The sequence below is a fragment of the Tinamus guttatus genome, unplaced genomic scaffold, assembly GCF_059628265.1.
Source record: "Tinamus guttatus ecotype Peru unplaced genomic scaffold, ASM5962826v1 Tinamus_guttatus_pri_ptg000044l, whole genome shotgun sequence".
Classification (NCBI taxonomy): domain Eukaryota; kingdom Metazoa; phylum Chordata; class Aves; order Tinamiformes; family Tinamidae; genus Tinamus; species Tinamus guttatus.
In genome coordinates, this window is record NW_028288578.1 from 1,442,674 (window position 1) to 2,596,106 (window position 1,153,433).

General features: G+C 40.1%; 5 protein-coding genes across 12 annotated transcripts in view; 1 reads left to right on the forward strand and 4 right to left on the reverse strand.

Annotated features, from left to right (window-relative positions):
* Positions 1-10,102: 10,102 nt before the first annotated feature.
* LOC148595956 (cytosolic carboxypeptidase 6-like) lies at positions 10,103-219,047 on the reverse strand. Its single transcript, XM_088536768.1, has 7 exons — positions 218,926-219,047; positions 195,256-195,370; positions 159,166-159,277; positions 106,373-106,525; positions 91,448-91,610; positions 20,468-20,564; positions 10,103-10,539 (listed from the first exon to the last, which is right to left on the reverse strand). Exons 2-7 carry the CDS (start codon positions 195,291-195,293, stop codon positions 10,413-10,415), a joined length of 690 nt encoding a protein of 229 aa, XP_088392894.1. The 5' UTR covers positions 195,294-195,370; positions 218,926-219,047; the 3' UTR covers positions 10,103-10,412.
* A 109,135-nt stretch (positions 219,048-328,182) lies between these two features.
* Positions 328,183-868,319, reverse strand: BEND5 (BEN domain containing 5). Of its 3 annotated transcripts, XM_088536729.1 has the most exons (11): positions 868,287-868,319; positions 852,413-852,532; positions 826,030-826,154; positions 655,029-655,123; positions 527,808-528,024; positions 414,782-414,821; positions 344,726-344,859; positions 342,658-343,033; positions 336,695-336,843; positions 332,168-332,381; positions 328,183-328,362 (listed from the first exon to the last, which is right to left on the reverse strand). In XM_088536729.1, exons 1-11 carry the CDS (start codon positions 868,315-868,317, stop codon positions 328,202-328,204), a joined length of 1,662 nt encoding a protein of 553 aa, XP_088392855.1. In that variant the 5' UTR covers positions 868,318-868,319; the 3' UTR covers positions 328,183-328,201. The 3 variants fall into 3 exon arrangements, with proteins under 3 accessions (XP_088392855.1, XP_088392846.1, XP_088392851.1); XM_088536720.1 differs by lacking the exons at positions 414,782-414,821; positions 527,808-528,024; positions 655,029-655,123; ... (1 more) ...; positions 852,413-852,532; positions 868,287-868,319 and adding an exon at positions 358,291-358,590; XM_088536725.1 differs by lacking the exons at positions 344,726-344,859; positions 414,782-414,821; positions 527,808-528,024; ... (2 more) ...; positions 852,413-852,532; positions 868,287-868,319 and adding an exon at positions 358,291-358,424.
* Positions 868,320-905,885: 37,566 nt separating this feature from the next.
* On the forward strand, positions 905,886-967,885 carry ELAVL4 (ELAV like RNA binding protein 4). 5 transcript variants are annotated; one of them, XM_088536731.1, is made up of 7 exons: positions 905,886-906,084; positions 927,718-927,958; positions 949,053-949,156; positions 958,622-958,775; positions 959,157-959,382; positions 960,735-960,773; positions 964,371-967,885. In XM_088536731.1, exons 1-7 carry the CDS (start codon positions 906,037-906,039, stop codon positions 964,696-964,698), a joined length of 1,140 nt encoding a protein of 379 aa, XP_088392857.1. In that variant the 5' UTR covers positions 905,886-906,036; the 3' UTR covers positions 964,699-967,885. The 5 variants fall into 5 exon arrangements, with proteins under 5 accessions (XP_088392857.1, XP_010217660.1, XP_010217662.1 ...); XM_010219358.2 differs by lacking the exon at positions 905,886-906,084 and adding an exon at positions 906,137-906,549; XM_010219360.2 differs by lacking the exon at positions 905,886-906,084 and adding an exon at positions 909,000-909,205.
* Positions 967,886-1,122,416: 154,531 nt separating this feature from the next.
* On the reverse strand, positions 1,122,417-1,124,155 carry DMRTA2 (DMRT like family A2). Its single transcript, XM_088536358.1, has 2 exons — positions 1,123,663-1,124,155; positions 1,122,417-1,123,297 (listed from the first exon to the last, which is right to left on the reverse strand). Exons 1-2 carry the CDS (start codon positions 1,124,153-1,124,155, stop codon positions 1,122,417-1,122,419), a joined length of 1,374 nt encoding a protein of 457 aa, XP_088392484.1.
* Positions 1,124,156-1,139,700: 15,545 nt separating this feature from the next.
* Positions 1,139,701-1,153,433, reverse strand: part of FAF1 (Fas associated factor 1) — a 142,603-nt gene continuing 128,870 nt past the window's right edge. For both annotated transcript variants that reach the window (XM_088536681.1, XM_088536685.1), the window contains exon 19: positions 1,139,701-1,141,962. In XM_088536681.1, the coding sequence (XP_088392807.1) occupies positions 1,141,879-1,141,962 (84 nt within the window). In that variant the 3' untranslated portion in view covers positions 1,139,701-1,141,878. The remainder of the gene's footprint in view (positions 1,141,963-1,153,433) is intronic.

The window sequence follows — 1,153,433 nt, forward strand, 5'->3', positions numbered from 1 at the left end:
TAAACTCTGTCTTAAGTGAACCCTGCTAAGCTTTATGGAAGCAGGGTCAGACCTGAAGCCTCACAACCCTCCCAAAGTCTTTGCAGTTACAGCTGCGCCAACCTCCTGCCAAAGCCCCAGGTCCAGCCTAGACCAGAGGGGCTATCTCCCCTCTCCAGGCAAGGATTGCTCCCATTTTTGGCTATTGACAACTGCACCAGGTAACAAGTCCAGAAAATGTGGCATTAAATCTCCATGTTCATCTGCAAAGGTTCCTGCTCTCACAGGAGCCATCGAGTGGGACGCAAGGCTGGAGCCTTCGTCTGCCATTTGCCTATGACTGTCCCATTTGACTGGCCAAAGGGGCTGTAAAGCATCCCCAGATACAAATTTTCCTTGCATGCTAGCAGTAGCATTTTGCTTCGCTGTTTAATCCAACCCAACTCAACCCATTTTGCTCTAGTTTAATCCAACCCAACTCAACCCATTTTGCTCTAGTTTGATCCAACCCAAACTCCAGTAGTTTACCCTGAATTATTTTGCATCGACTTGAATGACTGTATTAGGTAGAGAGTGGAAAGGCGTGTTCAGAAATTGGTTTTAGTTTCACTGTGTTACAGACTGTTCTATATGCAAAGTATTATCATTAACTGCATATACTTCCAAGTTACCTGCACAGAAGCCCACACCAAACTGTTCCTTCTCTCAAGGCAGCAAGCACAGTCTTTGTGCAAACCCAAGAGTCATCCCAATCCATATTCGTTCCACTCATTTCCTTTTTTTGTTATCTCTAAGTGTTAACTGCTGAAAACAGGAGTATGAAAACCCAGCAAAGCTAGTGAGAGCTGATTAAAATTCAGCCCACCGCATCACCCATAAATAGGAAATAAAGAATACTTGGCTGTGATTAATTGACCATCAATGGCCATTGCTGCTTCCTGTGCTCCATACAAACACAGTTCGTGTGTTTACTCAGTGCACCAGAAGAGCAACAAGCAGATCATTCCTATTTATCAGGACCTGGGATTTAAGCAAATGCTAACAGTGAGGGGCTGTGTGATTGTCTGCAAGTACATGCATGTACAGCTCTTTTTTCTGTCTGATTTTCAATATTCATGAGAGAATCAGACCTTTCATTTTTCTTCATAACTGTACTTATTGTCAATAGAAGAAGATAAACCACTGAGGGCAAATCTCAGCGTAGCAGGCTTTAGTTAAGGATTTTTTGAATCATGAGAATTAATAATAACCATACTGTTAATAAAAAATATGTACCTGATGCAAAGTGTTGCAACTCAGCCAAATGAGACCTATGGTAGTATCATCATCAAAAAATAAAAATTAAAACAAAAAAACCCACAGACCTGTAGTTTGAAGCATTGACAGATACTAGATTCAGTTGCCCAGGTGCGAATACACCTTTTTGTTTTTAAATACCAGCTTGTTTGTGGTTCTGCAGAGCAGAGCTGCTCCATTGAGTCCCTGGCAAAGCATTTCTCATTTGCTGTGATTTATAGTTCAGGGCTGGATCCACTGACAAAGGATCCAGCCCTTTCATCCAGCCCTTTCAGCCTCCGGTATCTCTGTGTGCTGGATGCGCCAGGCACCTCGCTGATAGATCAGTCGTGTAGGAGTTGCTGCTGCGGTGCTGGTCCAGGAATGGGAGGCGAGATCCAGAAGCTTGATCCCTCTGCCTCCAGCTTCCTGAATGTCCTTAAACAAAACCCTTGTCTTCTGCCTGTCCCAGTTCCTTAGCTGATAGTAAGTGATGGTGAACTACAAACCTCTGCAAAGACACTGCAGACCAGTGCTGAATAAGAGCTAGATAACAATATTATAACAGTGTTTGCTGCAGACTCCCCAGGACGAGAATCACAGCTGGCTATGAAAAACAGGGAACATCTAATGTGTGCACCTCTATACCCCTCAGCTTCCAGCCAGCCCCCAGCAGGGACTGCATGTGCCTGCACTTTGAGAGCCCGGGCACCAATTCCCTTTTCTCCCATGGGTCTCTTCCCCAGGTAGGTCTGCTCATACCTGCTGGAGAGCTGAACCAGGGGGTTACCAGCCTCCTGTCTCTTGGAGATGCTCTGGTACCATCGTAGGGCCCTGAGCTTCCAGGTTGTTGGCAGAGATTGCGGAGCCATAGGGAGCCTTCCCCGGGCCTGCCTGCATAATTGTAAAACAGTCATTACCTCCACCACCACCACCAGACAGCTCCTTCAGAAAAAATAAAGCTCATGCCTAAAGATGTTATCATGCATAATTCAGGGGAGGAAATCCATACTGCATTTAAAAGATTACATCTTATCATCCAGGGTACTTATTAGCTTGATGATTTAAAAGTACATGGGGATAGATTCTTTTCTGCTATTCTGCACCAACATCAATGGAGTTGTGCTGATGAATGATTAGCCCCGGGGGCTGGTTTTGGACAAAATTGCTTTTCTAACTCCGGAACCAGCCCCGTCCGGATTGGGATGGAGCCGACACACCGTCAGCAGCCCTGGGCCTCCTTGGGTGCTCGGTCTGTGTCATTTACGCCAGGCTGCCATTTGTGATCGTGTCAGAGACTGTTTTGTTTGGTGTTTATATTTGGTTTGTTTAGGTCTGTGGTGGGCAATAACAAGGGTTAATGGTGCCAAGCACCCCTGGTTGATGTCTTCTTGGGAAAGCAATCGCATCCCATGTGCCCAGCAGGGAGAAACACAGAGAACTCTAAGAAAGTGGGGTCCTCTCCTGACGTTCACCGCAGTCAATTCCTGCCGTCCCACAGATTCACCCATTGTATTGAGGACATGGGACTATCTAATAGCATTGGGGCTGTGCTGTTTACAGCCATTTCAGTCACCAGTCCTCAGATGAGTGTTCTGGTAAGTCTCATACTGCCTGAGCAGCAGCTTGATTCAGGAAGAGGGTTTACAGAACATGCAGTGTGAGACCGACTGGAAAGGAAGCATTTTGTAAAAACTCTTCTCATATTTTCAAAGCTGAAATCCAGAGGAATGAAAGGCCTCCATTTCACAGCCATTAGTAATTACCACTTACTGTCTGCCAACAGTTGCCTGGGAGCGTTTCATGAAAACGTGAATATTTAGCCAAGAGCCCATCACGTCACTCAGCTCTCTGCTGTGCCCTGCCCCATGGAGTCGCCTTCACTTCATGTCCCTTGTCTGCTCTGCCACCCACTTCTGTCCTTCAGTTCACTTCAGCTACCTCAGTCTTGGGCCACCATATAAGAAAAAGCGATTTCCTCGTGAGGAGCAATGTACATTGCTGTATGAATCAACACTATTTTGAGATAGAATTACCAAGGATTTTTGAGTGGTGCATACGAAACACGAAGAAATATTCCCTACCTTATGCTGAGGATGGCAGCATCAGATCCTCAGAATTCTGGAAATTTCCAAACTTTCAAAAACTCTGTTTAGATTGACAGCCAAACTGAAGAGACCAAAAGTTTCACCCTCCTGTAGTGATGAACTGCAGGCTAAGAGCCACCCATTGCTATTGATTACCTCTATATTCTAAATAGCATCCAGAGTTAAGTTAAATTGTGATTCTCCGTTTTTTATTCTATCCTTCTCTTCCTCCTACTTCCACTTTCTACTTCATAGAACTAGACTTGGGACCAGTCTACCAGCTGCTCAGACTCCTCAGGAACGTGACCAATTGCGAGGGAAAGGAAATCCCCTTGGGAAAGAAAGAAAGGTGCTAAGAATCAGATGCATTTGCCAAAAAATAACTTTCCGATAAAGAACTTCAGATCTCCCTACAGAACTGCAGTCTGCATTCAGCAGTGCAAATGGGAGCAGTGCAAATGGCTTACACATTTATTGCAGTGTGGTTCAATAAAAGGGCTTGGCTTGTAACAGCTACATCACCCAACGTGGGCAACATTGTGGGCATAAAAAAAAAGAAAAAAAAAACACAATAGGAATTTCTTCATCCCTCCTTAAAATAGAGCATAAATGCTCTGGAACAATCTCCAGTTATCTCAGTGGTACACATAGGGAGCAAAAACAAAAAAAAATCCACCACCTTCACCTAGCACCGAAGGGAAATGCATACAAATACTTAGCATTTGTTTAGGCTGCTTTGGCTGAAAATATCAGGTGTAACAGCCCTAAATGTGCAAAATGAACAGGGGACTCTTTATACTTAGTATAACTTTACATATGTAACAGAGGATCACAGTAGGACATTGGCTCCCTTCCGACTTCGGGAGAGATTTCTTCTCCAGCAGTAGAGCTGGCTCCAGCACTTTATTTTTCTTCCCAACGCTAGCTGGTAAGAAAATCTTCCGTAGTTTATCCAGGCTACTCGTACTGCTGTTTAGATTAATTTGGTTGGTTTCTGTTCACATTGCTTCCAAATTGTAAATTTCGTGCATTGCTGGCAAAGCAGCTTTTTTATTATTATTATTTTGCAAATTTTGATTTTTAAAAAGTTTTTCAATGACAAAGAACCGCCTCTAACCAACAGCTTTGTGGAAAGCAGGGGCTGCGCCTCGGACGTTTTGTCACCTGTCCCCGTGATCCGGTTGTACCTGCGGTTCCTCTGGCGGGAGGGCTCGGCCCCGTGTCCTTGCTCTGTCCAACGCGCGTCCTCCGCACGAGGCCATAGATAAATCAGCGCCGCCTGCGTTAACTTGCCGTGACAGCCCCCGAGTGCTGCCCCGGTCACTTCCACTGCCCTTGGGTTGCGCCTCAGATGGGGACGAACACGAGTAACGAGACAGAGGGAGCCCCGTGGAGCTGCTGGTCCTTGCTCCCCTCCTTTGGGCTCCCAGGTGCTCGTCCTACGTGGGGACATGCTGGGTAGCCCGACCCTGGAAATTTGCTCTTTGCTGTGAAACCACCAAGTACAGCCCATCGGATACTGGTACGAGAGCACAGGTAAAGCCCTCCTCTTGCTTGCGATGTGCTTTAGTCTCTCTGTGCTTGCACAGGAATATTTCAAAGGGAACACACAAAAAAACCCAGCCACATCCAGTGTTTGTAGCATATGAAAGGAAACACGACACTTAATGGATCATTACCACCCAATGCCATGTTTGGGCTGCTGAGAAAACTAGTTTAACTTTGTATGAAAAGAGACAGACAGACAGACAGACACACATATATATATGTAAAGCACACGCATATAGTACAGGAGGCAAAGAGGGAAACTCTATCTACATTTGCGGTATCTTCCAGCACCAGGTAAGAAAAATCTTTTTTCCTTTTAACCTGGTGCTGTATATACATTGTTTCCTTGCAGTCTGTCTCTAGGTTATAGCAGTTCACAAGGATTTTTGAGCAGATGTGTTATTCAATTACTTCAGGGCTTTTCCATTTGTAATATTATGAAGCAATGATAGCCAGCAGACTTCACCTGTCTTTTAGAGATAGCCAGCCTGGTAATTTTAACTCTGCCCATTTTATCCACACCAGTAAATCTCATAACATGGTTATAGAGAGATTCCAATTTTTGTAGAACCCTCTCCCGGGAATTCCTGTATACAATATTGCCATAGTCTGTAATGGACATAACCTGTGATTGGATTAATGTTTCCCTAGTGAAGAAGTCAAAGCATTTCATGTTCCTATAACTGGTTTGCAGCTCTGCAGTAAAGGTCTTTGGTGTGGCAGAGAAAATAATTGCAAACGCAGCCCAAATCAGAATATATAATCCCCTCACAGCGAGGGTCCGATTCTACGCAGTTAGTCTGCCTGCACGGGGGTTTGTAGCAGGATTTTCTTGTCAGGAGAGCAGAATGAACAGAAAACAAGTTAATTTCAGCATTTTAATATTCATGACTCAGCTCTGGTTTGAAGCAAGGTAAATTCGCTGTCACTTCTCCCAGGGAGGGCCCTCCAGCTCCCCAAGCATGGAGTGGAAACAGGGCGATACAGAACGGTTCCGGCCTCTCCCGAGGAAGAGCCCTCCACCTGTGCTCAATAAAAACCTGCATTTCTGCAAATTCAAGTGCCTGGTTTTGGGCCCCATATCGGCTTTGGAACCATTTGAAATTCATGGCATCCCCTTACCTGAGGGTAAACATGGGGAGCAGGCCCAAGGGTAGACAAGGGGAGTAGGCCTGAGGGTAAAGAGAGGACGTAGGCCTGAGGGTAAACAGGGGCAGTAGGATGGAGGCTATAGGGAGGTTAAAAAGGGCTGTTAGGAGTGATGAAATTATCAGAAACTGATTATTTAAAGTCTTAGTGTTTACTAAGAACTGCCCTTAATTTGCTTTACATTTCTCCAAACCTGTTTCAATATTTTTATAAAATATTCATGGAAGGAGGTATAATTGTTGTGAATTATACAATCAGAAGGAAAACATGGTCCTTTTTTTGGACATCTCCTGAACTATTTGAGAGTTGTTGCTGTCACTGCTTTGTAGCAAGGTCATTTCTTTCAATACCATGCAGATGGCTGTCCTCAGAGTCTGTCTATACATGGTTTTCCCTGTGATCACCCTGGTGCCTTCACTTCCCTGTTTATTCCCTCTTGCTCCCCTCTCAGTGCTTTTTGGTGTATTTTTCTCAATTCAGCTTTCTCATTCCATCAATTTATGCAATTCCATCAGTTTATCTCAGAAAGGAACAAAGCATATAGCCCCACTCCTAAGTACTGCTGTTTTCTTTTTCTTTTTTTTTGCATTATGTTTGAATTGTTTTGTAACATTTGTCTTAAGCAGCATTTTGATATGTAGAAGGCGCACAAAGTCAAACCGTAAGTGGTCTTGCCATGTATTCCCCTGAATATCTACTGAGCAGGAGTAAGGTGAGGGTAAAGAGTGATTTGGAGTTATTCAAAACCCTCCTGGATGCCGCCCTGTGCCACGTGCTCTAGGTGGCCCTGCTTGAGCAGGGGGTTGGACTAGATGACCTCTAGAGGTCCCTTCCAACCTCAACCATTCTGTGATTCTGTGACCTGACATGCTGGCAAGTGAGGAGCTAGGTAAGAATTGAGTACACAGTTTGCATTGCTTACATCTGAAACACAGCTCGCCTTCTCTGTGAAGAAGGGACTCAAACCATAGCAGCCCAGAAGTAGCCTGTGAAGCAGAAACTGTCTCCTCAGATGGAAGAAGATGAAGCAGAGACTTCCAGCAAGAAGCTTCGCATTTTCAGGTCTCACAAGTCTCCCCAAGCATTTGTAAGGTGAGGGAGGCAATGGGGAGCCCCTGTCATGCGAGCTGGCTGTGAGGCGGCAATGGAAGGCTCCCATCCCAGCCACCTGGAAGAACCTTCAAGACACCCACCTTATTGCTGAACCACCAAAAGCAGAGGCCCGTCTCCAAAGGAAACACTACAGATTCACTCTATGGGGTTCACATGAAACATGACAGGGATTTTAGGTTGGAAAGATGAGTAGGAGCAGCTGTGGCTTAGTGCACTAGAAGGTGCAGGAGACAAGTGTAGTCAGGAAGGAAATGGAAAACAAGAGCAAAGAGTTTGAACGCCACAGGCTGGAATGAGGATGGGGAGCGCAGTACAGGTGGGCTGCCCAGCTGATGAAAAGGCAGGTGCTCCTGGCATGTAACCTTATGTTTGGAAGTTACGGGATTGCTAGGCAGGTGGAAAGGATGGGAAGAGGGTTGCCAGCATGGGAGCTGACAAATGGGATGTCATCGTTTCCCATATGGGTAACTGCCTGCAAGCTGTGCTCTCCATCCTGAGAGCTCAGCAGAACGGAAGCAGCTCTTGCAGAGATAAGGAATCTTGTTTTAGTCACATCAGGCCTTTACTTAGACTTGGAAAACACAGGCAGAGGGGCAGGGTGTGGGTGGTAGGAGACAGTGAGAAACAGAGACAGTGATTTCCAGGAAGATCCAGTTGTTACCTCTAAACTAAAAGGATGACTCGATGAGTTGGATGACAGAGGAAGCCTCTGAGAACTGACAGCAAGACTCCCCAGAACCCACGTGTCCGCTTTCCAGTTTACAAAATGACTTTGGGAGCCTTTTGGAGGAAAGGAGAGAAAATGAGACAACACACAGCTGCCTTTATCATTTTATTCATACATATTTCTAGAGTTTACTGGCTAAACTCATAGGAACTAAGCAAATACCTAAAATTCTTTTTTCATATATGCATACAGATATACTTAAAGCCATTCAGAAATAAATAATTCTGAAAGTTTATCTTTTTCTCCCCTGCAAGGAATATATATTAAAAAGAAAATTCTCCCAGAAAACCAACTTTGCAAGTCTGCCACTAAAGTCCTATAAAATGATGGTCATAAATTAACATTAGATTAATTCAAAGGAGAAGTTATCCCCCTTCCGCATACCTTCTAATCCATATCTCCAAGAGGTCATTTTAATTATCACACTGTCACTGCTATTCATTACTGTGCATTTGGAGACAGCAAACCAGCACTGTGTCTTTTAGATGCTTTGGAATTCATCATATTAAGGCATTTCATTCTCCATAAAAACACACACAGTTTAACCCCCTCACCTTGAAGCTCTGGCAACATCAAGTTTGTTATGTGTTTTAAATAACTTTCCTTTAAGTGCGACATCTCTTCCTTTTTCAACCAAATTTTCCTTATTGGAGAGAAAATACCCAACTAATGAAAGCACAGCTAATGACTAGGTAACACATGGGTGCAATCAGCTCAAATTCTGTCCGATCCCCAGCAGCTGGTCCTTTTTCAGAGGCATGCAAGCACGGATTTCGGCCCTGTCTTGTGCCTGCCCATTCCTTCTGATTGCAGTAATGCTGAGTGGAGGGAAACCACCTGACAGTGGCTCACAGAAGACCTGCCTGGGTGTTGTGGTAGAGCTACTGAAGCCTGTGTGAGGCCCTGAAACACAGGACACATCTTACCCTTGACCCTGCTTGCTTTGCGCTTCTCCTGTATTGAAAAGAGTCCAAAAGAATAAGCACAGAGCTCTCGTCCATCCCTTATGGCACAGATACAGAGAAAATGAGCCAAAGGTATTCAAAGACACAAGAGAACATATGGGGGCCTGTTAGATTCCAGCAGCATAAATATAACCTGAGCTTCTTTCAGTTCGTCTTAGGATCAAACCTTGCTTCAGTGTTGGTCATACCCAGATTTAGCAGTTCTACAGTGCTGGAAAATTTGTGAGTATTTCCACAAGGGACAATAAATTTAAGTTTCCTGGAAGGTCCGTTTTAGCTTATAATTCTCATTTTTTCTCATAGCTCCTCATTTCTCCCCAGGATACATTCATCTCACACACAGCCCAGCTTGAGAAGCCAGCTGAGTGAAACCAACTCTGCACTCTCACTAGCACAAGAGTTTCAGGAGCTGCTGCTTCTTCAGGGCCACCTCCCTAGGAGAGGCCAAGTCACTCATTTCACAAATCTCTCTTCACCTTCAGTCTGCCTTCATCCCTTCCTTCTCTATCCAGTGGGGCTCAACTCTTCTCTCCTTCAAGCCACTGCTGCAGCTCAACTCATGCAGGAAAGAAATCAAGCCAAACTGCTTGCAGAGGCTCCTGATGGGTTCACTTGAGGCACTTCTAAGTGCACTTTCCCTTCTGACACTCCCTCAGGGTCACCTTCTGCTTTCCAGATGGAGAACCACTGACCTACAGCATCAAATCCACATCACAGGTAGATCTCCTGTGATCTCCTATTAGTCACACAAGAAACCAGACTGCCTAGTGACAGTGACTGAGCAAAGGTTTCCTGTGCTGACAAGGCTACACTGGGACTTTCATGTGGAAGTGGCACAATTCCTTTGCTTTGAGCTTCTCAGTATCTCAATGTGATGGTCCATCCCTGTCAGTGTTTATCTCTAGCTTGCACTGCCTCAGTGGTACATCTGGACCCCAGCCAGCTATGGCCAGAGGACCAAGGTTTCCGCCTGTTAGGCTGGTCTTGCAGCGAGTTTCGTGCCTGCAGCATGACAGGTGACATCAGCAACGTTCCTCCTACGACCCCTTTCCACCTGAGAGAAAAGCTGGCCATGCAGTGGAGGATGCAGCACACTAAGGAGCACACACGCGATTCTCAGGCGCTCTTCATGCACACGGCCTGCACTAGCACATGCAATCAGCACAGGAGCTTCGGAGGCCAGCGCTGCAAGGAGAGACAAGCATGGGGCAGCAGGGAGTCCCTCGTCTGCTCATCGCACGGATTACCCCTTGAAAGAGAGACAGGGGCTGGCAGAGAAAGCGGAGGCTCGCTTGTTTGAACAAATAGCTTTTCAGACGCAGCAATGATTTCTCTAAATCCATCGGGTCGCTCTTTTTTTCCCAGAGATGAGCCACAAGAAAGGCCTGAAATTGATTTACCATCTATAAATAAAAAAGAATCAATAGTAAAATTTCTAGCTAATTTTCCTCTCCCTCTTTCCCCTTGGCCTATTTGTTATCTGAGAAATACTTGTCTGGGAGAAAAAGAGACGCGTTATCAGTTGCAGACCCTGGACGTGCTCCTTTGCCGTGGCCCCGTGCGCCCCTCCTAGCATCCCATGGAGAGCGTCGGCTCCTTGAGCTTCATCTGGCTCCTCTTCTCCGTCTTGCTGCCAGCGCGGCTGCTCCCTTGGTCCTGCTGGGAAGGGCACTTAAAAAGCGGCAGTTTCTCCTTCCTGCCAAAGGAAGAAAGAGAGAGGACAGGTACACTGAGCCCTGGTGCTGCACCCATGCCGGAGCACTCAAAGCACCATGTGATGGGACGGCTTCGAGCAGACCCGCTCTCCCTGTCCTGTCTAACAGCAATGTGAAACTCCAGTTGTCCCTGTCGTTCGCAGCCTGGTGCTTCCAGTGCGCCTTTTGGGCCGTGCTCCTAGCAAAGCAGTAGGGGTTTGGCTACTGACCTTGGAAGGAGCCAAGTTAAGCTAAATGCAAAGGTTTTTTGCAGTGACACTCTGGAGACAACTCGCAAAGATGACACAACCTCAGAAACGGCTCCTCAGCTTGTCTGGGGCAACAGACCTGCTTTGCAAGGCTTTGGTTCCTGACAAGCCTTGCTACTTGTTTCCCAGAAAAAGTGCTGCCAGGCGTGTGTTTGCACTGTGCATGCGGGATCTCAAAGAAAAGTAAATCTCTTTTCCCTATTATCAGTTAACTCTGCAGCACTTTTACCCCACATACTTGTATCACCTCTTTGCTTAAAGACCTTAATTAATCTCCTCAGAGCCTGGTGCCGTTGCCACCTCTGCGCCCACGGGGTTGTGTTTTATAGAGTGACGGCTGCAGAGGATGGGGCGGCCTCTGCCCCTGCGTGTCTGGCTATGGAGAGAAGGCAAAACCCCTGCATCAGGGATCTCGCTTTGGGCTACGGCCACGGAAAGGCACGAGGAGAGCAACTGGGCTCTCCCTTCCCAGCCCGAAGATGGAGAACAGTCCTCTCCTCTCTACCTTGCTCTGTCGGCCGTGGGCAGCCCAAGCTCTGCCTGTTTTCTTCCCTCACCCGTTTTAGCTCTGCCTGGGGCACGGGCAACGAGGAACCTGCCTTCCCCACTGCTCCAGTGCTCACGTCCTGGCTCCACCAGCGCAGCCTGAACCGCGTCTCCGCTTCCGTCACCAACCCACAGCACGGCAGTGTTTTGGAAGGATAAACACCGAGACAAAAATAAATAAATCAGGGCCCTGGGAGGGAGACCTGAACAGAGAACAAGCAGTTTCTTCCCTTGTGCCTGTAATTGCACTGAGACCTTCCTGGACATCGCTGGAGACCCAAGCGCAACAGCAGCTGTGGGCCTGATGGAGAATCCCACAAGGCAGACAGGGATGCAGGTCACTGGATCCAGCGCTGCCCCTGTCGCTGCTGCAGCTCTGGGGCAGAGAGGAGCCAGGCGGGAGGCACAGCCCTTGCCTGGCTGCCAGTATGGGATGGACGCTGCTCCACGCAGCCTTTCCGCCGTTCCTGCCCCATCTCTGCAAGGGAAGGGAATGCAGAAATACAAGCCATGCAAAGAGGATAAAAATGGGTCTTAAACCTCCCTTGTTTTTCATGAGCTGGGTAACACAGAAAAAGGAAACCCTTGTTAACCAGCAGCACTTACAGGTGGGATCTTAGATGGTGGCATTTTCAGCTATCCAAGCGTCCACTCAGCTGAAGCATTGTGAGTACCAAGCCCTCTGTTCACATGAGCTTCCTGTGACCAAGTGGGTTTTGGATGTACAGCCAGCTGACAGGCATCACGACCGGAGCGCAGCTCTGCTGCCTGCTCACTGCACACACAGCGGCTAATCCTGCCGCCATGCAGACTGTTCTGCAAATTGAAATCTCGGAGGCACAGCAATTACAATTCCAAATTTATACCACATCTCTCAGTCAGCTAATTGTACATCCAAAAAAATCACCACTTGAATAATCTGAATACATTCACCTTTACTGCTAACCCTCCCCCCACAAAAAAAAATCTGTGTTGTGATCTCAATGCAGTTTTGAGTTACAGAACCCCATGAGAAAAATGCCAACCTTTGATTTCAGCAGCAAAAATGCTCCTACCTAAATACAGCAGAAGCATAATGCACATTGAGGTCTAACATCTTGGCACTCTTGTGCTGCTTTTTTTTTCCTATTCTTCAAACTGGGGACACTCCTGTTGCTTGGTTTAGCCCTCAGACACCATGCAGAAACACAGGCTCTATATACACTTACACCAAATGTGCTGCACGTGGTTAACATATAAAAAAAAATGTGGGTATTTTTCTAGGAAACCTTAGATTTTAAATGTCTTAAAACGAAGCGGCCAACTTACAAACCAGGCTAATATTTTAGATGAGCTGAGTTTTAGACCACCACTTCCCAGAGGACAAGGACCCTCATAGCCCTTGGGGTTCTGAGCTCTTTTATTGAATTTTGTTTCCATACAGGGAAGCAAGTTGAGATGAGGAGCAATAGATTTTAATTAGCAACTTTGCCGCCTGCAAATTAAGGAATGCAAAAACAGAAGAGGGTTCTGTGTTTAAATTACAAAGGGAGGAGAAAAAAATGCCATGTGACTGGGACCAAAATGAATCACTAAGGCTTGCAAATGGCTAATCTCCAAACGAAGAAATCTGGCTGCTGTCACGTAGCTGCTGATCTAATTTCTACACTTTCCCCCTGCCCGCGTTTCTCTCGCACGCGTGCAGGCCAAGGACCGACGCGCGGCCGCACCGAGCGCTCCCCGCTCCGGGCTGCCCATTAGCCGGGCCCAGCTCTGACACTGCAAGGGGAGCGCAGTATTTTTCTGGGAATGCCTGACAAGTTTCAAATATAAAAAGCACAAATCAAATGACCCGGCGGTAACGACAGCCAGTGCCCTGGCAGTTAGATAATGTGCGTGCTCCAAAGCAAGGCCAATTAGACGCAATAAAAACAAATTTACAATGGCAGAGCAAAGGTCAGAAATCCTCAGCCATTACAGTGGGATTGATTTTTTTTTTCAGTCGGTCACCAGTGTGGTCACCAAAGCCTGTTTCCAGACAGCGAGCAGAAATTCACACTTTTGCTAGGTGACCACTCGCCTGCTACAGCAGCTGGCGACTTCTGGGCCTCACACAACCTGCTCGTGCGCCGCGTGGAAGGTGCCAGCGCTACGTGACTGCCTCAGCGGGTCTGCACGCTGTGGCAGCGCCTTTCTGAATGCAGGAGCTGGTCTGGCCTCCTGCTGCCCAGGAGAGTTTGCAAAGGTCTCTACTGCAAAAGGGATTTGGGATTTCTGCTTGCAGTGCTAGCAGAAAATGACTGTTGCTGGAGTTTGCTCCAGTTGGTTAGCAATACGAAATCAGGATTGCCTGCTGTCTGCATTAGACATTCCCCACATAGACACACTCTGTACATAGCAGCTCCCTGTGCCTCCAACCTGGGTATTCTGCCCTGCTGCTTGGAAGGGTTTGGTTATGGAATAACACGCAGAGCCGCTGTGAATCCACTTGGGCAGCCCTGGCTTCCTTGGAGCAACAAGCCCAAGGAAGGAAAAGACGACCAGCTGGGTATCTCCAGGCTTGTCTACATGAGGATGCCCAGGAGAGCTAATCCAAATACATTTAGGGTATAAATGTAAAGCTGATTAGTGAAACCACAGTAAGCTCCTATGTGGATATGCTCCTTCAGAGTTAAAGTAGCCATAATTCAATTTAGTCATTTAGCTCATTTCCAAAAGTAAATTAAGGTAAAGCAAATTAAATTAAACCAGCTGACAGCACCTTCATTTTGAAAGGGATTGCTAACATGGCCACAATCTACTTCGTACAGTAATTCAGATTAGTCTCCCCTGCAGGGCTGCCCACAGGGCTGTTGCTGCAGCCGTGTCTGTGACCACCTTCTGTGCAGGGACAATCTGAAAGTGGGACCGAGCATTTGCTGTGTGTGCTTAAATCCCGGATGGAATCATTACAACCGGCATTTGGATTTCTAAGCGCTCGACAAGGTAATTGTTGTAATGTGGTATTTTGGTGAGCCCTCAGCTGGAAGCTGGCCAACAGCGCAAATCTCCCCAAACGCCGTAAATGGATCTTTTTTCACCGAAACCCACGCAAATGTGTCACGGCTTAAAATCTGAAAGGTTTTCTTCAGTGACAGCTACAAGTATCAAGAGTTGCATAAAATGTGCAGACGCGTGTGGGAGTGAACTGACAGATTATAATTACCAATAGAGAAGGGGGAAAAAAACAAAAATTAATTTCTGAGGCAAAACATATAATTTGCCTTTAAACCATAGTAATGCTCCCACTACTAATGCAATTCACAGCCCTGGAATCAGATTGAAGTTGTTTGACAACTTAGCGGTCTTTTTTTGTCTTGTTTGTTTATTTATTTATTTATTTTCCTTCTAAAGCTGCACTGGCCAACGTGGGAGGATAAAGCTGAGAGCTTTTTTTAGATGCTTGTATTAGCTTTGCACTGTTTGTACATGAAAGAAACCAGGTAAGAGGGAGTCTGCAGGCCCTGGCTCCAAGGCATCCTTTTTATGCTGGCTGCGAGGTACTCTACCAGTGTAACACCACCTCATTTCATTTCTTCCTTTTTCTCCAGATAATAAGTGGTTACAGTGGTCTTGAAGGTCTTTTCCAACTGTAAGGATTCTATAGTTTTGCTGGGCTTCTCCAGGGGCAGCACTGGAGGAAAGGGAACACACCGTTTACTGCACCACGTCTGCACCACTCAAGAGGCACTGCCAGCAGTGTTTATGGAACTGGCTGTGTTTTGGTGCCTTGGGATGCCCTGGGAGTCCCTTCAGCATCTTGGGAGCGTAGCAGAGTGACCTGCTGATGTTGCGAGTAGCCAGGGGAGGACAACAGGCTGATTTTATCCACCATGGCAAACAAACTGCCCAGACCTACACGTGTCTTCAGGATCGCTTTGAGGAACTTCTTGAATTCCCAAGTCAGTCTTATTTTCCAGTAACAAAAAATGGAGACACAACTTGTTCCTGGTGGCAGTGGCAGCTTCCTAGAGTGGCTTGTTGCATAAGCCACCTACTGCCTGGTTTACTGGGCTCTGCCCTCCTCTCTTAGCCACTGCTAGTGGGAGGGGAAAAGATGACAAAATGGTGAGTTAAGTTGACGGGAAGAGAGCTGGGGATGGCAGCAAATAGATACTCTACAGAATGACAAGAAATGGCCAGCTACATAAAGCAGACTTCACTCTCTGCTCTCACCTCAGTCATCAGCAAGTCAAAGAAAGCACAAAGACACACAGCTAAAACCCCCAAATTACTGTAGAGAGAGATTCCAGGCTATGTCCCTGTGCAAGAAGCCATCCCTGTAACAATGCAATGCAGGAGCAACAACTCCAACACTAACTGGTGGGTAACCCACAGGCCTTTGGATCCGATGGGTGCTTCTGGTGTCCACACAACTAGTGCCCTCCACCTCCGTGGGTGATGGGACAGCCCCGTGGGCCTATCCAGCCTGCTGGACACACAGCTGTGAACTCATACATCATCATTAAGGCTGCAAAGTCGAGCAGCAAAAGGAAAGAATTGGCAGACTAAAGGCTGTCAGAGCAATTTTAATTCAACCTCCTGGCGGATATGCCTTCTGATGCGGTCTTTAATTACCTCATCACAGCCTACTTATTCTTCACTGAGACTGCTGCCTCATTTAGAGCACGATAGATAGACGACAATTAATGAATGGCCAGTCAATATTTTGCTCTGTCTTTTCTCTTTTGTTCAGTGGGTGGCCGCAGGCAGTATTTGCTGCATGCCTTCAAAATCTGGCTCTTAGAATTACCCATATTGGATTTTTCCCTCGGGTATCAATATGGCAGCTGAGTGCTTGCCACACAGGAAGGAATTTATTTTCCAAAGTACCTGAGAGAAGGTCTGTATTTTACCTATAGGAAAATGTGCTGCAGAAATGAGTTCCAGCACGCTCCAGTACTGAGGCCCAGATGGGATTTTTCATGGTTCTTACCTTACGTGTCCACTGGTTCTGTGCATAGTTCTCCTAACCTCAGCCACAGCTGTAAGCACTGGATTCCAGTGAGTCCACAAAGCTATAAACATGGGATTAACGAGTCTCAGGAAAATCAAAAAGCAGTGATTAGAGAGGCAGTGGCATAGGGCATGGCTCTGCTGTGCAATGAATGAGCCAGCGGTACCACTGGTATGGGCAAGGAGAGGGAGATAAGGCAACAAAGGTGACCTGCATTTGCAAATTTTTTCAGTAAAATTTCTATTTTTTTCTATTGTAACCATTCTTTGTAGCCACTGTACTGCTTCCTCTTCATCTCATACATTTTTTTTGCCTTTTACCAAAGATTTCAGCAGAGAAGGACTTTTCTCACTATCAACCCAAGCAATTTTAACCTTTACTTTGGCTAAAGTAGAAAGAGGTGAGTAAAGGACAGACTCAGTAAGACGAAGTGCTCCCTGTCCCTGACAATATCAAAGGGAGCCTGGCTCAAATGCTTTCCAGTGAGCACAGCAGGAGGAGAATTCACTGGTCACCGAACAGCGCTAGGGAGAAAAGCACAATAACGAGCGGCGAGGAAGAGCGTGAACCTTCACTGCCCCCTGACAGCCCCTTTCCATCTCCTGCTCTGTGCCCACTTAACCCAGCCATGGAGTGAAGCGTTTGTGCACAGGGAGGACCTTCCTGAGCCTCTCTGAAACACATCTAAGTGGCAGTCCCCTCTTCTCCAGCAGCTTTTTTGTCTCTGTTACTCCATTAGAAATTCGTAGGCCTCCTGGACTGTCACTCCGGAAAACATCCAGCTTTTTCAGCAAGGCTTTTAATTTATTAGCTCATGTATGAAAACATCTTAACCTTCCTGCTCTCCCAAGCTGAGTCATCACTGCTTTCTTATCTTGCTGCAGACACATCACTCTCAGGAAAATAATTGCTTAGCAAGCTGAGAACAGTGGACATTGCCTTTCTGAGCGGGGTATTCGTTTAGGAACAGGGGGGCTTCACGGTATAAGGACTGTGCAGGGCACAGTGGGGTTATTGTTTGAAACAAGCCCTGATCTTTCCCGGATGGCCATGTGAAATCCCGCAAGGCCACCAGGGAAAATAAAGTGGAAGGATGGAGAAGGCTCAACAAGAGAGAAGGGGTTGAAGGGTCCTGGGAGAGACAGAGCCACTGAGATGTGGAGGATAACAGTGTTGGACAGGGAGGGGATGAAGAGAGAACGGTCTAAGAAACAGTGCTGGAAAGGAGCCACTTCAGGCACTTCATTCGCATGCCCGGCCTCTCTGCGGGGTCAGGATATGGTCCAGAAATGTGTTCAGGGCTTGGAGCTATTTGGGAATTTGAGGTTTGCCCAGAGGTTCTTCTGGTTAGAAAGGGAGCAAAAGCCCCTAAGCTTGATGCTCATGGCCAGCTGGGACCCCCACTTCGTGCTCATGAAGACGTGTAAGAGCCATGGTTGGAAACCAGAGATGCCCAGAGCAAAGCTGGGTGCACACAAACTCACCTCAGCACTTCAGAGGCAACACCAGAACAACAGGTTCATGATTTATGTCTATCAACCAATTATCCTAGGACAAAATGCTGTATTCCCCCTGACCCTCTCACAAGGTCAACCCCTTGGGAAATTGGTGGAGCCCCATTCCTGTAAGCATTGTGGGCAGAGCTCAACAACTCGGAACCACAGGCCTCATCTACTTGTGTGACTTTTGTCCTAAGGGCTTCTCTAGAAACAGTGGGTGGGATTTTAACAACAACCACAGATCCAGCTAGTTGGATGCACTTCTATTGGCACATAAGCACCTTATCAAAGTATAGCTATTCCCCTTCCCTCACAGGAATAAGCTGCACAATACAACCTGCTTTATCCAAGGATAACGGATGTATTAGGGCCTCAGCTACAATCTTGGTGCTGTAACCAGAGTTGTGGCATCATTCCTCGTCTTTGGCTGGAGCTCATCCTAACTCCCCTCCCACCAAACCACCCATGCAGCCTGTGCTATAGGACGGCTGTTGCTGGACAGACTGAGTGGACTAAATTCTGTGAAAAGGTGCCTGAATTTGGGTGTGAAGAGGATTTTTGACCTTCATGATGGCTTCTTACTGCACCTCAATTCCATTCTCTGCAACATGGTGAAAATGGCATAAACATTTTCTTCTCAAAGATCTTTCTTTCAAAGATCAGATGGACCTGGTAAGCATTTATGGTTGTTATTTCCAGGGCTATTGTAACACCTTTTGCCCACACCAATTCCTCCCTTAGAAATTGTTCTGTGTGCAGTAGCCTGGGACAAAGGAGCCAATTAGTTTTCCCTTTCTACATGTACTTACTTTTATAAACTCTTCAGCTTTCTTACAATAAATATGTCGAATTGGGCAATGTTTTAATATATTTTCATAAACTGTGGGCACAACATGTCCTGTGTCAAGCTAACAACCATGCCACATAATTAGTTCTGATTACACAGATATTTAGTATCATTTTACATATTCTAATCCCTTCTTATCGCTATTACCTAACCAAGGCATAATTGAAGCCACAACCCTATCCCTTCCCTCTCCCAGCAGTTCACAAAATTTCATTTTGGACAGGTTTGCAGTTAACACGGCAGCTTCAAAGAAAGGTGTCATTTCATTGATGTACATTTTATATATATATATATATGTATATACACACACACACACACACTTATACAGGCTCTGATCAAATGTCAGGTGAAAAAGCCCAGGATACAAATGAAAATCGTTTGTCTGCTTACAGGGAAAAGCTGGTACTTGGAAGCTATCAGGAAATTAAGAGCATGAATCCTTAAAAATCTATTCCTTAAACATCTGTTGGCTTTGGGCAGAACATTTACTGAACATGGGATTTTAGTGTGAGGCAACACTCCCCAAACAAAAGCCTCCTCACCCCATTAGCTCCTAGTGGGGCAACAAGAAAAACATGCTCCGTGCATCCTCATTACAGATGTGTATCTTTGCCTGCCGGCACGGCTGTCTCTATAGAGATGGACATGGATATTTGATGAGATTAAAATGCTTCAGTTACTGCTGTCAATGGTTCTTTAATTTAAAAGGAAGCAAGCAAACAAGCATTCCTTTTGATGAGGTAACTGAATGATGCCACGGAAAAGCACTTTGCTGTCAGGTGGTAATTAGGTTCAGTGATAGTCATGGGTTTTTAGCCTTGGAGGCTGTGGCCCCTGGGAGTCTGAAAGAAATGATACATTCAATTTCCGGAGGAGAGGAAGATGCTGGATGCTTTTCTCTGCTAACCCTGCAGGTCTCTGCAGATAAGAGCACTCAGAATTGCAGAGCTGACAGTCCTTGAGGCAGCCTGAACTGGCATGTCGAGACCATGAGCGGGAGATGGATCCAAAACGGGGCACTTAAAACATCTAATGCAACCAAGCTGACCATGCATATAAAGAACTACCCAAATGGCTGCACAGAAAAGATGGTTAAAGGCTGCAAAATTCCTCCAGCAATGCAGGGTCCAGCAGCAGGGCAGGGATCCAAGTTTGGGAATACTCTGCTGCTACTCCTGTGCATTCAGCATTAGTGGCCTTACTTCATGCCCAAAAGGGCTTCCTTCAGGACGAGCAGCCCCCAGACTGGTTGTTAGACCCTGCTCATGCGCTGCGCTCACAGCTGCAAAACCAGAGCAAGAGCTCAGGGTGAGAGGGGACCCCCGGCACCGCATCCCGGCTGGACCGGCCACAGGAAACCTGCCACACGGAAACTGTCAGGTCCAACAGGAGATGGAGGCACAGCCTCGTCTATAATCCCCTGAAGCACCGACAAAAGTTTTCCCTTCCAAAACTAAAACTTTGCAGAATAAAGTGGGTCTGATTCTCCTCTCACTCTCAGGAGATAAATGAAGGGTAAGTCCGTTAAAGATACTGGTGTGAGATTGGTGACAGCAGACAGAATTCAAGCAAGATATCGATATCTCCAAAATCCCCTGAATATTTTTTCAGGCATAAACCAGGTATCTTTCCTGATCATAAATGCTTTATTTCCAAATGGAATTTCAATAAAATAAGCACAGTTAGACTAGCACGCTTATTATAAAGCCATAATGCAGCAGCACTCAAGTTTAGTCATGAAAGATATTAAAAAAGCAGCCCTGCTAAAGCAAAAGAAATTGCTTTCTGACCTACCGTGTTTTAGGAATAGGTGCTAGCGGTCCCTCCACCAAGGCGTTCAGTCTGTAGTAATCCAAGAATGTCCTGGCCACATTTCTTCCAAGCTTCATATCTGTGAGTTTTTAATTAAGGAGTACTTTTGAAAATAATTAATAATAATAATAATTTTTAAAAAGCACAGTATAAAGGTAAATTACTGTTATTTGATGCATGAGCAAGTTTTACATTAACCATCTCACAGTGCTCAAGCTTCAGGCAAAATGTCTTATGTAAGCAGGTGAAGTGAGGGTCACCTGCTTTGCTTCTTGTTTCCACGGTAAGGGCTGCACAAAACCACAGATGGGAGGAAACCATCTTCCCTTTCCCCGCATGCTTGGTTGCATAGTGTTCAAGGAATAATATATTAGACCAAAGAAGCCTTCCAATTTCCATATTCAGGGAAAATAAATATCTGAAAATGCCTGGATACAGGAAGTATTTCTGTTCTTGTATCCAGGAAATGAGGTCAAGATTGCCATGGTATGAGCCAGCCATGGATGAGGATGCAAACTCAAAAGGGGATCAAAGCTATAGCTCTCTAAACCTTCTGCACTTACCCACCTCCTATCCTAGGATGACCTACTGTCCTTTACTTGTGTTGTATTCAGGACCTAAAACTATCATTTTAGCAATGAAATAGAAGGTACCATCAAAAGCTCTAGATTAGCTTAAGAGCCAACAGTAACTCTGGGGCCCATTCTCTGTTTACAAGATCCACTTTCTCCTTTGGCTAACCCCAAACCCAACCCTGGACAGATGCTGCACACCAGAGATGCCACAAAGACCTGGCAAACACTAGAACCAGATGCTGTTGAAAACTCAGTTACCTAAAAAAGAATTTGCATAACCAATGACCGGACGGAAAAACAACATCTTGGACAACATTCACCATTGGATGGCTCTCCTCATGTCGAATACAAACACAAGGCTGGCCTGTCATCAGGCAGCGACTGGAGGAAATACTATACACACACTATACCACTATCCACAACTGTATTGTGGGGACTGAGGACTCCTTTATTTCCCTATTTCTAACTCATGCCTCACACACTACAATCTCCATGTTCCACCCCATGGTACTTCCCCCAAAGTGTCACTGTAATGACAGCATTTTGAGGGGTGCAGATGTGGTCACCCCATCTGGGTATATAACCTGGGGAAGCTAAATAGACCTCTGCAGCTGACACCCAGCAGTCTAGGAAAATAGACTGTTGCTGAGAGCTTTTTTGTGCATGTGTGCGTGCTCTGTTTTATCAATAATTAGCCACTGATGTTTCCACACGAGGAAAATTCAGAACTGCAACATCCCAGGGGCTTCCAAGCAGCGTCTATGAAGACGCTAGCCTCTAAATGAAGCTTTTATTACCCGCCCACTTACATTAGACACATCAAAACAAGTGAGCTTGAGACAGCGGGTTCAGGCATCACTGTGAGATCTCTGTTTGCCATTTATTTATTTATTTACAGGGCAGATTGAACTGACATGGCTCAGTCAGTCCAGCTCTCTCCCAGTAAATAAAAACGCTATCGCAAACCGGCCGTCAGTCCTACTCGCACTGCCGTCAAGCCCTGGTCTAACAGCTAGGGATGACTTGTGACACTGCTGTCCTCTCCCCAGCGATCCGGTCCCACTTCTGCAGTTTCCTTGGCTGTATCCTGGACTGTTATGTGAACTTGTCCCTTCTGTATCAGGGACTACCCTGATGCCCTAACTGGCATCTTACTACCATATGTGCTGCGGGCATCTCTGTGCTGCCCAAGAGCCAGAACGGCTGATGTTCGCGACTGTTGTCCGCATGGATGTTGACAGTCGGTTGTGTGAAACAGTGCTGGTTTAATCAGCAGCTGCTGCAGGACCCAGCAAGATTCTGACTGTGCTGAAGGATGGGTTTAGCTGTACACACACACAAGTTAGAAAGACAGCTTAAAGTTTGCCCATTCCAGGGAGGGCACCGTTGCTTTGAAAGAATTTTGTGACTGTTCCTGGAATTTGGGGGTGGCTCGGGGTAGTTCGGATTCTGCTGAACTCAAAACAGCAGCAAAGGTTAAGAGTTCAAAGTTGTCTGAGAAAGCAAGAAAGAAGGCGAGAGGATTGTCAAACATTTAAGGAACTGAGAAAACTAACATGGCTTGATCTTGTAGTTTCTTTCATTTACGCAGCACTTTAAAGACACAAAGTGGTAACTGGACTCAGGAAATGCTCCAGGACATTTTGTCAGTGCCAGTCTCAGAAGCTGCCTCTGCCAGAACTGGCCCTGCTGCCCTTGGTTTTGTCTCTCTCCACTGTGTGTGTTCTCGTGGTGGGAAATGCATGACCTGTCATTCTGGGGGAGAAAGCCCTAAGATGAGATCGGGTGCAGCCAAGGAAATGAGTGCACAAGGTCCTACGCGGTGCCCTACAACTCTTAGGCCTTACAACTCTTAAATCTCACCTGAAGGAATCCAATTCCATGCTAATCCTAGATCTTGGGAGAAGCTTTCTAACAATAAGAATGGCTAACCACTGGAATAACATCTGGGAATCTCCAGAATGGAGGTCTTTAAGAACAGATTAAACTCATAACAGACAGGATTGGCTTAGATCCAACAGATCCTGCATGGAATTAGGCAGATAAACTACATCAGGGTCCCAAAAGCACACTTCATGTCAATATGTGAACAACTCGTAATTTGTACTGATGTAGGGTGAGTCAAACCAGCATGGGATAAAAAACATGCAGGTTCAACGACCAATCTCTCAAGTCATCCTATCCCCAATGCTTTGCCTGCCTGCTGCCTCTCCAAAGGATGAGAAATGTCTGTCACGGAAATCGGCACCTTTCCATAAAAACAGAAAAAGCAACAAGCTCCCCTGTGGCTGCCCAGCCTATGTGAGGAATGGTCCGACTCGTTCAGTAAGTGCAGGAGGCTCCGCGTGCACAACTACCTGAAAAAAAACAAACCAAAGCAATGGTATTTTCTCATTTTTCAGGAAAGACAGAAGTCCTGGACTCCGCTTTGTTCCACTATGTATCAATAGCCCATAAATAATTGCATCTACAACCAGAACCCACCTTTGCTGCTCTTTATTTTGTATGCAGGTCTTTGTTTTTATCCACTTTCCTTCTGTAATCACACATGCTGTGCTTCTACCCACAGCAGCTCCTTGGCTAATTTCAGCCACACTTGCCAAAAGGCCGTTTCCCAGATATTCAAATCACATGAGCTTGGCTCATCTCAGACACTAGAAAATCCACTTGCAGGAATTGCAATGGAAACATCAGGGTTAATCTCCACCTTTCACCAGTTGCCATGATTCTCTCTGCTCTCCCTTCCTCTCCCATCAATTCATTGCTCCTCCACGCTCCATATTTCCCATGGAAGGGGAAACCAAGACTCCTCGTGGAAATGCAGTTCTCACAGCATTCCCTCCTTGAATGGCACCAACCATCTTGGGGAAATTTCAGAGCAATCTGTTCTTACAGAACTCAGCCAAATTTCACAGATGCTAGGAAGTATATAGATAAGACAACAATCTTGAAAGGCTCTTCCCCAAATCCCCCATATTTATTATCTCCACCATCCCTCCTATCCTGAGACTTTTAGCACCGGATGGGAAGAAAACAGAGGACTGGGGGTCTCATAAGTCATTATCAGCTTTCGATTGAGAAGATTCACTGATCTTGTTGTGAATAGGCTGCTTAAACTGGGGCCTCAAGAAGCACAGAGCCCTGTTCTGTCTGTGCATGGAGGCAATAAAAATCTCAATTTGGAAACCAGCTAGCAGTACAAGTCATTAGGGGAGGTACTAAATGTTGCTGCTTTAATAGCTCACTGATCATTTAATAATGTCACTGCTGCAGAGCATGGTGGCACCATTTGCTCGCTTTTGTTTTGCTTTCTGAAATTCAGGGTCATTTCACTTTCAAGCGAGTGGATTATCTCTCTTTCCCCCTCTTGCTAGACACTGCAAACTGCTTTAAATAATGAGAAAAAAAGGATGGCTCCTTCAAGTTCACCATCTCATTTTCATAAGGTCTGGTGTCATTGCACTGGAGCAGGAAGCGAAGCTGTGGCAGTGGTGAGGACTTGACAAGGGCAAACCCGTTAGCAGCCCCCACTCATCTTTGATAAGTCCTGTGGGGTCCCTGCCAAGCAGATTGGATCTCTGCTTTTATGTCTCATCTAGAGGACAGCACCTCCATCAATTTGAAACACTGCACTGGGTTATTAGTTTATGGAATTCATCCAAGTTTAGTCCTAAGCAGGATTTAAAATCACGACCTTCCCGTCCAGAGGCAGCACTTAGCAGACCCACGCAAGTCCCTTCCCTCAGACCAACAGCTTTAAGTTACCCTAAAGCCTGCAGGGGAGGAGGGAGGGAAGGGGGATGGAAGAAAGCAGGGAAGGAGAATGAGGCACAAAGAGAAAGAAAGATTAATCTTTTTAATAGCTCAAATTAAAAACCAGAAAAAGCTCTTTGTTAGACATGACTGAATTCTGCAGCAAATCTCAATCCACCATCACGGCAATCCTGTTATTTATGAAAAGACGGGTATTTTGTGCGTGAGGGACTCCCAGATGACCATGGTCAGTGAGCATGCTGTCAGCTTCGTGCAACCTCAGGAGAAATATGGATGAGGTTTTTCTCATGTTTATAACAGCTTCCATCAATGGATCAAAACCATTCCTGACTCAAACAAGAGCTCTGATGGAAAATGGCATTATTTGGCTTTAAACCTCGGTGTTATATCATGCCAGGCCTAATCAGAGGTACCCCTCTATTTTAGCAGAGATTATTTTTCACCACTGTTACCTGTGTTGTTTCCACAGGGGTGACGCTACCCTCCGATGAATAAGGGATGCTGCCCATGCCACATCTAATCAGGAGGGTCACTCCAAATTAGGGGCAATTGGGGCAGTGTAGCTGCTCCGGTGGAGGTGCCAGTCTATAGCTTTGTAACAGCAATTAACCTGTGCAAATCTGGGGGCAGACAGCACATCCTTTCCAGGAAAGTTGCTTCAGAAAAACAAGATAAGCTTCCCATGGAGGGATGTGTGTCCACAGATACTTCAGCCTATCTGGCTATGTATTTCTAAACCAAGGAAGAAGCTTCTCAAACGGGTGTAGGAAGGAGACAGGACTTACCCTATTCCTCCAACAGACGTTCAGGAGACCAGGGCCTCAGCACTTTGGGCTGCCCAAATTCAGCAGGAGGTCAGAGCAGAGAATTGCAGCTTTGTCCTCTGGCTTTCACGTCCATGAACGCCCTGCATGCGGCTAGACTGGAAACAGCAGGTAAACAGAGCAGCATTTGCATCCCCAACAGCTGCTTTCTGATCCAAGGCAGGACCTGGCAGCATAGATGCTTTTTGAAACAAAACCTAAGAGCAGTTGTGAGTCTTCATTTTTATTCTTCCTGTATATGTTATCAGAGAAGGAACCAGGCTGGAAGATTCCTGACTATTGCAGGCTTTCAGGCCCTTATCCTGGAGCACTTGATTGTAGTGGAAGAAATTGCAAAGATGGAAGCTGTGCGCTCCCCTCTCCGAGTAATCAGAGGCCTGTAATTTTCCCTTCTCCCCTAAAAGAAGAGACAGGAGCAAAGGCAGCTCAGAGAGCTGTTTTCTCTCTGCCAGGGAAGCATGCACGAGGGAGTGCACCGTCCTCCCCTGAACAAATTTCAGTATCAGCTCCTGCATCTGTCCTTCTGGTCCCCCACCATGCAGCAGCCCCAGCAGAGACGTCACCGGCACCTTCCTGCGGAGGAGAAGCCTTGGGCCACATTGCACTGCAGAGCTGCCACCACGTGCAGCAGGAACGGGGAGCGCTTCGTTCAACAGGGGATCCAAGACATGGCGAAAGGCAAATAAAATCATGGAAAGGTGAGAGACGTCTCAAATGCCGCCAAAGCAAATCTGGAAGCACAACACACTGCCCACTTTTATCTCTGGCTCCACATGCCATTTATCCAGCACTAGGAGAATGGTTTTGCAAGGACATCTCTGTCCGCGGCTTCATTATCCTAACGCCATCTTCACGTTGCTCTGCGCTAGTTGTATTTTATTCATCTTACGGTACCGCTGCACCACTGGGGGATGGAAATGGGCCCTCCTGCACAGGATGCTCTCGCCCAAATTATCAAATAACAAAAGAAAATGGTTTATTTAATATACCAACTGTGCTGACTCCTGATAAGGTTATCTGAGGGATGCCAGTCAGAATCAAGCTCATAGCTGAAAAAGAAAAGCCCCAAAAGGGTGAATTTCAGCATTGGTGTATTTTAATTCATGAAAACACTGCACCAGCACCTCTCTGGATATTGGTACACATAAAAAATGATTTACACAAAACCTGATTATAGAAGCTTCTGTCAAGTCATCCCAGAATTAATTTGGGCCAGTATTCACTGGTCCCACATTAATATTTGAGCACTGTTCAGTGAGAGCATCAGGAAAAACACCAGGATAAGTCTCTTCTTGTGATTTTAACATTTCCGATCTTTTGTAATATTTAATTCTGGTCACTTGCCAAATCTGGGAAGGAGCCCTTGTGGATTAGCTGACCTCAGCTCTTTACACAGTCAATGAAAATTACAGAGCTGATTTTCTCTGATACACCAAAAAGGGATGAGGGGAGAGGAAGCAATTTTCAAGTGAAAAATCAGCATTCACCATCTTCTGCTATCACTGATCAATGTCCTGAAATGCACAGGGGAAAAACAAGAAACTGAAGTCTTAACAGCTTTTTGTTTCCAGTTTGGCTGGAAATGCAAGGACAGTTCAATCATTTCCAACTGTAATTAGAACCCCCAAAATACTGTGGGAAATCAGGAGCTGAATTTTTTTGCAGAGCTTTTTGGTCCATCACAAATTACCCCGTACACATGACAGCGCACATCATTCAATTTCTGGCAGTTCACATTAGACATTCCACTCAGAGGTTTCTACGTAACATTCGCCACCACCCAAACGAAATCGGTTTCAAGATGAATGGCAGAAAAGAGTGTTTCAACACATTAAAGTGTGGATAAACCATTTTTCATCTCTAAATTGTTGGAAGCTCATGAATTGTATAAATTGTAACGAGGCACCAGGAGCCCATTGCATGCTGCATTTTCCCCCTTCGGCTGCAGCTCGCAGACAGGGTACAGTCACTAGATTTGTCAAGAGCAATCCTAAAAAGAATTAAGAAATATAAGAATTGAGCGTCTTTGTAATACAAACCATATACCTGGCTTTAAAGTTTCAGGCAGAGGAAAGATAGAGAGAACTGCACTGTGCACACAGTGACTGCAGGACTCCCGCTGATCCTGGGGGACCTTCCTCCCTCGGCTGGGATTCCCCAGGCTCTTCTCTGCTCACGTGTAAATATTTGCCATGGGAACACAGGCTCTCTGGTGTCTGAGCAGATGCAGAGACTCCCTGGATCCTACCTGCTACCACACGTCTGAACAGGGACTTGGCACAGCGGCTATCAGACCCATGCCATCAAAACGCCTCTCTTTAGGCACCTCAGTCAGCCTATGATCTCTCCCTTGAGGCCAAGGCAACTTTGATATTTGTAGTGAGCAAAGCGCAAGGAAAAGTTGATTTATCTTTGGGAATTGGCTCAGGTTCCCCCTCAGACCATCCTGTAAAAGGGACCCTGGTCTCAGAGGCTGTACCTTTAAAAGCACTTGCAGTCTCCAAGTAATAGTCATGCTTCAGCGTGTTCAACATTTCGGCTGAGCTCAGTACAAAACGTCGTGATTTAAAGCTGTGAGATCAAGCAGGATTCAGCAAATTCAGAATTATTTATTTCTTTAGAGCAGAAAGTCTGGCTACAGATTATTTACTGCAAATGGGCCTGTTGGGGAGGGGAGAAAGGAGAGGAGGGAGAGAAGGGGTAAATTGAGTGATTGAAATTTTTCAATTAAAACAAGCAGTATTTAAAAAAGATTTAAGGTTTTATTGACAAGTGGGAAATAATTCAGGTAGCTGCAGCCCTGCTAAGTGCAGATCATGAAGATGGGGAAAGGAGGGGGGAAAAAAAAAAGAAAATTTTATTCTGTGGAAGAAAAGAAGGAAGGAAAAGAAAACAAAGAAATATCATTATCTTTGTTTCTTCTGCTACATTAATGTCTTTCTCCTCCTGAGTTATCTCCAGTATCTGCAAGTATTGATTCAAAATAAGGCACCGTGGTGTAGGCTGCAGGCAGCAAAAAAGCTTTGCTGGGAGTGGTGCATTTTCAGGGCTGTAAAAGCAAAATAAATGATCTGGAGATTGGCTTTACATTGGGAATTCTGTCTGTCCAGACAGGAGAGTGGGCACCTACCCTCTCTGCAAAGACAAGGATGGGCTGGATAGGGCCTACCTCAAAGGACGAGTTGAGGATGGGGGCGGTCTCTGGATGCTTTGCTGAAGTACGTTCACCAGAAGACAGGTGGACAAGCAGGCTTAAATGAAACAAAAAACACCTGGATGGGAAAGAGGGGGCAACAGCTCACATTTTTGCCTCAATTCTGCCCATACTGACAACCTGGACTCAAGAATTAATACTGCTCTTGAGCTCGAGGTTATCTGCTGGAAGGGGCTCTCCTTCCAATGGCAGGGACGTGTGACTTGGGCCGAAAGCTCTCTCTGTATCAGCAGGATACACCTCATCTGCAGGTGGTCACTCCAAAGGGCTGGTGGTGAAGGGCAGAAGAGAATTAGGGCTGTTACTAGTAGAGAAACAAATTCTATTCTGCCTACATAAGGAAAGAGTAAAATATTACTATAATCTCCAACCCGCCAATTAGTTGTCTTTTACTATTGTAATTCCCATTTCCAGATAAATTTAGCTTTTTCTAAAACCTTTGATTTTCCCTTTGTGTTTTACATTCAAGCTGGAATGCAGCGATAAGGGCCTACGTATATATATATTTAATCTCCACACACACATATAGTTAGTTATATATAGCCTCTGCCACAAATAACATCACTCTGACTGCAGTCACAAAGCCCTTGTTAGAGAAAACACTCACTCGAGCCGGCCGGCTCTCATACATCGGGCTCCTCAAGGTGGGACGGCTGGTGGCAGCGGCTCCGTGTCTTCACAAAGACCCATATCCCATCTCACTGGCTCTTCCTTCCCCTCCTTTCTCCGTTGGGGTGCAAATAAGCCCCTGCAAATCTTCAGGTTCAGCATCTCTGCTCATTTACACAACTGCCCTCACCAAAGGGGCTGGAACTGCAACACTGTCAAGTCCCTGTATGAGAGGCTCTTGATTTTAAGAGGGGTATTTCAAAGCAGGTGCTCGCTAGGGGATTCTGCATTAAGTGGAGGCAGCTTTGGAGGCACTGAGCAGGTCATTCATAACAACATACCCGTGACCACACCACAGCCAGCATCCTCTGGAGTTTATCAGAGGCCTAAGCAGTAACTTCACATCTCTCCATTTTCCAGTGTCACTTACGGCTATAAAAATCACCTTCCTTTCTGGTTTTCTTTCTAAAGGTAAGGTCTGGGTAGTGATCCTTGCCCTGGCACAGCTCCCGCGCAACAAAAGGAGAGTTTGGACTGAATAACAGTCTGGCAAAAGGCCTGTCAGAGGAAAAAGGTAATAGGACTAGGAAGCTCTTTGCTTGTTTCTTATTTTTGTAAAACAAACCCCAACACTTGAATATGATTTTTCTTTCAGCAACTTCGTATTTTGAGACTGCTTCCTATTTTGCCTGCCAGCATGGTCTCACTATCTGCTTGTGTTCATCATCTGTACCTTCATTTTACTATTACTATTACTAACTAGAAATAAGTCCAGCAGCCCAAATTGCCTCCCTTCACAAGTTCCAGTGTCATGCTGGAGAATCCACACTGACCCATAGCTTACGTGACACCCTTGCATCACCTACAATGCTTGGAGATCTCCCCCTTCCCAGACCTCCTTCCAACACCTGCATTTGCACCAAATCTCCAGGGGAACATTCCCTTGCGGGTGCCAAAGGGTGTTTGTTGCAGCTGCAGTCCCACCGATCCGCAGGGTTGACACTGATCCACTCCACCACGCAGCCCTCCCTGGTCACAGCAAAGTGAACTTGGATGGCCAAGCTCCCAGCTGGGTCCCAGGCTCTTGCAACAAGCCCTGTTTGGCTGTGAAGTCACCAAGTGAGTTAGACTCTACTGCTCCTGAAGTTGGTTTAATTTCAGGTTAATCCCCTGGATCCTTTAGGTGCTTTTGAAAGAATGGTTAGAAGCCCAGAATGGCTGAGGAGGAAAAACAGAAAGGATTTCTGGCCTTTAGATCACAGAAGAAGAGTGAAAATAGTCTTCAAATACGTAATGCTGCTGTAGAACAGGATAACCTTTTCTACACCTACTCATGATGGCACAAGAAGTAAAGGCCTTAATTTACAAGAAAACAGATTGAGATTATATTCTGGGGGAAGCTTTTGAGACAAGAGACTAATGAAGCACTGAAAAAGTATCTCATAGAGAGGCTAGACTGTGGGAACCCCATCTTCAGACAGAATTAGAAGAACAGGTATGAGGAAAGGGGTAAGTTGTTCTGATCCTTTTCCAGGATAGAGGGCTGAGCAAGGCGCCCCTTCTACCTCTAGTCCCCAAATTTCAGACCTTGTTGTGTAGGACCCCTCTCCCCTTGGATTCTCTAAGTTCTTGGCAAGGAAGATATAACAGTTCTCTGATTCTTCTGTACTGCTGGGAAGAAAAGTAAGGTGCAATCTACCCCCTTTGCACTGCACAAACCCAGCAAGACTACTATAAACATCTCACCACCTACCAACACAGCCTGCAAAACAAAATCCCCTAAAGGTGCCTCCACCTTCAGCTGGACTGAACTCCAAAGCACCTTCCCCATATTCATCTGCTCCTTACTTCTGAATTCAATCACTGTTCTTTTTTAAAAGCCTCTCTGCCTTTTGCTGCTAATTAAAATATTGGTTGCACTCTGACTTGCTTTTTCCAAGAGGTCTGGACAGCATTGCCAGCAGTTCAGACAAACAAACAAACAACCAAACAGAATCCATTAGGAACTGCCACTGCTGACTGTCGCCCTTTCGCATACATCACATTGAAAAGGTTAATGCTTCCCAAAAGGGGTGGAAGAGATGGGCAGGGGGAAGGGCGGGCAGGAACCAATCCTGTGAGGACCAGATGTCAAAGATGCTCGATCCAGCAGAGAACAGCCCTCCCCGCACCACTCTTCAAGTAAGGCTCTTGCCCATCCCTTGGCAAAGCTTCCCTTGGAGGGATCTATAATTTATTAGGGAAGGTGGAGTGCTGAATAAATTGTGCATAGAGATGAAGCAGTGATGATCGCTAACTCAAATCCCTAGGAGCTTGGCATTTTCAATCTTTAGCTCCCATTTGTGTCCCCCCGGTCCCTACTAAGTGAGCAAGCCAAAGAGCTGAATATCGACAAAACATAATGAGCTCATTGAGATCTAGGCATTGCAATTAGCAGGGTGGAATGGAGCAGAGGGGCTGGGAGGCAGACTGTAATTATTTATAATGTTGATAATCACTTACATGTAGTTCAAAATATAAATACATCCCAATGCTTGATGGCATTAACTACCCCTCAATTAGCTGCAAGCCCAATAAGTAAGTGATACCCAAACACTTTCAGAAGGAGGGCTAATGGCCTCTGTCTCAAGGTTATGGTCACCAGGAACCACAAACCTGCAATCTGTCAGCATAGGTGAGAGGAAGAAGAGTTTTTAAAGGAGGTATCATCATGTTACCTACCATCACCGTCTGTGCTGCTAAGGGAGCTGTGGACAACTGGTTACTGGCTCATGTTCATGTATTGGTAGTTCTTATTCCTTCTCTGCCATCCTATTTCTGAAATGCCATGAATCCCATTCTTTGAATGTCTCTATGGATTCTCACCTGGGTGATCAGAATTTGACTACATCAAGGGATACTAGTACAGAGCCTAACCTGAGGAGAGGGGAAGGCTGGTAGCCCTCTACTGCAGTCACAAATGTTACTGTGGTGTATTGCAGTGGCACTGGAACTACCATTAGAAACATCCAAAGTCTGTTATCATGTGTCTCGTGCTATTCCTCTCATTCCTGAGCCAGCTTGTTTAAAACAGTTCAGGTGCTCCTGTGCTACAGGTATTTCCCAAATCTGAAGTTTTTAGCCAAAGCAGCTCTCCCAGAAAGTCACAGATTATGGAAGATTTCAGACATGAACAATCCAGTACTTCCCTTCCTTGCGATATCCTATCTCTTTGTTCATATTGAATCAAAATGTCTCTATTACAAAACGTAAGAGACAGTTATGAGAGTTGGTCCAAATAGAGTCATGTTTTACTAGCCAGAGGCAAGGGAGAACAAGCAGCGGAAATCAGCAGCTCTGAGCACAGGCAAGCTCTCAGAGAAGATTATGTGCTTGAGAACTCAGCTGAAGATCAAAAACACACCCTCACCTGAAAAGTGAGCAGAAGTGACCCTTATAATCTCCACAGTGCACTCCATTGGTGTAAAGGTAAAGCATAAGTCAAGTTTTAATGGAAAAAAAAAGATAAGAGTGAAATCATAAAGAAAGAAGAGATTTTGGCTGGGGGGAGCAGATAAAACCCCAATCTGCTTGTACCATTGATTTCCTTCCAGGTGAAGGAAGCGTTTGACACACTGGGGGTTAAACTTGGGCCCTTTTCAGAGCAGATGTAGAGAAAGGGCAGCAGGGCAGAAAGGGAGGCCAGAATTTAGTGAGGGAGCTTAATGAAAACACAGCAATTGTGGAAAGGAAAAAGAAAAAGAGAAAAAGGGAAGGGAGGAAAACAGCAGCAGACCGTATATCAGTTGAACACGCTCTGAGAAAATACAGGCGGTGTTCAGTGAAACTGAAAGGGAGAGAAGCAAAACCAGGGTAAATAGAAATTGTTCAAAGATAATTGAATGTATGTCCAAGCGCTTGCACTTGCCAGCCAGCAATAAATACACTGCCTGAGAAAGCAAGCCAGTGTGGGCAAATAGAGGAAGTGCAAAAAGCAATCAAGGGGAAGCAAGAAGCATATGCAAGCGGGGCTGCAGTGCTGTAGGGTATAAGAACAGGAGACGAGGGACGACAGGTTAGAGAATGAAACTGTGAGGCTGGAAATGAGGCAGAACTATGTATCTTGAACTGCATTCAAATGGGGCCCTTAGGCCTACCTAGAGCATGCTGGAAACCTGGAGGAAAGGCAGCTGGACCACACTGTAAGGTCCTGGCAGCGGTCGGGAGTTGATGTGTATGGGACTGTGTTCTACTAGAATAACCATTCAATATAGCAAGAAGGTACCTGAAATTGGTCCTTGCTCTGTGTGTGACTTCTCAGGGACTGAAGCAAGTGATCTGCAGCTAATAGAGAAATATACCTGAGCTATTCTAGCAGATGGAGAGCAGAGACAGCAGAAAGGGACAGAGAATTTCTGCCTCAACAGAAAAAAAAAATGCAGACAGCCAGAGTAAAGGATTCTTTCTCAAGAAATACCAAACCAGGTCAGACCAAACCCAATGTAGTCTAGCACCCTTGTCGTTGTCAACAGCCAGTGCTTGAAGAAAGAATACAAGATACACAGGTTATGAAAAGATCCTTTTCCTGGTAATTTCTCCCGACTTCTGGCACTCATAAGGATTTTCTCAGACAGCATATGCACCGAGACCTGGAAGCCTGACAGCCCATGACGGTCTTATCTGGACTGTCCTAGCTCCTTTTTGAACCCATGATCACTGCTAGCCTCCATGTGTGCTGGGGGGAACAGCTCTCACTTTGATGTTTGTAACCCTGCTATTTTCCCATTCCCCTGTGCAAGACCTGGTTCAAGGATTAAGGAACAGAGTGCTGAGGAAGAGAGTTGCTCCCTTCTCACCTTCAGAGACACCTGAGGCTGTCCTGGCTAGAAGTGATTCTATGATCTCAGGGAGGTGTCATGCCAGAGCTGCATGGTTCTGCTGACAGCCCCAACTAGCTTGGACATGCTGTTGGACACGCTGTTGGACTCTCATACCCTGCCATTTGCAGGACCAACTTCCCTCTCAGTTACAGAAAGCCAACGGAGAACCAGTGAGAACACTGGGAATGGAGTGCTGCTCTTTTAGACCTTCAAGTACCAAAACAAGAAGGAACATTTGCTCTAACACATTCTTGAAGTGATGGTCCCAAATGAAAAAAATAGTGCAGGTTATATGAGGCATAAAGAGCCTCATATTTATTTACAATAATGAATAAACTGGTAGCACTTCCATTTGCCAAGATTAAAAACCTTTCAAAGGCCAGCAGGCTTCCCCCTTTCTCCATTAAACAACCAAGGTGCAAAAGGTGATGTGCCCAAGCCCACAAACGACATCCAGCATCAGAAACAGGGAAAGGAGCAAATTTCTGATTTAGCCCATAACAATACGGTTGTCCTGGATCAAGCTGATCCTATGTATGTTTGTCCGGTGACAAGGCTGAGGACCGAATAGCATAAGAAATGCTTCCACAAGATCCCTTTACTCCAGCTACCTTTTGGCTTCCCCTCTCACAACTTGCAAGAGTGAAGTCTGCTGTTGGCTCATCTTATGACCAGAAAATGAAGGCTCAGCCAACGCAGGAGCACAGAAGCAGCCTCATGTGAACAGGGTGCCCATTCGGAGTTCACAAACTCCCCAAATTTAACTCCCATGAGAAACTGATTACAATTGAGCAACCACCCAAGAATTGCTTGGCTAACAACTTTGAGCTAATATAACTCAGAGGCCTGCAGGTCATTTGGCAGGCAGAGTCAGAGAAGGGGAAAGTTTTCAGAGGGGCCAAAGCATACTTAGTAGCTGAAAGAGCATAAGAAATGAGATCTGGCCTTTATTTAAGTTCTTTTGAGCACCTCAAACTCTACTATTTTGTTTTTTCAGGAGCAGCTTGAGTGCCGCTTTCTTGGGTTTTTTTTGATTATTTTTAGTTTTTCATATCAAAACAATTATAGATGCCTTTTGTTTTCCAAGTCTGGTCTTTTCAGAAAACAACATGTGTTAATAACAACAACTATCAAAAACTTGAAGAAAAAAATAAAAATAGGTCCTTTTCCAATTCTGTAACAAGGAAACAACCTCAGTGCTTCCATTGCAGCAACTTTTTCTCTCTTATGCAACCAGATCAGGTCTAATTAGTTCTGACTAAGGCATCTGCTTTAGTAACACCTGATCTACCAGCTAGGGAAATCAGCAGAGAGACTCCTACTTATTTTAGCGAGCTCTGGGGAAGATTCATCTTGGATTAACCACTAACTCCAGTCAAAAACCTAGAGAACAAGGGTGAAAGCAATCGAAGGTTCCAAGCAAGGAGTTAAAAGATTCTGGCAAACAAGATGTAAAAACAGCAAAGTGTAGCTCCAACACCTTTACACTCACCTGTGACTCCTGTAGTAACCTGCCGTATATTGGATCAATTTATGATGGAAAATGCCAACTCAGCCTAGCCCACAGTGGTTCCTCAACCGTGCTATTCCTGCCCCGAGAGCCTGATCCATTTACTGCACTGTTTTTCATGCATGCCAAAACCCCTTTTATTCCTCTCTACGCTGCTATTGCCTTTGATTGTGCAGAAGGGATTTCTAAATGCTTATTTACAAGCATCCTCTTGTAATTCCTGCATCTTGGAGGAAAGACAGACCGGTTCATTTGGAAGCAGAATGTTCATCTTTTCGATGGCTAGCACAGTCCAGGGCATCAATAAATTAAGGCTTCTAGGGATTAATTGATTGGAACAAGGTTGGTTAACTTTATGACTAAACGGGAACTAAGCTGCTAGCAGACAGAGCAGAGCTGGGCTACATTCGTGCTCAGTGTGCCCAGGCTAAGAAAACGAGAGAAATTATGGTAATAATGACAATAATACCACAAACAGGGACACCAACCCAGAAAGGAAATAGGAGGTTTTTCTCCAAAAGGAAAATGTACACAGGCTCTGCTAGATCTGAAACGATATCTCCCTCAGCCTCTTTGCTTTGTGAAAATCACTACTTCTGAAACAGAAATTCTACTGAAGGAAAGATCCTATTATCAGCAGCAGTCACATTTCACAGCAATGTGATTAACTGCCGGTCACGTGGCGCCCTTGCTCACCACTTGTAGACAGCTCAATAATTTTAACAAGGAAAGAAGAGTGTCTTTCTCTTCCTTCCTTCCTTTCCTCCTTCCTTCTTCTCCTCTTCATCACCCCTTTTTTTCCCGTGTCTCCCCTCCCCTCTTCCCCTTCCCATTTCCCTTGTGGCTGGAGCTGACCCTTAAGGAAAGCCCCAATGAGACCTGGATATCACTTATCCGCCTAAACACGCTGTCCTGCTCCAGTTTGACGTGAGGCGCCACGGCCATGGCTCAAAAATCACCCCCTTTCAGAGCAAAACCTGGTCACCTTGGCCAGGAGATGCAGCAGCTCCATCACAGCCGCGCTTCAATCCGCAGCCTCTCCCGCGTCCCCGCTCCCGTCCTTGCTCTGGAGTATTTACAGCCCATCTGTCTGTCTCCGACACACTTCTCACTCAAGAGGGAAATTAATCTCTCCTTCGCTCCCCTCGCTGCTCTCTCCAGCCGGCTCCTGCCCCCCTCCTCCCCGGCTGGCAACGTGCTGGGAGCAGCTTCCCTTTTCTCATCTCAAATTCGCGATGACTTTGAGAATTGACTGCACCCACACACCTGGGCACGGTGCGAGATAATTGATTGCATTTTTATTTCATCTCTTCCCTAAACTGTTTTCCTTGCTAATGGCCAGTGCTCTGCCTTTTTTTTTTTTTTTTTTTTCTCACTGACACCCAGAGTGAGGGACCGGGAGAGAGGGAGGGATGAGCAGCTGCTGAGGATCGTCTCCCCTGCCTCTCCGAGGCACTGGAGGGCTTCAACAAGGGACATTTCCTACAGCACTGCTGAACACAGAGGCCACTTGCCAAGATCACCTAGGAGCTACGGGAACCTTTCCCAGTGCCACCACCTCCGGGTGGTGCAACTACAGCCCTCACTTCTGCAGCACTAAGCAGGCTCCCCGTTTTACAAGCAGGGAAACTGAGGCATGACAGAAGCGAAGCGTGATGGCCGTGCAATCCCACAGCCAACTCTAGCCTAATGTGATTGCTTGAGCCACCAAAGGGACTCGTGGAAGACGACCATGTCTCCCAGCTGCACCCGATGGCTGCAGGGTGCCAACGGCAGCCTGGGCAAGCCAAGCGCATCCAATGTGCTCTTGAGCTAGCATAGTCTAGAAAGCACAGGATTGGGAATCAGGACACCTTGGTTTTAAGCCTCGATCACCCAGGCTGGCATCAAAGGAAGACAGAGAAGCCAAGAAGTTTAAATATGGACATGACCATCGGCTCTTAAATCCAGATGAAGGCACTTAAATGAAAATCAGCCAGATTTCTCAGGTGATATACCGGCCTTAAAGTCTTCGACCCAGTTTCACCATCATCATAACAACAATATGCCAGCTTGACAGGGTATCTGTCTCACTCTCAGCAACTGGTGGCAGCCACCTTATGCCATTCAGGTTGAAAGGACATTACTTATTAGGTCCCAGAAAAACTCTGCCTCTGTAAAGCCTGTAAATCCAAAATGCCATGGGCATATTTTACCTGAATACACCCCTGGGCAAATCACATTTGTGTAGTACTTAAACAAAAAAACAAAAACCAAAAACCAGTAATAATTGAAAAACAGCCACAGTCCACAGTTTGGGGAAGATCATGGGCACCTTATAAAGCATTTTTCATCGAGAGGCTAAGTCTACCCATGCAATGAATAGAAATGTGGCTGTAGAAGAGAAGGGTGGGAAGGAACTAGATTCAAATCTCCAGTCAGAACTGGCCTCCTTGATTTTCATACTGTCCAGCAAACAAGATACTAGCCCTGATCTTAGCACGTTAAGGGTAAAGCTGGGAGCTCCACATTTACAGTAATACAAGATTTTTGCAGTGCAAGATGGCAGAAATCCCATGAAATAACCTGATTTTGCCCGGTTACAACCCAAAACCTAATCTCGTACCATTCAATTTAAAATCTACCCTGTGTTTTATTTTATTTCAAAAATCTAAACAGCAAAGCTTGATCCCAAGGAGACTCCACCTTCTCAGTCCATGGCTGTAACCATTCAATCCCTCTAGCAAACAGTGAGTTTGCACGTACATGGCCTAAGCCATTTGACTTCAAGTCTCATAAGGCTAAAGCTACTTTTATTAATCTGTAATGGACAGGAACATCCTTCATTTCTAACCTTTCCAGCATGGATCAGCTGATTAGATACATCAGATAATGATGTCAGAGAGAAGCAAGAACAGGAACAATGGGAAATAAGATTTGGCTCACACTTTCATTTAATTTTTATGATTAAAGTGTTTCCAAAACCAGTTATGTCCAAGGATTTTCTCAAGTTTGATGAAAATGTCAGGCAGAAACTAGGCCCTTCTCTTCTGTTAGCCCATTCCAGAAAACAGAAATGAGCAGCTGGTGGTTCCAGAAAGCCAGACTGGATGCCCAAAGAATACTTCCCAGGGATGCAATCGCTGAAGGATGCCAAGGCATGGCATCTCCAGCAATAACACATAGAGCAGGGTAGATGGTATTTTTATGGACAATATAGTTTGTTTGAACTATTTATCCTGTCTACACAAAATTGTTTCCTCTCCCATTTTAGTAAGTACAAAGTTCCTCTACAGTTTCATACTCCTAGATGTTTATATAACCTTCGCTCAAGGCTCACAGATTTGAGCATAAACATGTGTGATCCTTTTCCTTCACCTCATGCCTGGACTTCTGTAACTATAGGAATGAAGAAGCCCTCCCCAAGGCAAGCTCCCCTCTCATCAGCTTGCAGTGGCCTCAGGTCACAACCTCTGGCTTTGCCAAATGCATGCAAACACAAAATATGCACAGGGCAGCAGTTCAATCCAGTTTTAACATTTCCTCTAAAAGTCAAACCTTCTTGATATTTATTGTCAGTCTTCAGACAAAAGCCATTTCTGGCGCACCAACCTGCTACCATCTGCACAGCTTCCTTTGCTATCTCCACCACCACCAAATACCATGTCTGGAGTTGGTGGCTGTCAGGAAGGATTAACCACAGGCCTCTCAGTTCCAAAGAGCTCTTCCAAATAGAGTCAAGGCAGCAGGCCTCTAAAGGACATCACTGGAAAAGTCCAAGAAATATTATTAGACATAGACAGCCCTATTGTTGGAGGTGCCTGAATGCCAGCAACCATCAATTTCTTTATTTGCTATCGGGAAATCAACCCTCCTTTTCCAGAATCTGCCATTAATATGCACTATTGAGTAAAAGGACCAAGAGATCCGATTCCCAACACAGTGGGAAACTTTTCTCTGTGTCCAGTGGGACATGGATGAGGCTCATAACTGGGTCGTTTTTATTTTTTATTTTTTTTTTTTAAAAAAAGCCATTATAATTTCTGGGGCTAGCATAGAGCAAAGCACCATGCTGGAGCACTAACGCTTGTGCAGGTCTGCCAGCAGTTCACTTACCATCCCTTTGCCTCAGGTATCAGGTATGACCTTCTACACTACACCAAGGGAAAGAAAAATGCTAAATTTGATGTAAAGGATTCAGTCTCAAATGGGCCACATGTGTCTGAATCCCTTAGCCATGAATTCAGGCTTTGCAATTGAACTTCTTTACTTTACAAATACATTTCATACAAGAGGAGAAATGTAACAAGCTGTTTAATTAACAGGTACTGCAGAATGCAAGAAAAGAGCAATTCTGTGGAGAAAATGAATGTATTTTCTCTGCATTTGTTAGACAGCAGTCTCATCGAGAGGAAAATCAAGTAATAATAATTCCTGAAAGATTTTTTTTTTCTTTAAACTTAACAGTATTTGTTTAAAGGCAGTCTTGCAAAATGAGCAAAGCACTACATGAACCAGATGGTATTTGATCTGTGCTGGAACTGTCCTCTTCGGGAGGTCATATAAAAGCAGCAGATCCTTCTACTGAAGTACAAAAGATTTACAGTGATCATGCCCAGTTTCACTAATGAATGTCCTCACATGACAGTGGGAAAATAAACTTCTGGAGAATCAGTATATGCATGTATACACATGTCTATATATGTATAAATATATTTTCTCTCTCTCCTTGAATGCAAATGTGCAAACATCTTAACTCTTACAGATCTTCAAAAGCTTCAGTTCTCCATGAGAACTGATGTTTGTTAGGGCCACGGTGGAGTCACTGCCATGACTCTACTGCTGTACAGACCCACTGATCTCAATATTGTCAGCAAGAAATGTATGACCCACTCAATGCTGCTCTGCAGAGTCCTAAATAGGTAGAAATTGTATCTTGCCAAAGCAGCATGTGACTTGAAAATGGCTGGAGGCCAGGAGAGATATGGAGGAAATTCCCCCCAAAATTCACTGGTTCCGTTTGCCATTCTTACAGTAGTCATGTATACATTAATAAAGAGGCTCATAGTCTAGAGAAAGATTCCACAGCATCCCACTGCTTCAGCAAGCTGTACAAGATACAAAGCTGCCTGAGAAGAGCATTGAGCATGTGATTCGTGCTTTTTCTGTATGCTTTTCTGTTGTGGAGCAGGTAAAACCCAAGCGAGCTACTCTGTGCTAACCACTCCCATCAACATTACCTTTCATTAGGCTCTGAACCTTCTAGAACTAATAGAAAGAGAGATGTAATTACTGTGTTTGCAGGTGTAGGGCTGTTCGACTTGTATGTAAATGAGAGGTATCTTTAGTCACAAAGAAGGAAGAGCTACAACTATGACATGACAGAAATGCCAATAACTCTCTAAATCAGAAGAATCACACCCCAAATATGCAAAGAGGAGCCCATTTGAATGCATGTAAAAGACAAAACATAGCATAGTTCCTGTAACACACAGATCCTGTCTGTTATCTGAACCTGAAGGAGGTTTTAGATGTAAAGGAAGCAGAGAACTCCCAAAGGCTACCTTAGAGACTTGCACGGTATTCCCCTCCAGATGACCAAAGCTAACCAAGTAGACAGCCCGAGAGAAAAAAAGGTGTCAGAGCTGCAGTATGCTCACCTGCATCCAGAGAAACAAATTCCAATCTGGCTTTCCGTTAAATACAGCAGGCTGGCGGGTCCAGATGGTCTAGTTGCAAGAGGAGATGCACAAAGACTTTGACTCTGCACCTGCCATGCACTTGAACTGATAAATGTGGCTTGCCATTCATATAATGGGCTTTGATATGGACTGGGTCTGGCCTTTGGAGAGGACAACAAAGCCAGGTGGGCACCTACAAAATGCTGCAGCAGGTCAGGAACAAGCAGATAACCTTCTGGTGAAGCATATTCACTCTGTGTCATGCACCCACTGTGAGGGGGAAGTGGGTCTTCTTGTCCAATTGCCAGTGGAAATGTGTCCATAAGATGAAGCCTACTGCCAGGGTTGCCACCCTCACCACTCATTTCTACAGGGAAGCAAGGCACTCAATGTGTTATCGAGAGGTCTTTACTTTTCACCTCTACAGCTGGTCCGTCCAGATGAGTACTAGGACGCATTGGCATGGATAAGCTCTTACGTTGATACATTTTTCAGGGTTATTAATCCAGCACTAAATTCACAGACGTGCACAACCTTCTCATCGGAAGATGTAAAAGCAATTCCTTGTATTTCACACTACTCACAGCATCTTATAGACACTCTGCAGAGAATCTAAATTCAGCACCATAAAACCTACAGAGAGTTGGAGACATTAGCTCATCTTTGAATGAGCCCTTCCCAACACCCTGGTGGCCTGGACGGTAATGGACGTTCCACAACAGGGCCCAGAAACACAGCAACTGTCTCACACCAATTGCATTTTGCTTTGAAAAAAGACACCCTGGACTCAACAGCTCTTCAGAAAAAAACAAGCTGGAGGCAGCTGAAGGCACCTGCTTCTTCAGGGAAGCCTAGATCTGCCCGCTGGTATCCGCGAGAGATCCTTTTGAAACAGCCCAGCTGCACCACAATAAAAGATAGTCTGTCTTGCTATAGAAAAGGCACTTTGCCTACTACGTTCCTATTAGACTTGTGACAAAGCATGCAACAAACACTTGTGCCATGGCTCCAAAACCACGTTAATGATGCAGATTTCCTGGCCAAGAATTTCTGCCTTGCTCTACTCCTAGGCCTTAACCTCAGGCAAAATCCACTCATCTATTGCACTAGAATCAGTCAATGCTTTGTTGTTACTTTTTGTCACCTTAGGGCATTTATATTCCTCTCAACAATTGTGTTCTGCCCATCAGTGTTTGCACTTGTTGCACGCTGCAGCTAACGGGCAGTTAAGGGGGGCAGACAAGAACCACCAACTGAGATCTTTTGAACTCAAGTCATCGTCTGCAGCAAGGGGGAGGCACAACAGAGGGCATTTGGAGGGTGCACATTCACATGCGTGCGTTCCAGTGAGCAGCAAGCTTGCAATGCACGTCCACAAGGCACATAACACATAACAACACACCCTGCTCATGAGGCTGTGCCCCCATCGGCCTAGTTGAGTATAGCACAACCATCAGCTAATGCTGGCAAAATGGAATTGACTCACCTGGGCTTGGGTTTGCTTATCTGACTTCGTGCCCTGCCTGGGAACAAAGTGCCTGTCAGTTTAGAGACAATCAGTCCTTACCCTTTTCGAAGTCTCAATAGTAACAGAAAAGGTGAGAAAGAAAAAGAAAAAGAAAAGAAAGAAAAACAATTTACCTTAATGATACGGTTTGGTTAAGAATTAAGTGTTGATGAAAATTTGAAAGTTAAAGCCCACTTTTTAATTCTCAGAGTAGCTGCAGCGCAGCATGCCGAAAGTGGGGTGTCTCCTTCATTTGCTAAAATACCTCTCTCCTAGCACGATGATGACTATACTCTTCTGTAATTCAGTTTAATTGAAATTCTATGCCTGTTAAATCCTGAGTCCTATATTGATCAACATATGTCAACTGTGGAAAATTGTACTAAATTGTGCTGTGCTACTGTGCTGCAGTCAACTGTCCATCGGTGTCTGAAGTTAGTTTATTTCACCTCCTAGAAATTGGACCTGGACTGATACTACATCTACAGTTGGATTTTCTGTTCTTGATCTTTAATAACGAGGATTTGTATCACACCCAGAGAGATAAAAAGAGCCAGCAATTTGGGCTGTGAATCCATCAAATCTCACACGCTAAGGAGAGCCTGCTTGGGTAGAGGATTCATGGGAGATCTCCTGGGACTCTGCTGTTGTACCAGGCAGCTCTGGAGTTTCGATAGCAGCTCTTTCCCTTCTGGCAGTGCTGAGCTCATACTATTGCTTAAAGCACCTGGCATCTGGAGAAGCTATAAGATTACATATCCTTCTGACCATATTTTTCTCAAAAATATTTCCCAGGCCTTCTTTCCCTGTTCTGAATGATCCCCTGGGACTTTTTGCAAGAATCATGATGCCAAAATAGGGCATTATGGGGACTGGAACATGTGATCTTTTAATCCAGGCAAAATTCTTCCAAACATGAAACAGGAAGCGAAGGTTGGAATTATATTAATGTATATACAGAATGCAGCTGAAACTAAAAAGGGACACAAATATGCTTGGTGGTTACTGCACCAACGTGGAATTTAGGGAAATCACGCTACAGGGGATGAGCAGATGGGGCTTTTGGCACCCCAGCCACACCAGTCTTCAGGAACCGTAACTCACTACCTAACAAACCAGAAAATGGAGAGAGGCTACAGATCACATTTTAGAGGTTACAGACATTGAATCTTTCTATTGGTATTTTTTTTTTAATCCTGAGCAGTCCGCTTTTTGTGGAAATAACAGGTGACTTGTAAAAAAGACAAATATAAATAGGATTTTTTTTTTTGCCCCCGCAGTTTAATGCTAAGGATGCTCTGAACGGAAAGTGAAATGGAGGCACTGAATAACTACAAACAGACTCTGGGATCTGCAGACTGTTGCTGTAGGAATATTTTCTCCTCTGATTTTATTTCAACCGCAATTCCCTGGCAAGACTACCCTCTTTTTTTTCTTCTTCTTTTTTTCAGTCCCTGGATAACAAAAGCTTTTTGCACAACAACAGAAGAAAGTAGTCCTACATCCTTTACACCACCTTTTGCATCTGCTGCTCCTAGATCTCCCAGTTTAACTATCTATTGCCCACCCTCAAAAAGCCAGTAATGGTAAAAGAGAAAAATTAAAAGAAGAATTAGCTAGATAGAGTGAATGGAAAAAAGGACAGGGAGCTGGTTTCAACCACCTGCCAGAAAAAATCTTTTTTTTTTTTTTTTTTTTTTTTTTTTTTTACCAGTTGTTTACCCATGTTAAACCAGTTAAATATCCCACATTGGTTCTTAGTGGGCAGTCAGATATTGCTTTAGGCTGACATCTTTCAGCATGGAAGATCTTCTGTAATTCTACCAGCCTGCTTTTGAGGAAGGGTTATGGAAGCAGACGGCTCCGTGTTACCCGTGACGAGATTGGAACGGACACGCGGCGACACACAGCTCCTTTATCAGATAGCAAAGCCTCCGGCGGGGGGCGGCGGGGAGATCCAAGGAAATAAATTGCCTGTCACGGAGCTTCTCGGAGCCACACGAGCCATCGTATGGCCGCTGGGTCTGCATCTGCAGCCTAGCGCAGGGCTGGAGATCAAATGGGCCTGTTAAAAATGAGATTTCTAGGAAAGGACCGTTTGGGGTTATCGAGCGTCTCCCTCTGCCCCAGGGACAAGGAGAGCTCCCGGGAGCCAGGTGCCCTCTCGCTCTGAGGGCAGCGATGGCAATACCTGGGCTTCCCTGCCCGCTGCTGGCTACAGATGGGGCTCTCATGTCCTTATGCTTATTCTTCGTGTCTCAGACAAATCCACCCCATGCTGCAGCTTAAACCTTCCTACCTTGGTCCTTCCTACCTATTCCTTCACTACCTTGGTCATGGAGAAGGCAGCGTTCCCTTCTTTGTAGGCATGCAGCTATTCGAAGTCTATTAACATGCTCACCCTTTTTCCCCGTTTGTCCTTTTGCTAAACAACGCGGAGTTCTTTTGACCTTCACGCCCAAGGCCTGTTGTCCAGATTTCCAGTTGTCTCTGTTGCTCTTCTCCTCCAAATCTACATTTTCTTGAAAACAAAACAAAGCAAAACAAAACAATGTACTCAGAACTAGCCAGTGCTCTAGCACCTTACTAAAGCTGAGCAAAGGAGAGGGGTTGTTCAAGTTCCTGTATCCAAGGACGAAAACAGGACCTGCCATTTTCCCCCCAACAGCATAATTTATGATGGACTGGTGATCCACAATTCCCAGATCTTTTTCCTTACTAGTTTGCCTACCTTGACCTGTGCAGCTGATTCTTCCTGCCTTTGTGCAGGATCCTGCCTTTGTTTTCACTGAATTGTGTCCTCCCTCTTTTTTTTTTTTTTTTTCCTTAGAACATCTCTCTGATTTGTTTGATCTTTTCAAGTGGAAGCTCTTGCACAGAGCAGCCTCTACAAATGCACGGCACAGTTTAAATTCCCAAGCGTTAAAAATATATGTTTGACTGTAAAACACTCTACTTTTTATATGGAAATAGCAGCTCATCAGGATAAAAGTGCCATTGCATTGAATGGCATGCTGAAGTAATCTGGAAATAAAAAACAACAACAACAAAAAAAACCAACAAAAAACCCTAGAATACACATGAGAAACAAAAATACAAAGTAAGTAAATGAATAAAGCCAATGGGATTTAATTTACAAGCAACATATCAAAAACTTCCTACACTTAACCATTTACTTTCCATGCAAATTGCAGCTCCTCATCTGCTTTTATCTTCACTCTGTATGCATACTGCATGTCTCAGGAGACCGACAGGTTGATATGTTATTGATTTTGGGGGCGAGGGGGTTAAAGATGGAATTGACAAATTGTTCTTTAGTGAGCAGCACGATTGTTCACTCACTATCCACTGGCCTCAAAAAAAAAAACCCAAAAAAACAAAAAAAATACACAGTTCTGTCCTCTTTTCCCCGTTTTCTCATTTTGTTTTACACCAGCACTGACAGATACCTTCAGCTTTGTTCTCTTTCATGCTGCAGAGTGGAAGCAGCAGTAATTAATTCTAATCACAGGGAAGAAAAGCACAACTGTAGAGCATGTCCAATGGAAAAATATGGTCAGAAACTCTGCACTCACGCCTCTGCCTGTCTGCATCCGTAATGCAGAAAGGACTGTGAAGTCAAAGGAGAGAGGCAGAGCACCTCTCGATCAATGTGCTGTGCTCGTAGCAAGAGGCAATGAAACAGAGAAAAATTAGAGGCATTTTAAGCTTCTACACAATGAAAAAGCAAAATTTTCACTGTCCATGGTAAACGATTAGCAGGGGCCTGAGACCCTCCAAGGACAGATCTCCCTGATCTATATTGCCTGGTATGTCTGTGCCTTGGCATTGCGTGTGGACAGAAAGCCAGCGATGCTATGATTTAGAGTGGATTAAGGATAACCACTTCATGGCCATGTTTTTAATATAAAAATTAACAAGCTTCAACTTCAGCTTCCTTTTCTAAACCTCCTTTCAAAAGGAGTATAACTCTTGCGACTTTAAAAATCTCCAGTCACCTATTGAATCCCCTCAACTTCCTTTGGTAAAGACATACCAGGACAGTTTTAGGGACTCCTACCAAAGCAGCTGTCTCTGCCCCTTCCACCAAACACCCCTCAACAAACAACCTCCTCTTTCTTGCATGCACCTTTCCAGAAAACCCACCAGTCCAAGCCTTCTTGACCTTCAAGTCACATGCAACTGCAAGGTTTATGTGCTAAAAATTTTCCTCAACATCATCTTCTCAAAATAATGATACACCTAGTCCTTTCTTGTATTATTAAGCAATCCATTGAAATAATTACCTGAATTCCCACTTCACTGAGAGTGTGCAAAGTTTCATTGATACTAAGTCTTCTTTATTTCACTAATTTTCATCTCTTTTAAACTTTGTATGGGAAAGTAAGGAGAAATGCATCTGCCAGCTCCACCACTTCCAGCTATTAAATTAAATCTCTGTTTTTGTGAGCCAAGTATGCTGAGGGAAAGAGGAACAGTTACTATCTCTTTCAAAATGACTTGGACAAAAATGCACGCAGCTCAACCCTCCCAATGTGCCTCTGATTCTTGCAAACTTCAATTTTGACTTTTTCAGAGAAACAATCTCTGTTATAGAAATGGCAACACACCCTCATCTCCTGGCAGTCCAGGTGGCAAAATAAACCCAATTCCTTCCTTATCCTAAACATTCACAGTGCTCTGCAAACTGCATTGCAAACTAGCAGGGTTTCCTGGCCAGCACACTGTTGTGGGCAGGGAGCAGCACCAAACTCCCCATAAAAAGGACAATAACAAGGAAACAGAATTTGCTTTCTCTCCAGGGTGATACCAGCACAGACCTAGGAGGAACCTTTGTGTCTAGTGACAGACAGAGTGAGAAATTCAGGTATAACAGCAATGTTCAATGTTAGTTCCCAAGAAAAAGGGTTCTTAGCAGAGGAATGGGACTAAGAAGTAGGAGAGCTCCGCAGAAGAACCAGGCTGCTCATTTTGGCATCCAGGTGCTGGTCAATATTGGCATTTAATGTCTTGGCTAGTGTTAGTGGAAAATATTATTTCAGTTCTGAAACTGAAAAAGCATGATTTACTCTTGCAGAGAGAGATTTTTATATAGATAACACAATACCCAAAGGTAGAAAAATATCCAGTTGGTGGTATCAGAGAAACAGCTATATGAAAATAAAAATAAGCAAAAAAAATCCAAAATAATCTGATGCAATTAAATTGATATAAATCCTGTGTTCAGCGAAAGCTAAGTTTCTTCATTTAGGCACCACTATCTTTGGGCCTAAAGCAAATCTCTCAATAGCTTTACAACAGAGTTTTATGGGATTTGGTATGGGGATTTAGACATGTTTTCCTTTTAATTAGTAATGCCTCTCAATTTCACAGCATGCTCTAAATTCCATACCTACCTACATTTTACCCCTTTTTCCTCCACTGAAGACCTATGAACTGGAATAAACTGACAAAACAGTACTTATATCTCCTTCCTCAAAGGATCCAAAATGTTCTAGACCTTTACTGACCCAAACAAGAAGCCACCACTGGATTTAAATTCGAGTAACTGCTTAACAACTGCTACAATTACACTGAGAACAGACTAAGACAGTCAGCAAAGACAAACGGGTCTGTGCAAGAAGTCCAAGGAGATGAGAGATTGTTACTTCACTCAACCTTTTGGATCCACAGAATCTCCCAGGAAGGCATCCCTTGCAATGTCCCATTTCCAGCCAGGTGGGTTCAGGTGGACTTTTCTCAGCCAGATTTGGTCACTCTTACTTCTGGTTTCTATGAGAATGCAGAATAAGAGAGCAGTGAAAGGAGGTTTCACAGATATTTTGGACCCCACAGAACTTTTTAACTGGTTTATCTTCCTGCGTACACAGTCAGTGGTACCATTCTCAGGGTATTTCTCCTGTTTATTGTAGGCACGTGAGGCAAGACTTCTCGTGTCATTTCAGTAGCTTTAGCATCATAGTTCATAGAAGCTAAAAGCCTCTATCTTCATCTCTTTAACATATCACTAGAATGACAGAGACAGGAAAGGAACCCAGCAAATACAGTGCGTCGACTTGCTAGCGGCATGCATAAAAGGAAGCAAAGAAGATGTAATTTCAGGTATTTTATTTTATTCCAATTTTCACTCAATCTGATTGTAACCAGGCAATTTCAAAGCCAATACTTCCTTCTTTCCTTCCAGATAACCCCCAGAAACAGGGACTTTTTTAACATTATGAGAGTAACTTGTTGCAATGCTGATTTATACCAAAGACCCAATAAAATAACTTAGGGCCAACTGGAAGTTTGACCATTTAGCAAGTCACGGACAAACGCAACTCATCACTGCACGGTGTGCTCTAAAAATATCACACACTTTTCTATCTCTGCAAAAGAGCTGCTGCTTCTGCAAAGAATGTGGCGTGTTCTGACAGATGAGAGAACCTCAGATGATAGAAAAAAACAATCAATCAGATAAGCATCCCAAAAGGATGTCTATTTAATCTGAACTTCCAAAGAATTAAACAATACTCTCTGATGGACCCAGAATATCTGTTGCAATGTCAGGCTCTTCACCTCCTCCTAGAAATCCAGCAAAAGAATAAGCGACAACAGGGTTCAAATTAAATAATTTTTTAAAATCACACAGGGAGTCAGGTTCTCTGTGAGTTACAGGCAGTATTTGGTATAAAAGGACCACAAAAGCAGTTTTTATTTTTCAATTCTTCCATCACTAACTGAATAACCGGGTAGTGCTGGCTGAAGCACATACTAACAAATTAGAATGGCCACTGGTGGAACTGAGTGATTCTTAATTGCAAGTTTCATTTTTTTTTTGTCTTTTTCTTTTCCCTGTAATGCATGGAGTCAGTGCTTTCATGCATGCTGCAGCGGAGATTTCAGATTCCAGGCCATGATTGGGAAGAAGTGGCACAGACTTGACAAGCAAAAAACATAAGTCCCATTCTTGGCTCTGCAATTTATTTGCTATCCCACTTTGCACATGCCTTTTTCTTCCTCCATAATATATTTGTCCATCCAAATTGTACAGCAAGGATGGTCTCTCTTTTAGTATTTGTATCTGACATCACTCAATAGGGCTCCAATTTCCTCTGGAGTCTTGAGCCCTATTTTAACTCAAGCAATTAAGCAAAAAAAGTCTGATTATTTTGCACCAAAGAGAAAAAAAATTCTGTAACAGAACTAAAACTATGCAGATGGGAGAACAGATATCTTGTCGTCTGACTATCTTGCTCCATTACCCAAGAAAAAGTCAACCGTGAGCAGCTAACAAGCTGGATGTTGGTATTTTTTTGTCCAGACCATTCAGCAAATACTGATAAACAGCAAGTGAATATGCACTTACGAGTGATTTATTAACCAAAATTAGGAGCTACCATTGTAGCACACACTATACTAAAAACAAACAGGCACACTTAGTTTGCTGTCACCAGTAGAGGCATCTTTGCTAGTGATAACGAGAACTTGGACTGCAAACCCTGCAGGGCACAGACTTTGCTCTGTGTTCATACAACTGTTAGCACATTGGGATCCTGGTCTGTTATAAGATTTTGTGAATGCTAAATTAACACAAATACATATTTAGTAAGGAGCAAATGATAGATGGCTTATGGACAGGCAGGCTGCCATATTATCTGGATTACAAAGTTTTATTGTAGCCCAGGCAGTTCTAAGAAAATACTCTATTAATGCCTCTGGGATACTTTCTGGCACTCTCTCATGCAACATTCAATCACCTGAAGTGATTCAAAACACCGCTGGTATTAGAGAGCACATTTTGCTCTATTCATTTGTGAGATGTTGCATATAGAGATCTGAGTTCATTCATGAGAGATCCAGAATCACAGGTAATATCTGACAGAGGCAGATATCTTAGAAAGAGGCTTCTATCTTAGAAATTCAGCCATCAACATCTGCTGAGCAGGGCCCTGTTCTGGCTGAGATTTATGGAAAAAGCTATTGATTAAATGACAGCTTTAGCTCCCTTTACCACTTATATATGCATGCAAACAATTAAATACATTACAGTGCTGAAGAGCATTTTAAATTATAGGGGTTTCCATTTCCAAAAGCACTTAGAAACGTTATCCATGCACATACACATATATGTTTGCACTGCTTAATTGACATTGTTTTCCCAACTCCTTCAAGTCACCTGTAATATCAAGTCAATTAAGTATTATTTTCCCAACCTATTTACTGAGCTACCTAGCAATCAATCCACCTACACACAGAGCGAACAAATGCTCATGGGGGATGGTAGAGCTTAAAAAAACACTGAAAAACTGTCAGCCTCCTCCAATGGCAGCCAAGCTCGTAGCTTTGCAGGATTACACAGCCTGACATCTTGCAGAAAATAAGTCTATGGGATAAAAACTCCGTATTCTGACAGTGCTACTCCTTCTCTGCGAATCAATACACTCCCGCACAGCATAGCGTTACTATTTCAAGTTACAAGCATGCTAAATATGCTTTGGATTACACGGGTATAAATAAATAGATGAGAACACATTTCTCTTCTATCTCCTGCAGCAAGGTCATCCTTTAAAAGAGAAACGAGTCTGGGGACACCACAGGAACCTAGGGCACCCAGGTGAGCGGGTTTGGCTCCTCACACTGTCACAGGCTTCCCAGGTGACCCTGGGCATGTTGCAAGGGGCTACATGTCCCAAGGGGCTGCACACGTGGTGAGGATGCATTAAAGCCCTGCACTCGGTGTCAGGGGGTCAGCCCATCTCAGCTCATCCGTGGACACGTGCAGCTAATTGAGTGCTCAGCCCCGCACGGTATTAAATTTTGCGTGTGCACCAGTGAAACAGAGCTAAAGATATCGTTTAATCAGCTGCTTTTCTGTAAAACTAGCCTATATCAGGGTCTGTGAGGCTTACGGCTGGTGGATTTGCACAGTCTCAACATGGTCTCTCCTGAAATCCCACCAGTTGTCCTGGCTGTGGTAGGATGTGCAGCAGGAGCTGGTCCTGCCCTCTGCAGCGTCAGGCTTGGCCGCTGCTCTGAAAGGAGCCCATCCTGCAGGACAACGACCAATCCCACTGACAAATACCCTTTCTTTAGTCTTCTACTCCCTAACCTTGTAAATCAAAGTACTGGGCCCTTCCCGACCTCCTTTTGTCTGTGCTGCATCTCAAGCTGCATTCTTGAGCACCAGCAACCTCCCTAGCATGAGGGGGCTCCAATTTACAGAGGAAAATCTGGATCTTTCAACGTGAACCCAACAATAATAAATCCCCGCAGCACACTGCACAGAGCCAGCGTGAGGCAGAAATCAGAGATGGCTATAAAGCTCTTTCCAAGTGAAAACTATGATTATTTGTATTGGTTCATTTAGTAGAATGGCAAGTCATACCCCTGTACAAATGCGTACATTTTGGGGCATCAAGCCAGGCACTAGAACAACAGCAACTGTGACTTGTCAGGTGAGACAGGATCAATCAGGCCAGGATTTGGAGTTCAAATCACTATTGGAAATAGAGCTTCCCGGGAGCTAAAGTAAACGAAATTAAAGCACAGGTATTCACGCTGCCAGAGCATCTCAAAATGAAATTTAAAGGGCTTCTTCACAGGGATCGGAGGGTAATGCAAACAAATGCCCATGAATATTTGTTCACATTTTACAAGCCTTTGCTTTGGACATTTTCACCCTCCTTCAGTATTTTAGTGTGTGTTCAAGTTATCCACATTTCATGGTTCAAAAGTCACAACATTTCAGCGTTCACTGCAAATGGGTTGTCTAACATTTTCAGTTGGGGAATAATACCAGATGATTCCTCCTGCTCAGCTGTATCTGTTAAGACAGCCTCATTTTTGAATTTAATATCAAATGAAAATTGGAAATTTCCTTTCTCCCCAGACCACAGGCAGTTTCAGCAAAAGCAGCTGCCTCGTGTTTTCAGAGGGTTGTGACGAGGTTTTTACCCCCTGTGTTCACCTCAGCCACAGCGAGGGAAGGTGTCCAGTTTGCCGTCCTGATGCCTCCTCTGCTGCTTTATCCCTAATATCTATTCCTCCTTTCCCACTCCCCGTGCTAATCTTCGCTCACTAACCAGTTGATGTGCCTACGCATCCTGCGCAACGAGACACACTGGCAGCTGTCACAGCATCACTGAACCTATTGTTTGATGTGGTGCATGCGTACTCTTTTCACAGCACTTTTAGCCTGCCTTTTCATCACATTCAATGCGAATCCACCGCAAGGAAAGAACAGAATTCCGGTTTAAATCAGCCACTGTTATATACCAACGACAGTTCTAGAACAGGCATTTTATCCTTTATTGTTCTTTTTCATAAGAAAAACACATTGCCTTCCATAAATCTTTACTGTGAGTCCACAGGGTCATCTATTTGCCAAAAGAGCAATTATTGATTATTCCCAGGCTAGAGCTTCTGTCGCTGTTCCTGAAAGTGTGTGTCCATTTCTAATCAGAGCTAAGGTTATGACACAGCTTTTGTCATCTGCTTTCCCAGAAAACAGCAATATCCCAACAAGCTAAGAAAATCCACAACCAATGCAGTGCTGTAAAGCACCAGAAAGAATGGGTTCATAGTGAAGGATCTTCCTCTATTAGAATGCCATATTTTAACAAGGCTGTTGCCCCACATATCAATCAAATCAGCTGCAAGCACAGTTCATCCTTTGAGTCTGTCTGAACACAAACCTCTGCCAACTCCTTCTAGCACAGTAAGACTTAAAGGCAGAATGCAGCTGTGTTTCAAAACACCAATTAGGCATAATACATAGCTAGGCATTTAGAATAATCATCAACCACTTCAGTGTTCAAATCTAGGTATTTTCTGGCCCTTCTTTTTCACCAAATATTAACATTCTGCCATCAAAGGGCAATAAGACATGGATCTGCTAAACGATGTTCACAGGTTTTGTATGAAAACCTCAGCCACTGCTGGGACCAGCTGAATCAATGACTATGGTTTGAAGGGGCCTCTGTAAAATGGGTCGCTAGTAATCATCATGAATACAGACAGCATTTCAGAAGGAGCTGGGATGCCCCATGACAGCCTTTACTCTATGTTCATGCTTTTAATCCCCATATCAGATAATTCACACCCATTTAAGAGTACCAGCCTGGGAAAATAAATCCTCAGATAACCCGCACAGTCAAATAATCCACCAAATCAGATGTGAAGGGATGACCGGGAATAGGAAAACTATTAGGAAAAAAAGAAGTTGCTGGTAGGAGTCAGAAGTAGTTGAGCTTTCAGAGAAAAGGGATGCTGAGGTAAAGGCCCCTCATCTTATCCATAAGTGTGGGCAGAACCTACGCTGCTACCAGAGCAGCCTGGCCTGTTTGTTCGCAGGGAACAAGCAGCCTGTTCATGAAAGAATGTAACACTACGGAATAAATGAGATTTGAGAATTATGTATTTTCCACCCACACTACAATGGGCATTATTGCTCTCAGCCAGCAGTGGGACTAGCTGGGTAGACACCAGCCTTAATGAGGCAGAAGGCATATTCTCTCTTCTCAGGAGAAAGCCAGGTTTTGTGAATGTTTGTGTTAAGCATGGTCTATGGATTTTGGATGTAGCACAATTTGCAAAGCAAGGCCTGATTAAAAAACGAATGCACTGTAGGGCACCATTTTCAAAATCCTGAATACTCCAGGCAGACAGGCTTTTAAATGCTGTCTCTTACCCTATAAATTGTCGCCAGTGCAAAGTCTTTGTGACAAAAACGAAGGCAATAAAGTCTAGAATGGCTGAGCTCTCAGAAACACCACAGACCCCTGACCCAGCATTTAAACAACTCACCTAGAACTGGAAAGCTGTCCTGAGCTCTGCTACTGACTTCCTGTGTGACCTAGGCAGGGGTGACCACTCTTGGTCTGCGTGACCTTGGGAATGAGCAACCCAGAGGGTGTGCATTAGTAGGAGTAGGAGGCAATTACTCTTTGCTGAGCCACAGCGGTGGTGTTAGAAGAACTTTCTTCAAGATCACAAGGGGCAAAGGTAGGTGAGACATATAGTGAGTTCTCCAAGCAAGTATGGCCCTTCACTCGCGGCCTTCCTGACTCTTGACACATCTCAAGATGACCTTCAAAGCCATTAGCCTCTCATCAAGTCCACAGCTGCCTTGGTCACTTGCATTTAACTGACACTAAACAAGATGGAAGAAAGTTATTGCTGAGAAGCAGTTTGCAAAAGGATTTCTCATGTTAGCTCAGCATTTGTGGAGTAGTTCTCATGCTCTTCCTGCTTTGGTGGTGTTGATAGAAAGTTGTTTGAAAACAGAAAGCTAATTATTGTTCATGATGAAAAGATGAAATGTTGTGTTGTTTATTCTGCTTTGGAAGCATTTAGGCTGCAGACATCTGAAATTGGCTCCATCTCACTTCTGTATGGTTTCCAACCTCCCCTAGAGACATACTCGCACACACACAGAGCTCTGTCCTCTGCCCTTCCACTAGCAGGTTGCCACCAAGCCAGGAGGTGCTGCTTCCTCTGAAGTAGTTGTCAATGTCAGCACACAAATCTGCTGACAGATGGAGACTGAAAAGTCAGGAAAAAAAAGTCCTGGAGATCAAATCCATCAGCTTTGCATCGTGTCTCACCTCTCTTGTGACCCTAGGAAGTGGCTCCCCAAGTGCCGATGGGAGAAGGATCTCGCCAGCGCCAAGGCCCAGAGCTGCCAAGACGAAGGCTTACCCGGGGCTTTGGTTTTTTTCACACTGTAACTACACATCCAAACTTGGAATGTTTTTCTACTTTTTTTCTTTTTTTCTAGAGGCGGCTGAGTCTCTCTGGCCTGTCCCATCCAGATGGTGCCCCAACTGCATGCCAGTCTTCAGACAACACTTTTCAAACTTGAACTAAAACACCCAACAAGAACAAAAAGCAGAGCTGCGTGAACTCTGTGCTTGTGAAGGACACACAGCTGCGAAAGGGAGGAAAAGAGCCAGATCCACAAACCCCAATGCATGCGCGAGACAGACACCAACCTTATGCTTGTCAGCCAAAGCCCCAGGCTGAAATCCAAGGGTCAGGATATGGCTCCTCCGTCCCTCCACTGAAGCAGTGGAGATGGAGCCGGGGGAAACAGGCATGAGTGGCATGATCTGGTGGATGACGACAGGCCAAAAACACATTTCTCATGTTCGGAAAGACATTCATTGGGATATCCTGCCATTAGGGTTAGTCTTTATCTTAAAAGGTAATTCCACAAAAGGAAGGTGTTGTGAAACTCCTTTTTTTAAACAAAGCAGTTACACCTCGTTTTAGGGACAGTCTCATGTTGTCATGGGGTGTGAGGTCTGCTCAGGGCAGGTGGGTCACAGTTGGCCCTCCAAGCACCACCGAGGTTTTCAGTGATCAGGAATCTCCACAGCACAATGAGCAGAGCCCAGGTATTAGTCTGAGCACTGAGACAAGACTTGCGTCAAAAAGGGAGGTGTTAACAACTGTTTTAAGAGCAGAACTCTAAAAAGTGGCATTTAAAAGGGAGGTCATTCTGGGACAGACTTTTAGATGGATATGCCTGAAGTCCTTACAGACTTTGTCTCAGGCACCTGTGTACTTTCCTAGATCCTCACTTCAGATCCTGTATTTTACAGAGCAGAAGAGGGCATCAACAGTACAAATCTCCTGTACTGCCTTTCCACCACGGACTGCACTGCTCGTGGTGCCACTGTCATCTCAGTCGCCCTACAGTCTGACAGCTGGAAGATCAGCAAGCATTAAATGGGAGCACTGCGATGTGCCACCCAGTCCCCAAGCTCTGAGACCTTGTCAGATGAGAACATGAGGCACAGGGATGGAGTCATCAATCGTATCTGAACTGTTAGGCATGGCCCAGATACGTGTCTGCTTCCAAAATCCCATTCCAGCGTGGCTCAGACTCAAAGTAAAATGTGATGTGGGTTTTGCAGAAGCTGACAGTCATCTTTTTTTTCTTTCTCTTTTCTTCTTTTTTCCTTTTTTAACTCAGAACTAAAGAAAGATCATCACAGAGGTCAGCCTAGAAGAACTGAGTTGAGACTATAAAATCATATGGTAAGAAGAACAGCTAGAAAAAAAGACTGAGTTTTGATCCTACAAGGAAAAGCATTTCTGTCCTTCCCACAACATCCAGGGAACTACTTCCTTCAACTCATTTCTAGGGGTGCAGAGCCTGGGGAACAAGCACGCTGCATGATGTAAGAAGAGCAAGCTAGTACACGACAACAGAGAAGAAACTAAATTTGAGCTCATTTCAAATCGCCCACTGTGCAATTCTAAAGGAAGCCCCTCCACCTAAATGGCTTCACGTTAATTTTCTTCATTTGTTTCACACATATCTCCCTCTTCCTCACCACTTCTCCAACAATACAAACAATGTTGGCTTGGACATATTTTCTCTCCAGCAGTTCAATAATTTGGAGACAGCGATGCATCAGAGCTCTCTGTTGGAAAGCACATTCAAACATTTACCATTCACTCCTACGCTGATTACTCACTCAGAATGCTTAAAAAAATAATAGAAACGTTAAAAAACAACAACCAAAAAAAAACTAAAACAAAAATGGGAATACAGAAGTGTACAGCATTAAAATAAACTCTGGCTCCCTTGCCAAAATCATTAATAATTTTGGCTTTCCAAAAAAAAAAAAATGAAATGATTTGGATTGCTCCACTCTTCAAGTATCAAAACATCCAATTAACACAGCTAATTAGCGTCACAAACAGCAGTCAAAAGAATGGTAATTTAGATTCAGGATTTCAAAGGTTTCTTAATCCCAGGCCAATGCAACTAATCTCTCAGAGGCTGAAAGTGTTTTGTTATTGCAATGCAATTGTATAGCATCCCATCAATTAGTGGCATTGCAGGGAACACTCGCTTGCGTGATTCATTTGTCTAATCAGAACAAAAAAAGGAGGGGGGGCACAAACGGATAAAGAGAGAAATCAAGCTCCTTAAAATGTGCAGTATCAATTTTTCCAAATAATTTATACTATAGCTGGAAATGGTTGTGAATAACACAATGTCCTTCCCAACCTGAGCCAACAGGCTGAAGGGTTTTAGCTAGCTTTTCAGAGATTAATAGGACAGTAAAGGCAGCCACAGAAGTGATAAGGGCTGGCCTGCGATTAGATATGTTGGCTGATATGAACATTTTCTTAGGGAGGGAGGGAAGGAGAGAGAAAACAGGTTTGAATGGATAGATCTCTTTCTTACCAGCCTTCACCATATGCAGAAGACATAGAAATGGTCAGATCCTCATCACATTGTGGAAGGATTTGATCCCAGTGCTCCTGGCAATCCCAAAATATCTGCATATTCTACAGCATCACTTGAATTTCCAGAAGCTCAGTTTTTCCAGGGGAACAAGACAGGAGAATATTAGCCAAGGAAAGCCACAGTGCACTTTCCACCCTCCCATCTGCAGAAGAAAGCTTAAAAAGATCAGGAAAGCCAACACAAAAAAAAAAAAAAAGTGACGATTATTATTATCCATAAATCTCATGACTTTTAAGCCGATCTTCCTTTCTCTCTTACGATTTCTGTTCATTAAAGGCTAACAACACTTCCCCTTGAGGTACACAGAGAATTGATCATAGAAAGGCACAGAAGCAAATACAAGAACTATGGGCTGGCAGAAAATGAGTCCTCCGCCGTCTCCAAGCCAAGGAGAAGGAAACATATGGAACCTGTATCCAGGATCATCAGGCTGCAGCTACACATTGCTTAGGGCGACATTTGGGTATCATGAACAGCAAAAAAACAAAACAAAACAAAATATAACAAAAAAAAAATGAAAAGCATGCCATCCTTCACAGAGAGCAGCACCTAGCAGAGATGAGTCTCTTTGGGATGCCCTGCTTCAGCAGCTCCGGGTGTACAAGCAGGAGCAGAAGATGGCCAAAGGTCTGTTTTTCAGGTAGAAAATTTGCAGTTTAAAGTAATCTTATACCAGTGTCACTGTCAAAAGAAGCAGTAGGTTGAGAAGAGGAGGTTGTCACATCGATGTGGTTGCCAAAGACTGTCTCACTGGGAGTGCCAGTGCTGCCACCGGGAGTGAAGCTTGGTCCTTGACAAACAGACCCTTGCTCCATGCTCCTTTTCTATAACCTCAAAAAACGTGCACACACATTTCCAAATTCTGCCAAGATCTTGCCTAGTGGGAAATGACAAAGTCATTCAAGGGAGTTTTATCAACCAGCCTTAACTGAGCATCTCACCAGGAGATGCCGTACAGAAGCAAGGCAGCCTGAAGCAGCCTTTACCTTAGAAGCATTTGGCATGGCAGAGTTAAACATAAGGAATGAAAAAAAACCTCCACAATAAACAAGAAAATAACCTACCTGCGAGAAGAAAGATCAGTGAAAATAAGCATGGAGGTCATATGAAGGAGGCTGAAAATTATTCAGGGAAAAAAACCCTCCATTCTACTTAGTGAGGAAAATGGAATAATCATCCTAAGCAGGTGCTGGTATTTCAGCTTTACAAAATGCCTAATTGCTCAGGGACAGGGTATTTTATCCACATCTAAGACTCTAGATGAACAGAGAAACCCTCAATTCCATCATTAAGATCCTGCTCTTGTTTTGACTGCAGAACTCGAGGTCACCAAATTCAGATTTGAAGGCACATCTGTATCACCCAAACCTGAGTCCCAAATTAAAAAAAAAAAAAAAAGTACTGAGCTATTGAATCAAAACATTATACTCTGTTAGCATGACAAGTTGAATGAATGATGAAAAATAGGAAACTCTCAGACAAATAATGATGGCAAATAATAGATTTAACACCGTCTACGCAGAACAGAGCTGTTCAGTATGGTCCACACCTGGAACAGTCATAATGATCCAGCTGTGCTACTATCAACACTTTCTCCATTCCCATGTCCACACACTCAGTCCTACCTGTTCACAGCAGGACACTGCTGCCTTTCTGCTCTATTCCTGGCAGGGTACATGCTGTCATTGGGGCCACCAGCATTTCTATTGCAGAGGCCTCACCCAAGGACCAAGGACCTCACAGTGCTGGATGGTTTGAGCACAGCCCCAAACTGAGTCTCTGCCTACAACAGTCTGGGGATGAACTGCTCACTACAAAACAATATCTGCTCCTACCTGTATTATCCTTTGCTCGTGGCCAGAAAAAGAATAAGAAACCCTGAAAGCAAACTAACATAAAACAAAAGCAAATCAAAACAAAATGAAGCTGCTGAAAAACAGATTCTTTATGACAGGAGGGAACCTTTGCCCTCCCCAGTCCTAATTCCTAACTCCTGTATTGAACTTAGCATACAACTGCACTTAATAAGATTGTATTGAACAAGACAACCCATGAGCAGAACAGGCTCCATAATGAGGTAAGCACATGGGCAAATCTCGCTGAAGTCAAGAACAGGGAACATGCAACGGCTCGGCCTGCTCTTTACATAAGCCCAGTAAATGATCCCTGTATCAGCTCTGGTCCAGGCAACGTAGGTATATAACAAGTATTCAGAGGTGAGAAAGCTAATGTACAAATACAGTATTCACTCCTGAAGCCATTACCACATTTTAAAGCATAAAGCACTAATGAAGATCTATAGACTCAATCTCATGGACTTATGGACTGAATCTTTGTCTCACTTTTATTAAGCCCTGGCTGCTCTTGCCCACTCAATCATCCTTAACACGCTCAATGGCATTAACCACTTCTTTTGTCCTATACAGAGAGTAAGCCTTATCTGTTGCAGATTTCGATACAAAAGTCTGAAGAATTAATAATTATTAAAGGCCAAAGTGCAGTGATTGGACTGCGTAACAGTTGGGTTGAACTGTTGCCATTTATTCAAGAAAAATTGGAAGAAAGATGATCTTTGGAAGCCCAAACAAATCAAAACAAAATCTCAACAGTATGATTAATGTGTGAACGTTACTAGAAATGGCCCAAACTGGGAAACATATATATGAAATCATTCACATTTTCAAGGCTAAAGACTTCTCAAATCAAAGTCTGCTTGCATTATTTAGCAGCAGACTAGTATAAAAACAACAAAAACAACCACCCAGAATAGAACCTATATTCATTTCTGGTTAACTCAAGTCCAAAAGCTTGCCCATCACGCAGGATTAAAACCTCAGATGCAACTACATGGGCAATATACTGAAAACATTGGTATTATTTATATTAACAGTACTGAGTCTCACAGCCATCAATTCACCTCTCAAAACATATTCTACATCTCAATATCAGTACCTAAGTCAACCCTAACACAGGACATCACTCTGTACATATGCACACAATACCCAACTTAATAACACGCTCATGGACAAAGAGCACAAAAAGGTAGAAGTTATCTCAAAATAACACTGCAAAAATCAGCAGGCAGCTGGTCAAGCCCTTCCCTAGCACAAGGCATACTGATGATCAGGCAGTAGGACACACTCTTTGGGGTGGCCATCCCTGTTGCGTCAAAGCACAAAGCACGTGCTTGTACAGAAGTATCTGCACTCCAAAGACATTACAGACCACTGGGTCAGAAACTAGTTTAGGGAATCAACGCCCAAAATTGTAGCCATGCTCTTTCTGTGAAATCTGCCCATATTAGTTTCCACACATTACATTCACAGTTTACAAATTGGAGAGAATATTGGCCTTCTTTGCTAAAGCGGTCTGTAAATTCATGAACTCAAAGGCTATTATATAGGAATAGAGAATTGCTCTTTATGCACAGCAAACTTCGTATCATTTTTTTCACCTGCTCCTTCCTAGATGTGTTTGAAAATGTGTAATGGATTCATAGCAAGAGAGATTCTTTGTTTGACTGAAAAAAAAAATATCTTGAGGTCTGGTGTTAGTGAGTCTCAGGCAGGTGCTGAAATATCATCTTAGCATCATTTCTATGCATATTAGCTGAGAGTTAATAGATAGGTACATAGATCTACATTACAATTAATAAGCCTAGCCAGGGAAAAGCAAGTCCCATAGCACACCTTTCAGAAGCAAGCCGTTATTAATCAGCATTTTAACGAAGCATAATTACAACAGCTTATGGCTCCCACCAGGTAAAGCAATAATTATAGGTGCAACCAAATAAACAGGGAAAATAATTACCTATTTCTCAGAGCTAATATTAATTTAACCAGGCTCAGAGTGATGTCTAGACAGACAGCTCAGCACTTTTGCACTGCTAGCCAGCTAAAAAGAACAGTTCTGATTAAAAACAAAGCTCATGGTTGCCACTGTCAGAGACGGGGAATGCTACACACTAGCTATTTAATCTCTGGGACACAGTGCCAGATTGCAAACAGTGGTTTCTCATCAGGCAATGAAATTCTTCCTGCATTCCCTGTGTCTGAGAAGCACATCTTCTCCTGGGAAGACAAGTGGAAATTCTATCCAGAAGGATGGGAATACACTGTTCGGAGCAGAGGGAGGCGACACAGGCTTCTACCTACCTGGTTTGCCCATATGCAAGAGCAGGGAACTGGGTTCGAGGATGATGTGTCTTATGGCAATGCTTGGGAGCTGAGCAAGGCCATGGGCAAGACCAGGCCACCTGCTGTCTGAGCAGCAACCTGGACAGCTCTGTGCACTGACAGACGTCTCCAGACAGACTGTGCAAGGGCCACAGTGCAAAGGGCAAGCAGGAAGGGGACATTCTCAGCGCAACTGTACTGGTCAGCTGGATGATCACAAACCCCGTAATAACCACCTTCCAGGGCCATTTCTGCTCTTCCATGGTTTCCAGCCATGGAGAGCAGCAGATGCGGATACGTAAAGCGTTGCTGTAATCTCTGGAGCACTCCAGGCTTTCTCTGGATTAAAGTGGCTTGTGAGCATCCCCCCTCCGGATGCAGTGTGTCTGTCTGCTTGCACTGGGGAGCCCTCACTGCACCCCAAAAGGGGCTCTGCCTTCCACAAGCAAGGTCCTACCACATGAAATAAAAACAAAACGAACCTTTCTTTTCTCTTTTGGTAACTGCACTGAATTTTTTTCATGGTCCTCCTGCCTCACTATGGAAACACAAACAAAATAAAGAGGTTGATGATGATTTATTACACACAGAGGGTAAAGAAAAAAAGAACGCTGATGCTGTTTATGCTTCCAGAACTAATATTGTTAAATATTAATACCTCAGTGAATCCAATACATGCTGTTTTTAACAGGTGATCCAAAGCAAAGAGGTAGGGGTCAGGTAAGAGGTGCCGCCTAGCACTGGCATTTCCTCTAAAGTGCTGGAGACGGCAAAGTGGGGACATAAGCAGTGAGGAAGAGCAGGGAGGCAGCAGGAATAACACCCTCCAAATTGCAAGCAACCAGTCATGACTGAGAGCAAGTGCTATTGCCAGCCATGGTACTGCAGCATCAGCCCAGTACGGCTCCAACAAGCCAGGTTTGTCCTCAGGCAATTTTTCAACCCCCTGGGTGCTTCAGCAATACCCTTCCATGGGGCTTCCCTGCCACTCCAGAACGAGCTACACTGATGAACAGGTCTGGGGTGACACTTTAGGCTAAGAGGCCTCCTAAGCCTTTGAGAAGTGCTTTCTCAGGCAGATACAGGTCAGCATAGGCTAGTCCGGCTCTAGCAAAACCCCAGCTCATGGGTGGAACGTGACCCACTATTCCTGGGATGAGGCAACCAGCTATTGGAGCGGTTCACACAAACAGTCCAGCTCCACAAACCATCCTTCCTTCTCCTCGAGGGCTGCAGCTTTGAACTGGCCTAACAGAGGGGAGCCGGGCTGGGCTCTTCCACATGGAGAACGTCGCCTTCACTCTTGTTCCTCCGCCATTTTGTGTGTTGTTTTTCTTTTCTTTTCTTTTTTTTTTTTCTTTCTTCAGTTGTGATTCACATTTAGCAAAGTGACTTTGCACATCCCTACCGATGTGAGAAAACAAGGGAAGAAAAGTAAGGCGTTTGCCAAGGACAAAACTAAGGAAAAAAAAAAAAAAAAAAAAAAGGAAAGAATGAGGGGCAAGGGAAATTAAGACATTTTGGAAATGAAGTCAATCACACAAACATTTCTTAACAAAGCGTGTTCTGCTGAGGATCTCCAGAACTAATTGGTTGGGAGAGGTCTTGAAAGAAGCCTTCATACATTTCAGCTAAGCTAAACCAAATCCAAAAGCCTTTTTAGCTACACCATCCCTAAATGGAGGCTTATGCCACTGTAATTTGGGCCTGAATTGAAGACATGAATGTCAATAGAGTCAAGAGGTTTGGATACAGTGGGGTGGAAAATTTACCCCGAGGAATAGATTTTACCCCTTACAAAATCTGTAAAGAAGGGATTAGACAAAAAAATGAAGCCACATTGCCAAAAGGGAGATATTTATAACCCCCTTAGGTGACTCCTCTGTAATTTTGTTCTTCTTCTAATTTATTTTTTTAAAGCTTGTTCTCTCCCCTCTCCAAACAGCAGCCATGAAATAAGGCATCAGAGGAAGGCAGAGTGGGGCCCAATTCTCAGCATGTGGAACAGTCCAAACTCAGTGTGACCTGACAAGATGCATGCACAAGGCTCTGGATCAAGTCCGGGCTCTGCGTGAAGCAATTCTTCCTTGCTACACAAAGCATTCAGGTTTCCTAAGTTTTTTGTTAGTTTTCTCCTCCAAACAAGAGATGTGGAGCATCAGCTAAACTCCTCGCCCCCTTTGCATGGAGTGGCACGAGTAAGGAAAAGGAAGTCGTTTCTGAACAACACTCAAAAGCAGCAGGGCCATTATGGGGACTCCTGGGTTGCCCTGTGGTCTTTCTGAATTCTGCACTTTGCGCCACCAATCACTTTGGCCCAAATGCACAAACTGAATTAAAACCTTTGCAGACAGGTAAGAAGCAATCAGAATTTCCAGGCACACGGCTGGGATTAAACAGGGTTCAAACCCTGCACATGTTAAAAAAGTCTTGGGAGATACTTTTCTGCATTTTAAATGCCTCTGAAAACCCTCATAATCTCTTCCTCAGTTCACCTATTTTAAGTACAGCAATAAGCATCATCCTTTGCCTCAGAAGAGCTCTGTGACATTTCCTCAAATATATTACTTAACTCATATGAGAGGGCCAAGTGGCAGAAAATTCTTTACATAACTTCCAAAGGGGAGGAGAATTCAGCCTAGGCTAACCATGGTGCTATTTCACAAGAACAAGGCTCAGAGTAACTATATGAAATGTCTTAGGCAACAGTCTCTATGCATCTGCTGTTCCAAAATGAGAAGCCTCCACTGAATTTCCCCCAAATCTTTCTCCTGGGAAGCTTATGCAATGCTCCAAGGAGAAGTCTTTCCACATAATTCATATTCAAAGCTCCTGCTGTTGGCTGGCTGAGTCACTTTTACAAATGTTTTCCATGCTGCTTTATTTTGATGGATGTTACCTGAGCTTCAAATTCCAAGGAGAATAACACCAGGAGGGCTTTGCTGAGCCTGGATGCAGGTTTGATGCCTGACTGATCAAAGCAGGTTCTCTCTATCCTATTCAGCATGTGACTCAGCAGAGCTACAGAGCTACACTGGCAAATCAGTCCAATGCTTTCCATGAAGAAGGAAGATGCACCGGAACAAAGTGAAACATCCATCACCAAACCAAGACCTGCAAGGGTGGAACAAACCCAGGGAAGAGTTAGGTAAATTCCTCTGCAGAAACCACCTGAAGTCCTAGAGAGTTTCTCCCTGCCCAGCCGGCTGCACCTCTTCCTGCACTCACAAATAAGCAAGGGTCTGGAAGCACCAAACTCATGTCCTTCAGTTATGTGGTCAATACAGAATATGAAAAAAGTGCCTAAAATCAGCAGTGTCCCTTCCCATCTGTTTGCCATTGCAGTGTGGTGAAGGGACCATGTGTGTCCCCGCACTAGTCCCTGGCAGCCAGAGATGTGACCTGGCCCAGCCAAGGGGCCACTGTGGCTGGGACCTCATCTATTCAGCTCTGAAATGCGGCCACTCTCAAGCAAAGCATATGATCCAAGACAGAAAAAATGAGCTCCCTCTTTCTCCCAAGCTCCTGGAACACAGACAGCCAGGCTAAAAATGGAGGTCTAGATTATTTTCTGTAAAAGTCTAGGCTCGGAAGGCATAGGATTACTTGAGATTTCCCCACGATTCATTTAAAAATATGATTTTATGCTTCGAAGTTGGAATGAAAGGCTTAATAGTGCAACTATCTGCAGACTCAAGAAGAAATAAAAACAATTATTTAAAAGACTCACAAATACACTTACTCCTCTTGCATTGCAGCTTCAGTGGCAGGTTCCTTTGCATTTCCAGCTTCTTTGGGTAACACCTTCCATGGGGAAACAGGAGAGAGAATTAAAAAAACAAAAATACAGAGGAAAATGTAATTGCAAAAGTGCAAAATACTGAGGTGTGGACTAGGAGAAAAGGCATTGACAGAAATTAACTCATTTACAAAACTTGCTGGGGCTGCAGGGTCCCTTTAACTGCACACGCAGCAATGAGTCCACGTTGTCTGCAATGGAAATGCCGATAAATGTCATCACCATGTAATGGCTTTAAATTGATTTGGGGGTAGGTAGGGAGATTTTGTTTCACCTTCCTTAGTCCAAGAGCCAGACAGAGCTTTAAGCTTTATTGACCCTAGTATCATAATCACAGTTTCTGGTCTTTCAACCTGTTCCAGAATTGGAAGGAGGTTTTCTTCTCTATATGAGTGGACACTGTAGCATGGTCAATTCTGAGCTGAACTGAAATTCATCAGAGCCTGTTTTGTCTCAATGGAGTAATAAAAGCCTAAAATGTTATTATGCATGAAAAGGTTATGGAACTGGAGAAGGGTTTTTTTTTTTTCCCCCTTGTTCCAAAAAGGGGAGGAAAGGGGAAATATCTGACCTGAGAATAAGACAGCCTTTTATAAAATTGTCTTTATCTGTAGATTCTGTGAAATGAGTAGGGGAAAAATAAGCACCAAATGGGTCTCAGAGAAAGAGCCCAAAGGATTGAGAACTTCACCAAGGATGGGGCTGCTCAGTGCAGGGGATTCACTTGCAATGCATCTCTGCTCATAAAGAAGTTAAATATTTAAAGTCAGATACAGCCTGCACATTTGCCTCTCTTCCTGTCCTTCTTCAAATAGGAAAAAAATAGGAGCAAGTCCTCCAGGGCACAACTCAGCAAACTACACTCTTCCTGGCTCTGCCCTGGGCAGCTTTTCTTTTGCGTGTCTGTTATATAACCCATTTGCAGATGCAATTGGGTTTTGCACACAGGGTGCCAAAGATGCACCCACACATCAAGACACTGGTATCAAGCGTTAGCACAGTGCCTCCCACAACTGTGGGGTGATCTGTGGGGCAATCACAGTCTTACTTGGTCCACACCTCACCTGAGGGGATAAAGTCAGCTCTAACAGCAAGCTAAAACATCCCAAAACATCCTCAAGCCAATAAACACCTCCAAGGGGTTTCCAGGAGGTAAGAATGGGGCTTAAAACACATTGAAATAAAACCAGTGTTTGCACACTTGTGTGAACAGCCCAATACAAAGTGCACATATTTTATCTGCCTCAGCAAGGGGCTCAAAAAACTGCCTACGCTCAGACCCCTTGAATCCTTGTAAAGGGGGGTGCTTCTGAAGCCAGGGCTGTTAAAATGTTACTGCCATTTGTCTAATGCAATTCCATGCTCCACATCCATCTTTGGAGAGCTGACTTTCATTAACACTTCAAAAATAATTTAAGGTTTTCGCGGTGAAGGTTAGAAACTTTTCACAGCTCAGAGCTAATAGCTCTGCTGTTTACATGCTATAATGTCTTGATAACCTTTTCAAACACACTGTGGTCGGCAGCTGGGACCTGTCCCTGCTATTTTTGTTCCCAGAATGTAACAGCAGAAATGCGATGACTTTGTGCCCCTGAAATGGTCACATTTCTTCTCTTTAGGCTTCTCTTCCATTACAGCACTAACAGAAAGGGCCTCACCTTTTCAAGAGGCTCCTGATGTATTGAAATACAGCCCCGGCTGTCCTTTCCCTCGAGGAATGAAACAAGCAGATTGTCTCACTAGAAACTCGGTTTCAGGGGGCATGGGAGGAAGGGCAGTCAGTCTGCCTTTCCTATCCAGGAGCACTTTGGAGAAGACAGGGACCTATGTGAACAATTTTGCCTTGCAGAAGAGGTGTAGGATCCTTGCTTTCAGGTGCTGCATGGGCAAAGTCTGTCCCATAACATTTATTCCAACACTGTAGCAAAACAACTTTGTTTTACTTGAGTTTTGTGCAAATTACAGATTCTTGCTGGAAACACGGCAGCTGGATGAACAGTAGCTGAATGCTCTTACATGCAGAGGCTAGAAAATGGAGTCGCTCTCAAAAAGCAGAAATCTCATCTGCTCCAGTCCCTTGTCCATGCAACAACCGGAATGAGGAGGCAGAAAAGAAGGATCTTACAATATGTGTGTGTGCCGCTCAAAATGTCACACAGGTCTAATTTCTGTCCCTAAAAATTACAAGGCCAAACAGTGCCCTCAGAAATCATATGGAAACACTCAATCCAAGGGAGAGCTCCAGGAGGGAAAAGACCCAAGGGAGATCTGTCCTAAACCAAGAAGCGATTAAATGCAGCTGCTCTGAACTGTTAGAGAGTAAAAGTCCTGAAGCTGAGAGCATGGGACTCGTCCATACTTATTAAGTTAAAGAATTAAGAGTTCCGGACAAGCTGTAAAGAAAAGAAGACATGAGCAACTCGCTCAAATCTACAACAAACCTGAGGGCATATCCATGATGTTCTCTCTCCTGGGATCTCTGTTAGATACAGCCTTGGAGCAGTTGTAAGCACCACAGCACACATTGCGAAGAACAGGGTAGATGAGCCCTAAAAGAAATTGTTCTAATGAATATCTTTCTCCTTTGGGAATGAAGAGGGAAGGGGACAGGTCTGCTTTGGACAAACCGTTTGTAGTCTACTGAGCCCGCTCAGGGACCTGCCAGGGTGACAGGGGGGATTCTGCCTTCTCACTAGTTTAAAGAAGTTTGGTGATGCTGGGTTTGGGAGAGGCCAGCAAGCAGGTTGGGTACAGGTGACATGGGCTGCCACCCTCATGGTGACGGTCTGTCCTCGAGATGTGGATCTGCACACAGCAAGTAGGCTGTAAAGTTTCCCTGCTACTACCCAGATCATAAGTGTCTTAGAGACAAGTCCAGGCTTCTGAGCTCCATTCAGGTGCTTGAATTGATGACAAAAACTATTAAAATATTCCTCATCTTGGAAAGAGAGAGGGGAGTAAATCAAAGAGCAAGTTATACACAATACAATTTACTGTGGCTTACTTAGGCAGCTTAGCCAAATACTCCGTGAAAAGCTGAATATTCAACAGAAGTTCTGCAAGGAGTTGGTGCAGTGAATGAGGACAGATAGTGATCAGGCTACAGAACAGCAAAATAGAGTCATCGTTAATTAAGAGACCTAAACGATGGGACCCCCTGAATTAGGTCAGTGAATACGCCCCTTCCTGCTCTACTTTTAAGCTGTGTAAATGACTCCAAGTAATGTCATTTTCGGAGCTCCTGCAGTTGCCAATGGGGCCATATAATGGACGTGAGAAAAACAGCCAAGAAATATCCAGCAATTTAGACCTACTCTAGAATTGGGTCAACATACGGCAAAAGAAAATTAAAGGCAACAAATGCAAAGTAATGTTCATCACCACATGATGCTTGGAACCCCTGCTAAGCCTAATTTATATAAATGGCTTAGAGAAGCTGACTGTAAACTGGTTAAGTCTGCTGACAACACAAAATTGGAGAAGTGGACATGGAAGGGAAAGCGAAAAGCAAACAAAGAAATTCTACAGAGTCCTAAGCTTTGGTAGGTAATTTGGACTAGATACAACAAATAAACCTTAATGTTGACAAATGCAAAAGCAATACAATTTATCTGCACAATCTCAGGACAGAATGGGAATTGCCTTGGACTTCAGTAAAGGAAGCCTAAAATGGATACAACAGGAAGGCAGTAGCCTTTTCTGGTGAAGGCCAGGTGGCAAAGGAATGTAATTCATTTTTAAGCTACAGAAGGGAATAAAGGAGAACAATAAAACGGAACAACAATCAGGTTCCTTAAAGATAATCTATTAATTATATCTTCACAGCAAGGTTGTCACCTGGGAAAAAAATGCATAGTTAATACTCTGCAAAGTCTCAGCAAAAGCAAGACCTTGATATAGGTGAATGCAGTAACCTTTGGATGAGCTAGATGGAAACAGTTACTTCTGGACTTCTGGACTTTTAGTAAGAACTACTTTTTAAGCAGTTAGAAATTGAATTTAGCCTTAGAAGTTTCAGTCCTGTGTTGGAGTGACAGTCTGAGAGTACAAAATATGACAGCCTCTAAAAACAAAGCCAAGCCTTTGAGAAGAGAGATTTTTGGGAAGCTTGACCATTGTGCCAATATTAATTCCTCCCACCCAAATGCGTGCAAGCAGGGTTTCTTCCACACAATCAGATCTGGAAAGACATTTGCAGACAAGGAAGTATGGGGACAATTTTGCAGAATCACAACCTAATATTTTTCCACTTAAGGTGCAGGTTCTGACACCATTCACCCCAACATACCCAACAGATCTCCCTGAAGCCAAAGGCAGACTTGAGACACCAAGCCTAAAATAATAAACAAAAGTAGAATGAATTTATTAAAAAACAATAACAACAAATAATAATTTTAAAACAAGACTTCCAGGATTGCTGTCCATTGCTATAAGAAGTAATAGTGGGCAACCCTTGGGGAGACTATTATTCAGTCCAGGCACTAAATCCAGACTGCACAGTGCTTTGACAAATAGCCTATATAAGGTGTGAGAAGCAACTGACCTAGATACAACAAAGTGATACACATTGTAAGAGTGAAATGGGCAGCAGGAAGACCTATAGAACTGATGCTGACTTTAAAAGAAGAGCAGATGAGGACAAGTTCAAAAAGAAACCTAAAAGGGATGGAATGAAAAAAATACAACACAAATGACATCATAAGTGCTGTAGTCAAGGAGACAAAAAACTTTTTTTCCCCCCCTTGGTTCAGCACAAGCAATCATAAAATGGATCAAAAAAAAAAAAGAAAAAAAAAAAAGAAAAAGAGAGAGAGGAATTCAAAACTACTCCCATCTTCTTTCCTGAGCTTACACACCTTTAGAACAGTAAAAGAAGATTTAATCCATACGGATTGGGTATCTAATCTTCACAAAGTTTGACCTTTCAATGTTCCAATCATAGCAATTTTGTTCCTTCAATGGATATTACATTATGCCAAAAACACAGAGAAAACAATCTACACAGAAAGAACTTACCCGTCCTTTTCGGGTTTGTCTTTCAATCATAGACCAGATGTTAGGATAATCCATCAGCAACTTACAGTTAAAAGCTTCCAGTTCTGGCAAGGTGTTGTTACTGTGTAGCTGAACTCTGTCCTGAGCCTTTTTTATGAACCACATCTCCTTGTCATAAGGATCAAGGTGTTTTGTTCTTTACCCTAGGATAAATAATTCCAGACCAAAGAACCTATAGAATGATACAGATCTCCCCCTTCCATCTCTTTCCATCACTTGGAAGGACCCCACAGAGAGCCACGGTCAGAGACTGCATGTGGTCACCTCGTGCCGGGATGTGATGTGTTTGACCAACCCCATCCACGTCCCACCGTTCTGCACCAGGAGAAGGGGGGCAGAGCTGCTTGGCCACTGCAGGACAGGAGGAAAAGCAGCAGCTCTGCTCTCCAGAACACTGGGGATTTAGCTTTACTGAGAAAGCCTACCATACAAGGTCAAGATTTGGCTGGTCAATACAAATGTTTTTTTCTTCTGTTGATTTTAAATTAATTTCTAGCCCCTCTCTTATAAATATCAACTCTGAAAAATTTGTTGTTTCATTATTTCCTTTTAAGCTATTGCATTCTCTCATACTTCTGTGTTCTGACCTAATCTTTAAGTCATTGCTATAACCAGTATTTAAAAAATTAAATTGGGAATGACAAATAGAGTAGTGGCTATTAAAAAACCATGGCCTGATGCAGCCGCTGGAACAGGAAGTGCTTGATGTCCTGATTGCAAAAACTGAGTGAATACTTCAGAATTTCCTCGGCCATATGTCTCCCAGTTTGCTTCAGCTTTAGTACTATTCGGTAAAACTTTATTGCCACTAAAAGCTTTATCAAAGTGCAAAGCATTGCCTGAGGTCAAACCAGTCAAGTCCTGAGCCTCATATGAACTATTTTGATGCAAAGAAAATCTGTCTCTAACAATTCCAGCTTCTCCTAATAAACTAGTCTGTCTCCACAGAACACTGATTTTAAAATATAATTAACCTCAATGTATTTTGATCTGCTGCAAATAGCACCAGGAAGAAAGACTTTTACCTGATTCTTTTTTAACTGTTAAATCATGATTCTTTTTATTATATTGTTGTGCATTTCATCCTAGTGGGATATTAAAGCAAATCTGGGAAGTTTGGTTGCCTGAATTTTCTATGGCTCACCAGTTGTGGCTGCATTCTCTGCAATAGAAAAGAATGTTTATTTCCCATTCCTATACTTTCCCCTCATCTTTTCCTAGGAGAAAAGATTATTTTCCCTAATACAAATCAATATACAATACAAATACAATTCAAAAGCAAGCAGATGGCAAATGTGGACCTCAGGAACATAATTCAGCCTGAGGACAGGGGGAAGAACAAGGAGAGATGAAGAAAAGGGAGACCCAGCAGGTTTAGGAGAAGACTGGGGAGACGCAATAAAGAGATATAATGCATTTATCGCCACCTCAATTTAGATGGAGAGGCAAGACAACAGCAGCCCCACATGAGTCAGAAAGGAATCAAGCCATGAGGAGAAAGGAGATGAGAGGAAAGCTGTCCCAGCAACCATCAGAAACACTCAATGTTCCTCTTGGCCACCTTGCTGAAAGTATCCTGTTTGTTTGCCAACTGCAGGCATCACCAGCTCTTATGCCCCAAACAATTAAATGCATGCCATTTAAAGGAAGGACTTTGGCAGGTGGGAAACAGCAGAAGAAAAGCACAACAAAACGCTATTCCCTGCAGGCCTCCCAGGCAGGAGGCAGGAAAAATCCTACCAGGAAAAGTGGGATGGGACAGAGGAGACACTGGTTGTAGAAAAGGCCAAAAAGGCTCAAGGTGCCTGGCTTGCTCATCTAACCTGCCTGTCTCTCAAGCAGAAGAGCAAAGTGTTTTCTGTGTTGGCTTCCTGGTGGGCAGCAATGAAGGAAAGCAGACAAAGTGATATTTCTCTCTCTCTCTGTCTTGAGCAGGTGCCAGCAGAAAGCCTTGGCAGCTGCCGAGTGTTGTGCTCTGGGAATTTCTGCAGCACAGAGTGTTGGTCTCACTGCCGCACTTGGATGACACCAGACCCGGTGGTGACAATGAGACTTACAAGGAGAAGTGAAGGTGTAAAAACAAGATGAAATCCAAGCTGTGTTCTTTTGAAGGGAGGAAAGCATTCTACTGACGTCAGGAACTGCAGCCAGCTCTGTTTCAGGTGAATGTTGTGCCCAAAATGGATTTGAGAGACTGCAAATTCACCTGGAAGATTGATTTCATGCCCAGAGAGTCAGAATATTAACTCTGTACAGCTCAGCTCTAAAACTGCTCCTCTTTCTTCCCTCTGTTCTATTCTTCAGAGCCAGTGTCTGCCTGCCTCTGTGTCCTGAGGCACAGAGCAAGCACATGGTGCATCGGTCCCAGTGTGCAAGAAGCTCTAGAAAAGCAATTAGCAGCAAGTGCAGTAGGAGATGGAGGAGTATTAGTGATGCAGTGAGGGCAGGGATGTGTCTGACAGCCGGGTGACAAAGGACAGGTCTGCAGTCACCAGGACCTGCAGCCGATGGACCAACGTGAGAGTTGCATTCCTAAAGGTACAAGAGCAAGGTACAAGTGGAAAGAGGGTTTTCTTTCTACAGAAAGAAAGTGACACTAATTAAACATTGTGCCAAACACTTTTTTTCCTCCACATTTTTGTTCCAAAGGTTACAGAGGTATCTGTGGGATAAATTCATTACATCACTTGGAAGATTCTGGTAGAAACTCAGGAGAGCCCCTGCCATAGGGAATCAGGCACGTTACTTGAAGAAACTTGCACGTAGGGCACCAAACTTCCCCAATGGATGGCCAGTGAATAGACCAGGCCTCCATTTGGGGTGACACCAAGCACTCCTGCTCTGCCCACGGTGTCTGCACTCGGCTCTTACTCTGAATGGCATCTGGCACGTCCATCAGAGGGAACCTGCAGAATACACGGCCCTGGTTCTGCTACCTGCACTTATCCAGTTCTTCCACTTATGCTTCCTCCCTTCACCTCAGCTCAGCCTTTTCACCATCAGGGTTTGTGAAGGAAGAGGAACCTGCTTGCCACGTGCTGCTGGGGAGGCGAACGCAGACAGGGACGAGTCCCGCACGGGGAGCGTTAACTCCTGGAGATGGGAAGCCTTTGCTGCTTCCCTCTTCAGATGCCCTGAACACGCTGCAAAGTCGATGCAGCTGAGTTAACGCAGCAGCCAAGGGGTGAGGAGGAGCGGCGGCACCTGCACGAGCGCCGCGCCGCAGCCACACAGCTCCGAGGCAGACGAGCTCTCCCCACGAGCTGCTCTGCGGTGGCTCTGCGTGCCCCGCGGCAGTTTCCGAAGCGCGGAGGTGTTTGCAAACCCCCTCCTGCCGTCCCTGTGTCACAGCTCCGCTCTTCCGCAGAGACGGGGTGCTGATTAGATCTTTGCTCCGCCGTCCTCCAATGTTTTCCCTCCTCAGTTCATTTTCTGTTGATGCGCCCAGTGTGGTTTTCTGGCTCCTGACAGGGTTAATTGGCAGACCCAGTAGGGGAAATAAAATGTTTCAGCTCTGTGGTTGCCTTTTTTTTTTTTTTTTTTTTTTGTGTCCTTGTTTGCTCACCAGGCTGTGGGGAAGTGTTAGCTCCTGAAGGGTTAAAGAGCTAGCACAGCAGGTCACCAACTGCTCTAGATCTCTGCAATTTATTCCTGGCCCCTACGGAAGCCCTACAAGCTTCTCGGGTGCACATTAAGGCCGCTGCAGGACCAACATCGTCCCCTGCTCCGAGCCTCCCCAGGGCCAAGGGCCTGGAGGCCATAGCCCAAGGCCGGGGACATGGCCGGAGGGCAGGTGGGAGCTGTCACACACAGTCACTGCCGCAGCCACTAAGGGACATTTTGGATGCAGCAGCAGCAAAGCCGATTCCCCAGCGTCTCTTTTGCTCTCCATCCAGTGCTGGGTCTCCACGGAGGCAGGAGACCCTTGCCAGCTTCTGGTCTGAAATCGTTCCCTTTCCTCCTCCATTTCAATCTAAGTTTCCAATGAAGATTTATTACTCTGAGTGATTACGCTGCCAGCCGAATGAGCAGGGAATAGGAATATCTTTTCTTCTTGCATTCTGGCCACAGGCCTGTGAGGCTGTCAGTGAAAGGAGCTGAGATGATTTTAGTCCCTTTTCCTGCACATATTAATTATTTGTACTCTGACAGCATGTGGAAAACCCATCAAGAACCAGAACCCCAGGGCACGAAGTTGGGTTCATTATTCAACAATTTTAAACCTGGAAAGAACTGGGTGGTCATTTATGTTTATTTAAGATGCTGAGGCAAAAGACTTCCCACAGCACTCAGGCCATCTCCTCCCTAGGGATCTTGCAGTCAGACCAGGTATAAGAGGTGAGCAAAAGCAAGCAAACAGAAAAGCTGAAGCAGAAGAGAGTAGTAGCTTTCATCCCACACTCAGAAAATGGGAATTTTACACAAAATGACAATCACCAAGGAGATGAAGCATGCGGAGATGCACAAAGAGATTTTCCTAAGACCTATGAAACCAAGATTTATTTTTTGCAGGTTGATTTATGCTGGGTATTTTTGGTTCTGTTTTTAATTTTCACTTCCCTGTAATAAGACTATTCTCCTGCCACGTGAGAATGCAGCTGCAGCAGTAGCAAGATGCTATGCCTAGATGACAGGAACACAAACCCGCACTGAAATAAAAAGAGAACTCCGCTAGTCCAATTCTGGTTCCGACCTGATAAAAACAGAAGTGACAAACAGAGTGCACCAAAAACAAACAAACAAAAACCCTCACGCTGGATTTCTGACACTACTGGTTAGATCGTTAAAATAGTAATCGGCAAAAAGGACAATTTCAATCAATCAACTTCATCTCCTAAAGAGAACTCACAGGAGGGACAGTGAAGGAGTCAGGAGATCTAGTTGTGCAGATTTTGGCAAATCACTTTGCTCTGCGTACCTGTTTCCTTCTCCTTTTATGTCAGGAGGCTGTGTCCTGGCCCTGTGTCACTGTCTAGACGATGCTGTTGCTCCTGTCCTGTGTTTTCATCCAAGAAAAGTCTGGGAGAGGAAAGGACAGGCAGATCAAGGCACAGAGTCTGTGATCTCCTCATAGAGCCACAAACAGAATTCATATCACCAAGTCTTTGCATCCCTTGTTGTCAATACTTAGCCATGAAACCCTCTGGCAAAACGTACCTTTTTTTTTTCTCCTCCTTATGTTGGTCCAACAGAAAACGACAACCTGCTATCCTGTTAGCCCAAGCAGCCGCAGTCTGCGCAGCGAGGCCGAAGGTTCGGCCCCGCTGATGCACTGTGCATGTCAGCACAACAACACTTCTATCAGTTTGCTTCCACAAAATCAAAGAAATTGAACGTAAATGCAATGTTAAAGCAAATATTATGATCGCAAGCCTGAAAGCCTGCTAATGGGGAAGGTGGGAAGGCAGATTGTGCAACTTGCCTGAGGCCAGGCGAGGAGACAGCGAGCGAGCTCAGAGCCCAGCACAAGTATCCAGACACCCGGAGCCATCCATAACTGGGAGAACAAGCAAAGGGTCCCACACTGCCCTTATCAAACAGGACCGAAGCTGCTAACAGGACTGAAGCATCCTACCAGAGCTGCTGCAAACACAGTTCACCAGGAAAAACACAACATTTCTCAGAGACTGTTTGTGTTAGCCAGGTTTAAGGTTTGCCAAGCTCACCTAAGACACCCCATTGGGTTGTAGTCTGAACCAGTGCGACAGAGTTTCCAAAGTTTCCCATGCTGCAGAGCACAATTTGGAAATAAAATATATAAATTTAAAAAAATAATTAAAATATTTTATTTAATTAATTTTAATCTTTTTATTTTTTAATTTGAAACATATTATGATTATAAATAAATAAATTGCACAGAAATCCTGTCCCTTTAGGTTCTTCTGTTTCCATATTACCTTGTTGCTGTGCATGTCACCCTCGAATACTGGATTATTTATCATCACTGAGTGCCTAGATTGGCCCTGTTAGAGAAAAATCAAAGAAAGCAGCAGGGGCTGAGGTTTGATGAGAGGGAAACAAATTCCTCTCTCCAAGAATACATACTTCTCTTCAGCTACCCCATACACACCCACACATGCACACAGACATTTCCAAGCTGCTCCTTTTCCCCCTGCCAGCAGGCTGCTTTCAGCCTGGTGAGTCCCATCTCTTCCCCTTTTTCTCTGTTCCTTTTCAGTGCATCGTTTCTATGGATTTTTGTGTCAGCTACCTCAAGGATATTCGCAGGAATGGACACATTTATGGGATGACTAACGTTCTAAAAGCAGGTGGTGCTATTATAGTCATACAAAAGCCACCTATTTTTGCTGCCTTACAATGTCATCCTGTTAGTCTATACTTTGCTTTGCCTTGTTATCATACCAACTTCTCAGCACCGTTACTCTGGGATGCTCCAGTTCTCAGGCTGACTGACATCTGTGTTTCTTGCAGTGGGGGCGTGGAGCTCCCCTACATGCAAAGGGTCAGGCTACTTTTTTTTTTTTTTTTATCTGTCATAATTCATTTCATTTGTGAATTTTGAGAACATAGTTAAGAACAATCTGGTATATATGAATATCTAATGCACACACATTTCTACTGGAAGCAGCAGCGTTAAAATGAAATATTAGAGAAAAGCCATGTTTACTGCTATCCTTCTACCACATTCATGTTAATCACTTCCAAAGTCAGAAGGTAAATTTTGAGTATTATCTATTATTTTCAGTGATGTCTGCTCACATTAATTACTTGAATATCCAACCTGTACTGGCTGGGTAACTCTTTGTTTTTCTCATCTCAATTCTTGTCACACACTCTCTCCCAATACTGCGATTTTCCGTGCGGTAACACTAAGAGGTTCTCACCACAAGCAGGATTTCTGTGTGTTAGGTACTGTACTTAGCCTCTGCCGTGGACTGGCTTTGTGTAGATATCATCAAAACATGCAGGATTGGTAAGGAACGCAAGATCAAGCACAAGCATGAGATTTAAACAAAACCGTATGATTAGAAGCCACATTTCCTGAACTTCAGCCTAGACATGAAGAGGCGATGTAAGCATATAGCAGTTTTAAAGTGCACGTAACAGAGCAGGGACCGACGCAGGAAGATCCCTGGGCAGAGCAGAGCCACCAGAATGTCCTTTTCACCTTGAAAGGAGAAGCTGGATTTTCACTCCCAGCCTGGTGCTTTGCAAAATCTGGCAAACCCAGCTTCAGGTTTTTTTTTTTCCTCTCCTAAACCCGGTGCAGGGCAGTACAAGGTGTATGTGTGCTTCCTAAACTGGCTTATGCCAATCCAGCTGGTATGTGAAGGATTTGCATGCAGAGAGCCTGCAATAAGTACAGAATTATTAATACAGTGTTGTACTCAATAGCTCAGACACTGCTTGTTACCAGGGGAAAAAACACAACCCTTCTGCTATAAATGATCTAAATGAGAATCAGGCTCAGCCTCGTCTCATAGCATAAATGCTCTAACCTGCTGTTCCCTACTTTGTAACACAAATTCAGCTATAATCAATTACAGCTCCAAATGCTCCTTAAATATAGAGAAAAATCCAAAGCACATGCAAAGGCCTCCGATGGTAACTGATGCGATAAAGCAGCGCAGGAAACTCCTTTTTCTTATTAAAGGCTGATTTGAAATCCCTCTGCAGACAGATGCAGTTGCTGTACTGTGTACTGCTAACCTTGAAATCACATTAACAAGCGTATCGAAACTTTCCCTTCCCAAGTAAGCACTTAGAGTGGGAACTTCTCTGTCAGTGGCTGCACGTCCTCCTCTGCCCACATTTCATCACCAAACATCCTGTTCTAATCAATACAGGTCACATCGAGATCCCATTGGCATCCACAGTGAAAACTATTGACACCAACAGGTCAGGGTTAGCCAAGAGATGATTACAAAGAGAGCAGAAAACATTAGCAGGCAAAGAATATCAAATTCTCAGCTAGTGTAAATCAAGACAGCACCAGATTTACACCAGATAGAGGATGTATGGAATAAAAAAAAAGTGTTTTTTTCTCTTATTTCCTTTTTTGACTTCAGACGCAAACAAGATCATATCATAGCCCTGTCCTAGAAGAAAGTGTTGACCTCTGCATCCTGGTACAGGAGGGAGGCTCCCTTCTTCACGGACCAGGACTGCCTGCCCAGGCAACGCAGGACACAGAGGGGAAGGCAGAAAAGGCAGAAAGGGAAGGAAGGAAAAATCTGCTTTGTTCTTCATTTCAGCAAGCTTAAGAAAAACACTCACTCCTCTTCATCGATTGCCATTGAGGAATGAAACCTTTTGTGCCAGAAGAGGGCACTTGAACTACAGGCAAGTGTGAGCTGTGCTCCCTGGTGCTGACCCAGGCAGGCAGGTGGGGAGGGGAAAATCGGTTCCATCTACCCAGCCTTACACTGGAAAATAACTACAGGGAGGTGGGAAGAAGCACCAAGGTGCCGGGCGTCCAGGTTTCCTCCTGGGAACTGGCACAGCGCGCTCATCCTTGCTGGTTTTGCTACCACAGCCTCACTCCAGGTCCCCCCCGGTCAGCAAAGCCTCAGAGCTTGTGCTCCTGGATCACACGTGTTGCATCGGGATGGACCTATCTTGAAAGAGAAATTAATTGCCCCACATGTAGTGAAACTCCTGGGCCCTGGTTCCTATCCTTGGCTTCTCCAGTGTGCAACACAGATTGTGCGCCACCTTAAATTCCTCCTGGGTTGCAGCACTTAAGAGTAGCCCCCTCCCATATTTTAGGAATGTGCAATACCATTGAAACTCACACTCCATCCCCTCCCAGGAGAGGTATTTACAAAATCATGTTCCTTGGTCAGCTGTCTATTTTCATAAAACCTGCCCAGATGTAATACCTCTGAGAACTCTGTCCATCTCCCTCAAATTTGGCTGGAACTGAAAAAATGGTCTCTTGAGTTTTAGGGCAAATGTGTATAAAAAAACCCATATGCCTCCTGCCTAGCAAAAGGGGCCTAAAGACAGTTGTCTTCTTCTGCAATTATATCAGCTGGTGCAAGAAAAGATTGCTTTCCTTACAAACCTGATTTGTCCAAGCACATACACTGGTTGCATCCCTCCAGGCACAGCATGATCAGCCACGTCTCACCTCCTTAGAAAAATCTTGCTAACAAAACAAATTTCACAGGTTATGCAAAAACCTGAATTCTCTCAAGACAGACCAAAAAAATGGAAAAGGACAAACCAAATGATACAGCAGATATCAGAAGTTAGGTCTGGCTTTAAGAGTTTTGTTTTTTTTTATATGATGTTCCTTGTCCTGAGACTCCATAGGAGCAAGCTGTTTTCTCATTTGAGATAGGTTAACACAGAGTAATAGCTGAAGAATCCCAGCCAGTCCATAAACTCCCACTACATCTACCCGCACCATCTAATTCTCAGTAGCTCTCCCAGAGCAGTTAGCCCTCTGTTAGCATCTCCAGAGTTTCCAGACACATAAATAAACCAGGCACGGATAAATCGGGTCTGAAGGTCTGTTCCTGAGATGGATCTGGCAGCTGCCTTAGTTTATTGGCAGTTCATTTATCATCTCAAGAAAAATATTGATGGTTCTGGATACACAGGCCTTTTCTGTGTCCTGGTTGAAGGAAAGCTGTCCTTCCAGGCTGGCTTTGGAAAGAAAGTCAATGCAACAATTTCTACTTGGCAGGCACAAGGGATGAGATGCAAAGAGGAATCATTAAGTGAAGAAGAGACAACAGGATGATAACCCTAGTGTCCAGGAAGGGCCCAACCTCAAATCCTCTCTGAAGCTAAGACTTAAGCAAGGTCCAAATGAGGATGTGAGCCTGCTGACAGGCGCAGTTTACTGCTACACAGCTAACCCATGGGGACACAGGGGGCATGGGCTGCACTGCCTGCAGAATCATCTACTTCTGGATTTTGAAGGAATCCACAGAAACTCCAAGATAAAACAGACAAAACAGCACCCGAATACTGTAGACTCTTTCCCCCTGTGCTTCTGAAGTGTTGGCACACTACAGTGTACCATGGAGTGTTAGCAATCCAGACATGTTTTTTGGAAAGTCACAATTTGTACCTCACACTCTGGTTATATAGCTACATTTCCTAGGAGAACAACTGATTCCACCTGCCCACTTCCAATCCCCTAACTTGATTAAACCAGTTATGTTCCACTTGAACAGTCTGCCTAGGGATTTACAGAAAGGAAGCCCGAGATTTGCCATGTACTGAGATAGAGGGAAGAGATCCCACTATGCACATGTCCTCTGACCATGTTTCAGCCAAATGTCTGCATAAACCAGACTGCTATAAGCATTTGCTACATGACACTTGGTTACCCTGCAGATCCCTTTCTCACTAGAAAGAAGGTTTTGAGTAGCAGTAGAGGATACCGCTTTAATAAAACTTCAGTTCAGTTGTAAAGCAATTTTCAAAACCTCTGTATTCCTCCAGCAGGAGCTGGTTTCTAGACTCTCTTAGGTGGACCACCAAAACTTAGGCCTATGACCAAATTCAGTTACTCTACCTAGTAAATTCTGTGTACTGGAAAAGCTGAACACATTCAGCTTATTAAGCATACGATGAATTGAATGAATGCTGACAACAGTGCATATTCACAAACTGAAAACCTTCCCTCATCAGCCCAATTTCCATATTTTGGTGCACAGAGAATAAGCTAAACAACTTTAAACTTGGGAAAAAAAAAAGACAGTGATAGTGGTGGCATGGGGAGAGGAGATGGAGCCCACTGCTTCGACAAGTTAGGAAGCATATTAGACCAATTAGGAAGCATATAATGAAGCTTGTGGATGGTAGGCTTTAAACAAACAAGGTAAGACTAAGCTGTGCAACTTCCTGGCACAGGATGCCGTGGATGCTAAACATATATACAGGGTCACAGGAGAGAGAGTGACTATCTCTGACTCTGGGATTCCCACACCACTAACTGCCAGAAGCTGGGAGTATTCGAGGGAAGTATCATCATATGCCTGTTTTATTCCCATACTCTCCTCAGGCATCTGCTTTGGCCTCTGTCAGAGACATGACCCTGCAGTGGACTGATTTTTGTCTGAGCTGGTTTGACTCTTCTTCTGTTCAGAGATAAGACATAGGACATAGGATAGGACATCCTGCTTTTACTGAAACACAATCCTGACCTTTCTAAACACTAGCTCAAAAATATAGATTATTTTCTGCCTTAGACATCTTTAGATTTTATTGATCTGGACAAAGCGTCGGCTCTGGGTGACAGGAAACTCTTCGGTTTGGGGTGGGCACGTGGTGGCCCTGCCTGAATGCGTGTTCTCACTTCACCTATGAGCCGTACCTGTCACGTCTCCTGCCCCTTTCAGCAGTGCTTGGTGGAGAAGACACAATCTGCTTCTCAGGATGCCATGAGATACCCTTTGTTACGATTTGCAGAGACATTGAGGATAAAAGTTTCTAGAAGAAAAGAAAGCAAAATGAGGTCTCCACTCAGTACTGACAGGCCCGGGGGGCTAGGAGATACAGGCTGTTTCACATCACTTTCATGCATACTGTCCTCCTCTGGTTTCTAACAATAGAGTTGCAGCTGTCCCTACTAGAGAGATTAATTTTGGTCTCTCTCCTCATTCAGCCAGCTATTTTTCATGAAACTTGTAGGAATGTAATATCTCTGAGACCTTCATCACTGTCAAATTCAGTTGCAATTGGTCAAGAAGCTGAGAAAACAGACACATGTACAGCAAGACACTCACTTCTTGACTGAGTTTCCTAAAAATGGCTCAGATTCCTTCCAGGATTTGGGTATTTATGACTTAAAAATAAGAAAAAGAAAAAGAAAAAAAAGAAAGAAAGAAAATAGCTTAAGCTCCCACCTTGGACTTCCCTTTGAACACCAAAGATTCCTGCAGAGCCTCTAGGCTATAAAATACAGAGGAAAGAAGGAGCAGTTTAGGTGAGAGATAGAGCACAGAGAGGTCAAAAAGCAGAAAATGGGTGTACATAGGCAATGAAACAGCACCTATGAACAGACAGGTGAGCCCAAGAGAAGACATGGACAACATTAATGTGAGAGGTAGGGGGTAGAGTTTGAAACTGCAAACAAGATGCTGCAAATACAGATGCAAGAGGAGCATCCAGGAGAAGACTCAGACAGAAATACAAAGATACAGAAAAGAAGGAAAGCAAGCATTGAGACACACAGGCAAGCATGACAGGCTGGCTGAAAAGCAGGCAGACCCCTACAGAAGAGACATTGCAATTTTTCTGTTTACTGCTTTTTGAAAAACACTTCACTCTGAACGGCTCTTTCCTCCTCATTCCCATTGACATTTGGGAAATCTCCAAAGCAGCACAGTACTGCCTAAGCCCTCGTCCAACCTAAATTTTCAACCTACAGATGTTATTCTTGAGTCATATTAACCACTCCCCTCAGACATTTCCAACAAATTGTTAATATATTTTAAGCCCTGCTCTCCATTGCCTTTCAGATTAGCCTTGCCCTTTCCTTTGCACTTAAGTTTAGCAAGTGTTACTAATAGGAATTTAACATTTACCAAAGAATTATTTTAACTACGAGTCTAATAGCATTTCTATGGTGCTCTGAGCACCCAAGAACCTTGCTATCAGTTCCATATGCTTAGTTTTGTCTAAGGTTGCTTATAAGACAAAGGAAAAATACAAGTTTATAAAAAAGTCAGTTCGTAAGAGAATTGTTCAAGATCTCGAAAGCCAGTTCAGGCAGGAGAGCAGTGCCTGGAGGGAGCTTTTACACTTGTTTATATTAGCCACAGCTCTGCAATCACTCATGTATTCAGTGTCTTCTTATAGTCATTCAGCAAAAGCATCACTTGTACTTGGTCTAAGTGTTTTCTCCTGGGTATGAAGTACTAAGTAAGGAATACTTATGAAAAAAAAATGTAACTGTTTGTTTTTAAGTAGTAAATTTTACAGGTTTTATACCAACAACAAACACATTTTGAATTATAGTTTTGTGCTTGCAGGCCACAGATACAACCAGCCTGGCCGCAACCACAAGTCAATCATATCTTGACTGGAACCCACTGATGAGGACTTTGATCAGTCCCTTGGAGACAACACCACCTCAGTGACAATCTGGCACCAATTAGCATGCAGTGTCTCAGCAGAAATCCCAAAGGTTGTATGGGTTGTAAAGTCAGCTTTGGAGGTGGCCTTCCTCATCTTGGCTCGCTTAAAAGGATTGGTCTTCTCATGTCACCAGAAACAGCCCCATCTAGGCCAAAGAGCATATTCTTAACCAGCACAGAATTGAAGACATCTGGCAGGAATCAGGGATGATATTTGCACGTGTGCCTCTGTTTTATGCTTCTAGTGTCAAAAAAGTTCCTGATCCCAAACAAGTTTGCAAATATTGACAGCTCTCATGTCAACCTGTGCAAACTCCCTAGCTAGGCACACAGCTACTGAAGTCTTTCTGCTCTTACTCTTCAAAGGTGGCAAGTTCCTGCACTTACATCTAAAAACCAACTTGAAATCCTTTCTCAGCTTTTGGGTCTAGATATGCACCTTGGTTTTGGTCCCACAACAAAAGAAGATGGAGTAGATTGGTTTCTTCCCTGTATTTTGGTATGCTGGGGAAAGTAAGTAAACAAGGGAGAGGAAATTAAGCCATTTCATCCATGTTAGGTCCTCCTTCACATTACAAAGGACACCATGACTCTGCAGCAAACCATGATGCACCTGACAATCCGATACAGCACGTGGGCTCACAGCACTTCTCCTAAGACACTTCATCCCACTCAGACTAGATCCTCAGCTTGAAAACTTCTGCTTACTTTGATTTAAAACAAGCCTCAGTGTGACCACATCTCCCTCCCTCTCCACAGAAAGCCATGCAAATGCTCACCAAATGGGAGGCATACAGAGTACTTGCGCAGGCAAATAAACCAAGCACTCAACACCATTCTGAGTGCATCAGTTAAGTGCAAGACCATTTCGGTACTCACATGTATGATGTTTGATACCTGGCTCCCAATCAAAAGGTAATGGGAATGATATGGTTAAATCCCCAGCAAATACTTTGAAGATCGCTTCCAAGACCAATATTCTATTTCAGCAAAAAAGTAGAATTCTTCCTTAAAAAAGCCTTTATACTAACACTTTGCACTTTTATAGCATCTTTCATCTGAGGCTATCAAAGCACTTTGGCTTGCAGATGCTAAGAAATCCATTACAAAAATTATAGATATTCCTAACTTGACTGTAGTTGCTTGCCTTAATTTCCATTTCTTTACTGATACTCCCAGACGGTGCCTGCATAGATTGATGCAGTCAATGCTACAGGCAACTAGATAAACAAATTTAAATACAAATACACACTCCCTCACTACAAACACCCTCTTACAGCAAAATAAGTCTTTTTCTACAGCACTGTCCACTGCACAGAGCTCTATCTGGGAAAAAGGCGTGTACACTGCAATAGCACAGACTGCTTTGCACTTTCATTCCACTGCACTTCATTAAACAGACTTTCATTGTTTCTTAATTTTCTTTGAGCAGGTCCCCCTGTATATTTCCGATATGAACAAACACACAGATTCCTTCTGGGTATGAGCCAACAGCTGCAACCCTGAAAAATATCAGCTTCTTATATCATTAACTGAGTTTCCATGGTGCCCTGGGGCAGAGATATTGATGCTTGACAGCATTATCACTATAAAGTAACTTTACAACTCTATAATTTAACTCTATGCTTCCAGTAATATTAAGAGCATTAGAAATTGTGGCTGTAAACCTTGACACTCTTTCACAGGCTGTGGGATTGAAAGAGAGTTTTGTTTTCTGTCTTTAAGCAGAGCCCAAAACATGGTATTGAGAAAGAACCAAATAAGGGAGAGATGATGTGCAAGCGTGCACAGGATTTTTCCAATGCAGAGAAACATGCCTGTTTCTAGGAGCTTTGGAGGAGGACTAAACCTCTGGAGTTCTTTTCCTGAGCGTATCCTGAGTGCCTGATTTGTGCTGAAGTCTTCTTGGGAACAAACTCCAAGTCAAGTCCAAACACAAACCATGCTGTACAGCTTCTGCAGAGCTCCCTCGGGTTTCGTCTGTTGGGTGGGCATGAACCTGCAAGGGCCACAATCTGGCTGGCAAGCTTCTTATTTTAAAGATATCACTAGCATAGGTAGGAGGACCAGGTCAGGCAGTTGTCAAAAAAGAATGTAAGAAAGCCTCAAATAACCACATACACTGTGGGAGACTGAGGTCCATAAGCACTCTATAACAGAAATATGGATACCAACAAGTGACTCTCCTCTAGAGATTTAGCTTCTCAAGTTTCCAGTGGTCAAGCAGCATGTTCATAGTCTGCTGGAAGTTAAGGATAAGAGTGAATGTGGTGGTCACAGCTGTGCTAACAGCCCAAGGTGCAAGTTTGCCACCTGAAGAGACTCGAGGCAATCCAAGCTTTCCTTCCGCATGTCCTGGCAATTATGCACGCAAGCTGCAGCCACATAAATACATCTTTTATGTCCATAAACATGGGAGAGAGTTCAGCAGCGCAACCATGCCCTGCTTTTCTAAGGAGTGCAAAGCTTCCAATTCAACACATTCAGTGAAATGGAAAACTCCAAGTCATTTCTTTGCAAGTCAGTTCAGCTATATTGTTAAAGCATCAAGCTCATTTCTTGGCTGTTTGTTATGTTTAAAAGACTTACCTTGGGATAATATTAATAATATGCCTTTCTTCTCCAGCGTGCTTCACCCCCAGCTATTGAAGTGCTTTAGAAAAGAAGCACCATTAAATTCATACTGCATATTGCAGACACTGAGGTGAAGCACTGTGCTTAAAACAGCCACGCAGAGCAGAACCGTTTCACCAGACCCCAGGCCAGGGTCCCAGTCCCACTTAGAAGCAATTTCAACAAGGATGACTGTACACATCAGGTGGCTACAGGCCTTTCTTGGGATAGGAGCCTTCTCCACCTGAGGGAATCCAACCATTAAGACACACGGCAGAGTAAGAACACACTGATAACTAACTGCAGGGTCCACCCATCTCAACGATTGCTCTCCCTCGGGCGAGCAGACTGCTTCCAGGCTGCAATCAAACCCGTTCTGGCCTAGCCTCCTCCACTCAGCCTCCTTCCCCACCTCATGGCAGCGCTTGGGAGGAATGAAACCTTTGATGCTCTCTTACGGGCTGTGCAGCAGGGAACCAGTTCAAAACACTCTGGAAAACAAACCCAGTAGATTTGAGCACTATTGATGTAAGTCTCCTTTACCAGCCCCTCTCCGGGCAGGCTGTGCCGGCTGCTGACAAGCGGCTGCCATGGGAAGCAGTGCCGGGTGCGCTACCCGGTCGGTGGGAGATCGCTCATTCCTGCCCGTTTAATCCCGGTGCCGGGTGCGCTACCCGGTCGGTGGGAGATCGCTCATTCCTGCCCGTTTAATCCCGGTGCCGGGTGCGCTGCCCGGTCGGTGGGAGATCGCTCATTCCTGCCCGTTTAATCCCGTGCTCCCGCTCAGCCAGGCGGCTGCTGCGTATCCAGCCGGCTCTGCAGCGGAGCCCCTCATGAGCGCTGCAGAGCCGTTCACATGCCGTGTGTCATAAGCCCTGTAAATGCCTAGTAAAACATGGTATTTGTTTAATGGGAGCATATCAGCTCATTTTAAAGCTTCTTTACCTGCTGCTGAGCAAACTGTTGCTGTGCTGCCTTTTTAATCAGTTACCACCAAATGTGCGCGTGTGTGAGAAGGGTTTTAAACAAGGTCTCTCTGTCCACTTCCAGGCAACAAACCCACACGCCTGCAATCCTCTTATTACGCCCTCAAAGCAGTGTCCATTCTCTGTTATCTGCAGTACATGTTATCGCTGAGCGTGCTGCCGAGCCAGCCTCACCAAACACGTCCCTATCGTTTCTCATGGACCAGGAATGTATCAGCTAGACACAGACCCAGCAGCCGCACGCTCTTTCCAAGGGTTGTGCGATGCCCGTTCCGGAGGTTACGCCTGGTGCAAGGCTTTCTTTGCAGGATAAAAGTGCAGGGGACGCCCCAGCAGTAACTGCTACGACATGGTGCTAAGCACACGCATCCCAACGCACACGCCACGCGCAGACGGGTGGGAGACTTTGCTACCGGATTTCATTTAAACACTGAGGCCTCCGAGTCACCTTCTGCTCTTGATCTACACAGAATGAACTAGGTGTGATCCGCTAAATGCTATTTAAGGAGTTCGACTTAGGGGAACGCATTCAGCCCTATTAGCTGCAGCAACTGCTTCCACTTTCATGATACACTCACTTCTTTTTTTATTCCTTCAATTTTCTTACTTTTCCTCATTGACAAAGTTAATGTCCATGCTAACAATGCCGGAATTCACATAACGCTTACTAGACTGAAAGTTAGTCTCTCATTTTCATGTATGTAAGGTACCCATTTATCTCTACAATTACAAAACATGTTTAATCACACAAGTCCGAGCAAAATGCACAGTCCTACCCAATGGAGAAGTATATCTATTACAGGCTGATAATAGAGGTTTGTATAGATCGCAGTTATATTATCTAAGCCCTAAGAATCATGAAGACATTACAAAAAAAAAATCTATTAATCTGGTTATTCAAGAGCATGATAAGGGCACTGTGATCCAGTTTGCTGTAAATACTGTAAAGAAAAAAATCTGACAGGTAGGATTATATGATACCTGTGCAAAGAGGGAACACTATTCACAGTTTGTCCAGTTTTGTAATCTGGATGTGGAGATTTGCTTGCAGATGTGTTTATTTCTACAAGGCAACTTTGGAGCTATATTAGGCTAAAGTATTTCTTTTTTTTTTTTGGTAGAATCTGGAGATTCTCCACTGTTTAGGTCCCTACATCAAATCAATATTGCTAGTTTCTGATTGTAGGATATGGCCTCTTTGCTAGGCTCTGTTCAAGACTGTGGGTTTCCTGAATTTTAGATATTTTAGGCTCAGCGTCGGCCAGTAATTCTTAAGCCAGCACAAGAAGCTTTGAACAGCTCTAACCACCCTGAATTGGGTTTCTGTTAAAACCCGGAGAGATCAGAATCGGATGAACAAAGCCCTAAGAGATAGGTCTGTTAAGGCAGATTTCCTGAATACTTTCCCTATCAGTTCGCGGTGTCTGGGCTCACTATATTTGCTTCATCTATTTGCTTGACTTGCTGCCTGCATATTGAGAGTTGAGAGCAGCACATCTGTCCTTGGAGCCCAATATGAACTGACTGCCTGTGTCTTTGGTTCAGGTCCATTAAAACCTCTGAGCATTAATTAATCAGTGACTTGCAAATAGCTTGGAAGAGATGCTTAGCTTAAATTGGAATGTTTTGCAATTGTTTTACTTCTGGTCACAAGCACTTTTGTGAGAGAAAAAACTTCCCTGCCAGAACAGGGTTTGATTTAAACCCAGCTGCTCTGGCTGGTCAGAGCAGGCCAGCCGAGAGTTCTCCTCAGGCAGCTCCTTTCCTCCTGTAAGCAGGTTGCTGCATGCATGAGGAAGAGCCATCATATGCAGCCTTCTTAATAGAATCCCTCTTTTGACAAGGAAATAAAACTCACAAAGAAAAATGCCAGGAAACCGTAACACACAAGCAGGGAGCACTGCTCCAAAGAACCAAGTCTCTCCTCCTCCTTCTCCCAGTCAGGTCAACCTGTGATGGTTCACCACTACCAGCTCCCAAAACAAAACAAAACAAAACAAAAAAAAAAAAAAAGAAAAATCTATGTGGGAAAGGGAACTGAGCCAGCATGACATACAAGTCATCAAGGAAAACATATTTAAGGGAAGCATGATCTCATTTGTAGAGAAGCTCTTTCCACCCTTCATTGCAAAAACTGTTCTTGATAAATGAGACCTTTAAAAGCAGGATAAATAAGCAGTTGTCAGTGCAATGAGAACGGAGTGAGGAGGAAAATTTAAGATGAAACTAAGATGCATGTTCTTAAAAGGCCAAGGTACCAATGTAATAAAACCAATATATAAAACTAAGCTAATGACATGACACAACAATTTTATCTACAGTGAATGGATCCTGCATGTACACGTATGCTGGAAGGAGCTATTACTTGAAAATCATTAACGTTACAGGGCAAAATGAAGTCAAATGCTGGAGTTTGCTACATCACCTTCACATATTCAGTCCTTTCTCATTCCCCGCTTCCCATGCCCCTTTCAGTAGAGAAGCTGAACCCCAATAGTCAAGAATTGTTTTCCTTGCTTCCCATTTCTCATTCTTTTTCCACCCACAGCATGCATGGAGGCATGGACAATGAAGAATTATGTATTGCATAGAAATTTCCCATTGGCTACCCTAAACCTGTAAACCTTCTCTAACTTCAGAAATGCAGCAGAAATGCAAATAGGCAACCATAGCTCATATTTTTTTTCCCTCTGCAGTGTTTCCAAACCTTTAGATATTTCAAAAAGCTACCAAGATAGAATGACAAAATGAAACAACACACCCAAGACTGAAGTCTCGGCATTGGATATTTGACTGAGCATAATAACAAAAATATAAAAACAGATCATAAGACCAGTCAGAAGAATTTCTACAAACTGTTGATATGTTGAGAGAGCTAACTAGAAAGATATATATATTTTTCCTCCCCCTCCCCTGTTTTTTTAAGGAACGTGAGATTGCTTCTATCTGAGCCCTGAAAAATGCAGACAACTTTGTCAGCTTTGTTTGCAGCGTTGGCTTGCTATTTCTTTGACAATCAGCAGTAAAGACCTAGCCCTGAGGCAGCAGCAAAATCTACTGGACACTTTGGAGCCTTTTGACTGTGGCTCAAAGGCACAGAAGATGTTTTAGCTCAGCACCAAAGATGCACTTTAGACTTGCTATTAAAGCAATAATAAAATACAGGGATAATGAAAGGATAAGGAGGGAAATTAAGAAAGAAATGGGGGAATGTGGAAGGGCATGGATCAGAAGCTCTCCAGGTCCAGTTTCTGTAACAAGTATGTGAGACAATCTCCCACAAGAGGGAGATGGCTTATTTGATCTAATATGCCTTCCTCTTCTTGAATTTTCACACTATGGAGAATCAATACAAGGGAAATTAAAGCATCAAGAACAGACTCACATATCCACTTGTGTGCTCCTATGCCACAAACTCTCATTGAGATAGAACAATATACCTTAAGTGTGCGGATCATGTGCATGGCAGCAGTTGGATTGCAAAAGGATACATGCTTCTTCCGTGTAGGGAACAGCAGAAGTCGTTCCTCCCACGACGTAGCTATAGAAGGAGACTTCCAGCGTGTAGCAGTAGGACGTATCATTTAAGAGCCCACCAAGAAAACGCCGTCCCGTCCCTGCCTTCACAGCATCGCGGTTGAAGGAGGTACTGGACTGCAAGAGGAAGAACACAAACATGAAGGATTCATGGGTGGGATGGGGGTAGGGTTGGGAATAGTCTAATAAAAACAGAAAATATCAAAAATTCATACTGATAAACTACATTTAGATTATGTGAGACTGAACTATTTTTTCAGCTGTGGCCTGGAAATTTACTTCCTCCTCACTCTTGCATAATACTTAAAGAAAGCCTGTCCTATGCAAAAAGTAAAAGGGGACTCTCCAGACCCTCTATTTTCAGAAGCTTAGCTGTGTAAGTGGGTTCTTCCCCAGCACTGATTTTCCATAACCATTTCCCCATCACCCTCCCTTTCCCTGGCATCTTTTAAGCAAAACAGAAATCCAATGGCATTTTAGTTTTAGTCAAACTTTCTCACCTAAGACATTTGACTCGTTCTTAAATTAGGTCACACAAATTTCCACTTCACTAACTTAAATGTTAACTGGGTGTTGCTCTCTGGGCAGAAAAGTATATTACAGCATTAGCAGCATAGTGTAAAATGCAGCATTTTGTGCTGTCACTGAAGATGTGGCTTTAAGGACCCAACTGCTTTAAGACTATTCATTTCGGAGGTGGATGGGAGGACTCTCGATATTTCCCTCGATAGGTTTTAGCTCTGCTTGGAAGGCACGACACCTGGAGACTAAAGGAGAGCTCATCTTCAGGGTCACTGAAGTCTTTGAGCCTGCTACTACTAACTAGGCAGAAAAACAGAATCTGATTTCATTTTGGTTATCAGACCCTATCAGAAACCTCATAACCATCAGACTGAGTCAGTCTGGGCTTTGCATAAGCTAATGACCACTGGAAAATGCTTAGTAGGACTAACTTGGATTTGTTGCATAAAATGCTTTAATATCTCCTCCTTTTCAAGATTTTTACATTTCCAGAGAAATATAAAGGACCCTTAACATAGCTTACAGCTCGGTCATTGTGCCCACTGTGAATTCTGTGAGATATCTGTCTTCCCATTGAATCTTTAGCTCCTGTATGTTTATTTTTTTGTTAATTCAATATTAGTATGTATCAAGTTCGCCTTTTTTTTAAAAAAAGGCAAATAAGAATTTTATTTGAAAAAAGCTTAAAATGTTAAATTCCAAGTCTGAGAAAAAAATCACACCAACACTGAAATGAACAATTCTTGATGAACAGTATATACCAGAAGATATAAAGAACAAAAATATCTGTGTTTTATTAGCATTCTGAATGTTTTGAATTCTCTCATATAATAAAAAGGAAGGCTTTATAGGTTAATTAGAATAAGATGGAATTGGGTTTCTTATTAACATACGTAGGAGTTTCTAAATGGGATTTGTAGTCTTTGTAGTAGCACAATATTCAGCTTTGTGGTAAAGGGGGCGTAGGATGTATTCTGCTACATACATATCATCTATTTTTTTTCCATAATAGATGGCCGAAACCTTGAGGATATTCTGTATACTTACCTAACAGAGAGGTACAGCATTCAAAAGGTTTGAAAGTGAAATGAATTGTTAATTCAAAATATGAAATAAAATAATTGCAAAGGTCTGAGGGAGGAAAAGTCCTCCTGCCTCCTGCTAAAGTGAACATCTGAGGTAGAACATTAAATGGGTGAAAGCATCAGCTGCTGAACACAAGTGCAAAGGGAGACAACGTAAGTGTCAAAGCAGAGAGCTGTGGTCTGAACAGCAGTAGCACCCATGGGACACACAGACTAAGAACAGGGGAGATGAGGGAAGCGTCAGAGAAGCAATTCAGGGCAGGCAGGAGGGACCAAACTGCTCCAGCAATGATAGTCAGGGACAGATCAGCCCAGTCTGCTGTAGTTTATCCCATCTTTGGGTCACCACTCAGACCTGAGATCCTTTTCCAGCTCTATTTCCCATGATTTCGATCAGTCTAGAGGAATGTTACTAGTTGAATGCCCCAAAAATGATTCTTGAGACAAATTTTACATAATATTTTCATTATAGTGCTTGGAACGATAAAGGAGGAATGTGTCAACAAAATTTGCTGATGACACAGTACGAGATGAATCATCATTATGGAGGAGGCTCTGAATATCCTACCAAAAAAAAAAAAAAAACCCCAAAACAGCAATAACAACAACAAAAAATCCATGATGTGATGATGTTGAGGGTCTGAGTGATAGTGGTCAAATGAGACTCAGCTGCAAAACTGTCAGATCATGTACTTGGGACCTAATAAAAAACAACTTCTCCTATAAGCTGAAACCTTATTAGCTAGAAATATAGGAAGAGAAAGAGTCTAATATATTACTTTACTGAAGTAATTTTTGCTTTCTGGAAGAAAAGAGCTCAGAAATTTGATTTGGTTATTGGCAAAATTATACTTGCCATATTTCAAAAATAAAGAATAAGTAGTTTAAATAATTAAGAAGTTTTTCAAATGGATGAAAAAGAAAAAAAAAAATGGACCTTTCCAGTGCTTTTTTATATATAATGTTTTGTGATTTTTTTAGGGGTTCCAGTTTCGCCTGTCCAAAATTAGTTGAAGTGGCCATAGTCTTAAAGGGATCATCCATAATCTTTTTTGCCATGTAGTGTTGCATTTTCAGAAAAAGGATGCCAGCACCTGCATTAAAGTACATAAATGTAGTTTTTGGAGATTAACTTTGTCTGCATTTTCAAAATTTTTCTAAATTTTCTGATTGCAAGGATCAACTTCACATCTTAAGCAAAAGATAGGATCTTTGATTTGACATGGGGAGACTGAAGTAGAGAAAAGACACCACAAAACTTAGAAATATGAATACATGCAGGTTTTGTAAGAGTGGCACATGCTTGGCTTTAGAGCAAATGTTACAAGCCAGAATGTGATCTGACATATTATATGAAAAGAAGAAAATTCAGGATTCATGAAAATTGAAGAAAATTCAAACAATGACGAAGAAGGGTGGCTGGCACATGCACGAATCCAACCTTTACCTCCCTGCTTCAAATCAAGATAAATGGGATGGGGAAATAAACAGGCAAAACACTGATTTTTCACCAGAGCTGATCTTGGCAAATGATACGCTGAAAGAAAGACTAGGAAAAGCAGCGTATGACTATGGCAAACAAGAGCCTTTTGTGTGCACATTTATGTAATCAAATTCTAATCTGGGGAGAAAATGAGGTGGGAGGTGCCAGGGAAAGAATGCAGGTAAAGTTGTCTATAAACAGCTCCCTTATTTCTCTGGTAAATATCTATTGCCCTAAAACACTCACTAAGCTGAACTGAAGTCATCATTAAGCAAATGCACTGAGAAGGCACAGCAGGAGAACAGCTAAACAAATATTTATTTCTTCAAGGCTGAATTGAATGGGAGTGTCAACAACAGCAGCAGCAAAAAGTGCAAAATCTGTGGGGAAAAAAGAAAGAAAACCCCAAAGACTTTGAAGTTCTTGAATAGGGATATTTGTATAAAATAAACAATAAATCATTATTAAAACACACAGATACATTAAAGCTCACGGAATCACCCTGCCTCCCTCCTACAAGAAAATTCAGTATGGAAACAGGTATCTCTAAGGTTTGGAGGTACCAAGCTGCAAGAACCCCATGTTAAAACAGCATAGAAGGAAGAGTGAAGAATCCCCCTGCCCAGAAACTCCACAGGAAGTTACACTTGGAAAACTGCACACGCTTGGGGGCCCCGAGGGGCGCTGAGCCTCACTCTACATCTTGGGCATCAGCGGCAGCTTTCCCAGGCCTCGCTGGCAGATCTTGCCCCATTTCCCCACGCTCTGTTGAAGACCTTCTAAATGACTGGTTTCCTCACTGGGAAAAGCAAGAGCAGGCATTGTGGAGAAGAAATCTGCAATCCATCTGGACCTTACTCTCAGGCACTGCAGCTGACAACGAGGTACATGAGCAGGCAATACAGAAAAAATCTGCAGGCAAATTTCTCCCTGGAGTAGTCTCAAGGCAGGAAAAGTATTCTTGCCCATCAGTCAGACCTTTCAATGTGCCAGATCCTCTTCTTCTGGGCAACATTGTCCCTCTGCTGCCTCCACCATACAGTGGCTCTCCTCAGTAAATTCCACTCTCCAGCCCCCAAGCTCAGAAGCTCATAAGTTTACTCAGCTCCCCATGGCTGAGGGATCCTCTTGCTTTCTCAGCACCCTTCATCATCCTGTTAGTAGCTACTAGAATAAATGCTTGGAGCAGTCCACATGCAGAAATGATGAGCAGACAGTTCACTCCTATCTGCACATTTCTGTATCAATCTGTCACAAGGGGGGCTCCAAAAGAATCATGAGTTTTTATTTTTTTATTTTTTTTAACCTGACAGTGAATTTGCATAGTCCAGCTTGTTGGTGGCCTGGGACTTGGGGCAGTTCTGTGCTGCTGGAGGTCCAGGGGCAGGACCTCCTTGACAAGGCATGTGTGGTTTGACATGGGACTTGTCAACAGGCTCCAGCAACAGAAAACTTGGGGGAAAGGAAGCAAGGGAGGGGAAGAGAGGGGCATAAGGGGAGAAAAAAATGGGTTCAAAATCCAGTGAGTCTGAAAAAATAGGACCCTCTGGTTTCTGTGGAGATGCCAAAGGAGATGCCAAAACAGGTTATAGTATAAGCTAGGCACAACACCCAGTCAGTGTTAAGGCGAGAGCTTCAGCTCTACCTTTCACTGAAGAGGGGCCAAAAGGACCAAGTGCAAAAGCTGTTGGCCCATCACACAGGAACTGCTGGGGAAATGGTTATTTGCCTTCCCCTGAACCTGCTCAACATACGGAGAGGAAAAGCGGATCAAGGTGTGACTGCAGTGCAAGTCAGACCTTACAGGTTTCGTAGGAGTGGAGCCAGATATAGACCGCACATCAGTCATGATCAATCCCAAGCCATTTCTCCAACCCAGACAGAAAGCAAACTACAAGATACGGGTGACTCAGAGAAGAAGCAGGAAAGGAGTCATCAGCCAGCCTGAAATCTGGTCATAGGCTCTGACAGATTGAGAAAGATGAGTTTCTGACACAGAAAAGTCTAGGATTCTTCTAAAATCCAACAGATATATTTTAGAAACAGCAGCTAAACTTTACATTTTACCAACTATTCACATTGATTGCAAAACAGCTCATTGCTTTTGTGCCCACAAACTGCATATAGCTTCAAAATCTTGAGCGGTGTGCATGATTCACCCATAATCATTTGTCCTTAAATATATAACACCTGCAAAAAAATCAGAATAATGAAAATCTCCCATTGGTCTATACAGACAGATGATGTAGGCCCAGGAAGAGTTTTATAAAAGGATTTCATGTTCAGCTGTATGCTCACGAAAATCAGAGAATCTTGTCAGACACCCTCCCTAGAGAAGAGGGACAACTAATAGAGAGGGATTCATAATTAAAGAATGGTTTTGTATTACAACACATAATTAAAAATATGCTGCGTGACCTTATGCCATTTCCATTTGGAAATTAAGATGTATTTTGTAACAGAGAAGTTAACTACTCTTATAGAAGAAAGCTCCCCACATTTTGCTCATTCCGTAATTGAGCAATAAGCACTTTACCTACTGGGGTACACTGGGATTATGCATGAAAATTGCTTCATGTTCTTCAACCATCAGCACCAGCAATGGCCAAGGGCAATCAGGATGCAGATACAACCACACCATAGTTATCTACTGATGCTATCCTCACAGCTCGAAGGGAAGCTTTATTTCTAAAGCAGATCCGACCTCTACAAGCCCTCCACTCGCTGCCCCAATGTAGCAAAAAAAAAAAAAAAAAAAAAAAAAAAAAGTAATAATAAAAAAAAGTTAGTAGTTAGCACACTAGAAGATTGACAGAGTTGCCATCAAGGAAGCTTAGAAGTGCCATTGGGAAATGGACTGGAGCCCAGATGATGTCAAATCCATCCCAGTGAAGAGTTTTATACTATCGGCTGTAACTCCCATTTTCTAGAAGCTTTTATTGAAGTCAGAAAGAGAGCACAGAAATGCACTGGCTTTGAATTCTTTGCCCTGGAAGGCTGTAAACAGTGATATTATATAGAGTAACTCCCCTGCTCTGCAGCGCTTCATAAGAGGGTGCAACCAGCAGCTCGTTTTCCTTGTGTGGGTAACCTACCCACGGCTGTAGCACGGCCAGCGGTGGCTGCTTTAACCCTGCCACTCTCACAGCTGGTGGCCCATCCAGCTATCTCACCAGCAACATCTCCCTGCCTTTCTGGAGGCACCAAGGAAACTTCCCACTTCTAAAGCCATCTTAACTCTTCCCTCACGCCCACCTCTCACCAGCTTCATTAACTGTTTTAATAGCGTGGAAAGAGTGTGCGTTAGTGCTCCTTGTGATAGTCTACCAGCTCCATGACAACTGGGTCTGGAAACATGGAAATCATGGCATTTGGGAGCATTCTATCAGGCAGCCTGCTTCTGATTTATTCTATATACCAGATACAGCCAGCATCTGAACTGTGGATGGGATTGTTAGAAAAATAAAATAAAAATATCCCAAAGGCAGATGGTAGCAGAAAACTGATCTGAAGGAGGCAGCAGGTAGAGAGGAAGGATTCTAGGAGCAGAGACGTGATGAGCTGGGAACAGAGCTCAAAATTGCTTGCTGACTCATCTCACCTTGCAATTTTGCTGCGTTTCTGATGCACAGAAGGAAATGTACTTCATTTGTGACTACTGAAACTTGGGAAGAGGAGGATTTGAAATCTTCAGAGTCATTTCAAAGAGGGATACTGCTATTTGGAGATTTTTTAACTCCCCGAGGACAGCCAGATCAGGCTGATATTGCTGTGAAAAGGGCTCTCCCACTCCCTGGTTGATTGCATTTTGTTTCATAACTTTTGAGCTTAGTAGGAAGCACTGAGATGGACAACAAAACCTGGCTTTACCAAGGAAACATTGTCCGAACTAGAGAAAAGAATTCAATTTGCAGAAGTCTGAGAAGGTGGTCTGAGGAGGCTCTTATCTCATCTGAACCTGTTTGCCCAGTCCTAAGAATAGAGAAGTGAAAAGCCCAAAAGTGAAAACCCAAGAGTCAAATGCCCTCAAATTCGACAACATTTTCATAGATTCTACTACCTGGATAATTTTTCTTTCATCCCACTGCTCAATGGAAAGTAGCCAGCAATCGCCCCCTTCTTAAATACAGCCTCACATTGCAGGAGTACCATGCACACAACGTGCCCAGCACCAAACCGTCAGGCTTTAAGGTGCAATTCTCCTCAGAGAAATAACATTTAAAAGGTACTTTGTCACCACACATATATCTGCTCCCTGAGGGGCTCCATTATCCCTTTAATTTGCAGTGAAGGAGTATCAGGTTGTCCCCTCTCCCCATCTCTGCCATGTGTCTTGCAGTCATGCCTGCTTAAGCTTGCTGACAAAAAAAAAAAAAAAACCCACATATTTGCATGGTCATTAGCAGAGGGGCTGGAAGCAGAGAGCTTTATAAGCTCTCATCTAGTGCCTCAAAAACAAAACTACCCAATAACTCTGCTTTCTGAAACCATGGTTAGAAAATAAACCGGGTTTCACACTGTAGGGTTTTAGCTGTTCACCTGCAAGAACTACGGTAGTTGCACTTTTCTGCTCAACACATTAATATCCATGCTCTGCTCCACACAGTGCTCTGCCATATAGCTCCTGAGCTGATGGGGTCTCTGCAGCCCTCTGCCTGTGCCCTGCACCCTGGGCTAGTTACATGGGCTGCACCAGCTTGGGGACTGGCCTGCATTTCACCATTCCCTAGGATCCATCCTCCCCTGCACTGATATGGGTTGTGCTCACAGCAGCTGCCTCCTCACGTACCACAGCATGGACAATGCTTCATGAGTTCATTGCCTTCACCACAGGAGCTAAGGAAGCAGGAAGCCAAATCATAAATACAGAGCCCCGTGCTTACAGCTGAGGACAGCAATGGGCCTAAATCTCTCAGGCCCTGCATCCGCAGGGCAGTTGCTGGTTTGCAGGATCCAGGATGGTGTCTAGAGTCCACGTTCAGCCCTCCGCAGAATACCCGAGGCAAGGACTTCCAATTTCTAAGGTGTCGCAAGAGGACCATAGCACATCTTGTGTCAAACCTCCCAGGTTTCCAGCTCTCCACCTTTGCAGAAAACACCCGTCAGAGAACTGAGCCACTCAGATGAGCAGCTCTCTGAGAAAACCTCTTAAACAACATCATGCAACCAAGCAAAGCAGGGTGGCAGTGACCTTATACGAGATCTTGACACTATCAAAGGATCCCAGACAGAACTCCGCTACCCACCAAAACCTGCTCAGAAATGACCAGAAAAGGAGGCAGATTTCAGGCACGCTTTGAGCAAACGCAGCCCAGAACTCCTTTAACCAGCAGCCTCTGCCACTCCGAACAATGCTGTTTTCCCAGAGCACTCTTCCTTAGGACCTCTTGGCTCCTCTTTTACAGACCCTGCTTTTCCCTCTTCCCAGAAGTGCACTTAGATAAGTGTGACAAAGCCACCTACTTGACCATTAACCTTCGCCCAGATCCACTACCAAGAAAATAGAGCACCATTCTGGAGCCTCTTCTCCTTTAAAGAACCAGCTCAAGCCCTGACCAGTGATATATAAATATAAGTGAACTGTAAATGCTTCAGGGTAACAATGAAAAGATCATTTTTTTCTCTGTTTTTCTTAACCAGAAGCAACCTCTGCTTCTCAGAGAACATTCTTCCCCAAAGATGCCAAAGCTGGCATTTCCTAGCCTAAGCTCAACAGAATAATCACACCATTTAGAAAATAACTCGCGTCTCTGGAGTTCTCAGTTTCCCTATTTGTCAGTAGAAAACGAGACATTTCCTCAAAATATACAATAAAATAGCCTCTAGCAATAGCCTGCAATGCTTCGCTTTACAATAGCTTTATGAGCGTCTGTGTGGTCTCCTGGGAGTGTTTTCATAATCATTTATACAAATGACACAAACTTAGGACAATGAGAAGCAGAAAGGGAAACACAACCATCGCACACACGGCTGCTTTGAATAGTCTGCTGGAAAAGGGGTTTGTTCTGTGGCAAGGAGATGCTCAGCTCCTTTCTAGGACTAGATGGGGAAAATGCAGGTCCTGAGGAGGAGCAGCGTGCAGGGCCACTGCTCCCAGAGCAGCCCAGCAGAGCCCATTACTCACTACTCCTCCTGGGATCTCACACTGCTCCAGGAACAGAGCTCTTTGACCCAGATTTGAATGCAATCTATATTAATATTATCATCCAGTCAAAGTGATAATACCCAGGAGGAGGTCCTGGGAGGGAGGCAGGGGTTCCATTTTCAGCTCCTTTTCTCCCCATCCTCCACTGCACAGCTTGTTCCAGCCAAGTGAATTTTGCAGGTCTCTGTAAGGGAGGTAGCCTGCATTTGAATGTAAAGGAGCTCCTTTCATTTGTGCCGCTCTGGGATGCTGTCACCTGCTCCCAGCTAGTTGACATTAGGTAAGACTGATGATGGTCTTCAAGAATATGCCATAAAAATTGCTACAAAAGTTGTTTCTTCTACGGATAGTCAGAATTTCTCCCTGCATGGGGAGGGAGGAGAGACTGTCAACTCATACATGCACAAACAACACAGCAAGAAGGTAGTGAAAGAAAATCCATTTACTCGAATGCTTTTTTTTTTTTTTCCCCTCTCCCTTTTTCCTTTTCTTTGCAATACAAATTAATTCAACCCTCTGTGTACAAAGAAGGGTGGACTGCTTCAGCATCGTGTAATGGAGCAGTTTCATTTAGCCATGACTCTCCAGAGGGCAAAACTCTTGTGAGGCCAATGCCAATGCTCAGAAGCACAGACTTAGCAGGCTGTTCCCTGTGTCGCCAAAAACACATTTCCTCTCTCCCCTCACCGTCCAAACCCCAGGAGAAGGAAAAAACAGACAAACAAACAAAAAAAATCACCAAAAGACAACAGCATGTATGGAGCGACGTGTCCAAAAAGCAGCAAACAGAAACCTATCCCAGAGGGGCAATAAAACAAATAATAGCTGTATTTGTCTTCCTGGAAATGCCCTGGTACAAGACAACAAAAAGGAAGGTAGGATCGTCAGCTGTGCTCCATTTTTAAGATATTTCTGAGGAGATCTGTTAATCTGGCATGATGTTAACAAATCCGCCTGATCTTAACCTTTCTGGGACAGGGGTCTTCCCCCCACCCCAACACAACACAACAAGGTGTTTGTGTTTGGAGGGTGTGTGTGTGTGTGTGTGTGTGTGTGTGTGTGTGTGTGTGTTGCAAATGAGAGGAGAGCAGATGTAGAGTACATGGAGAAAAGGAAAGCAATAGGAAAGGAAAACTGAGAGCAACATTTGACTCCTTTACTTGGACTCCTTTACTCAGGTTTTAAACCTCCAGGCTAAAAAAAAGCCCCAAGCCCAGTCATTCCGTGTTTGAGTTTTGTCACCGTGCTCAGACAATGATGCCCTCAAATAAGTGATGTGTTAGGAAACTGTGTTATGATACTGGTCTTAACTGCAGGCTTATCCAGAGGAAACCATCTAAGTCACCCAGCACTGCTGAGCAAGCAGCATGCTGCCAATCATGGGGAATGATGTGGTGACAAAGACACTGGAACAGCACTTGGGCAACCTGTGGTTTAGTCTTCATTCCCCCAAGCAAGTCCCTTTTCACCCACACTCTGCCTCTTTCCCAGTGTGAGTGGAAGTTTTTGGAGCTGTGGACTGTCTTTCTCCATAGTTATCCAATGCCCCAAACAACAGTCTTAATCAGGGTTTCTGTCTAACCAAGGGCACACAAAGGTTGATGAATTGTTTTTAAGGATACGACTCTACTAGGAGCAGAGAAAATGAAATGAGAACTCAAAGGTATCTCAAATATCACCAGTTCTGAGTCCAAAAAATCTGAAAGATTAAGCCAAGTACTCTGGTCCATCTTTTTCATTTAATCATAAAGAAAAGAAACCTTTAAGAAATAATAAATCCATGTGAGAGTGGCTGTAGTTGTTTCTTCTAAATGAACCACAGACAGCAGATGGTCTCCTTGCTTCCAGTCACCAAGTTCTAAATTAGCCACCCCTACGACTAGCAGTTTCTTGAAACATTCAAGTGCTTGTGCCTGGTCATTATGACTAATCCACTCTCCAGAATGAAGAAGGTCAAATGAAGAACATCACTCCAAACAACTCCCAGCCATGACTTGTGTGTAAAGCACTCAGACACGGTGTCAACGGCTGCTCCTAAAACACAGTGAGTCAGCCCTTCGAAAGAGCTTGTCAGCTCTCGCTGTTAGAGCTTTCATATAGATTATATGTACTCCCAAATGTTTAAAAACATCCCGTTAAAACCTTGAAAACATACACTATGTATTCCGCACAGAATTCGTACTTTCCCCTCGCTACAGAGGGCTATCCAAGAATCTCTCTCCCTCTTGTGTGCTTAGTAGGGAGAAAAAAAATCCTAACCCTTCTCCTCTTCTTCACATGCTGATCGCCAAGACAAAGACAGAGCCTCATTTCCAGAGTGGAATACAAGTAAGGAATTTCTGGCCTCTCACACGACTTTCACCTGCAAACAGCAGTCAACACGGCACAGTAGTGTGTGCTTTGCTCAACAGATAGGGGACAAAGGCATTGGGTGACTTGCCTTTGGTCCCGCAACAGGCATGCAAGCACAAATCCCCTATCCATCCCCTACTCTAATCACCAATCTCCCTTGGATGCTGTCATTTAAATAAAAAAGGCCTATTGGAAATGACAGGTGAAGAAAGCAGCCCAGGCATGAAATGCACTCTAAAGTATATTAATAGAAGGTTGCCAGACAGAACGGCACAAGGCATTTGATCGCATCATCTTAGGCTTGTTGTTCATGCTCCTTTGCATCTGGCTGCGTGATTTCTGCCAGATTCTCGGCTGGAAGAGCAGGCTAGGATTTGCCTGCTTTCCCTAACTCGTGCCGGGCTCAGCTGCAATCATGCAGAGCACTGAAAGAAATCCCTTTGAGTCGGGATTCATTCCGAACATGTAAAACCCAGACAAATGACTGCTTCTCCAAAGTGAATCCCATTTCACAGCAAGTAGGTTATTAGTGTGGAACTCCATACAAGTAGCCTGCATTCAAAAGCCCTCTGCATTATTAATAGAAGATGAGCTTTTGACATCAAAGGAGAACCATTATGTATGCTAAACGGTGGCAAAAATTGCACCCGCACTTCAAACCTTTTCAGTTCTTTGTCCCTTGTAAATCAATCAAGGTTGACAGATGCTTTAAGGAGAGTAATCTTTTCAATGATACTGTCAATGGATAACATAATGGAACATTGTCTCTGTGCTGTGTGAAGACATGGAGCTAGTCAATTATGGACAACACTTCATGCAGCCGCCAGTTTTCACTTGAAGTGCTGCTGTTGAAGTATTATAATCCCAACAAATGGCCGCAGCAGCATACAATGTAAATGAGACCTCCTGAAGCTTTGGAAAATTAATTAGTAACAACAGTGGTCCATTCCCACACTTTCAAACACCAGCCTGGTAATGTTAACGATGCACTTCCCCCTTTCCCTTGGACCAGTCAATAGGGCATATTTACATACACTATCTTTAATCTTCAACATTTTTTCCTCTCTTTTTGAAAATGCAGGAAGGTCTGGATTCCCTGCCTCTTTTGAGCAGCAAGCTTCTCCCCTGATACCACTAACTAGCCACATAACCCACACAGCTGGAGCTGAAAACAAGACATGAGACCTTCCTACTTAGGCACAGCAGTAACATTCACTCCTCTTGCTTCTAGGATACTTTATGCCTCTCTCCCTTTCCAACATCTCTGCCCCTTGGCTGCCCTGAGAGGAGTGCATTGAGGGAACAGTATAGGAAAGCTCCGGGTCTCAAGAAATCAATGGGATGCAGTTTGAAAGCCCCTCTGATGTGCTGAGCAGTTTGGGATGTTCTTTCCTGCCTGGTTCATTAGCTCAGTACAGGTGCCAGCAGCACCTATATCCAATCCAACATAGCTGGTGGCCAAGAAGTCCAACCACCTCCTGGTTTGTACCAGGAACAGTGTAGCCAGCAGGGCCAGGGAAGTGATCACCCCCCTGTACTTGGTGCTGGTGGGGCTGCACCTCAAATACTGTGTTCAGTTTTGGGGCCCTCACTACACAAAGGACATGGAGGTGCTGGAGTCGTATCCAAAGGAGGGCAACGAAGCTGGTGAAGGGGCTGGAGCACAGACCTCATGAGGAGTGGCTGAGGGAGCCGGGGTTATTTAGTCTGCAGGAGGCGCAGGGGAGACGTTATTGCTCTCTACAACTATCTGAAAGGAGACAATAGTGAGGCAGAGGTCAATCTCTTCTTCAGAAGAACTAGCGATAGGACAAGAGGAAATGGCTGCAAGCTGTACCAGGGGAGGTTCAGGTTAGACATTAGGAAGAATTTCTACAGGGAAGGAGTGGTGAAGCCTTGGAACAGGCTGCCCGGGGAAGTGGTGGAGTCATCATCCCTGGCAGCGTTCAAGAAGCGCACAGATGAGGCACTTAGGGACATGGTTTAGCAGGCGGGGTGGTGATGGGTTTACTGTTGGACTCGATGATCTTAAAGGTCTTTTCCAACCATAATGATTCTATGATTCTGTGACCTGAATCTGATTGCCAGACACCACAGAAGGGAGAGTGAGAGTTAAAGAGGAGAGACTATCCTGATTATTTAGCGATTGGCTTTTGGTTGCTATGTTCCTTTCCTAAAGATTTTTCCCTTTTCCAAAGGAGGCTTCCACTAAAAACTTAATGTCCTGCAGGAACAGTACTTAAAAGACTGTTTACTTAAGCAAACCTGGAGCATGTAGACCAAAACAGAGCAAGGAATGGTGAACCTGAGCTGGCAGCTCCACGGGTGCATAAAGAGGGCCTGGGTGGTGGTGATGGTGAACAAGCAGTTGGAGGCAGGTTTGTGGCTTAGATGTTCAGCTTGCATAGCCTTCAAAGGAAGAGGTGCACAAAAGAGAAGAGGCTACACAGAGGACCGAGGAGTCATTCCTGGATGGAGTCGCAACACACTGGACCAGTTTTGCCAAGCTGCTGGAGTCAGCTAAGAGCAGAACCAATCTACAGCCAATTTGGAATGTGCTCCAAAAACATTTCCCCCTTTCAACTCATTTATAGGTGTTTAGTGCTTATTTCCAGGGCACAGAATTAACTACGCACATACTTTCTTCCATGTTACAAGACACGTATCAAGCAATTGCAGACTTTCAATTGCAGAACAGTTTTCCATGGTAACAACATCAAAGAATTTCAAAAGCCTATATTGTCTTTGTCACAACTTCCAATAAAAAATTTTCTAACCTTTTCAAGTTTATCTTTTTTGCTTCTATTTGATATTATACCATTATTTAAATATACAACTCAAAAGGTTTGCCAATGTGTAATATAAACACTGAAACAATAAAGGTGACCCACTTAATCAAAACACAATCTTTTCTTCTGACCAAAATTAAATGATTCAATAAATCAGGACCAAAGGTTCCCTTTGGACTTCTTGTTCTAATTCATGACAAACTCAAATGCCTGCATTTCTCATGGAATTGAAAGCCCTAATATTCAACCAAACGTAAGATCTAACAACATGGAAGATGAAGCTCCTGCTTGTGTGCGTGTGTGTGCAATACCAAAACATAAAATCACATTTTTACTTTGGGAGAAAATAAAGGTAAAAGTAAAGATGGTGGCTAATCACGGCAAAATATTTACGTAGTCTTCTAGACATATTAAAATAAAATTCACACAATACAGATAAGCAAGAAATTTATCGCTAAAAATAAATTAAACAGGAAAAAATAATTAAGAAAAGCTTTGCTTACATAGGAGAAGTCTTCAGCATTCTGACAGAGTAGCTTGGGGAAAACAGCCTGTCGCTGAAATCTTTCCTCATCTTCAAAGATGTTCCCATACATGAAGCCATTCATCATGGTGGAGTGGGCATGGATGTCAATATAGAATTCCAAGTTAATCTTCTGTTGAGGGAAAATAAGCAACAACAACAAAATCAAAACTAAGCATGTGATAAATCACAAGTGCATCATGTGTGTGAAGCCTCCCGTGAGGCTTTCTTCAGTATTTACACTGGAGTTTCAGGTCACAAGGAGTAATACTTCCATTTTTTAGACTTACTTTATATCTGGAAATTAACCTCACTCACTCTCTGCTTTGTAACACACCAGCACAGAGCAAAACACAAAAAAAACAAGTGCCTTCAATATCACTCTGCTTGCAGCTTCCCATTTGATTCTACACATACTCTTGCTTCAGAGCAAGAGCAAGAAAACACCCCAACTCCTAACACTGAACTTCCTAATCTCCATATATCCTTTTGTGATCAGCTTCTCCACATCTGCTTAATTACAAAGCAAGTACTCATAAAACTCTAAATTTAATCCTTTGTCTCCAGACATGGGTCTCCCAGCATTACAGGAAAAAAAAAAAAAAATCTCTCTCTGGCACCTTTGGCACCTCTTATTTCATTTTTCCCCATCTGAAAGCCAGAGATTATCAGGCAACAAGCTAGTGTAGCAAGCAAGGGTCAGCATGTGAATACCCTCCAGTTTTCACACCTAAGTCCTCAGGGTCAGAACAGAGGTACAATAAAAGCCATTAAGACTAAGACGGAACATGACCAGGAGACAAACTTCTCAAGTCTCCTTTCCAGGGATACATGTTTTTCCTTCACGTGGCAAAGATGAGGTGCTCACCAGATGCTGCTGCACTACCCGGTTTCCCAAACACTTATGGTTTCTGGTGCTGAGCAAAGAGTGGTCTCTAACCAGACACGGACAAATCCATCCCCATCACCTGGCCACCATGGGGCCAGTAAGAAGAGTCCGTTCGCGACTGGACATTCAAACTCACATCTCTGTCCCAAGAGCTCAGACACCAAAGGTGGAACAGAGAAAGAGGACTCCATTTGCATCAAAAGGTGGTGATGCCGAGGCAGGGAGCTTTCGGTGGCAGACGAAGACCCTGGCCACTGAAACGCACCGTGTAACGCTCAGGCCCTGCGTCTTGTCTGCATACGAGTCAAGCTGGAGAACCCTGAGCTACGAGAAAGTCCCACGCAGCACCATAGCAGTTCATGTGACAGCAGTGTCAGCTCTTCTAGACAGTCTCTAACCAGGGGGGGGACATCATTTTAGTATGCAATACTAACGTGATACAGATTTACTTTCCCTTGGCAGAAAACCAATGTACAATACACAGCGACTGTTTAGTTTAATTAAACAGCCTAGAGAGAGTAATATTGCATCTTATTAAGCCTCTTCTATGTTAAGACGTTAGCTAAATGCAATATCAATATCTGACCATGCTGCATAGGAAAAGGAACATTTGATTGCCTTTCATTCTAATAAATTGTTTGCTGCTGCCAAAACATTATCCCGTGCTGTAGAGGACCAACACTGCAATAAACCAAACAGCTGCTCTTTGGAGATACAACCCTGAGCAGAAAGATTAGCATCGACAGGATAAAATATCACAGATTTTTCTCCCTCTCCAAGCATATAGAAACTAAAAGCAAGATTAAAGAATAATAATTTTCGTAAGATTTTTCCTATCAGAAACAGAATTTGATGAGATCAGGTGCACACCAATACATCCTCATAAAACAGAACGCATTGTAGATTCTCATAACAGCTATCCAGTACTGAAGAAAGATGATGATTTGGTTACACTGGATACTTTTAAAGCACAAATGTCCTTAGAAGTCAGTGACCCAAGATGTTTATTTTAGTACAATTAGACACAATTCTTTAAAGGGACATAATAACTAATAAAAAATTATTAAGATGCACAGCAGGATATATAGCAATGGACTAATATCATTCTTTATAGACATCACCTTCACCTACAAGTTAAACTTTCAGATTGCTTATTTGTAAACCACAGCATTCAACAGATACCTCATCATTGGGACAGATGACTAAAAACATTCATCCAATAATTCATTACAACTTCAAACATCACAACAACATTGCAACTTCAAAAGCCATTTCTTAAGTCAGCCAACGATAACTCTTCAACTAGTTCTTCTGGTCTTTACTCTCCTACTGAACATATGAAATACCTATTGCATATATTTCAGCCCACCAAATACAGTCAAAATATGCAATTGTCCATCCTATTCAGTTATTAAACATAGCTATAATAATTGCCAGTTAGACATTCTACTCGCAGACACTGCTGTATGTGAGCAGAACAGTATTTCAGTGTTTCACATTTCTTTGATAAAATAATGAATATGATCAGAAGTGAAACATTACAGAACAGAATAACTCAGTGCATTGTTATATAATACTTGAGCTTCTAATAGAAAAATTACTTTTATTCACAAAGGACAAAGATATTCTGGACTTAAAATGGACAATAGCAGCCTAGTCATTGGGGCATTAAACAAAGTTTGTCTCCTTGTACCCCAAATAGAAAAAGTCCTGTTTGCAGAATAATTAAGAATAAGGATATTTCTTTCTAACTCTTTTTCTGTGTGTAGGAGAGAGTCCAGGACATACCTATTCAGAAGTTCTTTGCATGTAGGAAATATTTCAACCCCTGCTACACCACAAACTTGGGCAAGGGAATAAAGAATACAGTAATAGTTTTACATTTCAACTAAGGTTTGCTGGAAGCTTTTGACACAATTATTGGCCTCTTGCAATTTAGGCAGGATCACAGCATTAACATTTTATTAAATATATAATGTCACCAACTGGCAGGAATTTCAGAAAAACAGCAGAGAATTGACCTTCTGAAATTTATTCTCCTAGAGGTAAGGAACAGGAAAATTAGGTTAATAAATGTACGTGTCCTTGTTATACGTGTGCATAAAAACACACTTAAATGTAAACCAATCCTGTGTTAAGTCAGGTACTGGGGTACCCAAATGTATTTGTGCAACAGAACCCACTCGGACTGTGGCTTATAATGCAGTAGTATCTACAAGCAAGAATGGGAATCAATTTAGATGTGGCTCCAAGTCTCAGTCACAATTGCTTCAGCCTTTACGGAGTAAATAACAAACAACCAAGGCTCAAACATCTCTGGCTGCCATAGCTGCCTTCTGAGAGACTTACAAGTTACATCCCACTATATGATATTAAACTCATCATTTTTGGCTTTAGAGCTGGAATGCAAAATGATTAAGATGCCTTATAAAAATCATCAGGCAATTTAATTCCCCCAAGTATCCTGTTCTTTGTGCTTACAAGCAGCAGCATAGATTTGCTCTCTTACGCTCTCTTTTTTTAAGTAAAGCTGTAATTACCTGAATTATCCAACTTACAGAGATGCAAAACAAAACAAAACACAAAAGGAAACTTGGCCTATGTTTTCTACCTGCATCAAAACATAAATCAGTCATTGGACTGGCAGAAACAACCTCTGATTGCCATTTTCTAGAAAACAACACTTCTCTGCCTTTAAGAGACCGGTCTTTGCCTATTCTTGACATTTGCAGCATGAAAGCAGAATAAATAAATAAGCAAATAATTATTTTCTATTTGAATCCTAGCTTTTGTGATGCACCATTTTCACTGTTAATCCTGGGTCATTCTAAATTCTGATAGATTGAGAAATGTAAATATAAATTACTAAGGGTTAAAAAAAAAAAGAAACCATGAGTGAAGAGCAAAAGCTCATATTCATTGTCAAGATATGAAATAGTCAAAGTACCAATAAACAGGAAAGTGGTGCATGTTGATATGTATAAGGTTTTGAGCAAATATCTTCTCACTTGCCTGCATTTTTATTTCATTAGTGAACGCCTTTGGAAGGTCAGTAATTAAAGAGGAAAAGGGAAGAATGATGTTAATAGCTAGTGTTGATATAACCAAAGTTAGATTTTGAACAGTGCAATTACAATTCTTAAGGAAATGGAGATTTAAAAAAAAAAAAAAATCAATAAAAGCTGTAATAAAAGGATAAATGTGCATTGAGCCCAGAACATGGGCCACTAGAGAGGAAAGTGATGCAGGAAAAAGCCAGCTCTGTCCACCAGCTGTCACTTCAATATGGATTTTATTAATTCTTGGGCATAGCAATTGGTTTAGCGAGAGAATCCAAAAACCTTCTTCACTCTGATATTTCATATGGAGGATGGGATAAAACATGGAAAGGAGTTTACACAAGACATTAAAACCATGACTTGTCATTAGCAGCAGAGAACGTAACAGCCTCCAGGCAGACTTTCCTGTCTTATTGCTCAGCCACTGTTGGAAGCAAATGGACCTGCAACAGTTTGCACCAGATACAGAGCGTGTCCCTTTGGGTTCAGAATAGATTCACGGCTACCCATAACCCTGGTTCCTAGAAACTTCCTCAAAGCCAGGATCTCTCAAAAGAAAAATCTGCAAAAATGTCAATTATCCTTCCTCAAATACACACAGTAGCCCACTGTGTTATTTTAGTAGCTCCTAAAGTGGTGGCACCGGAAACTGCAAGCAAATGATATTATGCAAAAAGAAGAAAAACTGGCCACACTAAATCACATGTTCAGCAGCCAACACTGAGCTAGACAGAACCAGGCAGGGGCCCCGCTGCCTCCCCGGCAGCTCTGTTCAGTGCCATGAACCACTCTGCAGGGGCACACACAGTTGTCTCCCCCAGATTGTGCTGGGGATCCTAAGGTGGAATTTGCACTGCCTGGACAAGGTCTGCATTTTCAAGCTTTTTTCAAAATATCTGGAAATATCTGTGTCTAGATCTCTGGTTATGTGAAGGCTCAGATTGGTTTTAGCAGTTTTGTTTGTTTGTTTGCGTTTTGTTAATCTTCCCATTTTTTTTTTCCTCCATGAAGAAGCTGATGGGATCAGCACAACCTCTATCACTCATGCACACACACCCCCACACACACATGAAAAGGACAGCAGCCAAGTCAGTCCTACGGTGTCCTCGTCGCTTTATCAGATGATGGAAACCACACCTTATTTTAGGTGTTATTCCAGAAACACACCACTACTCATTTGTAAGCCTTGCCTCCTCCATTCAGCATCTCGTGGACCCCCTGCTCCATTCAAATTTGTGCAATGCCAGGGCAACCACAGCAATTATTTTCATGGACATTCTACTATTTTTAAAAGCCTTTTTCTTTTCCTCTTCTTGCATCCAGAGAAGATCCGTGCTTATTAACACTGATACCAAATCAAATTTGTCTCTTCCTTCTTTTGTATAAAAAGTTTTTTTTTTTTTTCCCACACAAGCAGCTTGCAAACCCTGATGTACAACCAACTTCTTCATGACACTTTCTTCATGGATTCTTTTCGGATTGTTTCAGTGATGTTCAGAAAACTGTTGTCTTTTGGGGTGGACCACCCCCAGTTCAGCTGCCAGTTAAAAGTCATATTTACCCATCAGATTGCACAGTAAATTCTTGCTCAGAATGATACTCATAAAGATAGTGATAATCTGACCTGACTCAACATAACCATTAGCACCTCAAAGAGGATTGAGAAGGGACTGTAATAATATAGTATTTACTCCACAGCTTCAAATGGCAGAATACCATGTCCAACAGTGCTGCTGTCTCACCTGCCTAAAATACTGAAGAATGCTTTTATCCACAGAAGAAAAACATGGAGCCACCTTCAGTAGGCTCACACCCTGCTCCAGTGTGCCCAGCAGTAGGTCTGAAAGGATTAACAATGTAAACTCATAGTTTTGGCACAGGAATGGGTCAGCAATGTGCATATTCTGATCCTGGTTCCTACTCTATCTGGTTGCTTCTCTCACCTGCCAGTGCAGATAACACCACCTCCTGAGGATTAGCTGACGTTTGTAAAGCACTTTGAAGATATAAAGCATCACAGTGCATACAAGTGGAGTATTAATTCATCTGCCAGGGCGATTCACTCTTTGACCCCTCTGCAGAGACTTGCAGTTAGTGTCAGCTCTGGCAGTTTTTGCAATTCAGGCACCTGTCCACCAGCTCCTGGCCTGAAGCCAACAATTCACACAGGACACGGAGGAGCCGTCAGATGGTAGTAACATTTGGTCACGACAGGCCTGAATTGGATTTGAAAGGGTGACCTGGAGGTGAAAGGCCCTATCAAAAACCCACTTCTGTTCAAATGCATATCAAATTAGAAAGGGGAGAAAGAGACAATTTCAAGACCCAGATCAAGCTTAGACAAGACTTTGGGGTCAGCTGCATAGAGAATTCTTGTATAACTTTTGCTTCAGATGAACAGGAAGCAGGAAATACACCTCTTCTGGATTCTGGGCCTGACCCCAAGCCCAAATTTTAAGGGTCTGTCTGAACATAGAGAATCATTCTTCTGTCTCATCCTTTCTCCTCTGGATAGAAACAAACATGTAGATACACTCAGAGACGTGGTTCCTGACTTCAGCAATTTGTAAAGATCCCAGGTGCTCCATAATTGGAATAGAGCATTGGGACTGACCTGGGCCTCCCAGTGTAACCTCCCTGAACTCGGCTCTGCCCCTGTCAGACCTGCGGCAAGGTCCCTAAATCCTATCTCACCCCCTGTCAGGGACAGGGAGGAAAACTGGGGGAAAAGAACTCATAGCTTCGGGTGTGGGCAGGAAGGAAACCCTCAAACAAACAAACAAATCCACCTTGTTCTGATAACTGAAGAAAACTGGATCTAGCAAGATGAAATTAATCTAAATGACAAGTTTTCTACAGGCATTCAAATTGACAGGCCCTGGTTCGGGAAGCTTGCTCAGCCAAAACGCTCCCAGTAGATGTATTGGGGGATTAGATACCGCTTGGTGCTGCTCCTTAGGCAGCCCCTTACTGGCTGTGTAACCATAGGCAAATCATTTAATTTCTTCAGACTTCATTAATTGCTCCCTTTATATCTGAAACTATATTATGTCCTAGAGTTGCTGTTCAACTATTCACTTCATAGCTTTGTTAATGGTTTTGCATTTTACTGATAACTTTTAATTACACCTCTGGAGAACCTCCTGACCAAGGTACAGAGTCTTTAATTTGCAAGAACATAAATAAAGTTCAAAGATAATATATGTTTCTCCTCTAGTTACAAAGACTGGTAGATCCAAAACAACTGGCTAGGAATTATGAATCCCTGTTCCCTAATTTCCTATAGACCATTCCATTTGGGCCAACTGCATGTAGTCAAGTCAAACTCTAAAGCAACCAGGTTCTAATCTCTCAAATAAAATATGAGACAGTATTCAATATTTCTCACTAAACAAGTAACAGCTGGCAGAATATAAAGTCATCAGGCAGAACATCTAAGGCAAATGAAGCGACTTTTAAGCTAGCTTATATTTACTCTGTGGAACTCACTGCCACTGTATTTTGGCCAAGACCCAAGCAAGCTCAAAGATCAATTAGACAAATGCACACACAAAAAATCCATCATGCTATCACACAAAGAAGTGGACATAAATTCTCAATCAGAATTCCCCCAAATCATTGCCAGAAGCAGGAAAGGAAATGATCCAGCACATCTTGCCTATCCTCAGGGATCTACAAAAGGCCTTTGGATACCAAGCCGAACAGCTCTTGGGGGTGATGTTCTTATTTTTGGTTAGACCTTAATATTTTATTACAGAATATGATGCTAGCAGGTGTTGGAAAAATAAGAGGTTATTTCATTGTGAAAAACATGCATTTCTACTGCCTAAGTTGCCTACTTTAAAAAGGGATTAGACAGACTACAGGGAAAGTAGGTCCTGTCTCACATAAAGCTTTCAAGAAGTCCCTAAACCAACAATTACTAGAAGTTGGACATCAAAAGTAAAGATCATTTTACACATGTGAAATTTCTTATATAGATCCCTGAGTGTCTCCCTCTAGTTACAAGGAACACACCTGGAAAATCAGACTTGGACTTAGGAGATGATCTGCAGCTGTTGTTCTTATTCCACATAGATCCATGTGAGGAAAGAAGAAATAAACATGCCTGAATGAGAACTGCCAACCTGTCCAGTCCTGTCCTGCTTTCTTGTTCTTCCCTTGTACTTAGTGAAGGCAACAAGCACACCTGAGCAAGATTATAAAGCTAATAAACAGCAACACAAGGATGCTGGAAGAGACTAGGGGCTGTACACCACACAGCTACGTGGGAGTGGACAAGCATACTAAAAAATAGAATTGTCCCTAATATTCTCATTTTTGACCTAAGGCTCAACCTCATCTGGAAAAAATAGGCTTTCTCAGATTTTACTGACTCAGAGACAGCCCAGCCTTACAGATCAGCAGAGCATTTTGCGTCAAACTGCAGAATGTTTTCTCTGTGCTTTACATCTAGCAGTATTTATTATCTACACAGTGCTAGAAAAGCTAAAATGTAATGGTCATTTTAGAAAGATCTTCTTTTACGGCTGAAAGCACAAGACATCGTGCCTTTTGCAAGGCACTTAGCAGCATCAGATGTATCTGAAACTTTTTTCCCCTCGAATATTCCCAACCCTCAGTGGTCAACAGGCAACAGTGCTGCTGAAGGCAATGTCACCTTGTATTCTGCTTGTCAATCCAGACAGCAGGGTAGCTAACTGTGGCTCTAAATAGAGGCACAAGGTCTCAAAGACACTGTATCTCTTGCAAGCACATACTGGGGACCATGATTTCCTACAGAAAAAAAGGAGGCTCATCACACATAACATCAGGGACTCGAGATTCAGCAAAATGGTATAAGAAATAATCCGAAGAATGACAATCTGAAGAGAATTCAGAAGGGCATAACTCAACAAATAAACAAATCTACTGCAGGACTCTGAGGAAGGACATCTCCTGTCCCAAATAATGCCAGCTGGCCCACATTGGCAATGGTTGACAGAGAGATTCAGGAAGGAGTTTGTTTGTTTGTTCTTCTCTACTTTTCATACACGTGTGCATACACACTTCTAAGCATGTGTACGCAAAAAATAAATCTTTGAACAGCAAGAAAGATTTTAAACTTGTTTTCATCCCTCTCTCCTCTGTAAATGTTACAGCTGTCTACAACAGATAGAAAAGCAATTTGCTCTGAATTGTAGGTATATCAGGTCAATGTTTGATCGTTGCTCTCCTAAATGCTGCATCAGCACTGATGGTCCACATACTGTTTTCAAGGTGTGAGTTACATTAAACACTAGAATGACTAGCCAATTCAGTAGTATACTTTACTGACGGCTTCAACAGATGGGCCCTACAATCTGATGCCATTGTGAAGCAATATAATTCTGGTTTGTCAAGATCTTTTGAAAGACACAGGCAATTCGAGTAATAGATAAAGTCTAAATATGTCGTACATCAACTTGGCTGTCACCAGTAACTAAGACATACTAGGATCAAGAGTGGGCTTTTCTTCAGCCTGGACTAAGGAGCTAACTTACTGTTCTCATTATTTTTGCAGATCTGGCATTGGACAAATTGCTCGATTTCTTGGAGTCTACTTACTTCAGTCTTAAAATCCTTCTTTTGCAGGTCCAGCTTGCTGTAGAAGTGTTAAGCCTCCATTAACAAATGGCTGTCACCCTCTGATAATACCAAAAAATCTGTCTTTGACCCTGTGCTATGGGTTTTTCAGACTTAGATAAAGGTTTTTCAACAAGTGAATGAAACCACTGAGATCTGGATCACTCTGTAGGTTTCTTCCTCTCAGTTCATTGGCTAGAGAGGAAGCCAACTGCCCTCCTAGCATGGGCTCCTTGATTTAGTCCTAAAATTGGAGCAGATGAACCCCTTGCCACCAATTTTGCTTAAATCAAAAAAAAAAAAAAAAACAGATTTTACATATTTTTTATCATTTTCAAAGTTTCAAATCAATAGCCCGATGCCAAAATAAGGGACAATAAGCAGTTTAGTGCAAGGGTATCACTGTTTTAAAGAAAAAAAAAAAGATATTTAACTACAGTAATAGCTGTTAAAAACACTGTACACTTTTTTGTTTGTTTTGTTTCACCATCCCTCAATGGATTAACCTGAACCTTAGCTGGTTTACACAGAATAACTCAGATAAAAAAAGAAATACCAACATATTTCCATTTGAAAATGTCAAAATGTCAGAATATGACATTTCTTCATAATTGGATGAATTATAGAATGCAACATATTAGCTCATGGTGTGCCCAAACTCAAAAAAATGTGAAGAGGAGTCACATTTGCCCCATCTTCATGGCAGGAACAATTTTGATATAATTGTCCTAAGATGCTGACCTGGCCTTTCCAAATATGCATCTCTGACTCTGCCAATCAAGGCAACTAAAGGAACACCACATAAATTTACCCCATCATTCAGTAGACAGCACAAGAAGACACAAACCACGTGTGTGCAATGGCAGCTTAGGGAAAGTTCCCTGGCAGCAGAACGTGTTCACACAAAACTTTGACAGACACCTCACAGGCAAACCAAACTTTTACTGAAGTTGTTCTGTTGCTCCATATTTTTCCCAGCAGCTTTTTCCCCTCAGCACACCCACGCACAACAGTATTTTCTGAGCTGGAGAAAGTCCAGAAGCATACCCTAATAAAGCCCCCCCGTTTTCTCAACCACATTGCTTTAACTTAAAATTTCTCTGAAGGTTGGAGGTTTCAGCTGATCTCCGATGTTTGGAACCTGATCCCATCATCATTACATTTCTTAGAGACTCTTCGTTTGTTGGATGCTGGTCTGTAATAAGAGGCAGGAAGGATAGTCATTTTTATAGCAACTACCTGCCAACACATTTCTATTCTTTATCCCTTCAAAATCCCACATCTGTCCATGTCTCCAGGCACTAGTGGAAAAAGCTCTGCATTAGTTATTTTTATTATCAACATAAAAATCTTTCAATTTATTTATTTATTAAGAAAAAAAAAGCAGCTATCTACAAAACTCGGTTCGTTTTGTCCTTAGGCAGACATTTAAAGCTGTCTGCCAACTTCTTTTCTTAATAAAAAAAAAATAAGCTAAAGTCTTTATTACACACAGTGTAACAAAATGCGACCAGCTACGTTTACCCAGCTGAGACACACACCACCCATTTATCAGGAAAGTGTCTGTGGCTGAAAGAAGAAGCATCCGATAAACAAGAAGGGCCCATTTCTGAAGCACTGCCACCAACAAGTTCTCACTACAGCACTGAGCCCAGACACGTGTCCTGACCCCAAGTCCCCACGATGCTTCTTGCCCAAGGCTTTACAAGTGAGCTGAGCTTGTGCCATCTGAGCTACCACAAGAACGGCGGTCAGTAGAGACCTGCCGCTCCAGGAGTTCTCAATAACATGGTTAAGCTGCTTTTGGGACTCAAGTTCAGGTCTCTGCATGACCCTACACCATATGGCTTCTCCATCTTCTCCATAAAAGAGTAGAGAAAGGTAAAGCTTGCCCTGTTTGGTGCCACCAAGGAGACACTAGCACATCATCAACCACCAACCCTTCAGACACACCATGTGGAGCTGAGACACTCCATGACCCACGGCTGGGTCTTTCTCAACAGCGTAGAATGATAAAGACCGAAAATATTTCCCAAACCATTTAACTATCCTGCACAAATGCCTCTCAGTTTCTAATGTGAGCACATGGCAGGTGATCAGAACAGCATTTTCTGCCCCAAAACCTCATGGCTTATTTCAGAGCGAGCAGAGACTCTGAAAGGCAGGGAGGATTCCGAGTCCTAGCCAGGATATGTGTCAGAGCTGCTGCCTGCACTCTCTCTAGGCTAGTGACTGGCATGTTAAACCTAAACAACACATCTTAGGCTGACACAAGATGAAACACATTAGGCAGATGGCATGTTTTCTCTGCGAAAGCCAGCGACAGAGTATTTCCTCCTAATGATCGCCTGTTCTTGTTCTCACAGCAAAATTAGTTTTAAAGTAAAAAGGAATAGAAAAATACATAACACGATGAGAGCTAAGATTACTATGTGCAAAATATATCAATAGCAACAAGAGAGGGATTTTATTCTTTCAATTCTGTGGCTTTTATTTATATATATTGTTTATAAAAACAAACATCCTACTTAGTCAGACGTGAAAAGTCAAAATTTACATTTAAATGGAGGCATTTAGGTGCTTTTTTCCCCTCTCATCTCTTGAATGCAGAGTACAAAAGACTAAAAACTCTCAATTTTCCTAAGTGGAAGGACAACAGGTGAATTTGCATTCTGGGAACTATTCATTAAGTGAACAATGTTCAACTCAGCAGTGCCAGAGGCCCAGCTAATCAAGGGGAAAGGACCACTGGCTATTAGACCTGGCAGGGATTTGTTCAACAGCCGAGTCCAGAGGCTGTGATCTCCTTGTGCCCTGTCCCCAGGAAGCAGATTATGCCAAATGCAGCGCCCTGAAAACACCACCTACATTCCCAGATGTACAGTGGGTCACTATCCGTCTGAAAATCAAAACAAATAAAAGTATTTTTGAGATATCAGTGCTACAACAACCCTGACTTCCTTGCTAGTATGACTCTGGATGTTTAAGACATGAGGTATGCTGCTTACAGAGATAATAAAAAGATTTAGAATAGGTCCATAATTATGTAGTATTAGAACCATTGTATATAAATGAGAAAGGAGACAAACATGGTCTTTTTAAAGTTTCAAACAAATGGCATTTCTGATCTTTTGGTTTGCTATCTCAAGCATTGCCTCACTATCACAAAGTATATTCTAATGTTCATCCATCATCACTCTGGTTTCTCTGTTTTAGGCAAGTTCCCCTCTGCCACTCTCAAAACTTGCAAAATATCTACTGCTTTTGCAACAAGCAACTCTAGCACTTCCGACCCTTCTCAAATTAAAGGCATTACGTATGTCAATTAATCCCCATGGACTCACACCCACTTCCATCGCTTTCATTCAGAAAGTATTTAAGCCCTATTTCAGGCTAACCTTGTATTCTCACACACATTTTTCACAACCAAGCCAGCCTCAAAAACTCCCTCGTTTCCACTCCCCTGACCCACTCGGTACCAAGAGCTGCACTGGCCACAGGCTGCTGGGTGTCTCTGTCATGATCAGTTGGACAAAGAAGTCTAATTATTTGGAGAAGAGTAACTCTTTTTCAGCTCAATCAGCTCTTTGATCTGTTCGTATATCATTCCCCTCCCCCCAAATGAATAAACCAGATGATTCATGTAGAATTACTGTATAAATCAACTGTGTGGAGGGGTGGGGGGGAAAGAGCAGGAAAAAAAAAAAAAAAAACAGGAGCAGGAACATCAGAAGTACCTGTCTGAGAACTCGCAGTTTACGAAAGGAATGCGTTCATACTGAGCCATCTGTAGAAATGGATGAAGGATCAGTCTCAGATTTCTCCTTGAACAACCAGGAGCATCACCTCTGAGTGATGAGTTGATAACTGGGTTGAAGGAACCTCCCTGAGAAATGGATGGTCTCTACAAGTGTGTCCACCCTCGTGGGCCAGCTGTGCTCTGTGGTACTTGCCATGCCCCTGTGCTCTGCTGGCCACATATCCAGCATGTGAGAGAGATGCCCATGTGGGTCATCTCTTTTGAAAGGAGATCCAGGTGTGTGATCCAGGTGACACCAGCAGGTGCTACCACCAGGCCAATGAGGACACCTGGCCTCTGGTGCACGTTACAGGTGTGCCCAAATGCCCTGCAGCAAGACTCATCCCACAGGAGGGTTTGGGTTCTTAATGCCCCAGCTGCCTTGGTTTTATTTGGTTTTGGTCCAACCCATCCAGTTGCCTGCAACCTTCTAAAGCAAGGTAAGTGAGCTCAAGGTCACCACATATGTTGTCTTTCAAAATACACATTTCATAGAAGCCTTCCTGATTCTTTACTCCAAATGTGAAGACTAACCTTGGGATCATCATGCCATTTATACAGCTGCATCAAGAGGCAACCAGTGTTCTAACATACCTGCAGAAATCAGAGCTTATTCTGATACACATAGCAAAAAAAGCAGTTAGGACTTCAGGAAAACCACGAAGATAAAGCTTTGACCTCCAAAGCAATGTCGATTTCATTCACCCCTCAGCTCTCCCCACACTCTCCTGAGTAAGAGAAACCCCATTAGCCACCTCTCAGACAGCCACCTCTAACATACTAGAAAAAGCAGTTTATTTATGTGCATTTCCTTGGCAGCCACGTCCACAGCATACCATCCTGACATCTGTTAATTCCACGTAAGTGAACTCAGCTGGACAAGAGGATATAAAGTAATATAAAATGTCAGCTTTGACGCTGTATGGATTAAGCCAGCCATGTAATCAGGCACTCTTTATGATGGACATATCATAGGTAAGCAGTGATGACAGTTTATCAGTTACCAAAACCCGCTAATGCCTCTGTCTGGCTCGACAGGAACTGTTCAAAGCAGCAGACTCAAACTTTGGGTCTCTCCAGACACACACCTATCTCAGTTGGTGGAAACATTAACCCTTCTGAGTTACCTTCAAGCTCCTGCAAGGTTCAACTTGCTCTTGAGTTAACCTTGAAACTCACTCAAAGGAATAACTAGGTAGCTCAAAACAGGCAGTGCTAATGGTCTGCAAACATGTAAGGTTTGGGTTTGCTGGGACCCACTGAGACCTTGGGACAAGGTTAAGGCACAGGCCTCCCCCTCCTGCTCATCCGATACAGGACAACTCAGCTCGGCTCGCTGCCGTGTTTCTCCAGCTGATGACAGCTGATCCACAAAAGGTCAAGCACCTGCTAAAACCTTCATTTCACACAGAATATGTTAAATTCCCTGGAATGGCTCCTCTGACACTGCACCTCCCTGGTGTGGACAAGCACTTGACAGGGGTGACCAGATAGTCACTAGGCTGGAGACAGAGATTCCCCCAGATATAGATGTATCAGCCACTCTGTTTCCACATGCCAGGAGCAAACCAACAGGACACTCTTCTGACTCACCTTAGATATTCTTGCTGCCTCCAACCCTGATATTTCCCTGCATTTTTTGGCAAAATGGAGCAACCCCAAGAAATCATATCTGCCTTCTTCTTGGCACCAGCCAAGTTGTATTTTTTTTTTAATATTTGTCCAAGAAGAATAAACTCTGCATTCAGCTACAGTCAGGTGCCTGCCCGTAAGCTGACCAGCTCTTCCTCTTGCCACCCAGTGAATTTTTTTCCTTCATTTCACTGGACTACCATCTTAAACTGCAGCTAGGAAGCAGAGAGACAAAGCTCAAGGAGAAGGAAGAGTCAGAATATAAGCACCAACTAAACTTGACTCCTCTGCTATCATGCAGAAATCATTCTCAAGACCAACACACCTAACATGACACTGGGCTGCTTGAAAAACAAACAAAAAAAAGCCCAATCTATAGCACAGTTTGTTTTTTTTTCATTTTTTTCTGTTTGGGTGGGAGGGGTCATTTGTTTTGTTTTTCTAAAAGGTTCCCAGGTTCCCGTAAATGTCACCGAGTTGTGTATAAGGCTGTGGCATTTGGCTCTCTCTAATACCAGGAAATTCATATACACATTTTTTCAGTTGTTTATCTTGTGAATACAAAGACTGAATCAAAGCGTCACAGGGAAAGAAAGTGGGTTGTTTTCTTTCCTAACTTTTCTGGGACTCGATAATGTTGTCTGCTTCTCTCCCACTTCTATTTTGTCTTAAGGCTCTGCATCTTGGAAGACTGTGAAGCTGCTGTGCGATTTTTATCTCCATGATTAAAGTGTTACACTTTATTGAGCTCTTTGCATCAGCACCAAAATCTGCAATGCAGGATTTTACATAACACTTCATTTTCTCCTTGCACCATTACTGTTATTAACCTGGTGGCAATAAACAGAAAATATAGCTTGGCTCATGAGGTGCTCCTGAGGATTTTTTTTTTGTGTGTGTGTATGTGCATAACAGAAAAAGGGGGGAAAAAAAAGAAAAGAGAGAGAAAGAATGAAAATGAAAGAGAATGAAAATGAAAGCCTACACGCTATGAAAGATTAGGAACAGCTATATAAACTTGCCTTTTCCTCAAAGAACAATGGCAGCCTTTTAGAGTCAAAAAAAAAAAAAAGGAGAAATATTCTGTCAGCTCCTCCTTTTAAAGGGTTTCTTCTAAAACATGAGATTATAAAAGGAAGAACATCTCACATGTTCCAAGTCCTTATTAGTCTACATCAGACTTCTCATGTAAAAGATTCAGCTGATACCCCATTTCGGATTATTACACTCTTGCTTTTTTTCAGGTTTTGTGTAAATGACTGAATTTGGCAAACATAAGATCTGTTAATAGGATATCAGCTCAAGAGCTATATGTATAGGCCATCACAAAAGACCTTCAGACTCCACCTATGAATGGAAACAACTGGTTTCACAGGCACCAGATTCTGGGGTTATGGAAGAGACCCTGTCCCATTTGAGTACCCAGGAAACAGTGGGAATTAAATATCTGAATGAGTGTGGGAAGCTGAAATTCTTTTTCTTGAAGTGCAGGAGATCTGCTGTTTCTGAAGCTTGGGAATCTAGTTCCAAAGGCAGAACTACAAGATCGGTGTAGAAAGATGAGTTACCCATGACCAGATGGTTACCAATATTTGTTTGAAATCTAACAGTAGCAATAGAGAAAGAGAAGACAGAGTGGAAATTAATATAATATGGAGATTTAGCTAACTCGGCACGTTAGAGAAAAAGTGACTCAAAGGACTCAGAAAGGTCAGTTTGGGTATAAACTGACTGCAGTGCTTAAGATGTCTAGGTATCACCTTTAGAAATAATTTAGAAGAGCAAGCTTCATGAACTTGCCCTGCTTATCCGCCCTTTAGATTACATAAAGGCTCCTTTTCTAGTCCTGAAGTACAGGGAAAGGGGAAATCTCAAGAGCCAGCTTGCAATGAGCTCTCCATGAAACGACCAAGCTGCGATGTCCACCCCGGCATCGTGGCACGCAGGTGGTCAGGCTGGGCAGTATTGCTATACAGCTGCTGTCCAAAGATTGCTTGCCCAGAGAACTTCTGGTTATTCTGAAGGATTGTTTTGTTTTTTAACCCAGGAGAAAGCTTTCAGAAAGCTCTCCAAGCTTCTGCCCCCTACTTATGTGGGTTCCTGCTCTTTACTCTTGCTATTTATTTTGCACTTGCTCTTTACTCATAAATGCTGCAGTTCGAAATATAGCAGAACATTTTTCAGTCCGTCAGCGTGTTGTTTGCTGTCAAGGAGACGAAATGTTACTACTTTCCTCTGGAGAAGCTTAGGACATGATGGATGAAATGTCACAAATAATTAGACTTTTCCTATGAATTACATTTTTTTAAACTTCTGTTTTCATGTCAACAGGTATGTTACAGATAGGCTGTATGGAAGGACCTGGGGAAATTTTAGTTCTCTGGGAGCAGAGGTAGTGTAATATTTGATAAGCCAAGGCACAGTTCCAGCCAAGACAACCTTTGCAGAATATCCACTACGAAAATTCAGGGGTATGAAAGTCTGTGATTCGGTTCCTGAACACTGTGGATGCTGTTAGGAATCTAAAGTTTGTTTGATGTAGCCTGACTTGAAGTCCATCTACTCTGGTATCTTGTAGCATTGTTAAGGACAGGACAATAAATATCCATATAATGATAATCTGTATAATTATGAAGCTTAAAGGAAATAAAAAATGCAGGTCCCTTTCATGCTCTGAGCAGAGATGTGCTGCAGATAGACAAATATGCAGATTGCATAAAATTGTCTTGAAAACAGACCCTTCAACTCTGAACTCTCTGGCTAGGTGGAGTTCGATAGCCAATCTGCACTTCATGGCTTGGGCACATATCTGTGAAGAGACCCAAGGTTTGCCAAACATTTGAATGTGCTGCAGAAAAATGCAAAAAAGGCCATCGGCATTCAGACACTTCTTCATTACTATTATACGAGTTTCAAAAGCTCTCATCATTTTAATCTCAAAGTTTATAAACTGCCAGTTGTTATATTAGGTAGGCAGTAAATGCTGGATCAAACATAACACTGCAGCTGAGTTACTGCTTTGAAATCTAGTATCACATGCAATGACTTTAAATTGCTTGCTTTGCCAGAAAGGCTGAAAGAATGTGAAGCCATGACACTCTAAATCACACTAATCAATGATGTAAATCTTAACTGACAGAATATATCAATAACCAGGAATGCTCTGGAAAAACAAATCATGGGAATTACACACCTTTTTAGGTCTCCCTTCTATGACAAACTTATTTTCTTGATGATTCTACAATAAATGCCAATATAAAGATCAGTAATGAAGTGGCAAAATTTACTTACGCTTTGGCATGGAAATAAATTATTATCTCTTATCTACAGGAAAAAAGAAAAAGTTTCCCATATGTACTTGCTAAGCAATCTCAGATGTTTAGAAATTATTCAACTAAAATCGAAACGGTGCAGCGGGCGTCCTGAAAGGATCACAGAAATCCTCTCAGGAGGTTTTAGATGTTATTTTCACACTACAGATTAAGCATATACACATATACCCATGCGTATGTTGAAGGGGAAGGAAAGAATTGAGTATCCTATGTTCATAAACAGAACAATTCTTCTATGGGACTTCCTGCCATTTCATATATGCACTATACATGTGCATATATGCCATGGGTATCGGATATTATCAAAACAGGGTCAGAGAACCCCTGATAACTGCCACCACCACCAAAACAAACCCAAACTCCTGGAAACCTCTTGTCCTTACCCAGAGAACAGAGGTCAGATTATGAGCTCATTTCTAAGGATCACACCACAACAGAAGAAAATTGCTTCCTAATGGCTACCATGATGAGGGAGAAAAGAGAAAGAAGAGAGAGAAAAGTAAGTGGTGGAGTCCTCTGTGTCATCCCCTTCCAGCAATACCTAAAGAGATGCCATTCCAAGGTTGAGCCTGCCACACATCCTGTATGTCTGGAGGATATTTTATTGCTTTAGACTATCATGCTGCCTGGTATGGTAGATAGCCACTTCTGAGAGTCAAAGTCCCCATGACTCTCAAAAAAAATCACTTATTGCTCTGTGAGGAGCTTGGAAGTTGATAAAAACCATCATCAAGCACTTTTTTCATTGCTTCACAACTGTTTATGTTCTAACGGCCATGTGCAGATTTATCAAAGGGAAGAGTTAAGTGGTTGTATTCTTTCTCCCCCTCAGCAGAGCCCATCATAACTTACCTCGTATAATAGCTGTGCATTCTTCCCCTTCATCTGCACCGCCGCCAGACACAGCTCAGGAACACTGTCAAATTTCCTGTAGTGAAATCGTACACGTGGCTCCAAGACACATTCCCCATCTATTCATCTACCTTCACGTGCTATAGCCACCTCCACAGCCCTCCTAATAGAAGAACTCTCCATAAGCATCACAGATAACCGCAACTACTTTGCAATATGCCTACGCTCCCCATAGCACTTCTGATCTTCAGCAGGTCTTCAAAGAGCTCACCCATTACCTTGACCAGTGTCACACTGCAGCTTGGCGCCCTGAAGCACTGAGAGGTAACACAACTTGCCCAAGGTCACACAGGAGGTTGGACGTAGCCAACCAACCCTTTGCATTTCAACCCGTTACTGCTGCTCCTGTTTGTGCTGACTGAACAGGTAAAGGCTCCATCTACTACATGCAGGTCTTTTTTTGTGAGGTTCCATTTTCAAGTGCGGCCAAGACAGAAGTTTTGACTGCAGAAGTTACATATAGGGAAAAAGAAATTAAGCTCTCCCCCTCCCCACTATATTTCTTGAACATAAGGACATAATTATTGGAAGCAGATTTTCATTGTTGATTACAACTCCCACCGCCAATGGATACAGGAAAATAAGTTAGAAATTGTTTTTTTTCAGGCAAACTATTCCACATGCTTTGCTGTTTTCTACATTTCTGCACTGTGTACCCCACCTGCCCCATTTTGGTGTGGAAATATAAAGCATTCCAGCACAAACTCATAATGTTGCCACTGTTCCACCTCACTGGAGGTAAAGGTGCAGCATCAGCTACCTGAGTGCATATTCCCACAGGGCTCTTATTTTGTGGATTTCTGTGCTGGTGCCCGATCCACTGGGCTCATTTATCACACACTGAAGGTCTCACAGCACTTCTGCCACGATGCTGGCTCCAGGAGGCTCTGGCCCAGCTGTTCCCAAGCCACCAGAGGTAGAAGGAGCAGGAAGCCTCCGTATCATGGAACAATACATGCACTGATTCCCCGGTTCTGCAACAGGCTTTGCATTTGACCTTCAACGAGTCATTCAGCTCTCACTTTTATAACAGGGATTGCAGAGTGCCTGTCTGCCTAATCTTCATAAATCACAACCTCCTGATGGAGGACACACGTTTTCCTAGTGTATGGTAAACGGGATGTTGATCAGGAGCTCCCGTGAACTGCTGCATTACAAATAACTCGTGATTACACACACACAGACACAGCTCCCTTTCCCCGTGCTGCAGGAGGGAAGCACAAGAGTTATTGCAATATGAACATCCAGGTAGCCTGTTTTTTGAAAATGCGCTGTTTACTTAGGAAATCACCCTTCCCTGTATTTAATGCTTTTTATCTCGGGTTAAATCAATGCAGGGAATACTCCTCCTATTCCCATATCTCAACAATAATCATGCAAAAGGTCATACAATAGATCATCAATAAAAAAAATGTCTCGTGAAAATCAGTTTTGCTCCACAGTTTTCATGTAGTCAAATTATTTTGGAAATAGAAGTGCCATTCTTTAACCCTGTCATATCCTTACAGGCACAACATTCAGGTTCTATTTAAAAACCACAGCAAAAAAGGATAGGAAAACAACACTCTATGCCCCCCCCCCCCCAAAAAAAAAAAAGTCAGTCAGGCCTTATAAAAAAAAGAAGATGGAGATTAAATGCTATCCTTTATGGCTTGCAACCCAAACAGAAGATCATTGAGCTTGAGTATGACAATAAAATCAACCACACATGCAGACAAACTGGCTATCCGAGTCTCCAGCTCTCTCCACACTAGAAAATTGTCCGAAGGGGAAAAAAGCCATTAGGATAACAGGAAGAATAAATAAAACTTTTTAAATCTTTCAGTTTCAACCACCTATGTAATAAGCTGCTCTTGATAACAGGGGAAAAGTCAAGGGTATTTTTTCCTTCCTGTTAACATGAGATTTTTACTCTGACAATTTCTCTTTAATGTTACTTGAACATAGGTTACTCCAGCTGTACATCAAGAATATACTAGCTTGGAGTTTAATTTTGAGACACTTAATATTACATTTTGCCAAGAAATGGCTGTTCTTTTCCTGAATTTCATGGCTCATTGAGCTTGCAGGTAAGAGATGGTTTTACAGGAATATGTCTCTACACATTCTTTACAGTCCTTACAAAACTGCTTGGCCGGCCAGAGCATGCTGATTGCCTGGGGAGCGTTCAGTAGGGATAGGTTAATCTGTGTGACCTGCATAGTTCAGCTGAAACTGCTGCACAACTTTCTAAACAGCCATCTTTATTTCCTCCCCATCCTCTCTTCAGCTGCCGAGTGATATCGAGGCACACACTTTGGCAAGGATAGCACGAAACGCACGCAGAGGTGAAAACAAACTCACCTCCTTTCCTATAAAAATGTGCACCCTGGCACAAAAACACAGGCTGACCCACATACCCCCAGGCTGACCCTTACGGACCTACCTAAATACAAGCTAGCATACATGCACAAATATAATACTTGCAGTCCAGCATGAGCATTTCTACACCAGCAAGAAATACAACTCAGATGCTGGATGGGGAGCTGTCCTTCCCAGTAATGAAAATAATTTGTCTGGTCTTTAAAAGGAAAGGACAAGCAGGCACGATCCCCCCAGGTTGCAGCCTGTTCCCTGTGTGCTGGCAGAGTTGATGTTTAAACAGATGATGAGTTATCTGTTGCAATTACTCCGACCTGGAGCAGGGGGGTAACTCTGCCCTGATCACCAGCCTGTGCTGCCCCCCATGCTCCCAAGCAGCGTTTTTCAGATGTGCTGCCCAAACCACAGAGCACTTGGTAGCTCTACCCAGCCTTCCTCCCACCCCTCAACACCTCCTCTCGCCTTTCCCCCCACCCCATCAGCGCTGTCCTCCCAGCAGAAATTGCCACACATCTGCACGGAGGACAAGCAGAAGAATAAGGTGACAGTTCTTTAAGGAATGAATAAAAATGCAAATTAACAAACACCAAATTTGCTGTAAACATTAAATACTTCAGACATGAAACCTTCTGTGCTACAAGAGTGCTTTCAGCATTATCTATTCACAGCAGTTCCTCTGCTCCTGAGGGTCATAAACACGAGATGGAGCCAGCAAAAAAGCTCTAGTTGAAATTCAGCTCACAGCAAAAGCAATTTCCGAGTGTGCAAAGTGCTGTCAGCAGGCCTGATGTTTGTGTATGAAATATAGACAATATGACTGGCCCATCGGCAGTCACTGTCAGCCTGATGGATGGTGCCTGAAAAGAAGTAAAGCGGCTGCCGTTAGGGCCCAGTCTATCAGACGCTTGATGGAGATTCGGGGGCTTAATAGAGGTAAAAGTTTCTTCTAATCGGACAAAATTTCCAGCGGTGATCACAAAGAAAATAAAAGGGATAGCAACGTGATACGAGGGCACAAGCAAGGCTCTCCCTGCTCAGCCACGATGCAGAAGGGAGCAGGAGAGCAGACCAAGCACAACTGCTACCCCTGGTCCTCGGACCCGGCCCGTCCCAGAGCAGATGGGGCAGTTGTCCAGCTCACCAAGGGCGTCATGAGGCTTCTTCAGGGTCTCGCCATGGCGCACTCCCCCTCACAAAATGAAAACATCACATTTTCAGTTGCTTTGGTGCTCTTTGCAGCGTGCATGTTGCTATGACAGGGGAGTGACATTGTGTGGCAGGTCGACACTCTCACAGTGCAGAGAGACTCATGAAATAACAATTCAATCGTCCTTTCCCCTGCTACCATTTGCAAAATACAGTCATCTTGCTCTTTCTTTTCCTTTTTTTTTCCTTTTTTCTTTTTTTTTTTGGGGGGGGGGGGGGGGAGGATGTGCACAAGGTTATTAACAACTTCATGTGCAGTATGTGGGGTCCTTCTGCAACACATGGAAGATAGATGCCCAAACTCCACCCCATGCTTCACGCCATGGGTCTCCTCGCTCACAATGTCAATCAGACCCACAGGCAGGAAAAGCAGAGGCTGTGTAAAAGCAAGGATCAGAGAGCAAATTGCAGTAGCTCAGTGACTAAGACATGTGCCAAGGAACCATGAAGATCAAAAGGCTCTGATGAAATAACACTGACCACTTCAATAAAGCCTGAGTGGTTTCCAATTAGAAGTGAGCTTGAGCTTCAAAGTTAAGGCACAAGCCTGTATCCAAACTGTGCATATTGTAAAGCTAAATGATCCCACAGCTTCGATTCACTCTTATTTGCAAAGGCAAAGAAGGGTTGAAAGCAAGCCCTGTTCTCCTCCCTTCAGATGTGTAAAAAGGGAACTTCACAGCAAGGGATAAGGGCGAAGTATTGCAAATTCTCCCTTCAAAATAGGACTGTCAAGCAAGGAAAAGAATATTTTTTAAAATGGTCAAAATTCTTAAGAAAATCATAATGTGAATGAAGCAACATGTAGAACAGGAAATTAAAAGTGTGCAGAAATAGAAAACACTGTTAGTCTAAGACCTCCTCAGGTCTAGCACTTTGTCTAATGTTTCGGAGGAAATAACATATTTAAACAAGAAACTGTAGCCTGAAAATCCTGCCTTTGCACGACGAGTTTATACTTCTCACCCCATCACTACGGCTCCTCCCTGATAAGAAACAGAGCCAAGAGCGGCTGCTGAGAGCATTTGGGAAATTAAAGAGTAGCCATTTCTTCCCGTAAACATCTAAAGAGATCTCACGCCATCAAGAACAGTGAATATTTCAGCAGCTTGGGTGGCCGTGGCACTGGACACGACGATACTCAACTCGAGCTCAGGGGGATACACACACACCTGGTTTGTGCCCACTGCAACTTCCAGAACAGGCTCCAGACAGGCAGCCTACGGCTTCACTCACATTTCTCTCCCTGCTCTCTAAAAACATCAACTTTCTTCCCAGAAAAATCTCTACCAAAGAGCACAGTCAGGAACCCATCTCGTCCTATGCTCAGGATGGACCCGGATGGACGTAGCCCTTTGGAGGCCTCGCAACACAGGGCAGGGCTTTTCTCCCGGGATGCAGCTTCTCCGCCCCAGGCTCCGCTGGGGATGCTGCATCCCGAAGCTGCACTCCAGGGTTTGTCACAGGGGCTGGCAATTTCCTACTCACCAAATGCACACGAGCGCACGCAGGACTCGGCTTGAGCCTCTGGTAGCAAAACAACTCCTGACATTAATATCTTTTAGCACAGACTCCAGAAGAGCTGCTAACAGTGAGCTTCTAAAAAGGATTGCTGCATCTTTAACAGGTTTTAAACCGAGCTCCTTACCCTATTACCAGCACCTGATGAAAACGACTACCCTATTGAACTCACCAGCGGGCCATTAGAAGTGTGTCAGATTATATTAACTAGGCAATTAAAAAAAACACCCAACCAGCAACAACAAGGAGCAGGCAACTCAGCACACAAGGAGATCCTGTCTGCCGTTTTGCAAATCCCCAAATTAGTTTTGAAAGGCCACTTTCAGCCTGGAGTTAAGGCCAGATTTACCCTCCGCATGTCTGCAATTGGCTGAATCTCTGCGGTAACCTGATGAGGCTGATTATTTATGATAAGTGACTGACATTGGACTCCTGCCCGAAAGGCGAAGGAACGAAAGCTGCTGTGACCCCAAATGAGAGGGTCTTCTAGGATCAGCTCAGACAAACTTTTTCTTTAAATAATAATAATAATAATATTTTTAAAAAAATCAGATACTGGGTTTCATGTAGAAGATCAAATAATTAACCAAACAGATGTGCACATATTTATAACAAAAGGAGTCTGTAGGGGGGGAGTATCCAACTGCAAACAAGCCATTTATTTTAAGACTTAAGTGTTGCTGAAACTCCCAATCAGAAAAAGAAAGAATGATTTTTAAGCGTGGTGTGGGAGGCATTTTGGAGAACTGGGGGTAATTTAAAGCAGAATATGCTTTTTTGATGAGACTGCCAAAACCAAAATGCCTCTGGATAAAAAAGAAAAAAAAGTTAATTTACATACAGACAGAGCTGTCAGGCAAGTCGTCAGCAGAGAGAGGGATAACAAGTCTTTGGGTAACAACTCCCTTGTTAGGAAGATGGCATGGAAAAGCAGGATCAAGGGAAAAAGTAAAGTCACTGTGCAGATGTTTTAAAGGCACAGTTAGCATTTTCTGTGGTTTGGGTAGGAACATTGCAGCTGCCTCACCAGTGCAAGTAAGGGAACCACCTGCATGAAGAATATGCACACAGCTGGGCAAGTAATTTAATGGTATCTCCTACTTCTGTAGAGCAAGGGGAAGGTCTACAAAGGAGGTTGTCTGTAGAACCAACCTTGTTTACCACCACCATTGTATGTTAGAGGTGGCGGCAGGAAGGACATCTGAGCTCCAGTCATGCTCTTCTGAGAGATAATTCCACTTCAGCAATGCCAAAAGTGGCATTGATCCACTTTTTTTTTTTTTTTTTTTTTGGCAATCTGAATTGATTTTGAAAGGCAGGGGGACATATTGGTCAGTTAAGCCTGACAGTTTCCCCACAAGAGCTGCTCAGACCAGATTTTGGAGCCTCACAAACCTTGTGAACACAACAAGTGCTCCCTGTTCTCCATCACGCTGCCTGCAGCACCCCATCTTCCACCTCTGTGGATACAGAGGCCCAAGAGGTGGGACCTGGCTGCTGGAGTATTGCGTATTTCCAAAAGGAAGAGACCAGAGAAACGGGAATGATCCTGCTGGTGAAATCCAGGCACAGGCAACCAGCTGGACTGGACTTGGCCACTTTGCTTGATATGCAGATCTCTCCTACCATCTTTGGCTTTCACACTTGGCACTTCTACCATCTTAAACTTCCACTTTAACTAACACACTAATTCCTTGAGAGCTGTCATCCTTTTCCACCCATTTAATAATTAAAAAAAAAAAAAACCCTTCCAAAAGTTGAGAGTGGCCCTTGAAAATCTGATGAGAAAAAGATTAATTTCAGTTCATTCCCCCACTTCTCTATCATTATGGTTTGTTGCATGAGGGAGGGGGCAGCTTGTTTTACTGGGCTTCTCCTGTTAAACCAGTTAATGGATTATCCCTTAATATTTCAGTGATGATGGGAGAAAACCAAGATTCCAGGAGGCAGTACGGAGTAATCCATAAAACTGAGTGTAATGGTCACATAGGTTTGACGGAGCTCGGCAGCACACAGATCACATTGCAAAGATCCATCATCTTTCTCAATCAAGGCATCGTTCTGACTCGCTGGACGGGCTGTCGTGCCCAGCTGATATCCTAGCGCTGCGTTCAAGAGTGTGTAAGTGCCCCTGCCTACCCGCACGGAAAGCCTAGCAGAAAACAGGACACTCATCACATCGCCACCGGATCCAGCTGGGAAGCTGCCTCTGACAAACACAGGAGGTGCAGCCGCCCGTATCCTCCAGGAGGAGACAGTGGAGCTGGCCGAAATGATCCTGCCTGAACCTTTCCATCTAAAAAAGCACTGTGATAAAGCAGAAAAAAAAAATCAACTTTTTGTCTCCATTTTTCACACTCCTAGACCCCAACACAGTATATCCTGCAAAAAAATGCTTAAGCTGAATATCAAAGAGAGGTTTCATTTTAATGAAAACTAAAGGATATATTTCACAAGCTTTACAAAGGAGAAAAAATATCTAGGGCCAGAAATCTCTTGATATTGCTTGAACATTGCTGTCTTCACATATGTATCATAAAGTAATATGTATGCTACACAGAATTGTATTTCTTTGCTACCAGTATATTGGAGAAGAAAAGGAACAATTGTCATTTGAAATGTCCTCTAATACAAAATATATACTGGAGATTGGAGACTGCTAGCACTGCTCTCAGTGGTGCCTTTATGGGAGGAACTGTATAGAAAGTGCTGGTTTGTGGACTGACAATTAGTAAGGGAAATGATTTCCAAAACCCAGCTCCTGGAGGTTTGTCAAATGGGTGACCCACTGTGAACTAAGTGCAACTTCCATGCAATAGTGGGTTTCTTCATAATGATAATGTTAAAATAGAGGTGTTTTTTAAAAAAAACCCTTCAAACACCACCGTATGGTGAGAAACGACTTGGCTGCCTGTGGGGGTGGATGGGCTAATCTAACAGATTGTTCCCATCTCTGTCTTTCAAGATGCTACAAGAAAGATAAATCTACCACATAACCAGTACAGGTGATTCACAATTATCTGCATTTCACAAACGTGTCCCCTTGATTCTGATGACATGATGGAGCATCAGATGGGCTCTGGTTTCAGCAGCGTGTTGCTCCCGCTGACACTGTCCTCTGCAAAGCACCAGCCACTCAGTCTACTCGGTCTTAGAGCCATATTCCAAACCACTAGCAAATATTTCAACAATATTCCCATTCACTGCTTCTACTGAAATACCAGTCAGAGAGCAGGTATTCACTCAAAATTTCTGAGAGCTAAGGGACGCAGAATATCACCAAGATCTATGTATTTCTAAGTTATTTCACTTAGCCAATTTAATAAACATATTCAGAATAATAATAAAAAAGAAGCCACTCTAGTATTATGTACATGAGGTTATATTTTCAGCTGGGATGGTGCTTTCAGCTTATTAAGCCCTTACCATTTGTAAAATCCCTCTGCAATATATTTGGATTGCATTTTTCTCATGCTTGTGCACATGCCAGAAAGGATATTTAAAGGCAAAATAATAAAACAACACGTCAAAGAAAAACAGTTCCAACTCCTCTGAGTTAGTACAACGCAAAGAATATAAAAGGGAGAGGGAGGAAAACAGGGAGGGAAAGAATTGAGGTTGTCAGTCACTATTACATTGATTCAGTATTTCCTCTCCCCCTCTCATATTTTTTTATACTACAAAAAAGTTTTAATTCCAAAAACCAAACTTGGCAGGTAATCTAGTCCTCAAAAAAAAGAAACTTTTCATCAACCTATAGCAGAAATATGCTGGGTATTTATATGACAGACATCCTGGCTACAAGCTTCTGTGCATAGCCTACTTTTAACTGATGCAATCAATGCTCATGGAAAGGTAACTGGTCAGCTGTTTATGGCTCAAGCTCTTTCCTTCCTTGCTAATAGTCCCCATATCTTTTCCCTGCACAAGACTTACTTTCAAAAGGAGACTTTCAACTTGCTTTCAAAGTTCTCTCTCATTTACAGAAAGTAAACCTTGCTCCTTACACATCAGTCAAGAAAAATGCTTGTTTCTTGCTCACTATCTGAAAAAAAATGAGCAGAAAGGGTGGAACAGTATTTATTTTTTTTTCCCCCTCCTTTTACCTTCACATAACTGCTTTTATTTTATTCATTTTCAAATAACCAGCAAACAGGAAAATTATTATCATCAAAACATCATTGATGATATGCATCTCCACACTCCTTTCTGGGGACACTGGGTTTGGAATTCAGGGTTATCTTCATGGCCGCAGACCCCACGATTCCAGCCCCAGGGAGAGCTTTGAGGAAGGGTGGAAGGGAGACCCGGCTGGGGACAGAGCACTGAAGCCGCAGGTAACACCCTGCTAGTCCTGCCTGTGCCACTGCACAGAGGCTCCAGGTGACACGAGGAGGGACAGGGCCATCCCTGTGCAGCTCCCATCCCTTTATCCAGGTTGTATATCCAGCCTGGCTGAAATCACGCTCGATATTATCTTTCCCCTGGTTTCTCAGTACAAGAAAGCAGCAACAGCAGCAGTAACAAGAAGAGTCTCCTACTTTTAGAGGTCACCTTGGGCTTAGCTGTGAATATGGAGCACGGCAGCTGCTGGTAGCACTTTGTTGAACTCATCCTTGCAAAATAATAGGTGTTGCTACTCTCATGTGATGCTCCACGACCAATTTATCCACATGGAATTTAAAACCAACTCATGTGACCCTTCTGCTGCAGTCTCCCATGAACCACAGATTGGAAATCCATGTGCTAAGTGGACTTCTCGGAAAGGTGGAGCCCCCAAAGCGAAAGAGACTGCTAAGGCTCAGGGACACGGTACCTGGTGAACATAACTCTGTAACACCAGGGCCCACCACGTGCTGAACATGCTGGATAAGAAGAAATCCCTTCAACATCTCCACAAGGTTCTCCATTCGTTCCTACATCACAACCCTCTCTGAAGCTTTTCAGAGCTGTAAAGCTCAGTTCTACCAACACGCTGATACAAAGAGTAAATAAAATTTCTGAACAAACATCCAAATGTTTCAGTGCTGATTCAGATTCCACCTGAGCTTCCAACCCTTCCTGGCCTACACCGCAGTAACAACCTTGACTCTGGTTCAACATTACCCGCGACCGCACCGAGCGCCGCTGACGGCTCCGCAATTTGGGGAAGGGGAATTACGAGTAAACAGTGGTAAATATTAAAACAGAGGAAAACAAATGTCACTACAAACACGACAACAAGAAAATGCAGCTTCAGACTTCCAAATCTCACTGGATCAAAAATCGTTTTCATTACGCAAAATGGAAAGAAAAGCTGAAAATTCTGAGCATGAGTGCTACTGAATGGAAGTGTTTATTGATTACTGCTTTGCCAGTTGCAAAATAAAATATTATCAAGGGGAAAACTTCAGTATTTGCTTTTCTTTATGCTTGAATAACTTAAAGCCACATGTGTAGAGAAACCTTTTTGCTGAGGAAAACAAACTTCCTCTCCATGTTTGTCATATCTATACTTTTTACTATTCAGCCCTTTCTAGCAATAACTCACAGCACTTTGAATTTATGTGCAGTATTTAATAAGAGCTGGTGTGAATGTCGAAGGTATCTTGGTAAGATGTTATGTGTCAAAAAGTGATCATGTTACATTGTGATGGATTAATATGAAGAAACAGCTTGAAGGCAAGGTATTCATCTTTTTTTTTTTTTTTAATGACAACACTAATACATTTGTTTCAGTTCTGAAATTAATTTCCTAATAGTAAGAAAGGTCAAAATGAATGAGAGGCATGTGTGCCTTTTTGTCACCTTTAACAAATTATCCAAAACAGGCCTGTCAGATCAAAAGGGATAACATTTTGAGTAATAAATGTTAGTACTGATTAACTGGTCAAAGTTAATTCTTTTCAGGAACTGCTATATGCAGAAGATGCAAATGCCTTCATTTGATTATTTCTTCTATCATGTTTTCAATGCGAGTTTTCTGGAAGTAGACTACTAAGTGTTTTCTGTGAATGACATCTGTTGGATGGAATAAACCGAAGATATCATCTTCACCGAAGCTCACGGGGGATTCTATTTCAATGGTTAGACAAGTCAAATGAACAGTAAAAAAGGATGTCCTCCAGTTTATGTAACATTCTTGAACTTAGGCTCCAATTCAAGAAGCACAAAAGCTTTTATACCGCAAGTACCTTCCTGAATTTCAGCTTTGAAATGAAGGCTTTTTTTTTTTTCCCTCTCACTGAAGTATTATGAAATGTAAGCAGGAAATTGATTGGAAGTGAAAGAGATGTTTTGTAGCTCTCCTGGGTTTTTCGATACCTGCTTTTCAGTGGGGTTACAGAAGGAGGGATTCTCCCAAAAGATCAGCCCTTCTGAGCTTAGCAATGCTGTAAGTTAACATCCAGCTACACAAACCTGAACTGGAAATCACAAAAGAAATATCTTCAGCCTGACTGGTTTAAAGCAGGTAACAGAAGATTTATCACTAGGATTGGGTTGCTCTTTTAGGTATGTTTAGTATGTTAAAGCATTTGAATGATTATAACTTCCTTGGGGCGAGACTACAGTTGAGAAACCACATTTCTCTCCAGTGAATCAAGTCTATTCTGAGCATAATAGCCCACAATGTCTAGCATTTAGTGGACTACTTCAGGAAATAAAAACACTCCCCCACCATCCTTATTTCACAGACATCAGACTGAGACTGAAGGACACAAGTTTTACTCAGTAGGCCCCAAAATTGTTGAACAAAATGTTACCACAACCTGGTTATAAAGTTAGCATACATATAACTTAAACAGAGCTTTTAAGAGCTCTGTTCCACAGACAAAGCTTCAGCCCTGTTCTCTGGGGACTGAATACGATTCATAAGATGCAACACGTAGCAGAGTATTTGTGCCACAAAGCACTGATCAACTTTTCCTGCTTGTCCAACAATACCAGCTGGGCTAAGAAAAATTACTACCTCTCCTCCTGAAAACCTTGCTTTCTATTTGGACACCGTGACAGCCACAATAACATTATATCTTATCCCACAAGAATATCCTCCCATCTCCTGGAAGTCTTGATTGTGTTGTCCAAAGAAACTGTGAAATCACCTTATAACACCAAATATATGAAATCCCTTAGGCATATTGGAAAGAGAGGGAAAATTTGGATCATCCTTCTACTCAAGCGTTTGTAGTTCAGGGAATGTTTCATACTGTCATTTTGTACCTCCACCGATTGCTTTTAAAAACAGACAAATGTGTGTTCTGCTGCAATATTGATTATTCCAGCATTGAGGCTCTTTCAGCCTGAAGAAGGGTTGCTCTGAATTTATCCTATACAATTACAGGCATTTGCCTTGGCAAGCAACATTTCCCCCTCAGGGATACCTTCCTGCTCCCTCCCAGGGACCCTCAATGCTGCCAGGTTCCCCCTTCCAAAGGGATCCACTGTGGTCTGCAGGTAAATCTTCAGCTCAGCTCCCCACTGGAAATGCTGATTTAAACCCTCCTCATCCAGCTTGAGTGGCTCCAGCACCATCTGCTCCAGCACGGCGCAGCTTCATGTTGAGGATCATCTACTACTAGCACCTTATAAGTGATTTCTGCAGAACTGCTGAATTGTGGATCATGGCACTGACATAGCAAAGAGCCAAAGAGTTTCTCTATGTCAGTTTTCAATCACTTAGAAAAGGAGTCTCTTCTGTTTTAATCAGGACACCACTCTTGCAGTCTAATCCCACAGTTAGTGGAGTTTTCTCCTTAACTTATTCCTATTAACTTGCACTATCGAAACTCTGTCAACGCTAAATAAATCCCTTTCTCTTTGGGGCTTATACAAGTCAAAAAGCCAGATGAGAGCACAAAGTTAGGTGACAGAGAGGAGGAGAAATATGCTGGATTCTGATAATTGCTGTTCTCAGAATAAAAGGGTTCCAATTTATTACAGTTGGAAGGATTTCTGCAGTATTGAGAAGACCATATCAGTCCATACATATTAACGCAAGATTGGGCTATTATGATATCAACATTTTTTCCCAACAGACAGCAGCATGACTAATCTCAAAGCTCCAAAAACGAAAGCGTCTCCTTTGTTTGGTCTCTGAAATCTTCCAAATATTTTTAAAAAATACTCCCTCTTCACTCCTTCCCACTAGTAAAAAAAAAAACAAACAAAAACAAAACAAAACACCACACCGAAAAATAGAAGTCCCTGTAAAGAATTTAAAGTGAAAGAATTCATTCAAAAATAAAACACAAAGAAAACCTCCAGTGGTAGATTCCTTCTAACTGGTGAATTTATTCTAAACTCAGTATGGAGAAGCGAGTAGAATAAAGGTCAGCCCCTGTGCTGGGAATTCCCGACCTTTCAGGCTGCATCCATCATCGATATTACACAGAACATGCCATTTATCACACCAAACAGAGAGCAACTCTTTAACTCCTTTTCTCTTCCCAGCAGCACAAGGCCCAGCAATTATTCAGATTTAAAAGCACAGCTGATGTTTATCCAGCTTCTTTTCACAGCACTCCCTCTTTGGGTCCCTCCCTTCCCAGCCACTGGATGTACAGTAAACGATGGATACAGCAGGGAGCACATGAGGACTGCTGCCTTTTGGGTAGCAGGTTGTGACAGGGGAGATGCAAACTGCATTTGAAAAGGCTGTTGAAGTCTTTTAAAAAGGGCCTGCTTCCCTGCTGACGCCTGGCCCATCTTTAACAACATCTGCGACGATTCTCTCCTGAATTCAGTAGCAGATCGAGGGAAGTTTTTCATTATTGAGCAAGAGGGTATTCTCAAAGAAGGTTTCAAACCTTTAGGAAGCATCAGCTATTTACTCTGCTGTGCTTTCTACAGAGGCAGCCGAGAGGAAAGGGCTCTAACACAATCTCCCTGTGAGAAGTGGAAGGGAAGCCTGGACAATCCCACATCCGTGGGAATGTGCTCCCAGGTCGTCCTACCCAAAAAAGGCAAGCATGTCCCAGAAGACCCATCCATGCAGGATGCTCCAGAGCTTGGCTTTCCAGGCTCAGGCAACACATTCAGATTCAGAGCCAGCACAAGTCCCAGCAAGGGATTCGACCCAACCACTAAACCTAGCAGAGCATCTCAGCCCCCCTTGCTGTCCTCGTATCAACCAGTGCCTTCTACTTGCATCTGATTCACACATTACCAGCACTAAGGACCAATTTGGGGTCTTCCAATCTTCCCCTTGGCTGAGAATGAAGGAAGACAGGGCAATTGCCAGGATATTATGGAAGGGTGAGTGGGGCAGCTATATTTGCAGAAGGTTAAACGGCCTAATGCATAGTATGAGCATCTGTGTCATGAATCAATGATTAAAGTAAAGTCTCTTTCATCAAAATGCAGCCATCTCAAACTAGTAAATAATAGGCTAATTAGGCATCTGCTCATTTAATGTCCAAAGGGAAAGGCCAGTTCTTGGCACCAGTGAAAATTCATTTTCAAAGCTGTGAACCACCTATGGCAAAAGGGATCAGCTGCTTCCTCTACCAAATGAGGCTCTTCATAGAGAGGAAGACAAGAATATCTCTGCCTTTCTACTTGTGCTGCCAGGGCTTACAAACTGACCTTGGGTGGGTGAATCAGATAGCAATGGCCTAATTCAGTGAAAGATTGGCATGAAATGCAGGACCTGACCTTCAAAAGGACAATCGCTTAGAAAGGAAAGAGTGGGAGATTGCAATGGTTACAAAACGGGCCCCTTTGCTAAGAATGATAATTAGTTTTCCTTCCTTCCATGAACTTGGTCAATAGAAAAGGCCCATGACACACTTGCAAGTCCAATAACTTTGAGCAGAGATACATGCTCCATTTGATTCCTGACCACTTCCCTCCCCTAGTCTCTCAAGTTAGGCTCCCCTTCCTTTCCTGTTCTCCGTGGGTGCTGGTCAGCACAGGAATCAGCTCCTCATCCTGTTGTGGTGGGGCTATCAGCACGCTGCACACCTGGCTGTGCTGTGGTACCTCTGCAGGGGGCAAATCTGTCTTGAATGATAGCCAGAGTTAAGATAGGGTCTTCTAAGGTTGATTGAAATAACCCCAGAACTGCAAGGATTATATTCCAGCAGGGAAGCTGCAGATGCATCTTTACTCAGAATAAATGCCATTTCTTCCTAAGCACTCTTATCTATCCCTCACACATAGCTCTGAGATCCCTTCAAGCAGTGAAGTGTCACTGCCAGGCAACTGGATACCTGAAGTCCCCTTGGCACTAGGCAGCCCCTCAGGCAAAGTCTGTAGCTAATTTTCCTTTCTGGTACACATTTGAAGGTAGCCAGATAGAGTTTTTAGTTTCAAGGTTCCTCATTTCCCTGGGCATTGGACATGAGAACAAGTCCTCAGACTACTCAAGTTGCTTACCCTCTATTAGAATACCATGTAAAAATAATCAGCAATTTCCTGGGAAAGCCTAATGAACCATTTCTCAGAAAGTTGCCTCTTCTTAACACATCACCTTAGTGCATCATTATGGCATTCTACACTCCATATGGAACTGGCCCCATGCCAGATGTGGTGCACCCTGGACTCCTGCATTGCTCCCCTGGGACAGACTGGATTTTCCAAGGTAGCTTGTAACTGATTTAAGAAAGGAGGGTTTTACTGAATGCAATATGGCCATGAATAACACGGGCAGCAAAATAACCTTCGTGTTATTTATTTTGCTATTAAATTCAATCCATCCACTTTATTACATCTATTGTTCCAAGAGTTTCACTTTGCAAAATATGTCAAGCCTGCTCAGGTATTGTCCAATGCACGGTAAAGCTGTTTTACTCATATAACAGGAGGTTATTCAAAATCACTTTAAAATGTCTATAACTACAAGAGATCCAGGGAAAAGCTTAAATCCACTCTCTGCCCTTCTGTCTCCATTTGGCTGGCTATTTGTCCTTTTGCACCTTCAGCAAAATTTCACCAAGGCTTTTCATACAAATCCTGCCTGAGAATTGTCTCTGAAAGCTACAATCCTCAAGGCCATTATCAAATGCATTTTAAAAGATACTATGAGAAGAAAAAAGAGCATAAAAATATCTTCCTTTTACAAATAACATTTCTGATGTCAAATTGCTATAGCCAAATTGGTCCTTTCTATATTCTTAGTTTTAAAACGTGAGTTATTTTATCCTCAAAATGTTGGTGTTCTACTCTCCCCCTCTTTAATTCCAAAGCCCAAGGACTGAATAGCATCATGATTAAAGTAGCATATTAGACACATGAATTGGTTCAGATGAATAGGAGAAACTTAAAACAAATGGAATTTACACATACTGAAATAATTGAGCTCTGAGAAAACTGAAACAGGATCCAAATGCTGGCATATCAGAACCAGCTCTTTTGTTTATGAAAGGGACAGCCAAAGCTGCTAATTTTCAGATATGCAGAAAGCAAGTGTACCTTCCCATGCCCAAAATTGATCAAAATCACACTGCTTGTCTTACAAGCTTCAACATGGGTGTAGAGACAGCCAGATTAGAACATTTTGAACCTACACCTATGTATGTTATGCAAGCCCACATTTAAGAGTTGGCTTTCAAAGTCATTTTCCCCTGACTCCAAATCACAAATTGCTATTACCTATTCACATCTTGTCAGTGAGGTCACGTCAAAAGCCACACACACAATATCCCATCCCTCAAGCAGAGTTCTCCTAGGAACTCACCTCTTCTTTTCTCACAAACTGCTTCCATCTTGTAGGCATCATGACCAGGGAACTGGGGGCAAAAGGCACAAGAGAGCCACTTCCAGGAATGGGGAAACCCTTGCATGTTGGGACATCCTATGCTTACCTTCCTGGGGACACCAAAGGGCTGAAGCCGCCTGAAGCACAACTAGAAACTGTTAGGACGGCCAAACTCCCTGGGCTTAAAAACTGAGGGAAACTCCAGGGGACGTGAACAAATACCCCAGGCTATGAGGACAGTCGGAGGGGGACTTAGCTGGACTTAAGACCTGATACTGAGTGCAGTCTTCGCACTCATCCTTGAGAGAGGCCAAGCAGAAGGGTTTTCAGCATGAAGAGCAAGTACTGATCTTGAGGCAAGTCTAAACACCCATGCAGACATACTCTAAGGTAACTCGGTATCGCTTCTTTGTAGAATGTAAAAAGAAAAACAAAAATTCTCATGCAGACTTTTTTACCTTCATCAATGCAATACTATAACAACCCCTACCATGATGAAGGAAACAATGGCCAAGTAGAAACTACACTTAGGAGGGCTAACTCAATCTGTTCTGCCCTCAGCCTGTTCTATAAATTCCAATCCAAAGGCAAAAAAAGCTAAAATACCCCACCGAGTCCTAGTGGGGTTATAGTGGGCGTCCACTTCGTTATTAGCAGAGGTACCCAGAGCACTGTCAGCTAAAGTTCAGCTTTATTCTCTGCACAGTGTCCTGCAAGGGGGTGGCAGCTGGCAGTGCGCTCCGGCCAACTCTTCCTCGCACAAGTTAGAGGAGGAAAATTCCTACCAGGTCACCCGGCCAGCCCGGGCTCCGGCAGGATGACTCCCCACAGCTCACCGAGGGGCTCTGCTCCGATTAGCACGGGCCCCTTTGATGCTGGCCATTCTGCAGAGCCAGATGGCATCTTCTCCTTGGCATTTTGGGCCTGGGTACCCGCTGCAGACCACTGTTTTCGTAATGGCCTTGTAAATGGCTCCCGAGCTTCATTCCAAATGCTCCGGTCTCTCCCCAAACTGCAGCGTTAACTCGATCTGATCGTACTGCTGAACTCCACAGGGAAGACACAGATAAGCACCTTTTCAAAATACATAACCAACAGGAAAAGCAATGCATAAAGCAAACTATAGGTGTAACATATGTATAGGCACACGCACATACACTCGTCTTACAGCTCACAGTGCACAGATATTAATGGGCTCCTGTGATAAATCAATCCAAAAGGCTAAAAGCAGCCACAGTCATCATCTACAGCTTCTGCTGACTTCAATAGAAGACACTGGCACTCTCGGAACTAAACTGAGAGCTAAGCTAATATATCACTTGGATAAATTTCCGTGTTTCAGACATAGGAAACTGCACTTGAAGTTATTTTCACTAATAACATAAAATCACAATGCCTATTATGATATAAATTTTCATTGGCCTTTGCTATTACAATATTGCAGAAATCAACAAAGTTATTTGCAAACACCCGGCACAGAATACTACCTTATTATACAACAACAGCATATATCAATTTGACTAACACAGCCAATAATTGCTAAATATTTGCCTTTGCAAATAATAATCCACTATGGAGACAGATGTAAAACCCTTGCAGTAATAATACACGGGGGTCAGACAGGCCTCTCTGCTCTCCGTGCTGGCCAGCCCACTCGATCACTCTTGCCCAGGTACCGGGGTGCAGCTCCATGGTCCGCTGCTGCTCTCCTGCTCCCTCCAAGCTTGTTCAAAGTAACCGTGCCGCTTGGAGAAGGGTCTTTGGAATTAACAGGCTAGAACCGGGATGTGATGGGATCAAGCAGTCAGCATTTTCCATCTCTCAAGGAGAACAGCAGCATCAACATAAAAAAAAGTTTGTCCTTTACATCAGGTAATGTCTTCTCCATCTTGGACTGGGGAGGAAACAGCCTGATCACCTAATAGCCAGTCCTGCTCTCTAGCACCCACAGGCCTCTTGTTTCTACAAACACTGTCCATTTTGTCATGGTGGGACATATTCATCACTGCAGAGCTGAATAATTCAAATTTCAAAGGAAAACTGGGAATTTGTGCTGTGAAAATCAGGTGAACAGATTTACACTGTTTTCTGAACGAGCATGTCAAGCAATATCCAGCATTTCCCTGCTCTGCAGCTCCACATCTGCACACAGGAGTTTAGCCCCAAACCTTCCATGTTAGCGGCTGCCTCATGTTGAAAACTCCTTGTTCAGCTGAGCAGGAAAGGAGTGATTTGCTCAGTGCTGCCAGGCTGGACAACATCCCAGCTTCCTCCCAGGTCCTATTCCCGCCTGGAGCAGCTTCCGCAACTTTTTAACGTGTATTTTGAGGAAAGGCACACTTTTCACTGAAAACCAAACCCCCCGGTTCCCTCGCTGCAGCACTGCTGCTGCGGCATCCGTTTGCGAATAACTGAAAACGAGTCTAACCTTTAAACGTTCCTGCATTTCTTAGCAGACCAAACAAACACGGCAGAAAACACTCTCTTCCTAATTTTAGCAGCCTCCGAGGCTGGCACACGCCGGGTGCCGCCACGCTGTGAGTCACCCCCATGCGCCAACCTGCTGCTCGCGCCGCCGTGGGCCGGGGCTCGGGATGATGGAGAGCGTCTGCCCGGCATGGAAAGAGCCCGGGACCATCGGCAGCGTGCGGCAAACCAGGAGCCTCTGCTGCCAGCGGGGCAGGTCGATACAGCCATTACCAGGGGACATAAACAGAATAAAAAGCTGTCTCCGTTGCATGAGTTAACTCCGCGAGGAGGAGAACATCCGACTCCTGAAGGGCAGACTCCCCAAGCAAGCACAGGCAATAATGTTTCTATAGGCTACAAGTCATCAGAGAGGATTAAATCTATTCCTGCTGAGATTTAATTCTACAGCAAGCACTCTGCTTGGGGAAGTCATAAAACACCACAAATTCCTAGCAGAAGACCAATACTAAGATGAAAGTAGTTTGTTTTCAAAAAAGACAAAACAATAGATTGGCTCAACTGAGAACAGAAAAAGATTTTTCTTGACGTATATCTAAGTAAACTAGCTCCAAATAATGCTTTGCTGATGGGCTCCTTTCCAGAGCCAGCTGTATTTCAGCAGGGAATAATCTGATACCTAACTTGCATCTGAACTTCTCCATGCTTGGATTTAAGATACAATAAGAGAGGACAGATCCTATTTCAGAAAATACTCTTGAAAACCTAAATCTAAGTGAAAGATATTTGCACAATTAGAAAATGATGGCATAGCGGAGAGTCCATAAATAAAAACACTTAAAGCAACAGTCTATCAAAAACAACAGGCTGGAGCATTAGAAGTATTACACTATCTGCAGTATTATTATTGAGCAAAAGCACCAAAAACACCAGAAAAACAGCAAATCAAAACGCGAAAAGTGTAAACTAGACTAGATATCATGATGAGGGAGGCAGCAAAGCTTTACAAGATTTTCACGCAAACTTTTTTGCAGAGCTCCTTTTTCAGCAAAATTAAGTCCATCGTCCCCCTTCTCCTCCCCCTGACAAACGCTCCATTTCATGTGTTCATCTTCATTTAGACTCCTGCTCTTCATGGCCGGGTAAACCCTCTGTTTCTTCCTCACACAGAAAACAGGAATCGAGGGCGATCAGTCCTCATAACGTGAACCCTCCTCCTCCTCCTCTTGCTGTGTCCTGATAAATAGTGAAATAATTAACAGCACCACCTCTCAGGAAGTCACCTTGGCCACACAAGCAAGCCCAACAGAAAAGCGTATGCATATGACAAGGTATCACTGCCTTTTTGCACGCTCAGGAGGACTTACCTGCATGAAACCTCTTCAGAACCAGAAAGAGCAGCCTGCAAAGCAGGTCACCAAAGTGACCTAGCTAGGGAACCCCAGCCTACACCACAGTTTGCTATAACTCAGTTCCTATAAGAGAATAGGCTGGATATTTGGTAAATATACTGAGGTACTGAGGAGGAAAAAAGCTTTTTTTTTTTTTTTTTTTTTTTTTTCCTTTAAGAGCTTAATGACCTGACAATTACCAGAAAGCAGGTTTTGAACCTATCTAGGGGAAGATTTACTATTGCAGACCTGAAATAAACCTTCTGAGCTCTTTAAGATCAGTCATTCTCTCTAACAGCTAAGTCACCAGAACCTGGTGAAGCTCAGAGTTGGATGCCCGTTTAGGAAAAATGTGATTGATGATGCTTAGTGCTTTGTAAGTCAGACTAGATTATCACAGTGATTCCTGTCTAGTTTTAAAACCTATTGATCCACAGGTGTCAACACTAGGGAGGACAAGTTGAAGCCTTCAAAATACTTAGAAGATAGAACTAACCCTAGCTTTGATGTTGCAAAATTCCAACATCAGGATGAACCTCCTAACAAGAAGAAAATTAAATTTCTGCTAATTGATACTAGTTTTAATGAGATTCTTTTACAGACATAAAGTAATCAGATTAGTAACTTTTCAGATTACTGTATCTGACTAGTAGTGTGAACTACATCTGATTACTAATCATATATAGTAACCTGAAAAGATGACTGAACGCATCCATATGGAAAATAATCTATCATATTCACTCAAGTTTCAAAGAATCAAGCAACTGATAAGAGTTTCCTCACGTGAGGAACCTTTGCAGTAATGTTCTGCATACAGGGGTCCTCTGAATTTGATATTGTATCTAAGCATACACTAGTGAAGGCAGTCAGTAGAAAATCTGTAACAAGAAGAGAAATTAAGTCTTGTGCCACTACAGCTTGAGAAACACTATGAATAGGTCACATATATCACAAAAACCAGCCATGAAATATAAGAACTTGCAGCCATCCAGGGACTGATTAATGATTCAAATAAGCAATCTCTTTGCATAATAGCACTTAGGGAACATTACAGACACAGACCCCATTCAACAGCTTAAACTGGGCTCTAGATCAAGAAAACATATGCAAAACTGCAGGGTGGCTGCCCACAAAATCCTGTTAATAATGCTACAGGCATTAAGCTATTTTTGGTGCCTGCTAGCCTTAAAGTGTAGGTTTTCAGGTTTCAGAAAAATAACTCGGAAGCAGCTCTGCTTCATTAAAATGCTCACAGGATGAGTTTTAAAAAGGCAAAGATCCTGGCAATTTTAAATTATAAAGAATATCTATTATACTTTTCAAAAGAGCAACAGTATTACTTGTTCAGCACTCAGGTCACCCTCTCTGTAACTAAAACCCATCAGACTAAGATATCCCTGCTGGATTCATTAGTTGCTATACCTTTCCTAAAGCTGTTAAGCAGCTGCTGTGTTCTTCTCCCAGGATTCCTGTTCTCATACCCAGACTCTGGATGACACAGTTGAACAACCACAAGCTATAAGGAGGAAGGGGAGAATCTGATCTACAGGATTTGGGAAGATTTCTACTGTAGAATGAGATAAGCCAAGGAAATCAAGACCCAAGACCCTGGTGTACACCTTTATGTATTGTCACGCAGGTAAAATAGCTGCATCCATTGTCTGAGGATAATTCTCTTTTTAAAACTGGGGAAATCGCACATTTGGAGACTCCGCTGCTCCCATTGAGGACATGGTTTCACACGAGCTTTGGGAGCTTAGTGATTTGGTTGACTCCTCACAGGTAGCCTTAGACACCACAATTACAGGACTGCAGATATACAGCATAACTAGAAGGGAAGAACAGAGCTTTCTCAAGTGGAACAGTTCCTATAATTTGCCCATAAAAGCAATCGTCCCAATGCGGCCTTCATACTACCATCCCTGTCTCCTTTTTTTTCCTGGGAATTGTACAAGAGACTGCCAGAGAGCAGTAGCAGAATTGCTTGGAATACTGGGTCTTATAAAAGAGTGTGTGTATATATATATATACACACACACGCACACACACATATATTTAAAAAAGGACTTCCCCAAGTAAAAAACTCCGTATTTTAGCAGCTTTTAAAGTAGGAACCTTCCAACTCTGGACCCAGCATTAATAGCCTTTGACAGACTGTTCATGTTTTTGTTTTCGTGATTTTCATGTATTTGTATTTTTCATATTTTGAAATAATTTATTCTTCTTCAAAACAACTCTTTCAAGCTGAACAGCCCATGCTATTTAATTTTTTATTCATACAGAAATCATTTTAAACTTCTCTTTTTTTTTCTCACCCTTGTCTAGAACTTCCTTGGTCAGTCCTTCTCAAACTAAGATTGTCAGGGCTGTAAACTTCATTCAAGATACGTGTAAACACGTTAAGGACTTTACTGACAATTCTCAAATGGTCTTGGCCTTCACTGTCGATCACTGATGGGCTATTTTGAAAGGCCCATCTTTTTCCCCAAGTGGTACTACTAAGTGACATTAAGCTTTTTACTGACTAGTTCTTTGACTTGACTTCCTTTCCTCCCTCTTCATCTCAAAGACAGACAAGTGTCTTTGCATTTATTGACACTGGACTCTCTCCATCACCCTGTCACTCGCATGATAAGATCTTTCTACAGTACAACTTTAATTGCATCAGAAAACTTTATTCATTCTTTTAATGAATAAATTATAAATATTTTGAACAAGCCCATGCAAACAACACATGCAAAACTGAATTTTCCCACTATGAAAACTCACCTTTTTTCTTGTCATTGGTTCAAAGGAAGGCTGGTCTATCTCAAGCAGTAGCAGTTTGGGTTTTAATGTCTTTGAAATCATTTAGTTATCAACTTTTCCAAGGCTTTCCAAAATTTCAAATGTACTACATGCACTGGATTGGCTTTATCCATGCTTGTCAGTCCCTTCAAAAAATTCTAATAGATTTGTGAAGTGCAAAGGCTCCTTCCAAAATTATATGTAGCAATATACCACTGTTGTCCATGTATCTGACTTCTCCCTTATAAAGAGCAGCACTAATTTGGGAATTCCCTCTAGGCTCCACACAACAAACACCAAAGCAAATAATTCATTCAACTTTTCTGCAATGACCTTATTTTCCTTGAGCACTTCTTTTACATCTTGATCATCCAGCAACCTTATAGACCTTCGGGCACGCTTCTCTCCTCTGATATATTTGAAAAAGTTTTTTTGTTATTAGTTTTTATGCCTTTAGCAAGTTATTCTTCAAAATTGTTTTTTGTCCTACATTATTATGATTTTACATTTAACTTGTCAGGGTATATTGTTTTGTTTTTTTCCTTATTTTCCTCATTTGGACGAGACTTCAGAGGGTGTCCTTTTATTGCTAATGGCCTTATTCAGTCTAATACTCAACTGTGCTAATTTTTTAATGATCTTTTTTAAAGTTGTGGAGATTTTTTTAAATAGGTGTCGTATGTCGCTGATGATAACGATACAAAAATGCTCTCCCAAGATAGTGTTTGTATATAGCTTCCACATCACCTGAAAGTGTTGTTTTATGGTTCGCTTTTGCACTTTTAGCTATGCCTTTTAGTTTTCTTTTCCATTTTGATGCTGTTCTCCTTTTCAAAATGTGTATCACTCTACAGGACTTTTTGGTTTTATACTTCATCAAGAATGATGAATTTAATCATGTTTATATTTATTACCACGGAATGATTCTTTGACATCTTTGACATGATGAAGTTACATATTCAATCAAGATTTATTCCCTGTTTAGGAATAAACAAAAAAAGTGCCTTTTCCTTTGGACTCTCCAATTTCTTGCCCCAGAAAAACATAATTAAAAAAAAAAAAAAAAACACCCCATAAATGCTATTTCTACAACACATTTGATCATGATTTTACCCAACCCCCCTCATTGTACTCTCTGGGTCCCCACGGCTTCTCTGATCTCTCTTAACATGCCACGATAAGGAAGCTTACTGCTGGCCATCTTGACAATATAGCTCTAATACTTTGTTTTTCCCCACTTTGGCAAGAAATTTTAACGTCTAGAGATTTCATGGCACTTATTGATACAAGTTCTTTCCCTTCTCCCCCCTTTTCCTTCATTTTTTTTTTGCTTCTGAGATTTCTTTTTGCTATAACGTCACTCTTCCATTGGCTTGGTTTCCTCCACTATCCATGAGTAATTTTTCCACTGCTATTCCAGGGCTCCCTGTTTGAGACGCTATTATGTCAATATCCTCATTTAAAATCAGCATTCCACTTTACCCATCTTCATTGCATGCACTGGGCTAATTGTCCACTGGCTGTGTTAGCCTCTATCACAGCTATCTTGCATCAGTAGAATAGCACGAACAGACATAGTTAGGTCAAACACTTGGCCAGCTGTCTGTAAATCATCTTTGAATACTAAGAGCTCTTTTGTACTAAATAGAAAAGCCCTGGCAGTGACTTTGCTGGATGTGTTGCCCCTGTGTCTTAAAAGGCAAATGCAATCCCAGGCGGAAAATTGAGTTACATGAACAAAGGGCATATTCCCAATGCTGTCTGAAGCAGGAAAAAATAAAATGGATCAGCTCGTCCCAGGCATTTCCACTCCTGCCCTGCGAGAAGCCCCATCTCTGAATGCAAGAGCCAGCTGGAAGTGAGTGCCACGTAGTGCAGGAGCTCATTCCATCCTGCCCTTCGGTTCGGACACAGACCCTGAGTGAAGCAGCTTGTCACCGACCTTGACTCTGACCCAGTTCATAGAAGCACTTGGGGGAAAGCAGAGGCAAAGGGGAACTTTTCATAACTGCAAGAACAAGCAAACAAAAAACATTAAAAAAACCTCAAACTGTGTGTCTCACTGAGAATCAGAGAAGCGGAGGAGAAGAATGAAACCAAAATTACTGAGGAGGAGCTTGGTTACGTCTTCCAGTCGCAGGGAAGCCCTCCTATGGCACCCAGCATTTAAGCCACTCCCTGATTAATGCTACTGAAAAACCAAGCAAAACACACAGCCTCTCTCCCTAACACTGATACCAAAAGAGGTGTATCACCACTGTAAGAATCACCCAAAAAATAAAAGCAGAAAGAAGATGCAAGAGAAATGCAGAAAAGAATCCATACTGAACTTCCATTAACACACAGATGAAGAAAAAAATGTGTACATTTTATATAAAGAGAATATTTTCCTCCACTGACAAGGGGCAAATTCTTTGAAGAGATGGCTCCAATTCATCAGCAGGGTGCTGGCAGATGCCCCTAGAAAAGTAGAGAACATGGCTGTACATCTTCAAAAACTATTTTAGGAGACACTATTTCCTCAGAGGGATGTTTGAGTTGTGTTCAGGCCCCTAGGCATGTCCCAGGAAAATACAACCATGTTTTGATGGTAGAGAGGGTACTAAAGCTTTGATGGATAATATTTTGATCCAAAGTAAAAGAGAAGAAGAGTTTGACTAAAGGCCCTCAAAAGCTGTGGAAAGAGACAGAGTTGCAGACATAAAGCTAAGAAAGCAGCAATGCAAGTTCCATGTAATAGCGATAAAACACCTAGAAGAAAAGCTAATAAGGCACATAGTACATCACTGAAAAGTGGAGGTCATAACTAACACACCTGCCCCAAACAGAAGCGTAAAGATTTCTCAGAGTGGTGAACTACAGAGTGGTGAACTGGAGGTCATAACTAACACACCTGCCCCAAACAGAAGCGTAAAGATTTCTCAGAGTGGTGAACTACAGGGAAAGAAAAAAAAAATACACAAAACCAACAACGAACCAAACAAAAAGAGTCCAATTTGGATGTTCCAAGCAGCATCCTGCAAGCACTCCTGCACACAGGTATGTCAAGTCACAGGATGAAAACCTTGCTAAAGCATCTGAGGACCTGCAGGAGTTAAAGAGGTACAAACCTAGAGATATGACAGGGAGCCACACACTGATTTGTCTACGGATGCTTTTTTAATGGGAGATGAAGGTTAGCTGAAACTGCTCCTATGCCACATACAAACATTACCAAAAAGGGATAGCAAAAAACCCACGCGCCTGTTCTCTATGCCTGACATTACCCCCACACGGACACGATTAGCACATTGAGTACAAACACAGAGAAATTTGATAGCTTCAGACACATTCCCGGGAGAGTCTAGAGCATTTGACAAAAGTACAGTGGAGCAGTGTCCAGAGCTAGATTACAAACATGTCAGTGTGATAAAAACAAACAAACGAAAAAACAACCAAAAAGCCTGTCTAGTTTAGATGAAATGCGACTTGTAATTCCCAGAGCTAGTGCAAAAAATAAGGTTATTAGCAGAGGGTGGCCTGAACAGCACGTACCTTCTACTAATACCGGTTTAAGGAATTCACAGTTCCAAATGGGACTTCATTTAACAATGTCAGTGATTCTTAAGATGCTACTAGAGGAATTACACATTCACTTTTATGTTTTTATGTATATGTTTTTATATGGGGCAAGGTATTGAAAATAAATCTAAAATCATAAGTTAACTGAAGATGAGAAGGGAATCTGTGGAGATTAAGTCAATTCTACAGCCTCAAAAAATTAACTTTAACTAAACCTTTCCCAGAATATAATTGTCAAAACCCTTGTGTGATAGAGATTCAGCATCTCCTGTAGATAACCCTAATTATTTCTGCTGTAGCAAGTGTCTCCTAGTATTGCGTGCATTTTCTGTTGTCTTAAAGGACCACGCAGGAAGGTGCTAAGATCAGAAGCTGCTTTTCCTAGCAGAAATATAGGGTACATTAGTGGCACAAGAAAAAATATTTAGGCCAGAGCAAAGTAGGAATAGACCTACTGAAGTTGAGTGGAATAGACTTCCTTCTCAGCTTCTCCCATTCTCATGAACTCCCTTTTCAGGAACCACCACGGATAATAAACTGGTCATGCACATCACATGCATGTTGGTCAGCAGATATCCAGAGGACTTCACAACAGGCAAAGTTTACTGTCTATAGTGTGAGTTCTATAGCAGTCTATAGTGAAGTATAGTGTGGGTTAGGGCATTAGTAGCTCCTTCTATGCAGGTCGAACAGGATGGTGGAAAATAGAGTCAAAATCCAAAGCACCTACTAGCGAATGCCACAGAATCAGACACTGATCTGTACATCACGATGTTAAATTACAGCCTAGCACCAGTGAAGCAAAGGTTGCCCTACTGGCATTTTGTTCAACAGAGAGTTGAAAAAAGAATTTTATTTGCAATACTAAAAAGTTACACTTCAGTCAGTAGGGACTTGCAAGGTGGAAGTGGGAAAGGGCATTTCTACAATGGCAATAAACTGGCACAAATACCAGCATTATCACAGAAAGCAGCCACAGAGTTGTTATAGCTGAACACACGCTGCATAGCGGAATATCTCTTCCAGTTTCAGGATGACAGAAATAAGGGACAACCTACTGGTCATTTTCCTTGGGAAGAACTCAGAGAAGCCTGTACTATCCCGGGGTGAGAATTGCTGGTGAGAACTGGTGCTGCCCGGTGAGAGCTGTTGTCTGGGTGAGAAGCACAAGGTGCAAATCACAACCCAACTTCTGCCAGGGACTATGACCCTTCTTAAGGGACTGTTAAAATTCAATATTGTGCTCTCAGTGATTTCTCATTACGATTGTGTTGTTTAGCTGGGGAAGGAAGTCTAAGAGCTCTGATAACTGCAAAGCAGAGCCAGGTATTGCATTACGCTAAAGATCTGATTATCCTACGTTAATCTGTTATGACTCCATATACCAGATGATGCAGACTGATTCGTTTGGCTCTGAATGATTTCTGAGCGATATCAAACCCCAACCCACAGCCGTTCCAAGGGTTTATTAACATTCAAACTGGTTTCAGCTGGAATAAGAATCAGTTTATAGTTTTGCAACAAAATACATTCCAAGTTTGTTGCTCCAATTCTTACCAGGAATAAGGGAGATGATGAGAGAAAACATTCTGAGCAGAAAACAATTGCTTCCAGTCATTCAAATGCTAGATTAGATAATATTACTTGAGGGCTTAGAGTGTAAGAAACAAAACCCTTGTAAAATCTACTACTATACTTTATTTGTCAACTACCCAGTACCACACGGATGATAATATTAACAACCTCATTTCACAAGATGAGTGAAAATAGAGACTCTAAGATTGACATAATTTGCAGAATAGAAAAAAAAAATCATGTCATGCTCTAGCAAAGCCCATGCCTTGCAGAGGCTGCCTTTTCCTTAATGTGGAGTTGCCTGGTAGCACTGCCAAACCCAAAGAAAACGGGAGGTTGATAGAGCAATGCTGCAATAGGGATGGTTGCTAGACATAAAATATCAGTTACATGTTTCTAGGTCTTCCTCTTGTCACATGGTTTGCCACTGAACTAGAATATTTCCCTCAAAATTTGGCATTGCCTCTACCACCGGGGTCACCATCACCACAAAATGTTCAGGATAACGAAGAAGGTTGGGGTTGGATCTGCAGCATAAGTAGCATTTCCACAACCACACTTTGAACAACAGATCCTGTATGCTCAAAATTATCACCCCGGACAGTGTGCTCCAGCTGTGGCAACTGGAATGCCAGAAAAAAGCATGGTGAATGACAGTGGACACTCAAGTCTTAATCTGTAGCAATAGTTGTGGCTATAGTATATATAGTATATGCATATGTATAGTATACGGGTTTGGGTTTTTTTTTTTTTTTTTTTTTTTTTTTGGACAGGTCTCCAGCTCAGTCAGAGCACAAGGTAAATAGCATCTACCAAATGAGTCACTTGCACATAGGACTTCAGCTTCAATGACTGCAGAAGAAAAAAAAACAGGCTGAACAGAAGAAAGGAGGATGCAGTAAGACAAAACACAGTGTTACATGGAGACTGACCCGGAGCTTTGTATTTCATCTCTGCCTCAGCATTTTCACATGATGGGGGCAAATGACTTATAACAGACTCTTCCCAAGCAGTCAGTAGTGGCTTATTGCTCGTTTTCTATGTGCTGAGAAGTACAAACGACAAGAGTAGAAAGGCACCTTCCCCAGAGAAGGAAGGTAGTAGGAACCAGATACCAAATGTATTAAGAAGCGGTGAATGACACAGAACAAATCTGGTTCTAGGCATCTTAAATTATCTGTTTCAAAAGAATAGGTACGTCTGACCATAGCTATCTCAGCCTCTCTTCCCCATCTATACATAGATAATGTGTTTGCTTCCTACAAGGGTGCTAAGAAAAGTAATAATTAATGATTCTGAAATGCTCCCAGGCGATAGCAATGAGCAGAAATGAAAGGCCCACAAGATTAATAATTCTGTGCTCAACACAGGGTCTGAATAGTGCACAGTAAATACAAGGCCCCACAATGAACACTGAAGCTAAAACAAAACCCTGAATAGCTGCTTATTATGTGGAAGTTTTCCATTCGGAGAACTCAGGGAGGCAGGGGTCCGGCAGACCGAATTAACACGAGCCCCTGTGATTAAAGACCGTATCACAATGCACATGCTCAAGGGGACCGAGCTGACACCGAACAAGCTACCTAAGTTCACTCATTAAACCCATTTTGAAGAGTTCATTTGCTTCTCAGGAAAAGCGCTGCGTGGCCACAGAAAGCCCATCCAGCCAGTGAGCAGCTCCACTGCTCTCAGCCCCTGCGGCTTCAGCATTTCTCATCTCAGACTGTTCATCTCCACACACCATCCGTATCTCGAGTTGCCAGTGCTGAGCACTTGATCCACATTCCAAAACCTTTAAGCAGCTGCTTAACTGTAAGCACACAAGGTACCCTGCTGGAGTCAACTAGCTGGTCTGTGCTTGCTTGTTTTGCTGGATTCCTTACGAAGGATAGAGACGTTCATCCTGCAAACAGCTCTCTACATGCAGCATATTACTGCCCCCAGTGCAGTTCGGCTGTTAGAGTGGCTCATATGAACATCCCCTGATGTTTTTCAAACAAAAATCAGCTGAGTTGGCTCAACCATCAGGTTCATGTCCCCAGCTCACTCAGCCACCTGGCCCGACACGGGCAAGGGAAGCATCTACACCAATCACCCCAGTACTGCTACAGGGAGCTGGGGATGTCTGCAGACAGGGAAAGGTCCCCAGGAGCAGAAATGTCTTCTGGCAAGAGCATAACATCCAGAAAGGGAAATCTGTCACTTGGGTCTCATCTGCAGGACTGACACCACTAGAAACAGAGCTGAGAATATCACCTTGCTCCCTACAGGCCAAAGCAGTGATGGTGACACCATCCTGAGCAATTGCTTCCAGATGAGCAGCATGGACCTCCCTCTCTACCTCTCATTTCTTTTCCTCTCTACAGTTGATGCACTTACTTTAGAATTTAAAAATAAAATAAGCACACTTTGTAAAACCCAGAAGAGTAACAGGGAAACACAGATGCCTTTGTTTTTATACAGTAAGTCCCGTAAACACTTAGCCTTGGACTTAGAGCTGGAACTGCTGCAGCTACGGCACTGTGTGTCCGTCATGCCCACTTCACTCATTCCTGCATCTGCTACCCTCCCCCTCCCTATAAAGGGAACTTTTTTCAAAGGAAACAGCTTATCTTCCCTACTGCAGCAGCAGAAGAAAAATCCTCCCATATAGCAATATTTAAAATGTGGTTTTATGCTCTTATGGCAGCTAATTTTCCTTAAATGATTTAAGGCAATGAACACATCTAAAGAGTCTGCACCGAGCCTTTCCAAAATAGCAACACGAAGCTGAACTTCCTCTTCTTTAAACAGCCCAATCTCTTGCAGGCAGCTCCTCATGACAGATCTTGTCTGGAGTGGGAAAGATGGAGGTTACTTTTTATTACCGTATTTTGCAGGGATCTTTACATTGCACTTGATTTCGTGCCTTACTCCCCAGCGCAGGGGGATGTCGGGTGAGGAGAGGGTGTCAGGAGAGGTGCGCTCTGGTGCCCGTGTTCCCTGCAACATCATCAGGGCAGCCCACGGGCACCCGCGACCCTGTGGCCACCCACCACCACGTCCTGCTTATCCAAAAGCTACAGTCTGCACCTGGCCGGGGGGATTTTATCCAGAATACTCAATAAAACGCAACTCTGATAAGACAGGCTGGAACACGCACAGTCCCATGCCCTTCCTCTCTCCGAGGTGCCTGGTGTATATTCCTATTTTGTCCCAGGACTTTGGATATAGTCTGTTCATTCCAACGTTATCGGGATCAGAGTGACTAAAAACCCAGCATTGCCTGAAGAAAAACAATAATTTTAGACTATCTCATATTGCTTAAGGTCTCTAAAACTGTCAGAAAGGCTCATATTGACTAGGGGATGATAAAGCCAGACGTGACTTTTTTTTTTTGGTGGGTAGTTAATTCGCTGGGAAATGAAACTGAAGAAATGTCAGAACTTGCCTAGTAGTTTAATCCAAAAAAAAAAAAAAAAGAAAAAGAAAAAAAAGAAAAAAAAAGAAACTTAAGATATCTTTTTTTAAAAAATTAAATAACCTCAAAAATGAACTGTTATATTTGTGTTTGAAAGGGTCCCTTTTTTTCTTCCCCTCCTGAAGGAAATGAACTGGAACTAGTTCATTTCAGGTTGATCACCAAGGAGGGAGTGAGAGACAGAGATGGAGGAAAAATAAAAGAGATTCCCATTTCAGACCAACTCTGACCAAATATTTCTTTTGATTTTTCATTTCAGCCACCACAGCAAATAAATCCATTCTTCACACACAGGGCAGCTGGAAACTCCCACAGTTTTCAAAGCTTCCCAGGAAAAGGACCAAACTGAAAAGAAATCTTTCCCCAGTAGCTTCATTTTATTGACACTGACTTTCAATAATGTCAGGATTTGTTGCTTTACTAGCTAAGGGCCTGGGCCTCTCCCTAAACCCAGATTCAAGGACCTCTTTGTCTATGGAAAGAACTTTATCCTCAGACAGAACATACTACAAGATTTCTCCATCAAGTAGAAAGAAAAATTGCCTTTTTCTTTGGGATAGAAGAGAAAAAAAGCCAAGCTGGCCAGGTCTGTATTCCCCACCATCAGTCTAATGCAGCAGGGTGTAGGTGCACTATTGTGGGTGCTCTACAAACAAAAGAGAAAGATAAATTCTGCACCAATTAACAATCTAGGAAAGTATCTCAATGAAATGGGATTCCATCCCAAATTCAGGCTAGTATGTATTCCTTTATCTTCCTCATGTCTAAACTTAGCTCTTTACAGATAATACTATCATTTGGGTGATAAAAGATCCAACTAGGATATACCAGCAGCCAGGGATAATAATCCCCTCTCTCTATTTGGAAGCAAACTAGATCCTTTTTTATATTACCAAAACAAAACAAACAAACACCTCCAGGGCATTAAAGATCCAGTAGTCCTTATGAAAATGTGAAGCACAAAGAGAGGACAAATAATTAGAATTCCATACAGAAAACAATAATCACTTGCAAAATCTCCTCTTATATTTTTGGGAGTGATTTTCTTCTACCCATCTCCATCTTTGTTCAGCATTTTTTTCTTGAGTGCCACGTTCAATAACCCTTCTGTACTTTGATGTCAAACATTTAATAACTGTCTGCCTCCCTCCCACTCCTCCATATTCCCTGCAATCCATCTCCTCCGATTAGCCAAGATTTCACCATCCACAACCCCTCTGCTTCTCTGAGCGAGCTGGGTGTGTGCGTATGTGCTTATATAATATTGGCAAATATTCCCCCCTCCTGCTCTGCACGCTACATGGCAACCCCTGCAGGAGCGCTGGATTGGACATCACTGCCAGTCCGTAATTCAATCTGGGGGGCCTGCTGTTTCGAATCCAGCTCAGGACATCACGAGAGCAGCTCCACTGAATTTAAGCCCTGCTTTCAGCATTATTCCGTATTTAATCTGAGCGTTGTTTCACTTGCTCTCGCCACTCTGATGCTTACAGGGACAAAAGACTGTTCAAATGATCCCTTCTCTCAAGCAACAGGGGTGTTGTTTGCTTGCTCCTCCTAGCATCCACCTTCCTACTCACCGGATCGTTGTACATCTGGATGATGAGCTGCTTCACTCCGTGCAGGGTGGGATGAGCCCAGGCAGACGGGTTCGTCCAGTGCCGGTTTAAATCAAAGCCCATCAGGGAGCACCTGCAAAAAGGAAACACACACGGGATCTAAGGGATTGATACAGGCTGCAGCCTCTCCTGGCCTCAGCTGTGTCACCAGGACTGTATCCCCCCCTATGGGGTCCAAGAAAGTTATTCTCACAGAAAAGCTAATGCAAATTCTCCCTCGAGGATGAGAAAAGCCTGCAGCCATGGCCACAGTGAGAAATAATGCCAGCAACAGAGCATCCACAGCAGCATCTTTGGTCGTTCAGCCTCCTTGCCCTCCACCACATGGATATTCCCTCCATCCCTTCCCTTTTGCTGCACTGTCCCTGGCCAGGCCCAGCAGATCCCTGGTAACCATCTCCTGAATGCTACATCTGTGAGTCCATAGCTATGGGCATGAGTCAAACTGCTTCTCCAAACTTGACCTTCAGTCAGGCCTTGACTCAGCAAAACAGTTAAGAGCATTCAAATCAATGGTCATTAAGCTGCTTCTCAAGGAATTTAAAGCCTGAATGTAATTGCTGCACTCACCCTGGGGCTCCATCCCTTCTCCTGCATTTGCCTGGGCAGAAGCTCAAGCCACTCACTCTTAAAATGCTCCCTGGGCACCAAATCCTGTGTGTTAGGCTACCCATGGCACATAGGCCACCTCGGCCTCTCCTTCGTGCCCAGACTCGTGTCCTTCTCAGGATATTGTCTGAGCTCAATTATGCCACTCTAGGCCTGCTGCATAATATCCTACTCTGAGAGAAATCTCATTGAAATCAAAAGGGGTGTCAGCAGCTAGAACACACAAGAAATTAAAAGGCTGGGGGTGGCATGGAAATGAGATATGTATTTAAGGTACGTATCTATCTAAAGTGACCATAGCCACTGATACGAACAGAGAGAGAAGTCCTCTCTGCTGTCTATACTGAGCTTGGGATCAGTGGATCCTTGGATCTTGGGCAGATCTTGCTCAGCAGTTCTGTGAAAGGCTCCATAGAGCCCACCATTTCTCCGCAGGCAGAGATGCTACTTTCTGTCTATATACAAAATAAACAATTAAAAAAGTCAACTGCATTGCTAAGCCTTAAAGCTTCCTGAGAAAAGAAGAGCTTTCATTGATCCCTGGTCTATTATGAGAATGTCCGTTCTGCCTTAATCTTTTAAACACACGTATGTAAACAATAAAGACTTACTTTAGTAGCACTATCCTTCGAAAGCAATTCTAAGAATCCAGTGACTGAGGAACACAAATTAAATTGTTAAAAAGGAAGGAAAGCACCTCACTCCTCTAATAGCTGAAACCAACAACTGCAGCCACCAAATCCAAACAAAACTGCAAACGGTAAAAGGGGGTGAAATCAGAGAAGTAAGCTCACTTCTAAAAATTACAAATAAATATTTTCCTAGGAATTGTCTCTTCTTATCTCTTCTCAGTTCTTTTAATCATTTTTTTCCTTCTTTTGAATTCATAGAAGTTGATATAAAAGTATTTCCAGAGCCATAGGTGGAATTACACTGGGATAAGACTCATCTAAGAGCAGTATCGTAAGAATGAGCTTTTCATTTAACGACCACAGGAACTGTGATGATCATCATGAGTTTTACTGTATTTTGGCACAGTTCCCAAGAAAACAGCATGCACACTCTACGGGACATCATTCTTAAGAGAGCAGAACATGAAATCATATCCCCTTATATGGCTAAAGTATCCTATTTACATTTGTTTTTAAGCATATTTAAAAGTAATAACACTACAGAAAACAAGCACATTTTGATTCCATTATATTCATCTCCAAAGCACATTGCAGTGGCCAAGCTAGAGAGGACCAAAAGTAAACTTAAATCTCAAATATGGATTGTCAAAATTATATTTGGGCCTTGGAGATTTTTGGATAGCTTTATAAAATAAGTCATCCACATAGGGAACACAAGTAAGCAAAATCTAATTTCCAGAAGATATCAAGGCACTAGAATTTGCAATATTTGAATTTGCTATGAATCTCTGCTTAGTGATGAATTTCATAGTTTATTTCAAGCAACAAGATCATTTGAAAATAGTTGTCTCTACTTGAGAAGACTTCATAAACAGAGAAAGAAGCAATGTTTGACAAACAAGTTATTCGTTTGAGAAGCTCCTCTGAGCTCTATTTAATAGGATCCCAAATTAATTTGCAAATATCATTTAGCTAGTCTTTGATGTAGTGTATCACATCTCTATCAATGTAACAATTAATTCAATTTCTGATGAAGGCATTACTGTTTCTTTTCAGTCCAGAAACTATTTTTTTAAAACCTTTTTTAAAGTCTTTTTTCTTTCCTTTTTGCCTAAAGACAAATTTGTATCTACCACACTCTCTCTTTATTTATCTGTTGCAAACTTGTGGTCTCTCTAAGGGAACATCAAGTTGTGTTCCTTGGTACTACAGATTTGATTATTGACTCTATTACATGTAGAACTGTCTCCCAAAGCTCAAATATTTCAGGACATGACCAAAACATACACAAAGAATCTCCCATGTGCCTATTACAGACCCTGCATTCATTATATTCTCTTACTCCCAGATGATGTGATCTCTCTTGTGGCTAATACCTCCAATGCAAGAACTTGAACAGGATAACTTCAACACTGCATCTTGCAGTGATTTTTAATTCCCCCTACCCAACTTAAGCCAGTTCACTTCTGGTACACATTGCTCGCTGCTTTCTCCGTTTAACTGTTTATCTCCCACTGCAGACAATGGGTAGACAAACTAGAAACACAGGTGGAAACAGCAGGTCTATAGCAGGAAACACCTATGTTCCCTTATAATATCAAATATTTAAGGCCGGTTATGTCCCTCACACTCAGAATACAAGTGTTAGTGCAGTTCTTTGTGCAACTATAATTGCTTCCCACTTTGAGAAAGACATCCAAACCCATTCTGTTCAGATCAGGATTGGTTATATGGGGCAGTAAAACTAGCACGTTTAGCAGAAAATTTACAAAGAGGAAGAAAAGAAAAAAAAGAAACAAATTATATTAAAAGACTGTTTTAGGATGACCTTTGAATAGGCATGTGGAGGGCAGCTACACAGAGAGACATGACAGACCTCAAGAGTGGTAAGGGGTGACAGAAGCACCTTCAAAGGTAGGAAGAGGTGGAATTGGTGAACACATCCAGAGAGGAGGAACTGGAGCTGCAATGGAGCATAGCCATGAGTGCTCTTATAAATGTAACAGGTAATGTTGATATCGAGCCAGGGAAGAAAGACAGGCTCGTGCAGTCTCTCACGTACGATAGCAAGGTGTAATCAGGGACAGGTGAGCTTTGAACAATAAGAAAAGTAACCTAATGCAGCTATTACCTGATTGCAGTCATCCACTCACACTATGAAATTCTGGGTTTTGTGTCACATCACCACAGCTTCCACAGGAACTGACTAGTATGTCATGCAAAATATTTAAGCCATTAGCAACTATGTGAATTTTGGGTCATGTTGGTTAGGTTCTGCTAGATACACAGATCAGCAACATATTTCTGATCAACCACTGAATGTACATTTAAAGCAGGTTCTGTGATTTTACTGGTGAATTAAAATCTGCGTTCCACAAATGTTCTCCAGCCTTTATCTGAAATTTCTGTTTTCTACCAGTAAATACATTTATTACAGTGTTTGCAAATTTTCATACATAAACACAGTGCAAATTCAGTCAAAGCAAATGAGTTTCAAAATTGAAATGGAAACTGAAACATTTTGCAGCATTCATCCCTCTCACTTGGGAGAGGGCCAGATCTCAAGAGGTTACCAGCTCAACGCCATAAAACCAAAGACGTTCAGACCATCGCTGAGCTTGCTGGGCGATTATCCGTGCAGAACTTCCTCACCCCGGAGGTTTAACTCATCACTGGTTTTAAGTATTACTTACACAGCTGCTTTAATGAAAATATCATTGTCGCTTGCTAGAACTGAGGAAGGTTTAGTACCTAGGCCTGTAATGGCTTCATTTTTAAGACTGTTTCCTCTTCTTTCAAATTGTGGCTTTTCTTCTTGGAGCCTCCGAGTTACAGAAATCTCCAGGACCTCTGCCTTCCTCCTTTCATTTCAGTTCTCCTTGCTATTCCTTCTCCCTACTATGTGTGTCCAAGCCTCTCACTAACAGACCCATTTCCACAAGGTGAGATATGGAGAAGAATGGAGGAAAGGAGTTAAAGAAACCCTTTTTCATAGCAGATGATTTATCACAAAGAGAGCTCCACACGCTTCCCTCAGCTTTGTAAGGCTGCGTTGGTTCATTGGATCAGTACCAGGTGAATCTCCAGATAATGCTGCACACAAAGCTGGGGAGTTCAAATCCATGAACGGTACTACTGACAGGGTTAGGGCTTGAAATGGGAAAGGTGTTGGGGGGAAAGGGACTGCACTCACTTTTTTTTTTTTCTTCTTTTTTTCTTTTTTTTCCAGGCATATTGCAATAAGAGCAGAGACAGAGGGTAATTGGTCTCTCCTGTTGCACTTCTTCGAGGCAAGAGTTACAGCGAGGAGCTGCAGCCCACAGTGCCATGCAGAAAAGAGAACTGCGCAGCAAGGCAGCGTGAGCACAAGGCAAGCACATGGGAGGCTTGCTGCTTTTAATAAATATATCATCTTAAACCAGTTATAATCACGACATGTTACAAATCAACTCTACACCTGCTGTCATCAGGGAAGCTGGAGTCTTCATTAACGCACGTTTCCCCGTTCGGGTGCTTGGGGTGAGCAATTTATGCATTTGCCTATTATTCATTAAAGAGGATTCATTCAAGCCCACATGTTCTAAGGCAATTAGCGACCAAGAGAGCGCTCCAGCTCCAGCCACAGAGCCTTCCCCCTCCCAACACTCTCCCCCCTTCCCATTTTTCTGCATTTCCTCCTCGGCAGCTCTGGAAAGCCTCACCAGGGCTGTTTCACAGAGCACTGCAGTGTGCTCCAGGCCGCACGGAGCAGAGCAGCATTAGCTCGTGGAGGCCACACGGTGGAGCAGACGTTTGCAGAATGAGCGCCGCGTGCTATACTGACATAATTTTAAATAGTACATGACGGTTAAAGATGTGTTTCTCCATTTTCTGTGTAAACAGTGTTAAATAAGAATAAACACAAAGGGATATTTTCTCCTTCTGACGAATACATGCATTTCTCAGAGCTGGTGTTACAGACACATGCACCAAAGAGAGAACCCGGTCCCACCTGGCATGGGCAAAACTCCCTTCTCCCATCTGCAAGATACGTCTCAATTCCACTGTTTAACTCTCCCTACATAGCGCCTGATTTCTCGGGAATGCCATAAGGATTCCTGGGCAAGAAGCATAACACTGGAAACAAACCCCAGCCCTGGAAACAAATCCCAGCACCAACCCAACAGAGACAGCTTAGATGCAAGACCGATCTGACTGTGAGCATAGCTCATCTTTGGAGGCTAGGGCTATTCCCCCTCTACATATTTTCCAGTACCTTGTTCAGTCCAGTTTTCACCTGAACTCATGTGACCCATGGGTCACAAGCTGCAAACTACTAATAAATAAAACTATAGTTCCCTATGTGCTCCATTTACTGGACTCCTTCCTTTCTGAATCCCCTCAGCAGGTCTAGGTCCTCTAGGCTCTCTTGCCCAATAATTCAGCTTTTCCCCACAATTCACCGATCCAATCTCCTTACAAAGCTTGCTTTTCAGGCAGGCAGACCTTTCCTAAACTCCTGGTATTTTCCCGTTGTTCTGCACTCCTGGCATTAGTCCCCTGGGGCAGGCTGGGTGGAGATAAGGCCAAGTCATGTAAAGTCATCTCAGTGGTTCACGAAGGCAGCTAGGACACACGTAAGCGTTCCTGAGACACGGCTCATCTTGAGCAGTGCTTTTGCTCCCGCTTCTTTCCCCTCCTCCAACCGTTCAATTAATCTGATACAGAAAACACTCCCCAACTATTGCAGAATACCCCAGTTGCACCACTCTGACATCACATAGTCCTTGGCAGATGAACTAGCCAGTCTTGCTTAACCGAATCACCTTTAAGCAAACAGAAAGGAGTTGCATGTTTCCTTTAGACAACTATCAAATGAATCCTCCCCAAAAGATGGTTCAGCTCATAATGTCAGACCTATTGCACACAGAAAGCTGCAGTTACACAGCCAACCTGAATATCACAAAGTCAAGATCTCAGAAGTTCAGATGTGCCACAGCTGCAGAGAGCCACAACCTTCATTCAGCCTTCCGCACGTCATTATCATGACACAGGATTTCACAACAGGAGCACAGGGTACTTTTTTCCACAGGGCGCTTTCTTTATTCCATGCAGAGGATCAACACTGATCATTACTGACCGGATTATTCAATATTTTGGCTTTTTTTGTGTTGTTCAATACGCAGCCCCAGGCTCCTGCTTACTGCATGCTACTCAAAGCCTGCTCTGAAGATAGAGTTATTCAGTTCTTCATGGGCTTTCCTAAAGTGCTTATCACTGCAGGAGGTGACTGTTACATAAACATTGATGAACTTGTTTTCCCAGCAGAACTGCTGTGGGAAGGGATCACACTGTCCCCAGTTTATGGAGGAGCAATTGGGGCACAAAGTAGCTCATGTAAGAGACACCACTAATTTGGGCCACTGAAGCAGAGAAGCCTAGGATAGAATTTTTATTTAAGAGCACTTAATTTGCTGCTTACATACTACTTGAACATGTATTCTACAAAATAGTAATGTACTATAAGATCAAACATCCTAAAAATGTATTTATTTCAGTTTTAGCCTAATTTAGGCATTTCGCTTGCTTTGGAAGTCAATCCTGCTTCAGTCAGCCCTGTGCCTGAGACTCATATGTGGTGCTTAGGGTTAGCACCATCCCTGATGCTTCCCTTACTCTCCTGAACAGAATTAACCGATTACTCTGCTATATCATCAGCTGCCAGACGTTGCATCCAGAACCATCACTCATGCTAAGGCAGTCAGGCTACACACGCACGCTCTCAATATGCCAAAACCCAGCTGGAGGAAATCCATCTTCAGCATCATAAAGTCCTTTTCCTCCCTCATATCCTTAAGCAGGAGCTTGCCTTAATACGAGAGCTGTCAGGAAGGTGAGTCTTACCCAGGTGAGGAGCACCCTACGCGCCAGGTACCAGCAGCCACCAGCCCTGGCTGCCTTTTGCACCTGCTAACAGGCTCCAACACACTCGTGCATTTCTCAGCTCCACAGACAGTCTTGATTGCATTCCTGCACAATCACAATCTTGCTAGGTCTGTAAATAGCTTGGCTTGCAAATGACTTTTTGAATTGGATACATAAATACCCATCCATTTGCGGTCAGTGGGATAAAAATCCCCTTTATTGTCACTGCACAGCACTGCTCAACCCATATATATTCCCTGCAATGAAACTACCCTTGCTTCACTTGTTAGCATGTGTAATTTTCATCAACAGTTAGAGTCAGGGATCCATCCATTAGCCAGGCACTCAAATATAAAGTCCCTTTACCACTATTAAGTGAAAAATTTACAATTGTATGGAAGGTCCTGAACAAAACCCCAGGTCTCATAATATTAGTGGGTGGGGGCGGAAGAAATGACCCAGCAGCTCACTTAGGGTGATAACATGAGACTACAGAGACTTCTTATGCAAGCGAGGGAAAAATTATGATGCCTCAGTTCATCTCTTGTAAAAATAATTATACTACCAACCTTCCATGGTGTTTTGAGAGGAAATAAGTGAAAGATTAAGAAGTACTTTGGTGCTACACTGATGGGGATATATTAGGCTCCGTGGATAGAGATTAAGTGGTTTATGAAATGGCAGGAAAGTTCTCCTGTAGAAGCTGAATTTCCGCAAGGTTCACTTCCAGCAAGATCCTACTATTTCACACTTAACATACGTTGTGAAATGTCTCTAAAAGCAATAAAATAACCCAGTCCATTTCATCAGAAAAATACTCGGATTTTTTTTATATTAGTGAACATTTCTGTTTATTCCTTTTTACCCCAACTGCCTGTAACTAAAGATTCTTTCCTCTCAGATGCGTCTCTGTTCTCACTTTAGTTTTCAAGGTCACCTGGCCCACTGGGTGCATCACATATTGCTGTCTAATTAAAGGAAGCAGATTAACCTTATTCTACTAGATTGTTTCAGTACCTGCCAGCTGACTACTGTGCATTAGCAAAGGGACAGTGTGGCCAAGTCAGTTAAAAAAACAACCAGAAGCTTTGGGAAGTCCACCGAAACCTCTGAACATGATGCAAATGTTCTCCCCATTATCTCTGCTATGATAAATTAACAAACATTCCAAAACAGAAATATTACCACGTTTTGTTTGTCACACAGCATTTCAGAAGATGGCAGGCAAGCTACGAAGCCCCCATCGTCTCTGATTGCAATCAACAAGAAAAGCCCAGGTGCTTTCAAAGGGAGTTAAATCAGGCTCTCATCCTTTCCAACTTCTTAATTTAAGGGGCAGAGTTTCACCATTGGAGCTTTGATGCATGGTAGTGCCTAAGCCCAAACAGGGATGTTTGACAACACAGTGGTCTCTGTTTCATTACCAATTTCTGCCTCACAAATCACACAGACTTTGTATTTTCCACCAATCCCATCAGTTAAGCACGTTATACGGCCTAGAAGGCAAGCTACCTGACAAAGTTACATTTCTCATAATACTCCATGACATCTCCTCTTACTAGCTCGAAACAATGTATTGGGGGATTTGGTGGCATCACATGAGATATGGGTCAGTTGTCCGATACGGAGGCTTGCTTGATGCAGAAGAATGGCAATGTAAAGCACTCAAACTGTATCTTCTATCAATCACTGCAAGGCATCAGCAGAATGTGATTTGATACCAAGCCAAGCTGAAACTGCACATTTTGATTTTAGAGCCCTGAAACATCTCAGTGCATCGAATAATGGTAAAATGAAAGATTAGTTTGAGAATCCTGATGAGAATGTTAAGTCTGAAAACTTAAGCCTTCAAGGATTGAGAACATTTGCTTTTTCTGTTATTATCCATCAAAGAATGGGCATTTGGGGGAAAAATGGCTAGATAAGCAACTTTTGTCTACTAGTTGATAGAAAGTGTTATCAGTATACCCTTTTCTGAGTTATACAGAGAAATGCAACAATTAATGAAGACATGTAACAGTTGAAGGAAGAAGGTGAGGATAAAAAGTCATGCCAAAGTAAATTTACATGTAACCTTTACATAGGCAGAACAGGAAAGACTACAGGTAGAAAGCTGATGTTGCCATACTTGTTAACCCACCCATGCATTAGACCTGCTTAATCAAGAAAGCATCTGTCTTACCTAAATATTCATGAATGACGGATTTCTTGTCAGTCCAGTTCCTTGAATTAAACCTGCCATGCAGAATTGATCTTATTTTCTTATACAATCCGTTAAGAGTTCATCACATGTGAAATTATGTCACATCACTAGTGTTGGCTTCATACATCTCTTGTCATCCCTAGGTACTTCATTTTCAGACATGACGGTGGAAGCTGGAAGCTTCAATAATTATCCAAGACAAGGGTTCACCCTTCTGTCTAACCACACATCTCTGGCATTGTGATCTGTATTAGTTTGCATGTGAGCTCTGCTTTCAATCAGTGAATTGAAGAATGTTAAAGCACAAAAATACACAGATACATTAAAACTATGCTAGCAAAGTGAAACAAAGAGCTCAGGTTCATTGTCATCCCTGTCTACCATCGCTCAACAGTAAAATGAATAGATATAGCATATGCCCAGTATTACTTTAGCCAAGTTTGAGAGGGAAACTTGCATTAAATCCAGTAGGATCTCTGAGAAATTCCTATGCTTGTGGCTGTCAGCACCATGAGTGCAAGGGACAGTTTATGCCACCCTCTATTGAGATGGTGAATGTTATACCAGTTCTCTTAAGCATATTACATGTGAAATGAAAGATGCCACAGCAGCGAGAGGAAATTTGATGCAAGATTGTCTCATGGCTATAAAGTACAAATGCTCACGTGCTCCCACATGCTGCAGCACCTGATAACTATCATCCTTTCATGCAGATCATTGTCAAAGCTCTCTTTCCCATCACAGCTATACCAGAACAACAAAAAACACTACTTTTCAGTCTATCTTCCCGAGAAAACAGGAGTTACACAACCATATTGCGCATGTACAAACATGTGTTTGCCTATCTCCCCTCCTCCTTCCTTCCCCATCTAACTTCCAAACTCACTGGCCACCTTTACCTCAATTTCACCGAAAGAACATAACTGTAAGGAAGTTTACACATACATAAAGTGTGTATGCACACGTGTGTGTATGTGTGTAAAGGGAAAAGATAATCTTAGAGAAATGGATGTGTGAAAAGCTCTTGTGCAAGTCCAGCCAGGCTAGAACTCCGCTTTTCATTTTAATCTGTGTGCACCTATAAAGGGACTAGAGACGAACCACAGGGATACAGCAGTACCAAAAGAAACAGTCCCCACAGACAATGAGCCACGTACAGATGCCAGAGAAATTGGAGGTTGGGGAGATTTGACTTTTTGCCTGAAATAATATCCAGTAGCTATTTCCGGGACTGGGCACATACAGAAATCACTTAATCCTGACCTGACATGCAGTCTCCAGGCAGGAGAAGGCTGTGCCCACTTAAATCAACTCTAAAGTCACAGATTTTCAATTCTAAGTTTTATAAAAACAGGCAGCTGAAAGAAAAGGGAGATCCTATAAACATCTACTAAAGAAAATAATATATCATGAAGTCAACCCTTTTTAGGCAACAGAGAATCCACATGGGAAGATGCCATTACGAACTTCCACGCATGAGCATTTTCAAAACTTGACTGGAAAAAATACTTAGTCCTACTTGGAGCAGGGGGTTAGCCACAAAGAGCTCCAGAAGTCCATGTTAATCTTTTTTTTCCAGTGATTCTATGAAAGTCCCAAATATAAGGAAAGTTTCAATTGCTCCTCATATCTTGGTAGACACCAGCAAACCCACCTGTGACACAGCAGACTTCACAAATGCATGGAATGACTTGTTTTTCTTTATGCATATTTGCAGAGTCTGATGCAGTTCAGCACCCTTAAAATACAAACCTGCAGCAAAAGTGTACAGTGAATGAGGACATATGAGTGGGAAGTGGAGGAGCAAACAGATTTCAATTTCAAGCTTTCATGGCTTAGCATAAACAAACATGGAACAACTCATCCTCGGAATACAGAGGTGGGAGGAGAACACTGACAGTGTCCTCCAGACACATCAGGAGACTGAGAAGCAGGAAGCCCAGAGCAAAAAGAACATTTCAAAAAGAGTGTTTAAAGCCTTAGGAAAGACGGAAGCAAAGATGTAGCTTCCCAGATTCATTCATGGGGAAGGTAACAAACTGTCCTTGTACACTGCTATCCCCACCCCAGCCTGCTAAAAATAAGCCAGCCCTGTGAAATGCTGCTTTCTCCTTAACAAACACAACATTTTAAGTCTGAATTAAAATTTGGAACAAGTGAATGGATTTTGATAAATAAGGACAAGCTAATAACATTCTAGAGATAGAAACAAAAATACCTTCTAGAGAATTTATGTTGCACTAAATCTCTTTATGAGTTTGCAAAGACTATTTGAATTTCAGATTCCTCCCCTCCTCTGCCCATATCTAAGCTGACATGGGGCTAAAACTCAGATGATGTCTCATTTTTGCTCTCCCACACTTTTTACTCAACAGACAACACAATAAACTTCTAGTGATTATAAAGTGATTAGGAAGATGGTTTTCCTCTGGTTCGGATTCCTATAGACACTCATTAAGCTGCAAATGGCCAGTCTAAGAAAGGCTGACTCCCCAGCTGATTTGCCCATTAGCTTGCCTTTCCCATAGCACCAAAAGCAATGATGCACTGAGCAGATAACTCGCTCAAAGCTTCAACAGCAGCCGTGCCTCCCATGCAAATTTAGTTTTAAAGCATCTTTGACAAAAATGAAGGAATAGTGCTGGTTCAGACTGTGCCCTGATCCTATTGCTTCTGTTTTGAAGAGGCAAAGTCTAGGTCCTTGTGTCCCTGATCCTTCCCACAATGTCACCTTCCTGATGGTCCTGATGGGGAGCCAGCTCCACCTCACTGAGAGGTACATAAATATTTGGCAAGTAAAACTGAGAATATTTCAATAGCGCTGATGTCTTGCTTGTCCAGGCTGAAGACTGGGACCCAAGTGTCTGGGCTTCCACTGCCGACTGAGATAGTTCTTTAGTTATAGCATTTAGTGCTCCCTTCAGATATCCTGGAAGCTGATTCTTGTTCTTGCCCCTTGCCAATTTTATTCAAGACAATGAAACTGAGACAATGAAGGCTCTAGAAATGGGATTACTGTGGATACGTAGAGAAGAGAAATTTGCTGCCTCAAAAATCAAACCATTCTTCTACAGCGGATTGAGCAGACTGTCTGCCAAGAGCACTGTGGTAACCCTACCTGAAACTCACGTTCCTGACCACAGGGCAGAATTAATCAAATAAACCAAACTTTGACAGAAGGGAAATAGGTCACCATGACCATACACGTGCTTGAAAGAGAGTAGAGGTAAATAAACTTAAGGCTTATAAAATTACGTATCTCACTATAACGGAAATGCAAGGAAAGAAGTTTCCTGAACAGGAAAAGAGGATAGGAAAAATGACTTTCTCCACTTTGAAAGAAAATATATTGAAGCCCGGAAGACAAGAAAAGAGGCCAAGAAGAAACAAAACAAAACAACCCAGAAGGGCTCTGAAAATCCAATCTTTCCCATCAGCCCTGGAAAATGGATAACCTATGCGTGGTATGATTGAATTTCTCTGTTTCATCACCCTAGTGGTAGCATCTTGTATGAAACTCTGGTTTATGAATTGAGTTTTGAGGGAGACCTGAGAGAGCAGGAGTTATACCAATCTAATCAGGATGTGACAAACACATGCATCAAAATGTTGCATTGTCAAGATCCAGAAACCACTTAATTCCAGAATGATTTTGAAGTCGGAAAAGCGTTTTTGGCAACAGGATTAGAAATGATGAGAAGGAAGATGAAAATCCAGGTGGAGGAAGGTAACACAATTTTTTTCAAAGTGTACTTTTAAAATTAGGCCAAGTTTCTGCACAATCTCTGACTAAGTTGCTATACAAAGCTACATTTTGTTCAAATGAAAGACTCGGGTGTCTTCTTCCATTTACACCATCTGTTTTCAAATGCTCATTGGATATACTCTAATAATAGAATAAAAGATACACGAAGCAAGATAAATCACACCACAGTAAAATCCATAGGATATCCCATTCTGAGCAAAACACCAAACAAAGCAGGTAAAATACAAAAAAGTAACATGCTAATGTCATTACCACACAACAAAGAATGCAAGATTCATGGGCTTCTTCTCTATTGGCTCCTAAACAGCAGCAGGCACAGAAATAGTCTGTCATTATCGATAACATAGGACCAAATTGGGAAGCATGTGCATTTGAGAGAGATGACATTCTTCCTTCTAAAGAAAAAGAATATCACAATCACTTTGTATTTCCCTGGTCTCAGCATGAATTTCCTATCTAAATACTGAAGATAACTTCAGAGGATAAGTACAGATTAGCAAAATATTCAAGGTGATTGAATGGATTAGTATTATTGTTTAGCACAATGCACGGTGATAGAAAAATCCACAAAAAAAAAGAGAGATCTGATATCTGGACAGCCACTTGAAATTATGTAGCTCCCATGCTGAATTTTTACATTTACTTTTTTTGAAACATCATCACAGTAGAGGTCTGAAAACAATTCCAGCTAAAGAGCGCAATTTAAAGCTGGGGATCTTTGAGCAACAGGTGGAACAAAAATCCCAAAGTAAACTTCTATATTGTTCACCACACAGATAGAAAATCCATATGGTAGCAACAGAGCAAGAAAATAGCCCTTTCTAACAAAGTACACATAACAGCAACATCTTTCTGTAGGAGGGAAAGAAAAAAAGAATTTAAGGGCATCAAGGAAAGCGCATCTTAGGAGGAATTCATACTGGATCAAATGCCAGTCAGGCAGAGCATAAATGCACGGCAGCCTCACCATGCTGGCCACTGCAAACACACTCAGCAGCTTGCTTTCTCAATTTTCCCTGCCTTCACAGAGATCCACACTTTATTTACAGGTCTACTGATGTGTTGTGTTCCCCCTAGGTCACAAGAATGCAATAACCTTATCTAAGCAGAGAGGGTGTTTCACTGTGTGACATGGCCATTTGCTTCAGATCCTGGCACTCAGCATTAATAGAGTGAAGCTCAGCTCCGACTACCAACACTTCCAAATAACCTGTAACTAGGGATGCAGATTTTGCATTCAGGTGCCACAATTCTACAGTTTTCTCAGGTTCCAGAACCAAAGACTTTGTATTTCAAGAGCTTAATCAAAGACCCTTAAAACCTTAGACATCTATACTTGGCTTGTCATTGAAGTCCTTGGAGCGTACCACAAGCTAATGAAGTGTCCTACCACGCTCCAGTGAGGCAGGCACAGAGTATTAGTCTCATTTTATAACTGAAAAGACTAAAGAACAGAGAGATCAAGTGAATTGTCCAAGATCACATTGGACTTATTTGCCAGACTCAGAAATAAGCACCCTGCAAAAACAGATAAATCACTTCCCTCCCTCACCAGTGGAATAAGCGGCAAAATATTGGTTAACTCTGCGCATCCTTCCATACGTCCGGGTTACCACCAAGAAGGGACATGCCACTGTTCTGAGCAAGGTCATTCTCACAGAAAATCCAGGCAGGCCTTAAACCATAAGTAACGAACCTGCCATAACCGTGTATCCTCACAGAATGCCATTTCAATGTTTAAGATCCAAGACAATAGCATAAGGTTTTGAGATATCTCCATTTGGAGGGAACCCCAGCTTCAAATTTATGTTTGCTCATGTTAAGGAAACAGTAGGTAACATTCTCTAAGTGGACAACTGGATAGCCAAACATGCCAGGTGAGCAAAGTTATCTTCAGACACAAAAAAGCAACTTGCCAAAGACTTTAGTCAAGCTACAAACAAATTAGTGTTGATATTTCTCTGTCAGTGTAGCAGAACAGTTTAACCACGGGGAGAGGAAACACACAAGCTGCAAACTGCTACAGATGCATCCCTAATCCCAGGAATGCACTATTCAAGTCTGACTGAAAAATACATAGTATATTATTTGGGCTAAAAAGGCTGTTTGCTTTTTACTTCTCTTGACACTTTTGACAAGATGACTATCAGATAGAGGTTCAGAGATAGATGTAAAGCAGAAAAAGGCCAATTACCAACTTTTTTTCTCCTTCAGAAATATTTGAAACTGCTTCCCAGTAACAAATAATACACAACATATCACTGAAAACTGAAAGGTGGCTTACCTGAGGCAATCAGCACAATAATTGGGACAATTCTCAAAGAAAACAAAAACATCTCTCTCCAAATTTCCTGTTCATCGTTCTTCTGATCTCCCCCCACCTTTGGGATTATAAGTCAGGCCTTCAATTCGATAACAGCGACGCTCTCAACGTAGCCACCAAGTATGCTCTGGTAGTCACAAAACAAAGAATTGGTAAAACAACACCAGTCATCACTGCAGAGTTTGCCTGCTGCAGTCTCCTGGCTATAGTGCTAGCAAACTAGCATGCTAACTCACTGGTTAACCAGTGGTTAACCATGGTTAAGTCTGTGTAGGCTTCCAAATGTCTGGAAAAAAAACTCAACATGTGCATACTGCAGCCTGACACTCACAGTGAATGTTTCTCTTCAACCTTCCTACATCTTTACACAAAACTTCCTGGCTTTGCAATTTATAGAGACAGAGATACACACAACATGGACTTCATTTTTTTTGTTTGCAGTTTTCCAAATCATTGGTCACCAGGTCACCTATCTGAATGCAACTTGGTTACTAAGCGCTGGCCAAAAATGCATTTACCCTGCAACTGCCCAGTGCTACCACAGCCTTGGTGCACCTGAACAAGCAACATTTTTCCTCTAGGCATTAATTTTCTGAATGGTCCTGTTTTTTTGTGTGTTTGTTTTGTTTTTAAAACTTATTTTTTCCAAATGAGCTCATTGACAACCTTTTTCCATGAAGGAAGTTATATTTCTATGTTCAACGTAACTCCAGAGAAGTTTCCAGTTGCTCTAGAGAGCTTATGAAAACAGAAAATCAAGTCTGGAAACATCTCAAAATTAAAGTCAAACAAGAGCAGGAATCTACAGAAGGGGAGGAAAAAAAAGAAAAAAAAAAAGAAAGTAGAAACAAAATACTTATTGCTGAGACCAATAGATCGATGTCAGCATATGGCAATACACACATATGGCATCACAAACAAGATACTTAAGCAAATCGACCACTGGTTTATTCTTCTGTAGCAATTCTCATGTTCTTAGAAACACTTCAGTGCTAATAAGGAATCAGACTGACCATCCATGTATGGTAACCGAGCCAGAACTGGGAGCTGGTGCTAGCAACATCTGGTACAATTAAACATTAAAAGAAAAAAAAAATCCAGCTCTGTGCTCAGTTTAAGTTAGCACAACTCTGTTGGTAACTCTGTATGGATTTCATACAGACTGGTGCTAGTTAAGCTTATGTCAGTTGGAAGGAAGACCCCTGGACTCCCACTAAACAGTTTAAGAAAGGCAAGACAAATCTCCCTACTCTTCCCCTCCCACCCTGCAATGGTGAACAAAAAAGAGATAACGCTAAAGGTAGTAGATTAGCCCATTTATTACAGGATAAGACAATAGATTTCTGGAAGTGCCCCATGGACAGCACATGAAGCCACCAAATAGATGCCTAACTTAGATGGCTAAATGATAAACAACATTAATCCAACTCTTCGGTCTCAATTTAAGCCTAAATTTGTGAACTAGTTGCTAACAGAAAGCATAAACCCTTGTACCATTCTTGCACAAAACTTTTATTCAAAAGGATATTTAAAATGAAGGCGTTACTATGTGAAATCCAGAATCTGTAGAGCAAAGCAGTTATCTGGCAACCTGAGGTTAGTAATCCATTAATTGGCTACACAAAGTCTTTCAGGTTTATAAAAGCACTAAAGACCCCCAGGGAAAACTTTGTCCTCGAGCAGTTTCAAGACAAGCTTCACAACCCAAAGAAATGCACGTGTTTTTCACCAAGTTTTCCGAATGGAACAGCCAAACCTTTTGAAATTCTCTCATGGCTCATTTGTAGGCATCTCACTGCATCCCAAGGAGAGGGGATGAGAGGGATATTTGAAAATGGGACACATGGGCATCAAAACAAGCAAAATGACCCCCTCTTTTTTTTTTTTTTCTTCTCCTTTTAGCTCACACTTCTAAATGCAATCCCAGGCTGTCTTCCAAGCACTACTCAGAGCTGTCACAGAGAAGGAACACGTAGAGAGCACTTCAGTGACTGACCTATTTCCATCCTTGGCTGTGCTGCTGCATCTAAACCCTTTGCTCAGCATTCCATGCACATACATACATGCACACACATGCATAGCAATTTTCCTGCATATTCTCACACAGAACTGCCCCAAAGTCTAATCTCAGATCCTAAGGAGGTCCCTGGAGCCTCCAGAACAGCTGTTAACCCCATAGCCTGAGTGGCCTCTTAATTAGATTAGCTCTTGGGCACCTACCCTTTGGGAGAGACAGGGAGTGCTTTGGGCCCACTCTCATCTTGCTTCAGTTCTGTTTTCCACTGGATGCTGTTCTACAGCAAGGAATTTGTGTATAAGGACACGTTCATTCCTCTTAAAAACACAAATGCACACAGCAGAACAGCAGCGAACAAGTCAAGAGAACACTAACAGTTGCAAACTTCTGGCAATTCAATTCACGTGCACAGGAAAAGACTACAAAAAAAACACCCAAATTGCTAGTCCCTTACCACCAGTGTTCTTATCAATGAACCTCAAGAATGGCAAAGCTCTCCAGGGTTCTCAGATCCTCTCTGCCTTTTCTGCAGCAGCAAAGTGAGCCCTGTTAACCCGTGTGACTTCTGCACTACCCTCTGTGGGATCCCAGGAACAAGCAGTTGCTGTCTCACTGATCTTGGTTGAACTTCAAAGATACAGAAAAGTTAATTGGATGAAATGGGACTTCCAAGAAGGAGAGGAGAAAAAAAAAAAAAAAAAAAAAAAAGGAAAAAGTGAAAAACCTTCTGCAAAAGACTTTAATGAAATCTCTAATCTGAAGAGCTACAAATACAGAGCAGCAGCATTCTTCATAGCATAGTGGAACCAATAATAGTTAGGAGGAAACTTATCTTTCTCAGTTGTCGTTCCGCCAAAACATCCTCTCCCCACCTCAATTAAATGGATTATAAAATAAGAAATGAGAATAATGTTAAAGGCGGCAATATAGATCATTTAAAGAAGTTTCTTTTTGAATATGGTCACATTATCCTTTATTGGCCCCTAAAAATGGATAAAGTCAATGTTGTTTCATTACTATTTCTGTTATAAAAGAGCTTCGATATGAGTGGTTACAATCATTGCATCTGGAATTCTGTGTGATTCTCTCCATGAATTTTCTGCTTCGATTGAATGCGTTGGTGACACAAGGAAGTCCCAGCCAGCACAGCACTGAGCATTGCAAACTGCAGTTGGGATGCCTAGAAAGTCACACAGACCCAGACCAGAAAAGCAAACTTTGAGGAGCCCTGAAAACTGTGAGGAGTTTTAGAAATTGTCCTTCTGAGCGAGTGCATGACAGGTGCATCAGCTATTCCCCTCTATTCCTATAGAAAACAGGATTTAATCTTTCATTTTCCAAACCTCACATAAATCCTGCCTTCCACAAAATGGGCCTGCGAAAGAGGCGCTTTGGCTAGAGAAGAGCCATAGCATTAGCCCAGCAACTCAGCAATGTTCTCTCAGAATATCATGAAGAGATGCACAAGATGTTCAACAGGAGTATCTCGGCGTGGCCCGTTGTCATACATCCCTCCCTGCACTCTTGGGAGTTTTCACACAAGCCAGGTTCATGAGAGGCATCTAACAGTTGCTGCACTCAGTATTTCCACTTCTAATGGTGGTGGACACATTTCTGGGCACTGGAAGCCAGCAAGGAAAGCACACAAGGAGAGCAGGGAGAGAGGAGGCCTCTGCCCTGCCTAGGGAACACCAGCAATGCTCGGAGCAGCTTTTAGCTCCCTCGCTGTGATTCTGCTTATTGCTCAGGCATAAAACAGAGCATGCAGAAGCTACCACTGTTTCACTCCCCAGGGCCATTCCCAAGTTTTGTCTCAAGTCACAGGCTGACAGAAAAATTCTCACTAATGGCAAATTTCTGCCATCGCCTACTGGTGCTGACACTTGGTCCATCTTCTGGGCAGAAGATATCGGGTCCTGTTGTTGTCTGCAACAAGCTTAGATCGTTACAGGCAGATAAATCTTAATTTCTCCTTACCAGATTCTGTTGCATGACCTGTTACTGGAATTGATGGGAATCAGACACAGATTGCCTTTAAAAATATACCCCAGAGTAGTTACCGTCCAGACACTCAAAACAAAGAAAGTATCATTGGCTGAAAGTTAATTTAAGTGACAAAATCAGTTTGAGGGTTTGCACAAAGCCATCTCTCAGGACTGCACTTAAGCTTCTAATTCATTTAGGAACAACAGTGAAGCGAGGCCTCATCTCCCCCAAACTGCAAATTTGGTGCTTAAAAAGAAAAAAGCAGATGAATTCACTTTCCCTTCTGTTGAGGGCTACTGACTAAAAAGCCTGTTTCTCCAAGCTTTTCAAGGGATTAAACAACTGAAATTGCAACATGCCATAGTCACAGAGGCGACTCCTCCCACAAAGGAATTCTGGCACTTTAAAATTTGGAGTAAAAAAACTTCAGAAAAAAACTCAAAGGTCTGCCCCCCCACACACACAATTGCAAAATGTATTTAGCTGAGCCATGAAACATGAAGGCAAAAAGAAATTCATTATTTGCAGATCTAATAATTTCTTGTAGATGCAATCAAGATTTTACTACAGGAAAGATAAAAATAAATCTTTATGTAAAAATATATCCATTTATGTACATCACTGTTGCCAAAACTACAGAATTAGTTACAGAAATCTGCCCTTTATCAGTTCTCTTTTCATTTTGTTAAAGAATTTCTTCACGTTTTAGAGAGGCCAATATCCCAAGCCAATAGCTCAGAATGCCAGGCTGTCCTCAGGAGGAGTTGAACAGGCTCAAGGGGAGGGCAGGAAATAACAGATTAAAGAGAGCACAGCTCGGGATACTTCTGTGCTGCAGCTCAGAACTGTCCTACAAACTCCCCTCGTCACACGCCGTGTGTCCCAAGATACCCCTTCCTGCCCCCAAAACACATCCTGCACCCCCAGGACAGGGGCAACTGCTCCAGCCCGCGCTGAGGTGCTCCTGCCCATGGGCAGCCCCTCAGGAGGTGATACCTGCAGCTGCCTTGGGCTTGCCTGGGCTTTTGGACCGTCTCGCAGAAGAGAGCTGCAGCCGGGAGCAGATGCTGCACGCAGGAGCCCCACGGTTACATCCACTTGTGGGCCAGACCTGGGTGTCTGGCTTGGGGCAGATGACAAATGACACACAAACCAACAACATATGTGCACCTAAATGGGAACAAGCAGTAAAAAAGGAACCAGAAATCTCCATAATCTGAAAATCAAACTCCCTCTCCATTCTGTTTCAACACATACACACACAAAAAAGCACACTGCTCCCACAAGATGTAGTGGGGAAAGCACAGGGACACGTGAAAAGTGCAGGACTGATGTTCAGGCTTCAAATGCCTTGAAGTTTTCTTCAAGTGTTAAGGAACATGGAGAGTCACAAGACAAGGTGCTTGCTTAATATCAGAAGTTTTATCAAAGTATTTCCAAATTATAGAATTAATACAATTATAGAACACAATTTCTATTGTACAAATAGAATTTCTATGGTACCAATTCTATACAATTTCTATTCCAGAGTTACAGAAATACATTTTTTTTTTCTAGACTAGGTAAGAGAGATTTGGAATATCTAAGAGATCCATTTATAAAGAATATGGCCACAATATTTCCCTTGTTCATGCCAGCACTTAGTTGTAGCCTGCTTCCAGCTTAATTAGTTGTTCTCAGTTCCACATTTTGGCCTTTTATGTTTATAGGTTAGAGATTGTATCTTTTCAACAAAAAGAAGACTTTTTCCCCTCCGCGCCATTTGACTATTAAAACAAAGCTCCATGTCTGTAATGAACTGAAATTCAGCTATTTATAATCAGGCCAACAGCAATCAGATTGTCATAGTCAGATTTCCTCCTGCTTCTGCACACCTAAAAACTACAGAAGAAAATGTGCAAACAGCCTCAACCTGACAACTTATGTTTAAGACAAGTGCTCAGGGAGACATCAGCAAAAGTTAGCAGATTTTTTTTTGTAAGATTATAAAGTTTTCCTTTGTAGTGTGTTATTTTTTTTTCCTTTTTTCCCCTTTTTTTTTTCTTCTTCTGTACACTATTAAGCTCACAGGATAGGAAACTTTAAAGCCCTCTGCATTGGACAGTTGAAAGAAAATGCCTCTAGCTCTCATTGACTCTAATGGAAGCTGTCATTTGAAAGCTAGGAATCATCTCCAGAACTTGTAGAATACTTCAATTAGATTAAATGATTTAAGTATACACTCAGTGTGTCCAATTTTTCCAGTCAGAAACACCTATAAATAGCAAAAAAGACCAAGAGATCATCAGTCATATAGGCTTCTTGAAGAAAAAAGTCTAAAGCAAAACTGAACAAAAGCTTGTCTGCAGTGAAAAATACTTTGAAAAAAAAAATTATACATTTGAAAGCTAGAAAGTTGCTACTGTGATCACCTCTCCTGATCTCCCATCTACTACGCACACATAAAGAGATCTCCCTTGAAGCAATTCCATTTGTACCTTTAAGACAACCATGAAAATACACTGCAGTCCTTAACCACCTCCTCAAGGACTTGAGCCTTCATTTCTTAAGCATTGGCCTCCATCTTCCTGGTTCTGTTTTTGTAGGCCCTTTCCCATTATACTGAAAAGTAACTTTCAGGTTAGCACATTCCCTACCTTCTATGCTCAGATCATGGATGGATGAGCCCCCGCATTCAGTTGCATATCATGCCATTGTCATCTGCTATCTGTTAATTCACAGAATCATTATGGCTGGAAAAGACCTTTAAGATCATCGAGTCCAACAGTAAACCCATCACCCCCCTGCCTGCTAAACCATGTCCCTAAGTGCCTCATCTATGCGGTTCTTGAGCACTGCCAGGAACGGTGACTCCACCACTTCCCCGGGCAGCCTGTTCCAAGGTTTCACCACTCCTTCCCTGTAGAAATTCTTCCTAACATCTAACCTGAACCTCCCCTGGTGCAACTCAAGGCAATTTCCTCTTGTCCTATCGCTAGTTATTCTGGAGATTGATCCCCACCTCACTACAGCCTCCTTTGAGGTAGTTGTAGAGAGCAATAACGTCTCCCCTGCGCCTCCTGCAGACTAAATAACCCCGGCTCCCTCAGCCGCTCTTCATGAGGTCTGTGCTCCAGCCCCTTCACCAGCTTCATTGCCCTCCTTTGGACACAGCTCCAGCCCCTCCAGGTCCTTCTCAGTGAGAGGCCAAAAACTGAACACAGTATTTGAGGTACGGCCTCATCAGCACTGAGTACAGGGGAAGTTGATCAAACTAAACTTCAGGACTTTTGCCAAAAAGCAAAAGTTTTCAAATTCTGTTCTATCTTGTGGTTCCTCAGAATAGGTCAAAAGTATTTACACACTCATGGACCGCACTTACTTGACTGTTTTTAGAAAAATTGGATTTCTAAATATTCACTGCACCAGGTAATAAGTTGAGATGGAGCCAAGATACAAAGAGCACACCTAGGTGATGACACGGACCAAAAATTCCAGAGTTCTCAGAAAACAGAATACTGGTATCATTATAGTCTTTTTCAGAGACAGGAACTGCATGAAGAAGTCAGAGACATTCGTTGCTCAAAATATTATGGTTGTCGGGATCAAGAGAGTTGCGTGTTTGTTTCCTTCTCCAAATCCAAAATGAAAAGTCTTGCCTGAGTTCTCCTAAGGTAGCAGTCATTTGACTTCCATGGGAATTTATGATTTCTCAGCTGCGTTGTTACTGTTAACAAGAGCTGACAGTTAAATGCATTTCATTAACAGAAACCAGAATGAGAATGACAAGACTTTAGCAGATCAGATCTGTAATTGAAAGGGTGACCAGTGTAAGGAACAAGAACAGTTTGCCAGGACTGTGCTTAACTCTCACCTACACGAATAACAGCATAGCTCCTAGATACAGCCCGTCTAGCTTCTACACTGCTTAATATAGCATCGACAAGATGGAGATGTCAAGAGCAACTGATTCTCATATCCATTCCCCTTTGCATGTCAACAGCAGGAGCAGAAGTAAACCCTACTGAAAAAATGAACAACGGAAAATGAAACATCTCAGCAGCTGAAGACATAGAGAAGATTAACAAAGGCATAGAAAAAGGTAAAGGAGATAAATTGGCAGTTTGTCAATTGATTCTTTTCAGTCTTGGAAAAGCACACAGAAGGTGCATCCAAGGGCAACTGCTGGGGTACAAAACTTGCTGAGATTGCTTGCACTGAAGGGATATGCTCACCGCGTTGCTTTTTCACTAGTGGACTTTGCCAAATGATTGACTGAGCCTTGAACAACTGTGGATATTCGAAAGTTACTGAACAAACCTACCTCCAGCTGCACAAATGACAATTCAATCCAGATGCAAAACAATGCGCAGAACAACAATACTGCTCAAATACAACAGAATAGCCCAAATTCTGTAGCTGAAACTGAAATTATACTTTCATCAAGAACTGAATAGAGCTCCACTGTTGTGCCTGAGCAGTAAGGAACAGAAGAACAGGAGAAAACCAGAAAGTAAATCTTCTCTGAAAACACACACCTATTGGTCAACCTTTTTTGGCAGATCTGGTCACTCAAAGCTCTTTCCTCAGGTTCACTAAATCTTGAGAAGTCCTAGTATCAGTTGATATATAAGGGTTATTCAGGCTGACTGCACAGTTAGTTATTATGTCTCCTGCAATCAAGTGCCAAAAAAGAACTCACCCTCAAAAGAATCCAAACCTCACTGTTCCTCTCACCATACTTAGCACCCTATCTTTCCCTGCTATAAGAGCTTGCTCGATCGCTTTGTCCACCTGCTGCACCAGCTTCTTTCGGCTCTGAACGTGCCTTGAGAGAGGGAGGATCATTTACGACGTACTTGCACAGCACCCACCAGAACAGAGCTGTGGCTCCTGGTCAGTGCCGCAGTGTTAGTGCCCATCCATCACTTGAGCATCCAGGCTCTCTTGCTAGGCTACTGCAGTTCAAATTAATACACAATATCGATTACTGGTAATACAAAATACAGCCAGTCTAGAAGCCTGGACACACTTCTATAACATCCTTCTTGCAGTTTCTGACTTTCTAGAAGATTCACACAACATTATTATAAGCCCTTCCATGATGCATCTTATTGCTTCCTTGCACAGCATCAGATCACAGGTCAGCCCACACCATGTTCAGGGGTTGTTCATGTTTACAAGGAAAACCCATTCCCTCATCCAGCTGTTATTTGGAGAGCCAGGTGCAGTGGCTCCAGCCTCCCTTATTCCCAAGGGCATCATGAAGGGGCACCACGGAGGGGTCAGTCTTTTCCTGGTTCAGGCAGTGCTTTCTGGCAGGCTGCCAGGTAACTGCTGCCCTGGACTCGGGAGGCTGGAAAGGTCCTGTCCCCTCGGAAGCATCTGGACATCTGAGTGGCAGCGCTGAAAGGGAGGGGGCAGCTAAACCCACCCAGCCCCAACTGCGTTCCCGTGCTATTAGAAACCCAGCTGTTCTCTGCAAACAGGCAGGATTTACTGCTCATATTTTGGATAAAGAGACAGATGAAATTCCCCTTCCCCATCCATTATCGCTGTATAATCTATACAATTCATCAGCCCAACGGCTGTGTCAGTAAAGCTAAGGGAAAGGGAGCATTGGTATTCAGAGCACACGCGCCGCACAAGACAGCAGGTTTATGATCTGCGCAACCTGAAATAAGCACTTCTCTCCCCTGGGGACCTGGGTTAACACCGAGTAGCTGCACGTTAAGTCACATACACTTCTATTAATATACATCCTTTCCAGCCTGCAAGGGGAAGAGGCGGCAGCGCAGCTGTCCTGCTTGTACTGGCAGAGAAGGCTAATGCCTTTGTGGCTCTGTGTGTCCTAAAATGCCACGTCCTTCTGATCCATACCCCCCACACCCCATTCTGTGAAGCATCCCTCCTCCCAGTCCTAGGCACCAAACAAGCAAAGGGGACGGATGTCAACCAGCTGTCAGGTCCACCCTGACACCCCTCAGCCCCATGGCCACGGGTAGCAGAGAGGAACCTGCGGCTCCGTTAATCGCTCCCGCTGCCGAGCTGCTTTGGCTGCTGGATTTGAAGAGGGTGGAGAGAGAAAGGGGCCCGATGGACAGTCTCTCCTTTGCTTTTCTCACCTGGATGCCAAGGGACACAGCCACCTGTGTGGGAGCAGCTCTCCTCCAGCCTCTGATGCTATAAAGCTTCCCTTTCTCTGAATGTACACATTGGCCCACTCACCTCGCTACTACTAAAATAACCATTTGCTGCTGTTAAAAAACAGCAGTCCTAGGAAAATAACTGTATAGACGAGGTTGCATTTAAAAGCAACCACCGCCCAGGGAATCAGCGGTCACCACTGTCCTCCTTTTCCACTACCCCTGGAATAACTGCAAAGCAGCTGCCTAGATCCCAGGCTGTGGCTTCAGAATTGCCTTCAGTCCATCTCACAGAACCTACCAGTACCAGAGCATCCCTTCCTGCTCATTTCTCTCTCCCGTATTCTTTGCTGCGCAGGGAGCCGTGCAAGTTTTCTGCTTTGTTTGTCAGGCTAATTTTGTGCAGGACCAGTCTCAGGCTCTGACCTGGTTGCTGCACAGCCACACAAGCTCTCACACTGGCTCATGTGCTGGCAGCTGAACAAAAGCTTCCCTTGGAACTTTTTGCAGCTTTCCTGATAAGCAGCAGTATTTGCTTTCAGGAGCTCAACACCTTGCAAACTCCTCCTGAGACCTGGCACTTAGGCTTGCTTCTTTTAGGAGACTTTATCTGTGGGAATTAGCCAGGCAAAAAGGTACCTTCTGACACAACAGAGGAGACATCAGAACAACTCTGAAACGCTTGGAGATCTTTCTGCTCAGGGTGCAAATAAGGATCTGCTGGTGGTGCCAGAGAGCCCATGTCCTGACCACAACATCCAAGTGGAAACCTTGTGCAAGCGACAGCCTTACTGCTCCCCAGAAGTGATAAACCTCCTCCAATTATTTAATGTTAGTTTATTAATACAATATTGTTTTAGATAATGGAGGCCTATTATTTAGATTTGTCTCAGGATAGTTTTCATGTTACATGACACTGCCCTTAGGACTAATATTCTAAATTATACAGCAAGCTGCCATCATTTTAAATGCTGCAGTTTAAAAAAAAAATAATAATAAAAAAGAACAGCTGTCACCCAGGAAAAGAAAGCAACAAAAAAACAACCTAAACAAACATCCCTTAGGCTGCTATTGTTTTCCTGATAACTTGGATGGGATTTCCCTGTCCCCACACACACAGCAGTGGTTGAGAAGAAAGGCTGGACTTTTCCACTGGGAGGAGATAAATCCTTCCCCCATGGACTGCAGATGACTGTCGAGCCCTCCACCTACTCAGCATGATAAAATCTGGCTGCAGGCAACACTGCTCTTACAGAGACCATGGGAGAGATCACTGGTTGCTCAGGATCTTGTACAAATGGGTGCAACCTCAAAAAATCCCAGGATCTCTGTCCACAAAGCTTTTCATAACAAGCGAGTCTGAGCTGCCTTCCTGGACAGATGGTGAATCTGTAGGTCGAGGTGAGCAGATGTTGCTTAAATGTGTGAGAAAGTAAAGAATGGCAATTATGGTTTAAAAAAAAAAAAAAAAAAAAAAAAACACCACTGGGAGATGCTATTTGGGGCAGAATAAACCAAAACAGAGACTGAGACTAAGCACACACCAGATCTTCCTGAGCTCCTGGACAGCAGGAAAAGCACCCTCCTTGCTCCTTGTCTCTTTAGGTTCTTCACCCAGAAGAAACCAGCATCATTCCCATTAATGCAGAATTTGAGCTCACACTGGTCAGACACAGCAAGACAGGGAGCAGTCCAATGCTGTGAGTGCGAGAGCTCAAGGACAGCTTGAACCCTCGTGTGCAGCCCCTGTGCTCTGCGCACCCGCAGCACTCGGCTCTCCTGGCCTGGTGGGACCAAGCAGGCAGGGTTGGAGCCAAGGTAAGCTTCCCTGGGCTTTGCTTTCCCATGTGTGCACACAACAGCTCAGGTCCTCTAATACAGACCGGGCAGCACAGGCCTCACAGGGCTTTGCCTCTGGCTCCTTATTTCTTCTGGCAAGCACCGCTTCACTTGCTCTAGCACTTGTGACAAGGAGGAGAACCTTCCAGAGCAGTGGAAGGAGCCCATGGAGAGACACGGACACTCCCAAGTCACAGCTCTCGTTGCAGAAGACACTCCCAAGCTTTTGCCTGAAGCAGATCTCTAGTAGAGCAGCAGCAGCAGGATGAATTTCACTGGGGCAAAGGAGGCGACAGAGCCTGGGCACAAAGCAGCCAGGTCACCTGGCCATTACCAATCGCTCCACAGAGTTTCCACAGCCCAAGTCCTGCCAGGAAGGAGCTTCATGGCTGCCTCTTGGCCCACCTCTCATCCCACCCGCTCTACTTGGGGGCAGTTTTGTGCAGTGTCCTCATGGCAAAAGCCGGGGCGGGAGTACCCCTTTGGTGTACGTCAGAAGGTGACAATACACGTCACACAAGCAGGCCTCGAGGACACAAAAAACCCCCTTACAGGCTCGCCCGGCACCTGCCTCCGCAGGTAGCTCAGGAAGCCGTGCCAGCAGAGAGCCCATACAAATACACAGCGTGTTCCTTGCGTTGCACCACAGCAATAACCACCCAGCCTGGCAAACAGCCTTTCCGAGCAGCCCTCGAGGGTTTGGATCGGCTCTCAAAAGCCACCGGCCAAGGTCTGGAGGCCACAGTGGGGCCAGTGGCACTCAGCCCACCCCGCCAGAAGACAGAGACCAACGCAGCATGTTTCCCCCTTCATCACTGGCGTGACTAACAATAAAACACTGCTCTGATTTCATGGATATATTTAAAGATATCGTTTTACTCAACCCTATTGCGGCTTGGTACCTACGTAATGCCTCGAAGCCAAGGAACGCAACACACTTCACGCGGGCGAACAAATGCAGCGCCACAGCTGATTTTAGCTCTGTGAGACCTAATTACTCCCAAATTACAGATGGGGAAATCAAAACATAAAAGTCTACAGCAAATTTGGCTCAAGTGAACTGCAAGTTACTTGTAGAATTAAAGTAAATAAATAAATAAAGGCAAAAAAAAGGAAAAATAAATACAATGCTGGAGGAGACTTTGCTCCTTTGTTTGCTGCTGTGAACAAGGGCTCAAATCAAATCACCATTCACAGATACAAGCCGGACTTAAAAACAGAGGAAGAGAAATTGGTTTCTTTACTGAAAGTAAAGCTAAGAAATCCAAATAGGATTATTCTGACCTAGGAACAGCCATTCAAGAGGGGAGGAAAGTAAGCAAACACTTCAATCAGGCCATCATTAATACCCTGTTATTTAGAAACACACTCTAGAAGACATAAAACCCATGAAAAAACTAAGCCAGTGAAGGTCAAGAATAGGTTCCTACAGCAACACATAGACCCAAATAGCCCTTAAATACAAATCTTCAATTTGCTTAGCTAGGTTCATGAGCTGGGGGCTTATTGGCTGCCTAACATCTCAAAGGTAATCATCAGGAATGGTGCTATTTAAATGGAAAATAAATAGCCCTGTCTCTTTAAGAACATCATGTCTCGTTCTTGGTGGAGTAATACCAAATATAAAAATAAAAAGCTATGATTTCAATATTTCTCATTATGACTTCTCTCCCTGCTCGCCTAAAAATAAAAAGCCACTCTGTAGTTCCAGATCAATCTAACTGAAAGAGCTCACTTACAACAACAAAATAGCAGCTCTGACACTAGTTACGTATTCATCACATGTGAAAATGGCCCCATAATGCTGCCTTCAAACCCTTCCAACAAGCTGTATTAAATTATGTTGTGCTTGGATTTTTTTTTCCCTTGCACCAAAAGCAAAATAAATATAGCTTTATTTAATGCTACTAAAAGGTTCAGATTCAACTGGAACCCCAAGGCATGTGGCTTTGTTGTTAAAGCACATATACTGACTCTATTGATTGGTGCAGTCCTCTGTGCAAGAGAATTTGTCACATCAATAGCAACTGAAAAATACTCAGGAGCTGTAATATGGTTTAAATGAGCAGTTACCACATCAATATAAAGAGCATTTTCAATGGCAGTAGATAGGAACCCTTTTGCAACCCTAGTATTTGTTTTAAGATAAAGGATGACAACTTTTTTTTTTTCTTTTTTAAACAAGGAAGCTTTTTTTTTTTTTAAGTAATGGTGAGCAAAACAGCAACCACTGCAAATGTCTTAAGATCACAGAATTCAATGGGCAATAAAAGCATCAATGGAAAGAAGAGATCCAAGCAGGAAAGGAACATCTGTGCCATAAGTGAGAGGACAAGCCAGGGCCAGAGGAAATCACTGCTGCTCTCTTGCCTTCTGTCCCAGAGTGTTGCAAATATAAACGCAACCTGCACTTGGCTTTCAAGGGCCCCAACCCGTCCACTGCATGAGCTGGAAAATTGGTAACTCACACAAGATGCACAGAAAAACTCCCAAACTGTCCTCAGTGCCAGAGCCCCAGCCCTGTCCCATCCTCTCCCCTCACTGCAGTGCAAGTAAGGGGGGTACAAGGAAACCCCCAACCCTCCAGTCTTGCCCCCTGGTTGCCCTCTCCCTTGCTGTCCGTGTTCTCTTGGCCACGGTCGTGTTTTTGACCAAACAGGGCATCCAAAGAGCCTTGGCAACTGGGAAAAAGGGAAAGGGACAGGGAGGAAAAGGGACTGAACTCCAGGAGCATCCCTGCTCCAGTGGGTGCCTGTCACATAGTCACTACCTGCCACCTCCCTCTCAGCAGTCTCGGACATGAGGTCAAACATCATCTGCCTCCAAAGGAGCTGCTGTGCCCACCTGATAACAACAGTCAGCTAGACAGGTAGCGAGAGACTCACTGCCCCCCAAAACCTGCTGTCCAGAGCAGGAAGATAAACAAGGTGCAAGAGGGGCGGCTGAGGAGCAGGACACAATACCAGCAGAGAGCTTTGCTCTTATTTTCTAAACATTGAAAAGTAAGGGGGAAAAAAGATAGAAAAGCCATGGCAAGAAACAAATCTCCATTCCGCAGGATTGAAAAATCCTTATTTTTCAATAATAAGATGCAGTTTCTATATTTTCAGGGGAAGGAATATTCTTTCCGTGACTTGGTGTAGTTTTAGAATATAATTCTCTCTCAATCACATCCCTTCTTCCCTTGGGTTAATGTACCACCGACATTTGCATCACTCAGGCAAAAATCCCACTGAAGGAAGACGAGAAGCGGCATGTGCTGCAAGTTTTGAAGGAGATGAGAAATTTCACACTATCCTGATATCTTCTGGGTAACTGCTTATTTTATGATGACTAATAGGCAATTACTATGGTAATACTGCAATACAACATGTGTGAGGTTTGGGAATGAGAAATTATAGGTAACTACTTTGGACTCATTTCTATGGTAACAAAAAGTAATTGTCATTAAATACCAGTTATATTGGGACTGTACCTGGTAATTATAGATTTTTTATGCCCAGTAACATAAATAAAACCAATAAATTTATTCAAAAGGTCTATGATTGTTTACTTATACATTGTTATATAGAATACACAATGACAAACGCCTAATTAGGAAAAATAAACTCCATCGAGAGCTTCATCTTGTCATCTGAGATGGATACTCTGTTTTCCAATTCAGCGCAGTGCAGGAATTTCACATGCATGGAATGAAGCTAAGAAAAAAACTTCACACCAGAAAACTAGGTGAAAAATAATCAAGAGGGATATTATGCAAACGACATTATGCCTGTGAGTAGCCCCATCTCACAGCCCCGCAGCTGGCAGCGAGATCCATGCGGCACATCCAGGCACTGCGCACATTTGAACACTCATACATATATGTATCCAGTACAGGTATCTCCCCCCAAAAGCAGCCCTAACAAAGACCCCCAATCAGCTCTCCCAAATGTTACACTGTACAGTTTGGATTTCTAGCCCAAATTTTGGTGAAAATCACATATGCTTTTCCTGTCAGCAGATCCCTTGTATGTTACGTGCAAACATAGATGCTCCACTCCTATTGTCACAAAAAATAAAGCCCATAAAAACCTACTCCGGATCAATTTGAAATATCTCATTCAATATGAAGGCAAGTTTTCTATCTGTATTTCAGACCCTTCCCTGAAAAGCGTCTTAGGAAAATAAGATTTAAAGTAACACCATTAACAAACAAAAAAAAAAATGAAGATTTTCTGTTAAAAAATGCTAAAATTAATGGTTGAATTAATATTTTTTCCATGTTTTTCAAGTCTTCCCAGTTCCCATTTTTCACCAGACACTGCCAGAGCCATCAACACAGAGACGCCAAGAAACAAGGAGCCTTGGTGGCTCATGCAGCAAAGCCTTTTGCAGAGCAGTCTGGATATTTGACTGCCTTGTGGGGGCACTTCTGAGATACCACCCTGAAGAGGTGCCCGGACTGAGAAACATGTTCTCTTCGGCGCCAGTATGGGGTTTCATCTCGGGAAGGTGAGGCTGACAAATTGGAACTAATCTAAACCGGTTTGGTACAGTCATCTTGCCTGCAGGGACACATTTCAGCATTCAGCGCGCAGAATGCCAGCTTAAGAACAGGCTCTCGATAAAGAAAAGTTCAGGCCAAGCCTGGGGATGCACGACTTTTAAATCAAGATCACTTTTTCTTTTTTCCCTTTGGTCTAACTCCCCTCCCTCAGGATGGCAATAGGTTCAGAAGATGCTGTACCGCAAACGGAGGGAGAGAAAGAAGGAGAAAAGGCAAGAAATCTGCCTTCCCAGCACTACTTTTCCTTTATTTTCTAAAACTGTTTCCCAGTTTAATCCATCAAAGAAGGTGGGATTAGTGTTATGGAAGGACTCAGAAATATGCTCAATTCTGCCATGCTCTGTTATGAAAGCAAAATAATAAAAAAAAAAAGTTAAAAAAAAAAAAATCAAATCAGAAAAGAGCCTTTCCCATCAGCTGAGAGGTCAGGAGGGGTTCCCAGCCAGAGCAGAAGACAGATCAGGCTAAAGAGCCACCATTTCAGCAAAGGCAACTGATGGCACCGTTTGGTACGATTTAATTCATTGGCCCATGTAAGGCAATGCTTTCTACACACTAACTGTAGAGTTATACATACAAAGATATCAGGCATTAAAGAAGTGGAGAAATCAGCCAAGCCTGTATGTCTGTCTTGGGAGATGTCCTATATCCCTGAGCACAGCAAACGGCAAGTCTCTGTCATTATCCTGGATGCTGGAAAGAGCTGGACACAGTTACGTGGCAAGAACAGAAGCGCAGGCTCTAAATGCAAGAAGAAAGAGTGTAATGCAGGAATTGCCCTCACAGAAGGGCCCAACGCTCACAACTGGCAACAACCAGTGCTTCCAGTAGGAGCCACCCCAATTAGCTGGTCGGAAATTATAAGTAGGGCGCAGAGTTTCACCTGAGGGCTCCACTTCTCTGCACCTAACCTCTCAGACATTGCATTAGCCAACTCTGATCTACTGTAGTGTATTAGGCTCCTGAATTTTCATTTCTCATCTCTTTTCAGGAAAAGGATAAAGCAAAAATTAAACGTTCTGGTTTCTGAATAGCCGGTAAGAAACCTCACTGCAAATCAAGTCTGGTAAAGGTGGTTTCACCAACTCTATCAGATTATGTGCATAAGCCATACCTAATAAGAGATTGAAGCATGTTAGCTCACTTCCTATTAAAAGATTTATGCACTGAAATTACAAGAAAATCATTACGTTGATAAATTTAGTTGAAAAATAAACTTTGAAAATTGTAGATTGACCCCTCAAGCATTCTACCCTAGAGCAAATGCTTAAACACTGCTTTAGTGACATAAGGCATACTGTTTTTTTAATCCCAACTGTATGGTCCACAAACACTGCTCTGAAACTCTTCCATGTACTTGAAGGTATCAAGTTCAGCACCCTGATTCACTGGGCAGTAATGCTGATTCCCATGACCTTTTTTTCTGAGCTGCCTGAACGTACATAACAAACAACCCTCCCCATGGATGGTTCTGTGCCACGAGCACCCCTGCTTTACGGCTGCGATATTAAACTCACTTGTTGCCGGTTATGAACATTTCACCACATGAACATCCCTGTAGAGTCACAACCCATTCACTCTGTTCTCCTGAGAATGAGCAATGGTTTATAGATAACAGACAATTTTTGGCATTATCGTTGCAGTTTTGGCTTGAATTCCTAAAACCTCAGTACATAAGCACTAAGAACAAAGGGATAAAGGTTTTGGAAAAGACCACAGGACTTGCACCCTCCCCAAGCCCTGAATCCCCCAAAATAATGATGAAGAAAATCCCATCAGCCAACTGTTATCAAGTGAGCTGTTAGGTCCCATTTTGAGCACAAAAGAACTAGTATATCCCATCCTTTCTATGGCAACTGCTGTCATACAGGGACTTTTAATAGTGACCACTGTGCCTGGGACTTCAGAGGACAGCAAAGAGCATCCCACAGCAGGCTTGGCCAATACAGAGCTGGGTACTGCAAGGATATAAGGAGAAGTAAAAAAAAAAATAAAAAATAATAATAATAAAAAAAAAAGCTTCTCACCCTGTCACCGAATCAATTAAACTGATGCATGAGGTTTAATTATCCATTTCATTATCTTGCCTTGCGTAGCTCTGAATGTGAACCTTTGAGTGAACCAAAGAGAGAGTTGAAGCTGCTACCTTGAGAAAGGAGGAGGTAAAAGGAAGTAGAAGTTCAAATGACTAAAACTGCTTTTGTGGTATGACACAACAAGCCTTTTTTTTTTTTTTTTTTTTTTTTTTTTTTTGGTCGATTTAACTGGAGAATTGTTCCGATTGTATCACAATGCATGGAAACTTCTCCCAAAAATCCTCGTTATGTGCTAATCTGAACAAAGAACAAAGAGACGAGATAGACTTACCTAGCCAATCACAGCAATGTATCAGAGCTAAAATTTCAAATACTAGCAATTGATCCTTGGGGATTTTTCTTTAAATTCATCCAGTAAATTCAAGCAAATAAATTGTGATGTGCTTGTGGATTTTCTATGAGCAGAAAATAAAGTGTTTGCTGTAAATTATTCACTCAGCACTAGTTAACTACAATGCTAGCACATTACTAGGCTTTTTAATATTCTTCTCTAGATAATAGGTAGCATTTTGCTTATTACCCTCATTTTTAAGTTATTAGTTACATTAGGCCTTTTGTAAATAAAGTGAAAAATGGCAAGCAAATAAAATGCTTTTCCCACTACCTCATTAAAAGACCTTTTAGTTGAGGAGAGTTGAAAATTCTGCATATCATGAGAGGCTAAAACAATAACATAGCATCAAGCTCAGCAAATCCAAACAGAATTCTCATGCCCTTTCATAATACCTGGGTTCCCAAAAGACTTTTCAAATTATGACCCATAGGCATGCCTGTAAAGCAGTATCCATCGCAAAGGATATAAATAACAGTCCAGGGAGAAAACCCACAGGGCAGCTGAATTCATGGAGGGAAGAGAAAACTACTTCATTACAACTCTCTAAATGCAGACTCTTTGGAAAAGAATAAAGCAATACAGTGTCAGATACTAGAACCAATTTTAGGGCCCTATTCCTGGAAGGTGACATAACCATTATGGTAAATTCCTAGTGACATCAAATTCTGCTACTGCAACACTGCTCTACATCTTCAGACCAGCCAAGAGTTGAGGGAGCATCAGTGTAGCTGGAGAGAGACCACGTGTCCTTAGAAGCATCACATAGAAGACACACATATAAGCACTGAATTCACCCACACAGCTCCCTAATAATTGAGTTTAGGAAGCAGCATAGCACAGGAGGACCAAGAAAAACACATCCAAATATATAACGGAGCCAGGAGCACCATTTTTTGCAACTTCTGGCTTCTTCCTCAGCTGTCTCCCTAACCACACAATAGCCTGGTCTCGTTCTGCTTAGCAATGCAATATTTAATTAGATCAAAGCTCAAGGTAGCCTGGCTACAGAGTGTATTGTGTTATTTAGTCCTGCGCTGTAAGCAAAATCACACACAGTATATTACATTTCTCAGGGGCTTCTCCATACAACTACGTGATAGATGTAATTGCCCCCGCAAACAAATCATCAACTAATCAACTGCTTTTCATTATCACCTCCAGCAGTGCATCTATTTTGTAAATAAATGCATTAAGAGCAAACAATTTTAGGGAAAACAAAAGATTGTCTGAATGCATTCACAACAGAGGAGGAGGTAAAGTAGTAATTCAAGTACTAAAAGGAAGCAAAATTAGCATAGGGTAGCACAATTATTCCATTCCATGTATCACTATCGACTACAGTATAATAATAGATGGAAATCTGTGACTTTAATGGATGAACTGTGATTGACTGACACATTTACATAGTGTCTGATGAACAGCATAATGAATGTATTTATAAAACACAGCTAAAGTCTAACTTAAGCTCCAACATCTAAGGAGGCCTGCACAGCAGATATCCTGGTATATCAGAAGAATTACTCTCTAGCTCTAGGAGCAAGAAAATTTTTCCTTGAGCCCCCTTGCACCACGGAAACTTGAGGTAGTTTATAGCCAAAGAACCTCTAATTTAAGAAGTTAAAACAAATGATATGAGGCTTGCTGCAGATCCAGCATCCCACACCATACCTGTAGTTTCCTAGGTATACACCATCAGGATTGAGCATGGGTGCAATCTTGAAGACCAAGTGATCTCTCAGTACTTTTGCAATAGGATGCTGGCTCACAAGGAAATCAATTATGCCTGAAAGAAACAAAATAAAAAAATTTGAAAGGGTGGTTTACAGTGCCAACAATCCCCAGGTATTTTTGAAGTTTCATATATGAAAGATTAAATGATCATTCTTCTTGGCTCATGCTCCTGCTTCCAACAATTTCCAGTCACACAGCATTAGTCACCTTCTGAAAACTCCACAAATAACGACATTAAGGATAAATGACTTTAGTCCACCCAGTAATGCAAGAGAAGTATTGCCACATTATCAAACTCAGTCAAGTCACTGCAAAAGAACAAGTTACTGCTCGTTAGCTGAACCTCAACAAACCATGTTACTTTGAACTGGCTCAAAGGTAAAGTAAAACATATTAACCTCAACCTTACACATCAAGCCCATGGGCACATGAGGAGTGATTTGGCAAGCTGAGGCACCTCAAATGCACTTGAGCATGTAGCTGAGTATCCCCTCAATACAGGAGTAGAAAAATCAGATTACTACATGTGTGAACAGGTATTAGCAGCCCCTGTAACTGGGAGAATGCCACCAACTCTGCACGAGGCACCGGATAAGGAGCTTATTCAGAACAGATCAGATGAGCCTCCTCCCTTGCTGCACTCCCATAAAACCCAAGAGTTGCTCCACTTCCCGCAGTGGGGCTCCCTTAATGGGAAACAAGGCAAAGGACAGAGAAGGCAGATCCAAAGTGCCTCTCCTCAGGTCACACCTGCATCAGAGCCCCAAGAGCTGCCTCTGGCCCTGGTGCTCAGGGAGCTCCTGAGCATCTCCTTGCCCCAAGGCTGCTGCCGGGGCAGGAGGCAGGCAGGCACCTACAGCCACCGCGGATTCCTCCACCGAGCTGACACTGACAGAAACAGCTTCCAGGGAATGAACGTCGAGATAAATTGAGCTCCTGCGTAATCTCAGGACACCCACAGATAGGTCACGACAATTTGCTATTTATTGTAAGGTCCATCCTGTGAAGCAGGAACCATTTACTGAATTTCCCCAGAATAAATCAATCACTACGCTCCAGTAACAGGATAAAATTAAGCAGAGAAAAAAAATAAGGCTGATCATCAGTAAAATTCACTAATGGCAAGCTCTATTAGACTGCGGAATCATCTCTCCAGGGGAAGAGTGGAATCCCATCATCAGAAACATTTAACACTGGACAGGGCAAAGCCCTAGGGAATATACATACATATATATATATATATATATATACACACACACACACGTATATGTATATAAAACAAGGAATAACTCACCACATAAAAGAAAGAATAGCCTAAAAGAATCTAAAACTCAAAAGAGCTGACTTGAAAACCAATTAAAAAAAAAAAAAAAACACAATGTAATCAAAATATTTTAAAATAAACAAACTAAAAACCAGGTACATGCCAGGTTAAACACACTTGGGTTTTTTAGCTTGATACATTGAAGATGGGCCCAGAATCTCACATTCTGTACAGCTCCTGAATTTGCCCTATTTCTTAAGGCCCGATTTTGTATTTCAAATACTAATAAATTTGAACCTATGCTACTGGTGGACTGAATTCTAATTTACTGAGGCACACAGGGAAAAAAATAAGTCTTCTAAAATGTCTAAAATGATCAAGGTATAATTGACTCTAAACATCAGAAATTTTTTTTCATCTATTAGTGACTAATCTCGAAGAGGAGTAAGTCCCTTTCTGTAATCAGGTCTTCCACTTGAAGAGACTGAACCTGAATCTCAGAGGCAAATTAGCATATACATAATTATATTTCTCAGGAAATGTTTCTGAATTCTGCAATTCTGTTTCCTCACAGCGAAGGAGGCTGAACATCGATCTGCTTTTTGGCTGGTGGTTTCTTTTGCTCATTACATGACAGCAAGAACAAGCAGAAACGGCAGGGACGCAGTTGGATCCCGAATAACCAGTTTTCCTAACTGTATGCAAACATGAAAGGCTTAGCTAAGCTAAGCTAAGCTGCTGCTCTCACGGTTTGCTGGCACGGTCTACAACGTAATCCCCACCAGGCCCACCTGGAGGGCACACAAGCGCCCCGAGCAGCGCGGCCCTGAGGCTGCAGCTCCCTGAGGCAGCGCGCTGCTCCTGCTAGTAAGGACCTTTTCGGGTTAAACCCAAAACACCACAGCACTTCAAGCTTCCTAGAGGATGTGAGAGCTAACGTTGTCCAGCACATGCTTTATCCCAGAGCACACAGACCCATCCAGCATCCACGTTATATTGCATTGAATGTCCTGATGATTTGAAAGGACACGAACATAGCTTCAGTAAGACCTCAATGGAAGAGGCCTGCCAGGAGACCCGGCACTTCCCACAAGCAGGTACCTGTAGCAGGGAAGGCCACCAGCATCTTGAGGTAACTTGTCAGCTTTTCATCCAGGAGGTAATACAAGAGTCTGATAGGCCAGAGTTTTGTTCCTCCAGTGCTGGGGAAAAGGCTTGTAAAGATCCTGCTCATTTTGCTCCTTTGTCAACAAAGTCTTGTTCATAGAGCTGGGCAAATGCATCTTACCAGCTAGAAACTGCAGTTTCCAGTTTCTCACTGGGAATTATTGTTCCTCGACCAAGAACATGCCGTAATACGCAAGACAAAACACGCACTGGAGGAGTCTCTGCCCTGCACCAGCCACCCCTGCACCAGGCTGAAACGTGGGGACTGACCGTGGACACCCGTTAGGTTAACGGCAAAAAAGGGACAGCATCTTTTGACTTACCGTGATCTTCTAGAAGGTACTGCAGTCCAGTCTATTGAGCCATAAGCAATCTACCTTATCTCATTATTTAGGAGAAGTAAGCTGCTTAAATCAGAACAGGTCTTACCCCAAAATGAATATATGAAGCAAGGGTTAAAATAACTAAATCTGATCTGGAAGTAAAAGCAGATTTGAAGAGCACAACAGAAACATCAAAAAATAATGCATATCTATGTAAACATGCCTCACCACAAAATTATTGTAAGCATCAAAATAATCAATAGAATTAGTATACAATTTTGTCTTTCAGAGGAGCTCAATGGTCCCTGGATCAATAACATTTAAAATAAAAAGATGGATATCAGACCATTAAAAATACCATCCCAGGGAACTTGGTCCTCCTGTTAATAAATCAATACAAACTAAATTTTACAGCTTCTATAATCAGCAAGAGACATATCAGTGTATCTCATTAGGCCGGGGTTAAGAATTTGGCAGCAACCAAAGCCCATTTAATATCATTTACTTCAAGGCAGACATGGCAATACAACAGATGCCCTAATTTATTTGTTGATCTTTGCATTAAAATAACAGTTTGCTGGTAAACAGGAAGGGTAATGATGCCAGTCACCCTTGTTAGTGGCTAATAATTGCTTAATTTGTCCACTAATTGACCTGTGCTACTGTTGAAGCACTGGATCGTGTTGCAGGGCATGAAGTAAACAAGGCCACTGTAATGTTACTTTAGAGAATGACTTCTGGAAATAGAACTACTTATTGCTATAAATTTTCTTTTCACAGATGAGCAGATTAATTGGTCTGCCAATTAGTCTGCTATTAAAGAAAAAAGGGCTGCCCACAGATTGGTTGGATCTTCGAACCTCAGCCCCAGTTTGGGTCAAATGAAATAATCCAATATGAATCAGGCACATCAGTTATGAAAAATACATCAAATGTTATTTTGAAAAAATAATCAGAAAAAAAGAAAATCCCTGTGGATAAAGGACAAGGAAAATATTGGACCAAGTGTTGGCTCTCGAAGTGACTAAAACAAAATAGGGAACACAATGAAATGGGCCTACTCAGACACATTAGTGTGGAAAGTTTTCCCCCATTAAAAGAAGCAAAACAATATATATTATTTTGGGTAATGCCCTTTCTAAAAAGTAATTAAAATCATTATTTTTCAAATAATAACATGCAATTACAGATGCTGCCTGAAACCAGAACAGCTCAGAAATCAGCATTCAGCCATGACATAAGGAGAGGCTTATCCCTAGTCTGCTAAAAATCAACTGGAGTCTTTATGCTAGTTTCAAGGGGCTTCTCGTAACTGCTGTCAGGGAAGAGGAAAAAAAAGAACAGAAGAAAAAAGGGAAAACGATGCTGACAACAGCAGGCAGTTGGGTACACAGTATAACCGATCCAAAAATCTAGCTGTTGCTCTTTTAGCAGTCCTTCTTGGTAAACAGAGCTTCACTAGAACTGTGCTAAATCAGGACCAAACCCCCACTGTTGAGAGCCACTTCTCTGCTGTTACTCTCCTGGGGCCAAAAACTCTTTCTCTGCTGTCTCTTGGCTTCTGCAGCTCAGTAACTCAGAACCTCATGGCTTCACCTGCACTATCTCCTGTCCTTACCCATCTCAAAGCATCTGCTAGGGCTCCATGAGCAAGTTGATCATTCCTTCTACATCACATCCAAGCTTCTCCACTCACGTGATTTCCTCTGCTCTGGCTTTTTCCCAAATCAACACTTTCAAACCCAGTTTAAATTTCCCATCATCTCTAAGGTGACATTTGCCCACATTTACTTCCGAAGTAAGGCCTGTCTCCCTCACCACATCCTTTCACTCTGAGTCTGTCACTATGTTTAATTATATACCTATATAACTATATAACTATACATTTTCCTTGTCCCTATTACTGAAAATCTAATCACCACAGATCCTAATGCAATATGGCAACTACTAATGCAAACATATCCTGGACTGTGTCTAGTCTATACCAAGAAAGGGGTGATTTATATTTTCAGAGCCATTTCCTAACACTGAATAGCTGTTCATCGCCTGTAGGTTAAAGAATGTAACAATAAAACATTAACTAGGAAGAAGTGGTATTTTTTGGAAAAAAATACAGATGGCTTCCCAAATACTTATGCCTCTACAAAAACTTCTGAAAAGTCCTATCAAAAGACATCAGAAAATCACCCAGGCAGTATACTTAGGTTTGCTGAAAGGGGGAAAAGCAAAAATTTTTTACAGTTGGGTTGCTTTGAGATTTCTTTTCTTTTGTTGTTTTTAATATCATGGTGAAAACATACAAATAATGGAAAACTGTAGTTTCTCAGGTCTATCTCCACAGCACAAATACAGCAGAAACAGCAGCAAGGCGCTGCTGTGCCACCGTACATTTATACAGGAAAGCATCTCCCTTTGGGCAGAGAGACCCTTTTCAGCCCTTGGCCCCATTCTTGGGCTGGCAGGACCAAACCTGACAGATGAAGGACACATTTTTCCCCCAGTACAGTGGGGAGGGTGTCACGCTCAGACTGACCCCAGCTCACCACAGGTCACAGCAATTCCACAAGAGCGGGCTCCCTGCAGACCACGTATCTGTGGTCTCAGCACAGCCTCCGGCGCAGACCCATAGACAGAAACTATCCAATCCTGTCTCATTCTGAAGTGTTTCCAATATCCCACAGCAGCCAGGAGAGGGGAAGAAAAAAAATAAAAAGGAGCGAATGGTGATAAATGAGCAGAGCTGACTCACAGCAGGGCTATCGACATGATCTAGCATCCTGCTGTCCCTGAAATTATCCCTGCAAAGGATCATCACATGGAGTTATCCATAGGCACAGGATCACTGCAGTGGCTCCACTCCTCCCAAGAGCACTACTCTTAATGCCTAAAATCCAACTGCCAAACTCAATTTATGCTCTTCAGAAATGTGGGTTTCTGTGGGGGCAGGAGGATGTGTTTGTTTGGTTTTGGGGCAGCAAGGGCACAGCGTGGAGCAGTCATTTTAACATCTGTATAGAAGGACCCTATAGCTGTGGAAGGGAAGGCGGAATGCTGTGTTTGTTACTTTGCTGGTCTTTTCGGAAGTGCTTCTCCCTTGGATCCATGGGAAAGTAAAATTATTCCATCAGAATTCTGAAACTAACGCAGATTAACAGGAATGATACAAAATTATTCTTCCCAAACAAAAGAAAACAAGCTCCATGGTGTCGCAAATATGAACTGAATGAAAGCCTCAATTCTTTATGTCATTACTAAAAGGGTAAAGACTTTTCCAATTCTCAAATGAGAAGAGGCCCAATTTATTCTAAGATAACGTTTGCCAATGCACTTGCAAGAAGAACAAGCAGATAACTCTTCTTACAGTGTTATGGGAAGGGAAATTCCTTGCCTCAAACACCTCAGTTAACTGTTTTAAGTTTCTGGTTGCCAATCCTGGCGTATAGGGGCACGCACATATCTGAGCAGTTACTGCACTTAAACAAGGGTGGGAAGATCTAGCACACAAGGTATTTCTCATTACCTCCCTCTAGAGCCATTCTCAACACATACACGAGTGCGAGAGAGACTCTTCTGCAGCGAGGGGGTGCAATATGATGCACAAAGATATTAGTAAGTAATCATCAGAATCTACCTTTTAGTGTGGTCTCGAGGCTCACTTTTCCTGTAGGCTGATGCTCATAGTCTCCCCCAAGACCAGTTTAGAGGGGCCTGCACACACCTGAGGGTGTCACATGATGACAAACAGTAAGTTCTTAAAAAATACAGAAGTTATCAATGTCTCCCTATGGGCATAGCTCTCTTGAGAAAGATGAGCTACAGAAAAAAATATGTAATTATCCATCACTGGACAGGAGCCAACATGGGCAGGTGAAACGAGTGTTAGAAAGCAGTTGGCAGACTAGATAAATCACATCTACTCTTGATTAAGGTTCATCTAACCCAGAGAATAGTTGATGAATCCCCCTGGAATGACTGGGCTTTTTTCCATTGTGGAATACTTTGTTCCCTACTAGACAAGTAAACACCTCAGACTTAAGTAACATCAGACGTCAGTAAGTGCAGCTGGTTAAAAGCACACCAAGAAGTGGGGGGACGACTGGCATCATCTGAGAAGTTTTTTTTTTTTTTTTTTTTTTTTAAATCAGCAACCATCATTGCTATGGTAGAACCCATAACAGCACCCAAGTCCCTGCTAGACTTGTACATTTGGCCTCATGTCACATTTTTTAAAGAAATTTTAATCAACAAGAAACAAAAGAGCTGCTTCATGGATTCAGCTGTGACAAGCAGATTGATTAGGAAAACATCAAGCTGTATTATGGCTTTTTTTCCCCTTGTATTTACCATTTCTCTCTCATGTATTCTCTGTTGTAACTCTATGTCTCTTCAAAACACCAGATTAAAAAAGCAAAGGAAATCTCAAATAATGGGATAAAATGAATGTGCAGGAAATGAACGAACGAATTAGATTACAGCATATGAAACACTGAGCTCTCAAATGCAAAATGCAGGGAGTTTATTTAATTTGTTACTCTTTTAAAATGAAAATATGCTCACTAGCTTGAATTAGTAATTTCCCTGTTTTAAGATACGTCAGGCCATTACAGCTAGACCTGCTTCCAGAGCAGTGAAATAAATGGGAAACAGTCAGTGTCCCTGGGCATGCACCAGCCCGCTGCATCCTGCCAGCCGGGTGACACCGCGCTCCTGTCAGCGTGAGGCTGCTGCATGCACCAGAATTGGAAAGGACCAGCAACAAATGCCTAAAACAGCAGAGCAAGGTCTGTGGACACCTCACTTCGCGCAGTGTCCCACAGACAGCAACATTCAGCTTCCCACAGGGGCAAGAGCAACACTGCTGTGCCAGACACCGACCTGAAGCAGGGCAGCCAGCCCCTCACCCTGCAGCCCTGCTCCAGGCCTGCACCCCTCCACAGCCCCGTGCACGCAGCGCTCCGCATGCAGGGATGGAAATCTCCACGGGAAGGTCCCAGCCAAGCGGCAGGCACGGCACAACATCAGCCCATCACAGTGAAGATCAGGAGGAGTCATTGCATTAATATTTCACAGCTCTACAAAAAAATAGTAATAGAATACTCACCCCATTAAACAGATACCGAAGACATTTTCACCGTTACTGCACCCTATAAGATTGCAAGTTCAAGGTAGATTTGGGGACCTCCTGCCATAGCAAAACATCCTGGGACCATCAGGGAACATCATGAGCCGCACAATACCTCTAGCCAGACTGTCTTGCCCTCTTCAGTAGGGTCCCTTGATAGCGATTGCCCTATGATTTTTCCCCACCCCTTGCTTTTTATTTTTTTTATTATTATTATTATTTTTAATACTTACTTGAAAGGGATGCAAGTGTGCACACTGATGGTGGCTTGTTTTCAGAAACAGGCAGCACCTCATACCACCTAACTTCAGTGTGCATAGACTATCTCACTCTCTTTTCTGGGTACCTACATCTAGGCCATGCAGACACCACATCAAAACCCCTGCGATGCAGCCACATCCCAAACCTTGATGTTCTGGATGTGTTTCAAGGAGCAAGACCAGGCGGAGAAATAGATATGGGTGGAACTGAGCCAGTCACAAATTGGCAATAGCAAAGCAGAATCAATTCAGTGCAAAAAGTTGATAAGTGATGAATGTTTGGGATTTCCGATATATTTTTATGAGCTGCAGCTTCTCCTCATAAGCAAATTCACATCTGCTTTGGAGGATATGCGACTGACTGCTGGTCCTGTGCCCACGTCCAATATCCTGATTTAGTATTGAAAAGATACATACATGTCTGTATTGCTAGTAAGACATAATTAAACTTGGCATTTCCAGTGTCCAGTATATGGGATCATGAGCCAGAATACCTGATCTTGGTCTCCAGCTCTGCTGGTTTCTGGCAGGTTGCTGCAAGAATCTGCTGTTTTAATGCGTTCAACTTGAGACAGCAGCAGCCAGGTTTGCCAGGCAGCAAAACTAGCATCATTAGGGCCAAAACCAGCAGATGGATTTTTCAAACAAACTCTTCAAGCCCACTGGTGCTGGCTGCACTTGGAAGGGTGGCAGGAAAAGCAAAAAGGCTTGCTAGGTACTGAGCAAACTCCAAAACTTTTCTAATCTTACCCAATTCCTACTAGAGGAGATCTATAGCATTGACAGCCCTTTCCCTGCCTCCCTATCCCAAAGATTAGAAGGATTTCATAAAAAAAAAAAAAAAAAAAAAAAAAAAAAAAAAAACCAGCTTCTGCAAACCTAAGATGGAAAAATCTTTGAGTCAACCGGAATTGCTGGCCAGGCCAATTGAGAATGGCAGTCTTGAGGACTCTAAGCTCTAATATCTCAATGTCAAAAAGAAAAGAAAAAAAAAAAAAACACAATTCAAGCAGCACAAACTGCAGGAGGTGCTCAGCACCTCAAAGGGTCACCCTGTGAGGATAAAAGGCAGCCTTTATTTTTTTCCAATGAAATTTTCAACCAGAAAAGAACCAATTAAGCACTTGGGTAGAGCAAACTTAGTTCCCACTTCGAAAGCTCTCTAGACACTACATTTTACCAGCACCTGGTCCCACCAGGAACACTTAAAAAAATATATACATATATATATATATTTTTATATATATATATATATATATATACACACACACAGAGTAAACAGCTTAGGAAATGATGAGACAAGACCACAAGAACTGTCCCATTATAAAACACTGCCATGCTCTAGGTCGTATTTATGCAATGCTGTTCTGATTAAACAGTCTTCAATCATGCCCCAAGATTTGCCTTCTGATGCTTTGGCAGTTTTTTAAATAAAGATTCAAACTATTAAGTTCCAGGATCCCTAACTCATTTGTTTGAATCAACAAATTATGACCTCAGGGACCATTTTAATGCAATTTATTCTGGGTTTTGGGCCTTTTCAGACTCTAGAAATGGAACCAAGATTAAAAAAAAAAAAAAAATCTCATTCTCAACAACTACAGACCTGGGGGTTCTTGGCAGCAGCAAGCTGCAGGCACACTTGGTTACAGAAGTGGTGGGATGTCCTCGGTACCATTCAGGTCATCCCACTGCAGCCTTGGGCACACAGGAGCTCTCTGCTTTCTCCAGCAGCAGTGAGTGCAGGTGGCATCTTGGGTTAACCTCTCCCATCATTTCATGGTATGTAACACTCTCTTTCCTTACAGCAATGGGATCCCCACTAACTCAAAAATAAATAAAGAGGAGCAGGGGGGTAGAGCAAGGCCAGGACTGCCCTGTCTGGTACAAAGCACAGGCCTGAACACAGGGATCGCAGTGCGACCTCTGCGCTGAGGAGCCCACACGTCACCACGTAACGACCCTGATGCTGATGGGCCTTGCTCAACTACCAACTCATCTCGCCCAGGCCCTGGGGGCAGCCATAAAAATCCCCCTGCAGACCTGGCACAACAGCAAAGGGCTGTGGAATTGACTGGAACAGACGCGTGCGGCTGTCAAGGAAAGGCGCTGTCGGCAGGAGCGAGCGGCTGCTGCAGGATCGCTCCAAGGGTTCATAAATTCAGCGCACAGCACACACCGAGTGGGCGGCTTTGTTGGTTGGCTTTGTTTTCTTTAATTTTCCTAATATGCTGTAAGGAGCTTGGAGTTCTCTCTGCATCCAAATGACTCCACCACAGCCCCTGGATGATGTCTGTCTCTCCCTCCTGGGAAAAAAACAAAAGGGCTCCCAGGGAAACACTGCAGGGATCAGATCATCTCCCTTTATTAATGAATTACTCGGGATTTATCAGAATCATTCTAAGGATGTTGCTTCAGAAGATGACGTGTTTAGTCATTATTATTCAAACTCTGTCTTTCCCATGAGCCTGAGTCCTTCAGACAGAAAGGAAAAAAAAGAAAAAAAGGAAAAAGAAAAGCTGGGTTATGGCCCTCAATTTTTTGAAAATTAACTAGGGTTAAATACAGCTAAAATTTAAGCCTTAGAATTGAACACAAATATGCAGCAGATCACCCTGCCTCCCTCAATGTGTAAGACAAGAGGGTCACAACCCAGAAATGTGACTTGATAGCAAGGTGGGGGAGGAGGGAAAACCCATGCACATGAGTAGAAGGATCCTGAGCACATGAATTGGAATTACGTAGGCATGTTCTTTGGCAGAATTAACTCGGACATCCTTGCGTTGTTTCCTACTGTATTTATCAACTAACAAAACATCAGTCTTTCTACACCATGGCCCTCAACGCCTCAATGGGAGTTTCCACTCTGCACCAACCACTCGCACAGCACTACCAAAGAGGAAGAAAATGACAAGTCACTCCCCAGTTTTCTATTGAAAGCTGAGAGTCTTGCGGGAAGAAAGAATCCAGGCTACCATCGTACTGCTGCTCCACATGGGATCAGACCGAGCTCACCATGGGCTGCAAGGCGACCCCTTCTCTTCCCCTCCACGCAGCTGGGCATGTGGAGGCTGGAGATGCTTCCATGAGCAAAAAGGTGCAAGGGAAATGCCTGCACCAGACAAAAGACTCCCAAATAGAACTTTAAAATGTTACAAAGCATGGGGAGAAACCCTCTCTTACAGAGAAGGATTGGGCAGAGTCTGCACTGGGCAAACTTTTCTGTTTGGGAAACCACTACAATTTGTTGGACTGCAAGAAAGAGCTAAAGACAGTGATGTTCCTTGAGACCTTTTGCTGAATCATCTCACCAGAAGCTCTGAGCTCTCTCAATGTTCCAAGCTGCCTTTTCCATGTTTGGCAGCAGCACCTTTCTCCCAGGACCAGGAATCTTTTGGGATCCCAAGGTGATTTATTTCTTTAAGCAAAGATGGGCAGCAGAAATGGAAGGACAGACTAGTTTCACCTAAAACCTCCCTCTGGGGCTTGTTCTACAGTGCAATTTTGCATATTCAGTAAGCACAAACAAGCAGCCACACTGCACTCTTTGAATCTTGCAGCATTAATTGTAGGAACAGTAAGCTACTGAAAGTCTAAAAATGGTGGATCAGTCAAAGCAAAATATGTTCCAACCAAGAAAGCAAAAGGTAGATTTCTCTGGAGGAGACGGAGAATACATTTACATATGAAAATCTAATATACAATGAAAAAGAAAAAGGCATCGCATAAATAATGCCAGGAAAGAATTGAAAAATATGTATTTTTAAACACATTCTCAAAAAGGTTTCCAGCATGTGCAAATGCATTGCTCAGTCAAGCAGAGACCCAGGAGCAATATATGAGCCAGGCAGACACACAAAGCTGTGATGCAGAGACTGCGCTGCAGAAGGTCAGTCAATCAGATCTGAGCCTTTTCAGCCTTCTTCAGCCATAACATGCCATGCTGCAAGAGTGCTTTGGGGAGCATCTCCACTTCCTTGCCTTGACGACAGCCACTTGTTATCAGCCACTGTCAAAAGCATCTACAAGGCAAGACCAACTGGTCCAAAACTCCATGCCTAGGCATGTACATGCTGCTTGACTTCATCCATGGGGGATCCAGACAGGTAAGCAGAAGATGAGCACCCAGTGGAAATGGCAAATAGCACCCAGGGAAGGTGGTGCTCTCATTTGCCCTTCGACACCAAAACACTCTGGACCCCTAAGAGAAGCTGGCACCTACCCCTGAACATCCCTCAGACAGGCGCTCATCGGTGCCATCCTCTGCAGGACACCAGGAGCTGGTATTTGTCACTCATGCACATTGCTGCTGCACACTTATCTACCCCAGCTCCCCACCCTGGCTCCTGACAGCCTGCTCGCCAAGAAACCCATGCAGTTACTCGCCCTCATTCCCCCTGTGGGGACAAGCAAAGCAGTCGCTTTCTGTTACTGTTGATATGCGAAAACTTACACTGAGCCAGCTATAACGGCACCTTTTGACTGCTTCATTGATTTCCACTTTACTAGGTTTGCAGTTTATATTGCTTCACTTTTATAGGATTTTTCTAGCCTTCCATTCAAATCAACTAAATAGGTGTGAGGCAGCCCAGCTCACCTGTTCCCACTCAAAGTCACTTGTAAACCTCCTGGAGCAGAGCGGGGCACAGCAGAGCCCGCATGCAATATGCAATGCTGGTGTCACCTGCTAAAGTGACACTTCTCAAATAGGCAGCCATCACATGCCAAAACCTGAGAAAACCGGTCTTGTTAATTCAACAAGAGCTGCTTTACTCTTCTCTGCAACTGCCTCCTGGTTATTAAAGGTGACCTCAGCTGTCAGGTGCCTTGTTCCACCCCAAATGTGACCACCTTCTCTCTGAAGATGGGGTGAGCTCTCTGCTCTGGGTTTGCACCTCCCCAAGACATCCAAAAGCACCACATGAGCAAAACCAGCAGCATTTGAGAGAAAAGTCCCTCTGCATCTGTTTTCCCTAGATAGAAGTTGCTGGTGGAAGCAGAGTAGCTCTGATCATCCTCAAAGAACAGTCAAAACCAAAATAAAACACGGAAGTCAATTTGCACAGCAAAGTCAGAGATTCGGTCTTGGAAGACAATGAAAGCAGGGACTAGATGCAACAGCTGGACTACTTCTGGGTGACTCATGAGCTGACCAGGCTGGATAAGAAAGAGGAGGAATGATTCATTAAAAAAAACTAATCCTCTGGGAAGATGCAATAGCCAAAATAATGCTGGCTGCATCTGAATTTTCTCCCCTTGAATTTGAGATTAAAGTTGTGTATCTGGAAGTTGCTTCCAGCGCTGCTAGAGGAGACTTGTCAGGTAGCTGCTTCTACAGGGTTCCAACAGAGTGAAGAAATAAAACAAAAAAAGTACCAAGAAAAGACCATGTTTCTACATGAGCAAGAAAAGGAAAACACTGCAACTGCTCAACTCTGCCCCTCACAAGTAAATAAAAAAACAGGACTATATTCACAACACATGCATCCCAGCAAGAGTATGCTCTACAGAAATAAATTAGGGCCACTAAAGACATGTTCCAGGCTGCTAAGCAGCAGAATATCTCATAAGCCCCCATCTCCTCTCCAGAGAAAACCTTACTGTGAAAATGGAGCTGCACTAGAGATCCTAAAGGTGATGGTAATTAGCACTGAAGAAGGAATATCGAGTGAGCAAACAGTTCTCACAAGAGCAGGGCAGCCACAAGCAACTAACATCTCTGCTTGTAAAGAGATAAAATTCTCCAGGAAGGTATAAAGTACATGTCTCCTTCTAAAGGGCACAGGAGAGGAAGTTAGCAGGATACAACTTCCAGGGATCCTCTACGCACAGAGGTGGGTTGTTGCTGTTTCAGAAGAGAAGAAATAAAGAAATTTTGTTTGGAGACGGCCTTATGGCAGAATCTATTCTGAAGCCTATTAAGCTAAGTAGGAATAAGGTGCTCTTGCTCCAGACTGAGAATTGCTCAGGGACCAACCTGCTGCACTCCACATTCGCAGCCTGCCTCAAATGCAAATGCAGCCTCAAGTGCGGGCAAGCCCGCGGGAGCAGCTCTCCCGCAGCACTTTGCAGAAACAGGTTTTCAGCTCCGGCAGCACTGCGACCCAAGCAGCTAGTGTCAAGGTGCTATTTCCCTCATACCCTTGGCCATTAGGAACATTGCCATGGGGAGGGGAAAAAAAGAAAAAGAATCAGAGTTCACAGACAGTCTTGGCTTGTGGTTATATAACTTCCACCTTGAACACTCAAAGTGAATTCTAACATCTTTACCACAAGATATCTAACTTCAGTAAACGGCCCTTTTTGCTGCATGAAAGACACAGTGCCCAGTTTTCCCGGGCACGGCGGGTCCCGAGATCCCAGGCTGACATGCAGAATGCACGAGTTCAACCCCAGGGCAGGGCTCTCGGCTGAGGATGGTGACGGTCACTTCCCTGATGCTGTCCCCAAGGGAGGGCAGGTGAACTGACTGCAGCGAGCTAGCTCCAACCCAGAAAAACACAGAAAAAAGGTAGAGCTCACTTAGAAAAGATCACACCCAGGAGAAAGCTACCCCATGGCGCTCCCCAGCTCCGCTGCCGATCCTGCCATGGACTCCCTCATTTTATGGACAACGTTAGAGCCCGGCTGATGCCGAACGGCTCGTCCCAGGCCAGGGAATCTGCATCCTCCCAGTCTCGCACTGCTGTCACGGCACCAGGCACAGGTTTAATAATCACAAGGACTCACATTTTTCATTGCTGATGATGCCTCCTTTTGAGTGGGTGGAAGCCACAGAAAACCAGAACCTGGCCGTTGTTGCTTGGATTACACCTGTAATCAGCCAAAGACCTATTTTATGTTGGACAAAGTCAGGATCCAGCTTTGTGGTGATTTACTTACAGGCTGTACTATGGCCATGACATTTTTGAAGTGGGAGCTTTTTATCATAAGAAGTCCCACAGATATTTTCTCCCCTCTGTTTTCAAATCTGAGCACTGAAATAGATATTGATCTTGAGAGTTTCCTCCTTCTTTCCCCCCCTCACCTTTGACTCCTCAGTGGTACAGTGACAAAAAAGTGAGGAAGAGAAAAAAAAGAAAAAAAGAGGAAGGGAGAATGAACAAATAGAAGTGAGTTTGTAAAATATTTCTAGTAAATAACACATTCTCTTTGAATAACTGTGGCATTTAAAAATAGGAAATAATAATTAGAGAGGGTTAAAGAATTATCTTCTATGCTTAGCAGAAGCACAGACTAAAACTGTAACCATCACCAGAGCATGGGCACCCATGACACACCATCATTTGCTACGTAAGTAGTAAGTTACCTGACCTTAACTGGGCTCTTCAAGGGCATGTCTTGAGAGTGTCACTTAAGGGCCACATTTGTCACTCTACAGACTACACCTTCCTGCGCTGGGTGGCTTTCTAAGGCAGCCATGCCATTGTATAACGGTGTCCCAGATCCATGCTCTACTTCCCGTCCATAAGGTGTTTAATAAAAGTCTGCTCAAGCATTAAGGTCAAAGCAAAGCAGTTTGTGCCTACATGTCTTGCAAGCTAAAATTAAGCAGGACTGGGAAACACATGTCTCTTTGGCAGTGGCACGTGCCCCATTACCCTCCTGTCCATCCTTTGAGTCCAAAGAGGCAGGAGAGCATCCAAAGAGCAGAGAGTCTCTGAAGGGCCCTTCTTCATGGCTCAGATTCCCCTCCAGCACAGGTCTCTTCCTCTTGCCCTTCCCTCTGCCAGACGCAGAGGGCACGAAGCCTTCCATAAACTCGTGCACAACACCTGGACCAGGCAGACACAGAGCACAAGAGCGATCTGTGCAGGGGAGGAACTGCCCCCGGGTGCCCTTGTGTCAAAGAAAAGTTTCCAGCAGTCAAGTCCTAGTCACACAGGAGCGTTGGCTGCCGACAGCAGCCCGGATAGCGGTGCAGAAGGAGCAGGAAGGCAAGTGCAGGGCACCTCGGAGACAAAAGAGCTGAAAACAAAATGAAAACAAAAAAATCAATTCAGCTGAACTGAGGCAGGGCGGGCAAGGAACAAAGGGTCAGAAGACAAAGCCGTAAACAATAGACCAGCAAGATTAATATCAGTTGTGAAGAGGAGCTGGGACACTATTGAAGGAGAATGGAAAAGGCTTAAAAGAAAAGTATAAAAACTAGAAGAGGTTCCTAATTGTGAAGCCCAACACATCACTGCAACACCTGCAGCTGGATCAGGGTGGCTCTCACACCTGCAGAAAGCACTTCAGCTCAGCCCTTGGAGTGCCCAGAGTTAATGGTGATCACTTACTTCCTTTTTCATTAAAAACAGAGTGATACAGTGAGATCTAAAGTCACCCCCTAACTTCCTGTGACCTTTATGGCCCTGGTCTTATTTTTGCCCTAGTCCAACTCCAGTAGGGCAGGACCTCAAGATTTCTGCCTGTATGTTTTGTAGAATAACTAGGCAATCCCACCCCGCCAGGGACAGAACAAACTTGCCTGACATTGAACAGAGGGGCCTTTTTCAATTCTCTTGAATACCAAGGGCTCCTTTAGTTCTCCAGTTATTGCAAAGGGGATTAGTTCAGAGACAGTCAAATGCCTGCCCTGGGCAAAGGGAAAACTGAACCAAAGCCACTTGACATTTCTTAGCTGTGTAGGCAAAGCTGATCTTTTCATGCCATGGATGAGGAGCTGAAACTGATCCTTCCCTCTACAGAGGACACAAAGCTGCCATGTAGGGCTAGGCTCAGCACGAGAGGCCTGGCAAGTTTGATCTCCCATCTCCTCTTTTACCAAGGGGTGGAAAAAGTGCAGCAGCAACTTCTGCTGGTGGGAGGAGAGAGTGTCAGATCTCATCCCCAAAGCCACACAACATCCTTCTGCCCACACGCCTCAGCTCCTTCTTCTGGGGCAGCCTGGCATTTTGGGGACTCTGCCACACATTAAGTAGTCACTAAAACTGGCATTACTGCTCGTGCTTTCCTGTGCAGAACTTCCTTAGCACATCCAGGAAGCATACCTGATGGGAGAGTGAAACACATTACTACATGTCCAGAGAGATTTAACCTCATTAAAAATTACCTCCAGTTCAGGAAACCAGTTCTGTAGATTCTCTTACCTGCTTGACACCACAGTGATGTGACTGAAAACGTGTGATGTCTCGCAACAGCTCATGTCACTTCGGGCAGCAGAAATTCTTCTAACGGTCTATTTACATCAACACAATTTTAAGATGAGGTTTTATTTCCATTACTCCATTAGAGATGGCTTTATATTCTCAGAACAACCTCTCTCTCTCATGGGATAGTTCACACTGAAGTCCCATCCAGGAGATTTACAAGGGACAGACAAAAGTGTTTTTCACTCTCCTGTAGGAATTGAGGAGAGTGTGTTTCCCTTTGTATTAAGGTTGAAAAGCTGTGCACTTAAAAAAAAAAAAAAAAAAAAAAAAAAAAAAAAAAAAAGTGTTAGGTTGCATTCATCCATCTGGCTAACAACTTTAGCTAGAAGGTTTCTAGCTAACAACTTTAGAAAGCCCTGCAGCTCATTTTATAGTTGGGCTGTTGAATTCTGTTGTCTTTGTCTTCTTTTCATCATTTGGTTTCCTGAACCCCTATAAAAGGGGCCATAAACTGGAGCTTTCGTTCACCGTGTTCCCGCTCTGCAAAGTTGTGGCTAAATGAACCAAACGAGTGTTCCCAACGTCTCCTGCCCCAGGGGAATTTGTCTTGTGCATGCAGAACACCATTCCTTTCCCATAAAGATTTAGCAACTTGTTTTGAGCAGGAGCAGTGGAAGACAAATGGCACAAGCATCTCCCCCTACAAGATGCAGCTTCGCGGAGAGGCTCGCAAAGGGTACAGGGAATACTCAAAGGGATCGAAAATTGAACATTTTTGTGACTTTAGGGTACCAAGGGAGTATAAAGTTCCCTGAAAGTTGAGCTTTGATTTAGCTCAGTTCTCCTCAGTATTAGAGGAATTAATGCCTCCAACAAACCCTGGCAATGCCCCCACCAAGGGCTTTTCTACACCAGAGAGCACATGCAGACCTGCTGCATGGCCAAGCCAGAGCACCCTCCTGCATCCAAAGCCAAATGAGAAGCCTACACCTTGGTATACATGGAAGTGTATACTGAGAGAGTAGAGGCCAGCCTCAAAGTAGCCAGAAGAGAATAAGAGTTTCCTTCATATCTCTTCCATTTGGTTGGAAAGACAGAACTAGGATCTTACACACACAAGTTTGTTTTATATTTATTACTGTAACCCCACACACACTATGAGAATTCCCACTTTGTTTCCTCCTGTGAGAGGAAATACAACTATGCAGTGAAGATTTAGCTTACCAGAAAGAAGAACACAACAGATGAAGTACCTAGGACAAGGAGACAAGAGATGCAACCCAGACACTTACTCAAGTGTAAATTCAGTCCTATGAAAAGTCCAGCAGAGAACATGGGGGAGGTCCTGAGGGTCCCCCATCGTGACAACTGGCTATTTCAAGGCTTAGCATTTTCCCCAGCACAGCATTTGTTACAGAAGTATCTACAGCAGGGCCTGCCTTGTATTTCTACAGCAGAAATTCATCCCTTGGAAAGAACTAAGTAAGGTCATCACCTCTGCTGCTTCAGAAAGGTCTTTTTAACCACATGTAAAGGTCTTATTAGCTGCATTTGCTCTTGCCCTAATGCTCAAAGATTTATGTTTAGTGAAAGCAGCTTTTAACACAGAAAGTATTTACTCCTTTTTCTTCCTAATAAAATAAAGGCACAACTCCAAGGAGGAGCAACAAGTTTGAAAATGACTTCCCTCACACATGCACTTTGTTGTCGTTTTGTTTGTTTTCTATGGAAGAAGAAAAAATATCATCTCCTTATAGCAAATTTAGTCTCCTACTAATTTCCTTCAGGGATGTTACAGAGCCAATTTGAAGGCACCATCTCTAGGAGTGAACCAGAAAACTGCCACCATTTTCAAGAATCCACCACAGAATCTCTCCAGCAGGAAAATCCTTCACAGCACTTGGAGGGAAAAAGAGCACCTTAGGTCACAAGAAGAGCAAGTTCAACCATCCACCTGCCCAGCGAGGAGCTGTATAACCACAATGTTCATGAGACAGCTGGCAGGAGACTCCCGCCTCATTATTTATCATGAAAATTTGTACCAAAACTTTTATTCCCTTCAGTAGCAAGGGTGGTGTGGGTTAAGACAGGCCGTTAATGGAAAACAAAAAGACATTATCCTGTGTAGCTTGGTTTTTCATTCCATATAACTTGATTTACGGCAAAGCAAGAGGGGGCATTCATTTAAACAGATGTAATGAAAAGAGATTGATTGAAAAAATCATTTTTGCTCCAATTCTTATGGATAAGAGTCCCAGGTGCCTGTTTTCCTTATATTTTCATCTTAATGGCTGTTCCCTATTCAGCCCATAAGCTCCAAGGTCAGCTTCAGGTCAAACTGCACTTAGCACAAGATGCTCTTCATCTGCAGACACAGCTGGGGGAGCCTTCACCCTCCCTCCTGCACCGGGTTTCCCTTCTGGGCTCCCAGCCTGGCAGAGCACACCAAAGCAAAATGCTTAGGGTACAACTTGGTATTTTTGGATTTAGATGCTGTGGTAGATGTCATGCTGGCAAATGTGCTGCAAAATGTCAAGCAACTGCCTACTTACAGAACATGCAAAGTCTATGAGAAAAGTATGTGTATAAGTACATCTAGACATGCTATAGACTGCAATTGCTCACTGCTGGGAAAGTCAAAAGCATACAGGAGAGCTCAACATGCTGCTCACCAGATGTCTTCTACAACACTTCACGCACAGGAAAATAGCGCAAGAGCATTTGCCATCTCCCACGAAGCAAAACAACTCAAAACAACCAAAAAACCATCCCCCTTCCAAAAAACACCACCAACAGAACAAAGCTACCATTAGTAGCCAAAGGCAGGCAAATAAGACTAAGAATACTGGAAAATACATACTCCTTTGAAGGCTTTTTTTCTTATTGACAGAACTGTGCAATGAGATGAAATCCAAGCCTCAAAAAAGGCAGATTCTAAAAACCAATGTTTAGCCTGTAAGTTCTTACCCTCTATTTTATTCACACATTCATATATATGCATGCATACATACATATAAGTATACTTATACACACCCATTATCTGATATCCAGCCTTATTTGTAAGTGTTAATAAGTTATTTGCCTTAATATAGCATGGGAGAAAAGACAAAAAATACCATACATTTTCTTAAATAAAAATACTGTTTCTAAGCAAGGAAAATATGTCTAAAAGGGAAATACAAAATAAAAAAAAGCACAAGTTCAGAAATACCACTTAGAAATGTGTAATTTTGTTTAAGCAGCACATGAGAAATGAATCCGAGTTGCAAGGTGAATTCTCACTGTTTTGTGCTGTATTAAAAGGCCCTCAAGGAGCAGCAGTGGCTCCAGTCACTGCTAGAAGATGGTCTGTAAGAGCAAACCAGAAACAAGTCACCCGCATCCTAGACTCTCCTGTGACTCATTCCTGGACACGACACAAGCAGCAATGCTGATGACGACCCTCATAGCCCAAGGAGTAGAGCCCCATGCTATCTTTGGATATCAAGGGTACTCATACAAATATACTCCCTTATGACTAACTTCTCTATCTCTGACCCTGAACTTCACAACAAGCAGCTCAGAACTAGCAAAAAACAACTTCCTAAAAAGCCTAACCCAAAGTGTTGTAATAATACTTAGAAGTCCAAAACAAAACCAAAAGTTTCTTCATCTTTCCACAAAGATGCCCTTTGGGCCTTCGTCTGCCTTTTAGGGAAGGCAGCTACAGCTCAGCAGCTGCACCAAGTGTGAAATATTGCAGCAGCAGTTCTGAACTGCTGGATGAGGTGCCTAATGAGTCTAGTGAGGTCTGGCTACTGTTGCTGGCACTTCACAGCACTAAAGAGACAGAGGTGTGCATCCAGGCCTACAATACTAGCACATCTGCAAGAATAAGTACTTATATCCCAAACTCAGTGCTGAGCGAGCTCTTTATAGTGTAATATGATTGAGGACAAGACAAACCATGCAACTCCAAGGGGGAAGGCTCTTGAGCATGGCTGGGAAAAGACAGTAGAAATCCTCGATTAAATCTTACCTATGGTAAGATACAGAATGAATAGTCAGAACCAAATATGTACTCATGGATCAAGGCTACCTTTCCCCTCCACCCCCACAAGAGGATCTTTCCTAATCAAAATGGAAGACAACAGAGGGCCTTAGCACAAAGCAGGACAAAGAGGGCAGAGAGAAATTTGGCTAACCCCAAAACAGAAAAAGAAGAGTAAGGAGTTAGGTACAAGTTTTGGGCATTAAAACAGAAGACAGACCCTAAACTGAATGAAATCCAAAATCCACTGAGAAATCAAAAGAAAACAAAAACAAGCAAAAAAAAAATGCTCATAGCTCATGACTGATTCCTCAATTGGCCAGTTCTCCCAGCCTAGGCAGTCACAGTTCTACTCTTCCCTATGAGATTCTTCTTGCACCTGGGGAATCTTTGGGATTAGCTTCCCTATCTTAAGGCTTCAGGTGGTGAGCGTAATCACTTCAAACAATCCAAAAGAAATTGCTTCACCACACACTCATACCAAAGAATCCTGACATTTCATACTCGTTCAACCTGGCTTTGGATAATAAATCTGCGACACCTAACTCTGCCAAAACGCTTCCCAAGACTCCCAAAGTAAAATTCCTTCTTGTGCCCTCACTTTCCTGCCAAAGCAATCCTTTTCATCCCTCCTTCTAACCCTCTCCCCAAAAGTTTCCCAAGACAGAGCAAGCTCCCAATTTCACATTTGGCAGTGCTAGAAGCAGCACAGCAGCAGCCTTGAAGCACGTGCCATTCCTGCACGTCTTGACACTAACTGTTCACACAAGGCAGCTTCATCTGCACGCAGCAGAATGGCCCAGTGCACAGCAGAGAGGTCTCTGCCGACCGAGCGGTGCATTCCCAAGCGGGCACTGCAGCTGTAACCACAGCAGGTTTCTGACAGCATTTTTCAAGACTGACCCTTCCTTTATATTTTTCTGATTTTTCCCCTTCTTTTTGTTTTAAATTGTTTTTACAAAGCACAAAGTTTCTCAGAGACAACAAGATTTCCACCCAGGACAAATGTGCTACCTTTTTTTTACTTTCCCCTTGCCCCCCCCCCTTCCTCTTTGAATAAACTCTCCAATATAAATACATATATATATATATATATGTAAAGGGAAAAACCCACAGCCTTTTACAAAGCACCAGCTCAGCTCACTTCATGGGGCTATGCCAGCAGCACGAACAGGATCAAAGCATCCAATTAAAAATCCATATTTGCTAACAAACACCACATGTACTATAATGCCCTGCATTGACTAAGCCACTGTAGGAGATGGGAAACTCGCTGAGTTTTCCTGCACAGTCTGAGAGGTTGTTTTATTAGAGGGTGGGTTTCTACCTTCCCTCCTCCATGGGCCTCACGAAGGTGCTCATGGCCCCAAAGCCCCTGGAGCTTCGATGGCCGGAGCGGCAGCTGCTGAACTTTGGCTTTGGAGAGATGCTGGGCACAAGACCCCGCCAGGACGAGGCCTTTAGGTGCCACCAGGGCCAGGCACAAATCAATCTGCGGCACCACAAGCCGCCAGCGTAACAAGCCCTGCGTAAGCCGTGATTGATGCAGCTCATTGGCTTTGCAGGGCCAGATCCGAGCTGATGCAGTAAATTAGCACATTCCCTTGGCTTCGGGGAAGTTATGTTGATTTACACCATCAACAATTTACCACCACAGAAAGCCACATACCGTAAGTACAATATTTCAGTCCTATACAATGAAGTTATATGAACACATGGCAGGATTATTTATTTATTTGTACCCACAAGCTGGAGATTTACAGCTCTCTATAAATGTGAGCTGGGCAATTTGCTTTCTATTTTTAGTAGGAATGCTTTGTGCAGAGAACAGCTGTCAGACACTGGATGTGTGTCCCTCAGAACAGCGGCTTCCGAGAAATAGAGAATTAAACTGGACAACTAGGGCCACTGCTTTGCAGGGAAAAGGATGCTAAAGGGAAGTGCTTATTTTACTTGCTTTACTTACTTCCAGAACTTTTCCAGCTCTTGTTCTCCTAAGGAAAAGAGCCTTATGTGATCACATTGCACATGTGCATGTTAGACTGTCAGTTCTTCCTCAGTAACTTCAGAGCACATTGTTCAATTTTTGACCAAATTTAAGAAATATTCAGAAGACTCAAAGATAATACATTCCTACTGCCTTCATGAAGACACGCAGCTGGGCAGAGCGGTTAAATTCTGCTAATGTCCTCACTTTGGAAAACGCTGGCAGGTGAACACAGCCTCTGAAGTTCTGCAGTCCCAACTAGCATTATGTAATGCTTGGAAAACAAATGGGAAAACAAATCTCAGCGTATCTGCCACTTCGATTTTGTTGCAAAGCCATTGGGTTGAGGCACTCACCTTGGCACACAAAGGAGGACGGGGTTTCCCCAGGATGGACGCGTGCAGTGATGAAAACCACTTTCTGTTCAGCACCCGGACGCAGGTTCGCTGCAGGACAGGGTGGTGAGGGACAGATGAGAAAAAAAGAAAGAAAAGAAATCCTTAAACTGGGTCCCATATGTAGGGCACAAAGGGCCATTAATATTAAAGCATATCCTTTTATTAAAATTGGTCATACATTATAAATAAGCATAATCCATAATTAAAGGCAGCAGCGTCACTGGGTCTCCATACCAAGCCACACGACGACTGCGCAAGGGCGGCAAAACTAACACCACATGGCCCAAACCACGACAACAAAGTCAGCTCTCTACAAACCCAGATTTACTGCAGCGACTTTAACTGCACTGTAATTGCTCTCTTGCTTGTGATAAACATCCCCCTGGGGCAAAAGCAAGAGCAGTGGGGGGCTGCTCGCCTCGTAAAGCCAATTGCACCCTGCATTACGCTTGATACAGGCCCTAGCAGGGCCACGTAAAGGTAAAGCTCTAACAAATGACATTTATTAGTGCGGGCTTAGCTCTGGGGCCTATGGGGGGTTCTTTTTGTTCTCTACTTATTATTTGGGACTGCCATCTACAACGGCCAGGTAGATTCATTTTGGTTCAAAACCAAAATGAAAAGTAGGGAAAAGTGATCAGGATTCAGTGTGAGGTAACAAATGCATGGATCATGCTATGGAAATGACTTTCCTGGTACATTAAGAAGCAAAGAGCTCAGTGGTGCAGCATGGAAGAGGCTAAGAGAGCACTAGGCAACCTCTTCCTTGGAGCAGCTAAAAAAGTATTGAATTCACCCCAAACTACAGATAGGTCCAAGGGAGACTTAGCTCCTAACACTACGGCTGCAGTTAACATGGACTAATCCCCCATATTCAAATCAGACTACTTCACCCTCTTGCCTTTTCTCTAAACCACTCTAAGCTGCATGGGCCAAGCAGGATATTTTCTCTATTTGTGCAATGACAGTATTTAACAAACAGGAAATAAAAAAATTACGCCCTTTCAGCATGAGTCCTGGGAATTACAAAGACCGCACAAGGTCAGGCCCTCCGTTAGACATCTTATCTAGATCTGAACACACACAGCAGGGGTAATACTAAACACAGCAGGACCCAACAGCCAGGAAGGGCTTAAGTGTTTGCTGGGAAAATAGAAAGCTTTATACTGAAAGATGGCTGGAAATGCAATCTAAGCTTTTTTTTTTTTTTTTTTTTTTTTTTTTTTTTTTTTTGTTAGATATATGCATTATATACATACCCTAACAAAGATTTTTATTTTCAAAAATATTTGGGGTCCCCGGATCTAGGCCTAGGTTTTTTTTTATTATTATTATTATTTAATATCTTGATTCTTAAAAACGCTCGGTATCCCCAATGGCAAATCACACCTAGCAACAGCACAGCAATAATCTGTACACTTGGTTCTTCTCAGGAAGCAACTGGATCTCAGCAGGTCTCCCTTTTTTCTTTTATTATTAATTTCCTTAACCTCTCTAACTGTCCTACAGCTGCTCACTCTAACTCAGCCATTCATTTGCTTTTTCATAGGCTCCCTGAAGTCCTCTCTGGTGTTTCTGAGCCCCAGAGGCAAAGAAATGCAAGAAAGAATGTCCCTGACAAACCCAGCAGCTGCTGGGGTCAATTCTGTCTGCAGAAGAAAAGCAAGAAGCAGCAGAAAGGAGCACACCACAGTGAGCTAGACATCGATGGCCTCCCACATCATCTGCATTAATATTGAGCAATGTGGAAAGAAGAAGATAAATCAGCAAACCAGGTTTAATGAACAAAAGAAGCCTGGGATCACTGCTGCAACAGGAGAAGATTTTTTTTCTCTTTTTTCAAAAGAGAGAGTACTACCATTAAAGGGACAGGGGTTCAGCACAAAAACAGTGCTCAGCAACTCCATGGCCACCATTTAGAGCTGGAACTGGCTTGGAAATCTTCTAGAGGAAGCATAAGTTTTTTTATTATGACATTTTTGTTACTTATGCTTTATACTTCATCAGGATTATTAAAATCATTAAGCAGCTCATCCTCCTCTGAAGCTGGAAAACTCAGCCTATCCAAGACCCAGTGCTCAGCTCCTCCAAATCACTGGAGGATGCAACAGTGAGTGAAAACTGGGACCTACTCTGAATGCCTCCTAGGGGAACGAGGAGCACCACGTCACCGCCCTAGGCACAGCACCAAGAATGTCACCTTCCTTAGCCTACAGGTGCCCAGGCTTCACCTTCCACCCCAGGGCTCTCGCTACAGAGCATCAGCTGCAACCGTGTCCCTGAGTGGAGCTCCCTGGTACACGGGCTCCTACACGGACATTGACCAGAATGAATACCCGGACAGATGGTTGTCCATCTTCATGTAGCAGACGTGTTTGCTCCCAGTTTGTCAAGTCAAAGAGTACATCTATAAGTATTTTTCTTTGCTTTAAGTAGTATCTTGCACTATTCATCCAGAAATGTAGAACAACACACTGCATGCAAGCTGCTTTCTGGAATTTGGGCTGGATGAAATAGTGAGTCTTGTCAATTTCTTTCTTTCTTTTCTTTTCTTTTTTTTTTTTTTTAAAATATATATATATTTTCAGTGTTCAAATATCAGAATACGCACAGCAACAATGAAAAACACTCTTGTAAATGCTCCTGTTAACATTTCGAGAAAACACATATCATTAAATACAACATGCAAAGTCTAGAAGGCTCAACAGTGTCTTTCAAACATGAATATGGTAAACATGGCTTCGGGAAGTAAAAATCCCTGCCTAAATACTTCCTAGATCCATCAAGGTTGAGCTTCACACACAAGGCTTGGCAAGCGCATGGGAGCTAAACTGGCACCTCGTCCATTTCCATCATAACCCAGGTATTCCAACAACGCTGCTAAATAGGGGACGTGTGATGTATGGATCCCCATCAGCCAACACACAGCACTAAGTTCAGCAATTGCCTTCCACAATCCAAGCTGCCAAGAAGCAAAGAACAGCGACTGCACTACAGTTTAATTCATATTTATTATCATAACAGCTAAGAAGTTAAGATGAAAAGTTTATTTCCGGCTTGTATAGGACATGCATTATTAGGAGATTATGTTCCTAGCCCAAACCCGTACCCAACATTGTCACATTATCACCAATCCATCCAGACACGCCACTGGTGTTTTTGAAAATCATATATTCGGCCTTACATATGTATTACTCTCTCTAGTATCCTGTAATAAAAATAATATACACATACACACTAGTCCAAACAGGATCAGTATTGTCCTCTCTCTCAGTAGTTCTGTACAGCCTAAAAAAACAGACAGAAAAGGGTAACTACCATCAGGCTTAATGAGTCAGCATAAAACAAATGCCTGTTCCCCTCCCAAACTTGCCCTTTTCCCACTCAAATTTCACCCCCTCCAGAGAAGACCAGAAGACCCTGGTTTTGAGTTATCACTGAGTTATCATTTGAATTAAACACCCACATATCATTTTCAAGAAATACATATACTCATTGGCAAAAGCGGCAAGCTCCACTGAGCCTTTCTTCCTGAGGTACTTTGAGATATGAGGTGGGCTGTTGCCAGCATTTTGTATTCAAGAGCCTGAGAGTTAAAGACTCCACAGAGGAAATAACAAGATCTCTATTACATTACACTTTTCTGTGCAGTCTTAGCCTGCCTGGATCCAGCAGAAATGTAACATTTGTGTCAAAAGCTAAAACTGATGTTGTTGCTGTCCTGACTACTAGGTCTCTATCCCATTAAACTGCTTTAGCAAATCAAATCCTAACAGCATTTACCCCACTCTGTATTTTTCCCGAGAGACCAGATTAACACTTAATTACATTTCTTTTTGTTACTCCTGGTCACAAATATAATTCCAGGTAAGACTGCACATCTCAGCAACACGCACTGCACCACTTTGGTCACTACCAGAGCACAGGGGACTTGGCGGGGCACAGAAACACGAGTTTGCAGCTGCTTTGCAGGTCACTTCCCATCACCCTCCTTCCCCAGCCTCATGTGAGCAGCGCAAAGAAAAGTGGCACAGAAGGTAAAAATGATGCTATTTGTACCACAGAGAGCTGAGCAGAGCCTGGACTTTTCTGAAAGTCAGGCACATATCCTTAAATTCTTTTTCTGCTCTGGAAAAATAGGTTCTTATTTTGACCCACTGCGTTGACGTGAGACACCTGCTCCAGTGGAGAGCACGCAAAGCCATCATTGCTGACTGCCTCCACACCAAGAAGGGGAATACATAAATAAAAGTCTATCTTCTTCCAAGAAATGGAAGAGCAGCCCTTTTTCCCTCCATCTGCCACTTCGTAGACCTTTATAATGGCCCTTCCATTTCCTCATGACAGCTTCCACGTCTCCTGTTCCCAGATGGGCCCCAACATCCCAGAGCCAGGAGGGAAAGGGAATCATCCTGGCTCCCTGCAGGATACACGGGAAACCAGACCCGTGTAGGAGAGCACGGCCTAGATTTTCATTCAGACCACAGCCCTGTCTGTACCAAGGGCTTAAATACACAATTTAAATGGATTTCGATCGTATTTAAAAATAAGCGTTGGCACAAGACCCCTGCTGAATTGGGACTTCTTAGCAGGAAGCCAGCCCTGAGATGATTGTCACAATGTTTTAAAGTTGTGCAACTATTATCCTTTATTGGCCATTTTATGCCAAAATCTCTTTCTCTCTCTTTTTACATTCCTCTTAAAAGCAAAGCTATTTCGGAGCATTTAATATTATTTAATCTCTTTACCCTGGCAGCATAGAAATTACAGGGACCATTACAACGGTCCTGTGTGTGCGTATGCTTTATTGATGTATATGCTGACCTAATATCAAATTGATTTTGCTCAGCTTTTCTGCTGACCACAGCACAAATGCAAATTGGGTATTATATTTGCACACTAATTTTATTGGGCCTCTGTGTCTTCATAAAAAGATAAAGTTTGGGCTAATAAAAATAAAACATTTCTGGTGCTAATATAGGCAAATGTTTATGTAGGCAGGTAACAAATTGGTTTGTCATTTAGGGGAACATAAAGAGCACTAAAATCATTTTTTGGCAAAAGAGATTGGTGGCTTTTGCTTAGCTTTTAGCTTTCATTTGCAAAATCAAATTAATGTAGCACAGTGTCTCAAAGACAGGGTGACACAGGATTAACACATTCATTGTGTTCCCCCTCCGCGTCTCCCCCTTACTCAGAAGCCCCGGGATTTGGGTTTGCTCTCAGTCAAAGCAAATTAAATACGTTCTAGCCAAAAAAAAAAAAAAAAGAACATTGAGACTTATATTCAAGCATCCTGCAGGGGCAAAGACGGGACAGGGAAGAAAATTTGTTCTGAAGAGAGATGCTAAAATAGCCTGAGACACGTTTCAGTGCCATCAGGAATGCGAGAGTGTAGCACTTCAATCACTCCTTGCCTTGCTGCTTCTTTGTTCCTCCTCCCCGAGTATTTTGCAACACCTTTCTCAGCCCTATTGACAGCAAACCATCTCCAAAGGAAAGCAGCTAAGTGGACCTAGGTGAGAGTTTACCTAGATGAGTCCTAATCAACATCCCAGCTTCCATCTACTAAAATGGCTTGACCTATTTAAATTCCAGAGCTGGCTCCAGCTCTTCCTTCTCATCCCCGCCTTCCCTTTTGCTTCCTCAAGGGTGGGGTGTCTGCAGGGCTACCAGGTACCGCGAGGTTACGTAAACGGGTTCAATGTTAATACTTGACTGCATTTTCAACTTAACAGCCCCACAAAGGGCCCTGGCTGTAATGCAGATCAGAAACATCTCCTGGTAAAATTATGCTGAAGCACAGACCAAACAGCCTGCAGAGCTATTTGCACAATTGGAAATGGCAATGGACTGCAGAGCAGGATCTCCCTCACCTCTCAGGCCCCCTTCCCTGCTTCCCCTCCCTTTTATTTTTTAAACATTCAAGAAGTTTTGGAACCAGTTACTTTTCTACAAGGCCTTTCTGAAACTCAGCTTGCTGCATTATCGAGGAAGGAAAATTAAACTAATTCCAAACCACTCTGCATCTTCTTTCCTCCCTCCTTCTCTAATAAAACTCCTCCCAAACTCAAGGTTTTGTTTTTAAATTATACATACTCATTTGAAATTTAGAATATACAATTCTATGAATAAGAAAAGAATCAGAAAAGAAATCTGGAATATGAACAGCATATTATCGTCCTCAAACGGCCAAGGTGATGACAACTCACAATTATGGATGCAGACAGTAGCATTTAATGTCACCTACCTGCATCGCCGTCACATCATAGCAGTTTAGCAGACAGGTCCCCAGTCTGCATTATTTTTCCCTCTCCTGCTTTGCTATTTATAAAGTCAAGTTGGAGCGCAGATAAACCCCTTGCCCTCCAGAGACCAGAGGCAGGCAGTAAATTATGGGAAGGCTAAGTGGTACATCAAATGTGTCTCCTCAAAGCCATATATCATCTTGTTAAATTTGATGTCTAATCCCAGAACCCCAGAACCCATTCCCAAAATCCCAGAAAACGCATGTGTCCTTCAGCTGCTATAGAACAAGAAAGTAAAGTTTACCTGCAGAAAAAACATTCTAGGCATGATCTGCAAAAAGTCATCTTTTTACCTGAATGCTTCCTAAACACTGGGTGCTGTTTCTTAACCTCTTTATATTTAAAAGCCCTGTTCTGTATTTCATACATGAACTCGATCTAACATACTTATCTCCCTCCTTTTTTGCAAAGGCAGCATTAAATTTCAAACTGAAGCAATACATACCCTACTTATTTCCCTTTTGTAAAATTTCTTATACTGGATAGAAACATAGTAGCTTAGCAGGCTGCACTTCTTCAGTTACCACCAGTGGTAGTAGGAAGATCTCCAGCCATTCTGGAGACTTCTTTAGACTGAGATCCATGGCCCCACGTCACAGCACATAAGGTAAAAACATTAAGGACCTGCCTGCAGCTGCAAAGGACATGGGCCTTAGCACTGGGGTAGGACCTCACAATAACTATTGCTTATCTTGTTCCCTCTTTTCAGGGCTACCATCCCTCTAGAATAACCTGCCATCCCAACAGCCTTCCCATTACACAGCGACAGGAATATAATAAATAGATACCTCACATGCCGACCTACGATACTACAGTTACATGTGTGTACTTTCAGTGTGTCTTAAAAAAAAAATCAAGAAAAATTCAAAAAAATAGTAGAAGTGTCTGTTATAAAGCAATTCTCTACCAGGTCTCTCCACTGAAGAGAGTTTAAGTCTATGTTTGTTTGCTACATACATTCATGTGCTGAAGATAAGGGAATAATTCATGTCAGGAACATTTCAGCCAAAATAAAGAGGGAATTACCAGCAACTTACAGAGTAGTTTGGTGGTTACAGGAGAAGCCAGGACACTATTATTTCTGTTCTGCTATACCTCAGCTTATAAGAACCAGCCAAAAAGAGAAAAGGAACAGAAGCAGAAGAGAAATGGAGAGGAAAAATACATTTTTTTTTTCTCCTTGGACTGCTCTAACGAGGGTTGTGTATCATTCCAGAAAGCAAAGAACTGAAAACCAGTTGAGGTTTCCTGCCTCAGCCAGCTGCTCCAGAGGCTCAAACCCAGAACAGCAGCGAAGCACAAAACATCCACCAGTGCAACTGATGCTACGACCCCCTTAGCTCCTCCACTCCGACCTCGACCCCCTTAGCTCCTCCACTCCTCCCTCTTGACAGTGACACAAATACTTTGAAACCCTTTCTTATTCTTCCCAAAACACCGATTATGAAGGAGTAGTGACATCCCACACACAATTACACAAGACACAACTTATTTTTGCACATGTACCGTGTACCCTTCCTTGTGAGGACGTACTGGCGGGGCTAGGCCGAATGAAGCCTTGCATGAACAAAGCTGGTTCGAAGGCAGTGCAAGGTGTTCTGCAAAAGGCTCTGGCCTTTACTCAACTATGACTGTGTGTTTTCTGATAGCTGGTCAATAAAAAAGCAACCTGCTCACGTCAGATTGCTGAACAAAAGTGCTCCTCAACGCGAGGCTGACCTCTCCAGGAAGCTCATATGCTACTTTGGAGAGAGGTTTCAACCTGCAAGAAGACAACATGAGTGAATAGCTTCTCTCTTCACTTTTACAGCTTGCGCAAAATCAAAATTCAGAGCCAAACATGTAGCACTAAAAATTAAGAAGCTTAATGGAGGGTCCTGCGTACCAAATTCAAACCTTAAAATATCTCAGTGAGATGAGGGAGGCAGGCTGCCCTCAGCTCGCCACAGGAATGAAACACTCACATGTCCCTAATCCAGCCCAGAAGCAGATCTTTCACTACTGCACAGTTAGACATTGGGTTCTTTGGTTTATTTTTAAATTAGAAGAAACAGCTTCTTTCTACTGCAATTATGGCAAAGTAGTGTTGGAAAGAATCTCCCTTTTTCACAAGTTTTCTTTTACGATGCACTGCCAGGCTCCAGATTTACTTATTGATTTTTCCCAGTTCTTTGTCACAAGCAAGTGCTGTCAGCAGGTCCGCAGCTCTCTATCACAGTTAGAGAGTTTCAACAATCCTAAACCAGTTTTGTTTAGGTGTGTACATCCCCCTCGCTTTTGACCAACTCCAGAGCAGCAAGTGTCACGGAGACAACCTGGACAGCAGCATCCTAAGAAAAATTTGACCAAGTACACTGCAGTCTGGCAGGAGAAAGCCGTCACACCCTTGCCCTTTCCTTCAAAGGGAAAAGGTGAAATGACTGCCCAAAGGTAGGGCGCTTTCATTCTTCATTAGAGACCAAGAATCAAGCAAGTTGATTTGCTGATTCAGGTGCTGCCCAAGACATTTTTGTTGTGAGGGCACAGAAGACCCATCACATGGAGGTTTAAGTTCCACCTGGACACACAAAACCTTCCCCAGCTCTAGGCAAGCTGCCACACATGTCCTGTGCCTTACAAGAAGCAGTTCTTCACAGACGTGATTCTTCTCTAGGACCACTGTAAGCAGCACATTAGCTTCACACGCAGGCAAGTCTACAAGTTCTAATTAACTGTCCTTTTGGTCCCATCATTCACTACCAATATATTTCAGAGGGTCAGTAATGAGCACAGCATAGTATGTATGTGAAAACCCATTTTGTTTTCTGCATACACACTCTGAAAGGCTGTGAACGCTTTGGAAAACCTATCTAGTCAGTAAACTGTTAAAACCAGTTTACTTGCACACGCTCGCTCTCTTCTCTCAAGGCAATAAGCCTATGGAGAATTTTAATTAAAGTCAAAGGAGCCTTTAAAAGTGGAGGGGGAGAAGTCTAGCGCAGCGAGAAATAAATTAATAAAAACACGCTCCAAGTTGAAGCTCAAGGGGATCACTCTCAGTCATCATTTATTTAAAGGATGGGACACGTCAAAGAGAGGAATGTCAAGTGGGAGATGCTGCGAAGCAGCAGAGGACAGAAAAGGGGCTGACAAACTGGATGCCACAGCTTCTGTAACAGACATTTTTTGTCACATAGGTTATATTTGTGCCTGGCACCTGCTGCTTGATATTCACTGCCTCTCAAAGATAGGCACCAAAATATCTGTATTCCCTTTCACATTTGATCTGGCAAAGACCTTTCAAGCTCATCTAGACCGTGCTTATTTGGCCAGCACTCAATTTCTGAGGAAAACTATTCCATTGTCTCACCCTGAGGATATTTTTCTTGGTATTCAGCCAGCATTTTCTTTTGCTGAATTTCAATCTATTTTTCACTTGCCTCTTCCCTTGGTGTTTATATTTTTTAAAATGCCTCACTTTTGCATGTGTTGTTTTTGCTTTTGCTCAAGCTGCAAAACGGTCCAGAGGAGCTAAGTGACCCCTTTAGATGAACCCTTCCACACACACACACCACAAATCTGCTCAATTCTTATATTCTTATGGTCATTTTACAGATAAAGTTTCAATGCTCCAATGAGAGCTGGCATTCTTCTCTTCACCTGTCACACTTTGAGCCGCTGTGTCTTATTTTCTAGCTTTTTCCACAGCAAGGGGAAGAGGTTTCCTCACTTGAGGCCAGCTGCAAACGAGCACTGCCAAGTTGCTTTGCTTTAACAGCTCCCAATTTCAGCCACAGAGGGTTCTCATCACCTCCACTTGCCTGTCTTGTAACAGCTCATGGTGGGGTGTAAGAAGTGGTGTGGAGCAGTGTCCCCAGCAGCTTCCCAGGGCTCCAACCTGTATTCCACGGGATAATACTTCTAGCTGGTGCTCTGTCACAACCTTCCCAGCATAAGATGCAAATGAAAGTAATCATCCATAATAAATCATGTGATTATGCTGGAAACCCATGCGTGTCTGATCCCCCAACTACAAGAATCATGGAGATCCAATATTAACTGCATATCTTGAAACTCATCATCTTGTTTAGTGTGTTGTGCTGTCTATTTTTCACCAGCCAGATTCCTTGGCATAGACAAAACCTCATGGATTGATACAATCCCACATCAATTCCCATGCAAGAACATGGAAATGTAACTTATTTCCAGCATAAGCAATATTGAAATGGTTTGAAGGCTTAACACATATTTATTAGTGAATGTAAATTGAATTATGCTTTGCCCTTTCTGATAAAAATAAATAAAAAATAAATAAAAAATAAAATAAAAATGAAATTGCCCTCTTCAGGGAGAGAGGGTTAGAGAGGTTAAAAAAAAATGAAGAAAGTCAAAGTCATTACATTCCAATCAAACTTGATAAATATGTAAATTACAGCAACTAAACAGTTGGCTTTGACAAATGACTTCCAAGTAATGGATTTTTCATAGTAATGAGGCTACAGTGCAATTGTTTTTTTAAAGCCTTACATTTCTCATTAATACAAAGTGCAAGTCAGTAGGCACAATGGGGATATTTACCAAAAAAATTAAAAAGAGGAAGAAATTCAGACAGCAGTTGACATCACAGAGGGATGCCACAGCCTGAGATGGTGTCGTCGCTTCCATCAGCGCTGACATATTGTTCACTGGTCTTTAATTAAGTGGCTTGAAGTCATGGAGCTACTGCATGCCAAAAGAAGCAGTAGCCTAGACACTGCTACTTACACCTCATTTATGGTATGTTTATTCATTCAACACTATCAAAAGTGACAACTGCATATGCTACGCAAACTCTACAAGATCCATAGAAATAGAGAGATTCAAGAAAAGCACTTCAATGCTTAAGCCAGCTCCTTGCCCACCTGTATTTTTCTGCCTCATTCAGGTCTTTGACATTTCAGACCATGCCAACCACCACGGCATCTGTGCAGCTCCTTCCTTCTCTGCAACCTTCCTACACACCTTCCAGTTCTTCAGCTCACAAGCTCCACCACCAAAAGCCTTGTCTTTATCTTGCATAGATATTTTTCCAGTGCTGGTTGGACACTAAAGAACATGAAGTCCACAAATTGCTGCTCTCAGTTGTCTTAGTACTCAATGGCACGCATTTTCTAATCCTAGCGCCCTCTAACTTTATTATATGGCTTCACTGGAGGCAACCTAATTCAGAACCTCTGAAATGCCATGAAAGGTATTGGAGTCAGTGAGCCACAGCTCTTTAGAATAAATCACCCAGCCATGGGTTAACAAGACTGCACATGGGCAACCACATTCAGTGGCCTACAATTGAAAATGGCCTTCTCCCTTCTCAAGCAGTCTGCTTTTTCTCTGCAAACATCTCATCACATCTGTAAAAGCAATTCGTTTTTTTCCCCTGATTTAAACAGAAACACCATAATTAAAAGAGGGCAGGAGAGGGCTAGAGAAGATCAGCTCCTTCCACCCTCTTCCCTTAGCACTACTGCAGATGAAGCCTTTGCCCTACATTTCCACAGAGAAGTTATACTGGTGCTGCCAAGGCCTCAGTTCATATATGCTGCATAGGACAGGATTTCCTGGGTAAAATACGAGCGATTTTTAAGTCTGCACTCCTAGATTATTTGATGTAATTTTGGCTGCTCAGCTCCTGTTTGGATATGGGCTGTACCCACATTCCCTGCACCTAAGCAGCTTCATCACCTGACACTTGCATTCCTAAACTGAAACTTTAGGACTGAGCCTATAGCCCTCCCACACACTGTCAGTGCACCCACGGGTCAACCAATACAGGGTGATGACGGATCAAAGAATATGCTGCTGATTTGAGGTTATTTAAAGTAAAAACAGCCTTTCTCACCCCAATCTGTTGAAAGGACATAAGGGTGAGGAAAGAAAAACACGGCCGGGGGAATGTCAGCAGGAAATAAGGACAGGGGAGGCGGAAAAGGGAACTGTTTATTCATCTTCTAATAAGTTGCATGAACCCTTGCCATAGCTCTGCATGCATGCATTCCTCTCGCTGGTATAGGATGTATACTCCATATAATGCTATTCTTGTGAGGCAAGAAAATCTGCATGTAATACAGCAGGAGAATGCTAATGACTCCGAGACGAGCAGGAATGCAAGACAACTTCACTTGATCTAGGGTAGACTTCTGAGAGAGCAGCCAACCCTGGATTCCTCACAGAGTTAATAAATAAATAAATATCAGCAAACACAGCACGACCAGACACACATCCCTGTTTGTGCTAAGTGTCCCCAAATTGCACAGGACTTGACAACTCATCCCAAATATCCCTCATGCTATAGCATGGGTATTTTTCAAGCAGCATTTTGTCGCTAAGAGAAAAGTGATTCCAAGCCCATTTTGGTGATGGATACCTGAGGTACAGAGGGGTTAAGCAGCTCACGCAATGCAGGCTGCTGAGTCCTTGGTATAACTGCAGGCAGATGCTCCAGACCCCAGCTCTGTATGGGTCTCACATCCCCACCAGGCTAAAAAATAGAGATTGAGATGAAAACATTTAAATAAATATATATATATAAAGATACTTCACGTAAGTGAAAAACAAAATAAAATAAAACAACAGCAACTGACAAACTTAACCCTGCTAGCTTTTTTCAATAGAAACTACCTGGAAGCTTGATTTGAATGGATAGCTGGGTCAGCACTTGTGACCACTGTCTTCTGAGGTTAGGATCCAATTTAGGGGAAACACAAACCAGAAACACAGATCAACTCCTAATTTGCTTTATCCTTTACATTCATGATCGATTACTGTAATAACTGTGGCTAATAGGAAGATAGAAGCTATAAGCGATGCTGTACAGACGGCATGAAAAAAAACAGAGTGAATTTAGCCAGTTTTGCTTCCAGAGTGCTGCTATAGTGCAATCCTGCACATTTCCAAGGCAGAGAGGGAAATAAAGCTTCTGTGCCACTGAGTTCAAGCCGACTTTACTCACCATTGCAGAACTTAAGCTCTCAAACCAGGCATGGTACAGATGACATTTAGAACTGAACTCTGGAGAGATTTTTCAGAAGTTTTCAAGGTTCAGCCCGAACCACTGTCCTAATTTTGGAAAAGCTTCTAAAATGGTGGGAAACTTTTTTGAAGGTCATCAGCTACTGTGCCAGCTACTGTCCTCTATCAAACATGTGATTCAGCATTGTCTGAATATGGGGATTGAAGTCAGAAATCCTGTGTTCCTTTTGCTGCTCTTCCACTGAACTGATGAGTAACCTTTCAAAAGATGCTCAAAAATAAATCCACAAACAGATTTAGCAGCTAAAGTGGCCTAAATCCCATTTACGCCCAAAGTTCAGATCTTCAAAACTGCACTCAGCTGTCACCTAGCTCAGGAGATGTCTGTATCCACGGGCAACCAGAGTTCACCCCTGCAAGCACCCCAGAAACAAGGATGCCTCTGCCTCCCTGGCAAGTTTTTGCAGCCCTTTCCAGATCATACCTAAAGGAAGGGCACCACAAAAAAGCAGCTGTAAAAAATAAGTAGTAACAACTCTTGTGTTATTCAGTATTTCCAGACACAGTATCCCTAGAATAGGGGAATTGAAATTCTTCCTCTGTCTGAAGGATACCCTACTTCAATGTCTACCCTAGACACATCAAGCTACAGGATTTTAAAAATTGTTTCTTGAATGAAAAAAAGACCAATTAGTCAGTTTGGAAGGGATCTACATGGCACCGAATTCACTGGGCCACTGCAGAAGTGGTGAAGAACATTTTTCTCCAAGAAACAGAATTTAAGAGCACATAAGACAACACCCTGCTACCCCTCCTCCTCCTTGATGCAATAAACACCAGATTAACAAGTTTGTGATTGCTCTTCCTCTACCCCTCACCCAGTTTTGGGTGACCAAAAAAAAAGTAGCTGCAGTAGGAAATGAGTCTCTTCCCATCCACAAAGACAGAAAATGCATCTTCTCTAGAGCCTCAGATTGCAACACACTCAGTCTGGAAAATTTAAGTTACAAGGGTTATATCAAAGCTTGTTCCTCTTTCCCAAGTATCCATCGTATCGGGGGGTGGGGGAAGGAGGTGCATGGGGAATGGTTTGTCGTGTCTAACTGAGGAGAACCCTGACCTCTCATTTTTGAGAAAGAGCAAGTCCTAACCACAGGCAGGAGTTCAGCCTGTTTCGGCGTGCATTATGCGTGCGCCTCCAGTTGGCTGCTGTCCTGCATCTTGCCCCTGGCCTGGCTTGGGAGTCGCTGCAGAAGACTCCAGCAGGGCAGATGACCACGCGGTTCCGGCAAGCGGCCGCTCAGATGCCGTCACAACCCACACAAGGGCTGTAAGTACCATTCTCCTTGCCTGGAGCTCTGCTTTCACAACTCTTGCCTTGCTCCTCCCACCACCATTTCAAAAACAGGAATAACGACCTCGGTTGTACATTGCTTTGAGATTCTCAATTAAAAAGAAGCTTCAGAGCTGCATGCGTATATTAGTAGAAACCACCCCCGTGTGTTTCTTTTCACTAGGAAAGACTTTGGAAGACACGTTCCAAAAATCTGTACCTTGATCACTCAGTATTTTATCTACAAAAATGCAGACGTCAAGGTTTTTTCTTGCTTGAATGGATAGGAAGCATCAGAGGAAGGAAAAAAAAGTGAATAAGGCTTTCTTGAAGATTTTGTTCTTTAAATCTCTTCCTCTCCTACTCATCTGGCTGTGGGTCACACATATTAGCGACCTTTCATGCCAGTGTATGCCTACATGATGCCAGTATAAGCCAATGGTGGATTTATTTTGCTTTTATTTCTAATATGCCACTTACTTTTTTTTGGGATAGAAATACAGAGCCTGCACTGCATACAAATGGGTCACAACACCTCATGTTTACTGTTAAACATGAATTAAATCTGAGTAGCTTGGCATATCTCTATAATAAAAAAGGCAGCGTTAATAAGATTTCATTAAATGGAGAGCTAATGTGTAACAGCCTCATATCAGATATGTGAAAACAGAATTTCATAACAGGCTGAGAGAAGTATTATCAAGGACCTAAGTAGAAAATCTGTCTTCCTCGATACTGGAGGAATTTATATTTGAAGAGTGTTCTTTCCTATTGAGATCTTCATTGACTTGTACAAAAATACCGCTTTTAATCTCAAATCCCCACTGGCATTTTCATATAAGCACTGAAAATGCTATTGGGCTTTAGAGACTTAATTTAATGAAGGAAAAGTATTTCTATTAGAGTGTGTAATTTTATTTTATTTTATTTTTTTTTTAAAAACACAACATCTACTCAGGAATCAGGGAAACGGGATTATTTTAAGCTCCGAAAAACTGACTAACCTGTGCCCTTGTAGAACTCCTGCTTCACAAAGAAAGCTGAACAGCTGTGGCACAGCCTGCAGGTGCACTTGGAAAGGGACCCGACTGTCCCAAGCCACTGACACCGAGAACACCAAGTCTGGAAAGAAGGTGGCAGAAAGGAAGAGACACGTCCCCATGCAGGCAGGTTGTTTATGCTAAACTGCTGCATCATTAAGCTCCCTTCTGAAATGTCAAAGGTGGCAAAAACTCAGCAAATAGCTACTAAATCTTCTGCGTTAATGGACTGATCCTCCCATCCATTCACGTCAAAAAGTATTAGGTCTGGCTGGGTAGGAAACAAATTCACTGCTGGGGTAAATGAAAGCCACTCCATCACTTTGGGTGGAATTGCACCCATTGGCTCCTCTGCTGAAATGCGCCATACAGGAGCCTCTTCACATCAGTTCTCCCACTACGGCTCTTGGGGGGGATAAAACTTTTAGTGGCTCGCCCATGCCTAATGTATGAATATTCATTGCAAATACAAATTGCTGCTCTTATTGAGAAAGAGTACATTTGACACCAGGAGGCCTCTCAGTAGGCACTGCCAGGGTTGACAAGCTCCGTATTAGACATACGTTATGGCAGTTGCTCTATTTGTGTTCAGAGCTTGCTCAAAGTTAAATTTCCCTGATGTATTAAAAAAGAAGCATTATTTAAAAACCAACCAAACAAATCACTGAGCGATAGCAATTCAAACCATATAAGTTACCTACCACTCTCAACAGGGACACAGAGTGTCAAAGAAACCAATGGTTCATTTTAGAAGGTTAAAAAGCTTAGCAGAAGTTAAATATTATGAATCTGGGAAATATGGGCAATCATTTGAAGTATTTGGAAAAGCAAGTGTCCCAACAGCAGTTCCTCTGCATAATATTTTAAACTTAATTAAAACATGGCTGAAAACATCACCTATGAATTTTATTATTAAAACATTACATCATGTTTGATATTTTAAAAATGTATATTTGAGGCTGACAACTATTTTTTCCTAATTGCCTGAATTTATTTTCTGCAGACATGATAGATCATGACTTATATTCATTTATTGCCCCTAAAATATGGTCCTAAACATAGGCATATCAGGAACCAAGAGAGATAGTTTCGATGTTTGGATTAACAAGCATTCAGAAGTCCTTACTTTATTCGGTTCATCCCAAATTAACACACAGTCATAAGGGAACATTTTTGTGCAGTAATCAATATTAGCACTGTGTATTTGTATATTTGTCCTGGTCCTAGCTTTTTACTAAAGAAATAAGACACATCCTGGGTTATGTGCTGCACAACGCCACAATCTTCTGCATGATATCGTACAACTGACAGAATATTTCTGTTTTTCATAATCTAAGCAAAAATGGGAATATAAAAAAGATTCAGTGACTTAACTGCATAAGACAAAGGTCTACCCAGCCTCCTACCTTGTCTCCAGCATTGGCCACTAGTGAATACCCAAGGAAATTGCATCAACACATGGTACAAACCCAGGGATCCCTCTCAGATTCTGACAGCTGGAATTTTGTTTGTTTTAAAACATTCATAGATTTTTAGTCATAGACCAGAGTTGTTGTCTATTGAAACCGGTTGACCCAACTTTTGATTCAGCACCATTCTAATAAAGAAAAAAAAGAAAAAAAAAACGACTTAAATTAGCACCCCAGTCATAGACAGCCTCAAACTTTGGATAAGGTGAAAACTTTACAACTGATCCCTGTCACTACAGTGAACCAAACAGAAATCCCAGTACTGTAGAAAAAACACAGGGTCAGGCGCAAACCAAGAGGGACCATCTCTGAGGCAGCATCACTTGTTATCGCTCCATTGAAGCCAAGGGAACTATGACTATTTGCCTCAGCTGAAAACTGCCCTGAGTCACTGGCTCATCTCTAATGGCACTGCCAGGGGACGAGGTGGGTGGAAGGAAGAAAACAGGCAGGGAGGAAGGTTATGCAGAGGAGTAGACAGTATTTAAAAAAAAAAAAAAAAAATGCTGGCAAGGTTAATAGAAACCCCTTCTCTTCCACTGCATTCTTATGCAAAGCTCAGATCTGAAGGTTACCTGCTTCCCCAGTAACTTGAAATGGATTTTTTTTTTTTTTTTGTAATTTCTTCAAACTGTCTCTTCCCCTATTTACAGGGCATAAAAGTAACCATAAAATGCCACCGTTTTTGAGCAAGTCTAATCTGCCCTTCCAGTAATACCAGGCCACATGATTATCTCATTTTGTCTTTGACAAATGTGAAATTATTGGCTGGTGATTGTCAAAAAAAAGTCTCTACATCGGATAAATAAGAGTAAAGACAAATAAAGAGTATGAAACACTGAGCACAGGCAGTAAGAGGCTAACATCTCTGCCTGGTGACCTGTTCTGCAGAGTTAGTGACACAGAGCAGTCTCATTTTCTTTGCAGGGCTTATAGCTTTTCCATTCCTCTCTTCCAGTTTGGAGTTTCAGACATGAGAGAGGAAAAAGAACCCCCAAAAAAGTCCATTTCTACATTGGGAAAAACAAACACAAATACAATAACTCATTAAAAAAAACTGAAAAGCAATAAAATAAACCAGATGGTCAGAAGATAAGTTAAGGTAAGGCAGCAGCTCTTCACATAAACAAAGCCAAAGGTTTCTGGAGGAGTGGGTTTACTCAGAATTTAAGTGTAGCTAAACAAATGCAAAGCAGCAAAACAAAATAAATATCTGATCCAGACTCCTAATTATCAAAGACTGGGAGAGAAAAAGTGTGCCCTTGCAAATCCAAAGCATCCCCCAAGCTCACCGAGAAATAACCAGCCGTCGGAGTGGAGCAGCGGCCTGCCCGGCCGCAGGCTGCTCCCTCCTGCAGCAGGTCCATGCTGTGGGAGGGCCGGCGTGGCCACAGGGAAGCACCACACAACCCTTACTCCCCGGAGGAGGGAAGCACAGACCTTTCACGGCATGTCCAAGCAACCCAAGCCATACCCAGGACAGCCTCAGTCCCTCACATCCTAAACTCACCGAAGAGCCAGCCCTTCCCATGCAGCCTGACTTTCAGAGAGAGAAAACTTGGGTATCTTTATCATGCTGACAAGGGCAACATTTGTACATCAATTCCATCAGTCAACAGAGAGCCAAGCTCCCATCAGAGCCCCTCTGCCAGCACTAGCAGCAAAGGTTACCCAGGAAAAGGCCTCTGATGGGCCCAGGCAGAGCAGTGGGGAGTCGCTCTGGAAGACGCAGCAGGGGAGTCTGACAGAGGAAGCCCATGGGCTACCTGGGAGAGACTGGAGAGTCACAGATCCAAGAAGAGACTAAAAAAAAAACCTCTGTCCTTTTTGCTGTTTAAGGAGTTGGACACCTCACTACCTTCTTATATACTGACATTCACGTAGGATTCAACCCACCTGGCTTTAAGCAATGAGCCAAGTATCTTAAGTGGCATCAGGCAGGTAGCAGTCTCCTTTCAATGACTGCAGAATGACACTGAAGTCTCTGACCTGCACAACTCAGAAAACTACTGGTATTTAGCCAAGATGAAACTTGGATTTAGTCTCCCCACCTTCTCCACCCACAAAATAAAGGTCAACCCCTTCCACACGCTAGCATATCCACACTCACAGCAAACAACTCGTGATATGAAAGCATCACCCCGCTTCTGCTTTGCATAGAAGTTCTATAGCTGAGGGTTATATTACCAAAATAAAATAAAACCTCGGATCAACACACAGATAAGGTTCTACTAGATGTTAGAGTCTATGTTTTATTCTCCAACAGCCCAATCCAAAGCAGACTTTCGGACAACAGGCAGCACAAGTTGGTATGTAAACCACAAGTTTGTGGTGTGAGGAACAAAAAGCTTCAGGGAAGCAACAGAAGTTCTGCCTACATCCCCCAACTACATCCCTTTACACTTACCACACTTTGTTCCTGACTCTTTCATTTCCAAATGTCATGAGACAGTCCAAAGATGTATTTGCATTACCAACATGTCGCCAAAGTGGAGTGAAACATTTTAAAGTTTCTTTTATAGACAATACTTCTATTCATGGTAGATAAAAGGATTAAATATCCTTCTAAAATCCACTAGAATCAGGACTAATACTGCCACATATAGTTTTATTTTGCACTTTTATTGTACCTTCCCTCCCAGGATCTTACAGCACTTGTCAAATAAAAAATTAGGCTCTGCTACTTTACCAGCATAAAATAAAAACTCTGCGTCCAGATAGAGAGGACAGCTGTAGTGACAGCTGAAGGTCACACAGGAATAGAGCTTGGGCACCCTGGCTCATGGGTTTCTGCTCGAAAACCCATTCCCTCTTCCAATTAGGGGGATGACAGCGCCACATACACATGGTACTTAGAGTAAACATTTGTCCGAGTTCTTCATCTCCTCCTACCATTATCTGCACCATTTTTATTTGAATGCCTCATTTTTTTCTTCTCAGAGTTTTCTGCAAAATTCAAATGAACCGTGAACAAGAGAATGAGAGGTTTATTGAGCCATAGCAGGCTAACGCTACCCATGTTGCTGCATGATTTGAATACTTAAGTGGCCCAGATGCTCTAACATTCAATTAATGAATTCTGGAGATTTGGGAAGAGGGTAGAGGGAGGAAAAAAATTACACAAGATGTTGGCTTTGCCAGTGCATTATCCTAGGTGTCTCACTCTGATGAAGGTTAATGAGGAGAGTTCAAATGCTAAGACATAATTAAATAGCAATAATTAAAGGAGCCGACACTGCTAGGAGCAAGCAAAACTGAAATAAAGATTGCTCTCCTTTAAAAGAAAGCAGCCATTTATTGTTTAAATACAACTGTAGCAGGTTTATGAAACAGTTTTCTATATTCCACAACATGAGGCAAGTACTCATTAATCCATATCATTATGCATTTAACACTGTTTGCCTTTCCTTCCTCTGATCCCATTTGCCTATTTTTGGATGGTAGCCTCCACACAAATGGAGTCCATTTGGCAAGACAGTGCCCTGATCAGAGACAGGCACGTGGTTGCCCTGGCTAACGCACAAGTGAAAGGTGTTCGTATACACCCCAGGTAAGCGCAACACAAAAACCAACACTGAGAAGTGTCATAAGGCAGGCAACACTCCAACCTGTAACATCGTGGGAGCATAGGCAGCTCATGATATAGAAACCAAGTCAATTCTTGGAAAATTGGAGTACTCGGTGCCTGAATTCTATGGACAATTTGGAGCATTAGCCATTGCTCCAACAACGAAGAATGCAGCAAAAAATAAGGAGATTTCCCCCTATTTTTTCTAATATCTGCAGCTGTTACTTAACATGTATCTTTTGTTCATGACATCAAACCTTCCTACTGTTCAGAAAATTTCACTGATTCACTGAACACTTAAGAATCACTCAGCACTGTCAACAGAACAAGCACTACCAGAGCAAACACACCCATCTTGCCTATTTGCAATCTAACTCCAGATTCACAGAAATGAGATGACAAGGCACTAGCAAGAGCAGCATTCACGTGTCCTGGGTGGTCTAACAGACACAGCTACCCCATCATTTCTGCACGTCCATCCTGCAGACAGGTTATTCTGAGAAATAATCCCAGATGGATTATTCTAGCTTCAAAGAAACACAGTGCAAACACCACTGTAAAAAGATAGAAAGGTAGGGAAAACACCATCTAGATCTCTCCTACTCTTCTATTATTTTTCTTTTCAGAGTATTTTGGGCATTGGTGATCAGGGGGTTCTGTTATTCTCTCTGTAGAATTTTTTGATAATGATTCAGGGTAAACCAGCCCTCTCCAGAAAAGTTTTTTTTTTATTAAACACAAAACAACAACAACAGCCACCACCACCACACAAGATCACTTGGACTTCTCCCTTCATCCCTGACCAACAGGTTCCCCAGTAATGGTGGTACAGCATCTATGATTGCAAGCACCCAAATAGCAGTATATCACCTTCTGTAAGCCGGCCAACAGTCACTGAAGGCAAGATTTGCAGCATTTCTTATGGAAGGTGCAAAATCAGTATCAGAGCAGGCAAGTAGCAAGCTCATTTTCATCTGAAAGTCAGACTAGTATTTGAAGGTAGGTCTCCACGGATGAAAATACAGTGCATCAGTCCACTGAACCCCTTGAACACTTTCTTTGGTCATTTTATCTTACTCAAAGGCTAAAATTATGAGAAAAATACCACTGAGAATAAGGCAGACTAACTGAAAAATACCTCCATGCTTATCCCCCATTACTAAGGCGCGATGACCTTGGTGAGTGGTGACCAAGGGGAATCTGCTTACAGATGACTAGTGGCCGAGCTTTTGACAGTAGAAATATTTCTCCTATAATAAGTTTTCCCCTCTCTAAGTTAAAATGCTCTGCTGTCTCTTTCTACCTCCAGATACCTTAAATTGGAGGCAAGAACTTGGCAGGAGTTTGAAACCAGGCAAAATGCACTGTATATACATCCATGGAAGTTGTACAGTTTGAAGCTCAGACAGAAGCCTAATTATAACTCAGTAAACTCTTCCTGAGGTTGATTCTCCAGTGGCAGAACCTGGATAACAACTTCCGACAGCTGGTCACAAAATAATCCTTATTCCCAGGGGAGCTTCTGAAGGGAAGGATTGTTCTACCCACGCAGGATTTTCAGGACAAGAAAAGCATCTTCAAGAGCTCAACTCACACACAGTAACCATAATACCAGCTAAAAAACAGAGAGAAAAAAATAAGCACACACAACCAACAATCCACAAAACTATTCGTGGTTCCTAATGATTTGTACCACCATCCAAATGCTTCTCGTATCGCCATGTACCACAGTAAAACTAATTTTGACTACTCTTGGTTTGGATACAGATAAAAAGAAACAAAAAGGAAATTGTCTTTCTATCGTCTACAAGAATCAATGTTCTCATTACAATTATTAGAGGCATTTAGCTATGTGTCAGCTCACAACAACGCTTTCACTCCGCAGCATTGCAATAGCCACCTAGTAAAGAGACCCCAGCTGACCTCATTATCTCCTTGCACAACAGCAGTCAAAATTTCAGTACAGTGACCTTCACTCTCCAGAAAACCTAGAGCTAATCCAGAATAGATATAATGAATAAAACAATTAGTATTAATAGTCAAAATAGTCCTTACATCCCATACTCAGCTAAAGGTTTTCCTAGACTAATATTGACCCTTAGTAATTTAACCCTACAGATCTATTCAGTTCGAACCCTGGGGATAACTGATAGACACAAAAACTTTCAGAATCAAAGACTTCTAGAAATAACTTTCAAACACGTATATGTCTCCATGTTTTAGTGCTCAAAGCTTCCTTCCTGTCTGATCTCCTCTTGCAGACCTTTCCTATTTGCAGGATTATTTCTGGAATAAAGACAAATAAGCCTCAAGATCTTCTGCTCTGACATTAGATCAACATGCTCTCAGTAGAGGAGAATTAAAAGGAAGGAATGAAAAAAATAAGGAATTTATAGTGGTAAATTGCTATAGATCAGCAAGTGGAAAGCTGTAACAGGTTGAGTAACAGACTGTTGGAGAAACAGCTGTGAATAATTTATATTTTCAATTATGTGATACCTCTGCTTTTAGGTGCAACCTTTGGGTTACAACTACACTTACACTATGCATTGAGGGACAAAGACTTCTCCGAGTGTATTGCTGCAATCTAATCAAGCACATTAACACCATCTCTTCTAAGGTTATTGTCAACTGTCAATTATCCACAGCATTGCAAAGAGGAAATAAAGTTGGCACAGAAAAGTTCAAGGTGAAGGATATGTAAATTGGACAAAGCATTCACTGTATCAAGAACATATATGTTTAGAAAGGTGAAGTTTTAGAAGGAGGTCATAAACATGAAGAGCTTTTCAAAAAGATTAAGATCAGATATCTGCATAATGCGGATAATTGGCAAGTGAATAATCAAAAGAGTTGACTACACTGTGGTTTCTTTCTTTCACTGAGTGCATTCAAATGTATTGTTTCATCTTCTACTGTGATTTAGAGTACTTTTATATTGACTCTATTATAAGATAGTTGCGGCCTTCAAATCAGATAGGTCCTTTAGGAACTCCATTATTCACCCAGCAAATTCTACACCAAGGCCCTCTATCTCATGATTTTTCTGGCAGAGTATCACAATGAAACAAGTCACAGCCGAAAAAGGTGCTGTGCAAATGAGTATTTGCAGGAAGCACATTCAAAAGTATATGGTAGTAATTTAATATTGTCTCTAAGTCATCTATTCTACTGTGTCAAGGTCTCACATTAATAAGTTATTCTCAGCATTCAATAGCTATTTGTACAAGACCACATGCTGCAGTTTCAGGGAAAATTGGAGCATTTTGTCCATTAAGTTCATTGAGTTTTAGTATCTGAACACTATAGCTTCAAGGTACACACAGCATACACAAACTTGGTATAATTAAGAAATTCCAACACTGTTTTTAAAAACATAAATAGAAAATTTGCATTGTAACTTCTATTCTTTCTTGTCAAATAACCAGGATCTCCTCTCTGCTAACACTCAGGGTAAGCAATATCCAGCATCACTTTCATTATTCAGAAAAGAGAAAGCAACAATAGGAAAAACTGCTAACAGAAGCCTTAATGTACATGTCACAGGGAACTCAGTATTGCTCTAGAGGCCAGGTACACATAAGAATAAATAAAATCAAATTCGCCTTTTCTGTTTCAGAGGCTTTCCAATTTAAAAGGAGAAAGATGACCTTAAAGAAAATAATTTGAGGTGCAACAAATGGAGTCAAACAATGGGGGCAGGACCTCTCAATACAGAACACTGTCTTTAACCCTCTGTTTACCATAAACATACACTTCATTTACTTTTCAAAGCTAGATCATTTAGCCTGACATGCCTGCTTGAGCATACAGAGACAGTGCAGGTGCCCAAAAGACAACACTTCCTGGAGAATGCATCACACTGTTTTGGAATGCAGAGAAGGCATGTCCATCTACAGAGCTTTATGCATTTACATAAAGCTAGCTAGCTATTCTCTCTTTCTTCAACTTTCACACTTAATGGCTAACAGCTTCATACTTGAAAGCAAGGTGGTATGAAGGAAACTTCCCATAAAAGCAGCAGACCATGCTAAACCGATTTGTGTTTTACCAGGGATACCCCCATCTCTCATTCCTCCTTCAACATATTTAACGTCCTTAGGAAACAGCACAATGTTAATGCAGTATTTGAGTGATCCACTTACCTCCCCCAATAGTCCCCTCTCCTCCCTCACTCCCCTGAGCATAAAGACAAATTATATATGGTTTTTAAATTCATTCTTTTCGTAATAAAGGAGCTTATCTTATCAGTTATTGCATGCATTAAAATGCTGTCCCCCGGAGATGTAATTTTCCACTATACCCTGCCCTTATTTTAGCATCTGTTAGATCCAGCCATATCGACGATCTCTCTGGGCACTCATATCTGACCCTTGGCCTTGAGGCAGGAATGCTGAGCCCCAGCTTTATCTGAGGAGCCTTGTCCTGCAGTTGCTTCCAGAAGCAAATTAGGATTAGTTTGCCCTCAGGGTTTATTGATTGAGCCTTGTAAAGGAAGGTCCTTGCAAACTAAGACAGGTCATAGCCACTTCAGTAGGCTTGCAGAGCAAGAGCAGCAAAATAGCTAAAACCACACAACCACATGTGCAAGATAAACATGCACATGCTTTTGCATGTTATAAATAAATGACAACACAGGGAGGCTGTTTTTCCCTCCTTTCCCCCTACCTTAAAACTTTCCTACTACTTTCCCTTTAAGCAGGGGGGGGCAGAGGCTCAGGGAAAACGATCCTGACCTTGCAGATGCTGCCTTGCGCAGTAGCTTTCATTAAGGGTCTCAAGTGACCCTTTGAGCACTGATCAATTCCCACCTGTGAGATAAGCAGCATTAAAGCACACTGGAAGCTCTGTGCCTTATGGAGCCAGCGGCAGCCGCAGCCATCCTGGCTGGGGATGACATCAAGTGGCTTCCATGGACCTGGTCCAGCCCATGTAGCCCCTCACTGGGACCCCTCCCCGGGGAAGTCAGCTGATGGCCCAATATCCACTTACAGATGCCAGATTAGGTGAAAACCAAAGGTTTCCCCCATGCCCCAAGGAGCAGTCAGATCTGCAGCTCAATAAGGAAGCAACAAGCTCCACATGGACTCCTCACCTGGGTCCCAGCACATGGCTCTCCTCTCTGTTGCCCAGCACCAAAAATGGGAGTGTTACCTTTTAGTAATAACCAATTCTTTTGCTCAAGGAAGCACAGAGCCCTCAAACAGGGCACCACAGAGCCCTGAGCAGCCAGGGTCAATACTGGGGCTCCAGTGGCACCACAGCAGCTGCCAACAGGGAGACGGGAGGCCACATTGAGGCAGCAGCAGCTAGACCTCAGTTCAAGGCCCTCACACCACCATGTCCCAGCAGGGCCTGTGCTTGGCCACAAAACCATTATGGGTCTTAAAATAAAACCTGTGTCCTGCAGGATCAGTGTCAGGCAGGAAGCGGCTCCACCTGAAGAGACGCTGTGTCAGAAGCAAGCGGGGCCCATGGTGGCTCCTCTTGAGGACAGCAGCAGATCTGTGACCTCAAACAGAGACCAACGCAACATGGGCCCTGAGGGACCAGCTTCAATAACCTAGATTTCCATCGACTGAAAACACCTCGCAGGGCACTGGGGGGACTGCAATGGAAACACAGATGAGAGAGTTCGGGGTACCTGATCCAAGGAAATTCAGCACTGTTTAGGCTGGGCAGTTACACTTAAGACCAAGGAAAAAAATAATGAATAAAAAGGACACAGAACTGTCATTTAACTTAGACACAGTCCCTGCTTTTCTTAAATCGGTGCTTATTATTTAAATTACTTTCCATGAACTAAGTCTGTTTGGAAAATACCAGGCAGATATTGGCAGAAGTCCTACATAAATATGTAAAAATATTTAATATTCTCATGGAAGGCGATGAAGACAACTCAATTACATTTAATAAAGTGCTGCTAAACTCCAAAATTATACGGGAGTATAACACATTAAAATCTGAGATAAACCAGATTTTAAAGAAGCTCTGTAAAAAAGTACCAATTTGAGAACATGCAAAAATACAAGCTGAGGAATATGCAAATGGTTAAAGCAATGGTAAAAATCAGTGCAGCCTATTTGAACACTCTTTTGTTCAATGGGCAAGTTTCCCCAAGTCTTTCTTTTCTGCATTATGATTTTCCTGAGCATCCACCATGCTCTACCAAACAGCTCTCTGATCCTGTATTCAAAAAACACCTACATGACCAGAAACCCAAACATGCATCAGTTTCTCTTCCTGCCCTCACCCTCACGCCATCAAAGCATGGGTTTTACCCTCTTATTTGCCTGCCCTAGCTTTGTAGCCTGAGCATAAAAGCATTCAATAACACATATGGTTGTAGGACCTTGTCCTTCAGCATAAGGAGCCAGTTTTGGATGTTTCTCTCCAATTCCACATAGAGTCCTGCAGCACAAAGTCAATCACCATGATCAAAAGACAGCAACTCTAAGTTAACATATTATATGCCTATGTTCCTTACCATTCGCTACGCAATTTGGCTTTATGCACACCCAACTCCTTTAATTACATAATACAGACAAAAATCAGAATTCCCAGCATTTAGTTATTTCTAGTTACTCTATGAAACAAACATCATGGGACTTATCACAGATATCAGAAAGATAATTAAATTTTGGCCTCCACACAAGATGCTAAACCTAGCTGTGCTTGATGTCATATCCAATAAGTTTAGTTCAACTGCGCAACATCCTGCAAATGTTGTGCCATTTCCACACAGGAAAACAGAATTCTGGTTATGCACAGTATTGACATTCTTCAGACTATATAGCAATTTGTGTATCATAGTCATTATTATCTTAATATCAAAAAATCTTTAGTGTTATGGTGTAACGAACCTTGAGAATAAAACACAATCAATAAGTATTTGGAAAACAATATGGGGTAACAGCACAAGAAAGATATTTGAGCTAGCATTTGTTGTGCAGAAATAGGTGTCAACACTGATTTACCCTTTACAGAACAACAATAGGGAAAAAAAAAATCTGTATGTGTTATAATGAGATTTTCCTTTTGGCTTGGAGGTGGAAGAGCTTATTTTTGTCTGAAATATAGTACTTACTGAATTCTCTGAAGGTGAAATACCCTGTTTCAAACAAAAACTCCTGGCACTATTAGAAAGTTTTAAATCAGATATAGTTTCTCAGTATTTTCTATTCGTCTAATGGTTGACAATTGATTTTTCTGGTCTCAGAAGCTGATCCCTGCTCAGATCTAGGGCAGTTGCCAAGACAAACCCATTCTCTTCACTACATCCTTTGTCTTGCAAGGAAAAGAATATCTGTTTTATATATTATACATACACAATATGGGTAGCACTTGAAACTCATCAAAAGAAGGCCTGAACGAATAAAGTCTATGTTGCAAGACTCCTAAAGTAAGAGGCAGAAGAACTATATATTCTTGGGAGAAAGGACTGTGTGGTCAGCGGTTCCATATCCTTAATGGAGAATTTATATTTGGAAAGAACACTAATAAAAAAAATAGCACACCTAAATAAAGTTCTCTGACATGTTTTAACTAGACATCTGGAGAAACACAGATGTTAGAAAAATCTCCTTCATAGTTCTCCACTTCCTGCATTTCTAATTCAGAATCTGATCGGAAATGATCCTATTTGTTTTATGAACAGTCCAGCCATATTCTCCGTCAAGGGATGAGATTATTTGGATACTCATTCCCCTTGCAAAGGGAGCAGCTCTGGTTTGTTAATAATTTTATCCCGTTGGTTTTGCTGTAGACAACGCAGCAGCCAGGAAAACCTTATACTTTGCCTCAGGATCCACTCTTCTTCCAGTTCTTCTCAAAACACCACCATTTCTGGCTTTCTACCACATGATCCAATTTGTTTTTTAGTAGCATGTGTACATGAACAACTTTTCTAGAGTCATCAGAAATACATGAAACATCCAAAAATAAAAGCTGGGACACATGAGCAGGTCATTGAAGCCTGAGAATTTACCATGCATCAGCTGAGAAACTGGTACTGTGATTCAACATGCTAACATTGAACCACTTAAAGTAATTTATATTCACTCAAATCTTAGTGAAAGGAGTTTCAGCAGAACCATGTTACTGCCCTGGTGAAAATGGTTTAAGATCTTCCATAAATATAACTACTGTAGCTCAAGTGATGCATGGTATCCAGATGCAACTTGGTCACGTGTATTAAACACAGAAATGGAAAAGTATGCACATGAATGTGCATGGTATGCCTGTATGTATTATGTATTAAACTGGAAGGGCAATCCTTAAAAATCCTCACCAATCCTTTAGCTGAATAACTGAGGTTAGAGAGGAACTAAAGACTCCTTAACATTTGGATGTTAAGGATCCCCAGAACAGTTTTGGTTGAAGATCTTAATGCTCACTTCTGAGAGACAGGCTCTTTTGTTGACAGAAAAGAAGCTAATAAAAACAAAAGCTTTTCACCGAAGCAAAACACTAACCTTTCCTCTCCAACACTAAGTAGGAAGAAAAGGTTAAGAAGCTAAAGTTTTCTTGATCCCAGTTACTCTCCTCATGCTGCATCAGAGCTAGCTAAATCAGTCATGCTGCATTACGTTACATGGCTGATTTAGCCTCCTATGATGAGTCACTGCAGTCAAGCATCAGCAAAGAGATGTGCTACTTGAGAAGAAATTCCAGACAGGTGTTGTACAGTTAATAATGCCTTTTTATAAGTAAATTCCTAGTATACTTCAAAAATATTTATTTTTATCAGCTATGACTGTTCAAAAATATAACCATCACCTTCATTCCTTATTGATTTGTGTCTGGAGGACTGCTATGAGGTTGGAACTCGGTTGCAATGAGCACCACACATCTGTAAATGGAAGGGAAATGACAACATTCTTGCCATCCCACTACGCCAAAAGAATCCAGGGAAAGACAGTAGGATTCTGGCCTCAGGATTCACAGTCCCCGAGTTATAACAGTTCTCTAAAACACCATAACATAGAATAGTTTCAGCTGTTTTTAAAGGAAGCAGGAGGAAAGAGGAGAGGTAAGTGAAGATGTGGGTCCTGTCAATGAATAAGCTCAGCAGAGAACTTGTATTTCAGTGACCAGATGCCTCATTCTTCCCACACTGTGCAGTGTTTTCTCCACAGCCACAAGGACTTTGCCATGTGTTCCCATGGTCTTCTTGCCCTACTAAAATTGTCAGTGGCCAGGTTTCCTATGTAACACTTCATACATGTGCCATGGAAAAGCAGATGAAGAGCAAGCACATCCCAAGCATGCCTTAGTATACCTTACACAGACCTCACCATCTGCCTGAAATAGCTTAAGAGGAAAATCTTTGTTTTGCATTTCTATACCATCCAACATAACAGGGCCAGTATGTCAGAGCTCACAAGTCACAAGATAATCCTAGAAAGCTACATAAATCATTCTCCCAATCTAGATTTCATTTTTTTCCTGCCTTCATTTCCCACTTCCTCTCATTTACTTTTAGATGGCTGGATAAATTTAGATTAATTGATTAACTGCAGGGCTGAAATGTTAGGTTGAAAGGAAGGGTTGTATTAATGGCCAAATTGACTACTTCCTCCTACTATAATTCAGGTACACTGGAAATAATAATCCTATGGGAAAACACAGTGGGAAATGGATTTATTTGCTGTGTCGGTCAGCACATTTTCATTCTAAAGAAAAACTTTAATAAATAAATAACTTTAAAAAAAGTTCCTAAAAAGATATTGCAGTAGAAACCCTTAATGGGAATATCTCTAGGTGGCTGATCATCCCAGCTCACTAAAGGAGCAATTTGTTTTCAGCCTAAACTAAAGAGATTAAATAATGTGCAAAAAATAATGTATTATTCACTACATTCCACATATTTGTTTCTTTATTTCACTATTACTTGGCAGCTTCTAGTTTAAGCAGCCAGCGATCAGCCTTTTCCACATATTGCAGAACCTGTGTAAGTACCACTTAATCACTTGTCAACAGCTAAATGAGTGCTCCAAAAGACCCAGTCCTGCGCTCTTCACATGAGTATAATGTATCAGAACCCAGGTGCACAGCTCTTTTTTTTTTTTTAAAAAAAAAAAAAAAGCAGAGTTAGCACCAATTTTCCCTACTGCTAAGTCTCATTTAAGCAACCTTCTAAAATAAGCATATTCTAATTGAGCTGCTTACAATATTTGACAGCATATTTTCCCAGAGAAAACTTAAAGACTATTTCCCATTTCTAAAGTGACAGCTAAGAAAAATGAGACAGAGTTCATCCAAGGCCCTAAAAAAAACCTCACATTTTTGACAGAATTAATATGCATCATATAGATCAAGGACGTAGGTGATGGTGCTTAACAGTGTTTACTTACAAGGTGTATTAGTGAAAGAGGAAAATTTTTTCCCTTTGATTCACTACACACAGACATGAACAAGTAATCATTCAAACACTTTTAAGAGATGCAGTCTTGCTGTACAACTCTTCGAAGTCACAGCAAAATAAATGTAGATTACAGCAGCAATAGAAAAGCTATAAATACACATACTCTGTCAGTCACATCTGGTGTTTTTTTAATGTAAGACCATGGTATTGATGTATTTCTTCTTGCAGATGATTTAAACAGTTATTTAGGATGTCAGGATTAAAAATAGTCTTTTAAAGAGCAGGTAAAGGTATGATTCCTTGATTCTCTTTACTACTGCACTTTCTAAACATTTTTTTTTTTTTCCTCAGGTAAGATATGCTTTCTTATGGAATATATTAGGCATTTATCAGAAATAAGGCCTTTCAAAAATAGTAAACTTAAAGCAAATGTTACTACCCAGGAAAACAAAAATCAAATATACCACCAATTAATTCAAACAGGAATGTTTTGCTAGAAAAAAAAATCCATTTTAACATGATCAGAATTTCAAAATTAGGACAGTCTTAAGTTTCCCAAACTTAAGACTTTGGCAAATTTACTGAAGAAAATGCTGTGTCTCCTGCAAAGATTGGTGGAGGAACTTCAGAAGAATTCAGACAGGAAAGGATCTCTGGGGATCTCTTGTTCAATCCACTGCTCCAAAGCAGGACTAATTTTAAACTTAAATCTAGTTAAGTCAAGATGTCTTATTGCCAATGTTCTCCATGGATTTCCATGGAATTACAAAGTCCAAAACATGATCCAAACAGCATCCTCCCATGCACGTGTAGCTTGATATAAAGCTCAGAACTTTTCTTGGTACAACTAATAGTCCCCAGGAAGTGAATATTGGGCTCTGTTTTGAAGCACCTTTTCAAGATTAGAAACTTTACTCCAGTTTGTTCAGTGAATTCAATTAGAGAAGAACCTTCTACTCTGGAGCATTCTACAGACCTGAACATTCATCTTGGCCTTTCCCACAAAAAAAGAATCTCACAGAAAAGAAAGAAACCTTTCATGTCTTCACAGAAGAGTACAGAAATGCTTGCAGAGAACTCTAGTAGAAAGTTAGAAACATCAGTCCTCCTAGGATGAGCTCTACTTCCTTGCCTTTTCTCTTGGAAGCATATTTGTGTTTTGGATGCAAAGTCTAAGGAAGGCTACAACAATGCTGATAAATAGCATTTGGTATCCTATGCAGGATGAATTAGCAAGTTGTGTTCTGTCTTCAAAGGAGAGCTGCCCATCTAACTCAGAAGAAAATGAATTTGGTGGTATCTGGGATGTGTTCTGGCAAGCTCTGCAGGCAGGTTGGACTGGTGATGGAAATCAAATGATCCAAACCCAGAAATGAAACCTCTTGATAGAGTTTGGAGGGTTTTGTTGTCATTTTTGTATTTTTAAAGAGAAAAGCTCCCCCATCTCCCTGCAAATCTCCAGTGGAAAAGAATATTTGGCAAAATTTTCGTCTATAAGTGAATGGTATTACATGTGCTGAGTTACACAGTCCAAGAATCTGGCCCAATATATATTCCTTAAAATGAGCAATCTGTGTAGCACTATTAAAAAAGTATCAGACTGAGACAAACAAAGTAAGAGATATATCCTGTCTAGCTCTAAACCTTAAAGCAGCACTAGCAAATGCAACTTTTTAAAAGCAACACTTTCCAGAACAGTATATGAAACAACTCATCTTTGTTAGGAGATAAGAATCATTTTTCTTCCAAGAAACTAACTCCATCTAAACAGAAGAGGAAAGGAGATAGATCATTTAATATTTTAGACACAAGCAGATCTATGTGAAAGCTATCATAGAGGGAGGCATGAAGATGAGGGTTGGGGATTGAAACAAAGGAAGATGTTACAAGCAGGTGTTACTGTAAAAAGATTCTGACATTCAAAACTACACCCGACTATCCTAAAAACAGGCAAGCCTCTAAATTGCAGCTGCCAAAACAAAAGAAAATGCTTAAACATATTTCAGCTCAGTATGCACCAAATCTTCTATTTAGCATGATGAACTTCAAAAGGCAAAAATCATTCTTGGAATAACATTATAATATGCACAAAGCAATTTATCAGAGCCATAGTCAAGTGCCAAAATCAGTTCTGAAGGAATGTGCAACTCCATACCCTAGACAACACTTGCTGTCCAAACACACAGAGATTTTGCAGCTAGAGAGCAATTTTTTTAATTTTCAGTTTTAATCATCGGCACAGTCATTGCATTAGTATGAGCCAAAAGGAACTTGACCTAACAAAACATAGTATGTCAGAAGTGAACAAAAGAGCATTTCTTTCTAATTAGCAAACATTTTCAATTAAAATGTCCGCATTTGGATTTCAGCTTATTGCAAGAGACTTACACTGGCCAATAACTTGGCTCTCCTAAGCTAGCCAAGCATATGTGAATAAAGAAAACTGTAATTATTTCTTTGGACAATTTCATACTATGTATGTGCTTCAGAAAAGCATTTAAGAGAATTCAGTGCTAAATCCTACATCCTTGCATCCCATAAACATTGTGTCAGAATGACACAATTCTATCTTTAGACTCCTTAAAGTTTATTTTACTGATGATCTTCTGCTTTGGTTATTCTCTGTGCATTCTAAGCAAACCTGTATATGCTGGGCTCACTTACAGGCAGAACTTCACAGGCACAAAATAAGGATAACATTTTCTTGCACATGCAGCATCAGAAGAATATTTAATTAGCTTCCAGGACTTGTGAAATTTCATATACAGAGGCTTGAGACAAACAAGTCCGTTAAGAAAAGGATAGCAGACTGCTAAATGGACTGCCACGAGTACACGTTTTCCCTGTGCAATTCCAAGAAGCTAATGCAATAAGTAGCAGTATCTAGAAGTTTGGCGGAGAAAGAGAGGTCATCACATGTTTGGCAACACATCATTAACTTGCTAATTATGCACTAATGGACATCTGATATTTCAAAACCACTACTTGATGCAATTATGTTCCACTTGCCTACATTAAAGGGAAGATGAAACAGCACTACATCATCCACCTGCTGCATTTTTGTACATTTTCTAAAGCCCACTTAGATAAGAATAAATGAATCTGTTCTACCCACTGCTGACATCAGGCAACATAAGTGCAGTAGGTTTCTTATAAAAATGAAAAAGATAAAATCTTTCATCAGAAACCAGTCTTAAGTATCTGAAATAGCTCCTTACTGAAAGCCTCAAGAGCCCTGCGGTAAGAAGTTATAAGGTTACAGACAAACTCTCTGTAGTTATGCCAAATTCTGCTGAATGCCTATGTTAGTCTGAGCTCCGCAATACCTAAGCCAATGCTAACAGAACAACAGTGTTTTCACCTTTCAGCCTATGAGTAATTAAACACAAAACTGTTCTCCAAGGTGGGCACTCATACTGCAACAAGTTGGCCATGGTAGTCCAGTCACGGGAGAAATTGCCGTCTTCACCTACCGGTGTAGGTGAGTAAACAGCAACACTTTCCTGCAAACCCAAATCTACCTGGAGAGCAGCTGTGTCCTATCTCATTTCCAGGTGCTGTTAACACCACCTTGCTTCTTGTGTCCAAGAAAATTTCTCCTGCAGAGCGTGCTGCTCAGATAAGCAGTTACGTGGAAGCGGGTGTTTCTTATGTACTGCCTAGGATTTGTTGTCTGGACATCCAGCAGACAACTGAAATTAAAGGTCATCAAGGAAACCCGGTCTTCTGGCTCACTGATGGTAGGGTCTTTACACTGGCAATTACATCCAGCAGATCCAAGGGAAGAAGGTAGCTCTCGTGGAACATAAATGAAATCCCATCAGAAAAGGCCTGTTTGCATCCCAGCCCCAGAGTGATTTTTACAGTTACTGACATCCCCAGATAATTTTGCCATCAAGATTAATCTATAGCAGGGGGATAGACAAGAGATAGAAAAAGGAGGAGGACAACATGCTTGTCTGCTGAAGAAATAGCCAGTTCAGCAGCCTGGGGCACTGCCCAGCGCTGCTAGCATCCATCACCTATGAACAGGGGACATCTGAAGAGCAGAACAGGCAGGGAGTTGGGACACAGCTCTTAGGAAAGGGAGCTCAAAAACCTGACAGCAATTGCTCCATTCAGTAGAAATGCAACACGCATTATCTGGGGTTAAGGAGAGTTGCACTGTGAACTACTGGGCCTGCTCATGAGAGGGAGAGAGCCCTCATCCATGGCTGGAGACAGCCCTCCTTCCTTGTTGGCCTGCATTGCTCAGGTTCAGACCTGCACGTTGTCACAGTCCCTCTTCTTATGGATGCAAGCCCAGCAGATTTACCAGTCCTATCAAGAACCCAAGCCTGAGGCAGACAGGACTAGAGACAGAGTATTTTGCTAACAAATAATTTTATAGCGCAACTGTTCTCCCTGACACACAATCCATAATCACTCACTCCTCTTTTTTGCTGTCCTCCCTTTGCAGAGAAAAAAAAATGATACCTGATTTTTAATCAACAGATTTAGCATACTGCAGTCACCTCATGAGTGCAGGAACTAGAAGAAACATCATCTGCCAGCAGCTCCTCTCTGGACTGTAAAAGGCCCCTAGTGCAGAAACTCCCTTTCTTAGCACCAGACTCTAAGTTACACCTCAAAAAAAAAAAAAAAAAAAGTATTATAGCCTACTGATATTACTGATATTTTAGGTAAATTGCACAGATTTATTTTGTTTTCTAGCTCCAAGATAGCCAAACGCATGATTCCATATGTTTGTAACCTTTCCCCAGTCTGTGGTGGATTGCTTTATAACCACTCACAGGCAGCTGATGCACAGAGGGATTGCTCACCCCTCACAGCAGGAGCAGCCTCATAACTCTCAGAACCTGCTCCCCATATGCAAGCCTGGGTCCTCTCCAGTCTGCTCAGGAAGCCTGATTCCTCTTGAAATATTCCAGAAGTTCTCGTTTAATCTCAACAGCTATAAAGTTCATCCTTATTATTTAGCATATGATTCACAAAAAAATAGAGGAATGGTTAGTGTTGGGAAATGAGGGAAATAGAAGGAAAAAAGCAAAATAAAAGTCACACTGGAAGGGGAGAAGTAAACCTTAGAGGAGGATTAAAGGAACACAACATGCATTCAGCTAGATACATCTGAGATGGCTTAGTTACTGAGTTCATCAAAGTGTGCAATGATGAACTTTCCAACGGTTTTTTGCCTGTTCATTCATAGCTCACCTGCAGCTATTAGCTATGAAAACACAGGTCCTGCACTATGGTATATGTGGCAGGTGACACCACTTCCACATTTTGCAGCTCCACTTGAATATGCTGCTCATTGTCATTGGTTCCAGAGGTACTGAGACACAAAACCACCACTTAGACATGCTCTTTGGAAGGGCTAGAGGGACCAGGTTTGAACTGGACAAAAAGATATGGGAATTTAGTACTGTCTTTAGTACAGTCTTCCAGGCGTGCAGGAACCCATGGAACTGTCTCTGAAAGAGGGATCCATGGGAGCACTATGCAATTGTGCATTTGGAGAGGGCATCCCTAGGTATAGCACAAAGCATTGTTTGTGCAGTGCCTGCAAAACAGCTCTCTCTAATTCTGAATAAATAAAAAGGAAGTAGAGCTAAGGGCAGGTGATGGGGGAACTCAGGAAAGGGGCACTAAGGGGACTGCAGGTCACCCCCACTCAGCGCCAAGCAGCACAGTGAATACTGCCCTGCATATGAAGCTGTGCTGACCATCCTACACAACTCCCCCCACTCCAAAATGAGGCCAGAGTTGGTCTGTTAATAGTTATTTAATGCTTGCTCGAGAGTACTGGAGTTGCTAGTGACCAAACTCTCCCCTTTGGCTTTTTAGAGACTCAAACCCACCCTCTGCCTTCACTTGCTTCTTATTTGCTCACTCTAGCCTGTGCTCAGCTTTCAGAGATCTAGGTCCAACCTAATTTGTATTCCCTGCCTGTCTTAGGGCTGACCTTGGTGCTCTCTGCCTCTCGCTTTCTATCTGCCCAAGACACTTCCTCCAACATCCTGTTCTTTTCCTGCATCAGGCTGCACTAATCCCATCTTTGAATCCCTCCACTGGCTTCGTTTCACCTGCTACACTAAATCCAAGCTTCTTCCCCACCACTCACAGAAGCCTAATCCCCCCAGCATCTTGGCTCTCATCATCTCTTCCTCCCTTTCTCCCTCTGCTCTTTTTAAGCCTCTCAACCATCTTCTGTCTTTTACTCACTCTTGTCAAAGTCTCACCTTCCATGCAACCCCTTAGGAAACGGCGGTCCTGGGTGCATATGTGCCTAAACACACTTATTCCGCTCACAGCACTCCAAAGATGGCCTGACTGAAATGAGACTGGGATTTTCTTTTTTGCTTGTGTTTTTTTTTTTCCAAAATAATTTGCCAACAAATTGTAACCAAAAAAAAATTGTGTGCCACTCTGAGAGCAGACCTTGGTGATGCGACTGATCCCAGACAAGGCTTGCTTGGATGCAATATCCACTGCTCTCTATTCAGTTCACAAGAGCGCTGAAGCAAGGACTGTGATTTCCTCTTTTGTGAGGCATAGACCACACTGTCAGGGCCTAATAAACACTGAGCAATGTTTCACTTTCCTATAATTAGTTGCATGATTTGACCCATATTGCAGAAAAGGAGTCACAAAAGACATGTGTGGGCTTCTTGCTATCCAAAAAACCTGATAAAATTCAAAGCAGCATACAAGGAATGCTTAAAGAACAATAAATCTTCAAAGACATCATCGTAACCTTAAGTAATCCTACTTTAAGGATTATATATCCTACTCAGTAAGAGGTTTCTGGCCAAAATTTTCTTTACACTATACAAATGCTGGCTGAGTATCATGAAGAAGAGGGGAACAGAGCGAGAAAAGAAAAAGGCAAAGCAGAATCAAAAACTTAGCTTTTGCCTTGTCACACATTGCACTTGTTTTTGTAATGCAAGATCTCTGAGTCTTTTCCCAGTGGATGACTGTTAGTTTCACTTATTGTGGATAGAGTGAGGAACTCCGGAGGCAGAATTAAATGCAGGGAAAGTAACCTAAGCAACAACACACAAAATGGAAATGTTTTCACACTATCAGCATGGACCAGGAACATTTTTTCACAACATATCAAATAGCCAGAAACTTCTGTTTGCCTGGCATAATATAAAATAGACCTAGTCCTAAGTCCAGTTCCCAAAGCACACAGCTAGGCAGTCATGCCAATATGTGCATATTGGATCACATAACACCCCACCCATCAGCTTTAGTGGGGCTGCTGCAATCCTCATCCCCTTTAGTCAAGGGACAGCTGATCTTTCCAACCTTCCTTGCTAATCTGGAGTGGAAAAGAACCCTTTCCACAAGATCCCAACATTCACATCGAGCCTTTGTTAAATGCTCCATTAGCTTCTCTTTTTGCAGCAAAGAGGCAGAAGGTAAGCACCATTTTATAACTAAGTATGCAAAGGCAAGGAAAAACAGATGTTGGGAGGATCTGACAGAGGAAATGGCAGCAGTCATCACTGGGATGCTTCGGCACAATTAACTGCTCTGACATGAGCTAGATACATATTACCTGAAGGAAGACTGTGCAGTTGCAGCCCTCGTAATGTTGTCTGCAGGAGACTTGTTTTGAGAAAAAGGAGCAAGAAGAAAAAGAGCAGAGTCTCAGCAGACAAGAGATGAACATCTGGTCTGAGGCAGACGACACTTGTGGAAGTGATGGTCATGCAAATCACCCGTCTGTACAAGCTCACAACAAAGAGTACATGCAGCAGATGATGCCTAGACTCATGCTGCCATTTAAATGGGATCCACTAAGAAATAAGCATGCCATTTTCATCGGTAGCACATTTGTTTTATGACACACTGGGCTTGACTGGGCTCTTCTGCTAGAGAAACGAATAGTTCCTGAAGCCAAGGACATTAGAAGGTGGGACACGTTACCTGCCAAGTCCCTCTCCCCCTCAGGACGTGGAGGCTCACAGCTCATCCTAGATCAGTCACAGCAGTTCGGGCAATCTGCCACCTTGGTCCCACTCGGACACCAGCCAAACATCATTAGGAAAACTACAAACTCATCCACTCAAAGAAGGGAAAATATACATAGTGCAATCAAATTTCTGCATCTGTTTGGGCTTTGGTTTGCATCCATGTTTGAGTCACTTTATGAAGTGAAACCAGATTTAATCTCAGAGCATCTAGTAAAGCATGGGAGGATGCCAGGATAGGAAATCTGAACTATGATATTAGCCACAAGCAGGTAAGCCATCGCGTGAGGTCTATTTTACTGTATCTAAACAGTGCAGTGGCTAGAGATTTCATAGCACCTGCAAAATCAGCAGGTACTGATACACTTCTGGCATTGTGCAGAATTCAGCAGAGATAGAAGTGGAGACTGCAATGATAGGGAAGAAGGAAATAAAGCTTATGTTGAGAGGAAGATATTAACAGTTTTCATGATTAGGAGGGATGATATAGGACAGCAATTCCCAAACTTCTTGAGAAGATATGACAATCATCATTCAACCCTGGGATCAAATTATAGCTTTATCTAGATTTCCTATTACCATCATTAACACATTACAGCTGAGGATTATCACACACTTCAATTGCATTTCCAAAGGCACCGTTTCTTAAAAAAAAAAAAAAAAGCTTTCAAATAATCCTAATAGGGACATGTGTATTCCATCAGATCTGATGTCTCTGATATCAATAGAGTCAATGCTTCATTTCAATGTCCACATGTAAAATAGAAAGAAGGGCAAACTGAACAAGAGAAAAAAAAAAAAAAAGATTTGATGCTGAACAAAAACTCTAGGGATGAGGAAAGGTCTCCTGCCCTTCCTCTCCCCTAAACTCACACACTGCTGAATGCTCCAAGCCACATGCCCTGACAACACAGACATCTGGATGAGAGGAACAACAAGCTGGGAAACCTCCTGCCCTAGCGAGCCTGTCAGCCCCATAGCTCAGAGCTGCATTTGGCAGATGTTAATGCTTAGCATAGTTTGAATTAAGACTCCCGCTTCTGAGTGGCAGCTGAATCAGCTCTCCAAATCCATCAGCCTTTGTCTGCTGCTGCTAACAAGGCCTGTGCAGGAAATTTTGACTGAACTACTTGATGAGGAGAGAAGTTAAACACCCATGAAAGGTTGCATAAGAACAAAAATTCTATCCACCACCAAAGTGTTTAGGCTTACATTTGTGCAGACTAAAGGCTATTTACTGCTCACCCATGTAGTGTAACACTTGGCATCACAGGTTCGAGAGGTACTTCTATGAACACAGGATGACACCTTCTTCTAGCACATGTGTCTGATCACTGACCACTGTGGGCAGCCAAAAAGGTGTAGTCAAAGCTTCTCCTCAGGAAAGCTTCATCCCATGGGATATTTTTGTGGTTTAAGAACAGCTGAATTCATGTTACTATTTTCAGTTTCAGTAGAAGAGAATGTCATAAAAGTGCCCCATAGACTATTTCCACAAAGATTTTAGTAACTCATCTCCAAAACTACTACTTTTCTGTCAGATTTGCTTACCTGATAACAACCAGTGCCTCCAGAAGTTATGACAACGCACCCACAGAAGGGAGGAATAAAAACGAGTCATGGGAACAAAGTCTTAAGTACTTCAACTCGGAGTCCTTAAGTTGAGAACTTGACAGGTGCTGCCCACACAAGTACAATTCGTACAACCGCTATCCAGCGGAGCAAGCAGGGAATGTCTCAGTTGGCAGCCAAGTGTAAGTTGTTTCTGAGCCAGCCATCACATCGAGGTAACTTGTTGCAGAGTTTTTTTGCATGCATTGTTAAAGTTGAACTGTTGCTTGGAGGTACTGAGTGGAAAACCAACAAAAAAAATCAAGGCAGACTTTTAGATGGGAAAGGAAATATGCCAACAAATACACTACATGGGGCTTCACCTTGTCAAGGCTCTGGCATTCATAGCCTTGAGGAAGCAAATAAATAAATAAAATAAAATAAAAACTTCACCTTTTGCTCTAAGAAATTTCACAAGCCTCTGAAAAGGTACAGTGGAATAGCTTGTAACATGAAAGCTGACAAGCAGCTCCCGGATGGAGGACGACGCAGCTCACCATTTTGTACTGTGATATTTTGTTTTGAAGCAAATTAACAACATTAGTGGCAACTAAGCTCATTCATTAAGGAAGGGCCTTTCTGCTCACGTTCTTTGCCCTGGGAGCTGGCCTCCCTGGGACTGCATACTTGAGTCTAGCCCCAGAGGAAGGGATTGAGGAATTGAGAGAGATGATTCTTCCTCTAGTATAAACAGGCACCACTTGATTTAGCCTCAGAAACCATACAGGTTATCCAACTAACCAGATGAGAACACATGGATGGGAACACTGATGCTTGGACTAATTTTTTTCTTCACTCCACCTCTACCAGATGTTCTCAAACTGGACCGAAAATATTGTCACTTAAGGGGTGCCAGAGGTGGAGGAAGATGCTGTAATGAAGGGAAGGCCTAAACCATTCCTGGGCATCCAAAGCAAAATTTATTCTCCTTTATATTCCTAGCAACCTCTCATGCACACAGCAGGACATTCAAGTCAAAACTAGCTCAGCAAGACAAAGGAGAAATTTCTTTCTTTCTAGAATATTAAGTTGTTTCTCTGTAGAGGCTAAGAGGGAGGGACAGAGAAAGCCAGGCTAAGCAGCTGTAGAAATGCTTATTGTCCTAACTTCAACAAAAGTTTTAATGCACTTTTTACTTATTAATTCCCTGGTTAGATTTTAGTAAGGGCTCTTCTGGACAGGGATCAGTGGAATTCCTAATCAAAACCATGACAAGAAAAAGCATACAGTTTCTGCTTCTCTACATGAAATATTTAGTGTAAAATCCCATGAGCTGCAGTATAATGACATCACATTAATGGAAAGGGGAGGAAAAAAACCCTCTAACAATTAAGAGGAGCCTTGCTGTGAAAATGCACAGGAAATTGTCAAGCTGTCACTTATACCTCAACCACAGCACGTTGGGCAGTACTGCAGGCTACTGTAAACCCATTTGTCTCTCTTTAATGGGCTGGATCAGGAAACAATAAAGCGTATAAAATGAAGGAGGAATTTTTTGTTTGCTTTTCAGCAGAAGGGTAACATCAGTTAAAGAGACACTGTGGTACTACCTATAGCTGACTTCAGAGCCCATTCCAAGTCTACAGGCCAGCTCTCCCCTCTCCGACATCCCCTCAAGCTTGAAGCAGCTCCAAAAAAGTCAGCAAAGCTACTCCAACACAAGCAGGAAAGGAGCTGAGCTTTATGCATGTTTAGTTCTCTGACAAAAATAAATAAAAAAATATAATTTGCATAGACCAGCAAGCAAAATTCTTTCCACCTTCTGCATCACCTACAAAATTGCCAGCTAAGATCTGGCTCTGGAGCCACAGTTGTTGATACAATAACACGTGAGGCAGAAAGAACACAGCTTGAATTTTAGATGCCAGGTTGAGCGTGCAGCACTGGCAGGTACAGAAAACTTGTTTTGACTTTAAAACTGAGCAAATCTGATCTGAAAGTTCACTGATGGAGAATAAATATGGAAGAAACTGATTTCAAATTGTGTCTTTTGAAAGGATGAGCTGACAGGATAAAAATAGCAAATGCAATAGGTACCCGACTGCCATTGTTCTGTTTGTTTAAGCAGAGATTGCTGCAATGTTCAGGAGCTGCATAAAAGACTTGGCAATATGCAACCAAGGCACAGGTCTGAAAACACACCCAGAAACATCTAGTAACTTTCACGAGTGATAAGAGCTGGACAGATAAAAGAAGTAATTACAGCTTCTTTGAAACCCTAGTTATTTTTAATGCTTTAATCCAGGACCCAATTCTACTTTTCTACACACCAAATTATCATTTGCCCCATAATTATTTTTGCTATAAGGGCTGTAGTCAAATTAAGTTATATCCAGGCAGAGTTAAGGGAATCAGAATGTGGCCCAAGAGAGAAGAGATGGGAAAGAGCATCTCTGACCAAGTGTGGCATCATCAGTGCCTAAAAACACATCCATTTAGCATCTCTGCTTGATGCACCCAGCCCAGAGCTGGAGGCTAAGGTTTTCTCGCTGTGATATTTAACCAGTGGCCTGTCTCCAGGGCAGCACTAATCAGGCCAACTGAGTTAGATTATAGTCTGACGCAGAGAAATACAGATGGCTATTAAGGGTTGGACTGCAACCAACTCATTCACAAATGCTATCAGGCTAACAGACACCAGCCATTTCTGGGCAAATCCCAGAAAAGAGGGGAAAAGTGAAAATATTTCTTAAACAGCAGGTTTCTAGTTTGATTCTCCACATCAAAGCCTTCTGTAATTACAAAGCCTGGGAACAGCTCCGTGTACCATTCGCAAGTTTTTCTTTGCTATTTCAGTGGTCTATAAGAGGGCAGAAAGATGAAAAGCTGATGCAAGGACCTTTCCAAATCCTGAATATTGTGTTGCACCCACTCCAGGGTTGTAGAGAGGTGCATGAGCAATACCCAGATGCCTGAGCATAAGGAAGCACACAAGTCAGAGGTACTGAAGTTTTGTTTGCTCTGACAGGCTGCGAGGGAACTGACAGTCAGAAGAGAGTCCACATGTGGTCATCACTGCTCCCAATAAGTATCAGCATATGTCAGGTTTGGTATCTCACCAGAATGTGTCATATTTAGGTTGCGTTTCCTCTTCAGTGTTTCATTGCAGTTCCCAGCTCCTGACGCGCAGATGCTCGCGCTCAGCGTAGTGCTCTCAACCTTGTTCAGTCAAGTAGGAAACATTGATTGCTCCTTTCTAGCTGCTTCCTCCCCAGCCCCCACAGGCCTTGCTTGTGCCACCAGTTTAAAAAAAATATGCAATGCAGAAAGCCACCAAAAGGAGGGTTATTATACCAAGCTGCCTTTTTTTTTTTTTTTTTTTTTTTTTTTTTAAATCTCTCTATATATGTGTTTCTTTGAAAGAAAACAAGTTTTATTCTGTTTTTTGTTGAGCCTTCTTCTGTTCTGCCAACAGCTACAGGTGTTCACGAGGTGCCGCTGGAAGACCATAGGGAGGAAAGCAAGGGGTGGCGGTGGAAAACACCTGGTGCAGTGTCAGACTTGCAGGTTTGAACATCATAATCTAAACTTTCTAGAGACTGGAACACCCCCCCCCCCCCCAAGACATCCTGCCCTCACTTTCCTAATTCCTTTTAACAATAAATTGTCTGAAGCCTATTGCTTGCTGCAATCTCATCCAGCATCAGAACAGGAAAGCAGCATCATAGTAGGGTGATGCTGGGGCAATGCAGGGGATCCTGGCACAAGAGACATTGATCCAGATATGATGCAGTATAGTAGGGGACTGTAGCTGGAAGGCTCCCATAAATGAAGTAATTAGGGGTGATTATGCACAAGCCTTATATCATAACAGCACCAGCAAAGCTACACTGTGCAAGAAAAGATTTCCTGCTGCAGCCTGGGCCATCAGCAACAACACAGTGGATGAACTATAGTAACAGCCCTGGCATATCCTGACCTGGGTCAATTGAATAAATGGGATATTATTCCAGGTGTCATTTCCAGAAAAAGCCATCTGACAGCTGTTACCTTGCAAACTGATCTGTAGAAACAGGTGCAGAGTGAGCAGAAAGAAGGTTTTTTTTGTTTGTTTCTCTCCTTCCCCATACCGAATGGAAGCAAAAAAAATATGCTACATGAAGAACCACGTCTTTGAAGCTAGCTGAAAGTCTAAGATCCTCCAGTCTCATTAGAGCAGGATGCTTCTAGCAACCCTCTCCTATGGTTAGTAGGAAAAACCCTGTACAGAAACCTAATCTCAATTGCTGCATAGCATAACTATGATTTGTGAGACCCTCAAGAGCCTTAGCTGGAAAAAGCACATTATTAAAAAATTATATATAGATGTATATATGTAGTAGTGTGGAGGCGGGACATTCTTGACCTCAAGAAAGCACTGTAGAGGGAGAGGAGAAAAAAAAAAAAAAAAAAAAAAAAAAAAAAGCACCCCCCACACACATTTAAAAGAATGAAGCAAACCCTTCGCAGGGCTGGTTCAGACTTGATGCAGAATAGAATCACCAAGCAAGACACCATTTCCAAATCAGCCTTGTGAAGTTACACACAGGGCAGTTATACTTAAATTCCCATAGGAGCAGCTCACCCACTCTTTGTTTTGGAATTCTACGAGGATCAAAAGAGCCATTTAAGTTTTCATGGGGGATCTGGAGCATTATCTCAAACATATTTCAAGCAGGCTAGGTGGAAGGAAGGAAAACTGTGATCAGATGCATCATGAATTAGAGAGATCTGAGTGCAGAAACTTGCAGGCATCTCCCCTGAATGCAAAGCAGTAATTAAAGGCTTCCTATAGAAGAGGAGGACTGTCCCCCGGACACTGCTGTCAATCTGCATTTAACAGACCCAGCAGCCACCTCAGTTCAAGCACACGAGCTCTGCGCTGCGGTGACCTTCCCTGTCAGCCCAGCCTGTCCTGCTCGACACCCGCAGCTCCAGGGGCAGCATCACGCGAACACGTGTGGGAACGGGGAGATGGAAAATGGAAAAGCGCGATCAACAGGCAAACCATTGGCCCCAATTAAAAAATTAAACAGGTGTCCCGAGACTGTCAGCCTGAAGATGGAGCATCTACATTTAATTAAAGGGATAACTTTAGCAGAAAATGCCACTCCAGCTACTGTCAGAATGCATGATTAATTTGTGATAAAACACCCAGCACTGCCTAACAGAAGCAGACGGCTGGGGGACACATATTTACACAGTTGCTTGTTACTTCTTCGAGATATTAGCAATGACCCTGGGCTTGGTGTCAGCACATGAAAGTGAAATTCTCACATCTGGGCTGCTGAAGCCTCAGACTTGCTGGAGGCTTTTTGAAGCAGCCCAGCACCATGGCATGCTGGAGAAGAGCACGGCAGGCTGCGTGTCTTGTCCTTCCCCAGCAGGGTCACTTGCCTCCTGCCTTTGCATCCGTTCATCAGTCCATCTCCAGCGACACGAGGGCACAGCCTTCCTGAAGCTTGGCTACACCAGCTCTTTCCTATGGGCCCCCTAACATCTCCTTTCCCCACCACTGCAGTGGGTGCTGCACCTGGTCAACCACTCTCTCAATTAGCAACTTGGGTTTTTTTTTTTTTCCTGCCCCATGACTGATTTCTGATTTAAATAAAGCTGTGGCAGAGCTACTCTCCACTGCCCCCAAAGCACTGAAACAGATTAAAGACCCAGAACTTAGCTGGCATAACTTTGTTAGTGGAGACTGCAGTCTCCATAATCCAGCTGCAGCAAGATAGGTTCACATCTCAGATCTTCATTCCTAAAAGAACTAAGGAATGCCACAGAAGGCCACACTCATGCCACAAAGAACCTGTATTGTTAGTATTTCACATCCCCACTTGGATGCATGATTGAGTTCATGGTTAAAGCGTTAATACAATTTGTATTAAAGCTTCCTATGGAAAAATCCTTTGCTTCCAAAGAGGTTTCCCACCCCATACAACATGACTTCCATCATTTCTTAAGGCAGACATGTATAATGGCAGCATGAAGTTGTCATGGCCAGAAAATTAAGTCCTTCATGCACATCATGTGGATCCCCGTGGCCAGACCGTACCTGGATCCTTCCGTAAGGAATGGATGGAACGTACTAATGCCTCCACAGACATATAGCTTCAGAATTGAGCATCATCAAGGTGACAGAGAAAAGCATAAAAAGGAAACAAGGATGCAGTCAAAATACATATTCAACAGGGCATCCCATAACCCCTTGGGGACAGGTAGTATAGTTTACATGTTCATATCATACAAGGGTGAGTTGGGCTAGTTTTAAGACTCTTTGACCCCCTTTTCTAGCCACAAGACTACCATAATGCTTTTTCTTTCTGAAGAAAAAGGACTTTTGCAGGCTTTCTGCAGTTCTAGCATTTTCAGTAATTAAACTTATCTCTGAGGCAATCTCATTTGGGATTACCAGGTTTCCTATCTCCAGGCTAATGGGGTCAAAATGCTTAGCTGCCCTCCTGCCTGCCAGTTTATAGAATTTTGCTAATGGATCATTTCCTTCCATGGGGATAACACATTGGCTATTAGGTGCTCTCTTGTTGCACTGTGATTTTAGGTGGTCAGGCAGTAATAATAAGTGCTCTAGTTATATGGGATATTTTATTGCCAGATTAAATAGAGTAACAAAGCAGCAAGAATAACTTCTTGCTCATGACCTTGCTGGCAAGGCTCTCTGTGAGAGACAAGGGGACTCCTGTAGCCAGCTCAGTGGCTCTTCACTTTCCACTTTTCTTATGCTCTGCCACCCATTTTAACACATTTGGGCTTCCAAATTGCAATACTGCCCTGAGCACTATACTTAAATTTATGTCCAAGAAGAAACCCAGCAAAATTGGTTTCTCTCTACTTTAACTTCTTCCCCAAAAGACTTCTGCATCTGAAATACCTTGTTTTGTCTCATCATTACTCGTGCCTTTATTTTACATCGTCTCACTCTTCCTTCAGTGCAGTATCCCACTGCAGTAGTCAGAGGTCTGACCAAATTGGCAGCTCTGTGTATTGAAATGAGAGAAGGAAGAAAAGAGAAAGAAAGAGAAAAAAAATGCAGTATGTGACCTATCCCTTTTAGGCAACGTGGACTTTCTCCATGCAAACCAGCATTACTTGTACTACAGACACACAGAAATTGGCTTCTTGCCACTCTCCGCACTCCAAAGCAAGTTTTATTCAGAAATAGGATTGTTATATATTTAATAGGTTCTGGGTCTTCCTGTAAAATGGAATGATGGTGACTTGTCCCCACAATGTTGATTTTCTGGTAGGAGCATTTAATATGACTCATTAGACCCTAACAAGTGAATAAGCTAAAGTGATTCCCACCCCCCTTCCTGTAGTACTTCAAGGCCATTACACTGCACAGAAAGTAATAATCACTTGTCAGGCTCTCCACTTTGCACACAGAGCCTTATTTCCATAGAGGTGAAAATTTAATAGTTCACTCAAACACTCTTGTTTTAAAGAATTTGGTGCAATCAGTATGAGCCTCACTTTTTCCTTTTTTTTTTTTTTTTAAATAAAGAAAAAAAAAAAAGAAAACAGACTACAGACAACCAGTTTGACAGTGTTCCCATTCATAAGAGCTCAAGACAAGATGAATTAAGTTAATTGGGGGTAAAATGAAGCACTTTAAAGTGTGTCTCTGGAGCTCACAGAACTGAGAGAAGCACAGAGAAGATCTATTCAATTATCTGTGTCTGTGAGATTTGTTTTGTGAAAATCACAGCATTCAATCCACCCGTTCATCTTGCTCTTTCTGCCCATGATCCCTTCAGACCTCATAGGCTAACCCATCCAGCTGGATCAGCCCAAAACCAGAGGCTGTCAAAGCTTAAACTTTGACTCCATTAAAAAAACAAAAACAAAAGAAATGCCATGTAGATGTTCGCTAAGCTATTTTTAATGCCACATAATGGCACTGAAAGATAAGTGAAATGTGCCTCACATCAGTCCAGGCATTCCTCCTATTGCAGACTGGATTTATCATACTGTGTACAATCCGTGAGTTGCTCTGGGATCTTCCTGAGCAAAATACAAGTCATTAATGTCCTCTAAATATCCTCACACAAGAATGTGGTAAGTTAAAGAATAATCATGCACAGAGCTTTGAATGGGATCTTGATTTAGGCATCCTGCATCTCATCTTCTAGGCTGTAGCTGTCAGCAAGTGAACTGCTTGGCTTCCTCAGCGACCTGCACTCCTGGCCAGCCACATTTGGGTGGGTTTCTAGCAAAGCCAGGACGGAGCGGGGCACAGAGCAGGTCGGGATGCTCTGCCTCCGGACAAGGCTGTTCCGCAGGTCACTGCTGACCTCCAGCTCACACCAGAGGTCCCAGGTGTGGGCAGCTTGGGAACACACAGCCAGAGCTGCCGGCAGAGGAACGCTGTCCTCCCTTCCCAACACCTCTGATGTGCCTGCTGGCATAGCCTGCTTCCTGCAGCTGCCTCTGCAGAGGCCAGGCCCTGCCCCAGACGTCACATCCAAAAACCTCAGAGTTACAAAGAGGCTGGATGTCAAGTGGTCCCCTGGGCCACACGTGCATCCGAGGCAGGCAAGTCCAGCCACAAGCATGTTGCAGTTATAGGCAACGCTGGAGAGCCCACAGGGTCAGGCGGTAAGGGCCCTTTCCCTCTGAAGCACTTGTTTTATACACACATGCTACTCAGTACCAGGATGCTTTACCAGATTATACTATAGGTAAAAGGGGTAGAAAAGAGTGTAGCCTGTCAGCTTGAGTTTGGTAACAGGGTCACCATCTACACAGATACAAAGTCAGGGTGCTCTAGCATATGCACAGCAATGATTTCTCAGGGCAAATTCTTTGCTACAAGGAATCCTGCAGCTCTGCACTGCAAGCCTGCATGCAATGGCAAATTACACTCTAGTTAAAAGAAATCAAGCTTGCAAGAAACATATATAGTGACCCTAGACTCATGAAGTACACATGGAAGGTCTTCATTTAGGTCTCTTTAGCTTGGAAAATAATAAATTCCCATACTTCATGTTTCTTCCCTTTGATGAGTAATAAAAGAAAAGGCAGCTGAAAACAGAATGCAAGTGCAAAGCCCCAGATTTAAAAGGCACCAAAAAGTCCATCTGTCAGATAAATCCAGAAATCCAAAGCACCAGCACAGAGCCCACCTGCCAAGAAGGTTTTATTTTTATGTTAAGTGTGGCTTTAAGGAACAGAAATGTTCTTGCAGATAAAGGCAGATGCAAGAATGACTAACCGAGATGCACAGACAATAATTCCCTCCTTTGATTTCCTCTGCTGTCACTACTACTATCAGTTAGACATCTGAACGAAAAATCAGCTTAGAAACCTTGATCCTTTAAAAACAGAAAAACAAACCCCGTAATCCAGAAATCCTTAGAGGAATACAGAACTTGGTTTCCTCCTACACGCCACCTTTCGTGCAACGCTCAGACTGTGGGCAGAAACAAGTCAGCCCCTATGCCCTTCCTTGGCAGGGCTGTAGCTCCCCCCGGGCACCCCATGGACCTGTCACGCAGGGTGTCAAGACACAGAAGCATCTTGTGCTGATGGACATCTCCATTCCAGATCATTCTGCTCTTCAGACCAGCTCAGGGAGCATGATGTTTTTCACAGCTAATTCTGCTTTCCCGACTTAAAGTGAGAAGAATTCAGTTTTGACCATCCAGAACAGAGAGGATTGAATCTCCAGCTTTGTCACATAAGAGGCAAACTGCATAGAGGAACCTGACCTTTTGCCTCACTGTTCCTAATACATTCAGATTCTGAAATAATCCATCTTCCTTCCTCAGAGCTCAGTCCTTCCTAGAGCACAGGAGACATTACTATGCTTTTACACTGAATTAGAATATTCTTATTCTTTTTGTTTTGCCTGAGGCCAGAACTCAAGTGCTGGAAAATGAAAACACAACAGGCATTGCCTAAGAACAGAAAACTCATAGGAGGAGAAATGAAATAGGATGAGAAGGAGGCAGCTCTGTGGCAATATAATTACTTTAGAAAGTAATTACCTGTCCTAAGATAGCACTTGAGGGCTACGTGGAAGATCTCTGTGGTCCCAATCCTTCTTGCATGCTCATATCACAGAGCTAATACCAAGCTCTGGATATAAGAAGCTCCGAATTGCAGAAATACCACCTACTTCAGCATGAGCGATCGAATTGTAGTATAAATCCAGCGCTACCTGCTCACTTGATGTCACAGGCACACAGATACAATTGAATTAGAGACTTTCCAAGTTATCCTCTTGTCACTTGGTTACATGCTGGGTCCTACACTTCCCCGGCTCGGAGCTGGAATAGTTTAGCTTCCATCCTCACGTGGCTCCTGCTGGGACCAAGGCAGGAAAGCAGCTATGGGACAACGAGCCCAACTGCAGGCCAAATTACGGGGTCAGAACAACAACGTACAGGGTCCACTTCCCAGCTATCTCTTCTGCACTAATGCAAAGTCATTTATTTTAACAGCTAGCCCTGACTTATCCCATCCAGCTCCCCTGCAAGGGGCACAATCAGCATCAGGGGCAGCTTGGCACATTTCCCCTTTCCAGCAGCCTACTCAGCAGCTCCATTAACCTGCTCCCATGGGGCTGAGCCACTCGTGACACACGTGAACTCTCCAAGCACAACCTGTCACCTCCATGTCCCCCAGAGACAACCTTGCTCCTCCTAGAGCCTCCCTGTGCCAGTAGGGAGGGATGTCAAAGCAGCCACACACTAGACTCTGCTTTAAAACCAACCTTATTTCTATCTCCTTTCTGACGTGAAACATTCTGTATTTTTTTTTCCCCCTCTGCCACCAAAATCTAAGGGATGCTATTGCATTTTTACGAGACTCATTGAAGACTCAGCCACAGTGAATCAACCCCTCTCTGCTGTGTTTTAGGCTCCTCACCACTCTCGGCTAGACTGGCTGCAGATATAACATGCACCCCAGGTTGTGATCCTCAGCAGCATCACTTGGAGAGTCCTGTCCTCCGGTTGCCAGGCCCTGCAAAGAAGGCCTGGCCACTGCCTGTCAGCAATTTAAGGGCAATTCTTAAAAATCACACACACATACACACAGCAGGCTTAACACCCTTGCACCCTGACCATTAACTATAATTGTATTCTACATCAATCACACGAGTTTTCCTCCTTAAAGGTTATTAAGTATAATTTCTACTATGCAAATAATTCCAGCTTCATTAATGGATTTTTGGCTTCCAGTAGAAGTTACCCTTTGATGAATGTCTCCAGATGTCAGTGCCTGAAAGATGTATTGGGGGGAAAGAAAATTCTCTGATGCAATGTAAAAAGGTCCATTGGAGGGTGGGGGTTGGGAAAGATAGAAATATAATTAAAACAATTAAAATTCCTATCTCATGACCATTTACAGATGTTCCAAAATGGCTCTAAATTAAAGAAAAATGTCACAGAACATGCATGCTTCTGCCAAAAAGCAGCATTAAAAATGACAAATTCCAAACAGCCTGAAGACTCCAGTTAAATCCAAGGTCCAAGATTTTAATAGCTCAACCAAAGCAAATAAAGTGGGGGTAGGTGGGAGCAGGTGGCAGGGAAATCAGGTGTAACAGGCTGCTACAGAAATCAGAGGGATGACCAGGAAAAACTGTCCGGCAGAACACCCCACCACCAAGAGACCTATGGATTTTTAGGTGTTCCCCCCCACACACAGTGCAACTGTTACCTTTTCTACCATCTTGTTTTTAATGGATTCAGACTCCATTACTATAGCCTCAGTCACTGCCCTTTCCTAACCACAGATTTTTCTTTAAGTGTTTAAAACCTCCGATGATGAGAGATATCATATAATATCAAGATTTGCTGGATGAAGGCTCTTCCTACTCTCAGATCCAAAATCAATGGGGAGAGATGGTTGTGTGGGCTGCATTTCCTCCACTTTTTTTCCCATTGTTGTTCTTTCCTTATCTGCAAGGCAGGGAGAAATATCTTTTGGAATATTTTCTCATTTATACAGTGAGAAACCTCTGCTTGGATGGGAGAATCTTGTTTTATTATTAACCTTTTTTTTTTTTTTTTTTTTTTTAAAAGAGAGAGAGAGAAAGGAAAGAAAAACCACATGTGCCTAAACTTCTTACACTCTCTTTTGCTTAGGTTTACACAGGAGAAACCTCAATTATAAGAAATACAATAAATATTTATTGAACTGGTGAAAGCAATAGCATATGCTGAACACGCTCTGTTTTCCTGGATATTTTTTCTCCCCTCTGCATCAAGCCCTTGTTCTGTCAGAATTGTTTTCATGTTAGTATTAGTCAGTCACTCCCCATGTGTCAGTAAATGCAAAACACGCCTGCTGTGAGACAGCGAGCGCGGGTGCCACTTTGCAGTTCCCCGGGACACGAGCTGGCACGCAGACAGCGCGCACGGAGGATGACAGGCACCGCCGCCTGCTTTTCCCAAACACCACACCGGGAAAGCGATAATACCTTGGGAAGGGGCCTCCGGGAAGGAGCATGCAGGCATACGGAGCCGAGACAAGCTCCTCCTGGCCCATGATGGGCCCATGCCTCCTTGGTGCCAGGTGGCCCCATGGGGAAGCAGCCCCTGTCCCCAAGCTTGTGCTAGGGGGCTGTAAGATGTCTCACTGGCAGGCATTGCCATGATCCCAGCCATCATTATGGGCTCAGCCATAGCAAGCTGCAGCAGAAACATTTTCATTCCCTTTCTATCCTACACAAACATCAGCTTTGGACACCCCAACTTACAGAGCCTCAGGCCTCCCTGCCTGCAAGCCTGGTGCTCTGAGGGCTAGCCTAGAAGATGGAAACATGTGTCAAGCCATCTCCTGTCTGATGATAATGACAGGCTCTGCTCTCCAAGGCTGAGCTGCTGGGTGGTGAGCAGAGAAGTGAATCTCACCCTGAGCACCTGCAGACCCACACCTAGCACAGCCAAGGTCACTGCAAGTATTTGGAATCAAACTCAGCATCCAAAACTGAGGAGCATGGGCTTATGTGACCGATTCCACATCACAGGGGCAGACCATGGTACAGTCCAGGATCTAGCTCAGCCTTCCACCTTGGAGCAGAGCACCACAGCCAGAGGACAGGAACTTACTGTTCACTGAATCCATTGTTATTGTTTTACTATCTATTACCCTCAGTGTTTTTGATAGCTCACGGATTATCAGAAAAACATAGAAGTAGTTTGCATTGCACTTCATTTCCACTGACATGAGAAAGGAGAGAGAGGGGGGGGGAAAAAAAAAAAAAAAAAAAAAAAAACACACACACACACACACACCACAAACCCAGATCAAGAGTTCACCTTCAATTCCCAGGGAAGATTTCTTTCATGAAAATGGTTACAGAATCGTTAATGAGCAGTTGCACTCAAGACCTCTATTTAATCTCCCATCCATCAGCTGGCACCTTCGGCATTTCAGTGACCCAGGCTTCCCACTACACCTGGCACTTACATAACACTTAACCTTCTCTAAGCACTTAATTGGCATAATAGATTAATGCCTATAGTTTAGTTCAGTGCTGACACAGAAGGAGACCACCCCATCACAGGTTTCTGGTATCCCCTTCCTTCAGCCCATAACCTTTGAGGAGCTGATTGCTCTTCATCAAGTAAAACCTATGGTCAGAATCTAACCAGGTAGACTTATAAAGGAGCTATGAAAAGCCACATGGAATAGGTAGATCAACATCTTTTAACCCTCCTTCACTTTGTCCTGAGATATGGATTCACATTAACAGCTTCAGGCAAAGAGCACACATCTGGGTTGAGGTTCAGCTGATGTGCAGTAACCTGACCACATCCACCACCACATACCTACACCAGGCTGAACTCAGCACAACTGCAATTGCCAGTAGCATTACCACAGTGATTTGATGTTGTTCCAGAATAACTTCATTCTCAGACTGAGCTTACACCTGTCAAAATGCCCAGCAAACCTCCTACTGCACAGGGCAAACATTCAGATGGATCCTGCTATTTACCAAACAAAAGCCAATTAGAAAGTTCACTTGGCATGCAAGATTGGATCTCGCCATAGCTGAAGCAGTTCCCATTAAACATATGCACAGAACATGTGTATGCACACACAGGCCTTCCTAGGAAAGGAAGAAAAGCTGCTTTAAATGTCTACACGCCCTTCTTCTCATCAAGGCATACCAATGCCTTCACTTCAGGCAGAAAACTCTTCCTTAAAGGATAACCACTCACCCAGGAGAAGGCTTAGTAAGCACAAACGCTGCCCATAGCAAAACACTTCAGAAGAGAAGGCATTCTTGGACACCTTGTTTGGCTGGGATTTAATAAGTGTGAAATAAGTGTTATAATCAAATGTAATACTCATTTCCCAAAATAATCCTCTGACACAGCACATGTTATTTCGGCTGATTAGAAACACAGCTTAAGTAACAGGAATTCCTGATGAGTAACCCAGGAGTCCAAGTCAAGTTTTTTATTTTAACCTAAGGCAGTTACTTCTCTTTACCCTGAGTGTTTACAAGTGCAGAAACACTTGCAGGAATTCTTCCGTTACCATCAACTTAAACATCATGTTCTCCCAGCAGTAGAATAAATAGTGGATGATTAAGCTTTGATGCCTAAACAATGATGTGTTTGGGATTAACAGCCATACCTGTTTGCTTAAGGTCTGTTTTTTTATTTTTCATATTTCAATAAGCAAGAGCAGAGGGAATTTAAGCCCGTAAGGATCCATGAGCGAGTGCAGGAAAGACCTCAGGCAACAGCAGTGGGATGTTGCCAGTCCTAGGTGAGTATTACAGGTTGGAAATGCCTGTCTTCAAAAAGCTGACTGTCAGACAAGATATTTTCCAATAAAGAGATGAAACTGATGGGAGGTTTTCTTTCTGCATTTCTGTCTGCTTTTGGCACAGCAGACCTGTGTGTGCAAGAAGCAGCTCTGACTTTGCCCGCAAGTTGTACTGCTTTCCCTCCTTATCAAGGCAGGGCAGATGAGACAGCCTCTCCTATAAATGGCTTTTTAATTGAAAGATTAGAAGTTCTCTTACGCAGCTTGCATAAAACACAGCAGTTCAGAAGAGTCACCTAGAGCACAGGTGTTTTTGAGATCTGGCAGCCCCAGGGTTGGAAGTGGTGGGGATCATCCCTGTGGGATGGGGACAAGTCTGGGTCTCTCACCATGAGGTCAATCCATGCTTCAGGGGTGCGTGGAAGGAGCTTGATGAAGCTCCCGGATTACAGGTTGGTGCCTCTATTTCAAGCACAGCCTCTTTGTGGCCTCTACACGAGCACATTGGCAAGTTCCTAAGAGAGGCCCTCCTGTGCTGCCTGGCTCAACACAGCAACCACATTTTTTGCTCCTCAACAACTAGGAAGCTCCCACTCTTGCCACCTTCCCCACAGGGGGTTGAGATCTCTTGCAATCATGCAGAGGGAAATACCAGAGCCCTGGGCTGCAGCTGAGTCTAAAGGCCAGGGCTGAGTCTTTGGAGAACACTTTTTAGAAGGCGGTCAGCTATTCTGCTGGAAACCAAACTTCCTGATTGGGGAAGGGGACTGACTTAGTTTAGTAGCAAGTGGAGAAAGGAAGTTGGTGGCAACATTAGCAGCTCAAACTTCATGGTCAAAGTCTCTAGGCCATCCAATTTCATCAATTTAACCTGTTCTTGACTCGTGCAACTCTGCAGCACAGTAGTGAGCATTCAAGCACCTCTGTCCAGTGGAAGAAAAGGCCAGGACAGTTTTAGCATATCCCAAAGTAACCCAAACAGACAGTACCTTTGGCAGGATCCACTCTCCAGGGCTCTGCTCCCCCTGCACATCACTGCTCCCCCTTGCACTGGGGCAGGGCAGCCAAAACATCCTGATTTCTATAGGAAACTGCAGGACACACACCCAGACCAGCACAGGAACAGTATGGGGAAGTCTTGTGATTTTAGTGTTCCAGGAAAGATCCAGCCCTTCCCAGGAATCATCTCTAATCACTTTATGGGCTGGATTCCTTGAGCAAACCTAAAATCCTGACATCTCTGCTACATAACCAATAGAGCTGCCAACATACTGGAAAATTGGAACCAATGATAAACACCCACAGATGAAGCAGCCCCTGTCAAAATAACAGAGATGAACATTTCCACTTATTACTGCACAGCCATACACAGCCCAAGACATACTTCCAAGCTCAAATGGTTCATTATGAAAGAGAACAGACAAAGAAAACGAGAACAGTGTCACTAGGGGAGCACCCCTCGTGTGAGCACCCGCTGCTCCATGTTGCACCGCCTGTGGGATAAGACAAACCAGGCCCACTCGTGCAGGACAGCAAAGCCTCGAGTTGCAATTACTGTAAATAACCCAACTGTTTTCTTCAAGCTGGTTGAGAAGAGACTATTTGAATAAAAGGATGTGGATTTTCTCCAGCTGAGAATCTTTTTGTTTGAATCCAACTTAAGGACAGGGGAGGGGGGGGGGAGGAAAAAAAAAAAAGGAAAAAAAAACAGGAAGTTCTTCTCTTTAAGCCTTGCAGAAATCATCTATCACCCATCTGTCCACCTTGCACCTCATTATTATTATTCAAGACTGAAACGAGCATGCCAGTTCACATTTTCCCTGAAGAAGGCTGGCATCTAGACAGATAGCAACTGCTATCAAAATGTTTCTTTTCTGTGCTCTGCCCTCCCTCACTCCATGCCTTGTGGTGGGAATAAATACTAAACCCTTAAAGTAAATAAACTAGATTTAATGAAGCAGTAAGAGGGAGGGAAGAACGCTGAAGCCTGTTTTCTTCTGTAAGACTTTCAGGCCTCCATTAAATCACTCTCCTCATGGTCCCTTTCATCCTCTGGAGTTCTCAGCACAAAGTAAAATTTGATCGCAGATACATGCAGGCTTCTGGATGCAAGGCACATCTGTCGTTCAAACCACAGGTCCAAACATAGCTACAAGCACACTGCAACTCTTCTAGTCATTGCTCTAATGAAAGCATTTTAGTTTAGTGCACACTGTAATGGCAGCTACCGTAACCCACAAGAGGGGTCTCATCTATATCTGCTGTAATAACCACAGGGAAATCTGGGCTCAGTATAACCTCCAGGATTCAGAACCACTTTAAGAACTGGATGCATCCCACAGGCTGAGGGAAAACTGAGAAGTCAGTGTAAAAGCACCCTCCATTCCCTGGAGGCCTGTCTGCAAGTCCTCTTCATGCTGAGGCAATAACCCCAAATCAGACTTTGCTCTGTCTTTGGCTAGAGTACAAGAGGTACCCTCCAGTCAAATTGTCTACCCCAAATTTAAATTCTCACTGCCCAACATATTAAAAAATTAGGTGAATGACAACAGTTTCCACATCCTCCTCTATTTTGGATACAGGATTTGCAGAATAATTTAACAAGAAGCCAATCCTGATGTGAAGGTTACAAGCCCCACAAATAGACAGAGTTGAAGCTACATACTGCCCTACATTAATACATAAGCTTTAATAAATAAACTAGAGCCCCAGATACATTTGAAGGCAGAAGGCTTTGTGCTCACTCTCCTACACAGGAAATAGCCTTGTGACAAAGAAGGAACAGGGCAAATGAAGTGCCCTCTCCTCTCCATGATAACACTCCCATTTTGGTATCTCACATCAGAAAACATTCTCCTTTAACAGGCACAGCAAGAATATTTATCAGGAAAAATATAAGCCAGAGAAGGTGCGATTCTCTGTCTCTCCCTCCCCACCAACATTACCTCAGAATTTCCTGCCTGTCAAAGTTTCACACACTGGCTGATGTGGTTTTTCATGTAACAAATAGAATAACCTAACATAGGCACTTGCAGATATGACCCTACAGGAATTATATCTTGTGCATACACATGGGCACTCCTGGGGCATACAGCTCATGTGGCAGGTATGTGAATAGCTAGATTTGATCAATATCGGGGAAAGCTCTGTTTGTTCTTCTTTCCTCAAGTGTTGCTTCTCTGGGACTTCAGGGTTCAGGCAGAGAGCATGAACCTGGGGATGGGGCTGCACAACCCTGCAGTTTGAGTTGAGCTTCAGCATGTGGGTTCACACAAGGCACCTAGTAGATATCATCCTGGTGCCTCCAGCTCCACACCAGAAGGGATGATGACCCATGGCAACAGGTTGTCTTCTCCATCCTCCCCCCAGAGAAAGTCTCCATTTCATATGCCAGTACCTCAAATTATGCTAGAAACCTATCACTTTCATTCCCCAAATTCGTTACGATTATTAAGGCATTCAGCCCGCTCACTAGTAAGCCAAGATACTTAGCAAATGACTTCTTGATGCTGCAGAAGCATGTTGAGAAGGTTTTATGCAAACACAGAAGCTGGGATTGGCACAGGGGAAGACAAGGAAGCCCCGCAGGAATACAGCCCTTCAGCAAGCAATCCAAGAACAAGCACATCCCAGACATTACAAAACCAAAGCCATTCCCACGCTGCAAGCAGCCAGCATGGATACAGACCACATCCGAAGTACTGTGCTAGCAGCAGGAACCGAGAAATTAGGTTCTCTTATAGACAGTGCTGAACTCGGGTTACTGCCTCTAACTCAGGCAATGCAGCTGGAACCCCTTAGGGTTTAAAATTGTATTTCCTATAAGGCCTGTTATGGAACTTGGTGCTTGTGAGACCCCAAAGCCTGGTCCAGCTGGGCTACAAGGCAGGAAGCACCAGCGAGGAGCAGCAGCTGCACCAGGCAGGCTGGTGGGTGCACGAGACATCTCAGCGCCTCCCTTCAGCCTCCCCGAGTATCATGTCACCTCTTGTACCACATTACTGGAAGTGCTGCTTGTTCGACATCTTTTTATAGTTCCTGGTTTCACATGCACAAACCAGAGCGCCATGATCTGCTAAGCAGAGAGGCTTTTTCAAATATCTGGTCTCTAGAACGAATAGCAGAATTTAAGTGCCAGTTATTTCATAAATATAAAATAGCCAGATTTGGACTTCTTTTTTTTAAATAAATGAATCTGCTTTACTCCTTTAGCTGCTTACTCATTTGCACTTACCTTTTAGTGTGATCATGTAAAAGGTTTTGGAACAAGTACAGAGGAAGAATAAAAACATAATGGTTCTCACTGCTTGAGGGCATAACTCTAATTAAAAAGAACATTCTTGCTTTTAGCACCCAGACTTCTTTCTCCCCAAAATCTGAACTTTGACATTTTCAAACTGAGATTTAAAACAAGAAAGTAATTCTCCATACCACAGTGGAGAACTAGTTGTGTTATACAGTGAAAAGAAGTGTGTGGGGGAGAAGTTCAAGTATAATAGACTTATCAGGGTTTTGAGGTAGGAAAATGGTGATTTGTTCAAATGCCCTCCCACCCACCAAAAAAAAAAAAAAAAAAAAAAAAAAAAAAAAAGTACACTCCTGATCAAATGATCAAATATCACCACTGGTGTATCAGTTCGTTACAGTGTTGGGACTCTGGCATTGAACAGGTACATGCACTCTTAGACCACTCTCCCGCAAATGGCATGAACACATATATATTGGTTTTATTCGGGCTCCTACTTAGCAAAAAAATCTGTCTTTCTCTGACCTAGGCTGTTGCTGCATGGGAGCAACCGACCTTAAGACCAGACCTGCTGTCTGTCTTTGTAACTTTTCTCTAGGAGCATCATCTGAGATGGCTTTTTCCCCCTCAATTCAGCTAGCAGGTCTGGCAAAAAATAACTTCAGTCATGTCCCATGTATTAGGACACCCTTAAGAAGGGAATTTAGCTATTTCACCTACTCCAGCAGGAAAATCCACCTCTCTGCCATGTGCCAGGTTGCTTAGGCTGATTTTACTCTCAGCAGCTCATCAAGTTATACATGTAAACCCCACTACGGACTGGGCAGATGCCCCCAGCCCATGTGGTCACACACAACTATGAACAGGCAGAGGGTGCTCAGTGCTACACACAGACACCCCGTTGATCAGCACGTCCATAACAACTCACTGCTTCCTTCCACAGGCCCTCCCCAGCACCCTGCTCTCGAGGCAAGCGCTGCCAAAAGTGTTTTTACCTGCCAGCTCACCCCGAGGCACTAACACCAGCTGCTGTCCATGGGCAGTCCCAGACCCGGCGTCAGGGCACAGACATTTCTCCTGGCTCACTTAAAAACAACATCAAAAAACCCCACACCACTTTCTTTGAATAAGAGCAGGTGGAGACCCAACAGATAAACACCCTGGGGATGCATCCAGGAGCAGGCCAAGCTCTGCAGAGTCCCTTATCCTTGCTACATATCCAGAAGCAGCTGCTCATCCCAGGATAGAGCTGCCAGCCATGGACCGTGTTGTCTTCAGGGCATACGCTTGTGTAAACAGACCAGGCATATGCATATATATGCATACATATAAATTATATACACACACACAGGGGAATCTTCAGGGAGATCAGTGCAGGGCTGCTCTATACTGCCCTAAGCACCAAGTACATCATAGCACCTCTACCCCATAGCACTCCTAATACAATAAAACTTTCCCCCAAATTGTTCTCTTTAGGCTTAACTGCTCCTCCTAACTTCACCAGGGGCAACTTCAAGCCAGTAGCACCCTACTGGGGTGTCCTTAGACACATGAAGGACCAGAACTTACATAGAGAGAAACAGGGTACATATAGCCAAGGCATCCTTTCTCCACATATGCTAGAAGATAACCCTTGCTACACTAAGCAATTTGTGGGGAAGGAAAAGGCTACTTTAGCAGTCCTACATAAACATTATTTAAACAAGAGTCTTAAGGTACTCTTCCACTTACCAGCTTTTACAGACCACACTCCCACATACCTGCAGGATCCACATACTGCTGAAACACCCATCCCACAAACAGAAGGTCTTGCAGGAACCACAGAGCCCACACAGAACTACTCCTAAAGCCCAGAAAATCCTTTACAGGGAAGGGATTATGGAAACACATCAGATTACAGAACAAGATCCATGATAGAAGTCTTAACCAACAAGAATTCAAATTTCCCTCTAAAAAGCATGTTAAAAAAATTAATAAACTAACAACATACCACTTAGCTGTATTTCTCAATCACTCTTTTCTCTTGCTTCCACTCTGCTCTAGCCCTATAATCTCCATTTAAGTTATTCAGTAAATTACTAGAGCAAACCCAAATCAACAACACATGTTACCAATGAGTCACAGGTGTAGCCACTAACAATTTATTCACAGTTTATGTTTTGCTCAGGGTTTCCTTTACCTTTGTGAGGTGTTAACTAGAAATAAAAATAAAAAGTAAATGTGTGTTTTAGAATCTGCTTTTATGAGCAGCTGAAAAGTACTCAATCTTGGATTTAGGGGAGAAAAATACAGAAAAGGTATAGAACCAGGTCCTCAGGAAGTAGAAATCAATGACACTAGGTGAAGACATAAACAAATGAACATTTTCAGGTGTGAAACCAAGAGTCTGAAGACAGCAATCAGGAAAGATGTAATACAATTAAAAAAAAACAGTAATTTAAAATTAGCAAATGCTAGTCTATTTTACCTTTAATAAATTGCAAGTTCATTCCTTCTTGCAGCAGGAGTAATTCAATCATATTACCTTCAGTCAATAGTACTGTTCATTTTATTTTGTTTTTCAATATATGGGAAACATTTACTAAGAGCAAATCAAAAAATACGTATGTATTGATTTCCATACTGAAAATCGGCTCGGGAGCTAATGTGAACAGGGGATTGAATTCTTGTAATAGTTCATATACAGCACTTATTCCTATATAATGCACTCATAGCTGAGGCTAACATGGCACAGCAGAAGGGGTTTACAAGGGAAAAACCTGCATTCCATTGGGACAGCTGACTCCATGCATCACTCCTGTAGAAAAACTCAGCATTAACCAACCTGACCAAAGCCCTGAGCTTGCAATGCAGAGCACTAACAAGGAGCTACCAGAGCAGGATGGACTGTCCATAGGGACCTTGATAAGGAGCATCCCTGTGACAGGGCCTGCCCAGAAACTGAGCTCAGCAGCAGCTGCAGGTAATTTATTGCTGACTTTGCACCCTCTTCCCATAGAAAAGCTTTAGCTACTTTGTGGATGACTGATCAGCTTTATCTATCAGATGCTTCAAAGACTAAGATAAAATGTAGGTGTTACTACAGAGTGAATCTTTTTTCCCCCTTGCTCTATTGCAGACAGGAGAACAAGTACTTCAGTCTTTGTAACAGCAAAAATGGACACAAACATGTGTTTGCTAAGGGAAGGTGAGAGACAGAAAAAAAAAATCTGGCCAAATTAGAAGCCTTCAAAAGGGCCAAACTCTCTTACAGGAATTTCCCATCTAGACAAAGCTCAACTTGACCAGGTTTATCTACTGATGCTCATGAATGTGAGTTCAATTTTCCAAGCCAATTTCAAACTTTAAATGTCAAATCATTCAAGAATGATTTAGGCATTTGGAAAAAAGCCCCAAACCTCTACTAATTGTTTGTAACTAAGAGTCCAATTTCAATTATTCAACTGATTGATCTTTAAGTGATAGATTTCCAAAAGAACTTAATAAAGCAAAGTGTCCATTTCCCATTAAAATCTAATGGGATTGATACCTAATCTGTTTAAGTTCCCCTGAAAAAATCACACTTATGAGAGTAAGTCTTAGCAGAAGTCACTACTAACATGCATAAAGCTGATGAATGCTAAATAAGCCGCTCCTAAAGGCATCCCTCCATATGTCTCAGTCCTGTAAATCACCATCCATTCCAAACCAGTCCTGGACTTCTGCAATAGAAACTCTGTGTTTTCCACTAACTATATGGTAGTTCTGCCATATGGAGAAAAAAATACAGAGTAATGAGAATGGTGATGGGAGTTAGTTTCTTTTCCATTTGTAGTCTAAAGTAAGACACAATTTAAAGCCAGGTCTCCACAGGAAATAGGCAGGTAGATTTCACTTACATGACTGTGGAAAGAGCTTGAGGTACCTAACAAACACATAGTAAAGCTCTCACACATCTGCTTCCATGGGATGAATTATCTGCATAATTATTTTACAGTATTGCACCCAGATACAAAAGCCTGGTTGTCTGCCATCAGTGCTAAGACTTCAGATTGCAAGTGAAAAACTGAATTACTTGGTATTACTTAGAATGCCATTCTTACAGAAATTCAGCACTGTCTTGATGTGATTTTCATCAGTGTTTCAGCAAAAGGGATGTATCATTTATGCAAGAAAAAAAATCACAGTTATGACTTTATGTCCTGTCAATGTTAAGATGCTGCTAATAAGCATGAGGCAATCTGTAGGAAGTGATGCAGATGACACAGCCAGGGGAGTAATGAGGCTTTGTCCATCTTCCCTGACAGAGTGGAAGGTTAAATCATAGGCAGGAATCTTATGATCTCATATACTACCTTATGTAGCTCCGTTTGTGGAGAACGAAGGCTCTGCTATCAACAGGAAAAGCCAGGAAGGCAGGAAAAGGGCTTAGCCATGCCCGCTCCCACCCTTTTTATCTGCTGCTCAATGGAAATTATTACTCCTGACCTAAAACCAGCCGAGATGACACCTCCCTTGAGCTGAAGGCAGCTACCCACATGCACAGCAATGGAAATCCATGCCAGGGAGTCCTGCATATAATGGAAAACGCAATGAGGAGTCCATGGCTGTGGAGACCTAACCAGCTCTGGATACCTGACCACCTCCTGGCACAAGCAACGAACCCAAGCGGGACAGAGCAGAGGATATGGCCACCCAGCAGGAGCTTGGAGGTGCATAGCCTAGTGTGACTTGTACCTGCTTGTGCCTTGACTCTAACCTTGAGGTGGCTTAGCTCAACCAGCACTTCACCTTCAGGGAGCCTTTGAGAGAGAGGACTCAAGCCAAGGACACCCCCAGGAGGGCGCAGAGAGGCACAAATCGTCTCCTCTTTCTGCTGGGCTCGGCCTCTGCAAGGAAAGCCACCTCCCAGGCAGAAGAAAGCTCCCTCCTGCCTGCCATGGGTGGATCCTTGCAGACGGTCATATGCTCTTTCTTCTAAGTGCTGATACAGCCCGGGAAGGTTATCTAATTACAAAAACAATACTTATTGGATGCACTAATGCTTCTGCAATTTTAATAGCAATATGATAGCTAGGATTTATATTATTTTCCCTTTCTGATTAATTATTTACACAGAGACAAGCCTAGATTATTAAGTACGTGTGTGCCGTGCCAGGCTGCAAAGAGATTTTTAAAAAGGAAAGGAAAGAAACAGACTCTGAACCCTTTGAAAACAAGTGTCCAAGTGCTTCCAATCCCATAAGCCAGCACTTTGCATCAGGGCTACTGGGGCATTTTTGCAGAGCACAGACTGGATCCAAGACGTTATGGATAATGTTCGAACTTCCTAGTTTGACAGCAAGCTCTAGTACCGAAGGAAACTCTAATGTCAGCACGTCAATCAAAGAAAGCTCTGTTTATCTGCGAGTCTAACAAAATGCCACACAGGAGTGCACAACAGCTGGGAATCATCATAAAACGCAGGCAGCTCTGCAATGACTGCTCACCTATTCTCCATGAAACATGTCCCCTGTGGCCTTAGCTGGAAGCAGTATAAAACACAGGAATGGGGAAGTTTTCGGAGAGATGTTGTCAAATACCCAACCCATTTCCAAATATAGTCATGAGTTCTTCATGTAGACTGCAGGAAGCACACATTTCTCTCCCTTTTTATTGAAAAAAACCCACCCTTTTATTTAAAATTTACCATTTTTCCTAAGATCAAGTAGTTCTTGGAGATTTGCCCACTATTCTTCACTAGACATGCAACAGCAAGCCCAGCAAGTCCCATACTGATTGCTAATACGGCAGCGTCAAGCCTGGCTTGCTATTCAGGTGAGATGATCTCATTTTGAATACTTGATTAAAAAAAAATCAAACAAGTTTAAGTTACTTTTAGGGCTGTGGGTAAAATTTCGACCAGTGTGTAGAAATCAGCAAACTCTCGTCAGTGTGCAGCTATTCAGCCATCAAAACATAAATCTCTGTTTTAAATCTGCACAAGTTTCTCTGCATTTATTTGTCATTATGCATACCAAAAATCAGTTTGTTCGCTTCCTAGAAATCCAGTTGTTTATAGAAAATTCTTCTGATATCCATTTTCACTGCAGTGGTGAAAATAACAGGAAATTCCTAACAACAAAAAAAAAGATAAACTTTTATGCTTTATGTCATTAAATTCATTCAGCCTGGAAAGAAAGTAATCCTATAAAGTGTTAATCAGGTGGCAACTTTGTTTTGTGCATAACAGTTTTAATAAAAGATATTTTAGAGAAGAGAAGAATCTCTAGTGCAAAATGCTTTGAAGTCTCCTTCTATGACTGGGAGTTTTAGGTCATTAGAAAACAAAAAGAATTAGATCCACTGATACCACCCACCTCATCTGGAGCTATGCAAAATGAGGCAGAGGTCAGAGAAAAGAAGAAAAAAGCAAATCCCCATGAAGGCCATGGTTTAGCCTTGCACTTGAGCAGCCAGCGGAGAGATATTGCAGCTGCAAAGAGCCTTGCCATGCACCAAGGTCTACAGAGACAGCGAGCTGTGAATGGATCTCTGCTTCTCCAAAGCTCGGAAAGAACTGAACTGCTCTGAAAAAAGGAGTGAGTCACAGTGTGGAGCATTTGGGAAGAGGACAGTGTTTCTATACACCGAGATAGGAAGGAAAGTAGAAACACTCTTGGATGGGTGTAAGTGCCTCTGCAGTCATGCTCCGGTGACGTGAGCATTCCAACCTCCTCTTCCTCATGCAATATCCAGAGCAGATTCCAGGTCGCCCTTCCTCACTTCAGAACATGCTCCCCGAGCAGGAAGGGGCACAAGAACACATTCCTTCGCCTGTGAGGAGAGAAGGCAGATCTAGCAAGTATTCCCCTTTCCCCCTCTTTTCTAGTGAGAACTTCACAATAGAGTAAATCTCAGGTAGCAATGAGGCCTGCTGTGTAGGAAAGTCAGGTATGAATAAGAAACCCTTCCATCACGCTGTCACAGAAAGCCAGTTCCCTGGGGCTTGAAGGAAGGCTGTGCCTTTACCGATTTGCTCCTTAATGGATTTTTTCTCTGCAATCAGCATGTGAACTTTGAAAAACCACTGGTTTGGTTTCTGGCGTATGTTGCTCTGGGCCCAGCGAACCCACGCAGCTCCCGGTGCATAACGCCTGATTGGTAACTCTACCATCGAGAGCCTCCATGCAATTTCTACATTATGTTGTATTAAAAATAACATACTTCTGATTTTAAAGAGGTTTAAAAAAGATGTCATTGGCACATCACTTTCCTAAAAGATAAAAAGATGCATTTTTAGAGACACAAATGTAAGTAACGAAAGTCTGAAATGGGACAGTAAGGCCTCGAGCTCATCTGCATGCAGGCAGCTGCAGGGTCAGATAGGCCCATCTGCCATCAATGGGGCTCAGAGTGGGGTGGAGAGGCCATAAACACTGGTGCAACTGGAACATTGGGGTCCAACCTCTTTCAGCGTGTGTGAGTTGTGGTTTTGCAGGTCATTTGGGTGCTGGTCCCTCTCCGAAGGCCCAATTGCCAAGAATACGTCTCATCCTCTAGGAAGGTTACAGAGGACTGATGCTTCTAACCCCTTCTCATGAAAGTAGCTTAGTCTTTGTTGCGCTGTATTTACTTCTGTTTTCCAATACTAAGGAAAAGCAAACAATGTAGAAAACCTTTAATTTCACATTTTTCCCCAGCTGGCAAAAACGATAGCTAGATATGCACACATCAGTATAATCATCTCCTAAACAAATGGCACAATGACAAACCGAGGGGGCGGGGAGAGGGGGAGCAGAGCACAAGCTGGTGTTTTCAATTTAGAAAGTATGCATTATTTACACTGCCATTATTCCACTCAATTTGAGTTCACGCTTTAGTCCTAATTTCAGTATAATCAAAGTCAATGAATATTTAATCAGCATTGCTTCCAGAAATCGAGTAATGCCATTAACATAATGTCCCCGGGACTTCATTTTCCTCAAAAGCATGGGACTTCCACTCTTCCTGCCCTTCCCCCCTGTTACTTTAACCAATTGATGCTCTGATCTTCACCCCTGCTGGGTTTAACAAGGTGGAAACTCTCCAAAATGAAGGGAATGGGAAAACCAGTCCCCAAATGTAGAGATGTTTCAGGGACTGTATTGATCCAACCACAGGATGGTTAACCGAAATAGAGCATTTTGCTTGGATATGACTCAGTATGGGGAAATATAGTAATAACAATAATCCATTTGCACTTCTGGAGCACCCTTCAACAGAGGGGCTTGAGTCATTCTGCAAACATTAATTAATCCCTTCCACTGCTCTGCAAGGAAGACACCTAATAATGCGACAGCTAATCTTCAGATAAGAAAATCGGAGCACAACGAGGTTAAATGCCTGGTTTACAGCTGCCCAGGAACCCAGCAGCATTTGGGTGGAAGTTTGGAACTCTGACTGACTCCACGTTCCCATTTCTAACCAACAGACTGTGCTGCTTCACTAAAATAAGATCAAGAAAAGCAGCGGTACCTATGAATATTTATGAACAATACAAAATTACAGCATAAAAAATTGTACAGACATTTCAGAGCTGCTAAGTGATGGCTCCAAAGCTGTATTTCTGTGTGCAGAGAGCATTCAGCAGTCTGTGCACATATGCCCCCTCCAGTGGGGCTGCATCTAATCTATCATCTTTTCTAACATGACTATCACGGTAATATCTCAGCAATGCCTTCAGCTGAAGACCTAGCACAGACTTCCAAATATCTGGGCTAGCTTATAAAGCTTTTCTCCACCGTGCCGGAAAATCTGTGGGGCATATATTTTTAAATACTGGACAAGTTCTCCACTTTCCTTTCCGTAAGTCTTAATGCCACCTGTATCAGTACTGAAGAATCTCTTGTTCTTCCATTAGATTAGCATTAATCCTTTTGTATATTAACAGGAAAGAAACAAAGTCCAATTTTGACCATGCTCACAATAAACGCAATTAGGAAGTCCTGGGCTGCATATACAGTGTACTTTGAACCTTATTTTTAGAAGGTTTTGGTAGTTTACACCATCATGCTTTCAAGGGGATTCTTTCTGAGCTCTTTGCCCATTTTTTGTCAGTTCATCATGACTCTCCTGGGGGTCACTTCCTTTCACAACCAGCAATTGTTCTGATGAGGCACCCAAATGCCATAAGCAGACTGTAACATGGGTGCTTTCTCTGTAAAAAAAAAAAAAAAAAGAAAAAGAAAAAAAAAAGGATCATTTTAGAACTGGTAAAAATTTCTAGATTGCATTTGTACACGTGGTGTATGGGAAACATCATTTTCCATCTTTGAGAGTGTCTTTCACAAATATTTTCCACAAAGTTCTTGAAGGTTGAAACCACTCTCATAAAGAGTTGATTATTTTGCTGATTTACACATGGACAGCTCAAATGTGAGCCTACTCAGAAGGCCATACCTGTGAACCTAAGGGTGTGACTGCGTGAATCAATGAGAATGACGTAAACAGCATCCTCCAAATTTATACGGTAGCTTAATGCAATTTTCTTGATATAGACCACCATTAAGATCTAGTGTGCACTCATTTATGAAGCCCTATTCTAAATTCACCTGGAGGGATGAATTGTAGATGGAAAGGAAGAAAAGATGGTGCAATTGGAGGGAAGGAGGAGGAGAACACACCTCTGCAGAGAGAAGGAGGAACAGAAAAGTATTTTCCTCGAACAGGAGAGAGGCATTTGTGATAGTCTGAAAGACAGAAAGACCTGGTCAACTCAGAAGCTCCAGTCAGCAGCAAGCAATAGCTTGTATATGCCACTCTGGCATTAACCATCACACAAGAGAAGGCCCCCTCTAACACCAGGCAAAGCTGCTCAGCAAAGCCTAGTAGCATCATTCTAACCCATTATCTTGCTGTTAAGTCAGAAACTTAATGATTCTGTGTGACATGTGGAGTATGGTTATCTCAGTCTTATTCCACCAACCTGACACCACCCTGATTAGTATAACAGTTTTAAATATTAGCCTTAGCAAATACCACTGCCATCCTGGCTGAGAGTGAAGAATTACAGTACCAGCTCTCTGCCAGTAGTGTCCGGAATGAAAAATGGTGGTTCTGGGCTGGAAAAGCCAACATACCACCTCAAATCAAAAGCAGCTACTCTGACAATATCTAGAGATATTTTCCTTTAAAGAAGAAAAGAAGTAGTCTTCATACACATCCAGGTTGCAACATCAACTAGAAGGGCAATCAACTGGTGCAGCAATGTCAGTGAAGGTATTTTATAGTGCAAATGTTCACAGGGAGAATAAGAGTTAAACCAGGGAAGGGGAATGGCAGAGAGGAGAGCTAGATGGTTGCCGTAACATATCATCAGTGGGACTATTAATAGGGTACAGGTTATAACTTATTCATGAACTTCTGCACTTTTCGCTCCTGTGGTGTGGCAGGGTAGCAATGGAACACTTGCAAATGACACTACTAATGCTCTAAAGAGAAGTGAAACACACTTCTAGTGTTGTTGCACATTAAACCTATATATTGCTCTTCAAGACTGTAGCAAATCAGCCAAGCAGACATGGATACTACTGATAAAAGATTGGCCATTGGTGCATCATTACCCTCACTGGGTCTCAGATGCCTTTGACAGATACAGAGCACATTAACTTTTTTTTTATCTTGGCAATACTTGCATAACTTGCTGTATGATTCCTGTACCCATTGGCACTATCAGACTCCACATGCAGTGTTTGTCCCTCTGGGGTCCACAGCCTTGGTGGCTCCCTCGTTGTTTGCAAGATCACGGAAGTGCTGAGCAAGAAGGATCCTTAAGCATGCTGCAATGCAACCCACATTAACACTGATTTGCTGGACCAAAACAGAAAATCCAGAAGCCTTCGCGCTCTGGAAAATCACTTCTTTTTTGTGTTTTTTGAAGTTCACTTCCAAGAAGGGGTTTCGGCTACCCTTGAAGATGGGCTAGAATAACCACTGCTTACCACTAGGCACCCACAAAATCTAAGTGGGACCTGCAACAACCATGAAGGCCCAAATTCAGGGCTGGAATCAATATGGCTGAGGGAAGAATCTGGTTTTCCCCAGAACCCAAGGATTTTCTTCTCAGCTACTCTTTGACGAAAGATTTAGCACTTGTCACTGGTCACTGCTTTATCTCCACTGTCTTAATCGTCTGCCTGTAGTTAGGACTCATTGTATGTTATATTGATTGTTTTTCCCCACTAATTAAATGTGTGGTTGTTGGCTTCTTTAATTGCCATCCTGAAAGGCACTGTAAATTGTCCTGCATTAACATTAGTGACAGTAAAAAAACATAGAATGCCAAGGAATGCCAGTGCTGATGCAGCTGGAGGAGATCTCAAAGCAAGTGGTTGCTGTACCCAGCCCAGGTACAAAGTTGAGGTGCAAAAGCTTACCTATTTTCCAGCAAGCTTTTCGTACATATATAGGTGAAGAAATGGCAGAATGTGGTATAAAATCCCAACAGAAAGATCCCTGTTTACCTCTTTTAAGCTCAAGAGTGAAAACCTTTTGCAAAGGAAATGCACCCGCTTCCACATACTGATGTCTGCCATCTAACCTTCAAGGGTACAAAGGCTTCTCAAACCAGTTCACCCCAAAATTTCACATGGAAAAGGAAGATTTCAGATGGAAAATGAAGATTTCTATTAAAAAAAAAAAGAGAGATAAATTAGAAACCTAGGCAAGAAAAAAAAATGAGTGCTTTGCTTTAACTTTTAAGGCCTAGAATATATTTACTTCTCATAGAACTCATTAAATATTAAATTAACCATATGCACTTTTATCTTCCATGGTTTACCCCCTTAAATGGCTAAGGCTAAATGTTGGTTTGTGACTAAATGGTAGCATGCTAAAATCCATCAACTGTTCACTTTCCTTCAGTCACCTTGACTGGATGAATAATTTAATTTCCTTTTCTGATTGGAATGAAAATCTATTTGCTTCACAACTTCCTCAACTTCCTAAAGTAATCCTCGAAAAAAAGCCAATACTGCAATTACACTGAGGCATTAAAAAAAAAAAAAAAAGAAAAAAAAGAAAAAGGAAGAACAACTTTCTTTAGTGAGACAGATTCAACATCCTGCAGCAGCCGAAGTGGCCACCTTGTATGCAGCCTATTTCACTAATTCATTGAAAATGCAAGATCCTTCCACCTTTGCAAGCAAGAATGCTCTGGGCAGCTAAAGGCATTGGTCAGTATTTGAGTCCAAAGATGCTTATCGAATATGTGCTGGTTCTCTCTTTTCTGGAGTAGTATCAATACTGCAGTTGATTCCAAATCTTTTCCCAGACAAATCTCCATTCTAATTTTATCTTATTGAGTAGAAGTCAGGAGGCCACCAAGGGAGGAATTTCGTTCCTTTTAGCAAAACAACCAGAGAAGTGGGTTTGACAAAGCAAGAGACAGGAGCCTGCCTGTTTGAGAAGGACTGTGTCCAAGGATGCACCTTCCAGAACCTCACCTGGTCCCCTAACAAGGCAACGAAAATCCTGTTTAGTTTTGTGCAACAGTGAACCAGAAAAAATGCTCACAAATTGCTCCATTGCTGTCTGATGCACCCTTGAACTACCCTCCACTCTTCCTTTTTCGCTCCTAGGTAAGCAAAGACCATCTCACAAAGCTCCCTTCCTATTCATGCCAGAGCGCGCAAGCGGATTTGTAAGAACTGTAGCAAGTGCGAAGGATCTCATACTAACAGTGTCATCTGGCTGCCCCACACTTCCCAAAATAGCACCATACACAAATGGCATTGACATATAATGTCTTTTTTCACCAGTCGAGTACAACCACTCTGAAAACTCAGCCTCTGCATAGTTCATTTTTCAGCATCTTCACATGGCTTTTCAACCAGGTAGTGCCGTAGCTGTTAACTCAGCTGACTCAAACAAGCTCTGCAAACTCATTGCTGCTGTTCTTACATACCCTGCCCTCTCTGCTCTTCCACCTCAGCCCCTGCAGAAGTAACAAAAGCAGCAGGAGAGGGATCCCACACACACAGCACTTGTAATCTACTCCACAGCCTTCTCCAACCACTTGAGCAGTTTTTATTGCACATGAGGAGCCAAAGGAAAGTATGTTTTATCCTGCCATATCAGCAGACCCTTCCTTCATTTCAAGAGACGGTTCTTGTACCTTAATGGAACAATTAGTAACGTGCAGCGGGAGCAAAAAGAGGAGGACTGCAACTGAAGCAAGGAAAACCCACGGTTGCAATCCCATCTATCTTCAGGTTCCACATCCTCAACAATATCTGCTGTGACCACCGATTCATTAGACTGATGTAATCTATTAAGTAATAGCCACCGGCCTGTCCCCGCACTGCCTCTACAAGGCAGCCTGTTAAATACTTACAAGGAAGCAAGTCAATACAGAACCATTTTTCTCAGGCTTCATTGTTTCCCAGCATTAACCTTATTAACCTTTAAGCACAGCCAAAGAGTTGTTTATTTGCTTAAACATCTGTTTGGGATTGAAGTGATCGGTGTGCGGCAGGAGACATGGAAAAGGGATAAACGTCCCAGCACACCTGGTCCCAGGCTATTGGCAAAGCCCGATCGCCTTTCCAATGAGCTCGAAGTGAAGCCCGTCTCCTGATGCAAGGAACTGCCAGGGTCACTTTGGCTGTGTTCAGAGGAGAGGCATGGAGGAGTCTTGGCTTTCTCTGAGTCCTGCTGCACTGTGCAGATGTTCTGTTTGGATTCACTTCCCTCTTTCACCCAGTAAGACACCAAACATTGCCCCCTCCTTGCAAAGTATTGTGTCTGCAGGCACACACATTTCCTCCTTTATCCAAAGACTGGCTACTGGTTTAATTTCTCCCCCATGTCAGAAAAATGCAGAATTTCTTTGGTCATTCTTCTGCCACCTCTTTTATGAACCTTTTCCATTTTCTGCACACTGTCTCGGATCAACTTCTCTCTAAAAGTTAGATTCCTGCTCTGCAGCTTGAAAAAGAATAATGCACATGCATGCATATGCACATGTAAACCATCCCTACATCTTATTCTAGGGCAATGATGGCTACTGGTAGAATTGTTCACTCTGTAAATTGGAATAGCTGAGCAATCCAAAGTTAATCCTGCTGCACGGAGACAGGGCTATTTGATATTTTTGCAGCCCAGTCCAATACCTGGGTATTCTGGAATATTTGCATTTTTACCAGCCTAAGCAAGAAAACCTTCTCTGTCTGATGCTTTCAACTTTTTAAACTTTCACCTTCCTACCCCAAACAGACACCTTTTGTTCCCATGTCTTTTATTTCAGTTCTCATCACCTGTTGTAATATCCATGAGGAACAACATGAAATGAATGTTTCGCTTCACTCATGTGTTGTTCTCATGTCATATCCCAGATGTGACATTTGCCGCATCATTTGACTGCATACTTCTTGCTGGAACTTGATCCGATGCTCCAAATCATTTCCTAGCCGTATTCCTTATAGGAGCAGTACTAGCAGAGAGGATGGCAGAGGTACTTCAAATGAGAGAGGGAACAGAAACAAGCTCCAGGAGTTTTATATCTACGTTTTAGGGGCCTGGCAAAAGTTTGCAAGCACATATTTTGCCCATAAACAGCAGACTACCCACCAGTATTTGCTATGTCTGGACGTGCCAAAAAAATAAAAAAATAACACTAGGAAAGACTGAGCTGAAAAAAAGCCAGCTTAGTATCTATCTGCTCACAACACCCAGCAAGTGCATAAATGAGTCTCGCTCTCTTCGTTCCTCATCTCGACTCCATGGCCACTCTCCAAAGGGAAGGCGGTGTGAGGAGCCAGAGGAAAGCGACGCACGCGGCCCTGTTTCAAGATCTCATTAGTGGGGAAGTTAATAAGTGCACTGAAGCTTTCATTCCTCAAGCTGAAACCGGAAAAGTTAAGAGGAGAAAAAAATACTTTTACAGTGTCAAAATTTTTACTTCTCATCTTTGACAGTGCCTCTGTACATTTTTAATAGCTGTTTCTCCGCACAAAATCCAAAGGAACAAGGTTTAGGGAGCTAGAAGTTATTGTATTGCTTGCATTCACATTTCAAAAACTTTTTTTTCTCTCTATAGAAAATAAAGACTGATTGAAAAAGGACGAGAATTTCACCTCCATACACTCTAGGAAGCTTTTTAGCTACTTTTTGACTCTTGAGCCACTAAGGTTCATTTGTTTCGCACTTTCAAACTTGTCACTTAACTTCTTCCTCAGGGAAACAAGTATTCCTTAGTCTGCCTCCAGCCACTTGCTGCCTAGATAGCAGCTTATAGCTTTAGAAATGAACAGCAAAATGTAACAAAACTGAGTAGACTGAAGTTAGCAGAGATTAACACACCTGGGCAAATGTACTATAATTATTCTAAAGCTTTTCTAGGCCACCGTGAATCATCAGGACTCCTGTTCTGCCACTGGGACAGTGATGAATAGCTGGAGAGGCCAGGACGTGACTCATGGTTGCATGGGGGAAGCTGTGAGACGCAGCTGCCACCAGGTCCAGAGCTCTGCAGAGCTTCATCCTCCTCCACAGCTGCGGCAAGGAGGGGAGGAGGGAAGGAGCTTTTCTGTCCAGCAGCTAGAGGGGGTCAGAGGTTCAAATTCACCCATAAAACACAAGATGCTAAATTGTAATCACCAAGGCTCAAAGCAGCACCACCATTGTCAGCACCACCACTGTCGGCACCACCATGTCAGGAGCAAGGGCCAAGTCCAGCATCTGCCACCCAACCATAGGATCCTTCCACCTCCAGAAAAAAAACGCATCTGAACACAACAGAGGATCGATCCCTTTCTTTGTAATCAAGAAAAAGAAATCCAAAGGAAGCTGGAAGTCCGCTGAGTTTTTACATCAAGAGATGTTCAGCAAATCTCCCTCAGCATTTTAAAACATCTCTTAATTTCCATTGGAGTGGTAAGGATTTTCTCTTTAAACTGAAATTTTTCTTTTGGAAGAATCAGTCAACAATCAAAGGCCAGAAGTCTGCACATAGTCATTTTCTTGCAACTTTTTAAGATTAGTGTACCTTTTCCTAAAAAAAAAAAATCCAAAATATTACTAAAATTACAAAAATATAAGCAGTGTTCAATAAGCAATCCTTCAACAGTTGTGGTAAAGAATTAAATATTGGTCATACTATTTGGGGACTTCAGAGCGCTGCACAGCAGTGACCCGAATCACGGGCACGGCCCCTTCCTAGGCAGCTGGGATGCTGTTTCCATCCTATTGGTGATGCACATGGCGCCGGTTTCAGGAAGTCTCCTCATTCCAGACAGTGCTTTAGTGCTCTCAAAGCCAGTGCCAAAAGTCAAAGTTGAGACCCTAATTATATCATTTCCTCAAAGCAAGAGTTTGTGCAGATTTTTTTTTTTTTGGTAAAAGTGCCTTTTTAATTACAAATCAATTATTTCTCTTGGACATCAATTTAACTTTGAATAGTTTCAAAGGGACAAATGGGCTGGGACACCCTCCAAACCAAAATGGCCTAGACACACTGGCCTATTTTTTTTTCCATTACTATTTAAATATTTTTACAAGGACATCTTGAGAAATTATTAAGATGCTTGAATTCCTTTAATTTCCCAGAGGAAAAACAAAAGGCACCTAAATATGCCCAAGGATTTGGGCCAAGTTACCTACCCTTAATCACCCAAATTCATATAAAAATCTAGCTAATAATAACTAAAAGAGTCACATACCAAGGCACTGTCAAAAGAGAAAAGCAAATTTAGGGATGACCAGATCCTGAGCTCTTAAAAACTGCTGCAAAACAGTTAGGAAAAGTAGATGTGGATTCATGCACAATGTCCCAAGAGCATGCTTGCAACTGCTGTTATTGCTGTCTGTGGAATCATCCAGGAAAAACACAGGCTCATTGCCATAATGGAAACCTACTGTTTTTGTTACAGAGGAGTTAAACTAGATGCTCAGGAAGGAAGAGCAAGTGGCTGAGATGGGGTTCCTGATGCAGCATGTGCACCCTTGGCTTGGCATCATGCCTGCAAAAGCCTCCTTGGCTCTCTCCTACATCCACAAAAATCCCTGCCATAGTGAGAATTTCAGTGCTTTCCTATTCTGTTGGACTGGCTTCCAAAAAGTTTGTCTTCCTCTTGTGCCCTTTATAATTTTTGCTTTGGGTTATCTCCCTTTCAGCAGCAGAAGAGAGGAAAGGATTCACCCTGGCCATTGGAGTCAGTTGCCAACAATACATTACACTTAAAATTCTTTTTAATATTCTACTTAGGCACACTGTAAAGGAAGAATGGATATCCAGAATAATTAAAATATGCTTAATTTGCATGGAGCTCAGGGCATTGTTCTGACATCAAACATCACTGTCAACCATATGTGGAATTTCAACTGCCAAGTGCTTCATTTATGTGAAAATTAGCTTAAGTGTACAAAGAATGAAAAATTTATGATTATTTCACATTTTAATAAATGCAGTGCTATGCATTAATTTAGACTTCTAAAACAATTTTGACAGTGACAAGGGAATCCTTCACCAACTGAGTGCTGTAGTATGCTATGTTTCACATGTCCTGTGGAACTATTTGGTAGAGTGTTAAGGCAGTTACATTTTTATGTTTTTAAACAAAGATATTATATAATGATATCATTTAAAATACTGCTTCAGTTCATTCTTTCTTTTCCCTTTTTCCTTGAGAGGAAGCATATAACCTATCAATAGCTGTGAGACAGATTTGCATCTTGCATTATACAAAAATGTTTGCAGTAAGGAAAAAAAAAAAAAAGAGTGCATATATTATGCCATTCAATATAACAGGCATTGGCAACTTTCCCCAGACTTTTGTTGCACAGGAAAATCACTTGGATGGTGACAAGATCTTCCCTAAGGTGCTAAGATCTGACACCAGTGCATTATTTTTCATGAGTATCTTCTGTTCTGCATAATAAAATATGATGGTTCACCATCTCTCACTCCTTATGGGCCATCTGGGCTTTCTCCAGACCTAGATGGCATCCAGCAATGTGTCTGTGTGTGGGACACCCCAAGCGAAGCGAGACCATGTTAATAATTACTTCAGAAATGCTTCTTTTCTAGGTCTAACCAGAGAGGTCACCTTCAAATGGCAGATTTTATATAAGAACTAACTTTGAGTTTTGCCTTGATGACAAAATTAATAAAGCACTTCTGCAAACACTTGAAGAAACATAATACAAACATAGAGAAACCCTGACAGAAAAAAGAAATGTCACGAAGAAAGAAGAGCACTTCAGCTGTTCTTAAGTCCACACAAGTCTGACTTTTTGTACCCTATAAGCTCTGTGTTTTATAGATAGGCTTTAATACACATCCCCCTCTGCATATATTGCACACCAAAATCTACATTAAAAGAAAGTTGTTAACACAACTCTGCAAGAGTTCAGAAAACAGACCAAAACCAACTTCCTTCTGCCATTTCTTAAGGCGGGGCTCTTTGAACATAGCTCTTTGGTGTATTTCCATGACTTTTTTTTCTTTTTTAAAAAAGCAAACTTATAAAAATGGAAATTCCATCACATAGCTTCACCTAGAGCACAGATGAATTATAAACAGGGTTTGATCCTTCAGATCCACCCAGAGCTCTCAGCATGTGAGCTTATCTAGTAACCAAAAGCAATAAGAAGCCTTCCTCCTATCTGAGAATCAGCTCTGAAAGGAGATGAGATCAGATGCACGCTTTGCTGGTGGCTTCCTGGCTGCTTCCTGACAGCACACTAATACTAAGAATAAAAAGCCTTTAAGACCCATTGCAGCTGCTTTGTAAGGGAAAGTTCTACCAGTCGCAGCTCCTGCTGTGAACCCTGAATCATGAATCAAAACCCTCACTCCACAGGTTGGTTAGTTATACTGGCCATTGCCACGAAGTGGACCTTACTTCTTGTTGCAACTAACTGCAAGAGCAAGACTAAAGCCAAAGTTCAGCAGGATAGGAGCAAGCCTTGGCTACCTGCCTCCCCATCATTTGGCACAAGGAAGCCTAATCTGGTAAGGGAAGCCTGTTACTCTTAACACCAGCCACTGGATGTGTCTACATTGCATTTTGAGGTCCCACCACCAGCACCTGTCCTTTGGGGTGTGACCCCATAGTGACATTAACATGTGAATGACACTATTCCCATCAGCAGAAATAAATTCCAGAAGGAAGGCAGCTGGGAAGCAGGTCGCTGCAATCCCTGGCCTTGTAGAAAGAATGGAAGAGCTCAGCAGGAGGTAAGCAAGACTTACAGGGACAAATTCCTGGGACCTTAAGGGTCACAAGTTAACAAGAGGAAAAGTAGCTTTGACGTTTGCACCTAACAAGCTTCCAGATACATCCTGGAAGAGGGAAGCTTTCTGAAGAAGACTTTTGATGGGAGATTAAAGAGAGTCCCTCAGCACTGGTGCAGATTTTGGCTATGCGTGGGGACGCAGCTTCAGCTTGGCTTGTTCCCCCTGCATCATCTGCCCTTGATGTCTCTACAACACTAAGAGCTTGCCCTTGTCTGATTAGTGTCTGGCAAGAGAAGATGCAAATATAAACATGGAAGTTAATGTTCGCTTGCTTTTTTAACATGCTATTGTTTTTTTCCTTTTTTTTTTTTTTTTGCATTTATGCTGCAAGAGCAACCTGATGATTGACACCACTGCTGCACCTGGGTAGGGGAAAATGCTGACTCCAAAGGAAAGCCCCAAATATTCATTAGATCATTGCTGGCCCTGCACTGGCTGGTAGATATCTCATAATTTATACAATCTCTCTAAAACAGGGTCTCACATTGCTCTTGAGAAGGGTCAGGGTTTTCATATGCAGAAAAAAAAAAGCCAGATCCGAAGCCCACACATAATTAAGAGGAGAAAAATTAATAGGTGGAAAGTCCTCCAAAAGGAAGTTAGAAAGCAACCGGCGCTCAAGCTAAAGCCCGTGGTCACTGCTGCTTTAGAGAGCATGGGTATATTGCCAAGCACCCTTGTCTAATGACACATCTACAGCTGTAAGTGCACCACAGGCATAACGTACATCCGGGGTGATTTTAGAAGCCTGTAAAACAGCTAAATCCAATGAAACCTGATGTGAGTTGGGATCCGCCCCGGTAAGTTTTTCCAATATACAAATGTCGAGCCGGAGGCAGAGGATAAGCTCAGCCGCCGGCAAAGGGATGCTGGGCACATCCCTCCTTGCAGCAGGGCTGGCGCCAGGTTTGCAGCCAGCTGCTACCCTTAGCACGAGGTGCTGTGCCAAGGGAGCAGGTAGATGAAACGGCAAGAATCTGTCAAGACATTAAGAGAAACAAAGAGAGAGGGGGGAAAAATCAAGAAAGAATTAACTGGAATGGGTTTGGGGGATAATTACAAAACAGGTATTTTTAATGGTTGCTGGCGGAAACCCCAACCCTTGTATCTGAATGGCTTTTTTAATTAAAAAACAGCAGGCTATGAATGCTAATCTTTCTGAGCAGAAAGCGCCTGATGGTTTGCCTGTTTCCAAAAGACTAAATCAATCAGCAAGAAGGCTAACCCCATCTTCAGAACATGCACTGCAGAAAGTTCCAAACTTCCAGCATGTAAGTGTGCTGCATTCCTGCATGCACAGAGCAAGATATGTCCTAGTACCAAAGGTAAAAACTCAACCAAATGCCCACAATGCTTTAACAACTTTATTTTCTTTCTCTCTCTTTCTCTCTCTCTTTCTTTCCCTCTTTCTTTCGATCTAAGATCTGATCTGTCTTTTCCTGTTACTTCAAAATGTTGTGTTTTTTTTCTTTTTTTTTCCCTAGCTAAAAATATCAGCAGAGGCCTGCCAGGCTAAAATGTGCAGTGTGAGTCCCTAAGTGTTTGGGTAGGGAATATTCCAATTGCTCCACATTTTTGCCTATGTAAACTATTTAACTTGCAAATCAGAAAGCAATGTTGTATGACACACTTGGGTTTTTCTTGGAATCTCAGCAGACATGCAGTGAAAAAAAACAGTATATAACCAGCAGAGAGAGAGAGAGAGAGCGATGTCAACCATGTAGTGCAAAAATAAATTGTTAGCAATTTTTTATGAACTGAGGTTTCCCAAATGTAAAGCAATTTAACAATTTTGTGCCAATGCAATTCACTGTATCTGTGGGTAGAGGGATTTTAAATGAAAATTCAGCCTTATTCTCTTTTGTGTCAAGAATTAGATGTCACTTTGTTTCTTCCCCTCATTTTGTATTTATACAAAGCGCTGGAGAGGACTGTGCTGCAAGTGCCCTGGCCGATGCTTTCTCCTCTTGCATGGTGTCATTTCTTCCCCCTCCATCCTGGGTCAGCGCATGCTGGAGCTGACCTGGCTGCACCTGCATTCCCTGGATCCTGCTCGCCAGCACGCACATCCCTCTCCAGCACACCTTACCATTAAAGAAAGTGCATCCACAGCTAGAAGGTGATTGCACCATTTGCACGGAGGCCGTGGAACTGGTAAACCCAACTGGCGACCTGGGCTTCCCATGCCTTCCTGACCTGAGCACGCCTTGTTCGGGCTTACCATATCCCAGGAAAATCTACGCCGGACCATTCCAGAAGCTTGGAAGATAGTCAGAAAATCTGCAAGCCCCCCTGGAGTGTGTGCATGCTGCATGCAGCTCATGTCACTGCTCCGGGGCAGCCCTGTAAGACTCAGGGCTGAGAGCAGGATTGCAGAGGGCTCTTCACTGCCTGGGAGTTCTCACCTTGATTCAGGCTAAGCTTTCACCAGGGTCAGGGCAGGGAACAGCTCCAAGGAATTCCTCCGCAAATTCATTTTGCAGGATGCTGATTTCTCATTATGAGAGAACACAAATCCATTTGACAAGAAATGTTCTCTTTCCATTCTCATTTTGTTTCACAACCTATGGCCTAAACCTCAGGTGAGTTTTCAAATAAGCAAGAGCTCAGGAACCTCTGTAGGGAACCGAAGCGCAGGGCTCATTGGCATCCCGTATTCAATTCCTTAGTGCAGCAAGGAAGCACCAGGACACACTGGCAGAAGCAGTGCCTCTCCCTCAAGCTGATAGCACGCAAGGAACTCAGACCTCTGCAGACTCCCATGCACTGTGCCCCACAACACTGGGAAGTTCCTCTTTTCCCCCCTTTTCTTCAGCTAGGGGACCTCAGGGAGAGATGCGATAGGAGGCCCACATCAAGCTCCAAAGGGATTTGGGGGTAAGGTGAAACATAGATCAAATGAAACCTCATGTATTTTAAGCCACCAGACCACTCATCTGCAGAGCCAATAAATCGCTGCTTGGGGCCTGACATTTCATATTCCGCATTGAAGTGTGACACTGATACCTGCCACTCCTGGTACCACGGAGCTAAATCTACTCCTCTGTTGTTTAATATGCCACAAGATTAGAGCTCTCCTCTCGTCTGAATTCCAGGCAGCTTCCCATGGCTAATGACACCACGAGCAGGCCAGCATCGCAGCTGCATCAGAGAGGGGCTCTGGTTTGATTTGCTCTCTCCATCGAGCAACCGTGTGGATCAAACACAACCAAGCAGCTTGCCGGCCACTTGCTTCTCAAACGCAACGAAGCAGAAGGAAACTACTCTGACAATTTAAAAGGGAACTACTACCAATTTAGAAGGAAATGATTGCGCCCAGTCCAACCCGATGCCTCTAACCACATCACAGAGTGATCCCCCATCACTTAGCATCCTGGGCCTGTCAGTCTTCTGATTTAAAATGAGTTTAGGTAAACTAGTTGCACAACCTTGATTCACTTTAAAACACTTCCACTTGACAGAGTGCTGCTCTGCCTCACTGGCACCTTTACACTTTCAAAGATTATATGCAGGTTGCTTTTTCCAAAAAAAAAAAAAAAATTATACATAAAAAATATGGCAGATACATCCCCTTTGATGACTATATATATCTATATGTGTGTGTGTGTGTGTATATATATACATATATACATATATTATTTTTTCCCCTTGGGAAACAGGAAGAACCCTCTGTATGGATGTAAACATAGGTTTATTTACATGTCTATTGCTGGACCTGTAAAAGAAATCTGCAATGCTCTGGTCTGAGCGCCAGATAGGTATTAAGTAAACCTCATTGGCAGAGTATTTAGCTCAGGCTGGTCCTTAACCCTGCAGATTGCTGTGTGAGACCATGCCCTCCTGGTCTGGTTGAACACTGCTGACCTTGTCATCATTTGCTGTCAGGGAATTGCCTCTACCATTCATTGACTTCAGACCCAAATTACAGTTCAGCATTTTCTTAGCTACTTCAGAAAGAAGTTTGGCTCTGGCAGCTCTCTCCTTCTGAAGTCCCCGATGGCTTTAATAGTGAAATTTCTTGCCAAGAATCAATGCAGTCCATACCCCTTTGCACTCCAGGAGACTGGAGGCACCGTGAGTGTAAACCTCATGGGACACAGCTAGAGATGTTCCCTGCCAGAGAAGTCCATGGAAAGCCAGATGGGACCCTTCCATCTGGGATGGGAAAATGATTGCAGCAGCTGAAGGAGCCCCACAAGAACAACCTTCATGAGCAGATGCTTCCAGGGAAGCACCGGAGAGTGGGAAGAAGCCTGTTCTGCATGGGTGCAGCAAGAAGAGTGGCCACATCTTAGTGCTCAATATGAAGAGTGAGACCACGGGAAAAGTGGCTCTGAGTGCAGAGACCTTTCCCACAAATAGCATCTGCTCCCTTCAGAGACCTGGAGCTGGAGTATCTGCTCCAGCCCCTCTGCAGGGGCTTCCCTGTGCACAGCATCCATGGGCAAAGCACCATGTGCCTGTGCTTCCCGTACACAGAGACTCGGAGCCACCTCAATTCCTCACCCACAGCATTGCTTCCTTAAGCACCCAGCAAAATAGGATGCTGTCCCGATCATCTGCTGCACATCAAGCAGCAGTACAGGGGTGCTTGGACTTAAAGAAATTAGGTACATTTCCTGCTCCTCTTTTTATGCCTAGCCCTGCATTTGACTTATTTAGCCTGGCATCATGGCCTCCTCCAAAGCAAAGAAGTTTCTCGCTTTCCAGACATAACTGAATTGGACTCTGACCCAATTGCATGGCTCTTCCTTTCTCTAACAGACAGAGATACAAGCTGTATAGCTACAAGTTGCATAGTCAGAAACTTCAAAGGCTTCTTCAAGAAAACAGCACAGATAAATCACCATGATGCACTTTTACGGAAGCTCCTCTGCTTTCTACATACCATAAAGTACGTTTTATTTGAAAATAAACGGATAAGCTGCCTTCTTCCAGGTGTTTCCCCAGTGTTTTGCTCTTCCTCCTCCCCATCACAGTCCCATACTGATTGAATCAATCCCTCCCACCCAAGGGCTTCACTGCCCCGGGACTCACCTTGCACGTTGCTGTCCAAAACCCCAAGTCCTTCATGGTCTCCCAGCCATTCCCCTGCCAATGAGTGCAAGTCCCTGTAGGTGCCGTCTGGGAGCAACTCCTGCAGCTGGAGACCCATCTCTGTACTGTGTTTTACTTGAAACCAGGCTCTGAATGACATAATTACAGGCTTATCTTAAAACATTATATTCCAACAATCTTATTCTTCATCAGCAAAGGATATTCCTAACCACAACAAATTCTTCCCTATCATTTATTGTATTTAAGATAATTTAATGGGTTTCTATTCATGCTGGAAGGCAGCAAATGAATAAATTCCATAGCACTTTATTTAAATATTTTAGAACAAATCTTGAAAGATGTTTTCATTTAGCTGAAAGCAGTTTAATAGCAGTTCTTTCTCTGCCACAGTAAAAAAGTATATGTTTCTTTTTATTGCGCTTGTTAAAATAAATGGCATTTTTAATAAAGACTGTCCCCATAACAACATATATGATTTGATCACATTATGAAATAAATGTCATGTGAGATTATACATTTCAAAGCAGACAGTTTATGTTCTTTTAGTTATTAAATTCAATCAGTTTTACTTTTTTTTTTTTTTCCTGAAGGCAGGTATGGTTTTGATTAAAATGTGACCCCAAAAGCAGAATAATTTAAGTGAGACCATATTTTCATTTTTTAAGGTTTGTCTGCTTTCCCGTAGGAACTTAAAAGAAAAAAAGGAAAAAAAAATAAAAAGCAGCTGTGGCTTCCAATGACAGAATTAAAATTTGTTTGCCATTGACTGACATTTTTATTCCCAAGCAGAACACGCTACAACATGGTGCCGTGAGGAAAACCTACACTTAGAGCTAACTAATTAGGCATTATATTGGCAATCCATAAAATGGGTTTGACACGGATGTGCTTGGAGGGCTGCAGAGTCTCCAATCGTCTCCCCATACAGAAGAACCTTCCCAGGGAGCCGCTGCTCCGGCAGCCCGGGAGCCGTGGGGAGAAGACGGGTGCAGGGTGCAGCCCCTGGATACCCATGGGAGATGGTATCTCCAGGAGATTTCCGCAAGGAAGCAGCCAGGAAGCGGCTGCTTCCAAAGGCAGGGCTGAAGGGAGCCGATTCGGTGACAGAGCTGACTTCAGGCTCTTCAACCCCTCTAAAGTCCTGCCATAACAAACCAAGCTCCTATTAAAATCACTGACAACGCGGGCATTGGCTGAATAAAGAAATTAATTCTAACCTAAACCTCACCATCTACCAGATCCTGGAAAAAAAAATAAATAAAAATAAAGGGAAAGTGTGCAGCGATGCACAGCCACTGAGCAGCCTTTGAAAGCATGTCCCAGCTCTCGCACAACACGAATGCCGAATATTAAACAAGCATCTGAAGCTACGTGTGCCACCACCTAATGCTACTGCTTCATTTCCCACTGAGAGTTTTAAGGAAAACATTCCAGGCACTGTCATCTGTGTCCCCTTTAGGTATCAATAGGCAGAGGACTCGCAGCATTTCCCGACTCATTCAGAAAACAGAAAGTTGCCACTCGCGTCTGGGGACCTTCTAGGGCCATGGTGATGAGGTGACATAAAATCTGCACGACATGAAATCTCGTGACATGGAAGTCATCTTGCGATATGAAATGTGCAGCTGGCCTAGGGCTCCCGTAACTAGTAAAGACAGTAGCTGCTCATGCAGCCCGTGAAGTGCCAGCCTATTCTCAGAAAACAGAGCTACCAACATATAGGATGGAAAGGAGAAAAAGGAGGAATAAAGTAAGAGGAGGAGAGATCTCAGGATACATCTCACTTAGTAGAGAAGGCAGAGGATGGAGAAGTGCTTTGGCTTTCACTGGGAGTCAAGTCTCTGCTCATTGACTCCACTTACTGTAGTTGGGTGAATCCAGATGGTGGGAAGCAGGGTGGATAGGAGGAAAAGTCAGGGACAGACTTTCCTGTTATCCCTCACATCTCTGAGCACAAGGTACAGCTGCCAGTGAATGACTTGGCGACCAGCCTGGTGTCCCACAGGTGTCTCCTTTCTGTTTGTGCCCTCCACACCCCAGTACCCCAGACCTCCCCTCTCTGGGCCCTGTGATCCCCCTCCACAAAACACCCTGCGGGTTTCTCCATGTCCTGCAGCCCTCTGCATCCCTCTCACCTCCTGCTCGTGTTGGATACTGAGGGGCAGAGTGAGTGGCCGTGCAGGCTGCTGCTTCCCAGACCAAAACCGATTGGGGTGGATGGAAGGGAACTGGCAAAGTGACAGAAATAGCCCCGTTTCCTTAGGCAACCAAGTACTACTGTGAATAAATCCAAAGTGAATAGCACTAGGTCACATGTTTTACAGGTACTTATCTGATCTCCTAATATCTTGTTAAATCTCTCAGGAAATACTCGGTAAAACACACTGCATATTCACTGGAAATGACAGTTCTCTTCAATTAAAAAAAAAAAAAAGGCTAGAAATGGCGCTCTACTCCTCCAAGTGAATAATCCGGAGTGCAATCAAAGGAAAATGGACCCCTTTAAAGCAACTGTTGGGCATGTGAGAAAAGATGCTCAGAAACCCAGAGATGAGTGCCTCAGCCTCACTCATCCCAGGGCTTCCTGCTGACTGTCCCCCATTTTCAAGGGCCAGCTCTCACCTCGTCCCCCTTCAGCCCTGTTGGAGGATTTGCAGCTGAACTGCTCTGAACAGGTAACACAAGGCAAAGGAAGGTACTGGTACCCACCTCTCCCTCTGCTTGCAAGGGTTGTCCACTGCATCAGCTGTGGGAGGAATCCGCCAATTCAAATCAAACTCCAGAAGAAGGCAATCAATGTTTTCACCCTCCATCCCTCTGTTGGAAGTGAATGTTGCACGTTCTCCTCAAGTTACCTCCCCAAGCAACGATCCCATTTACTTTTTGACCTCTGTAAATTAAAACAAGTTTGGAGCTCTCTTGGTTCAGAGCTGCAACTCCATTTACTGGTGAAATTGTTTATTCAAGCAATTCCCACTCTGTACCATCAAAGTTTGTTGTTAATAGTTACAGACTGTTAATCTACACGAGCAATATAACAAAGCTTGCGGAAGAATCCCAAATGGACAGGCATGATAAGAGAAGAGAAAAAGAGGCTGGCAAAGCTCCAGGTACACGATATTTTTGTGCTTGACCTCTTTAATTACTTGAGCACCAAACTGACTGGTAGATGAGCCTCCGAGCTTCTCAAGTGGCTACCAAGGACTTCTTTTATTTCTGTGAAAAACATGGTTTAATTTTCCTTCCACGGTGTGGAGGCACATTTCATCCAGCCCATTTCACCATAATGCAAAGAAGAAACTAGTTTCCAGGAGTAAAGAGGATCTCTGTGCATGGGAAGTGCAGCTATACCTACCCCAAGGTTGAAAAATCACATTGCTCGCAATACATAAGAGGTTGTACGGTGCCCTCCTGCGCTCAGACACAGGCAACTGTGGGAGAATAGTCTGCAATAATGTCCATGGCTTTAACTTGAGGGACTATCCCCAGAGCTGATCCCCCTAGCCCTGGGGAAACTGGTGGCTATGATGTCTGCTGAAACATTCCTTGGCAAATGATAATTTAACATTTTGAGAATTACCCTTTATTTCAAATTGTTACCAATTCTGCAATAATTGCAAACAGAAGTGGGAAACTAAATAACTGTAACATCATCATTTCCTTTGCTGGCCACCTGAAATAAAATATATATGTGTTATTGAAATCAGAATAAAGTTGAAAAGATCCTAAACTCTGGGGAAATTTCTCTGAGGAGCTAAGATTCACCTCTCCTATGCCAACCATCAAGACCCTCTTGTGGTGAATGTAGATTCATCACATCTTTGTATATTCACTCTCTGAGAAGTTTTGAGATTTCTCAAAGATTCCACCAAACAGCTGTAACTTTGTCCCTTGAGGTTTTCAACTGGAGGTAGAAACAAGACATAGTTTTTCAGCTGCCAAGTGTCTCAAATCATGAAACCAAGACAGAATTATTCACCAGTTTTTATGCTATATCCTCTCTAGCATAACCAGCAATATCTCTCTCTACAAAAATACACATTTGGGAAGCAAAGGATTAACAAATCACACCGTGAAAGCTTAAATTTAAGAGTTTAAAAGTCTTTACAAGTGTGAATTAAATCTTATAAAATCTCACAATTAAACCTCACGAGGGTGAATTAAAAGTTGCTATTACCATACATATTTACTGAAGAAAATGTTCAAATATTCCAAATGACTTTTGGCCTGTAAAAGGGCCAGATTATCACAAGAGTTTACAAGCAGAGCTCTCTCCTGAAATTAGTGAGAACAACTTGCAATGTAGTTTTGATCGATGCTTCTATTTTCTTGACTAAACAGTAGAGCCTTATTACCAATTTTCCATGTTGATCTGAAAATAAAAAAAATCTTTACTGAAGTTTCCTCAGTCCAAGAAGTAACAAAACCTGAGCCTGAAATAGCATTCTTCAACCTGAGATAGGCAAGAAATCTCTACGGATGATGACAGATCTGCAAGAAGGATTAGGGAGAATTTTGCCTTTGGTTTGATGTTCAAATTAGATTACTAATTCACAGAGTCTTTTTGCTGTTTTAGAAATTCAGATAAGAAGAACAGATACAAATTCTCATAGTTCTTTTGCTGTTTAATACATCCAGATGAAAAGGAAAGATAGAGCATAATCAACACATGCAGTAATTTATGCAGATCTTTCCCTAACTTCATGTTTTAAAATGTCTTTTTAGATAAAAGGCCAATAATACTCAGCATTTTTCATCTTCAAAGTGCTTTGAAAATATTAACTACTGAATTGGCATAGCACACCAATCAGGTCCATAAAGATTAGTACCCTGTTTTAAAGAGCAATTTCTAGCGGAAAGGTTATGAGAATTCCTCACTAGCAAGAAGTCAATGCAATAGCAAACTCAAAACTAGATTACATCCTATGCTCTCATTAAGACATTCAGTATATTTGATGTGTATATTCAATGTTCACTACTGAGAAGCCTAAAAGACGTAAAATAAATTGGTCATCTTGTTGGAAAAAGTGCGTACAACAGTGGGGTCATTGAAGAGGTGCATCCCCTTCAGTGCACAGAGCTGGCACCTCCACCTGGGACCAAGTGCAACCCGCCACACTCTGCTACGTGCCGGGAAAGCCTGACGGGTGTTTGTCCCGGGAAGGGAGATTCCCAGAGCAGCAAGGCCAGGGAAGAGCTCCCAAGCTCTCCCGGTCACCTCTGCGAAGGAGACCCCACTAGTTTCTGGGCAGCCTTGGATCTATCATCAGGCCCTGAAGGATTTGATCAGTGTTCTCTATTTAATCCTAACTATGGAATGATCGGATTTTGACAAGCTACCACCTATCTAAAAAGTCATTTCTTAAAAAAAAAAAAAAAAGAATTGGTAATAAAAAATAAACAACAGCATTATTCCTCAAAGATTAGTAAATAATTCAATACCAGTGTAAAAGATTTTAAAAAATAAAGATCCAAATTTATAACTAATTAGCTTCCAGTAGTTCTCTATTTCACTCATTTTTTTAGATATCATCTTAAACATTTCTCAAGGCACTTCCACAGACGGCATCCAATTTTAACAAGACTTTCCTCAAGTGTATTGCTTAACAAGACTCTGCCTCTGGAGACAGACATATTCACACCTCCCTATTTTTCTCCCCAGGGTTTTATTTGAGTATTAGCTCCCCAAATTTCTTGCAATTCAAACACTCAGTGCTAATTCAAGACATATCCTATACAATTATTGACTGCCCCACTTGAGTTGAGCTGATGTGACTAGGCAGAGTCATCTTCCAGCCAAGCAGTAAATAAAAGCCCATTAGCAACTTGATATTTAAGAAATCATTAACTCATCCCAATGAAAAGGCCTTCTTCCAACACATGGAGGAAAGGCTCAAATGTAACTTAAACCAGTGCATGCAAAAACTATGGAATATAAACCAATACCCAAGTTTATACAAAAGTATAAAGGAAAACAGATGTACGCTGAGGAGCACTTGGGGCTTGGAGACCAGTGCTAACCTTCTCCAGCCCATCACCGTAAGAGGAGCAGGCAGGGTGCATCAGGCAAGGGTGGAAAAACTTTTAGCAGAAAACCCTTAGGTACAGGAACAAGGCTGAGAAAAATAACGCTGCTGCACAGAGCACATTTGACTCCACTCAATGGCATCTGCTGGAAGTAGACTGCATGACTGCAGGGGCAAAGGGCTTTAGACTCCTCACCTTCCCAGAGCCCTAAGTTCATGCTTTGTCCTGCTCAATCCCCCTTAGGGGGCTGAAACAAACACTAAATCCAAGCAATGCAATCTGCAAAGAGCCCAGCTTTGAATCAAGGGCCAACTGTTCCATCCCAGAACTATCTAAAACTGCTTATCACTGTCTCCAAGAAGGAGCTGCCAGGCTGCAGAAAACACCCCCAAACATTAAATGTTCTCCAAATACTGCACCTAGTGTACAGCACACACTACCAAAGGTTTAGGCTATCAAAAGAAGCCGGTGTGCTTCATGAGAAAAGTAATATCCGCTTTAGCTTTCAAACATTTTGGCTTTTTTATTAAAAATATGTACAACAAAAGCCTTACACTGTTGTCATATACAAAGGAGATAACAAATGGCATATACAAAGGAGATAACAAATGCTAAGAAGTGGAAATTTGTCAGCTACTAATATCAAAAGGCTACACAGAGAAGGAAAGGCAAAAGTTTTTTACTGTTTATATTTTGAGCAAACCAGGACAAATCCATCGTAGTACTGTCCTTCCATCTATAGAATATTTATCACATGAACATCCATCTGAGTTATCGCAGAATTCAAAAGGCCTTGTTTAAAGGGACAATGCTGAGATAAAGTCATATTGAAAAATCCCCTTGCTTATAAGAGAAATAACACCTTAGGCTATTGAGAGGGAGCATTAAAAATAAGAGAGTTTGGTATTTTTACTGAGCCTCATGTTTCCCAGCTGATATACAGGTAGACATTCTCACAATAACATGCAAGATAGATAACATATCTGAAACACACACCTAGGAAAAACAAAATGAGGGGTAGGTAGCGTGGTGCCAGTAAAAGTCAATCCCAGCTGCACAGCTGGTCCCACGGGAGCCCCTCAGCCCCACATCACACTAACGTGCAGCAACTTAAAGCTCCATCCTGCTCCCTTGCCCCAAAGACCCTGCTGCCGTGGCTCCCACATCTCTTCAGGAGGCTTTTCCTGACTTTCATGTGACAGAAACACACAAGCAACTCGGAATGTTGCACCGATTCCTTTTCTAAAGAAGCACGTGCACCCATTGCTGGGTGACACCAGACTGATAAGTTTCTTACTCCAGCCCTACACTTCGCTATGTGAAAAAAATGTAAATGCTGGGGGGGAGTTTGCATTTCTATTGCTGCAGGAAAACAGAATCCTCTGCAAATTGCCATAATCAAAGATTCCAGGTGGGGTTATTAATGTTACAACATAACAGCAGAAAGCATCAGGCAGAATGCATACTTGCTGGAAAACATAACTCTGGGGCTGGTGTTTTAATTTCTAATGAACACACACACACATGCAAAAACAAAACAAAAATTCAGGAATTTGCTTTAATTTAGTGGTTTAGATGAGATCAGTATGAAGTGCATAATTACCTCCACAGCAGAGGTTTAAAACAACATCTGGTTTAAATCTCTAGCTTTTTAAGTGTGGAGGTCTTCTCCTAGTACCTATGTAGATGCAAAGTATGGCAAAGCATAAGAATATATACCTTACATATAAAGGAGAAGAACAGTTTGGGCAGAGCTCACGGTAACTAGCCTGTGCCTAAAAGGGGATGCCACAGCTCAGAGCTCTGGAATGTGGAAATCAGAGAGGGGATGCTATGAAGAAAGACATAATGACTCCCTCCATCCTTAAAGCCCAATGAACATTCCTAACAATTGGAATTAAATTAGCATTGTCTCCCTTGTACTCTTCTCTTTCACCTACTGCAATAACAGAGTGGAGCCAGGCTCTCCTTTATTCCATATACCTTTGGAAGCATTTTAAGCTTTCGAACCTCTCTGCCCAAGACATCACTACTTGGAAGTAGTGATGTCTTGCTCCCAGTTCAGTGTGCAGTGTGCATTAGCACCCTCTTGAATGCAGTTATAGAGTCTGTTCAAAAAGAGACAAGCCATTGGCAAAAACACGTCTCACTGGGTGAGAACAGCTGGGTACCTGAGGACAACTGCTTACCTCTGCTCCCACAAACACAGAATTTTCTTTGCTGATATGAGAAAAGGCTCCACTTGGATCTTCTGATTCTGAAAGTGCTCTACTTCTGCTCCCAAATACCCACTCAGCTCCACTTGGATATTTTGACAGGCTTTCCTGCCATTCCCTTGGCTGGAGCAGATTTGGGCCCTTTCTGAATAAACCCTCTTTGTTACATCTCTCTGCCTCCCACTTCCCAGAGCAGTGCCCAGGTTTCCAAACTCTTCCACCAAGCTCCCTGCCTTTCTTTCCTCATCAGCCCTGAGCTGTCTTCGTAAGACTACGACCATGTCTCACAACCACAGTTTCAATGAGCCAGGCCTTGCACCTCCTACATGCCCTGCAACATAATTATTTTCACAAGCTTTCATTCTTGCCTTTCTACATGCAATCCAAGTTCCTGCTTTAGGCACTCAGCATGTTGTCTGTGCTCCCCAGAGGTCCACCTCACCCAGCATCTCGAGCTTCCTCTTGCACTCCACCATCCCAGGCCAATATCCCATATCCTTACCCTGTATCCCTTATGTTCTCCCCGCAGTATATCTATGTCCAAATCACATCCACTAATCTTGCCCTGTAGAATCATCTGTTCCCTCCTTCATCCCTTAGGTTTAGTCAACCTTGAGCTTGACAGACGGCAATCCATGAAGTTAGGATGGAAAACCTGTGATGTATTTTGGACAGAAAGTGACGAGTCTGTCACAGACAAGCAGGAGCTTGAGGTTGTAAAGATGGCAATCTAATTTACCTGAAGACAAAGAATTGGGAGAAAAAAACAAAAGGAAGAGATTTCTGTTTCCTCTATAAAGTTATTTTAGGGGAAGATGACAGATCCCTCAGGAAACAAATCAAAGAAATGAAGGAAGAGATAGAAGGAAAACCAGGAGAAACCAAAAACCAAAGAACTTCAGGGACACAAAAAGGACAGGAGCCAGACCAAAGAAGACTTGGGATGCAATCAGAGAGAAGGACCTCCAAACGAAGGTAACTCTTCTGGTAAGCTTTGAGTTAAAAGGCTTAAGGGGGATGGTGAAATACTAGATGTTGCAAGCAAGGGCAAGCATTTTTTAAGGTGAATTGACTAAGTCAATGAGTTTGAGAAACCTCTGCCCTGCAGCTTCTCTGTTTCCAAGGACCTGCTGTGGGGAAGACAAGGGCTTCTTCTCTTCTGAACTAGAAGCACAGAAGTACAAAAAAACCCCCAAAACTTACTTTACTTTACAGAAAGGTTATAGTAAGAAACTCTTCTATTCCCTCTTGGAGAAAAAGACATGCAACCCCTGTTTGCCTAAATCCACAGCTGAGCTGGATGTGGAGTTTGATGTTAGCTTGCTTTTCTCAATGAAAACATGTGATAAGCCTGCAAAGAATCAGAGTTCATCAAGGCACCCACAAAATAATATTTTCTACCTTTTCTTCTGTTCTACTCCTATTTAAAGAACTTGTGGTTTTACAATTTAAGATGTTTTAACAGCTGAATTAGTTTTGACAACCTATGCTTCTTTTTTGATAGGAAGAAGATTGATACCTGCTGTTTAAAATAACTATTACTGATGATTTGTAGGCCTATAAAGATAGTAAATGCATTATCAGTTCAGGAAAAGAAAAATAAACATCATTTCACTTTTCTCCCTTAGACCTTTGGACCAGCTTGCATCTATGGCAGTATTTCATTTGTATTCCAGCCAAATAATATGTTATCTGGGGTCATAAAAGACCAAACAAAGTCAGAAAACACACAGAAAAAAAATAGGTGTTTGGGATTTTTCAGCCATCATACAACAGGTCTCCTAGAAATGACATAAGGGTAAAAATATACCACTTCATTAAAACATCTCTGAGGTTTCCATATGCTACTGCTGTTGTGAAACCAACTACAAATGTAAGTGCCCAGCAGAAAGATCTCAACGGAGTATCCTATTGAAGGGGTGGTTGGATTGATCCAAACAGGATCCAAACTGTATTCCACTTTTTAGCTGGACATGTTCAAAGTGTTTTGATTGATTTCTATGTAAATGAGAAGAGCAGAATAATTTTTCTCAACTTGTAAAAATGCTGGAATAGGAAATACATGATGAACCGTGCTCCTGCAGACACTCATGATTTATGTCACAGAAAACAGAAAGGAGGTTAAAGACTGAGAAAATTGGAAGTAGAAGCATTCAGACTCAAAATACTTGGCACTTGCAGATCAGTATTAAATCTGTGAATAGGACACTACTTAGAAATTTAAAAATGGACATCTGTATAAAATGGCTGTTGCAGATTAGTGAAAAAATAATCACAGTCTGTGAAATGAAATACAAAAGCTTATGACTTTGGGGATGTTAATAGATGGATTTTTTTTTTTAATCTTATATGTCTTTTAATCTTATATATCCCTGAACAGAGGTAAATTCTCTATCGGTTACCTTCCTTATTCAGCAATGGTACCTGCATTTAACAACACTGCAGTCACAGCTGCTCTAACAGTGGAAACTCATGGTGCTCTTCATTCCCCTGAGCTGTAGGAGCACCAAAGTGAGCCTTTTACTGCCTTTTAATGAGAAAAAGCATTTGAATGAGTCAGTCCTCAACCTGTGTTTGCTCAAAGAGGAGAATTAGCTACCTCAAAGAGGAGATTTTTTTTATCTATTGCTTATCTGTATAAGAGAGTTTCATCAGGATCAAGGTCATGGTCGGTCCTTTACACACTGATAAGGCTACCAGCAGTCCTACTTTTTCTTTAGTATCTCTTCCTTCTATTACCATGTGCAGTCAAAATGAATTGCTGCCAGTCAAGCACATATACACAGCCGAGCAGATCCTGTGTTTTAGGCAGCACCAAACCACGCAGCCCTGGCAAGACTGGGAGTTAAAAACCTACAGCTACATTGCAAGAAAGCTTTTCTCATGGCTCAAGCCATCCAGGTGCAACTTGAACACATGGTCTATGGGGCACCCTCTTCCACGTCATCTGCTGCAGATGAAGCTATTTGACTTGGGGCTCGTTGGCAGCGCTCTCCCTCCCTCGAACGTGACCTTTTAACCGTGCGTATCCTCTTTCAACCGCCAGCCTTAGCAAAGCAGCTGTAACTCTGGCTGTAATCCAGGCTTAACATAAGTAGTTTTTGACTGCCCAATACAATGACATTTTACACGGTTCTGTTGGATGACCTCTTTGCTAAGAGCCTGCTATTAAAATAAGCCACCATATGCAAAACACAGTCAGCCTAAGAGAGTCGTCCAGTGACACTTGGCCAGTCCTGCGTGGTATCCACAGCCCAACCAATTCTTCCCACTACTTCTGAATCAAACATGTCATATAGTGATGGAAACAGCAATGTTGCTGAGGGCCCCTTCAGTGCATTTTAACAGTGCCCAAGCTTCAGTTCTTCATGCTTTAGCGTCCAAATCCTCTCGCAGCTTAAAGATGCTTGCATCTCTCCTATCTAAAGGCTTTAAAGCTCCCGGGGGAACTGCAGGTATTATGTGACTCCTAGCCTGGCTAGGACTGCAGCTACGCAGGAAACCAGCTCTCCCTACAGTGCAAACCCAAAGACCTCTGCATCCAGCTGCATCTGCACCAAGGCAATGGAAACGAGCGTCCTGAAGCTCATGGGATGCGTCAGAGGGTTTGAAGCAGAGGCACTTGTGTCCAAATCTGAGCACTTGGAGACCAGGAGGGACTGACAAGTATCAGCTGCCAATGTTAAGTCTCTCCTCTCTGCTCCACTGCAGCTAAGAGCCCCTATTCCCAAGCGCCATTGTGACTAATTCCAAGCTTTTAGCTTGGATTTTGTGGATGAAAGGTCTTTTAAACCAAAAGTTTGTCTAATTTTTCCAAAACTTCATTTGTCAAATGATGGTATCATCACTTTCTACAAACTCTATTTCCCCTGAGAAACCAGGACATTTTACTTAAGAGGTTAAACGAGGATTTGGATACCAACTAGAAAGTGTTGACTTACATAACCCCTCAAGTAAATGTACGTAGCACGTACCAGTTGTCTGAAGGATGCACGTTCTGTGCCGCTTACGCGGAGGTTGTTAGTGAGTACTTGGCAATGCAGGGCAGGCTGGTGGTGCTTAATTGCAAGGTCACGCAACGCGCGAGCAGCTATTTGCCTGCATGAGCAACTGTGCCAGTGAACGGCAATGCAGAGAGGCAGCAACCTGGGCTGCGCTCCACTCCGAGGCCATTCCCCACCCAGGCACCAGGAAATGAGATCTGAAAAGCTACCTACATTTGAGAGGCACCCGGATATTTGCATCGATTCAGTTATTGCAAGAGATGCACTGATAATTATCATGTAACTACATATCAGCCTTCCTTCATTTTTTTTTTCCTCATTCAGAGAGGGCACAATGAGAAACCATTAGTTTACTTTTGGCTTCGGTACAAAATAAGGCACTCGCTGAGGCAGGGACCATCCTTTCCATCATGTTAGCAGAGCACTTACAGCAGTGAGGTCCTGGTCCAGGACTGAGGTTGCTAAGCAATATGGAAATACAAATAATAAATGAATAACAACCACCTGCAAAAGATTACATGCTGAATTGTACCTTACCATGAAAGCTTATGTTTCAAATGTCATCTAGATTCAAATTCGCTGAAATTAAACTAAAGAAGATGGAATGATTATTGTATAGAATATTTTCAGAAATGTACAAAAATTTGTTTCCCATTACTTGTGATTCAGTTCAGGGTTTGTTTCTTCTTTAAGGCATTTAAAGCACATAGCTCAATGGAATAAAATGGCTGGTTTACTTGTTACAGCACAGACTTGAAAGCGCTTAAGTACATTTTTCTGTCACTGTGTATTTGCCGTTCCCAAGGTTATTTAAGAGGTGACTGTTATTCTGTGTACAAATGTGTTGTTAGCATGACTGATGTCAAAACAGTGTTTACACTCTACATTGCAGATTAACAGCTGTTCATAAGAAATCCTCCTTATAATGCACAGCAATGTAAACACACCATCCTAGGAACCCTCACAAAGGAAACTGCCCCTCCAGGCTCTATCTGCCCTGAAGCTTTAGCAGGACATTAGTGCATCCCTTAGGAAGGCAGATTCCTTCCCCGAACACTTGGTCTGTTACCCATTGGAAAGATTCCCGTTGACTTTAATAGGCATACGGTTAGCTCAGCACTAAATCCCATGCTTAAGGCCGACTTTGGGGCTGTGGTTGAACTGCACAGAATATGAAGAAGGTCAAGGGAACGCAACAGGATCTGCAGCTTTAGGCATATGTTATGTTTGGAATTTGATTCAGACAGTTAACTAAGTGATAAATAAGTAAACAAATAAACAAATCCTTCTAGGCGCTTATCCATAGCTCCTAGGACAACACAAAAAAGGCAGAGAGGTTTAATTTCTTTGTTTTTAAGGACTGTGTTACCCTAGAACCTAGAAGAAAAGGCTCACTGGAATGGGGCAGATCTTCTCACAGCACCACCAGACACAGCCGTGGGTAAACCTCAAGGAAAAAGGCATCTCATGGCATGGAGAGGGAGCAGTTCTTTGCTCATGGATAGAAACAGCTGGAGACAAAATCTGTGGTGACATGGCTCCCTAAACAAGCAAACAGAAACATCTAGATGAAAGTGAGAACAGCCATTGCACTTGCAAATTGTTACATCCTTGAGAAACATCATGCTGACAAGGTAAAACAGGAACTTCCCACAAACAAAACTAATCTGGAGTCATCCTGGCCTCAGGTGAAACAGTGGGAACTGGAGCCCTTCCCAAGGCCTTCCTTCTCTCCCGAACCCCAGCCGCACATCCCGCTCCTACCTCCGGTGTCCCCTTCCCTTAAGGGCTGCGCTCCGGGGCCAGTGCCCACACATCTGCTCTCCAAGGAAAGCTGTGGAGGGACGTGACTTATCTGGGCTTGCAGGGAACAGGTTTCAGCTTGTGCCTGCTGCAAATCACAAGCTCTCACACACGAGCAGTACACAAGGCAGTAATTTGTTAAGCTATAGCAACTTAATTGGAAATCTGAGCCTTCGTCAAAGCTTATCCTGGCTGGGGATAAACATTACACTCAGCCTTTCCACCCCACGGGGGATACCCGGCATTGAAAACTACACAAAAAGAGTGAATTAGCACAAACTAGTGTTGTTATTAAAAAAGAAAAAAAAAAGTTAGAAATTCCCATCCGGGCTGCTTTCTCCTGCACAGGAGTTTGGCTTTGGAGGACAGGCAGGTAATGCCGCGAGCATATATTGAAGTGGCAGCTTCCTAGGGAATAATTTATATTTGGGATTCTAGAGGAAGGATGGACGGACAGAAGGAAGGACAGAAGGAAGCCAGAGCAGTGCAGGGGCCTGTTAACACAGTTAAACATACTAATCCAAACCACAAGACAAGGAGAGTGTTACACAGCCCAGTGCTAAGCCTGGTGCTCACTTCATGAATGCTCTCTCTGTAACTTAGTTATTAGTTACTTTGAAGAGTCCATTTCGTGTTATTACTTAAGCTCATGATCTCCCCACGCTTGAAGATTAATCTGCACAATAAACAACAGAACAGAAATGGGGGCACCGGGGAAAAAGCAGACATTTGTGTTTTTGGAGATATTACACATGCAGTTGGAGAGCTGGAAAGTTTCAGATGAATCTTACCAGAAGTCCTCAAGATAAGTGCTACTCGAATAGGAAATACAGACGAATATGGCAATACAGACTAGCAGTTCATGTGAGCTGCTAAGCTAATGAAGCTCAGCCTGGCATTCTCAGCCTGGTATTATAATAGTGCCCAGGAAAAGCACACATATGGTTTCCCAAGAAAGTAGATCCATCAAAACATCAGTGGCTAAATACCTAGGTGTCAGTTTTCAAAATGCCCAAGAGCTATGAAAACTCAGTTCATACTAAATTAATCTGCCAGATGTCTTTCCAGATCTTGGCCTTAAGTTTGCATAACACATACCACATTTTCTAAAAAAAAAAAAAAAAAAAAAAAAAAAACCTTTGGATGGTCTGCTGAAGAAAAAAATTACGAAGTTGTTATTTGATTTTTAGAGTGCAGGACCCAGAATTATGTCTTCAGTGTCCACTGCTGTCTTAGCACAGGAGGCTGAACAAGCTCCCAGCTCCTTGATTCTGGGCATTATCTGTATTTACAGTCAGGAAAACAACCCACTCTGCTGGGACGATCTGAGGCTTCATTAAACATCTACAAACAGTTTTAAAATAGTGAAATACCAAGCTACATAAAAGCAAAGGTAGTTTTACATAGGCCCTGGTTAAGCACACACTCCTGGCACAAGGAAGAGGACTGTTCTACAGGTGTCTACTGGCAGTACCGTCAATTACTGTGAAGCAGCAGAGGAACATCAGACGGGAAGAGACGATGCCTCAAAATGACTCCTAAGGAAGGCATAATGAGAACGGGACAACGTATGACAGTTTAAAATACAAGTGCAGGAGCACCAAGGAAGAGGGCACTCTCTGTGGGCTCCCTGATCACTGATAAGTCACAAGTCCTCAGCATGACAAAGGCAAAAAAAGAGCAGGAGATACACCTGGTACTTGTAGAGAAGTAAGGTCACTGAGTAAGGTGATGTTACCAGCCCAGACACACCACAAATTGTACAAACGTACAAGGCATTGCTGATCAAAAAAGATATGGCAAATATTTTAAGCTGTTGTCTAGGATAAGCAAATAGTTGAACCTATGTTACAAGTAAAATTTGAAAAGTAGTTCAGCCCATCAGAGGTTGGCCGGGTATGATCTCTCCTAATCTCTTAAAAGATAGAAATCAGCTTCTAAAACTAGGCAGCACCCTCCGCTCAAGAACAAATAGGCATATACCCATCATGACTAAATTCAGACTGGAAAAAAGAGGAGAAAAAAATCAAGCCGAAGCTGAAGGACACTGTTCTAGAATTACCTTCCAATGGGTGCTGGAAGAGCAACATGGGAACTGATGTTCCCAGCTAACACGGCACCTTTGACATGGGGTCTGGTGGTTCTAGTCCTGCGTGACCAAGCCCAGCAGCAGGTCCACACACCTGCAGCGCTGCAGAACTGTTCGCTCCAAATTTAACTACAAAAGTTGGGCATTTAACAGCTTTGCAGGTCTTGAGATAGCCTATTTTAGTGCAGTCAAACAACTGCACTGTAGGAAGTCATGACGGAACAGATGCTCCTGGCAAAGAGCGTTACACTTCCCAGTGCTGGAATGAACAAGCTCATCTTCTCCTTTACAAATACAGTTCCCTTTCCATAGTAGACTGAAATGTTTTCATTAACGCACCCTACATGCCACAATCTTACTCCTCATGTAACCCAAGCCTTCCACATTAAACTGCATTATCTGCTTCAGTAATACACCTGTGTTTGCTTTGACTTGCAGCAATGCAATCCAGGCAGGGCAATCCTCTGCTAGAAGCTTTCTGTAAGTTTATTCCTTTTACCAAGGGAAAAAAAAATACCACGATCTACAGATTTCTGACTTGATAAGCTACTCGCGCTTTATAAACAAATGCATCAGCCCTGGATTTCAGTTTAATGACACATCCAGCATCCATAACACTGTCCATAATTGACATGATGCTCACATTTTCATCATCATTTTTAATACAGAAAGTTAATTTGGAACCTCCTACAGGCAAAATGACTCCAGACAAATTTAAGCGCAGAAGAAGAGACTGACACATAGCTCAGAGCACAAGAGGCAGCCGGGGATTAGCAAGAGCAGGACTTTCTGTCCTCAGCTCAGACTTCGCTAACCAGTGCCAAGGGATTCATGGTTGTGCAAGGATGTGGGTCAAGGCAGAGGTGACACGGAAAGTCCTGCAGGAACCTGGAGGCAATTAAATCGGGGATGCAGCTGAGCGTCACCACGGGCAGGGAGAAGGGACTTGAACAGTGACAAGAAGCTACAGTTTCCCACAGGAAGGGATGACTTTGCTTATAAAGCTTGTAAAATGCAATCAGTCACCAGAAAACCTCTTAAAAGAGGTCACTGGTTACTGAAATGGTGCTGAAGTATTTTATATATATATATATATATATATATGTATATATATATATATATAATGGAATAGCAAATAGAAGTATTTAATACAGAGAAAAAGAATGGAATAACAAATATGAATTCCTTTTATCATACTTTTCACTAAACCAGATTCTCACAGAAATCCCTTTGGGGTCCCTAACAGTACAAACAGGTAATCCGTATACACAGATGAGCAGCAGCACTGGCCAACAAGATAATCCTCTGCTAACAACTATCCCAGCTATTGCAGAATTGCTTAGCTGACAGCCAAAGGTCCTCACACTTTTGCAGAACTGCCTGAATAAGTATCTACTAAGATGGCAGAATATTCACTGCAACAGGAAGAAAATACATCAGCCAACAAAAACCTGATCCTTGATTTCATAAACAGATGGGATCTATTCAGCATTCCTCCGTGAAGGATTAGGAAACAGCAGGTAAACAGCTCACACCTGCTCAGCACACAGGGCAGGTACATCCCTTTTTGAAAGAGAAATTGCCCCCAAGAAGTAATGGACCCGAATACCAGGTGGGGCACATCTGCAAACGCAACTACCAGGCTCTGCAGTCTGGTCTGCAGACCACTGACAAATGCCCCAAGTGAAGCCTAAATGTCCCAGGGTGATGGTAACTTGAAAACCATAGTTTCAACACTAACCAGACAAGAAGAGTCTTTAAGGCTGCAAGCTGAGAGTGCAGTGGTAGATGATACACTAACATCCCGGAAAAATCCAAGTTCCACATTAAGCGAAATTAGGAGTCAAAATTATTGTCCCTGCTGGGACAACCCGCGGAAGAGTGAGCGATGTGGCAGGGCACAAGGCCCCATCTGGAGGCGCACAGCAACCCCTCTCCATGATAGGATTTCTATTTCCATATATAAACCTGCTCTGACCTTCAGAACTCTGGCAAGCAACAACTTTCAGTAAGCCACCTCAAAGGAAAAAGCAGTTCCTCATCTCCTCTCTGCAGCTAAACTAGAGTGGAAGCGATTTACCAGGAAAAAAAAAATAAACAAAATACATGTAGTCCCAGCTAAAGCAACCTCTAATTTCCCAGAGCAGACACAGGAAGGGCAGAAGGAGAGAGCAAGCTCTTCTCCTGGCACATTCCTTTATTAAGGGGTTTTGTTGGATGTTCCAGAACTAAATGGTAACAAATGTCCACGTCTCTCCAAGTATATCCTCTCTTTCTGAGACATGAAACAGCAGGATGATAGCGGCTTTTCACCTTTCTTTGGCAATTCACAGGTATCCTCCACTCAGAAAACTCCCTAACTTCCTCTTGAAGATGTTACAAAACTCAGCAGCAGGAGGATGACCGCAGCATCCCTTCCTTTTCACCTCTTATCTCGGGGTTGTCCTTTCTGTGACACACTGTTCACCTGTCCCTCTTTTAGCCACCTGGTTGCCTTACTAGAACGTGCTCTTATGAACATAGGAATAAACATAAAAGCAAAAAGGAAGAACACGCTCTGTCTCATTGCTGGCACATGTAGAGCACTCAGTCAAAGAGAAAAGCACATTAGATATAAATACCCATTCCAAGACCAATATTTCCATAACAGAGTTAGACTTAATTATACAGTAAAATGGGAATTATGCTGTAACATCCATTGGGCAAGAAACAATTAAATATCAGTTTGTTCTACAGAGACAAATTAAGTTTGCACCACAAAATGAAATTACAACTATCATATATGACATCCTAATACAAAATGACATGCATCCTAAAACATGAGATTGTATCATGTTAATTAAACCAAATACAGTATTTAAGAGAATATCAAGAACTCATTTATGGAAAGTATTTCCATAAAACTCAAGTGAATTTGCATAGACATAAATGGAAAGTGTTACAGAAATGAACTGATAACCAGGAAATATGTAGCAGTGGGAGACTAAGGAAACCCAGTCTATTGCAAAGAAGTTTTTGAGATGACTCAGTTACAGCACTGAAGTAACACTGAGTCAAGAGAATGTTTTAAGGCAGACCAGTGAGGAACTAGCAAGTTGAAATGAATTCAGGAAAAAAAAAATCACATTAGAAAACAGTATAACCTGATTAGTTAGGGTAATTGGCCACCAAGAACAAACTACTGAAGGAAATGATGGCTTTAACACTGGTGATGCCATCTCAAACAACGCTATTTGACCTTCTAAAAAGCGTGTTGTAGTCCAGAAAATAGAAATTCTCATCAAAGGAGCAACTGAGGTTCTCCAGTGCGTTCTGTAGGGACATCACCACTGCATCTGATGACCTGCAAGCAGAAACACCACAGCCTGCAGCCTCTCCATCTGTCTTTAGACATGTACCTCAGATGGCTAAGAATGTATTTCCCCAAAACTATATGCAGACAACAAAATATTGAGATAGTTCACTCTTTCAACAGATTTTTCTACAGTAAATGCAAGTCCTAGAAGACAATTTAAGTCATATGTTAGGTTTAATCAGTGAAAATCTGTCCATTGCTCATTCTGAAATCTTAGGGAAATGACAGTCCAAACTCAGGCACTGCAATTAGATGGGATATTCCTAGGTCATGAAGTCTATGAAATAGTACAGCATCCTCTGTTTTGAGGAATGAAAGCTTTTAAGAGGTATTACTGAATGATCTACTTAGATGAAATTCAGTTTTAATACTCGGAGATCTCCATGCAACAGGAGATCTTCTTTACTCCCATCTATGCATTGGTGTCTGTCTTAAGGGACTGCAATGCAACCAGATCTTCTAAGAAATGCTCGAGCACTATGGCACTTGTCTCCAAGAATAACAAGCAGGAATTTACTTTGGAACCCTGCTGCCAAATTGCCAGGCACGACTTGTGAAATGTTTCTGTCTCCTCACCTTCATGGCAAGCACAGAAGACCATCTCCTACTTGCATAAGGTAGAAATGAAAAAGGAAGACCAGGAAAATAGAAGCTGGCTAACATAGGGAAAATCATCAGTTTGTGGATTTACATGGAACAGACAGATTTACACGGACTGTTAGAATAATGGTAAATTATATCAAATAACATGGACTTTTATATATATATATATATATATATATATATATATATATATGCTGTCATGTGGCATATAGCTACATAACTGCAATAGAGTTCCTAGAGTTCCTAGAAAATGCTGACTATTCTAATTGCTAAAGGTTAAATTCTTGGCACGTAAGAGTGATTGGACTTTTTTAATTAATAAAATTTCTCACTGATTGAAACCTTAAATGTCAGTCAATCTGCTTGAGATTTTTGCTATTTGGCTACTGACTTGATCTAAATTGCACAAATTAGTTCTCTGTGGGAAGGTAAAAAGGCCTACGTGACTCCTGCACAACCTGTTCCTAGACATCCTGGACCATCAGCCATCCAACCCTGCTCCTCATTTGGCTGCTCCTCACTGATCCCAGTATCCTTCTAGGATCAGTGAGAAGCTCAGCTGCTTCTTCCTCTCCCCCTAGACCTGCTTTCACCTGCTCAGCCATAACAAACTTCATCTGATGTCACCTGTGCAGTATTTTTACCTTTACAATAACCAACTGACGTTGCAGTGACTTCACTGCAGACTCAACAAGTGTAAATCTAATGCGTAGAATGAAAATTCTTGTTCAAATACAAACAGCAGAAATAATTGCAAATAATTGCAAAAGTAAAACAAATTAACAGCCAAGCAAATTAATTCCTTTCTGAATCATTGTCTCTATTTTCCAAGTCCAAATGATTCTCTCTTCCTATTGAGGAAGCCTGGGGGGATGAAAAAGTGTCCAAGCTGGTGAAATTAAAAACTAGCTACTGAGCATGAAACATGCAATAATTGCATTTCATAACATTTTCATTGCCTCAATGTAGTATGAATTGCTTCACAATTCCACGGTGTTATGATGAAAAAAATGACACCAATAAAGCCTAAACGATTGATGTTATGACTTCATCAATCCCAGACTAAAGGCATGCACAGAATGACAAATATTTTCAAGAATACGTCTTGGAAACTACTATCTCACTCTGAAGAAGCACAAGTTTCATTTTTACAGATTTCTGGAAGATGGCTATTTTCACATCAGAAGATGGAATATTGAAATAATCCATAATATAAGTTCATATGAAAGACCCTTGCTTTCCCTTTCAGAAACTGTCCAAGTTTTGTTTTCTCAGGAGTTACAAATGCAGCTAATACACACTAAGGCTGCAGCTAACAGGGCTGTATTAGTTCAGAACATGCTCAATCCTTTGAGGTTTTGTGTCAAGACAGTATTATTTCAACAATGAACTACACATACCTTGACTTTTTAAAAGCCTACAAATTCGGGCATGAAGCTACAATAGCTTTACAATTTCATTAAATATGAAAAAAAAAAAAGTTCAATTTATTGCTACTTAAAACTTTCAATAGGACAGGAATCTACACTTAAGACAACAAAGCAGCCGTGTAGTAATCCATCAGATACAGCATCAAAGGTAGAGTGCAAAGAAGCCACCTCCCGCAGGGCGACTGTACCTGCTTTTGACAGCCACGCTCAATAGCTACCCAAATGCAACCTCATAAATCCCTTCCACGGATAGTTCCACTTTGACGTGACTAAATAAATAAGAATTTAGTCTGTCTGTATTAAAAAAGAAAATCTCTTTAAAGCATCAATAAATCCAAACTTGTTCTGTAACAGTTCAATCTGACAGGTTTTTTTTCCTCTCAAGAAAAAGGAAATAGAAGCTTTCTTTTTAAATGAGTTGTTAGGCATCTTGACTGAGGTATTAAAACCTCTGTTCTGATTCTTTCTTTAATATAATAGCTCATTTCCCTTATAAAATCATTAATGGAAAATAAAGACCTCTTTGTTAACTCTAATCTCGCTTCCTTGCAAGTGTGCCAGAGGCACTTTAATGTGGATCAGGTCATGAATATTACAAATTACAGCGGCGATGTGCAGCAACAAAGGACTTGGAGTATTCCTGTAACACTAACACCTCCTTCCTTCTCCAAGGAAGGAGGGTAACAGCACACACTGATCTTTCTGGACAAAACAAAATCTGCTACTCTCCTCTTTTTTTTTTCTGATCCTTCTAAATCCCAGTTTACAGAATGAAATAATAGCAATGCATAAATTATGAACCTGATACAGGATTAATAAAACCTATTTCATTTCAGGTCAAAATTCTGTACTGTCTCATGTGAGGTATAGATATGATAAAGTTAAACTACAATAGGAGAAAGTCACTATTTTTGCATAAAATTTCCTCAGGCAGATTCATGGCAGATGCAATATGAGCAAACTAGAACTATGCACAGAAAGGGACAATTACAGAAAAATTAATGTACCAGCAAGAACAGCATTGACCATAAATGCAATATAAAATAATGAAATGAAATTCACAGTAAATTTGGCAATCAGTATTTCAATTCAAAAAAGCATACTCTATTAAAGTTTGTATTTTTCTTTGGATAATGCTGGAAAACACAACAACTGTGGCCTATTTGAAGCAAAAAGGCTGGGAAAGATTCGCAGTCTTTACACAAGGTTCCCAAAGAAGGAAAAGACAAGGAAGAGTAATGGATGATTTTAAATACAAAAATGTTATTCCTACACAACTACTACCCATTAGAGAGCCTAGTCTTCTTGCCTGATACCCCCAGTGTGTGCGAAACTGTAAAGAAGTGAACCCTTGTGCTACCCAAACACTCCAGTGAAACTCTGCCTGAAGAACTGCCTCCTGGTGCTGCCGTGACAGAAACTCCAAGAAAACATGAATAAAGATTTCAGAGATTCTTTCTCCCAAAGAAAAAAATAAAATCCTTTTGCAATGTGCAGCATTTGCATTTGATGGTCCAAGCCTGTCAAAAAGAAACCGTAAAAAAATCCTGTTGGTTTTGCAAAAATATCAACAATCTCCCATTTTGTGGGATACAAGTCCTAACTAATTAAATTCTAATCTGCCCTTTTCAGGTATCATAAAGTGCTATCTCAAATAGGCTTATGCTATACTCATTTCATTAGAAGTGCAGTGTTATTTTCTCTTTAGAGAATATGCTACAGTGAAAACACATTAGTACTAACGCCATAAAAATTAGAAAATATGGACATTTTTCCTAATTTTGCTTTTAAAAACATTGCACATTCACAGGTCTTTGCCTGAAATATGAGATTTGCTCTTTTAAGTGTTTCTTCAATGTCATCCTTATTTCTTTAATTAATAAAGGGATATACACACTGAAATTAAAACCACTAATTTACTCTTTGCCATCCCAAATTAGGGAGCATAACATTTATGTGCTTCACTAACCAGCACCTAAGAACACTTTGAAATAAAAAGGGGCCAGCCAGACTGCAAAAGTGGTTTCAGAATAAGAGTAAGCCACTGCAAAGACTCTTCCTGTTCCCAGATATTGAATTTCCACCATCTCCCTTCTACTGACACCAACCTTTATGAAATGGACCTTAGGAATCAGTGGCAGGTGACACATCTGCATAATCCAAACAGGCTGTTTAAGGGAAGGGAACAGGGAGCCATGGGCAGAGAAAGTGGGACACACTCTCGTGGCAGTACCATGTACTTACATTGGCTTAAGTCCATCAGGAAGTCGCACCTTGGAAAGGATTAATAAATACTAATGTTCTGGATTAGGACATCATTTAAGCACATATGGCATTATAGGAAGATAAAACATGCTGTTTTGTTTACCCCATCCATTCCAAAACATGTATGAAATTTAGCACTTCCCTGCCTCCCACTGCAGCCCTTCAAAGACTCCTTGCATTGCTCCTTTCAAATTATCACACAGGACATTGTAATAACCTCAACATTTGGCTACACCAATGCTAAAGGAAGGTAACAAGAAATTTTATATCTCACAAACTACAGGAAGCAGGATTTCAGTGGTAGAAATGGAATACTCATACTCCAAAAGGGATGATCCAAAACGCAGATAACCACATCCGTGCGTGTAAAATAAATGGCAGTTAAACTGAGATCACCAATATAACAAATCTTCGAGATTGATCAGATATTATTCCTCCTTTTTTTTTTTTTTTTTTTTTAATTTATAGGTCCTAAGTTCTCTCTTCAAACCTTATTCTCAAAACCCTTCACAAAACAAGGCATAAGGTTATTTTCATTCCACTGGAGAAAGGAAGGTGTAAATCAGATGCACAACTAATTATTCCATATGTCTCTGCATGCCACAGACCAAAAGTCTAAAATCAATAGAAAATATGATGTTTTTCTAGGTTAAATTGGTGCTAAAAATACCCATTCTTCAGAAGAATTGGTATTAAGTTGTATATTACACGTAATTTGCATACAATGGCAATCTTTACATCTTTTGAAAATACAAATACACTAAGAATGCAGTGCATCAAGAACTACAACACAGCCAAACCAAACAGCTTTGCGGCAGAAACAAAAATCTGAAAGGTGCCTTTGTGCCCAAAAATAAATCTTTCAGTTTTTTTTTTTCTTTTCTTTTTCTTTTATATATATAAATTATCATGATCTTACAAGTTACAGCTTTAGGTTTGTGGAGTTTTTTTTGGTTTCAAGTATGACAGTAATGGCGACCAAGTTATCCGAGATAAGAAGTGAAAAAGCAGCACCGTTTGTGAGTTTTTGACCAAATATATTGTAAGAGGTTGAAACAAAGTTTTATAAAAACAAATGATTAAAATTTCAGTTCAGAAAAACACTTTGTAAAATACAATAAAACCCTTTTAAATATCAAAGTGGATTTTGTACAGATCTTTCTAAGCAGATTTTTACTACAGCCTAGTTCCACCAATGCCAGTAAAACAAGACGTGGGTAAAAAGGGTTGGTGTTTGCAGAAATACAACCTATATACAAAACTGCAGGTAACATACTGCAACTCATTGGAAAAAACTTGGAAAATCCACTCTGTTTCACTGCGAGTGGACTTACAATTGATCTTATATCATTTAAAATCAGGTTACACTATAGAAAGGCTTTTCACAAAACAAAAAAACAGAACGAGAGTCACCCTTAAAGTTAGCTTCTCCCATCAGCAAAAATGCCACGCAAATCAAAAAACAACGCTTAAGTAAAACACTAAGACTTTATGAAAAATCCAAAATTTATTGCAAATTGTACTTTGCACTTTCCCTCCTTTCTTCATTTTTACATGATTTATTGATATCCATGATTTTTTCACAGATGTACTTGTTGACTTTGGAGAGTCTCTGTGCAATTTCAGTTTCATCCACAGTTTCTTGTGCTATTCTATCATACAAACATTCTGGGGAGAAAAAAAAAGAAAGAGCTATTAGGATATTTTTAGAAAAAGAATGTAGCCCTCTGTTGGCCTCACAACCCAACAGACAGCAATAAGCACTGTGTGTATTTGTTGCAGCACAACGGAAGCTTTCACTGACTCACGAGCTATCTTTGTTAGAAGCAAGATTTTTCACCAGGTTTGAATTTTTGACATGACAAACTCTCAGTTTTGCTGAGACTACATCAACAGGCTTTCTATACAGAAACAAGGCTAAATCCAACCTTTTAACAGTGTCAGTCTTGTCTGCCTAAATCTTCTATTTGTCCTTATCTCCACAGATTTAAGAATCTTCCTCCAGATGTAGGGTCTCACTAGAACTGTTGTTATCTAACATTCCCTATGAGTCACTCCTTTCATCATACCTTCAAGACAATAAACAAATAAGTGGTAAGGGTTAGGAAGAAGCAGGAACCAGTAGGAGAAGACATTAATTTAATAAAAAGATACAAAACTGTATAATGTGCATCATAATCTCTGCATCTTTATCGCATGCCCCATCCCTGGCCTTTGTACTTTGCTTGCGTTATTAGAGTATTTGGGGCAAGACCCATTTTCCTGGGTGTTTTCACAACGTGCTCTGTGGAATTAACTGGAACACAAAAAGCAAGGAACCACTAGTATCTGCAAAGCAATGAGCACAAGGAGGGAAAACACTCTGCTCTCCACGCTTGGTAGATCTGCACCTTGGATCCAGCACACGTTCTCAAAAGCAGAGGTGGTGCAACACATCCAGCTCCTTCGACATAGGCAAGTTTTATTTCTATTTTTCTTTATTTTTCTTTTTTTTTTTTCATAACCAGGAGAATGCATTTTGTTGTATAGGCTACTAGTAATAAACAGCTCCCAAGATTGATTAAACAAATTCTCTTCTGCTTTGCCTAGTATTCCAGTAGCCATTTATTGCTTCATATAGAGAAAGCCATAGAGATTATCACTTAATTAACATGGTTTATAACATTTCTAATGCATCGTATTAAAAAGTTATGAAAGTTAAGTACTATGCATGCTTTGTAGTTCATTTTGAAGCCTCTCCAAAGTTTTATAAAAGGTTATTTTGCATTAAGAAGGTTTATAACAGTGCTCACGCATCACACTTTTTATAACTTCTTTATAATATAGTATACAATAGGGACTTTTTAAGAAGCTAGAGAAATTAGACACATTAAGAGCTAATACTGACATTCAAAAAATTTAAATAGGTTAGTCTGTGTCCACAGAAAAATGAGAACATCTTGAAAAAAGTGAATTTCATATTGCAAAATATACCAAATATAAAATCAATAAAATCAATAAACGTGCAGCCCGATAGCTGGAATGCAAATCATCAGTAAGGTATGATTTGAAATATGATCCCTAGGAAGACACATGTCACTGAGAACTGAAGAGACACAGAGTGGTTTTGAGGCATAATTTTTTACTACAGCAATCTCAGGAAGACTCCATAAAGTTTGTGTCAGATATGTGCTGAACTCCTGTAAGATGCAGGCTGTGTTACTACCTTATCCCAAAGAACAAATCACCTGGCAGAACTTATACATCATCTGTGTCTCTAAAAGCCCTCGTGATCCAGACGATACATGATTGCTACGCTTCTTCCTCCCCGTTTTCTTCCATTTCTGTACAGGGGGCTACAGATGCAACTCAATAGGTCACACAAGGGTGCTGGCCCAGGGGCTTCAAAGAGTGATTCGAAGGTTCCACCTCATCTTTTGGGGGCCATACAGACACCCCTTCTTATTTCTGATGGCAGCAAAGCTTCAAGTAGACTGTAAAAGCTAAAATAGACTTTTATTTCTTTCTGTGATGCCTGATCCAAGTTCTTGGCCAAGTAACCAACTTCCTAGCATTTCACCGTTTGCTCCTTTGCTTTGGTTTGTGTCTCCACTTCTTTATAATTGGGTCATTCTCCTGTGATCACTTCCAAAGTTTCCCAAAACACTGCTGGTTAGCGGGGCAAGACCTGCTAACGGAGATGCAAGTGCCACAGTGCAAAATGACACGGGGTTGGTTATGCGCTACCCACTGCTGCTGGTCTGGGAAGTCTGCCTGCCCTCTTGTTGCTACCTAACACCTACCTACCTCATACCTTGGGTAAAAGAAACACTTGAGAGAGAAACATGGAATAGCAGGAGCGGAACAGGAATTAAAAAAAAAAAGGGTAGCGGCAGAAAGCAAATGCAGGGCAGAAAAGAAAATACAAGACATGGTGAAGAACTGAAATGCTGAGGAATGCAACTCAAGGAGGAGGAAAAAGGGGAGGGCTTCTTACCATGTACCTCATGGAGAGCACTCCCAAGCTTGCTCTAGTCTAAACAAGATAAGTTAGAAGAAAACTATCATTTAAAAGATTTAAGCAGGCTGGATCTGACTGAAGTCGAAGAGGAAACTGTCCTAGAAGCAGCTCCAACAGCAGCACTGAGGAAGAGAAGCCTCCAAGGGGCCAGCTGGCCGCAGCGGGCCAGCGAGGGTGGTTTTAGTGCCTGCCTGCAAGTGCACAAGCTGCACTGCGGCCACCAACCACCTCCCCTGCTCTCGGGAGCCGACGGGACAGCCACGGCCCCAGGTACAACCCCCGCGGGGCAGCGAGGGGGGCCTTGCTCTACTGCTGCTGTCAGCACCCTGCCAAAAGGGCCCGGGCAGGACTAGACAACCGGTACGGAAGAGCATGTGCTTCCACCTTCATTTTTGAAGCAGATTAGTTAAGAAGAAAGAAAAAAAGAAAAAAAAAAGAAAAAAAAATCTACTTTTCTTACTCTGTAAGAAGTAGCAGTAAGAAGATGACTCTCTTTCTCCTCACCCAACACACACACACATAAGAAGGAATCTCATTTCCTGCTTTCAAGGCAGACTACAAGAGATCATAGTTTAGGGCACAGTGCAACTAAGAACAGGAAATACAGAATAATGAAGCTCACTCAAACTGCAGAAGAAACTTTAAGAAGGAGACTTCTTTCAGCCCGACTGGAATTTAGGCTGAACACAAAACCTAAAAATCCAATTCTGATATGTATTCCATGAGGAACTGACTCAGTTTTGACTTAAAAAGAAGCCTGAAATACCAAGAGAGACAGAACTGAATGTAAAACACAAGCACGATGATACAAAGGGATTGATATCATCATTCATTTTAAATAAAGGATTGGGCCTGCTCGCTCTCTCCAAGTACGACATAGTTCAAGCCTAAGTCCATGTAACTGAAAGTGTTGCATATTTTCTGCCAGATAGGTCAGCAATCTGCACTTCCTGTTCAAACTACAATTGCTACTAATCACATTTTCTTCACTCTAGCTACTAACCTTTCTCTCTTTTGCAAATACATATATATTTTTAAAGTTGGTGCTGTAATGGTCTCTGTGCCTCACAGGAGAGCTGGTTACATTCTGGGTAAAAGAATGTGGTAAGATTACTCTCAGGCTTGTTAAAGGTAGTAAATGCAGTTAAATCATTATCTTATAAAAATAATTCCAGAATGTGCTGCTTTCCAGACTCAAAGTCCTGTCCTGCAGGTAGTTTAAAATGATGATCTTCTTGAATCTTACTGCAATCAAGGTACAACTCTCCACCTGTGAAGGCTTGCACTGTGTCCAGCTATTGCAATATGTCTTTTAATTTTTCCTGGATATGTATGCACTTCAAAAATGCAATAGCAACTTTAATTACAGTTTTTAATTAGTTATTTTTATATGAGCTGAAAAGAAGCATTTTTCAACTCCATAATTAATGGTTAAACTCCAAAGCAGGAAGCAAAAGTTTTCAAATAACCTACCTCTGACAATGCTTAATTTGTGAGGTGAGAGAGGTGGCTTGGGAACGGCATCTTTCTTTTTTTTGGTTGCAACTCCTGTGACACTTCTGTTCTTGAGAACATCTGTTCCCCAAATCATAACCGCTAGATTTTTTGTATACTTTGAATCTCCTTGTGTTACTTGCAGCTGGTGCCATTTCTCCTCATCTACCCAAATTCCACTGCCAAGATGGACCTAGAAGGTAGTAATAATAACAACTTATCTATGGTATGCAGCACACAACAGTATCCAAGTGCTATAGGAACATTATTATTAGGTACTATAATAACAGTAATTAGGGTTGAACAAATTCATTTTGCCTAATTCTGAATCTCCTCCAACTCCGTGGTTCAGGGAGTTCAAGTAAACCTCATATATTACACAGCTCCTCTTTATTTTGTTCTCAATTCTTCTTACTCTCTACTTTTTTTTTTTTTTCCCTCTCCATTCTCCAATACAGTATCTCCTGAGAGGCTATGGTCAGGAAGAGAAATAGAAGAAAGAAACAGTAAACACACAAAGTATTATATAGCTATGCACAGCATACAAACCAAGCAGTTGTGCCAACCTAATTTAGGAGTAAGAGAGAAAATAGTCTCTTTACTACAAAGGCCTCCTTTTGGCTGAAGCAGATTCTACCCAAAGCATGTTCAGAGGGTGACAGAGAGGGAAACGTTTCCTAAGTCACATCCTTGTTGGCAAAATTCTGCCTGATGCTTTAAAATAACGAGAAGGACAGAAGGCATTTCGAGAGCTCCAATATCAGCACAAACCAAAAGAGTCTGCAAGTTCTCTAAAATTCAAACTATATTGGGAAGTTTGCACATTGTGAAGTCTACCCACTGCTTTGTGGGAAGGCAACAACACTGCTGCAACACTACAGACTTTCCACTATTCAGACAACGGTGGACAAAGATACTCCGTTAAGGCAGTATCCACAACAGACAGTGGGAAATGCAGCAAAGCCAGAGTCTAGTTTTGCTTACCCTTGCTCTCTGCTCTTGGCTCTACTGGGTTGACTCACACAGAACTGCCCAGTATCTTTAAACCAAGCTTCCCAGCACACCAGGCTTACGAAGATGGGTGCAGGATGAGAATCTTTTGGCTGGCAGGGTGTCATTAGTGAGCTGATAAGCCTCCTGGCCAGGACACAGCCAAGCAGCATCAGGGAAAATGATGCCACTAATCATCAGCATGGGTCTGACAAGACAGTAACCAACTGGACCCAAACACTGGCCCTGCGAGGAATCCCAGCGCCCGCTTTGTACCACGTATGTCACTGCTCTCCACTCCTGGAGCACAGTGGGGACATGGGGACCTCCTCAGTACAGAGGAAGTTTGCAAACACGCTGGTGAACGTCACTCTGCTCAGGGGCTGCGGCAGGGTAACGCACCATGGAGCTATTCTAACCACAGGTACGACTGCGGTGCCCTGGAAAGGGGCAACAGGGAATTCATCTCCAGATAATTCTTTAAAAGGAGACCAAACCAACCAAACAAATGTATAAACTGGATTCCTATATCCAAAACTCAGGTTTCACAAAATCTGATCAGAGCTATTTTTCTTTTTTCATTAACACGTTTAGTAAAATGTTACTGCTTCCTGAACATTTCAAAAAAACCATTAACAAAATTCTATGACAAAGGTATACTGGAGAAATTGCTTGGCTTAACTGTTTGGCTCTTAGTGTTTTGGGTTTTTACTCATTTCATGTAAAATAATGTCGAACTGAATCTGCTACCCATAAGGATCTGAGTGGTACCACATAATTCCCATTAAATTCACTGAAAATTGCAGAAAGCTACTGTAAAAATTTTATAAACTTATAATTTTTCTGCCTTTATCTAACCAAACTTTCATTTTCCTTTAAATGGAAAGCTTAATTATTATTCAGAGCTATAGTCTGAAGATTGTTTTTTTAATTATTATTATGACAGCATCCTTCAAAAACGTCAAAAAGTAGTTATTTAGAAACTGAAATACAAAAATATGAATGGTCTGGCTATCAGCTACCTCATAAAAATGAATGAAAACCAACTTCCTCAAAGCATAAAAACAAAGTGATTGCCTCTCCTGCAGAAATTTCTACACTAAGAGGATTCTAAGAGGCTTCTCACAAGTCTGCATGGTATCTCGATTTCATAAGAGACAGACATGGAACTAGCAATAAGCACAACAGAAGCAGCCTTTTTCTCCTGTCTCTATTGTTGAGCCTCTTTATAACTGCTTTAAAACTTTGCACACTTTTGGTGCTCTGTACATATTTTGAAAGACAATTTCTTGTGTGAGTGGTCTGTGCTCAGAAAAGTTACCTTGCAGGTTTGTCTCAGTTATTTCTGTTCTGATCTTGGAAAAGTCACCTCTACAAACAAGCGTAACAGCTCCGTAGAAAGTAACCAAGATTAGAAGCTTTTTGACATGCTACATTTTGGATTTCTGTATTCAATTAATACAAGAGATTGTTCCATTTAATCAAAGATCTGATTCCCTTTGCCAAGATTAGGGTTTGTCTTTGCTGAAGATCACTTAGACTCTTAAGCTACTGAGCTTCGTTTGAAGTTCTTTTAAAAAAACAAGTTACAGCAAAAAAAATTAATGTTCATGCTTCAAACAGACCATCTCGTCTTTGACCATGCTTCGTTTACTAAAATCAAGTCATCACTGATATCAAACACCTAAGGTGACAGCAGCTCCATGACAGACAGCCGCAGCAACAGCAATCTTGTGTCTCTTTTCTATTTGTAGCACTCCTAGGACAAGGAACTTTATCTTCCCATGTCTCAGGTTACTTTTCTGTTGGGACTGTTCCCTAGCACTCCCAAGGCTATGGGAAGTCTACTGTACTCCAGATTTGGAAGTACTTTCTTTCTTGCTGGATGGGACAGGTCTTTGGCTTGTGGAAAACACCAGAAACTTTATTTCAGCAGCTGCAGGATTAACCTTTAAGCACAATGCAACAAAAACAGGAACAAATTCAAAGCAGTGCTCACCGCTGTAACTGTACTAACACATGCAATACATTTAAACATGTTAGAAGTTTGTGTTCTTTTTTTTTTTTAATGAATGCCATCCTCTTTTTCAGTAATTCCATTCCGTCTCTAGAGGAGAGAGATTTATCTTATTGGAGAGAATCCTATTAAGATCAAATATAAAGTATAAGGTTTCTAAACTACTATGTAGCAATCCACATCAGTATAGGATTAATGAAAATTAAGGTAGATGAGCTATACCTTGAGATGACTGAAGCCCCCCACAAAATAGTCAAATGTAAAAACAAACCCACATTACAAAAAGAAAGTGATTTTGATACCTGTCAAGACAGAGAAAACTTCTGCAATACAAACACAAAGGAGCTGACAGCAATGGCAGAAGAAATAAAGGTGTGAAAAAAGCTACATAGAAATACTAAAGGAGATGCCCTATCCCACCTACTGCAAGCATAGTAATACACAGTAAGTTTTCATTGACAATAAAATACACAAAAAGTAAAGTAAATGAAGTATGTTAAATGTACTAAGCAAGAAAAGCTACCTGAACCAAATATCTGCCAGATTGCCAAAATTATACTATTTGTCACACACATTTTGTCTGCATAACAATTTTGTCAAATTCATCTTCAATAAACAGATATTTGTATACGCAGCATTTTAAGACAGAAATGAAAATGTAGTATTTCGTGCTACTCCATCACTAATTCTGCATTATGTCAGGGCTGAAATGGAAATTTTCTCCTAAAAGGTTCTCTGATTGTGGTACTGAATGCATATATACATCCCAACACTGAAGATCTGCACAGGCAATTCTGAGGGACACTGGGTTTTTGTAAAAGAAATACAATGTTTAATTTGATGACAATGGCAATAGCCATAAAAGCAGGCCTGAGTGGATGAGTAGATGGTATGTTAAACATGTTGGAGCCTCAAAAACTATTAGACAGGTGTTGATAAACTGCAGCTGGATGGTATTTCAACAAGCCCACAAAAGCATCCAGAAAGTAACACTATTTCAATTCAACTCAATGGCAACATTCCCACCAAATCCAGGGGAGCCCGTTTTCACTCCAGAGTTCAGAATTACCTACTGGACTCAAAATCAACCAAAGTGTGAAGGTTCCTCTGCAACAGGAGTAGGGCACGCTGAAAATATTAAAGCTATTTTATTAAAATATATTTCTGTCAGCCTAATGTAGCTTTACTGACTTTGGTATATACTCAGTGGATTTAAGTAAGTCACCAATTCAAGACACTACAAATGTGTTAGTGCATGCATATTTACTGGCTGTATTTGTTGCCTGGCACAGCACTGTCATCACTAAGGATAATTTACAACGCTGTTCATATTTGTGCACTTCCATCATTCTCCTCAATTTAAGGATGTAACTTCATGAAAGCTGAGGAGCTTGCTGTAGGCTACTAACCTTGCAATAACCCCAAGTTAATGAAAATTCTGTAAAAAAACACCTGAAGGACATTTACAAACTATTCATGCTATATTTAATTTAAAATACCTTTCCATTCTCGAGAATATACTTGTCCATTACTGGAACAGGGGCAGGATAATACGTTGATGTATTTGCTTCCTCACTGAAGGTCTTCTGTACCTCAGGTTCAGGCTCAACTGATTCTGGTTTTACTTTTTCAAGCTCAATGGCAGGTCCTAGACAGTTAAGAAAAAAGAGCTGTCTGCTATCCCAGAGAACATCAAATAAATCACTTTATCACCCGTGGTTAGAGTAAAATATCACATTGGTCACATTCATTTTAAAGTCAGAAAGGGTTCAACCCAAAATCCTACCTCTGAATAAAAGCTGGATCGTAACTTGGGTTTTATAAACATTTTAACATGCTTCATTTTAATTTAAATATTTAATTATATTCTTAATTCATGCGGACAATTACAGATATGGATAAGACTGCTTCAGTGCACACTAAGAAAATTATGCTATAGCTACATTGCCTTTATAAACCAAAAGCAACAATAGCAATTCTTTAAGTAAGAATTACTACACAGCTACTTATAAAACTACATAATTTACTGAGGTAATGATAAAATTACCTATTTAATTAGACAAAAAGCACTTTAAAATGTCTTTAAGTATAACAGACATACTGAAAATATTGAGGATGTGCAGAAATGCTATAAAGAAAACAGACATAAGCTACTTATGCTAAAGTATCATGCACAGAAAGCATATCCAAACTGAAGAAAAAAACATAAATTAGAATTTTGATTGTCCAGTCCAGCCACCATACTGATTTTTATTTTAATGCATTCAAAGAAAAAGAAAGCATAGCTTAAACAGAATACTATTAAGCATATGTTTGAGGCTCCAAAGGAACATGATTATTTTGTCAGCCATCAGCTTTTCTTTTCCAGATGAAATTTATAGTGTTCCTAAAAATGCAGAAGAGTCAATTTGTGAACTGCATGTCATTATTAATTATAATAGTTAGACCAGGAGCCTAGGAGGAGTCTAAGGCCCCAAGCCTATGGTTATCTCTCTCTGAACAGGTCTCTAAGCTCCCCGTAAGCTCCATGCAGGGATGGCAGTTCGTTAACCGAGCAGAAGCTGCAAGCTGAGACCCTGGACCCAGCAGTAATCACCCAGTTGCAGGAGCTGTAGAGGTAACTCACCTACTTGTAAGAACTACAGTGTGCCAGGTTGGTGCTGAGAGCGCCGCAGCACTCCAGAGTCCAACCTGGACATGTCCCATAAATGGCAGGGTAATTCAATAATCGTGTCACCACCACGGATGGGCCCACCTCAGTGGTCAGACACACTAACCAAACCCTAAATTTATCTAACTCTGCAAGTCAACCTGTGGCATCAGAACTCATGTGTCGAGTTACATACCTTAAATATTTCCTGTACATGGAACAACCAAAGAATCCCTTCCTCCTGCGCTGTGCAGCTTCATTTACAGATAAAATAATATCAATGTTTCTTTCATTACCAGTGTTTGACATTCAGGTTATAGCTCATTCTGCAGCTCCCTAGCTAGCTAGGTGTTCTTAGCTGACTATTACTTGAGACACTCGACAAGAACTGGAAGCTCTTCAGGCAACACAGACAACCCTAGACTGCAGTGCCATAGACAATTTATTAAGAGCTAACATGGCACAAATAGAGAAATCACAGAAAAACAACATTGACATTATAGTATCAGAGTAATCTTAACAAGTATTATCCATGTATAGAAACAGGAAGATTAAAACAGACTAAACTTTCTTTACTTGAGACTGCAGCAATGTGATGCAGATGGAGGCAAAAAGCTTTACCAATTAAACCATTCAAACTCCTTGGGTTGGCACACCTGAACAAGAAGACATGTTCGGTGATTGCCAGCGTGAACTTAGGATGGAAAAATGAACTCTTAGCCGTTACTCTAAGAACACGCTCTTAAGCACAGTGCTATTCTGAGTTTTCTTCAAAGGAAATAATCCTGCAGTCTGAGACACAATTTGAGGAAGATCTCTAAGTACAATTACTTCTTCCTAAAAGGAAAAGTGTATTTCAGTTTAAACATTTTTACTACTCTACTTAGAAGTCTTTTATAGTCTGTTTATAGCAATATATTGACACAGCTGGGATTTGGATTCCAGAGTCCCCAAAAGAAAAACAGCTGATTAACGTCCACAATAACCATAGCTCTAACAGGCCAGAAAGATCTCTATTTTAATTCATGTTCTACTGCTGAGAAGCCACCAACAGAAAGCCTTTAAATGTCTCATTTTATACTTTAGAAGCGTACTGATTTTTTTTCTTCCTGAGCAGAAAGCTACTTCTACCTGGCTAGTCTTCACCTCTGCTTTCACTACGTCGTAATGACTGCGTTTCCAGCACAACACGTGAATCAGACACGCAACCTGCATTGCTGCTTTGCTGACGATAGGAATTGTGTGTCTAATTTACCACGCGCCACGCTTTCCAAGGCCTCTCTTCTGCAGCTCTTGTGCTCTCCTTATTTTAAAGGTGATGAATGGCTAGGGGCATAGAGATGTAAGCCACCATCTAACAGCTTAACTGTATTTATTACAGAAGGATCATACGAAAATTAAAGACAATTCTTAAGAATGCAAAAGGAAAGAAATATTTCATTTACAATTATTTTTCCTTCTGTTTAGCAACATTTTCCTAATTTTGAGAGGGCAGCCACTTCGATTGCAGCATAAAGAAATAGAAGGCTTCCCTTTATCACCTCCTTCTCTCCAAAATGCAGCATAGACTACTCTCTACCTAAAAAGCAGCAACTAAAAAGAAAAAAAAGTAAATAAAGGGGTCATTACAATTCTGTTTTTCCACATTATCTACTAGAATTTACATGAAAACAATAGGAATCTGGGAAACATTATTATTTGATATATGGTATTTCCCATGCTCCCTTAGATTACTAAACTGTATGTTTTTTTTTTTTTTTTTTTTTTTTTTTTTTTTTCTGGAACCACCTAGTTAAAAGAAATCCAATTTTTATATTTAGTAATCCAAGGCATATTTAAAAATTGGCTTGGAAGAGTGATTTAATCCTCCAGCTCATTTACCATAAATAAAACCAGAGCGAACTAGTGCCTTGTCTGGTGTATCAAGGCAGAGAAGGGCGGCCGAGGTCTAAGATCCTGGGGTTTCCTGAGGGCCCAGGAGGGAAAGGGAAAGAAGCCTCGGGGCTGTGCACGTTTTTTGGGGAGCTCAGGTGACACGTGAGCTCCAGGGCAGGGATTTTTCTCCCCTCTCTTCCACTCCGTAGAGCTCTGGGCAACAACTTCTCTCCTTCAAACAGTGATCTGTTGGGCAACTGCATACCAAAATCACAGAAAACCCCTCCATATCTCACAATGAATCCGTACTAACTTCCCTACTTTTTCTTCACTACTTCCACTTCCAAGGCTTTTTAAAAAACAATCTGCAATTCACTGTCACTGTGTTAAAAATCGAGACTGAAAACCTCACTATTCCCACAGGAGAGGCTTAAGTTTTAGTAACAGGGGTGAAGACCCAGGTCTAAAGTAAAGATACACTGACTCTAACTTGTCACAGAAATCACCATATTGATGGGAAATTAGGAGGCTGAATACTTGGCTGAATGCTGGCTCAAGAGGCTGCTGTGTATTTGATCTGCCAGTTTAGGACAGCAACAGGCACGCACTCCCCACAGCTGCAATTCATCAGCTGCCATCTCAGGCAAAGCCCAAAGTCTCCAAGGTGAACCCCAAGCACAACTAGTTTGCATTAAGTCCAGCCTGCTGCGAGCACAGCCTACCGTAAGTTACATGACATTTGAAACTCTGGGTTTAAGAAATCACCACAACAACTGTGGATACATTAGGCATATAAACTATTTTTTGAGTAATTTGCACACACTGTTCACATACCCAAGTACATCTCGTTTCTAAAGCTAGAAAGGAAATGGAGACCAAAGAAGTCTTTACATATCTGTTTCTTGATTGTAAGGACCACTTTTTGTGCACTCATGAAAATCTCTAACTTACTACTTGCTGAAGCTGTCTCCCCTATCTAGTCATTCATAAATTTTATATCGATCTTTCCAGAAGCTGGCTGGTTCTCTACTAATAAGAATGAGCCTATAAGGAAAGACCCTAGAATCATCAGTGGTTGATGCTTCAAGTCTTGACAAACACACACAGACAACAGGGCCAAAATCAGCTTTTCATACACGAAGAGTTGAATCACATTTTAAAGGTACCCAGGAGAGAACCTACCTCTTTATCGTTCTAATGTTAAGGGCAATAATAACAAGGGATATTTTGGGGAGTTCCTTATACTTGGTATTTGTCCAGATATGTGCTTAAATTTAAAGAAAAAATATCTTGTCTCAATGTAATCCAGATTTATTGCCAGTTGAAAAACAGGTGCCAGATTGATACAATGGAAACTCAAATCCAATGTTCAGAGAGAAGATTCAGCATTTTTCAAAGGGAGTGTTTTTTTCCCTTCTAAATACTCCTAAGTCTCAGTTCCAACAAAAATGTATCACTCTTTCCTTAAAGGGAAAGAAAGGAGAGAATTCAGAGGCCATCTTCATTTCATTTCATTGCTGGTCTCACCACTGAGACAGCTGTCAAGTCTACCAACTAAACTGGTATTTTACGTTCAATCCCACTGCCTACAAACATCTGTCTGGTGCTCCATTCACATAAATTCCAGCTAACTACTTGCAGATGAAGAAACATCTTTCCATCCAAGGAAAATTTTAGAAAGCTCCGTGGAATCTACTGCCAACCACATCATGCTTTTTAGATTGTGGAAACCTTGCCTATTTAATTTTATTAAAAAGCTGGCTATAATGCTTATAACAAGTAATGACATTTTAATTATGCACAGGGTAACAATGATGAGCATTCACAGTCAAACACCCAGTTTAAACCTTTCAGAGGGTACTTGGAAAGCCTGGCTCTGGCCTTGCAGGGCCACCCTAGGGCATGCGGCAGCGCAGGCACATGCTCGGGCTCGGCTCTGCGTGCGAAGGGAACCCCACAGACAGGCAAACTGCATGCACTCGTTCAAGGCAAGTGGAAGAGCCAGTGCCCAATTTACATGCAAAAATCAAATTCCCAGATACACAGAGGCAGACGTAAGAACCAGCATGCTGAAGTCTGGATGCACAAATTTCAAACAAGTTTCAATCACCAAGCAAATCACCTTCAACACACATTCTAATAGCAGATGAATATAAATTAGTAAAATATTTGAAGGTATTCCAAAGAGTATCATCTTCAATGACAAGGATGAGCTTTTTATTGTCTTTTTTTTCCCATTTATTCCAACATAATGGTTAAATAAATGTTATAAACCAAAACAAAAGAGCAGTTGACTCAAGATATTTAAAATTTAAAACCAAATAACATAAAGCTGTATTTTGTAACAAGTGTTTATGTAAAGGGAAACTAATCAAAAAATGCTTCTTCATTATGCTTAACAATCCACTCTTTTTCAAATGGCGTGGCTGTTGAAAGTCAAGGCCAAAAAGTTCTGAAGTTTATCATGTTCTAATGAGCTACTGAAAAGGAGAGGGGGCAGAAAATGTAAGGTAACACATTGTCAGTTATATAACAACAAAGAAAAAACCCTGACTGAAAGGAATAAAACGGTTTTACCCCAAATATTCAGTGCACTACCTTTTTTTTGTTGTTGTTAACTGGAACATATTGGAGTATTATGCAGATGAAACTTTATTATCTTTTTCTAGATGCTCAGAGGCCCTTTAAAATACAGCTGTTTAAAATGGAACTCTGATTCAACCGTACCAGCACCAAGACCTCTTACTATCATTAAAGAAAAACCCAGAAGTACACATTATACAAATTCAACACATACTGTACAGCCACAGCAGAAAAGCCTTTTAACATTCTATGTCCAGTTGTACAACCACTGCTATTCTTCAAAAACTTTTCCATTCCAACTGACCACACTTCCAAGATTCAATAAAATTCGTCCCATTTAAGTCCAGCACTTACCACTACCTAGTCTTAGAAGCAGTACATCCTGCAGCCTCCTGTTCAAGTCTCTGAGCTCTTTCATTTCTGACACGAGTGCCCCGTACTCCTTCAGCTTCTTGGCCTGTTGCACGAGCTGTCTCCGCGTTCTCTCGAGCTCCTGTTGAAGGTGCCTCATTTCTTCTTGCTGCTGTTGGTAACTCCTCAGCAGTTCTTCGTACAGGACGCGAGGAACTACAGCATCGTCCATGTTGTTCATGCCTTCTGAGGTCTCCATAAAAGCTTCCTCGGGGCTGGAAGTGTTACTGAGACTCATCCCATTTTGTTTTTCAAGGCGAGCAACAACTGCTTCAATACTTTTGTGTGTACCTTCGTTTTGTTTCCTCCCATCTTGTCTCTGCATGTTACAATAAACAAAAAGAAAAGAAAATCAGAAGAATGGCACATAATGCAAATTAAAATTCTACAGATTTGTGAATGGTTAAGATCTATTCTTAAAAAAGCAAGACAAAGTCTGCCTGCAAAAATGTTTTGCCTAACAGATTCTTATGGTGACATACACCATAACTAGTATGTACGCATAATTTAGCTAAGTGCACATACAAACTTCTGAAGCAGTTAGTGGCCTTTCTTTCCATATTGTGAAAGATTTGCAAGAACTGTGTTGTAGTCACTTGATCCTACGTGCAAAGATAATTTATGTCTTTAAAAATCGAAGAAAAAAAAATGTGGCTCTGGATCTGCTTCTTTGAAGCTTAGCCCTAACGTTCTGATTTCCTACTTTTATATTATGTGAAAGAAAGATCAATTATATGTTATGTTTGTCACCTGTAATTACACCAGAGATGAAAGAAGGATACAATACTAAAGCTGTTTTAAGAACAGAGGCCTTGTGCTTCCCACATTTGGGGAGATAACATCTTCTCTGACTATACTTCTAGTACAGTCACCCAAATGCCTGATGCAGGTGGCTGAGCTAACACTATCTGCAAAAGAGGAAATTGGAAACATAAAAGTGGGAGACAGAATTTATCATCTATTCTCATTTCCCTGATCAACCGATTCCTTAGGTATTAGTACTGCATTGCAGAGGCTTTATCTGCTGTTAACTTTCAGCAGGAATTTACCTTTCGTCTTCTGCACAAAATCCAAATCCTACATAAATAAAAGCATACCTCTTTTATGAGGCCTAGATGGCGATATTAAAATGTAGCAGTATGGGTAAAGGGCTCTAGGTTTTATTAGCCAAATATGGAAAAAGCATTTGAACTTCCAAGCAACTGCAAGAAAGCGAATGTAGCTCGTAGGTTAGAGACAAGAAGCTGACACTATCTATTCCCATACCACAATATACATGAATAATGTGGCAGAAAATGAGATTATTTGATGTTACGCCTGCTCCACGCATGCTCTGAAAAATGCTGGCCCACCATAAAGAGATGTACTGGTATTACTCCTGCAGCTGCAAAACACATGAAGCCACAGAGCAGTATTTTATTCTGAAGGTTGGCAGACTTTTAAAGAAATCGTCTGACACCAAAAAATAAATATATTTACATAGTAGGTTTTTGGCATCTGAACCTAAAAAGGCAACTGGCAGTTATACTGGAGGGCTGCATCTTGTCAGACTGCCTTCTCACCCCTGTTTTATTAGGGAAATCTCCTAGCACCCCTTTCAGCAAGCAGAGCGCAACAGGTCACGAGTGCCCTTGAGAACGGCTGCTCAACATTCATGTGACTGGTGACTTTTAAAGCATTCTGTGCCAAAGGGAAACTGCATCGATCCCAAAATCTCCAATGGCAATTACCGTGTGCAAACGGGATAACAAGAAAAACGTTCACTCCCACGTGAATCAGGTTTTTGAAAAGCTCATCTGTAAACTCTGGCCCTCACCCCATCCCGCTCTATCCCCCCAGTTTGACCCAATTACATCAAACAATGTTTTCAGAAGATCAAAAGCAGGCCTGGAATTCTTAGGCTATGCCAGCTGTATATGCCCCAAGCACTTCAAAATAAAAAATAAAATAAAAAATAAAGAATGAAAAAGGAAAAAAGAAAAAAAAAAAAGAAAAAAAAAGACTTCAGTACCTTACTGTGTCTAAGCTCCACATCTTCTTCCCCATAATCTGTAACCTCCCCAGCTTCTTCTACGTGATTGAGAGAGAGTTTGGGGATTTTAATTTTCTTCTGCATCACACTGTTCTCAAGGTCAGTTTTGTCTTCTAAAACGTATATTAAAAATAAAATTGTTACATTAATCAGAGTTCTTACTTCCAAATGCTACATGATTTAGGCAAGACCAGCTTAACAAAAACAAAACAAAAACAAACAAACAAAAAAAACCTCCCATGCTTCAATCCACTCATAATACTATGGATCAAATTAATCCATGGTGTAACTCAGCTGATACCCACTGACAACTCTAGAGTTTCAACAGGGGATCAATCTGGCCATAAACAGGAGTAAATACTCTAAAATGCCAAGGCAAATTTATGTGAGAATGATCAAATGCATCAATGAGTAGCTACTACTACCACTAAAATAAGAGTTAGAGATGCTGTAAATCAGACAACATCCTAAAACAAATCTGCATTACTTTAAAATATGCTTACTAATAATATTTTCATATTCACAGTCTGTTGTTGCAGTTCAGATCCTACTTTGGTTTAAAGTGGAAGTGAATTTTGTAATTCGTGCTTTGCTCTAACCATCATCTGTCAGCAGCACCGATCTATTTGCACACATGGCAGATCCGGGTGTTCTGCAAAGAGCAGGGCTGGAAAACGGGATGCTGCAGGACACACTGAAGAGCCATTACAGAAAAACTACACAGGGAATGGGTCTGTACCAGCATTCTTATGCTATTCCTATTTCATTCATTAATGATCCGAATCCTTGGCCTTCAGACGCACAAAAACAATCAATGGTCGTACTGATCTCTAAAACAAAGTGTGAAATGTGCGTGTGTGTGTGGTGGGGGTGGAGGGAAATCAAGCAAAATGTTTATCCAGGCTGAGAGATATAAAATATGTCAAAAGTATGCCAAAAATAAGAAATTCAAAAGCATTATGTCTGAATGTTTGAAAGATTCTAAATATTCCTGAAAAGGTTCAGAGAAAGGAGAACTAAGGGTCTAGTCTCCCCAAATGTGCATTTCCTCTTGAAAACTCTAGCAGAGCAGACAGTGTCTTAACTGATTCACAAGCCTGGCTAAAGGCTCAAGACACTCACAAGGAGAGACGCATTTAAATTCTGAAATGTTGCATTTGTACCCTGAAAGCTTATGAATAAGAAAACATTTTGAGTCTTCTTATCCACCTGAAAACTGTAATCCAGGAAATGTCCCATGAATATTTTTGAAAGCGCCAATGAGGATGCCATTTGTGAGTGTTTAGTTGCATTGACTTTTACTTTCTCAAATTAGCATCTCTCCACAGGACCTCAAAATGGTTAGTGTTGACAGGGTAGAAAAAGGAAACAAAGGTAAATCACTGTTTAATGAGGAGCAAGGCATTCATTAGAAATGAATTACACAGATGAATGCAATTCATTTTGTTACAGATAGAAATGGATCTCGTGTAGGCAAATGGTGATATTACAGCCCAAGGCTGTGTAAAGACAATAGGCACAAAACATGCAGAATAAGACATTAGACAACCTGAAATGAAATGCAGATGGTAGCAGTAAATACTAAGACAGACGCAAAAAGAAATAGATAAACAACAAAAAACAACTGGGCTTATTTTAGATCATTCTCCATTCCCCAGAGCACCATGGATGCTTATTCTGGTTAAACAAAAAGGCAATCCAACTGTTTAAATCTGAAAAACTACCTTTTCATTTATCTGAAAAATGTAGATGTGTCAGAAAAGTGAGATAGCCCATTTCTACTGTCAAAAAGCAGAAAGGAAAATTAGAGAGCCCTGAATTAGAGAGGAAAAAAAAAAGAAAGAAAGATTTAAAAAAACAGGCTAAGAAACACTATGAAGGAGAGACTGACGGAATAAACAAATACATACTGAATGAAAACCAAAACCTTTCTCTGTGACTGTATTTGGGGGTACCCAATAGGTTGACGGCCCCTTTGCTAAAACGTGTGCTCATTTTCTTAAAGACAAGCATATGCACACCAGAGACAGCTTCTCTATTTGCTTTGCCAAATCACCTTCCACAAAACCTGCAGAAGAGGCATTTCTGCAGTTAAAGAATGCAGAACAGTTTCTACGGTCCAAAATAGCCCTTGGCCTCTTATCAAAATGGATACAGGTCATCTGGTTCACCTAGTCATCAAAATGGTCTGCTGGCCACGACCTCACGGTCAGAACGAGCCAGAAGCCCAAGCAAAGCGGGCAAGGACCCTAGCGAGCCTGAGAATGTACAAGTATGCGCAGATTGCAGCAGAAGCCAGCAGATACTTCCTGACAATAATAATAATTTGGAACAACAGAAATATTTATCTCTTCATTTGGGTTTGTAAATTTTAAGTCGATTTCTAAAGGTTACAAACAGGATCAACAGCCTGAACAGCAACAAAAAGAAAATATCTAGTTTGGAGTCTAATGAAACAACACAAATGTATCCGAATTCCTCACTGCTGCCTCTCCCTCTCAGTCTGACCACAAAATCTATGTTTGCAAAACTTTACTTAAGGTAAAGAGGTATAAAGACTTAAGGTAGAAGTTTATACATTTCCTAACCAATGCTTAACTTGTAAATTATTAGCATCTAACTGTCTGCATGGTTCTCTGTCATGTTTTGCAAATCTTTCAATTTTTTTATATTTTACAGCTTCTCCTGTAAATGAAGGTCTACGTCGAAGACAGGTTTTTTCCACATAAAATTTGAAGAAATAATGTTTAAAATGAGCTTATACAATTTAAAGCTCAGGAAATTTTAGTTCATTCAACCAGCCAACAATTTTATATTTGCCTGCCTTCCAGCAACAGTACATAAAATATTTTCTTATATATGTTCTACTTTTTCTAGGCCTATTTACATTTAATACAATTGATGCAGTGTGTTGAAACTGAAAAGGCTTTCCCCTTCCTCCCCACCTTTTTTAAAGTACGTTTCTAAACTGTGCTGTTTTCCTCCTTAACTGCAAACATAGCTAGAAAAATCTCATTCTCAATTTGAGGATATGCTGGAATACTGGCTCTTGTTCAGTAAATACTAATTGAATTGGCGGGGGGGAGGTAATGGCAGAGAGAAGATCAGGAGAGGAGAAATAGGAACATGCATTTAGAGCAGTTCCTATTAGGACTTTGCTGCTGTTATGCTAGGCTACAAGGTACATGTGCAAAGCAGGAATCCAGCAAAAAGCAAGACATGCACAATTTTCAGCTAGAAGAAAATTAGGCTATGAACCAAATGGCTGGGCAAGCAGAAATTCAGCGCCCTGAAGCTACACAAAATACTAGGAGTTGAAGCAACAAATTGCTGTAGCTTACAACCTTATTTTGTAATGACAGTGCAAGTCATTTGCCTAGACTTTGTCCCCTGCTACAAGCTACACCCTCTTCAACCCTGCTACAAGTTAAAAATTATACCTCCTCTTATGTGGTCATGATGAAACTGTCATGAAATTGCGTCTGTTCTTTTCTCTATGTTTGGAATCAGTGATTCAGCGATACAGCTGCTGAGAACTAGTACGTAACACACCTAATTAGGTACCTGCAGCAAAATAAACAGGGGAAAAATGTGGTACAAGCATCAACCACAGCGGGCACTGAGTATGAGGCTCAAGAGAGAGCTCAGAGGATGGGTATCATTTCTCCCCATGCGGCCACCTAGCAAAGTTATTCAGATAAGGAGAAAAAAGAGCTGCAGAGACTGCTCAGTGCAACTCAGAGTGGCTGGAAAAAGACATCTGGATTCCACAGCACTAGAAAAGAACAGCACTGGAGAATCTTTATCGACTAGCAAAGGATAAACTGTTCCTGGAATGTTTCCTTCAGCCTGCTCTTCCTTTAGTGTCAGGATGGGTGGATCTGGGCCAAAAGGTAATAAATAAAGGTAAAGTCTACAGAGGCAAGGAACTGAAGGACACAAAGAGAATTTGATGGGGTGGGAAGTCAGCTGGTTACATTCAGTAAAAATATGCTAAAACTGAAAACCATATCCTGGCATGGGCAGTGTCTCCATTCCTTACTTCATAATTTCAGAGTAAGGCCTGAATAAACTGATCCTTTCAAAAAAATAGTTCAAAGCTGTTTTTTCCACCTTTGGAGTGCAAGCTGGAAAACTAGAGAAGCTCCGCACTCCAAGTGAATGAGAGATGGCAGATCTGGGATCTGTCCAAATAAAGGGGTTGGCAGCGCTATAAATCTTACAATAATAAAATAAGAGAACCTTGAGCAAAATTTGTCCTTCCCTTAAGCCATGAAAAATTCCATCCCTTGTGAAAATGATATCCTGGCAATTTGGAAAAAGAAAATAGCATCAACCCTTCCTATTTTAGGTATATAACCAACACATAGGGGCAAGAGCAGTTACCCCCATGCTGCTGTGCTAAGCTGCCTCACTATTCTAATTTAGACAAGTGGCTTCTGCAGAGCAGAGAATATTTACCTCTGTACTACATAGAACTTCATCACCTAAGATGAAAGATGCTGATAAAACTCTCTCTCACACACACACACAACCAAAGGTACACTGGGCCCTTCAAAACAAATACTCGAAGGAAGCACAACAGGGCATGGATGTCTAATTGCCACTTAAACACAAATAATAAACAATTAAATAATCAATATCATCGTGACTGAGAAAGCAGGCAGCATGATGAAATAAAAAGGTTAGCCAGTATACTTAAAAATTGAAAAAAAAAATCATAAATTGCTTTTCTTAGCTAATTTCTTGCAGACATCGAAGAGGATGGACTTTGACAAGGAGAACAGAAGAGATTTAATAAAGAGGTAATGATCATGCAGGCTCAGAAGGTGGTCAGGACACGAAAGAGAAAAACACTTATTGCAAAAAGCTTCTTCAAGCTAATAGCACACTGAGATTAAGATTCCTAAAGCAAAAGAAAAACAGAATGTCAGTAACACGGGATAATGAATGACAGTATAAATGTAAGAGTTATTTGAAGAGGACAGGTGACAAACTAGATACAGCTGAAAAGAGGAAGACCAAAGAGGGATTCAACAGGATGCTGACACAGTCCATTTACCACTGGGAAAAAAAATGGTAGTTTACTATGTAGTTTTGTGCTGTTTTGCAGACTTGAGGAGACCTTTGTTGGAAGGACAGTGGAAAGGAGATTACAGAAAAAAAAAAAGACAGAACGCAGGAAGACACGTACATGATTATGTGTTATAGCTGGGCAGAAGGGTAAGGCTGAGAGTAGGTTGGGAGCAAAGAAGACAGGGAGTATGCAGATTTTGGGTGGGGATAGACCAAAAAAAAGATTATAGTAGATATTTTTCTCCTTTCTAAAAATGAGAAAAGGACAGAAATTGTTGGAAAATATTTTGGTTCATGCTAAATTAAAGGTGAAAAAGACTGCTGTACAAGGATGTCAGACAGGGAAGCTGAAAAACAATTCTAAGTGAGAAAAGTTAGGAATAGAAAGGCAAAACTGCGAGTTGCCATCCTCTCAGTAGGCGATCCCTAAAAATTTAAGAACCTGACAGACCTGCCTCACTTCCCCCAAAAGAGGAGAAAAGGTTGACACCCAACTGGTGACTAAAGACTGTCTTCAAGAACAAAAAGAAGAGTGTTCTGAAAGCCAAGCAGGAACAGCACACAAAACAGTAACAGTGTGGCAAACAGGGCCAACAAGCAGCCAAAAGCTGGTAAAGCTGAAGACACGGGGCTTTGAGGAAAGGATCAAAAGCAAGTTGCATCTGAGGTAAATTTCAATTAGGTAGAAGCCAGATTTAAAATAATTTTTAATTAAATTAAGGAAATGCAAGACAAAGATCATCTTGAGTAACTGCATGGCAAGTCTGGAGATGACGTGCTGGAAGTCTGACAGAGAACATGGCACCCCTGCTCTGCACGGAGTTCCTAAAGGCCAAAGAGACTAAGGAGCAAAACTCCTACCAAGGAACTTAGCACATAAACTATTTCTATGACTAAGTTCTGTCTGAAATCCTACCTCGAGACTGCTATCTTTAATTAATATTTAATGCAGTAATGAAAGTACAGTCACAGAGCATAGACCTGCTTCTGCTCTTAGTCTGGCCAGATTCACCATGCTAAAAATCTGATGTCAGCTACTGAAGGAACAAATTTTCATAGATACACCTTTTCCTCCAGAAGAAGAGCAAAGATACTCAGCTTACTACTGCTAAGACTATCAATTTATCAATGTGCACCCTCACTCGAAGTCAATTTTCTGGAAAACCTGACAACATTCAAGTATTGCGTGACTTTCTCCTTTTAGATGTCCTTATTTATCAGCACAGGTCAGATGCATAATCCAAGTACTAGGCCAGGTGTAATTCATACTTCTACTGCAATAAAAACTGAAATATATCATCTTTCTTCCTTTCCTTTATAACACAAGATGAACTTCTTGTTTAAAGGTTAATAAAAAAATCTCTTCAGAAATAATTAAACAAAAGCAACATGGCTCAAAACTAAACATCTGCTAGAAAAAATTATTACAGAGGTATGAATCATCTTTTATTCTTTATCAGCAAAACTCTTCTTTCCATTTAATTTTATAGCTGTATTAGAATGGTGTGCTTGTCTGCAGCAGAAATTGATGAAGCTGTAAGATCAAGGAAAGAAAAGACATCAGGGTAAGAAACAGGAAATCATGTTCTTTACTAAACTAAGGACAGCCTTAATCCTGGATCCAGTATTTACTAAAATACTGACCTTGAATAACACAACCTCTCTGTCTCAGTGTCCCCCACCTACCTCACAGAAGTGCAGATTAGTTAATATTTGTACAATACTCAGAACATGTTGAACACAAAGGATTATAACCATTATGGAGCAACTCTCTTAATCCTTACTGAAATGAAATACTACATTACCATTAAATTTAAAAAAAAAATCCAAAATTTTGAAAACAACCAGGATGTTGAAGCCTTATCTTTTAAATCTCTCTTCTGTATCTACCTATGAAATCCAATGATGGGAATTATTTTTCAAATAATGTTTAAACATGTGAAACATAACATAAAAACTGTTTACTACCAAAGCTATTTCTTTTTTTAAAAACTACCTTTTGATCATTTTCTCAAGGCAAAACAAGTACAATTTGATACTTGGCCTACTCTGGTCAGTTTCAACCACAGTAAAAAAAAAAAAAATCAGGTGTGGATCAAACCCTGATGAGGATTTCCTGATCACCGAGCACCACAAAGCAATGTGGATCCTCCATAACAGTTATTTAGGCAAAGCAGAGCACAGATCAAAATACCACAAGGAACTCTCTGGGAAGCCTCCAAAACAGTTTCAGCCAAGTGAATGAATTTGTGAGGGAAAGAGCAGGTAAATTAATGTATTATTGGAGCTTATATAAAAAAAACTACAATATCCTGTATTCATCCTGTATCCAGGATCATCCTGTATTATTTTTAAATTTTCTTTGAAAATAATTTTTGATTGACTGGCACTTAGACAAGCCACTGGAAAATGTTTTACAGTTACATTAAGGAAAAAAAAAAAAAACATTAACTTATATTTGTTCCTCTTTTCACTCCCCCGCAAATGTCAGAGTATTTTAATTATATAACTATATTACCTTTCAAATCAGTGTTAATAAAATCCTGAAATGTATTTTTGTGTCATAGTTAAGATTAACAAAAGTTATGCTTGTAAATACTCTACATGCGGTGTAACATATATATACACAAAGAGCAGAAGAAATAGTCTTGGCAGTGCAGATGACCTGTATGTCTGGTATGCAAGAATAAGTAAGTGACTTCTGTCCATTAGTATGAGCCAAAAGACAGAGGAACAAGCAGGTCACTTGAGATATATTCTATTTAAGACTCAAAAAAAAAAAATCATTCCAGACTAAGTGCACTGACACAGTAAAAGTGAACACTAAATGCAAGAACAGAATCTTCTCACACTTCTTAAAAATTCTTTTTATTAACACTTTATCTCACTGATGTAATATAGCAATGGGTACCACCGTAAGGGTTACTTGGAGTAATCCTTACCAGCCACACTTGTTAAAGATGCAAAACCTGCTGCTGCTGCCATTTAAGCTTTGTGGTAAAGTGCCAAATTCAGGGTGAAATGCTGAACAAACAGAAATGAAGAAGAACAGTGCCTTTGTATATGTCCTTCATATCTCAAATATTTTTGTTGATACATTATAATTTATAAGAGAGGAAAAAACCTTCATCTTTAAATAGTTTTTAATAAACCTCAAAGAGGTCAACACTGAATGAGGTATGAAACACGACTTTAAATATTTTGTTCTGAATACTACTACACTTACTTTCAGGATTATATCTGAGAGTGTGATGAGGTTACTCTGTGACACACACGCAAAATGATTTGGTGAACCGTGCATACAGCCAGAAGATCTTTCACCTGGTGAAAAAGTAACAGTAGCATGCTGGTTGAGAATCTCAGAGGATATCACACACCTCAAATATCACAGCAGAAAAAGTAAAGAAGCTATGGAAAAAATACTGGAAAACACAGGAAAAAATACTGGACAAAATACACAGCACAGAAAGAACACAGCACAGTGCCACACATGGGCTATCCCTATCAAAGACGGCTGCCTCAGTTTCTTAGTGTGTATTCGTTTGGGAGGTAGGTGGGTTATTAACTCTGGGTTTATTGCAAACCAATTTTTTGAAGATCACAGAATCACAGAATGACTGAGGTTGGAAGGGACTTTAGGAGATCATCTAGTCCAGCACCCTTGCACAAACAGGGTCACCTAGAGAATGTGGCACAGGATCATGTCCAGACAGAGTATCTCCAGAGAAGGAGTCTTCACAGCCCCTCTGGGCTACCTATTCTAGTGCTGTTACCCTCATAGTGAAGATTTTCCTCAAATTCAGGGAGATCTTCTAGTGTTTCAGCTTATGATCGCTGCCTCTTGTCGTTGACCACCACTGAAAACAGTCTGGCCCCATCTTCTTGACACTCTCCCTTAAGGTATTTTGCACAAATTGATTAGATCTCCTCTCAGTTTTCTCTTCTCTAGGCTAGACAGGCCCAGCTCCCTCAGCCTTTCCTTATAGGGCAGATGTTCCAGACCTCTGATCATCCTTATAGCCCTGCGCTGGACTCTCTCCAGTAGCTCCCATCCCTCTTGTACTAGGGAGCGCAGAAGCACACACAATACCTGAATGGATCCTCTTCTGCATCTCCTGTCCCATTCTTTATTAGGATGGGGGTGAGGGGAGAGGGAACGAACATTATATGGATCAAACTACATGTCCCCACCCAAGTTTCTGGCTCAGTTAGCACCCAGTGGATTTTGACAGGGTCAAAAGTTTTAGACTGCTTTGCCAGCACTTTGCCAGCACCACTTCTCTTACACAGTCTTCCTTCTATCTTGCTTAACTTACTTCAATTGTTCTTTGGTGCAATCATTTCCTATCTGTAGTAGCAGACACTGCTGTTTTGGGGCCCGCAGTTTATTTTGAATGGGAGCTAGTTCTTCACCTCCCTGTTCCCTGTAGACATAAGCTGCTTCCAAACAAGCCCCCATCTTTTGGGGGATTTCGCCTTTATTTTGGCTGTCCTTACTCCTACACCCCTAGCTAAGCCTACTTGCCTTTCCAAGTCCCCCTAGTCATAGAAATAAAGCACCTGGATAAGAACTTGGGGCATTCCTCCGCTCCACGTCTCCATACATAGGTTGCTACAAGCTCACTAGCCAACATACTGACAACTAGGTCAGATTATAGGGAGGAAGGGTATGAATTTGGGATTTATTGCAAACAAATTTATTGAAGATGGCATGAATTTAGCATGCCCTGCTGGAAAAGGTCTCATGCCCGTTTCCTGCCACATCAATTGCAACCACTATTGCCCAGTTCCTCCTGGTCAGCACTGGGCACTGTCAGGTATTTGTGGTCAGCTAGGCCCAAGATAAGAGGGGTGGTGGGGGGCAGTTGAGCTCTGTCATAGTATCCACCCTCTACCTTCCACAAAACTCAGCACCGAGACCTCCTAGAGTTATTTAGTTTAAAATAATCCCGAGAACAGAGACTTTATGACCTTCCAGAGTACACTGCAAATTACTTCGTCATGAGCTGCGCAAGCATTTCAAGATTTAAAAAAGAAAAAAAATCTAACCTACTTTAGCAAGAAATGGGGCATACCACCTTCTAACAGGGCAATGAGGAACATGGGTACACAGAGGTATTAAATTAACATGCCTGGTGCTGCAGCTATGGAATTGCAGTCAGAATCTGATGGAGATGTGTATGTTATGATTGTTTAGGTGCAAAATAATGAGGGCAATAGCTAAAGAGAAGAATTATTTACTGTCATCAGGAAAGAATACCTCCAGTTAAAAGACGCTCACTATTAACTTGATACCAACTGCATCCTGAAGAATTGAACTTTAACAGTCTCTAAATCTCAGTGCATTCCACCAAATATTCATCAATTTGTAAAACAAGTAAGACCTCCATCAGGGTCCTCTAAGGATCACAAATGCTATTTCCTGCAAGGAGCACATATTTACAGAAAAATTCTGCTACTGAACATGATGGACAAGTGTGAAAAAGTTCCCAGTGGTACATACATTTCAACGAGACAGATGAAAGAAACAGATTTTCACTGTTTTGATTGAAGGACACAAAGAAGAAAGGAAGGATATAGATGATCAGAAAGACAGGCTCAAACTCCTCCTGAGAAGCTGTCTACTATTTTTGTATGCTCCATGAGATTGATCATCAACATGGCAGCTCACAAAACAGCTATACAGTGCAGTCCAAGTCTACTGAGCTACATTGAAGAGGTAAATGATTCCTTTATTACTATCAGTTGTCTATTAGCCAAACTATGAACTGTTACAGCTCAAAATATTCATTTTAATATGTCTTCTATGGGTCACTTGTCTCCAACTGTCTTAGAGTTAATCTTTGTGGTTTCAGCCTCACTCTTTGGCTTCAAAAAGTCCATGGTTACTAAGCTAACAGTTACATGCCACCAATATCAGCATTTTTCAACCATGGACACACAAGCAAAAGGAAAGCTGTACAGATGCTCTATGACTGTGCTATGCTACTACTATATATTCCATATTACTGAAGTACTACAGAGAAGATGGTATTCAATTTCTCAACATAAAAAGTCCATGCCAATTAGATGATTTTCTGAGCATGGCAAAACGCTTCCTCTCCTTTTCTTCAACCTTTGGAATGTTTATGCTTTTTAGCAACACTAATGATTCTTACAGGTATACAGGTTTCCAAATATCCAACCAAACCACAGAAGATCAAAGAACAGCTTCCAGGTTATTTTAAATGAGGACAACTGTTTCATGAACTGTTTATACAAGCCATGATCCAATAAAAGCGTGTATTACTGGCAAACATATAAACAGAAAACAAAAACATGTTTCAAATGAAAAATCATTATGCCACTTAATGGTAATATGGGCCTGGAATCTCTATTTTTCCCCTAGTCCTTCATTTCTTAGGTTGCTAGAAAGGAAGAAGCAAGCATATCTATTTTTCAGACTACCCCTGATTCCCGCTGCACAGATGACCATAAAAGCACATATAAATAAGTATGTCTTTGCTTACTTGAATAGCATTGTTAAATCAAGTGTATTCAGATATATTGAGATGTGACAGAATTAATAAAGATGGCTATATGTTTTGTTGTGCTCCTGTGCTCTCCAGGAGAATTTCCTGTAGAAATTAAAAACTCTGGGGAACAATCAATGCAAATCACTAATACGGGTAACAAGTCTTGCTCTCTGGAGAAAATAGCATGTATTGGTTTGTTCCAATACAAGAGCGAGAGAAACATTGTGTAAAAGAAAACCCTCCTACATTCAGACTCCTTTTGAAGCAAGAAAAGAGACAGAGTTAGATGCACTTCATGCTAGGTCCTAAGGCAACTCGACAGGCCCAACACGTAAGCAAAACTGCTCACATCAAGAACTCCACCGAAAGCCTGGCCATGCTGACGTGAACATGATGAATGGGAAGGGCAGCGCTGCCGCACACTCCTGTGAGGAAGAGGAAGGTCAAGGCCAACCAGGACCTGCCTCTGCCCAGGGCAAGCCCTGCACCACCATCTTCCACAGGTAACCTGCAATAAATACTTCATATCCCGATATTCCTCTCATATGGGTGGGACAAATAAAAGACACGCTGACAAAGGACAACAAAAACTTAGGGGGAAGGATATACTCCTCTGTTAGGCTATCATACTAGTTGTTATCTTTTTCTTGAGGTGCGAGGAGCCCAAAATTGGAGAAGCCTTGCATGGAAATGGCTTGCCTGTTTCTCATTCTTTCAAGGCATCTGCTCATGGCAACTTTTGAAGAGAGGAAACCACCACAGGCCCCTCTGAGTCCAGAACAGAATGGACCATCTGGATGATCTGGTTAGTTAGTCAATAATCCTTACTTAAAAAAAGCTAAGAAAGAAACACCCCTGCTCCTAGATTTATTTATCGCCAATGGGTTCCCTTTTAGAGAAGAGAACTAGGCCTTGCTTTCTCAAACACAATATAGCATTAGGAGATCAAATATTGTGCCTGTCCTGTACCTGGGGAAACTGACATCATCGCATTTCTCCCCAAGTAGAAAGGCTGGGATCAAAACCTCAAGTCCTCTTTGCAGCTCAGACTGACACTTCAAATGGCTGTTGCCATTTGCTACGAACAACATCAAACTTCCTTTCTAAGCAAACTCTGACTAGAGCACTATTTGCTCGCTAACTTTCAAGAGTCCTCCTCTGCCTCTTGCTTGCTTTCAAGACTTTCCAAAAAAGTCTTCAAGGCACCTCACGACTCGGGGACATGTACAACACAAACACCACCTCACAAAGACCAAATTCTTCCAAAGGGCCAAAACTGGCGCTTATTTCTTGGCGTGCGGCCGAGCTTCCCCCCGGGGCTGGGGAAACCCCCACGAATGACCCACGCAGCAGCAGAACCCGCGGTGACAGGGGCAGCGCGCGCAGCTCCCGTCCCGGCAGCGCCGTCCAGGTGCACCCAGCCCCGTGACCCGACGCGGCGCAGAGAAACCTGCACCCGCTCCGACTTGGCGGGGCGCTGCCCCCCGCGCGGAGGCACGAGTGACTGCACACATCATAAATACGGTGGGATGAAGAAAAAAAAAAAAATAACTTTTGATGATGGATTGGGGGAGAGGGGAGTAAGTTTCTCCTTCCTCCCTTGCCATGAAACTGAGGCTTAGCGCTAAGGTTTGGGGTTATGCAGGGGGCCCTCCCCGAGCAGGAAGGGTTCGGGGGAGGCCCGGGAGGAGGGGGCAGGTGCCCCCCCCCCAAGGAGGAGAACCGAGGGTGGGGGAGGGGAGAAGGGGGGTGTCCTCCCACCTCGGTAACGGCCCCCGCCCCCCCGCCGCCATGTGCCGCCCGGGCCCCGAGCATGTGTAGGCGCGAGGCCCCCACCCCCCCGCGACACCCTCCCCCCGGGGGACAGCGAGGGGCAGGAAGTCCCTTTGGGGGTAGGAAGGGACAAGGGGGGGGGGTGTTAACGGTCGCGGCCCCCCCCAAGCGCCCGCTCACCTGCGAGCGCCAGGATCTGGGCCTTGTGCAGCAGCAGGCGGTCGCGCCACCCGCCGGCGCTCTCGTCCTCGTCCTCCTCGTCGTCCTCCGCGTCGGCCGCCGCCTCCTCGGGGTTGCGGTACACGGCGTAGACCTTCTGGTTGTCGAAGTCGAGGCGGGACGTGGGGCTGAAGTCGCGCACGCAGGACACGGGCAGCGCGTAGCACACGTTGTCCTCCAGGAAGCGCACAAAGGCGTACATGGCGGGGCGGGGGCGCCGCGGCCCGCGCGCCCCTTATTGTTCCTGCCGCCGCCGCGCCTCGGCGCTCGGCTCAGCTCGCCTGGCCGCCCCGCGCCCGCCGCCGCCGCCGCGCCGCCCGGCAGACCCGAGCAATCCAGCGCGGAGCGACGCGAGCCGCGGCGGAGGGGCGGGATGGGGACGAGCCGAGGCGGCGGCGGCGGAGGAGGAGACGGCGGAGGAGGCGGCGGCCGCCGCGCCCGCCTCGCCCCGGCCACGGGGCCTCGCCCCGGCCCGCGCCCGGCCCCGCGCCTCGGCCGACAAGATGGCGGCTCCGCCGCGCGGCCGGGGCGACGAGGCCCGGGAGCGGCGGCGCCCCCGTCCCGGCCGTGTTTGACCTGCGGTCTGTGGTGGCGCCGTGTTTGGGTCACTCCAGTTTTTGGTCCTTGTTTTGGTGGCACCAGCCTTTGGTTACTCCTTTTGTTGTTGTTCGCTGAGGAGAACACCGCCTTTTCCCTCACCTTGCGCCCATCCCCAGTGCCACCAGCGTCTCCCGGTCATTGCTGGAAGCTCTTGGGCACACACAGGGGACCGGGTGAGGCGGGAGGGACCAGCGGCCTCCAGCACATGGAGCCGACACTGGAAAGCCCCAGAGCACCGGGAACTTGCCCCTAATGCCAGCCAAGAGGTCTGGCCCGTGAGGAAACGAGATGGGAAATGAAACATGTACGTGCAGTTGTGCCGTAGCTCTGCAAGCTGATGCGAGGGCCCCAGTAACAAGCCGTAAACTTCCCCTGCAATAACAGGAACTTTATTATTTTCACTATTATGGGGTTTTGCGAACACCTCGGTTTAAGCTTTGGTGTTTAAATGCCTATACTTTATGTTAACAATAAAGTATTGCCAGGCCGGTGTGTAATTACAGGCAGATACAGCTCTGCTGCAAAGTAAGGGTGACAAATGCGTCCCAGGCTGCGAGGGAAATGAAATTCCAGCAAAGATGGTGTTGCTGATCAAACAGCTACAGCTGCTGTAGTGATAATGTCTCCCCCACCTCGTGGTCCTGCAGAGGCAGAGGAGCTGCAGGACGGATAAATAGAGTTACTCCACGGGCTCTGTCAGAATTACACAAAGAATTACATGGTTTTGCCCCACGGAGGTCAGTGGCTGCTGGATGGTTAGGGGCGTTGAACCTTACCCCGGTTGTATTTCCTTGGCAGCTAAAATCTATTAGAATCATCTAGGACTGCTATCAGGGGAAAGGAGCAGTGAGAAAAATGAAGAGACTGGAAGTAACAGAAGAAATTAAGAAAAACCAAGAAGGCACCAATAGGGTAGACCTGGAAAGTCCTTTCAAGTACCAAGGTCACTATTGTGGCTAGTTTGCCACAATGAAAGAAAAACAAAAATACTTGTGTAAGGGCAACCAGCATCCTTTGGTTTTGTTTTTACTTTAGAAGAGTAACACTTAAAACTTATTTGCAACATTTTACATTTCAAGCGGCAGCGACAGCAGAGGCTGCTCCAAAGAGATCTTTTTTTTTTTTTTATCAGCAGTGAAAATGGATCTCAAATCCTTCAGAAAGGCTGTTCCACAATTCCCCATTGTCAGGCATTTCTGGGAACAGATTAATGGTCAGGATGACAGACGGCCTGTTTACACTTGGTCCCTAGCACACACATGAACAGGGAGACATTACAAGGCTAAGGAAGAAATATCAACTTCTGACCTGCCTAAAGGAACAGTGTCAACTTCTGATTTTAAAATCCATATGTAACCCACACTGGTTAGGATGAAGCGGAGGAAAAGATCTGTTAAGCACAGTATAGGCATTTCCTTCATTTGGACCTTCAGCATTTCTACTCGCCCTGTTTTAATCCAGGGAACACAATGTTAGCTCGAGGCTGAGAGATGTAAAGTTCCTTTAAAGTTGTATGCTTCAAACTCGTTGGTAAAGGAATTACTGAATCCTCACCAGATATAAATCCTGTATCAAGTGCAGCCATTTAGAAACAATAATCACAACCCTGTTGAAAACCAACCTGTCCTGCTTTCAAAACACAAGTAAAGCCGCAGCTTAAAAAGTAAAAGCGTCACTCCAGGAACCAGGAAACCACAAGTAAGATTGCAGCCCATCCTGCACTTCTGCTTGGCTGTTTCCTGGAACACTTGAAAATCTTGAAAAAAAAAAAAAGGTGTTGAAGCAAAAGATGATGCCCGTTGTTTCAATTTGCATTCTGTGTTTTCACTTGAAGATTCAAAATGAAAAGCCAATATTACCAATAACTGTTTACAAAGGTGCAAACTTTCATAGCAAAACAATAAAATTAGTCGCATCGGCTACATTGCTTCAATATTTAACTTGAAATTGTCAAGGAACACAATCATGATTTTTAACCTACTATTGGAGAAACTCCCATTTCCTTTCATCACCCAAGGGAAGAGGCTTCACTGCTACCTGACGACTCAATGACAGCCACACACTAGACTACTATTAGGAATCCAAACACTTAAACATACTTCCTAGAAAACCTGGTTGCTTTCTTGTGAATTTATCTGCCAAGCAATACATTCTGTAAACAATTGCTTCAAAGCTCAAATAAACCTCAAAGAAAGATATATCCACAGCTTTCTCAACAGCAAAGTGACCAAAGACACATTAGGTATTTCACTACATTTTATCACGAGCATCTAAAGCCATAAAGCTCTGAGAATAACTCAAATAACAATGCGCAAGAACTGGGTACTGTTTAAAGGCTTATGTATGTATATGATACTCTAATCATCTAGTTAATTTTTACCGATAATACAATCAGAAGATTATCTTTGCTCAGGAAATGCATCAAATTGAACCATTCCACAGTACTTCATTTTTATCTTCTATTAAGTACAAGAGAAAGTCATTTCCAGGTATAAATGAATCTTCCTCTGAAAAAGTCCAAAAGTCACACATAGCTTCCAGGCGTTTTGAAATGGAGAGGATTTTTGGCAGAAGGCAATCTTCAGGTCAACAAACAGAGCGGGGCAGGGATTCCTGAGAACCGCTCCAACTTTAGTTTTATAAATAATTTTTAACTCCCAAAGAAACCGCTGGCACACTTTGCCCTCAGCATCGCAATGATTACACATAAAATTCCAGCCCCCCAAAAGCAAGGTCCATTCTTACACGATTCTAGAAGATGAGAGAGAAAATATTTGTGTCCACATTTAATTTCTGAAATGCTCCAATACCAAGAGGATAGTATTAGGACCTAGATTACACAGATAAATTCTTAAGATTACTCTTTTGAAATCGACAGCCTGAAACCATCCCCAGAAGAGGAAAGGCAGCACTGCAAGGCTATTTTGTCCCAATTCCTGAGAGCGATCTAGCCTGTAGCGGGGCTGAGGTTAATACTCAATCATCTTTTACATTAAACTCTCACATCCTAGCAGAATATTCTTTCAAATAAATGAAACCTAAAAAAAACACGTTATGGATCCATTCGCATAGGAGACACTTATTTCCCAGTGGTAACTGGTATATTCTGTAACATGAAAAGGTAATGATTAAACAAAAGTGACCGCTGGAAAAGGCGCTTTCCTCACTGTTAATGACTGGCTAGAGAAGCCAAGGACCAAAGAAGAGGCCAGGCAGTCATTAACTGTTCAAAATTCCTGACCTAAAGGTCATCCTTACTGTTACAAAACTGGAAATAAATAAGTAATTATTTTCTTTGTGCCTTTATATGTATTCAAAAGATAAAATTCTGCTGTCTGTTGCTGTGGATATTGGTCTGTAAGATACTTATCTTTTCCCATTCTGGCAGGCTAGATCTGGGCTTGGCAGCCTTTCAAGACTGCGTGCCAGGCACTATTTTCGTTTTCCAAATTGCAGGTTAAATGTGCCCGCAGAAAGCCCACAGGACGAGGAGGCGCTGCCAGCGGGGGCTGTCTTGCCTTTGCACGAGGTAGCCGTTCCCGGCTCTCCCGGCATTCCTGGCCCAGCGGGAGCCAGGAGCTGCCTTGTCTGGGAGCTGCAAATGACTCTCAGATTGCCACGGCTCCCAGCTCCCACCCTGCTGCGCTCCGCTCAGGATCCTGCTCACTGCCGTGCTCGGCAGGATGCTGCTCTCCATCCCACCAACTTCTTGCCTCAGAGCAAACCAGGAAAGGCGGCGTTTTCTCTGAGCTCACTTGTGCACGGACGCACCTTGGGAACGTGGCCGTGCACGGACGCACCTTGGGAACGTGGCCTTTTGGTACCACCGCAGCCACCACCATCTCCAAGCACCTTCTCCAAGAACCGCTCTGAGGACATCACAGCTGCTGGAGACCAGATGATCTCTGCTGGTCTCACAGCCACTGTCACCTCACTGGAAGCATCAGCTTATATGTTTTTCATTCTATCTGGAAATCTGGACATTTGATTTGAGATTTTTCTTTTTTTTAACACACTTCTCTCTCGCTATTGCTATTTCTTTTTACTACTAGTAAATCATTGTAGCTTTTGCAGACACAGATTTTTCACCACTGTAGGAATTTAATCTCCTCTGCACTTCTAACTTTTATTTGGCACGGTCGAAAGTCCTTTTGTAACATCCAGGCTTCAGTGAAAAGTATCATAGTACACACTGCCCACGGTTATTTACCAATAGTCCTACTAGGCTTTAGACAGAACTTAAGTGGCTCCTAATGGCCTATATTCATAACATTTCTGCTTTAGTTTTCTGTTCTCATATCTGCACAGCACTGTTCTGCCTTGCACTGGCAGTTACATCTCACATGGTTGGGAGGGCATTCCTGAAACCCTTTTCTGTGCAGGACTGGAGAGGCTGTTCTGCTTGCCAGATTCACACAGTGGTTTGGGATACGCACAGAAGAAAAAAAGAGGTCAACTGCTGCTGACTGCATCAGTCCAGGTTTCTTCAGACAGTTTATTTTGGCTGGAGACTGGAAAGACTCTAGAGATGAGTCTCACTTTTTCAAAAGGTTCTTGATAATCAGCAGCACCAGGAAGGGCATTTCCTAAGTCAGGCCGGAGTCAAACTCAAAACTGCTTAAAGAAGCCTGTTCTCACGCATCAGTGCTATTTAATTCATACTCTGATCCTACTCTTAACTCCTTTCAAGGCTTGTTATATTTCAGTATCAAGTGAGTTTTTAGCAAATATTCCCAGTAATTAGTGTTCACATCTCACTACTTCAGAAGAGGAGTTTTCTCCTCCTAATTAAAGTCATAAACAGAAATGGACCAACAACTCCTTAGGAGAATTTCAGCTAATGCAAGCATGTAAAATCCCCTTTCTGGAAGGTGAGTGGGAGATAACGCAGAACAGGAATAATCATCAGAATATTTCAGAAATGTGTCTTCCTCAGCTCGGTCTTGTTAATAATCACGTTTAAATTAAAAGCACATAACTATTTAATATCCTAAGTGCTGAACTAACCTAGAAACTGAATGTACAAGTGCTCCCTGGAATGACAACCCTTACTGCGCTTTGCAGACCTCTCCACTGTTACGGAGACCTGACATCTGAATCATTTAAAGATCACCCAAACAAATTTGTGTCTGGTCTGCACTGCTGGATGACTTCAAACAAACAAACAAACAAAAAACCCTGAGCTGTGCAGAGTAGCTGTCTCCTAACTCCCACAAATTCATAACATGGGTTAACTGTAACAGATCCCAACAGAAGCCAACAGGAATTCTGCTTCTTCGGGAAGCGGGTACTACACAGCAATCCCACACAGCAAAGAAATGCTGGTGTGGTGGTTATTGACCCACTTACACCAATATTGCTCTCAAAATACAAATTGGCATAGGAAGCTGATGGCCCAAGAGATGCTTGAATCCTGCAGAGGCTTTATGCTTTGCTATTATTTTCCACAAAATCCTAAGCAACATATATTGTGCAATAATATTTAACATTCAGGGGATTTTTTTTTTTAAGTGTGATCAGAAATGAGGGCCTTTCAGAGACTGTCACTGTATTTTCTCATAACAAAGAAAGCTTTGTTTCATAAAAAAAATCTTTTTCCTTTTTATTTTTTTAAACCAAAAGGGGAGTTTTCAAGTTTGAGGTTCCCTTTAAGTACTCTTCTAACATGAATATATTTAAGGACGTTCTATCAAGTTCATGCATGAAATGTCATCCAGCCGTTAGTACATTTCTATGCAAATACAGCTGTGAAAACTAATAACTGAAATCTGATTTTTTTTTCACATTTTCAGCATATCACACACATTTTCATCCCTTCCTATTTTGTAACTCATATTAACCGCTCTTATCAAAAAACAAAACTCAAGTTATATTGCCTCCTGCTTAAATTCTCTACAAACATGAAATCTGGACATTTGAATAAGCAATTTAATGTATACATTTTTATTCAGTTCAATCTACCGATCTTCTACTGGTAGGAATAAGTACTCTACAAGATGATTTCAAAGAAACACTCCATTTGGAATATGAATTGGAATATTCTTGCAACACTTTTTGGTGAGGATGGCACAATATTAAAATTAGATCTTTCATGTAATCAAATTTTGATGCTTGTACATATAGTCTGGTAATATTTTTCCTTTTTGTATGTAAAAACACAGCTATCCAGTATTTTTAACATATATTGCCTGCAGATAGTCTACAGTCCCAACTGATGAAAAGAGGTCTATGAAAATAAGAATAAGAAAATAAGAAACTGCTTGCCATATAAAGACTTTGTTAAATTCCTTGTAACTCGTATTTTCTGAAAACAGAAAATATTGCAAAAGCAGTCTTTCCAGAACAGCTAGAGTAAACAAGGATTGAGCCCGTCCCTAAATTCAGTCTAGGGGTATAGATTGAGGAGCTGTAAATATTTCCATAATCCTCCAAAAGCTCTGATAAGATACACAGATTTCCCTCCCAATGGTTTATATTCTCCACATTCCCTCTGTTTTTATTTACCAGTATATATAAGAGGTAATAAAATAGAAAAGATAAGCTAGGTGGAGAGGCAGCATGGATTATATCAGGAATAAAAGATGTTACTGCTGGGAATATATTACAGTATTTAGTGACCATAAATATATAGCATACCTACAGCTTTTCTCCAAACCATGAGAGATCCAAGAAAAGACAATAGAGTGAAAGAAGCCTGAATTTTCTTCAGAGGACAAAGCAGCAGCAGTGCAGTGTAAAAGATGTAACTGGTTGGAAAGACAGCTAATAATATTTTAGGCAAATTTTTGCTCATGAAAAGTGATGAACTGACACATTTCTTAACAACTCAGCACAGACACATTATCTGCCTTGGCTTCAACCTGCAGGGACTATCTCCACAGTCAAAGGCATAGTTGGGCTCCAAGGGCGAATCAGTCTTTAATCCCACGTTGTGACTACTAACAAGGACACCAATTATAATTTAATGAAGATGGGAGAGAACGGTGTGATTACATGGAGGCTTCTGTGTTTACTTCAGTGGTGAGCTACCATCCGCAGATGCATTTCACTGATTTTATCGACCAGGCATGACGCAGATATTTTGATTCTATGTGGTCTCCCATGGACTCGCTGAAACCACTCCTGATCACTATCATCACATTAAAAAATTGAAATAAAATCCCCAAGAGCAAACCCGGTAAACATTCTCACTGATATCCACCTTGTGCAATGGACTTAAAGAGTGGTTGGACCGCAGGAAGAACTATGGCACAACGGAAACACCTTCATGCAAAAACGCAGCCCAGGAAATCCCACACAGTGATTCCTCACCTTGCAGATGTATCTCCGCAGGCTTCACACCACGTGTGTGCTGGGCATGGAGATGCCCCCAGCCCGGAGAGCAAACACCACGGAGCACGGTGCATCTCCACTCCCACCCGCCTCCGGAGCGCGCACGGCAAGAGGATGCTCCTGCTATCATGGCCTGGAAGTCTCACCTCAAAGCAGATATCTGCAAACCTCAATTTGACAGACTGATTAGTGGAGATTGCTTTAAATATCGGCTGTCAATACCAGGAAAGGATCACATTTTTCTCCCATTTTTTTATTGCCAATCTCCTAGCCAGGGTCTGTACCCAATAGGCAAGATGTCCAGTGTTGCCCCATACTGCAAGTCCATTCCAAAAAATCCTGTTCTGGAGCTAGACTTAAAGAATTCTTCCATGCTCAATCTCTAGGAAAAGAATGTAAGTGTCCCCAAAGCTCAGGTGTCATGACTTATGCTCCAATTGACTTCCTATAGATTGCTTGTAAAGGTAAGAGCATAGCAGGCGACCAAGCCACTGCAAGGTAACATATGTCTTCTGCTGACAGCTAAATTACTTTGAATTAACTCATGTTTACTCTTACTATTGTAAGAGCACATACATAGGCAGTTACTCTAAATCAGCTGATTTGCAGGAATCTGATTACCCCACAATAATTTATTTTGGGGTTTATATTCTAAGAGGAAATTGTTGCTGAAATGGGAAGAAATATAAGTAACAATTACCTACTCTTAATATTCTTAAATGCCTCAACTACCTCCAAGGTTCTGCTCCTCTGACAAAAGACTCTCAGTGAGCACACATACTGTTCTCCTAATGTGCATCATTTATTTTGGGTTGTTTGGGGGGTTGTTTTTTTACATTCTTAGTTTTGAAGTCAATTGGGAGTGAAAAAAATCATTTGCATACAAATGTCCCACTTCAAATACTTTATGTTTTGTTTGTAAATTACATTCCTCTCTGAAATAGCAAGATCAATATAAAATCCATGCTTAGTAAGCCTTAGAAGAATATTATGAGAATTTCTTCTGTCTTAAAAATGCCTCTATAATGGCAGCTATGTCTTGGGGACACTTGTTTAATGAAAGACAGTGGAAAGTGGCCAGTAATCAGCATTTGGGGTGGGGGAATGTGTGTGGAGGTCACTTACTCAGAAGGTAATGTGGATTTCAGTATCCAACTTTCATCCTTTAATAAGTTCAGAAGTTTTGATTCTAGTTCTTTAAGTTACCAAATTATCTTTAGGCAATTAAAATATACTCTATAGTTTAATATTCGGGTGATATATAAATACATTTATAGTCACTCCTACAGGTCAATTTGTCTACCAATCTGGAATATGCTAATATTACAGTCAATAAATCAACAGTCTGCAATCTTAAATTATGAAATCAGAAAGAAAAACAGTTCACGTTCGACCTGGATTTAAAAGATCATAAGAATTTCCAATGTTCTTTGTGGGATAGTAAATTTCAAAGATGCCTGTATTCTTCCCCAATAATCACGATCTGCACAGCATGTTCAGATATTGCTGGAGAGATTAAAAACACAAAAACAGAGCAGAACAGCCCAGCATCAGATAATCACAAGCAATTCTATGTCAGCAACAGACAGCTGGAGACATATGCCAGCAATATTGAAAAAGTGGTAAAATGGAGATTTCATGACAGCAGGGACGTGGGATTCATACATTAAGCTAGAACTCAACCAAAAACATTGAAATTGATGTTCACAAGTAACAGCTAACTATCACAGCATTCAGAAAGTCTACCATTTTGGCATAAAAATAATTAAAATCTAATCAGAAAAAAGTAATCTTTTTGCTTTTGTTTTTATTGTTCTAATAGTTGAACATTTGTAAGAATTTAATATTATTATCTTTGACAAAGAGCTCAGGGTATTTTTTTCAGAAGAATGGGTCAAGTTTCTTGTAATTATGTAGTCCAAGAATTATGCTCTACAAATGCTTTGTGTCAAATAGTAGTTTGAATTTTACCCAGAAATCTTTGTATAAGGATCTGTACATCTATTTACTGTTGAAATGAAAATGAGCAATGTTAACTGGTTTCAGTTCATTTTGAGTCATTCTCATTCCTGTTTCCTTGAGTTTCCTTGAGTTTCAAGTGTCCATTAATTATCCTTCTCTGATGCTCAGTTCCCTCTATCTCTACTTTTTTTCTTATTTATAATTTAAACATCTACTGCTATGAAGCAAGGTAAGGAAGTTATAAGTCTGAAAAAGAGGCTAAGATTTCATATATACATATATATACACACACACACACACACACACACACACACACACATTATTTTCAATTCAAAGAATGACAACAGGGAAAGATACTTTGACTAGTGAGGCAGAAAATAATGTCCATTTCCACTGTTTCTCTCAGAACTTCCCCCATAGTCACCCCAAAACTGTTTTTTCCTTTCTTTTCTGTATTTTGTATTTTCACAATCAAAAAAAACCCATCTTGCAGAAAGCCTTCCACATGTTAGATTTCCTATAAAAATGGAAAATTGATTTAAAATATTCATGAAGAGGTAAAAAGGCTTTTGAAGAGTTCACACCAGTTGTGTAGGAACAACAGTTTCAAAGCAGTATTTTACAATGAGGAATAGAGAGGGTTAGACCTGAGGCCTTCTGATTTTATTGCCAAGGTTCTGTCTTTGGTTTCCATTTTGTCCTGGGATCCATGATAAAATTCCTGAAGCCTACAATTCTCAGGAAGGATAACGGAGATGAGTAACTTTTGAATTAACTACAGCCCAGGCCACCAAGGTCTTTTTATTTTAGGACTAGGAGCTTGATGCAGATTGAAGAACAATGTAATGCTGGAGGCACTGGTGAAAGATTTTGGAGAAAAAAAATTACAGAGAAAGAAGATGCTTCATCAGGGAATGGCAGATAGATTGCAAGAACAAATATCAGCAAATTCAAAAGGGATAAAAATGCAATAGTGAGTAATAGAAATGAAAAGAAAAGAATAAAGTGGTACAAAGAGCTTTCAGGCCTCGGGTAACTTGCTTGCATGATGGATGTCTATCTCGGGCATTTAATCAAGCAATTTTCATACCTGTTTTTTACACTGATGTTTGTACTTTTATTAAGCAATTCAGTCTAGCTGGGCCTTAACCTCAGCTTACTAAAGCTTAAGCAGTTAGCATAAGCTCCTCTTTTAGGCAATGGAGGGCCACCATCTCCAGAGGGAGAGACCACCCATCAGTTTGGGGGTAGGAAGAACTGTGCTCTCCTTTTGCATTGATAATCGGTTCCTCAATGTCTATTTCAATCTAGTTTTCATTGCCTGAAGCTAGATATGCTGAATTTTACCCCAAATATTCTCCTTCTCCCTACGGCCGATACATAAATGAATATTGGAGCATTTTCAACGGTTGAGCACACAAACTCTACTTTTGGGATGCAGTGTACCGCTCTGACTCAGCCATCCCCAAACGAAGGCACAAAGCCAGCACCTCTGGCCCCGAGAGGACCGGCGTGGTATAAAGGGGACATTCCAGTGGCACTGAGCCCATGAGGACATGAGCCCATGTCCTAGAGGGATGTAGCTGAGCCCACCCTACATCCGTTGAAGAAAATCTGTTTTAACTCGTGTTTAGGGCCACTACCATGCAAAATACATTACAGCAGCCTACACATTTCTCATCTCCATCTGGAAGCCAGCCCATCAGATCAGCACTACTGGAGAAGTACTAAAACCACCTTGCAGCCTCACCTTACCCAGACCAGAACGCTGATTGCTGCAAAAAACGTGAATCAAACAGAGCATTGAATACATTAATCAAAATGATCACTGCTGCAAAATCTGCTAAGAACAAAGAAAACAAATCCAGGAAAAGTTAACACTAGAAACCATTTGCAAGGCTCCATGAGTCAGCTAATGAAATAACTGTCAATTGTAGACACGAACCTTTTGTGATTGCACACCAATTTAAATATAAAGTAATTTGCATTCAGGAATCCAAGTCTCCCTGAAAAAAAAAGAAGATTAACAATAGGATTCACTTTCTTTCCTCAACCTTTTTTCTCTCTCCCTTCCCCCAGGGATGGCTCTGATAAGGTCACCTTATTAATGCAGATCTCTGTTTTTCAGAAAGCAGCCAAGAGTTTAACTGTTTCACTGTGAAATGATCTATGAGATGAGAACAGTCCATTTTTTATCCTTGATTGATCATTTCAGCTTGTATAACAGCAAATCCTAGGGGACACCACTCAAATCCCTGCTTCAGAATCACCTAAAGACGTAGTGCTAAAAATGTTGTGCTCCGCTACACAATCCTTCAGAGTTTTTTCTTAACTTAGCATTTTCCAAAGACCATAATAAAGTTGCCTTGCATGATTACAGTTCTCTGCATAAAAAAAAAAAAAAGGTCTTACAAGTAAGCAATCATTTTAGCAGTCAAGAGCTGGGTACCGCTAGAGCCAGAAGATTAACTGAGGCATCAAATAGTTAATACTTTTTCTCGAGACACAAACTTAGGGACGCGGGTGTGATCTCAATTCAGGTGTCACGACTTCTCATTTCCTTCCCTGGCCGCTAGACACCTGTTTCCCTGCTCTTAATAGCCTTTGATGGGAACTGCCTGGTGCCAAAATCAGACTCCCTAGCTTCTATACGATGAGTTGAAAGAGAAAGCAATTCTCTCTTTTTAGTTATTTATTGTGTATAAATTTTATCCCAGCTCCATTGTGGGGGCTTTGTTCTCTATTTTATGCACTTTCAGCCAACTAATCTTCATTTTGCTTTTCTTTTTTTTTTGGTGACTTTTCACTGACGTGTGCTGAGCCCTTAAATAAATCACTAGGAATATAAATAGCAATGGCTGGATTACAAAGGATTCTGGAACACTTGTGATAGTAAATTAACTGGCAGGCAAACCTACAGCTGCCAACAGCTGATGTAATACTTTATAGTATTGTTTTCTAGATTGTATAAAGGAGAATTATTGGCCTCTGAGCTCCATTCTGATTTTTTTTCAGCCTGTCAAACAGTTCAACAATTTGTTGCTCATACAAAATTCACAGAGAAAACACTTGGTAGAATTTAAAGGCAAAGGTACTTCATGCTTATAAAGTCCATTATGCACACAAATTGGGGGAGAGTGTCAAAGGCACAAGTAGCAGAATTTGGGAAAGAAGCTATGGAAACATTTTTGTTCTCAAAAATATTTCTAAGAAGCTGAGTACTTATGCAGGTAGAGAGCTACCACATCAAGCACCATTTAACACAGCTCCCCCTGCCTCTTTTCATCCTAGTTGTTCCTACACAGAATAGTGTATCTTGATAGTGGAATAGAAAATTCCTGTAATCATCTGATGGAGAAACATCAATATTAAGATCCTGGATAGGCCACATACATCTTTGCATCCCTTTATAAAATTCTGAGATCACCATACTAGGGCATGATCCTGCAAGTACCTGCTATTGGACACAGTGTTTGCTCTAATGATTAAGCCCACTGAAGCTCTCAGCAACCCATGTGCTGGGACAGCAAGCTCTCATTCACATCTGTGACCAAAACTAATGAAGACACTGCTGCTACTAATGAAAACCTCACGATGTTTTTTGCAGGCTCAGATTTATGCTCAGGAACGGACAGCAGGTTGTCCGTGACACAGAGCCAGTAAAAATTGCAAGAATAAGTACCGGTTCTCTTCAGAAATAAGTTTAAAGTAGAAAAACAAAATTTGGAAAAAAAATAGCAGGAAGACATGGGGTAGTTGCATAATGAACCTGAGGATGTAGTCGAGAAGGAAAAAAAACATACGAAGCAGTAGCAAAACAAGAGATTATTACAGAGATGCACCAAAAACAAGAGTGGGTTTACACAGGACTTGGACAGCAGGGACAAAAGGCTCAGTTCTAACACAGCAACGAAAGGGAAGCAATAAAAAAAATCCAAGAGCAAGAGGTTTAGCTGGGAGCTGCAAGAGGTTTAGCTAGGAACAGCGGGAGTGATTCTTAGCCACTCTGTTGCACTTTGGTAATAGCTTTTGGTCCCAAGCATGGATACAGAAGAAAATGTCTATGAAAAAGTCTCATAAACCTCCCTGATTAGAGAACAGACAGTCTGCAGACTCTCATCCCCGTGCTTATTTTGGCAAGTGAGCACACAGTGTCAGTAACGCTATGAAGCAACCGCACAAGAATCTGATTTAAGTAACTTGTATAGCAAGCACCCTGAGACATAATCCCCTTGCACAGAAAGGAGCGTGCTATTCCTCAGCACAGCGTGTAACTGCCTTGCATCTGTCTCATTTTAGAGACTGATTTTAGTCTTTTGGAGGGATGAGTGGCACATGCTGGAGATATTTTGCCCTAGATGTGTTGTTTCGTTAATTTAATGTTGTTTAATAAAATCTCACAGTTTCAGAAGACACACTAACATTTACAGGGTATCACTGATGGACACATAAACTTCACTGAAATATTCAACTGTCGTTCTGCAATAGTATGGCTGAATATTTATTGGCTTTTATTTACATTATGGCTATTCTCATGGATAGGTGTGAATTCTAAGATACACAAAAAAGTCATTTCCATCAATAAAACATCCAGAACGTTAAAATAAATCTCTCTTCCTCCCCAGCAAAACCAAAGTAATCCATTCTCTGCCTGTGACCCTGTCTGTATTATTAAAGGCCTCAAGTCTAGCGAAAATTCTTGCCATAGTATCTGAGCATTATTAGAATCAGCTCCTTCCCCGTGCGATAAATATTTGTCCTAAAAAGTCACCAATACCATGGATAGATCCTGGTGCAGAATTAAGTGAGATTGTAATAAAAATAATTAATTTTAGCACAGAGGAGCCTAGGGCCAGCTATCCAGTTACTTGTCTGGGTGATTATTTTTACAGCACAGTGTAACTGAGACAGGCACTAACTATTCTAAGGCTTGTGTTAAGGCTCTTGGCATCCCCAGTGTGAAGCAGGGGCTTCCCGGCAGTGCAGAATGACTCAGATTGGGTTGGGCTGCATTTGACTTGGTCTTCCTGCATATTTACTCCCTGCTGTACATTAAAGATATGTTTTGAATAATACATTTGGTAAATAGTGTGTAGATTGTTCTAAAAAAGCGCTTAGTTTCCCAAAGTGAATGATTCCACTTTTGAAAAGTTATTATTACGTTACTGCAAGATATGGATCTTTGAGGTAACAAGTCTGTGCAGAACAACTTTTAGATTGAACACCAGGGAGATACATGGTTAGCAAGAATATAAGAACAAAGAAGAAAGATATATTTAGAATAACCCCAACAAAATGCTGCTTGAAGTCACAGAGATACCCAAAGTAAGAGAAGAAATGTGCACTTGCATTTATCATTTTTTTAAGGAATAAACTAAATGAGGAAGGATTAAATGTGGTCTTAACTGAGTTAAAGATAGTTACAACAGTGAAGGCGAAAGGATTTTCCCTGTCCCTTTCTTTGCAGCAGCATGAATTTGCACATAAATGGGGAAGATGGGTGCAAAACTGGGAATGACAGTAAAACAAAATGCAACTAGGCAGCAAGTGTGGAGTGCCAGCAGCAAGTGTGTATCATGATATATAAAGCACTACTGTCAAGACAAGGGAAATGGAATGGCTGCACTTCTCGTTACAAAATACATTAATTCTGCTTCACATTCATAGCGCTGTTTTCTGTGCAATATCCTGAGCTGAGCCTGGGTTTCGCTGGAATCAATAGACTAATTTCTCTAATGACCTTTACCTGGTGCTTATATACTACCCCCTTACATCCATAAGGGATTTAGGGATAAAAGAAAAAACAAAACAAACAAAAAAGCCTAAACTAAACTAAATCAAAAAAACCCACAAGCCTTTTTTAAAGGCTTTTAGTTAAGCCTATGCACGCTACCTTCAATTACTGACACTTTTTAAAATTATTACAGCTAAGACTGACATGCCTCTATACACCACACTGAATCAGTTTAAAGGTAGTACAGTAATTAAAGGGCTATGTTTTTGGATCTCCTCCCTACCGTAAAACTACTGCATTTCTATTCACTCAGTCAAACCCTGACAATTAGCAATCATATATTTGAGTCGCTGGCAGGTCTAAGTAGCAACAATCGCAAACAGCACCATACACACACTGCAAGATCTATTAGCCAAAGTGTTTGCTTTTTAAATCTCAGTAAGAATGGATTCTGTAAACTGATTCAGATTAATTAAAGGTATAACTCAGGGAGGAAAAAAGATGAATCACTGTGCATTTATTTTCAGATCATTTTTCACTGGCATTTTGCAGTAGTCTAATAAGCAGAAGCTACTACCTAGTTTGCAAAGACTTCTGCATTCCCGTGAGGGAGAAAGGGGTTTTTTTCTTTCGTTTTTCCTTACTTTAGCTGTCTGAAAGATAGTTGTACAGCCTATGCAATGTCTTCCATGGCAGCAGGAAAACATGTACATTTCTAGGGAGCAACTGATTTTACCTACTTTAGGAAAGAAGTTGCTCTCTGGAAAGTGTGAGGACATATTCTCTGTAGGAAAATTTCTGAGAAGTCAGAATGCAAATATAGAAGTTCTTAAAATGCTTTTTTTTAAAAAAAAAAGAAAACATGTTTTCTCACATATTTCTGAGTTACTGGCCACGTGTCCATACCTAAGGACAAAATATTTTTTATCAAAACGCTGGGTAAGACGTTTTAACCATAGCATTAGAATGGGCAGCCAGGAACAAGGTCCTTCAGCTATTCTTGCTCGAAGAGCTTGTTAGCCCCAACCAATACAAGCCTCAAAGGCAGCATGTTCGGCCAGTAGAAACAAATGGAAAGAGAAAAGAAAGTTCACGTGAGATCAGCTGCCCATACGTGGCTGTTTGGGCCCTTCAGGAACACACTGCTCCTCACCAGCATCTGCAGAGGCATCTTCTTCTGCCTTTGAGCCAGGTGAAAAAGGGTAATGTATCTCAGTGCCCACAAAAATCACATAATCCTTTTCCATCAGGATTAATATCCGATGCCAAGCTAGTGTGATACATACAGGATGAAGCCTGACACTTCTTGTTATAAGGGTCATGCAAGGAAGTAATCACTGTGGTCCCAAAACCAGAACTGACCGATTTCCTTTCCCCTCACTATAAGTGTTAAAGATGTCATCAGCATTTTTATCTTTTTTATTTATCCCAGTGAACAGTTTTCACCTGGCAAGCTCAAAGTCTGCATCTGGGCAGGTTTGTTTCAACTGCAGTGATGGGTTAATGGGAGGAAAACTAACTGCAGCATTTCCCCTTCCCTATGCTGTCCAAGTGCTGGCTGTATCCCTGCGGAGATACCTATTGTGATTCTTGCAGGAGAAAAATGACCCATTTTCAGGTACACACAAAGAAGCATTACATAAACCGAGCAGCTGCCTGCAGTTCATCGCAAGTTACTGAAACCTCATCACCAGCAGAAAATGTGTTATTACCTATATGGGACAGAATCGTAACTGAAAGTTGGAGGCTCGGTAGTCATGAATTCAGTCACAACCAGTGAGGAAATCTATTTTTCCTCATTTATTTTCAGCCAGGGGTATGTGAGCAGAAGTTGGAAAAACAGATGAAGCACCGAGGCGGTTGTCTACAGCCAACTTGGAACAACCACAGCACGTTCAAACGATGTAGAGATGGGATCAGGACTTATGTATTCATCTTATTCTACCTTGTTAAAATCTAATCCATACATGCACCATCTCCAAGACCTGGAGCAGGCCCGGAAGAGCAAATCAAGCTTTCCTTGACGGTGCAGAGCAGGCAGGTCTTGCCATTTGGGATTGTTAAAAGATCCCATTACACATCCTAACCCCGCAGGCAGAAACAAGTCTGCGACTCACCTTACAAGGAGAAGGGGAGGAAGGTGGCGATGTCATCATTAAAAGCTAAGCTAGTATTTCTAAGTGTAGGCACACACATGGACTAATTGAATCACTATCTTCATTTCTTGAGATCCCGAGCCGCTGTTATTCCAGATTAAATTGCAAACGCTCATCATCTTTGAAATAGTTATCTGAATTTGAAGGTGCAGACTAGCCTTTAACTACTTTTCTTACCAGTCTCACAAACACTTACTCTGCTCAGATTTCTGAATCTCAAATATCTATTCGTACTGGTATTTTGTCATTGCTCCTCACCTTCAGCTTCAATATATCATATTTTTTTAATAATATCTCAATATTTCATAAACAATGTTCCTAAAGAAATAATAGCTACACATACATCTTGCTGATACTGTGAACATCAGCTTGCTACCAGCATCTCATAGAGACCAAACAATTCATAATAAATGACAGAATTAGGAAATAAGTTATCTGGGCTGAGTACCCTGCTCCTCCCCCTTTATCATTTTCAAGGACTCCGTCATTAGCATCAAGCTGAAAAGACTACAAAAATATTGGAGGGCAGAATTAAAATTCAGAATGAGCAAGACAAATTTGAGAAAGAACCTGACGAAAAAAAATGGTGGCAGATCAATAGGAACAAGGTTATACATAAGGAATAACCAACTGAACAAACACAGGCTAGAAAACAACTTATGAGATAGCTATTTTGACAGAAAAACTGCAGCATATTCTAAATCAGAAATTCGACACAAGTCAACAACATCAAACTTTACAAATAAGACAAATATCAAACTCAGAATGTCATCAGTCTGCTCCATTCAACATTTAAGGCTTTAGCAGGGAAGAAATCATTCTGCAGAGAGCAAAGAAGTTTGAAAAGGTGACATACAGCAAATGGTGACATACTGCGAAGGACTGAGGTTGTTTAGCCTCAAGAAACACAAGTTTCAGTTCTATAAAACTATATTCTCTGTATTTTATTCTCCATATTGGAGAGGGTGGAAGAAAAGGACTTTGTATTTCAGCGTTCAGACACTGGCAGACCATTCTGAGGACAGAAACTGTGGGGCCACTTGCTACAAAGAATGGGATTCTGTGTCCCTCTGAGTTACACAAATGTCCTTCAGGACAGACATGGCTTTCCCTGGCTTGAGATGAGGACTGGACTAAGGATGTGATGTCAGAAACCTCCCAGGACAATTTTCCATGATTTTATGGCATGATCCCTGGCTGGGTACTAACATGCACAGAGGAAGCCAGTAACAGTAAATGCTCACAGTGTTCTGGTCCAGTAAAGCCCAGGAATCTCATGATATATTCTTAAGTGTGTTTGAACCTAGGCACATGGTATTTCAGGTGAAATTGGAAGCACAATAGTTGGACATTTCACCCTGTGCAATGCCTGAAGCAAGTCCAAATGCATCCCTGGGTGCCATGTGGGTGATGTGGGCATGGTCAGGCACATCTAGCAGCCTGGTACTGTCACATAACTGACCTACAGAGAACTCAAACTGGCCTTTCTGGAGACTGTGAGGGCTACAAGTGGGGTAGCTACAAGCACTGTGGTCACACAGACACAGCTTGGGAACACATCAAGCCGCCTTCCTGGGCTTCCTCCCCATCTAGAGTGTGGATGCAGTGTAGATGAAGGATGCTGCCCCGCCAGGAGTAAACAGGAGGAAGAGACATCTGGACTGAGACAAAAAAACTCATGACAGGTATCTCAGTTGCTCCTGTTATTTACTCAACATCAATCCAACTCTGAATACATTTGCTCTGGAGAAAAGGTGAAAATAACAAAATGGACCAGAGAGGGAAAAAAGGGGCCACTTCTAATGCTTTTTGTGACCCATATTTTTAGGCATTTATTCACATTGACTTTTTAAAGGAGAGAAATACACTTAATTTGCACTTTGGGATAAGTTGAAGGTGTCCATGCAATTTCATGGATGGCAGAATACCAATTTTGCTTAAATGATAGAGTCCCACCACATGTCTCTTATTTAAATGACCTGAAAATAAGAGATATGAAGGCATAAGTAAGGGCAGAAAATGAACCTGAATATTTAAAACTAGCACATTCAAGGATATTTTCCAGGGTAGATTTCACAGTGAGCAGCCAGCCTACTCTGCGAGACTGGTCCTGCTTCCATTAGCCCTCTTCACAACGCCATCCTCATCAGAGCAGCCTTCTTCTGGTTGTATACAGCAAAGCCAACCAGTATGGTAAAAATCCTGACTCACTGGCAAAACCAAAAGGGGGAGATTTTGCTCAGGAATGAAAAAAAAAGGGTGTAATTTGTTGGAAGAGCAATATAGTCCTTCTGTGGGACCTACAATGCAATAACAGCAGCAAAAGCTGGATGCCATCCAGGATTCCCATAGCATTTGAAATGTTGGCATCACCAGTATCTTATTTCTAAGTCAGAACAAACAAACAAAAAAATGGAATTATGGAGGTGTCTCAGGGATAATATTACAAGATTTTGCTTTCAAAAACTGAAACAGCATTTTTACCCCATCAAAAATAATTTGAAAACTAACATAATTTCATGTTTTATTTCAACTTCGTCAACTACAATTCCTCTTCCCCTATCCACTTGTGATCATTTTTAAAGAATTTTGCCCAGAGACTGTTACTTTTCTCTCTCACCTCTGCTTCTCCTCTCTCTGTCTTCCTTAGAGGCACTGCTATTGTTAATAAGTTAGCTGGAGGGTTATAAGATCTTCATTTCCATGGAGAAGTGACAAAATGTTCATTTAGCATCAGCTAAACTGGCACAACTTCATTTAATATCTGTAACATTTTCAGTAGGCAACTTGATTCACCTAAATGGAGGTGAAACAAATTCCATGCTTTGTGAGTGGCATCATATTTTTAAGATTTGACTATTTTATATAACCCATTTTGGGGTAATAGCAGAGATCAAGCCTTTAAGATGCCTGAGCAGGAAACACAAGGCAAAGAAGAACATTTGGCACTCACGGACCCCAAGGTGCAATAAGCAACATTAAAATAAAAGAGCTGCAACTTCTGCAAAAGACCAGCAGTTCATTTTTGCCTGCACATTCTTCATCCACTGTATAAGCATTTAATATAAGCTTTGCAGTTGTTTTCATTTCACCCAATTCTTTTTAATTTGCCTTCACTTCCTCTGGCTGCATTTAATTCACACAAAATAAAGTATTAGATTTGTGCTTTCCTTTGGGCCAAGTCATAGCACTTCCAGGGATCATTAACATGCACATGGGTTCAGCACTGTAAACTTACTTGTAATATCAAAAAGACTATTTAACAAGAGCAGTAACTGCTGATTTCCTTTTCAGATTTGTCACAGTTCAAATGTTGAAAGCTAGTAAATACTGTATTTCATCACAGACGTATTACTCTGACATTTGTTCAAATAATGTGCTTTGTCTTGTATGACTAAGAGAAACAATTGCCTGACTTAAGAGCAAAACACGTCCCTTTGACTTTTAAAGAACAGAAGATTTTAACGTCTCAGTACTAAGACATCCTTGCACACTTCTGCTAGAATTAGTTCTGCTGGTTTGGGGTTCCTTTCGAGACCTCTCATTTATTATAACCGTGTCATCTCTGTAGGCTGAAAAACAGTTGTTCTCTTTGGATGGTAAGGAGAAAACTGAAGAGTACCATTTCCAAGTGATTATCTCACATATCAGAACAAATGAACACCTTCATGACAGCCTCCACAGCAGTGCTACAAAGCATTTTTTCAGCACTGTAATATCCCTTCTTGGGGTGGGTAAATATGTATATCTTGAAACACCTGTAAAAATGTAAGTGGATAATTATGGGCAAACTAGGAGAAGAGAAACACTGTTCGAGAATGTGCAAGTGCAAAAGACATTTCACTGAACTGACATCTTCACCTTCTTTCATTGCTCCGAGGGGAAAAAATCTCTACCATTGGATATACCCACAAAGCACTGAGAAATCAAGTTGCATGTATATCAATACAGTATTTCTCCACACTTATTTTCACATTTTTAAAGCTAGTAAGCCTTCACCGCTAAATACTTCAATTTTAGTTCTTGACCAAACCCTTGATTCTGCAGTAATACTTCCCATGCCCAAACCAGCAAGGCTGCTTTAAAAGAAACCAAACAGAGCAGTCTACCACCCCGGTGAAATGCTTAGTGTTCGAGAAGCGCCGCAACCCGCCCAACAGCAACATCCATCATGTTATAAATATCCCACTCCTGGTCTCTAGCAGATGGAACCCAGCGCTTGGTTCACTAATCAGCACAATATAATTCAGCAAAAGTCTCAAACAAAACGCATCCTTGCAAGAGGAAATTACTCACATTCACCTAATGTTTTCCAGGAGAGATACAAACCACAGAGGGAAACGCCTGCTTTTGCTGTCAAAAGAGCGAAGGCAAATATGGAAAATTAGCAAAAGACAATAAATAGAAAGTCCCATGTGTTACAAGGAAAAGAATAACCTGTGGTTCCTACCTGCTTATTAAAATGTAAACACAAATTATTTCTTCCAAAATGAAGCTATTTTCTGTATTTTAATTTACATAGCACAGAGAAAACGTATTTAGACAGATTTTATGAACTACTTAAGCATAAAACTTTACTTACCCCTTATAATACTCCCCCAAAATGATAAATTTAGGAGGCATTAGAAAGAGAGCTACAGTTCACACTTAAATGTGCTGTTCACCTATTGTTTGAATGTACAGCAGGCAAAGATGGGGAGCAAGAAAGGAAGTTGGGGAAAGATTGTAAAAAAAAATCAGCAATGTTGATTTGGAAACCAAAAAAAAAAAAAAAAAGGGCTAAAGTTACAAGTCCCAGACTCTGAAAACAGATTGGCAACAAGGAAAAAGATCTTAAGTGCAATTCTTTCTAATTGCATCCCAATTCTTAATTTTTCAGTGCTAGACTTTGGGGAAGAATTGTAACATTTCTGCTCTTTCTTTCTCTCCTACATTTCAGCACCTGGCCATGTCACTATGTGCTCTCAGATGTCCAAGAGGGTGGACAAGCATCTTAGCTCCTCTCGGACCCATCAGCATCTGGTATTTGGAAATCTCATGACTCAGGTTGCATACCCTAGAACATAGGGAAGTCATCTGAAAATGATGAAAAACCAGAAGTTTCTACAGCGGTTTACACTAAATGAGACAGCTCACGAACAGCGCTCCCTGCGGGTAAGATTCAATCTCATCCAGTCACCCAGCAGCTGGTGAGGCAAACTAATATCTAGTAAAAAACCATGAACTCCAATAACATCACATATTTCTGCAACTGGAACATTCCTTCAAGAAGTCACAGAGGTTGCCTGCAACCTTGAAAGGGAACTAACAAGAACAAAATTATATAAAATTCAGAAATGAGGAAAGCACCTGATTTGATTAAGTTATGCATCCATAGAACTGGGAACTTTACAAAATGAGTGCTGTAACATGTACACATGCACAGCCAGCTCCGTGCAGGCTTGCAGCATGTGATCCTTGGATGGCAAAAGTAATTCCACCTAGAAGCGTGCTCCAGGCCAATTTACAGCGCTAGGTAAAGGTTGTGTTTTATTTGACTGAAAACACGGCAGGCAAAGAGTTACGTTGCGTTATCCAAGGGACTTCTGCTCAATGATTTATTCTGCTGCTTCTCCAGTATTCAAATGAAAACCCCATTCAATTTCTTGGCCATTATTAGCCACATCCTAGTGGCACAGAGACATGAGACGGTGCTACAAGCCCAGCACATGTGCATGTGCATTTACACTCTTACCCAAATTTAAAGAATTTAATGCTTTCCTGTAAAACAAACACGGAACATTTGCTTATTTGACCAAAAATGTCCGCAACAACAAAGGGTTTTTTTACCCTATTTGTTTGTTCTTGCTGCAAATAAAAAGAATATCTCTCTGGCTGCTTAAAAAGCCAGTTATTCACTGAGGCAGCGAGGCAAGTCTGAACCCTAGGAAACCTTTAAACTTTTGAGTTGAGAGCGAGCTGAACCTGGCCTCGGGCAGCCGGTGACTTGCTGCCACCGACGCAAGGCTGGTGGGAGAAACACCAGCGGGCTAGAACGGCTCTGCGGGAGCTGCAGGGACAGACACACACACACAGCAAGAAGGGACTTCACAAGGCTTGGGAGGGAAGGAAAGGTCAACACGATACTGAGCAAAGAAAGTAGGAGAAAATTTCTAGGCGGTTTCTTTGTGTTCACGAGCCGTAATGACTCGGGTATAAAGCTAAAGGTCCAAATTATGTATTTGGAAAGAGTTCTGAATGGAAGAACATATGCGTTAACATATTTCAAGTGATATGTTTTAAAAACATTATCAAGCTTTTTTGCACATGTTGCATCCTTCAGCTCCTAAATTTTGTGGCGAGATCTGTGGGAAGAGACAACCTGCTTCCCTCCATTCCCATCCTCAGCTGCCTGAACACAGTCCCAGGCACAATTTGAGAACAAAATCAACCCCTGATGGGCAGCCACAAAGCATACTCACAAGGTAACCTGTAGTTCAGTTAAACTCATCTGAGGCCTCTTATTTACCACTAAGCACTAATGCAAGATCCAAACTGGGCTCCAAGACTCTCACCTGGATGCCTGACATCATTTTGCCTAACATCTACATGTTCATAGCAAGAAATGACACATAGGTGGACAGTAATGTTTTCAGGTGCTTTGTATTTATTTTTCAAGCTCCCTATAGGCTCAGGAGAAACAGCACAGAGATCCTGAAAGCGCAATGGCCAGGCAGCCCATTTAGCCAGTCTCTATCCATAGTTTGTTTTCTGTAGAGTATTTCCAACCAAACAGCATGGAGGCATCTCCCTACAAAATGTTCTCTCAAGCCAGTCCTCAAGAACACTATCACATAAAACTGCTCTTCATATCAGCATCAGTTATGAGGATCAAGGGTTTTTTGGATGAAGCAAGTTGAGGAGTTTGACAGGTATTTACCGTATAAGCCAGAGAAAAGGTAGTGGAGAGCTGCAAGCACAAGGATGGACTGCAGGGATGGGCAGCAAAACACTCAAGAAAAGAGAAATGATTATTAGAGATTTTAGCATAAAAATAACCATGCAACAAATGCGAGTCCCAAGTCTGAACACCATCCTTGCTATGCCTTTAAAGAGACATGTAAAATGGCAAATCTAATTTACAAGAAGCTTGAAGCTGATATGCAGCGAAGAGATTCAAAGGGAGAAGCTGTGGTCGCAGCAACAGACAGTGGGTGTTTTATGTTAGCAGTTGTCACAAGTTTAAGAGATTATGAGCACTAGGGAAGAAGGCTCTGACATTTTCAGATGGCAGAAGAGGTGGCCACAAGGTTAAGACATGGTCAATGATATGGAGAAAGGAACTCTGACTCCCATCCTGACAATTTCATCACTAGCATTAGTGGAAGTAGAATAGGGACCTTCTTTAACTTTGTCATCTTTATTTTCTTTTGCATTTTTTTCTATCTGAATCCACTGCTCACCGCACAGCTCCCTCGCTGGCAAGGAGTGTCCTCCCACCTCAAAACACACGATAAACCTGGCTCTTGGGCACAAAACTTGAAAGGTTTTGTCAGTCACATGTCTGAATAGTTCAACACAGCTAAAATTGCTTCTGTGACAGCGTTGCCTGTTAATCATCTAAGCGTTGATGGAATCTCTTCTTATACTTGTATACTTGCATATGCACTCTCCTCAGGAAACAGCCAGTTTCACTAAAACATCATTAATATAATTAATATATTTCATTACCTTTGTTCTGCATCAGTTATTTTTCAATGAAAAAGCAGGAGAATTTCAATAGCTACGGGAAGAAGTAACGTCAGCTTGAATACAAAATTTCTTCATTATGATTCCTGAATTTGATTTCCAGCACAAAAGTAGAATGTATTTGTCAGGATAATGGCAAAAAGGGAAACAATAGGAAGTCTTTGTTATTTTAAATAGTTAAGTTGTTACACAATATGATGGACTTCTTCTGTTGTACCTTAATGGATAGTAACACAATCAATAAATGGCTGTAACAATTTCGTTCTGCTTCACCTGCTGTAATTGAAAAATAACTCAAGCAGAACTTTGGAGTAGTTTGTGATGTATATTTTTTCTTCTGAGATTTTTTTTTTTTTGATTAAGATAAAGATTACGCGTTAGTGATTGGAGTAGGTGTAATTGTTATTATAAACACCTTTCAACAAGCTGTTCTACCCGGAGAACCATCCTGCAAGGCTACAATACAATGAATGAAATCAAGAGGAAAAAAACATGGATCTGAGTGGCAAGAACAAGAATGTCGGGGTAGAGAGAGGAAATAGGAAGGAATGAGGTCCTGACATTCACCGTCTATAAAGTTCTTCAAGCTACAACAGGCACCACTTCCTCTATTAGATGCTGACTAACAGCACAGAACCTATTGGACTCAAGTCTGGCAGTTTTCCTTGTGAAAATCTGAAGTACCCCTAGTAATTTCAGATGAATTATTTTTGTTTCACACTTGTAGCATGCAAGAGAAACAATTTCAGCTGGGGTTTTGCCCAGTGGCAGTATTAAGACACAAGTATTACAATCATGTCTAATTAACTGTGTAAAAGAACAGTTTTGGCATGAGAAATCAAAGTGATGACACAACAGCCACAGAAATAGGTACTACAACCTAAGCAGGCTTGGAACAGAAATTCAAATTTGAGAGAGACATGGAAACAATTAAAGGATGTTCAACTTGCCCACTACATACACTTGAAACTGTACAGGAAAGATTTTTAAAATATTTAACTTAAAAATGTGTGTAAGGTAGCTTGCCTAAGAGTCTCCTTGCAGTGAGTTATTCAGTGTTGCTAACACTGAGCATAAGAGGCAAGAAAGTCCATTTACTGTTTTCACTAGTTGGTTCTGGTTTGTTTGGGTTTTTTATTATTACTATTTATTATTTTTTTAAATAAAAACACCCTGTTGCTCTATATTTGTTGTTGAAGAAGATGAGGTCAATGAAACATGGCTGGAGCTTGGAGGAGAAGGATATGCAATTATTCTGCACTCCTATAGTTATTTTCCTTCAGCAGTTTTGGACTGCTTTGAGAAAGGTCTTTCCTTCCAAACACATTTTCCTTTTATTTGAAGAGTTTTGCTATGCTGAGAGTGTATTACTGTGGACTTCTTTTCCTTTGAAGTGTGGTCTGATAGGGAAAAGTCTGAATTTAACAGCTTCCAGGTATGACCCTGCACTTCGATGGCAGGAAGCTTTCCTTAGAAGAAATAAAAATGATATTTGCTGCATTCAAGTATTTCACACAGCATCTGGGTAATGTGTTCAAAAATAGAAGAGAGATTGCTGTATTGTGAACTGAATACAACTAACATGCAAGTCTGAGCTGAAGTAGCTGAGTTTTCATTAGGAATGAAAATTCCTAATAATAACTTTTTTTTTTAATGTTGAGGTTTATCAGGTGTGAAGAGTTATATTTAAATTCCACGGAAAATATAAATGTTTTCTGTCCAATTTGTCAAGCATCAATTCTCTTTATTTATACAGCTAGCATTTCTTTCAAATGAGCATTTCAAAACACCATTTTTCTATTTAAAAATTACTTGGGGAAAAATAATCAACTTTTTTTTTAAAAAAAGCTTCCAACTTAAGACTCTTCTCTTTGGGCACTTCAGTCCACAGTAGTCTCATTTTCCCTTACTGCTCACTTCCCTCTAATTAGAGCCAAGAGAATAGATCACAGCAAGTAACTTACTCAACAAATTTAGCTTCCTTTCGGCTCTCCAAATGTCTGCAAGCAGATTGCAATTTCCTCAAAATTGTTCATTATTCAAATTTACTGTATATATTTTTTTCCCTCTGAGTATTTCTCTATGGATTGATCAAGAACAGTTTGCTTTAAGTATTCTGTATTCAAAACCCCAGCTGCTTTCAGTAGTTGTGATTAAATATAGAAGTCATGTGATATCATTCCTGCTTCTCAAATGCAAAAGCATAACTCTTTTTTAGACCCCAATTTGGCAAAGAAGTTAAGCATGTGCCTAAAATTAGGCCTAACCATTCCATACAACAGAGATGAAATTATTCAACTCATTAAAGTTTAGCACACTTTTAAGCACTTTCTTGGATTCAGGCCAAACAGTATCTCCCCACCCCACTCCTCCCCTCAAAACACAAGGAATTTTACTCATTTACTTGGATTATTTGTTCCTCTAGTTCTCTTACAAAATGTTTAATATATAGGACACTGCTAAATTCATGATTTTCCTTACTGAATCTCTTTCCCAGCTGCATATGTTCTCAATTGCAAAGATCTTCCCAGTTCATGAACTATTTAACTAATTAACATTGATTATTATACAAGGAACTACAGACAATACAAGAATTGAGGTTTCAAAGCAAATGCAGATGCATCAGAGGGCTTAAAGCCTACCAGCAATAGCCACCTTCTTGAAGGTTAACAGATCCCTAGGAAGCCTGGTAGGCAATGCATTTTAAACTGCTATTTAATATGCCTTGCACTGCAGTCTACCTTCAGTCCTTACAGAAAAATGGTTGTAACATCAAGTTCTTACCCAAGAGCTTCTCCAAACCTCCTGGAAGTCAGAGCTCTCCTCAGAGAGGCCACAGACTTTATTATGGCATTTCCATTGCTCCCCATTTCTAGGCATGTCAAACTTACCAGGTCCACAGACCTTCTGAGAGCTGTTAATTCAAAATGGCATTTCTGTTCCTGTCCAGAGCTAGGGAGATCAAGTTGTACAAATCTGAGTACTTAAATAAGAAATCAGTCCAACTCCTTTTGGAAAATTTTCTTAAAGTTCAGTTTGTGCTCAGGATACCCTTTCAGGTCATTCAAAAAAGCTTTCCTATCCCTGCTGAAATGTCCCCAAAACTACCTAATTTCCTAACAGTTTCTTCCCTGTTCATCAAGTTCAGTTTTTGTGGATTCATTCTTCAACATAGTCAAACATGGACCCAAGAAGAGGTGACCTGCAAGCAGCAGGCAACATTAACAATCTCTTTGGTACTCTTAAAAATCAGATGGAAATTATTTCTGTTTTAATGGATATCAGCAGGTCTCTAAAAGGTTGCAGGAGAGTCCACTTGATAAAGTTTAACACCTTTGCATTGTGAGAGTTCACACATTTCCCCCCATACATCTGCACCAAGAGATCAGTATGTTCTTGGCTGCCTGAGGTGTGAAGCTTTCTCCTGTCCCATGACAAAAACATTTCCAATTGCTTAATAGCATTTCCAATTGCTTAATAGCAAGACTTCTGCAGCAAGAAAAAAACAACAACAAACCCAAACCAAAAACAAATATTTTAAAAAAATATTTGTCGCTGAATTCCCTGCTAATTAAAAGTTCTAGCACTGATTTACCAGAATTGTTCATCAATGTGCTCAGGGCTCTGCTCTGACAAATCTCCTTAAGGTTTTGTCAAGAAGGTTTTGTCCTTAAGGTTAGGTCAAGAATACTTAAAGCAGAAAGTCAGAAGCAGTCCACCGAACCCCAGAAGCTGCAGGTCTCCTTATATCCAGGCCAAGGAATATATCTGTTCATGGGTCTGATATCAGCTAAAAAACAAGGCAATCTGCAGAGGGCTGGGTGAAAGACCACCACCATAACTTGAGTCTTAAGAACAAACTGAGGTTCTGTTGATGGAAAGTCCATGTGCAAAGAGCTCTTCTGTGTCATAGCTCCAAGCACTGTTAATACAAACCTTCCCTCTATTACAACTACTGACTAGCAGAACTAACAGATGAAAAAAGCTATTCTTCAAGAAGTCTTCTTCAAGCTACAAGCTTCAAGCACCAGAACACATGGTATTACTGGACCTCCAGACTAGAAAGTGGCCATGATGCCCAGCTTCTCATGGTGCCAGAGAGTCTGTGCTAAAACATTCCCAATATGAAGAAGCACTATGAGAACTGGAAAACTGCCCATCCTGTGGTTGACTGTCTGCTGTCAGTCTGGTATTGACAGATCAGCTGTGGGGTTGTTATTAAAAATGTAGGCACAAATATCAGGCCATACACTGTGTCTGAGTCTCAAAGCTCACAAATACAGTTGGTTACCACTGGATTGCCATCATCAGAGGAACACTACAAAGTAGGGTTGATCACCAAATAAGTTCACAAGAAATTTTATAGACTCTCAATTATCACACACACACAAAATAGCACTTTTTGTACTAAGTCCTGCTGTTTTAGTATTTCATATTTCAGCCTATTCAGCTTGCAAGAACCTTTAACTGGAAATTTGTATTTAAAAATCATGTTTGTTAATCTAAGAGGCACTCTAGAATGGTATATGTACTTGGAAGTATAGGAGAAAACTGAAAGGAAGAGCTTGAAGTGGAGGCTGGATGACGATAAGGAATATTTTCCTGTCATATAAATCTTGTCCATAATTGTTGCAAAAGCAAAGGATTTAACACCAGGCAAAGGGTTTTTAGTAAGAAGGAAGACTAGCTGAAGGCTTTGAAGTGCTAAGATCTAAGTAAAGCCTAAGTGGTCCACAACATAGTTTTCAATGTCTTATGCACCAAACACTATGAATATATACATGTTGGAAAAATGTATATACTCTTAGGGAACTTTTGTCATGGCTAATGTACATTATACACAGTTTTATTGTGCTTTCCTCTTGCTTTTATTTATTTCTAAATAGGACTGTGGCATAATCAGTGCATATCTTGCCACAATAGTAGGTGATTCCGCCTGAATAAGAGCAAGATACACACACCCAAGAAAGAGAATCCTGAGGGTTAGTTCTATATTTTGTACTGGAAAGAGGGAACTGTATATTTTGAGAATTCTGCAGAGCGGGCGATATCCCTCAAAAGCACACGGTTGCACAGAGCAGAAAACATTAGTGAAGCAAAGTCAAAAAATGCTTCTGCTCTTTCATGTGCTGCTACAACCCAGACATGCCCGTCACTCGGTGAATGTTGCAGTTGACCTTTTAAGTGCTGTCATCACCAACAGGAAGAGCAGTGGCCATATGATGCACTTGCGGGGGAGACTGCAGAGCGTCTTAAAACAAAATTCACTGACTTAAGGCACCTTGCTCTGACTTCCAAAACAAACAAAATGAAATAAAGCTATTAAGGACAGAGAACTCTTGGAGTTGTTCAACTCTTGGGGTTGATGGCAATGTTTTAACCCAGTTGCATAAGGCACTTTTCACTCCATAGATTGATGTACCCAAATTTATCATATCCCACACAACCTATCTGAACCCGGCATTTGATGCACACAGTGATGTTAGTTGAAAAGAGATCTTTAGCTTCACTATATCAGACTTCAAGATCAAAGATTTCTGACCATATGCTTAAACAAAAAATAAAGCAATTCCATCCTCACACATAAAAAAGGAATCGCATTTAAAAATGAATAAGTTCATTCAGTAAATGACCAGGAGAGGGTGTCTTCATTGCCTTTAAGCAGTACTATGAGCTAAAAGGTATCCAGACATTTAGCAAATATTACACTGCTGAAGCAGGGTTCCTCAGCTGATGGTGGTTTTGATTCTATCACAAAATAAATATGATTCTTCGAGATAATCGTTTAAAAAGGGAGGGAAAAATATGGAGCTATTTTTAAGCAAGTAAATATGAAAGACAAAGAGCACACAGACTCTAACAACACTCACATCTCATAATTCTTCTGAAGATCTGGAACTGTACAGTGATGCTGTGTGGTACTTAACAGACTGCACTGCACAAGGTGCCATCCCTCTAGTGTGAAATGTAGCTTCTGATTACACTGTCAACTCTAATTCCAGCATTTGCTATAGCCTATATTGCTAGAAACTGAAAAATATTTACATAACAGTCATTTATGTTGCACCTTCCATTGCACAGGATCGTGGAGTGTTAGCCAAACTGATACATCAACCGTACGATGGGATCGCTTTACCCGCCCCTGCCGAACCCGGTGGCAACGCTACAGACCTTCTTATGGCTGGAAGCAGCATCAGATTTGATTCAATGGAAAACGACTGAGATCAGCCAAAATGTTCTTGCTCGGACTGCAATCCAGTACGAGCACGTGGAGAACCGAGCCCAGCACCATGATCACGCTACAGCTCTCCAGTCCCATTTAATATTCTGCAGGTAACTTGCAGATTTTGAGAATAGTTCCCTCATTTATCTTGCAGAGCCTTTTCATCTTCCTATATATTTGAAACAGTTTTAATAAAGCGCACATGTCGCTTTAAAGCAAGAACTAATGATACAGCAGATTTTTTCCTCTGGAAGTCACAGTTTCGAAAATGTACTTTGGTGAAACCTTTGGCAGCTAGAGGTCAGACTGCTTTAATTGTACATCAGCAAAGAAAGAAAGGGCTAATAAATATATTCGAACCTGAAAAGGCCACAAAAAAGGCAGAAAATGCAAGTCTGGAGCAGTAAATTTTTTAATGCTTATCAGCTACAAAAAGGTATCCACATAATAGACTTCATAGGACAAATTTATGATTCTGCAAATGTTCCCTTCATTTAAATCAGCATCTCAGTGACTTGATATCTGCAAATCACCCTAAAATCCTGATGGGCTGAAATACTAAATGCCACAATGGACCATCTAATGCTCATTCGTCCTGGTAAACAGGGAGGAGGATCTATCATAATGACACTGAGGCCTTTTGAGGAGCTCAAGGTCTAGCAATTATGCATATGAAGCTGAGTTTTTAAGTCCAATAACGGGGCTCTAGTGATAGATGGATCGCCCCTTCCTGTACTTCTAGAGATGCTTGTGATAGCCGAATTGTCCCCAAGTGGCGCCCATAAATTCTGGCCTTTCAGAAAAGCCCACATATTGTGTAGGTATCACCCAAAGCCCTCATTAGTTAGACTGTGACCTTTGCTGCGTGATTATCAGGCAAAAGCCTAGCAAAGGCCTGTGTTCGATTAGCACTGCAATTTGTTCATTATCTCCTGACAGGAATTTGCAAGTGTCAAAGACAATTCTGATATGAAAAGGTCAAGATCTGAAGTGCGGGGAGGGGGCCAGGGAGAGGGCATCACTCTCAGAAATTCTGCCCCCGTAGTCACCACCACCACCTGAACCACCATCCACACGCCGCCTGCATCCCAGGAACGGGAGCAGGTAAATCCAAATCCGCATAATTCATCTTCACAGGAGTTAAATCACTTCAGACTAAAAACTGGTTTTCTGCTTTTTTACTTAAAATTATGGAAATTGTTTCTGACAGCAAATTGCTCCTAATTAATTTATGGTCTCTGCTGGGAAAACTCACTGTACTGTTGATTTCTACCTTCTACAGACTTAATTATAAAAAAGGCAAAATTTTCCTAAACTATTAACTTCTGTGCTGCCAGAATTAAGACTTGCAAGAACTTCAAGGGAGCCTGGGTCTGTCCTGAGAGCAGCCTGAGGACACAGTATCCTCCCAAATCAACGATCACGTCCAGTACCCCGTGAGGAGGATTCCTGCCATTAAGATAACTTGGGTTTGTTTCACTTTGGACAAAAGTCAAGCTAGGACAACCACAACATTGATCATCAGGCCATGAATCCATCTCGTATCTCTAGCATGGCTTCATCATTGCCTTGGATGCACGGAGGTGCTGTGGTTGATGGACATCTGCCACCAGCTCGTCCTTAGCTCTGTTACGCCCTACGTGTGGCCTTGGAGCAGTTAGATCTTTGGGCTGAGGACTGAAAACACCTCATAAAACAGAAAGGAAGCCAAGGAAAGCTATTAAAATTAGGAGAGTCAGAGGAAAAGGGGTCAATCCAGATTGGGTATAAACCACTAGTACTTATGGGGAGAAAAAAGGAAAAAATGTGAGCCAATGCCATCCTTCCTGTGCAGCCCACCTGTTCTCTCCGGACACAGAAAAACAGCCTTGAAACTGGTGGTTTGGGAGGAGGGATTGAAGTATCTTGCAATTTGCAGAGATAAAAATGACTCCATTCAGATGCTGTCATCTCTGCCATCTCGACTCCAGCTGAATCCCAGTGCCAGATTTCCACATGGCAACGCGGAGACCTAACGCCAGTCGTTATCCATTCCCCCCTATTATTTTCTTGAGACACAATCCATTCAATTACACTCTTTATTGGAATTCAAAAGTCGTCGTTATCTCTTTGGCAGCTGATGATAAAACCTTTGATAGTGCACACTGGTGTTGGGCAAAATGTCAAAAGACCTACTGTACAAGCACAAAAAATTGACCCACTTTTGTAATAGTGCGAGGGTCAGAGTCTTACATTAAATCCAGTGGGAAAGTTTGGCACCTGCCCATTTGATCCATGATATTTAATTCTATGAGTCAGATTTACTCAGCTGCTATCATTTCCTAAGCTGTCCCCGCTGAATGATTCCCATCGCTTGCTGCATGAGAGAATGTAGCAACAGATCACAGAAAAATCTAGAAAATGTTGTTCTAATATTTTCTACATCACTCCTTTGCTGACAGCTATGACATTTAAGAGAAGAGGAAGACCGGTGAATGAGGATTCACAGCACTCCAGGTTGCCATCAGTGAAACAGCAGCATAGGCACATAGGGGATGTGCATATTATTAAAGTGTGAGCAAATACACACAAGCTTGCTACACTTTAAACCTGAGACTACAGAAAAGGAGCTACTGTTGCCATCAGAGCAAATATTAATTTATATTCTCATGAAGAGGAAAAAAAAAAAAAAAAGACTGTAAAGTTTAAGAGTACAGATCAGCTAATTAAGGGCAAACAAATAAACCCTGCAAGAATTTGCATACAATTAAAAAAACAGCCAACAGGCTGTAAAAGCCCAGGAAAGGCAAAGTTAAGCATGTGGTTTAAAGAGAAGTATATAAGCACACAATAAAGCAGTCCAGCAAACCTTGACTCTGCCATTTCAGTAAAACAGGCAAGGAACATCCTTAGAAAACTGGATACATAAGACTGCTGTGACCCAAAAAGAAAAAAATAAAGCAAAGAACATAACATACAAATATAAAATGCTCAGCCAACAAGCTCCGGTCTTTCCTTTGTTTCTCATAAACAAAAGCTATTCCAGCTTGCTCGGCTTAAGGAGAATGAATGATTTCATTTTGCAGTAGTAGTTTTTGCTAAAAATGCCAGCCAGCTATCAAACCCTGCTTGCTACCCACAAAACCTTTAAGCATGTATCTCAATTAGAATTGTAAATAAAGATTTGTGACAGTCTTGAAGACATGCTTGATGTTCTTCGCTGTCTCGTGAAGCAGGCCAACACCATGAGCAGAAGTCTCAGAAAATTTTAGCTTAATGTTTGCAGGCAGCTGCGGCTGAAACATGACTTTGGCTGAAGAAAAATCCTGCTGTGAATGAAAAATCCTGACCCAAATGACATCAGTACCAGGCACAAGAGGTGCTGCCAACTCCACTTGAACCACTGGACTGTCTTTGGAGAAATAAAACCATATTTCTGAGCATTTCTCACTTTCCAGGACACTCTTTCCTGGAGAAGCCTGGGGACACATGACATATCCTCTGCCACAGTTCCCACACTCTACAAGTAAATGTTTTAAGTCCTAAATCCTAGTTGCCGCATACGATTTAACTATTCTGCCATATACAGTGACTGCAACAAGTTTGTTTCCTACTTATTTAGCTAAAATTCCCCAAAATAAAGTGTTTGGCCACCAAACTCACTAACTCGGTCAACATCCATTGAAGGTGGATTTCTGTTATTTGTTAGTAAAAGGAACAACGGCAACAAATCACCTTTGGAGAGAAGCTGCTGAAGGTTATTGCTTGTTGCCTGCACGACCGCTCCAGGACAGCGTCATTCGGCCTGGCAGAGGGCGGTAATAACATTCCTGTTTGAATTTGCCCTGCACTGGTTCCATGGTTAAAGAAAATGTTCTCCTGTAAGGAATGTGTAAGGAATATCTTCTGAATAGGGGTCCTCTTGAACCTGTTGAACAATTTCCACCTACTAGACAAAGGCTCGCAGCTTGCAAAATATGAAGTTCCTTCACTTTTTTATGAAAACAGGCAGAGCATTCAAGGAGAGAGAGACTATTAAAATGTCTTCATCAGGGGAAAATTTGTAGTATGAGCTCACTACTTATTAAACATCAGAAAATGCGTACTTGCAAGCGGGCATTATTAATCTTGCTGCTAACAGAACTGCTTATTCTAAAGGGGTGCGCGGAATTGCTGTGCTTACAAGATATAAGATGACGAATTCATCAAATGTCAAAGTAAGTGTTTATACAACAGAAATGCGGCAGAGACGGGCACTAATAGGGCTTTTTGTGCACATTAGGTGAGCCACTCTCTCTGCAAACACCCGCCTCGTGCGGATGAATTCCTCGCGCTTGTTTGTGGGTGAGGAGCAAGTACCTCTATGGGACGAGGAGCAAATCTTGGAGCAGAAAAGCAGAGCCAGGCAATAAGCACAGCCGCTGCCAGAAAGCTTTTTACACAGACCTCACATGCCTCTGCTGGAAAACAGGAGAGAGCTCTGCATCTGGCCAGTGCAGCTGCCAAAGCCACCCCAAGAGCGATGGAGAAAAACATAGAGGAGAAATGCCAAGGGCAGCGCAGACACCTCCGCCAGCTCGGCCGCGCGCTGCCAAGAGAGGAGCACGATCGCACGCGCCACCTCGGAAACGGCAGGCCTGTTTAATAACGTAAATCTGGATGAAGGAACAACTTGCCTGGGCATGATTTTTAATATGTTTTTAGACTATGGAAAAAAAGACTAAGTGACCCAAACACTTGTGTTTGCACCTATAGCAAGCCCAGAGGTAGCGTGAAAGCTGCCAGCAGAGCTAAATGAAATGTGCACGGAAGCCAACCACAATCCTCAACTGAAGAAAATATTGCAGGGCTTGGCAGCTGGGGTCTCTGATTGCCATTCAAACAGGTGGAGAGGAGTATAAATGAGACCATAGTATCTGGTGATCCCAGAGCCAAAGAATCAATGAATTGAAATGCCAGAGATTGCAGAAAACAGAAAAAAAAAAAAAAAGAAAAAAGAAAAAACAATGGAAAAGAGCAAAGCTACAGCAGGATATGAACATCCAAGATAGGCCAAAAAGCCTTATAACTCTCAAAAACTAAATATGAAAAGCATATTATAATTTCTGTTTGAATTTAGGTCAGGTACTTTTTAAGGAATAAAGCACATTAGTATTAGAGAAGCCCCTGGGGAAGGCAGAACACATTAACTCTGCAGGTTGCTGAAGAAGCAGCGTCAATATTGTCATGTATCTGTTTGCAAAATCCGGATTATTCCTTCCTTCCGTCCCTGATAAAACAGAAGCATCAGACTTCTTTGAGAAAATACCCTCATCGATATGGAAGCGCTTTCAGAGCAGTCTGCGACAGGTAGGGAAACAAATAACATTTGAAAAGAAAAAGTGCCAATGGAACACTTCCAGGATCTAACTGAAAACAAAAGAGCAAGGGAGGAGTGCACGTTCCAGTGGGAATATCAACAATTTGGGGAACTTCTACCTGCCATTAAATCACAGCTCAGGTTTGTGGCAAATGAGGGTCACGTCCATCCGTGAGCATGGCAGTTTCCCAAATGCATTCATGGCATCAGCCCCATTCCAAGCTGTCCCAGCTGTCATTAATTAACACCCTTGCTGACAGCCCTGGGGGAAAAGGCCAAGGGCTGAATGGGCATAAAGACACTATTGCCCTCTTCCTCCTCCCCCTTGTTGCCTTGCGGGGAAGGGTTGAGAGATCCCATGTTGGAGCTGGACCTGCCAGGGCCTCTGTTGTGTCTGCTCTGAGCACACACAAACCTCCACCGAGGAGATTCCCAGCCTGCCTGGACCTCTGAAAATTCCTTTGCATGTCAGTAAAGAAATAAAAGCACTAGTTACAAATAGAGTCTAAAAAAGACACTGCAAAGCTAGAAATAATTGCTTGACAGCATGCAGCATGCTCTCCACTAAAAATTCAAAACAGAATTTTGAATACTCCCAACCCTTGTGTGTAAGGAGGATGATCTATATAATATTACTTCTTATGCATAGGAGCATCTTTCTTCCAACACTGCTCAGGAAGTGTTAGGTTACCCTGTCAAATTTTTCGAGTCTGGCACTGGGAAGAAAAGACCAATGCTGTGATGAAACTGAATATTCTCAGCCATTTTAAGTTTACCAGCTATTCCCAGAAGGTAGTGCCTTTGGTGTGTCACCAGATGAGGTCTTCACACTCTTAAAGCTGGTATCTGGTGTGTAAAAGAGGAGAAGCCTTATACAAATTAAGAGGAACCCTGGACGGTAGACCATGTTTATACTAGCTAGCAAATGACTGTTACCAACTGAGAAGTTGTACAAACAGGTCTGCTAAGCAGAGTGGTATTTTTGGAGAAAATCAGGCTCTCGTTTGGCTTCACTTCAGACTGCAGTCAAGTTGTTTCTCTCTTTACAGACCATTTAAGGAATGAAAACTAAACACATGAAGCAACAACAAAGCAGAAGAGAGCTTGTCATTGCATCCAATCCACTCCCTGGTGGAAGTTTGCTAGTGTCTCTCCCATTGGGGAGGCATTAAAATTATTCCTATACACTTGAGTAAGAAGTCTTGGAAGTTAAAGAGGAGAAGAAAAAAAAAGTTTTAGAAATCGAAACCTCTAAAAATAACTAATGTAAAAAAAATCCCTAAAAGATAGTATCTATGATACTTACCAAATGCTTGTTAAAGTGAGATCAACACTGATGACTACAACTTGCTCCAGAATAAAGCATTTTTGTTAGTGGAACAGACCAGTGTCCCGCTAACCTACTGTCTGGTTTCTAGCCACCGTCAATATCAATCTTTTCCTGAGAAAAAAATACATTTGGCTGCAGAGTACTACAGTGTGCTGGGATACCCTGTATATGAAGCCCTGAAAGCATGAAAATGGGACAGTATACCAGATTTTTTTCTCCTAGCCTGTAGAAAATACTGAATGCAAGTGCAATATAAATTCAAATCAGGACACCTTAGAACACCTAAAAGGATTTAAAGGACACCTAAAAAGGATTTAAAACTTAAAAATCATATTTGAACAGCTGTTAGAGTTGAGGCTGCCTCTAGATAGGCAAGGATGCAGCTGCTGTTAGGGGCTATGTGCATGGGCTGCAATACAAGCAGATACTGAGGAATACTGACTTGTGCACATCACACAGCAGCAGCTGAAGGCTGAAATAAGAAGATATTTAAGTAACAAATGCAGGTTTCGGAGTAACCTGCATTTAAGTAACAAATAAGGTTTCAGAATACTTGGACATTTGAAGACTGTTTTTTTTGTCAAGTGCAGAAGTCTAACTTCCCAGCGTTACAGATAATAGCTATTAAATATTGTTCAAAACATTCAAAATAGCCAGCACTGAATTACTTGCCTTTCTGCATGATGCATTAGATAACAGCTGTTATTTTGTTTTGTTAACAGTGATTTTTCTCTTATTAAATTAAACAATATAAGAAACGATTTAATTTGAGCATATTGGTGAGATCCTGAGTTAAAAAGCTGTTTGAGAGAAACATGCTTGATGACTGATAAGTTAACAAGACATTTTCTTACTCCACTTAAAATCCTGAGCACTTAAGCTTTGAAGATAGTCTCCTGATTATCTGCACTTACTAGGCTCTGTTTCACAGCACAGAGCAATCCTAGAGCACACAAAATGGATTCCCTTCAAATGAATTGAAATCAGGTGTCCTACAACCTCCAACAAGCATTCAAGGCACAGCTGGTCCAAAATAAAAAACTCAAAATCATGTATCAGAACCATGAGGTCTTCTGTACCAATTATCCTGCTCTAAAATTCCACTCCCATCAGTCCAAAGATTAACAGAAAAAAAAGATTTTATTAAGACTGTTATTACACTGCTCACACATGAGCAACCTTTTTTATTATTTTTATTTTTTAAATAACATGACTACTGCTTCACATTGCTCTTGTCAAATGGTCCAGATTACACCTATCCCCCCCATCACATCACATGGTCCCCCAAAAGCCCTCCAGATCAAATACAAAGCAGGAGGTGGAAACCTCCTGCTTTTCTTTGCACACTGTTTTTGATTGGGCAGAGGGAAATATCAAAGTGATCTTTGGACTTTCTGGGCTGAGACAAGACATGGGTCCATTCAATTAATGCTGTCTTTCTTTGGGGGTTTCTCAAATCTTAAAATTTTGGTTGCTCTTCAAAATTACTCAAAGGATGAGCAGAAGCAGTAGAATCTTCTTTGACATTGACATCCACGTATCCAACAGTATCATGAGCACAAATCCTGTACATACCTGAACAGACTACTAAGAAGAGCTGGAAAGTCTTAAGGTAGATTTAAATCCATCTAAGAGACTCTGATGCTTATACCAGAAACATTTTGTCTCAAGAAACGATACTTCTTTCACTAAATAAGAGAAAGTGTCAGGTGCCTTTTCTTAATTGCTTTCCTATTCTAATCCACAGAGGTTTTTAATGGCTCTGAATACTACAGCACTGAAGAAGTGAATGCTGTAAATACCTGTATGTTTTTTCCTTCTTTCTTTTCCCTTAAAAAACCTCAATATTGATTCAGACCTTACCTAAACACTCATTCCACGTTTTTTCTGTCTGTTCTTTTAAAGCTAAGTAAAATTAAGTCACAGACAGCAAGCACAGATCCACTTATGCTGACTTACTTTAAATTTAGAGCATCATTTCGGCCAAATGAACTGAAAGGTGGTGTGCAGACAAGATCACTGTGCCCTATGAGCATCGCTGCCTTGTGTGCACCAGCAGCGATCCCTGACTTGCTGAGGAGATAACGGGAGCCTGGGAATCACATTCCTTTCTCCAAGGCTGATGTGCTGACAGAGAGGTGTGCTGGAGCTTGCACCGCTGCATGTTGAAACCCTGCAATCCCTTTTTAATACCGTCTCCAGCGCAGTCCTGCTTGTAAGCTGTAACGAGCACTGACACTTGCTTTAAGAAGCATTTATACCACTTCCATGTAGGGAGTTACCATGCGCAGAGCAGACAAATGTCACACGCAACCCTACCCAAACTCTTACTGCAGGATCCCTATGAGGAAAATGAGGAATAAGGAGGCTCTACAGCAGGTCTGTTTACCTGCTTTGCTGGACTTAGCAAGCAGCGAACATATTCCCAGCTACACTTTGCCCTGAGGTCTAACCAGATTTGGGGAATTGACCTTGCCTCTAAGGTGTCTCAGAAATAACAAGCCAGAAGAAGAGGGATGCACGTGTAATTTTTAAAATGAATCTCTCCAGCGCAATCCAGTGACATTCAGCACTTCACTTTAATTGTTTGGAATTTGAAAGTTATACTGTATTGCTACCGCTTAACTTGAATATGAACTCCTAAGAAAGACTGTTATTTGTCGAGTTTGCGGAGCGAGAAGAGCACTATCCTTACAGGGATGCCAGATCAATCATACTGCAGGAGGTAACTGCCACTACTAATAAGGGGATTGTTTGTAATTTGTTGTAGGTTTCCTCAGGATGTCACTTTTCTCATCAAGCGAGCCTACAGGCAGTCACTCAGCTCCAAACGACATCAAGCCATTAAATTCTTTTGCCTTGTTAAGGGGAAACACAAACTTCAAATAGCCCAAATAAAAAGATCCTGAAAAACAGCCAAGGAACATTCAACTTCCTGTAAGCTATTTTCTCTTCCACGTTATTAGTTTAGACTTGTGAGCTCCCTTTTCTCTAAATTGAGCTTTAACTTTGGTTGAAGAGGCTGCTGCTCCTCCAGACTAACTTCTTGTGGGGAGCAGGCAACCACAGTGACACTTATTTACCCTGTGGGTAACATGGTAATTTGGATTTGCTTAAAGCATATCTTAAAAATGATGCCTCTCTTGAGAGGGAGCAATCAAGAGGATGTGAATAATCCACCCCCTTCCTTTCAAGGCTCATTCCAATACTTATTTCTCATTTCTCTCTACTCTTAATCCTTATTTTACCTTCTGTTGGATCTAAAAGCCTGCATGACCTAAAGGACCCATGAGAAGGCACCAATACATGTCAACATATCATCTCCCATCTCAGTTTTGATAAGATAAACAGAGTTTAAAATCTCATATTTCTAAATATTTTCCTATCTCATATTATTCCTCTGACTTGGTCTCTCTCCAATACTTTAGTATCTTTTCTTCCAGAGTGGACACCACGGTAACAAATACTAAACATAAAGACAGAAAATATTTTGAAGCAGCATGTCAATATTCTGATCCATTCTACTTCCATGTTTAGGTTATATATATATGCACATATATTTTAAGCATTAGTTTTATTGGTTTCACCATGTAACTGTCCAGGGAACAGCTAGTTAAATTACTTGACAACCATAATCCCAAATTCTCGTCAGTCATTTCTACTCCATTAACAGCATTTAGCCTCCATTCCTTGTTTTGGGAAGCAGAACCTGCACTTGCCTGGTCTGAGATCTGTATTATGTAAGTGGATCCAAGAGAGCAAAGTTGTATCATATGATCGACCCCTCTACATCTTCCCTTACCTCTCAGCAGTGGTGTTTTAATCATCAACAAATCATCATTAGAAATAAGACTGGGCCCACTACTGGGAAAGCAAACCCATTAAAAAGAGCCCCGTTCAAGTGAGATTCCCCCATGATGAGTGATTTTTGAGATGAAACAGTTGACTGATCTTTAACCTACCTAACGTGTCCTGTATTTTTTCAAACTTGTAAGGAAAAAAATCAAACACCTTAAAAAGATTATGCAGCTATCTTTACCAACTAAATTTATAACATTCTCAAAAAGGCTGGGATGGATTGTGTGACAAATCCTTTTCCTTATAAAACAATGCTGACAGTCTTTCATTAGTGTGTAACTCTTCCCAGCTAAAACTCCATCAGTCTTAACTAATTTTCGAGGATTGTTGTCAAAATGCCAGTCTATGCTAACCTGAGTCACTCTTGTTGCCATTTTTGAGTATTTGCACAACAAAATAACATCTGCCTATGTTCCAACATTTATTCATTATCAACAGCAATGGTCTGAGGCAATTCCAGCTCCTTTAAGTCTCCTGCACACAAAATATCTCAGCCTGCTGATTTGAGAGTGTTTATCCCTACTGGTGATTAAAACAACATCCTTCTTAGTTTTAACTGGATTTGAAAGCATTTCATCCTGAGGTGACAGAAACAGCATCCCACTTTCTAAGCACAGAAAAAAAAGTTGTGCTAAACACATCATCCTTTTCCACATCATCATTATCTGCTAACACCTGTAAAGTTTTAATATATTTGGAACAAAATAGATCCTAGCAAATATACTAGAACTATTGCTTTTAGCTTTACGGATACTTTTGTTTGTTCTTCTGTTTACTCTTGAGAGTTATGTCCCTTATTTTATTCATTTTTAATTTTTAATTATTTTTTACTTTCTAGAGTTCCTAGCCAAAGCTGTTTTCTTTCATATCCAGGCATGAGTGACTATACAATTAATACATTTTCTAAAAAGAAAAAAGAACCTGTATGTTTTCTATTCAAATACTTGATAAGAATTCTACATAGCCATTAGAATTTAGTCCTTTTCACTCAAACCATATTACCGGTTGCAGTCGGCTTCTTTTCCACAATGTATATAAATCTGTTATGATCTCTGTTCATGAGGCAAAATGCAGTTTCTAGGCCAGGACTAACTTGCAATTATTTCAATACCTACACATAATCATGAGGCCTAAAATACAGTTAGACCACACTAGTTGATGCACTCTATTTAAAAACACATGAACCTTAGAAACTCAGTTTAAGATCCATTTGCAACAGGTGGCGGCAGGGGAGGTATGTGACAGACACACACTTTTTTTTTTTTTTTTTTTTTTTTTTTTTTTTTGTCAGGTGGAGGCCATTTTATTGATTATCCTTCATGGTACTTTCATTAGCTCTACTACCTATTTTGAAAGCAGTATAATGCATCCTGATCTGCTTTTAGTTTTTCTAATATTTCTAAATATTCTATTTGCCTTTTTGACTGTTACGGTGCTGCAAACAGATGTGCAAATTGACTCTAAGATACCACTCCTGAGTGGCAAAAGCTAGGTTAAAACTATTGTATAGAGATGGTTTATCCTGTATATATTACTTTGCATTTATTGATATTGAATTTCATCAGCGATGGCACTGTTGAGTCGCTTAGTACTACGAACTCCTTCTGCAGCACTTGGGAGGTGCTTTTACTTTCCCACAGTCTAGATAGTTTTCTATAATCAGCAGATTGTCATCTTGATGTTCATACTTTTTCCAGATCATTCACAGCTATGAAGTGCAGAGGTCCCAGTGTAGTTCCTAGGTAACTCTCCTCCATTGGAAAACTATTTTCCCCTTTATCTCCCTTGTTTTAATCAGTTAATAATCCATGAGGTCTCTGTTCTTATTCCACAATGGCATAGCTACACTGCAAATTTCCAAAACCATTCTACAGTTTGCTGAGTAAGATCTGAGGCTAAACTGATGAGCTTTGCAATCTAAAATGCAACTTCTAAACTGCTCGTATAGATAAGTCCATATATATACACTGTTCATATAAAGAAGGGCCAGTTTTTGCATTTAGATTGGCAAATAAGAAAAGAATTAAATACACACTGAGCAAAATTTTAATCCAAAGTGTCTCCTTTGCTATTGAAAATGATCATAAAGTTTCCAATGAATAAGAGAGAAAATATGCAAATATTTGAACAGAAATATAATTAAAGTAAATGAGAGAAACTCCTGTTTTCACAGCTGGTCATTGGTACTAATTGTAAGCTTAGCATTTCATCTCTGGGACTCTGCTCACAGAGTAGCCATAACAGATCTGGTGTCAAGAAACCCTTCATTTGTACAAGGATACATAAAAAGAAAACAGCAAATTTAGCCAACAGATTTGTAAGGCATATTTGTGCTGCAGCTTCACAGATCTTGTTATAAATGATTTGCTTCACTTGGGACATGTGCAATAACTTTTATTACTTGTTAGATTTGTTTTTTTGATATTGCCTGCTATTGTTTTTTTTTTTTCTAACTAGCCTTCAAACTTCTTACATTCGACTGCAATATATAAAAAATGCCCACCTTGCTATACATCCAGCCTTTCTCTCGCTAAACCTTCTCTCACTAGTAGCAGTAACCAATAGCACCAAAGTTACAAGAATGATCCTCCTTTTCCACTACTATCAATAATTTAATTATAGAAGCCATTTGAGTAGAATCACATTATGTATCAAACATGAAGTGGACAGATAGCAGACTCCTCTCACATTGCAGCCACTCAAAAGCCTCAACCTTAGTCTCAAGAAACAATCTTCTTCCGGGGTAACAGGCTAATTTATCATCTACATAATGATGCGTCTTCCAGTTTCAACCAGCTGCCTTCTTAGGAAGAAATGGAGAGTTGAAGAAGCTTAAATAGATTATATCCTAATTAATAATTAACATTTGTACTTGATATATAAAATGGCTCATATCCAAATAGGAAATAAAATTTCTAGAGATGAAATGACAAGTAGTACAAGAAAATATTTAGAGACATTTATCTGCACATTCAAATATAAGTATCTTGACCTGATTATAGAAAGGTTCCCAGCATCTGTTCCTCCTAGATAATAGATATCCTGCCATGGTACTCAGGTGAAACAACACACAGCAAATACGCAACAAAGCTCTCTCACCTACCCTTAAAAGTTTGGTTTTTTTAACTCCATGTCTGAAAAGTAAAGAAAATGGACGCAAAGAAGCCAGCTTAGTACCTATAGCAGCATTCAGCAAGGAAACTCTTATATCTTTATGCATATTCAGCAAAGCACAAAACAAGCAAGGCTCAACACAGAGGAGCTCTACTGGCCCCATTACACCAGGTATTGCAGGGGCACATTGCCACCATTTTTAGACTTGTTCCCCAGCCCTGCTAGGCTATGAAAATATGGATATTCTTTGATATTTGACCATTCTGCCTCTTGACTTATTTGAGAAATAGATAAATTAATAAACACACAGAGAATTCTGTCAAGGCCTCCTGCTAGAAGGAGGAAGAGCAAAAATGATCAACATATGAGTCTTCTTGCAGCCTGAGGACCCACGGCACTCCTGACAAGAACTGGCCATCTCTGTGTGGACTGGGTCGTTGCTCTAAGACTCTTCCTCCCTCGTTGTCCCCTCGTCTTGGTTTTATTCTACAATTCCCACCCCTGTTCACTAGACTACATGACCAGGTTCTTCTCCTACCTTGCCCACCTCTCTATTCAGGCTGGAAGTTCTTGCAGACAGCAATGACCTGTGTTCTCCAGACAAAGATTGCATCTAGCAGACTGGAGGATTTACTTGCTGTCCCTTCTTTTGGTACTACTGTAATAAACAGGAAAATTATCAATTTCTATATTGTGCCAAAGCATGCAAGCCAACCTGGCCAAGATGTTGCAAATGGAAGCTGATGCCATCTTTGAACAAGTTCACACTTTAAAGAAAGTAAACAGACCTTTTTTTAAAAAAAAAAGCTGTGCTAGCAAAACATGTCTTGCAGAACGTGAATAATAAATACACTGTTTGCCATAGTAATGTCCATGGGGGGAGGTAAGGGGTTGCTATAAAACATAGTATTCTAACTACTACAGATGTTGCTGCTAGAATTTACAGCTTTCTCTGCACGCTTATCTCTCCTCACCAGTGAATCACATTCAAACATGGCCATTTTAAGGCATCTTTTTATTATTTGAACCTTTTTTTAAGCTACAATTAATTTCTTCTGTGCTACTCCATAACATTAAATAGATTCAAGACCTGTATTTACAAACCACATGCAATCCCATTTTGGCACACGTAAATTACATGCAAATGCATTCCAAATTAGTTTGTTTATCACTCTGGAATTCTAATCCAAAGGTTTTGTTTCTTTAAATTCAGTTTTTATTCTGACATGTATACAAATGAGCTCGACTCTGGAAAATAACTTAATAAACTCAGGGTTAGCTATGCAATTAGAGGAGGCATCTGGGAATCATAAAACCTGGAAAACAACATTTACATCTTTTGTACATCCAGATTCCACTTTTTTTTCCTCCCATAAATTCATCTTTTCAAAATATTGCAGTTATTTTTATATGAGCACAAACAACAAGAATTCATTTTTATAACCGATGACCGCTCTCTCCAACGAGCAATTCATGGGGTAGCACTGGATAAAATGTACAAAGTAGAAGATTTCATTATATAAAAAAAAGAAAATGAAAAATAACTGAATTAACATTGATCATGACTTTTCAACAGCATTTCTTATTATTACAGCCAGGCAAAGTCTCCTGTGGGCAGTAAAGCTTTCCTATGTATTATTAGCCCTCTACAGAAAGCTATGAAAAGACACAAATCTGTTTTGTCAAAGGACAGAAGAGCATTTAGTTATAAGAGAAAGTATGGTCATAATCCATTGTCAGGTTAAAGGTGAAGAAAACAGAACTATAACACAAAGCCTTAAGAGAGTCATACTCCTGCAGTTAATTCCTGAACACCGCCGTATAGCCACTCGGTTTGCAGGGAGAATACATTCGCAGGGCGACCTGACATCTATACGGTCTGTATTTATTAGCAGCAGGGCTATTGCTTAGCATCTGTGTCTGTGTGGGAGCCGCCACGGCTCCTGCTCCGCGACGGTGATGCTGCTGTCGTGGAGGTGGAGGAGCCACGGGGCACCAGCACTGGGGTCCAATGCTGGGACCAGCCAGGGGTCAGCCAAGGCGGGAGATGGAGCCAAATCCCAACGCCACAATGTTCCTGGCATGCGGCACCAGTGGGGAGGTGGAGGAAGGTCTTGCTTCTTCCTCACCCCACAGAAGAGCTGAAGGCAGATGCATCCATCTGCTGCTCAGACTCAGGTCACTTCGGAACTCTTTTGTGCTGGAATACGACATAATTCAGGATGCTGGAGAGAAGGGGTTGAGGCCAGGACCACATGCTCGCGTGATGCATGCCCATATCCATGGTTTGTTATGTCTTTGACAACGATTAGGGCTTTGGTGCAATCAAGAGCTGTGGCTCCAAAGCTCAGGGCTGCTCTAGGACCCCAGCTGAGGGTGCGTTTTGCCCCAGTCCATCGGCTGGGCTCCCTCACAGCCCTGGGCAGGGATCATGAGCCAGCGAGTTTACCACAGGACGTGATGGCAGACGAGGATTGCTGAGCACACCCTGAGCTGCCCCAAGGAGGAACAGAAGATCAGACCAGCACAGGCAAGTCTTCCTCCTGGCAGTCCCAGGGGACAAGGGACCATGGACACAGTTGAGTAACAGGGCACACAAACGTCACACGGGCTAGCAAATGTGGCATTCTGCTTCATGTGCCCTCACCCAGGCATCCCAGCATGCAGTCCTTATGCCCCCTGCCTGTGTCCTTTCCTCTCCCAGGACTTGTCCTCAGTTCTGGCACCCTGAGCGCCTACACAGTCCGGCTCAGCATCCTCAGACACCCCAGCTGGCTGCGATGTCAGGTGCACACCACAGTGTAAAACAGTGTCTCACCTTCCTTTAACCCGCTCTTTAAGGACACTGCGGCGACACGACCGTCTGGCAGTGCCCACACCATCTCATTTAGCAGCGTCTCGGATAACTTCTGTACTGCCTGGTGACAAGAAGCCACTCTTCCACTGTGGGTTATTCTGCACTTTCAGTCTGTATTCACAAGCCCATCACACCTTCTCTATTCATATCTCCCCTAAAAAAAAAAAAAAAAAAATCCTTTGTGCCTTCAAGTTACAAGCTCAAAATAATCATAAAGGCTCTAGGTTATCCTTTCTTCTGGGTTTCCCAGTGACCTTGGCAGCCTGCTTTAACAGAAAATGTGCATACTAAAAATGAGGCCACTAGCAAACCTTCTAAACAAATGAGCTGAAGTAATAGTTCCTTGTGCAGTGCCAGCACCTCTTACCTGTAAAACTGTCACTGTTCTGCCACTTTATGTTAGAGCAGGGATGGGAGGAAGGGGTAGCCAAGAGGCCTAGGAGTCTAGTAGAAGATAAAGACATCAATGGGTGGCTTCTCCAAAATAAAACACACCTCTTAAAACTGTCTTTTACTTTTGTTATTTTCATTCCTTTTTTCCCCTCTTATCATCTTTGTCTGCGTAAGCTTCAGGAACATCTCCATGTCCCCTATTCACGCAGCACCGACCAGGACTATGTCCTTGGGGACTGGGATGCACGGGTGCTATTAATGCAGAAATCTGGCGTCACCAACTGTCAGTGCCCCGACACAATAAAAATAATAATAATAGTCTCAAGCAAAAGCTCTGGTCCAGGTGCAATTTAGCAGCACGGGAAAGACAGGACACTAATGCCAGTAAATCCAGCAAGAGTCAGGGCTTATTTATCCCCCTGGGTGCATGCAGGCATCCAGGCTGGTCTGCAGCAGGACCCGAGCCGGCGTGTCTGCTCTGAGCTGTGCAGCCCACCTACTCAGGTCGCTGCTGGCTCGTGCATTTCCTCAATGCTCTCCATTTGCAGCATCACTCTATATTCCCTGCTGTCTCCAAGGTATTTAGAATATGTGTATTTTCACTAAGTCTTGCTCATGTCACACAGTAGGTAAATAAACAAACAAACTATAATTCTTAAGTGAAGAGACTGTGACCATACAAATGCCTTTACTAATTAAAATGTTTTTTTTTTAAAAAAAAAGAAAGCTTTCCATGCTCTTTATAAACCTCTAATAGCCAGAAAAGATTAATATTTTTTTCAGAGGGGAAGATGTAGTTTACATTTTCCTCAAGACTACCCAAAAAGAGAAGGCACACCATATACCTGCGCACAAAATTGCTCATTTTCACTCACTTGAAATCAACCAGAAACTCGTCCTGCACACTGTGACGTGGAAAAGAAAGCATCGTGTGCAAACACTTCCAGCACAAAAAGCCTCGTCACCTGGGATACTTGCTGCTCTGAATACTGTGATCAAAGATAAAAACCAAGACAACTCCTTGCAATCAATTATGCACAGTCTACAGTGTATGCACAATTCATAAAAATAATGCTAAAAACACAACATGGATTTACATGCAGAAATGAAATATGGACATGGACAGAACACTAATCTTCTGATTGGTATCTTAAATTAGACAAGTAATTTGAGGGAATCTCCAGCTAAATGTTGCTCCCTTTATATGCTCAGCGGCAAGAAGCAAACTGTGAGACCACTACCCAACAGCAATCGCTACATTGGGAAGCGGAATTAGAGAGGAGTCCAGGTTTCTGGCATGTATGAACACGCCATCATCATCATCCTCACTAACATCAAATTCACACTTCCAGCTCTTTTCTGCATCTTGTTCATGCACCCTTATGACAGCCAAGTCAAGGAATTCACAGCACAGTGTCAAGCCTTTCATCGAGTGCACATGCCCAAGCCATGTAAAATATTTATATTTCCACATGAGAATTTATTCCCATATTGTTCTAGCTGACATCCTTTTGTCGTGGGTCTTGCACATTTTTGCCTAGGTGAGCCCCAAAGAGGATGCAGTGACTTAATGAGCAGATCAATTATTGTTCATAAGAAAAGATACTGTCTCTTTAAAGGTTATTTGAAGGTTGATTGCTATCTTATTGCTTATATCCTGCAAATCTATTCAGCCTTATGAATGAATTTGACCTTTTTATACTTACTGGGGGAGGAAAAAAAAAAAAAAAAAAAAAAAAACACAGAACAGAAGTTAATTTAGAGCTCTATAATACAACACTTTTTCCTAGAGAAATGAAAGGGCATTCAAATCGATAGCTGCACAATAACACCCTGATGAATGTTTGCACCCAATTTTCTCATTTTGCTAACTTGAGATTGGGCATTTTGAATAGTTCTCAAAGAACATATTCTTTATGTGCTGTGAAGTATGTGGTATTGTGTCCAAACAATGCTAGAGGATAATCATTATAGGAGTAGCAATGGGCCTGAAAAGGTCAGTTAGTTAGAAATGTCAGCTTTCAATGCAACTATGCTGGACCTTCCTATGTACAGATCCAATTAAAGGGACATGCCAAGGTGCATGGAAACATCATGGTGACCCGGAATAATAATAAGGAATTGTAGGAAAACTTGATATTTTTCTTCAAAAGTAATGGGCTAGCCTTTAGAATTTTCTCCCTGAGGTCTTATTTGACTTAGCAAATATCACTTATTCCACATATATCCACAGAAAAGAAAAAAGTCACTTCTTAAAAATGCAAAGGTGGGAGAAGAAACCTTCTTCCGACAGTTCTAGACTTCGGCTAAGACTGACAACATCGTAACTTTGAGCTGAGACTTCAGCATTTATGTTTTATTTGTAAGACAGAGAAATTCTGGTCCTGGGGGTTTGAACACAATATTTGGGACCCATTGCTCAGCAATGAGTTTCTGCTCCTGAAATTATTTTGCACTTTTGCTGGCAGATGGGTGAATTAATAACTAGCATCTTTGGGACATGAGAAGTAGTTTCGCTCCTAACTGTCACTGAGCATTAAAAGACTCAAATTGTTACTGGAAAGATAAGTAATTCCTTTTCTTGACCTTCTTTCCAAAAAAAGAACACAGTGTGTGAAGCTTCACTAACAAACACAAACAGTAATTACATTAGGTTGTTTAAAAACTAAGAGAGTATCCCCTGACACATACTTAGGCCAAAATCAATACAGTATTAATTAATAAGGACTATCAAAAATAGTAATCAAGTTTTAACAGCAAACAACTTTCTGTCACATTTTATTACCCTGTATCATTTTTACTAATACGTGTCTTAGAGCTTCATGACTTTGAGTTCATATTATTTTCATGCTTCAATTAGAAAGAAGGAGACAGCCAGACTATCCAGGAAGGTAATGGAAAAGTCTTGTAGGGGGCTTAGTGTTGAAAATAATACTTAAATGAAACTTTCAGTATACTGTGAAACTTTTTCCTCCTTTTACCTACTTTTACTTGAGGTCTTCTAAGAAGTAATATGTAGAAATGCAAAACTTAATCAGATAAAAAATACAGCAAATCCCACATATCATTTTATGCAATGCCAGGAGAGTAGAAATATATTTTCCTAACCAGAGGAAATTAACTAGGCAACAGTCCTATATCTATAATTTAAAGCTGTAAAATATGCATGGCAGAAACTAAAGCCACCTTTAAAGAATTCAGTGTTGCAGTGTATCACAAATTAATGAAATGGAGACATTTTTAGAGCATGTAGCACTGAAGATATTAAAAGAAGGGAAATATTTCACTGCATAGATCAGCCTGGTAAATACTTTTAAAATCAAGCTTTCTTCTCTGTTTGAAAGTGTAAGAATTTGAATAGTAGGGGAAAAACATACCCATAGACATTAACATTTCTGATCAAATCTCAAAGCCTTTCCATAAAAATTTGGAATATCTTACTCCATCATTGCATGCAAGTCTTTAATGTGGCCAGGGCAAAATCTGAATAAATCAAGAGGAAGGAATTATGGAGTCAGTTCTTACTTGGTTTCTCCTAAAATGGAGTGAAAAGCAACTTCAAATACTTGATATTCCACATGGTAGCCAAGCTGGGCACCACAGCATATTCAACTACCCCAGGTTTTTTAAATGCAATCAATTTACTGCTGCCAAATGCAGTAGGTTTATATACATCTGGGAAACATGCACCTACGGTGCTGATGAATTTCTCCTGACATTGCACTGATTTCAAGAGAATGTTATTTTAAATTGGCAGTAGAGAGACTGGCAGGGAAGGATAAAGCCCTGAGGACGGCTGAATCAAAGAGAATTTCAAAAGAATTTTCCTGATGGTTCTTGGATAATATCACATGTTAGCTATTTTCAAAGCCAATAGTTTCCAACACACTTCCATTTATGGTATCAATAATTAAAAAATACTTCAGTGGGAGAAGAACTCACCTTACAGAGAAGAGAAACTAGAAAGCTGTGTTATTATGCTGAATATTGGAGACACAAAAGGCTTTGTCTCTGTGGAAAAAGCTCTGGAAATGGGGATACCTTATCTGCAACTCTTGAGTGGTTACCACAAAATGAGAGGCAACCACATGAGTATGCCCAAAGTTTTACTGGAACAAGGCAGGTGGAATTAAGGACAGCAAAGCCTAACAAACCCACCTGAAGATTTGGTCCTGCAACTCAAGACTTTGAAGCAAAGCGTGGTGAAAAGAGTTCAGGATCAAATCCAGAAGTTCTCTTCTTTAAAAGAAAATTGAATTACCAAAACTTAAACCTCGCTGGGTTGCACTCCCTGCCAGCATGGCCCTGCCAGCTACTAATGAATTTTTAACATCTTTCGCCCACCCCACTGCACACTTTGGCACCCTGAACCGTGCGGCATGCCGCGTCTCGTTGTAACTCACAAGTAGAGGGGCACGAAGAAAGGCGGATGGCGAGAGCATAACTTAACATTCCCCCAGCTCCTCGGCAGCACGGCGGAGCAGCGAGCACCTTCCCCGTTTTCCATGGGTGTCAGCTACTTCAAAGGAATACCTTGGAGCAGGAGGGAGCCTGGCACGCTCCCAGCTTATGCATCATTCGTGCCTGATGGTTTCTGGAGACCCGCTGCAAAGGAGAGGCTTCCTCCAGGTGCCGGGGAGTTTTCCACAGTGCCTTTCTCAGGGCGCTGAAGAGGGTCAGCTGGGCTCATTGCGCCTCAGCCTTGTCTCTGCTTCCCGCCACCTCCACAGAATGTGCTCAGTTCAGCCTAAGCTGGGCGTTAATGACCTATACCTGCTCAGCTTAACGTACAAACGTGCTTTTAAGGCAAATCACTGAAAACTGACACGTGCAGCTTTTCCCCACGCCCAGGACAAGAGCTCCTTGCCACCACCAGTCTGTGCAGCCAACACATTTTGACACACCTGGTGGTCCCACACCTGAGGGCAGTGCACTTGTTGCTCCTCACTCCGAAGTCCTCCAGGGCAAGGCAGGAGGCTGTGGTGGGTCACCATGGTGGTGGGGGCTCAGTGAAGTGCACAGAGGGGATTCAAGCCAGGAAGAACAAGCCCTGCTTCATACCCACTAGCAAGGCCCTGGGGGAATGTCGCAAGCACGAGCCCTGAAAATGGTGTGTCTGCCACTAGCATTACGATTTCTGGAGTCTCATAAACCACTATTTATATGTTTAGTCACTTGTGGCTCAATGCCTCTTTTATTGGCACTAATGGCATTATTTTACCTTGCAATAAATCTCATTAATTGGCTGATCAGTTTTTGGAAAATTACCCATTAGCAGCATCTGGAGAAGAGCTGCTGTAATACCTGCAAGAGATCACCAAACAATATGAGGCTAAATGTACGGGAACTGGTTTGGGAATTTCACAAACGAAAAATGATGCTCTCTCATGACAGATGTGCATTCCACAAGGGTCACCTTCGTTTTTGAAGCCATTCCGTTTATTCTCACAATTAGGAAATAAGGTTTTGGGCTCTGAGACCGCTTGTCAGACACGGAGGACTCTCCTGTTCTGAGGCTGTCTGACCTTCCTCAAAGCCCAGGTTACCCGACAGCACAGCGAGGCACACGAGTGTGTCCCACAGCATCCACAGCTGCAAACATGGAATCCGGTTCCGAATTCAAATCACAAAATTAAGAGAATACTGTGATTATGATTAACCTCAGCAGTTATAAATGATATGGCAGCTTTGTAAAAGCAGCCTGTTGATGTTAGATCTTAGAGACAGAACTCAAACAATGAAATATTAAAAGGTTGCAATCTCTGAAGACAGATAAAAGCCTCAAGGCTATGATTCTTTTTTTTTCATTTGTATGTCCTAAACTAGACTTTCTAATCCACCAGTGGAGATTTTTCCAATCCTACTAGGAATTATATGCCTAACTCAGTTAACCTCTTTCAAAAAATCTCAGCTCTAGGCTATTAAGTTGCTCTCATTCAGCAACAGGCTCCTTTAGAAAATGTCTTCACCAAGAAAGAAACTGTAGGTGCTTTATTACATAACCTGTGCATTTTTTTTTTCCTACATAACCAATTATTGTAGATTTCTGAGTAAATATCAGAATATGAAAAATATATTTTGGAAAAAATGGCAAGATATAGCAAGCTTTACCCCTTTTTAATGCTGAATGTGTACCAACATAGCTATTGGAAGCTGTTTCATTAGTTGGCTATTTTGATTATTCTAGCTAATGGCTGTGTTGATTAAACTGAAGTTCTGAAGTGATTGCTGCATTCTGTGATCACATCTACACAAAAACTCAACTTAGTCAATCCTTTCATTGCTCCGATGAATACTGACCTCATCAGAAATTATAACGAGGGAGGCATCGTAAATTTATTTTACAAAAATGTCTCATATTTAGTTATTCTGTTTCCCAGCTCTCCTTCTATTCAAAAAAAAAAAAAGTCTGTGGATTTTGGTACCCTTATCCAAGATCTGAGTTTTTATTATGATTAAGAACATCATAGATATTTCTTTTTTTTTTTCCTCTACAATAGGGAAACTTTAAGATACAAAAAATGAAAAATGTACCACGTTTGCCCTTGAAGTTATAGTCAGAATAGTGACAATGGTTGTATCACACTGTATTGTTGCTTTTATCAGCAAGTGCCCTGAGCATACATTAACATAATTGCAAACTGCATGAAAAGTGAACATGCAAAAATGTGATGCTATTGCCAATAGCCTCAAACATCTGTCCCAACAAAGTGTTCCTCCTCCTTATTTTAATTCTTATTATTCTAACAAGGTTAGTGAAGGAGAAACCATGTCACAGATGATATCTACATTTAGAGTGTCAGAACAATTATTGATGCAAAAATGTTATCCAAGCAAATATGTGTCACATTTTGTTCACTTCCCATAACACCTGTTCATTTTGCTAACACATTATTCCCACTTAAAGCCAGAACTCATTAGTCCCAGTTAAAGCCAAACTGAAAGCTTAATATGTACATACAGCTGAAAAACTGAAAAGTCAACCAAAAGGTAGCACCATTCAGTGCAGTGAAAGTCTGAAGCTTGTGAGCAACCAGCTGCTGCAAGAGTGAGAAGTAAAAATAATTTATGAAATGAATGAAGGGAATGAATGGAGAGAAAAAGAAAAAGAAAATAAACTGAGCCAGAAACCAAACAGCAACAAATTAAATGTCATCCGGCCTTCAGAACGGAGATCAAAGAGAAACCCTGTTCAAACCATCTGCGCGTCAGTCGCAGTACTGAGACCTTTGCAACTCCCTATGCCAGAAAGTCCAATGCTTTCAATAACCACTCACCAAAAACGCCGTTCAAGATGTTATGGTTTATATCTTCAACAGGCACATAACAAAAACCATTACGGAGAAGATTGCTTAAAGCGATTTACTTTTGCCTACTTTTCTGTCTCTGTGTGAGGTTGTCCCAAATTCAGCCCATCCATCCCCGTTCCCAGCGCGCATGCCGAGTGCCACCCTTCCCTTGCTCCCTTCACTGTGTGGGTTTGCCACTGAAGAGAGTCAAACTTGCATTTCTGTGATAGTTGAACACACATTGTGAATTCTAGGGCATCTGCCCTGCAGACATACCGCTAACTGTAGCCCCAGGAGGCTTAAAGAAATATCAGCACTCAAATTCATAGAGTAAAGGTCTGAAGAGGCAGCTCTGTGAACGGATAACTGCCCGGGGCTTTGCCAAGCACAATATAGCTGTCACTTGTTATTATGTGAAAGATTTTGTGGGGAACAGTGTTTTTCATTTTGCATGTCAGAGACAGGGGAAAAAAATACACATTTAGACAACCATCTCTTTAAGAAAAGGGAAGAGAGCCATGCGGCGGAGCTCACTTACCAGGGCTGGTTATCGTCAGGAGGTCAAGCTGCCGTTTTTGCTGAAAAACAAATTATAAAAGGAATTGTTAAAAGGGGACTAATTCTAGTGGGTCAGCTTAGACCTGCAAAGTAAGTATTCTGGCATTTATAGCAGAATTAATTACCAGTTACACGTGTCTCTTAACTCTTTTGGATGTGATCCATGTGTACTTTATGAGGGGAAAATTTTTTTAGCCCAGTCCTTTTAATGTGTTTTTATTTGCACTGATAAAGTGTTCCTATTTTTTCTCTTGGAACATATACTTGAAATGGATAGCTAGAAGCATGAATGGTTGGGGATATTTATAAAAGTAATTTCTCATTCCACAGGGAAGGAGACAAGGAACCCAGACAAGAAACTCCAAGTTCTTTATTCATATCAGTCACTGACTTATAGCCTGTATGTGATCAAATACAATTATATTGCCTTGGGGTGAACCTTTCAAAGCCATGTAAGGGGATCTAGACAAAGTCAAGGCTGATGAAAGGAAACTTCTTTTCACGCGAGCACAGTCAGCCCGTGGTGCTCTGCCACTGGATACCCTTCACGCTAAAAACTCACCAGACCTCATCAGTGTTGGGTATTGGTATAGACAGCAAAATATAGGGAGTTATAATGGCAAATATCAAGCTTAACCATAAGAGTGGCTTCTGTAAGGGATATAAGCCTTCACAAGTCAAAGCAAACAACAGTTAGAGATGGTTAGGACAATTTTTTGCCTGGGAAGATATCCCAGCAGCACTTTGGTAGTAAGGTTCAGTTCCTCTCTAACACATGTTCCTAGCCTATGAAGACCTGTCCCTCCTTTATCCCTTGAGGGCTTATCACTGAAATCCATGTGTTTCTTGACCATTATCATCCTTTACAACCTTTCTGTAGGCCACAAAAGCTTTCCACCACCAATAGGGTGGAAATAGGGTATTCTCCAGTTCTCAGACACAAATAAGTGTCTACACTTCTAAGCACTTTCTAACTACTGTCTTCTCCCTAAAAATCTCTTTGCCCAACACTAGCCTGTCTAGCTGGCATTGCAGATTATACTGTCCACTTTAATTTCTCTCTCCTAATCTGCTCAATAACGTCTGTGTTACTTTCATTTATTGTCAACCCTATTGATCTTTTTCTAATCTAATTCTCATCATTGCATTCACTGTATTCCCTGGGTGACAGCTAAAAGTCCTTGAGGAGGAAACATTGACTTGGTGTTCCCTACAGTGAATGTTCTTCCTTTGAAATTATGACTGATGAAACTCCTTTCCAAACTCATTATTCCTCTCAAAGTAGAGCAACACCAGCTGAAAAGTGAGGACACAGTTCATCATCAGCCAAATTTACCTGAGCTATATGCCCAGCAGTGAATGCATCCTAGCGGAATGACAGAGTGGGGTGTCAGGACAAAAAAAATTCCACCTTTTCTGAAACTTTCTGGTCTTTAGTACCTTAATTCAGGTACAATGCAAATTTTTTTTTTTTTTGTGAGAAACCTCATTCCTGTCTGGTTTCATGGTTATTATTTGTTCTTGAATCTCTGACAAGTCATTTTGACACTACTACCTGGACACTACTACCAGGACTTAGTAGTGTCCTGGATCATATTTACTTTATTATAAAGCACTAAAGGCCAGCCTAGTCAGTTTAACAGTTCAAGGGAGCAGAAGACCTTGTGTTCTCTATGTCACCTCCACAAGGGACAGGCATAAATGCTCTCCCTACACTTGGAGGTCAGCCCACCTCACTCTCCTTTCCCAGGGAGAGAGAAAGCAAAGAAAGCAAAATAGCAAAAGCAAAGCACCCTCCTCCCCACCAGAAGCCAAGTGAAGAAACAAAGCTACAAAATGCCAGGGCTTAGCACAGACTGGACTAAAAGCTGTGCTTACATTTCTCAGCACAGCTGGAACTGCAAAGGCTCCACATCAAACAAACAGCTAGAGCAAAAATAATAATCTATGCTGAAATAATAATCTATGCTGAAATCTGGTCTGTTAGGGAACAAAAAAAGTGCAATCAAAGAAGACAGCAAACTGTAGAGTGTTTGAATAAATGGAAAGGCATATAGCCTAACCAGGCCCCAAAGCTGACTTAAATGTATTAACTGGTGTTAGAATAAACATTAAATAAAAAACATAAACAACTTATTTTGACACCAGAAGAAAAACACCTACTGTAAAAAAAAAAAAGGAAATGAAAATGAAAAAATATTGTAGGCCAGTTGTACAGCTTATGATTTTTTCCTCATTTTTCCCCATTTCTCCAACTTCAAGTGGATCAGCACTAATCTTCAGCATCTAGCACCTGACTGCTGCAAGAGATTTGAAATGCCACCACATCCTTGGCATGAACTCTACCCAAATTCACCTGTCTGGAAGAGTACGGTTGCTGCCTGACTGGTGCAGTGACAGAGCAAAGCTCCCTCTGCTCTGACCTTCAACAGACCTTGAGGATGTTCCTGTAATTTAGCACTGCAAGAGGAGTGCAGGAATACTCCCCCGAACCCAGGGAGGAGGACAACATTTGCAGCAAAGTGCAATTGAGAATCATGCACCGAAGCATGCAGAAATGCTCTAATTATATATGCTGAATTTCCAGAAATCCAGCCCAGCTCTCCAATCTCAGAGGCCAGCTCTCTGCAGTTTCCAGGGCTCAGCTAGATGCAAGCAGACTAGCAAAGGCAGGGATTTATTTTTTTAAAATACAGGCACAGTTATGATTAGCTAAAAAGCAGCAGAATTTGAATTTGAAAAGAGAGACATTACAAGTGTCACAAAGATTAATAAAATAATTGCATCAGAAGTATCATGGCTGTGGGGCTTGATGTATTCTCCTTTCCTTTCTGTGTTGAAAGATGCAAATTGCAGCTGTTGCCCCCCTCCAGCATGCTCACCCTCTCCCTATTTTGACAGATTTCTTAAAAGACTCATCTCCACAAGATGTCTGGCTTTTTTGTTCCGCCTTTAGTAATTTTCTGCTCCTCAAACACCTGCCCCTGTAGAAAGGCTTGGGACTGTCTCAGTCTTGAGGCAACTGAGAATTCCCAACTGATCAGTGAAATGTGATGGCAATAAATCCAGGTGTGGGAAGAAGTGGCAGTTTCCTCTATCAGTAATACTGGATTTCAGCTACATTGGCAAAAAAGCACGCCGTGCTAAACATTAAAATTATTTCCACAGTGTCAACCATAATTTACATGCGGCAAAGCAAGATTCTCTGTATCATCACAGCATCTCCATCGCTCTAATCTCATCCTACCCTTAAGGGTGAGCAGTCTCATTTTCACTTTACTGTCTTCTTTGCAGGCCATGTGAAGGCCCAAAGGCAAGCAGAGGCCTTTGGTCATCCGTAGCAGCTTCCCACCACCTGTGTTTTTCTGTCACTGGTTCTACCCAGAGGCATGGTCCCTGCTGCGCATTAGGGCTCCGCAGCGAACCTGCAGTGGATCGTGTTCACTTCCACAAAATTAACATGATCTTTAATTAATGCAGTAAGCACTGATGAGTAATAAATCATATTAAAATACAAGGAGGGCAAATTTTTAATAAATTAAGCATTGATTCATTTAATAAATATTAATCTATTAAGCATCAAGAATTCATTACATTTTAGAAAACCAGTTGAAAAGCCTAGCTAAAGTCTAAATGTGCAGAATGGTCCCTGTTCACCCATAATATGCACTTATTTTTAACTAGTTCATTAATTTATCAAGTTAAACAACTTGCCTAAAACCAAGTCCGGAAGATCATTCAGTTGCTGTATGCAGTTTCTTTGACCAAATTCTAGCTCATGTCTCAGGTTGTTTCCCAAATTTCTCCTTGTAACTCCCTTTCTGAGCAATCCCCTTCTTGGTGTCATTTAATTTTCATCATCTCAAGTAACTCAGAGTGTGTTGCAAAACTAGAAAAAAATATTGGGAGAAGTGGGGGTGTAAATTAACTCATTCATTTAAGTTTAGCTTATCTACAAGATGTTCTTGCACACTTTGCTCTCTACAGAGTTACTTCAACCTTTTATATAGATGTGGGATGTGCTGCACTTGCTTTGACTCTTATCTACAGATTAGCAAAAGAGAAGGAAAGAAAGCCAGATGCTAAGATGCCCCATGAGACTGATATGGAGCTGTTTCTGTAGCAACCGATGATTTTCTTCTCATGTAAGAATGAGCCTAGTCATATCTAATTCTGAATGTATCTGGGCCTCACTTGCCAGCCAAAGCTGTGTCAAGTATAAAGTCAATATAGCCAAAAAGAGTGATAAAAAAGGCAATTATAAAGTCATCTCCCTCCTCCTACACACCTCCTCCAGCCAGGATACAAAGGGTGTCCTTCTGCCCCAGCACCGTGTCCGCAAACCCCTGGCATTGCGCAGGGACACAGGACAGTGCTGGTGGTGGCAGCCGGTCACCTGTGTGCCCAGGTGCCCACGTGGGCTGCAAAGGGCTCTGAGTCCATCTTGCTGCCAACCACACATAAAAACCTTCACGGCCGGAGCTGGGAGAAGCACCAAGTCAAAAGGCTTGTGTCGGGTTTGTACCGTGGCATTGCCTCACCAGGACATCGATCTCTCTCTCTCTACATGTATTTTATCCTACCCAGTTCTCCTACTCTCTCATCCAATTTTTATGTGATTGGAACAGGTGTCCCTCCCGATCACTTTCAATCTACCATACAGTTCAGATGGTTTAAAACTTATATCAAATGCATGATTTTTTCCCCGTCACAGAAAGTTTGCAACGACTTGCTGTGAATTTTACCCCTTCCCTTTTACTTTGTCTAAATGAGCACTCCTATTCTATAAACGTACTGTTTGAGTTGACACAAGAGTAATGGAAACCAGTGCATCTACTTGCAAAACTATGTCCTGAAGGGTCTGCTGGGCTGAGTTCTGCCCCACTCACTTTTGTGTGTGATGGGTGAGAAGCTGGGCGCCCCTCACATGAGGCTCTGCTCATGTGCAAAGACCTTTCTATGGGAGAGCAGTGTAAATCTTTTTAATTTATATCTAAAGAAAATCTTCCTCAGCTGAATATTGCCTCATACGCATAATTATCTCGTGCAGAAGAGAAATGCAGTTTTCAAATGTAGCAAATCATAATGATATTGCTTCATGTGTTAATGGAATGTCTTCAAAATTCAGCTGACAGGTGGTAAAGGACCCTTTGAAGAGGAGAATGGACTAAGCAACACTTAATAAAAGCCAAGAAACATTACTATTTGGATTTCCACTACAACATCTTGCAATACGGGGGTGTAGACACCACAGAGCTTCAGCACAATGACATGTCATGAAGAGGAAGATGTAAATATCCAACACATTTCACTTGATGTGGTTCTGAACAAAGATGAATGCTGAGAGTCCTTGGATCTTTTCCAGCACTACTTTTGTTTCACAAGATGCTGGAACACAAAATATTTGAGCATCAGAGGTGGGCTGAGGCAGTGATGCTCTGCAACCTGGTGGCATCTAATGTAGAATTTAGTCCTGTTTTCTCTACCATAGACAAGTTAATCAAAGAAGTAGCCATCATCCTACACGGGGAGAAAAGGCCAACAGATCACGTAAGAAATGCAGAGGGAAGGGAAGTCAATTCAGCACGTGAGTTTTGTTTTGCAGAATTTAAAATGGACCTGAAATTGTGATTTATAAATTGTTTTGTGACTCTTTTTGGTGATTTGTAGTGGTAAGAGTTGTTGAAAGTTTAATCTAAGAAATATTTAGGATTAATCAACAAGCTAATACATTTTCTCAAGAAAGTCTAGATAAAGAAAATGTTGGAAAAGAATAAATAAAATTAGGTGCACTTTTCACCTCTGTCGATTTCCTCAAAAGCAGGTTTCTCTCCTTATACGCTCCCTTCATTCAGAGTGCATCACCCATCTCTAAAGTGAGTATCTTGATTTTAGTGATGACCTCAATAAGCTCTAATTCAAATCCAGTTAAAATGGATAATCTGATGATTTAAGGCTTTTTTTTTAAAAAAAAACATGTTATGATGGCAAGCAATACTCTTCCCTTTCCTTCCTGAAATCACAGGCTTTTGTTCATATAATGAAGCAAGATCTCACATTTTCCACTTCCTCTGTTATTAGCTGCTACTGTTTCATGGTATCATGATAAAACGAAGCTGTCAGCTTGTCGACACTTGACTGGGATGTCAGTAAATTGCATCTGCTGTAGCTTACACCATGGAATCAATTATTGATAATATAGGTGTGGGGGAACGTTTATAAAGTGGTTTGGGATATGTTATCACTCACACTAAGAGCCATAATGAACATTTAAAACCATTTAAACAGTGACCTCTGCAGACATTTGATCTTTGCAATATTTGGTAAATCGATTCTGGTTTAGAATCAAAACCAAGTCCAAATGGTAAAAGACAGCATGGATCCATTAAGCTTCTTTACTCATCCTTCCAGTTCACATATTCTGCTACTTCATATCTGACATCTGCTTGTTTCCTGCACAAAAGTTATAACAAAAAACAATTGATACTTTCTTTTTCTTTTTTTTTTCATAAACACTACCAAATGAGGAGCTAAAATATTCTTCTCCCCCTTTAAATATTTATCTCAAGAACACAACACTTGTGCCAAATGTATTATTTATTACAAAGTTCCTCCCTAGTTCTTAAAGTCTCATTGTGCTAAATATCTATCTAAAAAGACCACTAATACAATGAAAGCTATGGAGCAACTGAAAAACCATGCAAAGTATCCCTGGGCGTCTGTAAGAACATATTCCCTACTACTAATGGCAGATGCCTTCTGTAGTAGATGGCAGCCACAGGGCAATTGATAAGTAGAAGACTGCAAAAAACAATAGATCTCTGCCCAAAGCAACACCCATGCTGAAGTCCCTGACCAGCCATGCAACCAAGGCCATTTGCAACGTGTATAGTCTGTTTTACTGGTCGTACAAGTTCACAATCTGTTCCACATATTCTTGAGTGACATCTACTGGTGCTTTATCTATAGGTTGCCTTGTTTACATACAGAGCACTCATAAAGAACTACTTGGAGCCAAAAAGGAAAAAAATCCATCAGTTCAAGTTCTGCCTTATCCACTTCAGGGAAGACGTAAAGATAGCTTCAGAATAACATTATGGTTCAATAAGATACTCAATTGTGGTAAAATATGCACGTTTCGTGCATACAGCCATGGTGTGCATAAGAGGGCATGCGTGATTAGCTAAGATTAGCTAATACTGCACTCTGGTTTTCACCCAAGTCAATGTACAGCAAGGAAACCCCATCACTGCACTGAACCAAAACTGTCCAGCTTGACTCAGAGCTCTCAATTTCATAAGCTCGTAACTTCCCAGTTAATTCAAACCCGAAATGCTGAGGCAAACTCTTACTCTAAAGTCACCCTGTGCTCACAGGTTTTCAATGAAGCACACTTATAAATATCGCAAGGGTTTGTAATACAGTCATTCCACATTTGCTCTCAGCATTTTCAAGGGTTTGTTTTGGTAACAAAACACCATGCGGGTTTTTCATAGTTGGGCGTATTATTATGTAAATTGCACAGCCCTGGTTATAATCCTGTGCTTGTGACATCAATTACTTAATACCTATAGAGATTACTGTATTGCCACAAACAGAGGATTACGTTTTAAAGTACACAGTAAGCAGCAGGAGCTAATAAACTCGTCTCTTTAAATTCTATTTATTTTGAAAAAAAAAGAGTAAACAAGGGCAGGAAAACTATACAAGACCCCACACAGTGCCATTAGCAACGAAAATCTATACCAGATGCAGATTGCTTCTGAGGTATTGCGCAGCTATTCTTTAGTTGTGAATTTAAGTCTTGCATTAAGTATTACTAAGGAAAGGAGAGGCATTTGGTCAGAAAAAAAGGACAGATTAGTGAAAGTAATTATGAACTTTGAGTGTCCACCATTTGTTGGGGAGGTAAGAAAGACCGTTCAATGAACGTTTAATTAGAAACAAAGCATATCTACCTATACCAGTAATAGGATATCGACTAACTAGCCACTGTTTTTATGTTGTTTTAGATAACAGCCAAGACAGATTAACCTCAACATATACAATTTTAAAACTAAACCTGCAGTTGCAGACAGACTGTGATCATGTCCTAAAGGAGGCAGAAATCAGGAAGTTCAAGTACCCATCTGCATCAGGAGCTTCAACTTCAGCTGCTTTCATCCCAGCTAAGTACTCTGATCAGATCATTTCTGCTGATCCTTCTTTTGCTATGTATGAATAACTAAATGTTTATTGAAGCTGGGACTTAAGCCCCAAATCCAACATCCTATGTGAGTAGCCCAACTATCAAGTGGTAGCATTTGTCCTGCTCTCTCCATGAAATTAATACTTAATTCTAAAAGAAGGTCATGGTTCTCAAGCAGCTGGCATAGGTGGAAAGACCATTGAAAAAAGAAAAAAAAAATCTATGAAAATAGAAAAAAATAAAACCAGAACTTTGAGGGAGTCACTGGAAAGGACAGGATGAGTTTTGCAGCATAAGACATTTTCACTGGAGGTTTCCCTCTCTGTAGAAGTTTGATCCTTGGTTGTGGAGCAGCTCTCGCCAGCACTCGTTCTGCATTAACATGCTGATCAGGACCGTGGCTAACGGGAAAACAAAGCTCTGAATTACAGCACTGACAGGATCCACTTCCTAATACACCTGGGTCCAGTCAAAGGAAACGCGTCTTTGATAAACTTTTAAGGAACAGGACTCCTGTGGTTTCACACCATAAGGAGAGCAATACAAATGCAAGGAAGAAAAAGGCATATAAAAGATGCAGCACAAGAGTAGAATTGCTCCTGAATATAAAATTTCCCCAAAATGATTGCATTTTCATGCATAAAACCTACGGAATATGTGTTAAAAAGGCCCTATGATCCAGCAGCAGCATGGAAATAAACATGAGAGAACGCAACTTCTCTCAGTTGCCATTTCTCTGATTCCCTAGAGCCTCTCTCCCTCCCTCCTTCCCCCTCCAAGAGCTCCTGCCTGGGCTTCTGATTTTGTGTGAATTATCTGATTGTGTTTGTTATCGTAGGACTTGTTTTCCGCTAACGTATTGGAGTTTGCCAGAGACGCAGGCGAGATGTGGGAGAACACAGCGCAGGAGATTGCAGCTTTAGTAGTTGATGGTATTCTGCAATACCAGCAAGCATTCAAAATATATTCTCTTTTAACTCAAAGATGACAATGTTAAAAGACAACTGAGTGCCTTGTATTCAGTGGTAGTGTATAACATTTTATTTAGAAGAAAGCCATTGCATTTCTGGTATCTCCTGTTCAAATACCTCAGATATTCAGTATCTCAGAAACTTAACAAATATTCAGCAGAGCTTCCTTCAGCTCTAAAACTAATCCAAACTTTTCCCAAAAGCCCTGAATAGCTGGACTTTCTGTATAGTACTGAGCAGAATAAATACCCGGAGAAGTTCATACACGGAAAATGCTGTACATGAGATCTACAGTCTATGTCATCTCCAAGAACTGATCCTTCTTCAGTGATTTCTTCCAAGTGAGCCATCAACTTTATGCCCCAAAGCTAATAGTCATCTTACACCTACAGCTCCAAGCATTCAAAAGGAAAAGAATTTATTCTTTTTTGGAAATTATTCTTGCACTTATACCAACTATATTTTTAAATGAATGCACACACACACTCACAGACCGACACATGCAAACACTCAAATACACAGGCATGTATGTCCCTAGGTGTGTCTATACACTCCTGTGTTGTTTAGAACATAGAAAATGCTTAGAAAACTTCATATACGTTACACAGTAAGCTATGTGATGCAGATGCTGAAGGAAACCTGGCAAATGCTGAGTTATCACCCATCTCAGCCCTTGGAACTTCTGTCCCTCTGGACTATGCCAGCACTGCGTCACTAACAGAAACATGGCAGAATGCATGTTTCCTAGTTAAGGAAACATCACTTTGAGGAACCAAAGGAAATCAGCACAAGGGGAATCAATGAAACCGATTTCCGATACACTAGACTGGAGGGTTTCAGTTTTCATTCTTCGGCTCTAAATGCACAGGCCCTCCACTCCAGGCACATTCCCTTTCCTTATAGCCTTCCTTCTTCCCTCATTTCATCCATTCAGTTGAAGTGCTATTTCATCCACATTTTCAAGCAATTAATATTACTGTAATGCAAATCAATAGATCAGAAACATCCAATTCCAAAGACGAGCACAAGTGATGGAAAATAAATCAGTATATTTCTTTTGCAGCAAGAGGGCAGCTAACTCCATCCCTCCAAGTCCTGCTGCTGCTGTTGAGGAAGTGTTACAGCCAGAGACTCACAGGGACCAAGAGGATGGAGGACAGAGGCTATGTGTTACCACATTTTAGTTTAGGAAGATTACTTTGTCTGACAACCTTTCCCCCAACACTGTGCAGAGTTCCTAGTTTACTGTATATAATTCAAGACAATATGCTCAAAATAATAGTGAAAAGTTAAACTCAAATCTACGCTTGAACAAATACATACAGTTCTACGTCCCACTACCGTGGTCTCATCTAATTTCAAGCTTTTCATCTAATTTCAGTTTGGGTCTTTTTCCTTTCACAATCCACAGCAGTGAGTTAGTTTGCCTTGTGCTAAATGTTTTTTTTTTTTTTTTTTCAAACCAGGCTGCTGCTTGTCAAATTCATTTAATGAACAGTTTAGAAGATTCCAGTTGCCATTCTTACAAAAACTGTATATTTAATTGCTGACAGTGAAAGCGTTGTCTGGAGAAGTCAAATGGAGGCAATGAGGGTGAGCTATCTCAGGGATAAAAGAAGAACAATCTCACTTTCCAAATAGACTCAACAGTTTCTCATTTGCAATTTCAAAAGCAATTTATTAGCAGTTTTATACTGAATATGCTCCAATCATTGCTAAAGTCCTATAACTGAACATATTGAAACACAGCAAGTTGGTATTTGGAGCAAGGTCCATGCAGGTTGGATCTCTGTGAGAATTCCCAGAGGCATTTTTATTTATGGTTGTTGAAGATAGCTGTTGTAATGTTAATATTATTTTCAAGGGGAAAATAAAAGTTTGGTTCAGCAGAATTACCAAGAGCAAAATTATCCAGAGCAACCTTGAATGGCGAGCTGCTCAAGGGGATGAGGCCACCCATATATATTACTGTTTTGTTCCACTCTTTAATCAGGTGTCAGGTTATTCTGGCTAATAAAATAGGCAATGACGTTTGTCTTGTACAGTAAAGATAGATAAGAGGTCTAAAATCCTCTTTTCATTGCCCTAGTTGCTAGCTGTTTCCAATTATCACTTTTTACAGTCGCTCTATAGGCAATTCATTAGGGACCTCCTATCTGATACATATCTAAAGGTTAAACAACATAGAACAAACGGTTATGAAAAATCTGCATCACGACTAACAAATCTAAGCCTGTTTCGGAAAGCACACAAAGCATCCCATTCATTTTTTCAGGTTACATCATTTCACTCAGCAATACCCTCTTCAAAGTGAGCAGAAGAGCTGCTCACTGCCTTCTCTGCAAAGGAGAAGGGACCCAAATGCCACACTGATCAGTTTTTATACTGAAACTCTGTGATTTTGCCTCGTAGTGTGCCATTGCTTCAGGGTTCAGCCCCAGCTCAGCACTTCTTGCCCAAGCAGGTATTAAAGGCAGACAATATCTCACAGAATCCCAATTTTGAAAGACAAAAGTGGAGATTTATTCATGTGCATGTAACAAACATTTAACTAGGAAAGCAGTAAATATACATGCCATATATCTACCACCAAGGAGTTTTTCACTGTATTAAACAGAATATATGTTTATCAGGATAACTTCAATGCTTACTTATGATTTGTGAGGCACTCTGAAACCTCAACTTTTCAGAAAAATGCAATTCTGCATTTAAACTGTTTCCAATGTTGTTATTTACAATCTTTAGCTATTAGAAGAAATCCAAGACACCCAATCCAGTGCAGTCCAAACATCCACTGAATATTAGCCTTAAAAAATTAATCTCTAGACATTAACAGGAAAGTTTACAGTTCAATGTTTTGAAAAGCATTTTGTGTCTCCAAAGAGTGCATATTTTGTAGTGGGCAAAACAGCTCTGGTGTATCAGGAGTAACTCTGGAGGAAGTACCAGTCCATCATTTCAAAGCAATTTCACCGTTGTAGGAAAAGTCAACAAAGTTTCCACAGGTGAACGTATGAGGAAAATTTATCCTCGTTCTTTCCCTGAACTCTATTATGTCAGACAGCTATATATCAGGATTTTTTTTTAAGACCAACACAGATGTAAATGTTCCAATTTATAGTGGTAAAATTAGGTGTCAGATTTAGTCCTGCTCCCAGTGAGTTTAAATTTTTCTTTTGTCTGCACTGAAGGCAGACAAGAGGATTTTTTCCTTTCGCAATGTAGCTCGGTAGCAGGCCCAGAGGTTGTGAATTGGGAACTGAGCCACTAGCCAGGGCAGTAGCCACCACGCTCATGAGTCCCAGTGTCTGCAGGAGCCATCGGGCAGCACGAGATGACCAGTTTATGCATCATGAGCTAGAAGATAACTCTCTCTATGGAAGTCATGGCTTTAGATACCTACCCATGCTCAGGCATAAATATATAAAGAATGAGAGCTCCAGCCATTTTATATCCCTGAAATAAATAGATGATACAGTTCAAGCACTGTAATACATTTAGAGTTTGCAAAAGGAGCTTGCTGAAGAAGTTCTCCAGCCCAGATGATCACAAAACTGAGTAAAATCATTGGGGATTACTCTAAAAAACTTTCTTTGAAAGAAAAAAAAAAAAAAAAAGGTGGTTTAAAGAAGATCTTGGGTAGAAGAGGTGCTCTGTACCCCAGGAGCTGGGAAAGCACTTTCTGCATAAGGGGCATCAGAGAAGAAAGTGCTAAGCAGAGAACTGAAGATAAAAAGGTGACATTAAGAAGCTGAATTTGGAGGAGATTGCACGGAAATACAATAAAACTTTTCCTCAAAACAAATAAACAAACAAACCATCTTGCCTGCCCCTCTGATCAGCAAAGAAATCAGATCTGTCGGCTTTCATTCACCTTCCACAGCAAACCTAGACTCCAAAAAACGGGTAAGTTTTGATTCGAGCCACACAAAGTTCATTTTTAATGGCCACGACCTTCTCTAATTAGAGCGTTTTCGAGCTCTGAGGAACACTACATTTTCTAGGTTGGGGAGTGTTTTAGTATTGCTACTGTGTCTACTCTGAATTATGCACAGATTTTTAAATATGGAACTGTTCCTCTACTTATGATGACAGGCACATTCACATCATATAAAATTGGGAATGAGGAGAACTAAACAAAGCCAGTGAGCTCTGAATTGATCACCTAAAACATCTGCTGTATTGCTTAGGAATTGCAGCACATATGGTATATAGGAGCATCCAATATTTGGAGGCACGCTACCTATGCAGAACATCCTTAAAATGTCAGAAACACCCATTTTGGCCATTTCAGTCTTAACTCTGAATTTTCTTCTTTTAAATAAAATGCATAGAATTATTTTGGGGTTGATTTCTCTTTTTTATCTCATTCTTTGATTGCAACCGACTTAGCTCTTGCCCTAAGTCTCCTTATGTTTCTGCAAAGCATCGAGAATACTAATAGCGCTCAAAAAGACAACAAGAACATAATGGAAAAGAGGAAGAAAAGCTATCATCTAAATGGGATCTTTCCTATCTCAGCCAATTTACTCCTTGCATATATTCTGAATCTTTCTGCTATTATGATACAATAATCACATAGCAATCTTCAGACAACACCTATTAACAGTGAATCATCAATATGTGCTTCTAAACTGATTTTTACTCTGATGCATCAATTCTGCTATATAAAGCTCCAGTCGTGCCAAGAGCTATGAATATAAAGTGACATTTTCAAGAACAGCTGACCTAGGAGTGAATTAGGCACCCAGCTGCCTTTTAAGTGCTAACGTATTTTTGAGGATCTGGTCCAAGGCATCGAAGTCCTTCTAAAAGAAGTCATGCCAGAGCTTCAGAATTTACATTTAAAATATTAAGGCAAAAGAATTGAAATGATCAAACAGAAGAAGTTTTTTTAAATCCCACTGCCCAATTACTGGCTTTGAACTCCCATGAAGTTAAGCTATTTTGTAAGTTTGGCTTTGATTTTGGGGAGATAAGAAATGCCAGGCTGTCATAGCCACTCACACTCCTTCCCAATGGACAAGAGAGCTATAGTGAAAAACAAAGAAAATTCCAAATGGAATATTTTGAGACACAGAGTGAGAGAGACCACTAGGCTGAAAACAAATTCTTCAAAAGGTAACTACTAGTTTAGGGAATGGTACAGGTTCGGAAAAGATGGAAGAGATCAGCTAAAACACCTGCAATTTCTCTTGGTCAGAATTTCCTTCAGCCAGTTCTAGCTCAGAAAGTGGCAAGGGTGAACTCTGAATCAACCCTTACTGAGTCTCTCCGGTAAACTTATTATATGTGGCAGTCTCTTCTGGAAAAGCACCGTGACAAAGGCTTTCCCCCAAAGATTAGCAGCAACAGAAGTCCCTCCATTTTCTCACTGCTTTGAACCTAATCCAGCAATACTAAACTCAGTGAAAAGCTGCATAATTTTCAAAGCCCCTCCAACATTCACTGGCAGACTCTCTACAAGTGATCACAAATCAGATCAGCAGTCATTTACCTCTACAGCACCAGACAAACCGGCGACACTACTCACCCTTCTCAAACACTGTCTTTTTGGAAAACAAAACAAAACAAACAAAAAAATCTGAGATTGTCAAGTACTGAACTGAATACCACAAATACACAAGGTTTTGCTGCTGACTGCTTCCATAAACAGAAGGCAACACGGTACCCAAATTAGATAATAAACATAACAGACAAAATCGTGTATTTTTAAAAATGCGTTCAGTACCCAGCCCATGTCCAGTTTGGCAGGATTGCTATTTCTAGCCCTGAAAGGAAATAATATTTATTTTAATGAAGACTACCTCATGGGCTCAATAAGATCAGTGAAGTTTATGACTCTAAAAATGAAATCTTACTTCATTTCCCTGTTGTCTGAGATCATCGTTACCCCAAGAAGGGCAGTGTGTCAGAAAACTGTTCACATTATTTGGGCCACAAACTTCCTTTTTACTAAACCAGAGGCCCTAGCTTTCATATGAAAAGCACGCTCTCCTAAATTCAGATTTCTTCTTTTTTTTTAAGAGCAGATGACAGAAGCAATAATGCGGCTAAGAGCATCTATAATTCTGTGAGGGCTCCCTCTTTTGGCAAAAAAATAAGCTTCACAGATCATCACCATAAAGCTTGTCACAAGGTTCTTTGCTTTCAGAACTGCAAACCTCAACATCAGTAACTCGGACTGGCCTTATTTTATTTTATTTTAAAGAACAACTCACCTGCACAAATGACTTAATTTATTGATATAGAACAGGCTGCTCCTCTTGCGGTGCTGCTTAGATGATTTTCTTCAGAGACCTTGGAGCAAGAGGACAACTCAAACCTCCAAATTTCCCCAAGAGCTTGCTGGGCACTAAGCGTTACAGGACTGAAGAAGAGTGGCCAGCAAGAGAGGTAACTTGAAATGGGCTTGAATAAAAATCAAAGGATTAGTCAAGGAACTAGGTCACAGAGGATTGGTCAGAGCACAAGTGTGGAGCGTGTGTTTTTGCTGTCAGTCCCTTAGGAAGTGTGCCAGAAAGTACAGAGGATCTCCAAGAATTTTCCCTTTAATACAAAGACTAGTTTGGATTTTGCAGCTCTTCCAAGGACGCTCAGCATTAGAGTTAAGCCATCAGATGCAGAAGCACTGAGAAAACTGTTTCACGATTGGATTTTCTGGTATAAAATCTCATAGCTGGACTCAGGGTTCCTGAGAGATGCTGATCACCTGGCATGCAGTGCTGCCCCAAACACTGATTGCATTAGCAAACTCAGTACACAGGGTTTCAGCTGGCACCAGGGCTGGGATTTGTATGGGAAACCTCATTACCTGGGTTGTTGTCTCACAGTATCTCAGAAAAACGGAGTCTGGGAACAACAAGTTGACCTGACAAGTTATTTAAGTACTTACCAGTATAAAAACCTATTAACATTAATTTGCCTAGAAAGAGTGAAAAGCTTTGGTTTACTTGTTTCCTTTACTTTCTTGTAACATACACCAGCTCATATTCGGAAGCTCTGACTATATCATGGGAGGTTTTTAGCAGTTTTTGCTAAAGGTTATTGAAATTTAGAAGTTCATTATGTTACAATTCTCTCATCTCTGCCTCAAAGGCTTTTGCATTGCTGCTGTCCTGCAGGGAAGATAAGCAAGGGGGTACCAGTTACGTGAACTCAGGGAAAGCTCTTTATAAACATTACAGGTATTATGGGGTGTTTCAACTTAACCGCCCTATCTGAAAAAGGCAGATTATTCTGGATTTATATACATAAAGAGAATATCATGCTAACTTTTTATTAAAAATTAAAATCTTTTGAGTCACAACAGAAATCAATATACCACAATTTGACTGAAGTAGAATGATGATCCTGTGGTTAAGTAATTGAAATGGGAATTGAGTAATCTGTCATTCTCCCTGCTCTGGGCAAGTTCACTCAAGATGTCTTAAGCACTGCATTGTAAGCTCCTAAAAGAGTTAGACATCATGTTTTCAAAGGCAATTCATGCAAGTAGTGATGTTTTGAGTGTACACCTAAAAACGAGTCTTATTTTTACACTTCGTAGATTCTGAAAGTCTAACCTTTTTCAGCATCTCAGACTGAGAAATGAGATGCTTAAAAGAGCAGATCACTTTTAAAGATATTCAGATTAGCAGTCACATGAGGAAGAATTATGGGCATGTTAGATACAGTCCAGATGAGCGAGTGCTGCCCACCTCTGAGCTGGCTGGTGAGACCCAACTGTGGTTGCAAAATCACTGAGAAAAGTTAGCATGGGATGTAATTACTAGCATATCTACAAAATACGAAGAAAACAAGCTGAATTGAGTCTTTCTAGCTTAGAGCAAGAGCAGACCTCTCTGCACCTGACTGTATATAAAAAAAAAAACTTCACAAAAGAAACCTCCTTAGAGGTATGACAACTTAAATCCCTGCTGAACATTGAACATCTTACATTGCCTATCTATCGCTCTGCACAGAGTTGTAGAGATCAAGCTGTAGATTTAAGAGACCTTCTGAAAACTTCCCCCTGAGCTCAGCCAAACTCCTTCCTTTTTTTTTGTTCTTTCCCTGTATCGGGGCTATAAGTTTGTTCTGAGTGGGGTAGAATATTGCAGACTTGAGAACTTAAACTGCAACTTCACTGTGTTGAGATTGTCCTACACTGGGTAACATACGCCTTTTACATGATTACATATATCTTGTAGCCTGATATGGGGTGATACAGTGAGATATAGGTAATCACTATGTCCTAATGAGTAAGACAAATCAACTGGGACAAGGAGGATGATGAAAACAGGAGAATCATGAAGCAATTCTGTATTTCAATATATACAAGTAAAATCTATTGAGCTTCTGCATAGAACCAAGTAAACTCAGTAGTCTCCAGGCTGAAACTTCTTTCCATACTGTGCCATTGGCATCTTTCTTACATCCAACTGCAGGAGCTTAGGAAGAGAAGGATTTGCCTTCCTTTTGAATGTGCCTGCTTTTTGTCACAACCTTAATTTCACTGAATTGCTGAGTTTTGTATCTTTATAAAATGCACTATTCAAGCTTCCAGCAGACATGAAGATTAGCCTTATCCTAAAGCACCTCATCTCTATTTATCCCGGGATAATTAGTCACGTAAATTAGAAGTCATTACTAAAGGCTACAAAACCCTTTAGCAAAAGCTTGTTGACAGGCTAAACATGTTTAAAGTACTTTTAAGTTCTGGGAGTGGGAGGAGAGGAATATGTAGGGGTTGTGGGAAGAAATATCAACATGGTGAGAAGTAAATTCTGACATAGAAATGAGGCTGCATTAATCTGTATTCATTCCCAAAGACAGACTTACACTATTGTATGCTGCCACAGTGATATATAACAGAGGACATTTAAAATGCCAAGCCATAAGAGTGTATTTTCTTCATTACATTTTCTTTGACTGCTTTGATCTTCCCATTTTACACTATAAGTTTGATTCATCATTACTTTCCAGTAAGAAACTGCCACACTTGATTGTAGAAAGAAGAATTCTTATCTAATTGCAATTTGTAAGCACAGGATTTAGTGTATTGTTGCCTGAAAAATGGAACAATCTAAATTATTTTCCCTGAAACTAACATCCTCAACAAATAAAAGCAACATATGATAGCTGGGCATAATTAAAGAAAAATGACACCTACTGTTACACGAGTAAAGAAAACATGCTGATGACATGAAAGGGGGAAAAAATGCGATTTCCCTGCAGTTTTGATGCAACACAAAACCATCACATTTTAGTTCTTTAACACATTTGTTTGGTGAATTGAAAAAACAAATGCCCTCCTCTGAAGCAGCCTGCAAGGAGCAGTTATTTCTGTGCAGCAGGAGCAGTGTGTGTCAGACATTTTGGATGCACGGTGCACGCACAGCAGCCACGGACACTCAGCAGCCTGCACGGAGCACCGGCACAGAAGGAAGGAAAACCCCACCAACACCCCCACACAAGGTGGTTTTCAGTAACCACTGTGGTCTTTTAAAGTGTGTCTGTACGTTATATAATCTCAACTTTCTGCTTCCTCAGACCTGCGCTTTTCCTTTCCTACTTCTTTATTTCTCATCTCTGCCACATGTGCTTATCTATTCCATTCACCAATATTAAGCAAGTGGTATAAAAGCAGCGTTAACAAAACTTGCAATGTTCCGTTATCATTTGGCATTTTACCATTCAGAGCTCAGACTATTTGTCGCCTTTCCCTTTGTTTCCAGCCCCGGCCCTTTCCCCGCTCTCCCCAGCATTCACATAGTCATTACGGATGCAATGATAAACTAGTTTTCAGCTCCATGGGGTGTGAATGGGGTTATGTAAATCACCTATCTATAGCAATGCTCGATAGCAAACACGCAGGGATAGCAAGCAGAGAGGTATTCTTCCGTTTTTGCAACAGCATGAGGACAATGTAATTCGTTACATGCTGGAGGAAACATACTGGTACAAGCAGGTTTTCCAGCTCACTCCGAGATCCGTTCTGCTGCAGCTAATCTCCTAGTGACAGGCACTCCAAAAAGTTTAAAACTAGATTGGATATTTCTACCCAAGGTGGCAATGCCTCTTTGATTGCAAAGAAGATATATTCAGAGAAAAATGGGTAATATATTTACAGAGAAATATATCCAGAATATGACTAGGTGTTACAGAAGGACTATCTGCTACGATCTGTTATAATTGTCTATTACCTATAAGCACACACACATCACACTGAAGAGAAACATTATACACCCCTAAAAAGAATAAATTCTCTAATAATTTTTTTAATGCTTACAAATGTTGGATCTCAAAATAGAGATCACTCCAACTAGGAGCATGGTAGTTCTGAATGGGTTTGCAGGACTAACAGAAATTTAAATGGCCATGCTAATATTCAAGGCAACAACAACAACAACAACAACAGGGTCTAGCAACCCTATGTTCACACACCATCAAAGACAGTTTTGGAGCCGCCAGGCTTCGCTGGAGGTACAAGCCACATTCTCCATGAATCACCTTCTTAGCCACCTGCAAACTCTGCATATCAATAAATCCTCAAAATAGCAAGAGCATGGTGGGGGGGCAGGCGCATCGCGCTCTTGTGGAGCAGGATCTCCAGCTGACGGGGATAAATAAATAATGAAAATCATTCCTTGCAAGAGCAGAATATGTTTATCAAACATCCACAAACTGAACTGAGTGTTTGTAACCTGTGAACACTGGCTGCATATGAATCCAGAGATGAAGAAAGGTCTTGCTAAATTAAAGTGATATGAGCCACCCTGAAGCTAGTGCCCATTTTACCAGCATCACAGAGAAAACCTCTCATTTTACATTGATTCATTGGGCAAGCAATTGTTCTCTGCATCACTAACCACCATGAGGACAAACCCCAGAATTAAGGCAGGAGAATTTCCCATGTACCATACAGGAATTTCAGGTAACATCCCGCAATTGGAGCTATCAAACCAGTTTGGTCACTGTGTGGTGTGCCAACCAGCCAGCCAGCAGCCTCTAGCTGCTCCGGGGAGCATCCCAGTCAGCCGGCACTAAAAGCATCTCTCACGGATTTCTCTGTAGCTGGCATCATTGCCTGGAGGCAGAGGTACCTTTTGACCATCTCTGTATATGAAAAAGGGCCAATCGGATTAGAAAACACTTACTGACATTAAGCTGACTGTAGATGATTTCCCAAGGTCTGTTCCAACTTCAGTGATTCTATGAAATATTCTTTTATGTCAATAAACACAAAGAGATCTGATCAAATATTGATTTCCAGCACTCCTCTTCCTGCAGCAGCCTTCCTTCTCTGTGCAACACTGTGATTTAGTCAAACTATAGCAAGTGAAGGGGAGGATGTGGGATGTTTTCCACTGCTGTGCCAGTGCCCTCTCTCTTTTGAAGCCTCAGGGGGATCTCTCTGGATTCAAGAGGAACAAAACATATGGCTTCAGAGAAAGCTCTTTCTTAGGACTGCTAATACAGCTTTGGGTTTGTGCAGTTTCTCTTGGCCTATTTAGGGGAGGAGTTTTGTACCATTTGAGTGGCATTAACAGCCTAGATGTCCCTTTTAGCACCTCTACAGCTGGTTTCATGGGTAAATCCTGCCTAACCCTCTCATAAATTGCTTTTCCCATCCTTCCACCCTCTTATCCTCTCCCTCCTGCACATCAGAGAAGATTGCAAGGCTTGCAAGGCGACAGCAGGGCGAATATCCCCTCATCTCCAGGAATTCCTCAAAGGGCAGGAGAGGCTGATACGTCTTGTTCGCTTTGCTGACAGCACAGCTTATATACCTCATCTGAATTGGTAAGAAAGGAGAGTATCTCTGGGGCTGCAAAAGACAAACACAAATCCCCATTCCAAAGATCTGCAGCTTAAAAGAAAGGCTGAGAAAAAATCTGATAAAAACTCAGAAGAACAAAGTGTCAGCCACCTATATAGATACAATTAGGGACACTAGGGAAGAAATGGTCACTCTACATAAGCAGCGAAGGACACTACAACCAGAGAGGATCTCCTCTGCTCATGCAAGAATTTCTTTTTCAATGGGGAAACCTGTATTCCGACATTTCCCTAGCTGTAGGATAATGCCCTGAACATTAAAGCTTCTTTATGAAGAGCATTATCCACCTAGACCGTTCCCCAAGTCCACGCGTCCCCACTGTCTCCTTCCTGGGAGCTTCCCAGTCTGCTGGAAAGGCTCCTCGACTACGCTGGCTTGGCAATGTTTGCATGGAGAGCTGAGGATAGCCCTTCAAACTAACAAGTATAAGCAAGTCTGGAAGTAAAGCCAGTTATTTGACAGTTTCTTTTCTATTTTGGTGGCTGGTCTTGTGGTTATTTAATGACTGGATGCTGTGCCAGTGGTGCCTAAAAAAATCAGAACGGGATAGGTTATGTAATGCCAGCAGATGTGCAGGGCATATCACAGTCATCTTGGGCAGTAGGGAAGAAAAAGGAAAACTCTCTCACTCCTCTCCCCTCTTCAGAAGCATATTTGTAAAATCACCAGTGAGGTTTTTTTTTTATACGTTTTTTTCAATATTTGACCAGATATTTTTCCTTGACTGCAGAACATATTTTCAATTCTACTACTTTATAAAAATGTCCTAAAGTAAAAGGAATTGTAAACACTGTGCTTTTATGATGTTGAATTCCATTCCAGACTTTAATGGAGCTACTGCTGTGAAATCGTAAATCAGTATGATCCAAAAAAATGAACCATAATATCCCACACTGATGAGGGAGGAACACTTTCTAGCCTATCATATAACTTTAATGTATGTTAGGCAAGAAGTATTAAGAGTGACTTAGAGACATTGGCAGGGTTCAAAAACAGGTGGAGTAGGGAAAAGCAATTTGTTATTACCTAGCAAGCAATGAAAACTCAGGGTCTCTTTTCTGAATTTCTGCACATCCACAAATGCAAACTGAAGTCAGTTGAGTATTGCAGCTGTTCTACACTTCTGAAAGTCAGCTGCCCAGTTTTTAATGGAGAATGGCAATATACCTTGTGGGCATACAGTGCAATTTACAGTATTATGAAGACAAAATACTAAGTACCACTTCTTGCAGAACACACCATTTCATCAGGGCATTTTTAATCAGCATGTCTCCGAGAGAACCGAGCTCAGCTCTACAATATTTAACGTCAATGGCTGCTGGTTAGCAGGGGTGGCAATTCTGCTTAGTGGGGACATCTTCTAGTGATTTAGCAGTGATTAGTGCTTCTCAGTCTCCTGCTGTCACTGCTTCTTTCTCTAACAATAGTTGCTTGCTTTCCTCTGCTCTTTTGCATGGTGAAAACTGCTGCTTGTGTTTCTGCAGCATCCGCCTCCTCCAGCACGCATTCTCCTTCCCTAATGAGCACTTTGGTCCCCTGGGCTTTCTGCAGGCTCCTACTGCACAATCAGACAAGCAGCACCTGGCCCAGCAGGCAGGAGGGCGACTTCAAACCCTTCCTCCCATTTGTTATTTTTTATTTTGGTCCTTTACTTTGGGCCAGTATTATTCTTCTGCATACTCAGATTTGGCACACTCACACATGAAATACCAGCAAAAAGAATCCCACCTTTGAGGCACAAAACTTACATCTATTTGCTGCTAAATTATACTTTAGACCCGACTATTATGTCAGAAGTAGATAATATACCATGTCAGAGCTCTGTTACCCGTTTTGCCATAAACTTCCTGCATAATCTTCAGCAAAGTGCAGTCTTCATTTCCAATCTACAGAAATCAACTTCACAGTAAAGCTGCTGGTGTGCTGTGTGTGTAAGTGTCTCTATCCATAAAGTCTAGCTGTTTCTAGACATTATATGTTTTCCTTTATAAATATAACAACAATAATTGATAGTGGTATATCTTTAGATATTTTAAAGTAGAGATGATTCCACAGCAATTACTGGTTTCTTTCCTAACAGCCCCAAAACTTTAAAATAAGTCTTTGATCTGTAATTGTATAACTGGCATCCATTGTCTCATAGGAATTTGAAACATGTTGGTATTCAAATGGCATCTACAAAATGATCACATATGAACACTTTTGAAAATGCAGAGAGGAAAAGAGTATACCAAGCCGCAGTGTAATTTAATATTGAAGAGACCCCAGCCTATGAACCCAAGACAATAAGGACTCTATAACAATGGAAGCCTACAATGTACATAGAGTTTTGATATCAGACTTTATTTTTTAATCAGAGAATGAATTTTATCAATGTTGGTCTAAAGTAACCTTGGGCATTGTTAAGATGGCTAAAGGGCCTGGATAAAATAATTGCTTCTAAATCTCCAAGAAGAAATTGCATTTGATCCCAGTACACATGGAATATATTACCACCAGGCTATTTTTAAAATACTCACAGCTCTCAAAGAGTAAGAAGTTTTTTAGGCATAAAAATGGGGGGAGAGGGAGGGAAAGAGTATTTAAAATATTTTTTTCATAAATAGTCTTCATGCATCTTTAAAGACTGCAGGCAAAATTCTCTCTTGACGTATACGGCTCTAGATCAGCATCTTCAGGCAAGTGGGGATCAGAAGGAAGGCCCCCATAATCACAATGTTTGTATCCCCAGATCGTAAATCAGGAGCAATTTCAGAACGGAAACACAAATTGATGAATCCATTCACTGACAAAACTTAAGTTGAGCTGTGCTGCTGTACTGACAGTATCTAAATTTAGGCACTCAATTTAGGGTTTTTTTTTTAGCTGGTTAATCTCCATTTTTAGTCTTGTAGAGTGAGACTGATCCAGAGGGCAATTCAGACATGCACGTGCGGCTCCTGCTCTAGACAAGCTTCTCTCTCTCTCCCTGCATGACACAGTGATCCTCAGGAGATCAGATCTTCCTTTACATGCATCACTTTGACAAGGAAAAGAGCTCATGTTTTCGAGTTTGGTTCAGGAGTGAAAACTTTCTTTTTCTGAATCTTTATGGCGAGCATATTATAATATTTCTGGAAGTGATAGATGTTCTTTGGGGGCTAAAACTGCTAAGATGAGGTATCACTTGGACTTTGCACTCAAACAGCTGCTGCCATACCAGAGCTGCTGACAATTTAAAGTCTCATTGCAGTCCAGATCAAGTTCAGCAATATATCTTGCTCAGAAATCATTTGGTGCAGCAATTTGGATAAGGGTGTATGTAAGTTTGTAAGGTGTAAGTATGCATTCCATGTAATATAATACTGCAGCTGATTTCACAACCTTAGATATTCAAAAGCTAGTTATCTGTTATTAAGCTAGACATCTTTATTATCAACGGAGGGAGAAAAGCACTTAATTCCATAGAGTAAGTCACATAACTTCCCTCAAAAAAAATATCTTGGAAGGGAGAAAATTGTCCTCCAGGCATCTGCCTTGCATACAGCAGGCATTAAAAAGAGAACCCAAATGGCTACCTTCAACTGGGCCTTGACTTTGGCTTACTGTCAAATGAAAAGATTCACACTAAAATCTGTGAGCAGAGAAAGGAGTTACTTGTCACGGCTGAAGTCTCCGGTGACTGATGCTTCTTTCTGGATCAGGTATTTTAAGATTAAGCTTGGTAGGAAAACTATCAGTGAGAGAATGGAGAATAAAGAGAGGGCGTCAGAAATTTCATTTCAAGTTTATGTCTTTCTGAGATGTTACCGAATAAGAAAAATCTAAAAATAGGGAAAGGAATTTTGAAATACCTAAATCACATTACACAAGCACAAATAACAAGTAAAACAAGCCAGATGAATTGCAAATGACACTGAATACAACCTGGTAGGTAATTCCATTTCTAAGGGGACGTTTCTCTGAAAGCCAGTTAACAATAATGGGCATAACCTATATGAGAGGTAAGAAAGGGAAAGAAGGTTAAGGGTTGAGCACATTTCATTCTGTTTATTCTCTGAAATCCAATTAACTTCAGCTATTTGAGAAGACAAAACCCAGAGAACACATCTGAAGAAACATAAGTGATCTAGACACAAGAGGGACCAGGAAGAACTTTTTTTTTTTTTTTTTTTTAAACCACACATCCAATTGGGCAAATTCTTTGAAGTAGGCATGAAAGAGATATATACCTTCTCAACAACCTTTTGTAATTTCTGATCTTCCCTCTGTGCCCAAGTGTGAGTCTCTAAAGTCATCACCTCCAGCAACTTGAAACTCATCACTGCTGCCTCTGCCAGATACTTGTATTCATTAGCAGTGCCATCCAAAAACTGCTGAGTTTCTGTCCTGTAGGAATGTGCCCACCAATAAGGACTGGAATGGACTTGTCGTGTAGTCAAGCAAAAAGAATGAACTGCATGAAGAAGTCTTTTGCAGCCAAGACAAAAAAAAAAAATCCAAAACAAGATGAAACAAATAAAAAAACAGCTGTCTTTGAACGTAGCTGTTTCAAGAACATCCTTTCCAAAAGTCTGTCTGGTCAAGAACTGGAAAAACATCTGAAAAAGATGTATGCAGATAAACTAGTCATGATGCTTTTGCAGGTTTGGAGGAAAGACACACAACCAAGGTGGAGGACAAGGAAAGAAGAAATAAGCTCAGAGAGAACGAGCTATAACCTTCTAGTCACAAAGTGCATGAATGTTCAAATTGTTATGGTACCCATCCCTGACAGATTTTCTTCTGATTTCACAAGAACATGTACACAGACAGTAAAAGTAAATAACTACATCATACTGAACCAGTTATAATTGACCCTTGAGAGACAACTACATCATATATATATACATATATATATATATCTTCAGCTACTAGAGACAGGTAAAAGCAAAGAGGTTGCTAGATTGTAATCGAATTAACTGTGCCTCAAATTACACTTGCATATGTGCATGAGAAGCCCATCTACATGGAAGCATCTAATATGACAAATAACAGTGACAATATTAATTACACCTATTAATTGTTGGGATGGGAAAAGCCTCTTTGATAATGAAGCCCCTGAAAGAAATGGAAGGGATGAAGGGACTATGTTATTCTGAGCGTTATTCCAATCTTTCAAATAACTGCTTGAAAAAGCAGTCCTTCATTTTCAGCCAAAAGTTGTGTAGTGCATCATGCAGTTTTACATTAAGAACTGATATTAATGTCTACAAAATTATTATCTGAAGGAGAAATACTAACAACGTAAATTAAGTAATACTAGATATAAGTAAAATAGAAATGGTAGAACAAAACTAACTGTAATTTATGTAGATAGCAGCATAGATAGATAAATATCCTATGGATAACCATATAAATTGACAGTCTGTACTGTGATGAAGTCTCTAGCCTTACTACAGCATCTCCAATAGTAAGTTTTAAGGAGAAATTTTTCTTTTTAGGCTTTTTAAAATGTTTTTCAAGTCACAGTAGATGGGATTCATTGTACTTTAAAGGGCAGGCATCAAAACTAAGATGGTCAACTAGGCTTCTTTTAGAATAAGAGAAACAGGCACCTCCAGAGGACAATTAATCTTATCTATCCTAGACACCTACGCCAGGATGGAATAAATTGTCCTGTAGATGTGCTCCTCTTTGTTCATCCATTACTCAGGGGATCAAGGCAATGAGCCTGGATTAGATGCCTAACTTCTAAATAATAAAGTTAGGTGAGAAGAACTTCCAGTAAGACAACAGAAAAACTCATTTTTCTTGAGTGACTTTTGAAAAATGTAAAGCTGGCAAAAGATAGGGAGAATTGGAACCCTGCAGCACTAGACAGAGGGTCAATAACTTTGGCTATGGCTGAAAGGTATTAAATCAGCTCTACATATCATTGCTGTCTACACAACACTGTTCCCTGTAGTGCTCCTTCTCCTTTTTCTTCCTAATGTGGTTCATTTGGGATTAAGATATGAAAGCAAGAAGGGGAGAGAAGTTCTATTAAACAGCTGTTGGAGCGTATGGCTTTGAGCTACCTCCTGTTACTCTAAAAGATATGGTGCCAATAAATCTAGTACTGGGTAATGGTGTACTGAGTATGCTCAGAGTTAGTACTGGTCTTGGCATGTTTGCTTATCCTGTGAGAAAGCTGAATGCCAGTCCTGCCCCACTTGTGAAACCTGAATTTTCTGGTATCAGAAAATGAACTCAGTGTGTGAGTGTGTCAGTGAGTCCTGGCTGCCTCGTGCAAACTGCTCGACTTCCGTTCTTCACCCTGTCCTTTCACTGAAAAGGTCTTTGGAGTTTACATCTACTGATGTAGGAGCACAGGTAGAGAAGCAGAGAGTGCTTGGATTTAGGAGAGGGATACCGTGTTTCTAACAATTATTTTCTGAGCCTGCTGTTGAAGAAATAAAGATCAGTGACAAAAATTCACTGTTTTGCAGTGATTTCATACAAGTAGTAAATAGAACTGGAAAGCTGTATGGCATAAAGACAAGGGAAAGAAACAGGACCACATATTAATGCAGCCACATATTAATGCAGTATTGCATTAACTTTACTGGTGGTGGTTCACCCCTTCAGTTATCTAGACACAACTGTGTTTATAGAGATTAATTTTGGAAGCAAAATTTCAATTTTGACAAAATTAAGTAAATATTCACTGTCAGCTGCAGTAGAGGACACATTAGCTCTAGACACGTTATTAATGTGTCATTAGACACATTAACACTAAAGAGGCCCCCTTGCATCCAGAGAACTAAAAGAGGCAATGGCAGCCAGTCAGACTGGTTCCAGTTATTGTACATAAATGCCCAAACAGTTATATTTGAATCTGTCAATTTTTGCTTTACGTCTGCAAGAAATACATTTTAATACATCATATTAATAAAAAAGCTAACAAAGTTTTTTTTTTTTTTAATGCTGAACTGGCATAGAAGCTTAAGTCTTTATTAAGTGACTTGGACCTTTATTAAATGAGATTTCAGTTCTTTAGCTCAGTTGGGCATTTTAAAAACATTAGTTATGATTCCTACAAACATCTGCATTCCAGAGAGGAAATAAAATGCACACAAAAATTACAAACATCTGGTGCTGAAGTATCTAAATGTATGGAGAGCCAACATACATAGTTCTTATTCAGAGACTTAAAATCCAAGAAAAGTGGGGAACTGCATTTCTGAAAAAGAGTAAGTCTGGATATGTAATCAAGAATGAACAGACTGTTACTGCAGATTGCCTTCCCCACTCCAGCATGCTCAATATGTCTTGTTTTTGACCACCTGAGCATCTAATCTGAAAAGATACTTATACTGGAATTATGGAGTAGGGGTATTGAGGGGTGATTTCCTGAGGTTTACGCTAAAGGAACAGAAAGAAAACTTGGATTTGAAACTCCAAACTCAATATTTTAAGAATCCAAGTCAAATGAAAAGTCAATAGAAGTTGCATTTCTACTCCATACCCCAGAGCATCTCCATTTCTGATTTGACTACAAAAAGCAGAACCTCTACTCAGACACTAGTCTAACTACCCTGATATAAACTGCATTGAAAATTTCTGGGCTTTTTGGAATCCGTGGACAGATTATCCAACCTGACAGCAGTTGGAGGCACATTTTCTGCTGGCTTAACACCATTAGTGTTGATGGAGTAGTGCCAGCAGAGAATTTGGCCCTTGAACTTGAAGTCAGTTTTCTAAAAACCTGTCCATTTCCCAGCAACCACAGAATGTACTGCTGAGGGCACACAGAGAGTAAACCAAATAAGAAACTTTTTTTTTTAAATCACTATGAATTCTTTTGGTCTGCCACCAAAAAATAAATAGCGCCTCCAGCTTTCCACCATGTGCAGCACCTGTAATTGCACAGTCCAGACTCCAATGGGGCCCGCAGGCTGAAATGGGTTTTGCTTTAGGTTTTTAGATCTTATAAATGCACCATCTCAAGTGATGAAATGGAGCTTTTATAAGATCTTTTCAAGATTTAGATGTCTCACATTACATGTACAATTCCTTCCACTCACTTGAATCCAAATATTGTCTTTAATACGCTCTGCCTATCTTTTTCATACCATTTGTTACTGATCAGGAAAGATTTTTCTACTGTATTCTTTTCCCCTACTGCTCCCTCCCCTCCCTTTTTTTTGGCCTGCTGGCAATAATTATAAGTTATGCGGGACACAAAAAAACGGATATTAAATAGACTGTATGTTATTAAAGATACTGTCATAGGCTTCAGTCTTGAACCAGCAGTCTGAGTAATACATATTTGCCTTCTTTTGGCACATAAACATAGTCATTATTCCTGACAAAACAGAAAAAAAAAAGGGAGAAAGAATCATAGCTATTTAGCAATAATTTAAGGTCTTAATTTCTTTGCAATGCAATAATGTACATGCATCTGTAAAATTGTTTTTTCTATGCATTCTAGTTGGAATGCATCCTGCTTCCTAGATCAATGACAATGAAAAGTGTACACCCTATATTCTGGAATTAATTTATATTGGTTGTTTCATATTATATTATTAATATTAACATGCTATTCCACCCATTTAATTGTCCTTTTCTCTGCATAATAACCACTGTGAAAGAACCCAATTTGCTGGAAATCCTGCAAAAAATATTCCAATTCAAGGATATTGGGCCAAATCTTCAGATGTTATAAAATGAGCTGATTTACACCAGGTGTTATAAAATGAGCTGATTTACATCATCTGAAGGTCTCATATCTTGTTCCTAACTGTATTTAACTTCACTTAGCAGGCTCTTGGGATAATTTGCTAACTTCATCAGTTTCTGTTGGGAGAATGTAATTTTGTTTCCCCAGTTTGCTGAAGATACATAGTTTATCTGGAAAGTTTAGTTATATAAATATTTCGGAACTGATGTGCAGTAAAAGTATCTTCTTTCTTTACATCATGGTATATATGCTGCTTACTGCTTTGTTTTAAAAATGATTATCAATCGTTGTCAAGTCTGTTTGGAATCAAATTAATTTGGATTGGGACTGAATCACTGAGTTTTGTTTCATGTCTTCTTTCAACTCTGACTTCTATAGAACATGAAGAAAAGAAGAACCTCTGTTGAAATTCCACTTGTGCAACAAAATTAAAGTAAATCAAATTCAGCAAAAGCTAGAAGGCCCAGCTTTGGAGTCCAAAGACATGCTTAGATAAGATAGCTCAAATCAACTAATAACACATCTGTTGAAGATAGTTCATTTGCCATGTTCTGAGGGTGAGAGATCAGAGTATTTGGGATTTGTATATAGATAATAAACAAACTCAGATATTGGTTTCATTTCTCTCTTATCCAGGAAATGGAATTCGCTTCTTTGGCACACAGAGCACAGGATAATACTGTCACAGTACTTGGCTTCTAGGTAATATTTATCCTCAAATGATCTGAAAATGTATTACATATAGTGAACTTCACAGCAATTCTGTAAAGCTTAAGGGTATGAATTGATTATCAGATAGGAATAATACTCAAGAGATTATAAATATTGGGAAGACTGTATTCAGTTCTGGCCACTGTATCTCCAAGTGTTCACTATTTGAAACAGATGAAACATAAAAGAAGTATTGTGGGCATAAAAAAAGCTCTATATCTACAGAATATATATCAAAGATTGGGGCCTCTTGATTTAGAGGGAGAAAAAAGATATAGAAAACAAGTAATGGTGAAAAGAAATGATGATGATTGTCATTTCCCTCTATTCAATTGTGAGAGAAAGGCATTTCACTGTAACAAAAGGGCTCAACATACATTTAAAAGATACCTAAATAATTCTTTAAATATGCATAGCTAATCTGTGGAACTCATTGGCATAAGTCAGTAGTTAGTATGTTTTAAGCTTAGTATGTTTTAAGGATGACTTTATTTTTATACACCCAATGAGAAAATTCACATTAACTTTTGAACTGAAAGAAGTAGAGGAACTGGCTTCTGTGCTTCGAGGAAGACTTTAACCAGTCTATGATGATTTTAGGAAGAAAATTGGCTGTAGATATGTTATTTCATAACTGTTCTTTATGGGAGCTATCACTGAAGTATCTGTTGCAGCTCATTACTAGTTGGAGGACATTGCACTACCTGAACCACTGATCTGATTTCGTGTGGTTACTGTTTTACAAATGGGTAGAATAAGGTAGGAGTGATTTACCTAAGATGACAGTATACCACAGTATATGTTGAAACGAGTTAGCGTGCTAACTGCTCTGCAGACAACGCTGTGCTGGAAGTGCTTCAGACTGGCTCAGTGAAACAAGCTGTTAAAAATCACACCTGGTTCTCGCAGTGGCTGTTAAAAGCTGTCTCCTGCAACCTCTGCACCTCCTCTTGCTACTTTCCGTCCCAGAAAACAATTTCCCTTGTTTATCTTGTGTCTCCACCTACTCTGTTCTTATTAGTCCAAGGCATAAAACATCTTCCCCTAACCCTGTCATGACGGGAGAGAAGGAGGAAAGTCACGTTATCTTCTTGTCTCCAGGCCCGCTCCTGGCCTTGCCAAGACCTGTAAAGTAATTCCCTGACACTACTCAGTTTATTAATTTATAATTGAAGAAGCAAATAGTATTGATTTCTTCTTAAAAGTGGAGACTCCAGAGACTCCAGAAGCATAGTTATCAAGACATGTGTGTTCTTGCTATATGCTTTTACTGAGCTGTTCCTCACCACTCTGCAATTTCTAGAATATGAGCTAGTGCCTCTCCTGGTTTCCATTTCCTGTTCACACGCTTGTAACTAGCCACGAAATGATCTGCAACCTGATGCTCTGCCTAGGATGAGCACAGATTTGGATCTGTGATTTCTAGTTACCACCGATTTCCTGTTCCCCAATAAAGCATTTACATATGCCTGCTAAACAGTAAGACTTCTTACAAAAAGACAAGCAGCTGCTACATCCATGGTGGAGCAATCTTTTAGAGAGATATATTTGTACACTGACAGAATCTCCTATATCCAAAGCAAATGCTTCTATCATTTTGAATGGAAAATACCTATATAAAATTACTGGGCTTCTCATCTCTCCATGTACAGAAGTTTCCACAGACAAGTAATCAGAGAATAAATACATACAGGTACACAACAAACAGACTGTTTGAAACACTTAGCTGAAGCTGAATCAGGACACATTCGCCACATCTCAAACCTTTCGGAGTATTATAAGAGTCAGTAGAAGATTTTACCACCTTCACATCACCTCTAGTACTGCCAGCAATACCTCCAACTCTGAAGAGAATGACTTCTGATCAGCATCAGAAACCCTGTAAATAGCTGAGTTGTTTAACTCAAGCTTAAACTTCATTATCAGCCTCATATTCTACCCTATCATTCACTTGGTAAGTTATTCCACCTTAGCACTACCAAGGTCACTGTAAGGGGGTCAGGCAAGACTGGATGAAAGTCTAAGACATCGATGCAGACCAGAAAAGATATTAAATGAAATGTCAAATAAATTTGATAGTTAACAGACTGATGAACAGAATGAATTATTAAACATCAAAAAAATATATTATTCACTATTATATGGGTTTCATTGTACAAAGGCTACTAATACCTAGCATATAGGTTCTGAGAAAGCCAGCATAGTTCCCCTTCTAAGAATTGTCCAGGATATGCATCAATATTTAATTTGTTTTGACAGCATTTATGGAAAACCCAGATTTTTTTTTCAATTATAATCTCTGAAGTTTGTGTTTAAATAAGCACACCAAGCTGTATGTGGCAATCCACTGGACATCCATTTGATCTGAAGACACACTGATGCATTCATCCAATCTGCTCAGTGCTGTGATGTTAATATTTGCTATCCATTTAAACAAAGCTTCACAAAATACCGGCAGTAGGCTGGCAAGAAACGTTACAACGGTACTTCTGAGTTTCAGAATATGTCTGGTGCATATTATTTTCTCAGATTTATAAATATATACATGTTATCTGTTCCTTCCATATGGATAGTCTATGAAAGGACTTTGGACTATAACATCCAAAGAATACACTACTGTTACCGAGGAGAGGCTGAAATATCTCAACTATATATATCCTTCATGCAAGCCAAGATTAAGGTGAACATTGGCTATCTTATACTTTCCCTACTAATTCTGTACCTGACTTTGTTTGAAGTATTTAAGCTCTAGAAGACAGGCAGGTGTTTTTTTTTAGTTCAGTGTTTATGCATGCACATACATGTACAGCTCTTCACTCCGTCCTTTGTACATAGAGAAGACAGGCAGAAAGAAGGAAAAAAATATGCTCAAATAACTTAATTTAGTTTGCTTCTAAAATGGTTGCAGTGAACAGGGAATAGGCTGCTGTTTACACTAGATGTCTGTCCCTTGGGTAAAGAGATACCTAAAGGAATAGAGCTTTTGGGAGAACTGCTCTTCCTCGGCGAATGCGGTCTTTACTTATGAAATCCCAACTCCCAAAGTGCACACAACAAAAGGTGCTGAGCAGAAAAACTCACTCAGAAAACCAAGGGTGCATGATGCACGGTGCACGGATGTGAGAGCCAAACAAGAAAGCACAGGCATCTTTTGTGCTCTAGTTTCCTCACCGCCTTGGGGCTCTCTGTGCCCAAGTACATTTTGCAGCTGGTCATCTTGGGCTTTCACAGTGCAATGAGAGCCACTTGTCAGCACCCATAGGCACAGCCCAGTGAAATACTGGCAGAAACTTCAGCACCGCCGCTTCTTCCAGTTTCACCATAACTTTATTGCTTTTTGTGTGTTTACTTTCTTTTTTTTTCTTGTATGTTCTGGCTTTTTACAGCTACTCCAGTAGCTGTGGAGGCCCTAGGGACTGGAACAACTTTCCCGGGTGACTTACCCACAAGGTGGATGCCCAGCTAGAACTTGGCACTTCCTCGATCCAGGGCAGCCTTTCTTCTCGACTCCCATCTCCTTCTCTGCGCCGCTCCCTGCGCTGGTAGGATGATATATTTGCCCACAGATGGTAAGCGACCATGGTAAGAAGCGACCAAGATGGTAAGAAGAACCTAATTGCAGCCAGGGAGCCCTCAAGTGATCATCCACTCACAGGTGCCACCAGCAGGGCCCATGATGGGGTGCACCTGATGGCCCTGCACCAAGGAAGGATAACAACCTTTCCCCTGAGTATTTGCTCCTGGGCTCTGCTGCCACGAGATCCCAGGGACCTTTCCACATAATTTAATATGACTGCTGATATTTGCCGAGAGTCACAGAAGTAGGAATACCAGACCAATGGCTTCTTACAGAATCAGCATTCATGCATGGCACTCTATAAATAATTTTAATAGCATTATATTTAATATACATGGTAAGGAAAGGGTATTTGCAGATATCTAAAAATTGAGGTAAACTAAGTACTCATCCAAGCTCTAAGTAATGGCATGCACCTGTCTGTTAATCAAGTAAGTATTATATAGACTGCAACATCAGTGTTAGAGACCCCTGGGAGAATCACCAATGCCCACAAAAGTAATTTTTTTAAAGAATTCAAGCCTTTAAACAGCAATATTGAACTCTTATTTAGTCACATCTCTAAAGGTTTTCACACTCATGCATTGCTTAGTATTAACATGCTGTGTTTATCTCCAAGTACCAAACTCCTTTCTGTCCAAAAAAATGATATTGAAAATGCATAAAAGCAACATGCTGTGAATAAACAGCTTATCTTGGGGGAGAAAGATAAAATTCACAATACTAAAAATGGGGAAAACCTTCTTCACTGCTGAATTTACCATTTATAGATTAATCTGTCCATTGTGCTTCCATGAAAAGCTTTTCTGGCATTCTACTCAGAAAAACAAAATCTACATTTAAATGAATGTAAGAGTGTACTACAGCAGGAGCCCGTCAGACTGTTTTATACCTCATTGCTATAATGTAATGTTATTGATGCAACCTAGATTATGTTTGAGAAATGAGATTGTGCAAATTTTTTCTCATATATCAACCAATGTGGCACAAAATATTAGGCTACAACATTATGTAGTTCTGAAACTATTATATGACCTTAAAGTTCCCTAAAAGGCTTCAAATTGGCATAGACTAAGAATTTGCTAAGGGTATGTTTTCAAAGGGAATAGCTGTAGCTTGTTTATGGCTTAAACATTATACTATGCCAGTAATAAAATACCAGTGATGCATGCAAATGGAAAATCGTGCTGCTTTTTTGTGGTAAAAAGGTTAATTCCTTTGGAAGAAACCAAGTCCCTGGATAAAAAGCACATCTCAGCCACCTGACTAACACACAGACATTTCAGTACAGTTTTATTGTATACAAGTGCTAGGAAAATCTAATAATATCCTGCCTTTTTTTTTTTCCCTAAGATTCAGCAGGTAAAAGCTCTGATTGAATTTCATCTTGATTTCATTAAATATTCATAAAGGCCAATTAGAAGGGCAGCTAAGTAGGCCACAAGGCCCCCTTCCATCATCCTGTCAAAGGCAGTCCATCAGACGGGCCTGTTTGCATTAGGGCCTGGCAGTCAATATCTTCATTCAATCTTTATGTAGTATCCCTCTAAATCACTGCTCCATCCCACTTTACGGCTTTTATGGACAGACAAGAAGGCGGGGGGGGGGGAAATCTAATAATTCTGAAGGCAAGATGCTTACTCGGTAGAATGCAAAATGCAAATGAGAAAAAACATCCTCAATCAAATGTTGGAATGAAAATCTTTTCTTTAATGAGCAATGACATTGGTAGAGCACTGATTACATTGAAGAAAAACTGTTTAAAATTCATAATCAATCAAGCAAGTTTATTTTAACCTTTCATGACTAAACCGCTGGGTTACAGTTTAATTTATTGATGGTGCTTATCTCTCCCTCCAACCACTAATTTTAAAATTACAACCCATATAGAATATGCTGAGTTGAGTCGCAAAAATATATACTGATGTTTATTTTCAAAGAAACCTATTAGCTCTGCCTGTTTCCCTTTAAAGATTCAGTGGCCTTTCTATGCAGGCCATGTTTATGTATATGTATATACACATATGCAGTTTATGCAGCTGAAACACATTAACTCCACTGATGCCTTGCTGAACTGAGATACCATGTACTTGTCATTTCTGCGCCTGCTTGTCAGATACAGCAGTGCAAATATTCTTTTTCTGTGGACAAGCATAATAAAATGCTCCAGCATGCCATTACACACTCACACACAGCAAAGAGCTGGTACTATCCCTCCTTCAAATTTTACTGCCATGGCATTCATGACAGGCTTTATTTGGTGAGATTTCTGCTCTTTTCTGTATCAGATGCTACAAATAAAAACAAAAATAAAATTTTTCCTCAATACTGGTGGTTCCCTTCCCAAAAGAACCTAAGGTATATCTGGCTTGCTGCAAGCAGAGCATGGGTTTTTATCCTATCCAAAGCAGTTGCCTTTACTTAAATTGCTAATATATAAATATCATCTTGTTCTATTTTTAAAAGACATTCAAGCCATCTCTTCCATTTCCCATATGTAATTATATAACACAGTATATGGAAATATGGCGCCATCAATATGTGTTTAGAAAGATGCAAACCCCAGAGACTTAACAGAGACAAAAATCACTGAAATCCGAGGGAGGTTCCCTACTGATTTCTATAGGCTCTCAGTCATGTTCGTGTTAGATATAGCATATTCGTTAACTTCTTCACCCTCTCTTGTTTTAAGTTGGGTCTTTGCAAAGCAGACACTTTAACTACTTTCCTGCACAGCAAGAACGGGAAATGTGACCTGCTTCCTTCCCATAGTATTACTCAAGTGTTCACTTAAACAAGCTTCATCTAATCCTTAATTAGTATTTGCCTAGTTTTTCTTTCCTTTTTTAAAAGAAGTATTTAATTACTAACTACCTACTTCTTTTAATGACAAAGAAATTGAAGGATGAATATCACTGAGAATCATTAACAAGTACAGGAGAAAATTGTACGCCTTTATTATACAGCTTCACCCAAAGACACTTGATGATCTAAAAAGGGATGCCATGAAAATAAATCTATTTTTGAATATTCCTCTCTTGTTTTCTTAGCAACATATCAGATTATTAAAACCTACTTTTTGTATTCTTTATGTTCATAAAATTTAACTCGCTCAATTTTGAACAGAGATGAGAACAGTCATTTCTACCTAGCTATCCATCCATTTCCATAGATATTCAGCTCCATTAATGTGGTATCTAAATCCCTGAGCAATAATTCTGGATTCACAGTCGTTTGAGAGGTTGAAAAATACTGTCATCCCATTTAACACACACTGTAAACACTGAGAAGCAGAGATTGCCTTTCAGTCTGCATCTGCAGGTCTGTGCCATCCTCATCCCAAAGAGCTGTGCAACAGGCTTCCGTATTCCCGAGCCTGACATTCCCTTCACAAGCAGCTAGACCAAGAGTATTTAGCACACATGGGTCACATTTTAATGGAACATGTATTTTCTGTTGGCTCTCTGTTCCCTTTCCTAAATCCTGATCCAGTTTCAGAAGCAATTAACTGGAAAAGCAAACAACAACAACAAAAAGCAACCCAGATAAAAGTTGCTTTAAGCAGAGTTCTTCAGGATACTCTGTTGTTGATTCCTAACCATAAACAACTGGCATAAACCATAAACCATCCTAATCACTCCTGGCACTACACTTCTGTTGCTTGCTTAAACTGTGAACAGAGAAAATCCCTGACCTGTAAAAAATAAGAAAAATGTCAGCTCAGTTTGCAGCTTGTGTTCAAATGATTATTTAATGACTCCATCCTGAAAAATTTACAGCTTAAGTCAACTACTTCTCCCCATTCCACCCCATCCGTGTTAAGAAGAACTGTCAAAACATTCGCTCCTCTCCTGTATTGGCAATGGTGGCAGCCAAAAAAGCCCCAGCAGGATGTAGGGAACCACCAGAAAAGCCATTGCAAACAAGACAATCTGATTTTGCTGCTACGCACAGGCGTGTGGACATGCATTTTGAGTACCGAGTTTGGTCCCTGCATACCAAGCAGGACATGACAGAGTTAGAGAAGGTACCAAGAAGGGTTTGCAACAATTAAGATGATGGAGAAACTCTCTAATGAGCAAATCTTAAAAATGCTGCGACTTTTCTGTTTGGACAGGAGACAGATGTGGGAGGATGTGATTGATGCTTACCAAACCCTGGAAGTGGGTAAGATGAATTCTTAGTCCCAATTCAGAATAACAGAAGCATTACTCACCAACTCTCACGCTATTAACCTAGGTGCCACTATTCTTACTGAAACTGGTAGAATACAAGCTTAAACCAGATAAAAGTATCTTTCTAAGCAGTAGGTCTTGAACTTCTGCCATTGGTTGCCACAGGAGGTTGTGGAAGCAGGAAATTTTGGCAGGTTCAAAAAGAGATTAGATAAATTCATGGACAAGAAGTCCATAAACAAATACAACCAGAAACGGGCAAAGAGACCTTTTCTAACGTCCCTAAAGCAGCATGTGTGGATGCCAAGGGGTTATGAGGGGAACAGAACTGCAGGTGGGGGTGAAGTTCAAAAAGTTGAGGAGGAAATGTCTCTTGACACGTTCTCAGGGGGTACAAAGCAATATACAGAAGTCAGTTTGGTAGAAAAGACTTTGCAATGTCAGAAAATAGCAGTGAGAGAAATGGAAATTGAAATACAGTGGGAAAATGGTTTTCAAAGGTCTAAAAGGGTGGTAGATATCCAACTGCAGATGGACGTGAATGAGTCATTTGTTGCCTCCGTTCTGCTTGTCTGTTAAATGAGGTTTATGCTATTTACTCTGACAGAAAACACAGAAGCTTAATTTGTTATGTTTCAAGGAATCTTTGAGAAGCTGAAATGCAAATTGCTGTGAGATGGATCCAAAATGTGCGTAAGTCAGTATGCTAATTTTCAATAATTTCCATCAGTTTTGTTCATGCCTTCTAAAAGCTAGCTCTTATCACTGCATACTGACTTTAGTAGTAACACATTTAATAATAGCATTTTTTTTTGTAAACCATGCTCTCATCATCATTTGATGGTACAGAGTGATGGATGTGATGGATGAACTTCTAAGTTCCTATAGCTCTGGCCTAACTGGAATTGGAAGTTATTTCCCCTCCAGAGAACTACGTGCCAAACAGCAATCTTAGTTCATCAGAAAAAGTGTTTTTTTTGCCTTTTCTTGTTTTTTATTTTATTTCTATATATATAAGGAGAGCTAGTCATATGGAATATCGATGGCTGGTTCTGCATACAGAAAATCTATTCAGGGGAAGACCTTAATGATTTTTGGTAGATTAGATTTGGTTACTGATATACATGTCAGAAAGAATCAGAGAAACCTGAAGGGGTCGGGTGGGGCCTTATTTTAAGAACACGTTTTTTTTCTGTTCCTATTTCTGCATTCTTTGAGATTTTTGTCCATATACATACATTTGTTTTCCCCCATTAAGCAGCCTAGATATACCAAGAGAGAAATAGGAATGTTTTACTTTATCCCCCAACAGCAAATGCAATCATGCTCCCTCGCTGATTTGTGTTTGGAAATTACCATTCTAATCCAATAGTTTAATTTTATTATACCCTTCAGTCTAACAGACCAGGCAAAGAATGTGTAATCACAAACAAAGGGCCAAATCCTGCTTGCCATACTAATGGGAGTAGTCCCACTGATTATAATGGGGCTACACGCAAGCCTTCTCCTTAACTAATATGAAATAAGATAAATATATTCAGAATCTACTATTTTCTTTGGGCTTTTAATGAGGCATATTATTTATTTTTTTCAAACCCAGTTTAATGTAGTGGTTAAAGTACAACTGAAGTGAAGAAAAAAAACTGAAAAATCTTTCTTCATTGAAAAGCGCAGGCAACACGATGTTTATTTTATGCTGGGATAAAAGGGCCAACTGCTTGTAGCTATTTGGAAACTAGTATTTATATATGAGTACTTGAAATGTTTAAGCATAATATATTTTAGGATAGTTTGGCTAAAGGATCCCTGTGGACTTTTAGGTCTAAACCCACCACTTTTGCCACTTAATGCTTTTTAACAGGGTTATTTGTAAATCAGAATGATGATCATGACAGGGGTGTGTGTGAATCACTCTAATTAGTCTTTAGTCCCTCCTTTTGTACAGCGCCAGGCGGGGCTCAGCCCAGACCGAGACTCCTCTGACCTGTACCCAGCTCACACCAGAGACTGCAAAACAAAGTATGTGGGCAAAAACAATCATACTATTTTTTTCCTAACTTCCCAACCTAATATTCTTGAAACTTCTTAATTAAGGCTTCAAGAAATGAAAAAGTCTACCCTGTAGGGTGTATTTGAGGACTTGTGAAAGATATCAGAAAGCCTAAAAAGCAGACTTTCAGACAGATATACTAAATACTTGCAATAGAAGACAAAGAATGAACAATACAATTAAAAATAAACCCTGGAAAACTACTGTGCAGCTGTTCTATCAATGCAGTCTACATCTAACCAGTTCCAGGCTAATAACTTACTTTTAAATAATCTAAGTGAATATTTATTCTTTTCTAACTTTTTGTATAAACAAAATGGAAATGTTTGTAAAAAAAAGTCACAATAGAAAAGATGCAGAAAAAGGGTGGAGCATTTTTTTAAATATATTTGCCTGAAACAGTTAATTCTCAGAAGTGTTTCAAGACATAGGTAACTCTAGATAAGAACAAAACTTTTCAGTCTTTGATTCTTAAGGTATATTTCTGTCAGCTGAGCAAAGTCTTTATTCAGCTCTCTGATTTAGTATACTACAAACCAAATACTGCTTTAAAACCATCACACTTACACATTATCAGGTTATATGTGCACATTTTGCTTTTTATTCTTGACTAGATGTTATTCACACAGAACATCTTTCTTTGGACTCATAAAAACGTCTAACTGGCTGTGCTACTGATATACAAGAGTCAGTCAATATAAAAGATGCAGAATAAACTGATGACCAAAACTTGACTTTTCCCAGCCATCATCAGCAGGGTAGTAAAAATGATTCAAACATGCTAACATTAGCCATACTGGCAGTTTGATGGCATCATTGTTTCCCAAAAAGGACATCCATACGGAAGCCTCTGCACTATTCACTACGACAGGCTGTTTTTATAAGAGTAAAGATATACAAACTTGCTAAGTGCAGTGGCTTTCCAGATATCAAGACTAACCCAAGCAATATCGCTCTTCAAACATATATAATATCCCTTATTCTCCCAGTCTTCCTCCGAAAGCCTGGGGACAAATACAGCCATATGGCACATCCCTACTCCTTTAGAGGACAGAAGTCTTTTCCAAAGTCAGGGTTCTTTTCCAGATGAGGGATAGCTCCCTCTCTTAAACTGCTTTAGACCCAAGATAAGGTTAAGGAGGACACAGCCTTTTGTTGCTAGCACAGGCTTTTTGAGCCCATATTCCAGTCACTTAATTTAGGATACTAATACATCTTATTTAAGAGGTTAGAGTTCAGATAATGAGAAGACACAGACACCTCTAGAAAGCATCTGAGCCAATACAGGACCAGATTCACTCCAGAATCCCTGAATAATGAGAAAACCTTGATGAAGCTCCTAACTTGGAACAAATGTTGGCAAAATGCTTAACCAGGATCAGTAAGGGCAGGAGCCATTTACAGAGCAGAGTGATATCATAATCCAAACCAGAAAGCTGCCAAGTATTATTACTCCCCTGTACTCCTTTTTTTCAAACCAATGCCAGTTCTATAAAGAACGCCAAACTGCACAAAGTACTTCAGACTCACCGTGACAAAGCAAGACAAAAAAAAGACCTAAACTCATCTTCCTTCCTTCCATTCCCACATGACAATAACATAGGAATGCTTTCAATTTAGCCACTTCCATACACATCTGTTCAACTCTGAATAACAAACTGGTATTTTGGGAGGTCTGATATGCAAGTTAGTGACTCCACTATTCTGCTGGTGATGTGAGCTACATGAACCTGCAATGGGTTTCCTCATCAACCAACAATTTAATCTGGAGGAATGATGACCTTCTGAGTCTGTGCCTATACAGTATATCTGCTGCCAAACACCTAACAAAAATGCACTGTGTCAATTCTGTTCAAAATGCAATACGTAAAATTGGTCATCTTCTCTAATTCTCAAACTAAGGCACATGTGAGCATTAATGGCTATGGATGTTGTGGACACTAACTAGCCCCAAATGAACTTATTTTTCCCCAAAAAAATGACCTGTTGCATCTCAGAATGTAAATGAACAAACAAAAACTAAACAACAACTATGTCCTCAAAATTAGTTGGTCTCTGATCTTTCTGGTGTTTCCTGTCTTTCCGGTAACACAATGAAACAAGCTTTTTCTTTTCTGTTTTGCCTAGGAAAGAAAGAAAGACAAGGATTCCAAATGCCATAGATAAGTAGTCTTTTCCCAATATGTATATAATTCTCCCAAGACCTCACGTGGAGAGGTTTTTTTGACACAGAAGCTTTGAAGCTGAGATGCAGATTAAATGAGACCAGGAGCTGCAGTCTCCAAAGCTTCTCCCTAAACCAGAATCTGGGCAGCTGCTGGGAAGCTGTGTTATGAAATCAATGAAAAAAAAAGCCAAAACAGCTTTAAGTGAGCACATGTCAAAGGAGTTCGGGAGATCAAGATGCAGACAAAAATCACAGAGGACAGAAGTGTCACAGAACTAGAAAAATGTTAAACAGCATTAACGAGAAACTCAGATAATATCTTGATTAGGTTCTGCTAGAGGTGAAAGTTGAGTGACCAGCAAAACATCTTTCCCCTGTAAATGAATGCTGTTTAGTGTTGGGATTGTAGCTATTCTAGCTATTCCTCTACTATGATTTGAAAGCCAAAAATCTGCTAAAGGATTTCCTCCCTTCTTCATGCATGGCACATGAAATTCCGGAGTAAGAACTCAACACTGAATTAGCACAAACCATTACTATGTGTTGGTGAGAGATGCATACATTTTCCTCCAAGTGGAGCTACACACACTTTCAGTTGCTAATATCTAATTCAGAAAGTCGGAATTTCAGCCATTATATAAGCAAGGGTAAGGATTCACAGTTACTACAATGTGGTATACCAAGGCAAGCATGCCAGATTTCTATTATCATGGCAGGATTTCATGACTATATTAAGCCAAGTTGCTTGACAGCTATGAAAAAGACAGCTTCATCCACTTTTATCTGAACACTGACCTTTTCAAGAAATAATAGGATATATCCTGCCATCATTCCTCACATGAAACTCCTGTTGAGGTCAATAGGAGTTTGGCGTAAAAATGTGAAATCAGTACTTGGCCCATAATGTTTAGTGCTGCATAACAGGCTATTGGGAAAGGATCCAATGTTAAGCATCAGTTCTCATTAATTACACTGCAGATACCATTTCTAAAGGCTTTCTATCATTTATTGTGCAAATTAAATACTGAGAGCCAGATCCTGAGCTGATGTAAATCAGAATATGCTGATGAAGTCAAAGAAATAAGGTCAATACAGACCTGCCAATGAACTCAATACAGATAAGTCAAATTACACCACAGAGAATCTGGCCCAATGAATAAATCTCCTGTCTAATCAACATTGCAGATTTTTTATCTGCAGTGGCCAATCTTTGCTGCATATCCCGTGCTTCTTCACGTGTGGAAGGTCAAAAGATGAAATTAGTGGAAACCCTGTTCAAAGAATATACAATAGAAAGCTGAAGCATGAATAAATCCACTTCTGGACTGTAATACAGCATTTTGCCCCAGCATAATAAATAACTTTCTCTTCTAAATTCAGTAGTTTTGATTTTTGTCATTAAGAAGCTTTTACACTGTCTTAAATATTGTAATTTACTATATAACAAGCTTCTACTTGTCAGAATCAGAATAGAGGGCATGATCGGTTTTGTAGCTCGTCTGCTGTGCTGAATTTTACAGTCCTCTGAGTTATGTGCAAAAGGAAATAGCTTGAACATTTATTCTGAGATGAAGTCACTGTTAAGTATGTATCTTTCTTTCCTCTATCTGAATCTGAATTAGCCATTCCAGAGTCCTGGCTAATACATCTGGACCCACATCCCCAAGAAAATATATTTGAACTACCTTACTACTTATAAGCTTTTAACGTAAGTATTTCTGGATGTCAAAAGCCACAAATTCTCTACACAAGCCCCCAGCGAAAGAGATAAAAATGTTTGGAGAGTAGTTTTAATTAAGCTGCAGAAATCATTTTTCCAAGTCACAAATATTACTATTTTTAATAATAATAATTCATAGGACTGCTATGCGCTAACGAGAAGACGGGACTCTGCAGCACTAGGCACTGTGCAAAGGCGACTATCCTGCCCCAAAAAAATAATGATCCAAGTAATAATTCCTGCCACAAGCCCTGCTACACTCGCGAGAACTGAGCCTAGCCCGCCACTGAAGTGCACTGCAGAAGCTGAATTCATATTTTATGTTAAGTCATCCCTTCTCTGTATAATCTGGGCAATAATGCTTGCAGGAAATCATTCTTACCTCGGTATTTATTTTGTAAGACTGAAAGACTGGAGCATGTTCAGAGCCTCTAGCATCATGACACATCTAGAAAAGCACTAGATGGAGCAATTTCTGCTGCTTCTGGGAGGGCCCCATGCAAAAACCAGGGTGGTGGCCTTCTCCATATTTGTAATACACTTTCAACCTGTTTGAAAGCCATCAAAGTACAAAATGATCTTAAATACAGAACCTGCATGACAACATTTCAATTAAAAAGCTTTTAGGAAAGAGCTTGGAGAGCATCTAGAATACATTTCAAAAGGTCTTGGAAAGAAGGATGGGTCACATCAGCAGCATGGTAAACTGGGTAAAAGAGTGTTTCCCAAGACAGCTCCAAGCAAAATGAAAGTGATTGGGAACGTCACAATTAATTAATAATTAGTGCCAATCATAAGGTCTTTTATAGCATCCTTTATCTCAGAGGATCCTAAAGCACTTTGTAATTCCTACGTTCTTTTATCTCTAATGTGTTGCCATATTTCTGGGAAAGCATTGCACTAATGCACTGTATACAGTAGCAGAGCATGAAATTTTGTCAAAATCCCAGAAAATAAAGAATACCACCAACCTTTTTCTGGCTGAAATTTGGGCAAGAAAACTATGTGCTTGTGGCTAAGCTAGCAGAGAACATTTTCAATAGCTGTTATTCGGTAGCTCTCTTGCCGCAGCCCCAAATCAAGAACTTTTACCACTACTGTGTATTTTTGTAACAGCTCATATCATAACAGCTCAGAAGTGGAGCATTAATTACCAAATCAGTAGGATTTGACAATCCAAAATCCACGTGCTATCCTGAGGTTTCCCATGCAAGTACTATCTTAGATCAAGATTATTCGGTTTATGAGCCCTGAAAATATCCCAACCCTGCTGGCATAGCAAACCACATACACCTCTTACCAAAGAGTCAGTTATCTACCAGAGTCTTTTGAAATCTTCCTAATACCTAAAAGTCTGAGAAAGATGACAGGTAGTAAAATGGATAATAAGCTTTAAAAAATAAGACAATAACAGACAAGGAAATAGATGGATTGCCAAAGAGAAATCCTTATGGACGTAGCTCTGAGAAATAATTTTGCTTAACAAATATTATGCAAAAATGTATCCTAAAAATATGGAAGAGGATCTAAACAAAACCCTGTCACCATGCATAAAACATTTTCACTTGCTTCATATGTCAGTATCTTTCTACATACGTGCCTTGACTCCTGTGCCACTCTTAAAAAAGGAAAAAAAAACAATGAAAGAGCAATGCAAAGTTAATCCTTTCATTTGCCCTCGAGGAAGCCTGTGAGGAAGCACATCTGGCGTCAGTGGGATGCAAAGCAAAAGGGAAAGTGCTCCCTTCCCCTAAACCCATGATTTTGTCCGGGGAGGAGTTCGGACTCTGTGACTCTGCATTTCATCCCCTCGCTTTCCATGCCTGCAGGCTAAAAGGATGTTTATGTTGCAAGAGTTTAGACTAAGAAAATGATGCACCTGCAAAGAAGAGTATATATAACTTCATTTTAAATCCTTAACAATCTCCCCCTTTTCCAGTCATAAAACTGAAAATTCACAGTTTTTACAGGGAATTTCCTAATTTTGATGATGGTAGGACAAATAGCAGCTTAGTTTTTCAAAGTCTAATTAACCAGCTTACTATAATTTAAAAATCAGTTGTTCTATTGAATTCAGCAAGTCTCAGAGCGGGACTGTTTTCCAGAGCATGAAACCCTTCTGTATCAACATTAGCTTGTCTAGGTCATACCTCTGCTTCGCCTTTGAATCTCTCCAACCTAGGCACCAGACTTCCAGACCCTCTTGACGTGAACATTGCAGTGCTACACAACCTACGTTAACTTTTCCATCATTTCCCAGAACCCATCCAAGCTGGGCACGTGGGGATTTCCTCCATCCCCAGGCACGGCGCGGCGCACACCCAGCCACACGCGCGCGCGCAAAGGCTGATTTTATACTGACGTTCAGCTGCCAGCTCATTTTCCGCTGCTCTTTATAAAATAACATCCTAAGTAGCCTATTAGCTTTAAGGTCAAAATCTTTGTCTGTTTTCTAAAGCTCCTCTCCCGCGTCCCCCGCCTTGCACTTCCTTCCCTTTCGCTGCCCTTTCCCATCAATTATCCCACGGCCGCTGCTGCCGTCTGCGCGCGCCGGCGGGACCCCGGTGCCGCCCGATCGGCTCGTTCAGCGCTCGGGCCGCTGCTCCCGCCGTCTTCACTCATTACCAAAACACTTGCTCGGGCCCTGGCAACCGGGCTCCGAGCCCTGCCAGCCAGGAGGTAATTACCAAACGGAGCCGGGAGGCTGCTGCGAGGTGTTGGAAGCAGCGAGAGAGACCTGGGCTATTTGCACGTAAGCGTAGCCGCCTACTTGTTTGGCAGTTGGTATGTGCTAATGATTGGCCTTATTCACTCCTTTTTCTTTTCTTTTTTTTTTTTTTTAACGAGCTATACCAGACAAAATATATGCCTAAAGAAAGTCAGGGATGCATCAAGGAGAGCAGTGATGTTTAGCAGCTCCCAGGTAGGAAGCGCGGTGTAAGGAGGGCTCTCCCCAACTTGTGTCTCCCGGTTCCGAGGGGTCTGGAGCCATCCGCGCTCTTTGGCCGTGGGAGGTTTCCAAGAGCCTCCTCTGCTGCCCAGGAAGCTGCCAGGAAGCCCAGAGCTCCTATTCTTGACCTGCTTGCTGATCCCAAACAGTTGCTAGACCCTAAGTAGTCCAGCATCTCCCAGGCCCTGACTTGCCTTTCTGCCTGTTCTCTGCATTACTTTCGAATCATCTTTGACAGAGATTTCTCCTTCTTTTTTGGCAAATTCCAAGAGTTCTCTGCTCTTTTATATTTATTTCCCTTCTTCATAAATACTTGCTTTAGAATTTTATTCTTTCACCAGGGAACTAAAGCTGACTGGTGTTGCTGTTAAAAAAAAATATTTATATTTACTAGGAAAGTTCTTTCCTTTATCAGCTGAAAAGTTCTGTGTGGTTTTTACACCTGCTCTCCAAAGCCTTAATCTTTAAAAGTGCTCATGAACAAGGCAAATGTCTCAATGCTAACTAATTCTCTGGCAGATTTGGGAGTTAAATTCAAGCAGCACTTATCTCCCCATCAATGGGAAGGATTTATCTTATTACCTATCGTTCCCATTGACAAGAATTGGCCCTGTAAATTTCCAGCATATAAAGGAAAACAGACCCAGCTAAAACTTTTCATATAAAAATAGAGCTTTCATCAAAGCAATCCAGACTTGTATTGAGAACTGTTATAGTGAGAATACTGTATATCGCAAGCAAAATAATTGATACAATGAAAGAAAGCCAAACAGATCACTTTAAAAAAAAATAAAAAAAAAAAAAAGAGAGAGAAAAAATCTTTCCTACCACAGAGTTAAAAAGACCTTGCCCCTGGATTTGTTTGCAGTGCTTTGCTTAAGGTTTAATTCTATTGATTACACATTCCATTTTCCAAAGTGCCATTTGCCTGAAGGAGCAGGTGGTGTTTGCTGTTTCCATTTAACTGATATATTAGCCATGTGGTGCACTGCATCAGTGGGCAGTATTAATCAATTTACGGCAAGATGACAGAGAGAATCACTCACAGCAAAATTGCAAGGGGGAAAAAAAGGACAAAAGCAGGAAAATAATGACCACTAATGGGGAACTTGAAAACAGAGAGAGAAAAAAAAATCTGTGCTTTTAATACTTGTCTTTCATAGCAAACGGAATTGGAAGAATTTAAGAATGGCCAGTAAGACAACAAACATTACTATGTCCAGTGCAATACTTTGTGTAAGCACTCAGCTGGTTGGCATTATGGGATGAATACACAGTCAAAGATCTCAGACACTTGCTAAGCCTTCCCTCTCTTAAATGAAAGCAAAATGCACCATGCAAGATCAAATTTGGTAAAGGGCTTCCCTTGGAAGATGCATTAAGTTTCTACACGTGAAAAACCATTTCTGTGTGACACTAGTATATATATTAATAAACTTTTTGAATTTCTGACTCTAACAGTTCTAGGACACTGAGGTGATTAGGGCTTCAAATCAACAGGCTTTTCATACTCATCAGATTTTATTTTCTTTCTAAAACTTGAACAAGTTGCATGATGTTTCTGTAATTACACTTCTTCAAAAATACATCTCAGTGGGAAAATAGAAAAAGGTAAGTGCAGAGGTGAACAAATGACTTCTTAAGGGTTTGAAATCTGGAAATTCATATCTCTTCAAAACTGCAAAGGCACCATAGTAACATTTATCTGTGCAGTTTTGCACTCCCAAGTGCGTTCTTTGGAAAATACTAATTGTACTGATAATATAACCACACGGCAGGTGGATTTTGGTCTCTATTTATACATTAAGCACTGGGCAGAGCTTTGAGCATCTGCTTAGCCCCAAGGCTCTCCCCCACCTCTCAACCATGTATAAATGTCAAAAAAAACAAAACAAACAAAAAATCCCCCTCCCCTCCTGGGGAAGGAAAAGTAAATAAATATTGTATAAAATACTGCAATTCTAGCAAGTGAGATAACCTGAGAGCTGAATGGCAATCGCTGCATTGCTAGGGAGGTGCTACGTGAGGAGCAGGGGGGAAGCTGCAGAGCAGTGAAACACGAGCAGGCAGGGGAAGCACACAAGGATACAGCAACAAGGTGGAGCTGATATGGAGGATGTTCCTGCAGTCTGTGAAAAGAACACTGTACACAAGCCCTAAACGCCAGACGGGATAAACGTGGAAAAGTGTGCGCAGGTCTATAGCCAGCCAAGGCTCCCACCTGGAAGGCTGGAGATGAACTTTCGCTGTAAATACACTGTATACAGCCACATTCATGTGGCATGTCTTGTGTGTTCCAAAAATGGCTTATAATAGCAGGTAATTAAACATTAAATATTTTAAATCCAAAAATAATGAAAAAATATGAAAATTTCACAATTTGAACAAGAGCCTCGAAAACCTCAGAGCTCAGAAAAAAACATCGTGGCAACGTAAGTTGAGCCAAAATTTCTGTTTCACATAGCTTTGTTAAAGAAAGGAGCTAAAATTCAACAGTAGCCATTGAAATTCAAGCTAAAACTGTAAAGCTTGTGAACTCCTGTAAGAGGGAAGACACCATTTAGGAAAAACTGTCAAATGTTCCTGAGAGGCATGTAATTTATCTTCCTTGTCTCCTATACACAGTGAACCCTTATACCTGAGTGTCTGTGTGCTTTTGCCTAATATTGTATCTTTCCTTAATATTTCAAAGTTCCATGATACACTGCAACTATGCTTCATAAATTAACAAATAATAATAAAACACTGCTTGAGGAACCTGTCTAAATGATATAATATTAGCATGAATCATCCCATTAATAAGAACCAAGGAAACGTTCTACAATGGAGTATGATATTGCATAATTCAATACAATAAAGTTATAAGAGCCCTCAGTAGCACCACATCATTAAATAAATTTGGCAAACTTTTCAATTGGACTCTACTTTCTGGATTTAATAAACTTGCTAATAGTTGCTCATATCTTTTATGGTTCTTCTTCACATCTCTGGACAAAGGAGCTGTTCGAACATCTGTACAATTCTGCAGGGTGTAAGTGGAGATGATAAGAATGTGAAAAGCAGCCCAGGGAACATCACTTTAAAACATTAAGTGAAATTATATATGGGCTAATTTACAGACTAGGGACTTGTAAAGGAATTTTCTTTTATCTTCACATGGTACTTCATAACAAAACGTTATCAGGAAACCATTTCAAAAAATAGTGTTAGCATAGGAATTACCACAGTAAATGAATCTCACGGACCAAACCCTTCCATTGTTCTTTCCTTAACTACGTCTAAGAGCATATTTTGGAAGAAAATGCAAAAAGCCCCAGAGCCTTATTTTAGACAGCTGTTCAGGTAAGGTTCCTCCCTCTGATGTCTTCCTAATTCCCCAAATAAAATATTTTAATGCTCAACCATATGGTTTAATGTTATCTGAGACTTGTTAGACTACCGGAACTCCGGATATTCGCGCTAGACACACAATTGTACGGGGAATCTTTCTGCAGTTTTGGTCTCAGTCACACCTAGTGGCCAGCAGTTTCATGTTGGAGTCTCTACATGTGCACTACCCCTCTATATATTAAAGTAGCAGGAAGTATTCTTGCCATGTTATTTTTCCTAGAGACTTATGTCTGTTTGCTGTGCTGTTTGCTGTACTGAACTATGTAAAACAGAAGATGCTTCCCTGTCCCTTCCAGAGCAGGCCCATGTTTCACGGGATGCAGGGGAACTGGGGGCTGCCCACGTGGAGCTGGGGAAGGATGAGTCCTAATTAAGAGATAATGTCAGCAGAAGAACTTTGTCACAGGATAATGATCCCCTGCTGTTACATAAATACGGAAGCAAAACTTAGACAGTTTTTGAAAATAAACAGTGAGGTGATGCCAAGTTGTTTATATTCAGAAAGGGAAACATTTATCCCACTGAAGTATTTCTATTTCTTTCCCCCCCCCCCTTTTTTTTCTCTCTAGTTAAACAAAAACAATCCTTGCCCAAACATACAAAAAAATCCTCATTCATGCCATTGGTCTTGCAAACCACCATGAACATACAATCCTCACTGCAATCAAAAACCAGCGTTTTAAAAGAGTACAACAAAATCCACACAATGGGAATAATAGTTTTAAGAATGTGGTCAAAAAGCTTAACAATGATTACTAATATTTTCCCACATATTAATAACCAAATTACAAGCTATAATGAATCAAACTACCTCTGTGGCAAAACAGCTTTCTGCTCATGGATATAAGCCAGCAGGCAATTTCATTTTGTATTTTACATTCACTGTATATGTACTCATTGGGCAAATTCTGCCCCTGATACCTGCTTATATTTGGAATAGGTAGACAGAAATCAGCAGAATTACAAGGTGAAAACTATAAGCAGAATCTGCTTATTAATGTTTTCACTGTTTATTTCTTCAATTTAAAATTGCTTGGTAAATGGCAACAAAGCACAGCACAGAAAATATACTGAGTTTCAAAAATCTGAAGAATAAAGCCTCCAAAGTCAAGCTCTGTGAGTGACTTTGCCTGTGTCTGCCACCAGCAATTCTCTCCTTCCAGTGCACCTGGGAATCAGCGACTTACAGATGCATGGGGAGAAAACGCAGCATGGCAGCTCCTGCAAGCCATGAAGCAGGTGAGATGAGAAGGCACCAAACCTTGTGCCTCTGGTTGACTTGAGGTGCAGTCCCAGCCTTTAGCTGCCTTTCTGACCCTCGCTTAAGGCATAACATCCTTGCTCTTGTTCTATTGCATAGCACGTGAGCTCAAGAAGCTTCCATAGAGGTCTATGTGTAGGTGTCCAGAAAGAGCGTCTCCAGCAGGTCGAGGGAGGTGATCCTGCCCCTCTGCTCAGCCCCGGTGAGGCCGCATCTGGAGTACTGTGTCAAGTTCTGGGCCTCACAGCACAAGAGGGATGTGGAGCTGCTGGAGAGAGTCCAGCGCAGGGCCACAAGGATGATCAGAGGCCTGGAACATCTGCCCTATGAGGAGAGGCTCAGGGAGCTGGGCCTGTTCAGCCTGGCTGAGAGGAGACCTGATCAGTGTCTATAAGTACCTCAAGGAAGGCAGTGAGGAGAATGGTGCTGGTCTCTTTTCACTGGTGGCCACTGACAGAACTAGAGGTAATGGCCACAAACTGAAGCACCAAAAGTTCCACAGGAACTTAAGGAAAAATTTCTTAACAGTGAGGGTGACAGAGCACTGGAACAGGCTGCCCAGAGAGGTTGTGGAGTCTCCTTCTCTGGAGATCTTCAAAACCCACTTGGATGCAGTCCTGTGCCACGTGCTCTAGGTGACCCTGCGTGTGCAGGGGGGTTGGACTAGATGACCTCTAGAGGTCCCTTCCAACCTTAAACATTCTATGATTCCAGGTCCCAAGTTTGCCGGTATCCCTGGGCCAGCTGTGGGTGCACATGGCACCGGCAGGCTGGCAAACAGGCTTGCGTCGGTACTAGCCCACCTCGGTGGTGCCAGCGCTCAAGCTGCTTCCCTAAGATTACCAACAATGTGGTAGGAGGGAATATTTAAAGAATGCCATGGAGCAGCGACATGCCAACACGCGAGGAGCAGAGCAGGCAGTCGAGGCTCGTCTCACATTTCAGACCTAGTGCACAAAGCCTCAGCTGCTCCCCTTTACAATTCAGGTTCCTTTCTGTCCTGGATTACGAATCCTGTCATTTGACAGTAGTCACTGATTTTTTTTTTTCCCTGAGAATAAGTGTAGTTTTAGTTAAATGATTAAATGAATCCAGTACACACTGCTAGAAATAACATTTAGGAAAATTAAGATGTGTTTTCTTTGGGGGTATATGTATCACAGAAATGTATGTATGTAAACAAAATATATGCATATATATAAAATAAAAAAAAATAGAAAGGGAAAATGCAATTTCTAGTGGCAGTCTGTAATGCCCAGTGAACACAGTTTTAACATTTTCCTGTGCACATTTGCTTTGCTCGACATTCCTCTCTTGGAAACCGCTGTTTAGTCAAAACTAAACCAACATGTCAATGTTTTGCTCATTCTTAAGCAGCGCTATTGATGATGATGGTTGCAGTGTCCCTTCGCTGTCGGCTGCCCCATGTGGTGGTCAGGGCGCTCGGCCTGTGCACGAGCGGGTGCCTCGGGAAGCCGGAGCGCCCGCAGCCTCCATACCCAGCAAGGCACCCGTGACATCTCGGCGCCTGCTTGATTAGCTCTTGGTTACCTCCGTGATAATGTCTGGAGGCACTGATTAATGTACAATAATGGTACATCTCACTGGAAAGATAAGCTTATAGGAGATCAATTAAAGAGTGGCAATTTCACAGGCTACAAGCGAGAAGAATGGTGCTCGCAGCCTTTTCTTGGAGCTATTTTTTAATCAGTTTCTTCTGCCTGCTCCAGGATTTTCATGTAAAACAGTAACTATCATATGGGGGAAAAAAAAAGAAATACCCTGAAAATGAAAGGTGACGGTACCTATTAAAATTACAAGGGAAAATGAATATGAATGAGGGCCCCTGAACATTCCTTCAGCTGTCAGGAGGTTACAAATTCTGCTTTGATGATAAGACAAGAAGTTTTTTCAAATGCAAACTTGCCATAAATGGTACATAGGAGAATGGCATTGTTTCATGCAATTACATTGTTGCCTGGGCAACCATGTACAAAAGTTAATGTAAGTACAGGTTTAAAGACGAAGTGTCTCCTAAATTGGAATAAAAACCCACTTAATAGTATAGATGATCCACAGGAAAAAAAATGACCTGCATGTAACTATAAAAAGACCTCTTCTTGAGCAGGAGATTATAAATTAAAGGTTACCTTCCTCCTCCAGCTTTTAGTCAGTCATTTTAATAATAATAAAAGCAAAAGTCCTCAGGTACTATATCTTTAATAGATGTAACAATTAAAATTTTAAGAAAATGAATATTAATTTTCTATGAGAATATTTTAGAGAGATAAATCACGTAAATAATGAGGATTTCAGAGGACAGCTGTTGTTATATGGGCTTTCCAAACAGACAACAAATTATTTTGCCCCAGAGCTGGTACTATAGGCAAATATTTTATTGAAATGTACCCAGAGATCGTTCTTCCAAAAAATATATTTAATACAGATGGGGGAGGGAGAAAGCCTATATTGTACTGGGCCATCAGTTTTATTACTGGAATGACTATGCTTCTTCCTATCATCAGCCTGGATTTAATGGCAGAATTACGGCCCATTATGTCTATTGCAATGACTTCTCCAGAACAGGGTGGCCAAGGCTATATTTGGATGTGGAACTAAAACGCATGGTTGGATGGATTCTTTAGGGCATTTTGCATCCCTGGTCACATGCCAAACTGGAGAAGTGTCCAGAAATCACGAGAAAGAGAGGTCATGAAACAGCAAAAAAAAACAAAAAAAAAAAATGGAAATAAAGAAAAGATCTCCCTATCGTGCATTTCTATTTTTTAGACCAAAATATAATCTGCAAAGAACTGTGCATTTACACCCCTACTGACAGGGGGTTTTGCTGACAGCTGCTGCCTCTAGGACCTATGATGATGCTATAAAAGGCAAAAAAAAAAGTCTGTAGAATAAAAAAAACTATATTTTTTCAGTTTGGAGGGAACATTAAAAATATTCTTACTACTGTCTTTTCTTTCCAAATACGTGCATTCTTCTTGAAAGAAGAATAAACTATCATGCAGCCTTTGTCACTACATCCTCAAAAAAAGAACATCCTCAGTATCCAGGAGGGACAAAACACAATATATTGAAAGGAAAAATGCAGTGCTACTTGAGACATGGACGACCTGACCTAGCAGGTATTTTCCTTCTCTCATTTCATTGACTATATGAAAAGTGGTAGAAGTGCATAATAAAGCCCAACACATAGTCACCAAGACACCAAGGAACTGAACTACATAACAGAAGAATACAATTTTGCCTGTGTTAGGAAACAGTAACTATATTTTCCTGAAAAAAAATGTCAGGTAGGAAGAAAAGAGATTTCTGGCTGATGCTAAAAGAAAAACCTCTTTGTGCTAATCCAGTTGGGCATGATTTTCACAAGTGCTGAACACTTAAAACCCCACTCGAAGTCAATAGAAGCTGAAAGTGCTCAGCACTTCTGAAAATCGAGCCCTTAGGGAGCTGCTGAAGAACAAAGAGCAAGGAACTTGTGCCTAGGATAAACTGACTGTCAAAATTTGTAGAGCTGCCACCATCTTCTCATTTAAACATGTTCTTAACACCTTCCTCTGCCTCTGAGTGATAGCTACAAGTCACTCCAATCTGGCACTGGTTAGGCAAGTGGCAAGCTAAGATTTCTGCTTTTATGCTAATGCATTTGTTTTAGAATTATCATCTTGCTTGTACAACCCCACATCCATCCCTGTTTATCTATTTAATACACCTGTTGCATCTTTTTCTCTACCCAGATTGAGGTTACCAGAATGGATACCCCCATAAAACTGCCATTACAGGTAATCAGCTCTCCTTTTTAAAAATGTATTATTAAAGATCTCTTCAAATTATTCAATTATCTCTTCAAATTTGGAACCCCACAAAAAAAATCTATAAATTATTCAGCTTTCAGCACAGTGGTTATTAACCTGTGCTTGTAGGAATGCAAAATCACCAAGTTAACATTACAAACCACAGCTAATTGGAAGGTATCAATCTTTTGTGCCATCTGTCATATTAGAGAGTTATAGATCAACAAAGAACAAAACAGAATCGGGCATCAAACAAGCCTGAAAAATGAACTGGCCACTCCAACGACTCTAATGTGCTCCCGAGGAAATATGAAAAACTTAAAACATCTCTGTGCAATAAAGAAATGAGATCTTATTGGAATTCTTATGAAGAGGAAGGAAAGTCTTGGCATGACTCATAAAATAATAATAGTATGAATAATATTTTGCATTGTTTCAGTGCCTTCTATCTTGGAAGCTCAAAGTAACTTTATAAAAATTAATGGATTAAGCCTGACAACACACCTTGGAGGTGTACTATTATCTTTGTTTTACAGATAGTAAACCTAAGGCAAACATTTCTTGCTAGACTAGCACTAGAAGAAAGCTTCATATACCGTCCTTGCAGAAAATGCCCTTCTCAGAAAGCAAGGCATGGACTATCCCTTCCTCTTGTCAGTATAAGCTAGAGCTGGCTAAATAGCTTTTAATGGTCACTCGAAACAAAAATGTCTCAAGAACTGCTGCTTTCATCCTGAAAACTGAAAGCTACAGAAGGCAAAGATCCAGCTCACTATTCTTCCAACATCATTTTCTACATCTTCCATATTTTCTGTTTGTCAACAGTGCTGGCTAACTATCCTGAACATAGAGCTCAAGTGAAGACACAGTTTGATTTCTTCTGCCTAGTGGATCTCATGGAGCTTGTCTAGGGGAGAGGGAAAAGAACCCAGGTTATCCTGATGGCTTTAGCGGATGTAGGACACAGGCAAGATATCAGCCATAAAAAGACCAAGTCACAGAATAATTATATGTGCTTAGTCAATATCCAAAAATTATTTCAGGACCAATTCCCTAGAAAAAGAAAAAAAAATCTGAGTGTCAAAATACACCTTTCAGTATCTGTCTTTCATTTCTGCCTAATGACATGTGCTTGGATAGTCACCAATCCAGGATACTTTGGAAAGATCTTAATCTGTCTGAACCAGAAAAGCTGTTGCACTGAGATAAGCTAAAAGACGACAATTTTACTAAAAAATATTATCTGGAAATTCTTTCTGTACCAAGGTAAACATTGCCAGATAACCTACTTTCTACAGAGCAAATGGAAATATTTTCAAAGGAAACCAGAGGTTGATACATCTAAATGCATATGAATTTCTCTACACCTACCTATATATTTGTCTTTATAATGACTAGGCTCCTATGTGCCTGCTTAACCAAAGCAAAATTTCAAAATCTAAGTATACATGTCTGGATCACTACAGTAACAGCTCACTCACACTCAGTGACTATAGGTATAAATAATAGGTGAGCTTCATACTGATGAAAATCTAGCTGGAATTGGGTCCTGGGGACAAGCCAGAATTATGTGGTTCATTAAGACATTGTATTCAGCCAGGGCAGGTCTTATTGGACATAGCAAATTCCTGAAGTGTATTGTTATAGGTATATGATTCATGTAATGACACACAAAATTAACACAACAATGAAGAAAGACAACCTTACTACAGTGATACAAGAGGTATATTTGGGTTCCCAAATATAACACTTAAAGTTTTCAACCTTCTATAGATTTTTAAAGACTAGTGTGAGAGTCATGTGGATTCCCTTAAAAGATAAGAGTTTTATATAAGGTGTACAGAACACTATGTTATTCATTTCACCTCAGTTGTAAAGCTCTAGGGATACTATATATACATATCATCATGCCACAAGGCCTAGATGTTGTTGAAGGATCTTTGTGCTACAGTTCTACATCAAGTTCTACATGAAATTTGATTCTACTGATCTATTCAAACCTGAAGAGACTGCAATATTTTAGAGAGCAATATGGAAGCCTAGCTGATGAGTTCCCCATTTAAGAATAACAAGAGCTAAAAAGATGAAATTTCCAGGATTTCAGAACTGTTCGAGAGTCAGCTGGCTTCGCTCACGCTGATCCTCCACATTTGGGAGCACTAAAGCAGAAGAGTGATTTACAGACACATCTTTGGAAGATGTCTTCAGTGCACATCTATACAGGAGCACAAGGTGCAACAAGTTTTGCTCCTTCTGTGATCTGAGAGCAGTGGTAAGAAAGGAGAATACCCCACCTGCCCTTTTACCCCTCAGTGTAAAGGCTCCTAACTTCCCACTAGCGATCACGCCACCTAAGCAGACCAGAGGGAGAGCAGCACAGTGGCAACACACTGACAAGGCGATTCGATTTCAATTAACTTTTCAGCATCAGCAAGGCAGAGTGGGGAACACACAGATGCCAGGCAGTGATAACTCAGGTACTCAATGGACAGGGAAATAATGCAGGGAAATAAGGCTGTTTGATTTGCAGGTTGACTAATGCAACAAAAAATATTTCCTCATTATCATTTTATTGGACAGAAAGTTAAGGGAGGGGCATATAACTAAAGTTATTTATTATGAAAACATCAGGAAAATATGAGTAGTTCAGCACTTTTTAAAAAGTGGTGTGGATGTAACAGCCAGAGGGAGCTCCTCTACTGGTCAGAGGTGCGAAAAAAGAAAGTTCCAGAAGGTTCAGGAACTGCTATAATCACCGAATAGGGGCAAAAGTTGCCACCTGCTAATTAAAGCCTCAGAATTTTAAGGCTATGGGATTTCCCAACCATTACAAGCTGAGTGGATGCAAAAGTGGGGATCTATTACAACTAGCATTTTTGGTGAAAATGAGCTACACTTCAGATCTATTTTCCCTCAGGGTTTTGAAGAAGGGGGACAGATGGTTGGATAATTTATACCATTTGGCATGTGGTTGCATTTTGGAGCGGGGGGGAAAGAAAAGAAATAGAGACAGACAGACATGAGCTATACATATCTGAGCAGAGCTGCAATGATTTTAGACACAGATTTGCTCAGGCAACGCCACCAGTATGTGTCACTAGACATTATAATGGTAATTTTAGATGAAAGATAGGGATTGGTGACTCCTCTGCAGAGAAATTAAAGCTGACAATGTGATCATGAATTTTATAAACACCACCATTTGAGGATCTCAGAAAGCACTTGCAGAAGTTTGTTTACATTAATACACAATCATGCTTTTCATTTCATACTCTCTTTCATCACTGGATTTTAGTTTTCAGGGGACTTTAGCCCCTCTGGCACTAATTTTCTACTATTTGACTTATATGGTGAAGAAACAGGTGAAATTCTAGCTAATAGTCATCTTTTAGGAGTTTCACAATATCTAACAATATGGAATATTGAGGCAATAGATACAGCAGAGACACTCGGCCTAGTCTCTGTCTCTCAACCAGAGCTTGTCAGTGTTAGTGGACGCAGCATCCACACGAAGCAAGGCCGCAGTGTACGTCCTACACAACTATTGAACACAAATCTTAACCGGCCACCTTGCTTGTGTCCTTGTTGGTTGACGTGGGAAGGCAGCTCCAGAAGCCTCGACTCTGCTCAGTAACTAACGTTTACTCTCCTAAATGTGTTCCTCCAGCAGCCACCTCAGGAAGGTCTCGGAAAAAGCCAAAGCAATCAGAATCTGTAAGGAGAGCTGTGTCAAATCTAAAGCTGTAAATATTAAAAACCCATCGCATGAATATTGCAAAGCTAAATGCTGCAGGTTGGCAAAAAGCCCACGGTTGCCAGTGACCTTCCCTGGGAAGCGAGGGCCGACCTCCAAACAGCAGCGCAGGGGTCGCGCGTGTTTGTGTTTATCGTGCATATAAATACACGCCGCTCTGTTGACCGAGTTTGCGGGACATTTACAGTAGTTATTAAACCCGATCTGTATTGTTTCAACCTTTCCAGGGCTCTGCCAATGTTTGTACAGTAAATGTTCTCATCTACAAAGGAAAAGGAGGAGGAAAATAAACGCCTCTGCACAACAGAGCTGGAGCAGCAGGCCCTGCATGGTGGGAACATAGCCACAGGCAAGGAGGTGCATGGATAGCAGGCCTCAGGCACATGGACGCACACGGGCGATCCCTATACTGCTGGGAGCACCATGCACATGGAATACGGGCACCCGGAGGCTGTATCCCACCAAGCCTTTACTGTCCAAGGGCAGCTGCTCCATGAAGGCTGCCCACCTCTCACCAAGAAGTCCAGAGGTGGCCATGGCGGGACAGACTCTGGTGTTTACACCAAAACCCTGCTGTGACTTGCAGGGACAGACTGGGAGAGAGGCAGAGAAATATGAAGAACAACCAAGAACCCTTGGAAGGCTTAAAAACAGATGTTGGATGTTTGCAGCGAGTGCACCGCAAGAGGAGTGCCTGGCTTTACTCACAAGAGTTGGGTTTCAGGTGTGAAACCATCTGCTTCACCACTGCAAACCCAGGCAGACCCTACCACAACTAATATGGGATTCCTGTTGTGGAGCAAAAATCAGAGCTGTTTTGAAGGGTGGGGAGAGCCCACGGAATTACACAGGAAGATTTCTTAATAGTGGAAGAGCTGGTGAACACCTTAGACATATCTCTGGCACTAGAGGATTTTATTCACTGGGCTTTTAATTTGTTTTCACAGCGGTTTGAACAAATTGAATTTGTTAATTAAAGCGGTAAAATGAAATGCTGAACATTATTGACTAGATGCTAATTACATTAGAAGAGATATTGGGGGAGGGAGGAGTCCTTGTTTTCAATAGCCAGGACAAATCATATTAACAGAGACAAGTGATCAGTCTGAGCCTAAATTCTGCAGGGAAAAAACTGTTTACATGTTGCGGTTTAATGTTTATCATTCATGATCTTCAATTGGCAATACCAATAGAAACATGATTACTGCAGCTTGCTATTGTACTTCTTTTCAAATTTCACTCCAGTTTATAACATTCACTAAGCAGAGGTCATTACCCAATTAAATGCAATGATGCTCACTGTGCTAATCAGGAAGGACATTATTTTAAAGTTGGCCTCATGAAAATGCGAGCAGCTCACATTCCAGCTCTGAAAGGCCCTTTGAGTCTTCAAGCTGTAACTTTTAGTATTAAAAAAATTAATATCAAGTTGATTGTTTTGTTTCTTCATACTCCCTTTCCTTTTATGACCTTAATTTCCATATTAGCATATTGTTTGCAGTAAAATTTTAATTTTCTCCACCATGTATTTGTATGAGAATGGCTTTATTCAATGAATAAAGAAACAACATGAATCCACATCATAGTTCTGCTAATGCCTGCTACACAAGCTCAGTGAGGTCCCAAGTCCTGGCCCCACCACTGCAGGTGTTCATTTTAAGCAGCACACATTCACCATTCAGCTATATGACCACTGTCTTCAAAGGAAAAAATCTGTATGGTCCTATTGATTTGAAAATGCCAAGAATTTTTTTTTTCCTAAGGTGCCTGAAAGTAGAACATAGGCCCTAAATCATTTAGTTGATACTTAAAACTCTCCCCTTCATGTGTAAGTTTCTTTCCAGATTTAAACTCTAGATATCAAAATGCCTGAGTCAAAGTACAATCCAGCTTATGCTGTCAGGGTTACATTGACTCTACAGTGCTAACAGGTATAGTACAGATTACCAAAAGCTTTTTGTGTCAGTACCATGATTCAAGATACAGAGAAGATGATATGCTGAGTAAGAGGAACCGTTCTTAGATGGATGGCTTTCTCCATTGTGCTCTCCTCATCATGTTCCTTTTCCAAATGCCACCAGGATACTGAGTGTTTCATAGATACATAAGGAGACTTTCAGAAGGAGTGAAGGCATTTCAGTCTGAAAGGCATCAAGTCTCTGCTGCTCATAAACATACCCTAAACAGTAGATGATATTGCATTATAAAGAAAAAAGAACAGTTGTGATAATGAGAATCAGCTTTAAAGCTTGCTGGGAAAAGGGGATAAATGTCTTCCTTCCTTTAAAACCACAGTAGAGAAGCGCCAATAAAATGATACAGGACTGATAAATGCAAATGAAATTAATGAAAGCAACAACTTACATGTCTAAGAAATAGGGGCAGAGCTGAAAAACCTAAGCTACAGCCATCAGAAAGAGCAAAACCAGCTGCAAATCAAGGCACCTGCATTTGCTTAACCAATGAGTGCAAAAAAGCCCCAAGCACAGGAAGGTGATAAATTAAAGGTTCTCAGCTCTGGCATGTTGAGAGTGTCTTAATAGGGACAGTTGAGAAAACAAACAAATGCTCTTCCTCACTGTAAAGAGCATGTGCTCTGTCCTCCTTTCCACTATTTGTAAATGACACACAGAATCGTCCATGTGGCACTTTTTTTTTTTCTATTTCTAATTTCGTTTGATAGCAACACAACCTGGCTGGGCTCAGTATGGTCCTACCATAGCAGATACTCACTCCATGTGTAATGCCTGAATTTGTGCGTGTGTGAGTATTTGCACATTGACTGCTTCAAGCACAGGCAGCCTCAGGGATTTGGGAGCCCTGGGAATGGCACTGCATGGAGGGGGGTCCCCAGCTGTGAACAAAACCAGTCCAGTCGACACGTGTATACTGTAAACTGCTGTTTGCATGCACATTTAGTCTGTCACTGTCACTATAGACCTAGTATATATGCATATGGTGCACATATATATACAGATCATATATGTGTATGATGTATATGCTGTATATATGCAAAAGATTTTTACAGTCCTACGTATTTAGAAAAGTAGTAGATTGCTCCAAAAATAGTTCCGAAAGTATTTCTCGTATGCCTTTTATAAAGGACATAGAATTTGACCTTATAATGTGGTCCAATTGTCACAGACAGGTGACAGTTACAGCAGGGACTGGTGGGGTCTTTGGAGACTTTCCCAAATTGTGGTAGTAAGACCTGGACCTTGGGGAACACATCTCTTTAGATTACCCAAGCTTCAAAAAGAATCAGAAACTAATTCTCAGGGTTTTACAAGTTCTTTCTTAGGGACAGCAGAATAATAAAGAGTCCAACTCTACCTGCCTATGCTCATCTACTGAGCACAACTGAGCTGTCTGAGAACCAAAGCAGAAAACAGGTGGGGCTGGCTAGTACAAGAATCTGATACAATTCTTGACTAAAATTTGTCCCAGAACTTAGTATATTTAAGCTTCTATAACTTTCCCATATCTAACGGTAAATTGAAAAATTGAAAGACTCCTCTCTGAGGAAATCCAGTCCTCCCATACACTACCTCTCCCTTTTGCTAGTTCTGACTCTCTGTTCATAGTCTAAACTATGGATGTTTTTCTAGTCTGAGAAGCCTCCATGACAATTTTCTTCAGATCTTTCTGCATGAGATGCATATAACAAAGTTAAGTTTATGCTTCATCCAGATTCTGGGTCAAAAAAATGCAAGAGATCAAGGATTAGAAGTCTGAAGTAAAATGCTTGGAAATGTACACAGGAAATTATTACAAGTGATGCTTCTTCTGAAGTCCTGCTATGCTGATATGGTCTTACAGATACTCAACGTAGGTCTGTGGCTCAGCAATCCAGCTCTATGTTTGCTTGAAAGAAGTAATAAATTTGTTACAATCAGTAAGCAAAATTCAAAACAATTGGGCATCTACCTTGGAATCTGCTTGCTATACAGAAAACAGTTTAATACTGGCAAAAAAAATATCTAAGAAGTGTACAGGACCTAACTAAAGGAGATGTGCTTTGAAAAGAGATATTAAAATTACAATCCATTTGTTTGAGATTAGAAATGAAAAACAGTGAAGGCAGAGTCTAGGTTTTAGGGTGTTGATTGGTTCATGTTGCCAGACAGCCCATTTTGTTAAAACTCAGTGCCAGCCCAGTAAAACACTAGCAGTAGTTATGGAGCCATGAAGACCACACTGCTGTTCTATAAAGCTGGGTGCTTTTGGAATTCCAGTGTCCTTACTTGATGAGCCCCAAGCATATGTCAAAAAAATAAACTTTACAAACACTGCATGAAGGTATGACCTCACACATTTCCACCAGCAATACCTGCTAAAAAGAGGAGAATCCTTAATTTATCAGCTTCAACAAGCCTGAGGGGGGAAAAAAAAAAACACAGAACAGATTCACTGTTCTCTTGAATTTTACTCTTTAGAATTTTACTCTTTAGATCTGTTTTTACTCTCTAGAATTTTACTCTTTGGACCTGTTCTTGATACCTCCTAGGAATATATAAAAATGAAAACCGAAAATGGAAAGCTTGTGCTTGCACATTTATTATCCTTTATTTTCAATAAACATCCAGCCCAAAACGCATGTTTTGTATGGGTTATGGCTCCTTGGCCACGTTGCTGGACCACTTCACTCACGTGTCAATCCATGGCACAAGATGCACATCTTCTGCAAAAATATGCAGGTGGGAAGTTGCCTTACAACAGGAAAAAACAAATCTACAAGGCTGTTTGCTGAAGCCAGTGTAATTTGTATGAGCAGTAATCTTTATCTTTGGGAAATTTACTGTTTTACGTACCCAGCTTGAGGACCAAAGAGCTCTGGATAGAGCTCATGTGCAACTTTTGAGAGGGAATAACTGAAAGGAAACAATGATAACGTGTTTCAGCTGCCAATTCCTTGTGTATTTGAGGTTCTTTTTCACTAGTGTTATTAATTTATACATCAAGTCCTCTTACATATACACGTTTACTTATCATTAGCAATAACATATCATAAAGATAAGTCTTACGCTGTCCAGGGTCTAGCTCAGCTTGGGCACTGTGTGCTGCAGAAGGGCAGCCCATCTAGAGAGGGTGACCAGAGCAGGAAGGAAACACAGGCAGCCTTCAAAAGAAGTAGCACTGTTCCTCACACTAGCTCAGAAGTAGAAAATATTTCCTCTTTTTAGTGTCTTCCTCCATTCAGTGCCTCGTTATTTAAAGCCAGGAATCAGGAATGTAAATCACAACAGTTCAGTCTAACTTCCAATGCTTTCTCATTCTAATATGAAGTTTATTTATTTTGTATATTCCTTTATTTGTCTTAAATTGTTTAATTCATGTTGTGATTTTACTAGAGAATTTTACCCTTTCTGTCTGAGAGAAAATTCTCTCTACCTAAAACTCCAAATGTTATTTCTCCCAATATTTCAGTGAGCCACTATCTGAAGACTGTCTTCTGGAGGATATACAGCTCCAGATGGTAAGAAAACTCTGGGAAGCATTACTCCTCTGGAGCTGACTACCTTTTTGAGAAGTGTGTCTGAACTCCAAAGATGATAACCTTGCTTTCTAGAAGGAAAAGCAAGCACTACAAGGGCTGCTTGCTAGGGAGCAGGCCTTGAAGCCAGCAGTGCTTCAGGAGCTGTAGCTGGCTCTGAGGAAACCAAAGGAGAATGTCCTTGGTGACCTTGCTTGGGCAGCTTTGAGGAATGTAACAGTAATACAGGTTGTGTTTGGGATCATCACCAAGAATAAGTACCCTAAAAATGAAAACAAAAAGCCAGCATCCAGTTTGGACAGCTGTTTCATTTTCAATTTTCACTAATTCCTAAGTGTGGTTAATGAACATGGAGAATTTCAGTACATCTCTTCCAGAACAGATTAAGGCTACAACCAAAGGCAATTAAGTAAAACACAGAATATAACTGAAAAAGTAGGAACCGTAAGTCCTCGGTCAGCCTAATGGATGTAGCAAGTGAAGCAATTTCTGAGCACTTGTTGAGTTCCTTCTGAACAGTCCACTACCGGGCTGATGAGTAAGCATCAGACCATAACGTTTGTCACAAGAGCGTGACAAGTCAAGTGACGAGTCAAGTTAGCAAGGAGACAAAATGTATCTTACTTCTGAAGAAATTATGTCTGGGTGCATATTAGTAGAGAGCGGAAATTTACACTGCCGTAGGTTGGATTAAAAATGAAAGTCATCTTTGCCTTTATTCAGAACTACATCTCTGTTGAGGGTGTTGTAACATTAAGGTATAGGCATGCACACATAAATAGCATTTTCTCATAACACCATTCTGGCACAAATGCACCTACCTATACAAAACCTCTTGTCTACATACAGTAAATCAAATATGTAAAGTTATAATTTTGTCTGTAACAATTTTTTTTTTCAGTTTTTCTGCATGGGAATCGCATGCTCATACACAAGATAGCCCAAATGCTAGGGCCAGTCCAGCCCTAGCTGGTCACACTGCAAACTGAACACGGTCCTTGGCAGTGGGAGGCAATCACTGCCTGCTCCATTACAAGCAATGCTGCAGAACTGTTGCCAGTAATGATGCCCAGCACACAACACTGTAGCCAGGTGATTTAATGGAGAAGAGTCTGAACTTGGAATTTCTTTGTTTTGCCATTCGCATGCTGTGGAGCCTGAGCTTCGTTCAGAGCTGACGTTATGTCAATGCACTCATTACAATTTAGCTGAGGTCTGTGTATTGTTCTTCATATATATTCACAGCATACAGTAAACTCTAATAGCTCCTTTGGAGCTGTTACACTGTATGCTGTAAATGGTTATTAACAATAGTATTCATTCATTTACATGTAATGGATTCATAATAGCAAAAGTAGAGTGAAAATCTTACACTGTAATATGAAAAGTAGATACTGCATAAAGGCAGCATTTTAATACTCAATATTCTGACTGTTTTAATTATTTTTAAATATCAATAGGTCCTGGTTCAGTAGCTTGTAAAATTATACAAACCACAGCAGGCTTTAAGTCAAAGGAGCACAATGAATAGTGTGCACAAAGCTGTAGATTTCCACAGGCCTAATGGTTCCCAGAGACAGGCCCATGACAGTGATGGGAATCCTTCCTTGGAGGTGCTGTGCCAGGGAATGGGCATGAGGGCGCTGAGGTTTCCCACCACATCGCTGCCCATGTGGGACACCCACCCTGCGGTTTGCACCCCACATGCTGCAGGAGGGTGGGATGAGGAGTGAGAGGAAAACCACCAGGTGGGAATTCACTCCCGCGCTTTCCAAAGTCTGCAGGCAGGTGATATAAGCTCAGCCTGTTTGCCTATAATGTGTGATACGTGCATATGTCACTTATAATGGCCATACTGGCACAAACCCTGCTTCCTCGCAATAGGAGAAATTCAAAAAGACTTCCTGGGGGAAAGCATTCATTTTGAGCCACTGCTAGAGCCTCATTTTTCCATTCCTTCAATGAAAAATACCAACAAATAACTCAAATGGATCCAATTTAGGAAGGACAAAGACTCTTCACTGAAAATGTCCAAGTCCCCCACTCCCTACAGACACAGTAGGAAAGACCTAATTGAGCCTAGCAGATGCTAGCTAATCAGCAGCTCTGAGAACGATGTGGAAAGAAAGGAGCAACTCTGAGACCCTTTCTAATAAATTAAAGAAAAACATGGTCTTCTTTTTGGGTTCTCATAGGGTTTAAGGTTATAACCGACTAAAACTAACTGAAGAAACCAATTTAATAATGGAGTTACTAGCAAAGCACGAACACCCTATGAACAGACAGACACCACTGTGAGAAAGTAGCTGAGCTTCAAATACAGGTTTTGTTCAAGTCGCATTTTGTTTATCTAAGAGGTTATACAACTGGGGGTGTATTTTCTGTAGGTTTGAGATTCTTCTCCTTTTGTTGTTTGTTTGATTTTAATAATCTGGGATGACTTCTATAGTGCTTCTCTCAGCACAGTCTTGGCTAGTAGAATGTCATGAGAATATCAGGCCTCATTATTTCAACATAATAATTGGTTTCTTTAGTCATCCAGAAATCTAATGGAAACTATAAACATCAATACAAATTTAGCTTTAGTTGGTATCCTCTGAATACCACTAATTTGGCTATTAGTTAGATTGCCTCATAACCTAAATGCAATGCCTTTGTTCTCAAGCAACAAGATGAAGTAGAAGAGGAGAAAAGAAAATACACATATTCCTGATAGTCGGGACTAGATTTGTAGCTAAAAGGAGGTTATACCAAAAGTGCGGGCACATTCACATGCAGCATAAAACTATCCAGCATTTGGGAATGGCAAAGTAACAGGAATCCCATTTTTAAGGATTTCCTGGATAAGCTGATTCTGTAACCTAGTCAAACATCCAGGAAAACGCACCAACAGTTATTTATCACAGGCAAATAACTTGCTTTAATACTTGAGTACTGTATGGTGACTAGTAAGGAACAAATGTTCTGTGTTTTATTGTTTCTTATTTCTATTGGGTTCTACAAAGATACTGTAATTATACTGACATAAGCCATGTTCCAATTTACCTGTATTTTACGACTGCTGGTTTTGAGCTTACACTAACGGTCAACAATACTATTTCACTGGCAATGGCATTCAAAAGAATCTCAAAAATTGGTAACATTTTCAAAAATAGAATAAAAAAATATAGCTATGCCATTTATTTTTGCCTGCCTATTAAACAACTATTTCCATGTATTTTATATGTGCAACTATGTAATATAATTAGCTGCATGGCAATGACATTTTTACGGCACTGTAGATAAAGAGCTAATATGTTAACCCCCAGGACCCAACCTTCCAAGGTGAGAATTTGCTCATTATATCCAAATTAGTAGAGATATAACATGCATCTTATCTTTCTTGCAAATTTTGTACTTATACTACGGTACAGTGATCTGCCTTAATTTTCCTGACTATAAATAACTGGAAGCATACACTTCTGGTTCATGCTAAAACTGAGTCTTAAACTGTGAATGTCATAGAGAAAACCAATTGTTCTTTTATATCTGAATGACAATGTTTACTTCTATAGCATAACTACCTCTTTGTTCATAGGAATGAAAAATAAAGCTTAATGTATTCAGAGCTTCATTGCTATTAGCAACAGACAAGCCTGCTTTGCCTCAGATAGCAACTGATTAAAAATAATATTCAGTTGTAATTATCAAGATTGTACCCAATCACCAGAGCTACTGTATTGCAGACATACATTAAAACCTCATGGACAGAGGGCAGGGATAGGAGGTTAAAAAATCTTAACGTGCCAGCAATTTGTGTGATCTGCAAGGTGCATTAATCTACACTGAAAACAAAGTCATTCCTTCTGTGTTTCTAGTTACATTTTTATGTTTAACTGTGTTCTGAGTGGTGCCAATTACCAATGTGAGAGCTGCAGACTTGATTATCTCCCTGATTTTAGAGAGTCCTGTTCCATTGATAAGGATCTCTGGTATACAGTCTGTATCACACAATGCCGCTCCATCGCCCGATATTGAGTTAAAAGGACCATAAATCCTGCTTGGCAACCTGGTCTGCTGGAATAATGGAGAGTGCTTGGCAGCAGTGGCTGAGCTGTAATTCAAGCTCATCTCCTCAGACAACTGGAGAGGGACACACATGGCCGCAGAACTCATTTCAGAGTCTGAAAGCCATTAAACATCTTTCGCTGGCTCCTACACGGAGGAGTGTGATGCCAGAACCTCCGTGCCAAGGGATACCCAATGGGAAGGCATATGGTCTGCTTTCACTTGTGCTGAAGAGTTCATTCTTGTTATTTAAGGAAATAATGGAATGTGTGTGTCTGTCTTTATCAACAGCCTGCCTGTTTTAATGGAGGAATATTGATGTATGATTAAAACGAATGGTGTATTATAAGCAATTTCACACTGTGTGCTGGCTGTGTCTGCAAAAGGGTGAGATGGGCAAAGGAGGAGGAGAGAGACATTGCAGTCCCAGGAAGGAGGCCAGCTAATCCCGGGTTTAGCTCCAAGGAGCACCGTGCAAGAGGCATCACCTGTTTCTGTTCCACCAGCCACGTGGTAACGTGACACTGGGGCCATAACCCACCCACAGGACAGGTCCTGCTGCCCCTGAGGTATAGCAAGTGCACGGGACTCCTTACAGCTTGTGAGAGCAAGCACTGCCCCCCTCGTCCCTAATCAGCCCTTTCCAGCTTCACATGAAGACTCCCATTTTAGCATTCATTCCTAAATCTATAAAATATTAATGCTAATATTATTGAAGTTGTCAGTCTAGCATGTTAGAAAACCTAGGGCTGGTTCAGAGTAACTGGTTCAGTGAGAGCTCATTGTGAGCCCTATTTTCATCCCATCCAGGGAAGGAAGAGAGGTTTAGCTGCTGTGCAATTCACACACTGGCTTTGGCATCAACACTAGACATGATCAACTACCAGAAATAAAGATCAGAAAGAGCAGGTGCAAACAAATGGAAAAAGGTGAGAAGATGATGGAAGGGAATTACAACTCTTTGCATCTCCTTACGGAGCTTATCTTCAGAGCAAAAGGAGTGGGGATGGTGCTGGATAAGCAGACTAATGCACAGCTCCTTTAGCTCTCCTGCTCTTTACAGCCCACTGAAGCCCTGGTTGTGTTGAATCAATACTCCAGCAGCTGTTTTGACAATTTTACTCTGCTGGCATTTCTCCTGGCAGGACTGACGAAGGGGAAAAAAACAACCATGTCAACAAAGTCCAAATTCCTCAAAGACTTCTAAGAAAGAAGCTCCCTGAAACATCAGACACCAGTTTGCCTAGAGCAATGCCAGGGCACCCCCAGCAGTGGGTGGTCTTTTCCCTTGATCAAAATACAGTGACTTTGGAATCAGGGAGGGAATTAATGTGGTAAGATAAAGAATAACCAAAGTAATATTTGTAACAAAAATGTAAACCAAGTCACATATATTGATTTCTTGTGCTAAAATACAAGCTAATCCTTAAATACCTGAATCTGCAGCTTTACAAAAATCTCACTACTCAATAGACCTGATGCAGACGGGATACAAACCTAATTTAAAATACCATGACACACTGTTCCCTCTCCCCTCACCTTTTTCTCCATTTAGGAATGAATTTTGCAATCAAATGATTGCATTCAGTTTCATAAAATTGTTAAAAAACAAGTCAGATAAATGAAAGCAGGTACTACTCAACCTCCCAGAGTAAACACACTAATGGAGGGCTAATTAATCCATTAAGACACAGGCTACAACAAGACAATGAACTGAACATAGAAACATCAATTTTATAACTCACTGTGCTATAATTATTCCCTGGCTCAGTGAATACATACACACTTTCAGAAACCTACAGTGCTTTTCATCTTACATAAAGAATTAAATCTTTAACTAACCCCCACACAGGAAATGCAGCCTTCTGTATTGTTTCCACATTACTCCCTTCACACTGCTAGATATTGTTCATTTATAGTAAAATCTGACTAGGGGCAACATCTGAGGAATGTTGTCTAAATGGTGTTTTTCAGACATGTGTTTGCATCTCTGCTCTGATTGCATCTTCCACAACTATAAGTCCAGTAGCATAACACATTTCTAAGCACCAAACTAAGCTATTTATGGCAAAAGCTGGGAAGAATTCAAAGATCTGGACAGTGAATGTTGATCATTATATGTAACTGGAGGATAAAACATCTCATAAAACCCATATTAAAAAAAAAAAAAAGGAACAACCCCCTGCAAGTAATAGAGCATTGCATGTAAGATAAGTCATCCTAGCAAATTTCCAGGCAATATTCATCCAGTCAAAAAAAAAAAAAAAAAGAAAAAAAAGAAAAAGACCCATACTACATAAAGTGACCTGTTTTACTCATTTCTGCTATACTTTCGGAATATAAAACACTGTGCCATTTATATGGTAGATGCTGTTAGTAATATTCTGCTCTCTCTCCATGCACAGGACAACTAGAGGTATGACGAGGAATTTGCACTCACAGGGAGGCAGAAACCAAATAAATCATGCAGAATTTGGAACAAAACTCCGCCTGTAAATCATCTGTGGGTTAACTCAGTAAACCATTAAGCATTTGCATCCTAGTCTTTGTCCTTTCAAACGCAGTCACTAATTTGTCCAGCATATATTAACTGCATGGTATTTTTACACAAAAGTATTGATTTGCAGCACTTTTGCCTGCCCTCACGCCATTGCAGGCATGCACATGCCTTTGGTAAGCTTCTTGATAAGGCTCACGCAGAGAGATGGGTAAGTTCCTCCTTCATTACAGTATCTCCGCGGAGCCGAACAACAACAATAAGCAGAAGATCATTCAAAGGTTTTCCTGTAAAACTCAAGGTTAGTAGCCAGTGGTCAACTTCACGAGTTTCTTTTATCCTTATGAAAAGTAAATCACGGGCATGCTATCTGTGTGCCTCGGAGCCGCAGAAGCCAGGCGCGGGCTCCCTCTGCTCTGCCGTTCCTGATCCTACTCTTCCAGCTGGTACAAGTGCCAGCTCCACGCTATCGAATGCAAAGAATCAATATGCTGGCAGACACAGAGCAGCACGTTGAGCCATCAGACCGTAACAGCCTGAGATCAGTTTTATTTTTTTCCCTTTTGCATTTGAGCTGCCTTTTCCCTACTGCCTTATCTGGAGTCACTGGATAGAAGCCATCTATCAATCAAGCGAAGTCTCAACAAGGTTTATTACTCAGCTGTTCAAAACAGGGAAGAAAGATCAGGCCTCATTATTATCATGGAATATGCTAGAATCTGCTATATTTTGCAGGGATCCTTTATCTTTGCCACATTAACTTAATGACATGATTTTAATTGACCCACAGGGCTACAGACTTACCGAGAAATATAATCGGGAACTTCTGCATATGAAAGGTCCCTGCACTACTTGGGAGAAAATTTGCAAGGTCAGTAATACAGCTAGTCACCATTTTATTTACCCTAATTAATTCTATTTGTACAGTTTCCTGTAAGAACTAATGGCCACAGAGCATTTCTGTGAATTCTTGGAGACGTCAGCACCGCACAGCAGTTCCCTCCACCCCAGAGCAGACCAGATCCCCCTCCAAAACTCTCTTCTGCGGCATCTGGTTCTTGCAGCAGGGAAAGCTGAAGACTTCCGTGTCCCTCCGCTTTAATGAAGCTCATCCTAAAATAAGAGTTAGCCGTCTATTTGTGTACCTCAAAGGATCTGGGCCATGGAGAGAGGAAGATTTAGAGAGGTGTGGGGATTTTACGTGGGCCAAACGCCACCCCCGCTCTGCGTTCATCCGTCCTCGTCTGCGACGAGGATGATCATCTGAAGGATGAGTCAGGCGGCCGCGCTGCTGCCCTACAGCAAGAGCTTTCCTTAGTGCAGCGTGAAGGAAGGACTGAGCTGGCTCTACTTTGTTACCTCCTTGAAATTTGCAGTGTAAAAATTAGGCAATCCTGTTGCCGTTTGGTGGTAATTAAAGACTGAGGCACACACTGGTAGCAGTGTGCTCTGAATTCACAGAGGTTTGTTCTGGGATTTCTTAGTATCCTGTAATTAAAACAACGAAGAACCTTAAAATTCACTTCGTAATTAGCAGTGATGAACAAAAATGAGTTGCCTTTAAGGCACTTAGGCCATATTCACACATCCTATTTTAAGACTGGAGCTTCTTAATTTACACACCTGCAGCCTAGGCTCCTGGATCGAGATCGATGAATCAGACAGCTTAAATTAGGCCTGAAACTTTGTTTTGTTTTATTTTGTTTTGCCTTATCCAGAAGAAGTGACATAATTTGGCTCCTAGTGCACATGCTTCCTCTCAGTTACCTCTGATTGCTCCCTGCTGCCAGTCCCTCTGAGCTCTACCCTGCTCTCTTACTCTAAATCCAACACATGCCACATGTAAAGGCTTCGAATCCCAAATCAAATAGCAAGGGAAACCAGCTAAAGGCCAGCTTTGCATTTTGTGGCAGACAGAGTCCAGAAGGAATTTCAGGACACGTCAATATTACATGTGTCAGAGAAGCCAGTGAAAACACCCTGTGCTACAGGAGTCTCTGCAACAGCTCAAAAACCTGGGATAGTTGGAGATGAAGGTAGCAGTAAAAAGAATGCTTTGTATAATCAACTCTTTCATACACTTGGCAACTGCAGTTTTGTGGTGCTGTATAAATCCCAAAATTGTTTTTTTAATGAAAAGATTAAAAAGCAATATATGCTGTATTATCCCTCCCCTACAGCACGAAGACAGTTGCCAGCCAACATGCCCAATGGAAAGAAACTCCTGCACCTCACATTCTGCAGCTTACCCATGCTCATGAGAGCAGGCAGCTCTAAGACGAAGGATACAACCCTACTTCCCTACTGTGATGTATCAATGACCCAATAACTGAACAACTTTTATAAATTTTTTTTATTCTGAATCTATGTTTGAATACATAAAATTTGGCAAAACAAACGTTTTTAGTCTGCTCTGGTTGGAATATAGTGGCATGGCATGCTGTCTCAACATAGGTAGATCCAAGTTAGTAACAGACTATGCCAACCTCCATTTTTATTAAGCAGTACTTGAGAGTTATTTATAATATTGAAGCATTACAGTACTTCTATATCGATCATATAGATAATAAAGTAACTGCATTTCTTTCTTAAACAAAGGTGAAAAAGTTTTCTTTTCGTTACTTCCAGTTTATGAGAATGGTTATTAAAGACACTCTTTTTTTAAGATCAGATTTCTCATAAGAAAAAGCTTTACCAGTTTTCTTTTAATTTACTAGAGTCCTGAAGAAACTAAAAAAGCTCTGATATCCCCCCCAAAAGAGAATTTCATGGGAAAAATATTTTTGCTTCTTTCTAGGAATAGTAAGCGACAGTGGGTGAAGACTGATAGGAGATCTCCATGTCAGCCCATGAAGAGCATCGAAGGAATCCCATCTTTAGCCTTCAACAGCAACCTAATACTTGAAACATATCTTGCTCAATAATAAACACTTTATCACACCTTACACTGGAAAGTTTTACAGAGACTGCGACTGACATGAGTCATTTATTTCCTCTTGAGCCAATTAAAGCACAATGATTGGAAAAGCACTCTCATTAAATGATTTGCATTTGGACTACAAAGCTGCGCAAATCTGCAGTTCTGCGATAACCTTATTTCAGTATTTTTAAGAGACAGATAGAGAGAAGTGAAACAATACTGAACAGATTAGAGCATTATCCATCAAATTCACAAGAAAAAGAAAAGAACATTCAACACTTGAATAATTTGACTAGTAATATATTTGTGTGTACGTGTTTTTTCTTTATTATTACTAAGCATTGATTTGAACCTGCATGTGTAACATTTTACCTGTGAAAATATTAAAGGGCACAGTGATGACTCACTCTCATTTCAGTAAACCAGCTGCTATTCGCCCCCTTAAAGGTAGGCACTTCCTCTAGCCCTGACCTGTCTAGTCTTGCTGCCTGGTCTTATCTGCACCAGGGAACTTTGTCAGCGCCTTCAGCAGGATAAGGACGGGCCCTACAACGCCCCCTCCTAGGAGGATGCCATCCCAGAAGATGTAGTAAAGAATAAATTTCCAAGTGGAAATTTAAGAGTCAATATTAAGTGAAAGATGGTTCTCAAAAGTTTAGGTCCTGCCAGCAGATTTCAAGTGAACTGGTCCAAATACATAGAACAAAAGCAGAACAGAAAATTGCCTGTTGCATCTGTATACACCAGAGTAGCATACAACCTATTTCATTTTTTTTTCCCCCAAGAAATTCAAGACAATTTTGTGGATGAAAGATGCTTTTGAGAAACAACCTAATCTTTATACTATCTTCCTTTGTGACCATGGGAAAGGCATTCATCTTATTTACTCCATCTTTAAAATCAAGCTAAATATATTACTCATCTTTGAGTAGAGCTCAGAGTTATTGATGACAATGGCTATGTAACTGTTCACCATTATTTATTATTATCAGAAGTGAAAGCTTTGCAATGGATCTGATAATAAAACAAAATCTAATAATTTCTGTTTATCACCTAGCCAAGCTAAACTGAACTTGATTTTCTTGTAACAGAACTAGCATATCTGTGCCTTTCCTCCCTTTCTCTCTTTGGTAATCCAATAATTGTACCCACCTACATTTTAAAAAAAGCTATTGAGAAAAGGATGCACAGAATGTTTGCCATGGAAATCTACTGGACTGTAAACCTGAAGTTCCAGCATATCATAAGCTTAAATCTCTCACAAGACTGCAGAAGAGTTTTTGAAAGCTGAAATAAATAGCTAATCAGCCTGGTACATTTTACACGTCATCCTCATTTCAAGAACAGAGACTTTATGCTGTTAAAACCCACATAACCCATCTGAAACCCATTCACAGTGAACCAGAGCTAAATCACACTGACAACAGAAAACCTTTCATTCAATCCCTTGCAATTTGCAGGAGCAACTGATGCAAGTCCTGGAAGAAAAATGCAGAATTAGCAGTTAGACAGAAACACAGAAGACTTGTGCCCAGTTGCCAACTAATCAGAGGGACAAGTACCTCAAGACTAGAGGTCTTTCAGCCAGCGCTCTAGAAAGCTGAGATCAAAGAACTGAAACTGCATATTTTACAGGGCCTTTAAATAGAATGTCTTTCACTTTCCAAGGCAGAAATCTCATTTAAAAGGTTGCCGAATTCATGAGATTTCTTCCAGTCATAGGCTTTTCTGCAGCATGGCCCTTCCACTGAGATCAGTGCAACTCGCTCTTCCTTTCCATAAGACTATTCCACTGCTGCGAGCTCGCATCTGCATGAGTTCTACCCAGCGAGCAGCAGGGCCTGCAGCAAGGCTGTAGGAGATCTCTTCACTGTGTTCACTACAGTTTCATATATACACTAAATGATAGTTATGTGAGGCACTTATGTTCACATAAAATTAATGTTTAGTGCTTCTAAAAAGTTATTGTTTGCCAACACAATCTACATTTCTTTTTGCTTGCTCTAATGATATTCAGACTAGTCAATGGATCTTCAGTGATAGATAAGACACACAAAGTGAAGGCTACTCAAAGAAATACTATAATCTGACATATTACATTATTTGTGCAAGCTAAGAAAAAAATAAATAATTTTCGCACTTGTTGGATGAATGTCACTAATGGAAGTGTAACTCGCAATGTCTTGAGGTAGCTGCATGAATAATTAATTAAACAAAAAATAGTTAATCAAGATAAACTTCTGCACCTAGCTAACAGAGGACTGAAAGTTTATCATGTCTAAATATGTTTCTCATACATTTACTGCAAATTAGTTTTTGAAAGTGAATTTCAAGGTCTACTGACTCTGAGGTTCACTAACTCAGTTTTCATTAAGTTTTCACAAATGATCTACTGTAGCATTATTCTTTTATAGTGGTGCAGATTTAAGGCCCACTACGAAAAGCAATTATGCTGTCAGAAAAGTGTATTTTGACTTATTAAAAAATTGAAAGGTTTCATAAAACTATTTATTTTGGTGTTCATTGGGAGTGCATGTTGACAGCATTATGGAAGAAAGCATTTTTCTGGAGCGTATCTCTCAGCCTCGTCTAATCGCACCTTCTTGTTGAAAACTTGAGACAACTTTATGTAGCAGATATGCTAAGAAACTGTAGAGGCAACAAATACAAGTCACTTTGTGATTCCACCCTGCAGCCAGTCATCGGAGTATATTTTGCAAGATTCATATCATAGTAATGATACACATGTACTGGTTAAAGGTATAATAATTTTGTTTTAGTAAATACTAGAGATACTTAAGAGGAACCCTAGATACTTAGCAGTTTGATGAGTTACACGACTCATGTCAAGAAGCAATTTTGTCCAAATTTTGTGGATCACTTGTTTCAACTACATTGCATTAACTTTTTCCTATTACCTCATTATCGACTAGAGTGTTATTTTTATATCCTATTTGAGCACTATTCATCTAAAATAACTATGACTCAGAGAATAACCATAATGCTGCCTTGTGGTAAGCGACTGAGAAAGCTTAAAATATGAGCAAAGGATTTACCCTTCAACCATTACATGGCATCTAGGTATAAATTCAGCTATTTGCCTCTCTACTTTCTTTTCAGGACAAATGACTGAGAGGTATTTAGGGAAGGAAAAAAAATGATTTATAACTGATTCAACTTGACCCCATTTGTTGTTACACACATACAGCTATAGGAGAATGAAGGGACCAAATTGTTACCTAGAACAGAATCACCCCAGAAATACAACGCTTTTGCTGGGGATAGCGACTAAGTTTTTCCTGTCACTAAAAAAAAAAAACAGGTAATCTCTTTTCTATCTATTTCACTAAGTTTATTTCAGTTACTATGCACAATCATTATGAAAAACAAAGCTTCTCAAATCTACCTTTTCTCCTAGCCTATGGAAATAGTGTAATGGTGCCAAGTGTCTTGGAGTCAGCAGAAAGGCATTGGGAAATCTGTGTTCTGCTGCGGAAGATGCAGGAAATAAGGCAGAGGAGCCAGAAGACCTAGCCTGCTAAGTTAAAAAACAAAAATGGAGAATGGCAGAGAACGGTAAAATAAACACAAAGACCCAATCTGCAGGCCAATAAATCCAGCAAACATCAAGACTGGATACCACAGGAAACAAGTGTAAAGAGGAAAGACATTCAAGGGAATTGAAAAAACATTAAGTACAATTTTTCTCAGCGTGAAAGAAATATATTCATTTTAATAAGAGACAAACTTGGCTAAATCACAAGCTCTTCAATGACTTGAAGCACAGTAAGAAACGATATGAAACACAGAAAGTGCATCAGATTACAAAAGGCAATTATTAAAGCATGGCATGAGGGAGGAAAACAAACAAGCAAAAATGCAAAGGCACCAAGTGCTATACAGCAAGACAAGTCCAGAAAACTGTAAAAAAGCCCCAAACTCTAACTTCACTAACAATAAAAAACAGATTAGGAAAATCCTGCTGCACTACTGCATGTGGAACAACCAAGAGCAGCAAACACCAGCAAAGTGCAGTTATTGAACAGCATCTTGTTGCAGCCTTCCTTAGAAAGAAATTGTAGCAACAGTCGGGATCAAAAAGACCTTTGGCTTCTCTCCCTTATTATTGCCTTTCTTATGCTTTTGCACATAGTTTTAATAAGCTAAGTTCTGCACACAACCTCCTTGAGCAAGATAGTATCTAAAGTTATAATATTATTCTTGACTGAAAAAAAAAAATGACAATGCCATAGAATGGTTTTCATTTTATCCTGGAAGTAGTTTTCCTATAAGCAGTTGTCACTAAATGGTGCACAGACCATAAGCATGACACTGGCCCTACCAGCTAGCATTTGAATGCTGACATATTGGCATTTTGCTGTTGTTATTGATTTTCCCTAATTACATTGATCTCAGAGGTTATGGACTATTATTGTCTAAGCTATAAATACTGATTACATCCATTAAGATCTTTGCTTTGAATGAGTTTGTAGAAGCCAGAGAAGGAGCTAATATAAATGCACACACACAAAAAGTTTTTGTTATAAGTTATGATACTAAAAACAAGCTGCCATTAGAATCCAGTTCTTCAGAGATAGTAGTTTTTTTCATCGCTTTTTTTAACTACTAATTAAACCTTGAATTCAGTGAGTCTATACATATACTCTATATAACTGCACAAATACCTCAGCACACAGAAATAAGGAAGGACTTATTGTCCTTACCCTTAAAGATTAAGGATTTATTCACTTTTTGCTGGATGTACAAATTTCTTACTATATTTAGTAGCACTATGAATAATATCTTGCCCTGCAAACAACCTAAACAGGGCTAAAGAAAAAGATAGAGAAATAAGTAAGCAAGTGTGAATTCCTTATAATTAATTTCTTTCAGAAATCTGTTTGGGTTTTCACAGCACAAGAAGTGCCTTTCTGTTGCTCTCTTCCTTTCTACTTTGGCTGCTTCTCCAAAAGCTGAAGATCATCTCCTGTCATGCAAGAGCTCTGCTACGAAGGCTGCCGCTATCATCATCTAAACTATTACAATTTTTTATCCAAACTATTATTAAATAAATTGATTTCCCCCAGTTTGTAGGATTAAAAAAAAAATCATTCATTTTGTTCATTCTTGGCAGTGTATGTTGTTTCTTTAGATCACATCATCACAAGAATAAGGAAAAAAGATCATTTATCTGATGTCAGTTAGTTAGGCGAAGCTATCACATTTGTCATGCCATCTTTGTGTAGGAAGCTGTGATTACATTAGGCCAGTTTTTGTAACTAATACTTTTTGATTCATTCACTACACACACAAAAAAATAAATAACTGTCTTTGAACTTTTCTAATCATCCCACTGAAAAGAAAAATGAGCGGTGAGAAAAAAAAACTTTGTATTTTATCTAATGTGACTTTATTAATGTTGGGACAGCTTGCTACAATATGGGAAATTTGGGGGTTAAAATGACCTGTTATTTCTGTTCCTCCCAGCTAAAGTTTGCCTGGACAATTTTTTTATTACATTGTGGTAGTGTTTTTAGGACTGGAAATGTTAGCAAGGTTTTCAAAACATTTTTGCTTCTTTGTTCAATTTATAATTTAAAGCACTTGACCTGTGGTCTAGAAGTAAATGAGTGACCAATGCAATCATAGCCTTTATTGGAAAATGAAACAAAATAGGTATCTATCCACAGAGAGTAGCTTTATGATATCAAATATTTATGCCATAGAGGCTGAATGATTTCTAGATCACATGTTGCAAAGTCCCACAGCCCTTTTCATTTCCTTATAGCATGTTTTGCCTGTCCAGCAGGACTTAACTGAAAAGCAAAAAAAAGTCTTTTGTGGAAGGGCACAGAAAACAAAGCAAGGACATCTGTGATGAATCAGAGTGGTCATGTGAGACGCACCCAGCTCCGCACACATTCTGTTAAGAAACAGCTGAGATCTGTTCCCGTTTAATAGAATTACTTCTCTTGTTAGCAGAATAAACAAAGTTTGTATTTATTCTGAGGTTAGTTATATAAAATCATTTAATCAGAGGGTCTGCTAGCAGAGGCAGGAGAATGCAAGCCGAAAGCTCCTGCTCATTTCCATGACAGATGGTACAAGGCGGTGTTTAAGGCACTGGTGGGAAAATCCAGAGGAAGCTTTTACTCCTGCTTCCCCATAGCTGCGGTTCAGCCTGCTAAGCCAGGTTACCACTTTGGGCCTCTCTTTACCTTTCCTGCATTTTGGAGGAAAATTGCAAAGGCTGCGATGCCTGGGGAGCACTAAGCAGTGTCCTGGCCCCAGAAGTGCTCCTGCATCCACACGAACCTCTTACTAAATATGCAAAAGCACTATATTGCACAAACAGTATTTAATAAGAAGGGCATCTGGTAGAGAGATATTCTCTCCGGAGTGCTGTTATATCAGGATAGAACCTAACACCCTTGAGTCCACAGAATAGGCTACCTGGACTCCACGGCTAGGAACTGAGTGATTTTTTGGCACTAAGTTCCTGAAAAGCCAGGGCTGCTGAACTTCAGCAGCTGACACGAGCGCCGGCAGGTGCGAAATCACAGATGGCTCCGTGTCACTGCTGCCACAGAAGCGCTGCTGAATTCGGTGCCATTTGCCAGGCTGCGTTGCACACACAATATGCCGCGCGATCCAGGCGCTCCTGGACACCACGGATCAGGATGCGCCACCGCCTCCGACGAGATCCGCGCGCACAGGTCCCACCTGAACGTCTCTGATCAACAAACATCACCCTGCTTTTTAAAAAGGGCTAAAATCCCCACTCAGGAGGAGTCTGTCCCGTGCAGAACAGGTGGCAAGGTCAAAACACAGAGATATAAATCTGTCCTTTTCCCTGTTGTCCTCCTGACACTGCAGCGTTAGGGATGGGAGCTGGGCCGCTACCAGAATAGAGGAGAAAAACAAGCATTTTGCCCTTCCTTTCCCTCCTCTGGCCTCAACAGACTGCAGAAAGTTCATATGCTGGAACAGAGCAGTTTCTGCAATTTGGAGAAAAATTATTTTGCAAGAGAATGGGCTATGATCCTTCTTACCCTCCACGGAAAATATCACAGAAACAGATGAGACCTCATGTTTGTACAGTCAGCACACACCTTCTCATTGATTTAAGTTCTCATCTTTCTGTCTCACTTTAAAAGGAATTTTTTACATTGAAATTGCTCTCAGGGTAATAACCAATTTACAATTTTTTTCATATTCCTACTGCAGCGAAATAGATTACGATCAGAAGTGTTTTAAAACTACAATTCTACTAATGTTATCTACTTGATAAATTGCCCATAATACGTGAGAAAACCAAACAAAGTTATATTAATGCAGACTTCAGAGAACAAAAGTATCGTCAGTGGCTCATTTTGTACTTCATTTTGCTTCTGCTCAGATATTTATACTCCTTAAAATGGAACAGAGATGAAGGACAAAGAAACACTAAGAAGTCACTGTTACTTGACTGAAGCTTTACAGATTGACCACTAAGTTGCAGGTGTCCAGAGGGCAAAATCTGGTCTTTATGTATTTTCTGAGATAGAGAACACTTACAGTAATGGGAGATTATACAAAGTGTTGAGAGGCATTATTTTTCCAAAAGATAGCAGAGAATAAGTAACTACAGGCTAAGAAATCTTTTTTTTCTTTGCTAACCTGTCTAAAATACAATAATTACAGTACAGACCAAAAGCAATACTGTGCCAACAGAAATCCATGGCAGCTAATCACACGGCTGTATGGTTGACCACATATTTAGTGATATAAACAAATTAATTCCCCAAAGATAGCTAATCCAGCTTTCTGAGCCCCCTAGTAACACTGCGGAGCCTATGCACTAATACCTAACAGCATGTGCTTTATAGCATTTGGTGGCAACTCTTCCATTAACTGGCAACAAAACTCTTTTTTATTTGGATTTAGAAATTCCCAAAGTAAATTTCTGAAGGGCAAACTTATATAGCCCCATTTAATTTGCAATGATTCCTGATCCCACCAGTATGGTGAGCTTCTACAGAAGCCTATTCTGTCTTCCTTAGCCAGAAATGCAGTGGATATGAAAACAGGTCTAATTAGGGATGTGCCTGCAATATCAACAAATCTTCAGCCACTCAGATGAAAGACAAATGGATAAACACACAGTCCAAAGCAACTTCTGTCATGCATTTTGGTTTGACTGGCCTTGGAGTGGAAGCAATGACATGCAGTTGTCTAGTAAGCCCTCAAAGCAGCTCTAATAAAAAATTAACACCAAAAATCCCATTGCTTCAATGGAGGAAGGATCTGGATCCACACAAATTTCACTATGTACTTCAGAGAGGCACAGAAAATAACTGTTTTAACTGTTTCACTTCATATTATGACTCAAATCATTAAAATAAAACCATCTCCTAAGACCCTCTTTTGTCCATCTCGCCATCCCAAATAGATGTGCCAAATTTATCTCAGAAGCTACTTTCCCTGTGAGTGTTCTGTTTCCCTTCAACATCACATGGCAGTATTAAAATAATATTATGCAATGGCAATAGATATTTAAGAACACTTCCATAATGTTTAAGTATTTTTTTTTTCTTTTTATAACTGATTTATTGTACATACAAGAACACCCTGAAGCAAAACATTTGGTTTGGTTTGGGAAAAGAACAGTGGAAAATGTATTTGCTATATTTATCCCACTGTCAAATCCAAATTTGGACGTAGGCTTCCAAGGTGCAAAAACAAAACTAAGTGAAACAAAAATATATACATCCTTCTCTCCTTTCCTCTGCCTTCATTTCTCATATTGCAGAAGTACTTGTGTCACTAGCAGTACAGCCCATTATTCTTGGAGTCAAATCTTTTTTTGCAAGTGGCCATACTGATAAAAATTTAATATCATGTTCTGAAGTCCTTTACAATTTCTGTTGTGGGACCATATCAGACCTGCACATTCTTCTACCACAAGAATACGTGAAATAAGAAATATACACGCATTTGGTGATGAGTGATAAAACCCAGGGCAGACACCTGGATAAATAATACTAATTGCAAAGGGAGGTCTGGCAACGCACCCATAACTCACCCTGCCCCTGGCAAAGCTAAGGGGGTTTCCATAGAGACTGAAATTAGATAAAACTGGTCCTGGAATCTGTTAGAACAGTAAATCTTTTAAAAGTGCTTATTAACCATTGTTAAAAGATCCTTCTCACGTCAGGAACTGTTTCTTAAAGGTTGTTGCCTTTATCAACACTGTGTCTCTAGAGAGCTGACACATGCTGGTCGAAAGTAGTAGTAAATTCCTCGGATTCACTGATAAATAGATTGAGTAAAAGTAGAGGAAACTTTCTCATTTTCTGTGCGACAGAAGTTCATGTTTCTATTTATTTATTTATTTATTTTGATATGAAGGAACAACCAATGTCAAAGCTGCAGAATTATCTCTGTGTTTCTTACCAAACTTAAAAGATAAGAGAGAAACAGAGGAAATGATCATCCTTTCAGGCCAAGATGAATTTGAATGCCCAAACAACAGAAATTGGTACCTCCTGCTGCTGGTTGGGAAGGGTTTTGGGTCACGTCTGGTGGCCCAATGTGAGTGCCCCAGAGACTCAGGCATATCTAAAATAGCAATAGGGAACACTAGGACTTGGGGGCAATTGAATCTCACCTTAACAAATTCAGCCTGTGTTACGTGAGTGGAAGAAGATCCAACAGAAGGGCTTGAGCTCAGATATGTTGTATCTTGTCTTCATACTTGGAAATTAAAACCACATTAGGAAAGTTATCTCAGCTTACGAAGACTCTAATTCTATATCCAATAAGCAAATATTTTTCTCAAACTTCTAATTCCATTTTTTCCTTGTGATTACTTTTGTACTTTTCCTAACAGTACTGTAAGCACAAGTAGTTTAATGCAAACAGTCTCCAGGGGAAAAAATAAGTCATTTGGAAGAGGAGTTGTTCTCTCTGGACATGCAAACTTTAACTGAGGTAAACTAGCTGTCAGTATCTTCCATTTATCACCAGGTCAGAGCAAGCACACAAGTAGTTACTATGGAGCAGCTCATGCATTGCAAATTAACACCTCTGTTTAAATATCAGTAATTTATTCACAGACTCATTCCCTTAATCTCAGCCAAAATATCACATCAGACTGCAACAGCCGAAGTGAGACAAAAATTAGTAACAAGTTAGCCACATTCATATATTTGATTTGCAATATTTTCAAGCAATCCCTTGACACCCAAACCCTCAATATTTACAAAACACAAATGATAAATTGCTATAGGAGGAGATTAATCCAGCAGCATTCGACCCATTCCACCGCCTTTTAGCTCTCTGTGCATAGGCTATGTATTGGGGAACTGTGATAACTTCACAAGCTTGATATTCAAGCACTGAGTACTGAGCGTAACTGGGGAAAAAAAAAAAAAAAAAAAGGCAAGACGAAACACTTTTATTTTGGGAAGAATTAAGCACCCACACTAAATACGCCAAGTACCCACGTTACAGGAAACTTAGCTGCATGGGCCAAGAAGGGAAAAACAGTGCCGATATATGGGTCACTGAGAAAAAAGGTGTAGATTCTCCTGCAGGAGCTGTGGAACAGTGAGACATTAACGCAAGGATTTGATTTGTTTTCAAAGGCGACTGGAGCGCACGGCTTCGACTCAAGAAAGAGGATGACACAGAGTGTCAAGCGGGAAAGACTGACTTAGGAATATGCTGCACGTACTGCAAGGTTATATTCTGCCCTTCACAAACCCAGAGAAGCTGATAGCTCACAATGCCAAAATACTTCTAGATACTAACACAGCAATGCAGACCACATTAACATACAGTTTTGTAAGGAATGGTATATAAATTAGAACTATTTGCAAAAGGTTGGAAATAATAAGCTCATATAGAATGATAAATGTGTGTTATTAATGTTCTGTTGTCTTAATTGCAAAGCATTTCTTCTCTATTACAGAATGAGAATATTCCCTGCAAAACAATTATTCTCCTGATTGTTGGTTAGATTAGCATTTGCCACAGGGCTTCATGCTTCACAAAATATTTTTACTTGCATAAAGAAACCATGAATGGCAGGCAGATAGCAAATGCTACAGTCAAAGGAAACAGATCGTGTTTGCTCTGCCTTTTTGCCTTTTTTATATAGTTGGTCATATGCATATGGAGATGCTTCCTATATAAGAAACAAAGAAGCGTACAGAGCTCACATACTCGTGCAGAGTATCAAGTAGGGGTAGTTTGTGCACCATTCTACCAAAATAAAAAGACATTTGAAGTAAAACAAACATGGAGACCTATTATTTGAGCCACTCCCTTGGTTTCTAACATCTTTTGACCAAGCCTGAAATCCTCTCATTCATTTGCATGCTGCCTACTGATATAAACATTGTGGAATTGAAAACACAAGTAAATAAATGTTTCTTTAAAGACACTTATGACTCAGCAGGTTACAGTTTTCCAATCACCATTATGAGTCAGAACTGAGATTCTGAAATGGAGTTAGGAAATACAAGACATCTTTAATCTGCAATGGAAGAATCACAGTCCTGACCATTCCTGTAATTAAAGATACTATGTCCGCTTTTGGACCAGAAAAACGTCCTGGCCACATTCCCACTCTGGTAGTTTCTGCCTTCTCTCCACCTCCTCCTCTGCATTTGGGCACTGAACGTACTGCACATTTTGTCCCCAGCAGAGCAGTGCGGCTGTGCACACCGAAATGGCTGCTCCCATAATTAACATTTACAAATTGCTCCGGGAGACTTCGCGAAAGGAGCAACGGGAACGCAAAGGGCAGGCGCCGAATCCATGCGCCGGAGCAGAGCGGGCCAAGCCCGGCGCTCCAGGAGACGCGGAGACCGCGGTGAGCCCCACGCGGGGATGTTTGCGCCAAGGCAAAACAGGGGTGAAATCCCCCAGCGTGACTGAAGGTAGCGCTGAGGTGATGGGATGTGTGCGCATCATGTCTTACTGCTCCCTGAGATGATCCTTCGTGTTTATTCAATCAATATCAGCATGTCTGAGGGGACTGAAAAGGCACTAATAAGGACACACACTGCTTAGGGTCAACATAGAGCTGGTTGCTGTGACACCCACTTGATTTGGCAACTCAGGCTTGAATGGGCTGTTTTCAAGATGCTGGTGGTGCCATAAACAATTCACCCAGGAAGGAAACTAGAATAGAAGATACTTCCTTCTGCTGGCTTCTCCTTAGGCCTTATAACTGCAATCCTGGGACACACCGTGGGTCTGCCTCAACTTCAGGCATATATTATAGCAGGCTCCCAAGTCACTGAAAATACGGGAAATATTCAGTGTATAAGTGAGGCTTTCATCAGACTCCCTTTTCCTTAACTCCATGCAACAGTAGGAAGCACCTTTCTTGAATCTAAAAGAGCACTTAAATGTATCAAATTGAAATCAGGTGGAATTTTGGTACATAAGCCCAGAGCTGTGATCCTGATTTGTGAACATCAGCTGCACTCGTATCCTGCTCACTCTACGTTTTGTGGCTGCAAAGCTGACTGCAGACTCGCAAGTGCTGCTTTGGCACCACTTGGAGTTGCCTTGGTTTTGACAGAGCTGAGCTGCTTGGCTTTTAACCTGATCAGGCAAAATGAGACTTGAAAGAAATCAGTTTTTGGAGCACAAAATGCAGTTTTTGATTTGCTGAAAGAGATAAATTCTCATAATTAGCAGAGGTACAGAATGGTTTGACAATTGAACTAAAGACTTTGGATTTTCTATGGCACATACCAGATACAGACTGCTATGCTAAAGTAGCCCAGGATGACACAACTGTCCAGTTTCTGAAACACTCTGGTGCAATGCACAAAATCTAAGCAAGTGTTTGTGCATATTTTTTTTTCAGATATAACAAGTAAGGATATGCATTAAAAGCAAACCCTACACTGTAAATCTCAAAGAATTCAAAATTTGCCTTTTTTTTTTTTTTTTTTTTTGCCTTTTCAGGAGCGAATCAGAGACCTGCTCTGATGTTATTAAATATCTGAAGTTCTTGCGACAAACGAATAGAGTTGAGACAAACAAAAATAAATAATATCATCCACATCCATGCACAAGTCTTGAGACTCATACCTACCATCTTATCTTTCTCCTTTGGAAGTCAATGACAAGATTTTATTCCTTTCAATGGTGCAAGAGAGATGAGAAAAGCAGGCTTGTTTATCTGATGTGCTCCTTGCTGAGGTGTAGCATTCACATACACAACGTACTGCAAGTGTGCAAGTGCTCAGGCACTGCAAAGCAGCAAAGTCTTTGACCTCAGCAATAGCCACGGGGCATACAAGAGCCTTGACGTCAACTATTCGTGTTACCAAACGAAAAAATGCACATTTTATGCTTCCTTCACAGCAACTCTCACCCAAAGAAGTTCTGCTCCACTTGTCACATCAGTGCCAGGCCCAGCGTAAGGTTTGATGATGAACAGTGAAAAATCTGCCATCTTGTCTAATAAAACAAAAACGGTCTGAACTTACATTTAACTTGCTGAATTAAGATTTGTCTGTGCACCTAGATATATATGTATGTACATGTATGTTTTTACACAGGCACTCATAAATGTATTTTGCTCTCCCTAGACTTTTCCTCTCTGCCATTCCCACACACATATCCTTGGAATGGAGAAAAACCTTCTGTGTATTTTTATTGGCCTGTCAATCTGATACATCTTTTTTTTCCCGTAACTGGAACGTCATGTGGCATGTCAATCTTTCTGCCTTTGCTTTCACTGGAATTAAGCAACCTGCATGGCAGGAGAGGCAGTCATCAGGAAAAAAAAAAAAAAAAAGGAAAAAAATTACTTCAGAGTTAAAGCTCATACTTCTGTGAAAAAAAAAAAACTATCATCTAAAATGCATTTTCTTTCCAACATTTAGATTTAATGCAAGATGTGCCGTTCACTGTGCATATTAACAAATATTAGAAGCTCTTTTGCCATTCAAACCTCTGCTGTGACTTGCAGGGTAATGCAGCAGGAAATGGATGAAGGGCTATCGGATGTCAATCTCAATAGATCTGTCCATTCTGAGAAATCAGAAATTGTTTCTAATGGCCAATTAGTCTACTAATTGTGTTTCCTGGTCACTCCTGGTATCAAGCCTCATCAGCAGGAGGAAGTCTCTTCCTGTTGCCTCTTCTTGCACAGCAGAGAGGTCAGTCCCTTCGCAGCGCTGCCTTCCAAAATGCAGACACAGGCTGTCACACCATCAAAGGACCACAAAAGCTGTAGCACATCAGGATCACAAACATAGCTTTTAAAGACAGACAGAAAATGTAGTGGACAACTAGCATAGAGAGAGTTCTCATTAAATTCTCCCCCAAGAAAGGAATTGGGCATTGCTAGTAAACCTGGAGGCAATATCAGTCAGGAGCCCTTGGGAAAGCAGAGGCCATGCTACAAGAGCAGTTATGGGACATTAAGGAGTCAAAACCTGACAGATCACAGTAACTGAGGATAACCTGGTCTCCTTCCCTCCTCTCAGTATCTTTTGCAGTGGAACAGTTCCAGCATTTCAGGCCTAGTGGCTCCAGTTTATTTCTTCCGCTGTTTATCTCCTCTTCCCACATTATCACACTCGGAAAAAGACCAGTATCAAATCCAACAAAATTCAAACCTAACATAGTTAAAGTGTGTATATAAAGGGAGAAAACAATTGCACAGCCTCAGTGAGCTCGCTCTGCGTACGGCACAGACACTGCCACAATGCTACTGTCACTAGCTTTTATCTGGTTTTGACTTTATGCATTCCTGAATTCTTTGAAGGGTCTTCCAGTGAGTCCCAGAATGTGCAGTCTGCAACCCTCTGCAGAACACATTTCCATCACAGCTAGCTGATTCTTACTTGGGATACCATTAGCAACAGGATTTGGAGTAAAAACAAGTACCTTTATCAGCATGGGACACAGCAACCAGAGCTTTCATGAACACATTCACAACTAGATCCACAAGAGCTCTCTTTAAAACTGTCCTTTGAGGTCCTGGTGTCTGCCAACATGTTGCCGCATGCAATTTAAGAGGGGAGGTTTGTCAGTACTTCTTCAAACAAAACAGAAGGCAGTGCATAGAGAGACCTGGTGCAATGCTCCTCTGTTAGAATTTTCCTGTGCCCACCAATCTTCCTTCCACCTCCAAAAGCACATTATGGTTAAAATGGATGAAAAAATACAGTAACTAAAAAAGTTCCTATAAACTGGGAGCTGACACAACTATCTATCTTTAAGCACGGGCATTCATAACTCTGCTTCAAAACCTATTCAAACCTGGAGAGCCTTTTGTGGGGACAAATGAGGCTGCTGCCAGTTTTCACCAAGTTATAAAATTTTCAGCATCACAATAAATAGTGAGACATGGAGGAGAGAAATTCAATTTAACAAGGAACTCGTAACTTTTCATTGAAGGAGTGCTCAATTGTGGGACAAGGGAGTAAGAGTAAGAGGAACAGTGAGCATCAATATCTTATCCCTTTCTTTCTGGGTTGTCCTTGGAGGCTTGTCCATAATTTACTTTCCCAGGGGAAATTTAGCACAAGTGTAGCAATTTTTCCTTTCATCCTACTGATGCACTAAGTTAGACTCAGAAAAAAAAAGGGGGGGGGGGGATGGAGGCGGGGAGTAAAAAAGAAAGAAAAAAAGAAAGATTCATAGATACTTAAGCAGCAGATAATGCATTGTTTTAACCTTCAGATGCTGACATTTTGATAGTAGTACTAAGTGCACACATGCACTCATGCACACGCATGCACACACACACAGGGGCAGCATGATCCATGGTAGGGGGTCAATAATCCCATTTCAGAAGCAGTCCTACTGCAGAGTGAAGTGAAACAGAGCAAAGTCTAGAGTAATGAAATATGACAGAGCCACGTTCACTGTCATCCTCCAAATATGGAAGGAAATACATTTCTACATGGCAAATCGTATCTAGTCATGTAATAAACACAACTACACATAAGTAATGGTTGACTCTCATACTAAGAATTTGGCTTCTTCAATTAACTGTAATATGATCTTACCAAGTCTGATGTTAAAGTATAAATGATTAACCTTGAGGTTTCCTTGTAAACAAATGGCCTATCTCATTAGTTCACAATATTAATCAAGTGTTTTATTCCCTCTTTATATTTACTGCATAGCCAGTGATATTATAGCCATTTCAATTGGTTAAATCAAGAAATGATCTATATATAATCACTATGCACTTAGTATCATAATTGTCAAAGCATATCATTATATGGACAGGGCCAGTGACTGCTAGCAAATCTGTCTTTGATCTATGGGCAATCCCAAACTTCACAGAAGCTGCCCTTCATTCATACAAATGTCAAAAGCAATAGCATTGCTTAATAAGTATGATCACTGAAATAATGGAAATCACCATCCAAAGCACTGAGCAGAAGGCCAGGAAGAAGAGGAGCTCAGTGGGCTTTCCTGGGACAAGCTGTAAATGTTAGAGTGGGGACATTCATTTAATGGAGCTTTCTACGCATCCGAGTATGTACCAGATAAGCTGAAAAGAATAAGAAATCCATAAGAACAGGCCTTAAGGAAACAGAAACATGAGTGGAAGCTGACTGTGTCTGTGTGTGCAGGGGTGTCCTCTCTTTCCCCCTCTCCCTCCATGTTATAAGTACTGTCCTATATCATTTTCTGCATAAAAGAATGTGCATCGCCATAGCTTTCATCATTTACTCATCCAAATGCAGCCTCTCTGCCCTACCTTGTTCTTTTTATTCTGGAGATGCAATTTGCTTCTGTATGAAATTAAGAACTCCATATGGTCACCAAATGCAATGCATTTCTGCCGATTTTGACTTCTGAAGCTTCTGACTTATTCAAAATTGTTACTAGGATTTCCTTAAACTCATATGCTTCATTAAGCATATGTCAAATGGATGAACTAACTAAGGGAAATTGCTCAGTACTGGTAATTAAAGAGTTATCATGTAATACAGTTGTTTTCAATGGAGATTCACAAAAACACGCATTACTTTAACACTGTCCAACCTTGTGTTATATGGTGATGAGGGCAGGTTAATTGTACAAACTGGGACATTGTGATAATTGGACCAGTTCACACTCTGTACAATAGAGATACAATCAAATAGGAAATGATTCGTTTAGAAATAAAAAGAGTCTAGGCCTATAGTACAACAACTGACACAGATGGAGAAAAAACAGCCCCTTCTAGCTTGGAAAAAAAAAAAAAAAGAAAAAATCAGATGAATACGTATAAGATTAGATGCAGCAGTGAGAGAGATGAGGGGTTATAAAATCACTGTATAGATACCTCAGTAAGAGGAAGATCAAGAAAAAGTTTGGAACACTCTTTAAGAAAGGACTGGAACAAGAGAGATGATGTCAAAAAAGGCTAGTATGATGAATATCTTTTTTTCACCTCAGTCTTTCACCTCAACTGCAGTCACAGAGTTGTCACAATTAATGTGGCTGACAAAGGGCCAGGCTTGATCTCCCGATGGTGAAGGTACAATTTCGGGTGTACTTAGGTGAGGCAGTTGTTTTTAAAGCGGGTAATGAACTTCATTGTACAGTACTTAAAGGGCTAACTAAGAATCTCAAAGTTATTAGAACTTATCTTTTGAGAATCTACAAAGAACAACAGAAGTACTTAAAGACTGGAAAGAGGCAAATGTAATGTCTATCTCTAAAAAGGTGGAATAAAAAACAATGCCTTAAAATTGTAGACCAAGCAGTTAACGTAAATTCATGGAAAAATACTGAAACAAATAGCCAAACTGTTTGTAAGAACCTGGAAGATAATGAGGACATGTATAACATCCCACATGCATTTGTCAAGTACAATCATGTCAAAGCAATCTAATTTTCTTCCCTGATCGGGTAACAGGCCTTGTGGACAGAGAAAAAGCAACAGATGTCATATGTATTTAGGAACATTTGTGCATGTTTGACCCTCTTCCACCTAATATTCCCCTAAGAAAACAAGTGAAGTATGGAACAGATGAAAATAGTACAAAGTGAGTGCCACACTGATTCAGAAAACCATACTCGGGGAGTAGTTATCAACGGATCCCTATCAACATGAAAATAAATCTCAAAGTGAGAATCTGTATGTATCTCTCCCAGCTCTAGTATCATTTAGTATTTTGATTAAAGACCTAGAAAACAGCATTAAAATGTATACTTTTAAAGACAGCATCCTCCTTCAAGGTGTTATATATACATTGGGCAACAGATAAGAATCCCGAGTAATCTTGGTGAATTTAAAGATATTATTTGGAACCACAAGGTTGTTGAGTAGAGATAAATGCAAAGTACCGTATTTAGCCAAGAATAATTAAGTGTTCGGGATGGAGGACAACTGGCTTGGTAGCCATGCCACAGAAAACAAGAAGTTGTTGTGGATCGCAAGCTGGATAATCAATCAACAATATCATTCTGTTCCAAAAAAGACAAATGTCCTACTGCAGTGCATAAATTAAATACAGCTTGCAAGTCACAAAATAATCCTTCTGCTCAGCTCAGCACTGGTAAAGCTACAGCTGCGTTATTTCATCCAGGCTGAGAGACTGCACCTCCAAACATGAGGACCAGCTGGAAAGGGTCCAGAAAAAAATCAGTGAGAAGACTGTAAGTCTAAAAAACATTACTGTAAGTAAAAAGTGAATGAATTAGGCTTATTAAAGAAGAAAAAGATACATGGATATACTAAAAAAAAATCCTCTAAATAAATAAAATGTTGCTGCAAAGAAAAATAATTTGGTCTTTGTGCTGATGCTAGATAGGACAAGACACAAGGGACTTAAAGAATATCTAGGGATATTCAGGTTAGATTTTAGGAAAAAGTTTCTCAAATAGTAAGAAACAGTAAAGCATAGAGAAGATGGGGAAGTTTTGGAATACTCCTGAAAAAGTGCAGGAAGAGATTAGACTGTAGTCTGTCAGAAGTAAGAGAGAAACCTGTCAGGAGTAACTGCAGATCCTGACACAATGAAAGGGGGAGCAGAGCTACTCAAAAGTCCTTCCCTATCCTGTGAATATGTAAGACTCACTGAAACTGCACAACAAGGAGATCCTTGAATATCCTGCCCAGGGCACAATGAAAAAGATTAAAAAGCTGGTTTTCTTTTCCAAATACAGCAATTTGTGAATCTGGAGGAAAAAAAAAAGAAAAAAGAAAAAAAAAAAGCCCTGAACATATATTTCTAAAAAAATATTGAGAAATTGAAGTGGATGCATCAAAAAGTCAGAGCAATTATGAGAGGGCTGGAGAAAATGCCTTGAAATGAGAACCAGCTACTGCAATGTGGTGCATTATCACTGGATACTTCCCTACTCTGCTCCCCAAAACTCCTCCAGACACTGGAAATAACTTGGTAACCTAGTAGTAAAAGAGATATATATATATCTGTGTGTGTATATATATATATATATATGTATATATATATATCTTAAAGGAAAATAAGTAAATAAACAAGTCACAATTAATTCAAACCAAAAATTAAATTTACATTTCTGACAGTGAGATTAATCAGCCACTGGAACAAATTACCAAAGGAAGCAGTAGATACTCTGTTTCCTGATGCCTTGAAATCAAGACTGAATGCATTCCCAAAAGACAGGCTTCAGTCTTACATAGGTTAAAAGTTCAGCACAAGGCAACACAGGTTGAATTTAACAATTTTTAATGTCATAGAGAGCTGTCTCAACAGCTCCAAGTCTGGAAATTAATTTAGAATGAGCCTGAACTTATTTCCCTGTGAACAGGAGGACCTCAGCATCCATAGACCAATTCAATTATTGCAGACTGAAAGGAATAGAAATATCTGCCTTGGAGATAGTATTTTCATACATTGGGGATGCATCTTCCAGAGCTCCATGAACTCAGAAACATCCTATCTCATCAAAACTATAGAAAAAAAATAAATAAAAAGAATCTTATGTTACTTAAATCAGCAGAAGCTTAAAAGTTCTAAGAAATGTGAATTGAGAATTTGAGGGTATATTTTTCCTCTTCAGAATTTTCAGAGTCTATTTTTTAAGGTGTTATTTAGTCTGTAAAAGTTCTGGCTGCTTTAAGAGCAAAAGGATTAATGGTTTCAAATTCCAATGTGTTGACCTTTATTCAACATTAGAATTCTTATTTGAGCATTCTGATGTGGTACAAGTAAGCTTCTCTCTAATGAAAACTATAAGGGAAATAAAGTTTAGCTCCCTCATAACTGCAAATAAAATCATTTTGCAGTAAGTGTTTTAGGGAATTTTCACAGACACGCACACAAAGTTAACATTGATGCAGAGAACATTAAAACCACAGAGTTTCCATGCTACTATTCCAGCTACAGATTGATTATTAGAGCAATATTAACAAATATGGTGATGAATCAGAATGGTTAAGGGTTTCTGTTCCCAAGACATTGTTATGAATGGCACAGTCACAACACCAAACAATTCCAAGCAAAATACAACAGTAACTAATCATCCTACTTCTGCAATAAGATTTCAGAAGTCTGTCTAAAATATCAAACACTTGGAGAAAACAAAACACAAGGTTGCATACCTGCATACATAGCAATATTTAAGAGTAATAGTAATATTTGATCAATTAGATAGCACACACATCCAAGTGTGGAAAGTATTGTTGTTTTATCAGAAACTATCAGAAATTTTGTAGTGCAGTTAGGATGTTTCAGGAACAAAATGACTCAAAACAGCACTATCATCCAGGCACAGCCAAAATACCAGAAATTAAGTTTCACACACACATACAAAAATAAAATAAAAGAATAAATGTGTCTAAAAGAATAATTGAGTTAGTAAGCAGCAATAGCATAAATTTAAAAGGGAAGTAACAGATAAAAACACAGATGAAGGATGATGTTCCTGCCCTCCATTTGGATGAATATTGTGCTGCACAAATCAAATGAAAACCAGTTTCCTGCAATCACTGAAATGTGAGTTGGAAGGGACTTCTGGAGGTCATCCAAGCCACCCTCTCACTCACAGTGGGGCTATCTTATCTATTGGTTGGGACTGTTTTATATGTCTGAATTGCACTATGTTTTGATAAGCTGTTTCTGCATAAAGATTACTGGCTCATCTTTAAAGTTTTGAAAAGTTTATTGGACAAAGATAACTGTTATAATAGTTTGCTGGAAGAAAAAATAGCTTAGAAGTGAAAAAGCTAAAAAAAAGTAATCAGTAGTTTACCTCAGAAGGCAATTTCGAGCTATAACATATTAAAAATGTAGCAATCATTTAGCTAGGAATTAAAAAATGCATCATACTTAAAGTTGCTTAGGACAAAAAAAGAAAAAAAAAAGCAGAGAACAAGAAAGAGCAAGTTCAGCTCTACGGGTACATGAATCTTAGAAGATGAGAATAGCACATAGGAAATTTAATTTACTACATGACAGTCAAATGCAAAACCAAAAAAAAAAAAAGTGAGCAAAACAACTTTCAAAGCTTTAAAGGAGACAGCACCATTATGCATCAGAGTATTTCTTAATCCTACGGTGCCCAGAACTTAAATTTCTCCTGCAAGTATTAACAGAAGATCAAAATAATGTAAATATATAAAATATGGTACAGTTTTGCTGAAAAACATAAAGCAAGTCCAAAACTGCAAATACAATTCAAAATTCCTGACTCTTAGACGTCTAAAAACTACATGTGGAACAACTTCAGGCACAGTGCAAACCAGACTGGTGAAGTTAAAGCTGGATTTCTTTCTGTCTCAAGAATAGTGGAAAAAGAACTAAAAGTAACTAAATTTTAGTTACAGAAAGATACCTGCAAACTTTTAATACAAGCAATTTACACTAGTAATTAGAAAAGACTTTGAAAGTGTTTGAAAGAGTTCATGTAACAAATAAATCTGTCACTGAGTGGGTTTCACACAGGAGATGTAATACAGCAGATTATGCAGTCTGAAGACAAGAAAAGACATGTTCATAGTGAATGAAAGGAGCAAGCTAGTAAAAGAAAAAGAAAAGAAAAAGAGAAAATAATAGAAAAAAGTTATCTGGAATGTTTTTTTCTTTTTTTTTTTTAAAAATCTATCTTTTACAGGATACTGAAAATCTGAAGAGATCATTTTGTGGCTGTCACAAAATGTCACAAAAATGTCATAATGTCACAAAAGCTGTATTAAAAATCAACAGGAAGGAAGAAAGTGGCAGTTTGGTTTAGCTTAGCAGTACAAAAAAAAAAAAGAAAAAAGAAAAAGAAAAAAGAAAAAAGGAGGTGCTCAAGAGAGCTTTTGCATCCTTTGAATAAAACAAAACAACCAAAGTCATTTCAACGCAGGACCAACATCCTAATCTTTCATCAGCTCTGAAGCACAGGCACACAGGTCGTACGTCAATGAAATACCACGAGCGTCAGTTGAGTTCTCTAAATTTATGCAGGTAAAAATGATGGCATTGCATACACGATTGCCCATCGCATGGAGCTAGTGGCCAGAACGATTTTTGGTGGATGCCTCCAGTGTCCTGCCTTACTGCACAAGAGATATACAGTGCGTAGTCAGTCTCTGTACTAATTTACTCCAATTTCGGCCGTAAATGTAGCATCTCAAGTACAAACATTATTGCATACTGAATCAAAGTATCATTTGACATAACTCATCTTCCATTCCAGTCCAAATTTTATGCCACATAATTTAGAAAACGACTCAAAATTTGCCTCTAGAGTTGATGTGTTGTATGTTGATCTTGTGAAATAGGCAAAGTAGTAAAACATGTTTTGGATTTTGTTTGTTTCTTGGTATTAATGTTATCTCCTCTCTTATCAGTTGCCTATACACTGGCATGCTACAAGGCACCTTCTGCTAGTTAAAATTCTTGCTTGCTTCCTTGCCTTTCTTCTCTAAATATGGCACTCTCACGAGGCTATTGATCTGTGACTAGAAAAACATCCTGAATGAAACCCCCTTTTCTTTCTTTTCTCTTTTGCTATTGATATTTTTTAAAAGGTCCTTTCATCTTCTCCACTACCAGGAAAGTGTATTACTTGATAGCAATATAAGAATAATGAATCTAAATGAATTGAACTCCAAACTATCTAGAAATGGAAAATATCCCTTCCAAAGGCAGCCTGCTGTGTTTTAGGGAGGTTGTGCACACACGTTCCGCTTGCTTTCTCAGTTAGAACACTGGGAACTCAAAGAAATTCATTGGGAATAAGGACAGAATTAGGACCACTTCTCTGGGTTATGAACTATATAGATGATAGGCAGATCAAAATATTAGATGTATTTTATAGTTTAAGATTTAGAGGCATGCATTATTCCTGGTCTCTACTTTCAAACAGCTTATGCTATTAATGGGAAGGGTTAATCTCAGCTGAATTTTTGAAAATAATTCCCCTCACTGGCTGGTCATCCCTCCAAACACAGAGTAACAATGGTAACTAAAAACAGAGCAATGTATATTTAGCCTGCAGTGTTATATAACCTGTCTGTTAACAAATGCAAGACACAAAGTAAAGTCATGTAACCCAATTGAAACAGTTCGTACTGGAGGTTGATTTCCCTTGGGAACTGAAACATCAAGTAAGAAACTGAACCAGTTAAATATAACCTTTTTAAAGGGCAAAAGAATTCAAAGGTAATCAAGGGGTTTTTTTTCCTCAGAAGGGCATTTATAATTATATTCCGCTTTTATTTATAACAACCCTTTTAATGTTGGTACTACAAAAGAACTCTACAGAAAACCAGCCTCGCTTTATATAACAGGATTGAATCTACACACGGTTTTTATATGCAAAACATCTTTGACAAAAGCTATACACTGACAAAGGTGCATTTCCCTTAAGAAAGAAGGGATATATTTTCAAAGCGATTCATGAGGGTTTAGCCATTTGCCTTTCACTAGTACTGCAGGAGACTTGAGAAGAAATCCTAACCTTTGCCTTGAGAAAGTAACCGCATATCACCAGATACGATTCTACAGTTAGCGTAGAATTTAGTGCTTAGTTTCCTTTATTATCCTAGAACACCTTCAATATTTTGCTTTATCTACTAATTCTTAAGGAAAGAGCAAGAGCCCAGAATTTTCTAAACAGATCTTTTTAGCTTCTTTCCCACAGATTAAGCTGGTACGAGCTAAGAAGTAGAAGAGACAGGCACGAGATGAAAAGTTCAGAACTATATTTCAAAAGCCAGGACCAGGAGGAAAATCCAGTCAGGAGAAGAGTGAGATCTGCAGGTGCACAAAGCCATGCTAATAAGAAACAAATCTGCACCAAGGAGAAAGAATAGATTGGGGTGGGCCAAGTTCTTTCATGACAGGTTTGCTAGAAGGTGTGGAATAGCTCTAGAGATTAAAGAAAAGCAAGTTTGCAAGAAAAGCAGGATGATCTTTCTTAATGATCTATCCCATTATCCATGTTGTTCAAATACCTGCAAATATTACTAGACAAAATACCTGTAAAAAATGATTCTACTAGCATACCTCTATGCTGAGGAAAAGGAAAACAAAAGATAACTTAATCTCAAAATTAAAGACATTTTATTTGAACAGTGCCATGCAGGCAGAATTGGATGGTGGGTTCTAACATGTGTGCTTGCTCAAACTCATAGGAGAGAAACTCTGCGTATGAGCAAGTGCCAAACAAAGGTGATGGGGCCAGCTATTTCCTCCCCACAATGGGGATATGTTGATACATTAAGAAACTAGTATTAGGAGGTGCTTTAGTCAAAATGCTGTAGGTTATTAATCACAGCTTTGGGGTTTCTGACAGGATGTTTTGATGAAATAAATCTATTTTAAGTGACTGTAATGAAATACTAACCCGTTTTTGAAGGGCTTTTAAGATGTTTTTAAGAAGTTTCAGATCAAAGACTCAGTTAATGTAACCTCCGTGCATTAAATATTTAGTACTTATTCAGTCACTTGAGCACTCAGGCATCCTGACATTGTAAAAGGGGGAGAGGGAAATTGAGTTTAAGTCACTTTTGCACTGTGGGATTTTTCAAGTTTTATGTTAAAGTCTCAGACATGTAATTTAAATACAAAGAGGTCTATTCTTTTACTGAGTATATGCATCACCCATTAAGAGAGTTCTTTATGCACCTGCATACATGGAAGAATAAAACCTCTACAGGATCATTTCAGCAGAAACTGTTGTGCTTTGATTAACATCATGACTGAACATTAGTCTGTCTCTGAGCTCTCTGGTGGACAAGACCAAATGCACACGTCTCCTTCCAGTGGACTAGAACAGTCCAGCAGACTTGCAAGGAGCACAGAAATTTAACAGCAGCAGCCACATTTAAGCAAGGTTTTCTTAGACATAAATATGCTATAAGACATCTCCCCTTTCTAGCATATCTGCCTTCCAACAGGTGCTCATTATTATCTTCATCTCTTCCAAGGGACAAGCTCATTCAGAGGTTTGGATGCAGATCAGGATGATCCTCTTTGGGGGCTTATTAAAATAGCTGTCCCAGGAAGTCATAAACTAGAAACTGTTAGGGCCTGGAAATGTATTTTGAGAATACAAGATATAAAAATTCTGCAAGTTTCCAAGCATCCCATTTCATGTGACAGGTCATTAGGTGCAATAGGAACGTATGAGCCGAAGCTTGTGCAAATGACTCCGAGAAGAATGAAGGCACATGGGCACTGTCCTGGGAAGATCACAGCCAATCTAACAATTTGGTCAATTCTGAAGCAAGTTTGAGAAAACTTTTTTGGATGCAATCCAGAAGAATCTTTGTTCTAATGAAAGAGCACAGGAGAGGTCAGATATCAGATCTCCCTGCACCACTGCCTCTATAACAAACATTACACTCAAAAGGAAGGCAACTTTGACAGAGGGAGAGTAATGAGAATGTGACCAGTGCTTCAGTGTAGGTGTCATGGGAAATAAAAGAAAGAATAGATGTGGTTTTGACAATAATGCAAAACCCTTCTAAGGCCTTTGACAAGTTTTAGGAAACTGAATGTGACAATATCAAGAAATACTTCAATTAGTTGTGAGATACCCTTTCAAATGCTGTTTGTTTCTAACAAAATGTAAAGAGAGAGAGAGAGCAGTTTTCCAAAATTACTGACAATAAATAGTCCCAATATTATTTACTGGCAGAGAGAAGATGTGAACATTTTTTTCATTATAGAAATTAACATCTTTCCATTAGGTTCCTCTCAATTGTTAGATAGTGTGTTTAGCTTGAAAGGAGTTTGACCTTCTAAATTCACATCCTCTTGTAATGCTCTAAGATACAAAAGAATAAGACTGGTATGAAACAATTTTCTTCTGTGTTAGAATTAGAGCAATAATACAATTGGCATCTGAGAAAAAAGAAAAAAAAAGCATTGGCTATATGTTATCTTCTAATGTGAGAATTGTTTTATTCTTTTGGCGCTCACAATCACTGGCAATAAACAATACACAATCAACTTACTCAAATGTGACATGGCAAAGGTGGTTTCTAGAGAGATTTGACTCAGACTGCCCTGGAACAAAAGCTGTAAAATTTCATATTCATGTTGGCTGCAAATAGGGGTACAGATGGATAGCCCCAGCATACAGAATGTAGTATGAATTTGCTCTATCTTCTCTATCTATGAGAACTGTAGAAATATGTCTGCTAAGGCCATCTGAAAGATCATTCTGGTAATATTAGTAAGTTACGTGTGGTCAGGGAAATGTAATGACATATGATCAATTCTAGAGTTTAATATCATAATGAATAATGGGGAAGATATAGTCTGTTTATGTAGTAGACATTGTTATCTTATCACCATTATGGAGCTTTTTTGAATCAAAGAAATCATTTGAATTTCAAACATCTTTGTTATTTTTAGTAAATTGTTATCTCCTAGCAATTCTTGGAGAATCCAGCTGTATTGAATTGTCTGCTCCTGCTGTGGGCTCCCTATTCCATTAAAAACATGTCTGTCACTGATGATTTCCAATAGTTTATACGGTGAGCACCTATGTTAGAATACAGACTACTAAATCTATGTGGTCACTATGACCAGGTCTCTAATTATATTCAGCAACCTTTGAAATTAATCAAATAAGGAATCTTTACAGAATAGTTTACAGAAAGGACTCTTCTCATGTATGTTAGCTACTGCCACTCGGTGATCTTTGTAAACATCTTGCTGTGGATCAGGGTATCCACAGGTTCTTCTAATCATTTATGCCAGCCTGAAGGAAAAGAGCTCATCTGCATTTGTTGAATATATAAATATACAAAATAGACATTTCCTAAGTCAAAAGCTAAGAAACAGTTTTGTCGTTTAGGAAAAGTGTTTACGGAGAAACTACGCTATGATCACTAGTTGTAGGAGAGGATTCCCCTTCTTTCAAATAAGCTTTCAAGTAAGCTTTCAGCTGGATAATCACTGAAACAGGTTAGGAACCTGTTTCCATTATTTGCCATTATTATTTGCCATTATTTGGAAGCATGTAAAAAATAGGCGCCAGATATTTTCCAGAAACCAATTTGTTCTGCAGATGTTCAAAAATCTGCATAGGTACGCTTATTTTGGGGTAAAGGAAAGAAAGAGATGCATGAGATTAGGAAAGGACATTAACGTGCCTTCCTCATTCAGGTCTGTAGAAGAGTGTGTGGCTGGACACTGGAGGATTTCAGAGATGCTAGGTATACAGGAAACATCAGGTTAGCTTCCTTGGTACTTACATGGTGATTTGTATTGATGTTGGCAGTAAATAACAGAGGAGGTGGTTTTTCATCCAGGAGTTTTCCTATTCGTTTTCTCATAAAATTTGCCAATGACACAGAGTAACTTATTTTGCAACATACATACAGGTTTGCTGGAGCTTTAAATAAATGAAATCCATCTCGCTAATAAAAGAATTTTTTTGTGTTTAACTCTCTGGAAACTTGAGACATCTGAGATTTCAGAATCTGTGGTTATTCTATTTCATTACTGTCATAGCAACAAATGATCTTCAAGCACTCTGTACACCATTTGTAGCATAGCTTAGCCTCTAACTTGCTTTTGTTAATGACCAGTATAAACTAGTCTGTATACTCTTTGGAATTTAATTGATGAACTGCAAAACAAATGGTTATAGTTAATAAAAATTATATTTTGCCATCTGTGTCCAGTAATGAGAAAATCTGAATTATAGCAATGAAAAAGAATAAAGTTTTCTGCCAGAAAAATCAATGCATCCCACCTCTTTGTCAGCATCAAATTGCTTATCTGTTACTGTGTATTTCTCTCACAAGTTACCATGACTAATGGAATTTGGGCCAAGATGGACATATAGGAATTCTGTTCATCATGAGGATTATAATAGCTTCTTCTTTGCCTTTCTACAATCCTGTGTAATATGAGTCTGCTATTTTGTTTGTTCTGATTGCACTCAAAACTCATTTATGAGAGGACAATTTCGTTCAGCACTGCAGTGTCATTTGTTGCTATAAAATCTTATTATATTAAAAGGATAATAACAACAATAATAATAATAATTCCAGAAGATTTGTGCAGATTTTTCCTTAAACTCTGAAGGGTTTCTGAATCAGCTGGAGCTGAAGGCATATCCAGCATTGCTACATCATCTTGTAAGGATGATGACAACAGCAGAAAAGCACACTTGTGAAATACAGTTCTCCTCTCTGAAGTTCACATGCAAAGCAGTTTATATTCTTGAGAATAAAAACATAGAGTATCTGAATTCTTCCTAATGAGACCATCACAACCTTTTACAGGTTGTCTGGGACCCTACAATGTTATTATTTCCCAAAAGAAAGAAAAGAGTCTTCAAGCAGAAGACAACAAAAAACTCTATGTTGGCAGTTCCTGGTTGTCCAGAGCGATGTTAAATATCTCAGCTGTTTCTGTGAGCTTTAGAGAGAGCAGGCTACATGGCAATATGGAGATGAAGCATTTCCGTTCACTGTAGATGCAATGACTTTGAGCACCCTGATGGGAGTAGAACCGCCATTCTCATTTTGTTCCCTACCTTCAGGATTTTGAAATATTAATAGTTTGGATTAAGATTAACATCAATGTCTAGGTCTAGCAAAAATTTTGACGTGTCAGTGCCAAAATGTCTTCTATTTTACCAACACTGTACCATCAACCTCTGTTTTAGTCCCCATCTGTTAATCTGTAAAGTGCCTTTAATCAGTCATCGCTGACATTCCTATAAATTTTCCATCAGACATATGGCCCTACTGGTCATTTTTCATTCTCAGCAAGACAAATCAGAAAAACAGATCTACACTCTTAAATCACATGAATTCGGCATTTAGCAGAATTCATTCCCAATTATTTTCTCAGACACTATGGATCACACTTTGAAGAGTTCAGTGGTCACAAACAGGGTCTGATTCCAAAACATTAACTTCTGTTATACTTTGTTCTAAAATATCAAATGATGGGCTTCAATTTTGCGGACAAGACCAAGAAAGAGCAAAATTGGGTTTCAAGCTCATGAAAGCTGTACGGACAAGGCCGTGGTGGCCTCCCAGGAAGGTAGTGGCTGCACTGTCCATGGTCCTGGCAGCACCGGGACTCCACAAGAAAACTTGGAACAAACCAGCTTCATCTATTACGGTTACACTCACAGAATGAATCCCAAAGTCTTTATCACAGACTGCTGCTACCTGATCAGGTCCATGCTCATGTAACAAACCTGCTCTATAAAGTACATGCAATGACAACATCCTCTGAAGAATGTTACAAACCTTAAATCAGTGACATTTACATAGTATTTTAGAGGTTTTCAGGCTGAAAGTTCTCAGGATTTCTTTAAAGGTAGGTTTAAGACTTTCCCTCCTGTGATGCTGCAGAACTGTGCAGCTTTCATAAATACGGAAAAGACTAGTTAATACTTTAATTCTGAGCAACTAAATAAAAAAATCTTTAACAATGCACATATGTTACTAATGAACTAAGCTGATTAAAAAGTATCATGATGGATATTAATGCAGAACTATAATACACCTTAATGCAGAGAGACTAAAGAGAAAAAACATGTTTAATAAACAAATTAAAAAACACTTTATATCTACTTTTTAGAAACTGACAGTACGCTTACGATTTAGCTAATTAGGCCTATGAGCAAATTAGAGGCGAGTAATATGGAATTCAAAATAAGTATTTTTTAGGAAATGGGAGAAATCTCATTTCTGAAACCATTTTTGCTTTTGTGCATACTTATGAGAATTCCCGAAATGGTTTACTTCCTTCTTCTGTCTTCCTTGAGGTTACACATTTCTTAGAATAGCAAATAAAATTGTACAGAACAATAAATACTTTCTGTAGAAAGCTATGGCTACAATTCTAAGGTGTTCTGAGTGAAAACTTCTGACTGTTGGCTGAGAGCTGACTTTTTTCCATTGAAAATATCATGTAACTGAGACCTTTTCAATCTGTGTTCATTTTTCTCTGATTGTTCTCTGCTGCCACAGTATGGTGCTCAGCTGCTGTTTGAAAACATGAAAAAGAGGATCTTTATCTAAGAATGCAGTTCTTTTCATGTACTAATATGATTGGCTGCCAGTTAAGACCTCTTTTAAGGATTATTACAAGATTTTAAACTGAATATTGTATTTTTTAGGAAGTTAAAAAGTTCTCAATTAAGTACCTACTGCTTGACATTAAAAAGTTCCTGTATCCTTATGCTATTTTCATGCTATTTTGTCTTCAAAACAGAGATAACTATTGCTTTAGGTATTTGTGGATGAAAGTGACACTTCAACAGCAGACAGCATTTTATGAAAACCCTTTTTTTTTCCTGAAATATTATGATTATTCTAAAACAAAATACATTTGAATATAAACTGGTATCTTATAATGAAAAGAGCACTAGCCTCCATCATGTGCAAGGTTGATGTCTTTCTTCGTTGTTTTATTCTTTGATGCAAAAATACCTTCATAACAACTCAGAAAAGTCCAGAAGTCAGGATTAGCACTGATAGACCTCTTACATGCAAGACCTCCAATGCACAACTTCTAAGTACATTGCAAAAAGGACTGGTGAGCAAAGGTGGGACTTAACACATGGGCATTTAGCATATTTATAGAGAATTGAAGAAAGGTTGCAGAATACATGACCTAAACAGCTTCCCCAAATAGAGAGACTTATGCACAAGTAATCATGTATATCAATCAATATCCCCAAATTAGGTGGTTAGACAAATAAATTTTGCTTAAATCAGATTTGAGAACTAGTTAATTCCACAGTTACTTAGGTATTATCCTTTACACCTTTGTACCATTACAATATCTGTGCTTAAATTATGACAAGAGGAAAGATGAATCTGAAGGGCAGGTGGAAGAAGGTTTGTCAAAACCTCAAATCCTGACTGGATTTAACAAAGATTTCTTTTTCTTTAGCTATTTTCCATTGTTTTTAAAGGAGCAGTAAAAGGCTCATAGTGTTATGCACAAGACTTAGAAAACTTGTCCAGTGGGAATTTTGTAATATTGGAAAGTTACTTGAAAACACATCTACCTCATGGTGAATTTGCTTTATTCTTACACTGCGAGTGAAGGAAGTGATTGGCTAATCCTTTGTTATCATTTGTCAAACAAATTCTCACCATATCCTACCAACAAAGCTCTCACTCAGCTCTTAGCCTCAGTTGTGTCAGCATGCGATAAGTGAAATGCTTGATTAGCAAGAGTTTATTGGAAAAACAAACAACAACAAAAAAACCCCCAAAGAGTCAAAACATAAACCAAATGACAGCCAAATCCATTTACATGAGGATGCCACCAAAAGCATCATCATCCCTCCTTATTTTGTAAGAAATACATTTGCCCAGACATACTGACAGTCTGGACTTAAAAGTGTAGGATTTATATATATATATATATATATATATATATATGTATGTGTATTTTTCCTTCTACATGTTGTCTTAGTGCCAGTGCTGTCACAGGATAATGGCAAAATATTAGAGCACATGGCCTTGGTCCTGTTGATTGCTCTGACCTTCAATCTAGAGGCACTTTTACACCTTGGATCTAGAGGCATTTTTACATGCACACTTTTAATTTCTATTCAATGAACCTTGCCAGTGACTTCAATAGTACTATCGATCATGCTTACGTTTAAACCTATGCATAAATGTTTTTCTGGATCAGAGTCACAATGCGCAGTTTGCATAAATTATGTGAACAAAATTTTGCCTAAGGTACTCAAAGATTTTAATAACCATTACATTATATAGTGAGTATAAAGCTAAATCAATAAATAGTCCTTTCTTTGGTTGAATTAAAAAGCACAAATCCAAATCCTTTGGCTTGAGTAGACTTTAAATTTTTTAGATAAGCCTTCAATCCCAGGAGTTCAGTCCCACAGGTAATGTTGGCCAGGCTAACCATCTTCTGGGTCTACAATCAAAGATTAAAGATTAAAACACAACTCCAGCCTTGGAGATGTATCACACAGTCACCACTCAGGAGAGCTAAATAGAAACCAACTCAAACACTGTCAAAATCCCAACAGAGTCAATGCACTAAAGTGCTACTGGGCAAATGTAGCTAATAGCTCCGCATAGCACGATTTCCCCTACATTCAAGTGCATTCAGCATCACTATCAACATGGTAATTATTGCTTAATGCTGTGCTACCAAAGAGGGAAAACAAATTTCTGTAAATGAAAGCGAAAGAACAAATGTAATCTACGGTTTGCACTGGTTTATAGAGCTGCACCTAGGTTCAAAATATGTGTATGGCCTGAGGGCAATTAAGTAAATATTAAAACCATAAAAGGCTTTACACTGGTCTATAAATGGGACCTCTAACTTCATTTTTTGATGAAATGATATTAAATGGATTTATCCTTCTCCTTCCCAAGAACCAACTAAAATAGAAGCAAAGTAAAATAAATGCTCACTGGCTTAAAAAAGCTTATGGAGTGTCATAATTCAAGGTGGCTGCTCAGATCCGCAGGTGGAACTGACTGTGTCCTAACAGGATCACAACAGTCACCGAGGAATGCGGCCTCCAGCCAAGCAGTACAAAGTGCTGAGAACAGGACTGTGTATGATGATATTCTGCCACTCATCTGAAATTGGGCATCACCAGGAAACGTCTTCCTGCGCTTGGGTGATAGTTCAAGTATGTCAGGATGACTAACTAGATCATCACTTCTCTTGAGCACTCTTCTGGGGAAATTCTGCACTGAACTCAATGTTGTCAACACGTCCTACATATGCTCAGGACACACAAATGAACTGGGTTGTTCAGGGAAGTTTCATAACACAAATAACCACAGGCAGAAGCAAAGTGCCTGAGATTACTTTTGTGTCCATAGGTTAAAAATAGCTACAGAGGCAATTTTATTTTTTCTCTGGAAAAGTTCACAACAGAGCAGTATAACGTGAATATCCTAAATAATCTGCTGTCCCACAGGAAGAAAGGCAGTGAGAAGGAAGGTGCACTAGCACATTGACGAGTATTGAGGCTGCCAATATGTTTCCTCTGAGGCTGAAGTCCTATAACTTTTCCAGCCACATACCAAAATATTCTTCATATTACACCAGTTTCTCAAGAAAAATGGAGCTAGGTATTGGAGGATAGACCAAACAGGGAGCAAAAGAGACATAAGAATAAAGGAAACAGGTCATAGCCCAGGAAATGAAGTTACACAGTGCAGCATTGAGATGAGAACTGAATGTGCAGAAAAGATCGAGCATGCAGAAAAGAGCATGACTACCTTGTTCAACGCTGGTATGAACATAAGAGCAGTGAACATTTAAATAAGTGCCACTACTCTCTCTTCAAAAGTTGCTCTGGAAGGTATGAACTAAATGCAAAGAAAAGGTGAAGGAGGAATGGGGACAGAGAAAGGGTAAGGCAGAAGGACAAATGAGGATGTGGGGTGAAGAGCCTGAGGCGGAAGCAGAAGGGCCATGAAGCAAAAGGCCAACCAGCACAGCTAAGAAAGTCCAGGGAAATCTGTAGAAAGGTCACCGACTTTCCAAAGGTTTCTCCTTATTGCTATAGGATGAAGAGATGCCACTTGGGACCTATAGATGAAAACTGCTTGTACAGACTAACAACAGCACATATAATTCATTTACTGTCATTCCTCTCAGGAGGTTTTCATCTTATAAAGTAGATCATAACAGTTTTTCTGCAGTTTATTTCTTACCCCAAAAGAGCCATTATGCTCAAAGATTCTTTCTTGTGAAGTTCTAAGTTCGGGTTTTTTTTTTTCTAAAACTTTAAAGGATAGCTAAAAAAAATTACAGTTCTGTGTGCTAGAAAGTTGACTGAAGTCATCTAAGTTATATAATATTTGTTACTCTGACAGCTAGATAAAGAATTTTTGCAAATCCTCCTGGTAATGATATTTCTGTATGGAATAGTGTTATTTCTGGTCTTTAAAGAAATATCCAGCTTACACATGTTCTAACATTGCACAGTATTTACTATAAAGAATGATTTTACTGAGACTTTTTTTTCCCTAAAAATAGATATTGCTGCCAACTTAAACCAAAGCATTCTTGTTTTTATTATGAACAGTTGCATATATCCTAAAGACAGATGGCAACTTGCAACAGCAACATAGCTTTACATGTATTAGGTTCTCTCTGATTCCTACGTGTCAGTTTATCTCCCAGAACTTGTAAATCTGTAGAAGCGTTTAAAATCTGGCAGATAGTTTGGGAATGTCGTCTATTGGGAATGCTACAGAGAAAGCAGTCCTATATAAGTAAATAGGTGCATCACAGACTAAAGAGCACATGCTTCAAACATGTATGTAGGTGCACCTTCACATCCTGGAGAAATGAGGTTTAACTTTTTTTTTCTCTTAGCATTATTTCTGTGGCCTTTTTCAGACCAAGTACAATGCCACAAATTACATTTAGATGACATTTCAAACTAGCTGCAGTTAAATCCATTGGAAAGTACAAAATCTAATACCAATATGATTTCAAAAGCATGATACATCTCACTGAAGCCTGTAACTTCTATTTTTTTCAAGAAGAGTATGCTTTTCTTTTACAGAACTGTTATTACATAACCTAACAGTGAACACAGAAATGGGAAATTTAACCTTAGAAAAATTGTCTATTTTCTTTGCTTCATGCTTTAAAACAGTTTTAACTGAGCCGTTCAAAATGGACTGGTCAATATCAGTAGAACTGATTAGCTATTTTTACCGGCGTATGCAGTCATTTAGACAGCAAATAAGGGATATTTGATCAATGAACCAGCAATGTGATATCTGGTGTGCAGTTTCACAGTCATAGGGCCTGATTTGGATCTCTCTGAGACTAACATAAATGAGAAATAACTTAGAAAATCAAAAAGCATATCCCAAACTTGTGTGGGACCAGAATGAAACACCTTGTGTTCCAATCTGTTTCACTCACTATCTCATGTCTAACTTAAGAGATTGGCTCACTTACAGAGTTCTGCATTAGACATATTGCCTCTTGTTTTAAAATATGTATGTTTAATATTTAATTTAACAGAATTCCATATTCCTATCTCTGTGTACTGTGTGAGTCCCTTGGAGGCTTGTGGTTTGTATGTGCAGTTTCAATACTCCTCAACTGTAATTTGGAAGCACCATTGCCTAATGGGGTGAAAGAAAATGTCTGTCTCCAATTAATCTTGGTTCTCTTTTGAGCGAATACTGAAAATATTGCCAAGGCAGAGACAATTTGTAAAGCAGACTGCAAAAGCTGGGCCTGCCTTACCAAAAATCATTTAATTTAGTATGTGTCATAGTGCTACACTGGTAGAAGTATAGGTCTCATCAATAGTCCACACGCTTCAAGTAAATTTGGCTACTAATTCAAGTAAATATAGTTAATTTAGACTATCAATTTCAAATGGTTACCACACAAAAATTTTGCCAACTCTGAAATATTTTTATAGCACTACACATGACTTATTATATGTAAGACTGTGTAAGAATCACAAAATGGGTACGGTAAACATAAATTCAGTCTGTGCTTCTACTTTCGCAGAAAGATAGAAATATTTTTCATTATGTAACAGGGTTCAATATTGCACAGTACATGCCAAGGTGAGAGACACGTACATAATTTGCAAAAGAACTAATGGCACAATTTTAAAAAATGCCCACAGATTTTGAACTTAAGATCTGTTGGGACAGACGGCATAAGCTCTGAAGTTACCCCAGGCCAACAACGGCAGAATGAAAATGGTGGTAGAAATTACACCTACGTGGCCATGATAGCTAGCTTGCAGGAGAGACTATTTTCAAGATCATTTGGCACATCTAGAATGTAGTATAGCTCTCTGAAGTAAAGAATATAAACATTAAAAGGTCAGAAATAGACAGCTAAGTTATCCATTCACACTGGCAATGGGAATCTTTGCCGTTTGGCTCTGCACCACTTTGCCAGTTTGCATCCTAATGACAATTACATGTCCCATACTGATATTTCACTTTCAATTTTCGTAGAATTAGAGAAAGCATTTAAGGAGTTAATGGAGGCATAGTACTTTCTTTAGAGAAAATATGAAATTAGATTAGAAATTAGATTGCCTTGAAAACATTACATGCAGCAAAATGTGCACTCAGAAAGCCTTCAGGAACAATCATCTAAGCATGGTTTCTTGTGACTTGCATTTTACAGTTCTGCTACAGAAGGAAAAAAAAAATAAAAAGAACACAAAGATCTGTGTCGAGATTCTGTTGTTTCCAAGGGGCGCAAAACTTTATAACTCAGGAAAACTGAAATTGCGTCAAACCATTCTCCATGCCCACAATCTTAAATCCCTGTGGGGAGCTGTGAAATCCCCCTGGGACAGAGCAGAAGGTAAGGGCAACTATACAGCAGCATGTCCCTAAGATGCTGCTCCACTCCAGCCCCACTCCTGCATGAGGGGATGTCCTCAGAAGGCACCACTACATCTCCCTTCAGCGCTTCCTACCAGGGGCAACATCTCTTGGCCAGAAATAGAGCTTTTAGGGGGGCAGAACAGAGATGCAGCTCTATATCTACCTTACACTGCACGCAATCCTCCAAAGTGCAGCTGGCTCCTGCTTTGATGAAGCACTGTGCCGCAAGAGCTGAAGGATCCTGTTTTTCACCATTTAAAGATGTATGATAGCAACAAAGCTCTATGTTAAAATATTTAACTCACAGAGAACTTATGGAAATTGTCTATTCAAGCTCAGCAAAGACATTAAATTACCAAGCTGTTCTAGGACAGTTGTGCATGGAGAGAAGCCAGAAATGCTCCCGGATTGTAATGTTACTTACGGAGATTAGACTGGGAGCCTGATTCAGAAGCTTTTTTATACGGATCAGCATGGGGAGCTGCAAAATGTTACCATATCAATTTCTGCAAAACATACTCTGTGTGTACATACAGATATAAAATCAGGACTTATACACAGCACATTTCCTGCCATATTTTGAATGGCATATGTTTGTTTAGTTTGCTGAAACACGAAAAATAATATTCAGCAACGGGTAGCACAATGTTAACAAGATTTAAGAGCACAGCTCTGTGTCAAAATGCAGATAAAAGAAAATCCATCTATCTCAGTATTTTAATCAGCTAGATCATGATTTTGATGAATATGCAAATGTGACTGTTTATACACTATTTTCAGAGTGAAAGGAAACAAATTCAGTTCCATTATAGAATTAATGACAGTTCTGTCCTCTTAGATTAATAATTTAAACCCTACAAATGTTAAAATGGCAGTGCTCCTTACACCCACCTTCTGAAGATTTTACTCTTTTCCCCTTATAACTGTTCCCTTTATAATTGTCTGGCCCCCTAATTGAGGTGATTAATAATTAATGTCAGTCAGGAATATGCAATGGTCAATCAGGAACTGTACTTAACTGACAATGGGGTTAACATAATTCTTTCTTTTGTTAAATCTTCCTTACTCTTCCACCAGAGTTGCTATTTTCTCCTAATTTTCTGTCAGCATAGGGAACTAATAGTGGAGTGCTCCAATAGTGCAAATCCTTTATTAGTTTATTCCAGTGCTGACTATTCATACGATTTTATTCTGATTTTCATGATATATTACAGGATTTTTTTTAAAAGCTTCAGGTGCTGAAGCCATTTTGTCCTGTATTCACCCCCTCACACACACATTACAAGCACAGACGAATATAATCTCAGAGAAAAGATTAAAAATGGAAAGCAAGTGTATTATAAAGTCTGAGAAAGCAAAAAGAAAAGAGTTCAGCAATTATTTTAATGTGGTGATTAAAATGATGATATGGGAGTGGCTGAGTCACAATTCCAGAACCCTCAGGACAGGCAACACTTCAGAGAAAGGTTGTAGCAAAGTGAAGAGAGGATCAACCTCACCCATTAAGGCAGCTTCCAGCATCAGGAAGAACTATCATATTTCATTTTCCTGTGGCCACTAGCATCTAAATTGAGATCACTAAACCCCCATTATTCAAACCAGCAAAACAGACACTTTGAAGAATAAAAAAGGCAGATTTTTAAATGTTTTGCATTATTTTACCTGCAAAAGTTACATTTTGATTCCAAAGGTGCTTATTTCCTCTTGAATAGTAAAGCCCTTCCAGAAAGACAGAAGGACAGAGTACTCTAAAAAGCATATTTCTTCAAGAAAGCTGCTTCAGCTACTTCCTTTAGAGGTGAATTGATCCTGCATGGGAATTTTAGCATTGCTTTTCAAATCACAAGGGAAATATTTTATGTGAAATTAAATTAGCATTTCTCTATAGTTCACCATGCAAGTAAGCTGCCTCATGTGCAACTGATAGCAGTAAAACCAATATGCACGTGTGTGTTTCAGTAGAGATGACCAGTCATACTCTATAAGCATTTAAGGGTAGGCATTCCTAATGAAGCCAGGTAGTTGACAAAAATGCTTATTACTTACCACACTAAGTCCAAGCAGTTCTCTGCAAAAGTAGTCCATATTCCGTCTTTGTAGGTTGTCAAGATAGTGCTGAAGGCGAGTATAGGTGTAGGGGTAACAGTAGGCAAATTGGTAGACGTCATCCTCCCGATCAAAGCAAAAAGCAAATGACATGACATAGTTCTTCCTGTGGTCCGGGCAGCGGTAATAATACACATTTTTAGAGGGTATTCTTTGCCTAAAACACAGAAACAAGATGTATACATTGAAACATATGTAAATAGCAATAAAAATATTGAACTAAAATGCTCTCTGAGATTCATATTTCATCTCCAACAAATGAAGCCAATCAACTTGAGCTGGTGGGGATCATCCACGCAGCAGGCCTGGGCACATCGGTGTGAAGCAGCACCGAGTGACTCACCCTGAGCTTCGGGATACCTTCATAATAATATTGCCCTCCATAGTCTGGGGGGAAATAACATCATATCAACACCTAGCCAGGAATGAAGGAAGAAGATAAGTTATCACAAGAGGGAAAATACTCAACGCAATGCCTTCGGTTATGGTAAATAACCTAGTGCTGAATTAGAAAGCAAGACGGAAATGGGCTTTTGGTCCTCTTCCAAACAGGATTGCTGCCCTTCTCAAGACTTCTGTCTTATACTGCTGATATTATAAAAATGAAGTTATGTGATAGTAAATAATTACAGTAAAGACATTAGTATCATTAAGATGGTATCTATTTAAGGAATAACAAACGTCTGCTGCACATCTTTCACTCAACTGCAATTATTCCTTTATTTCTCAATAGAAGCAAGAGCAATCAAACCCTTTTTCTGTAGACATTCAATATTTCTGTTTGTGCCCCTCTGCATTTTGTACATGGGTTGTTCACTTTTCCATAGACATGAGATTCTCTAGGCATGCCATGTACCTGTAATTTGATGTAACTAAGTTACCAGTCATGTTTGGCAACACAACACTATGGTCCTGCAGACTATAACTAATTCAATTATACAACACTATAAACAGGTCTCATCTAATGACTGGAGCAGATCTCAGCTAAACTAGGGCCATAGTGAGGGAAAACATAATAAGATTTACAGCCATAGCAGTAGCAATGTGCCTCTCTGCAATGGTTCTGAGAAGCTGGCCGACTGTGAAGCAGTTTTGGCCTTTCGGTGCTAATATGAAATAGAGGACAAAACCCTCCAACAATGCAGAAGGACGTGTTTGCCAATTAGCAGCAGTTAGGGAGTCTGATCAACAAGGCTCAGGAGCTACAAAGAGGAACAGAAAGGAATTGAGATGTTCTTGAAAAAAATACAATAAAAAGCTAGTGATGCAGTTAATTAGATTTGAAATAAGAATAATTTCCCCCCTTTCTTGTCCCAGTTCTTGAGCAATCAGGGCTTCAAGAATTGATTCCAGCATTTTGGGGGTAAACACAACACTTGCTTATCGCTAAGATCAAATTTTTTTTTTTTTTTAAGCCAGAAATGTGAAGGATAGAAAAAAAAACACATCTGAAATTTTCAAAAGCAGCAGTAAGGGGAAAAAAGGCCGCCAGCCGTCTGTATGCAGTATCCTAACCTAATAGGTTTCTCCACTTTCTTAATATATTTCTATCATTCACCCTTACTCTGGAGTGCTATAGGACATCCCTCATTTGATCTCAAATCAAGCAGATGATATGGCAGTGGGTAAATGTATTCTAGCTCCCAGTCCTCAAACCGTAATGCAAGTTTAAACAGTATGTTGCTGAGTTGTTGAACTTTATTTGTTTCCAAATTAGCATGGGAGAAATAACAAAGGACAAGCCTTACTTTCTGCAATAAAAATTTCATGTAAAATGAGACCGATAGGAAGAAATTCAGGATTCTAGAAAGGGTAATGGTAATTGAAATTCATCTGCTGATAGTTAATGTTTAAACGACACATAGTTCTCCTTGGTTCAATAACTTTCCACTTTTAAGCAAGTTGAAGACAACTTTTGCTAATGTATTAAAGGCACTTTTGATATTTTGTTCCCTTTCCCCTTCATTATAGAAGCTAAGCATCTGTTTTATTATCCACTTTGACACATCACTTTATGGCTGCATTTGGCTATTATGGCTAATCTTGATGTCTAGGACATCTGGTATTGACATTTCACTATCTGGTGTCTGACACAACAGCAGAAACCATCCTCAGTTCCTAAGCTTAAATTCACCCTCTCAGGGCAGAAAGTGCCCAAACTCTTAATTCAAACCATATCTTCCAAAAATAATTATAATAGTACTCCTGTCACTGCTAATTTATTTTTATCTCTCCTAGCACTTTGTCACTGTTAATCTATTTGTGAGTCATACAGAGAAAGAGAGTCAGTGTTTAGATACTAACAACACATCTTTACACACAGGAGCCTAATCAGATTCAGATCTTATCAGAGAATTAAAGAAAAAAGGAAAAAAAAAAAAGAAAACGAAAGGAGAGAGACACAGTGCTGGCTATCACCAACTGAGTTTTTGATAACGAAAAGACATTGCTCAGTTCTTGAATTAACCTTTGTGTCCTAGACGCACTATTGTTTACTCTTTCCCTTTTTTGTTCCATGCCTTCTGGAAAAGGACACCCACACACTGTGGCAGCAGCTGCTCCTATTAATTTAAAGCTATTACAAAAATTAAAATTAAACCCAATTACTTTGGCTGGTTTATAGCCGGGGAACGGCTTAGTCTGATTGTTCCCTCTGGTTATGGACAAAAACAATATTCCTACCTACAGGCAGCTGCCAGTGGAATACTAATGCATTGAGGCCCAGGCAGGGACAGATTCAGACACCGACTTTAACTGCATTTCTGAGTAGAGACAAATATCTTATCATGGATCTGCAGAAACGCACCAACTTCTTACACTGTAAGTCACAAGGAAGCTGATTTGTATTTAGAGGTGGGGAAGCAAAAATTACAGGAGAACCCTTCAGATTCTGATTTGCCATTTTGCATTTCCAGGCAGCTAACACTAAGCAATGTGCCTGCTAATTGATCCACCGCTGCCTGCATTTCAGCACTTCTGCATGGCTCTTTAAAGGAAAACCACACCAATTTTAAGCACAGTCACAGTGCATAAGAGGCAAGCAACTAATTTCCAGTTTCTATCTAGAAATATATTAAGGAAATGAAGCTTAATAGTTTACATGATTTTGAAACAAATTTAAACTGCATTTTCATAAATAACCTCTTTTTTTTTCTTTCTTTCAAAAGGAGAAAGGAAGCACCGAAAGGAAGATTTCCCCTCTGTGTTTGATTTGTCTCATGGTGCAGTGCCAGTCAAAGGTATCCAAGCCAAGGGCTTGAGCATCTTCTCCTTCCACTTCACAACAGAGGGTCCCTAACCCTGCAGACCTGTTATGCTGAGTGTGAAGGTACCTTTGCTTTTAGGGGTCTACATATTTGCTACATTACATATACTCTGCTTTGGTAGTGTTGTCAGTTTAGCTAAAACATTGCTTCCTCAGTCAATGTCACATCTCTGACCAACTTCAGTGACCCTCTCACAGGCAATGAGAGGTATTCCTTACAACTCAGCTTTGAAAATCTTGTTCTAACTATATTTCTTTTTTCAATACAACTACACAATTTTAATTTCACTGTTATCTTAACCATAAGTTTGAGCATAAAGACGAAATTGCTGTGTTTTACTATTTTCCTGCCTTTGATAACAGAGTTATTCAGGCTTGGGAGACCTAGTACTCAAGGAATGTCACAGGGATGGTGGGATCTGTTCTTCCTTAGGTTTTAAACACTTCGCACTTATCAAAACTAGTGCCCTCACAAGGTACCAGGATATAAATAATAGAAAATCATAATTTTTAAAGGGCTTTCTCTCCCCTAATGCCTGACCAAAGCAGGGAGCTTTTACCCAGCCAAATTAACAATGACTTTAATGAGCAGCTTAACAGTCTTTGGACAGTGTTTCATATGGCACTCATAAAGTAATTATTCAGTTGCTTGCCTCCACAGGGTTGGGTTAGACATATCACAGTCAGGAGACTTCAAAGTAAAACGACGATCTCTGGAGGAGAAACAAAAAGCTGCAGGTGCTGTAGAAGATCAGTGGCCAAAAGGAAAAATAAGTGATCGGACTTGTAGCAAAATGCTCAAGTGGATCTGAGTGCCATGCAGTGTTAGCCATGGGGACACACTCTAGGGACCATTTTCAATTGATGTAGGGACACCCTTTCTGAAAAATTTCCAAGCTTCCTTACGTAATTGGTAGTGGTGGGTCTGAATGACAATCTTGGAGGAAATTACATCCCAATTTTGGATACTTTTGCAGCACAAACCCTGATTCTGATTCCGCTTTTGAAAATAACCTGAAGGTGTTTATTGACTGTACCCAAAATACAAGATCTAGCTGTTCCTTCCAAGTGTTCAGAATTTATTCTTAAAGCTAGATGTCCTTATTTATTAACTGAAAGAAAAAAAAATCCAACAAACTATGGAGAAAATATAAGCAAGTTAATCATGCACTGCAAACTTTCTCTACTGGGAGGCAGCCCTTTCAAATTGAAGGCCTTACTGACTCTTTTCTCTGTTAGTCTAAGCCATTATTTTTTTTCTTGCTTATTCTTGTTGACAAGTGGAGCTGACAATCTTCAAAATCCCAAGCTTACAAGTGACAAAATAAGTTTGTAGGCCTTTTTCTTGAGCAGAATTTTATATTTGATTCACAGAGCATGGAGTGACAGTGAATATGTCAGGTAGTGTTAAATATTTTTTGCAGACAACAGAATGGGTTCTGGCACAGCCAACTCAATTTTAGACACTGCAGACTAAGGCCTCCTTTTCTTCTTGTTTATATTTATTAGAATATTCTCTGAAAATATTTCCCATTTTTAATAGCCTACTATGCAGCTCAAGGTTCAGCCTCTACAGATGGCTAATTTCCTCTTACTTAGTACAAAATCAAAGTTGTCTGTAAATTGATAGCTTTCTTAACATCAGAAAATCTACATTTTGAGTATATATAGCTTTCAACAGTTAATCTTAATTGAAATAATTAAGTGAATTCTATAAAGATTGCTTGGCAATTTAAATAATTAAATGATCTGTACCAAAAGCACTTGTAAATTCTGTGTATCCTTTACAACTTCAAGAGAAAAACATTGAATTTCTTACTGTTTGTTTTTATTCTTAAAATGTATTTAAATCTAAGTGAGCAATAAGAAGGCGGATTTCTTTTTTTTTTGAGGAATTACACTTCTCAAAAGTTTGTAATAAATATAGGAAAGCTCCTTCAGTGCTAGGAGATATTCAAAGCTGGCATACTTTTTATGGGACCCAGCAGTGCTCCATACACGTCAGAAGAATCAGTCCCGTAAACTGATATTGAGGTTAGGAAAATACCCTAAAAGCACACACTTTTTTCTTTTTTTTTTTTTTTAAACAGCCTGAAAACCAGAACCTAGAAACAGATTCCTCTAGCACCATCATATAATTGCATGAACAAATGTTGTGAGAATAACTCCCCACACTTCATACGTGCTGGGATACATTCTGCAGAAACTTGTTAAGAAAGAATTTTAACAAAACCCTATCTTCAACATAGTGCAATGTTATGACAAGGAAAATTCAGCAGTAAGGAGAAACAATAAACAAAAAATGAAAATTATCCTTTGTTCTGCGATTACAAAACAACTCACAGACACATGGACCTTGCCCAACAATAGACCAGATCTCTATGTCCTGTGTCCAAAACTATAACGAATCTACTCTGTGTAAAACTAGGGGAAACAATAGTAGACATTATTCCCCAAAAGGCCAGGAAATGACAAAGAAAGAGCATCCTCCAGCAGAAGAATAAGGAAGCAGCACGCAAGGGGCAGGGAGCGAGCCCTGCCAGCAGAGTGTGACTATGAGACACAAAGCAACATTAAAAAATTTTTACTGTGTTCTGCTGACAGAATTGAAAAAATCCATTGATTCACCAAAATAAACACATATTTATGAAGGGAAGGGCTGCTGTGTTCTGTGTTGGCAAAGAAAACTATAAAATTACTGAAAAACTTTTTAAAAAAGCTTCATCTCCGACAGGGCAAGTCTCCATTCCCCTGATGAAGAGAAGCGTTTTAGGGTTTGGTTCTGGTTCTCCAAACCTCATATCTTTTTTGTGGAAGGAGTTTTTTTTTTTCCAGTGACATCCGACTCCCATTAGTGCATCCCTCCATGATGCTCCATGAGGTCCAATACCAACCACTCCAACATATATCTTAGGGGAATTATCAGCTGGTAGAGAAATCCAAAATATTTTGCCTCTCCAACAGACGAGCAGCAGTTTTATCCTCTTTGCTCCCTCCTGCCTATGATGTTGTCAAACCTGTGCTCTTTCCTCCATCTTCTGTTTATTCTGTCCAGTCGCGTAAGCCTCGACTGCAGTGACTTCCCTCTGAAGCAGCTGCTGCAACACTGCAATTATTCTATGAAAACTCTGTTTAAACTGCAGGGATAATGAATGGTGCTGATTTTTTCTGCTGTCGAAATATGATTTGCCTACTGACCACAAATGTTCCAGCCATGTATTGCTTCTATAAGCAATATTTCGATGCAGCACTTATAAAGAAAAGAAGAAAGAAAGGGTGAAAAGCACTGTCATCATTTTAGGAGGTCACAATTGGAAGATATGGAAGCAGGAACCATTCCTGTCCTGCAATGCAGCTACTGGAAAAATAAAAAATAAAAAGAAGGAAAAAAATGAAAGGAAAAATGATTTCAGGGAAGAAAAATGTTGAGAATTTGTGATAAGAAACATCGAAAAGGGGGAAAACAATGTCTTAGAATGCTGCATAACAACAGCCCTAAGCTTGGTGGAAGAGATAAGGAAAGTTTTTCTGGAAGCAATTCAGAAAGAGTAGTCACAAAAATTGTTAAAGAAGTGAAGAAATCTCAAAGAATTAATTCAGCACGAATAATGATGCATCAGTAAAGGTGAGGACAAGAAATACTCCACCTCAGCATATAAATCTGAAAACCACATGGCAATGACTGTCCTAGCTTTGACCTACACCAGACTCTCTGGCCATAAAAGAAGTTTACAGCAACTTCAGAAGACAGTTTTTATATGCCAGCATCAGGAAGACAGTAAGCCTCTAAAAACGGAAGCAATCGTACCACTAACTAGACTAGAAAGGAAGTCAGGCCAGGAGATTGAAGGAAGGAAAGAAGACTGGAACATCAAGCATACTACCTTTGAGCTGGCCAGAATGGAATGGTAATGGAATGATTATGAATAAATGACCTTTTAGGCCTTATTTTTATCTGCTATCCATGAAAGAGAGGTGCTTGAGAGCATCATATGTACTGGACAATTTTAGAGAAGGTTGATCGGTAAGAGATAGTTTATTCCCATTCAGAAGCTCTTTAAAAAAAATGTTTCAATTAGATTTTACTTAGACAGTCAAGTCAAAGACTTTCACCAAATGTTTTACGCATTGGTGTAGTAGATTTTTCCTTCATGTTCAAACTCAGCATTTTACCTCCTGGCTCCACTGTATTCTGGTATTCAATCCTTCCAGATTATGTTGACTGGAAAACACACAGCACCATACAGACTATAAGACTGAGTTTTTGCAATTTTTGGAGTACATGTTGGCCTGGGAATGAGGGACCACCTCAATCCTAAATTCAAGTCCCTGAACCGTGCTACCAGTAGACCACTGGGTCATCCCTAATAGCCTCTTAGCCTCAATTACCTAATTAGCCTTTTCTTCACTTTCCTCTTCTCCCTTTCCCATCTGTTCATCTATTCCCACCACTCCCTGTTCTTCTGCAAGAATAATTTTTAAAATCTATGTTAACTTCATTTAGGTTATTCTCAGGTGATTTCCCTTGCATGCAAGAATAATTTATAAGTCTCATAAGAGTCCCAACTTGAGGAAGTATTTCAGTAATGTCTGAATCCTAAAATCCATGTTAAAAATGTTGCTGATTTCACACACTATACATGCAAAGCTGAAACTGTTAACTTATCATGTCATTTGCATGTGAAGTTTAACTAAATACCAAAGAAAGAAGAGGAGATATGAGAATTTACCAGTTGAGGTCTGGTTAATCCTGAGCTGTTCTTAGGAAGTTCAGAAACCCTCTGCCAGCCATGAACCTATTCAATTTTATTCCTCAGAAGTTTCAGAGCATCTCTGATAACCGAAAATTGACGAACAGGATAAAGAGAAAAGTAAACAGAAACTGTCATCATGGGTCAGACTTGATTAGATGGGCATATATCCCTATAATATTGTACCTTATCCTAACTGCTTTGTCCATACAATGAAATCTGAATTTGGTCATTTATTTTTAAAATCCCACTTCTTATGCATTCTAGCATCTTGTTCAATTTTTCCACCACATCATCATCTCAAATGGCTTCTGTTCTGTCAATAGCAATGCTCATTTTTTTTTTCCTCTTCAGTTAAAGGAGAAGATTTTTGTGTGATTTCCTTCACATATTAACTTTTCATTTATCAGGACTGAAGTGTGTTTATCCATCTGAGCAGCCTGTTTAGATTACTCAGAAGTTTCTCACAGTCTGCGCTGCAGGCTTGAATTACTTAAGTAATTACATCATTTGTAAGTGCTACCACCTAATTCTTCACCTCTCCTCCCCAGATCATCAATAAATATATTAAGCACATGACCTGATAGGTAACTTTAAAGAACGCAGCTGCTAGCCTTTTACTGTGATGAAAACTGACCATTTTTGCCCTCTGTCTTTTTGTTTCCTTGTTGTTTTTTGATCTATGATGGTACTTGCCCTGTCGCCATATGTGACTACTTAGTCTCTTTAGCAGTGTCTTGTGACAGACTTGGTCACAAGCTTTTAGAAAAGTCTAAATACGTTATCTCAGCCAGTTCTCTCTCTTCATACGCCCGGGCTGATACCTAAAGGTGATGCAAACCCTCACAAGAATTCCCAAGGACAAAGGAGCATTGGTATCTCATGGTGTGAAAGGAAGATAAATAAAAAAGATTAATGAGCAAGCCAGAAACATATTTCTTTTGCAAGTATTGAAATTATGATTTTTAAATTTTCTTTTTGAAAGGGAGTTGTCTCATTATATGGAGAAAGTTCATGTTTCTAATAGCACACCAGTTTAGGCCTACTAACTGTCCAAGTAAACCAATTCAGGAAAAAGCGAGTAGCACCAGTGCATAAAGGTTACAACACCTAAAAAATAAGCCCCAGATTTGAGTTAAAAGGAAGAGCAGTGTAAGAGAAACTGCTTGGATCTCTCCTATGATCTGAACCTGCACCTGGTCCTCATCACTAGACATGCTCTTAGGCTCTTCCAAGGAGTCGTGTCCCACAGGAGAGTTAGTGTGGCTAGCAGGGAAAGGGGTGGCTACAGGAGCGAAGAGCAGCCCACAACAACATGTGACAGGGTAGCACATCCTCTGTTGAGCCAATCTCAAATGCTGAACAAAGGCAGATGAACACAACCAGCCAGGCTTGCCATTGCCTTGTTAGGTGAAAAGTCAATTATCGCAATTATACTTTGGGAATTCACTATTGCTACTCAGCATCTACATTGTCAGACCTCTCTTTTCTCATTTTTATAAGGATATTGTTAGGTAAAACATCTAATTCTTGTCCATGAGCAGGAAAAGTTCTTTCTTTGACCACCAGTACCTTCAGTACTGTTTTCTCAGGTTTCTGGGTACAGGATGATATCAGCGTGTTTGAAGTGACACCTCCACCACCACCTTAGACTTAAACCTGGCCCTTTCTACTGTCCACTGAGCCAAAGGAAAAAAAAAAAAAAAAAAAATGGTTATCTTAGCCTTTTTATCCTCCTCTCTTTTCCACACAGATAGGAGTGGTTATTGTCAGAGGAAGGATAGTGGGCTGGATGGATTTTGGTCTCATCCAGCATGGGCACTCAAATTTCTTTTTATGGGCACATTCAGAGAGCTCAGGCGATGTAGTGAGATGTGATCTCTCTCTGTTGAAGCAGTGCTCATTAAAGTCCCTCACATCACGATCTTCCAGGTGTTTTATTATTCTCTTTTAAATTTCTGTTTCGACCATTTGCAATGTGCAGATATAATGCTTACTGGTCTAAATATAGGGTACACCCCGAATACTTGCCAGTCCTCTGGAACAGAACTTGGTTTTAATGAGGCTGCATATCTTTGTTAGGAGTTCAGCTAATTCCTTCCTAAGATTCTTCAAAATTCTTTTATACATAAATCATGTGTGGTTGATGATTTACTGCTTTTTAATTAATCACTTTGCCCCATCTCCTCAATCTCTGATAGCATCTCATCTTTATTCCCAGGAAAGAACAGGTCTATGTTAGGTGCCTCTGAAACCTTGTTCACCATAGAGACTGATTTATCATGTAGAAACACCTGATTTCTTCGCATGAAAGCAATCATTTTAAAACATGTACAAAATGTGACAATATGAGGGCAAAAAAAGTAAATTTAGCATTGCAAACTCTTTTTTTCTCCAGGCTACACATCTTGCGCATACACAAATTTTATTCTCTATTCTCCTCCATAAGCTCCTTTATATCTCCTCCTTCTATCTTTCTCTGTTAAAGAACTATCTTACAACATCCCCATCCTTGAGGCTGTTGCACATGCTACACTAGCCCTGCACTGTGCAGACCTGCCTTTTTTGCCCTTTATTTATCCCATTTGAAGACAACATTCTGAGATATCACATTAGACATAGAAGTGGGAAAAAAGATAAAGCTTGAATGAAGCATCTCATTTTTTTCTTAGCTAAAAAGATGTAGAAAACAGCAAATATGTCAAGTCCATCTCTTTAAAGACCGAAGTAAACACACACGTTTGCAACGGCACTGATTCTCAGATCAAGAGCCACTGCTTTGCAGTCATCCAGCCCCCCACCAGCTCCAATATATCCCAAACTCAATTCCTCTCTCCCACAGAGCCCAGCTGAAAGAAGAAACCACAAAGTTGGCCAGCCAGACATTTTGATCACCAAATTCCCATTTCAATTAAAAAAAAAAAAAAAGAAATCTCTTTACTTAAATTCTTTGCAAGCTTATCCGCAGTGCTCTTTTCATCAGACATAAGCTTAGCAGGCTTTCTTCCCTAGATGACAAAGATGAACCCTCTGCAAAGGTGTTGGCTTCGGTCTACAGGGGAAATAAAACTCAGTTCCCTCCTCCTCCCTTTTCAAGAATTCCTAGTTGCTGGCCGCGGAGTAGTATTGATCTAAGAAGAGACTAAGTATCCTGCACTCTCGGTCACTTCTTATTTACAGTACACAAGGAAACATACAAGCAGAGGGAAACTTAGAAGCATGGGGACGAGGCATCCAGAAGCAATTGTACACTCCTGGGAGTTCTCATCCTCAACACAAGGCTAAAAAATTAGATGCTGCAATGGCTGATGCTATTGAACGCAGGAGAAAATGAAAAATGGTATGTATAGCACTAATCTTGTTTTACCAAATCGTATGCGTGATACCTACCAGGCCACTCCAATCTTTCACAATAATAGTTCCAGCATCATTTTTCTTGATATCCTTTTAAACATATATTCATTTCAGGAAAACAGGAAAAATCTGGGGTTTTTTTTCTTCTTCTCTTTTTTTTTTTCTTCCTACCTGAACAGCCTCACAAAATGGAGCAACTGCAAACCTTATGCATATTTCAAAGCACCATCCCATTTCACAGGACTGAGCTTGTTCAGAATAGAAAAGCATGTGTCCCTCACCCTTTTCTGAAGTATCACCAAACACAACAGCGAGGACATGGGAAATGTAGGCTACACGCTGTTAAATAACAGCAAGTTTTATTTAGCCTTGAAATACTCTTGATAGGCAACAAATGGCAAAGCTCCAGACCCTTTTCCTCCTCTTTACATTGTTATAAATAGAGAGAGAGGAGATACTCGCTGCTTGCAGGTGGGTAGGAGGCTGCGGGGTGGAAGTACCGCAAGAGGATGGTGTGAGGTGACATGATACACCCGCAAAGGGATTCATGATGTACAAGTTGGCGATCAACAGCACAGTGTGGAACTTCAATAAAGTTGCTTATTAAATAAAGTTTTGTCAACAAAAGTATTTTTTTTTCTGTGTTCTCAGTTCCTGAAGGAAGCAACAATCAACTGAAGCCTTTTGGAGGCAAATCCTCAGCAAAACGCTGGGAGTCAACAGTGCTATGGTGACTTTGAGCAGCTAGTTTGAGCTCTAAGTGCTATATATGTACCTAAGTGCTATATATGCCCTCAAGGATTTCTAGAACAACACTGGAAAACTCCAGAGAGGTTACTTTTAAAGTCACTGTTCAAATGTTGGCATTTCCAAAGGCTAATCAATGGGATTATCTAAGCTGATGCTTCAAAAGTTGCTAGCCCTGGCCCACAATCACATCCTCCTCACACTGCGCCTGCTTGCTGGAACATGTGTGATGCCATGAAGAAATAAAATTTCAAATGAGTAAAAAAGTGGGCAGATAACATCTAAGAAGAAATTTTTATGTCACAGTCTCCATTGATAAAATTAAGGAAACGGAGGAGAAAAGATCTGAGAGTCTGGGAGAGTCTTCTATGTTCATCAACATTTTCCATAAGGATAAGCACTAGGAACTCCAAAATATAGTTCTAATATCAAGTCATACATTGAGTGAAAACTGTCTTTAATACTCACAAAATACCATCAATTCCACCAGCTTTATGTTTCTGTTTTGCAGAAAAGTAACAGGAATGCTGCTCAATTTAACTTAGGTTTTTACACTACTACCACCACCATATTAAAGCCCTTTGCATAGAAGATAACAACCTCCAGAAAAGCCAAAAGGACATTTATGGCATTTATTTTGGATAAGGTTTCCAAACTCCATTTTACATTTGTCTCAGGAGTTGCATTTCTAAAGGTTTGCTCCAAATATTAATGCCAGTTTAGACAAGTGAAGTTTTGTAACACTGGCACTTATGTTAAAAATAACAAATTATTCTGCAATAAAGCTCAGTCTTTGAAGCAAAGTATCTCTAAGTAATCTTCCTAATAGTATCAAAAAGCATCACATAAAAGATTCTTATGTAATATTTATGTTTAGATAAAGAAAAAGGCAGATGCAAAAAAGGGAAAGCAACATATGGGATACAAAAAGTTTTATAAGCAAATAGTCTACAAAATGCTGTCTGTACTGCATATTTCCAGGAGAATGACAGGGCATTTGACAGTACACTTACAGCAAATGTTTATAAGAGTACTTGACATATAATTTATACAGCTATCAAGTTAAACACACAAATGGTGAAAATGTAGGTTGTAGTAACTTTAAATAATTAAAGGCTTTCAGCGGGAGTCACAATTTCCTATCTGTTGCTTTTTCAGGCTACAGCATGTATCAAAGACTGTCCCTCTGGTCTTTAAATGTGACAGGAAATACGGAGATTTTATATATGTACATATATATGTACGTACACACACACATATATTCACATGTTTGTTAGCTATTATGTTTGGCACTTCAGAAATCCAGCTATGAAATAAGATTAAAAATAGGGTATTTCAGAGTGATAACAGGGAAAAATGGATATCCATAAACTAAATTCACACAAAGAAAAATGCATCCAACTAACATTTAGTGTACTGTAAAACAATAACTTGAAATGTTTGTAGAAGACTGACTGTTTTCATCCAATCTCTTTTTGCATATAGTTGTACATCAGCTTAGCTTTAAGCAGGGGTACAGTCCTACTGAACGTGAGCCTCAGTTTTAAATAGCAATCATTAATTAGGGTCAAGTATTAACAAGGAGAAAGGTGGATGTCATCTGCTATTCCATCACTACCTGTAAAAATTCAAGGCACCTCTATAACCCAGGCAAACCCCACCTGAATGCAGCTTTCAATGGTAGTTTGCACCGTTGCTGCTCTCAGCCTGATTTATGAGCGTACAGTAGGGCTGGTAGGTGCCAGGACAGCGATCTCGCAAATAGCCAATACAGAACTGCCTGTCACCATCATTATATTACAATTACTAGGATTAAACTCAAAACAGGCAATATGAAGGGATGTGGAAGAATCAAAGTATTGTTTTAAATCGAAACCACAAGCGTTAGAAGGGAAATTAAACCATCTCAGAAGCACATGGAAATCTGTGCGCCAACAATAAGCCAGTGTTTTCATTTCACAACTGTCTAATGACTGGCCAAAGGCTCTGGTTTGTCAGATGGATGCGCTGTAAGTCAGCATTTACCCTAAAGTAAACACTGATCAGCTGAGAGTTGTTATAGCTAGACAGTATGCTAGGATTTGTATAAGCAGGGCAAGCTCTCAAAGGTACATAAAAGAAATGCTACAGACCCCCAAGCAAAAAAAGAAAACACCCAAAGAAAGGCTTATGAATGCAAAATGTCATTCCTACAGAATAATGACTCAACAAGATCTCTTCTCTCTGACAACAGCCTGAGGTAGATCTAATGGAGTTGGGAAATTTGAGAGAAGAAAGGTGGAGTAATCTCACATATTAGAAGAATAGATTGAGCCGGAGAAAGCAAACAAGTCAAGCCTGGAAAGCTCAAGTGCCTTAAAGCTTTTCTGCTTTTCCCACATCTATCGGTTGATCATATAAAATATATTACCTTCAACTCATATCCACTTTCTTGTATGATTTCATCATAGTTGCAACAACACTGCTGTGGGAACTCCATGCCTAAGCACACTTCTTAGCTTTGATTCCTCTTCAGTCTCTCCCAAGAAAGCATCACCAAACTTAGAGCTCCTCTTTTCCCACAGTTCTGTCTCATGATCTTCTCTCACTGCCACTAGGTTCCAAAAACGCAGTGTTTCTCTTTGCTAATGCATTTCTAAATACACGAAGCCCTTCTGAAGACCTTGACCAAAAATATTTTGCAAATTAGGACAGCATCTCAAAACCTGAAGTGTTTTCCATGTACAAAAAACTAACATTCAGAGAAGAGACCTTATACCTGACTGTTATCTCCTAAACTGGCCATATTCTTTCAAATATCACTCCCTTCAGGTTTATTGCTCTTTTTTGATCTTCTGCAGATTTTCTCTCTCTCTTGCCTCTTCTTAGCTGTAAAAGAAGTGCTTGAAACATCTTAGAAAATCTTCAGTGCAGTTGTCAGCCTTTGAAGACAGAACATTACTGGCCAGGGGGTCAAGAACGTAACTACATGACAACAACCGGCATACCTGACTTCAGTTCTTACCGGTATTACTAAACACTACATTAAGCCAAAGCAAACACACAAATATTCATAATAGCAACCATAAAATTATAGACCTCTTTTATATTTTTCACTATGTCTGACAGACTTGTACACAGAAAATACTTGTATATCAGCATTTAAATATTTTTGTTCCATCTCCAAGAATGATCCTGTCTTATCAATACCTTGCTGGATCTTATAATGTTTTTTAGATCAATTCTAGGCATGTAAAGAATAATGAAAAGTTCAGAAATTTATTTTGATTTCCTGCAATATGCTACCCAACAGTTTTCGGTTGTGTTATATGACCTTTCTGCGTAGCTAGTGTTTTGCTATTGATTTTAATTACTCAGTTTAATTTACTGCATGCCAACACAAAGCTGTTTACTCCTACTTGCCAAAATGTTGTCGTAGTCTCCCGGAGGAGGGCAAAATGAGAAAACTGTATATGTTTTACAGTTACATGCTATTCATTATAAAGAATTTAACAGATTCACTTCACAGAAATGTCACTGCTCTCACATGTAGCCACTAAACACACCAAAACGACATATAGAAAGAAAAATGCTGTGCCAGTCAGAAGAGAAGCAGAATATAAAAACCTTAATTTATGAAAGGCTTTGACTAGAAGCAGTTTAGATTTTCTGCCTTACCATTCCTCTCCAAACAAGTGAGGGAGTTAGGACCATATGTTCCCCTTCAGCATAAAAAATTCATGGACAGAAACAAATGAGTCCTAGAACTACAAGCTATTACAGCTGCAGCTAAAGTAAATGCTACCTTGCCCCTATAATCCAATTGCATGATGAGGAAGAAGGAGCATTAATTTATATGTGAAAACAGATTTTTTTCTGCCTTCTCTTCTGTGCCCTCCTTCTCTTTGGCCCATAGTAAAGAAGTCAAGAGACAGCATTATGCATAGAAAAGCCCTTGTATAGGGTATCCTACAAATATTAGAAAGGATGTTGTTTCAGGGAACATTGTGTTTGCCAACACCAGGAGGTGAAGAACCTCACTTCTAGGGTAGTAACCTGGTCTTGCTACCCAAGCAGCCCGCACTCCAGTTCCATTACTGTTTTAAATACAGACAACTGGATAAGCACAGGGGAACACAAGAAAATCCTGTCAGGTCTCTCAGTGTAAGAGATGCCTCTTCTAGGATTAGGGAACCATGTTCATAAATACATGAAACCTTCTTTTCTTGGGACAATAAACACTAAAAAGAGGAGATAACTTCAGTATCCACATATCAGCTCATGACAGTTCTGGCAAGATGTCCAATTTTACAAGAGGGTTAACGCAGTCACCATACGCTTATTATGAACAAGTTCCTTCCTTCTTCTGTTCTCCAGGTTCTTGGTCATGTTCAGGATATGTCCACATTGGATATGGTCTTGGAAAAATGTGGCTTATTCACTGTGGCAAGAATACGGTCCTCAGTTCTTCATGAGTTTGCCTTTCTCTAGCTGTGTGTACTACACAGCACTTTCTCTACTTCCATTTCTCTGCAAATACTGGGGTTGCACTGTTTCAAGAAGTATAATCTCACTTTTGGTACAGTTAATAAGCTAAAGTTCAGAGCCCAGTGCAACACGGGTCTATTTACTCAGGATCACAGAAAGAAAGAGAGGAAGGAATATTCTTACCACAGCAAATAAGCCAGATTATGCTTATTCTTATGACCAAGAACCTGGAGAACAAAGAAACCACCCCAGTGTGCTTCATTGAGAGAAGGAGAATGGTTTTGGGTGCATTTATGTCACCATCAGTGGAAATGGTGCACTATTTACTCTGAATTTATTACATTTTTTGCACAGTATCCGAACACTGAGTTATCTATTAGCTCTTCGAAACAGGAAGGACCTGTCTGGTGATAGTGCTGTATTTTAAAGAGTTGATCAATTTTACTCAAATACAGTGCTCTTGAAGAATGACAAGAGCTTTGGACCAAGTTGAATATTAAAATCATAACTTATAAAAACAAGAGCATTCTCTGAGTATATCTTGTTTGTTGCATGAGAGATAATCTTCCTCAGAACCTTTCAAAACTGTCTTTTGAATTAGCAAAAGAAAGTAGATGGAAAAATATCAAAAGCATTAATTTTTCATGATGCTTTGTATTTGTTTATTGTGGTTTTGATGTTTACCATAATATCCTTCCAAAATTAGAGGTTTTAACCTTTGAATCTCTCTTCTACAAAGCATCTGTAGAAGTACAGAGAAAGTCAAACTCTCAAAACAACATTTTTTCAAACCTAGAACTATTCATGTAGAAAGAACGCACAGCTCAAACATTTCTCTTGGTCTTGATGCCTGCTATAAAATGAAGAGGTCTTCCAAAATCTAGCCCTGTGTTTGCTCAATCAGAAAAGAGACACATTTACTTGAAGGTTTTCATAAAGCTACTGAGTTTTAATGAAGTAGGAAAGTTAATTATTCTAAATTTCTTCCATAAATGCTTTGTGCAGCTATAAGATCAAAGGAGCTTTATATGAAAGAATCTCTAGCTCAGAGCAGTGGGTGTTTGTTTAGGGCCGAGTCTACACAAAAAGCTTGGGTTCTTGATCACTATAAAGAAAATCATAAATCTAAAAAAAAAAAAAAAATGGAAATTGTTTGGGGAGGAAGGGAATCAGATAACCTGCACAGGGAGATCCAGCACCCAAGTCATCATAGGGATCCAGTTTCTATATCCGACAAACAAAAAAATGATGCCTAAAACATCAAATGGTCTTCCCACTACTAAAACCCAGTGGAACTGGAGTAGGCTCATTGTGTCCTAAAAGCTTAAATAAATATAAGAAAAAAAAAAGAAGCAAAAATAATCCAATATTCCAAACCTTATGCCCAAATTCTCCAGGTGGCACTGTGTACAAAATTATACATCTAAACTTAATGTCTAGTCTGCCAATACCCTGAAAATGTTTACCAGCAGGGGTAATACTTGCCATCATTAGCAGCACTCATCTAGGAGAACTGCTCACCATAGTAAATCAGAGGCCTCTCATGGCAGTAAGCATTATGTCTGGAAGTAAGAGCTTATAGATGTCAGCACACAGGAGGAGAAAAAAAAAAAAAAAAAAAAAAAAAAAAAAGAGTTTTCTAACCAAATCAGTAATAAAATGCCAAACTATACTGGGAAAATTTATGTAGATTCTAAAAAAGTATTTTGGCATTTCACTTTCTTACATGTGTGCTCTGCATAGATCCAATGAAGAAATGGATGCCTGCTCCCTGCAGCCCTGTGAGGAGTATGTTAGACGGACCGATGTGGTGAACAGCATATCGATGCATCCTGCAGAATTTGTTTTTTTTGGCTTTTTTTGGTAAGTGATTATTAATTGCTATGCAGTTATGAAACCTTGGTTTGCCATTCCTCTCTAGGTCAGCCTTTCCAGTTGCAAATAAGATCATCAGCCATTGATTTTGCTCAGCAATAATAGATCACAATTAAGAACCCCCAAGCAATATCTTATTATCAAGAAAACTTGGGAAATAAATAATAAAATAATGAAAAAAAAATAACATACTCAAATGTGCATATTATTTCATTCTCTTTTCAGTCCAAGAATCTATACTTTGGGCTAAACAGAGAAATGACACCTGTCTCTTTTTCTAAAATGAAGAGTCCTTGCTTTTTTGGCAGCTGAAGGGTCTAACCAAGAAAGGAGTTTCCTGCAATTAAAACAGCTAATTAACCTATCTCCTACTCCATCCAGATGGAACTCACATAGGAAAGAAAAGAAAAATCCCCACCTAGACTCAATGCCTAAGGTGACAAGCAGAGGACGGGTCACTTCTTTGCAGTGCTCAGGTAGCGGCAGGTGACCCTGCTGAATCCTGCCTGCATCCCCTGGGCAGGCCCTCAACCCAGGCAACCTTGCCAGGAAGAGGACACAGTCCTGGGGCCACAGGGGAGGTCTGGGATTTAGGAAACCCGTTTTCTGCCTTGATTTCTTCTAATGTGTTGCTTTACCAACTTTTGAAAGTGATTTCATCTCCCCATGCCTTCATTCCCTCCTTTCCAGTAAAGACAACACCACCCATCTTTTAAGATATCTTAAAACAGATATATTATCTCATCTGTTGTATCAAAAATAGCAAGTTTGTGACAGACACTATTTCTGTAAGGAAAACCTCCTGATTTCAAGAGGCAAGTGATTTCTTTGGTTCATTTTGAAAAAGATAACTGCTTTTTTTCCTTTTCTTCCTTTTTTTCCAGCACCCATAACTTACTGAAGACTCTTTAGTGGATCTTTAGGATACAGAGATGTTAATCTCAGGAGATCAGCAAAAGCTGTATTAGATCTATCTGACAATTTTTCAGGGAGAACAACTACAAAATTCTTAGTATGACAAGCACTAAGAACAAAATTCTAATATAGCATGCCAATGAATGGCAAATAAATATTATTTTCCCCCATTATCTGCTTTGATAAATCAACATTTACCAAACCATCTTGGTGACCCTTACAATTTCTGAGCCCAGAATTTCCATATGAATGGGCCATGTTTTTTCTCACAATAATCCCAATCCTCTCTCCATGTTAATACGGTTTCCCCTGCTGCTGCAATAGCTAATCCTTTTGAGAAGCCAGCGAGCAGGGCTGGGGACTGGAGGTTCAAAGGTCATCCCCAAATAGACATCTCCCCAGTGATAACATGGGGTGAAAAAAAAAAACATAGGATGAAAAAAAAGGTAAATTTTAGAGATTTAGTCTTCTCTGCTGTTAATGAAATTACTCTTTATGACCTTGTGGCAAGTAAATGCTTATTTCCTACAGCATATAGTAGACACCCTGCTAGAAAACTTTTTTTTTTCTTTTTTCTTTTTTTTTTTTTTTAAAGACTTATACTGATGGTTGTACTGCATTTAAAACATATATTGGACAACTCTCTTCCTCTCCCCTTCTGTTCTCATAATAATACCCTAGATAAGTAGGAATGGTATCACTCTTCATGCATGAAGGTAGGCTTTCTTGAATTTAGATCACTAACTTGAACTTCTGGTCTTTATGATTTAGAAGCTATGCATCTGTTATTTTAACTGGAATACATTTCACTATATACTGGTTTCTCAAATGTCTATGACAGAAGTGCAGTTACATATAATATATCGCTTAACTTAAAGAGTTAAGCCCTGCTCAATATAGACGTGCTGTTGCAAACACGCAAAATCGAAACAAGCCAAAGGTATAAAAATTACTATGTCCATTAACGATTGTCAGACTTTCTTCCAGAAGATCAAAAACTTTTAAAAATACCCAATGTCTTATGTAAAATGCTCTATCCCTCAAACACTTACAGAAGTACAGAGCAATATAGTTCATGGACACAAAAATAAAAAAGATTACGTTCAGAGGTTCTCATTACAACTTATCTCTCTGGAGACTGTATAAGACAATGTCGTTTCCGACTGCAAAACCTTTTATATGTTCTGTTCAATCTGGTTCTAAAAAGAAAAAAGGCCATTTTATTTTTAATTTTGCAACTCAGAATAACGCCTTTAAACATGCAAAGTGACCATATCTACATGTATGTGCATTAATTTACACTATACTGCTGCATCACCCAACAAATCTAAAAAGTAATCACCGTGTTTGCTGTTGTTGCTGAATTATCACTAAAATAAAGCTCATTTTCTTACTATTATACAAACATATAGACAGACACATATAAAAACATTTCTGTCAGAAGTTGTTTTAATAGATGGTCTCCTGAGATTATTTGACATTTGGGCTACAAAGTCCAGTTTAAAAAAAATACAAAGCAGCTTATCTTTAAAAAGATGTACCTATATAAGAATATTTTAATCCAAATTTTTACAGGGTTGTTTTTTCATTGTCATTCAGCAATTGGCTCCTTGGTATGCTACAGCAAGCACTGTGCTACAAAATAACCTTGTATTATTTCTCTACGGAGGGAGGGGGAAAAAGAGGAAAAGGTTTTTTATAATAAATTGCAAAGGTGAAGGAACACTTATGTTACTATTTCCATTGCAATATCATAGCTTTGTTAATGGCAGCCTGCTGTGCAGATGAAAAAAAAAAAAAAAAAAAGAGGGGAAAAAAAAAAGGAAGGGAAAGGAGCCTGGTTAATTAGAGTACAGTTGCTGCTTTATTGCAGCATTACTGCTAAGTGCACTGAGATGCCTTCCCATAGGCAGGTGCCGGTGGCTGTGTAGCTCATTTAGCCTGGGTGAGTAATGTCAGTTCGGGAGGAGAGAAAGGCTCGTGTCTTCAAACTTTCAATCTGCCTCCATTATCTGTGATCAAGGTGGAACCACAGGGGAGTGGAATTACTGGCAGGTCTAGGACAAGTGAAGAGGCAGTGAATCTATAAGACATATTAATCATCTTTCCCTTCTCCTCGCTGGCGCCAGCCTGTGCCTCCGACTCCCCGGCGCCAGGCAAATGGATTCTGTGTCCCCACAGGTACAAGCGAATGCCTTTCAGGGGCAAGTCATCAGAATAATAATTACTGACATTGCTGAGATCAGCCCCAACCAGTCCAAAAGGGAAGGGAAAGTAATATGGGAGGAATGCATTTCCTGAACTTTCACGACAGTATTTATAGCATTAAGATAGGCTTCAATTGCATTAAGGACTTTCAAATCACATAATTTTAACGCTATGTTTCGCAATATCGTAATAGCATCACTAATGTCATATGAATATTTAAAATCTTTACAGTTCCTCTTTAAAGTATCGTTTGGATCTGCTGCTGAGGTGTGAATACTGGAAAGTGCACACTGCATCATCTACCTTACAACAAGTGTTAAAGAATGTGGTTGTTTGTTAGTAAAAACACACTCCTCATGTACCTGGGCTTAATTCTGAAATGACCATGTCTTGATTTTGCTGGAGCTAATTCTAATCACAAAGGTCCAATAAGCACAAGTAGAAAGGTTATTATATACACTATGGAGTAATAGCCACGTGTGTATGTGTATCAATACTTAAAAGCAGACATATTTCAAAGGCATAGCCATAATTTGAAGTCAAATAATTAAACACAGTACATCACAAGTCCCTATCTCATTGTAATGTTTACAATTCTTAGTTCTTTTCCTCTCCAAAGCACTATATGCACACACACACACAGGGCATAAAATACAGGACATAATCAAACCTAAATACACCAGGAGAACAAAATACAGTGAAAAGCTACTTCTATTGCAACTCAGTTTTTCTACTGATATCTGAAGATATCAGAATAAGTAAAAAGGTAAATTGATATATTTTGCCCTACAGAACACACCTTACATTACAGTATGTTATATGCTATAACATCAAATATGAAATATTTTCTCTTGGCACTGCTTACACTCAGTTTACTATCTGTCAATGGTGCTGAGTTCAACGTAGGAGTAATACAGCAAAATGTCAAATTACTTGCTGGAATTACATGAAAAATCTGCCTCGTTAATATATGCTGATTGATGAAACCTCTACGTGAACACAAACCTAGACTTCAAGAGTTCAGATCATAAAGTATCTGACCTTGAGTTCGGTGCGGAATTCGCCACACACCTGCAGCTATCTAAGCAAAAATAATGCTACTATTTGTATGTGCCCTTTTGTGCTAATTACCAAAAGAAGTAAAAGAAATGAATTCAAACAAGACCATGTGCTCATTTATTTTCTATTCGGCACTTTCAAAGTGTATGGACACAGAGTACAGAGAAAGGGGATGCCTTGAAAATGCAAAATCAAATCCAATCCTCGCTTTCTGGGTGATCAGCTGCAGCAGCAGCAGCCGCCCCACCAGCCAATTGCCGTTCCCTATCGATTTTTCCACTGGTCTTAAGTGACTTTGGACACTGATCAATGTTTTAAAAGAGAAATATTAAATCCCATAAAGAAAAATGCACATCTGATTAAAGAGCAGCAGTGAAAAACAAAGTTTGCCAAAAGATAAAAGGGCCTACATATTTAATGATTTTCAAGCTCTTGGAACACATACAGCCAGCCTAAGAGCAAAATTAAGCCTATATCTTCCTGTTCTGTGAGAAATGCAGACTGAAAATATTTCACATGCTTTCAAACCCCTTTAAAATTTTATTTGCCAGAACAAATAAATATTGCCCCCACAATGATAACCACTGTTATAAATACATAGACCTTAGGCAGCTGTAAAATAGTAGTGGAAGTCTCTGGCTTAAAATTTTGAAAATAAAAGATATTTCCACAAAAAGACAGTTAATAACAATTTATTTATTACATAGTTTGGTGCAATTTGTCCTATTCCTCCATCCTTGTTTTTAATGAAAGCTATGTATTTTTCACAACTTATGGCATTAATTTACTGAACTGTAAACATTATGGATGCAATTTCTTTTAACTCAGATCTGTATAAAGGGGAACCCTAATGTAAGGGTAACCCAGCTAAGACCCTGTGGATAGATAGAGCGTATTCAGATATCAGCTGGCGTGACAGTGCCTAATCCTGAGTAACGTGCCCAAGAGCCAAGGGAATGCTATTTCTCTCCGTTGTTCCAAACAACAGATGCTGTCAATTAACTTTAAGCAGCGTCCAAGAAAACCCTTTTGTTATTTTTTGCAGTATTATGCAGAAAGTGTCACCTCTGGAAATGAGGGAACAAGCTGTTTTTCATTATCATTCAATTGTCCCAATCAATCTGACAATTACAAAGAGAAAAAGTCTTAATCACTAGACACATGCTCATTGCTGCTAGTTTTACCAGCTGCAAAGGAAAAAGAAAGAATAAAGAAAACCCCCCAAAAGCAGAAACAACAACAAAAAGAAAAAAAAAAGAAAAACAGAAAAATTCAAAGCCACTATTCCTGCTTAGGGATATAACCCCAAAACATACCTGCATTAGGGTAAAAGATAATTAAATATACAGTATTATGATAGGTATGGGAATAGTCATTGCAACAAATTAGTAATTAAATCGGCTTATGCTCTTGATTTACTGTGCCTTTTATATAAGTACCATTTGCTGTGTACAAAGGAACAGCCATCAGCATCTTTTTCATTTGAATACCAGAAAAGTTGTTCATTAAAGTTGTGACTGGTGAATTTCCATATAATTAAGTACTGTGTATAAGCTCTTACATTGTATAAGCAATGTAAGAGCTTTCTGGGAACTGGGAGAGAGAACGGGTGTAAATACAGATGGCTGGACGCATTTATTCTTCCTGACAGACGGAGGCTGCAGAGATGGTGTCACCAGGCAGGAGGGCAGGGCCCAACCTGCTCCTTTGGTGACTCTCCTCAACACCTTCAAAGAAGAAAGCCAATAACCCCCACCCTGGGATTTAAAAGTTGCTTTTATCTTGTAACCTGGTCTTGCTTGTGCAGCATACTTTAAGCACTACAGAGAGTATATGGAATATTTTATTATATGCCCATGAAGAAGCCCGTGCTCTCAGTTTCTGGTCCATGAATATGAGTTGATTGCTGGACTGAGCTAGCATTGTACCCTCGTGTGGCCTGCTCATCCTTAAATGTAGCTGAGAAAATGAAGCACATCTTGGTGCTATATCCCTCAGGAGTCAAGTCCATATGTAGCTTATATATGGACAGTAAGTACACCATGGTTTCAGACTGCCATAAAAACTCCAAGGATTTAATACACAGGGAGTTTCTATAGAAGAAAATACCATGCAATAGCAACAAAAAGTCATTGCAGATCCCTTTTCAGTAGCATTAAAATGTTCCAACCACAACCACATTGCTCTGGTTACAAGCACCAGCAAACAACAGGCCACCAGAGCAGTTACACCGATGGAAATTATTTCCAGCACTATTGGCAACCTTATAGAATAACTCTGATGCCATTCTGGAAGGAAACATGGATAACAAAATACATTCATCTGCTGGCATTCCCTCTAAAGACGCTGCATCTTACCAAGCTGTGTATTTACTGAAGAAAGGGCCTGCCTTTTCTCGCCCTGCAACCTGTTTTACTTCAGATGTGTCTCTAGATATATTCTGGAGGCCAGGACTACTATACTGGTGCCTCAGTCTGGATCTCACCTTTTTCTCCTCAAGAAATATGCTAGTCATATAGTTCAAAACTATACCTATAAAAATTAATTCACAAAAGAAATAGTCATAACATGTATTAAGAAAAACATAAGTGTTTTTATAGAATTATGGAGATCGAGATGAGAAGGAAATGTTTCACCTGAGTTGTGAAGGAGGAGGAATGGGTTAGTCTTCGATTGGTTCCCTTTGAGAGGGAACTGGAATGGGAAATACACACACACCACACACACCATCTTACACACATTCGCCACAAAATCACTGGCAGCGGCCACGGAGGTGGGGACATCTCAGGGAAAAACAAGCAATCTGTTTACCAAGCTGTCTAGAGAAGAAACATGAGGGCAGCGCATGCCCCCCACAGACCACCTGCCCAAAGAAGCTGCTCCTTGCCCAACTGCAAGGAGCAGTTGGGTCTGGAGAGCTTTGCCAAGAGGTGGCAACTTTGCAACCTACAACAAAATTATTCAGCTCTTCCTGGGAGACTCTTCAGACTTCTAATCTGAACTCTTGAGGCTAATTCGGGTTTCACTGGAGATATATCAGGAAATACCAGTCAGAGTCTTGTCTCCTCTACCCCTTTACAAGGATTGTTTTATTCCCTATCTCACAACTGATTAATATTTAAAATTGATACGAATTACAGTTGAGAGGAAATATTTTACAGTAATTTCTACCTCTGGGTTTGCTAATCCGTTAAAAACATTCTACTGTTGTAAAAGGCATATATTTTGCAATACAGGTTTCCTTCTCTATGGCAGACAATGTGTGGTAAATACAAACAAACAGGTACTACTCACTACTTAACATTCTAGCACTTTCTACAAATTAAGTATAGAAAATGGTGTTTTATGGTTATTTTTTAAGAGACAAGCACACACATTTTATCATTTTTGGAATAGATAATGCATTTTTGTTGTGTGTATCTATTCTGAGAAAGTGCAGGAAAATTAAGCTAATTCATCTTCTGATCTGATTTCTTGTTTATCAAAAAATGAGAAATGGGAAGGTTTCTTGATCCATTTCCATTTACAGAGGTAAAGTGCCTGTGTCATGATTAGAATAAAATCCTCCTGTAGGATAAAACAGGAAGATGAAGAATCAACATTGGAATAGGACTAGCATATCTCCCCTTACATTTTATCTAAGCAACTAAAAAGAAAATATAAATGTATATACAAAGTAAGTACTGCAAAAAATAATTACTGTGCATGCTCTTCTTGTAAACATGGTGCTGGGCAACTCTACAAGGCAATAAAGAGGAGCTGGCCCTCCAAGAAGGACGTATATACTTGCCTCTGTCAGAAGAGGATATGGCATATATTGCATATTGCAAGAGAAACTGGAGCAGTTTCAGTTCCAAGAGGAATAGTGACACTTGAAGACTATAAAGTGTGCAGGAATAAAGAAAAAGGTGCAAAGAAAGGATCATTATCAAAATATATTACTGCCAAAGGAGGGGAGAGGGTCCTTTCAGGAAGCCAGTGATGGCAGCTGATTCCCACTCCATGGATTCAGCACAGATTTGGGCTATTTTCCAGCCCTAAAGGACAAAATACACAATGGTTAACTAAGGAGGCAACTTTCCTCTGCTGTTTTGGGCTACATAACTAGAGGAAGAATCACAAACAAAGAGCGAGAGGAGAAGGAAGTAACTCCTCATCTCACATTGCTTCTTCTTGGCTTTTGCCATAATTTCCCTGCTGTCACTAGAGAAGAGATGATGCTATAGTATCTCAGAAAGACACACATATATATATATATATATTCATAAATATATAAACCCTCCAGAAACCAATTAAAATGTAGGCCAAATGCTTAGGGAAATTTTCTGTAAACACAGAAGGAGAGTGCCATTTTTTTTGAAAGATACTGTTTTTAATAAACGTGATGGAAAAGAACTGCATAACAGAAATCTTTGGTGGCTTTCAGAAAGGAAGGTAAGATGAAGACAGAGTATGGCAGGAGTCACTGAGCTAGGTCTGAGTTTTGTTATCAAGATAGAGACTAGAGAAAATAAGAAACATAATTTTAGAATGATCAGAGAATTTGGCTACCAGAAAGCAGTTTTTTGAAAAACATTTTTAATATTAAGAAGAAAAATGGCCCTGCAGTTGGGATACGAGTGTGCACTTTGGGTTCCTTGGGATCATTCTGTTAATCCCTTGGAGGTAACAAGCAGACTGATCTACACTTAAAAAAAAAAAAAAAAAAAAAAAAAAAAAAAAAAAAAGCTAAACTAGAAAACTAGATAATATAGATAATACACTTAACCAGGGATGAATTCAGGGGAAGCTTTAGAACAACTGACTTTTATTCATAGTTCTAGGCAACATACCCACACCATATCAGGTTTGGACAGGAAAGGCCACTCCTTTTCATAAAAACTAGATTGCTGAAAATAATCTCCTTATCTTGGGACGCTCTGATGGAACTCTGATGTTAATCACCTACCAACAAGAGGCCTCAACGCTGGCAGTAATAAAAAATGTATTAGTAAGGCATGTTGATTTATTATCAATGATATTCATATGCCCATGAAGAACTGTTAGTAAAGAAACGTCTATTTCACAGGTGCATGACTGCATTTAATAGTGGCATGACACACAGGTGCAAGTCCTGTCCATCCATAGTAGGCTATATGTGCTATTATGATCATGGACAACCTCACTAGAAAACTCGTAGAGTACAAAATGCATCTACATATGAGGAAAACTAATTTAAGAAAGAAAAACAAAAAAGCTACCAAATAAAATACCTGAGAAAATCCTTAACTAGTTCTGATCTCCAAATGATAACAAAGCAAGACAAATTACAAAGATCTGACACAAGTTCTTATTGGCTTTTTAACTTCAATTATATAAATATAATATAATATTATACAAATATAAAGTGTTTTCTTTGCAAAATTAGATGAGCATTTTTATTCTTAATAACTGAAAGTGTAATGTACTGTATTTTATGATATTATAGAATTGTGTAAAGGTTATTTTGCTGCTAGTTCACTGCATAATTTCATATGCAAATTACACAAATTAAATTATCTCAAATAGTAGAAGAAATTCCAGCAGAACAGTATTTTTAATATAAATCATCATCCCCTCAAGTCATATTATAGATAGAGAATTACTTCTGTATTTATATTTTTTCATTAAAAATAAAATGATTAATTTCACAAGTTAATTTACTCTCCCCATCACAACACCAAAATTGAAATTAAATATTCTAATGCTTAAAGATATTAAAGACTCATTTATTGAAAGAAGCTTATTGTTTTAGGTACATTTTTTTGATAAGTGCATGTTAATGCTATTCTGCTACAATAATTTTAATGATTTTATTGAACAAATTATGCTTGTTGCTTGGATATTTTAAGCTTTATAGAACTTGTATTTGTCTGGTTAGGAATATACATGAGAACTTTTGCTCATCTTTACTCATTTTGTCAATTTTGAGCATTTGAATGAGGCAACTTAGTCATGGATTTTACTGAAAGATCCAATTGTAGTACAGCGACTGCCCTTTCAGTATCAAGGAAAGGTAAAAAAACAGGGAAATTCCATATTACATTGAAGATGTCTGCATTGTAAAATAGACCCTCAAAGCAAATCCGTAATGAGAAGCAGTTGTACCAAAAACCCAAGAAAGATGGGGGAGGTTTCTTTGAACAAGGCCTAGTCTGACTGCACTTTCTAACCTTCCTTAGCAGTTCTTGTACACTCGAATGCAAAGGTAGGCTCAACTTTTGGTAACCTGCATGAAAAAGAGCTTGTGTGAGAAAGACCAAGTTATAGAATCTGCCTCTGTGGGTATCTAGGAGTAGGTGGAAATAACGGGGCCGTAGGAAGGTCTCCTGCCAATTAAGACTCATGATAAAATAACACACAAACACAGCCCCAGCATACGGATGAGTAACTGTCAATACAAACTCAGATTAGCAGGAAATATATTAGAAGAGTACAGATTGTATTATATGCACCAATCGGAGTTATATGCCCTCATTCTCTACTACACTGACTGTGCTTAGACTCAAATTAAGAGCTACACAGAAAATGATCCTTTTATATCTGAGTTGCGTAAAAGAAGCCTACAATGGACATAAATTCTAGGAAACTATGTTTACAGGTCTCAGTATGCTTAAGGTAGGTGATCTGCTTTTCCCATCTGTCCACATGGAAATTCATTTTTATCTCCCTCTGGATTTCTTGAAATTATAACATGACCATAACTTTCATAGATGAAAGTTAGTAGATTTATAGTAGATTTTAGTAGTAGATTTATAAGAATATGACATGAAAAAAAACTTTCAGCATTTTAAGTCTTATCTTTTCTCCCAGAATCACATAACTCTTTCTTTTCTTTAATAAGGCTTCTATTCTTTTTTCTACCTCAAAAATACATATATATATTTTTTTACTATTTTATATTTTTATACTGTGCAAAACTAAGGTCAGACCAGAGTCAGATAGGAATTGGGCAACCTATTGGAATAATTCTAGATTTGAGAATCAAGAAAAACATACAGTAGAGAAATTATCCCATCAGTGAGAGAAGAATCTGTGTTTAGTGATTGAGTCACTTAAAGGTTAATCAGATCTTCAACCAATACCATCAACACAGATGTGATGAATGCTTGATTCAGGGTAATTAGTAGGCAAATGCAGACATTTCGAAGGTATTTGGAATGGCTTAGACAGTGACCTGGAAAAAGAATACAGATAGCAATACAGCACATTAACATACTCCAAAAATTATTACAGTCCCGCCTAGGTCACCTTCACAACCCCAGAAGAATTGCAGGTGTGAATAACAATAACCAAGAATAATGGCAGATATTGTTGCTCAGTCTTGTTACCATGGCCTTCTTGGAGACAGAAGTGGTCTTATGGCTTTATTAACCTTAGAGGATAACGTAGTTCTATAGGGTTAGGATATGCTTATGTTCAGGAGGTAAACTCTTATTTTTGCACACTTATGGAGGTCTGAAAGATGAACATCAAGAGCACAGAAAGCAACTCTCTACCATAATGAAACATTATCTAGCACTATAAGGCAAAAAGCAAGTTCTCCTGTTGCTTATACAGCTTCCCCTCCAAGGATTACTTTCATGGTACAGTCTCGTAAAGCATGCAGACAAATAGTACCACAGTGTTTCGTAGCAATGTAAGCGGTTGTTGCAAGATAAGCAAAAGAATTTGGAAACCTGTGACATTGCTATAAATGTAAAAGCAGTTTTCATCAATCTTGCCAAACATTTACATTTTGTTCCTTAGCATAGTACTGTGAACTTTAAAGTTTCAAGGTTAATAAGCCAAACATAGCCTCCAAGCAACAACAACATTTAAAATTTATAAATGCAGAAATAAACTGTAAAAAGAGAAGGAATGCCTAGAATACCCACTCTTCAAGAGACAGATGGTTGGCCAAGGAGATAAAGGCATTTCCATCTGCAAATCTTTCTCTTACACTTGTCTTATCCCACAGCTGAACTGGAAATTACTGTTAGGAATCTGCACCACAAGTTACTGCCCACTTCTGCCTAGGGCAATTACTGCAAAAACAGAAAGGGTAGAATACTTATGTCACCAAATTGTTGGTAAAATTCAGATGAACTATTATGTTAGCTCTGACTTTCATCCAAGTCCACAAGACCTCACTGATGCTTTCTACATAGCAGATGGGAAACAATAGCATTTAAACCAATATCTTCTCCACCCTAGAACTCAATCTTATGAACTACTGTGGCAAGGGGGGCATTTTCTTCACTAATCTAATCATGCTGTCCTGTTATACAAGGGGAATCTTCTCTTGGTCAGATAAAGTTTCATGTTAGATTTTGACAACACTCTAGCTTTAGAGTCAGTCATTAATAACTCCACAGAAAATGTTTATGAACCAACACAGTCAATATCTTGACCTGTTTGTAGGCTAGGCTCAAAACTACTCAATGAAGTAGTGAGGAATTCAAACAATTTTTGAAAACAACAACAACAACAACAAAAACTTAAAAAAAAAAAAAAACCCTGATCTCAAAATTTGGAACCCGATCTCAAAATCAGTTGCAGAAGTAGAGACAGGAGAAAATAAAACTCAGGGAGGAGGACAATTACTAGAAAAACCTCTCAAACAGATGTTTCCTACAAGGAAACCTCACACAGAGCCTTCTGGGTCTATACAGCAATAGACAACAGAAGTTACATTTCCAGTCAAGGTATGCCATTTTCTAAACTAACTGCAGCAACTTCTTCCCTGTTACACAATCCTGTAAACTTTATGCTAAAAGGGTAGTGGAAACATGTTTCCATTTCTAATATATCTGGCACTAGAAAATTGGAATTAAAAATTCTATAAAGCCCAACATTCATTTTAAATGAGGCATAAAATAAAAATTAAATATAGAGCATTGTAGAAAAATTATGAAAAACACTTTATGACAGTTTTACTCCAAAAATAATTTGCTGATGGAAATTTCTCTGTGAAAGAATTAGATTCCTTTCATAGTGAAAGGAAATGTAAGAGATACTTAGAAACTACACAGACAAATTTTCTCTCTCATGTTTTCATTACACATCTTGAGAATACAACAAAAAGACACATTTTTAAACAAAAAATTGTCTCTGAAATAAGGCAATATTTCCAACCGATAATACATGACAAAATATATCAAAATAATTATAAAAGTGATTCAGAGAAAAATGACTCTACATATTTTAAGTTAAACAGCAAGCTGTTAGTTTAACCAAGAAAACATTTCACTTATAACTCATTCACTTCCAAGATTTTACAGAATCACATAGTAGTTGGGGTTAGACGGCCCTTCTGGAGATTTTCTACTCCAATCCCCTGCTTCCAAGCAGGAACAGCTAGAGTAGGAACATGTCCAGTCAGATTTAAATATCTCCAAAGATGGAGACATCATAACCTCTCTGGGCAACCTGTTCCAGCATTTGATTCCCTTCCGTGTAAGAAGGGTTTTTCTTATCTTTAAAAGGAATTCCTTGTTTTGTAATTTGTGCCCATTGCCTCTTTTCCTGCTGTCCTATCCATAGAGCACCACTGAAAAGAGTCTGTTCTGCCTTCTTTGCACCTTCTCATCAGGTACTTACACACATTGATAAGATCCACCCAAGCCTTCTCCTCTCCAGGTCTCCCAGTGCTCTCAGTGACTCCTATGACAGATGCTCTAAGCATCTTCATGGACTTTTACTGGATTCATTCTAGTATATTCTTGTACAGCAGTGGGCACAGCATTCGAGACCTGCCTCACCTGTGCTGAGCAGAAGGAAAGGATCATCTCCCTCAACCTACTGGCAATATTAGGATGCTGTTGGCCTTCCTTCCTTCCTTGCATGAGCTTTTGTATCTCTAGTAGGTTAAATGCTCCCTAGTTTGATCCTCCTCCATCCACAGTTAATCTTCCTTGCTTTGTTCTTCTCCTCATGGAAGTCTCAGGAACCTAGGATTGTTGAAGATTGGCTTTGCCGGTAAAGACTGAGGCAAGGGTGGCATTAAGGAGCTCAGGGTTTGTGTTGTCCCTTATGTACAGGTTCCCTGCCTCATTCAGCCACAGGCTCACATTTTCCCTAGTCTTCCTTTTGCTGCTGATGTACCCATAAAAGCCTTTCTTGTTGCCCTTTACATCCCTGTCAGATTCAGCTCCAGATGGGCTTTGGCTCTTGTAAACAAATTCCTGCTGCATGGACATTGTGGACAGTCTATATTCCTCCTGGTTCACCCGTCCTTGCTTTCACTTCTTATATCTAATGATTTTTTTTTTTTTTCAGATGAATGAAGAAACAAGGATATTGTCAGAAACTCTGTACAAAGAATCCAAAACCAGAGGAGATAGCTGGAAAATAGGAGATGAATGCTCAATAAGAAACCCATAGTTTCCCATAGTTCTCAGATTCAGGATAACAACAGCTTCCACAAAGTTTTTTCTAAGGACAGTGTCATACTGCATCCATGGCGTTATTAGTCAGACTCCTGTTATTGCTTTGTCATAAGGAAAAAAAAAAAAAAAAGAAGTTTTGACTTTGATATCAGATGGGCCAGGATTTTACTTTCAAATTTTATTCAGAAAGCAAAAAAAATACTATGATCAGAGAAAGGAGAATGAAGGTATGTTAACAAGCAACAGGGAGTTGATTAATACACAGAGGAAAGCCTAAAAGTGCTGTGAATTTGCTGGCAAAGTATGTTAATAAACAATGGGGAACTGATACAGCTGAGGACAAAAATTCTACACATTTTTGGCAAACTTATAGAAACTGCACATGTTACTGCTGGACATTAAATGCACAGTCCTGTGAGATGCTGAGTCTCACCCCATCAGTTCAATTCTTCACAAACCTAAGTCATAGTCTGAGTTCAAGACTCATCAGTTTAAGGACCCTATTTTTATCTTTAGCACATTGTTTACACTTCTCTGAATGAGCCTATTTCCTTTTAATTACACTTTGGCAAATCATTGCTCCCAACTGTTTGCTCAGAAGATGCTATGAAAAATAAACCCTTAAGTTTCAGAAGAAAATTACTCCAACAACTGCACACAGTACAGTCAAAATCCAAATAAGAGCAAGGATTTCTGAACAACTCATCATTCCTTTCTAGCATCTGGATGAATCTTACAGGCATAATGATTTAGTCTGTTAGCTGGACCAAATACCCAACAGCATCAACTACAGAAAATAAGACGCTGTGCAAGTAAAACAGCTTTTGCACTGGGTTGATTAAAAGTTGGTCTGACAGCATCCATTTGCTAAGGCTGAGCAGGAATAGGGTCTATGTAACAATATCAATTACTGTATTATGATCACTGTCAAAGTGCAAAAAGATTCAAGCCATTGACCTTTACCTTTCATGTCCAATCCCCCCAAAAATATACAGGACAAAAGCAGGAAGAAAATCATGTCATAATTAGTGATCAATTATATGATTGGCAGAGGATGGGTGAATAAGGTCAACTCTTAGTTTACAGGTTACCCAACGAAGAACACACACACACACAGCCAAAAAAAAAACACTACTACACCTAACAACATTTGCAGATGGCATCAATCCTCATAAATAATTATGTGGGAAAATCAGTGCTACATATTTTTGAATATAAAATATACCACATCGTGTCAGACTAGTGGATAATTTAGCTCAGTTTTCTATCTCTGGATTCTGCAAATGCCAGTTCTGCAGAACAAAATGGAGCTTTTCAATATGAAAAGATCCTAGACCTAAGAAGAAACCATCAATCAAATACAAAATAACTTATTCTGGAATGAGAAGAGGCAAAGAAACAAGTTGAAAGAACTACAGAACACAAGTAGCCCTAGCTTTGCATACTGGTAAACAGGGTGGCTGTGTCGGGCAGCAGTAAGTGTCCAAGAAGACCCTACTTGGAGGCTGGTCCCAGCAGCTCTCTGCCCTGGCTGTCATGCTGCTGGTGGCACCCAAGCTGGCTGGTCTTGGTGCACACGGACATCTATGTGGCCCGCAGTAGCTGCCATGTAGTTAAGAGTTATATCACCACGTATTTATATCACCACTTTATAAGATGGCAGCATTTCTGACCATAAAACTTCATCCGAAAAAGGCTAGCAGAGGCCAACAACAAGCTCTAACCAGTAGCAAAATGTTTACATACGGTTTCTGCTTACTGGCTCTATATTTGAGCACGGACCAAGGGAAAAGAGCCTCTTATCTTCTATTTACGATATATCTTCTTTAAAAATTATAAATTATTTTAGTTGGAACTGTCAGTACTATGCTGACAATGCTTAGTTTTATTGATTTTATGATGGAATATTATCTACTTTGCTGAAGGTTTTGCAGAGCTGTTTCTAATCCAGTGATAGATGTTGGCAAACTATCCTTTGGAATTTTAACATTTCTGACAGCCCTTGCAGTCTGAATATACTTAATAAAAAGGCACTGTAGCAAACTGCTTGGTGGAACAAGACTATGGTTTCTTTGAGTCATTTAATCATAATCTTTGACTATCAAACCAGAATCAATTGTATAAGGATAGAAGAAGAGATTGTTTGGGCATTTAAAGTACATTTGGGAGGAAGAAAGCATATACAATACCTCTTTTGTTCCAACATGTGAGCCCATGGTCTCCAAGAGACCCATTTTATTATGTCTGGGATTTTTGGTTGCTGTTCCCCTTTCTTTTTTGCCTTTGCTGTCACTGCCCTTCATGTCTGTTATTTCCTTTCTTCCATCTCTTTTGCGATTTACTATGAATCCGAGCAATAACTTGGAAAATAATGCGATATGAGGAGCTACAAAAAAACTTTGGGCAGGAGTAAGGAAACAGGATTTTATGCCTAAAAGCAAGCTAGCCCGACACGGTCTCTAACACGGTTTTCCAAGTTTGGGCACTGAAAGGACTTTATTTGGGCTAATGCAAAGCGGGACAGACAGAGCCCGGTGCATGGAGCAAGGCTGGGGTCCTGAACGACGAAAGCAGCAAGATGGTGGTTGTCAAACCATCTGCTCCTCAGAGCAAAGGAGCTTAAAAAGTGACCTTTTATGTGCCTGGACCATACAAAATACAACAGCTAAGCACATGCTTCTTAATTAACATCAGTGATAAAAGAGCAAAACATCTGCTGAAGAAAAGGGCTGTTCTACTCTTTCCCCCTTTGTAGTATGTTTTCAGTTAGAAGAATTTCTGTCTTAATAATCTGACCTGTTATGCTGCAATTATTTTCCAAATTAAAAAAGCGAAAGCTGAGGTATGCTTTGTATGCTGAAAAGGACTCTTTATCTTCAAACAAACATAATACCATAAAAACAAAATACCACTGTTGCTTCTGATTTGATTTTTACTGTGATCTAACTGAGGTTCTGTGAAGCCAGAACTGCTGATGGTTCCAGCATTTGCAGTTTTATTCGAAGGACACGGAGAGAACGGTGAGAGCCCAGGCAAACTCATGCCTAATGTAAGCACATTAAAGAAAGATAACTTAGAACTATTTGCATACAATGAGCAGCAAGAAAAAGTGTATATATATACTCAATGCCAAGTTTACCCTAGTGTAATAGAGACTAAATTTTTTGAACTGTGCAGATGGACTGAAGATGACTACAGAAACGTTAGGGTTTTAAAATTTATAGCTAAGAAATTTCTATGGCACCTTAGTGATTTTATCTTTATTTAATAATAGGTAACTTATCTAGATAGGAATTTCTCCCTTTGTAATAGATTAAAAGTACTCTTTTTTTTAAGAAAAGAGCAACCAAACAGCACATAATTTTTGAAACACTTTGAAAATTCTACAGATGAAAATGATTCTAACTCATCCTGCTTAAGCTTCATTTCCAAGTGAGGGAACAAAGCTGGCTGCCAGTAAAAATAAATTATCTGGGAAGCAATCAGAAAACTCTACAAACATTAAATAAAAAGCCATAAGGTACTGTACCAGGAGTACTATACCATAAGGTACCATAAACACTGAAATATACTGTATGTCAAGTTGCGTTTGCAAATATGCGTCACTACTACTCATTGAAAGAAAAAAAAATCAGCTTCTATCCATCCAATTTTTAGAGAAGGAATGTACTATAAATAGATCTACAAAAACCCCTAATATAGCAGTGTTATTCCAAAATATTTTACTACTGCTGCTCACTTATGGTATCTGACTTGCTTCCTAAATACACATAATGAAGTTAATATTTAGAGCTATGTAAACCTACTTAAATGGGAGAATATTTATCTTGAAATGAAGTCAGAGGGAACTAGTTAAAGTTTTCTTAAATACTGCCTGTGTCTCCAAATCCTTTATTGGACCAGCTGTAAAAACTACCTATCAAAGTCCTACTGATAACATATGCTGAGTTTTAGCTTTATTTGCTGCAAAAGATACCTGAGATAGATATAGTAGTTTCAATGATGCAGGCTTAAACTAAGTTAGCAATGATATCAGGAGGGAAAAAAATAAATGAGGTGAGAAGCTCTCAGCCCTCGCCAGTGCCCTGTGCTTGTGCACATGATCCTCACCGCACAGCAACGCTTTTAAAAGCCTGTAATTTGGCTACCAGATGGCAAATCCCATGATGGGGAGAAGCTGGACATGCAATCAGCACACAGGGTGTCTGACTACCAAAAAGTGACTAAGAACACAGGGATACACAGGTTGGGGCAGATCATCCTGATTTCCTGCCTGAAAGTTCTTTCCAGGGTCCTCTTGATGCAGCTGGAGTGTCACATTTGTGCCTGGAGTCTTTCTTTCATCAGGGTATATCCCTGAAGAAGAGTCCAGGCATTTGAATTACAAAGTTTACATCGCTTCGTCCTCAGTTCCTACTGCCCTGTAAGTTGCCAAATACTTTTTGCTTTAAAATGCCTTTTTTGTTGTTTTTTGGCTGCTGCTGCTGTAAATACAGCCTTCTCGAGGACAGCGATAATGAAGTGACGTGCTGCTTAAAAAAAAAAAAAAAACTTGTTAACATCTTCATCAGACAATTGTGTTTGAATACTTAGAGCAATTGTAAAGTTTCTGTTGGATTTTTAGGATTCTGTTCAAAGCAGGCGTATTTCACTTCTTTAACGTTGGTGGTTCTTTGGCAGCCTACATAAATACAAAGGACTTAAAAGTAACTTTCAGGCATTGATTTAAATGGAACAGCACTGGAAAAAAAACATGAAGCTTGTGTGTGAAAGGTTTGAATCTTCTGACATACATTTCCTTGCATTTGCAAGGAATAGGTTGAATACTGCAACTGAATTGGTGCATAGATGATAATAACAATGAAAGATGTGAGCACTTCCATTAATCTTGTTGGCGAAAGTACTTTCTTCCAGAGGTGATAATCCAACAACTACTTGTTCAAATGGCATCTCATTACGGAATGAAAATAGTCTTTTATATTTTCTCAGAATGAGATTTGGGAAACGGCAAGGTCAGCATCAGAATTCAGTAATGCCAAAATCTAACATACTTCCTGTGCCATTGCTACCAGCGGGACAGAAGTAGACTTAATTTTGTGATTTCAGCATGGCTGATTTACCAAAATGACAATATTGACCTGTTTGAGGACACCATTCTTAGTATATGCCCTTTTTACCCATAAGATTTTGTGTTTACTACTACAGTAGAGGGAGGAAAGTAGAAAAAAAAAGAAAAGCACTGGGACTTTTCAAATCAAGGAGGTAGTTTCTAAAATATACTTCCCTAAACAAAATATTATTTGCTTCTCACAAGTTTTATCCTTGATTGGACCCCAAAGAAGAAAGTTATTGTGGAGCATCAGCATATTTCTTTGCTAAACCAAAGGGACATCCAAATATATCCTCCTGTTTTATTTCTCCTTGGTTAGACTCCAGAATCAGCTGAATACACAAATTGCATAACCTTGACCACTGCCTTGCACATTCAACAGAGAGTTTTTACATAGGATTTTCCTTGAAGTTATCTATGTCAGTTTTTCCATATTTATGTGTCTTTAGAATGTTAACTAGACAAATAATTTATGAGTATACCTACCACTCCTGGTTTGCCAATGAAACCAATGAAATTAGGAAATAATTCCTAATTTTCTACTGGAAAATGAAAATCAAAATAAGTCTTTCCTAAATGTTAGCTCAAATAATTGGCAGGGATAAGAAAGAATAGGAAGGAAAAGGTAGTAAGCCTGAGCACCTGATGCCAGACTGCTTATGCTCAGGTATAGCATAGATGGGGGATACAAAATGTAGGTTACATTCCTGTCAGCTCCTGAATGAGGAAAGTATTGGTTATAAAGGAAGATGTATTCCTTCCCTCCATACACACTCAATGGAATATAACAACAGGCAGTAGGAAAATTGAAATTTGCACTTATGAAAAACCTTCAAAAGAGGTTTAAGTTTTGCATACAAAACTCTAAGAGGAATGAGACATCCTGAAGATAGACCAAGAAAAGTGAGATGTCTTCCCCTCATTTTGGAGTTTTTTTTACTTTTTTTCTCTTTTATAGGCACACATCTTTTTGATGTCCTTTAAAATATAATCAACACAACTTTCTCACAGAGGAAATTTGGATTCCAGCAAAGTTAGTTTGTAAAACAACCCTTCAAAAATAAAATCCTTCCTGTATGACTTCCACCAACAGTAATGGAACATGTAGGGCTAACAGCACAACAAGCTGAAAATAAGCTCTCGCAGATATTAAAATAGATGCCAAGGAGGAGATTTGGCCACTTGCTCAAATTCAGCTTCTCACTTGGCAATGTTCAGAAGACAAACCTAATTAAAGGTTACAGTTGGCAATGTTGCATTATCCAGATATTACAGCCTATAATTGTTTTAAGTGCAGGCAAATGTTTCCTTTCTGCAAAATATATCCCACAGCTAAATTAAACATTTTCCTATTTAAGATAGAGGGCTCAACACCCACTCAAACAGGAGATGAATTGCAACATAACACCTTGAAAACTTTTGCTCGTTCAATTCCCATCATGATACATAGCTATAAGCTGACACAGTACTACCAAACCTAGAAGTATGTTGCACATACTATATAGAGAAAACTTTTTAAACTGGGAATACAGGACCTTTTCCTATCTTCTTTTTGTGTTCTGAATAGTGTTAATGTAACATTGAAATAGTTCATTAAAAAAATAATTAAAGCTTAGCGACACTGGTATCTCTTATTTTTCATTTAAGAGAAATACAGAGATATACAATTACACAGAAACATCTACCTGGAAGTTTCATCATAATGCTCACAAGACATCCTAATGCAGACATGTGCTCGTCACTGTGATTCCTACTTTGCAGTTTCTGCCTCATACAGGAAAGAACTCTGCATTTGGCACCTATAAGCTATTTGGTACCATATAAGTAAAGATCCTCATTGGTTAAAAACAAATATTGTGCATCAGCTGATGCTGAGGTGAGGGTAGCACCAGAGTTCAGGTAGGCACTTTCTCAGAAGTTCAAAGACCTATGAGGGGAGGAAAAAAAAATATTTAAATTCCCTCTGTCACAAGTAACTGCTTTAATTTCTGAGCTATTAGGGAATAAGGAGGAGCAAAGTATGCTTTATTAACAGGTTAAAAGTGCTTTGAAAGCATCTGCCAAATTAACTCCTGATAGGAATTTGTTGTGCAAATTGGCACTGACAGACTTGGCGTGCTCAAGCACTGCAACAGAAACAGGTTTTAGGGGTCTTGAAGACCAGTGCCTTGAAAACGGGGAGTTTCAAGGACCCTAGTTGAAGAACCTTCCACCTCGCTGTAGTTTACCCAGGTCAGACTTTGGATTCACCCAGATTAGCTACCTCCAGATGAAAAAAAAAAAAAAAAAAAAAAAAAAAGCTGGCAATGCCTAGTTTCAAATAATAATTTATGCTGAGATAGCTACTTGACTCTGATGTCTTAGAGTAAAACTTTCAGAGTTGTTCTGTTTGAAGACAAAAGGCTCATTTATACACAGATTTTCTGTCTCTAACAGATACTTGCGTTTGCAAGGGATGGCTATGTTTAGAAATTCAACTATGTAAATACAGTGCCTTAAACAGCTCTGGCTGAGTCCCTGAATAACATATGTTTACAGATAAATCAATGCTTTTGTAATGCTCCAGCTGGATATCTTTCACCTGAAGTTGTGCAAAGTAGATCCTATTTTGCTTTGCACATCATCAGCAAAATTCTCAGATGAATTTTGACTGCATAATTTCTGCTATTAGTGATAAAGGAAGGGGACAAAGTGAAAGAGAGGGAGTTGCTTGATTTTTCAGCAGCAGGTGGAATCTGCAGAATGTGTCTGCAACAACTGTCAATTTCCAAGTGTCTCCATCAAACATATAGCATCTCAGGTTATGTTTTGCACTAGTAATAATGATAAATTTGCAAAGGAAAGCCAAAAAAAAAAAAAAAAAAAACCTTTTGGCCCATTATCAAAAGTCTATGTTGTGCAACCATAAAGTCCCAAATCATTTCAGATTAATAGAGGAGATGCTCAAATCATACGAATTTGTCAGGCTGATAACTTCAAAGGAACTGCATGCTGAAATTAAAACTACCAAATCATCACTGTAGTAACTGAAGCGTATCCTAACCCATGGATATTACATAATCTTGAAAACAAAGAACGGGGTTATGACTGAAAACAATATGAACTTCGAAATTCATGGTTAGTCATGATGCACCATATGTCCTCCACCACCTAGTCACAACAGGGTGCCCTTTAATTACTCTGTTAATGTGCTCTTTGTGTCTCATTGCTGCAGGACATATGGTACATTTCACTTGTAGCCATGAACTGCAGGTCTTTAATGGTTTCTGTCAAAATTCGAATATCTTTTTAAGCACATACATGGTTATATCTTTGCTTTTATATGCTGGTTTTGCACTTAGGTGAACCCCATAACATACTGTACCTCATGGTGCAACATATTTATACCCTGTTTCAGTGGGAAGTTGATAAAGAATGAAACCTATTACAGTCTGATTACCCAAACATTTTAAAAACAAACAAATAAACCCATATCACCTACTGGATGAATTGAAAGGAGGTGAGGGGAACATGGAGCTGGATCACTAGTAATAGAAGAACAAATTTCACTTTCAAACTTTATGGCTGAGCTTATCCAGAGAGAATTGCTAAGCAATTCAACTACAGATTTGCTTTATTCTTTAATCTTATATCCGAGAGCAGCTTTGTAATGCATTGCCATATGCTGGTGTCTACTAATGGACAGTATTTTTAATATATATTTCATTTCAGGTTAAAAGGGAAGAAGGCTGTGTCAGCCCCCTCAATTTCCCTGCAAGTGACAGCTGAGAGAGGAGCCGGTGAATGAAGATGCCATCCCGACGTGGTTCGCGTACCGCAGGCAGCCGTCGGACCCCCGGTACCAACACGGTGCCACACGGGCCTTCCTGCCCAGTGTGGGATTCCTCATCGGAAGGTGTCAGTGTCTAGACAGAGAGGACGACATCCCTTAAAGTGCCTTTGGAAATCAGGCAGTGACTCAACATGCCCTGGCCTCAGATGGCGGTGATGTGCCTGATGTATGTACAGTCAAGACAATTAAGTTACATTAATCACATTCCCAGTCAATTACAGTTCCGGGGAGATTTGGGATTTGCCTTATGTAGGAAGAAAGCTCAATTTGTGTTCCGGTTGCAATAAAGAATTTCTGCAGCATCTCCTGTGCTGCTCAGGGGTTTAAATCTGAAGCCGCGAGCACTGCAACCACTGAGCCCCATGAGGTCTCCTCCAGTCCCCCCTACATTCAAACACCAGCTACAGCCTGTAAAGGCTGCAAATCTGCTGCGCAAGCCCAGCAGATCAGAAACAAGTTTTGTGCTGGAAATCACCGGCTTACAAACCAGCCTGGGTCAGCTAAAAGGTTGTGCAAACTTAATGGTAAGAATCATGGAAGAGGCTACGCGGCTAAATGCAGCTCTGTGGTGGGTCACGGTCCCCCCTCCCAGAACAACATTGTGTACCTCTACCTTTAAGCAAATCTACTTGCTTGTCTTTGATCAGCAAGGAAATATGCAATGCAGTTCCTCCTTCTGAGGAATATTATCAACAAACCAGTATTCATTTGGCTCTTTTTCCTAGGCAAAAAGCCCTCATCTGTGCACCATTTTAGAAAGCAGCTAAGTAAGAAATGCTCAGAACTGGTCCTTCAAAAAGATCGGTCAAGTGCAAGTATGGCAGGACTTCTCCTCTACAGCTGGCTAACACAGGCATTTTTATATCAACAGGAGTAGCCACGAGGAAGATTATCCTTCCCTATGCTGCAAAGAGGAACCTTAATGCCATTTGAAAGGAAGGAGGCGAAACAACTATGGCAGGAGGCTGCTTAGTTAGTAGGGATGAAGCATGAAAATCCACTCATTTTCACCTGAGAGAGTGACATTTATGATTCAACTGGCTTGAAACTATGGCAGCCGATAGCTGCTGGGTACCAACTTGCCAAAATTCACAGGATAAAGTAAAATGTTTACGAGACAATACAGTCCACTCCGCAAGATGACTAGCAGTACCTATAGTATAGTAAAGATTCCCAGGTATTCAGGAAAAAAAAAGTAAACAATTTTTGAAACAGCTTCTAAAATGCTGCTTGAGAAAGATAAAACTGCTGGAGATTATACAAAATTGTCGGAAGCTGGGAGTTCGTAGTTTCAGTGCCCTTCCCATCTGCTGGTCCATATTCTTTTCTAGTTGCATTTTAGAAATTACTCCATTTCTGTGGATGAGGAGCTCATTTTGAGAAGTTTTCATATTTGTGACTTTGAAGGACTGTGTGTTTGAACACAGGACAAGGTCAGTCGGGGAGGTCAAATTAATTACAACTGCATCTTATTACAGTGTCTACACTGGAAAACTGTCTACCCCAAGCTCATACACAGCACAACAAAACGTGATTTGAAGTGGAAAACCAGAATAAACTATTTTGTGGTGGATTAGTTAATCCCAAGTAAAGTGAAGCAGATGACTTTGAATCCAAGGCTCCTTTTGGGAGACAAAGGATTATGTTTTTCATAGCGCTGGGAAATTGAGTCAGATTTCTTCAGACAAATACAAAGAGCAAAATCAAACTCAAAAGGAAACTTTCAGCCATATCCATCTTACAGCTAGTTGTACCTAGTGCTAATCAAAAAGTTTTGGCTTAAAAATGTGACATCAACTTTTTTTAAAAAAAAACATTTATATTATAAGGGCTGCATAGCACAGAACTATACCACTGACAATATCTAAAACAATTATTATTTTTCTTTTTTTAAGTTTCACAATTTTCCTGGCATTTTTCATTAGAAATTCAGAACACTCAAAGGGAAGTGACCATATACATTAAAGCATGTTCAAACAGTTAAATTTAATTATCAGTCACAGGACCTGTGTTTATTAAAAGAAGATATACCGCATCGGGCATTTTAATGTGGCTTTTTCAAGTCAATTTGGGAAAGACAAAAATCCAAATTTCAAACATCAGTCAGCATCAATGTTGACAGATTTCTGCATATCTATACACTAAATGGACCTGGACAGCATCTTACACCACCAGCAAAGAAATCCAGTCAAACAGGACACTTTAGGAAGCACTTGCATCTTGCACTTTTCTATTTTAAATGGCATTTCTCAAGCTGTCGTTTCTCATTGCTCATAATCTGTAAACTCACATTACATTTAAATGAAGAATCAAGCCAGTAGCATTTGCAAAGACAGCAGAGAGGCAGATTACATTTGAGCCTGGTAAACTGACTATTGATGAGATTTAATTTACGGATGTGCTGATAAAGCAGACATGCAAAAATGTCTTTACAAGCTTTCTACGTTCTGATCTTTGGCAAAATGTAGACTTCTTTAAGTAGGACAGAAAAGTCCTTTTTTAAAAAAACATTCTTACACTGTTTTGGCTGGTCTTTATAATTATGACCCTAACCACACCAGGTACTGAAAAACAGAAGAAATTAACTGAGCAAAGACATGAGTGACTATATCTGTGCAGACAGAAGTAAAATGATATTTAGATAGCAGGATACCCACAACTATCAGACTACTTATAGTGCCAGAAGAAAGCATTAAAGAGCTTTTATTTTTTTTTGATTTTTTTTTGATTTTTTTTTGATTTTTATTAACAGCTAAACATGAGAAGGATTTTTCTCTCTCTTTTTTTTCCAGGAGGAGAGAAAAAAAAAAAAAAAAAAGGTTCCCCTGTGTTTGATTTTCATGCAATTTCTTCATGAAAGTGCTATCAAAGAAAGTTACAGTGTATATTACATTTCATTTTGGAAGGATTTCAGCAATCCCTAAACCTCCACTGGTATCTTTTTGACAACCTAATCTCTTTGTAGTGGTAGCTAAATTAAACCAAACTGTCATCAATGAAAGCTCTCAAGAGTAACGCAAGGATATTCAGCACATGTAATCTATAGCCGTACGGTAGCCAATCCATAAAACACACCATTTAAGGAAAAATGCTTCATTAAAAATCCCTGTCTTAACAAGATATTTTTATCCCATATTTAATTTTGTCTATTTGGGTCTCTAAAATGTCCTTAAAACCGTTTCTGTGAAATCTAACAAGAACAATCAGAGCACTGCTTCATAGGCAAGGAAATAAAAAACTGCAAAACGAAAATTTTAGAAGAAAATAAACTATTGCTGAGAGGATCATAAAATTAAAAAGAAGGTACTACATATCATATTTCCATACCATCAGATTAATCCAAAACACTTACTCCTATGCAAATATAAACAGAAGATTATTTTTCCTAATGTATGTGCTTCTGTTCCCACAAGCCCATCCAAATGATGCATATGTGAGAATTTTCAAGAGTGGGGATGTACGTCCTTCTGGACTCCTTATAGACCTATCAGGCTAAAATGACAGCAACATATTTTATAGTCCACTTCTGGCTATGAGATGCTTCTTACCCAGAAACTACTTGACTTGAGTCATGCACACAAAATCATTACTTGAAGATTGGGCTATTGGAAAGCAGAATAAACTCTTCTTTGAAAGCACCATAAAAAGCATAATGATGCATCCGGCGTCTGTTCCATCTCCCCAGAATCACAGTTCGAAATAAACACATCTTATCTTCATGGTGCTTGTTCCACAAGCTGCTTATAAAATATTAAATAGGGCCTTTTATTCCCACGGCCCTTGCTGGACTCTGCCAAGGAACCAGTACCCCTCCCTGCTCTCTCTGCCTCCCAGAGCTGCTTTTCTAAGGAGCAGGGAAGTTTATGGAATGAGCTCTGCATGTTCAGGTACCGCCGCTTCCCATCACTGCGGCAGCACGGCTCAACTTACTGCCATGCACGTACGGAGGAAAACAGGATTAAGTATCTTTTCTGTGCAAAAACAAAGTTATTCGACTTAATGTAACACCACCTTTGTGAAATTTTTAGATTTTTATTCCCTCAAACTGAAACAGAGTAAGGAAATAGGCATGATAGAAATGTCACTTTGACTATATACCTCACTTAACAAGCTTTTATACATGGGAAAAAAACTCAAATGCTTGATAACAGGAGCATTATACAAACCTGGACAGGATGGAATATCCAACCACAAAATGCACATACCCAGCCAGCCCATAATTCAGCAACTGTCATTTTTATTGACTGGAAAGTAAATAAGAAAGGTGCTGCTGAACTAGAAAACAAATGCTCTGGATTCCACTTTGAATTGTTCTCCATCTCTATGCATTTTCCACTGAATGGAAAAAATACAGCTATATTAAAATATCTGTATTATTTGCCTTTACAAAAATATCCAGGATATTTTCAGTGCTCTGAACAGAGAATGGGATACACACAGTGATAAAGTTTACTACTGAATGTGATAAATGTTGACTTCCATATTGAGACTCCCTAAAACAACAGATGCCAGGAACATAAATACAGTTTGAAAAATGTCAAAGCTCCAACACTGTTATCATGATTTTCACACCTAGTTGTCTAAGGTCAGAAACATAAATCCATTATAAAGCACCCAAAGATTTTGAATACTAAATCTACGACAAGCACTGAGGCTTTCTGACCAAAAAATCACACTACTTGCTACCAGCTACAGATGCAGCTATAAAGTAACAGTTTAGAAATGTAAGTTTGGAAACAATACACTGTTTTCTCAAATATACAGTAATTATAATAAAATGACAAACTATGGGTCCCCACCAGGAACATAACACTATTGCCGTCACCACATTGGATATAACACTATGAGCAACAAAATGGGCAAGAACACACAGCAAAAACGTTCAATATCACTGATGTCAACTTTTTTTTCTTCCCTTAATCAAATGATAAATAAAAGACAAATCAACCTCTCAGACACTTTGGACACCAAAACTAATCTGTATTCCTTCTTGCACGGAGATTACAGCAACTATTTCAATTTGCAGAGATAGAAACATACCTATCACTACTATGAATAAAACTGAATTCTGATGATCTCTGTAACACAGCAGAATATGTTTGTTAAGGCAACGAAACAAGGCGAGGCAAGACAAGACAAAACAAGGCACTTGGTTTTCTGTTTTCTAGGACAGCAATCCAAAAGATGGAGAAAGAAACAGGTCCAGCCCATCCATAGCTGGTAATTCTGCAACACGTGCACAGCCTGTGGAGGCAGAACGAGGTGGATGCAGCACCCTCAACTTTGCTGCTGAACTTTTGGCTTTTCCCAGCTATACAAGAGCCAGCTCCCCAGTGAAACAGCATTTTAAGAGGATGAAGTACAAAGTCCATATTGGGCGTCATTAATTTCCATACAACTGATGGACAGCAATAGCTGCTAAATTCTATCAGTCAAACATAACAACTTGTTACTGGTGCTATCACCTGCATTTAGGCGTTAGTTGTCCTCCCTCTGCTCTGCTCTTCACAGCTGGGAAGTGCACAGCCAGAGTCTGTCATTCAGGAGTTATCTCAGAACTGTTGCCACCCAAAGTCATATTTAGACAATGTGATACATAAAACACCTTCTTCTTGCTCATCAGCACTTTGTAGTGCAGATTTGGGTCTGGTCTGGATATTGTACAAAGGATCCTGGCTACCCAAATTGCTGGGGAAATGTCAAAGTCATTTTGTGGAAATCAAATGAACGTGTTTATCAGAAGATGAAATAAATGAACATACATTTATTACAGTTTTGATTCAGTCCTCATTTTTTTTTTTTTTGGGAACAAACAAAAAGCTTTTATCTTAGGCACTAAAAGCAATAGCGAAAGAACATAACAGTAAAAAGAACCTGCCTATAAACTCAGTCTGGACTTGTATAACAAATAAGAGAAAGGCAAAAGGAATACTCATATTCCCCTCCATGTCAGAAGTAGCTCCATAGTATAACTTCTACTTTAAATAAAAAGAAATACTGTATAAGTTAAATAATTAAGAAAAAAATTCAAGCTTTAGTAATTGGAAGGTCTCAAAATCCCTTTGTATTTCATGCTGAGATGCACAGAGAGTTGTTCATATTTAATTGAAAATGTATTAACATTATAATTTCAAAGGATCAAAAATAAAGGGAGTTTCCTGAAAATTTAAACCAGGCTTTCAGTGTTTCCTGTTGTGCAGGAGAAAGATCTATTTTTAATGGAATAAATTGTAGAAAAGGGCCTAAAGAGGGCAATTTCTTCATTCTTCAATGAAGCTGGTGGGAAGCAAAATGGTCTATAATTAGTTTGGGTGGGATTTCTTTTCAAATTTAAAACTTTGTGAAGGTTAATGCTCCCACACTGCTGCATTTAATCAAACTTTATCTAAACAGCGTTTTCACTAATTTTAGATCTCACTAATTTGAATTTATGAATATTAGGCTTTGAAATCCCTGAAAAGGTGTATACTTTCTTTTTCATGTTTTATAATTCATTTTGTTGCTCATTTTAAGCATGCATATTCTTTTAATGTTAATTATTTTCCCTTCTGGATGGATTAAAAATATTCATATACCCTGAGAGAAACTATTCATTATATATAAATATATATATATATATATGCAAACTGAAATGAACATAAGCAAACCCAAGATCCTAATTCTGAAAACGAAACTTCCCAGTTGGACATTTGCACCTGAACAGAATTCAAGCACACCTAATTTAAAAGAAGTCTTGGGCAGAACTGAGATCAAACAGCCCAACGTTATCATTAATATTTTGTTTGAAAAGCTAATTTATTGCACAATGTGATGTCTACTTCGTTGGTCTTTTTTTTTTTTTTACATGTAACTAATGAAACAATTATGTTTGGGCAGCATCACACTTAGCAAACTATACTTTTAATTTGGCCTCTAGTTATCTGAAACGTTAACACAGCTCTGGTGCATCAGCCAATGAGGCTGCCTTCGATCGATACCACTAGAGTGAGCAATTGACACTTCGTACCTCCATAAATTAAATGATTGCATCTATCATTTCTCCTTTACGATGTAAACAAAGTTATGGCAACACAATATTGCCACAGGATCAATGTCTCCTGCTTAGAAAATAAATTCTTCAACACTTATGCAGCAGCAGGAGATTATTATTATACAATAACTTTCTATCCCGTTTTCTTAATTACAGCAATGCCCGTTAGTGTGCTACTATGAGGAAGAATTGCTGAATTCCTTTCACAAGACACTTCCTTCTGTACCACACTCGTATTGCTCCCCAAAGGTCAGGTGTTGCTGTACATGAGAACATAAGATGAACAGAGACATGGGCAAGAGGAAAAAGATGGGAAGAGCAGGCAGGACAGATCCCAGCTGCTTTAGATCCCATGTTAGATCTGGTCAGCAAACAGCAAGGCTGCGGTTAAAACAGTTTGCTGCCCAACCTGTCATATGTATTGCCTCAAACCTTGAAAAGTTCAGCCTCTGCAGGCTGCTCCCTGCAATGAAATAAGTTTCTGTATATAAAGATATATATAGATATATATACACATGTATATAGCTCTCATATCTAGACAAGGGGACTTCATGGAGCCTGCGAGACAGGTGGACAATGCAGCCATCAGCTCCAGCGAGCTCCCTTACGATGCAGCAAGCTGCTGTTGGCATTGCGATCTCGCTGGTATAAAGACACCAAACCAAGTGACACTTCATACCTCAAATCAGCACATTGCAAGCACAAGTAGTAACAGGATTTTTTTTAGATGCATTTCATATCTGCCAATTACATACTGCATGCCTAAAATCCCCTCCAGAAAGCATCATCAGCCTGGAAAATTAAACACTGAAAAGTAAAGAAATCGGCTTAGCTCCCATATATCCACCCATCATGCTACAGCCTTTACTGACATGATTACACATGTAAAGACACAATTTGTTTGCTTATACTGCAGCCACAGTGAGATCTGCTAGAGAAACAGCCTGGGCTTTTGTCTCTCCTTCTCCAGGCAAACTAATAACTAGTTCTTGAACTAGCTAAGGCAAAGGGACACAAAGCCATAGTAACTCCTATTAATTTAATGTAGATCTGCCCAGAAACCAGCTCCACAGCAGTGAGCTGCACATCGTAAAAGACCATTTTGTCCCTGTTGAAGTCATGGCTTTGACCTTGACAGCGTGCCCAAATGAAAGAGAACTAGAGAAAACCCAGCAATACTTCTGCAGGGTTCCATGCTCCTTTCAAAGGACGGCATGGGTGGCACTGCTGGGATGAACAAATGAGCACAAGTGCTTGCCAAGTGTGCAGACAGATGCCAACAAGTTTGATGCAAGAAAAATAAAGAAAACAAATAACTTTTAAGAACTAGTCATCTGTACAAGAAAGGTCCCAACAGGTTATACATTATACATGACCTTTGCCATATATGATTGAATAGACATTGTGCACAACTATTGCCACTGCACTTGCTTTAAATCTATTAAAATTATTCATCCTTTCTCTCATATTTCTACATTTAGATGTATTCTCCATGTAATCTAAAACAGAAAATTAAAAAATCCTAGAGGTTGTCATTTATCATGTCTTTCATTAAGAAAGCACCAGACAAACCATACAAATTTGTAATTTAAGAATCTCTGACCTTTTTTAACATATGAAAATTCAGAGGAACACTTAAAAAAAAAAAAACACATAGACTAAATACCTCCACAATTTTCTCCAGGCTAATGAATGGTTAAAAACAGTATCAGCAAAGCTCTAGTTAGCTAAGCATATAATTTAAACAAAGAAAACTTCCATGGACATATTAAAGGAGATATTTCTCTCCTTAGTCAATGAAATTGGAGTCATAAGTACTTTCTTCTTTATGCAAAATAACTGATAGCTCCTGTTTAGGCAAACCATGTCAATTTGGATGTTGCACTCTAGAAAAAAAGGGTCATGTTACATTTGAACAATTAGATTACTTCAGTGCGAGAAACAAAATATTTTGACCATAACACATCCAATAAGTGTATCAGGTCTCATCCGGAAAAAGTGACAAGTCAAAGCTTCGGTAGAATTATATTATACTGCAGGGACATATTAGAGAGGCAGCAACCAATATAAATTTCTGCCATCATTTAATAAGGCACTAAGCCTTGGGATATAACTGCTTCTCTCAGAATACCTGCTTTAGTCTCTGGCACTTTACAATGGGGCTACGTAACCGGAGATCAGGCCCTTGGGAATAAGCAAGCAATTTCCAAAATTCAGCCGGGACTGTCTGCTATCTTGGTATTGGAGCAGACAGACTGAGTAGGGATGAGTCTGGGAGAAGCTGTGACACAGTGGGGATAGATGCACCTCTCAACATTTCCCCAGGTTGAGCAAGATGCCTCTGTTCCTCATAATGATGAATGATGATGACTATGACATGCACAATCAGGAACACCTGATGCTGTGAGGCTGGGCTGCCCTACCCTCAACTGCAGTACAGTCAGAATATCTTTTTACTATGAGCCTTTTTTTTTAACACTCCATAATAAAATAAAAACAAAAAATCCATGCTGAACATTCAAGAGCTCCGCTTTAATCTTGAAGTAGTCACATCACCCAAAGCAGCTGACAGATAGGATCACTGGCCTACATGCACGTATGCTTATACCCCCAAAAAAGACTTAGCCACAGTTATAAGTCATATCCTAAAGCAAAATTTTCAGTTTATAATGACTCACCTAGTAGCTGCATTCTCAGAAATTAAGTATAGTGTAAGTGATAAGGCTATTTTGCCAATGTACGGTATAAGCTAAGATGAAACATCCAAGGGAATGATCCTATTATGGCCTGGCAGCTGGGTAATTGCAAGAAAGCAAACAAGTGGTTTATACATCTGAGTCATCATCTACTAAACTAAATCATTCTAATGCGAGGGTTGTGAGAGCTTTCATTAACGAACATGTGCGATAGGCATTCCCAATGTTAACTCGTAAAGACAGGTAAGGCAAAAATTACCTATAGAGGCAGCAAGTCGTGTGCAATAGCATTAAATAATCAGAAATAAACACCAATATTAAACAGATTGAATGACAAGAAAACTTCAACAATTTTAGTAAGAACATTGGTTCAGGCAGTTCTCCTTTAGGAAACAGGACACAAAGATTTAAGGATTGCAACTAAAGAATATCATGACTGAGATAGTTTAATGGACATTTTCCTTCCTTGTTAGACAAAAGTAGAAAACATTTGTCTGACTCAAGTGAAAGAACTCTGATTGTTCCATTAAAGCCAGCAATTACAGTGCAGGCAATCTTGTAGTCAACGCAATCTAGTATCACTGACATCTGAAGTTTGGATCAACTGCCTGAAATTTGGAATGCCAAAAACCATTCTTTTGGGGCAGGCTGCTGTTAACAAAAAAAATAATGTATATATAAGCATTTCCTTTGGCCTATTTCAGTGCTTTGCTAAATTGAGACTGTACCACAAAAGGTATGGTGACTTTCCTGCACATGTTTAAATCCAACTCTTCATAATAGAATCGAAATATTTTTAAATCATACTGGAATTTAAATTCATGCTTATAAAGTTAACTGTGTTCTTACATTTTTTTTTTCTGAGCAGTTTGGTGGACTTTAAAGAAAGATTCTGAAATGTTTTATTTATTCATAGATTAAAATTAGGTGTTGGCAATTATCTTCTACCCTCTCCCTCTTGCTGCAGTAGCTCATCAGCTTTAAACTCAGTAAAGCCATTGGTGTAGGAGTAAAGTTTGGACCAGCAATAATAACAGTCAATTAGAAAGAACTTTATCAACAAATTTGGCTGTAGGCATCAGAAAGGTTCATCACTACCACACTTAATGAAGTTTTTTTTTTCTTTTTTGAACAATCAGTCATTAATTTTGAAGCAGATGAAAAAAATAAATATCTGAGCAGTAAAGTATACTTTTTTTTTTTTTTCTTTGTAATCTCCTTAGGTGTCTGCCCTCTGGACACTACATATCCTCCAATTCAAGTGCTAGAGGCAAATCCTTTTGGAGGACCACTATCTTGAACAACCTGGTAGGCCTTACAGGTACGTCCTACTATAGGGACTAGACATGCTGCAGCGTTTCCTGGATGTGACATGGTGAAAACTAATTTGAACTTGCCAGTCATGCTTGCCACAAGGAACAAAGTGATGCATGAACAGTGGGTTTAAAACATCAGAAAATGAGCTCCCTGGCATAAGCAAAAGGAGGACAGAAACAGGAGTTGGGAAAAGGTGCCTCCCCAGAGCTGACAGACTTGCTCATGATCAGCATTTCTCTCAGCTGACCTTCTTCATCTTGCAGTAGTCAATTTTTTTTTTCTCTGTATCATTCACTTCTCGCTCAGAGACACAATATTTTTCAATAAAAATAAGCAAGACAGGCTCTATACATTTGTGTCTCAGCTTCATTATTTAAATTCCAACTCCTCTTCCCTTTGTGACAAATAACAGATTGCTGTGCATTTGCAGATTCAAAACTGGTAGTTCTGAATTTTAGTACCTTTCCTTGCTGTCTTTTAAAGCCTTTGGTCTATTAAAGGGAAAAAAATAATGGCAGGTGAAGATGGGGTGCTGGAATTGACTGCAAACTTATTGCTTGGGTCAACAGCTTAGCACGATGAGTTCAGTATTATTTCATCCCTGTGATACAGCTAGATCACAGAATGGCTAAGGTTGGAAGAGTCTAGAGATCTAGTGCAACCACCCTGCACAAGCAGGGACACCTAGAGCACGTGGCACAGGGTGGCGTCCAGTTGGGTCTCCAGAGAAGGAGACTCTACAACCTCTCTAACAGAGATATAAGATGATAACATCCCAGCTAATTTTTCATTTTATTTCAAACAACTTCACTTCTCTAGTCCTTTTATAATCAGCCTATTCCATACTGTAGCTGAAGCCATTAAACAAACATATTTCAGTCTTGAGAGAGAGGATGTAGTGATCATCCCATGCTTGAGCATGTTTGGAGACAAGTGACACTGGGCCAGCAGTTTTAATTGCCTTGAGCTGGTGAGAATCAGATACAGCCAAACACTGTCACAGTGTAAATGCAAGTGTAACGGCTATCTGAGATAAACAAAAGCACAAACAACTCAACTGCAAATGAGCAAAATATGTTCTTGAGGAAGTCTTATGAAATAATTGAGTATTGCTGTGCATTATGCTTTAGCATCGACTATTAGAAATCAGATGCATCGATCATTATCAGGAATTACAAAACTAATTCCTCATGTATTGGGTGGAAAATGTACCCTGAAAGAAAAGGACCATAGAAATGACAGCTTCCCTCTCCTCCCCAGGTTACTCCAGCTTCTCCCACAGTTCCCTTTCTGCATTTCACCCTGCCAGCAACTCTTCATTTTCACAGTTTAAAAAACATTAATAACACTATTTTCCCATAACGCTCAGCATGGTGTTGCAACTCGGCCATGATGCTGCCATGGTCCATATGAGGTCTACCTATATCCCTCTCAAACCACCTCCCTGTATGGTCCTAGCTCTTGGCAATCACTCCTGACAAGTAACTTTCAGCACTCCCAGGTTCTTATTTCCCCTTCTTAGCAGCAATTGGAAAATACACATTTCTGCCTCTTAATGAATGAGCAAGCATTTCAAACATGGGTCACCAACTATTATTAAGACAATTATTTTTTTAAATAATATTTTCTAATACAACTAGTTATTTCTATGGCCTCTGCCACTGTTACGTCTGTTAGACTGTTAAGTCACTGAAGACTACATTCACCTCTCTGGCACAGCATGCTATGGAACTGCAATTTAGAAAAACACTGAACGTCAACCAAGAAGTCAGCGCCAGACCTAAAAATCACCCCTGCCTTCCCAGTTCAAGTTCAGAACTTGTTATTCAAAAGCCCTAAAAAGCTCTTAAGCGGGCTCTACACCTGACACAGCATGTCCGTATGAACTGGTGAAGCCAAAGGGCTTTCAAATTTCCCATCTGGATGGGCCGTATAACACTTTACTATGGTATGTGAAGGCAATACAGTACCACATCCCTGGACGTGTATATGCTATGCTACCTGATTAAAACAGAGGCATTCCTGCCACTTTTGATGTGTGTCCACCCCAGAAGGTGCCCTGTGACACATCATGACACACAGGACATTCACATTTTATATGGTGTAGGGGATTTTCAGTCTTGTGGGAGTTTCACACTTGTGGAAGCACAGGTTGCATTTAGCTCCAAGAGACCTCTAGAAAAGCTGGTTCTGTTTATAAAAGAGTACCTAGGCAACCCTGATTTAATAAAAATATATGCCTGTAAGGCCCTGCTAAGTTCAGAAAATGACAGAACTTAGCTTCAATTCATTACTTATTTATCATTTTTATCAGTTCTCACATTTTAAACGTAGAAGTTATTACACAGTTTGAACAAAACAGACAATAAAACAGTGTATCAAGCGCAATGCCTATAATAACCACAGCTCCTTAAAATTCAGCCATCAATACATTAAGTAATTACTCCCCCACATAGAGATATATCTACCTTATTCAGTATTGATAATTTGGGTTAAATGACTTGCAACCATTCCTTGTAAATGCAGAATACAATCAAAAGGTGGCAGCATAATTGTCAAGTATTCCTCCCTATACATATGTTTTATTTGCTTCATTTTAAAAGCAGATACCATTTTCTTGACATCCCTAATGAAGGAACAAATCTCAAGTCACACTGTAGACTAAGGTGTTTAATCATTTTTTGTTAAAAGCTGTGAACACATGCTTATATACATGCTGTGTCGGTATAGCTGAGTATGCAATGTAAGAAAGGTTCTCTAATTTAACTGTGCATACACTTTCAATTTTTCTGGGATCAGTTCACTACCCAATTGCTAATTTAAACATCTTAAACTGACAGAATATCTTAGAGCAATTTTATGTTGTACTATGGCATGTGTACAAGCATTAGCATCGCAGCCGCTGTTACAGCAGAAACATAAAAAGGAGCTCAGGAATAAATCAGAAATACACATTTTTAAGGATCATTATATTTTGGATTACTGATACATAATTCTAGGAGCGTGCTTGTCGCAGTCAACAAAAAGTCAGCATTTAAAGAGAAGCATTTAACGCATATTTAACATATGAATCGATGAAAGAGGTTGTTAGGTGCTTTGTCTGCTACTCCGCACGTGGTGGCAAACGTCTGCCCACCATGCGGTAAGAAAGAGGTGCAAGATAGGAGCAGTCTGTTTGGGACACCCAGAGAATGTAAAAACTACAAATTTACAATGGATAAATAGATGGAACCTAGGCCATTTTTTCATGAAGATGACAAAAGGCAAATCTTTATGTCCCTCCAGTGACTCTTAAGGCCTTAGGCCAAAATAATAACATATTAGGACCACTCATAGATCACTTGCATTTGCTAACACAAACAAAAAGCCTATTTTCAAGGAAAAGATAACATTTTGGTTGGTGTTCTGCATAGCTAAAAGCAGCAACATCACTGGAGATGATATAAAATAGGATACATTGCATGAGTCCACTTTCGGTTAACTACATAGTAATTGGATTTGTTTTTGTTTTTTCTTTCCTTCCCTCGCTTTTGCTGTATTAGGTGAAATCAACAGTGGAAGCTGCATCACCCTTTGTGACAAGATTGCCTGCGATGAAGTGATGCAGTCCATGAGGAATCTGCAGCCCATTTCCCCCACCAAGGGGGGAATGACGTTGCAGGAGCAAGGACACATCTGTCCCTTTCAGTTACAAACAGCAGTTTCATACCTCATTCATGGCTCTGTACGTCTCACTGGGAAAATAAAAGAGCAATAATGGCAAAGAAAATATTGACACTAATATGATGCGTTAAACCTCCAGTACAAAAGTCCTTAAAATGACAATGCGGCTTAGATATTACCTTTTTTTTTTTTTTTTTTTTTTGCTACTAATTTTTGGGTCATAACCATTCACAGCAAAGCTTCTGAGCTCTGCTGATGTGTCACCATTGAAAGAGAAAACACTCAGAGGCTGCACAAATCCCCCTCACTTGGAGCTCTTACTGCAGGCAACTCTCCACATTCATCCTTATCCCATTGCCACTGTGATCCTTCGCGCATAGTTATCTCCAGAGGCACCTACTGCAGCTGAGACAAGAGACCATGAAATTGCATTAGGAAAGGAAAAGGCCACTTGGATCAAAGCACTCGCTTCAGAGACATTCACTTTCCAAATACTCATCGCATGAGCAATGCCAGCTCCTTCCCCAGTGGAAGCTCGTCTTGCTGTGGGACGCAATTCACGTGAGATAGAATAACTTAGCACAGGGCAGTCCCATCACAGTGGACTTGCCAGTAGAAGTAACCATCCCTCAAGAAATAAAAATAAAAAAATAAATCAATGGGCCAACTTCAGCCCTCCTTATCCAGAGAGTACTGCAACTCCACTGAAATTAAGGGAATTATTTTGCATTCCAAGAGTGGCAATAAGATTTACCTTGATGCATCACTTATCATGTTTTTAAACCACCACATTGTAGAAATAATTTCCTGCAGATTATTTGTTCAATAGTGAGTCCTGTATACTACTGTATATTTTGTGTCACTGTCTATAGTCAACACACACTGGTTTGTGGAAAAAGGAAAACTAGGAATGTTTTGTACAGAGCCTCTTGTGGTTTAGGAGAAAATAAGATATTCAGCTGAGAACACACCCTCCCCACCCTATTTTAAGAGACAGAATTAGAATGCGTAGATCAAGGTAAAGAGGTCCAGCCACATATGGATTGAATGAAAGCAAGAACTGATGTAAAAATCATAAACCCGTGTGATTTCAACGATCTGCAGAAAAAGGCTGATGGGAGAGCCAAATGTGATCTAGCAAGGACCAGGATCGAGCTGAATAGCAGCATGTAAGAGTGAAGATGAGGGATAGCAAGTTTTGTGGAGCTGTGGAGACTAAGAACAATTATGCACTGGAGACTGTACAGATAATACACAGTTGATGATACGAACCAGAACACACTGCTATTATTTCTTCTGATATACTCAAATATTATTCACCCTGCACGTCTACATTACACTCTGAAAATGATTTATTAGTATTTGTTAACTGAATATATAAAATCCAATATATTTAAAATTATTATATATTTAAAATAATAAGCTACTGTTCTCTCATTCTTTGTTTATGCAGTAACACAGCAGCTGTGATAACATATTTTCTGTTATTTGAAGCATCCACAAATCATAGTGTCTAGGAACACAACAAATTAAAAGTGAAAATAAAAAAAATATTAAATTAACTAATTATGTTGGGCACGCTCAGTAGAGGGAAGACACTTGAAACAAGGAGCCACAGGAGAAGTGTCTAATGGAAATGATGCGCTCTGCACTGTGCAGACTTCCCTAGGTCGCCCAAAGGCGAGTTTCCAGGCTTGGCCAAACATGTATGGCCATCTCGGACATCTTCATGTATCTGCAGGTAGCCCAAGCCCCATGTCTGTCACAGGACCCAGGGCTTCCCATTCACCAGACCGAGGCTTCCAGGGCCACTAAGTCAACAGCAAGCACAACATCTGGAGACTTCAGTGAAATTTACCCCATCTGAATAGAGCAACTATCAAGATAAGCACCTTCATTCACTTCCACCATGTAATGACACAGGAAGCAAGACTTGGCTCCTTCCTAAACCCATGATGCCACTTTCATCCTCCTGCCCAAAAGTGTCTGGAAGGCACAAATCCTCTCCTCCAGTTCCTCCATCCAGCTGCACTGATTTTGGGAGAGGCTATGTGTGATTGGCAGCTCCAAAATCAGAGTAATTCCTAAGCTGTGTGACAGTAATGCCAGGGACTAATCTCACATGGCCAGTTTGGGAAGGAATGGACAAGCCAGGTCTCGAACGGGACACATTGAGAGGGAAGCACGTGTTGAGTCCAACCTTCGGTGCCATGAGGAGCTCACTGAACTCCGCACAAGCCACAGCCTCCACGTCATTCTCCAAACACAACCCCAAATAGACTCCGTCACAACAAACCCTAGCAAGGGGTGAAAATCTGTAATTAATGATCACCGTCAATTTAGTGCCTTCCACAAGCGATTCCGGAGAGCTGCAGCCCTGACATTTTGAGTGTTATCAGAATCGATTTAATTACCTGAATAAATGGTTATTCTCTGCATAATGACCACTCTAACGGATCCTAAAGTACCAAGGTAACCGGGATTTAAGAGCGTTCAGAAGTGCTCACCTGCTTAGAGACCGATATGCTCCATGGAGTGGAGAATACCACATAGATACGGTGCGCGCTAAAAGGCTATCAGCAGCATTACAAAAAGGACATACAGTCCTAATGTTTCATAATAATTAAGTACCCAGAAACAGTTATCACAGCAATTACTGAACATGCATGATTGATGCAGACTTTTCCAGGTTTTTAAATTATACTCTAAATGATAGTGTCATGGCAATTCCAGAAAATGACTGGTCTTTTTTTCCATCAAATTAAGGCCCAAAAATAATGGACTAGAGACAAAAAAAAACCTCACAATGTAATCAGTTCTTAAACAGATAATACAGGATGCAGGAATTACTCAGGGTTTTAACAAGACTTAGAGCAGAAAAAGACAACAACAAACCTACAGCAAAAGCTCACCAATTAGGAGACTTTTTATCCTATGTGCTGTTTAACTTGGAAACCTTTGCATCCCTGTAGTTTGCAAGTATAAAGAATTCTTTGCATAGCAGGTTTCAGAGATGGCCTAAAGATCAGTATTTGAGAAGAGCCATACGAGGAACTTCCCTTGTGATTTAGCAACAACTCCAATTCCCTCTAGTCTGCATTGCTGACATCATGCAAAAGCGGTGCAAGTGCACCCAAAGTGATCTGGAGCTGACAAGTGAAAGCCATATATGTCAAACGTGTGCCTGCTTCTGACAGACCTTCATCTTCACCCTTAACACATCCCTTAAGGTGCTATAAGTCACTTTATAACCTGTTTATGGACACAGAGATGGGCAGCTGCCAACCTGACCCTCCATAGCAATCTCATGTCTTTGGGTAGAGGTGTCCTGGCCCTCATTCAGACCTGGTACCAACCACTCAGATCGTTAGCAGGTATCAGCTGTCACCTTGCATTAGCCCCTCATCGCGCTCTCTTGCATCACGCCAGCACTTAATGTGATTTAATGGAAGGTGACGTGACATATGTGACATGGCGTGATGTGATGTGACAGCTACCATTTAAAGGGGAACACACCTATTTTCAAATCATATGTCCGTTATCAATTAAGCTGCTCTGGTGATGGTCAGACGTCGCTATGTCAAGCCCAAGTAAAACTAACCAGCATGTGTTGTCTGTGCTACTGAACTGATGAGCTGGGAATCTGCCAGCTACCCAAATTATCCTGGGTAATTTGACAGATCTGTAATACAGGCTCTGTGTATCAGCTCCATGTCATATTTGCTTGGTACTACTGGAAGCATGTTTTTGCCATTTTTCTTCTTCATCCATCATAATTAAAATCACCTAAAATGCTGATTACCAAGCTGTAACTTCAGTTCTGTTATTATCAGCTGCTGCACTTGGTATATGAAAGCAGGAGAGGACAAAGAGTATTTTTCTCCGGCTGCAGTGAACATAAAGTGCTGAGAGCATCACAAATACGGCCATTTAACTGACCAGATGCAATGTGGAACTAATATGAAAAGTTAGTAAGAGCAGCATATAACTGTGAGTAATAAAACCTTTCTGTATCCACTTCTGCACAATGATTTTTCTCCCTCAATAGAGAAAAGACATTAAATGCTTGATTCTTAAAACCTCCAAAGATTTGCATAGGTGCAATGAGATTGTCATAAATCTGTTGCAGGCAACAGGCTGTGTAATATATGCATAATTCAAAAGGAGAGAGCTTGCAGATGAGTTTAGCGTGCAAGGCAAATTCAGACACACTGTAGTGCAGCAGTTTTACAATGCACAAGGAATGCATATCATCCATATGCAGATTGAAGTATTGATTCTTCATCATTCCATACTTTAGACATTAATATTCATGCAAATGCTCTGGGCTGGTCACCTTGCAAAAAGGCAGAGTTTAGCAGGGCCTCGGCTCTGCTTTACATAGGCACTCGAGCAGGGCAGAGCTTTCTGTGCCCACCCTGCCCTGGTCCCCGGGAGCGATGCGCCTGCAGTTGCTGCTCCGTTGACTGTTTCTGATGATCTTGCTGCTGCTACTGCTAAAAAATAAATAAAAAAAAATAAAAAAAATAAAAAGGGTAAAGCTGCTGCCTCGAGATTTCCCGATGCAAAAATTGCACTTCAAGGCCGGATGGCAGCTTGAAGGTCACACATGCTGATGCCTTGCATGTCAGAGACAGGAAGCCTAATTTTAGCCCACAAGAAACCAGAGTGCTGATTAGAAAAAAAACGAGCTTCTATAAAGCTTCGAAAGCTTAACAGGAAAATCACTCTTAGCACAAGATGTGCCATCATACCTATGGGATGCAATGCTTCAGGGACATCAGGAGAGAAGGTTTCCATAATTATTTAAGTGGTAGAAATGGATGAGAACTAATTACACAGTCATCTAAAAGAGAGAATATTGAAAGCAACTGTATATATAATAGGATAATATTGTGGTTACTTATCTCATGATCACCTAACCGCATGGGATGATAGGAAAATTAGGAGCAAGCTAATGCTTAAAGACATGCAGAATATTTGCAGTGTTTCCTGCGCCAGCTGCTGGAGAGAGTCCAGCGCAGGGCCACAAGGATGATCAGGGGCCTGGAACATCTGCCCTATGAGGAGAGGCTGAGGGAGCTGGGCCTGTTCAGCTGGAGAAGAGAAGGCTGAGAGGGGACCTGAGCAGTGTCTACAAGTACCTCAAGGGAGGCAGTGAGGAGGATGGTGCTGGTCTCTTTTCACTGGTGGCCACCCACAGAACTAGAGGAAACGGCCACAAACTGAAACGCCAAAAGTTCCACAGGAACTTAAGGAAAAAATTCTTGACAGTGAGTGAGAACTGCCAAATGGAAAACACTGCTGGATTGTTTCAGGGGTTTTATTTCTCTTTTTTGATCCACCAGGCACAGTATATATTCAATAACAATATGTGCACAACTGGGGAGTTTCTGTTTCCATTCACATAATAAAAAGTTCACATCAATGTCAGAAACTACATTTTTGACTTAAGCTTAGAATTCCATGTCTGAAGAGATTAAATACTATTTTTGAGGATATAGAGCATACAATTCCTAAAATTCAGGTAAATATAGAAAGCAATTAAGAACATAAAAACAACCCTACTGAGTGAGACCAAAGATACTTCTGGTGCAGTATTATTATGTCTCCAACAACGCCTATAAGCACCTGAGCAGAGAAAAGGGTAAGAACAGGACAAGTATAAATATTATTTTCTTCTCATATTCACCTACACTCCACTTGGTTTCAACTTAGGGACTTCTCGAGCTATATATGGTATCACTGTGTTTAAGATAACCTTTAGGGAATTTCTTCTCCATGTCTCCCCTCAGACCAATAAAAAAATTTAGAATCCATCACCCTTTTGGCAGGACCAGCTACCCACTACAGAGTTTTATTTGTTTTGAATCTGGCTCCTACTACCTTCATTTGATTTCCCTTGGCTCTTGGACAAGGCAGTGTGAAGAGAACATGAGCAACTGAGTCTTATTTTTACTCTCTATGATTTTATAAACTATCACATCTTACATCGGTCTTCTCTTTTCCAGACTGAAAAGTCCTAGTTTATTTGATCTTTCCTAATACAGAAACTGTTCCACATCTTTGCTTTTTGTACCTTGCATGGATTGTTTTTCATTCTACTATATTCTCCTGGTGGGGGCAAAGAACTACTCAACAGAATCAAGATGGAGGCAGATCATGGATTTATATAATAGTGTAATGATAGCCTCAATTTTGTTACTTGTTCCTGTTCCAATAATTTCTAACATTTCACTTGCCTTCTGACCATTTTTGAGCATGACACCCTCCTGGATTTACCTACTGTAATTGCAACAGCTTGCTCCTAAATTGTTCAGGGTGAGATCAGAAAACATCATTATTTGTATACTGAGTTAGTTTTTTTTTTTTTTCTCCCTCATGTGCATTATTTATCTGTATTGAATTTCATCTGCTATTTTAGTTCACAGTTACTGTATCTGTTTTTCATTTAGTTAGCAAAATAAGGCAGATGATCAGGGCATCAGCATCCTCTGACACATAATTCAAAATGGATTCAGTTTGTCCTATCAACACTGGATGACATAAGTTACTCTTGTATGTGCCAGGCTTAAGGTATTTGCACCATCCGTCCACAGGGATTCCATAAGGGATCTATTACAGCTCACTTCGTAAAGGTAACACTATTAATGGAGGCTGTACTGCAATATACTTAGCAATACATAAACAAAAGCCACCCAGAAAACCTGGTACTTTTTTTTTTTTTCCCCCCACTTTTTAAATTTTTCTTCACTGAATATTCAAATAAACATGCTGCAGAAATAGCCTGATTTCAAGGCTTTCTACAACATACAGGCAGAATTCCTATGGACTCTGGACCCTGTCTACCAGCTATAAAAAAAGCCTTCCTTTTCTACCTGTTCAGCAACAGAGCTGCTCCCTGCAGGCAGCAGGACCCCAGTGTTCCCTAGGAATTCCCGGCCGGCACGCACAGTCTCCAGGCTCCTGGCAGACCCCTCAGCTGCCGTGCAGCCAAGGGGCTCGGATGCTCTGGGAACCGCACACCAAACCTGACTCCACTCTTTTCACTTTCTTATTTTCAAGAATGGGTTTACCAGGCTGGCCAGTTCTTCTGATGCAAGATATGGGCTCCTTCAGCTCCCAGTTACAGGAACTCCCAAGGCCAAAGTCTTATCCGCAGAGTATGTTTTTCAATTCTGAAACAGGCCTGATTGTTTTCCTTTTCGAAACCAATGCAGGATCTTTACTGAACGTTAACTTTTTGACTTTTGGTTTAAATTTTGGTCCCAATTTGAACTGAGAAGTAGTTAAGAAAGACTTAGAACTCTTTTGTAGAAATAAAATTAACATTCTACATTAACTCTACCCACAGCCTAGGCTGTACAGTAAGAGCAAAGAAAGACACTTTTGTTTTACTTCCTGTTACCTGTACATATTTGATTTTTTTTTATTTGATTTAATAGTTAATTACATCATTTAATAAATCACATAATTAGGAAGATCTCTAAAACCAAATCCATTAAGTTGTCAATGGACAGAATAAAGACTTCAAATTATTTCCAGCAGGGCAATAACTTATTTATATGTTCCCATTGATAACTATTTCCTCATAAGAAAAATGACTATCTATATACACCTTTAAATTCATTAATGAATTCTTACATCACTATTGAAGAATTTTACATATGAATAATCAACTGCTTGATGGCCTCCCATAAAAGCATTAAATCAACAATGCAAACATGGTTTAGACTCCCATAAAAATAGAATATCATAAGTTCAAATTTTCTAGAGCATATTTAAATTTATATCTGACTTGCATATATTCATTGCCTGAACAACTTCAGCAACCCTCAAATTCTAAGATGGAATTCAGAGCAGCCTACTAATATTTTGTTAGTATTATAAAAATATTCTATAGTATATAATTTTATGGGCACGAATGCCAACTTAAAAAAAGAACAGACTGTTTAACTTTTCTACAATTCCCATATAGATATTTGCTCATAGGTCTTCCTTATCTTTCTACTCTAATTCATACAGATGATCTTTACTCCCACTGATTTAAAAGGGCAACATGAAAGAAGGGTTGCAATATATTCCTACTGCATTTCAAATCTCTAATCCCCCCAAATTGCCAAAAAAAAATGGGCAACATCATTAAAGTATCTGTTCTCCCTAAAATAGAAAAGGAATATGCTTCAGTACTCTGACTATACAAATCAGTAATTGCAAAGACCACATGATTGTTCTTTTAGTAAAGGAAAACCTCTCAATAGCTTTTATAATAGAACAATTCCTGTGTAATTTTTAGAAGACAAAATATAATCTTTGAAACCCACAGAATAAAGCATCTTTCTCCTTCCATTATATAAATCCTACACCAGATTAGAAGACAGAATCATATCTCTGTCTCCATTATGACCTGAAACGAAACAGTTTTTATACTATATTGACAGAAATCTTCATCTCCAGGGGCCTGCATTTGCTCTCATTGAACTTAATGCAAAAAATCTAATTGGTTTCAATGACAGCAGGATATAGTCTGAGGCCCCATTCATGGGTCTTTCTGGAGGAGACACAAGCAAAACATGTGAACGTTATTTTCTCTCTATGAACATTACCTTTTATTTTTGTTTTGTCTCATATTTCAAATTTTAAAAATAGTCATCATTGCTGGTTCTAGAAAGAAACCACCATGTGGAAAATATATTCCATAGATGCCTATGAATAATTTTAAACTGCTAGCTCTCAGAGATTAAACTTCTGCTCTGTTCCACAATGTCAATTTCTGTGTTGGATATTGTTCATTTTTGGAAGAATGTACTGAATTATCTTTAGCCTCAGGATTAAAAATAGAGTTAATTTTTATACAGGAGTCTGAAGAGGCAACATGTTAGATTAACTGGGCTAGATTTTCATGGAAGGAAGCACTGGAAGGCAGATTCATATGTTCAAGTCAAGTCTGTTGCAGCATTCTAGGTTATTCCATCACAAAAACAGTCTTGCACATCTTCAGCCTTACAAACAAGTATATTTTAAAGTGGTATGGCCATCCAGGCTTCCCCTAAAATTAGAATTTAGAATCTACAAATTGCCTTGCTCAAATATAAAGGTTTACAAAATCAGGGCCAAATCGTAGGTGACTGGTGTCAGCTCCCTTTGGAGAGGCTGTTCACATTTCCTAATTCCCGCATTCTCAGAAAGTCGATTGCAAATGGCCTCCAAAATTCTGCAGGAATTTGCAAGGCATGTGCAGGACCAATTTGATACATAACATTCAGACATGTTGAGTTAAGCTAACAGAATAACAAAACCTTTAGTCTCGACATCCTGATAGCAAAAGTTGTTCCACGTGCGCACCTCCCTGCTGGAAAAGTTCTTTTTATTCGGAAAACGTGTAGCACAGGCCAGGACAAAGCTGGAGCAATGATTCAAAGGAAAATGAGAATCCATGTAGCTCACGTTATTATTGCACCTCCACATCACATAGATGGAAAATAATTGAAATTAATTCATTATCTACTGTTTTTCGTATTCTCAAATATTCCCTGCCACGAAATCCAAAACTAGTTACAAGGTGCCTACCTCAAGTATCTTTACAAAAGAAGCTGAGGAAAGGATTTTGTGATTATTTTGCTAGCTCTATGTATTTGCCTACTGCTAGAAGAAAACATTTTCCAAAGTAGAGCCCAGTTGCAATCTAGTCACATAATACTAATACACAGCTCTTTTACTGAGGCATATTATTTACATTATGGATTTATTATTGTCTTCTGTTATGTTGACACAAAATAATCTTTCATCTCCTTCTATGTTAAAGGAGTGCAAGCGTCCTTTCCTCAGTAAATAATTCAGAGACATATAAATATTTTAAGAACAATAAGCAGCATATTTCAGAGCAGTGGAAGAGGAGTGAAATTAGTTATTTGTAGCTGAGATCCTGATTGCAGCAGCATAATTGTTTTTCAGTTTTCATTATCCCACAGTGAACCGAATCTCTCCCTTTACTTTCAAACATGGAATATTTAGTTTCATCTGCAATAGTAATTTTTACAAAAAAGCAGAAGTATTCAAGCATGAACTTTCAATGCTCTCGAAATTCATATGCTAAACAAAAGGAGAATTTACTCATCCTATAACAATTTGTTTGTCCTGCATACATTTCTTTTGCAGTATGGTATAATAATCTTTCTCATAAATATTGTGTTTATGAGTTAGCAGATACAACTTCACAGAACACTTGAATGTAATAAGAACCAGTAAGAAATGTTAAGTCAAAAAGAGTTTTTTCATTATAGGATGAAATAACGCAGAAGAAAAATTCATACTCTTTTTCATATTCATATAGAAACTACAGTAGAAACGATAAATAAAAACTGACCTACAGATAGAAGTAACAGAAGGTCAGGAAACTAAAGAATGTGCAGACACAGCAAAAATTCATTTGGGAATCACTTATTACTAGTTATTCTTTTCTGTGATCTAGGGCTGGCCCTCAGATCTGCAATGCAGATCTCCAAAATCAGGAGTAAGACCATTCAGGTACACCACGCAGGTATAAGGCCATGCAGGAACTCTACATTAACATTGTCATTTCCATGTCTTCTATTTTTCCCCATAAGACTAGCACAAAATCTGTTCATCTCCTTTTCTTCTCAGTGCTGGAGAGGCATGCTTTAAAAAAGCTGAAACAAGCAAGTCTTAAATCCCTATGCAGTAGTGAATTTAAGTCACATTTGATCTGTTATTAAAGTTTCAAAAAAGAAAGAAATAAAGCTATGTTTTGCCTTGGTTTGTCACAGAGCAAACAAGAAATAACCTACTCTCACTTTCTGTCCCTCTGTATAGGGATATTTTATAACGGAGCCTTTGGCTGCAGTTCTTCACAACATGGCTTTGACAGTTCCAAAACTAACGGCTACACATGAGTGATAAAACCTCCAGAAACTTATAAATTTGATTTAAATGATGCTTTCAGAACACACACACAGTGACACATGACTGTTTTCTCTTGCAAAATCCAGAGGAAAAAAAAAATCTCAATTTATTCAAGAGTTTTCTATAAAGAGGCATGTATCTTTTTTCATATTAAAGATGCTTTCAGCTATTCATATGCATACAAAAGCATAGGGCACTGAAGCATGCTCCATGCTTCAGTAAATTATGAGAGGGGACACCATCCAACCCACCTCGTCACACTATGATGCATGACAAATATGGGATTTTGAATTCAGAATAACTTTGGCAGATGAAAAAGAAATGTTTTGAGGAGGTGAGATGACCTGGAGTGAGGAAGCTCGGGATTTATTTCACTTGACTTCTCTTCTATGAAGTTGCACATATTCCGGAAGTCTTTGACTATATAAAATCAGACAATTTTATCAAGAGTTGCTTTGGTCTAAACCCCTTTCTCTAGTTCTATCATTGTGTTTGTCCTTACGTTTCTCCTGTATACAGCTTGTTGTCCTTTTTTCCCTTGTTCTGTTTGTTTTAGAAGGTGAAAGTTGTCTAAAAAAAGGCTCTGAAGTCCAGCAGAACTTAAGTAGCTACACTTAAGTAGCAGATACAGTACACTTAAGTAGCAGATACACTTGTCTACTCCCAAACATAAAAAGTAAGAATATCTGTACTGCAAGTATCTTTTAAAAAGTATTTCTAATTTTACAAGAAAGTAGCTAGCAAATTAAGTAGACCTATCAGCTTGTGAGAATAATCTAAAACATCTAATGGACATTTTCTCATAGGTATTTTAATATAACTTTTTTTTTTCTTTTTTTAAAGAAAAAAAACAGACTAAAGTAATGGAAAATGCCCAATCAAGATTCTCCCAGTTCCAGACATTCTCCCCTCCTAAATGAAGGGCTTCCGTCTCCTTCCTCTTTGCTTTGACAGCTTCATGAAGATCTCTATGGACTTGAACCTGGAAACCTGCAGGACAAGGTGGCTTTGGAAGGTTCACTAGCTTTCCAGCTCACCCCATTCCTCTTGTTACTCAGCTATGTCTTCCTTCTCTTCTGGGGACAAATAAAATGTTTCAAATGATCTTTCTCACTACCACAGCAGCCAATGAGTGTCATTATATTTATAACAGTAAAATATTTGAAAATAGTTACTCCAAAAACTACACAAGAAATTATCAGTATAACCATGGATTTTGTTTAGATTACCGTATGAGGAAAAAAACATGATAACAAGATATCCTAATTGACTGTATCCCATGGACTTTAAAAGTGTCAGAGCAATTTAGCCTTTAAAGAACTACATAAAATATTTTATCACATCTCTGCCTCAGTAACTTTAATAAACTACACAGCCTTCAGGGACCAGGCTCCTTATAAATTAACTGCCTTCAACTTGCTGCACAAGGGTCTTTATCTCTTGTCAGCTTAATTATGTGTTTAATTTTATTTTTAACATTTTTTAAAATGACCCACACCAAGAGAAGCCTAGATTGTTTAATTAAACAAATGAATATGGTTATATCTACATGATCAAAGCACTAATTTGTCATACTAATTTTTTATACAGAGCCGATAGTTCCATTGTAGTGCTAATACACTAGTTTAGTCTAAAGTTTATCAGCTCACCTTTCCAGCAATAATTTAAACTTTAACTTTGTTCCAACACCCTCTTACAACTAATTGGCTGTAGCTTTTCCCTAGTGTCCCTACTCCCTAGCTAGACTCTAATAAGTTATTAAGCAATTACTAATGCATTTATTGCTTATGCATGTGTTCCAAATTTACCCTCTACTACAGAAAGGCTCAAAATAGTGCCTGGTTAACAACCCAACTGCTGGAGATATTTCCTTTGGCAGCAAAATCTCTGTTATAAGGATGGGTTTGGGACCAAAAAGCGGTAGGTGTCACAGCTAATGCTCATGGGAGCACCTACATCAACACCTAGTGGGAGCCTCCACCATATCCCAGGCTTGAGGTGGTCAACAAGAGCATCACCAGTTGCCACTGCACTTCTAAAGCAGGGAGAGAGCCAAGCGATGACCAAAATCTCATGCTTTGGAAAATCCAAGGCTTTTTCAAAATACAGATTTGAAACTCACACCACTGGAAGTCAAAAGTGCATATTTTGAAACCTTTAGTGACAGGATAATACTGGGCAGTAGACGGGAAGAATACTTAGTGACATGTGTTTGACTGATGGTGGCTGCTCTGTGCATGTGATAAGCACCACAACTTCAGAAAGCGATAGAAAACACCTGGAAAAAAGTCCACTTTGAAAATCAAAACTGTCAGAACCTTTATATACATGGTAAGTTGCCAGTGAAAGAGCAATAACTTTCAAGAAAGCTACAAGAAGTAAAAAAAAAAAAAAAAAAAAAAAAAAAAACTGAAAAGTACAATTGCAAGATCTTGTGGAATTTATGGTTTGCTTGGTTAATATGTCTGTCTGGTTGACTGATAGTTCCATTGTGGTAATAATACAATAGTTTAAAGTGAAGTTCAATTGCCCATCCTTCTAGAAATAATGTCGAATTTTCCCTTTGTTTTACAGTGCCCCTCAGACCAACAATAAATGACTGCCAGTTTTCCCAAATGCATTGCAGATTCTAATAAGTTATTAGGCAATTACTAATGTGCCATATGCATCCAGGCATATCAGATAGCACACTGAATTTAAAGACTCACTTACCCTTAATGGGAAAGTTTGAGAAACATTTCAGTTAGAATGTCTGAGTTTATACAACTTTGATGTTGGAATTTGCTTGCATGTGTTTTTCCCAAACATCCTTGAACTTCATACACCAAAGTAATCATACTTTTGTTGTATAGATTGATCTGTAGTTATAATTTTACATATACACACAGACAATTCAGTAGATATCTACCCCATATGTATCAGATAGGAATGAAGCAATTCTCATCACCATAGCTCGTAGAAAATGCTATAATATACTATGGATTAACTTTTACAAATCATAAGTAGCAGATTCTCACTCTACCTGCTAAGTACATCATTATTTCAGGTCATGTGGCACAGTACATTTACCTATCATGAAGGAATAGACTTCTCATGCAATAGGTAGAAGCTTTCAGAAGTTACATGTGTCATGCACAGTCACCAAGGATTTCACTTCAACTGAGAATGCCATTGTAGGTCAGTACCAGTCAAATGCCCATTTTATGTCTTCTATGCCTTTCTCATTTGCTGAAAGCTTGAGCAACAGCACACCTAAGGTTAATCCTAACATTTTAATTACTTCAGAGCTGACAGCTATTTGTACTTTCAGTAATAAATTTTAGAGTCACTGGAAAGTAGATTGGTCTCTAATTTAAGAAAGCTTGCTCATGTTTTTCTCTGTGAAAGACAGACATACTCATCAGATTAAAGCTCTAGCCTGGAAGGAAACCTGTTTTTACTAATGCATATCCACTTCTGATGTTGTAAATCACATTAAAATTCCAATTTACCTGACCTCCCTGTGGCAAGTGGCTAGCATAAGAGCTAGCATAAGACAGACTCACTTGCCAGCAGAATACATGGAGATACAGTCCTGTACTCACAGATATCAGTTGCTCTACAAACTGATTTGTCTTTCCACTTTTTTTTTTTTTTTCCTTCTGTCTGTTCTGCTCTGATACAATTTCATATGAAGGTCACTGTGTTTGCAAGCAAATTAACTTTGTTTTCCCATTTTTCACCCCTCTCACTAGTCTACCTAGTCATGCATATTTCTAAAATGTTCTATGACACTAGGCTCATCTCAGGCTATAGTATCTATCACTAAAGACATAAAGAAAACAAGTATGCCCACACACTAGGTCTTCCTAGAAGTTATTAGTACTATGAGAGAGCTAGTGCTTTATATAGAGAAAATGACCCTAGCAGTCAGGACTGGTCAGATTTAGCCTGTGACACAAAACTATGCCCCAGTCATCATTCTTTAATACAGACTCCAAGAAATGAAAGGGAACTAAAAATGTGTATAAAAGTCATCTTAGGCTGCGACTCCAGCTAGTGACCAACACACCTGAAATCCTCATAGATCCCTTCCATGCTGAGTTGCCACTCAAGCTGGTAAAGGAAAATAACTTTAAAATTCATTCACTGCAGTACCACCAGATTTGAACCTCAGTGCGTTTCCACAGATAAAATAGAAACACTCTTGCTGTTACAGATGATGGAAATGATGAGATAATGCATTTAACAACCATGCCAATGGTTATTTTCTTTTGTGCATCGTATTTTGTTCACTCCCAGTTACTTCAGTTGGCAGATATGGTTCCACAATCCTCTATAACTGTATCTGCTAGCATTGCATAGATGAAAGGTCTTCCCAGAGCATCTTTAGATATTTCTTATGTCCACTGCAGATCTGCTTCCCATTAGTTATTTCCTTACAGAATAATTTCTTCACTAAATGCCTCTTATCCAACTGTGGGACGCAATCTCCTTATCTGAATGTGATAGGAAATGGTATCACTCATTCCCTTTTCAGCTTCTGGCTACCCTGGCACCAAAACAAAGTGACTACAATCCTCAACAGGAGCTCAGCTAACCCTGCTGCAGTTGTTGCTATAATTTCTCTTTCTATAAGAAACACATTCTTGCACATTCCTCCTATTTAACCAGAGAGGAACCTATCAAAAGGATATTCCAATGAAAGGGGGAACACGAATAAACTAAGGCAGACTGTCCTGAATCAGATCAGCTCAGTGGCCAGTAAACTTGGATCTAGCTATAAATAATTTTAGAATATTTTAAGAAATTCTTCAGCTGCTTTGACAATGGGTATAAACCTGTGAAATGTTATAGATGTTATTGCAGATCCAATTATTCACTCCAAATAATTTTGCACAAGATTTAGGCATTTTTATTTAAATAAAATTATTTATGCCTTTTTTTTTTATTTTATCCTAGCTCTACAAATGATCAAATACTATTTATTTAGCACTTAGCAATTTTACTACCACTTAGCAAGTGTATTCATAATACACTTCAGGCAATCAGTTGTGTTAATAATAAAAAGTCCAATTTTTGTTGCTAAAAATATCCTGAAGCACCATGCATATACACAAACAGCAAGTAAGAGAAAGCAATTGCTGTGGATGCAGTGACAAACTGTTAAAATTTAGGCTTTACTAAAAAGTCTAATTTGATTTCTCAGTTATATTAAATCACCACAAACACACTAATTTACAGCTGGTGGTCTCATCTGTTTCTTCAGTGGCATGTTATTAAAGACATGAATAAAAGTCCAAAATAAAAATATGGAGATTCTATTGAAAGTTGAAATTTCAAATAGATATTTGTAAAACTTTATTTCTCCAACAAATAATTAGCATGATTGGGAATGCTGAAAGTATCTTTAATTATATTTGAGACAGAACCAGTTTCTTAAATAAATGGTTTACTATTAATCTGTTAATTCTACAGTTTTTTACTGTTAGCATATACAGAACTTACTTCTGCAAGAGGACAAATGCTCATCCACCTCCACCAACTCTTTATACTCATGCCATGCTATTGTCCACATCACTTTTCATAGCTGCATTTCTATTTACAAGATTAAGAACCAAAACCAAATGATCCCTCCTCTCCCTAGTGCAGGGGGAAGGCAGAAGAATATTAATATAAGGTCATTATATTTGCTCATCCATTCTGCTTCTTGTATCATATCTTTAACAAATGAATTCTTTAATCACAGTTTTCAGGTTGGTTCCCCTCTCCATTCACTATACCCAGTGGGCAGAGTAAATATTCTGTCCAATACTTAGATATTAGATTCTTTAATCACTGGGACTCCTTTTCTAATCTCAAGAGTAACATTCTAAAACTAAACCTATAGAAGCACTGGACTTGTCATTAGAATAATTTGTAACTTTTATTAAGATTTTTTTTTTAACTTAGAGATGAGGAAAACAGTTTATATTCAGAAACAAAACTGTATAGAATCTACTCATTTGAAGTAACTATAACTAGACCTGATGAAAAATATTGTAAAGTATTTCTTAAGCAATTTTAAATGTACTTATCATCATCTACAAAGTGAACTGAAATGTGAAAGTATACGCTTATTTTTACAAACATTTTTAAAAGAGTCTCTATTCAACACAGCATAGGGTAAGACATAGGGATCACTTCTGTCAAACGGAAATAGCTGGGGTGCAATCTAACAGGCATCCAGGTTGGAAAATATAAATCCATGTCAACACTTGCAAATCCTACCCATCAGTTCCACTACAACAGAGACCAGCAGCGTAACCGGCTCCTCAACCCTCCCGGCAATTGGTGCTGCCAAGTGGCACCTTGTACTGTGCTGATGTGAAACTATCAAGAATGTCCAACAGTTGGGTGCTGTCAAGTATTTTGCTGAAATCTAAAGTCTTTAAGCAAGAAAGCCTAATAGGATATGTATGAAAATCATGCAAAGTGTTACTAAGGATGTGACAAATCATACAATAGCAATAGCTTCAAAGCCCAGCAGCATGTGCCAATCTGTGCCCTGATTACTGATTAACGTTCAGAAACATTTCAGAGAGAAGCCTGGCTCTAGACACGATTGGAAGTGATATATGTTAAGGGAGAGGTACATTCATTTTCATAAGTGACTCTTCAGAGAGTTTTGATAATTCCCAGAGGGACCTCCCTCTAATGATTTAACAAAGTGATCAAGGATCAAGGCACCTAGAATTCATGAGCAGCATGACACTGCCTCCCTTTCATGTCTGACATCCTAAGGACAAAGAAACTATGAAAGGTTCACAGTGTAACAAAACTGAGAGTTGTTAAAATACAGCACTGTAGTGGAAATGACGGCTCCCACAAAGGAGCTAGCGGGAACACCAGCAAAAACTTTCCATAAAACAAACTCTTCTAGAAGAATTGAGCTAACACCCTTGAGCATAAATTTCAGTGATCCCTTTCACACACACATGCCCTATATTCTTCTGGCTCCACTACTGCGGTGGCACATTAGTTGCACTATTGCTCTTTCATACTCGAGCAAGTAGGGTAACTTTTGCATCTACTTCTATACATTGCCTATAAGACTGTATGGCTATTTTCAGCTGCTACTGCTGTCTGCCTTCTTTAGGCCACCTTTCCACTTAGATAATATGTAGCATGAATTGATACAGGGTCACGAGAAAGAAAAGAAAGAGCCCTGTTATACCCATTTATATGCAATACCCCAAAAGCAGGACATGCCACGTTAGGTGTGGTTTAGTATGAAGATCCTGAAATTTTGCAAGAAGAAATCATGTCTAAGATTTCCCACTACTAAAGAATTCTTCACATTTAAAAAAATAAAAATAAAAAGTAATATACAAAAAGCATAGGCTGGTGCTCATAGAAAGAAGCCATCAGGGCAAGAAGTCACTGCAAAAATAAAGTTGATGCTGTATCAGAATACGGTGAACAAGTACAAACACAAGAGGGAGGAAAGAAACCAGACAGGAATGCTAAAGCCCATATGTTACCGTAAGAAAAATTCTTCCCAGAGGCTGGCATCTGGGATCTGCAGATGCCAGGTTTGCCTAATGAGCAGCCACAGCAGTTAGCAGCGCTGTGACAGGATGAAGGGCAATGGAAATGGACGGATACCTCAGTACAAACCACAGGAGCAAACTGCACACCTCCTTGGCTATTGCTAGAACAGATAAAAAATACTCTGATCATATTGATTTTTAAAGAATGAAAAGACATTTAAATAGCTTCACTACCAGACAGATGTTTATTAGTCCCATATAATGCAAACCAGGTTTATTAGCAATGAACTGTTGTGCATGATAATTAAACATACATTTTTCTATCACTTATAGAACTAAATCCTAAGATCCTTACCCAGATTCCTATTACTTAGCACTTATTCAAATAATTTTTTATGATTCCAATACTAACTTTGCCCAAGTTCTTTTTCGGCTTCTCAGATAGAAAAAAAAGTATCTCCTTATTCTTGAAGGTAATTATGTTAATGTGACTACTTAAATTGTTTTGGTTGGTAAGAAAGTGAGAATATGTTCAGCAAGTGAGGATACACATCCCTGAGGAACAGGAATTCCAGGAGCTCCTCCTCTATTCATCCATCCATGCAAGCACAATGCATATGAAATGTATATGCACTGAGCATTACATAACTTGCTTGCAAACCAGGTAAACGCAGCCTAACCCAGCTCCAGCTGGTCCATGGAAAACACCCACATTGCCCTCCATCAGGAGCTCCTAGAGTGCGGTTTACACTGTCCAAAGCTCTAGGATCCAAGAGGCATTTAATAAGGAAGCAAACCTAGAGATTATGCAGACTATGTGCAGCCTGTCTGCTGTTAGGAATGCTTTTCAAAACAGTATTTGAAATGTAATCTTAAGGGAACCCTCATCAGTTTGCTATATTTCACAGAACCTCAAAAAGCAAGTTTCATGCAAAATGCTGAATACTTTTTCAAGTAAAAATAACTGTTTAACATCATTAAACACTGAGTGCAGAAATGATGTTCACGTAAGCATCACAGAATTAGACCTGATATTGCATATAACAAAATATGTATTTAAATATAATTTAAATCTCTTTTTTTCCCAGGATGAGACCCTTGAACAGATCAAAAGAGTCTAGCTTCTGATATTTTATTATGTTAATAATGCTGCTATTTTTATTCCATCCCCTTGAAGAGAAACTTATATCTTGAACTGCCATCTATACAGGTGAGAACTCTTCAGAGTGTTTACATCCAGAGTTGAACTTGCTCAAACACCTGTGGTATTTTAACATATTATTTTGTTAAAGGTGCTTCTTGTGCCCTTAGACTTGCCTCCTCTTATCCTTTGTAGGACTTTGCACCATTTCTGAACAGAAGAATTCTAGCTTGTCTTAAGGGGACAAAATCCAAATCTCTATGAAAACAATGGAAGTTTTCTTGGTGTCCTTGACGGAGCCTCTAGAGAAAACCTATATACCTTTTTGAATGCAGATACACTTTCAAGTCCTTGCTCTCTTTCCATTTCACTCCAGCACTGTCTTTTCTCCAAAATTAATGGGAATAACTTGCCAAATTCACTGATCTAATAAAAATGTTATTTTTGGAAGGCATTGTGAAAGTAGGCATATTTCTAATGTTTTGCTATTTGATAAGATAAGCACAAACCCAGAGCATCAAACACAAACCAATTTTCAGTGAAAAGTATTTTGGTAACCCATATCTAAAATTTGATTACTGTATTTGGTACATTGACTTAACAATGAAAATAATGTCTATATTATTTTTAAACTTCCACGCAGGAATACTGTATAGATACATACAGGTTCATGACTGCCTAGCTTTCTATGTCTGTTTTAAATTATGAAACATATTATTTAAGGAGAGTTACCACTGCTCTAATTGCAAATCAAAACAGGGCGTATCTTTGAAAAGCGCCCCTGTGAGACATTATAACTAAGCCAAGTGCTATAGTAAAAGCACATAAAATCTGATAGATTAAAAGAAAAGCCCAGTGACAGATTTCATGGTCTATTCGCTCAATATTGCATTTCTGAAGAAAGCACTCTTAGATAAATTTTCTCAACTAGGAATAGCAATACTTGCTGTTATTTACATGCACTTAGAAATGCCTAATACAGACTACGGCCTCGCTATGGTAGGTGCTGTACATATGCAGAAAGAGACTTTTCCCATTACAAAGGACAAATAATCTGAACATTGTAGACAAGCTGTGCTCACATTTCTTATCTTTATTTAACATTTTTCAGTTCAGACACTCCTTGTCTGATACCAGCTACTCCCAATGTCTCAAGGAAGTCACCAGGGCTACCAGAACGGCCAACATTGACCTGCTGCGTGAGACCCCACTAAAGCTCCTCTTTCCTCTGGGAAATGAGTATTTTTCATCTCCAGTTTAGGTCAGGCAATGACCCACAAGCATTGCAAACACCACGAATATTGTCTTCCCAGTATTTCAGATGTGAATGCTAGAGCACATTTTTATGCCTAAGAATGGAAGTTACAACAGCTGCAACGTGCTGCATTAGATTTAGGGTTAAATTGCTACTTTGCACAAGATATTATTAGTATTAAACACAAATAAATAAATAAATAAAGGATGACCAGTGGTAACAAATTGGGACTAGACTTGATTTCTTATGCAGGCACTGCAGCATGATAGAAAATCTACTTTAGACTCCACACATTTGCTTTATCTAAAACATATACAAACGGTAAAGACAATGTTTTAGCCTGGTAAACACATTTCTTGTCTTTTTATGAGCTTTAAAGCTCATAAATTTCCCAAATGCATGATGGAGAATGAAATGTCCTCAATGCATCTCCCATCTAGTGTGACTAACTGGTGACTTTTTGTCATCTTTCCTAGCTGTCTCTTACTTATAAAGCATAAAAATATAATTAGTATATCACTCAGGACTCAACGGTATGTTCTTTATGTTCATGTGATTTATCTCTAATTTGTCAAAGCTCCTGTCAAACTGCCTATCGCTACATGGTGCCTTATTCTAGGTCTGTCCATTGATATGAAAGTCTTGAAACGAGGCAGATGGTTTTGTAAAGTAAAGACTGTTTTGCCTCAAGCAAGAAGCTTGTAGATTAAAAGAAAGGTTAATGCAAAAATAATTCAAGGTAAAGATAAAAATTTGACAGATGTATGCAGTTCTTTCACCAAATCCTTTTTCCATCATGTCACAATAGCATTTATATATTCTAGATCATACCTATGTGAAACTAAGTCCTCACGGGACTTAGGATCTGAAATTAATTTCTAATCAGCAAAAAATACCCGGGAACACTGCTAGCCTGAATCCCCTCAGCCCATAGGCCAGGAATAACCACAGCAGCTCTACTCTGAAAGTCATTCGTGCAGATATTGTGGAGATTCACGATATGGATTATCTAGTTTCACAATATCACATTGCATTTATGTGGAATGTCAGTGTAGGCTTGTGAAATGATCTTTAAAAAGCAAATTAATTTTTAGAAAAATGTTATCTTCTGAAGGAATGGAATCAAGATGGTGCAGGAAAAATTACAATGTCTCCTGTTGTAAAAAAGGTGCAGTGAGTACAGAAACAATTTTTTTTTGTATCAGAGTTCCTTCCTTTTTCATATTAAAAGGTGGCATATAAATATTTTTTTTAAAAAAAAGAAAGAAAAAAGCAGGCAAAATTCCTATACAGTATCAAAAATCAAAATATTATTCCAGATTTGCCTTACCAGCTGTGTCATGCATGTGCCCAAGTGGTCACTATAACACGGATTTAAAAATGATTTAAAAGTATATCTGAAACTTTTTTTTTTTTCTTCTGAAAGAAGCATTAAATGAATGGATATTATGTATAGCAATGAATGAGCTGTACAGTGTGCTCGGGTCTGGTTTAAATAAACGTCCACATTTACTCAACTATAGGACCATCATACAAGACAAGACTTCATCTTGATACAAGACAAACACTTTTTAGGATAGCTAGATGGTAGTTACTCAAAAAAGAAAGAATTCCTCTCCTTCTTAAACACAGCCTGTGTCTTAAACACAGCCTTCTCCATAGTGTTTTGGCATTAGTTTAGAAATGTTTTATATCTATAGTTCTATTTCAGAATTTTCTCAAATAAACCAAACAACAGTTCAAAACAAGATAATTTGTGACATATGTTCCTTGCGATTACGCCTGAGTTTTAACTAAAACAACCTTAACACTTTAAAAAACAAGTTTTTGATATTGCTTTCCTTAGTTCCATCCCAAGTTTTGCACTGCATTGCCCCTGGATATGGAGATGACTTTGGAGAAGGAGCTCACAGCATTACCACATCCCATCTTCTACAGGACCACAGCAAGTCGTGTCAAAACTCCCCGTGTCTCCTCACTGCTCATGGGTTGCCACTGCTGACTGGAGACCAGCACAACCCAACTCACTTCCCAATGCAGGGTACCGATCCGAGGGCACCCAAAAAAACTCACTTCCAGTTTATTTCAAGTGACTTAAATCTTAAGCTTAAAAACAAGCACAGCTCCACAAAGAGATCCACCCAAAGGAGCTTAAGCCCTAGATTCACAAGTGATAGATTTTTCCTGGAGGGAATTTTGGGATTTTTTTTTTGTATTGCCCTTTGTAATGCTGAAAAAGGCAGGGACTAACCCCCTTCCACATCATGGCCTTGCAAAGATCTGTAAGCATCCTCCTCTACTCCTGCCCTTCCTTTCTGAGTGGGACAATTATTTGCCTGCAATGAACGTCCCCCTGCTCGACCCAGCTTCAGCCGTACAACGTCATACCATTGCTAGGTGACATCTTTGGCTCAGATTTTGGGAAGAGGTGCTTCCATCCTAGGCTAGAAGGAAGACTTCGAACTCCAGTGTTTTCAGGGATTGTTTCGGCAGTCAGGCATATCTAATGGTAGCTATTCTGAACCAGCCAACATCTGCTTTGATACTTTTATCTCATTTATATCAGCCATTTATGTTGTCCGCCATTCTGGTTTTTGCCTGTTGTCATTTTATACAACATAATTCAATGTTGCTTTTAGAGATATTACTCTGATAGAGATGCATGCAATCAGCAGTCTCACCGGGCTGCAGGATTAATACTGAAGGCTCAATGCAACAGAGCCGCGACTTTAAGAAAGCTGCCCGTACTAACCTTAGTTTTCCCTTTCAGCACGACTTCTAATTTGATCAAACCCTGCAAGTTTCTAGTGCGAAACAGATGGTGTGTGTTTGGGAAAGTTTAAAAAGGGAGCATAATATACTCCCTTTGGCGGGCGCCTCTGAAATGCATCTGTTCTCTCTGCAGCGAGGCCTCCGCGCACGGCGCGCGCAGTGTGCGGCCTGCAGCAGGCCGCGCCGCCGAGCTCAGCCATGACAAACGTGGTGTTTTTAGTAAAGGACAAACAGTGACAAAATTAGGATCAGACACACAGGGATCAGACTTTCAGAAAATGAACATTTCTGCGGTGACCTTGGGATAAGGAAATTCTTAAGATATTTTGTCTGATACAAACTGTACCAGGGTTTAACTCAGGGGTAAGCAACCAGTGGCTTGAGCATCAATGCCAGTGGCCAGCAGGAACGTGTAGGCTGAGCAGCTCCCACCAAGTGACTCCCACAGAGGGAGGACATGGGACATCAGACTGATGCATAACGCCAAGCTGAGTACCCCCCAAAACACATAACCACATAGCTTCTGGTTTGGAGAAGGAAAACGCAGTTGGGCATCCCACCTCCAGAAAGATGTTGCCTCCAGTTAAAAAGACAAGAGTATTGTTTTATTATTTCTTAGCTCAAAACATTCTGAGGAACAGGATCAGGTGATTCAACGGGTTAAGTCAACCTGACACCGTTTTCATTTCTTTTGCATCATTAATCATACAAAAACTGTTTTAAAATTAACCCCCTCATGCACTAACAGCACAATGGAAGATCAGAATTTGCTCCAACAGAAACAAAATATTATGTGGGCATGGTCAGGATGATAGATCTGCACATAAAGACTATGGTTTAGTGAAATGGCTAGCCAGGAGTGCTAAGAATATTTCATCAATAACCACCATTGCATTAGAATCCTCACGAGGCACAAGTAGTTCTCTGATTATCCAGTCCCAGTGCTCACTGCACAGACATCGACTTTATGGGGAAATCATAACTGTGACTGGCAGTTCTCTCCTTGAGAAATGATATATAGATCAGGAAACAGATTTCAAAGTCCAAGGCGGAACAAGAGACTAGCAAAAACAGTAAGTTAATCTCTGCATCCAGACTCCTGGTTCCTCCTCCTACACAACCTCTCTCCCCAGAAAAATGAAATACCAGAGCTTTACTAATTGTGCAAGGAATTTGTTTAGAATAAAGATTCATCTATTTTTTCCTCAGGGCTTATAGAGGGTTTTGGTTTTTTGTTTGTTTGCTTTGCTGTTTTTTTAAATCAACAACTGACCGTCGATCAAACAACACAAGATTTACACACCTACGAGCAAATTCTTGTACCACTAATGAAAAATACTGAAAACTAATTCAAGCGATACCATATAAATAATACTTACTGTATAAATACTATTTAAAAAAATGACTCATTACAGTGATATTGCAAATATGAGATTGTATTTTTGAACTCTGCTACTCCCAGTAACTTATTTTGGTTTCTGACATTTCAAATCAGTTTTCATTCCCCCACATTTCTACCAAAGGTAGACAAACTTAAAGCCAAATCTCAGAAGCCCTTCAGAGTGGTAATAATCTTGTGAAATGACCTCTTGGTTACAATATTCCCCAAATACCATTTTTCAAAAGTCACTTTTTAAGGTAATATAAAAATTTAATTAAAGTTAATAAAGTGCTTGGAGACTGTCAGATTAAGACAGAAAATACAGTCAACTAAAAAATGTATCTTAGACTAAAGAGTTCAAAAAAATTGAACGAGGAGAAAAGCTCTATTGTGAAAATGTAGAGAAAGAGGGAGAATATATTTCCTTATTTAGTAACTCCAATTCTTATCTTCCTCCTCAATTTGCAGGATAAAGGGAGAGCCATGAAATGCACAGCTTTAAGTTGGGTATTTAACATATTTAATCAATCTTTGAGGAAAGCAGTTGAATGTTCTACAAATATTATTTCATTAATTTGAATGATTAAGCATTCTATATTATCATTCTCTAAAAGCATAAAGTAATTAAAAAGTAATAGGGTCTACTAGAAAATGGAATTCTGCACTACATCCTGTAAACCCCAGGCTCACTTGTTATAAATACTTAAAGAGAAAAAAATAAACTTTATTATTTAAAGGCAAATAAAACCATGCTTCTCTCTCAAACTGGGAAGTCCCAAAGGCTTCATATTCTAAATTCTTTCCTCTAAAAGACCTTTCCAATTTATTTTCAAAATAGAAATCAGCAGGACAAAGGACTAAAGGTTCCCCATGGATTGGAAGCACTGTACTTGGATTTCTCTGACTACAAATTTGTGTAGTATGTGGCTGTGACTGGGAGGAATCACCTTAGCTAACATCTCACTGCCCGTGACCCTGTGGTCAGAAAGAAAAAAAAAAAAAAAAAGGACAAAATGAATCTAATACTTTTAGCTATGTTCAACTGCAAAAATGGCAGGATTTTATCAAAGGAGAATATAGAGTTAAGAATACATGGATCATGGAAAGCTAACGGGACTCTGCATGGCCATCTCCTGCCCTGTAGTCAAACCAATCCCCCACCTCTGGCAGCAGACGATGACACACGCTGGCACCCAGGTCCCCCCCAGGGATGTTCCCTCCACCAAGGTCCCCAAGGGACAGCTGTCCCCAGAGCCTCACCTGCAAACTGGGACTCCTACCCCGCTCCGCGTGATGCAAAGAGACCACGGGTCCTGGGAGAAAAACGCTGGAACGTTTCCACACTGTCCACAGTACTTGTTGGGCCTACACTGACAAATAAGCAAGGGCCCAATCTCTAAATATTTACTCAACAAAAACAAAATTTAAAATCTGTTTGGAGTCTTGCTCTAAAGTTTTTCTATTTCAAAAACTTTCAAAACTAGCTCCTGCATAAACACGATTACATGGAGTGGGAAACCTTACTGCAGTAACCAACCACCAAAACTCAGTATGCCTCACATCGAGGCACATTTGTAAGGATGCATGTTCCTGCACCCACCTGATGGTCATGGATTGATCTCATTAGGATTGTACAAGCAAAAGCTGCAGAGTGTGATTTCCACATGGGGACTGGCTTATACCTTCGTCTGAAGTGAAGAGCAAACAAGAATTGTACTTTCTGATTAAGCATCCTATGCAACCCTGAAAATAAAGATCTAATATAGCATACTGATTAGACTGCATCATTAGTAAAAACTTCAGCATAAAACGAGAGGCTTATAAACATGAGTTTTCTGAGGAATACCAGGATGAAATTGATACAGCTTTGCTGTTTCACCAGAGCCACTTTCAAACATTTATGGTTTGCTTGCCACAAAGGAGTACCAGTGAGCTTGTAAGTGACTGAATCATCTGATCTGGTAGGGTAAAATCAAGTACATAATCTATCGGGAAATGCTGTGCCTCCCATCACACCCAGCAGAGTAGAACAGCAGTCGTGCTCTATTCACAGCTCAAGATATTTATCAATAACTTCAGTGATGTGACAGATACTCAATGAATGACACAAACAAAACTTTAGTTCACTGTTCTCAGACTCTCAAGAAATGTATTTGTAGCTCTGGTTTTACCAGCAAACTGCTTAATCTGTAAAAAAAAATGCGTTTCCTTCAGACAGTAATATATAAGTGCAGTCTGAGTATATTTTCCTTTTACTTTACAAATGTAATAGCAAGCCGCGTATAAAATTTCTTTCTACCATACTTCTATCTGTTAAAAGAAGGGTAGATTTGACTTCCGCTAACATCTGGCACAAAAACAAATACAAGATGTAAAATGCTCAACTCTGTGCATAACAGCAATATCCAAAAACTCAAGGAAGCAGAGATATTTCACATGAAAACACATTCACATTTAAAATGTGAAATCATCTACAGCACATGCTAAACCCTTGAACATTATGGATAATTACATGCTGATTATTAATTGATTATTACTTTGGATCCTTTCCTACACACATGCCTAATAATGACTCTGGCATTAAAACCAGAGCTAAAACCAACTAAACAGTTGTTCGATAAAAATATCCCACTATGTATTTGATTACCCAGGAGAGTGGAGAAAGCCACATTTACAGACACATCTACATCCATTTCTCAGTAATATGTAAATGGCCTATAGGTGCTCCAATGCTGTAGGTGTCAACCCCTCAGAACCTACGGCGCTCCTAATGGAAACCATAACATACCTCAGAACATTATGGACAACAACCTCTTGAATCTCCTCCCTCCTCTTATACAAGGGCAAGAGTAACATGTATACTGTTTCTTTAGTTTTTGCAAGGTTTTTTCTTATTTATTTCTTGATTTATGCATTAAGCCTTACTTTAAAATGCAGCTTTTCTATTTCTTACACATTGGAGATGAGTCATATCTACACTCCAGTCCACACTAAAATCCTGCTTCTTGAACCTATATCTATAAACATATGGTCAGGTTATTAGAGATTTCAAGCACAAATAAAAGAAAAACACCATAAGGCACTCCAGCTTTGTCCATTAACAACTGGTCAGATAATCAATGCCTGAAATATACTGGAAGCATGAATTATTTAAAGGAGCAATGAAGTCAGCTCTGCTTATGCATTCCCTCCTAACAGCAGAAAATTGTTCCCTGAAATCTCATGGCTCTTCACAGAGCTCCTACATGTTCTGGTCCCAGGAATCTTTTGCAGTTTGAAATTAATTCTAATTTTAGGGAGACACTGAAACTAAAGACAAGATAAAATGCTAAGAACCCTGCATACCTTCTTTTTCAGTCCTTTTAAGTGCATATGTTATTGCCCACACACATCTAGCATATAATTGTTGGCAGTGACGGTTTTTGGCTGGCACATTCTTTAGCGGCTGAAGGTTTCTGTGTTGCTAAAATGAAATGGTACAACCGCTTCAGAGAAAGAATAGGGGGTGGAAAAAGTTCATATTGACATACTGCATTTTCCCAATTAAGTTAAATATCATCACACTTAGAAAATGCTTTTCTGAGAGGTTTGGCCTGTACCTTTGCTACAGGATGTTGGCAGTTTGTTGGCATTTGGCAGCCCATTTCACCAAAGATAAGGCTAAGGGACAAAAAAAATGAGCGCACGCCAGTTCTGCCTGTCAGCCTTGCAGGTGCCCAAGGGCAAATCTCCTGGTTGAGCATTTTCAAAGCTAGAGCAGCTCACCCACAACCCCTCCTTGCCACTGCTGCGGATACTTGGTATTCCCTGGTAATTCGGGGGCACCTGAAACAGCGAGGGATAGAGGCCACGTAGAAGCCGCTTCTGTTTCTCATCATTTACATGCTTAAAATCCTTTGATTAGCCAAAGGATAGATAAAACTTGGAGAGCATCTCTGAATTTCCACATCATCCTGCCAATATGCCTCAGGCCTAATCTGGAAAGACTGCTTTAAGATGTCAGAGGGAAGTTTGTCCTCCTGCTCACTGAGGCTGCCAAAAAAGAGAATGCAATTGTGACAGGTTTTGTTTTTTGTTGTTGTTTTTCTGAATATGAATACCATCAGTTCCTTTCACACAGACTCCCAAACAACCATCAGATGATAATGAATTTCTGTCAATACAGACTCGAGCCAAATTTGAACTGGCAAGCTACAAATGAAAGACTATGTATCTGCTACCTATCACCTGGGCTATCCATTCCTTCTTGCTCACAGTTATTCTTAATTTACAAATAAACTGTCATTCAAAGTCAGAGATTAAAATTAGTTGAGGAAAAAAAAAGACAGAACACTGTTTAAATACATGCCTCAAGCTTGATTTTAGGGTAGAAATAAAAAGGAAAGCCATGAAGTGGGAAGGATATATATTGGGCAAACTATTACTCCAACTGTAAGTGCTCTCTGTGAAGTGTGAAGCCCAATTCAATTTTCAGCCATAATTTTGCTTTCCTGTCCCAGGCCCCACATGTTGTCATTGAAGTGGGACACTGGAGATGGGCCTACACTTCGTGTAAGTTAAAAGCATTTCCCAAACTAGAATTCACCGAGCTAAGAGTCCCACACACATCACAGACATGATCCATCCCCTCTGAAAACTGCTAAGAAATAGATGCAATAACCAAAATGATTCAGAAAAATGGCAGACAGTTTGAGATTTACTGAGCTTTCTGCTTTCCCGTATATAGCGGGAATCTTATCACTGGGAGATGACATAGAGGTAATATCAGTTCCAATGTATTTTACTCAAATACACTCTCCAGGAAACCAAACTAGGACTAACGGATTAATTTGTTTTCTCCTGAGTGGTCTGGCTCCTCCTACAGGCTGCAGATTGTTTTTCAGCGTTGTCCAAGACAAAAAAGACGTTTACAGAGTTTGAATCAAGAAGCAACTGAAATCAAAATGCTCGCTAATTTCATTAAAAAAAAAAAAAAATCATTTTGCAGGTAACACATTGTACTCAAAAACTCAATCATCTATTGAGAGGAGAATGACTATTCAATGTACACTAAATGGCTAGTTTTCTCTGTTGTGTAGAATAAAATACTTTGAAAGACTGAGAAATGTATAGATAGGAGTGGGTGCAGGCTTGATGGATACATCACAGCATCAAATGAACAGGACACATGGAAGCATACCTGTTTGCAAACAATCATGTGCAGAAGAAATTCATAGGAAACTCATCACTCAGCACGTAAAACAAAACAAAAAAAAATCTTAAGGGCAAATAAGGCTTCCAAGGCGCAGCTTTCTAAAGCCCCATTAGAAAACTCATGGCTGAACTCTGCATGTTCTCCCTGATAAACTCCACGTCTTGCACAATGTCCCAAAATTCAGTAGAATTAATGTTAGTAGACACTAACTAGATTAGTAGACTAATGTCACTGAGAGAGCATTAAATACAGGAATGCACATGACTAGACAAACGTAACCGGTATGTAAATCGCATTTTAAAATGTAAAGAAAAGTTCTTTATGTACATGTGGGGAAGACACATGTGCTAGTCCCATAGACTAAGAAGAGGAAATCGCATGCTGATATTTATTTACCTTATGTGCCCCTTTTTTCCAAGGCTCCAGCTCTAAGCGGGGAGCTTCCAAACCACTGGTAGCAAAACAGAGCACACACTGCTTGGTTTAAATTGAAAGATTTCTTAACCTGAATTCTCTTGACTTCATCAGTAGGATTTATTCCTGCTGGGTCACTCAATCTCTACCTCCAGTAGAGTAAGCCTGTAGTTCCAATCCAGCTTCTTGCTATATGCTGTCACCTGTAGTACAGCACCAGCTGGCACAGCCTTGGGTCTCCACAGGATCCTGAGAACGTCAACCCAGCATCAAGGGGGTTGATGAGGTTGAACATAAAAATGAGTTGAAAAGCACTTCAATCACTTCAAAAAACTGATCAAATATAAAATAATAAAAAATATCCAACTCTAACTTATGTTTTAATGCAACAGGAAAACAGGAAATTTAATAATTCAGTGTTCATCACTAAACTAAATGTCAGAAATATATCTGGAGTTCAGTACCAGTTAATCATACTCCATGATTAACTGCAGTGGTTTTCAAAAATTCTATCAAAGTGTTTTTCTTTCAATAATTGCAAAAATTTCATCTGTAGGTGAAGACCTCTGTTTTTCTATGCCACTGACAGCACAATAGTTATTGAGCATAAGGGCTATTTAATGCACAGTTTACAAAACATATTAGGATTTCATATTCCTTTATGTTAATTACTAATGGAATGCAATTAACTGATTCTCATATGAACTGTGATACCGGATATAATGAGCCTGATTCCTTTCTCTCTCAATGTGGCATAAATTAGCAGTAACCTCATTAATGTCAATAACATTACATTGTGTAAAAAGGATGAATGGATGAAAATAGAGAAGAGTTAGGACAATCTAATATTAGAGCAACACATTACAGCAGTGTAGCAAGCCAAGGCATAAAAAAAAATTTTTTTAAAATCTGCTTTAAAGCAAATTTTAAAAATCTGCTTTAAAAAGTGTTCAAAACTATACTCATTATCCTCCTAAAAGCTTGCTAAACCCTAAACCAGATGGCTTTAGGTGGGTATACGGCGTTTAGTGAATGCTACCTAACATGTTGGCAGTCCACTGCTAAAAGGCAGCATGAGTACAGAATTGAGTGTTTCAAATTTCACTTTAATGCATTAACTTTTCTCCCTCCATATTAATTTAAAATTTCACCTTAAATTGCCATTCTAAAGTGGCAATTGCTTGAATTTTGTGAAGAGATGCAAATACTTTGTTTCACAGACTATCCATATCTAGAGTCTTAGAGTTATGCCATATATCTGCAAAGAATGAAATTAGTTTTACCGAAAACTAATAAGATTGATGTGACTTTGAAGGTCATAAGTGAAACACTGAACAGAAGAAATACACGAACACCTACAGGAGGCTAGAGTTTGGCATTTACATGGTTAAGGGCTCAATGTGTTAATAAGATGTCTGCAATTCAGAAGATCTCTATTTATCAAGATCCAAACTGTACAGTGTGGTTGGAGGAGAATAAAAGTGGATAAGAAGAACAAGAAATACCATCCCCCTCTGGATACACGCCACTGGTTCTTTTGCACCTACCAAGTAGAAGGACTTGACAAGATATATTTGTTTTTCAGTTAATATTCATAAAAGGTGTGAATAAGATTCAGAACTTTTTAGTACAAAGCAAATCCAAACAAAAGGAATACTCAAATTAAAACTCTTTCATTTTTTCAAGACACAGCAGCCTTTTCTAAGCTTTATTAGAAAATTATCATGCCAGCTGTCTCTTTTCCCTGACTGTTATTCACACAATATGCCTCTCTCTTGTTTCTTTTCAGCTTTGTACATGTATAATAATGAGTTTTCTAGAATGGAAAACCCAGTGGAATATTAAAATTGCAAAGAGCAGCTCTTCGAGTTAATTTCACCAAAGTGCATCACAACATAATACAATGTTGTAAGAATGAATTTCTAATAGGAATTCATTCATGGAAAAATTAATTAAAGAGAATGTTATTGCTAATACAATTTTTCATATATGTGCTGTTATGTACTGGCAATAGTAAAAGTTGAACATTTATGAAACTAAAGTGTTCATGACATTTTCTGGCCTTTATCAGGAACAATATCTTTTCATAGTAGCACAGCAAATATTGACATAAGAAATGTACAGTAATTATGATTTTGTTGAAGTGCAAAGCATGGTGGAGGGTACCCCCTCATACACACAGTTACATATTACCAAATTATAAATAGAAAAAATCTGCCTAGCTTTTGCCAAAATGAGAATTACTAAAGTAATCAACCTTTTCAAAAGGAAATACAGTGGCATTTCCTAATGAACTTACAGGAGACACTGCCAACACATAGGAGAGTTAGGATGTCACATTTGAAGAACCAGAAAATCTCAAGGAGCAAAGTAATAGAGAAAGGATGAAATTCAATACAGCGGAAGCTCTGTAGCTAGAGACCAACAGCAAATTTCACCAAGTCAGAAAGAAAATCCTATCTGGATTCTTGTGTACAAAAATGAATTGAAGCAGATGCAGAGAAGTACATTAATATAATTAGGACAGGAGATCCTACCAAATAGAGGGAACCTGTAAGAAATGGCTTACATGGAAAAGAGAAAAAATAGGTTGAAGGCAGAAATGGTGGGCTTTACTGGCAAATATAAATCAAGGGAGAAAGAAAATATAGGTCATTCCTGGAACAGAAACAAAAGGCCATTAACAAAACCAAACAAAACCAGCTGTGAATAAATTTAGCCTGGAAATTAGAGGTTTTTTTAACCACCAGAAAATCAAAGCACAGAAACAGTATCCCAAGAATACTCATGGTAGCAAAAACGGCCTTCTTTTGATCTGGAGTGCAGTTGACTTGTGAAAAGAGTATGTGAAATAGATGTCTGTGAAAGAAGGGGACCAGGCAATATGTTTCAGGAGATTCCTTCCAATCCCAAATTCCTAAATTCATATTCAGCTATGCAAATGATGTTCACTCTGTGTCAAACGGCAGACTTGCACATCTCCTTCTCATAAATATAAAATGCTTTTCTGGCTACCACTTTTTCTGTAGTTCCCTTGTTTTTCTGCATATTTCAATTATGATCTTGAACGCTTTAGTATTCTCTCCTTAATGGGACCAAAACTGCAGATTCATATGCTTAAACCTTAGTTCATGAAACCACTTTGACAGCTGGACTCAGCACTCTCTGCTCCTATTTCCTGCCACTGCTGCAACTCCACAACTACAGAAGGTCCCCGGCAGTCCCAGAACAAGGAGGCTTTTCCTCTGCTGGCAAGGAATTTTTCATGGGAATTAGGGGAAGCTGCACCTGAGACCTTACCTAGCACATTAAAACTCTGGATAGATCCTTGTAAATATAACTAAGTCAACTGAATTTCTAACTCAATGCTTTTTTTCTGGATGAATATAGCCAGATTTAACTTCCTCGTCATTTTAAATGTAAGATTCAAATATTTAGCCACATTCAGAAGAGCAAGGAACTCAAGACAGCGATCAGATGGAAAGAATATCGACTCAGATTATTGCAGAGACAGAGCCTGATAAACAACTTGCTGGCAAGTCTCATCTCCCCACTCTGCTGCCTGTTTTTTCAGTATGTAAGTTGCCTTCGGAATATCTGATAAATAGAGGAGAAAGTCAAATAATGGATATATTTCCATGGAATATATTAGAGATTGCAATTCATTCACATGTCAGCATTATTTAAATCTGTGAAAAATGAAAGCAATCTGAAAAGGTTCACTATGCCCAAGCTACATATTTAAAAGCAAGTTTTACAGATACGTATATCAGCCCATACAGGCTTTTTGCAGCTTTTATTTCAAGGCCTATAGGCATGTTCTTTTCATATATTGTTGAAACATGAAATTGCTACCCCCTTGGGAAGGATGACTTGTGCTCTGAGCTGACTTTTTATCAATCAGGTTAATTTGGAAATAAGCTATTGGTTTGACTTTTTATTCATCATAGTCAAAAGTGGATTGTGTGAGCCCTGTCCCATTTGCCCTTAATTAACAACCATTGAATCCCCATATTAATTAGCAGAGCTGTTAGATATTTTACATCACTCTTCGCTATAGTGGATAATTAAAAGTCCCATTAATAAAACTCTCATACTCATAATTTGTATAAACCTATTAGGAAACAATAAACCTCATTACACTATAGCTTTTTACATGCTTATTTATTGATATGATATTGCCTTCATTTAAAAATAATTCACCATTTTATAAAGGTTTTAAAGCAGTGGATTTAGTGTAATTCATCCAGTATAAGAAACTTCACTGAGAAAACAGACCTAAACATTTCCTGAACCAGTCCTAGAAATAAATGCCACTGTTGGAAGTGAACAGCATCTGGTTTAAGTGTTTTTTTCACATACATTTGCAAAACCTTCGTTTTTATTTATAACACAGAACAAAAGACTGATTGATTCCTTCTTGTGCACAGGAGATGCGTTCTAGAAGACAGCAACTTTAAATGACAGCTACAGCTTAATTGGCATCATCCAAGGGAAGCTGTCCTGCAGAAGCACTGAACCATCATTTCCCTAAGGCATCTTGGCCTTGCCATGTCCCCAGTCAGCACCACTTGAGTGTTTTCAGATAAAGTGCCTCAGGGCTCTTTACTGGAGGATCTACTCCAAGGACCTTCAAATCCGTGAAGTCCAATGGCTTAAAACTTTGTCACAAAGTAAATAGAGATTTAAGTTCGTAAAAAATTTGGATAGGTGACAGTTATCAAGTATGTCCAGTTGACGGTGACAAGATATTAACTGCTGACATACGTTTGACTTAATCCTGCTCACCCAATACCCACAATATGTATTTTGAACATCAATCATAAAACCATTGAGTTACTCATGAGAATTGAATGAACTCAATTCGATAAATTTCACACTTTCCCATGTAGGTTAGGTTTAACCCAGGTAGGTTAAAAAGTAACTGATAGGAATATAATTTGTAAGGAAAACCGCAGTTCTCAAATTGCATAGGGAACAACAAATGCTAAATACAACCTTTGGACAACATGTATCAAACATTTTCAGACACCTGCTTCTAAACTTTCTTCAAAGGCAGCGTTTATCTGCTCATCTAATACTACTTCCTTTGTTTTTAGCCTATTTTTTTATAGAACCTTAGTCATCAGTTTCAGGGGCATCTAAGATCTTCTGCGAAATTTGCTACCACACCAGCTTTTGAAAAATAATTACATTAAGTATTGCCAGCTCAAATCAGTGCAACAACAGAGTGCTCACAACCCACAGAGATGGTATTGCCTTGGCCATCATTTGTTTTTACTCTGGATCAGTCTAAAGCATATAATCAAAAAATTGTTTTTTTTTTTTTTAATATTTTCAAAATATGAGGGTAAAAAGCACATGCCCAAGATTTTGAAATCCTCTGAAGTAATTTGACAGAATCGCTACCTGTAGATTGAAACTATTTTAATATTTTTAATAACAATTATTTGAATTTTTAACCTTTCCTTAACGGTAAATTACAATTTTCCTCTGACACAAGCACTTCTGATGATAACGGTGGCAGACATCCCTGGGTGCATCTAATGCCAGCAGAACACTCCAAGTCAAGCTATTCCCCAAGTAATAAATATAGCATACTGCTACACTGTTCATTAGTATTTAAGCTTTACAGTGTTACATTCCCAATTTACACAGAGGCTAAGTTTCAAAATATTCCATGTCTTCTCAGAAAACATAGTTAAATCTGTTTTTTTAAAAAAACAGAGAAGAGGGGCTAACAGGAAGGACAGTTCTCATCAGAGAAATTTCTGATTTAAAAAGAAATAGAGCAAACTCTCAGCAAGACATAGGTTTCATTTTTCATCATTGAGGAACTCATCTTCCCTTGGAGATGAACTCAAAGAATATGGTAGGGTTTTCAGTTAAAGTTGGTTGAATCGTTCTAGCTGTCGCTAGAACTTCTCCAAGGACCAATGGAAATACCAAGAAAAATATTGTGCCTTCAGAACTATTTATAAAAAAAAAAAAAATGTATTAAAGCAAAGCAGCAACTACTTCGTTGGTTTGAAACAAAATGCAATGATATTTCATGCCAGCCCTGAGGGAAAAAAAAAAAAAAAAAAATCTAGGATGACATTCAAGAAGTTATTGCAGTTTCCTCATTGAAGAAATTCACTTAAATTTCAAGTTTAAAGTTAAACCTAATTCTGTAACCCTGTTTAATTAAGTAATCCTTAGCTCTTTTCACTGAGGATTTGTTATTCCCTGCTGCATTCTCACTAGAAATGGTTAGATTTGCTGAGTTTAATTTTTATCACAGTTCTCTGTCTTTCTACCTCTGTCATGTACTCCCAGGCAAAAACCACCTGTTAAAAAGCCCTACAAGCTTTCATTTGTAATAAGAGGTTAAAAATTAGAGAAAAGCAGCAGAAATGTATGCCAACTCTGACATTCCCTCAGGAAATGTTGCAAGTTAGGGAAATTTTTCAATATTATGAACTAAAGGCTTGGGCTGTCATTTCCGTGGGAACTGCTGATATTCTGCTGCTATGACTTTTGTGCAAATGAAACTCTGTGTGGGTGAGAACTGTATTTAAGTAGAGTGGCTGTGAATCTATAAAATACAGACAAGATGTTCTACTGCAATTTAACAATTTAGTAAGAATTTGCAATTGCAAACAAACAGGAAAGATACCTCAAAGCCAGCTTATCAATATGCAGGTGAAAGACAGTGGAAAGAGTATCTCCCACCAACTACTCCTCTTTCCCATTTATTCTTTCAACTAAATGTAGATTCATGTCACAAAGTACTGTTCAGGATTGCACTAATGTAAGCCTGATACAATAAGAAACAATTCCTATTTAATATATCAGCACCTCATGTTGTTACCCTTTTTCAGCTCTGACATGTACAAAAAAAGAAAATACCTGTACACTATATTCTGCTTTTATCATTTATTTTCATATATTTTAAATTGAAAAAGGTGACTCTGAAACCTGCCAGTTCATTTTCAAAGCAATATAATATGGATTCTGTGACAATTTCCAATGCTGCAAACAGTTTCTTTCTATCATCCAAGTATTTTGATGATCTCTATCACCCATATTCTGTACTCCTTTGGCAACAGCCAAAAAGCATAGACCAAATGTCCAGGCAATAATTGTAATCTGCAAATTCTAGTGCTAACACTTCAAATTCTCCTGATACAGCCTTCCAAGACCTACTCTGAAGGACTTTTAAATAGTTACATATATCAAACTTCTGAACAAGTTTCATGAGAAGTGTTTTAACCATTTTCTTTAAGGAAGAATAAAAGAACAAACTTCTTACTACTGCCTTTTTTCTAGTTTGTACCAGCTATAAATTCAACAGTAGCTGAGAAGAATAAAAATCACGGCAGCATGAGATTGGGTAACTTACACATACACTAATGATCTATCAAAAACCCATTTTTAACCTTGTAAGTGATAAATGCACCGGTATCAATTACTTTTTAATGGATGGATTTTCCCTGCATTTTTTTATACTCTTAGTGAAGAAATACTAGTCACAATAAGTAAGGTATCCAAATGCAGTTTTCTCTGTTCAAGTAAGTATATATAATAATCTGTTGAAAGAAGGAGATAACTTGCATCATTTTTATGCAATTTCCTAATATTAATATTTAGACTCAACTTCACTATATGCCCTATAATCAGTGTATCACACTGTCACACGGTAGTGGTGGATACAACCCTTTATCTACAGCAGCGCTTCATTCATAATTGAAACACAGCCACTTCAGATGCGAGACAGTATCAGGCATTCCATAGAAACAACATGACATGACAGTGCTTCAGAAGAGGAAGGGAAGATAATTAATGAGAACTTTGAGGGGAATTTTTGGAAGAATATAATTATCTGGCTTGGAGCATGGCCAGAACACAAGGACTACATAACTCCTACTTGTGAGAAATGAACCTTAAGTTATTAAAGTAAAAAAGTTGTACACATTGCTGACTTTCCAAGAAACCATGTGAGACACCAATGACCTCAGCATCAAGCACCTGAAAGTAAATTGCTACAGGTAGACTGTGTCTGTATAAAAAAAAAAAAAAAAAAAAAATCCTCAGTTAAATAAAATTTCCTTGGATTAGATCTGATGAACTCTGTAATGACTTGCAGCAGACTAAATGTACTATCTGGGAAAAAACAACCAAATTGGTGGGTCTAAGATACCTGGAACCGACCCATGCTTTTTTGTTTTGAATCAAGATGATGAGGACTTTTATTAACGGAAGTCCATGACAGGCACTTTTTTCCCTTTTAGCTATTTTAGCTGTTCTATAGAATGAAAATATAAAGCATTGCTTTGTACAATTAAATGTGCTACAATAAAGATAATCTGAGAGCAGCATTCTCTGTTGTGATAAGGCAATAAACAAGGCAAAGAAATTAAAACAATAATTGAAAACCTGGAGAGTTTTTATTAAATAAGTTTCTATTAAGGATTCTACAGATTCCATGCCAACAAGGTTGCAAATGGAGTTAGGTCTCTCACCCTGTCCATATCTGCTGTCATTCATTCTGTCAGCTCATTCTCCATCGTGACCTTGGGGATACTCATTAAATGAAGGGGTCTTTTAAAAGAGTAGGGGATGGTGAGGACATATATATATAAGCCAGTTAAAAAGTATGCTGAAAATTTTACACTGTGCTAAGTAGATGAGCCATCTGGGATGCTGGAATGCTAAGAAAAGGAGCATTTGGAGTTGTCGTGAATATGGATCTGGTAGCGGTGCATATTGTTTCTGCTTCTATGGATTCATCACTGTTCTTCAAGCCAGTATAATTTACTTCCTCTTAGTTCATAAGGCAAGGATGAAGAATTGTCAACCAAATCTCTTCCAGAGCTTTTTTTTCTCTATAATTTGCTATTTGCACTATAAAATTGCTCTAGATTACAGTTCATTTCCTCAAATATCTGAGAATGAGCAAACCTTTTCTTCTGCCTCTGTGCCAACAGTTTTTGTCACATTAAGTTTTTGGGGCTTTTTGGCAAGAGATTGTTTCTGGTTTGGCCTCTACCCTTCAGCCCCTTTGCACAGATAGCTCCTCCAGAAGCAGAATTATGGAGAATACATCCTGCATGGCTACAAAGCGTCACAAACAGCCCCACAACAGCAAAGTGTTTATATAAGTGGCAGTAGATACTTGCAGTTTATAAAAATGCTATTTTTATACTAATGTAGAGGTGTACATAGGTAGATGAAGGGAAAAGAGAAGCCCAGCCAAGTCTCACTCATCTGGTGGCAGACAATTTCTTTCATTCTGCATTTAAGACAATTTTTAAAAGCATCTGCACCTACAAAAAAAACCACTGAGTGTGTATTTCAAGGCATTTAGAATCCCACAGTTTGACAGCAGAAAAGTGCGTAGAAAACTCTCCACCTAAGAATGGATGATATTTTAATACATTTTAAGAGCAAACACAAAACCATTTTTGTAGAAGATTTCTGCTCTGCAAGAGGTTATCAATTAAATAAGTACCACAGCTAAATCAGACCACTCAAAAGCAAACAAAACAAAAAAAAAAACCAAACTGAAAAACAACTTTTCTATATACCCCATCTAAAAACAACTATCCTGTTTACCCTTGGCCCAAAAGGGCACTGCCACATCCCAACTCCTGCCCTCCACAGCCCTGTCCTCGTACCCAGGACAGCCCCAGCCACAAGCGCCGGGAGCATCTCCAAGCACCATCGCAAACAGCGAGACTACAGGCATCACTGTGACACTGAACAGACGAAGGTCTCAAATAAGGAAGTTCAATAACAGCGTTGTACCACTCTGCCAACTCCTTCCTGCTCTTTTCTAGTGTCACTGGCGGTTAATTTTCATTTAAATCTCAAAATTCCTGTCTTGTTTTTCCTGCCTTGACCACAGAGCAACCATTAACTGCAACTTTTGATGTAAACCATACTGTTTGGGAAACAAAGCATCGGCAGATTATATCACAATGGTTTATTTTCTGTGCTATTTGGTGCAGAATGTTCCTTCAGAAAATTTATAGCCACATTAAAGAGAGTCCTTGTGAGGCGAAGGAGACTGCATGGAAGAGGAACGGAGGTGAACACAGTTTAAGACTATGTCAAGGCTACGGCTTTCTGCCAACATAGCTGCAGTGGTCGTGGATATGAACTCATTCAATCCCTGACAAAAATAACTATATGGGGAAGGATTGCCTAATATATTTGCAATCTAAATTTTACAGACCACTATAAAGTGCAGCACCTTCGTTGTCATGTCATCCTGCAAAAGAGCTTCTAGTGCACACCTAGCCAGCATATTAACAGTGAACTGGAGACTGATTTATTGCATAACTTTCATGGAATAGTTACTCATAATTTTCACGGTTATTCATGTTTTCTGTCTTCTAATTTTATATTCCCGCTCCCTTTTCACTCAGTAAAATATATTATTCAAAGAAATTCAGTCAAATTACACCTGGCGAGTCACAATTACACAGCAGATTACACAAAGATGTGCAACAAATAGTTTGGATTAATGAAAGCCTAACTTGTCACCTTACTGTCTATAGTCAAATCTTCTCTTGTAAATTAGGCTGCAAAAGGACATGGAAGGAGTGAAATGGTGAGACGAGAGGTCGGTGGTGGTGCAGAGCTGCCCGAGCTGGCGTACGGGCTGGTATTATCTTTTGGCACTGCAGTGCTAACCTGAGTCATTCAGAAGAGAACTGAGTGTCTTGGGACCTGCAGCCTCTTTCCCATTCATCACCTGGATAATTGAGATGCTACTCTGCTATTTTTCCATCCACAAGTTAGTTTGCCTTTGAATGCTGCGATAGCAATTTGCAAAGGCTGATTTACCAAGAATCTAAAAGCCAGTGCACCACTTTAATTTCCACTATAAACACAGTAAAGGATTTATTAGAGTCATCTACACTGATAGTCCTACTACTATAAACTTTTTACCTTCTGGTAAACTTGGAGGAAAAAAAAAAAAAAGAGAGACTTGATTTAATTTTAGGCAATTTTGAGCTCTCTGAATTTCTCTTTTATATAAAATTTGACTAAACAGCTACCTTTAGCATTCTTACAGTTACCCTACCACAAAACCACATAAAACTCTTAATTGAGTCTCCGGTTTATCTGAAACATTTTTATTTTCAATTTTCTTTCCAAATTTTCTAGAATATATCTTAGGAAAAAGTGTTCTTTATTGGACATATTAATCTTATGACTTCTTAAGTTTCTCTGAAAGACTTTCTGTACGTTGGCTGCAATCTACTCCTGAATTAATTTCATCCCTTACCAACTGCCAGCTCCAGCCCTTATGGCAAAACGGATGGGCCTTGCAGAATAAGGGGTTCTAATCCCTGCAGACCAACTCTAGTGGGTGGTAAAATACTCAGCAACCTTAAGAAACAATGGAGAATCACTATTAAAGAAAGTGGAAATGTGTTTTTAATAAATGGGCTTAAAATTTCCCTATATGCATCATAAGCTCTTGTATCCCCCAGAGGGCTTATTAGATTCAGATAAGATGTTTTAGAAAATTCCCATCACCTAACTACTTTAAGCTGCATTAATCATTTTAAATTCCACCCAAATCATGAGCAAAAAGTCTGCTCTCATCTAATGAATATAAATGCTTTCCTTCCACAGCAAATTTTTTTGAGCTGAAGTTTTACAAACAGTTAATGGGAGATGTTCACAGAAAATCCATTAAACAAATAAAAGGTTTTGTGTGCAAATTTCCTGTGCAATATGTGGTGCGGAAATTCATCCCCTTTATTGCTTAGCATTTTCTTTTCAAATATCAGGGTCAGCTTTTAAGTATTTCAAAAGAACTCTGATAGTTTTGATTTTTTTTTTTTTTTTTACATCTCATTATTTATAATATCACTTTAAAATCATTTTCTTGCAAATCGTCCAGCGCTTTCCATACCCAAGCAAAAAACAGAGAAATGGGACAGAATGGGACAGAAATCATACAGGTCACTATGACAGCAATGGTCCTTGGACATATATCTTTATTCCATCTGCAAGATCTCTCCATCACATGCAGGTGTTCTGTATGAGATGAAATTCTCTTGCTCCTACCTTTGCTATTACTCAGATAAGTGGGACTTAATTCCAGCAGTTTTCTTTTTCTTTTTACTGAATCCACAAACTTATTCTTTCCCATTTTGTATTCAATATTTATGTTGAACTGTTAGTGGGTATCAAATACTGCCATGGGTATAAACAAGAGAAGCAGATGACAGTCACTTATACATTAAATTCTGGCCAGATGTCCCAGTGTAGGGTGACATAAATGACTTCACAAAAGCAGTGGCTAAAGTGAAAAATATCAGATTAATCAAGGATTAATGGTAAAGACGCTGGAATAGAATTTGAGAATTCTCTGGTTCCTGTTTCTATCCCATTTGTGACCTTCCACACATCACTTGAGTCTAGATCACCAGAAATCATTAGACCCCAAAGTACTGAGGATTTCAATGGCATTCAGATTTCTAAACCAAACTGGATCTAAACCCTAATTAAATTTGCCAAATGTAACTGTGCCAAACTGAAAAATGACAAGTCTGTCCTACCCACCCCTTTACATGTCATACAGGAGTCTTATTTTTTTTGTCAAAGCATATGGCAGGGATGTATCTATTCAGTGCCCTGTATGGACTCTTCTCTCAATGAAACCAGACATCTGAGAAGCCAACATGCCACTCAGAGTCAGAGTAGAAGAGCTCGCGTGGCTACCAGCCATACTGCAAGTCCTGTATATGCCAAGTTTAACGCTCTTTGTGAGGCACTTGCAAAACTTAATTCCAGAATCCTATAAACAGATTCAGTTAGATGAAAAACCAAAGGACAGGCAAACCAATTAACCTGAGAAGGAGAACTCTGCCTTCTCATGCTGAATAAGGTATGCAATCTCCAACTACACTTAAATAAAGGATGCAGGAATAAAAACAGCTACATAAAGCATCTTCCTCCATCCTTTTCTGACTGGGAACCTAAACAAAGTTGAGCAAAACACTAATGCAAGACAAGAGTTTCCTCAGCAGATGACCCAGCACCCTGAGACCTCCCCAAAAGTCAAGTGACTGTGTGACTTGACTATGTAGGATGTTTAAATAAGTTCAAGGATAGGCACTGAACTGCAAAAGAAATACTGCAGAAATTGTACATTCAATTCTTCTCTGAAAATCCTGGACAATATTCCAAGGTGAAATACAGTTTAGACTTTGTAACTCCCAGCCTTACATATGCTTCTGCATTTGTAATAAGAACATCAGTAATATTCACCCATGCAATAACCTCACTGAAACTGAAGAAAATACCGTGTTTTGGTTAGTTCTGCAAAAGCAAAGATTATTGCAGATACAGTAACTTCTTTGCCACAGATGTGCTAGTTTTAAACCAGCCAAGGACTCCCTGCACCCGGCTCTCCGCAGCTCTGCACAGGATCGAGGCAGCGCCCGCGGCTCGGGCAGCTGGACTGTGCAGAAGGCTCTCTGCAGGTCTGAAGATCTGCAATTGGGAGGAGTTTGGCCATGGGCACAGGCAGGTAGGCTGCCAAACGTCCCCTCCTGACACCAGAGGACAACCAACACTGCCACAAGTAGCACTTGTTTTTCATCTGCGCTGGCAAATTCTCTTTGAAGAGCACCCTGGAGCACTAGCTAGGAAGTGCCTGATGCTGTGACGCTCCCCTGGGGTACGGAGAGAGAGGCCAAGAGAGGCAGAACTTCCCCAGTTATAGTGGAGGCACAGGGACACTTACTGACCTTGTTCAATGTTGAGGATCTGCACAAATCTCAGGAAGCAGAAAAGCATAAAGGCTGTATCCCTAGAGTCTTACACTGGAGAAAGGAAAAAGTGTTCTCCCCAAGCTGCAGGAATTCAGTGCTAATGAGAAGAACCACATGTAATTTCTTGGTCTTGCCACATATATTCCCCAGAAGTATACAAAGTGGGTCACATATGAATTTAGTCTAAGAAAGATTTCTACCATCAGATAGCATCAAGACTGAAAAAAACATATTTTGACCACAAAAGCTCTTATTTCATTAGGCACACATCAAAAGAAGGGGTATTCAAAGGTAACACCCAAGTGATAAATGTTGACACAAGTCTTCTAAAATCCTAACTTCCTTCTGCCATAAAATACACAGACAATTCTGGGTCCACCCCACAGTTTTTCTATTCATCCCTCCACACCTGACAGTAGGGCCGGTCCTACCTTCCTGCCCACTTGAGATCTGTTCCATGGATGCAAACTAAGGGGATCTGCTCTCCCTTTTCGAGACCACGCAGTCAGTCCCTTCGTTTTCCTACTCTCTGAATACATTCCCATAGCAAATCCTCACTCATCCCATCTGCTCACTGAACACGTCTTACTAAGGAGTGCTGAATTCTCTCATCCAATTTCCAGTTTTCATCTTTTCTTCTTTAAACTTTATTTACTGTGAGGTTTAGAATATATTGTGAAATGCCATTTCATGGATCCAGACAGAGGTAGGTCAAAAAAGTAGACCCTTGTCTAGGTACTTTTATTAATGAGTGGCCTCGAGCTTTGTTTAAGGATTCAGGAAAGGGTTTCAGAACTCAAATTCAGGAAAACTCAAGTAGTATTTTAGTTGTTCCTAGCAAGCCCACCTAAACTTTCTTTTCTGTTTTCTGAAATATGAGGATGCCACTGAACAGCCCGAAGACAACTATATTACATAAAGGTTTTTAAAAGAGCACATAAGAAATACAAATAGAAATGGTTTGGTACTATAAAGCCATGTTAAAGACATACGATTCCAAATGAGCCAAAAGAAAGCTAGCAGACACTGGAAAATTGGGAAATGAAACTTTCTTTCCATCTTTTCACAACTCTTAGCTTCAGCAAAGCAAGAAAAATCATTTCATGGTTTGTGTTTTTGTTCCCATAGACATGTTATATTCCCAGAAATTTTACATTCTTTGGAACTGTACATATTCTACAATGAATAGCATTTTTTTTCCTCTCTCTTTTTTGTCATTTTTGGGATATTCATAGAATTTCAGAGTTTAATACCTGGAACCCAGCAACTTCCTGAGCATTACAGTTTCTGTCTGCAATCCTCAAATACTATTTGAAGTATATATATATAAATAAAAAGGAGTATAAAAGCTAACCCCCCCCCCCCTTTTTTTTTTTTTTTTTTTCAAATCCTCCTCTCAGGAATATAACCCAGAGTGATAAAGAACAAGACATTTATCTTCATCTGCAGGGAATGACATAACACAACTTACTCATCAGTCTGCTTTGCTTTGCCACTTGTGAATTGTGTCAGCACCCCAAGTGTATGAAAATCAACAGTGCTATTGTACTCTCCATCAGCATCTAACTCTCTCTTTCTCTCTTTATATTTCTCTTTCTCTCTTTATCTATCTTTTTTTTCTAATCTTCTAAAAGGCACAAACAACCTGTCAGATATATTCAAGCATATGCAAAATTCTAACTAGACAGACAAAAATAATCTTTGTTCTTCTCCCCATGTGCTCTGTGGGAGTTTTGTCTTGTTTGTATGACTGATCAGTTTGTATTTTACTTCAGCAAAATCATTTTTCAAACACATGCACGGAGCTTAAAAGAAGAAGAAAAACACCTGAGCCAGGCCAGATACTGGACAGTGCAGAGGCAGCTTAGTGCAGACAGTGAATTGTGATGTTTAACAACACTGTAAAATATCCCACTAAAAAACATGAGACTGTTTCTGAAAAATAATGTCCTTTTTTCCCCCCTCTCCAAGTACCTGTGGCTGAATGCTAAAATAAGTTTCTCAGGAAGAGTTCACAAGAATTCTGATGCCTATTCTATTTTCTATGACAAATTAAGTCTTTTGGGGCAAATGAGATACCAGAATATTAGCAAAACAAGCTAAAACCAGTAATGAATATATCAGTCGCCTTCAGAAAAGGTCACATTTCTTTTGATCATTCTTTGGTAGGCTGTAATGAGACATACATACCAGTACTTCGCAGGTATTTCTCTTCCTCATGCTTTCTCTCTCCATATGACCTTACAGAGATATCCTCTACACATCTTAATTTTGCTATCAGAGTACAGTCATGCTCTTTTTTGTTAGCAATGAAGGCAAAAGAAAGACATGGGCCTGTACTACACGGAAGACAATTCCTTGATTTTACCCTCGGTAATCTTAACAATTATTTGCTAATTGTTAAGATGGCATCTTGTAACTTACTGTCAACTTCATCCATTTTTTCTGACACTAAATTTTATAACTTGTGCTGCCTGCACATCTCACATTTTTATGTCAATGGAAGTCAATGGAAAACTGAGGTATGTGCAGAATGCAGAATTAAATGCATTGATTATTTCTAATCTGCAGCATATTTTTTCTGAGTTCTTTAGCACAAATGGGCTACACAGAGTATGCACCTCCTCAGCAGAATCTTGTCTTCCAAATCCTCATCATCTAAAGCAATAAAGCAATAATAATTTGTATTTTCTTCATTTCACTCTCAGTAGTATTTGTTGAGTTAGGTGAAGTCTTTCAAAATTTTACACTGGGAGGGTAAAAAAGTGAAAAAATATTGCTACAATGTTGCAAACATTTTGCACATCTTTCGGAATCTAAAATTGTACTTTCTCAGTGTAACATTTTTACCTTGTGAGAATGCATGTAATTCTGCTAATCATAGTCATCACTGCATACTCCTTCACCACTGAATGATGGGGTAAAGGATTTTTCATTCCTAAAATAGCTGTGATTTTATAAGTGGGCTCATCAGCTAGTGTAGATAGTATAATTTAACTGAAGTCAATCTCTACAAAAGTATTAACATACAAACAAATTTGAAAAAGTGGTGTGTAGCAACAAGGCAATAAACTATCTTTTACCTTAATGGTATTTGCCCCTTTTGCAATATTATTTCACTCTCTTATTCTGACCGAGAATTTTGTAGAAGCCTCTACAAATAACTCACAGCACCAATAGCAATCAACACAGCAGGAGTCAGAGTCTGTAAGATTTCAGTCTTTTTAACAATATTGGTGACACTGACGTTTATGTAGAAGTTTAAAGAGAATCTTAAAGGTTTTGGAAAAAAGCCTGCTCCTTTTTCAGTACGTTTGCAAAATACCCACCCCTTATGCTCTGACACTCTGGGTGACCTTAGGCATTTCAATTGACCTCCGTAAACCTCAGGCAGTTCTGCTAAAAGACAGAGTCTTTTCAAAAAGCAGATGTTGCATCAGGGCCGACTTTTCCTGGATAAATGCATTTAAAATTAAAAGAAAGCTATGACTGTTCAATGACCTTTCAGTACACTTAATGTCAAGGGCCTTTCTTTTGGAGACTAAGTGTCTATCTGGAATTGCTAATGCAATTTAAAAAAGGAAAAGGAAAAAAATCAAATTGCAGCAGTTCTCATGAAAATGCAGAGACAGGGTTTGCATTTCCTTCATGCTACAAGCTTTGACTGTATCACACCTTTTCTCTTAGTCTATTTCAACAACTCATTTATAGTATTATACTGTTTTACATGAAAAACTGCACAATGTTCTGTTTATGCAGGTTCCTTTTTGCTAAGACATCTCAAACCATCTGCACCAAACTTGTACACAGGCCATACATTCCAGACCGTGGCAATGCGTAAAGCTAAAAACAGACTGACAGAAATCTCATAAAAAAACTGACACGTGCAAAAAGGGCATCTCAATGCGCTGGTACCTGAGCACAGATGCTGCACTGCTCGGGTACGGGTTCCGCAGGCTGTGACAAGAGCAGGGCCTCAACCGACCGTCGCTCCCAGCCCTGGGGGAGCTCCAAGGGTGGCAGAAGAGGCCACGAGCAGCGATAAATCAACTGCTCAGTCAATGACTCAGCACACACACACACTTCTTTTTCTGTATGGTTCCAGCGTAAATCCTTGCCAGACTTTAAATCCTTTAAAACCCTGCCTGCTATTCTCATGACTTTATTCCCCTGTCTTTGCCTTCTGAGACAATTTTCACTTTTTTTTTTTTTTCTCTAATTCCAGCAATTGGAAATATTGCATCCATCTAGTATGTGAAATCAACTACCAAACAATTATTTTCTAACCAGATACACATATTGACATTTATACTAATCTGCTCTCTGTGTAACTCCCTAGAAACTTAAAATCTTAAAGTGGGTCAAATTCTGTTACTATTATATCCCGTTACAGGAGTGCAGCTACTTGCAAGGCAAAATGCAGCAGTAAGACCACTGCAAAATATTCCTCATGATCAACAGTGCTCTGATAAGTAGGAGGAAAGCCTGAAAGAAAAAGTAAACAAATGCACAAATTCCCACAGCTCAAACCAAAGCCACTGGGACTGTTATTGCTTCTAAGGGCTTTAGAAGATCTCCCTTCTGCTAGACTGCTCCTGTACATGTGCTGGTGTCTCTACTTCAGAGAAGAGAAAGAGCTCCCGACTGCACAGCTGTCATTTAAGGATGTGTTGCATCCATTAATTCCAGGAAAAGGTGAGAAAAGCTGCTTTGGTCCCCAACTGACTTGATCCACATCATGATGCTATCAGGTTTCTCAGAAGCAATGGTTTGCTGCAGACCCATGTGATTGAAAGCCTGTGCAGAAAGCACAAGTACATTCAAAGAGCTGTTGCACTAGGAGAGAGGAAGGCAGAAAAAACCAAAAGGTCCTGGTACCTTCACAGGCGACTTCTTTAAGAGGAGAATAGGATAATCTCCAGCTTTGAGGTCAGATTCTTCCTTCCCTGGGGATGTCCCAGCATATATTGGCATATATATTAGCATATAATAGTTATTACCATAAACGAACACCAAGGACAGTAATTACTTAACATGAAAGGTAAGCAGTAATTATTATAAAAAAAATTATTATTAAATACAAGTACTGTAGTTCTAAAGCATACTATTCATTATCTTTGGTTGGCTTCAACACTATTTGTAAAAATGAAACAGGATGACCTTTTTTTCTATTACATAAAACTCTACTTGTGTTTAGGTTGTAATCCTGCAGACTGTCTTGCTCTGTCACTTCAGCACATCATGCACAATTTTGAATCATTCTCTGAAGACTATTAACTGAATTCCCTGCACTATTGTGGACGTCTTTGTTGCAGCCTCAGAGACCTGGGTTAGTGTCTGCAGTCTGCCCAATTGGCCACCCACTCAAACCACAGCATCTTAATTTGCAACAGTAGTGCGACAGACAGTAATCAAAAGCCTTGCCAAATTTGAGATAAATGACACCCATCACTTTCTCGCAAGCCACAAACCCAGTCGTTTTTATCACAGAACGCAAACAGGCTGGTTAAACATCATTTCATAAGGTTGAATTGAGAATATCCCAAACTGTAATATGTGATCAGCTGAAGTAAGAACTGATGGCCGTGCTAGGGGTACAAGGACACCCATACTGATGTCAGGAACTGAGGATCCCAGGAAGGCTCCATGACATTGTGGTATATGCAGAAAACAACAGCCTGCAGTGACCTATGGCAATTTGTCCTACTTGTAACAAAGCCTATGATTCTTCATCAATCTCATTTCCCCATGATTGGTTTAGGATCTTTTCCTACTGATTTCTCACATGACAATACTGATTTGATAAACCACGACCATCACATATTCTGGACTTGGAATCACATATTAATGGTATTTCTGTGCTTTTATTTTTCATAATGACAGTCTGTTGAAACCGAGGTTTCTCTGCCTTTCTCCAGTGCAAACAATGCTAGTGAATAACAGCCTTCTGTTAAGGCTGAAGAGTAAATCTGGACAGCAGATTATCTTAAACAACTGTTGCAACACAGAAGCCCCTATATTCTTTAAAACAGATGCATAAAAACCACTGGAAGGACTTAATTAGGACGCTCTGTTGCCTGAGCATAAAGGCACAGCAGTAGTAAATTATTGTTTCTCTATACTCAGAATAAATTGCAGCCTTCAGGGATTCCAAAAGCTAACTGGCCCCTAATTCTTCCCATCCTGGCACTGTCACTTACCCCTCTACATGTGCCATTTTCCCACTTCTCTTACCACCAAGATAAAACAGTTCAAGTGTTTCTGCATTTCCTGGTGACAAAGCCCATCCTGAAGATATTTCCTTAACAGCTCTACATTTCCCCCAGTTCCTCCCCAGCACCCTAAAATATTTGCTTGCTAGTAATTTCCTCTGCAGAATCCTCGTGACTCTCTGCACTCTTTGTTATGTTCTACTAGGCTGCTTGCTCCATTTTCTGTGTCTCATGCTGATGTTGCCATGGTACCATAGTAAGGACTACACGTAACGGCTCTACGACGGCAGAGTTACTGCACCACCCTTTTACTAAAAAGGAAACGGTCTACTTTAACGACAGATATACTCCTGTTGCACACCTTTTAAATGTTTATTTTATGCTTATAGAGCAAACTCCTTTAAATCAACAGGAATTCTGCACAGTAAGGACCTCAGGTTATTCCATTTAAATACTTGTTATTAAAATATTGCCCAAAACAGCTTTGTTAAAATATCTGCTTCCTACTAATTCCTTATTTGAAGGCTTCCATTAAATGAGAGATTTCCCAAACTAAGGATAATCATGCAAAAAACTCTTTAGAACGTTATGCTCTGCTAGGTGTTACTCCTTTGCCTAGAAGAAAGAGGAACATAGATTCGAACTTGCAGAGATAAATAACAGTAGTTATGAGGAATACTGAATCCTAATTGCCATTCTTGTTTCTTACCAGACTCACATCAAGACTAGAATAAGCTTATTTTCTACCCCGAGCTAAGGTGAACCCAGAAAGTTAAAAGTCCAAAGGCACTTGCAAGATACTGGCAAACATCTCAAGACGTCAAATGGTATTTCAAAACTTCCACCATGCAAGACAAACCAAGCTCGGCTTAACGACTGTCCTCACAGAATCTCTCTTTGCAAAATATATACTCTGCAATACAAAAAAGGAAATAAACAATCCAACCAAATGAATTTTGCACAAAACAAAATGTCTTCATATACACTTTTAGCAATAAAAATGTGATATGTAGAGTTAAGAATTATTTCTATTCTTTTTATTCACTGCACAAAGCATTAGCAGATTTCTGAAATAGCAGCTCTGTGCACGCAGATGTAAGCAGACCCATACGCACTCCACGCATGTCTGGGTTGTGGCAATCCTGCAAGTCAGCCAGGCTCCAAGAAGTGGATTTCTTGAATTAGCTCAAAACCTGTGGACCTGGCTGTGTTCACCCAGACACCAGCACATTTCAGCACTGGCTGTTGAATCGCGGGTCTCACTACTACTTCTACTGGGGACGAATGGCAATTGCTCCAGCGCTGACAGAGAGAAGCATCTTCTCAATCCTTCACAGCTGTGGTAGAACTGCTTCCAACTCACTTTTTCACTACCCAAGCAGCATCTACAAGGCTGCTAGCTTCTTCACTAAAAGCAGTGTGCTGGAAGCAAGGGAACAGATAAGCCAAGGAGGGTCTTGAAATTATTCATACACTTTTTTACTGATGGTTTCAGTAGAACTTTTAACATTAAACAGCTTGGAAGCTGAGATCATCAACAGCACATCAGCTGGTACCAGTCCTTCCACAGGCTTCAAGGTATATGTAGGGGGCATTAAATAGTGTAACTCTGATGTGTGTCAGGAAAAAGACTGTGGAAAGCTGGAAAAGACAGATTTCAAGCACAGTATTGTGGGTTAACTTGTTGCTTATGGTAATCTAGTTGTGTAATACGCACTTTAATGCTTGGACTAAGCAATTTGGATTATTTTTCCTGTATTATAAAACCAATTTTGTATCCATTTAAGAAAAAGAAATAGGTAGATTTTAATGTAGTATTTCTTTAGCAATGGGACACTACATGATTGACAATGCAATTACCAGTACAAAGTTTCTGGTATGCCAAGCAATACTTAAAACAGAACTTCAGTATTTTTCAGATACAGAGCTGTGAGTTTTGTAAATGCTTTTTCTCTCTGACTCAAAACATCTATATAGATTTGAGAAAAAATTCTTTGAACTTGATGTATGGGACAATAGGCATGACTATATAATAAGAAATATTTAGGTGAATTTCCCCCTTATTTGTGGAAATTTGATTTTATTTGAAGACAGTTAAGTCAGTCAATTTGACTAAATACTAAACCAGTCCTCATGACTAATCCTCTCCTGCACTTACAGACAAAAAGCACAAAGCAACATAACTGCTCTAGCAAAGCACTTAGGTATAACCTTAAGTACGTGAATAACCCTCTGCTAAGTCTTTAGCAGTGTTTTTCAAGGCATGTATTTTATCCTGCACAGAGCTCTAGACCAGGATCAAAACCTTACATATTCACATCACTGTAAAGCTAAATAATGGTACGTACAGACAAAAATTAGAGATGCTGGAATCTTTCTCACTGCTATTGCAGGATTCATCTGTACCTCATAGTCTGCACTGTTTTACCCAGCCCTTTTATAAATAATCCATGGGGTGAGGTTTTTACCACTTCCTCTGCAATATTATTCAGGCTAATATATCTCACTGCTGAGAACTTTTAGTTTAAGTACTTAAAATAAGCAAGAAAGCCAGCATGGGATTTCTGGGTTGTCTCAGACCAAAAAGTTCTGTTAATATGCTACTGCAAAGGCACAGGCATACCTGAGGAAGGCCCTCACATCTTTAACACTAATGACCTAATCATAGACCACTCTATGGGTGCTGCAAGATATTCTTTGCATATCCCATTAAAATGAGGGAAATTCTATCCTTTATTCAGGAATTAGGAAGAAGACACTCTCCCTCTTGACTTGAGAGGGGGAATCCATCATTGTAAGAGTCCCATAGGAATGAATCCCACAGAGTAAGTAGGCATTTTCACACAGGCAGGAGCTCTGTTTCACATCTTGCTTCCGTTAGGACTGATAATTCTGTTAGAACCATTTTTTCTTTCTTCTAAAACTCCCCCTACCATTACAAGCCTCCTTCCTTCCGGTTCTTTCTACCATTGTTGCTGGGTTTCGTTACAGTTGCTGGGTAAAGTTCTCCACATCATTACAAGAACAGTGAGATTCTTCACTCTTCTAATCTGTTTCTAATCTGAAACCACAAACCCTGCTGAGAAACCAGGCCTCCCATGAGCTGGAGCTTTGCTATCTATGGCAACAGGAGCTGAGAGCAGAACTGCTACCTGGAGGATTGCAAAAGATGTCATCAGGATCTTACAAGTTGCCCTCTGTCTTGGCTTAAGACTAACACCACTTTATTTAATTTGGTGTGTAAAATTAGTTCTAAAATTTCCTTGCGTTTTCTGAGTGCTCTCAAGGAAAGGAGCACTAAGGAACCAGCATTCACTGTCTGGTGAGGCTGAAGAGGTGCCACAGTGATCAGCAGGCATGCGACCTGATAAAACCACACAGCTGTTCAGTGAAGGAACAAAACTGAGGTTTTTTTATAGTCTATCATTATTTTCAGAAGCAAAACAGTATCTAGAAACACTCATGAAAATCAAACTGCTTTGCCATCTTCTTGCAGTGCATGATTTTTACCTAGAATCCCATCTCTAACCCCCTTGAGCTTGGCTCCAGCTGTCTGCTCTTCTCATGGGTGCCAATCTCATCAAGGCAGGGGATATTTGGTCAACAGAGTTCCTTGGATCAGAGCGAGTAGGATACACAGTTGATTGCAATCTGTGCATTGCTGGCATCGGAAAGGAAACGCCTATAACCAGCAAGGCACTTAAATTTGTGCTTAACTTGGGCTTCAGTAAAATTGCTCACATTTTCAAGATTAAGCAAGTGCTTCACTGGATTGAGACCACAATATCCTATAATATAGCAGAGTAGAGGTAAGTAGCCTGTCTTACAGTGATGCAAATCTAAAATAACTCCAGCTAAACCCAAAGGTTTCTCCAGATCTACACTGACATGAAAACAAGCACTGACCTATCGTATTCACAATCCCCACAGCTACTATACTGAAGTTCTTTATATTGCCAGTTCATTCTTTGCTCTCTCAAAAGAAATATCTATATAATTATTCTGGGCATGACTTATATTGGCTCACAAAATCAAGTAACATGGGATTCGGCAGGCCTAAAAATTATGCAAAGACTGTTTTAATCAGCTTAATATTTAAGAGAAACTCGATTTTGTTTAAAAAAGTGAATCTATGATGTGCAATAAAGTTCTCTGTATACAAGCAAATTAGCAATTTTTTTTTCTGTGCAACTGAAAGGTTGTGGATATTGGAAATTAAAAACAGTCTTTCCATTAGGAAAGAAAAGCCACATACCAAAAAGAATCTGGTTTAAAAAGAAGCATATGCATTTCCATATCAGTTTTCCTGTTTAAATTAGAATTGGATGAGAGAAGAAGAAATCAACAAAGGATTTTTAAAGCAAACCTAAGACATTAGACTCAGAACCAAACCCTCTCCTGGTGACAGCTCAGTCTATTTTCACAGCAGTCAATGGAGCAACATTGATATACTTGGACTGAGTATAACATTACCTAAATTACCTCAAATTCTAAGCAATGACTTAAAGTACTTTCCATTGTTAATATTCATGTGTATAACACACCTTGCTGCTGTCTTTGCATGCAGACAGATGGGTTACAGGAAACATTCAGGATTGTGTCCAGCATTCGCTGCCTTCAGTAACCCCATTAATTTCAACTGTTTGGAGGAACAGGTCTTTAATTCACATTATAAATAATTGCTCCATACATTTTTATCCTATGGCTCACAGAAGAGTTGCAATTGTTTTCAAAACAAAAATTACTATATTTTGTTCAAAATTTCTGTAGTCCCCAGATACAGATGGAGGAATGCTCCTTACTCAGAAAAGAGTGGCAACCTCTTTATAAATTACTTTCCAGGTCATTTCACTGAGTGTTTTGCAGGTATTTCATTTAATTCTTTGCCAACTGACCTAAAACTTTGTGAGTTTGGTTACTCAGAAGATAGGCATTGTCTTTGGTGTCCTTGAGATAAAAAAAAGTATTTTCTTGCCTGTAATTCCTTCCTATGTAACAGCAAAAACTAGGCTGCCTCCCACCTCTCACCCTTTCTCTTTACAATGGCATTTTGGCCTTATTACTTATTAGAATCAGAAGCAAAACATCCATATCCTTATAACATCCATATCCTTATAAATTAGAAAATGTTTAATAAGAACGAGCTTGAACAAATTTTTATTATAATGAAAGGATTAAGGTGCATGATAGCATTAATATTTAGGAAAAATTAAACAAAATTGCTTATCTGCTGCAAACTATCTTAAATATTTAATATGCTACATTACAGTGGCATCATTTCAACGAAGGGTACGACAACCTTTCCATAATAAGCCTTCATTTTAGTGGTTTAAACTTAGTTGGAAGACTTCTGAAAGCTGAATCCAACACGATGTGCAGATTTTCTAAGTAGGAATAACTGAGCCAAGCTCCTAGACCTGCACAGATGATCCGCAACAGAAAGCCTTGCAAAGAGGGGGTCTAACAACACCGGGCCCCCAAGAGCTCTACTGACCCAACACACAAAGTTTAGAAGGAAGTTCTGAGCTTAATAGTTCTGGAGCTTGTGAGAAGCCTTTTCCTTGCTTCTGATTGGTTATATTTTTAGTCAACTTTAAAATAATAATACAAAACAGCCATGCAAGAATTTTCAGGTGATAAAAGGCTGATTTTTTTCTCAGCAATTTTGTGGAAGCAAATGTCTATGCAAATACTGTGGGAAGCAAATTCCAGCTCTCAAATTAGGCAAATATAACCATTTATAACTGAAGAGAGGTGATAAATCACAATAGGAGCACTAATATGGTTCTGAAAGACAGCAAATATTTTTCTGCATCCTAGAGGCCTGGAAAATTTCATTTTTTATAACTTTTAAAAAATAAAATTTCTCAAAAGGTATCAAAATAAGTAAAAACACAAAATCAAGTTGGACCTACTTACAGGTAGGTATTTAGTGAAATTTTAAGGTAATAAAGTAGTAATGCAGTGAATTTCATAGTAAAACTTTGTTGCTTTCAGATCAGGGAACTGAGCAACAAACAAAAAGAGGAATGTTTCTTACAATAACCTTCAAGAAATCTATTATCCTTCACCTTTATCCCTCTTCCTGTAAAATTAAGTATTAAAAACTAGCAATCATTGTACTTCTGTACCTGTGTCATAGATACATATATATGGGTCAGATTTCTATACTGCCTACCAGGATGGGACCCAGAGCCAAAAACAACAGAATTTTACAACTGTCTTTCTAGAGGGGGCCAAATTCCTAAAATCAGCGTTTCACAATCCATGCGCTCCAAGAAAAAAAATAAAAATAAAAAAAATAAAAAAAAATAAAAAAGTGTTTGTTCTTGTTTTTTTGAAGCTCTCATTCTACCCCAGCTGACTTCCATTTTATTCCCCCAGGCACTGGTTTCCATCAGTATTGCACCCAACACTGCAATTTGACCGGAGGGCACTTTCAGGGCTATCCCTTCACCACTGTTGTGCAATCCAGGTGTTTTTTCCTTCCTTTCCTACAGAAACTGTAAAAAAAAAAAAAAGCTAAAAATTCATGTCCACAATACACAATTGTTTTCAAAGCATCATTTTCTGATGTTCATGTTTTGCATTCAAGAAAATACAGCATGAAGCAGAAGTCAAAGATACAAAAGTCCTTATTAGAATCTAGATTTCTGGCTCTGATCCACCTACCTATACTTAACCTGCTACAAAAATTTTAGAAGAAGCATTTACGTTTCCCCACTTTTTAGTTTCATATTTTGCAAAAAATGACTAATGGTTTGAATACCATTTTGAAAATCCAGCTATTACTTTTGAAACCAAGCTGGAAGATATCCAGAGCAGCCTTGCAGAAATCCTGCTCAACACATCTTGAGGTTGGAGTCTCAGTTACCACTCATAATATAGTAAAATGATACCATATTTTTAATAATCTTGATGACGCTTTCTAAAAAAGCATCTTTTCAAGCTTGACTTCAGTCACACAAGTGTTTACAAAGGGTCACCGGATTTTAGCACATTTTAAAATTTATGAAATGATTTTAAAGAAAAAGTAAACCACAAACATAGGCATACTAACATAAACAGCGAGCCCAGAACTGCAGCTTGAAAGTAGAACTCAAAGTATCTGTATTAAAGGTGAATCTTAAACAAAAAACGTTTTTTATTGAGGAATTGGTGAGCATTATTAAATTCGCATGCATGTGGCTCATGCTGTCAGGCAGAATGTATTAGTGATACTTGTAAATGCTGTTTGTATTTTGTGCATCTGCCATAAAGCATTCCAGCTTCACTTACCAGAAGGTTTTCTAAGCCTTAATCCACATTTTCGATAGCTTGAAGAGAAATTGTTTCTATTAATTATGTGTTAAATTGGAGCTATAAACGGCCTTCTTTATGTTAGTAGAAGATTCTGTCAGTGGATATGTCTTTTTAACACATTGCACTTTTAAAGAACCAAAATACCAGAAAGATACTCAACCAATAACTTGGATTTGCACCTAAAACCATGTATTAATTTTTGAAGCATAAAAGCAAACCTCAGCTTCAAGGGTACATATTAAGGTACTGAAAGGCTAGTTTGCATTGACAATGTGTATACTTGACGGAAATTTTACTAGCATGATCCCCCCTTTCAACTAAACCAAAACAAAACGCTAAAGTACAATAAAAGAGCAAGTCTACTGACATGCAACCATGTAATCTTTATTGCTATTTCTCCTCCTTTCCCCACGCATAAACAGCTGTGAATGTCTCGATGGTTTGGTAGAGAACAGCTTTCCTTATACCCTCAGAATTTCAGGGGAAGCCACACAGTGGCAGTACTGTGAATATAAATGCTACGCTCTATTGTGCAGCAAGATAGGAGTCTTTTGAGAACTAAAATACAGTTCCCCATCTTTGGTCACAGTTCAGTTCACTGTTACTTTATATAGAAGACATCCTGGTTCCTACTGCTCTAAGAGTGGAAGAAAAACATGTAGTCAACATGTAATTTATTTCCTTCTGTAATTTTAGTATCAAGAGGCCCCAGACACAGTTAGTCACACATTTCACTCTGGGCTACTATTTTCTCTCCATTTTTATCATTTTGCTTCTTCTGTTCAGATATGTTTTTGAAGCCCAGCCTCTTGGTGTAAACCTGGAATTCTTTGCCAAAATAAAAAGGAAGGAAAACAAACTGAAGCATCCCCCACACGCAAACACATACACATCATACATTTGTGATTCATCTCAGCTACTGGATTGTATACTTTCATTGTACACATAAATGATGGATAAAAACTACAAATCCAGAGCGTTTGGTTTGTTTTCACTACACTAGGAGACACCTGCCAAAGAACACCAGCTTCGCAGATCATGGATACCTACTCCTGTTGCACAGGCAACTCAGATTGAACAAGAAACAGAACAAATACTACATTAGTAGTATAGAATAACTTTTAAAAAATTCTTAGTAGATTCCCCAGTCACACAAACAGAAAAATACAATAACCCTGGCTGCTCCATGCGGCACTAAGACATCTTTTGAATATTGATGCACCCTCTGCCCTTTGGATCTGGCTTCTTTATTGGCAGATCTGCAGCTCAGCGGTCTTTCAGACTGATGGAAATACCCTCCAGACTCATGATTGCTGATTGCAGCAATGCAAAGGAAGCATAGTTCAAACTGCTAAATACTCCAATTTAAATAAAAAAGCGACTCATGCTTTCTTCTCAAAACTGATGTCTCAGGTTTGCACCCTTCTTGGTCTCCTGCTCTACGGAAGACATTGAGTCTGTGACGGTGAAACAGCAGTGAAACAGCAGAGGTTATAGATGAAAACTGTCTCCTGGTGCTTCTTTGGTGACTGTTCTTGGAATAATATGATCTGGGCCAAGACTGCATATTTTACTGGCAATGAACCCATTTGCTTTGGAAATGTAAATGCAGTGGCTAGCATAACCATATACATTTAAGGAGCAAGGCATTAAGTAGCACTGTAACACTGGTCCACCTAAAGGAAGAGAACATCATTTGATCAGGCACAGGGACAACATCTCCCTTCCCTGCTCACCTTGGTGAGCTTTTAATCTGTTCCCACCTTCAAGATAAAGTCATTGCACGGGAGCAATGAAAAGCCCAAAGGGCTTTGGGGATGGATGTGCCCTGTATCCCCCCTCATGCCAGTCTACTTCGGACAGCAGCAACCCCTGCTGAAAGCCCACAAAATTGTATTTTCTGGATTAATAAAAGAACTGCATGTGAACATACATATGGTCTGTACTTCATGGACTGAATGACATTTAAAAGACAACCATAAGAGCATTAAACTATCCAGTAGAGGAGCAGATGGAGGGAGGGGAGACATTATCTTTTCCTTATCAAAGCTAAATTATATCACTGCTGGTCTCACTGCCATGAGGTACAAGTGCTTTTTAACTATGTGGAGGAAAAAAAATGAAAGGTATCTTATCCAATATTAAAACATGTGGTAAATTATTTTAACTTGGATATTCCTCTATTTCTTTTTATTGCAAATCTGTCTTTTCAAGACGAATCTTTTTTAACTGGAGGCACAATAGTCTTTCCTATATATTTGCTAAAGGGTATCATACATCTCCAACAAACTACTTGGAAAACTCTTCATAGAAACAGTGTACAGTCATTTTTACAACAGCAGCTGGAAAAAAAAAGTCTAAATAGCAATTAATCCTTCCATTAAAAACCTAGTACGAACACTATTTTCTTCCCCAGTCTCAACAGCAATTTCCACTGAGCTCTGGACGCTGCTAATTTCACCATTCGAAATCACTCCACTGGACGCCCATCGAGGGCACCTAACTCCCTCATAAATTTAAGCTATTTCGTGGTTCGTAGATAGAAATAAAATAAAATAAAATAAAATAAAATAAAATACACGAGGATAGTTATCCACGCCTAATTCTGGCGCGTCTGAGAGGCACATTTTTTGCTTCCAGGGGTATTTTATGACACTGCTATCCCCTTATAGCGGCAGGATCCGAGGGCCGCGGGCGCGGCGACTCCCTGAGGCGCCGTGACGCACTCGCCAACCCCGCACGCCCCGCCCCAGCGCCCGCCATTTTCCCGCCCGGGGCGCAGAGCCGCCGCGCCAGGCAGCGCCGGCCATGGCGGTGCCGGGAGGCAGCGGCGGCGGCTCCGGCAGCCCGCGGAGCCGGGAACGCGCCGCCCTCCCCGGGCCCCGACAGCCGGGGGCGCTGCCGGCCGCCGCCGCGCGGGGCAGGGAGAGGAAGGCACCGGCCATGGCCGCCCCGGCCAGGCCTTCCCAGCGCCGCTTCCGCCTGGAAAAACAGCGCAGCCATTCGTTTCAGGCTAAGCATTCCTGCCGAAATCTCTGCTTTAGAGATTTTTAATGTCTTTTTTCCCCCCCTCTCCCTATCAGACTCATTCCCTGTGCAAATGGCTGCCCTCTGCAGTGCAGTGAGATGAAGATACAAGTGCCTTTGTACATAGCGTGACCCTATTTTATCACAGCAAACATTCGTGGACACCATGGGTGTTACTGGCAGTCTCTTGTTTGAATGGCACCAATTTGCGTCCAGGAGCTGTGATTCCCAAAGAGAATGGTTAGAGTGGCTCTGCTGTTGCGGCTTCTAGCCTAGCAGGTGACCACATAATCTGATGGTTATTAAACCATGAGGGAAGCCTGTTCTCTTGATTAGAGCCTCTTATTTAACAGGTTTCCCATTTGATTAAAACACCCAGTTTGAAAGTTGCTTTTTTTTGCAGTGCTGTATCACCAAAATCGAGAGTGTTGCTCACAGGGGTGGTAAAAATGCGAAGGCGGCGCACAGGGTTTTCAGAGACAGGCAATGGCAGCTGGCACTTGCACAGCCAAACGAACGAGCTAGACTTGCCCCTAAAATAGGGAAAGGGATCAAGAGAACACATAGGGAATCAGCTTTGCACCAGGGCCACAGCCAGTCCCCCTCAGAAGCCGAGGGCTCCCAAACACAACAACGCACACCCTGCACACTGTATGAGAGCAAGGGCTAGCGTTTTGACAGTCTGCACATCTGTAGCAAATAAAACATGATAAAACTGCAGATGTACAGCTGAGCTGCTGCCAACCTGCACCCCAGATCTGGGGTACTACCATACAGCCGGGCTGCCATATGTCCACAGATCCTGGGCAAATAGAGTATCCAAATTCCACAGTTCTTTTAAGAGGAACAGAAGATCCACAGCAGAACCTGAACATATGAGAGCCCTCATGAACATGGGCTGCTTTTTCTTCCAACTGCTAATGGTTCATTTTCCAAAGTAACTAATTCCAGCCAAGAATCAACACGGATCAGATCCTTTGCCCAGTGTAACTACTTCTTCTCCCTAGCATGACTCATTTTCTAAAGGTGGGGAACTGTGAGCAGTGAATCCAGGTTTCCACGGAGAGCCTAGAGCCTCACCTTTCCCCATTACCAAACATCCGACAGCCAGTTATCCTTGTACATCTGCCCAAACAGTACATGACAAAGATTGGAATTAGTATTTGTGACCAAAAAAAATATATTGGATACTTTTTAATCACACTAGAAGAACTCTAGATCAGTTTTTAGCCTCAGAGATACAGTGAAACAGGATGATAAAGTTTCATTTTCAAGCTCAAATTCAATAGTTCCGAAGCAGTTCAAAAGACAAACTAACATGTAAAGATACAAGATATACTGTTAGTCTATGATCATTATTTTTTTCTCAAACCAGTAAGATATCACACAAAAGATAATTCATATATTAACCCTAAAAATTACTGCATACTTTTTAAATATTTTGGCTTATTCACAACTGCCAAACCCCACAAGATAAAGTTCAAGATATTGCAACTATTATTTCAATGTTCTGTTCCTGCATTATCAGCTAACATATTTATTGCTTTTTCCTACTTTTCTCAATTTTCATGGTACAGCAAAGTGTTCTTATTAATGATTTATCAATCAATCTTCAATGTTCTATTGAAAGAGAAATCAAACTCATTGTTTCAGCTTTTACCATGGCACTTGGAATATAAATCCACCTGATAATTATCTCAACTTTATCAAAATTCACAATGGATAGTTCCCATTAACTTTTTCTGTGCACCAAATTATATTGTTTCTTCACAAAAAATGAATCCAAAAAGTTGATGTTACTGCTTCAAACAATTGCTTTTAAATGTTATGCTCCAACCTTTACTTATCCTAAAACTATGTATCTTAAGTATTGTGCGTTCCATGTTTTCATCACATGTAAGTTTTAGTGTAGACTTTTAAAAAAAATACATAATACTGCTTAAAGATCCTTAAACTTGCCATGCTAAGTAATTAAAAAGTCAAAATTTAACCTGTGCTATGTCCTGGTGCTGTCTTAATATATGTTTAATTATATTATATCATTGGTTATTGTATTTCATTAAATCCAACTTGTCTAGCACTCTTCAGACCATTAAAACGTTCACAGAGAGATGCTGCATTTTCTGATTACAGTTTTTGGCTCCTATTTGTGTAGTCTTGTGTTAACAGTCTGATTTTCAAGTACATTTCTTGGTGACACTCAGCTTTGTCTGTGTAGGGCTCTTACTACTAAGTACTTGCGGCTGATAAATGCCATTCTTAACTGAGGTGATTTTCATTCTGCTTCGCTCCATTAGTTCAAAGTACAAAATTGCAATGAAAAGCTGCAATGTCCTTTCGGTAGTTTGACTCTGCATTGAGTTCACCGCTGCCCGTATTTGTCTAACTTACAGACTCATTTTGAGGGGAAAGGGGAGGCTTTGATTTCTTATCTTTTAAGCCTACCAAGGTGAGGGACCCAGTTCTGTGCCCACTTTTCGTGCAATCAGTTCCAGCACATGCCCATCAGCTGAGGAAAGAGAATGACCCGTTTCAGAACGGAATGCAGTGCACAACTCTGTCCATATTTTGCAGACATTGAACTCAATAGCATTGACTTTAGTGGGAAAAGCCTACGATTCAGTTGTTTTAAATTGTCACTAAACTTCCCACAGCAAATTTCCTTGTGATGTGGGGTAAACATTAGGGAAACTCTTGCCATGTAACTGCACCTTTTTAAGATTTTGAATTTCTCGTCAGTACCTCGGTAATTACGTATTTATAGATGACAAAAATGCAGCGTGCAGGAATAGACCAATTTGTTCCGTACGTGCTTCAAGCTTTCATGAATAAAGTAGTACCAAGGGTAGCCTTTCATGAATACAACCTTGGGGATCATGGAGTGCCCTCAATCAATGCATGGAACTCATGTTGACAGAATATATGGGAAACAGATTGAGGTATTAAAGCACATAGCCTCTGGTGTTTTAGATGTAAATACTACAACCATCAAATATTTAGACTCTTATGTAAGCAGTATGTCATTTTTTGAACAGTTACTGCTTGGAATAAATCTTTAAGGATGGAATTTTCTGAAGTGCTCAGTATTGGCCTAACTGCTCTTACTGAAATCAATCATAAAATTTTCACAACTTTGGAAGAGGGCTTTGTCTGTTTATAGGTTTCCACGGCACTAAGCACAATGAGTCTTGATCCTGCCTGGGCCCTTTGGACTCTGCTGTAATCTAAATAAATTGATTTATAGGAGATCACTCAGATAAATAATGAGGATACACACATGTACATATAAAATAGCTAGGGTTTTTAGATGATAGCTTAGTAGTCACTCAGAGCTTCAGAATACATAGCTCTTATCTTTTGAGTACTGGAATTCATTTGCTTCCTTTTATATTAATCTAATTACCCTGTCATTAATTTTCTCCTATATAATTCCACAAATCTTAAATTTCCAGTGACATATCCAGCCAATAAAATGTAATGGTTTCTTATCACAAGCTGTTCCCATTTTATGGGCACAAAAAAGCATGTTAGTTTGAGGATCAAATTTGTACTTGTGTCAGCAAAATAGAGTCTCTCATATATTTCCATGAAAGCTGAGTGATAAGATTGATATGTAACTTCCATATTCCTAAGAACAGCCACCTTTGCTGGATTGGGATAGGTGAAGGGAGTGTATTTTTTATGGGATTATTGGAGTGGTTTGGTCTGATTGTTCTGTTAATTTACAGCATTCCTGTAAACATTCATTTATCCAGGGATGTAGTGCAGCTATGATTATTTTACTTTCATATACACACCAACTTCAAAAATATCTAAGAACATCTTGTTTTCATTCTAAAGAGCTACTGTGAGACCAAGACAAAACTCCTGGTCATCATCCAATATGGGATTCTAAAAGGTCAATATCACAATTTTTTTTTCCCTATACTCTCCAAATAAAATGCTAAAAGTTATTGAAATGGAGACAGTAGCTCCACACACATTTTGCCAGGCACTTTTAAAGTGACTGCTGCCCTCATTCCCTCATCCCTCCACCAGCCACTTGTTCCCACCTCCCTCGTTGCTCTGATGCATCTGGTTTGAGATCTGTGTGATGAACCAAATCCTCTCTCTCTTTTCTTTGCAAGTTTACTTCTAACCTGGGTCAATTCCTGACCCAGTCCCAGCATGAGCCTCCAAGGAGCTGCACTCTGAGCAGCCAGGTCTGCCCCCAGAGAAACTGCAGCAGCCAACACCGACACCGGGAGAAGTATTTCTGAAGCTCCACAGACATTATTAGCAGCTCCCTCAGAAAAGCAAGAGCAATCATACATCAAATTATAAAATTGGCCAAGGGCCCAAGGAAGAATCAGGTAATGATGACAGCTTGGTTCATCTTTACTGATATTCAGGTGATGTTACCACTAACTCTAGCCCACTATGTATTTTACAGTAAGCACTACTAGTCTTAGAGATTTGCAAACTGTGTACATATATATATACACACACATATATATGTATTCACTGCTTTATTCTAAAACTGTTTCACCACAAATGACAGCTCATTTCACAAACAGCTTATCTTATGGCTAAAGATATATAAATACATACTAAAAATGTTGCTGAAAGTCTCTGAATGTATAAAGCAGCCTGGTAGACATGGTAGTGATTGTAACACTGCATTGTAGACAGAAATGTTGAAGAAACTTGGCAAGAATCAACTCGTTTTAGCTGCTCAAAATTCAGATTTTCTCAGTCTTGTCCTTCTGATGAATGGAACATATGGGAGTATTGTTCATAAAACTTGCATTGCTTTTCTAGATGTCTACCAAAATTCCTCATCATGACAATATTTACCAAGATACATATAGATTCAAATTTGAATTAATTACCTAGAAGTTTTTTCTGCACTCCCAGGTTTATTGGAAAAGAAAAATGCTGCAGAAGCAATGTGCTGTGAGTATTTAAAAGGCAATGTTATAGCAACAGAGGTAGTGGAGTGCCTGTCTGGGAAGGCAGCTATCCAGTTAAAAGCCATCGATGCTGAATGAAATAAAAGACAGGAAAGAAATCGAAGGCTTTGCCAAGAAGCAGTTTGAAAACTGACATTATAAACAAAACGCCTGTAAATCTAGACATAAATCTTCTCTTTGTATGCTGAAGGCTTCATAATATTTTACCTAGCATTATTACTTATAAACAAACATTTCCTGAAATACTGCATCACAAGTGGAGAACAGCCTTTAACCTTGTGTTTATCCACTCGAGAAGCACGTTATATATTATCCTTTATCCCTTAATTATGAGGACTTCACCTACTGCTCTCTGCTCATTTGAAATGCAGAACAAAATACAATGGATGTCTGAAGACTTAACAGGTGTCAACCAGATATTTGCCAGCTACTGCTACTATTCTACTGGGAAGAGTTGCTGTTCTATAAATACTAATTAGAGTTTTGCACATGATCTTGCTGAAATACCTAAGGTGATGAGTGGCCAGTTGTTACTTTTAAAAGATTAGCGCAGTTTGAAAAACTAATGTCCCCAATGAGGCAATGCTCACACTGAATAATCAAGAGTTATAGCTGTTCTCTGCCCAAAGGGAATATTTGCTCACTTCATCATTTAGAAAATCTGCTGCCTCTTGAACAAGTCACTCTTCTATTTCACTTTGAGAAAGTTGCAAAACTTTGTGGAATTATTATAATGGTACAGTATACACACTTAAATGGTTTTCCACTGCTATGCCCACATGGCAGACTTTGCAAATAGCTTGTAACAACAGAGTTTCTAGTGTGAAGTCATGATTAACCAACTATGAAACAATGAGGTTGCATTCAAAGCCAGCAAAGAAAAAATAAGATTACAGTAGAGAATAGAAAAAAAAAATTAAATTCCTCAAATTCATCTTCCTGCAAACCTTTCTTCTCCACAAAAAACAAAGTCAAAATAACCCATACGATATTGTTTGGCTTTTTTTCTACTTCTTTTTTTTTCATAATTGTAGAAGCTATTATCGAGAAAACACATTAATGCAATAAAATCTTGGTGAAATATTTCTGAAAGACCAGATAATTTTAAGCAAAAATGCTATATGTCCTCTTGCAGCACATCCAACTATACCAAAATAATGTCTTGAGTTTAATCTTATCCAATTTGCCATGAAATGCAGCTGATGTAACGTGATGTGACAATGTTGTATTTCTGTACATAAGCTGCAGTTCATTGCAGTGAGATTGGACTGATGCAACTGACAACCCCGTAGTATTCAGAGTCAATATAGCATGTCCCAAAAAACACAGAAAAACAAAAAGAGGGAGTCTGAACTAAGCCTGCTTAGTTTTGTTTTGGTTTTACCCCTCTGGGAAGGAAAAATAAAAACATTCAGTAAATTCTTTGCTGTGTACGGAAAAACAGATATCATTTTAATCAGAATTTTTCTCCTTTTTTTCTTTATAAAAAAATAATCTTTCTTTACTAGGAAATCTTTTTTTTCTTATCCTCAGCATACTGCTTCCTCTTTTTAAGTAGCTCATTACTAGAAGTGTTTGGCCTTACTTCAAAAGAGAAGAATATGTCAACACCAGAACATCTGTGTCCACATCGAGTGCTTTGATGACAGTGATATACTCCATTTACATCAGGAACACTGAACTGAACCTTGATGCTGACTGCATTTAAAGATCTTACCCTACAGGGCAAGAGAATACAGGTCAAAAATGTTGATCTGTGTTTGACACACTCCATACTTCAAGAGCACTTGGCAGCGATTTGTTCTAGAGTCAAGAATCAAACTCACAAAATGTTGCAAAGCTTGAAGCCATGTTCACATAACTGTAATCAAAACAAATATTAAAATTCACAACCTCTGGAGGTGAATATACTTTTGCTATGCAAGATTTTGCAACATATAGGGTCAAATCCTACCCTTGAAATTAAATGGGAATTTTCTCATTTAAACCAGAAGGACATTACTGAAGTCTGTACGTCTCTTGTTAATAGAGATTACATACCCACATTTGTCAAATGCAGAAAGGAAAATAGACAGTTAATTATCCTAAAACTCAAACTCATCTATACGAAAAAGGGAGTGGAATAGTTGTGCATGACTCAGCATTGCTTTCAATCAGCGCGGCCAGGGGAAGGTGGAAGAATTCCAGTATGGATCACTCGCCTCCTGCAAGCACACACAATAACAATGAATTCCTCAAATATTTGATACAAAGCATTTCAGAGATGAAGGACTGAGCCCTCTTACAGAATATTTGCAGAGCTTGGTTTCCAGTAGTCTTACTTCTTTTAACTTGATTTTAAAAGCTTTTCTGCTGCTTCGTGTTGTTATAATATAGCCTTTTCCAATTTAATTACATTATATCTGTTCAACTGCTGTGCTGATTTAAACATAAGGTGAAGAGTTCCTAGTGCTAGGTTTCATCCACAATTCTGAATTTTGAGTATACTCATGTAAACCTTAGCACTTTCACGGCATTGAGTGTACTGCTTACTACACAGTATCACATGGTATTGATAAAAAGCCTCAAGTGGGATCAAACTCATATGACCTGTTCACATTCAAGGACCACAACTCACTGAATGCAGCATAAACTGCAAGTAATAAATCCTGTTTTAACAAACAGAAAAACAGAGAATAATTTTGTTTACAGGTTTCACTAGAATGCCATGGAAACAGATGCAGAGGTAATCACAAAAGGGATAATCCAAGAGGAAGACTGCTCTAATAGAAAGCATATATCAAAAAAAAAAAAAAGTATGTGTTTTCCCACTTGGAACATACATATAACTCCTATTAAGAAATTACATTGAATAGACCCAATATCACTGAAGTCCTCAGTAATACTATGAAATAATGTGCATGCTCAAAGTACAATCTCAAAGATGTTTTCATACACAGAATATTAGGAAAAAAATCCTTAATAAAATAATGATATGTTTAAAGAAAAAAATAAAGCTAGGATTCCAAACAGGTTTAAAGTATAGTAGTAGCTCTGCATAAGGAAGCTGCTGAGAGCACCTGCTGCCTACACTGTGCCTAGCTCCAGGCAGTACTATTCATTCCTCACTTTGATGGGAGCACAATACACCCCCTAAAAATATAAAACACAAAAATAAATAGATCTCCGGAGAAGTAGAAGAGAAACCTGTTTCAAAAATAGTGAAAGAGCCTACAAGAACTAGAAAAAAAAGTCCATTTTGCATTGTTTAGAAGATTTACGCTTTAATTTGAAATGAAAAGGCATAAAATTTGTAAGAAAGCAGTATCTGATTTATAGGTCAACTTAACACACAATATAAATATATTTTGTGTATATATAAGCTACAAGTACCAGATTCCAGTGAGAGAAAGTAGGCCTAACAAACATGGCCCTGAAGTGCCCCCAAAAGATTTTTCTGAAGTTAAACGGTAAACACAATTAACATGACTTTTGCTACAAAAACACTACACAATGGATTTTTTTTAATTAATTTTCAATGTTATTACATGCTCCTATTGAGCTGAGATTGACTCCATCCACTAACTGCATTTTAGGACAGCTCTTCTGTCCGTATGATCTTACCATCTACTGAAAAAAAGCAAATAGCTGTATTGCTTGATCACATCCAGATCCAAAGAGGAAACAATATGGTTACTGTAGTCTATATTATAGTATTAGAGTACTATATCACCACCAAAAATTTAACATTATGTGGGTGGAAATTTTGTGACAGCTGAAGTATTTCAGAATGATAAGTAAGACTCAGATAATGTGCAGATTGAACAATGTATAATTAATTAACAAATAAAGACTAATAGCAGTAAAGGCTTACAAGAATACATTATTGTACAATTAAGGCCTAACCTCATGATCTGTATTCAAATAAATTTAGCTAAAGGCACATCATATAATTCTTGGGAGGCTTGCATACATTAGGACTCATTAGATTTACATTTTATTGTTCACAGCAAACATTTCATTACATTTTCTGTGAGAAATATACCATCTATGTGAATATTCATGCTTGCTTCATGTGTGTGTTGTATATATTCTGCTGCCTACAACCAAGTCATTTGGCCTTCTGGTGTCTCAGGCTCCATCTATAGTAGTAGAACAAATAGACCAAAGACTGTTCATCGCACAAGGTCAGCTCTCATAGCACAACTCACTTGCTCACCAAAGCAGAGGAACCAAACTCAAATAGTCTTTTGGAAGTAGGTCTTGCCCCAGTCTACTGCCTGTATCATTCCTAGGCAATGGCTAATTGGCATAGGACAAACCTGGGCCAAGGACTGCACGACACTCAGACAGGGAAACGGGTCTTTGCCCCACGCTCTGCCTGTTCAGCTTGGTCTTCTATCACAGTACTTGAAACAAGACACTATGACACCCTGACACAACAAGTAAGGCTGGAAAGGACTTCCAGAGCTCATCTTGTCTCAAGGAGAACCTGTTCTCACCACATGACTCTTACATTAGTATTAGTCTACTGTTACCAAAGCAGCACCTGAATGACAAGGCTTGGCTATAACGAAAGAGTACCAGATAAAACACACTTTTTTCTCCTTTTAAGCAAAGTCTTTGAAAGGATAACTTACCATTTTGGTCTACTTGTGGATTTCACCATTGGAGCCATTCCATCTCGATAGAGGCTTTTCGTTTTACTGAAGTTGACAACGTTGAATATCACCCTCTGAAAAAGAGCAAAGGAGAGAGCTGAGGCATAAATTACAAAATAACCTACTCAGATCTCCAAACAAAAAGGCAATTCCCATGTGTTGCAGTTACTGACAGAGAGGGTGGTGGAAAACTGAGGGATAGAAAACCAGGCCTTGTGGAAACCTGGCTGCTTCACGTCTTAGAGCTTTTTACTTCTTTCTACCTGCTCAGGCCTCTGTCGAGGGTAGGAATGAATAAAGGCTTTCAATTTCCTTTCATCAAAGGAAGGAATATTTCTCTGCAGTCCCCTTGACAAAAGGGAGAATTTTCCTCTGCAAAAACTGTACAGTGTATTTGTACTAATACAGCAGAAACTAAGCATCAGTTGTTTGAACATAATAGAGAAGAAAAATATGAGTCTAATTCTGATCCTGTTATATATCATTAACTTTGAGGAAGCTACAGGTGATGTTTAACAGTTCAAAGGCAGCACAAGTTCTAGGTCCTGATTGGTAATGGACTGAAAGTAAATTCCTTCTGGGGCAAAATGTAAAACCAAGAAACCTTTTGTCTGCTGTAAGTCATATTTTATGCAAAATTACTTGTTCTGTTGCTGTTAAAAAAAAAGTCTAAATTAGACCTAGTTCATCCAATGCGTTGTATTTACTTTTCAGCTATTGGTAGCCAACATTCATATACACAGAAAAATTGAAACCCAAACACTAAATTCATTTTGATATGATGTTCCAGGATATATTAATACTTTCCATGTGTATGGTCCTCTCTACATTTCTTTCCACCTGACAGAAGTGAAGAGGTGCTGTTGAAAATGTGATTTGCCCCTATGGTTTGTTCTAAAAATGTCTCATTTTAATGCTTATACTCCTAAATAATAGTTAATGAAATGTATGAGTATTAAAGGGTCAGTGTTTGAAATCAAGCATTTTTGACTAAATCACAGTAAGATTAATTATGCTTTCATATGTAAAATTTCACAAAAACAAATCTGGACCTTCCAGGCAGTCTATTCTGACAACAGTGAATTATAACATTAAAGCAAAAGCAATTGGTGGTAGGACATGGCCAACATGAGCCAGGCACAGCTACACTGACAGGTGGGGCAGACAAGGAATTGAGGTAAACCACCTAGTCCCAGTTAAGCATCTCTGTAATCAAGAAAAATTGAGAAAGGTTTGTGGAGGAGTGACAGTGCTGAAGATTTTGTAAATGGAGGCACAAGCTGCTACGTATGCAGACTCTGCAAATTAGTCAATGTCTAAGAATAGCCAGTAGGTTTTTACTGGAAGTGATTCAAAAACAGTAGCAAGTTGAGAATAACACTATTTTAAAGCTGTTAATTCCTTTTTTTTTTTTTTAAACCAATTATAATGATCAAACTACACAGCTACATATATGAGTTTTCCATATATTTTCTCTATTATAATATTTTGAGTTTTTCTAAGGGTCATTATATGGGGTAATTTTTAAAACCTGAGTAATACTCACAATTTAGCAAACCTCATGGTTGCCATTTTAACTATTTAAGATGCCACTCATTTGATGCAATATCCCCCTGGGAGGTCCCTAGTGTTTTTTTTGTTTTGTTTTGTTTTTTTTTTTTTAATTATTTTTCCTTATGTTCACAGTGTATAGCTAAGAGTTGAGTAGCTACATTTAGTTCTACATGTAAGTGAATGTATTTCATACTATACATGGAAACATTTTTCTGTATTAGGATACTGAATTTTTCTGTTACTTAACTCTGTTCATATTTGTGAAAACAAATTAAGTTGCAACAAATCTTGATGTTTGCATGGAGTGAATGAAACAAACAAGATCTCCAAACCCATTGCCTTAAACTTCGGATGCAATCACGCCACTGTTGGAAAGAGAAAGTTGCTAATTTTGTTACATACTGACTCAGAGCAGACAGCTGGTAGAGAATGTTCTTATTCCAATCAAGCTTATTTTGTATAATGAGTTGGGCAAATGTACACAACTGGGTAAGCAACGTATATAAAAACAAAAATATGCAGCTCATTTAACAAAATACTGCAGATTATAACATTTCCACCACTCGTGTTCACCGCACAGTAAGCAGTTAGCAATGAGCGCAGTTCTCCCAGAATGATATACAACAAGATTGGCAGCACCAAAAATTTAACAGCACAGAACAGAGCTTTATCAAAGTACACAGCTAAAGTAATAAAGTACACAAACTGAAGCACTCAAATAAGCAGTTGAATGCAGTCTCGTATTCTTGGTGATAGTTATGGTTTTTGCAGCTCAGTCAGTGAAGGATGCAGAAATGTAATAACTATAGAATACCCCCCCCTTAACCAGAAAAATATGCAACTTGCGCAATACAGTATGCAAACATCTTTGAACCAAAAATATTATAGAAGTTTGTGATACAGTAAGCAAACGTTTGTTGAACAAAATGGTTAGCTATCGGTCTAATTTCTTCATGTTTTGATATTTTTACAGACACTTTCCACTATAAAGAGGAACAAGGCTAAAAGAGATTACAGTACGGATATTAAATATTCTAAGAACCATAAAGCTATTGTATTATTTTTTAAAGCTAAAGTTATTCTTATGAATTATAGAGACTTACAATAGGTGGTATTTAATGAATAGTATAAATTACATACATGCTCGAAACCAAGAAAAAGAAGCACTAGCAACAGTTTAAAAAAAAAAAAAAAAAAAAAAGTGAAGTTAAGAAAATAACACCAGATGAAATGTTCTTAGAAATTCCCTAGAGATTACTCTGGTTCCCCAGAGTATCAATTCAGAGAAAAGTCAGAAATCTTCATAATAAAAATGCTTCCATTTAATTCATTTGGGGGGGGCATTAATACCCCTAAAAGCAGCAGCATTTTAACTGATGCTGTATCAAAAATTATAATTACATATACCTGTCCCTTGCAGTTACAATATATTTTCAGTTGACTACTTTGAGTCTTCCTAACAAAGCAATGGGTGATTCCTAGGTGGGTAGAACGGCCACATGAGAGAGGAGCCTCAGCTAGGCCTAACTCTGGCATCATGGTGGCTCCTTGAGGCTGAATGGTGGCAACAAATGACAAGAAAAGGAAGCTCAGTGGCCCCCGACTCCATGCGCAAGTCCAGCACTTCTGAGCAAGGTTCTGCGTACTGAAATAACATGACAGAGCTCCTCTTCCCATCAGGTGCGTCCTCAGGATGCATCTAGGGGTGCACTTTGTTGCTGAACTCAGGAAAGTGAAGAGAGGCTTGGCTCTGCCTTCAGCCTTAAAATTCACTATTCAGTTATATTTGCTTTGCTTTTCCTAACAGTCCTGTACAAATTCACTTCAGGAACTAAAAAGATAAATTGGTGTTCAAGAAGGCTTAGTGGTTTCAGAATGAGCGATATTAAAATGAAGGGTTGAATACAAAAGAAAAGGATGAGCTAAGCATGCCATGCGTTTTACCTCGTTACCAGAGATTCGTTAACAGTCTCCAGGACTGGGAGGAGCTGCTACATTTTTGTGAGGAATAGAACAAACGAATATGGTTTTGAACCAGAGCTGAAGGAATTGAGCATGCTTGTTGAACGTGGACATGCTAGGCTCCATATTCCAACAACTGCCTTTGTACACAGGTGAACTGCTGTGATTTTTAAAGGTTCACTGTAAGTCACGCACATTCTGGCAGGTTTTCCATCTGAACCTACCAACTGAGACAAGTTCCTAACAGAAAAGTCATCTCTTGCAAAAGGTTAAGCACCATCTCCCAGCAGAGGAGCACTAGGTCTCTTCAAAAATATTGCCAGGTTCTTTTGCATGGTTTACCCTCACCTGCCTCTCTAGAAGAGCTGAGTTGCTTTGGCTGACATTAAAAGAAGAAAACAAACCAAAAAACACAAAATCTAGCCGGAGGCAGACACCTGGCACAGAAAATATGTTGTCAAATCATTACAAGTATGAAAAGTTACAAGTAACTGAAAACGGTTTGTATATAGGAAACTGGGCATTTTCAATATTTATATAATACACATGTATTGATATTATTGATAACATAATAATGCCAGTTCAGCAGATGAGCTTGTATCCTTAAGTATAAGCCAGCAAGGCACGTGGGGACCAAATGTTTGAAGCGACCTGAGCAAAGTCCCTCCATGCATCCAACCCGGGTGAGCGAACTGGGCATCGCCTAGAAACAGAGCTGCAATTTTACATCTGAGCTCTTGTTCTTTGAATGAACATTAAAGATCCAAATGTCTTGGGTACTGTGGGGGATTTACTTCCTCTCCTGCCAGCTCTTTAGATATTACAGTGTTCTGTGAATCCCTGAAACCTACATCTCTCTGTGAACTGGGTCCTTGCCCATGGGAAGAATCTTGGTTATCCTTTTCTCTTTACCATTCTCTTTCTCTCTTTTTTTTTTTTTCTCCCCTCTTCCTCCTTTTAACCGTTCCTCTTTCTTTTCCTTTATAAATGTAAATTTTCATATCTTTTAAAGGCAGACCTCCTTTAGAATTATGACCATTAAAAATAAAAAGAAAATTAAAAGAACGAGAAAGGAAATTAGAAGAAATTTCTTTGTAGTTATGTTAGTTGAGCCAGCCTCATGAATCAGGAGATTTTGGCTCATCAGATCTCAATGAGAAACAAGCGACCTGAAATTGTTCCCGTTTTACCAAAAAATGTGCTATATTTCTGTTTATAGAACTCTAGGATCTTTTGTGATGAAGCATCTTATGCAAAACTAGGCAATTATAAGTGATATTAATTATATTGGAGGAACTTCAGAACAAACAGAAAAAAACATTAACTGCAATTGTCATTGACGATGATGAACAACAACATTCAGATCTGTGCAAAATCCCCAATGAAAATTTGTAAAGGTTACTTTTCTGACCTTTTAAAATTTAGTTCACTCATTAGTATTAGCATTTAAAATAACCCATACTTTCTTTCTCCCTTTATAGGGAATGCATCTTTTCAACTGAAAGTTTTAAATGCTTACAGCATTTAGCCTTTTTACCTTCGGTTTAAGGAGTATTTGAAAGTTTCTAGCTGTCAGAAAGGGAAAATAAATATGCATCTACTGAGGGAGCATGGCAGGAACCATCCAAAGCCCAACCAGATTTGCTGATCGGTTGCACCTGTGTCTTGTTAACTGGAAATTGTCAAGTCTTTCCAAGGTGCTCAAAGTGATACAGAAAATGATTTACAGATTTTTGAATTACAGGACTTTTTTTTCTTCTCTTTTGGAAGAGCTCATTTAATTCCTTGAAAGAGAGAAACGCTGAAGTCTAAGATGTTAAAAAAGACCCAAAGTATTTTAATGTAGTAAGAGTTCTGATGTACTGCTGTGCCAACTATAAAATGAGTTTAAATGCAATTTATCATTGCATTTGAATACTTGAGTTATTCTTGGTTTTTATGGTAGCTCCCACATACAAGCTTTATTTGTTTTTCACCTAATGGGGCATAACTTTATTTTAATGACAAAAAAAAAGTTAATTTAATTACCAATTTAAGCATGAATCCTGCTTATCTATCCTTTCTGGCATTTTTTTTTTTCATTGTATCCATGCTAATACACTTAAGCACCGACCCACAAGAGATGCAACACTTGTGTACACTAGGGATTTTCATCCAGAATTTCACTGTGACCATCAATCTTATCTCACATAAGGTCCAGGAAATGGGAATACTCTGGAGAAAACCATCTTTTGGGCATGCCAACTAAAAGGTCCTAGCAGAAGACTTCCTGGGGAACACAGGCTGAATTCCTATTCCCTATTTTGTGTCATGCCCTGAACTCATTGCTAATCTTACATCTCCTCATGACCCAAACACTCTGAAAAGACATGAATCACTCAATGTTTTCCCATGAAACCTTTCCTGGGAGCAAATTTATTAGTGAATCCCTCAACACCCTCACATAACAAAAGGTAACTTTCTGAAAAAAAAAAAAAAAAATTGTTTTTCATCTGAACATCAAAATCTGAAACTTTCAACTAAAAGCTGAGAAATGTCCATTTGGAAATCCAGCAGTGGTATAACTAGACTGTCTCATGTTCCTTGCTCCCTTTGGCTAAAACCTGCAATGGAATGACAGTTCTGTAGAAAGACAGATATTCTACTGTGTTGACTCATCAGAAAGAGGCTCTGATAGGGCTTATAACCAGGCCACTAATACACTTAAAACAGGCTTTTGTGATAACCTTTTTCCAGAAAAACTTCCATTTTAGCAAAAGGTCAAAAAGAATAAATTTTTTAAACAGCGCTCTTAAAAATATATATATATAAAATTAGGAAAATATAAAATATATTTGAAAAATATATTTTAAATATGAGTATATAAAATATATTTATTGAAATATAAAATTAGGAGACAGTGCCTGATCTTTTACTGAGACTTTCTAAACTAGGTAAATTATTTTCTAGTGTGCACCACACCATGTAAAAAACATTGCCAGATAACATTTGAAGTACAGTCATGTGTTAAGGTTTTCCTACATAATTACAGAAACTATCCACGTTTAGGTTCCATGCTCTTTTCAATCAATATTAAGGCTGCAGGTGGATTTTAACAGCTGGTTGCTTTAGAAAGTGTTTGCAAAATTTGCTGGTATCTTGCATGCATCTGAAGGAAGCAACTGAAAAGACTCAAGTTTTCCTTTTCTTAGAAATTATTATTACATAGTGAGAAGAAATGCTGTGAAGTTTATTAGAATTTAAAAAAAAAAAAAATAAACTCTACATATTCTTAGCAATGCAAAAAAGATAATGATCTCAGTGAAAAGTTTTCTGCCCAAATCTTGTATAGGGGCTACCAAAGGCCTCAAATCAATGAGAACAATCTCAAAAAAGGAAAGAGGCACAAGAATAGTCTCTTTATCATGGTTAGAGAGAACCACTTTTAAAAGGAGCTCATAATTATGAGCACAGGCATGAGGTGTGCTACTGCAGACTAGAGAATAAAGTCACAAGGTATAAGTAATTCCTGCGGATGATGGGGAGCTTTCTCTTCCCTCATTCTTTCTTCTCTATAAAGTCTATTTTCTAGGGCCTTCATGAAGTGCAGCAGTTGGCCTATGATCCAGAATCAAAGCCTATCTTCCCAAGAAGAGATACACTTATCAACAAATTAGCCATTTGTGACGGATACCCAATCTGATAATTACTCGAGCTGAAAGCACGTGGGCCGAGCGCTGACAGCCGACACTCACAGAAGGAAGGAAAGATGGGGGTGAGAGAGGCACTAACAAGAGAGCGGCAGTGATTTCTGTATGGATCATGATTTTGCTGAACCCTCGAGAGACACAGAAAGTAAAACTCACAAATTAAATAGGATGCAAGCATAAAAGCAGCAATCCATTTTACACCCAGGCTAACAAATGAAAAAGTCTTTTCATGTGTAAGTCTTAACAAGAAGCAAAAGAGAAGTAAAGAAAGCCCTGTTAAAAGACAGATTTGAATCAATCTTCTCCAGGACTTGTTTATTCTGGATTTTTGCAGTTGCCATTTTTTTTTTAGAGTTAAAAGCTATTGTTTGCCTGGAGCTTCTGAGAAAACACTATGGGGGAAAAGGAGGACATTTTAAGATAAAGAAAGCTGAAAGACAGGATATATAGGAGAGCTCACCCCTAGTTAATGTATTTACATCAGTATTCTCCTATGGGCTGCAAAAACAAAGAATCTTTGATGTGTACAAGCAGCACTTATTGTTACCAGTGGTCTTAAGGAGAATATTGGGATCATAGCCTTGCAAACACACAAAAACTCCATATTTACTTCCCCAGTAAGTAGGCACAGATAGGCTTTGTGTCCATGTTACTCCTTGGTTTTTTTTTTTTTTTTTTGGCAAATGTTCTGATTGCTATTACAATGAAACCTTTGAACTTTCTATGTTCTGACAGGCATGGTGCTGAGCAAGATAGGAATGAAAGAATTCTCAGATTGTGGGTGCCCTCATATTTACACAGAACTGAAATTGAATCCTCACTGAAGGAACTGCAGCATCACTGAAAACCACCAAAAATAAATTTCTTTATGAAAAAATATAAACTGTTACCAAATTCATTAAACTTAAACTAAAGGGATACTGCTATAACTCATACCCTCCTGTTTTCTCATGTCAAATTAATAACTCCTGGTTTTCTTACCTTAAAGTTAAAATACTTTTACCAAATGCAGTAGCCGAATTTGCAAGGCTGCAACATTTATAGAATTCACCTACTTCTACAAGGAAATATAATCAGCGTTAGTCCATATTGAAATCTTAACATTGACAAGTAGCCTGTATATTGATTTGAAACACCTGCTTATGATTTCTAAAGTACATCAGCTGTATTTTTTATATTTTTGACTTTCATTATCTAAATTCCACTGTCAGTGGAATTCCAGTGTCACTAACTCAAACTAGAGAAAAAATATTCACAGGTATTACGCATCATTACTGGGGTATGTGGTATAGTGCAGTGCAGCCAGGTAAATCTTTTTAATGTCATAGGTCAAACCCAAGTCCTTCTCTGACAAAGATTTAAATATGGACAAAAGAACATTCGTATTCAGAAAAGCTCTCAAGCATATACATGTTTAGCTGCAATTTTAAGTGCCCCTGAAGACTTCAGGTTAAGTAAATAATCTCACTTCCTGAATAAGGGCAGATTTCTGATCCTGGATTTCAGACAGTGTCGCAATATAGAGACAAATGCTGAATTTGCCATAATCCCATAGGTACAATTTGTACTTAGCAACTGATCACTGTAGATTGGAAGAGACATTTCTGCAGCGTTGGGATGCAGGGACACTTTTATTACTGTTACAGATCAACTTTAAATCTAATATTGTTTTGTTAGTTTATGTAAATCAATCTGAAATGCTATGTGAATAAAAAGAATTTGAGAATGGATGGCTCATCTTTATTGGCTTTGAAGTACTCAGTATATAGTACTTTGCTGAAACTGTTATTTTATATTAAGTTATCAGGAACATAGCTTAGTTTCTGAGCAAGTCTCAGCACAAATCCTGATAATTCTCCACCAAAAAATAAAATGAGTCCCCAAAAAAAGATAAGCATGGTACAGTGCTGAACATCTTATCTAAAGAAATCATATCATATATGACTGAAGCCCCTTTCAATCTCTTACAGATTTGATTTTACTTGAGCTCACTTCAAAAACCTATTGTAGAAATTTGTTTGAAAGTGCCCTCTTGGTAGAGAAAGCAGCTTTTCTAAATGATTATTTATTCTTCTGCAAAGCAATAAGAGCAGAGAACAGCTATCAGCTAACAAAAATGCTCCATGCATTTTAACGGGTGAATTCTGCATTTGTTAATTCTGCCTGTTTGATGGAATACTCAAAGTTACTGAAATCCCTTTTGGGGAGATGTGAAAATTGGTATCATTGCTTCATAATACAGTATTTTAATAGAATATCTCGATATTATCATAATGTTACAAAAGATATTCCAACAACTTGATGTTCTTCAGATTTCTCTTGTTAAAAAGAGTCAGAGTAAGTTTTTTTTTTTTTGAAACAATATTTAAGTAGCATTCATTTAAGGTTTTTTAGGAAGTCAAAGCAACAAAAGACACATTTTGAGCATTATAATAGCAAAATTTTGTGGAGCAGGGGAGGGATGAGAAGAGGGGACAAAGATCTGAGACATTTCTCAGTTGCCTTATGAAGTAATCACAGATTATCATCTTTACTTTTCAAGGGTATCATTTGAATTCTAAGTGTACCTTCGCCAAACATGAACTCAGTTTACATAGACTTACATATGACAATGCATATGACAAATCTTTCTTTGATCTTACTTCAAACTATAGTTATCACATCACAAAAGTCAACCTATAACCATGTATCATGAAGTCAAAAACTTCAAGATCACTTTGATGCCCAAGTATGTGAGGGATCCACTTATAACAAGGCAGGCAGGAAAATATGGAAGAAAAAGTATGTGCAGTGGCCAGAGCAGAAGGCTTCAACAAATGAAAAATACTAATACAAGCTTCAGAAATAACTAGGAGTTTCCAAAAAACTGGTGCAGTAGCGTGCGAAAACACAGTACCAGTTATGTGGGGAAAAACGTCTCCATTGTCACCTTTACACATGTGGCACCAAAGTCAACAGGCATTTTAGGTAAGCCAGGAACAAAGACGAAAATTGTAAATATAATGGTGAGAAATAGAAAGGTGATTCAGATCCAGGGTGTCAACTTCACAGTACATCTCGTGAGGGGTAAAATACATGGCTTAGCCCAGCCCTAGTTCAGGATCATTAAGAATTTCTTTGGCAGAAATCAAAGCAATGTAAAGACTTGCTCCCAGCTGCAACCATTCCCGCACTGGGAAAACCAAGTCATTCCTTCTCTGTCAACAGCACCGAGAACAAACTTTGCCACCAAATACTCCCCACCAAAGGGGACAGTCTCTCCTCAGGTACCACCTTCAGCACCCTCCGCGCTGTCTACCAGCACCATAAAAGCAGATTAATAACTATGAGTAAATGATGCATTCTTATCAATTTTTTTTCATAAAAAATGCAAAAAATGTGTCTATACCATGGCAATTTTTCTGAAACACTGGCTTAAAAAAAGTGGCCATAAAGTTTGCTTCCTGCTAAGAGATGCCCATCTTCCAAAAGTGGAAGGCAGTCAGGTACCATCATTGGGAAAGGGCAATTCCTTTTCTCACTGTTCATCACAAGTTTTCACACACGATTCCTTGCCTTAAGTAATTGACTGAAAGAAAAGCACACCTATAGGAGAAAATACCTTACAAGATAGATTGAAATTTTGTCAACGTTTGCAGCTATTACCCTAACTGTAAACCAGATTACGTGGTATTTTACTAGAACACCAACAATTATAAAACCTATTGAAAAATATGAACAAATCAATAAGGATAAAGCGGAATTATACATACAAGGAATGTTCCTTATTGAACAGTTCTTATAGATTGTTTTGAAATAACAGACTTGTAGACATTTGCTTGGATGAACTTATTACTAAGTTTTAACATGATAAATTAGTAGCTTTGCATTATTACCCTACCAACAGCAAATAAGCAAAAAAAAATCCAAGAACTTAGATACAAGAATCTACCAAGAGTTCTGTAAATAGCTTCAGGGTTTTAATTATATTAACAATGTGTTTCTTTTTTAAAAGACTCAGCTAAAATACAGCTGAGAAAAAGAGTTTATTACAAACATAACGAGTTAATTATTGTCTTTTTAATTGTATCTTCATGATACGTAAGTCTGACAAACAATCTTAATCATGTAGCCAAAAGAGATGTATTAATGTTTAGACAAATTTTTTTTGACTTTTAAAAAGTTTCCACATATAATTACAAGGTAAGTAGATTTCAAAAACAGGTCAGCTAGGTCAGCTGTTGTCCCAAGAAATTGACATTCTTGAGCACAACTGTATTTTAAGATGCTTTAACTTGGTAGCTGTTTAAGTGAGCTAAAATGGTTATTTCAGCACCAGAATGTGTTATGGCAGACCTCACTGTTACATATTTAAATTTTCTCCAAAAAAATACACCATTACATACACAGATTTTTCTTGTGAAAATGCCAGGGCAATTCAGTTTTCGGTACTGCTTTCACCCCTGGGACAACCTTTCACAATAAGAATTGTCAGTGCCTTATTTATAATGGCAGCTTCAGGTTTGACGCTGGCAGCTTTTGATCTCTTGATGGCTCAAAGAGCTTTCAAATACAGAAGAATTTGATGCTTTTTTGGCATCCTGTGGTGTGCCTAAACCTCAAAAGCAACTTCTAGTCCCAGAAGTGAATTACTGAAGCAGTGTAAGCAAAACACAAGCGTCACAAAATGATGAATATCTCAAACAAAATATCTTTGTCAGGTGAATGACAACTTCAGATCACTTGAAAGGCATTTGTAACAATCTGTAAACAAACTTCTGAATTACAAGTCAAAATTGAAAAGTTAAATGAAAATAATGAATTACTAAAATTTCACATTTTCTTTTTTAGTTATTCATAAAAATACCCAAATATATCCATTCTTTTATCATTCAGTTCCTTAAAAACATCCTATAGGTAGGAGCATCACAAAAATGCATGCAACTACCTAGCTACCTAGAGAATTGTCTGCAATAAAGCTCACATATCATAAAATGCTTAAGGTTGGAAGGGACCTCTAGAGGTCATCTAGTCCAACTCCCCCTGCACATGCAGGGTCACCTAGAGCACGTGGCACAGGACTGCGTCCAAGCGGGTTTTGAAGATCTCCAGAGAAGGAGACTCCACAACCTCTCTGGGCAGCCTGTTCCAGTGCTCTGTCACCCTCACTGTTAAGAAATTTTTCCTTAAGTTCCTGTGGAACTTTTGGTGCTTCAGTTTGTGGCCATTACCTCTACTTCTGTCAGTGGCCACCACTGAAAAGAGGCCAGCACCATCCTCCTCACTGCCTCCCTTGAGGTACTTATAGACACTGCTCAGGTCTCCTCTCAGCCTTCTCTTCTCCAGGCTGAACAGGCCCAGCTCCCTCAGCCTCTCCTCATAGGGCAGATGTTCCAGGTCCCTGATCATCCTTGTGGCCCTGTGCTGGACTCTCTCCAGCAGCTCCACATCCCTCTTGTCCTGTGGAGCCCAGAACTGGACACAATACTCCAGATGTGGCCTCACCAAGGCTGAGTAGAGGGGCAGGATCACCTCCCTCGACCTGCTGGAGACGCTCTTCTTAACGCACCCCAGGATCCCATTGGCCTTCTTGGCCAGGAGGGCACACTGCTGCCTCATGGTCAACTTGTCGTCCACCATGACACCAGGTCCCTCTCTGCAGAGCTGCTCTCCAGGTCAGTCCCCAGCCTGTACTGGTGTCTGGGGTTATTTCTCCCCAAGTGCAAGACCTTGCACTTACATCCATTTTATTGGAATAAAGAGTCACACAAAATACTTAATATCATTTGAAGAGACAGCTTTCGATGAATATGTGCCAATAACAGTTATTTTAGCCTTAGAACCCTCTTCTTGGAAGACTATATCGACTAGGTAAGACCTCTGGACAAATGCAGAAAACAATTGTCCTGAATTTCACATGTGAAAAAAAATTAGCTTTCTTCTCTGTTATGAAGTTATTCTTTAACTCCTGAAATGCTTGGACTTATTTTTACCTTTGAAAGCTTAGCTTTTTTGTCTTTGTTGCCATGAAGGGAAGGCAAAGGGAAAGGAGAAGGATGACACCATGGTACATAAGATTTTTATTATTATTATTATTATTTTATTTTAGCACCAAGCTACAATAAAATTGGCTTGCCAATTTTCAGTTTTATATCTCTCATGGCTGCTTTAAGGTAGCAATGGATGCCATAAAGTCCCAGCTCTATGCCTCAGTCTGTTAGGACTCGTGTTACTTTGTTTAGAAAAAAAATGAAAACAAAGATAAAATGCTGTCAATTACTAGGCTTAAAAACGTAACCTTTTTACTGTGGCTATGACTACATTAACACACAGATAGTTGCTGTAATATTATCGGGAATCAAAACACTTGGAAAATGTCTGTTCTTTCTGCCAATTTATTATGCAGTTAATTTAGCAATGAAGCACCAAACTAGTAATACTTCTATTAATCAAGAAAATGCACAACAGAAATGTGAGAATACTTTTGGAAAGAATTCAAATAGATTTGGGAATGACAGCAGAAGATTTGCCAGGCTAATGAAATCCCTTGTTCCTAACCTTTAAATACCTGTGTGTACAGTACAAGGCCCCATTCAGACCAAATCTATACTGTTAGGTTTACAAATAAACCTGCTAACCCTTCTACATTATTGATCAGTGACTGCGTACTTAGCCCACATGTCCTATCTATATTCCATTTCTTTTACATTCCTAAAATAAAAACCATCTCTTACAAAATCAGATCTCTTTCCATTTAAACCCTGCAGTACATGCTGTTTCTACGTTTTAATGGTTACAAGCAATTTGGGAGCCAGTCTTTGAAAAGCTGATAAAACTAGCAATATTTATTGACAAATACATACCAAATTTTCATAATTTAGGAATATTTCCAATGTCATGTTTTGTTTTATTTTCTAAATAAATAGCTGGAAAATGATGTCCTTTGTATACAAAATGTGACAGATTAAAATGGTCTAACAATTTACATCCTTCAAATGCAAAGATTTTGGATCTGTTCTATAAAGGATTCAAAGGTAGCCAATTGGTGTCATGCGGAGAGACCAAGGTTGTCAGTAAAATGTCTTGCAAAGTATCTTGCTGGCAAAATGTCTTGTTTCAGCATGCACGAGGAGTGACTCTGAGTCCTTAACACCCACTTCCAACTGTCTGGAGCATGAGGACGCAAAACTCAAATCTTCTGTATGACCAAGTGTGATGCAAACCTGTGCACTCCCGGGCCAGAAGCATATTATTTTATAAAGTCCTTAAACAGATTTGGAGAAAGAGTTTTTAAATAGTTCCCCAGTTTCCAAATCTGCTTACAGTATTCATACCACAAGGCAGTTTAAGCATGAGTGTTTCTGAAATCAGAAAGGGAAAGTCATCAGCCACTTCAAGCAGGTCCTGCTTTGACATCAGAAAGTCAATTCACTCAGCTTAGCAGCATTCAATTCTCAACAACATTTTGTTCTGGGTCTCTGTCAAGTTATTCGAGGCTGTGAAATTGTCAGGAATGATGGATGACTATCAGCCTTCTGCTATCTTCTTTCCTTCTCCTTAGAGATTTGCGGCTGCTGACTGCAAAGCAAATTCCCTCTTTTTTTGCACAACACACCAAATGAACAACAGTAATTATGAGAAAGCCTACACTACAATTATTTTAGCACTTAACTTTGTATTGACATCTGTAAGAGACAGAGCTCTCTAGATTGATTAGCAATGATATAGCTTCCTGCCTTTTACTAATATTGCTGCAGTCATCCTTTTTACATGCTCTTTTCTCAAACAAAACACCATTTTTCTCTCTCCTGCTACTAAAATTACAAATTCAACTAATCACAGAAAATTTCTAATATTTTATGAAAATAGTATACTATTATGACATTGTTCCACATTGTATTGTGCTTTTAATATAATCAAAATTGACGTGAAAAAAAATTTAAGGATATTAAATAGGATTTTAAGGAAGATGCAAAAGCTGTATTACTGTTTCAGGTCAAAAGCCTCAGTTGAACAAATCCTGTTTGTCCAGCCAAATGCAGCCATCATATATATATATATATGCAGAATTTTACTGAAAGCATTTAACCTCTTTACACAATGACAGAATTGCATGTCAAGTATATAAACCATTTAGTAAAACTAAGTACAGGAAAAAACATCTGGTCTGGGGAAAAAAGGGCAATTTAGGAAGGAAAAATGCTACAGTGAGAGAGCATAAACTGGGACATTCTTCAACCCCATGCCAATTATAATCCGGTCTCTCATCTTCCCATTGTATACAAAATAAGTGCAAAATTTATCACAAACACTTCTCTAGCAATACTAGTAGATGGATTAATCTTCATTACTCTCAGCCACATAGCCGTTCTTTTCAATTAGCTCATATCTGCTCACTTCAGTACACAGAGTTGTATACACACAGGTAAATGAAAGGCTATTACATGTCAGATGAGGTGGCCAATCCTGAAAAATCTACATTCAGAACCCCCAAAGAAATCCCTGAGATATCATCATCGCCACTAACCTTAAGCCCAAACAAAACCAGAACAACTGCACTTTCTTCAAAAAACAAAGCATAACCTTATTCCTTCTAATCCATTAATACACCCAAGCCAGATAAGAGGTTTACATTTGCTAGAATTTTTTCTTGATCATGTTAGAGCTCCCTCCAAAGATCCCTTTATGAAGCAGGAAACATTTGCAGCTAATTGTGATTTAGAATTTACAAAAAAAAAGAGTGGATGTGTTTGAATAAAGTCATATTAACATAGAAGTGTCCTCCTCAACCTTCTTTTTCTTTAAGTGCATTTTTAGAGTCTTCTTGTGTTTGTTTTAAACAGAAAACATCTAACTCCGTAGACTCCTGATACACATTTTTTTCTGAAGCCATTAACTAATTTGCTATTGTCTCAGCATTCTTATTGTTAATTGTTTCCCTCAGCTTTGCTAATGGATAATCATTTGATTATGAGAAAATCAAAAGGAAAAGAAGTGCAGTACAGAAAAATTAGAAGATCCTGCTTTCTAGAAAAAGAAATTGAGCTGCAAAGTCAAAATTCAACCCTGTGCCTTTACATGACATTCTGCCACAACCAGCGGATCTGTCAGAATATTTTGAAAGCATTTTCATTTGATATGTATTTTTATTTATATAAAAAGTAAGCTGTTTGCTGTAGTGAAGTACTCATCAGGAAACTAAGAACTGTTTCAGTTGGTATAAACATTAATTTACTTTCATGCTTCAAACTGTTGTGACAGAATTCTGTCATATTGCTTACAGAGAGTTTAATAAGTGTTTAAGCTTCACAGTTCACTACCACAGAGAGACAAAAAGGTCAGTTTAATTTTTATGAACCTCTGTGTATAAAAAATTACCTCTGAGATTAAAAAAAAAAAGAAGAAGAAGAAACACACCTTCCATCTGTGGGCAAAACATGCTCTTTAATACATTTGCATGGAGGGACTTGACTGCATGAATACTGAATGATACCTTCACACATTAACAGTTGCGTTCACTCTCTAGAAATAATTGACAGAAAAAGTGCATTTCAGCATGAATTTGGTCCTAAATAAAATTACCACCATCTTAGCCAAAAACTTTACATTCCAAGCCAGGTCAAAGATTATTGAACTGTTTAGTAGTCTAGAGTTCTGTAATACATCAAGTCAAATTTTAGATTTAGGGTAGCTAATCATTGGAACCATATCATCATAATTAATCCTTAATTAGATAAATTAACTCACTAGTATGTTCAAAAAGAATTTCCATCTTTTTCTGCAGTAAAAAAATGAATATAGCCTCTCCTAGGAAATGTCCTAAATGTATCCCTCAAAAAGTCATTAGCTGGAAGCTTCAGTATATAATAACTTAATGTCAGAAAGAGAGGTAACAGACCTAACAGTCCCATAATGAGAAGAAATGTAATTTACACAGTAATCTCATTTCCTAAAAATAAGCAAGCCCCTTCTGCTTTACCTTTTAGGCTTAGCTCAGTCCTATTTGTTTTATCTCCATTTAGGTTTCAACTTCAATATCTCAGAAGCTTTTACACAGAAGAATTGCAGCAGCAACTGAGTTCACCTACAGCATTTGCCTGCTTGTAGCTGTTTACTGTGAAATTTCCCATTTCTTGCCAACCAGAAGCAGAAATAAGGGTTTAAACACCACTATCTAGGGTGCTGCCCTCTTGTCAAAGAGCTTAGAATAGTATTTAATGAAATATTCATTTACTCCCAATGCCTTCATTCTTTTCTCTCATAGCAGTAGTAATAACCCTATGTGTGTGATAAATAAACCTTGCATAAAACCTTTATATCATTATATAACATGATTCTAGCACTACAATCTTACAACTTGTAGCAGTTCGGAATTTGCATTGGTAACTGCTTTCTTTTAAAAAGGAACCTATTTGAAAAACAGAAACAGATCTTGTGTGTGCATATCTGCTTACTTATGGAAAAAGGAGAGAGAAAAAACAAGAGAATATATATGTTCTTTCACAAATGTAATCAGTATTTCTACATACTGAAATTTTAAATCTGCACAAGACTCTACAAGGTTTTTCCAAAAATAAAATGAAAAACCCTACCACTTCACAAAACATAAATGAAAGACTCACAATGAGTCTTCCAAGGAAGCCACGTGAATCTCAGACAAAGCCACAGTAACTTCAGTTTCTCCTAAATCTTAAAGATAACATAGAAATTTTCCCTCTCACACAGTAATACACTCCAGTCAGACAAAAGACTTGTATTTCCCAGAGATTTTCTTGATTGCACTGTGTCTAATATATACAGCTCACACATGAGGTAGAATTTAATGCTTCTTCCTCACATGTTCTCATTATGAAGCAGGAAATATTTGCAACTTACTGTGGTTTACAGTAGACAAAGGATGAAAGTAGATGCCTTTAGAAAAGGTCATCTTTTCTGTGCCATCCTCCAGCCCTCCCCCAAACTATTTTCTATATCAAAAAGGGAACATTTTTTGATGTAAAATAAGTATTAGCATGTCAAAGTAAATTATAACGTCTTGGAGGCTATGTTGTTCTATTACAGTGCTCCATCATGTTTCAGTTCTCATCATTTGGCACCATTTTTCAAAAGCACATTGCTTGAGCCTGCTTGACACATGGTCATAAAAGCAAACAAATAAGGAGCGACAACTAAAATAATGAGGACAGTCGAATATTAGTATGAGAAGAGCAATGTCATATTAAGAGAAAGGGAGGTCACCATTCTGAGTCAACAAGAGGCCGCCCGGTTGGGCAGCTCTCTGGAGGAAACTCGAGGGCATCTTATGAGATCTTTATATTATATATAATAAACTTTGTTTTATATATAATAATTCAGGAAAATAGCATTTTACTTGTCATGTTTTTCTGTAATGTCTGTGTTTCTACTACTGTGACATATTAAATTAGCTACCCAAAGCTTGAATGTGTTGTTTCAAGTAGATAAATTATAATTTTTAAAAATTCCCAATCCCTCTTTTGTTTTCATAAACCCATAAAACCCTTTACAATGTATTTGAAAGTAAAAACAGACATAAATCCCACAAACTCCAAGACACTGAGAAAAAAATAGAGGGAACATTTCCTAGCTGAAAAATCTAGAATTATGCATAGAAATTTTGCAGGCTATGGTAAAATTCTTTTCTGAAATCCAAAACGTGTTACTCAATACACTCATTTTTCTGCTCTATCAAGATTTATTTTCAGATGAGTTCCACTTTTGTCACAAACACTTTTTTGTAACCTGTCTTTTAATTAAGGCATTATGTCAAAGCTCGGTAAAGATGGAATGTGGTTAGAATGCTTTAAGATCCTTTCCACTACAAGACAAAGATAAGTTTCACAGAAATACGCCTTACCATTTCCATGTATTCAAGGCTGACCAGATGAAATATCGCTAATACTGCAATTTTGTCAAGGAAGAAAAAGTGATTACAACTTGTTACGTGCCTATAAATAGCAATTACTTTCCTATCTTATGCAGACTATTATGAAAACAGCAATAGCTGAAAGCAAATATTTATTCCTACTTTCCGTTAAATTGCAGAGTGATATCTCTCCAAGTTAATGCTAGCTTTACCAGCTGCAAAGCATAACTCAAAGTCAAAGTTCAAACCATTTGGTCATCCTCTACCTTTTATGTTTCTGAATATCTCCCCAAGCCATTTTCATCTCTGTCTTGAAAGTAATCACATACTAGATTATTACTCTTTCAACTATGAAGGGATGGACAAATATTTTAAACATTTTGACAGTGGTTTTCCTAAAATACCAGTAGTCAAAGTGAAGAATACACCTTTTCAACCAAGCCTTTATTTTTTGCCCAACTGAAAAAGAAGCTAGCTTATTTTTGGCAATAAATATACCCTACCAAGATACATTATATTAGCAAGGTTGAATTTCAAAAGTCAACAATATATTCTTTCACAAATAGCCTATCCAAATGACTACAGATAACACAGTTTGCCACCTTAACCTTCGGCACCCTTTCTCATTCAGCAACAAAAAATATTTTAAGTGATCTGGTTTTGGAAGCCTAACTAGAATTATATTTAGGATCTGCACTGTTTATATTTTGCTTTTGATGTGATAGTCTCTGTTCACCATAATACTATCGAGTAGCACAACTGACCATGGCTTAAGCAACAAGGACCAGGTGCCACATCACTGGGTGCTTCCACAGGTCTTCCAAGCTAAAGATGCCCAAACTGATCCAGAAAAGGACTGGCATCAGCACCTACGCTGCCCTCTGGGTAGGTTCTAAATACAAGCGTACCATGGTGCGTCTGAATTATTTTTGTGCCTTACACACATTACTGTGCTTGGTGAGCATCAGCTCTGTGCCCTTCACTTCCTACACAAGGTGTTTTCATCACAGCTGGGTGGCAGGACAAGGCTGTTCAGCATCCAGTGTAAATAGATCCAGGACAAAATTGCACCTATCAAGTGAGAAATGAGAGATTATTTTGGTAAAAGACCACCTTATGAAGGGAGAATCCAAAGGGAGGAGAGAAATTATTTAGGTAAAAGACAGCCTTAATTGCCACCTCCCCAGACATCTCTCAGTCATTTCAAATATATGGGTGGTCTCAAAACTGAAATCCCTCCCTGTTCCCTGCTTCATATCCCCTTTAAAACTTTACCGACCCTGCCAGCTCTCCTGGGGCAACCAAAAATAATTTTGACCACACTGCTGAGAAGACTTAAGCTGGCTCTGATATGAATAACAAGCACAGTTAGCCTAAGCACTGTATAGAGACATAACAAGTTGGTGCCTGCCACCAAAAGCTCACAAGCTAATTAATGATAAATAGGTTTACTTGTATCTGTAAAACAATGTAAAGATGTAAATAAGAGTCCCATAGCAAGTGGTCCACCAATAGTAGGAAATATTGCAGAATTTTTATTCCACAAGAAAAAAAAAATGAGCACAGCATTCTGAAATCACTTTCTTAAATAGTCTCCTTTAACCGCACAGTAGCAGGGAGGAGGGAAATATCTGAAAGGAACCTGCTGTAATTATAGATGTCCCTGCATTCCAGTCTTTTTTTCTCTAGTTAATTCAGTCTGCTGTTCTTGCCCTAACCTTGGTGTCTTCCCCTTGACTACAAAATCAACACTGATGATCACTGTAAAGTGTTCCTCCTTTATGACTTTTAACAACTTGACCATACGAGCAGGATGTAATTCAATACACCATTATATCCTCCCAAATCTACAAACAAGCAGAGGTGTTAACTCTAAGCTCTGTGAACTGCACTTTTATCTCACTGATGTTCCTGTTATTAACTATTTCACTGTGGATAGCACTATTTCACTGTGGTTAGCAGAAATATCCAGTGAATTTGTTAACCTCCTGGTCAAAAAAAATAAGTAACATCTGGCAAGTCATGAAGACTCCAGTTTCCAAAATCCTTCTGCCAAAACCTGGCAACTTTTCTCCAATAATGATTTAACAAACTGCTTGGCTAATACAACATCATAAAAAACAGACCATTAAATTTAACAAAATATAAACAGCTCAAAGTACCACTAAGCAATTGTAGTACCGTGAAACTTTAAATAGTGGTTTCTGGTCTGGTTGAAAATACCAGCTCCAGTGGTATTCTCGCTTGTGAGACATTTTCAGTGCAGCAGCACAAAGCCTCTAGGATTCATTTCAGAAGGTTCTGCAAGTGTTTTCTCAAAGGTTTGTACTTATCTGTGTGTATTGGTTTACAGGGTGGAAAACTCCCAGGGCCATACCTAGTGTCTCATTTTTTTTATACAGATTCTGCATGGCTGCAGGCTCAGGAGTATCATTGCTATAAGTATCAGGAGGCCTGAGGAGAAGCTCTTTGAGTAAAACCAGGCTAAAATTCTGTCTAGACAAAGTGGAGCAGTTCTCAAGTCCAAGAGGAAAAACAGTGAAACCCAACTGTCCGTAGAGATTTCTGCCTATAAATGCAGAAGGCAGCATCTAAGAAGCATGTATTTGTGGACTCAGACCATTCCTCTTGTGAAATCTGAGGTTAGCCATCCAGTCACCAATGGGAGTTTTCCTTTATCCATACAAAATTGCACTAAAATTTCAGACAAAGTAAACTAGCTTTCTTGAGAGCACCTTAAAAATACCAATTACTGAAAATATATGCAATTGAAAGGGCATTATATTTGATAATTTTTAAACTACAGTCCACAAAATGTAAATCACAAAGTGTCCACAATATTATTTGCAATCTTCAGGGTAGATTTTGTGAAAGAAATGCATCTAAAAGCACTACAGTGCACAAAATTAAATATGTGGAGTCTTATTATTTCTATCCATAAGGGAGATGCAGCTTCCACTTTTTTACCTACATTAATGAGAAAAGCAAATATCAAAAAATACATAACTCCATAGAAGAGAAAATTATTATGGGAAAAAACATCTCATTACCTTTCAACTAGCCAGTAGACTGGTATGCTCATTGCACATTGATCAGTCCTTTTGTTTCTTAAACCATTTACAAATCTTAACCAGAGAAGAAACACAAGTACAAGATATTCTAAGAAAAGTGAGGTTTCCAGGCATATCCAAATTACAGGAAAAAAAAATAAATGCAGTAAATTATTCTGACTTTGCGTAAAGTGAAAGTTTACAGTACTCGACACATCTCAAAACTCTTCATTCTTTATTTTCTGTGGGTGGTTTAAGAGACACACAGGATGAGCATGCAGAATGCCTCAAAATGTTTCTAACTATCTCCAAAATCGAGTAGAATGGATCTCCAAGTTTGATGTAAATTTCAGGTATTATTTAAAAATAGAAAAGACTTCACACTGCCTGAGATTTCTAAAAATTCTATTTATCCCCTAACAGGATGTTTTTATGTTATTCACAAACTCACAGACTTAAGACATTCTTACTTCAGTCTTCCTATCCTCTTGTGTATAAGCTTAGATAAAGTTCAGCAAAATACAAAGTTTGTTATCATATGTCTATTTAGAAATGCATTCAAAAGCATTTAGGGAGGGTGATTCTTTTTAATACTCTGTGGATTGCTATTTGTTTACATCTGGAGTCTTATGAATTTGCTTTCTGTTCTCAGAATATATATATATTTATATGTATGAACAATTTGATCCTGGTGATAAAAATACAATAATCCCATTATGGTGGAAAACAGTGCCTATTTTTTAGAATATCTTGTTTGTTTTCCTCATCTTTCAGATTCTGTTCTATTATTTTTTTTTATTTTTTTATTTTTTTTTTTTTTTACCTACATAGATGCATAGCTAGTCGTAACAAACATTTAAGGACACGGATTCCTCACCTCAAGAAGATTCTCTTCAGGACTGACTGCAAGATACAACCTTCTGTTTTTCATCCACCTGTAATTCATATTTTCCTATTTTATTTGGCACACTTACTTTCTTCTTAGTCATGAAATAACTGTGACAGGATATGACAGCTGTGCAAAATGGAGAAGACGACCTTTAAAAGGTTCACAAAACAGGATACTGGGAGTCTGAGACTGTTCTACCACATATACTGCCAAGCAAGAGTCAATTAATCAAGATATTGTGGCAGGAAAAATGTTTTTTTCATTTGTGACACAGAACTGAGACTGGTTTGTCATGAAGCACTATGAAGAAAAGCACTTTTCTATCATACACTTCAGCCTTGACTCTGGCCCTGATATGATTTTTAACAAGGTTATGAAATGCATGACCCTCTATGAACCTTATTTTTCATCTGCAAAACAGGGACAGTAGTAGTGACCCTGTTATTATGCATCTTAACTGATAAGTATTTGTAAAGTAATGCAATTATCAAATGAAATATTATTTACAAATGCAATTATTATTGTATCACTGAGAGTGGATAAACAGAGAAATCAAAAGAGGGAAGCCCAGCTTCATTACCAGTGCAGCATCTTCCTGCCATGGAACTCATTACTCCTACCGTCCCACTTTCTCTAGTCTATTCTTCAGTTTTTCCACTAGTGGGAAAAACAAAATATATATCTACTTCATTAAGCTGGAAGTGCACTTGCAAATAAAGTGACAAAAAATTATTATGCAGAGATCAAGTGGAAAGCATTGGAGAGCTAACAGGAGCTCAGGTGAAACAGCATCCCCCGAACACAATACACCATGCTGTAGTTCCTAATAATATTATAACCAGGTGAAAAAGATGTTGCTTAGATCCAAAATACTGCAAGGTATTCCCGGTCAACACTTCAGAACTAGTAGCATACCAGTAGAAGCAGTTCAGATAGAGTGTGACATTTATCTGAAAGTATTTTTAATAATAGTTCCACTTTTCACAAAGACTATTCTCGATAACACCTGCCTCCTCCTGCTATCTGGAGGAGGCATTTCCATGACTCTAGTGTGAAGAAAAAAAAAAAAAGGGAAAAAAAAATTGAGCAAGCCTATATGCGCTGCTAGAGAAAATGGTTTCTGAATTAAAACAAATCTGACATGCATTTTTAAAGCTTGCTCTGCCTAGATAAGTTTGAAATATAAGCAGATTTTCCAGTAAATAAGCAAGTAAACAACAGAGCAGGGCACAATAAGGAAAGGACCAAGTCAACACATGCCTTGGAAAATGAGAACCTACAATTAAGAAATAAGATAACACCAGGAGGTTTACTCCTATGCCAGTCGCAGATGTGTCTATATGATTTATATGTGAAAAACAATATCAAAACAAACCAAATCAAAATAGTCTTCACATTTATGGGGCTGTGAGTTTGTACTTTTCTTCAGTTACACAGTGATAATTAAGAGGAGACATTTGAAACACCCACTTCAAAAACTGAACATACTTAATATAGGGTAAGATAACGCAGAACTTAGTAAAGATGTCAGCTCAGTCTAAAATCATAATTACTGTGTACAACTCACTCCTGAGGGGTTTTCCCAGTAGAAATAATTGCATTACTTCAAGTTCCTTTTATTAAAAAAAATTAGATAGGCATAACATGTAATTTTGCAAACAAAAAATAGTGTTCCTTTTATTTGCAGATTTTATATTTCCCTGACAAAATGCTGCAGACTGCAGGGAAAACAGTAGCATTCAGTTAAGAGTAAACTTTAACACTTTGAATCAGAGTATATTTAAACAGCTGCACAATTAATGATAGATTAAGTAAACTTTCAAATTACCTGAAGTATAACTTTAATTTTTATGATCACTTTATCTATAACCCACCAGCTGGACTACTTCACTTCTGGCTCTCATCTTACTCAAAAATTTGCTTATTCTAAAGAAACGGGCAGTTGCAAGAGTTACCTAGATAACAAACAGAGGTTTTAAACACAATAAGTACTAAGTTTTGTTTCTCCCCCCGCCCCCCAAAAAATATTTCTTAGCCTCCATAGTGCAGTATTATCCCGTAATTTCTGATCAAACCTGAAATTTTTGAAAGATATCTGGTTGTTTATAGGCTTCAGAAGATGAAGTCCATTATGTTCTTCCGTTGGTTGTTCCAAATATTAAACGTGCCTCACTACTGCAAATGTGTACTCTGTGTCCGGATTTGTTCCCAGTTAACTGGGAACAAAACTTTTTGGTCTTATGATCACTAACGGTCAAAGACTGTTTTTTCCTTGCCTTAGCAAATCTGAGCAGTGCTTGAAGCAGTGGTCTTGAAGTCCTTAGGTACTACAGCAATAAAAGCAGTAAATCACAATAAGTGAATAAAAATGGCATTTATATTACTTATAGTTACCTTATGTGTGCTGAAAGAACAGCTTCCCTCATTCTGGCTCTTCAACTCACTCCTCCACCCCTCACTCGCACTATGTTTGATTTCCTTTAAAATGGAGACAGCAAAATACAACCCATTTCAATCTAAGTTCCATTAGAAAGTGATTTCCTTTTGTTGGCAAAAATCTCTTCTCATGTTTAAAAATACATAGTTACTTGTAGAGATTTGTAACATCTACCAAATCATGTACAACACATTTATGCTGGATAACAGTAGAATTTTTTTTTCCTTATTTATCTACTCAGCACAGAAGCTTTCCTCAAAGGCTACAAAAGCAACCTCAGTCTTTACAGATATTTCCCAAATTGTACATTCTATCACATCACTTACAATTCAGTCTTGAGCAAAAGGGGGAGAGGAATAATAATAAAAAACACTTTTACTCTAAGGACTGTATGTCCAGTTTTTCCTTTATACTTGGAGTTAGTAGTGAGCGATGGTTTTGTTTCATTTGGAAATGAATCAGCATTTACTCAATGTCTGCTTATTGACAACAGCCACATCTTTGCCTACTGGTTTTTAAGCTCGTGGCTGTAAAGGAGATATATCACCCTTTCTATGGAAAATAAAAAAGCTAAAATTGGAATAGAAATGCAGCAGGAGAGATAACTCACTACATGTTTGAATCTCTATGCAATAAAAAAAATCCCTGCGTGCTATTAACATGTTAAGTATCCAAGATAAAAACATGTAGTGAAGCTTAAACTGCTGGGTTTGAGTGCATCCATCAGAAATTTACTGTGCACCAAAATGCAGTTAGCCCACCCTCCTTTTCTTTCATGCAACAGGATGTGATATTGTCAGTCAGCCTGAAACTACTTGTAAAACAAAATTCAAAGCCACCTCCCAACACCATCTCAGGCTCAAACACCCTTAAGCTTAGGAAGAAAAATTTTTATCTTGAAGGCTTAATCCAATTGCTACAAGTGGGTTGAGCATGAAGAATGATCCAAATAAACCTTCCGTGTAGGAGGAGTTCGCTTTTGGTTTTGAACTCTGGGCCTGTCTCCACAAATTTCACAAATCAGCTGTGAAAACAATTCCATTCAAAGTGTGAAGTAGGTTTCTAAGCTCTTCTATTACTCATTAAGTGTCTGTTAAAAGTCAAATCCGTTATTTCCTCATAGACACTAAACAAGCTCTAACTGCATAATACATAGAAGAAGAAATGCTATTTATTAAGCAACAAGTCTAATTATTTCCTGAACAATCACATTCTCTTCCCATTAGAAATATCATTTCTTTCGTTTGCCAGCCTTAAGCTTCATCCCCACTCAATTTTCTCATTTTTATAAATTTCCTTGTGGATTACTGTCTTGTTCGGCTATAGAAAGTGACTGAGAAAGAAGTGTCTCCCAAGCAGCTTTTTCAAGAAAGAAAGTGTGCTTACACCCACACTCCAGAGCAGCAGGAACATGGTGAGCTCTACATGTTTAATTTCTTATTTTGAGTGAGGAGAATTTGCCTTTCTCCAAGCTGTAAGACCCATGACTTTCAAAAACAATGAGAAAAATGAAAAAGTCCAGGTAACTTAAAAGGTGATGGAGAGGGATGAGTTATTGCTGAATGACCTCTGTGCACCAGGCAAATGAGCCTATATGCAGCCTCACTATTGTTCCGTAGAAATTATTTGATAAAATGATGATGACAACTTTATTTTCTTTATCGTAATCTTTTTCTCCCATTCCATCTTCATTTTAATTTCAAGTATTCAGCACTATATTTTATTAAGCATAACCTGATTACATGAGGACACTGTGATGATATTACAATTGACTAGGATATTAGAATAACCTTGAAAAGCATAATTCTTTTATAACATTAAACAATCCTACTAATATTTTGACCTCTGCTCCCTGTTCCCACTACCCTTCATGGAGTCCATAGTACAAAAGCAGATACTATATGAGTGTGATAAACTGCAGCCTCTGAATATATTTACACAAATACATATAGATGCTTTATATATATAAATATATATGTATTTCTACATACATATGCATGCCTGCCAACCTACATATACACAAACTATCTCTAGCCTTCAACTGTGAAGGTCAAACTTCACACAAAGGTCAACCAAAGGTATAAGACAATTCCAGAATTCAGGATCAGGCTGTAATTATCATGTTCATGTCAGAAGAGGAACAGGCTGGGCTGAAGAACAGAGAGTTTTGTCCATGGAGGGCAAGCAAAATAGCCAACAACAATGTCCCCGTGCTCATGGCTCGTGCTTGACCTCGTCTGCCTACAACAGCCAAACTGCTCACCAGGAAGAGAGAAGCAACATTACCTAATATTATGCTACAGCCTTTGCTAACTTGGACATCATGAAGTCATGTTTTTCCCTCCCAGCTATGGATTTGCCCTCACGAGATCCACCTGAGAGATGAGCAAACATTCTCAACTCCCTTGCAGTGCTGGCCAGCCCTCGTCCTTTTCCCTCATCACCTTGAATACATACACTTGAAAAACAAGCAATCTATTAGGTCATGATTCTGACAGCCAGGTAATCTCAGAGAAACCTCCATGGGATATCTCCAATGCACTGAAACCAGAGAAAGAAAATATTCTCAATTTTCCTTCCACCTCTTGCTTGAGTATCCAAGCCATTGGCTAGGTGGTATTTGTAGAAGTAAATCCACTTGGCAGTATTTTTGCATTTCTACTGCCACAACATTCCTTATGAGATCTTCTCAAATGCAGTCTTGCTCAGCTCAAATATTCAAAAAACTGCTACAAATGTTGTTCTCCTGTAGCCAGCTACTTAGACCTCATTAGTCTTTAAACCCCTTCATAGCTTTTCTTTTCATAGTTGCATTCAAGTTAATCACCTTCATGTTACAGATCCCTTTACAGACTGAAGATAAACCATGTATTTAAGCAATTTTTTTTCAGAAATACTTCACTCCCTAAGACATAAATTCTAGTGTATTGCATATTCAAATCCAATGAACAATAATGAGAACAAAATAATAAAGGTGTCAAATGGTAATAAAATCATGCAATGGTTAAAGAATTTAATGAATAGATCAGACCACTGCTCTCCTAGACACATATAAATCTATGAACTCCCTGAGATTTACATGCCGGTTCCTGGGGACAAAATCTGACCCACAGACCTTTATGAAGTAGATTAGGTCTATGAGGTTTCATAAGTAGGACACAGACTAGGAATATATCACATTTTAACTAAAAAGACTGTTCTTAGAAGTGAAGGATTTTGCACTTGTTGGAAGGAGCTTGTCAAATGAGAAATAGGAGAAAAGGAGGAACTGAAGAATAGCAAGCAGCCTTATGTCATGGGTAGCCTTATGAAAGGAAGCCTTGAATACAAGTGCACTATAAAGAAAGAATATTGTTATGTTTTCTGACAAGGATCTGGTTTGCTAAGTGATTCTTGAACTCCACAGGGGAACCTGTCTCTTCACCTTGATTTAAAAGAACATACACACAATACCACTTAAACTCAAAATATGCCCAGGCTGTCTTCTGATTTCCCTGAAAGAAACTCAAAACCAGGAAAAACAGATGGTACTGAAGCCCTTTTCTTTAGCTAATACTGACTGTACTTACAATCTTGAAAAGAGTGAGAAGGGCTTTAAGAGGAAAAACACTCCTCCCTCTTCTTTATTTTTTAATTGTCAGGGTTTGTGAACAAACAGCCCGTTATTTTTGTGATTATTTTCCACAGTGCGTTAGCTCACTGTGGAGTTAGCCAGGCTAACTGACACTGTGAGATTTTAAGCTCTCTGTTTTCATCAGTTTCTACAAGGAAGAAGAGCCTTTTTGGAAAAGATCAGTTCTTAATAAAAATACAAAAGGACTAGAGAATATTTTTTTGATTAGAGACAATTTCCCCATACATCTGCAGTTTCTTACATCACGCTCTATGGAAGCGAGAAGTCTTTCATGCATTTATAGGTATTATACATAACACTCTCACTGTGCTGGGATTCATCTTTTCTAAACATACATGTTTAATTTACCCTTTCTGTCTTGCATGCTTAACTTGAATTTGCAAGTGGAATAACAATAGCCCCTCATCGTTATCATAAAACATGGATTCCCTTTAATCAGTAGAGAAAAGCTTACAGTAGCAAGATGCTCAGGTTGTGCAAGAGCAGACACAGAAATTAAAACAAACTGTTAAAAATACTTCCTATTATCTAGTCTTCCAGGAGATAAAAAGGCAAAAAAGAGCACCGAGAAGTGTGAGAATGAAGAGAGCCTTTGTTACCATAGATACTGGGCAGGTGTGTCATTTTCAACTATAAGCACACATTTGATAAGAGGCTTCTGACTGCAAATGCACCTGAATAAAATAAGGAGGAGTTGTTTAAAAAAAAAAAAATTACTGGGTTGTGAGCTTTCAGATCTGCTTGCCCATCACTCCACCACTTTTCATGCAGGCTTTAATACCCAATACTCCTAGGTGGTATTTCTAGGCATCCAAGTCTTTCTTCCAAATCTTCCCATCTTGATACACACAAGCTGAAAAATATTAATTTTCCCCTGAAGATTTGCAAGAAAAATATGGGAGAAATATAGCTAACAGCAACAACTGTTGTTGAAAAAAAGACAAAATGCTAAAAAACTCAATCTCTAAATTTCAAAGCATATATTACCACTGCACTGCTAATACTCTGCAGCAGTTGTATCCTACACAACAAAAACGATACCAAGTTTCATTCTAGTCCCAAACACTACAGATATCAAAGATAAAAACAACATGTTAATACAAAAGTTAAAGGCAGGTGTCACCTTCCTTGGATGTGTATATGTATGTGATCATCTTTGAAAGACTTTCTGACTTGGCAAGGCAGGGGAGGGGGGCTTGGTTTTTTTACAATGAAATTCAGGTGGCATAAGTGGAATAAAAATCTTAGCTTGGGATATGAGCTGCTAAACAAAAAGTCAGTCCGTCCAGTAACACATATACTGGTTTATTTGAGAGATTATTCCCTGTGAATTTTACTTGTGACTTTTGAACAAGGTGAAAACTGTCTCATGTTGCTACCATGTCTTGCAGTTCTAGTTGCAAAGTGAAAATAGAAGTATAAAAGGGCATTTCAAACCTCCTAGAAATTGAATTTAAGCTATGGACAGTAACAATGGACAATTATAATTACCCATGCATCTCACCTGTTTTTATGTAATAAAAAATAAAGACAAAAAATCATGACTTTCATCCTATCAGTATGATATTTCCCTGAGAGAAGATACAAAAAATATCTTCATCAAGACAGCAGAAAATCATGAGTAAGCCAAAGCATTGCACATGCTTCATGAAAGAAAGGGTAGACCTCTAATAAAAAAGCAGCACTAGCCATTAGAGGAAAATTAATTATCATGTCTTTACCTTAAATATCCTCATCATTTCTATGAACAACAACTTCCTGAATCTAAACTATGTTTTTAATTCATTCCATAATCATAAGCTGAAATGACTTCCAGTATTCCAATGATAAAATTACTCTTCAGAGGTACTACAGGAAAATGGCTTGCTGCTTCTCTTTAGTGAGCCATGCTCTGCTCTGGAAAAAATAGATTTAGTTCCTCCTAGAACTGAAAAAACATGTTATGAGATGGAGGAAAACTGACTTTTCTTTCCTTTTTTTTTTTTTTTAAGCATAACATTACTGGGAGGTCCATGTCATTATTGCTATCCTTGATGCCATTCAAATGGCATGATAAAGTCTGAAGTTACAATGCCCATGCTTCAGATGGATGGTTTTCAGGAAGTAGATTGTCTTATTTCTCAGGTTTTCAAAACGCCTTCTTTCCCATGAAACAAAGTATGTCCTGACCACATGATGTCACTGAAGCTCATACTTCACAAGAGCATGGGATTTTGCATTGCCATCCTAGTCAAAATGCCATACCCGATTCTTCTTATTAACTTTAATTAGATACAGTTATGTACTTCAAGTTGATGATAGCATAGACTTCTACAACTAATTATTCTCAGTAATCATAATGGTAATAAAAATCTTTGTATAGAGAAAATCATCCATTAATTGAAAGTTAATCTCATGAGATGATTTACTAATGTATGCTTGTATATGTTTCTGTTAAAAGCAAACAACAATGTTTTTCAAAGATGCAGAAGCATAAAATAATTCTCTGAGATTATTTTGAGACTATATGCCAGATGAAGAAAATGTAACTGTTCATCTCCAGTCATTCAAACTCAAAGAGAGCTACTCAAACTGACAAGTATATCATCAATCTATCTGCTGGCAATGGCACTGCCCAGCTCTGAGTGCTAAAAAATCCCTGTCTACCTACTTTGGTGATCACTTACTTTTGGGAAAACCCCTCTATCAGCCAGCAAACAGCTTGCTTTCACTCTAACAATTCAGTAAGTTTACATCACAGAAAGAACTAATCATGGAAATCACATTTTTTTTTTAGTTCATCTCTGCTCTTCTAGTTGATAAAAGATCTGTAAAAGTAACAAATCCTTTCCTTGTCCAAATTCAGTAATATTCCCTTTCTTCTTCAAAAGTACTGTAGACTACCTACAGACTACCTACCGATCTTCACCTCCTTCACCTTCCTTGATAAAAAAAACAGTAGTCAAATATCATTCAGCATTAAGCTTTATTTTCTTAATAGTTTCATAGAGAAGGTCAACAAAGGCCATAAAGAAATTCAAGTGATTTATCTAATATTTTAGATCAGCACAATCTGGATTGCAACAGGAACCAGGCTTGGAGAAAGCTCTAGTATTATTGTCAGACAGGCTTCACTCCTTGATCACTCCAGGGCATTTGTTTACTAATAGACCACAGCAGCACTGAACCACTTCTGAGATGTGACTCTGCTGCTGAGATAGAGGCAGGCAAAAACATGAAGCACCTTTCTGAAAGAGATGGAAACTTTTTAACAAGCTAATTTTGGAGCCTGGGATTATTTATGCCATAGTCTGAGCCACCTTAAACCATCATTTTTTGTTCCAAGCACAAACAATACTCATTTGACCTTTTGTCTGGTAACAAAACCATAACACAGTAGGGTTTAAAAAACAAACAAACAACAAACACATGATGTCCCTATAGGACAGAAGTGACCATCACTTATGATGAAGCATATAACAATGCTTTAATGAAAGCAACAGGTTACACCTGCAGGTATTTCTAATTCAGAATGGTGCTTTTTTGTACACTTTTGTTCAAATAAATAAATAAACAAAGAGCCTGTTACCTAAATTAGAGCACATGCAGATAGGATATTTGGTTCTGATCACACTCAATTCTAGTATTCTTATATTTTCCTATATCTTTATTTTATATTACATAAAGGTATACTTCACTTATGAAAGCTGTTATGGAACAAATCAGAAACCCTCTCAGGCTTAGGTTAAATGAAGACTAAGTATTTACTGCAGACACAGGAAAGCACTACTGTATTACTGTATTTTTTCTGGGAATTTAAATTCTGCATTTAACAGTGGTAATGGTTGAGAGATAATCCCTAGAACCACTTAAGACACAGAACTTTGTTACTGCTTGTCCTTATCTGGATAATCAAATAATAAAGTCCAACTGGCTACCAAAGCAGAGCTTTCAAGCTAACTCTAAAATACTTTAAATGTAATTTGTTCAGTAAACTGCAGTACATTAAATTTCTATATTAAGTAAATTATAAGGAAGAGTGCACTTTGCAAAATTAAAAAGTGCTCCGTTAACTTATCTATTATTCCTCTGGGAAAGTTTCCAAAGTGTGTCTAGTACAATTAGATACTTTCTTTATGGACAGTCTATAACCAGGGAAGAATTCTTGTAGCTCAGCAAATGTGTTTCCAGTATTGTTGCAGACTCCTTTTTATTTTCCAAGGTGAAACTCTCTGATCACAAACACCATTTTTCTAGGTTGTATGGGCAGATTGAAAACTTTTAGATAAAAATAACTACCTAAGTCACTATCTGGCAGTTGGAATAAAAGAAACATTGATCACTCATATGCTTTTAAATGACTAAAAAAAAAAAGTGCTCTTTGGAAATGGATTTAGAGTGAAAGTAATTGGGATACATGATATAGTGGATTTATTTAAGTAGAGTCTCACTGTAGAGCAACTAACAAATTGCTTTTCTCACATACCATAGGATATAAATGAGAAATTATTTTCAACAAGTTATTTTTATAAAAACAGATACCAGTGCTTCACAAGGATGTGAAAAAATGCTCAACCTAAATTTGAGTTGCCTGTAAAGTCTGTCATTCTGAGCTATATTTTTATTGTTTGGATGATGAAGTCTGAGAAGGTAGGAGTCTCAGATAGCCACTTCCCTATCATTTTGGATGAACCAGCTTATATATATTTTTTTCATCACACTTCTATTAATTACTGTAATGATAGAAGTCCTAGATATGTGTGAGAAACCTCCCTTTGGATATTGGCAGGTAAAGCCCAAGAGGAGAAAAAAAGATATATAATCAGGGAGCTTCTGAGTAAGTTAGAAATTGCTGTAAAAACAGAAAATCAACATTCCTCAAGGGACTGTTGTATTTGGCTACAGTGTGAGACAAAAAAGCATGCTGAAACTGCAAATATGAAAGCTTATAGACATACCAAGGAAAAGGTTAACAGGTCAGGGCACACACAAAATTTCAGGCCAGGCACGTTGAGAACACTGCAAGCGTAAGAAGACTATGGATGTTGGATACTACAGGGACCATCACAAAGCTCCTCTCCAAAGACAAACAGCAGCAGCTGGGTAACAACAAATACCCACAACAGAATATCTAAACCTTTGGTAAGTAATATGATTGCTAGAGTTTCACGATAAATACTCCCCAGCTTTTTCTGCTTTTAAATACTATGATCCTGGACACGTTGACAAGGTTGCCTGTGTGCAGCAGTCATGGTAAAAACAGAAAACAGCAATGTTTCTGAATATCACAGCTCAGCCTCACTCTCCACTCACTCATTAAAGATTTCACATCCTGGGTTGTGCGTGCCCTGGCTTTTTAGCAGCTGATACATGGCTGGGACATGCTTTTCTAGATTCACTCAATCGAAATTTGCCAGGTGAGATAATTGCACACAGTTGTCAGACGGGAGAGCGCCTATATCATATGTTGCTACAACTGGCTGCTGACTATAAGGTAATTAGAGATGCCCTCTCCATATCCTTTGCATTTGCATGAAGGATGCATTATTTAAGCAAAACCATTCCAAAGAATGTTCTTACTGCGGTATCTCTAAAGGCCTGAGACAGGTTTATGATCAGCTGTACACTTGGCAACCATACATACACTCACACTTTATTTCCACCCTATGCCTCTTCATGAACTAGCTCTCCCAAGGCATTGCCACCAGGTGGAACGCCACATACTGTATGTTGAACAGCCTGGTGAAGAACAAACAGTCTTTGATAGTTTTCTGGCTGGAGACAGCTGGTGCTGATTCAGGTACAGTGTAGCCTGGCAGACACTGTCATTCACATTCTCAACCCCTTTGAGGAGTTAGCTTGAAAAATAAGCTCTAGAGAGGCTTGTATGTGTGTCATCATGCCAGCTGTCAGGGCTCTGACAGTCCCACCTCAGCATGCGAGTGCTGGATCAAAGCAACAAGGCCAAGAAAAAGAAAGTGTTATCTTGTCTCTGAGCAGTTTAACAGTGTGGTGCCAGTAAAGACACCGTGTAGCAGGAGTTCTGATTCCTTAGCTCAAGCACTTCTCTGCCAGGTCTCGATTTCACCAAGACAAAGCCAGAACTGTCACACACAGTCAAGCTGAGGAACATCATGGGAAAATCCCAGTCATCTGAGAAGCAGTAATAAAGACCAAAGAGCCTCATCCAGCCCACCTGGAAGTTGCAAATGTAATGAGCTGTTTGGAAAAGATCATGACAATCTCCAGCTCAAGTGACTATCGTTTCTGCCAAATACCAACTAGTTCGCTAGCTCACTGAGCTCGCGAGGCAGAGAGCAGGTCTTGCTGACTGGTGGAACTCTGATGCTAGCTCCCTTCCACATCTTGCAAACCTGGCTTTGTCTTGGCTTGGAGCTCTTCCCAGCAACGCTCTTTCTGAGAGGCTCTTCAGCTACACTGAGGATGTTACATCTAAAAACAGATGCCAGCTCTTGCCAGCAAATGCAAAATGGCTTGTCGCTTCGAAATGTAATCTGCCCACGCTTGAATTTTGTATCAGTGGCTATTTGTAATTTTCTACCTTTTTTTTTTTCCAGGATACTTGTATACATTATGAATTAATTCTGTAGATTTTTTTTTTTGTAATTATTATCACAGAAACCAAAGCACTTATCAGTTGTCTCCCATTTTAAATTGATCCACAAATATTGAAAACCAATCAATACTCCCCCCCCCCCCTCCACTTCCTTGGATTTTTTTCCCTTTTCCTCAAGCCTGTGAAGCATTTGTCACAGGTAGCATATACAAAACGCACTGACAGACATTTGTCTTCCCACTCTTCCCTACAGAACAGTTCTTAAACCTTTGGGATGCAAGCAGTAAGCAAGATTTTAATTTTCAGTATTTGCACGGCAGATAATTTAACTACTACGCTTGTTTACCTGACTCTTAATTTTCCACAGCAATCCTGGGGAAAGCTGGGCAAAATACACAAAATACTTTGTACTCTAGTCTCGGGACTACATTTAATCTTAAGAGGGGAAGAAAACTCCTCCTATCTAATGACTGTCTAATGACAAACAAGTCATCACCATCTTCAATTTTAATCATGGGACCACCTTCTGGCAATGTTTACCTCTTCCCAAAATGGACAGTACCAATACTTACCTCCATTGCCTATACGGGGCTTGCTCCCTGTTAAACTGGGACTTTCCAAAGGACTTGCCAATGGAGGAACATATACACTCCATGGTCATAAATCACAGACTTTAATGTTGGACAGTCCAAAGCAGCTTACAGTACCTCTGATCTTCTCATCACTATACCAACATAACACATCCTAACTTCTACAAAGACCTGACAGCATGCAGCAACAAATGTCTTCTCACTCATCATCTGATTGTTAGTAAACAAGGGACATTAAGCAGTGTTTCTCTTCAACAAAGACCCTGCTGGGTAATTTTGGATCATTTACCCCCAGTTAACCATTAATTGCTACATAAAATTTTAATCTCCATTTAAACAGACTATAGCTCCGTGTCTGTTTCTGTGTCAGCCTCAAGACAGTAGTAACTTTGCAGCTGTGGAATCCTGACTGTTTGGTATTTCCTAACAACAGACACAACCTCATGTGCAAACAAAATGTTAAATGAGGAAATAGAAAAAAAAAAAAAAAAAAACACACACACACACACAGAGACAGGAAGATAAGTGAAGAACAGGAGGGAAGCAAAAAAGTCAAGAAAAGGAAACTTCGAAAAACTTTTAAAAAAAATACTTCATTATCAGGGTGAAAACTGCCCTGAAAGACATTCTTATATACATTTTCAGGAGGATTTTCAAGATCAGTAGCCACAGACTCACAAGATCTGTGGCTTCTGATGGATTCAGCTGTAGGCTCTAGTCACTCAGCAGTGCTATCACTAGTATGGTGACTAATATTAGAATGGACACATTAATTCAGAACACCACATCCTTAACAAAACCCCAAATAAAAATAACACCTTTACAAACATCTCCTCTTGACATAATCACAAAGGATAGAAAGGAAAATTGCCAATTGTCACATGCCCAACGTGCACCTGGGAGAAACTGCCTTGCTTGATACCAGCCTGTGGCAGGGAAGGACTGATCTACACCTACTGAAGTGAAGAGCAAATCTCCCATGGGCAAAGTCAAAGGCAAAGCAAATAGCTCCTTGGAGTCCAAGTTCTAAAGGAAGGCAGAAATAAAGATATATGGCTTCCCACCGCCAGCCTGGGAAATCCCAGCTCTACTGATGTCAGTGGGAGCTTGTTCCTGACTTTGGTAAAGCTAGAATCTTAACCAGAATCCTTCAGTATAAAGATAGATGCCTCAAAAAAAAATTACCACCTTCTCTGAGCCTGCCTACTTGGGAAATTAATCCTGACTCCAGTTTTATGCTTAAACAAAACCCCTTTTTCTTTTTTCTCCTTCTCCTTGCACTCAGCAGAACCTACATGTGGTACTGAGTACTATTTAACCTTCTTTGGATCCAGAATTAAATGAGGCACTGTGAAATACCAAGATCTGTGCAGGCTCTCTAGCTAGAAAAAAATTTTAGATATTTTCATGTTATCTGCCTTCTCAGCCTTTGGTATCAATGTCCTTTTTTGGACAAAGCAAAACCCCTTTCTGGAAAGAGACAAAAAAAAAAAAAAAGCATATAAAGAATGACTACATACACACCATCCCTAACAAAAAAATAGCAAAACCAATAACAGTACATTTTGCTAATATACTTCTCTGGGGTATTATGCAATTACTAGGAGACATTCACAGGCAAAAGTTTTAAAATTGATGGTTTCTACACTCTTTGTTAATTATACAAAATAATTTCCTTTTGCACAAAAATAGTCTTACAAATGACCATTTTCATCATTCTTGTACACTGTAGACCTAAAAGCAAAAATGTAACTGCTCAGATTAACACATTTAAAATATATTTAAACAGACTCAAGAAGTCACATACACAAATTTTGATTAATAGGCCTTCAAAGGCAGATACTGGTAAACTATCTATCTAGACACAAATCACTTCCCTAGCATCACCAATTAAATAAAAAAGTAAGTAAGGGTGATAATTTGTTTCTTTATCTGAAGAAATATAAGTAAAAAAGTAAATGCTCTTCCCCGACTTCTACATAGAAATCACAAACTATAGCCACAATTAAGAAATTTCCCTATCCAAATCTGTAAGAAACAGCTGAGGATGAGGATGTTCGTGAGGATGTGGGCTCTCCTATCTCATGAGTCACCATTGGAAATAAATGGATTTTTATGAGCCATATGAACATTTTCCAGACAGACTGATGCCAAGAACAGTTTGAAAAAAATTATAGATGAGATTTCTAATTTTTAGGTAGTAAACCCACCAACTTTCCCATCATGAAAGTGTTCAGCATCCCACTGAAGAGAATGATGAACATTTTTCTGAATTGATAGAGCAACTATTAGTGAGGTATCTTTCTTAGCTATATATCTACTTTTCACTAAAGCATATTTCAACTGGGATAAATTCAGTGTCAGTAGGACTAAACCCACAACACATATCTGCAGATGCCAATCATCAATAGTCCAACCTCCATAAATCCCAATGTCTCCAGCCACAAAAACTGTTTTTGAACAAACTTTCCAAAAGCAAAGTGAGCATTAGTCCTCTCTATACTAGTAGAAAGAGTATCAGCTAATTGTTGCAGTATATGAAGAGAATACAGAGGAAAAAATAATAATATTAAAAAAAAAAAAAAAAGCTTGGCTCATCACCTTCCAATATGTTTTGAAGGGCAGCAGATTTGTAAGACAGCCCCAGTATATTTGACCAACATGGTGACTACGCAATTGAATTCGAGACATCAGCATCAGCCAGGTGCATGGCCATTCCTCCTCTACAATGTAGGTCTACTAACACTAATAATACAAATAAGAAAAGTTCCGTTATGCAATGGTCTTCAGAGATATCCCTTAAATACAGAGGATGAACTTCATCCTCTGGTAAGACAGCAGTAACACAAAATAAAATTGGAAGCTAATTGGCAACCTTCTTAATCCCAGATTGTATAGTGCACTTGCTGCTCCTGTAAATTGCTCCAATAAAATACTAGCCACAGCATTGAAATGAAAAGGGTGTCAGCTAATACACAGCCCAAAGAGATACTTCTAAAAAAAAGCCATGAATCAACAAGTTAGTTCACAGCTTCAAATACAAATTTGACACAGAGGTATCACCCTTCATGCACTCTCAATCTAGTAAATGAACATGTACTTCCCTCTTCGCCATATGGGGAGCTACCCTATGGTTCGCTGGGGGAAAGGGCCACTGCTTATCTCCTCCCTGCTCTCTGCTGAAAAACCAAGGTGTGGGCTTCTACTTTGTAGCACTTGGCATTTCAATTTTCATCCAGGTTCAGAGGAAGACCCCTCTGGGAAGACCCCAGAGGAAGTACCTCCTCTATGCCAACCAGAATGGTGAGATGCATGCTGCAAACCACTGAATTGGGGGTTGATCTTGGCAATGCTACCTAGTACATAAATCTTAATTACACAAGGTTTAGGGTAGACCTCCTCTGTTAGGGGCTAATTAAACTGAATTATGGAGTCCAAATAAAGAATCTGTGTTTCTGCCATGCCCCTAAAGATCCTGTATATTTAACAAGTCCCCCTGTTCTGCATCTCAACGTTATAATAAAGTACATATTTGCATTTGGGACAATTCCAAGCCTTACTTATGTAGGATCTGCAAGAAGTAAAACTAAAATAGAAGTTATTTTCTCCTCCTTGCCATCCTCGTACCTTCCCTACCACCATGATATTACAGGAGAAAGGAGTTGCTTGTGACCTCTTCCATTTTCTGGCTTAGTATGAGTACAAGTTTCTCTTCTCAGCCTCAGGAGATGAGAAAGAACACTATTGTAAAAGCTTCTGGGACACAGTTGTTACTCTTTTCAGAGAGAGAACGTGACAGGACCAGAGAGGAATAGCAAACCAAGTACAAGTGTAAAATAGACTTTGGGACACAACAGGAAAGTATTCCAATTTTATTTCTTGTTTTTCAGAAGAAAATCATAGCTTTATGAATGTGATGGTTGAAAATCATTTATAGACCTTGAATGATCAACTGCAAATTAGATTTAAACTTACCATTATTTCAGAATAGTCTGGAATCTGAGCTGAATATTTTCCAGGGCTAATAGTAGGAATTTGATAGCATTATGCAAAGCAGCATACCCAGCATAAAACTAAATTGCCATAAGATAAAGCAGAAATAGCAATCACTGCTGTAAAATGTAGGAGGGGAAGGCATGAAGCGAACATAAGCCATTGATAAAAGTCAACATTTGCTAGCCATTACCACACAGTTATTGCAGATACCTCCCATACTAAAAGAAGTAAAAACAATGAAGTGCTATATGCTACTAACAAAATAATGGATGGAATGTTTATGACCTTGGCAGATCAAAAGCAAATTATAGCTTATAATGAGAATATTCACACAATAACATGAATTCAGTGTGCTACATAGCAAATTTAACCACAAGTCAAGATTTAGAGTGGTAAAATGCCACACACTCCTTCATTATGATTCAGGATAGCCAGGTGATAGTTCCAGTGCTTTGCTGATTATAATTTCTTTAGCACACAATGTAATGAAAGAAAAAGCAGGAACAGTGGAAACATTTTGGCATGATTAAATGGCCACTGTATTCAAACAAAAGTTCTGATCTAAATCTATTCTAAATTAAATAGCTGCCAGAAAGAAGATTAATCTAATGCCCGGGCAGTGGAATGAGACTTGCGATTTGGCTTCACTTTCCACCCCCATGGGACACTGCACCAAGCCATTACATTTTGGAATTTTCATAGCCATTTGTAAAAATGGACATCATCATGCATTTTACACCCTACATACTGATGTAGTAGCTTATTCGGACAATATGCTACAGAAATAAAGGAAGAGATATCTGGCACAGAGGGTCCTGATGTTATTGAATGGAGACAGCATGACTAAAGGGTTAAAGTTTAACCCAAAGACAATGGGTATTTGACCCACAAAGATATTTGTAATGTGAACACGATTAGGTTGATTTTTTCTTAGGCTTTCTACTTTATAACTCCACAAATACAATTAAACAAAAATTTATGCAGTCAAAATTGGGGTTTGCGGTTGGACTTGATCTTGAAGATCTTCTCCAACCATAATGATCCTCTGATTCTATTAAGACACCAACAATAAATTGCATTTCACTTATTCCTACCATAATACAGCAAATATGCGGCCATATTAGAAATATATAGCAATATTTTGCTCATGTTGCTAATGAGGAGATGCCCCTCAAGGGCAGGGCTGACATTTGGGAAGACCTAGGCAGGTTGGAGGCCTTCAGGCAGGCAGGAGCCCCCTGAATCTCAGCCATGCAAAGCTCAGGGACTGGGAAGGACTAAGGCCTCGCAGTACCAGCTGGGAGCAGCACTGCTGGAAAGGTCTGGGAGTTGGGGAAGACATGGAGCTTTGGGAGGACCACCCCCTCTAGCATCAACAAGGAGGTTCTCCACAAGAGTCAGGCTCCTCACAGAGCTGCATGGTGGGAGAATGGGTGACAGCTGCTATAAATTGAAGTAAGAGGAATTGACTGGATAGAAGGAGAAACTTCTTCCTCATAGGACAGCCAAGAAGGAAGAATACTGCCCAGAGAGCTTGTGTCATCTCCAGCCTTAGAAGTTTTGAAGATCCAACTGGATAAAAATCCTGCTCTGAACTCACAGCTGGCTCTGCTTCAAGGAGGAGGTGGGATGAGAGACCTCCCAAGGTCCTTCCGACCTGAACTATTCTGTGATTCTGGGCTTCTGTAATTAACTGAGCATGAACCTTAAGCTGTACAGAAATTAAATTGCTTTCTTCCCATCCCAACCCCCTGCCAAACTATATTTTCTAATTATTTGAAGTAATGACATGGAGCACTAGTTTGTGTTACTCTCCAGTAAATAAAGCTAAGTAACTTACATTATTTGATTGACTGCACAGAATCTGACACATTATAACTGGTGCAATGAAGAAAGCATGTGGATTTATCACCAACTGTGTATATTTTTGTACCGAAACCACCTGTGACACAGACCAATTTAAGAAAGGAAGAAACCAAGTCAGTAAACTACTGCACAGCTGGATACGCAATCAAAGACCAGTCTCCTGGCTTTAAAATTCCTGCATATTTACTAAAGCATTGCTTTGTGCACTTTCCTCTTCTAGCTCACAATTTTAAAAGCAATCGAAACAGTAGGGGTAGAAACTGTGGAGTTCAATAGTTACAATTTTATCTTAAATTGCATTAGGCGTTTTTAAATGGATCTTTAATAAATTTGCATATAGGAGGATCTGTGAAACCTCATGCACAGAAAAGAGTAACTCTTGTTATCACCTGAAGCTGGAGGAAGATGTTCTATACATTTTATATGCTCTAGAGATGCTCTGCAGATGCGTCACATGCAGTTGCCAGACGACCTACACTCCTATAGAGACTTTATACAACTACACCCAAATGATTTTACATAGCCCTTCACCACCTCATCCTATGGACTTCTCTTCCCACCTGCTCAGCCCAGTTGATCTATTTTAATTCCTCACAGAGGGCATTAACCCTAAAAGACCCCAGCTCTTTTATCCACATCCAACACAAGCTCACACATCATCTTCACGGAATTCACAGGAGCCTCATGTCCTTGCCCTGCAAGGGAGCTTTCACCAAGCTCAAATTATTAATTTATTTATTCACTCCTCAGCATGGCTTTTTTTTTTTTTTTCTCCCCACTGATCTAGCTCATCAGAATTGAAAGGGTCCACAGAGAGATTAGCCAGGTCTAGCCAAGCCAGAAGAAAAAAAAAAAAAAATAAGCACATGGCACGCAACTCTTCTTTATTAAATACAGTTTAGAGCCTGGCATTAAGGGTGGTGTTTTTTGTTTTTCTAAAAATCCAAGATCATACGAGGACAGGCTGCCAAGTTCATCCATCAACTCAGCCACCGAAATATTTGTGTTCTAAAAAATTTATACAGCGTGAGTTCTGCACAACCTGCAACTGTGAGGGTTTTTATTTTTAAATTATATTCTTCCACTTCAATTAAATCTTTTTTTAAAAAGGATATGAGTGCTCCAGAGAAAAACAACTTGGCCTTCAGTGGACTGTAAGACTCTGAAAAGAGCAGGTATTTTCTGCAGAATGGAAGTCCTAAGGACTGGAGAATGGGAATTTTAAGCATGTATTTAAGTTTTCCTGTAGGATTTTTTTTTTCTTTTAAGATTTCTTTCGCGCTATTACCATGAGTCAAAATGTCCTGCAGTGAACTCAAATACAGAATTTTAGTCAATAAAATGTTTCATTTTACCCCAAGCACACACTTTGGGCTTCTGTTTTTGCAGAACCGTAGAATAATTCAGGTCAGCAGGAACCCTGGGAGGTTTTCACATCCAAGCTCCCATTGAAAGCAAATCTTATATTTAATAAGCAAATGTAAGCTATGTGTAATGATTAGGCTAGAACTTATTTAGCCTGAAAAAGATAGCACCCTAACCTCTCTCCAGTTCCCTTAGCAGCAGCAAGATGACATACAGTTTTGAGTGTGCAATAATATAGCCTGCATTGCAAAACAAAAATATATTGACACAGATGTCATGAGGCTTAAAACAGTACAGGGAAGTTGAAAAGGTAAAGCTGAAGTTTGCACATGAAATCATAAAGACAATTTGGGTTCAAAATCTCCCTCCATGACAAGTTTCCATTTTCAAAACAGTTCAGCATTCTTTTAAAAGAGCAGGAGAGGGGAGAAAACACTGCCATCACATAAGAAACTGTGTTTCTTAGTGATCATCAACAGCTTATTGAGGAAACATCCATCAAATAGTTTCTCAAAGGTATTCAAGTTCATGTCACATATGAATCTGTGCAAATTTCTACAAAAGCTTCTGAATTGATTTAGTTACAATTAAAAGAAAATGTAAATGCATAGGAATACCTTGATTTCAGAGTCCTTTAGTTGGTTGCCTTGAATAAGACTCACATGAAAACACCAAGCAAAGTTGGCACTTGCCTAGTATGACTCCAGCGAGTGGCACTTCTGCTCCTTCTTCACCCACCACCTCCACATCAGAAGAACCCGACCATCAGGACTGCACCTCTGCAAGCAGAAAGTATCCTGCCCTGGTGGCTCTACTACTTAAATGTTAATACTTGGATAGTAGCAGTCCTGTCTGTTGTACAAATAGCACCATTTTGGCTGCACTAGCCTGGAGCTCCACAACACAGCACACAGTCAGGAAAACCTAACGTGCCACGTGGGCCTTTTGAATGTCTGACCTGAGCAACGTTTGACTGGCACAAGCCCTGCCAAAGCTAGGGATGGCACACTACTTTTGGCAGAGCCCATCTTGCTAAAATAGAAAAGTGTTTGGTAAACTATGAGAAAAAGAGAGCTTGCCAACACTACACACTTCCCACAAACCTCAAAGCAAGGCTTCTTTATTTGCCTACTTAAAGGTAATACAGGACAATCTGAAGCCAGTACTATATTTGAAATGTAATATGAATTTGGTGTGATTTGTGCCACAGAGAAACCACCAGATGCATTAAACTTGTAGCAGTATTGTTCCTAGCATGTGGTAGCAAACCTGTTAGCTATGCATGATGGGGTAACTTTGTAAAGTAAGCCATATGTGGAAGTTTAATTGTTATTTATCAAGCCAATTGTAAAATTGTTAATTATTTACTACTACAACGCTAAAAAGCTTCCCATAATTAGTTGAATAGTGATTGCCTTTTTTTTTTTTTTTTTTTTTTTTTTAAATAAGCTAACCTCACAAATCCTTAACAAATATTCTTACATCCTGGACTAAACTAAGCTGTTAGTATTAACCTGCAGATTTACTACTACAGTAAGGACTGAGTAAATGACACCCTGCACCAAAATAATCAGAATAGACAGTTTAATTATTATATAAAATTTAAGAAAGCAAAAGGTTTCTAGATGTTGTCTCATAGCAATGGCACAGAAAACTAATACAATTACTTTCAAGAACATTAAAAATGTAGTCAAATGCTCTACACATGCACAGTTAGCAAATAGTTCACCTATTATTTAGGTACAGGGGACGGTTTTACTTGAGCTGATACCTCTAAAACAATACAATGCTAAAAATATTTTCACAGCTACCAGCTGCATGCAAGTTAGTCAACAACTTGCAAAAAAATAGAAGCTGAAACTATGCTCTCAACAAAATATACAGTATAAACAGTTCCCCTGCTCACCCATATACAATTTCTAAAGCTCCCAAACAGCTGTGGCAGAGGCCCAAGGATGTGGAAGTTCAGAAGAACTGTCCTACTGTCATGTATTACCAGTCCCTAGAAGCAGGTTATGCTGAGGCCAATTTCTTTACCCATATGGAACAAAAAGGTCTGTAGACCCAGGCAAAAGTCAGTTTTGTGCATGCTTAAGTAAAACACAAAGATAAATCTCTACATCAATGTGAATCTAAATTATTCCCTGTCAACCAGCCTTTTAAAGAGCAAAACCAAGGCAAGCTGTGTTATTCTAGGCAAGCACCACCCTGGTGCATTGAAGTGGTTGGGACATCCACAAAACACTGGAAAAAGCCAAAGACTTGAGATTAAAGCACAAAATGTTGTCTGAGCACAACAGACAACACAGCTATAGGAAGCCCAGATATATGGTAGCACTGGCAAAGAATAATTTTCATAAACACACCAAAGTTGTAATTGGTTTAAACCTTCCTCATCTGTTTGTATAATATTTTTGAGCAGATGGCTTTGGCAAAGAGCTCGGATTTGCACGCCCACTTGCATTTTGCAGTGATAAAATAAAGATGAAAGACATATCTCAGGTCATCCCGTCCACTGCCCTATCAGGGAAGGATTGATCCCTGCAGCATGGAAACCAGCAGCCAGCTCTTTGCCATCTGATGCACACAGTTATCCAGACAGAAGGGGTCTGCAGGGAAGACAAGGAATGGAGGGAGAGGGGCGAGATGCCTTAGAAATCAGAAACATTTACATTGATAAAGGAAAAAATATTTACTGCAGAATTAGCCTCACAGAGAGTCAATAGTCAAGAGGGAGCAAGTTTTCAGTTATAAAAATTAAATGCTTCATAAGATGGGGATTTAAAACATCTTAGAGTAAATCATTGGTCTTAATATCAGCGCAACAGTGACATGTCTGCTACTTACCAATGCTTTTGCAGAAATCGCAAGGGAATTAGTTTTATCCTTGCAGAGTTAGAATTTTTGCAAGCACACTTAACTTTTAATTTCCTACTACCTGCCTGATCTCAAAACAGGGGCCCGTGACAGTGCCCGTGACATTTCCAGGTAACATTGACTTACCATTGTACTTGCTGTTTTGTTACCGCTATGCTCTGCTCTATATTTATTACTAAATTTCCTTTCTTTTAAGCTGATTATTTCTCAAAGTTTGATCTGACAGCAATCTAGAGCCAAAACCAGACGGAAATAAGGATTTAGATTGTTCCTATCATAACACTTCCTTTCTGCCTTTAAATATACAGCTGTCCTGATAGTCTTTTACTAATTCATCCCCTTCCTAGTAAAGGACAATTCTTCAAACCAAAAATAAAACATTCAGAACTTAGCACCCTGCATGAACCCATTCAAGTTAAGATCTTTATTACCTTTTACAAAATAAATAAAAAAAATCCATTTGATTTTCTCTCTCAGGTCTGTACTTAGCACCTAAACATTCTAATTGTTATTTGAGTAACAGTCAGTGAAAAGCTGCAGTTGCCTATTGATGTGTGCTCATTGCATCTCTAATTCTCATTGGTGCACTTTCAAAGCCCCTTCTGAGTTCATATTTCATCATTTCCTTTTAAAAAAAAAGTGCTATAATTAGAGTCCAGTAGCAAGAGCCTTAAATAACAGTCAAAAGAAAGCTACTGATAGATAAAATATAGAAGAGGAACATCAAGGCCATACATTAGCTACAACCCTTTATAAATCAGAGCAACACAGTTCAGACCTCTGTAAACCTGTGCATAAGAAATGCATAGGTTAGACTGACACATTAGATAAGTCTATTCCTTTCTGTCTCAAAGTGAAAGGATCCAATATGGCTACACACATTACAATAAAGGCTTTTGTCTTCCTGCACAAGATGGGAATGAGAGCTTTTCCTTGACAACGAAATGGAAAATGGTCCTTTCCATGCCTTTCAGATTTCCCCACCCTGCAAGACTCCTACCATTGAATAACACCAAGCTCCTATCCAAAAAGGAGAAAGGAAAGGGAAAGGACACTCCTTTCTTTTAGGCGAGATGGCATTTTAAGGCTATAGATCTGTAATATCTAGATGTAAACCCACCACACAGAAGAGAGGAAAACAAATCTGATCAGTACACTTCTGACCCCATAACGAAGATAAATGCTTATCAGAAAGCTTATACTTCAGTTTTATCTTTATGTACTTACTTATTTGCAGTTTTAGCTGGATACAGGATTAAAGATAAATAGTAACATAAACAGGAAAAAGTGTTATTGCATAAAGAAATCATAAAGAAAACACCATGAGGTCTATCAGTTTTTCTAAGAAGCTAGACCTTCTTTGATATTCCCTATTGCAAGACTTGAGTGTTTCCAACATTATATAAGATGCCTGCACCTTCCTGATCCAGGCATCCTTGTACAAGGGCTGTTTGAACATGGGGTGCAGCACTGAGGAACCAGTCTTAAATTGGGACTTTTCCCCACTGTCCTGTCAAGTTTGCTTGCTTCCTAACATGACACCAGAGCACATGGATTAAAGACTTGGGCCTCCCATGGTGCTGCCCCACCATTCTTCAACACCATAAACAAGGCTTCTCACCTCAGAGTGTATAAAAGCAAACATGAAACTCAGATGATAATGAAAATTATCATCAAGAAACAAAGATTTGAGGCAAAGTATGTCTTGGGAACTGAAACACAAGCTGCTCTTGGTGTGTTCAAGAGAAAACGCAATGTCTTTTACTCTGAAAGACCATCACACTTTCCTTTCCTGCAGAGACTAAAGCTTCCTTTAGACTCTTTATGAACAGACATTTTGTAAGGGCTAGAGAATAGTCTTTAAACACCTTTCAGATATTTCATTTAAACAGGAATGCAACAAGATAGACACTGAGAAAAGAACCAGATGATTAGCCAGTCTGATTTTGCATGCATACTTAATAGTAAAGACGAAAAATCACTTTTTCCCTTGTTCTCCAACCAGCAAATGTCTTATCCATCACCTTAATTTTTTCAAATATTTTATTCCTTGAAGTGAAAAAAAAAAAAGACACGTTCAGCACAAATTTGCTGAAAAAATAATAATCCTTTTTATAGTTTCATTTCTATTTGCATGGCAAATGTAAACTTGAAGCAAAGTGACCTTGGTTATAAAAAATAAGAAAGCAGTGTCAGAATTGATAGGACCTACCATTAGTATTTCATTCTGACAGGTAGGAAATAGGCATGTCAGCAGTGAATGTTACGGACTGAGCTGTGGCCCTGATCGCAGTCAAAGCGGTAAATTTCTTCCTACAAAAGTAATTTCCATCAAAACAAAAAGTGCTTAAATACAACAACTATCTAGAGATGAGAATAACTTTCTATGGCTGAGCTCAGACAAACAAATGAAATACATAGCTTTTGCATGGTGTAAAAGCCAGGAAAAGTGCATTATGTGTAACTAAATAATACGACGGTTAAGTATTCAGTGAGCTACTTCCTACTAACTTATTTTCATAGGAAAAAAAGTGCTTTGAAAAATAGTTATTCAATGAACTTCACGTACAGACTTAACATCCGAATTGCATCACTGAAAATGCACATGCAACATTGGGAACTTTGCTTTTTATATGTGGACATCATACAATTACAACATGGGCACGGTTTCCATGTTGAACATCATGTCGACCCCAGCTGCGGAGCCTGGGGCCCATCCTCAGCCCAGTTCTGCACACAGCTACCTCACCCTCTCCTTTACTGGGGTAGAAATTAGACATAGCAAGTAAAAAGGGAGGAAAAAGAAAACAGAGTAAATTAATCAAAGTTTTGCAGGCATTTTCAAAGCTAAAGCCTATACACCTTGCTTCGTAATTAAGATTTCATCTGATTTATCAGTAAAAACAACCTATCTCCTGAAATCATGAAAGATTAGCTGCTGTGCTGGTGTATGGTTTTATACTCCAGGAAATGATGTTTACGCATTTTTTTATATGAAAAAGCATAACTAGAGCAACACAGGAACACCATTGCTGCTACTGGATCTTTCTTCTATCACACCTTTAGCAGAAGCTATAAGACAGATTTTTAAAAAAAAAAATAATTCTTCTTCCCAAGAAAACAAAGCTTAAGCAAAACCATTAAGAGGTGGATTAAACAAAAGTATCATTAACCCTCATAGAGGTAGAATGCAGAAAAGCATCTAAGAAATATAGGAGCCCATTGATAATAAATGTTTCAAGGTATTTTCCAACACCGTGGAAGAGAAACTTCCAAATTTCTCTGACCCCACTTCCAGTTAAACACTTACAGCCATGAGTACGCTTAGAAATCCTCTTCCCTCCCCAGTCTGTGGACTGCAATGCCTCTGATCCCATTTCTCTTTCATAATTGCTGAGCACACATACAGTTTAATGCGTGAACTTGTCGCCTTATATTGTCAGAAGAACCATCAGAATACTTATACTAAACCCTTGTACATTTTACCTTATTTTACTAAAGGATTACACGTCTGTTCTACTCGCTTCTAAAACATGTCCTTTAATGATGTACTCTTGGAAGAGTCTAATTAAAATTCAACACACAGAAGTGTGCAAGGGTTGATAACCCGGAGAACTCAGCAGACCCTAGTTAACATTCTAATGCATCCTCCATTTGGAGAGAGACAGTGAGACTTTTCCACCTCGGTGGCAGACACTAATGATACTTGCAAATATGACTAATGTCTTCATTGGTGAAAAATTAATGCACCACAATAATTTTTCTACCTGGGGTTAATGAACATGTCAGATGCTGAAAATGAGTTGTTTGAAAGTAAATTACTATAATCTATATTTAGAAGACTCTGCTGTTGGAAGAAAAAAAGAATCTGTGGTTTGCTTGATGTCCTCTGCTTACTTTTGTCATGAATTCTGCTGTTCACCTAGTGAGTCTATGCTGTACTGACTTTGCTGTTGGTGCAAAGGAACATTTTCTTTTTTCTAGAATGCCTGTACTTTCATGGAAAAAAAGTCCAATTTAAGTATGCTTGCAATAAGCACTGCAACAAACATTCTTACAGCTATACAGTGAAGGAACCAAGCTGAAGTCCATAAAAAACAGTTTGTCTCTCTGTGCCCCAGAGCAACATCACATTTTAGGAGATTCAGATAGTGACTATACAGCTTTATTTTTCCCTGAAAAGAAGGGAATTGTTTCACAATTGGGGTTACTTTATCTTTCTTGACTCCCCTTTTCAGAGCTGTGTAAATAGGGACTAGTAATAAATAGCCATAACAGAAAGTGGATAGGAAAGAGAATGACAGGAGTTTTTTTTTGCAAGCAATACATCTGGTCAATATAAATCAGTCATTACAAGAAATTGAAGAACAATATTTCTTCTAGAGAAGAAAAGCTGGCTACTAGGAACAAGTGGGGATTGGTAGGTGGGAATTTGTACCAAGTCTGAAATGCAGGACTTATTCCTCCTGTTGGCATCTTCCTTTCCTTTAAACTGTGATGATTTCCTCAAAGTTTGCAAACGCATTCATGCTCTAAATGCCTTTCCTAACAGTACAGAGCGGCAGCTCCGTATTCAGCATGGAAGTGCAATGCCAAAACATTGTTTTGGACACGTGCAACAGAGCAGAGGATGCAGAAGACTAAGGCCTTCACTCAGGTTTCAGCTGTATCTTGTGGTGAGTTCAAGGAGCTAGAAGGAACCCTAATCCTAATTTCAAGGCCGCAAGTCATGGAAAATTCATTACGCTCCTTCACAACCCAGCCCAAAGGCAAAATATTCCCACCATTGCATTTACTGCTGATACCTTGCTGACTAATTCTAGCCACAGGATCTTTTTAACTAGTTTTAAAGGACTTTTTGTTATCAAATGCTTTTACCTGGGTGCATAATTATAGATCACAACTTGGTTGCTCCTTCATCAGGTGTTCAAAAAGTAGAGAAGCAGTACTTCTCCCTCAATCAGATTTGTCAATCTGATATATCACCTCTCTACACTTAGAAGAAAAGCAAGCTTCAGGCTTCAAAGAAAGGGTGGGAAGCCCACACTCAAAGACACACAGGGGGATTTAGCTTACCTATGTCCAAGATGCAGCTCCTTGGTGTCCCAAAATCCACCTCCCACCAGTGCAATTTACACACATGCTGTGGGAACTGGGACCCTCCTCCAGGTTTCAGGGCAGGCAGTTTTCTGCCTATATGAGAGTTTTACTGTATTTACAATGAAAAAGACCTGCCTGTAACTTAGTGCTTGAGGTTGTATAAATATTCTCCAGCCCAGAATGGCCAGGTCAAACACAGGTATCTGGCAACTCTAAGCAGCAATCTCACCTAGCACTATGAACTCAGTCAGGTACTGGATTTAATCTAGCTGTGAACACCTGGATCCAAGAGATTAATCTGCTCCACTTCCTGCAGAGCAAAAATTTTCTCTGAGAATTAACAAATTCATTATATTACAGGAAAAATGCTAGAATTTAGGTCTCAAGGGCTACTGAAATAATAACTTTTTTGATGAAAATATGTTTGCTATTCCTCCAGATTCCTACGGGTAAAACATTATGATTTTTGCCATTAACCTTTTTTTCCACTAGTTTTATATGAACTTTCTGAACAATAATTGCTTTCCCTCATTTCTTGTTTTCCAGTCTTTGAATTAGGATAGCAAACACACAATAGAACTTCACTATTCTTAAGCAAGCTGTCTACCCACAAAAATTTTGTCACTCCATTTTGACAGATCAAATAATAATTTTATCTACCATGGGAGAGTATAAACTGTACCAGTACGGGAATCACAGTGGGCGTATAAGCTGTAACCATCATAAATGACACTTTTTATTCCCTTTGAAAATCCTCCTGATTTATTACATTTACTTAGAGACTGTCACAGCTTATTTTTACTAGACACTTTTTTTTTTTTTTTAAGCATTCCATCAAGTGAGCTCCTATGTGATGCAGAACAAACTGATAGAAAATGGTGACACTCTCACCCAAGCTGTCATTATTCAAAATGATTTCTTCTGCTCAGGTTGTTTTCATTTAGTAAAATAATTTGATTTTTCTATGTCTGCCCACATTCTATTCACAGGAGGCAAAGGAAGCTCAAAACAATGTCTTCTGCATTTAATATGCAAGGAGAATGCTTAATAGAATCATTTGCAGGATAATTAAAAGTCTGCTGATACATCCTAAGAAAGTGTGAAACAAAGTACAAAATGAATAGAGCCAAATGGCAATTGCTTTTTTCTGTAGAATAAGTGCTATGTCAAAGGGGTCATAATTGCTGTTTTGCATGAGGAAAACAGTTAACAGGGTTTTATAGATATATTTTCTGCAGTGAAACCAAAGCTGACTGTTTTCATACAGAAGTCTGTGGAATATCACAGATGAAAAGGTTACAGAGGATTCCTGCTAGGTCTGCCTGTGCTATCAAGGAAAAGCAGTCCACAAATTTAAATACAACAGAAAAATGGCTTGAGCTGAAGTCAACTCCTGCTTACATTTATGCGCTGGCACATTCAGCATTGATATTTTCCTCTGAAAGAAACTTGATTTCCAAACCAAAATGCCTCTACCTGATTCATTTACATGAACTTCATCAGCATACTAATAACGTGTAAGTAATAAATGGCTGAATTGTGTTCCCCAAACCCAAAGCCCCATCACTGTAATAAGCCTTACAACTTCAAATCATTGATCTAATGGAAATTTTCTTAAGTATTCACCTTTTGAGGCAGATACACAACTTCCCATAGGAATTATGGCAGTTGTGTGCGCTCACTGAAGACAGACTACAGCCACCAGCTGTGCCAGTTATCCTGATTATATTCATCTTTCATGAAGTGGCTAGCCCCTTATCTGGCTTTTTTATGATTACAAATTAGTTCTTAATTACAGTCAGTCATTGTAATTTCAGAGCAACTGCTAGCTCAAGCATTGACCCATTTTAGTGAATTCTAAGCAAAGCAGACCGCATAGATTCCTTTATTCCTCAAACAACAAGGACCAAAAAACCGCACACAAAATCTGACATTGCTGTCCCACTTCCATCTGTGGCTTAGATATTACCACTGTTACAACTATTCCCTTGACCTACTCGGATTCACCTACAAATAATATCTGTTATTGTTTATGCTGTTTAAGTTTTTTTTAAAAAAAAAAAAAAAAAAACCTATAAACATACCCAAATATATGTAAGCATATTCAAGATAAGGATCTCACTGTAGGCCCAACACTTTCTTATGCTAGTTTATGCTACAGTAACTAATTCCTTCAGTGGCTTTACTCATGACTGATTTTAGGTCAAGGGAGATGAGAATTATACTGTAGTTATACCAGAACTATCCATATTTAGTGACCAAATCATTGTTGGGATCTCTACTCAAAGACAGGAAAACTATGCCTGATCTGAACATTTAATGCTATTGCTGTAATTTCAGAGGCATTAATGTTACAGAACTAGACATTGTTTGCCCTTATGGCAAATGGCAGAAATATTATGGGCCACATGGTCTTCACATGATATTGTGTGTGTGCGCGCAGAGTGTCATCACCCCAGACTCATCCATCCAGTTGTGATCCTGACTTACAAATTATATAAAATCCAAGCAAAACCAACGGGGCAAGTGAAACAAACATCTCATTTGAGTCCTCTTGTTAATATAGCAAAAACTGGAACCACGCACCATAACACGGCATTCTCCCTTGATTGCAGTAGCCCAGTTAGTCTAGGCCAAGCAGGTCAATAGTCATTTTTTTCAGTCCCAACCTAAGACCCCTGCAAAGATCAAGGGAGAGCACCCTGGGCAGGGCCTGCCTTCCTTCCCACCCAACTCCACAGTGCTAGGGGTGCAGAAACAAGGGGGCCCTGGGACACATCCCTGCATCCCTACCAGGGAGCAGGTTTGTCAGAGCCCAGAGCAAGCAGAGTTCAGCTGCCAGAACTAGAAAGACGAAGATGCAGCCCCAGCTCCCATGTCTGGCATGCTGAGAAGTGAGAAAAATCTAACACAGCCACTTGGAACAGGGACCAAACCTGAAAAGGGGCTGATGTTTTCCCAGCCTGAGTGCTAATACTGGCACAAAAATTCATGCAATTGGATTATGGGCCTTGCAGTAATTCAGGCTAATACACTGAATTGCTTTAACCAACACAGTTTTAGGGTATTCCCCACCACTACCACTTTTGATTTAAAAAGAGAGAAAAAAAAAATAGCACTGAAATAGCTTCTATGCTTCAAGCAAGCTGAAATGAACCACCTTAACTCTCACATGCCAGAAACCTTTCACCATCACTTTTCAAGTTGTTCTCCCTCGCTATTCTGCTTCCAGAGTAATTAATTATAAACCAAACATGCTGTAATTAAACAAACATGGTCACAACCTAGAACATTAATTGTAACAATATATTACACCTACTGCTGTTCATTTGATAGCATAAGCTTTTATTATAAGCCATAGTATCTTTATTTCCCCTGTTATGAATGAGGACATCTATATCACATCTTTCATCAGCAGTAGATGGAAACATCTCTATCGGACAAACAATTTTTATTGTTTGGTAGCTTAAATGCAAGCTTTTAGTGTCTTAAAGATGTTATCATTAAGATGCATACGAAAGTCAAATTTTGTCCACTATATTATAAAATATGAATCAAAATTGAAACTACTAGAAAAAAGAAAATATTTTATATATAATATAGAATATATACATATGTATATATTCTCCAAATCACGCAACTACAAAAACTATCCTGAGTTTTTGAGAGTACAAAATGGCACAAAATCCAGGTAACAAAGACCAGGTAACCAAAGTTTCATGGGCTTCACAATTCCTATTTCTGCTCTTTTTGTGTATCTATGTTTTGAATCTCCTATTTTTCCTGTACTGCATATTCTATTTTTACCATTTGCTCCACTCCTTTTTGAGAGGCAATTTCCTCATGCAGTAGGATCTTCCACAAATGTTGTTCATGCTGCTAAAAATACGCTTGGTACCATCACTTCAGCATGGGTGAACCATGGCCTATCAAGGCAGGGCAATTAATAATTATCATTACAGTTTTAAAGAATTTAAGAACCCATATCCTCCATTCAATTCCCTTTCCTCCTACTTAAAATTCCTCAAGATCTTCACAAAGCAGGAAGTGCTTGGACAGAATGATTTCTCCTTATCTAGCTCTGTGCTACAGCCTAATCTCTTTACTCCCCTTGTCAAGCATAAGTGTCACTTGCTATGCATACAGGTGTGTTTTGGGATTGATATCAATCCCAAAAATTGAGGGATTGATTTTTTGTGCCTGTGCTCCCACAACAAGAACACCTGATAGAGCAAAGTTGTGACAGAACCTGACAAAAATCCAAAAAAGATTCAAAGTGGAGGATGACACTTAATACTTCACTTGCATGATGGTGAAAAGGAAGCGCAGACACAGATCAGTTAATGACAGAATGAATGTCAGCCTTCACTTTCAATTTTCCAGCTTTTGGCAGGTTCTCCACCTTAACTCTATTATGTAGAATCATTTATTTTTCTATTTAATCTTAAAAGCAAGACAGTTGTAGGTCAGAAAGCTTGACTTTTTTTTTTCTGTTATATTGCTGCACTGTATCACTGCTCCCTCAATATCCTGAGACCACCTCAGCCATAAACATTACCAGCACCAACTGTGTGAAGACCTAAAGACTGAAAAGCACTTTGAGGTATCCCATAATAGGGTCCATGCTACAGGGCCATCCCAATAGGCTTCCAGAGCACAGGGGAAATCAAAGGTCGAGCACAGCCACTGCTGGACAAGCCTCAGGCATATGGTTAGTTCTCTGCTTGACTCCAAAAGATTTTTTTTCCTAAATAAACTCAGAATAATTATCAAAAAAAGGATAACTTCTGGGATAAGCTATTGCACAGATAGGGGAAGCCACAGTTGAATTCCCCAAGAGATTTTCCCCAGAAAGGTAACTGCAAGGACTAGAATTTCCAACTCTTGGTACTAGGTATTACATTATAAAGACCATCTTCAAGTCTATGATGCCCCAAATTCATAACAGTTACTGGTATTAACATACAATGTTTACTGTAGTCCTTCCTCTAATAAACTCTGTTCTTTGGGAAAAAAGTCAACATTATGCTAAAACTTTATAATCACTAAATTACCTCTGTATGGAAAGGTTTTTTTTGTTTGTTTGGTTGGGTTTTTTTTTTTTTTTTTTTTTTTTTGACAATGTCTGTATTAAATAAAGAACTAAGCACATACTATCTGTATCTAGATATTCCCAATTACCCTTTTTTCTTTCTGAGGAATAGAAATTGTAATGACACTTTGTTCATTAAACTGATATGTGGTGTTTGGTAAACTTTATACACATCAATCTGGTGCAATTTGGCGCTTAGCAATACTGAGCTTTAATAAAGTCCCTTTGCTTTAATATCATCATGACTATTTTGCAGGTTATTCTTTTATGAAAATAAGATACAAACAAAACCAACCCGTATGAAGAGTTCATATAACTATATTGCATTTCAAGAGAAAGCAATCAGTAACTTATTCTTCGTTTATATTATGTTACTTCCTAAAGAAAATGAGCTAGCTCAAAAAATATTATTCCAACATTCAATGCAGAGGAAAAAGATCCATCAGTACAAACCCATAAAGATTACAAATCTAGCCTGAATAACAAATATATGGTGTTATCACTTAATATTCTTGTTTCTGTTTCTTGTTGGGTGTTTGGAAAATAGTGCTCCACTTTTACTTTACAGATACATTTCATGTTTTAGCAGTTGGTTAACCAGTACCTGTGGTTTTAAGGATTAAAATCAGGGGCAGTGATACAAAACCAGCTCAGTTAGTTCCACTCCTCTCTTAGGAGGATCACTATGTCTTAATAGTGCAGTACTCTTATCTCCTTGGATATAAAGCATTATTCCAAAGGCTTACCAAATACAAAAAAAAAAAAAAAAAAGGCAAAAAAAAAACAAACACACACAACCACACACACACACCACACCCAACAAAACTTTTGCACATGTATGTATATATGAAGCTCTCACTAAAAATACACCAAGTACTGTACTTTTCCCAAAAACTTTTTTCTTTGTTGAAGATGATGGTACACTGTCTTCCTTTTTCCAAAGAAAGAATTTAAGAAGCCTCCTAGGATTTTTCTCTAAACTACCTTTATATGGTGCTGTGTTTCTGGCAAGCATAGGGCAATTTGTCCTTTCCTCTATTTCAGCACTTAAGCCCTACTCATAAAAAATAGGTGCTTGGGAACCAATTAAACATCATCTTAAATACTCTGAGCATTTGCCTAAGCTAGCAATGTAAGACAAGCAGGAGAGACTAGTCATCTGTAGTCCCAGTTCAGGCTCATATTTCTCATTAGTAGTTGTTTCTCATTAACACTTGTTAGAGACAAAAAAAGTAATTCAATCACACCATGGCTTTTGGAAAGACTTTGCTAACCTGTTTTGAAGGCAGAGTCAAAGAACTGCAGTCCAGTGGTGTCCTCTAATCACGCTCATGGGCAACTGGCAATCTTTCCCCAACTTTGGGGAAATCTAACAAATTATTTTATGTTGCATGCAAAGTTTGAGCATGGAAGAAATCACTGAGGACTAATAACTTGAGTGCAACATGTATTTTTCCAATTTCCCGATTTGCTGACTTTACGCCATATGAACAGGATAGAGTTTTTGATTGCATTTGGTAGCTTTTTACATAGCATTTTACCAAAGGCAAGCTGAGAGGAAAGGAGCGAGAGACTAAATGTGCTCTGGTATTCCACAAGGCATCTTCTTCTATGTTAATTTTGTGTGTTTTGGAAAGGGGTTAGTTACCATGTACCCAGTGAATAAGTTATAAGGTCAGAGACTTTTTACTCTTCATATTCACAACAGCTCCATAAATAGTTTTAGGAATAATAGTTTGTTTTCTTTTTTACTTGGAGGTCTACTTTATATATACACACACACATATATATATATACACACACACACACATAATCCCTTGTTATGGTTCACAGCACTTGTCTATGAATTTAGCTGCTGTCTGAATTAGTCTACCTAAATGAAGAGAGAGTACAGTGCTAGCATAAAAATTTATCAAGAATTAGTTTTAACCAAAGTAACCATGTAGCAGAGACCCAAGAGGAGTCTACTTCACAAGGAAGTGACCCCAAATGCTTTAGCGTTAGTGGGAAGTGAGCCCTGATCTACATCATCAGGATAGACAAGGGTCACAGCTCAACTGCAGAGTTTTGCTCAGTTTTCTTTGCTTGAATACAAAAATCATCTCATTCTTGAAATTTCATCCTAATTGACATGTACTGGAAAAGACTACTGCAGTAGGCAAAACTTTTGTCACTGGTAGAGGAGCATTTTTTGGCCATTGCTGCATCTACATGCTTGCACAATGCTGTTGGCCTGGCTATTGGTGCACAAGTCCTACAATACCAACAAAGCAGCCAATTTATCACAACATAAACCCATTTAGCTACCATCTGGATTGGGACATCTCAGTAAAACACTGCAAGGGAAAACCTAAGACATGATTCTCTGCAAATAAGCTGGTAAAGTGCAACCAACAGCTGGAGTATGTAGTTGAACACTCCTTGAATTAAAGTTTATGCCTACTTACACTAATAAAACTATACTGAGGATTTGAAGAATGCAGAACTCCCTCTGGTGAAAAAAGCACAAATCAGGTCCTTACAGAGTTTAAACAAGATGAAACATAAATTGTTTTCCCTTCAGCCAGAAAGGGAATATGCAAGGTGGATATTAAATACATCATAAGAAAGATTAAAAGAGCAGCCCGGAGCTTTTTAAGAGGAGAAACCATCAGAAGCATGGAGTTAGATGGCTGCTTGATACTTCACATTTGATCCAGAATCTAGTTCACCATCACCACAAGTCTGTTTACAGGAATCTTTACTTTGCAAGACAAGGGTTTGAACCCCAGAGGAACATGAGGACTTGATATTGACATCCAGCCTGTATGTCAACTGCAAGCACAAAGGTGGCTGATTTCAGAAGTTCTCAAGGCAGTTGGCCTAGGAGACAAGGGTTTTGCTGGATGAAACACTGGAACCACAGGCTCTGCAGAGCTTGCTTTACCTAGCACAGTTAAGACAGTCTAAGACATGGCATCTTCTCCATTGTGCATACAGCCACCGACGATGGACAGTCACTGCAGGGAGCTGAACATAGGCTGGCAAATCCATCATCTTCAATACCCATGGATACAAGTGGAAAATCCCACAAACTATGGCTTTCTACTGTTCCTAAATGCATCAAGAAGCTGCTAGGTTAACATCTAGTAGTTAGGCGAGAGGCACATAAAAGCACAGCAGTGCTCACTGTTTTTGGCAGTGGAAATTCTTGCCATCCTACCTTGGCAAAAAACTCTTGCTGCCATTCTATGGTGAACAAATAAGAAAACGGCATGTACATACACATCCTGATAGTTGAATATGTGATGAAACTTCGCAAGCAGCTTATACAAGCCTGTAGTGTGCTCATCACACTCATTTTAAGGTGTATGTGATTATAAAGTATCAGGTGGACCAAAAGATAATTTGACTCACTGGCACTGATCAAGCAAGGATTTTGTCCAGTAGTTTTAAGAGGTATTTTTATGATTAACACAGAGAAAGTAGTCTTTCTCTGTGTCTTGGAATTATTTAGGCATTTTCTCATAATATTGCAATCTAACAAACAAATCGATATTTTTTTCTTCTTTTTAACAAGGCATTGACCTCTACATTTGAATGTTTCAGGAGAATATCACTGAGGACAGACACCTTGCCTTGCAGAGGCTGCATAACAGCTTCTAGACCTGCAGTAGATGAACCTGCTTCTGTGGAGGAGAACAGCAGAACCCCATTCATTTAAAACTGTCTGCATAAAGCTTATTAAACTGTTGATACATTTGTGACAGTGACAGAGGATTCTCCTTTCATTCAACTTGAAAGTATTTGACCATCTTCACTACAGGATGGCATAATACCACTAATTTTACAGCCAGAAACTGTTCTCAAGTTGTCTTAGAAGCTTTTAAAAATTTCCTGAATAGAAGGATTTTGAAGGTTTTCCAACTTTTTTGACCAGTTATCTGCTACAATGTGAACATTTGCTTCTGCTTTATGTTTAGCTCTGGTAAGCAGATTTGGGGTTTGCCAATTTTTTTTCCAAGGTTTGTCCAAAATATGCTTATATTGGGAAGTATTTGACAAAACCATCACTTTCTGTCAGTGCAGTCTTGGTGCCTGCATTTGGCAGAAGCCTAAGACCTCTGCAAGGGCCTTGTATACCACTCTAAGACATTTACACAATTTGTCACAATTAACTTGTTCCCCTAATTGAAATACAGCAATTCCAAGTATACTAACTAACTTGTTGGTGTCTGCTGCCATAAATAATTCAGTATACAGTCACCACACATTTTTGAATGTTTTGTCTGTTTGCCACAATAAGTAAAGGTCAGAGTAGGAAGGACATAAGAAATACGGGCAAAAATAAATATATAAGATGCTAGATCAACTTGATAAAGCTAGATTTGCAGATCAGGTATGAGGACATTTTCTAAAGCAATACTGCCTAGGACAGCTCTTCTTACTATAGGAAAGATGCTGGGTATAGATACAAAAACAAAAGTCAATCCTGCCTTTTGGACGGCAACCTTCTGAACCAAGGGCATAGAAGTCTGTAGTTGATGCTGTCTTCTCTTAACATTTTATTATAATTACCGTTAAACTAAACAAGCAGAAAATTCATGCAAGAATCTGAGGCAGTCTTATCACTTCTATTAGTCCACAAAGACACACGATTTGGTGATTTATATAATAGAACAGCACAGCTTACCAACATGTCCATGCTGACAATACTTCCAAGGTAACTCTAGTTACTGACGTTTATAGGTAATTTATAGAAACACATTTTATATGTTCCCTACATTTTCTATCTGGCCAATACTAGCTTCTTTTTCTCCAGCTCTATAGGAAGAAATAATAATTCCCAATATACTGCAATATAAAAACAAATAGACGATTTGTCAAATATCTCTTTCGTAAAGTACAGAAACTCCTGGTATTTTCTATAAGGCTGGAATAAAGTGTTTGCATTAAAAACTAGATCCCAGGGCTATGGCAGCAAAATCTTCTGGATCATTTCTAGCCAAACATAACCTGCTTTCTTTACAAAAACAACTATTTATGATTCCTAGGTTGGTAAGTGACATAAAACTGAGTGGAAGTGTGCTGTTGAGATTTTAGTCTATGTAAACTAGCAGAAGGCAGACCCAATGCAGGGTTGACATATGATATTTACAATATAGAAAGAACTTGTTACACCCTTTTTCCGTCTCATGGCAGAGCTCTCCCTGAGGCAGCCAAGAACAGCTCACCTTGCTGCACATGGCCTCTTGCTCCAGGGGCCACACACTCTCCTGATTGTTCCTGCCACCTGGTTGTTCCTGCCACCTGGATTTCCCAGCAGTTTTCAAGTTTATCCACCATTATTCCATCCCAAAAGCCCAGATTTGCTCCCTTCTTGCTCTTACAGCACCCAATGCAATTTCTATAATACCAGCACCACTGCTGTATTCCCACCCCTCCCTGGCTGTTGTGTCTCCAAGGTAGTTTTGGCTCTTATCTTCTGCTATTCTCAAGCTCAACTAAGACATTGATCTAGCTGAGCTAGAGAATAGTAGAGGATAAGAGTGTAGAGCACACAAAGATGGGCTAAACCAGCACATAAACACAGACGCAAACTTCCTAACATAAAATGAGCTCAGATTAGAGATGAGAATTTTCCTCTGGACTAGCAAAACAGCAAGCATGTTCTCATTAATTTATCACTCTTATTTCTACCTCTGCTTCCTCCTCATAAATATTTTCTTGCCTTGCTAAAATTACCTTCTAAATTTATGCTGAGCGGTAAGTAAGACAATGTGTTTATTGTAAATAATTTAACACCATAAAATCTTTGATAAAACTCTCGGGGAAACTAGTTATTTGCATAACTAAACTCTCCAGCAGAAGCAAAGCTTACAACAGTGCTTGTTTTAGCATCATAAAACTTGATAATTCTGCCACCAAGCAGAATTTCATTGCACCAAGTGCTGGATCTGAGACACTATATAAATGCAGAACAAAAACATAGCTTCTGCCTTAGACAGCTTCCCATGTGCAAGACAACAGAGGAATAGAGACAGATGGAGAAAGAGAGAAGGTGACAACACAATTGTGATCACTGTGATAAGCCCTAGTCTGAGCACACGAGAACACTGTTAAAAATCTATATACATGCATACCACAAAAGTTTTAAGAAGAAATATCTCCTCTAAGCCATGGTAGTAGAGCAAATACTTGTATACACTCCAGATTTACAGCCAGCTTAGTGTTGGTAACAGACAGTTTGAAATTCAGACCTAGAGCACACCAGTAGAAAATAACGGTGAAATTATAGGATAAAGTTGATGATGGTGCAAGCATCAAGATTTTGCTTCAGTCTGTGCCAGCTCAAGAGCCTTTCTTTTTTTTGAGTTACTAAAGGACCAATTCCTACCCCAACACACGCAACTGCCAGAGATCATGACCTTAAGTGACATAGACACTACGTGAACTCCTATGAAAGGAGTTCACCTTGCCCTATATCATTATCAAGTTAAATTGCTCCATTATGATTTGAGATAGAAATAGAAGTTTTTCTTCTTTACTTTCCTCTCCTGCCTGCTTTACCTCTAGAGTGCACAGCACATGCAGCCTTGGGACAGGGCACAGCTTGCTGAAGAGTGCAACAAGCTGCCACATTTCTCTGACCAGTTTTGCTTTGACTCCTATATGTCTCTGAGCACTGCTTGCCTCCATGTTACCTCCTGGCATGAGTTATACTCAAAGGCTTTAACAAATAGCTCTATTAGAGTCTGATCTATATGGGAGGAGGAGATACAAGGCCCCTGCATCTCATCAGCTTAATTACACTCCAGGAAATCTTTCTTTTGCCTTTGTTAAACTCATGTATTCTTTAAGAAAAAGAATATACTTTTGCAAAAATTTACACTATCCGATACAACAGATTTTCAACAGTCAAAACCCAGCTCCTCCAACCAGGTACAATTTATAGTCACACTATCAGGAAAACAGAACAGTAAGTATTTGCACAAGCGTGAATACTTCAACTCAGACACGCACAAAAAAAAAAAAAAAGAATTGCAGGTCCAAGCAAGGGATGTGAATTTTGCTGACACAAGTGCATTCTGTGGTCATAGGGAAAACTATGTGCAGACATCTTCCATTTTGAATCACAACACATATGCTAAACCCCACTGAAAACCATAAACTCAGTTTATCAGCATATAGATTTCTTCCCATCACTCTAGGTCCCTCCTCTGATCTCAGGCTGAAGCAGTATCAGTATAAATCATGCTGCTGACATATATGAATGCTGGAGCCATAATGAAGGATAAAGCCAAGTTATAAGTAGATATATACTTAAACTTAACATATTGGCAAAGTTTTCCCCCCAATTCCATGTTTATTATTGTTGTCTGATAACTTTTCAACATGTGACAAAGGCCAGGCAAAGTTGCTATGTTATCTAGTACCCTCCTTCATACCTTGGTGTCCACTCTTGACTGTGGCTTCTCATATCACAACTCATTTTCTCATTTTATCTCATTAAGTTGTAACACAATTCCTGCTTTTCCTTTTCAGAATGTGCAGACCATAGCTTCTTTCTGTCTTCACTACCCTGGTTTATTCAACAATGGTAATACTTCAAACCTAAAATAAGTCTAAAATAAAGGAAGAATAGTTTATTATTGTCAAACATTCCACCTTACAGTGCCTTCACATAGCCCAGACTTAATCTAAAAGGAGAATGGTTCCCCCCCCCCCCCCCCCCATGTAAGCATTGCAATGAATCAGGGTCAGGAAAGACAGGAGAGAGGCCTCTGCTTAGAGAAATTTGGGTAGACCTGACCTCAGAGGCCTCAAAACACTTTTTTTTTCTCCAAACTGGCCACTGTGGGCCATGAGCAGAGGTCTGAGCTCTGCACAATGTGAAATGGGCTGCCAGGAACATGATGTGTCGCAGCAGCCAGAAGAGGGAAGGAAGATGGACAGAAGCATTAGGACAGGGAAGAACAGAGTACGACAGAGGAACACAGGGCACAAACATCAGATAGACAACAGGTTTAGCTAGAATGACACAAGGAGTCAAGCAGAAGGTACAGTGCCTTTCCCACATGGCACTAGGCTTCTGAAATGAAACTACAAGTAAAAAGAAATGACGGAAAACAAAACCACAAGAGACGTTAATATAGAAGAACACTAGTAAAAAGAAAGCAAAGCTAGCGGAGATAAGAAATAGGCCTAGACAGAAAAAAGTTTTCCAGCAGCATATACATAAAACTGAGAACAACCAGGGAATAAAAATGGTTATGAACAGGCACCAATTTACCACTGGCATCATTAACATGCGGTACCAGGTTGAAGGAAGAAGGTCAGCAGGGATACCCACCTAGCAGAACACTGTCACTCTGCAGCACGTGCCCACCTACAGCCACTGTCCCTGGAGACAGGTGCAATGGAATATTTTGGTAGATGCGGAAATACATGAGCAAGTAAGGATATATTTCAGAAGGCAACTATCAGCAGCCAATGCCATATTGTGGTAGAAGTCACAGGCCATATAAGAGTAAGAAATAAACATTCTTCAGAGATGAAAGTCTTCAACATTTGGTAGACATAAGATATACTGCACCTGCAGCAAACTCCAGGAACTGTGTTGGTAAGAGCTAAATAAACATTTGCCAAGTAACACATAATACATATTTAGATCTTCAAGTTTTCAACAATTCTTTTTAAACATCTCTAATGCTTTAGTAGTTGAGTTTACCAGAAAATGCCCTAGTCTGGAAGGGAGCCTTGATATGGAAAAATGAAGATATCTTTGCTGTAAATTAAGTCGTCTTGGTCACCAGTCTCAGGGATGGCTTCCAACAATCCAACAAATTTGGACAGATAATCCAAAGACCATTTGACTCCTCAGCTATATACTCCAATAATAAATGTAGTGATTGTAAAGAAGCTATTAACTGAGCAAACAACAGAGAGAGAATCAGCTGTCTACCATATGCTTCATGTTTATTTAAACAAAAATATACCCATCCTGTGCTCAATCCAAAAATCCATCCAAGTCAGTGGAAAGATTTCCACTGATTTAAAAGAAGCTCTAGAATAAAGTTAAGGTGGCCTCACACAGAACCAGTACTGTACCTCAGCACTACAACTGTCCTGCACCATCTCACATAAAAAAATGAATTTTCTAAGCAGCAGTTAGCTTGCTGGTCTACTAGATCCTCAACCTGTAGAAGTTCCACACATCAGCTGTTTAGATGGATGGAAAAGTGCAAATTGTTACACTCGAGTTACCTGCTTTGTTAATGTAAATATTTTGTTAGAGCATAAAGTTCTTACTACTTTGGTTATGCAATTACTAGTAAATCTTCTATCATTTCAGGCTTACCTTCTATTTGCAATTATTTCACATGCAAGACTAAGAAACAGATTTTTTTTTTTTTAAATTAAGAGGTAGATAGCTGCTCAAAAAATTGAGATGAAAAGCTGCTTTGAGGAAATGAAGACAATATCTAAATATCTTAAATATTTAAATTTTACCTTATTTAAATATCTTGAATAAGTAAGTTGGTCTAGATAAAAATTTAGACAAACTAATATCTATTTAGATACTGTAAGAGAAGGGGAAGAATTACTTGTGCACACAGTGTGAAAGACCTTCAGGAAATAGCCTCAATTTTGGAATAAAAATCTTTGTCTCTGTCCTTAGGTAACAGCATGAATTTTGGGATCGTTCTAATATATATTTCAAATTACCTCTTTTCTATCCTGTTCTCAAGCAACTGCCATGCACGAAGACTTTGTAAAACAGAGCTTCTACCATGCAAATATTAAGCATCTCCATGCAAAGCTCCCCCTGTCACCAGGATCCACCAATGTACAAAAGGAGTTTCTCTGTGAAGCCATTTCCTTATTTGTCCTCTTAAAATGATTAACGAGACTTACATAATGTATTTTTTAATTAAATCTTGACTTCTTACACCTTTTTTTTTAATCCAAAGCAGATTTACCAGAAAGATACTGATAGATCTCTGATATTTAATATCCAACCCCCAAAGAATAATTACACAGCAGTTAGATCCACAACTTGAGGAAACCTTATGCATTTTCCCATCATGAAAGTCTCAACCAGGAGACTAGCTTTAAAAGTCAGCACACAGATCTGCTGCAGTAGTCAGAAAAGCAGCATAGGTGTCTGTCAATACCTAGAGCAGGAATTCTGACCCATTCAACCATATCCGATAGCTGCAGTGACAGATAGAAATAGAGTGCCTTATATAATTTACTGGCCCACAAATTAGACTTTCCAGCAAGCCTTAATCAAATGCTTGCAAAAAGGGATACAGGAATCCAATATAGCTTGAACTGCATTCTCCACAAATATTATGAACACACAGTTTCAAATGTCAAGCACATTAGGAATTTGGAAATTTCCAAACACACATTTTCAAGAATTATTCTGCTAAAAAGCCTAGGTCTTCATATACTTATTCCTTAAAGGGGCTGTGCAAAACTGGAAGATTTCTACCAACAGATATGTGGATTCAAGCAATTTTCAACTGTCTTCCAAACTAGTTTATGTAATCCAGTGCATCCTATTGTTTCCTAATTGCAGCCCCAATACCCTAATTAACACTCTTTTTGAGATCTTAAAGGTTTCTATTTAGAGATAATCATGAATTAACAATTTAAGTTACTTGAAGGTCACCCTGATTTTACTCTAAATCAATTATAAGATGGCTGTGTGGAAGGTTCTTTATGTTAACATATTCCCATGCTTACTTAAGTATATTCTTTCACCTGTTTATGTTCTAATGCTCAAGAGCACCAATAAAAAAATACAGTTATTAAATAATTTTGATAATTTCTGCCCAGATACCTCTAACTAGATGGCTACATTATAAATATTACATTCAATGGAAAAGCATTATAATATGTGGATGAATTTTGCTATTGTGAAGACTTTAGACTAAATGTTTGGATTGCATTATGTCAACCTCCTAATACGAAATTTCTATACTGTAAAAGCATTTTTAGTAGATTACAAAATGCCTAAGTGGTGGTATGACTACTCAATAAAAATCAACAGGAAACTGATATGATTATGTATTTTCCATTTCCATTTATTCTGTCATTTTCTCTCAGAATACATGCCTGTGTTTTTTTTTAATGGAACTATAATACTTGTATAAGCAACATTATACATACTTCATGGATTTGACCAAGTTTATAAACTGAAAATGACTTGTAATCTACCTTATTGCACTTCTCCATTAAGGTTCTGCCCTGGTTGGCCTTAGCTAATAGAACGAACAGCTATTCATGGCAGGTTTTACTTGAGATGAAATAAAGAAATCCTATTTTACTTGTAACGCTGCAGCCACACGTCAAAGTAAATTATTTAAGCAAGCAATTCTGCAAGCAAATGCATCCATTAAGTGCCCAACCATGTACAGGAGCAGAAGGATAGCCCCTGTTGCCAGGGCAGACACAACCATCACTCTTGCACCATTTTACATGAAAGCAGAGCACTTCGCTGCACTCTGGAACAAAAGCAGGAAGAGTTTATGAGTACAGAAATAAATAAATAAATAAAAAGCTAGCTCTGTAAACTGGGTCCTAAAGTTCTTTATTTTAATTTAAGCTCAGCCAAGTTGCCCTTTCAATAATATTTAAATCTCTTTCACAATAGATCTCAGAGTACTGTACAAAGCAGCATAAGCCTTATTATCTCATTAAAGTTAAAAGGAGATTGTCCTGAGGAAGAAAAGAATAAGGATTTTAGGATTTGTCTCAATAAAGCATAAAACCTTCTAGAGTTGAGCAGATCTATTACATCACAAAGAAAAGAAACACTGAAACCCTAATACTTTTTTTTTTTTCCTCTCTATCAAATTACTAGTGTTCTTCAGTGAATTACTAAAAATAGCATCACTACCCCTTGTAATACTGAAATGTACACCAGAATAAGTGTCAGTATTTACTTACTAAAGTCATGGTGATACTCTAAACTTTTTTTTTTTTTTTTTTTTGAAGTAACAAGGATAATATTCTGGAGTACAGGCTTTACTTATTTACAGCAGAGATTGAGAATGAGAGGAGCAATTCACAAGATACTCACAGAACACTTTTAGCACCTATACATGTAAAAAAATGCTGTCTTTCAAGAGTACTGATCACAATTTTAGAGGTCTCTTCTAATTCAATTTAGCAACAGAAAAACAGTGGGTTTTTTTTGTTTTTGGACATATGCATATTTTGCTTAGGAACAGAAGTCTGCTGTCTGGGAATTTCTGTCATAATGGAGAACACTTAGCAAAACTGGGCACAGGAAAATTTAGGAACAACAGTGAATCTTAAACACAGGGAATACTGAAAGGAAAGGCTTTGCCCTAAAATTGGCCCTGAGCTGGAGCTCAGATTAACAAGCAAGCTTGGGCCTCCATTTTAAAATTGTTGAAAATACCATTGAAGAAAACTTATTTTCAGAGTATAAGTTGGATTTAGCGCAGCCAAGGCTGAACATCTTCGTATGCAGGTTCAGCAACTCTGGGCACACACTGAACTGAAGGCACAGGGTAAGAAAAGCTCACTGGCAAAATCCCAGGTACCTACCAGACTGTAGAAATTTTGGCAACTGGGATGCATTTTGAAGATTATGCAAATTACATGCATGAATCCAAATTCAAGGCACTCCTGCTCCCAGGTTCTCTGAAGTATTTTTTTAAAAAGTCATATCCCTTTTACATATAACAGGAGGTAGTTACATATTTGCATTTGAGATCTTGTTATATTTTGCAAACCTATAATGTAAATATTTCTCTCAAAGTTGTAATTTTCTTCAGGTGATCATCAGAGCTACAGCACATTCATCTGACTAACAATACCAGAAGATATATACATATTTCAGGATTAATGATAGGGTGCTTTAAGTATCTTGCAGAAATACTCTGAGAAGAATAAGGCTTGTCATTAAGAGAGAGGGAAATCTGGGGATTGCAATCTAAAATTATTCTGCATAGGTAATTCTGTTTGGTACTTTTTGGCTAGAGTTTAACTTTACTGATGTTAATGATCGGAAAAGTGTATTCGGAATACTGTGTTGTTTAAAAGGTTCTAGAGTGCTGCAGTTATTCTCATTAGACAGAGTATAAAAACCATATACATTAACATCTTGATGGTTGCATTTTTCTGCCTGTCCGCACAACATTCTTTACTAATGCTGGTGAAGGAAACTGCAAAATCAATTTTGCAATGTCTGCAGTGACAAGGTCACCATTTCTAATTCAAAAATTCTTAAGAAAAAAGAAAAAAATGCCATTAAAGCTGCAGGAAATCATTTAATATTCCCTAGACTACAGTCCAAGCTCCTTGTTGCAGAAAAAGAATGCCACTGGTACCATACACAAATGTTGCATTCCTTTAAATTGTAGAAGATGAGGCTTTTGGAGTATCACTCACAGCATGGGGTATTTACTTATAACATTGCAAACTGTCAGCTAGTGTTTCATTTCTACTATGTATATCAGGAACTGTCAAGAGCAGCTTTACCCAAGGAATAGGCCACATGAAAGCAAGAGCTTTCTGCATTGAACCAACAGAAGTTGCCATAAAGAACTATCATGAAGTGATGGGTCATTACAGCACTGGAACCCAGGACAAGGAGACACTTGATCACTCTCACATGGGGTTCAGTGTGACTAACCTCTAGGTTCATTACAGTTAAGTCACTACAGATTGTCAGAAGAGTTAAGCCTCCAGGCAAGTTTCTAGTAAGGAAAATCTCAGCATAAGATGTAGAAAACCAGTCACGAACAAATTTAGACTGAGAAATCTGAAGAATATTTCTATTCATATGAAAAGCAAACTTACAGAAACACGTCTTACTACAGCTGCTGGGTTAATAACTTAAATCATAAAAAAAGAAAAACACACTATGTGGCTCAGTCCCTGCAAAAAACATTCATACCTACGTCTCCATGGTGCGGTGTCAAAGATGCAAGCTAGCTGAGAACAAGCAAGGACATGAGAAGCAGATTAGGAGCATTAGCACAGTTCTCCACCCACTACTATTTTTTCATCTCTACTGCTTCCTCTTTCCTCCAGAGCATTATGAAGAACTTCATTTTGGGATTCTGTTATTTCCTCTTCCTTCCCACTTTTATTCTCTCTCCCCTCTTTTTCACAGTGTGCTCTTGACTCCTGCCCTTAGTTCTGTCCAGTCCATCCCATCTCCCCACTAACTATTCTCCTCCGATTCTGTATTCTTGTTCATCATTTCACAGTCCTTTCCTCTCCCACACAACCTGGCACCCACAATTTTTATTCCCATCTGCTGCTTTATGCCTAGGATTGAAATGTTTACCAGAAACATAGCAACTAGTGAACTAAATGAAGAAATGGAGCCCATTTTCCAGAGACAATATGTGGATGGGAAACCAAAACCCCTTGTCCAAATCCAGATATACTGCTGCCTTCAGTCCATATTGGTATGCTAAACAATAAACATTTGTCAGACATGGAGAAAAAAATACCTAAAATAAACCCAATACAAGCTAGTTAAGACAACTATGAATTAGAAATACCCATTTGTTACAAGAGAGAATTTCCTGGAAGCTTTAGTAGTGCATATGGAAGTTTCTATCCATGTGTTGTTCTCCAGCTCAAAACACAGTTTTGTTGCATTCAATCAACCAATGCATAAAAAAAGCCTAAAGAGACCTTACTCATTAGGCTTTGTAGGAAGCAAGGAGCAGCTGGGCTTTCCTGCCCTCTCACATCACAGCACCTTTGGGTTCCTGAGATTATAGGTGACAACAGAATACATTACCCTTTCTTTGAGGCTAATCTACAGCAAATTGTTTCACCAATATCTCCTGCTCTCCATTGTTTCCTTATGCAGCACCCTAGCAAGAATTGACCTATTCTTGATCGTTTCTCTGCTGCTCAGCCCACACAGCCAGCAGCTTTCTTACACCATGGTGTTCCCAGGCCTAGGCATGTAAGGACACTAACCTGACGTTACAGTAAATCTGAATAAGCAGTTCAAAGCCTGATGTAGCTGTTACATCTTACCTCAAGCTTGCTTAACCATGGCCAGAAAAAATATGCTCCACATGGCCATCAATCCCAACTAAAACAAGCACAGCACAAGAACACTCTGTAGGGATGTCTACTCCTATATATTATTACCCACAAGCAGACGTGAAATATTTATCACCAAATAGCATCAACTTCTTGGAGCCCTGGGCTTGCCCAAAGTTAAAGTTTTTTGGCTGACAACAGCAGTGACCACCAATCTTTTACCTTATTCCCAGACTACATTTTTCCACCGCTTCCCTGTCTCCCTTTTCCCCAGACCTCCTTGTGCTGGTGAGACTATTTTTTGGGGAAATAAACTTATATCTAAATATCAAGAAATTAGTCAAGATCATAACCACTTTTGACATTTCCCAAAATATAATTTTAAAATTTTGATTTTAACTAGCTCCTTGGATGCAGTTAGTTTATTATTGGTCTAGTAAGGAATAATGATAAACTTGCCATTTCCTAACTATATTTCCTGGCTTAAGCCATATTTTTCCTGCAGTTTTATTTCTTGCCTTTGTACAAAAATAGTTAAAAAGCCTCTTTCCTCTTTACATGCTAATTAATCACTTTCAGAACACCTGTCCCCTTTGTCAACTCTATCTCCTTTATTAGGATCGGGGAATGCTATTCAAACAGGAGTCTCACAAATCCCAGATATGAAAGAACAATCAACATGTCAACTCACACATTAGTAAGAGACTATCACACATCAGATCTTTTCAGTGTTTGTGATTCTTTTGGGATAATATGGATTGAAATACTATATCACAAACACAGAAAGGAAGGTCTCCAGTGACAACAATACGTCAATGGTGTCAAAACACTGTCAAATAAAGCTATTATTCTTCCAGCTGATACTTTCACTGGCATAGTTTTCCATTGTTATGCTGTAATTTTCCCTGGATTTTCATTGTTCAAAATTCAAGCAGTTAATTTTTACACACGCACACCTTAGTTCTAATATTAAACATGGAAACATTTTAAATATTCAGGAGTTATGCTTTTCATTTAAAGACAATCTTGACTCTTATATGATCCCTTTGTGTCACAGAGTACCATAAATGTAACCTTTTTGTTCAGATAGCACTGCATACATGCATGAAGAGTGCAGAAAAGCAAATAAATTTACTCTATAATTCAATGTATTCACTCGGAACAGTTTATTTCACTATTTTTGTAGCAATCAGGAAAAAAAAAGTATTTTTAATGAATAAAAATACCTTGTAATACAGCATAAAGTCAAAAAGATGGGATAGACAAATCCACATCTTCCTAGCAAGACGGTAGCAAGAGTCAGCCAAAAACAGAATTAGGGAAATGCCTTTTAAGTGTTCTCATCATTTTGTACAGGCTTTGAAGTTACAGTATACCTTAAAAGTAGGTCATCACATGTTACTGAACACACAGTCTTAAGAAGGTATCTTCACCCAATAAAAAGAATAGGTAAGTGGGAATCAAGGAATATGACTTCTGCTTCTTAATTTACTGTTCATTGTATGTAACCTTGAGTAAACGGAACCCTTTGCTTCAAATAAAAAGGGAGCATGTTACCTACTTTTGCACAGCCTACTGCAATATTGGATGAAAAACAATTTCTTAGTATAAAACACTGTTTTAGCCCTAAGAAAAAGAATGAGACGCAATTTTATTAATTACTGAGCACGCTACTCAGTAAGGAAATAATTCTGAAAACTGTTAGCAAGTATTGTGTCAGTTTAACATCTTTCCATTTTCCTTTGACATTAGGTTAAACTTCATCTTTTGCTGTGCTACTAGGTAAAGCTCCAAAAACATAAAAATGCTTTGTCTGTTTTATTTATTCAAAGAAATAACTAGGTCTCCAGTTAGTATCAGACCCTCATACGCAAGTACTGCAGGACTGGACACTAACTAAAATGTAGACCTCTCACCTTGTTTTTCTGTCACAACTGACACACCTGAAGACCTAAAAGGCAGATAAGTTCTCCAGGCAGAAAGAAAATCAAATATGAGCAGCTATAAACAGGCCAATCAATAATTATACATTAGAATTTCATCTAGTCTAAAAATACCATGAGATGTTTAAGAAAGCTTTGGAGAGCAGAAATAAGACTGCAGATTGATAATTTTATTCCTATTTTGAGTATAGAAACATCAAACATAACTACTTTCCATTTGTAAAGCATAGCCTAATGCAGAAATATAACACAGGTTTTCTGATAAAACAGTTTCCACATACATTTCTAATAGCAAAAATGAAAAGGCTGATGCTTTTTTCCCTTTAATCTCCATGCTTCTTTTTGAAGATAGCATTGGACTTTTTTTTTTTTTAAATGAGGAAAATACCTTTAGCACATTCTGTCAATGATATAGTCATTTTGCAACCTGCCTACACAAAGCCTGTCTCCATAGCACTCCTTTCATCTACTTAACGTCACTACTTCAGAGGAAGCCCCTGCATTTCTAACTCTACTAATGTCCCAAGATGACCAAGCCTGACTTTTGGGCTAAAGTCTGAGACAGGTAAACACAATCTGTTTGAGATGGATTGGCTTCAGGGCTGCCTCTGGCAACCAAAAACACAGTCAATTTGAGGGTCAGGACTTCCCTTGAACCTAAAGCTGGGGAGGCAATTTGCTTCCTAAGGTTAGTCAGCTGTCATATCATATACAGAAGCTAAGCCTGTAGCCCTGAATCAAGAAATTTATTATTTATTAATATGGTTCTTATAATATATTCCTAAAAAGAGCTGCTGTTGTACACACATGCAATGCTTGTGCTCTATGCACTTTTAAATGTTTCTAAAGAAGTTGTGGGGATTTGAGAGAATCTTCTCAAAAAATAAGTAGCCACACTCCCCTTCAACAGGAGAGATGCTGCAGCCTCTATCCTAGTCCAGAGCTGAGGGAATCGAGGCACAGTGTAAGAAAGTACATGAGGGTGTCTCTGCAAATAGGAAAAGCCTCTTGCCTCCTCCTGAAGCAATACAGTTCAGATACTAAATATTAAATTGATTATTTAATAACACACCGTAAATAACTTGAGATCCTGCAGCAGTTCCAAAGGGTATAGAAAGCACAGAGGGGGTAACAAGTGTGTAGCCTTAAGAGACAATAGAGACCTTAGAATGAAGACAATATTTCTGTGATATGCAAGATCATATCCTTTAAAAATAAATTAGTCCATCAGTGATCCTTCCCACAACAGAGAAAACTTGACAAAGTATATGGATTTTCCATTTTATACATCTATATTAATCATTTGCCAAGAATGCCATAATTTAAACAAGGGAAGGGGACACGAAGAAAACATTCCTAGGACTGCTGTGGCTGTGATGGACTAAGAAAATAAGACTAGCTCTAAGTAAAAGCCATCATCTCTTTCTTAAGTCAAATGGCATATGCAGAGGAACAAAGACAAGCATTTGAGTTCCCAAAGCTTTTCATACTTGACAATTAGTTTATTCCTGCCCACACACACAAAATAAAACACCACACACACTATTGCTTACAATCCTTAACCTGCCTAGAAGAATGCATGACATCCCACACTATATCCCAAGGATGTTCTTCGAGTATTAAGAAATTTTAATATTCCCCCTTTCCTCCTTCTGGGCCAAAAGACTATAGCAGACCCATTATTTTTCCTGGGTGATATTTAAATTGATGGTAGATTCATCATCTGCAGAATTAGGTGACTCTAATAGACCTCTATCACAATGATCATCTGGCTCAGGTGATCCTTCCCCCACAGCCTCTGTCAAAAGGCTAGACAAAGCACAGGAAACACCAAATTTGATGGTGTTCTTCATGCAAACTGATTTCTTTTGTTTTGTTTTTCCAAAAATAAATTTTCCTCTAGGAATTGATTCTAGAAAAAGTAAAATGCTTCAAATAATGACATATTTTGGAAGAAACCTTCTTGTTCAGATAAAACATTCTTTAACAATGGAGATGGAAAAGAGCCCTTCACTTCTATGACTATTTAGTTTGCATTTAAATTAAAATGAAGGGCATACTAATGTATATGTATTTGAATCAACCATTGCAAGCTGACTTCATTTCTGGGGTGTTATCCATATCTTATTGACTCTGGCACATTTATATTTAATGAGAATATTTTTCACTAAATGGAGTGTTTTTTCCCCACACCTGATCACCAGCAATAGTAATTTTCTGTTTTTATTCTTCTCTCCTTAAAGAGAAGTTGCTTAGCTTAAGTTGCTTAGCAATTTTGTTCAAGATGCTTGAGCAAATAGACATCTCAAAGTCTGCGTATAATGGCCATTGTCTCTCAGCTTTCTTACAAGGGATTTTCAATTCATCATGGCAACCGCTTCGACAGGAACAAGAACTCCCCAGAAATGACCATGGCTACAAGTAAGTGTCTATCAGAAAACACGGTTCAAATTAAAGGTGGACTTGAATGGAAATTTTGTGCCTCTCGCCCATCAGAGCCTGGAGAGAAGCCAAGACCCACATAGAAGACCTTGGAAGAGACTCCTAAAGTATTGTAAGCTGCATCTGCTCCTCCAAATTATCAGTAAAAATGATTTATTTTACTGGAAATAACACAATAGGGAAAAGAAGGACAAAGAAAAACCTTGCCTACACAGGTTTGGATGTTTATATGTTTATCGGTTTACAGAGCAATAGAACAAGGCTTACCTATTTTACCTATGTAAATAAGCCACAGGGAATTCAACATAGAGCTCTACCTGAGGTTTCCAGTACGTCCCATGCTCATTTTAACATGCTGCATAGCACTGAAGTCAGGCAGGCTGAGTTCTGGTCAATCAGAAACTAATTATTTCTTGGCAGATAAGTATATTTCCGTATGGTGAAGCTCCATTCAGTACTTGTCTCTAAAGCATTTAGAAACTTATCATAGTCCATGTGACCCGTTTCTATTTTAAGTGAAGCAATTCACTAAACTGACACTGATAACTCAAAGTCAAGTTTTACAGTCAATCATATGAAGTACTGTGTATGGATACTACTTTTTTGGTGTTTTGTTATACTATAGAAGTAAAATTTTATCTTGATTAAATGCATCTTTATATATACACATCCTTAACAGACAGGCAGATTATTATAATAGATTTCTTGGATATTAAAATAATATTTTCAGAAGGATGATACTCTTAAAACTATAAGACATGAATTCTATAAGTATAGTGACAAAATAAATTAGATAATGATGCAATAGAAACTTATATAGTAACTTGCACCAGAAGCAAAAGGATCATTTCAAGCTATCCTCCAGCAAGTATCTATGTCAGATAGTTTTTAAAAAAGTCATTCTGTTTAGAAAGTTCAGAAAACTAGCTGATTTTTCACATGGTTTAACAGCTCTGGATAGACCAATCTGCAGAATCAACTTTCAAGAAATCATTTCACCAAGGTATGCCTCAGCTTCCTATCGGTAAAGGTTTTTGTTTGTTTGTTTTTTTAAATAACATGTGTACATTCTCACAGTGCACCTCATTCCTTCAAGACTTACACAAGAAGGAAAAGATATTATATAGACAGCCTTCAATAGGCTGGAAGATTGGGCAAACAATTAAATAAAATAAATGTATGTCTTGTACCTCGGACAAAAAAAACCCCATCAGCTCAGAGTCCAGCTCTGCTGAGTACATTTTAGGGAATACTGCATCCAGTTTTGGTCCCCCTCCCTCCCCACAAGGTCATGAGACACCGAAAAGCTGCAAAAGAGCAGTGGAAGGACCAAAATTATTATAGAAACAGAGAACTTGACATACAAAGAAATGTCAAAGGACTTGTTTCATCAGTAGATTGTTACAGCCGTACCTCACTGGATCTCAACTTTATAAAACCAGAGAAATTTGAGGCTATGAATGATGCAGACAATGGGAATGCAGTGTTAGAAAAAGTACGTCTATATACTTTATCTTGCTCTGGAGCAGTACAAGATGTAAGAAACGCCAGCAAGGTCTTCATGGCATGGCATTTAAATGGCCAATTCCATTGATCAAATGCAGACATAAAAAAAAAAAAAAATCAAATGCTTGACTGTCTATTCTTGACTCTAAGAAGTGTTTGCCAATATGACTTGCCAATGTAATTTTAAAGCACAGGACATAAACCTCCATTATTGTTATTTGGTGAGAAGATAAATTATTTCCCTAGATAAATCACCCCTTTGCATTCAGGAGTTGATCTGACACTTCCTTGTTTGTTCATGCAAAACACTGCTATACTCTTATCCATCATTAAATGGATGCTTTAACTAGAAACTGGACAGAAGCTTTCTCTATTGTGCTGAAACACAAAATTGAATCTCTTATTGCAATAAACTGCTCTGAGAAAATCCCTTGAGTAGGAATGCTGAAAATGTTTCACAAAAAGGAATGGATATTTTATGACTGCCTAAGGTAACCCTCTGTTTTTTCATGATATCCCTTGTTCAGTGGCAGCTGAACTGAAAGAAGTAGTGATCCCGAAAGCTGGTAGATAAAAGCATAAGAAAACCTATTATTTGAGCAGCTCTTCATAAAAACCACCAAACTGCCTACTGGACAAGCTGGAGATAAACTGCTAGCTCCAATCCCTTTCTCTTTTGAAAGACTATCACTTTTTCCTCCATGAATCCTAAAATTTGTCACAATCAGAAAATGAGCAAAAACTATCAAGTATCACTATCAAGGTGGCTGTTTGCTCTTAATAGATTTGATAGAAATATCTATATGTGCAAGTTTTCATCTGATCTTGAATTTAAAGTGTCACAGCTAAGCGTACTGACCATTCTTTAATAGAGCAGCAGCAGTAGTATTCTCCAGATATAGCTCATACAAAAAGCTCAATAATGTACAATGAATGTAACACACAACTTATTGGTAATGTTGTCAAAAAAAAAAAAAAAAAAAAAAAAAAAAAAGTAATTCAGACCAAAAACCCTCACATTAAATTCATTGCTTTTCAAAATATTTCAAATAAATTCAATTCATTCCATGCCAGGAATTTCCTGCATAGCTATATGAGATGTGGAAAGTGATGATTTTTCTTAGGAATAAGAAGGGATACATTTGCAAATTCAATTCCATTTAAGAGGTACAGAGAGAAATTATACATGTTGAGTTGCATTAGATAACCCCACCTTTTTGCTCAGTCATCCTGACAGTGCCCATAATGCATCCAGCTTTGAAATACTTGGAAACTTATGAGTTTTAATTTTGTTTACAAATTGTCACATTCCTATATCAAAGATGAAGTAAAGATAGTAAGTATTTGTATAAAAGGATTCTGCAAGTCAAATTTAGTTTTACCAGGAAAATTGTTTTAAGATATGAACATAGGTAACAGGCTGTGAAGCACCTAGTTAATCAACTTAGTGTCCCATGAATGTAAGGGAAGAGAAATAGTTGTCTGCTAAAACAGAAATAGTTGTCTGCTATAAACTGGACTGAATCCACCTGTCCAAGAATTAAGTACAATGATGACTACATCTTAAAAAGGTCCAAAATACTATACAGCTACCTCTCTTTATATAGCTACTATTTCTTTACTTACGTATTCAAATAATACAACCAAATTACAGGCAGCAATGTCTCAGCTGACCACCACAAAAGGTGGCCTCCTTTTCTTTCAATACATGATACAGCAAGTCTGTTTCCATGCAACAGATTTTTGAAGGCTGGTGAGATCTTTGATATATGTTGATATGGTAGGATTACACAATTCCTTGCAAAGAACTGGATAATTTATTTAAAACATTTACCTAGCAGTCAAGAGACAATGTATATAAACCTACACAGCAAGACTTTCAGGATATGCACTTCCCCAGGTCCTCAGGGAAAAGAGGCAAATCCAAAACACAGATATTGCTCTAAAGGACAAGCAGAACTTCATACTTTTTGGAAATTATTCAATATACAGCTAGATGAGCTACAGGACTCGTGCTATGTCTCTGTGCTACTATGGAATACTGAAGCAGTAGGTTTAATATCCATCAGTTCATCGAGAAGCGCACACAACAAGCATATTCGACTGGTTCTAGCAACCTCCAAAACCAGAAGCCTGCACAGGTCATACTCGCACTCCGATTTTGTGAGCCAAGAAAATACTAAGATTTTAAGTGTATGCTGTATTGCCAGCATCATATGTGAGGAAAGGAAAGAGAAATGAAGGTCCAAAGTAAAAGCAATACTATCTGACGTGCGCTAGAGAAGGAATATCTTTTAACATGAGCTCAAAGAGAGATGTTTCTGTGGTCTAAGTCTTAGTTACACAGTAGCTAAGAAAATACTTTGCAGCATTAAAGACAGAACTTTGAATGAAAATAGTTGCAGAAACTATAAACCCCGTTCACCTCAAAGTTACTCATTAAAGAAAAACACAGATATCTAGAGAGATCATTGCATCCTTGCTGCGAATATAAGTGCTGAAGTAGGGCATCTAGATCCAGACACGAGGTAGTACCACCAGAGGACATTAAGATCAAGGTATTATACAGCGAAGCTAGAGGTTTCTTCTGTTCATGGCTATTGTGAGAACCTAGACAGGTTCTTACCTGTAGATATGAAAATAGAAAACTGCTTCTAATCATTATGCTCAACATGCTTAAAAAATTACATACACAAAAAAGCTGTAAACAGATAAAAAGTTAGAAATGCCCTTTCACAGCATCAGAATCTACAGAAACAATTTTTTATTTTGTGCTTGCAAAATGTCTAGGAAAGTACTTCTACAGACAATCTATATTGCTGTAGGAACTGAGGCTACATAATCATGTATTTAATATGTTCACTGCTTTCACTACTCTCACATTCTTATTTTTGAATTCTGCATTAGAGTGGTGCAAAGTCACATGCTGGAGGAACGCCAGGGATCACTGATTTCAAGTTGAAGCTGCATTAGTTCTTCCTAGTTTCAGGCAGGAAATAGATTTTTTTTTTTTTTTTTTTCCCCACATCCATGACTGCCATAAGTCTTTCCTGTGCTTCCTGGCATATCTGTCTGTTATCAAAAAACTGAATTTAGACAAATATAAGAGGCCTCCAAAGAGATCAAGGGACAACATCTTTTGGATGTTAGTTCACTGTTTTGTTCTGGTAAAGCAATTATGGTCTCTTGAATAAATTATTGCATAATTATTTCTGCCAGAGTAGCATTTTAAAAAATAATTAACATTTGGTATATTTTCTTCATTATAAGAGTTGGAGAAGCTCAGTATTCTATTACTGAGACCCTTTCCAACCTGGCAGCATTCTGGAATACTACTCTTCTACTGTTGGAGGAAAATTATGGATAGTCCCCCTCCCCCCATTAGATTCCCAAGAAAAGTCCAAAAAATTGTCCTTTCTTATCAAAATAGAAAGAATAGAAATTTTTCTTTGCATAGCCATCTAGAATATTTCTGCATTTTCTCCTATATTGACATTTGTATCACAAAATTATTCAAATTCAGCTGCTGAATTGAGACTTCGGTACAGGATAAAGAATGAAGTATATAGTTTCAATTCTGTATTGAAGAGAAGTTGTGATGCTCTGAGCATCCTAGAATCCTAGACAGCAAGTAAGCTCACAATCATGGGTCATATTTATCTTTAAACATAACACAAAGTTAATAAAAAGCAGAATCAATCTCTTAAACACAACTTACATGAAGAAACAGAAAGAAATCAATTGATATTAATATAAACACCCAGAAGTGAAGCAAGATAATCATAAATGCAAACATTTAGTGGGCAAATGTTTAACACCCCTGAAGCCTTTCTGCTTGAATAGTCTTCATTATAGCACACACACACACACACAATAAGAGAGGCAGGAATTAAACATGATATACATTATAAAGATCATTTTAACTATCACACCACTCCCACAGCCTAAAGTAAAGATTTCAGTTAAATGATAATGTATAAGCTAAACGTTTACCTCATGACAGGTTCAAAATCCTTGTCAATTTTTGCATATTCTCACTACTGGCAAAGCCTATCCATCTTCCCTTGCTTGTGTTTTCCCATGGGACAATAATTTTGGCTGGATTTTCCCCCCCACACACACCCCTTACCTGATACTTCTTTTTCCTGCCAAGTCTCCTTTGTCTAGCAAAGGAAACACTCCTGCCTCCTCCTCCACACACATGGGCTTTGTCGAATAAGAGAAACAAAAAGCAAACTAACAAAAACCTATGAAACTTTATGGCAAGAAGTTTCAGATATTGGATGATCTCTTCCCTTTTCAAGTTGAAAATTTGGGCAACCCATAAACTCACAAGTCAAAACCCAAAACGGATCACCCCTTAGCATTGCTTCAGCCAGCACCAGCATTTGGCTTGCTATGAAACCTTTCACTGACATAACACCTTGCTATCTAGTTACTGCACTGTCAAAGGTCACTTCATTTTTTTCCAGCTATAATGCCTTTTCCCCCTTTGTTTGAATGGCCTTTTTTGAACTCAGCCTTCGTTGAAAGTTTTCTATGACTTTAATCAATATACATCCAATAGCAAAATATTTTTAAAACAGCTTCTCTATGTCAAAACTCTTTAGTGCCCTATATGCAGTATCGATAGGCTGACAACACCAAAAAAAACATGTCAAGTACAATATCCCTAAGCAGTAGCCAGCTCTTATTTTAAGAGTATTCATAAATGGTGGCTAATTTAAGTGCATTGTATTGGGCTGATAATGGAGTCTCAGTTATTGCTCATCTCTAGAAGCATCTATTGATATGTAAAGCAAAGACATTAGCCATGTAATTAGCCTGCAGCATAACTATCATCCTTCACTCAATCATTTCAGTTCCAACTGCCCAAACAATAGTAACATTTCACAATGTTTTTACTTGAAATAGCTGGTGCTGTAATCATAGTGTGAATTTCTTATGAAAAGCTCCATAGATAGTGTACATCACGCTGGGAAAATGAGTTTAAGTACAAGAAACCAATTAAAACTCTAACAATCTCCTAAGAATAATTTGTTAAAGCTGTTTTGTTAGTTTGCATTAGCTCTAAAAATATATAGCCCTTTATTAAAAGTTCAGTACCTTAGTAACTATTTAAGACTACATAAGAATAATCAGTGTTTTTATTTTTATATGCCATATATCAAATATTTTATATGAAAAAATGAAAGCTCAAAATAGAAAAACATACCCATAACAAGTATTTCAAAAAGTTTAAAATGAAAGAATATTTATGATGTTCTTGGCAACAGCAAAGAGTTAGATTCTGTGACTCATGCCATTCCTGTCTGTCCTTTGTCCTATCTTCTTACATTTTTGAAGGTTGTTTTCAAGATATATTAGGCTTTTCATGCTCTGCAACATATTCCTTTGAGTTATTTTAATATATGTCTGCAGTGTCATTTAAGGCTGACTTGAAGGTCACCCTCACTCTGGCTTAGAAACAAGTCATCCCTCCTCATCTATGTCTTTATTGATAGCTACACAAAAATATCCGGATCCCTTCCAAGTGACCTGCCTCAGGGAGAAGAGGAAAACTCATGTCTGCGTTGCTACGCATTTCTAACTATGGGTGAAAGAACTAGAAAGCAGAGTGCAAAGGACAAGAAACCAGGAAAAATAAGTGAAGAAGGCAGCGTTGGAGGACTTCTGAGGCTCAGGACTCCCAGTAGAGAGGAAAATTGTGTACACATGGGAGGCAAGAAGCAGCGAGGAGAACGGATTCATCTCCAATCCTGAATTCGGCAAACCAGAGATCTGAACAAGCTGTTACTAGGAGACAGTGTAGAAGTTATTGCAATGTATAGCTGAGGAGTGCCAGCTCAGGAAGGCCACAGGGTCAGCCTTAGATATATTTTTACATATATTCTTAGTACCTTCCTTTGCAAAAGCCAAAATTTAAACATTAGTGGGTGCACAGCAATCCAAAGGGACCAAAGATGGTTTTGTGCATAAGAAGCACTAAACTAAAATCCTGCTCATTCACCAAGAGCATCATTAGATGCAATCTGATACAGAAAGACGACATCAAAAAAGGAAAAAGAAAAAAATACCACACACACATCCACAAGCTCAGAAAAGAACACCCCCATAACCTTTGGTATCCCACCTCTGTGGGGCCAGTCACATATTAATTTTATCTTACAGAATCACATATTGATTTTATTTTGCAGTCCTATCAGATAACATAAATATTCCATATGTAAACAGAGAAACCAGAAACCTTGATATTGTTTTTGCAAACCCTTAGGACAATTATGCATCCTGTTATAGGCTTCTATCTAGATAACTCAAAGTTTTCCAAAACCGTTTCCCCAGTGGTCGTGATTTACACAGGCCACTTCTCCACCTTTCAACAATGGAGATAGGACACTTTATAAGGTTGGGGCAGGGGAGGTGGAATTAACAAATTAATTAGCAAAGTTTATCAGTCCACTCCAGTGTCAGCTAAATCATACCATCTCCCCATGCCAGACTGCAAAAAACAAAGATCTTGTATAATAACTGAATTAAAAATAAAACACGTATGAATGATATTTAATTAGCAAAGAGATCTACAATCACTTTTGTTCCTAATGGTATTTATATTCATAAAAGGCAAATCTCACAATTCCAACTAGCATATCAGCTCAACATCTGCAGAAGAAATCTTTGATTTATTCTTGAATTCATATTTAGCAATTATATATTAAAAAGCATACTAAAAATTCTTTACCAACACAGAATGAATAATTATCATTTTATTCTGCACCTTCTATTTTTTCTTGAGCTTTCATCTCAGCAGTGATCTAAACTGCCTTTTTCCCCTCTCTTTCTCCAGACTGAAGAAAAAGTATAATGTAGTAAGAACAAAAATGACGCAAAATACATCTCCACCTTGCCCCAATGTGTCCTCAAAAGGCCATCCAGAAGATGAATATTCTTACTTCCTAGAAATTTCAGAAAGCTGGAGAGCTTAAGGTACCATGGGTTTAAATATTAGAATCAACATTTTCAAATTTTATCCAGCCATATCACGAGCTTGCTTCTCTTCATTCCACTTGCTCATCCAAAAAAAGGTAAAGTAAAACAAGGAAATCGAGGCCTTGAAGTTTTATAACATTGTAGTGTTACTTACTATACTTCATGAAGATTTTTCAATCTTTTCAATCTCACACACGTTGTTAGTTCAGTAGAAAACAGCAACACAAAAGCTTTACTCTTTTGCAGCTAGGATGTCTCCAGTGCCATTCCAATAAGCCCTATTCGAGAAAGGGTATAAAAGTACTCTGAAGATCACCTGGTCTAAACCTCCTCCACCAGCACCTAGTTGGGTTTTCAGACTCCACAAGCTCTTGACCTAAACTACACCACTGTTCAACCAGGTCCACAGTAAAGACACACTTTATTGTGCCCAAATCAAATTTCCTGTGGTTCAGGTCGTGACAATTGCATCTCACCCTATCAGGGGACACCAAGAGCAGCAGAACTGAATTTTTTTTTTAATTATTGAATCTGAAACTGCAAGCTGTATATTTAAGAGTTGCACATATAGTTTGACTGTCTAGGACCATCCCAAGGAGCAAGGGAATTGAAGTGACACACACATTGTATTAGATTCTACTGTAATTTGGAGTTCTGGTTTTATAGATAAGATGGCAAAACAGCCCTGGAAAATCTGAGTGAAGTGACACTACAGAACAGATTTTCCAAATCTAAGCCAAAAATAATAAGGGGGGGGGAGGGGAAGGGAAAAAGACCCACAAAAACACAGATGACTTCAGTTCTTGACAGAGTTTCAAGGTAAAGCACAACAAATATAGTTCCTGGAGAACTCCTGGAGAAACTTTCTGTACACCTAAAAAGCAGAAGGGGCTCAGGAGTACTGAGCACTGGACCAGATCCATTTGTTTAATTTAAGGGAGACAGCTGCTACAATTTACATAAAACATGTTTTATTGATCCACAGAGATTCTTATGGCAGTTTGCCTTCATCCAGGGAAAAGGAGTGCTTTGTCATCCTCCTCTATCCTCACCAGCAGTGCAACACCAAGGGAAGCTATGCTACAAATCCGGGTTGGGTAAAGTGCATCAAGACTGACAAAAAAAAAAAAAAAAAAAAAAAAAGCATTTAAAGCAAAAGGATAAGGGTGGGAAAATAAGGAGATGTGAATATTATCCAGGTTTGTCTCAGAATTTTTCAGAGGGAGGAAATACTAGATTTGTGTGGGTGTGTAAATATAGGTCTCGGAGGGCAAGCGGCAAAGCATAAGACAAGGCCCTGAGGACCCAAGTTTTCCCACTAACTGCCACATCAATTCCTCTAGAGTGTGTATTGTAGGAGACAGATAGGATAAACTAGACAGTGTTTGTACAGCTTTGTGAAAACTTCAAATGCTCTGATAGAGCTATTAGTATTAGCTACTGAGCATGTGCAGAGAGCTCTGTACAAGCAAAAAAGTCCAGCTAACCCAGATATTTTGATTAAAATATCTACCTAAATCAGGTAGTCAAACTTTGCATGCAATGCCTCTGCATTAGCCACAGGCAACTACTAGGAAATAGGAAGGGCTGTTTTAGAAAAGGAAAATAAAATGTCTATTGAGTCACGGGGTGCAGGGAGAGGGGACACAGGGTGACTGCAGCATCATCCCCAGGCAGAGCAGCCCCAGCGCTCTGCCCATCCACTGACTGCGTATGGCTGGGGGCTAAAACCCAGCTCAGCCCCAACGTAGCCGATAGGAACTGACATTTACGCCATCCTAAGGTTAGCCTAACATTAATTAAATCACCACTGTACTGCACTATTATTCCCTTTCTTATTACTTTTGTGGATTTTACTTTTTTTATAAAAAAATCCTTTCCAATTATAATTTCATAATAAACCTGAATGTCAAAACTCCCCAAGTATGAATGTCATCTTTGTTTGGAGGCTAGAGGGAAGAATCCAAGGCCAAGATGTCCTTGAGCACTAAAACTGGCTGAGATACTAATATACAGTAGGATCCTGGGCACATCACTAGACCTAAATATGCCTTAATCAGAACTGCTGTAAAACAGGACTTGATGTCTCACCAAAAGACATGCTACACAGGGCACCACTGTAATTCCCAGTAAAAAATGGTATCAGACAATGGCAAAAAAAAAAAAAACAAACTGCCAACTGTTGCATGCAGTTTAAGCTTTTGCACTTCCCCAGATTTTACCCATGAGAATTCTCTTCTTTTACAGTATCCTCTCTGATGAGCCTTGCAAAGGTTTGGACTTGAGACAACCTGCATCTTCCTGCTCTTCCTTGCACATCTCCATGGACAGGATGCAAGTGCACGTTTGCAATCAAAGTAAAGTCAAGTTGCCAACATATTAACTTGCCTACAAGAACTAACCAAATCAGAAGATAGACAGATGAGTAGGTACTCCTCAACAAGAGAGGCGGTAATGAAGTGTAGATCCTGTCATCCAGCTTCCTGAAGACATAAAACTACACTAGCTGTACGATTATTCATCACAACCTATTCTTTGACATTTCTTTCCCCTGTCTTATGTCCAAGAAGATTGTGCTACTGACTATTTAGCATCAAACAAATTTCTTAAAGTGAGCAGGCAACAATAAAACACAATTTTCCTCCCGCAAATATAGCTGTTCCTGGTCAGAAAGGAGTGTTTATAAATATGTTGCCATGTAAACAAAACAGAGAACTGCCCCTTCTACTTTTTGATACTGCCATTTCTACTTTTTCATCTCAACCGTCGGGAGAAGACAGAGGGAATAAAGATAGTCTCAAAGCTTTTGTTAAAATTATTTTAAGTATTCTGAATAAAATCATCCAGTTAAGTTCATTCAGTATTCCGTAAATTTTACAAAAGTGCATGCCAGAATTGCACAATTAAAATAGTGGTAGAAGAACACTCACAAAATTTATTAGTACATATGATATGTTGATAAGTCCAAATTCATACTCTTGTGCTTTATTCTGCCATTATCAATTTGAATTCATATACTCTAGAAAGACAAAAAACTAAAATCGCTGAAAGTAAAATCCAGTAGTCATCTAACAAGAGAATGTGTCAATGCTACAAAACGTGCAGATAATTGTCAACGCCAGACGTGACAGAAAATTTAAAAATACATATACACAGCTAAAAGCAGTAAGGGTAGCTGAAAAAAGTGCAAATAAATCATTTCAAGCTGCTTACATTAAGATTGAGCAAAATATTTGTTTCTGCTTGGAATTTTAGAAAGGAATGAACAGATGAGGGAGGTAATAAAACACAGACACTTATTTCTGCTATTATTCTATTTACTCCTCTTATCTGAGGAGTGGAGGTATGCTGTTCATACCTGTTCATTCAAACAGTATGAGTCTGTATAGGTCTCCGAGGTCCTTACTAAATGACTCGTCTATAATACCTAATACCTTTACTATCCACTTGGTGATATTTTATCTATTTCATAATTTCAAGAGATGCTAAGTAAAGAATTGTTTCCAAGAGTTTTAGTTCTGATGTCTATAACATTAGGATACAGACACAAAGTACAAGGCAGTTCTAATACACTTACCTGTTAAGGGGAAGAAAAAAGTCTCCCATTGTAATATTAGAAACATCATCTATAGATGCACAGGATATCTGGGCTAAGAATTCCACTCCCCTCCCTCCCTTTCCTGCACATGCAGTTTATCACCATCAAAACTTGTTGCTTGGGGGGGGGGGGGGGGGGGGGGGGGGGAAAAGTCATGTACAGTACTAGTCCTTCTTCAGCTGGTAAGACAAGTCATAGCAATAGACATAAAAGTCTAGAAATAACCTTGGGATGCCAGTCACTACCAGAGAAGCAATCAACAAATTTCATGATTAGAATAGACACAAAATAGAATGAAACAAAACACACAAAAACAAGGAAGACTACTCCTTTTTCTCATGTTAAGAGGAGGAGAACTGTCAGCCCTTCTAATACAATTTCCTGTAACAGATCCTGACTGTAGATATTTGTGCATGCAGCTATGGTAGAACAATTAGTAGGAGAAAATAGTAGCATGAGTGTGTACAAAATTGCCCATTAAGATTCCATGCACAGCCCTGATTACTTACATGGGAGAGATTCTTACAATTTGCAAAGTTCAACATAAGAGTTCTTTAGTAATAAAACCTATATAAAATAGGTAGTATTAAAATATCTCTTAAACGACTGTCAGTTTATAATGACTAAAGACTTCAGAATTTTTAGCTTAACCTTTTTATGAGTGATTTACAAACCCTCAGTAGGTTTCTTTATAAAGCTATATATCTTTCTGTTAATCTAAAGCTATATGGTTTATGGTGCTGAAGTTTCATGAAGTATTTGGATACTCAGTTGTATGAAAGAGTATTTTCAACCAGTTAAATCCCCAAAAGAGAACAGGATATGAGCCAATTTTTTTAAAGTGAGATGAACCAAAGCCTGGAATACATCTGTGTTTACACATGGTCTGTTAGTCTGCAAATATATGTGGGCAACTATGCACACCTAATTCCACAAATCTGATTTTATAAATTCATTTACTTCACTCCCAGTTGACACTGTCAAAGTATTCTTTAGTCTTTTTGCTGAAAAAGGATCAAATGTGCCAAATATGATGGCGACTTTTGTTTCCACAAACGCTTTCCATGAGAAATGGACTGATAAAACTGACTGACTCTGCATATGGCAGAAAATTAGACAATACTAACCGTTATTTACTATTGATATGTTCCACATTTAAAGAGCAGTCTAGAGCCCACTGCCTGTCCCTTGAGCCATCTGGTCTCCCCATTATTAATTGTTCTAAGCGACCTTCACAAGGGAAGAAAAATAGTTGTATCTTCTTTTATCTTGTCTTATAATAGGAATCATGTTTCATAGCATTGAAATAAATTACTTGCAATGTGATCAAACATCTTAGCTTCTCTTCAGCATTTAATCACCCGTGAAAGCCATTTATTGCTTCGCATACGCCAAAGCCACGAACATTATTTCGTAACTATACTACAGAAAGCGTCTTTCATTTTTATTTTTCAATTATGCCTTAGATTCTTTCATTCTTCTAGCCAGCACTTTGTTGTAATCCTACTGCATAAAAGACTTATTTCCCTCTACATTATTTTCACCTATTATGTGGGAAAAAATTGAAATTAATTTGATCATGATTACTTTATTTCCATTCAACATATATAAATTAGAAATGTTTAATAATAAGCTATCAATATACCACTAGGTTAATGTTATTTTTAAAATCCATTATGTTTTCTAGGGTGTAAAAGCATAACTGCTATTTTAAAACTTAAGTTCTGCCCCAAACCCTTATCCCGGTTTACGTATGTAATAGACACAAATTCAGCACACGTCATGATTTGCATAAAATATTAATTTCTTAATTTTCAGAAATAGTTCAAAGTAAAATTGTCTTCCTAGATGCTTTAGGCGATTCTACTTTTTTACTAAATGAAACAAAGAAAAATCCTTGCAGCACTTCAATCAACCAAACACACAAAATAATCACCATTCTATAGGGCTGGGTAAGGAGACAAAAGGCAGAGCCAGGATTTCTGTAAAAAAATGCCCAATCTGTGTACATCAGTTCTGTATCACATCCCCCAAGTAATAAGACTTGAACAGGTTCATGAAAGAGACATAAGGAACATCCTCAATTAAAAGTTATGATATATTGATTCTTTTTAGATTTCAGCTTCTAGCTGTGATAAAAATCAACTACACTTCCCAAGATATGGTAAACTTATGTTGGGTAGGGCATCTTACCTTCTAGTAGCACACAGAATAAAAAATAGCATTAGAAAGCTTATTTAGCTTGCCATTTTTATGTGAGGAATATGGAAGATATAGAACTTCTGCATGCTTTTAAAATACCACTTGTGAATGGGTGTCTTAGATAATCTAAATATCCTGTCACAATAAAATACGAAAATCCAACCACTTTTGATGTAGATATTTAGATATTTGATGTAGATATTTAAATGCATAGACTGGATATGTTACTTTTAGACAAGGGGAACACAGGGGTCACCCCTGTAGGTGTCACCAAATACATGATATGCTGTCACAAAAAGCGAGTTGTTCACTTTGCATGTTACATCAGGGCCCTGTGGAGAAGACTCTAGGCTGCCCTCCCATCTACCCTGCTCAGGGTGTTGGGAGAGGCCTGGTCACCATGGTATTGACCTCAGCAAAATCCCTGTACCACCAACAGCACCAATATCCATCCCTTAAAGGTACCTGCCCCATGCTGCTCCCTGACATGTTGCTCCCTGTTTTCTAGTAAAAGGGGATGAGGAACTGGCTAAAGGAGATTTAACACCTGATACTAGAAGAACTATGAGACTAAGGTCTGATCTAATATACTTTTTCATACAAGACTTTAGCATGAAAAAAAGGAAGACATTTGCTGATACTGCAGACACGGAAGGCATGGCCAATAAAGCTTTGAAATAAAATTCTTCCTGTATGATATAGTCTGAGGAGTAATGTAGGGTAATGTGAAAAGTCATACTGTGATACTAGCATTTCCTCTCATAATACAGGGAAATTGCTAGTTGAAAACCACAAAGAAAGGGAAGATTGTATTAGTTGGCCAAAAAAACAAGTGCCATTCATGGCTGTATCTTCAAATAAGAGTTTGTTATTACTGCTTATAAGCTGAACACATACAGTGTTTGTCTGGGGATTACAATAAAGGGAAGTGAATAACCTCCTCTACTTGGCACTTTGAAATAACCCATCTCCTTCATCATCCCTGATTATGAAGAGGTTGAAAACAAGAGAGCACCAGAGAGGTGCTAAGGGGACTGGAAGCTCCAGCACTCAACACAGAAGCAGCTCAGGGACCTGGGTTTGCCTGCTGGAGAAGGAAAGGCCAAAGGATGGTGTAATTACAGTCCTCCAGCATCTAAAGGGCAAAGCATAAAGAGGTAGGATCTTTTTGGACATACAGTGAAATGACAAGGGATGACATTCACAAGTTGCACTGAAGAAAACTCCAACTGGGTACAAGGAAAGTGTCCTACAACCACCTGAGACGCACAGCACCAACACGGGTCATGCTTGGGGAGTCCCTGTCTTTAGAGATCTGCAAAGCTCCACAGTAAGAGACCTTGAGCAATCAAACCCAGCTTTGAAGCCGAGCAGGAGCTGGGCTACATGACCTCCAGAGGTACCTACGGTTCTCTGGTTCTATTTGTGTGTCAGACATCAGAAGTCAACCACCATAACTACTTAAGAATATATAGCTCCAAACTGTTCATAAAGTTCAAAAACTCAAGTTCTCAAAGAAAACAAGTTTCAGAACAGTCTTACAATAAAAGTACGAGGGCAAAAATCTAACCAGTTTTATAATGGAGCTTTTTTAAAAAAAAAAAAAAAAAAAACACCACATACATTTCCATTATAAGATAAAGCTGCCTCTATAATACAGGACAAGCAGATAAATCAATAGGTCTTTTACACTTTTATGTTCAATGTTTCTATGCTTCATAAAAAGCTTTTTAAATAACCTATTGCCATATATTCCTTTAAAAAAATAGTTTCCAGTATGCGAAGAAGAAACTGTTCAGTTTAACATCTTCATCCATTTTAAATCAGAGCTGAAGAGAAAGGAGATCAAGTTCATTGTCACATAAATGGTAAATCCTTACTGTGAAAATACCAATTAAGAGATTTCACATTTTAAATTAAATCCATATTTACTTAAAAGAATAAAACAGGGATATGACTGTAGTGAATTTGGATGCCAAATTCCCAAATAAAAAAAATGTTATTTCTCCTACAGAAGCTTTTACTATCCCATGAGACTTTGTCCATTCTTAACAGCTTTGTAAAATAAGGCTTTTTTTTTTTTTTTTTAATAGTAATGCTTCTTCCTATACATAAATATACACACATTTCTAGGAAAACTTTGTAAAAACATCAGGAAACAGTATATAAAAAAAGAATAAGTAAATAGCACTTTGTTGAAAGTATTAGTTATGTAATTGTAATAGATTTTAGTCTTAAGCAAGCAAAACTGTGTAGTCTGAAGTGAGGAATGTTTGAGAATCTCTTAGTTATTTACTTGTCCAACATATAACCATAGATTTTTTTCAGTGAACATTACCAAGACAGCTTATAAAAAGATTATATTGATTTCAATTAGACAAACATATGAATAGATCTGTCACCTCTGAGTCTCTCAAAGTAGCTTTGATGACTGCAATTGAGCTGCAAGTGTACATAATTAGAAAAGAAAAAAATCATAGCAATAGCTAAATTTATTTGGAATAATGTTAAGTATATCATTATTGGTATCAACTAGGTTAAGTTTTTTTCAGAGGAGAACTTGCTCAAACCTAGGAATTTTACCATATGTTTTTAAAACTATTTCTAGTTGACTGTATTAAAGAATTCCTTTCAAGTAAAGTCTAGAGTACTCCACATAACATTTGCTCAAGTTATCAATTTATGCCCAAACACAAGTCCATCAACTAAGTTAATGGGCTCTGGATAGACAAAAAAAGATGAAATTCTATAAAGTCTAATACTTATTGCATTCACATCAATGCCTATAGTCTTGTGCAGTTGGTACTCTGCACTATAACCTTCAGGTGAACAGTCAAAGGAAAACATGTTTATTCCTTCCAGCAACAGTTATGTCACTGTCCAAAAAGCAAGCAGGTACAGAGCTCACTACAGGAAATAAAGTGAAAATACCTTGTCTAGAAGCACTATTCTACTGTCTTAAAATTTGATTTTTTTTTTGCTATTATTCTGTACCACTTTGGACTGGACTGCCTTGGAAGATAACCTCTTCCCTTTTCCTTTCTTTTTTCTCCTGTAGACAAGTTCATCAGCAGAATCATGAGCAACAGTGTGGAACATCCTAAAGATCATTGCAATGTGCCTGACTGTTACTACCCACTGCACCCAGAGACCAGCTATGGCCATATTCACCATTACTGTTCAGTACCTCCATTGACACTAATACCCAAGGAATTCTATTTTCCTAGGCTTTCTAATGCTTTCTTCAAAATCTCCACTTCCTCTTTTAAGTCCATCTGATCTGTGTGGAAACTGAAGATTGGACAAAAAGCATTCTCTTCCCTCAAATGCTCTTTACCGCTAGAAACAGAATTTTGATACTTAAGTGGGTCAGTAACCAGCAAAAAAAAAACAAAAACAAATTAAAAATGCAGAAAAACATGTACACACACAACCTTGTTTCTACAATCTCTCATACTATTCATATATTTGCAAAATGTACTATTTACCTTAAAGCTAGATTTACAAACTGGCAAAACTGCAAAGGAGCAAGGACAAGTGAGAAAAAGTAATGAAAAACACTCTTATTTTCACTCCCTATATGCATTAATCCATCTTATGAGCTTTTGCTTCTATACACGCATATAATAGTGTCTTCTTTTGTCTTGTGCTTGACCATATATTTACACCAGCAAAGTGCCCTTCTTTTCCCCCAGAAGTCATTGGCTGCCCCCCTGCACAGCACAGGGACATGGGGCCTGGCTTAAGCCCCTTTTGTGTGGCTGCCTGGGGCACAAAGAGGGCCTTTGGCTGCGTTGCCTTCCACCAAATGCCCACTGGCAGGGTCGCCACTCCTAATCTCCTCCCAGACAAAAAGAGCTGCTTTAATCCCCAAAATCCTCTTAACAGCCTGCCAAAGAGATCGCCTATAGCCACCGGCAGACCAGCGGTCCCACAGGCAAGATGCTCCAGGTTTGAAATGGTCCTGCAAAACTTCCTACATGCATACGGCACGCATTGTATGAGCCAGAACATACTATTTGAGGGGAGGAATGACCATTATTTCAGGCAAACACTCAAGTCCAGGAAACTTAACTCAGTTTGGGTAAATAAACTGTGCAAAGTGCAATTTTTGTGAAATTAGTTCTATAAAGCACTGTTCTTCCTTTTCATCACACAGTAATTATGCATCTTCTCATCACAAACAACTGCTTGGTACTTTTCCTTTTTCCTTGTTCATCTACTGAGACCTCATTAGGATATTATCAAGTAAAATCCTTAATCCCTTAAAAAGCAGGTTTGGAATGCTCTGCTTTGTCCCATTAAAGAAATACAAAACCAAGAGTCACCAATAATTTCACCAGGGAAGCACAGGAAAGCAATCGTAAAAATGATCACACACAGGCCACCAACTGATTATAGTGCACTATTGGCTGAGGATTATAAATTAAGGGTATTTATCCCAGCTGAACCTCTGAAATGTTTATTTATGCAAAGAGAGAGGCAAGAAAACTTAACTGGTCCAAACTCCAGCAACGCAGGGCTTCGGTGCAGAAGCCCTCCAACAGCACAGTGCCAGGATTTAAAGACAGCCCTTCTGTCAAAGTGCCTTAGAGTTTATACTAGTTTTTCTCCACAATCAAATATAATAAAAGAGATGCAGTGTTGAATCTCAGCACAGCTTTATGTTCAACATCTAATTACTACACAGGTCAGGTGGCTGTTTTGACACCATACTTCCTTTTTCCAACAGGTGGGTAAAGAAAAAACTCTTTTCTGTTTTCTGAAGCTCATATGCTTGGTTCAGATCATTATTTCAGAGTTAACTAATGATTTTAAGATTGAATAATTCTCATTTCTTAAAATTCTGAGTTATGTCAAGAGGCCTAACATGATGATCTTTGTCTTACCAAAAAAGGTAAATTTGTCCAAGTGCTTCTTTTTAAATAACGTGGTAGGCTTCTCATCTGGGAGTCCTGTAGTGGGTGATTTCTTAACCAAATCTCAAGTTATTAACTAACTTAATATTTAGACTACAGAAAGTTTTATCAAGCCAAGTTTATTTGAATTCACCTCTAGCACATACCAAAATTTGAGCTTCCAACAATTCCTTCAATTGTTGAGAATCTTTGTATGCTTAATGCTACGCAGAAAAACAAAATCATTTCCAGGGTAATTATTCACAAGCTAAAGGATAACCCACATGTCATTGAGGAGGGACAGGTAGAGATTCAGTCACACCCGAGTGCATCGTTACAGACATTAGAGACCACAGCATTTCAATGAGACAGGAAGGCTCCCTGACAACTGCTACACAACAGTGCACAGCTGCCTTTCTAAAATTCAAATTAGACCTAATGGCCTTAAAACTGCTCAGAAAGTCAGGACATCAGACCAGACATCAAGCTGAAGTGGTACACAGTTAAGTGTATGAAAGACTCCAATTCCTGAAAGAGTGACATATTTATTAGTGACCACAGAGCAAAAAAAATCATTTTGCAGAGCAGCAATGATGATATGTTTAATACGAATTATATATCTAATGACACAAATTTACTTCAGAAACTCTTCCCTACTTGCCAGTAATAATAGTTTTTCAAGTTCTGATTTCTACTAGACATGTCACATGCCTCATGGCCTAAGATTGAACTATTTTTAAAAGAGCTCACTCTATTAATAGAGTTCAACATCAGGATCAGCACAGCCACAGATGTCATGAATCCATCCTACCCCATAAAGAGTTTAGGTGCTAAGGGCACTATCTGGATCATCAAATTCATGTAGATAACAAAATTTAACTATACAAAGTAATTGATAGATCAATGGCTCAAAAAACAATTTATCCAGTAGCAGTTGCTCTTATAAATATTACTTATTATTCTTTAGGTAAAGTCCAGGTGAGCAGATGTGGACAGGGAACCATAACTACATTGTGTTAGAGCAGCATTCGCTGTGCTAGGTTGTACTACCAGCAAAGAAGGGAATGCACAAGGTTTTAAATGGACTGTACTAGAATTCATCCTGAAAATTTTAAAAATATTTTTAGGCAATCAGCTGGGCCAAACAATGACTTCATTACACCTCAAATATTTTTTTTTTTTTTTTTATACCTCATGGGAGTTACCAGAGGATGTGGAGAAAGATTGCAAAGGAGGCCCATTCCCCAAAATGGAAATATGACTATCTTATAGAAATTGGATATTTGAGCTGGTGGTGACTTATCTTAACAGGAAGTTGTAAAGAGGCCCACTGTGAGATCTTGTACTTTCTTCCTTTCCAAGTTGCCTGTATTACTTTTAAGTTTTTTTTAGTATAGGGTAAAAGCACCAGCTTATCAGAATCTGATAAAGCAAGGCAAGAGAAAGATCACTTTAGACCCATTAGAATAAAACTGAAGCCACCAAAGTTGGGGGGGAAGAAACTAACTTGCTAAAAAGGAAAAAGGCTGAAGTATTTTTAGAACTTGCTACTTTAGAATAAACAAATATTTGATAATTCTGCATTCCTGGACATTTAAGAAACAGCTGTTGATGCATATAAGATTGACAGAGCAGATGACTTGAACCAAGCAAGGAAAAAGCCAAAGCAGCTAACAATCAACCAATAAATAATCCTCCTACTTAGGCTCGGGCAGGTACCCAATAAAGGGTTCTTTGATCTGCAAGAAAATACCCCTACCAACTGCCAGGAGCTGACTAGTCAACTACACAGTTACTTGCTTTGGTTTGCTTCTATTGCCCCTACAAGTTAAGAGAGACAGAGACTGGAGAAAAGCCCAGCACAAAAGTAGATATAATTAAGTGCTTTCTCCCTCAACAGACTGCAAGAAATGGCTGAAAAACTGCAAAGAATCATTGGCCTAAGGCAATACAATGTGTCAATAAGGCTGCCAAATATCATCACTGCAGCTGCACTCCAAATCCTCTCTCTAATCATTTTGTAGCCTCATGTCAAACATGCCTTGCCACCTATTATTCAAAACACAGAAACAGAGAAAACCCTCTAGTGTTTTTATAGCTTTTTCTTAGCTAAGACTCATCAAGTCAGCCATACAGTAAGATGATGAAATTTCATTGTGGGTGCTAGATACATTATTTCTCTAAGAAAAAGTTGAAAAGTGTAAAGTTTATTCTGACTTGACTATTATTGCCAACACATACATAGCTGTCAGTTGCAATTCTGCTAGAGTTTGTTCCTCCTCTAGCAAAAATAATATAGCGGAAAAAATTATTTGTGCAAGAGCATGCAAAAGTAAGAGTAAACTCTGTTTACCAGAACTTTTGTTTAGGTAGAACAATGGTTTGTGAACCATGTGTTAAAACATTCTGGCTGCTGATGGATGCTGTAAACCCTCAGAAGCAAAAATAAAGCTTTAAGAATAATAAATTCAGTAAGTACTAGCAGGAAAAAAAAAATGCTGTTAGGATAAGCCATCATTAAAGGACACTTGAATTTGAACACCTCAGTAGAAGCCTACACAGCTGAAACCCAAGCATCAGTAGTAATTCTAACCAAATCCTTGCCAGTTCAAATAGTGAAAATAGAAACAAAAGGACAGCAATATGGAGAGAAGATTTCAGTAGATTTAATAGAAGAGAAGCAACATGTGAACTGCAGAAGAACTGCAAACACCACCTAGAGTAAGAATCTAATTTTTTGGTAAATTTCATAAATCTAGACCTATGAAGACTAAAAAAGGTCTTGGCACCTTTTCAGAAAATGTGTGCTAAAGCAAGGTTGCTCTCCCATGGCCTGGATTTCCTTTCTTTTACAAAGTGTGTTCGAAAACACATTCTGGTGCACTATTATCATCATTAAACTAAAATGCCCTTCTCGGTTAAAGAATAAAGTATACAGCAAAACGTAGCATCTCCGTTTTACAGCTATTTATTGCATGTACTCATTTACACAGTTTGTCCATCTCCAAAAGAAATCATAAGGTAAATCGCTAATGCTCTCATTAAAAGATTAATAAAAGAAGTGCATTAAGGCAGACAATTTTTTTCATTCATGCCTGCTCATTTGCAAGAGTAGGATGATTACACTTTATTAGAACCTGAAACAGAATAGCATGATATATATTTTAAATACTTTTCAGGTCCTAATACTCACATTGCCTGATTGAGAATTAAAAAAAAAACTTACTACTTCTTCACTTTTAACTACTTATGGTTATCATATTTTAAAGAAAAACTAAAATCCCTTTGTATCAGTAAACTCATTATGCAAGCCTACAGAATTGCTCAAATAGTCCCAGGCCTCAGTGCAGAATTGTTCTTGCAGGCCTTGTGCTCACAAGGATGGACACCAGAAAAGCTGCTAGGAAAGGAATTAACAGGTAAGAGCAGAAGTAGGAAACAGGCATACAGAATGGGATGTAAAAAGGTGTGAGGCTAAGAGGAAACAACAAAGGCATTGGTTAAGCGTTTCAGGAACTTATAGTGTAGCCGAGAAGATAAAATGAAATGCATAGATACTTGGCACTCATTCCCTTCCCTCCTTCCCTCTTCTCACCAGAGGTTAGTTCTACCTGTATTTTGTTCTGTCACAGCACAGAAACAAAATAAAATATGTGCAAATATTAAATCAGGGAAGAAACTGATTAGCAAAATAGCGAGGATATACTGCAATACTTTATAAGTACAATACACACAAGACAAATAAGTAATTTGTCACATCAACAACTGCAAAACATGCATGTACCTAGGATGCTACTCACAGCATATATGAGAAATTCTATATAATGGCCATAATTAGGACAAGCTTCCAAACAAAATTATTTTAAAGATGATCAAGATGTTATTAAAAAAAAAGAGTGTAAGTATCTTTCTTTAAACCATAAAGCGTCATTTTCCTTTATGTTTCAGTATAACTTTGTGCAACTACTCACTGCAGAACACAAATAAGCATAGCTCTTTTCACCTTCCAGGAATGCTTATAGGAAAGATTATGACAGAGCAGAAATAGAATTTCATATTTCTGTATTGACTATATATTTCTACCCACTTGATTACATTATTATATGACACAGAGAATAAAGATCTTGCTTTCTGTTAAATGCTCTTTCCCCTTGTGGTTAGAATTGAATTAAAGCAAAGGTAGAAACAAGCTCTAACAGTCCTAAGACAGAGAGGGAAGAAATCCATTTTGTTTACCATCTCCCTCGTGTATTTTTACTGATCTATTAGCTAAGATATAATCATATGCACAAGGATAAAATTAGTATTGGATGGAAAGTGATAGGAAATCAGAACACATTAAAAGCTCCTGTCAGGTATTGCTGCCAGAACTGCACATATGAGCATCATACCAAGTATATGAAATATGTACATGATAAAGTTAGTTGTGAAATACTTATTTAACTTTAATAATACCTTACTTGCAATATAATTCACAACTTCAAAACTGCCATGTTAGCCTACTTAACTTAGAACATCAGTATTTATAAAATATAGATGCAGAACCTGTACGTTCAAATAAAACAGGAAATTATGTATGCTCCAACCACTTGCACTTAGAGACACATATCCTAGAGTACTAGGGATATTGTATTTCCAATTTAAAAGAAGCAAATGGATCACATTTCAAGTATTCTGAAGAAGCCTTTCATCAATTCCTTTTTTTAGCATGAATCAATAACAAACATTAAAGGCTCTGACTGAGGAAAATAAAGCCAAGTCACATAATTTAGAGACATGAAATTTAATATTAGAGTGTGACAGGAAAAAATATCCAACTATATGAAGTGACTATTTTAAAAGGTAAGCCACATGAAAATGATTCTTCCTAATTTCAGGCAGTCAATGTTTTATTATTAAATATTATTTCACAAAGCTAAAGGTTCCATATATTCTGTAACTTGGATATTGTTTTCCAGATACTTGTCTGTCTATATTCCAGCTTTTACATGAGAGGCTGGACTCCAAGGGGATGAACTCTATTATGACCTAATATATGTGTGTGAGTATATATATGTGTGTGTATATATATATATGTACAACTTATGATTTCCCACCCCCTCCATCTTTTTAGGCAAAGTTATAATAGCAGCACATGGGTTTTCAGTGTTATTCAGGAAGATGAAAATAGACATTCAAGTTACTCATTACTCTGAAAATGTCCATGGGCATGTGTTCAATCAAGAGGCAACTTTCATACAGCACAGTCCTCACGCAGGGAAATCTCCCACTGAAGTTAACATAGCTGAAGAAGGCTAGTTTTACTTGACAGTTTTGGCAAGCTGAAGAAATATTGTCATTTATTTATAGAACACAATTTAAAAAAAAATAATCTAGCAAGAGTGTTAGAATTTAGTTGATAGATACTTTTGTTTGAAAGTAATTTAGATTCTTTTACAATAGCCTCCCTAGCATTCTTCAAAAATTAGCAAAACACAACATTCTTGGCTTCTCTGTTACAACTTTATCCCTTCATTTATCATATATTTGTCAGTCCTACCTACTGCCTAACCAGTTTTCTGCTTCTGATATGTTTAAAAAGATCTGCCTTTAAATTTCTTACACTTGAACTCATTGCTCCCAAATATCCTTTTGGCTGACTGTACTATCATTCCAATCTAACTTAGAGTTATGCATGTATGAAATTTTGGCATCTATTTGTGTTTTAACAAATTCAAGGCTCTATAATTTGTATAAAACACACACAAATTATCTAAATACTAAAAATTCTATCTTGCTGGCCAAATTTGGGACCACTGCTAATCAAGACCATATACATATATAGGGAGAAAAAAATATTCTTGAAAGTCCTTATATGCTTTGATGTAGAGAACTTCAGATTTACCTTATTTACAGACTACAAAAAGGCCAAAAGACAGAAAAAAAGTTCACTTCCTACGTTCCACCTATTATTATCTTAGATTTTTTTCTGGCAGATACTCAGGCACATGCTCCATTTGGAATACATCCTAATAATCCAAACATAGCACCAAGTCATGTAGGACTTCAAGTCTATGTGTGTGGAGTTTTCTGGTCTAGAGGAGTTACTCTAAGAATCAGATGGAATAATTAAAATTCCCATCCAGTTTTACTTCTCAATTTTATTGCCATAAAAGTGTGGGTCAGTTGCTAGGATTTCTACCACCAGCACTCCTCCCCAATTTGTGGCACCAAACATAGAAACAGGTTCTTATCTAAGACACTTCATGTACAGGTGATTAAACTAGATTAAAATAACCTCCATTATAGTGTCTATTTTTCAAGTTTTTTGAAAAGAAAAGATCTCCTTTGATGTTCTCTCAAAATACAACAGGCTTTGGGGAAAAGGAACTCTCCATTTTAAATGACAGCTGTCATATTTTGTTATGGAAGTGCAATTCTATTTAATGTACTTGATTGTGCAATTCCCTGCACTACTTCACACTGTGTGGGCTCATATGAGTACATCTGAGTAGTACTGCAGAATCAACGCTAAAATAAAACAGAAACAAGCACAGTGGAAAAAAACACAGCAGGTAGGAAGAATCCTGAAAAAAGCACATGCACTTCATATTGGCAAAGCCAGTGTTGTCTATGATGCAGTTTACACTACATTTGCTGAAAATGACTTCCCAGATGTGTTTAAGGTGTGTTGAAATACAATTTCGACTACTTTTTAGAAAAGGAATAGATATTAAAGCTGTTCCTTTGGACTGACAAAAACCTTTTTTGCAATGCAATAAATTCTGATAATCAACATTCTGCCTAACCCTTGTCAAGAGCATAAAAAGTGACTCAGATAATGAGTTAAGTACTGGAAAGAGACCCTGTAAAAAATAGTTTAACAATTTAAAAGTGCCTTTCTCATTCAAAGCAACTATTTAAAATAAATTTGTTTTATTACATTACAAATACACTATAATATATACAGCACCTAATACTATATTCATGTTCCTTCCTGTCTACTCCCAACACGCTCCCCCCACAAAAAAACACACCCAAAACACAACAAGAAAAGCACTTTGGGTGAAATAGCCCTTTTCCTATTCCTTAAGGAAGCAACATGCCAAACAGTAATAAAAACTCAATAACAATACCTGAAACAAATTAATAATAGTAATTTGAAGGATCTTATCTGTTATGACCTATAGATATTTGTGCTTTACTATATCACAAGCTACCAACACAAGCCATGACACCATAATTGTACCACTTATATTTATTTAGATAGATAACAAGCGTCATATCTTCAACTGAAAGTAGCCTTGCCATAGGCTGACAGATGGCCACACTGTTTGGAAAAACTTGGAAATTAGCTGGACAAGAAAGGAGAAGTCACAGAAGGGAAAGACAATAGTTCTGGCTCCTGCTTCCTCTGCAGGTGGGTATCTAACCTAAGCCTAGGGAGATATAACATTACTCATTTAGTGCTGTAGTAAATCCTTTTGCTCCAACAGCACTGTGAACAGTCTAAAAAAATAAATATGTGTAAAAGTGGACAATGGCAATAGCAGATTGTCACTGAAGAAGAAAAAGCTCAGTTTATTTTCCTTAAGGGATCATCTTCATCTCTTCCTTCATAACTAAAATGCCTACCTATAGAATAAGATTTAGGGCAAACTCCTTTCCATAAGGAGTGGCAACACCATCATTTCACTTAACTCAGAGTTAAGATACTCATGGAATGTATGAAGATAATATTATTGCATGCATTGTATGTATAATTAATATTATAAACTGTATTTCTATACCAATTACCTAATGAGTTGAGAGGAAATGTTAAAAGATGCAATTAATTTAACTTCATCCAACCAAAGGATGTGATCACTGTCAGGACATAAATGAATGATGCTAAGGTCAAAGCACAGCAAACTGTGATGAAGGATTACTGAAAGTGTACTTTCCTGAACTTTCTTCACTCAGCAACAAGGAGTGGATTTATTTCCTTTCTTTCTCAGTTCTTTTTAGAGAGCTGTCTGCAGCCCCTTATAAATCTCATAAATGCAAATTTACAGATAGGAGAACACACGACAGGCATTTGTTATCTTAGATGGAGTGGCTGGAAACCACTCTACTTTTTTGTAGAAAAGGACTATTAGGAATCTCAGGGCTGGAACCAGTCCCAAGTGTTGCAGAACACACCTAAGAAAAGCACAGAATTACCCACGATGGTCAAATAATCCAATGCCATTCTTGGGTTTTGCATAGGTTTGCCTAGGTCGAACTGAATAATTTACTACTACTTAGCAATTACAATTTAATGCTCTGAAGCAGAATATATTTATTTTTCAGTCAATAACTTCTAACAACTTACAGAGTGCAGCCTTAAAAAACATTTTGAAGTTGCCTATTGACGGGTGTTGATTTTAATAAACCTTACAATGCTGAAAAGATATTCGTAAAGTCTTAGAAGACCATGCAAATATGCATAAAGGGCAAGGAGGATGACCCAGGCAGCTATTCAGTCCCAAGTAGGTTTAAGAAAGCAGTTGATGAGGGATTCAAGTGATAAAGAATTAAAAGAGGGAACATAAATAATGCCAGTCAAAATGATTTTAATCAAAAATGACATTTTTCAAAAAATATTTTATTTAAAACTAGAAGTGTGGTTGATAATGTTAAAACTCACTGATATACAATACTTGCACTTGCAATCTATATTACATGAAACTAAAAGCCTTTACAGAATACCTTCAGAGCACACATTAGATGGCCTAAAACCAGGTAACTTAATGACAATTCCCTGTTGATAACTGCTCTGATACTCCCATCAACAGTTTTAGATCAGTTCTGCAAATGTAGATATAGAGCCTGATGAGCTCTATTCACCAGCACAAACTGAACTCTCACATGCAGATGTAATAAAATATGCAGGTAACAAGTAAATAATGTAAAGGAACAGACAGCTACAGGGGTGAACTGAATCACCTATTTTAGCTGTAGTGCATAGATTAAGAGACAGATGGTGTTGGAAGCACCTTGCAGCAAGTCTCTCCAAGTTTGGAACTTCTGGTTTAATCAAAAAAAAAATCTAAGATCTTGCCTATACCAAGAGCTTAAAGCAGGATTTATCACAACACAAATTACAATTAGCCCTATATAATACTCTGGCCTTTAACCAAGGTAGTTCCTTCCGCTGCATAATGAGCATAAGGTACCTCAGCTTAATGTACGGTTCTTACAGAGACTTAGTGCTAAAACAAATAATCAAGCAGTTTTTACTTTAGCCATGATACAAATTAGTAAACACTTACAAAAATGTTCTTTGATTTTAAAAAATGCTATTGCCTGTACCATTTTTTCCTTTATGATGCAGTCTTGAGAAGTAAATGATGAGTTTTTCTATTAGCAACACTGTATGTTAATATACCAAACTACATGCAGTTATTTACAAATAATCATTTTTCAACTCTGATGTTTTGTTACACTTATGGTGGCCTGTAGCATAAGGTACTTGAAAAGGCATAGCTTTGTCTGCAGTGCATTTAATACAGACTTTAAGAATGTTCTAGAAGAGTTGAGACACGCACTTACAAGTTATGAAGTTATTGTTCCAAATCCAATAAGCATTTTTCTCTCTCAGACAGTCTGATTCACTTTAGTGTTTCAAATAAAAATATGAAAATGAAAAATTCTGGCACTATTAGCAGCAAAGTTAATGAGATGTTGCCTCTGAAATTATGCACTTTCTCTAAGGATTCAGTTTTGTTACATAATAGACAAGAAATTAAGTGCCATTATACATTGAACACAAGATAGATACATTGCATTTAATTCAGCTATATTTCTTTAATAGCTTTCAACTGAATTTTGAGATATTATTAGATATTACACACAGACAACTTACAAATGAGAACCTTTATCTTTCAACACTGATACAGAAAATATTATATCACTGTAATTGCAGAATAAAAGAGAAAGTAACTTTCTAAAAATACTTAAGTCCACAGACAACTTCACTACCATTGAAAAGGGGAGTTGGGCTCCCACATTGCTAAGAAACTTGGAAAAAAAAAAAATACTATAATCTTACTCACCTCAATAGAGGCCCTCCGTAACTTCAAACACTTGTCTCCTCACAGCATGGAAAAATCTTAGCCTAAACCAAACACCAAGCCCCCAACAAAAAGCTAATTTATATAACTACCCCACTCTGCCACAACCTTCACTCCAAGTAGAAATAACTTTAGGAGCAGATTCTCCCAGGTGAACCTGTTTATATCATTAGCAGAATGGCTAAGTACTTTCAGCTGCAAATGAAGAAAATGGAAGTTAAACTTCAAGCAGAAAGGATTCTATACTGGTTGTACTTAAATCCAGCCTCAGATACTTCAAATTAGGTGCAAGCAAAATGCCAGATTTTTTTTATACTTGGGAACAGGTATAGAGTCTTCTCAACAAACATGCGTTAAGGTGGCAATTTATTTTATACCATGAGGCACTCTAATCCTAAAGCAATAAACACTGCAGAAAAGCCCAGGAGGAACTTAATTATTTCACCTTCAGCACAGCTTTTAAACACTGTGTAGTAAATAGTAGATAGGGTGGCCTGGGACCAAGCATTGAACATGATAAAACAAAATAGTGGATCACTACTCATTAAATCATTATCTTGTACTTGAAAACAATATGAGATTATGTATTTAAAGATTGTACAAGGAAGCTGGCACAAGCAACCCCCAGCACAGCAAAGTCTCCAGCTCCACAGCATTTCACAATCAGCCTCTCACACTGTTCAGATGTGCAGATCCTATCCACAATTTTCCTACCACAGTTTCAGCTGTTTGTTTTTTTTGGTTTGGTTTGTTTTTTTCATTCTTTTGTAAATTATGGTCTTTTTTCAAAACCTAAGCTGATTCCCAATTAACAAGAGAGAAAATTCTCGTATTTCTGCAAGAGCTGCTGGGAAGCCCAAATAGTCTAAAAAATTCACTAATCCTTTACTTGGGTGAGGAAAAGCAAAATACCCTACATATCTAATCCCCCATCGTCTTCCCTCTCCCCCAACATATACCACCTGATATGTAAGCCTTACCTATGTAAGCCTCATTAAGACTTGCAGAAACACAGGTCTCAGAAATGATCATTTAAGCCTTTCCTCCTTGGTGGGACAAAGGAGTCTGTCCCAACACAGGGTTAAATTAAAACTGTAGGCACATCTAACCTTTGAATGTGAGACCCTGCAATGTTAGTGATGTTCTTTTCTTAGTGGGTTTGATGGATTTAACATACATGAAAGATGGTATCATTTTGAAATGTGACATATTTTGTAGCATCTCAAAGAAGCAGCAGTTTCCTTCTTTGCATTCCCATTTTGTTTCACTAAAGAAGAAAATTTGCTTTAAACTCTTCCTCCGATGTTTCACAATAGGAACAGTAGCTCTGGATTGACATATGCAGTTTTCTGATGGCTTTCACAGTATAGTCCCATAGTGAAAAGTGGTGGCAAATACAGTGTTGTAGATTTCCACATTTATTATCTTTCAATGATGTTCCTATCTAATTGCTTAAATTACAACTGGAGAGAGACTTATTCTAACTGCCAGCCATGTAAACACAACCTGGTATCTGAATGACAAGCTGGGCTTTTCCTGGCTCAGGCATCTTAATCAGCCAAAAAAATTTTGCAGTTGAACTTCCTAAATGTTTTTGTTGATGATGCACCATGCAAAAATACAGTCTAGCTGGCTTTTCCAAATATAGAGGGACTCTGTAGTGCTATCAAAATGGGGGAGAAAGAAAAGGGCTTATTTTTGTTAATAACAGAGAAATCTGCAATTCTATAGGTTACAGTTGTGTGCATTGGTGTCATTTTAACCAGGTCACAAGGGCACCACAATGATACAGATCTAGTGGCATAAGCCACCTAAGTTATCTATTTTCTAAAATCAAGGAAAAGACTTCATATTAACTGCTGGCTATTAGCTTATACATCTTGCCTCTTTAACAATTAATATTTAAGATACATATGAATAAGTAATGTGCGCTAAGTGCGCTTCCTTTCCTTGTGGCATCAACAAGAAGCTATAACTGGCAGGCAGGAGGGAGGCCATTACTTGTCTCCCATGTTCTGGAGTGGCCATAAACATTGTGGGATTTTGAAGACTTGTCTAAGGCAGACCTTTTGTTTCATCAGTCCTTGGGACTGTTGCAGAGAGACATTCCCAAAGAATCCCTGAAACCTGAAGAGGTCATTGATGTATGGATTGCTCTAGATCTCCACCTGCGTTCTCTAAAACTGTCCTCTTGCACACAGAGGATCTACCTTAAATAACTGTTCAAAATCATTCCCACAGCAGATTGCAAGCCACTGCTTTCTAAATGAAAAGGATATCTCACAAAGATCATCATGGTCTTAAAGCAGCCCTCTGAAGATTTTAAACTTTTAAACTATTCTTCTCTCCAGTCCTGGTGTATCAGGTCTGTACAGGCTAATTTAAAAAAACACACACATCCTACACATACTATTTGGAGACTAAAATATTAGCATCTTACTGTTTCAGTTTTATTCAACAGAGTGGAAGCATTTACTTATTATGTCTCAGAAAGCTCAAACTGAACAGCTTGTACTTCGAGATGCCTTTCTTGTTGTCCCTCGTTGCCAGACTCTAGGTGGACTGTGGTTTTTCTAACCCATCCCTGCATGCTTAGGCAATGTCTCTATGGTTCTCTCAGGTCACCTGCCCTGGTTTCCACCTCTACTCTGCTTCCTTTTTATGTTTGAGCTTTGCAAGGAGCACCTTCTTCATCCATGCTGCCTCTATTTGAATTCTTGCTTGTTAAGATGGACTATCTTTGGTCCGGGAAGAGTGATCCTTGAAAATCAACCGTACTGCAGGACCCCATTGCTCTCAAGGGCCATATTCCATAGGATTATTCCGATCAGGTCCCAAAGCAGGTGAATGTCTGCTCCCTATGGTCTAGGTTGTGATCCCTTTTTTGTCTTGTTCCTTCCTCTGAGGAGGTTGCATCGTGTTGTTCTATTTTTTCTAGCAATGGTAGGAGATAGGAAGAGAGAAGAGTTAATTTTATTCAGAGACAAGACAGGATTTTTTTCTTTCAACCTTCATGAGTTAAATTTTGCTGGAAATTTGACTGTAACCCATTTCTAATAGTAATGGATGTATCATTTTGACTGAACCTCTGTGAGTAGAATATCATTCTTCATTTATATGTCACTTCCTTAAATACATGTTCTATGTAGGGTCTAGAGAGTACACAATATTAAAATAATTAAATATTTTAACTAGGGATTATTATATCTAAACTTTAAAAATCTACTTATGGCAGTTAACATTCTTTTACTGGGGTTCACTGAAATCTATTAGGGTAATAAAGTCATTAATGAGTCATTGTGGTTGAGAATTTTAATGCACTGAAGCCAAGAAATGAATGTGACATTATCATTCTGCATATAAACTAGCACATATGAAGAACCTAACTGATACGCATATTGACAGAGATATTTAACATTATAATCCATGAGACAAAATTCACCACACCTATCATCCATAATAAATGCTTGCATACAGACATTCAGTCTTTGATTCTAGAACTGTATCAAAAGCCCGGGATTTTTTTTCCTATTTCTGGTTTTAGCACACAAACAAAGGCATTTGGCTTTAGAGGGAGAAAAGAAACACAGTCTGACCAGTGTCAAGACTTAAGACTACAGCTTGTATTTAACATTAAGCACCACCCTATGATGCATATTCTTCTTCCATTTCAATGCAATTGACTAAAATAACAAATACACTTCCATAAGAATGCTAAATACAGCTTTTACTGTAGCATCATGGTGGTCTAACCAAGGCAAAGTTTGGAGACCTCTTCTTTAGCAACAATTATCACCTCTTCTTACACATCATATCAGGAACAGTGTAGTCATCAGGACCAGGGAAGTACTGTACTTTGTACTGGTAAGGCTGCCTCTCAAATACTATCACTACAAGAAATACCTGAAGGTTCTGGAGCGTGTCCAAAGAAGGGAATCGAAGCTGGTGAAGGGGCTGGAGCACAGACTTTATGAGGAGAGGCTGAGAGAGCGGCGGTTATTTAGTTATGAGATGAGGAGGCTCAAGGGAGACCTTATCCCTCTGCACAACTACCTGACAGGAGGTTGTAGTGAGGTCTATCTCTTCTCCAGAATAACTACCAATAGGACAAGTAGAAATGGCCTCAAGCTGTGCCAGAGGAGATTCAGGTTAGACATTAGGAAGAATTTCTCCATGGAAAGAGTGGTGAAGCATTGGACCAGGCTGCCCAGGGAAGTGGAGGAGTCACTGCCTCTGACAATGTTCAAGAAACGTGTAGATGAGGCACTTAGGGACATGGTTTAGCAGCCATGGTGCTGAAAGGCTTACAGCAGGACTTGATGATCTTGAAGGTCTTTTCCAACCTTAATGATTCTGTGATTCTGTGGTTTTGTTGTGGATATTTACCAAAGAAACATTATTTGGATCATAATAAAGTGATTATTTTTTTCCTATTCTTCACTTAAATACATACCACAGTTGAAAGGGTCCTCTATAAGTTCCTGGTAATATATATTACTTAATGCTAAGATTTTGAGATATATAAGAACAGAGACTGACCTACATTAACTTATTTTTAGGTATACCACCAGAAAAATATTGATAATAAATTGGCCTAGCAATTCTGAAAACTAAGGAAAGATAGAAATCAAACAGGAAATGGTAAAAAGTTGTTGTGAGCAGCAACGTAATCCTGCAAGGCCTTTCATATGTCATAATTTCTATTTTGTCTGTGCTTGTCAAGCTCATTGAGTTTGTGAGACCTACTGTGTAAGATGTTCTAAATAACCGCTCTGACTGACTGGGCTAGGACATGGGAATGAGTAGTGTGGAACTGATTTTCTGTCTGGTTTTCTGTCTGATTTTCTATTTTTAGCACTAAATCTATGTAGGATCTGTTGGAAAAAGAGAATGATATATTGTGCCCATCATGCTGGTGAAGAATGCTTGTCCTACCCATCCTGTGTGATGTAATGATGGATCAGCATGCCAATACTAAATGACAAAGGAAGAGCGATGGATAACTTTTGAAGTTGTTTTTCCCTAGAATCCAAATACTTTATTTCTTAATTGGATAATACAACTACTCTGCTTGAGATACAGACATGAATACATTGATTCATTCTGTAAATAAATCAAATTAATGTATAGCCAATGTATAGCCATTATAGCTTCAAGAATAAACTGGGAGCAATTAGTGGCACTTATAAAGTGTGGACTGCAATCTATATAGCCACAGTCCCTCAGGAAACTCTGGAAAGTTGTTAGACGCAATGTCTCACCTTGGTTTTCTCTTCCTGTGTTCAGTAGATACTCACTTCATGCAGGCATTGTTCAACATTAAATCACAATTTTTTTTTATGAAGGCAGAAAATAGCATTTTCATCGCTTTATAGATGTGGAAACTGAGGCAAGAAGATAAGTAAATTTGCCCTAGCTGGTGGTATGATCTTTTGAGTCTTCTTTCAGTGCTTTGTCCAATATAATCATTATTTGAGATAATTAATAGAAAGAAGTTTATCATTCTCTCATTATGTAGTGTTCATTTAGCTACTCTCTGATAAATGCCTTTTATATTTTTACAGTGTTGTTTATGCCGGCCTCCTTTAGACAGGGGTTGCCTGCTTCAGTGACCAACATATGGATCATACGCATATGGGTACACATATATACACATACGCATATGGCTCATATGGATGATACACATCCATAAACATATGGAGTGTTTGCAAATGATTCTCTAAATAAATATACATTTCTGGAAAAGAGATGCATTTCTATGCAACTCTGACACTATCTTTATTATGTGATAGAGATGAAAAAGAGAAAGAACATTTAGTTTCCATATATTTAGTAATATGGTAATAGATTTTGCAAAAGCAATGGAAGGACAAATTGGAATTCTTGTATACCAAAAGCATGAGGGTTTGAGGTAAGGGAGGAGTTAACACTGCCATCACAGGTTCTCTGTAAGTTATCATTACATGACTACAGTTTGCTTTTAAAATCAGTCCCTTCTAATATACTTTCCATCCTTACACAGAGCACAAAATAAGAACTGCTCTTTATAAAAACCTGCAGGAAAGCTAACTCCTGCACAGGGACAGATAATCGAGTGTATATGTATTTTTAGAAAACACAGATAAAAGACAAGGCTCCTGGGAACTGGTGTGTGCAGGCCTAACCACAGCATGCCAAAGGCCCAGAAGAGCTCTTTGGAGGAGGGCAAAGAATTTAGAGCAGCATTCGTTTTATTTTATAGTTAACACCAAAGCCAAATTTCTTCTGTTCTACCCACCTACTGTTCATAAACAGAGAAAAACGTTTTTGTCTGCATACTACCTGTCTTTCGAGATAAAGTTGTAATAATAGAAACTTCACCAATTATTTTCCTTTTTCCAGGTCTAACAGAAAACAAGTCTCATATTGTTTTTGCTAATGGTGCATTTTTTTTAAAAAAAAGTCATAACCAGAATCTGCAGAGAGATTAATCAATTTCTAGTTACCTCAAAATGTCCAAAACCTGACACAGTTGAAAGCATGGAAAGCCCATCCTAAAATTAAGGATCAGCCAATCTGTTTCTCAGTTCCCAAAAGTCAAAATTGCTTGGTTAGGCACCTTTGAGGCATGACACTTCAATTCATTTTTGGATCACTTATCTGAAAATGTATGAAGAGTTTGTGCTTACTACCTCCAGTGGCTGCTTAAAATGAAACTTTTGTCCCCTTTCATGGTTCAAAGATACCTGACTCAGAAGAAGGACCTGAGTTGGGAAGTCTGTTGCACTTTCCTTAAGGAACCGTGCTGCACAGAGGCTTCCTTCTTGCACTACATCTATGTGAGTGCCTAAGACAAACATCTCACACAAATGCAATAGAACATGCACGACTAGCACAGCAATGAATATGCAGTGACAACCAACAAGGAGTTCTGTAGTTTTCTCATTCAATGGAGGAAGAAAACTCCATTCCCCAAAAACTCTTCAGTACACCACACTTTACATGAGGTTGTGTGAGCACAAATATGAGGACCATCCAATGTCTTAAGAGTCACATAGCAGCTCCTTTAAAGATCCTATAAAGTGGTGCACCCCAAGAATCATCCACATGCCAAGCTTAAGGTCTCCAAGGTGTCCTGTCCCAACCTGTATGTCTCCATCTTTAACAATCGATACAACAATGGTGATAAAGGCCATTGGAGTGTCTCTTAGCACAATGCTATGAAAATGTCTACATGGGAGGCATAAGAGCCAATGAATAATGAAGGGAACCCTTGTGGGTCAAGAGCACTCAGTATTATATTTGCCAGATGCATCGACTCTGCACCAGCTAAGAAAATGACATCGACATCAGAACGTTCACCGTTTTCAGATCGCTACCACCCCAATGGGATGCAAACAATAAAATGCATCTAAATCCTGTGCCCTGGGCATGCCCATAGACCTCAGCTTCCCACGCTGTGCCCATCCGCCTTCTCCCAGCTCTGGATTTGGCAGGAAATAGCTGGATGTTACCCTGGATTTGGCAGGGAATAGCTGAGCACTGAGCCTTGTCTTATGCGTCTGCCTGAGGCTCCTACAAACCTGGCAAATAGTCATTTCCTATCACTTAGAGGCATCTCTTTGCAATCTTACAGTATCTCACGTTTGAAAATTAAGCGGTAAAATCTATTTTAGAATGCTCTTTCTTTAATTTAGCAAATCCAAATGTGACAGGAAGGTGAATCCTATTTTAATTTGCTTATTAACATTTTTATAGTGTAGTGCCAATATTATAAATGTGATAGATTGCTGATGGATGCATATCTTGATAATCAATTAATTCAAACTATATACCTTTTATTTATTATTTATTTATACTATTTTATTTGTTACTAATAAGAAATAAATTACTTCTACAGTTGTCAGATGGAGTTTTAATAAGGCAAATACATTATTTTTCAATACTTTCCAAAAATATTCCTATGAATTATTATAATGTTAACAATTATTTTCTCTAATTCTCACTGGTATTTCAAGCCTTTTCCTTTTTTGTCAACCATTAAACTGTCAGAAAATAAAATCTATTTTTCTTTTAGCCATATTATTCCAATTAGATTAATATTTTCTGAATTTATAATTAATTTGATAGAAATGTCATTACAGTAAAAAGTCAATACTCCTTCTGTTCCTTGCTGGCAAACTTTCTCTACAATGTAGAAATTTATAACAGTGCCAGAAATCATCAATTTGCCTAAATATGGATATACACATGTCAAATATTTGTTTCTTTTTACTAATTTCTATAGCATCTATTATCATGTTATCTAGATGAATCTTCTATTATATATGATTAGAAACATAATGTAAACAATTTAAATAGATATTTAATAAAAATGTTCATCATCTTTGCCAATGTCTTCCCACTTATTGGGGATCTAATTTTTTTTTTTAGCAATTGCAATGTATCTTTGCATGAAAGCAAACTTACAATTTTATATTTTGAAATTTTGAAATACAGACAGAAAACATAAGACATTTATAAGCCATTATCATATAAATTCCTCACAATTATTGTCGGCATTAGTTACAATTTTCACATAAAGAGCTATGTACTTACAAGTGTACAGTCATCTTCATTCTCTGCTCTGCACATAGTGTATGAGAAAAAATGGTGATTTTAACACCAGAAATAATGTACCTATAAAAGTATCTTCAGATAAAGAGGTTGATAGCAGGAAGTTCTTAGCAATTTCTGACCTTTGCAAATAAAAAATAAATAAATAAAAAAGTCATGTACACTATTCCAAGAATTCGTGCTGCATTATATTTACAATATTTTTATAATGTTTATTTCTGATTTTTAAATGCTGAGTAATGTAGCTTGTCCAATCCTTACAGTCTGCTGTTCGCCACTTAGGCAAGAGAGAGCTATAAACAGACTTTTTTGACCCAATACCTTTACGCTATTATGTTCTACTACTGCTCATGGAAAACTATTCTAAAGTCTGTTGATACCACAATCAAACTACATTCTCCAACATAACTGGATGTTTTTAACTTCCTAATATTCCACAAAAACAGTATTTTCTTACACTACATTAGTTTTTACGAATTCCTGGGATTGTTATCTGATATTTTAAGAATACTGGGATTATTATCTGATATAATTATTCCTCAAAATTCTCTACCTACAGGTGCTGTTTTTACTTTTAAATATTTATGGCAGATTTTCACTTTTTTTTCTTGTCTTAGATATTATATGATCATATCTTACCCAGGAGAGCATTTAACCAAGGCATGCACTAACCTTGATGTTAGTGTGACAATTTATATCTTTAATCATATTTTCTTTTTCTGGTCCATGGCTGTAGATCTTGTAGTCTATTGTGGCAAATAATTATTTGCCTTTTTTTTTTTAATGAGTTTGTAGTGTTTTTTTTTCTTGGCTCCTTCAGAATATTAGTGCTTTTTCTGGTATTGAGTGTGAAGAGAAAAACGTTTGTGGCCATATTCTTAGCAGCCCCGAAATGAAACACACATTTCTATTCCACTTTCACAATTCCTAATGGAAATACTATTCTCAATAATATATATATTTTTTATCTCATAGGAGACATGTTTTTGCCAATGTAGTTTTAGATTTTTACATAAATAAGAAAAGAGAGTTAACAGGAGGAAGAGCACAAGACCAAATGAGCCAAAACCATAAATAATGAAGAGATGTAAGGGACTGTAAGAAATTATTTCATTCATCTGCTCCTACTCACACACTAGTCACTGAAAAAAGCACAAAACTACCCTTCACAGATACACTTTTAGTACACTCTTTTTAGAGTAACCTTATACATATAAGAAAACTGGCATTCTCCACCCCTCAGTCTTTTATAAATAAAAGATCCTGCAGTCTCTTGTACTGTCAGGTTTTCTATAACTTAAAACCCTTGCTGCACTCCCCTGCAATTTCACCAGGTTACCTCTATTTTCCTTGAAATAAACTCTAGAGCAAGACACTTTACCCATCTTAACATTAGCAGCCTTGCGTAAATTGGAATAATTATCTCATCTGTCTTAAACGCAATACACCCAGTTACATGCCAGAATATGTCCTTTTTTGAATTTGCACTGAATTACAGTAACTCAAATTCCATTTTTGTCTGACTCTCTTTTCAGTCGGAACAGCTCTCTAGTCAGAAACTTCACATTTTGTACTCAAGACTTTCAGTTCTCACGAGGGTATTCTCCATCTCCAGTTCAGGAGACCTTGCACAGAATCCAGCTCAGAAAAGATCTACCCCAAACATCCTCTCAGGTCCACAGTGAAATAAGACTCTTTGAATACAGAATTGTGATTTTCTCTTGACCATATGTTACTAGATTGGTATGAGTGTGTTTAATGGAACCATGTCAAAACCCACCAAAAAACAAGACATATCACACCTGCAGGTCTTAGTGATATAAACAGACCTTTTGTCATCCAAAAGAAAGAAAGGAAAATAATTTGCCAGGGCTTGTCCTTGAGAAAACTACCTTAATTGTATATTGCATTATTCTCACAAAAGCATGTAAATTGAGATGCTAATAGTTTGTTCTAGTTTCTCCCCAGCTGCCAAAGTTAGGCTGATTTCACTACTATTCCACAATTCTTCTCCATTCCCCTTTCTAAGGACAGGAATTTTCCTTTTCTTCAACTTATCCTTTTTCTAATTGGCCAGTAAACCATTCTTAAAATTAACTGTATTACAAAAGCAACTTCTTAAAGTTTTGTGAAAAGCAAAGAGAAAAAAGCACTGAATATTTCCCTTGGTCTCCTACCTACAATGCTCTGCTATGGCCAATATTTAAATTCACAAAGCTGGAGAAGGAGCAACATGAAACTTTCCTGAAATTTTGCCCTTTTCCTTTTGCCTGAAATTTTCCAGTTTTGCCCCAGTTCACTCCATCTTCACTGCCTCTAGAGCAAGCACTTTGGGCATCCCCCTCAGTGACTCTTTTCTGAGCATAAATCCTTGACAATACAGAGATGACTGCAGTGGGTTAATTGGAATCTGCCCGAGAAGAAGCTGAAACGTTGGCAACATAGGACTAAAAGTTTTATCCTTCTGAGCCACTATGCACTAATTTTTATTATTATGAGTATTAAATATTATTACTATTTTTGCTGGGTACCTACTGCATTTCTTATGCGCAAATTAAAGAAAGTGATCTTTGGCACAGAAAAGTAGCTAAATAAAACAGTTCTATATTAACTAGGAAGCAAATTTATTTACTGCTACCTGCACTTTTTCTTTAAGATTCAAAGCAAGAAAAAGATTCTCATATATACCTTTACAATAAAACAAAACAAAGGTTATAGTCTAGAAGACACAATGACAGTGGAAGGTCATCTTGCTGAAGAACACCAATGTATAAAGCACTTAAAGTATGACAAAAAGGTGAAATATTATTAAATATAATTCATTTATTCACTTATGAATACTGTATGCACGTCCACAAAGGTATGCCTCTTAATGCAATTTAATGGCTTTGAATGTAATTTTCACGTTATTTGCAGATCTGACCCCTCGCTGCAACATCAGTTTCTCGGTAATCAGCACTTTTGTGTTTGCCAGCTTACAACAATATTTGTAGAATAAAGGACACGCAGTAAACTTCACATCTGTTAACTTTAATCTAACCCACACCTTGCTCTGCATAGTGCCGTCCTGAGAACCATCCTGGCTAAGCATTGCAAACAAAGGATGACTCTGGTATCAATCTTCCTTCCTGTAAATATTATCAGCCTGGCAACAATGTGATTAACTAGAATTGTAACTAACACAGTAATAGGTAGTTCCCTGCATATTTTCACTTTAATTCCTAGACTGAAGAAGTGCCTTTTTAACATTGGCAGAGAATGGATTTTCTTCATACTAAAAAGTATTAAGAGTACCCAATAAAGTCTTTCTGATCAAACCATACCATAATAGCTTTTGTCTCGTGTCACTTTATGTTAGCCAGCATCAGAAGAGAAAATAAGCAGAGGCTTGCTATTGTGCCTCTATTTTAAAAGGGCCTTCCATCTGGTAGGAAGCAGAAGCCATCAGCACTGTAATTAAAATGCAATTACTGTCCCCCGCTGCAATCCCAGGACGACCATTCCATCTGTGTGATATACAGTGGAAAAAACACAATTTTTTGCACTTTTCTAGCTCCATTAAGTTTATTCTCTTTCTATTAATTAATCTAACAGCACTGAGGGGTCGTTCTTGTTTTGCAAGCCATTGTGTCACAAACTGCGCGCTCACAAAGACCGAAACCGCATGAATTTTTAAAACTCTCCACTATCCTTGTGACATAAAACCTTAATTACTTCTGACTAAATCTGTAATTAAAATATATCACCGCAGCAGATTTACCTGCGTGTGGGTGTTGGAGTGCATGCTTCTGTGACTGTCACAAATGAATCACTCTGAGACAGTGTTATAAAAAGGGAGATTAGGATGTACGAGAGAAAGGATGCAGAGTGGGGATTTGAAAATGAAAAACTGGCAGCAGTCTAGGAAAAAGTTGCACACTGGTAAAATAAGAAAGTCACTCTTATTGATTTCTAAAAATAAAAATATGCACAGCATATATATACAGACATATAAGATATACTTAGGGTTTATTCTAATGTAGCCCTATATTCTAATGTGCTCTCATGACCTTAAAGTAATAAAATATGACGATAAGTAAAATAATATTGCATACTACAAAATGATCTCATGATATTTTTTCTAGCTATCTGTTTTGTATTCAAAGAGATTCTCCTCCTTTTCTTCACAGCTGTGCAGTCCACTGCCTTCCACCTGCAAACTTATAAAAATCTTTATAAGTACATTAATAGTGCATAGCAAAATAAATATATTAGCTAAATATAAAGGTGAAATCCTGATCCTGCCACAACTTGTTGGAGTTTTGCCTTTGACTTCAGCAGAGGCAAAGAGTCATTTTATACTTTTTAATATACTTTGTTAGGCAGAAGCAACGAAACAAGACCCACCTGCAAAGGACCAGCAAGAGGTGAGCAGACTCAGTTCTTCCCAAATGAGAAACTTTGCTGTAAAATGTCACACAAAAGGTTATTAAAAAGTCCTGATAAATAGTAAATTCCTATTCTTGATTTTAAGTATCTTGGAACCCACTGAGGTTAAGCACGTGCAGGAGTTAACAAACTCAGCATGTCTCCAACAGAGGAGAATTTGGGCATTTTGTGGATTTCATAGAGTGTAAGACCAGAAGTATTCATAAGACTTTCAGGCTAACTTTCTGAAGCTCACAGGTCATTAAACTTGCTATTCACCCTCATATTTAGTACAATGACGCATTTTTCAGTAGCGAATACACAATCGAATTGCAAAGATATCACGAGGAAGAGAATCCTAATTTAAGAGTTTGTTCCAGTGGGCAATGATCCTCACTAGTTAGAATTTGTTGATCAACTCCAAGTTGATTTATCTCATTTAAGATTCCAGCATTAGGTTCTACTATGTTTCTATGTTTGAATTAAAAAAAAAAATCTTTAATACACATTATTTTCTACCTGTGAATTTACTTGCACACTGTAATCATGCTACCAGCCAATCTTCTTTTGATAAAATAAACAGATTGAACTATTTAAGTCTCCCACTATAAAGCCTATTCTCCAGCTCTTGAAATGTTTGTGGCTTCTTTCTGTACCACCTGCAGTTTCTTAAAATGTGCAGAACAGTGTATACAGTATTCTCCATGCTCAAGGTAAGAAAAAAAGTAACAGATTTACTACTTTAGGTGATGCTAATGTCCCCGCTCCCTGACCACCAGGCAAGACGAACCCAGTCAGCAGTTTCTCATAGAGCAGTGGTTGTGCTCGCACAGATGCTATGGAGAACTTTATCCTGAATGGAGTAAGTTACTGACGACAAGCTCATTCCTAATTGGCAATATCTTGGCATTTTACAAGGAATGGCTCCCAGGCCAGCCTGCTGCACAGACGTGCAAGAACTCAGTGGCTTCAGAAGTTGCTGTCAGAGTGGAACCAGATGGTTTAGCTGAAGCTTGTCTCTTTGCAGGAAAGCAGTTCTCCCCTCATTCCTATATATTGTTATAGTTGTTACTCAAACTAATATTTTTTTCAATGTAAAAAAGTAATGATTTAAGCAATCTTAAATAAAGAAAAAAAAAGAAAAAAAAAGGTCTTATCACCTGATTTGAAGCTGAGGTTCAAATGCTGAGGATTCCACAAGTAAAACTAAGGTATATTAGTGTATTGAAAGGCAACACAGACAAATCATAATATTATCTGTGTATGATTGAATGGATAAAGCATCAAATTCAGAAAACCCAGCACTTCAAGCAGTTTATAGGAATCATTTTGGTATAGCAAAATAACACAGGTGGATAGTATTAAATATATCACTTTTCTGAGTATAACATAATTAAATGCTAAAATAATTAAAATAATTAATTAAAATGATTGTGTCCTTCAACGTGTAAGAGGGATGAATATTGGAGCAGGAATCTCTGCTCTGCCCTAATACCAGTCTCCCCATCACTTAGTTACTTCCTTTCATGTGTAAGTAAAATTGACACAAGAGAATGTAGTTCTAAAGAATATTATGACAACATTAACACAAAAATACCCAAGCTAGGAAAATATAAATATGAAATGATAAACCTATCGATTTTCATTTAACTGTGCAGGGGAGCTGAAGAAGACTAGAGTCACTATGCCAGTATGTCCCCAAATGCTGTCCTATGGTATTAATTTCACCACTTATAGACAACCCATGACCTTGGTTGTAGTTTTGCTGTAGAAGAAAATGAGGTACCTGCCTGCATGAAGTAGGAGCAACCTGATGAAATTAAACCAGTTACAAAGAATATAGGAGATGGCGATAACTGTAATTTGTCTCAATATGCCTTATCAAAAGCTCCTTCTGTCTAAACCATATTTTAAAATGGAATGTCAACACAGGCTAAAAATGAACATTAAGATGGATAAAATAAAATTGTTTCTTTCTGTTTGTACAGCAAGTTACGAGAAGACACATTTAAAACATGCTACCTCTTTCCAGCATTCGGTGGTTTATGGTCTCGGTACCTTAGTACACACAGCAACCTCCTGCCTGGGCAAAAGTAGCAAAAGAATTAGTGACTGCTGCTCCGAGAAGCAGCTACATGCTGAGATCTGTTTTGCTAACCCACAGCATAAAGCTATACTAAATTAGCTTTCATATCATCCAGTCTATCATTGTTTGACCCTCTGGGCTATTTTTATTTATAGAATGTAGTTTCTGGTTTACTTTAGTGTTTTTATATTAAATAAATATTCATGAAAGTGCACTCTTCCTGAAATTGGGTCATTTAGGCAGACTATCCCATTAAAAATAGATTTACTTTTTTTACAGGTGTCATCCATTAAGGAAGGGAATAGACAAAATCGGCCAATTGTATCTGTCAAGAAGATGTTAGTCCTTCTGGAAAGTCAATCTTCTGTCCTTAACATATAGCACTTAATACCAAAATGACTAACTTCCTTTCTTTAGCATTGATACTTTGGGGAATTTTTGTTGTTGCAAGATTTGTATCTGAGGGCTTGAGGAGATATTTTAGTCCTTCCAAGGTTTACAGACTCTGACATCAGGCATATGAATAAAAGTGTCCCCTTATTGGCCAGGCATGAGCCTGGCCAGGCCAATAAGACCTGGCCAGATCCTTGCAAGATTAGGAAAGGAAAAGGGGTTTAAATCCTTAGTATAGTTACATACATATAAGTGACAGAAGCCAAAGCAGAATATGGTCATGGTCCCTTCTGGGAAACATGAGGTGTGAGGCTCCACGGAGCAGTGGAACCACTAGGATTCTGCTCAACGTGTCTCTTGGTTTTGCAAAGTCTTCTAAGGTATGATCCCAACAGTGACGATCCTTGAATTCAGCCCTCTTCTCCCCTCGGAACCACAGCACAACAGCCCCAAAGAGTAAGAGTTTTAGGAGCATGTACAGAGGGACAACATCTGTGACAGATGCCACAAGGAAGGACTGTGAAGATGTAGGCAGGAGTCAGGGTCAAAGGTGTGATCAACAGTCTGGAGAATGGAGAGAGATGGGATCATTTTTAGAGCGGTTCATTACACCTTGTAGAAACAGTTTTAAAACGGGACAAATAGTCCTTCAGAGGGATATTGTGCAACTTATAAAGGGAGCTCAGACAGCTAATTTAGACAGGAAACGCAAACTTCAGACTGCACCATTTAAGTGAGATGAAACTCAGGATGACCAAGGACAAAGAACGAAACAATATTGAATAGGGTGATCTTATTTTATCCACACTTAGGAACACCATTGGTTGCAATATAAATTTCTGTGAAAATGGCATCTTAGTAGAAGTGCTAATGTGATACTTACTTACATTAATGAAAGTTTGCAAGTGATAACTATTGCATTGTATTCATTACCTAGAGATCATACATATCAGATAATGGGTTCTACGGGCTCTCCATGCTTCACTGCCATTATTTGTTTTATGAAATGACTAGCTGCAAAACATAGTTTTTCCCCAAATTTGAAACTCAGAGAAAGGGCTATTAAAAAGACCAAAAACAACTTGTGGAGTCTTGCAAAAGATTTTTAAGGTATATGCAGTAGAGCATTAATACAGAAATCAATAGATCCCATTCAAATGATAAAATAACTGTACAGAAAAGCAGTTTTTAAGTACAGCAATTGTTGCAAACATAGATTGTTTAGAAACCAAAAGACAAGCATTTTGCCTGCAAAAGCTCATAGAATATTAAAAAAAGAAGCAATTTACAATTAACCAACCTTAAGGCAGCTTTGCAAAGTTTTAATTGCCCACTTGCTGGGGATGAGAAATTCTTTTGACGGGCAAGTAAATTATCATTAGTCTTGTCCATTATCATAAATCATTATAGTAAAATGCTGATGAGTGAATTTATGCTTCAATTGGTACATCTGCATGCAAAGTTTACAAAGCAGGTTCAAATTACATTACAAATCTGGACAGAAAGGAAGTCAAAATTAACTGCCTGAATCTTACTTGAGCTGCTGTTAGTTAGCTTAAAAATATTTTTCTTCTGAATAATTCTCATAATCTTCTCAACTGGAGAATACATTTTTTGTAAAAGTGTGCACATATACTGGTGGACTACGCAATGCTGTCGAATGCCGAGTTCTGGTTATGTTTCCTCAGTCATTTTCAGAGTTACTGACAGCTCTTACAAACTCTAAATATACTCTACGAACAGGGTGAAATCTTTATACCAATCAACTAAGGTTAATGTACTTTGAAAAATTTATGCAAGCCTTCAATTTAGTATCTCAGTTGTCTTTAAAGGGAATATGATGATAAGAAATTAGAGGAAAATGCTTTTAGTATCACATCATAGGGAGGGTGTGCGCTGCGTATTTGCACTGCCTATCAAGATTTATCTTGATATTAATGAGATGGCTCTCTTTTCAAAGAAAGATGTAAACTCATAGGGCTATTGCTACAATAGTAAACAAAGATAATACTCACCAACCTGAAACTTCAGTTTAGGAAAAATTAATTCCTTTTTCAGTCTATTTAGTGCAACAGCCGCCAAACAGTGGCTAATACAAGCTACTTCAAAGGTATCCAAACCTTGGCTGCAGAACATAACACAAGAAAAATGTCCCTTGCCAGTGATCAAATATCAGTATACCCACAAATTTGGGAGCTTATCATCCTGCAAATTTCCCTTCCACTTCAGCCATATGACGACAATGCATTTTCATTTTTGGAATTTGCCTGGGATATGGTTTTTATTCATGTGTATACTTTATATAGGAATACATATAAAGGATGAGTCCTTTTCTACTTATCATGACAGCATGGTTTTGGTGAAAACTTCACAGAATGCTCCTCTTGATAACGTATGTAGCTGTGGGTTTATTTCTTGGAAGAAGAATTTTGTTTATTTGCTTGGCAGAAAGAAAACGATGTAAATAAGTGTTTATAGTATAGACAAGCTCTAGATATATTTTTCAATAGTTTCACATTCTTGGCAGCTACACAGAAGTGAGCCAGACTGCAGTATATTTAGATGCAGCAGCCAACAGCAGGGACCTAGTGCAATGGAACAACCAAAGCAGCTGGAGAATTTCATAAATTTATTGATTAAAAGCCCGAGGGGATCATTGTGATCATCTAATCTAACCTTCTGTAGAATGTAGGCAAGTACTTTTTCTTTTTTGAATTAAAGTATATATTTTAGGGGAAAACTTTCATTGATTGCTAGAGATGGAGAATGAGGCACGGTCTATGGTAACTCATTCCAGTGGTAATTAACCTAATGGCTATAAATAATTTCCAGTCTGAATTAATCTGAACTTCAAATTACAGTCATTCTCTTTATACTTTTATTTATGGGGCAAGAGCTCATTATCAAAGCTTTGTTTTCTAATATTTTATTTGTTCTTGTGGCTCTCCTCTAATGACTTTCCAATTTATTTACCCTTCTTGATATATTCACATTCAATTCATAATTCACACCAATTTCTGGGTTTCTTTCAGAATCTTTCTTCTTATGACAGTTTCCCCCCTGAGTTGCACAGGCAAACCTATCTTTTTCACTGTTTATCACCTGCCTAGTTATTTGTCACTCTGGTCTTTATCAGTGAGTGTTATGTTTTCATGCAGCTCATGATAATGTTAACACCTTAGATCTAAGTAAGTGCTCAAAAAAACACCTACCACTGGAGGAAGCTCTTCCTTGATGCAGCCAGGCAAACATAAGGATACAGTAAATTTAAAAAAAGACCTGATGTAAGGTTTATATCCAAAACATTCGTACTGAAGAACTCACATCTTAATAAAATTTCTTAAGAAAAAGATATCTTCTAATTCAGAGCCCAATGCTGAGAGGTGGGGGATTTTTTCTTTTACAGAATGAAATGAAATCCAAGGAATAATACTTCTTAATCCAAATCTTCCAAGTGTTATTTGTTCATCTGTGTAACTACTATGATACAATAAGTAAAAACAGTAGCTTTACAGAGATTATTTTATTTTTAGATCATATTAATATTATTTTAAAATATACTAAAATATTGGTTTTTTTTTCAAACAAATGCAGGTAATTATGAAAATATTCTCTTCTGGCAAGGAGAGAAGACTAAGGGATTTTTTGGACTAATTTTTAAGTTAATTTCAAAGAGTACAGTCATATGCTGTAGCAAACATTGCCATGCAAAGCCCTGCCCCTCAAATCAATACACCAATCACAAACTGCAACTCCTGGAACTGGTTAAGATACGATTATACTAAAACCAAGATATCCGCAGAACTTAAGCACTTAAGCACTTCAGCATATGGAGAATTTTGGTTTATGTATAGGAATCTTTTGAAAAACATGAAGTTAAAATCTAAAGAACTAGTAATGGTAGTTTGGGCTTTTAGTAATTTACTGATTTACTTAAGAGAATATAAAACTGAAAAAACTATGAAGAAGGAAGATAGTTGACATATGACCACATGTCATTGAAGCTAAGAATCTTTGCTAAGAAATAAAGCCTATTAGCCATAATAAACAATCATGGATCATTTTGAAGAATATATGATCTGATCCTCTTTGAAAAGTGAATAGAGTTTTAACTTAAATATGGGCTAATCTGAGAAAAAATGTGGTTTGGATAGGTTATTTCCTGATCAGATTTCTAAAGATTATTCTATTCTTCTAAGTCTCCTGATAACAAACTTATAGAAACTTTGGTAAAATTTTGATAGTTATTTTTATATGAATTTGCAGAGTACTGAAATGGACCAACATTTTTAAAACCTGCAGACAAATATTACAATGACTAAAACCACAGTACTGAAACGTTATTGATAGTTAGTGTTAATTTTGATAAGAACTCTCCTTGTAAGAAGCTGGCCACTATTTGGTGCCTTTTTCCAGTGTTGAAAAGAACTAGGTCATTTTCTTATATTCCTCAAAGATCCCCTCTGTCCTTAGAAATTTTCATAAGGAAAAGCAACTGTTTTTGCTATGGACTCATTATTAATGTTATATTTTAACCCAGCCAAAGCAGAATGAACTATGTTGTGATTCACCATCTATAAAAATTATCCCACTGGAACAAACCAATCTAAAGATTTTATACATGTACAAATAAATACATATATATACATACATATGTATACACACTAATTTATGATTGTAGGAACCATTTTAATGTATAGCTGTGCTCCCATATATATTTAAACATTTCTCACAATCTATCGGTCCAGATACTGCACTTGCATTGAGCCTATCCTCATTCTAATTAACTCTCTCGGGAATTCATCATTTATACACATTCCAACCACACAAGACCCAATGCTAATGAGAGTAAATCTCCTTCAAAATAATATCACCTTGAACTTAGAATTTAACATTATTTTTTTTCCATAGCAAACCACCTTACAATTTAAATATTTTTACCTGTGTAACTTTAAAACTGGCAAATAATATGCTTTTTTTAATCTCCAATCATAGTCATAAAATGCAAAAAAATAAGTACACAAACATAAAATAAGATATGATATCATACAGTATAGTCTGGATATTAACATTTTATATTTTTTCCTGTTGTCTTAAAAGATGGAAAACATTACATAGCTACACCTAAATTTGCATATTCCATGAAATTGATAATAATTTCAGGCAGCTCAGCAGTAATGCGCCAGATAGGACACTGCACATGCTACAAAATTAAGTATATTCAAACTTTCATACTCCTCAGAAATAAGACTCACAAAAGCAGAAGTGAAAAAGGCAGAAAAAATAATTTGTTCTCTATGTAGTCAATTGCATTGACCTCAAAAACTAGTAGAGGATGTTGCAAAAATATCACTTTGAGAATTCCATCCTCCAAAAGAAGAAATGTATGTGGCGAGTTAATAACAATTGGTTCTATTGTGTCAATATAGCTAAATAATATATAGATAATAAGAATACTATATAGTATATATATTACATATAGGCGGTCCAAAGTACTCAGAAATTCTAGGAATTTTGCAACTCTTACCTCTAGGGGAGGGCACTATGTGTATTGTGGAAGTAATCCTGATGATGGTACAACTTGCCATGGGTATACATCTGTGAAGAAGTAATTTGGCTCTGTATAAAAATGGTTGAGCTTCAGAAATAAAATCTGGAGGCACTGTATTATCTTAATACTTTTTCAGCTCTTCAGGGAATCATCAAGCTTCATTAAGCTAGTTTATAACAAGAGCATTTTAGATTCAGCTTCCCAGAAACATGTAAAATGGGTTTAGGCAGACTTTGGTGACTAAATCCAAGTTTGCATCCAAAACTCGGGCCAGAAGAACCACTTAAACTTGATAAACACTTTTTTCTTACTGAAAAGTTCTGTAGGCAGCTAAAGAGAACTAAGCAGCCAAAGGAGAACGAAACGGCCAAGGCCAAAGCAAGAATGATGATTTAACTGGCTCGTGGTTAGATTACGCAAGATGTTGACTTTTGAATTCTAGTGACTCCTCCCAAAACTACTTAATTTGTATTCAGCAATACATGTCATACTTTGTCTAATAGAAATTCTATAGGTACTACGGGTCACCTGTAGCTGCTTTCTAACTGAATCAGAGACACTCCGTGTACTGTTTAGAGAGCCCAATTTTTTTGAGCTAATATGCCTCTATTTCTTCTAGTGGCCAGGCTAATTAAGTTTCAGTTCGTTAACTGTCTTTTGCAGACAAACCTCAAAAGACAAAAGTTGTGAAGGATATGATAATTAAGTGATTAGCTTACAATACAGTATATTTTTCATTTGATCTATATAATTTTTTTAGGAAGGTTTTCAGCTTCACTTATTATGGTTGGTAGTCTGATAACTGAGGGGGTTTTTAATTTTATAAATACTTATAAAAATTACTTTTGGCATGGCATACAAGGTCATATTCAGTAAAAAGGACATTGCCTTAAGTTGTTCGTTTGTTTTTCGATGAATAAAGAGCTTTCTTATTTAAGACTTTTGACCAAACACTCCTACTTTTACCATAAATGCAGCAAACCTAGACCTACTAATTAGATTTTACAGTGACAGGATATGAAAAACTTAACAATAACTAATTATGTTAACATCTAAATGCATATTAGTTTTCAATCACTACTTAAGCTTGTTTTCTATAAATATGTTTCATAATTAACAAAACTTCACTCTTTATTTATTTTCACTTTTAAGAAGAAGTAGTTAAAATAAATAGTTAGAATTTAAAAATCAAATTTTATCATTCTTCTAATGAATCACACCTCCTGTTTAACATGCTTTATTCTAGAGCTAATTATGTGGTGCACATAAGCACCCTAAGATAAATGTTTATTACGGAAATGATAACATGCCTGCAATACAATAGCAATATCATGATGCAATTACAATGAATCACAATAATCTGTGAAATGTTTTGAGATATTTAGATATACCAGACACTTCAGATACACCACATTATGTTGTTTCATTTATCTAGGCAAAGCAGAAATCCACATTCTTCACATTATTTTACTACTATTGTGTGTCGCTGGTATTAGCCTAATGTCTCGGAGAGCTAGACATGGATCAGCATCTCTTTTTTTTTTTTTTTTTTTTTTTTTTTTTTTTCCTGGATGCTGATCCAAAACAGGAGGAAAAAAATTGGTGTCTGTCAAAGGAGCTTTTAGCACTAAGTGCAGGATGCAAGAGCCCAGATAGATGGGACATATGGGGAAGCACAAGGAAACAATGAGGCAGCCCTGGTCAGCCTGAACGGTTGCGCGGTCCCCATGCCCAAGCGGTCCAGCCCCATCACGTTCTATAATCCGTGCAGGGAGGAGGGGAGGAAAGAGGAAAAAAAAAAAAAAGAGTTTTGTAGGAGAGAAGAATGGCTGCGGTTGGTGAGCAGGGCCACCAAACAGTCCATTAAGGTACCAGCATTCACACTTTGCAGCAAGTGTGAGGTCATTATCTGGGGAATCATAATTTTACTTTAATTTTAAAGATACTTTAGGCCTTAAAAATTCTTTAAGAGAAATCTAGCATTCCCTAGTGGAAACCTATTTGTTTTTTTTTTTTTTTTTTTAATTTTCTTTCTTCCTGACTGTAAATAAGATATTTCCTTTTGCATTTTAGTCAGTACTAGGTCTTCCACATTCTTTGCTATTACTGAATTTACTTTTCTTTTTGGCACTTACAAAAGAAATAATAGTAACTATAATTAGCCATTTGTGTCTTCATCTGCCTGCTTTTCGTATTTAAATTGTCCCTTCTCTTTCTTCTGTGGCACTTTTTCATTCTGCCTTTTACATCTGGAAACCCTTCCCCGGCTCTGTCCTCTTCTCTCACTAATTGGATACTTTTCAGGGACCTGAAAAAGCCTAAAATAGTCCCAAAATAGCTTTCAAAAGCTAAACAAGGATCATGAAATTAACAGAAGTGCGGTAAAAAAAAAAAAAAAAGAAAAAGAAAAAAAAAAGAAAGTCACTCAGATTTTCCTGCATTTTATTACCGCATTTTGCATGTTAACATGTTAATATCCTACATCTGTATTCTGAATATTCTGAATTTATGTTCTCCAAGAAAGGAGTCTTCATCTTTGTATTATCTCCAAAGCACTTAGCACACCTGTGGTGTTAAATGAATAGCTATAATAGATACATGGGTGAATAGCATTAAATGGCAGCAGGCACAAAGATATTCACCGGATCACCTGTTTTGACCAGCCTGATTAGTGCAGTAATTGCGCATGCATTATTTAGCGCACAGACTTTGCTCGGTGACAAAAGCCATATTGTGATCCGCCACTAGTCCTTTCCTGCTAATTTCACTGACGTGCAACAATTTCCAGTGTTGAAAATCTTCGTTAAAAAATTACTAATTTTACTCATTTTGTTGTTTTAACTGAGGAAGGTATTATTAGGGGAAAACATAGAAAATTTTTCTCAAAAAAAAAAAAAAGTTTAATTGTACCTTTATTTCTGAAGCAAACTAAATTCAGTATCCTCACTGTCCGAAACCTTCTGCCTCCCAACCAGCTTAATTGGTCTCTGTTCATTTCTTACTCAGATCATTTATAAACTGCCTCCATGACCCCCGCTGCCTTTTCAAAGCAGCATATGGTCCCTCCTTTCATGACAGCCACGATTTCTATTAGTGAGTAAAGGAGAAGAAAATGTTAATGTTGTATTAGGATTGCACCAGAATAGTCTGAAACAAAATTTGGGATTCTAGAGTAAAGTGATACTAACATAAGAACATTACCATCCATCCTGTATGATTTATAGTGTATTTTAGTACTGAAAAGTACTAAAGTACTGATAGTTTAGTATAGATACTAGGCTATATTTAATAAGAAATTCAGATGTGAATATACAATAAAATGCATGTTAGATATGCTGTTGCTACCTTAAAATATGTATATCTTTGCTTGTGCTTATTCATTTGTTAACTAAATAATGCTGTTAAGTATCTTAGAGTTAAATCAAGCCATGTTGTAGTAAGATGAAAATAAATAAATTAACTCAGAAAGAAAAAAAAAGGAAAAAAGTTCAAATCCAGGAAGCTATGGTCCCATCCCCATCTCAAAACACTAAAAATCACAATTAGAAATCTGAAAATATCAGAGAGAGTTATCTTTAGCTCTAGTTTTTACAAACTATGTTAGCAGAAGGATGCATTTTATAAACAAGCTCAATTTAATTTGTTGTTTAATTAAATAGAAAAATGTTGCCCCAGTCACAGAAATAAACCACAGATTCTCATTCCTTGCAGCAAGCATAGACATTTAATGCAAAAGAGCCCTCAAAACACACATTTAGCACATCTTATGGGTCTCAAACCATTTCTCGGTACCCTTTAGAAATCTCAAACCCTGAGTGTGCTACAACTAGCCACAGGAAGAGAGAATCTATCTATCCATCCACTTTTTTTTTTTCTATAAACTATTTCCTGCCCTCTGCACAACAATCAAATACTTTTAATATATTATAGCAACCCAAGCAACATGCTGTGCCTAACTGAGAAGGAAAGAGGGAAGACAACAGGAGAGGGAAAACGACACGGAAGACAATTTACAAGTCAAAGCGGGAACAATACCTTTCCCTGCTCTTCAGGTAACTATCCTGAAATATAAAACTAACACAATATCAATATGTCACAGCATGCAGAATTAAGAGACAGCTGTTTTCTATTAATAAAAGAAGAATGACAGACCATCACTGCAATTTACTGGTGCTTTATGTAACTCGGGCTAAAATTCTGGCCACAATAACTGCCCAAATTCCCTTCTGTCTGCTGGAATAGAATTTGGTCCTCAGTGCACATGTGGTTTCCCTGCTAAGCCTGACTAGGTTAGACTAGGCAAAACTAGGTCTGACCTACTCTTACTGCAAACATTTTAAGTTATAGCAATATTCATTAAGCTAGCTTTCCAACATCTGAAAACAAATACACATACGAAATCAAGTGGAGGAATGCTCATGGTTTAAAATTATTTTGTCTCTTTTAGTAGCCTTTTTGAATAAATGTCAGAAATTGAAATATATTTACTTCTCTTTTTTCATTGATTTTTATTTCTCTTTTTTGATAGATCATCTGTTTAGCTTCACTCTACTATCCAACTTTGATGAGAAGTTAATACATTGCTAATTGAGATAGACTGGATATAACTTTTAACAGCATGGATAGTTTTTATAGATGGTGATATGAATTCAATAAAGCTGAATTAGCATGAAATAGGGCTAATTTAGCATCTGCATATTTACCAATTGATTTCAGATTTTCTTTAATGCTTGTTTCTCTCATTCAGTTAAAAAAACCTCATTGTTTCATACCTGTTTCAGTCCAGTAAAAGCAATAGATGTGAACAAGGTCTGATGCTTGTTTGTTTGGTGGGTGTATTACGAATTCCCCTATTCTCATCATGTTTTGTTAGTCATATGGACATATATGACCTAGAGCTGAGTTTTGTCTTGAAATCCCTTTAATGAATATGCTGCAGGTCTATTTCTAATTTGTCGATGTTATTTAGAAAATAACTGGTTATGTAGAAAATAACAAGTACAAAAAGCTATCAAGTCTTTAATCGTCTATATTTAGAACATGAAAACGAATGCATTATGATTAAGGTGTTTGACCTGTTTTAAAATGACAAAATCCAGCTATGAATTTTTAAGAGGATGCAGAACTGAAAAATAGACACTTAGAAGATATGTGCACAGGGAGAATCTATTATTAAATAGTTCATAGGAAAAGAAAAGCTTCCCTGTATATGGATATAGATCTTATTTCTCAGTAATTTTATACAGAACAAATTTGTTTCATACAATAAAAATTATAATAGAAACATAAATTTTAATATAATAGACCATATTTCAACAAATTCAATCTGCATTAGTCCAGCACATGTGGTTATTTATTACAGTGTATATACACATAATCTTGATGTTTTGAAGGTGACTCAGACTGGCTGAGTAAGTAAGCCAGGGACAGCCAGAGAAAGCATTTACTCAGCATCTAGAGTGCATATTACAAGCTCAGCTCTGCATGAAGGGCAATTTGGACCATGGAGAAGCAGCAAACTGAATCAAGGACAAGTGTAGTATAATACCTCCAATCTAATGAACTGAGAAAAAAAAAAACTCATTTTTAAAGGAAAAAAAAGATGAAGATAAAAACATGGTTCATAAAAACAGTTCAAGTACAGCTCTGAGAATTTAGCATCATCCATAATAAAAGAAGGTCTATCACTATATGGCAAAAAACATAACAGCTTGTGTTTGTCAAAAAAAAGAAAAAAAAGAATGGATTCCAAGGATAGTGGATTTGTTTCAGAACTTTATCTTTTTTTCCTTTCATTTTTAAATAGAAAGCAATTAGATTTCACATGATTGCTTTTTAAAAAGCTATACAACCTGGTAGCAGTGAGGAAAAAGCGAAAACTAAGAAGATCTAAAAGCAAAGAGAAACAGCAGGATAAAAGTGGCAAGATAAAATCTAGAAGGATTGATTGAAGAAAGTTGAGTCCTGAAAGCAGGGAGAAAGCAAAAGACAGGCATAAGAAAGCACAAAGACATAGATTTTACTCTTGGACAAGCTGGACAAGTGCATTTCTTGTTGACTTTAAGTAGAAAATACCTACTTGGTAAAGAGGCGTCAAAAACACAAAAACCAACACCTGTGAGATAGAAACATTTCTACTCTAGAAACTGTAATTCCAAAATCTGATTCATATTTAATGAAAGTTGAAATATACTATCCTATGTTTACCTCTCAATCTGAGGTTGTACATTTTCCATATTTAACACCGAAAGAAAACTGAGTTACATTAGCTCTGAAATAAGATTTGTCCATTAATAATTTTGTCCCAGTCTCCTTGGTCTGCCTGATATTGCTGATGTGCTCTGCTACTACACTGACAGCCTCATTTGTAATGCCTTGGCAGTAAGCGCCATTTAAATCAATAGATATACATGTATGTACAAAAACTTTATCTTTCTGCCAGCAGGCTTAATTTAGATGCTCACAGTCCTAAGAGTTTTATAAACTTTTTTTTTTTTTTTCCTTTTAGGTTCTATTCAACAAATGCACAATTTTTTCAATTGACCTTCCTTACGTCACTGTCATATTTCACCCCCTAAAATAGAAACTAAATTTAGGTGCGTTACAGGATTACAGTTTTTATCTCAAATCTAATCAGGAAGAAGAAGCACTAGCAGTTCTGTATTGGAAGTGTTTACTTGTGCAAAGAAATCAGAGTAAAGAAATAGCAACATGTTATGAGTTAGCAAATATTAATAGCAATTCCTATGATTCATATAGTGTTTTACATGCATGTATATAGTATTTACCAAATACACTGTTTTCTTCTTCTCTTCATACAGTCAGTGAAACTGAGGTAGAAATATGAATAACCATGAATCCAATCACAGAATTTTATTATTCCTACCTAAGTTTTTATAAATGTTTGGGCTCATATGCCGTAGCATCATTTTTTAACATATTGACATACTTTGATTACCTCGGATCTTATCACACATCATGCTTTTCAAATTTAGAAAATAACAAATGAAGATTGTGATTAAATAAGACGAAGGCAACCAGGATGATGCATATTCTGGCTTTCACCCAGTGAAACACGCTCTTGGTTTTCAACACGAGCACACTTTCACTGATGCCAGACACGCTTAGTTCAGTGTATGCCTAAATTCATTGCTGACTAGGTCCCGGCTTGCACAATTTTGCAGGACTGATCCCAAATATGCCCTGATTCAGGAACTTATTCTTTACTTTACAAGCAAGTAGTTATACACAACTGCTTGCATAAATTACGTTCCTATATGTGAATTAAGTATTATAAAATAATCCCTATGATTACCATATGTTAGCAGGATTGTGTGAAATGATGCTGATTTGAATGCAAGTACAGTTGCACTATAGAGTTTTTACATATTTCATTGCAAATTTACATTGTTCTACATGCAAGCCAATTTTAAAGCAAAATATTTAATGGCGCCTTGGTAATGAGAAAGCAAAGGAGGTAGGGAAGATATAAGTCAAGATTCTGATATTTTCCTGCTAGTGTGACTGTAACATGAATTGCAAGTTTGATTTACCAAGAAAGTAAGGATTATTATTCTAGAAGAAATGACCTCAGATTTCATCTGCTTCACCCCACCGCCATAAAGCAGAATCAGGCCCGCCTTTGCTACTCTGGACTGATTCCTTTCTAATCTGTGTGAAAAGATATCTATTGATGGAGATTCCACAGCTTTCCTAGCAGGTCATATAAGTAATGCCCTGTCTTTACATTTAGGGAGTTTACTTGGTACATATCCTAATTCCTCCTTCAGTAATTCCAATGAGCTACAACAGCCTGAATACACTAGTGACAAGACATATATGAAAACAATTGTGATTTATCTCAGGGGTCTCTTCTGCAGACTAAAGAACTTAATTTCTTCCATTTTTCCCTGCAGATAACCTGCCAGATTTCTCATCATTTGCTTTGCTTTTCTCTCAACTATCTCCAAGCAGATCACAGTTTCTCCAGAGAGAAGCATGCAAAACAGGAAGGTTCAGCCTTATCCATGCTGTGAAGAACTAAAAAAACCACCCCACATGGCTTGGAGGCAATAATTCTCCTTATACATCCCAGAAACCTGTTTCACTTCCTCATAATACTATTGATTTATGCTTCATGTGACCAACAATAACTACTAAATCCTTAGCTACAAACTCCTGCCTAGGAGATTCTTCCTGCCCTGTGTTTGTCTCACTGTTTATTGCTTTCTCAATGCAGTTCCATGCACTTTTATCTATTAAACACCATTATCTTAAAAAAAAAAAAAAAAAATCTGATTGCCAAGATCATTTTGAATCCCACATTTGACTTTTGATACTCTTTCCTAGAATGGTGTCAACACCTACAAATTTAATTCTATCATTTATCTACTTCTAATGAGGAGCTCTAATGTAGGGAGCAGAACCCCACAGACTCTCACCCAGCACTTTCTTCAGTATTCAGTCTTTTGTAAACCGTTAACTACTCTTCAAATAGTTCACAAAACAATATTGTATCAGATATACTACAATATTTTCCCCTAGACCTTATTTCCACAGTTTATTAATGACACTGTTATTAGCAACAGGGATAAAGTCCTAAATCAAGATTATATGGCAGGTACTTCTCCAGAAGAAAAGCTTCTTCTGCAAGACTTAAAATATGATTTTTAAACTACACACTATCATACTGAATTTGTTCCTCATGTTTTATTGGATTTCACCCATTTTTTTCACTTTAGTTGTTCACATTTGTATATGTCCTAACTATAAGAAAAACTTAAAAAGCACTCAAACACTAACTTCTCATTGCTGTTGTGAGACAAAAAGTATCATCCTGCTTTTACAGTATACTGGGGGGAATCTTTCCCTTTAAGAGACACACAGTTGTCTGGTAAGAACGTACATGGTGAAAAGACATCATCCCTGGTGCATCAGGATTCACTAAGATCTGTCAAATTTGAACGAATCATTAAAAATAAACAAAAACTTCTTCCCTTTGAGGGAATCAATTTTGCAAAAGAGCAGTTGGAGGAGCACTCGGCAGCATATGACACAGTGCCTGGACATCGCAATATGACAGAGTTCTTTCCTTGAGCATCAATTACACCAGTGCACCGCTTACTTCGTCCAGAAAGAAATAACGTTTATTAGTCATGTTCTGTTGCCTTATACAGTATCTTAGCGACATATAATGACATTAATTCAGCAACAGTGTTGTTGGAGTAGAGATGGGCCCAAATTGAATTCAAATACCCTTGAGCCTTACTTAGCTGGGAAACAGGTTGGTACACAGTTGTTAGACTGGGTCAAACTGGAAAAAGGGTAAAAGACCTCAAAAGTGCTCAACAGAGAAAAAGGGAGAAAGAAATGGACTAAACTGGAAAAGATTATTTAAAAGGAAAATGCAAAATAATAATAAAAAAGGAATAAAAGAATTTAAATACAAGAAAGACTTGTTTGTGTTGATAAGTTGAGGTTTGTGAAAATTTCTATTTTATTTTGGTGTATGATGGAGGTTCCAGCTATTATAGCTTTTCTATCATCTAAGTCTGATGCAGCTTGATCATGTAGACTTACATGACATTAGTTCACTTGGCCATCAGACTTCCAGTAGGCAGAGGCAGGGTAAGAACAGAGCTATGCAATATAAGTACATTGTTCACTCTTCTTTGGCACTTTTTAAATCTATCTTCAGAACTAGATACCCACAGAAATAGGGCAAGAGAATGGAAACAGAATAAGATCTAGAGAAAACCCTGAAATATGGAATTTCTTGTCCTGTGAATGATGGAAAGTCTGGCATTTGTTGTATGTTTATGACTGAATATTATTTGGTTTCTTCTATCAGACACTGGTGTACAGAGAAGAAGTTATATGACCTGCTAATTTGGGTAAAAAAAGGAATTGTTTTCAGCTCCACAGTTGAACACATTTAATGGACTTAAATAAAACTCTACTCCTAGATCCCTTAGTTTGTAATCCAGGCAGTAATTATGTCAACTGCTTACAATATATAGACTGGATCTATATTCCAAGCAGTGCCTTTTTACAGTTGAGATTTTTATGACTGCTATGTATAAACAAATAGAAATAGCACTTTTTCTGCCAAAAAGCTTTTCCTCAAGTATCTCAATCCATAATTCCTTAATGATCATTTCCTCATTATTTTCCACAGATTGTTGGATACCAGACCTACCTTGGGGAGTGGCAAGGAGCTTGCTGTTTGGGAGGAATTTTTCTCCTTTTACAAGGGAGATTTTCTACAGTTTTTGTTACTGAGTGACAAAGTTATGTGGTGATCATGAGAGAACATCCAGATTTCACTAAGAAGTTGTTGACAAGGAAGTTAAAGTCATGAAATAAAACATCTTTCAAGAGTGATTTTTTGTAAGTTATATTGCTATATATTGCGAGTTTAACATTAAAACTGTAGTTGTGCACCATCACTAATGTATGTGTTTAACAGATGAAACACAACCTGCCTTATCTAACAGCAACAGTAGGAAATCATAAGATGAGAAACACAAACCAAAACACAACCTATTCAATATATTTAGTCAATATTTTCATCTTTGAAAAGTATCCCAGAAGCTTTAATGTTCACCAGTGATCAGAATCCTAACTTTATCTACACCTTCAGACAATCATATCCCCATCTGCAGTCCTTCTGGCATTACTAATTAAAGAATCATCTACTGATTTACCAACATGAGCTGGAATATAAAAGAATTCACACAAAACTGCTTTGGAATAAATAGCCTTGCAATTCTAAAATCCCAATTCACTAAGCCATGACAACTTTAGTACCATTTGGTGGAAAACACAATATAGATATCTGTAAACACATTTAATATGCAAATGGCATTATAATTATGTTTTAAGATGTTTCCTTAAATTTTAGGTCAAGTAATATAAACACTGTCCAAAACTTGACGCAAAGAGAATTTTTTGGTAATGTTATAAGGGCACTGTATGTGATCTTGCAGGAAGATAAAACGGTCGCTAAAGATGCCCAAATATATGACAGGAAACATTTATTTCTATTTTAAAAATTCTTTTGTATAGACTGGAATTCTTTTGAACATCATGAAAGTACAACATGGTTACCAAGTTTTCCATCTTCCTGTATTAATCGAACAACAACTAGGAGAGTTGATAAAGAAATTAAAAAGGCATTGAAGTATCAATGAAGTAAGTCACCAGCAGCCTAATTCCAGTGAGAACATACCATTTCATTTTTTGTCCTCAAATATCCTTTTTAAATATTTTTTAAATATACAGTCAACATTTTCTTTATGGTTTAATTTTCTTTTAGGTGACTCTTATTTTCATACTCTCCTGTCTTATCCAAACTGAAATGCTATTACCTTATATTCACATTTCTAAAATCTATCAGTGTTTTTGAAGTATTATTGTCCTCAGTAATATACAGCATTTTGCATTTTAGTACAATGTAAGAACGTAATTCAAGGACTATTTCACCTCCACATCATTTATAAAATTGCCAAATAAAATTAGACTTATCACCAAACCTGACAGCTCTTTAATGAACAGTTTCATCTTGGTTGTAATTATTTTGTTTGTATATGTTCAGTATAATTTTTCATTCTATGCCTGACCTCCAAAGTATTTTCACTTTTTACATTTAACTGTTGGAACTCATGAATGTTTTCTGTTTTCATTTCAGAATTTCTGTATATTGCATTACATATATCTTTTTATCTTTACATAAAAACTGGTAGCAAATATTAATGTTAGGAAAGTACTTGCTAAAGCTCTTTGTTATAATTATATATCTACTTTGATGTTCTTTTGTCTACGAATTATTATAGCTGGAACTAAATGCTAGTTATACTCGTTCAGTAAACTGTGTATAAATCACTGTTGGTTCATGTTTCCTTTCTCCTACATATACTGTCCTTTTTATCTTAGTTCCATTATTTTTATAAGGCTTTCCAGGAGAATTGCCAAGGTTATTCTCTTACTCTTATTCTGTTATTTTGTTTACAGAGTTTGTTTTCTTATAGTTTCTGGTATTTTCCTGACTTTTCTCTTTTTGCCCTCTTTTAAAAGAAGAAATGAACCAATTCTCATGAGTATATAAAACCATGCTATCGGGTTAATATACAGTTCTGAACTGAAATTTGTCTATCTGAAGATCCGTCAAACTATTTTACCACAAACACTACCTCATTAGTTCTCATTTGCACATACTCTTTTTCTACTTTCAGCTGTCCTACAACAAAAATAAAAAAGTCATCCATTTTAAAGGAATGTATTTCATTTCCTTATTTCCTTAATGATAGGGTTGGGTTTTTTTTTCTAATGATATAATTAGAAAGGCTCCTTAATACATGAAACTAAAAATCCTCCTGCATCAGAGAAAATAAGAATTGTAAGCTCTGATACTACAAAGACTGTCTTAGGAATAATGATTAATCTGGACTATTCAGCCCCTAACATTAAGATTCTAAATACTCTTTTCAAAGCCAGGAAAAGACAGAGTAAAAATAAAATAAAATAAAATAAAAACCAATCTGCTGCTGCTTATCCGACTTTTTAACTGCTGTGACATTCTTCCACACTCCCCCACCATGATGTATCCCCTGGACATTCTTCCCACAGTTTTCCCAAAAGCAAACCATTATTGTCAGGATCTTAAATGCACCCCCCTGTTCCTGCAGAGGCCTTTTGGCACCCGTGCTGAAGGGCAATGTGCTCCTTGCCCTGATCCCTGCCTGTCCCGTCCCATGCTCATCCCTTATCTGCACCTTTGCCCATGGCCTCGATTCCCCAGCACAGACCCTCCTTGGTCCTGGACCGCTCTACCCTGTGCACCCCTGTCCTTAGGGAGCAGCCCTCTCCTTTGATCCCTGGCAATTACTAAGAAAATGTGTAAGAGCTGCCTTTAGCTTTCTTTTATTAATAAAAAACAGATTCTTATCTATAAGTACAACTATAATACTGAATCTCATTGGCCCAGATTTTGATCATCTTCTGTGCTCCTTCAAAAACAATATGATTTTGCTGAAGAACAAATAGACTGCAATAAGTCTGGTTGTCTTTTCAGGAAAAGTTCCTTTTTTTTCCAAAAAGAAAGTCTACAGACCTTTCAGAGGGTTCTCCACTCTGTTCACAAGGCAAAACCAGATTTGTCATTCACAAGCAGATATGCCATGGGTTAAAGTTATGAGTCCCATGAGTGTAATGCAATTTCTGTTGTTGTTGCTAAAAAAGATATTTATTTTACATTTAAATCATTAAATGTGATTTTGAATAAATATAATATTAAAGCAATTCATCATCTCAAATAAAGAAGAATGAAAATTTCAGATCATAACAGTACAATTGGTTATTGCAGAACATTTATTTTTGTCACAAAAGTTATAGCTCAAATTATGAGTATGTTTCTTAGCAGGGTGGAACTGAAGAATTTCTGACAACTAGCCTAAAAATAAATAAATAAAGGCAAAATAGCCATCAATATATCACTGAATAATCTTATTAATAAACTTGAACTGAATTTCAATATTGGTGGAAAACAGGATGATAGAGACCAGCAATGCATAGGAGCTCAGAGTAGTATAATAAACTAAATTTTACTATGAATTTTAGAGTGGCAGTTGCACAAGCTAGAGTTTTCTGTCTTTTCATGATTCTACTATGTTATACATTGGGTTGTCTCTGCTAATAGGTGCTAATTTCTATTTGGTCTGAGAGCACTGACAAAATCATCTAATACGTCTTGTGTTTCTTTGGTTATTATGGCTGTAAGAAATCTTATATTCACAGGGTTTCTGTCTTTTAACTGTCTTTAATTATCGTTAGGACAGAAAAGCCTGAGCCAGATCTCAATATTGCAGGCTAGGTTGAAAGATCAGTTTACAGAATCAAAGTCTTTTCAGCCAAATACTTACTGGTTTAATATTCATACCAATGCAGTGGCAGGTACATATCAAAAAGAACTTGGACTACTGAAGTACTAGTAATACAAACATCCTTTTTATATTAGTGGAAAAAAGTTGGAAATTAGAAATATAATAAAAAGAGTAATTATGCTGCACCTAACTAATTTATGACCACCTCTCTTTGTCGTTTAGAACAAAATTTTTGTGGTGACTAGACAAATGCAAAACACTATTGGAATCCATTTTTATACTTGCAAAGTTTGGCCTGTTTTTCCGCTCTATTTTCCCCCACACACCCCTCTGCAATATCAGCTGGCAATGACTATTATGCTGTTTAAAAGAACAACAATAACGGATATAAAATTTACCATAAATTACAGTGATTTAAAATTTAATGAGCTTCTTTTTTGTATCATATATTTTATTAGCCTCTTAGTGTTTCATACTTTTTTATTAGCTTATGTCATTAAGAAATAACTTTTCATTGGCCATATCAGGCAGCTAAACAGTGCTATCTGTTATCTATTTATATCTTCTATTCAGGCACCTAATGCGGTATTCACCTTTGACTATTTATATTTTGCATATCAATCCATGACTAGCTGTTAACGACCAGATTTTCCAGTGCTGGCAGTTTTGTTATAATGTTATCGTGCTCAGCCTTTTACGAGTTACTCCAATCACCATTCTGAATTGCCCTACTGTGTAAAAAGAGAGAGACCTTCAGGAATTTTAATAAAAGACAGATTGTTAACAATTAAAAATTGCTTAAATTTATCTGTGCCAGTTCAAAAAGCCTCATATATGAAATATCAACTGAAATTAATATTAGCAGGAAAAAAAAAAAAAAATTCCACAGATTTCTCTTATTTGATAAAATTCCTGCCATGACCTGACATAGTATGTTCCTTACAGCCCTACAACTTCCACTTCTCCAATGCTCAGAGGATATCCAAGGAATATTTGAGGTCACAATTGATGTACATTAATTTTTCATTTATATCTTATGATATAGAGACCATAGTTCATATTCATGGACGTAAAGAATTAATGTATTGATTAAATTAAAGTAAAGCTCTGGCATAGACAATTCTTTCTTACAACCCTGATATTCTACTTCAGCTCTGAAATAGCAGTCTGGTGCTTCAATATAGTTTAAGATTCTGAAAAGTTGCACCTGCTATTTTATGTGAGACACAAAAACATGAACTAGCAGATTTTTTTTTTTTTTTTTTAAACAGATAACCTTGAGATAGCTCTACTCACTTTTGAATAGTCTTTGTCTTTTCTGGTATAACATTTCTTCTTTTCAGTATTCTGGGTTGTAGTTTAATTTCCATGTTGAAAAGTAATAGTCATAACACATTTATTCACAGCTTTCATTAATAAACCAAAAACCTAAAAGCACACAAGTGAGATGCTACAGAAATAGGCATTCAAACTGGAAAGAATCAACAGTTCTGCTCTATAAGGGGCAGAAACATTGTCTGTGTGCCAGGAACACTGATGGAATAGCAGGTATTCAAAGGTGAAGAAAATCCTCCTGGTTGAGGGGAAAATTCCACTGATTCTTCAAACAAGATCACTTCCTTCATGTGAGAACACATCACTGAAAAATCCACCAGACAAGAAAAACAGTTGAGGAAGAAGATCCTAAAGGGATCTATACTGAAATTATTTTAGCCAGCAAAAGTGTGATAAAATATCAAAGAGGATTCAAAGACTGATGTTTTGAGGAAAGTCTGTGGATTTTCAGTTACTGAGATACATTCATAAACAAAATATTCTCAGTGGGAATGACACCACTCGAGCTCTAGAAGTATTAACTTTCTGAAGTGCAAGAATTGATAAAAAGAACTATTGTTTGAAGGAAAGTATTCAATATTGTAATTCCAACTTCCAGGTCAATTTCAATGCATAGGAAAACATGGAAAAAATAAGCACTATATGTATAGCAGAAGTATGAATAACAGAAGTAAAGGAAGCAGAAGCAGGTAATTTATACAGTTAATAAAATTCATGATGGAGACATAATACAGAAAAGTTGGTCATCAAAAATACCTTAAGGTAAAGAAATCATGAATTGATCCCATGTAAAGTAAACAGAAAGGTGTGAAAACAGATTAGCTACTGACTTATCTCTTTCAAAAGGGCACATCTTGAGAAATTATGGAAAAAACATCTTGAAGACCTTAAAAATTTAATGGATAAAAAATTTACACATTACATTATGTGTATTTGTTTACAAATAGTAAAATAATTAGAGTAGAATTACTAACTTTTAGATGACTGACATCTGGAACAGCTTTCTTAAAGGAGCACTACGGAGCAAAAAGATATTTTCATTTTAGTGATTACCTAACTCAACTTAGAAGTTAGCTCCTAACTAGCTAGCTGAATATTCCTAGTCAATGGAATGAATTGTCATAGCTAAGAATTCCGTTCTGTAAGATCAGAAGAGAAGTTCTATCTGGTATGGTATTAATTCCATATATTGAGTATGGAGGCCTGGGTGTCAGGGTTCAGCTGGGTGTTCAGCTATTCACAATTAAGTTTTCATCATGTCCTACTTACCCTATTTTCCCTTCTCTACAGTTAGCTCTCTCTGCCTTTGATATATGCTAAAACAGGCTATAATCACATCAGGGTTCTAGGGTTTTTATTTTATTTTATTTTGTTTTTTTACTGAGTAGCAATACAATTTCTGCATAGAAATTCAGAATTATTCTCAGAGCTGATCCTTCTGTTGCATCATAGAACCTCACTGAGACAAAGCCAACACCAGTCACCAAACTTTATAAAGTCATGAATATAATGTTGAGTTTCTCAGGGGACAAGAAAAACAATATTGCAAAAAGAAAAATTATGACAAGCAATGTGTTGGTTATTTCTTTAAACAACAACATAAAAATTGATCAGTATTTGTTTTGCATACTTTTGAACTGCATTTAGTTTTCCATATAGTTAGCAATTAAAATAGAAAAAGAACAGTACATTGGTTAAATAAGTTTCAGGTTACTAAGGTTGGTATTTTGGCTCATTAATAAGGATTATTTTAAATAAAACGATCGCAGTCATTTCATTGCAAGTATTCATTGTATTTAAAAAAGCATATTCCAGAACACAGAGAAAAATGTGTATATGATTACACTTACAGCTTTTGTCCTATACCATAAATATACATAGGCATAACACTACAGCTCCTATGTTCAAAATTATCTCTGATTTTTGGTGTTGAAAAATTTCTTTCTGAAAAAAGTACAGTAACCAAAAACCTATTACAAATGTGTTTTCTACACTGAGGTTCTGCAAATTGAATACCAGAATTGATGCTCAGCCTTTCAGTTCAAGATCATTATCTAGTCATTAACTTTTATTTTACCTTTATTCTCTTCTTAAAACGCTAAGTGTAAATAAAACCTTTTAAGACACTATACTGCATACAACAGACTAAATCCTTACTAACATATAAATGAGTTAACAGGAAAGTGAAACAATTATGTTCATTTATGCTTTTCTTTGTGACTTCAAGCATTGAATCTGATCGTAAGCTCTTTATATGGGCAAACACCTATTTAAAAAAATATAATTCACTCAATTGGGAAGTACAGGATGAGGAAGAGCCTTTATATGTATAAGTGTTAAACATCTCCATGTTAACTTGATCAACAGTTAGATGTCACATATATATCTTATTTTAGTAAAATAAGGATCGCATTACCTTGGAAAAAATAAAATATTCCCTGTTTTTACAGAAAGGCTGAAATAATGACAGCTTACTGCTGAAAGGAGAAATCAAACATTGCAGGCATCATAGAGATAGCATATATAGGGATACTGTCAATTAGGTGGGATTATTCTTTCACTAGCAATGGGATATATAGATACAGACATTGATGAAAAAGTATTTTTTAATCATCAGATCTGCTTGTATTTCATACATATTTTTGTAAGTGCCAAAATATGTGCATACTACTGACTGTTAAGATATTTTGAATATTTTTTTTCTCCCTATTAAGTACAACTTAACCTGAATGTCAAGCATTAATCTTGAAAAAGATGCACATAAGCTGAGCATGCAAAAATGGGCAAACACACTGCTCAAACTGCAGGCCTTGCTATGTTTACAGAATAAAGCATTTATACACACGCATCTAAATCTGAGTGGGCAGGCCTGGGAACCTGACCAACATGTTTCTAAGCTCTTAAATGCATTTGTAGTATAGACAATGATGATACATTTATTTAATAGCTTCATATATTTAAATAATTGTCAATTTCAGCAATAAACATACTTATTTTTCACTTGCACTAAGCACTACAAATATGTCTAAAATATTTTTTCCATGGATCCTAGTGAGTAGCCAAATTCATGCAATCATCATCTGATGTGAAAAATTACCTCTCATCCAGAACTTTATTATAAATATTTAATGTTGTCTAATCGCATTGAAAGTTTGCATAAAATTTAGTTTCAAATATAGTTTGAGAGTCTTTTTATCATTCTGTGTATGTCCATAACCTTTAGAATCAGGATTAGATGTATGCAGAGAGGGGAAAATGTATGTATCTGTAAATCTAGAAAATGTACAAAGCAAATCTTACATATGAGAAAAGGTGTAAAAATATTTGCTATTTTCTTAACTTAAAAAAAAAGTAATCATAGTAGAAGCCTTCCACTATTTCTGCATTTTATATATAACTACATTTGTTTCTCTACAGCAAGGCACAATTTTTATATGATTCTGTTTCATTTACAGATTCAAAATGTGCATAAAAATGTAATAAAAAAGGGATATATAGTTTCTATACTGCTAGTTTAGGGACTTATCACCTGTAAGTGACTCTGGAGATGGGTACTGAAGTGAGGTCATTAATGCATACGGTGTATTTTCTTTCTAATGTTGCAGATACCATTTACAGTGGTTGCAAAGCTCAGAGCACAATTGTAAAAAGGGCATTGGCTTAACTGGGTATCTTTCTAATGTTTCATTGCCTAAGAGAACTAATGCAGAGATAATCTTTGACAGTGAATGCCAATAAAAAGATATTTTGCTAATGATACTCATTTAACGCTTTATAAAAACACAGAGCTGTGTTCTGATTCAAATTACACCAGCACAGAATCAGGATAGCTCCAATACAGCAGAAGTCTATGTGAAAATACAAGATAATACAGAAACAAGAACTACAGGAGTTGATTTTCACCTTCCATAAACTAGGAGTTTTTTTCTTATGTAAATACAGAATATAAATAATATGTAAGATGATGCTGTATAAGGTTCTAATGGAGAATTTACTTATTCTTCAATAACCAATAGAAAATACAAAAAATAGTTCACTTAAGAACTTTCCTCAGAAAGACATCGGCAGAGAAATATCAGGCAGAATCACCAACCACTAGTGCAAAATTCTGTTCATTTTAAAAAAAAGTGTAGTAACACTTGTGATAACTTCCAAAAACAAAGATTAAATTCAAAAACATCTTTGTAGCTGTAATTTTAAGGATTATACAAATTTCCTGCCAAAGAATGAGTATGTGTCTTTAAGAACAGCAGATATCATCAGCTTTGAACATCTTCTAATACAATATATTTCCATCTTAGCTGAAGGAAGAATTTGTTTGCAAAACTTCAGATTATGATTAAGTTAATCATGAAAAAATGGAAATGAATGTGAAATAACCAAAGGAAAAATCACCATTCTGACAGCATGAACTTTTTGATTACACTCTTTACTCCAAACACTACTCATATCTAATATTGTTCCAGTAAGCTGTTTATTCTTGGTAATCAAAAAATAGGGGGAAAAAAAAATCAACTCAATACAACAATGAATGTCTACATTTTCCCCAATGCATTTAAACTGATGCAAACAACATGCAGGATATTTCAAGCCTTTATGTTTAGGTAACCTCCTAAAACACAAAAATACTGCATCAAAGGCTCACAGGGCCTTGGCAGAACTGCACCATTCCACAAAGATGGGCCTAGCTTATATTGAAGACTGCAGCAGCCTAAATAAAAGCATGCCTACAAAGCAATTTAAAGAATTACAAAAACATATGTAAAATCCTTTAACTGAATTTATGACTGATATAAATTAATTAATAAAATTCTGTTTTTTTACATCTAGTTTATGTTCCGGTCTAGCTAGGCCACATTTTTAAACCAGTCAAATGGAAACAAGCACAAGGGTATATTCCAGCTGTGCCTCCATGCTCCCTTGGCCAAGCACACAGAGAGTACAAGGCCCCTAAGCCTGTCTTTCTCCATTACCAATGAGACCCTTACTTTAATCTTCATTCTAAAATGACTAAATGCTATATGTTACGTGAGGTCTGATGAAATAAGTTCTCAGAAGATGGCAAATCTCTTTTCATTGGCAAACTCACATTAACAACAGCTGCACATTTATACCCATATATAACGCTAAATTTTCTTATTTACACATGTTGAGGTAAGTATACAGGTATATCAAAACACACACTGTGGCTTTAGAGAAGCAAAATATCCCTCTTAAATGATCAAGGAATAAAAGCTATGTTTAGAAGAACAGAATAATTTATCCCTAAACAACATAGTTGGATAGAATAAAGCGAAAAACAAAGAAACTAAACCAGATAAAATGCTCTTTGCTGTGCTCTCTGTAAAAGAAGATTATAAAGGTCAAGAAAATTCCAGTCCAGACAAAAATCTGTTAAAATCTTTTAAATCTTTTGTTTTGCTTCTGATTACAAGTTGGAATGATTGATTTTCCTCTTTGACAGTATCTTAAATTGTGTGTCACACAGTCGAAATTTAAAGCTTGATAGGTCCACAGTACAATCTTAAAGTCATTCAAAGAAGCTCAAAATTTAATTAAGAAAAAACATTAGACCAATTAAGTCTAAACGGTAGTATAAAATATTAAGGTAAAACACGTATTAGTGTGACATTTACATTTTTATGAAGTATGAATCACAAAGAAATAAAAACTGCTTCTAAATTTCAGTTAAGACCCCTTTTAAAAAAATCTTGTTTCCATGGCAATGCTGAGAATAAGTTTTCAGAGGATCTAAGATATGGATTTTTTATTTAAAAAAAAGGTTTAAATGAGAAATAGCAACATCGTGGCTTCTTTTCAATTTTCTTATATGCCCGAGAGGCAGCGCGAATAAGTCGCAGAGACATCAACGCCGGGATGAAAGCAGGAGGAGAGGCCCTGGTTATTCCACCGGTCAGTGGCTTGCCCCTAAATAAGCACCTTCACCAACATCATTCTGCTGCAAACACGCTAATTGTTACACAGACAACTGCATCTTTACAGGCGAAGGCCTCGTGGTGCCCATTCAATTAGGGAAGTTTAATAACTCCGCTGCTCATTATCGAGATGAGCTGAAAGGCCACTACAAAGGCTACCTATGACAAAAGTAACCAAGTGCTGCTGCTTTTACATTCCAGATCTAAGGAAAGTTGTTCAAGTCTCTAATGAGTAATCAGGGATTGAGGTTTCTAGGCTACAAAAATCCTGTTGTGGCAAAAAAGGCAGAAACCTAACACCCAAATCAATACTGTATTACTCTCTCCACAGGCAAGAGCTGCTGGGTCAGGAAAATCATGAAAAATTCATAGTGGAGGTGGTCAAGTCATCCATAAGATAGAGAAAATAATGCTATATCTAAAGATCCCTTGAGCAATCGAAGACATTTTATAGATTTCACCATGGATAAGTGCTGGTTTGTTTCATCTCTGTGCCTTAATACTGTTCCTCTCTTATCTCCTACAATAAATGAGGATGTTTTGGTCTATATTTACTATTGCTCTTATTTACTTTATTAATTTGTGAGTCTTTCTCCTCCACTGTTGCAATAGGTACCCACAGGAGAATTCAAAGTCATTTCTTCTACTACAAAAAGTGAGTAACTCATCATGGAGCAGTCTTTAAACCTTTTCCAAATATAAATTCCTCAACAGGGATGTGCATAATTTAGCTACCAGAAGTTATCGGAAGTCCTGCTCCTTTCTGCCACATCACTTCTCAAAGGAGACAGGAAAAAGGCTGTCATCATTTTAAGGTCTAAACTGCCAAGCAAAAAAGGCACAGTTATATTCTACATAACGATGTGGCATAAGGAAGAAAAACAGGTAGAAAAGCCAAAGAAACAAAGATTTATGCATGATTAATAACTCTGCTTCTGAATACCTTGAATACCTCTGCTTCAGCATGACATTCATATCTAACAAGCTCAAGAGCAAAAAAATGTAAAAAGGTAAAGGAGGAGGATGGGCACAACAAATTTAAAGACTATTAAAATGCAACTTTAACAATAGAAAATGATAGAAATTCAGCAATCCAATAATATAACACAAGGCTTTCCAAAAGAAGCTTCACAAACGCCTGAGAAAATTTTCCTAGGGTGCATTCCTCAATCAAACTGGAAAAGCAAAAGCTTTCCCATAGCATGAGCTGAGAGAAGGCACCTCCATTTTGTAATGGTGCAAGAACTAAACTCTCAGATATCAGAGTTAGCCTTTGTAGAAAATAGATACAGTCCAGTTTAAGTCTGCCTTTACAAAATAAGACCACCTTAGGATTTCCTATATAGAGTCAATAATAAATACCATCTTTTCCACTAGGAAACCATTTAGCACAAAATCAGAACAGTTCATAAAGATAAATGAAGAATCAGTGATAAGGGAACCATCAGTACGACCCTTCATTCTTTGATATTTCTATTACTGCTGCCTCCAATTAGTTGTGTTAAGGCTCCGGCTAGAAGTTTGTATTTAAATTGCTCAGGTCACAAGCTCTCTGGCTTAACATATTTGCAAGAGTAGCACAAAACAATTTCCATTTGTCTTATTTTAACTGACAGCTATTTATTATTCATTAGCACTAACATGGCTATTCTTGTGATTGACTTTTTTTTATTACTTTTAAATGCATTTCTCCCTACAGAAGTTCTCTGAAGCACTTTATTGTGACCCCTTCTTATAACATGCACACAAAAATATAACAATTTCTATAGAAAAGAATAGCTGGGAAAAGGAAACAGCAGCTTAAACAAACAAGATCAACGTATGCACAAATATAAGCACAGTGCTAAAATCTCCGCAGTAATTCTTGTTAATTACATACTTCATCTACAGAAACAAGTAAAAAACAAAATACTTCATTTTCCACATACATAGTGCATCTTTTAATAAAATAATCCATGGTTTTAGTAGAAAATATTTTACAAATAGATAAGTATTTCATTTTATTGTAAAGCAAAATGGTTGTAACATTTACTATGCTCCTATCATTTAACGTAATGTGTCTAAGAGCATGCAAGCTCCTACAGTGTTCTAACTTTACATTACTACAAAAACACAATTTTTATAAAATGTAAAGATCTGTACAAACAGGAATGTATTTTGATGCAGAAATCTTTACAGTGTCACTGCACTTTTCTTCAAAAATGTTCATTCCTTTCTTTGACATTTTTTTGGCTTACACAACAGGGTGCCAAACATTTGTGACAGCTTACAATAGAAAAACAATATTGCTTTTAGTTAACAATGTTAGCTATGAATATATATTGACAGCATTTTCACTGCAGATTTGCTGCCAACATAATACAAAGCAAATAGCATTCAATATGTTGGAACACTCAGGGGAATTAAAGAGTTTCAAAAACAAATTTATGGCATTAGGTGCTGAATGCTAAATCTAATGAAAATGCAAATTCAGTATTCCCGCACATACTTCATGCAAAGGAATACAGTTTGGCAAAGTGATAAAATTAAGATGATTTAAGTCAGGAGAAAATTATGTTAAAATGTCTGCACTTGTTTGGCTTTTTACAGAGCTGGTTTTACCACAGAGATTGATATTTTTTGCCAAAAGTTTTTCGGCTGTGTTTTCCTGAAGTACATCATAAGAAAAGTCAAAATTCCAAAAGGTTCCAAGCATTCTTAGAAAATATAAATTCATAGATGTATAATTTTAATATTCATAATTCTATTACTAACCATAAATAAGCAAAAGCATCATTGTTCCCTTGAAAGTACCGAAGCAAAGAATTTTGCTTACAAATCCGTATGCTGATCATTATCCAGAGAAGAAGCAGAGCAATAGATAGAAATTGTGATTTAAGTCTTATGACAATACGGTAAAGCAGAGAAATGTTGCAGTGTCATCTCCTATATATTAAAATACATTTGCTAAACCAAACATTTATTGGCAGTACTTTAAGTGACATGACATTAATGGTTTTTAAAACATTTATTTACAAAACAAATTCGAGCAGGTTAACAATACCACTGTCAAGATTTTAAAAACTGTTCAGATTTCTTAGATCGTCCAGGTTTGTTACCGTCAAATGCAATTTGTTACAAATTTTTAGAAGATCTGGAAATTTATTATCATTCATCAGTATCAAATAGTTTGACACTGATACCTAGCATAGGTTGCAAGATATTAAATTATTTTAAAACGTACATAATAATTTTATAATTACTCACACAATCAGTATCAGTTAAAAATATAACTGACCTACTGAAGACCAACATTTCTTCCCAACATCTTATAACTTTTATGGGAATAGTATTGAATTTGTGGAACAGAATTTTTGTTTAACAGCTACAATTCAAAATTACTATAATGTCTAGTTAGTAAGTTCACTATATTATATATGTATCTATAATATTATAGAATATATATGTATAATATTAAGAATATTCCAGAATTCAGGCATTTGAGTTCCATTAGAAAGCTACATGGATTATACTTTAGGACCAAATTGCCATTACATACAGCTCACCACAACACGCATATTACTAGCACGTTAGAATAGTATAAGCTGCAAAATTACACAGAACACGACACAGTGAGAGAGCCACAACTCTACATATAGAACAACAATTTAAAAAAGCTGAAGTGCAAAGCCTTGTTTTATGCTCAGCTATGAATTTGAAAACATACTTTCTACATCAAGCACAATATGGACCTGTATACCATAAGAAACAAATTAGTTATTTTCTGAAAGCTAAAATTTGACTCTTATATTGGTGAAGACAGAGTAAATACAGTTAATTTTTTAATGTTCGCTCTGTCTCTTTTCACTGACTGTCAAGGAAATCATATTTTACTCTTTTTGCAGTATGAACTTGGAAAGGATTTGCTAATAATCTACGCAAATTTCACTGAAGGGTGACAACAGAAATCAGTATGTGTCTCTGAAGAATAATCTAACCAAACATTTACATTTAGAATATTCATTTGTATTTATGCATGAGAAATTCCTGGCAAAATAAATTATTTTCCAGCATACATACAATCTCTTTTTATATAGGCTGATTTTATAATGAGCAGGCTTTAACTGAGTGAAATAAATTATATAATACTCAAATTAGTTGAAAAATAAAATTCTACTGGAACTCATGTAAAATAACCATCTACTTGGGTGGGTAACTGTATTACCCTCTGCTTCAAGAAGTTTGTTTGGCCCTTTCCCTCCCAGAGGGAAGGGCACCAACTACAAAGAACTACCGTAATTGGATCCTTGCTATTCCAAACCCATGGAATTGCCATTGCACCTGTCATTACAGTGCCAGGAAGGATGTTCTGTTTAATTCAGCTATTAAAGGAACTGTAAATCTAACGCTGGAGGTACTCAGTATCACGATCTTCTTTCTGGGCAGGAATTAAGTTTTCAAGGGCAAGCAGGTCCTACCATGAATCTCACAGTAGCATGTAGTCCTCATATCTGGATCAGTTTGGCCCTCCAGGTTCACAGAAGATCAGAATTCAAGGAAACAAACCAACAAGGCAACACAAGAAGCGTTCACCTTCCTGCACTACTCCCAAGTACAAGATCATCTTGCAGTCAGGTGTGCCAAGGTGTGTAGAAGCCAAACTGCTACGAGAACCTGCATCCCTGTGTAACATATTGATTAAAGCCTTTAGGTAATACAAGTGCTTTGTACAACATTTCGTGTGGGAGTTCAGAGTATAATACGAGAACAATGGAAGCAACTGTCTTCAAAAAATATATATGCTATGCAAACTGGAAAATGAAATAGATCTGCTCTGAAAGTTCACCGTTTTAAGAAAGGAAATGTTACAGTTAGATTTGCTGTTCCAGCAAGTCGCATACATTGTGTGAGGTTAAAGATTTGAACATCAATGTTCGGTTGAAGGTAAAATATATAAAATGTGCAAAAATGGTAATGAAAAACATTCTTTACAGCTTAAAACCATAGGAAAGTAATTATCTAATTTTTTGTCCCTTAGTTTGGAAAATGATTAGAAACAAAGGAGACTGAAACAGTAACAAGAACTCTGCCTAGTTACTGTCTGGAAGACAAATGTTTCTGGGCAGATTATTTATAAGGCTTATTCAAAGCTACTAAAAGCTTTGGAGAGATTATGCTTTCAATGGCAACATAAACTATATCAAACACCATGCACGAGATCTAACAGAAATACATGAAGTTGCTTTAAACATAGACTTGAATAAGTTTCAATATATATAGATACGTTAGTAAAATAGTAATAAAAAACTCATTTCTACTTGAGAAACCTTCAAGTTTTAGCTCCTACATAACATAATGCATACTTATACTAGCATGTTATTTAGTAAAAGATATCCAAACAAGGTGATTTGATGTTAGAATAGTCATCCCAGAAAAACCAGAGCAATGTAAAGTAAAATAATTGTCAAGTCAATCTCTAGCTTACATTTTATTGCAGAAATAAATTGAACTCTGCTCTAGCTTTTTGACACTTAATTCTGATACTAATGGGTTCAAATCCATTTCTCTTTGCTCTCCTTGCTAACAGGAAGCTTTATGTAATACTGTGTCAGAAATCTACCAGTTACCGGCTAATGTTTCCCTTAAATAAAAAGTCTCTGCCTGTAATAGTATTAGCAGCTGCCATCAGTTTACAGTAATGAGCTACAGTTCATCACGGTACTGCTGCTATGAAAATTAGAAAGCTTCCATGGAGCTTCTCATTTGCAAAAAATTATCAGCACCATCACGAGCAGTGGTGCAGCCGGAGGGTTTTTCTAGAGCTTAGACGCCAGAGCCTAAACTGGTGTAAATAGCACTCAGCTAAGCGCTGCTAAATTATAATCAGCTAATGATGTGGTATAATGTGTCATGAATCCAGTAGCTCTATTTTGAGGGTTAATATAGAAACCCAGTGTTATTTTTCTTAACTTCTAAAACCAAAAAATTGCATACTCTTGCTTTACATGGGGTTTCCTAGCCTTTTCAATTAGAAAGCTTAAGGATTTTTGTTGCAGGAAACAATTGCTGTATCTCAGGTCACCTACACAGTCAGAAGAATCTTCCAATTTTTATTAATAACCAAATAATAAAGCTATAAATCATGGCTGAATTTTATTTTCCTTCCTTCATTACCTAAAGATTAATTCCTCCAACATTTTACACAAATATAAGTAGTATCACAGCAGGACAAAATATCTAGCAACAAATTTAAGATGTGACTGATTTTCAGGAGCATTTAACACTGTATAAACTTGGCTCCCACTGAAATCCCTGGAAGATTTCCTATCTCATTCTACCATAGAAGAGACAAGTGCTAATTTGAGGTCCTAATGACAGAAATAAGACTTTTATACAGAGTTAAATTTAAAGGGTTATACAGAGTTAAATCTTATATCTGTATTTTTTTTCTAGATAATACTCTCTTTGCCTACCCTCAAAATTCCTGGTAAAAATAGATGAGAAGACTAAATACACTAAAAATCTTCAACTTGGATAAACTGGATGAATAAGGAGAAAAGGGGAAAATGATAGGAGTTTATAAAATCATAAATGTATTCAGAAAGGGAGCAGAGAAAAATTATCCACTCTTTCTCATAACATAAAAATGATATTAAATATTAACCAGCATACTTAAAACAGAGCAAAAGAAATTATTTTTACACAAACTGCATAATCAGCTGCAGCACTCATTGCTATGAGACAGAAAAATGAATAATCCTATGAAAAATATTGGCTCAACTCAGGAGCCCAGGTGTGAAAGAAACTTGATAAACACCATGCTGGACCCTGGAATTAAAAGTGAGTTGCTGGTTGGTGTGCACAGAATTAATCTGAACTGTCTGAAATGGTTTCCTCAGAAATACAATCTTTTCAAAAAAGTAGAATAATCTCAGTTCTTTGTGGCACTTGAGGACCTAAGGAACTTCCAGAATTGACATCAGGATCAGTTAAGGCTTTAACAGGTTTCACAGCTCCCTGGCTCCATCTAATAGCTTCCATGGACTCGAGGTGGAAGGCTCTATTGCCTAGAATATAAAGTTAGTTCATCCTTTCCCTATTAACTTTGCAACCACCAAAATTTAAGTTTCTTCCTCTTTTGATTCACTAATTGTTATTTATCAGAAATGTAAAGAAACTCTGTGCACAAATAATGCCATATATTTCACTCAGAGATTGCAAACAAGAATGATGAAGTAAATGTGCTACAAGAGCGAGATCTCTAGTTCCAACTTCAACTGTGAATGGCAAAACAGGAGGGAAAAGATATTTGAGCCTTGTGCTTAATTCAGACTACCACAGTCTGCAGCCAAAATACCTAGGTTTTCACTGATTTTTCTAAAGAGGGATACATACAAAATAATAACCATCTCCTGTTGAACACTACTACCACTTCGTGTCTCAGGCTTCCTCAGTGGGAAGCAAAAGACAATTTTCTACAATTACTCTGCAATAGCTTCTTTTTCCTCTCTTGTCAGTTAAACAGAAAATGACAAGCTCAATAACTTGAATTAATTTATGCATATTTTACGGGTTTTTTTCCTCCTTAGGCTTCTTTGACAATCTCTACATAGCATTTCAGCCTGCTATCGTTCAAACATTGGATGTGGTGCATGTAAAAGACAATATGACATCTTTTAAAGGTTCCTACGTTTAGATTTTTTTTTTTCATTTCTGTAATGTGAACATTGTTTTCTTTTATTTCTATCCTGTGCTTCCACATTTTGATGTAAATACTTTTCAAAAACAGAAACAGAATGAATCCAAAGTTTGGTAAAAGACAACTAATACTGGAGCTCAAAGGGGTAAAGGCAGAGGAGATATTTAAACCATAAATTAAAAAGTTCTTAAATTATGAGAAAAGCGTGTCCCATCACTGACATCAACATCATCATAGACAGTGCTGATTTTGTTTATGGCATTTATAATGTATTTTTGACATTCTGAGTGACAGGTGCCACCATAATAGGAAATTAAACACACCTGGCCATCAGACTCCTATAAGCAGAAACCCCCTTTAAGTCTGAAGCACACAGTATGTTTGCAGTAATTACAAAACTCTGACATTCAAAATGTTCTTAGAGACACCTGGAATAAAAAGTTTATGAATTTAACACTGTCTTGCCAAGTAAGAATATTTCATTAGGACAACAGTTGTTTTCCTAACACTAAATATATTTCTATATCTACTAACCTATCTGTAGTCATTACTTTTTAAAGGATGATACATGTCATGACAGCTTTGGATAATTTCATGGAGATGCACACTGTATTGCATTTAGCAAAGCTTCACATGTACCTTCAATCTATTCCAAGCACAACAAAATTATTGATCCAAAATAAAATTATACGTACTTGAAAGGCTTCCAACTCAGAAAAATCATCATTTATAAAACTAATTTTATACATGACCAATATAGGCACAAGTTTCCAAAATGGCAACATTATTTTTCCTCAAAACTGCAGTATGTTCAATTGATTTTTCTTCTTTAAATGTTGAGACAAACACACAATCTATTTTAAATGTCATCACTTTGTTTCTTATTTAATTAACATTTCATATGACTTCTTCAGTAAATAATTAGTTCAGTCACTATACATATCTTCTAACCCTATGCACTTTTGACTTAGAACAAAATTTTATTGCTATTCAATATAGCTATCAGCCAAGCTACTTAAGAAAAGTTCAAAAGCCCTTTTGAAGTAATCCATTACATTTTTAATACACATACCAGATAATTCAAGCCCTTCTCTTACCATAAGTAACAGATCCATATTACCACATGCTATGATCCCATAAGATCTTACAAAAAATGCAGTCAGGTGTCTGGCCCAAGGATTCTTTCTTCCAGTTTTTTTCAAGTATTCCTTGTTCTAGGCATTACATATATTTTTATCAAATAACCATCTACACTGAATCTTTTAGATTTACCATCTAGCTTGATAGTATGAAATGCTACAGCATTGTTAGCCAGCTGTGAACAAGATGCTCAAATCACACCACTCTTTCTTATTTCCAATCTTAGCTGTCAGCGTTAAGAAAAAAATTAGCTTATCATACAGGTTTTATGGGTCTATTCTTCACAACTTCTTTTCAGCAGGTATATAAAGATATACAAGAAGTTAGTGAGGCTGTGGGGTCATTAGCATGTGCAACATATGGAATGTAGGTCCTTATGGAACAAATCCCAAATAAATGGCACTGGAGTGTTTTAATTTGGTAGGGAAAAATCCTCGTCGTCCTTCACTTTCAACTGCTGAACAAATTACCTAGTTTCAACATTCAGGAACAAAACAGAGAGCGATTCCATCTCAGAGATAGGAAAAAAAGACACCCGTTTTAATCGCATACATTCATATACTATGGCTACTAAGTATATTAGAAAGCAGTTTAACTTCCATTCCTTGCCTCTTTTCACATTATGTCTACCTCAATCTTCTCAGCAGTTTCTGTTGGGCATAGGATTCTCAATGCCCAGCCATAAAGGATGCATATTCTATTTTCCTAAATAACCATTGCACTCAGACACTGAATAGGCTGCATTTCAGAGGTAAAACAATGATACATTTGGGGTTTATAAATAGGCTTAGAATGGCCTGCACTATATAAAAACCAGTCTACTTACCATCTAAATACTGCAATTACTTAAAATGTGTTGTCCAATCTCATGTTTTCCTGACAGAAACTAAACCGAAAACTAGCAGAAAGTCAAGATTTTTGCTGCTCCTAAATGGTGAAATACACATCCGAAGGACTCACACATAAAACTCTCTTAATTGGCATCACCTGCTGTCATTTTTGCTATCTCACAAACACTAGAGAATTTCCAGTGAAAGCCTGCTCTGATCCATATTAAATTTATTTCCCTGGATAGGAAATTGAATTGTCAAAAAAAAATGTTTGAAGAGAGCTTCCCTTCCTTTTTAATATTCCTTAGAGAAAGAATGATAAATTCAGCACTTCTACAGTATATGTCCCTCTCCAAAGCAAAATAAAACACTGGATGATAATGACTGAGAAGCACAGCTGTTTCAGATGAATGTCAAACTTTAAATCTTGATTAAGTTCACCACTAAGAACTAAAACCCACTATTTGGTTACTAAAAACAAAAGTCACTCAGATGGGAAGTGCATAGAAAGTTAACACTGGTCTAACCAAATCAGTACTAAAATTACAGTAAGTGGAGAAGAAAAGTTCCTCACGGCTTCATTTCAAGGATGGCAATAGAGCTGGAAATATGGGATGAGAACTACAACTTAATTGCTGATGGCTTTTCAGGATTGGTCCAATTGCTCAGAGAGGACAGAGGTACAAACTCAAAAGTCTCTACTGGCTGAATGATGTCAATTTCAAACACACAAGATAGCAAAGTATACACATAAAATGTCCTCAAAAAAACAGAAATTGACAGTTTTTATAACTGAGAGTCGTTAATTCGTTTTACACAATTGAATAGATAGATAACAACAGCATAAGCAGAGAAAGCCTGGTAATTCAAGCTGAGATGATTAGATAGTTAGGTTAGGCTTCAGCATCAGCAGAATGGGATCAGATTTCTTGGAAAATTGACATTTAATATCTCCACTCCAGTTGCTATACATTACATCAGCAGAGGTAAAATTGAAGAGGATCCAGAGTGCTTCTTACAGATACCAGACGCTCCCAAAATCACAGAGAAACAGGCTACTTAAGCACATATTTAAAGCAAACACAGATAAACAGATTATTTACTAAGTAGAATATATAATTTTTATTTAGGGAGGCAGAAAAGCTATGGAGGAAGAGTTAAAAAACAAAATTCAGATTTAGCGTTTTATTGGTCAGATGCATGGAGTGGTTCAGAAAACGAATCCTCAAATCTCAGTCTTTTAGGTCTCATGAATTTCTTGGTCTTTCCATTTCATCTGTGCTAAAAGAAAAGGATACTTTTCAGATTGCATATAAGTACTGATTCTGGCGAATATTGTAATAGGAGGAATCAATGATAGTTTTGCCTGTGTCAGTAGGCACCTGATGTTTGTTTTACAACTGTATCTGTCTTTTGACAGGATAAAGTCAGTAATTCCAGTCTCATAAAAAGAAGATTCAAGAACTCAAATGCTCAAATATAGAGATTTCCAATCTTATTTCAGACACATTTCCTTTTTTAGCATTTGTGGTTTTTATCCCTGACAGAAGCTCAAAACTTTGCATGAAATGTGAATATCAGTATTTAATTTTCTTTGGTAATAGATCAATCAAGCAGCATGGACAGCTTTAAAACTCACCCTGATGTGTTGCTAAAATTCTATTACTCAAAGTTTATTTACATAAAGTTGTTTTTTTTTTTAAGTTTCTTTTATGTTTTACATTACTGACGATAACAGTAATAAATATACATTTGTATCACAAAGTTTTCATACAAAATTGGATTTCATTTTAAATGTTTACTACTTAATAAATACATAGAAAAAAGAGAGGAGAAGCAGTTATATGTAGTTTCTATAAGGACAAAACGTAAAACAGTTTACCTTTTTTGTACAACGGACAACTTTGTATGCTAGATACTAAGCATATTGTAAAGGTTACCCAAAATCTTTATTTAAAGCCAAGTTTATAAAAGCAATATAAATTTAAAAAATCTTTTTAATAACAGAGATCTTCTCTTTTGCTCTTCTCTTTTGCAGATGCTCATTTGCTTTAGAAGCAAATGTTCTTACACAACTTATATTTTACCTGAGTTCCATCAGGATTCTGCTAGGATACTCCAAAACAGTTTAATACAGTATAAAAATGAGTTAAACATAAATAATCCCAGGAATCAAGCTCTTAATACATTCAAATATATCAGTGAAAACATCTAACATGCTGATTTTGTTCAGACTTTTTATTAGGCCTACATGCTTATTTGTGATAAATTTCCATATTTCAAATTTCTAAATTTTAATTCACAACATGTGCTTGCATAACAGATAGATCTATCCATCTTTAGTCTCTCAAAATTACGTGATGCTCAAGAAAAGTGTTGGTAGACATGAAAAAAAAATTAATATTGCAAAACAAAATGGGTGCATGAATAAGATTAGTTTATATTGACCTATGTAAAGGGTGAATAAAATAGCAAAATACAGGAATGGACAGAGACAACTTTACAGCATGCTCAAGAGGAGCATAATGTAGGGTACGGCGCTCGGAAGATCTCGCGATGTACGGGAAGAATAGGGAACTAAGGCATATGCCATATTAGGTAAAGAGCAACGCTTATTGGCTATATAGGCATGCTTCCGCCTTCGCTACCTTTATAAGATCCAGCCTGCGTATATTAAACGCCATTTGCAGCATCCTCATATTGGTGTCTGTGCTCTCTGGCCCAGGCACGGGTGGGACGTGCCTGGCCGCCTCGGCGGACGGAGTCGATTGCCAATGTCAGACAACAAGTGGTGACCCCGACGTGATACTCCGAGGCGGCGGACCGTAGGCGGCGGACCGTAGGCGGTCGAGGGATCCGCGGATCATGGAAGGGATAGTCAAGGTCGTATTATCGTGTGCTCGTGAATGGGGGATTTCTATGAAATCGAACGCAGTTAAGAGCTGCATTGAGCGGCTCCTTGAAGAAGGGGCGGTTAACAGTGCCGGGGACGTTTTATTCCCCCAGCACTGGCAGAGATGTACCACCGCGTTAACGGAATATGGTATGTCTAAAGGGAGTGCGAAAGATCTAAAGACATGGGGAGTGATACGGCAGGTCCTCCAGAGAGCAAGGGAGGAGAGGGAGACTTGGAGGGCAGCACGGGAGGCGCTCGGGAAGAGCGAAGCAGTGGGAGTGCAGACAGAGGCTGATGAACAGACCCTCTGCAAGCTTTCGATCTGGTGCAGAGAGAACGGGTTCAAAGCCGAACACCACCTAGTATTCAAACCCGATGTGAAAGCCAAAAGCAAAGTGGCCATCGGAGCCACGGCAGCCTTTGCAAGCACTTCAGGACCGGGACCGCCACGCCACTGAAAACCGCTGGTGTTTGGAGATCCATTGCTAACCCCCCCGCCCGTGCCTGCCTCTGTGCCTGCACCTGCGGCGCCTACACTGTCTGTGCCCCTGCTTCCGCTTGTTAGATCGCCTTGAAAAAAGGAGAAAGCGGGGCTGGGGAAGAGAAGGCGAATGAGATCAAGGAAACTTATGTTGCTGAAGGCTTGATGAAAGCCAGGAGGGAGGTGCAGAGGAATTTGATCTGTCTTTAAAAGTGGGGGTTGAAGAACTGTAATGCTTTAAGTGAGGACGGAAACCGTTATTAGGGCTATTATTTCTATTTGCTATGTTCATCTCTATTATGTGTTGTATCCTTTGTATATTGATGCCGACACGAGGTATGGTTGAAAGGTGGAAATTTGTATGATATGTAGAGTCATAAAACTATTGTGCAAAATAGGATCCAAGACCCTGAGAAAGAAGATGTTTGCCTGCCCAGGCTGAGCGATAAGGAGCGCGGAGGCGGCTGCCCAGCCAGGCTCAGAGCCGACCTCCTCCAAAAGCAGCTGAAGGTGGCTGCTCGACCGGGCTTGTAGCCAACTTAACTGCAAACATCCTCTAAATTAGTTTGAAGGTCAAACACCCGAGAGGGAGGGAGATGAGAAAGGCAGGACCCTCAGACTGACGACTGGGACAATTTACTGACATGCGCACCTGCGCACCCAGGAGGGAAGATTATGTGACTGAAGGCGGAGTTTGTCCGCCCCCCGGTCTGCCTGCTGGCACGTACTGGCCCTACGTGGCAGGATGCACCGGGCATAAACAGACAGTGCAGAGAGAGGAGGGGTGAGACTCCTAACACTGAGACCCACGTTGTCTCTGCGGGGACGCCCGCTGAGTTGGGAGCCTGTCAGCAACCCTCTCATCTGCCAACTCAAGAGAATGTTCAGGCTCAGTGTCCTGCCGACAAGTATTACCTCACGAGTAATTAGGCATACTTTGCTTCTTTAACGTGCTTTCACCTGAATAGCCGTAGCCACTTTGTTCTGTGTGATTATTGCCGAATCCCAAACCCATTCGCAACCTAATTGGCAGCGAGGATGGGATTAGGCAATTGAGACAGTGGAACTCACTAGTGGAGTGCACAGCTACGTGAGGTCGTGCCACTGGATGGAAATTGTGTTTGTACTGTTTGTATCTGTGGTTTTTAGATCTTTATTGTGTAATATATATCAGCAGAGAGGGCTAAATAAGCACAACAAGAAAGTCCAGAATTTGAAAGTGGGAAAGTCAGGAATAACTCAGACTACGGCGTCCCCCCCCACCTCCCCCGCCCACCCACCCCACCGATGGAGGACTGGGAGCCGTACTCTGACTTGTATCCTTGGAAAGAGACTAGGGAAGTACTTCAGCATGGGAAACAAGAATGAAGCGATGGCCAAGCTCCAGTGCAACTGACACGGAAGGACCTGCAACAGTCCTTACAAATTGTAAAAGCCTCAATGCTACTGGAGCGGGCGCCTCCTTAATATACAGAAATCCCAAGCAATTTCTGGGGAGGATACCAAATTGAAGCTATGCAAACATAAATAGAAATGGAAATCGAAAACCTTTCAAAATGATTCGGACATCTTAATAATCGATTTAAAAGATTGTTTTTTCACCATACTATTACATCCTGAGGACCATGACATAGTGGAACATATGAACCAAACGCTGAAACGCCAGCTACGAAAAACGAAAAATTGGCAAGAGCAGAATATGTTTTAAAATTTTGAGATTGCCCCAGGATAGCCTAGTCCCTCTGATGGTCAAACACAGGGCTGGGCTAAAGGGAGGCCTGACAGAAGTAAAGTCGGGTCCGAGTAAGGTGATGCTGAGAGACTGGAACACGGGAAACTGGATGGGACCCTTGGGCTTAATAACCTGGGGAAAAGGGTATGCTTGTATCGTTACAGATACTGGAACCAGATGGGTGCCAGCAAAAATGGGCGAGACCTTGGCTGGAAGCAAACTCGCATACATCAAACGTAGCAGGCAGGCAGCTGGTACCCTAGCTGTGGAAAGTGTGAGCCTGCAGAAGAACAACATGGGAGGAAGAAGTGTTACTGTTATTATTAGCTGTATATTGTGGCTTTTAGGAGGAACAGCTGATGGGACGACCCCCACAACCCATACACCTCAGTGATGGAGGATTCGACTGGACCCCGACCTACTAAGAAAGCACCTTGTCCGGTTGAAAAGGAAATATTGGAGAACAGCAAAACAAACGATCGACATGGCAAGACGAGGAAAGGGTCTCTTTGCGTTATCCTGCTGATACAGGTTGTATGGAGTTGACCAGGAAACACAGAATCCTAGGCCCGACAATGGGCGAGAGGCGCATCCCATTATTGCCTCCCCACCGGGGTGGAAAAAAGGGGAAAGTCCTGATCTCAACCTGTGTTGAAAATGTTGCAGTTTGAAAGCCGTAGTGGTAATGGTGGTGGGGGGGGGGAAGGAGGTATCAAAAAAGGTATCGGATTCACGAACAGTCTGTCAACTGCAGGTCCGATTACCCCCCCTCAAACAAATAGTCGAGTTCACAAACAGTGTGATTTATTCAAGTGCAGCATTTACAAAGCAGGTTTCGATGTTAGTACAGGAAATTCTCTACTAGAGCATGGGGTTTTTAGCTAGCTCTGATGTACAAATATGCAATCATCACTCACCCCAGAAAATGGGAGAAGACGTCCAGTCTCGAGTCTCCTCGGGCAGCGTCCCGGCACAGGGGGAGGGAAGGGGGCTCAGCCTCTCGACTGACCCAGGAGTTACGATGAATTCTTCCCTCCAGACTTTTCATCCTTAGTTCACCTTTTATACTTTCTTTACATTCAGGTGGAGCTTGAGTGACTAAAGTCATACTTAACCTTGTTGTTGATTGGTGGCAAAGTTTCTCGCTTTCATTTAAAGGTACAGTCAACCGAAAATCTAAAGCGCATGCTCAGTGAGGGGTGGTCGTACCTCGGAGGCGGGTAACTTCTGAGATGGAGGTACGGTTTTCACATTATAATGAGCAAAGTTTAAGCAAAGTTCATCATTTGCCACTTTTGCTGGCACAGCACCGGACATGTTATCGTATATCTCTCATTAGACAGCCACTGTGCAGCTTATCAGCAGCCCAGCAAAGGGAGTGCAACAGAGTTTGGCCGTGGAGCTTTCATCCCGCTCCATCCTCCGTTACTCCTTTCGCAGCTGCGAGGAGGGCAGATTACGTTGCCCAGGGAACCGTGGAGGAGCAGAGTCCGTGCATACCAACCATCCTAGAAGTGGCAACTGTGTAGCACCCCAAGCAGGCCTCTGTAATGCCAGAGCTATGTGAGGCCCTAGTTTTCCTCTCAGTTCCTGCTTTCAAACAATTCTTCTACAAACGCTCCTTCCACACAATTCACTAACATGCTTTGCTTTTGTAAGTTTTGCGGCTCCGCTAACAGATAACGCTTTATGCAAATTAATGGCACAAAGAGCAGCAAATCTCACAATACTGCCTAGTGGGACAGTGTATGGGGAATCATGGTCACCATATGGGTCATATGTTAATGTGACATACCGCTCCCATCATGTGAATTTCACAGGGTACCTAGAGATAGTCACTCAGAAGGCTCAGAAATGGGAGAGAAAGATTACATCAGACCCCTCTGCCACCTGTGAAAGTTATAACACAATAAATATAGACAGAGGTGTGGGAAGATTTAGCTGCGGGGATGATGAAGGAAACAGGGAGTGGATTATACCCGAAGACTTGTTTAGACACTCAGGTACAAGATGGACGAACGGTACTATAATTCTCCCCACCTGAAACGTTTCCTGCTCTAGAGCGCTATGCTTGCTGGCTGCTGCATACCTACCACCAGACAAAATACCCCCAACCCTTGTAAAATTTTTTGCCCCCATGTCACCTGATGTCTTTTTACCGGGTAATATGAGCGAGGCACCATTCCTCGTCCTGGTGAATGCTAATATTACTTGCCTCGGCCCGATTTTAGGATCAACAGGGCTATACAAAATTCAAAGCTCGACCTGTCACTTGTTGCGGACGAATAAAGCAGTAAACATGTTGTCTCAACAGATAGCGGCAGGTTTTAGGGATGTCAACAAGATACTCAAAGCACATCACGAGGTCATCAACGTAATCTTCGAGATTCTCCAGGTGGGGGGAGGCCGGTCCAGAACATTCAAAAACCTAAAATTTTGTTGCCTGACCACAGAAGACTACGAGAAGATCGGCAAGAGGTCGGAGGACATTCAAAACGTAGGATCAGATCTGCTACAGATGATAAGACGTAACCCAGGAAACTGGAGATGGCTTGAGAACATAGGCAACAGTATCTGGACATGATTACTATCCTGGCTCAATTGAATTGATTGTGGAAGCTTGGGTTGATTATCATTATGGTATTGATTGATGTCTTTTGCAGCATGCCTATTTTGTCATGTATAACCCACTATGTATTGCATCAGCTACGACGCTCACAGAAACAAGGCAGTCACAATGTATGCTATTAGCAGCTTGTTCAAAGTAGTGATATTTAGGATATTTAGATTAACATGGGGGGGGGGAGATGTAGGGTACGGCGCTCGGAAGATCTCGCGATGTACGGGAAGAATAGGGAACTAAGGCATATGCCATATTAGGTAAAGAGCAACGCTTATTGGCTATATAGGCATGCTTCCGCCTTCGCTACCTTTATAAGATCCAGCCTGCGTATATTAAACGCCATTTGCAGCATCCTCATATTGGTGTCTGTGCTCTCTGGCCCAGGCACGGGTGGGACGTGCCTGGCCGCCTCGGCGGACGGAGTCGATTGCCAATGTCAGACAACACATAACAAGACTTCATAAAGATGAGTAAAAACTGGAAGTTTCCTAAGCAAGCAAAATTAAAATAATACATAGATTTTCTTCAAAAATAATTATAAGGGAATATTTAGAGAGCTTATGGAACCTAACCAGAGGAGGATTAATAAAATATTAATGGAAACTATTCAACAATGAATGTGTTATGTGTTATTTAGTAAGAAGGTGTGTACTTTGGATTGGTTAGGAAATAGTGTGTTTCAAAAATCGGTTTAGAGAAACCTTCAAATTTCAGAACTATACTTTTCAAACAAAAAAGCACTGCACAACTCACAAAGGTAAGTAAATGCAATATGGCGTTTAACATACAATAAATAAAATATTTAAGTATTTATCTAAATGAGAGGCTGGAAGGAACATAAAAAGTTATAATACATCTTGATACTGGAAACTTGAATCAGCAAATGACAGTAAGGTGAAAAACCTGTGCTTTAGAAAAAGAATATAAAAATGTGGTAAGTTTCCAAAGGTAGACCACTTTTGATGTGATCCTTTTTCCATGTTACTACTGCAGGCAGCTTCTGTAGGAATTAACTAAGCAGATGAGTTCATAAAGAGATCAAGTACGTGGTTATTCATCTTAAATCTTCCTGTTTTTTTTTTTTTACTCCTCCTTTTTCACCCCAAAATGTATCAGTTGGTCTACTAAAATGTATTATCTCTCCCCATACACCTTATTACTTTTGTATCTTTAAACAATAAGAGCTGGAACAATATCTTTACTATTTCTCAGAAGAATCAGGTCTCTGCTAAGACTCTCTTGGTTGTGTAAGGACACTTATAAGAGAGCTGAGTACACTCTAAAATCTAATCCTTGGAATCATTATTTCCTCAAAATAAAATCAGACGAAAGCGCTAGAGATTATATAACCTTTTTATTTACCAAAAAAAAACAAAAAAGTATATGACAAAAAAAGAGAAAACTCTAGCAATGATAGCTCTGTGCATTCATAGCAAGGTTCACATGTAATATTATCTCTTACCTTTGGATTCTTTTCTAAAGAATAGACATTTTTCCTGATCCATATATATACATTATATAACCACCTAAAATTATTCTTAAATCAAAACTGTAGTCTCAAACCAACTATAGCTGAATCTGCTGAATTAATTCTTTGGAAGCAAATAATATTTGGTTCTTTGATTTTAACCTTGACCCAAACTGATACAAATACTCTAAATTCAAATCCTAGTTGCCAAATATCCTAGGATCAAATCCTAGTTGCCATTCTTCCTCTCTATCCTACTTGATATATTTTGTACCTTTGAGATGACAAATTCCAAATGTGTTTATCAACACTTGCAGAACACTTTTTTAATATTAGGAAACCCCTTCTGTTGAAAAATCTTCTTTTAATTTCAGTGAAAATACTATTTTTGATCATTCAGCAGATAGCAAAGCTGTTCAGAATATATATACATGCAGAATATAGTGTATATGTGCATTACCAACTGGTATAATTCGGTTGCTGCTTTTCATGTAATCATCCCAGGGATATTTCTAATAATGTCATCAGTTAATTGTGATACTTCTTAAATTCCTCAAAACTAAATTTTCCAGGACCCATCTTTTTCTAGTGCATCTACACTAGGCACAATGAGTACCTGTTTGAGTGGAGTTTTTAGGTGAGGCCTCCAAAAGAAATACCAATTATTTTCCACTGTAAAAGCCTCCAATTCCAGTGTTATTAGCAAATCGCTATAATTTACCATACGTACACACATTTCTTAATTTCTTTTTCTTTTTTCTAAAATTCTCAAATCAGTGCTCCTACAAACACCTTCTAAGGACATTCTAGCCCAAAAGTAATTGGACACCTGAAGCACTGTCTATTTAAAATGCAATTTGGATGTGACCCTTGACTGTCCAATTTCCGGTTCTACAGAGACAGAATTTAGCAAAATTGTAAAGCGTGTTGTAAGGGCCACGTTTGAAGTTAATAGGAAACAAACTCGGGCCAATAAGGAGCATAATCTAGAAACAGACAGCAGCCTGTGACATGTATATAATTAGAGAAATTGGAGACTTTGCCCATGAGACCATGTGTTCCACAGCAAATCCTATTTCCTTCATTCTCTCTTTCATAGTTATTGTAAGAGTAATCATTGTGCGATTATAGCCCCTAAGTATAACATATCAGTTTCTTTTTGTTCTTTCCAATATTGGTGTTAATTGAATTCACTGAACAAATGACTAAATAAATCCACAGCTCAGATCTTATCAGGCCAACTGACTTGCAAGTCTCAAACCATATAAGACCAAAAGGCCAAATTCTACATCATACAGGCATTCTACATGCTGGCCCTTTCTTCCCAGAAATATAAACTATTAGCTATTCCTTTTGATATTTCCAGGCTAAAAAAGTGCAAAATCAAAATGACAACATGAAACGAATTTTGCATGAAGTCCAAATTGCAAGGAGGAAGTTCATTTTTTAACTTCCAAGGAAAAATAAATAAAAGTTGTAAGTTCTATGTAGGAGAAAAGCGCATTCCAAATAAAACACATTTATCATACAATTATAAAAATAGTTTTAAAAAGATTAGAGCTCCCACTGCTATTCAGCACAACTGAGTTCTATTTCCTGACCTTCTTACTGTAGCACATCAGTAACCTAACACATACTTAACAGGAGGAAGGAAGCAATCAGTCTGAAAAAGACTTATGTATCATAGTGAACAACAAATTAGGCATGAGTTTCCATAGCGATAAAGAAATAAAAGGCTGCTGCAATATTTGGTTGTCCACAGCGAGACACTAGTGAAGTAAAGAGGTTAGATTTCCTTCTCCTTAGGTTGGGGTGTTAGTGTACTCAGAATTCAATGTTAAATTCTGCTTCCACATTCCAAAGAAAATATTGAAGGAACTGGAAGAGGAATAAAAACAAGTAGATCTGCAAGAAGCAGAACTATTAAGTCTTATGGATTTGGATTTCATGGTTGCATTCTCTGCCATTTTAAAAATGTAAATTGCAAACAGTACTTTTTCCTGTGCATCTCCTTTGTGGATTCTCTGATGTTTAATAAGAAATGATCTCATACTACAGCCTCTCTGCCAGTGGGAGCACTAATGGGGTCTCCGGCCCATCTGGCAGGCAGCTTTCCTGAAAGTTACAGGAATTTCTGCCCATTGGGGTTGAAACTGGCCAACAGTCAAAAAGCTACTGAGGGATAAAGGAGAGGAAAAATACTGCCAGCCACTCATAAATCTAGTCAGACAAGTATAACATAGACACTGTGATCATATAAACCTTGTTTCCCTGGGAAACTTGGCTAATTATCAAAGGGCTGGAAAGATTCACTTATGATGAAAGTCCAAAGGCCCCAAAGCAGAAAAATACTTAAACACTTAAAGCTGAAGTGCTTTATTGGATAGAGGACTGAAGGAACTAAATACGATAGCTAGGCTAAGAGACAAATGATGAGGAACGTGATAATCCACAGAAATATAAATGTTAACCAAGGATGAGGAGGATTTATTTGTATCAAGAGGAGCTGCTGCTAAGCAGAATTATAACCAGGAATGATGGGATTAAACAAAGGAGGCTTTAAGATAAATATCAAGAAATGCCATCAGTGAGACCAGAGTCCATGGAAGAGTTTCTGGATGTAGATAGTGGAAGCCCCATTGCATGAGACAATTAAACCTGGACTGGAAGACATGGACAGGGAGATCAACAGGAAGATGTGATACGTCTCTTTTCAGTTTTCACTCTTGGATTCATGGCACAGAATCACAATCTAAATAACATAGCAAAAACTGCACTACAACTTGGTAATAAATTGAAATATATATATATATATAGTACAATTAAGTTTTAATGTTTATACAATCATTGTCTTTATATTCCATATACTTTCACTTTTTTTTTTTTTTTTGTCCACTGTTGTGTGTCAGTGACTGGTCTGATACAACAGGAGAAAAATGTAGTAAACTCAGATAAAGAAAGAATGTCAGGTTTTCTAATGATAGCTTTAATTTATTTATTTTTTTTTTTTTCTGTGAGCAGAAGCATGTGTGAAATACCAAGCAAGACTGTAGAGTTTCTAATAATAAGAAAAAATCTTCAATACATTTTCACATCTATGTAGATAAGTTAAGAAAATGAGGTTGAAAAAGAAACAATAAGAAGGAAATGTAATATATACAATATATAAAAGCTGTAGTGTAGCTACTAGCTGTTGCTATTCCTGTTGATTCTTTACAAAAATGGCAGAAACCTGACCTAGGATGTAAAAATGGATGTCTTACTAGCATATCACCTACATGCTCCATTAAAATAAATATCATATTATACAGATAATCACTTTATTTAGAATTACTAAGAAAGTCACTATGTACAAACTATAAAAATTACTTGTGCTTTAGTGTTACAGTCATGCTATACTGAATGGTATGTTTTTATATTTTTTAATTTTCTAGTAAAACACAAAACAAACAAAATTCATAAACGAGATTATACAGTGAGTTTGATGCAGCATTTTTTAACATTCATTTAATATAGCTGAGCTGTAATGACTAATACTGCCCATGTCCGCTAGTACAAAGACCTAAATAAGGTTCCAGACTAGATTACATTCATGCAGGTCTCATTTTAACGGAAATTGCAGAGATGAAAAAAAGATTGCAGGAAGACACATTATAAAAACAGACCTCACAAGTCAAACTTAATAGTGAAACCATTCTCTTTCATGTAGACAACCATGAAAACAAATATCCTGTAAGCACTAGATATATATTGTATCTTTCTACCAGATCTCTTTGCCTCCTTGAGACAGATTCCCATTCATCTCATGACTATATAATTTGATCATAGTTGACTAAGGCACAGCAGGGGGAAGGGTCTGTCTGATAAAATATCAGGCGCCAGGAAGATAGATAAACAACTTCATGATTTCCAGTTGTAACAGGAATGGCATAGTAGTGGATACAAAGATATTAATTTCATAGGAATACAAATACTCCGCATTTTTTTTCTCTTACTAAATACAGTTTTTCCATTAAGTGAAAATGACAATCTGATTAGGATAAACTAACACTGAATGGCAGAATAATACACAAGGTACATGTGAGAAGTGAAATGAAATTTTTGTTGATCTGCCAATGTGCAAGTTGGTACAGAACATTTTTTAAGTTTAAGTGAAAAAATGAAGACAAAGATTTTTCCCTCCTGTGGAGTGTTTTGAAATCAGAGAAACAATACTTAAAAGTGGGTGAAGCAGTTGCTTATCAAATCATTTCACATTTAAAGATAAAACTCATCATTCACAAGGTCAGGCTGGCAAAAACACTTCTCTTGTTCTGTATGGCACTAGAGTACTGTCTATATCTCACTCCACCTCATTAAGTCCCAGAGGCAATAAATGAAAGTTTGACTGATAATATTTGAATAGTTATTATAGATTCCTTTATATTTCGTTTATACACATTTTTTGTATATATTAACACAGATACATATATGTCATCTATTACTAATCCAAACCATCTTAAGAGACAACTGTTACATTCTCTTTGGAAATATTTCCTGTCTTGGGTAGCTGAAGAACATGGTGACATTCAGTCATGGTGACACTTGACTTATTAAAGTTTAAAGGACAAAATCATATTTTATAGTAAATTGGTAGTAAAAAACCCTGCATGGTTCTTTTTTTCTTTACTAAAGAGAATACTTTATATTCTGGAGTAAGCGTTTTTTTAAAGCCATCGTACTGTTTAATTTAATATGAACATACCTGGGATTCTTTTACATTTTCAACAGTGAAGTTGAACCAAACTCGAAAGCGTGGGTTACAGGTATCTGGTCTAATGAAGAGGTCATACTCAAACTCTGTGATGTGGTCCACCCGTCCAAGGTTACCTACCAAAAACATATAAAAAGGAATGCATTTTAAAGAATGGTTGATAAACTCTGTAACACCAACTACACTGAGAAAAGTTTTATCCCTGGTGAAAAAAAAAAAAAGAAGAAGTTTGGCAGTGGGAAAACTAGACAAGTGCTTTTAAATTGTTAAATTGGCATGTTTCCTCTGAAGCATTCAGAAGTATTTTTTAAGGTGAGGGTTAGATTGTCCATTTTATTTCTACACTACCAAAATAGGACTTACTTTTTCCTGATCCAACACAAAACCATCTCATCAGATATTATAATAAAAAGAAAGGTCTCTGCTCTATCTTAAATGCTAAAGTAAACAAAATTATCACTACACAGCGGCTGTTCTTTATGGATTGAGATATATTTTTCTTTCAAGATATATTTGGGGTTGAATATATATATGGGTTCAAATAATTGCTTATAACTCTCCTCGAGCTCCCTGCCCACCATGTCCCCTTTAAGTCAATGAGATTGTCCATTGCCTAATGTGCTTCTCTATGTGAGCAACAGTACCTAAATCTGGCTGATTGGCTGTTTGGGGTGGAAAAGAGGCAGGAAAAAACATTTTCAGCTCTGCTCATCAATATGTTTTCAGATTTCTTGCTTATTCTAAAATGTGTCTCGCTTTGCTAATTGCACAGTGAACATTTTTAATCTTCCCTATTTTTAATGCTATCCTCTTTACTTTCCTACCCACATTCTTTTTCTTAGAACAAAATTCTCTTAACTGATTCCCTCTGCAGAAAACCATTTCATGCTAACAATCTGTTCCTAAACACTTGCCTAAAGGGTACATTTGGAATATGAAATATTTGAAAAATTGGAACTATTTTACAGCTATTCACCTTTGCCAAATATAAATATAAATAACATAATCTGCCTGACTCCGGGTTGAGGCCCTTCCTCATCAAAGCACACTTTCTGCCACAAGGGTCAATTCTATCACTGTTATTCACAATGAGAGAACCAGAATCTTCATGTAGATTATTACTTCTCACAGATTACTACCCAATATAAACAAAAGCAGTAAAATGTTATTGCATTGTAATGCCTTTAATGAAAGGGCTTTTTTTAGTGCGTTTTTCCATTAAAATGTCATGTTCATTTGACATTTTGGGGAAAATGACATTCCTGCTCTATTTGAGAATTTAGGTGGTCTAAAGCGGATAATATCAGAGTCTGGCTACCAACTGCAGAGCCTGACTCACCAGTCACTAGGAGATGACACGAATGAGACGCAGGTCCAAGCAGTCTGGACGTAGCTCCCCGGATCACCTGGGGTCCCTGCACCCTGATGTGTGCATGGGATGGCAGTGGGTCATCCCACTAAGGCAACGGGCTGGATGAACATCCACTGTGGAGCAGGTACAGCCTGTGAGTTGCTGGGTGTACATACCCCCACCTCGAGCCCAGTAATTCCTCATACAGGGAATATTTTTGACTGAACTATTTTCAAGTAAGGAAATAATAGCTCATTCCTTTTACTTTATAAGTTCAAAGATCATTAGTAAAAACACCCTGCAAGGCAAGATAAACTAAAAAATTATTAAGAAAATAAATAAATACAGACAAGAAAACTCATACCTTGATTTCTGACCTATTGCATATTTCAGCTTCTATTTCAACATCAGATTGACCTGAACTGAAGGAGGACAGATGGTCTGTTCAGAACTTCCTCGGTGAGTCCATAAGATCCTTAAATTTGCAATTGAGGATTCTACTGATGTCGGGGAATTCCCTCCTGGTGTAGAGCTGGGATGTTGGAACCACTGCTAGCCAGTGTGCTCTACAAATCTATAAACCTATCGCAAACCCAGCAGAACTTTTAGCAATTCAGTCACTGAATGTAGCATTCCCCAGGAGTCACAAGACTGTTTTCTCTCTTTATCTGTAAGAGTTGATTTCAATAGTCTCCTTCTTGTAGATGCATTTATTTTTCCTCCTGTGAATTGTATTTCAGTTGTGAATTGAATTTTATTACTTTTTGCCTATGGAACTCCCTGTAACTAGGCTCCTTCACAGTATGTCTCAGCTGCCAGGGTCACCTGCAACCCTTTGCAGTTTAGTATCATTTGGACCTTTCATTCGTGCATTATTTCTTCACTTTCTTCCAGATGCTAAGTAGGCTGCACCTAATGCTAATGCCTTCAGTTACCATTCAACAAGTTCCTCACACTCAATAGACTATTGTTTGGAATATCACAGCCTTTGCTTCGCAATCTGTCAACCTAATTTCAACCCACTTAGCAATGTCATTAAACAAGACAGCAGATTTTGGTTAAAAAAAAAAAAAAAAAAAAGCCTAAAACTGCAAGAACAAAACCTTTCTTCACCTTAAGAGAGATTTTGCAGAAATCGGATAATGCCATCAAAGAACATTTTTTGGTGTCAAAGAGAAAGAATCAACCTCCCAATGTTAATCTCATAGTAAAAGTTAACAGTTTTACAGAGCTGCCTTCACACAGCTCTAATCATGGGAAATGGTTTTATTCTAACATGCAAGATATATTCCAATCTTACAAGGCTAAAACAGTGAAATGCATTAGAAACTATTAAACATGAGTTAAATGTTGGTCACAGTCCTCTATCCACCATACAACTCAATATTTTATCATTGAAAATAAGTATTTTTTTTTCTCATGTAAAAGCATCTTCTAAACTGTTTTTGCTTCCTGAATACTTTAAAAAAAATCCTAATATTTGTGTTCTTCTTTTTGATAAAAATTGAGCAAAACAGAAAACTAATTAATGGTTAGAATACATACACTCTGCTCTACAGTAAACAGAGGAGGACAATTTCTGTACTGAAATGAATTTAAGAAAAGCTGGACAAGACCAATCTTGCATGATATACCACTACTTTTTAGTTCCAGTACAACTTCTTTAAGACTTTCCTCATTCACATGTTTCATCCTGTGTACATTGCTAGTTTGGTAGTTAAACAAAATAGTTACAAATAGCGGGAGGTACTATGCAACCATTTTGATCAACAGTTTCCTTTTAAAATAAAATTTAAAAGCTCTCATTACTAAAGCAGCAGCAATTACTTTAATTCGGGTTCACACCTGCATGATAGCGCCATCATGTAATTCAACAAGTGCAAGAGACCTATATTATAAGAATAGATTATTTATTTTAAGTAACTTCACTCTGTTGTTTGTGTTTTGCCTTATATTTTTGAGTAGACACTGCAAAACATAAGATATTAATAATGTTATTTAAAATACATGTAAAATTAATGAACTGTTTGAGTAATGAGATCCACAGGGGGAAAAAAAGACCAACAACATGACAAGTGGCAACATTTAAACTTCCTAGCATTTTAAGACATTTCTTGTTTTTATTTATCTCTACAGATTGGGTGAATTCATGGTTGTAAAATGGCTGAGTATTTCGTAAAAGTAAAATAGGCAATTTTTAGGATAGCCGGCACTTTAGCACATACTACGGATTTGTTCTCATGTACAATCTGATTTTTTTTCCTGTTATTACTTTACTTTACAGAAATAATGTCATAGACTTTTGTAAACAGATGGAAAGATGTGAACAAACCAGATTCCCAAATATCTATAAACTGACTTTCCCTTGGCCTTGGGGTTTGTTTTTAAAACTCAATTTTCAGTCATACTCCTATTCAATATTCTTAGCAGACTGAGCAAAAAGGAGACAGCCTTTTTTTTTTTTCAATCATTCAACTTAAAATTCTTAATTATGTTTGATTAAATTGCTTTACTGAGTAACATAGAGCACAATACTTTCAAAAGTTGCATAGCGGAAGTTGTCAATAGTATGTTTCAAGTTTCTTTAAAAGTCACGAAAAAACCAATGTTACTATTTTATTAATCATGCAACATACACTTACTCCTCATAAAATATTAATGTATATTGCTTCCTACATCAATAAAAAGTATACTTTACATGAAGAAAGAAAATCTGCTGAAGAAAATGCTGGCTAAAGTTGCTAAGCATCGTAACAATTATCATGAAAATGCAAGAAAATAAAATATAGATATGTTAAGCAATCCTAAAATCTTCTTAAACCACACATTGTGCTTTCCTACAGAGAATTTTAAGATGAAAAATAGACCTTGAGGGTCTTAGACAAGCCTGAGGCAATATAAAGAAAAAGGTCAAACACTCTGCTAAAAAGGACCGTTATCTTCAGAACAACAACTTATCAGCCAGCTTGCAGCCCTGCTTATTTACAGTTATTGGTCCCAGAGGAAGTGCACTTCAGTGCAGGGCGCGATTACTTTGTAATGAGTTTGCCAGAAATGGTAAAGGAAACTAATTTGTAACAATGTGCTGTTCCCTGCACATGAACTTTCTCAGCCACTTTTTTTTTTTTTTTTTTTTTTGGGGTCCAGCAATGAATAACTAACTTCAGCCTCCCTAATAAGCAGTGAAAACAGAAGTGCACCAAAAACAACTGAGTTGCAAGCGTGAATGTGCTGAAATATCAGTGATTATCCCTCTCAGCTGTCCATTACAGTGCTCATGATGACCACCAATTCCCCTGTGGTGGATACATAGAAGGCAGGTTTCAGGGGGTGGATTTGCACATGAAAATTAACACCATTTGGAAGAAAATAGCCTGCACCTGTCACAGATTAGCAACAAAAGGTCAAATGCCTCCTTTTACACCTAGAGCACTTGCATATTGTAAGCTTTGCTTATGGGAGCCTAATTCCAGTTTCTTAATTCAGAAAAGTGAGCACCATGGTGAACAGAGCAGGAAAAAAAGAATTAAACCTTGGCTAAAAGCTATCAATAAATCTATTGATCAAGATACATATGAATGGAAGTAGCTGAGGCAATCTCTGTCTCTAAAAGAGGTAGTTTTTCAAAAGAGAATTACACAAAGTGCTCTTCTGTTTTTGTCAATATGTTGCTAGGTTTTGAAATACTATTTTTCATCCACACAATAAAAATCTTGACAAGTAAGCAATAGAAAATCACTAATACACTTGCAGCTGCATTTCAATCTATACAAATTCTTTAAACAAAAACAACCAAAGAACAGATTGGCATATACATCATTTTCACCAGGTGAACCTGGGATCAGGTCCAAGATAGCCAAACAGCATTAATCTATATTTTCATGCAACTCGTGGCTCTACAAAATAAGGTAAAAAGTATGAGAGTATGGAAAAGCCTCAATGGAATTCATCCTTAAAAGATAACAAAACATGTGGAAAGATAGCATAATAAATTTTATTGATACAGTGTATATGGAAGAGGACCATGATTTGTAGGAAGTTTTCTTGAGTGAAGGATTAGACGCCTACTGAAAGAAGTGCATCTAAGAATTGCAGTTTGTAAATTCCCATTGGTTTTATGATGTTTGCCTGTGAAAACAATACACACTAAAAAAATCATGGAGAGAATTTCTAAACAATTTCTAAACAGTATTTGGTTTGTAAATAACTGGGGGGGGGGGGGAAGTGATGATTTCTAAAAATGTGTGAAATGTTTTTGCATCACTTCCTGGATTGCTGCCCAAAGCATATGTCAAATCAAGATTCCTGAAACTGCAAAACATATGATTTGAAGAAAAAGAATAAAAACACAGACACAGCACCTCGCAGGCTTAAGTTTACTTTAAATTATTAGAATTGCATATATTAAGCTCTGCAGTACAAAGCAAACTAGTGCTGCAGTTAAATCAATTTTGCAAAAAATCAATACTCTTCAACAGTATAGTACTCTTTGAAGAACCTGATGTTTCACATAAGGCAATAGTAGTGCTCATGACTCAGCTTTCAATCAAAAGCTGGATTGTTTTAGATATATGGTCTGGACATAATCAGAGGCAAATTATTTCAAAAGCATCTGCTTTAAAAACCTGAAAGTTTCAAACTTGTATTAGCCTCTTTTCTATCCTCACATCTCAATTAAGCAAATTAAAATTGCCATGTGTTTTAAATGTTTTTATCAATAGTGACATCCCAAGGACAGTAAAGCAGTAAGGTGTGTGAATCTTTGTTGTAAAAGAGGTTGTGGGGAAATATGGACGAACTTAGCTCCTAGTAGTCTTTGGTAAAAGGTCAGCTCCCAGCACTGGAAAGGGTAAGTCATGGAAGTTATGTAACTCATGGAAGTTTAAGTATCCCAATTGGGTTTTGATAGTGATCAGAAAATGTGATAAAACTGTGACTGACAGCACATGAATGCTCCAGCTTTTACACTTAGTATTCTTCTACAATACTGTGGGTCAAACGATATTACATACAAAACTATAGGCCTCTGTTTACTTCACTACTAAGTAATTCATGAATGATAGAGAGAAAGATGGAGGCACCTATAACTTACCTATGTTCATATCTTTTCCATTTAGTAATGAACAGTTTGGCTTAAAGTTCACATTCATGGAAGTTTTATGAGTTAGAGTGGGAGTCAGAATTTATCACCACTAGCAGCAAATCTGAATCATTAGATTAGAAGACGACTGTGGAAGCAGTCTCTGAATGAAGAGAAAAATTACAAGACCTTTTTTAAGCAGGCCTGAGAATTGTCTTAGACACAGGAAAATTTAGGGAACTGTAGGGCTTTAAAGAGAAAAGAACTAATTGTAAAAGCAAAGAGGTGTAAAACAAATTACATTTACTTTACTAGACTAGTACAGACATCAAGAAAGTGGTATCCCAACAGGTATAAAATTGATGGAGGATTGTTTCTTTCTTTAAATACTAAAAACAGTTACAAAAAGATACTCATGTATTAGCAGCCTGGGCAGTACAAACAGTTCGTGGTTTTAGGATGAGTTCTTCCTTCTAGACAAAACACATGTCTCAATCACTAGTATTTCAGAGATGTCAGGAGTGGGGAGGTGACAGCAGGAGACCTATAATGAGTATATCTCTTTTATAAAGGTGTAAAATACAAATGATCTACATTTTTAGCATATGTTTTATCAGAAAACCTTCAACAAAGAAAAGTGGAGTATTTTATGCCCTTTAGGAGGATAACTCTTAATGTCAGTGCCAGTTTAGAGCATGGTGAAAAATGGAAACAAGTAGTCCTATATATTTACTGATCATCATGACACAAAAAATAATCATTAGGAAGACAGCAAAATATAAATACTACAAGCAAGAGATATTCTAATAAACTGAAAATATTGTTTTGTAAACAGTAGGTCTGTATATGTATAAAGAATTATATATATATATATGTATGTATATAATGAAATATTGCTCAAATAACACTGAATAGTTTTGATCAAATCAAACTGATATTTAGGCACTTGCAGCCAGAGTCTTATTTCAAAATTGTCCTTACCAGTAAACAACGATGCTTTCAGACAAAGGACCCCAAAACCTGGAATTGTAAAGAATAAATTGCCAGTCTCTGTAGAGCGAAATTATGAAAATAAAAGGAGCATGATCTGTCTCCTGACTCCTTCTCCACCATCTGTGAGGTCCTTAAGAACTACAAAAGCACCAGTAGAAGTCAAAAATCATGTAAATACACAAACTGGCAGCACTAGAGAAGCAATGCAGCAACTTACTAGAGTGTCAAGAATCCTTAAAAATCACAGGCCACTATTCTAAGATGGCCTGGACACCAAAAATACCAAATCCCCAGGAAAACAGTAGACTACTCTGTTCCTTCCTTATCAATCCCCCAAAGGCCTCAGATGACAGATGGACAGTTTTTTATCCATAGCACTGAACCTTCGTTAACGCAAAATCAGAATACAAAGAGGTTTTGTATTAGTGTCACCGAACTCGGCTTTATTAACCCAGCTGATGCAAACAAAACTGGTACCTCCCTCCTATGTATAACAGCTTTCAAAGCGAAGTTCTTCAAGGAAAGACATTTGGGAAAATTTCTGTTTGGGAATCAATTAGCATATAATGGGTGCTATCTAAAATAAATAACTAATGAGTTAATAAATAAATTATAACACTGTCTGCAGTCTTTACCAAGGAAGCGAGCACCATGGCAAATCAGAGAATATGCAGGACTGTACCACAACGGGAAGGTACCATCTACTGGTGTAAGTCATACTGCAAAATACTTTTTGAGCATCTGGTGCTCAACGTATGGCATTGAAGCCTGTTGCTACCTATCATCTCCAGCACAAAACATTCTCATATTTACTTGCAGCCCAGACATCACAGGTATGAGAGTTACACATTACAAATGTTAAAAAATGTTCCAAACTGTGTATTCATTATTCTTAAGTACACCTTAGTAGCCCCACTTAATACTTACTATTCCATAAGATTATCATTATCTTAAGAACACAGATCTTTCATCCTACAAGTGAGGTCATTGCACTGATTTGCTACCATACTGTAATAGTGCAATTCTGGTTTTGGAATTCTAATGGAATCTTCACAATAAAACTTAGATTGTAAAGTCTAAGACTTTCATTTGTATTTTTAGTCATTTCATCAGATAGACGGATAACTTCACAGTTCACCTACTCCTCTGCTGTAGTTTTTAGTCTGAAATGCTTCTGCAAAACAAGGTGATTTCTGTACTTTCTATTTTACAGTATTTTGATCCCTCCATAGGCAATGGAACTTGTTCCTGTATTTTCAGGGTTATATAATTTTCAGACTCCTGTGCCTTGTTATTTGCCTTTCCTCCAGCCATCAATCTGTTCTAGAAGCCCCCCTGATTTCCATTCTCACCGCTACTTATGAAATGTCAATACTGTTTATATCCTCGTTTTACTGCAATGCACTATATATAGTTATGTAGGATGAAGGAGCTACATTATACTGTTTTGTTTTTATACTACTGATCGAATTTACAGCAGGACTTTTTAACTATATCCACACAAATGTATATAGAAAAGAACTGCTTACCCTCATTTATCTTTCTTTACTTAAAGCTTAAAATAGACCTTAAAAATGATCTACTTGAAGCTATTTTTTCAGTCAGAAGTGATAATTTAAATATTGACATTTTGGATGGCACCAACGTGTTTTTTGTCTTCTGTTATGGTGAGAACATTTTATTAGATTCGAATGTCTGCCTTATTTTTTTTTCTTTTCGCCAAATCCAGAAGCTTTTTCCTTTTATTTCAAAGTATTTCTATGTTTGTAGTAAATTAAACATTAATCTTTCTCTGCAAATGTCAAGTGATATTTAAATGTTTTTCTGGCAGATAAATGATTATTAATATTAATGCAATAAAATCACAGCTCTTTGTCCTTTCTTTGATATTTAAGAAAAAATTAAGGATGTCAAAACAGCTCCGTGAAAAGAGAATTCATTGGTCTACCATCCACTCTTCATTAGCCTGAGAGGTAAAAAATTACTGATCTTGTGAGACAATGTGTTTATGGAATCAGAAAGGGTTGAAAATGAATTACTCTATCAGTGGTAGAATGTGTATCACTTCAATGTGAAAATGCCTTGTTAAAGTTCATTTTAATTTAAAGCCCCCTTTTTGTCATTCAAAAAGCTTTAGCACAATGAAAGAGTCTTTGTCACTTTCATAATTAGCCCCTCTTGCACTAAATGAGAATAAAATCTGATCAGAAGTCCATAAAGGCAAGGTCATAAATCAAACAGAAAGGCTCCACGAGCAGTTCTGTAAGACGTCCAAAGGCACACGCAGCTTGGAATTGAGGCACTGTAGTCAGGATCCACTCCCAGGAATACAGCACACACACACACACAAAAAGCCCCAATAATATCTGTTTGACAGGCTAAATTTATCTCCATATTCCGAAGCCCTATAAACACATTTTGCTGTTTAGATACAAAAGCAATTTCAGCACCAAGGACAATTCAGGAAAGCAAACAGCTGTTAAAGCAGTGCTATTACCATTTGCCAACCAAAGTCAAATTAATTTAACTTAATGCTCTCACGTCAAACTGTGGCAGTAAAAAGAATATATATATATGATAATTGTCATAAAGCAGGAACAAAATTGTATTAACAGATAAAATTCCGTAGGAAATCAAGTTCAATTCTATATACATAAGTAAGTGTGTACCATAACCCGGCTCAAATATGAACTGCACTTTATTCAACTTGTTTTCATTTTCAGGTGAAAGTAAAAAGATATTTTTGTAAGATGTAATAAAATTTTCAATCTTAGACTGTTATGGCAACAACACATCACTCTCTCCAGTCAGGATCATCAGAATAGCAACAGGAATCCAAAGTATCAGCAAATGATCTTACTCCCCAAAAGGATTTCATCCGCAGGAATGCCAAAAGGAGGAAAAGGAGGGCAGAGGATAGAAGTGCAGGAGAAGACTGCTGGGAAGAGGGAGTTGGCAAAGAAAATATGCATTCTACAACAATTGTATTTTTAAAAGAAAGGTTTTATGTTAAAATTAAAAGCTGATTTTGGATAGTAATCAAGTGAGATCTCTTTGTAAAATAGTTACCTCCATACAAACAGGAATTTTCGTGCATATAGATATTTTTAGCCATAACTTGTACATGTATACACCTGTACCTTCAAATAGGTAGTCAAGCATATTAAAACGTGACACTTCCTTTATCACTTTCCATTCTCTAATAATAGAAATAATATTTCTAACAATATTTTCTGTGCAGAACCTAGCCATTAAAGTCATGCCTCCAGTCATGCAGACATCGAACTACCGTGAAAGCAACAGATAGGTTTGGAGGGGTTGCATCTATGCCCTGTCTTCACCAAATTTCAGATTACATTCATTATGTCATAGGGGTAGGTAATTAGATTCCACATATTTACAAGATATAAGAGGATAGGTCTGCTCAAGACTGATGCTGCACTGATACATCAAAGAAAAAAATAAACAAACAAAAAAAAAAAACCCCAACAACAAACACAATGACACATTTTCTCCGTCTTCCTAGAGTCTCGTATTCTAGGAAACTTACAGCAAACTTTCCAAATTACTTAAAAAGTTGTCCTACAAGTGAGGGCCCTATTGAGTGCAGCCACCTGAGTTTTGAGAAATAAAATTTGCCTTGCTGATCAAACATACAGGTATCTAAAAAGTGAAAATTGAAAACTACTGTACAAGCAAACCAAGCCTGGAAATTGTGAGCAGGGCATGCAGGTGATTAAAGAAAGAAAATGGATTTAAGATAGATGGGATAAGAATTCAAATCAGACATATTTTTGAAATTAGTCTGCCTAAAACTTTTTCCTATAAGCAAGCACTCCAAAATAAAAGCCAAAACAGGAGTATAAAGAAAACTCCTGTTGCCTGACATTGGCAATCGACTCCGTCTGCCGAGGCGGCCAGGCACGTCCAACCCGTGCCTGGGCCAAAGAGCACAGACACCAATATGAGGATGCTGCAAATGGCGTTTAATATATGCAGGCTGGATCTTATAAAGGTAGCAAAGGCGGAAGCATGCCTATATAGCCAATAAGCGTTGCTCTTTACCTAATATGGCATATGCCTTAGTTCCCTATTCTTCCCGTACATCGCGAGATCTTCCGAGCGCCGTACCCTACAACTCCCCAACCTACTGAGCCCTTGCTTGCAGGCAGATCCTGTTCCCACAATTGGCTTTGATATCCTACACAGTGAACTGTTAGGAATTGCAGCAAATTCCAGATAGTCTCCTCTGGATCACTAGGAAGGTGCTCTCTGTCCCCTTAGTGCCCAGCGCTGGATGTGGTCCATGGGTTTCTCAACTCTTTCCCGGTCTCCAAGTGCTCCAGCATCCCTTCTTGCTGCACCCTGCTCTGTCCCTGCCACCCCTCATGCCATGCTCAGTGGAGGGGGATGCTTCCCCTTCCCTCCGGATGGGTCCTCCTTGCTCTGTCATTCCCTTTCCAAAGGAACATCAAATACACAAGGGAAACAACTACTATCGGTTTCAATGGATTTAAACAATAAAGTTCAAATTTGCCAATTCAGCATTGTAAAAGACACCTCCAAATACCCTCCCTGAGTCTCCCGAATATCTCCTGTTTCGCACACTATGTGTATGTGTGGGTACAATGCAAACGCCTCAGTCAGTCAAATAACTCATAATACCAGGTAGAGTCATCTCACCTGCCCCTGGCATTCAGGTCCTTCAAATATCCTCCTTAAAGGGAAGGAGGGTACCAAAGGAGAGCCTTTGTTATCACGGTTTTCAGATCTTGCCTTTTCCCAGAGGTAGAGCCATGCCAACAAAATCTCAGATCCTTTTTATTTTTGCTGTTCCTTTTCACCTTTATCTGCACTGTATAAAAGCCATTGGAAATTATGACTTGAAAAGTCCTATACAATTACTATGACTATGCCTTCCTAACCAAATTCTTAACCAAATACTGTCACTATGGTGAAAAATATAGTACCTCTGCCAACATAGTCTCAATATAACCAGTGTCTTTCTGGCTGTCAAAGAGTTACTACAACTGAAACATCCTGAAGAAACACCTCTCTGTATTAGGGCTGTAAAGCAGGCAGAATGGCAGGCAACTAATAAGAGCCAGAGCCCCAGAGGGGGCAAAAGGCACAAGAGACAGAGAGATAGGAGAACCATATCCGTGAAATAGTCAGCTCCTCCTTCTAGCCAGACTAGTAGGGAACCCAAACCTTTCGGAGACAAAGCAGCCTCTCTATTCATAGATACGTCCTCAGCTTCCTTTTTCTCAGTCTCTCAGTCACAGTGTAGGTCCGTCATCACCACAAAGGAAGATGGACAGCACACATATCAGTTTTATGCTAAAAGGGATGCATGTAATCTTAACTCTTCAGTCGGTCTTCAGATGAGATACCTTGATATTTGAACTTTTATTCTGTATGAAGAAAGAAGCAGTAAGACATAGACAGAGATCATTCTCACCCTACTCTTGTCTATACGTAGCCGGAAGTGCAGGCTATAGTCAGCGTTATATATGAGTCAATAAACTATTTGAGGAATCTTGGATGGAGAGTTAAGGGACAGGTTTGGGCTATACAAGTGAATGGTCTGCAGGGATGCTCCTATATTAATGAAAAAAGTCAGTCGGACCAGATATTGAATTTTTCTGCTCTTTTAGTAATTCTTGGATATCCAGAGGCTCCTAGCCTACTAGGTTGTCAGTTAAGCTAGGTTTAATTAGAATTAAGTGCACATACCTAAAAACTTTCAATTCAAATGTTTCTTCTATTGATTATATCTCCAAATTTATTCTTTCTTGGTGTTTGCTAGGAATAGAGTATTCTGAAGAGCAGCAAAATGAAAAATGAAAGGTGTAGATTTGCTAAACAGACAAAACTTTCTTACAAGGTACCTGAGCAGGGCTGAGGTTAATTTTTTTTTTTTTTAATCTAAGAAAATCACTATAAGTGATTGTTGAGCTGTACTGTTATTTCTTGTGGAAATAAAGTGACCTTGGTCAATTACAACTCAAATATTGTTTTTCAGGCTTCAAAAGCAGTGACCTACACACATTTAGCAGCATTATTTCCATTCAAAATTAATCTTACTTCATTTCTAAAGAGAGGTACCAGTTTATCGCTATTTATAAAACCTGAAGAATTAAGAAAAGCAATGAAAAAGTATTACAGTTCTGATAGTCCACTCTCTAAGTGAATCCATAACAAAGTCATTTTATACTAAAATTTAATCATAAAATAATTCTCTGTTCTCATATAAGAAGCTGTTGGGCATTAATATAAGTCCTTTGGCACATAAAGTGTATTAACCACAAAATAAAAGGGTTAACTAAAATTATTTGTTTGAATAAATTGAAGGATAATTCCAATTTTGAGTTTAAATCTGTATGCATGCACTTTACAGCATGTTCATTGTGATATACAAAAGTCTCTCTCTCTATTAAATGTATCAGAATTATTTATTATACTAGGAAACATCATGCAAGCAGTTGCCTAACAAAACAATTATCACCTTAAGAAGTAATTAACTAATTATTTCTGGTTCCTCCTATTACCAATAGTATAGCTCTTTAATTTTTAAAACCTGTACTACTTCTGCTTATTTACTTAAAAATAATAAAAAGTATTAATTTGCAAAGTACTAATAGTGTGCTTTTTAAGTCTTCCTGTCTAAAGTGAGAAAAAATTTAAATAAAAGATATATTTATATAAGGCACTAGCTTTAACCAGACAAGAAGAAAAAATACTATTTCCAGAGGCTAATCTTCAAAAACAAGAACTTATAAAGTCTTTCCCGTCATTTTCATGTTCTTACTAAACTGACATCAAACATTAACTCTGTAACTTAGAGATAACCTTCCTGCCAGACTGCAGGAGATGTGCAAGGAAGTCCTATTACTATAAAACATCTCTGAACATCTCAGATCCATGAGAAAAATGACGGACCCACTGTCCACGCTAAGGAAATGGTTTATAATACAGAAATCTAGAGCACAGGTAGCATCACTTCCAAAAACCAGTTCAACACATGCTTAGGGATTTAGTCACAGAGAAGAACCAGTAGAACTAGGGTTTATGCAGTCATATCAATATCAGTATCTTCTTTCTTATTATTTTTGCATTTGTTTTGTGTATCTTACCAGCAGTAGGGCCTGGAACCCAACCAGAAACAGAATGCACACAGACAGATCTCAGCCTGAACAAGTTCACGTGTGCTCCAAGGTAGCAGGCTCCGTCTGCGTGTATTTCTGCCACCACGAGACACTTACACTGGCTAGATAACGAACTGAGTCTTCTCCTCATTCCTTTGTAAAGCATTTGCCTTAATTACAGCCAAGCCATGTTAGAACTTTTCTCTGCTATAACCTGACAAATGATGCTAATAAGGGGCTAGTAACTGGCTAATAATTTTTCTAGACTCTGTTACTATGAGCCAAGATTGTTTTTATGGAAGGAAAAAATGTTAGCTAAGAATATTAATATTTATAAATAAATTTACTTTAACTGGTTAGAATTTATTTTTTCTGAAATCTTTCAGCAAGTTTAGAAATCACAAATTTGGGCATTTCAGCTGTATCACCCACACTAAAATCACACTAGATTGTATTAAACAACCTATACTTAATTTTCTCCACATTATCTAATTCATACCCTTTTGCATATTATTTGCAAAAATATGCTATCCTATACTTGCTAGTTCACTATAAAGCCACATAAAGATTAAATTACAATTAACAAATTATAGTAATACATTCTTTTGTCTTGCATTTTCTTACAAATCAGTGATTCAAAACAGGTCTTTCAGTTATTATCACTTAACAAACCTTATTACAATTCTCCCAAAACACAACAACATTCTTTATCTCCTCATCTAGTTCATCTAGTTTAAATCAGTCAAAAGTGAATAGATTTTAGAAGATAATAATGTTTGTTCTCCCTGCCCTCTATTTTCTGACCTTGTTCATTCCTCATTAGCCTGCATCAATGGAAACAATCTAACATATTTTCTCCCACAGGACGGAGGTATTCCTGTATTGCTAAAATAATATCCATTTTTATCTGTTATATCTGAAATAATACCTATTACTCACAACAATATCTGTTGAAGCATGGAAGACTCTAAATTATTGTGCCTACAAGTCCATCTTACCCCTGTAATTCAGAATGACACATACTTACTTCAATTTTAAAGAGTAATCAGAGGTGTGTGGGCTTAAATCCAATTAGTGTTCTTCAAAGAAGATAATGTCAAAATGCTTCAACTGGTTCTTCCACTGTATAACACTGAGCAATTCTCTTAACTTCTGAAAGTCTTGGTTTTCCAAACTATAAGATGAAGATGAACATGCCAAATAACCAACAAAAATAAGGAGAACAGTTCAAGAACCTGGTTGATTCAAAAAAAATAAAGAAGTGAAGGAATTTTTGAAGAGAATCATGGAAAGATGGGTTTAAGAAAGCGAGCCTTCTGAGGAGCAATCATAAGGATCTTTGCAGAGGAAACCATGTGAATATGGGAAACCAGGACTGAAATAAAAGGGACAATAATGTTTGCTGATGAACATGCAAATGCAAATATGAGAGAAGGAAATAAATGGGATCACTAAATCCAAAAGTATAAAGAAGAGCACATAGATGGGAATAATGAAAAACAAAACAGATGCTAATGGAAGGAAGATAACATAGAGTCCTGGAAAACAAGCTCTAATTTTATATGGTATTCAATGTACAGATTCAAGAGGTGGAGCACTATATTCTTTCAACACAGAAAAGCAGATACCTCTGCAATAGCATTTGCAAAAGTTTATAGAAGAAAGATAAATGAGACCAAAGGCGGCTGTGGTAATCAAGAAAAAGAATGGCAAGAGTTTGGATAATTGAGAATAAATTAATTTTAAAGCTATCAAAACAGAAGGACCGCAGGAAATGCATATAGTAATGATCAAGAGTTGAATTTTTCAGCTTACTATCATATTTTTCAGATGAAAGCACAAGCAAATTGCAACAATACTGTTTATTCTTTGTGTTAACTTCACTGCTTAGTAAAGAGTGTGTCTACAATACATTTTAGGCTAATGAGTGCATCGTATTTCATGTTATCCAACCCATACACAAATCAGCTTGCTCAGGTATACTGGGTGCAGAGTATCTGCAACAGCGCAAAGCTCAGCACTACGTAACCACTTGAGCAGTTCTCCAGAGTCTCAGGATATTTGGGGCTCTGGGTAGTCTAATTGGAGGGTTTCCACACACATGGCAGGCAGCTCTGTGCAAGCACATGTGGGATTCCATGATTTTTAGAGCATGGGAAATGCTTCATCATTCAGTGGGAACATTAAAAGGAAAGGTATACGTAAAGATTTATAGAAACAATACTGAATATAATTAAGTATAAAACCGCAAGTAAGAAAAAAAGACAAAAAAAGGAGATAAATATCCATAATATTACTTCAATTACTTTAAAACACACCATGAACACAAATTTTTAAGCTGATCACCAAAATGCTGAAAGAAACAAAAATTATTCTGTGGCTCTGCATACTTTTGAATTGGATTCATAGAAAGGGCTTAAATGTCTTTCACAACAGAAGTCTGATGTTCATTTGCAATCTTAGAAAAGGCTACTAAAAATGAATTATTCATCACATACTACAGTAACAACAATAAACATTCAAAAATATATTCTTAAAAACAAAGTAAATCATACCTCTTACAAACAAGAAGGTAACTTACAGCTTCAGATGAGAGAAACAGAGGTGTGAGTCTGCCAGAAATTGTTAGAATATAATAATATCTCCTGAATATATTCTGGTAATTTACCTTCACATTATGTTATTGTAGTAGATTCTGGAATTCCAGCAGCTTTCTAAAGAGCACAGAGTGATGATATATGGTCTATTCCCAGTTTGTTTTTAGAAATACAAACACTAAATCAAAATTAGCGTGCTAACGGCTGAACCTAGAAGGCAATTAGGTTACTAAGCAGAATCAATAAATGCAAAACAAAGCTATATGTGTAACTAAAATAATGTATGTTTCCAAGATAATAATTGGTAACCAAATTATGTTTAAGCTGAGCAGGAAAGGTGTTTCTACATTTTTTTCTCCTAAAAATCAGATAATATTGCTCTGAGAATAAAAGCGTTGGTAGCTTATGCACAAACTTGTCTTCCAAAATGTGTTTTTCAAGCAGGATTCTTTCAAAAGTACAGGCAGAACACATTTCAGTGTCTTGTCTCTCCCTGCCCTTCAAAACAATGACAGCACAAGCTATAGATAGTTGAGAATATTTAAACAATTTGAAGGAAAAATAAAACAGAAAGTGAATCTATTGGAAATGCATTTTAATTTCAAGGGAGGAAAAGGTAACTTTCTAAGGAATTTCTAATGGATATCTGGAAGTTGTCTGGTCCAAGTGTTTGGCTCAGAGCAGTGTGAACCAGAGCAGGTTGCTCAGTACTGTGTCCAGTCAGGTTTGCAATATCTCCAAGGATGGAGACTCTACCACACCTCTGACACAACCTCTCCACTGCCTTTTTCTTTTTTTATAAAACAAAATAGGATCAAGCGAAGACTTTAATTTGTCTGGAGCTGAGAAGCAAACAGAAGAGCTATTCTTCTCCCTGTTAGTAAGGCCTAAGCCAGGTACTGACCAGATCATTAGCACCACATGTTGCACGTCACACGGGAACACGCTGCTGTGGCAACCCGGCCTCCAACACTCTGAGTGTAGGACCTGGAGCAACGTCTCAACCCATCCTGCATTTTCATTCCTTCAGCCTCTTCCCTCCTGTTCCCTTCTTCCCTATGATATCACTAGCTGATCAAATCTTAGTAGACATGATAAAAGAGATAAAATCTTCTAAATTTCATTCATCATTTGATTCATCTGAAATTGATGCCAAGCACACTAAACATTTTTCAGCCATTCAGCACTCATTTCACACTGCTGAAATTTACTACAAAAAGTGCTCTGCAGTCAAGAACTCTTTTGTGCTACTGTCTTCTACAAAATAAGGATAATAATATAGGTTATTATAAGCATAGTTGAACTAACTGAACAAAATACCGCTATTTAGTCTAGCAGAAAATTTCAGCCTTCTCCTAGGTGAAAATAAAACCTTTCTAATACCTCTTAGCTCCAAAATATTTACTATTCTGGTGACAATTCATACTTTATTCTGAGAAGGACCATTCCTTCTGAGCTACACAGCACCACCTGAGCAAGCAGAGTAAAGAATATCATTTCCTCAAGTTTTCAATCCTCTGATTCAAAACAGACAGAATTTAAGAATATGGACACGATAGAGAAGCTATAGAGCTACTGCGGAGCAAGGGAGGCATCCCCAACAAAATGTATAATGCTAAAAATTTTCCGTTATCACTGGTAGAGTGCATCTGAGTAACCAGTGAGATACAATTCTGAAATGGTGACTAACAGGTCATTTCAAGGCTCAGAAAGGACAGAAACCTAAGGTAAATTTAGGCCTGCGATACTACCAATAGCAACAGAAGAGACTGACCTGGACCAACCAATCATGATTCAACCTGATTTTCATGATTTTAAATAAGTATTCAAAGAAATTATTTCCTTAGTAACTTCAGAGAGGTTCATTTGATTCTGTAAAGAAAAACTATAGATTTATTCAAGTCAAAAGATTTTACATGATAAGAATTTTGGATCTTCTCATGATTGACTTCCAGTGCTACTGCAAAATCTTCTGGGCATACCACAAGCTCAGCTAGACTGTCTCCTTATTACTTTCTACTGTCACAGGTGTTTATTGTGTCACTATATATATTCACCTCTGTACATCCATGAGTGATTAACGGATGTCATATTCGTGTTCATACTAACATGTGCAGTTTGAAATAAACACAGCTGCATTTATGTCAATGATTTTATATTCAAATATATCTGATTATGCCGAAATAAACACAGCTGCATTTATCTCAGTGATTGTACATTCAGATAAGGATATTTGTTCAGTGTAATGTAATGTTCCTCCATATTGGCAGTGACATTGCTATTCTTTCTTATATTGCCCTCTATCCTTTTTTGAGATGGAAAAAATTGAGCCAAGCCAGAAAAATGGGAATTGGAAAATTTATCACAGGACCTGGTATACATGAAAATCACTCTGGTTGTTCTCAAAAATGACCTAACCATCTTTGTATAAAGTATCTTTGTTGTTGTTGCTGTATTAATTCGTTGTCTACGAAAGAGGAAACTTAGATAAAACCCCACTAAAAGCTGAAAGTCTGATGCAGTTACAAGAAACCATGAGGAACATTTAGTGCTAAATCATAAGAATGGATCTGTAGGGGTTGTGCTTCTGGACAAGTGTTGCTATGTCGGAAGAGCATCTTCAACCACTAGTTTCACATGAAAAAAACTTTGAATGGAAACATTAATTATAATTTTTTTCTGTCCTATTATTTGATCAAATTACAGTTTTTTCATGACGTTAATTTTGACTTGAAAGGATAACTGGTAACCTATTTTTAGAAAAGAGCAGAATGAAAAATATTATCATATCAACTAAAAAGGATTAATCATTTAATCAAAAGATAACATAAAGCAAGATTTATCAGGTGAAATCAAGGTCTAGCTAGTTACAGTGGCAGAAATGAATCCCTAGAGAAGAGCACAGGAACTAAGGAAGCACAGAGCGATACCTCCCCAGAATAATCTCCCAATTTACAATGTTCGATTTACAGACTTTCTGAGCCAGCGATGGCAGCTCTGTCCAGTAGCTCTTGGCTGATTTTTCTTCTCTTTGTTGTTTTTTCATTGGAAAGAATGACACACATACATTTTTAGCATCCACAACATCCTGCAGGAAGGAATTCTACAACTTGCCTAAATGATATGAGAGGAACCATTTCCTTTTGTTTGCTTTGAACATGTTAACTGCTGTCTTCATTTGAAACTTAGTTTTTACATATGAACGCTGTCATTCTGAATGTGAATCATGGCTTTATATACCTCTAATATACTACCCCTTAACTGTGTTTTTTTTCCAGGATGAGGAGTCCTACTCTATATGGTTGTTCCTCATAGGAGGAACCTCCTGTTAAAACTCTGCTCCAAACATAAAATTTTTCATACTAAGAATCTTCTGATTCAATTTCTAGTTGCTTAATCCTGTCCCTCTTCAGGTCAGTCAAATGGCAAGTCAACAGTTTGTGTGTTTGCACACCAGCTGAGGGGATACAAATATCTTGCAAGAGGCAGGAGAGTAAACGGGTAGATTCTGAGGAGGAATGCAGCATGATAATCAGAAGGTAAACTGTCTGTGAAGATGCTAATCAGCAGACCAACAAGAATTACACTCTAATTCTGAACTGATGCTCTTATACAATTCTTCTCACAATGTCATTAGCTCCATAAATCATTAATATCCATTTCCCACAAGTTAAGATATTTGACTAATGCTGTATTTGTTAGCTGATATCACATCAACACTGAGCTCTCCTCCATTTGTAAAAATGTCTGCCATACTGTATTCTGTTTAGATATTTAAAAGGTTAATATTTAGTTCCATTTGCAATGCTGACCTGGCAAGAAAGAAATTAATTTGGCATTACAGCAGTAACATCAATTTCCCATGTAACTTTAGTAATGCATTTACTGGAAAGAGATTAATATCAATTCCATAAATCATTCACATGCTTTTTCCGGAGTTTGAGACATCTGAGTAATGTCATATATGTTAACTGATATCACTTTGTGCATGCTATATCCATTAATCTATGCCCAGGGTCATCATTAGGAAACAAAAAAAAAATTAGATCAATCTTTTATTCTTAATTTTTTTGTGACTTCTAACCTGCAGTAGTCCAAAGGTATAGATACTTTTCACAGAATAACACTGATCTGAACTTCAAGAAGATATTTTCAGAAAAAAGAAATATTTGTTACACTATCCCTACTGGTAACAATAACCACTTAATATCTTTATGCAAAATATGGCATAAATTACTTCCAACGATAAGAAAATTTCATTAATCAGACATACCTCAATGCCACAAAAGTAGGTGAAAAGGGTGAAAACAGATATCATTACAGGAATAAAGCAATAACTTTCATTTGCATTGTTTCTGCATTGTATATGAGTATTCTCCTAGACGTGAAAGCCAAAACCAGCAGCTTAGCGATTCCAGCTAAAAATAACCTGTTATAGGATACCAGGAATAAAAATTATGTTTGACTTCACACAGCAGCTTAGTACTCTACTACAAAGGTTTAAATACAATTGATATAAAATAACTTTAAACACTTTTTTTTTCCTGTTTCTATTACTCTGCTATTATTATTTCTGCTTGCACTGTTCTATTCCTGCTACAGAATCACAGAAGGTTGAGGCCGAAGGGGACTCGTGGAGCCCACCCAGCCCAACCCCGCGGCTCAAGCAGGGGCACCCACAACAGTCGCCCAGGCCTGTGCCCAGGGCAGGGTGGTGACGTTGTGCAGCCTTCTCAAGGCAGGGTACTAACCTGTTCTAGGTCATTACAGCAGCACTACTGAAATCAAGGTGAAGAAGGATATTTCTATTCACCTAAATGGAAATACAGTCAGAATCAGGTTGTTTAACCATTTTGGAAGCACATTGCAAAGGTGTATCAGTTAAACAGACAAAAATACAGCCTTTTTCTAGGGTGAATTTCAGTATTTCTTTGAGCATGCTGTTAGCAGCATTGCTCTCTGTGTTATCTTAATTTCCATGTTTAAATTTTGCTTCCGGTGTGCATTTCAGAAATGTTCTGCAATTCAAAATTTACAGTATTTTAATAATCACAAGTAAGATTAATCTTACCTAATTGTAGTTGTCTAAAGTTACAGTCTAGACTTAGCAACTGGGACATAGGCACCCCCAAAGGGCAATTCATCCTCTATTATCTTTGCTTTTGTTCATAAGATATCTTTCATGGTGAAGCTCAATGGCCTATTTCACGCCTGTAAGTGGTTACAATGAGATCAGTGAAATTACAATCACTTACTGCAAGTCTGAGTGTTGTGCAAAGTGTTATATAAGTGCATTATCCTATTTTTGAAATACGGAAAGATATTTCAAAGTTTAGCAAGAATGATATGAGGGTACTTATCAGTCACATGAGATTTCTTAATACATTGTAGATGATAACTTTGTCCAACTGATTAATATCATTTGCATGCCATCGGCACTGATTTTTTTTATCAGGTTTCTAATATGAAATGTGATATTTGATACACTTGCCGTAGGAAGAGACTCAATAATGTTTGTCAGTTATGTTCACTTTAAGGTGGTAGAGCATCAGCCAACATAATAATATCAGGTTTACAGTAATTGAGGTTGGATCTAAAATTTTACAAACTTTAATTACAACCTTTTGAACATAAACCACAATACACGAATTACTCGATCATAACATTTTTTTCATAAAAAAAATAAGAATTCATCCAAAGAATGGAAGATTTAATGACTCTTGGCAGAGTTCCACTTTTTGGTTGATATGAGAATAAAAGCAGACGGCAGCTTCCTTTTTAATTTCGAGAAACACAGTATTTTTTAACACTTAAACATCATTATATTTGACTAACAAGCCAAAATATATATTTTCAAAGCCTTATAAAAAGCCCTTCCATTTAACAGTATGAATGCTGAGATTTAGGAACCAATGTGAGCAAACCCTCTTCCTTCAAACCTTAGAAAATGCAACAAAACAAGCAATTTGAGCCACAAGCACCAGAAACCATCAAAATTTGTCATGGTTTGTGGCAAGTTTCAGAGCAACAGAGTCACTGTTGTTGTGTTTCTAACCCCTCAGAACTTCTTGCTCTGTGGTCTACTCAGTTAAGCTTGGAAAGAAAGTGGTGACATCCCAGTTATCTCCGGGTCCTTTCTTTTCTCTGAGTATATCCTGACATATCCAGCAGGCAAATCCTTAGCTGGAATGTTTTGGGGTTACTGCCAAAATTCCCACTCCCTTTGTGGGCCCCCCTCTGCGCAAGGGGCCATGGCAGCAGTAGCATCATGGACACACTGTTCTCTTTTCAAGCATTGAGGCATCTTCCGTCTCATGGTTTTTACTTCCACCTTGCAAAACAGGCATGAAGGCTTCAGTGAAAATCAATAAATTAATAATTATTTCTTAATGCAGAAGGTAAACTTTTTCTGTTATATAAAGTCACTAAAAATGGTTTTCAATGTGAATCCTCTAAAAAAATCTGCTGGTGTAGTAAAAAAAATAGTTAAGCAAATAAAAACAAAACTTAGGAACAGCACAGAGAGGCTGCTGATCAAATTGAGCCCCTCAGAAATAATACATGCTAAGCTAACAAAAGAAAGCAGGGGCAACTGGCCAGACTGAACTTTAAAGTCATTTAGACCCACACAAAATAAAATGCCTGAAATACCAATTCACCCTGAGTATGTAAAGACAGCAGATTCCCTAAGGAATATTTATACTTCAAAGTCTGGGCCTGACACAATCAGGAAGGGCTTGTTTGTACAGCAGGAGTAAATACATCCATTTCCCAGGAGCTCTCTCTTCTGCAAAACTCCCAGTATCGCCAGCACAGATAAAATGAGAGATGAATATTTGTAGAGCACTGCATCGCTGCTGAACTGCCTCTGCATTGATAATTTAATGCATTAATGAATAATAGGAAAAAAGGAATTATAACTGACCCAAATTTATATATTTCAAAAGTGACATTTATTTCCTTCTGACTGATTCTATGCATAGATAATTGAGTTTCCATCTTCCCCTGAAACTATCTCATGGTTTCCTAAAAAAACTGACATAATCCAAAATTATGTTGTGGTACGCATGAAATCTGAGTTTTCATCAACTTCTTTTATGCTAATGATAAGCAGTCATAAAAAGTTTCTATTGGTCTTACATATTCTTAAATATGAATAGAGATAACGAGGAAGGTGCCAGTTCTTAGAACGTTAACTTGGACTAGGGGAGACCTGAATTTCCTGAGATAACTGCAGACTAACTATATTCTCTCTCCTTTTCCCCTTCATCTGTGGATACAGGGTAAAGGGTTCAACAAGCACTCTTAAATTTCAATAATTTCACATCAAATATTTGTAACAAACTCTGCAACGAGTTATCCACCGGAGCATCTGAGTAGTGCATCTGTTCACTGCATGTCAGTCAAGACACACGACCATGGAAGAGAGGCCAGAAGGAAGCCAGAAGAATGAGTAGAAGTTTGGAAAATAGGACCAGAGAGGAACTACTGAAAAAAGAGTAATTCCTTAACAGAAGGAGGGAAAAGCAAAAGGAAGATACGATAAGAGTTTTCCATTAAATAAAGGAAGAGAGGAATAATCCGCTTTCTGTGTCAGAAGACTGAAAGAAGAATGTCCATTTCAATGTCCATTTCAGCTCTGTTTTTTAATTTCACAAACACAGAATGCAATACACATCAGCAAACTAGGCGTATTGGTCTATTTCCTTTAGGGATACTTAAGACTACCAGATAAGAAGAATTTCAGGATTATATACATACATAAAAGTCTATTTTATAGTCTGTTCTTTTAAAAAGGTAAATCCAATAGGATGCACTAAGCAGAGCTAATATCAATATTAAGGGGGTACTCAAAAGTACAGCAATATTCCACTCTATGTAATGTTGTATATTATTTTTGGTTGACACAAAAGGGTAGATTTCAGCAGTAATGTAATTTGGTAAAATATTCAATAATTAGTTAAATTTCTTTGATCAGTTAAGGTGCTCTAAACAATCACTTGGCTGACATGTAGCAAAGGAGAGTGAATTTACAAATGAAGCATGCACAATATTATTACCATTCTTGCCAATACATTATTTTAATGAGAAAGTAAATGAAGTTATTAATTTTATTCTTATTTGTATTTTGGAGATGGCTGAATATGCAAAGCAACACCACAGCCTCATCATGCTTAAACAAACACAGAGATTGTCAAAATATACAAGGTACGATATTTACGTTTGGACTTTTTTAAAACAAAATTAATTCTATAGTTCAAAAATGGTATTAAGCAAACTTGCAATGATCCACATTACTTCATGGATAATCTGATGGGTGCTACTGTTCCTTTTTGTAGCATAAAATAAAATAAACAATAAAATAAATTTCTGAGCTTGGCCATCTGATTCACTTTATTAGCTATTTTCTGACACAAAAATCATAACTATTGTGAAATAACATCCCAAATATTTTTAAAAAATAAATAAGCATTGCCTGAACTTTCAGAAACAGACTAAAAATAAGATACTATTTATTACTCACTGCATCATTTACACCTTTTATATAATGTAATCAGAAGATTTAAATAACTCAATTTAATATTTATCCAGGAACTGGCAGCCAGTATTCCACCCTGAGGGATCTATTTTTTCATAAAAAAAAGCTCATTTTACAAGACACTGTAGTAGATTTGGCATTACCAGCACCTCTCGCAAAAACCAGGCTGGAAACTATAGTTTATCCTGCCAAATGCCTTTTGTACATATGGTGTTTAACAGCGCTTGGTAAGTCTGTAAGCCAATAATAATAGATTTCAGCTAAAAATCTGGAGACACACATATATGTAACACAAAAATTTAAATTTGCTACATGTGCATATATATTTGCTTACATACTCACACAACATATATAAACTTAGGATTCTGAATATTCTTTAGATTAATACACTAACTATAACACTGCAAAAAAATAATTTCTTTCAATTTGCAGTAGCTTCCCAAAATATAATTCTGCTCTCTTTGACATCAGAGGCAGAACTTCCAATAACCTCCGCAGTACAGAATGAGGCCACCAGAAATGCAAATAAGGCATATATTTAAAGACACTAAGTATATATTTGTAAAATCTTCTAACTTGTTCAAGGACAAGACCAAGGGCAGGCTTGGCACACTATCCTCCCCAGAATACTTGTAAAAGACAAATGAAAATGGGGAAAATCCTTACCGCTCTCGAAACAGGCGTCAAATGTCAGGTGCCCCTTTTTAGGCTGTCCACAGTACCCGGCTGGGAGAACGGTGTATTTGCTCACATTCCCAGCTATTATATCATCACTTCCCATGTCACCTGTTACTGTAAAAGCAAACAAACAAATAGGTAGATAAATATGAGTACGAAACAAAAAAAAAAAAAACCCTGCAAGAAACACCAAAAAACGCTTTTCCACATAACATGGAATCTGAGCCATTTTAACATAGACACAAGCAAGGACATTCTTTTTCTTTAACATTAGCCCAGGAATTTCTATATATTAATGGTATCATGCATTAAATCTTCTCTAACTACAAAATCACACAAATATTCCACTTAAGTTCCTGTTTTAGTAAGAAGAAGAGACAAAAAGGAGACGTTTGGGAAGCCTTCTGTAGCCAGTCCCCATGGCACTGTGTTTCTGACAGTGCTGAGGTGCAGCGAAACCCTGGGAGGAGTGAGAGATGTATCAGAGACAACATCTCTCTGGTCTCCAAACTTTCCGGCCCTTTCTCTAGTTTTCAGCTTGCTCGCATCAGCACTCAACTCAAAAAGAAAACAGGAATCATTCACTGAAGCAGTGTGAAGTGGTTTAAATACAACACGGAAAGTGATATGAATGATAACATCTATAACAGGCCTGGAGGTCTGAAAACAGGACTCCCTAGAGCCAAGGATTCCACTCCAGCCCGTGTCCCTCCCTTGGTGCATCCCAGGGAAGTCTCCGGAGCGCAGGTCGGTCTTCGGTCGGCACCTCAGCAAGGTTGAGGCCTCTCACGCAGTAAACCCAAGCACTGCCAAGGGCTGATGCTCCGACATTCTCCAGAGCCTCCCAGGAACTGGTTCTCCTCTGACTTGGAGAAATCCCTCTCCTGCTGCAGGAGGAATCCCGAGGTCCTTTACTGGGCAGATGGTTTATTGGCAATTCACAAAACATCCAGCCAGGAACTCGTGCATTCATGACAATGTATATGGCACAACCAAAATAATTTACTCTGTTCTGTAACATTGTTGCAATAATAACCAGTAATAACTTGGTTATTACTTGAGGTTATGGAGATGGCAGCTTTCAGGATGCTCCCTCAGTTGGCAGCCTCACACAAAATACTCGTCACATTAGCCACGCAACCACAAACTTGTCACAGGACCTGCAGTACCCCTGATGTGAACTTCTTCAATGATTTGGGAAGGAAACATTGATTTTTTTATTTTATTTTGGAAATGGACGAAAAACATATTTTTACTGGTTTATCCCTAGTTTCCTTGGTTGGCAGCTTGGACTTTCTTATTAAGTGGTATTTGAGAGAGCTGGTTGTTAGATTTCTTAAAGCCATCTGGAATTCTGATCCTTAATTTTACTTTTTTCTTGCACATGCATGTACTGCATCCATTTTTAATTTTTCTTTATACCATAAATAAATGGTATACATTTCTTTATAAATAAATAATCTCATTGAGAAAAGTATTGACAGTTCGATTATTCTATTGCTCATTTAATTTTTTTATACATATCTTGAAGACACAATAACACAATTCCTCTCTTCTCTTTTTGTGTAGGGAGAAGGTATTTCCTTTCTTTTTCTGCCTCATTCACCTTTTCTTCCTATAAACTCTCCTGGAAATGTCTTCTCCCAATTTCCTGCTGATAAACTCTTAAGACTAGTTTAAAAAGCTAAATTAAAGAGCAGTGCAATTTGACAACTTCTTGCTTCCTGAATCTACTACTGAATTAACTTCTGTAATTTTTACGCTTTAGTGATGGATATCTTGGCAATATTTTTTCTTCTTTTCTCTAAATGCAGCTGCATACGTGTCATGGGCAACAAAGGGTCATCTTCAGTTGGACCTACCTCTGTCACAGGAGCACTCTACTACATATATTGGGCAGGGGTTCTCCAGCATTACAAGAGCTGGATCCCTATTGCAGCCTCTGTGGGCACTAACAGGATCCTTCTGCTCTATCCAGCTCCCTATTTTCATGAATCTTAAACAAATTTAGAACTTTTGAGACTGTAACTGCCACTCATATTTGGAAATTAGAAGTTATTAAAAGGGAGAGACATACACTCACAGAGGAATGTGAAAGAGTGATTACCTTCCTAGGAAATGAAACTCAGGGAAAAAAACAGTAATAAAGAAACAGCTTTTTAAAAGTTTTCTCTATTTGATAATAAAATATATGAGGACAGAAATTTTCTATACTACTGCATGATGTCTCCCCAAATATGTCTGTAGTGTACATACTGAAAACTTTGTCCTCTCTATTACACTGTCCAATAAACTGCAATACCTAAAGCATTCATTTCCAAATATGGATGGAAAAACACAGTGATACAGGGATTTTTTTAATATTTGATAAATATGGGGGGGGGAGAGAACACGTTATCATTTGCATATTTTATTATACATGAATATGAAATAACAGAAGAAATGCATAAATATAACTATTTATCCCTGTGACATTGGTTCAGCACTTTCTTCACTGTGTACTCTTTGGACAACAAATATTTAACAATGGAAAAACTATCACTATCTTCTATGCTAGAGAAAATGAAATGTGTAGAAGGCATATGATGGAATAATGGGATGATAATATCTTATTTCACTCTGATAAATAGGGCTACTGAGGCCCCTAGAAATAGACTTTTGGTCTGCAGTGATTTTTTGACATTTAAATGGGTTACTGGGGATGATGAATGTGACATAGAGCTCAATTTGTTTTATTTTTATATTGAAAACTATTTCACACAAATGTTACAAGCAATTCATACTGGCCCTGAATGATGAAAACAGCTTATTAATTAAAACTGACCTTTCCATACATAAATGTATTCCACCTCTTCAGGCAAAACACCTTAGCTGAGGTAACAAATTATATCCATGTATTACTGACACCACAGCTAAAGGGTCTGTCAGGCTTTCTATTATATACCCATATTTCCAGAGATATATAAATCCTGAATTAAAAATATGTATATCCAGGTTAACACTTGGCATATAAATTCCCAGTCAGGAAAGAAATTTGAAACTTTATTCTCTTTGAGAAGTGTTGTAACAGGGAACAAAGAAAACTTACACCTTTTCTTCCTTTTCACCACCACCTCCCCCAAAAAAAGGAAATTTAAGTGTGCTATTATTTTTAACAAAATTATTATTTGTGATCTCAAGATATTTGTTTAGACTGAATAATTACCTGTAGATAGCAATCTAGGTCACTTGAACTGTTTTCTTCAAAGGCCAAAGCTACTTGCTGGCGATACCCCCAGCTCTCTGGTTTTGCCCTGTGGAGCTTGGCAGGACTGTCAATACAGTTTCTCCAGGTCCACTAACACTGCGGGCAACCTCAGGCCTCACAGGAGGTCGGTGTAGCCGCACGGCCATGCAGCTCAACATGAGAACCAGGGCACGGAGAGAAGTTGGGGAAAACCTGCAGGTCTGCCCCAAGAATGGGTGACTTGCCAAGGTCCACAGAGAAGGAGTATCAGGAGAATCAGGGAGCCCCCTGAGAGCAGAGGAGAGAGACAACCCACCTCCTTCTCCTGCTCAATACTCACCCCTAAGTGCCAACTAAAAGTAGTACACGGCTTGCAAGTCCTAAAAGACAGCAGGGAAATACTTTTTACATAAAGATGGAAAAATGTGAAGAGGTTGTATTCATAATGCTGCCACAAGACAGTGTGGAAGTTGGCAGAAGAGAGAGCTACATCTCCCCTGCCCTGGAGACTCCCCTGGAGTCCTTAGATGATGCAGAAGGAAGTTCGAAGTGTCTCAGCAAAGTGTCTCACCTGCTTCTCCCTGGCCTAAAGTCTTCTACTCAGGAGCGAGAAGAAAATCATCAAATAGCCATTAATTCAAAGTCAGCTAATAATACTAACATCCCCTTGTAGGATCTTTATTACACAGTATTTTGAATATTCAGGGGGGAAAAGGTAATATTTTGTAGTATGTTAGCTTTAATTAATCTCTGAAGACACAAAAGTGCAGTTCAGCCCTTGAACTTCGTGTTATTACGGAGTCCAGACGCACCCCGACCCACGGGTGCGGGTGGCGAAGGACAGGCCCCGGCCCACGCACGTTATCGGCTTCGTGTCCGTGCAGCGGGGCCAGGAGGGGCTGCTCAGAGGGCACCGTCGTCTCCGTGCGGGCCCAAGGGAGGCCGCTGCCTTGTGGCAGGAGATCTGGCTCCCCAGGAGATACTGTCCTCACAGCCGGGGAGCCCCGCGCAGGTTTTCCTGACTGAAAGCCAAGGCGTACGAGGGAATCTTGTGGGGAAGGGAAGCAGGACTTCGATCAGAAACAAAATTAATGGGCGGAAAGAGAATCGGCTGCAGCACATACTGCTCATTACACTAAAGGAGATCAGATTCTTCTTTGAGGAAGGCTTATATAAGACAAGCAAAGGCAAAAATAACTTAATAAAGAACTTTTCTCCAATTGTGCTTCAATTTTGTCCATTCGTTTAAGAGGTTGGAAGTCACACAGCTATTTTATGCTAATTCTTCATAGCTTAAACTCCTGGAGTCTCCAGCAAAATCCCTTGGATTTACTTTTACCACAGTATTAAATGTTAATGGCAATTTTCTATCAAGCATAAAATCTGCAGGTGTCTGAAATCTATATAAGGTACTATATAAGGTTTTAAAATAAGACCTGGACAGAGTTTTCTGGTATCAACATTCATCACGGGGTTGTCATCGTGGATCTATTTCACATCAGAGCAGTAAAAATGAACAAATCAGCTCTAAGGAACAAGGACTCAGCAGAGGAAGAGTTTGAGAAGTTCCAGAACTTTTTACTATTCCCTCAAAATTAAAAGAATAAAGCCAAGGGTATTTTTTTCTTTTTCTTTTTTTTTTCATTTAAGCAAAGATAAAAACATAGTATTTGCCGCAGAAAGTAAATATCATGCAAATCTTGGTAGGAGTATATTCTCTAAAAGCTGCAGAGTTTCTAGAGGGATCTCTCTCTTTAGCAAGCAATAGTTATTCTCTGAAATGAGTAAACAACAAGCCCACTTCCAGCTGTGACAGACTTCCGAATCCATGGAGTTACCAGCCGGCAGCTATGCTCATGCTACATTAGCTGGAAGGAAAGCACAGATGCATTAAAAGAGACACAGAAAAATACAGAGTGAATTTGCCTGGAAAACCTGCACCATTTGTATAATCAGACTTTCTGCCTAATAAGGGAAGCCAAGTAGAAAGGGCAGCAGGAGAAGATAGGACAACGACAACGCAGTTTCAAAGTCTCCTCTAAATATTACAAATTCCAGCAAGAAGTCTCTCAACTTACTCTGTTAATCAGATATTAATGTTAGAACAACAATAGGTTATATTTTTACTACTGATTTTTCTATCATTAGCAAAGGAGAGCTACCACTGCCATTAACAAGCTACCACTTCTTACAGCAGGGAAAACAAACAGGAAATACAGTTCCTTGACTTTGGTAATTTTAACTTCTGCACAGTCAGATAAAAATGTATGCAGTGTTCTTCACAGAAAACAAGCAAATTTGCTTCAACTTTGATGATGTATTTCCCTTATGACTAAACCAACCCTAAACAGAATAAAAGTGTTAGAGATTTTAAAACGCAACTATGCCAGCAGCTCATTCCCCTTACAAATACTGGCCAACTAAGATTTCCATTGCTAACGGATCTGATATCCACCTGCTCATCCTCCAGGGTGAATGAGAAGTTCTGGGATACCCCAGCAAAAAGTGTTATCATCCGAGAGCAGGATAGTTATTGTAACCCCACATATAGGAGTGAATCTGAACTGTCAGTATAGTTTGCAAAAAATAGAAATGCAATCAGGATAAATTCACATAAGGACACAATCAGATTAGGAACTTCTATCAGCTCTTAAATATAACACATCTCTGCATGAACACTGCTCAGCTCATCTTTTGGACTGGCAACTTTTATGGAGGGTATGCTGGTAATGGCGTCTTCTACCAACAAGAAAACTGCAAAATACTTTGCTGTAAGTGTGTGCAATTTTAGCAAAACGCTTTGATACCTGCAGATGAAGAGAAGACTTCAAGAAATCTCTGCACTCCTAATGGCTTTAGGTTAAGTTCTGCCGTTCTTTAATTTTTGAAACAAAGACTGTTATATCAATGCCCAGGGCTGCAGCAATACAGATATGCAGGAAGACCTGTTATATATCGCATCTGTTCTGGATGCCCTATGGACAGTTTAAAAATCCTATTGCCAGCAGCAGTCTGGACCTGGGAATTCCAATTCCACAGGCTTCAAAAATGCTAAGGGAAACAAGAAAAAATAACTAGCATTGGTAACTTCATAAGCATTTATCCTACAGAAAGGTTTTGGTATCACCCTCAGAACCTAAACATTAATGTTGAGAATCAGCCTGAAATTATCCTAATTTGCAGTATCTGTGATCTGAAAAGAAATGAAAAAAAGTACATTAAGACTGCAATTCCCCTCCCTTGGAAGAATACCCAGCATGGTACCAAGCACACTTGCTGCCTCACATGCCCTTACTGTGCCCATGTTGTCACCACTGCCTATTTCCCAGGTCAGGCAGAACAAGCAGAGCGTTTCACACACAGCAAACCAGCGTTCTCACACGGCCTGCGCTAACTTCGCAAATTAGTAGCATATTGTTTTGATATTTAGAAACCCAGTTTGAGATATAGCATCTTTGCAGTGGCTGGTTGTCAAATGTATGCATCAAAACCATAAGAAGATACCCACATGCAGGAAAATACACAGAATCAAAGGCAAGAAGAATTCTAGCAGAAATGATCAGATAATTTCTGAGCTTCACAAAGGGCTGAAATTACTCAGGAAAAATACACTGCAAGATCCCTGCTGTAGATTTTAAAAAGCTTGTGGCAGGTTATATAAGAAGAAGGAAATATTGTCTTTTTTTTTTTTTTTTTTTGATTTTACTGCACAGGTTACTGTTTCTACAGAGGTTACCAGACAACAAATCTTTTTATCTTCCTAATGCAATTTTTCGTGTAATGCATCATTAACTTTTTCTTTTGGGTTAAAAGGCATAACCACCTCTAAGTACCTCATATGTCTTTAGATATACATGTCCAAACTGATTTACTCAAGCAGAAGGCATGGCACAGGTGTCCAATGAAAGCTCAGAATGGAAAAAATAATCTTGTTCTTCTATGCAAACACACCAAAGCGAAACCCAAATCCATCATCTTTGCCTGTGAGATAACATGTGGGTCTCTACGTAAGGCTTGGTGGTACTGCAGGGAACCTTTTGCTTAAAAGCTCATAGCGAGCAGCAAGCAGGCAGCCTGGGGATGAGCAGGAACAGAAAAGTACGTCAGGTGCTCAGGCCAAGACAAAATCATTAGTTGAGTAAGTCTGAAAAGATGATGAGAAATCTCCCCTATGCAGTCCTTTCAAAAACACTTAGCCCAGATACTTATCAATGGCAATGCCAACTTTCAAAATAGTGTCAAGAGGGCTTTGCTGCCACTTGATGCCCTTGGAGATCACACTCTCAAAAGGCAGAGCCTTCTTGTCAGAGGTAACTGGCAATGGATTTTTTTTTTGTATCACTCCAGTGAACACCAAAGCGTCCCAGCAGGTATGAACAGTTTTTCCTCTGGAAGAAGGAAAATGTAACAATGGGTTCTTCAAAGTCAGTAAGCAACAGAAAAGAATATCCATTATTCTTTTCTCTCCATAATCCCTAGTCTCTCCACTAAAACACTGGATGGGTGGCTTATATACTGAAAATATATATACTAAAATACGCTGAAATATTAGTGGTGCCAAATACATTAAATGAAAATGTTTATTTTAAAATGTTGTAAGGACTAGTGAATTTCATCTAACATACAGATTTTCCTTAACAAGTATTTGGTATCTTGATAATATTAAAGATGTCACGTGATGCAACTGTTGCTATAGTAGCAATACTTCCTTAAACAAAAGAACGGATAAAATAAAGGCATAAAACATATAAATTGTAAACATAAATGTGATGCATCGTATACATCCCCAATAGCAGAAAAAGAAGTAAATAATAGATAGAGAGCTCAGCTATTCCTCATAGCTGCATCTGAAAAAATGGTAATCCTATCAGCAAGCATAACCTGTCTGGGAGATAAGATGAAGTTCAGAGAATGAGGTTTGCACAAGAAGAATAAAAGATGTCAAAAACAAGTCCAGGGGTGCCTAGGAATTCAAATTCTAGGTCAGCAAAAGATTCTGGGGCAAAAATGCTTCTGCTAAATGGGAAAAGAGGCTGGCGGCTGAGTGACACACTGATGTTCATTGTTAGCATCCCAAAATGTTGTAAATATTTCTCATCCTGCATATTCCTGAACAAAACAGATTTACAACCTGTTTTTGCAGTATACTGTTGGGGAGGATGGAGAAAGGGGGAGGAAAGTCACACACTAAAGTGACAGTGGCCATAAGCATGGAGCGCTGATTTAACAAAAACAGGACACACACCAAAACTGCCAGTTATATTAATCAGATACTGATTCAGACAGTTCTAGGTGACACTGATCAAACTTTAATTTCAATGCATAGTACCTCAGGATTTATATAGAAGGTATTAAACAAATAAACTTAACACATATTTACACTGATGAAGTAACAGCACATCTGCCCTGGGGACTACACTGACCATTTCCTTGCTATGCAGTAAATCACATTTTACTGCAAATTTACTATAAATTCTAGTTTTCAGTATAAGAACATTTTTTGCTCCATGGATGTTTTATCTGCATTATATATTCTAGATTTTTTTTTATTTTTTCAATTTAAGAGCACAAGAAAGACATGTTGTTGAGCAACAGTCGGATCAGAGCCTAACCAGGAGTGTGCACTAACACACGCAGATGGTCTTTGTCCTTCAAGAACAGAATAATTAGAATTGTTTTGATGATAGAATAACTGAAATAAGTCATAATAAAAGAAATATTTGAATTGAAAATATCTCATGGTGAGGCAAACTAAATGCAGCAAAGGCACCTGATATTCAGCAACAAGTGTAGCACTCCTGACCCATGACTATGCAGCCTTCAATGACTAATATAAGTCAACAACTTTGTGGATCTCTCTCAAGAAAAATGACTGATCCTTAGCTGGGAATGTGAAGGAGACTCAGAAGATGATCCTGATATAACAGAAGTAGGTTAATTTAAGCTTTCTCAAAAGGCCAAGATTCAATTCACTTTAGTTGTCTTCAGTTTCAGATCGCTCATTCCAGATTATCCCTATAAAACAAAGCTCTACGGAAGTATTTCAAGAGTATTGGAGAGGTCAGGTGAGAAACACTATATAAAGAACATTGTTTCTGTGTATGAAGATTACAACTCTAATGTCTTGATATGTTTGCTGGCTGAGCAGGGACTTTCCAGACCCGTATTTGAAGCGATGTCTATATCACATTTTGCAAGTCATGAGCTTATCTGCTCCGATCCAAACACGGCTGAAGGGAAACAGCCATAGCAGCGGTGCTGTTCCTGGGATAATAAGCTCTGCTATGCATATTAATTCCGGTTCAGCATTGACGTAATACAGCTGTGCATCCCAGTTTGGTCTGGCTTTGTTCTTGTTCTCACACATTCCCCAATCAGAAGCAATCAGCCTGCTGACCCTGCACACACCAGACCCAGCATTCAGAGATATTTCGCTTTTCTGCTGCCTGAAGAGTGGCTGCTGGACTGTTTGCTGTGGATGCACCTGTCCAAAGAAAAATTACATTTGGTTACCAGGGAGTAAGGGTAGCATTCGGAAGACTTGCTTTCAACTCCTGACCCAACCCCTGTCAGCTTTATACCACTAATCAGTCCTTGTGCCATGGAAGAGTGGCTCCAAGGAGCACCAAAGCCTGCAGGGAGCAGCTTTGTGCACCGTCATGGCACCTTTCAAGGCTCCAGATTTCAGAAATTATCACAAAATGGAAGAAAGGGAGTGGTGCAGTGCAGCAGGTGCCAGGGCTATCACTGATGAGTGTGAAGAGGAAGCCACAAAAGTGAAAACCAGGCAGTGTAAGCCCACCTGATAGTCACTCTTGTATATTGCGCACCACATTTCATGCATCCCTCTTTAGCCTAAGTATTTATTTTTGTTGGCTCTTGAATACATGTGATTTAAACTTTTTTCCCTTATTTGCTATTTGCTTTTTGTTTAGAGATTTGCATGTCTTCTGTCAGTCAATTTAAACAATTTAAGCCCATTTAAGCCCCAGTGTAAGAAGTTAATTTCTTCACTTTGGAGTCTAAATCTTTCTGACTGGTGTATATTTAAAATAATATGGGGACTTTAGTACTAGTTTTGTAATAATTTGTTCCCTGAGGTTGTTGAAATTAATTACACTATTAATTACTGGCATAATTATCATTACTTATTGAAACAAATGTTGTTGTCAACTTAGTTGGAATAGTTTCTTTCCCTCCACTCTCTGAAACAGTCCATTCCAAAAAGCAGTAGTTTAAGGTATTGATAATTTCTTCCACAAACCATTCCATTCTCATAGCTGAATTTACCCTTTATTTAATAAGCATTTTAGCAGAAACTAGTATTTCATAGCAAATCATCAGATGATGGGGGCCATCCTTTTTTCTCACGAAGTATGAGTATTATGGGACAATGGAGTCCCTTCAGACTCTCTATTCTAAAATAATAACATCAGCAAAGCAAAAGATCTATTGACACCCATGCATCAGAAATGTAGTAACGGGAATTTAGCTACATTACTAACTAATACACCATCTACAGCTTCTATTAGCTAAGCAAGTGTTCAGTTGACAGGATCTTGAGAGGAATGCGAAATGTATACAAAAATATTCCTAGTATTCAGAACACGAGTCAAAATTTGGTCTATAACACATGTGGAGAGAAAAATGAAATCAAACTACTGATTACTGCTACTGCTTAGAAATGACATAACCAACTGATTCAGTTGGTTAATACAGATACAGCGGTATTCTGCATAGTTACAGGATATCTGTGATTTAGCAGTACTACAGATCATGGGCACAGGTAGGTAGTACAGGGGCAAACAGGTGCTGTTCTGCTCTGGGTTATGCTAGGAATTTGTGTTCTGCTTGCTTTTGTGCATATTCAGACTCTACAATTTTTTCAGGCTGATCATGACACAGTGTCTAAGAGCAAAACCCTACCAGTTTTCGCTAGTGGTTGGGAGATCAGCTGCAAAGTAGGTAGCTTTATGAGTTAGGAAGTAAATAAAATGCATCAGAATCACTATACCCATAGTTTATTTGTTTAATAATGATGCCTTAAGATAACCACATTTTCCTTCCACTCCCATTTTTTTTAGGAATGATTTTTGCCTTCACATCTCTTCCATCTCTTCTAAGTTATTTCGTTAACCAAACCATGATACCAGGGGCATATATGTATATTTGAAATCATATGTATCAAACGGTGTAACTTCAAGCCTCTAATTCCTTGTCTTAGATCAGAGCCAATCACGAAAACACTCTAGACACGCAGACACCTGAATAGCTTGACTGATGTAAGCAGTTACATCAAGTTGGAAGCAATTTCATACTCATTGGCATTTGCAGCACCAGGACCTTTAATATTATTAAAGTCCACATCTTTGAATTTGCACAGCCTGTGGCAAAATAAAAATGGAATTCGGTAGGGCAGAGTTTTTCAAACCTTTCCAAAATCTGAATAGTAAGATTACTCAAAAAAAATATAAAGGTTTAGGGTTAAAATATATAGCACTCAAGAGTTATTAAGTGGCAAAATGGGCTTCTGTGGCAAGAAAATGAGGAGTTGTGGGAACAATGTGACACACAAGTTGGGACATGGAACACATAAGATGTGTACTGACAACCAGCTCCCAGGTATGTTTAATTTGGGTTACCCCCATTGTAGATTAATTGCATCTCCATTGTAGATTAATTGCAGAGAGAGTTTGAGTCTGGAAGGAGCAGCCGGGGTGCATTACAATCTAATAAACATAGCAATTCTGTATCAAGGCTCTGCAGGACAACTGCTTTGAGGAATTACTTGAGAAGTCTGAGCTGGTTGCTAAAGACCCACATAGTTCTAGAAACTGATAGTGCAATTAATCCTCCACAAGCAAAACTGATGTAGCATGATGCAAACATCTAAGCGGGTCTGCTGGAGACAGACTGCAGATGAGACTGTGCTGGACCTAAGAGACATAGCAGTAAATAAAAATATTTACTAAATTCCTCTCTATGGATCCAGCTGGATCCATGTGTGAAAAGTTTTTTTTTTTTTTTCCATCTACTTTTTATTTTCTCCGTATTTATCAATGGTCTGGTGTCTTCTGTTATCAGGGTTTCCTAACTATTTTTCAAATGAATTTATATATATACATGAATTTTATATATATATATGCAAACATATATATATATATATATATAAGAAGCAGGTGAAAGGCACAAGGTCTTTAAGCACAGAGCAGTTGCCCCTTTCTGCTGTGAAAGATCACCACTGTTGGTAACCCTCTAGATAATGAGGCCTGTGCTGCAGATCTATCTTTCCTGATAGTGGCTCCATGCAGAGATCAAGCTAGTTACCTTTTAATTTAGCTAGCTGAATTTAAAAACTATTTTAATGAGAGCTGTAATTAGAAAGCCCGACTTGAAGACCTAGAAGTACTATTTAAGCCATATATGTGCATCCTGAGGTTGGTTTGGTTTTTTGCATGAAACTTGTGCCAACTGGATAGAGTGATAGTAACACTTTTAGAAACTCGCAGAAACTTCTGTTTTACAAATTTCAATTAAAAAAAAGCTATTAAAATTCTCACTATGTCTCATTTTACATTTTACAAATTCAAAAACCTCCTCTTTCAAGTGATGATAATTAATAGGGTGCTTTGAACTCCAGTGAAAGAAAAAAGAATGGGAGGCTTGAGCTAAGTAGCTTTCAAAAGCTTTGATTATTTGTCAAGGAAAGAACTGTTTGATAAATGCCTAGGAAATCATGGCAACTGGAATTTCCAGTACATTCCTGTTTCTCTTTCTTTTTCTGAAATTTTATCTTCTGACTGAAAAAAGCCTTCCTTAGTATATGAAAATATGGCAAATTATGTAATAGAAATGTGATCAAAGTTATAAGCGCCAAAAACATATTAGTACCTCTTCTTCAGCAAATTCTCCCAGTGACGATTCTTTCTACCGCATAATTGAAAAAGTTGGCAATAAGTCAAATATCAATCTCAATGGTAACAGAGTATAATAATCATTTTTCTGCAGCTACTACAGTTAACTTCCTTCTGTAAATCCCTTCAGTGAATACTTCAACTTAAACAGTAAAAAATGAATAAGTTAATAGTCTTACACAATACTTCCAATTTGCTAACAGTTTTCCCCTGTATCCCACAGACTTTTGTTTGAACTGCTTCAGCAACACGGATAGACTTTAATGGCTACATTCTAATGTATCCATGTTGCCAGTCAGCGCTGGCAAATCAGTTTCCTGAGCAAAGCCCGCTTTAACCTTACAAATAGCTCCTGCATTTCATAAACAGCGGCAAGCAAACAAAACTCTTAATGGGTGAGAATATCAACCAGGCAGAGCCCAGAGCCCTCATGGATTTCCATCACTTTTTTATCTCTATAAACCGGACTTTTTTATCTCTATAAGGAAGACATTGTAGGCAGATGCCTACATCACCAAGATTGTAGCTCCTTTTCCCAAACACTGCAATTCTGCTATGCTGCAGGCCAGCAAATGGCAAAACTACGTATCCGTGTAGTTTAGGAAATAAGGGATATTGTTATTACACATTTAAAATCCAAAAGACATTTAAGAAAGGACAATTCTGCTGATGAAATTTGCCTAGAGGACCAGAAGTGCCAATGATGTTGAATGTTAATTTTGAGAAGATTAAGATTAAATAATAGTTACTATAATTAGCTGATTTCTCCAATGTTACATTTCCTCATGACAAAATCAGTGAATGAGAAATTCCAGTTATCAAAAAGGCTTAAAGAAAAATCAGCTGGTGACTACAGAACTGGTTGTCTAAGGCTTTTTATTTAACAATTAAAGCCATGGGATTCTTGACATTTGAATGAGTTTGTACTATTATTTACTTAAATATTTTTAAAAGTATAATTATTATTTTAGAAAGAATAATCAGAAATTACCTTTTCAAAATAATTTAAACTCAGCACTATCACATTAAAATCAATTAGAACATTACAGAATTTACACAAATATCCACAAAATTCTCCTGTGAACTTCATTTGTGAAGATTAAGACGGGGTCTCATGCTGGGAACCAAAATAGGGAAGTATCCAAAGTTATTGCATATCACAGAAAGCTGGTGCAACAATTTAGGGAAAACAGCAAGACTTAGGAGCCAACTGCGATGGGAAATTCATCTCTCCAGGGTTAGGCAAGTTGACTTTGCAGCACTTTTCCCAAACATTAGAAGATATAAACTGATTTATCAGGCCAGATGTCCACGCAGGCCGAAGCAGATAGCAGCAGAATACGAACTCTGCAGTAGACAGCTGTGAGATAATCTCCCTCCTATGCTAAACCTCAGTCTCACTGCAAAACACAGATGGGCTTAAACTGCGATACAGAAAATAGCGCTGAGTACAAGAACCTAGTACAAATTCCAAGGGCTTAGAAGGGTTGAAAACAACTCAGGTGTGTACACGCAGCAAGGAGAAGGATGGCCCACAACATCCCACGGCCAAAGGAGTTCGTGTCCTGCCTCCTGGTGCTCTTGGAGCTGGCCAGCAGTGCTCCGTGCAGTGCTGCACCACGCAGCAGATGGAAACGGCGCCCACACCATGGACAACTTCAGTGGGCAACACGCTGCGCAGTGCGAGCCCGGGGGTTCAGGAACAGCACACGTGGAAACAGGCAGCGGAGTCTGGAGCCTTATGGTCGAGGCACATAGATGGAGCCTGGGGTACCGTTCTCCAGAGCACAACAACACCTTATCACCTTTTCTTTCTTTTTACATAGTCCAAAAATACAAAATCAGTTCTATATATAATGCACCCCGATTATACATGCCGTCACTTTGGATGCAGAGGAGGATACCACATGCACAGCAGCCAACACAGCGGGCTAGAAAAGGGGACTTGGGTCAAGGCACTCAGAGTTCATGTGCGGCACTATGGGATATTAAACCACCATTATGGTAGTTTCATCCTCAATACATTAGCGTCCCTAATTTTTATAATTTTGGGGGGACTTTTATTTTCGTGCTGGGTAGAAAACACCTCCGTTTGGTTTTATTCCAACAGGAAAGCCCCCGTCAAATGCCATCATGCACCGAGAACCCCGGAGCTCCAGTTCCACCCACAAACTTTTCTTTGCGTCACCGCCAGCGCCTCATGCGCAGGGAGCAGCCTGGGGGACCCTGGCTGCGGAGCGAGGCCCGCGAGGGCACCACGAGCGCACGGCCCCGCTGCCACCTCAACGCTCCTCGCACACAGAGGCCTGGGAGCACCCGCAAGGCGCCAACCCCGTGTCTTCGCCTACATTTTATATTTATTTTTTTGCAAAAGAGAGCTGATGCGGGTTTGTCTCTGAGGGGGATTCCTGCGGCGGTTCTGCGCGGCGCGGATGGAGGGGAGGCCGTGCGGAGAGCCCCGCGCTGGCAGCCTCCCTGCGGCGCCGGGATCCCGCCGCGCTGCCCTGCGGGTCCGGGGCTCCCGCCACCTCCTGCTCCCCGCCACGGGGCCAGGCCCGAGCGCTGCCCGCTCTGCCCCGGTGCCGCCGCCGCTTGCCCCGCACCCCGCAGGATGATCCCCGCGGGGCCGGCGCCTCCCCGCTCCCCTCTTCCCGCTGGAGAAGGGAGGCCGCAGCCCGCCCCGTTTCTCCCCCGAGCCCCGGGCGCGGCGGCCGGCACTGACCCGTCTCCGCCGCCCGGCTCCTCTCCGCCATGTTTGTTGTCATCCCCGCACCCCCCCACCCGGCGCGAGACGCTGCCCGGGCGTCGCCATGGCAACCCACGTCACCGCCGGGGGATCCCGGGCTCCCCCGCCCGCCCCGCGCCGCCGCCGCCGCCGCCGCCGCGGCAGGAGAGGCCGCCCGCGCTGCGCCCGCCGCCCCCGGGCCCCCCCAGCCCCGCACCGAGCCCCGGAGGCGGGAGGGAGCCCGGCGGCCGCGCGGAGCGCCGCGGCGGGAGGGAACAGGCCGCGCAGCAGCGGAGGGAGCCGCCGCCGCCCACAGCGCCCGCGCGCCCAGGCTGGGCGGGCGCCAACGGCCGCCTGGAGGAGGGAGGCGGCGGCGGCTGCAGCGACGCCGGCCTGGCCGGGGGGCTGTCACCCCCCTCGGCGGTGCCAGGGCTGCGGGGAGACACGGGATCCCCGCGGGGGGACGGGACGTGCCAGCCCCGCTCCGCCCCACAGCCTGGCAGCACCCGGGACGCGTGTCCGGTGGGGACGGGCTGAGGGGGAGCCGCTGATGTGGCAGTTACGGCCGTTTATTTATGTATTTATCCACGCACGGAGGCGGCCCGGCGGGGAGGGCTGTCCTAGCAGGTGACTCTGCCCACAGGGCAAGTGCCGCGACGCTTCCCGGAGCGGAGGGTCTCTGTGCACACGCGTGGGCCCAGGCCCGACGGTGACACCCGCCGCGTGGAAAATGCAGCCGCGAAACCTCGGGTGCGGAGGGGCCAGCAGCGTGTGCGGTTCCTTTCTTAGGGATATTTAGATCTATTTAATCTGGTTCCCATTTTTGATGTGGTTAAAACATTCCCCATGCGTAGAAGCATCTTTTCTCTTATATTGCTTTTCCAAGCTTTCTTCCTTGTTTCCATACAAATGATCCTGGGAGAGCTCTCCTCAGAGGACACTGCATGTGCCCTGGTATTTCTCTCTGTCTATCCAGACCTCAGGTTTGATGGTTTGTAGGAAATATCCTGCATATCCACTAAGAAGCATCATCGGGACCAACTCAAACTTGACACACGTCTTTGCGTTTTCTCCTGGTGTCTCTGCGTGTGTGCGTTTTAACACCTCCAACCTGTCTGTCACAAAAAGCTCCTGATTATTTGTCTCTTCTTTACCTGTCTAGCCCATTATCAAGTCTTGCTTTCTCTTTCTCTCTCTCCAAAATGAAGACCACATCTGTCTTTTATCATGTCTGTTTTATTGTGTCTCTCTTCAGTTTCCTCATAACCATGTCCCATTCTTCCTTAAAATATTTTCTCATATTACTCCATTTTTCTTTTTCATTCCTTTATCTAAACTCCCCTTTTTTCCTAGCTTGTACTCAGTTATGCCCAAGTTTGCAGCTTCAGTGTGGTTTCTTATCATGTCCCCAAGTCCCCTCATCCTCTTTGTTCTACTTGCTATTCCAGCTTCAGTGTCCCTTCATCCATATTTCATTCCTATCTAATAATACTCATATTGCATTTTTCATCTGTAAATTTCTAAGAATTAAGTGCTTATGGAGAAACCTTCCATATCAGTTCTTGAGGTGACATTCTCTATATACTCATTTCTCTGGGAGAGTCACTTCTATGGTGTTCACAAATACCAATCCAGAGGCCTTTTGCATCAGTCTGCCATTCCATTAACTCAAATACCTGTGAGAAGGTGTATTGAAATTAATGACATCTGGAGGAAAGCACTATTTTTTTTTCAGCAAGTTAACTCTTCTGAACTAACACAGCTAAAAAAAATAGAAATGCCACACTCATTTTTTTTAATCTGACTTTAGTGCTATGGTATAGTCACTTCACCAAGCTGAAATGATGTTAAATGTAGATAACAATATAAACATAGATCCCAATACCAATAAGCTAATTTGTCTAGGAAAAAGAACCAGAAACTTCTTATAGAAACTTCTTTTGAAAAGAGCTACTTAATTATGTAATTTTAAGAATGAGCATAGTGGTAATCAGGAGAGCACCTGAAAATACGTTAGGGTGCTCTTAAGAGAACACCACTGCGAAACTCTGCTGTACTGGTTGTCATCCACATTCATTGTTTCAGCCATATTCCTTTTCCAGCGTATCCCTTCTCCTTCAAAATCTTAGCAAGCAAAACTACTTCACCTTTAAGGCTCTTTACAGCTTATTCCCCCCTTATCGTCTTTTAATATCCTGTAGAGAAACCAAAGTCTTCCCCCTACACATTTCATTCAGTAATAACTCTCTACTTGTTACATTTTCAAACCAGCACCTTCGTGCTTTCCCTCACTGCTGCTTCTCACTCCTACTCACCTAATTTTCCTCCTTCAAATCCCTCCCTAAAATCTCCTATGCTGTGATGTCTACTGAAGGAATGATAATGAATAGTCAGCTGTGTGCCAAGATTACTGTCTATCATGGTGACTAGTGTAGTCTTATTCTGATCCCTGTCTGTCTTTTGCATCCAGTTCTTAATGTCTTAGACTGAAAATCTCTCAGAGTAGCCCCCTTCTTTTCACTGTGTTAGTAATGGGTTCCAGAGTGGACTCTTAAAAACAATTACATGAACAAATAAAAATAGATTGAGGTAACAGAAAAAAAAAAGGAAATGTTGGCTAAAACCAAGAAGATTAGGCAATTATTCAGTTATGATTCATCAGCTTAGGCAAATTTACATAAAAACTAATGTGACTGACAACTCTCTTCATTACAAATGTCGAGGAAGAAATTATTTTTCTGAATATGGAATCGTGCCATCTTCCTATGTATTTATCATCTCCATGGGCTTGAAAACTCTTTTACTTTTTTTTTAACCCCGCTTATATTTTAAACATTAGATATTCAATTTTTTTCTTTGTTTATCTTTTGTCTGCAGCCTGCAAGACTGTACAGAAACTAAGGAACACAAGTGAGCAAAATACTACAAGAGGAAAGAATTTCTGATTACATTTTTTTAAAAATGTTGAGTATAACTCAAATATGTTGAAGATAGAATGATTCGCTTTAGGGATTCAATACTTTGAATTCAGTAGAAGGGGCTGCTGTCAATATGTATCTATCCAAATCCCAAAGATCTTCCAGGAAAATCAATGAAAATTTCATTTTACAATCCTGATATTTTCAGAGTGACAAAAAAAAAAAAAAAAAAAAAAACTTTTCTGTACATTACCAAAAGAGGCAGTAAGATATATTATTGATATATATGAGATATATATTTTCCCTGTGAGGAATAAGGAGGTTCAGGCATTCAGACATATGTCATATCAGTACCTCAGCTTTGACAACGGTCAGGGAAGAAAGGGCCAAGAAGAGGATGTTTCTGCTGGAAAAGGGTGGTCTATGTTGCCTATACAAGTAGAGGAGCCAAAAAACTGGCTGGCCTGAGCCTTTAGCCTGGATGTTATGACCTTTGTGGCTTCAAACGGGAAATTTAATCTGATAAAGAAAAAAAAAAGAGTCAAAATGAAAAATCAAAGCCTAGACTGAGGTAAGAAAATTGAAGTGAATTTTAAAACATACATACACACTGGAGGAATGCTATAATCTTATTACTGTAAATTCAATCCATTCTTTCTGTTCCTCCAGCATTTATTGCTCTCATTAGTTATATAATATCTAAAAGTAGATTGTAAATTTCTTGTGTCAAGACAGTGTTTTTAATGTATTCTGAACATGCCTAGTATATCTTTAGATGTTCTATACAGAAATAATATTACCTCTTGGGTTTTTTCTTTTATTTCTAAGCATAGGAAAAATTAAAATGCAGGAAGTCTGGAAAGGTCAGACTGTGTCTACCCTCATTCAGTGCATGACTTCAGAAATAATCATAAAGTTATGTTGAGATAGCTAATATGAAACCTGAGACACTGTGATCACAAAACCTGGATCAGTTTGCACCCATGTGGGCAAAACACCATCTCATTTCGCTCCTGAAAATATTTTTAAATTTTATATATTATGAATATTTTGAACTATTTGCTCTTAATAAGGATTGTCCTCCGGGATATGCATCAATATCATGTAATTACACAGAGAAACTGCCAGTCTGAAGGAACCCAATCTATAAATTACTGCCATACTGAATATGGAAGATGAGCAATTCGTGACTCCAGGACTGAGCACTGCCTTCCTTTTCTGCCCTCCTACACACACTTTTGGGTTTGTAAAAGCAGGGGATCACCAACATGTATCACTTTCTCAAGCAGACGCTCCTAGTCTCTCAGTATTTCTCCAAGCAGCGCACAGCTTTGACCAGGGTTTAGTTGCCAGCGTGCACTTATGTCCTGCGTTTAACTAGGGAAAGGTCAGTGCTCCCAACCAGGTGCAGAATGGAAAAAGAGATGGTAGCCAAGGAAAGGAGCAAACGCTGCTTCAAAAGGAATATTTTAAAATTATTTGCAGAAAATAAAGAACCTTCATTTTTGAAGTTCCTGTTAGAGAGAGATATACACACATCCATGGCAAAGCTGAGCTTTATCTATCTAGGAAAGATGAAGGGCTGAGTCAGTTCTCCTGGGATTTGAACATGTGGGTCAAGACAGCCTAGGCATATCAAACCTGAAACTTAACACTAAGCCAGAAAAAGTGTTCTGTACTGTTCAGAGGCTGCCATAAGGGGCCAAAAGATCCATTCTGCACTGAAAACCCACAATTCGCTGAAATGTCTCAGTAGTCAAAGCACTTTCAAACAGTTTCTAAACATGTAACTACTAAATATGCTCTGTTACCTTGTGGATGGCCCCAGAACTTTTTCTCAGATGTTTCCAAAGCCTTTCCATGATCCTGATACAGTCCTGCTGGCAGCGATTGCTACACTGATGTTTAGAAATTAAAATAGATGCCTGTGTGATTTTTTCATATGTTTACCATAAGATATTTAATATCAAAATATTAGTTTAATATGAATCATGAATCTTTCTGTATTTTATGGACATTTGCCAGACCTTGTGTCCTGCATTTATATCTGCAGATATATATTATGCATTGTCTTCTAAGATTCTGTGATCTCTACAACTCTCTTCTATCTTTTAATTCTTTTAAGCATCTACTGTAATGAGTAAAATTCTTTTAATGTAATGGGAAAACATCTGGAAAGATGAGAGAGGCAAAATCAGGACCTAATCTGGGGTGTGTTGAACAACTGTTTGTTGTTCTGAAGCAGTGATTACTGGGCCCCAAACTGAAATTTAATTCTTCAGGGAAAAGGACAGTTCATGATGGATTTAAGAACCACGCTAACTTCCATAATTTTTAAACAAATGTATGGTTTTGTTTTAGTTCATATCCTCAAAGTTCCAGTGGCAAGGAAAAGGGAGCTGTAAATCACTGTGAGACAATCACTGCATGCAGCAGCTGGGAGAGAGGAGGTAAACTGAAATTGCAGGATTTACTTCAGACTGCAATAAACTTGTGTTAGCTAACACATGGCAACTAATACATGATAAAATCCCAGAGCAGAAGGGCCATTTTTAGTTATCACATTTGTTAGCAGATCATGGTAAACAGTTGGCTCACCCTAATATGCACTTGTCTTCCCTAGTATTTTTTTCACATGCTAAGTGGCAAGAAAGTATCTTTTTTTTTCCCCATCATATGCAAGGGCTATGAGTGCTCAGATCAGAATGAAATAGATCTGTACTAATGTAAGCCACATGGACAGAGTGATTTTTTTTTCTCCTTTAAAACAATCCAAGGAATGAATTCAAATGATCCGTCTACATTATTGTATTTGGGATGTGGGTTCACATGTGGGCTTGAGACTGTTGGCCCCTGTGGTCCTCATTCACCTCCATCTCATGCCTGCTATTTCCATGGCACACTTTTGCAGGAACAATCTCTGCCTGTCAGTTATTCCATAACCAACGCGGTACCACCAAGAAAGTCCTTCCAGGGGACATTTTGTCTCACTTTTTTATTCGCATGTTCAGCGAGCCTCCAACAGAGCCTATTTCAAGGGTCTCAGCACTGCACCGAGCCTGATGCATAAGCATACAGCCTGCAGCGTCTGCCATTGAAACACGCGGGCAGCAGGTCCAGACGGCTCATGGCTTTCCTTCTCCTCCCTGCTAGAACAGGCATTTGAATAAAACTAAAATTCTTTGAGTTTAAGGAGAGAAATTCCCAAGGCAGAAGATTGCCTATGATCATATGATGAGGGACAGAGCTGTAACCAGACTGAGCTGTGGACACAGCTATTCTCTTTCTCCATCCTCTGTAGAATGATGATTGTAGAAGAGAGCTATCAACATCTACTGGTGGGACAATTTCACCTTCCGCATCTCAGGTAAGCAATGTTGGGTGCAAAACTATCACGTGCTCAGAGTCACATTTACTTCAGTGCTATCGTCCTCCGCTAAGGTCTACTCCCAAAGCTTCAAGGGCACTCACTCTCAAAACCAATACGAAAGAAGGAAACAAAACACTAGAGAGCTTCAAGGGTATTGCCAAGGCTATTGGCAGCTTTCACTAACAACTTTAAGAACTGCAAAAACTCATAACCTGCATTAAGGTGTTCAGCCTTGGGTCATCCAGACCTGGCTACATTGGTGAGCTACTGCAGACACTTCTTGAGAGCACGGCTCTTGGTCAAGCACAGAATACCTCTGTCTTTAGGCCTTTTTGGCCTTCATTAGGACGACATACTCTTCCAACCCGGAGGAGTATCAGAGACGCAGGAGCAGCACCCTCCGCTGTGGATGGTATTGCTACCCGGGACAGCTCCTCCGCAGGTGACACCAGTCCTCAGACTTCTGACCCAGCGCCTCAGCTCTTGTAAGGCAGTTGTAGCACACACGGCGTGCTCGAAGAAGAGCATGCTAATTGGTGATGGTTAACCAGAGGGTAAAGATTAATGACCTCATGGAAACTGCAGCCTTACCGTCTTGCTATAGGCAGAGATCTGGCTTTACTATCATGAGAGAATTGTTACACTGAGACAAAACTCATAGTATCAGTTTTAAATCACTATTTCGTATGTTTCAAGATATAAAACACACTCTTCATTTCTCTGTATTTTGTCTAGGTAATGTCAAATTATAGGTATCACTGAACACCATGATTACCAGAGTTGTCTTCCCTGTTATAGCCAGCCATGTTGAGATGCGGATATTCAGTAAGGCATAATCACACCCAGCTATCTCTCCCCAGCTTTGAGTTCAGAGTCTACAGATAAATAAATAAATAAATAAATAAATAAATAAAGTCTATTAATGACTTTTTCTACAGTCTAGAGCTTCAGGGACTTTCATGGCACGCAAACTTTCCAGTCCCTCCCTGCAAGAGTCAGTGGCCTAGCAAAGACAAAAAGAACTCTAAAATTAAGATCTTAAGAAAACTACCAAGCATATTTATTTGATCAGAAGCAGCAGAAAATATTTCTTACCTAATGCATCTTGAAATGAAGTCTAATTTTTAAATGAGGATATTAAGATTAAATTAAAATGACTCTGTTGAAGTTGGAATGGTAGAAAAATACAGTAAAAGTGCAGTTACAAATGATGTGTAACTTCTAAATCAAGATATTTGCTAAAGAACAGATGGGATATTGTATTTTTTAATCTTCTAACTCATAAGAATTGGCAGTGAAACAGCGTACCCATTAATAAGCTTCTACCTCACTTTGTTATATGGTGTTGAATATTACTTTTGGGAATCCATTGACAGACCTAGGGAGGGGGCTGTATAATGCACACAGCTATATCAGAGAAAGCATACTGGTTTCCCTTTCATATTTTGAAATTATTCCCTTTCACATAAATTAGGCCTTAAAAATGATGGTCCTTAGGAACCAGCTCTAAGAAATAGCACCTGGAATGCAAAATATATTCAAATCTTTCCTGCCAAAAAATAATATTCCATTATACAGTAGGACTGAAATTCAAATACTCTCAGACTCTGATTAAGAGGTGCAGACAGCACTGCTTAGGACAGCTCACAAGGACCATCCCTGACACTGTCCAAAAACTGGTATGGATGGTAGAGTCGATTCCAAATCAGACTCTTGTCTCTGCAAAGTGACACAGTGTCACTCTAGGATGTTGTTACACAGTGTCACTATATCACAACGTGACACAAAGGAGGATTTTCATTTAAACTTCACCCTTGCCTTAAAATTCTGCTCTGTAAAATGCAGGACTGGACAGCAGGAATTGTAACCTGGTCAGTCAACCTGTTATACTGTCCTGGCAGGGATCATACAAGACTCAGCATCATTTGAGAAGTCCCTCATACTAAAAGGAGCCGTTTTGGCTTCCCAAGCCTCAAACTTGCCCTAACCATCAGGGCCTTCCTGCCATACAGGGAACAACAGCTTTTCAAGGGAGAAGCTACAACCAGTTGAAGCTGCAGCAGAATCTACGACCGCCAGTGAACTAGCAAGTGACAGAAATGTCAGTAAAATATCCCAGTGTAGCATTGCACTCCTACAAAGATTTACACAATAGGCAGGATATAGAACAAACACAGGAATAGATGCTATTTAATTAGGACCTTCACAGAAAAACATCTAGTATAATTGGTTAAGGGGAAGCCTTTACTCAGGCAACATTTATTGGAATATAAACAATGTCCAATTGTAAAAGCTAATTAAACAGCAGGGCTAAGATAACAGAGTTTTGCCCGAATGACTGGGATATAAGGTTTATAATCCATGCTGTTATGGGACAACAGCAGCAAGAACAAGTAATCGTCCACCCAAAAAGTCAATTATGCCCTTCTTTTAGTAATAACATGCTCTAGAGCTCGGAGATACTTTGTTTTTAAGGAATACAGTCACTTTTCTATAGAGATTGACGCTTGCTTACTGTTCACTGATTGTTAGGAAGCTGAAAGTAGCACAACCTGCTTGATGGATATTCAACTGTCCTATTCTACTGTCCACTATCAGTCCATCATTATGAGGCTCTAGGCACCCTCGTGCTCTTTATTCTCACTGAGCAGATTCTCCAACGCTGGACCATCTGACCTAGAGAAGTTTTCAGGGAACTCATATTATTGGCCTTATTTTATTTCAAAGTTTCCCATATAAAGTTCATTTACAAGTAGCATGGACATTTCTAGATGTATGTTGTTCAACTATGGCAAAGGAAATGGAAGGTGCACACCCGACCATGTAGCTACAAATTCAGGGACAAATGCAACTTGCAGAGCTTCTCCAGAGCTACTGCAGTGGGCGGCAGCCTGGCCTTACATTAGCCCCACATAATGTCTCCCAATTCGGTTGGGCTCCAGGGCTGTTCATCAGAAAGCCTTGAACTTCTGCAGAGTCTCTGGCTCTGCTTCCCGGATCTACTTCTCGGCAGCACCATGCCTGCCTCTCAAAGTCCATTCAAATGCCCTCCCCATAACAAAGAAGCTTCTGCTTTATTGGCTTTCGGCTTCGCTTAGCTTCTTGGTCGGGCCGTGTGATATGACTCTGTAAGTTATAGGGAAAGGGAGCAGATGCTTAAAGGCCAGGCATATACTCCATATGCTGTTAAGAGAAGAGATATTTTCCCTAGAGTGTCATTCTGAGCACTGATATAAGCCATGGGGATTGAGAAGCACCCTTTACCCTGCACTATGAACAACAAATAATGGCATATCTCCTAAAAACTCCTCTTCCAACCAATGATGTCCATGAGTGCTTTACTGTCCTTAATGCGAATGCTATTAAGACATCAATTTTTTTAATTATCCTTTTTAATTTGGCTGTGCTCTCCAACACAACTCCCTCAAACAACTCGAGTTCTGTGAGCAGGCTGCATACTGAGCAGCGATATGTAAATCCTAAACTAGTTAACAGCCTTTTAAACTGTACGTAATTTTGTCACTGGCCAAATATCTGCACCAATCCAAGTGGAAAAACTAGCTTTAAAATATGTAGCATTTTTTAAAAATCTATAGTGTTTAGCAATATTTTATAACAAAGAGCAGAACTATACTCAAAATCTTAAACGCTTCCACAATAATTTTAACTTTTAATAATTTGATTTACCTCATTTGAGGTGCCAAAGTAGCAAGGACAAATTCAAAAGAAAACTTCAAAAACAAAACACAACCAAAGACTATTTCAGGATGAAAGAATACATGCAAAAAGGATCAAGACCTTACAGTGAGATCAGCTATTAGCTAATTAAATATGTGACTAAAATTCATCATTTTAAAAAGCAGACGTATTGATGGTGGGCAATCTGTAGGCAAACAAATGATAGTGGATTTTTTAATATATATGTATCTTCAGAAGGAAACATTTATCTTAATAAGATTCACTATGCCATAATACATGTGGAATAAGTCAACGTCTACTAATTAAAGGACACTGTCAAAGTAGTTTTCTAAACAGCTAATTAAAATATGCAGCATCTAATAGAGTACTTCTTGCAAAGTGTGCTCTGTTTAAAAAATACATTCCTGTAAAAGTTACTTGTTTTTCTATTCCCTTGTGTTCATTTTTAATTGGTTTTTCAACAAAGGAGGATTTGCTGAACTAACATTCTATTTCTGTATCAAGTTCCATTAACGCACACCCCTATACTTATGCAGAAGCCCAACAATTTGTAGATCTAAATAGCTGTATTAGAAAACAATGAAATAATCCTAAGGGTTTAAAGCTGTTGCTTTTTCAAGGATGCTGAGATTTTCTCTTACTGCATTGAGGGAGATTTTAGATTTTTCAGTGTTGCCTGAAAATGAAATTCTCAGAAAAAAATATAGTTTCCATATTGATGATGAATATTCAGCCTTGCATTTTATAAATTAAATTTGTTTCTCAGAATAACAGGATTCTCTGTTTCTTATTCTGATTTTGTATGTAGCTTTTTCGAGAGAAAGAAGTTGTTGCAGATCTGTCAGCAAGGCTCTGGGAGTAGGAGGATGTTTGGATTTCCGGCATATTGCAACGCAGCTCTTGGCCACCAGCAAAGATATGTGTGTGAATTTCATTTTATATTCCTTGTTTGCAATAACACATATTTTAAGAGACATTTGAAATAGTCTCCGTACTCCTAATTCTAGATAAGTTAACACAAACCATTCCCTAAAAGAAGCTGAGGAGGCAAAATAAAGACATCTTTATGCATCTCATGTCATGAGACTGTGGACGAATTGATGTTTTCATGGAAAAAAAAGTAAATCGTGTTGTATGTTAAACAATTTAAGCCTATGTTCAAAGTTCTTACTTCAGATCAGCCTATTGTGTGCTATACTTAAGGTTTTTTCACATTTAGATTTTGTTATCTTTTGTATATCTTTTCTTATATTTTTGTTATCTTTTTAAAAATGTGTATTTTTGCTAGGCATAGGTCTGACAGTAAACTATGAATTCCGTGATTTCTAATTTGATTTTGCACTTGTAAGTAGCTCCTCTTCAATTCATATTCACATTATTTTTCTAAAGATCAGCCAGCTCACCACTTCTGCTATTTCACTCTTTCCTATCCTCAGTGAAAACATCATCTCTCCAACCAAGGCATATGTAACATCCTTCAGAATGCATCAGAGCAGGCCCTAAATCAGCTGGAGGAATCACTGTGTTCACAACATGAAGTTCTTCACGCCTCAGGCAGCAAAAAATAATCTTCAGATTTCCAAATTCTTTGACTTCACCAGCAAAGAGGTGATTCTAGCACATGTTAATTAATACCTTATAAATATATTTTTCCCTGTCATGTACAAGTGTCCCATTGTAGTTAAGGCCCCAGACCTTCCTGACTGAAAACAGAAGTTAAGCAGATGACACATGGAGACTTCAACAATCTCTGCACAGGACAATAACTTGAAACCACTCATCTTCATTGTCAATAATTTCAGAATAAAAAAATTAACTTAGAACTGTGTTGATAATGCCCCGGGAGAGTAAAATACCTTTTATTCTTCTATAACAATATGCATTCTGCAGTTTTACCAAGAGTAAAAACTTGGTTTAGTCATTAAAGTAATCAGGTATGAATCAAGGAAACCTCAGGAGATGCTGTTGTTGAGAAAGCAGATATTATTTTCACACAAACAAGCATTTTTCTCATCCTAACTTCATCTTAATGGGTATGTATCTTTAATAAACAAAACCATTATTTTGAATTGTATCAGGAAATTTTCGTCTTCATTATTGCTCAAACAAAAAATAAAATGCTAAAAGCATTTTGTTTTTTATATATACCTCTAACATGCTCATTACCATAATGCAATATTGTAAATGCCAAAAAAGCGAAGCAGTGATCTATGATTTTAAAATGCCAGTGATTTCCAAGCTATCACTGATCTTGGAATATTTCCCCAGTAGCATGTGGAGATCAATAACAGTTCACAGATTTTTCAGTCCCAGTTTATTGGGAGCATATCACTGTGGACTATGTCAAGTCCTAGTTTATCAAGAGCATATTATTATGGACTATGTCAAATCTCTTACCCATGAAGTGAAAGCCTGATTTCACACTTAAATCCCACAAGCCTATAATGCTAAAGAAGGGCAAGGAGGATAATCCAGAGAACTACAGACCAGCCAGCCCCTCTTTGATCTCTGAGAAAATCAAGGTGCAAGTCATTTCTGGAGAAAAAGGAAAAGATGCTGATTAGAAATAGTAGTCAGCATGGTTTTACCACAGTTTACCATGCTTGAGTAGCCCATTTTTTTTTTTCTGTGCTGAAATGGCAGGATCTGTGGACACGGGGAAAGTGGTAGATGTCATCTACCTTGGCTTTAGCGAGGTCTCTCACGGCACACTTGTGTCCCACATGGAACATTATAGACAGATAGGTGAAAATCTGACAGGATTGTTGAGCTCAAAGGGTAGTTGTTAATGGTACATCCTTTACCTGGCAAACAGTGTTCCTTACAAACACTGTCTACCCTCAGACCTAGCTCATTGAATATTCTTATCATTAGCTTGGAGGAGAAGACAGAGGGGTTGGACTAGATGATCTCTAGAGGTCCCTTCCAACCCTAAGCATTCTATGATTCTATGATTCTATGATTCACCAGGTTTGGGGAACACAGCAAATTAGAGGACGCCATCAGCACGCTCAAAAGCCAAGTATATCATTTAAGACAGTTGTAACTGACTGGCTGCCTTGGTAGCAACTGTGCAGGAAAGGACATGGGGTGGCGAGGTGGTCCATAGAGGCTAAATGTGACCATCAGTGCCCCTGGCAGCAACGAGGGCTATCCACGTATTGGGCTGTATCAACAGGCGCACAGACAGTAGATCCAGGGAAGGAAACTATTCCCCTTTCCTCAGAGTGCTTTAGCCTGCATCTAGAATAGTGTGTTCAGCTGGGGAGACACAAGACGTTCACAGACTTTGGCAAGGTGAGCACAGAGGCACCGAGGTGGCAGGAGGCTGGAGCACTTGATGGATGTGTTGAGGGCTTGTTTAGCTTGCTGAAGAGACGGCTTTTGGGGGTACCTTGGACAACCTGCCAGTGCTTACAGAGAGGCTACCAAAATGTCAGAGCCAGACCTATTACTGCAGGAGAACCAGAGGCAATGGCTTAAATTGAAATAGGAGAGGTTCCAACTGTTTTTTTTTAAAAAAAAACAGTAATAATTAAATATGGCCAGAGGCCTGTAAATTCCTGAAGTGAATTCAATGTTGACCTGGCTTTGAGCAAGAGTCTGGGCTAGATGACCCACCTAGGTCCCTTCCAGCTGCATGGTTCTACGCTTCGGAGTACAGATTATGCAGTATTTACAAATGTAGGCTTCAACATCCATCCTACCCATAGAGCTGCAAAACCGTATGGCCTGTTCTGCACTGATGCCATAAAAAAAGTGTATTGGCATGACCTTCTGATCCTTGTATCCAGCAGCAGCTTTAAGATCAGTGCCTTGTACATACTGATCCTGAATTCCACAACAATTTTAACATACCCCATTGTCAGAACTTTTAGTCACATTTTTTTTTTCCCATGCACGTGTACTTAACAATAATTGGAGGTGATTTTTATCCGGTATTCTCTACAAATAACTTGGTCTTTTTATCCAGGTATCCAAGGGGAGTGTCTTAGCACTCAGTCCTCCTGGCAACAAGCACATTAGTAGCCAGGAAATTCTTCCCATAGCTCATCATGTGCATCTGTACACACGGATTGCTGCATCGCCTGCTTTTGGTTGACGTCCACTTCTGGAAACTGCCCGGCTTCAAAGCAGCGCTGCAAGGAGCAGCACCTTGTACTCCAACTACGGGAAGCAAGGACGAGGCACCCCAACACAGGGAAATGCAAAGCAACTTGCCAAGCACCTCAGTGAAGGCAAAAGGTAACATACTGTAGCACCTGTGGAAAAAAATACAGAATACATATACAAAAAATACAAAAAATACAGAAAAAATACAGAACCCAAACTGTGGTCAAGACGGGATAGGAGACCTCTCTCATGGCTGCGGTTTAAGTTCTCTTGCAGGCTCTGCCAGGCTCCCCTACTCGTTTTGTATTATTTTACACTTCAAAGATTTAGAATCTTTTAGTTACTTTTTTTTTTTCTTTTTTTTGGATGAGAACTACTCTCTGAAGGAAAATGCTGTGGTGAAGGGTGAAGTCTTCAACACATTCCCCAGCTGTGGCATACAAAGATACTAATTGTGGTTTACTACAGGCCAGACATCATTGCAATGCTCACATTGCAACATAAGTAACACAGTGCTAATTTAACCTGAAATGCACATCCTGAAAGCTTTTAACAATATTTTTCCCATACGAAAATAAGTAAGAAATTCATATCACAGATATTTTCTCTTCTAGGAATATAGATAGTTTTCTATTTGAAGATTTACAGAAAAAGATGCTGAAAAAAGTTATCTTTCATTATTTCTTTTCATAGCTTATTCATCAGTATTTGTAGGTACAGTAGACGAATTGAGTTTTATGCTTATCCATTTCTCTTCTTTTTGGTTTGTCTTTCCTCAGTTACCTCTTTTCCTTGCGTTACTGAAACGTGAGCTATGATTGCATGCACATAGCCTTGCCCGTAAATCCACAGTTTTGGGGTATTTACTGGAGAAGCAACTGTGACACAAATTGGTAATAAAACATGCTTTAGCCCTGCACTGTGAGGAAATGTGAATTTTGCAATGATCTGCAAATGTAAAATCCAATTACACCCAAGTCAAACATAGTAGAACGAGCATCCTCTTACAACCTTAGGTTTCTTTATGCTTGCATTTACACTGTACACTCCCCGGTAAGGGCAGCAGGACGTTGCAGGCAGTCCCCAACATGAACAATAATGGTGCAGTAGAGTCGTTGTTGGACGCTTCCACATTCTAAATGTGACAGTACTCAGCAAATAGTAGAAATATATACTGGAAACAAAGCATATATTTTCATTCCAATTCCTCTATTAAGAGTGTGCAAACATGTTAAATTATGCAATTTCACGCCAAAGGTCTTATTCCCAGTACTATGCAAGACTGATTTAAAACATTTTTATGTCATATGATCATGAAGTAAAAACCCAAACTGTAATAGCAAGCACGTAGAATTAAAATGGCCAACAGAATTCTCTAACTTTTGTGCAGATAAAATGACATAGACCAGAATTTCTCAAATGTAATAAATATACAAAGTTATTAAGCATCCAAACAATTTGGAACACATTTTGGGTCAACTATGGTCTATGTTGGTGGCTTTTACACAAATTAAAGCCAAAGACCAACTTCTTTTAACCACACAAAAAAATTAAAACTCTTCCTGAGAGGCAGTAGCATGGCAAGCATATCAACACAAGAAGCAATTTTAACTTGTCTGAATGCGAAAATATCTTTAAAATCCAGAAGGATAAGAAACAAACAATTATTTATCACTGTTCTTTTTTGTCTCCTGTCTGTGCAAACCAGAGAAACTCAAATTTGGAGTAGCAGTGGAAGAATCACCAAAATATATTTCAAAATGAAGGAAAGCAGTATAAAAATAACCAAGAATAATGTTAGATTGAAGGCAGAGCGAATACAAAGTCATGTTGCTCTGATCCTTTAAGCTGGTCCTAATTAAATGCAGCTTTGCTCCTACTGGATGCTAAGAGTCTTCCAGGTTGCTGCCTGCATTAAATGAAAATTAGATACTTATTCAATGCATCTATATGAATGTTACAAAGTTGATTGAAAAAAGATGATACGTGAAGCCTGTGTCAAAAAAGAAAGAACATAACCAATTCGTTCTCATGTGCTTAGAAGTTCCTGAACTCCAATGGTTCATCAGTACCTCACAGTATAGGTCATAATCCTTAGCAGATAAATGCTTAATCCAAGATAAATCGTAATAAATCCAAATGAGATTAGGCCTTTAGCTGAAGTATTCAATGAACGGTGTAAAAACACATTTGAGTGACTGTGATTAAATCAGTGGGAGTCACTGACTAAAATAGGTACAGATCTTCAGAAAAGGTACAATAGTATTTTTTTAAGCAGAAATTTATTGATAAGCGCTCCTCGAGGGACTGGGGTTGAGTGGGTTTTTACCAGTCTCTCTTCTTAACAATATTTTCTGTATCAGCTAAGGACTGCTAAGGGCTGGGAATTCATGATTTAACTCAGCGCTCTGACAAAGTCACCTACTTTCCAAAACAAATACTTTGTTATCTCCTCTTCCCCACTCGTACTCCTCTGAATAGGAAGAAAAATAAATAAACAAATAAATAAACTGCAGAAGCCTTAAGGCTAAAGCCTTCTATGGGCTCCACCAGCATTTTCCTCCCCTCTGTATTTGATAGCATATGATATTTGGATGATGTAGTAAGTGTTTGCATAATATTGTACAAAATAAAAAGACATATTAACTAAAACCAATAGTATTATGATTGACTAAAGGCCCTACAGTTAGAGATGGGCAAGAAGAGTAAAATATGTTTTGAGCTAAAATGAGAGACTGCAACGAAGCTTTAAGTCCAGCTCTTTACCAGGAAGAAAGTTTAGCCATCCAGACTTGTGACACTAGTGTAACCAGAAGAAAGATGTATTTCAGCTACACTTTTCACAATTTTTTTGCTGTGCGTAACAAACATACAAGAAATCCTATTGCAAAAAAATGTGTCACATTACATTATCTGCTTTAAAAGAAAAAAAAACACTAGTCAAAAATTGTATCATGAAAGAAACGGAAATGAGTGATCTTGGTCACATAAACATGAGCTCCATTAGTGTTATGGATCATACTGAGAGTGGTGATCTTGGGACAGTGTCTTCACAGCAGCTTTGATGGTGTAAAGAATTAAGGTTCATGTCTGATGTCCTCAAAGCCTTTGATGTGTTTTTATTTTTATATCAGTTGCGAAGATAAGCTTTGTAATTGGTTTCTACGTTTACCTTGAAAAATCACTTATACTTTCTTTTCACTGCTTAAAATACATAAATAGTTACTTCAGCTTGCATTTGCTATTTATTCTAAATGCATTAACAATGTATTGATTTAGAATGTCACATTCTAAATTAAGGTAATTTCATTGCTGTCCTCTAATAGCACTGTGAAGCCATTAGACTTAGTCCCCATCTGACTTTATCTAGTCTTGCCGTTTCTTCATAAAGAAATACACACAAGATTGTGCATTTGCTACTACGATTCCAGCAGTAGAAACAGGGCGAGCTGTTTCCCATTAGCAAATCGCATCCACTCCCTTCATCCCAGGTTTCCGAACCTGTACGGATCCTATTGTCTGTTTGCTCGGATTAGACAAAGAAACGGGGCGGATTGTGGGAGGAGTAGCGGGAATTAGGCGCTCGGGCAGACAGATGCACGTAGACAAAGCGACACGGGTGCTTTTCGCACCCATGTGCAGGATGAGCATCCACCCCCTTTGAGTTGAGGCTTCACATCACTTGCATTGCCTGCAACCTAGAACTCATTTTTCTGAAGGAGAAACGTAAGTTCTCGCTGCATTTCTTGTTTTAGAAGATGTTTTTGGTGGTGGTGGTGTCTTATGACTAAGATATGAAGTACATGAAAATGAGCTAAATCTGCATAGTACATATCTAGATCATTCATTAACCATATTCAGTTTTAAGGAACATACTGATTACAATTCACATTTTCTGTCATAGCTGAACAGATCCACCTGGAATTCTCTTTTCAAAATAACAATATTAGCCTGTACTTTTGTCAAGAATACAGAAGACTTTTCTATGACTATTTGCTAGTCTATTTTTAAAAGGCAGTTAGGAATATCAGATGTATCTAAACTGGTATCATCAACCAAATGCCATAGAATGATCATTAGTTGTTCAACAACGCAGACCTTTTGCTGTGCTTGTGTAGAAATATTTGTACTGTAAACAGATCTAGAAGGAACTGCAAAATTCTAGCTTTTGCAGTACTAAGTAGAATTTTTAAATCTTTTGCTCAGAGACATTATAAATCTAGGCAAATAGCTAAGATTTTGAATTGTGGAGACTCAGTACACTGCAAATAAAAATGCTGTCCAGGAGATGCCATTTTCTTTAGCTATACTGGGCTTCCAAGTGAACTCATCTTAGAAACGTAATGGTGTGATCCCTTAGCATTTAATGCATTGATGCCCTCTTTTGACTGCTGTTTGGAGCTAGACTTCTCAATTTTTAAGGATACCACCACCTCAAAAGACAGCTATAGAGGCCGTACGGAAGGATTTCCACAATTCTAGCCATCAAAAAGCAAAAAAAAAAAAAAACATCCAATGCACCTACAAGTACAGCAACATAATCTTGGTTTAGAGAAGCATTTTGAAATCAGGTAACTTAAAAGATGTACAACTTTTGATATAACGGAATTGTTATAGTGCATAGAAGAAGTTTGTTTCCAGTGGGGAAGGGAAAAAAAATCTTTTTTTTTCTGAGTTTTTGATAATCACACTTTGTACCTCCACTTCTAATTTATGTATCTTAGGGGATGTCTGCACATATCGCAGGTCCTCGCTGTACGTGACAAAGTTTCTCTAAAATAGAAGATTTTGACCAAACTAACAGATAGGTGAAGCCAAACAAATTGCTTTTATGCTAATATCTGAAACAGATGGATTGGATCCAGTCTTTCGTAGTGAATGTACTTCATTGCCAATCTACCACAGAATCATGGATGTCTCTGTCATGCTCTATGTAGAGCATACAGGGAGAAATCTGGCTCAGGGTACTCCACCTACAGCTAGATTTATACACGGAAAAACGAAAATCAAAGTGCATAAACAAGTACAAATTCTGCCATCCTTACTGAAAGCAGGGATTAGGGCACCGTTTTGAAGTCTCAGGTACAGATCTTCAAAAGGCCCGAGATGTTAGGGCTGCAGACTTCCCTCGCTTTGTGGTAGAAATACCCTTGAAATTAATGCGAGTTGTACACATGGCTTGAAGCAGGAGAGCAAACCACACTATAAACCTTTAATTTGCTACACACAGGATATTCTAAAGGCTTTTTATTACCTTTAATGAAGCCAAGGTAGACAAAAAATAAATAAATAAAAATGTAAATAGTTCTGCATACAGCCTCCTGACCAGGCCATGTAGTTGTGGGCCTAAATCTTTTTTTTTTTTTAAGACATTTTGTCTCCGCTGCTGGTGTATCTTCAGCTAAATTTAGCCTAATGTTAAGAATGACCTACACAGCAGGGAAATAAAACCGTTTGAAAAAATATAGGACAAAGCTTATGTTGAAGGGAAAGCTTCCCACAACCTTCTATTTGTGGCGCACGATCGTACACGGGTGTCGCATCATCCTCTCCTTCCCTCCAGCATCGATTGAGAAAGAAGCTTTTTTTATCCGACTCAAAATTCTTCCTGAAACATCTTTATCGGAGGGGCATCGCTGCCCGGGTCAAAAACAAGGGGGAAAAAAATAAAAAGGAAAAAAAAGGAGGAGATCAAGGTAAAACCTATCCCATGCGCTGCATTTTATTGTATTTTATTTTTATTTCGCAACCGTGAGGCGCCGGTTAGGGGCGCGGGAGGGAGCGGGCCGGCCCCCGTCGCCGCGGGCCGCCGCGGTCACCCCCCACCACCTGCTCGCTCATTACCCCCCTCGCTGCCGCCCCAGGTGCCCCGAGCAGCCCCCGCCGCCACCGGCGCGTCGCGACGGTTAAAAAGCGGGGCGGGAAAATCCCCCCTTCCGCGGGCGCCTTGACCCGCCCGCGCCGCGCTGCCCCTGCCAAGATGGCGGCGCCGCCGCCGCCTCACACCGCCCCTGGCGCCGCGCCCCGCCCCGGCGGCGCGGGAGACCCCGTGGGCGCCGCCACGTGCCGCCGTCGAGCGCCGCCCCGCGAGATGCGCGCCCGAACCGCGGTGAGGGCCCGCGCCGGGCCGGGCCGGAGCGACCCGGAGCGGAGCGGCCCCGCAGGGCGCCCGGCGGCCGCGGGGGAGCGGAGCGGGGCGGGGAGGCCCGGTGCGGGACTGGGGCCTGCGCGGCGCGGGCAGCTCTCCCCCGGGCACCGTTAACGCTGCCCCGCGTGGAGCGCATCCGTGCGGCTTAGAGCCGGCTTCGAGCCAAGCCCGTCCCGAAGCGAGTTTCACGGCGGTGGTTTGTGTCTCTTGTTCGAGCGGGGCCAAAGCAGCGTTTAGTAGAGTTGAACGGGAGTTTGGGCTGGCCTGGAGCAGGAAGAGGCACTAGGGCCTTGCAGCGTGGCAGGTGGATTCCCAATGCTGCGAAATAACTGATTAAAACAAACAAACAAAAAAACTCACTTTCTACTACTCTTGTATGGAGTTGCCTTAAGTCTTTCACAGACAAGATGGGATGGAGGGGAATGTTATCATTTTCTGTTGGTTCTGGATATGTGTTAGAGCAGTGTCCAATGCTTTATTTCTGGAAGGGTTTCCTTGGCTTTTAGGGTTTCCTGGTGTTTTTGCCCTGTTTTGGCACTTTAGCCATGGACGGGATGCAGGGAGGCAGTGGGAGAGCGGCAGGAGGGAGTGAGGCCTCCTGTGCATTTAGTGGTGTTGAATTAATAACTTTAATGAGGCTTAGAGGCTTGATTGCATCAAATACGTAAGAACCACAAAGAACAGGTTAAATTTAACAGCTTAATGATACTGTCCAAATTGTTTTTGGTTTTTTTTTTTTTTCCTCTCTATTTCACTGTGTATATAAATGATGGCAAAAAAACAATTTTAAGAGTACTTCTGTCTCAATCTAGTTTACCGTGATTAGCATCATCAAGGTATGTTTTTAATTAAAAAATGTTACCCATGACAATATGTTTTTAATTGCATAATGCTTACTATGCAAGTTAATAGCACTGATTTTGTGCCAATAGCAATTTTTCCTGCAGCAGTTTGATAGTATTAAGTATTCCAAACCATTAAAAAGATAGAACTTGAGTATAGTGCAACTTCTGTTTGCTTATTGTTCCTTAGATTATAAAATGATACCACTGAAATAAATGTTGCCTATGAACATGCATGTTGCAATAATGTATTTCTATAAATACCCTCTTTGAGCACTTTAAGTGCGGCAGCATGTGTTGAATGCGAGGTTTAGGCTTGTACTGTTTGTCTGCTGACTGTGGAGACTTGAAAGGAGGGCTGCATATGGTGATAAATCATGTTTTAAATTCCGCCAAAGCAAGAATAGCATAATTCATATTACATTACCGGTTCAAATTGTTTATCGGTTCTTAAGCAGGTCTCCCACTGACTTCATTGGAAGGTCATTGTACAGAATTGCACCCTTAGCACCATTTACAGTTTCTATTGTCTCTTTGTATTAGTAGAAGGCCACATAATACTATTTAACAGGTACATTGGAGGCTTAGTTTTGTGCCAAACGCTTGGCCTTTTGTTTTAAAAAGGGCCAGGGAGAGCAGTTGAAGAATTTTTTAATAAAATTAAAGCGATTCCTTTGTTTAAAAGCTCTTGAACAATATTGGAAACCTTAAACTAGAACACTATTCTACTGTTTGAGAAGCAGAACCTGCAACATATTCAGAGCAAAAATGAAACTGATAGTTTTACTATCAGCACTGAGTGACAAAATAGTAAGGAAGCCTAAATGATGAAAAGTAAATTAGATTTTTAAATTAGGTAATGTTTGAAGATGTTAGAGTATTATTACATTTATTTTATTGTTAATATTCTGAGATGTTTTAGGGAAAGATAAGGCAAGATAAATCATACCAAAATAATTTAAATGACATTTAAGAAAAAAATCAATTATAGTGTGAGGCTTATTGCTATGCAGAGGAAGAGCCCTTTCCACAGAAATAAGCCTTTTACTTTACTCCACCTATTGAACAGAAAAACGTAGACTAGAGGAAAAAATGCCTGGCTAGCTCTGGGAGTAGAGAAGCCTCAGGAAGGCCCTCAAGGAGGGAGATTCCCAATCTATTCCAGTTTGGCATTAGTGGTAAGATACATGGTGAGTATCTTTGTCCAGGCTTTAAAGGCAACATTGTTGTTGGGTTTTCTGTTTGTTTTTTAGTCATATGCAGTAATACCTGTATATTTCTCTCCTAGTATTAGAAGTTTAGACATTAAACAAAGTAATTACTGCAAGGCGGAATGGGTGTTACATAGCATTTCTTAAGACGGGCTGCTTTGCAGATCCAGGGTACCCTGGACTTGTAGCAGGAGAAGCTCTGGGCAGGTCAGCACTCCAGGGAGGCCCTGCAGTTCTGTAACTTTGCAAACAGCCATGGAAAGAGCAGCAGCAGCAGCTTGGGGCTGCCAACGCTTCCTGGAGTGCTTAAGGAGGGTTCCACTGGGCTAACCTGTGGTGATTATACCCAAACAGGACTTTTCCTAAAAGCCTGTCAATCTCTACTAGATGTAAGAGCATATTTGAGGTGGGGGGAAGGAGAGGAAGAAATTTTGGATCCTGTTATTTTGCGAGGCAGAAACAGTTGATGTTTATCTCAGTAGCACATTGGGTTTCATATCAACACTGGAAATTTGAATGGAAATTTGTTAATTTCACTGCTAATCATGTTGATGCCTGTGTTTTGGGCTTGTGGACTTTTTTCTTCTCCTCTTACAAATCTATTTGATCCATTATTACTTTGCCTGGGTGTATACCTGGAGTTACTGAAGTTGGGAATTTGCAGTTTTTATTAATTTTCTAGAAATAGATGTGTAGCAAATGAGCTCTTAAGTAACTTTTATTTCAGCATTTTTCTTTGCTTGTTTCCATCAGTGTTAACTAACTGTTCCTGTTCAAATCAGCCAGGCAGCAGTTGGGAAGAATAGGAGGGGTAATCAGAGTAGATATATCCACATGGAAGGAAGGAAGGAAGATGTGAAATCTTAATGTTGCTGGTTAGACTTCTATTATCTGTAGCTCATTTTTTGGCCTTAAGGCAACTGCATACCTAACAGTGAAATCTGTGTGAAATTATATCATATTTTTATACAGGCCTAGCTGCATGGATAAAAGAACCATATGAAGTGTAGCATCGTTGATGGAGCAGTTTATCAGGAACAAATTCTAGTAGCTGTGGATTTGTTCAGGCTGGATGGGGGGGAATGAGTTATAGTTAAAATTGAGCCTGATAAGAATCATTTTGTCCTAGGCAGAAAAAAAATATTTCCATGTCAATGGCCAAGTAGGGCTAATTCACGAAGTTATTTTTATTTTTTTCTTTTTTTGACTTCAGTATTGCTAAGTTCTTGAGAGGAAGTACTCTGCAATAAAACAGGGGTATGAACAGAATCTAGAATTAAGAGTAAGCAGAACAGTCATGATAAAGCTCTTATCAGAGCGACAAAATAATTGTGATCACTTAGATTTAGCCTGTTCATTTCACAGGACCAATTCACATTTTGCTAAGAAAGCATATATGCGTGTTTTTATTTATTTATTTTCAAATAAGCCCTTGCTGGTTTTTCTTAAGTATCTTAATTAAAAGTTTGGCTGTAGTTGCTAATTATGATGTACTTGTTCAGCCTTTTGTTTAGCCTTTGTTCTGTTTATGAATGCTGCCTTCGAACAGCATTGCTCTTACTCAAACATCTTGCACGGTAGTTTTCCTTGGGGGTTACGGAAATGATAATCAGCCTTATGCTAGTTCTGTTTCCAGGTGCCAGCAAGAGAGGCTCTCTGGAAATGATGGCTCGACAAACAGACATCTCATGTTCTACCATGACCTAATACAGTGTTTTCCAAGATTTAATTTTAAGATTCAAACTAGCCTGAATTGCTAGTGAGATTCTCCTATTTCCCTTTGTTTGGACTTCCACATTCTGTGTGTGTATGTGGAAAGAGGATTATAGTGCAAGATCTAAGCATTTATGTTTCTTGTAGCTTTTTATATTTGTCAGGTTTTTGTTTTGTTTTTTCTTTTTTCTCCCCGTACTGTTGGTAGCAGGTGTAGCACAGAAACATAGAAAACTCTTAACCTCTTGCAAAAAGGAATAACATGTCAGATATCACAGTATGCTGTTTGATTCAAAAAACAATTGACTCGTGAACCGGGCTTGGCCAAGCATTTTATTCATAATGTCTTTTCATTACTTATTCAGATAATTGATGCTTTGTTTGAAGTCCCTGAAGTGCACAAAAGCATCTGTAATTTCACTTAGAGTAAACTTTTTTTAAGGGAACTAGCATGCGTGTTTTTTTTTTTTTCTCTCCTCAGAATGGCAGAAATTTGCAGAGTTTTTCTTGTTAGTAATATCAAGTTAGTTCATGGGAGACAATTTGGAGTTTTTACAGGTTAATTTAAAGTGTTTTTTCTCTTTTCATTCCCCCCACTACTTTAAACAGTTAGTTTTGATACTGAAAACATGTGTTTTTTACTAATGAAAATGACTTTCTTGTACTTTCTTCTTCTGATTATTAAAAGTACTAATAGCAAATAGTTCTTGCAGAACTGTCTGGATACATCTCCCATTTAAGACTATACTGAACAGATGCCTTCCGTTCCCCTCCACCTCAGCATGTTTGTGATGTTTTGTAGAGCGTAGGTCCTTCTCTTGTTTTCATATTTTTAAGTGCTCCTGTAGCCTCTTCCTTCTGAATGCAGTCAGCTGCTCCCTGCTTTGGGCTGCGTGCTCTTAGTGTCTCCCTCGGGTTCTTGCCATTCACTGCTCTCACAGGGGTCTCTGCAGCCTTCTTAATCAGCTCATCTATTTGCATTTTTTTTTTTCTTCCAATGCAAGTAAACTTGTTTACAGTCCTCGCTGCTTGCTGTCATTCCTTAGTTTGGAGTAAGCACCTCTTACCTCCTGGTTTATTATCAGATTTGTCAGTTGCTATACTCTAGACACAGCTCTCATACCTTTTGTTTTGTTTTTAAATATGTATCTATATTGTCTGGCCCCTTGCCTGCTCACTCACTCTCTTGGTTTTTTTTAAAAAAACTTTCTTCTTGATTGATTTCTTCCACTTGGTTCCTTTCATGCTCTTCACTGACTAGTAGGTTTGTCACTTCTGGGATTTCATGCACTATTTCCAACACTGTTGACTTTGTTTGAACTGTTGTCCTCCATACTGCAATGCAATGTATAGCTAAAGAGGTTTTGTGTCTTATTACTGTTCAAGGTTCTGCCTGTTTTTTTAAGGCCTCTTTCACAGTTGCTTACTCTAAAAGAAAAATCTTTCACCTGCTGATGCTTCCTTACAGGTAGTATATAAATAGTTATTTTTCTAACTTCCCAAACAAGCATAGCCATTGTATTTTTTTTCTTGTTGTTTGTTTTTCTTAAGTCTGCATAATTCCAAATTTCAAGCCAGTGTTTCTGCATCCCAGTTCATGTATCTCGACATCTTGCTGGATTCTTTAGTTGCAGTAACCCATGGCTACATTTGGCTAAGCTGTTGCTCATTGCTTATGCAGAACCCCTAATCCTCTGAGGTATATAAAAACATTTATCATTTAGTAAAAGGGTGGTTTTTTTTTTTTCTTTTATTGTATGAGTTTTCTAGGTCAAAAGAGAAGGCCTGGTACCTTTGGGGCAAAGAAGCCTTTCCTATTTCCTGTGGGAATTGCCTGCCAAGATGACAAAACCTCATCTTCCTGCAAGGTTTCTTTCACCAGCTGCAGGATCTTAAGGCCTACCCTCTGCTGTAGGCCTAGCTGTAGATTACAGAAGATTTACTCACCTCCTCATGTGTGCTATTTTATAGAAGTAATAATACCCCCAGCTAATCTGCTTCAGCTTGTTAAGGGATATCATGAGTTGCTCAATGGTGGCTGCCTGCAATTTCCTGTCTGTCTGCAGAACACTTGCCTCGGTGCTGCTCAGGGCAGCGTTGCTCGTGGGGATGGGTTGCTCCAGATCGAGCTGTACTGTAGGGCTATATTAAGCACCTGTGGCTTTGCTAGGAAGGTTATTGCTGTTTCTAGATCTGAGATTGGCAAGTTTGCCTTGTAAAAGTTTTGATATAAAGCTGTTTTGACACTTAAGAGGCCTGTTTCCTGCTTTCAGGGCTGTCATTTGCCATCAGCCTTTGTTTTAATCATCCCTCACTTAAGTAGCAGTGTTTTTAGATTTCGTTTCTTTGTTCCTAATTTTTAGTCCTTATCCTATCATGCTGGGTTGCATGTCACTCATTTATTCCTCATGTAACTGCTCCCAAACTGGCTGGGTACTCTTGAATGAATGACAGGAAGGTAGAAGTTTCAGAGATGCTTGAGTTCCTTATGCAATGTGAAACCAGACTTGTATGAGAAGTCTCAATTTGAGTTCCTTTTTAGGCACAAGAGGACTCCCACAGTAGCAACAGTGAACATGGAAATTGTAGAGAACCAGTGTTTCCACTTGATGAAGTTCTAAGGAGTAGCTCTAATATGAATGAGATTATTTCTTTTGTACTATGAAGAGATGACATAAAGCACTTTTTTCCTCTTTTCCTTGATTTGTGCACTGCACTGATTTGATGTTTGACTCATTGGAGCCTTTTTTTGGATTTTGGTGTAAGCTGAGAGCTTGTAGCAGCATAAAACTGCTGTCTATCTGCAGTTTGACTTTCTGGCAACCAAATGAAACTAATGAGTGCAACTAGGAAGAGGGTTTAGAGAGTGAAAGAATTGTGTTTTATGAATTTAATGGGGTATTTGAGCAGATTTTTTAAGACTGTTCTCAAAAGGGAAGGTGATATTTGTGGACCAGAAAAGTAAAATAAGGCAGAAAAATATCCCAAGAGGTCTTTCTGTGAGTCCAAGCCCTCCGTTCTGTTTGCACGCTTTGCTCAGTGCTAAGCTGTGCTCTCACTGCCCCTCAGATCTGCATAGATCTGTGCTGTAGTTGTGAGCTGGGGGATCTCTGTCCTGAGTCTCGCTCCTGTGCAGGTAGGAGGAACTTGCAGCCAAGTCCATCATGCAGTACCTTGTCTTACCACATAGCTGAGTAACAAAGAAGGAGTAAAAAACATAAAGCAGTAAATACTGGATATTGCATAATGTCATTTCATATCATGCTGGGCAGTTTCTAGTTGGTCAAGTAATTTATGCTGGCTGTGAGTAGTGTCAGTGCTATCAACACTAACATCTCAACAGCAACAGGACAGCCAAATTTCCCACTTCACCAGTGGGACCTTAGAGGAAGAGAACTTGCCATTCAGCATTTCCACTGCTGGCAATGTGACTGAAGGGGTGCAAAACTTGCTTTCTATCCCAGATATTTTCCTCTGGCAGCCAAAAGGGAAGAAACTGATGCCAGACTTTCTCTCTCTCCTCTTGTCCTCTGCTGGTGTGTGGGGGAAGATATTAAGGTCAGCCCCAGGCTCTGTGCACTGCCACAGCGTAGGTTGTTCCCTTTACACAGATGGTCTTGCTAATGATAGTACTTTGCTGAATAGAGTTTTGAATGGGGATTATTAACACCCATAACTAATCACTCTTTAGGAAGTGACATAGTTAAAAATCATCTATAATGCAGCCTACGCAGAGCACCCACGCTTATGTTTTCGATTTATGTGTGTATCAGTGCCTCTAAGTGATCTGTTCTTATAGCTGTTTACAAGACAAATTGTCAAAACCCCCAACCCTGCACCTGTGGTAAGTGCATTATCAGAGGCTACAGGTGGAGGAACACAGGCAATTGCATCTGTGTTGTCTAGCACAGAGTGGTCTCCTTAAAAATTAAAAGGTGACCTTTATGCCTTATAAGTCTCCACATTTTGTTTTTGTTTTGCACCTTGTTTTCCTGTTTGTTCACTGATCTTTGTCATCTCTACTCTTGAGTTAGAGAGAAATTTCAAATGCTGTCTTTTAAAGCGTGGATTTAACACTCCTGAATGCACATGATGGATGATTCTGTGGTTGGAGGCTGGCTTCCATATTCCTTTGCTATGTAAGTTTATCTGCTAAATAGTCCATTTTGCCCCTGTTAAATCCCTAGCCATTAATAAGGACAAACTGGCAATCATCATAAATGCTGGGAAGAAATAGGAAATATTGGGAAGAATCCTCACCCAAAGCAGGATCAGGGAAGGGACAAGCCTGAAGGCAAAGCTGTTGGCAGATAGTGCCCTCGCCAAGCAGGATCCTCCAGCGTGAGTAGGGCCAGGGATAGGGGCCCTCAGCCATCCCGGGTGAGGAGAGTCCCTGCCAGTGGCACTGCCCAAAGTTGTTTCCTTATCACTCGTCTCCCTGAATCTAGTTCTGTGCTCTGTAGTTTGTTCTCCTGGAAACATGCTTGAGACTTTGCCAGGTTAAGTTAGTTATGTAGCATCAAAAATGTATTTGAGATCCTCCTGTGGTATGAGACTGTTAGCAGCTGACATGCTTTTCTTTTTCTTTCCGTTAACCCATCAACCTTGAAGCTCAGCAGTCCCACTTTAACAGGGTGGGTAAGCTGAGTTTATGGACAAGGCAGCCCAGTGCTGATGGGCAAAGTAGGTACAGCAGAGGAGCTGGCCTGTCTGTCTTCATCTCAGCCTTACAACCAGTGTCTTCTGTAGAAACTGTGAGGTTTATCAGTTGATAAACAGCTGAGTAAAATGAAGCCTTCATTAAGCTGCACTGGAGTGTTTTTAAACATTCTTTTCTGTCAGAGCCTTGTGGAAGTGTTTGCAGCTAGATAGTAGTGTTTACACTTGGATACTGTTTCCCTACCCCCACTTCATTTTTAGTAACTGGTCTTATTTTGCTTAGCATAATTGATGTGACTGTATCTGTGAGGTTTTTCTTCATTTATTACTCAGAAGCTTATGAAATATGTGTAATAGGGTCTGGTTTTGACAGACTTTTAAAATAAATTGCTGTTATGATCTTGTGATGCAGAGGGAAAGGTTGGCCCTGCTTTCAGTGTGGAACAGTGAGCAATGAGATCCACGGAGTTCATTACTTAGGACATTTCACATCTGTCAGCAAGGCGTGCAGGGCCCTGTGGTCTGTATCAGGGAAGTCTTCATAGTCTGTGGTGTTGTGGGCACAGGCCGTCCACACCAAGTGCCTCAGTGATCAAGGCTGAGATCATGAACTTGAGCTTAAGCTCAGGTGGATGCCAGCGCAATGAGTCAAGGGAAAGGTTTGGTGAGCTAGAGCATTCCAGGTTGCTGAAGAGGTGCTGCAGCCTTGAGGATGAGGAGGCACTTCCCAGGTATTGGAGTCTTGGTGCCCTAGCACGTGGCAGCTGAGAACCGGCCAAGGTGACAATAATGACACTTCACCACTGACCAGCCTAGGAGAGGGTCTCCTGGCCAACAAAGAGGATGGCTTCCCAGATGTAGGATACCACCTAAATAATTGTCCTCATTTGTGATGCTGAGCACTCTTCAGTTACCACACATGTTAGTGGGGATATTGGTTCATAATTTCATTTTCTTACATTTAAATAGTGCTGTTAACCTAAAGTGTCACCAGCTGGAACTTCTGCTTGCTCAGCTACCTAGCCTCACTGTTTTATGGTGTGGTTTATGTTCAACCCTGCTATCTGACACTTTGACAGAAAGCAAAAGATAATCTAGGCAGCTGAAATTGAAGGAAAGAATCTGGGAAAGAGAATATACATGTACCATAGGAATTCAGCCAAGGCTCAACAGATAAAAATATTTCTTGGAAAATGGTCCACCGCATCACCTTATCTTGGTCTGTAAGCCTTTACTTTACCTAAAGGGATGAGATGCCTACCGCATCAGAATAAAACCTCATCTCTTGATTGGCGCAGTTTTACAAATTAGGTGTGTTCTTTGCTCACTAGATCTAAGCTGATCATCTGTGCTCTCATAGATCACACATTTTAAAGCAAATTTTTCACTTGACACATGGTCCTGTTAGCTTTGGGGCTTTGGAAAAATGTTAAAAATAGAGGCCTGTTTAGCTTATTCGGTGAGTTTAAAGTGTTTTTTCATTGTTCGATGTCAGAAGAACAATTAAGTTTTATCTGAGCAGAGCAGGGCGTCCCTAGGCACAGGTTACAACGCATCTAGTGATACTATTAAAAGAAGGATTGTTTGTTGTTGCATTGGGGAATCCTTATAAAACATCAGGAAAACTGCCTGGAAGAATATCAATGTGCTCAAGCAATGAAGTGAAGTACTCTTAAACTGCAGGGTGATGGCCTGTAGCTGGATAGGTTTTCGAAGTAGTTGTTTGGATGTGATTGTTGCTTTTTTGCAGCAGTCACTGGATTTCCCCCCCACCCCCAGCTCCTACTGCTTGGAGCTCTGGAAGTTTTCAGACCTGTGGCCCAGAATCTAAGCCTCTCTTCAAAAGCAGGTTTATAGCTTAGAGCTTGTGAAATAAGCCTTGGTAAAGATTCGTAGCAGAACATGCCTTTCCCTCCCCTCCTGCCTATGATAAGGTGGGTTCTGTACCTTGCATCCTTCCAAATAAGATATACTTTGTCAAGTACTGTCAAGACCAACACTTTCTTGCAAGATATATTTTTATTTAGTTCTTATGTGTGGTGTTCATTTTGTTTCTTAACCTGTGATCTGGATCATTTCACGTAGCCTGTGAAATATGACTGGGAAAATGTTTGCTATTTGGAACTTCATCAGTATTGATTTCTAAAAGAGGTATTAAAGTTGAAAACCAATTCAGAGAGAGTAAATGAACTAAATTTATAACTTTCTTTTCTGTTATATGGAGCCCTGATCGGAAAGTCATGGTCCAACATATTTCACTCTTTTCTCTTTAAGAATACCAAGTATCTCCTTAGGAGTACCTGAATTGGCAGTTTTGTGGCAAATTCTGAGACCCAGCTTCTCTTTTTTTTAGAAGTTCTTGGGGCAGACTTGAATTTGATAAATCCCTATCCAAATTAAGGCCTTGACATCCCACTTTGGTAACTTCAAAGGAAGCTTCAAATACCACCAGGTACTGAAGTGATTCACCAGATCTGCACAGCTATGCAGTCAATGACCATTTCTAAAGAAGTTCTTCATTCCCTTGCAAACTGCTTGCTTATGAGGCAATAAAAGATGTTTTTGCTCTCGTGAGTAAGCATCAGTTATAAGAAAGAGGAAGAACAGCATTAGGGATTACATGTCTAAATCTGATGCAGTGAGTCATTGGCAGAGGTTTGGATACTTGCGCTTTAGCCTGCTGATCACAGAATCTCACTAAATATATCTGGGACTTGCCTTGCCTGAGTCATCGCTTGTCTTTTAAGAACTAGAGTGCATTAAGCCAAGCATTTCCCTGGAACGGTAAGAGGTGCATGGGAAGTTCAGGTAAACCGCTGTCCAGGTGCCTGACTGCTGGAAACCATCAGTCCCAGCCAGGTGGGCAAGCACAAGGTAGGACTCATCTGACCAAAGAGGGACCTTTGTATCTGAGCTGGGCTCATTTTGTAGTCACTGGAGATTGGCTTTGTACACTGTGAGTGAAGTCAAGAGAATGAGTAAGACGTGTCTAGGACAGGTCAGATGAATTGTGCTTTCAAATCATCCATTTTTCATAAGTTTTTTCATAATTGCCTGTACAAAATTTGAGAGATGAGTTCAGCTGTTGATGTATGTCAGGTGAGGTAAATCCTTCCACAGGATTTACCTGCAGACCCTACCCCGGGAGCTGGTCCTCACACAGAGGGCTTTTATGCAGGGGCTGAAAGAACAAAAGAAACCCAGCTACTTTTTCATCTTTAGGATGACTTTCAATTCCATAACTACTTTCAAGTAGCCTTTTATGCAGCTGCCAAAGAAGAGGGAGTTCAGAATATAAGTCAGAGAGCTGCTAGGTGCTCCCCTCCTGGCTTCAAGTCAGCCCCATGGGCCAGGTCTTTGTAAGCCAAGCACCAGCTACAAACTCTAGTGACTTAACTCTATAGTCATTTAACAAGTATAATGGATACCAAAAAAAAAAGTATAAAGGAAAGGAGTGAGAGGAGAAGGAGAGAGGGGGAAAAAAAGAAGCTTCCTGTCAAGAGACTTGCAAATACAAGTATAGGCTTTGGGGCATGAGCTAAGCTTGATTTGTTTATTTAGGCCATTTCAAGGCTTCTTTTCACTTTTTAAGCAGCTTGAATTTGGGCAGTATAGTGGTTACTACTTGCTGCACGATAGGGTTGACCCAGGCATGATTGTGAGGTGTGTGTGGTTTTTTTGTTTGGTTGGGTTTTTTTGTATATGGAATTGTAAGACTTATTTACATGCTGCCTACTGTTATTAATGTAAACCGTGCTAGTGCTGACTCTTCTAACAAAAAGTAATGGGGAGAATTAACTCCTGAGATGTTTGATTCTCCTTGGTACCTTTCCAAACTCTTCTGCCTCCTTCCTGTGTAATTGCAAATTCCTGTCAATGTTGCCCCTTGGTGCTGCTCCTCGGCCTCCTTTGATTCCTCTGTCCCTCCTCTCTGATGTGTCCTTCTACCAGCTGCCCCAGCTTTCCCCAGATTCTGTTTCTGATCATAGTCTCACAGCTTGGGAGCATCACTTTAATCCTCCTTTCATTTTTCTTTGTTCTTGCTATTGATATAATTTGGCTTGGGCATAAGGCAATATTATGTGCTCTAATATTGTACACTCATAGAAGATAGAACTTCTCATGCATGTTCTCGGAACAGAGATCAGTTTAAAACCAAATCCATGAGCTTTTTTAAAAGGAGGCAATATTGGTTGAGGGATCCTGTTCACCTATTTTATGAGGGTTTCTGTGCTGACGCATAAGCACATTAAAAATGGCTGAACTCATGTAAATCTCACTGGTAAGCGTGGATTTTTTCAGCATCTAGGTCCTTTCATTATTTACAAGTAAATACACTTTAAAAAGGCAGTCATAAATCTTTGAAAACTTCTTCATTTGTGCTCAGCTGAAACTTTGCTAACCGTATTATGTGGATTTGCCATCAATGTAGAAATGTTTTAACTCTCTCTGTATGCAGCATTGGATGCTACGTATAGAAAAGCAGCCTGTGGAATTTATGGTGTCTGGTGTTGAATCCAGATTTTAATACCTCTAAATTGAAAAAGAAAAAGAAATCATGGGACTTGAAGCACTAAAATATATATTCCTGAAGCCCATTAAAATGAGCTCAAACTGGAGAAAAGAATTATTTGTGTATCTTGTTATAAGCCCCAGCACGCATGCTGCGTTTTGCTGTTCAGCTTTGCAGTGCTGAATGTGGCTTCTTTAAAATGCAGCGGAGATGCTGGCCCAGCTCCTCAGCCGGGCTCTGGCGTTCCCCGAAGCCCTGGCTGAGGTGGCAGGCAGTGCCCGTGGGAAGAACCAAGTTCTGGTTCCTCTTGCCTTTATTTGCCTTCTCACAGGTAGCCTCTGTGTTGCTGCGAGTCTTCCACCTCCTGCTTTTGTCTCCTTCAGTGGTATCGCCTGCTCTGCGCCTTTTCCTGAGCCCTCCTCATTTTATCTTGCTTGATTTTGTTCTACAAAATGTATGTGGCAAGGGGGATGGCTGCTTGAAGGTCTTGTGCTTTCTTGTGTCCACAAAGAATTTTTCCAAGTTTTTTCTAGTTGGGCCATGCCTGACATAGGTGCATTCCAGAGTTGGCTCTGGAAGCCCAGTTTGCCGTTTGGGAAATGGCCATGTGCTTTGTGTCACTGAGGCTTCTGTCTCCAATGGAGCTATTTACATCTATTCACTTTGTTGCTTCTGTGCTCGGTTACACCCTTGAGAATTTTGTTCCAATCTCCCTGCATTCACACCTAAGTATCCCCAATGGGATTTGAAGATGCCCACATCTTCGGAAAAATTGGTGTGGTGCAGCAACTAAGCAGCATCCATAAGGCAAGAAAAAAAAGGCAAGCAACATTAAATAGCATACATATGTAGAAAGGCACCTGAATAATGATTTCTGAGGGAGCTATGAAAACTTGCTGAAATTTTGTGTATCTAAATTCTAACTTTGTTTCATTTATCTAATTGAAGGATTATATGTAGAGGGGACAGACTGGTCTGGTTTTGCATCAAGTGTCCTTTCACTCCAGACCTTTTCAGTCAGCTCTCTAACTACCCTTGGATTTTTTTTGTTTCTGGACATAGGTTAAAAAAGTGACAGGACTTCCAGGCATGGCGTATTTGGCCCCCCTTGCAGCAAGAGGGATCCCAGCGTACATGGTAACAAGCCACATCAGCAGTGGAGCTTGTTCAGGTAGTGGTTCACAGCAGGGACAGAACAAGATGGGGTTCACAGCAGGGACAGAATGAGAGGGAGGAATGGGTTCTTGCATTCCTAAGAATCATCAAAAAATAAAAAACAAATAAATAAAAACTCCAGACCACATCAGATATCTCTTTTTTTCCCTGACCATTTATGCAAAAAACAGTTTTTCCTCAGGAACCTTTTTATTTCATTAATATTTGATTATTACTACCATTTTATGTTTAATGTAGTCAAACATAGGCAAACTTTAATTTTCATCTCCTGTTCTTCTCAAATATTAGAGTTCTCCAGCCTTATAGAGGAGTTGCTTGAAGGACGTTTTGTGTTGTGCAGTGTTGCAGTTTCCATCACCTACTCCTGCTTCTTCCACACAGTCAAGTTGGTAGGATTTTCTTGAAACATTCAGCAACTAAATAAACTGTATTACTCTCTCTAGATACTATGGAGCAAGCTATTCAAAGACCAGGTAAAAAGTTACTATGTGGGAAAATCCCTGTGTACTCCTTGTTAGTGCCTTCTCCCCCATGCTCAGCAGCTCTGCCTCATCTCCTATGCATGCACGTGCGGTTTGCTTCATAGGGCTGTTTTTTCATTTTTTCTGCTTTCCTGAACTCTCACTTTAATTTAGACAACATGGGTGATTTTATCTTAGTGTTTTTTTTTTTGTTTTGATTTCTCTTATTAACCAAACTTGAGAGCTTTCAACATCAGTAGATTGTGCCTTAAGCTTTTCAGATTTTCTTGCAGTTTTGTAGAAGGTTTGCAATAGTTCTGTGCATGCAAAGGGGGGTTCAATCCCATTATAATCACTTTGTTTTCAAGTGCCTTTTTTCTCTGAAATTCATGCCGTGGGTTTGGCAGTGGCATACATGGTAATGACATTATAAATTGCTATGAGATCTGCTGATGAAAATGCTATGTGTGAGCTCAGTGCTGTTAAAGGCAGAGTGGATGCGATATCTTGAACTGGGGACTGTTTCTGCAGAGGTTCTTGAATTACTGCATAGGGCAAACCCTAGTGCTTGCACTGTGTAATGTCCCTTCCTAGCCCATTGTTTCCTTTTAAATCACTTTATAGTTCAAATCCATCTCCTTGTCGCACCCGTCTCCTTTGTTCCTCGCCCGCTTCACCCTCCCCTCTGCCAGCAACAAAATATTCCTTGGCCGGAATTAAATGCTGACTTTGATAGAAATGTCTTGGAAAAGAATAAATGTAGCTTTAAGCGCAAATGTTTAATCTGCTGGAAGAGTGAAAATCAAGTGATGGAAAATGCCAGGTTGTAGTTCATGGGCAGCAGCATTTAAATGGCTTGCTGTAACCATATTAGGATGGAATTAAACTGAATTCTTTATGTTGTGCTACAGCAAAATAGGACTGTTACTGATCGCTTTCTCCTCCCTCTTGCACTGATGATTAGTGTGAAAACTCGAGAAGCAAAAATGATGGGAGTTCTGCAGCAGCGCACGGGAAAACCGGTGTGAAAGAGGTAGAGTTGGAGTTTTGTGTCCTTGCACATGAGAGCTCTGGTGCCTTCCTAATAGACTGAAAATGAGACGAGTGCTGCTTTATAAGAGGTCTGTTCCAGCCACATTGCTCTACAGCTTGGCAGATGGTGGCATGTGAATGGTCTCATATTGATTGGATGGATTTGCCTCGGGGTAAGGGGAGTGCAGGTCCTTAAAGATGTGCTTCCAGCCTTGTTCCCTTTTTTGGTTTGGAGAAAAAAAGTGTAGTGATAAAACATTTCTCTCTAAATCACTGGCATGTGTGGTAGTCAAAGCCCTGAAGTTACCTGGAAATAAAAAAGTCACTAGATTATCACAAAGGCCAGAAAGCCTAGAGTGCTTATTTACTAAATGATTACGTTTTTACATTAGAAGAAAGTGACACTTTTAATTAGTGTTCAAGGCATATGGTGTATGAGGAAATAAGCTTATTTCATGCAAACAGAAATCGATGCAAATAACCTTTCTCCTCATATAAAAAGGGATGACTTGAAACTCAATACATATTCAAGAAGGTTAAGTCATTACTGCATCGCTTTAATATTAGCTAAAGGCCAACAAAGAAAATGGCCATTGTGCCTATACTTACTCAGCAAGGACTGCTAGACATGAAGGAATTGGGTGGTGGTGCTTTGTAGGTGATAAACCCAAAGAAACCCCTATTCCTATTGCTTCTATCCTCTAACCTCAGCTAAGCTTCTTGAGTTCTGCCTTAGTACAGGTAGTTGGGAAAAGTCCCTTAATTCCTACCATGATTCATCCAGGCCAGTTTTCTATGACTCCCTGTGTCTCCAATCATTCCTCTTCCCACCTCTCTCGAGCTTTGCTCTTGTGAATGTTGTTTTGGGGTTCTTCTGTGCACCATCTCCTCTTTACTGTATTTGTGCAGCACCTGCCAGTGTCCTGATCTAACTGAAGCCTCTGGGTGTTGCTGTAGAGCGTTGAGTGGGGAAGAAAAATTCCATATATGTAGTAATAAGAGTATTTCTTCATGAGTTTGACCTTAAATAAGACAAACCCAGTAGTCTGGTGCTTGATTGTTTATAATGGTGCTTTCAAAAATGAATTTAAGCCAGAATACATCAATAGCAATATCTGATTAAGTTTTCCTCAATTTTGCTTGGAGATGGTTTGGATTTTCTAACAGCATCTACCCACGTGTGAATTACTGCGTGCTGGATTTTGTGCTTTCTTGAAACGACCTTGTCATGCTGAACTTGCTGTTAATTTTATTTCTTCTGCAGCAGAGAGGGTTTCTCTGGGTGTACTCTCCCTCTTAATTACACTTTATTCTCAGAATTGATTGGGTTTTGTCCTTCAGTTCATTTTGCTGAATGAAATGCTCTGGTGTAAATGTTTAGGTGCCTTATTTAAAAAAAAAAAAAAAAAAAAAGGGAAAGTTAAGTGATTTAGGGTTGTTGCTTGCCTTACTTTGGGGAAGAAAAGGGCACAAAAGAGTGCCAAAAAAAAAATCCTGCTTGATAAATGGGAGGGGGGAGAGGGAGTGGGTGGGAATTGTGCTGTATATCACTACCAAAAGCTATTCCAAGAAAAATCTTTAAGATGGTTACTTGAATCTGTGTACACTGCCCACCTGGTGGCTACGGAGTGAACTGTTACTTTAAAGAATAGTTTAAACAACAGCCATGTTTGGGGCAGGCTAATCTTGCAAAGAGAGCAGTGCATATAACAGGAGTCTACTGTGTGATAAGGGGAAAATTCAGCTCACTGACTAGATGTTTTAATGTGCGAACTCTAGGGAAATAACATATTGACTATTCCGTTGTGCGCAAGGAAATTGAAGAACCCTTTGCAGACAGAGGGGCTTGCAAAGGATTCTTTCTGTTTCTCTTAACCAAAATCTGTGGCAAGATGTTTGAAATCAGCAGGACGCTTAATGCTGCTTTGTTAAATAATGAGGTAATATTTTGTCACTTTTTTTCTGGGCAGCATCTGCTTTTTTTTTCTCTCTCTCTCTTTTTGTGTGTTTGTGGAGGATTCAGTTTAATCTTATGGAAGTAGGAGATTTTTAAAAAAGAAAGAAAAAGAGGAATCATTCTTCAGTTTATTTTTTTTTCCTTGTTTCCTTTTGATGCTTTTGGAGAATTGGGTTGGCTTTTATTTGCGGTTTCAATCGGCTGCTGTTGCCTAGGACATTATGCCACGTAAGGCTTCTAAACTGCACAGAGTAGGTAGTTATTAACGCTGAATTGGCTTCTGGTATAGTCCATCTGGGCTCTGTATGAGAGAGCTCGCTAGCGGCTACTGATGCTAAGATACCCGCAACCTTTGGGATGTATGCGTGGTGGAGAGGGGCTCAGTGATATGAGATCACTTCTTTTAAGGGAAACTGTCATTAATGAGTCAAGAAACTGCTCATTTATGGTAAGGAGAGGGAAAGGGAGGGGGGTGGATTGGGGAAATAACCCTGTGATTTCATTTTGATATTGGATTAGCTGCTTAAGACAAGTTTCTTTTCTGTGGGGCTGGAAGATTGTATTTAAAAAATATCTGTGTGTGTGCTTTGCTCAGGGGTTTTGCTGGCTGCTTTTGGAGAGGCTGTGTTGAGAATTTGATGCTTTGCAAATGTGTCACAAACTGCGATGCAGCGGTCGGTCACTTTACCCCGAGAGCTAAATGGTAGTGTTGGAAGCACGGGAATAAGGTTGACTTTTCCAACAATAGGATTCTGCCTTTGTCTTTCCAGGGAGGCCTCCGAGGACGTGGGAGCGCTGGCGCTCGCGCCCCTCAGAAGGGCTGCGCGTGTGGGGCGCTCGGGGGGGACGCGCTCGGTGCTCAGAGTACCTGGATTTTGCAACTGCTTAAAACGGCTAATTGTGCCTCAGCCCTGGGTGCGACGGTTGCTTCAGAAAAATGGCTGATTCTTTTTGATATATGTGTAAGAAATTCATAGCAGCGAAGTAGGCTGAAGTTGAAAAGACTTAAATATATATATCTATTTTGTCGGTTCCTTCTCTGGTGTTATTAACCCCTGAAGAGACCTTAAGCAAAAATTTGCATTACAAATTTAATAGGCAATGTATATTTGCACGAGAATATATGGTAATATACGAGCTCTGTAGCATTTTGATGCCGGTGTATTCACTCTATAGGTCACTCAGTATTTGAGTTAGGAAATCTACCTTATGAACTAGTATTATATTTTTTTATTTATTTTTTACTAAGCTACAAATGTGCTCAAAGAGATGCCTGGTAAGAGAAATCCTTTGCAGCCTTTTAAATTGTGCATATTTTAATTGAATTTGGTGCTCATTCCACAGATAGGCAGCATGATGCCTATAAACGTGATTTTCTTCTTGCTTGGTCTGTTTGCAGCTAGGTTTCTATGAGCTCACTAAATTTTATATATTTTATTGCTGTGTTTTGTGTGTGATTTTGAGCCTGTATATGATTTTAGAGAAATTTAAGGTGTACAAAATATTAATGTGGAGCTTAATGGTTCTGAGAGCATATTAACCTCTTTTTCTAGATTTTTTTTAAAAGGATAATCTGATTAAATAATACTGAAAGTGTATTTGGTGTTTTGTAGCCACATTTTGTTTCTCCAGAAGAGCCAAGTGAGCCTTTACCAGGGCCCATCCTAGTTTCTCCAGTTTTAGCCCTCACATTTAAAAGCGCTTGCAGTGATATTGAATCTTTAGAAAGCGTTTTTTAGCTGTTAACTCAAATGATAAAATTAAATGGTTCCTATGTACGTTTCTAGATTAAAACGCGTTCGCTTTGGTTTAGGCGTGCGTTTATTCAAGGTTAGTTGCAATTAGAGGATGCCATGCCTTGTTAGTTTGGCCAATACACGCTTCTAGCAAAAGAGCTTCCCAACCCAGAGAAAGCAATAAATGTGTTGCGATTAAGAGAATTTTTAATACGCTTGCTGTGGCTGGAAGATGGTAAAATATTGCTGTTTGGAATGGAAGTTACGTTAGTTTGTTAGTGGAAGCCAGTGGAGGATTAATGAGTGTTCATTGTTACGTGGAGCACGTTCATCTCTCTGAGGCTGGGGGAAAAAATTCTTTTAAATGCCCAGAGTTAGTCATCATTTTACTTCCTGTAAAACTGAAGGATAATGAAGGGAGGTGGCGAAATAATTCCGAAGCGCTCCTTCCACCCTGCGAGAACGTTCTGCTCAGACGAGATCTACGGTGCTTTAGACAAAGTCAAGTGACACTAGCATCAAATGCGGTTCTAAAAATATATTTAATTTTTGAAAACAATCTTGCTGCGAAAGGCAGGGAGAGCGCAGTTGATTAATAAAATCAATAGTACCTGGAAATAAACGCAGCTTAGGCGCCCGCTCAAGTGCTTTTGTCGTAGCTTTAAGCCTAGAGGCAGATCATTAAATATGCATTTCTCGGGAAAGCGACCGCCGACCAAGATAAGGCGGTTACAGCGCTCCGGACCTCGGGGCCGCGCGCGCCAGAGGTAGGAAGATGCGGCCGGCGGAGCCCGCCGAGGTGCGACACCTCCGCGGCAGCGGCGCCTGCGGCCTGCGCCCGCGCGCGCCGGGTGGGGAGAGGTAAAAATACATGTATGCGTGTTGTTTCTTCAACTGGGCCTTAATTACTAGACACAAGCAGCAGTTCAGAAATCTGGTCTCTGTTGTTGTAGAGGTCACCGAATCATTAACATTGTCAATCTGGCGGCAGCTAATTTCAATAGCACCTGATGTTGCAACGCCTCCCGCCGCCGCTGCGGCCAATCCGCGCCGCGCCGCTGCTGACAGATGGTCCCATAAATGGATGTAAAAAGGAGACGCTGCGAGCCAATTTCAGCACGGCTCTGTTCACTTGTTCTTATCTACATCCTCGAATCGGGGGGCTTCAGCACAGTGCAGCTTCTTTCTTCTTTTTTTTTTTTTTCCTCCTTTTATATATATATTATTCTTTTGCCGCACAAACGTCTGCACTGTGCTTGGTGGATCTTTAAAAAATAACAATAAAAATAATTCCCTGAAAACCTTAGCAAATCTTTAGAAGAGTTGAAGCCTTTCAAGACCCAATATTTGCCATTAAGAATGGTTATGGTAGGTATTAGTAGATTTAAAATCTGCTTATAGCGATTGTGTGTATTGTATATATATATAGTGCTAGATGTAGCATCTAACATATAGATTTCCCCAAATCTGCATCATTCTCAGTCTGTGTTTTCACATGAATTTAGTTTTCTGCTACTGATTTCCTTGTACATGCTCTCCCTTGTCTTCTCTCCCTTTCTCTCCCTGCTTTCTCCCTCGTCTCTGTGTGCGTGTGTGTGTCTTTCATATTTAATGTGTGCACATCCTTTAATAAAGGATGTACTTTGTCGCTTTAAGGTAATCGCGATTTCTCTCGGAATAAAGCAATAGCTCGTTTCTAATGCAAGGCTGGTACGTGGCTAACTGAAATACTGAAAATGCAAAAAGGAAGAGGCTTTTTTCTTTTTTTCTAAGTGGTGGGGAGGTGGGGGGGGAGTTAATTTCCACATTGACATTTTGGAGCTACAAATGCAGAGCAAAATCCTCGGGAGGAGGGAGGAAAAAAAAAAAAGCCTCGAGATCGGTAATTTTCTTTCGGTGGACTGCGCAATAGGTATGGTAATTTTAAGGCGAGTGATTTATATGAGCTTCAGTAAATGCTGCATATTGTATTTCAAAGAGTTTCCTGTCATGACCTCATAAAAAGAGGAGGAGGCTCGTGTGTGTTGCGGCGCCTGGTATATGTCGATTTTGTTGCATCGCTGGGCAGCGGTACTGTAAGAAGGAATGTCAGCTTTTACATAACGCTCTCTTTGCTTCCGACTCTGTGAGGGGCTGTGAGGGTCCATCTTTGTGCTCACAGATGGAGTGGAATGGCTTGAAAATGGTAAGTGGCTGCCGAGGGGCTGCCGCGCGCCGCGGCCGCTGCCTTTTGTCTCCCGGAGCGCAGGGCGAGGATGAGCGGAGCCGGGATGCCTCGTTCCCAGGATTGTCCCCTTTTTAAGGGGTATCGGGCTCTGATGGCTCCGGGTGTCGCGGAGGTGATGGGGGCCCCGCCGCCCTCCCGGGCACCCCCGACATTTCGGGGGTGCCTTTCCATGGAGCCGGGCGGGGTGTGTGTTTTTTGTGTGTGTGCTGGGGTGTGGGGGGCACGGGGCGGAGGGAGCTGTTTTGTTTAGGTTTTTTTTATTATTTTTTTCCTCTTTTTAAATACCGGCAGAATCAAAGCCATTTCTGCGCAGATGAGGGGTGGGGGGGAACATAGTATTTCTATTTTTAGCAATATTCTCCTGGCAGCGAGCTGGGAGCGGGCTCGGCTTTTATGCCTTCCTTACAGATTGTGCAAAATGGCATGATCAAATACAACTATTAGCGACTTTGGATTTTCCAGAGCTGGGCGATCGCCGGCTGGGGGTGGGGGCGGCCGAGCCCTCACAATGCGCCGCTCCTGCAAGGGCCGCTGCTTTTTTTTTTGTGCGTGATTCCTTTTCTCCCCCCCTTTTTCTTTCCTCCCTTTTCCCCCCCTTTCTCCTCCCTCCTCTTGCTTTAACATTTTGCAGCCTATATATATAATTTTATTTTTTACCGCGATATTTAGGATATGGGGGTGTCGGGGGCCTGGGAGGGGGGAACAAAGCGACGGTCTCTGCCCATTCTTACAGGATTGTCTTTGTCTCGCTGCTTGTTTTGATGGGTGTAAAACAAATAAGATTAGACTGAGCAGCCGAACTGAAAGCGATAGCTGGGAGGAAAAGCCAATGAAAGGTTGCCGGGGAAACGAGCATAGGGGAAGCTGAGTGGGGGAGCAGGTGGCAATCATGTGGGAATACTGCAAACAGTGGGGGGAAAAGGGAGAGGGAGAAAAAAGGGGAAAAAAAAACACCAAGTCGGGGCTACCTCGATTATCTCTGCCGCTCTTTGTGGCAGTCACAACTTTAATTATTCCGTATAAATAGGTGTTAATTACATTTCTGGCTCAGGCTTGCAGTGATTTCTAGAAATCTGTTTTTAAGCATCTGTTCTTTCTCCGCTGCAAAAGAAGGTTATCTCCCTCTTTTTTTATTTTTCTCTCCCTCCTCCTCCCTTTCTCTCCACCCCCCCGCTGTGAAATTGTACGTGCAAAAAATGGCAAGGAATCCTGCGAGGCAGTATTGGGGGGGGAAAATGTAAATTATATTGAATGAAGTTGACAGAGGTATAATAGTGAACTCCCACAGCTGATAGCTTCTGCAAATCATTTCTTAGAATTTTCCAGCAAATGTCCCTATGAGAACAGTAGGTAGAATGAATTTACCCTAAGCAGTGATTTTGTGTTAAGTGATATTGGTATTTTTACGAAATCAGATGGTTATATGGCAGGATAATCAGTTCAGGGGAGTTCATCGGATCCTACGGCTTATGCGCTGAGCAGGATTTGCGCAAATAATGAGATTATTCTGCCCTTGGTCCCAGCCCCACCTTTGGGCACGTCGCATCGCGGCCGTGGCACTGCCGTCCCCGCGCTCGGCTCCCGCTGCCAACTTTACTTTTGCAGCCGGGGTTGGCTATTTAGCTCGTGGGGACGGTCCCCCATGATGGTGGCGAACAATAAGGTGCCACAGCAGAAGGGCATCTCCGGACCGGGCTACGGGGGCCAGAGGCTTTGAGAAGCGTAGGGGACTGTGCAGGGAGAGACACTAGTGTAAAAGATATATAAAAAATGAGCATTTTCTGGGCGATCACATCTATCACACATCAGGAGGCATGAGCGCGGCGCAGCGAGGCAGGCGAACACGCCTTCCTTTCTCTGCCCGGCATCTCGGGTATCTCCACTTTCTTTCTCTCTCCTCAATGCAGGATTGCTTTGCATGCAAATTTGGACGGGAACGCTTGTGCTGTGGCGTGAAAAATGAACAAAAAAGAAATCACGTCCCCCCTTTTAATTTGCTTTGTGCAGTGTTGCCTCTGCTGCAATGCTTTCTGGAGAGAAGTCATTGAATGGCCCTCTGAAAACTACACTGCAAAGGAAGGGGGGGAATATCTTGAGGGGGTGTGTGTGTGTGCGCGTGTAAAATTGTCTCTTAGAGTTGGTGCCTGTGCCCACAGCTGTGTTCTGACATGTATTATTATATAGTGGTACATGAGAGTAAAAAAAATATATATTCTCCCCAAAACAGAGCTCCTGTGTTCTAAATCTGCTAACTCAGTCACGAGAAGAAATAAGGGGGCTTTTATTATACACAGCTGCATTGTTTGCTCTAAGAGGCATCAGCTAGTAGCTACATTTTCATTTTCTGTTCGAGTTAGTATTTCTGCAAAGGTTAGAAAATGTATTTCTAGGTTTATGGCGCACGTGTTCCTGCCCCAATATTACTCTTTTCTTTGTTTTAAGATAATATTAATGAACAGATCCTGCACGTACGGAGTGGCATTCATTTTTTCTTTTGCGTGTAAAAGATGGCATTGTAGATCCTCATGGAGGAACATAGTTAAGTTAGTGAAATTTAATTAAGAGGATGCCATTTATGCTGAAGAATGATTAAAACGTAAAACCGTTTTCTGCTCAGACAAAAAGATGGAGATAATGTAGTCATATTTAGATAGGGTATTTCTTTAAAATATTGCCTTTCTGACCAGCTGGTCAGAAATAATGAATTTTTACCTTGAGCTATGGGTGCAACATCAATAGTAGCCATCAGTTTTAAATTCTCAACCCATGTCCTTTGCTAATCAAATTCCCGTGTTTGATATGGAGATGCTCTTCCACTGTTGACTGGCTTGGTAGCCTCCTTTGCTTTCCCTTCCTTGGGTAATTTTACCTTTTTGAGCTCCCTCAAAGTGAGCCCGAGCTGTTGTGACAAAGGATGGTTACAGAGAATTAGAAGGGGTATATTTAAAAATCCCATTTGAATGGGTTTGGAATAGTCTTGATCATCTTTATTTGGTCCTGTTAAATATTTTGACTCTGTTGAAGAAAATTCATTTGCGTTAATCTTAAATACATTTAATGTATATTTTTAAAATAATTTCTTTTAGGTTACAGGAATTTTTTTTCCTCCGACTTTCCCACTTGGTATGCTGTGAGTGTATTGGTTAAATGCAGGTTATTTTCTGCGTGTAGCTGTCATGCTCTTGGTATATAACCTAGAGCCACTCTCCACCCCAAGGTTTCTTTTAAGTGAAATAACGTATTATTGCATCCCGTGTTCTAGCAGGGGAATTTTTCTTTGGGAACTTGCACTTTAAAAATATTTCAGCAAACACCCTAGGCAAGAAATGGGCAGTAGCAGAGAATATTGTAGTGAGAGAGATGCATGTAAGTTGACAAATCCACTTGTCTGTTTGAGCAATCTGTGTCCACCAGACAACTAATTTACATGCCTGGACACATTAAAATGTACATTTGTTTGTCGGTGGGACAGCTGACTGGAGGCACTCTCATGCACTGGCAAATGCTGCAATGCAGTATTCTTTTCAATGTCATTGGGGTTTTGGGGGAGAAGTGGGCGCAAACTGTCTTTTAGTAAGTCAGATGGTGTTAAAAAGCAAGGTACCTCTGTGGATGATGGGTCAGATTTTGTAAAATTTGCTAATCTGTGATGGAAAGCCACCTTTCCTCTGCACTCCTCTCTCCCTCTCCTCCTTTTCCTTTTCCTCTCCAAGGAGGATGGAGGAAGAGGTGGGTATGTGTGTATTTTTTATCTGTATGTTCATGCACATGAAGTGCATGTTCATGCATCTTCCCTTCCCATTTGTGTGTTTGTTAAAATGTTGGGATTTGTAGGAGAACAGAAAGGGCATCCACGTACTGTAACACTTTTCAGGCATTCGTGTAAATGTCTAGTTACCGAAAGGGTAGGACTTTCATATAGCTTCAAAAATAAGATACGTTTTTCACTTGCTAAAAAACTTCGCAAAGATGAGGGTAACGTTTCCGTTCAATGAGTACCATAAATTTAATGCTAGTAAAGTCTGTATTTAGTGTGGCCACATACTTAGATTTAGACTTTGCATTTGGGCATGTTTAACCATTTGAGATGGTGCAAAGTAAAGATGTTAAGGAAACTGGTAGTCAGATACTATTTGCTTGTCTTTTTTTCCCCCCTCTTGCTCGAAATGATCCATCTTTACTTTCCAAAATTCTGAAATATTTCAGGTGTGGGGGGTGTTGTGTGTCACGAGCTTTACAGCAAGAATAAGAAAGGAGGGAGAAGAGGTCTCGCCGTGTCAGAGGCAGTAATTGTCTAAAATTAGGCATCTAGAAAAGGAAGGAAAGGCTTGAAGGAAGGCGAACGAGGCACAAATATGTGCAACTGCACTCTGCTAGTCGGGGAGATAATGAGTGATAAATCTGAACTGGTGCAGTGGTGTGATGCCCATTAATTTCTCAGAACCCTGACTTTGCAGGTTTGTTACTTACTTGGTTGTTCACACCTTTAATTATAGCCAGTTTGGGATGATAGCTTGGGGCACTGAAGATGAGACCTTTTGTTTGTTGTTTACTTATTTAAGTATCAGGGAGAGGATTTGCGATAACATTGGAACATCAGTGTTAGAAATCAAATACTTTCAGATGAGCTTATAATAAGAATACAGTTAATTTTTCTAACTATCTAACATTGTTATTACAATATTTGGGTTGCTTGCATATAGTCATTAAGAATTAGCTCAGTAGCATCAGTATTATGTTTATTTTTCTGTAAGGATAATCCATGTTTTCCCTAGCCATTTTGGAGCTCTTAATGCATGATCTTTTCTTTAGGGCCTTGTAAAGTAGGGAACAAGCTGAGAGTCATTCCTACCTATTGTACTACCCTTGACTGTGTTTGTGGTGAAGGCTTTTCTCCTCAGTGAAGAAAACTATCTGCAAGCGTCAGGAAATGCTATGAACCAGCAAGGAATCCTTAATTAGATGGAATGAAAAGGTTCAGAAAACCAAAGGCGGGGTATGTAAAAAGCATATGCCTTCTGGGAATGGTCGCTACTTGGTGGTAGTCACCTAGTAAAATATAAGCCTGGCTTTGACAGTGTTTAGTCGTGATGTATATGAAATTCTGTAGTGCGCCTTTGTTGCTAAGGCACGCGCAATTGCGTCAGAGATGCTCTTGTGATGGGGAATTGGATGCCCTTGAATTCCAAAAAATACTCTTTATTGGGTTCACTTATTTTAATCTTACACTTTGTTTATTACTAGATGCCCCACCATACATTATTGCCGGTATCTTTTCCAATTGCAAGTTGTGCACCGGTATTTTTTCAGAAGCAGAGTGGCAGAATATATGGGCCCTTTAGAAGTCTTGGAGGTTAAGGTGACATGATAATAAATGTTTGCGGATGCAAACAAATGTTGAAAGTTCTCTCACTTGGAACACCTCAAGAAAGCTTCCCCGCAGCGCGCCCTCCTCTTGGCGAAGAGCTGTGCTGTGTTGGCAGAGGACAGTGACACCGCGGGAGGCTGCCCAGGACCGCAAGTCCTACAAGTCTGGTTCGTGCCACTGCGTAGCTGGGTGTGATTGCTGAGGTGTGGGGCAAGAGCCAAGCAGCCCCCTCTGCTTTCAGTTCCCTCCAGCAGATTTGAGGAGAACTTTGTCCCATCTGACTTTCCACCTAGAGATGGAAAACTGCTCCCGGAGCAGGTACCTGCGCCATGGGCTGGCTTCTAGCTGTGTGCATCCTACTTGGGAGTAGCCATTTGGCTTCCTTCCGTGTGCTTTGAGGCAGCGAGCCCTGGCTGAGTGCTTGCAAATGCTTTTGCAGGTACAATGAAGGGCTTTGTTGTTGTCTTTTTCCTTTTCGGTCTTTCCTTATTGTGTACTTAAACTACCCAAAACAGTACTTGAAATTTGTAATTGAAAATAAATCTGACTCACTTTGTAGTTTGAGGTTCTTGTTGCCTCACGAGAACGTGGACTTCTAGGAACCAGCTCTGTCTATTGCAGTCCAGTTGCCAGAAGTCACACCTTTTTCCTTGAGAATTATTGCCAGACTGAACTGTCTTGGAAGAGTTTGCTTGATTATTATTCAATACATGGATTAATTTGAGCGGTCAGTCATATGCTTAGATGTGTGGAAAGGAACCTTTTTGTAGCAGTTCTGGTTGGTGAGAATCACAGCGAAGCACACGGGTGAAACACCGGTGAACTCCCGTGCTGATTCTTGTGCTGATTGTGGAGAAAGGCTGCAGCTTTTCTAGGTCCTTTTAGCTGGCACGTATCCTCCCACTGTCTTCAGTGATTTGGTATTAGGTTACATAAAAATTCACAGTTCAACAGCCTTAAGCAAGCCCTGTTTAAGTGAACTGCAGTGAGGCATTAGCAGAGTCTGCACTTGGTTTGGGAGGTGTTTGGAGGTCTGGGTTTTTATCTGTTCTTTAGCCTGGTCCAAGTGCTTGTGAATGTGGCTGTTAATTGCTGCCCTTGTCTTGGTCCTCTCCTCGTGGCAGTCCTTGCTTCTCCAATGGTGGTCAGAGTCTCTGCAATGAGCAAAAGAGACCGAGAACTGGTGGGCAAAGACTCATCTTCTTTTTGCAGAGCCAAAGGCACATTCGTGACACCCTAGAAATAATAATGCCTGTAAACAGATACTTCTTAAGTAAAAATAGCTCGAATACCGCTCCCTCTATATCTTTGTTCCAAATGAAGCTACTGGCAGTAGATGAGTAGGGGGAAGCTGATTTTTTAGCACAAAGCGTGAACGCTGGAAATTCTTCCTAATATGCGTGTGCCAGCTATAATGTGGCAATATTGCTGCTAATTTTCTTCCTGTAAGAGCAGCTGTTCAGGGAATTATCTCTTTGCTTGATGCAGGCTCCTGAAAAGGTCTGTGCAACTCCTGTGGTGGATGTGGCCATTATTTTCATGTGACCACGGGCAGGAGCTGGCTCCACAACCCAGCACAGCAGCATATGGTTCTGCTGACTAACTGGGCCAGGACAAAATTACCATTTTTTTTGGTGTTTTGTGTGCTTGGTGAGAGATTGGAGTGCACTTCAGAATTTGACATTGTATTTGATAATTTATGGAGCATGGTTTATATTTAACTGTAGACACACTACTATTTTTTTTTTCTTGGATTAGTATATATTTAGATTCCCTTTTCCGCCCCCCCTCCCCTGCTTCTTTTCTCTGTGCTTGTCACTACCCAACAGCTGGAAGAAGTGTTCATAAATGTGGATGCTCAGTGGGGTAGAAATTGTTGAGTTTCATTCCCATCGTTTATCTTTGCTGTATACAAAAATAAACGTTATTTGTGTGATGTTCTTGGTGATTAGCAGGAAGCTTGGGAGCATTAGTGTAGCCGTTGGAGGAGCCAGGGTCCTCTGCAGGGATCTGACACTGGGCTGGACTGTGGGGCCTAGGCTCAACGCCCAGCAGTCCGAGGTGCTTCGGTGATATTATCTTTAATAACGAGGCAGTGTCGCTTCCGATGTCATTGCCAGGATTTCTTTGAGGTGAAACATGCTGATGGACTAGATCCAGCTCTAAACAAGTTGAAAAAGTCTTATCCGAGTGTTACAAAGGGAGAACTAACCAAAAGAAGGGACATTAGTTTCATTATTTTGACTTCTTTTTAGTATCCCAGTAAGCTCTTTTGATGTGGCTGCGCAGTTGGAGATTAATAGGCAGCAAGGTCAGAGTTACACTGCCGTTTTTGTGGTTGTCTGATGTCTGAGCAGAATGTCATGTTTTGTCCTCCTATTCCTAGATGTCCTGGGACTGGCTCCGTGCAGGCCCCCGTGCATCCCAGCCCCAGGGCCGCTCGCGGGGCGCGTTGGCCAAACTGTGGGTCAACTCAGTAGGTTTTCCATGAGCAGAGCAGCGGGGTTGGCTTGCTTAAAGATGAGTTTGAAAATCTTTGAATTTATTGGAATTCAAGTCTTGTTCATTTACTTCAACTAGAATTCTGTGAATTTGGGTATGATTTTTTGGAAACCTGAGGGAGAAGGGAATTTCTGTAGAAATTGGAATAAGGAAGATGACTGAATTGCCCTCTGGCATGTTTTCCTTCCTTAGTACAGAGATTAATAGTTTATGTCCAGGATAAACCATTGGAATCTTTCAGCCTGACCTGTGGTGAATAAATGTGTTTGTTCTTTCTGCTTTGCCCTTTAATGGTGATTAATGTATTATTAATATACAGTAATGGCCTTTGCTCTCAGCATAGGTACTTAGGTGCATGAGATTTCCAATCTAAATAAAAAGATAAATATTACTGAGATCTCATGTGCAGTATATTAAAAATTAAATCATTGTATAGATACTGTTTTTGTGTTGCCATCAAGTAAGCAACTACCTCTGCACACTGAAAGGTCATTTATGATTTTTTCAAACAGAAATTTCTCAAATCCTCAACTTTCCTTCTCTCTCCATCTCCAGACAGTAATGGCCATGTTACTTTGAAGTAATTCACTGCAGCTTTGTTGACTCTATGGTGCTTAAGCAAGAATAATGTTTCTTGTTTTTTCTCAAAAATATTTTAGTAAGCAATACTAGTTTGGACTCAAGACACTCATAGAAAAGCTGTCAACTTCTGTATTTCTAATCCAGTTGAGTTAAGATTAGGCAGGGAAATACACGGTTAATTGTCAGTAAGATGACATATCTAATGAAGGAGATGGAGGTTCTAATGTTCAGCTAAGGGGTCTATAATGCTTAGACCAGCGAACAGTGGTATTCATAGAGATAATGTTGCCAGCAGGTGAGATGCACACATGTTGATTAGTGCTTCCTAATTGGGTTTTCCAGGGTGCCTTCATTAAGGCCCTGTTGAGGACAAGGCCTAAAATCTCATGGTAGTGGTGGGCATTTTCCTGTGTAATGTAGGCCTTTACCAATATATTTTCAATGCAAATAATGTTTTCAAAAGAGGGTGTGTGATGTAGGAACCAAAGTCTCCTTGCAGTGAATATGAGGGAAAATTAAATCACTCGCAGGCTTTTGGAGATTGTAGTGATTCTTTCTAGAATTTTGTTAGTCTTAAGAGCAGTAGGGTGCTTCGATAGTCATAGGTTTGATGGGCTGCCTACTCTATACTTTGGCTTTACCTTCCAGTTAATAGACTTTTTTTTTTTTTAACACCTTTATCAATAGCCTGGTTCTCCAAGATGGTATGTAATACAGCTTCCACTGTCTAAACTTTAGGGATTGCAAATGATTCTAGGTTATCTTGTTTTCTTTTTATTTTCTTCCTCCTTTAAGAAAATAAAGTGAAATTGTGGCAGGTCTGGGGTGGCTGAAGCCCTGCAGCTGTCTGCTTCCCACACCAGCATGTCCACAGCCGTGGGAAGCTGGGCCTGGATACACATTGCAATGTACATTTTCCCAAGTTGGTGATGCAGTTCAGCAATAAACTAAATAAATAGGTAGTGATTAGGAAACAGATTTCTGACCTAAGAAAAAAGCTCATAAAGCAACCCAAAGAATATGATTTTTTATTTCCTTTCCTTTTTATTTGAGTGTATTTTTAGGCTGTATGTCCTTTAGGCTATGGAGCTGTCTAAAATGGTTGTCTCTAGCATGCTCTGTTACTACTATTTCTACTATCCAGACATTTGGGAAACCCTCTCCAGTCTTTCAGGGGTTGCCTCATATAGTTGTTGTCTTCGTTGGTGGGTTTTGTGTTTTGTTTGTTAGTTTATTTTCTTTCCCTACCCCCTCCCCCAGCAAGATGGGAAGGCAAGTCCCTGGGAGGCCTCTGCCTCGGTGGCATCTACCGCCTAATCATGAGGGAACAGGGGATGTTTTGATCGAGTTGTGCCTTGAAGCACAAAAGCAGCATCTCATCTCAAAATGGAGAGTGTTTTTCAAACTCCTTTCGCTTTCGTATGTGTTTTGGAAGAGCAAGGAACACATCAGTCAAAAGCCAGCAGGAAATATGGAGTAATACAGAGTGGTTTAACCAAAACGGTAAGATTTTTAGGTACAGAATTGTCTGACACAAATTTGGCCAAAGCAGCAGGGCGAGATGTTCCTTCAGAGCCTGCTCCCATTGCCTCTGCCCTGCCTTAGAGAAGGTCCTGAGCGCGGAGCGGCCGCAGGGCGAAGCGGCCGTGCAGGAGCCGGTGCCGGAGGTGTTGGGACGTGGAAGTGGGACAGCTCCTATCATGGCCCTTGTAGCCACCTGCAGCGGGTTGGAAACGAGGAACCGTGCGAGCTGCTCACCTCATCTAACCACGTAATCCTCGTGCTTGGCTGGGAATACATCCAACTGCCTTTTGGGGTGTTTTTCCATGATTGTTTTTTCCATAACTGTGTTCCAGAGCTTGCTCTGAATACCATAAAATCAAGGCTGTATTTTCCTGTATCTTCATATGTAAATGAACTTTAATGACAGAAATGATTACCAGCAAATTCTAGTGAAATTGCTGGAAATGAAGATGGCAGCAGAGGCTGATGGGCTTAAAGTCAATAGAAGTCAGTTTGTCTCTGCGAGAAGCCTGATTCCGATGCAGGGATAGTAGGTGACTTCAGTGGTTGTCACCTGCTTTACTGGATTTTTACGTAGGCTTTTCTTAGATTTCTTGAGCACATCTGTTGTATCTGGTTTTTTTGTTTGTTTCTTTTTTAAAAAAAGGCAAATGTTTCCTGTTCCCACAGAGAAGAAAAGTTGTGAGGAGAGGGTACCTTATTGGCCAGGCTTGGGGATGAGAATTTTTTTTTCTCCTCTCTTCTGCAAGACTTGGAATAAAAGTCAGAATTTTTGCTTATCTGGTTTTGTTGTGCTGGCTCAGAGGCATTGCCTGCTCTTTCTGCTTGTGTCGTATCTACCAGAACTTGGTATCAGTAGATCCTTCAGGCATCGCTGTGATCACATGTAACGCTGCCAGGAAATGGCATTCATTGCACTGCAGATTGAGGACAAAAATTTCTTAATGTACATCCAGGCCAAAAGAAAAGTATTTAATGGACTAGATCAAGATCAGTTTAGCTATTTAAGAAAATAATTTCTTCTCCTTAGATTCAAAATTTGCCTTTTAAAGGGAAGAGATTTGTTGCCTTCTCCATTTGGACCATTGTGTGCTCTGTGTGATCATCAAGGTGCCCAGTAAATATAAACTTACTGAAAATATTTGAACATCATTTCAGACCGATTACAGTGAATTTGAAAGCCAAGCTTTTATGGTAAGACTAGAGCTGTGCTGCTAGAGCTAGTGCATGACCCAGGGACTGCTGGTTTAATGTGCTCTCCAGGCTGAGACTTTCAGCTCCATCTATGTTTAAAATATTAAATACAACTTTTACTGGAAGGGAGGGAAAAAGAGCTTGTGAAACTGTTATGTGAGTGGGGAGTATGTCAAAATATGGAGGGTTAGATAATGATTCATTTCTGGGATATTGGATTTGCCTCCAGGCAGATTTGCTCAAAAGCTTCGTTTCCCTCCTTTATTTCATGTTCATGATGTATTTATTAGGTAAATAATAGCAAAGTCTAGTTGTGCAGTACATAAGCTTCAATAAAAATGTAATTGACAGTGACATTTGACAGTTGTGTTATAGAGAAGGCAATATGTATTGAAGCTGCATGCAGCATAATCTGCCCCTCTACTAGAGTCAGGTTTGCAGGAAATGCACGGTGGGTTTCCAAGCTTCTGGCACACTGACCTCCAACTCTTGCTGGAATTACAGTTTTGAATCACTTAGTAATTACTCTTTATTAACACTCCCCTGTGGGAAGAGAACAGGATCTGTCCTGAAAGATTTTCAATCCTTTACCTTATCCTACAAAAATGTAGAGAAGGGCTGAATCCCGCTGAGGTCAACAGCCCTGTTCCAGCCATACCTTAATGTCTGTGTGCATTGTGCCTATGTTTGTGTGTTCAGGGCTGAGAGACTTCATCCTGAAGGAATATTTTTGTTCTCCTTATGGATCTATGCTTCTGCTTTGATGTGACTCTTCACATAGATGTTAGCAGATGAGCCCTGTAGATATCTTTTTCAGAGAGCTCCTGTCAATTGGTTTTTTTCCTATTTTTTGACCCATAGAAAAGTTCTTGGGGGGCTCTGGCTTAGGCCATGCTGACTTCCTTGTGTTCAGAAGAACAGATATCCTGGGAGTCTGCTTCCCATTGCAGAAGGAAAAGCTTTGTGAATCTACATTTGCTTTGTTTTGAGAGGTTTTGTTTGTTTTTCCTTTTGTCATCATTATTCAGGAGATGGCTATGGGACCTCTGCCATGGCACCATTTGTTTTTGCATGTAAAAGCAAACAACTTGCAATGCTAATTAAAGAGCTTTTTTAGATAAAGTATGATCTTTGCATTATTTATCGAAATTCTCCTTTTTTGTAGGAGAATGTTCTGAGTTTGTTCATTAACTAACATTTAGAAATAATATAAAATTAGACCTCATGAATTCTTCATGAGGCATAATTTATCATGATCATTTTTCCTGGCATTTAGGTGCTGTGAAGAGTTTACCCTGCACGGAGAGCAGTTTTGACTTCTGAGTCCTCAGAATGAGCTGTCCTTGTGAATACTCCAGAGCTGCTAGAGTTTTATTCAGATTTTGGTTTCTTAGGAATGCTGGTAGTACATGCAAGACATTTCATCTATAAATAATACTTAAAAAAAAAAAAATCCTTGCTATATTTTGTTTTATTTCAGCTTGATTTATCTTTATAAGTAGAAAAAGGATGATGGAGGATACATAACTTTAACTAGAATTAAAGGAGTTATTTGCTGAATATATGCAGATATTCTGTGTACGTATGTGACAGTTTTTCAATTCGGCATGCAGACCTTACTCAGACTATATTTACAAAATTTGTCCTTAGTAAAACATGAATATTTACACTTATTGAGCTATTGGCTATTGTTTATGCATGCAATAAGGAGATAAAGCCATCTTAGTCTGTGGGTAGTTTTCTAAATGATTCATTAACTGAGCATTGTAATGGTAGATGGATGTAACATTTACTGTAATAACAACTGGAGATTCATGTCAGTTACTGTGGTTTAAGCATTGTGATAGTTTTGTTTATACATGCAGGTATTCTTTGCGTTATTGCTGGAGCTAATATTTCAGGAGGAAAAAATTGAAATTAATTTATTTGGAAAAATGTATATGTGGATTTGACAGAGAAAATACTTCTGAAACATTATTTGGAACGTAGGAGTCTCCGTAATAGATATTTGACCATATTTTGTGGGAGGGTTTATTCCAAGCATTTTCATTAGCTACATTTTGCGCTGGCAAAGCTTATGTTGTCTTCCAAAACAGCAAAGCATCTCCCTGGGAAATCTGTCAAATTAAAATACCTTATATTTGCTGATATTTACCCTGTAGAAAAATAGTGCAACAAGAAGCATTTTTTTCAAAGCAACTGAATATATCCAGGATTGGTCATACAGATTGCCTTTGCAATTTTGTAAGTTAAACAATCTTGAAACAGTCTCATACAATACTTATCCTTTTTATTAAAAAACAGTTTAGAAATAGACATGCTAAATTAATTGAATAATCTATTGATTCCTATAAGTAGTTACAGTTTATTCTTTCTTTAAAGATACTGCTAATTATGTATATAGAAAATAATATTGCAGTACTGGAAAGTGGTTAGGGGTTTACTTTTGAAATGAAGCTTCCCTTTATATACCAGTCACATAAATGTTGTGGCAAGAGTAGAGAATGTCTATAGAAGCATATAGAAATGAATTTTAAATTGCACGTATGTATAGAGGTGCAGTGTTTAAGGAGCTATGATGTGCTTTGTACATTATTTTTTTATGTACTGTTGGGGTTTAATGATGTGTTTTTCCATGTTTATTTTGCTGATATTCAAGCAAGCCCCAAATGAGTTAAGCAGAGGCTGTAGCTTTGTTCAGTGCTCTCATGGAAATGAATTCCATCTGAGTAAGTATTTTACTTAATAGCTAAGATGCTTGTTTGTAAAATAATAAAAATAGCAGTATTATCAGTAACTATTACATAACGAAAGTAAAGTGTGTGCCCAGGAAACTATAGTAGCCTTTACAAAAATAGTCATCCTCTGGTATAGGTATTGAATTAGAAATTTAAATCTGAGTGCTCTGAATAGAGGAGATGGTGAGTGGCATGTTGAAATCCCTTCTTTGAATAAATAATGTAGTTCTTATGTAATGTGCTGACTGATATGGCACCAACTCCTTAATATTAAAAGCAGTCATCAACTGTGAGTGTCTTACTACGTGCACAGTGAACTCCTAGTCGGGTATTTGAGGTTTAGATGTGTCGGTGGGAAGGACAAGAAAAGTCTGAGAAGGAGAATTGGGAGCATTCCGTTTTGTTAGCATTATTAGGTTGTCTTTAATGATGCTGTGAATCTGTGTGTGTCTAAAATAAGTATTATTTCTTTGTGCCCATAAGAACGTTCAATCTGTGCTGTGGTACGTAAACTGCTTTTATACAGAAATCTCTGCGTACCCGGAGACTTAAAAATATGCTGTGAAAAAAAAAAAATCACAGTATCTCAGACATGATAAATGTTTCTGCTAAATCTTGAGATTCTCAGCATTTTTTTTTCTATATCCATTATTTCACTCTTTGCATAGCAAAGCAATTATTTGTAACCTACGACTTTGTAGTAGTTTAAAGGGCAAATAGATGTCTTGATTTCCTTTTCCACTATGGAAGAATCAGGAAAACTTAATTTGAGAGAGAGTAACTAGGAAAAAAATCTGGCACCCGGTGAAGCAGTAGTTTATGCCAAGATATCTTGATGAGAAATTTTATATGAGGAAATCTATTTGCTCAAGAACAGATTGTTATAGAGCAGCTTATTCTTGTGTTCTGGATTTGCTTAATATCGTAGCTGAATTATATTTATTTGCTTGGTGTGGAAGGCAGGCATGCTGAAAATGTAACTAAAGGGAGTTTGCACAACACCTAAGTAGGGCACCAGCCAGCTTTGAATTTTGTCAGCTTTTACAGATTTTTAAAGATCCAGGGTTATTGTTTATTGTGGGAAACTATACATAGCTTTTGTTTCTGTTGCTAATAATATCCAACGTGCTTTTCTCAGTGTGTTGTATGCAAGTCCCGCTTCTGCAGTAAGCGATGCCGGTGGTGATATTCCTGTTCCTTTTAGAAGGCCAAAATCAGTCCCTAAAATAGCAGTTTGCCTCATGGCCCTCTGGAAAGGATGTGGGAATGTGGTTTAAATACAGGTAACTGGGACTTGCTGTGGGTATCAGCTGCATTACTCTCATCACATGTATCATGGTAAATGATAGTTATTTGCTGGCTAAAAGAATGGGTTTTTTTGAACCATATGATTTTTAAATAGAAATATGCAAGAACATTAATACTGTCCCTACTGGCACGTTAGTGTAGAAAAATGGAGAAATGGTGAAAGTTCCCTAACAGTAGAGGAAATAATCACCTTCCAGTGAACGATGATGCCAATTTATTAATTTTGTTCAGTGTTTTGAGTCACATTAAAGCTGTAGTATAGATCTGGCCTTATGGGTTAATGACCTCTAGTATTTTCCCTGGTTTGGGGGGAGATTTAAGGTTTAATCAAGAAAAGGACTGTGCTTAGTGAAAATGATCTGGATTTTTTTTCTTCTTTCTATTCAAGTCAGTGCTGTTGTGCAGCCCTGGTACCTATGGTCAGTTGGGTTGTGCCTGGAATGCCCCTTATCCATAGGGGGAAAGATCCCTGTGTATCCCTATGCCCGCCATAGGTTAACAGCAGAGCTTAGAGTTGGAGTAAGTATTTGCTCCAAGGATATCGAGTTAGAGATCAAAAGATTATTCTCCAACTGGACTTTTGAGCTAAACAGTTTGATTAGCATGTGTGAATCAAGAATATATAATATATTATGAGATATGTCTCCTAGGTATAGGAAATAAGGAGTTTAAAAAAGGAAATGGTGTTACCACTGGTTACAGTGCATGTCCCATGAACAAGGAAGGTGGTTGAGAAGGCTTCACCAAATCCACCAGCAGTATTTGGTGCTACATGATGGGGAGAATTGGCCATGGGGTTCAGGTTGGGATGTGCTGTTTCTTTTGAAGCAGTTTGTCTTTGTGACTTAGGTTTTCAGTTTTGTTGTCTGTTTGAAAGGCCTCCCTGCTAAACACAAGGTAGCAAGGTTTGTTTTTGGTGAAAAATTGTTAAACCAAGTGGCTGTTGCTGGTCTTAATCAAGAAATAGTATTAACTCAGAACTTCTGTTTACATTGATGAATAAGGAGGTTTATTTTATACATGAAGTATCAAAGCCAACACTGAAACTTCAAATTAAAAAAAAAAACTAGAATTAATTAGAAATAAAAGCCATGTAAAGACTGAACCACCTTGATACAGTTAATGTTAAATACTCTGTCTTGTTCAAGGGAAGGGGCCTGTAATTCCATGGGGGGGAAAAAGCACACAAAAAAACCAAGCCTAGTTTGTCACAATATGTACCTCCCTGGCTTTAAAAAAGAAAGCAAATTAAATCTTCAGTAATTATAATAATTACAGGCTCGGTGATGAACGGGAGGTTGGGGCTGTGCAGTGTCTTAGTCCTCTCTTCCTCCTGCGGATCCGTCCGCGCTGCGTTTCCCGTCGTGCCTGGGGAGGCTCTGCCGGTCCCGGCCGCGGTCCGGAGCAGGGATGTTGGTGCGGCTGCCCCATCCCGAGCTGCGCCGGGCCCTGCCATTCCCGCTGCTGTGTTCTACCCCTGTTCCTCTTCCTTGTCGGTGATGGTGCCTTATCCAAACTTGTGCAGTTTTCTGATGAAAACTTGCATTCTTCAATCCGTACCCCACAGATGAGCATACAGACAGGTTGACTTGTGTGATGAGTTGTGCTGGCAGCAGTGGGGGGACGGTCGTGCTCTTGCCTTGCTAAACTGGATTTGACATTTTTAAAAAGTCTATTTGGGTCTGTTCTGTTCTAATTAGAGTTTCACATTTTGAGGCAGAGCCATTTGTGAAAATTTCAGCTTCTACCTATGCCTCATAAGCCATCCTCTAATTAAACCTTTCTGATTCTTGTAAATATCTAAAGCTCTTTGTATCTCTGAAGTTTGCAAATCTAGGGCTTTATTATTTAAAGACGTGTCTGTGCACTAGTGAAAAATATAACCGGAGAATATAGGTCATCGTCACCAGAACCGGTAAATGTTATGTCTTGGGACACTGAGTTTATTAATTTAAGGCGATCCAAATGACAACGCTTTGCAGATTGACTGTGCCTGGTTAATGTTGTTGTCATTGCACTCTGTGATACAGTTATTAAATAGGTAAAATATTTTACCTTTTCCTATAGAGTCATACACTTACTTCATCTGTTTTAATGGAACTGTAATTTTAATTATGATTATTACCTTAAATTATAATTAAATTTGTGGTTTAAATATACATTTGTGAAAATGGTTGTGTGATGAAAGCAGAAATCAGGTTTGCATTAACAAAAAGAAGGGATTTTTTTTAACTGCGTCTTCGTATATGCTCACAGCCAAAGACTAGCATGACCTACTTTGCAACAATACCAGAGGAATCAAGCTGGGTTTTTTTGTTGAAGTATCTGAATTGGCCATGAATGCTACCTACCCATTCGTTTGTAAGTATCTTTAAAAATAGCAATTGTATCTATGAAACTTCAGGCTTTTTTTCCTCCTTCTCTTATTTTTACGTAGATAATTAGCACCATGGAGCCTCAGGTGTCGAATGGCCCTACTTCCAATACAACCAATGGACCCTCCAGCAACAGTAGGAACTGCCCTTCCCCTATGCAGACAGGGGCTGCGACGGATGACAGCAAAACCAACCTCATAGTCAACTACTTACCCCAGAACATGACGCAGGAGGAGTTCAGGAGTCTCTTTGGGAGCATCGGTGAAATAGAGTCCTGCAAGCTCGTGAGAGACAAAATTACAGGTGAGCCCGTGCGTGTCGCTAACCCGAGCGCGCCAGCCCGCGCTTTGGGGCTGGGGACCTTGGTGCTCGCGGCGCAGGCGCGTGGCACGGGGACAGCCACGAGCAGCAGGCAACCTTCGGTGGGTAAATCGCTGGTTTTGGGGCACTGCACCCTGGATCTAGAGCAGCTGTAGGAGGAGCCGCTTGTCCTGCAGCCTCTGTGCAGGCCTAAGGGAAGGAACGACCGTTTCTGGTCTGCATTGTGTGCGCCACACATGAGGAACACAGGTTCTTTTAATAGATGATATTCCCTCCCTCATCCTTTTATTATTATTTTTATCATTTTTTATTTAAAATTAATTTGTAGGAGGAGAGCCTAAATTGCTTGATCCCACCACACTTAATCCAGGCCATTTCTTTCAAACCCTACCATACCTTTGTTAAATTTTTTGACTATGAACACTACAAAATCAAGGTAGCTGTGCGCACCCATCACAGTTTATTTACTATGGCTTTTGGAGCAGTGATGGTCTCCGGTCAAGAGCCACATATCTGAATTTCATTCAGACATTAGGGGTTATTGGCTGATGATTTTAGCTTTGTTTTCCCTGTAAAATTTGTGGGTTTTGGCCATGGTCCTTTTCATTAGTGTGACACTTGCTTATAAAACTGTGCCTACCAAATCTAACTGGTTAGAGATGGTATGTCAAAAAGGGAAGACGCGTGTCTGCACCATCGCTCAAGGAGATGTGGACGTATACGGATAATCCCAGCCTGGTCTGCATCCTTCCTGTCACAGCCAGGAATTCACTGATGCCCAGAATGAGGAAGAAGACAGTGGGATGAGCCATCAGGTTTTATAGCTTGTTTTATAGGTTAGTTTTATAGGTTGTGTCTATGTGCACTGTAGGTGGGGAAGAGCTGGAATTTCACTGCTGTTTTGTGCATCACCAGTGTTATGTTTAGCACAGCGCAGCAGTCTTGGGAAGGAAAGGGTTCCAAACAGGAGCTGTCTGTTCCATCAGATGTGCTCCTGGCCACTTGGGTTTGCGTTCTGAGAAGAGACACTAAATAAAAAGGAGAAATTTCAAATATGAATTTTCATACCTGCTTCCGTAACAGCATGCGTTGGCAGTATTACATGATCTATATAGTGCTTTTAAACATGCAGTGTTTCATTTTATGTAACTTTTTTACTACCTTCTGTACAGCAATGTGCACATATAACATGAGGCACATAACAAATGGCAGAAGTTGCAGGGCAGCTGAAGTCCTCAAATCTAGTTTAGCTGAGTTTTCTTTTGCACATTGCCTACGATGTGGCGATCCATTTCAGGGATTCTTCTGACTCGGACAACTTCAGAGGTATGAAATAACTAAAAATCCGGTTTTCCATCTTTTTATCTGTTGATATTTTTATCTATAAAAAAAAATCACTTGTACCCTCTTCTAACCTCCAAAATCTTTATCTGAAGAACTGAAGTCTTCTGTTTTTGTACGAGTAGCTGGCCCTGTGTCCCTGTATGACAAATCGCCCTTGATATCTGCTACCGAGCAGTAAGTCAGCTCCAGACTGCTGCTTTTCTTTTCAGTCTGAAAATATTCTCGAGAAATTAAATTACAGGTTACTTCAGTTATTGAACAGAACTAAATAAATAAGGTAGATTTAAAATCATGGTCTGCAGGAGCCTAGAATATCTAGATTGAATTTTAAACACGGTAGGTTCCATGTTTTAGCAACTGGGCTTTCTTGGCTTCCTATACACCTCAAATTTGGTTATTTCCTTGAAAAATAATATTCATTTTAGATATTGTGCGTGTTGTTGTTATAGAGAATTGGCAGCCTGTGGAACGAAAACCGTTACTTCATCTGTTATGAACAGTGTTCTCTTTGTTTTATTCCATCTCAGGGCTTTTGCCACTCTATTTAAGGAGGTGAGAAATTAGCTATATAGGCTTTGAATGTTTTGGGGTTGTTTTCTGCTTATGCATTTTTTTAATACATAGTGCATAAATCCTTATGATCAATCAAGTACTTAGTAATAACCATTTTTTATATTATACAGATGCTTTGAGAACATCAGCCCCAATAACTTAGGAGCCTACATGCTGCTTTTAACACACAGCTCCATACGCAGCAAATACGCAGTAAAATTGGATTGCTATCCAATGTCTTGGTCCCATTTTTGAAAACAGCATTTAACACTCCTGAAGCCTTAGGAAATTATCAAGGTATTCTGCACCATGGCTAACTTCTAGGGGGCATTTCTATGCCCCACATGAGTTCAGAGTTACACGAGTTCAATGCAGTTCTTGGCCAGAACCGGTGCGTACTTTTTAAAGGTTCTCAGCACATGCTTAGCAAACAGAAAATGGTCAATTCTTAAAATACTCTTGTTGAACTAGTAGGGATGTCTAAAACAGTTTGGTTTGTTTTCTATATGCTTCTGGATTTTTTCATTGTTTCAGTTAACTTCTGTGCCCTTTTGTTAAATCTCAGCTGAGTATGTGCTGTTGTAACCCACTTAAACCAACACTGCAGCGCTTGCCCCTAAAAATAGGGGTCCTCATAGGCAATAAATTGGTTTCTCCTTTCTCTTGATAAGATAAAGCATTAGGTAAAACAAAGCAACCAAATTTAAAAAATTATCTGCAAACAGATGTTGCTTCAAAAAAAAAAAAGGGAGAGAAGATGCCAGTTAGCCTAGCAAAAACATATTAAACCTCAAATGTATTTCCAAGGCTTGATGGGATTTAATTGTTTCATGTAAAAGATTGTTTCCCTTGTCCTGTTAGGAAGTGTGCTGATCTTGTGAAATAATCTTCAGGCTTCAAAAATATTTTTTTCAAGGAGTTCAGAGCTAAAAAAAAGTCTATTTAAACGTGCAAGATTCCTGTGAGAATTTATGGTCTGGACTGCTTTATTATTTTTAAAATGGATTAAACAGTTAATATATCAACAGTAATCATCTGCTCCAAGTGTTTTTGCAGGTCTTTTAGAATTGTGGTAGGTTGGTGGGTTTTTTTTTTTTTTTTTTTTTTTTTTTTTCCTCCCTAAGAAAATTGATTCGTGATGTTACCCCTCGCTTTGGAAAGACACATGTTTAAACAAGCCTATTCCTTTAGTTTAAAAAAAAAAAATGTTAATTTGGTAGTACACTGTACTGAGCTGAATAGGAATGACAGCTTCTAAGACAGCCTTTAATTTGGTATTCAAAACCAAAATTGTAAACTTCGATTTTGTTTGGTAGCTTCTCGGAACAGGCAGGATATACAGTAGCATTTCTAAAAGATGCTAATGACTTGAAACAGAAGATAAAACTCAGCCCTACATTTTAATTATGGGAGAGGGGTTGCAGTAGAAAAATGTGTTGTTTGTTTTGTGTTTTTTGCTTTTTGTTTTTTTTTGCTGTTTTTTCCACTGCAGAAATTAGGGAATGAGACAAGGAAAATCAGAGCGACTGCAAATCCTTGCCTTCATTTGGCAGGGGTGTTTAATAAAAGCAGAACTTGTGGTTGTAAAGTGTGCTTATTAAATTCTTCATTTACACTACCTAATTAATTCTAGCATTTTAAATTAACAGTGAAACTGGTCCCTGCTGTACCATTTCATAGCTACAGCATATTTCGTCCAACCACCCAGTTGCTCAGGTTTAATCAGCTGCTCTCAAAAATGAGAAGAAGCAACTTGAATTAAAACAAAACAAAACCAAATACCCTAAATGGCATAAAGAGCGTGAGCACTTCAGAAGAGGGGGAGATGACAGGAGGTGACTTTAGAGGAAGGCGCAGCTGTACATGGGTGCGAGAGCCTGCACTTATGAGCAAAGTTCAGCTACGTAGCATTGCAGATGCAGAGTATTATGCTGTCCCCCAAAAAAGCTAGTGATAAATCTCTTATTGACTTAACCAGGAGAAGGGAAGGGCTCGAATTCATCGGGGAAATTGCAAGGAAAGAATCGCTGAATTTGTTTTGTCCTGTGTTTAGAAAACAAAAGGTCCAGTCAGCAGAGTGTCTCTGAGAGACATTGTCATTGCTGCTGGCCAAGTGAGTTGTCCTTGTTGACTTAATTTGGGGATGGAACGGGGGTGGTTGTGCTTAATTTTTTTCAAATGACTTGGCCCGAGCTGAGCTCTTGGGAATTGTATTTTTGTGTGTCTGTAATCTACGTGGGGATTCATGTCTCTTAATCTTCAAATGATCAGTATCTCAAATCTTTGCATCTCAATTAATCTTGCCTGGATCATTATAAGACCTGAACATTATAAACTAGCATATTTGTTGATGCAGGATTTCGGTGCATTGCTTGGGACAGGACAATGTTTGCATATTCCTGCTGGGGGATGCAATCTGAGGTTTTTCAGATGCATAATCAGGAGCTTCATTGCTCCTCTGCCCAAAAAGCAACCGTCTCAAATTATTCCTTTTGCATTGTCAATTCCTTTAAAATTAAACTACAGATATTACCTTCCATATATTATTATTTCAGGCAACTTTAATGGGACCGATAGAGATTTAGATCAAGATTGCACTTCAGAACTGGATAATAATATAGCCTAGTATAGACACAGGGTGAGGAGGGGTGCAAATGAACCACTGACTTGAAGCATTAGCATGTCTGTTGTTGCATGCTCGGGGAAAAAATAGTATTGGCTGTATTATTTGTAGTCCTGCCTGGAAGTTACAGATTACCAAGTTGTTATTCCTTTGCATTTTTAACCATTTGATCTGAGAAACAAAAGCTTAAAAAAGGCAAAATCAGAAATAGTGCAGCATTATGACAAAACAAATCCTTGTGAGCAATATTTAACCTATTCGGTTTTTCTCATTTGCACCATTAAATTGCTAATCTGCAATGGGGGGGTGCTCTGCCATGCTCCCAGCAAGCCAGATAGGAATCTACCCTGGACCAAAACTATTTCCATGCTACAGTTAGGGTAGGACCATTTGTCCCTCTATGTTAAAATATATATATACATATATATATTTAGCTCCCTGTATAACTTGTGAAGCTGCAAGACAACGGAAGGGAAGAAGCCAGGTATAATGATGCTGCCTTACAATAAGGCTTGTCCAGGAGCGAAGCATTTGAATCTGGTAACAAGGGCACAGTAGCAAGCAAAATCTGTTTAAACTTTCTGTAGAAAAACCAGCATCTTCTCCTATTGCCCCTCTGTCTGCTGCAGACAACAGGGTGGCTTTAAATATTTAAACTGGGAGGTTTTGGTACTGGTGGAATAGATGGACCATCTTGTAATTAAGAGGGGAATCTCAAAAACTCATAAAACTAAAGTCACACTGTAAAGATACAAAGCAAAATTAGGAATAATAGTTCAGCTGAACCATAGGAAAGAGGCTTTTTGTTGATACGGTTCATGAAAATAAAAAGTGCTTGCATGCTTAAGTCTACATTTGAAAATCCAGGGTGGAATTTGCTGAGATATTAGTAAAACTGTGCTGCTTTGTCATGGAAAAAAAAATTCATTCAAAGAAAATGATCAGTTATGTTTAAAAAGAGCAAATTGAATGTGAATTTTCAATGAAATATAATGAATACAAAGGCTATCAGCACTTTTTATAAATTTTCTCCAGGAATTTTGCGAAGTGTTTTTAAAAAAAAAAAAAAAAAAAAAAAAAAAAACCCTGTAGAGTATTTCCTACTGGAAAAGGAAGATATATGACCTATATGCAGATAAATGTAGCTCACTGCGAAGCCCTGCATTAAATTACCTGATCATAAGTGATTGAAATGTTAATCTGGACATAAACCACTTTAACATTTCGATGTCCTATTTCCTGATCGTGAGTTTTGAGGTATTAGTGGCTCCAGCGGTTTGCCCATGTAAAATACATTAACCAGGATTATAGAATGCAGGGATTATGTTAGATAAGATTTGTAAACTGTTTAGAAAGTATGTAAACACTTGTGCCTCATGGCATAAGCCCACCTAATAACAGGGTTTAGGAGAAAAATACCTTCTAGGAGTTCATTGTTGATTTAAAAGTTTATGTACATGTATACATATGTGTGGGCATATATATGTATATAAAATTATTTGTGAAGCAGCAGTAACTAGTCACTGATCCTAGTCAGTTATTTAGTATTGGATGAGTCTGCTTTGTGCCAGCGCTGGACTAGAATAAATTTATATCCTGTAGTGTTCATCATTTATAAAATGAATATAATTCTGGAATTTGCTTTATAGTGATTCCCTTAAGCAATATTTACTACTTATGCATGGCTCTTACTTGAAAACACAGAATTTAGTCTGCTGCATGGACTTTCTCCATGTTTCAACAAGGATTGAGCACTCCAAAGACAATTTGTCTGGAAAAAAGTCCCAAATTAAATGAATTATTTCAGTGTTTTATTTATTTCTTTTTACGAGCTGACTTGTAAGCCAAACTAGTCATGATTATTTTGATAAATATAAGAAATATGTTACAGGGTTGAGGATTGTTTTAGTTAATAACCAAAATGTAGTGAAGAAACAGTGATTGAAGTATGAAGAAGAAGCTTAAGTGCTGAAGTCTAAAATATTGTGTTTTAGGTCTGAAAAAGGAAAAATATTTTTGTAAATCAGATGAAATGTAGAGCATGCCTTAACTTCTGGTTATTATTTCTCTGTTTGGAAATAACTGTGGTACTCTCAATAAGATGCAGACACTGAAATATTTTAAGATGTTAAAAATGGACATATTTCAGGGTCTGTTAAGCCTAAAATCTAGAATTATTTTTTAAAAGGCATGGTCCTGAATATCGTTACAGACCTTTGATAAGTTGATCCTAATTTTGGTGGTCTAGTTATTTTATTTCTATAGCTTCTTATTTCCTGAAATATATTCTGCTCTTTAGCAGAGATAAACCTAATTTCAGTGTTGCATATCCTATTCTCGGGGCTGCAGATTCAAGAAAATCCCCCAATATTGATTATCTAAATGAGTATTTACATTGACTATCTGAACTAAATTCATTAGCACTGTGGGAGAGGGAACACAGAAATAGACATGGTTATCTTACAGTTGGGATTCTAACAGGCATTTGTACCATTTGATGTCTCTCCTAAATGCCGAGGAAAACGGTCAAATTTGCATCCGTCATTTTCTTTATCGCTTCTCTGCAGTTGTCTGGTGCATATTCTGCATGGGGGAACAAAAGAATTTTGATTTCTTGATTACTGGAGAAAAGCCATTGAAATGAGCACTGGGGCAAACAGGCAGCAAGCAGGAAGGTCTGACCCTAGTGCTGTGAAAATTCCTTCTAATTAACTTCAGCAGTCTCCATCCTGAGATTTTTCTGAAGGGTATTAAATGCCTAAAATGCATGTATATTTTATTTTTCACGTTTTAACTGCCTGTTTTGGGTAAACAATATCACCTTCCTGTCAGCTCTAATGAGGATGGATTTGCCATGTGGCTTTCCTCAACAGCAGAAGTGCACCTACACGTCTGAAGTTGTGTCTTCCAGGCATAAGGCTGTTTATGATGCTTTCCAGTGTACACGATGACTTTAGAGCATGTGGCTTCCTGGTGTCCACATGAAGATGTGCCATCCACCAGGAAGCAACCAGACAAAATGGCTCTGTTGGCAGAGCTGTCGCTTGATGGCTGTCCATCCATATCTCCTTTACTGTGTGCTTTTTTCTTCCTCTCCATGGTCTCCTTCTCCCTAAAAGCATGAGCTTTGTGCTTCAGCACTTGTTCCCAGCTTCTTCTGTCCCTAACTCTTTTTTCTTTTCTTTCTTTTTAGCCCAAAAATGACAAGGACAAAGGGGAGGGATTGAACAAGGAACAGCATTCATCTGTTTCTTGCAAAGCCCAGGAGAAATGAGTGTAGTTTAGAACTAATCTTTAGCTAGAAATATAGTATTTTAGACTCCATTGAACTTTTTTCAGGTCTTGCTCAGATTCTGTGTTTCCCATTTCTGTGATCATAGATATCAAAATCTTGATTTCCTTTTCTTTCCTGTGAGATTTTTGAGTCCAAAAGAAGCACAGGAGAGAAATCAAGCATCATTTCCTTGCGTCTGTCTCTCTGACTCTGCTTACCAGTTCGGTCTCTTGAATACAACTGCTTTCCATTCTCTGCTTTCCTTGAGCAAGATCTCTCCCTGATTTCAGAAATGTTCCTTACAATGTTTCTCAGTTGTCTTCACTAGCTATTTCAGCACAGGTTACTGACTTACAGGCACTGCCAAAGATAGGATATTGGTCTGGGCAGACCTGTGGTCTGACCCAGAACTCCTTATGCTCTCGCAGAGCCTAAGTCAGTGGAATATCAACTAGAGGAAAATAATTTTTTCACTGCTTTTATTCATGAGAGATGAGATCTTTTTTTCAATTGTCTGATTTTTTTTTTTAAAGGCTGTTGCAAAAACAGATGGACAGAAAGCTACATCATGCTCACCTACAAGCAAACAAATGGCAACGTCCCTGGTGTGATTAATTGTTGCTCTACGAGAGGGGCTGCTCTTTCCAGGATGTGTCTTCTACCCTGTATGCAAAATGTCTATCCTTACATGTACTTTAGGCATGTTAAATAAAATACCAGCAGGTTCCCTAATGCTACAGGGTGGTAAGGACCCTCAAAATGAGGCCACCTTCCTCTTCCTCGAGATGCTGTTGGGTAGACTTAGGGGGTGTTTTGCCTTGCCCTGTTGTGAGGGTGGTAGGTAGGACATGTAACGAGGAAGTATTCCCCAGCAGTTCCTTTTTTAGACTCCTCTGTTCTCCCATATACTGTATCTGTGTCATTTCTGTTTACCAGTGCATCCTTCTCCTATTTCTCTACTTGATCTTTAACTTCTTTCCCCTGCTCTGGAAGCCTCTTTGTCTTTAATCTTTTTCTTTAAAAAGAAAAGAAAAAAAAATCCAGAACTTCAGCAGCTTGGAAGCTTCACTGTATAATGCTTGGCTGTTAGGTTCTTTGCTGTTATATTTTCTAATATGTTGAAATAACCACTTTGATATATTTCCTCTCCTTGGTGGAGAGATTGTGGTATGTACTTGTTGATAGTTAGATATGTTTAGGTGAAACAAAAGAAGGAAAAAAAAAATGTATTTCCATCCCCTTTGCTTCCCATCCACATGTTAAATATTGTGAGAAGGAATGTATTTTAACTAAAATCAGGTATTGTAGAATACTCACTGGTGGTCAGGCACCAAGAATGGCTCCTAGTCATGACACTGACACATGGCCTCTGGTGACATGCGTGGGGATATTGCCATAGGAAGAGGTACTGCTGATACAGATCAATTACACCACTTTTCAAAGAAATGAATTTGCCTTTCCGTTTGGAGGAAAATTCAGACATGAGATTATTCATTCTAGTATTCTTCAAAGAGTATCATGTCTAAACCTGTATTTTGGGCAAAAAAAGTTCTTGAGCTGCTTGTCTTTTCAATGAAATTACCAATAAATTTAAGTTATAGAACTAGTTATTACATGCACCCAGCAAAGACATTTTCTGCTTTAAGCAATTTTCCTTTCCTTACTCCTGTTACTTAACAGGAATATCCCAGACATTTGAAGCATCTTGAAAATTTCTGTTCTTGTTTTAAATTTCTTGAAGGTTGAAAATCTATTTTGGTTTTAAAGTTGAAGCATTTTTTTTTCCTTATATAGGCTCAATGGCAGTCTTATAGGGAGAGCAAAACTTCATGGGTAGTGCTTTTTGGAACATGATGAAATGGCATTGCTTTTTTTCAGCATCTTTCCAGATGCTGTGCAAAGTTATATACATAAATCTAGCTATTACAGATTAACCTTTGGAGATGTCAGGCTGCAGCTTTTTATGTTTTCACTGATCAGATTAAAAATGCTGCAGACACAGGTTGTGTTGTTAATATTAAATTTTGCTTTCCGGTCTATAATAAATGACTTTCCTCTGTGCATTGGAAAAACTGGTTAGTAGAGCTCAAAGAGAGTTTAATTAGTAGGCTGTTTGTGAGACAGAATAGGTATTCTGAGTCATTGTTCAGAATTACTGTGACATTTCTTAGTGTTGTGGTGGCTTTTTGTTTTCTGTTGTTTGACAAAGTCTGTTTAGGTATGAGACCCTAAATGTTCCTGAATTAAATCATTTAATGACAAAATTACCAAGGCTTTTTAAATTTGCAGTCAGCCAGGCTTCAGATATTCCTCCTGCAGCATATTGTTATGTCTTGCATAATATTTGTGTTTTGCAAAACATTCTAGTTTTTTTTTTTGCCAGCTTTAGGTGCCTTTGCCGTTCCCTTTAGACTGAATGTGTTGCTGCCACTGCTTTCACAGAAGGTGCTTCCAGGTTTGAGGATTCATCAGGCTTTCATCCTTTAGCTGTGCCTTTCTTTTGCTAGTCCCTCTGCTTACAGGGTTCCTCTGAGGGAGGGAGCATGGTCTTGGCTTTGGGGCAAAAATACATCTCCTATAAAACGCGTTACTTTTTGTTAAGGCAGGATTTATTTTGTGCTTTGCCTGGAGGGTTCTTGGATCCATCATGAAAACTGGATCTACATCAGCACGTGGGACCTGTATCCTGCTCTCTCCTGTCTTTCCTCTGCTCCTTATCCCCACAGATGCTGCCATAGTTTTTAGTGGGCTTCTTAGAAACTGCCTCTGGGTGTCTGGAGTCAAATTTTAGTGCAAAACCAAAGACCAAACTCTGCATAATACCATATGTCTATATTCTGAACTTACTGTTCACCTGACAAAGGCCTGACCAGTGCAAAATGAGAATCAAGCTTGCTTTTCATTTGTAGTTTCTGCTCTTCTGTACAATATTATGTTTTTGAATTGCTTTTCACTTTGGTGTTTTGAAAATTACTTCAGAATGCCAGCTTTGGGAATGTGTTGCAGAGGGGAAGACAAGCTTGCTGCAGTGAAGCATGTACCCCTTCTGTAACCTACTGGCTCTCAGTCGAGTGCTTTTTCTCCTGTCTTTTTATCCTTTCTTAATTTTATCCTCTTTTATGCATAACACTTAAATAGCACAATTCAATATTTCCTCTCCAGTCATAGTGTTCACACATTTGAAATATCTATAGGCTTTTGCATCTCTTTTTAGTCACTGTTTAACTAAGGGACGACATATTTTAATATCGGACTTAATCTTGCCTCATAAGTCATTCTCAAGCCTGAAGTCACTTTTGATTATATCTGCTACGTGAAATTTGCCTCCAGTTTCTCTTGCCTTCTCATATATTTATGATATTACTAGAGCACAGTGTGGCCTTTATTTTTTAAGCTACTGCTGGTCCAGCAGTATTATGTCCTTTCTCGAAGATGTGACGCAGCCTATTTTAGGTTTAATACAGCCTATTTTAGATGTGAAAGGCTACCATATCACTTATTGCACATTTCTATCTAATGCATTGACCTCATTAATTCTGGGGTGGGGAAGGATTGGTTTGGTTTGGTTTCCCTGCATCGATGTTTCCCTTTTTTATGTTTTATGTTTTGCTGTATTTGACATTTTTCCTGGTTGGGTTTGTTTTTGCTATCTCTTAGCCTGTTCCTTTCCAATCTCTATATTCCTTTGTTCAATTTTTCTTCTCTGTGGGTCTGCTGGTCTGGATAGCTGATAAGTCATGGCTCTTTCTTTGCCATTCATGCCTGTCTGCAGAACACTGGATTTTTATAGTACAGTTCCTGTTCTGTTCTGGGACAAAGAGGGGAGGAGTGCAGCCTTGTTCTTCTCAGAACAGCTGCTAATTCAGAGGCTGCTTGCCTCTTAAAGGGAGGGGGAGGAGAAGATGAAAAGAAGTGAAGCAGGAGATGTCAGCTAGGGGAAAAAAAATCCAAATATTTGCTCAGAAACTGAACTCCAGTTGTCTTATATGTCAGGAGCAATAGCTTCTAAAAACATACTTAATCAGTTGCTTGCAGTAGTATGAATGCACCCATGCCTAAAATCCAGTTTTACATTTAAAGAAACTTGAAAAGGAAGCAAGAACAACAAAAAAGAAAAATGAGGGTAATATATTCTGCAGCATGAAATGTGCGTGCTGTTTACAAGATATCTCCAGTCCAGCACCACTCTCGCAAGTGCCATGAGCCAACAATACAGGCGCTGACTTCAGGTGGGGGAGATGCAGCTGTACCTTCCCTTTCTGATAACTGTGTTCCTCTGTCCAAGTTCACCCTAGAAATCTCAAAGCATTTCAGTTTTTCTTCAAACCAGGAATAAAAGTGCTTTCCTCAAAGGTAGTGTTTGTCAGGAAAGGTGCATTCAAGAGATAAAATGTTTCTATGCTCTGGTAAAGGGAACAACAGAAGATTGCAGCCAAGTCAGCAGCATCTGCTTCAAACTGATGCCGAAGCTTTGCATGCAGATTAGTCCGAGTGGTAAAGTACAGTAATTACCCAGTTGACTTTGTTAAAAGGCTGTATAGTCTGCAGGTAAGACTGAAGTCTTGCTTGAGATGAGAAACAGAACATTTTAAATGCTGAAGACCTTGAGGAGTCCCTAAAGCACTGCTTGCACGAGTAAGCATGTTCAATGCCACTGGCATGGTCACGTCTAAAATGGAGTAACTGCACGTTTGCAAACTCCTCTTGAAATGTCTGTCAGATGCTTCAAGCTCAGGGTCTTGTAGGTTTGTAGGTGGTTTTTTTGTTGTTGTTTTTTTGTTTTTGTTTTTTGTTGTTGTTGTTTTTTTTCTCCTCCTCCAAAGGATGAAACTTCTTGGACTAAATTCCTTTTAAGAGGAAGGAAAATCAGTGGGAGTGAGGTTTTTGAAGGTTCCCTAGTGCTCAGATGATGGTGGGCTCGTCAAAGTGTGCCCAGTTTTATTTGTTTTCCAGCTTGATGTATAGGGCTACTTCAGAAGGGGAAAGGGGGCAAAAAAGGTCCTTATGCCTAATTTTGAGAGATCACAGCTAATGTCAACTGGTATTTAATTTTCCTGAGAACTGCTAGTGTTTCAGCATCTCTAAAAATCAAGCCATTAAATTACATTATCTTGCATTAAGGGATTTGTCAAAAATACAGAGAAGAACAAAACTGATGGTGTCTTAATCTTCTCTGGCATAGCCTGTTGAAAACAGGCTTTCTAATTTGGAAAAAGAATTCTTGAATGACCTTGCTCTTGGTTGCAGGGAATTTGCAGTCAGATTTTCAGTGTTTTTCGTTTTGTTTTTGAGGTCACTGTATTCAGGGCCTGGTGCTTCTCTTCCAGTTTAAGTCTTAAGTGATCTGGAGATGGCAGTTTCCTCACCAGCACTAAAGATGCGATCCCTTTAGCTTGGCTTGTAGGAATTTGTTTTACATTTTGGGTAAAACTCTTCCTTCCCCCTTTATTCTCTAGGCTTGTTGTCATGGTACCTCGGCACTTTCCATTCAGATATTAAAATTGAGTGAGTAGCTGTCTGTCTGCTTCGTTTTGCCTCTCATGCTCTCCCTCGGGGAGGGTTTTATGTGGGATGTAGTACTCTGTTTGCAAGGGTTTCCTTTGGGGGATTTTCGTCTTGTATCGGTGTGTCTGGTGGCAAGCAGCCCTTTTCCCTCTGCTGGGGAGGTTTAGGGTCTGCAGGTATGGAGTGCACAGGGCAAAGTCACTGCATCCCCCAAAAATCAGGATGAAGGCAATGATAGGAATCCTCTCCCTGCAAGATTTCTTATGGGCAGGGTCCTGGCTTTCCTGCCTGGAGGTCAGGGCATCTGTGTCCTCTGGGGAAGCATTTGCCAAGGGCTCTTGTTCCATCTGGGCAGGTTTTATGTCAGCATATGCACCCTTGGTGATGCTTGAGCTTGATCTAAGCTTTGGCTGTGGAGCACACAGAGGGATATACTTCTAGGTTTCATTTTGCTGACTTAAGTGCATAAGCTTAAACAAAGACCATTGTGGATATGAGAGGAGTGCTTGGATAGAGATGTTAGCCACTCAGAAATAACCTGCTTTCAGTCAAAAATCAACCCCCTTCTCCCCCCCCTTGTTTTTGCTTTGCTTTGAGAAAGGCTACATATTCTTCCCCAGATTTTTGCAAAAGTGACAGGTGTATTGTGATAGGAAAAAGATGTTTCCTCACTGCTCATGGACCAAATTTCTTGAATCAGTTGTCTGTAAGAAAATAAACTGTTTGTGTTTAGCTTAAACTGGGGAATAGGTAGATGCTGTGATAAAGAGCTACACTAAGGATAGAAGTTACCTTCCTGCTTGGGCGATGTGGAGTCGTGTTTCTGGGCAGCCTTGGCTGAATCCTTTGGTCAAACGAGCCCTGTGTACTGAACCCCCTTTGTTCCTGTTTTATTTCTTTTCTGATTGCAGCACCTATTGCTGCAATGAAAGCAGATTCTTTCACTTAAAGGTATGGAAAATCAATGAGAATGATGCTAATATTGCAAAAAGCATCAGTTAGGGAGCAGAGCTTGAGATGAGCCATCTGTGATGAGGACTTATTTTCCAGTGGTCTGGTAGACAGCTTTATTGGTTGGTAACTGTCATAAAATCACCCCTCCCAAAAAGTAAGCCATTCACTTGACCTTTTTTGTATGTTTTGAAGGCATCTTCTCCATGGTGTTTATATAACCTTCTCCGAAAGCCCGTACTCCATGTGGCGTTTTATTTGAGTTGGTTATTGTCCTTCCAGGAATGTCCATGTGCTTTATTTTTTGTTTTCTTTTAAACTTCTGAAGTGGTTTGGAGGCTTACAAGATTGTGCTGAAACAAGACTAACAACTGCAGTAGGACCCAGTATAACCAAAACATAATTGAGTCCCGTATGTTACTATTGGAGAGAGTGATGACTCTTTTTTAGGGCCTGTATCTCTTTTGCTTGAATGCTTTCTTGGTAGAAGTCCTTGGATGCTACTTATCCTCCAATTCATGAGGATTACCTTTGGGGAAAGCTCAAGGGTGTACCCATTTCTTCTTCAAAACCTCGAGTGGATAGTGGACATTGAGCTACTGTAGTAGAGAAGTTCAGCCTGGTAGTTTCTTCCTCGAGTGTTTCCTAAGGTTTGGAATAGGCAAAACTTGGAACTAGGAGCCATGGGGAAACCACTAAGAGCCTTATTTTGTCTTTTGGTTCCCAACCCAGCGTGACTGAAGGCTGTTAGGACCCGACGGCTCCTGCGTGGCTAATACGAGATGAGCTGTCAGACTTGGCCTAGTTCTCCAAAGCTGATATCTTGTCACAAGGAAAAGCATCGGTGCTCGGTGGCGTTCGGGTAATGGCTGTCAGACGGGCAACTGTAATTAGCTTTTACGTTTGGGCAAGAGACAACAAATCCATGATTTAAGGAAGTTAGCATTACTGCTGTCCCATTCTGTACTTGTTTTCATAAATCACTCTTTATAGTGACAGCCATAGTCTTTTACCATAACTGCCAGTGTAATTCATTTTAAGAACAAATAGGAAAACATCTTTTTTTATCATAGTATTTATCTGCTCAAAGGTGAGCAAGTTAGAAGAGAGTGACTCTTCTACATGTTGCTTTTAGAAGAATATCCAGCAATAGAAAGGCTTTAGATGTGTCTGAGAAGGTAGGATTTGTTTTTATTTTCTTTGCAGGAATGATTGTTAGAAACTGCATAGAGAACAACCAGCAGGAGCAGCTATTCATAGTTTCAAAATAAAAAACACTGTTGGGCAATTAACGCAGTTAACGAAAATCTTCCCTAAATTAATTCTTGCCTGAACTAGAGCACAGCTTTCAGAAAAAAAGAAGAACTTTATTTTCAAATTTCTAGTGGTGAAAATGCTGACGCGGTTCTTGGTAGGTTATCTTCAATATCAAAAGTGGAACCTTCTACAGAAAACATGATTTTTATTTACTTCTAGTGTGGCTTGTCTTCCTGCCAAGCAATGGAAATGAATCTGTAACTATGCATTTATTCTGCTGGGGGAGGAAAACAAAAAAGTATTTTGAGTGTTAATGTAGCACCTTGGAGGCACACTTAGCATTTTCTGATCCCCATCACCTTTCAGCTGAAGGCATGTTTTTCAATCCTTTAGTCATTTTCATGGTGGTTCTCTTCACCATCTTGAAGCCATGAAATACGTGTACCAGAACTGGGTTGAGTACTTCAGTAACCAAGCACGCTGCCAAAACCAGAAGCCAAGATTTTCTGCCCCTCTTCAAGTGTGTGGGGTTCATGCCAGAAATGAAACCCTTTTAACCCTCGTGGTAACGCTGCAAGCCAAGACGTGCCTATTGATTTTTCATCCTCTATTTCCCATTTCCCCATTTGCAAAGAATGCAAGGATTCTTGTGTTTTAGGGAGATAGTCTTGGATTTGTGAAGCACTGAGGAGTAAGGCTTGCTGTGTATCCTTGCTCTGTCCTCTTTGCTAACTTTCTCTCATCCAGTCTTTGTGCTGTCTGTAGCCTTCATGAGAAGGGTTTTTTCCACCCACTGATGGGAAATCTTAAGTAGCTTAAGATTAAACAGCTTAGGGCCAAGAGAGACGGGTTTCCTTTAGTTTCTTTGTTTCCTAAAAGACACCAGTAGGACAATTTCTTTCTGGTGATTCTTTTCCCATTCACGTTTGCAGTTTGAGATCTTTCAGCCAGTTTTTAATCCATTTCATATGTACTGTGTTAATTACGGTTTGCTATATTAATAAGAAGTGCCAAGTCAAATGCTTTATAGAAGTATATCAGTGCTGTTGCATTGATACTCTTAAAATTTGTAAGTCAAACTTGTAGTCTCATCAAGAAGAATGTCAGCTTAGTTTGACAGGATCTGTTTTCCTTAGACCTAATTTAATTGACATTGATTTTATTACCCTCTTCTAATTCTTTATTATTAGAGTCTAGTTATCAAATATTCTTTAATTTTGCGTTGGTCAGCATTAGGCTGATGGACCTGTAATTACTTGGTCATCCACTCTTCCCTTTTAAAATTTCAGTACAAAATTGTGTTTCATCCAGGCTCCTGGAATTTATTCGGCATTTTAAGAATTATTGAAGATAGCAAGAGAACTATTTGCTCATTATTGTGAAAGCTGTTCTGTGCAAATAACCCAGGTTTTCTAAATTCAAAATGTACAATTTTAGAAGCTGTTTTAACATCCACCCAAGTTGCTAGTTAGTACTGCATCCAACTCTTTTATGTATACGTAACACATCTGTTTTCTCTGTATTATTGCCACCTTCTAATGAATCAACCTGAATGTTCAGGTATCCTTTCCATAATCTAAAGTAAGTTCTTTGTTATTCTGACCTTTACTAGCCTGGGACTTGCTTGGCTTTCATTTCCCTCATTAGCTTCCTATGACTTGCTCTTCTAGCTTTTATTGGCTTCTATCTGTTTCTCCTTTAATCCCTTGTAATTTATCTGTGGAATTGGTTTAAGCAGACTGGTTATAGAAGAAATAAAGGCAATATGCAGGTTTTTAACTGGCATGGCCCTCATATTTGTAGCTTCTTGGGTGTACAGTTAGATGTTAAATTGGTTATATTGTTGTTATAATTCTCTCCATTTTAATCTTGATGATTTTCAGGTCTGTGAAACAAAGCCTTCTAAATTATGAAGTACATATATTAGCTTGCAGTTTGTTTTGCATGCGTGGCCTTAAATCTGTCAAGTCATGGTCATTTTTACTCATGATATGGCTAACTCTATACCCATTCTTTGCCAGATCAGAGGAGGTCTTCTACTGACTTTGCTTCAGTCAAGTAAAAAATTTCAAGTAAAAAAGAGCCTCATAACAGCGATATATAAAGGTGTTTTAGGATCAGGTAGAAATATCTTGTGCTCGCCCTACTGAATCACAGCATGTACTGAAATAGTGGATTCCAAGCCACAGAAAATATTTACTATTTACGGTCCTGCTCCTGGGAAGTGTAGCATGGGAATGAACTTCAGTGTCTGTGTGGCATCCCACTGAGAGGTCCAGCTGCTTGCTTCGTGTTGCCAGATTGCGTCCTAAGAAACGTTGGTCGTCTTGAGTACATGCAATAAAAGCACATAATTAAAAAAAACCATATCGCTTCACCATGTTCTGGAACAAATCTTTCTTTTCTTCTCTCCCAGTAACAATTTTTAGTTCTTTCAACTCTATAATCTGCTTTTTGTCTGACATAAGGTATTGCTCTTGAGGGTAATCTGAATGTAGTATTTTTAGCTGGATTTATCTTTTTTGTTTGTTTCTTAGTTGTAAATGTTTAGTACACTAAAACTTTATGATGTCTGCCAGCAGTCATAAAGCTTTTTACAAAATGACTTTTTTTCTGGGTTTATTCTTTTATTTCTTTTGAGACATTAGAGAGAGGGGGTTCTTTTTTCATTTCTTGATAGTGTTATGAGGAGGTGCTGCTCATAGTGAAACACTTAAAAATAAAAATAACCAAAAAAGAGAAGTCTTTTCAAAATCACATGCACTTAAGTGGAAGAAATTTCTCCCTTCAGCATCACGAAGCGTATGGTAGAGTACAGCAAATAGGAATTTGCTAATTGAAACAACTGCACGAGTGTTTCAGTGGGCTGCAGTGGTGGTTGGGTTTTGTTTTATGGTGAATGTTGTAGCTTTTTTGAATTAACAGAAATTCAGCATTCAGGATCATTTCTAACTTTTTGAAATGATGCTGTGAGATCATACTCATTTGATCACTGAAATCATGCTGTGAGAATATAAGGCAGACAATATAGCAATTATTGTACTTGATATGAAATCGGAACCAATAGTGTATGAATAGAAACCTTAAGTTCTATTAACAGTTCTGCATAGTTCATGATATTCAAAAATATGTGCTGGTGAGAGGAAATCATATCTCTATGCATTTATTATTCTAAGCAAAACTTTATGAAACGTAATAAGCCAAGTTCTGCAGGCATGCATACAAATGACTGTTCATTTTGGTACCCTTTATCTTCCACCTTGGAGAAAATATTTGTATATCCAGTTGGTCATGAAGATCAGATATTGATATCTAAATAACTTCCATAATGTTCCTAGAGAACACCCAGGAAAAGTGAATGATCTGTGAAATATTTCTATAATTCTATTATTGTGTTGTCATTACTTTCCTTCCCTGTGGTTTCTGTTATCTTGGGGTTTTTTATTTTGTTTTATTTATAGTCTCTTCCTTGCAGTAGTATTTACAGAAATGAGACTTTTCTGTGAGATTATTAAATCATTTTATGTAGTCTTAGAAGCTGGATGTGCCGTGTGCCTCAGCCAGGACGCTTAAGCTCACGTCCAGGCTGATGCGGGTCCCAGGGCCTTGTGTTAGCCCCGCTATTAGCCACACATCTCGGAAGGCTGATGGGCTCCTGATGGGGAAGGTAGGCATGTAAACTCAAATTATCCAAGCCCTGATGTCGGCATCTCCCTTACTCTTCCATAAAATTAGATTAGTTCCCTAGAGGATGGTTTCTTCCTTCCTGAGAATAATGAGAATTAAATATATTAAGGGTTTAAGGTGTTCAGGTGCCCCATAATTAGGGAGTGTGGAGTGTCTTAGCTGGAGAAGAACATGAGGAAGACGGGATGGAAAGTATCCTCCCAATATTTCTGCTGCTGACTCAGACTTCAGTCCTTTCCTGGCCATGTCATATAACTTAGGTAAGAATATTTTTGTTGTCATTGAGCTCTCCAGGAAGAAGGGGTATAAGTTAAATCAGTTGGAGGCATATATTATAGTTTAAAACAGCCATCTCCTATCCATTGTACTGCACATGGGCATTTTAGGAGCAGAATACAGCATTTCATGGGTTTTCACAGTGTTCCATAACATGGTGAGCAGCTTTCTTGTTTAAGACAGAAGCATGCCTGATATTTGTGCTTCAGCATACGCTGTACTTCAGGTCGTGTCTGATCCTGACAAAAACAGGCTTCCTGGCAGGCCAGGAGAGAAGGTCCCAGAGCTGTGCGCTTCGGTGGCCAAGCCGTGTCCCCAAGGTGCATCTAGGCTCTCCAGGGGCGGCTGCTTTCCTTGCCTTGTGCGAGGAGGAGCTGGGTTGCTGCTCGGCCCTGCCATGGGTAGACCTTCTGGCAAGCCACCTCCTCACGCCTTGCTGCCCTCCTTAGGAGGCTTCTTGCTGCCTTGTCCTTATGGGTTGCGTGTGAGCAGAAGCCCTTAGGCCCCTAAGGGGCAGTCTGTTTTGCCTGGGTGTTCTCCAGACACGCTATGGAATTATAGGAGAACCAGGGTAGCTGAGATGTAGAAACGCTCGCCTGCCTCCTCAGCCTTCTGCTTGCTTTGGAAATCTGGTTATCTGTGTTAATATGCTCTTAAGCATATGTGCCTGAAGGAAAAAACATAACCATCTTCTGCAATCGTCCAGAATAGCCTCAGTAGGATGTGTAAGATGGGGGATTTTTGGAAACTCTTGCTTTTCATGTTGATCTTGCAAAATCGGTGCTTGGGAGTTGAGGAACGGCAGCTTTTTCAGGCAGGTCTTGGCTGCCTCTCGCAAGCACGAAGCTCTGGCCCCGGTTATGAAGCAGCTCTTCCCTTTCTGCTTCATCTTGCTGGTGACAAAGAAGCTGTTGATGGCATTTGGGGCACCGAAGCAGGCTCCTGTGGCAGAAGTTGTGCTGGTTTTGTTTGGCCCTCATGGCCTGTACACCAAGGAAAGCTTCAACACGGCTGCTTATCCCAGTGCAATTTGGGCTGTCCTTGATCTTCCTACTTGGAGGCTGCACGCTAAGCAATGAAATGAGAGGTGATGGTTTGGGGAAATTGCTCAGTCAGCTGCTTTAAGGCTAATGCTATGATGCTGTTTCCTGATTTTTTTATTTATTTATTTTTCTTTTATTGTTCTTCCCTTTTTTAATCCTCTAATGCTGTTTATAAACAGTAGAAAAAACTTTTTTCAGGCGGTAGCCTAATTCCTGTTCTGGTCAAACAATTACATTTATTATCAACTTGGCACCAAACTTTCTCTAATTCTGCTCATGCTGCCCTTTGGGTTAATGCTTGGGTTAAAGAAGAGCGTCTTGAGGGGGAAGCAGAGGGCTTTGGTTTTCTTTTTTTAAAGTAGAAATTTCAGAGCAACTATTTAAACTGTGTGCATTGGCTTCTGCTGTATTTAGGAGAGAATGAATTGCTTAAGGTGGCATAGAGAGTTTAGGTGAAAACAGCTGAGAATGAAGAATGGAAGACTTTTGGTCCCATTTTTTGTGAATTGTTCATATGCTGAAAAGATACTAAGTTCCTTTTTTGTTTGTTTTTTGTTTCAACAGGGCAGAGTTTAGGGTATGGATTTGTTAACTATATTGATCCAAAGGATGCAGAGAAAGCCATTAACACTTTAAATGGACTCAGACTCCAGACCAAAACCATAAAGGTAAGACAATCCAAAGAGCCTTTTGCTAAATTCACAAAGAAACCTTTGGGAAGAAAGGGATTTGGGAGAAAATAGTTGAAACAGTTTCTGGCAATTTCATGCCTGTTTAATCTCCCGTTGCAAGGGGCACAGGCAGCAGCTCATCCCTAGAATGATGGGAGGATGAGCAGCAGATAAAACTTTCTTCTTACTCCTAGTATTTGTTAGGGGACAGGAAGTATCAGGGAGCTCTTTGCAGTGTCGCAGTGGCATTTAAATGTAGAATAAAACAGCTATAGTGATGCTGTTATATAAACAGAGGTGAAATACACAATTGTTTATTCATAAATAACAATTACACATTTTCTTGTGGTGGTTTTACTGAGCAAAACTTGACATGACTTCTTTTTCAGTGACACTCGTGTCATTGTCAGGTATTGGAAGCATGTTTCTCCAGTTAAAATGCATCATTTTCAGAAAACAATATTCCTTTTTTTTTTTTTCCCATCCTTAGTTTGATTTATTCTTTTTAAAAGCTAGAGGGATTAGCGATCCCACTGAAGTCTCATTTCATTGTCGTAATAGACCATTAGTTATTCAATGACCTTCTTTAGTGGTCTCACAAGAAAAGCAAATTTCTACTCTCAGGTTTTTTGCTGCATGGCTGATGAAGCTTTTGTGAAATAGTTTACAGGAAATTTCTCCATCTCAAATTCTGACAAATAATCAGGCTTAAAGAATGTCAGTGAATGAAAAAAATGAAGGCAAGCAAATAGCAAATCTAATTCAGAATAACTGAAATAGCTTTGATTATTTTAGAAGGCTGTCTTTTGATTTGTACTATTTTGCTATATTTTTGTGCTTAATTTCTATTTCAAAGCTAAAAAAAAGTTAGAGTTTAAATAGAAATTTCACTTCTTAAAGTATCTGTATAATTATGCCAGTAGTTTTATATCTGGCAAAAGATACAATATGGCCAATAATTTAGGTGTTCTTCCCCTTTCTCAAGATTGTGATTTTGACAAAACGTTGTTTGCATAACCAAAAGTAGTTGAAATATTAGTTGATTATTTGTTGAATATTCGTTCTTGTGCATTTCTAGGGATTGTTTCAAGAATTTTTTTCCTGTTTAGATTGGTTTGTTAGTCAAGAACAGGAGTGCTGAGCTGAGTATTATGAGGCTAGACTAATTCTATAGATTATATAGAGAACAGTATTTTCAAACCTCTGAAGAGGTCCATCCCATATGTGTGTGTATGCGTGCCGCAATACATAAAAATGCTCATAGCAGGATTTTATACAGTTTAATATACAGAAAAAATATATAAGAATATTTAAGGCAAAGCAGCAAGGTCTACCACCTTATCAAAGGCTGCAGGTGGAAATGTGATGCTCAGACTCTGCAGTTTCCAGTTGCAGAAGAAAGCTGAGCAGCAAGAAAACTGATTAAAATATCTGCTTTTCTTCACATCTCTCTCCTTTTTGGCTTTGTGAGCAATAGCAGTGCTGCTGCAGTTGTGATATTCCAGGGCTATAGGAGAACATGCAAGCTATATTTAAAAAAAAAAAAAAAAAAGGGGGGGTGGGTGGGGAGGAGGGCTCCCAAACCAAAAAACATGTTTTTGTGTATCTCTTTTGCATACTGGATAGAACAAAATTAAATTGTTACACCTTCCGGAGTAACTCTTTCTTTTATAGTTAAAGTTTTGTGTTAGTTAGGAACTTGCCAAGCTAAAATGTCTTTAAAAATGTGTTTTCTTCCATAATATTGAATTCACTGTAGATTGCATGGCAGGTAGTTTATTAGGTTTGGGTTTATTTTGTGCTTGTTAATAACTAGGAGACTTTTATAGAGTACATGAAACTTTGTTGTGCTCTTGAAAGCTATTAAAATTTAATAAGCAAGAGATTGATTTGGCTTTACATACGCAGGAGTCGCGTATGCTTCAGTGACTGGGAAGAAATGCATAGGATGTAAAACAATTTATTTAAATAAGTATTTGCAAGGTCATCCAAAGCTAACCCAAAGCATTTTTTTTTTTGCTTTAAATAACCAGACTTTGTGCACATGGGTGTTTAATCAGCAATTTTCAACATAAACACAAATTGCAGAAAGGCATCTTACTACCTCACCCCCATTTACCCCTTTTGCTGTATTACTGCTTTTAGAGGTCATGTGAAATCACTTCCCCTTGCCTGGGCACTGTTTTGCGCTTGGATGTTGCCTAATGTTCACATTAATGGATCTGTAAACCACATTTTTAATGTTTCTGGCAGCACCTGGGTCATTGCAGGAGATGGCTTAAATTCCAAAATCTTGCAAAGCAGTAAGAAATCATTCCATTTGGCTAAATTCTGCCACCTTCCCCGTTACTGCCAAGCTACCTTTCCAGCATTTCACTGTTAATTGTAATTCTGAAGTATTTTAGTTTTGCACTTCTGTATTAAATTGAGAGCCTATTGCTTTATTCCAGCTAGATGCCCGTTGCAGTTTATCATTGTCTTGTGATCACTGAGAAGCTTCCCATGAAGATCATAGAGAAGATGACTCGGTAGCGCATAGCTGTGGTGTTTGGTGTTTTTTTTGTTCATTTTCCCTGTAAAATGTTTGGTTCAGTACTAGAACACCACTGAAGTAAAACAAGTTACCGAGTCCCTGTATTCTGGGTGCTCCGTGGCTTGCTCGAGGCCGAGGGATGAATCCGCAGGGTCCCAGGGCTGGGGCTCCGGAGCCCTTCCCGGCCGGCCCCGCTGGGGGATTTTTCTTGTCCCCTGTCCCTGCTCTACCCAGCACCAAGGGGGTGGCCCTGGGGAGCACTCGGTTTCTGACCCCAGAAAGCTTAATTTCTACTCAAAAACAGTGAGACTTTTTAAATAGCTCCAAGTTCAGCATGTGTCCCCAAATCCTTTCACTTTCAGTAACAGTTTGTGGCAGTTTAATGTTCTCTCCCTTTCCCGACGCCTTGCAAAATAGCCAGGCGTTCACAGGAGGAGCAGGTTTTACAGCAGGATCAGCAAAACAGTGAGGCACAGCCTGCACTCAGATGTGCAGACCAAAATAACCGGAGAAATGTTCTTTTTATTATTGCGTTACAATAAATAATCCCTTTCTACTGTAGCAGCTAAAATATTTATGTGCATTTTATTTAAGTCAGTGATGCCCTTTCAAGTCAAAGTCAAGAGGTGACTATTTACAGAATATCTGTTCGGGGCAGGCATTGAGGGGAGCGTTATGTGCCTGGTGGTAATAGGTTTTACATGCTATGTTCTTCCTCAGCTGATCATAGTGCATATTTTATTTACGCCATTTCGTAGCTGCTTCATCATTTTGTGAGGGAAAAGGACCTCACTTTATTTTTACAGCTCAAGCTTTACATAATTCTACAGAATAGTTAGGAATGAGTGAAGATGCGGCATGTGTTAAAGTAACTGCGTATTCCAGAAATGAAATCTATTTTTAGAAATTAAATTTGCCCATCCATAAAAGCACATGAAAGGTCACTGCTGCTGCTGAAGATTGCAGTTCAGTTGCATCAAATATCAGAAGGAAAACAAGACGTGTGATGCATGGGGTGCAGACTGCTTAACCGTGCTGCTCCGTGATGGGGAAAACCAGCAGCATCCGCAGGGACACAGGGAAGGATTTTACAATTTGCATAGGGAGGATTTTACAATATACATGGGGATTCAGGTGACCTGGCATCACGTTGGAGGACACTAGAGCAAGGACAGAATAGGATTTTGAAAGGAGGCTGGGAATGAAAAAGAGCAAACGACCTCCTGAAGCGCTGCCTTGGATCCCCCTCTCCTTTCTTTGCTCCTTTTGCTCTAGGAGAAGTAGGTTGGTTTCTTCCTGCCCTGGCAGGAGGGGACAGCCTGTGGTGACAAGAGCCAGACCGAAGAGCAGTGTCTGCGCTAAGGCGAGAGGGAAAGGCTGAGTCTAATAAGCCCACGATTTCTTTCAGTTCTTAAATTTATCAAATCAGTAAGGTGATTAAATACCAAGCAGATAGGATGGTTCCACTGTGGCTAGAGGTTTTCTCTGCATCTCAAATTATTCTACATTTCCAGTTAAATGAATAATTGATGTGGAACGTAACTCCTGGTATTTAACATTTCTTATTGTTAGCTCCAAATGTTTACTTTTATCGTTCTCTCATTTGTTTTGATCAGTAGGGCAGGACAGTTTAAAATACAGTGAATAGGAGTAGGGGAAATTATTCTTGTTTTGGAGGGGCAATAGGAATACTCCTCAGCTCCGGCTGCTTATTTTAGTTTCTCTGGCACTGTTCTAAACAGCCCAAGTGTTTTAATGGACAGAGGTGTGAAAGAACATGCAAGGCTTTATTATCACCCCAGCCTAGATTGCAGGTGTTTGCAAACTGCAGGTTTGGGATGTGGTCCTTCTGTGGTCCCTTTGGAGATGGTCATTTGGTTCTGTGCTGGGGTAGCCCATTGGTCATGAGCGGGAGGTCATCTGCTGTGCCTGCACATCCCCAGGATGAAACCTTGGAGAGGAGGCTCTAATGATTCCTTGGATCTGGAAGGGCTCTCAACCACTTTAATTGTATTTTGCTTTCTAGAAGGAGGCTTTGTGTGCAGAAACTTTTGGCCTTTGCAATGCTTGTTAACAAATCCTTTTTCACCTAAGGGCCTGTAGTGATTCGGCCTCTCTAATGCACGGGACCTTTCAAATCTCCGTTTTGTACAAATTCCAATTTGGCTTTGCCACTTTAAGCACGTACCAGAGCGCCTCTACCTAATAGTCATGTGCATCTGCCCTTAATCAAGATCTCTTTTTAACTGCCTCAGTTTTGCCAATGAGTCCTTTTCATTTTACAGAGCAAGAGCAATTATTTCTCTTAGCCCTGCTCTTGATGCAGCCGGAGTGCTCCTAGGCTTTTTTCTATGGACGTCTCCCCCGAAACGATGGGATAGACCATTGTATCTTACCTGCAATCATAATTAATCCCGGTAAAATGGGATTGAATCACTCAACAGTGAAGTACCTTGTCACTCCCCTGCCTTCTCCCATGCCAAGGACGTGGAGAAGAGGAAGGAAAGCGCAGTGCATTTTGCAGGCTTGAAGATATTTTACATTTGTGTCTTCAGCATCTGGACCAGAGGATTTTCTGTTGGTTTTATTTTTGTGGAGGGGGGGCAAAGTGCACAAGTTTTAAAGGAGAGTTTCTTGCACCTGAATTTTTGCACAGAATTAGGGCATGGGCAAAGCCCTTGGAGTGGCTGTGAGGAATCCATTTCTTACCTGTCCTTACTCCATCCTCTGGCTCTCGGTGAATTTTGTTTCCATATTCCCCAGGTCTGCGTGGCTGAAGCAAGTGGCACGGCACTCTGGCCAGTCCGTGTTAACTCGCAGTTGTCGCTGCATGCAGAATCATGCAGGAAACCCTATACCCGGGGGTGAGGCCTACAAGGCCGCAGTGGAGGCCTCGGGGGTGCTGGCGGTGGTTGTTTGTTTCCTGTCACCACAGCGTGTGACACAGGCAGGTTACGGAAGGTGCCCAGGGAGCCACTTAGTGCAGGCCGCAGCTCACCTGCGCGGGGCCTCGCGGGGCCTGCAGGTGCCATCAGCTGCTTGGTCGGGTGGCCTGGGGCCCGCGCTGTGATTCACGGCTCCTGCCTGGTCTCACGTTCCCCAGGTTAGTAACACCAGGCACAGTGTGTGCTGCTTGTCTCCTCCTGAAGAAGAGAGGTCCTGTTTTAAAGAACAGGAGTCACTGGGTTGCCTGTTGGCAGATGTTGGGAGCGGGGCAGGTGGCACTGCTGGCAGAGCCCATCGTGTTGGTGAGAGATGGTGCCACCCCACTCGGGAGGGAGCAGAACCCTGCGGGGCCTCCGACCTGCTTTGGGCAGGAGGCTTCCTAAGATGGACGTTAGGCCTGGGAAGCCTGGGATTAGTACAGGAGCTGAAGGCATCCCTTAAGATGAGCACCAGTGAAATGGTTGAGTGTCAAGAGCCTTGCCTTGCCTTTCCAGGACATATGGGATGTGTTCATGCCTCTGGGTGCTTTTGCTAGAGGCTGGCTGACTCGCAAAGGCCAGACTGCTTCAATTTGCCTTCAGAGGAGTCTCAAGGTTAGGGATTTTTCAAGTCTTTTACATGGGCAAATCGATAGGGAGAATTACTGCTTTCACATGCAGATTTTTTCTGTGTTCACAAACTGAAAATAATTGTGCATTTCCTTGGAAGTTATGAAATGCTGGCCCCTACCTGTTTCCAGAAGCCTTTAGAGAGAGCAGTGCAGTCTCTTAAGAGAAGAATCCTGAAGAGAAGCTCTTACATGAGCTGCCTAGTGTTCAACGTCAGATGAGAAATCTTCTAGCAAATGCACTTTTTTCCCCACTGTTACTGTGTGTATATTTATAGAAATGAACATTGGAGGCTAGTGAGCCATAAAATGAATTTGGTACTATTTGATTATCTTTCTTGCAAATTTGACCTAAGAGCTCTGGAACTACCTCATGCGGTGCAACATACCACCACCCTCAGACCTGCAGTCACTGGAGGAGCAAACGCTTCCATGCTGAGAAAGACCAGAGCCAGGCAATAGTTTGGTATAATCCAACTCATTTATTTGGATTACTTGTGGTTCAGACTTCCATATTTTTCTCTTTTCAACTGGGTATTTCATTATGGGGCCCTAACACTGCTGTGAGGGGAAAAAAAAAATGATCCTTAACAGGAGGAAAATGTGAATATAAAAATTGCAGCATCTTTGCAGGATACTTTACAGGTTTCAGTGACAAAATGGGAGCTTGAGTTGGCTCATGCCTCTGATAACATGTATATCCCAGGGAGCTTCTGCTGTCGTGGAGGGTCAGGGTGGGTATTTTCCTTCTTTGATGGTCAATACCTCCAGAATGCACCCAGCCCGCAGTGCAAACCGAGTAATAACCTGAAAGCAGGATGACACGGTCGAACCAATCGATTTGTCATCGGCTGACCCGCGAGGGAAGATGAAAAAGATTCAGAAGCTGATGAATAATTGACATCGCTGGCCTTGCATGTGTTCAGCTTGCAACCTTTTCTCCTTGATATTGAAGACAGCTGAGCTGCTTTTGGCAGCTCGTGGCCCAGGCTCCCCTGCAACCTGAATGTTTGATTGCAGGAGGAATTAAAATCAGATCTGAGCGGTGCTACGTGTTGACGGGTGCTCCACGTAGATGAGTTGGAGGGATAGTCCATGATATAGCTGCCCAGTGCGTGTGTGAAGGTGATCACTACCTAGAACAGCGTGCAGTGTTTTTGGTATAGGGTTGTGTATGTGTGTGTACAGATATGCACACAGAAGGAATGGTCAGGCCCTTGGCATTCCAGCATGAGTAGTTTTGCATATCCCCCTGCTCCTCATGCTCCCAGTTATGTGACGTTTGATTAATACACATGCCAGGGAGAAAACCCAAAGGAAACCCCTGGCTCTTTTCCCAGGAACTTTATTAATTTTGTAGATCTGTTGTGAGGAGTAGGTAAGATCCCAAGCCCCTACCCAGGTGTCTTGAGTGTTTTTTAAACTGTTATTCCGGAAGCAGGTTAAGCTCTAGGCGTCTCCTCGAGGTCAGACATTTGCGGAATGTGTTTTTGTGGAGACACGTGCTGCTTTCGTGAACGCTGCGGCGCCGTCTTGGCCACGGAGAAGTCCATGGCAGAATGTCCTTGGGCCGAGGAGTGGGCACTTAGCTCCAGGGCTGAAGTGCTCTTGTGGACATGGGATTAATTCTGCTCATTTATCCCCAGTTCCTTGTACTCCAGATATTCAGCATAGTCCCCAGGTGCCCCAATATCAGGTGCTGTTGCACATATGCTGGTCTTGAAGCATCGCAAGGAATTTGAGAATCCTGTGATCCAAAAATGCATCCACGGCAGAGAGACTTTGTGGACCCTAAGGCCCTAAATCACTAGGACACACAGTAGTTTTGACCCCAATTTTCTTGGCCTTTAGACACTAATTTCCATTTCTGAACACTTCTCTGCTTGTTATTCCTGCGTGTGCCTTTATCCGCTGCTGCCTGAGCTGCCACCATGGATGTAAATGTTTTATCTAACCTTCTTTTTGCGTTTCTTTCCCCTCCTCTTTAGTGTTCTCTCTAAGTGTTAGTTTTAAAAGGTTTTGTACAAACATGCAAGTTATAAAGAAGTTGCCAAGAACCTTAAAATGCAAAATCCTTAAAGTTTGCCTCTTATTATGTGCAGAGGATTGTAGAAGGATGTTAGTCATTCACATCATTTTCTGTGTTGAGTCAACATCTATTTTTAGGTGTGGAGCAGATAAAGACAACGCTTTGACACATAAAGCACAAAGACATCCATTTGACATCGCCTGTGTTTGGGCTCGGGCTGGAGGAGAGGGGAAGACAATTGCTGAATGCATTGTGTTCCTGGCGGGGACCCCCCCATCTCCTCCCAAGACAGGTTTTAAGGCATAATGCCAAAAAGTACTGATCTGTTTATATTTAAATAAGTCAAGATGAAGTGCAGAATATTCAGGTTTAGATCCAGCACCGTTTCGGATGTGCTGCAAACTAATTCTTTGTGATCCATGCTGTCTATTTGCTGCGAGGCTTTATCCTGGAAATACTTTTCTTACTTTAAATGTATATATTATATACTCATTGTATATATCACTTGAAAAGTGCAGAAGGATACTTATGTACATATTGTAAATATAAATCTTATTTTTCACTTAGCTCTGGATTTGTGTTTTCCATAGGTAGAGCAGCAGTGCGGAGAGATCATTTAATAATTTTCCAACCATATATGTGTATTGCCTCAGCTAGATTTTCTTGTTTGTTTGGCCATTATATTTTATGGTCTGATTTTGGGCTTATAGTGCAAAGGAACTTCTGATAAATTGCAGATATGACAGTAAGTGTCAGCTTGCAGTTTTCCAAGCAGATGTTCGTTTAGTCTAATTTCCCCAGCACTTCAGAGTTCATCCAGAACACATCTTGCCAGCTCAGGATAAAAACACCGAGAAAGAGAGAACAAAAGATCACTCTGCAAATAACCTGATCTGTTTCAGACTCTTAAAAAAAGATAAAGATGGGGGAGAAAGAGATTTAAAAAAAAAAAAAAAAAAAGCCACTGTCTTCAGAATGCTACGTATAGACTGGGGTTATTATATGTTGGATAAGGTAAATCATTTATACACCTACAGCATGAAGGGGAGTATTTACAGGGCTGTGTGTGGGAAGTTGCACGCTAATCTACCTCGGAACAATAGTTATTGTGTGCCTTAAGGAACCCTTGCGTTTGCTTTTAAGCTATCTCTGGCTTTTCCTTTGTTCTTCTGATGTTTTCTGGTTTGGCTGCTTTTATAAAAGAGGTAACCTCGGAACTCTAGTGTTATCCTAGCTCATGTCAAAGTGTGAAAAAGGGTTTAAAAAAAAATAAAATAAACTGACCATTTGAACTGTGAAGGGTAGAGCGAGCCAACTAATGTGCATTTTCCCTTCTTAAATCCGTAGGTGTCCTATGCCCGTCCAAGTTCAGCATCAATCAGAGATGCGAACTTGTATGTCAGCGGCCTTCCGAAAACCATGACCCAGAAGGAGTTAGAACAGTTATTCTCACAATACGGGCGCATCATCACCTCACGGATTCTGGTTGATCAAGTTACAGGTTAAAAAGAACTTTCTTGATACTTTTTTTTTTTTCTGAAAAAGGCAAAATGCGAATGCTTCCTGGCTGCTGGATTTTAAGGCAGCAAGGTTTTACAGTAAAACGTAGTACCCAGGTCTCTATAAAGGTGACTGTTTGAGCACATATTTGGCTCTTGTTTATTGAGGGGGTCTTCAAATGCAGAATGCCATTTGGATAAAACCACTGTATTAAACACGGTATCTGTTGATGAAGAGCACAGCTGGGAAGGGCATTTTTACCACAGGATTTTAATTGTGCCAACCATTCTGTTCTTAAGTCAAAATCAACATTCAGTTTGCTTCACCATGAAGATGAGACTGCTCTATGTGTATTTATTTGTCCCCTGTCTCTCCTTCCCAGGCGTTTCTCGAGGTGTGGGATTTATCCGTTTTGATAAGAGAATAGAGGCGGAAGAAGCCATAAAGGGACTAAATGGCCAGAAGCCTAGCGGTGCTACAGAACCAATTACTGTGAAGTTTGCCAATAACCCCAGCCAGAAAACAAGCCAGGCGCTCCTCTCACAGCTGTACCAGTCTCCCAACAGACGCTACCCTGGACCACTTCACCACCAGGCTCAGAGATTCAGGTAATTACCTGGAAAAGTGCTGGAGCTCCACCAGGGACGAAGGTGTGGGGCAGGTGCTGCGCGGGGAAAATGTGCTTGAGTTGCGTGGGCTGACCTGATTTTCTTTGTAAAATTAAATATTCTTTCCTGGAGAATGAGGAGGAAAATCTGCTGACAGCAGTAGTCATGTTGTATTTGCTAAAACAGCTGAAGTACTGTACACTCAGATCTCAGGAAGCCTCAGAGAGGAAGGGGGACAGAACACAGCTATGCTGATAATCACATGAACAGTGACTAGCCTCTTCTTGCTGATTTTGGGGGGGTAATGCTTTTATTTTCTGCTGTATTATTACAATTTTGATGCAGCTTACACTTTGATGTTAATGACAGTGGATTGGTAGCAAGAAAAAAGCTGAGTCTGTTCCACTCACTGGTGGTATCATTAAATTTATTAGCCTGAGATACCTGCTCTTTATACTAAGAGGCCTCGTACTAGTCCTGGGTATGATTCCTCAGGTGCTTTTGGGGATGTTTTATGCTTTGCATTCTGAATGCACTGCTTCCATCTGATACATAAGCCAGGATTAGCATTACATTGTGTTGCTGTTACTTTTATGTTGTAGGATTAGTTTCAGGCAACCTGGCTTTCAACTAAAAAGGCTTTATTCAAGAAAAAGAAAGGAAAAAAGTATAACTGAGTTGCATATTGGTTTTAGAAAATTTTTGGAAAAGAATACCATTTTTTTAGGGTAGAAAGCGCTAACGAATTCAAGAAGACCATAGAAAAAGGCAGTCATTAACCAACTGATATAAAACCAAATATAAATTTAGTTTCTTTGGCATAATAACTGTGTCCATTGCGGTTATCACCAAGTCCTTCAATGGATAAAAGACTTTCTGTACTGCATGCCAAGGTAAAGCAGATGCTTGCACTTATTCTGCAGAACTTGGTGGTCATTTAGATTGATATGTTCCAGATTATTATTCAATGTATCCTAACAGAATGAAAGTTTTATGTTAAAGCAGTTAGAAAATATTGTGTTTCTAGTTTACTATAAATGTAACGTGAACAGGAGAATTTTTTGCAAAAATTCTGTGCCAGAATAACATATGGGGGGGAGAAAATCAAACCTTGAAAATGAAGTTTTTCATTAAGAGTGTGGACAAGTTTTAAAATTACTGCATATGCTGGGATGGAGATTTAAGCACAATCGAACTCACTGGAGCGGGCCGCTAGCCGTGAAACTCCTTAGGCGTGCGGGGAACTTGTTGAACGTTTCTTCTTTGAAACTGGAACACTATGAATAATAGTTCCATTGAGCGATCTTGCCATCTGTGAGACATTAACCCAAAGACCCTCCTTCTCTTTTCAGGCTGGACAATTTGCTTAATATGGCCTATGGCGTAAAGAGGTAATTAGAATTCCACAGATTGCCAGATGTCCATGTTGGCACAGATTGGTGCTACAATTTATTTTTTTTTAATTCACTAACTTTATTTTTTTAATTCCTTTTTTTTTTCCACCAGCATGTCAAATTCTTTTTAAGTTCAGACTTCAGTTGTTTTTGTTACTTTAAAGGCCACACACACATTCTGTGGGTTTTCTTGTTTTTTTTCTTTTATTCAACTTTTTTTGTTTACAGGTGGGCTTCTCAAATGGTTGAGGTGCAACAGCTACAAGCTTTCTAACTCCAGCCATCCCGCTAATAAATGGCAATTTGTCCAGAATCAGAACTATTAACTTGACTTAACTACCCTCTGATCTGATAATGTAAAAGTTACCAGCTGAAAATGGAATTATTCCATTGTTACCTAAATCTCACAGCAAGATTTTCATTCTCCTACCTCTACTTTCTTCACAAGTTGACTCAAAGTTATAGCTGTGTGCACCTTAATCAGCCCTAAGTTTCTTTTGTTGCAGGTTTGATAATTTGTTGCAAATATTTCTTGTTGTTTGAGATTTCTTTTTGTGTTAAACAGGGGGATGTTTATGTGTGTGTATGTGTCTGTGCGTTACCCGCGGGTTGAAGTTGAGCCCATTTGTAACCGTTTGTGCTGTTTCATGGATGTGTCTCCGTGTTTGCCCTGATAGCCACAAGGAGCTGACACGCTGCCCGTGTCTGTTCTCCTGGCACACGTCACCGCCAGCCAACCTCCCTGCAAGGTAGAGGCCTAGTCTCATTCCTGATGTTACCCCAAGATGTCCAGCCAGCCCCCCCATTCAGATGAGAAAACACTTAATCTTCTGAAATGCTCTACTCACCACACTCGAACATTATTTGGGCTTTTTTTTTTTTTTTTTTTTTTTTTTTTTTTTTTTAAAAAGTTCATCCTGTAAATGTCATGGTAAGTATGTCTTCAAAGTAGCTTGTAGTGGATGGAGTTTAACTACTGGCTGCAATAGCTGCTGTGTAAATAAATCGCAAATTTTGAGACTATTCCTGAAAGTGAAAATTAATGCTGGAAACAGAGCCTTAGTATCTTTCCAGAAGCTCTATCTCACGAATTTATCACTACCTTTGTTTTATTAACTATGTGGCTAGTGTGATGATAATATGGTGAGTCCGAAATTACCACCTGATTTTACCACATGCTGCATCCTGGTTTCTCCCCTTGTTTTTTCCCCCTTGATACAATGACCAAAACCTTCCAGAGCTCTTGGGCACAAGCACCACTCAGAAAGATTATTTTATTTAGGGTTTTTTCTCTAAAACCTCTGTAGAATTTCACTAGCCTCTGGTGCAGGACAGATGATACTTAGTTCTAACAAGTGAGAATTTGATTTCTCTTTTCACATGAGCTACATGCAGCAGGAAAATCACTCGCCTGTCTGAAGTTAGGCATCTGCTTTCTTAATGTTCAGTCTATTGATAGCATCTGCAAAGTTAGTTTTAGAAAATCACAAAAGGTTTTTTCCAATAATGGTTTTTAGGTTGATTAAATTAGTTATTTTTCCCTTCTCAGCAAATCCTAAACAATTGCACTTGCTGTTCTGGCAAACCTCAAGAATGCTTTTGCAGGCAAAGGGTTGCAAAATTTTTTTTTTTTTTTTTTAAGAAAAAATGCTAATTTCAGCTCACCTGCATAACTCATGCATCTTATTCCTGTCAAACTCATATGAGTTTCATGTGTAGATTCCTGGGAGTTAGAGCATTTGTTGGTGTCAGGCTTTAAGCCCTATCTCTAAATTTGCAAAGAAATTCAGGCTTGTTGATCATTTCCCAGCTCAGTCTTGGCCTTTGTCCAACCTGGGCCTGGTTTTATGGTGAAGGGATCATAGGAAGGGGCTGGGTCCAGCCTGTCCTGCCTGCAGCAGCTCAGGTGTGCGGCAGGGGAGCGGAGCCTGCCCAGCCATTCCAGGATATTTCTAGCCCCAGTATCGAAGAGAAATAAAAGGTTGTGAAAAGTGATGTTTGGTAGGAAAATTGCTATTTATTTTCTTATAAGTGATTTTTGCACCCTGTGTGTGTCTGAGGGCCCAGTGCTTTGAGCGTTTGCAAACTGCTCATTTATAGCATAGCTGCACCCAGTGGTGTTTCTCAGCTTAGGATCTCTGCTCCAACGTGTCTCGTTTCCTCACATATCCATATAAAGTGCTGTCAGGAGTCAACAGAACAGGGAGCAGTCATCAAAGCGTGTAGCTTCTTCTATAGTTATTTAATAGACACTGCTTAATACAGTTTGCTAAATGCAGATGAGAATATTCGAAATGTCAAAGCAGAAACTTTGGAGAGCCTGAGAGCCAGCTTCCTACTCACCTACCTTGTGAGTGTTTTTTTTTTTTTTTTTTCTCCCTTCCCATCTCCATTCCCTCAGTTCTCTTTGAAAAAGTCCTCAGGAATTGTTACCCATTTTGGGTATTAAAATGCATTGCATCCAAGTTGAAACTGGATTTTTATTAAGGCTTTTCTGTTAGTTGTTCTTTTTAAATGTATTGCCAAGTGTAGCTTTGGAAATTGTGTCTTTTTTAATCAAACTGGTGAAAGGAAAGTCATGCTGCGCTTGGAGCCCGTCGCGGCTCGTGGTTGTCGCTAGCCACGTGCGCGGCGGCCGCGACGCTCTCCGGGGCTGTGGGCTCCCCAAGCTGGGCTCGAGGTGCCCTGACCAGGCTGGCAGGAGCCTCGGGGCGCTCAAAGGCACATGTGGAGTTTAGCCTGACTTTAGGTTTCTGAACTAGTGCCTGAATGCAGAAAACAGGCTGCAAAGAACAGTGGGGGAAAAAAGTTAGAACCCAAAATTGGATGTTCTAGGAGCTGTTGGCAGAGCCTGGGATTCGGCCGTGGCCGGTGGAGCCTCCCGGTAGGAAGGTGTTGGTGGGACAAGGTTCCCCGGTGAGCCCTGTGCTCCCCTTCGCCCTGCAGCCGCTGCCCAGATCCTCTCTGACGTGCGGCCAGCTCTAACGTGGGGGTGTCTGAGCAGGGCGACGGTCGGGAAGGGGACGTGAATTCACCACTCGTGAGCTCGCCCTAAACCTACACGGATTTTTAGCTGGAGAGGCTGCTATTATGAAACACCACTGTCAGGATGCAGCTATAATGGTCTTTAAATCTGATTTTTTTTTTTTTTTTTTTTTTTTCTTCACCACAAACTAGTAAAAACTAAAGCGTTAGATCTCTGTGGCCTTGAAACTACATTATTTTAGTAATGGAAATATATGGTAAATTGCTACAGGCCTTTTTACATGAACTCGTATTTGTGACAGCATGAGCAGGCCCTTTTTGACCTAGATTGTGCTTAAGCATTTCTTTTATTAGCTCATTGTATACATCTAGGTTTATGCTTGAGGGGAAGTGTCTTAGTGCCTGGATTTGGTGTTTTTATTTAGTATATTTAGCTCCCCTCCACCCAAGCAGGAGCTGGGCACCAAAGGAAGATGACCAAAGTCATCTTCCAGGGCTTGGATCGTGAACCTTAACTAATGTTGGACTGTTTTTTGCTTTAAAGTCTTGGTTCCGTGTACTTTGTGCCAAGAGATATATTTAGAATAGACCCCTGTTTTTATTCGGTAGGTTCTCCCCGATCACAATCGATGGCATGACAAGCCTGGTGGGAATGAACATCCCTGGTCACACTGGGACTGGATGGTGCATCTTCGTCTACAACTTGTCTCCCGACTCGGATGAGAGCGTCCTGTGGCAGCTGTTCGGCCCCTTCGGAGCGGTCAACAACGTCAAGGTGATCCGTGATTTCAACACCAACAAGTGCAAGGGATTTGGCTTTGTCACCATGACCAACTACGACGAAGCCGCCATGGCGATTGCCAGCCTTAATGGATACCGCTTAGGAGACAGAGTATTGCAAGTTTCCTTTAAAACCAATAAAACCCACAAATCCTGAATTTCATATCCTTACTTACTAAAATATATATATATAAATATATATACGAACAAAACAAAACAAACAAACAAAAACAAAAACTCTTCAAGGCTTATATTCAACCATGGACTTTATAAGCCAGTGTTGCCTAAGTATTAAAACATTGGATATCCTGTGATGAACAGGAAAGGATTTTATAATGCTTAGAAAAAAAAAAAGAAAAAGAAAAAGAAAAAAAAAAAACCTTTGATGCATTGAATGTTCTTTCATAGCTGTCGTTGTTGAATATAATATACATAGATAACAATGTGCAGGGATTTTTACCCGGCCAGCTAGTTTTACTACCTTCCTTGAAGGTGGGTCTTTTTAAGATGACCATTCACTCATTTGAAAAAAAATAAATAAAACAAAAACAATTTTTACGAACTAATGGGATTAAAAGCAAGAAAAAATTTTTCTTTTGTTTTCTTCTTTTCAAAACATTGATCCAATCAGATTTGGTAAACTCCCCCGCAAATTAAAGAGGAACAATAAAAATTGCAAAAAGGAGAACATAATTTTGCAACTTTTTTTATTTTTCCTTTTTTCTTTTGTATCATGTGAACTAAACAGTCTTCTGTTAGGGAATGGGGTAAAGGGGGATACCTGATGACATAACAATTTAAATAACATTAACAATGTTGCCAAAGAGGTGGTCTCTTTGCTGAAAATGGGTTTCAAGAAAAATCTATTTTTATAAAATATAAAGAATTTTTACAAGAGAATCTGGATTTGAGAAAAAATATTTTGACTGGCTAATTTAGGGGAAATTGACAACTTTGTCATGTTCATACTGCACTGGTAACTTTTTAGAGATCAAGATGTGTGTTTTAAACTGGATTAGTAGATTGTTTTTTGAAGGATGGGCTACAAACAGATGATCTTCGTATCTTTTCATAGCATGTAATAAAAATATTAAATACAGTACGGGAGAGTGTTCTTCCCAGGCACGCAGTTACCCACAGTCAAAACCCAAAAGCAAGGAGATGAGTTGCAAGACGGTTTTTCTTTAAGTCATCAGTATGGGATATCAGCAGAACAAAAGTTAAAAAAAATTAATTTTTTGATCAAAAACTTCCTTGGTTTGAGCAGTAGGTGCTACGAAATTATTTACATATCTTAGTATCATAGTTAAATGTAATGTGTTTAGAAAAAATACATTTGCTTTAAATTTGTTAAGAATTTTCAAATTCACTTTATAGCCCATGCTAATATAATTGGGCTGTGTTGGCACATTTGGAACACTGTTTATGTTGCTTGAAACACTTATTTATTTAATTGCCGATGTGATGCATATGGCCAAAATCAAATATAGCTAGTTTGGCTAGTCTACTTATTTGTTTACTTAAACTATGGGAAGAAGCATATTATTGTGTCATTTTGTTGTGTGTGTATGTGTATATATAATATAAATATATATATATATAAAGTTATTTTTTCTTTTGGTTAATTTATTATAAGTTGTAACACTTTGCTAGTTTTGTTTGTATATGTCTTAAAATGTTTTCTTATGATACTTAAGTGACAGAGGTATCAAGGTAACTTGTGTAGAAATATTGTTTGATATATTGTCATGTTTGTTGTGAATATTTTTTCTTACTGCACAGTAGAAAAGAAAACAACTGGGTCTTTATTTTAATGTAATTCAGATTGGGGAAAACAGAGCTAAGGGAACAAAATGACTGAGGGGGTGCTCTCCCATGTCCAGTGCACTGATCATTTTAGTATGTTTGTGCTTTGTACGGTTATATATTTAAAACAAAAAAGGGTCATGCTCTTCCCTGAGTACTAGAAACAGTTACTCGCTATGCATAATCTAGTTGATAGTTAAATTTGCTATTGCTTTTCTTGTCTTGTTATATAAAATCTTTTCAATACAAGTTTAGTCTTAATGGTAATAAAACGTTATGGTTATTTATAACTTGTGCTTATTTTGTGCATTTTTTCCATGCTATACCCACTAACTGCATGTAGACTAAGTATTGTTTTTTCACACTGAAGAGGCAAACTTTTGTAGTAGACAAATAACTAAAGCAAAGGCTGCATCATAATTTTATCAGTTTTTTACTTTAACTATGTTAGATTTTAGTTTAAAGGAACACTCATTCAATGTTCAGGGAAACCTTTATACATCATCTGCTATGAATGAGCGCAGTTTGCTGGGAAAGTTTTGATGCATTTGCTAAGCATTAGTGGGGAAGGCATGTCAGAATCTTTTCTCTACGATGTGTTTTACTATCTGAATAATAATAATAATTTAAAAAATCTTTCTTAGGACCAGGCAGTTGTATACTTTAGTTATAATGAATGACTTCATGTTAACCTTGCTAGTTTAGATCATTTCTGAGGGAAAGTATTGTAAATGTTTTTTTCATAACCTTGTTGTGTTTGAATTATTTGTACTTTAATTGTCCAGACAATAAATGAAAGTGTGTAGAATGGCTATGGACTTTCCACCTTTTTAACCGTGTTCAGCTGTTTTAGTAAACCCAGCCACACCTCCAATGTGGTAGATGTTACAGTCTGGTTTCAGAAGCAAGGTCTTAAAGAGAGATGAAGCTATTAGTCAAACCAGGTTAAGCATATTCATTATTTACTTTTCCTTTTGAAGGTTAGAAAGAATCAGACATTTAAGATGTTTAACACCAAATACCAAACTGTAATTGTAATAACTTTATTTATTTGAATGTGGAAGATACTGGAGGGTTTCTACTATATACAGTATTTCTACACAGTGAAAATATTGACTCAGTCAATATCAAGATGAAACAAAAGTAGCAAACTTTGGCATTATACAGTTTCGAAGCCATCGTTCAGTTTGATTGACTTTTCTATGAATATGCTATGAATGTCATGCAATATGGAACAGTTTACATATTATCTGCTGTACAACAGTATATATGATCACCTTCCAAATTTGGTTCTTTTCACCATGTATTATAACTAGAGTTGATATCTCTTTCCGTTGATTTGTTTGAATCCCATTAATACAAATATTCACTTCATGTTTATGTTCTGTAACATTCACTAATTGAAAATATGTACCTTGTAAAACTGCGACATTGAATTTCATAACTGAGATTAGGAAAAATATATCAGAGGACTGGATGGACTGTGCGGTTCTTCAGCTCCTTCACCTATTAATAAACTCGTGTTTTTGTGAGATTAAGTTCCCATGTTGGTTATAATAATTAATTTCAGGCCACACAATGAGTTTGTTCCTAAACTTCACCTTGCTTTATTCATCCTTAAATCAACCTGACCACTCACTAGTGAAACATGAAGGTTGTTATTTTGCTTTATTTAAGTGCTGCGCCCTGATACATATCTTCATCCATCTATTGGTGCATATATATATACACACACACACCTATCAGCACATGGCTGTGTTTATATATATATATGTGTGTGTGTGTGTGTGTGTGCATGTACCCGCATACACAACTTAAGACACAGCCCAAGGACTTCTGTTGCTGCCTGGGGAGAGGCCAGATTTTGCATTCAGATAGTTTTCCCTCAGTCCATTTCTCCTTAACCAAAGCATCTTTTCCATCATCTTGGCAGTGTGAGGCAGCTATAGAGCAAGGAGCAATAGGCCATCTTTGTGGTTACAGGGTCTTGTGTACCTGTGTATCAAGAATGCAGGGTCTCCTACCTCCCCCGTTCTGGCGTGCTTGGGATAAAAGCGGTGGGGACAGTTCCTCTGCTCCCTGCACTGATCCTGCCTCTGCAGTTGGAGAAAGCCTTCCCCAAGCCTGGGCTCTGCCCAGCTTGTGGGGTAGCAGTGAGCTACCCTCAGATTTTTACAGGATGAAGCCAGCCTACCTCGGGACATTTAAATCACGACAGCTGAGCACAGACAGATGCCCTGATTCAACTAAAGTTCCCATGCAGGGGCCTGGACATGCAGCTCCTGATGAGGCTTTTGACCAAGTGTTGAGCACTAGGGCTCGGGATGGCGATGGGAGAGGCACATGCAGAAGGGGCTGTGTCTGTCTCCATCACCTGTAGGAGGACCCAGGGAGGTGCTGCCTGGCACACCTCAGCTCAGTGACCCGGGAAAGGTGGGCACATCCAGCCTGCCATGTGGTCACACAACATTTACTCCCTGCCCTGAAGATCTGACAGACCCAGCTAGCCTGACCAAAGTCATTCCTTATACATCTAGGGCTAAATGAGAGCAGGTCCTGGAGAGCTTTGCCAAAGTGTTGATGCCTCAGACTAGTCTGATATCTCTCTTTTAAAACCAACCACCTTTCTAAACTTGGGAACCATGTGGGTCCAGTCTAGCTGGAGGGCAGTAAATCACTGTGGGATGGGTCAGGACTCCTGTGGGAAGCTGGACCCAGAAGCAGCAGCAGGTGCTGCGTGGTCACCTGGGACATCTCGGCATTGTCACCCCTAGGCTTCAAAAGGAGTTCCCTTCCTCCCCGTGTGTCCTGGTGGGATTTTCCACAGCCATAGGAGCCTGTGGTGTGAGAGGCACAAGGAAAGGGCTCAAGGACAGTGAGGCCACCCGCGTGCTTGGGAAACTGGTCTCGCAAAAAGAGATGCTGAGTGGTGATCGCCTGGTTCCCGTAGGCTCCAAAACTGCATTTCAAAATACTGTTCTCTGTAAACCTGTTGGGCACAAGCGCTAGAAGGGGCCATGGAAGAAAAGCAACCAAAAAGGACAGTTTGCGCGACGGCAGATTAGTTTAACGTGCCTGCAGTTTATGGCATGGCATCAGCTGGCCGGTCGCTTTCCAGCTACCAGGTTAGCGCTCTGAGGAAATGATCTTCAGCAGAAATAGCCGGGCAGGCCACACAAACACAGGTCAAGCATAGCTTTTAAAAACATAAACTATTTCATGTTTGATTCCGTTCACCTTTCAGACTTTTTGGGGCTGAAAACTATCTCTTGTGGCCAAACAAAAAAGACAAAAATAAAAGCCTAACAAAGCTCTAGTCTAGCCAATCCACAGAAGCAAAACCCTCTATTCTAATTTCAAGCCAGCAGCTTTGGTACCTGTGGGTGCCTGTGAGCAGGTTACAGCTGCCACTCACCTATGGGCAAGCTGTGGCTCTCTGCTTGCCCTTTGTGGGTGTCCTGTGGTGGCCACCAGCCACAAGCAGCTCCCGGCCTTCCCCCCGGAGAAAGGCGGCGTCCCGGGCTCCGCGCTGGCAGTCACCGTCACCACAGAATCCACACGGAGCCTCCACGCGGCCACTCCTGCCCGCCTCGGGCCGGGCCGGGCCGTGGGTGCCCTCACAGCAGCTCCCGATTCCCTCATCCCTGAGGCGCGTAGGCCACACGGCCCCAGGGGAGCAGCCCCGGAGCCACACGGCTCCTTCCGATTAGCAGGAAGAAAAAATAAAACCCAGCACCCCCTCCTAAACTTTGCAAATGCATGTAAGCAATGCCAGTGAAAGAGCAATCATTTAAAAATAAATCCTTGATAAGGAGAGGAACCCACCAAAGGAAAAGGGGCTTAAATCGGAGGCCTCTTCTGTGCCGGGTATAAATGCGCGCTGATTAACTGCCTTAGCAACCTTTTTCATAGCAACATCTGGGGAAACTGACACTGAGGCCCAAAATACTTATTTTTATTTAAGTGAATTTTAAACACACACGATCATTAGCTCTTCAGTCTGAGCATCATGACTGACTAGAGCTGCCACTATCCATTTGCTTTAAAGCAGCACTTAGACTTTTCTTCCCTTGCATTTTGCTTGAATTGCATGGGTCCCATCAAAATGCTGTGCAAGAATTAGCTTTTTACAAACAATACAATTCTGATTTTAAATCAGCACATGCGACACTTAATTAATTTTGTAGGATACGGAATCTGTTGCAAATATACGGCAGTACACCCACACATCACCATCTGCTGCGGAGAATTAAATGTACAACTCACAAATGAAATCCTGCAAAGTTGGTGCAAAAAGGTCCTTGCTTGAATTTAAACAAGGCTGTGGAAACCTGCAAACACATTGCAAAAGATCATGAAAACAATAACAAATTTGTCCGGCTGTGAGTCAGTTCTAGCAGGGTTGGGTTTTTGTTTTTTTTCTTTTTTGGTTTTAATACTAATATATTTGCATTAATTGTTGCAGCTTGCAATGCACACAGTGCATACCACGTATTTCAGCTCGCCTTGGGAGCAGGACAAGAAGTCCTGTGCCATGTGGGCACTTTGAACAGCCCCCGTTCCTCTAGACCAGGTGTGCGAGGAGCTGGGGAGAGACAGAAATGCCACTTTTTTAATAATGGATTTAGCCACAGTTTTGAAAAATTGGCAAACATGACAATTGTTTTGGATGTTGTATTATTAGAATTATTAACAAACACTGTTCTACTGCAGTGAGGAAAAATAAACATCAACAACTACTTCTGCCATGGAAGAACTCTAGCAAACATGAAGCGCTCCATCCTTTTGACTTCACTGAAGCCAAGTTTTGTCTTCCCAATCTTGCCTCTTTTTTTTTTTTTTTTTAAACAATCCTGATTTAAAATGAGCTCTTGATTTGTGGTGCCCTGCAGCACCGCGGGGCACTAAGCAGAGTGCCCCGATCTCTCCCACCAAGGCAGGTATCTCAGTACAGCACAAGGCAGGTTTCTCCCTTCGCTCCCAAAAAAAGCCTGTTTTGCCTCCATCTGATATGGCCCATATTACCCATAGCCCATGTGCAGGAATATGGATGAGGAGGCTAGAGCAGACTGAAAGCAGGGATCTTTGTCCCTTGCCCCAGCTAAAAATGCTCTAGATTGGTGTTCTCACAGGTTTCAGCAGTTTCTTTTGGAAAGCGAGAAGATATTTCAGCTCCTTCCTTTACATTTCCTCAGTCCTTTCTGAGATGCAGGTTCTTTTAAACACACATTTATCCCCCCATACACCCGGGGAACATTCTCAGTATACCCACATGGAGTATAATTTATGCTGAGGGGCCTGTTTCATGTTTAACTCAGATAAAGTGTATCAGTAATTAAGAAATGCAGCAGCAGAGGTACAACTTGCATGTAAATTTGCAGAAAGAAGTCTATCAGCTGAACGAATGCTGCTAAAGACCATTTGAAATCGCTGCCTAATCAGAAAGTTATACACATATAGTCATTGCCAGCATTTTATGAGGAATATTATCTCTACCCCAAAAAAATGAGCCTTGCCAAAGAGGCAGAAGTGTGCATATATGAAGGGAGCCTGAACAGAAGTGTCACAAGGGCAGTGGTTCTTAGACAAACTAGGAAAGGTGCGAGCAAGAAGGTCCTAACTCCGTCTGGAAGCCACCTCCAGAAAAGCTCCAAGCTGCCTGGCCACACTGAGCAGCAGCTGAAGGCAGAAAGGTCTCTGCTCCAGCAACCCAGGTCCAAAATGCAGCAGCAGCAGTGAGGAAATGAGAGCAAGACATGAGGAACACATCCGTTATGGCTGGACCTTGCCATGGATGGCAAGTAAAAGCCAGGCAGTCTATCTAGCAGCAAGCTGCATTCTCAAGTTTGCTTTAGCAGTGACCCAGCAGCTGTTTTCTGTTAGGAAACAAAGGGAAGTTTGGTTAAAGAAAGAGAAAAGCAGCCAGTGGAACCCTGCTAAGAGCTGAAGACCCAACGCCCATAGCTGCTGTCTTCCCCACCACCAGACTGCCTGACGCGGGAAGGAGGAATAGTCGTAGGAGACTGGATCAGTCGGTGGTCCCTGGAGGAAGCTGCTCTCATCTATGGGGGAGCTGAGCCCTGGTTTACAGGTCACTGCTGCTGTCTCCCAAGCCTGGCAAGGGCTGTTCTCCTCCCCTCGCCCTGCCAGCCTTTGCTGTCACACAAGGGCTGTTCCCGTGGCACCACCAAGCTGTGTGGGCTGGGACAGCCACAGGAGCCCGGCACAGCCGGGGCACGCAGGGGTGCCGTGTTTCTGCAGCGCGCTGGGGAAACACCTCAACATGCAGAGTCCAGGCTGCTGGTGGGACTTGCTCGCTGCGGCTTTGCCTGACAGACCAGAGCAGAGGAAGCCTTGGTGAAAGCCCGGCCAAAGTCTCCCTGATAAGTCAGCAGGTCGAAGACTTTGTTCTGCTTTTTCAGCAGGTGAGTGAAGTGTCCTTGAATCCTTGTCTAGAATAGCAGGAGAAGGAGAGCAAGCAGCTTTTGTGCCAAACCTCTTATGTTTCCTGCACAATGTGACTGTGCTGCACTTGTGAATGATCACATTAACATATATTAGAGGAGTTCATGTGCTGGTAATGGAAGAGATTGTCAAACCACAGTTTATCTATTAAAATACCCAAGTGTATTAGTATCTTCTCTGCTAAATTGAAAAGAAGAGAAGATGCCACATAAGAAGTTGTTCACTGCCTAAAACAAGTACAATCTCTGGATATACACACACGCAAGCCAACTGTATGTGTATTTTCAATATTAAAAGATAAATATAGTTCTATACCATGTTATAAACTAAGTTTGTGCAATGGAACAGATTTTTACAGTTAAGTTAAAAGCTCTTGAGAATAAGAGGTTTATAATGGAAATGCTGACAGATTCTTAACGATAGCACTGGGATCTCTCTCGCTGTTATGACTAGATAAACCAACAAGGTAATTCAATGTAGTGTTCCAGCTCCGAGACACTAACATACTCCTTCTGGTCCCAGGTGCTGAGGGAAAGTTAAATATAAAACTTAATGAAACCGCAGTGACTGATACGGAGTGGGATGGTTACCCCTGCACGAGGGAGAGGCGAATTTCCCTCCTGGGAGGGGATCTGAAAGGCAGGTAGTGACTGGCTGTCCAAGCGCAGGCAGTGGGAAGGTTTCCTCAGCTGAAATGGCTGGTAACAAAGTTTGTGGAAAGCTGTAGAGCAAACCCAGTCACTCTACATGTACTAGAAATAAATATAAATGAAAATCCCTTCCAACACACCCTGCCCGGGAGGGATGCTGAGAGCATGACAAGTGCCATGGGACACCTGCCATCGTTCCCTAGAAAACTGCTCCAGAAGTCTCTGGTTTTATCAATTTAACTGCCCTTGAAAGGCAGCTCCTGCAGGGAAGCTCAGGGGTGCATGGACAGAGTCACTCCCCATCCCAGAGCCCTTTTGTCTGGGGCTGGGGGCAGGAGGTCCCATGGCAGCCAAGCTGCACAGCAGCTCTCCAGCTTGTGTCCAGACAGATGACATAACTTCAGGGAGCAGAATTGCGGTTCTTGCTGCATTTTAACACCCAGAAAGTTTTGCAACGCCTTTTTGTGCCACACATAAACTTCTGAGGCTGCCAGGAAGCTCATGCGCTGCCTCTACCTACATGTAAAAGTCTGTGCAGACTTCCCGAGGTTGGTGGGCTGGTAGCACTGCCTACTGTCAAGACCGTCTGACATTTCCAATTACAAGACTCTACTTTCAGCTGCTTATAACTGTCATATTTTGACCAGTAACTTGTCATTTTCCATCCTGGGCATCTGCCTCAGGCTGAATTTTTTTGGAAAGCTTCAGCCAAAACAATATAGCTATTCCCAAGGGCAAGGCCAGGGAACAATGCACTGTTTTGTAATGGTAAAAGAGAAAAAGAACTGACATACTCTTCTTTAAGATGCACCACAACTCCTCACGCTTTGAGTAGGGGAGCAGAAATTTAGTAGACTGGTGACCTTTGCATTAGGGATGTGCCTTTCATTATGCTGTGAAAAATCCGAGCAAGTGTGGCCAAATACACCTGAAAAAGGAATCCAATCATCTCTCCTCAGCAGAGACTTTCTTGAATAGGAATAGCTTAAAGCTCAGAGGATCCTGTTCTGGTTCAACTCGTCTAGCCCTGCTCAAAGCTCTAGCTCTGTCCCCCTGCAAAACACGGAGCATTTGATCCCCTGTGCAATGCTCACTGTGTCCAGCAGGAGTTACTGGATATGTGTCAGCTCCAGGCTGGAGGAACAGAGCAAAATAGTCGCTGTGGTCACAGTTCCTTACTGCTGTGCAAAGAGCCCCACCACCGGCTGGCCTGTGTTCTGGAATCCAGACCTTGAGGGGAAAGAATTAAGCCAAACTGGCCTCCTTGGGCCAGGATTCGGGTGGAATTGCAGCCAGAAGGACTGTTGGGGACAGTGAGACAAGGCTGCTGGGTTGGGTGAAGACTGCGCATGTGGAGAAGGCTGCTGCTGAACAGGGAAGGGACTGAGGAAAGGAAAATGGGGGTCGGACGAGTCCAGCAAAGGGGAGAGACAGACCCAGAACAAGAACAGAACGAGGGACCAGGTGAAGTAACCTGCGCTCACCAGAGCTGCTGGCTTTCCAGAAGCCAGCAGGAATGGGCTCCAGGATCCTGAGTTTCCCCCTCCAAAAGGCTCTGCACAATCCTGCCATGCCCAGTTGGAAACAGCAGGTTTTACATCTCCTAGCACTGCGTGGCTTTCCTAGGTTCCCATCCCAACAGCAGGAGCTGCAGCTGGAAGCGCTCTACATCCTTGAAAAGAGGGAGCAAAATGAACCACACGCATTTGGCAGCCCCACACAAACCGCCTGAATTAAACAGCCTTCCTGGGCTCGCAAGGGAGCCGGTGGCAGAGCTCACACTGCAAAACCATCCCACAACGGTCACCTCCACTTCCAGCACAAGAGAAGGGACCTGCAGAAAACGGCAGCCTGGCATGTGAAACCGCTTGAAAACTGCAACATTATGTGTATCTGTAAGTGGTTTCTCAGGGAGCTTTTGTTCAGGGATTCGCTTTAAGTATGGGAATTTGCAAACCTTAATTGTGTCCACTGAATATGGAAAGCTGGGAGAGAGAAGATTTTCATTCTCAGAAGTTATCTTTAAATGGCTCATCCTGCCCTTACTGATGTTTACTACTGCAATACACTTATTTTGAGACTGAGTTCATCTGCTGTAAGAAATTACTCAGACCATTAATTTTGGAAACCAATGCTGGAAAGATCACGAATGTTAAGAATTCTAATTATGTTGAGTCTGGGAAATTTAATGAATAAAAGAGACTTTTCATAAGCATCTGAAGCCATAGTATTTTAATATCATTGGCATTAATTAAAATATCTGGAATTTTTAAAGGATCTCTTCCCCTCTCCCTTCAAATTTCTTACTTCCAACACTAGAAGAGAAGCATCATTTCACTAAAACCACCCAGAAAAAGAGTGCTTTGTGGCTGATCAACTCATTTATAATCATGGCTTGGCAGGAGCAAACTTCTGCTGAAATTTTATCTTTCAATCAGATCTCCCCTCCACCCCAAATATGTTTTCCTCCACCTCCCAAGAATTAGCAGGCTTGGCTTTGTTTTCCACCAAGAACCCAGAAGATAAATGTCCAAATGATTTGGGGCTGGGCAAAGGACTGACCTCTCGGTGCCTGGTTAATGATGCCATCCATCTCAGGAGATAGTGATTCCCTCCTTTAGAGCTTAGGGGGACAACAGGGGAACCTTGGGATTCATCCTCCATCCTCCTCCCCTGGCAGGGGTGCCTCTCTGCATGCCCGGGCTCTGCAGCTCGGTTTGGGGGCGTCACAGCGATGCCGGCCCCGCGTTTCCCACAGGCTGCTTTGCAGCACGGTGGGTTCAGCGCCCCGTCCTGCCCGGCTTCCAGGAGCCCTGGCTTCTCGAGGGGGTACTGTGGCTCTACGGGGTGGGCACACCATCACAGTCTTGGGCTCTGCCACTTATGTCGTGAGGCCACATCAGCAGTGACAAATGCAAAGGCTGGAGGAAGCTCTGCTGCAACCCCAAGCTCCTGAGCAGAGGACTTTTATTCCCTGCTCAGAGCATTCAGTGAGATCAAGAGCATAAAGGGCTCCTTTTGTCTCTGATCTTAAGCTCTCAGTTTTTTCTTTAGATTTTTTTTTTAAGTATCTAAATATACAGTCTCTTGCTGGTTATTAATAGTGGGACCTCACCTTATTTGATGCTCTTCTCACTTCTTAGAGTGTCTAATTAAAGGAGGGATATGGAAAGTGCCACGTGCTGCTGAGCCACTTGCCGTGATTGGGAAGACGGAGTCGGAGGGTTTTCCAGCGCTGGAAGTGCCACCGACTACGGCGCTGACGCAACCAAAGTGGCGGCTGCGGCTTGGTCAAGAAAGAGCAAAGCCTCAGGCAGGGCAAAGGAGCTGGCAGGTCTTCAGAGGCGCTGAAATGGGCATTTGCTTTAGAAAAGGCCAAAATCATAGCTGCCTGGAAAGCTAAAAGGGCATTTTGCAGTGGATCAGTGGAAGCTGTTTCCACTAGAACAGCAAATAACCAAAATAAAATAAAAAAGGAGGTTGCTTTTTTGACTTCCACCAAACTGTGAACAGTCTCCTCTGTGGCAGAGGCGCTTGGCTCTCCGCGAAGCTGCTCCCGGGAGCCCCTGCACCGCAGCGCGCAGCAGGAGAGAGGCCGGTCGCTGCTTGGCGGCAGCGTTTTCTCCTCCACGGCAAACCTGCCGCTCCAGCAGGCTCCCAGCTTGCTGGTGCTTGGTTCCGTGCCGGGCACAGCCAGGTGTCACACAGGTGAGGCCGCACACAGACAGGCAGGAAGCCCTGGGGGCTCTTATCTATTTTCTCCACGTGGCCGAGAGAGCGCTCCGAGACGCCTGCTGATTCAGTATGTTCGGTGCCGGGGAGAAGAAAATCGATGGGGGAACTACAGATGGCCCATTGCTATAAGGTAATCGGGCTTCTTTCTGATGGAAACAGAAATGATTTATTCCTAGCAGCTTACCTTTCCTGACCGCTAGGTTTTGTTTCATTATTCAACAGCAGACACTGAACAAGCATCTCATGAGCATGGCCAGTTCTTAAAGGTGGAAGAAGGTGGGAACCTTTTCCATACCCCTTCTGACACTCGTTCTAGTGAATTCACATGGTCCGAGGGGGTTTCCCTTCTGAAATGCATCTGAGGTAGGAGGTACCTCCACACACCTCTCCTTCCCATGCCTTGGGATGCAGCGTCACATCCTGCACCCAGGGCTGCGCTGCCATCCTGAAGGGTCTGTCTCATCGTCTTAGAGGCTGCACCCCCGCACAGGACAGCAGCAAGGGATGAGCCTTCTGCTCTCCACAGGATTTTCTCCCAATAAGCCAGGAAATAACGTGTGTTTCACTCATATTCTTAGCTAGCAATGGGCTCCCCACTGAGACCCCCTGCCCTCTCCACTGCTGACTAATCGTGCCTGCAGGAGCCATCCAAACCAGGCGCCGTTTGGCAGGAGCAAAAGGGCCCATTAAAACAGATGACGCTCTCTGCTCCCTTCCAGGACTCAGATGACAGGAAGGGCTGCCCAGTTCCTGCCCCTGTCTGCTCAGCGGGCCTGGCACCGGCAGCAGAGACCAAGCAAACTTCAGGCCAGCCGAATTCAGGGGCCTCTGCTGAAGGACTCGGGTGACAAGGTGATGTTTAGAGGCAGGGGAAACCGGGATGTGTTTGGCCTTTTGCTGTTCCTGGCCTGGAGGGAGGAGCAGGCTTCCTGCAGGCCCCCCGGCACAAGCCAGCTGCAGGCCCACGCGCCCACCTCGGGCACAAGGCCGCTTGCTGCACGCTGAGGGCCCCTTTGAACTCTCCATCTCAGCCTCTGCTCCAGCCTCCAGCCTGCCCCTCCAGCGCCCAACCTCCTCCTGCTGCTCCCGCTGGGGTGCCGAGACTGCTGCAGGGACTCTGGGTCCCTTCCCAAGGGACACTGCTCCTGCTCCTCTGCTCTGCACCTACACACGTGTGAGTCCAGGAGTTGCATTCTTGGGGCATGGGAATGTGTCCGACTGCAAGGATAGCAGCCCTCCTGCCAACCCCCGGGAGGTGCCGAGCACGCGGGCTGGGCCCGCTGCTCGCTGAGCTTGTTTCTGAAACGGGATTTCAGAAACAGGCCGGCGCCGACACGAGCGACAGGACGAGTGGGAGCGACGCAGCGCGTCACCTCGGCTGGACGGCGAATCTGCCACCCTTCCTCTTCCCAAAAGCTCTGCTGCTCGGCTGATGATAAGGGGCCAGATCTTGCAAGACTTCCCCTCGCCACTTAGCTTAATTATGTAACATTAAAGTCGCAGCCTCAGCCAGTAGCACGGGAGCATGCAAAATGTACCTATTTACCTTGCAGGTTTTTAAACATACAGGATTCAAATAGGTTATGTAAAGCAGCAAAATCTACACAATTTACATTGGCCTGACTGCTGAAAGCTGCAGGTACCAAGACCTGAAAGGAAGTCTGCATCTAAACTGAGTATCCAGGGGAGGTCCCTTTCGGCATACAAAGATCAAGCCCTAACTGAAATTCAAACATACCCTTACGCCTGGTTTTTATCTAATTTCAGCAAAATAATGTTGCCCTAGAAATAAAATTTCCCCATATGTCTGGCACAGCTCTACAATGGCCATTTAGTGGAGCAGTAAAGCAAAGCACTAGGCACTTGACAGCTCTCTTTGTGTCACCTTCACCATGCGTTCTCGTTCTGGAGAGCGACTGCCAGGTATTCCGACCTCCTTGCTTTGCTTTCCCGGAGCAGGTACATGGCTTAAGAGCTTGGTCATCTTTTCTGCTAATAGGAATTGTATATAGGAGCAGGACACAAGTAGAAAGCACTGCACATTAAAATCTAGCTAGCTCAGGACACCGGTAATATGATCTACACAGCTCTGCAAAATGAATTTTTATGATTTTCCCAGCTGAACATGGTTGCATTAATATTTCATTACTAGATTTCACTATGATTTTGGTCCTGTTACTGTCTCAACCAATTTATTGCTTGAGAAGGTTATTTTTAATCTTCAGCAGTAACTGAGAATATACCCTTAGAAAACCTTTCTCAGTGTGGAATTTCTTTGCAGTTTCATTATAATTGAGGTGATGCTGTATCCAACAGCTCTTTATGAGAACAAAATATATATTGCAATTTTAAGGGGCCAGGAGAGGGAGGTTTATATCCCTGCTTCTAGATCAAAAGCCGGTGTTATCCACTTGTCTTAATTTTGAGCGATAGAATTTCAGAAATTAAGAATAGGGAGGATGAGTTAAAAAGACGTGATCTCATACAGAGAGGCAGAGTTTAGCTCTGAGCACTCGGTCCAGCTGGCCCCTGGGGTCCTATAGTGCTTGAGCTCCAGCAATTTGCTTTTGAAAAATGAAGGTGTTTGGGCTTTGCCTCAAACAGGGTCGAGCGTATAAAGGCACAGGCAGCATTAGGCCGGATTTTTCCTCCCTCGCCTTGTGATTTAGGGCCCGTACCTCAGAGCCAGCCCCAGCACCTAGAGAATGAAAAAGTGCTGGTGCCTGCACAAAGAGTCTGGTCTTAACGCTGTAACCTGCCAAGCTCACTCAGCACCTGGACCAGTGCTTAGCACGCAAGACACTGAACTAAAATAGGAAAAACCTCTCTCAAAAAAACCCTCAAAATCTGCTTCACAGCTACAAAACATCTCTCAATGCCAACCGTAAGTAATTAGTGTTAATTATTCATCCCCCTGCTGATCTGTAAAGCATCCTCCCGCTCCCATTCCAGATCCCTCCAGACAGGTATAGGCAGCAATACTGTTGCTCAGGGATACACTTCCCCCTAACTCAAGGCTGAAGGATGCAGGAGAATGTGCCATTTTGGCCCCTTATTTTATGCCCAGGAGTTTGGTCTCTTGGCCTTTCCTCCTGCATAACTTCCTCGTCCTCGCTGCAGGGTTAATTCCCTGGACATACAACAGGAAAGCGTGCAGGGAATCCCCTACCAAACACAGACGTGGAAAGCAACTGCCTCTTCACTGCCTGCCTGACCTGTTGCCACAGCTTCCAGAGGTATCTTTGCTCTCCTCCTCCTCCTCTTCCAACCTGTGCATGAGCCCAAATGCCTGTCCTCTTTCTCCACCTTCATCAGCTTGTCTAGCAAATCTCTTCCTTTCTGCCATATCACTACAGCTACAGTCACAACAGCACCACGAGCCTGGAAGGATGTAGCACCCATCACCAAACAAGCCCAATGTTTCAGCACAGTATATTTAATGACAGTGATACTTGTTAACAGCACCCTGTCAGATCGTGGTACACTTAAGGCACCTGCATTTTGAAGGTTTTTACTGTTCAACAGTTTTAAAACCTCCTCTGTGATAATCACAGCTCTTCTAATTTGGGGTCTTAAAAACAATTCAGAGCAGAAACAGAAGACACAAAATTTGCAGTCTGATTTTTCATGTTTCTAGAAAATGGCCCAGCTTGCCTCTGAGTGGCCCCAAGCAGAATAGACCCTCTCAGGAAGACTGACGCACTCGTTTGTACGTTTTGGAGACAAACCAGGAGGTGGGCTCGTACTTATCCCTATAACAGAACCCAAAAATGACGCTAATCCAAATCAAATGGTCCAACTTTGACACTTAGAGCATCAAACAACTCATAAAAGCCTTCCTGGATGCTAAACGCCAGGTATATTCTTCACAGCAAAGATGAGCAGCAGTCAGATTTTCTAGTGAAGCGTTTTCTCCTGTAATCTTTCCAGATTCAAGAATCGTAACGAGTGCATGGAAATTACAAGCTGCTATAAAAATTACAGAGACTAAAACTACCATTTTATCCTGCATTAGAACAATTTTAACATTGTTAGAGGAATACATCTCGGCAATTTTAAAATTATTTGAGTCATGACAGAAAGACTCACAACTGCAATATTTAGCTTTCAGTTTCATCTCAGGATGTTCCTGAAGACTTGCAAGATGTCATGTTACATAGCATTTTGTGGGGACCAAAGAAAGTCTCTTTGACAAGTAACACATGTAAATTGGAACCATTGATAATGGAGGATTTAATTTTATCTATTCCGTATTCATAGTACAATAAATAAAAAAGACTTCAGCGGTCACCGTAGGATTGCAATAGCTTCTACAGAAATGCCATTTATAGTTGCATATTTTTAACAGTGAGCTTTGGCATACATTTGATTAAATTCTGCTTTCCAGTAAACTTAATGAGAATTCTAATTCTCAAGAGATTTCTATAGGCATAACAGGTAAAAAAGAGTCTATAAAGTCAAAGCTGTGGTTGTTAGTACAGGAGGCTGACTCCTTTGAAGAGAAATAAAATTCATAAGCATGCATGCATATATTTTAATATTATCATGATACATATTGGCAGAGCAATAAATAGCATGAAGATTTATTGCCTGCTCCACTTCCCGGTATGCACAAATCCAAACGGGACCTGTGAGACATGACATCTTTCAGGAATGACTTCCAATTGAGTGGAAGCAGACCAAATTCATCCTGTGTCCACACTGCAATGAAAGCATAATGCTCACACAGGGGTTCCTGAACTAGCCTTAAATTAGGGGTGTCCTTGCAGCACTGTCACTCTAAGGGTGGGCTGCCAAGTCCCCTTGGGAGGCTGGTCACTTCTTTCACCACTTCTACCCTTATGTTGCAGGATTGCAGCTTCCCTTATGTTGCCTGTATTAACATAAACCTTCAGTTGTTTGGGAAGTGCTGGATATTGCCTTAGTTTCCACTGCTGGTACAACATCTATTTCATACCTTTGTGGGTTAGGTATTATCAACCAGGTAATTACCAGGTTATTCTGCATATAGCTGCTTGTCACTAAGTCATTCTGAAATCCTGGTTAAGGTTTTGTGTGTGTGGCATTCTCTCTCATGACCAGCTAGGTAAGACATGAACCTAGAGGAGAACACCAGGGTAGAAAGAGGATAGAGCACATATACTGACTTAGATTCTAGTTAGCTGTCTGCTTGGCTCAAGGAAGATTATGCTGTCCAGGCAGAACCTTGCTGAAATTTAAGTATAACAAATTCCTAGTGATGAGCACAACAGTGAGCTTCCCTTATTAGAGCCTGCCTTTTTCTAGGCCTAAATGAGCATGAATGAAATCCTGGCCACATTCATCTCCAAGGCAATCTTTCATTCACATGAACGGCCCCAGAATTTCTTCCACATGGCTCTAGATTGATCTCCTCTCACCACAGAAATTATGCTCATTGTTCATCTTCAAACTGGACCTGGTTTCTGGGTTACAGTGTCTATTCATTACTGAGGTTTTAAGTCAACTTTTGACGTGAAAGGATTAATAAGAATATCCAGTCACGTGGCATTTTAATGTGCAGATTTCAAATTACCAGAGGAGTTCAATATTTTTGCATCCACTCTGCAGATGGGGACACAGAGATATTCAGGTGAAAGATTGTTATTCTAGATCATGGAATGGGATACTGGGAAAACTGGAAGTAGCCCCTAGAGTTTGAAATTGTACCCCAAAGCTCAGTCTGCCATATCACATGATTAGTCCCCCAGTGAGTATTCTTCTCCTGCTATTATTAGCATTAGTCCTGGGATTAAACGAGGACCAGAATCTCCCCAAAGAATACAGTAAACCGTGGTGTTTAGTATTTCAGTTGTCACTAGTTCAACATAGTTATTTTTAATACTGACCAGTGGTCAATTTCTATTTTTTATACCAGAACTAAAAACACTAAAAAAACCCCTTCAAGCACATGAAAAGAACAGATTAAATATAGCTTGTGCTTATGCTGATTTCTAGAAATAGGTTAATAAACACTGCTTAGATGAAAGGAGCCTCAAGCGTTAAAGAAAGAAATCAGAAGGTCTCACTTAAGTGATTTTTTGGCAGGAATCAAATTAACGGATATAATATGGATTGCTGACAAGGTGCTTGATCATTCTCTGCAGTAAGGATTTTTTTAATGTATATATTATATTTATATATATAAATATGCACACGTATAAGTTTGAGCGTGAGCTGATTCCATTAACACTTCATTTAATAATGATAAATGGCACTTTTATCTGAAAGGAAAATATTAAGAAGTTATGATTTGCAAGAACAAGTTAGAATATATGACATTATTATGTCCTCCTGCATTTTCTTCTCCCTTAAAAAACATGAGCCTTCACTGAAGGACTTTGCTAGTAGAAAAGAATGCAAACATTTTATTTAGCCCATAGACAATCTCCTTCTAATTCAATCTGTAAATGACACAAAATTTTTTTTTTTTTTTGTAGGAGGATGGAGGATAAAATAAAGAGGGAGCCAGAAACGAGATTTAAAGAGATCATGGAACTCTTTTTTAAGCAATACAGCATCTTAATTTCTGGTAAATTCAAGCAACCTCCATCTGGGGGTTGATTCTGTCAGTCTGTATCTATGTCTGTCTGCCTTTATCCATCTCTCTAGGCATTTATCGCCGGGGTTTCGGCGCTCCACTGAAGTAAACAGGAGCTCTGCATGCAGCCTAGCTGCAGAATCCAGCCCCTACTTGACAGTGATCAGGTCTGACACTGACAAGCACTTATACCCGATTCCCCGGCTCTTTTCATTTGGCCTTAGATACACGTGTTGTCTGGCAAAAGTTAAAAATAAAACATTTTGGGCCACGCTGTGGTCAGTTCTCATGTGCCTCTGCAGCGCGAGGGGGAGGAGGCAGCGGCGGCTCCGCGTCCTGCTCCGCTCGCGCCAAGGTCACCAGGACTGCTGCGAGGGCAAAGGGGGGCACACGCGGGGCTCGCTCTGCAAACGCTCCTTCCCTCCTGGAAATAACTCGCCGGGAAGCCCGGAGGGGCTGAGAAACGCTAAAGCATCGCTCGCCCCCACGGCTGCCGCAGCCTGCTGCAACGAGCGCCCGAATCTGGGGGTTCTGCAGAAAATGTCCATCAAAACTTGAAGTATTGGAAGTATGCGATTGCTTTGAAGAAGTTACAATGAGGAGTTTTTCTTTCTTTCTTTCTTTTTCCTTTTTTTTTTTTTCTTTTTTTTTCTTTCATTCTGCTAGAAATATTAGATACGAGAAGTGGGAAAAATACCACTTGAAACTTAGAAAAGCCTGATGATTGGAGGAGGGGAAGGCATTCATTTTGTCACCGAGAGGCTGATAATTTCAAGTGAGCATTTTGGATAAAAACAATGACAGTTTGATTAGCTAAAAGAATACCTGGAGAAACGCAGCTCTGTATCCGAGCAGCTCCAACTCAGCTCGCTGTGCAGTTCAGCTGGGTGCTCTCTCCTGCTTCTCAGCATCACAGAGGGGGTTCTAGGCAGAATATCCCCCTTCTTCTAAAACAACCTAAAGTTTTCATGAAGGGTTTGCACTTACTTGTTTATGTAATGATACTGTCCAAGCTTTAAAGGTTTTTCTCTTCATTCCCGTCATGTTTATGAGTGATTCTCTGCAGCCTTCAGTATGTTATGGTACAATCCCTACTCACCCATCAGACCATTCACCTTTCCCTGCTTCTGCTTCATGCTGAATTTCTTCCCTTTTTCAATCAGAGGTGGCTACAATTGCTCTCCACATGCCTGAAAAAGTCTTTCTTTCCAGAATTTTATATAGGGGATTCATTCTTCCCTAGCTCAACTAGAAATACCTCCTTTGATATAGTGCCAAAATATATGTCCAGTTCCTCTGTACGATTCCAGCTGACAAGCCTTACCTTGTATTAGAAATTGCCATTAGTCCCCAGCTGCCTGAACCTGAACGATGGAACGTAATTCCATCCATATCTCACCAATTCCTGAGGCTATTCCTTTTGGTCTGCATGTTCTGGGCCTCCCTGCTGTCGACAGTCCCTCCCAGCCTTCAGCCACCAGCACATTTCTCCAGCAGCTCCTATTCTTGTGTGCCTATTTGATTAATGAAAATGTGAAGTGATACTGTTCCCCAGACTGTGCCTTCAAAACCTTCACTTTTAGCTCCCTCTACCCTAGTATTTCCTCTTTCAACATCATCCATTATCACCTCCTTTAGCTAGTTCCTTCCTATTTTACAGTTTTGCTGCTAATCCTCATCTTCTGCAGTCAAACAGTTCTCAATGTTTCTCGGTATCAAATTCTTCTCTCGTAGTTTATATGCATTATATCTATTGCCATTTTCTTTGTCTAAAAAGATCAGGATAATCTAAGAAAAAATATCAGGTTAATCTAGTAAATCTGCTTTTGGTAAACCCATTCTACATTTTATCGCTTTTTTCCAGTTACTTTATCAGCTGTTACTCTTTTTTTTTTTTTCCAAATGTACTGTCATGCCTACTGATGTCATACTAATATGCCTACACTTAACTAGATCACAGCTTTTTTTTCCCATCTTAAACACAGGAATCATGTCTGAAATCTCTTATAGCACTCCCACTTTAACATATTCCTAAATATCCTTGCAAGTCGACACGCACTTTCAAATGCCAGTTCTTCTAGTATACTGCAACAAGGATGCCCCAAAACAGCACAGACTGATTTTTATTTCTGCCTCAAAAGGGGTCATTTCATCTTTCACAATTTGCTCTCCTAAAGCTATTTTCCTCTGTCTAAGTTCAGAGTCATTGTCTACACTGATCAACTGGCAACAGAGGCACCAAATCATAATTTTTGGACAGCATCTTTAAACCCATCCAACCCAAAGCAAACCTTACTGTTTCTTTCCTTGCTCTTATCTAATTTGGATGGCTAAAGTAACATACTATTTGTTTTAACTTCCTTTCCACCCCTGACTTGACATCAGACCTCATTTTACCTCTGCCTTTTGGATTTCAGGCTTCCTGTTGATGGCTCTATTACCATTCCTGAAAGACTTCATCATTTTGAAATTTCAGAATTTTCTCTCAGGAAAAGCTCCTGCAATGAAAAAAATACCAGAAAAAAATGTTTATTCTAAAGCATTTCCAAAAGTTGTTATAATCCATTAGGCAGTAAAACACAATTTACTTATATTTATTGACTTAGTGAATAAGGCTATTGACTTAGATTACTGACTAACGGTTATTGACAACAGTGTCTTATATTTGAAAAGCATTGCTTCAGCGGGTCAGGAGAGCAGATGCACTGAAACCTGGTCTGTTTGACTGGAAAACAAACTCCTAGCCCTGCAAAGGGATGATACGGTGGTTTGGAGGCCCACCTGCTATGCACATTGATTAGGCTAAAACGCAACCATGCAAAGCGTAGCTGCAGCTGGAAGTGTCGCTCATGGAAAACAACACTGCTCCATCCAGATTTAATCTTTCTGTGATTCTGTATCAAGTTTGCAAGTCAAAAGAGGGTTTATCTAGCTGTCATCTTTGAAAGCTCACTTTGAGATCTGCAGTCAGACCCTGCCTTTATTTCCTCCTCCTTAATCACCAGTAACACAGACCGCATAATTAGCAAATGAATGACAATTCAGGACCCACTGCAAGGCCCCAAGTGTGAGTTCATTTGAGGATCAGGCCTTTTAATTGAAACTGCAGAAGGGACGTGGCAATCCTGCCCCTTCTCCATAGTGATTTTGACTTTGTCGGGCTCTGAGTGTAAAAGTTTATCGTGGGATCTGATAAGGATTTTGTTGACAGAAGGAAAAACAGTTCTCTAAAATATCTCGCACTCGTCAAGCATACAGGTTAAATCATAAGGATGCAGCTTTACATAGCTATTTCTTTTAACAGAGTCATCCCCAGAAAGGTATAGACTTCTGGAGCTTTACATTTTTTTCTGGAGTGGAAATGACTATGCATTGTACAAAGAGCGACCCTGTTCACTTTAGCCTGCATCACAACCCCACAAATTTCCACTTGTGTCATCCCAGAGGTTAGACTAAAAAATTTTAAGCAGTGCCAATCACAGTACTGAATTTGCTTCATAGGAAAACAGATGTATTTCTAATATATTATTTGTAATATCAAAGTGTTCTATTTTAATCGTAATACAGGGTGTGTTAGATAAGTTCTGAGGTGATGCACTGTTTGCCACTTGTTCTTCCAGATTATTTATATAGGAACAAAATCCATATTGCATCCATACTAGAGGGGCCATTGACTGTATTCACTTGCCAGTATTGCTCATACGAGTAATGAAAGCAGGACTGGTTCCAAGGTTTCAACGGAGGCAGAGCACTTGACGTAAACCTATGCTTAAATGCAAATCCACCACAGAAATTTTTCACATGCTAAACCCAAGATTAAATGTTTTACCAAATCAGGGTCTAAACCTCCAAGGTGCTATGTAAATAGTAAGACCAACCTCCCCAGCAAAACTAACTGGCAGAGCTGTTGTGCTCTGTCGTGTTATGAAACAGATACTCAAAATTACCTCTCCCTGTAGATCCTACATGAGTACTGATCCTGGAATAAAGTCACATTGCTATAACTAAACTATTTTGCTGTAACATTTTCATATTTATCTAGTATATTTGAATACCTGTGTAATGCAATTTCTTAAATGTAGATGAGACCTAATTATAACTGCTAATACCTTATGGGCATTATCCTCTGTTTTCACATATAGCAATCAAGATCTACAGGCTAAATGACTCCTTTCATGACACGATCAAGACAGAGCTGCCAGGTCGGAGCTGAATCCTGTACCATTTTAGCCTCATGTACCTTGCCAGCTCACTTAAACATGACTTATGTCAATAACTCAGTTAAAAGCTTTCGCCCAAATGCTACCCTGCTTGGTAATTCACACTTTAGTTTCCCTGTGCAGTAGGAATTAATTAACATATCAAGCACAGCTCCAAACTTAATTTTAGGTATCTTACAAGTAGTACACAGTTATATTCCTGCTTTGGTACCACTGAAAAATCTATTCTCGTCTTAATGTCTAGAAAAGATTATTAATGTCCTGTCTCCCTGGTCCTGTGGTATTGATTTGCCGCCCCAGTTAACAGGAATATGTTAGTAATATAAGTGACTTATTTTTATCCCCTTCTTTACTGAAGTGTTCACTAGATGTAGAAATGTGGCTATCCTGAACTGAGAAATATCTTGTTTCCATTAACAAGATGGCATAAAATAATACAGTATTGCCTTTTCAACATTTCAGCTGAACTTGTTCCTCTTGTTCATGGGCACAGAAAGTTGAAGCTTTATTCACTGTAATGCTGCATATAATAAATGAATAATATTTGTTCAACTACATGATAGTGCTCGGATAATGTAACTTTTAGCAATAACATTTTTTTTTTGCTTTAATTCTTGACTTTTATTTAAAATTCCCAGATTCTCATTATTAAATGATAGCCTACAAACTATTAACACGTAACAATCAGACCTGGCAGATACTTTTCAAAATGAAGAGTGAAGAGTTGATTTATTACAAAGAAAATATTCACATGCAGGAGCCTTCCCACGTAGGCAGCATCTGTTCAGGTTGCTCAGAATAGCTGCTGAGTTTACCCGTCCGTGCTCCCCCATGCCTGAGAGCGCGGTGAGGTAGAAGTGTAACGCACTTGTCAGAAAGACAAATGTGGCTTCAGGACGGCTTCGGGAAGGTATTTCCAAATAGGGATGCAGAGAACTGCCACCAAGGAACAAGGCAATGATATCTCCTCCTCCAAAATAGTCTCAATAATTCTGCTCCTTGGATTTGAGAAAGAAAAACTCAATCGGGTGCAAAGAAAGATGACTAAGATAATCCAAGGGGAGAAAGACACAAAGGGAAATCACTGCCATCTATGAAGAGGGGATCCTGAGAAACACCACAGAGAGAAGAAGAAAGGTCAACATAGGCAATAAAACAAAAAACTTAAGTGAGATAAATTTAGGCTAGAAAACAGGTTTCAAATTACCAGGGTAGAGATGTTCTAAGGCAACCCTTCAATAAGAGTAGTTGAGAAATAAAATTCAATCGTTTATAAGATGGAGCTTAATATAAATGCACTGCACTGTATGATTTTAGAACCAGTAGCACCCAGGGATTAGACTTCCTGCGTGTTTTTATTCTGAATTAACAATGCAACCATCAGACTTTCACTTGAACTATATTATCAATAACAATGTGTAATTTTATGTGGTTTATGTATTACTATAGCTGAGGGTCTCTTCCAAAATCCCCAAGTAAATGCAATGAGCAGAAAAGGAGCTAACAAGCTGGTGAGTTTTAAAACGTGGTTAAATTGAAATGTGTTAAGAGGAAGGAGCTGGAAAGAACCAAAGTTCAGCTTAGGCTAGTGTGCAGCAGGGCTAAGCCATGGGAAACCGAGGGAGAGCAACCACAGGGAAGCAAAATGCCTTGGTGGAGGGAGCGGCGGTGGCTCCTTGTTTATTCTACACCAAGATTCTCCTGCTTTCTTGCCTAATAGCAAGACAATAAAAATATGTCAGTCTAATTAAACTCCTGGTTTGCAATCACCTACATTCCTGCCTACACTATACTTCTATATTAAGTAATTTACAAGCATTTTTTAAAATACATTTCCTAAGCAAACCATGACCCAAACAGAGCTTCCTGTTTGCTATAGCAAGTTATAACTTCACAAACTCCTGTGTTCAGAACAGCCTCTTGATAGAGGGTGGAAAAGGCACTACTTGTCCTATGGCCTAGGTATGGAAAATGAGTGATAGAGATCCTGTTGTAACTGCATTTGTAGGATCATCAGGAGAATGGTATTGGTGTGAGCATCTCACAGCAGAGATCAGCACCAGTTCCCACTGGAGATCAGGCCAGAGAGACAAAAGTGCCTTGGAAACCAGACGTGTCTGACTCCGTATTCCTGCGCTCCAACTTCTTTTCCACCCTGGTAACAAGGTGAAGGAGCCATTCAGGTTCTTCTCATTTCAGAGAGGTAAAACAGCCCACCACAACACCCTGCAGCTACAGTCGGAGCAGTTTTCTTGGCAAAGCTGCCAGCTATAATTCCATGTTCATTAAATTGTTTTGAGAGAAGCTAACAGGAAAAAAAAAAAAAGAATCCATATTTAAATTTTGTAACCAAATGTGACAATCTTATCACTCTGAAAAATGTGCACAAAAGTAATAAAGCCAGTATTGAAAACTAAGTTCCATATATTTTGGAGCTATACAACAATTTCAGCTGCCTATCTTTCCCATATTATAACCAATCACTAATATGCATTCTTCAGATCTGCAATGCTGGGAGGGTGTTAAAATTAAGTTTTATAAGGAGTATTTTTTCATTATATTCTTTTTGACCAGAAGAACATCACAAGAGAACTTATCTTGTATTTCATTGTGACAATGTTTTCCTATCATTTTATTCAAATTATCATTCTTGTACGGTATTTATTTTTAATTTAAAATTAAAACACTGAATAATTAAGTTCCATAGAGAATACTAATGTGTGGAACAAAGTGGGACAAATAGACTCTGTCTACAAGATTTCTATGATCCTCTCCCCATTAACATAAGCATGAGTTCTACTGGGTATTTACATATTAGATTTAGCAAGCAATAATACAATGAGAAGTAATTTCTGCATTAATATTTTCTCCTTCAAAAAGACAAGTTCCTGAACTTGTCAAACATAAATGCAAAATTATGAAAAACAATCTTAAGCAAAAACTCTTGCTATTAAAATGCATGGCAACTAATTATTGATCTGATGCTATTCTGCATAAAGGAGACATGCCTGACTGAACAGAAATATTTTAAAATCATTAATATACATGTGTTTATTTTACTGAATCTAAATTGGAAGTGGTAGATTATTCTTATTGTCTAACAAATTAGGAAGTGTGACAATACCTCTGTACAATGCTGATATATATCTTTCTTCTTATACTTATTAATTTCTGTCAAATTAAAACTAAAACACTACTGGAAACCTTGAACAGCCATTATATGAAAATCAAATGTGAATTGCCATTAGAAAAGCCATAGTGCCTCGGATTGCTCCAGGCAAACACACAGAGATACAATACTAAACACTGTCTTTGTATAAGAAAGGAGAGGAAAAAATCTCTTATGGGACGTGCTGCCAGTTGAAGCTGAAGCCCTGTCAAAACTGCAGTTCTACTGTGGGAACACGGTGAAATCGAAAATCTTTGTGCAGCTGGGGTTTCTCTTCCTTTCAGTTTTCCACTTAAAACAAAAACCTAAGTGAAATTCAGTTCACTGCAGATTTGCCAATGCATCATTTCACTCTAAGGACAGATTAATAATTTCTGAACTTATTTCAACTGAATTTCATGGCCAAGATATCCTGTAATTTTACACCTCCTCACAATGACCTTTATACTGTACTTATTTTACAAAATATCACTGGTAACACTTTTTCCATTCCAACAAGCTTCAGGATACATATATCTTGATATTACTTTGGAATTACTATGGTGTGGAGTGCTCCGTAAATAATCAATGACATGTAGCTCATTCGCTGTAAAATCCAGAAGAGCATAATACTGAAGACTGTTCATCTTTAATTCATTTTGTACAAGTCAAAGTTAACCTTTATGGAAGGTACAAGCTCAGTTTGATGAATCCCTAAATTGGGCATACTAACTTAGCTCTGGATAACCACAAAAATATATGGTAACGCTAGCTGTGTACCTGCTGCACAACGTGACTTCTCCAGAGAGAGCGCTGTGACAGAACAAGTCGCCTCTACTGCCCGGGTAGCTCAAAAGTTGTTTCTTTAAACTCCTCTAATCCACACCATGGCTCATGGCAGCCTTAGCAAGTTTTCTTTCAGCTACTCACTGAGGAAAAGTAACACTGCTGTGTTACTTATATATGTAACTTAGAAGTTTTTACAAGTTTATATCTCACTGCCGGAATATGCAATGCATCCAAATGACATGATGCAGCCAAAGGCTCCTAAGTAGTTAAATTCTCAGAAGGCTCCTCTGCCACCGAATGTTAACACAGTGATACATTGCTTGCACAGAGATATTCTAGGTGAGGTGCATTATTACAGCACTGAAATAGATTTCAACATTCAGACTCCTGTATACCACTGATGCCAGGGAACACTAGATAGAACTTACGAGTTCTTATATAGCATTGCCAGAGTTAGGACATTTCTTTTTTTCTAAAGATAAGCTATATTCCTAGTTATGCTGGTGAACCAGAGGCCAGCTGGATGAAGCAGCATCTACCCTCTCCCGCGGCACCTGGCTTCCCAGCCTTCCTTTGCCAGCATCTGATGATGCCTCAGAGAAGACGAGCGACGACTCTCCAGAAGAAGACATACAATTTCTGTGATTCACTAACTCTTGTTTTACCACCTCTTTTGGCAAGGTATTTACAGGCCTAGGCTTGGCTTCTCTTTGCAAATCTGGCCCTTGGTTTGTCATCCACTGCACCCTGTTCCCTGACCCTTTGTGCTTCGCGGCTCTTGGGTCCAGGATGTGGGTGCTGCTGTGACCCACTGCTTCTCACCAGGATTTCTTTGCTCTCTGCAATCCTTACAGGGGAAAAGCACTCGTGAATTGTACTCCTTGTTCTTTTTATTGTTTTTTTAGATATTGATTGGCTCTGGAGTTGTTGGACACAAACATCTCTTTCCATGGAAACATCCAGGACAACAAATTCTGTAGGAATGAAGAACTCCCCCAAATTTCCCTGACATCCTTCCCTCAAGCCATGTTTTTCAGAGGCAAAGAAATTATTCATATGGAACATGTTGCTAATAAAGACTGGGACAAGCAATAGTTCCTACCTGCATTAGGAAGGAAAAAGAGGTCTAAAGAGGTATCTCAAGCCCCGAGCCTCTAGTCTGTCTCTGGGACCTGGTATCTCTCCCTTGCTTTCCAATAGCAGCAAAGATCTATTAGAGTATTGGCAAGACAGGCTGTACAGTGATTCTGTAATGCTGGCGAAGACATTTTGCCATGTCAGTTATAAGATGATTTTTTCCTGAAAATTGCTCACGAGATCTGAGCACAGTTTTCTAACTTCCAGGAAAAAATAAGCAAGAGTCTTGATGAATAAAGCAGCAGAAAGCAGCAAGGAAATTGCTTCAGTTCATTTACCCACCAAGATTATACTAGATTTTTCCCCTTTTTATGCAGTAGAAGGCACATTTTATTTTTGCCAAATACATCAGAACTACATCCAAAACGTCCTTACGAATACAAAGTAATCAACAAGGAATGGTTGATGCAGAGACATCATGACAGCCTTCAGGGATTGGGACAAAGAATTGTCCAAGCTCTTTTGATTTTCCATCTTCCTTGGGCAGTTATTCTCTCACCTTTACTCCTCGCCACTGTCAGGTGGGAAAAAACAAGTATTTTATTTGTGTTGTGGGAGTAGATAAGAGTTCATCTCATAGCCAGACCCCATCGGGTTATGTGTTATATAAACCATGCAGTAGAGCAGCATTATTTCTAGCAATGAACACCGTGGTGTAGGAATAATTGCGAAATTTAACAATTGGTCTCACATTGATCTACTCCTTCATCTCAGCCTTTCCCATCACTGAAGATTGACTAGGATAAAAACATGCAGAAGCAGAAATAAAGATTTTTAATAGGTCAAATCTCTACAAATTAGAGTAGCTTGGAGGGGGTCAATAGAGCTATACTGATTTACAACAGCTGCGTATCTCTCTCCTATGGCATATATGTCCCATATGTATATTTGGCAAGAAAAATTACTATAAAATTTTTTAAAAATACCTTTACAATGTTTTACATGAATCCCAAAATGCAGCTCCATAAATATTTTGAACATCCACCCTATAATCACATTGAGTTGTGAAAACTGTGCTGTTCTTTTGATGTAGTAAGTTGAGAGCCCTTACTGAATCAACTTTATAATGAATTCTTTCAGATCCTGATGAAAATGGTTCACTTACTAAGGAACTTGGCTTGATTTTGAAATTAATGTGGTAATTTAAAACTACTTTGGTAAAAAAAAAAAAGTTTAATGACAGCTGAAACCTGAGAAAGGATAAAAGATGGAGACTCAATGAATAAAGCATTTCTGCTTTTGCTCTTCTAGTTTAGCTGACGATGAGCATCAGTGCTGCTTTCCAGGACTATTATTTATTATTGAATAACAAATAGTTCAAGTTGAGCTCTTTATGTGGTGGTCAGACACTACAGGAAATCTTCTACATAAAATTAGGAGTAAATTCAAGTTGCACTGAAACCAGTGCCAGAACTCCAGTATTGTCTGTGGTCTCAGCTTGCTGCTAATCTTCATAAACTACCTTTAATGACAAAAAATGCATGGCAGAAATTGAGGTAAATTATGGACTACAAGTCCTTCGTCATCTTTCATCCTGCAGCCACACAGACCTACAGTATTCACACTTGATGTCTAAATTATTATCTCTAAAGTCATATTCTAGATACTACATTAGGGATGAGAACAAAAAAAAGGACTGTTTTCAGGGATCTGGTGAAAAACTGTTCACATGACCAAGAACAATCTAATCTTATTTTCTCAATGCATTAGGAAATGATTCATTATCTAATCTCATTTATATCACGGGCATTTGAGTTATTCTCTTACCCTTTTTTTTAATCCTTAAATCCTAGCTAAATGGATTATGCTACCATAATTTCCCTTTGAAAAGTCTACCTCTGATTGCCTAATGGGCAAAAAGTAAATACCATCATATGTCAGCACTGGAGCCAAGGTCCCATCTGGGGTAAGTGGCTATTACTTGCCCTGAGATGTAGTAACTTCCCATCTTTTTTTTTTTTTTTTTTTTTTTGCATTCACATCCATTAAAAGGTTGTCTAATATTTTTGGGAGAGAGAATTTCAGGAATTGCTAGTTATTTTCTAAACTGAGCATAACTGTGTGAGTTGGTCAAATAAGTATTAAATATCCTGCATTAAATACAGGCCTCACTGACACCAGATTAAAATACCTTTATTGAAATGAAAGCAACACGTCTGAACAGTAGAGTGGAATGGGAGAGGATATTAGACAAAAAGCACAAACTTTTACATGTTCTAGGATGGTCATTTTCATGAATCTCTCAAATTTCTTACAAACCAAATTATTCAAACAACTTGGAATATTTCAAGAGGGAAGGCCTATGTCTTTTCCCCAAAAATCTTAGTAGTGGTTGTGTTCTCAGGGGATGGAGGTGAATTTTTTTTCAACATACAGGTTCTAGTTATAATATAGTACCTCTGGGAATCCCAACCCACATTTTTAGTCCTTGGCAATTCTCTTTGCTCCACTTTCGCCGCACTTGTTTGAAACGTCACCTGCACAATCTGGACACAACATTTTGCTTATTTCTAACTGCTGAAGGCAAACTAGTTTAATCATGTGTGGTTGCTCCAAAAATGTCCTCCGTCCTTCCTCTCAGCATACGAAAAGCCAACCACAAACCAGCCAGGACCAAAGACTAAATCATCAGACTTTTCTCTAAGGCTAGTTGGTTCTTAAAGACATTGCCCTTCCTTCTGCTAAAATGGAATTAAGATATGTGTGTCATCTGAGACCTTTACTTTGTTATATAGTGTCTGTGACCCATAGGTTCCAGTGCATTCAGCATTTCCATAGCAATTGATTGACCGATGAGAAACCAAGGCAAAGATAAATTAAGTGACTTGCCGAAGGCTGAAAGAGGAGAGGGTAGTGGAGCAAGGAATTGAACTCAATATTCCTAAGTCCCAACTTTCTATCCTAACTATTGGAACCATCTGTCACTAAAATAATACGAAATTTAGAAGAAAATTATATGCTATACCCAGCTTTCCTTACATTTGTCTAGCATAGTATTTGATTCTGTTATTTTTCCTCTCTTAATAAATATGCACAAGATACTGATCCAAAGGAGGCTTTCTTTTGATTTACGATAAGTTTCATAATTGTAAGTCTGACTAAATATGAGGTCCCATGAAATCGTAGGAAGATGATATGATAAAATACTTGAGAAGATTTTCAGATTCCAGAACAGAATTTCCTTTTAGATTAGTCATGGACTGGCGGTTTGGCTGTTTGTTTGGGGGAGGTTTTTTTGCTTTGATTTTTAGAAAAAAGATGAATTTGTTTTTTTGAGAAAATCAGAGCAGCAATTTCGTTGACATTTTTAACATTCCCTATATCACTACCTTGTTATCCTCAGACTGTCCCTTTTACGACTCATCCATATTTACTTAATAATACAAATGATACTAAAATAGGGCTGATCATTGAAGCACTGAAGGATATAGCTGTTTATAGAATAGCTTGGGGAAATAAATGATGGAAAAATGAAGGGTGCGAAAGTGGTGAAGGATATAAAATGTAGATCAAAAGAGAAAAAGATAAGTCCTAATGAAATCATCCAGATCTCCGAGAAATACTTTTCCAACTAATGCCTATAGCATCAGTCTGTATTGCAAAGTTGTCCTCTCCTGCCTGCAAAACACTAGCAGACACATGGTAAACAATTCTGTTTGTAAGAAAAAGATGCTCCAAAAGTCAATGAGTTGGTAATGAAGTAGTTAACATGGGAGAGGAAAAAGCCCTGAGCACATTGACAGCTCTGACTTGTGCCCTCACACTTCAACTGGCAGCATCAGGGAAGGAAGTTAGTAAGAGGCTGGTATGTGCTAAGAAGGAGGTATATCTGTAACAAAGCCAACCAAATTACATTTTTACTTTATAAGGCCCTGTGGTGGTTAGACCAAATTTGGAATATAATGTCCAGTTTCAGCTGCGAGAGCAGAAGACAGATGTAGCTAAAATGGAGAAAGTACAGGAGAGGGCAACCAGAATGATTAATGTACTGAGGAAGGCTAACACAGTAGCTGAGAGAATGATGAAATGGGAATTATTTAGCCTCAAGGAAAGGTGATTAGGAGGTGAACTGACTGAAATATTTAAACTACCTGTGGGTTATTATACAATTAAGCTTGAAGATCAATTTGAAGTTTCCTGACAGACCAGAAGTAAGAGATGCAGGATTAAACCCATGGTTCTCCCGGGTCACGGTGGTACACAAGGGAGCTGCAGGAGACGGCCGCGGTCGGCAGTGGCAGAGCTGTGTGTGCTCCAACCTGCCGGCGTGGAATGACCTGCTGTTAAGTGGTGGGAGCTGAAGACTCATTCGCTTGCAGCAGCATCAGCAAATTCCCCCCAAGCAGCAAAACTCTCCTGGGCAGAGCAGCCTCTCTGCTCAACCCAGAGCTCATTGCTTTGCTTCATATCTACATAGTGAACGAATGCCCAGGTCCCAAACAGAGCAGCTCACGCCGGGTCAGCGGGGCTCACGGACAAGCTACCTTGTTCTGCACCCTCTCTGCATGCTCTGGATTTGAGCACCGTCCCACCTAGCTCTGGCCATGTGGAGGGAAAGCACCAACATCAAGACAGTCACTTCAGCTCCCGCTGCGGTCACTGGAGAGAGGCAGGACGCTGCCCAAACACAGTTCATGTCCATCAGAAATGAGTGGGTGAAACGAGTTGCTCTGGAGGTACCTTCTCCTGCCACAGTCTCTGCTGGCAGCCTGGCTCCCGCCTAGGCACGACTCCCAGGGCCACCATTAGCACAGCTCCTCAGTTGGGAAGATGATGCGAGAGGTCACAGGGATGCAGGAAAAACACAAACTGGAGCCAGATTTTTAAAAGGGTAGATGATACTGAAGACGGGATTCCTGTCCCCAGGGTAAAGTGCGAGAGATCATGGGGAAAGGTAAAGAGTTCAAGCTCACTTACAGTCATTCGGGAATCTCCAGTTAAGCAAATTTTTTTGATGAACTAACAGTTCAGTTTGTCACTGATGGATGAAAGCTGTGAATCTGCATTGAAACAGTCCTGGCATGGCACTTAAACAACACAGACTAAGAAAAATAAACGGTACCTGAACAAAGAAAGGAAGAGGATAGAGTGGCTATTAACAGTGAAATATGATGTTTTTAATTAGCAAATGCTAATTGTAGGACAGGATATACAGTGGAATGGACAACTCAAATCTCAGGTGAAAGCAGGTGATAGCAAAATACTATTAATCTGAAAAGGTATAATGAGGAAAACAAAGTGAGAGGAAAATGGAAAGGCTGATTGTTCCTTCAAGCAAGAAAATGTTATTATCAATAAAAAAAATAAAGTGGAGCCTGTTTTTCTCTGTACAGATACATTTTTTATACAGCACAAGACTGTTTGAATTATATTTTTTTTCTCTGAGAAGCCTAAAAATGAATAATATTACTTTTCTAAAATAATATAGATTTGAGTAAATTCAGTAAGGCAACAAAAAACTGAAGAACAGGGATGGATTCCACAACAGTGATTTTAGCAAGATGGGGGAAAAAATGGAAAAGGCAAAGGACGAGGGACAGGAGAATGAGAAAGAAAGATTTATAGAATTAATGCGCAGAACGGAACAAGAGACTATGCCAATGCATAAGCAGATAATAATAAAAAAACCTATCAGACAGAATGGTAATGTTTTCCACTTTTTCTTTCAATTAATGTTGAAGCAATTTTAATAGTGAATAAAGTACTTCCTGATGAACTCATTCTCCTTCAGAATGTACTGGTTTTTGTATCATTTGTGTGACAAAAAAAATCAACAAGATCATAATTCTCCCCTTGACTTACTTTAAAAAAAAAATGAACCTGAGGCTGACCAGTAAAACACAACTTTCTGCACAATTAGAATTCAGTGATCATATCATTAGATCTGAAATATTTGTAAGAAAAAGACATAGCATCATTTATTGCTCTTAATGTAGTGAGACATTTAGAGAATGTAGAATGAATTTTAAAAGGCATCTAGAATGCAGTATTTCACAGAAAAGAGATCATGGTGTACTAGTAAATATTTAAGAACAGATAAAGATGATAAAATCAAAATTAATTCCATCAGAGCCCACCAGCTTTCAGCTGAAGATTTTAGAAGCTGAATATAGTTTTGCTGAAGCAGAAAATGACAGATATACAGAAATGGCCCCAAATGCAATCTATACTTGAAGAAAATTAATACTAGATCCTATGCCAAACCTAATCTTTTGTTTTTTTGTAAGGTAATACAAAATAGTCTGATTTTTACTGGGTGGACCCAAACAGTGAATGTGAAGACAGACTGCAGTTATTGGGACTATTTACATTTTAAAAAGCTGAAGTTGGAAGGTTATGATAAAAGTCAAAAAAGCAGCTTACCATCCCTCCTCATTTCTTTGTGGATATGTTTGTCCTTCCATGCAATGCAAGTACAAAGGAAGCACAATGAAAACGAATACTCGCAAATTTAAAATCATCAACTTTATAACTTCTCTCTTTCAAAAGAGGCCAAACATGAATAAAGTCTTGATTTAACCACAGTTTTATATTCCCAGCCCAGTTGCACCATGCCTTTTTTTGAAAAGCGTGAAAGGGTTTGGTAAAGCAGGCTTTATTCTTTATCTTTTTATTTGTCTCTGTCACATTGCTCTTGCCTGTGACACGATGGGCTTGGAGGTCCCATGCTAAGTCCAAGAGAACATGCTGTGGCTGGTAAAGGTACAAAAGGGGACAGGAGGTTCTAGGCTTCTCCTCCATCCTATGCTGCTAACATACAGCAGCAGAGATGGGAAGCAGGTCAGCTAAGCAGTCTGTGCCTCAGTTTCCCGCTTACTAACAGCTATAGAAGAAAAAAGTTCCCGTTGCATAAAGCAGGATGACCCTCACCATGACAGCCTACAGTGTGCCGCGGTGTCCTAGGCTGCTAAATGCAGCTGAACCGCACAGTATCACCAGGCTCACATGTGGCAAGGGGGAATACTCGTGGTTACAGTGCCTGACATTTTTTTGTCTCCTGCCTTGTCTTCCCCTCAGAGTGCCCCAAACGTGTGCAGGGGAAATGACACGGGGATGGCAGCTGGGGGAGGCCGGTGGGGACTGAAGTGTGGCTTTGTCACTTTAATAAGATGCTGCTCTTGCAAAAATGGCTCCAGTCTCTAAACTTAACCCCTGAGAACTTCAATTATTTTATCCACCAATCTTTTGGATTACTGACACCCTCCAAGGGAAAAGCTGTTGTCTTACATTAACCAAAGCAGCTATAGTGCTGTCTTCCTTAGAGACGGAAGATGACTTAGCTGTCTTATCCTTGGAAAATCTTTATAATCCGAAGATTAATCCAGAAGACCCTGATCTCGTTGCAGCAAAAGGCCATTCCTAACAAACTGCTTTCTTTCTAGCAAAGCTATCTCTTTGCTTTCTCTTTCAGCCTAGAGTAAAAAGAGCTGTAATTGTCCTAATAAAAGCATTTTAGCATCACGGATAGCAACTGTCATAATATAATTTCTTGCCTAGATGAAATTTATCCAGAGAGTGAAATGGTTCCTACACTCTTCACTAGCAGAAGTGAGCTAATTGCTACCAGTTAGACAGAAGCACCAAGGAGATGGGATGAGCAGCTTTCCCTTGGATCTCCTACAGATATCTAAGATATCTAAGGCTTCCAAATACTTGGTACTGTACGTGTGTTCACTTTGAAATCAACGTGGGATACAAAATAATGCACATTGCCTACCTGAGTGTCTTCATTAGCCTGATTTACCCCCAGGCTCCTCGTTCAGGCAGGTCTGCTGGTCTTGCCTACAGAAGGACGAGGCACAGCTCTCTGTAGGGTTAGCCTGGAATTTGTCTTCCCAATAAGAGAGAAAACAGCACAAAACAGAAACAAGCCCTCCCTGCAAAAGTAGCCTGTCAAAGCAGCTGAGCACTTCAAATACAAAGATCATCCAATTCTCACTTTTGCTCTATTTTAGAGACAGAGGGAAAAAACCCTGCTTTTAGCAACAAAACACAGTCCCTGACCTACTGCTTTTAAAATATCTAATCGATCAATCTCGCTCTGCCCCTTTCCATCTTATAAGTGAAAAGATGCTATGTATTTTGAAAAGTCCAAGAAAGCTTGACTGTTTGGCCAAAGCAGAAGCCAGACCTAAAGCACATAGTAAAAGCAGGGAATGTCGCTCCTGCCCTGGCCAAGGCAGCAAGGAGGGCAGAGCCCCAGCACCAGCAGAGCAGCGGGTGGCAGGGAGCGTCGGAGGCTGCTCAAAGTCCACAGCAAAGCAAGTCAGGCAAGTTATTGCTTACTGGTGATCGTGGGACGTTTGAAAGTGTGACCTTTGGAAATGGTCAGAGGCACCTGCAAACCATCCCATTTGTATAGCACAAAACTAAAGGTGGCCTCGCAGTTGGCAGAAAATGTGTGGATTTTTTTCTGTTTACATTTATTTGTACACAGACACTGGCTTGCTTGCTGCTTTTTCTAAATTACTGCCCTCTGCATTTCCTCGGTTTTACATGCACTGCAGTTAAGCCACTTTTTTTTTCCTGATAAATATGGAAACTTGATGACTTGAAAAAAAGCCTTCCATGTCAATTCTGCAGTTCATATTCATGCTGAGATTGTATCTAATTTTGAAAATCTTCACACTTGTGCCCTGCCATCATGTGTAATCTTTTATGCATGGCTACCTCCACTGCTGCCGAAGCAGTTGCTATGCGACAGATGAACCTGCTCCGTGGGGCCCTGACATTAGTAAAAGCAAATTGACCACAGGAGCACTAATCTAGCATGAAAAGCAGTTGGTGCCGTGCGTTTCCTAGAGAAGGATTACCTAATAAACAAGCAAAACCTCCTCTTAAACGTGAGCTGAATTACCTGGGTCTGGATTTCCCCGTTTCGCACCTTTTTGCTACACCAAATCATCCTGGAGAGCGGAGTCTATGCAGGTGCATCACTCAAGAGGAGCAGGGTCCCGCCGCGGAGCAGATTCTTCTGCTCTCACCCTGGCCTGCTTGCAAATATGTCACTGGGCTGATAGGTGCTGTAACTTGTTTCTCCAAGGTTACCCAAAACTGGTAATGAAGACAAATAAAGACAAAGGATGGCCGGGAAACAGTGAATGTCACCCTTTGATCACATCATTGATAATCCGTATGAACTTTAAGTGCCAAAAAAGGGTTAGACGTGAAGGCGATCGCGTAATGCTCATGGAGCCGGGGTATAAGGCTTTCATCTCCAACAGCACCGCAGCAAACTGCTGCGTTTCGTAGAGAAAATGATCTCAGGGGGATTATACTTCACCAGCCAGATCACTACTAACATCGTTATTAGTGATTTAACCCTGCAAGTACTGGGCAATTTTCCTTGAATCTATCACCAAACATATGATTACATTAGAGAAAATGAGTCCTGACTCACAGAAAGGTTCAGCTGACCTCTACCCTGGCTGCTTTCTGAGAATAAGGCTGATAATCTACTGTTCTCTCCTAGAGGTGGAAAGGCTTTTTAACCCTTCTCTTCTCACAGGTAACCAGGTGCTGGGAAAAGGTGAATTACTGGTGCTCTGCTGCTGGAAGATTCAAATTTGCCCAGTCAAGAATATCTGCCACTTCACTACACCCCAGCGAGATCTAATTTATTACACTAAGAGCAGGTTTTGCCTATAATCCTGTTTTCTATTTTGGTATGCCAGAAAGAAGTGTGTGCATACATACAAACATGCTATATATATATACATATATGTACATACAGCATATACATACAGCATATAATGCTACTCATGTTATAATCTTACAGAAACAGCATCTCATTGACTGACTTTAAAATCATACCTTGACTGCCCTTCAACTGAAGCCCAGGTTTTGCCACCTCAGCACACTAACTCTGCCCAGATAAGGTGGACCAACTTTCTCAGGAGATATTTGGAATATGATGAGACTTTTGATGACATCTTTATAGGGGCTAATACTCAAACCTGATGCATCCTAGGCTTATAAAAGCATCTCAGATGGATCTTGACTTCCTACAAAATCTTAATCTCTTCTTTAACTCTTGATATATCGCAGTCTGACCACAGCAGCAACTACAACGGCTGTCTTTAAAGTAACCATTTAATTTAGGTCATTGAATGGGTTATATTGCTGGTGCTGCTTCTGTTTGTGACTAAACTCTTGTCAAGGCACACAGCACAAGGGTGACTGACTATACTCTGACTGACGCAAAGGGACTTAGTGGTGCAACTTCCATTAACCTTAATAGGATTCATACAGCTAACTCCCCACCCTGAATATTTAACCTCCACTGTCTCTGTCTCTTCTAGTCTGTATAAATTGCCTTGAAGAGTGGAATAAACAAATGGGGATATACTGACTTTGGCAGAGTGTTTAAAAATACACAGCATACATTCAGCAAACGCCCATGCTGATATCAGATGGGTCCTGCACTCCAGAACCGATTGCTCCACTCACATCAGCACCACAGTGACTCACCTTGTAAGTCATGCCATACACACATATATGTAGGCCTTTAAGCTGAGCTCTAGATCTTCTCCAAGTTACACTAACAAACTATCTACTACCACAGCTGACAAGCTATCATATTGCATATTTTCACTGTGATCCATCACAAATGAACCAAGGTCAGTTGTAGGACTAATAGGAACACTGCAAAGCTTTGCTCCTCTGCCAGTACAGTTCCATCTATTCTTATGATCACTTTCAATACATTTTTTCCTGACCCAGATTTAACTAGCTGCTTCTCTCTCTTCCTTTTTTTCCTCCAGCCCTTTCCCATAGCATATTTGTGGGCCATTCAGTATATATACACTGAGAGAAATAATATTTACTCGAGTTGGTTCTGCAAGCTCTTTAACATGTGTCACAACCCAAGAAGCGCTGTGCAAGCGGGCCACCCCATAAGCCAACCCCAGCTCCAGGAAGCTGTAAATGTGCCTCAGCAGAGCGTTTCACCTGAGCAAATAAGCACTGCTGCATTGCAGGGTACTTCAGCCGAGGTTCAGGGCTACATGGATGCTGCTATTTCCACATTTAAGTGCCCCATCTGGATGTATTAGCTTGGGCAGGTGCTAGCTCAAGGCTTTCTTTGCTGTACTTCATTACACAGAATAGATACATCTCCACTTGTTAGGCACGCTCTCCAGTTCCCTTGGTCACCCTGCTGTCCTTTCTGGCACCTGTTTCAGCTTGAATTAGTTTTCCTTGAAGGTAAGTGATGAGAATTACACAGATGAGATTGTTCAAAACTCATCAGTGTGTTGTACAATAGCATTAATATTTCCTTCTTTCTACTAGAAATACCTCTCTTAATGGAGCCTGCGATCACATCTGGGGCTTCTTCCTGTATTCCTGTTAATTTTGTCTCTCCTATTGTTCATTAGTGCCTGTTTTCTGCCCTAACAGCCACTTCTTTTCCGAAGCAGTTGCACAAATTATCATTAAGCAGGGCACTGCTCAAGCCCTCAACCGCTACAATTAGGTTTTGGGGTTCCATGTGGGAGGACTGCACCAGACAACGACTATAATCCTTTCTTTATTCTCTAATGATCATTACATTCTCAATATATTAATAAAACTCATTTCCTATCCTTCTGGACATGCAAGACAAGAGTAATTAAAAGAGAAATTAAGAAGCTCTTGTTGTATGTAATAACAGCAAGGGTCCAAATTCAGCTCTCATCAAATCAACAGCTGGACTCTGCGCCCAAAAACATCCCTGGGAAATCTCTCACAGACTCCAGAAGGGCAAGGTCAGGCTCATCATGAAGGAGGTGAGAGTTTCGTGTTTATATCTATAGGCACAAGCTTCCCCTCTAGCACTTGGTGTGAAAAGAGCAACTTTCTCCTCTTCCAGGTTTTAGCACCTTTTGTGAATTATTTTCCCTGGACTCTGACTGCATGTGAGTTATCTCATTCCTACTCCAATCTCCGTGTGAAACAGGAATGGAAATGCTCCAAATACAGCTAAAGCTCATGCAATTTCCTTTTTACTTTTCCTTAATGAAAAAACGGCTAGATATGCCACAAGTATTTTACAGCAAAATGTTCCCATCTCAGCATTTGTGACCTTTTCTCTCACATTTCCGTGTCCCTGAGAGGTAAGTCTCTCCCTGACCACACAGCCCACCAGGGACTCTGAGCAACGCCAGGAATGGAAATACGTGAACTTCAAACTCACAGCTGGGAGAAGAGAATGATAAGAAAAATCTGAAGCCCAAACGTATGTGTTTCATGTGATGAAAACTAATTATAAAATCGGAATGCATGACCATAATTGTTTATATCTGTGTTTTAAGGAATTTGCTGTCTTCTGAATCTAATAAACGAAGGAACTGAAGCTTGACTGCTACAACAGTTTTTAATCTGTTTGGAAATTAGTCCAAACAATGAAGAAATGCTTTTCAGTATTAAAAGAAAATGTTACAGTAAGGAAAGAAAATGGAAGGGAAAGAGAAACCCTTTAAAAAAAGAAGAAGAAAAGAAACAAACGAAACTCTTTAATTATTAATTGGGAATAATCAGGGGCAGAATGTGCCTGGCTTGCTTGGAGCACAGGAGGAGAACCTGGGGCATAGGAAGCATTGCCCATGGCTCTCCGACCCACAAATCCCTGGTGGATCCCATATGTTGCTCCAGAAACAACCTGGGTGCTGTTGAACCTCATGCTGGGTGTCCTTGTCTGCTTGTGAGCTCTATGCCCTCTCTGAGGGTCAGCAGCATCTGTCCACCCCTTTGGAGCTGAGGCAGAGGAGAAAACACCAAACAGAAAAGAAACACTTACAAGTAGCCACAACAGGCAGAGACTTAGCATTAGCATGGATTCTTAATCTCATTCTTGGCCATAAGGAGGAAATTATTTTCTTTTCCATTATATCTCACTTCTCCAGCCATTCGCCTCATCATACCATGCATACAGTTGTTAAAAATGCCTAAGATCAGACAAGTTTTTGTCGAAGGTCGCGAGGTGCCCAGTTTTCTGTCAGATGGAAGGAGGACTGTGTAGGAGGTGTTATCAGACACACCAATGAGAACAGCAGTGGCACGAAGGCCAATAAAGCCCTAAAGCCAGCAGCATCTTTGAAATCCATCGCTGCCCAGTTTTTGACAGACATGACCAGGAGGCCTTCATTTGCTTCCTGATGAGTAGGTGTTTGTATCACCTGAGTTTCAGCTTTCGCTCAGGTTCAGCAAAGTCTCCAGGCTTTGTGTGAGCAGGCAGAGCAAACAACTGCACTTTGGTCCTAGAAGTGATCTTCCAGGTGGTCACAAGGACGCTGCCATGTGCAGGTGCTGGAGTACCTGGCACCCGCACCGCATTCCAGCTGCATCGAAAGGCAGCGTCGGGCCCACTCTCGCAAAGCCCTAAAGCGCGCGTGGCTGTAACATGGAAAAGCCTCTTCATTTCGCAGTACATCTCATCTGCCTAAAGCTAATCGTGCTTCATCGATCCCATGCATGGGATACTATGGCTCTCTGTCCAATATTTAGCACCCACTCAATTTTGCGCAGAATGGTAAACACAGTAAAGACCACAGGGATTCAGAAGTGCTCCAGAAATGAACAGAATTCCACATCTCTGACTCAGACAGAAACAAATCCTTTGACATTTTGTCTGCAGAAGCCAGTTTAAAAGTCTCCTTTTTAATCATGATTTGGCCAAAACGACCTAGTGCAAGGGTAAAACAGTGAACGTCAGACCCTTGCTGCAGAATGAGTATGTAAAAGATTCCGGTCATTTTGACCAGCCAGGGAAGCAGAGTGTGCTGGAAGCAGAGATCAGCTATTTATCTGCAAAGCAAGGTACAGAGGTGTGAATTGCTCACACATGTGGCTTGCCACAAAACAAACGAAGTTTGCTGGAGGACGCTGTGTTTCTAATCCATTTTTTGTGCATGTCCCACATGTTCCTGAAATTTCTGTGGCAATAAGTGTTTGTTGTACTGCTCTCTCTAATCTCAGATTGGTTTAGAATAGTGTTTCCTCTGATGTCTTCTTACTCTTAAAAACAAAGTTGTGCTACAGGAGTTTCCTCCATGATAAAGATGAATTATGAAAGGAGTTCATAACTGGATGCAAGGCAGAGAATACTTTCATGAGCAAAGATTGGTAAAATTCTTAGATATAATGGTATTATTTCAGGGGCATCTATTTAAGCGATGCACGAGAAAGGAATTTGTCTCCAGCTTTCTTGTTCCCATCAGCTAAACAGCAAAGCACTTCAAACCCTTTGGAACATTAACTTTTCTAAAGCACAACCTCCCAGAAGGAGTTTAAAATCCCAAATAAGATGAAATAATTAAATAATAACATCCATAAGGCTAACAAAGCTAGAGATCGATTTCCAACATTTTATACAAATTCTGCTATTTAGAAAATGGTACAGCTTTTTACTGGGTGTCGCACACTTTTATTACGCATTTGTCCTGGCAGAACAAGCCCAGTCTGTGACACTGCCTTGCAGCTAGGCAGAACGGCAGTGCCTTAGGGAATATGATTTTAGCTGCCTCCTGTTTGATACAAATATCCAAATCTGGATATTTCAATCAGAAATCCTTCAATTTTCCTAAGTTCCCTCCAGGCTCCCTGCATAGCCGCTTGCACCGTGTATTTTGCCTGCGGTAACAAACTGTTTGTTGTTGCTGCAACAGGAAGCTCTCGTGTGAGGACACAAACACCCCGGCTATGGCTCGCACATGGAAAGAGCTATTCATCTGACCTGTTCTTTGATGCTCTCCATTTTTATATTCTTTGTATCAAAAGATTGGGCTACTGAAACAATCATGAACAAGCTCAACACTTTTACCTTTCAATCATATTTACACATCAGCTTTCTTTCCTCCTCCCTAATTTTCTTTTGTACATCTTCCTGTGCCTGTAAATGCCCAGAAAAAGCTGTACAGTGTATCCTTTTGGGTCCCAATTAAGATTCTGAGCTGCTGTTCTCTGTATGATAACAACCTGAAGTGCTGACAACACGCTACCTGTCAACAGGCAAATGAAGGCCAACCATCTGTTCTACTATAAATTGTCTCCATTACTCTCAACTTGAAAATCCGCTTTAAAGACTCCCCAATTATCCAGTAACCTGAGCCAAATGATGCAATGTTATTTTAACTAGAATCGTCATTGTGTACCAGAAAAAAAGATAAACATAAAAAGCTCTGAACAAAGAAAGATTTTTGAAAAGCGGGTTTCTCTCTGATTTTTGTGTGCACGGCTCTGATGTGCATGCTGGAGCAGCTCGGAATCGCGGTGGCAAAGAGTATCAGATTACTGCGGGTTGAAATCCTGAATTTCAATTGATGAGAGCCGGCTGAGCACTCCGCTTGGGAGCCTTTTGTCTCCAAACACTGTAATTACAAACCTCGTGGAAAGGGCCGAGCTCTGCCGGCTCGGCAAGAGGCAGCGCGGCCGGGCCCCGCTGCTGCCCCTGGGGAGTGCAGGGCAATTCCGTGCAGAATAACCGCACCTGGGTCACGGCGTCCCCCGAGGAAGGTGCCTGGCACGTCACTGCAAGGGGTTCAGAGGTGAGATGTCAAAGGAAAAGGCCTCAGACTGGCTTGATTTGGGGCTGTAAACAGCATACAGTTTGTTCCAGAACCTGGGTGACCAGAAGTCATCTCACAAAACCAGGCCCTAAAGGACAGCGTTGGCTCATGCCTGTGTCTCTATCTTCATGTCCTTAGGACATTGCTTATTCATCAGACCATCTTCAAGCACTCCTATTGCTTGCCAGCTTTCCTCCTGCACACACTCCAGGTTCCCCAGCGCATGAACCAGAGGCTTGCGACAGCTTTCCAAGTTACGAGAAGGCAACCTTCTCCTTTCCTTCCACACTCAGGACATTTTTGAGCAGGTTTGCCAATACTCCAGAGGCAGAACCTGCACTTCTGCTATGTACATTTGCAGCGTAAACTGCCCAGAGCAAGAACAGATGATGTGCAGGGACCCATTCACCTGGAGTACACTACTACTAACTTGTAAAAGCCTTGGGAATGCACAAAAACACAAAAAAAGGTAAGTTTGGGGGAGGATTCCCACATCATGTTACATCACTTTATGAAGAGGCTAAAATAGGACAGAAATTCAGAATTTGTATAGATATAGACAAGAATGTACACTGCCAGGCCAGCAGACTCCAGCCCACATTTTCTCCAGCAGCTGGTTCAAGCAGACAGGCTGGTCTTAAGAACATCCCAGAGAAGGATTCATCTGCCGAACACATCCCCACACCACCACAGGTATCAGGCCTAATGATTGTGAACCAAGACTCTCATCAAACCACTACTTGAATCAGAAATGCCACCTGAGAAGTAGATCTGTGGTAAAAAAGTTTCGGAATGACTTTTTGGAAAACCTACCTACAGTGAAAATACAGTAAAATCTATCCATAACCCATCCATACTTTTTTAATGCCTAGAGATTTCAGATGGCAGGGATATCATTGACTGAACGGAGAGAATAAAAACACACATGGGCTTAGCTTTGAAGGTGCATGAATTAGAATATGAATTAGAATACAGCATTCTACTGGAAAACCCGCAGGCATCTTCAGAACAATCTTTAGGCGCAAGTGATAAATTAAACCTTCAAAGACAGCAAAGAAGAAAATCCAAAACAGGGAGACACTGCATGCAAATGCTGTCATTACTGTGATGACTTCTACATTCACCTGTATAATGCCTTACTGACGACACTGGCTGCAATCTGCCGTACTTAAATGACACAGAAAAGCACTGAAAATCTCTGTAAAACACTTACCACCTAAGCACCAGTGCTTGATCCCAGGCTACAGGCCCAACAGAATTGAGTAACTATTTGTAGGTTGCCCTGTGTTCAGGAGTAGCAACTTGTGCTCTGGGGCACTTAGCAGGGAAGTTAAACACATGTGTTACTGATGATGAATAAGTAATAACACACTTGTCTTCATTTCAAGAAAGAATTTTTGGAGTTTCACATTTCTTCTTTCATTCAAAAGAGAGAGTGAAATTTGTAGAATGCACTAGATATTTCAAAGAAATTCAAATGTAGCAAAGGTAAGAAATCAGTTTAAGGAATCAGAATCATACCTGTAAGTGAGTATGTAAAATATGTAAGTGAGGGCAAGTGCTCCACTTCTAGGATATGGTGCAAGTTGCAGATTTCAACAGTGCTAGCAGCACTGATGTGGCTTGAACCTTGTCCAGCTTTTGTACCCTAAATGGTTCCTCCTACAAATTTCAGTATAAAAGGAAAGCCTGTCTCCTGTTTTGATTATTAAATTATTGTGAGTGTTGCAGAACGTGTGGTGATTCTTCTTCCTGAACCTGTAGCTCAAGTTTTGATCCATTTCGGTTCTCTTTTCCTTTGTGCTAGCAGCATCCTGTAACAGTCTATATTTTCTAACAGCATTTGCAACTTCCTACTGGTCTAAACATCCACAGGAATTGACATACAAGCCCTTTAAAGTTCCTTTAAAGATAATAAATCACAGTGCTGTTGCAGCTCTGCCAGCTTTTTGTGGTATATAATCTGAAACCAGGACAACTACTTAAACATAATTGACAACTAAGGCAGCTATATCCAGGATGCACTGAAAGAGCTGGACATTACCCTGTGCCATACGGAGTCTACCTGCTTCTGTACATACTTTTGCCTGCAACAAGCTCCCTGATGTAAAGAAATCCCGGATGAATTGCCAAAGTTGTCAAAAAGTTGCTCGAGTAGGTTACTCACAGAAAAGCTCTTCTACCACCAAATAAACTCTATTATTAACTTGAACAAAACTCAGACAATATAATGTTGTGTTAGGTTTTGATTAAATCTGGAGAGAATTAAGGGAATAGATCTTATTAAGTCTGTACTCATATCACCTTCTAAGAGACCACAGGTGAGTAGCATCACTTCTCATGTCTCAAACCAAAGTGAGGTTGAATCTTTTACCAAAGATTACATCCTCACATCCAGATATCGGGAGACCAGGAATGCCAGGACATTTTAAATCCACAGTCAGCACTGACAGCACAACTCACTAATCTTTTTTTTTTCAGAAAGGGCCTCCAAGGATACGAGTCTCAAGGTATAAAACTAGGAACTTGGTCGGATGACCCGACTGCTTGCTCTGGGGATGAGTTCTGCCCAAGTGCATGTGCTGCAGCCAGGAATAGCTCTTAGAGGATTTGGAGGTTGCCTTCTGAACAAACATGTCACAACAGCGTCTCACAAAGAGTGGAATATGTTCTGTATAAATACCTATTGACTGCTGTAACGCACAATATGGGAAGGAAGAAATGTATATTCAACTATGTGACAGGTATTTCAAAGTATCACATAATTAGCTTTGTTTGGTTATTTTAATTTTGTTTTTATTGGCAAGATGCAGTATGAAAAAATCTACTAATTAGATAGGAAGTTCCCCTGAAGACATCTATCAACTGTTTCTATTAATACAGGCAACTGTGAGTAGGTAGGAAGGAAAAGTATTCAGAAGCAACTTTTAGTTAATTAAATTGAGGACGGGATGCAAAATACTTTTCCCCCATCAACAAATGCTCAGTCACATTTTCCAGACAACTGGCTAAAAAGGTTTTTTTTCCAGAGTGAAAGATAATCCAGGAACTGAGGATCCCATTGGGTTTTTAATTTCCATCTACTTTATTTCTCATACTTCAGCACAGTAGCAGGAAGTTTATTATCATTCAAAACCTGCTTGGACGCAGTCCTGTGCCACGTGCTCTAGGCGACCCTGCCTGTGCAGGGGGGTTGGACTAGATAACTTCTAGAGGTCCCTTCCAAACCTAAGCACTCTATGATTCTATGATGATTAAGGGGTGCTGTTCTTCCAGAAGGCCACTGTTGCTATCAGTAGGAGGTTGGTATCACCGGGGCCAGCAGCCCCACCACTACAGACACTAGAGCTGTGTGTGGTCATAGAGCTTTTGACCACTTGCACTCCTTGGCCTTACTTGGCCGGAGAGTAATAACACCGAGTAGGGTGATATTGCCAACTACCGAGTGTGACTTCTCCCAGACAAAAAAAAATACGATTTTTTATTACCTCAACACACAAATTCTAAAAGATTTTTTCTGTTTCTCAGGCAGGCCATCCAGCAATTTGTTACACTGCCATCCAAGCTTCTACTCTGCAGGCCAGACTGCCAGTCAACTGAGGTTAAATGATTTAGAAATTCAGTAACAGTCCCAGAGGAAACATTTTGATTTGACAGGTTTCCATAAAAGGTAGCCATAACTTGGGGGCAGTATCCTCAGGTCCTAATGATGCCAGAGGGTAGCAGGCAAGGAGCACAGGGAGTGTAGCAAGACAATTGCATATGATTTAATAGATATCTGCTCAATATTTGGAGTCTTTGCTCCCCTCTACCCAGGCAGCACGGAAAGGACAGAAAATGGCCATGGCCTCTTTGCTGTGTACTGGAATTGTAGCAATAAACATGTAGCCATTTAACATGAAGCGTACGTTGATCTTTGGCACTGAGTTAGCAGCATTTCCACACTGCAGGACTGCAAGCCCTCTGCAAGCTTAGCTGGGACAGTTACCTGTACCTGCTGCACCTAGAAATCTGGTTTAGAAAGGGCAAACGATGTCAGTGATGACCATCCTCTGGATGGAGAAGGACTCTATGGATCACGGACAACATCTGGCAAGAATGAAGGTAAGATGGGCAAGCACCTCAGAAGCAGTGATGCTCTTGGATGAATGTGAAGGACAGTCTCCAGGAGCAGCTCCTTCAAACATAGTGTGGAGGACCTCTGCGAGGCAGGCAGAGATGGGCTGCCATGAGAAGGAAGGATCCAGATCCATGCAAGGCCTATTGAAGGAGAATCAAATAGAGTCTGCTCTCCCCACAAACCTGGCGCTGAAAGGGCTAGGTGAATGTCCATGATTGAAACAAAAAACTGGCTTAATAATGTAAGTCATTATGTATGACTTTCACATACATAATGTAGATGTAAGTAAAGGAACAGCTGAACAGCAAATTTGCTAAATAGATACAGCACACACTGCTCTATGTAGCATTCCTCTTCACATTTATAAAATCACTGGATCTCACGCTTATTTTGCTTCCCTTCTCTATATCTAAATTCATATTCTTTACCACCTGCGTGTGTGGAATGGAATAAATAATGATTACCACTGTGATAGAGAACTACTGCTAAAATCCCAGTAAGTCATCAAATGGCTGTTACGTACAAAGATAATGCAGTCAATAGTGGTGCTTTTTCAGCAGGGTTAGGCAGCAACACTATATGTGCATGTTTTATTAGTTACAAAAATGGGTATTTCACTATAAGCACCACATGTAGATCAAACTGACAGACTCCTTAGGGATTAAGCCCCATCACCTTCTGAATGCAAGACAAGCATAAAACCACTGCAGCAATAGGAAAAAAAAATCAGCTTAAAAATAATTAAACAGCAATGCAGCCACCCATAATGATATTCAGCAGAACACATTAGGGACAGTTTGCTGGGAATGCACAAGAGCACTCCAGTTGTTTAATTAACATTGAAACGGCGGTTCCACAAGAACTAAAAATCCTGTTAATTTATGTGTCTCTTAATGATGCTCATTTAAATACTGTCAACTTTTCTCCAGTTTAATATTCATGATTTCTAGTCATTAAAACACCAGGCTCAGCTCATGGATTCACCGAGAAACACAAATTGTTTGATGATGATGTCAGTTCTTAAAAAGTTTTTTTCCCTTAAAGTGTAAATCTCTTGGTGCTCATCACAAGGGTCATTGTAATCCGGTTCTATAAATATCATTTTTATCATTCACATAATAGAATAAACTACAACGTTTTCTCTCACCTTCAAAGGCAAGCCCTGCTCGCATTGTCAGGAGTTATTTATGTAAGGGTAGTTATCTTTTTATGATGGAGCATCTCAGCTGGTTAATGTAATGGCTTTATATATTGGGATACTGGGCTCAAGTCCCATTTTAGATTATAAAAACTATTTTCATCCAGGGCAGGAAACATTCCATTAAGAATAATTTTAGTGCTGAAACGACACTTGCAGCTGGATATTAAAAAGATATTGCCAAGGTAGGCAGGAATCAAATTTCGACCTACACAGAATTAGTATACATATGGTCTGAATTAATACTTGCTTGCATGAAACTTTTGTTTTCCCTTTTCTCTTGATGCTGATCCTTTGCCTAGGTTGGCAGATTCAGATAAAAAGTCCCTGCTGCTGCCACACTGGCAAATTACAATTTAGCCTCCCCATGACTGGGAAATAGAGAGAAATATATGTGGATCGAGTATTACCACAGAAGAGCCCTAACTTTTTTTATAAATTAAAAATATAACTTAATTGTACAGTTAATCTTTCACCTTTAACAGGAGCATTTACATTTCAAAGAAACCCTGAATACTTTCAGCGAGGCAGGGATCAGGACTTTTGGGGCAGGATAAATATGGACAATTAAAAGAAAGATATTCAAATGATCTTCCTTCATAAGCACATCATTACTGCTATTTTTCTTCTAAATATGGGACCATCAGTATCTTCATAATATCTTGTTTTGTTGATGTTTTGTTCTTCTGGGCAAGACCTAGTACTACTTTTACACTTCTGTTTCCTACAAAAACCAAAGGAAGTCTCTCTTATTAGATATTTTACTAATTTTTCTAAGTGGTTTGTAAAAATTATTGACAAAGGACAAAGGTCCAGGCTTAAAAGAGGTTACATACAAAGGGCAACTGAGCTCTTATTAGCACACCAGTTCCCACTGCATACCTTTGGGATCCAGCTGAGTCCTCTGTCTTAGGGTTTTTTTGATTTCTGCCAGATTTTTAATACATGTTGAATGTTTGGCATTTTAGACAGGTGTCCAACACAACCACAGGTACTTTATAACACAGAGAGAAACATATTCTGTAAGCCAGGCAGTATAGAACGTAGACTACCACATTAATATCAAAGCCAGTGTTTATCACCCACTTCTGCTTAGTTCTTTCTTATTATTTTATTCTTTCTCTCTTATTCCATATTCACGATCTGCATTTTGTAACTATACTGGCCTCTGAAAAACCAACCGTATCTAGATGTTCTAAACCTAATCTTAATTAGCAAAACTCTATGATTTGTTTGAAAAACTTTTATGCAGTCTCTTTTCTTGTTTTTATTTATTCTAGAAGTGTTTCAATAAGATAGGTACACTGCATTAACTTTACCCGTAAAATTTTAATATATTATACGTTATTTATAGCATGATTCACCCCTGAAGAGATCTTTATATTTATTTTGGAAGTCTAAATGTTCTTCATTCAGCTCAAGATTTTTTTTCTTTCTATTTCACAAAGATCTAATCAATAAACACACACTCTTAGGACTGCAATTTTGAAATACAGCCTGTTACACAATTCTGTCATGAGATATATGCCCTTCTCTGGTCTGCTTTAATCCAGAATAGATTCTCTCTAGTGAAGATGTATTATCGCCCTAGACTGATAGGTCACTTCACAAACGAAAGATCTAGGCCAGTTTGATGTGCCGATTGCTTTTCATGCTGTCCATGGGAAAGACAAATAAATGTAGCAACACCTTAATTTTCTGAGAAGGAAAAAGTTGGAGGGCTGTAAAAGCAATCACTGAAAAGGGAGACAGATCTTCAGGCAGAATACATGAATTCTATCTATTCTATGAATTTAACATATTCTTTTCTATGGTAATATCCATCTGTTTACATTACTGAAGATAATTTTTATAGCATAAGCCTAAAATACTAAAATATCCCAATCTTCTATTTTGGGTAAGGGATTTATACCTATACCTCCAGACCTGTGACATTGCTTTCACTGGGCAGTTATTATCTTTTAAAACTTACTTGTTGTCTATAACTGATTCCAAATAAAAGGCAATGAAAGTCAATCTCATTATTGCTTCTGCACAGTGCAAACTTGTTAATCTAAGTCCACGTGACTTTAACCATCACATGAGTCAATAGATATCACTCCGTAGTTGCTTTAAAGGCCCTGCTCTTAGGTTTATGGGAATACGCTTGGTAAGGGGTTGCCCTTCATATGATTATCACATGACATTCCATTTTACTCACAAAGTCTTTCTTTCAGTACTATTACCTTTTCTTCTAACGCAGACCTTATTTTTATGAAGACAGGTGCACAGTCAGAGATAATGTTCTAATTCTAACATCAAGGATTTCACATAATAGGCTTACTGATATCAAAATTAAATCAGAGTATGTGTTTTGAGAGATTCAGAGAAGCAAATGAAGTATCTTTCCTAAAAATGCATGAATCTTCAAATGACCATCACTTCTGCATTTTGCTAACTGATTCCAACATTTAAGCTTTTTCTGTGAAGCTCCTGGGTTACTTCTTCATGTCACTTGTATTGGGTTGAGGTGCCAACTATTGTCAGTGAATTTGAGGCTATTGCAGCTACTACCCAAACCCTAAACTGGATGGAATTCTCTTCATTTTAGTAAAGAATTTAAGTTGTTAAACATCTCAGACAAAGTCATTTTCCTTCCGCATCTGTTTTGATCCCTTTGCATTTCTGTACTACTTGTGTAAGCATTAACAAACACACAATTTTTACTGGGAGCTGAACACTCCCTGTAGAGAGTTCCCAATAGCCTTTTGGTATCATTATTTTTTTTTCATCAGATGAGCTTATTGATGAGTCACTGGCCCCACTTTTGTTTTTTATATGTATTTTAAATACAGGACTATTTTGTTAGCTTGCTTTTGCTCTATAGCTAAAGTTTGGTGTACCCATTTTCTCACTCTTTCTATACATGCTATCAATAATAAGCATTTTCTTCATCTAGTAGTGTCTTCCCCCCATCCTTATGCTTTTTTACAGCTCCATATTTGCTAATCATCTGTCTTATGATTATATTCAGCATCATACCAATTATAGTATAACTTTAAAACATACATTGGAAATATGCTATATTTTTGCTTTGCACTATATCATTTGGTATCTGTATTTGTAACTGCAAAGTTTCTTAACATTAACTCTTGTAGTTGTTACTTGTTATTTGTTGGAAAATGGTTTCTTAAACTGTACCTTTTTAGCACAAAACTCATTATATATATTTTTGCCATCGAGGCAGTATTTTTTTTAAGTACAAGCAAGGTGTTTTATTACATTCGAAAGGTATCCCAATTCCCTTTCTCTTACAGTTAATGAGCCCTCAGGTGAAATATCCTTAACTTGAGTCTAATCAGTGCCTATTTGTTCTTACTTCCAGCAACGAGGTCAGGAACTTTTGGACTTCCCCTGGCACACAGAAAGCGTGGGCTTGACTCACCTGATACATATTTAGGGTTTTGAGAACTCTGGAGCATAGCCCTCCTATGGAGATGTTTGCAGATTTGTGTTAATAAAGTCCCTTCGGTTATGCTTCACTGTTGTCTCTTTTGATGTCCAGAAAAATAATCACTATAATAATATAACTTTCCTATGGCTGGATGACTTCATTTATTGCATCCTCATACCCTGATACACTTCCAATTTTATTTGGCTGTGCAATGCAAAGCATTAGCCATCTGCATGTCAAGTAGTGAATGAGGTATATGTCTGTGCAAAAAGTATATGTCTGTGGTCCCCCCTTCAAACACTAATCCAGTTCTCACCCCCCTGCTTTTTTTCTGCTCTATTAGATCACAGATTTCCTCTTGCTTGTTCTCTCTGCCCCTATGACTCTTGCATAATTGGTTGCACACTGGCCCAGTTTCAACTGGAGATGTAAGAGGTATCCCTTGCCACCACGGTAAAATAGCCAATTTGCTGATAGGAAGAACATTCTCACTGAAAGTTGGAGATGGATGTTTGAATCTCCTCAGCTGGAGGAAACTTTAACCTAAATCCTTTCTTTCTGAGGAAAACATTTCCATCACTAGTCTCCTGTGCTGCTTTGTCCGCTTCCCTCTCTTGCCCCTTCCACATCTTCAGTATAGAAAGGATTATGATCTTTGGATCCTTGTTTCACAGCAAACCCTGATTGCAGGACACAAAGAATCTGTTTAATACAGAAAAGAGATGGGTTTCTGGACATTCTCACTGCCATTATGTATTATTTAACTTAGGTTTCCTTACATTATTATGTTTTAATGCTTTTTAATCAAGGCACAGAAAACTCAAGCACCCACCTTTGGCTTGCAAACTGAATTCCCAGATCTAAGAACCTAACTTTATACTATGCAGCACTAAACCTCAGGAAATCTAGACCTCTTTGGGGCCTGCCTCACACCTTTGGGGAGTTATTTCCCTCAACTCCCAAATCTGCTTCTGGACACCCTGAGGACACCTGTGTCTTGACCAAGACATACCAATATTCCCAAAGAATACTTCCTACCCTGCCTGAGGATGCAGGCCTGCAGAAGAAAATCTCCAAATAGACTCATAAATTCAAGCTACTTTCATAAAATATCCAAGCAGAGGACTCATTGTTTCTTTAGAACAGCGGCTAGAAAAGTGTATCTCCCATCTCTGAATAGCCTAACTCAGCCTGTGGGATATTTCAAAAGACAAGAGAAAAAATGAATCATTCACAGCATAAAACAATGACCTTTGCTCAGCCTAGGCCGTTAAGTACAGTCCTTAAAGTATGCATTTAGGACAATATATAAATTTCAATCAGCAAAGTTCTTAAGCACATACTTTAACTTAGAGTTCAAGTGTATAGTGTGCATATTCTGCTTGTTTGCAGTTTAAAGTTTTCCAGTTCTTGGCATGTTACTTTCATTTTTTTGCTGAGGGTCTGAAATGCCGTAGGAAAAGATGAAGTGAATTTTAGAAAAGAAAATGAGATGGTATACAGTAGATTGGAAGGAATTTTTATAAGTAAAAATCAAAACAAGATTCTAGGATCATAAAGAGGAAGCTGAGTACAGGTCATCTGAGAGGAGGACCAATATTAGCGTCAGTAGGATTTAGTTGCAAGCATGACCTATGAAATATGTGATCAACAAGGACTTAATGGACATAGTGCACTGCTCTGTACTTAGATGGAATGCAGCTCTGTGTTTTTGCTATAAACAGGTTTAGAATGAAATCAGAGGTGTTTGAATAACATGGCACCCAGAGCAGAGCCTCCTCCATTCAGTGTGAGGACCTGGACTCTCACATTCCTAGGAGACACGATGCTCCTGCTGACAGCCAGTCAATGCCAAGAAGCTGCCTGCCAACAAAAAGGCTGTGCAGATACAGCGACAACTCAGCATTCGGGTTTTTAAAGGTTTTCCCCAAATCCCTTCCTCCTTTCATCGAGTAGCAATGCCCTGTGAGAAGCAAAGGTGCCACCTTGCAGCAGAGCACCCAGGAGGTCACAAACAGAAACATTCCTGCAGTGCCAGGCCCAGGAGAAATGTCAGAGTCTAAATAACCATTCCAGACAAGAATCTGCAAATTACCTGAAAATGGAAATGCTTCCTGGAGGAAGATCAACAACAGAGCAATTTACAAACACATTTGATTTCAGTTATTTATTCAGAAAAATTATAGGAAAATCTTTACCCTTCCAACTGACCACAGGGACCAAAATAGTTTGTGAATGTAAATTACAATTGCGATTAAAATATAAAGCTGCACTTTCTTAATATTCAGAGTGATGTCTGCTACAAGCAGCATTAACATAAATTCATATATTTTCTTATCTCTCCAAAAACACATTTTTATTAAAATGAGATGTTTATTATTTATGATTATCTTGGTAGGAGTTGGGGTTTATGCCTATAATAAAAGAACTTGGATTGTCACATTTCCTTTATCCCATATTTGCCAGGTTGTCTTGTGGTTCATTTATTTGTTAAATGTATTAACCTACTGCAGCCATTATGCACTTTATAAACAACAGAGGACTAATTGGTATTCATGTGTAGGGAGTATTTTCTCATACTTGAGAAGTGATACAGTGAAGTTTACAACCAAATGATAATTTAGTGCACTTATTTTAAGTTGGAATACTTAGAAAAAAAGTTAAGTTACAAAAATGTTTTAAGGAATATTAAGCAAATGTTTATAAAGCATTTTGTTCTGTTCACTGAAAAGCCAAACAAAAGGCACACGAGAATAAAGCATTGCTGATCAAGCAAGTCATTCAAGAAGTTCATTTTCTTGTCTCTAGCTTGGTGTGTGCAAACAGCTTAACCCTTCCTTGAACTCCTTAAAATTGGAGTTGACTTCCACTCACAAATAATGCACTCCAGCTCCCTGAAAACCTGCTCCCCGGGACACTGTCGGAGGCCACTCCTCATTCCCACTAGCTGCAAAGGCAGCCAAGACTCCAGCCCTCAGCAAGAGCCCCCTCACCATGGTGCCCTTAGACAAAAGTATTTCCAAGCAGTGGCCCCAGCAATCCTGGCCTAAGCCTGGGACTTTGACCAACTCAGGCTATGGGTTAAATAGTTGCCTATATCGAGAGATGGGGTTTACACTCTTTTATGAATATATTTCTTGCCTCAGGCCCAAGTCCAGCAGGCAGGACGAGCTCTTGGGAGCAGAGTCTCCCTTTAGGAGAGCCCAACCTCCCAAACTTGCTTCATTTTGATCCTGTGAGCTGGTAAGTTCCTCATAAAACTTTCAGTCTCATCTCCTTTGATGCCAACAGAGTTTTTATCCTTCCTTTCCCAAAGAACAAGCCTTCAAACATTGTAGGCAGGGCACTCTGTGGGTTACTTATGATAACTGGGTCCCCATGTAGTTGAGCAAAGGCAAATGGTTTTGAAATGCCAAGATGAAGCACAGCAACCCCAGAAGCACTTCTCACCAGCAAAGAGAGAGATTCTATTATGGAGCAGGTCACCTTTCCTTGTGGTGTCGAGTGATGGGTTTTCTAGTTGTATCAGTGCTAACAGTTGCGCTACCCTTAGGAAGCCAGAACACAGCAAGGAGTCAGAAACAGTCTGTTGGCCGAGCTCAGTGTTGCTCCTTGTCAAGTCTGTTGCTTTAGCTGGTAGAAGTCACTACTGAGGGTTTTAAACAAGCATTAAACATCAACAAGTTCCTGACACATAAATAAACCCTGTGATTATGAGGACAATCCTACATCTGTGCTTGCTTCTGCTTTAAGGATAGCTTCACTAGCATTTGGGAATTAAAAGTTGTTTTCCTGCTTTTGTTACCATGACAGACTGTGTAGCAATATCCACTGTACTGTATGTGATTTCCTCTATGAGAAATAGATGGATGTTATTTATATTATTATAATAACTAACAGTCCTAATCATGGACTTGCATTTCCTTGTATTTTTGCCATAAAAGCACAGAACAAAAATAATCTCAACTAGAAACCTACCACAGAAATGTAAAGAAAAGGATTTTCAGTTTAAAGTGATGTATTTATTTCTATACCAAATTGGTTCTGAATAACATACTAAAATATGAATATATTAGCTGTCTTCTTTTTGTTTTTCTTTTGCCTTGAAAAGGAGCTGATTAGACAGGTTCACCTTTGTTGTCCATAGGTTCTAGTCAATACCACTCTCAGAATTTCACAAATCAGAATGATGTTTGACATGTCCTTTACTATATGGGAATCTTTTGGCATTTGAGTGATTCCCCAGAGATTTAAACAAAAACCAACAATCACAGTAATGTTACTGTCATTTTAGGTCTGTAAGTACATTGTTAAAGTTGACATCTCATCTAGAGCTTAATCTGAGAGTATACCAAATTTCTCATCCCTGTTCTAAGCCTAAAGCGGGGAAAATGCTTCACCATTTTCTCAGACGTAGAAGAAAATCACACAAAAATGGTGTCAATCTGTGCTACAATCTGAATTACTTCTCATTATGACTAATATAGGCAGGGCTGTTTCCCTAAGTAATAAGCCCTGCAATAGAGAAGAAGTAACGTAAAGAGACTCAGGATACGTCACGTAAACAAGCTATGGATAGATTTTAGAGGTACTGTGCATAAAGAAAAACACTGTTTATGAGCAATATAGGGTGTTTCCTTTATAGCCAACACCAACATAGCCATCTGATTCACAACTGACTGGAAGTTTTGCAGCTAAAATCCATTAACTGAAGGAGTTATGACTCAGAGCCTAAGAAGTGTTTAGCCACCTAACTCCCACAGAAATCGAGGTATCTAAATACCTGTGAGGGCAATGGCCTTGTCACCCCTTATTAAGGGAAGGCTCACAAGGCTGCTACAGGTTACGAACAACCAGAAATTGCAAAAACCACAGTCAGCTAATTAAGTGCTGTTTTCTGTAGATATATTAGTGCTCTTCACACCTTTGCTCCCGGATCTGCTCAGGCTGGTAGTTTCAATCACAGTGCACTCAAGCTACGTCTGCATTAGCAGGCTGCATTAGTAGAAGGCTGATTGCAGGTTGGTCTTGGCTTCTGGAATTGTTCACACATGCTGGGTGCCCTAAATATACCAGGAGTGTCTTAAATCTTACTCTCACATCGTTTGAAAAACAGAGATGGGGAACAGCATCACTTCCTTAAGCCACTTATAAACCCCACTCCTTCCCAGCATGTCATCTTTGCAGCCAAAATAGACTGTGGAAAGGGCTGCAATACAGCTCCAAGATGTACCATACCTTTCACCAGAGGCTGTGCACTGCCAAGCAACGGAGACGGAGCTGTACCTGTGGGCTGAATGCCTGAGATCTGTCTAGGGGGTATTTAGAGGTTTCCTTTTCATCACGGAGGGAGGACCTAGTTTGCGCTTCGGAACATGGAGTTCTACGGCAGCTACATCCGTAAGTACGTGGCTTTTCAGCGAGTGCTGCATCTGCGTGCAATCTGTGGACGAGGTACCAGAACCGCCTGAGAAAAGCACTTGCCAAGAGCTGCCTTGCTCGGCACTTGGTTGGAAGCGCCCCCTCTACCCTACCCTGCACTCTATACGTTCCCTGGTGAGGGTGCTCCTGGCTACCATCCATCCTATAGATTTTGTGGCTAAAGAACTCTTCAACGACCCCTCTGTCTGTACACGAGGATAGATCTGTCCCCAGTCAGTCACCTCACACACTATAAAATGTCATTTTGAGTTTTAATGTACATTTCAACAAAGGAGATTTGAAAAACTCCCATCATCTTCAGACTCAGTGAAAAACATAACTGGCAACAACACTAAGAATGCATTTAATCCATTAGTCTATCTCAGGTAACTGAGATTATTAAATATAAGGCTTAGATTTGTTCCTTCAGGATGCAGCAGTTCATCTTTTCTGACGAATCATCTCACTTTCCTGACTGCTCTCATTACAGGCAGAGGAAAGAGCGCTAGTCATTTTTTAAAACGTATCCACAGTACTAACACACTTCCTGACACTTATTTAAGAATAGCCAGAACAGCAATCCTCTTGTGTTAGCAAACTGCACTTCTCCTGCACCCCTGCTCAGCAGCTGCCTCAGGAACGAGCACTGCAAACCCCTCTCCTCCTGCCTCAAAAGCCTTCGAAGGCAAAAGCAGAGCTGTCCACCCTCCCAGTGACTGGACTAATAAGATTATTTTAGGGGAATGATTTGTGCTCTGTGTCCCTTTCCGGTCGGTTTGGAGGTTAAAGCTGTGATTAAAACCTTGAATAGGGTATATTCTTCCTGGCACATTGCAACAGCTGAAATCAATAGGAGATTTTTACAGTAATGCAGTAATGGTCCATATAATGAGGCTCAGGCTGGGCAATTGCCAGTGAAGACGTCAAGAATTCTGTACCTCTGGTTAGGGAGCAAAAAATGGGAAAAAGTAGGCTTGATATTTAAGGGCTTCATGGCTCAATGTGAAATGTTTCTCTTGACTTAGACATTTCCTTCTTGGAAGCAGCTATGGAGTTTATCAATAATGTCATTCCTGGAGGCAAATGATGTAAATAACCCACTTAAGAATGTGACTTAAAAAAAGAAGGAATATGAAGCCCTTTTGGGTAGAAGAAATGTCCTTCTGCATTACGCACATGACACTCCAGTGTTAAAATTAGGGGCTTTATTTGAAATAAAATTCTCTTAGATCTTTCTCCTGCTCTTTACCAAGACTTTCAGAGCGGGTTTTATTTCTTTCTTTATAATACCCTGAGGAAATACCACTCATGTTGGGTCAGCATCTTGAGCTGTCTACAGCGTTTTCAAGACTACTTTCCAAGTTTTGCCTCTAAGAAAATCAGTAGAATGAGAAGGCTGATGTGAACGTACACTAACTAGGCACAACTACGACCTCCCTCCCCATCTACTCTTAGTGCAGGAGTTGCGCAGAGCAATAAGAGTCACTATACCACAAATGCACTGTACTTTTGCTTCTCTGACCAAAAGGGACTGTATTATTTTTTTTTAAAAAAAGCCTAAATAGAGCGTAGTTCCTTCCCTGTTTTCCTTTGAATGTTTCTTTATTGCTGGCCTGTATCAATGTTAAGCCCCTGTTTACTGTCCAGTCATACAATCTGGGAGGAGATTTCAGCCAAGGTGCTTTCTAGTCCTCCAGGGAGAGTAATGATACTGCTCTAAACAACCCACATTACATCCACATGTTGGTGTACAAATACTTCATGAAGATGTGTAAGAGATTCTAGCACACCGGTATTCTCTTGATCAGGGCTATAGCCTGAGTTACCAAAGAGCCCTTAATTTTTAGGAAACCAATAAAGGTAAGATCTTCCTCACCTTCTTTCTCTAGTTAAAAGTTAGAGAGATCTCCTGAGGCTTATTTTGGAATGAGTCTTTCCAATAGGTGGATCCATGAGCAGCAGTTCAGTGAGCCCTGCATGATACATGAACCAAAGTTTCCCTGCTGAACCTTGCCCACAGAGCAATCCTGTGCAGGGATGGAAGTTTTCCTTCCTGATCTCCAAAGACCATCAGCTTCTGCCTTGAAGCACTGGACTGGATTCGATTACACTAATCATTATTTCAGTTCCTGTTACTCCAGACTACTAGTGATACCCACTGACTTTGGTGTACAGGGAATTCAATAAAACATTTATACTAAGAGGGACTATTTACTTCAGTCCCAAGAGGCACCACTTTAAAAAAATCCCTGAATATCACTGAAATTAATATTAAGACTTTATACCCTCATGTATTTTTGAGGATTTATATATGTTGAGATATCATTTTTCCTACCACTTATCCTGTTACATACTCCCACAATATCTCATCTGTGGCATTTTCCCAGATGGGGCCCACAGCAACATTCTTGCAGCTTTTGGCTCACTTAACATTCTCGCTTAGTAAAAGGCTTGATTTGACGACGTCTTCTTCGCTGCAGCGTCCCGGTTTACGGAACACCAGACGTGGCCCTTTGCTGTGACACCAGTGTCCCTGTTTGCTCGGCCATTCCCTGTGCTCAGCTCTTCCAAGGAAGCGGTCGTGCTCCTGCTTCTGCTCTGTCCCGCTCGCTCCTGAGCGAAAGGAAGCCCCGGACCTACCCACACAAGCCATCAGCGCTGCAAAAACAGCAGAGCTGGGATTTGGCATTCTGCATCAGTGTAGGCAACAACACAACGTGAAAGGTGGCGGATAACTGTGCTCTCTCTTGCTACCCTAGCATCGGTCTCCAGATTTCCAATATGTTCCAAGTGGAATGAAGGGGCTGACAGTTTATGTTCTGTCTTCGATGGGCTCTGCCTTAGATTTCTATTTTGGGGTGCCTGGTTCTTGATGTAAAAGCCTGATTTTCAAAGGCTGATCATTTTTGAAACTGAGTCTATATCCCTTTCGCTTCTTTTCATTTACATGTGATTCCTCAAGCAGCTGAAATGTCCTTCGGTCATCACAGGGCCAAAATGTCCCTTCATCTCTTCTTCATGTTCACTTTCACACAGCACAAGTTTTCAGTGAGTAAATTTGACACTGAATAAGGCCTATTTGTTGCTGCTGACTGAACGGGACTCCCTTCAGTCACCCTGAAAATGTTCCCGTGTGGCAGACCTGATCTCATCTTTGGGTAGGCAAGCACAGCCTGGCAAACCGAAGTGATATTTAGATACGATTGAACAGCTCTTCGCACAACTGTTTGCACACGAGTGTGCCATCAGGTTCTCTTCACTTGCTACAAATGTCTCAGGAATCGCAGCCAAATGTGCTTTGCACAGTGAACAAATCATCTGTGACTCTCCCAGAATTAACTATAAAAAATGGCTGCAATGGGTAAATTTGTATTGTCACAGCCCCCATAAACCCTGTACCATAAGAGTCTAAGCAGTGTTTTCCTAAGGGGGAAAAAAAAAAAAAAGACAGGAAAAAGGACTGGGCACTAGAAAAATAAGATAAAATTTTACAGGATTATAAATAATTTTCTGTCTATTAGACAATGTTCCTTTTACATAGTATCCAACTGATTTTTCTAGGAAATGTCAACATAAAAGTGATTGCCATGTGTTCCCTGAAAATTGATACTATACTTAGGAACACAAGATTTTTTTTTTAAATCTGCTAATTAATGAAGAGCTTCCACTGCCAAATACTACAGCTGAGTTCTTTACCTACAAAAAAAACTCTATGAATGTTTATTTTAAAATATCTGATAATAATAATACCAAATAATATCAGAATTTTGCAATGTAAGTAAATTAAGAGTTATTATAGGTGCAAAGTAGCAGTTCAACTCCAGATATTAACTCAAAGAAATAGCATTCCACACAGTTTATTCAAGACAAAGCTGGCTTCTCCATCCTGAACATTTTCTGCAAGTCTAAAATCCATCTGTGCCTTGGCTTTGTCCTACGAATCATAGGCAGTGTGATGTGCTGAATTTCAAAACTGCAGTGTTTTCTTATTTAGATGCTACATATCTAATAAATAGCTGTTCCTTGTCCTTCAGTGATACAGCGTACAGCTTCAGTACAGAAATGGGAAAAACAGGAACAGTGGCCTGTCAATACATCCACTTTACCTACATGTATTTAAAGGGTTTACCAAACACCCTACTGAACACCCAGCTCAGACTGTCTTCTCTACTGGGCGAGCAAACAGAGGTACAGCCAAGTTCCCTAAAGCTGAGGTCAGAGTTACAACTAAGCAACCATCCCAAACGGATGAGAGTCCAGTCAGTGTATGATATAGCCCATATAGGTCAGATAGTCAAAATTCAATCCCTTTCCGTTTTTTTATTTCATTAAAAATTATTGAATAGACACTTGTCCAGACCTTATTTTCCAAATGTGGCTATTCTGAGTCCCTGGAAAGGGGTATAAGCCACTAAAACCTTCCTGCCTCTGGTTGGGGCAGGATTTGCCTATGCACTGAAAGATGCTCTGAATCCTCCTGCACTTCCAATGCAACGTGAGCAATTCCAAGGAGGCTGCAGGCCTCTCTCATCTAGATGCCTACATTTCAGTGGTAACCTAAGTACAAAACTCAAGCGTTGAGCATATGCAACCAGGCCAGATGCAGACAAACTCCCGGAGATCTCAACAGGAAAGTGGCTAACGCGAAAACTCAGTTGTGGACCAGTAAAGCAACTTGACTTATGATCCGCTTCTGTTAAAAAGTAAAACCTGAGTTATGAACCTTCTACATAATCACAGAGTACTGTTATTATAACAGTAGTTCAGAGCTGCGAAAATCAAACGTGCTGGCTCCATGCCACCCCTTTCTGCTTCTGAGAGCTCAACTAAAAACTAAGCTTAAGCCTTTGGTTATTGCACAGCAATATCTGAGATGATGCAGTTGCCTCTCTCCAACACCTGCTACAGGCTTGCTACCCTGCATAGCAGTTCTGGTGATGGATAGTAACCTTTCGGGATGCCCAGTAGCACCCTATCATGCACCACACTGTATCACTACTAAGGAAGTATCAGTAGTCTTATACCCTGATTAGTGCCTAACACATCTTTGTCAAACACTTAATGAAGCACATATTGGGTCTGCTGATCCGACTGTCAATTTATTCTAAATGAATATGCTTGCCAAAGTACTTAGGTGCCAAAAGCTGGAAAAGCTTCCAAACTGACTTTTTTTTTTTTTTAAGCTCAGACCATGATAGCTGCTTATAAAATATGCCACCTGAACTAGCCTGACAATCGAGAATAACAGGTAGTTCAAGGTCATAGATTTCTATGACTTCCCCTGGAACAACTCTTTCGCGTGATCACAACATGCAGAAGTGATAGGACTAGTGGATCTCTATTAATAATAAAGAGCAGATGAGTAAATTTTGTGTTGTAAGCATAACCTGCAACCAGGAATGGAAAAATGGCAATTACACGGGTGTTTGGGCCTGCTTTGCTTCTGTTCCTATTCAGCATCTTCCACATGAAGTTGAACCAGCCTAAGGAGTCAAAGAAACTCTGATGGACAAGATGCTCCAAAGTGAATGTAACAGCAGAGAATATTTGTGTTTTAACACGCCTCACGCTGAACACAGACGTTCTGCATGCGAGTGTGCTGTGCTCACACCGGGTGCTCTGCCGCTGCTCCCGGCTTCTCACATCATTCCTGCTATAAGCCAGGGCAAGGCATTTATCCCAGGCACCGGCCTTTCCCTTCACATCGATCCAGAGAAACAAGGTCAGCTGCCTCCATCTGCCCTTTAAAGCACAACTGCCCATCACACAGATCCTCCAGAATCGTGGGACAAAGGTTCTTTAAAGTCTTCTCTGCTACAGTAGGAAGGAATTTGAATATCAGTGTTAAAATAGGGTGTGGAAGACGGATTTCCAGGCGGGTTAAGTGATCTTGGCAACTCCATTCACAAGAAGGCTGTCAGGGGGCCTTGGCCTGACAAGACATTACGCAGTTGTGCGTGGAAACAAATCTGCCCCTGGACTGTGCTCATGCTTGGCTTGGCCACCACTGAATGGAGTTGAATCCAAGGAGCTTCCACAGAGCAAACACCGGGGAAGCCAAAAATGTAGGGATCGCACCTCATGGGTTAACAGAATCCTTCTAAAAACTGGATAAAAACTTGCTCAAATGGCGATGCCGCCCCAACTGCGTGTTTAATGCTCGCCCATAATCCGTGCAAATTTCCACCAAGGCAGATCGGGGAAAGAACCTCTACCACTCACCGCTGCTCTGCAGAATGACCCTGGTAACCCCTACTCAGAAAATAAATCCACAGATAAAATAAACAAATAAAATGCAAAGTTTGCAAACTAGCACTAAAAACCACTTCAGAAAGCAGCCTCTCTTATAGGACAAACATGTCAAAGTAACATTAAAAGGCTCATTTAAAATGACTGAAGTCAGGAAAACTCCTGAAGTTCAGCCGAAACATCATCTTTCACTTATCCTCTTGCACCTGCACATCACAGATAATGCTGCCTTCTCTCAGACGAGCCTCTGAACAGGGGGTGACCTTATGTACCGGGAGTGCTGCAATAACTAAGTACAGCAGGGGTGAATTGAAGATGGCATTTCAGCCTTTAAATGAATTTCCCACATTTCTTCAGTTTATGCCAGATCCTTATGTTATGTCAACTTATCTTTTCTCTGACTGCTTACAAAGCTAGATCTTCAGAAACACACAAATAGGTATATATGTACACGCGCACATATACGCATCAGTTCATTTTAATGTTATAAAATCAACTGCATGGTCCCTTATTAAACCTTTTGTTTCAGAAAAAAATACACAGAATGGCTCTTCCTGTAGCACCCTTTTACAGCCCTTGCCCAGAGAGTCCAAGCAGCAAACACATGGCTAAAACACCTGGATTGAGCTGCCACTGCAGCATTAGAAGTCACTAATTCTGTAAATCCAGCAAGTAATTCCAGGTCACTTTGCTCACAAATGGTTTTTGAGGTGGTTTTTTTTTTCTTGCATTTTTAATGCAAATAGCTCTGTTCAACAAACATACAGAAAATATTGGCTGAATAGTATATGAGCCCTGATGTAGTTATGCGACTGACTTCCTGTAAGCACAGAATAATAACAGAAGAAAATATAGAAAGATTTATTTCACAGATATGTGCTGCAGGAAAAAACTAATTTTTACATAAATGATTCAGTGCTGTTAACATGTTTGTACAGTATACACCTTGGCTGCACGTTGGCTGTTATTAGATAGCAGAAGCTGTATCCATCTGTAACTTTCATTAAAATAGAATGCCACTGCATAATTATATTTGGATTACTTTCTTTTTTTTCTCTCCCCCCCCGTTTTTCTTTCCTGTTGTTCCATGGGATAGCAGTAAATCTTTCTCTGTTGAGCTACACATAGTATGCGAAATCTGCTTTTACAGCTTAAAAAAATGGGTGCACATAATCAAAGCAGTGCATGGAAATTAAGCATGATAAAAACAGAAGAGGAAGAAACAAACATCAAATGGCTCTGATTTGATATGTCTCTGCCTTTTATAGCACCTTCAATATTTTGGGTTTTTCTAAAGACCTGAAGAGCTAGGACTGTTCCAGGAAATATGTATATATATGTGTGTGTGCGTGTGTGTGTGTGTATATATATATATATATATATAAAAGGTGTTTCCATATTAAAATTATACACATCTAATTTCCAAAGCAAACATGGATCATTCCCGTTTCCTCTTGTCACACAAAAGAGACTTCCCTAGGCCAGCTTGAAGTGACCAGCTCAGCCTGAAGCTCCGTGCTCGTGCGGCGGCCGCGCTGCCTTCGCCCTGCTGACCGCGGAGGAGCAGGCAGACAGTACTTCACGTTTGGAGCTTCGGTCACTCTCAGAGCTGGCTGAGTTACAAAGAATAATTCTGATTCTCAGCAAGTTTAATACATTTTCATGCAAGAAATAATTTACTCTGTTGCACCCCCTAGTGGGATTATTTTATAGTAATCAGATTCTCCCTGGTTTGTTATTTTTCTATTCATAGTACACATGCTAAACATGGAGAGCCACAAAAGGAAGGAGTTAAGTCCCCCAAATGAATTTCCTTAAGGTTCCTCTCTTTTAATGATGTTTTCTAATAGTGAATTCTAAGGCATATGGCATTTTTGATGCATACATCTGAAACCATCATGAGTTTCAGGTCCCAATTTTTGAGGTAGGTCCTATTTTCAGTTTAATTCCAGAGTAGAAAGATTTCTCCATTCCAAGAAAAAATTACTCATTCTTTCTTTTAAGGTCAAGCCGTATGTGTAATAAGGAGAGATCCAAACCGAGGAGGAGAAAATGCGGGGTTTGTGCGTTATTAATCCTGACTATCCTAGATGTGCTCAGTAAGCTCCGGCATATTGAGAAATAATAAAAAAGTCACCGAGTTGTTAACACCAGTATTTGACTTGGTGTCCATGTTGCTCCTACCTCTGAAAATTTACACTGGAAAAAAATCAGAGCCGAAATAAAAGAAGGAAAAGCTGAGGGAACACGGTCACCAGGGCTCACAGCCCAGCTCGCAGCTTTCTTGCACCAGATGCAGAAGCAGCAGGCACGGAGGTGTGCGGAAAGCCCCGGCCCCGGCTGGAGGAGCCTCCCAGCACGAGGCTGAGCGCGGCCGGGCTTCTCCTCTCTGCAGACACCCTTGGAGGCGCCGGCCCAGCCTCGGTGTTCAGGGCAGCCTAAGGCCCCGGCATGGAGGAGCGACCAGGGCGGTCCTCAAAATCCCTGCAGCTCTCGCCCAGGAAGGTTTTTAAATACACATATAAAGACACACAGAAAATCCCAAATTGTCTTCCATGCTGTGTTATAATTTAAAACATCAAGGCACTTCCAGCAAGTCCGACGTTAGATGACAAGAGGAGCAAACAAAGAGGTCCAGCTTAGCTTTTGTGCTCAGATGTATCTTATAACAGAGTATAAAGGAAATCAATATTCCCATCATAAATCTTGCTTACTCTCCTTATAGGGGTGGTGGCTGACTTCCATGTGAAAATGTCAGGATAAAAGCACTTTGCTCTCCAAGAGACTTTGGTTCAATGAGGCATAACGCAGCCCACGTAGCCCTGATGTAAACAAACGCACTGAGGACACGAACAGGAGATACCCACAGGAGATGGGGCTATTGGCACCCTCCTACTCCCACCATGAATAACTATCTACTGACTAAGTAGACACTGCAGAACATCTTATTGTTACCGCTCACCAGCACGAGCGTGGGCTTTGTAATCTGAGGAGAAGCCACTTTCTCTTATTCATTAATATTCAAAATGTGTGTGTGTGTGTTTTTTTTTTTTAATTTCTTTGCATCCCCCTTAGATGACTGACTGAAACATAAACAAGAAAGACCACTCGTATCAGCCGGCGAAAGCCGACTCTGGCTCATTGCTGTATAACGAGGATAATAAGACATTCCCAGAGCGTTATCCGCGTTAGCCGTCTGGGAACACACACGTACTTGGGCAGAAATGATTCCGTCCTGGCAAACCCTCGTGATGCAGCTATCGCGCTGCTGTTTCCTTGCGGCTAATGTAGATCACATCCAATCGCTTATGACAGAGGACACCAAACGCTTGCAATTTCCACTATAAAATGTGTTAACGAAACTATATTTACGTGCTTCAGATTAGTAAAGAATCATTACCAACAAATAAGCTAAGAAGGTCATTACCACTTCACGTTAATGAATTACAAATAAATTGCTTGGAGGAAATAGCATCACTGTGAAACCAGGACACTAAAAAGAACCTTACGTACATAAAATTAAATTCGAGAGACTATCTGACAGACAGTAAGCTCAAGATGTATCTATTTCCAATAACGGGCATTGGCAATTCACAATATTTTCATCTGGGAATGGATTCAAAACAAAAAGAAACCGTGAGCAAAGGTTTTGTAGGAAAGTGATAGTAACAGGGCAAAAGGATGAAGATAATAAAAATAAAATTGCTTCCAGTAACCTGATGGCAAAAACAAAAACATGGTGTCATCAATATCCCTGACATCTGTGAAAAGAGTCATCGTGATGCTGAAGAGCTCGTATCTCATTTCCTCCATTAAGGTAAGCCCAAAATCCGGCACCTCTGCTCCTCACTGTAGTGTTGTCAATGGGTGAATTTCACAGGACGAGGACTGTGTTACTTAACGCTCTATTTAAGCCTACATTTACCCGAGGTGTGTGCAATAATCTGTTACACATAAATGATTCTTTAGAACATGTTTTTTTGCTGTTGTTAAATCTGTTTTTTTCTCCAGATCTTAGAGGTATGTTGTGTTTTCAGCGATGCACTGTAGAAGTGACTCCTTACAAGTATCATAAATTTGCATTCCATTTTCTATAGAGGGTTTTCTTCTAATTCAATCACGCATTCCCCATTTCCTTACACTCATGCTGATACTAGCACCTGTGCAAACTGAGTGTAAAATGCTATCAAACCAGAACTCCCCAACCCCATCGGTGCTGATGTTTCACACCCGCTTGGCACAGATGCAATTTATTATGAGATTAAGCAGAGTGCTCAATCAAACCTCCTGTATCTAAAACAACAGCACACACCTTCACCTGCAGACCCCATCACCAGATTTAGGCACAAATGGAAATGATGTGTTGAGCTCGTGTTAAATTCGCCTGGATTCCTGTAACTGTTACCAAGTAATCATGTGGCTGGAAGGCACTGTTTAGGAGGAATCCAAGAATAACGAAGTTGTTATAAATCAGGAGAGAAATGCACAGGCATGGCTGTGTCAGAAAGATGTCACAGTGCATAGCTATTATTAATCTCTCGTTTTGGAAAATATTAAAAATATGCAAAATGTAATGGAAAAATATTCAAAAAGTCCTGAGTCATGACAGTGTAACTCTATAATTCAGTAACGAAATAGTACAACCCTAAGTTTTAATCTTAAAGATATAATCTTAAAGATTTAATCTTAAAGACTGATAATTCAAAGAGAAAAATAGCCTGAGTTTTCAGCTCTGAAAAAGACACTTCATAAAAAGATTCCCTGTTCCATGAGCATTGCCTATAATGTGTAAACTGCTTAGTGGAAGAATAAATTATCAGCAAATTAATTGGGCATAAATAGAACACTCTTACGTGTTTGGTTTTAGCTGTCAGCAAACTCAGCACTCAAGGCTGATCATCAGCGTTGTTTTATTCAATCAAAGAAGAGCCTTTACATTATATAGTGTTCTATATTCTGTAACTAGAACTATTATAATTTGAGCTGAAGCAGTTATCTTTACTACCTTGTGAATACAATCTGACAGAGTTACAGAAAATGCTGATATACTTAGGATGACCTTCTTTGGTTCAGTAGTGTTACAGGCGCAGGGTGTTTTTTTTTTTTTTTTTTCTTCCCTCCTTTTTTGTTACTAGGAAGGAGAAAATTACATTGGGCTAAAATGAATACTAATGAAACTCCTTAGTTAGCTTTCTTTGTGATAAGAATAAAAAATTGGAGCTATGTTCCTCTAGAATCTCAAGCAATTTTTGTCCTTTATTCTGATAGAAAGATTACTGACAGTAGAGAAGGAGAGCAAAGTAATTTCATAAAATATCTGCATTTTTAAGAATGCTTTTGTTGCAAAAATGTTGGTGTGCAATTTCTTCAATCTACTTTTAGGGCTGTAAAGAAAAAGTACCTATTTGTTCTGCACTGCAACAATGCCAGCTGCATTCAATCAACTAAAAAGCTGCAAGCCATAAACCTTCCTCCACAGCTATAGAAGAAAAAAAGGCAGGGCCATAAAAATTCATCAGGATAATGTAGAGATGAGGCGCGTTTGAATCACCATCCCTGCAATCAACCAATCACTCATCCTGTGGCATTTACAGCACATCTCATTCCCCTGTTCCTTAAGGACAATTGATTTTCCTGATTCCATTAGCATAACGGCAAGGAAAATGACTGCAGTGCAATATTTCTGGAAACTTCCAACAAGTATGCTGTGTGCTGGAGTGTGACCATAATAATAAGCTACCTCGCTAGCGCCTGCGAGTGCTGCTCTCGCTGCTGCTATGGCATCGCAGCCGAGTGAAAAGGACACAGGCTAAGCAATTTGGGGTGCCAGCGCAGAGGGAGAAAAGAAAAATACAGAAGGGAAAATGTTTTTGCAGTGTATAAAACAAAAACGCACTTAAGCAAATAAACATCGTCTCAAGGCGGGCAGATCAGTAGGCAACGTCTAGCAGGCCCTGAGCGTTATTGTGTTATGGTGAATAATTTCATTTGCTGAAGCATTAGTGATACTTCTGCGTTCCTTGATGGCTTTTAGGCTCCTGGTTTTGCTTAGGTTTAAGACAGAAGAAAATGAAACTTTAATACCCCATTTCCTTATAAATATACAAGGAGGCTGCATCAGTGGGTTCCCCAAAGAGCTCCCAGCCCTCCGCACTATCACGCAGCCATCAGCACCAAGCAGGGGTCTCCACATTTTGCAGTTTTCTCTTTACGTTCAATGATAATCTCCACGCTGGCTTAAATTATTCAAGATGATGAAACCTTATTGGTGAACATGCACTGCCTAAATTTAAAACTGTACATTATTATCTTCCCATGTAAATGCATTTTAAGGATGTGTTAAGCTTTTTGAAGTGTAATTCAGAGACTACCGTATCTCAAACAACATAAAATACTTTTCATCTTGTGAAGGATCCTTTAGACTTCTAAGGTCCTATCTGTTGTACATTTTTAAGTCCCTTTATAGTTTCAAACCCAGTGGGTTACACATGTTAAATTCAATGCCTAAATTGAATTCAAAGTTGATACAAGCCTGCCTGCAGAACTAAGAAAAGTCTTCCTGTTATAAAGTACCAAAAGTCAATATTTTCAACCCCCTCATTTACATGTTTTTTTCCATATACGTTATTCCTATAAACACTCCAGTATTACTCATGCCAGTGGGGAAAAAAAAAAAAAAGAGAGAGAACTTCAGTTCCATCTTACTACATGGTTATCAGCATGGTCCAGATTTCTACAAGCCTATATTATTATTATTGTTATTTTATAACTGATAAGGGACCCAGATATATGATCTGGACTTATCTACCGTAAACATGGTAGAATTTTTACACAGCACTCCAAACTTGCCTATAAGAAAAGGCTGAAACAGTTAACAGAAGCTAGAGAGGTGTCATGTCACCAGCCTGGAAGTGTCCCAGGACAGCAGCATCCCTGTTGCTGGAAATGTTGATGTCAGAATGATGATGTCTGTACATTGGGACATTTTCAAGAGATGGAAAAGGGACAAAGTCATGAAGTCACAGAATGTACCAAGACTGCTAAAGGCTACAAACTATCCTGGGTGCTCACTGGAGCATGCACAGCCTGCAAAGGGGACCAGGGAGCACTGGGGCCTCATCCTGACACTCACTGAAGTTGCAGAACCAGAAAGTGGCAAGGCAAGAGCATCCGTGAGAGCACCAGGACACAGCACAGGCCACATCTCCCTGTGAAAGCCCCACGCTTCCCCAGAAGCTGGGCATGGGCAGTGATAACCCCCACCTCACCCCTTTCTGGGACTGAACTCCAAGCAGTGGTAAATGACCTGAGAGATGTTGTGCCTCTCCCCAAAAGAGGGTCAATCACCACTAGCTTGAAGTGACCAGCAGGTCACTGCCTTGTGCAGAGACAGGCTCCTCGGCCAGGTGCCACGAGGGCCTCCCTCGCTGAGGCGCCAGATGGGGGACGCTGACGGTGCGCGGAGAACCCGGCTGGAAAAACACGGAGGGACCGGCCGGCCCCCATCTCAGGACGATTCCTCATCCCAGCATATTAATAACAGCTGATCCTGAACAGAGTGGAATCTTGTGAGAAAAAGAAAAAGAAAAAGAAAAAGAAAAAGAAAAAGAAAAAGAAAAAGAAAAAGAAAAAGAAAAAGAAAAAGAAAAAGAAAAAGAAAAAGAAAAAAGAGAAAAAGGAAAAGGAAAAAAGAAAAAGAAAAAAGAAAAAAGAAAAAGGACTATGCAGAATTAGCCCAATGCCCCCAGTGTTTCTCTCTTCCCCAGCTGCTGCTCCCTGCTTGATAGCCTAGACAAAGCAGGCACAAGTTTGCATGTGCTGGAAACAATTAGCTTTCAGGCAGGACTATTGTCATCAGTTCTGTCCATCTGACAAAGTTAGAAATTCCCCTAATACACTGTCCATATCATTATGCTAAATAATAGCAGCTATTCTTAATTAAAAGCGATCGCTGGGTGCAGCTTTCCATCTTCAGAGCAGCCTACAAAAAAGCACCGGTCAGTTCCTTATCTGGGTGATTAGAATGAGAGGAATAAACCCCAGTCCTGCTATGTCCCTTGGCTCTCAGAGACAGGAATTCAAGAAACCTCATGCTCTTTGCACTGCTGGCATCATCAAAAGCCTCCAAGTGCCTCCAAAAACCAAGCACATGTTTCCATTGCTTACAGTGCGTGATTTTGTCCACCCATATTAGACCACATTGGTCTGAGCTCTAGGCGTTGATGTCTCTTGTTTACATTCCAACCTCTTATTTTACATATTGCTTTTAACCCATCAGGAACGAAAGCATTTTCCAGAGCGTATGCAGGCTTCGTATAACCTTTTCAACAGAAGTAAAAAGGCCCCATAGACTGGTCAGGGGTTCCTATTTCCAGCAGCTTCGAGCTTACCCCATCTGACACCTGCTTAATGTGCAGAGCAGGGCAAATGACCTAGCTTCTGCCCGTCTCAATTTTCTCATGTATATAACGAGCATTTCAGGAGCCTTAGCCACGATGAGCTGATATTGAGGCAGCAGTGTGATACCATGGGCTGTCGGGGGGCAGGAGGGGAGGTTGCATCCGCTTGGTTTCTTTTGCGCTTTTAAAAAGCAAAGCACTATGCAACTGCTGAGCTCGCATTTATGACCACTGAAAGGCAGCCATCCCGGGGTCTGCTTAGCAAGGAAGAGCAATGTAACTGTTTGATAAAAGAAAGGGAAAATCATGGAGGATGATTCTCTGTTGCCTGCTGCCCATTTACTCCATCAGAGTTTTCCAGGAGGACTGGCTAGGCACGGCATGAGCACAGCACCGTTGGATGCTCTCCTCTCCCAGAGTAGGCTCAGCGTGCTGGAAAGCATGAGTGGACGATGCTCATGGACCCCACGCAGAGGCCTGGGTGTGTGTTATGAGGAAGGCAACACAGAGCTATTCCCACACCGGGGCAGAGCACCACAAAAATGGCTCAAATGGAAGCCACGAATCCTTGCCACCCTCTTCCTCTCAATTTGAGGTGGGCACTTGTTGATCCCCTACCGCCTGGGAGCTGGGCTGCAAGCCCAAAGCAGATTCACTCTATTGATTTAAAACATGGACATCCGGAACACAAATTTTATTCAAAATGGAAACAAGCCAGAACAACAAAACGCAGACATAAAGAAGAAAGAGTATCGTGTGGGATTTTATAGGTGGTCAGGAACTCAGCTTTATAGTTTCTCTGAAAAACAGCACTATCAGCAGATGCACCCTACAGTGAGAGGGCATCAGCTCTAAACTAACTCTGAGGGAAACGCAAATCTATTAAGTCAACACCAGTTGTCTCTGACCTATTTAGTCCTTATCTGCCCACAAGCTTTCCCTGATTTACTTAAAGCAGTTTATCGAGGCTGAGCTAAGCCCCTGTTACTAATTGAATAGCACCTTCTTACAGTTTGGCCTAAATGTCTTAAACTCAGCTAAAAAGGCCAGCTGAGAAAGAACCAAAGTGTCTATACAGCTCTCCGCATTGCTTTAACTAAGCTGTTTTTAAATTGAATGTTAAATTAACCTGCATTAATTGAATCCCTTTAATTAACGTGCATGCTTGTGCCAAGGATGTTATCTATTTGTGTGCTGACCAGCAACCTGGTTAACCAGCATGATCCAAAGTAAATCCAGTGGGCAAAAGACCCCTCGCATCCCTCCCGCTTCTCTTCTGCTTTGCTTCCAGGCATCAGAACCATAAAGCCGCCAGGTCGGCTGAAGTGTGCTGAACCTTGATCCTGTCACACGGAGTGAAAATGAGGCACATGAAGGCATGAATAATGTATATCACACTGCGCCATATAGCGCCATAGCTTGCGAATGTCAGCAGCGGGATCGTCAGCACAATATTCAGCCTTGCTCCTAGGCTGGATAGAGCACTAGGTGCTGTTCTTTATTTTCCTTCATCCAATATCACAAATGTCCCCTAAGCCAGTTAGCAGTTAAGGTCAAAAGACTGACAAATGCCTATAGACTTCAATGAGGAACCAGACCTGAGTCAGTCCAGGCTGGGCCGAGCAATCTGGGCACAACATGATTCTCATCACCAACACTGCCATTCAGCAACAAGGACATTCACCTCCTTCCTCCTGCCTGCTTGCCCTCGTTTCCCAACGGCTGACATTTCCCTAGGCTCATTGCAGCACGTTCCTTCCCCTCAAACACTTGCTGGAATCCACACAGGAGAGTCAACCTAAACCAGTTGCTCTGCGTGAGCAGGACACGAGTCCAAACCCTTCTGTGGCCGTGCAGGCAGAACTGCTCTGCTTACGAGGGGTCCACCTCTGAAGAACAGATACGTCCCCCAAGGACAGGCCTCTCATTTGCCATTTGCAGTGTGCATTTTAACAGCTGTAAATTGCTCTGCACATTAGTCAGGTGCCTAATTAATAAATAATAATAATAACTGGATGCTGGTTCCATCTGGCAGGCGCTGCGCTCGGCCCTTGGCTGCTCCGGTAACGCAGGCCCACAGACACCATCAGGCCGCTCCGGGGCCGCTGGTATCACACCGTCTGGGCAGCACAACAGGCACAAGCAGGGCGGGGTGTGTTGTTCAGAAAGCTGCTAGATTTATTTAGTATCATATAAAAGCTCTTTAAAAAAAATCATTTATCTTAACTGCCTGCCAAGAAATTACTTGGGGGAATGGGGAAAATGCTCTTTAAAAGGCTATTAAATGTTATTGTTAAAAGAAAAAGGTGCCCATAATGCGATGCCTTCCCCAGAGCAGTTCTCTCCTCGCCCAGCACAGCATCTCAGCCTTCTGCTTGTTTTGCACTCCCAAACCCAAGTTGACACTGTGGCTCATGATAAATTGGCGCTTGATGCCATTGCCAATGCTAATAGTTCTCCAAGAGGAGACTACTTGGTTTTATAATTGCTACAGCAGATACATTAGGAGCTCACAAAACAGTGTTAACACTTTCACTATCCCAGAGGAAGAAAATTCCCTTCTTCCTTCAAGAAATTTGGTTAAATAACACTCAACTCTTGTCTGCATCTTGCTGCATGTACAAGTAGAAAAACAGAATAGCCTGCAGGCAAGAATTGACCCTGGGATGGTGGAAGTTTGTAGGAATTATACCTTATTCAGTCCAGGCTTGCGCAACCCAAGATCCTGAGTATTATAAATTACTGCAGACCAAAATTTCACAGCCAGAATCCTGTATCATCTGTAACGATCGCCCCCCTCATGCCTCCATCTCTGGGGAAGTCCCTCTTTGATCTGAGGCTGCTATTCCAGGCCAAATCTATTGAATAAGCTTGTATACAAAGTAGTTTATTCAAACTGCTACCAACACAGTTAAGCACACTAGTAAGAAAGAAAACCTGGGATTCTAACATTTGGCAGCTTTGAGCACCGCATCAATTTGTGTATAAGTATGCAAATACCTACACAAAGGCTAAAAAGGCTTTTTTTGCCTGGCTCCAGTGCTCAGTGTCCTTCCTACAGCAGTTGGTGAGCTGGCACCAGCTCTAACACTTGACTCAGATTGGATCTGAATTTATTGCATTGTTTTAAGCCGTCCAAAAACTATAGCAAAAGGAACAGCAGGCCCTGATTTCACATCCTTGGCACTGACCTGACAACAGGCAGATCTTTCTCAGCACTGGGGTTGCTGCCTTACTGAGAGCAAAGTAAGGAGGAACTGATTTTTCAATTATTTGGTTTCAAAAGCCTCGTAATGTTGAAGTCGGCACCTGCTGTACATAGAGCCCCCAGGTGACATCACAGCTTTGAGGTTCAGCGCTGAGCAGGGAAGTTATTACAGTGGGTGGGGAAGAGGGACACGGTCGTTTTAGGGACGGGACTGACAGCAGCACCCTGCACGGCCATCACCTCTAGCTGGCCTGGCTTTGAACTGCAGCATTTCTGTTTAAAGTCACATCAGGAGCATAAACTCCCCATCCTGCTTTTTTTTTTTTTTTTTTTTTTAATAAAAATTCAAAGTGAAGAGCTGTCATAGCCCTGAGTAAAAGCAATTGGAAGAGCTACAGTTGGCTGCAATACTGCAGAAAGGAAATTTTCTTGTTAGGTTTCTGACAGTGACAGGAAGAAAAAACAATGGAAACTAAAAAATAAACCCAGAAAACCTGGAGAAGACAAAGGTCAAGAAGAGGGACTGCTTTAATTTGCTGTTGCTGGAGGACATACATAATTGTCGGCATTTTGAAGGCCACTTGTATATACAGTAATCCTTTTAACATCACTAAAAACCTCATCACTCAAATTCTGGCAGGTCTGATACTCTCCAATAAATAAACTGTCCCAATCCCAATTCCATAGGAAAGCCACCGAGATACCCACTAGCAACACTCCCAGGAGGATGCCACCCTCTCAGCAGCTCTCACAGAGCAGCAGAGCCACGTAGGGCGATCTGTGCTGCCGATGCCTGTGGGAGTGGAAGGAATTACCTGTTCTGGGAGTGGCTACGTGGAGATGTGAAGTTCCAGCAACAGCTGCAAAGTATTATACATTAAAAAACTGAAAAAAAAAAAAGAGAGAAATAATGAAACCCCAGGGTTATCCCTTTAACAACTCTTATTTTTTATTTGACAAACTTAATCGGGAATTTTTATTACTCCCAAATAGTGTTTTAAAATAAAACACAAACCCTTCCAAGCTGCCTTTGGCATATACTGCCAGACCTTGCAGATGGAAGGCATTCTTGCAGACAGTGCTTCCCAACCCTTCCAGGAGCTGGGAACCTCTCCGGTATAACAACAGGAGCAGAGGTCCTGTAGGACAAGATGATGATGAACTCCAAGGGAGCAAGAGCAAAACATCGGAGGAAGAGATTCTGGATTAAAGAAGCAGAACTGCTGCAGAAGGGGAATTGGTATGGGAAAACAGCAGAGCAAGAAAGGCAGGGCACAGCAGAGGAAAAGCGTGGAGTGGCAGAGCCGTAGGGCCCACTGTGTAGCTTGCTCTTGCAATCTTAGAAATCTCTCTTGCAATCTTAGAAATCTCCTCCTTAGGAGGAGAAAATATAAAGGCAGTGAATCTGAGGGAAGGTCATAGCTGTCAAGTTATAATATGAAGTTTACAACCAGGGAAAAAATCCCTAAGACAGACCTGGCCATATCTCAGAGCTGCCACCACTGCTGACTACTTGAGACACGCTCTTAGGTTGACAGCCAGGCTGTTATGTTGGTAGTCTTCTCTATGCAATCTTCATCAATTCTTGTCCTCCTTATCACTAGCATCTGGGCCACTGACAAACAGCAGCTACTCCTGCACCAGAGCAGCAAAGTTGCCTAATTTACCCTCCATTTTCCTTCACCCATTTCTGGGCTGCTATTTTCTAAGGCTGTTTTCTCTGCTTAAAGGTCATCGTGTTTAAAAGCTTCAATAAGAACCTTTAAAGTTATTCCAAAAAAAATCAGACATAAATGCATATGTGTATCTTTATGGAAGGGAGGGGAAAAAGAAAAGAAAAAAAAAAGAGGCCTTTTAGTATATTTTAAACAAATACAGAAATAAACTGATCACCAAAGGAAGATGAAATCCAAACTGAAAATTTGCTTTACTAAGAAAAAGTGTCTTCAGGTATTTGTGCCAATTTCACCATAAAATTGTAAGCCTATTTTCTAAACTTACGAACTTATATAAAGCAGATTTTCTTTGACTAGGTAGTAAACCTTTAAAACTAGCTGCTAAGGCAGAATCCATTTTACCACAGCTGGCTAGCTTAGGAAGGCAGCCAAAGAGTGGCATATGTCACAGTCCTGAAATAGCTCTAAATTAGTTGACATGAATATTGCTGACAGTGAAACCTCAGCAACACATGGTGCAGCACAGGCCTGACAAGCTGCCTGACTCCTTGGACAGGTTTTGCGAGCCCTGCTCCGGCCTCCACTGCGAGACGAGACGTTGTCAGAGGCTTGGAGCAACTCGTGGCTGCAGACGAGCAGCGCAGGGGCAGGGGCTCCCGAGCAGCCCAGCTCCTGAACGCGGACACTCCTCGTTCCCGCTCCGACTTGACTTTGAGTTCAAGGCACAGCTCACACGTTCAGTGAGCTTTTGACCTTGTATTTTTGTATAGTGTTAAACCATAGGTTCAAAAGACAAATTTCCTGCCTGCATCATATGCATAAATATATATGGATATCTATGGGCATCTACAGACCTAGACATGAGGCTAAGGAAGACCCAAACGCATGTACAGCAGATTATAGATAATTGCTGTTCATTTACAGATCCTTACCCCCCACAGAACTGTGTAAGTTAATGGGCTCTGAAATACGAGTTCCAAAAAAAACTTTCATTTCAATAATATTATACACCCTCAGGCTCCTATTAAACTTTTTTGCAACAATAACACCATTCAAACCAACGTTCATATGTGAATTACAGTGATACTGCACCACAGGAAAAGGCAGAGAAAATTAAATAGAAAAGAAAATACAGCTTTCAGTCAGCTAGTTATCAGAACTACATTCAAATTAATAGGCAACAAGTTGGAGGGATGAGGGAAAGGCCTCCAATAAAATGTGAATCTGCCTGGCCTTCTACCATATACATGAAAGAAGCAGCTGGAAAACAGAAATATCACAAGACTTTTATCTTTTATTTCTCTCGCCCGCTGAAAAAAGGAGCACCAGCCTTCCTAGGTGACATCCTGTCAAGTGCTTAATCTCATCACACTCCCAAAGAGTTACATCCACACACGGCTCACCATCCAAAATTGTAGCTGAGATCCTGAGCCCATGCCTCATATTTTAAATCCCCAGGTTACAGGTGTGTATTTGTCTCTGAGACCTTAAGTTCATCTGTGCAGGGGCAAGAATTTGGCCTCCCTGGTAGGCATCACAGGGCCAGGGTATTTCCTTCCCACTTTGATTATTTGGTACCAAATAGCTCCAAATCATACAATAAAGTAAATGAGAGTAAAGTGAATTTTTAAATGGCTCTGTTATTCCTGTCTAAGCTAATTGTGTAATCCAGTTCTGTGCAATAACAATCATCACATACGTTTGCTGTACTAGGTTCAGCCTTATACGCAAAACCTTTTCAACACAGATCTTTTAATATCCCTGTGCCTACACAATTCCAGTGCAATCCAACAGAGTGGGCTGGCCAACTCACAACTGGTGGCTGTTGATTTTTTTGTTTGTTTATTTGCAGATCATCAAGAGCATGTGAAGAGTGGGTATGTGTGAAAAGAACTGCAGACTGAGCAGCTTAAAATTGGATTGCTTGAGGAGGAAAAAAAAAAAAAAAACACTTTCCCGTTTGAAATTATGAAGGACTGAATGCTGACCTCAAGGTAAAGCAGAGAAAACCGGATTTGAAGAGGAGTGGGATCTTCGGCTGGTTGTAGGGACAGATGCTCCCTTCTCAAGCTAAAGGGCACTAGAAACCTCGTTCTGTGCTGCAGCCCCATCGCTGACGAGATGTCCACTGCACCTGCGTTATCCATCATCAGTCTGGTTACTGATTTGCCGCATTTCTTTCCCACCTTCTATTTCCCCAAACTTGGTGAGGACTGTACTGGAACACAGCGCTGCAGGAAAATGTGAGAATCCATCAGGGAAACGTCTCCAAAGCAGACAGCCCCATGCTGCTGATCCAGCATAGTCCTGCTGGCTCCTGCAAGCCCTGGGATTTGAAAGCCTCTCATCTAATGCTTCCTTGGAATAATGGCTTCTGGTCAGAGAAGCACTGTGGCTTGGAAATAAAAGCTATAAAGATTTTAAATGCTCTTTCTTGCAAGCAAAGGGCTCTATTAGCTCCACAGTGAATGATAAACTTGGTATCTCAGAGTATAGTGTTACAGGAAAGATTCCCCAGATTGAAACGAGGGCATTTTTGGCTTAGGAGTCTTGAACAGCCTCGGTGGGCTCCATGTGCACTGGCAGGGGAAGCCCAGCCTGGGAAGCCCACCAGGCAAAAGGAGCCCTCTACAGCTCGTAGCTCCAGGGACTCTTCAAGGTAAAGACACGTTAGTGCAACCCCGAAATCCAGGCTTTCCTAACAGCACTTCGATACGGTGGAGACCTAGCAGAAAATGGGAGGTGACTGTGGCTAAATGGCCCATACTGCTGAATACCAAGGCATTTAATGAAAAATTTCCCTTAATAGAAAAATTTTCCATGCCCCATACTTCTCATTAACTACTTTTGTACAATTGTACCCTTTTAATAGCAATTGTCATTAAGTGATTTTCTATTTAACATCAACTGAAAATCACTTATTTCCTGCTCCAAACAGCAATTAACGCCAATTATTTTACACGGCACCACGCACAGCTACAGATTTTTCAATTTGCCACTCAGTTTCTCTATATATTTTTTACTTTTTAGTTTAATTTCATTGTTTGCAACTATTTAAAACAAGAGACTTTTGTGCTAAATTTTTCATTTGTGTTTAAAAAAAAAAAGTAAAACATCCAACTATTATGGCAACAGGAACTATATCACCAAGAGAATAAGAAGGATGCAGCATTGTCTTGCTAGTTTTGATTTCAACTTAAGGAAGGCCAATACTCTTAAGAGAAGATCCAAGATAATGTTGTATGATACTGAAGTGCATATAAGCTTTTTTTTATGCAGGAAGCCTCTTGCACCGCTCTCTATCTGTGACAAGGGGGCAATTCTGAGGTCCCCAACACGACTTCCTCTCCCAATGGAAGGAAATACAAGGCCTGGAAGATCACTTGGTGGAAACCCATGGTCAGAGCTCTGACATGCAGTGAAGGATTGGGGAGGCAACTCAAGAAAGAGCTAACGCCTTGCCCTGACCTAGCTCTGCTCTAACCTGCTAAAGGCCGAGGAAGGACAGAAATCAAATCCAGAGGAAAAATTTCTATCAATGTTGATCACAATTCCCCCCCTCCAGTAAAATGGGGGGCACTTTTTATTGCATTTAATGGAAAGGAACTTATCTTTTTCTGAGCATGAACAAATACTGGGGTTTTGTTTTTCTGATAAAAATGAAGACATCTTCATTTTTAAAAACTTTCTAGAGGAAAAATGCTTTTCCCCAGTTTTCTGCACATGGATTACGTATATTCCTGTTCATGACAGTTAGTGGCTGTTGACACTTTACAACCATTAGCTCCACCCTGATCTACTGTTGCCTCCACTACACAAACTCAACACCAGAACCAGAACAGGATACTGCAGACAACGTCTTATGCAGCAGAGGCTTTGAACTAAAGACCATCTCCATAATTCACATATTGTTTGCAGAATTTCCTCTTCCATTCCTAATAGAAATACTTTCCCCAGGAAGATTTTTAAATCAAATAATGAAACTATAGACCTACGTTTTAGTATTGTGGCTAATGTCCAAAAACGCACTCTCTGTCAATGGTGTTGAATTTAGCGTTTCTGTAATAAAGCTCTTTGAGCTTCTTTTCAAATAAACATGTACAGCTTTAAATGAATAAATCATGCAAATACATGTTAATGTATACATAAATTAACACAACATAATAAGGAAAACGAAGAAACAAGATTACAAATTTTCTGCACCTCCAAAATATGAGAGCGATATTTGCTTTAGAAAGAACAAACTCATTTAGAGGAAGAGCTTATATAGATCCAAACAAACCCAAATCACAGTGAAAGTTAATTTTATGTTCAGCAAAGAAGGAAGATGTGCTTCCCACTACAATAGACAAAATCCAATTAAATTAGGCAAATGTAAAAACACAGACACAAAATTTAATTTAGTAAGTAAAACGTCAGAGCTGAATTCTGTTGTCCATTCCGTGTTCATACCCCCACAGAACGAGCAGGAGATTCTGGGGAATCAGATTCAATCAGTAGGAAGAACAGGGGCAGTCAACAGAAGAATCGGTTTCAAAGACTCAAGTTTTCAGATAGACTTCTCATACCACATATGTATTTCCTTCTCCCCAACTCACTAGTTCTTCCTTTCTCATTCAACCTTGATTTTTTTTTTAAATTAAGACAAAAAGGAGCCTTTGGAAAATACTGCTCAGAAGACAATGTCGCAGTATGCCTGCCTTATTTGCCTGTCGTGCAATGGGCTGGATTTTCAAAGCATTCCTCCCTTGCCTAACTCCCTTCCCACTAAGTTAAAGGATCCTGCCTTCAGTGGCTGCAGAATTAGTGATTGCTGGATGATTTTGGAAATCCTGCCCCATACTTTCTGTTGCCTCTCTTGCCAACAAACTGCTGTTACTACAAGGGCCAGAGGTCTGTGGTTTGCAAGGATACAAAGAACTTCTGACATTGTCCAAGAAACATAGACAGTAATTTTCTAAGGTAAATCCAGACTCCACTACAATACTGCCACATATTAGAGAAAAACATCTCCTGATATATAGTCTGTGAGGCTGCTTATTACCAAATATTCTGGGGTTCATTTATTAGTATCAAACATATCCTCACAGATGACATTAATGCAGCAAAGAACAAGTTTCTGACAAACCAGCTCTATCTTTCTGTTCACAAGGACGAGCTTGTATAATAAAGATACCACACGTCAGAAATGTTCAACAGAAATATTTGCTTAAACCAGCTGTCTTTCACCCTAAGCAACCTTCTTGAGGAGCGGAAAATTCAGCCTCAGACTTCCTCATAGCCACTTGAGGATGGATTTATAGTAGGCGAGCAACGTGCAAAGTAAGGACGCCGATCTGATGCATCTCACCTGTCTAATGCATTTGCCCGACTCTTATCACTAGATGCCATAAGTGACTCCATTTACTAGTCAGTTTTGATACATGGACTCATAATACGATTCTCCACATTAGCACTTTAAATATCTGACTGCTTATCTGGGATGACAACCCTCTTAGAACCCACTCGTCCTTCGTAGTTACCTGAACCTTGTCCCTTCCCTTAGCCTAAGGGCGAAAACAGCGGATTTTTGTTGCGAGTCTCATGCCCACAAAGGCTTCAATGCACTGCCATCCCCAATGTGTCAGCCTTTAAGTAGACGCAGGTTGTCACTTTAGGACCCAAGTCAGCATCCAAACACTGGAAGTGGCAAAACTTCAGATTCTGCATCGCCTCTTTCGATACAATGGCTAAAACCAAATACAAATCAATAAAGGTCAATAGAGGCTCTGTCATCCATACCTCCCACCTTCTTAGCATTTTGTCTGCTGTCCCAAGCCAATATTGACATGTCAAATGTTAAAATATATTTCTTGTTCAATACAAAGAATATGAAATTTCCTGACAGATTTCCGTACTGAACTGTCAACAAAAATATCAGTAAAATAAAGCTGCAAAGTTAACAGCCCATTCTGTGATTCCTGGAGATGTCACTAGTTATTATAAATGACTTTCCAGTTAATTACCTGTTTTGAAAATTAAGGAGATTGGGGGTTCACAGCTGCTCCAATAAGTAGCTTCAGTGCCCGCCTCATCCCATTGAGTATGATAAATAATATATTCTCTACCACCCAGACTGCCAGACAGTGGCTGTGTCAAACTCCTCAGAGAGCACACTTTGTCTGCCATGTGTTATGGGCTACATTTATGACAAAAGTAGAAATGAGATGGTGGTTAATCTTGCTTCTCTGTGTCCCATGTGGGGCACAAGCACAGTTGTAGCGTGGTTTGCTGGATGACAGTCAGAAAAAATGATCTCAGCAAATTGTGTGTACGTCAGGATCCAGCATGGGGAATGGGCTTTGGAAATGATGTTTGGTGAACTGGGCAACGAGGTAGCCTCTCAAAAGAGAAATGAGGTGGCGGAAGAGCAAATTTTATTTCCCTTTGGAAAAAAATAAAAAATAAATTAAAAAAAAGCAGGGTTTACATTACAGTTAGACCACAGTGAAGAAGAATGAAATCATACTGCTCTGGGGTTTTTAATTTGCTTCTTATTGCTGCTTAGATTATTTAGCTTCCAGATCGTAATAAACTCTGTTATAATGACAGCACCAAAAGATGGATCCAGCTTATAAAAATACTACCAAAGTAATAGCAGTAAGCTCTGCATTATGTTTCTTGTGAAACACAAAAGGAATGATTCTCCTTTTACTCGCATAGGTAGAAACAAGGTCAATTTGATAGCCACAGAAGACTGATAAATTAAGGCAAGTGAGATCAGAACTAGACTTACATGTCTGCTATCATTGCACCATCACAACACAGGACACAAATCAAGGGCTTGCCTGAGAAGAACCTGAGAGAGTCCCCAAGAAGTCTTATCTGCTGCTAAATGAAATCTGATTCAGCTGCAACATAACTTTAAGCCAACCCCCAGCTGTGAGCTTTCTCTGAACATTTTTTAAATATATAATTACAGTGTGAGGATAATAAAGGTAGCATGAGTTATGAGAATCATACTAGAATTTTCTAAAGACACTTGCTATCTAGAGTTACAACTTCTCCATAGCACATTATGAAGAGAGGGAAGCTCCCTTCATCCCTCAGCCTCTCCTGTCTGAAGCACCTGGTGCCAGAAAGCCATACCCTTCTGACCGGTGATGCCATTTATCCTTTAACTCCTGCTTCCCATAAAGTGCCATGAAATTAAATCCACTCTTTGTACCAATGAATTGGAAGCTGTGGCTTCACTTTGTATTGGCACTGTATGGACTTCTGCAGCATCATTTGTCCATAGTTTTTGCAGTTACTCAAGCAAATAAACACATTTGGTAGGTCAGCAACATGCGGAGCATTCTGTTTCTAATAAATACAACAATACTGGGCTGAGAGTGTTAATTCTGCTTGGGACTTGTTGAGAATTTCAGGGAATCCTTTCAGGGACAGGAGAATTTTAGCTTTACTTCAATTAATCTTCTTTTTCATCACTATTTTTAAATGTAGTGCAAGAACTCCTAGAAGTTAATTAAAGCCAACATCCTTTTGCCTTCACACTTGAGCATCTTTCCATTCTTAAGCGTCCTGTCCATTTTTTGTCCCTTCAATTCTATACTTCTATTTGCTGGTGCAGTGACTGGCTTATTGCAACAGAGTAACTACCATGTAAGAAACACCTTCAAAACTCAGCTTTACTTTCCAGTTCTATACAGAACACAGCTATTCCAAAAACGTAAAACTAGAACAAACAAGTCAACCACCTGCATTTTCCCCTGCAGATTTTCAGAGACTCTCCAGGATTAGAATAAGGAATCACACTGATTTTTCAGTAAATCCTTTCTCCTAATTCCTCTACAGTATTTCAGAAAAACCCCTGCCACCAGCTTCAGAGACCATATGTAGTGCAGTCTTAAGGATGCAGAACCGGAGGCAGTGTTAGATTTTTTTTAATATTTGCTGTAACAACAACATGCTGACATTAAGGCTCAACATAAATTTCTCCAGAGAATGATATAGGGTTATAGGGCTATATCTTTTCTAAAATGGTCTCTTTGTTATCATGAAATCTGTTGATACATTTTCAGTAGGTAGGGCTATCTTTGCCTTTACCAGGAAGATCCAAAAATCGCAGGGTTTTTCTTTAATTTCACAATACAAGGCCTTAGTTAGGATGACAATTTTGGTCTGTACAACCGTAAATATTTGTCTATTCAGAGGCAGCATTTATCTTACAAAGGCACACATACCAGTTTTGCCTCTGACAAGTTCCTTGTTTATTTATTACTCTAATAACAAATAGACTGTCATCCCTGCTGGGCCTCAAAGATGAACTAAATCTGCTGACACAACTGATTGGGAGCGGCTGCAAATTATTTTATTAAAAACTGTGCAATAGCAGATTCATGGTGGGGAGAACGCTTAAATCACAATTCTGCTAGTGGCCTATACATTCCATAGTAACAACATTCAAAGAAACTAGAAACACTTTTCTAGCCCTCATGTTTATACTGCAGCATTTCATTTCCGTTTTGCCCAAACAGGATAGAAGCAGTGAAGAGCAGACAGATATTTTTGTGCTGAATCCTCTGTGCCGCTGCACATGCGCCACGAGCAAAGCACAGCATCTTAATTAGATGGGTCCAGAGGCACCAGCAGATGAGGGAGAGTGACAGTCCTTGGACATGCTTGAGAGCTCTCGCTAAGGTAGCGCGGACTCGCTGGGAACAGCAAGGCAGATCCGCACAGCTCCAGCGTGGGGCTGCTGAGCCAACCAGCGCACGGCAGGAAAGGACTAGAAGCAGGGGAGTAAAAGATGCTCTGGGAGGTGGGTGATAACTACCCTACACATGCTGTGCATTACCTGGATGCCAGTGGTGCTAGTCTTGAGGCTCTGGGTATTCTGGGGGGAATCACGAGCCTTCTGCTGTCAGCAGGCTCCGAGCAGAGCAGGGACACGGCTGACACAGGGAGACCCAGCAGAGAGCCACCAGGGGTAATTAGGTACCCTGTCACATATGAGGCCCTGGTGATTATGTGCCTGCAACCTACAAGGAAAATCACCAAGGAACTACCATGTCAATTTGTGCTTAGCAATATCATTCACGGGCACTTTGAATGCTGGATGCAGATGTTTGCATCTATGAACTGTCAGGTCTTAAGAAACAGTACGGAACAGGCTTTACTTAAAAGTCTTCTGGGCTTTTACAAAGGTCTGGATGGAATGAGCTTTTGGAGCAACAGAGATTTAGGAGAGGAACAAGAGAAAGGGAACACCTTAGGAACACATAAAAATAATTCAGCCCTTTTGCACACCTCTTCTAACAGTCCCTCCACACTGACCCTGCCAGACACTGCTGCCTTCTCTGGGTTGTCAGCCTGGTTACGCTCAGCTCTGTTTCCACCCAGAGGTGTATGGCTGACCCTGTGTAAGCCAAACTAGGCAGTATGGCAAGAGGAAACTTTTCAGAAGGGCATAACTCAACCAGAAGGACACACGTGAATTCGCACAAGTTTCTTATATACCTGCCTGGGCTCTCCAGGAGTTGGCAAGCAAGCACAGGAGGAGTAAATGCTGCCAAAGGGCCTATGAAGGAGAGGGAAGAGACTTGGAGCACAGTGCTGAGCTGGGAAGGGCATCGACATTGCCGGCCAGCGCCTGCAGAACAGGAGGGAGGGAAGGAGAGGACTGTGCATGAGAGAGAGCTCTGACCAGAAAGGTTCAGAGCTGGAACAAACCATTCCTGCTCAAGGATGTGCTTAAAAGCACAAATAACCATCAGCATCTCTGAAAATGCTCTAACAAAGATGCCATTTCTCTGTGTGTAGAGACCCCAGCTGCAAATCTCTGTATTGTTTAGCCTTTCTTAAATTTATAGGGATATCGGGGTCTTACTACAGCCTATGCACACAGGGGAATTACATGATCCTGACCCCTGGTCACCTTCTCCCTCCCTGTATTTATAGTCTCAAATGCTGGACAGATTCTTACCCTGCGCTCCTTACTGTAATATCTCTTATAGTTGCTTGGTCATGTGGTTTGAGGCATTTCCAAGGAAACCTCTCAGCAATTATTTCTGGAGATGGAAAGCAGTCTTTTAGCATGTCTTAGTATCTATTCCACATACTTTATATTATAACAATTTATTCTGCAATGTGATTACATGTTGGCATAGACTCTGATTAGAGCTTTAAACAGGAACTAACAGCAGTTATGTTGAATATGTTTTTCATCTGATGATGCACAATACCATTGATTGGATGTAGATTATATTCAGCATTAACTTCAGCTATATAAAAATATCACAAAGAAAAGTCTATCTCATGGTGTAGAATACTCTTTAATTGCATGGATGATCAGTACATGTTGTGACTTTTGCTTTTTTTAAAAATCCTGTACACAAGAGAAGTCATGCCTGTAAGAGAAAAATTAATCCAAGTAATTACCAAGCATTGTTTACTTTTCCTCATAAATTCTGCAGTTTCTTGATTTTCACCCAGGCTGTATCGCAGAGTTAAAGTGGTAGGGAAGAAAAAAATGGCTAGATACGTTATTGTCCAAAGACCAAGGTTTAAAGTTCATCGTGTTAGGATTCAGGAAAGGTATTCACTGCTTCTTGCTGCCTGCATTGCAAAGCTCTGATAATTTGCTTTTCTGTAATACACCTTGGACCTCATATCTTTGTTGCACCTTATACTTTTGCCACACTGCAGTCTCAGAGCACCTTTAACACATCTGTACCCCTCTGAGATAAGAAATGGCTCAGAATATCCAAAGCTTTTGTCCATGATTATGGAGCTCACAGCAGAACAGAGACTCGAATGAGGGCAGATCTCGAAATTACCTAAAAAAACCTAACTGCAGCTGACCTAAAGCTTACAGAGGAAGCTAGGAAGATAGAAATGGAAATATTTCAGGCTCTTAGTCGAGATTTGATAGGGCAGGCATGACAAAGGAGTGAAGAAATTAACAGCTGCCAATGAGGAGGGAAATGCTGATACAGAAAGTATTAAGGAATAGGGTCAAATTCTGTTCTTGCTCAGCATCACCAAAGATACCGTGCTGAGGTTCTTTGAGAAACACAGAAAGGTTTTTCTGCTTCCACTGCAATTTAGCCATGGCCAGCAATGAAGCCTGCATCTTCCCTCAGGCCAGGTTGAGGCTAGAAACCTTTTCCAGTAGTGTCAGTCAAGTCCATGATTTTTTAAAATTGCTTTTTACATTTTTGGTAAAGTTAAAGACCTAATAGAGACTTGGCTTATGCTGACACAGTTATGATTTTGTTGAAGATATTACGAGCTGCGTGTCCACCAGGAGGGCCCGGTGCCATGGCTACCGCAGGAAACCTTTTTACTTTAGTTTAGCCCTTATAAAATACAGCCTGGGGAGGCATCTGCGGTAGGCAGAAAGCAGTCATTAGCAATTACCTTGGAGAGCGCTCCATCAGAGCAGATTCCCTGAATCATATTACCATCTGCAGGATCAGTTTCACGGAGTTCTCAAAATCAAAAGTAAAATCACTTTAAACTCATTTAAATGGACACAATTCCACCTAAAACAAATGTGGCCACAAATAACTGTAATGGAAAACTGTATGGCCATCATGCACTTTGCAGTCGTTCAACCCTGTGATATTGCCTGCCTATTTTACCAACAGACCTCACTGCCCTGCACTGGGAAGAGGCCTTTTGGCTTCCTGGTTGCAGTCATGCCCCCATCTCCTGCTTGTTGCTTCAGTGTCTGCTGGCAATGGCAGAAATTTCTGCATTGCCTCCACTCACTCTATTTCAGCTTGGTGCCCTGTGTACTTGATTTGAGTTAGGACTTACATAAACATTGCTATGAGAACCCAGAGACCACCAACTCAAATGCACTAGCAAGACAAACTGACATACAAAGTCCCATGTCCCTTGTGCTTTTCCTTTTAGAAACAAGGGAGTCTTAAAGCAAACGAATGTATAAGATGATGACTCTTTAATTTGACTTTTGTTTGGATCATAAGATCATTATTTCATGTCTCATAAAACCAAACAGGACATTATTTTCATAATAATGAAAAAGTTAGACTGATCTACTGCCATTAAAATACATGTTAAAACATTAGTTATCTTAAAACAGGTATTCCTGAGCCAACGTGTCTTCCTTTGCATTGTATCTAAGTGGCTGCAAGCTGAGAAAGGTTTGGCATCATCCCCCTGTGTTTTAACAAATGTTATTGCTTATAGATTTACTTCAACTTAGGTTGTGAAATATCAGAATAAGCCAGAGGGAAAAAAAAAAGATTATGTCTTACAAGAAAGTTTCTTTTCATCCCCACCTTCCATAAAATACTTAAAGTGTTATTTTTGCACTTATAAATAAAAGTTCTTTCCAGAAAATTACACACAGTAGAAAGGCAACAAAGTCAAAGAAATGGATGGGTGGAGGAAAGGAAGGAGGAGAAGACACAGTCATGGCCATTAGAAAACAATTCTACTGATACACAGGAGGCTACAAGTAAGTCAGGTTTTAAGTGAAGTCCATTTATGGCATGATTTCTGCAGAGAAAATTACCAAATGAATGTGCAGCAATAGAACAAGAGAAGGAGGTAGCTCAAGCCTTCCATGAGCTAACTTCTATGCCTAATATATTAGAAAAAGTTATAGGTGGTGAAGAGTTAGCTGAAAGGAAAGCAGCACCATTCCAGGTAGAAAAAGTTTAATGCTGAAGCATTAGAGATAAATGTTTCAATTTTCATTGGTGGCATCGTGTCCACTCACAGTTACAAAGGCAATGGACCAGAAGGGAATGATTTCATTGAGTTTTTACACAGGACAAAGAAATGTCTTTGAAATTTTTATATACGTATCATCAAAGGTAACAAAAAAGTAAAAGTACAGCAGAAGAACAGAAGACCTTGACGCACCTATCAAGAACAGCCAAAGTAGGTTATTATGAAAAGGCCTCTGCAAGAATTTTAACTATCATAAAGAAATCCTTAAGCATGGATAGGTAGTTGCCTAAATATAGAGACTTACCAGGAGGCTGTTAATAACTGTAAGAGGGAACACAGTACCTACTATGTAAGAGATAAAAATACAATCAGAATAACATGTGAATGTGCACTTCACTGCTCTGTTGATACACGTCCTTGGCAGACACTGAAAAATGCCAGTTCCCAGACAAGGGGCTGTTTTCCTAATCATATGACAGACTACACAGAAGGTTTTTCAGATGACAATTGAGAGTATAAATCTATAGAAGTGGGAAGGTCAGAAGTCAGTGGATTATTTGGATATTTTATTTCCTTTTTTTTTCTGTATAATTTTTCCTATTTGAGTTGTATTGAGCACTGATTTACATAGAGGACCCTTTTTAAGAATAGTCCTCAATACTATACTGACCCACAGACTTTTGTAAAACTGTTTATATTGAATATATTCAAAACAGGACAAATCGCCAAAAACCACATGATCTTTCCATCTCTTACAATCACTTAAATGAAATCCTTTTTTTGCCTAATAAAATCTTCCCTAATAGCTGTAGCCGGATAAGATTATTATTTATATATCATGCATAATACCATAATGCTTTGGGACCCTGTTCACCATGGCCCTAATCAGACAAGCACACTTTTGTTTGGACTTGGATTTATTGCTGTTGTTTGTTGATTGCTTAAAGATTAAATTGCCTTCATGTGTAAATAAGTGGCCTCAAATAGATATGATATTATAGGAGAGAGTTGATTGTTGGATGCATTCCCTTCAACTGCTTATCTTCATTTATCAGCTACAGACTTTCTCGATTTTTAATCATGTCAATTTTTCACTTGTTCTTTCCCAATGCCCAGGACATGTTTCTTCAGATGACTCCATAATCAGGACTTGAATAAAGACTCTAGAAAATTTTATGCAAAGTTTTAACAGCTGTCGCATGTCCTGAGCTTCACTCCTTGAAGTACTTGCACCATAAAGAAACATCACTCCATACTCTACTAAGGTAACCAACCACAGCTAAAATAGGTACTGCCTAGTGCAGATGCTCTGAAAAATAATCTGTATGTCAGGATTCAAGAATTCAGACACAATGAGGAGCATTTCACAAGTGTACAGATTTCACTGAATTCAAGAGAGATATAGCAAATTCAGAGGAATTTTAGAAAGCTGCAAGAGAAAACAATGTGATATGTGAATTAATTATCTGACCTCTACTTTGAATATGTCACATTCCAGTCATTTTCTTTTATTAAAAGACTGTATAATCATGAACATAATCACAAATATGATGTTTAAGGAAAATCTGATCTGAACCTTTGTACTTGGGTCACACATAATGTAATTCAGCTTGACTCTGCTTAGTGTGAATCATATATGAAACTGTCACACAAAAATACAAAGCATGAAAGAACAAAACCTGTTTCAAAGAGACAATAAGTTTTCAACAAAAGCATTTAAACCCAAAATGGGTAACTAATCATAACACAATGCCATACTATGCCAATGCCGTAGTTGGATGTAGAAATGGTGAAATATTGTAGGACTAGATTATAGCATTTAATCATGACCAAGTCACACCACCCTGGGGGCAACACTGGACACAGGGTAGCCTTTTTTAAAACAACTAATTGCATCTACTCAGATATCTTTTGACAGTACGAAGCTGGCACAGTTTAGTAGACAAAAAAGAAAACCTTTGAAAGTGTCGTTGACTTTTGCTGTGCTTTGCCCAACAGCTCAGTAACTTTGCCATGTGTGAACTCACTGAGTCTCTTCTGTGACCAGTTAAAGTATCTTCACCATTGTAATATAATAAACATCAATCTGTGTTGTACAAGGCAGCAGGCACTGATATGAATATATTATGCTGGATGAATGGGATTAATATTTTTCATTATTGCCTTTAGCACTTATCCTTCTCCTCTCTCTTTTTGCAGGACCACTACTCTATGTTTTTTGTTTAGAGACATTGCTGATACAAAGGGACTGAGAGACTTTGAGAGCACGCCTGTCTCTCAAAGATTTGTGTTGCATTCTGAAAAATAGCTATTTCCTCCATTCAGGAATTTTATATTTATAACCGCACTTCACAAAGCTTTTGTTAAAGATCACCTGCATTTTATACATCTGCAGGAACATGCTGTTTATGTACTTGAAATAACAGACACATCAGGGTGGTTTCCATTTAGACGGCATATGGTATCTACCTGGATATACTGCAGTGCTATGGATCATTTGCCACAATTAATATAGCTGGCCAAAGTAAAAAAAGTGCCATTGGCAAAAATATGTTTTTTAAGGTTTTGTTCCAAATTGGACAAAAAAGATTTGAGACATTTAAAAATAATTACAATCTTAAAGACGTGAAAAATGATATTTCCCATATGAACCAGGAAACATCCCCAGGATCCCACAACTGCTATAGGAAAGGCCATATTCCATGTCAGTCTGCTTACTGTTTTGGCACAGTTTGCCTGCATTTCCAGAGCCCTGAGCTGTCACACTCTTTGCTTTGCCAAAAAGTGTAAAATCCAAGGTGAAATATCTATGCGAAAAAAGGAGCAATGCAACTGCAACCTCTGTGAGTATCTCAAAGGCCCCAAGTTTCAGCCCATTTCTGCAGCAGGTTGCCTTCCTCACCAGGGCTTTCAAATTCTGTGCTGTGAGGCCTGCGGTAGGCAGAGGGCTCCAGGACTTGCCCATCCCCAGGGTGCAAGAAGGAGCCCAGGGGCCCTGAAGAAGCAGCTGGGATTCTAACCTTGTGAAAGACCCTCTGTCCAGGGGACTCCTGAGCCGACCCCAAACGGCATACTTGTTTTGCCAGAATGCCTTGCCCTAGGAGAACTCAAGACTTAAAGCACAGACCTGTAGGCTTTGAAACCTTGCTCTGCACAAGGGAGTCCAAAATCCTCAAGAGGGTTGGTTTGAGCTGCAGCTGCCAAGACTTTCATGGCTTCAGCACAGCACACCTGGAATTCCTGCTACAGACACCAGGCCTGGAGCAACGGATCCTGAAAGCATCTGGGGACCTAGGCAGCCCACTGTTTATATATCAAAAATAAAGTGATTGCAGTAGACATGGCTGCTGGGACACCTCACCTTGAGGGTTGCACGGAGAACACTGGGGAATTTTCTCCTCCTCACTTTTTGAACCTAGGGAAAGAGGCCTGGCTTGTTCAGGCAACACACATGAATTCCCAGTCCTCTGTGAGTAAATAGTTTGAAAATAGGGTACTAAATGCCTACTTTAAGACTTTAATGTTTCAAACACCATGATGAAAAATAGCGGTAACATTACCTCCTGTAGAGGCGAGACAGAAATAAATCAGGGGAGTAATTTACTTCAAAGGTCTCTATGTTTACCTCTCCCTGTCTCCTAACTGGGACACCAATCTTATTGACTGAAACCAGGAATGTAGTTAAGGGAAAAATATCTGCAAAGTACTCAAAACAGTCCAAGTGAACATAGAGTCTGATGGGTTTAGAATTGGTTCTGACAGCTTTGTATTATATGACAGTTTTAGGTGTTAATTTTCATTTTTGTTTGCAAAAAAACTTGTCACAGCGCGGACCAAACTCTCCCTAGGAAAAAGCCTTACTGGCAGCTTGCCTCAGATCTGTTGGAAACCATCAGCAATTGGTGCTGGACAGGATGTTTCCTTCTATTTCATGAAAAGACACAACTCTGAGCACAGCACTTGACACAGCCCCAGATAGCACACTTCATGTCACAGGCTCTAGGGAACACGGATCGGAGGAGAGAGCAACCGCAGACGCAGCGGATGATCCGCGAGCTACCTACCGTCCATAGGGGTTGCGCTTCTTGCCTCCTATAGCAGATGCAAACTGCTATATTTTGCCTTCCCCCAAAAGCAACAAGCTATTTTAAGTCAAATTACATTTATTTCAGATTAAGAAAACAATCAATCAGGAGAGTAATAAGGTTTTGTAAGTGAATGCTCAAGGGCCACCCCAGAGGAGTAACCAGAGAGCTCTGAAATGCAGCACAAAGGGCTGTCAGAGGAGAGCGTGTTGCTTGTTAAAGGTAACAGTTTGCTTTTGTCAAAATACATGTTTTGTAAACAATGAACTCTGACAAAAACCTAAAACATCCAGAAGTGTTCTGCCTGTGTCCTCAGCTTACATTCCTACATACAGTCATTGTCCGGCCCTGCAAAACAGAATGCTTAAGGATTAAAAAGCACAGTGCCCAGAAAAACACCACTCAAGAATGACATCATCAGACACACCACAAAACAGGGCAGAATTACTAAAGGATTCCCTGGAGCATCCACGAGTCCTGCTGGGAATGGTCCTGCTGGGGCTCCCTAATTAATGTACCCATTTTCCACCTGTCACACAGCAGAATTAAACTCTCCTCATCCCTGCTTTAATTCTCCACTCAATCAATAATTCGGATAACAGATCCAAAGTCCTGTAGATTCTGCGTATTGATCCTCTCCCACTCTCAATTTCCCAGTTGGCTCCACTAACTCGGAGCAGTACATTACTGAAAGCCCATTTCATTTAAAATGGAGCCACTTTTGCCCATGCAAAAATGCCAACCAGTTTCATCATTCACTAGTGAACTTGCCCAAAATATGGAGCTACACACAAACACAGACCATTGCTTAGAAAATGAAATCACCGTTCTGCCTATGACTTCTGGCTAAAACAGTGGCCTGTACATCTACGCACATAGAAATTCTATATTTTAACTGCTAACACTTTCCAAGTTCACCAAAATTAGACTAAAATCTCAAATATATTTCTTTTTTTTTCCAGTGAATGTTACACATTTTTTGCTGATTGGAAAAAAAAAAGTTTTACTTATTTATAATGTTTTTAGGAAAAAAAACCTTTGCAACTAAAAAGGCAAATAAAAATATTCAAACCTTATTCTGCTGAGACAGCCTCTATCTTTTCCAAGCCTGTAAAGATAGATCTCTAAGTCTCATGAGGTTTCACAGTAATTAATGCAAACCATTTAAATCTGATTCAGGAAGCTGAATGGACTAAACAATGGAAGGTAAATTACTTTTTGCTGTTTTACATCTTTTCAATTCCTCAGCAAGGGTCAGAGCTGACACTGGGAAGATTAAATAGCATACAGCACAAAACGACCCTTATCACTGCCTTTCTGGAAAATTTGTTTTCTATATATGTAAAAGGTATATAAAGCTCTTGACTAAGAAGATACATGGGCATCATTACTATGTTTATACCACGGTGAATGGAAACAGATCAGGAGATGCTCAGTTACTGGCAGAGAGATAGGGGAAGAAAGTTATTAAAATACCAAGAAAGCAGCGGTAGTGGTATTCAGCGCAAGGCAGATCCCTGTGTTGTCCTCCTGAAGATAAAACTCACTGGAAAAGTTAGAAATGAAAAGTTGTGAGGACGGGAATGTCTGCTAGCAGTAAACTCAGCCATGAGTTAGGATGCTAAAGCAGCTGCATTGAGTTCCTGGCAGCCAGAGCCAGAAGTTTTTCTGGAAAAATCCCTGCCCACCTCAGTGCCTTCAGGTCTGTGGTGGGAGAAGGAAGTCCTGACCTGAGAAGACCTCTCCATGGATTCCCTAAAGGAATCACATTAAGCACTGTTCAGGTTTCTGTTTTGGAATACTTACGTAAGCTTAAAGGTTTTAAATTCAGGTTTCCTAAAACCTTGGGATATTTAAAGGGATATTAGAAGTGATTTCAAAACCCTTAATGGTCAGCTTTGGAAATTAATGGTAGGCTTGCAGTAGAAGAAAGTATTACATTTTTATCATATTTTCCATTTTTGGAAAGGAGCTGGAAAATTCTCAGTCAACTTCATTTCCTAGAAAAAAATCTGGAAGTAAATAATCAGATTTATTTGAAGGGCCTGCAAGATAATAAGGAAATGGTTTACACCCAACGAGATTTTGCTAGGAAGTATTCTCGCCAAGAAAACATAATTATTTGTTAATCAGGTAATAGGTACACTGGATAAGGGAAGAACAATTAAGATCGTATCTTGAACCTAATAAGATTTGCAACATTATCTCATATGATAGTCTAATAAAGGGCTAGGAAAACAGCTGTAGGTAGGGTATGCAACTGTTTGGATCACCAAGCTTCAGGAGAATTTATCAATATAATTTCCCACACTTGGGTGAATCACTGAACAGGTTTTACAAAAGATTTGTCCTTGAATGCTCCTCTGCTCCGTACTTTCTTTAATGGCAACTGAACACAACCCACAGCTGACCAGAGACTTGGAGGGCCTACCAGTTTACTGGAAAAGAGCAACAAAATTCACAATCATCATGACAAACTGGAGAATTGATCAGAAAAATTGGATGAGTAGTGCAAGATATTACACTTCAGAATAAGTAGTTGTAGAAGTATGCAAAGACACTGGCTAGAAAGAAGATAAAAAATAAAAAAGCTCCAAATCAAAAGAAATAGGTGTGGGTTAAAATCATCTCTGTGCTGAAGAGGAATTAGCAATACCAGGTTTCTGCAGGAAGAGCAAGGCAGTCATGGCACAGGAACATACAAAGCCAAGCCTGGAAAGCAGGTGGCACAGCCGGGCCGCGCTCTCGGCTGATCTGCTATCTCCCTTTGTGGGCACCGACTCTCAGCAAGATGCAGACAAAAAAGGAGAATCCCCAGGAGTTCCCACTGGGTTATAATGTCAAAAAGCAAACTTAACATTGTGACCAAAATTATGGTTGTATAGGCAAAAGCAGAGATGTCTGCCAAAGGATATGTGCACTTAAAAGACCTAAGGAGCTAATGTTAAAAGCAGGTGGGTTATTGCTGAGAGGTACAGAGCTTTGCCACAGCTGGAGCACTTTAGTATAAACTAAACACCTATTTGTGCAAAAGCAGCTCACTGTTAGCAGCCTCTACATTAAAAAAGCAATTTTAAGTTTATTTTGTCCTGCTTAGGAGATTTTTGTGACATAACCATTTATTACAGGATGAAAAAAATGTTAGTAAAAAGGTTTTAGACCATAGTCTAGCCTACAATAATGCAAGATTTCTGATAAGACATTCTAGTTGCAGCCTATATCAAAACAAACCTTGAAAACAATATCTTCAAGCAGTGGTAGCTGTAAGTTCTTCTTTCTACTTCAATAAAAGCTTCTATCCAAGGATCTCAAAGAGCTTTTTAAACATTAATGAAGCCTCTAAGCCACCCTGGAGATGCTAAAATACTGCAGTCAGTGATCAATTAAGCCATACGTAGTTTATCCAGTTTATAGATAAGGCATGGCACAAGTGCAGAAATACCCAAATCTGCTCTGCGCAGAGCCAAGAATAGGCTCTACTAAGTGGATGGGAGCCACTTTAACATCTGATACATCCTTTTCAGTGTATGCCATGGTAAATGCACTATCCACGTTTGTCCATTTATCTAGGCATCCAAACTCCTATTAGAGAAGAAATGACTACTACTTCTATTTTATCATAGGTGAGTGACTGAGGTGCGAGGAGAAAAATGATTTGCCCAAGGTCACACAAGAGGCCTGTAGCAGAGAATAGGGTATTGCTCAGTGCTCCTTTTTTTTTCCCCTCAATAGCCCAAATAGTCCTTTCTTACATTTCTTTTTCAGCATCGTCCAGAGGGTATTGAATCAGTTTGAATGATGTTTTATCCTAGCAGCAGAGGGTTTTTTTTTTGTATATAGTTTTGACATATGCAATGAGTAAAACATTCTGTGCTTGTGGCATTATTTATCCTCCAGCCTTACCTGCAGTGTTCAAAAACTAACACTGACTGCACCTTTCAGAGCACATGCAGGGGCAGCTGCTGTTTGTCACAGCTCACAAAGGTGCTGCTGATGGTGCAGGCTTTGTTTATGAGACCGAACATTCTTCCCTTTTTATGCTGCAAATTTCTGGGCAGTGTCAATACCAGTTTAAGAGGTCTCCCGCTCTGTAGGCTCTTTCCGTCACGCGTTGACATCTTCTAGGAATCAGCACATTTTATGCTTCCATTCAATTCACTTGACCTGCCTCTAAATATGTTCCCAGCATCAGAAAAGCCATTCCCCACACAAACATATGATGAAGCCCAGATCAATACCACAGGATAAAAACAAACACGCTAACTAAGGCAAGGCTAAAGTCTTAAGAGCTATCCACAGATGCTCCTATCCGGACTGTTCAATATGATGCTCTGAATTGCACACAGCAGGATTTCATTTGCTACAAATAGTTTTGCACTAGCAGCACCTTCCATAATTTTATCATGCAGCATGCCCCAGATAGAGCAATATTTCTTTTAATAAACAGCAAATTAAAATAGCAAATATAGTGAAAGACAAAGCATGAATAGATTTGCTTCAGAGTTTTAAAGAGAACATTGATTTTTTTTATTATTTTATTTTTTAGTATTTCTGTAGTCGCTCCTAAGGTCACCTTCATGACAATTCCAACAGGGGTTTATCTTGTAGCGCTCGCTCTGACATACAGCCTGATGATTTATTATTGCTTAGTTCTTGATACTGTTCAGTGCACAATCCAATCTAAGAGACACATATATTTCTCAATTCAGGGACTTCTTTTATTTTATGAAAAATCAGCTTGGTGCTTTGTGGTAAAAACTAGACTTGGCATTTGATCTTAATTTTTTAAGTGTTTTTTTCTTTTGTGTGTTTTTCTGCTCCCTCTTTGATGTGTGTCAGGATCATTTTTGTTTTCTCTTCCTTTGATTTTCATCTCTCACTCTATTTTCATGTGGCTACGCCCAAAAGAAAAATTTGTCACAGCTGCAGTTTCTTCCAGCCACTCTTATCTAGATTCTCTTACATACTAGTAGGTGACACAGTGATAGATTTCATAGGTTTTCTCTCCTCATTTGGGAGAGAGAATATAATTATGCAAAGGAGGGTTAGATGGACAGTAGGAATATATCACTATTAACCCACAGAACACATGCAGATTCACTCTGGCTACGTGCTTCAAGAAAAAAGAAGAAAATTGGCAGATTTTTTTTCCTTCTTCATATTAAGAACAATCCAAAAGTCAACAATTCTCTTCATATCATTCCTATGTCTATGACCTTATATGATATGGTGCTACCTAAACTCTGCTTGATTGCAGAGCTGTCCCCACTGCTCCCACAGACTGCTGAAACCATTTGGTATCATTAACCCTCATGGATTGGGCTGCCTGCTATCCAGCTACATTCCTTTAAGCCTGCCAGTCATTAGCTGGTACGTTAAGTAGCTAATGGTGCTCTCATAATATCTGCTGCATCATGCAGGTGCAACAGAATAAACATTTTTTTCCAGCGGTGCTTTGTCCTAAATCATTAAGGACCCCAATCCCACCAAGATTTATGTACACGAATAAGTTTACTCACATGAGCAATCCTGTTTCAAACCTCTTAAACACAAGCTTGTAGGGTTACATTGTTGAGGATGCAACTCAGTCTCTCATATTTGGCCAAAAGCCTTTATAAGTAAATGTGAAACAGCATCAGAAAATGCCCCAAACCCATTTTCTGTTTTGTATTTTTTTTTTTGTTAAGGAATATTTACCATTTTTTTTCCTGAGCAGAACAACGGTTCTGAGTCGCACTTGCTATTCTATGACCTCGTTACTTCCCCACTAATTGATCAGTGTATAAAAATATATATCAAGGCACTATGAATATTCCCTGACTAATTGGCTGCTTGTAGGGAGATTAACTGAGGGTATGTAAATTATTAAAGCCATAAACTGCTCTGGAGCCTCCCGCGCTCCCCGGGGCCAGCTCGGGGGCTGGGCCGCCCGTCCCCAGGGGGCCGCGCTGCAGCGGGGCGAGGGAGCAGCGCCCAGCGCGGCCGCCGCCACCGGCACCTTGGTGGCCTCGCTGGCGCCAAGAAGGCAGGCGCCGCCCGCGCCGCGCCGGGAGGCACTGGAGGTTGCACACGGTAAATTTAATACCGCAGCAGGAGGTGCCATTTACAGTCCCATAGGACACCCGTCGCCCCCTCTTCCCTTTCATGCTCGTCTAAACAAATTGAGGCTGATGCAATTTTCAATTCTGTTGCCTTGTTTTGTTTTTAAATATGCATTTTCTTCTTTGTTTTAGCATCTGTGAGAGGTAAATTCAAGGCCTAAATCTTTGTATTTTCTTTTTCTCCCAGGATTTTCCTACACATGCTCAATGGTTAAGCTGCAGTGAAGATTTGTAATTTATAAAATCATTAAAGCACTGTGATGGATGCAACCAAACAAAAACACTAGCAGAACTTTGGGTGATACTAATAGCACAGACCTTAAAAGAAAAGAAAATTAAGATGTCTGAACCAACACACACACCCCATCATCCTTCTCTTTTAAAAGAGCAGAATTTGCTCTCAGAAAACAGTCAAACACTTGTATACTGTTGCCTGTTTTTCTTTACACACTATGACATACCCTGCTTTCTTTCCGTCTTAGAACAGTGTGTTACAAAGGTTAAAATCATATAATATTTTCATCTTGAAGAAGTGACATGTTATTAGGCATTGTTTAGGCGAATAAAATAAAAAATCCAGTCAAAGCTGCCTCCTCATCAGTTGGAGCCTTTCCCTCTATATATTGCTGGAACAACACTCCTTTTGAGCAATCATAAATGGAAAAAAAAAAAGTAAGCATTATTTACAGTCTGTATTGAAAAGAAATTGCAAATCAATATTTTTACAGAGGCTGCTTAAGATTAATGTAAATGGACAAAATGCAAGACCAGGGAGAAAGGAATATGCAGGTTCTATAGCCAGATGCAAGAGAGAAAAGTGATCGCATCTGAAGAAGGGAATGACATTTTCATAGATTTTTGGGGCTCCAGGGATCACATTAATTCTCCAGTCCAGTTTCCTACATAATGTAGGCCACAGAATTTCACTCAGCAATTTGTAAATCCTGTCCAGCCATGTGATGCTGGACTTTATCATCACATTTAGAGGGATACTGATGCTAGCTTTACATGATTACAGAATCTATTTTATTCCTAGGCAAATAGTTGCAGTCATCCAGTTACTCTCACCACTAAAATAAATGGGGCAGCAAAAGCAAAAGAACAGCCCAGGCAGCTATGAGTGGCAGGATGGATGGCAGGAAGGCAAAAGGGGAGAAATGGGAGAAAACAGGCCAAAAATGCATCTAGAATCAGTAGACCGAAGGAGTGGGCCAACATACAAGCCGAAAGTGCCAAGCGTTTCTCTTGTCAGCATAAATATCTGAGATACTTAAGTCATAAATTACATGGTCCATGACAGGCTTCTGGATCCCATCTTCCACTTTGTATTAGAGCACATCCATTAGCATCGAGTTAGATTTATCAGTGAAACCCTTAAACCCACAAGATGCGACAGCCTGTTCTGACCATCGCTGCTTCACAGGAGAGAAAATAGGCTCTAGTGTGGATCAACACAGTGTCTTACCAGAAAAAAAAAAAAAATAGGCAGGCTCAGAGCTGCGCAGTCCAAAAAGAGGCACTTGGTAACTTACTATAATACATTGGTTCAGAAAAGGAAGAAGGGAGAATCTAAAGAGAGGCAAAAACGGTAACTCAGCATCTCACATGAGTGCCCAGAGGAGGCCGGGGGAATGGCGAGGGCAGAGAGCTCCGGATCTGCCCCGGGATGCCCTGTGCACGCCTGGGGCACGGGCTGCAGGGAGAGGCTCCTGGAGAGCTCTACATCCTCCCTACCCTCACCTCCCTCCATCTGTATTTTCACCATGTCAAGCTCTGTTTTTATGCACGAAAGGCAAATTTATGGTACCATTTAACCACTATTTTTGTCTTCTCGGTAAAAAAAAAAATGCGAGATTTACCTCTGCTTTCCTATTAGTATAAGGAAAGAAGGTCTGCATTTGACTAACTTTGACATATCACAGGAACATGGAGCATTCATTAAAGATTTATAACAACATCAAACATTCTGTTTTACTTTCAATTTTGTCACATAATCCCAATAAAACAGTGATTTAGCCATATCTGTTAAAGTTATTTGTCACTGCTGAGTCCTTCCTGTATCACTACTGACACAGAAATATGTAAGCCAGAGAATGAAGTCAGTCTCCATTGGGTCTGCCTCTTTTGGGAGATTTTTTAAACATGTTTTTTCCACAGGAATCCGTAGCTGCTACTCATTCTTTGCCCTACTTGGGCCTTCCAGTAAAAGAAGAAAAAGGACTCTTAAGTAATGCATTAGTGTTATTCTTATCTAGAGAAAGCATGTGGGACTAAGTGAAAAGATAGAGGAAGTAACAGAGACATGTGGCAGTGCTAATGTTAATATTTGATTAGAAACAAGATGTCAAGACAGATTCAGTTCTTGTTTTCTGCACGCACCCCAGCTTATAGAGGCTGAAGTGGTATGTTCTGGAGTACAGTTTGGTTTAGAAGACAAATAATCTAAAAATGGCTTGTGTTCATAAGATGAAGAAATGATTGAAAAGAAAACAACCCACCGACACTTCTAATGTAACACTCAGAATTAATTAGCAAGGACAAGAACTACTGGAATCAAATTTATACCTGATCTCCTATTATTACATGTTGCTTAATTTAGAACAACACTGTGTGCAATATCAAGCCACTTGACTTAGCCTTCCCAAAGTCATAAATTAAATAATGAAGGTGTCTGAAGTTCTCATACTTAACACATTTTTAATACTTTCTCTGATCATAGTTGCCACAGGCATAATCTCCTGAAATTCAAATGGTCTGACAGCACTGTTCTCTGCTACATGACGTCAGCATATGGTTTCATGTAGTCTTCGTTTTTCACTCTTTGATTGTAATTGTTTCAATACAGGGTTTGCTTGTTGCAGCACAGAGGAATCCTAAGCAAATCGTGTATCAGGTTGTAATTGATCAGGATGGGATCAACACTGTCATCGTTGACAACTAAAGGTAAAGAGAAGACCAGGAAAGAAAGTCACAGACTTAAGTTTAAGCTAATGGCAAGAGATCCAGAAAAAAATGTCAGAGAGAGATAAAGAACATGGGATAGGATGGAGATCCATCCATAGTGGAGAACTAGAGATGCATCTCACCCCTGTAAAGACAGTGGGTGAAATTGTATGAGGATAAGAACATCCAGAAAGATTTCTTTTTTTTTCTTTTACACTGGTAAAATAATTCAAGAAGAAATGTGGGAAGAAAAGAGCACTAAAGAAAAGATATTGCTAGATAAAGAGAAAGCAACATTAAGAGCCAAGCAAGGTGGGATGTTAAGGCTGCTACGAACCAAGCAGGAAGTTCAGGATGGCTGGACATGAAAGTTCGGCCAAGCAGAGCTGGTTGCCTGAAGCCTTGGTAGAAGTCCATCAAAACTCAGTTCTGAGTCAGGAAGTAAGAGCAAAAGAGAAACTCAGACTTCTGGAAAGATATTTAGTAACTTAACTCCTACCAAAGAAAGTCTGAGGGTTCACTGTTTTCCGTTCGAACTCCCAAGTTACAAGACCGAAATGGTCTTTCCTATGCGGCAGTCCTGAATGAATGGCGACAGGAGTCAGCCCATAATGGAGCTGTTCTTAAAAAAGAAAAAAAAAAATCGGATGTACTAAACTTTTAGAAGAAAACAGACCAGTCAGCAAGAACCAGAGATCAGGATAGGCAAGAGGAGAGAGGATGAGAGAATTGGCAGGAGCATCTAGCACAGATAGTATAAAGAGTACTATTAGCCTGAACAAGTCACGTTATCATGCATCTTTTTGGATTATCTGTGTATTCCTTATCCCTTCCTTCCTTCCTTCCTCCTCCTCCACTTGTTTTTTGCTTGTTTTTTTTATATAATTTTCTTGTCCATTTGAAGATATCTTCTATTAAAATTATTGTTCCTATTGTTTCGGATATCTGCTCGTATCTGAAGATGTCTGCATGCCATCTTCCTTAACTCATCGATCAAAGGGGTTTCACAGCAAAATCCCAGGCAAAGGAGAAAGATCAGGAGTGGTAATGAAAAGCTGTCGTAACCAATAATGCTTACTTAGTTAGACAGTATCCAATTATTTTATGATCCATGAGGTTGCCTATAATAATTTGCTCAGAGAAACAAACTGCATCTTAGATTATTTCTTTCCATGAGAAAGCAATTCTTTCATCATATTTAAATGGGATTATAGCACAACAGTAACATATAAATACAAGACTTTCAAACACAACTTCACAGGAATCTAAAGCATAAGACAGTGTGGCTTACCACATATTCTCTTTAACCTGTCTCAAACCAGGACTAGCCTTCCATAAACCAAACAAAAAACTGAACCATGTTTTGCTGAGGAAATCACTGACAAGTTTTTGACGAAGAAAAGAGAGACTGGTGAAATACAAGTTCTTTTTATATTAAAACACATCAAGTTACAGCATACCCAGTTTTGGTCTATGTAGCTATATTCTGTTTTAGCTCGACAGTCTGGAAGAGACAACAGTATAGTAAAGGTTTATTTATGATTTTGTTCAAAACATGGCTTTAGTAATTCACTTTTTGTGTGAGAAATAGGATGATTTTCCTACAGTAAAAAAAAAGAAAAAAAAAAAGGAAAAAAGAAGCCATGATTTTTCAATGCAAGCTAGGAGACAGAAATTAATGAAAGATACATGTAAATTATTTTGCTGCCTTGACATTATGCATTTCAATACCTGCGTGGTTATAAGATCTGCAGAAGGTAAGTTTGTAGAAACTAGAGTAATTCCTCATCAAATGTATGACAGATTTACTGAGAAAAGGATATTCATCCCTTCCATCTCATGCTTAGCAAAGAACAGGGCATTGTGCAGTTCTCATCTGAAATGTTTCTGGCATGCTGACAGACTATTTTCCAGCACTCTTGCATCCTAATGAGCAAGAATCAAGCCTGCTGCAAGAGCCATTTCTCTCACTTACCAGGCAAGGTTTTGGGCACACGTATGTGACTCTTCCGAGCGTAAATTGTGCGTGCTGCATTTTCCATGTATAAGTACTTCATTTTGGAGGCCTTGCATCTCCTCAGTGGAAGCATGCAGATACTTCCTAAGGCAGCAGGCTACTGGTTGTCACATTATGTTTCAATCTTAGCTGACAGCATATTTTTCAAGTGTCCCTGTATTTGCCTTAAAGTTTATTTTCTCTTGACAAAGTTGTTCCTAAACAAGCATGAAAATGTCAGCTAGGGGATAATAGCTTAGTGTTCTTTCAAAAGCCCTTACCAGGTCTCTCTTTCATCCTTGCTCCCCCTATCCCTTAAGAGAGAGAAAAAAAAATGAAAAAAAAAAAAAAAGAATCTCCTGATATGCGTTCTCCTGTATATCTGTTAACTGGGATCCTTCTCTCTGCTTGGTTTTCTTCTTAGTGCTCTGTTTATTTAAATAGAGGAACAGTGTCCTAACCTTGCAAGTCTTACTTACGTTTAAATATAGAAAGCTCAAACGAAAAGGGATAGGGGACAAGCTGAATAGAACGCACTTCTCATCATGTTCTTAAGTAAGATGGATTTAGGACTCTGGCAAAGAGAACAAGGACATGGCTTCAGAGCAGAAGCCCTCAAATAACAAAGTTCTACTCCCGACAGCTTCACATCACTGACTAACTGGTTTTTACTATTACAGTAGGTAAGACAGGCAGACGAGAGGTGCCAATAAAGCCCTTAGACATAGACATGGCCGAAAATTATGACTACATCTAGATGTGAACAAGAAGTTGTTACACTTTCAGATGCATAGCAGGATGCTGTTTGTTGCTAAACCAAACATCCTCTTATAATTCAGCAGCCATGTAAATTATGCACTTGGCATATAAGTAAAAGCTCCCCTTGGAGCCTCTCGCTGACTCAGCACCTATACACTTTTAATTCCACTGCCTCTGGCTTTGCGTGGGCCATCAGAAGTGTCAGTTACCCGAGGACTATGTTTCTGAGGTACTGCGGTGGTTATAAATATGAAATATGGCACCAGGGCTGCAGACATCAACCCCGCTCTTGTTGAAACCCCAGGAAAGGAAAGAGCTGCCTCATCAGCATCATTTTCCAAGCCCTACCACTTGGGGAATGGACTCATGCGATACCCAGCAGTACAGGTGACACCTGCAGGGCCTACATATCTCACACGTCTAGAAATTGGGCAGGCTCTCTGAAGTTAGGACCTTGACCTTGGATTACCAAAATATTTTGGCAACCAGTTTTCATAGTTTTCCAACATCATGTTTTCATTATCTTTCCTTGATTAATTTCTTTTTATTGATTACCATTATTATTGCACATAGTTCCTGAAACAGCAGCCATGCAGCAGGGTGTAAGTGTCATTTCTACATTAGCTTTAAATGTTGTTAATCTCCTATTCTGGGAAACCATTGAAATCTGAAATGAAAATAAAATGTGAAAAACTACTACATAAAACTCTACCACCCTTGCCAATATCAGCATTTAGGAAGTGTTAAATGAGAAGGGAAGGGGAAAAGGAATGGGAAAGGGAAAGGGCAAAGAAAAGAGGAGAAAACTATTTTGGTAGAATTACAATCCAAGTGTGAGGCAGTAGAATTATTTCTCCGTCAGCTATAAGCGCTGTGGTAGAAGTCTGGGAACTCACTTATCTTAGTTACAGCATATTCCATAAACATGATTGTGCCCTAATGATACCACTGTCCTTTAGCAAAGCCCTGGGGCCACACAAAGTATTCAATACCATGGACAGCAGCTAATATTTTGCACACTGCCTAAGGCCTAAATAGGCCTTTCATACACAGGCCAGATGTTCACTCTTTCTTAGGCCAGCTTAAGGCTAGAACAAACCTTTTCAACGAGGGTTTATCAGAGTTTCTAAATTACATACTGGGAAGAAATTTAATTGGTTTAATTAAGAAAGTTTATTTCATGGTAATTCAGTTTTGTTATGCTGCAAGACTTAATGTGTCCTCTGGTAGAAGTGATTTGTTATAAATATTCATAGCAAGCCTCTTCCCACCCAAGCCAAAAAAAAATTATTAAAGTGTAAGGCTGAAAATAAAAAAATACCTTCAAAAGACTTCATAACTGATCAAACCTTATCACAGTAGCACCCATGCTTAATTTAAGGTAATTTTAATTTGTTTAATCCTGCACACTGATTCTATTTTCAACAGCAATGTGAAAAGCAACAAGATGAGGTCTTGACTTCTTTTCTCCCCATGAGGTCTTGGTCATTGATTTTCCTACCCAATTGTTGCAGGTTGCTGAGGGGTTCTTTTTGCAAATTATTATATGAAACAACCCATTTTACTTATTATTATTCAGAGCAGGAATACTTTCAGGCTAATTTAATGTGTTTGAAGTGAGCTTGAGGGGGCTTAAGATGCCCAACATTGCACATTACTGCACCACACCTACAGGGTCAGAAAAGCACAGGGAACTACTGAGTCCATTCTACATTATAAGGCCACAATTTAGTCCCTCACACTTGGACACCATGACTTAGCTAAAAATCCAAGATCATGGGCATCGGTCACTAGAATAATAGACCTGCTGGTCAGGCAGGACAACAGAAGGAAAACTAATGTTGATCCAGTTAGATTCTTTTGAGACACAGGCATCCTTCACACTGTTTTTTTTTTTTTTTTTTTTTTTTGCCCCTCATCACTAATCATTACCAAAGTGAAGAAACTGTGAGAAAAGTTCATATGTTGAATGTATAGCTCTCCAGCTGCAGCACAGATCTATACGGATCAATAGGGAGTTCATTCTTCCAGCAGCAAATTTAGCGCAGGCAAATGGTGCCAGCTGACAGCCCTCGAGTCCTCTGTGGGTAACAGGTACTGCATGGGCAAAGCAGTACCGTGCTGCCTACCTTATCTTGTCAGCACATTCCCAATCCTATCCAAAATGACGGCAGGAGGTGATAGTCTGGCACTATACATCATAGGCAGAAGGATATCTGAGAGAACATACACCAGTTGTCAAAGGACAAATCCCTCTACGTTTGTTTCTATCATCTGCATCAGTTTGTGTGGCAGAGTAGACCACCAAAACCTCCTCCAGGACCGACTCCATTTCGCTAGCTGCTGCTCAAACACAGCTGGAAACAGCGTATCTCAAAAGAACTGGTAATCTAAAAACATAAGAAAAAAAATAGGGAGGAAGAGGTTTGCCAGAGTATTGGGCACTGATAATGAGAATATAAGGAAAGAGGGCAAGTACCAAGTGGTCATGGTCAGCTTTTCCTCCTACGTTTAACACTTGGAGTTGCTGTTTTATATGTGTTTTTTCCATTAAAAAAAAAACACCTTTCACAGAGCATGACTCTGTAGAAGCCATTTATTCAGACTAATTTTATTCTCATTATGCTGATCTGCAGCTTGTAAAACTGTAGTTCTCAGATATGACACAAACATGCAGGTATCTTTTCAAACATTTATTTTCAAATATGATTACATTTTTGGGAAATTCTGCAATGCAAAAAATATCATGATTAGTTACTGAGATCTACAGTGATAACTGATGTCAGGAGATACACTGAGCACAGATTTAGAAAATACTTTGTGCTCCAAGTTAGGTTTGGCTTCTCTAATTTGTAGTAGTCTAAGCACAGCTCGTAATTACATATCCGACATGGGGGCTGATGTAGCACTGGAGCAACCTGCAGCAGAGACTTTCACCCTTATTTTCATCATTTTTAATCTGATTTCTAATGTGAAAAGATGATGATAGGTAGGAATTATAGTACCAGTACCATCTAAGGGGGTTATTTTTATATTGATCAAGTAAATGAGCTTTGCAGGAAAATATCTAGGCCTTATATGTATAGTCAAGAGGCACGCAGAGTGAAAGAAAAATTGTATTTTAAATTTCTTTTCTCTTTGTTATGGCTAAGTGTACAGACCAGATTATCAGCCAGTCTCTAGAACAGCTGTAGTATTTTCTAGAATTCATGCCCCAAAACCCTTGAGCAGACAGACCAACTTTTTCTCAACTAGTTCAATTAGGGAAGTGCTGAGTCTGCCCTAGGTTACTAACACCCATATTGACAACACCTTTCTGACAAACCATAGCAAAAAACAAATCCATTTACACAAAGATGGAATTGATACAATAGTATTTTCTTTTCAGCTCTCATGTTTATGTTGGTATTTTAGGCAAAAAAAAAAAAAGGTAGAATTAGTATCCTTTAAAATTGCAAGTGGCATGTTATGGAATTAACCATTAACTACCTAATCTTCTTATATCAAAACAGAGTGATAGAAACAATGACGTTGAGCCTTATTGTCGGGGACTGGAAGAATCAGGACAGGAGCATGCAGGTGACACTACAGCCAGGGAAGGACCATCTACCTTCTTGGTTGGCCTACCAGCATTCTGAGGTTAGATAAGTGTGGGGAAGGTTAGGCAAGTGTAGTTTTCTTCCACAAACAAGATGTGCCAGCCTGTCAGAGCACACACACAATAGCTGAGTATCTGACTACTTACTCCCTGTCGGAATGGGATCTTCTCCACCTCCTGGTGACAGCTCGCTCTGTTTACTTTATCCTCATTCCCATAATGGCTTAGGACAATGCAGAAATCCATGACTAGCTGCATAGACCCATAGTTATGCCTGCTATTGACAGAAATTGAATCCATTTTTCAAAATCCACAACATAGTTTCATACAACCTGAGCTAACTGTCACACTAGAGTAAACTGCATAGTTTTGAGGACCAAGCAATGAAAGGGGAAGCATAATGCAACAAAAGCATCCCATACTCAAACATACTGCTTCCGAGAGGAAAAAAAAAAAAAAAAGGCAAAGTTGGTGGAGGACATCAGTCAGATAGGCTGTCCTCCAGGTTCCCAGAGTTACTCTCTGGGAGTTAATCACTCATGGACATTCCTAAGACTCCAGGAAGCAAAACTATATGGAGGACTTAATTGCTAAAATATCATATTTTTGGATGAGGTAGAAATTTCACTGAAAGGGATGGAATAAAGGAGATGTAGGGACATAACAGGGAGTGAAAATCTAACGTAAAGCTAAGGGGAAGTTTTTACAGATAAAAAGTGTATATAACAGATAGAGATAGAGGTAGAGGTGTAGGGTGACAGAAGGTGACTAAGGACTTTTAACTTGAGTATCATGTGCAAAGATGATGTGCCCATGAGGAGTGAAGTATTCCAAAAGATGGAGGAGATCATTTCTGTCATGAATTTTGAACACAGCAGAAAGAAATGAGCTGTGTTCCAAGACGATCAGAAAGAAATTCATAGAAATCTAGCCTGAGTCACCTGTGCATGTTTCCAGGAGGATCAGCTAGACTACAAAAATCTTTTTTTTTCCTTTTAGACAGACTTATTTTTAATTAAGTAATACCAACTTGGATGCCTGCATCTTAATTTAATTAACCTGCCCTCCCATCAGTTAAGCCATTGGCATTAAAAAAAAAAAATACTGTTAATAGAGTGCATAACTCTTGTAAATCACTAAGTGTGCCAGGCATTGCCAACGATTCGTCTGCAGATTTATCTGGGAACAACAAACAAGAAATCTGAAAGAAGTCATTTTAAGATTTTTCCTATACTAACACTATTGCTTTCAAAATGAAACTTGGTATAATATACAGTTTTGTCTACGCATTCTGTCACTCTGAGTACAGAGACACCATTCAACCACAAATTATCTGCTTCTCATTACTAATATTCATTCGCGGCATGCATTCCATGCAGGAACTACACCTTAAAGCAACATCAGTTCTGTGTGAAATTAGAAACTGAGGATGTTTCATTAGCCACTTCTTTATTGGATGCAGAGTTTTTAGACTTAAGTTCATAACCTGTCATAAGCAGTATTTTTGCAGGTCACTTGCTTCTGCAGAAAAAAAATCAAGGCAATTAAGAATGCTAAAATTGCCATTTCATTTTCACTAAGGAAAGAGAGAGATTCTTCTAAAGTGACAACAAAGTAACTACACACCGACCACCTTCTCCATTTTTCCTCCAAATCTTATATTTTACCATAAATTTCCTAAACTAGAGGGACAATGTGTCACTAGCAATGGACTAGGCCTCATGGGAGATTGTCTCCAAGTCAAGTAAAAAAAATAAAAAAGAGCAGTTCTTCACCACACAGAGACTAGGATGAACACTGTCCCCCAGGAACTTGCTGAACGACCCCAAACCATAAGACAGTGCAAAGTAAGGTGGGGGGAGGACAGGGAAGGACACATCAACAAGCAAAGCCCAATGTCCAGAAAGAAACATTAAATATAAAAATGTGTCTGTACGCATTTTGGTGAGTGATTGTGCACACATACTTACACATACACACATCTCTATGTGTGTGTATATATATATGTGTGTATGCATGATTGATGAAATTTAAGTTCCTCCAGGAACTCCGAACTTACGAGACTGAACAGCTATGTAGACATTGACCTTGACAGCACAGAAACCTTGTCACCCAATCCCAGCCACAGGTCACTGCTGTCATTTCTGCAGAAATCTTACCATCTTGTTAGATAGCTCAAAGGAAATTAAGACTGATTAAGTTAAAGCTGAGAGCAGGGTCAGTTCACGTCCTTGTCTATGAAAAACTCCCATGTTTAGCAGAGCCTTTCTGGTCATCTTCAAAACTCAGCCTGAGACCTTTCTATTCAGGTCATTCCATGTTTAACTATTTTGCCTGCCCTCCCTCTTTTTCACTTCTTCTTTTTGCTATTTCTCTTTCAGCCTCCTTGGTAAGAATTGCTGCTCTCACCTAGGTAATGAGTCCTTTTCTGAGACGCTACTTCTACATCTGTGCAGTATCCCAGATGTAGACAAGCAGTGTTCTAGACAATAACAAAATTAAGAACTAGGAGCTTTCACTCAAAAAAAAAATTGCAGCTGCCAGCAGGACACAGACATAGCACAACACGCCACTTATTTCTGGATTATTTTCTAAACGTTGTTAAAGAATAAGTCAGAGTCACACAGTTACTGCACTGGTTACATTCTGCCTCATAGCGCTATTGGAGACAATAACCATCGCTCCCAAATTACTGTCAAGGGTTCGTGCCTGCTTATGCTCACTAAAGAAAGCAAATAAGTCCCCTGGCAGTCCGCGCTGATTCCGAACAACTTGCTCTAGCAAAACTTCCATCAGAGGACACAGGGTCCTCTCTGGTCCGAAAAGCACAACCAGAACTGCAATGAAGAAGGCAGGTTTCTCTAGAAAGCTGAGCAAGCCTCTTTTCTCCCCTCCACTTAATTTACGCAGCACCTTTAAAGGATCAAGAGTTGAGCTCTGTGATAATGAACCATATTCAAATCCAAGGAGACACTGGAGCACATTTCCTCCCAGTTAACTAACCTGTGCTCGTGCTTTTGCTTTCACACACAGGGAAGTCACCACCTGTCCCAGAGCAGCTAGGTACTGAATAAATAGCACCCTGCTTCTCACCTTGTAGGTCTAAGCATGCTATTGAGCTGACCTCAGTATTCCCAGGCTTGCTTAGCAAAGGTCTTACTCACTTGTTTCTTCCACTTATGTGAGCATGCTGATCAGCTTAATCACTAATACAATAGATCACACACAGGGTACAGTCCATCATGTGGGAATGAGTTTAAAAAACTATATTTTACCTGTTAAGGGTCATTTCCTAAGGCTAAAAAGCTGCTCAAGCACTCTCCTGGCAGATCAAAAGTCTATTTACCCTTCAGCAAGGAATCATTTTTCTCTGTTCTCTAATCTTTTCAATATTATATGATTTAACTGATATTATGCAACAGTTTTTGCAGTTCTTGCCATTGGCTCCATTTCTTGCAGGTATGATGACATCTAGAAAATCAGTATTTTTTAATCTTTGTCTCATTTTCATGTGAATGGTAGATCATATGTAGCACACAGGAAATCCAATGTTTCCATAATGTTGTCTTATGTATATATACACATACATAACACCCTCTTTGAGCAGTACTAATAATATGCTGTCTTCAAGCTGCCTGCTGTACCATTTTAGTGATGCACATTTTAAGCTGTCAAAACATGATGAACCTTTTCCCATTTGCTGTTTTCTGTGAACAAATCAGGCCGAATTCCTGTCCAAGACCAATGCTCAATGCATGACCAGATCAGAAATGGCCATTTGCTTATGCAAACCCTTAGAAAGGGCTGCAGGTATCAGTATGCTGCAGGAAACACTAGGAGATGCAGATTCTCTTCTGACCTTGGGCTCTGACTTACCATGATCTTTGACAAATAATCAATGTGTCTTGGTTTCCCAGTCTGTAAAATGTGGCTATCCGTATTCACTTCTTTGCACTAGCGTTTTCACCAGACGGCTGGAGCTGATGTTTTCTCTTAAGTTTTTGTATAGTATTGCCTCTTTTTTTATTTTTTTTTAAACACTACTGTTTAATTCACTTGGGATCAAACAGGATGCAAGAGAGCAAGCTGAATTATCTTTCAACTATCATTCAGTATTACAAACAGCAGCACTGGGCTGCTGAAAATTATTACATTTAAACAATGTCAGTGAAAAATAAGGAGCCAGAATTTGCCTTCTTGCTTGGATGCAGGACATGACTCAGTGCAATGATACCTGACATTACAGGTCAAATTGAAAACAAATTTGCTGATGGAGCCATAATTTGCAGAAGATTTAAAATACATTTTAAAACTTCAATTGTGTAAGCATTTTAAATCACACAAAGAGGGGGAGGCAATTTTTTTTAAAGTCATTAATAAATATTAGCTGACAGCCCTGCAATCTGACAGAAATGTATCTTCTCTACTTCTGCACTTGAACAGAGCTTCTGTAAGGTACCCAGTCCCCTGAATAAATGAATTTTATTTCATGGTCATGGCAGCTGGAATGATACGCAGAGGAAACCAGGGAGAAGTCTACCTAAATAAAACCCCTTCACACATAGAATAAGTAAAATATCATTTCCTTTTGTTACCAGAATTTTGTTAAGTACCACCTATAATGCATCTAATAGGCCACTTAAGTGGCAAGCCTCCTCCCTCCAAGTGGAACAGTTTGTTCCAAGTGTTAAAGCACAGGACTGAGAATGCAGTCCTGCTTGTTCTATTCCTAGTTTTGACAGTGCCTTGTACAAGTTATGTGACTTTGTCCTTAGCATCCAGCTGTCTTTGTCCGTTCCACATTTATGGATCCATGGTGCATACTTCCATATGCAGGAAGCCTATTTAGATTATACCTAATTTCTGGAGACAACAGGTATTTCATTCATGTCTTAATTTTTATAAAACCTTCTATAACTAAAGGCATTCAGTTCACTATGTAAAATCAGAAAATGCAGATTTCAGTGTTTCATACAGCAAAGTAGATAAAACAAGATAACGCGAAAGTATAAATTTGAGGTTTTGGTCCCTTATCTATAGGCAATTAAATTAATGAAGAATTTGCAGACTGACTTGATCCCTCACTTACTCATGTTGTATATATTTAAAACAATGTCTTCTGTATGAAATCAGAATGCTCAGTCTCTTGCTGCAACTTGGTCTGTTGGCTTCATTTGAGAATATTTTATACACTCAGAGATAACTTGTCTAATTTCCTGCTTGCTGTCAAATTCTAACCATTATACTTAATATACTTCATCATACTTACTTTTGGCCAAAAGACTTCTTGTTCTCCTGTGTTGTGGTTTTACTAAGATATCAATATCTTTGCTCAGGACTCTGAACCTTTTCCCCATCTCTTCCGACCTAAAACTAGCTATATTTTTTATAAAGGGATTGAGATGTTAAGTCTTTGTTTTATGGATACCCAGTTTTTTGATTTAAAAGACCTTTTTGATTGCAGTAGTAGTAAGTGAAATATTTTACTCTTTATTAGCATCCAGATCAACACCTTCTACATTTCTCATTTGCTGAAGCACACTATGATTTTGCATTTTATGGTAGAATCGTTCTCTCTTTAGTTTTCTTGTATTCTCCAAATTTCCTTAAGCCTCAAGAAAAGAATGAAAACTCAGCACTGACATCCATCCTACTGAAAAGAATCTAGCCTAAGTTGCTTTTCAGTAGAACCATAGGGAGAAGGTTTGCCTCTCAAGCAGGAAAAGTATATCATCCAGAGCATATTTGTATCTATTTCCAAAAAGCAGATTGCAAATATTTCCAAGCGCAATAAATTTCTTGTGTTCCAATGTATTTATGGAAGTGGGTAATCAGCACTTATTTTAAACAAGCTCTTTTTAATTTCATGTCTTCCCCAATTTCATCCCAGCCTGTGCCAAAGAGGGAGCTACCCCAACGTGCATCATTTTGTCATGCTGCAGCTGTCAGTGACTCAGTGGTTTAAGGACTTGCTGACAGAGTGGGGGTGGGTAAACAGTGCATTTCCCCCACCCCTTCTTTTTTTTCTTTTTTTTTTTTTTTTCTTTTTTTGTAATGCTTTTATTTTAAATGCCACAGGAACGCATTAAAATTACTGGAACTGAATAAACATTATGAGATCTGCCTCAACTGGCTGCAGCTACTCCTTCTCTCATCACACTCCCTTCCTCAGATTGCTCCAGCACTATAAAATAAAGCTTCTCCATCCTTGCAGGGGACACTGAAAGCAGCTGGAGACTGAAAGGGCCTGAAGCCACTCAACCAGTTGAAACATTCTCCCTCTAGATCTCATGTCTTGACCGAATTTGCAGCTGAAAAACTATGATGTCCTCTGCTGGCCAGGAACACTGAGGCACAGCAAGAGCTCTGCTCTGCAGAGTATCCTGTGAACAGCCACGGCTCTGTATCCCAACTAGTGTCCTGCAGATGGTCTCCCTTATGGACACAGATAAGACATGTATGTGACCCTACAAAACTCTCTGGAGAGAGAAAAAAAGTTTCAGGCTCTTCGGGAGACTCCGAACTACGATACAGAGAAGCACTGTGGGGTGACAGGGACGAGTGTTCTTTCCTTCTCCACCCATATACCCAAGATGGGTATGAGTCCTGTTCACTAACCTGTACAGCTGGTGAAGGAATTCACTCCCCACTGCAGATCCCAAATTCACTGCCAGCACTGGGGCTCTGTCCACAGCGGTCACCGTATGTTGGCTCAGACCGGCCGGTGGAATTTCCTCTGCGGAGGATGCCTGGGCCTGTAAAGAGAAATGGACCTCAGGAGCAGACACACGGAGAGCAGTAGGACAAGGAGCAACTGACCAAAAAAATGTCCATATTAAATGGAAAAACTGTGCAGTGAACACCCAAAGGAAAGGATTTAAGGATAATTCCTCAAAGCCATAATCCAAGCATGGGACTGCAGTTTAAAAAAAAAAAAAAGACAGAGAGGGAGATGCAGCAGATACTAAAAGGCATTCACAGTTAAGAATACAAATCACGTAAGGATGTTACTGCTTTACAGAGTACTGGCTGGCCCCTCAGTGGAACGTTCACCATTTGTCACCGACTCGGAGGAACATCTCATAGCAACTGCCCTAGAAATGGTGCAGCAGCGCGAGCCGGGGCAGCGCAAAGGCAGCGAGGCAGCCTGTGCTCGCCCGCATCTCAGACACCAGCAGCACGAGCGCAGCCAGCTACGTGTCTGCCTACCCAGCTGGTGAGCCTCACATTTTCCTCCCAGTTCTTCCAGCCTCTAAAGTAATCAGGATTCCATCCAGGATAGAGAAAATAAGGGCTAGGACCTCTTGGGCTCTTTCTATGCCCGACTGAGATAAAAATAAAAAGAACAAGTGTGCGGAGCTTTTCCATTCTAACAATCTTCATGCCCTTGAAATTTAGTCTGAAATGGAGCAGCCTGCTATTTCCACATCAAAAATCAATACAATCAACAGGTTAAAACATTCTCAGTTACAATGAAAAACTATCTAGGGAAATAATACACGACACGTTAACAAACATCTGAAAACTTAAAGGCCATCAGAAAATAGCAAATCTCTCCACGTGCCCAAGGCAATGACATGGCACAGTAGAGAGCACCAGACAAGCTCAGGAAGATGCAGTATCTATTCCCAGCTCTGCCAATCCTCTACTCTGTGACCTTGGGCAAGTCACTTAACTGTCCTCTGCCATAACAAATTGATGGTGCTTCTTTACCTAAAGTGGCTCCAGATACAGGTATAGAAAGTACATTTCTCCTATAATACAACCATTCTAGTTAAGCATTCTCCAAACATCAGAAGCATAAGCATTATACAATAATATAATTTTGTACAACACTACTGTAGAGAAGATCTTACACAGATCCTACCTCTCCTCTGGAATCAATTCACCCAAATGATATTATGGAAAATATTATGGACGTGTTGTAAAAGGCTAATTTTGATTCATGCAAAACAAGAAGGAAGTGGTTTTGCATGAATGGGTTCTGCAGAATCGCAATGTACTTTCTTCCAATAAATTAAAAGAAGAAAAATCCATGTTGCTTTTACTAATTTCATGTCAAAATATTGACACCGGCCTAGTTTTAAATAAATGACTGTCTTCCCCAAGCATCCAGCTTCCTTAGAGATCCTGGCTGGTTCGCAGCTCTCCGTTTCAGCCACGTATCAACCCCTTCTGACCACAGGAAGCAGGAAAATTTTTTGCTCTCCTCCTGCCTTGAGATTATAATGAATAATGGAGATTCACTTCATAAGCCTGTTTTTAACCATTCGTTCCCTTGACCTCCCTTTCTTATAAAGCATGATGTCTGTGAGAATGACACTATTTCAAAAGCCTAAGGTATAAAGTATAAGCCCCAGGAATACCATACAAGTGGGTGTGCATGCAAGCATACGTGTTTATAAATTTATATATATAAAATGGCCTAGTTTAAAATGTCCTTAATATCGAATATTTAGCAAATTGAACCAAACGGGTGTGAGCTCCCCCTGCTGACTCTAAGCTAAAATAAATGAAGCCCAAGGCTCTGCAAACCTTTTTGATATTGGCTCAAGGTCAAAGGAGTGGATGAGTACGCGGATGTTCATCTAGGCACCGCTAACAGCACAGGCCAAAAGCTAGCAACAAGGACATTATGTGCTTTATTTTCATCCCACTGGGGTAGTTTTCCAGTACCTACCAATTACAATTTCAGGGAAACTAATCTTGATTTACAGAGTAATAGAACAAAACCATTTCATACAATCTCCATGCTCCTAAAAAACAAACACAAAATAAGAGATTGAAAATTTGATCTCTACAAAAATGTGATATTGTCTCTACTTGAGATATGAGTGTATGAAACAATATATACCCAATTACAGGCAGACAGCTACCAGCTCTTTCATCAATTTTAACACACTCCTGCATTTTAGTGAGAGGGGAGAAAAACAAACACACGCAGCCTTGCATTTTTAACACTGGAGTTCTCACATTTATGAGGTACTCCGTGCAATGTCCCAGTCGATGATTACACTAAAAAAAAAAAATCCTTGAAAATAGACCCTGCCAAGTTGGGTTTTTTTGTTTTGTTTTGTTTTTTGTTTTTTACTATTATCAAGACCCAATTTCTCCATGTTTCTTCACACTATACTCACAACTAACAAGGGGAAGGCTCTCCATCCTCATTCGCTCGTGATATTTATACAGGTTAGGATTTTCTGGTGAGGTATTTTTATATCATTTAGAAGTTCGGCTGTGTCTAGGTCAGTTAATTTACTATTGCATTTCTACAGCCATTTCAAAAGGAGCTGCTGACATCTACTGGTTCAAACCTTAAAACACTTAAAATTTGCAATTTTTCTTCTCAGATAAGATCTAATGGCTCCGATTTCTTTCTCAGATGATGGCAGAAGAGGCAATTTGGCTGAAATTAACAGAGAGAAGCATGCTCTCCAATGGTCTCAGTTCATTTCACTTAATGTTTTGTTGAAAACACCTATGTCCAGAATTAAGTATTCTAGGCACCAAATACTTTTTAAAGATGAAACCCACACGGAGTGTTTATTATTACATGAGGCTGCTCCACACAAAACCGCACGTTTTCATGGTAGCTTGCACAGAAGGTTCTCCAAGGACTTTGTTAATGTGGAGCAAAATCAGCAGCAGCCGCCTCCTCTCTGAACTTGAGGCTGTCCAGAAGCTCCAGTGCTCAGTCGGGCACTTGGGTTCTCCCTGCAGTGCCTGTGGTGCCAATGACCAGGGAGCGACGCCCAGAAGACAGGCAGAGAGCAAGACGTGGAGGAGAGGAGAGGGGCTCAAGCACTTCCAGAAATAATCTGGTCTTTCAAATTGAGGAGACATAAATACCCTCCATAAATACCCCAAATTGTCTCCCCCTGCCCCTTGCTTGGTCATAAAGGCCAGGAAGCACCTGTGACTGCTTGGAAAAGGTTTCTTCATCGGAGGACTGTGATACTTTGAGAGGCAGACAGGTTCACGACGGTGTTTGGGAGCACAAGTCAGGAGTTTTCTACTTTGCATGCAGTAAAGCCAAATATGAGACACAAAACTTCCAACATCGCCTTAAGATTTAATCCCTAAACCAGCCTTCCTTTTCTTACCACATGTATCGTTCTGTACTTCCACGGGCAAGGAGGCCAATGTCAGGTCTTCTCCAGAGATCCGGAGCTGTAGTGCTCTCAGCTGCCTCCCCGCTGGCAAATCGGCACCTTCAGCTCCCCTTGCCAATACCTGGCCAAAACATCAGACAAGCAGAAGGGCAATTAAAATATCACTGTGCTCCAAGAAACATTATCGAAAGCACCCAGGCATCCATGATAACATTAACTAGGCTAGGATCAAAATACTGCTGTAGACCCAGCTAACAAAAAGCATCAGGAAGCTATGCTGGACTTCTTTTTTTTTCTTATTTCCCCATGGTTATTTTTCCTTTTCATGAATCCAAACACACGTCTATTCTGCATAATGCAACTATTGTTTTAGTTTTACAAATGTTCAAGACAGAAAAAATAGCATTTTTCAGTGCTACAGTTTAATGAACCAAACTCTTGAGAGTTTGTGTATTAACATAGGAAAATGGGAAGGCGCCTGACAATGATAGGAACACAGTGAGGTCTCAGACAACTGGACAACATTCAAACCCAAACATAATTAACACCAAAAAAGAGAAAGATGTGAACATAGATGCCAGAGAGGAAGAAGTTAGAAGCTTCAGCAGGGGCTGATCACAGCGAGCAGGGGCACAGGAAGGCCTTGTCCAAACTGTTTCTGCTGTACATCAACTACAGGAGTGGGAAGTGTGCATCCAGAAGTCCCAACACAGCACTTTTTCAGAAGAAATCTTTCAAGAGAGGATCTGTAAGATAAAAGCAATTACTACAGAAGGTTATTAGAAATAAGAGAGGTTAGCACAAGAATCCATCTTTTTTTCCTACATCCACAAGCAGATAAAGCTGAAAAAAAGAGTCTGGTCAGCATCTGCCCTCCAGTGAGCTAGACTTCATTCAAGAGGGGAGCTTAAAGTGTCTCTGTTCTACTGAATATTTTGTCGCGGAATTAAATTAGGAAGTTGGCTGGGTGAAGAGGACTGAAAATTGACAGAAAATTAAAGTGTAATTTTGGGTCAAGGAGAACTGAAGGGAAAAAACAGTGAGAGAACCAATAGGCAGATAGACAGACAATGCACTTAAATGTCTACGCAGGGACCCATTTCATATAGTGCCTTATAACCTTCCTACTGCTCATCAGCTCCCAGCCAGCCAGGAGAGGATGAGCTCAACGTGCAGTAGTGAGGTTCAAACATTAATTAATACACACGGAGATGTGCCCTGCCCTAAGGGCATGCAGTTTAAATTGGACAAATCTAGAACATGAGAGGAGATAAAGAAAAACAAAGGAAGCTGAGCAATAAACTCAAGCAAGTCATACACCTTGTGGGGTTTTTCATTTTTTAATTTTAGTATCTGCAGCAGAGCCAGAAGAGAGAGCTAGACAACGTTAAACTAATAGAAGCAGAAAGGTACAGCTTAGATGCCTGACTTCACTTTACAACTCTACATGCTTTTGATCACAAAGTGAGTTAGGCACAAAAAAAATGGGAAAGGTGCAATAGACTGTAGAATAGCTTTTTATTTTTGCTAGTGCATTCAGTGGCATCAGGTTTGTTTAGTTATGGAGCCAGGTAATGTAGGGACATTCAGGCACACTGCAAGAGCACTTGGGTCACTTGTGCCAAGTTTGAGTAGAAAAAAAGCTCCAGATGAATTAGACAAACTCCTTCAAAGTCAAGAACTACTTAGAAATTATAATTTAAAACAGTGTTTAGATAAAAGAGTAGCTTCAAGAGGTAAGATCCAGATCTTATTGTCCAAAACTTTGATTCAAGCCCTTTCTAGATTCCAGTGCACTTGCTGTATGTGTCACTGACAGCAAGAATAGAATGAGGCTTAAGACCAGCCCTCAGTTATTTGGATTGTCCTCTAGTCAGAGCCCAGTTATTTGGATTGTCCTCTAGTCAGAGCCCAGTAAACACAGACACTTTTGTCAAGGACCTGATATCCAAACAGCAAAACTGCTAAAGATTTTGGAAAGGGATGAAGTAGGAGGTCTTAAAGAATAAATAGTATTCTGGAGAATTGTGCTTGGATTTAGTTAAAACAGAAGCTTATTTCCTTAGATGCAATGTACAAAAATCTTCAGAGATGGTGGTGTATGCATGGCCAGCCTCCACAGATAATGTAAGGCAGATGCTGATATTAATTGGCCATTTCAGGCTTTTATTGTTACTTTTGTAGACAAACGTTCTTATGCCATTTGGCTGCATCCACAGCAAGGATAGAAGGTTGTCATCATTTCATCATGCTAACAAGGCAGTAAAAACAAGATTTGGCAGTCTGGAAAGAAACTAAAAAATGTTAATGGTGGAGCCACAGCGCTGGTGCCAAATATTTCCGGTAAAGGGCTATCATTATTTTCAGGTACTTACTCTCTGATTGGAAAGTAGCAACTGAGAGCTTTCCTGTCGGAAGCTCAACTTGCTAAAGCAGCAGTGGCAAGAGGTGCAGATCGCACAGGAATGAGCCATTCTCAGAGCTCCTCTTCTAGCATTAGTAATTGGAGTGGCTTTAGTGACTGGGGGTTTTTAAATCTGCTGAGTTTTTCCATCTGCATCACCTGATACTTGGCACATCCTTTAAGGCCAAGCTTATGGTTAGGAAATTCTGAGCAACTCCACGTTTTCTCCCTTAATCCTTTGGCTGCCTCGTGACAAGCATCTCAGGCTGAGCATAACAGGACACTGAGGAAGACTCCACCGAACACAAATTACTAAGAGGCTATACAGCTTTTCCTCCCCACTTTTAAGCAAAGAGCTCAGCACTAGTGTTTTGAAATTTGCCCAATTCTTACCCAACTCATTAAGTTCAACTGCTACACGTATTTAACAAACTGGGTGTCTCTAAAGCAGACTGTAACTTTGAGCCAAGCAGCCACCCACAGCCCATGCCAGATGTGCTACATTCTCAGAGCAAAAAAAGCAGCAAGTTCTTGGGAGTTCTGCTTTCATGTGAAAAAACATATAGTAATAATAATGAAAAACGTAAGGCAATAATAATAAAGGCAAAAAAAAAAACCACTGAAGCAGCAAAAGATGATATGATAAAAAGAAAGAAATACCATAAGAAAGTAATTTAGGACCACACGGTTTACAGATTTAGACGAAAAGCGCAAATACTAAGAGCCTTGCTTACAGTTTGCTACAAGGTCTCGGTTACTTTGCCTTGGTGAGAACACAGTATTTGGGGAGACAGGGAAAGAGCAGCTAAACAGCAGACAAGCCAGCAAGACCGCTAACCGCTGCAGCAGAGCTAGGGAACCTCACCCGGCCGGCCCTGGGCTTAGGAGGAATAACGCAGATCTCCACCCCAAGTGCAAATTCACTCCACCAGAGGCAAGGTCGAGCTTGTCCTGCTTTTAGCTTGGCTTTCCAAAACGCTGGGCAAGCCACTTAAATGCTGCCCCTCCGTTCCCCACCTGTAAAACGGGCACATTTCCCCTTTGTGCTCAGTGCTTCAAGGTCTGACCCTTAAATAGTATTAAACAACTAGTATTCTGTCATTTCAAAATGCTCTCTGTCTAAAAACCTTCAAAATCTCATTTCTTTTCTGGCCATCTGCAAAGTTTGCATGGATGTAAAATTTACTCCTAAATAGCGTAAGAATGGTGTTTTCAGAAATTCATCTGGAGTCCTTTACTTGCCCTCCTTCCTCTCTAACTTCCTGAAATAAGTATAGTCTATGCCTCAGGAAAACAAAGCTATTTGAAAAAGAGAACAGCTGCCATGGTGCTGAGTCAATACAGACAGACAAAATAAAGTAAAATAAAAAACTACACTGCATCTGTGGCAATGTGCTCCCCCTCCATCACAATATCCCCAACACATAACGCCTTGGCAACACTTCAGCAAACGGTTCAAGTGCGCGCTTCAAAGAAATGCATCCAAGCCCCAAAATCGTTAAAACAATAAACTAATTCCTGCAATGGGGCATCCAAGCAGCTGGTATTGCAGCACTTTGCTTTGGAACCGTTTCCTCTGCCTCTCTCATGTTCCACTTAGTCATCTGCCTCGAAGCACTTATGGGCCCGCAATGTGAGAAAGGGCAATAGTTATTTGTTGCTGTTAGCTGCAACTGCAAGGGCAAAACACTCGGGCGTCTCTTCCTGGCTGCTGGGAGAGAGGCACCGTTCGTCTTTTCCTGCTGACAGGGAGAGGTTTACGCAGGCTGATCATCTGTGTTCTCACATCTCTGTTTCTCCTCTTTGCAACTCTTCACAGCATGATGCAGGGCTATCTACACTGGGAATTCATGTTGGCAATTCATAATTAACTCAATCAATGCAAAAACAGGCACATACACACTGACCACAACCACACTTGGTATTTTACCCACTGCTGGACAGTGCAACTTGGAAAGACACTAGAAATTTGCTCCATGTTACTATAGGAACTACGATATCCTTCATTCACTCCGGCTTACGTGTAGTAGAACATGCACGAATCTATAGGAAAAAATATCACTGTTAGCAGCAGCATCCAGAAATACTGGATTTAAAATAAATAACCCATGGTAATATTCTGGCCGAGGAATTCAGATATTTGGGGCAGTCCTTCAAATTTCTGTATCATTCAGATAAACAGAACATTCTCCAACCTTAAAAGGCACCTGCAAAAAGCTGCTTGGAAAAAAATTGGGGGAACCATGCCATGTGTTCAGAGGCAAAGTTTAAAAATGGCAGCTTTGTGAGTGTTCTGAACCGTAAACCAGTTTTGTGAATATTATGAAAGGCAAAATGTACATTAGCAAATTGCAGCATTCATTCTCTCTGAAAGAAAATTTGTACAGCTGTGGACCGGTACATTTGATCTGCAAAACTTCAGTAAAACAGTTTTTCACAGGAACAAGCCAAATCCTTTAAAAATCTTTGTTTGCTTGGGAATAAGTTCTTCCAGAATCCAATAGCTTATTTTTATTGTTCATCACCCTGTTCTGAAAAGCATTTTCATGGATGTAAAGGGCTTTTCACAGGGCCACAAAGCAGACGGCCAGACATGGCTGAACTGGCATCTAACAGCACTGGCTCTTTATTAAAAATTTTCCTCCAACTTTGTGCACCACCTTTTATCCCCAGCACCAGGAAAAGAGGGCAGGGCACCATTTCAGACCATTTCCTTTAACACTTTTGGCCAAGTCATTTGTATTTCTGCATTTCTCTGGCAGAGGAAGGGTGGCTGGGACCCTCCTCTGGGATTTTATGGCTGAGTGCATGAGCGAGCTTTACACAAAAATAAAAAAAGATTAAAAACAGAAAAATATATTTCATGGACACAGATTAGGAATCTTGACACGACCAATCACCACTTTATGAGGCAGGATATAATTAAGATGTCAAAAAGTAATAAATTAGCACCAAAATAGAGCAATTTTTATTATTAAAGCTTTCCTGTCCATAAAGAACTTTCTCTATTACACAAAAAGCTTCCTTGATGTAAGAGAACAAAATACATTAGTCCTGCATTATCATTTTTTACCAATTTCTTTGCACTTCCCCAGCAGCATAAAAGAATCTCTAGTGCACACGGGTAACCTCCACTTAGCCCTGTCTGATGGTATTATAGGAGTGCCTTTCATGTCTGCAATAGTTTTATCAGGGTATCTGCTTTATTAATGGCATGTAACAGTACGGTCTGTGTTATAAATAGCAGGGAAACACAACAAACAGATTTTAATACTCCTTTACAAACAGACCGAACACCTCTGCAGGTGCATCATGGTGTATGTGTCAACTGCTGCCTCCTCAGAGATACTCAGTGGTGAACATACGGGATCTGCTTTCCCTGCTCTAAAATGCTGAAATCCTGAGAACAATGGAGTAAAAGCTCAGCTTGGCTCAGCCTCTCCAACAGGAAGCTCTGCTACAGTATCCACATACCTGCATCTTTAAAAGAAATTTTGCAAGCACTTATTACAGCTAGAGCAAAATTTGTGGGCTGTTAAACCATATTTATCTATTCTTTGGTCTAAAAATAATGATTATCAGCATGACTATTTTAAATGACAGGACTATATTAAAATATTTGCTTAAAATTTCATATCTCTGATCATCTATAATTGTAATTATATCCTTGCTATAATTGTAATTATATCCATTGTAATGTATCCCCGCTTCATGCTACTCTGACTATCAGAGAAATATTTTCCTTATATGCGAACCAGCAATCCGTACAATTTTCTTGTTATGAATATGCAAGATTTCTATCCTATGTTCTTCCTACCATGCAGATAAGGAAATATATAAGTAACTCTGCTCATAAAATGTAGTGCCAAAAGTCAAACAAAGCTACTTATCAAGTAGGTACTGTGCACCTAGTGCTTGTACAATTGAAGAGCTGATCTAAAATATTGACTGAAAATATCTTCACTTCTTCCTCTTTGAACACAATAGGACAAATAATTGATGACAAATCATCAGCTACTCTATATTGTTTTTTCCAAATAAAATATTTCTGTAGTATACTCAGTATTACCATTCTTATAAGTATGTACAAATCCTGACTGGCAAAATATTTCCCAAAACAGAAAAAAAAAAAAAAAAACATTAAGAGTACCTGAAGCACATGGCCCTTGTAATTAAGCTTGCTCCAGAAAGCTATGAAAAAATAAAAACTACTGCCAAGTGCCTCTGAAACCACTTCATCATCACAAGAGAAGTTGATTCATTATTTTATGTAGCCACTCAGCTGATCGTATCAAACAATGTTCTTTAGGCACTCTTCATAACAACTGCAAAATACTTCTATTGCTATCAAGAACCCATGTAAGCCAGTAAGTGTCTGATACCTCTTTAAAATAAAGGATATAATGGAGGGGAGGGGAACTCCAGCCTTTTACCTTGCATTAGCAGGAATGCAATCCCACAGATACTGCTGCTTAAGAGAAAAGGCCGTGACTGAAAGTTGTGCTAACGGCAAATTAATGTATTTTGCTGCACTGTCACCACCAAAGCCATTATGATATAAGGGATCACAAGTAAGATATTTTTTAAAGAAAAAGTGCAAAGTATTTAGAGTCTAGAACTGAGCTCTAATTGCCAGGCCTCAGCCAACTCAAAGATTAGATGCAGCTCAGTATTGGCTTATATTAACTTAAAATTTCATTCGTGGACTGACTTTATGCCCGTGCAGGTGGGGTAGCTACCCAAGGAGAAAGACCAGATCAGAGCACCAAGTACATCAGCTGTTTTCACTCCTTTTTGAACGAGTTATCTCTATTCCCAACACGCAAACCGTATCAACCCCTATAAATGATTTTATATCAAGAAGGTGCACACTGTTGGGATCAGTTTCTATTTTCTGCCAAAATCCTATCCTGCTTACACTGAAGTTAAAGGCAATATTGTCTTTCATCTCAGCAGGGCTGGGTCACTGCAAAACCATGGTGTTGTACATCCTCACACACTAAGTAATCTGCCATCTACTTTATTTAATTTGCATTCTCTAGAGCACAAACTCACCAGCAGATGCATAGTTAGTGCATATGTGAAGCTTTAAGTCATTCTCCCTCTTTAATTTTAAAGTAGTGGAGCAAGAGGCATCATTAGCATAAGTGGAAGAGTCAACAACTTAAAGTGCTTTAAAGACCTTATAAATTTACCCAAAAATATTTCATAGGGAAATGAAAGCAGCACATAAAATACAGAAAGTCATAACAATGTCTGCCAAAATCTAGATGCAAATATATTTAGGATTGGTTCCACTTTATGTTTGTTTTGGTTCCGCTATAATGCTCAGATTTGCCTGGAGCTGACTCACCCTGCTGCTGAAGTGAAACAAAGTTAAACATCTCAGCTGAAGAGCGCAATCTGCCCAGAGACTGCATCTCCACGGCTTTTACTGACCAAGGAAAATTATCTGATTTATAAAACGCTTGACATCTCTAAGAGCTTCTCCACAGGCCCAAATGCCTCGCCTAGGCTGAATTCGCTATAGTGGATAATTCTGCAGAAATGTTTAGCAAACTTATTAAGCCTCTGCATATTAACATAGAAGAGAAAAAGAAGGAAAAAAAAAGACACTATTGCTATGGCTATTGGATATATCATGTAAAATATTTTTCAGGATAAAGATGACAGCAAAGTTCTTTGTCATTGTTTGCTCCTGCTACCAGCTTCAAAGTTTATTAAAGTAAATGGGAGTCAGAACTTCAATAACTGGTAAAATGCAGCTATTTTATATACTCCTTTCTCAGTATTCCAGGACAAGTTGTATCTTCCCAAGAGAAGATTCAGACAAACTGCATTGGCTCACTGTAAGATTTCTAACTAGGGAAAAGAAAAAGTGCTAGAAAATGAGACAGAAAACAATAAGAAGTATTTGAATCATGTGTGGTTTAAAATAAGGCCTGAAATACAGCTCAGCCAGACCCAGGCCTCCCCCACAGCTGCGTCACCAGGATGTCGGGCAGTGCTTGCTTGGAGCTGGACGCAGCTGGGATGTCACCTCCCATCAGAGCTGCTCCTGGTCCCTGTCGCTTCTGCTCAGCCTCATCCTGAGGTCCTTGGAAAGTAACACCCTGCCCCGGTGTTCAACTCCGCCGCTGGCAGCACCCAGACCGGCACCCACGCCTGACCTTGCCGTGTCATCAGACCAGGTAAGAAGAGCTGCCCTAATGACACTTCTGCAAGTCCTACGAGGCTCTAACAGGCCACCTCTTCTGACCACAGGTCTGAACTAATGTTTAATTTTGTCCCACAAGAGCATGGGACTATTCAGACTTCCTTGATACCTGAAGGGGCATCTGCCACCAGTGCCCCAAGGTTTCCTCTCCTGCCGAGGGAGCCCATTAACATGTAAATCTTCCCCACCTTTGTCTGATGTGAATCTTTCAAAATAATTTAGCATCCCTTTTCATCACCTGCAGGACAAATCTCTTCCCTTTAATTAGGCATTTAGTGGCTTAGCCTAAAGTGTTAAATTCAGAAGCATTTATTAGTTTCTCTCACCTCCCTTCACCCCCATTCGCCTCAATCTTTACTGATGATTGATGATCACTGATCACAAAGCAAACGTTCTTTGGTTCCCCTCTACCAAGTGCTAATCAATAACCAAGGAATCCCTCCAAGGCCATATCCTTTGGCCACAGAAGGATTTTGTTGGTGCTTTCTAGGGCTGGACTGCACCATCTCAGTTCTGGTTTTACCACTGTCAGTCTTGGTGACAAAAGCTGACAGTCTAAGTAATGACTGACCCACACAACTCAGCTAGAAACCTTTGAGGGAGCCTTCCTTTGGCTTCAGAAGTTTTACTAATCCACAAAAGGATTCAGACAGCAAAAGGATAAGTGGCTAAATAAAGTCAGCGCCATGCAGCTGTGCTGCCTGGAAGACGGCTCAAGCATAGAAATTTGAATATAAACACTTAACAACCAAATCGACGAAACGGACCACATCTCCAGTGGATTTTCATGACAGAAATGGAGAGGCAGATTTTTTTTTTTTTTTTTTAAAGAGATTTTGTTTGGGAAACAGATCTTCGATCAGAGCCCATGTTTTGGAAATAGCATCTCCTTCCTTTGTACTACATAAGAATGAGGAAGCATCTCCATCAAATGTTCTTAAACCTCGTGATCCAGCAGGCTCAGAGCAATAGGTTTAAATAAACAAAACCAAGGGTTGGTACAGTTTAGCTTCAGTACATACACACACATAGAGAACAGGTTTGTTTTAGTCTGCTACACAAAATAACTGCCTCAGATGTTGTTATGGGCACTCATCTCTGACATGGGACATTTAATTCCCCATCAGAATCAATTAACTCATGGTTGAGACGACAACTGCAGGGAATACTAATTAATAGCTATTAATTAGTCAATTAGAGGTTGGGACAGCCCATCAGCCTCTGTCTCAGGTGAGTGTTATACAACACAAGACTCACTAGAACAACCAGTTTGAAACTAAGCACATTCTCCTTTTGAGGAAAGCAATTAATCTGCTGCTTGTGGTTCTGCTCCGTTTCTTCACTACCTCATCCCCCCGGGGCACAGCCCCTGCCCTGCGATAACCCCCCGGCCACTGCGCGACGCCGCTTTCTCGCCCCGGGCCATCATGTTGGAGCAAGATCCTTCCTGCGACAGGGGGAACTGCAGCTGAACCAGGTACCAGCCCACTCATGGAGCGGGACAGGGACATCGCCGCGTGAGGGGAACACCACTCTGCTTGCGCGTCCCAGCTGCAACGCGGGAAGCCGGGCAGCTCCGAGCGAGGAGCCTCTCCTTTAGCACAACCAGCTACTAGAAACACAGGGCTGGGCAGATGGCTTCTACATGACCTTGCTCCCCAAGCGGCTACATACCTGTAGAGCAACAAGAATGACTCTTGCTACAAGGTATTACAACAGCTTATCAGTAGCTCCGTGCAAAGGGAAGGGATGATATGATAAAAATGTGGAAACCAAATGATAGAAAAAAAACAAGTGTCTAGCTAAGGTTTACAAATAACTTTGGGGGAGAGGGGAAAAAAGCACACAACCCAAGAATATATTCTTCACACTTTCCTACATGAGATTTCATTAGAGGCAGCCTTGAAAATCAACTAAATGATATGTAGCTGGAACATGAATGCAACTATCATATACCGCTTCTGCAGGAAATGGACATGCATTATGTAAAGAAATTAAAGAATAGAAACTAATGAGTTAGCTTTTTTTTTTTTTTTTAAGAATGCATGATCCTAGCACATTCACTGGAGAAAGCCATGCTGAGAGCAGCCCATGTAAATAAATACATATTTATTTGCATAGCCATTGCATAGCTGTGCAATTACAGCACAGAGGGAACTCAAGGCAATGGCCAGGCCATACATGCCACAGCATTCCCTAGGGCCTTTCCATGTACTTCCTCCCTGATCCTGATCAGCTCTGGTGACAAGGTGAAGAGCAAATGTTCCCAGGCCCTCTCTGTTCAATTAGGGGGCCTTCCCTCAAAATCTTACCAGAGGTTTCCTTCTGAAGCACAACTGAGCACCCTTCTGCATTCAGAATACAGACTCTCCATTTAGTCTAATATCAAAGCTCTTTGAACAGCTTTGAGGTGTTCAGACACACAGGATGAGACCACCAAACTGGGAGATGTGTGGTTATCTATCACAGAGAAATTGGTCATGCTTATTTGGATACAAAATAGCCACCGCTGCACTCAAAACTTCAGGGAGTAATAACAGAAAAGTCTTCATTTAAAGTGCAGAGGCAAAAGAACAAAGGAAAGAGAAAATTAAAGGAAATCTTGCACCACTGAGCTGGCACAGACCACTAGATCAATGCCAGCCGCAGCTCGGCCGGCAGCTCTGCATCGTGAGCACCAGCCGTCTGCATGTAAATGCATCACAAAACGACGAACAAAGGACAGGGGGAGAAAGCAAATACAAATGTGCATGCACAGGCATTTGGTATGGGCTTCTTCATAAAGGGAATTTCATTCCTTGCTCCTCCCCCGAAAGCTTGTTTCTAATTTGATAGCTCTTTTTGCATTTGCAATATAGCAAATTTCAGTGATGCACGACCACATATTTGTTTACAGGATACAGAGATGCTGCATCCACCCTGAGCTATAAATAACAGAAGTCAGCTCTATTAGTTCAAAGACATCGCGCTTTTCTTTAAACATTTATTCTAGGATAACAATTTCTAACTGTAAGCTTTTCTCTTACCATGTGAGAGTATGCACAGGTGCCTGGACTGGGCTGCTGTTTATTTTTTGTGATGTTTCCACAACATTGAAGGATTTCTGCATCCATTATTTTAAAAGTGGAGCTTCCTGGCATTCCCTACAGGCAACAGGTCTTCCTCGAACACTCTGTTGAAGGTCACACAATCTTATTTCTGAGCAAATTATCAGTTTTTAAAAAGTCTTTCCATAATGGAAATGGGTTTTGTTTTGTTTTAATGAATAAGAGTAGGGAGAGGTTTTTTTAAAGGTTTTCTGTTACCAAAAAGGACAATTAGGGGCATTTTCAAGAGAATCCCATCCACAGAAATACCTTTGCAACAACAGCTCTTCCTTCCTATGGGAATGTGCTTCCCCAAGTACAGCAGAGATTCGCTCAGACCCTTTAGACGCTGCTGCAATAAGATCGCAGTGAGTCCTGTGGTGCACCCTCCTGAACACCCACGGATGTTCCCACAGGAACCCTTCTCATAAGCCTGGAAATGAAACTAAATGAAAGCAAATGTTTACTGAGAAGTCTTAAACAAAGTTATCTTTTCACTGATTGAATTATACTCAAATAATCAGTCACATTTCATTCCCTCTAATCACCAAGCTATTGTCCAGATTACCCTTGATGTGTGAAAAGATTGAATGTTCATTTTATTAATTCACTTCTTTAATAACTGATTGTGTGATGCCCCATTTGTTATGTATTTTGTCCTCACCCCTCTGTTCCAAGAGCAAATACAAGTTTTAATGTTGTTTATGTTACTATCATTTGAAAATTAATAGCTTTTCATATATCTTTTGACTTCCTAGTGGCTATAAGGAAAAAAAAATCTTAAATATATTCTAGGCTAAGTGTCATTTAAACTGCCTCTGATATGCATGTATTATAGTAAATTACCATAAACATGCTATGCTGTGATGGAGACAAATGCCCAAAGAGAAAGCCCATGTAAACAAGATAAGTAAAACTGTCTTATACATATTTAAGGGATCCATAAACGAGAACTAGTCATAAACTTGACAAAGGTAATAGAAGATATATGTCAAATTTCATTGCTATAAAATTCAGGTTAAAAAGGTGATATAAATATTTTAGTTTTTTATCTAAAACTCTATCATTAAAGATTTACTCCCTCTTCGTCTGCTTTGAGGGGGCTGGAATACCATAAATGCTACAACTGAGGCCGCAAGGCAGCATGCACTGCTCCCCACTAAACCCGCTAGCTCCAGCAGCAGCTCCTATGAGTACAAAGACTGCATGATCTATAATATTTTTGCCAGAAGATTGACATAATTTGTACTATGATTTGTACTAAAATTTTTAGATAGATCTTTATATTCCAGTCATCATTATACAATGAAAACTCCTCTGGATAACTATGAGAGCACATTGATATTTAGGATCAGGCTCTTTGGCTCTCTCAGCAATTTCCTCATCAATGCAGCTCAATTTTCAAGCGTCTTCCCCTCACCCCCAACAGGCACTCCTGATAATTCTCCAACTCTGAAAGCTAAGCAAGGTCTTTTCTGGCTTCTGTATTAATAGCAATAGCTTTTGTGAAACCAGAGGTTAGTTAATAAGCCATCAGGATGGTTTGCACTGTCACTACAGTCCCAGCAGAAGTAATAATACTAATTTAAGGTGTAGCTGTGAATAGACTCAGATAACAGAAATCTATAGAGTCAAAAATTGTCACTCAAACAATTGCTTTTTGAGTCAAGAACAGCCAAAAAACACTAGCAAATTCAAAATATATTCTGGCATTGTGCAAATAGCTTAAATTTCTAGCATGGTTTGTTTCAAATCCTACATGCACTTCCCCTTACCCTTCGGGGTAAGAGGAGCTTTTCTTTTTTCCTCTCCTCTCTCCTGTTTTGAGCTTCTTTTATTTAATTTGAGCAAGCTGGGCCAGAACCCAAGTCTTTTACCCAAACACTCCCAAGCTCTCTGCTCTTCAAAAATCAAAATCTATACATTGCGCCTGTGACCCTTTAATGACTGTTTCTCTCTTTAATGACTGTTTTGTAGTTTCCCTCCTTCCCTCTCAGAGCCCACTTGCCAGTCTGTTTATTTTCTTTTCATCAACTTTTCTGGAAGAGGCCATTTCGTTTTCCATCAAGTCTCTTCTCTCTTCCATCGATTCCTATTCTGTATTTTTCCCTTTTGCCCTCACACAGCACTACACACATTTTCCTCTCCATTAAGTTAACTCACAATTCATCAAGATTGTGCACTCCAGAGCCAAACAGATATGGGGTCGTTTTAAAAGAAAAAGCAGAGACTGCTCCAGCTCACTAATAAAGCATATCAATCTTACTCCCTTTTAAATGAAACATGTTATGAGGTTGGTTCTCTTTAGGCACATTAATGAACATGTTTTGCCAAGTTTAGCCCTAGCATGAGCTCAAGACCAGTAACAGTAGAAGGGAGAAGGAGCAGCAGGGACAGTGGCCACAGTATGGACCTGTATTTTTAGTTTATGGATATTATGCATTAGAAGAAACAGGAACTCTTTTGGATTAGTAATTACGAGAGAGAAAAAAAAAAAAGCCAGAAGCCCAATCAAAGCCAGGAGAACTGAACACAATTATCTTGAAACATCTTCTCTACAACTTCTCTTACTTTCCTTCCAAAGCAATCAATACTGACATTGCACAAAATATTTCTGACTTATTTCTAACATATGATAATTACTGACATATCACAAACTACTGAAGAAGGGCAGCTCCCACCATAGGCGTCCCTGCAGAGGAAAGATGTCCCTCTAAATCTGCTTCTGGAGTGCAGTGGTCTATTCCCAAGGATAGATAAGCTACTCATGGCAACAGATCTACATGTGGAGAACTATGGAGCAGCTCTTCTTTGAAGGAAGTTTCTCCAAGTATATCCCCCAGGAAACGCTTCCATGAGTTAAATGTTACATGAAGCCCAGCACTTAGTTCAATGCAGCCTCCAGTGCTGGACAACAACAGCTTTGAACTCACTGTTACTTTCTGCATAAGTTTATGCACCTGAGAGCTCTGAAATCGATCTCCTTCCAATTTGTCCGCTGTAAAGAATTTAATAGGTGCAACGTGCAATAGTAGAGCTAGGCAAATAATATGTTTGTCTATCTGTCTGACTTACCTACTATGAGAAGTTGGTTTGAATTTAACTGTTTTATTTTTTTTTAAGTTTTGTTATCATTTATTGAAACTTTTTTGACATTTAAAATTCCCCTCGTGTTGCTTTTTTTTTCCAATATAAGGAATTTTCAAAATTTGCATTTCAAAACCAGTTTGTTTAGCAGTTCTCCAAATATCCATTTTAATGCTCAATTTTTTAATTTAATTTTAATTTAATGCTCCTTTTTTTGCTCAACAGGACTCACTACAGGTACAAACAACATAGCCCAGCATTCTCATCTTAATACACTGCACGTTGTATAACCAGATACTACTTTAAAATACATATACATTAAAAAAAGTGATAGAGCTTCACTTCATCCTCTTATCCTAATATAATAGGAGCTGTGTGCACACAGCTGAGAACTGGATTTTTGAAGTCACTCCTCCTTTCTGCTATCCCTGCAGGATCCAACAAAAACTCCCCAGCCCCACAGCTCTTGCCTCCTGCCTCAAATCCTTCTCCTGTGAGGAGAGGCCACTCTAGTGTGCAAGGACCTGCCAGGACCTTTCAGTAAAGGGCTCAGCAGTGAATACACATGGGCAGAACTGAACTGGCTCTCACAAATTGCACTCTTTGAGCCTATCCAATGCTCAACACCAAATGAACAAGAGCAATAAGTCAGAAAGATGCAACCATTGGAGAACATGATTTTAGCATCCATGAGTTCACAGCCACCAAGACGACCAACTCAGCTTGATACGACAATGTAAATAGCATTTTTTTTACTTTGAGAGATACAAAGCATGAGCTGTGATGATCCTATAATTTTTAAATGACAAAGAGATTCCTTGGTTATTTTCTTCCTTCTGATAGTTTTGAAAGGAGAGGCTGTACCATGGCAGAGAGTAATCGAATTGTAAAGACAGAGGCACAGATGGATAACAACTCTCTGTCATTTGCTCCTGAAACTTCCTAAATGAAATTCACATCAAAATGTGAAAATCTGTAAAGCATCATTAATTTCAAGGGATCAGAGTAAGATTTTAAACAGGAACTATGAAATAGTTTCTGTGTGTACTCTTCTGATGTCTTTCCTATTTCATCTAATTAACAATAAAACAGATGTCCTGTGACAAAAATCAGCTTTTTCATCCAGTAACACACTGACAATCTAAAAATGCCAATCCCTTCACATACATAAGTTAAATGTCACTGGGGACAGTTGATGCAATTTAGAGATAAAAGCAAAGTGAATATTAACATTGGCTAACTGGTACAGGGGTGCAGAAATCCCACTGCCTGCCCTCCAGAGTTACAGATCAGTATTTACTGGAAGAGATTTGTTTTATTTTATTTTCCCCAAGAACAAAAATAAATTAGCACACTTTCTATTCTGACTACTCCACAAAAATAGCTATAGGAACTAAGAACTGCAGTATCAATTCTACAACAGAAGGGTGGTCTGTTAGATTAGTATGTCTGGCTTTAAAACCCAGCTCACAGCCCTGCATGAATTTTAGCAAATCATTCACCTTTCCTGTTGATTTCCAGACCTTTAAATTGGGACTAAAAGTCCATTATTAAGCTGAATTTTCTACCAGAAAATTCAATTCACCAAAGGAGGAATTGTAATTATATGTTTGTTTAGGCCCCAGTCTGGGAGATACCTCTAGCTGCTACTGTAATACAGGTTTCTGGTCAAGCATTTGAAGACCTTTTATTACTTGCTATCTTGTTCTCAAACGCAGAATAAAATAATTAAATGTTCTTGTATTTCTCCATAGCCCAGTCTATACATAGAACTAAGCTATCACCATTTCTGGGTCCAAGTACATCTTGATCTTACCACGTCTTTTTCCACAACTGGTCCCTAGTTCAAGAGGTAGGAAAAATCACTGTGAGCTCTGTAAAAAACAAATAGGATTAAAACTCCTATCTGGTCTACACAAGGAAGTTACTGTGTAGAAAAATGAATGTGAAATTACCAGTTTTTCCACAAAGACTGTGCATGGACACTGTTAGTACATGCTTTGAAAGCAGTATGCAAAAGTATATATGACCTCTCTTAGTTTACACCAGGAAGCAGAGTTAATGTTATTTAAGTTAGTGTCATCCTGCCTTACCAGCTACTGTAGAAAAGGCCCTTTATCCCAGGTAAATTAGCAGCAAAATTTCCCTGACTTTCAGTGGGATCTGAATTGATTCCTGGTAAATCCAATATTCAGATCTGAGGTAAGAATTCAAGTTTTACCAAGATTAAGAATTGCTCTTTCCCAAATAACATTAGAAAACACTACCATTCTGCAAACCACTGTTTAATTTCACTCTTTCACCTCAGGTTCAGATATACTGAGCTGCTTGTCCTTAGCAGAGCTGTACAAGCATAAAAGCCAGAAACCTAACTCCCAAATCTCATAATCTAACATCTAAAATAGCCCTTGAATAGCATAAAAAGCCTGCAGTTTAGCTGTGATCATCTCATTTCAGAAAAAAAAAAATCTAATCCTCTGACTAATCACTTAGAGCAAAGATTCACCCTCCATTAATTTATTCTTTTAAAAAACTGTCCACCTTAAGTTAGAAATCACTTCGACAAAAGGGGAAAGCACCAGAAAAAAATCCATATATATATCTCCAATATCTCCAAAGAGGAGGTCAGACTTTTAAAAACTTGTCTGTGCTCTAGGCACCAAAAGACTTGTCTACCTAGGAACGAGAAAAACCTATTAATGTCTATTAGACATAATGATCTATCTGAAATTTTCAGTTCAGGTTCCTGTCATTGATGCTAGCACCTGGAGGGGAACAAAATGTTTCTTTTATAATTATCCTAACAATCTTTCCTCAGGTATTCATTACGGTTCGCTACTAAAAACAAGACACTGAAGATTTTTGGACTAACCCTGTTCACAGTTCTTAAACTGCAACCTTACAACAGTCAAGAAAGCTAAGCTTGTAAACTATAAATCTGCATTTAACACATACAAATTAAATCACTAGAAAGTCTTATAAACACACTCTCATTCTGAAGTAGAAGTGGTCTACATTTGCTGTAGGTCTTTAGTAAGAGCCAGGATTAAAGGAAGATTAAACTTCAACCCAGAAAGATGAACCAGTAGCAAAACAGAAAGCAGGACTTGATTTCTTTCTCCTGGCTACATTAGATGAGGAACACTCGTGGTGTTGGGATGCCCTTGCAACACAGAGCTCAATTTCCTTATTTAATTTATCACCAAAAACTTATTGTTGCAAAAACTCCAGCACCAGGAGTGCTCACTCTTAATTACTCACCAGTAGTTCTAAGCTACAGCTAATTTACCAGCTGCCCATCTCAACACGGTGAGAAGGTGGCTCATGCATGGGTTGGCCAAGGTGCGCTGTGCTCAGGCGTGGAAGTGCCCTGCGTGTTTACACAGTCGCATTAACACACTGCTGGCCAAGACCTCCTCAGGGGGAACTGCCTCCTTTCCAAAGTGATTCTCCTCTGAAGAATCACACTCTAAAATGGCAACTCATCATCAGCTGACTTGTCACAAAATGTAAATTCCTTGTTAAAATGTTTTTCCCCCCCCCACACTCATCATATGCTTTTTAAATGGGAATGAAGACCAAAGTGGGTCACCTTCTCTTTTATTAACTGCATCATCTTCACCATCATTCCAATCAACAGTTAAGGACCAACTTCTGTTGCTGAAGTCATATAATAGAAAAAAAAAATTAACTTGATTTTTCAGATACCAAAATAAGTTTTCCAAATAATATTTTGAATGCCCTGAAATCTCACTATGCCATTTCCATTCTAATTTAGAATGATACTGAAAAAATATGTATCCAGAAGTCACATAACTTTTGACACTGTTTCTTTTTAGAAGTGCTGTTTGTTCAGTTAAGACTCCAAGTTTCTTCCTTGTTTATATGTGACCCTATTTTAGAAACATTTGTAACCTTCAGCTTGTCTGTCACCCATCCTGTATCCCATCAAAGAAAATTATATCTGACATTCTAAAGATACCTCTTAGTATAATACAGTTATTTCGAAGATACTAGATCCCTGATACACAGTACTCAGAGTGACACTGGAGAAGTTAATCATAGTTGCAGTCATGTGTCTTCCCCAATTCACACAATTCTGTGATTGACAGAAATTCCCAAAGCAGAATTCAATTAAGTATAATTCCAATTCTCATAAGACATGTCTGGCTTTGTTGTAACTCCAAAATCAGTACTGAAATGCAGATAAAACAGATATTAAATAATGTAATCTGCAGCTGCTCAGACAGAATAAATGCCACCAATAATAATGCTGTCACTGCTACCTTGTGCATGCTATGGAGCTGGCTCTCCTTGAAAGTGAAATATGAATATCTTAAGTTATAGGATAGTTTAGAGCAGAGCTTCAAAGCTTTTTAGATACTTAAAAGCTCAGAAACAAAAGCACTTACAGGGATTTTCAGAAGTGCCAAGGCTCTTAACTCCCATAGAAATCACCAGAAGTCATAAACTAATCCTCAGAGTATCAGAACTAGAACATAAGATATAGAGGCATCACCTTTGGCAAATACAGTATCTGGGACATGCCTTTCTCTACATAAAGAGATACTTAGGTAATATTTGGTACAGGGATACACTTGTTCTGGAAACTGCCACCATAATCTGTCATGCAAAAAGCTTGAGAACTTCTGTAGAGTCATGACAGCACTTGGTTTTAATCAGGTAAACACTCCATCCAGGACCTGATAAATTTGCCCACTCCAATCTCTCTCAACACAATGAAGCTCCCCTTAAGATATATCTGATTCTTCCACAGAATCCATAAGCAGCCATTAAGAATCTAACTAATGTCCCAGCAAGAAATGGGCCCTGGTTAGCAAGATACTATTCTCCTTCGCACTTTTTTTTTTTTTTTTTAATCATTTAATCATTTAATGAGACAGAAACTTTGCATGCCCGGAACAGAGGTGATTGCAAGCACTTTCCCCACTTGCAACATACCAAGGAATAAAACAGCCCCCAAAGCACATTTAGATCATGTTTATTTACCCTAACAAGCTATTTACAGTTAAAAAAAACCCATCCAAGAAAAATAAATCCTCCACTGGGCTGTACACAACTGAAACACCCTCTGGACATCAGAGGGGACATAGTACTGGAGAAACTTGATTGCAAGTAAAGTTGAGCAAAAGAACAAACATTCTTGTTGAGCATTGCTGAGCTCAACAATGTTCAAAGATGAGCATCAAGTAAAACACGACTTCTGAGGAAAGGGAAACACTTCTGTGTTGTCTAATCCCCAACTGTCAAGTGCTGCTTTATTTTCCAAGGGCTCTAAAACAAGGGACACTTGGTAATGCCTTTAACACAGTCTCTGCTGTCCTCTAGTGGTTTCTTTAACAGTCACTCAGCTGAGCGACTGGGTTGTTTCAGGGTTATTTTAGTAGCATCTCAGCCTCAATTAGGAGCTCCCAATAATAAACATTATTAACTTAGAAATCTGGAGGCTACTCTTACTTTATTCCAGACCTGTTTTAGTTAAAGGATTTTGCATATTTCCTGTTTTGTCTCCCATCAACACAGAGCAATGCCAGATCATATCTATACGTCACTAAACTTTTGAAAAGATAATGTAGGTATATATAGCAACAGAGGTGCCAGTTCTGGTGAGAGTTTTCAGATCTACGACAATATAAGCAAGCCCACTACAGCCTCTCCATAAGGAGGCACAAAAGAATTAGTAAAGAGAAACTTTTGCCAGGTCACTACAATATTTGTCACTGTACACACAAACACACCTTGACTGCATGCATTAGACCTACATCTCACTCAGTGATCAATGAAACACTTCATTCCTTATGCTCAGAACCCATGAGATGAGAAATATTACACTGGATGTGACCAAAGCTTCAAAGAAGTAGAAAACAGTTCGTGTGATAAATGACCTTTCTAGTCACTCATCCATATATATATTCTTTATCACTGTGCTAAATTAAAAATATTTCACAAAATCCCATGAAAGAATTACCAGACTACCAAGTAAACACATTAGGCCAAGAGAAGCACCCTTAGGAATAAGCAGAAAGTCTCTGCTACTTACAGTGAGCAAGTTTGGCACTGGGAAGTGTTTTCTATTTTTAGCCCAGTTTCCAAAGGAAGTGTGGCCTGGGCAGCCATGCTCTGTGCAAGTGTGTGTGTGTGTGTGTGTGTGTGTGTGTGTGTGTGTGTGTCACATCCATTACTATCCCCTAATTACCCAGCTGTAGCTGAAGTCTCCAATACTATGGCAATGTATAGGAACTCGGTTACTACAGCCAGTCTGAGACAAGAGAGTGCCCATAAATACCCACTCTGCCTGCAAAGCTTCTCATCAACCCCCAGGCCTACACGCAGGGCTAGAGGCTGTGTTGCCAATTCCTTGCTTGGATTTCCAGGCTCTGCATTTCACTGCATGCTTTGCACTATAATTATTTTTATTAATTTACATTAATAGGGACTATCTGCAAGAATCAAACGTGCTGATTTGGCTTGGGACCTCATTATGCTGCAAATGTCAAGTAAGACAGCTTCTACCTCAAAATGAGTGGGACGAGAAAGCAAATTGCTCGGGAACGGAATGAGATGAGGCCTGAAAAGAAGAGGGTGGCAGGGACTAGGTTGGACCAGTGGCTGCCCAGCAAGAGGCAGGAAACCCCAAGCCTGCTCTGTGTTACGTGGTCCTTTCCCCACCGCACCACATGTTCCATAAGGTCAGAAGTGGGAGGCAGAAATAGAAAGGACCTGTAACTTGCTGTTGTGTATAAAGCTGAGACCGCACCTGCAGTCATCAGATGACTGCAAATCAGTTTAACATTTGTGGCATATATATTTTTACCTAAAATTAAATAAAGACTTCTGAAAATTTCAGAAATAAGCCTATTTATTTAAATTGCCTTTCATACTGTGTTAATAGAAGTATTGCATGACATTCTCAGCTGCTGTTCCCTCCGTAGCCGGAATTTTCTCCCTCTGTCAATTCCTAGTGCTGACATTTTACATTTTTTAATCTTTGGGCTCAAGGCAAATTTTCAACCTGATTTCCTTACAAATATTTGAGGATTGCTCCTGCATTCCTTGAAGCCAGTGAAAACTCCGAGTGAGCAAGGAATGCAAAAGCAGACCACAGCGTAATTTACTTTTTCTATTATACTTGCTTTGAAAGTCCCTGAAGACATATCACTGTTCATTACTACAATAAAACATTCCTAATTCACTCAAGTGAATTAATGACTAAGAAGCCTTGTAGATATTACTGAACTGGCAAAACATAAATGATTACTGTATTATTATTAAAAAAAAAAAAACTAAAGAATAAAGCTTCTATTAAGTATATATCTCTATTTGGTTATTTGTGTCAGTGCTTCTCACTAGCACAGAATGTGCAGCAGGCATTGCTGAAGCTGGCAGTGTGCAGGGAGATCTGCAACTCTGCAACCTCAGAACACAGGGACAAGCCATCATTTGGGAATAAGACTTGCGGCTACTACCAAAACTCCGATTAATGAAAACCCACCACCAATCTTTCCTTTTTGCTTATGTTTCAAACAGCTCAGCCAACAGCAGCTATTTATTAAGGCCTTAATTTTAATGCCATGGCCATGAGAAGATTTACCTCGCCTTGCCATGCCAATTTTGTCTGTTATGAATGGTCATAGTGTCCATCTAGGAGCTGAAACAGGGACTGTTTGCTTTCCCCCCCCTCCCCTCAAGTCTAACAACATACTCAGCACAAACACTCCTTATTGCTGCAGGCGCATCTGGCTGCCCCTTCAATACTAATATACAATGCATGAATTTCAGTGCAGTTATTCTTAATTTATGCTCCTATGAAGGAGAAGCACAACTGAGATTCTGGACTCTCTTTTTCTCCCGGCACCAACCACATGAATCATGCAAAGAACCAGGAACACCTGAAGCACCAGACCACATCTGACCACACAGGGGCAGCAGAATCAAGTCACTGTTCTAACAAGCCCTGTAACAGATGTGAGCAGCTATTTGTGTCACACGAGCAAGCATCCAATAGCTCCAATTCGGAGAAACAGTCCCATACCCACACTGGATAAGATGCACCACAGATAGCTGTAAAGACCTTTCCAAGGTGCAAGCCCTCAATTCACCAGTTTTGTGTTTCCTCAGTCTCTTCACAAACTACTGTAAACACAACTAGAAGCAAACTCCTTTAGCATCTTGCTGGAAGACTTCAAGAAACATTCTGGGGCAAAATTGCCCAGTCCTACCATCATTAGTAGCACAAGGCTTCTGCAGTCTCACAGGAGCTTGGCTCAGTTGATAAAAGCAAGTTTTGACTTTCCCTAAAAGCAGGATGAATAGATAAGTAATGGCAAGAGGTACCAGTGGAGAGTCTGATCTCCTTTCCTCTTGCAGCTTTTAGAAAGGAAAATTGTGAATTCTGGAGCTCCACTGCACAAGCGAGCAAATTGCTGTAAATTAACTGCCCTCTCTAAACCAAAGCACGTTTCTCCAGCCAGATGTGAAGCAGGGAAAGGTGAAGCACTGGCTAAGGGCAAAGCATAGGGGCAAAATGATTCACCTGTAACATTGCACAAGGTTGTCAGGGACCAAATACCTGCAAGCTCCAGAGAGCAGCAGCATGAAGGCACCACACACATTTTCAACTGGCTATGACCATTAAACTGAACAAGGAGTTATCTGCCTTAATCATTACTATTATATTTATTATTCATTAGCCACATACATTATTCAAATTAAAACTATGGATCCTGGAAGCCAGCATGAGAAACCAGCTGCCCTCACTTTGACAGCTGCAAGACCCTGCCTTCTGGTATCACCAACCCGAACTCCTAAACAAGTCAAATGTGATCTTGAACTGCCTTAAACATAACATTTTTATAAGCAATTTCCTTTCCCTACTTTGGTCCAGTCTTTATGAGTGATGAGCTGAGATTTTTTGCCTTCCTCCACAGGATGTCTAGAAGTTAGTTCAGGAATAAAACCTGAGGTTCTCATGGGATAACAGGACTCAAGATGTTGGCTCTTTAGAAAAGAACTTCATTCCTACAGGATATTCAATAAATTGCTAGCTTTGGCCAACACTCATATATCATATTTTCATGATGCAATATTTTTTCTTGTTTCTCCTTGACACTTCAATTAGACAAGTTTTCGCTCACTTAGAGTAACTGAGAAGGACATGGCACGTCACATGTGGCTTAAAATGACTCCACTTGAGTATTTCTTTAATGCAACAGAAAGTTTAACCAGGGTCTTCTGAGTTGCAGCCAGGTGCCTGAGCTACAGCACCATCTTCTTCTGTATTTGCATGGAAGATGAGCACCTCTTAACCCCTGCACTTCCGCTACTGACATTTGATCAGCTCAGCATTCATGACAGCACCTTTAACCTTTCAGGCATGACTGTTAAAACAAAGAGGATTAGAAGAAACTACCACTATTGCAGATCCCATCTCCTTCATGCCCTTATTCACCGTTTTAGTTATTCTCAGGATAGAGGTTGCTCACTGAGTCCTTTTAAGCATCCTGACTCAGTGACTAAATTACAAGGGAAGAAACAAACCAGATAAACACGATGCCTGGTGAGATTTTCAAAATTATATTAATGGGAATAAAGTAGAGATGCTTTGAAGACCTTGCCAGGTACCTATCTCCATTCTATGGTGTGTAATACCTTAAAAACCTAGACTCCTAATCTGTCAAACTGTATCACAGCAATCACAGGAATCTGCTATCTAATCTAGAGAGTTAAAAAGCCAGAGCTTTAACTTTCCTGGTTAGAGTGCTTTAATGACAATGCTATTAAAAAATATTAAACACTGGGTGACAAATATAATTGAACATTAAAAGAAGAAGAAAGATCTGAGCACTATGGTTCCAAGTTCTTCAAAAGCTCTGTGGTTTTGATTCTATTGCACCTCATCCCTATGGAGCTATGATATGACTGAAGTTTAAATTTATTCAGATTATCTTCCCTTTTTTTTTTTGGACAATATTTTATAGCAAAGCTCTTTCCCATTTTCTGCACATTCTTTTATAAAGTGAAAAAAATATATATATTTCTAAAAGCAGTAGAGAAAGTGACTTTTTAAAAGCAATAAAATTGTGATGGAAAGACAAGTACAAACATATGAATCAAGATTACTTTTACCTTTAATTTAACTCAGAGTAGCTAACATATGAGGATAAAATATGTCCATAACTAACTTTTATACTGTTGATGGCCACAGGATTTCTTTCCAATTACTAGTAGATAATCCCAAGACACGTATTACACGACCTGCCAAAACTATTCCTTTTCCTCCATCAGGGAACATTTCCCCTAAATAAGTTAACTTTCATTTTGGCAAAGTTCCAATTAATAAAATGAAATTCAATACAAACATTGTGCATCCCTTCTTCAATTCCTTGTTTACATACTGTGGTACATTTCTGGAAGGATAAGGAACCTCTTGACTTATACTCCTATAAACATGCTTGGTCATCAAGAGCTCGATGGAGGCAAGAAAACTGAGAACAGCTAACTTTCGTACAGTGTGATTCTCAGTTCTTGGGCATCAGAAAAAATAACATAAGGTGTCCCCAGAGAGTCTAAAGAATAAAAATGAACCTTTCTTAATAATTACAGATGCCTCTTCACTAGCAGCTCTGCTGTACCAAGTGACTATGGGATCAGTTTTTCCATGTTCAAGCAGTGGGATTCACTTACTTTTCCACTCAGTATGAAACAAGTTTCAGACAATGACAAACACTACCTTGTTATGGCTGTGTTTTTAGTGAAGGCTTGGAGCTGTCCAAGACACAGACAGAAAAAGCAGCATTTTGTTGTCTTTGCCAAAGTCTTTAACCATATGAGAGACAAACCAAAGTAACTGAGAACAGTCACACACATAAAACAGAGAATTTTGCAAGGTAAATCTAACACTCTAGCTTTGCATCCTATAGATCATGTGCCAAGCCAAGAACTCTGCTGATCTTATATCTTGCCTTTGCAGTGCAAATTTCATAATTTCATACAGCTAATTTGGCCATTAATATCGGCCTTAGTGCCAGACTCCTTGCATGCATCATTACCATAAGAGCTTCATCACAAAATGCCTGTTACTTGACCTCCAGTAAAGAAGTCTGCCATGTAAAAAAAAAAAAAAACCTAAATTATCCTCAGCTTTAAAACAGCACATGGTCATCAAATGTAACAATGTAGAGTGGACCTCTTTGTTAGAAAAGTTAATTGGTAGAGAAACTACAAGTGGTGAACAAATTAATGAAGGCAAGATGTAAATGTGTGTGTAAGCACGTGCGTTTGAAAACAGATACGCACACTACATTTCATCTTATTTCTTTGCAAACAAACTTACGAGAATATTCTACCACATGCAATGCCACCTAGTGTCACCGAATTCAACCAGGACTATCTGCACTGCTATGGATCTGTGGCATCTATCACTTGGTTATAGAGTTTCTCAAAAAGTGTATTGCCAAAAAAAAAGAATAAAGGCAAGCAATAAAGCAACATCCTTTACCATTTGAGCATTTTTCTAAAGAAAACATGAAAAAGAAAAACAACAGAGATATAATTTAACATGGAAAGAGCCATCAGGATCTGCTAGCAGGCTCATCTCATCTCAGATTCAGGAGGTGTGGCTGATGATGATTAGAAGGTACTTTTAAGTCAAGAATATGCCAACAGTATCCTAAAAACTCAACTAAAAAGATTCTCACACCTTGCTTTCATCACCTCTCACAGGAGAACCAGGCAGATCCTGACGCTCTGGCTATGGTCTATCACACCAAGACAACTTCCACACAGCTACAAAAGTCACGTACAAGTTGAGCAGAAACTAGAATATCAGTGAATGCCAATCAGACATGTGAAGTAACTGGGTTTTGTGGGTTGAAAAAAATCTAGTAATAAAAACAGCATGATAAGATTAACTGTCCTTCCAAAACTTAACCAGAAATGTAGACACCAACCTTCCTAGAGTAACAGGCAGAGGCAGACTGTGCACACCGGACACCTCACGTTCACCAGCTGTGTTGTTTACTCTTTCAGGAAGCAAGACTGCTATCCTGACTGCAAGCATTTCTGAATTCCAGCGGGAAAAGTATTGCCGCAAGGGCCTCCAAGCCTGTCTCGAGAGCTGCGTGTTTCCATGGTCAGTACTGGCAAATTTTTAAAGCCTGGTGACAGTTAAGAGCTCAAGGCGCCATCTTGTCCCACCACACGCCACCTTGCTGCAGCAGCACCGTGGTCCCGCATGTACTCAGGTCCCTGGCTCTCTGTTGGAAAGCAGGGGGCTGCCTCCTAAACCCTGTTATTTTCCAACAGGCTGCGAGTGTCTCAGCTAGGGAAAATGAGGAGGAGCAGGTCAGTCTGTAGCTGGAACAACGCTGGTGCAGCGAGTACCTCAGGGAGGCACCTCACTGAATCACAAAATGGCGGCTGGGGCAGAGGGGGCCCTCAGCGCACAGCAATGGAGGGTATCCGTGTGCTGCTACGTCCACACGTTAAGTGAGCCCTTCCTCTTTCAGGGAGCTTAGCTTTTTTTCTACTCCCCCCATTCTGTTTTGTTTTCCTACTGTAAAACTCTGCAAAATATCATCAAGGTATAAACATGCATAGCTTCCTTAGAATAAGATCTCAAACTGCTTCCGGACTTTCAGCCAGGTACTTAAGTCATCTGCAAGCGTAAGGGTTATTTTAGGCAGCATGGAGAATTTTAAATCCAAATAGTATTTTCAGCATTCAATTTAGTCTGCTAACAAGTTTTCATTCAGGATTCTCTAGCATTTGCAATAAGACAGCTATGTTTACATTTTAGGCCCTGGATACTTGGAAAAGGGAAGAAAAAAAAAAAAGTTAATTTAATCAGGATCTGACTATGACGATTGAACAGTGTCTTTTCATCTTACAGTTAACATTCATCCTTGATAAAGTTTTCGTTGTCGTACCTATCCAAAGCCTAAAACCCCTCAGCTAAACAAAACATCCCTGATGTATTTTATTTTGTTAAACAATAGGGCTATCACTATTTTACCTTCTGGATAAGGTAGTCCTTTAGGATCCTCATTTTAGCAATTTATGTGAAATAAGATTTTCATCTGCCTAAGATGGTTTTCATTTCTTACCTCAGTTTGTTTTCAGTCAGGTATTTATTTTCATCTTGCTGTAAATGACATTGAGTCATTGTAGCAATATTTTCCCCCATTCTGTACCTGTATTTTCTAACAGGTCCTTTATGTTAGGTCTATAGCCTTGCCAGCATCTGTTTGAACAGTAAGATCTCATGTTCCTGCTTTCTCCAAGTATTCTTATTTCTTTCAGACTACAAAAGTAAGATAAGTGGTTTTGCTGAAGTGCCAATAGGATTTCTCTCCCTTCTTACCAACAGAAGGGATGTCTTTATTTTTCATTAAATACCTTTCTGTAAAAATGAAGCAATCTCTTCTGTAGCATTAGAAGAGTGTGGGATTGTGCAGATTATGTTAAAATAAATAAATACAATATTCCATTACTCTATCCTTTTAGATCTTCCAAGCTTTTAAAACAAGCCGCTTAAAAACCACACAGTGTTTTAAAGTACAGCAAGGTACTTCACTAGCATTAGACATTTTACCCACAGGTTCTCTAGACAGAAAAGAGCTCATAATTCACTGTCTACTCAAAGAGATCTCTAAGGAGAAGGTTTTTACTTCTTCATCTTGTTTGCTCTGGCAGTTGATTGGCATGTAGTTCCTTATATAACTTTATCTATGGCACAATGTTATAATAGCAAGGAAAACAAAAGTATTACCTCTGCCTGACATTTCATCAGCAGTATTTGGGGAATATTCTCCCTGCAATAAAATAAAATCAAAAAAAAAAAAAAAAAAAAAAACAGAACATGGGGTTACAATTAACACTAGGAAGTGTTAATTAGGTAGAGCTGGAATGACTTATTATAAAGCAGAGGGTATTTTACTTTTCCATGGCTCACAACAGTGTAGCTTCCTGAGCTAAGTCAGGGGCTCTACTCATGTAGTTGGAAGTGAGGAAATTTATAACCCCTTGTTGCTATACTTCAACACTGAACCAGTACTTATTAACAAGCATGTTCTTTGGCACATGCTGGTGTATATCCAGGACAGAGGGTCTTTCTTGTCATTGTTAGAGCTTTGCTCAAAACTGAGGAATTTGACACATTTTAATGAATGAAGACAGAGTTCAGGAGAGCTTTCCTGCAACAGAGATTGCAGGCTTAATTAGGACTCTTATTAAAAATAAATACTCAAGTAGTACAAAAATCCACAAATCAAGCCCTACACACCTCAAAGTGAGCGATTGGAACTGGAGACCATCAATATTAGTGGTCAACTTTTGAAAAAATACATGTTGTTTTGACTAGCTCTAGATCACAGAGCGTTTTTAAGTCCGTAGCAGAACTCAGATCACAAACCAAGCTTTCCAAGACCAACACATAGTTTTCACTATGAAACTCCCATCTTGCTTCATTTATGAAGTCAGTGCTCCTCTGCAACAGCAATATCACATTCCCATTCCAAGACAATAATTCAGAGAAAGTTAAACAAAACAGCCAGTAAAGGTTAGGTACCTTTCAAAAGGCTGTAAGAAATAAATATGCTTTACTTCAAATGTACCACGTTCAGCTGAAGGGCCCATGATACCTTTTTTCCAAGAATTATTTCATTTTCAGCTTAATCTCGGAGCAGATCAGGAGCCCACACCCACTGAGCACGAGCAGCATGTGGCAACCACAGGAAGCACTAAGCTGTGCATCCTGCTTGAGGACAATTTTCAGGGTTTAGTTTATGAAGAAACAAAAGAGTCTTGCCCAAATTATGCCAGAATGCGTAAGTGTAACATTTGAGACTTATGACTGCAAGTTAATTTGAGGGATAAAAGACCAAATCATTCTTATCTGTAGCAAAATAAAACTCAACTATCACCAGCTGTTGTGATACATGCTAATAAAATGTTTTAATTAGCAATGCATAAAGCTTTTAAACGCTTTAAGAAAAATAACTACAGTCTATTATCAAAGGAAAAAAACCCCACACACTTAGAAACTAAACACCGAAGTACTATAAAGAAATGGTATTTTATGTACTCACGATTTAAAAGAAAAAAAAGAGTAGGTTGGGAAAGATCAAAAATGTATTTTAAAATTTAACATATAATGTGAGGATCTGGTTAGAAAAAAAATGCCATGTTGAAATTTTAAAAATCATGAAAATTTATTTTTTATTGTGACATAGCTAATCCTTAGATTGCAAGGGCATGAGATTCAATGAAGGTTGGAAAGGAAAAACAATCATGATACCATAAACACCTGCGAAGCAAAAGAGACAGTCAGCAAAGATGGCTGTGAGCAAAATATTTAGTGATGTATTTTGGATGCCAGATGGCTGGAGGGAGTTCCAGCAGGCAATTTCTTAATGAGAGAGCCTCTGCCCAATATCATCAACATCCAAACAGCTTCTACCCTGCTGAAGCATCCAAGAAAGACAGAGATTTGACCAAATCAGTCTCAGTTTTTCACAGTTTAGGAAACATTTGCTGCTCAGCCCGTCTAAGCAGGACTAACATTGCTTAGAGGTGTCAGCAATGAGCGATAACGCACCAGCGGAGGCAGAGCCCCTGCAACAGTCCCCAGCTCCGCGGTCAGCCCTGTTGGAGAAGACGCCCATCACTCCCCGCTGTCCCTGCGGACACCAGGCTGGCAGAGCCACCTCTCCCCGCGCAGCAGAGCGGAGCACCGGGACACTCTGTCCTACAGTAGGAACGGCCCTACGTTCGCCTTGCTGGGGTCACCAGCACTTTCCTGGTCAGAGATGTGATCATCGTCCTTGCGTGCCCAGGTAAGGCAAGTTCTTCACTCAGCAACCAGTGTAACGGGCACTGAAAAACAGCTAAGCTCTCTCCGAGGAGGGAAATTAGGAAGCCAAAATGAAAGATTTACAGGATACCACAAGGTTAGCTGGGTATATTTAACTCATCAAGTCTCAGGCCTCTTCCAGGAGTCCTGAAAGAAAAAAAATATATATAGATATATATATAAATAATGTGCTGCTTTGGAATCCTTTTTATCCACCACACAAAGAGATCCCTCAGGACAGTTCTGTTCTGGAGAGCAGGCCCTGAAAACACCAAAACACCCTTCAAATCGCCGCCAGTCCAGGTAACACCTTCATAGTAAAGAGTAGGGATTTCAGTGAGGGGCTGGTCCATTTTTTGTGTGACAAAAAAAAAAAAAAAAAATCCTTCCCACACCCTCACTGCATCAGGTAGATGCTTAATTAGATTCTCCTGCCTGCTCTAGGCTTGCCTTCCCTTAGAAGGCAAAGGCTTCTTAAATCCTAAACTCCATACTTGCGCCTTTCATATGGCTGTGAACAGCCACAGCTGGCTTTTCAAACAGGGCTTGTAGAAATCCCCTGGGTTCTACCCAGCACAAGCCAGAAGCTCCCTCAAGCCATTAGAGGAGGCTGATACCCCATATCCCGCTCACAAGTAAAGCAGGCAACATTTTGATACCCATGTTCCCTATAAAACCATTTCATGGGTACATCCGTGCTGCACAAATCCCAGCTTGTGCTGGCAGCATCTTCTCATGCATTTGTGGCTCCTCTGGGCTAGCCAGAAGCTCGAGGTCTTTGGCACCAGCTGCCTTGGGCAACCACATGCCCTTCGGCCAGTGCAGGCCCTGCTGAGCTCTAAACCCTCTGCCGAGGGGTTCACAGGGGCACTGCCCCGTGGGTCCCGCGTGGGTCCTGCGGAGTCTCTGCGAGCCTCTCCTATGCTCCAAGGCTCCCCACCGTTCCACTTCCAAATATCTGATTTTAGCAAAGACCTCAGCATTTTAAGACCAGCCAATCTTGTCAAATCTCTCTGTAAACATAAACCCCAAGCAGATCTTTTTAAAAGCCTTTGTAATTCATGCTTTCCATCTGCCTGTCAGACCACACGAAAAGACTTGCTCTCTGTTTCTGGTTTCCTTTCCGTTTTCCCCTTCCCCCCAAGGGTCTGCCCTGCTGTCACTAATATACACAATTTTTCACAGATCCTGCCCTTCTATTATTCCCCCCCCAGTTAAATAGTCAGCTGCTTTCTGTGTATGCATAGCAGATGGATAAGCATTTAAGGGTAGCAGGTAACCTGTTTCCAATGAATTTCTGTCACATCTTTTTCAGCCATGCTTTTCCCCACTCATTTTCCATTAGGATTCCTAGATGAAAGAGGTAACTGGTGGAGAAACAACCCCAAGTGTAACTCTTGCAGCCTTTACCACACATGAATAAGAGAAAGTAGGGGATGTAAGGCAGAAAAAGAATCTACAAATCTTGCCTCACTACAAGTGAGATCCCATCACTGCCCCCTGGGGAACCCATGTTGATATTCACATGAGCAAAGCTTCCATGCGCAGCCAGGAACCAGGATGTGTCCCATATATCACTATCTCTTACAGAGAATTAATCCCCAGATTGGTGTATGAGAAGATTTTGCTCTTCCAGTTCATCAAAATAGGGCTGTCAGGTGCTATCGGGCTCTTTGGGATTTTATAGCCTGTAGTTTGGAGCTTGCAATGAGTTAAGATAAAAACCTAAAACAAGGCTTTGGTTCCCGCATCCAGCTAAGCCCAATGTTGCACAGAACAACATTCCAAGCAGAATTACCTGCAAGCCAGGTGTCTCATCATGTCCTGGCCCATGTGCCTGCCAAATTCACACCTGAACATTAGTTTGCTATAGCAGTTTGGATGGGACAGGCCTCAGATTTTGTTGTGGTTAAAAAAGGTTAACATGCCCTGTTGCAGTTAGGCCTCTCACTGACATCTTCTTATGCTTAAGCAATTTTGTCTGCCTCAATTTGCTTGCTTCCACATGAGCAATCAGTGAGTCACTGCAAAAACACCCATTACCATTTTACACATATATCCCTTTGCTCACTCCTCAGCATATCTTACGATATAATTTAGTCTACCAACTCCTGTACCACAGCCATTGCTGCTGCATAGGAAATGAAGAGCTTCCTGTAACTTTCTTGAGTACATAAATCTCAATATGTAGCAGCTTCTTACTCTTGTTTAGCTAATGTAGGGTGTAATCATCTCTTAAAAGCTCCCAGGGGAAACTCACTTTACAATAAAGCTCAGCCCCAACACAGGGAGCTCCTCTGCACCTCTCAAGCACACACTGCCCTTCAAACTTGACATCTCATCTTGGCAACTCCTAAGCCCCTCCACAACCTACCTGCTGCTGTGCCCAAGGTCTCTATGGGCTCCCACAGACCCAGGACCCCCTGCAAAGCTCCCCAATCCACCCAGAGCAGCGTCTCTGCTCCCCACTCTTATCAGCGCAGCGGCAACCACCGGCTGCTGCCGCAATCTGCCCTCCCACCTGGGCACCCCTCGCACCTGCAGCGCGGGCAGCTCCGCAGCCGCCCTCAACCTCCGCCACCGCCTCGCGCAGGGGCCACCAGCCCCACAAACCCGGCGGGGACCGGGACGGGGACGGGGACGGCGTCCGTACGGGGCCGGGGGCAGCTCGCGGCAGGGCGCGCACACCTGGAGAATAAATCAACTTCATTACTAGTGATAATAATAGCTAGTACAGGAATGAGGCAAACTGGCTGGAAATGATGTTTTTGTACATGACAACGTCTGTTTAAATGTCGATTTTTTTAATGAGAAGCAGATCGATTTGGAGATGAAAAGCGAGAAAAAAAATACACGCAATTTCAGCTTTGGAGGGAATTGTGCTCTGTATTTCTGGTTTACGAGCTGAGCAACAATAGCGGCTTCTCCCTCTTTCTGCCAATTAAAATAATTTAAAATAACATTAAAAAGAAGGTAAAGCAAAATAAAAGGGAATGAACCCGGGAGAAAGTGTAAGAGGAGGAGAAAATATTAGAGAAGAGAAGAGAAGAGAAGAGAAGAGAAGAGAAGAGAAGAGAAGAGAAGAGAAGAGAAGAGAAGAGAAGAGAAGAGAAGAGAAGAGAAGAGAAGAGAAGAGAAGAGAAGAGAAGAGAAGAGAAGAGAAGAGAAGAGAAGAGAAAAGAGGTGTCAATATTTCTATTGAAAGCCCGAGGCAAGCGGCGCGTTTCCACGAGCGCCCGGGGCTGCTGAAGGCGGCCGGGGGCGGCGCCCGCCCCTTCCCCCGGCCCTGCCTCCTTGCGGGGCGCGCTCCGCTCCGGCTCCCGGCGGCGGGGGAGCCCGGCGGGACGCGGCCGTCCGGGAGCCGCTCGGCTGCGGCTTGGAGGAGGGCGTGTTTCGTTGTGTGCGGGGTTTTTTTTTACATTTTTTTCTTTTTTTTTCTTTTTTTTTTTTTTTTTTTTTGGGGGGGGGGGGCGCATTTTCGCCTTTTTTTTTCTATTTCCCACCGGCTTAATCACATCTCAGTGCACTAAACACTTTCCCGTCGCCGCTCCCGCACAGGAGGAGCCGGCGCAGTTGCCGTGGGGAGGCGCGGGGCTGAGGGGGGTCCCCCTGCCTGGAGGACGTGGGAGGTTTGTCTGTCCCGTACCCGCCGCCCCGGGGCTCGGGCCCCGCCGAAGCGGCCGCGCGGGAGGGAGGTACCGGGCGCGCAGCCGCTGCCGGGCGGGCGAAACGCGGGCGCGCAGGGACGGCGGAGGGAGAGGGGAGGACGGCAAAAAATAAGACCGTTTTCACGCCAGCGGTGGGCCCCGGTGCGGGCTGGCCGCTCGGGGTCACTCCTCCGTCCCTTCCCTCCTCCTTTCCCGGCCGGGAAAGCGGGCACCGGGGGCCGCGGGGCTGGAGGGGCCCGTGGGTCCCCACGGCCCCGCCTGGCCTTGTCGCAGCGGGGTCAGGGGGGGAGGCCGAGAGGCGGCTCTGCGGGGCAGTGCGAGGGCCACGGAGGCTCCCCCGGCGGACCTAAAAATACAACAACCGGCCTCAAAAGCGGCTCCCCCCGGCGGCCCCCCGCTCTGGAGGCGAGCCCAGAGCCGCTGCCTGCTCGCGGCGCGGGGGAGGTTCACGCTAGGTGAAGGAATGTCATTTCGCTACTAAATGGTTAGTCTAATTTGATCTTTATTATGCCGTGGATTAGGGGCTGATTCATATTAAACACCAGCGCAGTTAATATAACTGCGGAACGTGTCCCGCTCTATGTACAGCGGCCTCCGTTACAGCCCCCGCGGCTTCCTGCAGGCCCATGGATTAAGATTTAATTAACGGGGAAGTTTGTGTGGCGCTCGCCCTGCCAGCCTCCCCGCTTTTGCAAATAATTTATACGCCGTTCCGCGGATTTTTATTCAAGCGGCAGCGCTTTATTTTACTCTAAAAGGGGGCTTGAATATTTTATGTCCTGCCAGAGCCTTCTGGATACGGACCTCTCCCACGCAGCTTCAAACCCGAGGGTTTTTTTTTTTTCTTTTAATCTAGAGGAATTACATTAATAGAAACAAAGTATCGGATTCTTTTACCTCCCCCCCCCCCCCCCCGCCCCAAGTTAAGAGCCTAAACTATCCCTATGAAAGTTAATCGTTCGTGATCCCCATTGTCGCCTGTATAAATCCAAGCTCAAGGCAACCTCCAGGACACGGCAACGGTTCTGATCAAGTGTCCTGCCCGGCGAACTACACAGGAATGGCTTTTATAATTAAAAAGAGAGCTGAGTTAAATCAACAGCTCCTAAGCCCTTCTCAACGGGGCGAGAATGGGGAGAAATGTGGCGACCTGATTTCTCTAAGTAGCAGCTCTTTGTAGCCCATTCATTAGCCTAGATATGGAAACTCATCCCGCACTAAGTCAGCTGCCAGGGAAAAAAAAAAAAAAAGTTTATTCAGATGCTCAACGTCCATCTTTATTTTTTTCTTTCTTTTTCTTTCTTTTTTTTTCCAGTCTAACATAACCCTGGCACTTTATAACCAAACAGACAACTCCTTTTCCAATTAAAGTGGAATTAGGAAACTCAATCAAATTAGCTCACTATTAAAGCCCTTCTTTATTAAACCGTTTTATTGTAGTAATATTAAGTTTCACCCGCTCTTGGAACACGAGACTTGCAAAAGTTTCCCTTGCGATATTGATTTGGCTGCTCCCGGGATGGATCGGGGTCAGGAGTATTTACCTCGGTGTAATCTGTCAGATTTACTCCCAGAAGAAAAATCTTAAAATTGTATCCGGCGTGATCGATGCGCGCGGGGAGGCGAGCGGCGCTTCGCTTGTCCCCGTGCTCCGCTTTTACCCCAGGGCTTCCCTCCGCAGCGAGGGAAGAGGCATCTCCTCCCAGCCGCACCAATATATTAACCGGTTTATAGGAGCAGCGCTGTCAGCTCCGGGCCAATGTTTACACAGTTATATTTGAAGTGAGAAAGTAAACAGTCCAGCTGTGCCACGGAGCGGTTCGGGGGGATTAGGTTTCCATACCAACCAACTTTAGAGCTTTTACAGTCTTAATTCAACCATACACTGAACTTGTTCTTTGTGAGTAATAGTTTTCCCGGGCCAAACGCTGCCAGGACTGCAAGGAAAGTCGCGCTCCGGCTTCTTTGGGTGCGCGGAGGACCTGCCTGCGAGGCATAAATAAACACACACAAAAAAAGAAAATAAAAATATTTCCTATTTGTCGGTCTTGAAGAATAGTTGGACACTACGCTGCCAGAAAAAATAATAACAACAACAACATTAATAAGCCGCATGTGCAGCCTTTGAAACACGGGCAAGATTTGGAAGGACAGGCAGGATCGGCTCTAAAAATATTTTATGAATAAATCAACTGCACTGATCTTGTTGCATCGTAATTATTTTAAACCTATCTCAAATATGTTATTGCATTCTGAAAGAAAAAGAAAAAACAATTATTAAGCCTTACCTTGATAGAGAACCCCTTAACATGCACACATCTGAAGTAGGAGGGAACAGAACCTCGCTCACTTGCTGTAGAATCTAGATCCCACACCACGAGCTTTTATTTTAACCCTGCTTTTCTCCTCTAAGAGAATTTCAGATTTTCTAAACCTGACCAAAGTCATCAAGATCTTAAAGGAAATTTTCCTGTTAAAATTGCATCGGCTATTTTTTCTTCCTGGTATAAATAATTAAAAAGACCAGAATTAGAAATAAATGTATTGGGCAATTTTGATTGATAAATTAATCTCTCTGATTTGTAGGTTTCCTTTTTATTTATAAATTTTCTGAAGAGAATCCGGCTTATCATGATAAAAATGTAATAAACATGTTGGTACTAATTGCATAAATTTGTTTAAATACTGACCAAACTCCTTAAATGAATTTGCCAAAACACACTTTCACCATCTAATAAAATACCACTTGCCATTTATAAGACTGCTCTCTTTTTTTAATAGAAAATAACATTTATTTCTATGAAATGGGAACACAGAATAACCTGTTAGAAACAGCAAGAAGTTTGCTACATTGGAACAAGACAGCAATTTTCTTGCGGATCACAAATGAAGGAGGCTTAATAAACCATCATACACCATTGGCGCCCGGGTCCTACGGACAGTTACAAATATATCTACTTTCCCATGGTATATATATACAGGTCGCAACATTTCTGGGGGCTGGGAAAAAGAAAGGTTTTCCATTTGACAATATATTTAATCTATATGCCGTATAAGTATTACAATGAGCTGTCTAACCTTTAGCTTAATGTTAATACCAAGTTCACCTACGAGTTACATTAATAACTTAGATTTCCATTTTATAACATTATACACTTGCTAGTATACATATATATATATATGTATGAGGGAGGGGAAGTGTGTGTTTGTATGTGTGCCCGCATGTGTGTGTATAAATATATATGGGTCTATATATGTATATATACACACACATACATGCACGTGGCACAATGCATCCAAGATATCCATGCTTATGGCCATAAGCAACAAAGAGTGGCTCATGTCTCGACAATGAAAGTGCACCTTATAACCTCTGCAAGACACCTCCGTCCGCTCCGCTCGGCGCTCCGTGTGGAAGAGGGAGACGGGAAGAGGGGAAGCAACGTGCGTCCGTTGGGCCGTGCCCGAGCAGCCACGGCTCCGCGCCGCCCGGCACCACGCTATTGCTTCTCGGGGGTGTTGTTGACCATGGGCCCGTAGAGGCCGTTGGAGTAGGAGACCTGCTCCTTGTGCACGGCGGAGCGGTCGCGCATGAGGTCGCTGAAGGCGTAGTCCACGGGCGGCCGGAAGCCCAGCGTGGGCATGAGCCCGGCCGTTGAGTAGGGCGTCATGAAGGCGAGTCCGCGGCTGTGCGCCGAGTAGGCCAGGCGCAGCGGGTTGAGTCCCAGGTGGGTGCCCAGCGGGTAGGCGCCGGCCTCGGCGCCGAAGTGCGTGGCGTTGGGCTGCAGGGGCGAGAAGGCCGAGCGGCTGCCCAGGGCGCCGATGGCGGGGGCCATGGCGCCCGCTATCAAGGGCCGGTGGTGGGCGGCTGAGGCGACAGGCGAGGGCGGCAGGCCCGGCAGGGCGCCCTCGCGGGCCCAGGCCTCCTCGGGGCCCTTGTCCGGGCCGCGGTTGTTGAGGATCTGCTCGATGGCCTGCACCACGTCGCCGCCGCAGCCCTGCAGCACCAGCTCGAGCACGCTGCGCTTGTGCGCGGGGAACACGCGCGTCAGGATGTCGATGGGAGTCCGCTGCCGCCCCACGGCCGCCGCCGACGGCTCCTGCTCGTCCTTGTCGGCCTCGGAGCCCGAGTCCGAGCCCAGCGGGCTGATGGAGCCCGGGCTCTCCTCCCCCTCCTTGGCGCCCTTGGACACGGGCGAGCTCAGGAAGGACTCGCCGTCGCCGTTCTCCGAGCCCGAGCCGTGGCGAGCGTCCGGGGAGGAGGTGCCGGGCACGGAGTCGCCGTCCGGCGACAGGGGCTTCCCGCCCGCCTGCTGCGGCGTCACGGCGCGGCTCGGCAGCAGCGTCTTGGGGAACAGCTCGAACTTCTGCATCTTGGCGTCTGCGGGGAAAGAGCCCGTCAGTGCCGCCGCCTGCGCCCCGCGCACGTCCGGGGCGCCCCAGGCAGCGCCGAGACGCGGCCGCGCGGCGCCTTCCCCCGGCCCTGCGGCGGGGCCGCCCCGTCCCAAACCCTCCCCGTCCCCACGCACAGCCAGAGGCCGCCCTGGCCCCGGCTCCTGACGCGGGGGAAGCCGCCCTGTCCCTCCCGTCTCCAGCTCCTGGCAGAAGCCGCTGTCAGGGACCGCCGCGTCCCCGAGTCCGCGCGGTCCCCAATCCTCGCGGGGTTCCCGCGGAGCCACCGCGGCCGCCCCAGCCCCAGCTCCCGCGCCGCGTTCCCCCCCGGCGTTCCCGCCGTTTGCGCCGTACCTGAGGCGCCGGCGCCGCCGTCGCCGCCGGCCCCGGCGCACACGGAGCCGAACACCTCGTAGGCGGGTCGCGGCGGGATGATGCCGTTGGCGGCGGCCAGCGCGAGCCCCTCGGCGGTGCCGTAGAGCAGCTGCAGCTCGCGGGCCTCGTTCTCCTCCTGCGCCTGCTGGCGGCGCAGCGCCACCTGCGCGGCCATGACGCGCTGGCGCTCCGCGATGAGCGTGCACTTGGCGCACATGCAGTCCTTCCAGCGGCAGTAGCGCTTGTGGCCCTTGAGCGCCGACACGACGCCGTGGTTGCGGCAGCGCGCGCACTTGGGCGTCCGCGGGTACTTCTCGGCCGCGCGCAGCAGCAGCGGCGGCGCCCGCAGCAGCCCCCCGGCCACGCTCACGGGCAGCGTGGCCGCCGCCGCCGCCGCGGCCGCCGCCACCGAGCTGGGGGGCACGGGCGGCGGCGCGGCCGGCACGCTGGGCAGCTCCGAGCGCAGCTCCATGGCGAGCGCCTCGTCAAAAAGTAAAGAGCGCGGAGCCCCCGACGGGGCGCTCAGGGACGGAGTGGCACCCTCGGAGTGCAGAGCCGCCCGGGCCCCGACGCCGCCTGGATGGGCGCTCCCCGCTGCCCTGGGCTGCAAGAAGGCTGGAAACGAGGAGAGGGAGAAGGCGGGGAGTTCCCCCTGCTCCGCTCCCGAAAATAATTTTTAAAAAGCAAGGCAAAAAGCGCAGGGCGTCTAGGAAAACGCCAATCTCTCCCGCTGCCCGGGTCACCTCCGGCAGGGCAGCGCCGCGCGCGCCGCCTCCGCTCTCCCGTCCGCGCCCTCGATCTTCCTGCTCCCCGCGGCTACCTGCAGCTCCGCTCCCCCTTTAGTCCCGTCCGCCTCCAGGAGCCGCGCGGCGCCCTCAGCGCGAGCGCAGCGCACTCATCCCGTCCTGCGCGCTCGGAGCGCGCAATCCGCGCGCCGCGCCGCTGCCCCGCGCTGCGCTGCGCGGAGGGGCCGGTAGCGCCGCCGGTAGCGCCGCCGCGCGCGCCGCCACTCGCGCTATTGTTGCGCCCGGCGTTGCCATTAGGCAACATTTGACAACAATGTGGCGCCTGCCATTGGCCAGCGCCGCGCGGCGCCGCTCTGATTGGCCGCCCGCCTGGGCGCGCGCCGGCACCCGCGGACGCGCGCCCGCTGCCGCGCGCGGAGCCCCCGCGCGGGCGCGCGCCCGCGCGGGGGCTCCGCGCGCGGCAGCGGGCGCGCGTCCGCGGGGTGCGCGTGCAAAACCCCCCGCTGCCTCCTCACGATCTGCAAATTTCTTTTTTACCTCCTTTTTTTTTTTAAATTTTTAATCCGGTTGCAACAGTAGTTGCCTGGCCAACTATTTGATTTCCCCCACTCCCCGGGGTGTCTCTTGCCAATAGAGTGGGGGGAAAACATACCGTGGAAAGTGACTGTTCAATTGATGATCTCCCACACCTCTCCCCTTGTTTTGTAGTAGAACCTAATGATGCGTTTTCTTTTTTTTTAATCTTTCTTGCTTGCTTGCTCTTTCCTTTTTTCCTGTTCTTATTTTCTCTCTTTTTTCTCTCTTCATTTTTCTCCTCATATTTTTCCTAGTATTCTTTCTCTCTTTTTTTGTTGTATTATTCATTGTATTTCCTTCCTTCCTTCCTTCCTTCCTTCCTTCCTTCCTTCCTTCCTTCCTTCCTTCCTTCCTTCCTTCCTTCCTTCCTTCCTTCCTTCCTTCCTTCCTTCCTTCCTTCCTTCCTTCCTTCCTTCCTTCCTTCCTTCCTTCCTTCCTTCCTTCCTTCCTTCCTTCCTTCCTTCCTTCCTTCCTTCCTTCTCCTCTTCCTCCTCCATCTCCTTTTCCCTTTCCTCCCCTCCTTCTCTCTCTCTCTCTCTTTCCTCTCCAGGGCTGCAGGGACGTTTCTCCGGCAGTGTCCGGGAGCAGCCTCGCCAGGTGAGTGGGGATCTGGGGGCTCCCTTGCCGCGCACGCGGCCCCTGCGCCCCGCACGGCGCCCGGGTCGCTCGCAACTTGCGCCAACTCGACGCTCAACAGGCTCCCGCTCGCGCTTCCCCGGGGACACGAAGCGGGGGCTGCCGTGGGCGCACCCACGCCCGTCTGCAGCCGTTCGTGGTGTTTAACATTAAACGGCCTGCTTGACGTCACCCGCCCGGCAGGCAGGGGCAGGAGGGGGCAGTTTGGGGCGGCTGGGGGGAAACCGCGGCGGCTCCTTCCCCGACGGCTGCCCCCCCGCCAGGCCCTGCAGCGGCCGGGTCGCTTTTTGAAGTGCGTCTCGCGCGTGTCCTTAACTCCTCGTCCTTAACGCTGCTGAGGGTGCGGGAAACATCCCCTCTCCGCACATTGACGAGGGCTCGGATGCGCTCTCGAGAGCGAGGCGGAACGAAACGCGCCTCGCGCAGCCCCCGCCGCGCGCGCGGGCCCCGGCGGACACGGGCGACACTCGGCTGCGCTCGCGGCCCCTCGGCCTCCTCCGCGCAGCGCAGCGCGGCCGCGCGCCCCGTTCCCCTGGAAAAATATTGCTGGGGGCTGGATTGGGGGCACCTTGAGGCAGCACATCCGAAAGTCCTTGATATTTATTTCTTCCTCCTTTTTCTATTTTCCTTTTTTTATCATTATTTCCACAAAACGAGCTCTTTCTCCTCCGAATTTCTGTGCGCGCAGCTGCCACCTGCTCTTCGAGATTTAGGTGTTATAACACCTTTATTTAATATAGCCGACAAGTCAAAATATCCGCTTTAATTTTATTTGCAAGCTCTAATTTTATTCTCCGGGGAGAATTAATCGGATCGTCTGTTTTAACTGCGAATTCGTATAATTCGATCACAGTAAAGGGAAACGTTTAAAATATTGCTCTGAAAGGGGAGCGGGGAGGGAAAAGGAAAAAAAAAAAAAAAAGCTTTCCCTTCTTTCAGGCACTTTTGTTTGGTTTTGCAGTTTTGCAGGATTTTTTTTTCCTGCAAATACCTTTCCCCGGAGGCAGCCTGCTCACCATGGGCTAGGAGGATTCCCCTGGTTCCCTTGTCTTTCAGCTTCGGTTCAAACTAAAGGGCTGGATTATCATTTCCGTTAGCGGCGTTTTTTAAGCACTCTGTTTTGGAAACAACCATGACGAAAAAGAAAAAAGAAAATAAAAGAAAAAAAAGGAAGAAAAAAAAAGAAGGGGAAAAAAAACAGTAGGGCATCAGCCGCTGAACGGGACGCCGTGATTTTCGTTCCGTTCGTTTGTGATAGCGAGAACGGCCTGTTCGAGTCTCCAGCACCCGAGCAGATAACGCGCGCGGGATCCCCCAGCCCCGCTCCGCGCCTCTCCGCGCGGCCGCTGCCTCTTCTTCCTACTTATTCCAAGTCGGAAGCAGAAGCCCCCTCATCCTAAACACTTACTCATTTATTGCTTTTTTCTTTTTTTTTAAGCAGTCAGCACAGGATCGACGCAGAACTATTTGGTTTTATTCACAATGAATAAATAAATAAATAAATTTAAAGCGACTATTACGAGAACCAGAGACATGTGCTGAGTGCCGAGAACACCTGCCCCACGCCCCCGCCCCCGATACAGCACCCGTTTTCCACGGCTTGCCCCCTTCGTGGCTTTGCAGGGGGCTGCGCCCTGCTGCTCGCCCCCGGCCAGGGCTCCGCACCCGCGGGCGATGCGGGACGCGCTGGGCTGCGCTCCCCTCCCGCAGCTCTGCCTGCTCCTACGCGCTCTAACTGCTGCTGTTTGCTTTGAAAACAGACCCCCCCCCGCCAAAGCCTGCGGCTGCCCCGCTCGCTGCCGAGCTACCCGAACAAGCCGCATTTCGGACCAAACAAAACGCGACTTGGCCGCCACGCAGCCCGCCCCGGGACGGGGCCTTTCTCGTGTACGTGAGGGGGGCGGAGGGGGGCTCTGCCTCGCCCCGACGCCCTCCTACCACATTTCATTTCTCCTGGACGAGGCACAAGAAAATCCTCATCCGCACCTCTGCTCCCGCGTCTTTCTTGCAGGGGGGTGTTTGTTTTGGGAGCCAACACAGTGTCGGGGCCGCCGCCGGTGTCAGTGTGTGCGCCGGGAGCAGGACGAGCCGCGGCCCCCGCGCGGCGACGGCGCCTCCAGCCCCGCCGGGCTCGCCCCGCGGCGGCCCGCGGCTCCTGCACCGCTACTTCGTTTAGAATAACAATAATAGTAAAAACAAAGCACAATCCACACTTGGATTTCTCTCTCCCGCGCCCATGGCTCGCAGTTTAGCTCTCCCGCTAGGTACCTGGCCGCAGGAGAGCGTGACGGCCGCGTTACACGCGGGTCCGCTCCACGTAACGCGCTCCGGGCTCCTTTCCAGCCGCCCCCACCTTCCCCGGGGGCTCGTGTCCCCCCCTCGCTCCCAATCGGGTCACCCCAAGGCTCCCCGGGCCCCGCACGAGTCGGGGAAGGTTCCTGCATCTCCCCCCAATTACGGGAGTAAAATCTTAATTAACGAGAGCGTGGCCATTGGCTGCTATGGAGGGGAGGCCGGCGCGGCAGCCTCGCCGAGAAATATAGTTCTTGATTAGTGTATTTTCATCTCGCTCTTAGCGGAAGACAGTTTGTAAGTAGCTGCTAATGTTAGTGCTCTTTAAGGTTTCAATTGTTCGAGGGGGTTTGCCATTGACTTTTTCATTATTTACCTACTGAATCAAAGTAAGCAAATGCCATCTGTTTCCCTGCTGCTATCATCTTCACTTTTAATTATCCGCCCAGCAGCCTAATAGAGATGATATTAAACTAAATCTTTTTGACATTAAAAGTAATTATCCCCAAACCAATATTACAAGGATGGAAATTACCCTCCTCTCCCCCCCGCCCCCCCAGGAAAAAGGCACATTCCTCCTGGCCCGGGAGGGCTCTTTGGATGCCGTAGCGGGGAAAGGTGGAAGGAGATCCCGTTAACTCGCACTTCCCAAGTGCTGGAAACATTAACTCCATTTCCCCGTTCCCAGTGGGGGAGGAAAAAGAGACACGGAAAAAAAATAGAGATTTGTGGGAGGAAAGCCGGCAAAATCAGGAGATAATCCTGCCGACTGGGTGCTGCGGAGGGACCCGTGGCCCTTCCCGGCGGCTCCTCCGCAGGAGGCTCCGCACCCGCGGCCCCAGCGGGGGCACAGGGCCCAGCCGGCGCTTTACAGAAACAGCATCTCCGTCTTTTCCTTCTTCACGCTACAAACGCGCCGGAGCGGAGCACTGCGCGCCAGGCAGCGGCCCGGGGGGTGCAAGGTCCCAGCGCAGGGGGACGGTCGCTATAACTCGCATCAGAGGGGACAGGGAGGACGGCGAGGGCCCCGGCAGATGGTCGCTCGCCGAGCGGCCTCGCGAAGTCAGTTAAGGCTCCAAACTTCGCCATTTCTCCTCCGACTCGCTTTAATACGAGCCAGAGCCGCGTCCCCGTTTCCTTTAATGCGTGCTAAACTGAGCTAATTTTAATTGCATGTTTCAACTTTGCTAATTAAATAGCGCGGTCTAATTAAAAGTGACTAGGGAACAGTTTTAATTCAACCCCGTACTTTTTTAACAATCCATTATGCAACAAATCCAGGGTAAGCCCTCCCTTAAAAAAAAAAAAAAAAAAAAAAAAAAAAAAAAGCTACAGATGATTGAGTTTTTACACCTTTTTACACGCTCACAATGGGGGGACTTGACCCACCATATGTAGCGGCCGGGCTCTGCCCCCGGCCCCGCCGCCTCCCGGGGCCGCTCCTGCCCGCGACGGCGGAGCGGGATTTGGGGGGAAAAAATCGGGCTCTTTACACGCTTCAGCTCTCCCCCCAAGCGCTCATTAGGTTGTTAACCTCTAGTTCACATGAAAGGGGCATGTGATGAATCCCCGCCCGAACAAATGGGCGCATCCCCCTTCGGGCGCGGAACAAAGCCCTTAAAATAACTGCACAAGAAAAGCCTTTAGTTGTTACTCTAAAATTTCTTTTCTCTGGGAGCTTGTGCCCATCCACACACACACACACAAGCGAGGGGGGAGGGTAAATATACAGACAAAAATCCTCCCCCAGCGCTAGAGCTAGGGGAAAAAAAAAAAGAGAGAGAGAGAGAAAGAGAGGTCTCTGCCTTTGGCACTGATGTCCCCCGCGTTTGTCCAAGTCTCACGCTAGAGCTTCCCAAGGGAGGACAACGAAATCTTAATCGCTTTAACGGAGCGGGGCGGGTAGAGGCCCCGCGTACCCCGCACGGAGGAAGCCGCGGCCCGTCCCGACCCGTGTCCCTGTCACCAGCCACTTCGGACAGGGAGGCTCGGGGATGTCGCGGCTCCGGGCTCCCCCCGCGGCCGCGCTCACCTTTAGGGCAGCGCTGCCGCGCGCTCCTATAGAGTAAGGCGCTTATGGCTAATTGAGGCCGGCCGGGCAGGGCAGCGAGGGGAGAGCCCGCATTCCCGCAGCTATTGTACGAATTTTAGGCTCTTTAAGACCATTCCTTTTCTCTCCCTCCTTCTCTCTCTCTCTTTTTATTTCCCAGCCCCTCGGGCACGGATTAAAGCGACAGACAATTTTCCCTTCGCACCTTATTGATGGCTAAATGCAGCCGGCGATAAAGTGCCGAGGGCGGGCGCGGGAGCTCGGCCCCGCGCTGCCCCCGACTCCGCTCCTGTCACCTCGCAGGTGGCTGGGGCACAGCCAGGGCTGCGGCGACAGCGAGCGCGGAAAAACGGCGCTTTTCACGGCGTCCGAAACCCCCCGAGGCCGGGGCTGCGCGGGCGCGCAGGTAAAAGCGGGGCCGGCGCTCCCGAGCCGGGAGGACTCGCGAAAGCGCCGCTAATTTAACGGGGCACTGCGAGAGGTTCATTAAAAAAATAAAAAGGGGGGCTCTTGTCAGCTCTCTAACGATCCGAGAGCTTTTTAATTATATTTTATATTCCTCTGCCCGGCTCCTAACTTCAAACACATGGCAGAAAAGGATTTGCTGTTTTTTTGCTTTGTTTTGTTTCAGGTAAAACCTAATAATTAAAATTCAGACCCCGTCCCATGCATCTGCTTCGCCTTTGCCAAATGAATTGAAGGGAGAGAGAAAAGCGATTTCATTGAGATCACAGATGGGGTGCAGGTTTTTGGAAGAAATTTGAGAAACACCATTGTCCAGAAGCAAAACTCTATGCCTCGCCCCACAAAGGGGGCTGCTTTAAGCCCCTCAACTTCTATGGGGCTTGTTTTTTAAACTTTAAGTGTGCCGCACAATAAGCTGCCACCAAAATGTCACAACCGCTCTGATTCCAAGTGTGTCTCGCTGAAAAAAAAAAAAAAAAAAAAAAAGCGGAAAAAAATGGGAGCAAAGGGAACGCGCGGAATTGAAACCCCGCGAGGCGATGCCCCAATCCGGCCAAGGCGCCCTGCCCGGCTCGCGTTTGGGATACGAGACCGTTTCAGGAGGCGAAAGCAGAACATGAAGCCTTTTTATTTTTAATTCGTGATCGCGACAGCTCCGGGCAGCTCTGCCCGAGGATCCCCCCTCTCCTCCTCGCCCTAGGAGCTCAGGAGCTTAACGATCCTTCCGGAATGCCATGGATAAACACAACCTGTGCCGGGAAAGAGTCATAGTGGGGGTGTTTGTAGAAAACAACATTTATTTATTTTTAGAATTAACAGGCGTTGTTTAATTGCCCCCTCACGCCAATGCAGACGTGGCCGGAGCGGTTAAGGTCAGTTTGGCAGCAGCCCTCCCTCCTCAATACGTTTTGAGGTCGAAATGGAAAGGAAATGGGGCATAAAGGTTTTTTGCTTGTTTGTTTTTTTATCATCCCTATTCAGATAAGATATTAAAGCTGAACGGCAGCTGGCGGCAGCTCCTAGCCCCGTGTTAATCGATATAAAATAATAACAATAAATGCAGTAGCAGCAGGGCACAGAAATGCCGTTGCAATAAGGAGCATCGGGCCGCGGGCCTCGCTGTGGACGACGCTTCCCTTGGGCACATGCTTCACTTTTAAGGGCGAGCGGGTGGAAAAGCAGGAGGAGGGAGAAACGAGTCCCCCGGTGCCGAGGAGCAGCTCGGGGCGAGCGCAGCCCCCCCGAGGTCGCCGCTTGCCGCAGGGCTCCCCAGGGTGCGAGCGGCTGCTCGGGCCTAGCAGACGCCTTCGCTCCTCGCGCTTTCCCGCCCGCCCTTACTCGCTTCCTTCGCCCTTTCCAGAAGGAGCGGGCCATGGCGGAGGTGCAAGACGCGCTTTACCCGCCTCCGCCGCGCTTCCTCACCTGGCAGGTCCGCACTGGGGGGCTGAAGGAAGGGCCCCGCGGCGGAGAGGGCTGCTCCCGCCGCCGCCATCTTCTCAGAGCCGCAGCCCCGCGCTCCACAGCAGGCGGCGCCATTTTCCCGCTCGGCGCCTTCGCGAGGCGACATGGCTTCCCCGCGGAGGCGGGCGGGAAGGCGCTGTGAGGAGCTGCCCAGCGGGGTCCCCGCTCCTCACAGCAGCGCCATGACCGGCCGTCGGCCCCGTGCCACCCTCGAGCGGCCGCTGAGCGCCGCTACCGGGGCTGAGGGCGCCAGGCGCACGAAAGCACCTGCTCCCGCCATCTTGTTTGTTCGTCACCATTTACTCCCCGCTGTCAGCAGCGCGACGGTTAAAAAGCAAACAAAAAACTGGAGGTAACATTTTCTTTCCTTCTTTCCTTGGTGAATTTAAGCCTTTGGCTGTTAAGAATATCTGGTATTAGCCACCTCTCCTCGCCTGCCCAAGAAAGGAAAGTCCTGACTTAGTTTTGAGGCGCATAGAGAAAGCTTTGGGAGAAGTGATAATGAAAATGCCAGGCAAGTGACAGTGATTGCTCACAATGAAAATAGTTTTGCTAATAGCAGCTGAAATGGAAAAAAAAATGTAGTTGACGGCTGCAGGTTAGGAACAACACAAAAGGTGTTGGCTGAAGGAGTTCAAACCATGAAAAAAACATTTTTTTTTTTCAGGTAAAAATTACAGTCTTCCACTAGGCACTCTACTGACTTATGGTTACCCAAGACAGTTGAATTTATGAGACATTGAACAATGTTATTGACATGTGAAAAGAATGGAAAATAGATGCACCTAAAACACAAATAAATCCAAGGCAGGGAAAACGTAGAAATAAAGGATTGAGCTATGATTCTTTGTTTCTCTCAGTTGGTTCATGTTTATCCCATTTAACTTTTACTGAATAAAAAGCATCATCTTTAGTAATAGTTTAAACTGTTACAAAGTGTTGGGGGTATAAAACTATCAGAAGGAAATGCCTATAAGCCATGAGGAAGCTTTAAGTCATACAACGCAAACTAGGAACCTGCGTGGTGAGAAAGGCTACTTACTGGAAAAACACTGTGTTTTGTCAGAAAGAAGCCTTCACCATAGCAATCACAAGATCCACAGCCGTGAGCCCCTCCAAAGGGAGAAAAGTTGATAACCTGTTAAAATCCAATATGTGTAACTTCTACTCTATCATTTTGGACAGAAAAAAAACAGGAAAATTAAGGTGACAGCTGGGGCTATGATAAGCATGGAAGTTCTATCTATATACTTTGATCAACAGCAGATAAATTCAAGATCAGATTATCTTCTGCTGGGTTCTGTAGCCCTTCTCATTGCATTTGGATAAACCCATTAAAATATCTCTGTGCTCTGTAATTCTGGTGAGCCTGCCAGTCCCCTTCAGCTTTGCATGCCATGCATTGGCTCCCTCGGCGCAATTCTGCCGTCAGAAAATACCCAGGTCACAGTGCTGTTCAGGTGCACTCTCTATAGAATGTTATTTTTGTTTGCCAATAAGTAACACCAGGAGCACAGGGATATGGTTCTGAAGAAACCGAGGGGATTATGATAAGGTGCAACACTGCAAAATACGATAGGGATACCAACGTTACATCATCACCGAAACGCTGTCAATGAGCAATTACTGTGCTTCATTCAATATGTGTTTTTTGTTGCTGTTGTTTGCTTGTGTTTTTTTGTAAACCCAGTTTTCATTACATAATGTACAATTACATGCTTGAAAACTTGAGTACTTCTGTAAATGTCTTTATGCTCAGAACAAATGAGGAGGAAAACTTGTTGCTTTCGGCTTGTGGAAAATACTGAAGAGCCTGCAGACTGTGAGAGCATTTTACAGAGCCCCTTGTCATGGATTAAAAGCCACTTCATTATTAATACCTTTAAATCATTCAAAAGTAAACTCTTTTTTTTTTCTTTTGTCCTTTTTTTTGATGATTCATTTTGAGGCCAGCACCTCACTAGGCATTTTTTCCCTGAGAGAACATGTCAAGAATTAATCATTCATGTTTAGACTAACATTACAGTGGGTCTATGTTTAAGTATAATTGTTCAAGTATAATTTCCTAATGTATGGATAACATTATCTTATGAGAACTGGGCCTCTTTTTAATTATTAGTAACTTTATTTTACCTCTTATAATTTGTCTTTTTAGTTGAAAGGACGTAACATTTTTCTGCAGCATTTAAGCAGTGATGTATAATATTACATAGGAAGACTGTGCAGAGTATATGAAGCCTTCAGTCAGGCCAATTCAGTGTTTACAATCATATGATCCCTCACTGCTTTACTGGTAATTATTGGTCATTTCTCTTAGTGGTATGTAAATTACCTGGAAGTCCATTTTCTGTTTAAAGAAGTGTAGGTAAAAACTGAGACCCCTGAAGTAAAAATAAATACGTAAATGAAACACATACGGCACTTTCTAAGCAATCAAGTTCACTCTTTTCTTGGAAGGTCAATTCCTTGCTGTAAGATTTTCATATAGTTAGAAAAATCTTCATCTTTACTCCCACCATTTTAAAGATAATATAACCATTTGTAGGAAGAAGGAATCCATCAGAAGCAAAAAAATTAAATGAAAAAGATCACACCTAAGTTAATTATATTTTCATAACAACAATTTATTGTTTAGGGCAACTTTTTGACAATTTTTAATTTCCATTGTATTTCTTTTATACTACTTTGTCTTTTTTTTGCCGTGCTTTTCATTTATGAGCTTCATCCTTACCCTGCTGGGAACAGCTCCTTTTCACCAACCCAGCAGTGCATAGGTGCCATGAAATTAGTTTAATTGGTCTCCTAAGGATTCAGCCTCCTTATGGGCAATGATGTTACTCCAGGGTGATATAAAGGCACCTCTTAACACCGTACAGGGGGCATCACTTGAGCACAGGGCAGTTGGTTTTGCCCTACTCTATAGGGGCTGAACCCAGCGAGTCCTAAAGCAGCCATCAAAGAGTCCCCAGGCCATGGAATCCGGTTGTGTTACTGTAACTCCTTTGGGCTTACAATTATATCTTTAATTATAGCTTTATACCTATTTGTAGTATTTTTCTACTGGTAGAAAGTAGGGGCATCAGATCATGGAACACCACTGTGATTTATCTTGAAGAGCCAAGATATTTTCACAGGATGAAAGGAATTGGTTTGAGTCTAGGAGAATGGGAGCTGGACAAAGGCTAACGGGAGCTAGGGGGGTTCAAAAAGCAAAACTAGGAATTCTCAAAGGGTATCAGAAACTACTTACATTGAATATTGCATTTCTACTTGATAAGTACTGAGTGTGCTTAACGATGAGGAACAAATAATAATAAAAAAAGCAGTCAGTCTGAAAAAAATATATATGAAAACATCTAAAAATACAGAGCACAGTGAGAGAATTCTGTAGCTATCAAAATAACATCCAGAGGGCTAAACTGCACATTTGCTTTGAAATTGCCCGTAAGATGAAAGGAGTATGTTGTATCTGCTAGAGTGTCTTCTAAGAGTTCATTAATGCTGTTGGTGCATATGCAGAAAACCTCTTTATATCTGACTACACAACGCTGCTAAGCCAGAACTTAAAATACATTAAACAACTTGACAAGGAACTCTAACAGTGAGAGTCTGAGTTCTTTTTTTGTCATTACATACTGTAGGATACTGCAACATGCTATTTATTAGTATTCACTTTTTCTAAGATCATAAAACAATGAAAGCATTTTCAATATCTAATTGTGCTCTGTAATTCCTAGATTATATACAAATTCTAAAAAACTGTAGATTTTTTTTTTAATCAGATCATCATCATAATTTATAGCATCCATCTGCAGATATGAGTTTATAATTGTGATCCAAAAAACCCTTATTTTTGCCACTGTATTTTGGAAATACTTACTTTTCCTTACACAAGCAAAAGACCTAATTAATCATGGCATCTAAAACAGACATACAGACCCAAGCAAACCAAAAATGTTTCTATGTACATATTAAAATAACTTTTTTTTTTTTTAAGGGAGTCTGAAATTAAAGTGGCAGGTTTCAAATGACGACACATCAGGGATCTTGGTAAATTCCAAAAAAGCATGAACACGAACAGGGTGCTGTAGTAATAAGCTATAAAATACATACTAATGATAGTAATGTGAATGAGGGCTGTGACTGCATGTTGAATAAAGCTTACAAGGCAACAAATTAGTCAACTGTAAACAGAAGTACTACCCTCACTATACATGAGATTTTATGTCTAAAGAGGAAGAGTGTAATAATTAAGGCCAATGATTGATTGAAAACACAACTAAGAAATTATAAGGAAGATTAGTAAAACTGTGAAAACAGACAAAAAAACCCCACACCCCATGGCCATGAGGGACACTCGTTACCTTCGCAGATGGACTATGTCTGATCAAGAAGTGCAGAAGAAGATACATTTTTAGATGACCTAAATGACTGTTTCTTAATACAGCAAGCTGGGAAGTCACAGCAGGGGAAACGAAGCCTTAATTTATTTTTCCATGGGGCTGTACCTGATTCACAGTCAAGACACATTTCATGGTAGAGTAGGACACATTTGAACTCAGTAACCTGAACCTAAAGTTATTCTCCATAGTAGCATTTATCTTTAAAAAGAAAACCACATAAACAGGAAGATACTAAAGGGAAATTGTCACAGTTACAAGAATAAGATCCTAATCAAAACTGTATTTGAAGATAATGTGTTAGATACTCAGAGCACCTACGTATTTTATTTTAGAAAGACTTCAGAAGGCCCACCAGGAATCAAGTCAAAATAACTAGCACATTAAGGGGTGAAAGGGAATGATAAATGAGGAAAACAGAAAAGAACATGACTCTGCAAAGTTACCTACTGCAAGACACAAAACCAAACCAAAACGACTAGCAGACTTTGAGAAAAAATGCCAAAAGTGTAAAACAAAATTAAAAATATGAGATACAGGGAGCCAGCTAGAAAGATAATTGCACCAGTACACAGCAGGGTGTAAAACAAATGTTTGATAATGCCATTTGCAGGAAAAACCAAGCTAGTTGTTTGCAGTAAGGTTTACTACAGCAGAAATATCTTTTCTTGTGGGAAAAAAAGAAAAGGAGTAACACTCACAGATTGATAACTGGAAGCAGTAAGGAGCAGTTTTCATGGCAAAAAGGATTAACAGCAGTGAACCCAGGGATCTGTGCATGTGTTATTCAATGTGCTCATAAGTTATCTGGGAGAAGACAGTGATGTGATTATCAGTGAATGATACAACATGATTCAAGGTGACCAAATCAAACATGACTAGCAATGAACTAGGAAGACTCGCAACAGAATGGGAAAAAAGAGCAAATGAGACTCATTGGTAATAGGTACAAAATAATGATCGTGTTGAGCAGTAGTTCTGTGAGCACAAGAACTAACGAATCCAAACTACCGGGTGGTTTATTTCCAGCAGTTGAGTGACATTTTAATTGAATTATATTAAGGCTGCAGTGTGACTTCAGTCTTTACTACAAATAAAAGAATCCACAGAGAAAAGCCCCGACTAAAGAGCGAATTCTCTGGTACCTAATGAGACCCAAATCCCAGCACTCCTCCTGCAGGTCGGGTACCTGCGCGGCGCTCGCAGGTGCGTTCCCAACGCCCGTAGGAGGCAAGTGCACAGCGGGCCTTGCCCCATGGAGTCTGCTCAGGCTGGTTCCTGGTTTTTGGAAGTTTGGACTGCCAATTTTCACAAAACACATGGAAGCTTTAGATAACAAGACCTTTATGCTGCTTGTTAAATTTGCTTGTAATTCAAGTTATGACTACAAAATTTAAATGTAAAAACTTAACAGGCAGTCTGTGGAAACCTTGCCCATCGGGAAGCGGATGGATGCTACAAATGGGATCTGTCCTCAATCAGCTGTTATCACAGAGGAAGAGGCATTCGAGGCTTCTCACATATTTCAGCTAGAAGGCTCAGCAGTAACCAGAGGCAAACGGGCTATCATAAGGTTACTGCTGTTGCCTTCTCTTTTATACAAGTACAGTAAGAAAATGTAACTAGGGTGCATAAACAATATTCTGTCTCTCCTCCTACAGCTCTTGTCTCAAAAGACCAAATGGCAGCGACGAACAGTCTGTGGAAGAGGCTGGATGCCTTTCCCAGGTGAGCTCTCCATCACTGGCCTGAAGAATCAGCTCTTTTGCTTGTATGTTCCCTCTGAATGAGCTTTAAAAAGGCAGTCCTTTGGCAGTCAAACAGCTTTGACAGCAGAGGGAGAGTATACACACTGAAAACAGCCTATACACTAGCAATTTTAAGGGAATCTTCTGAAGAGCCTGGGATTTGGGTCTGGTTCTCCTCAGGCCCATACTACTGACTAGATGGGAACATGCCTGTGCAAACGAGAGACCTGGGATACAACCACCATCCCTGGTTTGAAAGAAACCGGTATTCTGTGCGGAGCCAAAATGTGGGAAGGAAGGATTGGATGCTTACCTTGATGGGAGAGCTCAGTGCCAGGAATGTGGGGCAGAGGAAGGCGTCCCTTGCTACCGTGGAGTCGGAAGCCTTGGCTCCAGTGAGGAACAGTGTAAGCCAGACATCGGCATCTCTAACAATTCCTGCTCACTAGCCTAAGCAGTTTCTGGTTTTGCCTATTAATGCTCTTCACATGTATTCCAAGGGGGTTACTTTGATTTTTCGTTACTTTTTTTTTTTTTTTGGATTGATGCAGATCCCATTCTAAAGCACTTAAACCTTCCTGTGCATTATTTAGGGGGTCTGAACATGAGGCTCAGATAATTAAAGTTCTTCAGTCATTCCATGGATCTGGGTCATGTGGTTTTGGTTTTATGATTTTGTTTTTCTCCACAGATGGAGGAGTGAAATCATATCACCTTTTAGTAGAAATATTCTTGCAACTGAACATTTATTTCAAGTTTCTAATGTCACTGAGCAGGTACAATTACGAAAGCCAAAGTCCTCTGCTACATTAAAAAGAATTAACCAAACCTCCAACACAGCTTCATTAAAAACACCCTAAGCACTCCCACTAAATTTAAGAGCACCTATGCTGAGAACACAGAGCAAACACTTGTGTTTTGCATATTCTCTAGTGTTGATTTTGAACACCAGTGTCCATGGTAGGAACTTGCGTCGAGAGCTGCAGTCCAGCCTTCACCATCATGTTCTGAAGGGCAGTAACGAGAGCCAACATTATCATATGGGATTCCCTTCATTAACAGTAATTCCTTAAGGTTTCATACTAATGCATTAATCACATCAACGATAAGCCATTAATACGAGGAACCTGAAGATAAAAATGTAGAATTGTGGATATGCTCTGTAGTAACATTGCTATAGTTTTACAGTAATATTAAATAACAAAGTTAGTCCATATAATGGCTAGAGGATTAATCATATCAGCAGAGCATATGAGGTGACCACTATTATGGTTGGTTTAGGATAGCAAAAAACCATGGCCCGGAATATTAATATTCTTACACAGAAACTGGTTTGCACTGGGCACCTCACTCAGAAAGGTGAGTCTAGATGGTTGCTGCTTGAAACCAGGCCTGAGGTATTTAAGGACCAGAGTCATGAATATTTTTATTTAAATAGACTGGATACACTTACGTTGTGGCAGAAAGATCATTATATACTGATCTTAGTATCTTTATATCAGAGGGCAGTAGTTCCACCACTTCAAACACTTCCAGTTAATTATCACCAGAACATTTTGATATTGACAGCGTATTTTGCGATATGAACAAAAATGGGGAAAAGAAACAAACACAAAGGTTAGGGGAAAAAAAAAAAGGGCCAAACAAATCCTGGGAGCACTGACTTCAACAGCTTCAACAAATACTCAAGCCACATTTAATAACTTTATGAAACTAGTATCAAAGTAAAGAATATATAGTCAAAATACAGAAGAGAAAACAGCCTGATGAGATCAAACAAAAGTTAAACAGAACAGATTAAATATAAAAAAAAGTTAGCTGAAAGGTCGCTTTGCTATGTGTAGCAATAGTTCAGCAACTCATTTCCTCAATAGCCAGCTTAAAAGGAAGAGCTAATCTGGAAAAAGGAAAAAAAGGATACGCATCACTTGAAAATCCTGCTGTATGTGTTACTGTGATTGCTTGTAGAACCAGTGTCACCCCAATTTGCAGCCTATGTTAATTTCTGATTTAATAAACAGTGGATTTATTCTGCAAGAATACAAAAGTTGAGAATGAAGTATCTGCATTCAGCTTTCCATTACAAGTACATTTACCTTCCTATTGGCTATTAATTTTTTTTTTGTGAACTGCAAATGATTAGGATTTGTTTACACTTCAAAACCTTTTGTTTATCATAGATACATCACTTCTAAAAGTGTTTGATGTAGCATTCACTAATTACAGAATTACAAAAGGTAGAATAAGGCTTTCCCCACTCAGAAATTTGCTTTTTTGGTAAAGGTAACAATATATCTGCTTCACTAACACCCTAATAATAGGCATACATTTAATTTTATATCAATGCCCTTCTGAGGGGGAAAAAAAAGACTAAAAGATGTGTGCAATTGGTTTTTGCTTAGTATAAAATTTTCAAATGCGAATTCATTTTGCTACAATAAACACTATGAATTACATATAAACATATGTGGAAAACAACGTGCCAGGCTTTACAACGAAAAGTTTGATTAGCAGATGACGATTCTGTAGTGCTACTGTGCACTATACAGCAAGCCCAGAGGATAAAAAATAACAAAAACAAAAAACCCGAAGTTGCTTTGATGCAGGCTTGGCATCAAGTGTACTTTATGGCCTTCGATTCAGCATGCTCTTTCTATCATTAAGCTACTTTAAGTACCAGGTTTTTCCACATCAGATAGCATGTCGCTGGTGCATACATTTCAGACAACAGAACTAGGATTTCTTTAATTTGAGACGGGTTCAGTAATCTGTTGTAAAAGGTCCAAAGTGTGCAATAATAAGGCAGATTTCTTATTACACCATCTCTTCAGATGCTCATTGTTTGATGAAACAAACAAGGTGCTTTGAAACAGCAGAGTAATAGGATACAAACGAGTGTCAGAATGAAGGAAGAAATGCTAAAATGGGAACAGCCATTTCTTCCACAATGAGAAATAAAGAACTTTTGTATCTGGTGCTTGAAAGGTTTTTAACAGCTGATATTCAATATCAGCTGATTCCTGAAGTATTGGCAAGATACCAGGTTTCTGGTACTGGCCATTTGTAATGTTATTTAAATATTCACATCATGCAATAAGCAGTTTCACATACTGCAATGTAATGGAAAATACTTCCTAAACTGAATCAGAACTGAGACCCAATGCAGAACCAGTAAATAAATATCTTGCATATATGTCAAACTATATTCTTCAAACAAAACCTTACATCTTATCGAAGAAGTCAGAAAGTACTAAGAAAAAGTATATGCTTTCTACTATAATACTGTTAAATTTCCATGGCTGAGAATGTCCTGTTAATTTTTTTCTGCCTTTTTAAATTAGGTGAGTAGAAATTCAAGCACAGAAATAAAATGCATATATAGGAGAGCACTGGCTCAGCGACATATCAAATATACAGCATCCTAGTGTCAAAAGTACAGGCAGAAATGTCCAAGATTTCTTGGTGCAAAAGGGGGCATTTGAGGAGTAAAAATTCTACTTAACAATCACTCACGTTTTAACAGTGCATTAATTATAACAAAAGCTGGATGGTAAGTGAGCAACAGAGTCATAATGTTCAGTGTTCATAGCAGAATTTTATCCTCTGCTCATTTAAACGAGGTTGGAAACATACACTCATGGATGTGAAACTTTACGTAGCTATGTTTTTTTTTTTTCAGTTTTTCAGGATTCTTGCAAGAGGCCAAGTTGTGACACTGAATTGAGTTAGACGATAGTACAGGGTGGTTTTGAAAGAAGCCTTCCTCCCAGTCCCGTGCCTCTGGTTTGTCAAAGGGGATTAGTCCTACAATCTTGTTTCATCTATTCTTTTGCCTCTAGGAAAAGGGTTTCTTGAGGATACAGTTTTACCTCCAGTAATGATTTATTTGGATCCAGCTGGGTCACCTGTAAACAGAGAAGCAAAAAGACATGTAGACTCTGTTTGAACTGTGCATTTTCAGAACACAAATTTGCACCGTGGAGGTATTTTCAGTACCTCGCATCAGTGATACTTTAAATTTGGAGCATTCTTAGTACCCGAATGATGAACTAGATCTCCCTCCCCCTCATATTTTGTATATTGTATTTTAAATATATTCCATTCTGTCCATTACATTAATTCCAAGGAAAGACCATTTTTCTTACATAAAATAAAGTATGAATATATCTGTTTTGTCAAAGTCAAGATCATCTGGAAAGAGATACAGGAACACAGGAGCTAAGATGAATAATAAAACTAGTCCCACAAGTATGCTAAAATTTCCACCAAGCTGACAGTGCAAGTAGCATAGTCCATTATCGGTCATCTAAAAGAGGCCAGGATAGCACAAAACTGCACACCTTTATTTCTTGGGTTATTTTCTGTCACACTAATGAGGAGAACTGGGCTGAGACATCACCATATGTACTATGTATGTATATATCACCTCTCTCTTCCTGTACACGTGTGATCTGCTATGGCATGACTGTTTCCTGGCATCCCCACTTCTCCTCACCCTCCTCCGTGGGGGTGTTTAGGCAGCCGCCCGTGCAGACGGGCTCCCAGCAGAACCCCAGCAAGAATTAAACACACTTGGAAGATGCACGTGCACCCTCTGCTCCGTTATCACCAAAACTCTCCAGCACTCGGATCACAGGCCAGAGCCTGTGAGCTGCTGGGCCTCTTCCCCTGCCCCGGGCTTGCAGTAAGGCATGAGAGCAATCCCCAGCAAGGAACTGCCCAGTTCCTTCTGTTTGGAAGCTACGCTGCTGCCTATAGGTTAAGTATCTACTATTAAAGTCAAATTTACCACTAAATATTACCTAATATAATTACTTATATAGTCAAAACAATGAAGCGGAGTCTTACTTTCCTTCAACTACTGCAAGGCTTCATATACAGATCTGAAAATTACCTGTTTTCATCTTACCACCTTCTGAAATATTTCATTCCTGTGTTTTAATTTGCGTGAATTTCTTTTGCTATGTAAACGCATTAATTATAGGAAAATTGCTGGTGACTATGACATTAGTTTTGTGCTGTAAATATAAATGCAAATCTGTATGATAAACATTTTATTAGAGAGAAATTTGTTTTACCTGTGACATCATCATGCCACTGCCTTTTTTTTTTTTGGTAAAAAAAAATATAATGGGTAGTATGAAGTACACCAAGCACTATGAATTTATATAACAATTGTCATTTTTTTAAAGCATAATTTTCCGATTCTCTTTCCAGTTGTAAATAACTAACCAGTATTGTTCCCTTTTCTCTTCCCAAGAAAATCATGCAAACTTAAAAAAAAAATGGCTAGCCATAATTAATTGCATTTCCATTGTTTTATTGGATAATTACAGGTAATTCATTATTTAAACAAATATGAAGAGCTTATCACTTCCTAAGTCCATTGGAATCAATAAAATTCACCTATCTGAATGCAACAGATTTTTTTTTTAACAAATAACAGACGTATCATTTTGATTCCTGAAGAAGGCATATATTTTCTTACGCATCATACACCACAGTGAGTTACTGTTAAATGGCTGAGAATAATAATTTGTAAAAAATACCAGACTTAATTTTAGATTCCTATTATCTACACTCCAATTATGCATTCCTGCACAGAGGCTGCTTAAATTATTGAAAGGTTATTATCTTAGAAAGCAAACCTGTTATGTAAAAAACAGCCAAAGTAGTGCATTTAAGTTTGTGATTACAGAAGTATGCTAATTAAGTATCTTGTTGCATTTTTTCATGTTTGAGTATTCTGCGACAGTCCATTGAACTTAGGCACAGAAAAGGGCTAACCAGGGATCGCTGCAATTCCCAGCACGAGTTCCTGTGCACCTGAAAGAAGCAGTTCTCTGCTCAGCCAAAGCCAAAATCTGTTTTCAAATTCTGCAACCTCTTCTTGCAAGAAAGTGTACAAAAGAACGAGGCTCTTCTCCATTTCACACACACAAACAATATATCTCTGTGTGTGCATATATATATATTAGATATATATAGAAAATATATAAAAATATAAGTATATATAATATATATTTGAAAAGCAAGCCTAGTTCCAGATTATAACCATATGGAAATCTAATATTCACTTGACTGTAATTCTCGCCACAAATCCTTCGAGTGCCTTAAATAATAACACACACAGTCCTTTTCACCGTATCTTTATACTCAGAAGACGGCTAAAAGCGCTGGTGAGTACCTGCAGCCAAAGGACTGCACAGCTTTTCCCATAATTTCAGCGTGCTGCTTAATTCACCGAGGGCCAGCAGAGTTTGCAAATGTTTACACCATTACCCAATTAACTAACAATATGGCTCCTGCATCTGTCAACAAACAAAGCTGTTGTTGCTTTGTTTTAGCTCCTTGGCATTTTCTGTTCATATGGGTCGCCATTGTACTTAATTATCACACCATAACCCTTCTGCAGCTTCTACTTTGTTATTTGTGGTTTGTAAATATGTTGTTTACCACGAAGAAGAGAAGCCTTATTAGCGAGCCCACCTCCTGCTAAAGAAAGGGTTTCTCTTGTAAATATGTAAAATATAAGACCTAGGATGCTTTGTAACTTGCAGTGTTTTTAAACAGAAAACAAGGAATTATATATATAACAGAGATCAAAGGATCCTGTAAGAGCTGTAACCAGCAAAGGTGTGTTCAGTATATCATTTTGATGATTTTTACGTACTTTAATATACGTAGGTAGATTATTTCACAATGTAGTTGCAAAGAATTAAATTATCTTTACATTTTAAAAATTTGTATCTTGCTTCCCTAGCATTAAGATAATTTTTGAAGATTGTGAAGGCTCACAGTGCCTCTTCTCCAATGTGGCTGCACAGTGTTCTCTTAGAAAAGAGCCCCACACATCACATAGGCTAAATTATCCACAGTGAAGTGTACTTTTATTATTATTTAAACATTTCTTGTGTATTATTGGCAATTATGCAGAAGATCATTTATGCATTTTATCTGATTTGATCCTGCTGAACTCTGTGAGATTATTGAGGTACCCATGTCATTAAATCCATGCTTACTTAGTTATGGTTGGAAAATTCACCAAATTAAACATTCAACACTTGTTAAAGGCCTAAACAAATGCCTAAAGCCTCGTGTGTCTCTGTATTTTCAGGTCTACAATATCTGGCTTCCCACCAGCCACCCGCACGCATTCCAAGTGTACACTCACATGTCACAGGGTGATGGCAGCAGATCGGTAAATGGATTTTTAAAATATGTTTTGTGGTTTTGCTAAGCTAAGCGCTTTATCTTATAACGAAACATTAAGTAAAACCCCTTAAAAAGAGGATCTCTAAACTCTTCCACGTGCACGTAGTGAAGGAGGTGACAGACAGAGGACACAGCGTTCAGGTGTTCAGAGCACATATCTTAAATCACAGCCATGGTGCGAAGCTTTGATTCTCAGAATTCTGCAGCTGAACTGGCAAGTGCATCGAGGGCTCTCCCTAAACCAACGCAGACGACATCTCGGGAGCTCGGTCTTGGGACAAACAGCTTTCCCTGCAAACATCAACAGCCTCTCTCCAGGGAAGACTCTTCCCAGCAATGCGACCAGGGAGGGAGCAAACTGGTAGCCGCATTTTCCTTATTTCCATCAGTGCAAGTTCCCGACACTGGGCTGTGAAATGTTTCCGTTTTGTTGAAATACATTTCAGCTGGCAAAACAGAGGTAATCCTCCAGCTATGGCCACAGGTTTGCCTCAAGTTTTGGTGCTCAGGAGCTAAGACTTTTATCTGCTGTTCCCTTAAGGAACTTCCTTATATTATCTGCTGATTTGGTGCATAGGAAGTGTATTATTTCGAGAGGTACTGTTTTAATTAATTCTATGGTAATTAATTCCATTTAGCAATAGGCAGTTGGTTTCAAGCACTTTTGTAGCACTTTGTTGTTGGAATCACTTAAGGCTGAGCAAAAACAAAGGATGGTAGTGTTAACTTCTACATTTCTCCTGCAAGAATGCAGTAGCTATTTGCACTTCATTGTGAACAACTGGGGAAAACCCCTAATGACCAATTAAGATGAAACTTAATACTACTTAAAACTACATTTTAAAGCAATTTTGTAGCAAAACCTTTTTCCTTCTAAGATGTTTGTATTGCTATTTCTATCCTCAGCCTTGCCCCGTCGGTTCTGCTGTACATGCATGCTCTGAGCAGCTGTACTTTCACCATTTCAAAGGTGTGGCTCCTTACCCTCCCTCTGCAGGGAAAAGATAAAGACAAAAAAAAATGGCTTAATGCCCAGGAAGGTCATTTAAAAATAAAGAATCAAATACACAATTATTATGACACTTATACAAGCAGTAAATATCACACCCTTCACCTTTCTCTACACCCTGGGACAAGGATCTGATTCTTGAGCAGCACAGCCTCTATACCCCTTACACACGCATGAATACATTGAATGAATCTAGCAGACAAAAGGTCCTTTTACTCTCTTTCCTAATCCCTCTGAAGTACAAATGCACTGGGAATTACTTAAAGGCACACCTGGTAAAGGACCAGATCTGTTTAAAAAACTATATTTTCAGAGTGAAACACAAATACAGTGAATCCCTTCTATGTATTGAAATATCTATGAGTCATGCGGATAATATGTTCAACTGTAGTAACAAACAAAAGTAGGTTTACTTTATAGAAATACATGCAATTAGATCTGCTTTAGTTGAATAAACTCGGACGTAATTTACATCTGAATTGAAGACAGCCATCGCAAATAAGGAAAAATATGTCCTAGTAAAAGACTTCTAGTCTCATTCTCAATCCAGAGCTTTAAGCCAGACGCGTCCAACCCTTCAATTTCTCTGAATTCAAGCTGTTTTTTCAAAACAGTCTTGTAGAAGCAGCACCTTCCATTCAGAAATATATTTAATAAGAGCCATACAGTTATCTGAGAGATCAGCACCAACCTTCATGTGGTGTCAGCTCTCAATGACTTGGTCTAATTTATATCAACTGTATTATACTATCTAAAATAGTATTTTTTTATAGCATACTGTAATATTTATACTATTTATACCACTATTTTCATTATTTATACTACTATTTCTATTAACAGAATTTGCAGCAGAAACTTTAATCAGTCAAGAATATACAAGTGACTTGTACTATTTATACTCTTTTTTGGCACTAAATTAAGAAAAGATAGTAACTGTATTTTCTGCATTGTAAAATATTAAGCATAATGACACTGCAGTTATTATATAAATATTTTGTTAAGTTCTCTTCAGATTCTATGTCCTGCAGTTTTCTTCATGAGGAAAGACTTAAAAACTGGCAGGTGAGAGCATTTGTATTTGAAATGCCTTTGCTGTGCTGGGGAGCAAAGAAGTCCATTACTTCTGGCCAATAAGCTTACACCAAAGTATTTCTGAATTAGCAATTATTCTTTTGCAGCTAACAAGAAGAAAGATCATGGCCCTGGGAAAATTCCAGCTTTTACCATGGATCTTGAGGAGGAGCTGGAAGGAAGCAACACAGCCACATCTTCTGGAAATTTGAGAACAAATAAATATATACACTGCTGCAAAGGTAATGCAAGAACTGGTTTGCATGCATAAGTCTATGCCAAAGAGGAATGGCTATGAACCCAGTCACTCACAGGAGCATGATCCGTGATTGGATTTATGTGCACTTCGTTATAACTGCATAGAAAAACAATCCAGAAGGATTTTTGTCACAAGTTCAAAGGATTAAGATGTTCAGATACCACAGTGATCTCTGCAGCATAACACTGATCTGCGGACAGGTAGCTAGAATGAAAAGCACCTCTAAGACTTCTTTAGCCATTTAGTCTGATGTAGTTACTTATGCAATTACCAAAGCAGCAGGAGATCGTTACATTTTCTGGTTATCAGACACAGCATTCTTGGTACATGTTATTAAAAGGCTTATTTTATTGGTATTTTGTCATTATGTTTTCTTCTTACAAGCGGAAAAATGACATTAAGCATGAATTCTGGGGGAAACAAAAAGCATGAAATATTCTGTGGCCAGTTATGCTGGATAATACAGTACCCAGCAAGGAAGATACACAGCTAACTGAGGCATGCGCCTGTGACAAGTACTGTTCCACCCCTGAAATAAATGCGTTATGAAATGGGGCACTGATGAGTAAAAGGACATTTTTTTTTTTGGTCAGAGATGTGCTTGGGTGGAATATGTTAATCCTGGGCCTGGATTAGTCACTTAGGTTAACTAATGAAGATGACTCAGCTGTGGTACCACAGAGTGCGCTGAGCAGGCAGCGCTCTGCTGAGCCCTCTCTGCAGCAAATCCAAGGGAAATAATAGCTTATCCATTGCCTGAAATGGTTTGAACTTTCTTTGCATTCAAATGGAGTTGTCATAACACTTGATCAGAACATTATACTGACCTGGAGAATGAAATCCTATTACTTAAAAAAATAAGTTTACTTATAGTATGAGCAGAGGAAAAAAAATTCTTCCATCTCCCTTCAGTGACTTGATACATGAAGGGTTTTCATCTCTGGTCACATAATGTAGTAACTTATGCCAAGACACTAGGCATGAAAGAATCTGGTAAATCTTGAGAGAAAATATGAGCAATCTATCTGTAATATTTACTTACACATTTTTTAACTACATACATGAAAATTCCACAAAAAGGGAATTACATGTCAAGAAGCAAAATCTACCCTCTGATATTTTTCAGATTTTTTTTTCCTAAAAGTTCTGCTATTGACTTCTGTGGGGCAGGAAATCACAGACTGCTTTTACAGTTTCTTCCTGGAGGACTGTGATCCTGTTCTTCATGAGCAACAAAATTGTTTCAAGGAATAAAACTTAAGGATTGCAAATGTTTCAGGGTTCTCATTGCAACTCTGTGTGATCCTGTCCTCTTGCTTTCAAGATTAATTAATTCAGTTGTTCTACAGTTACAACGAACAGGAAGAACAATCAAAAATCACCCTCTTAAAAGAGGCATGGGAATATGCTGGTCTGGTGCAGCCAGTTTGCTTAGACAACTTCTCAGTGTCTTAAATAAACGTAACTGCTTGAATAAATAAAATAGCATAACCTGAAAAGAAAGATAAGGGCAGGTAGTATTGACTTAATGACAGTTTCAACTGACAAGAGAAGGGACTTCTACCTTTGAAGATGGCTGTGGCCCTTCATAAACTAGATCACAGATGTTAAATAGGTGCCACCATCAGATATGTTGCCCTGAAAAATTCTAAGTTATGTGGACTTAAACAGATCTGTACTATTTTATGCAGTAAGAAATAAAAATATGGGTAATTAGAATTACTGTAAAGAGGGCATGGATCACACGTCCAATTTTATCTGATTTTACAAAAACATTCTTAAAGTTTCTGAAAATATCAGAAAAATATTGTATTCTGCTGAAATCCTGCTTTGTCACTGGACATGCATTCTTTATTTCCTTGACCTGCCACTGAAAGCTACTTCACAGATTATTTGAATGACTCATTACTAGAAGTGTTACTGGGCATAACCATGATACTGCATGAATCCTTTCTCATCATAACATTTTTCCCATCTTTTTATCAAGATGATAATTAGGGAAAAAAAGCTAGAGATGCTCCTAAACACATATCTCTTTCATGTACTCTTTAATGAGTTTAAACACTATCTAATGAGTTTAAAACTAGATTATCTGAAGGAATTAGTGCGCACTGGAGGGGAGGGCAGAATAACTCTTAAAAAGGCTTTGTAGAATTGAGTTTCACAAATTTTCCAAACTCCCTGGCATAGCAGTGCAGGGATCGTGACCACTGCAGTATCTCCAGGCGGATACACTTACGTGTTGAGGTGCCTGTGCTGAGCGCTGCAGCGACGGGTTTATTATTCTGGGGTGTTGTTTTCAGCACCGTGAGCAAAGAGGATTACTGCTGCCAAGCACAGGAATGAGCACTCACATTCGCTTTCAGAGGGTTATCTTACTCCCTACTCCCATGTAATATTAAGAATGATCTGACCCTACATCTGCTGAAATCCTGATCACACCTAATTTAAATTGACATGCAATTTGAGTTGAATTTATTTTCTGCCCCTTCAAGGGAGACAGATTTTTGTTTCTGTTTATTTAAACTGCTGTTGGAATTGGTTAATTAAAAGGGTTTTAAAAATCTTAATACTCTAAACAGAGCAAACTGGTTCTGAATTATTAAGCAACATTTTAGATGCATTTAAATAACCTTAAGTGACTTAACTGCCACCTGATCCTAAGCTGTGGCTCAGAAAAATAAAATGTGAAATAGTGTAGAAGTCCTGGCTTACTAAGGCTTCCAGATACAGTAAATAAAGAGCTTAAGTCTCTAGTATAGTGTCTGCAAAAGACATGCTCGCAAATACATAGCTTATACTCCACCTTCAAGAAGAAATAAATGGAAGGTTGAAGTTCTGATTTTTCAGAAAGAATTCAGAAAATAAAAAGCTCTCTCAATACTATCGTCTTGCATACGAGAGTGTGCCAGGACCTCACCTTCTCGCAGACACCATACAACCCTCACAAATACACCATTAATCCCAGGAGCCAAACCCCAAGTTGTGGAAAAATTTGCCCATATGGTTTCAACTGGGTATCATGTTGCTTTCTAAAGTGTGTTCAAATGCCCAGCCCAAAAGATGGTGAAGAGTTTTAGGAAGACTTCTGCAGCTCTTCATTGAGCAAGCAAGGAATTTGCCATCAGGAGGTCTGCAGGGTGCTGGGAAAAGGCAGGTTCTGCTGCTGGCAGCCTGACACGTCCTGAAATTACTGCTTGGAAAGGCTGGTAGGAGAAAGGGACTCAGAAAAAGGGCGAGTAAATACTGAATGAGCATGCTAACATACTTAGGGTAAGCTTTTTTGTTGTTAAAAATAACTTTTAAGATTATTGTGATTCTTGGAAAGAAAAAGAACTATAGTTCCTTTACATATATTTAAATAGCACATATATTTATTTCCATCAATCCTTTGCAGGGGCACTGAACAAAAATATAGCTTTTTATGAGAAAGATGTGCTTGCTAAACATGTTTTCAAAATCAGAGTTACAGGTTGGCTAGTGTGAAATACCCTCGTTAGTGTGGTATGTAGTTCTGCTTATGGTACTGAGAAAGAAAGTGGTTAATGTCTATTTTCAGTGGTAGTAGCAAGAACATCACAGTCGGAGACAAAAACCCAATAACAAGTCACTGCATGTGCTTAAATGCTCTGGAATGTCACTGCTGCTTTAAAAACTACAAGAAGTGTCTAGAAAAGGTTAATCTGTGTATTTACTCATGTGTAGAAGTTTGTATTTACAGTAGGGTTATGATACCAACTTTAAGTTAGCTAAGGATATCTGTGTAAGCAATTGGAACCTAAGAACTAAGAACTAATGAATTTTTATTTACCAAAGAAGTAAAAATACTTAAAAAACACTGTATCAGGGCATCAGCACTGATGGTTTTGACAAGTGAGTTGTGAAAAGCACTTAAAAATTTCTCTGGTATGTTTACCACAAGAAAAATGCTGATTTGATTATATCTAAGCGCCCCCCCATTTTGGTAAAGGCTGAAACACTTTTAGGGCTCTGTCTGTTCTTGTAATACTGATCAGGATAGAAAATAAAATGACTAAACCTGAGTTGACATGCTTTCATCCTACTGCAACAAGCACTTTCAAAACACAGTTTTCAAAAACGTTAAATATATATTTTTAAGTACAAAAGGGCATTTTAAAACGCTGTCCTTATCTGGAGCACAAGCATTGCAAGGGCTCCGTTTGTGTTTCACAGTTTCAGGGGATGCTTATGACACAAATCATAGAGCAGAAGAGGTTTGGCAATTTGCAGGGTTTTTAAGAGGCGGAACTCTCACGAAAGCTAAAGTCATGGATCTGTGCTTTTACCATGCTTCCAACTCATTCATCAATACTTCATCATTTTTATTACCTCCCAGCTTTCCATATCTACAGAACATGGCAGATACCAGCTACAGTTTTCAGCAGCAGGCAAGTCCCTGGGCGTTATTTTTGGTCTGTTTTAGCTCCGGTGGCCACACTGGCAACCAGATTCATACATGGCCACCGGGTCAATCAACACGAATCATTTATGTGACTCCTCAGACTTGGCACTATTAGCTCCAAATCGCAGAAGACAGATTGCAGGATCTTGCCTCTGATGTGACAGACAAACAGCTTTATATCCCCCCGTAAAATTCTTTCTTTGCCTCAACACTTTTTCCCCTGCAGCCTCACAAATGTACCAAAATTCTAACCCACTCAAATTCAGCGGTCTGCTTTCCTTCCCCTCCTTTTTTATTTGTTCTCATTAAAAGCATCTGATCAGTTTGAGAGTTTATAGATGATAAAAACTAATAATGATGTCGATGGTGTGATTATGCAGACAGCCACTCTAAAAACCTAGGTTTTGAAGTGCAAAAGAAAGATAAAGAACTACAGTTATATATTTATAGTATATATTCAAAACCCGCTTGGATGCAGCCCTGTGCCACGTGCTCTAGGTGACCCTGCGTGTGCAGGGGGTTGGACTAGATGATCTCTAGAGGTCCCTTCCAACCTTAATGAATCTATGATTCAATGAGTTATAGTTTTTTACATTACCTATATGGGAAGGCATAGATAAAATCTGAATGGAGGGGTTGACACAACTTTCTGAATATTTAAGTATGCACACACACACAAAATTGTTTAGAAGCAAAATACTGTTTTTCTTCTGTTTCAAGTGAACTGAAAGATCAGCAACACTAGAAACACACAGTTTTCATGACTTTTCTACTTTACTGGAAATGGTATTACATGCCTATGCGGTAAAGTTAATTATGAATGAGATTCCTTAAATGCCTTTTTACACTCTGGTTGATGGGGATTCTCTATATAGGACAAGGTGGAAGAAAAGTTAAAAGCACTTTTCACACAGTCATGCCAAAAATCTTAAGAAAACACATGTGCTCTCAAGGTCATATGCCTGGTAAGGACATTATTTTCCTTCCCTTTGGAGGTACTTCTCACATTTAAGATAACTTACAAATAAGAGGTTAAAGCAACAAAAAACAAAGAAGTCCTGTTACAAAACAGGACTGCAAACATGCCAAGCAGTCTTATTCCTAGTGAACCTCCTCCAGAGGCAATGAAAGAAAATGGAAGAGCAACGCGCTTATGGAGTTCTTTTGACAGAAGGGGCCAATGTTGGCTTAACCAACCACCTGGACATTTCCCCAGCAAACTGAACCCCGGGTGATGCAGGGCTGAAAGCAACGCGGCGCCAGGGCTGCCGAGCTCGGCCGTCCCAGGCTGGCTCCGTGCTGCGAGCCCTGCAGGGCCTGCTGCCTGCACCCTGTGTGCAGGGCACCCCCGAACTGCTGCGGAGCTCTGTGCCTCTGCATTAACGCTGACAGCACAAGA

Coding starts and splice junctions, on each gene's coding strand:
- LOC148595956 (XM_088536768.1), bottom strand. CDS start 195,293: ATGCTCAATCCTGATGGTGTATACCTAGGAAACTACAG. Junction 159,278..195,255: donor GTATACCTAGGAAACTACAG/GTATGGTGTGGG, acceptor TCCTTTTTGCAG/GTGCTCCCTGATGGGCTTTG. Junction 20,565..91,447: donor TCCCTACACGGAAGAAGCAT/GTATCCTTTTGC, acceptor AAAAACTCACAG/ATATGAAGCTTGGAAGAAAT.
- BEND5 (XM_088536729.1), bottom strand. CDS start 868,317: ATGGCGGAGAGGAGCCGGGCGGCGGAGACGG. Junction 343,034..344,725: donor TGGAGCTTAGACACAGTAAG/GTACTGAAGTCT, acceptor TGTAACATGCAG/AGACAAGATGGGAGGAAACA. Junction 332,382..336,694: donor ATATTCTCGAGAATGGAAAG/GTATTTTAAATT, acceptor ACTACCTTCTAG/GTCCATCTTGGCAGTGGAAT.
- ELAVL4 (XM_010219358.2), top strand. CDS start 906,433: ATGCTAAGATACCCGCAACCTTTGGGATGTATGCGTGGTGGAGAGGGG. Junction 906,550..927,717: donor CAAGAAACTGCTCATTTATG/GTAAGGAGAGGG, acceptor ATTTTTACGTAG/ATAATTAGCACCATGGAGCC. Junction 949,157..958,621: donor TCCAGACCAAAACCATAAAG/GTAAGACAATCC, acceptor TTAAATCCGTAG/GTGTCCTATGCCCGTCCAAG.
- DMRTA2 (XM_088536358.1), bottom strand. CDS start 1,124,155: ATGGAGCTGCGCTCGGAGCTGCCCAGCGTGCCGGCCGCGCCGCCGCCC. Junction 1,123,298..1,123,662: donor CGGCGGCGCCGGCGCCTCAG/GTACGGCGCAAA, acceptor CTTTCCCCGCAG/ACGCCAAGATGCAGAAGTTC.